We start from the raw sequence: 978,816 nt of genomic DNA, 5'->3' as shown, positions 1-978,816 counted from the left end.
TCGTGGCCGACGCCGTTCCATCAAGGGCGGGGCGGCAGAGGGGCGGCAGGCGCCGGGCTCGGGCTGGGGCTCCCTGAAGCGGCGGCGCTTCGTCACCAGGGTCCCGTCGCATCCGCGGCTCCCGCAGAGGCTCGTCGGCAGCAACAGCTGCTCCCCGGCCCCAGCCAGCCGCCGCCTCCCGGCTCTCCTCTTCTTGGGCGGCTCAGCGCCGAGGGCGCGCCGGGAGGCGCCGTCCCTTCGCTCCGCGGAGCCACCCGGCGGCTGGGCTGGAGGGCGGGGGGCTGCAGGGGAGGGGTCTCCTCCGCCCGCCCCCGCCCCGCCCCGCCCCGCCCCTCCCCTCCCGCGGCTTCGCGGCGCCTCCGAGCGCGGGCGCTGTTCGCAGGCTGCGGTGCTGAAGCGCCCGTCCGGTCTGCTGCCGGCTGCGGATCCGGGGGCGGGGAGCGCGCCTGCGGCGGGCGGGGGACCGAGCGGGCGCCGGCGCGGGCCGGCCCGGAGCAAACTTGCGCGAGCAGGCGCTGCCCGGCCGGCGGGGTCAGGCCCGCCCGTGCCGCTCTCCGCGTGGGCCCCGCACGAGGCCCGGCTCGGGATCGGGGAAGGAGACCCAGCGGACTCCCGCCAGAGCCACCGGGGGGCGGGCAGCGCCCCTTCGCTCCTTCGTAGACCCCTCGTCGCCTGGCGCGCCGTCTGGACATCAGCGGCGGGAGGGGTTGCGATGAAACGGTAATGGGATAAACCGGGTTTATTCTGACGTGCAGCTGGACACATCTTGCGCAGGCGAGCTTATGGGTTTTGATCATGAGCTACAGTTTTTATTTTTAAAAAAAGATGATAAAATGTTTCCTCTCGATCTTCCCAACCCTATACCAGTAGCAGAGCGTCAGCATCATCCCACCCTCGAAACCCAAACTTCAGTGACCAGGTTGAGAGTGAAATGGGGACATCCAACAGACATGGTAGCCATTTCCGCATATTCGGGGAACTCCTCAGGCACGCTTCAGCGTACAGCCCCATAGGAATCTGTGCTCAGGGCTTCCAGGACCTGCGCCAGGTTGTGAGGAACTGAGCCACAAAATGCTGGAGGTGTCAACTGAGGGAGAAAGAGGGAAATGGAGGTGAAAGGGGGCTGGCCAACATGAACCCCAAATAATTTACTGTATCTGGGGCAGAATTAGGGACATGGAGATGTACACTATGAGGTCTTTTTTTAACTGCTCCCTGAACCATAATAGGAGATTTTAGGAGAGACAAGGAAAAGTGGCAATTTTTTCTCCCCCCTCCCCCCCCATCTCCTTTCCTGATGTGTACCGATGAAGTGCAGGGTTGGCTGCTCATATTTCAGTGTGGCAACCAACCCCAAACCTGAAACATTTAGCAGTTTATAGTACAGCAAGGGAAGGTGTCATATGGGTAGGAAAGGAAAAGGCACCATACCTAACTTGTGTGGTCCAGTTGGGAAGCAAAATGGGGCCACCTAAAAATAATGTGGTTTCTGCACATTTAAAAGACTCCCCAACTATTGAAAAGGATATTCATTTGTAAATTAAAAGAAAGACTAGAAGAAGTGGTCCGATAATGAGCCATGGGAATGTTAAGGACAGTTTTGCATCCTTTTGCTGAGGTGTAGGGAGAAAAGGGGGGATTGGCTCACTTAAGCCAGTTAAAGTAAGCTAAAAAGAGGGATGAAGGCATTAAAAATGTCACCTCCCTGTATTATATCCATGGGCAAAGGAGGAAAGGAAAAAGGGCATCTTTCCATTTCCCACTGTCCAGAAACTCCCTCCCTGCCATATACCAACATGGCAAGCCCCAAATAACATTAAGGATTGTGTTTCAGGATCTGGAGCTCTCTTGTCAGGGTCTAAGTAGATTTTGTTAGAGGTCCCATCTTGTGTATATTGATAGCAAACTTGGCAGTCCAATGCCTATCAGAAAGGTGATGTACAAGTCATGCACAGGCAAGTTAGGAGTTTCTACATACTTGGGAGACTCCCTAGGTTTGTAAATTAAAAGAAACACATGCAACAGCCTGAAGAGGACTTTTCTCCTCCCCCCCACCTGTTTTTCCATACTTCTTCCTGTTATTTTCCCTTCTTCCAGTCTGTCTGCCTCTGCCTCTTTCTTTTTCTATTCATTCCCATGGTCCTGCAGTTATTTTCCCTTCCCTCTTTTCTGTTCTCCTGGAAAAAATTCTGTGGGTGGAGGTGTTCATGGATTGTAGGGCGACCTGCAACAGCTGGTTCTGCAGCAAGGGGAAAGAATTTGGCTGGAACATTTACTTAGGACCTTGAAATACCAAGCAAGTATATTGAACTCAAGCATCCTTGGCCAAATCTCCAATCTATGGTCCTCCCCTGGAGTGGAGTCTTGGAGAACGCCTCTCCTTCAGTCTTCCTCTCTATTATCTTTTATGTCTCTCTTATTTCTTTCCATCCTAAAAGTATGTTGTTTCCTGCACTATGTCCTCCTGACACCAGTGGTCATACAGGGACAGGTCCAGAATGCCATTCCTAGGTCCTGTGGGGGATTATTGCCTCTGGACTTTATGCATTATGGGAGTTTGGGGGAAAATATAATACGTTGGATCCAGATTTAGTCATATTTGGAGTAGACCCATGGTAATCAATGGGAATTTAGCAATTCCAGACTTACCCCAATCTATTTAGTTTCATCATCACTGCCAGAAGTAATTAAAGAAGGTGGGTTTGACTTTCTGGACCTTGGCACATATCAGGCTTATCTGCTGACCAGCAGTAAATAATGGTATTTTCCACTTAGATTGGATTTTCCACCTTGGTCAGTTTGGGAATCTTCCTGTCTGGAGCTTCTCTCCAAATGGATGGCACTAGGTTCTCGGCACATTAGAAGGGACAGGGCTCCTCCCACAATTCCAGCGGTCAGAGAGGCATGGCATATAATGTCAGGCCAATTACAGTTTGATGCATTTCCCCATGTCAAATTGACCCAATTTAAACATCAGAAGGAAATGTTCTTGTGGCCTACCTGGACGGATAAGATGATTTTTACCTTGGATCAATTATTGAGTGCTGATTATGAGTTTTAGCCATTTTTGGCTTTGTGGAATAAATTTGATTTGTCTGCTACAGCTGAATGGCAATACCTGCAACTGCAACATTTGTTAGAATCTAGGTTCAGTCCCGAAGCTTTCCCACCCTCGGAGTCCCCTTTGCTATTGGAAATACTTATTGAAGCTGATCAGGTATATCAAGCCACAATCTATGTTTATAAATACTTATGATCAGTGAATAAATATGATACATGGTGTCTGAAGCAGGAATGGAACAGGGAACTGGATTGTCCTATTTTGCCTAATCAATGGATTGCTGCATTGGTGTCCATATCTGACATGTCTGTGGATCTTCGGTTACATCTTATTCAGCAAAAACTCTTGTTTCAGGGTTGTTGGACACCAAAACGTCTCTTTAGCAAAGGTTTGTCTAAACTGGGTAAATTGTTGGAGGTGTGAAATAGTTAATGCTTCTTTCAATCATATGTTTTGGAAATGCCCAATTGTTGCTTCCTTTTAAGAGGAAGTTATCATAAGGATAAACTTTGTATTGGAACACTTTTTAATATTTACAGAGGTACACATTCTTTTAAATTATTTACCTGATACTGATACTAAATTATTTACCCAAGACTGATACTACAACACTGGAAGGATAAATGCTCACCTCCTATAATGCACTGGGTTGAAGACTTAATAACACTAGCAATATTCGAAAGAGTGATATACAAGTGAAACTTGTGAATAGACTTATATTTGGATATTTGGTCTGCTTTTGTTGAAGTTTATATATAATCTTTTTTTCTTTTCTTTTTTAGTGTGTATGTAGCTATATTAGCGATTTTTGTTTTAACCGCTGTTCTTTTTGGCTTGGTTTGGTTTGGTTTGGTTTGTTGAAACTCACAATAAAACAATTATCCAAAAAAATCACTGGCAGAAGTAGCTGGTTGTTTTTAAAAAAAGTGTGATTGGCAGGAAATGGAAAGAAGCAGATTGATGAAGAGCTTTTCTTTTCTTGAGGCTAGAAATGTTTTCATTGCACCTGAAATGGTACAGGAAACACAAAACCTTTTCCCCAGTTACAGACTTCTGCTCAGAAAAACTTATTACCCAAATCCCTCTTCATTTTGTCCTCTCCTTCTGTACCACAAGCATGCTTCTGAAGCACTGCAAACATGAAACAATGCTTAAGTCGGTATTCAGTTTACTAATTGTGTTCTGTTTTGAATTTCCATACAAATGAGGAACTAGGAACTAGGAACCAACTTCAGTATCATAAACATGGACTTGTGACTGATGTTAATGAACTGGGCCATGTTTTCTATTCTCTGCTTGAGAGAAAAGAGAGGTGCATTTGTTTTGCCAATTTGCTGATGTAGCCCATCTCTGGATTAAAATGGGATATATAGCTGAGGATTCTAGAATCACCATGTGCTATTTTAGTATCATCATCATCATCATCATCATCATCATCATCATTGACCTCTCTGTTAATGAACTCAGATGGTTGAGTGCCTATCAGTTTTGAAGCAAAAGGGGCCACACAAAATAAGGCAGTGGCATCTACATACTTGGGGGATGCCCTTGATACACAGAAGTATATAAATTTATGAATTAAAAATAAAATTTCATTAAAATCAGAAAATAAAAAGTGACTCACAGGAATCCAGGTGGGCCTCTCCCTCTCTAGCCTTTTTTTGGGGGGGGGCAGGGCACCCTTTTCCCCACCTCTAATTCAAGTCAATGGAGCGGGGAAGAGAGAGAAGGTGAGAACAGAATCCAGAGGTGGGGAGCAAGAAAAGTGAGAATCCAGAGAGGGCGCACTCCCAACGCTCCATGATTGGCCATGGCTCTCATAGCAATCTATGGTGCTCCTTGGACACTTCTTCAAAATTGGACCGCAAGCCCAAAAGAGCTGCCTGCTCTTGGCTTATGGTAAATCTCCTGGAGGAGGAGTTATAGTTCGGGGGTTCACTCTCCCATCTCCAGAACCACATACCTCCCTCCACAACACACTATATAGCTATAAAGTATTCAGGTTTGGGACTGGCAGCACTCTACTGCTACATATCGCAGCAGGGGATGACTCAGGCGAGGAGTGGGGAGAAGATGTTCTTTATCCCTTCGCCACTCCTGAAATTTATCCCTCCTCCCAAGATTCCTGAACACATACATTCTGATCAATCTCAGTGTCATGGGCAACTTGCATGGCCCCACAGTACACCAACACCTTCATTGCCAAATTAGAACAACACTCAGCTCCTATTCGCAAAAGCCTCTTCTCTACCTGAGATTTTGTTGATGACACCATTATTATCTGCACTCACAGACAGGAGGCCCTGGTGAAGTTCTATCAGAACTTCAATAATTTTCACAACCGGAGCCTTGACCAGTCCACACAACAGGTTCGCTTTCTGGACATGACGCTGCAACTACATAATGGATATATAATCACCACCTTACATCAGAAACCTACTGAGTCCTATACATACTTATGTAATTCCAGCTTCCATCCAGAACATACCACAAGATCCATTGTCTAAGGCCAAGCCCTACGATACAACCATATCTGCTCAGTTTTGTTGGACAGAGATTCACAATTTAAGGATTTAAATTAGAAATTCCTCAGACTACAATATCCACCCAATGTTGTGAGAATAAAGATTGGCAAGCCAGATTGGTACCCAGGAACAATCTACAACAGGACAGACCCAGACGAGAAAACAAGAGAACACCACTTCTTGGCACCTACAGTTCCCAGCAAAAACCACTCCAACGTATCATCAATGATTTACAGCCCATCCTGGAGAATGACACTTTCTTCACACAGGCCTTGGGTGGTATGTCTGTACTTGCTCATAGGCAGCTGTCCAAACTAAAACAGCTGCTCACCCGCAACAACAGGCCACATAACAAGTATACTAACAGACCTCTGCAACAAACCCAGATGCCAACTCTCCTCCTATCTGCTCAGGAAACACTATTACAAGACCTAATCATGTTACCCACAACATTAGGAGCTCATTCACTTGCTCATTTTCCGATGTGATATTTTCCGCCTTCTGTCATAGGCCAAACAAGCCAGTCTCTGTGGAAAAGAATAAATGGATGCAAATCTGATGTGAGAACTGGCAGTATTAAAACTGATGGGAAAATGCTTCAGCTTCCCAGGATACTCTGTCACTGACCATTGTGGAGCAAAGAAACTTCAAACGGAAATTAGAGCGGGAGACTGCTAAATTAGACTTCATTGACAGGTTTAATTCTATTGTCAGAGGCTTGAATTGGGACAAAAGTTGTTTTTTTAAATCACACTACATGTATTAATTGATTTTACCTAGTGCCAGGATGTTTTTGTTATCAGCAACTGCACTCTGAATGGCCACTGTACATAATGTGATTGCCACTGTCAGTACTTTCTGCATATAATTTCCTTCTGATCTCACTGTTTACAGTTTTCCCAAGTACTGTTTAAAAACCAGAAATTCTTGGTACCACTCCATGCATATTTTGGCACAAGCTTTCATGGTCCATGAAAGCTTGTGCCAAAATAAATGTGTTAGCCTTTAAGGTACCACAAGACTCTTTGTTGTAAGAGGCAAGACATTACAAAAAACGGGCAGGGAAGAGGAGGATGGTGGAAGAAAGGCTGGCTGGATATTGAAGTCATGAAGTCTGCATGGTCAGAGTCTTAAGATGAAATGTGGGAGGTGGCCGCAGGCATTCCAGTCAGGCTTTACCTGCGGGTTTCAGGTTACACCTGGGCCTGCCCTGAGGACTGCTGGGGTGAAGACACAAACACACAATGGTTGAGCCCCCATTTTTGACAATATAAAACCCAGTTGTTGATCAGAACTGTCTCCATCCTTAGGCAAAACGCTCAGGCTCCTTGTTATGTGGAAAACAGAAGTAGATAGATGGTTTTTATGTTAACAAACTTGGAGATGATTTTAAATGGTGTACTAGGTTTCTTAAAAAAAAAAGTCAACAGAAGCCAAATTGGGTAGCTTTACCTAACAGATGGGAGGGGATCAACTCTCAGAGAATGAAGTCCCAGCTTCAAGTGATATAAAATCTTCTTCCTCCAGGGCAGGATCCCACTGTTGAACAGCTACATTTGATATTCTCCAAGTCACACAAGAAGCAAAGGTAATCTTGCTGGCCATAAGAAAACCCATAATGCATATTAAGGCAATACCTGTATTAGGTCAACTCAAAGGTCACAAAAATGTACAAGCTTTCAAAATCTCCAGATCTCTTCATCAGCCAAGATGTTACAAAAAGCGCCTGGGGGGGGGGGATGGGGGAGGCTAACTGGATATTGAGGTCGTGAAGTCTGCATGGTAAGAGTTTTAAGATGAAGTTGAAAAGAAAAATAGAAAACTGGTAGTAGGGGAAGCATGAATTGGCCAGTTTGAATCCCTGTAAACTTATAGCATCTTGGAGGAGGGCAGGGCTAGCTAACTGGCTGGAACCTTGAACATGAGTGCTCCTGTTAGGGAGTGAGGATATACTGTAACATTTTGTTGCAGGTCACCTCTTGTAGGGAATGCAGGTAGTCAGGTGCCAATGAGTTTGAAAGTGAAATGGGGCCAACAAATTTTTATGGTAACTATTTGGTGGATTCCCTAAGTATGCAGCAGTGCATGTGAACAGAATGCTGGTCTAGGTGGACCTCGGTCTGATCCAGCATGGCTCTTCCTATGTTCTTATATAAGTATACAAGTTTGCATATCAAAATAAAAAGAAGTGTATTTATTGAAACAGTGGCCCTGGGAGATTTCAGGATTGTGGAATGTTGAGGGCATAGAGATAAGAACTTACAGGAGTAGCTCCTGTCATTCTTTGGAGAGGGAAACTCTGGATTCTAGGAACTATTATCTTTGCTTCTACCTTTTGTTTGAGGAGGAAGGAGAATTCTGCTGCCCACTCATAGCTTTGCTAAAATACTGGATTTTTCTACTGCTCCCACTTCAGCCCCAGGGGAGGAAAAACCCCACAGAGATCTAAAGCAGGGGTTGGGAATGTGTAACCCTCCAGATGGTGGTGGACTGCAGTTGCCATCAGCCCTAGGCAGCATCGGGGTGAGGGGAGATGTGAGCAGAGGCCACACAGTCCATCCCTGGTCCAAAGGAACCAGAAACCAGGCAGACTGTAGCCCTATTCCAGTGTTCTGATCCTGGGTATAATAAGCAGGCCATTGGGGTCTGGTGCTAGCCCTCCCCCTCCATTGTCATCTTCGTTGCCCTCTACACAGGGGACATGACTTTGTGATGCGGAGAGCCTCCTCTGTCTGTGTGGGATCTCCACATGATGCGGAACACTGGAAAATCCGCTTCTGTCAATTAAATCTATGGCTGAGAACAGCTGAAACATGGAATGTTAGATGTGAAGGAGGAAAATGGAAGGAAGAGGGGGAGATACTGACCTGTTCAAGGCCCTGACTTTTTGTATTCTGGAGTAAGGAGTTATGTGCGTGGGGTGGGGGGATGTACGCTGTGAGATTAAAAATGGTTCCTTCCTGCATTATACAGGGATGTTCCAGAGTGAAGGAAAGGGAAAAGGACTCTTCCAAACCACCACCACCGCTGTCCATTTATTTATTTATTTATTTAAAATATTTTAAGACGCCTTTCAGGACCTTCAAAAATGACTTACAGCAAATATGAACCATAAAAATAATAGTTTCAGCAATACAACACAGTTTGGGAGGATTTTTTTAAAATAAACCTTTCCCCTCACACCCTTCTTGTCCCCTTCCCCTCAGCAGCAAGATCCTGAGCCCCTTAGTACTATAGCACATCCTAGGAAGGTTCCAAGAGGATGGGAAATGAAAAAAGGTGTCCTCTAAGAACTCCGAACAGTGCTGCAAGGCTCAAGTTCCTGAGTTGCTGGAGCCCTGAACAGAAGCACTCCTATTAGGATCTGGAGATACACTGCAACATCCTGTTGCATATTTCCAGTTGCCAAGCAGAATACTAATAAGTTGATCTTCCCCTTGCATCAGATCTGGGATCTTTGGTGTCGGGTGGCCTCTCCCCACCTAACTCATCCCTTCCACTGCAGACATCTCCCTGAACCCTTGCACCTCCGCATCCAATGGGCTGCTGCCACAGCCACTCAGGGCTCGCACCTGGCCTCAGCCCCACTGCAGACACTCACTTCTTGCTGTTTTCCGTCAAAGAAACCTCTAAGCGAGAAAAAAAGCCCCTGTAGTTACACTCCTCCCCTCCTTGCCTTGACCAAATGCTAGAAGACAAAGGGCCACTCTACGGCCGTGCTTATTTTTGTTCTGCATGATTTTTCAAGCGTGAAATTTGTCTAAGAGAATTACAGTCCACTACTAGCTCTGTATTAAGGTTTTCTGGGGATTCTCTCAATTAATATTCCAGGGCACTTCACAAACTCAAAAGAGGGGGAAATTCTTTCAGTGGTGCAGGCCAGATTGCCAGGGCGATGAGCATCTTGGAGTGGCGCCTTTGCTTTTCTCTTCCTTACTTATGTAACCTTGTCTTTCTCTGCTGCACTGCTTGAGAAGGCAGGGAAGCAGCAGCAGTAGCTGCTGGCAAAACCTTGCACTCTTGTTTTAGCCCAGCCACAGCTTTAGGCATTGCCGCCTTGTGCAAATTAATACAAATGACACAGTCTTTTTTTTTTTTAATCCAGGAACTTTGGGGCCTAGTGATGCCTCTTCACACCTCCCATCATGGGCCTTCTTCATCTCATAACCATGCCAGACAGCAGCTCCACCAACCCACTCAGAGTCCTGGGCTTGATGGTCCTTGCCCCTTTGCTCCATGCTGCTGTTCACCACCAACTCATCATAACTGGTCTCCAGCCTGCAGAACGCTTGGCCCACCAGCTACTATTGCTGCTGGAATTCCTTACTATCAGTTGGCCCATCCTTGCCTTTAGCATCCTTTGCTCATCACCTGCTATGTCTGAATGGCAGAAATAAACTATTAGGCAGTGTTGCAAAAGTCCCTTACATTTGTCTCCTACTAGGTTCACCTAGTTGTGAGCCCTGGTCAAACTTGGTCCATGTTGCCAAGAATCATCTTCTCATCATGCGTCCCTCCACATGTTTTAACAGATTGCGCCTGCTGGCCTGCCCCCAGCCTCCACACATTAGGCAGAATGTGAGAAAGAGCTGTATGTGCATAAGTTCTTTCCTCATGATCAGGAACTCTGTGCTTGGGCCAATTTATTTATTTAATTTATTTTTGCCATTCAGACATAGCAGGTGATGAGCAAAGGATGCTAAAGGCAAGGATGGGCCAACTGATAATAAGGAATTCCAGCAGCAATAGTAGCTGGTGGTTAATTCATGATCACATGTAGAGTTGCACGCAGGTAAAGCCCCTTCTCACATTCCCCCAAATGCACAGAAGCTGGGAGTGGGGGCAGCAGCAGCTGTATGCAGATCAGGGCAACGCCAGCAGCTGTGATCCCATCTACCTCCATGCATTAATTCAACACATGGCAGGGAGCATGAGAAGAAGGCTTAAGTCATGGTTTACTGAGAACTGCTAAACCACACGTTACATTAAATAAGTTTTGTGCAGCTAATCCTCACAATCTGATCTGGATTAGGACAACCGCACATGAATAGGGCAGGTTTAAACTTTCCCACCCAGTCACTTCCCCCACCAAAAAATTCAGCCCCCGCCCTGAGGCTAAAAAAAAAGAAGAGTGGGGGGGACACTCCATTTGTGTCAGCAGAGAAGTAAGATTTCTTGGCCACCTTCACTGCCACAGAGTACGATTGCCACAGGATTCTTACTCACGTTTAGGTGTATTCATTACGAGCCCTCTGCCATTTGTGTTCTAGTCATAGGCCCTGTCACTTCATTGCCCTCAGCACAAAATACCAGGGAGCTGATATGGCTCTATGGGTCACTGAGGAGCACTTCTACTGATGACTCAGGTCAACCCTTCATTCCAACCAGAGACCAAGGCCAACGAAACCTGCAAGGAAAGCCCCAAGAGACCCCAGAAACCCATCCAAATTCCTCTGGGGCAGGCCAACACATTTTTCCCCACAGGATTCTTGGGTGTTAATCCATATCTTTCATTCGAGATTAATTAACCTAGAGTATTCTCATTAACACCCTGTTAGTCCTATGCTTTTAAACATGGGACAAATTGAAGGAAGGGTAGGGAATCTTTGTTTTAGTATGATTATGGGTGATAGATGACACAGTAGATAAAAATAATAATATTGGGATGGAGTAGGTTGGATGAAGAGAGTTCACAATACCTTACCCCATGTTTCTGTTGCACAGCCTTTTAAAACTTCAAAAGTCACCCTGCAATTTAATACAGAGCTTTTTCCATGCCAGGGCCAGAATATCCCATCTGAGCCCAGAAACCACCCAGAGAGCTTCGGCTATCGGGCGGTAAAGAAACAAAATAAAATTAATTAATTAACTAACTAACTAACTAGTCAATCAATCAATCCTGGCTTGGAAAGAGTCTTCTCTCACACTGCAGATAAAACAAGAGGGAGCCTTCAAAAACAGCAGCTCTGTGTTTCATCCTCAAGCACTAAACACTGAATTGCTTTTCAATCTAGCGAAATTTTCCCTTTCTTCTGTTACTTGGGGATAGGATGGAAACATAAAATACAAATGTCGCGCTGGAAATTCGAGGTTACATACTATACAGCAAATTATTCCAGACCCTCTTACTGGAATGTGAAGCTTTCAGAGTGACAGCCCCCTCCCCCTTGTTCAAATATTATGTTTATTTGGTGTGTCCAGTTAGAAGCAAAAAGCCTGGGTGGTGGTGGTATTAAACTGTCCCGTTGTTCTCAGGCTTTGAATGTCCTTCAATACCTTCTGTGGCTCAAAATTATGTATGTGATTGTAGTGATCATGTAAATCTGCACAATCAAGGACTGTGAAAAGAGGGGGGAAGTTGTTTGAGACAAGTTGCTGGTTCGTTTCTGCCCCTGGACTTTTAAACAGAAACCAGAATCTATTCTCCCTGCATGCATGCACACACTCACACCCCTTTTCTATACTGTCACAGACACATTCACAAATATTTAACATCCAAATACAAGACCAGATGGAACATGAAAGTCCTTTAATATGAATTAAGGACATGTCTCTAACAAGCACACTTAAATTGCCATTATGCACTATTTAAATCTGAGTAAAGACAAAGGCAAGTACATGAAAATATAAAGGGGAGAGGGAGCAGAATGATTATTTTATCCTGTCTGTTCCCCTGAAATGTCTGCAGTATTGGGAATATTCATCCTTTGGCTATCCAGTCATTATATTCTGCTCAAGAAAAACCTAGCCTCCACTTCCCAGTTTTATGATGAGGGAGCAGTCACAGATGATGAAGCAGTTTCCTGAAATGGATCTGTTGTACCAGGTGCTCTTATGCATTGGGGCTGTGAGGAAGGAGGACATTATCCAGCAAAATCCCTGTGGATTTCATACCAAAGATCCATTTGCAAAGACTAAATTCCTGCAAGCTTCTGCTTGTGGCTTTTTCTTGTACAACTTACAGCTCTAGCAGAAATTCATTTCTTGTTTTACTGAGGGCCTAATTTCCTGCTGTGTCTTATCTAGCCTGCCATACCAGCCCAGCAAGGGCTGGCTATTTTCAATACCAGGGTTGTTGTTCATCCTTTTGCCAGCTGCATTAACATTACCTGGGACTCTGTTCTAAAGCTGAGAGTAGCTGGACATGAGAGGGCGACACTCAACTAGAGGGGTGAGGAGTGTGTGTGTGTGTGTGGTGGGTAGCCTTGGTTTGTAGGGATTCCATCTTCCTGGTCAGGTAGCCTGTCCAACTGTCAGCCAGTTTTGAGAATCTCTACCTAGTGCTGGAACCTGAGACAGGATTGGGATTCTGTTGGTGTATCGTTCACCCTGCTCCCTAACAGCCCCCCTGCCTGAGCTGACAGAGATGGTCTTTAGTGTGGTATTGAGGACCCCAAGGCTGGTAGTCTTGAGGGACTTTAATATTCATGCTGAAGGCAACCTTGTCAGGAGCCTTGCTCAGGATTTCAAGGTTGCCCTTTCAATTATGAACCTGTCTCAAGTAATTTCTGGCCCCACACAGGTGGCAGGCCATACTCAGGATTTGGTTTTCTGTACAGTACTAGGAAAGAGTGATCTGTGAGTTGGGGAGCCAGTACTGACTCTGTTGGCATGGACAGATCATTACCTGATTGGGTTTGACCTTCAGGCTACCTGTAACTTCTACAGGAGATGGGGAGCCAAATTCCCTGGTCCGTTCCCAGGGGCTAATGAATTTGGATAGCTTACTGAGGTCTCTTGGAGTTTTCCTTGCAGGTTTAGCTGGCTGTCCTGCCGAGACCTTGATCTCTGCTTGGAATGAGGGGATGACCCAGGTCATCAATAGAATTGCTCCTCAATGTAACCGTAGAGCTCTGTCAGCTCTTGGTATATTGAGGAGCTGAGAGCAATGAAACGACAGGGCTGATGACTGAACACAAATGGCAGAAGACCCATAATGAATACAGCTGAACACAGGTAAGAATCCTGTGGTGACCTTACTTTGTGGCCTTGGTGGCGGCAATGAAACCTTACTTCTCCACTACCATCACATCTGCTCACTGTCATCCAGTGGTGATTTTTTATAGTAGTTAAGTGCCTCCTTGGTGCAGACTCTGGGATGCAACAGCTTGAACATTTGAGGTCTCGGTTTTCTGGAAAGATAAAGTTGTTGGCATCTGTGCTGATTTAGATGCCAGATTCAGAAAGGGATGTGGTTAGTGTACCATCTAGTCATATAGTTATGGATACCTTTCAGCTTGTTCAACTGCTTAGAGGATTGAAGTGTGTCCCTTGTTATCTTGACCCTTACCTGTCCTGGCTTGTAAAACCTGCCAAGCAGAGCTGGGCTGGTTATTTGGACCTCAGAAATGGTTAATTCCATGGGGTCACAAAGAGTCGGACACGACTGAACAACTGAACAACAACAACAATGGTTAATGCCTCCTTGGTGGGGGCAGGGGGCAGTGTTGTCCTGGCTGCTTTAAAGGAAGCAGTGAAGAAATTGGGTTTTAGATCAATGTTTTGGGACAACTATCACCTTAATTTGCCATTCTCTAACTTGCCATTCTTGGCCTCTCAACTGGCCTCTCAACTGCAGGCAGTGTTGGATGATGCTGATTATAAAGTGATGCACGCTGGGGCAAAAAATTCCAACTTCAAGTATAACCTGATGGGATCTGAGCTAGCGGTGACTGACCAAGAAAGAAATCTTGGGGTTGTGGTGGACAGCTTGATGAAGATGTCAACCCAGTGTGCAGCCGCTGTAAAAAAGGCCAACTCCATGTGAGGCATAATTAGAAAGGGAATTGAGAATAGAACTGCCAACATCATACTGCCCCTATACAAATCTATGGTGCGGCCACACTTGGAATACTGTGTCCAGTTCTATCACCACACTTTAAAAAAGATATTGTAGAGCTGGAAAAGGTGCTGAAAAGGGCAACTAAAATGATCAAGGGGCTGGAGCATCTCCCTTATGAAAGAAGGTTATGCAGCTGGGATTGTTTAGCTTGGATAAGAGGAGGGTAAGGGGAGATATGATAGAGGTCTCCAGAATTATGCATGGTGTGGAGAATGTGGATAGGGAGAATTTTTTTCTCCCTTTCTCAAAATACTAGACCCCAGTGGGGTCATCCCATGAAGCTGATTGGTGGCAGATTCTGGACAGATAAAAGGAAGTACTTCCTCACACAGTGCAGAGTTAAACCATGGAATTTGCTACCACAGGAAGTAGTGATGGCCACCAATTTGGATGGCTTTAAAAGAGGGTTGGACAAATTCCTGGAGAAGGCTATCAGTGGATACTAGTCCTGATGGCTATGTGCTACCTCCAGTACCAGAGGCAGTGAGCCTATGTACACCAGTTGCTGGGGAACATGGGTGGGAGGGTGCTGTTGCGCTCATGCCCTGCTTGCGGGTTCCTGTTGACAGCTGGTTGGCCACTGTGTGAACAGAATGCTGGACTAGATGGGCCTTTGGTCTGATCCAGCAGGGCTCTTCTTATGTGCTTATGTTCTTATTATTGGGTCCATCCCAATCCAGTATCAGGCCTGGTTTTGGGATGGGTGCAGCCACGGTGGATGACGTACACCAGGGAATAGATGGGGGAAATACAATTGGTTGTATTTGGTTATCCTCAAACCCTCAGTGGCTTTCAGCACCATCAACCATGGTATTGTTCTGAGCCAGCCATCCCAGCTGGGCTTAGGAGGTATGGTGGCTCCAGCCCTTCCCAGAGGAGCAGCCTCAGGAGCTTGTGCTGAGGGACCTCCGTTCCACTCTGTGACCACTGGCTTATAGCCACAAGGTTCCACCTTGACCCCCATGCTTTTTGCCCTCTACATTAGACTGCTAGGGGGCCATGCGGAGGTTTTGGCTGAAGTGGATAACACTCTCATTTCCATCTACTCAAATTGGGGAGGCTGTGGAACTCTTGAACCAGTGCCTGGAGTGGTGTTTGTGGTGGATGAGGGTGAACAAGGTGGGGCTTAATCCAGACCAGATGGTTGGACTATGGGTAGAGAAGCCAACTATTCTGCATGTTACAGATGGGGTAGCTCTCCCACCAAAGGATCAAGTGTGCAGTCTGGGAGTTCTCCTGCACATGTTGCTAACTGACGAAGCTCATGTGGTGGTGGTGGCGGTGGTGGCCAGGCGTACTTTTTAGCCGCTTAGGCTGGTATGCCAACTGTGGCCCCACCTAGAGAGGACAGACCTTGCCTCAGTTATCCATGCACTAGTGACATCCAACCGGACAACTGTAAAGCAGTCTATGTGGGGCTACCTTTAAAGATGGTTCAGAAACTTCAGATGGTGCAGAATGTGAGTGCCCAAGTGTTAGTGGAGGTTAGGTGACTGGATCCTTTGACAACTATATTACATCAGCTGCACTAATTGCCAGTGGATTTCTGGGCCCACTGCAAGGTGCTGGTATCAATTCGAATGTTTTACATGGTTTGGGACCCAGTTATTCAAAGGGGTGCCTTCATCCATATCAGCCTGCCCACACTTGGAGCTCAGCATCTGAGGCCCTTCTTATGTGCCCACCTCTGAGAACTAGGGTGGCAGGTACAAAGGAGAGGGCATTTTCAGCAGTGGCCCCATACTTGTGGGATGCAGTGCCAACTGGGGCATGCCTAGCTCCATTGTTGCAGGCCTTTAAAAGAGGCCCAAAGACTCCCTTGTTGTCAATAAAGTTGTCTTGAGAGAACTGCTATCCTTCAAGGCAGCTTAGAAATGTAAGCAAGAAAGAAGACGGGTGCCTGGAGCAATTTTCCCTCCAGCACAGAGTAGTCATAGCCAGGTCACACAACTAGGGTTAGAGGTGCCGATCCGAGGGCAAGCCCATGTGCCTCCGCAGCACAGAACAGGGAGTGTGTTGGGGGAAGAGGTGGTCCTGCTTTATGTGCGTAGGGATGTACGAAAGTCACTTACCTTGAACGAAATTTGATTCGCGGTGGGGGGGAGGCACTCCGTCCCTCCCCCTGAAATTCTGGCGGGGGGGAGGCACTCCATCCCTCCCCCCCGAAATTCTGGCCAGGGGGGAGGCGCTCCGTTCCTCCCCCCAGAAATTCTGGCCAGGGGGAGGCACTCCGTCCCTCCACCCCTGAATCCTGGCCGGCCGGGCTGCAAATGGTGGCGGCTGTAGCCGCCGCCATTTGCATCCCTGCAGTCAGCCGTGATAGGCTACGTAAATGTTTACGTAGCCTATCACGGCTGAGTAAAAAACAAACAAAAAACCCCCGTGCGTACGCAAATGGTGGTGCCCATGGGCGCCGCCATTTGCGTTCCTTATTTTGGCACGTCTAGTCTACGTAAACATTTACATAGACTACGGTGAAAATAAGGGGAACGCAAATAGCGTACATGGGTGCCGCCATTTGCGTACGCGCGGTTTTTTTTTTTACTCAGCCGTGATAGGCTACGTAAACATTTACATAGCCTATCACGGTATTTTTTAAAAATCTAGCCGTGATAGGCTACGCAAATCTTTACGTAGCCTATCACTTTTTTTTGTTTTTTTGTTTTTTTTACTGGAAATGGTGGCGGCGGCAGCCGGTCGGAAGACCAGCTGCCGCAGCTGCTGCCACCAAACCACCGCCGAACCGCCGCTGCCAGGAGGATTCACCCGAGGCAAGTCCCGTCCCGGGGGGGGTGGGGGGGGCAGACCGTTTCGCCAGCAATTTCGGGGGGCCGAATGTGCTGGCATTCGGCCTCCCTGAGATTCGTGGCGAAATTCACTGACATCCCTATAATGCGTAAGCAAAAGGGAGAAGGGGGTGGGGACATCTCATGGTCATAGAAAGAATTACAGACAGGGAGCTATGTTGATGACAGGAATTTGCCAGTGTGGATGGATAAGTTGTCTGCATCAGAACAGAAGGTAATTTTGCTGAGTGTGTGTATTTGTTGGATGAGTTTATATGTCAAATTAGCTGCATGTGGCTTGACTCTTTTGCTTGAGTCATTTAATCTTCAGGCACCTCTCCATGGTGCATCAGCTGTCTGGCTTTGGCACGTACTGATCTGCTTTGTATACATTCAGCTGGACCTGCTTTTAGATAAAGGGCTGAACTTGATTTCCTTTGGTTCTCTTCAGCTCTTTGAGGCAATTATTCGGCCTATTTGAAATGCACTGGTACCACAAATCACTCTTCAGGTGGATTTTGCTTATGTCTGGCTTGCAGTGCAGCATTTACTGTTGCTCTGAAAGAAGCATGAGGAGCGCAGATGTCACCCTGGAGGCATTCTCCACCCCCACACACACACATCCTTGTGTTGAAACAGCCATATGGTAGCAACCCTGCTGCTCTGCCCCCAAGGGTGCTTTCAATCAACAGACGCCAGAAGAAATTATTTGCTTAATCCTCCTGCCTCTCAGGCTGTCAGGATTAAGAACAGATTCACTTTCTTGCAAGAGACTGACTCAAAACAGTGCCTGCAGAAACGTCACTTTCCCATTCGCACCGTCTGAGGAATGAACAGTTGCACTCTCATCCAGCCATACACTCAAGAAGGGAAGAAACCCTGAAAAAGCAGAGATGAACTCCACATTTTCAAAAATATTGTTCAGCACAAAAAACATAACTGGATTATAGAAATAAAAATGATAAGCGTGAAAAGAAGTGAGCTATCTTCTGAAAATCTGGGCATGTTCTGTTACATTTTCCTTCCTTCCTTCCCCCCTGACCCCATCTATATATCTTCTTAGCATGATACATTTACTTTCACTTTTAAAATGTTATTAAATAATAGATCTCTGAATTTTATTGGTACATTTGCACTACAGCAGGAGGAAGTGAGAGTCTGAGTTAGAGTTGAAACGGGAAGGAGTCAGTCCAAGTGCAGAAGGGAAGAAAATAGGCAAGTCTGGAGTTATTGTGAGGCAACAGAAACAGCGACAATGGAAATATAACATTACACCATATAACGTGGCACTATTTCCTAAGCATGGAAGAAGCGAGAGGGGGGAACAGTAGGAACTGGAAGCACCGATCATGAGAGAGGCTGCATAGTCCTGTTCACCCATTACTCGCACGAGGGGCAGCAGGACCGTGCTGATGGGCCTGCTCCCGATGTCCATGTGCCAGGCCTGGACATCTGCAGGGGAGAAGCCTAGTATGCAGATCTCCATGCGGGAAGGCTTCCTCAGGGCCTGGAACTCTGATCATGCCAGGGCCCCTTGCTGACGTCCATTGCCAACACATGGGCAGAAGAAGTGGGGGGAGCTCTGGATTGTCGGGGCGGGGCCACAGCACACCCCTATTGCCCCTTTCATTTCAGCACATCCCTGCATTCCGCTTCATGCAGTTAATATATCAGGCAAGCTTAAATGCTCTGTGGAAATCAAACCAGGACCAACAAAAAGAGTGATTAACCTTTTAAAAATTATGTGGAAGCATCTTGGTTCCGGGGGTTGGGGGAGTGAAACTCTGATCCAATATCCAGACTGAATAGCTGCAGGGATACCTACTTAAAGACTGCAGCAATGAGAATAGGAGACAAAGTACACATTACGTTAAATGCCTATTTGCATGTATGTTTGAAATGTATTTATTTATATATTTAAAATATTTCTTGGCCGCCTTTCAGAACAGAAGCTCTCCCAAGGCGCCTTACAACAATAAAAGACATAAAAACAGTTAAAATATTAAAAGTGATAAAGCATAAAAACAATAAAAGCCAACAATAAAACCAGCAACAATGTTAACAGCAGTAACATCACAAGAAGGCCACGGTAAAATAATATGTTTTCAAGGCCTTCTTAAAAGTCTACAATGATGGAGCATGGCGGACCTCCGATGGCAGCTTGTTCCAAAGGTGTGGGGCTGCTGCAGAGAAGGCCTTCTCATGTGCGGTCGCCCACCTGACTGCTCTCACGGGTGGGCAAATGAGAAGGGCCTCTCTTTCTGATCTTAAAGTGTGGGTAGGCTGATATGGGCGTAGGTGGTCCTTCAAGTAACTTGGTCCCAAACCGTTTAAGGCTTTAAAGGTCAAAACCAGCACTTTGAATTGGGCTTGGAAACACACCGGTAACCAGTGCAGCTGGTGCAGTATAGGCATTATATGATTGAATCGCCTCGCCCCCACCAATACTTGGGCAGCCACATTCTGCACAAGCTGGAGTTTCTGAACTGTCTTCAAAAGGCAGCCCCACGTGTAGTGCATTACAGTAGTCCAGCCTGGATGTGACTAGTGCATCGATAACTGAGGCAAGGTCCCTCCTCTCCAGATAGGGCCGCAGTTGGCGTACCAGCCTAAGCAGGTAAAAAGCACTCCTGGACACTGCAGCCACCTGGGCTTCCCAAGTTAGTTCAGAGTCCAGGAGGACTCCCAGATGGTGCACTTGGTCTTTCAGGGGGAGTGCAACCCCATCTAAAACCAGTTGTAAACCTCCATCCGAAGTAGTTGGTTTCCCAACCCACAGTACCTCTGTCTTGTCTGGATTAAGTTTCAGTTTGTTCACCCTCATCCATCCCAAAACAGCCTCCAGACACTGGTTCAGGAGTTCCACAGCCTCCCTGGGATGTGCAGATAGAAACCAGAGGTAGAGCTGAGTATCATCCGCATAATGATGACATTTCAGCCCAAACCTCCTGATGGCTTGCCCCAGCAGTTTCATGTAGATATTAAAAAGCATGGGGGACAAGATAGAACCTTGAGGCACCCCACAGGCTAATGGCCATGGGGTGGAACAGAAGTCCCACAGCACCACTTTCTGAGACCGCTCCTCCAGAAAGGGCTTGAACCACTTCAAAACTGTGCCCCCCAAGCCAATCCAGATAAACGATCCAGAAGGATACCATGGTTGATGGTATTGAAAGCCACTGTGAAGTCCAGAAGAACCAACAGGGTTGCACTCCCCCCATCCATTCCCCGGTGTAAGTCATCAACCAGGGTGACCAAGGCTGTTTCCATTCCATAACCAGGCCTGCAACATGATTGGAATGGATCTAAATAAACAGTTTCATCCAAAATGGCTCAGAGTTGTGAGGCCACCACATGCTCCAGCACCCTGCCCAAGAATAGCAAATTTGACACAGGGCGGTAATTATCTGGAACCATCAGATCTAAATTTGTTTTCTTCAGCAAGGGACTCACCACTGCTTCTTTCAAAGCTGTGGGGACTCGCCATCCCTCAAGGAGGCATTTACCACCTGAGAGGTCCAGATATTCAGCCCAGCTCTGGCAGATTTCACAAGCCAGGATGGGCAAGAATCTAAAGGGCAAGTAGTAGGCCTCAGTCCTCCAAGCAGTTTGTCCACATCCTCAGGTTGCACAAGCTGAAAGGTATTCATAACATGACTAGATGGTGCACCAACCCCATCCATATCAGACTCTATCAAAACAATGGCATCAAAGTCAGCACAAATACGAGCAATTTTATCTGCAAAGTGTCTGGCAAATTGTTCACAGTGGGCCTTCAAGGGTTCAACTTCTTGTATTCTAAGGCCTATGCCCAAGAGGCCTTTAACCAAACAAAAGAGCTCTGCTGGACGACACTGAGCAGATGCAATGGTAGTGGAGAAGTAGGATTTCTTCACCACCATCACCGCCACAGAATAACATCGCAAGTGGATTCTTACCTGTGTTCAATTGTATTCATACCGAGTCTTCCTCCATTTGCACTCTCATTGTCGACACAGTCATTTCATCACCCTCAACTCTTCAGAATACCAAGGAGCTGACATGGTTCTACGACAAGGTTGAGGATGTTTGGGAGTGATCATATCAATAACCCGGGTCATCTCCTCATTCCAAGCGGTGACCAGGACCTCAGCAGGATTGCCGGCTAAACCTACAGGAAAATCCCCAAGAGACCTAAAAAATCCATCCAGATTCATCAGTCTCCAGGGGTGGACCATCAAATTTAATCCCCCACCCCTGCAGAGGTTACAGGTGGCCTGAAGGTCAAAACTGATCAGATAATGATCTGTCCATGCCAAAGGAGTCACTACGGCTCCCCCACCCACAGATCATTTTCTCCCAATCCAGCACAGAAAAACAGGCCCAAAGTGTGTCCTGCCACATGTGTTGGGCAAGATATGATTTGAGACAGGCCCATGGTTGACATGGCGGACATGAAATCCTGCGCCACTCCTGACAAAGTAGCCTTGGCATGAATATTAAAGTCCCCCAAGACCATCAGCTTTGGGGTCCTCAACATCATGCTCGAGACCACCTCAGTCAGCTCAGGCAGGAAGACTGTTGGGCAGCGGGGTGGGTGGGACACCAACAGAATCCCTAGCCTGTCTCAGATGCCCAACACCAGGTACAGACACTCAAAACTGGCTGACTGTTGGATAGGGAATCTGACCAGGGGGAGAGTCCCTATAGACCAAGCTTGTCGAGCTTCGTGCTGCACAAGAAATCCTGGTGGACACATCTGGGAGAGACTGACTCCTCCCTGTTCATCCATCCAGGTTTCGGTAACACAAGCCAGGTCGGCATGTTCTTCAGCTGTAAGCTTGGAAATGATGTTACCTTTTTGAGTAGCCAACCTGGCATTCATCAGCAGCACCTTCAGGCTAGAGGGGACTGCAGGCAAGCCACCAGAATTACTGAAGTTGGAAGGCGGACTGGGGGAGGGTTGATCTGAATTGGGAATGTGGAACAGATGGAGGAGGGGTAACCCCTCCCCTTCCCACTCCCCACCCCCAGTGTTGAAAAAAATCACAGCCTCCCAAAGCTGCTGTGGCATGATGCCCCTGAAAACTGCTTCAGTGTGGTAAAATATAGATATTTGGCTTTGCCAAGTTGAGAGGTTTGCCAAGTTGATCTGGATCTGACATGGGTACACAAGATCCACTTGACCCACATGGGAAGCTATAACTGTGTGGAGTTACTGCAGCTGTGTGGAGTCCTTATCACATGACCATGGCAGTCATGGTAAGAATACTCAATTCAATCCTAAGATCCTAGTGATTTTGTTTAGAATTGTGGGATTGTGCACCACAGAAGTCCCCAATGTTGGCTAGAGGTCGAACACCCCACTCCAGTTCCAAATTCTATGCCAAACCCACCTGAGTTTAGAGACATGAATGAATTCCCATGTGGATGCTGGATTTGCATAATATATTCTCATGCCAGCAGTGAGGAAGAGCAAAAAGCGACGCAGAGGACTGAAGCGCAGCTCCCACTCACTCAGCCTCTGCAGAGATGTCGCCAGGCATTGTCCATGAATTTTACAACCTGTAGAGGAGAATGTTGTTGTTCAGTCGTTCAGTCGTGTCCGACTCTTTGTGACCCCATGGACCATAGTGCACCAGGCCTTCCTGTCCTGCGCTCTCTCCTGGAGCGTGCTCAAGTCCATATTCATTGCATCAGTGATGCTATCTAGCCATCTCATCCTCTGTCGTCCCCTTCTTCTTTTGCCTTCAGTCTTTCCCAGCATCAGGGTCTTTTCCAGAGAGTTTTCTCTTCACATTAGGTGGCCAAAATATTTGAGCTTCAGCTTCAGTATCTGTCCTTCCAAGGAGCACTCAGGGTTGATTTCCTTTAGGATGGACTGATTTGACCTCCTTGCAGTCCAGTCTTAGCCTAAAGGGTGTGTTCCGCTGAAGTCTTTTGACTATATCTGACAAAAACTTGCCTTCTCCATTAGAGAGACACTGGCAAGGCACATAACTCCCACCTTTTCCCAGATGCACAGGATGAGGTCGTTTGGCGTTCAATTGATCAGCGTCCAAGGGGAAATGTCAATCCAACTCCCCCCCCCCGCCTTCCTGTGCTGGCCAGTAATCACCACTCATCCCCTGAGGTGCTCCTCATGATGTGATGTTTACACCAAATACCATTTTGCCAGTCCCCATTGACAGGTGGGGGAATCCCTCCAATCAATATCTCCTGACTACAGGAACAAAGTTGGGGTGGTTTTTAACAATGTTTTTGTCTTCCATTGAACACCAGTGATATTAGCACGCAAGTCTTGAAACCTAGTTTTAAATCTGTCCAGTACAGACCAGGGAGAAGTTATTTGCTTATTTTTATTTTCCATTAACCCCCTTTTCCCCCTGAGTTCAATAACATCTTTCTAAATTGGTTATTGAGATCAGCTGCCTACTTGAAGAATCTCGCACGTGCCCAAGTTGCCTGGTTTTATGCTATGTGCACCGATCTAATGAGAGGCAAGGGAAATGTAGCCTGAACCTGGCACAGCAGCATCTGTGGAGTTTAACTGATGGCAGACTTTCTTCCCAGTTTGAACACGTGACTGCTGGGCTTCCCCCCTACCCAGCAGTGAGATTCAAGAGGAAGGTAGTGGCAGAACTGGGGAAAGGAGTGTGGTAGGCTACCCCCCTTACAAAGCCGTTGCCCACGTATCTGCACAACTCTATCTTGCTGCTTCTTTTTGTTAATGAGAGATTCTCAGGATTGTGAACTCTGTTGTACACCCAGTACCATGGCCTAGTTTTTATAAAATGTAAATGAGGTGGTGAGCCTGTGTTTGGGCTGTACCACTTCAGACTGCAGGTGGGAGATCACATCACTGAGTGTTTCTTCCTACAAAACATCAGTATCCTATTCCATAGAAACTTAGATGGCAGAGACAAGTGTTCTAGTCTAAACTTCTCCCAGAGATGCTAGTTGGATTTCCCCCCTAACCTTTTCTCTGATATGCTAGTTCCCTGTGTATTGGATTTGGTTTTTTGTTTGTTCTGTCATGTGAGCACTCACCAATAGGCTAAATGGCATAGTTGAGACCCAGGGTTACCACTTCATCTGCTGAGAATTAGGCCCACATTCTATGTTTGCTTGTGTGGTGTTCATGCAGAAGTCTAGAATAGCGACAGCTCTGCCAAAAGGAAAAGGGGAGCTGGGAAAGCATCATGGCTGCAATTGTAGTGTCTTGTACACTTCCCCATGGGGGTGTGGGTGCAGGCAACAGGGCTTTTGTGCAAGTTCTTCATTGTCCCAACTTCACAAATTGATTCTTGCTTCTGACCGCTGGTCAGCTTTGTTGCTCTTTATGGTCTGATGAGCTAAGAGAAGGGCTGTACTGGATTCCCAGCGAAAGCAGCTATCTGGGAGTGAGCCATAGTTGAATGTGGGTCTTGTCCATTCAACCATCCATATTTACGAATGACTTTCTGCAAGTAACCGAGGCAATGAACAAGGAGCACCTTTGTTGGCAGGGTACTGGCTTTCTTTCTGCACATGCAAGCCAGAGCTCACGGCATCACAGAACTTCGCACTTTTTGATTAACATGGACAATGACATCTTGTGCCGCTCCCTCAGCCTTCCCTGTTGCCTTGAGCTTAGCTGCAATCCTCAGGGTAGCTGGGGGGAAATGGATTTCCCAGCAACAATATATTGTTGTGAGCTATCCTTGTTCTAGTGCAAAGTATTTTGGGATGGCTTGGTCTTGAATGGGTAATTAAGGCCCATTAGCTTTACAAAAGGCCTACAAAAGATGTATATGATGGTACTTAACATTAAAAAGGTAGCAGAGCAGCTTTAATTTGAACCCTGAGGGAAAACCTGGACAGGAGCTGGGATGCATCCAGCCTGGGTTGAATCATCTCTAAGGGATGAAGGTGAAAATGTTTCCAATTGCCCAAATAAGGATGGGGATGAAATAGGCCATGAGCACATAATGAAACATGATAGCCAGTCAAAGAGGCCTAAGGGCTGTGAAGTTTTCTTCTAGCCAAGTTGAGGAAACACCTCCTAGCCAAGTTGGGAGAGCGGGAGTGTCTGCTTTTAAAGGAGAACTTAGATATAGTGGGCATAGTGGAAACCAGGTGGAATGCAAAGAACCAGTGGGATACAGTCATCTCTGGATATAAACTCTATAGGAAGTACAGGGAAGGGTGTACTGGAGGTGGCGTCACTCTATATGTGAAAAAGAGCACAGTGTCAAGCAGACTAGAAAAACTAAAATTCATCCTCAGAAGCACTGTGGGTGACAATACCAGGCTCCATAAGTAACTGAGCACAATGGGCTTGCTATAGTCCCTTGGGTCAGAATGCTCAGGGTGATCTTGAGATGGAAAATGAAATCAGGGAGGCGTGCAGATGAAGTGTTGTAATAATGGGTGACTTCAGTTACCCCCATAATGACTGGATATATGCATATTCCAGTCGTGACAAAGAGATTAAATTTCTTGATGCCCTAAATGACTGCCCTAGAACAGTTGGTCATGGAACTGACCAGAGGGGAGGCGACCCAGGATTTAATCCAGAGTGGTGCCATCAAGGGCCTAGTGCGAGATGTGAGTGTTGTTGAACCAAGTGGAAACAGTGACCACAGTGCTATTAGATTTAATATACATTTAAGAGGAAAATTGACAAAGTCCAACAAAGTCACATTCAATTCAAAAAAGGAAACTTCTTTAAAATGAGGGGACTGGTAAAAAGGAAGCTGAAATGTAAAGTGTAGAGGGTTCCAACTCTACAAAAAATGCTTGGAGGTTACTCAAAACCACAATAATATAAGCTCAGCTAGAATGTATACCACAGGTCAGGAAGGGTAACACCACGTCCAGCATGGTTAACAAGCAGTGTCATGGAAGCTATTAAAGGGGGGGAAAGATTTCCTTCAGAAAATGGAAGACTTGCCCAAATGAGAACAAAAAGGAACACAAACTTGCACAAAGGAGATGGAAGCAGACAATAAGAGATGCAAAAAAAGTACTTTGAGGAACATATCACTAATAACAACAATAAAGAATTCTTTAAATTTATCAGAAACAGGAAACCATCTAGTTGAACTGTTGGGTGACAGTGGAGTTAAAGGAGTATTAAAGGAGCATAAGGAGATTGAAGAGAAGCTGAAAGAATTCTTTCCATCTCACTTCACTGCAGAAGTTGTAGAGCAGATCCCTGTGCCTGAACTGATGTTTTCAGGAAGGGAGTCTGAGGAACTGAGGCAAATAGTGGTAACAGAAGATGAAGTTCTGTACCTTATTGATAAATCACCAGATCCAGGTGGTATCCACCTTCGAGTTCTTAAAGAACTCAAATGTGAAATTGCTGATCTCTTAAAATACCTAACATGTCCCTAAGTTCAGCCTCTGTACCAGAGGACTGGAGATTGGCCAGTGTAACGCCAATTTTAAAAAAAGAGATCCAGGCTGATCCAGGAAATCACAGGCTGGTTAGCTTAACGTTTGTTCCAGGTAAATTATTGGAAAGCATTATTAAATATAAAATTAGTAAGTGTATCGAAGGACAAGCTCTGCTGAAAAAGAAGCAACATGGCTTCCACAAAGGTAAGTCCTGTCTCACTAATCTTTTAGAGTTCCTTGAGAGTGTCAATCAAGAGACATGTAGTCAGGGGTGATCTGGTAGATATCGTTTACTTGGACTTCCAAAAGGCTTTTGACAAAGTCCCTCACCAAAGACTCCAGAGCAAACTCAGCAGTCATGGAATAAGAAGAGAGGTCCTCTTATGGATCAGTAACTGGTTAAAGAAGAGAAAGCAGAGACTAGGAATAAATGGTAAATTCTCCCAATAGAGGAAAGTAAAGCCTAACCTGGACCCAGAGGATGTTAACAATTATAGGCCAGTGGCCAACATCCCCTTCCTGGGCAAGGTGCTTTGGCGGGTGGTTGCAGGGCAGCTCCAGGTACTGTTGAATGAAACGGATTCTCTAGATCCATTTCATTTGGGCTTCAGACCTGGTTTTGGAATGGAAACTGTCATGGTCGCCCTGTGGGATGACCTCTGCTGGGAGAGGGCAGGGGGAATGCAACCCTGTTGATTCTCCTGGACCTCTCAGCGGCTTTTGATATCATCGACCATGGTATCCTTCTGGATAGGTTGTCTGGGCTGGGAGTTGGAGGCACTGCACTGCAGTGGTTCCACTCCTATTTGGATGGCCAATTTCAGAAGGTGGTACTGGGGGATTATTGCTCTGTGCCATGGCAATTATGCCATGGGGTTCCACAGGGCTCCATTTTATCCCCCATGTTGTTTAACATCTACATGAAACCACTGAGGGAGGTTATCCGGAGGTGTGGGCTGAGGTGCCATCAATATGCAGATGACACCCAGCTCTACCTCTCTTTCTCATCAAACCCAGGTGAGGCAGTGGCTGTTCTGAATCAGGGCCTGGGCACGGTAATGGACTGGATGAGGGCCGATAAACTGAAACTCAATCCAGACAACATGGAGGTGCTGTTAGTGGGTGGTTCGTCTGCCCAGCTAGGTGATGTTCAACCTGTTCTGGAGGGGGTTGCAATCCCCCTAAAGGATCAGGTTCGTAGTTTGGGAGTGCTCTTGGACCCAGAACTCTCACTTGAGGTGCAGGTGAACTCAGTGGAATAGATCACCTTTTATCAGCTTAGGCTGATATACCAACTGCGACCTTATCTGGACAAAGACAGCCTAGCTACAGTTATCCATGCTCTGACAACTTCTCGTCTGGATTACTGCAATGCGTTATACGTGGAACTGCCTTTGAAAACAGTATGGAAACTTCAGCTGGTCTAAAATAGGGCAGCAAGATTGTTAACAGGGACTGGCCAATGAGTTCATATTACGCCGGTACTTTTCCAGCTGCACTGGCTGCCAGTCCATTTCTGGGCCCGATTCAAAGTGCTGGTATTAACATTCAAAACCCTTAGCAGGTTGGGACCAGGTTATCTGAAGGATTGCCTCCTTCCATATGTGCCTGCCTGGACCCTAAGATCATCCTCAGCGGTCCTTCTTTGTGAGCCCCTGCCAAAGGAAGTGAGGTGGGTGGCTACTAGGAAGAGGGCCTTTTCTGTTGTGGCACCCCGGCTGTGGAATGAGCTCTCTAGTGAGGTTTTCCTGGCACCTACACTGTATTCCTTCCGGCACCAGGTGAAGACTTTTTTTATTCTCCTGGGCATTTTAGTATTTGAAATCTCTGCATTGCTGCTAGGTTTTATTCTGGTTGTATTGTTATATTGTGGTTTTAATGCTTTTATATTTTATATTGTTTTACTGTGTACTTTTTGGTTTTAATTTTTGAGAACCACCCAGAGAGCTTCGGGTATTGGGCAGTATAGAAATGAAAAAGTAAAAATAATAAAAATAAAAACAAATAGTAAATAGTGGGGTCTCACAGAGATCTGTACTGGGACCAATGCTTTTCAACTTATTCATAAGTGATCTGGAGTGAGCAGTGAAGTGGCCAAGTTTGGCCAAGTCAAATAATGACACCAAATTATTTATGGTGCTTAAAACAGGAATGCAAAGAGCCCCAAAAGGACCTCTCCAAACTGAGAGAATGGGCATCAAAATGGCAAGTGGAATTCAATGTAAGCAAGTGTAAAGTGATACACCCATGGGAATCTGCTCATAGGGGAAGGGGGTGCAACTGCCCCCCCAATTCCAGTCGTTACATCATTCAGAGAATGGCAGCAGTGGCTGCTTATGCTGCGCCTGCCCCAACTCTCTCTTCCTTCAGTGTCCAGCCATATGGGCAAGGCTCAGGACAGGACAGGGCAGGTCAGTAAATTAAACATGGAAGGGATACCCTCGAGTTTAACTGGCACCGTAGGAGCGCCTGCCTCATAAGGTAAAGAGTAGCAGGCAGCAGCATGAGCAGGCTCCTCTGTGCCAAAGTAGCTCCATTTGAGAGTGGCTATATCCCCTCGTGCTGCACATACCTGCCCCATAGGCCGTCTGTCATCCCCAGCTCCCCACAACACAGGCAGGCAAGGCCCAGCCAGGGAACGTCAGTAAACCTGGGGTGGGGATTCCATCGAGCTCAGTTGAGGGTGGCTGCAATGTCAATGGTAGGATGTGGCCCTGAACGGGGCAGCGAGTCCGGCTTTCTGGCAGGCCCAGCCAGGCAGCCTGTTAGGCCCTTGATTTGGTAGCCAGTGGGAGTGCCTGCCTTGTAAAGCATCCCTCACTGACTGTAACTATGGAAATCAATGACTTCCAGTCCTGTTCCTCCTGGCATGGGCCCATGGCTGAGTTCACTTTAATTGAAAGTGAACCAATGAGTTGTTTTCCAGCCCACAGGTGAAGAGTGGGGGAAGAACACAGGAATGCCTCACCTGGGAAGTGTGTGTGTGTGTGCGCGCGCGTGTGTGCTTGAAAAAACAATCCCAGCCAGTCCTAGAATCACAAGGGAAGATGCAGTCCTTATGGATACTGGCTTTTTGTGGCTTAACCACCTCCTCCCCCCCACCCCACCCCGGTAAATATGCATAGGATTGGGCTGTTAATGTTGGTATGTGGAAGCACAAAAGCTGGGGAAGTCAAAAGAGAACATTAGAGAGACATAATGTAACTGTCACATTATGAGGTAACCATTGCAAATTTCATCCATGCTCATGGGTATCCACAGGAAGGGGTAAGGAAGGGCAATTGATGTCCTCTGTGTTTTAATAGTGCTTTCTTAGCCCATGAAAGGCAGAGGTCTCCATGCTGGGATGAAAGCTTTATTGAGAATGAAACAAGAAAGCTTTATTGAGAGTGAAAAGAAGATCTGTAGCGCTTGCTGAGGCTCCTCCCTTGAGCTCTATGCTGGAGTTCAGCTTCTTGTCTCCATGCAGTCCTTTTGCTGGATATAACTGCTTCCTATTATAACACTGGGATGAGCCATAATCTCCAGATTCCCAGCTTTCGTTAAAAAAAAAAAAAAGCAAGTCCTTGTAGAACTTGAGATACGAGGCAAAATGTGCACCCAGTCTTCTGCCAATTCGTTTTGTGAGAAACTAGCCTGCTTCACCTTTTAGTGTTTTTAGCAAATGAACGAAGTCACAGCAGTGGTTACCACACTCACTGTCTGGGAGTGTTAACCCTTCTGGCTGTGTTAAGCCTTTTGGGAGTCTTCCCTGTTAGGAAGAATCAGAATAGTAGGGTTGGAAGGGGCCTGTAAGACCATTGAGTCCAACCCCTGAGTCCAAAGTAATTGCAGCCTCGCCAAAAAAAATAATAATTTAGAAATCCAGGAGTGTCCTGTACCTGGCTTTGTACAGTAGTGTGCCTACCAGAAAAGCAAAAGGTAGCAGCAAAGACAGGCTGCTTGACCTTTCTTGACCTTTCCAACTCAGGTGGTGTTAATATTTTTTTCTGAGTCTATAAACATTTAAAAAATTGCCTTGACAATGTTGCAGATAAAGTTCATCGTTATTATACCCATAATGCAGGAGGCAGGGCTGTGGCTGAGAAAGTATGGTTTACACAAGACCTGCAAAGCATCCCAGTATTGTTAGTTCCATTTCGCAGAGGGGTGTGTGTTAAGACTGTTTAGCTTAGAAAAGAGGCGAGTAAGAGGAGACATGATAGAGGTGTACACAATTATGCATGCTGTGGAGAAAGTGGATAAGGATATTTGTCTCCTCTCATAATACTAGACCTCGGGCTCATCCCATGAAGCTGATTGGTGGGAGTTTCAGATCACCTAAAAGGACGGACTTCTTCATACCGCTCATAGTCAAACTATGGAATTCAGCACCACAAGATGTAGTGATGGCCACAAATTTGGATGGCTTGAAAGGGGGATTAGACAAATTCATGGAGGATAATGCTATCAGAGGCTACTGTTCTACCTCCAGTATCTGAGGTAATACGCCTAGATACACCAGGTGCTGGTGAACACAACTGAGGGGGCTATTGCACTCATGTCCTATTTGCAGGTTTCCCCAAGGTGGCCAATTGGCCACTGTGTGAACAGAAAGCTGGGCTAGATAGACTCTTGGTTTCATCCAGCAGGGCTCTTATGTTCTTATAATGAGATGAACACAGGTGCTGGAATTGTTCACTCTCCTTGTGGGTGGGGCTATGGGGACTGTCATGCTAGCACCTGTACTTCGAAAGATACCACACCAGTACTGCATGAGAGGCTTTCTTTGGAGAGGATGATTGGCTTGCAGTCCATCTGGATCTGCCCCTTTCCTTTTTCATGAGAAATGGTGGAGCCACTGAGATTGTGGAGACCGCGATTCAATTTAATTGTCATCCATGCACCAAACAGTCTGCCTGAAGCAGAAACACACAACATCCCTCCAGCATTTGGAGAAACCCAATACAGCCCCTGTGCATAATGTATCACCTGCCAGAGGTATAGGAATCCTGGCAGAATTCATCATCTCCCCCAAATTAATGTATTCAAATTCAGGAAACCCATTGAGTCAACACTGATTCCCACCACCAAAAATGGATCAGACTGCCCCATTCCTCATTCCTTTTCTTTGTTTTTCTTCTTTGAAGAATTGAAATATTTCCAATAAACAAACTTTTTTTGCTTTGGCTCTTGCATAATCAAAAGCTTTGTTGAACTGGTTAGAAGGAAAGAGTCCCATGCCTTTTGTTGACACAACTGCCCTGCTTATACAAGGCTGCCCCATACACAAGCTGGATCAGTGAGCATATGCACCTTGTAGTGGTCCACACTTGAATTAGGCTTTACAAATTAGGCCACACACAGATGCACACGTACGTGTACCCACAGCCTCTATGCATGCATATTCATTATAGAACTCCTGTGTGTGCAGACATGCAGTGTGTATATATGCACACAAAACACACATTCTCTCACCCCATATACTCACAGTCTCACCAGAACTATGGGTACATAAAACACAATCTCTATACCCCTCTCTCTCTCTTGCACATGCACACGCTCACACATACACACCACATGCATTTCTATACAAGTCCAATGAACACTTACGAACACGCACACATTCAGATTAGTGCACCATTCTTTGTGGCACTCTGACCGACATGTGCGTGCACACCATGCTTTGCCTCCCACCGGCCCTTTGCACATTCACATGGAGGCACAGCAGAAGAGATTAAAAACATACAACTTATTTCAGCTCCATTTCCAAGCTAGATTTGTAGCTCTGAGTCCTGGTCAAGAACGTTACGATCCCCAAGGCTACTGTTGCAATGAGAAAGAGGAGCCCAAGGGAAAGTAAGACCCATTGGCCTGCTGCAGCTTGACTGCTGCTCAACGACATTCCAAGGAATCTGACTTTGTCGTTTGTTTGCACTTGGCCTAGGGAAAAACCAAGAAAAACATAGATAGGAAGGATAGCTTGGGAGACAAAGGTCTAATATTTCTCTGCCAAGAGGACCAAACTAGGCATCTGTGACAGAATTTGGTGCTGCATAGGTGATTTTAAAAAACTAAATAGCTGATGCAGGGAGCCAAGCCACATCAGGACCATGGTGTGTGTGGGGGGGAGGGTTTTGACTCTTTGCCCTCCCCAAGGTCCTGATGGTTATCACTCCTCTCCCCTGCCCCTGACTGCTGTTTGTCACAGGAGGAAAGGCTACCTTTGGCTTCCCTCCCATTGCAAATAGCAGGCATAGATGGGACCCTTGTAGGGACCAGGGGTTAATGCCCCCCTCCCCCTGGTCCTAATCCAGCTCACCACCCCCACCGTACCAGGTGTTTAGTAGAACGGGAACCACCTGCCTCCCTCTCCCATCCCCTGTCCCCACTTCCTTTTCTCTGGGACATATGGGGGGTAACACAATGTCAAAACCCTTAAGTACCCGTGAGGGGCATCCAGGTGTATTCAGGCCAGCCCAGGGTTTCCTTGTTTTGCTCATTCTTGTTGATGAGCCAGTCCGTCAGTGGTTGAAAATAGGTCAGCAAGGCCTCAGCCGACATGTTGGGTTGCCCCGTGATAAGTTGCATAACTTCTGGCCATGGCTTACTGTAGCCCAGCTTCAAAGCATTCCTGCAAAAAATAAAAGATCCATATGGAGGTGCACATCTGGGCATCCCCATACATCCCACAGAGGATGCAGTGTGCGGGAGATGCCAGCAGAGCATAAGAATGGCCTTGCTGGATGAGTCCATCTGGTCTAGCACTCTGTCTTCCACAGAAGCCAGCCAGATCCCTCTGGGAATCTCACAAGCAGGGTGTGAGGTTATACCATGCTGTATGTCCCCAGCGTCTGACCAGGGCTGGTCCAAGACATTTTGCCACCTGAAGTGAAGGGCAAGATGGCGCTGCCCCCATTCCATGTGCAGAAGCTGACTAGACTGGCAGGGCAATCTTATTTTAACAGTGGCAATGCAGCAGCACCCCTGAGTACAGCAGTTCTGTGCAGGGGACACAGGGCAGGCCGTGCGGCATGCACAGCTTTGCCCTCCAACCCCTCACTGTTGTGGCCTACCTCACAGCCCCTGTTGCCTGTGGTGACTGCCTCAGCCTGCCTACTGGTTGGGCCAGCCCTGCATCTGATGCTCCTCAGAGAGGAGAGGGACACTGATCTGAATATGGATTTGGTCAGCTAGTAACTGCTAGTGATAGATCCATCTTCCTCCACGAATTTGTTGAATTCATTTTGAAAGCCATCTAAGAAACTAGCAGTGACCACATTCTGTGCCCAAAAATTCTACATAAGAAAGCACTAGCATTTCCTTCCATTTATCTTCTTCCTACCATTCATAGCTTTATCAATCTCCTTCAGGTAAATTTACATGTAGTTTGCTAGAATTGGTGCAATTCTTCAGTTGGGCAAGACTTCTGACTTTTTAAAAGAAGCCTTCATGCCTTTGGTAGCTTCCTCTTCCCAGCTATGTATCCATGTTGGTCTCCTCGTAGACGGGCATGTTTTCTGATTTGTTTCCCACCTGTCCTCTCTTTTGATCTTAGAGGTCACTTACAAGCACCTTGGACAAAGTGGCATTCAGTCTCACTAGGATGAGCTTCCACACATAGATCTTCTACCCTTGAACAAGCCAACAGACTTCCTTGCCCAGTGCCCAATGCCTGCGTCACAGGGCCAAGCTAGCAGGTCATCACCCTCCAGTGCTGCTCTCCAGCAATGCCTGCCAGTGTTGCCCCGATGGTAGCAGTGAGCAATACGCCCCCCAGACAAAGGCTGCTCCTGCCATGTAATTCTTGGCACAGACAGCTGGCTTGGTGGCAATCAAAATGCTCATAAGAGAGGATTTGACATCCTTATTTAGGTCAGTGACAGTCTGGGCTGTCTTAGCCTGACTTATACCCTGTATGTTTTATTTGAGCTTCTGTAATAGTAGTTTTTTAAATTATATATGACACTTCAGCTTATTTTCGCCTTGGTCATCTCATACAATATTAATAAATTTGCCCTTCTGAAGTTAAATATGACTGTTGGGCTTTCTGGGCAATTTATGCACACACGGTGATTGTGGGCTGCTTCCAGCCATGACCCTTCTTTTGCGAAGTGCTGCTGCTGCTTTTCTATTTTTTGCCTTCCTAACTGCAACAAAGGGTGTTTCTACATTAAGCAAAACCCCCGCAAAAACCCACATCCTTTCCAGAGCTTCCTGCTTTCAGTTTCTTTGCGGGATTAGGAAGGGCTTCTTTACATGGCAGCCACATGGTTTGAACTGAGGGAGTGCCTCCCTCCCTCCCTGGCATGTATGCAAAGGAGCATGCGGGGGTGGGGGGGTCTTGTTTCTGTAGCTTAACTTCTGCTGTACTGTTTTCTTCCAGGCAACCTCTGACTTACTTCTGAGTAGGCATAAAATGTAAGATTGTGCTGTAAGTCTGCTTCGGCACACTTACTTGGGAGTAAGCCCCATTTAAATTAATAGGATGTTCTGAAACAACAGAGGACGTTGCTTCTGAGCTTGGTGGGGTGGGGGATCAGATATGTCTCCCTTCATTGCAGTGAGGCATTTTACCCTCTTCTCCCTCCAACTGAGAAATGCAGAGGCAGGAGACGCAATCGGCAGGTGATTCTTGCCCTCGCTCCTGTCAAATCTCATCCTGACGGCCCCCAACAACTGAAAACAAGCGCCCACAGCAGGCAAACATAGCGGTTTCTTCCTGCTATTGGAGAATTTTACAGGGAGGTCATGGCACTCCTGTTCTGTGGGCTGGAAAAAATACATTTTTTGCGTTTGGGGAAAACATGAGATAGGCTGGAGGAAATGGTGGGAGACACCCTGGAGGGTGACGGTGTCATCTAAAGAGCCCGCAAACTTCAGAGAGAGAGCCATCTCAATAGCAGGATAAAAGCTCCGTGTGATGAACCCCATAGTGTCCATAAAATTCATTCCTGTGATGTCTTTTATTGCAAAGAAACCCACCATACCCCTTTCACATCACTGGGAGGATCATGACAGGATGTCCTTAGACTTCTGCATAGTTGTCCTGCCCACCCCAATCTCTCTTCCACCCCATCCGTCCACTAGTCTCACTCCCAAACACACCAGTCATTGTGATCATGCATGCAGGTGTTTTGTGTACCTTTGTAAAAATGTACACAGGAGTTTTAGTTTGTCATTTCAGAATTTTATTTTACCATTTTGAAATTTACTCCACCTCTTTAAAGTCATATTGCTGACGTGTCTTGGGCTGCTCAGTCTCTTTAGGATGTCGCCCCTACTCGAAATGTGATTTAAGACAGCATGTAAAATCAGGTGCCTCTGATGCCACTTTCTGATTTTCAGAAAGAAAGTATTGCGCTGTCTAACCACGATTTATTAATAACAAAATGTGAGGCTCCATTTTGCTAAGTGCTGAAAGTCACACATCTCTAGCTTGCAGAATTCTGTTGGAACGTGTGTTTTTTAATATAAAAATGGTGTTTACAGATTGCCTACCTCTATACATGCACAGGTAAACGTTCCTTTACTCTGAATGGAAAAGATGAAAATATAGGAGGATAGGTAGTGCAGAGCACCTTTCAAAATGTTGGAGTATTTTGAACTTCTGATGACTAAAGGGTAACGTCATCTAGATGTCCTGTGAAATTACCATAATGAACTGTGCACAGCACATACTAAAAAGCCTGTCTGGAAGCAACCATGGTTTTCAGGCAGTTTGGTAACTTGCATCTAGGACCAGATTGTGGACACGGATTAGGATTAAATCAGAGTGCTCGCATCTGAAGCTTCCATGATTAACTCTTGCAAGGCAGTGGTCACAATCCTAGACATTTTTGTCTCAATCTAATCTGCTTCTGCATATGTATCTTGAGCACATCCCATCATGGCATGTTCTTTGCCATTGAAGAGGATTCTTACATTGGTGGCTACTGAAAAAGCACAAATGCAGAAGGTCTTGTTAGTATTAATCTGAGCTGGGGGTCAGGTGGAGTTGGAGGTTCTGCCTTTGGACTGGATCCTGGATTGGATCATCTTTTTGTCTCTTCCATTAAGTGGTTTATACTATTAACCTGCAGCATATGGTGGGGCTGAACCATTGGGGGATCTCATCTAACTGTACGACAGTGTAGCAGCAGGTGAATCAAAGACTCATCACAGTTTGGCAAAGAGTATGAAGTTTTCAAGTTGGTTGACTTAAAACAGGGGAGTAAAATCCAATGCATTAGAGGGCCAAATATCCCACCCAGCAGATGTCCACTTCCATAATATTCTATCTAGACATGTCAGTCGTACCTCAGTTTGGTGGAAACCTCAGTTTCCCCAGCCTCCTCTTCCTGATGCCGCCCACCCACCAGCAAGTGTTTCACTTTCTTAAGTTCCAGGCAGGGAAACAGTGCAAGGGCAAAGGAGGCAGGAGGTCTTGAAAAAGGATCCATGGTCAAAACCCTCTTCCCTGATGCTTTCTTGCCTCACTTTTGCAGTGGGAGGAAAACTGATTTGCTGCAAGCTTGCATCAAGCACATGTGGCAGTTTAAATGGCAAGTGGGGACAATTTCCATAGTGAATTCTACTGATAAGGTTCACTGTGGTCCTGAAAAGATTCATTATTGGTGCTGAAAATAATTTAGTCATCTGGAATGTGGCAGAGATACTGTGGCAGAGATACAGACCCTAAAAGGCCTGATAAGGATTCAGGGCCTCATATCTGAAACTGCCAATTTAAAAGTGATAGATTCTCACATTGTTGCCCATACCAGAATCTGACCAAAGGAATCTCATGGCAACACACTCACCCCAGGATTGTTCCAGCTTCCTTAGACTGGTAGATGTCACATTTGTGCAAAGGTCCTGTGTGCCCAGCAGCTTTGCACAGAGCTTGGTGGAACTGGAACTGGATTACAAAACTGACAAAGTATCTGGAAGAGAGATGGGCCAGATGAATGGTAGGCCAAGGCAACACAATACTTCCCCGAGGGCCAGCAGAGAAGCATGTACTTACCTGACATACGGGACATTGGCAGGGATATGAAATTTGGCCCCTGGATCAAAATCGTCTTCTGATCTTGGCACAGGTGGGCATAAACCTTGGTACTTCAATCTATTCAATTGAGGAAAATGGAGAGAGATGGTTACGTTCACCAACCAAATTGAAAAAACAACTGATGAGTGGTTTCAAGAGCCACGCTCACAGAGATGGGATTGCTACTTCTGCCTCAAGGAGCAGGTCTACTGCATATCTCCTCCCTGGAAAATGGTCAGGTTCCCTAGGTATCAGAACCTCTGGGACTGTTTCACCAACCTATTCCCATAACTGCTGGTATGATTTTCTTTGCTCCAGAGAGAATCATACTTTCAGTTCTTCCTTTACCCCCCAGTGTTCCTGTAGCAGATGTACACACACCAATCGCATGCCAGGGAGGGGAATAACCGCCAAAGTAGTGCCTTAGGCAACCCCTTGAGTCCCCTCAAGATAAAGCAAGCTCTGTTCTGATCTTTAGCACGGCCTGAAGGAAATCAGCTATGGTGATGCTCTACCCACACTTACACTCCAAGTTGTGTTTGGGCTCCACCCTCCCCACAGTTTGGGGTTACGCATGGTCCCAGCCAACATGTATGGACAGATATAGGCCACAATGGAGTACAGCCAAAATGTCAGATGGTCTACTTGCCAGACAGCTACAAGCCACTCACCTGAGATTCCACCACTGTTGATTGTATTCCTCTTCCGTTATGCGCCCATCAAACACTTTCCATCTCCACTGATCCATCAAGTAGCCAAAGGGCAGGAAAGCAATTTTATCCAGTGCAATGCTCATCAAGTAGTTAATGTCACTCTCTAGCCAAGAGGAATATAAATATAAATAGCTCCACGGGCCAGTACATTTCCTAATGCTTCTGCCTTACCCCTCCAGCTAACCCTACTGTGTCCCGTGTATGTACGTCCTTTACCTCTCAGCATGCCAGTCTTACTCCTCAAATCCCCAAAATCTCCAAACTCCCACAAACCACCTTATGAATGGTTTAAATATGTCTATGCCACACAGTTATCCAAGAGCAAGTCAGTTTACATTTATAACCTTAATTCAGTTTAACCCAGGCTAAATTGAAAAGCCAATCTGGGTTGCAAGGCAACACAATAATGGTTATGAGAATCCATACTTTGCATCTGTGGGGTCCAGGGTAGACTTGGTTCTGAGTGTCATATGTCTCTATCTCAACCAGAGATAATAGCCTTGGCAAATCAGAAGACATCATGAGCCTTACATTTCAAAGCTCAGAACTGCTGCTGACAGGTCTTCCTTGTAACAACGTGTCCCCATGTGGCCTCATCCTGCTTACCCTGATTGTCTTCTATCTGATCCAGCAGCTTGATGCTGTACAAGTGCTTTGGAGTAGACACGGATAAGGCCATGACATCTCCGATGGCTTCATGGAATCCTGGATTAGCCCCATCACGAAATGAGATGGGCTGGTCCTTGTACTGCAGAAAGTACTGGACATGGCCCATTTCATGGTGAACTGTTATTAAATCATCCATATTCACAACAGTGCATTGCTTGATCCTGAAGCAAGAGAAAGGGGAGTGCGGATGTGTACATGTAACATAGTTAGAAGGAAGGGAAATGGAAGAATTAGAAAGGGGGGAAGGCAATCTAATCCACTCCACTCGGTACAATCCAGACCAGAGAAGTCACAGGCAGAGAGTGGACGTACTGCAGAAATATGCTCATAGAGCAATAGCTCCAAATTACTTATGCAGGTGAGCCAAACCACAAGCTGCAAGGAAGGATGGACACACACACACAGTTCCTGCCTGACCCCAAATCTAGCAGTTTAAGAATTCATCCAAAGGAACGTTATTAGGAACAATTACTAGCACACCACCGAACATTTGCCTCTGGTTGTGGCAGCTCCTATGCAAGGGTCAAGACCTTAACTGAAGCACCTTAATAGATAGCAAGATTTCTTCATGCATTTAATGAACTCTTTTTTCAGTAAGGAGAGGTTCTTTGCTCCTACAACATTACCCACGAAAGTATTACAAGACATACACATCTAGATCTTCTTCCAAGTTCTAATTTAAATTAGTTAGCATCTTGTTTCTAGCCATCAGTTCTTGTATCCACAGGCACAAGGAAGTAGAAAAAGGAAGAACATACAAGGTGAAAATGGCAGCTGTCTGGAGCTGTAACACCAAAAACACGCTCAAGCGTTCCTCAGGAAAATGAAAATATTTACATTAAGGGAACCCTGCCATTATTTCAGCCACACAATACTTTGGTTTGGGGATAGGTGGCAGGAGCTAAGGTGGAGGTAGTCAGTGTGAGAGCAAAGACTGGACAATGAAAGGCTGCGCTGGGTGGGAAGATTTTGGATAGAGAGAGAAGCCCCATGAACATGTTATTCAGACGCAGGGTGCTCCCATGGTGAAGCAAATGCAGGGCTGTGCTTCTTGCCCTTCCCCCAACATTGCAACCCCATGCTAGCTCAGCCCTTGGATGCTTATGCTTGAAGTGTGGTTGTCTGCAAAGGAACCCCTACCCGTGAGCAGTCGCTTGGGCATAGGGGCTCCATGCAAATGTGTGTCCCAACCGTGTGTACTGGTTTCTTTGCAGAGCACCACTTTCAACCTGTGACACTGGAGGCTGAGGATAGGGTAGAGACATCATGCCAGGGGCTGGGCCCTGCTTCAAACCATTAGTGCCCTATGCACAAGCAGCCTGTGCACAGGGCTAGAGCCCGGGAGAGCGGCAACCTGAAAATAACAGACGCCCACTTTTATGACACTCAAACTCAGCACAAGGGCATAGCACTGAAGCCAGACTGAGAACAATATTGGATGTGGTGATTTGGAGCTTAAAGCCTTGGATCTGCCACAATTAGAGACAAAATGTTGGGTGCTTGTGGAGCACTACAGCAGGCAGCCAGCTCATCAGGGTGGAAAAGGGAGCGAGGCCATCTCCCACAAAGACATGATGTGGGATAATGATGGGGGCGGGAGGTGACAGGGAAACACCAACTTCGATAGCCTCCACAGAATGGTGCAGAGCAGGCTCCATATTTTCCCCCACAGGAAGGCCTGTAGAAATCAACGCCCAACTCTAGGAAGAGAGAAGGCAGAATTTCAGTAAGCCAAAAAGGAGGTGGCCCAACGGGATTTTTCTATAGAACCAGCCCAAATACTCCATCTCTGATAACTGGCTAGAGTGCAGGAGGGGGAAGAGCAAGCTCTCTCCTTTACGGATTTACCAGGGAGGTCCTCTTGGTCAAGATCATGGACACCAGGACAGCCATTATGCTGAAGGCACAACGGATCCTCCACTTTCTACAGCCCTTCTCCACCCACTCCTCGTTGAAGCACCTGAAATCCTTGCGGTTGTAGAAGTCCCAAGCTGAGGCATGGCATACCACCTCTCTCCCATCTGTAGGCTTCTCCAGCATGGACTTATTCCAGAACTCATATGGCATTGGAATCAGGCCCAGTGATTGGAAGAAACTGTCAGACTGTTCAAACATCTTCTTTGGGGTCCAGCCCTGTGGAAAAGACAGTGAGTGTACAAAGGAGGCAAAAAGAAAAGCCTGCAGAGGGGCTGGCTAGAGGACATGAGCACTGCAAGACAATAATGAAAGCGTCACCCCTTCTGGCTTGCTAGTTCCTGCAGTAGAAGCAGGAAATGTTTTAAAATGCCAACTAAAAATAGGTCAAAAGACATGAAATATTTAGCATGGAGAGGAAATCATGACAGCAATCTGCAGTTAGGTAGAGCCAGGTGACAGTGTAGAGCTACTGAAACCCTAAATCAGGGATGGAGAACTGCCTGTTCACAGGCCCGATCGACCCCGCCACACTGCTGGAACCAGCCTGCAGCTTCCCCTCCTCAGCCCACCCCCACGTGACAATTGCACTTACAAAAAGAAGGGCCTGTTCACCTGAATGGAAGCTTTTATTCTAAGCCTAATTGCCATGTTGGGCGGGGTTCAGTGGGAAGGGAAGGGAAGGGAAGGGAAGGGAAGGGAAGGGGGAAAGAAAGATGAGAGGAAAGAGAGAGGGAAAAAGGAGTGGCAAAGAGAAAATGGGCAGCCCACCACCAGTTCTAGCCCCACCCACCTTTGGCATCAGCCCCACTGCCCCCACCTCCCAAGAGATTTCTCCTAAGGAAATAGGACCCTGAAGGTAAAAAAAAAAGGTGTCCCATTCCTGCCCTAAATATTTACATGTTCCGCAGCTAGAACATGATCTTGATTATACCATCCAAACAAATATAATCCAAAAATATGAAGAGAGGCATTCTTGGTGGCTACTCTACCTCTGTGGGATCTCCTTTCTGTGGGGACTTGCCAAAGTCTGAATATTTTTTGCAAACTGCTACAAGACCTTATTTGGCTAGCTTTTGAAGGTTGCAATTAAACACATTTGGTTTATATTAGTATTCAAAGTATTTAAATACTAAATAACTTTAGTTTTAGTATTTAATGTATGCTTTCAGTAGTGATCTGATTGTACTCTTGCTCAGACCAAGTCCTCAGAAACTGGGCTTGGAAACAAGAGCAATACTTAATTAGTACTAAGGTTCAGATCCAACTGGAATCTTCCCCACCAGCCCATACCCAAGGGATACCAGGCTGGATGAGGCAGTGTCACGAAAGAGCATTCTGCACATGCTCTGAAGTATCCTTCTGGATAGCTAAAGCTTCAGCAATTTTATGATAGTGAGAACTGAAAAGTTTTGAGCCACACCTTCAACAACACAGAAGAGCTCCTTACATGTCTACCCTGGGGAGTTTCTAAAGAGGAAAATAGTTTAGTCCCCATGAGGTAATACGACAAATAATGGAATAAAAACCAGCTGTGCCAACCTGGCGTTTCATGGCTGGTGTAGCATCCACTTTGGCAGCATCAGGGAAGGGAGTGACGAGGTCAAAAACGTTTGCCCATGACTGTGCCCACATGTTTCCTAGGAAAAAGAAAATGGAGCTGATGAGTGGGCGGGACTACGAAGCGGGGGGAGCTCAACAGAAAACAAAAATCACAAGATCACTTTCTGAGGGGAAAAAAAAATCTGTCTGCTTTAAAATGGATGGGGCCCCTTGGCCAATGAAAATTTTGTTCCTGCTAAACCTAGGGGCTTGGCTTCTCCTGCTTCCTGTATAATAGAGATACACTAATAAAGGCCTTTTCACTTCATCAGTATGCTCATTTATTGCATACTGTTCGCATGTTGGGCTTTGGCTAAGGACTGTCACAGAGTGCTCGAAGTGCTATATTTTGTACCTGGGAAAATGTGATAATGTGATATCCCAAACAGTGCATTCAGTGCTATTGCAGTTGCCATACAGAGAGTGCTTCTATGAGTGTTACAAACACCTCTTGAATATGCATTATCAGGTTATGCGTTCTTTCTTCTTCTGTTCTGACAATCATTCTTATTTTAATTTTTAAAAATTGTCTGGAGGTGCTTTGCTCTCCTGTCCTGTGCTTGAGCACAGAAACCTCTAGGTTGGCAGCGGGGAGAAATAGTGGGGAAATGTGGCATAACTACCCTACCTTCCCCACCACGCACACTTTGACTGGGTTCATATGACAGGCTACCGTTTGTCATGGCTTATTTAAGCCACGATGAGGGGCGGCACCCACAAGTGCCACCCTGAATATTCGGCTCCTGTGGGTTGTCATGTCATACGAACCCAGCCAGCGGGGGATATACAAGGGTAACCCATAGCCTGCTCTAGGGTTCTTTAACCCTCACATAACCCCTGCTGGCTGAATTCACACGACATGACAACCCACAGTCAAGAGCTGAATATTCAGGGTGGCACCCGCAGGTGCCGCGGGTTGTTGTGACTTAAATAAGCCATGACGAGCTGCTGTGTATTGTGCAAACAGCCCACCACCACCACCACCACCACTGCACACATCCTATGAACAACATGGACTGGCTGTCAGGCTATTATTGCTCAATCAGGGCTGGCAGAAGGAAACAGTAAAATGTAACTGGGTCATGTTTTGTGTGCTTGTGCAGAAAACCCTGGCTACATTTCAGCTTCTCTTGCTGCTCCTTCTTCAAGAGTGCTTGTGCAGCCATCAAGGCCTCTTTAGCAGCCGTTTACCTCTCCTGAAGAGTTATCAATGTAGCCTTCCCCAACCTGGTGCCCTCCAGGTGCAGTTGGACTACAGCTCCCATCTTCCCCAGCCAGCATGGCAAAGGAAGGGCACCTGCTGGGGAGGGCAGTATTAATGCATCATTGGCTGTCTCTGTGGTAACATCTACAGATAACTGAACAGTACCAAAGTGCACTTTTTCAGTCCTGTCACTCGCAGTTGGTAGAACAGTCTGTGTTCCCTAGGCACCGTCTAATAAGAGGAAGAGCAGTTGTGGAGCAGGCCTCCAAATCACAGAGAAATGGAAAGGCCTTAAAGTGCTGCTCAGGATGTTCCATGGCTCAGCAGGCCGGCCTGGTGTGGAAAGGCTTACCTAGCAAGTGAGCTGGGATAGGGCCCCTGAGATTGACGTAGCCTTCACCATACTTCGCGTAGAGAGCCCGACGCACGTAGGCATGCAGATTGAAGTACAATGGTTGGAGCTGCTTCCAGATGCTCTCCAGATCAGCTTCGAAAGTTGGCATTTCATACAGAGATCTCCAGAAAGCACCACTGTCTGCATGACCTGCACATGTGCATGAGAGAAAAGGAGCCCCTTTTATTACAAGCCCCCCAGAGAACTTTATGTTACAGAGCGGCATGCAGATCATCATCGCCTTCCCCAGTCATGTCCCACACAAGATGCAAGGCCACGCCAATGAAGATCCTTTCCAAGCTCCCACATCTGAAGTTTGGAAGGGATGATGAGACTAAGGTACGATATGGTAGCTCCAGTTCCCCCTGAAATCTGACATCCTGCAGTTGGAGCAAAGCATGCAAAGTGCTGGACTTGGCATCTATCTTGCTGCAGCAAAATTTGGTGGCTCTGGGGGTCAAAACAACGGTGGTAAAATGGCAGTTTCAGTGGCCCTGCTGTGGTGATTAGACTATTCAATGTACTCCACAGGGATTGCCTTAAGAGCAACTGCTTGAAAGCTTTGGTTGGTGATGCCCTGGTGGGCTTCTTCGGGGTGGAGGTTTTCTGCCAGGAACAAATGAGATCCATGCTTCCAAGTCTGCACTAATTTTGGAGGCTCACGTCAGATGGCCTGGGCTCTGCATCCCTCCCTAGAATCACCCCCTTCCCCCTGCAGCCTGCTATTAACCATCTTGGAGCAGCCAGCATTGCAAGCCATGCTTACCATTCAATTTGGCAGCCTTATTGCTTAGTTGTACATATCTCTTGTAGTGGTTTCGGATTTGCTTCCCTGATGCATCTCGCCAGCCTTTCCAGGTGCGAAGGAGCTCGTCATAGTCTCTTGACTGGGCCATGGTGTCTGTAAGTTCTAAGTAAGGAATTGATACAAGCAGGGATCATGTCCAAGGCTGGGCACTATATCTTCACCTTTGCTCTCTCTTTTTCTCCTGCAGCCACCTTCCCCAGCTTGGTGCCCTCCAAAGGTGCTAGACTGTATGTTAACTTCTACTGATGCCAGCCGACATCGAGAGAGCACTGGGTTGGTGAAGGCTGTGCTGCACCACGCAAGTGCAGCTCCTGCTGTGCACTCTCCATTCTCCAAACACTGTACCCTTCGCTACCTGCGGATCCACCTCCAAATCCTCACAAAGCCCGCTTGTTCTACAAGTGTGTTCCACAGCCCTTGCTACTCCTCATCGAGCCCCATCCCCTTCATTCAGCTCTAGCCAACCCACCTTGCTGAGGTTGTGCTTATGTGCCTCATGTGTAGTTGACGCTAAAGAACAGAATAATTAGCTGCAGGAGCAAGACTGTTTTCCCAGCCATTTCTGATCCTTCCCTAATATTTGTTTGACTTTACATCAGAACATTCTGAGTGCTCACTTTCCCCTTTGCTCCAAATCCCAAATATGTGCACATTAGTGATGGGCCCTCTGTGGTGAGGGAAGGCACTTCGTATTAACTGAGAGGCCCTATCTGACTGACTAGGATGAAGTCCTGGCAAGTCTTACTCAGCAACACTTCTCATGTTACCACAGTTATTTTTCAATGCAATCTTGCAACCCTAAATCTTCAGGTTTTAATTACAAGCATCTCTAGTCTGTTTTATGGACTCAGGAAAATGAGGTGGGAGATTATTCCTATCAGCGATGCTACGCCAGTGCTAGGACTTACCAGGATCCAGTGCCTTGCAAACTTTCTCATCATTGCAGTACTTGGCTATACTGTACGTTGTCTCCATTTCTGAGAGGATCTGATTATACTGAAAGAAATGGAACAATTCTATTTGGAGAGTAATACAGGGGTTCCTCTCCTATCTAGTTTAGGGGCTCACCATTGCTGGCCTAACTAAAAGAACCTCATTACAATGGCAGCAAAAATATTATACGCCAGAGGGAGCAGTCCTATGGCTCCTAGACAGCATCGGGTGGCGGGGGGGAGATAGGCTTTTTCAGACTCCCAGCACCAAGGTCGTAGACAGCACTATGACCTCAGAGCTGGGAATCAGAGCTCCCTGCTCCCTCCCCGTCCCCTTCGCAGTTGGTGCAGAGGGAACAGTGCTGGCTGCCTCTACAAGCTCACAAACGCCAGTTTAGAAGGAGGAAAAAGAGGCGTGCTGGTGGGCAGGGAGGGGAAGGCTTAGGCGTACCCCTAGCCCTTCCCAGCCTCTGTCCCTCCCACTCAGACTCTCAGCACCACTGGGAGAATCAACAGAGATGGACTACTGCTTATGGATCTCCAGCAAAGGTTGACCAAGACAGTTCAGGTCCCCAAACCAGCAGTGAGGTCCAATTTAAAGTAGCCATCACTTTCCCCCAAACAGGAAGTTATGGAGTAGCCTGTTCTTATCTGGGTCCAATGGATCCAGGGGGAATTTATTTAGGAGTGGTCTCAGAATGGCTTCTTTAAGAGGAACCCCCCCCCCAACCCCATATCTGAGGAAATGTTGGTTGAGGAAGGAGTATTTTTGAACAGAGAAGCAAAAGTGGTGATACTTAACCTTTCTGCTTTTCCTTCCCCCACAATCCCTTTATTGTGTTCAGGAGAAGACAAGAGCCTTCTCCTGAACACAATAAAGGAGCATTGAGATTCAATTAACATGTATTTATATGCAACCTGTAGCCAGTCCCTTTAAAACAGCCTTCCCCAACCTGGTGGTCTCCAGATGTTTTCAAGTACAACTCTCATCATCCCTGATCACTGGCCATGCTGGCTAGGGTAGATGGGAGTTGTAGTCCAGAGGACACCAGGTTGGGGGAGGCTGCTTTAAAAGCTCAAAATCAAAGTTAACAGAACAGGCTCAAAAAACAGAAAAGAAACATGTTAAATCTACAAAGTATTCCATTCTAACAATTCCACAGTTTCGAAAACCCCAAGAACTGTATAGCACCAAAAATGGTCTAAGGGGTTGATTTCCCCTTCAGTCTCACCTCCTTCAGCTCCTGTTCAGGTAAGGCTGCCCGCTCTATGTCACTCAGTTTCTTCAGAATACGCTTTATGCTGGGGTCCTTGAAATCAGTAGAATCAAACATCCGAGCCCGGTGGCCATAGTGTAAGGTATGGTTTGACATCTCCAGGTTCTTTTCTAACTACAAGAGGAAGGAAGGACATTTAGCCCAACACAACAGTATTAAAGAGGGGAAAATACCAACTCCAGCACTTCCAAGTGGTCACATGAATTAGAAATACGCAACACCCAATCCACAGTGCAGCACATTCCCTCGGGCAAACACTACCACCAACTCCATAATCCAGGTGTTGCTGTTTTTTAAATACCCAGTAAAATGATAATACAAAACACTGGGTTAAAGTAATTACTTAATTGCAGCCAGTAAAAGTAGCCCAAAAAGGAACTTGCCATGTTTCCTGGGGGGTGTCTCCATGGAGGATTTGTTGCAAATTGGCTGTGGTTGGAGGTCATTCAGGGCACATGACATTGTGGCCATCCTGCAGCCATCCCGGAGATTTTAGCAGAAAAACTGTTTTTTCTGAGACTACTTTAATTGGGCTTGTCATCGCTTCTGTTGCAGTGTGTACCAACCCTCTGCATTTACTTCAGCATGATAGCCCTGCCCAGGGGTGTGTCTTCCACCTGGCTGTGACCTCACTGACCCTGGTCAAGGGGTGTTCCCTCAATGTTTCCCCTCCCTGTGTTTCCCTGATGTTTTTGCCATTTTGCAGCTGGCTGTTCAGGAGTTCAGAGCTACCTCATGGTATTTACTTCGCCTTGTCTACCACTAACCTCTGGCGGCCATCCCCCCAAAAGTATAGGTGTGCTCTGCTCAGCAACCTCTACCTTAAAAAAAAATCCTCTTAAATCGATACTGTGTAAAAGCACAATGTTGAAATAGCGCATTGCCGCTACATCATGAACCTCAAGTAAGTGCTCCGGTTTCACCAACCACAGCTGCCAGGGGGGAGTGGAGTTATTTACAAGTGGGATATGGGGTGGGTGGACATAGAGTAAAAATAGGTGGGGAGACCAACGAGTGAGGCTTGTTTCCCACCCCATTTTTCCCCATGTGTGCACTTTTGCCTATTGCTTCCAACCCCCTCCCCTTTCTCCTTCCCCTGCTTGCAGTGAGAAGCTGCTGCAATAAGGCAATGGACCGGAGAAGGGATTTTACATAACAGAGAACCTACAGAAACCAAGTAAAATGAAATCAGTGGGTCTGCACATTTAGTCCTGTTGCTATTGTGCTATTGCAGTTTTAGAGGGAAAATCCAATTTTTTAAAAAACTGGGTGGGTAGGCTTGGACATAAGATAGCGAGGCCAAAGAAAGCAGAAGGGGCAGACTCTCTAAATGATGACATGGACGAGACTCCACACAGTAGCCACCCAAACAATTTGCAGTACTTTGCAGTAAACTGCCATGTGACCTGCCAAGAGCCCCAGGCTAGCTTTGGGATGGGTTTTCAAGCCCCATGCGTCCCCAGAAGGAGCAGATTTGACTCCAGTAAAAAGCGCAGCAAAGTGGAGGGTGAACTAAACCCGCCACTGTGGAGATCCCCCCAGGAACTGCTCAAGCTTTGGCAGTTAGTCAGGAGAAGGCTGTTTCACAAACACACCATTTTGCCTGTTAGGGGACAGATTTGGTGCAGAGATGGGGATAACCAAGATGGGTTTCTTGGTGGATCTTAAAAATGTAGTTGGAGCATGAGGCAGTCAAGAACACTGCAGCCCTATTGATTGTCGAATTGTCTGGATGAATAGATGTCTCATCTCCGGTGACAAAACATCTGGTTCTCCCTAGCTCAGTAGAACATTTCTGGGGAGGGAGGGCTATTTCCCCCATGACATCCATGGAATCTTTAAATAGCAGTAGCAGCAGCAGCAGCATCTAAAGCTTGCAGAGTAGATATCAATCATCTTTCTCCCCCTCTGCCTTCATCACTACTTTTTTTTTTTAACATTGTTTATTGTGTGTTAATTTTCTCTGATTGCCAGCTGTCTTGGAGACAGCTGGCAATTATCAGGCAGAAAAGCAGGATATAAGTATTGTAATGAATTAATCCTTCTCACCACATAGAGAAGGATTAATCCTTCTCACCACATAATCCTTCTCACCACATCTTGAAGTGCCTTCAAGATTCTAACCAAGTTCCTGGTGTCAGCTGATCCTGAAGCATCAGAGATTCTATGATGGCATATCACAGAGGTTACTGGCATAACATTATGCCCACGTAACACTACATCTGGTGAAACTCCACCACAGTGTTGTGGGGCTGTTGGACAGGAGTGGGATCCAGTTGGGATCCTAAGCTCACTCAGATTTCAGTGCTGTGTCCAACAATGGTGTTACGTTACACTGGCAAAAGGAGTGGAGAATGTCAAAGCCACTTGCACTGAAGACAGTGGAGAGCTGAACACCACTGCCTCTCCCCCACTCTACCCACACAACCACAACAGGGCACAGGATTCCACCAAACCCTGCAGCCAATCATGGCATGCCAACAGCAGTATATAAACTCCACCTGAGACACCCATAACTCAGAGCACAGGGCACACAGTATTGGGCTTTATCACTCCAATTCCATGTCATGTGAACTTCCTTAGAGGGACCTTGCGTAACATTTAGAAGTCCACTCCACATTTCCTATTTCTTCTTCCAACCCATGTTTTATATATGACAGTCTCTCCACAGGCTAAATAGAACTGGTTAAGCAGCCATGAAACATAAAACCCACTCTACATATTTCTTTAAAGATTGTTTCAACAAAGCTGGACTTTGGCCTGAACACTTTCCTGCATTTTCCAGGGTCCATGAATTACACTTTGGTGATAGGAACTACAGCGAAAGGCAAGTTTGCGCAAACAATCTGGCCTTGGGGCAAAAGCATATCGCTACTATGCCTCAAGTCTCCAGACATAGACACCCAACAGAAATGTCCACCCCATTCGTCCAACAGGGGATGCAAAGCCAAAGCAGTGCAGTGATGTATTGGGCAGATGAGCCCAGCACCTGCATCTATGCCTCAGCACACCTTCGCTTGCATCTAGACGTTTTAGCACACTTTAAAACATTGATTTAAAAAAACACACTGCCCTTCTGGTTGGCACCAGTTTATCACTGTGCTGTTGCTTTTTGTATGTGTGGGTGCCATTTCACATCTTTCTTCAACCTTTTCACATTACTGAAGTAATTGTGCAATAGCACTGGAATTTAAAAAGTGCTTTAGTGCACATTTCAAACATTATTTTTTAAATTATTGGAAAAAAGGTTTAAAAACTTGGCATGCTCAGCTGGATTTCCCATTCTCATCCACACAGCTATGCTATGCCCATTAGCATGGATGGAACGCTGAGGGATATGAACAGACACAGTGCACCACATCTCCTCAAATCAACTGCATTCCACATGTAGCTTACCCTGGAAGAGCAACAATTGGGTAGCACTAGTGGCCGCCAATCTAAAAGCACCCTATATCTGAAGGTTGTGGTAAAATGGAATCTAGGAGAAGCTTCCCAGCCCCATCAGTGTGCAACTCCAGCTACTCTGCCCGTTACCCTCACTGCATCCCCGAAGGTGTCACTGTGCACTGTTGATCCTCCTACCATTATCTGTTTGTTATGGTCTGTGATATTGATGTTATATGCCCAAGAGGCCTCCGTGTACGCATTCCACACCACTTCGGCTGTGCTATTGTACTCCGCCGAGAAAGCTTCAGCCACTGCTTCATCAGTTACTTTATCTGGAAGAGAAGAGCAGAGGGGTGGGAGAGAGAAATGCATTGGAAAACCTTTGGAAATTAGCTTGCTTCCCTTCCTTGTTTCATGTGGTCCAGCATGGTGACTCATAATACCTTCTTTCTAAGAAGAGAGGTAACCAGGTCCAAGCTCTATGGAAGTTACATCCTCTATGCAGGAATCAGAACCCCTTCTAATAAGTGTGAATGCTGCCTGTGGTTACTCAGTTGTGAAGAAAAAGCATTCTGAACATACTCAGAGGCTCCACTCTTCATTATTACTTCACATTCCCAGGACAGGAGCCTGTTCTTTAAAGTATTTTCCAGGACCAAGCCCTGCTAACTCCATGGACCTACCTGTGTCATCTCCATCTCCTGGCGTTCCCGTCCCCTTAAAGAGAAATGTCAGGAGGAGCCAGCAGAGGAGTGGTAAGTAGGTACTGGTTGAGCATCTGCCTTTGTTCATTGAGAGGTTAAAATGAGCACACAAGTGAAGGGACTCACATTCTGGAACCTGCTGTTCAGCCAATTGCCAGGCAGCCACACAAACTGCCTTCCAATTTATCTGTTGCATCAAGAGCATGGAATTCCATCAGTGGAATAGACAGCTGGTCTCATGATGTGTTTGGCAAGGGCTGCACCCAGCCTTTGCAGTAGAACTAGTGCCTTCTTCAAGCAAAATCTCACCCTTTGGGGTCTCCTGCCTGCCCCCTACCAGTTGCCATCCCAAAAGAGCAGGTACTTGAAAAGACAAAAGAGCAGGTACTTGACGGAGCAAAGCCGCAGCTTGCCAACCCTAGAAGGGATACCTGGGCCACCAGCTCCCCACTCCCAGTCTCCTCAAAGTGGTCTTATGGCCAGCACTTCCTGGCTTTGCCTCACAGCAAGTCAAAGCAATAACCACTCCACAATATTCTAGCTGTATCGGCATTTGGTTCCTGCTCATATGTCCCATGATGTCATCCTCTTTGGATGTCACCCATTCCTATGTCCTACTGTAAATTAGAACATCAACTGAGTGCCCCCTCTGGATTATAACTGCCATGTTCCAATAACAATGGCATGTGGGGAGGTAGCGGCTCCTCCTCTTTGAAGACTAATTACTAAAGCCTAAGCATCAGTATCATATTCGGTCTACCCTCCTCCCATGGGCCTCCCCCCATGATTGTCTGCCTTGAAAGCTTTACCAAGGCCTTCTGGGTAGCCCTCTGGTATGGGGGGACGCCACTCAAAGTCTGGCCAGCCCAGTGTTTCATTGGTTTGCTTGTTCTTCTCTTGCAGCCATGTCGTAACAGGGTGGAAATATTCCAGCAATGCTGCAGCATCCATCTTTTTTGTGCCAGTGAGTTGTTCGAGAATATCCTGCCAGGGCTGGGAAGATCCGGCCCTTAATGCCTGACTGCAGCGAAGAAGACAAAGAGAGAAATGGGCAGTGATGCAGACACAGCCACTCACGCTGGTACCCACTGTGGAAGGCCCACGAGACCTGCATCTCCACCTTCCACCCACTGTGCACTCCCCCACCACATGTGGGGCTTGAGGAGGTTTTCCGTTATTTTCTTCTCACCACATTTGTCAAATAAGCCAGCAGCCAGGCAATGGGACCAGCGCCAGCAGCAAGAGCCAGCATCCTTGGGCAGCTGCTGGGACCCCATGGCCCCTTTGACACGCTTTTCGGGCCTCGTGTTCTGTAGCTGGGTCTAGCTTCCCTTGCAGTTTTCCACAATGCCTCCAACATAGCATGGCACTGCGGAAATTAAAATGGCAGCTTCCAGCCACTGGGTGCTGCTTGGAGCACTGCTGCCTGGGGCACTGCTGCCATCACCCACCACCACTGCCAGATAAACCCACCAAGAGAAGCAGGGACCCACCAGAAGGGGCTTTGCCCAGGGCTCCCTCAGACATGGAGCTGGCGCTGAAAGGTTGTTCAACTGGAGACAACTGGTGCAGCCTGGAGACATTTGGAGCTTGTTGCTCTGCAAGCACTTCATTTGCTGTTGCCCTTGGCCTGTGCCACACTGTGCTCTGCACAAGACGGTAATTGGGGGTGCGGATGGCTGAATCTGATGACCTGATTTAGTCCTCAAACTTGTGGAATCTGATGGCCACCTCACAAGCATGATTTAAGTCCAAGATGTCCTACCACTGGAGAGTGGGCCTGTTAATGTCCCTCTTCAGCTGTGCATGTTGGTGTTATTACTCTTTTGAGAGGGTAGTTGCCCATCTTGTCATGTTGACAAGCAGATACCCTTTGGTATTCACACTATGCCAAAACTAAGTCAGGGGAGTCCTACTGCAACCTGGGTGGTCACTTGGCTGATCACAGCTCCCAGGTCTGCATGCCACAGTACTCCTGCTTGAAACATTTCACAGCTATTCCCCTTCTTATCACATCAAGTGGTAGGAAGGGAAATACCACTATGTATGAAGATATTTATCCAAGCTGTTGGCATCAGACAGCTTCGGCTACTGGGAGGTATAGAAATGAAATAAATAAAATAACAACAGCAACAACTATTATTATTATTATTATTTACTTTTCTATACCACCCAATAGCCAAAGCTCTTTGGGCGGTTTACAAATATTAAAACCTTAAAAATACATTATAAAAATCATTTGGAAACAAACATATAAACATACAGCACACACAGACACACACTTATCTAAAACAATGTTAAACAATCATCAATAAGAAAAATTCAGGATCTGGTTAAAACCTAATCACATGCAGCCTAATGCTTGAGAGAAGAGGAAGGTCTTAACCTGGTGCTGAAAAGATAACAGTGTTGGCACCAGGTGGGCCTCGTTGGGGAGATCAATCGGGGAGCCACCACCAAGAAGGCCCCCTCCCTTGTTGCCACCTTCCAAGCCTCCCGCAGAGAAGGCACCCAGAGGAGGGCCTTAGATGATGAATGTAGTGTATGGGTAGGTCCATGCCTGGGGAGGCGCTCCATCACGTATTGAGGTCCCAAGCCATATAAGGCTTTATAGGTCAAAATCAGCACCTTGAATCAGGCTCAGAAACATACAGGCAGCCAGTGCAAGCGGGCCAGAATTGATGTTATATGTTCACACCTTCTTGTCCTTGTTATCAATCTGCCCGCCACATTTTGCACGTGCTGAAGCTTCTGAACCATTTTCAAATGCACCCCTATGTAGAGCACATTGCACGAATCTAACTGAGATTTCCACAGCATAGACTACTGAAGCCAGGTTATCACTGCCCAAGATAAGGGCATGGCTGAGCCACCAACCAAAGTTGGTAGAAGGCACTCCATGCCACTGAGGACACTTGAGCCGCAAATGACAAAGATGGCTCCCAGGAGAAACCCCAAGCTATGAACCTGCTCCTTCAGGGGGAGTGCAACCCCATCCAGACAGGTTGAGCGTCCTCCATCCAGTCAAAATAACCACCCACTAACAGCACCTCAGTCTTGTCTGGATTGAGGTTTAGTTTATTAGCCCTCATCCTGTCCATTATTGCCGCCAGGCACTGATCTAGCACATCCACAGCCTCACCTGATGAAGATGAAAAGGAGAAATTGAGCTGTGTGTCATCAACATACTGATGACCCCACTCAATGGTTTCATACAGATGGGGGACAAAACCAACCACTGCAGAACCCCATACTGGAGAATCCACAAAGCCAGCGATATTCCTCAAGCACCACCTTCTGAAGCCAACCATCCAAGCAGGACAGAAACCTCTGCAATGCAGTGCCTACTACTCTCAACTCAGACAATCATCCCAGAAGGATACTGTGGTCAACGGTATCAAACTCCGCCAAGAGATCAAGGAGAATCAACAAAGTCACACTCCCACTGTCACTCTCCCGGCATAGATCATCATACAGGGTCACCAGGCCTGTTTCTGTGCCAAAACCTGGGCTGAATGCCAACTGAAATGGATCCAGATAATCAGTCTCATCCAAGAGCATCTGGAGCTGGTTGGCAACCACCCACTCAAGGAACTTGCCCAGGAAAGAAACATTTGCCACTGGCCTAAAATTAATATGTTTGGGGTCCAGCGAGGGCTTCTTCTGGAGTAGTCTCACCACTGCCTCTTTCAGGTGGCCCAGGACCTCTCCCTCTTGCAACGAGGCCTGAATCACCTCCCTGGCCCAGCCTGTTCCCCCCCCCCATCAGTGTTTATTAGCCAAGAGGGGCAAGGATCCTGTATGGAAGTGCTTGCATGAACCTGCCAAGCACCTTGTCAATGTCCTCGAGCTGTACCAGCAGAAACTCATCCAAGAAAATTGGACAAGGTTGTGCTCTGGCCATCTCTCACCTGATTCATCTGCTGTAACTAGGGATAGGTGAACACACCACAAGCCACTCGCCAGACACCTACCAGACACCCTACCCCGTTTGCTGCATGCAGTGACCCACTGGGAGGTCCGTGGGTGCCTAGCAAGCGGCACGCAGCTGCCCACTCCCTCACCGAGCCGCCATTTTGCATTAAAATGGCAGCTCGGCCTTTTTCCTAAATAACCATTTGCACAAATGGTGGCCATAAAGGGGACATTTACGCAACATTACAGGTGTAAATGGCATATTTTAAATGGCATACCTGTAATGTTGCATAAATGGCCCCTTTATGGCTGCCCATTTGCATACGTAGTTATTTACGAAAAAGGGTGAGCCGCCATTTTAATGCAAAATGGCAGTCCAGTGAGGGAGTGGTCGGTTGCGCATTTGCCAACTCGATGCATGTTGAGTTGGGCAAGCACAGGGATCCATGGACTGACACCCAGGGAGGCAAGCTGCCAAGAAACTGCCAAGCTTCAAGCCCAACTGGATGCCTGTGCCATCCCTAGCTATTAACACTGGAATCTAAGTCTGTATGCAAGAGATTTGATCCTGGAAGTGCCTACAAATGTATTACAGTGGGCCTCAGATGGATGGACAGTGTCCTTAGGGCCAGCATGTAACAGGCTGCAGATGACCCTGAAAAGCTCCACTGGGTGGCACACAGAAGATTCAAGAGAGGTAGCAAGATGTTTCTTTGCTGCCCTCACTGCCCTTGAGTATACATGACCATAGGCACACACCAGGGTTTGATTACACCCACTAGGAGTTCTTCTCCATCTGCACTCAAGCCATTTCCTAGTTTGCTTTATTGCTCTTAGCTCTGGGGTATACCATGGAGCACTACAAGCTCTACACTGGAGAGGGCACTCAGGAGTAATCGTGTCAACCTTCCAGGTCACTCCTGCATTCCACAGATCAACCAGGGTTTCAACAGGAGAGCCAGCCGTATCAGCTGAAAACCTCCCCAGAGCCCTCTGGAAACTATCCAGATCTATTAGCCTAATAGGTTCCCCACCCTTGCAGAGGGGAAAAACTGCCATAAGTCTAAACCCTAGCAGGCAATGATCTGACCATGACAAAGGGACTGATTCAAAGTCCCCCACCTTCAGACAACTGTCTCCATGTCCAGTTGAGAAAGCCAAGTCTAGAGTATGATGCCCTGCTACATGTGTTGGGCTGATAACATGCTGGGACACTCCTATGGTTGTCATGGAGACCATGAAGTCCTGAGCCGCCCCAGACAAGATGCCCTCAACATGAATGTTGACATCCCCCAGAACCCACATCAGCACTCCACTGCCTTTGAGATCCAAGTCCACTCTTTGCAACCTTCCCTTCCCCCTCTTTCACCTGAGCTTCTGTCCAGCTGCTTTTGATTGGTAGATGTCACAGGTATGAAGAGGGCCGGTGTGGTTGGCAGCTTGGCAAAGAGCCTTGTGGAACTGGAATTGTAGGATGAAACTGACAAAGTACCTGCCAGAAACAAAACAAAAATCCATATCTTGCTGGAACCCAACAATCATTTGGCAGAAAAAAGAACACACACCCTATAATGTCATTGCAGGTGGTGGTGAGGTGTTATGAAGTAACTATTCTCCATTAGAGGATCTTGATTATATACCCTGAGATGGTCAATGTAGGAGAAGCATCGGGATAATAGTGATATTGTGCATGGGTGGGTGGGTGGTGGTGGGGGGAGGCTGAAACGTAAGCTGGATCAAAGATGGGGAGTGCAGTTTAGAGCTGTGAGCAAACAGTGGGACAAAATGAGGTGGGGCAAAAATATAACATGAATAAATATATATTTGAACCATTTGATCTTGAGAACTAGAAACAGAGCTGATGAACCAAAACACTTTACTGTATGGGGTGCTATCATGTCACCAAGATTTCTATACTTCCTAATTACCTTTGGACTCCCCAGATAAGCAGAGAGTGCATGGCCTGTGTGCAACCCATGACCAATTTAAGACTCCCTGTAGCTGTACCAAAACTCTGCCCCTGAAGCCTAGAAGATGTGGATTCTGGAGTCTGCTGTGTGGGCAGTGGTAAAAGTCTTGGTGATGTGGTCTACTAATCCATGGTTGGTACAGCATATTTCCATTTCTGGATCACAGCTCCTTTTAAGAACCTGGGGTTCCAGCCCTTCACAGCTCTGCTATATCACCTTAGATCTGCTTGTCAGAAACTCCAGTTATTTCAGCCCTTCAGAACAATAGCCATGCTCCCCACACCCGTGGATAACTGAGGCATGAATAAGCCTCTCCCAAGCACTGCAACAAAGCTCTTATGTCATAGTTGCACACCTCCCATTCCCTGACTGCCCCAGCTCCCAGTACCTGATATAAGGTGTGTTGCCAGGGATGTGGTATTTAGCACCAGGGTCAAAGTTTGTTTCAGTTCTTGCAATAGGAGGGCAAATCCCCTGGTATTTTGTTCTGGAGAAATAACAGCCATGTGGACAGAAAAGAAATGAATAGTGTTAGTACAAGTCTCCAAAAGTAAAGCAGACTCCAGGTTTGGTCTCAAATGCAACACTGATCATGAAGATGCAGCCAGAAGCTGTTCCCTTGGATCCATTTCCCCCTCCTTTCCCTGTTATCCTCTTCTATGTTTCCCTGCCCCCATGCCACATCATTGGGTGGGGGCAGGACGCATAGTGTGAGTTAACATTGCAAGGAGAGCAGAGGAAACAGAATTCATAATCAGCATCATGTCTAGCTTTGCTCTAAGCAGGGCAGGAAAGAAAGACTGAAATAAAAGGAAATAGTATGAAGTAATGAATAAACTAGATGTCAGTCAATATCCATCCAGCATTTGTATTTATTTATTCTTCCAAATAAATAAATAAATACAAAACTCAGTCCCTCTGCCCATTTATTCCCAAATATTTTTTCTACCCAACTTTCTACTCATGATGTACACACAAATACACACACACGGCTCTCCTTTTTTGCACACAGATTCAAGACACAGATGCTCTCATGCACACACACACACACACACACACACAGCTGTTGAGAAGATTTATGGGTCCCCAAGAAAAGTGGATTTCCCACTCCCAATTTTGAAATTCAGTCCTATCCCCTGAAATCAGCTTGCAGAACCACTCTCGTCACACAGAGCTCAGACTCTTGGCACAACTGCTTTCTTGCTCACCCATCATGGCGCCCCTCCACATACCACACTTGCACTGCTGAGAAGGCCTTTACCTCAGGTACCACCAGTCATAATTGTAACGGTTTGGAGGGGTGCGCCCACTGAAGACGTTCCATCGCCACTGGTCTATCAGGTACCCAAAGGGCAGGAAGGCGATCTTCTCCAGGGCCATTTTCAGCAGGTAATTGATATCGCTTTCTGCAAAAAACAGAAGGAGGCAAAAAAGCGGGGGAGGCTGCAGGCAGAGCTTCCAAAGGCAGGCCTCGCCTAGCTGGAGCTGCTTGAGAGCATGTTCAGGTGCAAGGCAAAGAAGAGCTGGAAGAACAGACCTCCTGCCTATGCAGCTGGACCCTCTGCTGATAACCACCCCACTGACGCTGTGCCACAACCCAAGAGGAGCCACCTGCAGAATAAATAGCTTGAGATGATTCAGGCAAAAATCTCAGGGAAAGGCAACAACAATACATTTTTTATTTACTCATTTATTTCATTTCTATACCGCCCAATAGCCGAAGCTCCATTAAGTAAAAACTGCTCAGCTGTCTGACCTTACAGAAAATTCCTTCCCATCCCAAAGCAAGCCATCCTCTGGGCTGTCCCAAGGGGGACAGGGGGGTTCCCTTTCCCCAACATCCATAGGGAGTGGAAGGCAAATTCTAGGATTCAGTCTTTCTTTTCCCTTCAACAGCTAGGAAATCCTGGAGTGAGACAAGCGTGGTTCCATGTTCTTGAGAGAACTGATCCACATGGGATACTGACACCTGAAAAATCTCCCATCCCTATTGGCTACCCTACGCATACCTCATTGTTTTCCTGTAAGACCTGCTGAAGTTGTCTGTGTTACCACCCATAATCCTCATCTGTACCTGCATCCTCAGTGACTTTGCTGAGCAAGCCAATTTTCTTGAGGTGGATGGGGGTGGAGACGGACAAGCTCATGACATCCCCAATTGCTTCATGGAAGCCAGGGTTGGCCCCGCTGCGGAAGGTGAGGGGCTGGTCTTTATACTGCAGGTAGTATTCAACATGCCCCATCTCATGGTGTACTGTGAAGAGCTGCTCCATGGTGATGGTTGTGCACTGCTTTATTCTGCAGAGTAGGGAATGGGGAGGAGAGGTTGGAGCGGCGGCTGGGTCATACACACCCATCAGGGTAACAGGGAACCTGCTTGGCTGACTGGAAGGGGAACTGTTCCTGCCCCTGCCCAGTTTACTTATGGAAGATGAGCTGGCAGCCCTCAGGAGGGGTGAAAGGAAACCCTAGTGTTAAGACAGAGGTCAAAGTGGCTCAACTCTCACAGCTTTACTCTGAGGAACACTGGGCATAGTAGCTCTGTCATGAGCTCAAGGATTTCTAACAGCTCCGGCAGCCTTGCAAGAGGACATTTCCCAAGGCTCCTTGGGGAAGAGGAATCATACAAACAGGCTTAACAGCAAATGCAAATGTTTTGTATGGATGAGTGCTCATTCCAGGCTTGGGCAATCGGTGGCCCACAGCCCAACTCTCAAAGCCCTCTGCAAGCCATCCATGCAGCTCTCTGGTGAGGGCGGCCTCTCCATCTCCTGGCAGCCCACTGGGTGTGGAGGAGGAGGGGAAGAAAGGGGGGTGGCTGAAAGGGGGATGAGGGTCCTGCCCACGTCTGGCTCCAGCCTCATCCACTGCCTGCATGTGGCCCTGGCAGATTACTCCTGGGGGAACATGGCCCTCTGTGGAAAATAAACCTACTCGAGTGATCAGAAAATGCCTGTTCGTGTGCTTTGCGGGTGAGGCAGACAGCAAGATCACAGGACTTCATCCAGAGCCTGCCGAATTAGCATCAGAAACTATTTTTTGCACTAGGGCTCAGTCCCTGAATAGATGGGGAAAGGTAATATTGCACCGGTATCTCCCTGCTGAAGGAGCAGGACATTCACCCCAAGCCCTGCAGATCATGCCATTCACAGAGATGCATACATTAAACAGAGAGAGAAAGTAAGAGGGAAATACAGAAAAGAAGCTATACATCCTGCAGGTTCCCTGGGGAACATAACGCATCTTCCAGCCAGGTTCTCAGGACCCAGGTCACTTCCATAACTAGGAGAAGAAGCAGATCTTCCACTTAAATTGAGCCAGATATTGTTACTAACTTTAGACTGTAGGGTTTTTTAAAGCATCTATTTAAGTACTGATTCCTTGAATCTGAATTTCTAGTTGTCTTTTTCACTGATAGTGCATTGAAAATGTCCCTGAAGTTGGCCAGACACAGAGAAGACATGCAATTCCTTTGCTCCCTAAAACCCAACACACGTCACAGGTCTATGCGAACAAGGGCTTTGGCTCCTTTCCTAGGCAAGGCCCTGTCATATGCAGTATGCACCTGAAGTCTTTGCGATTGTAGAAGTCCCAGGCCGAGGCATGGCACACCACCTCCCGCCCATCTGTTGGCTTCTCCAGCATGGATTTCTCCCAGAATGCAGGTGGCATGCCAAGCATGCCAAGTGAGGTGAAGAACTCCTCCGCCGCCTGGAACATGTGTCTTACGGTCCATTTCTAGGAAAGGCAAGGACCCACCCGCAGCATTAGATAGCACAAATGTTCATTGGAGACTGGTCTCAGGTCACTTAAGAATTCTCATAACAGGTAATTTGGGCATTTGCAGCTTGAACTTTAGAGACAATAGTGTCAACGTGAAGCAGAGGAGAAGCAAAGGAGGGACTGCTTGAAAGGAGCAGAATTCCTACATGAATATGCATATATTTTATATCATAGAGATAGTTGGGGCATTTGTATCAAGAACTGGAAATAAAGACTGTATCCCCAACATGGTTATTGGGACCAAAAATGTATATTGCCCCAACCATTCCTACCTTGTAAACTATAGGTAAGTGTGGAGATATGCAAGCATAACATGGGAATCAGTTCTTAGAAAGCAGAAACTGAAGTCAAACTCATTTTCCCACCAGGCTATGATGCAGGTTAAAAACATGTTCAGCACAGAAAGCCATATTGAAAGAGTGTCATGGAGAGTTGTGGTTCATGTTCATGTTTTAGTTGTGCATAACTGACTCGTCATCTCCTTGATGTTGTCGTATGGATCTGTATTCATATTTTACCCAAATATTTGCCCAGAGAACAACTCAGCTCCTCACTACAGGATTGCAGCTATACCGGTAACAGTGCTGTTTAGAGATGTGCATGTTTTCATCCACAGTCCTCATTGTCTAGCCAGCAGCAAAACAGAAGAAAATGTATAAAATCATAACACAGATGCTCTTACTTGCTCCTTCATGGTGTTGGTGACATCAAGACTGTGTTTGTTTGGGAAAGGGACCAGCATCTCATAAATGTTGTTCCATTGCTGGGCCCACATGTTACCTGAAGGGGACAAAGCAACACAACTTACGTGGATATAAATGATAGAAGGTTGGGCTTATTACCACTGGGAATAATAGTGCAAGAACTCTGGCAAAATATCTTTTGCAGTTTTCCATATATGGGCAGAAGAAAGTATCTGCCTTGTTGTTATGATCAGAATAAAGTTGTGGCTCCCATAGAATAAGGACCAACCTAGACATCACGTTAACTGCATGAATGCAACTAACGTGCATAGTTTTTGTTGTGTTAATAGGAGCTGCAGAGACATCTGAACAGCCTTGGGACAATGCGAGGTGGAGAGAGGAAGTTTATCTTTCTCGCCTCATGCCATAGTCCTGGTGAAAATCTTCTCTCGAAAGCTCACATAGAACCCTTCCTCAGTGGAAACTGGCATGAAAAGCATCATTTTCCCCACAGGGTTTATTGTGCCAGTTCCTTCCCTGTGCATGAATTGGACACCCCTAGCATCTGCACTGCCAGCTCCCCTTCTCCTGCCCCAGACAAGGCTTGTGAACCTGGGAGTGCAGGGAAAGAGAATGGCAGCAGTAGGTGAAGTTGGTGCTTGCGCCAACTGTCAAGTAGGGCCTTGCTTGGATCAACCTACTTGCAAGGAACTGAACAGGGGTGTTTGCTTTTGCAAGTAGCCCAGTTCTATTTCCCATAACAACCTACTTCTTAAGTGCCATTTTTCCACCAAACGTTGCTACTTTCATGCTGTTTTACCCTGACTGGGGAATATAAACACTTCTGCCCTCACCATAAACCATACTGGATAGCTTTCTTGACTATCAGTGAGTTTTGCAATCAGTGAGCCTTCCCACTCCAGCACTTGGGGGAGGGGGGAACTAATTTGGGTTTATGAGGCTTTGAGCAGACACTGTCTATGTGCTTTGAAGTTTTTCTCCTGAAATTCAAGGGACTTACTTTTAAAAAAGACAGAAGTAGGAACTCTTTAAAGTGGGGCAGGCAATATGTGGCCTGCATATTTTTGCACCACCATCCTGCTGCCCTCCAAGTCACCACCACCACATTTTAGTGGTATAGCAGCAGCAAACCAGCTGCTCTAAAACTTTAAAATGGGGTGGAGAACAGCGGGAGGTCTGGGGGGCTATTTTTGTCCCCTGGAGCACTCCCCCACAAGCCACACATACACATGTACCTGAATTAAAAAAACAAAGAACATTCTAAAGAATGGCATTTGTAGTTGCTACAGAGTGCTAAAAGAATTTAGCTTGCAAACAGAAGGGTCAAAATTAGCTTATTTGCAAAACTTTTTTTTTTTTTTTTTGCAATGCCTTGGGGGGATTTCACCCCTGATTGGGGGGGCGGGGCAGCATGGTCCATGTAGTGCTCACCTCCACCTTAAAACAAGGCATAATGGGCTTCCAGGAGCATGCTTTTGCATTAAACCAAAGCTCCCACTCCCTGCATGCCTTGTTTTCAAGTAAAGAAGTGGCTTCTTTGCCATTGCTGGATTGCTGCTGGCAATTTTGGTGGTGCAGGATGTGGACCATAGTGGTTTCTGGGGGTGGGAAATTGGCCCCTGGATACTCTGAAGTTTCCCACCCCTGCTCTAAAGTCTTCACCAGCTAGAGAAATTCAAATGTTTGTGACTGGTGTCTCCTAGAAAATGGGTCCCTGTTCCCTTCGGCAGAGCCCAAACGGTCCAGCAGCAAACAGCCCCAACAGGACTTAAATAGCTGTTGTCCATTATTTCAGGTACTGCAGCTCCAAGCATCCCCAATTTTTCAGCTTGTACAGAGCATAGTAGGATAGTGAGGTCATTCAGTCAGTCAGAAAGGAGTTATTCCCATTCTTCCTAGCAGAACCTCTATTCCATCCCCCTAATTGTCACCTTACCCAGTAAGTGAGCTGGAATGGGGCCTTTCAGGTTGATGTATTTAGAGCCATACCACTCATACAGTTTCCTCCTGACATAAGCATGCAGATTTAGGTAAAGTGGCTCCAGCTGATGATAGAGTTGTTCGACATCATCCTCAAAAGTTGGTGAGTCATACCAAGAGCGCCAGTAAGCCCCGGTATCTTTGAAGCCTGGATGCAAAGAGAACCCAAAATGGAATGAGAAGTCTTATCCATCATCTCAGCACAGCATCAGGGAACCATCCCTCTCCTGGGTTCTCCTGCCTTATTTTTTCATGTATTTGAATATCCGTCTAGCCCTGTTCTGAAGGCCCAGGAGAGTTGACGGCAAACTGAAAGCCCTTCCCTACAGATAATAGCTGCATAAGGGCACTGTGAATTGCCAAGGGAAGATAGCTGCAGCATTTCAGCCACTTGCTATTGCCTCAGTACAGCTCTAGTGAACTTGGCCTGAATCACATGATCGTTCTTCACATGGCTGTGATGTGGTGAGGTCGACCTTTTTGATATGGTGATGATTTCATCAGCAGTATGATACAACTTCACCATGTCCTCGAATATTTTCACAACAGGATGGCAAATGTATTAAGACTGGGCATACTATGGACAGGCTGAAACAATCATAGGGCTGCCCAGCACACCATCAATGGTAGCTCCCAGTGACTTCACTCTGGCACTGTGATGGAGCGAGAGATCATGTGAATGGGCTCTCTGCCAAGACAGGTGTCAAATACATTACAAGAGGTAAAAGTGAATGAAGGTCCACAAACATAGTGCGGAATATGTAGAAGGTTATGTAGAATTATGTAGGTTATGTAGAAGGCCTTTACAGCCTTCCATTTGAGGTTTTCCTGTTTTTTTTAGCAGCCTTTCTGCCTAAGCTAAAAATCCCCAGATGCTTAGATCTTTCTTATAAGGCAGATTTTCAGTCCAATTAGTGGCCAATCCCCACTTTCAACCCCAATCAACATTTAGAGCATCTCACCATCCATTTTATAGGCCTCATTGCTTAGTAAAATGAATTCCTCATACTTGGGCCTTAGAGGATTGCCGGCTGAATTGTGCCACCCTTCCCAGGCGTAGAGCAGTTTCCTGTAACTGCGAGAGTTGGCCATGATGTCTGTTATCTCTGAGAGGTGGGTGAAGGAAACACAGACACACACACACAAACACAAACAAAAATAATGGTCACAGAATCATAGGGATGAAAAAGGACCCCAAAGACTATTCAATCCAAACCCCACCAACTATGACAAGAGTATTAACTCCTCTAAGACCTACCCATATACACCATACAATGGTTTACCACAAGCAGGTACATTGTGCCAAGATGGCTTTGAAACAGAAGGCTTGTTAAGGAAGGCTACAAACTAACCCTAATGGGTCGAAAGATTATTCTTCAGGGCAAACAATATCGAAGTAGGAAATATTTTTCTATTTCTTACCTTCCCTTCCATCTCAAACAAAAGCACCTGCTCAATTATACCATCGCTCTTATCCAATCTGTGGACCTCTCTGCCAATCTAAAGAAGTTGCACTAGACTCCTACCCTGTCAGTTCCTTTTATTGGTGCCAATGCCCTTTTGGTTCCAGCCGCTGCTCCATCTATATGATGCCATCCAATTGGGTGTACCTTCCCCTCCTACAAATCCTTCATCAGCTATGCAACCTGAAATCTTCATCTCAAACCCCTTTTCCTTGTAGCATCTTTAACATATGTTATCACCAATGTGAGGCTGCAAACATTTATTTATTCACGCACACATGCATACACACACACACACACACACACACCCTTTCTTGAAAAGTCCAGACAGCTTACGATTCAAATACGTCCTATCCTACACTGTTTTCTCAGCACTTGCTCTCCTCCCATTTCTTGACAGCTTAAATCCAAACTGCTGGATCTGGTGTCTCAGAGAGCAAAGAGAGGTCTTGTTGGCCTTATATAACTGCTCTCAGGCTTGGCTCCCCAGAAGGAGCAACTTGCCAGTCAGAATACTTGTGCTACAGATTCCTGAAGCCCAGCCCAGACTCACCCAGGCTCTGTTCCCTTCTGTCTTCCCCTGTAAGAGGAAAGTAGCAGGAACTTTTGGGGAAAGTGACCATGTAATTCTCAAGTTCTTGATTTTAAGGAAAACTAAAGATGAGTGTAGTCAAAACTAAAGCTGAGTGAAGTTGGACTTCAGGAAAGCTGATTTTAATAAACTTGGAATGCTAAGTAGGATTCCATGGTAGGAAAACTGAACATTCAAGAGGGATGGGAGTTCCTGAAAAAAGGAGATACTAAAGGTAGAATCAGAAACAATCCCAATGAGGGGAAAAAATGGAACACAACAGAAGAAGCCAATGTGGCTACATGAAAAGCTTAGCGATGACCTGAAAACAAAAAAGGACACATATGGGGGGGAAGGAGGGCCAGGTCACTGAGGAAGTGTACAGGCAGATAGCCCGGAATTGCAGAGATGGCGTCAGGAAGGCTGAAGCTCAGAATGAGCTGAGGTTGGCAAGGGATGCTGAGAACAACCAAAACGGCTTCTTTGGGTACGTTAAATGTAAAAGGAGGACAAAAGTCATGTTAGACCAGCTGCGCAAGAAAGATGACAAAGTGCTGACAGGTGACAAAGAAAAGGTGGAACTGCTCGACTCCTGTTTTGGCTCAGTCTTCTCCCAAAAGAGGAACTGTGTCCCACCTGGCATATGTGACAAAAGGCTGAAGGGGCAGGAGTGCAGCTTGAGGTTGACAGAGAGATGGTCAGGGGATATCTAAGCACCTTAAGTGAGTTCAAGTCCCCAGGTTCAAATGAACTGCATCCTAGGGTGTTGACAGAACTAGCGGTGGACTCTCAGACCCTCTCTCTTTGAGAAATTCTGGAAAACAGGTGAAGTAGCAGAGGACTGGTGGAGGGCAAATATCCCTATCTTCAAAAAGGGCAAAAAGGAAGATCCAGGAAATTATAGGCCAGTCAGTCTGACATCAATACCTGGGAAGATTGCAGAGCAGATTATAAAGTGGTTGCTCTGTAGGCACCTTGACACTGATACAGTGATCACTGGAAAGAAGCTAGCATGGATTAGTCAAGAACACGTCCTGCCAGACTAATCTTATTTCATTTTTTGATTGGGTAACTTTATTAGTAGTCTATGGAAATGCTGTGGACATAATATATCTTGACTTCATCAGGGCATTTGATAAAGTACCCATGACATCCTGATTTGATAAAGTACCCATGACATCCTGATCAGCAAGTGCATGCTCATCAATGGCTCTTCATCAAACTGGAGGGAGGTATCGAGTGGGGTGCCACAGGGCTTGGTCCTGAGCCCTGTATTCTTCAACACTGTTATTAATGAGTTGGAGGAAGGGGGTATTCTTAACAAAGTTGCAGATGACACAAAATTGGGTGGAATAGGTAATACTTTAGAAGACAAAAACGTTCAAAATGATCTTGATAGGTTAGAAGACTGGGCAGAAAATAACAGGATACAATTTAAGCGAGACAAGTGCAAAGTTCTTCATTTACAAAAAAGAAATCAAATGCATAGCTATAAGATGGGGAATGTCTGGCTTGGCAATAGTACATGTTGGAAAAAAAGGATCTTGGAGTTGTAGTCGATCACAAGCTAATATGAGTCAGCAGTGTGGTATGGCTGCAAAAAAGGCAAATACAATTTTAGGTTGCATCAAAAAAAGTATAGTTTCAAAATCATGGGACGTAATAGTGCACTCTACTTTGCACTGGTCAGACCACACCTCAAATAGTATGTCCAGTTCTGGACACCAGACAGAGAAGGGCAGGAGAAGGGGAGCTGGCAGTGCAGATGCTAGGGGTGTCCAATTCGTGCACAGGGAAGGATAAATTGGAACTAGTTCAGAGAAGGGCAACAAGATGATCAGGGGACTAAAAACTAAGTCCCATGAGGCAAGACTGAAGGAACTGGGTATGTTTAGCTTTGAGAAGTGAAGACTGAGCGGGGGGATATTACAGCACTTTTCAAGTACCTAAAGGTTCGTCACACACAGGAGGGCCGCAACCTCTTCTCTATCATGCAAGACTGTAGGACCCAAAATAACAGGCTTAAGTTATAGGAAGGCAGATTTCGGTTGAACATCATGAAAAAGTTCTTAGTGGTCAGAGCAGTCAGACAATGGAACCAACTGCCTAGGGAGATGGTGGACGTCGCTGGAGGTCTTCAAGCAGAGACTGGGAAGCCATCAGTCAGGGATGCTTTAAACTGGGTTCCTGCACTGAGAAGGAGGTTGGGCTCCATGGCCTCAATGGCCCCGTCCAACTCTGTGATTCTGCACTGCTGCCTTCTGGAACCTGGCTACCTGCCTTCTTATACAGCTGCCTCTTGCACCTTTGACTTCCACCTCTGGAATTTGCCCCTTCCTGCCTACCCTAGACTGTGCCACATACCTCTGGCCCCTCAGACTGACAGCCAGTATCCCTGCAGACCCCCACATCTGACCATTTGGAGAGTCTCTCCTTCCTGGGCCATGACAATAAGCAGCTCAAACCAGTTTTATGATTTTGATCATTAAGCCAGCTGCATCTTATAACCCAGGGCTAACTATGTACCCCTGGTAAAGATTAATGTCTGGGTGTTATTCCAGTGACTTGATTATTATCCGGTATATGTCACTTATGTCTCTAGTCTAACAGATCTACAGCTTACACTAGAGATGCCTCCATCACTGATATATGTGTGTATGCATTCATTTATTCATTTTAGTACAATTATTTTTAGACCGCCTTTATAAATGGAACCCTCCCACCCTGTATGGCATGTCCCAAGGAAGAAAAGCCCACAAGAAGATGGCATGTGCTCACCACTCCTAAACAGATGCATTGAGCAAGAATCAACAGGGCAGGCAGCATCCAATCAGAGATCCTGATCTCGAATGCAGAGGACACAGTGCATGAGAAAGGATGGTCAGATTCAGAGATTGCAGGACCATGAACAGGCCACTGGAAGCAGATCATTTGTCCCAACAGTCTCCACTCCAACTGAGCCATTTGACCCTGACTAGCCCTCCAGGCTCCACCGCTCCTGGCTGAGGAGTGGAGAGCCTTAATGAGGTGGTCCCTGCGACAGAAGCAGAGAACTCCATGAACTCCCCATCTGCTCCCACCTGGTGCATTGCCAAGCAAGAACTGGGGACTATGAGGCCCTTGTTCCCCAGGGGAATCCAGCTTGGGGGCAAGGTTTCTAGGGGCCCTAGTTCTGGAGTCTCAGATTCCAGGGGCTTCTAGCTGTCAGAGTCAGGCTTGCTACCAGATCTTGAATGCATGGCCGCCATCACTGGTGCTGACCCGCTTACCCTGGCTGTCTCCTCCCCCTGGCTGGGGAAGGAGGGCACTAAGACCAAGAGCCAGGAGGCCCAGATACAGGTAGGCTCAGGTCTATCTTTTGTGGCTTCAACAGTGACAAAGGCTTTCCTCCCCCTCGCCCCACTATATATACCTATCAGCTCTCCAACTCTAGGATGCCTGCATTATCACCCAGCAACTGTTTTGTGAATGGCTATTGTTAATAAGGTAATCATCACTGTCTATATTTTCTGCATTTCAGTTCCTTTGGACCTCACTGTTTACAATTCCCCCAAACCATGTGTGGATACATATATGTAACTCAGGATAACACTTCATGCATCTGATGAATTGTCCATGAAAGCTTATGCCATAGTAAATTTGTTGGTCCGTAAGGGGCCACAAGGCTCTTTTTTTTTGCAACAGACCAACATGGCTGCTCCTCTCGAAATTGTTATCTGTAACTTCTGGCCTTCAAGAGCTATTCTGTGCTGTCATACTTCCCACCCTCCATCTCCACACTAGGAGACTATTCAGGGATCACAACCTCACCTAATAGTCAGTATTTCTTACAATGCTCTCCAAGACTGTCAGTAAATGGAACTGAATGAGAAGGTACTGACTCCACCTCTTCAGCACATGCATGGAACACTACTGCACATAGCCGAGTGGAAGATGGCAAGTGCTCCTGATCTTCCAGAGCTTTCTAGAAGGTCCAACCTATAGTCTGCTTGAGAACATCACCATGTGGGTGACTGCTCAAATTTTCCACTCATAGAAGAGCAGCTAGATGTAAGCTACTCTGTTTTTTTTAACCTTCAGCGGGTTGCTATTAGGAAAATTTTGCAAGTGACATGTAGGTTGGAAGGAGATTGTTTTATGTCTCAAAATAAATTGGTTGATATTTCAGAAATGAGACAAATACTGCATTTGACCCTAGAAAGACTGGAGATCCAAACTGTTGGAAAACCCATATGGCTAATTTCTGGTGGGCTAATTTTATTTTATGGGTGATGTTCCCTATCATTAGGTCAGCCCATATGTATCCTGTCCAATAGTTTAGGGAGAAAGGTCTCCCCACCTTCCCATGGTTTAGGATTGCTACTAATTTAGCCACTCTTAGTACATTGGGAAGTAGCTTAGTATACCTCGACTTAAGCAAAGCTTTCGACAAAGTGCCCCATGATATCCTGATGAGCAAACTAGCTCAAAGTGGGCTAGATGAAACAACGATCCAGTGGATCCACAGTTGGCTACAGAATCGGACTCAAAGAGTGCTTATCAATGGGACCTTCTCAAACTGGGGAGAGGTAACGAGTGGGGTACCGCAGGGCTCAGTCCTGGGCCCAGTGCTCTGCAACATTTTTATTAATGACTTGGAGGAGGAGGTGCAGGGAATGCTGATCACATTTGCAGATGACACAAAATTGGGAGGGATAGCTAATACTTTGGAAGACAGAAACAAAATTCAAAGTGATCTGGATAGACTGGAGCGCTGGGCAGAAAACAACAGAATGACATTTAATAGGGACAAATGCCAAGTTCTGCACCTAGGAAAAAGAAACCAAATGCACAGTTACAAGATGGGGGATACGTGGCTCAACCACACTACGAGCGAGAAGGATCTTGGAATTGTTGTCGATCACAAGCTGAATATGAGCCAACAATGTGATGTGGCTGCAAAAAAGGCAAATGCTCTTTTGGGCTGCATTCATAGAAGCATCGCTTCCAAATCCCGGGAAGTACTAGTTCCCCTCTACTCAGCACTGGTTAGGCCTCATCTGGAGTACTATGTCCAGTTCTGGGCACCACACTTTAAGAAGGATGCAGACAAACTGGAGAGGCTTCAGAGGAGGGCAACAAAGATGATCAGGGGACTGGAAACAAAGCCCTATGAAGAGAGACTGAAAGAACTGGGCGTGTTTAGTCTTGAGAAGAGAAGACTGAGGGGAGATATGATAGCACTCTTCAAGTACTTGAAAGGTTGTCACAGAGAAGAAGGCCAGGGTCTCTTCTTGATCATCCCAGAGTGCAGGACACGGAATAATGGGCTCAAGTGACAGGAAGCCAGATTCCGGCTGAACATCAGGAAAAACTTCCTGACTGTAAGAGCAATACGACAATGGAACCAATTACCTGGGGAGGTGGTGGGCTCTCCCACACTGGAGGCCTTCAAGACGAGGCTGGACAGCCATTTGTCAGGGATGCTCTGACTTGGATTCCTGCATTGAGCAGGGGGTTGGACTCGATGGCCTTGTAGGCCCCTTCCAACCCTACTATTCTATGATTCTATGATTCTATGATCACTAGCTGCTATCTATCAAATTGGGAAATGCTAATTTTGCATTGCTTGGCAATTGAGAGCTTGTAATTTTCTCTTCTCTAATTGTGCTAGCTTCCAAAATATTTGTATCCTTTCATTTTGGCCCTTGTAATTGCAGAGGATACATTTGATGGCAAAATATATTACTGAAACTAAAGAAGGAAGAGGACACTTTAAAAGAACCCAAGCTAATTAGGCTTTTCAACTCTTAATATGTCAAGATTTTTTCTTGGGGGTCAAATTTGTTTCACACTTGAAGAATAAGCATACTGTGGAACAAAAGCCAAGACATTTCACTAACTGTGGCACAGTAACCTCTATGTTAAGTATTTCTAAACATCCATGCAAGTATGCAAAGTTTTATGCCACTACAATTAGCTGACTGCGGCCACCCAACTTACGGTATTTCTGACATGGCCTTTAGTTCTCTACAGATCAGGTTCCCTTCCAAGTCCCTGCATCACAACCTTGGGGGTGCTCCCATGTTCAGAAGGAACCTAAAAATCACATAGGCATAACAGGGGGAGGGAGTTGTGCCAGTGAGGACAGGGAAGTGCATACCTGGCTCTAGAGACCAACAGCTGGAGGTCAGGTTTGGTGGACACACCTTGGCAGTGGAGTAGATGCTGTCCATCTCACTCAGGATAGTGTTATACTTGGAAAGGATGGAGAAATAGAACAGGTTAGAGTGACAATCCCAAACATGCCGATTTTGCATGTCGCAGAGACTGTCTCCTACCCTGTATGACCTTTCACAGTTTCAGCAGTCAGCTGAGAATGACTACCTAATGGTAACAGCAAGGACACACGAGGAGGCTGCTGCAAATGTCTACTTATTGTGCTGTATTCAGAGTTATGTATTTTACGATAAACTTCATACTTTGGCATCTGTGGTCAACTGGGTCAGAAAGGGAGCCAAAAACATTTTTGTCTTCCATATCATCTTGCATTTAAGAACTAAGCGAGTAGATAGATATGTTCATTTTTCTGGTACCTTTCCTGTTTAAACATAGACTTCTTTCATTCTCACATGGTTGTGATAGGGCCCTACGACCTGCACCGTTGATTCCACACCACCCTGGGGGAAGTCGGGGCTCTGCCCCCTTTGCCATCAGAAGGCACGCCAGAGCCTTCCAGGGTGGTCAAGCCACTCCATGCCTAAGAAACAATATGGGGTTGGAGGTAGCTACATGCGGCACAGAGGCTGGGAGAAGACGAGCCACGAGCAGGAATGGGTCAGACTTCCGATTTGTAACAGCATTTTCACTCTCTCCTCGTTACAGAGAGGAAGGAGGCAGGCATTACTGGGCTGGAAAAGATTCTGCAGCCAGTCATTGCTTTGCCAATGATCCTGAGCTTCCATAGAAGTCCTCCCAGAGAGGCCCTGGGAGGCAAAAGACAGAGAGACCCCTCCAGAGCCTCCTGTGGTAGCCAGAGGGTTCTCCCATTACCTATGGCAATAGTCATGTAACTGACCTAACCCTAGTTTCCTCCTTCTTGGCTCAAGAGAGAGAAAAAGAGCGCCAGCTCAGTTACAGCACTAGGCATGTTCCCTCATGAGAGCTATCCTCCCTTCCCCCGGACATTTGCTTCCCTGGTTTCCCACTTATTAGCAGAGGTAGTACTCTGCCCGGAGTCCTGGTGAAGTCCTTGCCATCTGCTGGACTCCAAGGTCTGGGTCTTGTTAGCAATTCTTGATGCCACCCCACTTCCCTTTCCACTCATTCTTGCTTTGTGGATTGAGCCTAGGAGCCCCTGCCAGATGCACCCCACAATATTTGTGTTTAATAGTGGATCCATCACAGGGCTACCTGCCGTACTGCTAGAGATGTCACTGAAATTCATATTCCTTGGCTCAAAACACAAACCTTATCAGCTCATAAATATGAAGCAAATGCTCTCAATCCTGAGTTCTTGGATTTGTGTTGTTGTTTTTTGGAGCCCAGTTCCAAGCCCAATGACACAGATGCTAGTCTGAGCTGCAGAATAAATAATTCCTCCCAACCCACCCCCACTTTGCTGCTGCTCTGGTTGCAAGGACCAGGGATGTCTCTCTCCCTTTGCCTTTCCCCTCCCCGCCTCCAGTGACTGCCTGTTGGCACTGCTATGGTAGCATCACGTGCCAGAAACACGAGGAAATGTAATTTTCCTTGTGCTCATACAGGTGTAGCAATGACAGGTGGAGCTGGGAAGAGACCTCCCGCCCAGCACCACTGGCAGGCCAGCAGCAACAGCAACAGGGAGGGAGAATGGTGCTGGGGAGGGATCAGGCCCCATCACGCTCCTAATCATGTCATTGGGGAAGTGACAGAATTTCATTGGGCTTGGAACAGGGCTCAGAAAAAACACGGCAAATTAGCCCAGCCTAATTACAAATCAAGTAGGAAAGGGGGAGGGCTCACCTGTCATTCCCTATTTCTGAGCATAGGATAGGAAATGCATTTGATGCCTTACGCACACTGTTCGGGGATTATTACTCAAGCCTTTGATACCTTCAGCTGATTAAGCCCACATGGTCTCCAGAAAGGAAGCTTCTCTAATTGGGAAATATCTCTTGAAGACTGAGGATTTGCTGACAAAGAACTAGGTTTATAGCCCTCAGGGACAGCCACTCTCTGGAAGAGGAGCATTCCAAAGTTCTTAACAACTCTGGGTTCCCTAGAGAGCACATGCTAACATGAATGTTGAAATCACCAAGGAGAAGGTGAGGCAGGCATGAAGGTCTATAATGATGGTTGGGAGGAAGCTGGGGAAGGGAGGAAATGCAAAGGAGGGGACAGTCGTACAGAATTAACTCACAAGTCAAAAAGCAGTAGGTCGGGAGTAGGTGAGCAAGGGGGCTGACACTGGTAGAATCTGGAGAGAAGAAGGCCAATACCACCTTGATGTTCAGGGTGAGGTGTTTGAGGGAAGGAATGGTCCCCAAAGGAATAGGCTACAACGGTGGTAGTACTGAAGAAAGTCAGCTTTTGGTAAGGGCAAATGGCTGGAGGGCCAATGGAGGAAAGACTGTGAAGGGTGCCTGCTTTTAGGGTGAGCGCCAGTTCCAAAGAAAGCAGGAAAAGAGAATGAGGGAGGTAGTGAAGGATGGGAGAAAACATGCATAGGTCTGGGCTGAAAGGGTAGTCAATTCAGTGGATTGGAATTGGGTGGGGCGGTTCATTAAGCCAACAATACCATGCTCACAGCTAAGGACTCGTTTCTGAGTAAACATGCAGAAGATCAGGCTGCAAACCTCCTTACAAAAGAAACTTGTGCTGGAATCCTATGTATACTTCCTTGGAAGTAAGCCCCATTAAACATAATGGGACTTATTCTAAGTAGAGATACATAGGACTGTATAAGTGAGCAGTATTTATCTCCCTCCCCAAAATTAACTCCTATTTTTATTAAAGCTTTCCATTCATCAGAAGATATACTGAGTCAGACCCTGGGTCCAACTAGCCCAGTATTGTTGACACTGACTGGCAGTGGCTCTCCAGGGTTTCAGGCATGATTTTTTCCTAGCTCTCCCTGGAGTTACTGGGGATTGAACCTGGGATCTTCTGCATGCCAAGCATGTGCTCTGCCACTGAGCTACAGCCCTTCCTATTGCTGGATAATGGAAATAAACAAAACAGCCCCAGATTCCTTCCTCTCCAGCAATGTGGACCCACCTTTCCTCAAAGACCTGGGTAAGGAGAAGAAGGAGAAAAACAAATATTTTTGTCTGTTTGGTTGAAGTCAAATACAGTTTAGAACTTCTCTTGCCCACCACCCTCCCCTCTTGAGACTTCCCCAAGACATGCTATGGATGGGATAAAGAAGAGAAAGAAAGACCAGGACTGGGGAGGGAAGAACAGGAAAAGAACGGTGACTGGAAATGGAGGGGGAGAGAGAGAATTTCCCAAGCCAAGTGGCTCCTTTCAGAGAGGTAGGACTTTAGAGGGTGAGTAAGTGTTCCACATACTTAAATTAACTTTATGAGGTGAGGTGGCTGAGGGCTTTCTCTTGCTTTTTTAAAACTGTAAAACTTATTTAAAAGCCCCAGAACTTCCTGGATCATGACATTACATAGACCTAACCCTCTTTTTGGTATAATCTGCTGCCTGCAGCTATATGAGAGAAATTAAAGAGGAGGTGGAGAAAGAAGTTTGTGGCGGCTAATTAAACCCTTTGCTGTGCTGAAGCTACTGAACTTCTGCAGAAGCCAAAGTTTCCAGTTTGGGGCAGTAAAATCATATGCTGTGTAAAATACCAGTATTTCACAGGAAGCTCTTCCTGCTCTTTCCCCTCCTTCTTCAAAATGTCATTGCAAGAAGCTCCTAACAGTGGCCATGTAAGAGTAGAAAAGTAAGGAGAGAAAAAACAATGAGCAGACTGTGGAAGGAAAAGTGGCTGTCTCCCCTCTAGTTTAAAAGCCTGATGCCTTCATGCTACATTCCCTATTGATCTGCTAAGGGAGTGAATCCTAAGGTCACCTAGGAAATGCAAGGTTACTGAGCTCAGAAGGAAGAAGCAGGCTTATATTAAGGCAAATGATGACACTGGTAGAGCAGCTCTAAAGATTATGGACACAGCTCAGATCTGGGGCATATGCCCAGGTGTGCCTCCAATAACAACAGTCATGCCCACCATCATCTTAAGGATTTTCAATGCAGTTTCACAGGTCCCAAATGGTCATAATGGGCAATGCCTTTGGGTGCCACCAAAGTTGGTTGGAAGATCATGTACTAATGAAGCCAAGCTGGCCCCAAGACGGAAAAAGGCTGTAGCTTAGAGGTAGAGCACACACTGTGCATGCAAAAGGTTCCCAGTTCAATTGCTGTCATCTCCAAGCAGTGCTGGAAAAGAGCCTGCCTGAAGCCCTGGAGAAGAGCTATCGGTCAGTGAGGATAATACTGAGCTAGATGGACCAGTGATCTGACTTAGTACAAGGCAGCTGCCTTTGTGCTTATGACACCAATTTACACTTAGGAAGTGACTTCTCCTATAAAAAGGCACAAATCAGAAGTATTTTGAAAATAACCCCTAACTTACAGAGGATGTCTGTTATGCAGCTGTTTATATTAGTTCTTCCTTTATATCAACTATGGAGAAGGTCAGACGGATCTTCCTTTAGTCAAATACGCTATGGAGGAAGGAATTTATTTGCCCTGAATCAGAAGAGCAGCAACACAACTTTCTTTCTTTCTTTCTTTCTTTCTTTCCTTCTTTTTAATTAGTAAGGAAATAAAAGCTTTGTTATCACTGGAACTACAGTTCCAACTACAATTCCCAAGGGAAGGACCTCTATAAGAACTTAAGAGCAATGCTGGATCAGACCAAGGGCCCATCTAGTCCTGCATTCTGTTCACACAGTGGCCAACCAGCTGTTGACCAGGAACCCACAAGCAGGGCATGAGCCCAACAGCACCCTCCTGTCCATGTTCCCCAGCAACTGGTGTACATAGGCTCACTGCCTCTGGTACTGGAGGTAGCACATGGCCATCAGGTCAAGTAGCTGTTGATAGCCTTTTCCTCCAGGAATTTGTCTAACCCCCTTTTAAAGCCATCCAAACTGGTGGCCATCACTACTTCCTGTGGTAGCGAATTCCCTAGTTTAACTATGCACTGTGTGAAGAAGTACTTCCTTTTATCTGTCCTGAATCTCCCACCAATCAGCTTCATAGGATGACCCCACTGGGGTCTAGTATTTTGAGAGAGGGAGTAAAATGTCTCCCTATCCACATTCTCCACACCATGCATAATTCTGGAGACCTCTATCATGTCTCCCCTTACCCTCCTCTTTTCCAAGCTAAACAAGCCCTGCTGTTGTAACCTTCTCTCATAGGGAGATGCTCTGGCCCATTGATCATTTTATTTGCCCTCTTCTGCACCTTTCCCAGCTCTACAATATCGTTTTTTTTAGGTGTGGTGACCAGAACTGTACACAGTATTCTAAAGGTGGCTGCACCATAGATTTGTATAGGGGCAGTATGATGTTGGCAGTTTTATTCTCAATCCCTTTTCTAATTATGCCTAACATGGAGTTGGCCATTTTTACAGCAGCTGCACACTGGGTTGACATCTTCATTGAGCTGTCCACCACAACCCCAAGATCTCTTTCCTGGTCAGTCACTGCTCTACAGCCTGGCTCCTTCCTCTATAGGGCAGAAGTTGCTGGGAGTTGGAACCAAAGTGGCAGTAGTCTGCTAGTGTAACTATTCTTCTTTTTCAAGTGATTTTTTTTTAATTCTCTCTTGGCTACGAAAGATTATGTTTAATGGAACATTTTATGGATGAACATCACTTAGCCAGGCAAGTGAACCACCCACTAACAGTACCTCCATCTTGTCTGCATTGAGTCTCAGTTTATTGGCCCTCATCCAGTCTATTACCATGCCCAGGCGCTGGTTCAGAACAGCCACTGCCTCACCTGGGTTTGATGAAAAAGAGAGGTAGAGCTGGGTGTCATCTGTCTATTGATGACACCTCAGCCCATGCCTCCAGATAACCTCTCCCAGAAATTTTCATGTAGATATTAAACAGCATGGGGGATAGAATAGAGAACTGTGGAACCCCATGGCATCGCTGCCAAGGCACAGAGTAATGATCCGCCAGCACCACCTTCTGGAATCGGCCATCCAAGAAGGGGTGAAACCACTGCAGCACAGTGCCTCCAACTCCCAGCCCAGACAACCTATCCAGAAGGATACCATGGTCAATGGTATTGAAAGCCACAGAGAGATCCAAGATAATCAACAGGGTCATGCTCCCTTTCTCCCTCTCCCAGCAAAAGTCACCCCACAGGGCGACCAAGGCAGTTTCCATGCCAACACCAGGCCTGAAGGCCAACTGAAATGGATCTAGATAATCCATTTCATTCAAGAGTGCCTGCAGTTGTTTGGCGGCCACTGCTCAAGCACCTTGCCCAGGAAGATTTTTTGGCTACCGGCTTATAGTTGTTAACATCCTCCGGATCCAAGTTAGGCTTTTTCAGGAGTGGCCTGGTTACTGCCTCTTTTAAAGAGGCCAGCACCACTCCCTCTCTCAAGGAGGAATTTACAGCCTCCTGGACCCAGCTGGATATCCCCTGCCTATTAGATGTAATAAGCCATGATGGGCAAGGGTCAAGCACACAGGTGGTCGACCAGACTTGGCCAAGTACCTTGTCCGCATCTTCAGGCCTCAACAACTGAAACCTATCCAATAAAACTGAACCAGACGATGCTCTGGGCACCTCTGCTAATGGAACTGCACTAATTGTTACTGCTAAATGCTTCACTTATTGCTATGGCATGTGTGGAACAGCTCTAGTTCAGCTGGAATTTAATCTCCATGGCTCATCTTTCAGTCACAAATTGCTAATCCTCAGAGGGAGTCCTGTTCAGGTATACCACTCTGACCACCATTTGCTTGTCTCTTCTTCCAAACTTGCCATGATTTTTTCAATTGTGTATATGAACAGAGAGAACAGCAGCAAAAATGGTTCTACTTCAGGAGGGGTGCACAGACCTACCCTCACCATCAGGGCAAACTTGTGATAGATTTAAGCTGCAACTCCATACCCATTTATCTGGGAGTAAGCCTCAGATAACTCAGTGGGACTTACTTCTGAATAGACATGCATAGAATTCCACCACTGCTGCAGTTTGTTGGGTTCCTAAAGGCTGGAGTTAGCCAGTAACTTGGAATGTCCTAGATCTTATCCAGCAGACACTCAGGTTCCCCAGTTCCCAACAGAAAACCATCACTGGGCACGCCTCCAGTGTGGGAGATGAAACAGAAGGATGGAGTTATTTATCTCTTCATAAATAAGCCTGTTGGGCCCAAACCATTTAAGGTCAATGATAAAGGGGTATGTTCTTCTGAACAGCACCTTTGTGCCTTTAGATTCCTCCAGGTAGCTCGGCCTCTGAGTCTTCCTCCAGCATGAGTTGGAATATCTCCTTTAGCTCTACCATACCCTCCCCACAGCTCAGTCTGGAGTGATGCTTACCTGATGCCGCTTATCCATGGGTAAATTTGAAGGCCCTAAGGTCTGGATGGAACTGATGATTTTCCTCAGCTGAGGATCAGTGAAGTTTTGCCAGCTGTGGCCATAGGTCTCCTTTGCTCTCTTCCCCCAAAGTTCTGTGAATTCTTGCTCCTTCAAAGAGGATGCTACCTGTAATGGGGGAGGAGAGATAAAGACATGTAGCACATGAGTACAGCTTCATTGCATCTCTTTAAGAGTGCATCTTGGCCAGTCCCAGACAGATACACAGAGGTCAACACCCTGTCATTGGAGGATTTCTCAGCTCTTTAAAACCAGGAGAGGAAATTGGGATGGCTTCGAGTTGTTCTTTCCTCTGGTTGAACATGCACAGAAGCTATTCTGACTTTCTGAACTTTAAAGCACTATGCTGTGCTCCTCTCCTTCAATCTGAAGAAAGTGTGCTGTGGCAACAGCTGCATGGGGGAGTGTCCACCCCTGATAATTAGGCTTTCAAGCAAGCTTTCATCAATACATCTTTTAGATATAGGTCTTCCATAATACTGACTGATTTTGAACTTTTTTTTAAAGAACACCCAATTAATATGATGTTTCCAATGTAGTGAGAAGACCTTTCTAACAATATGTAAGAACTTACAATGTAAAAAGAGCTTTCTCACATGTAAATGGTACTGTCCCCTTCCTTCAGTATCATTAATGAAATTCTGAAATACACTAGGTAACAGCAAAACAATGAATCCATTTTTTAAAAAAAATTAAGTCAGTTGGTGGAGTAATTACCAAGCAAATCCATCCACAGTTTCTAAAAAAAGCCAATACAGAAGACAGCCGCACGATCGTAATCTATCAGTTTCAGTTCACATCATAAATTAAAAAGTTGGGCTTAAATCCAGCATTCCACTTCCACTCACACAACAGGACTTCCCTGGCTCTGCAGTCCCCCATGCACCTTCCAAATCTGCCCTGGAGGAGCTGCAGGGGGAGGGGGAAACCATTCCACCAGCGGACAGTCACGGTTGGATACAACCAAGTGCAAAGGAACACCAGCTGTGCCCCCCGGGCAGTCTAGGAGGAAGTTCTTATAAGGGAACTGAAGGAAAGAGCTCTTATGAGGGAACAGCCGAAGATTGGATAAAATAGGTTGCGAATCAGTTGTAAAAATGCAAGCCCACACCTCAAAGAAAAGTTATTGTATGGTGCTCAAAATCCAGAGATCCAAGTATACTCTGCTTTACGCACATGCTGCTCCTTTCATTTCAGCTGAAGGTAAAGATTTGTATGAGTGATGGAAGGCATGTAGGTAGCCTTCCCCTGCCACCCGAATGAATATAGATCGGGGTGTTTTGACAGCACCAATGCTTGGAACAGCTCCAAAAGGCTCTATTTGCTGGGTATCTAGTTGTTCCTACGTTAGCCATAATCTGGAATGCCCATCCTTGGTTCACTCACTTTTTATGGAGAATCCAGACAAGACTGTTGCCAACCTCTTGCATTTCTATGTTTGTATTGATGGTCTCCTCCCACCTTTTTCATACTTGATTGGTTATTCCCACACCCACCTTTTAACATGCAGTTGCAACGCCAGCTTGTCCAGTGTGAACTGGCTGAGTGCTGTGGAGGCTTTTCCAGACTACTGTGTAGTAATTAGAAGCTTCCTGTTTCCAGATTCTGCTTCTAATTGCTTCCTGTTCTGCATTTCATGGTGTTAGTTTTGTTGCCCCTTAATTGCCTCTTAATTGGTCAATTCCTGATCCCTGTGGTGATGGTGCTTTAATTACTAGTTTCTTTTTTTAGAGTATGAAATATGCTATTTCACAATTAAGAAAAGTGAGGGGGAGGGGAATACCATGGGGAACCGCCATTTTAATCCCACTTCCAGCAGACGGCACAAAAGTAATTCCTCAGCAGTGCTGAAGGGCTCTAGTGGGGAAGTGACCTCTGTGAAATCCAGATGTAGCAAAATAATTCAAGGAAATGTGACAAGAAGGTCATGGCCAAACCATGAGACTAGAGCTATAAGAGAACACTTTGCCAACTTCAGATTAAAACTGCACCAAAGAGCAAACTAAAGCTGAGGAAAGGTATGCGACCACATCTGAATGTTAGGAGTCAGAGGTGGGGGCTGCTTGCCTAGAAATGTTCCTCCCTGCAGTTTGGGAAGTAATTTCCAAATAAATCACAAGCCACTTGTGGAAACAGAAGTTACAAACTAACAAGCAGAAAGGCTGAGCAAAAACTTGGGCAAACTGTACCAAAAGAAAAAAAGAAGGAAGATAGGGAGTCCAAATTCTGAACCAAAGGAACTCTGTATATTAACCATAACATAGAGGGATTGTGTGTAGTTAGCGTCATTACATGATTTAGGCACTAGATGGCACTGAACTTAATTGTAGCTGGGTCCAGTCAGGAGTTTCCTTTGCCTGTTCTTGTTTAAGAGAGACAATAAAGCTCCCCCCACCCCCCGCCGCCGCCTTCCTGACCAGTGTGTCCTCTAATCTAAGGGCTTCTTCACATGGAGCTTTTATCCAGCTATTGAGATCCTGCTATTAAAGGCAGCCGCCGGCGTGATCACATCACTCCGGTGCTGAAGGAGTTGCACTGGTTACCAGTTGTTTTCCGGGCCAAATTCAAGGTGTTGGTTTTGACCTTTAAAACCCTATATGGTTCCGGCCCAGCCTATCTCAAGGAGCACCTCCAGCAACACCAGACAGGCCGCTTAACAAGATCAGCCTTGGATGGCCTTCTCTCTGTCCCATCAGCCAGGACAGCTAGACTGGTGAGGACAAGGGAGAGGGCCTTCTCTGTGGTGACCCCCACTCTGTGGAACTCCCTCCCTAGGGAACTCCACCATGCCCCCTCTTTAATGAGCTTCCGCCATGCATTAAAAATGCATGGTTGTTCAGGCAGGCATTTGGGGTGGGTTAGGGTATTTTTAGAAATATGATGTTTTTAATGTAGAATTTTATTGTTTAAAACTGTTTTTATTGTTGTACATCGCCCAGAGTGGCTGGGTGACCAGCCAGATGGATGATTAATAAATTTAATAAATAAATAAATAAATAAGATCGCTCACTCATAGAGGTTTGCAGGCCCTTTAGATGATGTTGTGAACCTCCAGGGCATCTCCTGCACTAAATAACCTTTATTCCATTTTTAAATAGATCGGAGATAATGTGGTATCAAATTACCCTGCTTGTGTTCCGCTTGAGTTCCCTCAGGGAACAAGGAAAAGCCTCAAGAAGAGGAGCTCGATCAATGAAACTTATGGAAGACTCAGATAAGGCGGTGAAGGAGGAGGAAAGGGGAGGGGGAGGGTGTCAAGGGAGCCCATTGTGATCCTGCATTTAAAACGGAAGCAGAAAGCCCCATTTCAAATGCTAGATTTTAGGGTGGTGTAGAGACGCTCTAAGCCTTCCATGACATTGTCAGAGGTCAAGCTTAAAACCCACATATTCCTAACAAGAAAATGGCAGCTTCCTATACCAGAAGCCTTCAGCGCTAATAATCCTGCAATAAGGCTTGAATGGAAAGGACTGCTTAGTTTCACATGGCTAAAGAAGTCCACAGGCAGGAAGGAATAGTGCAAGTAAGTTCGTATGATGGGAAAATAAGTCAGCAGTGTTTATAAATCCTTTGCCTCTGCTGAGGAGGGCCCCAAGCACAACCATGAGAGCATTCTGGCCACATTCAATTACCATTTCCCCACCAGGAGAAATGCAAGGGCTGGCTTCTCCCAAAGTGCTTTGAAGCCTGGAGAAACTCTCGAGTCATTTATTAGGACCCTGAATGAACTGGCTGAACACTGAGCTTGCTGATAAAAGGGAGGAGCACCTTAGAGAGAGATCGGTGCTTGGAATTCTAGACAAAGGGCTTTCTGAAAGAATGCAACTCATAGAGCACTGACCCCTTCACAAAGCGATGGAGATGGCAAGGCAGTCAGACTTGATCAAAACCCAGAAGAAGGTTTGATGAACATACATTAAGGGCACAATCCTAACTAGACAGGTGGCTGCCTCAGAACTCAGAGGCAACCGCCTATCCAAAGCAGGGAAGGAGAGGCACAGAGGGGATCGTTCCTTCCCCGCTTCTCTTGCCCTGCTTTTTTGGCTAGACAGCCTACTGTGGCTGTGTAGCCGCAGGAGCACAGAGCAGGGAAGGAGGCTGCTGCACAGCACATTGGATGTGTTGTACATGCAGCTATGCTCTCCCTGCTCTGGAATGCCCCCAGCCACGCCCCTTTCCGGACGCTCTGCACTCCTCTTGCGAGCGTGGAGGATGGGGCTGTTCCACGCTGCCTCCAAGGCAGGGCAAAAGTGGAGGGAGGTTGGTTCTCCATGAACCGACCTCGCAGCTCAGGCTCCAAGGTCATTTCCCGGAAAACACCATATCCTATGGCTGTCTATCCATTGTCTAGCGGCCATAGGATTGCTGCTTAAGTGTCTGATCACTGTGTATTCCGTGAAAGTTTGATTTATAGCATGTTAGTCTTTATTTATAGGTTTCCTACCAGTCTCTGACAAAGTCATATTGTCTTATTTTAATCCTCAACCAGAGTATCCAATGCTGGTGTGGCATGGTGCCCTTAGTTAGAACCAGTGGGTCATATTTGTAGTTAGCATAAAATTGGCTGCACTCCCTTGAAACAATTTAAATCCCCAGGTGATGTAAACTGTTTTCAGTGCCTGAGTCAAACCTCAGAGCAAAATAAATAAAACATGCATTGGATTATAACCATGTATTGTAACCACTGAAATAAGGGAGATACCTGGATTTCTCAAAGTGCCAGCTCTGATTTTGGGAGTCGTTTGGGCTCCCAAAGGTGTCCTCAGTGGGCTGACCTCTTCCCTTCTGCTGCCACTACTGCCAGTTCCTCTGGGCTCAATTCATACAGCCATCCAGAGGGAGAGCACAAGGCAAATGGAGAATGCTTATCTCTTCACTCCTGTCTCTGCTTGCATGCTAAGAGTGGGCAAATGAGCAGACAGTAACAAGAAGGAGGAGGAGAGCAGGGGTCAACAGTGGCCCTTCCTGCAGGAGTGAGGAGCTCAGCAGATACCCAATTATGCTTTCCTCTGATGCCAGCCCGGTTCCTAAACAGGTGACTAGAACAGGTGATTTGAAGTCTAATAGAATCTCAGGATCCTTAAAAGCGAAAATACAGTAGACAGACCTGGAGGTAACTTCTCCACTGAGTCTCCCAGAGGAAACTTTTAGCAAGCCAGGAGTCCATACCACCAACATCCTGCCTGTGGTAATAAAGTGTGGGGGCTCCAATACTTTTTTAGTTTGGGGAGTTGTTTAATACTTAATTTACAGCTGTTTAGAACAGCTCTTCAGCGTATTAAACAGGCCTCCTTTAATACTTAAATATACTTGGAAAAGCTAGATGAAACAAAGGTGGGGAAAGAATATTTTGTGGCAGAAAACTTCCTTTATGGTTCACAACTATTGCCAAAAGTGTTCTACAGAGACTGTTCGAGAAACATGCACCTCTAAGGGCTGGTTCACACATGCATTGTGCAGCATACAGCTGCTTGAAAATACAACTGCATGGAAGCTGCTCTACGGGGCAAGCCATTTATACAAAGCAGCTCTCCATAGGATTCCAGCGGCTGTCACAATGCCTTTGTGAAAAATCACTAGAATAACATAGGTACGCACATCACGTGGGCAATGTGGACACTGAGCCTGGTAAATCAAGACCTTCTTTGATGTCCAGCCAGGCCATATTCCTCTGCTTTGCTGGATCTGAAGCAGTTGGGAGAAGATTCCCTTAATGCACACCACAGACTTCATTATGGGCTTCAAGCTACAGTGATCACCTGCCTTTCCACATAAAAAAATAATACTAAAAATAATATATATAAAATAATAATAAAAATAATAATAAAATAATAATTTTATTATTATTTAATAGTAATAATAATGCCAGTAATTACCACTATGGAAAGCTCCAAGTGAATAAATTGCTCTGGCAAAAGCTGAAGGTGGACAGAAGCCTTATAAGCTCCTCCATCCAACCTACCCCTCCTAAGCTCCACCCCCTGCCAAAGGAGTATGGATTCTTAAAGGGCCAGCCCCGTGCCCCAAAAGTGAGCAGTCCTCCTCCTTTCTGTGGCCTCTCATGTTACCTGCGGCCATTGGCAGGATAAGTGGAGCAGGCTGTACTTGACTGTACAGGTGAACTGGGCTTGGGGGAGATGTTTGTGTGGGTCATGACTCAGGTTCTGTAGGCTCATTCGCTTTAGCCTCAGGTTCAGAATCGGGAACTTGGTCCAGTTCTTCAGCCAGTAGCGTAACAGCCCCAGCTGTGGCTGGCTCCTCTCCCTCTGTCTCTGAGCTCAAGGCAGGACTGTTGAGAGCGAATGCACGTTGGGCTCATGCACCCCTCCTCCCCCTCTGGCATTTGCTTTTGTTTTCAGCTACTGCTGTTTGTCCCTGTATCAAAGCATGCCTCTCCCCCTTATTCCCCCTTTCTGCCTACTTCCATATAGCCAAACATGCAACCCATGTAGATTCCAACTTTTGCATAAATACAGAAGATGCTCCTCACTTCCATTATGTCTGACAGCGACCAAAGAGGAGATTATTGCCTTCCATACCTCTTGTTCTGCCTCACTAGGCTGTTTGAAGGGTTAATGCTTGAATTTCCCCTCTCTGTATACTGTGTGTTCTGACCCTCCTCAGGAGTGCTAGGGACAGCTCGCTTCTCCCACTTAGCTGGTACCCTTCCTTCCAGGCCAACACCTCTCCTGAACACCCAGAGAAAAAAGGAATGAGCCTTTGGCTCAGTTTGCCTTTTCTGAAGCATATCTCAGGATCAGGTCCCCAGCACCTCCGTGGCAGGGGAGGCTGCACTTGTGTAATTTCGTGGAATGAAGCTAGAATCCTAACACTGTAAGCTTTAGCCAGAAAAATCACTGGCTTATTTCTTCTGTGTAAGTGTTATTTTCCAACTTGCTATATATTGAGTCTTTAAAATAAAAGTACTTGAACTAGAAGCCTGGAGTTGACCAAGTGTCTGCCTAGCCACAGGGCCAGTCTTACTCACATGCTGAACTATTTAACCAGACTTCAAGCTTTTAAAGAGGAGCTAAAGGGAAAGGAACAGAGAAGGGCCTTGCCTGGCCAGATGGGAGAGCTTGCAAAAAGTACTTCCTTCGTCTGAGATTAATTCCCGCAGCTCTCAAATCCCTCCTGCTTGGAGAGTAAGAGAAAATAAAGGAGGTGAGGGTAACTACTCATGTTCAAATTACACACAGGGCACCTCCCAGCTTGCTCTCCCTTGAAAGAAAGGTGGGAGCGTGTGCTGGTCTGTTACAGTCATTACGTCCAAACTGAGACAAACTGTGGTCAGGTTTAACTTTGCCTGAACAAGCCCACTTTGTCCTGGTTCAGCCATGATGACAAACCATTGTTAGTTGAAAATATAAACAAATTCTTTTTTATCTCTTTCTTGCAGCTGTGCTGGAGGAGAAGAGGGGGGCGGGGCGAACAGGCGTGTGAGAGCCAGTGTAGTGGTTAGAGTGTTGGACTGGGACCTGGGAGTCCTGGGCTCTAGCCCCCACTCATGCATGCAGCTCACTGGACAACTTTGGACCAGTCATTGACACTCAGCCTATGTTCATCACAGGGTTGCTGTGAGGATAAGATGGAGAAGAGGGGGACCATGTAAGCTGCCGTAGGTTTCTTGAGGAAAAAAGGCGGGATATAAATGTTATAGTAAAATAAAAACAATAAACGTGTGTGCACCATGGTTTAGCATTACATCCAAACACAGTTTGCGGAACGAAATGGACTGACACCATCTAAAGGTATGCCCAAGGTAACGTGCATTCTCGCACTAAAGAACTGCTCAGATTCTATGCCAAGTAAAGCTAAATTCTGCAATTCTAATAAATTATGCAAACATTGGCTTGCTTACATTGGCTTGCTTTGCATAATTTTTTTGCTTCTGCTGTATATAGGATGAAACAAGGAGCTAAAGTATTAATTCCCTCCTTCTTCCACTTTTTTCACCAAGCATTGCCCACATGCCATCTTCATGGCCATAAGATGTTCATGTTTGTCATTTTTAAAACAATTTTTTTTAAAGCTTTGATTCTCAGGATGCCAAACTCTTCACCTGACACTGTCTATACAGAGAAATGTCTCTTTACTCCTACATGTGCTGGACAGCTTTGGAAGCCCCAACCATGCAGAAGTAGCAGCCTGAGGCTGATGCAAGAGCTGTGTTATTCTGGTGCTTTCTACAGTTATTCAGCGGTTCTTACAAGGCGAAGGGGCTAGCACAAGCTGGAAGGAGTTGCAACCGATTAGCTCCTCCTTGCTTCTGCTTGGCTTGGCTGGGCTGATAAGGACTGTCACCTGAGAAGGCCCCCCATCCTATCTTTGCAGTCAAAAAAATCCCGCCTTGTTTTGACATTTACTCTTCCCTATCCACACACTAGACCAGGGATGAGCAACCTATGGCCCTCCAGATGTTTTGTCCTATAACTCCCATCAGCCCTAGCCAACATAGTGAGGGATTATGGAAGTTGTAGGCCAAAACATCTGGAGGGCCAAAATTGCCCATGCCTGCATTAGACCATGCTGTGTGGATGGAATGTGCATAATACAGAGGAGAGAGGCAAGCTGTTTAGGTTCAGATTGGCTGTAGATATAGGAAGCAAAAGCTACAAACTAAACAGCTGCCAATTTGTGTTAGCAATCAGAAGAAGGATCTTAACTACTGTAGTTATTTCCGGAACCATTGTGGAACCAGCAAATCTGGAATCAAGAAAATGGATACACATTTATACACATGCAATGTCATGTGACTTCTTATGCTTCAGTTATGGCTCATCAGGGTCAGAAAGGGCTTTCCCCCTGTTGGCCAAAATCTCAGGGCAGAACTCCCTATTCTACCACCACCACCACCACCTGTCTTGAAATCACAGGTGCCACTTCTCTGTGAAGGGGCAAGGGGAGCGGTGGGGGGGGGGATTTGCAGCAGAAAATTATCAGCTGGGGCTTAACCTGTGGTAGAAGCCAAACGTCTACCTCTCTCCTCAGTAGCAACCCTGGGTGGGATTGAGCGTTGCGCGGATAGGGCTCCTTGCCGTTAGGACTGCTCTGTAAATCTCTTTTATGATCTCCATTTCCACTTTTGCCCTGGAGAAGTTGTAGAACTGCTGCTCTCAATCGCAGTTTGTTAGTTCTTAGTCATTTATTGATGGCTGGGGGATATTTATGACTACTAGTTTACTCCGCCACTTTTAGGGCACAAGCCTGCCCTAATTAATCACTTTTAGGTTTCACTGATTTTAGGTTTCAACAAGCAAGCGGGTGCTTAATATTTCTTCATATAAATCAATAACACTTTAGCCAGATTGTGCTCTTAAGGTGCTAAGTCCTGTGTGGAGCGCACTAGTGTCACAGTTCTAGTCTCACGCCGCTGGGGAAGGCAAAATCTCTAACTATTTGGGGGAGGGGGGAAGCTGCTTCCTGATCTCAAGTACAAAATGTCATTTCACAAAGATTTTGTTGGGTATCTTTCCATACTACCTAGCATGCTATTTGAAAAGAAAACTGAATGTCAGTCTCTCTCTGGGCTTCTCTACATGAGGCCTATATCATGCAGTCGTGATCAGTCACTCACGGACGTTTGCAGGTCCTTTACACAGTGGTGTCAACCTCCAGGGCCTCTCCCATGCTTTATGACCTATATCCTGGCTTTTTTAAGATCGGGGAAAGTGCAGCATTTTCCCTAGAAGGGTAATGAAGCACTTTAATGGCTGCATGAACTTCCATAATTGTGTTATACCTCAGAGCCATCTAGTGGTTGTATAATGAAACATATAGAACCTGCGGAAAAAGAAAACCTCCCCAAAACAGCCCATGTCAGCCTGAGTAAAGGAGCTGATCTTAATCCTCCAAAGAATCCAGAAGCAGAAGCCTTGATAAAGCTGCAGTATAAAACTGTGAGGTAGAGAAGCCCCCCCCCCGAACCTAAAGTTCCTGGTATTGCAGCCCCCCACACACGCACACACACTGTGTCTTATCAAATCTCACTGAAGCTTTTATTCCACATCACCCACACTAGTCAGCTGCTTTTGCTGGGATCCATGGCTCAACCATTTTTTATTTACAAATACACCTTGCCCCTTCCTGATTGGCTGCTTCACTTTCTGCCTGGCCTTTCCTTGCTTCCCTTCAGAGCCTTTGCTCTTTGGGAGCCAAAGTAAGACATCCAACACGGTGAAAGAGTGAAGGAAAAATCTGTCCCATCTGCACAAAGGTGTCCTGGACTACCACCTAGCTGGAAGGTCATATCTGTAGAGTATAGCCCACTAGCCCTCACGCTTATTTGTTCTTTGGCAAGCGTTGTTACTTTGCTGACCTGTGGGAACCCTTACACAATTACACATCTCTACCATAGTAAGCTCTTAAATCCTGTCTGCGAAGGATTTTGTGAGCCGCAAATCAGAAGCAGTTGCAAACACTAATGGCAGATGCATTTCCTTTGCTGTGGCCTCTTATCAAGAGATAAGGCTGCAAAGAGAAAGGGAAGAACATCGGGAACCAAAAAGTCCTAGTAATTCTCTGGCTGCCCCTTGATGCTTGGAAATCAACAACCACAACCCACAAAGCTGACTGCTGCTTGGTTTAATGTTTAATCCCATCTGAGGACACCCACCTTTCAATGCCTGCTTTTGCACAAACTGGCATTTTCAATCTGCATTACCAATTGTGAGAACTGAACAGGAGGCGTGGAGCTGCTCTAGATTAATTAGCCTGGAATGGATGAATATGATCTGGAAAAATTATTTTTAATAATAATTTTATTTTATTATTATTTTATTAATTATATATATTATATATATATTAAAATAAAAAATTATTTCCACATAAAAAAATTATCCTGGCCAAAAATAAAAACTCTTCTTTCTCCCCACTGATGACCACTTCCACACCTGCTGACCCCAGACACACAGCTCTATCCAGAGGTTGGAGAGGCACCTGTTGATACTGGGGAATGGTGAGAAAAGACAGGAAGCAGTCCTAGAAACCACAGCTCAAAAAAGCAGACCAGAGACTAGAGAGTGACTATACATATGCCGACTTGACATATGTACACTTGGAAACATGGTGCTGAACTAGATAGACCCTTAGTCTGATCCTCATGGGCCAGGATGTTCTTTCTTTCACAGCACACTAGCCAGACAACCTGTACAGGGGTACACGATGTAAAGTCAAATGGCGTGTAATCACTGTCTAGCCCTTGCATGCTGTTATTTCCCAGCAACTGGTATTGAGAGGCATGCTACCTCTGACACGAGAGGCAGCATATAGCCATTAGGACTAGTAGCCATTGACAGCCTCCCCCTCCAGGAATTTGTTTAACCCCCTTTGAAAGCCATCCATACTTGTGGCCTTCACTACGTCTTGCGGTAGCGAATTCCATAGTTTAACTACACGCTGTGTGAAGAAGCCCTTCCTTTTATTTGTCCTGAATCTCCCACCAACCAGCTTCATGGGGTGACCCCACTGGGGTCCAGTATAATGAGAAAGGGAGAAAAACTCTTATCCACTCTCTCTACATCATGCATACTCTAGTAAAGTCTATCATGTCCCCTTGTTTTTTCTAAACTAGAAAGCCCCAGACTTAGCCTTTCCTTGTAGAGGAATTGTTGCAGTCCACAGATCATTTTGGTTGTCCTTTTCTGAACCTTTTCCAGCTCAACAACAACCTTTTTGAGATTTGGCATGACAACAACATTAACTATCAGCTGCTGGAAGGCACATGATGGTTCTATTTAGTCCTCGTGGAGAAGAGCCATTGATAAACACATCCTCCAGTAACGTTTTAATGTCATGATTATAAGTAATCTACACTTGTGGCCATCATCTCGTCATTTAGCAGTGAATTCCACTGGGTGAATACTATGTTTTCTGCCTGCCCTGAGCTTACTGAATTTTGCACCCCTGATGCCATCCCAGCCCTCCCTACCTCACTCCAATGCTGAGTGAACCCAGGGAAAGGAGAAGCAGCAAAGGTCCAATGCCTCACTAGAAAGGACATGATTCTGCTTGGGACTTGAGGCAGTGGGTGGCGGACTACTAACAGCACACAACCTAACAACACACAACCGTTGCTGGGTCTTGTAGACCCTAATCATTACTATCACTGAGGCACCAGGCAAAAACGTTTCTATTCTCCCAGGCTTTTAAGAACTGGTAATGTTTGCACTTTGTAAAACTGAGAGTAGTTTTGATTTCACCGTTTGCCTGACTGTTTAATTTTGCTGTTTCAGTTTGTTTTATGTGTTCGCATGCTTTATTATTTTTCAGTGTTTAAATTAAAATGGTTTCCTGCTACTTCGTTAGCTGCCCTGGGAATATAAATTTAGGTGGAAAGTGCAGGATAGAAACCAGACTTCCCCAAGCTGGCGCTCTCCAGATGTTTTGGACCACAACCCTCATCACCCCTGACCATGGACTGCGATGGCTGGGACTGATGGGAGTTGTAGTCCAAAACATCTGGAGGGCACCAGCTTGGGGAAGGCGGATATGAATGACGCAAACAAACTTCTCAGCTTGGGCATCACTGCGCAGCCTTGGCTCGCAGTCTCCGTCTCGCCATCTGGGAAGCGGAGCAGGAGCGCGCTACTGTGGGGAGGGCCGGGAGACGATCCGCGTCTACGCAGCCCGCGCGGTGGGCCTGCGCCTGCTATGGAGCTGCCTTCTGGGGCAGGAGTGGCCCGCTAGGCCCAGCTCGAGGCGGCCACTTCGCACCGCCAAGCCCCGGGCCGGGGCGGACGAGTTCGCGCTGCGCCCTTTCCGCCTGGTTCGAAAGAAAAAAGTTTGCGGAGGGAGGCCGACAGGGGAGGCGAGGGAGCTGAGAAGGACGCGCCGAGGCGAAGCCGCACGCGAGAGGAGCCGGCGGGCCGCATCCCGGCGCCGGTCCCGCTGAGCGCGCACCCGCCGAAATGGATGGGGCTTGAGTTCGCCGCGGCCACCTGCTGCGCCCCGCGCACTTCACCGAGGGGGCGCCGCGCCGAGCAGCGCCCGCTGCAGCCATCTGCGCGGCCGGCCCGCGCGGAGTCCTGCGCCCGCCCGACAGCCCGGCCCTCAGGGCGCGCTTGCCCTCGGCCGCCTCCCGCCGCCTCTTTGTCCCGCCCCGCAACAGCCCGCCTTGCCTGCCAGCCGGAGCCCGTCCCCGTCGTCGCGTCGCCCCGCGCTGGCGTCCCAGCCCGCTCAGCGGCTCTGCCCGGAGGGGCAGCGCCCGCCCCTCCGCACCGCAGCCCTCCGCCTGCCCGCCTACCTGCTGCTGGGCGTTGTAGTCCGTCAGGTTGGTGTTGTAAGTCCAGCTGGCGGAGACGCTTTCGAAGAAGACCGCCTCGCCGGTGCCGTTGTAGTCGGCGGCGAAGCGGCGGGCGTCGTCCTCCGTGCCGCCGTAGCTGGGGGGCATCAGGGAGGCATCCAGGGCGAGCGCTGCGCCGAGGCAGCACAGCAGCACGCCCGCCGGGGTAGGCATCGCGGCAGGAGGCGCGGCGGCGGCGGCGCCCCGCGGAGCGCCCCTTATAAGCGCCGCGCTCCCGGCAGACCTGCCCACCGCGCCTGCCTCTCTCCGCGGAGCAGATAAGCGCGAAGGCTGGCCCGGCTCGCCCCGCCCGAGGCTGCCGCCGCCGCCGCGCCGCCGCCGCCGCCGCCTCGGCAGCTGCCTGCTGCTGGCGCGGCAGCGGCAGCAAGTCGCCCGCCGGAAGGCCGCCCCCCGCCTGGCCAAAGTCCGCTCGGTGCCGCGCCGTCACGGAGCGGGGGAGCAAGAGCCCCGCCGGGGGAGAGGCCGGAGGAGCGCGGGGGGAGGGCAGCGCACCGACGCGTCTCCGGGGCTGCAGCAGGAGGGAGGCGCCGGATGGCAAGCGACAGAGTTAGCAGGACTTCAAGGGGAAGGAACCCCCCGGGCCCCGTGTGTGAGGGCGAGGGAGCCGGAGCCCGTCTCTGCCAAGCTGGAGGAGCGAAGCTGCAACGCTCCGTTGCGCTCCGAGCCGCCGCCTGCCTTGCCTGGCATCGCCAGCTGGCTCCGAAGACACCGATTCGAGTTCCTGGCCTGTCCCCGTAAGGCTCCCTCTCTCGCCTTGGTGGAACCAGCCAAGCCTCAGCTCAGGAGCGGCACCAGAAAGAGAAAACAATGGGGAGGGCGCGAAAGGGGCAACGGGGGGGGGGATGCGAAGAGTGCCCTTGCTTCAAATAACCTCAGGGGGCCGGCAACAGCGGGGGGCGGGGGTAGCCACGAGCGTGTGTGCGCGCGGGCGCACGTGGCTGCTTGCGGCAGGCCCCCTCTTTAGATGCTCAACTCAGACCACCAGGATAAAGAAGTCCGCACGGCGTGACCGCCCGCTCCCCGCTGACCCTGGGGTGCTTCCAAATGGACAGCGCCTACAGCTTCCAGTCAAAAGAGACAGCACAGCTACTCTGTGCTTCCCTCCTTCTCTGTGATAAGAAAAAAGATGAAAAGAGCAGTGGGAAAACACAGGAGGGTTACAAGTGGCCATCTGGACACACACACCCCAAAATTCTGTAAATGAGGCAGGGCGATGGCAAAAGAAAAGCCTCACCTGGAAGCACCCACTGCCTGCGGACCACCCACTGTGGTCCAGCATCAAGCAAAGACGCCTTGTGGCTGGTCAGAAGGAGGAAGGGCCTTGCGAACCCTGCGAGGCAACTGGGTGTGCCCATCAGGGCCAGCCCAAGACATTTTGCTGCCTGAGGCGGAATAGCACATGACCCCCCCCCCCCCGCTCAAGTCCCCAGGCATAAGCCAGTCAAGTTATTTTGACCCTTGGGGCCACTGGACAAAAGCTTATTATGCCATAATAAATTTGTGAGTCTTCAAGATGCCACAAGACACTTTGTGGCTTTTGAATGCGAAAGAAGGAGAGGTCTTTCTGTTGCTTCCCATCTGTTCACCATTCTCTAGCAAGTGCAAACCCCTGCTGTCAAGGAGGACCATGCACCCACCAGAGTCGGGCCTCGTGGGTCATGCAGCTAGCAGGTGCAGTCCAGAACGATGCTTTCAGAGCCAAGGAGATCCAGGCATAGTAAAGCAAGCCAAGCCAAGCCACACTCCACACTCACATCTTACCATGCCCCTTGCCCAAGCATTGCTGCTCACTTTTGCTTCAGTACCACGTCTGCTCCCCTGTCCCAGATAAGGGGCCTGGGCCAGCCTGGAAGAAGCAACAGGGAAGGAAGGCCTCTGGCACTCCAGGGAACATGAGCCCAGGCACCTGCCCTCCCCCTTGCCAGGAGCCTCACTGCCCCCAAAGGGAAAGTGCAGTAATTGGATGGACACCCCTGTCTGCATAAACAGGCACTAGCTTACAGAGTTTTGTTAAGCAATTTTGGATGCTGGATGTAATAGTCTTATGGCCCCCTTTATATCTTGAAATGCTTCACTTCAAATGTCAGGTATCCCTTCCACCCTGCACAGCTGCTACATTCCTGATGATGGAGTATTTTTTTTTTTTTATGTGCAGTGTTTCATATTTTAAACGCATTTAAGGTGCAATCTTAGAAAGAAAAAAGTCTTACAACTCTCAGGATGCCCCAGCCAGCTGCGCTGGCTTAGGGATTCTAGGAACTGTAGGACTTTTTTCTGTCCAAACATGCATAGGATTGTCTGTAACTCATGTCACACTAGCATGACTACGGGAATAAAATAGGATTTCCATCTGTTGCCCTGATGCTGAACACACTTACTTAGGAGTAAGCACCACTGTGTTTATAGAAAGGGATAATATATATTTTAATTAAAATTTAAAAATACATATCTGTTACCATGTACAGAGATTTCCCATGGAAAACCTGGCTGCTTCACTGTTGTGATTCTTTCATTGGGACTGAAATGCAGTTATGCATGACTGAAGGAGAGGCACTCTATATATGTTTAGGGGCACTAATCATTACTGTACGTGTTACAGTCTTTAAATATGGTTAAACATCCCACAGTATCTTGCTGTTCTATTTCTGCAGTGCCTTCATCTGTATCCCCTTCTGCTTTTTCTCCACCCTCCCTCCTTTTTCAGGCTGCAATCCTATGCACATTTACCTCAGAGTAAGTCCTATTGATCTCAGTATGGCTTGCTTCTGAGTAGACATACTTAGGATTCTGCTGCAACTCTGTTTTAAGGTGACACAAGACACACACATGCCATGTTTACCACCAGAACAGCTTGTTGGTTACTGCATCATATTTCCTGGGGGGGGGGAGGGGGGTTGGCCACCCTAAAATAAGCAGGTGTGTAGCAAACACTCCTGTGTTGTTGGAAATGTGAAGCTGGATGCAGAAAGGCTGAATCCTCTTTAGCCAGGAAGGGCCTCGGGGCATTACAATCCCCACCACCACCGCTGCTTTCAGTTGCTCTGGGAGAGGAGAGACCAAAATCACTTTAGCCTGCCCTTTTCTCTCCTGATTCTGCTGAAGTCCAGAATTTGGAGGGGGGGGGGACTGAGGAGAGAAGACACCCTCCCTCCCTCCCAAACCTCAGAGGGGCCGTAGGGCTGGATGGGACAGGAGGGCAGCAGCTCAGTAGGGAGAGGGCCCCAATCCACAGCTCCTGACGATCCCTTGCTCAGGGAGGGAGGGGACCTGGTGATAAGCGGCAGCAGGAGACACAGTTCTGCTCCCAACCCAGCCGCCCAGCCTACTACTGTTCTTGGCAGGGGCTCTACCACCTCCCCTTCCTCCATGTGTTCCTTCCTCCCTGCTGCGAGAGGAGCGACGTGGCAGGCAGGGGCAAGCGGCCAGCCGGTTGCCCGAGCAAGTGAGCCTCCTGCAATAGAAAGAAGCAGCAGGCCCTCCTGGCGGGGGCAGCATGGGGAGAGCAGCGCAGTTCGCCGCTCTTTCCTGCTGCCCCGCCTGATGCAGGTGCTTGACCCCGCATAATGGTGGGTCTGTCCATTGTGTCCGTAGCAGTTCAGCTAGAGCTCTTGGAGTCTCCACCACCTTTTTCTTATTCTTCTCCCCTTTACGCCTTCCTCCCTTTAGGCTGGCTCTTGCTTCTGTCCAGGGTTTCTTTCCATCACCTCTCAACAAAGGCACCATCCCATATTGGCATTTCATAGGAAAGGAATCCTTCAAGGAGCTTCATGCGTCAAAGTGGTTCACCTCTCTTTCCATTTGCATCTCAGGCATCCTTAGGTGGTTTGGCATCCTTGACAAAATAGTGTATTTCTCTTTTCCTCCTGGCAGGTGCCAGGAGGCACTTTTCTTTCTTTCCTTTAAATTTTGTTTAGCCCACCCTTCCTCTAAAGACCTCAGGGTCTCATACACAGTATCCCCTTTTATCTATAGACAGGAGGGTTGCTAGGCCCAGTCTTTCCACTGGTATTGATTGATATTTTTTTGGCTTAATTGCCATGTAGAGGGGGGATGGGGGGGAGTGCACAAGAAAGGAAAAGTAAACTTTCCCTCTCCCACTATGATTCCCCTGGAAATCCACCCCCTCCTCCTGCATAGCAGCTAAGCTTAAGAAAAATCTCCCATTAGCACCAACGGAAATATATTTTCTAAGTTTAATCACCATGTGGGGAGGGGAATGTTGCAGCATGTGGGAAGGGAGGAGGAAGCCTTCCCTCCCCAGCTGCAACCCTCTCAAAGATTGCCCCCTGCATGGCAATTAAGCTGAGAAGAAAACCTTCCATTGGAACCAAACAGCATTTAGGTCTCTGGAGAACAGTTTGGGGGCTGTGGGAAATATTTTGGGGGTTTGGGCCCCATAGGCCCAGGCTTAGCAATAGCCTTGTCTATAGAGCAACCCTGGAAGGTAGATTAGGCTGGGTTTCTACACTAGCTTCTGCACCTGGCAGATCCTACTCTTCCAGCCCATTTGGCACTGTAACCTTGGCCCTTGACGAGAACTTTCCCTAAGCCTTCTTCCTTTTTGTTTCATAGTCCTTTCACACAAAAGATCCCATTCAAGAAACTGTAACTGGTGCAGGGGGCCATCTACATGACAATGGAAAGAGAAGGGCTTCAAGGTATTATCAGCTTTGGTCCATCAAGGACACACAAAGCAAGAAAAGTGGAGTATACACTACCTAAAACCCCACTTTTCATGGGTCACACAGCACTTGAAATCAACATGCATCCGGGCTGGGTGGGCAGAGTAGAACTGAACAGGGGCTGCTCAACCAATGAGAGAGGCCTGTGTCCAGGCTCCCCCCCTGCTACTACACTATTATGAATCAGGAAGTAACTACTTCACGATTCTGAAGTGTTATGTGCACTTTGCATTGAAGAAACTAAAATTCCCAATTATCCAGTTCAGCAACTAAAGGCTCCCCACGAGAGCACTCCACCAGCGCAATTTCTGAAGGCGGAGGACTTTGCATCAGTCCCCTTGTCATGGTCAGATCATTACCTGATGAGGTTTGGACTTACAGCAGCTCTGCAAGGGTGGGGGACCTATTAAAATGGTCTGCCCTTGGAGGCTAATGGATCTGGATGGTTTCCAGAGGACTCTGGGAGGTTCTTGGCTGATATGGTGGGTTCTCCTGTCGAAACCCTGGTTGATCTGTGGAATGCAGAAATGACCCAGGCGGTTGACATGATTGCTCCTGAGCGCCCTCTCCTGAGTAGAGCTCAAACTGCTCCATGGTTTACCCCAGAGGTGAGAACGACAAAACAAAATAGGAGATGGCTGGAGTACAGATGGAGAAGAACTCCTAGTGGATGCAATCGAATGCTGGCATGTGCCTACGGTAAAGTATATTCAGGGGCAGTGAGGGCGACAAAAGAACATCATCTTCCTGCCTCTATTGAATCTTCTATCTGCTGTCCAGTGGAGCTGTTAGAGTCATCCGGGGGCTATTACTTGCTGGCCCTAAGGACACTGTAGACCCCCCTGAGGCCTGCTGTAATGCATTTGCTAGACATTTCCATGATAAGATCTCTTGCATCTGCTGGGACTTGACTCCAGTGTTATAGCAGGTGAATCTGGTGAAATATCCAGAGCACAGCCTTGTCCTGTTCTCCTGGATGAGTTTCAGTTGGTACAGCTCGAGGACGTTGACAAGGTGCTTGGACAGGTTTGTGCAACCACTTCCGTACTGGATTCTTGCCCCTCTTGGCTGATAAAAACTGGCAGGGAAGAGCAGCTGGCTGGGCCACGGAGGTGATTAATGCATCTTTGCGAGAGGGGGTGGTCCCGGGTCTCCTCAAAGAGGCTGTAGTGAGACTACTCCTGAAGAAATGCCCCCTGGACCCAGAAAATCTTAGTAAGTTTAGGCCAGTGGCAAATGTTCCTTTCCTGGGCAAGGTTCTTGAGCAGGTGGTTGCCAACCAGCTCCAGACACTCTTGGATGAGACCGATTATCTAGATCCATTTCAGTGGGGTTCAGGCCGGGTTTTGGCACGGAAACAGCCTAGGTCACCCTGTATGATGACCTATGTCGGGAGAGAGACAGGGGGAGTGTGACCTTGTTGATTCTCCTTGATCTCTCGGCAGCTTTCGATACCATCAACCATGTTATCCTTCAGGGATGATTGTCTGAGCTGGGAGTGGGAGGCCCTGCATTGCAGTGGTTTCGCTCCTACTTGGATGGTCGGCTCTAGAAGGTGGTGCTTTGGGAATATTGCTTGGCCCCACGGATTCTCTAGTAGTGTAGTAGCACAAGCATCAGAGAAGCGGCAAAGTAATGCAAGCATCAGAGAAGCCCCAAAGTAATGCAAGCATCAGAGAAGCATATAATCATGGGTCTCAATGGGGACAGGCTGGGAAGTGGAGGCTAGTTACTCCCATTGGTGAAAAGCGCAATTCTGAAGATTTGAAAGAGCACTTTAGCATTTTGAGGAGTTGGAAAGGTAGGCTAGTTACTCTAGTTACTCCCCCTGGGGACGGTAGTGCCCCTTCTCCTTCCCTTCTGTGTATTCCTTAGCTGTAGGTGTATTACGTGACTGCATAGTAGGTGTATCACAATAACATGACTGTGAAATATCATAGCTGCAGGATCCTGCTACTGGCTGCCCTTTCTCCTTCGGCTCTGTGTATTCTTCATTGTGCACTACATATAAACGGGCCACTCCACTATTGTGAATGAAACAGGGCTACTGCTATTATGAACGGGAAAAGGAGGCTACTTATTGTGAAAGCAGCCCTACTGCAAATGGGGGGAAAGAGGGGAGGTCCCACCCCTTGACCAGGTCACTTGCAGGTCACTTGCAGGCCACAGAGGCACGCCCGAGATTTAGTGTGGCGGGATGGAGCACACTGCTGCAGAACCGCTCTGGAGCTGCATTTAAGAAAAACAACAGAGTAAAAAGACTTTCTGAAAATGCACATTTTGGTGATGGATGCTTCTGGGTGGCAATGGATTGGCGACAGTGGCATCTGTTGCAAACAACCCCAATGCGCTCTAACACCATATTAAATCACCTTTGTAGATTGGCCTCAGAATGCTGCAACCAGGATACTGACTGGAGACAGGCATTCAGAGCATATTACATCTATTTTCTCTGATTTGCGCCACTTGCCAAATTGTTTCCAGGCATTGTTCAAGGCATTGGTTTGTTTGCATGTTTTTAATAAATTTTATTAGTTTTCCTGTACAAATTCATAGTACAATTAACAGGAATTACAAGACATAACAACCATACCAAAGGATGTCATTACACAGATATTAACAAGATTTGAGAGAATCCATCTGAGTCTTAAAAGTCACTTCCAAAGACTTAATTAGTCTTGCCATGTAGAGCTATGACAAAGGTATCTCTCCAAAGTTCACCATGTTAGCGGGTTGGTAGTTGGTGGGTTCCTTGTATAAACAGTGTTATTTATAAAGTTAATGAAGTGGTACAATGTTGTTATGAAAACATCTGTTTCCTGTTGTGCACGATACACTTTAAGCTGTTAGTTAACTTTTCCACTAAGACAACGTTCCTTATATTATGACAAGCATTTCTATTGTAAGGTCCTGTTGAGATTTCCAGTTTTGAACAATAACCTGATGTTCTGCCACCAGCAAAAATCTTGTCATTTCATTTCCCGAAAGTGTTTTAGTATTATTTTTTTAAAGATGGTTAACAGAGCCAGTTTAGGGTCTAAAACAATTTCTGTGTTCAACATTTCACTACATTCCTGGAAGATATCAGCCCAAAACATATGTACAACTTTGCACTCCCACCATGTGTGGTAGAAGGTCACCAGCATTTTGCATCCTCCCCAACAGCTGGGGTTAATATCATGGCAGCTTCTACTTGTTTTTAATGGCATTAGATACCAACTGTGCACCACCTTTAGAAAGTGTCTGGGGGCCATAGGATTGTTTGGTTTACTGGCTGAGAGGTCAGAGACAGGGCTCCAGCATCAGGGCCGGTAAACTGCGCTCCCCTCCCCCTCCCAGCTGGTGTGGAGAGAACTGCGCCGGCTAACTCTCCGGGCTCGGAAACCTGAGTGTGGAGATGGGGGAAACAGAGCGGTCTCAGAGGTGGGGAGGGGATCAGGGGAGCTGCTTTACACAGCTTCCTATGCTCGCCCCAGCCTCCTTCCCTCCCAGTCTGGGCAAAATTGCCCGTCTAGCAAAAATGCAGGGTGGCCAGAGCATGGAGGCAAGGATTGCCCTGTATTAGGATACTCATCAGCCCCCAACTTTGGTGGCTGCTGACTATCAACATAGGATTGCTCCCTTAGTGAATTTTCCCTAATCATGACTGAAACTGGTTTTAAGGGAGCAATCGTCTCAAGATAGGAGGCCACCTCCAAATTCAGAGGTGACTGCCTAGCCAATGCAGAGCACAGAGGGGATCCTCTCCTCTGCGCTCTGGCCACCATGCATTTGCAGCTAGATGGTCAATTTTGGCTGTGTGGACTTTGGAGTGGGCGGGGAGGCCGGACAATACATGGGAAGCCTCATACAGGCACTTCCACATTACCTGCCCCCGGGAACACCCCCTTTTGCCCCGCTTCGTGCTGCTTAACCGAAGTAGAGGTGGAGGTGGTAGGGAGGTGGTTTTCCAGGAACCAACCTCAGAATGTGGGCTCAGAGTGTGGGCTCCGAACAATCTTACGGCTGTCTAACTACTGTCTAGTGGCCATAGGATTGCATCCTAAAGGTTTTTTCTTCCAGGCTTCCTCATCTATCTGTTTAATAAGATCTTTCTCCCGTATATCTTTCTCTCCCATAGTAGTTCCTTCAATGTCATCTACTAGTATTGTATATATTATTGAAGTAAGTCCTTTCTGGTATGTTTCTGGGTTGTTTCTTAATTGTTCAAAAGGAGTGAGAGGTTGTATTTCCTGAGCTTGAATTATGCTATTATTGCTGAAGTGTAGGATCTGATTTTTTTTAATGCCATTTATATTTGATAGTCCCCCAACTGGTCTTTAATTCGTGTGCCTGTTTTTCAGCAAAGATCATATAATCAATATAAAACTGTTTCTTTCCATTCTCTATAGTGTTGATGCTTATCTGTATTACAGAAGAGTAGATAATAATAAAGCAATGGGATATGAGCAGGGCCAATTTTTTGTGCCATTGTTTCCATTGAAAGTAGCAGAAATAGGTTCTGTATTTCTTCTATTGTTTTAGGTTTCTGTATCAGGAATGGGAGTCCTTGAATGTGTAAACCCTTTTTGTTGTTATGTTCCAGTTGTAACCATGGGCAGTTAGGGCTATCATGCATAGTTATTCTGACATTTTTCAATTGGAATGCTTCATAGTCTAATTTAAAATTAGGGATTTCTATGCTTCCTTGTTTTGATACTTCATACATTATATTTTTTGTTAATTCTGTATTCCCCCCATGTGATTAAATGAATTATTTTTGCCATTTAATAAATGAATAATCTGAGATCATTATAGGAAATACTTCCAATAAATAAGAAAATCTGGGTAAGAGAATCATTTTGATTATTGCTACCCTGCCTAGCCAGGATAAAGACCGCTCTGACGGTGTTTTAAGATCTCGTGCGGTTTGTTGTGCTACTGCAGGGATGGGGAAACCTCTTTCAGCCCAAGGACCACATTCAATTTCAGAAAAGCTTTCAGGGGCCGCATTCTAATGAAGGGTGGGGAAAGCAAAGGGGCGGGGCCAAAAATACAAAACATGCCAGCATGCCCGCCAGTCACTCAGCCAGTCACTTAGGAGTAGAGGCATTTTGACCTCTCAGAATGAGGGGAAACTGCACAAAAGCCACCACACAATCCGTGGTTAATTGCTGTTTGGGGAACAGCAGGCATAAAAGTCTCTGCTGTTCCTATGTCACTTAGGATGAATGGAGGCTCCAAGTTCAGAGCCCTTTGCTCAGCCGCAGCCCATGCAGTGCAACTGCTTCCAGCCTGGCTTGCTCTCCTTCCCATGAGAATGCCAGCTGCTCAGCTCACCCATGTGTGCTACGCTTGCCCTTCTCTTGCCAGCAGCTTGGCGGGGGGGGGGGGCGGCTAGGATCAGGTGGGGCCAGGGAAAGGTGATGAGGGAAAACGCTACTCTGTGAGAGGACCTGGATTTTTTCCTCTCCCTCCAGCACGAGGCAGCTCACATGCAGGGCAGGCGCTGGAAGTCAAAGCAGGTGGCAGCAGCTCAGCCTGATGTGGTGTAGCATGGCTGGGCTGGGCTGGGCTGGCCAGAGGGTGGAAAGGGGCAACAAAGAGCAGTGCAACCAAGCCACTCAGCCACAATCCCCTGCTCCTCCCAGTGTGTGGCCTGAGCACTTTCATGGGACTCCTGGCTCTGCCTGGGGGGCTGCCATTGGCTCCCCTTGTAACTGGCACCAGGGAGGACTGTCGCCCTCATCCCTGGGGCAGTAGCCCTGGCTGAATATCCTTACCCAGCTTGCCGGGGCCTCTGACCAACAGTACCTCTGCCTCACCCAGATTCAGTTTGTTCTATTCTTTTCTGGTTTTGAGGCACTCACTTGTCCTTTCCACTGTCTCCCTAGGATGAGAAATGGAAATGATAGGTAGAGCTATCTATTATCAGCATCCCAATGACACTTCAGCTCAGATTTCTAGATGACCTCTCCTAAAAGTTTCATGCACGTGTTGAAAAGGGTGGGAGACAAGGTGGGACCTTGTGGCACCTCATAAGCCAATGGCCATGGCGTGGAAAAGCACTACCTTCTGGGATCTGCCTCCCAGGAATGAGTGGAATCACTGCAAACAGTGCCCCTAACCCATCCATTTAAGGTGCCGCAGAAGGATACCAAGCTCTCTCCCACAAATGGGCCAAAATCACCAGTCTGCTGCTGAAATTTGGTGGCAAATCTTAGCAGTACAGGACACTGCAGTGGTTACATTTAGCTTGAGGCTGCAAACCTGAGAGTAAGTCTTATTGAACTCAGTGGGCCTTACATCTGAGTAGACACGTCTAGGACTGCAGCCTAATTGTTGTGCTTCCTCAATGGTAAGAAACCCCAGTCAGTCATAAATACACTTCTAGCTTGGGATTTATTTTATTTCAAAATCTTTCAAATATGTAGTTAAAAACATATGTTTTCTTCTCCTTAGTATCTTTGGATGGGCATTTGAACATCTTTCCCTTATAAAATCAGTTTTTGACTCTTCCAGATAATCTTCTGGAGTACAGCTTCTAGCTCTGACAACACTCCAGTTTTCTTCTTCCCCTTCATGTTTCTGGAGGGACATTGGCCAGGGCGTGTGCCAGCCCTGGAGCCGTGAAGTATGCCATGGGAGGGACATGAAGAAAAAACCTCTGCACAGAGGGGAGAAAAGGTAAAACTGCCCCCACCTTCTGCCTTGGCCAGCACTTAGGGAGTTGTGGTTCTTCTGCCATGGATCCCCCCTGCCCTGTCTTGGAGGATTACTCTCTTCATCTCTCTTCAAATGTTTTTAATTCCTTTGAAAATATTTACTTCACATCTTTTCCCATTAATGTTCCTGACATTTCCTCATGTTTTGTTTTCTTATTTTTTATTCAATATTTTTAATTCCATATCTGTAAAACATTGGTTGATTTTATTAAATGATATTTGCCTTTTCACAAACACTTCTTAAAGGCCCATCTTGGTATTAGGAAAGAGAAATACCTAGCTCTCAATAATATATACTGGAGCTACCTATCAGGCAGAGGAGGACAGATCATCCTTCAGGATGGAAGTTGCTTGTGAAAATTTATTGTAAGCATTCATTTGAAAGAAAATAAAATTAATTTATAGATTTGCCCAAATACTGTTTCTTAGCATCCATTAAATCCATTTAATTGAGAGGAAGAAAAAATTAGGAAATCAGTAATGTCTAAAATTTAAAATGTTACATCCAATTACAGAAAAAGTCCTCTAATTGCTCTTGTGGCTGCTGTATGTTTTACAAGTACCCTTGTCAGTATGAGTCTCTTTCATCAACCCTATAGACAAGTGGTCCCCAATGCGGACGCCATTTACGTCCCTGTTCTTTGCAGTAATAGGCTATTATTGCAAAGAACAGGCTCCAGCTGGGGGCGGACTTCTGGCTGCTAGGACGCAAATGGCATCCACATAGCGGATGCCATTTACGTCCTTGTTCTTTGCAGTAATAGGCTATTACTGCAAAGAACAGGGCTGGAGCCGGCCAGCTGGCCAGCAGCTCCGCAAACTTGCCACGGAGCGGAGCCAGCCAGGGCCAGCGAGGATTCCGGGGCCGGGGGGAGGGACAGATCGCCTCCCCCCCCCCGTGGACCCAAGGTAAGGGGGGGTCCCACTCCCCTACTGCAGCCTGGTCCCTAACAGGCCACGGACCAGTACTGATCTGCGCCCTGGGGATTGGGGACCCTTGCTATAGACAGTAGGGTGTATTTTCTTTGTCAGTTTTCAACCTGTAGTAGCTCCAATGTTATGTATGCTACACAGTGCTCTTTTTAAAAAACTATGTTGGCAAAACTAAAAAACCTCTTTAAAGGTGTATAAACAAACACCAGAGTAATATTCATATGTAATAGGTGCCCCTTAAGTGCGTCACTTTCAGGAACATGCATATACAGCTAAGGATTTTGCCTTCCAAGTCACAGAAAACTGAACATGCTCAATGACAAATCTTTACTTTGGAGGGAGATGTTTTGGATATTCCAAGGCAAGAATTTGTCTCCTGTTGGGCTGAATGAAGATGCAGATTTATATATCCCTGTGGTAAATAAGTGCTTGCAGATTACAGATAAAGTATGAAATAGGATCATGCAGTCGTGGGGGCATGCAATGCTTTTGTTTTGTTTAGTTTTTCTTCTCTTCTTTGAGGTTCTTTTAAAAAATATACATACATACATTTGTATATCCATAGCAATGAATATGTATGAAATGCATATATGTGAAAATACAACCTACTAGCAATTATACATAGGCTTCAACAAAAGCAGACCAGATATGCAAATGTCTATATGCCACCTGTTCAAATGCTGAAAGCATTGTAAGGTCATCAATACATTGGATTATAGGAGGTGAGCGTTTATCCTTCCAGTCTTGTAATATCAGTCTTTTAGCTCTCAAGAGGGCATGGAGAATCCATTTTTACTGACCATTTGTTCATTTCCATGAAGCAGGTAAATAATTTAAGAGAGCATGTACATCAGTGAATATTAAAGACTGTTCCAGTACAAAATTTATCTTTATAATAACCTCCTCCCCAAAAGGAGCAACTACTGGGCATTGCCAAAACATATGTTTAAAAGAAACTAGCTGCATTGCACTATCAACAATCTGCTGAATTAGACAAACCCTTATTAAAGAGATGTTGCAGTGTCCAACAGACATGAAACAAAAGTTTCTGCTAAATAAGACACAGCCTAAGATCCATAGACGTGACAGGTATAGGTGCCAAAGCAGTGATCTACTGATTAGGCAGAATGGGATAATCCAGTTCCCTATTCTGTTCCTGCTTAAAACCCTGTATATCATATTTATTCACCAATTACAAGTATTTAGAGACATGGATTGGGGGTTGTTTTGCCTGACCAGCCTCAGTAAGTACTTCCAGTAATGACATGCTGTAAAAGTGGCCAGGCCAAACCTAGATACTAACAAATGCTGCATTTGCAAGTATTGCCATTCAGCTGTAGTTGGCAAGTTGTATTTGGCATGCAGGATAGAAAATGATAAGAACTCATAATCAAATTGCCTTATCTGTCCATGTCTGCCACAAAACATTTTCTTATGCCTTTAGTTAAAGTGAGCTGCCAAAAAAAAAATGCACTGCTTATAAAAGACACCTGTTGAGTTAATATCTTGAAACTTGCCATCCATAATCTACCTGATGAAGTCTACAATTGTGCACAATTTCAATCTGATCTGATACAAATTGCCACAGATACAGCAAGTTGAAACGTGCTGAAAACTGACACATTTGTACTTTTTCCTCCATGCTCAGCATATCATATATTTCTTTCAAATTTTGGTGAAAAGTACTAATATAAGTTACAAGTTACAACCTACCCTCCATGCACCCACACTTTTCCTTGATCAGCAAAGATGCCCTACATTGTCCTGGTCCTGTATTGCCCTATGAAACATCTAGTCTTACTGCTAGAAGAGGGCCCCTCTCACTCTTTCACCCATCCTGCCAGCTACTGATGTAAGCAACAAACTGGCCTAAGTTAATTCACAGGAGGATTCCTTTAGCAAAACACTAACGCTCAGATGCTTCATAAGGCAATACAGGACCAGGACAATGTGGGGCATCTTTGCTGACCCCAGGCACTCCATCCTCCCTATCTGGATATAGGCCTGCAAGGCCAAAGAAAAGTGTGGCTGCATACAGTATAAGCTGTAAGCAAGCACAGTTTGTAACATTACAACATCATCCCTGATCACGGGGCACATCAGTTAAGGCATCAGCCTTAGCTTCCAATTTCTTGGCTTTGTGGAGTTTGAGCCAATGCAAGATAGCCTTAACTGTGGTCTTAAACTGGCAGGTTTTTTGAGCACTGATTATGTATTCACAGGTTATATTCTGTGTTAGGCCCTGGCCTAGAAGCTTAATGCAATAACTGTGGTCCTTGCAGGGGTCCTATTTCTGGAAGGATCACAGATGTTGGGTGACATTTCTAGGCCAGAGACTAGACCTCCTGTAAGTCTGAATGTGCCAATTAGAAACAAGGACTTATGTGATTCTTTCTGCAAATACCCACTTTCGTTGCTTAAGACTGAGGTGTTACAAAGTACCCCAAAATTCTGCTGGTCTGGGAAAATGTGGCCTGTATTTGGACAGGGACTAAGGTTTTTTGGTCTTGGAAAAGAGAAGAAAAACAGGTCCCATCGGATGTTAAGGCTTTGCACAACCCAAGAGGAGATGCAGACTTCTTACATAAACGTTCTGGCCAGCCACTGTGCTCTGATTGCCTTAATTCCTCAGTTAACACCTGCAAATTTCAGATCTTGCCTCAAGACAATAACTAAGGAAGCCCCCACCATGAAAATATTTTATGCTGATTTCTAACCTTCCTGTTTAAGCCAAATAGAAGGAAAAATAAAGAATTCAATGTCTTTTAAAGCTGTAAGGCCCTGAAAACCCAATATTGTGCAAGCAAGCATGCCTACATGACTTTTTTGTCACCTTTGCTTAAGATCATCACCAAAATCCCCCTGGCTCACCTGGACCTGTTAAAGCCAGATAAATGCACCCATCAACTCCCATCCTTTCCTCACATCCCAATGAGAATCCCATTGTCTTCTTTCTTCCCTTAATGTATGACACCTAAAAATCCATTTTCCAACATCCTCGAGTAATCTTGGAAGAAGGACTTGTTTTGTTTTATTCTGATTACTACATCCTGAGAGAAAAAGGATAAAAACCAGCAACCCAAATTCATAGAACAAGCAGCAAGGGAGAGAAGGAAAGAATACTCCTTCCATCCTTTCTGCTCAGAAGAGCAACCCCCCTTTCCTCCCCTCTTTCTCCCCTTCATTCCCAGAAAAGGAACTCAACAGACCTTCCCATCACTTCACAAGCCAGCAGATAAGGAGAGGTAAATCTTTGCATCATCTTCTCTTCTCTTTCTCTCTTTTTCTCCCTTTTCCTAATATTCCACCCGATACCAAACTGAGACTCCTAGGCTTTAGCTCTTTCTCCACCCACTTTCTCCCCAAATCCTGCATCTGCTCTAAAACTCTCTCTCAATTCACCCAAACAGTCTGTTACTCCCCTATTCAAAAATATCATGCTTAAAGTTCCTTCTTCCCCCACCCACTTTCACTCTTCTACATACATACACACACACACACACACACACACACACACACACAATTTTCTATGCATTCCAGTGTACTTCACTATTGACTTTAAATGCTTATCCTTAAACTTCTGAGTGTTAATGTATAGTTCTAATTCCCCTGATGTGTGATTTTAATTCATTTTAAATTCCTCTTTAATAAATCAAAGAATTGCTTTCAAAGACCTTGTTGTGGTCTCTGACTCTCTCAACTTGGGGGGGGGGGGTATCAGGTATCAGGTTTTTCTAAGCGCCCAGAGTTCAACACCATTGTGTTGAACAACATTGTGGTTTTAATGTTCTATATATTTTAAATGGTTTTATTGTGTGTTTGGTTTTAATTTTTGTGAACCGCTCAGAGAGCTTCGGCTATTGGGCGGTATAGAAATTAAATAAATAAACAAACAAACAAACACCAAAAGATCCTTCAGGTGTGTGTTTGGTTTACATGTATGTGATACGCATCTCCATGTAAATTAAAGCATACTTCGCAACAGAGGGCAGGGACAGCAATGAGAACATCAACGTGATTGGTTAGTGGAATGACTGTACTCTTTAATCCCCGCCCCACAGTAGTGCAGTGGTACATTTTTGAACTATAGGCACTCATCAGGATAGTTCTCATAGCAGCGGCAAGGAGAGACCAAAAATGCAGGCAGCTATTGATCCATATTTACAAACCAGTTCTAGGAATGTTCATCTGCTAAGAGCAGGTCTTTTGTAAAGCTAATGTGTCTTAATTGCCCATTCAGGACCAAGCCACCCCAAAATATGTTGCATTACAACAAGGAACAAATTACTGGCCTGCAGTGGAAGCTGGTGGCTCCGATTTCAGTGGGGCTGTGACTCTGCTCTGGGTTTCAGTCAAGAACTCTAAAGGAGCTATCCAAGCTGCTGGATGTAATCTCCAAAATGGGTTCAGCACCTTGCAAAGCTCCTGTGGAATTCTGACCGTGGACATAATATATCTTGATTTCAGCAAAGCTTTCAACAAAGTGCCCCATGATATCCTGATGAGCAAACTAGCTAGAAGTGTGCTAGATGAAATTACAATCGGGTGGATGCACAGTTGGCTACAGATTCAGGCTCAAAGAGTGCTTATCAATGGGATCTTCTCAAACTGGGGAGAGGTAACAAGCAGGGTCCCGCAGGGCTCAGTCCTGGGCCCAGTGCTCTTCAACATTTTTATTAATGACTTGGATGAAGAGGTGCAAGGAATGCTTGTCAAGTTTGCAGATGACACAAAATTGGGTGGGATAGCTAATACCTTGGAAGACAGAAACAAAATTTAAAGTGATCTTGATAGACTGGAGAGCTGGGGAGAAAACAACAGAATGACATTTAATAGGGATAAATGCCAAGTTCTGCACCTAGGAAAAAGAAACCAAATGTGCAGTTACAGGATGAGGGATACTTGGCTCAACAACACTACAAGCGAGAAGGATCTTGGAATTGTTGTCGATCACAAGCTGAATATGAGCCAACAATGTGATGTGGTTGCAAAAAAGGCAAATGCTATTCTGGGCTGCATTAATAGAAGTATAGCTTTCAAACCATGTGAAGTACTCATCTGGAGTACAGTGTCCAGTTCTGGGCACCACACTTTAAGAAGGATGCAGACAAACTGGAGAGGGTTCAGAGGAGGGCAATGAAGATGATCAGTGGGCTGGAAACAAAGCCCTATGAGGAAAGACTGAAAGAACTGGGCATATTTAGCCTTGAGAGAAGACTGAGGGGAGATAGGATAATGCCCTTCAAGTACTTGAAAGGTTGTCACAGAGAGGAAGGCCAGGATCTCTTCTCGATCATCCCAGAGTGCAGGACATGGAAGAATGGGCTCAAGTGACAGGAAGCCAGATTCCAGCTGAACATCAGGAGAACTTCTTGACTGTTAGAGCAATACAACAATGGAACCAATGACCTAGGGAGGTGGTGGGCTCTCCCACGCTGGAGGCATTCAAGAAGAGGCTGGACAGCCATCTGTCAGGGATGCTCTGACTTGGATTCCTGCATTGAGCAGGGGGTTGGACTCGATGGCCTTGTAGGCCCCTTCCAACCCTACTATTCTATGTTTCTATGACTGGTTCTGACTGAAATCCAGAGCAGATTCACAGCTCCACTGAAATCGGAGCCCCCAGCCTCCACTGTTGGCCCAATTTGCACCAGTTGTTTATGTCATGTGTGTGCCAGGTGCCATTTGCTTAATACTCACCTGGGCGCAGCTTGTTGTGTGGTCTGAACCTGGGCAGCATGGGTTGTTTGACAGGGAAACAATCCTCAAATAAGCCAATAACAGGTCATGAGTGATCATGCAAACTGAGTCATTGTTGCTGGGAAAATTCATCCCCCCCCCCCCCCCGCAGCTACTGTGAAGCTCAGAAGGAACAGGGAATTCTGAGGGGAGTGGCAGATGTCAGCACCCTTGCTCATAAGAGAGTGCTGAGCTGCATCCCTGTGAGCCCTGGCTCCCCTACACCACCGCCTCCCCATCCCTGATACAGTCTGGACAGCAAAGTCCTCCCTTTTTTCACTGCTGTTATCAGAGTGCTTTCAGGAGCTTGCCCTGGAGTGCTTTAGAGCTGCTGGTATTTGTCTCCCTTTATGCATGGTGTTAAATTTCAACGAGGCTGTATTTCTGTGACTAAGTCAGGGCATTCAAACCAGGTTCTGGTTATAGGCCCTAGTGCGCCCAGGCTCAAATTTTAAACCATTATTTTCAGTTAGCTTAAAACACTAATGCTAGAAACAGCATCCAATAGCAGATGGTTATTGTGTTCCCAAAGTGGGATTTTCAGGGAACACTTACCTGACAGTAAGCCATATGGAAACAAATGGGGGTTGCTTTTGAGTAGTCGTGCATGGGATCATGCTCACATTTTGTTCCTCGGGTCCAGCATACCACAATGTAGTAAAAAATGTTGTTTAAAAAAATCTCTAGGGCAAGTGAATATTGTACCATGTTATTATTTTATTATGACATTTATTGATAACGTACATAACCAACATTGGAGAGCTGCCTTGATAAATGGCTGTATAGAAATGTTTTAAATAAGGCATTGTTCTTAATAAGCATGCAATAACTTTTTATTGCCATCATAAGACTGCAGACTGTGCTAAACCCTCTGCCCTCTGCTAGAAACATTTATTTCCCCAGTTTCAGTTGCATCCAGTCTGAGGACAGAGTTTTATGTAACTCATACCACATTGTGAACTTTCATCCTGATAAAGAAATAATTTCCCTATCTGTACTTTTTTGCTGTTCTTTCAGCATGTCATCTTACATATTCTATTTTTGCATTAGCTGTAAGTACTATTTACCACTTCACTTTTCAGTTTATAGCTGGGCTAATTAAAGAATAGTGAAATAGCACTTAACCCATTCAGAGCAGCAGTATAGGGATGTTACTCTGAATTCTGGTAGACATGGCTCCTGGAGTGGAGTGGAGTGGAGTGGGTTGGGGTGCATCTGGTTTGGCTATTCAGTAGAAAAGAAATATACTCTCCATACTTTCAGAGGCACTCTCCTGCTCTCAAAGTTCCAACTAATGCTAACATGTAATGCAGCTAGGAATTTGGTAGATAACATGATTCCTGAAGTGGGATGGGGTGGTTTATTCATTAGGTGGAGAATGGTGTGTCCAAAAGAATGCAGATACAATAAAAATGCACAGGTTAACTGAAGTGTGTGAATACAGAACTCATGAGTACCCCCACTACATCCCCACCAACTCCTAAATTCAACAGCCGCCACTGTTCCTTACCCTCTTCTGGTGATATCCTAATGCCACATGTAAAACCACTCCTAAAATATTAACCTCTGCTCTTAAGTCATGTGGATAGGGCCTGGGTCCTGATGAGGGAGTGGGCATTACTCCCCCATTAATCCTCTAGGAGGAGTGCTCACTGTCCATTTGGTTTGTTAGGGTGGCCCTATTGGGGCAGGGGGCAAGGAGGCTGAAGGTTGCCCCTGTCTTCAATGCTATATTCACTCTGAACTTGCTTTCCCAAGGTCTCCTAGTAACTGCAAGGCTACTGAGTTCAGAGGCAATTGATGGCAATTGGGGTACCTCTAAAGTTCTGGGGCACAGCTCTGAAGATCCAGGGCTGAGGCCCTAGTGGGCTATTGTAGCACTGCCCATGGTACTAGGCTAGTGTTGCATTCATGCACTTTGCAGTAGGACCATAAAAAACTCCCTTGATTAAATTCCCGGCATATAATTGCAGTTGGGCCTGATGCTGAAGGATGTAAAGAGGGGCATGCTGCTACTAATCCTAGGGGCAATCTTATGTACTAATTACATCATACCATGCTTTCTTGTGCCTTGTATCAAAATAGGATTTATCTTAGCATTTAATAACCTGGGATTGTTAGCTGCACAGAAACAGGTCTGCTTATTTATATGCAGGAAGGCCTGGGTTCCTCCACATTAAAAGTTGTCCTGACAATTCCTGTGTATTTCAGCGGGACATTGGATCGTTCTGGGCAGAAAGAAGTATAAAGGGCTTCCTTTTGCAGCTGAGCCTGGCTGCAGCAACAAAGGCTACCTGAACTCTGGCATGCTTCTAGTCTTGCTCTTCGACCCTGACTCCTTCTTGTTCTACCTTCTGGCTTGCTCTTTTGTCCTGACTCCCATTTCCTGGGCCCTGACTTGCTCTAGATCGCTGCCCTTTCAGGGATCTTCCTACTGTGTTCCCATAGCATCTTAGGATTCACATCCTCTTTCGCCAGCTTGTTATGGCATGTGATTGCCCAGATTGGTATGCCAGGCATGTTTGTTTGTTTCAGCTCTATACAACCAATTAGCTGAACAACCCAGTACCTCTGGTCCCTAGTCCTAAAGGTCCATCAGCTGAGATGCAGGAGGCTTTTATTTGGTCAATCTGAGCTCTTATGGGCACTGTAATAAGTTAGGGGTTAACTCACATGAGGACTACACCAAATAAGAAGTCAAATTGATGAAGCTACCAAACACCTTCTACTGGAACTCCTCTTTGTCTTCTCTGCCCCCCACCCCCAGGGACCATCTATAAATCCCTATTCCGATATTCCCTCTGAGGATGCATCTCTAAATTATAACCGTCACTCCATCTCCCTTTTTTCTGCAACCAGAAGCAACAACACTGGCTTCACTTGATTTCATTAAGTACTCAATAAACAAACTCAAAGAAAATATTAAACAAGAGATATTGATGATTGTTTAAATAAGGAACTGTTAGAATACATTTGCTGTTTAAGACATTTTAATCAATTAATTACCTTTAAATTTTAGCTCTCTCATTTCTGCTGTCACATTTTGGTACTGTTAATGTATTTTTATGTATTTACCTTTTGGTAATGTTTATGGATTCACTTCTTTGTATTTTTATTTTTTAAATTATTTTTAATGCAGAAAGAAGAAGAAAGAAACATCCTTTGCCTCACCTGAATCAGATGAAAAGGAGAAATAGATCTAGATGTCATAAGTATATTGATAACACCTCACTCCTGAATGATCTCCCCCAGCAGTTTCATATAGACCCTGAGGCACTCCACAACATAAAGACACCATGTTTGATCAGGTCACCACCTTCTAGAACCTGTCTGCCAGATAAGAACAGAACTGCTGGTATATGATATATGCCTCCAATTTCCATTGCTGACAGGCACTACAGAATGTACGAGGGTTGATGTTAATGTAAACCACTGGGCTGGTTTGCCCAATCAAGCAGCCCACCATGGCTTACTGAAGCCATGGTGGGCTGCAGCACGTGCAGGGAGCCATTATGAATATTCGAGCTACAACCATGGCTTGTCATGACAGCCAAACAAACTACCCACAACCCTAAACCAGCCCATGGGTTCTGGGCAGTTTGTTAACCATGCCTATGACCCACCCTCGCGGGGTTTGGGCAACATGATAAGTCGCAGTGGTGGCTTGAATATTTAAAAGTCATCTGGCACATGCTGGCACATGCCACAACCCACCATGGCTTAAATAACCACAGTGGACTGTGGTGATCATGTGAACCTGGTAACTGAGAAGTCAAGAAGAATGAGCAGTGTCACATTCCCCCAGTCCTTCTCCTAGTGAAGATAATCCATTGGGGTGACCAAGTCAGTTTCTGTTCCATGAAGTGGTACAATTAGTTTGACCACCTTGCAAGGAGATTCTGGCTTGGTCAATTTCACCCTCCCCCCCAAATGGCAGTGACAATGCTGAGTCTTGCAAGAAGTCTTGTGTTAAGGATGACACATTCTTCTCCTCCACAACTGAAATTAACCCTTAGTAGTTGGCCTGCATTTCTGCACTTTAATCTGTTCCTGTTTTTCCTTCCCCTTTTCCTTCCCTTTGTTGTCTCCCTCATTGCTGAAGCTTAGATTTAAAACTCCTTTGCTGCCTATTTTAAATAAATAAAATAAAATAGAAATGAAATAAATAAATTTGCCTGTATTACTATCTGAAGTACCATATACTTTCATGATACTATCTGAATAAGCACTCATGTTTTCAAATACTTAAACATTTAAGAACAAAAAAGCTACTCTGAGTGCAGAAGGGGGAGTGTGGTACTCTCACGGGTGCTGTTCAATAGATGCCCATCACAGTTTCACCAAAACGTAGACTTATTTTGTCTACGTTTTGTCTACGCGCACCCGCCCCCTTGTTTCCCTGGCGGGAAAGGAGCATCACTGGGCTTGTCTGTTCTCAGGGGTGTGGGTGGTAGGATTGCGCATGCGTAATAGGAACACGTACGAGAGAAGTGATGCGAGATGTCAGTTCAGGGCGCAGCGGAGCAGCTTGAGAGCAGTGATAAAAACAATACACACATGGCTGAAGAGGCAAACAAAGAGAAGGCACAACTTATAACAACACCAGGGGACTGTTTTGGTTCCAAGAAAGAAGAGACAGCATCCATCACAGAAAGTCATGCCCAGTGTAAAGAGGAGGAGACTACCGTATCTCTCGTGGCTCCCTTATGTCACAAAGCTGTTCTGGAAGGATGGGAGAAGATAATAAAGCAAAGGCAGAGTGGAAAAACTGCAGGAAGTTATGACGTTTATTTTGTTAGCCTCTGTTCAGAAGAGTACACCATCAAGAACTAAAGGATATAGCACCACAACTGTGGAGTTGGAAGCATGCAGCTGTATCTCTGGGAGCCAGATTCTAGAACTTGGACTAGAAAGTAGTGAAGGGGAGGATAAATCTTCTCTGCAAGATAAAATTTTGGAACTTCAAACCAATGCTGGAGAACTGCAAGATATTTCCATCTCTTCACAGGGTGGGCTCGCTATAGATAACTCAAAGGATTATTGTTTCAAAGCCAAACAAAATGGTACTGTTGGAAGAAGGATTCAAATTAAGAAAGCCGGAAACCATTCAGAAACAAGGAATTTGGATGATGACCAAAACAAAAGACAGAGAAGACCATCAAATAAAAAGCAAGTGACTGAAAATGTTAAAAAAACCCAGACGAAAGAATGCAGGATGTATTTTTAATAGTTATAATATCAGTGACCACAAAGCATGCCAGAGAGGCTCAAGGAAAAGGAAAATGTGCTTGAAGGATGAACTGCTGTTTTCTGAACCGAAATTGGAGCTACAGGTTCAACCAGTTGCAGCTCTCTTGGAACACAAGTCAAGCACTGAACATTTAAAATGTGCTGAGGGTCCCAGCAGTGTAGAAGTCACTGTCGCCGTTGATAAAAACCTTTCACAGTTGGAAATGCAGAGAAATTGGGTGCCTTCAGGGAGCCAAGATTTAAAAATTGCTCCCAACGTGGATGCTACTGTTTCACAGACATTTAATAAGAAACGTTTTACATCAGTAAAAGAGAACCATGTTCAAAGAACCCAAGTGGAAAGAAGGAAAACCAGTCCATATTTTCCCACTAAATTCATCAAAGAAGCTCCAAGCCCACCTAGAAGGAAGGCCTTTAGGAAATGGACTCTGCCTCGCTCGCCTTTTAATTTGGTTCAAGAAACGCTCTTTCATGATCCATGGAAGCTTCTAATTGCAACTATATTTCTGAACAAGACTTCAGCATCTTCTTCTGACTAGGAAAAATGGCCATCCCTGTGCTATGGGAATTTTTGAAGAAATACCCTTCACCTACGATAGCAAGGGCTGCTGACCAGGAGGAAATGTCAGAGCTACTTAAACCTCTTGGCCTGTATGAACTCAGAGTAAGGACCATCATCAAATTTTCAGATGAGTACTTGGTCAAACAATGGAGGTATCCCATTGAGTTTCATGGGATTGGAAAATATGGAAATGACTTTTACAGGATCTTCTTTGTCAATGAGTGGAAAGAATTACAGCCACAAGACCATAAGTTGAACATGTATCACACCTGGCTTTGGGAAAATCATGAGAAACTGAATCTTAATAAATAGCTCTGTCTCATTTTTAAAAAATATCTTGCTCTTTCTGCTGTCCCTCTTGGTTAATATAAGCGCAAACATTCCTTTTTTATATACATATTTGTACACTTTGGATACTGTAAATAGGGGGTTGGACTCGATGGCCTTGTAGGCCCCTTCCAACCCTACTATTCTATGATCCTTGTGTGTATTGCAAAAGAGCCAGCATCACTGCCTGAAGCACTAGAGGTGCTGCAAAAATAGTTTGACAAGTGAAATGGCAGAATAAGAAAAAAATGTGTATATGGTTGGCAATGACAGCTCTATAATTCCACCTCCCAAATGTCGAAAAAACCCAGACTTAATCTGTACACAGCCAGTGTTAGTTGTAGAGGACACAAATCTATTGAACGTTTTTCTTCTAATGGTGGGTTCTGAGGGCTACACTATACATGAAATCACTTGTGCCAATGCAATTAATATGCCCAATGGTGGCTGGTGACTCCAGCTCCAGAGTTGACTGTGATTCCATTCAAGGTTTTAGTCACCACCAGCCAAAGCTATAATGGTGCTATCCAAGGTGCTGAAAGGCATGATACAAGGTGCCTAACTGAATTTGGGGATGGGGCTCAGCACCTTGGATAGCACCATTAGAGTTTGGCTGATGGTAACGAAAACCCTGAATGGAATCACAGCTCCAGAACTGGGGTCACCAACTGCCACTGAATGTGCCTTTTTTTTTTTTTTTTTTTTGCTGTGCCAACTGGAGCTAAGGGGACACCTGAGAGTAGCTTCTGGGCAGCGGGAGTGGGGAGAGGAAGTGTCTCTATGGCTTGGTTTGCATGCCACAAGAAGCTGCTGTGAGTGAACAGGGCTTTTGGTTGAGGTGGCAGCCCCCATTGTGAACATTCAAGCCAGGGCAGGGCGCATGTGTGTGCCATAGCTTGTCATTACATGCATTCACAAGATTAAGTCACACCTAGTTTGGCCTTCACATAATATATAAAGCTGTTCCGCCTTGGTCCAGCTAGCTTAGTCTGCGCCAGTTGGCCAGCTGACTATCCAGGATCTCAGACTGGAGTTCTGCTCCCTCAGGTCCTTCAGTGGGTGGTGCTAGTAGGGGTCCAGCCTGCAGGCACAAATACATGCTCTCCCCCTGAGCAACAGCCTCTCCCAAGAGCAGGAGATGAGCCCCCACCCAGGCCTCCATGGGCAAAGTGATGTCAGAAGGGTGGGGCCACACCCCTGATGTCAGGGGGAGGGTCACCCTGCCCCCAACATAATTTGTCTCCTGGTGGACAAGATGGAAAGATGATACTCCCAGTGCATCTGCCTACAACTGACTGTTGTGCACAGGGCTTCTCCCATTGCAGAAGGCCCATGTGCCATGAAGCCCCTTTGCCTGCCCCACACCCTGTTTCCCGCAAGACAAAGGTGGAGGATGCACCAAGCCCACTGCCCTGGCCCTTGCAGGAGCTTCTGCAAGTGCCGCACAAGTGTGCAGCTGCCACTCCCCCAGATCTCGGGGGCCGAAGGGAACACGGAGCTTCCTCTCCTTGTCTCCTCCCAAAGTCCTGGCAGCCTCCAGGCCAGAGAGTAGGGCTTAGGGAGAGGAGTGGGATGGGCCCACAGAGGGAGCCCATGCCTCCACGGCCCTCCTAGGCCAGATTAGGCCTGTAGGTTGCTCACCCGTGCCCTAGAGCTGGCTCTTTCCCAAAGACTCCAAAATACAGGATCATGAGAGGAAAAATGTTAGAGGGATCCTCTCCACTGCTCATAAACTGGAGGAAAACACACATGCACCCACAGTCTCCATTTGCTGTTGTGTGGCAGGTTTCCCTCCCTTTAAATAGTGCTGGTTCAATGACTTATGAATTCAGTCGATGATCATATTGCATAATTCACTAAGCAGCTTTCCTCTTAGCTTATTGCCAGGGCAGAAATAAATCCATAAATAAAACTGTCCCTCTCTCTTCTTACCCCACATTGCCAAAGTGGATCTTTGCTGATCCTGTATTTTGCTGCTCATTTTACTCTAATTCCTGGAAATAATAACCAAACCTAAGTAATGTGCCCATGCATCAGTAAGGCAATATAGCAACAACCATACATTAAATACAATTAATCTGAGTATTACAGCTGACGTGTAAGAATTCAGTCCCATTGCACCCAGTGGACAGGTTTGCTGCCAAGGGAGAGATCCACCTGTGACGGCATTGCCTCTTTCTCACAAGCCAGGATCTGAACCGTACCTGGGGCTGTATAACAAAGCCGCTGTGCTTGCCTTTGTGAGGGGCGTGTGTGTTGTGGCAGCCCAACCAAGGAACGGTTAAGCTCTGACTTGTGCGGCACCTTAGGGACCCCCCCCCCCGTCTGCTTTTGCACTGCTGCCTGCTGGGCGGGGGAGGGGAGAGCGGCAGCGGCAGTGGCTGGCTTGGCACAAGCACAAGCAAGGTGCCCTGTGGGAGGCCATCTGCCCACCCCCCATTGTGGCGGCTCTGGGAAGCGGTGGAGGTGGGGCCAGCCAGAGCCCCCCTGAGCAACTCCATCACACGTGCCGGGGGCAGTGCTGCGGGGGCAGAGCTGGACTGGGGCAGAGCTGGCTCTTTCAGCCCAGCTCCGAGCTCCTCGGAATTCATGTAAGGCTGGAGTGTGGATGCTTCCTCCGAGTCCGGGAATGGCCTCCTTGCCCCAAGTGGAGGTGCACCTGCCCTCGCTCTTCAGGCCCAGGCAGGATGATTAGGACCCTCCTGGAGGAGGCGCTCAGTCGGGCTGCGAAGGTCGTGCTGCTGCTTGACTGCAAGGCTGATAGCTTGGGCCATTCACCAAAGCGAGGCAGAGGCCTGACAGCTGGCGGCACAAGGAGACCTGTTTGCCTTGGAAGCACAGTTGCTCTTGCTGCCACCTTTCGCCTTGGAGACAAAACGGAGGAGGAGGGAGCATCTGCTGTGATGAGAAGAGCCCTGTGTCCTTGGGGCATGCCCAGGCTGAAGGGAGCCAGTCACGTAGCTGGTGAATTCAAGGCCCTGGCTGGCCACTGGCTTTTCCCAACAGCCGCATTGAGGTGGAAGCGGGCAGCAGGCCAACTCGGCTGGCAAAACAAGCTGCCTCCCACACAAACGCTCGTGTCACTCTTCCCCTCTGGCCCCACTGAAGTTTCTCTCTTTCACTGGATTCTTTGCAGGGGGAGAAGAAGAAAATGAGGCATGTGTGGGGCTGTAAGACTGAAAGGAGGAGGTCTGCTTGATTCCTTCCCTCCTGTTCCACATGATTTGGGGCCAGCCAACACTCTCTGGCCCAGGAAACCAAACCAAGTCAAAGGCCAGCAGTTAATCAAGCCTCATAGAAGGCATTCCCACACAACCATTTTAAGACAAAGGAGCCCATGTCTTCACACTGGCACCCTTCTCATTCCTCTTTCTGCAGATGCAGACCTGGCTCGGGCATTTGGGAAGGCCAGCCATATTTCATGCTTGGAATGGGCCATGAATTTGCAAAACCTGCCCTTCCACACGGAGACCTACAGCATGATATGTACATCTAAGCATCATTGCAGTGGGGCGCGGGGCGCGGGGCGCGGGGAGGATCAGTCACTTTCAGTAAGGCACCACTGTGACAATAGTAGCATGTATTCCAGCCCTTTGACAGATAGTAAGTTTAACCTTTCAAGCTTAGCTATTTCGTGAATCACACTCGCCCAACTGACCAAGATCACACTGGGAGTCTGAGACCTTAATCCCCTGATCCTTGGCAGGAAGCCTTCCCTCACTCTTGCAGAACCTAATATTGCACATCTTAACATCCACCTGGGAGGGCAGGTTCGGGCTGAACTGGACCACCCTAAAGTTTTATGGGGTAACTCTGCCTTAATCCTTTCCTGCTGTACCAACTCTTTCCAAGTCCTGCTCCGTCTGTAATTGCTGTGAAGAGTTAATAGGGAAACTCTCCCTGCAACCTGTGGGAGAGGGTGCCTTTTGCTTAGCTGAGGATTTTTCAAGGCTCTCCCTGTGCTCACTGCCTTTTGTCTACCAACATGGGGAATGTTGACAATAATGAACTGAAGCCACCTCCAGATGACAGATTAGATTAAAACTCCCCCCCCACCCGCTCTCTTTTATGAGGCAAGGAAAATGCCTCCTCCCCCAGCCATCCAATAATGCACCTTTGTGGAGGTAAGACAGGGTAAGACAAGAGGGCCTGTTTTTCACCATCAAGGCAGTTATCTTCAGACAAGCCACACACCCCCATCCTATATGAGCCAAGAATTCTAGGGTCTGTCTTCAGCTACATTTGTTGACTACCGTAGGTCATTGGTCACTATAAAGGGATGTGACCTCAGGCTAGCAGTACCAAAACAAAGCCTGCTGCTGTTTGCAGGAATGCTTTTCTCAAAATGAACTTCTGAAAGGCTTTTGGCAAAGTCCCTCACCAAACACTCCAGAGCAAACTTAGCAGCCATGGAATAAGAGGGCAGGCCCTCGTATAGATCAGTAACTGGTTACAGAACAGAAAGCAGAGAGTAGGAATAGATGGTAAATTCTCCCAATGGAGGGAAGTAAATAGTGAGGTCCCACAGGGATCTGTATTGGGACCAGTGCTTTTCAACCCATTCATAAATGATCTGGAATTCGGAGTGAGCAGTGGAGTGGCCAAATTTGCAGATGACACCAAAGTATTTAGAGTGGTGAAAACAAAAAGGGATTGTGAAGAGCTGCAAAAGGATCTCTCCAAACTGGGAGAACGGGCATCTAAATGGCAAATGTGATTCAATGTAAGCAAGTGTAAAGTGATGCACATTGGGGCAAAATATCCCAACTTCAAGTATAGCCTGATGGGATCTGAGCTAGTGGTGACTGACCAAGAGATCTTGGGGTTGTGGTGGACAGCTCGATTAAAATGTCAACCCAGTGTTACAGCCGCTGTAAAAAAGGCCAACTCCATGTTAGGCATATTTAGAAAAGGAATTGAGAATAAAACTGCCAACATCATACTGCCCTTATACAAATCTATGGTGTGACCACACTTGGAATACTGTGTACAGTTCTGGTCACCACACTTAAAAAAAGGTATTGTAGAGCTGGAAAAAGTGCAGAAAAGGGCAACTAAAATGATCAAGGAGCTGGAGCATCTCCCCTATGAGAGGTTACAACAGCTGGGATTGTTTAGCTTGGAAAAAAGGAGGGCACAGGGAGACATAATAGAGGTCTCCAGAATTATGCATGTTGTGGAGAATGTGGATAAGGAGACATTTTTCTCCCTCTCTCAAAATACTAGACCCCAGTGGGTCAGCTATGAAGCTGATTGGTAGGAGATTCAGGACAGATAAAAGGAAGTACTTCTTCACACAGCACATAGTTAAACTATGAAATTCACTACCACAGAATGTAGTGATGGCCACCAATTTGGATGGCTTTAAAAGGGGGTTAGACAAATTCCTGGAGGAAAAGGCTATCAACGGCTACTAGTCCTGATGTGCTACCTCCATGTGCTACCTCCAGTACCAGAGGCAGTGAGCCTATGTACACCAGTTGCTGGGGAACATGGGTGGGGGGGTGCTGTTGCACTCGTGTCCTGCTTGTGGGTTCCTGGTCGACAGCTGGTTGGCCACTGTGTGAACAGAATGCTGGACTAGATGGACCTTGGTCTGATCCAGCAGGGCTCTTCTTATGTTCTTATGAAACATAAGAAACTATGGATGCTGATTTCCTTTTTGCTGCTTAACCTTTGCTACAGCTCTTGTGTGAACAGCTCAAAGGTTGAAGTGCCTTAGGAAACTCTCAGCATCAGGCTCCACAACTGTGATAAGGGATAATAATATTGACCTATTTATGAGACTCTTCTAAAGATCACAAGTCATAATGTCCCCTAAGTACTTTGAAAACTATAAAATTTTAGGCTTATTAGTGCAAAGTATCATTAGTAATGAAAATGCAACAGCTAAGCTGCTGACTGGCATGAGCTACAGGGAACATCTCTCCCCCGTGCTGCAACAGCCTTCCACCAGTGGAAGGGGGAATGGAATGGATTTTCCAGAGGAGGACATGGCTAACTGAAGGCAATCCTATACTCACAGATCAGAGCTAACATGGAGATTCCTCTCCCCACATGCGAGCCCCCAGCACCCTCCAGGCCAGGGGGTGGGGCCTCCAGAAGGAACCAGGCTTCAAAGCTGGGAGGTTCCCTGTCTCTGCTTTAAAGGAATGTTTTGTTTCAGTTCAGTAGGTAGGGAGCAAATACAATCCACAAGACTCTGCCAGACTCTGCCACCCACTTCCTCTTCCATGGAGCCAAAGAAATAAAGATCTGTCATAAGCCGCAGTATACTTCATGGGCACCACTCCCCCCCTCTACCACTGCTTTTTTGTATTTACTTGTAAGGAATTACTTTTGCAGCCTGATCCTATCCATGTATGCTTAGAAGTATATACCACTGATTTCAGTGACACTTATTATCCAGTCATTTTGTATTGGATTGTAGTTTCTCCTCATGTTACCCTATAATTACGATGAATTGAGTTGGTTAGATTTCTCCTTATTTTTAATTGCCTCCAGTTCCATGCTTACAGACAGCTTGTTGTTGTTGTTGTTGTTCAGTCGTTCAGTCGTGTCTGACTCTTCATGACCCCATGGACCACAGCATGCCAGGCCTTCCTGTCCTGCGCTCTCTCCCGGAGCGTGCTCAGGTCCATATTCATTGCATCCGTGATGCTATCTAGCCAACAGATTGCTTGTAGCTAAATACAAATAAAACACAGCTTTCAGATCAACCAAAAGGGAAAAAGTAAGCCACCACAAAGAGATACAGTATATTAAGTACACGCATACCAGGATGTCTTTACACAGCAGCACAGTGCAATTACCAGGCAAAAACAGTCCCACAAACCTTATTGTATAAATTTCATGAATCAAATTTCAGGAAGCTGTCAAGTTAATGTCCAGCTGATAGTCCTACTTATTAGTAGCTGGCGATTTGTCTGCTTAATGGCACTGGATAATTACAGCCCAGTTTCTAACCTTCTATTCTTGGGCAAGGTATTGGAGTGTGTGGTGGCTTCTCATCTCCAGGTAGTTTGGGAGGATACTGATTATTTGAGTCCATTCCAATCCAGTTTCAGATCTGGATTTGGGATGGAAAGAGCCTTGGTTGTCCTGGTGAATTACTTACACCAAGGAATGAATAGGGGTAGTGCAACCCTACTGGTTCTCCTGGACCTCTCAGCAGCTTTTGATACCATTATTCATGGTATTCTTCTTGACCGCCTGGTTGGGTTGGGCTTAGCAGGCATAGTGTTATGGTGGCTGCAGTCCTTCCTAAAGGGTCGGTTCCAGAGGATGGTGCTGGGAGACTTTTGTTCTAGCCATGGCCACTGCCTTATGGGGTGCCGCAGGACTCTATTTTGTCCTCCATGCTATTTAACAACTACATGAAACCATGTAGACAGAAATTATCTGGAGGGTTGGGCTGCAGTGTCACCAGTATGCATTTCTACCTACAAGTGCCAGGGAGGCTGTAGAATTCTTCAACCAGTGTGTGGAGGCTGCTTGAGGGTGGATGAGGGCACGCAAACTGAAGCTTAATCCAGACGAAGGTGCTGTGGGTGGGGAACCTGTGGGATTTGGATGGATGCTTGCAACTGGTCTTAGACATAGTTGCATTCCCCTTGTAAGGGGCAAGTTCGCAGCTTGGGGGTTCTCCTGGACTTGGCGTACGCTATTGAAACACAGAGCAGCTAGGAATGACGTTCACCAGCTTAATCTAGTGTACCAATTGCAAACCTGTCTAGAGAGGGTGGACCTGCCTCAGTTCTCTATGCACTACTGACATCCAGGTTAGATTTCTGCAATGCACTCTGTGCTGGGCTGCCTCTTGAGATGATTTGGAAACGTCAACCGCTGAAAAAATGTGGCTGCCAATTCATGATAAGGGCAGATCGATCGGAGCATGTGACAGCAATATTACATCAGTTGCACTGGTTGCCTGTGTGTTTCCAGGCCCAATTCAAAGTGCTGGGGTTGACCTTTAAAGCCCTAAGTGGTTTGGGGCAAAGTTATCTGAAAGACCACAGCCAGCCCGCACCTGGAGATCAGCCTTGGTGGCCCCATTTCCAAAGCGTGTGGCAGCCTGCCACATAAGTGGGTGCTCTGCAAAGCTACAGCTGCCTTTTTAAACTGTAAAAGAATGGGGTGTGGGGAGAAGACCTTGCCACCTCTTCTGAAGCGTAGTAAAGAATCAACCCCTCTCTCAAACAACTGCCCCCACCACAAATGTCTGCACCTTCCCAATCTTTGGGAGGTGTCCCCCCCGCTATGACCTTCCCCCAAATGTGGAGAAATTCAGATCAGCCTTACTCCAGACACAAAAGAGTTGGGTGAATATCTTGCTTTGGCATAGAACCATCTAGCCAGATGAAGAGCACTGTGTAATTTGCAAGTTTACATCCTGTATTTCAAACCATTGTCCCATAAAGACCTCAGCTCTCTTGCTCCATGTTTCTTGATTGTTAGCCAGATGTCCAACAACTTAATTGAATCAATACTTCCTGTGTTCAGGCTCAGAACTTATTCTCACTCACACAGCTCTTCCTACAAGATGCCAAATGCCGCTACATCCTAGCCATCAGCATATAACTGGGTTTCTCTCCAGAGGTGACCAAAAGTGCTGCTACAGATCTCCTCTGCAACAGTCCACAATATCTGACACTGGTAACACTGCTCTGCTCTGCTCTGCTCCGGGTTTAGGGTTGTGCTGGAGAAAAACAACACTTGTGGCTCATCAGAACAGATAATTAGCTTAACAATGGGAATTGCTGACTTATCACCAAGGCCTGCACTCTCCGCACAGGCTGAGCCTCCCTCCCCATATGCGTCATCCTCCCTTCTCTCTAGTTCCTGTTTGCAAGGAAAACAAGCAAGTGAGAAACACTTGAAAACTTTCCTGAAGCAACCATGGTTTTATCCTGCAGACAATTATTTTGAGATGGCAGGACATACTAAAAAGAAATAGGAAAAAAAGAGGAAACACACTTGTGCCTCCACAACACCTGAAGATGTGTCCCAGAATGGGACAATGCGCAATCCCAGCCCAGCTACAGGAATGGAACAACAGGCTGGACTTGTAGGCAGCCCCAGCACCCCTTAAGACCAGAAGAATGATGAAACTATGATCTAGTACTGTCCTCCTTTCCCAGCATGGATTTTGAAGCACGTGCAAAGCCTCTATAATCTAATAGCAAACCAGGGTGAGTTTAGCCAGCTAGGATCCTTGTTAATTCCCTCTGAGCATATGCTACTACCATTATCCTCCCAACACCTCCCACCCAAATTAATGCTCAACAATGCCCAATAAGCAGAACTGATAATCGTAGTAAAGACACATATTGACTTGAATGAAGCTGAACTATGAATTCCAGCTGGATCAGGATGTGAAGAGAGGAAAGGTTCCCTTTGAACAGAGGCATATGATCAGGAAGTCCCAAGCTTGCACTCATCGCAGTGTTGAAAGGCCCTAAGGGCTCTTTCCTCTTGGCACACCAGGAAAGAGGGAGATGAGCATTGCTAAATAGAGAAAGCAGGTTACAGGAACTTTTGGTGATATCAAAATTGTCTTGCTTTGCCATACTCTTCCCCATTTCTGGAGAAATGTCCAGTACGCAGAAATGGTTAAGAAAAATACGCAGCCCACTGCTGCAAGAGCTGAGCCTAGCTTGGCCCAGCCCAACCATGTAGAAGATACTTTGCCAGAATGGGGGAGATCTTTCAGTAACCACGAAAAAAGCGGGTGTGTACCTTTTGCTGTGGAATGGAATGGCAGTCATCCAATAACTTCCCTTTCCTAACCTATCATGTTAACCAACTAGTCTGAGAGATTTCCACAGTAAGAAAAAAAGCCAGAAGAAGTGGTAGGAAAACATGGGAGGGTTCTGAATGGAAGATGATGTCATCTGCCCCCCCCCCTGTAAATTCTACGAATGAGGCAGGGTGATGGTGCCATAAAAGCCTCATCTGGAAACAGCCCTAGACCCCCTCTCTACACAGCCATAGTTATTTTGTGGAAAACGACAACTAGTGACCTGAAAACTATGCATTCTTAGGAGCTCTGTTAACCTCCGTGGCTGCTTGGGATTGTTGCTGAATTTGAATCTCACATGCAGCAGCTACAGAACTGGTTAAAATTTGGGGTGGAATGGGGGGGGGACCGCAAAGGACATGAATAGCAATCCTGAGGATGGAGACTCTTAAAGATGCCCTCCTTGGTTGCATGTCAGCATGGTGCTATTGAAGAAGCAGCCCTGTGCACTGCTTTTCAGGCTCACAAAAACAATTAGTTCTTAGGTTAACTTTGGGTTGTTTAACCCACAAAAAAACCATAGTGCTTGGGTTCACACATCATGGCGGAACCAACGATTGGGCTGTTGGGAGGTTTCATATTCAAAATCACAGCACCACACGAACAGGGCCAATGGTTTCCAGAGCCCGGTCACACATAAGAAATCTAGTCTTTGCTGCATCTAGTCCAGTGTTCTGTTTTCAAAAAGTAGCCAGCTAGATGCTCTAATGGGAAGCCCAAAAGCAGGACATGAAAGTGATGGCCTTCTTGTACTGAATACCCCCAAGACCCAGAATTCAAAGGAATGGTGCTTTTGTATACGGGAGGCTGACAGCCCTTTCCTGGATGAATTCCACCTTTTGCCCCCACCTGCAAGGGAAGCCCACTGGTTTACTCTACATGTCTATTGATGACCATCTTTCTACTTTCTTTATTTCTCCCCTTCTTGCACTCTGTCAATTTCTACCTCCCAAAAACTTTTCTCTTTTTTAAAATTTTAAAATAAATAAATATATATACACGTATATATATACACATAAATTTGTATATATCCATAGCAATTAATATATATGAAATGCATATATGTGAAAATACAACTTTCTAACAATGTCCTACCATCAAAAGACTTAAAGGAAAACATGATGATGTTGCTGGTGTGGCCCATCTTTAGTCAGGGCACAACTCACCCATCAAAGACCAAGGCTTCAGCATGGCTCGGCTTCAGCATGGATGGCTTCCACACCAAGGAAGTGATAATGCAGCACAGGAAGACCGTTGCTTCAAGAGGCAGAAAACGTAGCGGGTTTGAGCTGCCTCCTGAAAATGTACCTATTCACACAATCGTTCCTGAGCCTGGAATTATCCTGATGCTGCTCCACTTGATTGTGTTCTTTTTGTTTTGTTTTGTTTATTGTTTCCGTTGCTTATTTATCTTTGTTTGCTGTAGCTGTAATTGTTCATTAATCGAGTGTTTTAATAGTGGTTTTTAACACTCTGGCATGCAAACCACATAAAGATTTTTTTGCTATATGAGCAATATGCAAGTATTATTAATAAATAAAACTAAATAAAATAGCAACTCTTGTCCTCAAAGTATGTGGCTACTTGAGCTGAGGAACGCCGTAAGCTTCCTAGCTAGCAGAGGGGGGGCAGCTGCCGGGGCGGCGCTCCCGTGCAATGGAGTCAGTGGCGCTGCCAGGGGTGAGGGGCCCTGGGCAAGATGCCCCCTGCCCCTCACCCCACTTCAGGCGCTTCACCCCACCCCAGCTTCTCTCTTTCCCATTTTTCTCCCCACCAGCACGCCCCCCCACCTTCGTGCCCTTTCTTGCTTTCTCTGCTTTTTCTTCCCCTCCCTGGCACGCTCTTCCCCCTTCCTGCCACCCCTTCGCTTCCCTTTCCACCAGACAGCAGCATCTGATCTGCCTCTGTCTGTCTGTCTGTCTGTCTGTCTGTCTTTCAACTGTCAGAAAAAGCCAGGTGCTCCGCAGAGGGAGCTGCAGCCGCGCCTGGCATGCTGATTTGCCAAGTGGGCCTTTGGACCCCTGGGAGGCTGCCTGGAGGCTCTTTAGAGAAATGAAGATGCTGGCCAGGAGTGCAGCTTCCTCCACGTCACCCCCGATCTTTTCAGAGTTAAAAAGAGGAAAAAAAAGAAAAGCTGCCACTGACTGGTAAGGGGGGCGGGGGGGGAGAGAACGGGAATGAGTGGAGAGAGAGAGAGAGAGAGAGAGAGAGAGAGAGAGAGGTGGGGTGGGGTGGGGGTGTTCCTGCCTGAAAGTTCTTTTGAAAAAAGAGATGGGCAGTAGTATAGTGGCAAATTTAGAGGATCAGGGTCCCTTCACAGACACACCCCTCACAGCCATGCTCCCTTCTAAGATTATAAAACCTTGTACACTTATACAATACAAATGAGTTTTCAGACACTTACTTTATCTCTAAGCCATAATTTCTCCCAATTACGTTCGCTCAATGCAAATCAGTGTTATGCCTGTTTACTCTGAAGTCCCATTGAGCTCAATGGGGTTACTCCCATGTAAGTGTGGCTAGGATTGCAGTCTTCATCTTACTTCTCATCCCTGGTATGTGTAAAGTAGTAATGCAGAACCATGTCTCCAGCAGTGCCAAGAACACGTCTCCAGGAACCCCACAAACAGGGCAAGTTGGAGGAAGCCCTCCCCTCCTGCTGGACCCCAGGATCTGGCGGCAATCAGAGGTACCTGCCTCTGATGATCAGAGGTACTTTCCTACCTCCCAACTGCACTGCTTGCACCAAGGATAGTTAACAGGAAAAATAAATCTCACCCTCTCCTCCATACGACCTATTCTGATCATACACTGAGTGCAAGCGATTTGCAAAAGAAAACAACAAACAGTCGTGCACAACTAACATACAGAATTCCCTGACACAAAGATGTGGTGATGGCCACTCTCACTGGCAGCTTTTATTCACGTAGGGTGGTCCCATCAGCAGCTATTGGCCATGATGACAATGTTGGACCTCCATGTGCAGAGGCAGTATACCTCTGGGGACCACATGCTGCAGTCAAATCACAGGGAAAGTTGGACTTTTTTTCTGTCTAAGCATGTATTGGATTGTACTTTAAGCAGAAGGACTGAAGGTTGTGTAAGAGATTCAGGCACAAAAATCCCTTTTCAATTGACCCCTTTCAACTGACTTGTTCACAGATTGCTAAAGCGGAAAACACCTGGATATTTCCTTCCCATTGTTTATTATTTAATTTATATTCCAACTTTCCACCAAAAAATGGCGCTCAGTTCAGCTGATAATAAAATACAGATTAAAAACAAAACATTAATTAAAACAAAACATAAAAACAAATACATTAAAAACAATTTAAAAACATTGCAAAAATAAACAGCACTTAAAAAAATAAACAGCATAAAATTCTGCATTTTAAAGGAGCTAGCAAACAATGGCATTTAAGCTGCAATCTTATACCTGGGAGAAAGTCCTATTGACTCAATGGGGCTTATTTCTGAATATATATGTAAAGCACAGCTTAGAAGCCAAGCAAAAAAGTTCTAGCACCTCCTCTCAGTCTATCCCTTCATTCTGCCCAATAGCTCTACATGGTGGGAAGTTTAATATTATTATTTTTTATTATTATTATTATTATTGGTGGTGGTGGTGGTGGTGGTGGTGGTGCGCTGCCTATACAAAAAGGGCTACACCACGCACTCCACACACAGACACACACCATCCTCCTCCCAAAAGTGATCTTGGAACAATGGAACCAATGACCTGGGGCGGTGGTGGGCTCTCCCACGCTGGAGGCATTCAAGATGAGGCCATCCCTCCAGGATGCTTTGACTTGGATTCCTGCACTTAGTGGGGGGTTGGACTCGATGGCCTTGTAGGCCCCTTCCCACCCTACTATTCTGTGATTCTGTGATCTCACCCACCAACCTGAGAAATTCAGCTCCCTTCCTGCTCCCTAGCTCACTTTCACCTCTCCTCCTCCTCCTCCTCCTTCTCCACCCACGGGTTCTCCCAGACTGCTGCAGCCACTACCCGGGAAACTGTCCTGCCTTCCGCAGAAGCTGGCTCTGGAGGCTGCGACCTTCGCTTGGGCAGCGAAGCTGTGCTTGGCGCGCTCACGCAGCCACAGCTGCCTCAGCCCAGTTTGTCGCAGGACGAGCTCAGCTGAGCGCAGCCAGGCAGCACAAGCAGCGCCGCCTCCCCCTCCCCCCCTCATGCCCCTGCCTCCCTCCCCCTCTCAGAAGGCCCCAGCCAAGGGGGAAGAACAAACGCAGGGCCACCAGGCCAGTGTGCAGCTCGCTGCCCCGCTCCCTGGCTCCCTGGCATGCGTCTCCCACCTCCACCTCTGCAGCACCTGTCCCAGGAGGAGGAAGAGCGGCATACATGGCTGGATCGAGATGAGATGCCGGGGCAGTCTCTTGCTCATACCAGAGCCTCCCGTCCCCAGGTGGAGATCAATCCTGACAGAACCATCGCTCCTGAATTGGCTGAAGTGGGTGGTGGTGAATCTCCCCCCCCCCCCCGGAACGTGACATCTGCCGCCCGCTTGCAGAGTCAAGTGGCCCAGCCTTCACCAGCTTCCCAGCAGAGGAGGGAGGGCGGATGCTGCTGACATGGGAAATGCGCCTGTGGAAGAGCTGCCTCAACTGCCCGGGGAGGAGCCGGGGCCAGCACCAGCACAGTCCACCCAAGGGAGGCCGGAGGGGCCGCTCACAGGTGCCCAGGGGGTGACATGGCTTCACAACTAGAGGAAAGCCTTGGACTTGGTGCATGCCGCTGAAGCGTCCGGCGAACGGACCTTTCAACTTTTCAAAGATTTGAATGTGGAGGAGAGCCAGAGGAGAGCTAGTGAACGGCTCCTGACAGTTGGGTCAACATAGCCCATAGGTGACAACTTTGGGACACTTGATCCATGAAGGGATGGAAGCCTCTGATCATACTTGTGAGCAGGTCATGGGAGAACGAAATGCCATCCTGGACTGGCAGACTCACGCTCTCCATTTGTCAGCAGCAGTCCTTCACAGGGCTCTTCTGGGTCCCCAGCATTCCGTCCACACCCCTATGCAGCACCCCAGTAGTTCCTGCCACCCCCACTGCATGCCCAGCACCATCCCCAGGCGCCTCTGATACGCCCACGACCGGGGGCCACTCCATAGCCCCTGCTTCCCCCTCAGCCTGTCCTTCCGGTCACTGACCCTGGAGATGCGCCCAGGGCTCACCGAGATGCACCCGCTCAGAGGTGGCGCGAAGCAGGCGGTGCACGCGGCATCAGGCTGGCATTCCCAGGAACAGGGGAGGAACAAGGCAGAGGTCCGGCCTCAGGTTAGGATTCCACCCCCCATAGCTCCACCCATGTTTGCTCCTGCTTCTGAGTCTCTCCTCTACCTTCGGCGGCTCAGAAGGTGCCTCAGTAAAAGCAAAAGTACAGAAGGAACAGTGTAGAAGGCGTGGCTGTGAAGGACAACCCTGGCCCCGAGCCTGCAACAATGTTGCTGGTGTAACCATGATAGTGTATTTTTCTGGATTGATGGGGGGGATGCTTTAATTACAGGAAAAGAGCCGTGGCAGCAGGTACGCCAGCGGGGCATTTAAGCGGACATACCCGCCATCAGATCTCAAAGCTGGCCTGGAAAGTCCGCCGCCCAAGGCATACAGATTTGTGTTAAGGCCTCAGCTGCTTAGAAGCAGGGCAGGTGGAAGAGTTCCAGAGTAGTATTTCATAGTAACACCTGCTTTACTGTTCATCTGTTTCTCCATTTTCACCTGCTGTTCACTTTGCTAGTCTGCCTGTTAGGTTTTCTTCACATGGAGCTTTTATCCTGTGATTGAGATTGCTCCTTCATGGAAGTTTGTGGGCTCTTTACATGATGCTGTCACCCTCCAGGGCGTCTCCTGCCCTAAGTGCCCTTTGCTCCATTTTTAAATACATTGCAGATAATGAGCTCTCAAATTACCCCTGTTGTGTTCCACTTGAGTTCCCTCCGTGAAAAGAGGAAAAGCGGCAAGAAGAGGAGTGAGATCAATGACAGATAATGGAAGATTCAGATCCGGGGAAAGGGGAGAGGGGAAAGGAAGCGGGTGAAAAGGGAGTCGTCGTGATCCTGCATTTAAAACCGAAGCAGAAAGCCCTGTTTTAAATGCAGGATTTTAGGCTGGTGTAGAGATGCCCCAAGAGACGTTACTGACTGCTGTGCAGGTATCTACCACAGACTGAATGCAGACCTTGGGGAATAAATCAAAATCTGCTTGGTGCGGCCCATAGGCTCAGGTACCTAGAGACTACTGCAATCTGACATTAGCAATGTTTTGACCAGCCCCCCTCTTCCCCCCCCCCCGCCACAGCTATAGTCTATGCTAGAAGTGGAACTATGAGGCCATTGCTCACTGCTCCTGAAATCTCTGTCCAGCCTCCCTCCACATCCCTTCCATTTTGGCCCTTCCTCCAGTAGTAACTGCTCCAATGAGCCTTCTATCCCTCTGTGATGCATCCAGCTCCTGCCTTCTTTCCCATCCCCCCCTCTTCCCTTCCCTTCCCTTCCCTTCCCTTCCCTTCCCTTCCCTTCCCTTCCCTTCCCTTCCCTTCCCTTCCCTTCTATCTGTAGAGCTGCAACGCTACATTCCATGACTGGTGCTGTCTCTCCTGACTGATAATCGAAAGGATACGCGGAAGGGATGATGGAGCAAGCTGAGATTGGCATAGCCGTGCAAACTGTTCTTCAAACTGTCACGGAGGACCATGACAACGACGACGGAGGCGGGGGCAAATTGGAGTGGCCTCTCACATGTGCCAGCAGCACCTTTATGCTGTAAGCACGACTGAGGGTCAGTCTCATAGGTGTGCAAGAACCTGCCACACCTGCAGCAGCCTGCCTCACGGTGCGTGTGCGGAGGCCAGAGTTGGAGCAGCTGTTGCAGGGCAGCTTACAGCAGACCATGCTCTGAAACGCACCAAAGCACTCTGGGCCTCGATGCCAAACAGAGGAGCGGGACGATGCACATTTCAGCGCCACGTTTCGCCTGCCAAGGGCAACTTTTGGTATCATAGCTGAGGAAATGGAGCCAACTATCACGACATCGGGTATTGTCATGCAGAAATCCATCCCAGTAAAAAAAAGGTTAGCAACCACGTTGCACAAGCTGACATTCTGCCTGGTCTACCTCCTGCCCAGCAACACCTTTAGGGTGGGGAATCGGCCTGTGAATTTCCAGAGACACCATCTGCATCCTGAACAAGCTTTACCCAGCAGACGTCATCAACGTGGGGAATGAGGGGAAAAACATGCAAGGCTTCCGTGTGCTTAGCTTCCCACACGCAGTAGGCACGCTTGATGCTTTGGTTGTGAGAATTTTCGCTCCAGAGGGGTGTCGCCTTGCATTCTACGATTGGTCTGAAAAGGGGCAGGGCAACCTGTCCCTTTTGAAAAAGGGGTGGGGTTTAGAATTTGACATGAGGTCGCCTTTTTCATTACTGTCACACCAGTGTTTTAGTAGGAAGGTTAACAGATGGCACACACAAGAAGCTTGACTGAGCTCTACTGTGACTCCAACTCGTAGTATTCCAGAACTCTGTATATGGATGGAATTTGGAATTAATTCCTGAAAGCCAGAGTCTGAGGTCCTGGCACAGCTCTGAGATGCCCTTCACTTCCCCCTGCAGCAGGAGCCCATCCTGCCTCCTGCTGCAGGGGGATGGGGGAGGGTTGAGGTCCTCTTTTCTGCTAAGGATGGGATGTCCTGCCTTTGTGGAGGCAAAGGAAGGGAGGAGAGCTGAGCTCCCATCCAGTCAGGATCAGGATGTGGCTCAGTGTCCCAGTGTCCATATTCTCCCATGGGAAACAGACAGCAGGGCAAGGAAGGCTACACTTTACTCCTGTTCCTTCCTAGGTTCTGCTAGTATTGGGCTTCTGCAACCTTCTTACATTCATGATGTAGCAACACAGTCAAAAAAGAGATCTGATATGTGCATTTGGAGGCAGTAGAAGTCCATGAGAATCATGTCATGTGTGAGCATTTGCATCAGGCCCTTCTTTCAACCTTCTTTTTGAAATCTGGACAATGTACTGAAGCTAGGGATGGGTGAATCCCCCAATGTCTGGTCTTTGGGGGAGTGCACCGTGGGGCAATTCAGGCTGCTTGGGGCCCCATGGATTTCTCCAGAGCCCTGCCGCATCTGCTGGAGTTGGCGGCGTGACTCTCCAGCTTTCTAAAAGAAGTGGTGGGCCAATGGCGGTGCCATTAGTCTATCATGGGGAAATTACAGTCGTAAATGGCATATTTTATGCCATTTGCAGCTGTAAAGCACTTACTTTTACATAAGTTGCAGCTGTTTATATCTATATTTATGTAAAAGTAAGTGCTTTATGGCTGCAAATGGCATATAATGTGCCATTTACGGCTGTAATTCTCCTGCGATAAGCTGATGGCAGCCGCCATTAGTGTATCGTGTTTTTTAGAAAGCTGGAGAGCTGCCCCATGGGAACTCTTGCAGATGCGGAGGTGACTGCAGCCGGCCCACTGCGGACTCTGGAGGTCAGATTCTTTTGAATCCGGCCTCATTTGAGGTCGTGGTAGATTTCTCCAGCATTCCTAACCACGGAGCTGACATCCACAGAAGTCCATGCGTTGCTTCAGAGGCCCACAGTGTTTATGAGTCCATAAAATGTGACAAAGGTCATTATATCCTCTTAAAGAGAGGATCAAAAACATCACCACTGCCCTAGCCCAGAAGGCTGATAAGTGTCCCTGTTATAGAAATTAGAATAATCTAGTATAAGTGCCATGTAGCTATCCCTGCCTCTTATCAGAAGGGCTATAAATGCCAATGCACTCCTGTTCTGAAGCAGATTAAATAATGCTTTCCTAGCAGAGCCTCTGAGGTGTGGGTCACTCCAATGAGACTGAATGTTCACCTTCCCAGAGAGACATGTTTCAGAATTGGCCTCCTGGTCAGCAAACAAGGTTCAGGTTCCCTTACCCTAGTTCTGCTGCCAAGTCCAGACATTCCCCAAACAGAACTTTTGGCTCGGCCTTGTTTATACATCATTTCCCTTAAAAGCAAATGAAACATCAATTCTTCCCAAAGCAGCATTCTCCTACCCCAAGAGAAAGGCAATTTCCCATTGAAAAGCTATAAGCTGCTTCCTGGCACTAGAACCGTAAGAAGAGGGGAGGGGAGAGGAGGGGTCATTGATCTGGTTCTACAATGGCTTTCTCCTTGCACTTGAAGGAACATATTGCAACTGCTCTGGCTTCCCCTCTGCATTCCAACTCCTGTACGTTAGCCACTAAAGAAAACCCCTTAAAGCAGCCATTTTCTGCTCTCTCCAGTCTGAACCAGTCTGGCAAAAGTGAACAGCACTAGAGTGCACTGAAATGCTTTATTTGATTATTGGATGGTCAGCAAAACCATTGTTTCTGCTAACTCTGCAGAAGGGGACACCCTAGGAAGAGAATGCCAGTGTGGTATTCGAGTCTAAAGGTATACTAAATAATCTATAAAGTATACTAGAGCCTCAGTTAGTAAACATCTTGTCTACCTACACAAAAGAGCACTGAAAGCTCTATACCGTAAAGAGATGGTGTTGTAAAGTTGTGCAACTGCAAAGTGTTACTGGTCGTATTCCTGTAATAGGTACATGATGTATTTTAAAAATCTTAATACAAATTACACCTGTGCAACACCCTATCTTCAGAAATAACTAATACTTCAATCTTAAACGCTGTTATATTTGCTGTTCCCTGGCTGTGGCAGAACTGAATAACTCCTGTTTTATGCATGTTTCTGGCCACTCGAAGTGATCACTTGCTGAGGAGATGCTTTGTGGATTATATATTTGGCTACAAAATTTATCCTAAGTACAGTCAGCTAAGATTATATAAGCTAGAAGCAAAAGACTGCATCTTACAGTTTGAAGGAAAGAGACATTTTACTATTTCCCGGCTATAACTTGACTGACCCCACTACCCGCCAGCTGTCCTTGACTGGGTTCAGACATCACGATAACCCATGATGGCTTAATTAACCCTTTTTTTTTTTTAACCCACCATGGGTTAAAAAAGAGTTTTTTTAACCCACCATGGCTTATTCAGCCAAAAGAACCCACTCTGATAACCCATGGTCTACAGAGTGGTTTATTTAACCCATCGTGGGTTATCGTGTCATCTGGCGGTCACCGTGGGTTATTTTGGCCAGCTACAGAGCTGTGCAGGAAGAGCGGTCAGAACTGCTGCTGCTCTGCTCTTTGCTGGCTTAGCGCTTAGGAACATGTCAAAGCAACCAAGCCAGCAGTGCAGATGGGAGGCAAATGAGCAGGATTGGGACTAAACCTCACAGCCAGTCTCCGCTACTCAGGAGGCAGCCGGTGCATCATCAAAACCCAGCACCCTGACAACAGCAAAAATCCAAGGTGGCTAGAAAACCTTGGGGGTTTGCAGGATCCAGGCAAGACTTCATGCACTCACCAAGCAGTGAAAATCCCAAGTGCAGCAAAAAGGGGAATGTGCTTATAAAACTTTGAGAGTTTGCAGGATTGGGACCAAAGTCCACACACATACTCTCCTAGTCAGGAGGCACATTATCCTCCATCAGAGGCCTGCATAATTACCCCAGGGGAACAGTAACTGCAGTACTGGGAAGACATTAAAACCTCTTTGCCAGGGGAGAACTTAGTGAATGAGCTCTCTGAAGCTTAGTCCGTCTCTCTGAAGCTTAGTCCTGATCGTGCAAATTTCCAAGGTTTTATGCATGGATTTTTGCAGCTGTCAGTGTCAGACTGCTGTGTTTTGAGCATGCATCAGGTGCCTCCTGAGTAGGGGAGGCTGGCTATGAGGTTTGGTCCTGATCCTGCAAACCTCCTTGGTGCTATAGGCATCTCCCCCGTTTTGCTACACTTGGGATTTTTGCTCCCCTGGGGTAAGTGTGCAGGTGTTCAGGGTACATCAGGTGGCTCTGGACTAGGAGAGGCTGTGTGTGGAGTTTGGTCCCGATCCTGCAACCATCCAGCGCTTTAGAGGTGAAACTGCTTGGGCGGGAGGACTGTGGCAGGATAGGCGGGGCGGGGGAGGCTCAGTCAAATTAAACACACGAGCTCAGGGTGTGACCCTATACATGTTTAGACAGAAGAAAGTCCTACAATTCACAGCATGCCCCAGCCAGCATGGGTGACTGGGGCATGCTGTGAATTGTAGGACTTTCTTCTGTCTAAACATGTATAGGATTGCTACTCACAGTAGCTTATTATCCCTGTCGTGTGGCAGGGCATCGTGGACTATTTAAAAAATAAGCTACCATGAGTAGCTTATTAAGCCACCATGGGTTATTGTGATGTCCGGATACGGCCCTTGCCTTGTCCAACCTTTCCTGGAAGTGGCAAGTGTTCATCACTGCTCATAATGTGTCTGCCCTGCATTTTAAAACCCCTGATATCCTGCAAACAGTAATTCCAGATGATGTGATTGTAACTACATTTAGTTTAAGCAATGAGCATATTGCATACTTAACCTACAAAATACATTCTGAATACAAAACTTTTTTATTGTAGCATCTAGCCTGGGGGTGGAGTGAAGCAAAGGAAGGAAAGTTGTAAGAATTAAGTGATAGAGACTAGGGTGAGGTAAGGAGGGGAGAGCAGAAACTAGAAATCCCTGCTAACCTCTGGGTCTTCACTCCATCACACTGAACTAGACACCTGAAATACACCAGAGAATCTCTGACCAGTAGCCATGCTGTGCTGGGAATGCTTACTTGGGGCTGCTTCCAGAACTCTTTTTAAAAAAACCTCAAGTGCCCAGATTCTGCACAAGGATGGGAACAGTCATGTTGTCATTGTGTGTATTCACAAAGTGTCTTCTACTGAAGATATTTCTGCATCCATGAAACAATCTTTATCAGAATGTTTAACTTGCTGTCAGAAAGCCTTGTGAACTGCTGCAGCTATTTTAGAAATCAATTCTTAACTCACAGGAATTCCATGGAAAACCAATTGGTTGAAGGGTGGTATATATAAATGCATTAAATATTTTTTTAAGCAAAATTGAGAGCAAGTTGTAAAACTAACCCATTTTGGATCAAACATCTTCATGCACCTGCACTCTTAGACGTTCCTGCAAATGTCATCCTGTAGTTCGTAGAGTCATAGAATCATAGAATAGTAGGGTTGGAAGGGGCCTACAAGGCCATCGAGTCCAACCCCCTGCTCAATGCAGGAATCCAAGTCAGAGCATCCCTGACAGATGGCTGTCCAGCCCCGTCTTGAACGCCTCCAGTGCGGGAGAGCCCACCACCTCCCTAGGTAACTGGTTCCATTGTCGTATTGCTCTAACAGGCAGGAGGTTTTTCCTGATGTTCAGCCGGAATCTGGCTTCCTGTAACTTGAGCCCATTTTTCCGTGTCCTGCACTCTGGGATGATCGAGAAGAGAACCTGGCCTTCCTCTCTGTGACAACCTTTCAAGTACTTGAAGAGCGCTATCCTATCTCCCCTCAGTCTTCTCTTCTCAAGGCTAAACAGGCCCATTTCTTTCCATCTCTGCTCATAGGGCTTTGTTTCCAGTCCCCTGATCATCTTTGTTGCCCTCCTCTGAACCCTCTCCAGTTTGTCTGCATCCTTCTTCAAGTGCGGTGCCCAGAACTGGACACAGTACTCCAGATGAGGCCTAATCAGTGCTGAGTAGAGGGGAACTAGTACTTCCCGGGATTTGGAAGCTGTGCTTCTATTAATGCAGCCCAAACTAGCATTTGCCTTTTTTGCAGCCACACCACATGGTTGGCTCATATTCAGCTTGTGATCGACAACAATTCCAAGATCCTCCTCGCTTGTAGTGTTGTTGAGCCATGTATCCCCCATCTTGTAACTGTGCATTTGGTTTCTTTTTCCTAGGTGCAGAACTTGGCATTTGTCCCTATTAATTGTCATTCTGTTGTTTACTGCCCAGCACTCCAGTCTATTAAGATCACTTCGAATTCTGTTTCTGTCTTCCAGGGTATTAGCTATCCTGCCCAATTTTATGTCATCTGCAAATTTGATCGGCATTCCCTGCACCTCCTCCTCCAAGTCATTAATAAAAATGTTGAAGAGCACTGGGCCCAGGACTGAGCCCTGCGGTACCCCACTCATTACCTCTCCCCAGTTTGAGAAGGTCCCATTGACAAGCACCCTTTGAGTCCGATTCTGTAGCCAACTGTGGATCCACTGGATAGTTGTTTCATCTAGCCCACTTTGAGCTAGTTTGCTCATCAGGAGATCATGGGGCACTTTGTTGAAAGCTTTGCTGAAATCAAGGTATATTATGTCTACAGCGTTCCCACAGTCCACAAGGGAGGTTACTTGGTCAAAAATGAAATCAGATTTGTCTGGCAGTATTTGTTCTTGACAAATCCATGTTCAAGGTGCTTACAGAGCGATTGCTTTATAATCTGCTCCAGAATGTTCCCAGGGATTGATGTCAGACTGACTGGTCTGTAGTTCCCAAGTTCCTCCTTTTTACCCTTTTTGAAGATAGGGACAACATTAGCCCTCCTCCAGTCATCTGGCACTTCACCTGTCCTCCATGATTTCTCAAAGATAATGGACAGTGGTTCTGAGAGTTCTTCTGCCAGTTCCTTTATTCCTCTAGGATGCAGTTCATCTGGCCCTGGAGATTTGAACTCATTCAAAGTAATTAGGTGTTCCTTGACCATATGACTATCGATCTCAAGCTGCAATCCTGCCAGTTCCGCCTGTACTTCACCTTTGCCAGGGGGGTCATAGACCCTCTTTTGGGAGAAGACTGAGCCAAAGTAGGAATTGAGCACCTCTGCCTTTTCTTTGTCATCTGTTATCGTTTTTCCATCCTTATTTAATAGCTGAACAACCATTTCTTTCCTCTGCCTTTTACTATGCATGTAGCTGAAGAAAGCCTTTTTGTTGCTTTTAGCATCCCTTGCTAACCAAAGCTCGTTCTCAGCGTTAGCCTTCCTGACGCCATCCCTGCAATTCTTTGCTACCTGCCTGTACTCTTCCTTTGTTGCTTGGCCTTCTTTCCACTTCCTATATGCGTCCTTTTTTGTTTTCAGGTCATCTCTAAGCTTTTTGTGAAGCCACATTGGCTTCTTCTGTTGTCTTCTACCTTTTCTTCTTGTTGGAATTGTTTGTAATTGTGCCTTGAGAATTTCCTTTTTTAAAAGCTCCCACCCATCTTGGACTCCTTTTCTCATTAGAGTTGCTTGCCATGGGACCTTACTGATCATTGTTCTGAGTTTATTAAAATCAGCTTTCCTAAAATCCAGGGTACACGTTTGACTACAGTCGGCTTTTGCTTCCTTTAGAACCAAGAGCTCAAGTAGAACATGGTCGCTTTCCCCCAGAGTTCCCGTAACTGCTCCTTTATCCACTAAGTCATCCCTGTAGGTTAGGATCAAGTCAAGGATAGGGGTGAGCGGATCACTTACCCGGTTCCAGTCCGGGGCATCTGCTGGGGGGGGAGGCGATCCATACCTCTCCCCGGAATCCTCCCCGGCCGGCCACAGCTGGACTTCTGGCTGCTGCTGCTGCACTGCAGACACAAATGGTGGCCGCTATGCTGGCTGCCATTTGCGTCCGTGCCTTAGGCTGTGATAGGCTACGTAAGTATTTACGTAGCCTTTCACAGCAAAGAGCAGGGGCGCAAATGGCGCCCATTACACCATTTGCATCCCTGCTCTTTTCGTGATAGGCCACGTAAGTATTTACATAGCCAATCACGGCCTAAGGCACGGACGCAAATGGCGGCTGCTACGCTGGAAGACAACCCGGAGCCACCGCCGCCCCCACTGCATCCGCCGCCGCAGCATCCACCACCAGGTAGTAGGTCTGTTCTGGGGGGCATTTCGGGGGGTGGGGGGGTAGTGCATTCCGCCACAGACTCCGGGGGGCTGGATTCGAAAGAATCTGGCTTCACTGGAGTCCGTGGCCGAATTCTCCAACATCCCTAGTCAAGGATAGCCAATCCTCTAGTTCCTTCCTCTACTTTCTGTAGGAGGAAATTATCCACAACACAAGTCAGGCATTTCCTGGAGGAGCCATGTTTTGCAGAATTTGTCTCCCAACAAATATCGGGGAAATTGAAGTCCTCCATTACTACTACATCATGCTTCCTTGAAACCTTGGCTACTTGCTTTTCAAAAGTTTCATCCTTGTCTTCTCCTTGATTGGGTGGCTGGTAGTAGACTCCGACCACCAGGTTCCTTTTATTCTTTGCTGCATTTATTTTGATCCATATGCTCTCGATGGGGCTATCAAGCTTATCCTCCTGTATTTCTGTGCAGAGATATTTATTTTTCAAATACAGTGCAACCCCACCTCCCTTTCTGTTCCTCCTGTTCTTTTTGAACAAGTTATATCCTTCAATTGCTGTATTCCAGTCATGAGAGTCATCCCACCAAGTCTCAGTTACATCTGTCAAGTCATAATTTCCCTCTTGTATTAAGAGTTCGAGTTCGTTCTGTTTGTTTCCCATACTCTGGGCATTAGTATATAGACATCGAAGACCATGTGCTTCATGGTCTGGCTTTCTTCCTACATGCTTCTGAAGACTATTATTGGGCACTATTAGGACTGTTCTCTCCATTGCGGTGCATGAGCCTTCGTCCATTGTTACCCCCAACGTTACGTCTCCCTTCCCCGTAGGATTCACTTTAAAGCCCTCCTGATGAAGTTCTTCATGCTGTGGCCAAACGCATTCTACCCATCCCTTGTGAGGTGCAACCCGTCCCTTGCCAACAGCCCATCTTCCAGGAAGTATAGCCCGTGGTCCCAGAATCCAAATCTCTCTCGTCAGCACCGCCTTCGTAGCCAGTCATTCGCCTGGAGTATTTTTCTTTCCCTTTCTATCCCTCTTCTAACTACTGGAAGGATGGATGAGAAAACTATCTGGGCCCCAAAGTTCTTGAGTTTCCTTCCCAAAGCTTTAAAGTCTGATGTGATGTGATGTGAGTATTTGTAATGGGCAGCACGCCCTGAAAGGCAAGTTAAAAATCTTTCAAATAAATACATAAAAATCTCAGCCCTGCAGATAATACAGCAGTAGATGTTTCAGGATTTGGGGGGACAATGACAGAAAAGACATTCTGGTCACAGTAAAATGACCTGAGAAGAAACCCTAAGTATCACTGGTTTCCTTACCAGCCCATCAAGGAAAATAAAATTTGAAGTATGATAGCTTACAGACTCACTGTTGCAAGAGGTGGAGATGGTTTTAAAGGGGTCAGACAAATTCATGGGCAGGAGATATCTGTCAGTGGCTACTAGCCATAACAGAGCCTCCCTGTATAGAGGCAGTATACGTCTGAGTATCAGATGCTGGAGGACTGTGGCCTTTATGTTCTGCTTTTATTTATGTTATGTTATTTATTTAAAATATGTTTATCTCTCTCCTCAGCCAAAAAGATTCCTGGAGCAGCTTAAATACAATCAGCAAAACAAGATGGTCCCTGTCCACAGGCTTACACAACACACCAGGGAAAAGGGCTGGGGCAGGAAGAGGAAAAAATTAAGCTGCCTTTCAGCAGGGCTGATGGGATGGGCCCACTTGCCCCTCTCGTCTCCCTCAGCACAGCCTGCTGGGATGGTTGCTTTTGAGCTAAAAATGAGAGCAGAGTAATGCCTAATGAAAATCTTGCCTCAGCCCTAAACTCACACGGGCAATTTAGGCCAACCTCTGTTCTCTCAGCCCCCACTCTCCCACCTGGAATATGGGGATAAAATCAGTTACTTACCTTACAGGGCTGTTGTAAGTATTACTGAGAAGGAATAAAAATTTTCTGTGATCAAGAATCACAGAAAAAGGCCACCCATAAAATGGAGAACGAGCAGAGGAATCCCCCCACCCCAGCTGAAGAGATTCCAGACAGCCAAGGGGAGCCCATGATGGAGCTCAGCCCGGCAAGCCAGATGGAAGCCGAAACATGCTGTCAGCACAAGCAGCTGTCGCTGCAGCTCCCCGACGGTGACACATGTTGATGGGAGCCTGTTAAAGACCGCAAGGTGGGTAAGGTGAGGCAGCTGCTCCTCTTTGCCGACTTTGCAGCTTGGACCCAAACGGAAACTCTGCTGGAGCTCTTGTCACTGTGGCACAGAGCAAGCTACCGTTGCTGGGAAAACCCATCCCCCCCCCGACTGTGACAGTTGCAGCCACACTCAGATGGAGATGGCAGATGACATGTGCAGCCCTGCGAAGAAAGAAGCCCTGGGGCTTTGACCCTGCAGGGCCTGGCACCACTGCACCATGGTGTTTTGGGCATATGAAACACTCACCCCCCCGCCCCCACGTGCAGCCAACGTGTGAACTAAATGGTCTTTCCCCCATTTAGTTCACAGCTCTTTGCAGCTGCCATCTTCGCCTTCTCCTCTGCCACCCAGAGGGATTTCGAAATTGTTCTTTTTGGGGGTGGGGGCAATCCTATGGTGCCTGTGATGATCTCAGTGCCACGCAGCCAACCCAACTCAATGAAGCGGCAGCAACGTTGCCAAGGGCCCCTCTTTGCCATGGCGCTCTCTGTGTTGCACTGCAGGTGAAATGCCCGCTGGCCCAGCACAGCATTCTGGATGCCATGGCCAGGGGGACACAGCCCCACTTGTGCTGGGCCACGTGCCGCGCAGGTTCGTGTGCTGGAGCTCCCGAGATGCTGCTGAAAGGGGCCCCCTGGGGAGGGCTAGGGAATAATCCCCCCGGTCAGCTCCCCCTGCCTAACCAGGACCCCGACTCTCCCTGGGAGAAGCACTCCAGGAAGGAATGCTGCGCGGGCTGCTGCCTATGTACAGAGCAGAACGGACCATCGCGAGGGGTTTCCGAGGATTTAATTTCCGCTCACAAACCACTCAGACAATCCCCATCCCCAGACTCAGGCACCAACGTGTGCACATGTTCAGAGGGAAAAGTTCGCACATTTCCAAACTTGTGAGCCCATTTGAAAAAGGTGCTTTTTTCACACATTACTGAATGGGGGGAAAGTGCTCATTTGCGACATTTTGCAGTATTACTGGGTCACACTCAGGCCAGTCAGATATTCAGGCTGCAACCCTATACACACTTACCTGGGAGCTTACTTCTGAGCAGACATGTATAGGATTGAGTTGTCATTGACTTTTCCCACTTAATTTAGGTTAATGATTCTGTTGTGAGCCAGAGTATTCACAGCAGCGTGCCAAAATCATATATATCAGCTTGTGATGCAAAAATATTTGGGTGAACCAGCTATCATTATGCCCACTTTGATATGTGCAAATCCTTTCACACCACATTTTAGAACACTGCAAAGCATTATGCTAGATTTACTGTTGTGTCCTAAATGATTTCCTCCTCAGAACATAAAATGCCCAAGGTATCTCAGTCCATTGAACAAGGAAGCAGGGAACCAGCAGCAGGAATAATTCAGCTGGAAAAGGTCTAATAGCTTCCCTTCCCATCCCTTCCAGATTTATCTCCCTGATCTGGCTGCTTCCAAGATTAGCTCCAACTCAGAAGCTGTGGACAATTTCAGCTGGAAAGGACAAGAAGACAGAGGGGAGGCGGCACAGTGCGAACTGAGTTACTGCCCATTGGAGATTCATTAACTGGAGAGCCAACAGATTTAATAAAATCTGTCCTGCCTTTAATTAAAGAGTCATTTGCAGGCCTCTGATTAGGGGAGTTTCTGAAGATATCTCTCTCTCATACTGCTCAACCGACAGAAGGAAATTAGTCTGTTTTTTTATGTAATGCTTGCAGCAATGAGCTACATGAAAACCAAATACTGGTTTTCCATTAGCATAGGTGTTGAAGAACGAAGAATCATCTCGTAGAGTCGGTATAGTTTAAGACTATGGGTGAATACATACAACCAACTCACCACATGGGTAATGTGGGGGGAATTTGCCCATTTCTTAAATGTGTGCTTAAAGGTGCAATCCTATGCATGTTTAGACAGAGAAACGTCCTACAATTCCCTTGGCTGGCTGGGGAATGCTGGGACGTGTAGGACTTTTTCCTGTCTAAACATGCATAGGATTGCGCCCTAAGTGTGGCAGAGTGCAGCAGTGCAGACCGCCGTGGCTGGTCTTGTCGTGTTCTACGGCTGCTGTAGTCCACCCCTTGTTGCTGATTAGTGCTGTTGCTCAGAAGTGAAGGCCCTTCCCTCCATGCATTACCGCAGAAGTATTTTCTCATTACTTCCTGGTTCTTTGTTTGGAGAAGTAGATGGTTTAATATGTTCTCACACGTGTAACATTTTTTTCATTCGATAATTTTGCTGTTAAGAAGAGTAAAAGAGTTCCTGTCTTTGGAGTTATTCTTTTGGGGCGGTGGGGAATCAGACCTTTTAAAAAAGGGGATTACCTGGCACGGAAGCCTCCACATTCCTCTTTTACTTTGCTATTAAGCTTCTGAAGCTTATTTTCGATTATCCACACATCTCGCGTGGAGTGCTGCAGGGCTGTGTCCTGGGGCCTGAGCTGTTCAACAATTTCATAAATGACTTTGATGAGGGTGTAGAGGGGCTGCTTATCAAATCTGCAGAAAACTAAGAGTGATAGTCACACCATAGCAAAGAAGGATGCCGACAAGCTGGAGAGGGTTCAGAGGAGGGCAGCAAAGAGGATCAGGGGACTGGAAACAAAGCCGTATGAGGAGAGACTGAAAGAATTGGGCATGTTTAGCCTTGAGAAGAGAAGACTGAGGGGAGATATGATAGCACTCTTCAAGTACTTGAAAGGTTGTCACAGAGAGGAAGGCCAGGATCTCTTCTCCATCATCCCAGAGTGCAGAATATGGAAGACTGGGCTCAAGTGACAGGAAGCCAGATTCCAGCTGAACATCAGGAAAAACTTCCTGACTGTTAGAGATGGAACCAGTTACCTAGGGAGGTGGTGGGCTCTCCCACACTGGAGGCATTCAAGATGAGGCTGGACAGCCATCTGCCAGGGATGCTCTGACTTGGATTCCTGGAATGAGCAGGGGGTTGGATTCGATGGCCTTGTAGGCCCCTTCCAACGCTACTGTTCTATGATTCTATGATTCTTGCATCTAGGTATAAGGAAGTCAAAGAGCAAAGTACAGGATGGAGAAGGCCTGCTTGTTAGCAGTCCATGTCAAAAGGACCTAGGTGTCTTAGTGGATCACAAGCTGAATAGGAGCCAGCAGTGCAATGTGACAGCCAAGAAAGCTAATGCAATCTTGGGATGCATTAACAGAAGCAAAGTGTTCAGATCATGGGTTCCTCTCCATCAAGAATATCTTTGAAAAGGATGAAACTCCCAGTTAAAGAAGGTAGGTTTGGTTTTCTGGACCTTGGTACATATTGTTGGGCTTATCTGTTGACCTGCAGTCAGTTTTGATCTTTTCCACTTAGATTAGATTTTCCACCTTGGTCAGTTTGGGAATCTTCCTGTCTGGAGCCTCTCTCCAAATGGATGGCATTAGGTTCTCGGCACATTAGAAGGGACAGGGCTCCTCCCACAATTCCAGCAGTCAGAGAGGCGTGGCATATAACGTCAGGCCAATTAGAGTTTGATGCATTTCCCCATGCCAAATTGACCCGATTTAAACATCAGAAGGAAATGTTCTTGTGGCAGACCTGGATGGACAAGAAGATTTTTACCTTGGATCAATTATTGAGTGCTGATGATGAGTTTTAGCCATTTTTGACTTTGCGGGATAAATTTGATTCGTCTCCTACAGCTGAACGGCAATATTTGCAACTGCAACATTTGTTAGAATCTAGATTCGGTTCGGAAGCTTTCCCACCCTCGGAGTCCCCTTTGCTACTGGAAATACTTATTGAAGCTGATCAGGTATATCAACCCATGATTTATGTTAATCAGTATTTATAATCAGTGAATAAATATGATACATGGGGTCTGAAGCAGGAATGGAACAGGAAACTGGATTGTCCTATTTTGCCTAATCAATGGATTGCTGCTTTGGCGTCTGCATCTGACATGTCTGTGGATCTTCGGTTACATCTTATTCAGCAAAAACTCTTCTTTGGGGGTTGTTGGACACCACAACATCTCTTTAGCAAAGGTTTGTCTAATTAGGCTAATTGTTGGAGATTTGAAACAGTTAATGCTTCTTTCAATCATATGTTTTGGAAAAGCCCAATTGTTTCCACCTTTGGGGAGGAAGTTATCATATGGATAAACTTTGTATTGGAAAACTCTTTAACATTTACTGACGTACACATTATTTAAAATTATTTAGCTGCTGCTTCTAAGTTAACACATGGTCAATGTAAAAGGATTTTTCACACCCTTCTGACTGCCAAAAGACCAATACCACAATACTGGAAGGATAAATGCTCACCTCCTATAATACACTGGATTGAAGACCTAACAACACTAGCAGCATTCCAAAGAGTAGTATACCGGCACCACTTACAAATAGACCTATTTATGGATATGTGGTCCGCTTTTATTGCAGTTTATGTATAATTCTTTCTTTCTTTCTTTCTTTCTTTCTTTCTTTCTTTCTAGAATGTTGTAATAATTGAAACTGAAACTTTTAAAGCACGGAGCTATACTACTGATTTTCTTCCTTTGTCTCTTTTTTTGTTCTTGTTTTTTGTTTGTTTTGCTGAAACGTATAATAAAAATTTATTAACAAAACAAAAAATCTTCTCGATCCTATCAAAATATAAGTGATTTTTTTAAGCACTGCAGATAAATGCAAATATTTAAATCTTTCAAAATGCACAAACAATAGAATACAATACATAAAACAGAAACCTAAAACCATGAACTGAAAATCATGGAGAAAGAGCAAGGAAGACAAGCTGTTCCTTCAAAGACAATTCTAGCTGTCAGCAGTGTTTCTGAGCTCAAGGAGTGGCATAGCAGTTCAAATTCTGAAGGAGAACCATCAGACATGGCGAAAGTGTGTTCCCAGGTGAGTCCAGATATGAGTAGGCCAGTTTCTCAAGTTACAAATGTACAGATGGCTGAGCTTGAGGGTTCCTCCTCACCCTCACCCCCCCACCCCCCCAGTGAAAGGCAGCAAACAGGAGATTGACCTAATAGATGCCAGGCGCAGACGCAGAGCAAAGAGAGAGAAGGCAGGGGTGGAACTTAGACAGTCTACCCGATTGGCCTTGCATAAGAGGCTGCATTTAGAGGCCTCACGAGAAAAGAGAGACCTCCCTGCCTTAAGTTAGGCTAGAGAGACGAGACTGCCTCCCTCTTCAAAAGGCAGGCAACTCTCGTAAATTCCAAGACTTTCTGTTGTCTACACAGAAGGTGATAAATGTTCCCTTCCACAACCGTAGTAAGAAAAGGAGTGCATATTTTTAAAAATAATGTTATTATGGTGTTTATTTGTATTTGTATCCTTGTGCTAATTATTGTTTATATTTATTTCATTTTTCTTTCTGTTATATTAGTTATGAATTTCTGTATTTGTGTGTGCCTAAGTCACATCAAGACTGCTTTTTGCTGTGGGAAGCAATGCATAAATTTAATAGGTGATGATGACGATGCAAAGGGTAATTTTTTCACCCTTTGTTTGGAATGCAAAGACTAAGGGCACTTGAGGTAACCATACTGACCTGTTAATGCTAGGGTTTAGAATCATAGAAATATCGGCATGTTTATGCCAAATTAGCAAACCTGCATATGTTTTATTTAAGAGTATAATTTGATACTCATCAAGAGCGAATTGCGACTGCCCCATGCGCAGAAAGTGAGGAGCAGCAAACCCACCGCTCGGCTTGGCAGCCACAGGGCCCTTTCTGTGGCACTGTTGTGCTAACATGGCTCAGTCTCTCAGATCTTTAGAGAGCAATCCTATGGCCCCTCGACGACATCTGGGGGGCCATAGGCTATTCAGATTCCTGGATCCGAAGTCAGAGGCAGTGCTCCAAGCGATTCACACGCCGTCCCCTCCCCCTCGCAGCCAGTGTGGAAGGAACAGTGCCAGCTGCCTCTCCGAGGTCAGGAGCATGAGGTAAAGGAGCATTCCAGTGGGGGGGATACGAGCTGCCCCAAGGCCTCCCCAGCCTCCTCCCCTGACATGCCCCTGCTAGATGGGCAAAAGGTCCGTCCCGCCAAAATGCAGAGTGGGAGGAGCAGGGAGGCGGAGTTCACCTCCGCCTCTCCTCCTGCTCTGCGCTGGGTGAGCCTAAGCCTCTGGGTTTGGAGGCTTACGGTCGTCATGACAGGGTTCCACCCTTAAAGAATTTTGTTAGCTACCTTTTGCATTTTAAATCAAAAGGCAGGATACAAATATTTTAATAAAATAAGCAAATATGTATACTATAGATGGAAACTAAACTGCATGCAGTTTCGTCTATATCACTCCAAGAAGGCGGGGGGGGGGGGACTTTGATGAATTGAGAGCCTGATGTGTGAGTACAACAGCCTGAACAGCAACATTTAAGACCTGGAGAGTGGAGATTTTCCATTATTTCCATCATAGCTTTCAGACCACTGACCTTTAAAATAGGTCTTATGTTTGTTATATATTAATTTTCACTTATTGTAAGCTGCTTTAAAATCTTTTAGGCAGAAAGAAGGGTTATAAATATTTAAAAATTAAACTGAATTTAAAACAAAACAAAACAATAAGCAGCTACCATATATTTTATCAAAACGAGTAACAACAGCTATTTTTTGTTACTTTACTATAAGGATTTCGGCTAACATTGTATATATTTAAATATATTTTGATATATTTTGCTTTCACAAGCTTTAAGAGCATAAGAAGAGCCCTGCTGGATCGGGCCAAGGGTCCATCTAGTCCAGCATTCTGTTCACACAGTGGCCAACCAGCTGTCGACCAGGAACCCACAAGCAGGGCACCCTCCCACCCATGTTCCCCAGCAACTGGTGTACATAGGCTCACTGCCTCTGGTAATGGAGGTAGCACACAGGCAGCTATCAAGACTAGTAGCCCTTGATAGCCTTTTCCTCCAGGAATTTGTCTAACCCCCTTTTAAAGCCCGCCAAATTAGTGGCCATCACTATATCCTGTGGTAGCAAATTCCATAGTTTATGCACGGTGTGACCTTTAAATGTAAGTTATTAAGGTAACTCCTTAATGAAAGATGTCTTTTTATATAGACATTGCCAGCATGAAGGAAATCTCCTTTAATGGGATCTACAGTTGTTACTGTATTTAAAATAGATGTAACAAAGGTAGTGAAGTGGGCTGCTTTGCTGAAATGTGTCTGGCAATTTTAATGTGGAATTTTGTAATTATATATCCAGTTCTTTTATTATTTGTTTATATAATGTTATTGATTGCACTGTAGCTCTAATGTGATTGGGTAGGTGATATTTATAGGAGGATTTTGTACACATGGAATCAGAGTTTATCCTTAGGTTTTAGTGGTCTTTATAGTAACTTTGTACTTCAATGTTTAGAGAAAAAAAACTGTTTAAAATGCTGGTCCCCATCCTTCGCCTTCCATCCTATCACTTGCACAGTGCCTTTTCACACACCAAGTCACCCTAAATGTCTGCAGAGCGATGAGTTTTGTTTTTTGCTTTTTTGCATTCTCTGCTGCATTTAGCCCACTGCTAAAGTTTTTAATTTCAAGTGCCCCTTTCCAGATCCTGCCTCAAATACCACCAAATCTGAGGGATGTAAATGTAATCTTGTGAGCTTTCCCTGACACCTAGTGGCCAAATTGAGAGTCATGACAGCAGGCAAGACAAGCAAGTGGAAGGTCTTTGGTTTGCCTCCAGGTGTGACCTCATGGCTGCTAAAGCTTTATAGGACCAGCTGAAGGCAATTTTATAGTGAACCAAGGGCACAGGAGCGGTAAACCCTGCACCATAAATGCTCCTCCAAAATGAATATTTTCTATAAATCTTGCAGACTCGAGCAACCAACATTTTTGGACTGGGCAGTGAGCACATTTGGAGTTTTGAGAAAGTGTCATGGGCACTCTCAAAAAATGGCTGCAATGGTGGGCTTACCAATTCACAAATGGCTCCCATGGTAGGTGTAGCCAGTCAAAAGCAACCTATCTCAGAAGGCTGGTAAGACTAAAATAAAAGTAATTTGTCCAAGAATCTAAGTAGAAGGCAGAGGTGAGAGTTGAGCTCCAAAACACAAAACTACCATTTTGAACCCACCATTCTCTGCTCCAACACTCATTCCACCGAAGGCAAAACAATGGGCCTCAGAGTGAAGGAACCTGGCCAAGAAAATGAGTGGAATCTGGAACTGGAATCTGTTCCCCAGAGCACAACAAAATAATTTCATGGAAGAGAAACTGGTGATACTCAAAGAAACACACAGAGGCAAGCCCCCTCCCACACACCAAAACATCCCCCAGGCAAAATACACACCACACCAAAACAAACATTCAAACAAATCAAAACAGCTAGCAACTCCCCTCCCATCCAAATACAGGCAACACAGGGCCAAAACAGACATTACTTTAAATTTGTATCTAGTATCACTGTTTCTCCCCCCTCCCCCACACTAGTTTTACTCTACAGTAGGAGCCAATCCAGACTGGGATCATAGAATCATAGAATAGTAGGGTTGGAGGAGGCCTACAAGACCATCGAGTCCAACCCCCTGCTCAGTGCAGGAATCCAAGTCAAAGAGTCCCTGACAGATGGCTGTCCAGCCTTGTCTTGGATGCCTGCAGTGTGGGAGAGCCCACCACCTCCCTAGGTCATTGGTTCCATTGTCCTATTGCTCTAACAGTCTGGAAGTTTTTCCTGATGTTCAGCCAGAATCTGGCTTCCTGTCACTTGAGCCCATTCTTCCATGTCCTGCACTCTGGGATGATCGAGAAAAGGTCCTGGCCTTCCTCCCTGTGACAACTTTTCAAGTACGTGAAGAGCGCTATCACATCTCCCCTCAGTCTTCTCTTCTCCAGGCTAAACATGCCCAGTTCCTTCAGTCTCTCCTCATAGGAATTTATTTCCAGTCCCCTGATCATCTTTGTTGCCCTCCTTTGAACCCTCTCCAAATTCAAAATACGGCTTTCCTAAAATCCAGAGTGCGCGTTTGGCTACACTCAGCTTCTGCTTCCTTTAGAACCAATAACTCAATATAGCATGGTCACTTCCCCCAGAGCTCCTGTAATCCACGAAGTCATCTCTGTTGGTTAGGATCAAGTCAAGGATAGCTGACCCTCTAGTTCCTCCTTCTACTTTCTGAAGGAGGAAGTTATCCGCCGCACAAGTCAGGAATCGCTTGGAGGGGCCTTTTTTTTTGGCAGAATTATCAGGGAAATTGAAGCCCCCCATTTATACTACTTCATGCTTCTTTGAAATCCTTCCTTGGATCCTAGCATGGGAGGTAGTGGGGCTTTAACCCTTGTGGGAAATAACCGAGGCAAAGCCATGTCGTCTTGGCTTTTTCGCGCCTATGTGGCAGATTCCTCAAAAGCTTATAACTGTTGCCTTTGTTTCTTTCGTACAAAAGAAGAAACTGTTAGGACAGTAGAGATAAGTTACCTTATTTCCACAGCAACTCACCTCAGACCTATGAATCATCGTCCTTGCAAAAAGTTGCAGGGCTCTGAGAGAAGAAGCTGGCGGGGGGGGGGTCAGTAAAAGCTCAGTTGACAATGAGCAGACATGCGCGCTAGGCTTGGCTGATGTCACTTATTTAGCCACATTATGATTATAAATGTAACTGGTGAGTGTTGATCTTGGCTGCCTCTGGGTTGACAGAGCTGCCTTCGTTGCACACAAATAAACTCGAGTTGAATCTTACCCGCGTGTCCAGAGTTTAACTGGAGGGCAGCTGGGCACAGACCTCCAAGTCCAGTTTGGACTTGTACCACACCCTCCTGTCCTGCTATGGGCCCAGTCCAGATTTGGGTCCCTATGTGTGTTCTGGAGTAAAACGAAAGAAGTGTTGCTGCTGGATACAGATTTAAAGGAATGTCTGTTTAGACACACAGGCAGCACAGGCAGAAGAGCCTCCCCACTCCCTGCTCCCTGCTGCCCACCCGCTTCGCAGTGGCTGAGCGCGCCTCAGAGCGAAGCACTGGGCTGCCATTTTTATTTTCCAGCAATGCCTCTGTGGCCCACGCAGAGCCCAAAAGCATTTCTAGAGAACAAAAAGGGTGGCGGCGGCTGGCGGTTTGCCACGTCTGGCTGAACTTATCTTGCCACCTGAGGCAACCTGCTGCCGCTGCCTTTCCAGCTGCGGGGAGCTCGCCTGAGGTCTCACAAGACTTGGGGTAAGCTCCCTGCTGCTGGGAAGAAAGGCAGCGGTGGGGAGGAGCCAGCCCTGGGAGGGTGAGTAGAGGGGGGCGGGGGTGCACTCTGCGCTCCCTGGAAGCTGCCCGAGTAAGGGCTTCCCCTGGCCTGAGGGAAGGCCAGGCCCTGCGCTTCACTTTGCAACCTGCCACCCTGCCGGTTAATGATTATGATTATGATTATTTAAAAATCTGAACATTTTAAAACAAATATCCAGGAAGGGCAAGCAGCCTGGTGGGCAGGAATAGAGGTGTCTGAGGACACCACGCTGGGAATTCCACGCCCATCTGCACAACCATACTTAAGTGAAGTTACCAAGATCCATGTTTTGAGGGTATTTTTTAAATACTTGGTAAATTTGGTGCAAGATTCCCGGCTGGGGCAGCTTTGCCTGTCCTGCACCTTCTCTTATTGGGGAGGAGGCAGGGCAGGCAAAGCTGAGCCCACTCAGCCCTCTTCACTCACCGGCTGGGGAAGGCGCGCCCACACGCCAGCCTTCCCAGCTGAGCGGCAAGTGGATCATCCCTCTGCCCAGCCAGCACCGTGACCGGGGAACACTGAGTGCGCCACTTGCCCTCCCACTGCAATCCTTGCCTTGTCGCTCATTACGGATCAGAGGTAATGTTGCACAAAATGCTAGTGTCGCCCCCTGGAGGCTAGTCCAATTTGCCCCAAAGAGGAGAGTCAACTTCAGGCTGGGTCCAGCTCGATTTTATTGTTTGCAAACAGTTCGACAGAGGAGCTCACGCTCAAAAGCAGAGTGGACACTGGGCAACCCCAGCTACAGTTTTATCACTCAGCTTGCATTCCTCAGCCAGCGTGTTACTTTTGATTGGTTGCCAGCGGTTTGCCTAGCAACCTTATCTTAGGGTTACTGTCCGCTCATTCCAGGCGTGCGCAGCTCTTACAATACTACGTGCTGCTTAAGGCACATGCAATGGCTTTTAGGTTGCATTTTTACTACAGTGACAGCTGGAATTCCTCTCTCTGCCTCCTCCCCAAGCCCCTGGTACCCTCCGGGGGATGTGGCTGCGGGAGGGGAGCCTCCATGGGCCAAACAGGGAACCTCTGCACACCAAAGATGCCCCATCCCTGCTCTAAGTTAATTTTGGAAAATTTCTGGGCTGGACTTTGGGAAATGTGCCCATCTCTAACAAAAACATCTGGTGTCATCCCAGAGATCTTGAAAGGGGAAAGAAACTGTGAGAGCCCAGGGCTGGGAACTGAATCACTGGCTTTGAGGGCATTCAGTCTAGTTCAAAGATTCTTTCCCATTAACCCTTAGAGGTAGGAAACCATTTCCTCCTGATGATTGTCGTTTTTGTTTTTTAGGAAAGGTCAACACATTTGGTTGTTGAAAATGCGGTGAATTGGATGTTAGTTTATGACACTTTTTTGGAGTTTTTCTCCAATATTGGAGGCAAATTGGAGATGGAACAAATGATGGAGTTTAATTTGACTGTGAATATCGTCTAATTATATAACTACCGCCCCAAACATAAATTAGGTGGACTTGCTTACTAAATGTTGGTGGATGCGAAGGTTGTGTTGGCAAAATACTGCAACTATGCCAAGTCCTAAGGAATGGTTGTTTAGGGCATGTTGGGAGTTGTAGGTCCTTTTTCTGTCTAAACATGCATAGGATTGCGCCCCTGAAGTATTAGAATTAGCTCGTATGGACAAATTCACAGCATTGGTTCATAAAAGAAATGGGCTAATGCTTCAAACTGATTTTTTTCTTAAAATGGAACCCATATTTAATTGATTTTCAGTTTTTATGTTTGTACGTATTTATCAATATGCGTATTTGATGCCAGAAAAAGGGAACGTGTGCAGCTAGGCTGTGTTCTGGAGCAATAAACCCTATTGGAGGTGTTGAGTTTGTGATGCTCGTGGCAGTCTCTAGTGGCTGTTTGGCTTGTGCTTCTTCCTCTGCCCTGGAGCCTCTTTCTCACTCGGCAGCAGATACAAGCCAAAACAAGCTTTTCACACATCCTTTTTCTGCTCACCCTTTCTGTTGCACTGCCTAGCTAGGTATCCTGAGGCTGCTGCTCTTCAAGACAAAGCAAGTGAATTCGATTTTGATGTTTTATTTCATTTTTAGCTCACATTGAAATATGTTTCATTGCAGCAAGGCCTCTTTCTTATCAGCTTTTTCCTGATCTTGTTAACATCAACATTTTGGCCTGTGAGTAGAAGCGAGTGATGGGGTGTGATCACTAAACAACTATGACTGTCAGCTTAGTAAAGGTCTCCTAGTAGGGGTGGAGGAATCTGTCAGCTTCTCATTTTTCCAGCCCTAAATTCATTCTGTCCCATTTCTGCATCAGTTCGCAACGTTTTTTCTTGAAGTCTGCACAAAAACATGTTATCTATTTTCATGCACATTCCACCTAATATACATTTTGTATGCAATTTTTCCTAAAATATAGTTTTTGCAAGTTTCCCCTAATGTAATGATTTCTGGGTACTTTTTTCACCAAGACACCCTTTTTCCTGCGCACCTTCCCCATATATACACATTTTAGTATGTATATTTTGTTCGGAGAACTGCATCTCAAAATTCCGAGAAATGCAGATACTGAAGAATAACGGCATTCTAGTTTGCATATTGATTTGGGAAGTGTGAATTTGGTAAGATCAAAATGTGAACTGACTGAAATGCCAACCAAATGAAATTCTCCCCTATCCCTCCCTCCTAGTACAGCTATTCATCTTTTAACCATTAAATTCAACTTAAATTGACACACAATGTCATAGTGGATGTTGCTGATTTTCAAAATTCCTTGATTCCCTGAGTTTGCCCAGCCCTTCAAGCTCCACTCTATTTTGAATAAAGAGGTCGCAGCAGAAGGAGAGAAGGGAAGCAGGGCCATGGTCAGTTCTGTGAGAAGCCAGCTCCAGGAGGCTCCTTCCACCACCAACTGTCACCTGGCATCAAGCTGCAGCAGAGGGAGAGGAGAGAAGCAGGGCCACTTCATTGGCTAAGCAGAGAGACCAGCAACTTTTGGTCCCTCCTGCCCTTGAACTGTTTCCATTCCAGCCAGTCATTATAAGAATTTTGTGACCAAGAACTAGTACCCAAGGTGGCTTTCTTGCTCCCCAACTCTTTCCCTTTTGTGTTGTGTGTTTAGGTTGTAAGCCTGAGGGCAGGGGCTGTCTCATCTTTGTAAGCTGCTCTGAGAGCCTTTTTCTGTTGAACAGCCGGGTAAACATGCTTCAATGAATACACAAATGAGCACCGTCTCTCTTGGAAGATCTCCTCTAGCTCAGAATGTTCAGTGTGATTTTGCACATGCAGGGTCAGCAGATCAGGGTCCAAAGCCAGCTACTTCAGCCCAAGTGCAGATGTTCTTTAATATCATCCTATTACTCTTGATGAAACTCTTGATGGATGCTGTGCGACTGACAAGACCCCCCACCCCCACCCCCACCCCTGACCAAGCAGCCTCTTGCTCAGTGCAGAAATTCGCTGTTTCGGTCAATTCTCACAGTGGTTTCTGGCAAACATTTGTGTGGTTGTTTCTTCCCAACTAGATCTAAAAGTCTGACTTGTTCCCAATATACGTATATTTAGAAGTGGTGGGTAAATTTCCAAGCAGCTGATGCTGTGGGATGACTGTAAGGCATGCGATCTCAAATGATGCTTGCCTCCACACTGACCATTTAATCTGGAATTACTATCCGCCATTCACTCAGTCTTTACAGAGGACCCAGATTATATTGCTGCTTTGATGCACTCAGTGGTCCTTGAGTTGCCCTCCTGACTTTTTTCAGGACCAATTTGTGGCAATAGTTTTGATCATGAATGCAGTCAGAATGTCAGCCTGTCCAGTGAGGATAGGCAGAGGTGGGGAAATGGATAGCAAAATGGTCTTGCCTAATAATCATGCAGGTTACATGAGCAAAGTCAGATTTAGCCACCAATCTAATAAAAACTGCACCTATTCAGAAGCCCCAGGAACCCGGGCTGTAAAGGAATAGTTTCACAACTTCATAAACACCTTCTCAGCACTGATAACTATAGCATGAGAGGTTTAAAAATAGCCTGGGAGCAAGATCTAGGATAAGGAATAAATGATAAAAATTGGCAAAAACTTTGGTCTGCCCATCCATTGTAATCAATCTCAGCCCATACCAGAGAAAGCTCAGTTAAGGTGATTTACAGATGGCACCTCACTCCAGTGAAGCTTGCAAGAAGAAATAAAAATACATCTCTGTTATGCTGGAGAGGGTGCAGAGCCATTGGTCACATTTCCATCATTGGTGGACTTGTCCATTTGCTCAAATCTTTTGAGTTGCGATGGAAGATGAAAATAACAAAAGTACTAATCTGTCAATTAGTCTTGATCCAGGCCTTGCCCGTCTTAATTTATATAATGAATCCAATATTAATTATTTGCAAAAAAGTCTAATCTCATTCCTTTTGCTTGCTGAATCACAGGTCGGAATTAAGATTGCCGGGAGAATTATCAACAACCTCCGATACGCAGACAATACCACCCTAATGGCAGAAAGCGAAGAGGATCTAATGAGCCTTTTGTTGAGGGTGAAAGTGGAGAATGCAAAAGCTGGTTTGAAACTCAACATTAAAAAAACTACAATCATGACATCTGGCCCCATCACTTCCTGGCATATCGAAGGGGAAGAAATGGAAGCAGTGACAGATTTTACTTTCTTGGGCTCCAAGATCACCGAAGTCAGTGACTGTAGCCATGAAATTAAAAGACGCTTGCTCCTTGGGAGGAAAGCTATGGCAAACCTAGACAGCATAGTAAGAAGCAGAGACATCACCTTGCCGACAAAGGTCCGTCTAATCAAAGCTATGGTTTTCCCAGTAGTAATGTATGGCTGTGAGAGCTGGACTATAAGGAAGGCTGAGCGCCGAAGAATGGATGCTTTCGAACTGTGGTGCTGGAGAAGACTCTTACGAGTCCCCTGGACTGCAAGGAGGTCCAATCAGTCCATCCTAAGGAAATCAACCCTGAGTGCTCATTGGAAGGACAGATACTGAAGCTGAAGCTCCAATATTTTGGCCACCTAATGCGAAGAGAAAACTCCCTGGAAAAGACCCTGATGCTGGGAAAGACTGAAGGCAAACGGAGAAGGGGACGGCAGAGGATAAGATGGCTAGATAGTGTCAAGGGCTCCTTGGAGGCCTCTCTCAGTCTAATCCAGTAGCCAAGTCCAGACACAGACAAAGGGATTCCTTTTAAAGCTTTATTCTTCTTTTACAACTTAACAACTATACTGATTGCAACTAGATCTGAGCAGCAGAGTACCTATGCCCTAAGTTGAAACAGTTGGTCCCCATTTGAAAGGGAATTACTGGCAGACCCCTGAACTTAAGGACTAGGGAAAGTCCCTCCCCTTTTCCCTTGGATCCTCTGGGCGCAGCCGTTGTTTATGTGCCAACCGGGCACTACGCCTCCTTTCCGCGCCCTCCATCTGGCGCCGCTCTCTGCGTCTGTGTCGCGCATCCACCAAGTCTGCTATCTCTGCTCGGTCACTCCCTGGACTGCTATCTAAGCTAGGAATGCTGGTGGGAGGAATCTCCGTCAGCTGTTGGCCCTGGGAAAGAGGAGCGCGCTCCTCTCCCAGGAGCGACTGCTCTTCCTCAGAATCAGAACTACTCTGGGATTCTATGGGCTCAGTGTCCACCCTGACAGATAGCATCACCAATGCAATGAATATGGACTTGAGCACGCTCCGGGAGAGAGCGCAGGACAGGAAGGCCTGGTGTGCTATGGTCCATGGGGTCACGAAGAGTCGGACACGACTGAACGACTGAACAACAACAACAACAAGACAATTTTTTGCTAAAAACTGGAAATGTGACAGGCTTCCTGGTCTGAGTGATTAGAGTGGGAGAGTTGGGACTTGGCACTACTGGAGAAACTGATTCAGCAAGTTAGGCATTCAAGATACCAACCAGGTATTAACACATTCGGCCATACATGGTCATTATTTATCAACTTTATTAATCACCAAGGTGATGGATTTCGTGGTCTGCTCCGGAGAGTCATGGTGATGTATGGACAGAAATGCAGGTCCATACATGCTCCAGAGAGTCATGGTGATGTATGGACAGAAATGCAGGTTGCTTCCCTGTAACTGTAGCTCTTCCAGTGGCCATCTGTGCATTCACACATACAGGCTCTGTGCCTGTGTGGAGCCTCATTTGGGAAACTTCCATAGCGGAGGAAAACACTTTTGTTGGGAAGCCTCCCTCACCGTCCACTGCGCATGTCCCATCGGGTTCCCACCCTTCTCCTCAGTTCCTTGAGACCGACTAACTGATCTCATACTGAGGAGAGTTGTTCAGTCCAGCATCGAGAGCAGTGATGACATCAGCACTGGAGAGGGGACGGCAGGAGGGGTTGTGTGAATGCACAGATGACCACTCAAAGAATGGTGGGTGGGTTGTGTGAATGCACTCGAAGAACTACAGTTACAGGTAGCACCCTGCCTTTCTTCTTCGTGGTCTCTGTGCATCACACACATGGGCGAGTAGCAAGCTGGCTTACTGGAGGCGGGTCGGTGTCCTATTGAAGGACAGAAGACAGAACTGCTCAACCAATAGTCCTCTCTAGCACGTGCATCAAGCCGGTAGTGAGAGATGAGCACCGTTGTTCTCGACCATGCTGCAGCTCTGCAGACGTCCAGCAACAACACCTCTCCCAAATGCTGTCAATGTGAAAACACCTCTAGTCAAATGTGCTCTAGCAGGGTCCTCTAAGTGTAATCTAGCTAGCCCATATGCTAAAGTGAAGGCATGTACAATCCAAGCCGCAAGGCACTGTGATGACACCTGAAGACACTTTCTTTGGACCCTCATAACATACAAAGAGTCTTTCTGATCTTTGAAATGTCTTGATTCCTGCTTGATAGGATGTGGGTGCTCTATGCATGTCTAAAGCATGTCCCTCTGAGGCCCGCTGTAGTGCATTTACTGGGCACTTCCAGGATAAGATCTCTTGCATCTGCCAGGACTTGACTCCAATGTTATAGCAGGTGAATCTGGTGAAATATCCAGAGCACAGCCTTGTCCTGTTCTCCTGGATGAGTTTCAGTTGGTACAGCTCGAGGACATTGACAAGGTGTTTGGACAGGTTTGTGCAACCACTTCTGTACTGGATTCTTGCCCCTCTTGGCTGATAAAAACTGGCAGGGAAGAGCAGCTGGCTGGGCCAGGGAGGTGATTAATGCCTCTTTGCGAGAGGGGGTGGTCCCAGGTCTCCTTAAAGAGCCTGTAGTGAGACTACTCCTGAAGAAACCCTCCCTGGACCTGGAAAATCTTAATAATTTTAGGCCAGTGGCAAATGTTCCTTTCCTGAGCAAGGTGCTTGAGCAGGTGGTTGCCAACCAGCTCCAGACACTCTTGGATGAGACTGATTATCTAGATCCATTTCAGTTGGGGTTCAGGCTGGGTTTTGGGATGGAAACAGCCTTGGTCACCCTGTATGATGACCTATGTCAGGAGAGAGACAGGGGGAGTGTGATCTTGTTGATTCTCCTTGATCTCTCGGCAGCTTTCGATACCATCAACCATGTTATCCTTCAGGGATGATTGTCTGAGCTGGGAGTGGGAGGCACTGCATTGCAGTGGTTTCGCTCCTACTTGGATGGTCAGCTCCAGAAGGTGGTGCCTGGGGACTATTGCTCGGCCCCGTGGATTCTCTAGTATGGAGTGCCACAGGGGTCAGTTCTATCCCCCATGCTATTCAACATCTACATGAAATCATTGAGTGCGGTCATGCTAAGTTTGGGGGCACGTTGTCATCAGTGTGCTGATGACATGCAGCTCTACTTCTCCTTTTCATCTTCTTCAGGTGATGCTGTGGATGTGCTAAATTGGTGCCTGGCTGCGACAATGGGCTGGATGAGGGCTAAAAAACTGAAACTCAATCCACACAAGACTGAGATGCTGTTGGTGGGTGGTTCTTCTGACCGGATGGAGGGTGCTCAACCTGTTCTGGGTGGGGTTGCACTCCCCCTAAAGGAGCAGGTTTGTAGCTTGGGGGAGCCGTCCTTGAGCCGTCTTTGTCACTTGAGGCTCAGGTGGCCCCAGTGGTATGGAATGCCTTCTACCAGCTTGGGTTGGTGGCCCAGCTACGCCCCTATCTGGACAGAGATAACCTGGCTTCAGTTGTCTATGCTCTGGTAATCTCCAAGTTAGATTACTGCAATGCACTCTACGTGGGGCTGCCTTTGAAGATGGTTCAGAAATGGCAGCTCGTGCAATATGCAGCGGCCAGATTGATAATGGGGACTAGACGGTCCAAACATATAAGACCGACTGTGGCCTGCTTGCACTGGCTGCCTGTATGTTTCTGAGCCCAATTCAAGGTGCTTGTTTTAACCTATAAAGCCTTACGTTGCTTGGAACCACAATACCTGATGGAGCACCTCTCCTGACATGAACCTACCCATATACTATGCTCAACATCTAAGGCCTTCCTCCGGCTGCCTACACAGAGGGAAGCTCGGAAGAAGATGACAAGGGAGAGGGCCTTTTCGGTGGTGGCCCCCAAATTATGGAATGATCTCCCTGACGAGGCTCACCTGGCACCAACATTGTTCTCTTCTCAGTGCCAGGTTAAGACCTTTCTCTTCTCCCAGGCATTCGGCAACATATGATAAGTTTTAATCGATCCTGGAATGTCTTATGGTTATGGTTGTTTGTTTTTGAGATTGTTTGTTTGAAGTTGTTTTAGATATATGTTTCTTTTGTGTATATTGTTTCTTCATGTGGTTTTTTTATTAAATAGTTTTTAATCTCTGTATATTGTGTTTTTAATGTTTTTAATCTCTGTAAACCGCCCAGAGAACTCCAGGTATTGGGTGGTATAGAAATAATGATGATGATGACGTATGAAGTGTGGATTCCAATTGTCCAACTGAGATGACGTAGAAGGAAAAAAGGTGGGCAAAAAAACAACACCCTGGTTTACATGAAAAGTGGATACCACCTTCAGTAGAAAGGCTGGATCTGGATGAAGTACTGCCTTATCCTTATGAAAAATGAGGTATGGAGGATCTGTCCTTAAAGCACAACGTTGACTAGACCTCCCTGCTGCGGTAACAGCAATTAAAAGTGCTACTTTCCAAGAAAGCAGCCTTAAATCCACAGTGGCTAAAGGCTCAAACAGTTCAGAAGTTAACATTTTTCACACAACCGATAAACTCTACTGTGACACAAAAGTTTTAACTGGAGGCACCAGATTCCTGAGTCCTCGCAAAAACATATGCACAACAGTGTGTAAATGTTGAAAAACCCTCAACAGGTAGCTGAAAAGCTGTAATAGCTGCCAGGCATACCCAGATCAAGAGTAGTTGAAGTCCCCTCTCGAACTGCATATGCAGGAAGGCAAGTATAACATCTAAGGGAGCAGAGTGTGGATCGATGTCCTTCAAGGCCACAAATTTAGAAAATGCCTCCCATTCATTTCTATGAGAGAGTCTTGTGCTCGGTTTTCGAGCCTCCTGTAACACCTCCTGCACTTTCCCAGATAAAGACACTACAGCAGATGAAGTCTCCAAGCTATAAGCTTGAAGTGTGTGTAGGTCGGGGTGATGGACCCGGCCACTGTCCATTGTCAGTAAGGATGGTATTGACTGGAGTCTGTAATAATAGTCTCTTGATTGTTTGATTAGTATGGCAAACCACAGCATGGTAAACCATGTGGTAAACCATGCCAGGAAAAAAACCTGTCTGTTGTCCTGAAAGGAGCAACCCTTTGAATAGCATGCTTTCCAAGAAGGGTGTGCGTCTGTTCCCACAGGACCTTCGATGCAGTGGTAACCTTCACAATACCGAGAGGAGGGAGAACTTCGAACTCTTCGAAACTGGACAATGTTGAGGTTATTGTCAGCCAAACAGGTAGTGACAGGTGACGACAGAACCAAACATTGGATGCATGGAAGTAAGAGGAGTTACACATCGGCCCAAGTCAAAGCCTCCGTTTAGAAGAGCTGCTCCCCTTCAGGTGAGAGGGGCAAAAGCAGTTTGTTTGCTGCTGACACCATTGTGTCTGAGACTGAAAATGAAGAGGCTGGTCCTGATTTTGCTGCTGCTGGTAAAAAGGTTGCTGTTGGTACCATTTTCTGTGTCTATATGGGGTGTATTGGGTGGGTTGTGATATTCCCATCTTCTTTGCCGTAGTCTTTGCTTTCCGTATTGCATCCATAGCCTCATCAATTTTAGCATTAAAAAGGCCCTCCCCATCAAAAGGGAGGTCCACTATTTGGGATCATGCCTCTGGAGTTAATCCTGCTGACTGAAGCCAAGCATGTCTTCCAAGGGCTATGGCGCTGACCATAGGTTTAGTAACGCAATCCACTTGATGTTCTGTGGTGTTGATTTGTTGATGCGACAACTTTCATGTTTCTGTGTGAAAAATCCTTGCCGGTTCTCTCTGTTCATCTGGAAGGTAATCACAGAGGGACCCAATCTTTTCCCATAAGAAAAGTTGATACCAGGACATCATGGCTCGGTAGTTGGCAATTTTAAGCCCCAGAGCTGCAGAGAGTAGAGTGGCCTTCCCAGCAGGTCTAAACACCTTCCTGCTTTATCAGCCAGAGAGGCATGAATTTTCTTAGACTTGCTTAGTGAAGACTCAACAATGATTAAATTAGGGTGAGGATTCGTAAACAAAAAGCCTTCATTCTTCTCCTGTATCTTATACAGAGATTCCAACCTTTTTGAAGTGGGGGCCACTGAAGAAGGGGCCTTGCAGGAATCCTTGACCATCTGTAATAGGGTAGACAAAAATGGGATAGAAACTGGTGCTGATGCCTCAGTATAAACCATGTCAAAAATTGGGTCTTGTAATTTCTCTGAAGACTGTTGGGTCTCGATCCCCAATGACTGTGCCATCTGGAGAATTTGATCCAAAAAATGAAAAAGATCTTCTGAGGGGGATGCACCTTTCTGTGGACTCACTACATCATTTGGCGAAGATAGCGAGGGAGGGGCCACTGAAATCGAAGAATCAGATTGGTAATCTTCTATAGATTGTGAGGACGTAACAGCCTCATCCGTCACCGTACTAGGCTTTGCGCTTTAGAGGGGACCTGGAGACATATACCTCACAGGGACTGATGGTTCCACGCATATCCTGGGACCACACTACTGAAACTACTTTGATCTCCTGGACTGCGCTATCAGCAGGAGTCCACTTACTCCTTACTCCTGGCATTTACTGTGGGTCCACTTACCATGGTAAATGCCAGAGTTCGGTGGCTATCCAGGGCCAGATATCTCCCAGATAGACCTGGTTACCCCTGCTGTCCCTTGCAAGCCCAGACACAACCGACTAGTGGCATGGATTGCCATTGTTCTGGCACCCCTTTCCACTACCCTTTCCCCCATACTTTCTGCAGTCTGGCCAGGTAGGTTCTTGCCTTGCCCAAGCCAGAGATCAACTGCAACCTTCTTTTCAAACAGACTTATTTTTCTGCTGAGATTCTCAGAGTTTTCAGGTGCCCCAACTAGCAGCTTGAGGAATTAGTTACTTGAACCTAAGGGTATCTTTTGGAATTCTATCCTGTTTTCAGGAGGGCCTTCATCTGCTACTCTACATCACCTCCTATTCTACACCATTGTTTCTATTGTATGTGTGTTTGAGCTATAAGGGAATCCCATTTTGTCATCCTCATTTGTTATAATGACTGTGCACCAGGATTAGCCTGATTGCGCCACCCACAGGTAAGACAAACCTCCATGAAATCCTTTCCTCCCCACTCTTGCAAGCTTACTCCCAAACCTTTTGTTTTCTCTCTCAATAGTTTTAGGGCTTCCTATCTGCTCAGCCTCAGCCTCTGCAATCCCCTTGCACTCAGAAGCCCAGCTCTGATTAGCCTGGAAGCAGCCACCAAGAGAACTAAGCTAATTTCCCCACAACTGAAAACTGGTGCATGATCCACCTGATCCACTTCAAATACATGTATGTTTTGCTTGTTTTCTATCAATATTTTGATTTCTGTAATGAATGCTCTACAATTAATTTCCCCAATTAATTGTACATCTTAAATACTTGCGAGTGCTTAATAAATCCCTCCTGTTTTGAAGAAGCCTGTGTAGATGTGGACCATTGGGTCCCTTCCTGCCAAGATGCACCATCGCTAAGGTTAAAAGATCCATTGACAAATGTGTGTCTTCAGATCGTGCACAGGTTTGTGCACATGTCCAGAGGAGCACATTCAGCAACAGTATAGACTGCTACCACTTTATTGAGGCCTTTCAAGACAACAGTCTCTTCAATTAGAAGGTTCCTCCTTGCACCATCTGCACCTGATTTGGACGGGGGGGGGGGTGTCATTATGGGGCTCTTCTCAGCCAAAGCAATTGCCCATTAATTTTTATGGGTGCAATTATGAAGTTGTGAAATTGCAAAACTGCACTCACATTTCTTAAAAAATCAATGAGCAAAGGCTCTGGCTTCAAAGACAAAACCAGTTACTTCAAAATCATAGCAGGACCTTGCCCATTGAATTAGCATCAACAGATTTAAAAAAGTGCAATGTTAAGTGCCAGGTAGAGCCAACATTTTAATTGAAATTCCAGCTAAATGTAGAAAAGCAAGGAGACAATACAATACTGCAGATTTGTCTGTTACCCATGGGTGTATATGAACCAACGTTATAAGCAGGGAAAGAACTTTCTGTAAACAGATTATTTCCCACCCCCATGATCTTCAAAAAATATGTGATAATCATGAATGTCCATGCACTTTTAAACTATATTCCCATGATGTGGGGACTAACAGATGGATAGCAAAAGTGGGCTTTGAAAGCCTATACAGTCACAAAGAGACTCACAGTACAAGCTTGTAAAGATAAACACCCATCACCATGGATCTCGTGGCCTGAAGATCTTGCTGCTCTTGCTGCGTTTGAACATATCTCCTACAGTTGTCAATTTTTTTTAATGAATGCTTATTTAGATATAGGGCTTGCTTATATTAATGTATATATCTAAAACAGAAGTGTAGATTCCTTTTCTTCTTTCTTTCTTCCTTTTCTTTTTTATTCTTGGTATTGTGAAATGTTACTGTGAATGGATATGCCTTTTTTTAGTAGTAGTTGTCCCCCCTTCTTTGTTTCTGTTATAATTGAACTTTTAAAAATGGATACAAATTAATTGAAGTGAAGGTAGCATTTTAAATTTGTTACTGTCATATAAGCAGAGTGCTCTCTTGTGTATTGTATGCTCACATAAGTCATAGCATCTGATTTTTGCCAGGGACCCCTATCCACTTGGGCCTCCCAACCCTCAAAAAGCTGCTGAGTGTTGGGAGACCCTCCAAATCAGAATGGGATATGGCACGGAGAGCTTCAGTAGCTAGGAGGGATTGGAGAAAATCAGGTGCCTTGAGTTGCATAAGTAGAAGCACTTTCCACTGCAGCAAAGCCACCACTGGATACAATCCTGGATGTTTACATGACATGTTAGTATTTACCATCATTTTTAAAGGAAGGTACGTCTTTAAAAGGAGCCACTGAAAGTACCATTAGCTTTATGTAAGAATTGCAATGTAATTTAAATTTAGAGAAGTTTTGACAATTGAGGATATACCGATACAGACATGCTGTCTTTCTAAGCTTCTCTCTCTTCCTATTCCTGCAAGAAACTGCATTTTAAACAGGTTGGGAATCTTGGTTGGAATTCTGTTTACACTAATAGAAGACCTTGCTACTTTTTACAGTTAAGAATGTTACCTTATTGGTGTTTGTCCTTAAACATGTTTGCCACTTATCAGTATAGGCCAATGCATATGCGAGCCATGTGAATTTTAACCTGTTCCTTTTGCAAACAATAATGGAAAGTGAATGAACCTGTGCTAATACTGCCCTTTCTGTGCTAGTAGGGACACATAAGGTTAATTTGTATTCCAAGAAATCCTTGCCAGTACCTTGGGTCTCCTATTGGTAGTCTTTGGGGCAGTTGAGGGCTACATCTTGCCCCAGGACAAGTGGCAGAGGCCTCCCTTAGCTGAATGGGGTACACAGTGCATGGATTTCAAAAAGTGACAAAAGAGACAGTTCCCACTGAAGTCTCCCATCTCCCTTGTCTATGTCTCTATATGGGGTCTGGTTTGTTGTGTCATCTTGTGGCATCTAACTTTCACATCCCCTAAAGCAGGAGTGGGGAGACTTCAGAGTTGTGGAATCTACTTTGCCTTTTTTTTTGCTAGAACCCCAAGATCAGTCAGGTGGAACCTGGCACAAAAGGCATAAAAAAAAAAGGTAAAGGTGTCCCCAACCAGTCGTGTCCGACTCTAGGGTGCGGTGCTCATCCCCGTTTCTAAGCCGAAGAGCCAGCGCTGTCCGAAGACGCTTCCGTGGTCATGTGGCCGGCATGACTGAACACCGAGGTGCACGGAACGCTGTTACCTTTCCTGCCGAGGCGGTATCTACTTATCTACTTGCAATTTCTTGCTTTCGAACTGCTAGGTTGGCAGAAGCTGGGACTGAAGACGGGAGCTCACTCCGTCAGGCAGCACTCAGGTCTCGAACTGCTGACCTGCTGACCTTCCAGTCTGCAGTTCAGCGTCTTAACCACTAAGCCACCGCGGCCCTACAAAAGGCATACACTTAGAATTAAAGAATCCCGAGTCTAGGAATTTGTTTTGAGTAAAGTATCAAAACTGAATGGAGTTCGCATTCCTTTTCACACACACAAAAAATCCACTCTTGGTTACCCCAAGCTTTCTTTATTTCAGTTGTATATGTTAGAGTGGAGGGAAACCTTTTGTTCGTGGTAGTATTAAAAAATTTGGAGTCAGAAAACCTTGCTGATCTACTGCAAATCTGGAACCTAGCAGTTGTCCTGTGTGCAGGCAGATGCAGCTGTGGAGTTCTTTTTGCTGAGCAGGGATCTTCTTTTTGCCTTTGCTCCTGTTAAGATATAGATACAGCCTCCAATTTGAACATTGATTATCTCTTGCTGTTCACTGCTCCACCAATGCTTCATGTGTGCTTTTTAAATTCTTGCAGCATTTGCATGGTTATCCAATCAAATATTTGTTCAGCACTTTAATAACTGCTCCAAGAGGGTTGTGCATGTGACTTTTGGCCTTCTCTGAATTTTGCAAGTTTTCAGCTTTAAAATGTACAAAAATACATATAAAATGCATATGTTATACTGAAATGTGTATAAAATGCACATTTTATGCTGAATATAAAACACATATCTTACAGTAAAATGAGTATGAAATGAGTACAAATTAATGTGGAAGCAAGACAGAATGGACATGTGAATAAACATATGTAAAACTGACATGGACCAAAAATAAACTGATCTGTACATCCTTTATAGTGATTGACAAGGACCAGCCAATCAGTGCTGTGTAGATGCAGTTTCTACTGAAGGCCAGAAGAACATGTTCTTCTGCCACACTGGAGGCACTCAAGATGAGGTTGGACAGCCATCTGTCAGGGATGCTTTGACCTGGATTCCTGCATTGAGCAGGGGGTTGGACTTATAGGACCCTTCCAACCCTACTATTCTATAAATTACCCCAAATCTTGATAAGGTACCCCTAATCCTGATTAGTAATCCTGCATATATGGTCAGGGCCAGAAAGATTGGAACAAGGATAACTGTTTTGGCAGATGGCCTCTGTACACCACCACATTGAAGTTGAAAGGAAACACACCCAGATGGGAGTGAAGTCAGGACTTTCAGCTGTAATGCAAGGGGTGTGAAAAAAGTGGGGCACTAACCATTCAGGAAGGACAGCCAGTGGCATACACACACACACACATCATTGGTGGCTCATAAGTAATGGAACGAATGGCTGACAAGCCGCTGCATGGCCATGTGTGACCTGTTTCCTGGGTACCCCATGACCAATCAAGCAGAGAAAAGGCCTGGAGGTGGTTCTGAGTGTTACATTTGCATTTGGTAGCTGTTCACTGGAGCTTCCAACATGAGGTCCAAGGAGGTGTCCATGCGAGTGAAGGGGCCATCATTAGGCTGAGGAAACAACATAAACCCATCAGAGAGATAGCAAAAAACAGTGGGAGTGGCCAATGCAACAGTCTGGAACATTCTGAAAAAGAAGGAATTAACTGGCCTGGAAGACCACGGAAAACAACTAAAGTGGATGACCACAGAATTCTGCTCATGGTGAAGAGGAACTCTTTCACAACATCTAGCCAGGTCAAGAATGCTCTTGAGGAGGTAGGCATCTCACTGTCAACATCTACAGTCAAGAGACGGCTTTATGAATGTAAACACAGAGGCTTCACAACAAGGTGCAAACCACTGGTAACGCTCAAGAACAGACAGGCCAGATTAGCCTTTGCCAGCAAACACCTAAAAAAGCCTGCCCAGTTCTGGAATAAGATTCTTTGGACTGATGAAACCAAGATTAACTTGTACCAGAACGATGGGAAAAGTATGGAAAAGGAAAGGAACAGCTCCTGCTCCAAGGCATACCACATCATCTGTCAAACATGGTGGAGGCAGTGTTATGGCATGGGCATGTATGGCTGCCAATGGAATTGGGTCACTGGTGTTTATTGATGACCTGTTGATAAAAGCAGCAGGATGAATTCTGAAGTGTATAGGGCTATACTTTCTGCTCAGATTCAGCTGAATGCTGCCAAACTGATAGGATGCCGCTTCATATTGCAGATGGATAATGACCCCAAACATACAGCAAAAGCTACCCAAGGGTTTCTGAAGGCAAAGAAGTGGGATGTTCTTCAATGGCCAAGTCAGTCACCTGATCTCAACCAATAGAGCATGCTTTTCACTTACTGAAGACAAGACTGAAGGCAGAAAGGCCCCCAAACAAGCAGCAGCTGAAGGCAGCTGCAGTAAAGGCCTGGCAAAGCATCTCGTGGGAGGACACTCAGCATTGGGTCATGTCCATGGGTTCCAGACTTCAGGCAGTCATTGACTGCAAAGGATTTTCATCCAGGTATTGAAGGCGATCCTTCAGTTTGAAATGATGTTGGTTTGTTCCATTATTTATGAGCCACCAGCGATGGGTGTGTGTGCGTGCCACTGGCTGTACTTTCTCAATGGTTAGTGCTCCACTTTTGTCACACCCCTTGCATTACAGCTGAAAGTCCTGACTTCGCTCCCATCTGGGTGTGTTTCCTTTCAACTTCAATGTGGTGGTGTACAGAGGCCAACTGCCAAAACAGTTATCCTTCTTCCAATATTTCTGGTCCTGACTGTAACTACTGTAGTGATTGCACTTCCATATTGGGTTCAGTACTAAAATTATATACATCAGGATGCACCTCTGATGAAATTGGGTGTCTGCTTTGCCATTGGAGGGTTGCTGTTGAGGCCCTGCTTGAACTGCCTCTCAGACATGAAGGTAAAATAGTTCTAATTTGCATGTGTATGAGATTCTCATCTGGAGTGCAGAGCCACATGTAGAGTCATGATTCGAAGGTGGCTGCAAGACTGGCTTGAAGATATTGTGTCATGCTATCCCACTTGTAGCCAGAAAACAAGTCCTCTATTGGCAATTGTCCCCTTAAACACCACCAAATTAACAGAATAAAATAGGGACCTTTGCAATGGAAGGTGCTGAGGCCAAGAGGGGAGAGAACTGTACTTTACAAGGAGTTGACACTACAGGCTGTGCTGTTAAGTCAGAGTTAAAGCATAAAATGGAATTGGCAAATTAGCTGAGGAGTTGCACCTTGAAACCATGTGCTCTTTCCATTCTACCATCTTGAAACCCCAGGGTAGCCATGTTGAACACAGTAGTCAACGCAACGTTTTCCAAGTGTTAACCATTTATAAATAAGTACATTTTTTTCATACATACAATTCATTGTACAGGTTACAATCTGTATACATTAGGGAGGGACAGGGCAGAATGCATTCGTTTTGAACTTTTTCCACGTCTATCTCACAGCTCACATGTACAGACAATAAAACTCTGCTCAAGCAAGTACAGTGAAGGGAAAGAAATATTTCTTTCCTTTATACAGGGGTGGCCAAGAGCCGTAGTCAAGCGCAGGGATTTGTGCGGCTGCCCTGCTGCAAAAGATCACAACTGTGTGGTGATTCATTATATCAGTAAGAGAACAGAACATGCAACTGAATATTATTATACTGTACAGAGAAAATCCTTTACATCAGAATTATAGAAAAGCTAAAAGGAAAAAGAAGTCAATGTCTTCCCAGCAAGTGTCTTGAAGGATGGCAAACCAGAAAGGTTTTAATACAAAGAAGTGCTGTGTTACTGTATAGAGGCAGACAAGGCAGGCAAAATGCTGCAATGCTCAGGGGGAAGAAAATTATCAATGAAAGAACACCATTGGAATGAGAAACGTATTTAACTGGTGCAATAAGAATAGCAAAACATTCATCCCTTCCCAAAATACCCCAAACCCTGGACCTGTACAGATTAGCGCCTTGCACGCTGTAGAAATATTAGTATCGGTAAATAATAATGGGTACTTATAGGAAATGGGACTCAGGGTTTGGTGGAAGTCCAGGCAGAACAAAGCTGAACTGCCCCACCTCTCTCATAAAACCAGTATGGTAGCAGCCAGCAGAAAAGCATCATCTCTCTTTTTCACTTCAAAGCAAGTGTAAAAGTGCAAAACCTCATTTCATTCTCAGTAGCTTCTCATGTGCACGCTCAAACTAAACAACACAGAAGCAGCCCTAGGCCAGCAGTGCCTGCCTTTCTAATGGAAAAGCCATTATGAGAGCAACTCCAAGTGATTGCCAGGAAGAAAAGGACTACAGGGATTGATTTGCAGTGAGGAGCCTAGTCTGGTATAGTGGTTTGACAATACTAGGTTGAGGTTCTCTAGTAATTCAGCCATCTTCAACAGCTGCACACAAAATAGCCTACTATGTAATTTCAGCCCTTAATATGATTTTTTCTTGCTAGGGGAGAACTAATTATCCAGCAATTATATTCAAGTAATTCGGCAGGGGTGGGGGGCAATCGTTCAGGTTTTCCACCCCTTTGTGCTTGTGCCCCAAGTTCCTCCTTCCCTTTTCACAGCAACCATAAATTGAATGAAGGCATCTAACATGTCAAAGGAGATGCAATAGTACTTGCCCCCACTAAGCCCTTTTTAAAACCTGAACTCTGATAAATGAAGATGTTGAAAGTCCCAGTGTATCTAAGCAGAGGGCGTGTGCGTGTGCGTGTTGGAGGGACACAGCCTGCCATCCAAGAGTTTTCAAGGGGCCACCTTAAGCAGAGAAGGAGAAGAATTTTTAGGCACGCAGTGATGTTCATTACTTTATGTAAGGCGCAGAGAAGCTGGCACTTTGGTTTTGACTAGATGACGTTTTGTGTGGTTCTGGAATAGTAGCAATTTGTTAACGCTGCCCAAGGCCAGCTCAGTGACTTGGGTTTTCAGGATATGCACAGGCTTGTTCCCTTTCTCTACAGTCTATTCTCTAAAGCTTGTAAAAATAAATACATTAAAAAAAAACCCTACAGGCTTAGCATTTGAAAGAAATGTTCTCCTTACCAAATTCTCTGCATCTGTCTCTGCATCTTTGAAACTGCAAAGGAATGCTTATCTTCAGCCACTCTCATATAAAATCTATATTTGTGAGATTCTTAAAAAAAAGGTCTTGTCCTATAAGAACATTTCTTACAAACAGCATTAGGGTCATGCACAAAACTGACAGCTGTCTCCCCTGAAGCCAAGCAGAGCTTGAAATGTATTCAGATTTCAATCCCGTTTTTAGGACCTGATAGCAATTCTTTTTAGGAGTTAGCTTGGACTAATTATTTCAAAATCCTAGGTGACAGCATCACATTTCTAGCCACCTATGTGACTAGACCTTTAAGTCTAGTGAGCTCATTCAGGGCCAAACTAGACATATTAATTATGCAAATGCAATTAACATGCACATTTTTTGTTATGTAAAAAGGAGGTGGGAGACCATGGAGGGTGGGGAGGGGAAGTTTAACTTTCTCTTCTTTCCTTGCCATGAGCTTCCATCAATTGCTTCTCTGAAGCTGCTACTTGCATTTCACAGAAAGCCTCTATCGGCAGCTTCAAAAAGGCAGTTTTTGTCAGGAACTTGGTAGGGAGTTAAAACCGCCCTCTGTATAATCCAGAAGCTGCTTAGGTGTCCTGTTTAGTTTGGCCCTCAGAACCAGAGAACTAACTGGCACAGCTTCAAGAGTCATGACTCACCATAAGCCAGCATCTAGAGTGTGTCTTCCAGTAAACAAAAAAAGCTTTTCTGCCATGTCAGAATAACATCACGAGGTGGGCTTTGGTAAAACCAGCATACATTCAAAGCAAAAATGTTGATGGACTCAAGGAGCTGATTTATTTGGTGTGTTTGACTTTGTGGATAAAAATGGTTCTGAAACTCCAGCTTAGATATTGAGAGTGTGTATGTGTCCCTGTCAGGGATGCTCTGACTTGGATTCCTGCACTGAGCAGGGGGTTGGACTCGATGGCCTTGTAGGCCCCTTCCAACCCTACTATTCTATGATTCTATGTGTGTGCGTGTCTGTAAGGGGGTAGATACACTATTTTTGCATGGCCTTTCTTTTTAACACATATGGGAACCCTCAGGGTTGTGGTGTTAGCCATTCTATCATATTTTCCTGAGTAGAAAAAAACTCACTTGGAAAAGGCATTTAAACTGCAGAAAGGACAGTGAAAGAAATTATGTTATGCTCTGTCGCATTGTATTTTAGGAGCGGACACAATGACCAACCAAGATCTAAACTGAGAGCAAATGCAAAAGGAATTGCACCCTACCAAATTCTAACTAAGACAAAGCAGCTCCTATTTCAGTGGAGATGTGTGTTACTTAGTAACTAAAAGCAACAATTAAGCCTCAGGTGCCCCTAAAGAGAATTGCTGGGAGGTCAGTTTGGTAAGTCACAGCAAATATTTCTCTTTATATTGAAAAAAATAGTTCACCTTTTGATGCTTTTATGCAACAGCTAATACTTGTGCTATATATTTTGAGTCATTGCTTCTCCTTTTTTAAATACACTGAAAGACAAGTTCTGCTGTATTTCTAATGAAGACACCAATCACATTTAAATAGCCAGTATTTACCATAGTAACAAATGCAACTGTAAAGTGCACCCCATTTACAGAGATAGCAGGTGGCAAACCCACCAGTGCAAGAATCCTGTGAAATCACAACACAGTACTGTGGGGGATGGGGAAGGGAAAACCCTGCACATTGGCAGTATTAAAAAACTCATTTTGGATCTGCATGGCATTTCTTTTATTAACTGATCAATGCAAACGGGGACAACAGTGGCAACCCCATGGCAGTGAAGAGCAGAGCAAAGCAGCCAGATTCAAGACAATAAGCATGATGACAAGAAGATTCCGATCCTGAAACTGCAAAGATGACTGGCATGGCAGCGGTATTGCTGCTCCACCTTCCACATCATGGAGGAAGTTAATTCGCTTGTTTTTCTACCTTATCAGGAAAGACAGGGTAATATGATGTCTCAGCGCACTCCAATTGTGCCAAAGAATATGGTACAAGTGCTTTTTAACATTGCCCAAAACAGAAAATATTAACGATTATTTTGACGAAGGTCTGCTGCAGCAAAATAGGTTCCAGCTTTGTCATGATACAAGCAGTTCCAAAGCAGATGCAGAAAATATCTTTTAAAGAAACAAATCACTGTTAAATACACAGAAACATATTCTTGTTTGGTGCATAGTCCAGTTTCAAAGAGCTTTAAATAACTGGTCTTCATAAAGCAGAAAACATTTCTAAGTTGACACAGAAATCGTAAGGTGAAGGATCCCTTCATATAGCAGAAAGAAGGTCATCGACCCCCCCCTTTTTTTTTTACTTCCCTAGGACACAAAAGAAAGGTGTGGGGAAAAAGCAGGAAGTGGCTTTATTTATTCCAATAACAAAGGAAAGCAAATGTGGAGCTGCACCAAATTTGGAGTTGTATCTTGGGTTACCTATGAAACCTCCCCACCCACCCCTCTCACACACACAGGTGTTGCTTTCAATATTTAAGTAAAAATAACACTGAAACATGCTGCCCTCCTTGAAAAGAAGTACCTGCAAATGTCTGAACTTGTTGGACACTAACATACCTTAGCACACCCACAGTAGTGGGTAGCTACTCCTGTCCCACTAAATGCTTTGTTTTCTATTACGCCAAATACATTTCGCAGTCAATAAGAGCTGGAAAAAAGAGTTCTAATGAAGGCCCAAAACCAAGGTAAAACAAACACTTAGCAACATTCTGTTTTTCACACTCAAGCAATTGTGGCAACTCATATTAAGAAAACCAGTCAGAATATTTCCTGAAACTGTTACATCAGTCTCTTTGTCTCTCTACTCAGGACCGTAAAGCAGGAAGTAAATGTTAACGATTCCAAGTATGGAACCTACTGACCTGATGTTGAAGCTTCATGCCTTGCAGCTTAATAGAAATACCTTTTCTATCATTCTGTTTATTGAGAGGAGCTCATGATGACAGCACACAACAAAAAGTGGGTTTGTACTGAAAGTAAATCATGAAGCAAAGGGTGTGTAATTTAGAGGAGGCTGCTCTGTGCTTCAGAAACCACTGTACCATTTTAGACATCTTGACAACAAAAATGAAGAATGCCCATTTCAGCCAGGGCCAAGAGGTTAGCTATCCACTCCTGGTACAATCATGGTGTGGAGAGAAATGTCCCCGCTTAATTTACAGAAAGCAGTAGAACAGTTTTATCCCATGTCTGATCATAACGCAGAAAGGGCAAAGTGTAATTTGCATTGCTTTGTGTTCTTTCCAACTTAAGGTCATGGGGACACCTCCATCTATCTCTGATGTTCTCTGGTCTCCTGTATAATTCACAGATTAATCTTTCCATCCATTCCCCAGTGGTGTCAAGTCAGGTCTTCCTGAGCTGACCTAAAGTGGCACAGATTGAGAACATTTGTATAATGCCCTTGCTACCCAGGAATAACCCTTTCCTGCCTCCTGCCTTTCCGACAATACTGATCTTTTCCCAGGCTTCCTTAATCAGTCATCCTGCCTTCTGCACTTGGCCTGGAAAAGCAGTTCAATGTCGAACACCATGAGCATGTGCCTTAAATCCCGTATCAGATTCACCTAAATCAGGGGTGGGCAGAAGGTGGATCTCCAGACGTTTTGGACTTCAACTCCCTGGCAAGGACTTCTGCCGGGGCATTGCCAGGCATGTCAAAGGTTCAGGGCTCAGTCTTGCCACTGGCACCAAGGAAAGGCTTTCTTCCTAAGTGTAACTGCCATGCAGAGGTGAGTTTTTTTTGGGGGGGGGGCAACTATGATCACTCTGGAAATCCCTGCCACCCACCCACACACCTAGCAATTAAGTGGAGAAAGAAACCTTTCCATTGGTGCCAATGGACACTTAGGGCTCTGAGGAATAGATCTGGGGCCCTGGAAAACAGATTTGGTCCCTGGGACCTAGCCATGCCCTTGGGCTTCTGGGAGCTGAAGTCTAAAATATCTGGAGATCTACCTTCTGCCCACCTTTGACCAAGAGTGAAATAAAGTGTTTCATTCCAAAAGTGTCTGCAGAAAAGAAATGCCCAGAAGCCCTGGAGCATCTCTACTCCAGGACGCATTGCTATGGGAGCACTAATACTGAATCTAGGATGAGGGCATTAACTGCCCCTATGGGAATGTCTGTACAAATTCTACAAAGAGACTTGTGGCATACTGAAGACTAACACATTTATTTTTGCATAAGCTTCCATGGACTATAGCTCACTTCATCAGATGCAAGTTGCGGGCTAGAGTCCATGAAAGCTTATGCCAGAATAAATGCTTTAGTCCCTAGGGCCACAATATTTGTTGTGGCTTTTGCTGCAATAGACTAACATGGCTACCCTCTGGAAATTGTACAAATTCTGGTTTTCTCTCTCAGTTCCCCCATCGTGCTTTAAAGTAGCCTTTCCCAGCCTTGGGTCCTCAGATGTTGTTGGACTAAAACCCCAACATATCCAGCAAGCATGATCGATGGTCAGGAATGCTGGGAGTTGAAATCCAATAACATCTGGGGACCCGAGGTTGGGAAAGGCTGCTTTAAAGGACTGGGATATCCCAGAGTTGTTATTGAACTTTGTTAATATGGGAACAATACCTGGAGTGTGAATCATAAGATGCCATTCCGTCACAAGGACAAGCCCACCTGACAATGGACTGGAGGTCCAATGTACAGATCAAGGTAGCTGCCCACTGACTGGCTAAAGTGGAGAGAACTTTGATTTCTCCCTGAATATTTGTTCAAATGCCTCAGAGAAAATCAAAACAGTATCATTTGGAGCATGCCTCTCAAAGCAATACTACCCGTGGTAGTCTGTACCGACAGATTAGCATGCAAGAATGTTAAACATTCATAACAATGAATGTTTAAGACTAATGTACGATCCTATCACACCAGATAAAGCAGGATGGCTTTTATATGCATAGCTCCTCATTAATATTAAAAACAAAATAAAAGCCCCATTTTGTGCAGGTTACAAGCTCTTTGGACACAACGAAATAACATGAACAGCACTGTGCTGACTGAAGAGTGCAATTTCCAAGCAAAAATGGTTCAGTACTCTGGAGGAATTTTTAAAGCCTGTATTCAAATCAATTAGTTTGTGAAATTAACATTTTCTTCAAAGAGCTGGCTACCTCCCTCAAGTGTGTATAGAATCTTTCTGGGTCAGCCCCAATACCATGTACTAACATTGCCTAATTGACAGCTGAAAACATTTACAGTGCTGGCTTTATCTGAGGTCAGCTGTGTGCAGCAAAGGGTCTGGAGCATGTCTTGGACTGCCTCGTCATCACACAGAAATTACAGGAAAACCCCTGGTTGGCGGTCTGCTAGAGAATGAATTTTTTTTTAAAGGAAGGAAGAAAAACAGCAATGTAATATGGGAATTCAGCTGGGAAAAGTGTGCTGAAAACACTAGGCTCTTACTCCAAGACACGTCCATTTCACACATTAGACTCCACAAATGGTCTCTTTGGTTTGATAGGGGATGTCTGTCCTTGCCTGGAGTCTCTGGAAAGTTGCCTATAGAGGTTGTCCTGATATGCCTGTGCAACAGGCAATGTCCTGGCCACCTTAACATCGGGATAGGAAGAGGTTTGGCTAACTCTCTCTAGGGGGTCTCCTCGGGAGCCATTGGCCAACATCCCATGTGGGCTGTAATAGTCATCCTCCAGCAAGTGGCCATTCTGTGCATTGTTGGTTTTGTTATAAAAGGCAATGCTGCTGATTGAGGAAGGAGGGCTGAATGTTTCTGGCTGAGGAATATTTCCAGGAGATGTGGGGCTTATAACAGTATCCACTGAAGACACAGCCCATGTTCTGTTCTGTTGGTGTAGATGAGGATACTGCTGAGTCCGGGCAGTTTTATCTATGATTCCCATGAAAGGTGTGGTCCTAGAGCGAGCAGGCTCGCTGGGGTAACCGCCCTGTGTTGGAGAGACTGGGGAAAGCTCATCACATGCTCTGTCATAGGCTGGCTTGAGGGGAATCTCCATCTGCTGAATTGAAGCGGAAGGCCGGAAAGGGGGATTCAGATTGGGAGTGGATGAGATGCTATTGCTAGAAGGTGAAAATCTGAGGCCAACGCTTTGAGAATGAAGCAAAGGCCTCGGAGTTGGCGGATGAGGCTTTATTTCATTGGGGTTTACTGTAATGGGCCTTCGTATCAAATGAGAGATGTCAGGGGAACCAAGCTGGCTAGAAGGTAGGGAGGAACGTTCTAGATCAAGCTTTGTATGACAGACTGGATAATAGGAAGCTGACTGGCTGCGCCCGATCTGTGGGGTTTGACTATATCTCATCCCACCACGGTAGGCAGAGGAAGGTCTTTGTGGAAGATCCTCTTTAGCCAGACCTCCATGCTGGCAGATTGCTCCTGCACTGAGACTGGCTTGGACATGCTGCACGGGCCGCCCATCCCCCCCAATCCCACCAATGGAGCTCTGGTAGACCAGTCGACTTTGGCCAACAGCCATTTCTGTTGATGCAGACTGGTACTTGCTGGCCACTGAGTGGGCTACTTGGCCATAAGTGCCTGTTGGGATCACAGTACTGCAGTGCACAGCTGAACTTGGCTGGTTGCTTCTGACAATCTGTGCCTTGGCAGGCTGCAACCTGAGCCCTTGCTGGGGGACTGCAACAGGTAGTGGAAGCATCTGGAAAGACCTCTGCGTCATTTTAGAGAGTGGAGACTTTGGCCGACTGGGAAGCTGACTGATGCTCGGTTCCTGCTGATATCGCACTGGTGAACCAGACTGAGCCCTGTATACACCCATGCTATCTGCAGGAGGGCTGGCCCGATATTGAGGGCCTCTGCGAAGAGGTGAAGGAGGTGGGCTTTGATATTCTTTCCCTTGGCTACCAACTGGAGGTGGGCTAAAACGGTAAGAGGAGGCCTGGTGAGCAGGAGATGTATGTGGTGGGCTATGTCTATAATGGGAATTCTGGTGTGTTGGGGAGAGTGCTGGAGAGGTGGGCTGGTACCCTTGTCTTGTTGGTGATCCCACAGAACTATTTGATCTGAAGTCAAACACCTGATGTGAACTGAGTGGTGAGCTGGAGATGTAGGCAGAGTCCCGGTGGGCAGGGGAAGAGGGTGGGTTCTGGATGATGGGCAGTGTCTGGCTGGGCCGCGACTCCGTCTGCAAGCCAACAGAAATGTTTTCTACGTCTTGCTCAAGATACTCCTCTTCCAAGATGTCTTGCACTTCATACAACTCTTCATGATGTGTTTCAGGTTCAGCTACCACAAGAGGTTGTTGCTGCAGCTGCGCCTGGGTCTGTCTGCACTCTTCTTCCACCCTCAGGAGCAGCCGCTGGATCTCACGGTTGTTCGGACAAAGCTTGATGGCTTCGTTCAGGTCCTCCAGCGCTGCTGAAAACTGTCTGCTTAGCCCAAAAAAGAGACAAAAAAGAAGAATCAAAGTTACTCTGGACTGGAATGGATTCAATACTTCAGCAACAAATGTCTTATGAAGAAAAGAACTGCTAGGTGGGGGGGGTGGGGGAGTGTTCCCAGTCTGTAAACCAGATTCTTCAGCCTTTGGCTGTTTCTTCCATTTCCACAGCAGAAGAAGCTCTGCAATATTTCCAAGATTGCTTTCTTGGAAATGAAGGGAACAAGGAAGGCAACTTTGGGGTATGCAGGGTGGGTGTAGCTCTGCTCCTCCAACTATTTAAGTTCTGAGCTTAAGCCCATACAGTGCTCCAGGCGAGTGGCAAGCTCTGGCCTTTCTTCAGCCAGTGGAGTCCGTGCTGAGGGTTGCTCTCCGGGAAGTGAAGGGAACCAGGAAGGGGAGTGCCTGGCATGAGCCCACGAGGCCTTTGGCTACCCTTTGAGGAACAGAAGGGTGGGGAGTTTGGGGGAGGTGGGTTGTCATTTACAGGGACACTGGTAGCTTTTGAACAAAACAGTCATCTAGTTGAATGTGATTCTGATTGGTAGAGAATAACCTCTACACCCTTCATGCATTTTGCTTTCTTGTTTGGTTTTTAAAACACAAAAGTGTGTGTTTTTTTAAACACAAAAATTGTGAAACCTCTAAAAGTTTGACCTATACTGACTGCTGATGCTGGGAGGCAAGGCAAGGCAAGGCTTCGAGGCAAGGCAAGGGAAGGCTCCTTTTGCTATACTGGACCCCAAGACACTGAATGTGGAACAGTCCCAGAAAGGAACTTGGTTGTCATGCTGCTGAATAACATATTGCAAACAGTGCAGAGCCAAATAAAAGAGTATAAAAAGGGGGAATGCGTAACACTGACAATGTAGCTCAGTTAGTAGAGCTTTGTTTCTGGAATGGAAGCTGTATCCCAGCAGGGAGTGAACCAGGCAAGGGTACATTGGCTGTTCAATGGGCTGTCCATGAGCTAAGAGATTAAACTGCAGGGCCTTCAGCTCAACACTGATGGTCATGTGGGTGGATATAAGAGAACCCCTGGCACAGACCAAAGCTCCACACACTCCCAGCAGATATCTTACTCCATGAGCTGAGCAAAGAGGTGAGCAGTGGCAAAGTTCTGCAGTGAGTTCAGCATTCCAAAATGTGATCCTACCTGCAGCAGATAATCCAGGCCCCTCTGAGCACCAGCTGCTCTGACCCCATCTCATGTAACAACAACTAACCTTAAGCCCAGAGTAGAGCAGTCAGTGGCTAACCCCTGCCCTGTCCTCCAGATGCTCACCTGGTACATGCTTCAGTGAACTGCACTGACAGAACGCTCCGAGGACACTATAGTCCAACTTACAGAGATACTATACTTGGAACTGTGGAAGGTGTTCAGCTTGATGGAAGGGGATGACTTTCTTAATCTATTATACTGAGGTTATAATGATAAAAGTCTTCCTTGGGCATTCCCTTGCTGTTTGTTCCTTGTGTGGAATGGGGGCATTTTTGGAGTGTGTCACACCCAAACCTCAGGAGAACAGAACCTTTCATTGCTCTCTGGCTCTCCTCTCACCTGCTGCTGCGTTTGGCCCTTGCTCTTGCATAGTAAGCTTCATAAGATTTCGGTTTCAGCTCCAGTGCTTTAGTAGCAAATTCCTCCGCCATTCCAAAATCCTGCCATTACAATAGGTGCGTAGATAAGTCATTGAATATATACACACACATAGAATTTGGGAAGAAAATAATAATAGTATGACATGGACATATTTTTGTATGTGGACTTAGTATTTTCCAACATTCACATAATGTCACAGATAGCTGGTATCGAGAGATCCAACCCTGTTTTGTGAAGATACAGGTTATCCACTCCCAAGCTGGGCCTATAAGAGTCTTGATTGTTCCTTGTGCATTTCTCCAATCTGCCTGCTATCACTCAGTCTGCTCTCGACAACTCTGCAAGCTCCATGTTTCTTCTGATTTGGCAGATCATGTTGTGTGCGCGCTTGCATTGCTAATCTACAGGTATGACATAGGTATTGATTCTGGCCACTACTGAAAACAGGATGCTAAGCTACATAGAGTTTTAGTCTGTTCTGCTCTTCTCATATCCTTATGGGGGTTGAAGGAATGCATGAGGGAATCCTGGAGTTGTACAGTGTAGCTCTGCCCCCGTCCAACATACATGCTGTCCATGACCCCCACCTCACCCCGCCCTGGATGACTGTGCACTCAGTGACTGTGTAAAGGGCTCTTACATATGCGCCAAAGTACATGCAGAGAGCTTCTCCATGTGAATGCTCCACATTCCCCAGGAGTGCACAGCTGGCAGTAGGGGGCGTGACCAGAATGCATAGTAGGGGCTGGGCTACGCTGCACAACCCCAAATCCCCTCACACGTTCTTTCAAAGTGTGAGAGGGCTCAGGTGTACATCGTCTTAGATTTAAAATCCCAAGAGTAAGGGCAGACATCGATATGTCTGAATTTTTTTGTTAGCCAATAAAAAAGGAAGGTATTGGCACTGGAAAGGTTGGGAAAACCTTTCAAAATGGCCTGGATGTACAGAGCTTGGGTGACTGTTTTTACTTATATTGTTAGTTTCTTATTTCTTTCCTCATATTAAGGTGCTCCCCACTCTGGCGGCTGGCAGATGCAACGTCATCATAAATTCACACTGTTCCTTCCTCAGTTCTATGGCCACCATTTATAGATGTGATGACGTTTCCTGCTGCAAAACCTGTCTATCCTTTCTAGCGTTTGCATGCTGCATCCATGACTTAAAATCTAAACATGTAAAATGTTATTGTATATGTTGACTTCTATATAGTTGAGTCATTATTTACTGGTTTCCCAGCATAAACAGCACTCTCTCTCTCTCTCTCTCTCTCTCTCTCACACACATGCACACACACACTTCTCATGTTATGTTTTGAGACACAGGAACAGCTTGTGATTAACATGAGATGTTGCCCAGCTCCAGGAGGAGGATGGGAGGGTGCACGGTGTGTGTTTTAACTGTGTGTGTTTTAATTGTGAGTCACTGTTCTAAGAGAAAGCAAGAGCGTCAGAAGGCAAAAACAGCATTTTAAATCTACCATCCTCCTCCAATCTGCACACACAGAGAAATCTTTTTAAAAAAAAAAATCAAAGAGAGCTATAACAGCTGTTTTTTAAAATAGCGATGAATTTTTAATTGCTTGAAATGAATCTTAAACCATTGCTTGGCTGTTTCAGAACTGTAAAACGCCAGTGCTCTGTGAAGGACAACCAGGTTACAAAAAGGTGGAGGTTTTCAAGGCCATTCCAGGATTCTGGGAAAGAGTCTGGTTAGGGAGTGATAAGGAAGAGGAAAGGGACCTGGGAAAGGATCATGTCCAGGAAGGGGCTTTGAGAAGGAGGCCACTTACATTCATTTTCCTCCGACAGCGGGAGAGGTTGAGAAGGAGTGACACTTTCAGCTCCCGGAAGGTTTTCAGGTCCTCTCCAAACCCTTCACGAGGGAACTTCTTCAAAGCATACTGGTAGCGCTGGGCAGCCTCCTTTACTTTCCCTTTCTGGTAGAATGGCAAACAGGTCAAAATGCACCACCTATTTTTCTATTTCAGGGTTGTAGCAGTTACAAAACAACCTATGAAAGCAGCTGTATGTGCCTAAATGGTTCTGCCTACAGAGAGATCTAGAAATAAGCATGGCATGGCAGCTGTAATTTCTTATAGATTAAAATCTGGAAATCATTCAGAGAAGTTCCACCTTTGTAGATGGTCCAAATTCATTGCCAAATTCTGGCATTCTCCTAGGTTTCCTGCTCTGATATTGAGGGAGAAAAGCTTAGGACAGGCAGTATGTGCTCACTAGTTGAGTTTTCTTATAACATAGCTGGACTAAGTAGAAATACTAAATACATTGTAAAGGCTAGTTCACAGAATAAACAGGCACACAGTTGCCACTGGAAATCTGTTTAAAATCACTCCACACTGGTAGCTGCCTGAGGTGAGCTGGCCATATATACATCTCACCATGGACAAGGAGCCAAGCCCAAGGCACACACAACTGATATTATGTGCTTAACAGTCATGTAAACTGCACCAAAACTCCTGCCAAACCAGATCTTGTCCAATATTAGTCTAGCATGTGGGTGGGAACCAGAGTGCCTGTCCTCTTGTCACACATGGCTGATTTTCCAATTCTGGGGAGATCTGAAATACCGACAGCCTGACTAATATAGAGACAGAAAGATGTTAGGTGTGGGACTAGCAGAAAATGCCCTATTTCCTACATGACCCAGGGCTGCAAATGGAGTGGATCCAGGCCTGCAAATGAGATGGGACTCCTCCAGAATATGATGCATCCAATGAGCCACATCATTTTCAATCTACCACCCTGCCTTTTCCCATTTCTAACTCTCGTGACTATTGCTGCCAAGGCATCCCCTGTCTATTCTTCTTTCTGCACCTTAGTTTCTGCCTCTATTATCTCAGACTTATGAACAAAGGAAAAATAACCAGTTAGGCCCAAACCAGGTGTAACATAAATTGTGTGAATGCAATAAATCTGCATGTTTTTAAAAATGTAACTAGCAGCTGTGTGGTGTTTGCCTAGGTGGGAAGCAAGATCAGGACTGGGAGTAGGGGAGAGGAAGGGGAGTGTAACCCTTCCCCCCTGCTGTGGTCCTGACAAAAATGGTCCTTCTTGAAGCTGCTATGACTCCATTGGCACCAATAAAGGCTTCATGATGCAAAAAGCAGTTTCCCGGGGTGGGGTGGGGATTTTTGTTGGAACTGTGGCAAAGGAGAAAGGTCTTGACCCTGCTACCCTGCCTGCAGCTACTATTTACATTTTGAAAAAAATCCATGTTACTTGTATTCACACAATTAACATCACATCTAGTTTAGCCCTGATTATTTTCCTGTGTTTACCGATGTTATCGTAAAGTAGTAAAACTTCAAACACATAATTATTTTACACAAAAACAGCCCCAACAGAAATGCATCAGCAATGACTGTAGTCCTGTTTGAGAACAAACTACCAGAGAAAAGACAGTCACAGAAACACTCTTCCTTCTTGTCTTCCTAATCCTTTTCTCAATATATATCAGGGATAATAGTGACCATTATAGAAAATTGGTTTAATTCACTGTGAATTGGTTACTGAAGGCTGAATTACATATGAATTGTATACGCTTAGGATGCAGTATATTTATCTTCTTATAATATTATGATGTGTTTTAATACTTGGTGTGTGTATGTGTGCTGTGTATGTGATTTATTTGCATATTTGGATATTTATAATAAAAAATGGAAATTACAAAAATGTTCTTCCGCTGGTCAGAATCTACTCTGGCTTTTCATCAATCGTATCAGCATTGCTGTCTTGCATGACATTAGCAGGTTCACTTGCCAGACTCACACTTTCCAAATGGGTCTGCCTTTCCCTGCCCCCAATTATCATACTTATTCTTAAGGCAACCTTTTCTATCTTGAATTCCTTTGTGTGGCACACAAAAATATTTCCCCTGGGCTGTCCAATATTAAAAGTTCTGCGTATGTTTCTCTGCAGAAAAGTGACAGATCAAACACAGATATGCCTCTGAGGTCCGAATATGAATACTGAAGGCCAGGCTCATCTTACAAGCATAAACAGAAAAGGAACAAATCACTCAAACCTTGAACACCTATGTCTTCAAGATGTTTGAAAGGTATGTGCAAACCTTTACATATCCTGACAATCTATTTAGACTGAGAAAATTCTTCAGTTATTATTAAGATTCAGATGTTATTCTATTTCCTATTTAACTTTGAAAGAAAATCAATGTCAGAAGCAGCTTCAAGAAGCATTCTTAGGGGCAAGTGAAATGTAGCAGCTTGGCCCTATCAGAAGTAGAGTAGGCAGCCGCTATAGGCTATGGGCCATGTGCAAGCTAGAATAGGGTGGAAAGGGGGCTGACTTATTTCAGCAGTATGCTAAATCTTTAAGGAGCAACTGATGGCTTATGACTTTTTTTATCTTCCATGGAATCAGCAGGGATGAGGCAATAGATGTCACCTCTGAGGGCAGTAGTGATGTCTGCAGATTGATTCCAGTTTTCAAAAATGAACCAAATTGGCCATCTGGGTACCAAGGAAGGGAGAAGGATGCAGAGCAGGTGAGTATAATAACTACAATAAATGATTATTTGTTAATGGCATTACACCAGCTCAGCATCATTGCATCCAAGGTGAATGACTCTGTTTGTTCCAACTTTGTATATTTCCTGACTTCCATTCAAGCCAGGTGCAGACATAACACTTCCAATCCCTTTCCATGATTAATCAATCCAGAGTGGGCTGTGTGATGCCCCAGCCGCTCTCCTCTCACATGCAAATTCTTTCTGCCCTTCTCCCTACAGCATTAAGGATTTTGTCTACAGTAACCTCAAATGGTCAATATTAACTGGATTCCCTCTTGACTTTTATTCATTCATTCATTCCATTTCTATGCCGCCCAATAGCCAAAGCTCTCTAAAGATGGGGGAGAAATTAATCTGGTCCACATTTTACTATGAAGTAACTTAATTTGCACTTCCCAAACTAAGACATGAATCAGAACAAAGTTGTCCTTCTGTATCTGCATTTCTCCAAACTTTGTATTCCCGGAAAATGTGTAGAATGTGTATGAAAATGAATTTTTGTGTGTAAGAAAATGTGCATAATTTTTCATGAAGACTTTTAAAGAAGCAATCACAAACAGATGCAGAAATTGGACAGAATGAACTTGTGCTTGAAAAAAATATGAACATTATGGAAAGCAAAACAGAGATATTCGTCCATCCCTACTCTTCACAAGGGCTTGCCAACCAGCTTCAAACCTTGGTTATGATGGGAATCCTGATTTATTTATTTATATGAAATTTTATAGTTCACCTCCCTAAGCAAAAGCCAGCTCTGGTGGGTTAAAACAATTTAAAATAATAAACAGTGTAACAACAAATACAATTTAAAATACAAATAAACAACAAAATACAAAATAGTAAAAACAGCAGATGCAGTAATATCAGATCATTTAAAAGGTCCTAACTAAAATAAAACTGTCTTATGCTTAAAGTGAATGCACCTTTCTTCAGAGGTTGTTCCATAATCTGGGTGCCACATTTGAAAAGTCCCTTTCTCTTGTCCCTGCCAGCTAGATTTCTGTCAGCAAAAAGGACCTCAGAAATTGAGCAAAGTTCTTAAGCAATTGGGAAGATGCAATTTCTGAGATACTCTTGTCCAAATCCATGTAGTGCTTTCAAGGCTAAAAGCCAGCACTCTGAATTCAGCCCAGAAATAAACTGGGAGACAGGGAACCTGACAAAAACTGACAAAACATGGTCTGTCCTACTATTACAGATAATAATCTGACAGTGGAATTCTGGACCAACTCAAACTTCCAGATTGTCTTGACAGGCAGCCCCACACAGAATGCATTACAATAATCCAGCCTGGAGGTTACTAGGGCATGAATGACCATAACAGGGTCTGACGTTTCCAGGAAAAGCATCAAGGTAAGTGTTAGACATGTTAAGGTCAGTGCAGATATAACCTCAGTTGTGGTTAAGGGCAGTAGAGGAAGAGTAGGGAGAATTTGCAAGTGAAAGGAAGGATTTCACAGCCTGCTCTCAATCTCTTAACCATAGTTGAAGAGCATTATGTCTTCCCTTGACCTCAGCCTGTCTTATATACAATTTGTGTTGAATTTTAATTTTTAGTGCAGAATATAAACATTAGACTAGCAGTAGCTTAAATTTCTGAATAAAGCGAACCATCCTGGTCCCAAGAAAGCTATTTCAGATATTAGAGAATAAAAAGGCTCTTTTTTCTTTTCTTTTTTTGCTGGGGCAAGCCTGGCAACTTAGCCAAGCATTGTTGCTACAGCCATTCCAGTCAGCCACAGAGCCTAATGTGGGCTTAAGCCTTTTGCATACATTCAGTGGAAGTATTTAATCCCAATGGCCATAGAAAGTGCTAAGAGCCACCAGATCAAAATCTCAGAAATAAAGAGATGCTCTGCAGGGGCAAGTCTTAGCTTACATGGGTTGTCATCTTCAGAGTAAGGGGCGTCTGCACTTAGGTTCTGGGATCAGGGAATTTTTCTGGGATCAGGAAATTATCTGATGTATATAAATTATGCAAATTAGGAGCATTTGTACATACCTATTTGAATAATTTATTCAAATTACGTTATTTAAGCTGCTGGGATGGAGAAAGTACTCTGCAGAATAATTAAACCCCATACACTGTGGTTTTTCCAATTTTATTTTTATCAAAAGCTGTTCACACATTTTCAATCATGCCTCCATAGCCCAAAGAGCTAGAAATGTTTGCTTCTTCTTTTTAATGTGAAAGCATCAGCAGAAAAATGAACACCAAAAGGGCTAGATAGAAACTCAGTTACTGGCACGTGGTGAAAGCTCTATTTTCCATCTCACCTTGTAAAACATGTCGCCCTCTTCCATCAGCTTGCTCAACAGGATGACCATGATGTCTGGCTTGGAGGTGGCCATCGCCCAGGTTGCTGGACCTGTAGTGTACAGGATGCATGATGGGTAAAAAACGTATACAATGCAAAGGGTGGTAAGGGAAGAAAGCTAAGGTGGAAAAACATCTTGGGGGAGGAAATTTCTGCTGGAGAGAACAACTTGGAGCAACCAACCCAAGGAGCAACATGGTCCCAACAAAAGAGTTAGGCTTTCATGTGATGTCTCAAAGCAAAAGGCACCTTCTCCTTGCAGTGTTATCTTTCAAGTCATTTGAAATAACTCACAACTGCTGGAGTCATTCCCACAAGAAGACACCAATATCCACTGATTGACATTGGTGGGAAGTAAGGCAGTGATTAAGGAGAAAAATCAAAGAGTTTAACAAAAGAACTCTCTCTATCCATGTAAACTTCAAACAGAATAATATATGATGTCCTACAGCAATCTGGATATATTTGGAGTTGAGAATTTCTGTGTGATATCTTTGTCTCATCATGACATAAACGTTCCGAGTTTTTAAAAAAGTCAGTGTTTCAAAACAATTTGCACTTCAAACAGGGCTTGTACTTGTGAAGCGCTTTGGATGACCAAGTATACACCCCTTCTAATGCAGTCTAAGAGTCCAGTTCTACAATTGTCTTACATAGGTCTTTAACACTGCAAAGCATGTCTATTCAAAAGAAAGCCCACTGAGTGTAATGGGGCTTACTCCCAGGTAGATATGTATAGGATTGCAACCTAAAAAACTCTTAACTAGCAGTAGTTGGCAAGTTAATTGTCACACAGCTAGAAGGGCATGAGGAAGCGTTTTAAGGCTTTGGGTGAATTTTTTTCCCAGTATTTTAAAAGTGTATTAGGTCTTGAATTCAAGTTATTCTCTGCAACAGTAAGGGAAAAAATAATTTTTGGAAGGTGAGAAAAATGAAAAGTGGTGGGGCAGGTGAATGCAGGCAGGCAAAACCATAGAAGAGAAAGCAGAGCTGTCAGACCACCAAGCTGGATGCTGACAGCACTGAGGAATACCTCGTGGGCGACTCGGTAGCGTCTGACAGCCTTTGAAGAAAAGGAGAAAACAAAAAGTTGTAGGAGAAGGAGAAAAAAATGGATGAAGGTGAATTTAAAAAAAAGGAAAAAGCAGCAGTGAGAGGCAGGCAGCAAAGCAGCCAAGGCACCAGCAAATTCCCTTGTGACGTGAGAGACTGTAGGAGAGGGGCACAGTGCAGGTAATGCACCAATCTAGAAGCATCTACAGAGCAGAGAAAGCAGCAGCTGACAGCAGTATATCAGCACCACACAACTGTTTAGATGGTGGTCATTTTCAGAGGAAGAACTCCTCAAGAGCCGCTCCCTCAGTTTGTCAAGAGCTAGGTAACCAACACAACACAGCCACAGCCATAGCACATGGAGATGTTTGCATTCTGCTGTTGAAGCAGAAGCAGCATTCTTTTAGCACCGGGCATGCCTGTTTCATGGGCGTGCACTACAGTTACACCGACCGGGAAGGAATGGCTCTTGCCAGATTCAAGCAGGTAGACTTCCTTTCCTTTGACTCCTGCCTACCTATCTTGGCTCCTTTCTTCAAGAGGGTGACTACAACAGATGTATTGCGGCAGCCCACTGCCCTGTCGAGGGGGCGCATCCCACTGTAGTCCACATGCTCAATCATGGCACCGTGATCCACCAGAAACTGAACCTATGAATAAGCAAACAATTGAATCAGCATTACCCTGGAAGACAGTCATCATGTTTATGCAAAGGGCCTACAACTCCCAGCATTCCCCAGCCAGCATTGCTGGCTGGGGAATGCTGGGACTTGTGGACATTTTTCTGTCTAAATTCACATAGGATTGTGTCCTAAGTCAAGGTTTTTCAGCCCAAAAGAGTTGAGTGTGGGATGTTGAGCAACTCAACAACTTTTTTTTAGTCTCTCATCTCACTTGACTACTGAGGTGGAAAAAAATAGAGATGGAAGAAATCAAAGTCCATCATGTCCAATCCCCTGAATCCCATCTGTGTGTCAACCCATACCCTCCAGGCCTAAAGATCAGGGTTTTGCATCCCTCTTGGTCTTACACAAGGTGACTGTCAGGAGCAACAGTGCCTGTGGCATCAGATTTGTGCTCCTGCCTGACACCATAACAGGATGGGTATGCCTGTCCTTTAGTTCAGAAGATTAGAGGCAAAACCATCCAGTGACACGGGAAACTAAATATCTACTGTAGTACACACTGGAGTGGCACGACCCCATATTTTGGATTTAACTTCAGTTGTGCTTCCAAAAAAGCTGGCCATTACTGAGGTACAAGAATGTAAAGATGGTTAGTGGCTCAAGCAGCTCAGTGATCTAAACCAAGTTTGAAGGCTTCACCAGGGCTGGCCCAAGATGTTTTGCTGCCTGAGGCAAAGGACAAGATGCTTCCCAACGTCACCCGTTCCAAGTACAAAAAGCAAACTGGACTGGCAGTTGAATTTTACTTCAACACTGGCAATGGGACCATGTCCTCTACTGCAGGGGTGGGCAAAAAATAGGTCTCCAGATGTTTTGGACTTCAACTCCCAGCACTCCTGACCATTGGTCATGCTGGCAGGAGCCTCTGGGAGCAGAAGTCCGAAACATCTGCCCGCCCCTGCTCTACTGCACCTGAGGGTAGCAGCATAGCTGCAGGACAGGTCGTGTGGCATATGCAGCTCTGCCCTCCAACAGAGAGGAGTGTCTGGGATGTTCAGAAGGAGGGGCCAGGGACCTGCTGCCTCCCAGCATATGCAGCCTGACTCAATTGCCTCACTCTGCCTAATGGTAGGGCTGGCCCTGGGGTTCACAAAGGTGTCGTCTTGATCCTCCTCATGGATTTGAATTCCCTGCCCACACATGCTCACATACAAACACTTACCACCTCTGCATCACCATAAAAAGCAGCTAGATCCAATGGAGTGCGACCATTTTTGTCAGCATGATCTGTAGCAGCTCCACTCTCCACCAAAGCTCGCACTACTGAAAGGTGTCCCTTTAGGCAAGCCCAGCTGAGGGCAGTCAGTCCTTCTTTGTCCATTAGTGAAATGGAGGAGCCTGGAGAAAACAGACCAAGGCTGCTTATGGGTCTATCTGCATGAGCTAGGCTCATTTGCACTGCATCCTAGAAACGTCTCTCCTTAGAGCTACATGCCCAGGGACATAAGAACTGCACTTATGTCCCCTGAAATATACCTTATATCATCTGGAAAACTGCCACCAGCTAACTTGCTGCCACTTGAAATGGCTCATTAGGGTGCTGGCTTATTAGACCATGGATTCTCAGCTTGCTGCTTTGCTTATAGCAGGGGTGCACAACCTTTTCAGCCCCAAGGGCCTACTGGAGTGCAGGGGCACATATGTGCGTGCACACACATGTACATTCGCATACAACTCACCTCACAATCAACTCACAATCCACTGTGGGACAGTCAGGGCTGAGCACAAATTTTGGCTGGCTATCAAGGCCAACTAAAATTTGTGGGCCCATGCCAGTAATAGCTAGCAAAGAACATCTGATTTCCCCCCAGGAGATAACAAAATCTGAGCGTTTTGAATAGGTTCCCAAGGCTTATCGTTACATTCAGAATAATCCTGTGGTACAGCCCTGTTGGGAATATATTTCTTTAGATTGCAGGTGAGGATCCCTCACACAGCTAAGATTCCCTTTCTTATGGAAAACTGAATACATCAGGGGAGGACTAGGCTGGAACCTTCTCCCTAACGTTCAACTTGTTGTGCTTAAGTGCAGGGAGCATTTTTTGTTTACTAATGTTGGAAGCAGTTATATGACCAAGTTATGTTTCCATCAGCAGAGGTGCAAACATACTGCAACTAACCTTGTGCCAGTAAGAACTCTACTGTGCCCAAATGCCCCTCCGAAGCTGCCATCATCAGCGGAGTCCGACCTTGCTTATCTGCCATGTTAACATCTGCACCGTGGGTGAGCAAGAGATCAACAATCTGAAAGCACACAAAGGAGCCACTGAGAACAAATCATGCTGTCTGAGAGCCATGAAAATCAGCACGAGTCTTCACGCTCTGTACTCAGGGCAAGCCTCATTTTGTAATCAGTACATCACTTTGTTGCACCTACTTAACCAATCCTTCTGAAATCATCCACCCTCAAACATTCCCACATGTTTATTGGCTTTGATGTAAAAATATTGTTGTTTAAAATGGATCTGAAGGCAGCTGGTTGGCCACTGTGTGAACAGAATGCTGGACTAGATGTACCCTGGGTCTGATCCAGCATCAGGGCTCTTCTTGTGTTTCAGAAGGTTCTGAAGATCCACCCTCTAGACCAGGCATGGGGAAACTCCAACCCAAGGGGGTTCCCTGCCCAGCCTGGCAGGTTTTTTTCCCAAGCCTGCCCCCACTCTCCGGCTAGGGAAAAGCTCTCAGCTTCAATCTGCAGCTGGCTAGAGGGAAGAGCTTCTTCAGCACTCAGCAGGGATCTTCATTCCCATTACGATGCACTGAGGGGATGCTGCAATCTGCCTGCCCAGTGCCACAATGGGGATGAAAATGACCCCCTCCTCAGCTGATCTGCTTGGGTTATGTGTGTGAGTTGTGTGGCTGGCAGCAATATGGACATAACAACGTGGACCACTTGGCGGGGCCGAGGTAGCCCATGCTAAGCTACAGTGCAGCCTCCCCACCCCCACCCCACTATGGGTATAATGGGGATTTTATTTGCATGGGCAGGATGATTTTTTTTAATGTTTACAAACTCAGTGGGGGGGGGAATATTGTGTGTGTGTGTGTGTGTGTGTGTGTGTGACAGAGAGAGAGAGTGTGCGCATGAAATAAGACCTGAGCTAGAAAGGGCTTGAATTCCTGTCACTGCTGTTACCTGTTGTTTTGGGCTGGTTATGTCACTGTGCAGTCAAAGTTACACTAAATTTCTGGGTTTCTCAGTTGTTTTCTATGGGCAGTAATGTGTTCAAAATGAACAACGAATTCCCTTTTGCAGACACATGGTCACTCTCCAGTTATCTTTGTCACTAGGAGTGCTCCTGAAATGTCAGTCATAGCTACATCTTCATTCATTGGCTAAACACACTGAAAGGTGTGGACAGAATAGTCCTGAACATTTTGTTTCATATCGCAGGTTCAGGGCCATCTCAAGGTATTTTGCGGGCTTAGGAAAGGTAGAATTTTGGCAGCCCCCCGCTAGTTCCTGAACAGCATAAAATAGGTTGGCAGGGCGGACCATGAGTTTCTTGGGATATTGATTTCTTCTGTTTTAATTGTTTAACATTTACAGAGCAATCCTATACATGTCTATTCAGAAGTAAGTCCCATTGAGTTCAATGGGGTTTATTCCCAGGAAAGTGGGTTTAGGATTGCAGCCTTAATTTGTTTAATCTCATATATTATTTTTACCTTTACTCTATCTTACTCTGTCCTTCTGTCTTTCCACAATGACTTTTTGTTTCTCTCCCTCTCTCTGTCTCTCCAAAAGACAGTTGTACCATTGCCGCTGCATACATTGAACCTGGAGGGCGCAATCCTACCAGGATAGACTGCCGCCTCCGAACTCGGAGGCGACCACCTATCCAATTCAGGGCAGAAGCGCGGAGGGGATCATCCCCTCTGTGCTTCAGGTGCCCTGCATTTGTGGCTAGACAGCTGATTTTGCTGTCTAGCTGTGGGAAGTCGGAGCGGGGGGAGGGACGCTGGATGACACATAGGAAGCATTGGAACGGCACTTCCACCCACCCCACCCCGGCACACCCCCAGGAATGCCCTGCTTTGCCGCTCCGTGCTCCTCTTCCGAGCATGGGGCTGATCCATGCTGCCTACGAGGCAGCACGGGAGAGGGTGGAGGTCAGTTCTCAGGGAACCGACCTTGGAGTGCGGGCTCCTAGGTCGGTTCTTGGGAACCACCTATCTTATGGCCGTTTAGCCACTGAGTAGAGGCCATAGGATTGCGCCTTAAAAGGAGTTATCTCAGGGCTGTATCCACAGTGGAGTGTGTGGGTGGACTGGAAAGCAGAATGTAAAAAACAAATAAGGTGTCAGGGTGGAAACTGAGCCCAGAGAGCCTCAGAGCAGTTTGGATTCCGAGGAGGAACAGCAATCCATGGGAGAGGGGCCAGCTCACCCCTCCCAGGCTCAGCACCTGGCAGAGATTCCTCCTGCCAGCATTCCTAAGATAGATAGTGACCCTGGCAGTGAGGGAGTGCGGGAGGGGGGCTTCTTAGATGCTCGACGCAGACGCAAAGAGCGACGAGTGATGGAGGGCGCGGAAAGGAGGCGTAGAGCCCATTTGGCGCGCAAGCAACGGCCGCCTCCCATGGACCCAAGGGAAAGAGGGAGGATCTCTCCCTAGCCCATAAGTTCTGGGTCTTCAAGTGACTCTCTTTCAAACGGGGGTCAACTACCTACTTGAAGCTTAGGCCACTCTGCTGTTCCTTGCTTTAGTCGCTGGTGATTAGCATCTGAAAGAGTCATTAAGTTGTAAAAGGATTAAAGCTTTGAAAAGAAATCCTTTCGTTTGTGTCTTGAATTGGCTATTGGAATCTACTGAGAGAGGCCGCCAAGGCGCTCCTGACAAAAAGGAAGAAAAAGAACCCTCAGTAAAAATAAAACCTGTTCCCACCTCCAAAACCTCTTCTAATGGGAAAACAATAGAAAAGCATTTTCTCCTAGAAAGCAGAAAAAGAGATAGGAAATGAGCTCAGTTGTGCCTGCCCCACTGCTGCTTGTTTGCCCCTCTTCCCCTCCCAAACCTTGATGGTGCAGCTGGGTGAGGGAGGATGCTCCATGGCTGAGTGGTGTCCATATCTCCTGTGAGTGTGAGAATGTCAAGAGCAGATGATGATGGTGGGGGGTGGCAGCGGAGGGAGGTGAGGGTGGCAGCACATAGCACTGGCTCAGTGCTCATTAGCTCCATGTGCGGGAGAGAAGAGTGCAGGAATTCAGAGGTGGCAATAGCACACCATACTAGAATTGCTGCCTGTGGCAAGTGCCTCTTCACATCCCCCTCATGGCAGCCCTGAGCAAGTTCTAGAAGGGTTAGAGGCTTGCTCTCTTTTTTTTTTAAAGCTGGGAATCTGGACTAGTTAGTGGGCCCCCTGAGATGGTGGGCTGGGGGCTGCAGCTAACCTTAGATTCTGGCACATTGTCTCAAATAGCAAAGGTTTCAAAATGAAGATGGAGTAATACAATATGCACCTCTCTCGCAGATATACATTTACAATGTTTAAAATATTCTGACTTGTATAGTATGGGTAGTGAAGTATCGGAGGGAAAGCTGGATGCTCCCCCTCCCCCTCCCCCACCGTCCTTTTGATCTCTTGTGTTTGGATTCTTCACAATGGCAGTTTTTTCTGGCTCCCATACATATGGAAGAAATTATGAAAGCAATTATGAGTATGAGTACTGGGAAATCACCTGGCCAGGATGGGTTTACAATTAAATGGTATAAAACATTTTCCAACCTGTCAGTTCCAAAACTACACAGTATCTATAGCCATATTTTGAATCTGGTTGTCCCTTTCTTCATTAAATGATGCTTATATCACTGTGGTCCCTAAGTCTGGCAAAGATTATACTCATCATGCTGATTTCTGGCTTGTTTTGTTAATTAGTGTAGACCTTAAAACATTAAAGGCTATTTTAGCTGATAGACTTCAAGAAGTTATTACAACATTACTTTGAAGAGATTAGGTGGGATTTATCAAACACAGACGGGGGCCGGCAGTCTTAGAATCATAGAATCAAAGAGCAGTAGGGTTGGAAGGGGCCCACAAGACCATCGAGTCCAACCCCCTACTCAATGCAGGAATCCAAGTCAGAGCATCCCTGACAGATGGCTGTCCAGCCTCGTCTTGAACGCCTCCAGTGCGGGAGAGCCCACCACCTCCCTAGGTAATTGGTTCCATTGTCGCATTACTCTTAACAGCCAGGAAGTTTTTCCTGATGTTCAGCCGGAATCTGGCTTCCTGTCACTTGAGCCCATTATTCCGTGTCCTGCACTCTGGGGCCCCATCTACATGAGCCTTTTACTCTGGAGCAGGTGTAAGTTGAGGTCCTTTTGACGCAGTTGCCACTTCACAGCTAACCGTGGTTTTCTCCTGGAAAATGCGGATTTCCAAGGAGGTGTTTTGCTGCAATGTTTTTGGTTTGCTGTGGGTTTCCCGTGGTTGCGAGCCGTCTGTCCCTTCCCCAAACCGACTTCACATTTTGCGGTGGGCGTGTTGTAGGCACGTGTAGTGCCTGCATTGCTCTGTGTCGCCCTTTTACTCCTCCCTTCCCTTCGCAGCTGCGCAGTTACAGAGGCACAGAGAGGCGTTTTTATCTATTTAATCACACTTTCGCACATTTTTGCACCTTCGTATCTTCACAAAACTTGCTTTTAGACTCAATGCCCGAAGGCTGGGCTGGGTGGGGGGTGGAGGGAGGACTAACATTGCTCCGGCCACCATTTCCAAGCGATGGGTAGGCACTTACCGCTCATGCTTGTGAGTGCGAACCATTGCAAGAGTCTCAGGCTGGGGAACAAACAGATGGCGTGGAAATGAAGGAGTGCAGAACACCTACTTTTTACCTAACGGACAGAAAAACACAATAGAACCCCTAAAATACAAAAACAGCCACTGAAGTGTTGCACCCCTGCACTCATGGGACTGCACAGTTGCGCATTTAAGTACAATGGCAAAAAAAAAAAAGGCACGGCAGAGTTTGTTAGGGAAGTGTGCAGTAAATCACGAGTGTATATCACCAGAAGTTACTTCAAAGCTGCAATGCTGCGCAGTTGCAACGGAGTGGAGGGTGAAAGCGGTGCCATGTAGATCGGGCCTGGGATGATCGAGAAGAGATCCTGGTCTTCCTCTCTGTGACAACCTTTCAAGTACTTGAACAGCGTTATCATGTTTCCCCTCAGTCTTCTCTTTTCAAGGCTAAACATGCCCAGTTCTTCCAGTCTCTCCTCATAGGGCTTTGTTTCCAGTCCCCTGATCATCTTTGCTATCCTCTGAACCCTCTCCAGCTTGTCTGCAACCTTCTTAAGTGTGGTGCCCAGAACTGGGTGTTCCCCTGAGTAGAGGGGAACTAGTACTTCCCGGGATTTGGAAGCTGTGCTTCTATTAATGCAGCCCAAAATAGTGTTTGCCTTTTTTGCAGCCACATCACATGGTTGGCTCATGTTCTGCTTGTGATCTACAACAATTCCATGATCCTTCTTGCTTGTAGTGTTGTTGAGTCAAGTATCCCCCATCTTGTACCTGTGCCTTTGGTTTCTTTTTCCGAGGTGCAGAACATGGCATTGATCCCTATTAAATGTCATTCTGTTGTTTTCTGCCCAGAGCTCCAGCCTATCAAGATCACTTTGAATTCTGTTTCTGTCTTCCAGGGTATTAGCTATCCCTCCCAATTTTGTGTCATCTGCAAATGTGATCAGCATTCCCTGCACCTCCTCCTCCAAGTCATTAATAAAAATGTTGAAGAGCACTGGGCCCAGGACTGAGCCTTGTGCTAACCCACTCATTACCTCTTCCCAGTTTGAGAAGATCCCATTGATAAGCACTCTTTGAGTCCGATTCTGTAGCCAACTGTGGATCCACCTGATTGTTGTTTCATCTCACCCACTTTGAGCTAGTTTGCTCATCAGGATATCATGGGGCACTTTGTTGAAAGCTCTGCTGAAGTCGAGGTATATTATGTCCACAACATTCCCACAGTCCACAAGGGAGGTGACTTGATCAAAAAATGAGATCAGATTCGTCTGGCAGGATTTGCTCTTGCCAAATCCATGTTGGCTTCGAGTCATCACTGCATTGTTTTCAAGGTGCTTACAGAGTGATTGCTGTATCATCTCCTCCAGAACGTTCCCAGGGATTGATGTCAGACTGACTGGTCTGTAGTTCCCAGGTTCCTCATTTTTGCTCATTTTGAAGATATGGACAACATCAGCCCTCCTCCAGTCATCTGGCACTTCACCCGTCCTCCATGATTTCTCAAAGAGAATAGACAGTGGTTCTGAGAGTTCTTCTGCCAGTTCCTTTATTACTCTAGGATGCAGTTCATCTGGCCCTGGAGATTTGAACTCATTCAAATTAATTAGGTGTTCCTTGACCATATGCCTATCGATTTCAAGCTGCAATCCTGTTCCTTCAGCCTGTACTTCGCCTTTGCCAGGGGGCTCATAGACCCTCTTTTGGGAGAAGACTGAGCCAAAGTAGGAATTGAGCACTTCTGCCTTTTCTTTGTCATCTGTTATCATTTTGCCATCCTTATTGAATAGTTGGACCACCATTTCTTTCCTCTATCTTTTACTACACACGTATCTGAAGAAAGCCTTTTTGTTGCTTTTAGCCTCCTTCGCCAACCTCTGCTCGTTCTGGGCTTTAGCCTTCCTGATGCTTGAAATAGTGATAGAGCAGACCAGGCTGCCATTGTCTCTTTGGACGCTGAAAAAGCCATTGATAAAATTTACTGGCCATTTATTTTTGCTATTTGGACTAAATTTGGCTTTCCTTTATAATTTCTGAAGTAGGTTACTATTTTACAGTCATTTCCAAGAGCAAGAGTAATCAGTAATGGGGTTGGGGGGTGGGGGTTCCACTTGAGAAAGGAACCAGGCAGGGATGTCCACTTTCTCCTTTGATATTTGATTTATGTTTGAAACCTCTGGCTTGTGCTATTAGATGGAATAGTGGTATTCACGGCTTTGTGCATGACAGTTTAGAATTTAAAAGTATTCTTTACACTGATGATCTTCTATTGTTTATTTCTGAACTCTAGTCATCTGTGTCAGTATTGATGCAGCTGATTTAATATATTTAGTAATTTGTCTGGTTATTCAATTAATTGGTCAAAATCTGAACTGATGCCCATTGGAAAATCTATATCTTGTAGTGTATTAGCAGATCCGCATTTTCGATGGTGCCTGGATGTTATTACTTATCAGGATTATTACTTATCTTATCAGGATTTAGGTAGATGGGCATCTTTAAAGCTGAGTTTGTGGGGTAAGGTAAATGCACTTAAGATGAATACCATACCTTGGATTGTTTAAGTTATATGTGGGATTCCCTTATCTATATCTACATGGCAAATATTTTCAGAAAACCAATGCTTTGTTTCATAAATTTCTGGGGGTACCGCTCCGCCAAGATTATCTTTGTAAAAGATGCAACTTCCAATTAAAGAAGGTGGATTTGGTTTCCAGATCTTGTCTTGTACCATAAGGCTGATTTGCTGACTCATACTGAATTTTGGTCTTTCCTGTCTGCATTGGAACTTCCACCTTGGTCTGTTTTAGAATCTTTTTGTCTGGTTCCTCTCTCTAAATGGATGGCGTTAGGTTCTATACATACAACAATGTGTATGGTTCCTCCCACAGTTTCTAAAGTTAGAGATGTGTGGTGTATAATGTCATGTCAATTATACTTTGATCCATTTTATTGTGCTAAATTGACTTCATGGGGCAATCCAGATCTAAAAATTGGTAAGAAAATGTTTTTCTGGCAGACATGGACAAAGTGATTTTTACTTTGAATCAACTGGTGAGTGCCAATGATGAGTTTTTGTCATTTTCTACCTTTCATGCCAAATATGACTTGCCAGCCCCTTCATGGATCACTGCCTTGTTGTGGCAAAGGGGCTTGCGTAACTCAGTGAAGCCATAAGCTATGCCGTGCAGGGCCACCCAAGACGGACAGGTCATGTCAGAGTGTTCTGACAAAATGTGGTCCACTGGAGAAGGAAATGGCAACCCACTCCAGGATTCTTGCCAAGAAAACCCCATGGAACGTATCACAAGGCTAAAAGACATGACGCCGGAAGATGAGCCCCTCAGGTCGGAAGGTGTCCAATATACTACTGGGGAAGAGCAGAGGGTATTTCCAAGTAGCGCCAGAAAGAGTGAAGCGGCTGGGCCAAAGCTGAAAGGACACTCAGCTGTGGATGTGTCTGGTGGTGAAAAGAAAATCCGATGCTGTAAAGAACAATATTGTTTAGGAACCTGGAATGTCAGATCAATGAATCAAGGTAAGCTGGAGGTGGTCAAACATGAGATGGCAAGATTGAACATCGACATCTTGGGAATCAGCAAACTAAAATGGACAAGCATGGGCAAATTTAATTCAGGTGAGCATCGTATCTACTATTGTGGGCAAGAATCCCTTAGAAGAAATGGAGTAGCACTCATAGTCAACAAAAGGGTGGGAAAAGCAGTACTGGGGTACAATCTTAAAAACGATAGAATGATCTCAGTACGAATCCAAGGCAAACCATTCAACATCACAGTAATTCAGGTCTATGCCCCAACCACTGATGCCGAAGAAGCTGAGGTTGATCGGTTCTATGAAGACCTACAACACCTTCTAGAACTAACACCCAAAAAAGATGTCCTCTTCATCATAGGGGATTGGAATGCTAAAGTAGGAAGTCAAGAAATAACTGGGATAACAGGCAGGCATGGTCTTGGTGTACAAAATGAAGCAGGACAAAAGCTAATAGAGTTTTGCCAAGAGAACACGCTGATCATAGCAAACACTCTTCCAACAGCACAAGAGGCGACTCTACACATGGACATCACCAGATGGTCAATATGGAAATCAGACTGATTATGTCCTTTGCAGCCAAAGATGGAGAAGCTCTATACAGTCAGTCAAAACAAGACCTGGAGCTGACTGTGGCTCAGATCATGAGCTTCTTGTTGCAAAATTTCAGCTTAAATTGAAGAACGTAGGGAAAACCACTAAACCATTCAGGTATGACCTCAATCATATCCCTTATGAATATACAGCGGAGGTGAGGAATAGATTTCAGGGATTAGACCTGATAGACAGAGTGCCTGAGGAACTATGGACGGAGGTCCGTAACATTGTTCAGGAGGCAGCAACGAAATCCATCCCAAAGAAAAAGAAATGCAAGAAAGCCAAGTGGCTGTCTGATGAGGCTTTACAAGTAGCTGAAGAAAGAAGGGAAGCGAAAAGCAAGGGAGAAAGGGGAAGATATATCCAACTGAATGCAGAGTTCCAGAGAATAGCAAGGAGAGACAAGAAGGTCTTCTTAAATGAAAAATGCAAAGAAATAGAGGAAAACAACAGAATGGGAAAGACCAGAGATCTCTTCAAGAAAACTGGAGATCTCAAGGGAACGTTTTGTGCAAAGACGGGCATGATAAAGGACAAAGAAGGCAGGGACCTAACAGAAGCAGATGAGATTAAGAAGAGGTGGCAAGAATACACAGAAGAACTATACAGGAAAGATCTTAATGTCTCTGATAGCCATGATAGTGCGGTCACTGAACTTGAGCCAGACATCCTCGAGAGTGAAGTCAAGTGGGCCTTAGGAAGCATTAGTAACAACAAAGCTAGCGGAGATGACAGCATTCCAGCTGAGCTATTTAAAATCCTAAAAGATGATGCTGTTAAAGTGCTGCATTCAATATGCCAATAAATCTGGAACACTCAACAGTGGCCACAAGACTGGAAAAGGTCAGTTTACATTCCAATCCCAAAGAAGGGCAACGCCAAAGAGTGTTCAAACTACCGCACAATTGCGCTCATTTCACATGCCAGCAAGGTTAAGCTCAAAATCCTACAAGCTAGGCTTCAGCAGTATGCGAACTGAGAACTACCGGAAGTACAAGCGGGGTTTCGAAGAGGCAGAGGAACTAGAGATCAAATCGCCAATGTTCGCTGGATCATGGAGAAAGCAAGAGAATTCCAGAAAAACGTCTATTTCTGCTTCACTGACTATGCTAAAGCCTTTGATTGTGTGGATCACAACAAACTGTGGCAAATTCTTAAAGTGATGGGAGTACCAGACCACCTTACCTGTCTCCTGAGAAACCTGTACGAGGGTCAAGAAGCAACAGTAAGAACCAGACATAGAAGAACTGTGTGGTTCAAAATTGGGAAAGGAGTACGACAAGGCTGCATATTGTCACCCTGCTTATTTAACTTATATGCAGAGTACATCATGAGAAACGCCGGGTTGGATGAATCACAGGTCGGAATTAAGATTGCCGGGAGAATTATCAACAACCTCCGATATGCAGACGATACCACCCTAATGGCAGAAAGCGAAGAAGATCTAAAGAGCCTCTTGTTGAGGGTGAAAGAGGAGAGTGCAAAAGCTGGTTTGAAACTCAACATTAAAAAAAACTAAGATCATGGCATCTGGCCCCATCATTTCCTGGCATATAGAAGGGGAAGAAATGGAAGCAGTGATAGATTTTACTTTCTTGGGCTCCAAGATCACTGCAGACAGTGACTGTAGCCATGAAATTAAAAGATGCTTGCTCCTTGGGAGGAAAGCTATGGCAAACCTAGACAGCATAGTAAGAAGCAGAGACATCACCTTGCCGACAAAGGTCCGTCTAATCAAAGCTATGGTTTTCCCAGTAGTAATGTATGGCTGTGAGAGCTGGACTATAAGGAAGGCTGAGCGCCGAAGAATCGATGCTTTCGAACTGTGGTGCTGGAGAAGATTCTTACGAGTCCCCTGGACTGCAAGGAGGTCAAATCAGTCCATCCTAAAGGAAATCAACCCTGAGTGCTCATTGGAAGGACAGATACTGAAGCTGAAGCTCCAATATTTTGGCCACCTAATGCGAAGAGAAAACTCTCTGGAAAAGACCCTGATGCTGGGAAAGACTGAAGACAAAAGGAGAAGGGGACGACAGAGGATGAGATGGCTAGATAGCATCACTGATGCAATGAATATGAACTTGAGCACGCTCCAGTAGAGAGCGCAGGACAGGAAGGCCTGGCGTGCTATGGTCCATGGGGTCACGAAGAGTCGGACACGACTGAACGACTGAACAACAACAACAAATGACTTGCCAGCTATGGCTGAATGGCAGTACTTGCAACTGCAGCATGTATCTAGGCTTGGCCCAGCCGCTTTTACAATATTAGAGTCTCTGTCATTATTTGCAGCACTTACTGGGGCTGGTCAGGCAAAGTGACCCATGATCCATGTCTATAAATACTTGTTACTGGTGAATAATTACGATATACAGGGTTTTAAGCAGGAACAGAACAGGGAATTGGATTGTCCCATTCTGCCTATCACATCTATGGATCTTAGGCTGCGTCTTATTCAGCAAAAATTTTGTTTCATGTCTAATGGATGTTGCAACATCTCTTTAATAAAGGATTGTCTAATTCAGCTAATCGCTGGTGGTGCAATGCAGCTAATGCTTTTTTAAAACATATGTTTTGGCAATTTTGTACTGGAACAGTCTTTAATATTCACTGAGGTACATGCTCTTTTAAATTATTTACCTGCTTCATGGAAATTAATGAATGGTCAGTGTAAATGGATTCTCGGTGCCCTGTTGACAGCTAAAAGCCTGCTATTACAACATTGGAAGGATAAACACTCACCTCCTATAATGCAATGGACCTTACAGTGTTTTCAGCATTTCAACGGGTGCCATATAGATGCCACCTTCAAATGGATACTTATTTGGAGCTAGGTAGACAGGAGCAGGCAAAGTGAACATCAGGACCTGCTACAGGTGGACTGCCCCTCCTTTGGGAGATGAGAGGGGGGAGCAGGGCCATCCTACCAACCCTGCTGACAGTCCACTTAATTTTTTTCCTCTTCCCTCCCCATCGCCTTTTCCTTGTGTGTTGTGCCTTTTTTAGATTGTAAGCCTGAGGTCAGGGACCGTCTTCTTTGCTCATTGATTCTAAGCTTCTCCAGGAGACTGTTTTGGGTGAGGAGTGGGATAAAAATACTATAAATAAATAAATAAAAATTTGGTCTGCTTTTGTTGAAGACTGTGTATGACTGCTAGTAAGCTGTATTTTCATATATATGCATTTTATATGCATGCATTATGGATGTATATTAAAAATACCTCAATAACAATAATAATAACCCTTAGCCCATGGGTTAATCCAGCCATGCCCTCATTTACCCAAATGTCAGTTGGGGATGGTCTAGAATCATGCTGCTGATGGAGAAAGGCTATTGATATGGGGTAGGAAGCCCAGAAAGAGCTACATGGAGGATAAAGAGTGAACTGTGTAACTGGGATTTGGCTAATGGTGTTTTTTTTACATATATAGAAAAGTCTGCCTAAATTTAAATTGGAATATTTGGCACATTTAGGAAAAACATATTCCTTTCAGCATAGGAAATTTCTACCAGCATTTCTGAGCCACAAACATGCTTTAAATAAGAGTTAGGCACTGTTTATATCTGAAGTACACACATTTAAATGAGGAAGCAAGTCCATATGGCATGAAATGCTCTCTTTGGCAGCATGTCAAAACCAATTTCCTTTCCTTCTGTGCTCCTCTAAATGCCACAGTATTGGCTCCTTTGCTCACAAGGGCTACCCATAATTGCTACTTCACATCTTACATTCCTATGCAACAGGAGAACTCCCATGCATCTAAAAGCCTCTATAACTGAAACTCAGAAAGACTCGGGCATGCACCTATACATTTTACAAAGATGCTGTAGCAATTCCGAGATGCTGAAAACTGTCTGGCCATCCCCAGGACAGATCCATAGGCAGATGCATGTCATAGAATCGTAGAATAGTAGGGTTGGAAGGGGCCTATAAGACCATTGAGTCCAACTCCCTGCTCAATGCAGGAATCCAAGTCAAAGCATCCCTGACAGATGGCTGTCCAGCTTCATCTTGAATGCCTCCAGTGTGGGAGAACCCACCACCTCCCTAGGGGATGGACTGTCAAAACCTTTCTCACATTGTCATCAATGAGGAAATCTCACAAAGAAATTACTCTTGTGTGATGTAAATAATAAAAGAAGTGTCCCCAAGAATCCATGCTGTGTCCGTACTTGTTACTTCATTAGGACAAGGATAAGCAGCAAACAACTTCCTACTGCAGACTCCCTCCCATTTCTCTTACCTGCCAATGGCCTTGTCTAACGGCACTGAATAAAGGAACAACCCCACGTCGGTTGGGCTGGGCAACAGCTGCTCCCTGCTCGAGAAGCAAACGACAAACGTCCAGCTTGCCTCGTCCTGCTGCAGCAGTCAAAGCTGGAAGAGAGAAAAGACTGATTGGAATGAAGGTCATGCCAAGAAAACCATCTGTTTCATGACTTCCAGCTAGGGTATGCACCTAAGTGCTGTGCAGTGGCAAAAATGGAAACAATCCCTGCCTAAAGGCTTACAATCAACTGTCAAAAGAAAAGAAACATGAGAAAGGAAGGAAAGGGTTGTGACTGTTGAACAGCAAAGGCTTCAGGTTGCCATTTTCAAGACTGACCCAAGAGATAAGGAGTGGTGCATACTTTGCTAGGACATTGTCTGTGTCATTTATGGCAAATGATGGATGTTAAGTGACATGAGAGGAGGGAAAACTGAAGTCACATTCTCTACACCCAGGTAAGGAGCTCTTACTGACTACTTCGTTCAGTGTAACTCCCACTATTGTCTCAAATCTCATAAGCATAACAAATATTTATTTGAAAGCCAGAAAGAACTCCTTTGTATGGGAAAATTTTCTGGCACACTAAGAATTGTATGGAAAAAGTACCAAGTACCCATAGAATCTTGGGTTATTTTACTAAATGCACTTAATCACCTGTCCACTTGCTATAATTTCCACAGTCAGCATTTGCGGATAATTAGAGCTACATTTCCAATCTGTCAGATGTAAACCTCTGTATACCTTGAGAGTTTCTCAACAAAAAAGGTTTAATTGGTTTAATCAAAGCAAAAATCCAGAGAGGACACCATGTTAGCTTGTTGCAGCAAACAATAACAAAGAATCTTATAGCACTTTAAAAACTAACAAAATTATGATGTTAGTTTTAGGGTAGGATTAGAGACCCTTTATGGGGTCACAAAGAGTCGGACACAACTTAACGACTGAACAACAACAACAACAACAAAGGCCCTTTTGTTAAAAAAAAAACCACCACCCCAAAAGCTCCCTCATCTGCGCTAAAAATCAATGCAGTTTCCTAGCATATAAAACCATGAAGTACATGGCAGCTTCAACATCCCCTCAAACGCTGACATATGGGACCTTTCCCAGAGTGTTGACAACTGTATGCAGCATTGCAGGGGCACAATTTCCGTAAACAGAGACCTATTTTATTGATAAGCGCATCAATTTCTTGCTACAAAAATTCAAATAGTATTCATTTTATGTCACTGGGGAATCTGAAAATGAAGGGTTTCTTAAACGTAGGTGGCACTGAGAGGTGACTGTAATTTGTAGGTTTGCTTTCCAAAACCAGTGCACTGAGCAGGGAGTCAAATCAAACCTGAACCAAAAACTGGACTGTACTTCCATATCTGGAGCACAATCTAAACCATTACTTTAAAGTTTCTGTTGCACCCAAACTAGAACGGAACCAAAAAACAAATCCAGGCTACTGGTTGAGAATAAGGGTTTGACTAAGAATATGGTATGGTGGTATACCAATCCCAAACAGAATGATTTAATAAAGCTGGGAGGAAATGTATACATTTCAGAGTTTGCCAACTGCAATCCACTGTAGTAGCTAGGTCCGCAGAATCCCAGGCAGAATGCAACAACCTCCTGGGATACTTGTTCTGATGTAGGTAGTTCTAAGAGATTGGGGGGGGGGGGTGTCTGGCTGCATGGGGATGTGTGTGAGGTTTGAGACTAAATATATTTTAAAATTTTAAACTTGCTATGTTTTCCATCATATTATACGCTATCACCTCGTAATCCAGAATCAACATATTATTTTCCTTGTATTCCCCTCCCTCATATTCCAATGCCCGTACAATTTGTAGACTTTTCTGTACAGTATGTTTAACCATATAATATTAAGAGCAGGAAATAGCACAAATGCATGTATCACCTGAACATGTATGCAGTTCAGCAGCACCATGTCAATGACATTTAAATTTTCCCATATGAATCAGAATGGAACTGGTTCAGATATGCTGAATGAGTTTCCAGACCTTTATTGATCTGAACTAGAACAACTTTAGTTTCAACTAAAACAGAACCAAAGCACTAAATGATTTGACTCCTTGGCACTGAAGTAAAATTTGGACTGAGGCTTTTAAGAAAAGAAAAGACATGTATATTTATAAGAAACCCCTTTTACTCTCCAAGTTCATTAGGAAAAAACCTGGAGCATTTTCCTGAAAGCATTGTCTGTATAATACCAAAATTATCATTAATTTTCAAGTCTTCATGTGCTTAACATGAAAGTGTCTGGGAGAGAAGGAGACACTTTCAACTGGAAAAACAGACCAAAGCACTTTTTGAAATGACACTTTCCCAGCATCAACACAATGCAGTTTCTTTTCTGTCTATCACCTCCACCCACCCTTTCTCCAATAGGCCACGTTCTTTGTCTTATGCTGCTCAAATCTGCCTCTTTGAATCTTCTGACCTGGCTTGTCTCTCTCTGTACTATTTTGTTGCCACTCACTTCAATCTTTTAGAGCCCTCCCATCATAAAAGAGAAGACTCTCCGCAAGAGAACCCTGATCTAGATCCCTTAGAAAACAACAGTGTTATGACTGATATTCGTGAACCCACTAGCTGTGCAAAACACATCCATTTGAAATTAGTAGTTGGAAGCTATGGAGCAGATTTAGCTTGAAATATCTCTTGTCTTCCAAAAAGCCCAATTTATCTGCTAAGAATAAGGAGGCACCTGCTGAAGTGGATTATTAGGATGCTTCTTTGAGTCCCCAGCATTGTTTCGTAGATCAGTTATGACACATTGTGAGGCAGTCTTAAAGACAGCATTCGCATTTCCACCTATGGCTGCCTATTCATGTTTCTCTCAGGCACTGATTGTAAGAGGTAAATATTCATTCAAGTTCTGACTTCATTGTCTTGTCAGTATCCCTAGCTTAGGTGCCCACCAGCAGCACAATTTGGAGACAACAGAATAATACAATTAACCAAGACGATTTGCCACATTGATGCAACAATCTGGACACAAGCAAGACACGTCAGCCAAACCAGGCAGCAGGAGGAGCAGTGGCATGAGCACTGGGATACCTCTTCTCTATGTAGCAGCTTTCCCCAGCCTGGAGCCCTCTAGATGTGTTGGGCCACAAATCCCAGCACCCCCAGCTACCTATGGTGGCTGGGGAGGCTGAAAGTTGTAGTCCAACACAGCTGGAGGCATCAGGTTGGGGAATGCTGCTATATTGATTTCTATAATGGTAAAAGACAGGCCCTGCTTGCAAGAAAATATGACTATACTCAGGGATTTGTTTATGAACAAGTTGCTTTGCATGGTATGAAGATCAAAGCACTAAATTTTTCTCCAACCGTCCACCAAATCTTTGTATTTCTTCAGCAAAGTTTATTTATTTATTTATTTATTTATTTATTGCATTTATATCCCGCCTTTTTTCCTCTTGCAAGGAACCCAAGGTGGCTTACATTATCCTCCTTCTCCTCTCCATTTTATCCTCACAACAACAACCCTGTGAGGTAGGCTGGGCTGAGAGTCTGTGACTGGCCCAAAGTCACCCAGTGAGCTTAATGGCTGAGTGGGGACTAGAACCCGGATCTCCTGGCTCCCAGTCTTGCTCCTCCCATGGGCTAGTGGGAAGCTCAAGTTTGGGTAAGGGGATATGTGAGCTTATTTGAACATGCTTGTTAAAGGATAACAGAAAGCACAAAGAACACTGGCTTGGCAAAAGGAACGGCAAGTCTGATTTCCAATAGGACTACACACTGGCTGGATTCCTGCTGCTCCCACTACACCCTCCCTGCTGGCTTTCCTGACCCTCCAGCTGGCTTACTGTTGCCCTTCCTGCCCCCCCCCATTCTCCCTAGTGCCTTGCTGCTCTTAGCCCCTCCCCCATCAGCTTACCAGACAGAAGCCCCTTTCCCCTGTTTTTTCTTGAGGCCTGAATGCACTACAAAGGAAAGCATCAGCCTGTAGACACCCACCATCCTCATTTCCTAAGAATGTCTCTGAGCCCCACGTGTGGCCCAGAGGCATTTGTGGGAAATGGAGATGCCAACTACAGAAGGCCCCCACTTAGCTTTGAAGCGATCCCAGCTGCCAATAAGACTTAAAAAAAAGTGGAAGGCCTAGGGCCAAGAAAGGTGTCCGGGGGCACACTGATGTTCGTGGGCACCATGTTGCCTATCCCGGCTCTATAGAAGCACAGGTGCCATGGACCCAAATAATACATTCATGCATTTGGAGTTCTAGGTACTAGACAGCCAGGATCTGAATGGGTGCATAAGCTCTTTGGTTTCAGGCTCTATGGTGCATTTTGAAAGAACAAATTACTGGACAATAGGAGACATAAAACCAGGGTACACGCCCTCTTCAGTTCCTGGTTCTCCAATGCCTTTGGCTATGAACACCTTTAGGCAAGTAAAAGCACTGGACACCCAGAGACTAAAAAGCCCAAACATCCATTTGTGCTCTAGTTCTCTAATGCTTAGCCTCGTGTGGCGCAGAGTGGTAGGCGGCAGTACTGCAACCGAAACTCTCCCCACGACCTGAGTTCGATCCCAGCGGAAGCCGGGTCTTGGGTAGCTGGCTCAGGTCAACTCAGCCCTCCATCCTTCCGAGGTCGGTAAAATGAGTACCCAGCTTGCTGGGGGAAAGGTAGTCACGACTGGGGAAGGCAATGGCAAACCACCCCACTATACAGTCTGCCAGGAAAATGCTGAGGAAAAACGGTGTCCCTCTAGGGGTCAGTAATGACTTGGTGCTTGCACAAGAGGAACCTTTCTCTAATCCTTTGGGCTATGAAGAGTTTTAGGAAGTCTAAACACTGGTAAGCTGGAGGTCAAACAGGTGCTCTCTGGTCTCTGTCTCTCCAGTGCCTTGTGTTATTTAACCTACTGACAAAGATTTGGAAGTGTTTACTTCTCAAATTAAGTAGCAGCAAGTGACACTTGACGCCTTGAAAACTAAGAGACAAGAGAGATTATGCTGGCACTGGTAAGGATTTCCCACAGGATAATCAATCTCTCACAGTTAACCAATAGGAGGTAAGGCACAAACTGTCTACAGAACATACCTGTCTCTCCCCACAGACTGTCAAAACTGTTGATTTGCGCTCGTTCTACCTCCTCCTCATCTTTTTCTGGGAGATCAAGCAGGTAGGAGACAATCTAAAAACAATGGAACATGTCAGTTTATGAACTCTGCACATATTCATAGAATCAAAGAATAGTAGGGTTGGAAGGGGCCTACAAGGCCGTCGAGTCCAACCCCCTGCTCAATGCAGGAATCCAAGTCAGAGCATCCCTGACAGATGGCTGTCCAGCCTCATCTTGAACACCTCCAGTGCAGGAGAGCCCACCACCTCCCTAGGTCATTGGTTCCATTGTCGTATTGCTCTAACAGTCAGGAAGTTTTTCCTGATGTTCAGCCAGAATCTGGCTTCCTGTCACTTGAGCCAATTATTCCATGTCCTGCACTCTGGGATGATCGAGAAGAGATCCTGGCCTTCCTCTCTGTGACAACCTTTCAAGTACTTGAAGAGCGCTATCATATCTCCCCTCAGTCTTCTCTTCTCAAGGTTAAACATGCCCAGTTCTTTCAGTCTCTCTTCATAGGGCTATTAAAAATTTGTTAGTGATATGTGCAGCAGGAACTGCTTTGAACAAAAAAGGAATGAACAAAATTTCTATTTGGCACTCATGCTCAAAGAAAATAGATTTCCCAGCACCATTAAAATAATTATTTGCCTTTAAAGGAAAACACACTTCCTACAGTCATTAGAAACAACTGTACAAAATGAGCCTTTATATGCACAGCCTCAGAAAATTAAAAGAGTCTAACGTTTTACCAAAAAAGTCACACATGGTTTGGAAAGTACATAGAACCACCCTTTTTTGAAGGTCAGAACCACGTGGTCAGAACCATGTGAAACTTGATCTACTAAAGTGGTCCACTGTACATTCAGCATGTGGGCCTCCATGCATTCAGCTTTGGTTAGTATGTCACTGAGCCCTCTCCTGGGAAGGAATGACGTTGCCATTATTAAGACTTCAGTAACATCCAGGAACAATTTATTACTCTAATGCAGGTGTAGGCAACCTGGTGCTTCTCTCCAGCTGTTTGAACTACAAATCCCATCAGCCCCTGCCAGCTTTGCCAATGGTCAGGGATTATGGAAGTTGTACTCTGAAACATCTGGAGGGCACCAGGTTGCTTACCCATGCTTTAATACATGGGAAAGGAGACTTCAAGCTTGCAGAATCTATTGTGGGTTTTACTAGAATCCTAAGATCCACCAGTTGCAGCCTGGTGCAAAAGACATACACGTAGAATGAAAGAATGTGGTGCGTCTGAGCTGCTGCTGAGCACGTGAATTTGGTGTGTGTGTGTATGTGTTTTGGTAATGTAGACTGGGTTTTAAAAAGCCTTTTTGTTGTTGCAAAAACCATTAGAATTCAGAAATCCTTGCCAATCAACCGATCTTGAACTACTTTCTACCCACCCATGCTCCAATACAAGGGTGCAAAACATATGGCCCTCCAAGCCTAGTCTGGCAGCCTGCAGACCCCCAGTATCTGCTGCCACCATAAAAAAGGGGGGAAGGGAGGAAACAACGGCTTGTGGGATGCTCTAGGAATGAGGCTTCTATGGCAGGAACCACAGAGCCCATTTCCTAGAGCAGTTTCCTTTTTTGCTTTTCTTTTGGACAACCAGGGTGGGGTAGGGGTTCAAAACCCTGATGCTGTGACATGAAACAGATGTTGTTGTGTGTGAGTGAAGCAAGTGTGAGTGAATGTGTGTGGGTGGTGTGTGTGTGAATGTGAATGGTCTGTCATATGTATTGCCCATGGAGCTTCCAGTGTGGGGTTTTGCACAGGGTTGATTCTATCCCCCATGTAGTTTAACATTTATATGAAGCCGCTGTGTTCGATCATCTGGAGTTTGGGGTGTGATGTCATTAGTATGCTGATAACACACAGTTCAGCATCTCCTTTTCATCTCTGGTGGATGTGCAGAATCGAGGTCTGGCCTCGGTAATGGACTGGATGAGAGTAGGGATGTATGAGAATTTCAGTTCATAAATCACTCAAAAATGCCCTGTTCACACCCCAAACATGAACAGGAGCACAGGTTCTTCGAAAATGTTCATGAATTCCCAAACTTGCATTCACAAAAGCTGCACTTTTAAAAACACACAACTTTAAAAACACACAGCTTTTGAAAAATGCACACTTTTCCCATTTGAAGGAAATGAAAACAGGCTGCATATGAGAACGGGAGCAAGCCGAACGCATCTTTGAAGTAAAGTTTGGAGAATTTCAATGAACTCAAGAATCCCTGGTTCTCCCATCCCTAGGTGACAGCCAATAAGCTGAGGCTCAATCCAAGCAAGACTGAGGCTCTGCTGGTGGGTGGTTCCTATGTCTGGATGGGGGAAGTGTAACTGGCTCTGGATGGGGTCACACACCCCTGAAGGAACAGGTGCGCAGCTCGGGGATACTCCTGGATCTATCACTGTCGCTGGAGGCTCAGGTAGCCTCTGTGGCATGGAGTGCCTTCTACCAGCTTTGGCTGGTAGCCCAGCTACGACCCTAACTAGAGGGGGATAGCGTGGCATCACTGGGCTATGGTCTGCAACCTCTAGGTTAGAGTACTGCAATGCAATGTATATTGGGCTGCCTCTGAAAACTGCAGCTAGTGCAGATTCAACGGCCAGGTCATTGACCGGGACTAGGCGATGTGAACATATATATCCAGTCCTGGCTCCCTTGTGCTGGTTAACCTATAAAGCCCTACATGGCTCAGGACCATAATACCTCAGGGACCACCTCTTCCCATCCTGAGGTTGGCTTCTCTGTGTACCCGCTCCAAGAAAAGCTCATGGGGGTGGCACTCCAGGAACAGGTCTTTTCTGTGATAGCCCTGTTTTTATGGAACACTCTTTGCAAAGAAGCTTGCCTAGTGCCAACACTGTCATCTTTTTGGTGCCTGGTGAAGACGTTCTTATTTTTCCAGGCATTTGGACATTAGTTATGGCCTGATGGTTGTGGGCTACTTTTGTAGTGTTCATTCTAGGCTGGGCGGAGGGTGGTGGGGAGACAGATTTCGTGTATTGTGGATGAACACATTTCATACTGTATTGTTTTGGATTGTTTTATGGTGTTGATTTTTATTTATATTATTGTGCCAATTATGGTTTATATTGATTTTGGGGTATTTTTTCTGTTATATTAATAATGGATTTCTGTATTCATGTGTGTAAGTTGCTTCAAGACTGTTTTTGCAGTGGGAAGTGATGCATAAATTTAATTAATAAAATATTACTACTACTAATGATTTGTGAATGTGTGCAAGTGGTGTGTCCATGCGGGTTTTAATGTTGTAAAGCTGCCTTGAGTCCCAGTACTGGGCAAAAGATGGGATATAAATATAATAATTATGATGATGATGATGATGTGTGGCCCCCACCACCCTGTTTCCTGTCTCCTAGCTGACCACAGCAGAGGAAGCTGCTCCAGCTGGTCTAGGGGATATACAAGGAAGCAAGCTCCCAGAGAGCGAGCCATCAGAGAGAATGAACAGGGACAGCAAACAGGAGTTGGCCAGGGGAGTGCAGCAGGGGAGGTCAGCCATCTGTCAGGGACGCTCTGACTTGGATTCCTGCATTGAGCAGGGGGCTGGACTCGATGGTCTTATAGGCCCCTTCCAACCCTACTATTCTATGATTCTATGACCCCATCAGCTACCCAATGTGACCTTTGGTTGTGCAGTCCTGCTCTAATGTGTAATACCTCTGGCTGCCTTGGGAACTTTTTTAGAAACTTCAGCTAGTGCTGAACTCAGCACCTAGCTTGTTGAAAGTTGCTTGTTGATACAAGTGCACACTTAACCGCTACTTAAAGATCTACACTGGTTCCCGGTTTGTCCGGGGGCGCAATTCGAAGCCTGTTTTTGACTTTTAAAGCCCTATAAAGTCTGACACCAGGGTCTCGATTGCTGAGCCAGACTAGCAACATCTCTCCAGATGCCCCCCCGGCAGAGGCAGATGGCTACTGAAGAGAGGGCCTCTAGAGCTCCCTCTCAAAGTAGATCCACCTGTTGCTGCCTTTAGGCACCAAGCAAATTCTGTCTACTTGCCCAGGCTCCTGGTGTTTATTTAATTTTGCTGTTTTGTTTGGTTTTCTTTTCTCCTGGCAATTGTTTGAATTTGATATACAGTCTGCCGGAATCGTTTTAATTTGTATGATGTGCCTGAATTGTTTTATCTGCAGTTTAGTGGTGTGTTGTTATTTCCTTGTCTTTGATGTTTTCTGCTTCTTTGCACTTGTTTTGATGTTGTGTAATGATCTGTGGTTGGCCACCTGGCATGTAATTTATGGTAGAAAAGAGGCGGACAAACATTTTAACAACAACAAGCAGCTTGTGGGCTGTCCAACCCTTTTGGTATACAGAGCTAAATGTGGGGTGTTTCTCCCTCAAGACAGTCAGATGCCACATGATGGACAGCAAAGTTCATTGCATAGTAGGAAAACTGATTCTGTGGACCAGGGAGGTTGCTGTTACCCCTGCCTATGTTGCTCAGCTTGATTTTGAGGATGGATCTTCCAATCCTAACGGGGTTAGGATTGTGTATAGTGTATAGTGAGAGAGGTTAGTGACTGCATACGCCTCACCCACTCCAACCACTAAAAAGTGTTCGTTGGCCAGCATGTTGCCTTAACATAGTTCGCATAAAAGGTGGCTTGGTCAATGAGGATTCAGCAAGGCTGAGCAACTTACCTCAGTGTATCCCATGCTGGCAGCAGCAATGAGCGCCTGCTGGATGGCCTGGCTCTTTTTGAACACCCCCTGCTGTTGCCCAGCGATTGTCCAGTCACACTGAATCAAGAACTTGACAACCTCCAGGTGGCCTCTGAGTGCTGCATGTACCAATGCACACTGACCGTTCTTGTCCAAGTGATCCACCTTTGCAATGAAAGCAAAAATGTTCAAATAAAACGGTTAGGCATGCCAATGGCTCTCATTCCAGGCTGTGCTTTATAACATTACTACATTCATATGGAATATATTCTTCATGTTTCTCTGGCCAAATATTGCCAGAATTTGTTCTTAAAGAAACTGGTGCCTTCTTGGTTATGACAAGCAAGTTCTGTAGCAGCAGTAAATTATTTACATGTAGCATAAATCACTCCCATGGATTTCTTCTGCAAGTAGTGATAAGGTAAAGTTCAAGCAGGAGAAGTTCAGGATAAGAGCTCCCCCAGTTAGAAAAACCTCACCCCCCTGTGAGTCAAGCTCAGACCTCTTCTAATTCACATCCAGCCTTCAGTGGCGTTTGCTCACACTATCACCACAGTCCAAGGTGGGTGGGCCACCCCAATCTCCCTCTCCAGCACAGACACACATGCACACACACCGGGGAGCACGGTGAGGAGTTTGCAGGCAGAAGAGGCTTAAATCTCCAGTCACTGTGACCCCCCCCCCCCACACACACACACACTATTCAGCTCAGCAGAACTGCCACTTCAAGGCACTCCACCTTGAGGCCGCAGCTCCCCACTGAGCCAGCTTCTCTTGGCCCTTCCCTTGTCTAATAGGAAAGGCAACGGCCGAGTGGAGCCTGAGGGAACCAGCACCTCAAGGCACTTCCAGTGCCATGCAGTGGTGGCTCCAAACACAGCCAAATCCCCTCCAACTTCTTGGAGAGGGCAGGGGATTCAGGGAGGAGCCTCAGCAGGGCCCTTACAGGCCAAAGGCTTCCTATCCCTGATCTAAGCAGTAGCTAAGACCTGCCGCACCCCTACTCCACTGAAGGCACCATAAGCAGCCCCGAGAATCAGGCAGTTCTCAGCTCAACCCCCTTTGTCACCTTGGCTCGTTTCTTGCACAAGAGTGCAACAATGCTTAGACAGCCAGCAGAAGCGGCGTATCCGAGAGATGTCAGGCCGCTTTCGGAAGAGGCATCAACATTTGCTCCGAACTCCAACAGCAAAGCTACCATCTCGGTGTAACCAAGGTGAGACTGGACGCACAAAATTGGGGCATTGTTCAGCACTTCAGTCCTGTAATTGATGTTGGCACCTCCCAAGATCAACAGCCGACTGACCTACGCAGTGGGAGAGAGATAGAAATGGATTTCATCAGTATTCCCCAAACTTCTAATAGCTGAGGCAAATATTCAGTTTTATGAATTGAAACAGAGGAAAATAGTTTTGTGGACTAGAGATGGGCAAGCTCCTCCATGCTTGATTTGGGTTGGAACCAGCAATTCTTAGCAACATGCACAGACACACCCCTCCATTTTTTAAACAAGAGTTCTAAATTTGCTCATAATTGCTGCCCAGCCCTGCATGAGCTTCCAAATTTCAAACTGCTGCTGCACTCCCTCTTCTGGGGTGGCTACTGTGGCAGTAGCAGAGAGGGAGGGCAAGTCTCTTCCTCTTTTTGCCCTCCTCCTTTTCTCTCTCCCACCTTCCCAGGACCTGGAATGCTGGGAGATGTAATTTTCCCGGGACCCTGATATAATCAGGCACTCTAGGAAAACTAAATTTACAAGCATTCTAGGCATTGGGGGGGGTGGAAAGAGCGTCAGAGACAGAAAAAGGAAGAGGAGGTCAAAGGGCAGTGTGAGAGTGAGAGAGCAAGACACCCAGGCTTCCCTGTCTCACCAACATTGCAGCAGCAAGAATAGTGGGTGGGCTGGCAGCTGGGAGGAGTTTTTCTTTGATTCAGACTAAATTCCAAATCAGGGGAAAACTCAGGGATTATAATGCTCACCTTGTTTTTAAGCCAAGCATTATGAGTAACCAGAATCTGTATTCTTTAAAAAAAAAAATTCTTGTTGTTGTTCAGTCATATATATTTGCATTGTTTCAAAATACAACTATAGAAAATAACATTGTGGAATAGTCTTCATTTGTTTACAAATACAGTATTTGAGGTTATTTATAAAGTGAATTACTTGAGCGGTGTGGCTAGCATGTCACCAAAATGGACACCTAGATCTTTAGCTCCCCTGCCCACCCAGCCTTTTAATCTTTTCAGCTGTTCTTTAACTCTCAGAACCCCTCACTAAAAACATGGACTATACTGGGGGATGAAACGGGGTCTCAGTTCATGTCCTGATTTGCTCCTCACAGTATATTTCCACCCTAAATATATATCCACCTGGGATATAAATAAATATAATACATACATACATACATACATATCACTCAGATCCCGAGCCCTTGAGATTCTTCTCGCAGTCACAAATATGACAGCCAATCCTTTTAAAGCTGCAAAAGTTGCCAAAGGCAAAGATGATAGCCAGCCAGATGACAGTCTGAAAGTACTTTTCCAAGAACTATGATCAGAACGCCAAGAAGAGTAGTTGCTTGCATTGGAGCTGCAAGGCAGGAAACTGACAGAGCTGTCTGCGGAATTCACTAATATAGAGTTCACAACAAAGCAAGCCATAGAACTAAGCCTGACTCAAAATGAGAAAATTCTCAAACTCACTATCCTCACTCAAGACCTCCAGACCAAGGTAGAAGATCTGGAGACCAAGGTAGAAGATCTGGAGAACTGCAGTAGTTAGTTAAATCTGCATGTCCGTGGTGTGGAGGAACATGAGATGATGGCGGGTGGGGGTGGGGGGCATATTTCTTGTGGCTTGGTTTGCTGAAATCTGTCCAGACTTGCATTTAACAGACATTGAACAAGCTCATCAGGCCCTGGGACCTCACCCCAACTCCCCAGGCCAATCTAGAGACATTATAATCCACTTCGCAAGATATCCCCAGAAACTATGCAGGCCCTGAACAAACTCAGTTCACTGGAAGATGAAGACATCAAAGTGTAAATATGTCAGGACCTTACTCTTGAAACACTTCGCAAATGTCAAAGCCTGGCACACAAAAATTAGATCATGGCACACCTTACAAACACTAATGGGAAAGAGAAATGAATTAAAATAATCAAACCTAAGTAAATTTACAATAAATCTGCAATACACATATCAAAAATATTATAAATTTGGAAGCAAATATTCAAATTAGCCAACAAAAGAAAAAAGCACAAAAGAATTGTAAGAATTAAAAATAAAAGTGGTGATAAAAATATAATATAGATAAAATATTGTTTTTCAGATTAAAAAATAAAAAGATTTATTTCCTCCAGCAATTTATTTATTTTATTCTCATTTGTTTTCCTTAATTGACTCAATTCATTAATGCAATGCCCTCTCATCATTGTTTTTATAGCATCCCATAATGTCATTAAGTTGGCATCTGAGGTGACATTATAATGAAAATAGTGTTTCAGTTTAGAGGCTATTATATCTCTTGAGACCTTTCATAGCAATACAATCAAGTTTAGTTTCCATGTATATGAGTTGGGTTGAAGCTGACCTGTTCTGATTATTGCTGATACAGCAGCGTGATCTGAAAGTGTTCCTATATCAGAGTTAATTATTTTTAAATAATTATAATTATTTTTAATTATATATAATAATTATTATATATAAGACCAATAGAGCCTCGTGTGGCGCAGAGTGGTAGGCGGCTGTATAGCAACCAAAGCTCTCCCCACGACCTGACTTCGATCCCAGCGGAAGCTGGGTCCCAGGTAGCCGGTTCAGGTTGACTCAGCCTTCCATCCTTCCGAGGTCGGTTAAATGAGTACACAGCTTGTTGGGGGGAAAGGTAGTCACGACTGGGGAAGGCAATGGCAAACCACCCCGCTACAGTCTGCCACAAAAACGCTAGCGCAAGCGGTGTCCCTCTAGGGGTCAGTAATGACCCGGTGCTTGCACAGGAGGAACCTTTCCTTTGCCCCTTCATGGATCACTGCCTTGTTGTGGCGAAGGGGCTTGCGTAACTCAGTGAAGCCATAAGCTATGCCGTGCAGGGCCACCCAAGACGGACAGGTCATGGCAGAGAGTTCTGACAAAATGTGGTCCACTGGAGAAGGAAATGGCAACCCACTCCAGGATTCTTGCCAAGAAAACCCCATGGAACGTATCACAAGGCTAAAAGACATGACGCCGGAAGATGAGCCCCTCAGGTCGGAAGGTGTCCAATATACTACTGGGGAAGAGCAGAGGGTATTTCCAAGTAGCGCCAGAAAGAGTGAAGTGGCTGGGCCAAAGCCGAAAGGACACTCAGCTGTGGATGTGTCTGGTGGTGAAAAGAAAATCCGATGCTGTAAAGAACAATATTGTTTAGGAACCTGGAATGTCAGATCAATGAATCAAGGTAAGCTGGAGGTGGTCAAACATGAGATGGCAAGATTGAACATCGACATCTTGGGAATCTGCGAACTAAAATGGACAGGCATGGGCGAATTTAATTCAGGTGAGCATCATATCTACTACTGTGGGCAAGAATCCCTTAGAAGAAATGGAGTAGCACTCATAGTCAACAGAAGGGTGGGAAAAGCAGTACTGGGGTACAATCTTAAAAACGATAGAATGATCTCAGTACGAATCCAAGGCAAACCATTCAACATCACAGTAATTCAAGTCTATGCCCCAACCACTGAGGCCGAAGAAGCTGAGGTTGATCAGTTCTATGAAGACCTACAACACCTTCTAAAACTAACACCAAAAAAAGATGTCCTCTTCATCATAGGGGATTGGAATGCTAAAGTAGGAAATCAAGAAATCACCAGGATAACAGGCAGGCATGGCCTGGGTGTACAAAATGAAGCAGGACAAAAGCTAATAGAGTTTTGCCAAGAGAACACGCTGATCATAGCAAACACTCTTTTCCAACAGCACAAGAGGCGACTCTACACATGGACATCACCAGATGGTCAATATCGAAATCAGATTGATTATGTCCTTTGCAGCCAAAGATGGAGAAGCTCTATACAGTCAGTCAAAACAAGACCTGGAGCTGACTGTGGCTCAGATCATGAGCTTCTTGTTGCAAAATTTCAGCTTAAATTGAAGAACGTAGGGGAAACCACTAAACCATTCAGGTATGGCCTAAATCAGATCCCTTATGAATATATAGTGGAGGTGAGGAATAGATTTAAGGGATTAGACCTGATAGACAGAGTCCGTAACATTGTTCAGGAGGCAGCAACGAAATCCATCCCAAAGAAAAAGAAATGCAAGATAGCCAAGTGGCTGTCTGATGAGGCTTTACAAGTAGCTGAGGAAAGAAGGGAAGCGAAAAGCAAGGGAGAAAGGGGAAGATATACCCAACTGAATGCAGAGTTCCAGAGAATAGCAAGGAGAGACAAGAAGGCCTTCTTAAATGAACAATGTAAAGAAATCGAGGAAAACAACAGAATGGGAAAGACTAGGGAATTCTTCAAGAAAACTGGAGATCTCAAGGGAACGTTTTGTGCAAAGACAGGCATGATAAAGGACAAAGAAGGCAGGGACCTCACAGAAGCAGATGAGATTAAGAAGAGATGGCAAGAGTACATAGAAGAACTATACAGGAAAGATCTTAATGTCCCTGATAGCCATGATAGTGTGGTCACTGAACTTGAGCTGGACATCCTAGAGAGTGAAGTCAAGTGGGCCTTAGGAAGCATTAGTAACAACAAAGCTAGCGGAGATGACAGCATTCCAGCTGAGCTATTTAAAATCCTAAAAGATGATGCTGTAAAGTGCTGCACTCAATATGCCAACAAATCTGGAACACTCAACAGTGGCCACAAGACTGGAAAAGGTCAGTTTACATTCCAATCCCAAAGAAGGGCAACGCCAAAGAGTGTTCAAACTACCGCACAATTGCACTCATTTCACATGCCAGCAAGGTGCTGCTCAAGAAGAAGAGGAACTAGAGATCAAATCGCCAACGTTTGCTGGATCATGGAGAAAGCAAGAGAATTCCAGAAAAACGTCTATTTCTGCTTCATTGACTATGCTAAAGCCTTTGATTGTGTGGATCACAACAAACTGTGGCAAATTCTTAAAGTGATGGGAGTACCAGACCACCTTACCTGTCTCCTGAGAAACCTGTACGAGGGTCAAGAAGCAACAGTAAGAACCAGACATGGAACAACCGAGTGGTTCAAAATTGGGAAAGGAGTACGACAAGGCTGCATATTGTCACCCTGCTTATTTAACTTATATGCAGAGTGCATCATGAGAAACGGCGGGTTGGATGAATCACAGGTCGGAATTAAGATTGCCGGGAGAATTATCAACAACCTCCGATATGCAGACGATACCACCCTAATGGCAGAAAGCGAAGAAGATCTAAAGAGCCTCTTGTTGAGGGTGAAAGAGGAGAGTGCAAAAGCTGGTTTGAAACTTAACATGAAAAAAACGAAGATCATTGCATCTGGCCCATCACTTCCTGGCATATAGAAGGGGAAGAAATGGAAGCAGTGACAGATTTTACTTTCTTGGGCTCCAAGATCACCGCAGACGGTGACTGTAGCCATGACATTAAAAGACGCTTGCTTCTTGGGAGGAAAGCTATGGCAAACCTAGACAGCATAGTAAGAAGCAGAGACGTCACCTTGCCGACAAAGGTCCGTCTAATCAAAGCTATGGTTTTCCCAGTAGTAATGTATGGCTGTGAGAGCTGGACTATAAGGAAGGCTGAGCGCCGAAGAATCGATGCTTTCGAACTGTGGTGCTGGAGAAGACTCTTACGAGTCCCCTGGACTGCAAGGAGGTCCAATCAGTCCATCCTAAAGGAAATCAACCCTGAGTGCTCATTGAAAGGACAGATACTGAAGCTGAAGCTCAAATATTTTGGCCATCTAATGCGAAGAGAAAACTCCCTGGAAAAGACCCTGATGCTGGGAAAGACTGAAGGCAAAAGGAGAAGGGGATGACAGAGGATGAGATGGCTAGATAGCATCACCGATGCAATGAATATGAACTTGAGCACACTCCGGGAGAGAGCGCAGGACAGGAAGGCCTGGCGTGCTATGGTCCATGGGGTCACGAAGAGTCGGACACGACTGAACGACTGAACAACAAATAAGACCAATAATCTGAGACAAGAATATAATCTATTCTAGAGTACGTGGAGTGCCTATGTGAAAAGAAAGAATAATCTCTTTCATTGGGTGTTGTGTTCTTGAAATGTCAGTTAAACTAATTTTTTTTAGGGTTTGCAACAAATCCACTCCTTTCCTGTTAATTGTTATATCCACTTTCCTGCTTCTATCCAATTCTCCATCTGCCATTGTACTGAGGTCACATCCAAGTATTACCTCCCCACCTTTAACCGTGTCCAAAATCTGTGATGTATTCTGGAGAAACTGTAATGGATTGTCATTCAGACTATCTATTGATCCGATTGTTAATTTTTCTGTCCCTATGCTTCTTTTAATAAAGACATATCAACCTCTGAGGTCACTAAGTGTGCCCAAGCTTATGAAGTTGATTCTCTTTGCTATCGCAATTAAAACGCCATGGGTTTTTGAGGAGCCATAAAACACCCAATCCTGGGTAAAGTATTTTTGTCTTGTCTGTTTTTCTAGTGAATCTCTTGTAACATAATGATATCCAGTTGCTCTTTTTCTAAAATATATTTTTTATTTATTTTATCTTTATAAACACTACCAGAATTACCAACAACCTACTCAGTACTTAAGTTCTCACCCATACAATATTTTAGTTAGGACACCATAATAACAGAAAGAGAAGAAAGGAAAAAAGAAAAAGAAACTCCAACATTTCCCAACCTCCAGTGGTATTCTATTTTAAAAAACTGTATCTATTAAACAATCTTAGTAAAACAATCTTTTATATCAATGCAACAGTTCTACAGTTCATTCCCAAAAGCCCGAATATTAGTAATAATAATAATTATGATCAAAAAGAGAGAGTATAGTATTGTATAATAATAAAACTTAAGATAAATCTTCAACAATCAATATTTTGATACTAGATATTTTGTCTATTTTAAAATAGAAAATAGAAGATACATAAAGAGAAAGAAAAAAAAAAGAATACAAAAAGAATACATAAAGGTAAACAAATATATATAAAGTCATTTCTTCTGAGTTAGCCTAGATCATGAAAACTACACACAAGCAGTTAACAGTACTTGTTTAGAAATTCCATTTCATGGAATTGTGACAGCATTCTCACACATTTTAACATTCAACCAAGCCTCCACCATTTCATGATTTGTAAACTTCTTCATCTGGTCTTCAGACACAATACAAAGTGTAGCAGGATATTTTAAGTAATATTGTAAGTTCATTTGTTTTGCCAGATTCTTTGCTTTGATAAATTGCCTTCTTTTATTCACCACTTCTTTGATGTAATCTGGGAACAGCATAATTTTATCCTGTTCCCAGGAAAGGCTTCCAGCTTGTTTTGCCAAATTCAGGATATAACACTTTGTGGAGACTTTTGCAAATTGAACTATAATTGTATAATCATTCCCTTTAGGATCTGGCACACAAAATGCCTGCTCAATATCAAGAGAATAATCAGAGGATATAGAAAGTATCTCATGCAAAAGTTTATCCACAAAAGTAGACAATTTCACATAATTAGACAAGTTTTTAATCCCCACTATACGTACGCTGGATCTCTTCGTATAGGTCTCCAATTGAGAGATTCTGTCAGATATATTTTTACAAATAGCTTGTATCGTAGTTTCATTTCCTGCCACTCAGTCTTCAAGCTCATTAATTTTGGACTCAATTTTTTTCTGTGACGCATTAATTAAATCCACGGCTCTCTGCATATCAGTGATGGAATTTTGAATTAAGACCAGCCTTTGAACTAGTCCCAAAAATTGTGAAGATAGGGTTTTCATCATCATAAATAATTCTGCTAAATCTTCTGTTTTCGGCACCTTTGACACAGGAGTTGTGGGAGGTGTTGAAGCAAGCCCTTTTTGCCTCCTCGGTTCAGCCATTGTATTCTCCAATAAATCTTACAGGTCCTCAGATGATCTCAAATATAGTTCAAAGTCCTTAAATCATCTTTCATAGGTTGCTGATTTTTCTTGCAGGATATATTGTTATGGAACACGCCAGCCCTGTTTTCTCCTATAAAATAGGAGTCTCATTACAGCTTTTCGCGTTGGTACAGCCCTGGGGGAAACCCTGGCATCCAGCTCCTCCACTATCGCGTGGGGGTTACCTTACTCCAGGCAAAAATCCAGAGCTATTTGCCTTGCCCCCCCTTTCATTTCTAGGGGGGAGATGAAAAGGTTTTTCAACCTTTTAAAAAGCTGTTTGAGAAAGCTCTCACGGACAGTCCGTGGAAGCTGCCAGGGCTACATCAGTCCCAAACCAGAAGTCCCAGGAGTTGCTCTTTTTTGAGCAGGTTTTGAAGCGTATTTCTGGAGCACCCAGCCTATTAACATCAGACAATATCGTAATATCAATATCTGATATTTATTTTAGTTTTAGTTTTTCATAAGAAGACAGTGAAATTCAATTCATTATATCTGCTTATCAGTATATTATGGGCTGTTAAGACATACCCCACAATAACATTAATAAGAACTAAAACTATTATTAAGAACATAATATTATCCCCATTTTCACAGCCTGAGAGCTCCTGTTTGGGGGGTTCCAGGTTGTTTTCCCTGAACTGCTGTAGGGGAAGAAAATGGGGGGCAGGGAGTTCACTTTTCCCTTTTACAGTTATAGCATCTATCAAAGTATTACTAATGCTAAGAGTAGGAGAGCCTATTACTGATTATCAGTCTAGAGGAAGTTCTGGCTTCAGACCTTGACCAAATCATTCCCAAAGCCCTGTGCTGTTCACTGTCTTTCACTTGCTTCAGTTGCTTGTAGTAGAGGTGTCTGTAGTCATCCTGGGTCCCCATTTCTTTTTCAGTTGCTCCCATTCCCATTTCCTGGGTTTCAGGGCGAGAACCTGTTGCCTTTGTAGTTCATTAATTCTGTGGATGTTGAATTTCTGGCTCCAAATGAAAAGGCAGCATAAGGTGATCTGCTTCCTTCCTAGTCAATTTCTTTCCCGCCTTGTATACTATAATTTGCACTTGGTGTCCCCATCTGCATCCAATTCTGGACTTGTGAAGTTGATTGGAAGGCTCTTCTTTTCTACAAAGTCTCCAGGCAGAGATCTTGGAATATCTGGATCTGTGCTGCTTCATATTCTATTTTCTCTTTAAGTCTAGCTGCTTCCAAACTGGCTACTTCTTGTGAGTCTTTAGCCAGGTGAGCTATAATATCACAAGGCCTTGCTCCCAGTGGTGGTTTTGCAAATAAGTCTGTGTGTGCCCTGTCTGTCAGTTTGCAGAAAGACCAAATCAGGGAAGACTATTTTGAGCCAGTCAGTGAGAAATAAGTCATATTATCTCCTTGTTTTTTTGTTCTGTTTTTCTAGCTTCTGATACATATATTAGTCCAGCAGCTTCTGTTTTCCAGGGATTCCAAGCATTTCCTTATATCCACACTGAAACTGAGCAGAGTTGTCAGTGTCTTCTGGCTCTTTAGCCTGAGGTTTATAGCTTCATTTGCTGTATTTGGGACTACTATCAGTGTCTTTCTGACCTCTCCCACTTGATATTTTAGTGGTTGAATATCCTGGTTCCCATCCTGGCAACATTGTTTAATTTAGATGTCTATGCAGTGATGTCTATTGCTGGAGGACTTAGGGTGCAATCCTGTCTAGACAGGCAAACTTGGAGGTGACTGCCTATCCAAAGCAAGGTAGGAGAAGCACGGGGCGGGGGGGAATCATTCCCTCCATGCTTCTCCTGCCCTGCTTTTTCTGCTAGACAGCCATTTTCAGCTGTCTAGCCATGGAGGGGGGCGGCGAACGGGAGGGGAGACGGCTGCTGCACGACACATAGGATATGTCGTACAGGCAGATCCACTCTCCCTGCCCCAGAATACCCCCAGCCCCACCCCTTTTCAGCTGCTCCGCGCTCCTCTCCCAAGCGTGGAGGATGGGGCTTCTCCGCACTGCCTCGGAGGCAGCACGGACGTGGGGGGAGGTTGGTTTTCCCGGAACCAACCTCGGAGCATGGGCTCTGAGGTCGGTTCCCGGAAAACAGCATAGCCTATGGCCATCTAGCTGCTGTCTAGTGGCCATAGGATTGCTCCCTTAATTGGCTTTTTTCAGAAAGCTAAGCCTACTTGTTTATAAATGCCTTCTGGAATGTAATAAAGAAGATGTTCAGTATGTTCAAGAGGAATGGAATAGGGAAATGGAATGTTCTATACAGCCAATCAATGGAAAGTTGCCTTGGCTTCCATATGTACTATTTTTGCAGATTTAAAACAGAGGCTGATTCAACAAAAAATGATTTTTTGTGTATAATGGACACCACAGAGGCTGATTAGGAAAAGGCTGGCTAGCTCTGCTAGATGCTGGTGATGTAATGTGGATAATGAGTCGAAGAAACATATGATGTGGGCATGGCCTGTGGTGACTTCTTTTTGGTTGGAAGTTACTGCCAGCAAAAATTTTGTTCTTGAAAAATGTTTGATAAATGTGGATACCAATGCGCTTTAAAATTATATTCCTGTGAGGTGGGGATTAACAGATGGACAGAAAAAATGGATGAGAGCCTTAACAGTTGCAAAGAAACTTATACTCCAAGCCCGGAAAGATAAACATCCACCACCTACTGTTCAGTGGACTGATGATCTTACTGCTCTTGCTGCATTTGAACACAAATCTTATGGTTGTCAGTTTCATCTGGAAGCTTATTTAGACATATCATCTGCTTACATAATACGTATATTTGAAAGAGTAGTGTCAAAACTTTTGTTTCAAATCAGCGGTGTTGTGAACATGTATTGCAATTGGGTATGCTTTTATTCTTCTTTTTCTTATGTTCTTGCTATCAGTGTTATATATGTGGTGGCCCCCACTCTGTGGAACTCATATCTGTGGTGGCCCCCACTCTGTGGAACTCCCTCCCTAGGGAACTCCGTCATGCCCCCTCTTTAATGAGCTTCCGTCATGCATTAAAAACGTGTTTGTTCAGGCAAGCATTTGGGGTGGGTTAGGGTATTTTAGAAAATGTTTTATTGTAGAATTTGATTGTTTTAAACTGTTTTATTGTATGTTGTACATCGCCCAGAGTGGCTGGGTGACCAGCCAGATGGGCGATTAATAAATTTAATAATAAATAAGTAAAATAAATAAATTTTTAAATTTAGATGGCTATAACTGCCATCTGATCTGTTGTGGCTTTTGGCAATTTCAGCACACTTTACCTGAAGATCGAACTGTCACTGTCCTCCTCTTCTAGGCCTTGTTTTGTTGCCTTATTCTTAGGTCAAAAAAGGATGTGAGACATCTGTCATTGTTTAGTGAGGAGTACTGGTGCATCTTATTCTCTCCCCTTAGCTGTTTTTAATCTTCAGTGCTGTTTGTATAGTTTTGTTTTAAACACAGCTTATGAGTCAGAACTCAGGCTCAGGATGCCATCTTAGCCCAATGATATCATCCCCCCCCCCCCGTTTGTATTCTGAAGGCTTACAAAACTTGCCAACATCTCTGTGGTAGATGAGATTATTTTAAATACTTACTTTTTGGAGCTTTCATGATGCTCTGATCTTGTCTCCCTGAGCGCACATTTCACAAAGGCCACACTGAATGTGGCACAACTACCTGCCCACTAACAAGTCAGACTACTGCATTTCTGTGCAACTTGATGCTTGGGGTGAGCCTCTGGATTAGAAGGAGACATGCCCAGAACAGTGACTCAAACAGAGGGGAAGTGGGTGCCCTTTTCTGAAGGCAAGTAATTATGGTATGCATCTGCATCAGGTGTGACTGAATCATTCCGCCACTCCTGAGGGCAGACATGCTGCAGAATTACCTGTACTCTGATTAGGAGGCGGCATGCTCAGAGCCTTAAGAGAGTCTTTAATTACTTTAATTGACTTTTACAACACATTAATGGTCCTCTCAAGTCACACTAGTGTGCTCAAGCACACTGGTTGGAAGTGACTGGGTTGGTCAGATTGTGGTAGGAAACAAAATATTGAAAAACACCTACGGGGCACTAGCTAGGAATGAGAGTATTAGGATGTGACTCCATTTCTCAAAATACAGGTTTAGGGACTAGCGCAATCTCCCTGACAGTGACAGCAGCTCATCAGTCCCAGGCGGACTGGCACAGCTCCATTTTCATTCAGCTGCTTTGGCAGCTAATTTCTGTTACATAAAACAGAAGAAATTCACCTTGCAAATACTTTTATAACATCTAAATATTTTAGATTAATTTTTTTAATCTACTGAATTTGTGCAAATTCTTAGGGATTTTTTACTTCCTAAAAATCCACACATAAATGGAGCAGGATGGACTTGGTTTGGGGGCATTTGTGGAAATGGGATGGAACAGACTTCCACTGATCCATCCATCCCTAATCGTGTGTGTTTTTTAAATTTGTGTTTAATATACTAATGCTATTCTATAAACCAGATTGAAAATTTTCAAACTGAAGTAGTGGAGTTCAAATTGAATTTTATAAATAAAGTAAATAAAATTGACTTACTCAGGGGTGGTGCTTGAATTTCTGTGGATGCGACAAAGCCCCTTGCTTCTCTGGCCCCCTCTATGGCGAGACAGAGAGAGATTCCCTGACCTCCAAGCCCCAGCAGTTACTTTCATTCCCTGCCACTTGCTCTCCTCTCCAGTCCCTCAGTCCCTTCATCAGGATCTTCAATGTTTTGGCAGGCTGAGGTGGCTGCTTCCTGTTTGAACTTGCACATGCTCAGTATTGCAGAGACAGGCAGCGCTCTCAGTGGTGGGTGCGTGTACATACAGTTGATTCCAGTGCCAAGGCAGGGTGTCCAGGAGGATCGTAAGAACACAAGAAGAGCCCTGCTGGATCAGCCCAAGGGCCCATCCAATCCAGCATTCTGTTTACATACTGGCCAAGCAGCTGCCTCTGAGAAACCCACAAGTAGGATATGAATGCAATGGCACCCTCCCACTTGTGTTCTCCAGCAACTGGTATATGTAGACAAACCACCTCTGATACTGGAGGTAGCATATAGCCATCATGAATAATAGCCACTGATAGTCTACATGAATTGGTTTAATCTCCCTTTTAAAGCCATCCAAACTGGTGGCCATCACTACATCTTGTGGTAGCAAATTCCATAGCTTAACTGTGAACTGTGTGAAGACGTACATCCCACCAATCAGCTTCATAGGATGACCCCAGGTTCTAGTAGTATGAAAGAGGTAGAAACATGTCTCCCTATCCACGTTCTCCATACTATGCATAATTTTGTGCACCTCTATCATGTTTCTCCTTACTTGCCATTTTTCTAAGCTAAACAGTTCCAGATGTTGTAACCCTTTCCTCATAAGGTAGTTGCTCCAGCCCCTTGATCACTTTAACTGCCCTTTTCTTCACTTTTTCCAACTCTGCAATATCTTGTTTTAGGTACAGTGACCAGAACTGTATATAGTATTCCAGGTGTGTATTTGTATATGGACAGTATGATATTGACAATTTTATTTTTTATTCTTTTCCTAATTATGTCTAACATGGAATTCCCCTTTTTCAGTTTGGGTTGACCTTTTCATTGAGCTGCCCACCACAACGCCCAAATATCTTCCTTGATCAGTCACCGCTAGCTCGGATCCCATCACTGTATATGTGAAGCTGGGATTTTTTGCTCCAAAATGCAAAATCCAATATCACTTTACTTACATTGAACCACATGTGCTATCTTGATGCCCATTTCCCCAGTTTAGAGATTTTCTTTTGGAGCTCTTTGCAATCCCTTTTTGTTTAACCACCCTAAATGATTTGGTGTCATCAGAAAATTTGGCCATCTCACTGCTCACTCCTAATTCCAGGGCATTATGAACGAGTTAAAAAGCATTGGTCCCAATACTGATCCTTGTGGGACCCCACTGTTTACATCCCACCATTGTGAGAACTTACCATTATGCACTGCCTGGCAGCCAAACATGGTCCAAACATGATCCTTATCCAGATCCCCTGAACCTGTCTGGACCCATCCATTGCTGTAAGTGTGCATGTAAATCCATGAAGATGCCCACAGCCAATTGCTGTTTTTATTTCCATTCCTGCATGGAGTGTCCCTTTTTTTTCGTTCTCGTCCATGAGGCCTAGCAGGGAGAGCACTGAAGCAGTGGTGTGGATGCCTCGATGCTAACTGACTGCGAGCAGAGTGACAGGGCTTCTTTACACCAGGGTTTATCCCACATCTTTATCAGGGCTTCTGCTTCCGGTTTCTTTACGGGATTAAAATCTGCTCCTGTACACTTGCTTACACGTGTTTTTTTTTTCAGGGATTTCCTTTCTCTGCAAGTTCTATATGTTTCACTATACAGCCACTAGATGGCGGTGTTGTATAGCGGAATTGCAGAAGTACATGCAGCCATTGCAGCACTTCATCACACTTCTAGAAAAAATGCTGGACTTTCCCCGATCTTAAAAAAAATGGATAAAGGTTATAGAACATGGGAGCGGCCCTGGAGGTTGATGATGTCGTGTAAAGGACCTGCAAACTTCTGTGAGTGACCAATCATGAGTGCATGATAAAAGCCTTGTGTAGAGATGCCCACAGTCACAGCAGCAGAGTGAGTAAGAGAGATTAAGAGTTTTACTCTAAAGTAATCATGTGATGACCCTGATTGGCACTAATAGGTTTTTTCTTTAGATTAACTCTGGGGGCGGGGATTTGAGGGAGCACGCAGCTGGGGGGGGGGAAGAAGAGAGGGGTCAGGTGCAGACTACACTGTATATGTGAGGGTGCCTGAGAGAACAAGTTGGGGAGTGACTGCAAGAGTGAGCAAGTTGGGAAGTGCATGTGACAGAATAAGAGAGAGCAAGATGGCGAGAGCATGTGAGACAGTGACTTAGTTGGGGAGTGCATATGAGAGAGTGTGGTGCTTCTCAGACTGTGTGTATTCTTTTTTTATGCAAATGTGATGTGAGTAGAGGGAGAGAGAAATAGCAACTAGTCTGCGGGACACTGCATTTGGACTGGAATCCAGAGGCCAAAGGGAAGCACTAGCCAGCATGTATATTGCTTTACTTTATGACTTTTAATGGTGTGTGTGTGTGTATGAGAGAAAGAGAGAGAGAGAGAGAGAGAGAGAGAGAGACTCTTGCTATTTTTTATTTATATCTACATCTACATCTATCTATTTATCTATCTGTGTAATGGGTTTCTGCTGTGGAGGAGTCAAACATAGGTTTAAAGGACTGTAGAGACAACACCACCAATCCCCTGCTTTGAATTAATGAACCTGAGTTTAACTTGTATGCTTCAGTTTTCCCTTTCTGTGCAAGGGATAATTGCTGGAGCAGAAAACTGTTGGTTCAAAGGACTGGCTTTGTGTGTTGCTGTGCCAACCCTTTGCTTTGCACAATTGATGTTGAAGGTAACGTAGCTGAATTTGCCCTTTCTCTGTCATGGGTTCCTGCTGTATCCAACAAACATGGGTTCAAAGTACTGCTTTTGTGTCGTTCAGTGGGCCAGAGGATCCTCCCCTGCCCAGCCTTCTGCTTTGTACTCATGATATTTACAATAACTTGCCTCACCTTGACCTTTCTCTGCAATGGGTTGCTGCTGTTGCAGATAAATATGAGTTCAAAGGATAGCTTTGGTGTTGTGGGCTCAAAGGACCATTTTCATCTTGAATTAAGGGTCAGTAGGGATGTACGGATTGTGTAAAATCCATTCTGTCTATATTTCACAGGTTGGCAAGTGCCTTTTGTTCCATCGTCTGCCCACTGAAGGGATTGGATTTTTTTGTTTCCGAATTTGCATAAATTCAAATTCGCACAAATGTGAATCCGCGCAAATTCACACATGCAAAAATGTGCAAATTCCCACAAAATGAGCAAATCCCCCCCCCCCAATGCATGTTTTGATGCTTTAGCCTATGTGGGAAATGCACATTTTCAGCTGGGTTTTTTTATTTTTGCATATTTTTCTACGATGAAATTTGCAAAAAAATAACCGAAGGTTAGAAAAACGGTCTGCAAGTCTGCAGAATCCGCCTGACGGGGAAAAGCCGGTCCACTGTGGAATCTGTGGGTCAGATTCATGAAAACCTGAACTCATTTGGTTCCCTTGTGGATTTCTCCAACATCCCTATGGGACAGAAGCACCTCCTACACAGCCCTCTGTTTTGAACCTATGATCTTGAAGTCAACTTGCATGCCTCAGTTTATTGCTCCACATACTTTGGCTCCTTGGCTCTGACTACAATTAGCTGCCCTGCTCTCCTTGGCTCCATCTATCAGTAGCTGCTGCTGCTGCTGTTATTATTATATCCTGCCCTTTTTCTTCTTGCAAGGAACCCAAGGCAGCTTATATGGTCCTCCTCCATTTTATTCCCCACAACAACCCTGTGAGGTAAGTGCAGGTGCTAATGGGCACCAGCTACCACTGGCCTGGCTATATTAGTCCAAAATCCATCAAGCAGAGCCAAACAGATACCTCTGAAAAGATGGCGACTAGGAAAAGATGAAGGCAACTACATTCCTCTATTGTCTGCCCCCAGCATCTGGTACTTGGAAGTATGCTCCCTTTTCACTCCAAATTTACAAAGTTGTCTATATATGTATGTATGTATAGATAGATAGTAGATGTAATAGACTTTACATTTTATCCAGTCAATAAGCTTGCATTTTAAATACTAGTTAGAAATAAAACAAAGTTGAAAAAAGAAGGCAGTGAGGGAAGGATAACCCAGAATTCCCCTTGAATGGAAAGAATGCTGAAGTTGTGGTATCTGAAATGGGGAGAGATAATTTGTGGGACTGCCCCAGGGATTGCAGCGAAGTGAAGCAGAGTTGGCTTTGACAAAAGGCCTAACTAGATGTGACATTAATTGTGTGAATACAATTAACATGTATCTTTTAAACATGTAAATTGTAGTTGCAGGATCGCAGGGAGTATTATTAAGAGCTTAACCCCTTTCCCCACCAACCATGGTCCTGACAATAATCATCATCCCCTGTTGCTGTCTGCATTGGAGAAAGCCTCCTTTGGTGCTAATATAGCCTTCCCTACTGATGCAAACAGCAGCTTGTGCATGGTTTTCACTGGGACCACAGCAGGTGGGGAAAGCATTAACCTCTCCCTCCCATCCCCTGCAGTCCTGATGCTGCCCACACTCCTCACATCTGTTCTTTACATAACAAAAATGTGAATGCTAATCACAATAATGCAATTAATGTCATGTCTAGTTTGTTCCCAACACAACATGGCAAGAGACAATTCCCATTGAACAGGCAGGACCATGGTACACAAATTATGTGTATCAAAATCTAAAGTGAGGTCTTCCATTTCAGGGATTCATCAAGGAAGGTGAAATTGTGCAGAGTGCCTGTAGCTCCTTCCCTTCAGCCTTCCCCAATCTGACTGTGTGTTATCCACACCCTGAGAACAGGCTTTCATTTCAAAATAAAACAACTAAAAATCCACCTCACTCTCATGGTTAGACAGAAACACCAGAAAATGTATTGGCCATATATCAGTGGAGGAGGACAAGAAGAAGGGGCTTCAGGGCCCAGCTCAGCTCCATGTCTAATCCTTCTACTGCTCCCCCTGCTGCCCCAAGGCGATGGTGTGGTCAACAAGGGCTTTTCAATTTGTCCTCTCATCCTCGTCCCTTGCTAAAAAAAAAGGCTGGCCTTTCAAAGCCTGAAATTGCAAGCTCCCTTAACGGAAACAGAATTTGGAGTTATTTTGACATGGGCCTGATTCTGAAGCCGTTGCTTTATCAGGACCTCAGGGGACTTGGCCCCCTGCAATCTGGCACCTAAAGACCAACATCTGTTTCTAGTACCTTTATGTTGGGAGTGTACAAGTTCCGCAGAGAGGCCAGCGCCATGGAAAGACCTTCTGAGCTGTAGGAAATCCAAAGCCCTTGGAGAATTGAGGAAGAAACCCCAACTTTTTTACTCAGCCCCTGCAAAAGACATTTGAAACTTGATCATTCAAGGTTTACATGCCACTAACAAATTGGGAATTCAACCCAAATCTACTAGCAAGGATTTTCAACTCTAAAGGAATTTTCTGAAGAGAAAGCAGGAGTACTGGAGAGGGTGTTTTGGGTCCTATACCCAACGCAAACAGGGTCAGAGCATCAAGGGTTATATGATCTATTCTAAATGTTTTGACGTTTGACTCTATTTAAAGAACCCTGCACATAAACATGAACTCCAGAGAACAAGGAGCCACAATTTGTTATGAATAGGAGAGAAGCACCTGCTTGCTGGCTATGAGATAGCGTAATCCCCTCTTAGCCTAGGTCCAGTGGGGAGTAAATTAAAATACTGGCAAAAAAAGAAGAATGCATCACCAAAAAGGAAAATTTATTCTAGAATAATCAAGATAGTAAAAAGGTTACTTTTTGCTAACATCTTCCTCTGGAGGCAATGGATCTGATGTTCTTTTTCTTCAGAGAGGATTCTTTTAGGACCCTCTTTCTGGAAGGTTATTGTCTACATCTCCCCAAATCCTCCTTACATACTGCTAGCCAGATACCTTAGGAAAGTATATTAAGACAAGGGGCTTACAATTAAAAATGCCTATTCCAGAGGTACTCTTAGCAAGTGGGTTACAGCACCGAGCTCTTTTCTCCAGGAAATTGCCAATCTTCAGTCAGACTATAACACATTCAGCATGATGTGACTCCTTAGCACTGGGTCATATCATACTGAAATCAAAGTGCCAATGGGAACTGTTACAGATTTATTTCTTCTCAAACATTCTCTATTGCTCAGGGCTTTAAAGTTGCATACGCTAAAGCTTTGAACGAATTCACATCTGACCCACACACTGTGTTTCACCTTTGGTAGGAGAATAATGGAATAAGGCCATCAGTTCAGTTTTATCAGCTGTGTGAGAGTTCTACAGTAGGGGTCACCAAATAACAGTTCCCAAGCTAAATCCCTCCTCCTTTCAGAACATAAATTCCTTCCCCCTGCCAGTTCAAGGAGAGGGGGCAGGCTTGGCCTTCCCCCTAAAACAGTCGCTGACCAGGGTAAAGGTGCTAGTGTGGATGTCAGAAAGTTAACACTATTCATATATTCTGAAAATAGTAACACCCACTAGTATTTAACCCACAGTGGAGATGTCATTGCATGATTTCGTGCTACCTTAAAGATGTGTGCTTTGAGAATATGATGGCCCAGCTCAATAGTCTGCTGTCTGTTGAGTTTTCCCTCTTGACGGGAAAACCAGAAGGCGAGCAACGTATGGCCACTCCTGGATAAAAGACAAGATGAAGAAGAAACATGATGGGAAAAGCAAGTGAGAATTCTCTTTCCAATGTATCTCTTGACGGTTAGCACATCAGCCACTGAAAAGTGTCCATTTCACTTTGATGCACCTCACAGTCACATGCTTAATTGCTTGTCACTTTTGATCATATTTCTCCTGAAATGCTGCTGAATACCAAATTGAGTCCAGGTACACTGAACAACAAACACCAGTCAATTCAGCCTCATTAGAAGTACTTGCTTTTAGATGGATATACTATGTTATGTGCTGCTCTAAGCACTTTTAGTATAATAGTGGGGTATAAATAAATAAATTGCTGCATTGGTTTTGTAATGCCTATCTTCCTGGAGCTGAAAGCAATAATGATTTGTGTCATATTGGTGAAAGGGGAACTTGGTGGCAGTGAACTCCATCTAGCTTGCCCCTTTGTAGAGCTCATTAGGCAAGCTCAAGGCCACAGGGTTCTATTTGGAAAACAGGCAGACTGAATAGATGGACAGGAAATGTTGGGTGACTGATGCATCTATTGAGCAATGATTACTGCCTCCAGTTCATAAGTACATCTAGGTTAGGACTTACGTTCAGAGGTGCAGGTAGTGACTGACTTTATTATTTTGACCATTATAATTTTGGGATACATGACATCTGGATACTCTTACAACTTTATAATCCTATTAAGATTATCAGAGAACTGGGGATGTCTGGACTGAACTGATGTCACCTGCGGAATCCCTTTACTAAGTTTGCTTTGCCTTACCCCCCTGCAGGTACTTAGAAGGGACTCTTTAGCCAGATACACAAGCTGAATGGCAAGCAAGGAGGGATGCTCAACCAGACAATCAAGCAGCAGAGAGTACATGCTCATTTTGAGAATACATGCCCACTCATTTTGAGGAGAAGCAGAACTGCAATCACCTTTTCCACCATACAGATCTGAAGCCATCACCCTCCTCAGACCCCCTTTTCCACCATATGGAGTAGCAGGCTTCACTCCCCTCAGAACCAGTGGAGAGTGGAGGCATCTAGCTCCTGGCTTGTTTGAGTGACTTGTCAGCAGAGCTGTGGTCAGGACTATCATTTGCATTTGTGAGGAGTTGTAGCCTTCCCTCCCCTCAGAACTAGAAGGGGGTGGAGGAAACAGTAACCTGGTTTCATTTGAAAGAGGCCTGAGTGAATGAATGGAAGAGACTGAGCGACTTAACAGAGGCCTTTAAAACACCTAATGGTACATCACCAACACTTTACTGCCATTCTAAACAATTTCCTCTTTGAATGTACCTTATCTGTCCTTTTGCACACTATATCTAATTCATGTTCACTGTGTTAATAGTTCTTATAGTGTGCACTTCATATTTATTTCTTGTTGAGAGACTGAATGGCTTTACACTTGCACTTTATATTTGAAATAGCTGATGGTTTATGTAGTTTGTACTTTATATTTAACTACTGCTAAGTGAAGGAGCGGTTTTTTATATCTTGCTACTAATGAGAAATAATCATACATTTACACTTTAAACTTCTTTTTGTTGAATGTTTGACCATCTATACTTAAGTATTATATTACTGGGAGACAATGGGTGGATTTGCAAGTTACACTAAGCCACCCCATGAATAAGCCACGGTGGGTTGGTTGTTCGCAGAACAACCCATGGTACACCCAACAGATGATCAACTTTGCTGTGGTTTGTCCTCCCGCTCAGTCCTCCAGCTGGCTCCAGCACATATCCCAGGGGACTTTGTGGCAAAACCAGTCTTGTCTCCCCCTCCTGGTTTTTCATTCCTTGGCTTTTTATTATTTATTTTTGGGTTCCTCAAAAATGTGCAGTTGGGGTTGCTACGATCACTACACCTTTTTGTTCCCTGGCTCTTAAAAATTTATTATTCTGTGCCTAAAAATGTGCAATTGGGGTCATGTTTTTTATTATTCTTTTTGTCAGTCTTTTGCAAGTGCATAAGTGCAGACTTACAGCTGTCTGATAGATGGAGTATTGTCTGGTCAATTTCCTTGTCTGTTTCTTCTGTCAAAGGGAGTGGTGAAGTGAAATAGGTAGCATACAAGGAAATTGACAAGATGAGGTTACAGATTGGCTAATTTGCATAAGTTGCAAAGGGCCATGGGAGAAATAATATTAAAGGAAAGGGGGGACCTGCTAGTGCAATTCAGAAGCACTAAAAATGGGGGGAAACAGGCAAGGGAGTAACTGCACAGTATCTCTCCCTTGGCAATGTGATCTCTCAATTTTAAGTGTCGGACTGATATTTCTCAGTGTCCCCCACCTTTTCAACACTCCCCCGACTCTCCAGATACTCCAGAAAGGGGAGATATTAACTCCGCTTTTTGTGGCTCCTTTTTGGGGCAGTAATTGCTGAAGTTACAGTGGTTCCCTGAGAAGGCGGCTGCATGGAATGGAGTGAATGAGGCCTCATGGGACAGAGGGTGTGTGTAAGTACTGCTGGTTGGTCTTTTGCAAGTGCACAAGTGTGCTTGTGCATTTTCTCTTTTGGGTATTTCTCACCCATTTTTTATGCTTCTGAACTGCGCTACTGGATCCCTCCTTTCCCTTAGTATTATTTCTCCCATGGTCCTTCACAACTGTATGCAAATTAGCAGATTTGCAACTGCGTCTTGTCAATTTCTCTGTATGTTATCTACTTTGCCATTCCCTTTGACAGCTGAAACAGACAAGGAAACTGACCAGACATATTGGACAGCCATAAGCATGCAGTTGCACACTTGCAAAAGACCACCACCACCAACAATAATAATAATACACTGCGACCCAGTTGTGCATTTTTGAGGCACAGATTTTTTTTTTAAGCTGGGGAATGAGTTATGATCCTTAAAGTGCATTTTGGCACTGGTGGAAGGGCAGTCACTGGCAAGATAACAAAAAGAGAATGGCATGGGCTTTTTTGCCACTCTTCCCAAGTGACCCTATAGCCAATCACCGCAACCCATGATAAAATAGGTCTCCCAGGTTTGGACAATACGACAACCCATTGTGGGCAAAAATAGCCCTGGAACAAGCCATGGATTCTTGGCTTCGCTGGTTCCCCAAAAATAAACCATCCCATGGAACACACTCCAGTTTAGGATGACACGACAACCCACCATGGCTGACTGCTCATGGTGGGATGTCATGTCATGTGAAACCAGTCAAATTTGGTTTCTTATGTAAATATGTTCAGGCATTTAAAAAAAATATTAGCATCCTAAGTGATTGGCACTATGGTTACAGGAACTCTAGGGGAAAGTGACCATGTTGTACTTGAGTTCTTGGTTCTAAGGGAAGCAAAAGCTGAGTGTAGTCAAACGCGTACCCTGGATTTTAGGAAAGCTGATTTTAATAAACTCAGAACAATGATCAGTAAGGTCCCATGGCAAGCGATGCTAATGAGAAAAGGAGTCCAAGATGGGTGGGAGCTTTTAAAAAACGAAATTCTCAAGGCACAATTACAAACAATTCCAACAAGAAGCAAAGGTGGAAGACAAGAGAAGAAGCCAATGTGGCTTCACAAAAAGCTTAGGGATGACCTGAAAACAAAAAAGGACACATATAGGAAGTGGAAAGAAGGCCAAATAACAAAGGAAGAGTACAGGCAGGTAGCACAGAATTGCAGGGATGGCGTCAGGAAGGCTAAAGCTGAGAACAAGCTGAGGTTAGCGAGGGATGCTAAAAACAACAAAAAGGCTTTCTTCAGCTACGTGCATAGTAAAAGACAGAGGAAAGAAATGGTTGTTCAGCTATTAAATAAGGATGGAAAAATGATAACAGATGACAAAGAAAAGGCAGAGGTGCTCAATTCCTACTTTGGCTCAGTCTTCTCCCAAAAGAGGGTCTATGACCCCCCTGGCAAAGGCAAAGTACAGGCGGAAGGGGCAGGATTACAGCTTGAGATCGATAGGCATATGGTCAAGGAACACCTAATTACTTTGAGTGAGTTCAAATCTCCAGAGCCAGATGAACTGCATCCTAGAGTAATAAAGGAACTGGCAGAAGAACTCTCAGAACCGCTGTCTATTCTCTTTGAGAAATCATGGAGGACAGGGGAAGTGCCAGATGACTGGAGGAGGGCTAATGTGGTCCCTATCTTCAAAAAGGGTAGAAAGGAGGAACCTGGGAACTACAGACCAGTCAGTCTGACATCAATCCCTGCGAACATTCTGGAGCAGATGATAAAGCAATCCATCTGGAAGCACCTTGAAAACAATGCCATGATTACTCGAGGGCAACATGGATTTGTCAAAAACAACTCCTGCCAGACGAATCTGATCTCATTTTTTGATCAAGTAACCTCCCTTGTAGACCGTGGGAATGCTGTAGATATCATATACCTCGACTTCAGCAAAGCTTTCCACAAAGTGCCCCATGATATCTTGATGAGCAAACTAGCTCAAAGTGGGCTAGATGAAACAACGATCCGGTGGATCCACATTTGGCTACAGAATCGGACTCAAAGAGCGCTTATCAATGGGACCTTCTCAGATTGGGGAGAGGTAACGAGTGGGGTACCGCAGGGCTCGGTCCTGGGCCCAGTGCTCTGCAACATTTTTATTAATGACTTGGAGAAGGAGGTGCAGGGAATGCTGATCACATTTGCAGATGACACAAAATTGGGCAGGATAGCTAATACTTTGGAATACAGAAACAAAATGCAAAGTGATCTGGATAGACTGGAGCGCTGGGCAGAAAACAACAGAATGACATTTAATAGGAATAAAGGCCAAGTTCTGCACCTAGGAAAAAGAAACCAAATGCACGGTTTACAAGATGGGGGATACTTGGCTCAACAGTACTACAAGCGAGAAGGATCTTGGAATTGTTGTAGATCACAAGCTGAATATCAGCCAACAATGTGATGTGGCTGCAAAAAAGGCCAATGCTCTTTTGGGCTGCATTAATAGAAGCACAGCTTCCAAATCCTGGGAAGTACTAGTTCCCCTTCTATTCAGCACTGGTTAGGCCTCATCTGGAGTACTGTGTCCAGTTCTGGGCACCACACTTTAAGAAGGAGGCAGACAAACTGGAGAGGCTTCAGAGGAGGGCAACAAAGATGATCAGGGGACTGGAAACAAAGCCCTATGAAGAGAGACTGAAAGAACTGGGCATGTTTAGCCTTGAGAAGAGAAGATTGAGGGGAGAGATGATAGCGCTCTTCAAGTACTTGAAAGGTTGTCACAGAGAGGAAGGCCAGGGTCTCTTCTTGATCATCCCAGAATGCAGGACATGGAATAATGGGCTCAAGTGACAGGAAGCCAGATTCCAGCTGAACATCAGGAAAAACTCCTTGACTGTTAGAGCAATATGACAATGGAACCAATGACCTAGGGAGGTGGTGGGCTCTCCCACACTGGAGGCATTCAAGACAAGGCTGGACAACCATCTGTCAGGGATGCTCTGACTTGGATTCCTGCATTGAGCAGGGGGTTGGACTCGATGGTCTTATAGGCCCCTTCCAACCCTACTGTTCTATGATTCTATGAAGTATTGGCATGCTATTCCAGTGGATAGATATATGGAGATATTCCAACCCTAGCAAAATGGAGTTTACTTTTTATTCCTTTACACATATAGAATAAATTTGTTTTTGCGATCACTAGATATGATACACAAAGCGTATGAATTGGATCAAAAGCTATCTCTGCTCATGTACACATTTCTTGGGTTTTAAACTTTGCAGATGACAAGAAATAAGGTACAAAATAAGTACGTAATTGAATCATTACGGCCCCTAATGAGGGAATATTTTGAGTTTAATATTAATTCTGGGTTGCATGGCCCGCCATGATGTGGGATGCTGCTAAAACCTAGTTTAGAGGTACTTTTTATTATTATAGCCTATTAAAATGGTCCTGCTTGGAGAAATTTGGTTTCTGGGACCATGGTCTTTGCTTTTTGAATGAAAAACTACTGGTTGGAGATAGAGTGTACCTCACAAAGACTGGGAAGAATGTATTTGCCTGAAGAATGGCATTTGATCAGAAGCATTTTAAATGGAATCCTGTAGAGGATGGAGATGAAAGTCCAGAGGTAAGGACTATCGATAAGGGCTCATGCATTGTAGCAGGAACTGGGAGAGCAGCTGTGGTGGGGCCTGTTAAACCTCTTAACAGAAATGCAGGGAGGTCATTGGAGCACAAAGTTCATGGTTTTCAATGTTTTTATGCTAATTCTTAGAGTATGGGAAATAAACAGGATGAGCTGGAACTCTTGATTCAAGAAGGTAAATATGACTTAATAGGTATAACAGTCACTTCATGGGATGACTCTCATGAGTGGAATGGAGCAACTGAAAGATATAACTTGTTAAAAAAGAACAGAAGCCATAGAAAGGGGGTAGGAGTTGTGCTATATTATGTTAGAAATGCACATACCTGCACAGAAATTCAGGAGAATGAACATGATGGTCTGTTGAAAGCATCTGGGCTAAAATAAATGGAGGAAGGAATAAAAACAATACTGTTGTTGGAGTCTATTATGGACTACCTGACCAAGGAGAAGATGTGGATGGTGCTTTCCAAAAGCAAATTGTGCATATTTCAAGGAAGCATGAAATAGTAATAATGGGGACATTTATTACCCTGATATCTGTTGGGAGACAAACTCTGCCAAGTATGGTCTCTTCAGGAAATTCCTGACTTGCCTTGCTGACAACTCTCTTCTTCAGAGGTTGGAAGAAGGAACAAGGGGATCCGACATCCTTGACTTGATTTTGACCAATAGGGAAGAGTTAGTTGATGAGGGGAAAGTAGCAGGAACTTTGGGGAAAGTGACTATGTAATGCTCAAATTCTTGCTTTTAAGAAAAACTAATGTGTATCTTGAACTTCAGGAAAGCTGATTTTAATGAACTCAAAGCAATCATAAGTAGGATTCTATGCCAGAAAAACCTAACAGGAAGAGGAGTTCATCATGGATGGGGGGTTCCTAAAAATGGAGATACTAAAGGTGCAATCCCAATGAAGGAAAAAACTAGAAGACTACAGATGAAGCCAATGTGGCTAGACAGAAAGCTTAGTGATTATCTGAAAATTAAAAAAGACACATAAAGGAGGTGAAAGGAAGGGCAAGGTGGCTAAGGAAATGTATGGGCAGATAGCCCGGAACTGCATTCAGCACCTGTTTGCTATTTGAGGGAGTGATACCAATAATAAATCTTATTTTTTACAAACCCAAGAACTTCAATATAGTAGGCATTTAAAGGCATTTTGGGACCATTTGGGGGTATGTGAACCTGAAGAAGAAAGAGTATTTGGCGATTAATACTGCAGAGGAGATACAAGAATATGTAACATCTCATTGTGCTACTGATTTGACCTAAAATCCACTAAATATCTGGGTAACTATTTGACATCTGATGCAGAAAACTTAATAAATACCATTTATACTAAATGTTTCCAGTGATTTTAAAAAGTGGCCCATTTCTACTCTTCTCTGGTTAGGCAAAATTGCAGTGCTGATGATGAATATTATACCCAGAATTCTATGAGTTCATGAGAATGTTTTCATATCAATCGTTTTGGATCTCTGGGACACTGTCAACACTTCTTATAAAATTTCATATGACAAGCTAAAAGCGAAAGAATCCTAGTAGTTGCTTTAGACAAAGGAGGGTTGAAATTTCTAAACTTGATAAGATACTATTAACATGACCTGTGTGAAGGTAATAATCCAATGGCTAAATGGTGGGGTAGATCTGCCATAGCATATAATGGAACAAAGCTGTATTAAAGTACTAATGCAGTACTATAATGGTACAGTAAAGGTAAATTAGGCAAATTAGCTGCTATATAAATATCCTATCCCTACATTACAATAGCTATAAGTATCTGTGAAAGATTAAAAATATACTTTGTCTACCTGTGTTACTTTTAGGATAATTCATTTATAATGAAATATTTCATATTGATGAGGATGTATGTATTTTTATTCAACTTAACATCATAAGATTTAAAGAGTAGTACACAGTGGAAGTGGTTTAACTGAATCAGACATTACCAGGAAATTAGATTGCGATATAGTTAGTAGTACTGAGTGATTTCCAGTACTTTCAAATGAAGGAGCTATGCTAGTCAGAAACTACACAAACAGAGGGACTTCAATTTCAGAGTGAACAACTTTAATTTATAACAGAAGTAAATTGAAAGACTTATTATCTCAGTTATATTTGTAGTTATTCTCACTAGAAGATGAAAAGGGCAATAATTTTACAGATGAGAAAGGAATAATAATAATATTTTTACTTATTTAGCACCATCAGTGTGCATAGCACTTTGCAGAGTACAAGATGACACCTTCTTGCTGTGAAGAGCTTACAATCTAAAATTTGACACAGGGGAACAACAGAGGAATGGGAGGGGAGAGGAAGCATATACCATTATTTCAGCTACACATGCTAAGGCTTACTCACAGGCTGAATTGCAGTAGGGCACAGGAAAGCCCAAGGCTTTACAGAAAAGGTGGGTCTTGAGGATGGATGTGAAGGAAGTAGGAGAGGTGGCACTGTGCACGTATTCTGTGAGGCAGTTTGAAGCATGTGAGGCAGCAAGGGAGAAAGGGTGTAATCCAATTTCCAAGCACATTTGGCAATCTGTCTGTACAAAGGTTCAGAATTCTCATCATGTGTCAATTTAAAGAACAACATTATAAAATCCACTCAACCGAAAACAGAGTGGGTTAGATCCAGGATCTGCTCATCGAAGGTGCCTCTGCCTGATTTTGGGGGATTCCCCTGTTCCCCCTATACCACAGCTCACCCCATTCAGCAAGGTCTACCAACCCTCTATGTAGCAGTTTTAGGGGGCTGGAATGGTTGCTGTGGGGAAGAGGAGGCGGGGATGTCCACTTCTGTCAGCTCAGCTGAACATGCCTAAATCTGGATCTATAAATTTGGTGGAATTGCCTGTAATTAAAACATTTTGAAGAAAGATTCTCTATAGAATGACCTTAATGAATAAATGCCATTACTGATACCAGTTGCAAAACCATTCATAATAAAGGCTAAGACAACAGATTAAAAAAAATCTAAACACACCCTTGCATTGCAATAAAAGAAGAATGCAGCAGTTAAATAATTTAGCAGCCAATAAACCAAGACAAGCCATCAAGCATAGTGAAACAAACACTAAAAAGTGGAACACATTAAATAGTGGAATACTCAAAGCCTGCCCAACAGGATAGACTCACCAGGCACCTGATTTAGAGTACAGAAGGTGCCAGGACTTAGAAGTGAATTCTACAGATGGCACAACCACAGAAAAGACTCTCTCTCTCCTCTCTCTGGTAGCTAGCTACCTTGTCTACCTTTGCCAGGTGAGTGTACCTGGACAAAGGCTTCCAAAGATGAACTGTTGCTAGTTGGGTTCATACAGGAGCAGATGGTCTTTCAGGTACCCTAGTTGCAGACTGTTTGGGGCCTTAAAGGCCAAAAACAGCACTCTCAATTAAGCCTGGAAAATAATGGAGAGCTAATGAGGTTCCTTAAGGATAGATGTAATATGCTCACTCTAGCAAGCCTGTGTCACCAGCTTGGCTGATCTTCTGAATCAGTTGAAGTTTCTGAAGACTTCTCAAAGATAGCCCCATTTATGAAGTATGAGGTAAGTTAATCTTACATATACATTTTACTGCTCAAATAATGAAGGGAAAATGAAGACTTCCCGAGTCCGGGAAAGCTAAATTTAAACTGAAGCACTAAGAAGTACATGCAACAGTAGTAGCCACTCCAGTAGCCAGAAAGGAAGAAGCAAGGCTAGCTGCCCTGGGTCTGATAGTGAGTAAACTTTTACCATGTTGCTTGCCCAGGGATCCTTTCTCTTGAGTAGACCTGCTTCAGGAGGCCAGGCTGCCCAGAGCGCTTCTGAGAGAGGCCTAGGCAGTGACTCAGCATTTTTCCAGCAGCCCTAGCCCCATTGGACCATTGGGACCCAGGGGCTATAAGGGAGACACTTAGTTTGCCAACTGAGGGGGCAACAACAAAGGGGATTGTCCCTTTGGGAGGCCAAGGGCACCCACTGTGGGTGCCTGCGCATGCAGTTTTTATGGCAAGCTTGAAGTACTGCTTGGGCCACTTAAAACTTGTATTTTTAAGAGGTGGTTTAATGCTGCTATAGTGGGCTTTATGAGATGTGTCTAGGAGAGTGGGGAAATTCAAGTGATAACCAGCAGGAGGAGATATGGCAGGAGATTCCAACACAGCTGTTGCAGGGAAAGGAGAATAGGCTAGAATTTGGTCTTCCCTCCTTTCAGGTTGTTTATGTACTGAAAGAAGCCATGGTGACAGCAAGGTACTCCTCCTAACCTAAAGGTCATGCTCTTTAACGCCAGGTCAGTTCGGAAAACATTACTCATCCAGGATTTAATTCTGGATGAAGATGCTGACCTGGCATGTATCATGGAGATCTGGCTGAGGGAAGAGGGGGAGTGTGGCTCACCTAGCTCTGCCTCCCACGTTATTCTGTGGTACAGCAGGCTAGGGCTGGGAGGCAGGGAGGTGGAATGGCAGCAGCCTACAGTAATTTTAGCTCAGTAACCAGATGTTCCATCCAATAGTCTGCTAATTTTAAGTGCATGCTGTTGCGGTTCAGTGTCCCAGACAGTACAGGGTTTTCTGTTGGTGTACAATCCACCAAGGGGTGTGTGAATCAGCAAAATACAAGCTGACCAAAGTACTCCAAATTCCATCTTGAAGGTTGTTCCAATTTGAGTTCATCTCAGATTGCGAGATCATTAATTTTTTTCATAAACATCCATGCATATTTTTCCGAATGTAAGCATCAATTGTGCACTTCTTTGTGAAATGTACACATTCTTCTCCCATTGATTAAAGTGTATTTCTGCGCATTTTTCAAAAGTATGCATTTTTTCATGCACATTTTTCAAAGGTACACATGCTGTTGAACACTGGTTTTTTTGGTCCGTGAATCACAGTGCAAGCTCAGAAATGTATGGACTTCGACCGCAGATTGTATTCAAGTCTGTGCTTTGTCTGGAAGGTGCAAACTGGTAAATCCTGATCAAAACCAAACTGAAACAAATTTCTGATACATCCCTATGTCCACTCTGCTGCTCAACAGTCTCTCTTCCTGAGCTAGCTGGGTGATTTTGGATCTGGCGAAGGATCACCCAGGCTTCTTGTTCTGAGGGATTTCAACATTCATGCTGAGGTCACTCAGTCAGAAGGGCTCAGGATTCCATGTCCACCATGGCAACCATGGACCTGCCTCAACTAGTATCCTGGCCCTAACATTTTTTTTCTTTTTTAACTAACTTTTAAAAAATTATTTGTCTTGTAACACACACTTCCACACCAGTGGGACTCTGCTTTTAACCTCTACTGAGTAGAGGAGCAGGCACAGGTTAGTCTAGAACAATCACAAAGCTAGACACAAAAAGGGAAAAGAGGCTATGGAAGGACAAGACTCTCCAGTGGTGGTGACCTGAAAGGTGTGTGCAATGTTTGTTTTCTTGCCTGAGAACAACATGGCCTACACCTGCAACAAGTGCAAGTTGATCATGCTGCTGGAAGAAAAAGTAAGTGGACTGGAGCGGCGACTGTCGACCCTCTGGGGAATAAGAGAACACAAAGAGTTCTTGGACAGAATGGGAGAACTACAGCAGCAAAGGGAAGACCAGAAGCTTGAAGAGCAACAGCAAGATGAGGCAGTAGGAAATGCTGAGGTAAAGAAAAATGGAGTAGAGGATACTCCTTGGAAAAGGGTGACAGTTAGGAGAAGAAGAACTAGACGCCACTCTGCACCAGTGGAAGCAGTGGAGCTGTGGAACCGATTCCAGGTACTTGCGGATGATACTGGAGGACAGCCTGCAGAGAACGGGGGAAGTGCCAGATGACTGGAGGAGGGCTAATGTGGTCCCTATCTTCAAAAAGGGTAAAAAGGAGGAACTTGGGAACTACAGACCAGTCAGTCTGACATCAATCCCTGCGAACATTCTGGAGCAGATGATAAAGCAATCCATCTGGAAGCACCTCGAAAACAATGCAGTGATTACTCCAAGCCAACATGAATTTGTCAAAAACAAGTCCTGCCAGACAAATCTGATCTCATTTTTTGATCAAGTAACCTCCCTTGTAGACCGTGGGAATGCTGTAGATATCATATACCTTGACTTCAGCAAAGCTTTCGACAAAGTGCCCCATGATCTCCTGATGAGCAAACTAGCTTAAAGTGGGCTAGATGAAACAACGAACCGGTGGATCCACAGTTGGCTACAGAATCGGACTCAAAGAGTGCTTATCAATGGGACCTTCTCAAACTGGGGAGAGGTAATGTGTGGGGTACCACAGGGCTCAGTCCTGGGCCCAGTGCTCTTCAACATTTTTATGAATGACTTGGAGGAAGAGGTGCAGGGAATGCTGATCACATTTGCAGATGACACAAAATTGGGCAGGATAGTGAATACTTTGGAAGACAGAAACAAAATTCAAAGTGATCTGGATAGACTGGAGCGCTGGGCAGAAAACAACAGAATGACATTTAATAGGGATCAATGCCAAGTTCTGCACCTAGGAAAAAGAAACCAAAGGCACAGTTACAAGATGGGGGATACGTGGCTCAACAACACTACAAGCGAGAAGGATCTTGGAATTGTTGTCGATCACAAGCTGAAGATGAGCCAACAATGCGATGTGGCTGCAAAAAAGGCCAATGCTCTTTTGGGCTGCATTAATAGAAGCACAGCTTCCAAATCCCGGGAAGTACTAGTTCCCCTCTACTCAGCACTGGTTAGGCCTCATCTGGAGTACTGTGTCCAGTTCTGGGCACCACACTTTAAGAAGGAGGCAGACAAACTGGAGAGGCTTCAGAGGAGGGCAACAAAGATGATCAGGGGACTGGAAACCAAGCCCTATGAAGAGAGACTGAAAGAACTGGGCATGTTTCGGCTTGCGAAGAGAAGACTGAGGGGAGAGATGATAGCGTTGTTCAAGTACTTGAAAGGTTGTCACAGAGAGGAAGGCCAGCATCTCTTCTCGATCATCCCAGAGTGCAGGACATGGAATAATGGGCTCAAATTACAGGAAGCCAGATTCCGGCTGAACATCAGGAAAAACTTCCTGACTGTTAGAGCAATACGACAATGGAACCAATTACCTAGGGAGGTGGTGGGCTCTCTCACACTGGAGGCATTCAAGACGAGGCCGGACAGCCATCTGTCAGGGATGCTCTGACTTGGATTCCTGCATTGAGCAGGGGGTTGGACTCGATGGCCTTGTAGGCCCCTTCCAACATTACTATTCTATGATTCTATGTGTCAGTGGTACTGTTGAAGTTCTGGCTGACCTGTGGAATACAGAAATGGCCTGGGCTCTCGACACTATTGCTTTTAATTGCCCTCTCCCTCCTGATAGAGCCAGGTTATAAGGATTTTCTTAGGCCTTGCCATTTACATTTGGGTACAGTATGGGGAGTTTAAAGTTTAAGGGGTAAGAGATGGTGCTTATACTGGGTTTAAAGCTAATGAGCAACAGAGCAAGTAGGGGAGTAAGATCTACTGTATTAGAAGCTGGCTAGATGCTGATAAGAGATGTTTTGATAACCACCCAACCTTATCAGCTGTGTCTTCCTTATAAGGAAACTGGATAAAAAGTAAGGGGTCACAGAGAAGAACACATTGTGGTTTGGGATTCCCCTGTCTGGAACTAAAGGGAAGAAAAAAGGAGCTGCTGACCACATACAAAGGGAACTTAGATCTGTTCCGTAGTAAACAAGATGCATCAGAGATAGGAGGGGATATCTGGGAAATGTGTTATGAGACAGGATGTATGAGATGACATGGACCAAATAAATAAACAATTTTGGAATATGTATTAGGAAGGAGGTCACCAAATTTGGGAGGCTATTTAAGCTGATACACAGAAGAGATCTGGGTCTCTTTTTCTTCTTTCACCCTGAACCTGAGACGTTACTCTGAGCCTATCACTTAGGCCTTAGTGACTCCTGGGTCATGCTGGAGAAGGTGAGAGTCCCTTTACCCTTCCTGGTAAAGTACCGGAGTGAGTGGTAGACATACAGCTGCAGGATCTGTGAGTATGTCTTTCCTTGGCTTGGCTGAAGGTTTGCAAGTGTGTTCATTTTATCTTTCTTTATCTTCCTTTAATAAATACATTTAGCTTATGTTTTTGTTTTAGTCCTTATTTGTAGAATTTAAGTAAATCTGAGTGAACGTGAACACTCTTATCTCAGTCCCCAAAGGAACCTTGCCTATGACATCAGGGCCAAGCTGAGGCTGTTTAAAGTAGGTGTGCCTATGTATCCAATACCAGGGACCCTGAAATTTTAGCCTCCGGTTTTTCTCTTCCTATTTAATTATCCTTCTGCAGGTTCGTTCATTTTGGGGGTTTAGATTTTAGATTGTTTTGGAATGAGTGTTGCTTGTTTTACTTTCTTTTAAAGTCTGAAACACTTTAGAACTTCTAAGGGATGCCTTAGAAGAGGGAGAAAAAGGGAAAGTTTAGAGACAAAATGAGGGCAAATGGGAAAATAATGACACGCAATGGGACATAATGAGACCCAATGGGAACACTGTTAAGCTACTGCAGGGCTGACAGATTTAGAGGAAAAAATAGAGTTATAAGCTATTGACCAGGTCTAAGACTTAAGCTGACTTCAGGCACCTCTGTACTGCCTTTGGGAGTTCAGAATGCAAGCGGGGTCAGTGGAAGCTTGTGACTCAATGGACAAGACCCAAAATAAGTTTTCCCTAACCCACTGACCAAGCCTGAGACTACGTTTTAGCTGAACCTTGTGGCTCAGTGGTTTCTTGTTGACCAAGTCTGGGTCTAGGCCTTGGCTGAACCCTGTGACCCAACAAGGTTTCCCTCTTGGTCTGTCAGTTTTATTATTAGATTGGGATCTGCTGAAGGATCTTTTGAGTCTTGAGGAAAGTAAAAGATAGTAGCCAGAGGAAGGAATAGCTCCCACATGAAAGACTGTTGTGCTATGGCCAACAGGATTTGAAGTGGTCACTGGATTGTCCCTACGTAATTTGTTTATTTTATTTATTTATTACATGTCTATACTGCCCAATAGACAAAGCTATCTGGGTGGTTTACAAAGATTAAAAATATTAAAAATACAGTATACCAATTTTAAAAGCCAATTCCATAAAAAACACATGAACAGACAGTATACACAAAATAACATAGATCTAAAATGGCTATTTTGTTAAAATGGCTAGGGGGGAATTTGGAAGACTAGTAGGCTTGTGGCAGGAGACCAAAGGAAGAGATCTGGGGGGGGGGTTGAGTCAACGGCTTTGGGGGCATGTCCCACGGACTAATTGTTATCCTGACCTGTTGCTAGTAAGACAAAGAGAAAGGGTGAAAAGGGAAAAGAAAGTTTTCCAGACACCTGATAAAATAGGTTTGCTCTTAAAAGATAAAACTATGGAGGGGGTAAAATTGGCAGAGAAAGGTGACCCCAACATAGCAACCTACTTAAAAAGTAAAGGAGAAGATCCACGGGGCAAAGAGGCTTTTAATGCTGAGAATCCCATTTTCTCATTTGAAAAGCAATTTGAAGTATACAGAAAATCAAAATCCAAACCCAATGAAAAGCAAATTAAAGTAGCTTGTCTCTGGGGTGTGTACACTTGTGCATGTAAATCAACATGTATGGTGGAAACTCAGAGAGAAGAAAACGAAGAGTTAAAAAGTCAGAATAAACACTTGATGGAAATAAATGAGCAGCTGAAAGTACAGAATAAAGCTGTTTGTGCTCAGCTAGCACAGATGATGCAAGACAATGTTGAAAAGAAAGAGGTTTGGAGAAAGGAAAGAGCAAATAAATAGAGTACTTGATAAAAGAAAAAGGGGACTCAAAAGCTGCTTTAAAATTTTTGATGCAGACCAAGAGTTGTGAAGGAACAAACATAGTTGAATAGTTAAATGCCAGAAAGAGATCCTGAGGTTAAAAGGAACTCTGAGACTAAAAACAGCAGTCATACCTACTGTAGGGTTGGGTAGACCACCTCAAAATACCTAGCCAGTGTGCACAGTAACTCCAAGTGCACCTACACCCCCATATGAGGGGGCTGAGTTCCCAGAAGATATTGGGATTTAATAGATGATATGTTCCAACAAGAAGCAGAAAAGGGTATGAATCTTTAGAGAAGGAGAGAGTCCCTTTACCCTTCCTGGTAAAGTACAGGTGTGAGTGGTAGACATACAGCTGCAGGATGTGTGAGTATGCTTTATCTTTGCTTTGTTGCTGAGTGGAAGGTTTGTATGCTTGTTACACTTTATCTTTCTTTAATAAATACATTTAGCTTATGTAAATCTGAGTGAATGTGAACACTCTTATCTCAGTCCCCAAAGGAACCTCGCCTACAACATCAGAGCCAAGCTGGGACTGTTTAAAGTAAGTGTGCCTAGATATCCAATACCAGGGACCCTGAAATTTTAGCCTCCAGTTTTTCTCTTACAAGGTCAGCTCCCTGGTTTAACAGGGAGTTGAGGGCAATGAAACAGGAGGGACGTCGGCTAGAGAGCCACTGGAGAAGAACTCAGGATGAATCTGACCAAACATGGCTCAAATACCATTTAAAGTAAAACACCACGTTGGTGAAGGCAGCAAAGAAAACTCACAGTTCTGCACCTATCGCACAGAACAGACCAGCAATGCTTTCACATACTGTGTGAGGCCTCCTCTGCCTAGACAAGATGGGGATCTTATTTGTCAGTACAAAGCCAGATTTGGAGAGTGGAATTCAACCTGGAATTCAGGGGTTGCACTCCCCCTGAAGGATCAGGTCTGTGACTTGGGAGTGCTTCTTGATCCTATGCTGACCCTGGATCTTCAGGTCACAGCAGCAGCAAGGAGTCCTTTTGCACAATTGTGCTAGGTGTGCCAGCTGCAACCTTTTCTGAATTGGTCTGACTTGCCAACAGTTTTTCATGCCTTGGTTACATCACATTTAGACTATTGCAACTCACTCTACATGGTGCTAACCCTGAAAAATTTTGGGAAGCATCAATTGGTGCAAAATGTGGCAGCTAGGCTGCTAACAGGTGCACAGTATCGGGACCATATTATACTTGGTCCTGAAAGGCCTGCACTGGTTGCCAGTTTCTTTCTGGGCTCAATTCAAGGTGTTGTTCTTCACATTTAAAGCCCTAAACAGCTTTGGACCTGACTATCTAAGCGGCTGCCCACTTTGAGCCTGCTGAAGTACTAAGATCTGAGGGAGAGGCCCATTTGAGGGCACCATTACCTGCAAAAGCCTGTTTGTCAGGCAAGCGTGAAAGGGCTTTCTCCTGCATTGCCTCAAACTACGGAATGCGCTCTCTCAAGAGCTACAATTGGCCACCACTCTATTGTCCTTTAGAAAGGGTGTAAAATGCATCTTTTCAATGTAGCCTTTTCAAATGTGTACTTTTTAATGGTTTAACTGTTTTTAATGTACTTGTTTTTATTGTTGCGAAGTTTTATTGTTTCAAATTGTTGTATACCCCCTTGATAACTTTTAAGCAGATAAGGCAGTATATAAATGTTAATAATACATAATTAAATAATAAATAATAAGAGCAAGTTAGGCGGGTGGCTACCAGGAAGAGGGCCTTTTCTGCTGTGGCAACCTGGCTGTGGAATGAGCTCCCTAGAGAGGTTCGCCTGGCTCCTACATTGTACTCCTTTTAGAACCAGGTGAAGACTTTTTTATTTTCCCACCATTTTAGCACTCTAGTCTTTTAGCTCTGCTGTTTAAAATCTGTATTTTAAATTTCTGCAATACTGCTAGATTTTATTCTGCTTGTAATTTTATACTGTAGTTTTAAGCTTTCATCTTTTATATTGTTTTATGTTGTACTTCGTAGTTTTAATTTTTGTGAACCACCCAGAGTACTTTGGCAATCGGGCAGCGTATAAATAAATAAATAAGTAAATAAATGAATTTCAAACTTATTAGCAAGCAAATTTTTTCATTACTGAACATCAGTTTAAATCAGGGCATCTTTTTCCTCAGCTGAGCTCAGATACCATACATGACCTGGGCTGGGGAAAAAGCAGCTGGAGGGTAAGGTTAAATGGCACGATATCCACTGGGTGGGTCATCCAGAGTTTTGGAGTCATAGAATCATAGAATAGTAGGGTTGGAAGGGGCCTATAGACCATTGAGTCCAACTCCCTGCTCAGTGCAGGAATCCAAGTCAGAGCATCCCTGACAGATGGCTGTCCAGCCCCGTCTTGAATGCCTCCAGTGTGGGAGAGCCCACCACCTCCCTAAGTCATTGGTTCCATTGTCATATTGCTCTAACAGTCAGGAAGTTTTTCCTGATGTTCAGCCGGAATCTGGCTTCCTGTCACTTGAGCCCATTATTCAGTGTCCTGCATTCCGGGATGATGGAGAAGAGATCTTGGCCTTCCTCTCTGTGACAACCTTTCATGTACTTGAAGAGTGCTATCCTATCTCCCCTCAGTCTTCTCAAGCCGAAACATGCCGAGTAATTTCAGTCTCTCCTCATAGAGCTTTGTTTCCAGTCCCCTGATCAACCTTGTTGCCCTCCTCTGAACCCTCTCCAGCTTGTCTGCATCCTTCTTAAAGTGTAGTGCCCAGAACTGGACACAGTACTCCAGATGAGGCCTAACCAGTGCTGAGTACAGGGGAACTAGTACTTCCCAGGATTTGGAAGCAGTGCTTCTTTAGCCCAAAATGGCATTTACCTTTTTTGCAGCCACATCACATTGTTGTCTCATATTCAGCTTGTAATCTACAACAATTCCAAGATCCTTCTCACTTATAGTATTGTTGAGCCAAGTTATCGCCCATCTTGTAACTGTGCATTTGATTTCTTTTTCCCAGGTGCAAAACTTAGCATTGATCCCTATTAAATGTCATTCTGTTGTTTTCTGCCCAGCGCTCCAGTCTATCAAGATCACTTTGAATTTTGTTTCTGTCTTCCAGGGTATTAGCTATCCTGCCCAGTTTTCTGTCATCTGCAAATTTGAATAGCATTCCCTGCACCTCCTCATCCAAGTCATTAATAAAAATGTTGAAGAGCACTGGGCCCAGGACCCCGCTCGTAACCTCTCCCCAGTTTGACAGGATACCATTGATAAGCACATTTTGAGTCCGATTCTGTAGCCAACTGTGGATCCACCTGATACTTGTTTCATCTAGCCCACTTTGAGCTAGTTTGCTCATCAGGATATCATGGGGCACTTTGTCGAAAGCTTTGCTGAAGTTGAGGTATATTATGTCTACAGCATTCCCACAGTCCACAAGGGAGGTGACCTGATCAAATAATGAGATCAGATTCGTCTGGCCACATTTGTTCTTGACAAATCCATGTTGGATTCAAGTAATCACTGCATTGTTTTCAAGGTGCTTCCAGATGGATTGCTTTATCATCTGCTCCAGAATGTTCCCAGGGATTGATGTCAGACTGACAGGTCTGTAGTTCCAAGGTTCCTCCTTTTTGCCCTTTTTGAAGATAGGGACCACATTAGCCCTGCTCCAGTCATCTGGCACTTCACCCGTCCTCCATGATTTCTCAAAGATAATAGACAGTGGTTCTGAGACTTCATTGCCATTAGTACGCTGATGACATGCAGCTCTATTTCTCCTTTTTGTCTTCATTAGGAGAGGCTGTGGATGTGCTAGATCACTGCCTGGCTGTAACAATGGACTGGACGAGGGCTAATAAACTCAAGCTCAATGCAGACAAGACTGAGATGGTATTAGTGGGAGGTTCTGAGCAGAGGGTGGGTGTTCATCCTGTTTTGGATGTTGTTGCACTCCCCCTGAAGGAGCAGATTTGTAGCTTGGGGGTTCTCCTGGATCCATCACTGTCACTTGAGGCTCAGGTGGCCACAGTGGCATGAAGTGCCTTCCACCTGCATCAGCTGGTGGCCTAGTTACGCCTCTGTCTGGACAGGGATTACCTGACTTCAGTAGTCTATGCTCTGGTAATCTCCAAGTTAGATTACTATAATGAACTCTATGTGGGGCTGCCCTTGAAGACTGTTTGGAAACTGCAGCTTGTGCAAAATGTGGCAGATGGATTGATAGTAGAGATCAGAAGGTCTGAGCATATAACACTGATTCTGGCCTGCTTGCACTGGCTGTCTAATGTTTCTGGGCCCAATTCTAGATGCTGATTTTAAACTATAAAGCCTTACACAGCTCGGGACCAGAACACCATATGCCTCTCCCAGTATGAACCTGCCCGGACACTACAATCGTCGTCTGAGCTCTTTTCTAAATGCCTCCTCCAAGGGAGGCTTGGAGGATGGCAACAAAAGAAAGGGCCTTTTTGGTGGTGGCCCAATATTTTATTGTTTGTTTGTTTGTTTGTTTATTTATTTAATTTCTATACCACCCAATAGCCAAAGCTCTCTGGGTGGTTCACACCATAACTGGTTTTTAAGCATTTTTAAATTGTTTAATATTTTAATTGTTTTACATGTTTTTTATATTAAAGATTTCATATTATGTATTTTGTACTGTAATTCTTGTGAGCCACCCAGACAGCTTTCACTGTTGGGCAGTATAGAAATGAAATAAAATGAAATGTCAAGTGAGAGTTCAATTCCCCTCACCCATTCACCATTTTTACTCTAAAAACTGGATCCCCCACTTCCTGCTTATATATGATTCAGACAGACCCATGTTTAAAAAAATGCGTAGGTCTCCCCCCAAAACATCCTAAAAAAAAGGCCCTTCACCTCATCGAAGGCAAGCAGCATGCCCTCAAAGACCACCTCCTTTCCGATGACCGTTCACATCCATACACTCAGACCTCCACAAATAAAGTAGAGAGAATGGTCCTAAACAGATGCAGATCACTAGACACTGATCAACAACTAATTTTCCATCCCTACTCCAGGCAGTCTGGTATTTATCCTTGGCCAACACTGAGTTGATACGATACAAGTGTAGTAAGTACAGTGTTAGGTTTCAATGGTTGCATTTCTTATAGCTGTATCTCAATATCACCACCAAGGGACACATTTATTCAAATGAAATTATCTCTTAGCCATCTTTCCCTGTTAAAATTGATGAGTTACTTACCTAGGGTCACAGAGGAACTTGGTTTTTTCTCCTTCTTCTCGCCAGATCAGCCACTCTCGAAAAGATGGATGGACAAACATTCGGGTCATATCTCTGCGCTTGATAAGAAACATGGAGAGGTTCTCCATCCTCTGCTGAAAGTCCTCCCATTCCAAGGTACCTTCAATATTCCCTGCATTGATGGCCTGAAAAATATGCTCATCAGTCAAGGGGTGCAGAGATGCCACTGCCACATTCAAGAGAGGCATTACCCGGTCAAAGGAAGACTGTGTTGGGAACTTCATATTGCATTGCAGTAGGTACACCTCTGAAAGGGAGACAGGAACTACCTTATAGCTGGAGCTTTTTAACACCAAATAGCCCTTTTCTATTAGATCAAATGTGAGCTTAAGGTACAGGTAGGATCCTTGACTCAGGGTTTTGAGATGAGAACTGAGTTTGCCAAAAGTTGTGTTGTCCATTTTGCCATTAAGAGAGATGTTATTCTGTATCTCAGAGCTGCTGTGTATTCGGTGCAGGATGTAGGCTTGGAGATCCTGATCTATAGCTTCATTCTCTTCCAGTTTGTCCAGAAATATCCTATGGAAGGGCAATAACTTAATTATTTCCTATAAGGAGAAAAAAAGAATAAAGTAAATTCTAAGTCAAACATTGTAGGAATACATTCAGTCTCCCACTGAGGTATATGCATTGGCACATTTTCACTTTCCTAGTGGAAGAGTTACAGGCCACACATGGTGACGCTGTCATACTAGCATAAAATGGGACTACTCTATCATGTATATTTATGTTTTACCCTGCTTGTAAGCCCAAAAATCCTCCCAGAGTGGTTTAAATAGACCAATAATAAGAGAGTCCCTGCTTTTAGCTGTATAAACTAAAGACATGACAAAAGGAAAAGGGATTGAGGAGGAGGAGGAGGAAAAAAGCAAGCTCAGGCACTAATTCTTAGTTATACCAGTAAATTCTTAGTTATACCTGTTAAACGTCCTTGGGACATACAGTTAAACTAAAAAAAAAAAATTAAAAGCCAAATTTTCAAATTACCTCCCCAAACCACAACAAACAAACAAAAAGAGAGGGTGGAGCTAACATTATCTACAGATTCTTTGCTGGGTTGCCAATGCACTCTATAGGTGGAGGACACTGACCTGTATGCAAGCTGCAGCTGCATCAGTTGGTCCAGAAGGTATATAAGCAAGCCAGTTCCCAGGGAGCAAGTTCACTAAGTGAGGTCACAGGAAGAACTAAGAGGAGTTTGGCAGCAGAGTCTGGCAGAGGGTGTCCCTAACAAAATCTCCCTACAAGCTAAGGGGACAGTGTGTGCTGCACTGGTAGCGAAGACAGAGGACCCACAAGGAAGAGAAAATGGACGGATTCAGCAGTGGTGACCTGCAAGGTATGTGGTATGTTTGTTTTCCTGCCTGAAGATAACATGGCGTACACATGTGCAAGTGCAAGCTGGTTGCATTACTAGAAGAAAAGGTAAGAGGTCTGGAACAGCAAGTGACACACCCCAATGTATAAGAGAGGATGAAGAGTTATTGGAAAGGACACATTGCAAGGACAACTGCAGGGGCCACTTGGACAGAGAAGCAGGATGAATGGAAGGAGGAACAGCCTGCATGGACAATAGTGACACTCAGGAGGAAAAGATTCAGAAGGCACTCTGTACCACTGGAATTAAGAAACTGCTCTGAAGTGCTTGCAGAAGAGAGTGGCTCTGGGTCTTCAAGGGAAATTCTACAGCAGACCTTGCTGGACAGGAAGCTGGAGCCTTACAGAACAGAGGGAATGGAACCACTGCCTGCAGCAAGAGGAAGAGAAGGGTGGCTGTGGTTGGTGACTCCCTACTGCAAGGAATAGATGTGGAAGTGTATGGGCCAGTCCCATGGGCTGAAGAAGTATGTTGTCTCCCAGGAGCACAGACTGGAGGCTGCCGAATCTTATCAAGCCCACTGATAGTTATCCCCCACTGCTCATCCATGTGGGAACAAATTATAATGCCAAGGACAGCCATGACAGTATTGTGTCAGACTATGAGACTCTAGGAAGGACACTCAAGGGCTTTGGGTCTCAAGTGGTGTTCTCATCCAGCCTTTTGGTCCATGGAAGAAGACTAGAAAGGGAAAGAAGAAATCTGTACGTGAACAAGTGGCTACCAAGATGGTGTCGTCAGGAGAGATTTGGTTTCTGGAACCATGGTTTATGCTTTTTGATAAAGAACTGCTGCTGGGAGATGGACTGCACCTCATGAAGACTGTGAGGAATGTGTTTGTCTGGAAGAATGGAGATTTTGAAACTGAATCCCGTGGGGTATGGAGACAAAAGCCCAGAGGTAAGGACTACAGATAAGGGCTCATGCACTGTAGCAGGAACTGGGAGAGCAGCTGTAGTGGCGCCTGTTAGACCTTTTAATAAAAAATGCAGGGAGACCATTGGAGCATAAAGTTCATGGTTTTCGATGTTTTTACGCTAATGCTCAGAGTATGTGAAATAAATAGGATGAGCTGGACTTGTTGATTCAAGAAGGTAAATATGACTTAATAGGTATAACTGGGACTTCGTGGGATGACTCCCACAACTTGAATATAGCAACTGAAGGATATAACTTGTTCAAAATGGACAGAAGCCATAGAAATGGGGGAGAAGTTGCACTATTCTGATAGAAATGTACACTCTGCATAGACATTCAAGAGAATGAACATGGTGACCCAGTTGTAAGCATCTGGGTTAAAATAAATGGAGGAAGGAATAAAAACAATACTGTGGTTGCAGTCTACTATCAACCACCTCGCCAAGATGAGGATGATGCTTTCCAAAAATAAATTGTGCATATTTCAAGGAAAGATGTAGTAGTAATGGGGACTTTAATTACCCTGATATCTGTTGGGAGACAAACTCTGTCAAGTATGGTCTCTCCAGGAAGTTCCTGACTTGCCTTGCTGACAACTTTCTCCTTCAGAGGGTGGAGGAAGGAATGAGGGGATGAGCCATCATTGATTTGATTCTGACCAATAGGGAAGAGTTAGTTGATGAGGGGAAAATAGCAGGAAGTTTGGGGGAAAGTGACCATTTAATGTTCAAGGTCTTGATTTTAAGAAAAACTAATGCTGAGTGTAGACCAACCATTACCTTGGTCTTCAAGGAAGGTGATTTTAATAAATCCAGGGCAATTATAAGTAGGATTCTATGGCAGGAAATCTAACAGAGAGAGAAAGAGAAGGTGCAAGGGAGGATTGGTCACTCAGGAAAAGTACAGGCAGATAGCCTGGAACTGCAGAGATGGTGTCTGAATGAGCTGAGGCTGGCATGAGATGCTAAGAATAACAAAAAGGGCAGATATGTTCAAAGTAAAAGAAGAACAAAAGTAGTGGTAGACCAGCTGCTCAGTGATGATGGTAAAATGCTAAGCGGTAATCAAAAGAAGATCTGTGTCCACTCTGGCATATGTGACAAACAGGCTGAAGGGGCAGGAGTGCAGCTTGAGGTTGACAGAGAGATGGTCAGGGGATATCTAAGCACCTTAAATGAGTTCAAGTCTCCACGTTCAAATGAATTGCATCCTAGGGTGTTGAAGGAACTAGCAGTGGACTCTCAGAACCTCTCTCTTTGAGAAATTCTGGAAAACAGGTGAAGTAGCAGAGGACTGGAGGAGGGCAAATGTTGACCCTATCTTCAAAAAGGGCAAAAAGTAAAATCTGGGGAATTATAGACAAGTCAGTCTGACATCAATACCTAGGAAGATTCTAGAGCAGATTATAAAGTGGTTGATCTGTAGGCACCTTGACACTGATACAGTGATCACTGGAAAGGAGCTAGCATGGATTAGTCAAGAACAAGTCCTGCCAGACTAATCTTATTTCATATTTCAATCAGATAACTTCCCTAGATCGTGGAAATCCTGTGGACATCTTGACCTCAGCAAGGCATTTGATAAAGTGCCTCATGATATCCTAATCAGCAAGCTTGTTAAGTGTGGGCTGGATGGCATGACTATTAGGTAGATCCACAGCTGGTGGGAGAAGTGTACTGAAAGAGTGCACATCCATGGTTCTTCATCAGACCAGATGGATGTATTGAGTGGGGTACTGCAGGGCTCTGTCCTGGGCTGGGTACTTTTCAACATTTTTATTAATGAATTGGAAGAAGAGATGAGGGAAATGTTTATCAAATTTCCAAATTGGATGGGTATGTAATACCTTAGAGGACAGAAACAAATTCAAAATGACCCTGATAGGTTAGGAAACTGGGAAGAAGAATTAAATGTAATAGAGACAACTACAAAGTTCTTCATTTAGGAAAAAGAAATCAAATGCACAGATGTAAGATGGCATCTTTTCTTCTCTGTGTTTGTAAGACACACCTGTGGCAGGGCCTGTGTGTATTAAAGCACCTCTATCTGTAACATATTAATACGGCTAAAATAAACTTCTACAGGCTTATGGGCTGGAATTAAATTAAAGGTGGAATCACACATTTGGTGGAGTCTAGGGATGGACAAACAAGTGATGTTTGAGTTCATCAAGGTCCTCAGTTTTCTACCTCAATGCTTGTTTCGCCTGGTTCTTGTTCCCAAACTCAAGTGCCTTTTTTTCTTTGAAACAGGAAAAGTGCGCATTTTTGAACAGGAAGAATGCACATTTTTCCAGGCACGGACCCAGATGCATACTTTCCCTCATTGAATAAAGCATAAAAATGCATTTTGAAGTGCACATTTTTCAAAAAGGATGCAATTGCTGAACACAATCCCAAGCTTAAGAACGTGGGAACTTTCCTTGAAAAGTGTAATAGTGTTCAGGCTTGCAAGCAGAGCATTTTCATCTATTTTTCAAACAGCAGGTAACTTCTTGTGCATCCCCAGTAGAGTCTTAGGTATGGGAATTATGATGAAAGGTATGATTTGAAGTGGAAAGATAAGGACCAGAATGAGGCTGTTTGAAGTCTCTCTTCCGCCTGTTTGCTCCATAATATGGATAGAAGCCTGGCCAGAGGAAAATGGGCCAAGTGTATAGTTCTGGTATAAGCCACTGTTACAATTAACTGATAAGTGCTTTTGTTTCTTAGGGTTTGAGAGGATTCTCTTACTACAAACAGTGCCTTCACTTAAAAGTGTTTTCACTTCACTTACTACAAAAGTGTCTTCACAAGTGTCCTCTTTTGTGTTCAGTGCTCCAGGACATTAAAAAAATATATGTTTAATGCTCAAGCAGATGTTCTGGTTATATGTCCTATTAATAGTTCATGTCCCAGCTAGTCAGATTAATTTATCTTTCATTGTATTTTAATTAATCAGTCACCTTCCCAGTCTGATTTATGCATCTGTTATGCAGCCTATAAAATTTAGGTAATAATAAACCTTTTAGTCTCAAAGATTACACAGTACAAAAGAACATAAGAAGAGCCATGATGGATCAGATCAAAGGTCCATCTAGTCCAGCATTCTGTTCACACAGTGGCCAACCAGCTGTCAACCGGGAACCCACAAGCAGGGCATGAGCGCATCAGCACCCTCCCACCCATGCAACTGGTGTACATAGGCTCACTGCCTCTGGTCCTGGAGGTAGCACATAGCCATCAGGACTAGTAGCACTTCATAGCCTTTTCCTCCAGGAATTTTTCCAACCCCCTTTTAAAGCCATCCAAATTGGTGGCCATCATGACATCTTGTGGTAGCGAATTCTATAGTTTAACTATGTGCTGTGTGAAGAAGGACTTCCTTTTATCTGTCCTGAATCTCCCACCAATTAGCTTCATAGGATGACCCCACTGGGTTCTAGTATTTTGAGAGAGGGAGAAAAATGTCTCCCTATCCACATTCTCCACATCATGTATAATTTTGTAGACTTCTATCATGTCTCCCCTTACGCTCCTTTAACTTTTTACAAAACTTAACATTTTGTTTCTACTGAAGGAAAACACTATTAAAAATATTTGATTTTGCTGAAAAGTCTTGTTTGTAAAAGAAAGCAAACTATTCCTAAGCAAATCAACAGCTTTTGATTTCAGTATCCACCTTCAATACCCACACACACCAACACCAACTGCCAATGACTGACTACAAAGAGAGGTTGCTTACCTGTAACCATCATTCTTCAAGTAGACATCAGTACATTCACACATATGAACCCTCCTCTACTGTCCCAGTGTGCATGTCCCTAGCAGGTTCCCACCTTTTCCCTCAGTTCCTTGAGACCATCCATTGCAGCCTCAGAACTGAGTGGAGCTTTGGTACCAATATTGATATCAACACCAAACCGGGGAAGGTTGGTGGGTTGTGTGAATGCACAGATGACCACTCGAAGAACTGCAATTACAGGTAAGCAACCTATCTTTCTTCTTTGTGGTCTCTGTGCATCACACATATGGCCGAGTAGCAAGCTGACTTACCAGTGACGGGTTTGTGCAAGACAGCGGACAGAACTGTGTGGGCAAAAGAGCAGTCTGCTCTAGCCTGCACATCAATTCAGTAATGGCTGATGAAGGTTGAGTGTTTTGACTAGGTAGCTGTCTTGCATAGTTCAAGAAGGGAGACTCCTTTCGCAAATGCCACTGACAAAGCCATGGCATGAGCTGAGTTAGTTCAGATTGGATCGGAAGGTTGAGGCCAGCCAGTTTATACATGAACTTAATAGCATGGACCACTCAGGATGACAGTCTCTGTGGTGACACTGGTAGTTCTTGCTGCTTCCTACCACAGCACACAAATAAGTGAGGGGACTGACGAAAGGAGTCAGTCCTCAATTTGTAGGATGCTAACGCCCTTCAAACATCCAGGGTAGGAAGAGTAGATTCAAGCAGAGTAGAAGGAAATGGAAAGCTGGGAGTATGACGTCCTGATTCAAGTGGAACTCAGACACCATTTTGGGCAGGAATATCATGTTTGGATGGAGCACCACTTTATCACAGTGGAAAGCCATATATGGTGTCTAAGATGTATATGACACACACAGTTCGCTGGAGTGACAGGCTGATGTAATAGCCACCAGAAAGGCAGTTTTCCAAGACAGGAGATGGAAATCTGACATTGCAAGTGGTTTGAATGGCTTGGCAGTCAAGGCCTGCAGAACAACTAATAAACTCTAAGTCGGTACCAGGAGCTGAATGGAGGAGCAAGACTCCATACACCCCAAAGAAACTGGTTAGTGAGAGGGTGCAAAAAACCAGAGAAACTGTCCACTTGAGAGTGAGAAACAGAGACAGTCAAAAGATATACTCTCAGGGAAGAAAGTTTTAAACCCTTGTCATAAAGAGACAAGATAAATTGTAAAACTCAAAGATGGCTTGTGAGTAGCATCCAGAATGTGTTTTACCATGTCAGGGACCAAAGGGTAGAAAAGGGTCAACAGACCCTCCATACTGTTAGTCATAGCGTGTCAAGGTCTGGATGGCGTATCTTGCCTCAATCCCATGTGATCAGGTCTAGTATCGATGGAAGCCAATGACACTCCCCATGGGAGAGTTGAAATAGAGGAGCAAACCAAGGATGCCTTGGCCACCATATCATGATCAGGATACAATCTGTCCCCTCTGCCCTTATCTTTGCAAAGCAGGAAGGGTGGGAAAAGATAAAATAGCATTCCTGTCCACTGGAAGACATAAACTTCTTGTCCACCCCCACTCTGCTGCAAAATGTTGGGCAAATGGCATTGACCACCCAGGCGAACAAGTCCACCTCCAGAGTGCCCCAAAGGTGAAACAGATCTGCAAAGATTGCCCTATCTAGTTTCCAGTTGTGGAAAATGGAGTAGGTCCAACTCAGCTGGTTGGCTATGGCGTTGTCCACCCCAGCAACATGCACTGCAACCACACCAATCAGATAGGAGATGCACCAGTTGAAGAGCCTGAGGGTTAGGTCAATCAGAAGGAGAGATTTCTTACCCCCTTGCTTGTTCAAGTAGGAAATGGTGGTGGTATTGTCCGAGACTACTTGAACCAAGCGACCCATGAGCTTGGTCTCAAAAGCCAGCAGGGGCTTCTCAACTACCAACAATTCCAAGAAATTGATGTAATGAGTGGATTCTGCCTTGGTCCACACCCATTGCATTTCCAAGGGCCCACAGTGAGATCCCCACCCTGATAGGGACACATCTCTGGTTAGGATTCGAGATGGGGAAGGCTAGAGAAACAGGAGTCCCACACCCAGGTTGGAAGGGTCTATACACCACACCAAAGTGTCTGTCACGTCGGGGTACACAAAGACGGGTATGATGGGTGTCCCAGAGGGGGCTGAATACCCAGATACACCAATTTTTGAGCATCGTCATCCTCAACTGTGCAAAAGGCACTACTGCAGTAGTAGCCACCATCAGTCTGAGTAACAGCTGGACTTGCAATGCACAGGTAAACTTTTGAGTGGATAGCTCTCCTGCATCAATGCTGATGCATGGTCCAGAGGAAGGAATGCTTGGCCCACTATAGGATTAACTGCAAGTGCCAAGAGGGTTGCTTTACTTTTTAAAATATCAGCCCTCTACACTGCGCCCAAAGCTGCTTTTGAAAGCTAGAGGAATATCAAAAGCAGTTTATGATGAGGCACAACCATAAAAGTTCAGAAGTCCTCATTGAACTCATCGAGCTCTCTCATCGAACTTTCTGGATTCTTAACTTGTTAGCCTTTTGGGTCGGAAGAGACCCTTTCTTTGAATTGTAAGCGTCATTCACTCCTGAGAAGTGACACTTCAGCTCTGGCAAGCAGGCCAAACCCATAAATGGTCATACCAGGTCTAATTGAAGCTGCCGTCAATGGAAAGAGTTGTCCATATTCTGATGTTTAGTGAGAAATAAGCACGAACTGTACTTAAGAGTGGAAAAACTACTCCCCAACCTACCTGTAGACTTGTTCTAACTGTCACAATCAGCTTCAGCCAGGTTGGAAATTTCCCTATCATTTTGCTGAGGAATGATACTATTGTATCCCCATAATCAGGTTTGTGAAATTCAGCTTCATTTAAGCCATCGATCAATATGATGAAATCTTCATTGGGGATCTTCCGCTCTGAGAGTTTGTGGGGGTCGGGGAAGGGGGAGAAATACATACACAAAAATTATTCAGGCTATGCTTTAAAATCATGATTCAGTCATATGCTGCTATCAAAGTAAACTCATGTTTTTCATTACCTTTATGAAGACTTTCCAAGGGCTCCAGAACCCCCCTCCGGAAAGAAGCCAGGGGATCCTGAACACAGGATCGCAAGCTAAGCATGCTCTGCAGATGTGGTTCCCGCAACAGCTGTTCTCTGTAGGCAACAAACTGGGGGGAGCGGCAGAGCAAGGCTGCCACATTGTGTACAAACTCTGGCACAAGACAGGTGTAGGCATTATCAGCTTGGCAGTAATGATAAGCAACAACCTACAAAAGGGGAAACAAACATCAGTTCCTCAAGGGACAGATGTGAAATGAAAGAGGCATTTGCTTGCTAGTTTTTATTCACTGGGACAAGAGGAAGGACCCCATGCTAAATGTCTGTGACAAGAGGAACTGAATGGAAAGGAAGTTAGTCCTTTAAAACTATTGCAACTGCCATGCCATCTGAAGAATTACAGCACAGCTCTTTGCTGATATAAGCAGTGACAGGTTCTAACTTGTTTGTTAGAAAACACTGCTTGGTATATCGTGTCATAAGACTACAGCTCCAAGTTTCACTTTGGATTTCTAAAAGAGTCAAACGTGCAGACCTTTCTTTCTTTTTCTGCTGGCATCTTTGCCTCTACCCCTGAAAGGGAGGAAGACCCAAGACCATGCTGGCTACAATGTCTCATGCAGGATGGTCAGCAAGGGGAGGGGCATGGACACTCCCATTCAAGGCAGCCATGTTTCCCCTGCAGCCACTTTGGCAGCAAGTCTGCCCACCCACGTAAATGTCAACAGGACAGGATTAACCTGTGGGGGCCCAAGTAGGAATGGTGTGGTTCCATGTTTGGACTGGCTACTAGGGGACTTGAGTCTGCTTGGTACAGTAGTCAGTTGGGTGATAGAGGTTCCCTGTAATTGTGGACCATTGTTATTTATTAGGACATAACTGATGAGCGCCCTGAGCCTGGTGAAGTGAGGCTTGCCAAACCAACCCCTCAAGGCTGAACAGCTCAAGGAGACCTGGGAAGGTAAGCTACTCTTTGGGCTCCAATGGCCTCATTAAACACAACACTGACCAATTCAATGATGTTTGAAGGCCCTCCACAGTGCACAGTTAAAGTGTTTAGGCAATGAAGGGCAAAATTGGTTCTAGCAGTGATCTGATGCTTGGAACTTCAGTAGCGTCACCTTTCTAAAGTCTATTGCAGGAACTGCATTTTTAGCTCTCACCTTGGCAGCAGGTGCCCACACTGAAAAGGTGTGGAGCTGTCTTTAAGTAGTGTTGCAAATCAGACCCGTCAAGTTAATAAAGTTAGGGATCATAGTTGAAACCAGTTACTGTGTCTTCATTCATGATGCAAGAGCACAAAGGCTAACATGCACCTTCCAAACATCTTGCTACATACAGAAGCTACAGTGCTTTGCGAAGGACCAGTGTGCAGATCAACACATGGCCATAAAGCTATTTACATCTGCCCAAAGTGAAATTCAGTCCTCAAACTACAACATGCAGATCAATTATCTGTTCTCAATATGAATATTTATTCTGAACCCAATAGAAGATATTTGCAAAATTCAGACTGTTATCTTTTTGGTCAAGAATTGGTATAGTAGCACAAGAGCTATGGTTAAGCAATGGAGGAGGCAAAGAATATGTGGGAAGAGAACATCTAAAACCTAGAACCTTTTACAGATATAGTCCTACCTCTATGAGGGCTACAAAAATGGGGCTATGGAAAACTCACATTAAGTACTGGATTGGAGAGCCAATCCAGGTATAGTGTGGTATAGTGGTATAGTGGTTAGAGTGCTGGACTGGGGAGAGTTGGGCTCATGTCCCCACTCAGCCATGAAGGTTACTGGGTGACTTTAGGCCAGTCACTGACTCTCAGCCTAACCTTGTTAGGGCTGTAGTGAGGATCAAATCGAGAGGAGGAGGAGGATCATGTATGCTGCCTTGGGCTCCTTGGAGGAAAATGTAATAAATAAATAAATTGGGCATCAAATTGCAGCTGACTAAAACCCTTGAGGGTACTGGTGGGGAGAATCCAAAAGGTTCTCATAAGAGAGAATGAAGTGAAACATTCAGGAAGCCTCTGTTCATACGAACCAAGCAGGGACAAAGGTTCATCTTAGCATAACATAAAGATTTGTTCTGTCCTTTTCCTTACTTATCTTTACTGGATAATTCAAAACTACATCAGGGATTCCATTTTGTTTTTAGAACAGTTTATGGCTTAGGATTCGCTGCAGCTGATTTTCTTTAATTCCGCCCCCCCCCCCCAACACTGGTCATTTAATTCAACAATGCCTTCATATAGTGATGTCACTGTTTAAAACAAACAAACAAAAGTGAATATTTACTGGTATCACCTTGCAGGAAAGAATTCCTACTTGACAGTGGTGAAGGAATAACCCCAAGAGGTGGTTCTTCTACCATTATTGGAACTTCTATGTAAGCAGAAGTAATATTTCTGGAATCATAAAATGGGGAAGATGGATTCCACTATTCCCATTTTAATATATTATCATTTATTAATTGTAAAGGTGCCTAAAATATATTAACATCTTTCTTGAATGTATTTGCTTTGCTGCATCCATATTCATGTTTTGGTAAGAGACAACTGAAAACAGAACGAAAAGGAGACATTTAAAAGAAAAAAAAATACCTGTGCAGCAAGCCTTCGCATAGCCTCTTCCTGACGTCTGCGCATTTCTGGGGTTCCAGGGCAACTCCCACTGGTGATGGAGGAGTGAGCAGAAGGTGGCTGAGTTAGGGGAAGCTCTCGGTTTGCATCAACATCTGCAATGCAGAAACCAGGGGTGGGAAGATGGGGGATCAGCAATCATTCCGTCCCTTCCAGAGTGCTCCAGTAAATCCTTCTCTGGGCTGGCTTTCAGTAAACAGGAATGGTTACTTAGGATTTTAATCTTGGCAGAATGCAATCAGGGGTCTATCCGGTGTTTTTAAGGATATAGTGTTAGGTAGTGGGTCTGTGCGTACATTCAATCAGGAGGATGGGAGAAACACCCTAATCTGTTCTCCATCTCACTCTGTATACATTATCATAATTATGAACTCAGTGCAAGGAATTGTGGTTGTGAAATATGAAAAAAGAGTGTGATCCATACTCTGTTTCCCTATCCCCAATCAGAGAAAAAAAGATCCAGAGTCTTACAGATTACATAGCATCCTAATATCACACCACTCTTGTAAATGTTTTTTTTTTATTTTTTATTGTAGACCTAGATCTGAGAGAGAGGCAAGTAAATCATATCCATGCATCGCAAGGGACAGCCCAATGACCCTTACATAAGTCAATAAACTGGAAGGGTCAGAAAATGAAAGTCAAATGCAGGAATAGAGAAAGGGGAAGATGAACATTAAGCACTCCAAACCAAAATGGCTCCATATGAAACTAGGACTGCTTACAATGTAGGCACGGCTACAGTGCCCCCCGCCCACAAGCATGTCTTCATTTGAATGTTTATAATCACCATGAAGGCTGGAAATGCATAAATACTACAAAACTCATCCAAAATTTTGTAGATTAAAACAACCCAAACTGACTTCTACTGCTGGCCACTGAAAATAGCTTTCCATAAGATCCTTCAGTTTGACCTCTGTCAGATTTCCAGACGGAGAACTCTATAATTGTGAGGCTAATAATTCTTTGTATCTAATAATTCTTTGTATCTATCCTCACTGAATAGGCTTGGCATCAAGGTGTTTCAGTTAAATGGGTGCTTTCCACACAAAAGTACATAACCATAGGCAGACTGCTGTCAACACTCTTACCTGAACCGATGTTGCAATAAAAGGGAAGACACCCTAATTCACTGGAAGCTCATATAGTACAAGATTGGAAAATGATTAGTCCACAATCCTTACAAAGGAATGTTTACACCCACAAGTGCAAAGAACTGTCTCAACCTGCCTGTATAAGGGAGAGGAGCACGTCCTTCTCAGATACTATGTAACCTATACAAACATGCAACAGGTTAATCCAACTAGTACATCTCTCCACTTACGTTTTGGGGAGGCATGTGGACTGTCGGAGGCAATCTGCCTCATGCGTGTGCCATGACAGCTCAGCGCTACTAGTCTGGAAATGATTGCTGTCTTTCCAAAGCCAATGTTTCCAACTATCACCACACCTCTGTTCACACTGGCATCAGCACTCTGCAATTGTACATCAATCTCCTGGAACACCCAGTCCCGACCAACAAATACAGACTCTGTGGTGATGCTGGGCACCTCAAAAAGCAGTGGTTTCAGAGAGATGTCGGGAGGTCTGTAAGGTGCAAAACGTACTGCGAAGGAATAAAGAATATACAGTTCAGCAGTTCTATAATCAGTTATGGTTAGGGAAGCATACAGCATCATCTTCCAGTCCTGGACAATAGTGTGGTTTTGTCTTAACACAGATGTCATTGGCTACCATAGTGCTGCTCTATTCAGATGTAGAGAACTCAGAAAGTGAAAAAAGGCTAAGAATGATGTAACTGAAGGGGAAATGATTTTGTGGTCTCTAAAGGTACTTAACCTCTCTTTTTTAATAGTGACTAAAAATGGGGGTGAACAGATATTTTGGATTCCATTTTGTAAATTTTCCATACATTGGCTGTTCTGGGTATTCTCCTCTGGTTGTCTTCCAATAAATTACAGAAATTCTCTATAATACTGGAATTGGCACATGAACAAGTTTGCTCTTGCCAGAGCTTCTCATTCCTTCAACTGGTGCACATGAAACTGTTTTTACCTCCAAGTAAGCCATGAGATCATGTACACTGAATCTGTGGCCCAGTTCAGACATAATGGTAAGACATAGTTCTGGGGGACATAAGCCAACAACGAACTGTGGCTTTTGACTCTGGCTTGTTGGGGAACAGACAAGCCAGATTTCTGGATTCACACACAATGTAAAGTCCATGGTTTGTTGAGCTGCTCCTGCCTACAGCAGGAGTGATTGGCTAGTGTTTACAAGCACCGATCTTGACCACTACTTTACAGACACTGCTGTTTGTCAATGATAAGCCACAGTTTCCTCAGAATTGTTACTTACCATTATGTGCAAACCAGTCCACTGAGTACTTCTAAAAACAACAATATGCAATTGTGTGCACAATTGCACCAACATTCCTTTTAATTAATGGAAAGCATAAGGAGGGCTCCCTCTTTGGATGTGCAGAGATGAATACTTAGACATACAAAACTTTCACTGATAGATTATATGGAGGCACAGAGCCCTTTTCCAAGATCAAGTTGAAGATTCTTGTTTGCTGTTTAATTGAATAGAATGTTTTGAAGTCCTGAACAATGCCACTCTGCAACTTGCACCTTATTCTAGAATGGAATCCCCTAAAAGGCTTTTCTAACTGTTGTCTCTTTAGGGCTGGAGGTAGAAGTATTCTATCTCCCCCCCCCATAAGTACTGAAAGTATTTCAATACTTAATAAGTATTTATTAAGAAGAAAGCCTGGTAGATCACTAGTACTAAGGGAAGATACATTGAAGATCATGTTGACTGGGCTCAAAAGTGAGCTTGCTGGAACTCAGCAAGGCCTTGTAAGCCAGTCGGTTTGCAGTCAGGACCCAATGAAGCAGCTCAAGCCATTCATTCTCTTGTATCCCAGAATTTTATTTCAAGCTATTTAGAGACTACGTTTCCATGATGCCCTTAATGGGGAGAGAGGCAGAAAAAGCTGCAGATGGACTTAGGGGTTGCCTAATGATAAAGATATTTGGCCTTTCAAAAATCTTTTGACATATGTTCCTCACCAAAGATGCCTGAGTAAACCTGGCAGTCATGGGATAAAAGGACAGGTCCTCTTATAGATTAGTAACTAGTTAAACAAAACCCAGAGGGGTAGCTGTGGTACTCTATTGCAGCAAAAACAACAACAAAAAGTCTTGTGGCACCTTAAAGTCTCACAAATTTATTATGACATCAGCTTTTGTGGACACTGTCCACAAAAGTTGATGCCAGAAGTGTTAACTAAGCAGACTATCCTCACAAGGGAGGGAACCCACTTTTCCTGAAGAATTGGTTGAGGAGGAGCAGGAGAAGAAAAACAAATGCTGTTGTCTGTATAAAGTCAGATATAGTTCAGAACTTCTCTTACCCGCCATTAGTAAACTTTATGAGGTGAGGTGGCTGAAGGTTTTTTCATGCCTTTTTAAAACTGTAAAACCTATTTAAAAGTCCCATGCCTGGTAGCGGAGCAATGAGGCACTCTATATGCAACATCCTCAGTACTTCCAGGAACATGACATCACATAGTCCTAACCTTCCTTTTGGTATAATCTGCTGCCTGCAGCTATGTGGGAGAAGTTAAAGGTGGTGGTGGGGAGACATTTGCGGAGGCTTATTAAATCCTTGTTATGCTGAAACCACTGGGCTTTTGGAAAAGCCAAAAGTTCCAGTTTGGGGGAGTAAAATTAGATGCTTTATGAAGTACTAGGATTTTATAGGGAGCCCATCCTGCCCTTCCTCCTCCCTCTTCGAATTTTCCTTGCAAGCAAGCTCACAGCAGTGAGCATGTAAGAGAAGCAAGGTAGATAGAGTGGGGAGAATGAGCACACTGTGGAAGGAAGGGTGGCAGTGCTTTCTGCAGTTTTCAAGGCTGTTGCCTTCATGCTGTACCCCCTATAAGTCTGCTATGGGAGTGAATCCTAAAATTCCCTAATCACTGCAAGGCTACTGAGCACAGAGGGAAGAAGCAGGTTTGGATTAAGGTGGAATTACATCATTGGGACAGCTCAAAAGATTCAGGACACAGCTCAGAGGATTTGGGCCACATGCTCTGATGTGCCTAGCTATAGCAATGTCCATGGATAGCAGTAACAGGACACAGCATGTTCCTGGGCATTCTACAGGGCCTGATTTTAGCCAGACATCACCAAGACTCAGCCCTGGGTCATGTAAAGAGGAATAAAAAATAGAAGGCCTCTGAATGTTTGAACAGTAACATCCAGTTAAACATCTGCATACCATTGCTATTATAAAACTCTAAAACACACCCACTGCATGCAGTCCCCATAGCTATTCCATCTCAAAAAGGATATAACTGAAGTGGAGAAGGCACATAAAAAGGCTATTAAAATGATTAAAGGGGCACTGGTTTTCATGAAGTGACTAACATATTTGCTTTCAGTTAGTGTACTATACTCTCCTACCAGCAGCTTTGATATACATCAAAAATATGCATCTCAGTGAGTTCATGAAAACAGCTTCACAGGCACATTTCGTATTGGCCAGTGTACCGCTGAAGTTGGAAGGAATGCAAACGCCTTCTCATCTAACTCTGCCAGGATCATCCAGTCAGCAGCCTAGCCCTCCTCTTCTCCAATCAAGCTGTACAGTCCCGACTGCAACATGCCACAAGCAAAAAGCAGCAGTTGCACAGCAATAAGTAGAAATACTCCCAAGCTCACACTTCGGGGCTCAGAAGTAAAAGTCTCAGGGGACTTGTAATACTCACCAAAATGTTGAGGCAAGTATTGCAAGCCCTGAAATTCTTTTCTGACTCTGATGAAAATCTGAGTTGAAGAGGAACTCCTCTCAAACACCAATTCCACCCACCTGCCTGATCCCCCAAGCCACCTTCTCTTTAAACCCCGTTTATCTAGGGGTGGCAGCAGCCAACAGGCACTTGGGCAGGGAAAGAAGGAGATCTAGCCTTCTCTTTGGTGTCTGATGAACTACACAGCAGCATACCAGGACACTGCAGTAGCCCTTGGAAAATGACAATTTCCAGGGGACACTGGAGCCTTGAATCCTGAATGGGGATTTCAACTTCGGTCTCCCCAGAGTAAAGGTCAAGCTAGATGTGGCACCGATCAGGATCTCTACAGGTGTTTTTTCTTCTTCTTTTAATTAGCAGTCCCACACAATTATTTTGAACAGCATGGAAGTGGTGATAGGGAAATAGTTTGCTTAACCCCTTCCTACTATTCTTTTCCCCCAATGTGAGTTCTGAAGCTATTAGTTCAGTGGGTGAAAACATACAATTACCAGCTTTTTTGGTTGTAGTGGCTGAAGTTTAGATTGGTGAAACAGCATGGGAGGAAAAGGTTAAATATCCTCTCTCCCAATACCACCTCCCTGATCTGCAAAAAAGCCACATGGGACTGCTGATCTGTAAACAAAACTAAACAAAAACAAAACCCCCTCCAAAAGATAGAGATCATAAATCCCATCACATCCAGTCTGACCCTAAGAACTCTGCCCGCAATACCATTTTGGCATTCTAGTAGCTTACAATCTGAGAGACATGATACAAAAGAAAGGAGGGGTGGGGAACAAAGACGAAAACAAGCAAATGCAAGTAAAAACTATTATATCAACTTTACATAAAGGTTACACAATGACAGGTGCAATGGCCACTTCAGAAGACATTTATCTCAGAATCATAGAATCACAGAATAGTAGGGTTGGAAAGGGCCTGTAAAACCATCGAGTCCAACCCCCTGCTCAATGCAGGAATCCAAGTCAGAGCATCTCTGACAGATGGCTGTCCAGCCTCCTCTTGAATGCCTCCAGTGTGGGAGAGCCCACCACCTCCCTAGGTCATTGGTTCCATTATCGTATTGCTCTAACAGTCAGGAAGTTTTTCCTGATGTTCAGCTGGAATCTGGCTTCCTGTAACTTGAGGCCATTATTCTGTGTCCTGCATTTTGGGATGATGGAGAAGAGATCCTGGCCTTCCTCTCTGTGACAACCTTTCAAGTACTTGAAGCGTGCTATCCTATCTCCCCTCAATCTTCTCTTCTCAAGGCTAAACATGCCCAGTAACTTCAGTCTTTCTTCATAGGGCTTTGTTTCCAGTCCCCTGATCATCTTTGTTGCCCTCCTCTGAACGCTCTCCAGTTTGTCTGCATCCTTCTTAAAGTGTGGTGCCCAGAACTGGACACAGTACTCCAGATGAGGCCTAACCAATGCTGAGTAGAGGGGAACTAGTACTTCCCAGGATTTGGAAGCTATGCTTCTATTAATGCAGCCTAAATAGCATCCGCCTTTTTTGCAGCCAAATGTTGAAGAGCACTGGGCCCGGGTCTTCTTCTGTTGTCTTCCAACTTTTTTTCTTGTTGGAATTGTTTGTAATTGTGCCTTTAGAACTTCCTTTTTTTTTAAACTCCCACCCATCTTGGATTCCTTTTCTCATTAAAGTCGCTTGCCATGGGACCTTACTGATCATTGTTCTGAGTTTATTCAAATTGGCTTTCCTAAAATCCAGGGTATGCGTTTGGCTACACTCAGCTTTTGCTTCCTTTAGAACCAAGATATACCCTTTCATGGATCACTGCCTTGTTGCGGCAAAGGGGCTTGCGTAACTCAGTGAAGCCATAAGCTATGCCATGCAGGGCCACCCAAGACGGACAGGTCATGACAGAGAGTTCTGACAAAATGTGGTCCACTGGAGAAGGAAATGGCAACCCACTCCAGGATTCTTGCCAAGAAAACCCCATGGAACGTATCACAAGGCTAAAAGAGATGACGCCGGAAGATGAGCCCCTCAGGTCGGAAGGTGTCCAATATACTACTGGAGAAGAGCAGAGGGTATTTCCAAGTAGCACCAGAAAGAGTGAAGCGGCTGGGCCAAAGCCGAAAGGACACTCAGCTGTGGATGTGTCTGGTGGTGAAAAGAAAATCCGATGCTGTAAAGAACAATATTGTATAGGAATCTGGAATGTCAGATCAACGAATCAAGGGAAGCTGGAGGTGGTCAAACATGAAATGGCAAGATTGAACATTGACATCTTGGGAATCAGCGAACTAAAATGGACAGGCATGGGCGAATTTAATTCAGGTGACCATCATATCTACTACTGTGGGCAAGAATCCCTTAGAAGAAATGGAGTAGCACTCATAGTCAACAAAAGGGTGGGAAAAGCAGTACTGGGGTACAATCTTAAAAACGATAGAATGATCTCAGTACAAATCCAAGGCAAACCATTCAACATCACAGTAATTCAAGTCTACGCCCCAACCACTGAGGCCGAAGAAGCTGAGGTTGATCGGTTCTATGAAGACCTACAACACCTTCTAGAACTAACACCCAAAAAAGATGTCCTCTTCATCATAGGGGATTGGAATGCTAAAGTAGGAAGTCAAGAAATCACCGGGATAACAGGCAGGCATGGCCTGGGTGTACAAAATGAAGCAGGACAAAAGCTAATAGAGTTTTGCCAAGAGAACACGCTGATCATAGCAAACACTCTTTTCCAACAGCACAAGAGGCGACTCTACACATGGACATCACCAGATGGTCAATATCGAAATCAGATTGATTATGTCCTTTGCAGCCAAAGATGGAGAAGCTCTATACAGTCAGTCAAAACAAGACCTGGAGCTGAATGTGGCTCAGATCATGAGCTTCTTGTTGCAAAATTTCAGCTTAAAATGAAGAACGTAGGGAAAACCACTAAACCACTCAGGTATGGCCTAAATCATATCCCTTATAAATATACAGTGGAGGTGAGGAATAGATTTAAGGGATTAGATCTGATAGACAGAGTGCCTGAGGAACTATGGACGGAGGTCCGTAACATTGTTCAGGAGGCAGCAACTCAATCCGTCCCAAAGAAAAAGAAATGCAAGAAAGCCAAGTGGCTGTCTGATGAGGTTTTATAAGTAGCTGAGGAAAGAAGGGAAGCGAAAAGCAAGGGAGAAAGGGGAAGATATACCCAACTGAATGCAGAGTTCCAGAGAATAGCAAGGAGAGACAAGAAGGCCTTCTTAAAGGAACAATGCAAAGAAATAGAGGAAAACAACAGAATGGGAAAGACTAGAGATCTCTTCAAGAAAATTGGAGATCTCAAGGGAACGTTTTGTGCAAAGACGGGCATGATAAAGGACAAAGAAGGCAGGGACCTCACAGAAGCAGATGAGATTAAGAAGAGGTGGCAAGAATACACAGAAGAACTATACAGGAAAGATCTGAATGTCCCTAATAGCCATGATAGTGCAGTCACTGAACTTGATCTGGACATCCTCGAGAGTGAAGTCAAGTGGGCCTTAGGAAGCATTAGTAACAACAAAGCTAGCGGAGATGACAGTATTCCAGCTGAGCTATTTAAAATCCTAAAAGATGATGCTGTTAGTGCTGCACTCAATATGCCAACAAATTTGGAACACTCAGCAATGGCCGCAAGACTGGAAAAGGTCAGTTTACATTCCAATTCCAAAGAAGGGCAACGCCAAAGAGTGTTCAAACTACCGCACAATTGCGCTCATTTCACATGCCAGCAAGGTGAAGCTCAAAATCCTACAAGCTAGGCTTCAGCAGTATGCGAACTGAGAACTACCGGAAGTACAAGCTGGGTTTCGAAGAGGCAGAGGAACTAGAGATCAAATCGCCAACATTTGCTGGATCATGGAGAAAGCAAGAGAATTCCAGAAAAAACGTCTATTTCTGCTTCATTGACTACGCTAAAGCCTTTGATTGTGTGGATCACAACAAACTGTGGCAAATTCTTAAAGTGATGGGAGTACCAGACCACCTTACCTGTCTCCTGAGAAACCTGTACGAGGGTCAAGAAGCAACAGTAAGAACCAGACATGGAACAACCGAGTGGTTCAAAATTGGGAAAGGAGTACGACAAGGCTGCATATTGTCACCCTGCTTATTTAACTTATATGCAGAGTACATCATGAGAAACGCCAGGTTGAATGAATCACAGGTCGGAATTAAGATTGCCGGGAGAATTATCAACAACCTCCGATATGCAGACGATACCACCCTAATGGCAGAAAGCGAAGAGGATCTAAAGAGCCTCTTGCTGAAGGTGAAAGAGGAGAGTGCAAAAGCTGGTTTGAAACTCAACATTAAAAAAACAAAGATCATGGCATCTGGCCCGATCACTTCCTGGCATATAGAAGGGGAAGAAATGGAAGCAGTGACAGATTTTACTTTCTTGGGCTCCAAGATCACCGCAGACGGTGACTGTAGCCATGACATTAAAAGACACTTGCTCCTTGGGAGGAAAGCTATGGCAAACCTAGACAGCATAGTAAGAAGCAGAGACATCACCTTGCCGACAAAGGTCCGTCTAATCAAAGCTATGGTTTTCCCAGTAGTAATGTATGGCTGTGAGAGCTGGACTATAAGGAAGGCTGAGCGCCGAAGAATCGATGCTTTCGAACTGTGGTGCTGGAGAAGACTCTTACGAGTCCCCTGGACTGCAAGGAGGTCAAATCAGTCCATCCTAAAGGAAATCAACCCTGAGTGCTCACTGGAAGGACAGATACTGAAGCTGAAGCTCCAATATTTTGGCCACCTAATGCGAAGAGAAAACTCTCTGGAAAAGACCCTGATGCTGGGAAAGACTGAAGGCAAAAGGAGAAGGGGATGGCAGAGGATGAGATGGCTAGATAGCATCACCGATGCAATGAATATGAACTTGAGCACACTCTGGGAGAGAGCGCAGGACAGGAGGGCCTGGCGTGCTATGGTCCATGGGGTCACGAAGAGTTGGACACGAGTGAACGACTGAACAACAACAAGAACCAAGAACTCAAGTATAACATGGTCACTTTCCCCCAGAGTTCCCGTAACTGCTACTTTATCCACTAAGTCATCTCTGGCTGTCCTCCAGTCTCATCTTCAAGTACCTGGAAACGGTTCCATAGTTCCACTGCTTCCACTGGTGCAGAGTGGCTTCTAGTTCTTCTGCTCCTGTCACCCTTTTCCAAGGAGTATCCTCTACTTCATTTTTCCTCACCTCAGCATTTTCCTCTTCTGCCTCAGCTGGCTCTTGCTCTTCAAGCGTCTGTTCTTCACTTTGCTGCTGTAGTTCCACCATTCTGTCCAAGGACTCTTCGTATTCTCTTATTCCCTGGAGGGTCGACATTCGCTGCTCCAGTCCTCTTACTTTTTCTTCCAGCAGTGTGATCAACTTGCACTTGTTGCACGTGTAGGCCATGTTGTTCTCCGGCAAGAAAACAAACATTGCAGAGACCTTGCAGGTCACCACCACTGGAGAGTCTTTTCTTCTCATAGTCTCTTTTCCCTTTTTGTTTCTAGCTTTCTGATTGTACTGGAATAGCCTGTGCTTTGTCCTCTATTCATTGGGAGTCCCACTGGTATGGAACAGAGTCCCACTGGTATGGAAGTGTGTCTCTTTTATGAAGAGACTCTTCATAGTCTCTTTTCCCTTTTTGTGTTTAGCTTTCTGATTGTTCTAGAGTAGCCTGTGCTTGGTCCTCTCCTCACTGGAGGGTAAAAACAGAGTCCCATTTCTGGGAGTGGAGGTCTCCTAAAACAATCATTGGTAGGGGGGAGGGAGGAAGGATGGTCAGGGCAGCCTCCAACCTGAGTGGTACAACAAAGGAAAGGATGTCTTAAAACCCGCCTCCCCATACTTTATCACCAGCTACAAACTGGAATGCTATAGTGCGGTGGCTGTCATGGTCCAGACTACCAGCAGCAAGTTGGATATTGACTTGGAGGGAGAGGGGGCATCTGAGCCAGAAAGGCCAATGGCATAACCAGACGCATGGGATCTGACTGAGCCTCAGTCAAGGTGCCAAGGACATTCTGAATCAGAGACCCCTGACCCAGAGACCCTTGAGCGTGTACCACCAGCAACTGCAGCCCTTGAACAGGACTTCACTGAAGGGCCAGCATTCTCGCCTTCAAGGGCTGCCACTGAGCCTGGTCACCACTGCAGGCAGGCAGTGTGCAAGAGGAGAGGCAATCAAGCACCAGACTCCAGACCAGAGGACTGCTCAATTCTCCATCAAGTCAGGCTTAGGGATTCTCTCAGCTGCACCTCTTCCTGGGGACCTGTCCAGAGTTCTGAAGGGCCTCTCTCTGACCACTTTTGCTTCCTGACTTTGAGTTTTGACCCTTTTGAGTTGATACACAGTCTTTGCCTACCAATCCCCTGATCTTGGTACCTGCTCTGAATCACTGCCAGACCTGCTTCCTCTAAACTTTGCTGTGGGCTCATCCCTGTCAAGACTAGCCAATAATACTACAGAGAGTTGGGGCTGACTGAACAGCTGGCTGTGCAAGCAACCCCAACCTCAGCAGTACAGTGGGCAAGGGAGGGTTTATTCCAACACTATCTGGGAGAGTTCCTTTATATTTTTCCTTGTTGAAAGCAGCGAGGAGGGAGGAAATTGGCCTCACTGGGGGGAGGTGGATAAAGAAATACTGTCTTTGTTAAATGGGGTGGGACAATCCCCTTCTCTTGCTTTTGTCACTGTCACAACTTCTAACTGTTTCTAAGGAAAGGCATTGTACCTGCAAATCTCATCCAGCCCCAGGCTGAGAGGATCACTCTCTTTCTCTTTCACTTTTTTTTTTAGAAAGTAATATTTTCTGCCTACCTAGGCAGAATTTCTTAAAAACACTTAAGTGCCACCCTAGGTGGCTCTGTTTCACTGTCCTACCTGTTGGTAAGTGGCCATTAGATTTGATATTAGAGATAATTATTTCTGACTAGATTTAAATCTTATTACTTCAAGGGAGCAATCCTATCTAGTCAGGTGGCCGCCTCTGAACTCGGAGGCGATTGCCTATCCAAAGCAGGGCAGGAGAAGCACAGAGGGGATCATTCCCTCCTCGCTTCTCCTGCCCTGCTTTTTCAGCTAGACAGCCAATTGCAGCTGTCTAGCCATGGGAGGAATGGAGTGAGGAAGGAGGCTGCTGTACGACACACAGGATGTGTCATACAGGCAGTTCCACCTTCCCCGCCCTGGAACACCCCCAGCCGTGCCCCTCTCCGGCCACTCCGTGCTCCTCTTGTGAGTGCGGAGGATGGGGCTGTTCCAAAGTGGGGGGAGGTTGGTTCTCTGGGAACTGACCTCGGAGAGTGGGCTCTGAGGTCGGTTCCCAGAAAACAACATATCCTGTGGCCATCTAGCTGCTGTCTAGCAGCCATAGAATTTCCTCTTAAATGTGTTATTTATGTATGTTTTGGACAGCTGTGGTAAACTACTGCAGCAAAATTGGAAAGCATGGTCTAGAGCAGATTAGGCTAGGTTACTTCCCGATTTGTGAATATCTCATGTCAATATTTATTAGCCATCTGTGGTAGAGAGATTGCTGCTACATAGTGTTTAACATTCATCTTCATAGTGGAAGAACTTGTTTTTTTTAACTTTAGAGCCTGTGTTTTGTTTCTAAGACTTCAGAGCAAGGACAAGAAGTTTGTGAAGACCCTAGCATATATCACAGATACATCATCCTTACCTCTTAGGTCCTGTTGTGTACGAGCACCAGCCATGCTCTGGCGAGGCATCCGAAGAGATGTGCGTAGGGGAGCATGCCGCTGCTCATCCAAATAAGCTAGATCTTCTAAGTGGGCTGAGCTGGTGGCTGTCAGTAGGAAAAAATGCTTGATCAGACACACTCTCACTACGTTCTAGTAAATACACACATATAACACTCATTAATTAAGCCATTCTATATTTGATACTAGGAATTACCTTTATGTAGAAGTCAGCTCTAATTACACAACTGGGGTGTCTGCAGGCAACCCAGGAGGTTATGTGTCCATTACGGGCTTGCCTTACTTTATTGATTTAAAATATTAATACCCTGTCTTTCCAGAGCAAGGTCTTTAAAGACAGTTCAGATGGTTACTTGATATGATGCCCTGTGTAGCAGGTTTTTCAAACCAAGTACAGCAGATCTGTATGTGGAAGCCAGCTATTGGTATGCATTTGTACAGCACAGGGGTGGTCAACTCGTGACCTTCCAGATATTGTTGGACAGCAGCTCCCATCTTCCCTCACATTGGCTATGCTGGCTAGGGCTGATGGAAGTTGCAGTACAACAACATCTAGAGGGCCAAAGGTTGCCTACCCCTGGTATAGCATGTGGGCTGTGTTCAGGTTCATTCAGGTTTGACTTGGGGGGGGGGAAAGCACGTATGCAAATGGCGGCGCCCATGGGCGCCACCATTTGCATTCCTGATTTAGGCACGGGTAGTCTACGTAAAGATTTACGTAGACTACAGCGAAAATAAGGGGAACGCAAATAGCGTTGCCCTTATTTTCGCCGTAGTCTACATAAATCTTTACGTAGACTACCCGTGCCCAAATAAGGAACGCATCAAGGCAAATTATTCATGCTTTTCAACTGGCTAGAGCACAGTTTAAAGGGGCACAGGAGGGGTCCTTTTGTTAAGATGAATTGCCAAAAAAACAAAAAAAATCCTGTTTCCATCATTATAAGCCTCAAAATTCTACTGCTTATAAAAATGACACCTGTGTAGCTAATAATGTGAATCTTGGCATCTATGATCTACCCAATGAAGTACAACATTTCAAAGTGATCCAGTAAAAGTGTCCACAAGTACAGCAAATTAAAAACTGCTGAAAATTGACACATTTGTACTCATATCATATATTCCTTTCAAATTTCAGGGAAAACTACTGATGTACTTCATTCAGGTTTGTCAAGGAGTTGCGCCTTTCATTGGTTCAGTGAAGTTCTGAGCAGCAGTTCAAAAGTTATTAAGGTTCTTTTGCCTCATGGGAGCCTATGGCAGCAACTGTTGGTAAAGTTATGTTGGGCATGCTCAATTTCACTCTAGAGCCTAGAATATTGTAGCACTCCAGTATTTTGAGAGGAATTCCAATGTTCCTGTCAGCATTCTGACAGTGGGGAAGGAGTAGCAGAGAACTGTCAACTAAGATGAGGTAATTTTGAAGACTGAGGGAATCACTCTCATTGACTGATAGATCATTGGTGAAGAAGGGATAGGGAGGGAAAGGGAAAAGTTATGTTGGAACCTTGTGCAGGCTTATTCAGAAGTCAGCCTTTCTGAACATAGAGGGACATACCTATTCGTTTGTACAGGTCTACTCTGTTAATGACTTCTTAGTGTTTTGTCCTTTAGTTTGAATTTTTGTTTGTTTCAAAACACTGTAATCATATATTTCCTTTTTAAAAACCAGGGAAATTCAATGATAAAAAAACCTGCCAGCTTAAGAACAGAGTTAAAGCTAAAGCTTATGGTTAGAGTGAGTTTGGGGTGGGGCCTGTCATCACAAGCTGGTTTGCTGGGGCCTCTCCCACTGGCTGCTACAACCATCAGCTGACCAGCCACTCCTCTCCTTTACAGGTATTTCAGAGCTGGGGCTGCCAGTGAACACTTAGCATCATACTTGGAGATGCACGGAGGAGCACATGAGGACCCACCCGCCGCCTCTCCAGAGATACCAGCAACCAGTTACTAGTAGAACATAGTGGCAGCAGAGGGCCGCAGCTTTAAAGACCAGGAAGAAAGGGGCAAATAAAGATCTTATCTGCCCCTTCTTAGCTGTTGCGTTCTCTTTTATATTATTTTATATTTTATCATTTTAAATGATATGCACTTTCCCCCCCACCAAAGTCAGCCGTGATAGGCTACGTAACGATTTACATAGCCTATCACAGCTGACTTTGAAAATCTAGCCGTGATAGGCTATGTAAATCGTTACATAGCCTATCACGTTTTTTTTATTATTATTTTATTTTACTGGGAAATGGCGGTGGCAGCAGCCGGTCAGAAGACCGGCTGCTGCCCCCGCCTCCGCCGAAACGCCGCCGGGACCCGCCGCCGAGAGGGACATTCGACAGAGGTAAGTCCCATCCCGGGGGGGGGGGGGGCGGAGAATTTCCCCACCGATTCGGGGGGCCGAATGCGTTGGCATTCGGCCTCCCGGAGATTTGTGGAGAAATTATCCGCCATCCCTAGCTGGTATGGCTGGTGCTCCTGTTGAAGTCCAAGTGGAATGCAGAGATGACTCAGGCAGTTGACACAATTGTGCCCAAGTGCCCTCTCCCTCTGAGCAGAACCCAGCCAGCTCCTTGGTATACACCCAAGCTGAGGGCAATGAAGCAAGAGGGGAGACAGCTAGAACGCAGGTGGAGGAAACTCGTTCTGAGTCTGACCGAACACAGGTTAGAGCTCATTATCGAGCCTACTCTGTGGCAGTGAGGGTGGCAAAGAGACAGTTCTTTTCCACCAGCATTGCATCTTCTCAGTGTCGTCCACTCAGTGGTTCGCAGCCTGTTACGTTCTGGGCCAGGGAGAGAGACTTTGTAACCCTCGGTTGCATGCTGTGACGAGTTTGCATGGCACTTTGAAGATAAAGTCGCTCAGATTCGTCATGAATTGGATGCCATGATTAATGCAGTTCCATTGGTAGAGGCATTCAGGGCACCATCTGGTCCAGTTTTATTGGATGAGTTTCAGTTATTGAGGCCTGAGGATGCGGACAACGTGCTTGGCTAAGTCTGATCGACCACTTGTGTGCTTGACCCTTGTCCTTCATGGCTTATTACATCAAACAAGGAGGGGATGTCTGGCTGGGTCCAGGAGGTTTTAAATGCCCCCTTGAGAGAGGGAGTGGTACTGGCTTCTTTAAAAGAGGTGGTAATCAGACCACTCCTGAAAAAGCCTAACCTGGACCTGGAGGATGTTAACAATTATAGGCCAGTGGCCAACATCCCCTTCCTGGGCAAGGTGCTTTGGCGGGTGGTTGCAGGGCAGCTCCAGGCACTCTTGAATGAAACGGATTCTCTAGATCCATTTCAATCGGGTTTCAGGAGTGGTTTTGGAACGGAAACTGCCTTGGTCGCCCTGTGGGATGACCTCTGCTGGGAGAGGGACAGGGGGAGTGTGACTCTATTGATTCTCCTGGACCGGTCAGCGGCTTTTGATACCATCGACCATAGTATCCTTTTATTTATTTTATTTATTTATTAATTAAATTTATTAATCACCCATCTGACTGGCCACCCAGCCACTCTGGGCGATGTACAACCCACCATAAAACAATTTAAAACAATAAAATTTTACCATATTTTTTTTTTTTAAATACCCTAACCCACCCCAAATGCCTGCCTGAACAACCTTCTGGATAGGTTGTCTGGGTTGGGAGCTGGAGGCACTGCACTGCAGTGGTTCTGCTCCTACTTGGATGGCTGATTCCAGAAGGTGGTACTGAGGGATTATTGCTCTGCACCATGGCAATTTTGCCATGGAGCTCCATGGGGCTCTATTTTATCCCCCATGCTGTTTAAAATCTACATGAAACCGCTGGGGGAGGTTATCCGGAGGTGTGGACTGAGGTGCCATCAATATGCGGATGACACCCAGCTCTACCTCTCTTTCTCATCAAACCCAGGTGAGGCTGTGGCTGTTCTGAATCAGTGCCTGGGCACAGTAATGGACTAGATGAGAGCCAATAAACTGAAACTGAATCCAGACATGACGGAGGTACTGTTAGTGGGTGGTGTCAGGAGCGCCCTAGCTGCCTCTTGCAGTCCCTTCCAATACTCAGGACACAGATGACGAGGATTCTTTCCAAGGCTTTATTCCTTTATGACTCTTTCAGATACTAATCACTAGCAACAAAGCAAGGAACAGCACTGGGGAAAGATAGCAGAGTAGCCTAATCTCGAGGTAAGGCAGTTGGTCCCCGTTTGAAGGGGAACCACGGGAAGACTCTGAACTTATGGGCTAGGGAGAGATCCTCCCTCTTTCCCTTGGGTCCTCGGGACGCGACTGTTGTCTGAGTGCCAAACGAGCAGAACGCCTCCTTTCGGTGCCCTCCATCTGCCGTCGCTCCCTGCGTCTGCACCGAGCGTCCAGCAAGCCCCCCTCCAGCGCTCTCTCACTGCCAGGGTCACTATCTATCCCAGGAATGCTGGCAGGAGGAATCTCTGCCAGCTGCTGTGCCTGTGAGAGATGAGCGAGCTCCTCTCCCACGGATTGCTGTTCTTCCTCAGAATCAGAACTGCTCTGGGGCTCTATGGGCTCAGTTTCCACCCTGACAGGTGGTTCCTGGCTAGGTGATATTCAACCTGTTCAGGAGGGGCTTGCACTTCCGCAAAAGGATCAGGTTCATAGTCTGGGGGTGCTCTTGGACCCAGAACTGTCACTTGAGGCACAGGTGAACTCAGTGGCACAGAGCACCTGTGCCTCAAGTTATCAGCTTAGGCTGGTATACCAAATATGCCCTTATTTGGACAGAGATAGCTTAGCTACAGTTATCCATGCTCTGATAACTTCTCGTCTGGATTACTGAAATGCATTATACATGGGGCTGCCTTTGAAAATGGCCTGGGAACTTCAGCTGGTTCAAAATATGGCAGCAAGATTGTTAACAGGGACTGGCCAATTAGCTCATATTACACCAGTACTTTTCCAGCTGCACTGGCTGCCAGTCCATTTCCAGGCCTGATTCAAAGTGCTGGTATTAACATTCAAAGCCCTTAGCGGCTAGGGGCCAGGTTATCTGAAGGATCGCCTCCCCCCTTATGTGCCTGCCTGGATCTTAAGATCATCCACAGCGGCCCTTCTCCATGAGCCCCTGCCAAAGGAAGTGAGGCAGGTGGCTACTAGGAGGAGGGCCTTTTCTGCTGTGGCACCCGGGCTGTGGAATGAGCTCCCTTGTGAGGTTCGCCTGGCATCTACATTGTATTCCTTCCGGTGCCAGGTGAAGACCTTTTTATTTTCCCAGGCATTTTTAGCATTTTAGCATTCCAGTTTTTTAGCTCTGCTGTTTTAAATCTGTATTTTAAATTACTGCATTGCTGCTAGGTTTTATTCTGGTTGTATTGTTATACTGTGGTTTTAATGTTTTTATATTTTATATTGTTTTACTGTGTGCTCTTTGGTTTTAATTTTTGTGAACCGCCCAGAGCTTCGGTTATTGGGTGGTATAGAAATGACATACAGTAAACAAACAAACAAATAAACAAAATTATGTTCCACACAGCCAGGAAATTAAAAGCTAATGCTAACGCCTTAACCGACATGCCCCGTGATCAGTAATGATGTTACGCAATGTCACAAATTGTGCTTGTTAAGAAGCAACAAATAGGTGTGGGTCAACTCACAGGAGGATTCCTGTAGCAATGCAATAAGGGCGCAATCCTATGGGTTGCGCTCTGGGTACTCGTAAGCCTCTGAGCTTGGAGGCTTATGAATATCCTATGTAGAGAGGGAGGTGCCTCGTGCTTACCTCTCTGCATTTTAGCTAGATATGCAAGTTTGCCCATCTAGTTGAAACTTCGGGGAGGGGGAGAGAAGGAGGCAGGGATGGCCATAGGAAAGATCATAGGAATGCCGCCCTGGTCTCCTCCCCTTCCCCAGGAACGCATCCTTCTCCCTGTCACCACACTCCATTTTACGAGCACAGAGAAGCAGCCGATGTAGTTCTCTCTGTGCCAGCTAAAAGGGGGAGGGGAATGTAGTTTCCTGGCTCTGAGCTCGAAGCCCTGTCTATGAGCTTGGAGCCAGGAAACTGAAAAATCCTATGTCCCCCAGACACTCTGTAGGGGACATAGGATTTCTCCCTAAGGCTCATATGCTTCATAAGGCAATACAGGACCAGGACAACATGGGGTATCTTTGCTGGGCCCAAGCACTCCATCCTCCTCACCTGGATTGGGGCCTGAAAGACCAAGGAAAAGCATGGGTGCATGGAAAGTAAGTTGTCCAGAGCCAAAGGATGGCTGGGGGAGTCGTGACTCCATCTTCTGGCCTTCGTTTGCTGCTCTGCAATGCCAGGTCTGTTACCCAGAAAACCTCCCTCATCCATGACATGATCCTGGATGAGGGTGCAGGCCTGGCATGTATTACGGAGACCTGGCTGGCCGAGGCTGCTGCTCCAACTCTTGAGGCCATGTGTCCAGCTGGATTTTCATAAGCACAGCAGCCGAGGGCTGGGGATTGGGGAGGGGGAGTGGCTGTTATCTACCAAGAGTCCTTGGTCTTCACCAGACCCCCTCTCCAGGAGACCAAGGTTGCTGAGTGCATGTATTGGAGGTTGGGCCCGAAGGGCAGTCTGGGGATTCTGCTAATGTACCGTCCACCCCGCTGCACAACTGACTCCCTGGCCGAGGTGCTTGAGGTGGTCTCTGATGTGCGTGTGCAGTCCCCTAACTTACTGGTGTTGGGGGACTTCAATGTACATTCGGAGGCCATCCTCACAGGAGCACCTCGGGACTTCATGGAGACCATGGCTTCCTGGGAGCTGCACCATATTCTAACTGGGCTCACCCATGTAGCCGGTCATGCACTAGACCTTGTGTTTGTTTCTGGAGAAGCGGGGAGTGATCTGGAAGTTGGGGGTATATCCACCACCCCCTTGTCATGGTCAGATCACTATCTGGTGACGTTAGACTTCTCGGTTCCACAACCCCTCCGCAGGGGCGGAGGACCCATTAAAATGGTCCACCCCAGGCGTCTTATGGATCCGAATGGATTCCTGAACACGCTTGGGGATTCTCTGGAGCACGCCAACGGCCACTCGGTTGAGACCCTGGTGGGTGGCTGGAATGCCACAATCACTGGGGCATTAGATCGGGTGGCTCTGAAATGCCCTCTCCCCCTGAACAGGGCTCGGACTGCACCGTGGTTCAATCCACAGTTACGAGCTCTGAAACAGGAGGTGAGACGGCTAGAGTGCCGGTGGCGGACGTCTTGCTCCAAAGACGATGAGACACGGGCTAGAGCTGTATCTTCAGCCTATCATGTGGCGGTGAAGGCAGCAAAAAAGGAATATTATGCTGCCTCTATCGCGTCTGCAGAGTGCTGTCCCAGGAGGCTGTTCCAAGTGGTCCGGAGCCTGGTCGGTCCTGTGGCTCTGGAACCTCCTGTGAGGCCTTGGCAAGGCACTTTGCAGATAAAATTGATCGGATAAGGAGTGTTACTCCGCATTCTGTGGATACAGTTAGTGAGCAAGAGGCGGCCTGTGACAAACCGGTTTTGTGGGATTGGTTCCAGCTTCTTCCTCCTGATGAAGTGGACAAGGTGCTTTCATCTGTAAGGCCGACCACCTGCTTACTTGATCCTTGCCCATCTTGGCTCATTATGGGCTGCAGAGAGAGACTGGGTGAGGGGATCAGGGCGGTGGTGAACGCCTCCCTTGAGGAGGGAGTGATGCCATCAGCCCTCAAGGAGGCAGTGATAAGACCGCTCTTAAAGAAGCCCTCCTTGGATCCCCAAGGTCTGGACAACTTTCGCCCAGTCTCAAATCTGCCATTTTGGGGCAAGGTGATTGAGCAGGTGGTGGCGATGCAGTTGAAGGCACACTTGGAAGAAACCTATTATCTAGACCCATTTCAGTCGGGCTTCAGGCCTGGGACAGAAACGGCCTTGGTCACCTTGGTGGATGATATGAGGAGGGCTCTGGACAGGGATGAATGCTCCTTCCTTGTTCTCCTCGACCTCTCAGCGGCTTTTGATACCGTTGACCACGGTATCCTCCTGGACCGCCTGGAGGGGTTGGGCATTGGAGACACCGTATTGCGGTGGTTCCGGTCCTTCCTCTCCAGCAGGTACCAAAGGGTAGCACTGGGAGAGGAGGTTTCGGACCCGTGGCCATTCACTTGTGGGGTGCCACAGGGTTCCATCCTCTCCCTGATGATATTTAACATCTATGTGAAGCTGCTGGGGGCTATCATCAGGAGGTTTGGGGTGCGGTGTCATCAGTATGCGGATGACACGCAGCTCTACCTCTCATTCAAATCTTCACCAAGGTTGGCCGTAGAATCCCTGTCCAAATGTCTGGAGATGGTGAGTGGCTGGATGGGGAGGAATAAGCTGAAGCTGAACCCTGACAAGACCGAGGTACTTTTGGTGGGAGACAAGAGGAGGCTGGGGGATGTTGACCTGGTGTTGAATGGGGAATAGCTACCCTTGAAAGACCAGGTCCGCAGCCTGGGGGTCATTTTGGACTCCCAGCTGTCCATGGAGGCTCAGGTGTCAGCTGTGAGCCGGACAGCGTGGTATCAACTCCATCGGATACGGTGGTTGCGCCCCTTCCTTCCCGACCATCTGTATCATCGGTAGTACATCCCCTGGTCTCCTCTCGTTTATACTGTAATGAACTCTACGTGGAGGAGTTACCCTTGAAGACGGTTCGGAAGCTGCAGCTGGTACAGAATGCAGCGGCTCGCCTGATTAAAGGCAGCCGCTGGCAAGATCACATCACTCCAGTGCTGAAGGAGTTGCACTGGTTACCAGTTGTTTTCCGGGCCAAATTCAAGGTATTGGTTTTGACCTTTAAAACCCTATATGGTTTCAGCCCAGCCTATCTTAAGGAGCACCTCCAGCAACACCAGACAGGCCGCTCAACAAGATCAGCCTCGGATGGCCTTCTCTCTGTCCCATCAGCCAGGACAGCTAGACTGGTGGGAATGAGGGAGAGGGCCTTTTCTGTGGTGGCCCCCACTCTGTGGAACTCCCTCCCTAAGGAACTCCGTCATGCCCCCTCTTTAATGAGCTTCCGCCGTGCATTAAAAACGTGGTTGTTCAGGCAGGCATTTGGGGTGGGTTAGGGTATTTTAGAAAATGTTTTTATTGTAGAATTTTATTGTTTTAAACAGTTTTATTATATGTTGTACATCGCCCAGAGTGGCTGGGTGACCAGCCAGATGGGCGATTAATAAATTTAATAAATAATAATAATAAATAATTGTAAGCAAGCACAATTTGTAATATTGCACAGTATCATTATTGATCATGGGGCAAACCTGTTATGGCATCAGCCTTAATTTCCAATTTCCTATCTTTGAGCCAGCATGAGATAGCTTTAACTCTGGTTTTAAACCAGCAGGTTTTCTGATAATTTATAAGTATATTCTTCCTGAGAAAATAGGGATGACAACCTTTTTATAAATAATATAAAAGATACCTATGGCGATCAATTAATAGTAAGAATTCAAAGAATATTCAGATTGATAGGGCCACAAGGCAGGGCTATGCACTCTCTGCCTTACATTTGTAAGATGTATGAATCCCTTGCTTCAGTGATATGAGCTTCAGATGTTATTACAGGAATTAGTATAGGATCACACAATTTTAAGTTGAGTCCTTAGGTTGATGATACAATGCTTACTTTAATCAATCCTATTCTATCTTTACCAGAATCTCTTAAGAATGCTAGAGATTTTGGAAATATCTCAGGATATAAAAGAATTACACTTTAGTAAGATTATTAGTTTAAATGTTGCTCAAGAAATTAAAGATTTCTTGAGTTCAGAGTGTGGGATTAAATGGATGTATAAACCTGTGAAATATTTAGGGGGCTGGTTTGTGAATTTACATGAACTTTGTGATTTCAGCTATATGATACTGACGAGATCTATTAATATAGATCTTTAAAAATTGTCCAGATTAGGTATTTCTTGGCTAGGGCATTTAGCCATACTAAGGGAGCAATCCTATCTGGACAGGCGGCCACCTCTGAACTCAGAGGCGATCACTTACCCAATGTATGGCGGGAGGAGAGCAGAGGGGATCCTCTCCTCCACCCTTCAGCCACCCTGCATTCATGGCTAGATAGTCTGATTTTGGCTGTCTAGTCACGGGAGCTTGGAGCTGGGGTGGGGAGGCCAGATGACGCAAAGGAAGCATTGTATCATCACTTCCATACTTCCTGCCCTCAGAAACGCGCCCTTTTGCTCCACTCCACACTGCTCTTATGAGCCTGGAGCCTGGGGATGATCCGTGCCATCTATGAGGTGGCGGGGGTGGGGAGGCAGTTCTCTGGGAAACCGCCCCATCCTATGGCCATCTAGCCGCTGTCTAGCAGCCATAGGATTGCGCCCTTAAAATATTATTTCCATAATCTTGTTTATTTTTGCGAATTAACATTCCTAAATCAATTCTACAAAATTGGCAACATATGTTAATAGATTTTATCTGGAAAACTAAAAAGCCAAGAGTAGCTGCAGTATCTTTGAAAAACCCGATAAAGAAGGGATTTTAAAATGCCTAATGTAATAGCTATAATGTTATGAATCTTAAATCAATTGCTCAATGGATCAAGGTACAAATGTAAATGCCTTGGTTTATTATAGAACAGTATTGCAGTAAAATTCTGTTATCAATATTCCCCTATAGAAGGAGAACGTTAACTGATACAGGTGTTTTATTCCATCCAAATTGTTGAATTGAGGCTGTAGTGGCAATTTGGGATAATCTCACAAATATTTTAGTATCCAATACATTCCTTTTGTCATATTTTGTTTTTAATGAAAGTTTTATAACTGGGGAAGAAACAGCAATGTGGAGAAGTAAAGAACTCGTTCATTTTATTTATTACATTTCTATACCACCCAATAGTCAAAACTATCTGGACAGTTTGCAAAGATTAAAACTCTAAAAAGTCATAATATAAAACGAATGTACAAAAATATAATAATGTTCAAATACTCATCAATAAAAGCGGAGAGGTTTTTAGATGTAATTAGTAACAGGAAGAGTAAACCAAGTGAAGAGATTTTTTTAAGATGGATCTACTCCATTTTAGTTCACTGTAATCACAAGTTACAGTGACCACAATGGATAATTATGTAAAATATTGCATACTTCATTTATTATTTGTTACTTTTCTATCCTGCCTTTCATCCAAGGAACCCAAGGCAGTGTACATGATCCTCTCCATTTTATCCTCACAACAACCCTCTGAGGAAGATCAGACTGAGAGTCAGTGACTGGCCCAGTGAGCTTCATGGCCAAGTGAAACGAGAGCCCAGGTCTCCCTAGTCCCAGTCGAACCCTCTAACCACTGCACTGGCTCTCAACTTTAACTCCTTTTGAGAATTTGTTATACTCAAAAAAAGTATTTAAAAAGAATATTACCTAAGGGAGAAATCCAACAGGATTGACAATAAATAGATGGAGGGCTCTGATGCCAGAGCATCTGTCTAAGGCCTGCATGGAAGGGCAGGATGATCAACAAAGGCTTTTTAGCCTCCTGTTCCTCAAATGGATTTTTATCTAGACAGGCTCAGAGCTCTCCTACTTTCCTGGGGGCAGGGATGCAAATGGTGAGTCTTCTGGATCCAGTGGATTCACATCCTCTCCTCTCCCCAACCCTCTCCATCCGCTGGCATGCCCCCTTTCCTTGTCCTTCTCCGAGGTCACAAGAGCCACCTTGGAAGAGGTTTCCATGGTGGCTGGGGCAGGGAGGATCAGAGTGGGGATTCCTTCAGAGGTTGTAGCTCTGTCTACAGGCTGGGGGAAGAATCCACCATATCCTATGGCTCTGCAAATGCCATCTGGGAGCCACAGAATTGCTTTCTAAGTTATATCTATTACTGCTGTCTTTAGATAAACAGAGAGGGAATGGTTTCGAATCCAAGTGTGAAAAAAGACTCAGGGTGTTGCTTCATCACCTTGCATCAATACAAGAGAGAATTATTATAAATCATGTGTCAATGGTACTGGACTCACAACCTTCCGTGAATGGCCAGTCATGTGTGCACAATAAATGCCTCATGTAGAAAGGATCTAAAACCTTTTGCACTGGGGCTTACTTCTGAGTGGACATTCATGAAATTGAGCTGTACTTTGCATACCTGGTGGGAAAATGTCCAAATTGTTAAGAACTACATTTGCATACATGTGTGTATGTGCAGATGCAACCCCTGGGCTGCAGCTGTGACCCTTGGAGCCAAGAAGGTTGTGCATCGTGCTCTAAAGATAGCTCTGCCGGCCAGCTCCTGCTAATCTGAGGCCTCTCGTTCATGTTACGTCAGTACACTCCTGCTGATCCAGGCTTCCTGTCCTTGAATTTTATCCACCTGCGTGCACCCTGTTGGACTGCTGGTAATCAGGACAGTCTGACTCTAAGAAAATTATTTTTTGAGCTCTGCATTTTGTCTTTGAGCTGCAGTCAAATTTCTTTGTAGCAATAAGACTCTTACTGCTCAGTTAAATTAAAACATTATGTAGGCATGCAAAAGGAACTAATGCCTTTTGTTCCACAGAAGTCACAAAAGAGCTATGTTTCTCTGCTTCTTAACAGAGGAAACTCATGGAAGGGTTACTAAAAATAAGCAGGAAGAAAATGAGGACAAAGGTGTGAAACAAAGTTACAGACAAGGTAATGCCTGGTAGTCTAGGCTCCCACATGGAGTTAGATGAGGGCTTGCTGGGATTAACACTTTATTTCACTGATATCCTTACTTTCTTCCATGCATCTCAATGCAGTGTATGTGGGGCTTCCAGATCGTAACCTATTCAGGCAGACCATATTCAGGCCTGTTCAGCAATGTTTCTGCATCATGAACTTTCAGACCATACCCTGGAATTTCATTCTCAAGTAACACTTAATCAGACATTAGTGTAAAGCAATAACAACAACAAAAACCTATCAGAAGTTGTGATAAAACTTTTCCAGAGAGAAGGAAATGCATTTCAACTTGGATTTCAAGCAATTCATAACTCCATAAAGCCCTTGTGATATAAACTAGTGATGTGCAAACTTATCTCAGCTCAACTTGGAAATGGGTCACCAATTGTGAGTATTTTTATTGATTAAAATATTTTTACTGATTATTTTAAATTAATTTTAATGTATTTTATTTCATTGCTTTAAAATTACGTCTATTTCTGGTCCAAATCCTGGACAATAACCTCAGCTCAGAGAGAACTACACAACTACCTGCAAAAGGGGATTTTTAAGGCTCTAGGGGTCAAGGCAAACAAGCCCAGTGATGCTCCTGAACTATGAGATCTATTGGACTATGGGATCCTGAACTATGAGAACTATTGAGATCGATAGGCATATGGTCAAGGAACACCTCATTACTTTGAATGAGTTCAAATCTCCAGGGCCAGATGAGCTGCACCCTAGAGTAATAAAGGAACTGGCAGAAGAACTCTCAGAACTGCTGTCTATTCTCTTTGAGAAATCATGGAGGACGGGGAAAGTGCCAGATGACTGGAGGAGGGCTAATGTGGTCCCTATCTTCAATAAGGGTAAAAAGGAGGAACCTGGGAACTACAGACCAGTCAGTCTGACATCAATCCCTGGGAAAATTCTGGAGCAGATGATAAAGCAATCCATCTGGAAGCACCTCGAAAACAATGCCGTGATTACTCCAAGCCAACATGGATTTGTCAAAAACAAGTCCTGCCAGACAAATCTGATCTCATTTTTTGATCAAGTAACCTCCCTTGTACACTGTGGGAATGCTGTGGACATCATATACCTCGACTTCAGCAAAGCTTTTGACAAAGTGCCCCATGATCTCCTGATGAGCAAACTAGCTCAAAGTTGGCTAGATGAATCAACAATCCGGTGGATCCACAGTTGGCTACAGAATCGGACTCAAAGAGTGCTTATCAATGGGACCTTCTCAAACTGGGGAGAGGTAACGAGTGGGGTACCGCAGGGTTCAGTCCTGGGCCCAGTGCTCTGCAACATTTTTATGAATGACTTGGAGGAGGTAGTGCAGGGAATGCTGATCAAATTTGCAGATGACACAAAATTGGGCGGGATAGCTAATACGCTGGAAGACAGAAACAAAATTCAAAGTGATCTGGATAGACTGGAGCGCTGGGCAGAAAACAACAGAATGACATTTAATAGGGATCAATGCCAAGTTCTGCACCTAGGAAAAAGAAACCAAAGGCACAGTTACAAGATGGGGGATATGTGGCTCAACAATACTACAAGCGAGAAGGATCTTGGAATTGTTGTCGATCACAAGCTGAAGATGAGCCAACAATGTGATGTGGCTGCAAAAAAGGCAAATGCTATTTTGGGCTGCATTAATAGAAGCATAGCTTCCAAATCCCAGGAAGTACTAGTTCCCCTCTACTCAGCACTGGTTAGGCCTCATCTGGAGTACTGTGCCCAGTTCTGGGCACCACACTTTAAGAAGGAGGCAGACAAACTGGAGAGCGTTCAGAGGAGGGCAACAACGATGATCAGGGGACTGGAAACAACGCCCTGTGAGGAGAGACTGAAAGAACTGGGCATGTTTAGCCTTGAGAAGAGAAGACTGAGGGGAGATATGATAGCACTCTTGAAGTACTTGAAAGGTTGTCACAGAGAAGAAGGCCAGGATCTCTTCTCCATCATCCCAGAGTGCAGGACACGGAATAATGGGCTCAAGTGACAGGAAGCCAGATTCTGGCTGAACATCAGGAAAAACTTCCTGACTGTTAGAGCAATACGACAATGGAACCAATGACCTAGGGAGGTGGTGGGCTCTCCCACACTGGAGGCATTCAAGAGGAGGCTGGACAGCCATCTGTCAGGGATGCTCTGACTTGGATTCCTGCATTGAGCAGGGGGTTGGACTCGATGGCCTTGTAGGCCCCTTACAACCCTACTATTCTATGATTCTATGATTGTATATGGGGGGAAATAAGCTGTGCAGTCTATAGCTTATCCATGCCCTGGGAAACTTCCTAACCCATGCTGCTAATAGCATATGAAAATGCTTTTATTACAGGTTTACTAACTTCCCCTAGCCCATGTTTTCATGACCCTTTTAGCTTGTAATGAGACAAAAGTCAAGTCGACTTTATTGTAATATAGCAGTCAGCCATTATACATCAGAGGTCAACTCTAAGCGAACATACATAAACAGTGGCACTCCAGAATGGAAAAATAACCTAACATTGTTTCGCATTTGTCCCATTGGTCCTTGCATGCAACTGCAGGGCGAGCACAAGGAATTTGGCAGTTCTACATGTTACGTATTTATTTAGATCACTTAGTAAAAAGCACAATTTTATAGGGGAAGGCTTTCCCTTCACAAGTCCAGCAAGAGGAGGAAACACTTATTTCTAATATCACAATAGGTGATACATTCAAGAATAAAATTAATAATGTCTTCAATAGTTGGAGGATTACAAAAAAAAATCCTCTACTTTCCTTAGGGATGTCCTTAAGACACCCTTCCCAGTTAGCCAAGGGAAGGACATTCATCCATATCCAAGAAAAAGCTATTATAATTCTTAGTATTAGATAAATCAAGCAAGTACTTTGGAAGTATTAGTAAAGAGGAAGTTACATAAGCATACAACTTATTAGAAGCACAACATGCAGATTCAGCCATTTGAGACTTCATCTCAATATCCCTGAGCCATTGTAACAATACACTTTGTTCTATCAACACCTAGGGATAGTAGAAAGGATGTAGAGAACCCCATGTTCAGAATAATCAAAAGGATTTTTGCCTCCAAGAAATTGGGCCCATCTCCTCAACTGCTGCTAGCGTAAATTCAGGTGCATGTTTAAATATAATCTTCAACCAAAAAAGCAAGGCTAATTTAAGAGATTTTAGTTATCATAATTAACAGAAAGCTGTTAACAGTATTGACTAAATTGCCTCAATACTCTATGTATTCCTATCTGAGCATACGAAATGAGAATAGCATCATCCACATAAAGAGGATTTAAATCTTATTAATCCCTACCTTAATGGTGAAATAGCTATCACCTTTTAAGAATTCCACTACATCATTAAAAAATAAATTGAAAAGAACATCCTTGTCTTACACATTTTGTAACTGGCACAGTGTTAGATAATTGTCCTTCATGGCCTACTCTAATGCTTACAGATGTCTAAGAGTACACACTCATGATACGGTGTAATAGGTGTGGATCAACACTCAAGGATTGTAATTTGTTCCACAAACAATGTCAGAGAATAGACTCAAAAGTGGCTTTTAAATCAACAAACGCCACAAAGATCTGTTTGGTAAATCCAGCCAAATATTTATCTATAATATGCTTCAGGAGGCAATAGTGGTCAAGGATTCACTGTCCTTCATGGAACCCACTCCATTCTGGAGCAAGGAAGGCCTTCTCTTCAACCCTTTCCTCTAATTTCTCCAGGAGATGCCTGGCACAGATTTTCCCCACAATATCTAACAGACTGACAGGTTTGTAGTCTGCCAGATCATCCTTAAGGCCTTTTTTGTAAAGAGAGATCACAACAGCTGAAGACCAGCTGGAGTGGAGAATACCTGAACCTGTCAATAAGGGAAAATAGAGATGCAAATATAGCTGCCCACCACTCTGGAAAGGTAGTGAATAGGTCAAGGGGAAGGCCATTTTCCCTTCCCTTCCATTTTCCCTTCCCATTTCCATTACACAGGCTGGAAATCAATACTTCGGCCCTTTCCACTGTGACAAGTTCCCACTGGGGATCCCATTTATATTTAGAAATAGCATTGGAGCTGAATCCTTGATTACCTGGATCATTAAATACTTCCTTAAAATGACTTTCCCATTTAGTTGTAACAACATGTCCATCAAGAACAGGAGCAGTTCTCCTCTCTATCTTAGAGACTATATCCCAGAACCTTCTTGGAATTTTTTTTTGTGAGAGAACCAGACCAACCTTCTTCCATTGATCTTTATAGTATTCCCTTTTTAATCTCTAACTAATATTTTATAAGATCTACGCATCTCATAGAATGAAGGGGGAACTGAAGAACAACCACTGTGTCAGGGTGGTAACTGAGCCAATAGAGCCCCAGAGCAGTTCTGATTCTAAAGAAGAACAGCAATCCGTGGGAGAGGAGCTCGCTCATCTCTCACAAGCACAGCAGCTGGCAGAGATTCCTCCTGCCAGCATTCCTGGGATAGATAGTGACCCTGGCAGTGAGAGAGCACTGGAGGGGGGCTTGCTGGACGCTCGGCGCAGACGCAGGGAGCGACGGCAGATGGAGGGCGCAGAAAGGAGGCGTAGCGCTCACTTGGCGCTCAAACAATGGTTGCGTCCTGAAGACCCAAGGGAAAGAGGGAGGATCTCTCCCTAGCCCATAAGTTCAGGGTCTTCCCGTGGTTCCCCTTCAAACGGGGACCAACTGCCTTACCTGGAGCTTAGGCTACTCTGCTATCTTTCCCCAGTGCTGTTCCTTGCTTTGTTGCTAGTGATTAGTATCTGAAAGAGTCATAAAGTAATAAAGGAATAAAGTCTCAGAAAGAATTCTTTGTCGTCTGTGTCCTGAGTTGGCTATTGGTGGGGACTGCAAGAGGCAGCTAGGGCGCTCCTGACACACTGTTTCGATAAGATCTAAGCATTTTCCTCATCTGACTTTTCAGCTTCTTACTCCTCATCAAACCATGCATTTCCCCATTTATTTTGATGGTTCTTTGAAACAGATACATTTTTCAAGGGGTTTAAAAAAGATCTATCAACTGCATATATAGTTGAATGGCCAAACTGATATCAGCAGCCTGCACTACCTCATTCCTTAATTTCAACGGCTCCTCTGAGTATAGTTTATATTCCAAATTGTAGTAAGGAGTTCCATTTACAGTGGTGAGAAAAAGTTTGTGAACCCTAATGATAATTACAGAAATTCCATGGTTTTACCATGATAGCCTTCGTGAATCAAAACCAGTCATTTTCTAAATAACCAATAAGGTTTATATTAACCAATTCCATATCTTGTGAAATAAAATGATGTATAAATTAGGCAAACAATTAGCACTTAAGAGTCAGGGTATGTGCGCAAAAGTAAGTGAACCCCTGGGTTGCATCAGCTAAATTAAAGGGAATAATTAGAATCAGGTGTTTAAGTAATTAGGTAGATCTTCAGGGGTGAGTTTGGGAGGTCCCACCCTATTAAAGGATCAGGAGCTTTGGGAGTTTGGTCTTCACCATGCCGTTGTGTGGAAGCATGTCATGCCAGGATCAAAAGGCATATCTGAGGACTTCAGAAAAGCAGTTATTGCTGCTCACCAGTCTAGAAAGGGATACAAAACCATTTCTAAGGATTTTAGGGTCTACCAATCTACTGTCAGAAAAACAGACTACAGAAGGAGAAGGTTGAAGGAGTGGTCGTCCTACTAAAATCTCTCCAAGAACAAACAGGCACATCATCCAGGAAGTAAAAAAGAACCCCAGAGTAACATCCAAGGATTTGCAGGCCACTCTCACCTTGGCTAATGTGAGTGTTTATGATTCAATGATCAGAAAAAGACTGAACAAGAATGGTGTTCATGGGGGATAGCCAGGAGGAAACCACCGCTCCCTAAAAAGAAAACTGCTGCCTGCTTGAAGCTTGTTGAAGATCAGGTAGATGATCCACAAGATTTATGGAATCATAGAATAGTGGGGTTGGAAGGGGCCTATAAGACCATTGAGTCCAACCCGCTGCTCGATGCAGGACTTCTGGAACAATGTTCTCTGGACAGACAAGCCAAAGGTAGAACTTTTGGTCCTCAATGTGAAATGTTATGCTTGGCAAAAAATGAACACTGAGTTCAAACAGAAGAACCTGTATTCTTCTGTTTAAAGAACCTGTTTGAACAGGGAGAGCAAACAGGAGTTGGTCAGGGGAGTTCAGCAGGGGAGGTCAAGGGGGAGGCCCCTAACTTAAAAAAAAATAAAAATATATTTTTTAAACTTCTTTTTCTTCTAACACACTCTTCCATACCAGTGGGACTCCCAGCAAATAGAGGACAAAGCACAGGCTATTCCAGTACAATCAGAAAGCTAGAAACAAAAAGGGAATAGAGACTATGGAAGGAAAAGACTCTCCAGTTGTGGTGACCTGCAAGGTCTGTGCAATGTTTGTTTTCCTGCCTGAGATCAACATGGCCTACACGTGCAACAAGTGCAAGCTGATCAAGCTGTTGGAAGAAAAAGTAAGAGCGGTGAGTGTCGACCCTCCAGGGAATAAGAGAATACGAAGAGTTCTTGGACAGAATGGTGGAACTACAACAGCAAACTGAAGAATAGAAGCTGGAAGAGCAACAGAAAGCTGAGGCCAAAGAGGAAAATGCTGAGGTGAGGAAAAATGAAGTAGAGGAAACTCCTTGGTAAAGGGTGACAGTTAGGAGCAGAAGAACTAGAAGCCACTCTGCACTAGTGGAAGCAGTGGAGCTATGGAACTTGAGGATGAGACTGGACGACAGCCTGCAGAGGAAGAACCACAGGGGAACCTGCATAAGAGTGAGCAAGAGGCTGAAGGTCAGTCAAGCAGAGGCGATGAAACCCAGGCCTACAACAACAAGAAGAGAAGAGTAGTAGTTGTGGGAGACTCCTTGCTGCGTGGGATTGAAACCCAAGTGTGTCACGAAGACCCATGGACTCGTCAGGTATGCTGTCTCCCGGAAGGACGGATTAGAGACGTGACTGAAGGGTTACCTGCACTCATAAAGCCCACTGACAGGTTTCCCTTTCTTCTCATCCCTGTGGGAACAAATGATACTGCCAAGCAGAGCTACGAAGAAATAACGTCAGACTTTGAAGCTTTGGGAAAGAAACTCAAGAATTTTGGGGACCAGTTAGTTTTCTCATCCATTCCTCCAGTAGTTAGAAGAGGGATAGAAAGGGAAAGAAAAATACTCCGGGTGAATGACTGGCTATGAAGGTGGTGACAACACGAGAGATTTGGATTCTGGGACCACGGGCTATACTTCCTGGAAGATGGACTGTTGGCAAGGGATGGGTTGCACCTCACAAAGGCTGGGAAGAATGTGTTTGGCCACAGCATGAAGAACTTCATCAGGAGGGTTTTAAACTGAATCTTATGGGGAAGGGAGACGTAAAGTTGGGGGTAATAATGGATGAAGGCTCATGCACTGCAACTCGAATAGTGCCCAATAACAGTCTTCAGAAACATGTAGGAAGAAAGCCAGACTGCAAAGCACATGGTCTTTGATGTCTATACACTAATGCCCAGGGTATGGGAAACAAACAGAATGAACTTGAACTCTTAATACAGGAGGGAAATTATGACTTGATAGGTGTAACTGAGACTTACATCACATGGGAGTCACATGGGATGACTCCCGTGACTGGAATACAACAACTGAAGGATATAACTTGTTCAAAAAGAACAGGAGGGACAGAAAGGGAGGTAGAGTCACACTATATGTTAAAAATACATATCTCTGCACAGAAATACAGGAGTCTGGGCTTGGTAACCCCATCGAGAGCATTTGGGTGAAAATAAATGGAGCAAAGAATAAAAGGAACATGGTGGTCGGAGACTACTACTGGCCACCCACTCAAGGAAAAGACGAGGATGAAACTTTTGAAAAGCAAACTGCCGAGGTTTCAAGGAAGCATGACGGAGTAGTAATGGGGGATTCCAATTTCCCTGATATCTGTTGGGAGACAAATTCTGCAAAACATGCCCCCCCCCCCCCGGAAATTCCTCACTTGTGTGGCACATAACTTAATCCTACAGAAAGTACAGGAAGGAACTAGAGGATCGGCTATCCTTGACTTGATCCTAACCAACAGGGATGACTTAGTGGGTAAAGTAGCAGTTACAGGAACTCTGGGGAAAAGCGACTATGTTATACTTGAGTTCATGGTTCTAAAGGAAGCAAAAGCCGAGTGTAACCAAACCCGTACCCTGGATTTTAGGAAAGCTGATTTTAATAAACTCAGAACAACAATAAGTAAGGTCCCATGGCAATCGACTCTAACGAGAAAGGAAATTCTTAAGGCACAAAAAAAAACGCAGAAGACAACAGAATAAGCCAATGTGGCTTTACAAAAAGCTTAGAGATGACCTGAAAACAACAAAGGACACATATAGGAAGTGGAAGGTCAAGCTACAAAGGACACATATAGGAAGTGGAAGGTCAAGCTACAAAGGAAGAGTACAGGCAGGTAGCACAGAATTGCAGGGATGGTGTCAGGAAAGCTAAAGCTGAGAATGAGCTGAGGTTAGCGAGGAAGGCTAAAAACAACAAAAAGGCTTTCTTCAGATATGTGCATAATAAAAGACAGAGGAAAGAAATGTTAAATTTAATTTAACTGTTAAATAAAGATGGTAAAATGATAACAAATGACAAAGAAAAGGCAGAGGTGCTCAATTCCTACTTTGGCTCAGTCTTCTCCCAAAAGAGGGTCTATGAGCCCTCTGGCAAAGGCGAAGTACAGGCTGAAGGGGCAGGTCTGCAGCTTTGGATCGATAGGCATGTGGTCAAGGAACACCTAATTAATTTTAATGAGTTCAAATCTCCAGGGCCAGATGAACTGCATCCTAGAGTAATAAAGGAACTGGCAGATGAACTCTCAGAACCACTGTCTATTCTCTTTGAGAAATTATGGAGGACAGGTGAAGTGCCAGAGGACTGGAGGAGGGCTAATGTTGTCCCTGTCTTCAAAAAGGAGGAACCTGAGAACTACAGACCAGTCAGTCTGACATCAATCCCCGGGAACATTCTGGAGCAGATTATAAAGCGATCCATATGTAAGCACCTTGAAAACAATGCAGGGATTACTTGAAGCCAACATGGATTTGGCAAGAACAAATCCTGCCAGACGAATCTGATCTCATTTTTTGATCAGGTAACCTCCCTTGTGGACTGCAGGAAAGTTGTGGACATAATATACCTCGACTTCAGCAAAGCTTTCGACAAAGTGCCCCATGATATCCTGATGAACAAACTAGCTCAAAGTGGGCTAGATGAAACAATGATCAGGTGGATCCACGGTTGGCTACAGAATCAGACTCAAAGAGCGCTTATCAGTGGGATCTTCTCAAACTGGGGAGAGGTAAAGAGCGGGGTACCGCTGGGCTCAGTCCTGGGCCCAGTGCTCTTCAACATTTTTATTAATTACTTGGAGGAGGAGGTGCAGGGTATGCTGATCAAATCTGCAGATGAAACAAAATTGGGTGGGATAGCTAATACCCTCGAAGACAGAAACAAAATTTAAAGTGATCCTGATAGGCTGGAGCACTGGGCAGAAAACAACAGAATGACATTTAATAGGGATAAAGGCCAAGTTCTGCACCTAGGAAAAAGAAACCAAATGCACCATTACAAGATGGACGATACTTGGCTCAACAATACTACAAGCGAGAAGGGTCTTGGAATTGTTGTAGATCACAAGCCGAATATGAGCCAATAACATGATGTGGCTGCATTAATAGAAGCATAGCTTCCAAATCCCGTGAAGTATTCCCCTCTACTCAGCACTGGTTGGGCCTCATCTGGAGTACTGATGTCCAGTTCTGGGCACCACACCTGAAGAACGATGTAGACAAACTGGAGAGGGTTCAGAGGAGGGCGACAAAGATGATCAGGGGACTGGAAACCAATCCCTATGAGGAGAGACTGAAAGAACTGGGCATGTTTAGCCTTGAGAAGAGAAGACTGAGGGGAGATAGGATAGTGCTCTTCAAGTACTTGAAAGGTTGTCACAGACAGGAAGGCCAGAATCTCTTCTTGATTATCCCAGAATGAAGGACACAGAAGAATGGGCTCAAGTGACAGGAAGCCAGATTCTGGCTGAACATCGGAAAAACTTCCTGACTTTTAGAGCAGTATGACAATGGAACCAATTACTTGGGGAGGTAGTGGGCTCTCCCATACTGGAAGCATTCAAGATGAAACTGGACAGCCATCTGTCAGGGATGCTTTTACTTGGACTTGATGGTCTTGTAGGCCCCTTCCAACCCTACTATTCTATGATTCTATGAACCTCATCCCAACCGTCAAGCATAGTGGTGGGAACTTGATAGTTTGGGTCTGCTTTGCAGCTTCAGGACCTGAACGGCTTGCCATCATTGACACAACCATGAATTCTGCAGTGTATCAGAAAATTCTAGAGGAGAATATCAGGTCATCTGTTCATGAGCTGAAGGTGAATCGAAAGTCGGTCATGCAACAAGTATGCTGTTAAACGTACAAGCAGATCTACACAAGAATGGCTGTAAAAGAAGAAATTCCGTGTTTTAGGACCTGAAGCAAGCTGTTCATGCAAGGAAGCCCTCAATGTCATGGAGCTCAAGCAGTTCTGTAAAGAGGAATGGGACAAAATTCCTCAAAAGCGATAAGAGAGATGGACCAACAGTTACAGGAAATGCATATCTGAAGTCATTGCTGCTCAAGGGGGGCCACCAGGTACTGAATCTAAGTTTCACGCATAGATATTGAATGTTGAATCATTCGTGGATACATAAATGTTTAAAAACCATCATGTCTGTGTGTCATTTGTTTAATCAGGTTATCTATTGTTCTTTATCTAGGATTATGGGGTTAGATTAAGATCTAGTAACATTTTAGGTTGGAAATATGTGACAATCCTAAAGGGTTCACAAACTTTCTCACCAATGTAATCCATAGTCAGTAACCCTTGTTCAGGATCTAGTTGTAAACATGAATTAGTAGTGACAGGATTAATCCAGTGACGTGAAAATCTAAGTGGTTGATGGTCACTTTCTGGCATGAATCCACTGTGAAAGATAGTATTGTCATATAGGGAAAATAAGACATCATAAACATAATTCACAATACTTGCCCCAAAACAATTTATGTAAGTAAATTCTCCAGTTCAGAACCATTAATAATTAAGAGATTAGGTTTAATTGCCATGGCAATAAAAGCAAGGCCAGAGCTATTACTCTTGGATCTTTGACTTCTCACATTTCCCCATAGATCCTTATAAATTCCCTAAAGCCTCAGCCATGGTCTCATTATTAGATCCTATATGTGCAGTGAAGTCACTAGTAACCAACCACAAGGAATATGGTGGGGAACTGGTTCTCAAGGTCAGATAACAAGTTTTCCAGTTTATACCAACAACTGATGTGGTAATATGGTGAGGACTGAGGAGGCACATAGATGTTAACAAATATGTAGGAATTCATATTACTTTTAACACTAACTGTCAAAGCCCAAGGAACCAACTTTTTAAGTGAAAGAACTGAAGCATGAAGCGAGGTAGAGACTAATATTGCCAACCCCACCACTTGGCCTACCACCTTTTTGGTATCATAACATAGCCAAGTTCCTTGGAATAGGAAAACATGAAATTTAGTTATCTAACAAAGGAATTCATTATCCTCTAATCTATTTCTCCTGTCAGCCAAATTCCAAGATAGACAATGAAGTTTATCCTTCACCTGGGCCTTCAAATGTCGTTCAACTAGTACCCCCTTTTCATGCCCTAACACAGCTCCATTTTAAGCAATTGGTAGTTAGGTTTCTATTGGTGGATTTCAGCAGTAACAGTAATGCCATCCCTTTTACCTCCACTGTCATCTAGTTCATAAGGTTCTAATTTTCTCCTTTATAGCCAATTAGCAAAGGTCTGTTGTGCTTGCTCAGAGATAACACAAGCCTTGTTTTTGTTTTTAATAGTTGGAATTCTCAAAAGAAATTAAATCAGCTTGATCTGTTCTACAGTTATTGTATTATCGCAGTAAGTGATGGAACTGTTAAGAGCTGGCTATGAAGATACCCTGCTCTGATTAATTAATGTATCCCTCAGAGCATCCAATCTATTACAAATAAATTTTTGCTCAGTCTGAGGTAAGATGCTAACTTTAGCTTAAAATGAAAGAGACTTTTCTTCAAAGCCCCTGTGTTCACTACTACAAATATTGTAATTTGCATTTAATATGAGGCATCTGGGAAGAAATCTGGGGTTGGACTTGATGGTCTTATCAAGTCCAACCCCAGATTCCAATCCTACTATTCCAATCCTTCCAATCCTACTATTCTATGATTCTATGAAATCTTTTTGTCTCTTGCGCGCCCTGTGTGCAGAATCTTATTTTGCATTCCAAGTTGCAGAAGCACTATGAGGGAAATGATGCTTGGTCTATATTACTTCATAAGCTCAGCAAACCAGGTAATTATAAGTTTCTGCAATGTCACTAACATAAACTTTTTAGGATTGTACAGGTGCTACCTGAGGTCTGTTACTACAAGGGATTCTTCCATGGAGTGGCTCATCAGTTTAGGACTGTTGAATATTCAATGCAAATTTCTACTTAGTGGAAATTGGAAGTGAGGCATAACCAAGTCAGATCAAATTTGTTCCCTGGAGCAGGGGTAGTGTCAGTAAATTAGGATTTGTAATACTGCAAGTAGTCTCTTGTGAAATCTTATTTTGGCTCCGCAGTTCCTAACTTCACTACTCTGCTCATATCACTCTTTAGCTTTAGCATATGTGGAGTTTGTATGATTTAATTTAAAATATGAGAGTTAAATTGAATAATGCTTAAGTGGCATTGTGCCACTTAAGTCCTGACACTATCAGGACATTGTGCCACTTAAGTCCTGATAGTCCTGACACTATCAACAACTGAGCTTTTGCTCTGAATAATGTTATGTTTCACATAACAAGGTTAATCCAAAATCGAGGTTCAGAGAGAAGGGATTCATGGACCATAAAACCAGAAGCTAGAAATCTAGAACATAGTTAGTAATCAGTATGAGTTGTTATTCTAGAAATGCTGTTTTCAACACCTGAAGCATTTGTACAATTTCAAAAACAGGGTGTTCTAAATGTAAAATGACAATATTGTGAGCTTATCATTTATTATAATTCATCATAACGAAGAATGAGAATTTCTTACCTGCTACAGAGTTTGGCCGTGGCATAAGGTAGAGTGGAATGGATTGTACTGATTGGGATAAAACCGTCTCTAGGTTCCTTTCAGGGATCTTATTTAAACTGTATGTAGAGGCTGTCATGTTTTCATCTACTCGATATAAACAAGAGTCTATGCTAGATTTTTGAGACTGCCAAGGTTTCAGGTTTCCTCCAGATCCTAATTCTTTACTGCTTTCCCCTCCATACTTAGCACGATCCATATTTTCAGAATAGCTCGTCAGTGTTGCTGTAACAGACAACAAAGAAAAACATGAATGACAAAGGAAGCAATTAATTTGAGTTCTATAAAATATTAATAATACAAAAGGAAGCAATTAATTCATATGTCACTTCATAGATGAAGATGACAGTTTCCAAAGTTCAACAATGTGACTTTCCTTTAGTCTGAATGCAGCCACTGCACCTCCTTGCCTGCTACTGTTGCAGAACCCAGAGTCAGAGAGACCACGGAGTGAAGGAAAAAGAGATTCTTTATTTAACGCGCGGGCTTAAGGCTGGAATCGTTTCCAAAGAGCCAGAAGCCCCGATTTACATTAGCACATTGGTTTTATAGACATTGTGACACATATGAAACGGCTCCTCCTCCCCCTCCCGCATGGGGTTGCAATCCTCAACATTTCTTCTCTTAGCACTATTGTTTATAATACAAGAACTGGGTTATAGGGTAGCCATGATAAGGAGAGAACAGAAGAGAACAGCAGAGAACAAGATATACAATTGTATGACCTTTGACAAGATAAGGAATTCCTGTGTCTCGTCAGCTTACAACAATATATTCAAGGGAGAAAGAGCTCAGCAAGAACATGAAGCATGAGACTGCATGAGGCTACTTAGTCTGATCCCCGATATGGCTGCTACACTACTTTGCTGTGCCTTTCCCACTTTCTTCTTCTGCCTGCTGTGAAGCAAACCTAGATCTCCAGTGAGTGAAGCAACCAACAGAGGAGCAGGGCAGGAGGTGCAATGGTTGTATCCTCTCTTGATGCCCGTGAACATTCAGCTACAAGTTATAGGTACTAACCCCAAGTTAAAACCTGGCAACCCTAATGAACCCAGATCTATAGAACTCCTGAAAGTAGGAGGTAGAAAAGAAGGGAAGGTGATATCTCTTTAACCTGTTTCCTCAGGCCTCTCATACTTTCATCTGTACTTATGTCTAGAACATTGCATAGCAGTGAACCTAGGAGCAGAGCAGTTGGTGGGGAGGAAAAGACCTCCCACTGCTGCCACTGCTGCTGGAGTCAGCAGCCAGGTAAGTCGGTGAAGACATGCAGGTGGGACAGAGTTTGGAGGCATGTGGGAGTAAGACTGTGGATGTGATGGAAGAGTAGGGGCTTGGAGGTGGGCTTGGATCCCACCATGCTCTGAATGACATTAGGCAGGCATAATATGGTCCAATTTAGCTTGTAATTGGGCCAGGAATAAAGCAACTAATTATCTGAGTCTTCAGGGAAATACTTCACTTTCCTAAGCCCAATTATGAACCTGACATAGGTTGACAACATCCCCCACCCCTGCCAAACCTGTCAACTTGGGTCCTCATTCTTGATCTTCCTCATTATTGCTGAAATGTTTATCTTATCTTAGTAAGCCAAATATTTATTATCTATACAAGACTAGAGTCTTGTGCCAAGCTTCACTGCAAAAAAGTTTTCAGGATGAGGTAGAGCAGGGCCTTCAACTTTTCCAGATCCTAGCCTTCAACATGGAATCTGTGTCCCTCCTCATTCAGCCTAACCAGAACTTTTGCATTAGTTGCTATTCACAGAAGTAATCAACTGAAGCCCCCCTGCACCTCTCACCCCTTGTTATCCATTCTTCGTCCCTGGTAATCAGTGGTAAAGAAAAAAAGGCATGGGCACTACTAGCACAACCCATTACAGTCATATACGTGAGCATATCTACTAGTTGGAGGCTCTTGGAATTACTTTCAGGGCAAGAATTACACTGGAAACAACAGGAGTTGTAGTGAGGATGCACATGATCTCAAGTACTGTTCCCAATCTCATAACGGCAATTATGAGAAATAGCAATATATTACAATGTCCTCCCTCTGCAATAAAATGAAGGTAACATGAAGAACCAACATGGCTATCATATCTAAAAACTATGAACAACACATTTCCTTTGAGGCTTCTATTGCTCATATGAGTTATCAACATCATTATGGGCTTGATTGTCTTGATTAGCATGAAGGGTCTAACTGTTAAACCAAAGTTAATGTTTCATATAGATGGCATAATCTCTTCCCTTCCCATGCCTTTGAAATAAGACACCCATCAGAGTTCAGGGGAAGGACAGGAAGAACACTAGAAGCAGTAGCATTTTGAGTCTGGACACAGATGGAGGGAGAGAGACAGATGTGAGTTCAGCTGGACTGGACACAACTGCAGGGACTTTGCAGTTTGCTTTGGCAATCTGATGTTGGATTAGCAGGCTTGGTGCTATTGTTGGAATCTGTTTACATCTATTATGCTGTGCTTGTAAATAAAACAGATACTTTTGAGACACCATAAGTCTCCAGTGCTCTCTCATTCAAAGTCAACAACGACAACAAAAACCCATAGCATATTTATAAAGCACCTCAACAGCAAGGTGCTGCACAGTAATTATATTAAAAAGAATGAACCCTACCCACAGGCTGACAATATAAAAGATAACACCATGAGGAAAGTGGAAAGGACACACAAAGAAAGGAGAAGAAGGAGAAGCAGAGGTCAGAGAGCAAAGCCATGGGAAAACAGGTACATTTTCAAACATAAATCCTACTTAGAGTAGACCCAGTGAAATGAATGGGACTTAGACATGACTAACTGAAGTCCTATGCATTTTAATGGGTCTACTCTAGGTAGGGCTTATGTTGGCTTTTCTGTTTAAACACTTTCAGAGAGAGAAGTTTGGACATCAGGAGGCAGTAAATTGCAGAGAAAAGAGGCAGCACCTTTGATATTTTGTCCGCTTTTGTTGAAGCTCATGTATAATTGCTAGAAAGCCGTGTGCATGTCATACAAATCCATGTATGTATATTAAAAAATGGAAAATAATTTCTAAAAATTAAAAGAAAATTTTCGAGCACCCTCAGGCACCACATTGGGGACCCACCTGTGGGTGCCACTGAAGGTGCCCGTGGGCGCCATGTCACCTGCAGGCATTGCGTTGGGAACCCCTGCACTACACTCTAACAAATCAGAGAATAGCTACTTCTAATCTGGGGAAATTAGTTAATTTATGCCCCAAAGTATAGACTTTGTTTTTGGCAGCTTTTGTTCTTAACTCACAAATGCATACATGTTACAGAAGAGAAAAACGACTTCATTAGTATATCAGCTCTCTACCACATGGATACTAGTTCTAATAGGGCCAACTAAAAGGTGAAGATTGCAGACTGGGACTATGGAAATGGCACAGGAGGGGATTTGAAATCTGTTTAGCCATGTAAGCTCAGGTGCTGATTAAAATGATGGGCTGCAGGGGTAGTAATGGATAGATTTAGGAGGAAAGAAGGAACAGAGCATATGCAGTTATAATTACCTGACTTCAAGGGAAACTGAAAGAACTTCACTTCCTGGTTGGTTACAAACAGAAAAATGCTGTGGACACAGACTGTCCTTGTGTTTCTCAGCTTTAAATCCAAATGCAAAAGTGGGACAAAAGCCTCAAGCTGCTTAGGCACTATTGAGTACTATGTTGTCCAGAAAGAACTAAATGATGATCCATTCAAACATGATTCTGAGATGACTAGTACTTGTGGCAATGATGGACAGACAGAGGCCATTATTAGAGATCTCAGAGACCCCACAATGTGATTAAAAATTGAATTTAAAATAAGGCTTGTCCTTAGAATTCCCAATGAGATTCAGAGTAGTTGTGTTCAGCTTGACAGCTTTAGTAGCCACTTCCCAATATTCTAGGCTCCCTGCTTGACCACCCCCCCTAGACTCAAGGATAGTAACTCATATGGAAGGTGCAGGCTGCCTCTGTGGCCTCACAGATCAAGCTGCATTTCTGCAATGTATGGAACCTGGCTCTGGACTTAAATGGCACTTTACCAGGGAGTAAAGCTTTCTTTCAGTACGAATCCAAGGCAAAGCATTCAACATCACAGTAATTCAAGTCTATGCCCCAACCACTGAGGCCGAAGAAGCTGAGGTTGATCGGTTCTATGAAGACCTACAACACCTTCTAGAACTAACACCCAAAAAAGATGTCCTCTTCATCATAGGGGATTGGAATGCTAAAGTAGGAAGTCAAGAAATAACTGGGATAACAGGCAAGCATGGCCTTGGTGTACAAAATGAAGCAGGACAAAGGCTAATAGAGTTTTGCCAAGAGAACATGCTGATCATAGCAAACACTCTTTTCCAACAGCACAAGAGGCGACTCTACACATGGACATCACCAGATGGTCAGTATCGAAATCAGATTGATTATGTACTTTGCAGCCAAAGATGGAAAAGCTCTATACAGTCAGTCAAAACAAGACCTGGAGCTGACTGCGGCTCAGATCATGAGCTTCTTGTTGCAAAATTTCGGCTTAAATTGAAGAACATAGGGAAAAGCACTAAACCATTCAGGTATGGCCTAAATCATATCCCTTATGAATATACAGTGGAGGTGAGGAATAGATTTCAGGGATTAGACCTGATAGACAGAGTGCCTGAGGAACTATGAACGGAGGTCTGTAACACTGTTTAGGAGGCAGCAACTCAATCCATCCTAAAGAAAAAGAAATGCAAGAAAGCCAAGTGGCTGTCTGATGAGGCTTTACAAGTAGCTGAAGAAAGAAGGGAAGCGAAAAGCAAGGGAGAAAGGGGAAGATATATCCAACTGAATGCAGAGTTCCAGAGAATAGCAAGGAGAGACAAGAAGGCCTTCTTAAAGGAACAATGCAAAGAAATCGAGGAAAACAACAGAATGGGAAAGACTAGAGATCTCTTCAAGGAAATCGGAGATCTCAAGGGAACGTTTTGTGCAAAGACGGGCATGATAAAGGACAAAGAAGGCAGGGACCTAACAGAAGCAGATGAGATTAAGAAGAGGTGGAAAGAATACACAGAAGAACTATACAGGAAAGATCTGAATGTCCCTGATAGCCATGATAGTGCGGTCACTGAACTTGATCCGGACATCCTCGAGAATGAAGTCAAGTGGGCCTTAGGAAGCATTAGTAACAACAAAGCTAGCGGAGATGACAGTATTCCAGCTGAGCTATTTAAAATCCTAAAAGATGATGCTGTTAAAGTCTTGCACTCAATATGCCAATACATTTGGAACACTCAACAGTGGCCACAAGACTGGAAAAGGTCAGTTTACATTCCAATTTCAAAGAAGGGCAACGCCAAAGAGTGTTCAAACTACCGTACGATTGTGCTCATTTCACATGCCAGCAAGGTGATGCTCAAAATCCTACAAGCTAGGCTTCAGCAGTATGCGAACCGAGAACTACCGGAAGTACAAGATGGGTTTTGAAGAGGCAGAGGAACTAGAGATCAAATTGCCAACTTTCGCTGGATCATGGATAAAGCAAGAGAATTCCAGAAAAATGTCTATTTCTGCTTCATTGACTACGCTAAAGCCTTTGATTGTGTGGATCACAGCAAACTGTGGCAAATTCTGAAAGAGATGGGGGTACCAGACCACCTTACCTGTTTCCTGAGAAACCTGTATGAGGGTCAAGAAGCAACAGTAAGAACCAGACATGGAACAACCGAGTGGTTCAAAATTGGGAAAGGAGTACGACAAGGCTGCATATTGTCACCCTGCTTATTTAACTTATATGCAGAGTACATCATGAGAAACGCCGGGCTGGATGAATCACAAGTCGGAATTAAGATTGCCAGGAGAATTATCAACAACCTCAGATACGCAGATGATACCACCCTAATGGCAGAAAGCGAAGAGGATCTAAAGAGCCTCTTGTTGAGGGTGAAAGAGGAGAGTGCAAAAGCTGGTTTGAAACTCAACATTAAAAAAACGAAGATCATGGCATCTGGCCCCATCACTTCCTGGCATATAGAAGGGGAAGAAATGGAAGCAGTGACACATTTTATTTTCTTGGCTCCAAGATCACCGCAGACGGTGACTGTAGCCATGAAATTAAAAGACGCTTGCTCCTTGGGAGGAAAGCTATGGCATAGTAAGAAGCAGAGACATCACCTTGCCGACAAAGGTCCGTCTAATCAAAGCTATGGTTTTCCCAGTAGTAACGTATGGCTGTGAGAGCTGGACTATAAGGAAGGCTGAGTGCCGAAGAACTGATGCTTTCGAACTGTGGTGCTGGAGAAGACTCTTACGAGTCCCCTGGACTGCAAGGAGGTCAAATCAGTCCATCCTAAAGGAAATCAACCCTGACTGCTCATTGGAAGGACAGATACTGAAGCTGAAGCTCAAATATTTTGGCCATCTAATGCGAAGAGAAAACTCTCTGGAAAAGACCCTGATGCTGGGAAAGACTGAAGGCAAAAGGAGAAGGGGACGGCAGAGGATGAGATGGCTAGATAGCATCACTGATGCAATTAATATGGACTTGAGCACGCTCAGGGAGAGAACGCAGGACAGGAAGGCCTGGCGTGCTATGGTCTATGGGGTCATGAAGAGTCGGACACAACTGAATGACTGAACAACAACAACAATACAATGCAAATGGATCCCTCTGGGCAAATGAGGCAATAAGGTGGTTCAATAGGAAAGCAGTGTGGGAGAACTTCGGCCAGGGAAATGTGGGATAGGTGCCAGAGTGGAGTAGAGAATTGTGCTAGGAAAGAGTTATGAGGAACAACATTAGGATTCTGGGTTATTCTTAGAGCTAAGACCCACAACCATGAGAGATGTCCAAGCAGAAAGAATGAACAAATGCTACCCAGATGTTATAGGGTTGAAAACAAAGGGGTACAAAGGACTTGATGTCTCAGAGGCTGGACCCAAGATGGGTCAGAACGAAGAGGACAATAGCTTGCCTCTTGGGAATGAACATCAGAAAGGTTCCTTGCCACTTGATTGATATCTGCCTGGCTATAAAGGGCCATAGCAGTACAGTAAAAGACAATTAACTACCAATATTTCAAATCAAAAGGTATCATTAGGGTTGTCCAGGTGATATCTGAAGCCACTGATCAGTCTAGGAGGTGGGGACCCTTCAGGATTGAGCTAAATTTCTTGCTAAGGCTCTGGATTGACCAGTTAATCAGCTGGGTGATGGCGTGACAATCAGGTAGACATTTGCATGTTTCCGTAGTTTCTCTCTCACACCTTTACTATCTCTCCTCCATTCTTAACACTTCTGCTTATCCTCACCCTCTCCCCAGTATCTCATTTTGCCCATATTTTTCCTTTGTTATGCTCCTGTTTCCTTATCAGATCCAAAAAACTATTTTTTCGTTTTTAAAACTCTTCACAGTTTGGCCTTTCTTATCTATCTTTCCCCGCTATTTACCCCATATCTTCTCCATTCTGACAATGCTTTCTTCTGAGCTAATCCTCAGGTTAGTTCCTCTATTCCTCACCTCCATCCTTTTTCTGTTGCTGCCTGTTTTCTCTGCAACTTACTGCATCCTGACTTCCAAACTTCTCGCTCTGAAAGCGTTTAAACAAGTGGGTAAAAGCCAACATAAGTCCTACTTAGAGTAGACCCATTAAAATGCATGGGACTTCAGTTAGTCATGTCTAAGCCCCATTCATTTCAATGGGTCTACTCTAAGTAGGACTTACATTCGAAAATGTGCCTCTTTTCCCAAGGCTTTGCTCTCTGACCTCTGCTTCTCCTTCTTCTCCTTTCTTTGTGTGTCCTTTCCCCTTTCCTTATGGTACTATCTTCTATATTGTCAGCCTGTGGGTAGGGTTCATTCTTTTTAATCTAGTTACTGTGCAGCACCTTGCTGTTGAGGTGCTTTATAAAACAGAAATACTACATTACTTAGTGGAATTAAAAGAGTTGATATAGACAGCATAGGTCCAGCAAACTAATTTGTCGCAATCCTGAGAACACCAGAGTCAGGACAGCGCTCTCTGGTTTGGGGACACGGGTTTTTTCTCTGGTTCTTGATCAGCATGGAGTATTGTTTATAGCCCAACCCTTTTGACATCTGCAAAGTGCCTTAGAGGTGTTCTTAGATTAAAAACTGGAGTCTCAAAACAGGTCAGATCTAACAGCCAAGAAACAATCATGGGGCCAAATCTGATCCCAAACTGGGATCACTACTGGTATCGGCAAGCCAAGGAACCGATAGTGAACAAATGGTGTCCTCTGGGGTTACATGAGCTGGTCTACGGTAGTGGTTGTTAAGGTCTTCTCTCATAGGGATGCCCAAAGTCTAGGGGAGAAGCTGTGACAAGCTTATTTGGTGAACTTCTGACAATAGGATAAATGTCTACGTTGTGTTCCTTACCATGGCAAACGAAACAATAATCATGGCCATTTGTGGTAGGGACCACAAAACTTTAAAAGAATCTCTGTTGTACCACAGGCACATTGGGATTGCAAAAGAGAAAAAAAAATCTCACAACAACAAACAAGGCAAAATGCTGTAGTGAACATAGTTGTATACTAAAGATGTGGAGTGGCAAATTGGCAATCACTCTTAATTGATTGTGTTCATTGTTAGCCAAATGACTCAACTCCAAACCGCCATTGATTACAATGGTACAATGCTGCTAGTCAAATAGCAATTTCTTTCACAATTCATTCAGTCTGTTGCTGATTTCTCATGCACAGCTCCACTCTTCCTCCCTTTCTGAACTCTTGTCTATCTGCATCTTTCTCTTTGCTCTCCTTCTCTTTTAGGTTCTCTACTCAGTTGTTTCTCCTAATATTCACTCCTCAACTGCTCTTCCTCACTACTTGAAAACGTCAACTTCTCTTGTCTCTGCTTCACCCACATTCTATGCCCCCCCTTCACTCATCCATTATTCTGAGCCATTTTTTGAATAAGAAGTATAATGCAACCTAATGACATTAAGAATTAAAAGGTACAAAAACTCTCTTGTCAAGTCCCTTGGTACTCTCCCTTCGCAATCACACACTCTAGGATACCAGGCTTCAGGCTCACTACTTTATTAGTTAACGACCAGATTCTTTACAAATGCAAGTCCTCGGAGACTCCCAGGCTACAAAGGAAAACAGCTACTCCACACAATTTCAAATATCAATAGAGGAGCCAAGTGGGAATTAGAGACATTGCCGGCAGTTTGAAACAAGAACTTGCCGGCCAGAATAACTTGGGGAGGGATGCCCCTCCCTTCCAGTTATGCCCTCCTACGTGGCTATCATGCATAGCCTACCGGGTAGAACGTCTGAGCTCTGCCTCTAACTTTTCCCGCTTTGCTCTGTGCTGGACTCTAGCATCCTTCAAGTCACACCCTGCACTCTCCTCCTCCCCAGAGACCTGAGTTCTCATGGAGGAGGAAAGGGGGGGCCTTCAGGTCAAGCTATCTGTATGTCAAGGTCCTGAGAAGAACACCATATCCATATCTGAGTTTACTAGAGAGGGAGCCTCCCCCAGTTCTGGCTGTTCCCATTCTGCTACCTATCTCCACACGCTCAGAATCGTTCCTGACACTCTAAGGAAAAAAAATGAGAAGAGTGCTGAAGCTTACAGGGAAAACCACAGTGAAAGTTCATTGAGCAGCTTCAAAAGATAATTGGATAAATAGGCAGCCATCCACCCTTTAAGGCATGTGCACTTAACGAGGAAGCAGGAACACCAGCTAGAGCTCCAAAATGTCAGGAGAATTGGCTCTGCAGAGGTGCAAACATAAATGTGGCACTCAACAAAGATAATGAAGGACCACTGAAACCTTTGCTACCACTGAAACCTTTGCTACCATTCCCATACATATCACTGAAGATTTATTTGAAGGATGCAGTCGGAGGGGGGGGGGTGTTTGGGGAGCCCAGCAGCAAAGGGAACTCATGGATTCCAAGACAGTAGCTGGGAGAGCTCAATCTCTTGGAATGTGGAGTCTGGGTTTTGCAGAGTTCAAGTGCTGCTTTTTTCTTCTGTCCTCTTGGTGTCTTAAACCTGCAGAGGGATCTCCCTATCCTGAAAAGGGCTGGTATGTTAATTTAGCCCTGCCCACTCTTGAACCTGGCCCTGACCACTTTCCCATATAAGAATGCAGCTCTTGATATGCTGACTACTATAAAAGAAGGAAGGTAAATATACTGTAGAGGAGCTGAATCTGTCTGCAGATATAGCAGGGGATGGGGGAAGGCAGCAAGTTGTCCAGGTTAATGGAAAAGAATGCTGACAGTTGATGTGGAGGGATGGGGAGAGAAGGAAGAGCTGGAATGAGGGAGTTATGTCTGGCAGAGAGGGAAGCTAAAGAAAGTCTCCACAAGTCAAAGAAGAAAACAGATGAAGAAGTCGAGAATGAACACCTGAGACAGCAGAAGACCGAGAGTAAAAGATTTGACAGAGAAAGAAACGTTTACTATATAGTATTAACAGAAGTGTCTGCTCCTAAAAGAACCAAAGATCTGTGCTGTGCGTCCAGCCTGGCTGAAGTGGAAGGGGTGACTTTTAGGATTTGTATTTTCTAAAAGGACAGCTCTGGAAATTGGAGGAGAGACAGGACTGCAAGAGATTCACTGTGATATAAGTGCTTGTTGAAACTGCTTGTTGAAACTGTATTTATTTAAATGCAGAAAGCAATTGTTTATTCTGGCATCGTTGTTATATTTATTGACTTCCCTTTCTTTATTATATGAATTCTGTACTTACCTCTTCCTTTATTGTATAAATTTGTGTTAAACTTGCCCTGTTGTTTAGATTTAATTCCATCTCAAGAAACCTGAGGTCCACTACAATACTGCTTTGATTGGCTGTGGTGATGATAAAACTTCACTATAAATGGGCTTCTTTCTGAGATGGGATTTGACAGTGCGGTTCTGTAGCAGTTACTTGAAGCGAGGTTAGACTGAGCAGGTAGGATAGAAGGAAACTGGGACAATGAAGAAAAAGCAGAGGTCTTTGTCTCTTCTGGTTCGATTATTTACTTGGCTTTATGAGAATGCTGAAAGTTGTTACTGTTATTTAAAGGGAACATTAAATACATTGTTGCATATCCATAGATTGAACAAAGTAAATTTCCACGCGGATAGGGGTAATAGCTTTCACAGCATCAAAAAAGGTACCTTGGTATACTTGAGGGTACAGAGTAACAGAAGGGAACACCTGACGTGATAGCAGTGGGCTAGTAATACCTGCAATAAACCACTCACTCCCACAGGGTGAGGCATCAATAAAGAGAAAACAAATGATCGTACAGTATTTTGTAAGTATAATATTTTAGTTTTAAACTGTTTTATTGTATGTTGTATATCGCCCAGAGTGGCTGGGTGACCAGCCAGATGGGCGATTAATAAATTTAATAATAATAATAATAGTAATATTTTGCCTGTGAATCTGACACACTGGCATGACATGCTTCAGCATACGGAGCAGGGCTGATACAAACGTCAACCAACCAGAACCAAAAGCAGGGAACTTTTAGGGAGAGGTGATCAACATCTTGCCTCTCCTGTTTGCAGCACTGCCAAGGGGAGCCAGAAGCTGTGAGGATAAGTACAGTGACCCAAAGGAAGCACTGCCACCTAAGGGACTTGCCGACGTCCAACAGTTTGACAGTCACTTCTGGGGGTAAGTACCTCTACAAGGCCTCTGAATGGGGTAACATTAAAAAATCCTCCCCCTTTGATGGACTCTTCCGGGCTCTTTTTGGTATGATAAAGTAGGGGTTCAAAAAGTGCTTTCTCTGTTCAGCAGGAAAGTGGGCAGGGTACTTTCCACAGACTGGATCACATGTTTTGAACTGAACAGGATCTCAGCAGTGATCTGGGGATGTGAAAACTTCATCTGGTCATGGGCAAATCACTCACTACATGCCATGGTAAGGAATGGGCTTTCTGCAACCACTAAATTGTAGGAGTGGGTTGGGACTATTAAAATGAACTGCCTTTTGAGACTGATGGATCCAAATGGTTTTCTGCCAGTTCTGGGGGAATTTGCTGTACTTATGGTGAGAGATGTACAAGAAATTTGTTTCAGTTTGTTTTTGATCAGGATTTACCTAGTTTACACCTTCCAGACACAATAATTTCCAAGCTTGCAATTTGATTCATGGACATAAAAACCCCACGGTCGACAGCATGTGTACATTTGCAAAATGTGGATAAAAAAATGTGAACATTTGAAAAATGTGCACAAATACACTTTAATCAATGGGAGAAGAATGCGTACATTTCAAAGATACACACAACTGATATGTGTATTTGGAAAAATATGCATGAAAATCCTCTTGGATCTTCATGCAAAAAGGAAAAAAAACAAAGCTCGCAATCTGATATGAACTTGAATTGGAATGAGCTTCAAGATGGAATTTAGAGAAATTTTGCAAGCTCGAGTTTTGCTGATTTGCACATCCCTAGTTATGGTTGGCAGTTTGGTTGATGCCTTGACTAACCCCTGTGGAAATGGGATCATCTATTGATATTCAGGTTGGACTGAATGCCTTCTCAGCACCTTTTCAGGACCATTTGTCCCCCTGCAAAATAGTGGGTATTGGTGAACTTCAGGGTGGGTGAAATCAAAGAATGTCTGTGTGGGAGTGGGAGGCTGACTTACATTTAAAGACAAAGTGGATGAGGGGGTTTTCTTTATTTTTAAACAGAAAAAAAGCGTTCCCACTACTTGAAGCAGCATCTTGACTGCCCTCAGAAGTGTGGCAGTTTTCCCTTTGTAATTTGGAACAGAATGCCCCATGGGAATGACACTATGTCATGATGTTCCCTGGGACACTGGGGAGTGGTGGGGCAGGGGGGAAGAGGCTACTCCTACTGGACAGAAGTTCCACTTGACACTCTTTAATTATTATTTTTTGTTGTTGTTTATCATATTTATTTCATCAACTATTTAAAAACATCCGGTTGATCAGTTTTGGTATTTTATCTAGCACTTTGCCTTTAACTGGTTTATTTTCTAGAGTAGTTGTTTTAACTTTGGCTTGATTTCTGTTTGGTTTGTTTGGTTTATCTTATATTGTTAGCGTCCTTGGGCGTCTTCGGATGGAAAGGTGGGATTAAAAGTTACAATAAATAATTAAATGATAATTTAATTAATAATTTAATCCGTAGAGAGGCAGGCAGGCAGGGGTGTGGATGAAACAAAGGTCCAACACAGACTTACAGATTATCTAAAATTACTACAATTTAACCTGTTTCATCCCAGCTCTCCATTACACTAACATTCTGTATTACAAAACACAGTACTGGTGTCCAAAACACAGTACTGGTGTCCAAGAACATGACTCACCTATGATGCCACTGTCTCTGCTTTCAAGGGTAGAAGTGGGGCTTGTGACAGCTCCATAACTGCAGTCCTTCGCCATAACATCCTTGGTACTAGTTTGAGGGAGGGTAGAGCACGGACTGCTGGCAGGTGGTGAAGCTGTACTGCTGGTCAGGGTGGAACATGGACTTATTCGCTGGGATACTGCTGAGGTCTAGAAAATTAGAAACAGGAACAAATAACTCACCACGATCAATTACTGAAGCATGCAAGCACCTGACTGTGGCTCATAGTCAAGAATCCACATGGTGTAACAGCAAATATAGTGGGCTACTGGAATCCTGTCTTGGCTAAGATAATGAATAAAAAAGGCTGATATATATATATATATATATACACACACACACACACACACACATACACACACACACACACACAGTCACACACTCTTCCACATGGTTATGAGTCCTACTGTTTATTCTACCCTGTGGGTACAGAATATATTAAAAACACATTCTTTCAACAAAAACCTGCAGTTAGCACAGGCTGAAATCAGTAAAATCAGTGAATTATTTATAGTACACACAAAGTTGTATTGTATCTGGAACTGACACTGTTCTCACCCAATTCTGACCTAAAATTCTGTCTTCCCAGTGTATCTCACATGTCTTAGGACTTAGGACTTTCTATGTCAGATAAAATAAAAGCAATTCAATTTGACTCTTTGGAGAAGATGGATACACATAATGATTTTTTAAAAATACAGAAGATGCTAGAGCTACAAAAAAAGGGAGGGAAAAAATATAATAGAAAACATACCACACATAAGGATGAGTATTATTTTGGAACTTATCATTCCAGTACATTTCAAATGACATCCAGGTTTGAATAAATCTGCCTATGAATTACCAGTATTCCTCACAAACTAGTTTATTTTTGTTATAAACTAGTGCAACAGATCGAATCCTCTTAAACCACTCTGATATATGTCTTCTCTGGTTTCTTGCAGGAGTAAGCTAGATGTATTTTAGCCACTGCAAGTTCATTACTACCTATAGTTCAGTATAGTTAACAATTCCTTTCAAATAGTATAGAAAAATTACTTTAGGGTGCAATCCTATGTATTGTTAGACAGAAAAAAGTCCTACAACTCCCAGAATTCCCTAGTTGTAGGACCTTTTCCTGTCTAAATGTCTATAGGATTGCACCTTTAGTATTGTAAGGTATTAAGTATCCCATCATATTGTTAAGTAGGGTTAATATTTTTCTGCAGAAATACTGTATAAAAGGGTATGTCCAAAATATATGCTTAAATACTGCTTAGTACACTCTGTACTAAGATATAAATGCAGTTTCTATGTGGTATAAGATACCACTGAAATTGCATGTTTTTAAAAATTCTCCTTCAAATCAGCTGGTATTAACCTGGGGAGTGCATTAACCCATCTAAATTCAGTCTATATTTGGTATATTGTATCCCAACTTTCTATGCCATTTCTTCATAAAATTACAACTGACTCATAATTAACATTTAGTAGTATAATAACAATATTATTGTGTTAATGGAATAAACCTTACTCATTAAGGCTTTTGTATTATTGTCCCAATTAGGGAGCAATCCTATGGCCACTAGACACTGTCTAGAGGGCCACAGGATATGCTGTTTTCCGGGAACCAACCTCAGAACCCATGCTCCGAGGTCAGTTCCCGGAAAACCGACCTCCCCCCACGTTTGTGCAGCCTCGGAGGCAGTGCAGAGAAGCCCTATCCTCCACGCTCGGAATAGGAGTGTAGTGCAACTGAAAAGAGGTGTTCCGGGGCGGGGAGAGCAGAGCTGCATGTACGACACATCCAATGTGTTGTATAGCAGCCTCCTCTCCTGGTCGCCCCCCCCCCCCGCCCGCGGCTAGACAGCCAAGAACGGCTGTCTAGTGGAAAATAGCAGGGCAGGAAAGGCGCGGAGGGAATGATCCTTGGTTTGGATAGGTGGTCGCCTCTGAGTTCGGAGGTGGCCGCCTATCTTGATAGGATTGCACCCTTGGTGATTTGAATGGGGTCTTCTTTAGATCAGGCATAGGGAATCTCCAGCCTACAGGCCAAATACGGCCCATGGGGGATCCCCATCTGGCCCACCAGCTTCTTCCACAGGCCCCATCCCCTCTCCTGAGGCAGGGAAATGCTCTTAACTTCAGTGAGAAAGGGAATCTGTTGAGCACTGAAGAAGGGAAATGGTCTTCCCATCATAGGAAGAGCTTTTCCCATCATGGCATGCTGAGATCAGGACTCTCTGCTCCTCAGCTGATCTATGCCGATGAGCTGAGGAGCAGAGGGGGGCACAATTTTCATCCCCATTAGGGTACACCTGGCAGGGAGGTTTGAACCTCCCCACCCAGAACCTCATTGTGAGGAAGAAAATGGCTTATTTATCCCCACTTATCTGCATGGGGCAGCTGAGGGAGGGGATGGGAGGTATATATGTGTATAAATAGTGGGGTGAATGGTGTGGATAGGATGTATACAAGTATGAATGAAGTGTATGAATCGTGTGAGTGTGTGAGAATTGTGTGGATGGTGTATATGTGTGTGTGCATGAATGGTGTAGATATTGTGTGGCATGGTGTGGGTGGTGCATGCATTCCTGTGTATAGATGATGTGTGCATGCCTGTGTGGAACATGTGCATACCTGGGTAGATTGTGCATGCATGCCTGTGTAAATGGTGTGTGAGAGTGGGGTGGCCATACCCATTTTGGCTTCTAGCCATGCACATTGCTAGCATTCTGGGTGGCAATCTTGCCCTCAGGCCAAAAAATATTCTCCACCCCTGCTGTAGAAAAATGTTCCCCACCCTTACACTGTTCTCTTTAGGAGTATTGAAATAATATCTGGAAATATTGGAGTATTAACGGTTCCATAGCCACCATTACATTTACCACTTACTTATATGACATAGTATGTCCATTATGCATAACATTTTCTTCTCTCCATAAAGAAACAGTACCTATCATATCTGTTATTCAACTAAAGAATATCTGCTACGTATAGCCAGGCAAAGAGGACAGCTTCATTGGGGTTCTTGCAATATCAAGATCATGCTTTATCCAGGTTGCACCAAGCAGGTTTCAAAACACAATCTACTAAAGCGAGATTGTTAGCAAGGCAGCTGGGACTGCATTATCACAAATGTTATCCTGAAATCTTTTGTGTTGCCTATCAAGATCAGTAACTGAATAATAAGAAATTTCAGTCACCTGAAGCAGCTTAGTCTTTTCTTAAGGCATTCGCACTATGGATTCTTCAATACGTCCTGAGGCACCTAAGAACGTGAATCTGGCCTTTGGCCAGTCAGCCCTGGATTTGCTAATGTTTATGCTGTCTACGTAGATAACACTCGGGCATTTGGCTATGTTTTATTTTGTTCCAGTCTCTCTCTCCCTCCCCCTCTTTCATCTATTTCTTACATGCTCACAAGCAGGTTAAAATATCTTCTTAAATACCCATTTATTTCCAGATTAGCAAATGTATGTAATATTGCTGAGTAGGGATGACTTGTGGGAGATTGTCTCGCCCTCTTACTGGAAGCCAGGCTTCCTTTTTTATTTTTTTATTTTTTGTGTTGTTGTTGCTGTTGTTTTTCTTTACACTATTTATATTATACTTCAAGGGGTCTTTTTCTGGTGGGGGATTTTGGTATTATGGACACTTGTTTTTCTGTTTTTCTTTCAAATTTAAATTTTTAATGTTAGTTGTTTTACAAGTCGTAGCATAATAAATATTAGTATGAATTATTAAATTTTTGTTGGATTTAAATCTATTAATTTTATGATTTCATAGGATCATAGAGGAGAGTTGGAAGGGGCCTATAAGACCATCGAGTCCAACCCCCTGCTCAATGCAGGAATCCAAGTCAGAGCATCCCTGACAGATGGCTGTCCAGCCTCGTCTTGAATGCCTCCAGTGTGGGAGAGCCCACCACCTCCCTAGGTCATTGGTTCCATTGTCGTATTGCTCTAACAGTCAGGACGTTTTTCCTGATGTTCAGCCAGAATCTGGCTTCCTGTCACTTGAGCCCATTATTCCATGTCCTGCACTCTGGGATGATGGAGAAGACATTCTGGCCTTCCTCTCTGTGACAATCTTTCAAGCACTTGAAGAGCGCTATCCTATCTCCCCTCAGTCTTCTCTTCTCAAGGCTAAACATGCCCAGTTCCTTCAGTCTCTCCTCATAGGGCTTGGTTTCCAGTCCCTTGATCATCTTTGTTGCCCTCCCCTGAACCCTCTCCAGCTTGTCTGCATCCTTCTTAAAGTGTGGTGCCCAGAACTGGACACAGTACTCCAGATGAGGCCTAACCAGTGCTGAGTAGAGGCAAACTAGTACTTCCTGGGATTTGGAAGCTACGCAGCCCAAAATTGCATTTGCCATTTTTGCAGCCACAGCTCGTGATCTACAACAATTCCAAAATCCTTCTTGCTTGTAGTGTTGTTGAGCCAAGTATCCCCCATCTTGTAACTGCATTTGGTTTCTTTTTCCCAGGTGCAGAACTTGGCATTGATCCCTATTAAATGTCATTCTGTTGTTTTCTACCCAGCGCTCCAGTCTATCAAGATCACTCTGAATTTTGTTTCTGTCTTCAAAGTATTAGCTATCCCACCCAATTTTGTTTCATCTGCAATTTTGATCAGCATTCCCTGCATCTCCTCCTCCAAGTCATTCATAAAAATGTTGAAGAGCATTGGGCCCAGGATCGAGCCCTGCGGTACCCTGCTTGTTATCTCTCCCCAGTTTGAGAAGATCCCATTGATAAGCACTCTTTGAGTCTGATTCTGTAGCCAACCGTGGATCCACCTGATAGTTGTTTCATCTTGCCCACTTTGAGCTAGTTTGCTCATCAGGATATCATGGGGCACTTTGTCGAAAGCTTTGCTGAAGTTGAGGTTTACGTCCACAGCATTCCCACAGAACACAAGGGAGGTTACCTGATCAAAAAATGAGATCAGATTCGTCTGGCAGGATTTGTTTTTGATAAATCCATGTTGGCTTCAAGTAATCACTGCATTGTTTACAAGGTGCTTACAGATGGATTGCTTTATAGTCTGCTCCACAATGTTCCCAGGGACTGATGTCAGACTGACTGGTCTGTAGTTCCCAGATTCCTCATTTTTTGAAGATAGGGACCACATTAGCCCTCCTCCAGTCCTCTGGCACTTCACCCGTTCTCCGTGATTTCTCAAAGGGAATAGACAGTCGTTCTGGGAGCTCTTCTGCCAGTTCCTTTATTACTCTAGGATGCAGTTCGGCTGGCTCTGGAGATTTGAAATTCAAGGTAATTAGGTGTTCCTTGACCATATGCCTATTGATCTCAGGCTGCAATCCTGCCCCTTCAGCCTGTACTTTGCCTTTGTCCACTAAGTCATCTCTGTTGGTTAGGATCAAGTCAAGGATAGCCGATCCTCTAGTTTCTTCGTACATTTTCAGCAGGAGGAGGTTATAGCAACACAAGTCAGGAATTTCTTGGAGGGGCCATGTTTTGCAGAATTTGTCTCCCAACAAATATTGGGGAAATTGAAGTCCCCTATTACTACTACATCATGTTTCCTTGAAATATTGGCTATTTGCTTTTAAAAAATTTCATCCCCATCTTCTCCTTGATTGGGTGGCCAGTAGTAGACTCTGACCACCAGGTTCCTTTTATTCTTTGCTCCATTTATTTTGACCCAGATGTTCTCGATGCGGCTGCCAAGCTCATCCTCCTGTATTTCTGTGGATATGTAATTTTAACATATTGTGCGACTCCACCTCCCTTTCTGTTCCTTCTGTTCTTTTTGAACAAGTTATATCCTTCAACTGCTGTATTCCAGTCATGGGAGTCATCCCACCAAGTTTCAGTTATACCTGTCAGGTCATATGTTCTCTCCTGAATTAAGAGTTCCAGTTTGTTGTGTTTGTTTCCCATACTCTGGGTGTTAGTATATAGACATCGAAGACCATGTGCTTCATAGTCTGGCTTTCTTCCTACATGTTTGTGAAGACTATTACTGGGCATTATTAGAGCTGTTCTTTCCGTTGCGGTGCATGATCCTTCCTCCATTATAACCCCCAACTTTATGTCACTCTTCCCTGTAGGATTCACTTTAAAGCCCTCCTGATGAAGTTCTTCATGCTGTGGCCAAACACATTCTTCCCAGCCTTTGTGAGGTGCAACCCATCCTTTGCCAACTGTCCATCTTCCAGGAAGTATAGCCCGTGGTCCCAGAATCCAAATCTCTCTCACTGGCTCCACCTTCGTATCCAGTCATTCACCCAGAGTATTTTCCTTTCCCTTTCTGTCCCTCTTCTAACTACTGGAAGGATGGATGAGAAAACTATCTGGACCCCAGAAGGAACACAATGTTGGTGCTGCCTGACCTCCAAAGGCAAGAAATTCCACAGGGAGGGGGCCACCATGCTGAAGGCTCTTTTCCTGGTGGACTTCAACTGGGCCATGGGTCCATGTGGAACCACCAGGAACAAGCCCTCTGATGACTGCAGTGACCAGGCAAGTTGGTAAGGAAGGAAGTGCTCTCTCAGGTATCCTGCTCCCAAGTTTTTGAGGGCTTTGTACGCTAATACCTAAAACCTGGCCTGGTAGCAAATAGGCAGCCAGTGCAGTTCCCTCAGCAAAGGAGTTGCATGCTGAAAAGGGGCAGCTCCTGACACCAACTGAGCTATTGCATTCTGCAGTAGCTCCAGCTTCTGGACCAGCCTTAAGGGCAGCCCCACATAGTGCACATTGCAGTAATCCAGTCTTGAGGTTACTAATGTCTGTACCACCATGGTCAAGCTATCTCTGTCCAGGAGAGGCCATAGCTGGTGAACCAGCACTCCAAGCCACTATGGCCACTTGGGCCTCCAGTGACAATGATGGATCCAGGAGCACCCCCAACCTACAGACCTGATCTTTCAGAGGGAATGCAACCCCATCCAGACCAGGCAATGAGCCTATCTCCTTGGATCAGAAACCACTCACCCACAAGGCTTCTGTCTTGCCAGGATTCAGTTTCAGGTTATTGGCCCTCATCCTGCCCATTACTGAATCTAGGCACTAATTCAGGACTTGCACAGCCTCTCCCGATTCAGATGCCACAGGGAGATAGAGCTGCGTTCATCAGCATACTGATAGCATTAAGCTCCAAATCCCCTGATGACCACTGTCAGAGGCTTGATATAGATGTTAAACAACATTGGGGACAAGATGGTACCCTGCAGAACCCCATAACTCAGGTGCCAAAGGGCCAAGGAAAAGACACCGAATGTTACTTTCTGAAATTGGCCCTGTCAGTAGGACTGGAACCACTGTAACACAGTGCCTCCAATACCCATTCCATGGAGTCAATCCAGGAGGATACCACGGTTGATGGTATCAAAAGCTAATGAGAGATCAAGCAGAATTAACAGGGTTGCACTCCCCCTGTCCCTCTCTCGATAAAAGGTGACTAAGGCTGATTCATCCCATAACCAGACTGAAACCAAGACTGGAATGGGTCTAGATAATCAGTATCCTCCAAGAGTGCCTGCAGTTGCTCTGCCACAACCTTCTCATGTACCTTCCCTAAAAAAGGGGGGTATTTGTGACTGGGTGGCAATTATCTAATACTGTTGGGTCCAGAGTGGGCTTCTTCAAGAGTGGTCATGTGGCAGATCAGGCAAATCTTTCATAATTGCATGATCTTACCCCTGTTGCTCGATTAGGAAATTCTATAATCAAATGCCTCCAAGAGAATTCTGGAATTAAAAATGGGATTCCAATGCCTAATACCACCCAGTATAGTCTTCTCACCCAAGAGGAATTAAAATGTCTTATCTCTGAGGTTTGCCAGATGAGACATAATTGTACCAGGCCATTAGAAATAGATTAGTATGTTTTTACTGTTTAGAAAGGAATCCAGATAAGGAGGTGTCAATGTTAAATTTAGGGTTACAATGTTCACTTAGTAGAGTATCATGAAGTTATTAGGTCAGATGGGCCATCTGACCAATAGGCCACACTGGAGACCATAAATATGTAAGAAACCAAGATCACAAGACAGGATGATGTCAAGTAAATATGTTTGTGTCAAAAACATACCTGTAACATGTCAAACAAAGCTAAAATGTTTAGATAAGTATGTTGGTATGCACATTAATCTCAATAAGAAACTTCAAAATTTGATAATCTTATTTAGACATGAAGATTTAGAGTAGAAAGGTTATCTCTAGAATTCTTGGATAAGAAATACAAACTGTCATAAAAATAGTTTAGACTTACTTTATAGCATCCAGAAAGTATATAAAGGAGACTCAGAACACGCAACAGGGGAAGCTATCCTTTAGGGTCAGCTTTCCTTAACATGTTGCATGTAGAATCAACCTGGTAAGCTTGATATTGATTATCAATGAAAACTAGCAAATGTACTTGACTCTGCTTAGAAGCCTTGTTTACGAATAATGTTAGATGTTTCATGTGTTTGAATTTATGCATGCATAGGTTCTTGTATTTAGTGCTGTTATGCTAATTCTTTGCAAAAAAGACAAATAGACAAATCTTGTCTGAGAGTGTTTCTTAAGAACTAGAATTCTGTATTACCCATATCAGAGTGAAGTACTGAACTCGCTCTAGATGGTATCTAGTTGCAAGAGAAAACTGACTGTATATACAATAGACAGGTGACAGTGGTTGCCAACATACTGACAATATAGTTTGAGAGAATCCAGGGCATATGCCATAGTCGCACTACTGCCTCCTTAAGGACAGCAGGGACCACCCCTTCCTGTAGGGAAGCATTTATCACTCCCTGGACCCACCCAGTCATACCTAGGGATGTCAGAGAATTCCGTGACGGATCTTGGTGAGGCCGAATGCCAGTGCATTCGGCCCCCTGAAATCCATCACGGAACGGCCTGCCCCCCCGCCCCTTGCAGATCCCCTCCAGGATGAGACTTACCTGGGGCAGATGTTCCAGAGGGCGGCGGCTCCATCGGCAGCTTCGGCGGTGGCTGGTCTTCCGACCGGCTGCCACCGCCGCCATTTGCAGTCTGATCACTTCTGGTTTTGTTTTTTACATAAATGTGATAGGCTACATAAAGACTTAAATAGCCTATCACGTCTGGGTTTAAAAAAAAACAAACGCATACGCAAATGGAGGCGGCTACGGCTGCCGCCATTTGCGTTCCTTATTTTTCGCCATCTTAGTCTACATATTTACGTAGACTAAGACGGTGAAAATAAAGGGGAACGGAAATAGCGCCCGCTATGCTATTTGCATTCCCCTTCCTTTTCTCCATCTTAGTCTATGTAAATATTGACGTAGACTAAGACAGTGAAAAATAAGGAACGCAAATGGTGGTGGCTGTAGCCGCCGCCATTTGCATACGCGGTTTTTGTGTTTTTTTTACCCAGAGCCCTCCGCGGCTGGAAATCCGGCTGTGGACGGCCCTGGCCTGGGCCTGGCCGGCTGCTCCGTGGAGCCGCCGTGGAGCACAGCCAACCGTCGAGGATTCCAGGGGGGAGGACTGGATCGCCTCCCCCCCTGTCGAGGATTCCGGGGGGAGGGATGGAACACCTCCCCCCCCATGAATAGAATCTGCAAAAAGGTAAGTAACTTTCGTACATCCCTAGTCATACCCCCTCAGCTAGCTTTTATTAGCCAGAAGAGGCAGGGACCGAGAGGGCATGTGGTCGGTTGCATTGCTGCAAGCACCTTGTCCACTTCATTAGACTGCAACAACTGGAACTTATCCCACAAAATCGAGCAGATGGTGGCATCAGACACCATGACTCCAACTGCACTAACAACAGCATCATGTTTGCTAGGAAGTCAAGCAACTTTCTCCTCAAAGTGCGATGAAAAGAGGTCACAGTGGGTCCTCGACAGGGCCAGGGGCCCATTTACTGGGGAAGGTGTTAACAGCCCCCAGACCACCCAGAAGAGCTCTGCTGGATGGCTACTTGAGGACGCAGTGGAGGCAGCAAAATAAGCCTTCTTTGCTGCCTGAACTGCCATGCAATAACCACGATTATGTGCTCTAGAGCATGCTCAGTCATCTTCACTTTCAGTCTTACGGAATTTGCACTCTAGCCGATGTCCAGTCTCTTTCATTGACCATAGCTCTCCAGTAAGCCAGGGAACGGAATGGGCTCCACAGTGCCAGAGAGGGCATTCAGATGTAATCAAGTTGATGGCCCTTCACATCCCACTGTTCCACAGTGAGGCTAGGGCCTCAGCTGGATCACCAGCTCTTTCCACTGGAAAATCCCCAAGAGCATTCAGAAAGCCATTGGATTCCATCAGTCTCCTGGGGTGGACCATCCAAATAGGTCCCCCACCCCACAGGAGAAGAGTAATACCATAAGTTTGAATCTCACCAGGAAATGGTCTGACCATGACAATGGGGTTACTTGGAAACCCCCCCCCCCATTTTCAGACTACCCATCTCACAATTTGGAGCAAAAACCAAATCAAGGGTTTGCCCTGCTTCATGTGTTGGGCCGATGACATACTGAGACAGCCCCATGGTTGTCATAGATGCCATGAAGTCCTGAGCTGCAACTCCGGAGACATCCTCGGCATGGAAGTTGAAGTTACTCAGAACCACCATCCTGGGTTCCTCCAACAGCACACTTGTGACCATCTCTACCAGCTCACTCAGGGAGGATGCTGGGCAGCAGGGTGGGCAGTACACCAGCAGCATCTACAATCTGTCTCTATGGCCCAGCACCAGGTGCTTCCGTCTTGTCAGGATTCAGTTTCAGTTTATTGACCCTCCAGTTTCACCATAGTGGCCATAGTTCAGACCTAAGACACCAGTCATTAATTGAAGGTGAGTTAACCTTCCTTCAACTAAAATTTATTGACATTCAGGCCACCACTAAGAAGTGGATCACCATTTCAATATCCTCATAAGCAACTATGCTCTCAAGATATCAAAAAAGAACTACATATTCCAAAATTAAACTAATGTCATTTAGCACTGAAGACCAAAATCTTACAATCATAGGACAAGTCCAAAAGGTATGTAGAATGCTTGCTCTCCCGGAGCCACATATCCAACATTTATCCTCAGCCTACATATAGATCTTAAGTCTAGCTAGTGTTAAATACCATCTAAACGTAAGCGTATAAAAACTTCCCTTGATATTCATGTATTGTATGTTTTCAGTTTGACCTTCCAAATCCACTCCCACATCCTCTGGTCAATGTTTCTTTCTAGCTCATTTTCCCAGTTGCTCTGATATGAGTTCTGCCTTACTTCTAGTTTAGTCAGTATTCTATAGATTTAATGTTTTCCCGGATAAATTACTTCTAATTATCATTTCACATTCAGAACAGTCCCTCAAGGAACCATATTTAACTATTAAATTTACAATTAAATGTCTTACTTGTAAGTACTGGAAAAGTGGGATATAGTTTTGCCCTATTTGTTCATTAATTTCCCCATGTAGCTCATTTCTGAGCAATTTCCTGATCTATATTAAATTATTTTCTTCCCAAATTTTCATATTTGTTGTTGTTGTTCAGTTGTGTCCGACTCTTTGTGACCCCATGGACCATAGCACGCCAGGCCTTCCTGTCCTGCGCTCTCTCCCGGAGTGTGCTCAAGTCCATATTCATTGCATCAGTGATGCTATCTAGCCATCTCATCCTCTGCAGTCCCCTTCTCCTTTTGCCTTCAGTCTTTCCAACCATCAGGGTCTTTTCCAGAGAGTTTTCTCTTCGCATTAGGTGGCTAAAATATTTGAGCTTCAGCAAAATTTTCATATTCCCCCCCCCAATATTTATAGTCTGTTCATTATAATTCATTACTGTTAATGGTGAAAAACAAGGGCTTAGTTTACCTGCTCCTAGTTTAAACCTATTCTCTTTCCTGATTCCTAACTGAACAGAGCAGAGGAAGCTGCCCCAGCTGGTCTAGGGGCTATACAAGCAAGCAAGCTCCCAGAGAGCGCATGAACAGGGAGAGCAAACAGGAGTTTGGCAGGGGAATTGCAGTGGAAAAGGAGACAAAGGCAAAACACTAAGTGGGCTGGAGAAAGCCCAGGGACTTTCTACTCTGAGTCTCCGTGTGCTCACCATGTGCTCCTGAGAGCTCCAATTGAAAGGGCGTATCCTGAGAGCTGGGACTGAAGGGGAGTGGCCTGATTATTCTCAGCAGCTGTGTGGGTGGGGAGTTTCATTCTGTTTCCTGACTCCTATCTGAGCAGAGCAGAGGAAGCTGCCCCAGCTGGTCTAGAGGCTATACAAGCAAGCAAGCTCCCAGAGGGTGAGCGATCAGAGCGAGCAAACAGGGACAGCAAACAGGAGTTTGGCAGGGGAGGTCAAGGAGGAGGTCCCTAACAATTTTTTAAAATTTCTTTTTCTTCTAGCACACACTTCTATACCAGTGGGACTCTGTTGTTAACCTCCCATGAATAGAGGACAAAGCACAGGCTATTCCAGTACAATCAGAAAGCTAGAAACAAAAAGGGAATAAAGATTATGGAAGGAAAAGACTCTCCAGTGATGGTGACCTGCAAGGTGTGTGCAATGTTTGTTTTCTTGCCTGAGATCAACATGGCCTACACATGCAACAAGTGCAAGCTGATTACACGGTTGGAAGAAAAGGTAAGTGGACTGGACCCTCAAGGGAATGAGAGAAGATGAAGGGTTCTTAGACATAACGGTGGAACTACAGAAGTGAAGCGAAGTACAGAAGAGCAACAGCAAGCTGAGGCTGAAGAGGAAAATACTGAGGTGAGGAAAAATGAAGTAGAGGATACTCCTTGGGAAAGGCTGACAGTTAGGAGCAGAAGAACTAGAAGCCACTCTACACCAGTGGAAGCAGTGGAACAATGGAACTGTTTTCAGGTACTTGAGGATGAGACTGGAGGACAGCATGCAGAGGAAGAATTACAGGGGACCCCGCATAAGAGCGAGCAAGAGGCTGAATGTCAGTCAAGCAGAGGCAATGAAAACAAGGCTTACAACAACAAGAAGAGAAGAGTAGTAGTTGTGGGAGACTCCTTGCTGCATGGGATTGAAACCCAAGTGTGTCGCGAAGACCCATGGACTCATCAGGTATGCTGTCTCCCGGGAGGATGGATTAAAGATGTGACTGAAAGATTGCCTACACTCATAAAGCCCACTGACAGGTATCCTTTTCTTCTCATCCATGTGGGAACAAATGATACCGCCAAGCGGAGGTATGAAGAAATCATGTCAGACTTGGAAGCTTTGGGAAGGAAACTCAACAACTTTGGAGCCCAGATAGTTTTCTCATCCATCCTTCCACTAGTTAGAAGAGGGATAGAAAGGGAAAGAAAAATACTCCGGGTGAATGACTGGCTACGAAGGTGGAGCCAATGAGAGAGATTTGGATTCTGGAACCACGGGCTATACTTCCTGGAAGATGGAATGTTGGCAAGGGATGGGTTGCACCTCACAAAGGCTGGGAAGAATGTGTTTGGCCACAGCATGAAGAACTTCATCAGGAGGCCTTTAAACTGAATCTTATGGGGAAGGGAGACGTAAAGTTGGGTGTATCAGTGGACAAAGGCTTATGCCCCCCACAACAGAAAGAAGAGCTCTAATAGTGGCCAATTGTAGTCTTCCAAAAATGTAGGAAGAAAGCCAGACTGTAAAGCACATGGTCTTAGATGTCTATATACTAATGCCCAGACTATGGGAAACAAACAGAATAACCTTGAACTCTTAATACAGGAGGGAAAATATGACTTGATAGGTGTAACTGAGACTTGGTGGGATGACCCCTGCGACTGGAATACATCAATTGAAGGATATAACTTGTTCAAAAAGAACAGGAGGGACAGAAGGGGAGGTGCAGTCGCACCATATGTTAAAAATATATATCTCTGCACAGAAATACAGGTGGATGGGCTTGGCAGCCCCATCGAGAGCATATGGGTGAAAATAAACGGAGCAAAGAATAAAAAGAACATGGTGGTTGGAGTCTACTACCGGCCACCCAATCAAGGAGAAGACAAGGATGAAACTTTTGAAAAACAAATTGCCAATGTTTCAAGGAAGCATGATGAAGTAATGGGGGACTTCAATTTCCCCAATATTTGTTGGGAGACAAATTCTGCAAAAAGTGGCCCCTCCAAGAGATTCCTGACTTGTGTTGCGGACAACTTCCTCCTACAGAAAGTAGAGGAAGGAACTAGAGGATCGGCTATCCTTGACTTGATCCTAACCAAGAGAGATGACTTAGTGGATAATATAGCACTTACAGGAACTCTGGGGAAAAGTGACCATGTTATACTTCATTCTTGGTTCTAAAGGAAGGAAAAGCTGAGTGTAGCCAAACATGTACCCTGGATTTTAGGAAAGCCAATTTTAATAAACTCAAAACAATGATCAGTAAGGTCCCATGGTGAGCAACTCTAATCAGAAAAGAAGTCCAAGATGGGTGGGAGTTTTTTAAAAGGAAATTCTAAAGGCACAATTACAAACAATTCCAACAAGAAAAAAAGGCGGAAGGCAACGGAAGAAGCCAGTGTGGCTTCACAAAAAGTTTAGAGATGATCTGAAAACAACAAAAGACACATATAGGAAGTGGAAGGAAGGTCAAGCTACAAAGGAAGAGTACAGGCAGGTAGCACAGAATTGCAGGGATGGTGTCAGGAAGGCTAAAGCTGAGAATGAGCTGAGGTTAGCGAGGAAGGCTAAAAGCAACAAAAAAGCTTTCTTCAGATAGGTGCATAATAAAAGACAGAGGAAAGAAATGGTGGTTCAATTATTAAATAAAAATGGCAAAATGATAACAGATGACAAAGAAAAGGTAGAAGTGCTCAATTCCTACTTTGGCTCAGTCTTCTCCTGAAAGAGGGTCTATGAGCCCCCTCATAGTACAGGCTGAAGGGACAGGATTGCAGTTTGAGATCGATAGGCATATGGTCAAGGAACACCAGGGTGAGATGAACTGCATCCTAGAGTTATAAAGGAACTAGCAGAAGAAATCACAGAGGACAGGTGAAGTGCCAGATGACTGGAGGAGGACTAAGGTTGTCCCTATCTTCAAAAAGGGCAAAAAGGAGGAGCCTGGGAACTGCAGACCAGTCAGTCTGACATCAATCCCTGGGAACATTCTGGAGCAGATTATAAAGTAATCCACCTGTAAGCACCTTGAAAACAATGCAGGGATTACTCGAAGTCAACATTGATTTGCCAAGAACAAATCCTGCCAGCGAATCTGAACTCATTTTTGATCAGGTCACCTCCCTTGTGGACTGTGGAAATGGCGTGGACATCATATACCACGACTTCAGCAAAGCTTTCGACAAAGTGCCCCACGATATCCTGATTAGCAAACTAGCTAAAAGTGGGCAAGATGAAACAACGATCAGGTGGATCCAGTTGGCTACAGAATTGGACTCAAAGAGTGCTTATCAATGGGTTTTTCTCAAACTGGGGAGAGGTAACGAGCGGGCTACCACAGGGCTCTTCAACATTTTTACTAAAGACTTGGAGGAGGAAGTGCAGGGAATGCTGATCAAATCTGCAGATGACACAAAATTGGGTGGGATAGCTAATACCGTCCAAGACAGAAACTGAATTCAAAGTGATCTTGATAGACTGGAGCGTTGGGCAGAAAACAACAGAATGACATTTAATAGGGATAAATGCCAAGTTCTGCACCTGGGAAAAAGAAACCAAATGCACAGTTACAAGATGGACGAAACTTGGCTCAACAATACTACAAGCGAGAAGGATCTTGGAACTGTTGTCGATCACGAGCTGAATATGAGCCAACAATGTGATGTGGTTGCAAAAAAGGGTCTTTTGGGCTGCATTAATCACTGCCTTGTTGTGGCTAAAGGGCTTGCGTAACTCAGTGAAGCCATAAGCTATGCCGTGCAGGGCCACTCAAGACAGACAGGTCATGGCAGAGAGTTCTGACAAAATGTGGTCCACTGGAGAAGGAAATGGCAACCCACTCCAGGATTCTTGCCAAGAAAACCCCATGGAACGTATCACAAGGCTAAAAGAGATCACGCCGGAAGATGAGCCCCTCAGATTGGAAGGTGTCCAATATACTACTGGGGAAGAGCAGAGGGAATTTCCAAGTAGCGCCAGAAAGAGTGAAGCGGCTGGGCCAAAGCCGAAAGGACACTCAGCTGTGGATGTGTCTGGTGGTGAAAAGAAAGTCCGATGCTGTAAAGAACAATATTGTATAGGAACCTGGAATGTCAGATCAATGACTCAAGGTAAGCTGGAGGTGGTCAGACATGAGATGGCAAGATTGAACATCGACATCTTGGGAATCAGCGAACTAAAATGGACAGGCATGGGCGAATTTAATTCAGGTGACCATCATATCTACTACTGTGGGCAAGAATCCCTTAGAAGAAATGGAGTAGCACTCATAGTCAACAGAAGGGTGGGAAAAGCAGTACTGGGGTACAATCTCAAAAACGATAGAATGATCTCAGTACGAATCCAAGACAACATCACAGTAATTCAAGTCTATGCCCCAACCACTGATGCTGAAGAAGTTGAGGTTGATCGGTTCTATGAAGACCTACAACACCTTCTAGAACTAACACCAAAAAAATATGTCCTCTTCATCATAGGGGATTGGAATACCAAAGCAGGAAGTCAAGAAATCACCGGGATAACAGGCAAGCATGGCCTTGGTGTACAAAATGAAGCAGGACAAAAGCTAATAGAGTTTTGCCAAGAGAACACGCTGATCATAGCAAACACTCTTTTCCAACAGCACAAGAGGTGACTCTACACATGGACATCATCAGATGGTCAATATTGAAATCAGATTGATTATGTCCTTTGCAGCCAAAGATGGAGAAGCTCCATACAGTCAGTAAAAACAAGAGCTGGAGCTGACTGTGGCTCGAATCATGAGCTTCTTGTTGCAAAATTTCGGCTTAAATTAAAGAACGTAGGGAAAACCACTAAACCGTTCAGGTATGACCTAAATCATATCCCTTATGAATATAAAGTGGAGGTGACGAACAGATTAAGGGATTAGACCTGATAGACAGAGTGCCTGAGGAACTATGGACGGAGGTAAGTAACATTGTTCAGGAGGCAGCAACTCAATCCATCCCAAAGAAAAAGAAATGCAAGAAAGCAAAGTGGCTGTCTGATGAGGTTTTACAAGTAGCTGAGGAAAGAAGGGAAGTGAAAAGCAAGGGAGAAAGGGGAAGATATCTCCAACTGAATGCAGAGTTCCAGAGAATAGCAAGGAGAGACAAGAAGGCCTTCTTAAATTCACAATGCAAAAAAAATCAAGGAAAACAACAGAATGGGAAAGACTAGAGATCTCTTCAAGAAAAGGGAACGTTTTGTGCAAAGACGGGCATGATAAAGGACAAAGAAGGAAGGGACCTAACAGAAGCAGAAGAGATTAAGAAGAGGTGGAAAGAATACACAGAAGAACTATACAGGAAAGATCTTAATGTCCCTGATAGCCATGATAGTGCGGTCACTGAACTTGAGCCCGACATCCTAGAGAGTGAAATCAAGTGGGCCGTAGGAAGCATTACTAACAACAAAGCTAGCAGAGATGACAATATTCCAGCTGAGCTATTTAAAATCCTAAAAGATGATGCTGTTAAAGTCTTGCACTCAATCTGCCAACAAATTTGGAACACTCAACAGTGGCCGCAAGACTGGAAAAGGTCAGTTTACATTCCAGTTCCAAAGAAGGGCAATGCCAAAGAGTGTTCAAACTACCGCACAATTGCGCTCATTTCACATGCCAGCAAGGTGATGCTCAAAATCCTACAAGCTAGGCTTCAGCAGTATGCGAACCGAGAACTACCGGAAGTACAAGATGGGTTTCGAAGAGGCAGAGGAACTAGAGATCAAATCGCCAACTTTCGCTGGATCATGGAGAAAGCAAGAGAATTCCAGAAAAATGTCTATTTCTGCTTCATTGACTATGCTAAATCCTTTGACTGTGTGGATCACAACAAACTGTGGCAAATTCTTAATGAGGTGGGAGTACCAGACCACCTTACCTGTCTCCTGAGAAACCTGTACAAGGGTCAAGAAGCAACAGTAAGAACCGGACATGGAACAACCGAGTGGTTCAAAATTGGGAAAGGAGTACGACAAGGCTGCATATTGTCGCCCTGCTTATTTAATTTATATGCAGAGTACATCATGAGAAATGCTGGGCTGGATGAATCACAGGTCGGAATTAAGATTGCCGGGAGAATTATCAACAACCTCAGATACGCAGATGATACCACCCTAACGGCAGTAAGCGAAGAGGATCTCAAGAGGCTCTTGTTGAGGGTGAAAATGGAGAGTGCAAAAGCTGGTTTGAAACTCAACATTAAAAAAATGAAGATCATGGCATCTGGCCCGATCACTTCCTGGCATATAGAAGGGGAAGAAATGGAAGCAGTGACAGATTTTATTTTCTTGGGCTCCAAGATCACCGCAGACGGTGAGTATAGCCATGACATTAAAAGACACTTGCTCCTTGGGAGGAAAGCTATGGCAAACCTAGACAGCATAGTAAGAAGCAGAGACATCACCTTGCCGACAAAGGCCCGTCTAATCAAAGCTATGGTTTTCCCAGTAGTAACGTATGGCTGTGAGAGCTGGACTATAAGGAAGGCTGAGCACTGAAGAATTGATGCCTTCGAACTGTGGTGCTGGAGAAGACTCTTATGAGTCCCCTGGACTGCAAGGAGGTCAAATCAGTCAATCCTAAAAGAAATCAACCCTGACTGTTCATTGGAAGGACAGATACTGAAGCTGAAGCTCAAAAATTTTGGCCACCTAATGCGAAGAGAAAACTCCCTGGAAAAGACCCTGATGCTGGGAAAGACTGAAGGCAAAAGGAGAAGGGGACGGCAGAGGATGAGATGGCTAGATAGCATCACCGATGCAATGAATAGGAATTTGAGCACACTCCGGGAGAGAACGGAGGACAGGAAGGCCTGGCTCGCTATGGTCCATGGGGTCACGAAGAGTCGGACAGGACTTAACGACTAAACAACAACAATAGAAGTATAGCTTCCAAATCCTGGGAAGTACTAGTTTCCCTCTACTCAGCACTGGTTAGGCCACATCTGGACTACTGTGTCCAGTTCTGGGCACCACACTTGAAAAAGGATGCAGACAAGCTGGAGAGGGTTCAGACAAGGGCAACAAAGTTTTTGGAAAGCCCTATGAAGACAGACTGAAGGAACTGGGCATGTTTAGCCTTGAGAAGGGAAGAATGAGGGGAGATGCGATAGTGCTCTTCAAGTACTTGAAAGGTTGTTACAGAGAGGAAGGTCAGCAGTCTCTTCTCGATCATCCCAGAGTGCAGGACACAGAATAATGGGCTCACGTTACCAGAAGCCAGATTCCAGCTGAGATCAGGAAAACTTCCTGACTGTTAGAGCAATACAACAATGGAACTAATTGCCGAGGGAGGTAGTGGGCAATCCCACAGTGGCAGCATTCAAGATGAAACTGGACAGCCATCTGTTAGGGATGCTTTGACTTGGATTCCTGCATTGAGCAGGGGGTTGGACTCAATGGTCTTACACGCTCCTTCCAGTCCTACTATTCTGTCATTCTAAGTTCTACGAACCACAGCACCCCCCACCCACCCTCGGCCCTCCAATCTATGTTGGTGCTGCACCGATTACCCAGATGGGCAAAGCTGAGTTTGGTTGCCCCACCCAGCTCACCCACTCAAGTCTCAGTAACACACACCAGGTCAGCATTCTCATCTACGAGTAAATGAGTGCGGTCTTATTGTGGACCAATTTACACTCTAGACCTATATGTCTGAACTTGGTTTGATTGATGCTTGGGGAATTTTGCATCCTGATGAAAGGGATTACACCTTTATTTCACCTGTCCAGCTTAACTGCTATAGATTATTTTTTGGTTTCTACATCACTGCTACATCAAATAAATGCATATAAAATTGATATGCTGGTGCTTAGAGTTGCAATGTTTAGATTTGCCAATGCCCCCTGGTCTCTGGCACTTTAATTTTTCTCTTCTTTGTGATGAGATGTTTAAATCACAGATTTCTACTGAGTTACTCAAATATATCATAATTAATGAAGGTACAGTTGATTCTTGCACCATGGAGTGGGAGGCCGGTAAAGCTTTTTATACGGGGCCTATGCTTCCTATAAGAAAAAATATTTTTTTAAAAAATGCAGCAAATATCTTTAAATAAGTTGAAATTTTTCATAACTCAATTTGCCACCTGCCCAACTCCACAACTTTATCAGGAATTGCAGAACGTTAAATATGAGTTGAATAATATTCTTTCATAGGAGATAGAATATGCCTTAAGCTGTTTAGGACAGGCATATTGCAAAAATGGTGAGCATCCTAGTAAGTTCCTGGCACATCATCTGAAACAACAAAAACATGGAAATTTTATTTCAGATATCACAGATGAGAGTGATACAACATCCACCTCTCTCAAAGATATAAATTCTCATTTTATAAAGTTCTATTCTGATTTGTATAGTATGAGAAGTGAAACATCGGAGCAGGGCATGGATGCTTTTTTTTTTCTTATGCTGATCTTCCATGTTTAGATTCTTCACAATGGCAATTTCTTTTGGCTCCTTTGCATACTGAGGAAATCATGAAAGCCATTAGGAATATGAATACTGGGAAATCCTGGTCCTGATGGGTTTCCAATTGAGTGGTATAAAACATTTTCCAACCTGTTCGTTTCAAAACGTTATTATCTTTATAATCATGTTTTTAAACTGGGCTCCCTTTCTTCATCATTAAACAATGCTTATATTACTTTGATTCCTAAGCCTGCCAAGAATCATAATTCCTGCACTAAATATTGGTCTATTTCATTAAGTAATGTAGATATTAAAATATTAACTGCAATTCTGGCTGACAGATTGCAAAAAGTTATCACAACATTGGTTTGAGCAGATCAGACCAAATTATTAAACATAAACAGGAGGCTGATAACCTCAAATTAGTTGTGGATCTGATAGCTTTAAACACTGATAGAACAGACCTCACATCTATAATTTATTGGGACCTTGAACACGCCTTTGACAGAATTCATTGGAAATTTATTTTTGCCATGTTAAGTAATTTTGGCTTAGCTGCAGAATTTTTGAAATGGGTTAGAATTTTATATTCAGCCCCAAGAGCCAGAGTTACGACTAATGTTCTTTTTTCGGCTTTCTTTTCACTTGGGAGAGTCACCAGACAGGGATGTCCACTTTCTCCTTTGATAGTTGATGTTTGGAACCTCGGGCTTGTGCTTTTAGGCAGAATAGTAATATTCATGACTTTGTGCATGATTTAAAATTATCCTTTATGTTGATGATCATTTATTGTTTATCTCAAAACTTAAGTAATCTGTTCCAGCTTTGACGCAGTTGGTTAATAGCTTTGGTAACTTGTTTGGCCATTCAATTAACTGGTCAAAGTTTAAACTGATGCTGATTGGAGATAGTATATCTCATAGTGTGTTAGGTAACTGGCAATGTTGATGGTGCTCAGATGTTATTATTTATTTGGGAATACTCATTCCCAGGGATGCATCTCAAATGATCAAGCTCAATTTGAAGACATTGGTTAATGAGATCTCACCAGATTTAGATAGGTGGACATCTTTAAAGTTGAGTTTGTGGGGTAAATACACTCAAGATTAATACTTTACTTTGGATGTTTATGTTATATGTGGGATTCTTTGACCTATAACTAGCAAATATTTTCAAAAATTCAGTGCTTTGTTTTGTAAATTTGGGGGCTGGGGGAGGTTCATTCCCACCACAAATATCCTTGAAAAGGATGCAACGTCCAATTAAATAAGGTGGGTTTGGCTTTCCAGTTCTTGTTTTATACTATCAAGCCTATTTGTTGACCTGTACTAAATTTTGGTCTTTTCCAAAACAGATAGGGTTCCTCCTAGTTACGGCTGTTAGAGACATGTGGCATATAATGTCACATCAATTACATCTTAATCCATTCTCTCATGCTAAATTGACTCTACTGGAAACCCAGGTTTAAAAATGGTTAAGAAAATGTTTTTGTGGCAGATTTTGATGATATATTTTTATCCTGCATCAACTAATTGCTGGAGGTGTAACACAGCTAATGGTTCTTTTAACCATATGTTCTGGCAATGCCCAATAGTTGTCTCTTTTGGGCAGGAGGTTATTATATGGATAAACTTTGTACTGGAACACTCTTTAATATTTATTGATGTACATGTCCTCTCAAATTATCTACCTGCTTTCTGGAAGTTAACGCACAGTCAGTGCACATGGATTCTCTGCACCCTTTTGACAAATAAAACACTGATATTACAACATTGGAAGAAGTACTCACATCCTATAATGCAATGGATTGAAGACTTTACAATGCTTTCAACGTTTGAACCGTTGGTGTATAGATGCCACCTACAAACGGATACTTATTTGGATATTTGGTCTGTTTTTGTGGAAGTTAATGTATAATTCTTAGAAAGCCACATATATAAAAGCAGCTTATAACATAAAAATGCAGCTACATAAATTTGAATATATCAGTTTCAATGCATGCATATGAAACCTGTGTGTGTATGTGTGTACATACACACACACACTTCATATCCATGCACTGAAACTGACATATTCAAATTTATGTAGATGCATGTTTTTCTTTTCCTCTTTTTTGTTTTGTTGAAATTTTACAATAAATATATTTACAATAAATAGGTAATTAAAAATCTGTTACAGAAGTCAGTTGTTAATTATTTAAAAAAAACAAGTCAGGGGTGACTACTCTGGACTCAACAGAATACATGGATATGAAATAAGTATTTTAAAAAGGTATCAACTGGAATAAAAATACTTTTCAACACAAACAGAACAACTCAAAAAGTTGAGAAGGTTACGTGAGGTTCCCTGTAGTTTAGTACTCCTGGCACAATATATATGAAATCCAATACAAATCTGTAGCCCGCCATTTTTTCCAGCTGCTGTGCTCAGGAAGTTCATTTAGCATCTGATTCTGCTTTATAAGTGCATCTTCTATTCACAAGAAATGGCAAGGATTTTGTAGCACTTTGGAGTCCAGATGGAGAACAATGTTGACCTAGGAAACACACCTCTTCATCAACCAGCAGCAGCGTTTTTCTTTTGGGTTGAGGGTAGTGGCAGCCAGCAGAGGAGGCAGGTCAGTCTTAGTAGCTGGCTGGTTGACTAAAGCAGACAATGAAAGCAGCAGCAGACAAGGTTGGAATACTGGCAGAGCACTGCAGCCTGAAGTGCTGCAAACCAAATGCAGCGCTGCAAGTGACGCTTCTTTGCAAGGCAAGAAACAAGTCCTAAGACAGCTGTACAGTGGTTGGGAGGGTGGCAGTGGTCAGAATGGGGGATGGTGGTGGGGACCTTCTGGCCTGATCCACTGCTCTTTCTGATCTGCTGCCTCAGGCTTCATTCTGCCTTATGAGACAGCTGACTCAATTCGTACCCAAGTAAAGGAGGAAGTGCTGATACTCTTCCCAACAAATATTTTTCTCAGAAGGAACGTTTCTTTTCATGCCAAATTTAGCTTTTGTAAAAGAACAAGTTGCTTACCTGTAACTGTTGTTCTTTGAGTGGTCATCTGTGCATTCACACATATGGGTTCTACGCCTGCACAGAGACCGTCTGGGAACCTTCTATAGCTGAGGAAGTTTTGGTGGGAACCCTTTCCCCAACATCCCCGTGGGCTTGTCCCAAGAGGGTTCCCACCTACTCCCTCAGTTCTTTGAGACTGTCAAATTCAGCCTCAGAACTGAGAGAAAACCTGGTACCAAAATAAACACTGAAGTGGGGATGATAGGTGGGTTGTGTGAATGCACAGATGACCACTCAAAGAGCTATAGTTACACATAAGCAACTTGTCTTTCTTTTTTGTGGTTTCTGTGCATCACATATATGGGCAAGTAGTAAGCTGAATTACTGGAGATGGGTCGTTGTCTTACTGTAGAACAGCCAACAGGACAACACATTCAAAAGAGCAGTCAGCCCTAGCTCTGATGTACAGCCTGTAGTGAATAATGAAAGTCGATGGTTTCAACCAGGTAGTGGCATAACGCAGTTCTGGAAGAGGGATGCTCTTATATAGCCACCAATGTAGCCATCACCCAAGTGGAATGCGCTTGGATTGGATCTGAAAGGTGGAAGTCTGCATGCCCATAGGCCAGTGTGATGGCATACACAACTGAGGTAGAGAACCTTTGGGATGATATTGTGATGAATAGGCGAGGTGACCGACAAAATGGTTCTGTTCAAAACTTGTAGAAAGCTAGTGCTCGCTGGATGTCCAAAGAATGAAAAGCAGATTCAATAGATCTTGAAGGTGAAGGAAAGAAAGCTGTCAAATGAAAATCAGCGATGACCTTGGGAAGGAAAGCCAGAATGGGCCAAAGCACTATTTTGTCGCGATGGAAAACCATTTAAAGAGGATCTATGTGCAATGTGCAAAGTTCATTAGACCTGCATGCAAAAGTCACCACCACAAGAAAGGCCGTGTTCTTGGGTAGTAGACAGAGGTCAGTAGTGGTCAGCGGTTCAAAAGGCTCAGTGGTCCAGGCCTGCAGAACTACAGAGAGACTCCATGCTTGCACTGGTTTCCTACCTGGAGGGGCAAGGTTATTCATATCTCACAAAAACTGCTTTATTAAAAGGGTTGAGAAAACTAGATCTCCATTGATAGGAAAGTGGGATGCCAAAAATTGCAGCCAAATAAACCCTCAATGAGGAAACACATCCACCCTTCTTCTTCTTCTTCTTCTTCTTCTTCTTCTTCTTCTTCTTCTTCTTCTTCTACGAAAGGAGAAACTGAAGAACATGGTGCAACAGGCACCTAACTGGATCAAATCCATGCAGCCTTGCAAAGCTGGAAAAAGAATTCCATTTTGTGGCATATGACTTGCAGGTAGACAGTTTATCAGCTGCATCAAGAACCTGTGGCACCTCCTGAGGCATCAGTGTATTCATGGTGCTCACTGGATCCTCTACACTGTCAAGGAGTAATGTATCTAAATCTGGATGACAGATTCTGCCTCCATCCCTGGTTTGCAGGTTCAGTATCAACGGAAGTCACATGTACTCCAGAAAGATAGGTGGAGGAGAAGTGCAAACTTGGCTGCTGCAGCAACTATGGGGTGAGAAACAGGTCGTTTGCTTTGTCCACCCTGATCTTTGCCATGACCTTGGTCACAAGAGGGAAAGGTGGGAAGGCAAACAGGTATGGTTCCATCCACTGATAAAGGATTATGTCCCCTAGAGACCCCGAGTCTATCCCTGCCCTGCTGCAAAAGAACCTGCACTGGCTGTTCACTACTCTGGCAAAGAGATCCACCTGGGGTGTGCCCAAACATTGAAAAAGGCTTTGCTATTGAAGGAACTATTGTCCACTCATGGGACACTGACTGGTTCCAACTCAAATCGTCGGCTAGGAGTGATTTTATCGCTCCTTTTGACAGAAGGGTGGTAACTTTGGCAAGAAGCGTAGGTTAAGGGGCAGTGATCCTGATGTGTCCTGGTGGGGGAAGACTATCAAACTCTATCCTATATACCCCTCTGAACTATTAAAGAACCCATGAATCCAATGTTATAAGCCCCCAAGCCTGCAGGTAAAGGGATAGATGAGAGCAGAAGATGGGGTGACAGACAGAAGGAGGAGAAATGGAGCAAAGGAAATCAAAGGTGATGTCTGCCTCCTTGGTCCTGTTTGCACTAGGCGTTGTAGAACGTAGATGATAGAAATTTATTTATTATTATTATTGCATTTATATCCCGCCTTTATTCCTCTTGCAAGGAACCCAAGGCGGCTTACATTATCCTCCTCCTCCATTTTATCCTCACAACAACAACCCTGTGGGATGGGTTGGGCTGAGAGTCTGTGACTGGCCCAAGGTCACCCAGTGAGCTTCCATGGCCAAGTGGGGACTAGAACCCGGATTTCCCGGCTCCCAGTCCATCACTCTCGCCACTACACCACATGGATGTTTCTGACCTATAGCAGGGGACTGGTGACCTGCTGGGGAGCGGGAAGATTGTCATTTCACAGACTGCCAGGACCATTGCCTTGGTTGATAAGAAGAAGGCTGTTGACCCAGGCCCATTTGTTCAACGGTATTTTTGGCCTTCTATGTGGTGTCCATTGCCTCTTCCATCTTTGAACTGAACAAACCATCACCATTAAACAGCAAGTCCTCAGTGTGAAAGCTGTCAGGGTGGAAACTGAGCCCAGAGAGCCTCAGAGCAGTTCAGATTCTGAGGAGGAACAGCTATCCGTGGGAGAGGGGCCAGCTCATCCCTCCCAGGCTCAGCACCTGGCAGAGATTCCTCCTGCCAGCATTCCTAAGATAGATAGCGACCCGGGCAGTGAGGGAATGCGGGAGGGGGGCTTCTTAGATGGTCGACGCAGACGCAAAGAGCGACAAGTGATGGAGGGCGCAGAAAGGAGGCGTAGCGCCTGTTTAGCGCGCAAGCAACGGCCACCTCCCATGGACCCAAGGGAAAGAGGGAGGATCTCTCCCTAGCCCATAAGTTCTGGGTCTTCAAGTGACTCTCTTTCAAATGGGGATCAACTGACTACTTGAAGCTTAGGCCACTCTGCTGTTCCTTGCTTTAGTCGCTGGTGATTAGCATCTGAAGGAGTCATTAAGTTGTAAAAGGATTAAAGCTTTGAAAATAAATCCTTTCGTCTGTGTCTTGAGATGGCTATTGGAAGCAACTGGGAGAGGCCTCCAGAGTGCTCCTGACAACAGCATGCCTCCTGGGAAAGTGCCACAGATCACTGTCAATCATGCCTCCTAAGTGCTATGGCACCAACAGTCACCTTAGAATGACAGTCTTCCAAGTGTTGGAATGTATTACTCTGCTAGTGGGAGAGGCACACAGCCACACCTTGAAAAACCCATGCCAATTCATGCTTCTCCTCTGGCAAATGTTCAATTAAAGTCCCAACTTTCTCCCACAAAAATAGTTGGTATCAAGACATCACTGGCTGATAGTTTGCAACACACAAAACCAGAGTTGCGGAACAACATACGTATGTGCCAGCCCAGCGTATCAAGCTTTCCACCTTCCTTGTCAGTGAGGAGAAGTACACTTTTTGGGAAGCCTCTACTATCACAGAGTTAGGTGTAAAATGTCGAAAAAGAGAACTGGCATCAGCCCCCAGAACCTTGTACATGTGTTCAAGGCACTTGGAAGTTGGTAGTAGAGAGGACAGAGTTTTCCACAGTAGCTGAATAGTGTGTGGTAAAGCAAGCAACATTGTAGTATGTACAGTATGTGGTACATACTGAGGCTACAAGGAAAGTAGCCTCAGTATGTACCGCATCAAAAAACAAGTCCTTCAATGGTACTATTGGTTGCTGCGTCTTTAACCCCAAGGAGCGGTCCATACTTATGATCTATTCAACAAAATGCCTTGTGTCTCCCAAAGGAGACGGAGGGCCCAGAGCACTCATAGCCACATCCGGAAAAGAAATGGAAGGGGCAACTGAAGATACCAATGTTGAGTCTGACTGGTAATCCTTTTGAGCCAAAGTTGGTGATACTCCTGGAGGGAGGTGAGAGTGTTGCAAAGCTGAGAGTAGTTCCCACAGCTGAATTCGGCAGAGCCAACAAGGTGGTGTGTGTGTGTAAAGGAAGGCCAGATCTCTGGGCTCAATCAGCCCCCCTTGATCCACAGCCCTCCTGTCCCTCCAGACCAGCTCAGCTTGGCCTGCAAGCACACCCCAACCCCCTCCCTTCTCAGAGGAGGAGACAGCAGCACTGACCCAGAAAAAAAACGGCGGCTACGATTTTGAGGTAGATGTTTATTCACTAGTAAGGGGTAAGGAAATGAGAAGAGAGGCAAAACAAAGTACAATTTAGAATTTGCCCAAATATCAACTCCCCGTTTGGAAACTCAACACAGACTAAAACAAGAAAACACTTCATAACCCTAGTCTACTCACACCTCCGAGTAGGATCCCTAGTTAATGCCAGCACTCCAACACCTTCTACCTGGACCAAATGGGAACCAATAGATGCAGAAGAGTGGCTGCAGGGCTCTTCTTATCCCATTCCAAACCCAGTCCTTTGCTCTTTCATCTCCCCCCCTCCCCTCAGGGAGGATGAGCTGGGCTTCTTCATGTCTCCCCAGCTGTGCTGGCCTCTTGGCAGGCCCAGTTGCTTTACAACATTGGGCTCCTGATAAGGTCTCTGTCCTGGCGCCTTCGATCCTGGTATGCCCACATCTCTTCCTCCCTCCAGGGGTCTGGCTTATAAATCTTCTTGCCAGATCCCACTCTCTTTCCTACCCTAAAACACTAAAACACCATCTAAAACTATGCAGGGTAAAATCAACTCTTTCCCACCACTGCTTTGGCCCCATAAGGCCTTCTCATTGACAGTGTGGTATGCGCAGCAGGAGCTGCAGTCGTTGCTTGCTGCATCTGCTCCAACACTGGGGCGAGAGGTGGCAAGGTATGCAGCACCACCTGGGAACAAAGCAGCCTGTTGCACTGGCAGAAGCATCGCTAATTGTGACATCAGTACTGATCCTATTGGTGGCACAGTGGGCTTTTGTTGAACGGGAACAGCCAGTACCAAGAATGTTGTCAGTTCCACCAGAGGCCTGGACACTGTATTTTTATTTATTTTATTCATTTATTACATTTTTATACTGCCCAATAGCCGAGGCTCTTTGGGCAATTCACAGTTAAAACCATAACATACAACTTGACAAGACATAATATAAAACTCTAAAAAAAAAATTAAAGTACCATGTAAAACCAAAGTAAAACCTAGGAGCAGTTACAGACCAGGGAAAGCCTGTGTGAAAAGGTGTGTTTTCAGGAGGTATTTAAAAGACGTTACATTTTCTGCCTCCCAAACTGCACAAGGGAGGTTTTTCTAGATGGTTGGTGCCACTACAGAGAAGGCCTCCCATCAAGGTTCTTCATGGCGACATTCCCTGTCCTGGTAGTGACAAATGATAGGAATGAAGTCCAGCTTCTTCTCTGTTCTGGTATCCTCTGTGGAGGAGGTTCTGGTGACACTTCTTGTATTTTGCTGTGTGACATACAGGCAACCATTTGCAGATCCTCACAGGAACTTGGCCTCAAAGTCATCTCTTCCATTAACCTTTCCAACAAAGCTACGGGCAACTTTAACAGAGGAGGAGGAGGAGAGACAGGCACAACCTGCAGCCCCACTGATTCAGGCATTGGTGTAGGCGATTCTTTTTCTTTGTCCCAGAGTAGAGCGACTGTTGGTCCTTTGCTTTGTTTGTTAATTTTCATGCCACCACTATTTTTAGTGATAAAGCTGGTGTGAGTGGGTCAGCAGAAGGTCCTTTGGAGGTGGAGGGTACCAATGGCGATGTCAGGCTCTGAGCCACTGAGGAACCTACTATTGAATGGTAAGCCCCAATGCCCCAAGGGAGGGGTCCTTAAACACTGCAGATGTCTCCAAGTCTCTTGAGAAGCAAATAGCAGATGGTCTCTGATTTGTGGCCTTAAGATCAGCATTCACTGCCTGTTCACTGAAGGCCTGTTCACTGAAGGCCTGGCATAATGAGCAAGACTCCACTTTATGCCCCTTTCCTAGGCATATTAGGCAAAGAGGATGTCCATCTGTCAGAGGAAGTTAACTCCCATAATAAGAATATTGCCAAAAAGGGCCCCAAAGGGCAATAAGCCCTTAGGCAATCATGACAAACACAAACAAAAATGAATTGAAAAGTTAACAGAGAGAAAGAAGAAAGGATAGATAGATTAGATGGAAAAAAACCCTAAAGTAAACCTCAGAATTCTGATTTCCCATAGGAAGAAGTGAATGAATGGAGAAGATTCCCTATGAGACTGCCAGAGCAGCGGTCGAAAGAGAACTGAGGGACATGCACACTGGGACTGTGGGGGAGAGTTCCCACAAAAATTCTTCAGCTATAGAAGTTTCCCAAACAGGGCTCCATGCAGGCACTGAGTCCATATGTGTGATGCACAGAGACCACAAAGAAGAACATTTTAGAGTGAATGAGAGAGGCAGAGGGCTATACTTGATGTGATTAGGAGCTGACAGTGGCGTTCAGGACTGCAGTGAAGAACACTGGCCTACATATTTAAAACAGAATTGGCTCAATTTCAATATCTTCAGCTGATTCTCCCTCCATTTTTTACAAAAAATTTCCATAATCCTTCAAACGCTATAGAAGGCCAGTTTAGACATGGGACATTAGCACCATACAATTTGCATATAAAGAAAATGAGAACGTATGCATCTGGAATTCAATGAGGAAATATTTTACTCTAAGTCATTTTGAAATTCTGGAACATAAAGACTGAAGAAGCACGCTAGTCAACAGCCCAGGCATTCCTGTCTGTAGCAGAGAACATATTTTCAGCACCCCACCCCTATACGTATCCAGTCACTTGCTATGGATAGATATATGGAAGATGTGTCAATGTAAAGAACTGAAACAGGTACATTGCTGGAAACCATTGTTTGAGAGTTTGCCAAAAGTGGAACAAAGCTTCCAAACACACACTAAAAGGTCATAACCTGAGGTAGACTCAGGCTGGTTGTTGCTTATGAGTCCTCCTTAGCTCTTGACTAAGCCACTCTGATATTTCATACACCTGGTGATCAAAGCTGCCAGAGCTTATCCTTATTGTGCTAAAAATAAGCATAAGTGATTTCTAACCATGCCAACTGAAGCAAATGAAGATGCAAAATGAGAAGTTGTAGAACGTTAGAATGCAGTTGTCAGTTTTGGGGGGAGGGTGGTGAAGAAGAGTGGACTCATGGCCAAAAACCAGTAAGGAGAAAATGTATGAAGGAAAACCCCAGCACAGGGAAGACCCTCAATACAACTGTCACAAGCTCTACACTCTACACTGATCATTACAGAACACCCTATCCCACAACTCAGATGACTGTAAGGTACAGTAATAGGAGGCACATGTAGGACACCTTATAGCTTATTATAGGGCAGGGGTTCCCAACCTTTTTGGACACATGGGCACATTTGGGAATTTGAGAAACTCCTGTGGGCACCATCACCAAATGCCTAATCAGTGGATCCCTGCTTTGGCATATACCTGTCGCATCTATGGATCTTAGGCTGCATCTTATTCAGCAAAATCTTTTGTTGTGTGTCTACTGGACACTGCAACACCTCTTTAATAAGAGATTGTGCAATTTGACTAACTGCTGGCACTGCAATGAAACTAATGCTTCTTTTAAATGTATGTTTTGTCAATGTCCAGTAGTTGCTTCTTTTGGGAAGGAGGTTATTACACAGATAAAAATTGTACTGGAACAGTCATTAATATTCACTGATCTACACACTTTTAAAATATTTACCTGCTTCATGGAAATTAACAAATGGTTAGCGTAAATGGATTCTCCCCATCCTTTTGCCAGCTAAAAGACTGATATTGCAACATTGGAAGAATAAACACTCACCTCCTATAATGCAATGGATTGAGGACCATATAGTGCTTTCAATATTTGAATGGGTGGTATACAGACACCACCTTCAAATGGATACTTTGGATATTTGGTCTGCTTGTGTTGAAGCCTATGTATAATTGCTAGAACACTGTATGCATTTCATATGTATTCATTGCTATGGATATATACAAATCCATGTACGTATATCTATTTATTTATTATTTATTTATGTATTACATTTATATCCTGCCTTTTTCCTCCTTAAAAAACACAAGGTGGTGTACATAATCCTTGTCCTCTCCATTTTATCTTCACAACAACAACCCTGCTAGATAGGCCCGGCTGAGAGTCTGTGACTGGCCCAAAGTCACCCAGTGAGCTTCCATGGCTGAGTGGGGACTAGAATCTGGATCTCCTGACTCCCAGTCCAGCACTCTAGCCACTACACCACACTGGCTCTCTGTAAAAAAAGAAAAAGAAACACACACACACTAAAAAAAATAAAGTTTTGCAGATACCCACAGGCAGCATTTTGGAGACCCCTTCAAGTGTACCATGTTGTGGACCTCTGACTTAAGGCCTAAATTCTGCTCCATGTAAGTGATAAACACGTTCTACAGGCTCACAGTTTGGGTTGGTTTGCACGTCACAATAAGCCATGTTGAAAACAAGTCATGGTGGCTTGGTTAACTGTTCGTTAAGCCACGCTGCTGCCAACAGACAATCAGGCACTCACAGGCTTGCCATGGTTTGTTTCCCGCTTTGTCCAACTGCCCACTCCCAGCACATATCCCAGGGGCCTTTGCAGCACAACTCATCTATGCTCCCACTGTTATGAGATTCGGCCTTGCCCCTTGCGAAGCAGCTGTGTTGGCATATATATGCCATATCTTTGGAGTGGGGGGAGGGGCTTACCTTACTTTTTAGGATGAGGTGGCTGAGGGTTTTATTTGTTTCCTTTCTTTAACACTTAAAAAAAGACGCCTTAGCTGCTCCTCACTGCTAGGGATGAGTGACATTCCTCTTCCTAGCACAGCTATGCATGTCTGCGTGACTGCACGCATGGGCCCAGTTTGGGACCATGGTAATTTGGGAGGGATATTTAAGAATTCCTCTCTCCTGTTTTCATGTCAAAATCCCCACCCACTGGGGGGGGGGGAATTTCGGCATGCTAACAGGAGAGGGGAAAGCTTAATTCCTCCCCTCCCAAATCACCATGGTCCTGAACTGGGGCTGGCACTCTTACCCAGAGGGTAAGCCAATCGTGCATTCATGCATAGCTGTTCTAATTCAGCTCACAAGGGCATAGAGCCAGTTGCTGTCAAATGAAGTCTTGAGCTGGAGGGTTTTTTTGCTACTCCTGCCAGCATCTGTGTAGCCCTTTCAAACAAGCCATGCAGAAACCACACTGCCGGGTTCACACATCATGACAAACCACCCTGAACAACCCAACAAGCGATGGGTTCTCAGGTGGCTTGTTCATGGTTAACAACCCACACTTAAGCCATCGTGCCAGGTTTGGACAACATGGGTAATCACTCTGAAACAAACAAGGGTGACAATCCACCATGTGTTGTCACGTTGTGCGAACTAGGTCATTGTGTTTGCTTAAAATTTAGCCTCCATGCGGCCACACAGTTTTTAGTACTTCAGCCCCAGTCCTCTTCCTCCGCAGGGTGGGGTCAACGCTGAAGCCATTTATGCTGGAAACATAAGAAATATGCTTTTGAATTCTAAACTCTTGCTTCTGATAACCAACCACTTGAATGGCTTAACCTAAGGTTCAGAGTGCAATCCCATGCATGATTAACAACAATATGGTCTGATATGGTTGTAAATTCTAAACCTTTAAGGGCACAATCCTATGCATGTTTAGACAGATAAAAGTCCTACAACTCCCAGCATCCCTCTGGGCAGCCATGCTGTCTAAACATTTCTGTTTAGAAATGCACAGGATTGCAGCCCAAGTTTACCAATGAAGGATAAATCTATCATTGGCTACCGGTCATAACGGCTACATGGAACCTTCAGGTTCAGAGGCAGTATGCTACTGAAGCGTTGCTGGGGAGCAACTGTGGGAGAATGCTATTGCCTTCATGCCCTGCTTGTGGACTTCCTGGAGGCTTCTTGTTGGCCACTGTGGAAAACAGGATGCTGGACTAGAAGGGCCTTTGGTGTGATCCAGCAGGGTTCTTCTTATGTTTTTCTGTTCTTAAGTGCATTTTGACTGGCCATAAAGAGCCCTTCAGAAAAAGACCCTTGCTCATATAAGAAAATGAAGTTGTGAAAATGTGTGGCAGTAAGAGCAAATTGTAATATGAAGAAGTGGCGTTATTTAATGAGATCTGGAAATTAAGAGCAAATTAATAATTCGGTTCTCAACCAAACATTTTTTCTGTCTAAACATGGACTGCGTTCTAAGTCAAATGGCCAATGTCCTGCAAAGCTTATCTTAAGCTACAGAGCGCAGTCTTTTGCATGTAGAACTAAATTTAGCAAAGTAACTCTTCATGCTTATGAAAACATCAGGTATGCAGACTTCTTATGCTTATGCACTCTAAAGATTTAATTTCATTTAAATAAAGCCAATCTGTTGCCAACAGCAATCCAATGCATGCTTACTTATACATGCAGGACTTATCTTCTCCTTTCTTTTGTTGAATGTGTGTCACCTAATGATGATATAGACATCAATACAAATGCCTGTCTGTCCTAGTCTTGTATCCTTCTCTTCATCTTCCATGAATCAGTCATGTTCCACCCCTCACTCCATATACAGCCTGTCACTTGTAACATATGCCACTCCCTCTAACCCACTTGAAAGGCTAAAGGGAAAGCAGAGAGTCACTATGCAGAGATGGCAGACATAATGTTCTGAGCTTTAGTATGTCCCAAACCCCAAGGTGGTTGGGACTGAAAGCCGTAGAAAAATGTGGGTCTTCTGAATCTAAGTACAATATGTGAGACTGTGGAATTTGTTTACTGCTTACATAGCATGGGAGCTGGTACAGCTGCTTTAACTTACCATTTCCACGCCTTTTGGTGAATAAGTGAATTAGTAAATAACTTAACTGTTGTCTTAAAAGTAGGGGGTGGGCAACCTCTGCAAACGACCAGTCCAGACCTCGAGCAAGAGCAATCTGTTTCTCCCAACAGCCCACTGGGCAGAGAGGAGGAGGCAGAGAGAAAATGGGGTGGCAGAAGAAGAGGAAAAGAGTAAAGGACTTGCAAAGTTTTGGGTCTTCTTGGAATATTCAAAAGCTAAAAACATAGACATCAACTGCAAACTGCAAGAATACCTCAGCAAATTCCAGTGCCCTGAAGACTTCAGAGTGAATCCCTCTATTGGAGAAGAAGGTGGCCACAAAAGATACACAGTGGCACTGTGAGTAGAGGAAAGGAAGTGATGCCCATCTCAGTTGTGCAGCCAACCAGTCAGCCAATCTCATCCAAAGAAGTCTCTAGGTGGGTTCGCACATCAGGCTAAGCCACCCTGCAATCTCCCTCTCCTTCCCCCTTAGTCCTCCATCTAGCTCAGGCATGTATCCCAGGTACCTTTGCGATGCAATCCACATCCAGAGATCCCTTGGTCCCTTACTATGTCAGCAGCCTTTTTACTACTGGTCTGTTACATGTTCAGGGCATGTTTTGCCCTTGCCAGCTGCCACTGGAAAGTTTTCCCATCCCTTCCCTGCCCCATGCCTGCTGAAAAGGTAAAGGTAAAGGTGTCCCCAACCAGTCGTGTCCGACTCTAGGGTGCGGTGCTCATCCCCGTTTCTAAGCCGAAGAGCCAGCGCTGTCCGAAGACACTTCCGTGGTCATGTGGCCGGCACGACTGAACACCGAGGTGCACGGAACGCTGTTACCTTTCCCGCCAAAGCGGTACCTATTTATCTACTTGCAATTTCTTGCTTTCGAACTGCTAGGTTGGCAGAAGCTGGGACTGAAGACAGGAGCTCACTCCGTCACGCAGCACTCGGGTCTCGAACTGCTGTCCTGCCGACCTTCCAGTCTGCAGTTCAGCGTCTTAACCACTAAGCCACCGCGGCCCTTGCCTGCTGAAACCTGCCTGTATTTCTTTTCTCTTTTTTTGGAAAATACTTTTTATTCTCTTTTTTTATATTTATAAATGAAATAAACAGTACCAACAACCTAGTCATTATCTACAGTTTCCAACAATACAGTATTCTTAGGAGGACACAGCAATAACGGGGGGGGGGGGGGGAACAGAGGAAAGAAAAGGAAGAAAAAAGCAAGAAAGAAAAAGAAAAAAAAGTTACTCAAAAGGATTAAATTTAAACTCCATTACACACAAACTTCAGATATCATTCTACTTAAAGTTATACCTATAACACTGCCAGTATTACAATTCAGTACAGCATAGATAACCAACCTTACATTTCAATATCATATCATCAGTCTTATAGCAAGGGAGCAAGCCTACAATTCATTTCCAATAACCATATATTGCCCTTCAGTTAACATATAATAGTAAAGCTTAACAATTTAACCAGCCAAAAATATTACTAATCAAAGTCTCATAATAATGATAGCAATAATAATAAAAAGGAAGGAAATTAAAAAGGATAAGTAATAACAACAACAAATCACTAATAAATTTTATGCTATCTATATTTTAGATAGTGTCATTTCTAAATCTATATATGAATGTATACATATCTATACACACACAAACAGGACTTTTATTATACAGTATATCATGTCTAAGGTAAAAAAAGAGGAAGTAAGAAAAAGAGAGAGAGAGAAAAAAAGGGGATATATGTGAACAGTCCTCTGGACTGGCATACTGTCCAGACCTTATAACCCAAACAAATCCGAAAAACAGTAATAATTAAAAAGTTGCCAGCTCACGAGGCTGGGGAAAATGTCTCCTGTGCCTTACTTTGAATGCCAGCTAGCCAAGCTTCCACCATTTCATGATTTAAAAACTTTTTCATCTGGCCTTCAAAAAGATGCAAAATATAGTAGGATATTTGATTTGATATTGCAGACTCATTTGTCTTGCCTGATTTCTCGCCTTGGTAAATTGCCTTCTTTTGTCAAACATTTCTTTAGTGTAATCCAGAAATAACATAACTTTGTCTCATGTTGGCCCCCCCAAAAGTTCTCCCACTTCTCTTGCCAAGCGCAAAATATGATTTTTTGTAGAAACTCTTGCAAATTGAACTATAACAGTATAGGCGGTCCCTTTGATGCCACGAACTGGACCTGGAACACAGTATGCATGCTCAATATCGAGTAAATAATCAGATGGCAGAGCGGGTAGCTCATGCAGAAATTTATCCAAGAATTTAGACAGTCTTATATCAGCAGGCAGATCTTTGATACCAAGGATACGCAGATTCGCTCTACGAGTATATGCCTGCAGTTGGGAAATTCTCGCAGACAGGATATTATGGGAGGCATGCATAGCCGTCTCTTGCGCAGACACCTGGTCTTGGAGAGCATTAACCTTCAATTCCATCTTTTGCAAAGAGCTATTAATTAAATCCACAGCCCCTTGAAGGTTAGTAATAGAATCTTGGATTGTATCCATCCTCTTAGCCTGTTCTGCTAATTGAGAAGACAAAGTTTTTATCAGAGCCAGCAACTCCTCTACATCTCCGGCATCTCTAGAAACCTTTGCCAAGGGAGGAGTTGGGGGAGTTGGTGGTGGTCCTGTGGCTTTTTTCCTTCCCCTTGATGCTGCCATCCTTCTCTTCCGTAAAGAAAGCAAGTAAGTATAATCACAAACAGTCACTTCAACAGATTTTGCAGGTCCTCAGATATTGTTGGTATTTTTAATTCATAAATACTTTTGGAGCTCATCAGCCCCGAAGTCTCCTAATTACATAGGAGTTTCAAAACAGCTTTGAGTAGACGATGCTCCGGAAAACTGACCTTAGAGTCCAGCTCTTCTGCTGCTCCACAAAAGGAGTTGTTCTTCCAAGTTGTTATCGAGATGGTACTCTAGCTTCCCCTTTTAATTCCAGGGGAAGATGAAAAGCTGTTTGAGGAGGCGACCTGTGGAACCTCCGCAGGACACTTGCCAGGGTGACATGGCTCCTACTAGAAGTTCCACCTGCCTGTATTTCTGATAAAAACATGCCCCCCTTTTTTTTTATTAGCGCTCTATCTTCACCTGTCTGTGCTGCTGGTTTTGGTAATCCAGTCTCCCTCCTTCCCCCTCCACACTCTGACTCCCCAGGTAGTGGTTTGTGTTGTGGCCCCCTGCCCCCCCCCGAGGTCCATTGATGAATCTGCTTTCACTCACCATCCCTCCTGCCCTTGCTGCCTCAGACAGCAAAATCTCACTGAGCTCATGCCACCCTGCCCCACATACTTCCACCCCACAGCCCGACTTCTTGAGCAGTTTTTCTGCTGCAGCCTCCCTCCCTCCTTTCTGTCTACGTCACCCCTAAAACCATACCAGCCTATTTTTCCTCCAGAAAGACCAATGTGTTGCAACTCCAAAGATCTTTATTGACAAAGAACAATTTTTGGCGGCTTCTATTACCACCATAGGAAAAAAGAGGAAAGGTTCCTCTTGTGAAAGCACTGAGGCATTACTGACCCCTAGAGGGATGCCATTTTTCCTCGGCGTTTTCCTGACAGACTTTATAGTGGGGTGGTTTGCCATTGCCTTCCCCAGTCCTAACTACCTTTCCCCCAGCAAGCTGGGTACTCATTCTACCGACCTCAGAAGGATGGAGGGCTGAGTCGACCTGAGCCGGCTACCTGAAAACCAGCTTCCGCTGGGATCGAACTCAGGTCGTGGGGAGAGTTTCAGTTGCATTACTGCCGCCTACCACTCTGCACCACACGAGGCTCTTTTATTACCACCATAACAACAGCTAAAAAACTACTTTTTGCTTCGAAGGCACTATTAGGCATGGCTCGTATGAAGCGTGCTGATGGGGTGGGTTGCTGGTTCTAAATGGGAATGCAAGGTACTGGGCTACTGGTTTGTGGGTTGCAGTGCAATTACAGAAGACAAGGTTCTGACAGACTACAAAGGGGGGCCTTATGCAGGGAATGCTATGCTTAAATATATACTTATAGAGAAGGGATGCTTATCATGGGGAAGGCTACATCATTCTACATTCTTTTAGCAAGCACAGGCATAGGGAAAGGCACTTCTGCAGTTGCAAGTTCTTCTTAGTAATGGTACACATGTGGGTAATGGGTCTGGATCCACTCAGAGATAGATGAACCGATATTTCTAGCTTCCTCCCAAGTCACTGATTCAGATGCTGGATTCAAGGGAAGTGGTGGGGGCTCATTAACCCACCCATCAATAGCAATGGCATCATTTTCAGCCTGGGGCCTGGTAGCTCTGGGTTGTCCTGAAGGAGCACGTCCCCCCTTGACATGCAGATGTTGGGCAGGATGCCACAAGCAACAATCACATCTGGTATGAGGTTTTCCTTCACATCCAGAAGAGTGTAGAGGGAAATGCCACTGCATCTTTCAGCAGCCAAAAGCATGCTCAATGGAGAATCTAGCACAGCTGTGGTAGTAAAGTTTTTCTGTTTGGCCATCTTTGGAGCCCAGGATGATGACATGAACCACGGTTGAAATGCAAAGGCCTGGTCTCTGAGAATGAGGAGCTAAAATGTGCATTTGCGAGGAATCCAGAGCCCCCACCACCCAGGGAACCTCACATGTTCTTTCTCTCCTCCACCACCTTTATGACGTCAGCAAGGCAGCGCTTGTTCAGAATGCACACTGTCTCTCTGAAGATTTTGCATGCAGTAGACTCCCCTACTCCGAAGGTATTGCACAGTGGGTGGTACCCAATGTTGAAAGCAAGTTTGTACAAGGTTAGCCCCAACCATTTTTTTTCCTGATATGGATTTCCACATTCCCTTGTCTGAAAGATGGATTATAGGCCCAATTTCCAATGCTATGATTTAAAAAATGGCCCAAGAGACATGCAAAGGGCATGAAATCTGGCATCATCCCAAGCATCCACAGCCAGAATTTATGTCCACATGGCTTGTGTGTGTGGCAGTTACCACCGACGGATGACACATCTTTCTGTGGTGAGCTCCTCCACCAAAGCGACAGCAACCTTGGCATTGTGGTCTCCTTCCACACAGGCAGACATTTGCAGCCTCTGCAGACCTCTGAACCTTCTCACACAAGCCTGAAAAAAGGCTCCTTACATAGCCTTGCTTTGCCACCCCCTCTACCTGCAGCATACAGATACAGTAGAGCCATTAGGGAATCTGGTGCAGGTGTCGTGCGACGGCGCGCAAGAGCCTCTGCCGGTCTTCGCAGTGATCAGTAAGCGCTTTTAGAGCAGTGTCAATTGCAGCAGAAATAAGTGCCTCTTCTGCCATGACTCCCTTCAAATTATGGGACAGTTGTGGAAGCAGCCATGTTTTGTGCTAATTCCGCTGCTGGGAAAGGAGGAGCAGAACAAGGAGAGGCAGGCAGAGGCAGGGGAAATTGGCACTTTGGATTGAGTTTCTCATTTCAGTCCCTTAGCGGCATGGTGGGTGTGGTGGGTGAGAAGCCAGTACTGTTAGTATTGAAAGGTGGGTGGCAGGGAAAGTGGAGGAAGGGGGCACTGTGGCCTGATGACATGTTCTCCAGGCTGCAGCAAGAATGTTTGGTTCACAGACCAAGTTCAGTATTCGTTCTGCTGCAAGTACCTGCAGAGAAGTAGCTACTGCTTCTCAAGAAGTCAAACTACCATTGTATTAAGACTTTGGAGAACTGGGGGTGGGGGGGAATGAAGGGATGAAGGAAGAGGGAGGTATAGGCAGAGAGACAGAAGAAATAGAAATAAATGTTTTTGAGCACATGAGTGATCACGATTCAACCCCCCCACCCCCCCACGCACACACAGAATGCAGCATCCCAGTCATACCACAAAAGGTATAATTGCACCTTTGCACCTACGGAGCCATATGCATCAGCACTGGCAGATGATCCTAAGCTTCAAGTGAGCAGCTACTCTTCCTCTGGTACAATAGGCATCCATGGTTCCAAAAATGAAAGTGAACCATCCCAACCACCCTCTTTGGTACTTAGTGCAACCGTGGAATGCCTAGGGCACAACAACGTTGCAGTTTGCTGTCTGCAACTGTCCTTGAAAGTACACCTGGCAAAGCAACTCTTGTTTTAATTTTTATTAAGATGCAAACAGAAACGGAAGAAGCAAAGCATTACACGCTAGGGAAAACATCGGGGGGGGGGAGGGAAGTGTGGAGGGAGTAAGGGAGATACTGAGCACCAGCACCTTTTCTATTCTGGTCATCCTCTTCCATTGAGCCTCTGATGAAGAATGTGGTTGCTGAGTTTGCCTCCTCCACCCCTTCTAGTGGCATGGAGAGGTTGATCAGTGAGCTCTGTGCAAGTTCAGGAATTTGTGAACATTTCTGAAGAACATGTGTTCCCAATTTGGGGTTATGAATGGGGCATGTTCAAGTGATTTGCAAACTGAAACAAAATTCTCATAGATCCCTAACATTCAGTGCTCTTCACAAGGAAGCAACCCCAGCTATTAAGCTATCAATACATGCTGAATACCGCCTGGAGTCCTGTACAAGAAATGTTGTTGTCAGAGAGGATGTTCTACATACTGCATTTGTTTGAATGAGTGTGAACAAGGCCCATGGGTTCCTGTGTCAACTGCTGCTGTGGGGGAGGGGGCATATTTTAATTGCCAAAATCTTAAAGTGTGTGAGAGCATGTTTTTACTTTCACTAAGCTGTGGTCCAGAGAAATACTATGTTTCACTCATCTGGCTTACAGCTAGAATGGGAAACACATGGCCCATGACAAGCATGCCAACAGGAGCTAGGTACAAGCCAGCTTAGGATGAATCCTTCCTAAGGGATCAGGGTATAAATGTTTTTGGTCATCTAAAAGGGTATGTGTTAGAACCTGGCAATAAACATACAGTAGGACATGAAAACTGGAAAAAAAAAAAAAAGCCAAAGGTTCATAAGGGAAAATGTGCATGGCAAAGATGGGGGAGCTGGAGTACTCGATGCTGCTAAACATGAACACAGATAAAGCTGGCATAACAAAAACTTGGTGGAATGGACAGCACTAATGGGATAGAGTTATCCCTGAATATAAACTCTATAGAAAGGACAGGGAGGGGCATACTGAGAATGGTGTTATGCTTTATGTCAAAAGGATAGTAACCAGAAAAATTAGGAGGAATAAACTCCTCCACAGAAACCACTGTGTATTGTAATACCAGTGCCACAAACTAATTTAATACTGAGGACATCCTATCGTCCCTGACCAAAATGCTGAGGATGATCTTGCGATGGAGAATGAAATCAGGCAGAGAGCAACATTACTATAAGATTTAATATATATTTAAGTGGAAAATTGCCAGGGAAGTCCAGCACAATCACATTTGACTTCCAAAGAGGAAACTTCTCTAAAATGAGGGAACTGGTAAAAAGGAAGTTGAAAAGGGGAGTCAAGAGGGTTAAATCCCCTCAAAATGCTTGGAGGTTACTCAAAACCATAAAAATAGAAGCTCATCTAAACTGTATATCACAGGTTAAGAAAGGTAGCATTGAGTCCAAGAGGTCACCAGCATGGTTAACGAGCAGCATCAAGGAAGCTAATAGAGAAAAGAGGGCTGCCTTCAGAAAATGGAAGTCTTGCTCAAATGAGGAAAACAAAAGGGAGCACAAGCTAGCACGGCAATGCAAGCAGACAATAAGAGATGCAAAATAGCATTTTGAGAAGCATATCACTAACAACATCAAGGCCAACAATCAATATATCAGAAGCAGGAAACCAGCTAGGGAGGCAGTTGGACCATTGGATGACAACGGAGATAAAGGAGTTCTAAAGGAGAATAAGGAGATTGCAGAGATGCTGAATGAATTATTTTAATCTGTCTTCACTGCAGAACATATAGGACAGATACCTGTGCCTGGACAGATGTTTTCAGGAAGGGAGTCTGAAGAACTGAGGCAAATAGTGGTGACAAAAGATGAATTTCTCAACCTTATTGCCAAATTGAAAGTTAATAAATCACCGGACCCAGATGGTATCCATTCTAGAGTTCTTAAAGAACTCAAATATAAAATAGCTAATCTTCTAACTGAAATATGTAACATGACTCTAAGATCAGCCTCTGTACCAGAGGACTGGAGAATGGCCATTGTAATACCAATTTTTTTAAAAGAATCCAGGAAATTACAGACTGGTTGGCTTAACGTCTGTTCTGGGTAAATTGGTTGAAAGCATGATTAAAGATAAAATTAGTAAGCATATAGAAGAACAAGGCCTGCTGAAAAAGAATCAACATGGCTTCTGCAAACCAAAGTCCTGTCTCACTAACTTTTTAGAGTTCTTTGAGAGCGTCAATAAACATGTGGACAGGGGTGATCTGGTAAACATTGTTTACCTGGACTTCCAAAAGGCTTTTAACAAAATACCTCACTAAAGACTCCTAAGCTAACTTAGCAGTCATGAAATAAGAGGACAGGTCCTCTTATGGATCAGTAACTGGTGAAAGAACAGAAAGCAAAGTAGGAATAAATGGTAAATTCTCCCAATGGAGGGATATAAACAGAGGGGTCCCACAGGGATCTGTATTGGGGCCAATGCTTTTCAACTTATTCATAAATGATCTGGAATTAGGCGTGAGCAGTGAAGTGGCCAAGTGATGACACCAAATTATTTAGCATGCTTTTAAAAAAGGAACTGCAAGGAGCTCCAAAAAGATCTCTCCAGACTGGAAGAATGGGTATCAAAATGGCAAATGTGGTTCAATGTAAGCAAGTGTAAAGTGATGCACATTGGGGCAAAAAAATCCCAACTTCAGGTATAAACTGATGGGATCTGAGCTAGTGGTAACAGACCAAGAAATAGATCTTGGGGTTGTGGTGGACAGCTCAATGAAAATGTTGAACCACTGTGCTGCTGTTGTGAAAAAGGCAAGTTCCATGTTAGGCATTATTAGGAAAGGAATTGAGAATAAAACTCAGTATCGTACTCCACTTAAACAGATCTATAACCATACTTTGAATACTGTATACAGTTCTGGTCACTGCACCTAAAAAAGGATATTGTAGAGTTGGAAAAAGTTCAGAAAATGGCAACTAAAATGATAAAGGGGATGGAGCAATTCCCCTATGAGGAAGGGTTACAACATCTGGAATTGGTTAGCTTAGAAAAAAGGCAAGTAAGGGGAGACATGATGGAGGTGTACAAAATTATGCACAATGTGGAGAATGTGGATAGGGAGACATTTTTCTCCCGCTTTCATAATACTAGAACCTGGGGTCATCACAAGAAGGCAATTGGTGGGAGATTCAGGACAGATAAAAGGAAGTATTTCTTCACACAGCGAATAGTTAAACTATGGAATTTGCTACCACAGGATGTAGTGATGGCCACCAATTTGGATGGCTTTAAAAAGGGGTTAGACAAATACCTGGAGGAAACGGCTATCAATGGCTACTAGTCTTGATGGTTATATGCTACCTCCAATACCGAGGCAGTGGGCCTACATACACCAGTTGCTGGGGAACATGGGTGGGAGGGTGCTGTTGCACTCATGTCCTGCTTGTGGGTTCCTTGTTGACAGCTGGTTGGCTACTGTGTGAACAGAATGCATGGCTCTTATTATGTTCTTATCTAATAATGAATGATTAGTGGATAAAGTAGCAGTTATGGGAACTCTGGGGGGAAGTGACCATGTTATACCCGAATTCTTGGTTCTAAAGGAAGGAAAAGCCGGGTGTAGACAAAATCGTACCCTGGATTTTAGGAAAGCCAATTTTAATAAACTCAGAACAATAAGTTAGGTACCATGGTGAGCGACTCTAATGAGAAGAGGAGTCTAAGATGGGTGGGAATTTTAAAAAAAGGAAATTCTAAAGGCACAATTACAAACAATTCCAACAAGAAAAAAGGCAGAAGACAACAGAAGAAGGAAGGAAGGCTAAACCTGAGAATGAGCCGAGGTTAGAGAGGAAGGCTAAAAGCAACAAAAAAGCTTTCTTCAGATACATGCATAGTAAAAGACAGAGGAAAGAAATGGTGGTTCAACTATTAAATAAGCATTGCAAAATGATAACAGATGACAAAGAAAAGGAAGAAGTGCTCAATTCCTACTTTGGTCAGTCTTCTCCCAAAAGAGGGTCTATGAGCCCCCTGGCAAAGGCGAAGTACAGGCTGAAGGGGCAGGATTGCAGCTTGAGCTTGCTAGGCATATGGTCAAGGAACACCTAATTACTTTGAATGAGTTCAAATCTCCAGAGCCAGATGAACTGCATCCTAGAGTAATAAAGGCAGAAGAACTCTCAGAACCACTGTCTATTATCATTGAAAAATCATGGAGGATGGGTGAAGTGCCAGAAACAAGCTGCAGTTTCCAAACAGTCTTCAAGGGCAGCCCCACATAGAGTTAATTGTAGCAATCTAACTTGGAGGTTACCAGAGTATAGACTACTGAAGTCAGGTAATCCCTGTCCAGACAGAGGCGTAACATGGCCACCAGCTGATGCAGGTAGAAGGCACTTCATGCCACTGTGGCCACCTGAGCCTCGAGTGACAGTGATGGATCCAGGAGAACCCCCAAGCTACGAACCTGCTCCTTCAGGGGGAGTGCAACAACATCCAAAACAGGATGAACACCCTCCCTCTGCTCAGAACCTCCCACTAATATAATCTCAGTCTTGTCTGCGTTGAGCTTGAGTTTATTAGCCCTCGTCCAGTCCATTGTTACAGCCAGGCAGTGATCTAGCACATCCACAGCCTCTCCTAATGAAGATGAAAAGGAGAAATAGGGCTGCATGTCATCGGCGTACTAATGGCAATGAAGTCTCAGAACCACAGTCTATTATCTTTGAGAAATCATGGAGGACGGGTGAAGTGCCAGATGACTGGAGGAGGGCTAACGACCCTATCTTCAAAAAGGGCAAAAAGAAGGAACCTTGGAACTACAGACCAGTCGGTCTGACATCAATCCCTGGGAACATTCTGGAGCAAATTATAAAGTAATCCATCTGTAAGCACCTTGGAAACAATGCAGTGATTACTCGAAGCCGACACGGATTTGTCAAGAACAAATCCTGCCAGACGAATCTGATCTCATTTTTTTTATCAGATCACCTCCATTGTGGACTGCGGGAATGCTGTGGACATAATATACCTCAACTTCAGCAAAGCTTTTGACGAAGTGCCCCATGATATCCTGATGAGCAAACCAACTAAAAGTGGGTTAGATGAAACAACTATCAGGTGGATCCACAATTGGCTACAGGATCAGACTGAAAGAATGCTTATCAATGGGACCTTCTCAAACTGGGGAGAGGTAACGAGTGGGGTACTGCAGGGCTCAGTCCTGGGCCAAGTGCTCTTCAGCATTTTTATTAATGACTTGGATGAGGTGGTGCAGGGAATGTTTATCAAATCTGCAGATGACACAAATTTGGGTGGGATAGCTAATACCCTGGAATACAGAAACAGAATTCAAAGTGATCTTGATAGGCTGGAGTGCTGGGCAGTAAACAACAGAATGACATTTAATAGGAATAAATGCCAAGTTCTGCACCTAGGAAAAAGAAACGAAATGCACAGTTACAAGATGGGCAATACTTGGCTCAACAATACTACAAGCGAGAAGGATCTGTGAGGAGAGACTGAAAGAACTGGGCATGTTTAGCCTTGAGAAGGCTGAGGGGAGATATGATAGCGTTCTTCAAGTACTTGAAAGGTTGTCACAGAGAGGAAGGCCAGGATCTCTTCTCCATCATCCCAGAGTGCAGGACAGAGAAGAATGGGCTCAAGTGACAGGAAGCCAGATTCCGGCTGAACATCAGGAAAAACTTCCTGAGTGTTACAGCAATATGACAATGGAACCAATTCCCTAGGGAGGAAGTGGGCTCTCCCACACTGGAGGCATTCAAGATGAAGCTGGACAGCCATCTGTGAGGGATGCTTTGTCTTGGATTCCTGCATTGAGCAGGGGGTTGGACTCAATGGTCTTACACACTCCTTCCAACCCCACTATTCTGTGATTCTAGTTAACCTCAAATAGACTGGGTTAATTGCATGTGCAGGTCACAGGTAAGAGCCAACATTTTTAGATACTCTTAATTACTGTGTCTTAGAAGAGTTTGGTCATGGAATTGATCAGAAGGGAGATGACCCTGGATTCAATTTTAAGTAGCACCCAGGTGATGTAATGGTGTTGAGAAAAGTGACCACAATGTTATGACATATACACAGGTGGAAAATTGCCAAGGTAGTCCAACAAGGTCACATTTGAAGCTGCTCAAAAATTAGTGGACTACTTAAAAAGAAGTCTACAAGCAGAGTCAAGAGAAACAAATCTCTCATAATACTAAGGGTAATCCAATTAAACTGATTGGCAGGAGATTCAGGACACACAAAATGAAGTACTTCACATATAATGCATAATGTATATGCGCACAGCGAGCTATTAAAAACGATTAAACAAAGAAGATAAAGGTGCAATCCTATGAATGTTTAGACAGACAAAAGCCCTACAACTCCCAGCATCCCTCTGGGCAGCCATGCTGTCTAAACATTTCTGTCTAAGCATGCACAGGATTGCAGCCCAAGTCTACCAATGAAGGATAAATCTATCAATGGCTACTGGTCATAACGGCTACACGGAACCTTCAGGTTCAGAGGCAGTATGCTACTGAAGCGTTGCTGGGGAGCAACTGTGGGAGAATGCTATTGCCTTCATGCCCTGCTTATGGACTTCCTGGAGGCTTCTTGTTGGCCACTGTGGGAAACAGGATGCTGGACTAGAAGGGCCTTTGGTGTGATCCAGCAGGGTTCTTCTTATGTTTTTCTGTTCTTAAGTGCATTTTGACTGGCCATAAAGAGCCCTTCAGAAAAAGACCCTTGCTCATATAAGAAAATGAAGTTTTGAACCAAACCAGTTCTCAATCAAATACCAGATTTCCAGTTTAACAGGAAAACATCTAGAATTCCAAATATCTTCCTACATTATGACTCATCCAGAATTAATCCCAGGACAGTTTCACAGCTGAAGCGTGTGCAGTGGCATCAGGCAGCTATGAGTGAAGCTGGTAATAGATGCTATTAATATAAAAACTTCTTGCCAGCTGATTAAGAGCACCATCATATATGGAGGTGTGGTATTCTTCTCCTACGGATTGTTCATTTACTGCAGCAAGGGGAAGGAACCGCAAGTGAAAACAACAGAATAGCTTCAAACTTTCTCAGCTGTAGTTGGGGGAACAGAGTAGTGATGTCATAATCCTGTCAGCCAATAGGGAAGCATTTTCAGTTTCTCTCCAGGATTGCAGTTTTCAGCAAACTTTAAAGTGTTTTTTTTTTAATGAAAACTGTAAGAGTTAGAGAGATGATTCTTGTTTCTATGGATACTGACTGAACAACTGCTGACAGCACACAGGATTCTAAAATTTAGGGAAAATCCCCATTGCTTCATTCACGATGGCAAAACAAACAAAGGAAACATTAGTAGTAGAGTAAAATATAACATAGAGGTTATCTGCCATATCTGAACTTCATTACTTATGTCCTTCCAAGCCTTTGGCCAATTTTAAGGGTTGATCTGTATGTTCAGGATTGCAGCCTCCTTCCTATTTTTCAAAATTCCCAGCTTTGACATGTAAAGTTAATTATCACGTCCTGCATACACAGCAGCCTTAATCAAAGAGCTGTACACTGAATATCCTGACACATTTGATGATCTTGTTCCAGGGAATGCAATCCTTGTGAAGAAACAGGTTTTCATGTGTGGGCCTGTTGTGCCTAACTTATAGAAACCTACTGTGGGGGAGAAAGGAAACAGGATCCAGCAAAATGCAGCCACTCCCATGTGACTTCATGTTGAGCGGGATGCCCCCTCCATGAAGAGAGGCACATCGTACCCCCTGCTCCACACCAGATAGAAGTGACAGACCCATCAATTTGCTATTTGCCTCAGTGCATTAGAGACTAGTCTGGGCTGCGTTGCCATACTATACCCAATAGCCCATCTATTGGGGGTGGGGGTCCATCTGCCTAAGTCATTCTGGGATTCATCACTATGGAATGCTAGAGCTGCTATGCTACAGAAACTACTCTGAGGTCCTTGATTATGCTGGGAATAGCTCCTTTGACTCCTTCTTCCCATTTCTACCCTTTTCCTCTTTCTCGCCCCAGAGACTGACCTCTAAGTACATATTCCTTACTACTCTTCTTTGCTCTCTGGTCTCCTCTCAACTCTTCTCTTCCTCCTCCTATCCCTCTCTCTGCTCTCTCTCTCTCACCCATACTTCTCTCTGTTGTTGTTCAGTCGTTCAGTCGTGTCTGACTCTTCATGACCCCATGGACCATAGCACGCCAGGCCTTCCTGTCCTGCGCTCTCTCCCGGAGTGTGCTCAAGTCCATAGTCATTGCATCAGTGATGCTATCTAGCCATCTCATCCTCTGCCATCCCCTTCTCCTTTTGCCTTCAGTCTTTCCCAGCATCAGGGTCTTTTCCAGAGAGTTTTCTCTTCGCATTAGGTGGCCAAAATATTGGAGCTTCAGCTTCAGTATCTGTCCTTCCAATGAGCACTCAGGGTTGATTTCCTTTAGGATGGACTGATTTGACCTCCTGGCAGTTCAGGGGACTCGTAAGAGTCTTCTCCAGCACCACAGTTCGAAGGCATCAATTCTTCGGCGCTCAGCCTTCCTTATAGTCCAGCTTTCACAGCCATACGTTACTACTGGGAAAACCACAGCTTTGATTATGCAGACCTTTGTCGGCAAGGTGATGTCTCTGCTTCTTACTATGCTGTCTAGGTTTGCCATAGCTTTCCTCCCAAGGAGCAAGCGTCTTTTAATTTCATGGCTACAGTCACCGTCTGCGGTGATCTTGGAGCCCAAGAAAATAAAATCTGTCACTGCTTCCATTTCTTCCCCTTCCATATGCCAGGAAGTGATGGGGCCAGATGCCATGATCTTCGTTTTTTTAATGTTGAGTTTCAAACCAGCTTTTGCACTCTCCTCTTTCACCCGCAACAAGAGGCTCTTTAGATCCTCCTCGCTTTCTGCCATTAGGGTGGTATCATCTGCGTATCTGAGGTTGTTCATAATTCTCCTGGCAATCTTAATTCCGACCTGTGATTCATCCAACCCGGCGTTTCTCATGATGTACTCTGCATATAAGTTAAATAAGCAGGGCGACAATATGCAGCCTTGTCGTACCCCTTTCCCAATTTTGAACCAATCGGTTGTTCGATATCTGGTTCTTACTGTTGCTTCTTGACCCTCATACAGGTTTCTCAGGAGACAGGTAAGATGGTCTGGTAACCCCATCTCTTACAGAATTTGCCAGAGTTGGTTGTGATCCACACAATCAAAGGCTTTAACGTAGTCAATGAAGCAGAAATAGACGTTTTTCTGGAATTCTCTTGCTTTCTCCATGATCCAGCGAAAGTTGGCGATTTGATCTCTAGTTCCTCTGCCTCTTCGAAACCCAGCTTGTACTTCCGGTAGTTCTCAGTTCACATACTGCTGAAGCCTAGCTTGTGGGATTTTGAGCGTCACCTTGCTGGCATGTGAAATGAGCGCAATTGTGCGGTAGTTTGAACACTCTTTGGCATTGCCCTTCTTTGGAATTGGAATGTAAACTGACCTTTTCCAGTCTTGCGGCCACTGTTGAGTGTTCCAAATTTGTTGGCAGATTGAGTGCAGCACTTTAACAGCATCATCTTTTAGGGTTTTAAATAGCTCAGCTGGAATACTGTCATCTCCGCTAGGTTTGTTGTTAGTAATGCTTCCTAAGGCCCACTTGACTTCACTCTCGAGGATGTCTGGATCAAGTTCAGTGACCGCACTATCATGGCTATCAGGGACATTCAGATCTTTCCTGTATAGTTCTTCTGTGTATTCTTTCCACCTCTTCTTAATCTCATCTGCTTCTGTTAGGTCCCTGCCTTCTTTGCCCTTTATCATGCCCGTCTTTGCACAAAAAGTTCCCTTGAGATCTCCGATTTTCTTGAAGAGATCTCTAGTCTTTCCCATTCTGTTGTTTTCCTCGATTTCTTTGCATTGTTCCTTTAAGAAGGCCTTCTTGTCTCTCCTTGCTATTCTCTGGAACTCTGCATTCAGTTGGAGATATCTTCCCCTTTCTCCCTTGCTTTTCGCTTCCCTTCTTTCCTCAGCTACTTGTAAAGCCTCATCAGACAGCCACTTGGCTTTCTTGCATTTCTTTTTCTTTGGGATGGATTTCGTTGCTGCCTCCTGAACAATGTTACTTACCTCCGTCCATAGTTCCTCAGGCACTCTGTCTATCAGGTCTAATCCCTTAAATCTATTCCTCACCTCCACTGTATATTCATAAGGGATATGATTTAGGTCATACCTGAATGGTTTAGTCGTTTTCCCTACGTTCTTCAACTTAGAGGGCTTAGAGAACTTAGAGGGGCACCCAAACCCCACGTTCTCTGTCTCGGACTGAGCGGATCTACCTCTTTTCTTGCTGGGTTCTAGGGCAGTAAGTGTCTGCTGAGACTGGGAAGTCTGGTCTGGCCAGGAACAGGGAGAGGCAGATTCAGACCCCCTCCCCTTCTGTGGAAATGCTCCATCCTCAGCATCCAATCTGGCTCCTGCTGCCCAAATCTGGCATTGCACTTGTTGTGCTTCAAATAGGGCTGAACAGCACAAGGCCCATGGGATGCATGCGAACTCTGCCATCCCTGGTGTGGCCCCCACCGTGCTGCTGAATTCAGCAACAGCAAATGTTTTAAAAACAAAGTAACAAAAATGGCGATTTTAATGCTACAGAGCACTGGAAGCGTAAAATTTAGCCTGTCCTGAAGCTAAGTTTGACACTTTTGGTTCTCCGTAGCCACTACAGAGTGCCACGAGGGTCAAATTTAGCTTGAGAACAAGCTAAATGTAACCCTTTTAGTGCTCTATAGCAGTTTGCTGCTGAATTTTGGCAGCAAACCTCTATTTTTTTTCTGGGCACCTCACAGTATGGAGTGCGGTCTGTGGGACAGGGGCACACCTAGGGGGTAAAATGTCCTCCAAAGTTGTCCACCTCTGGCTTAGAACAACTGGGGGTTTGGGGCTTCCACTTCCTTCTTTTTGGAGTGGGAAAGGAGAGCAATGTATGTAATTAACAGTTCTATACTATATAATTAACAGTTCTATACTACGGAGAAACAGGACTTGCAACAAAATATTGCAGCATGGAGTGCTTCTATTCAGGATACTCTTTTCCATTCCCTCTTCCAGAGTGTTTTCTGTCTCCCCTCCTCCAACCCCCACTACTGAACAGTCAGTCAGCATTCTGTGGACAATGAGCATGCTTAGTCTTCATTGGGCTGCTTCGGGGGGATCCCCACCTTAGTTTTTGACAGATTTTTTTTGTACTTCTGCAAAATGCAGGGATTCCCTGAGCCTGCTTATACTTCCTCTTTTTGTGTGTGTGGGTGCCCTTTTCACTACATAGGTACTACCACTTGGAGAAATGAATGTGCTATTAGTATATATAGAAATGGGGTTCTGGAACAAGATGTTGAGTGTATGTTTGGGGCGGGGGGAGCCTTCACAGGCATTAGGCTTCCCAGAGTGAATGAATGGGCAGGCACCCTCTGGCAAGAGAGTGAGTGAACAGGCGGGGGCAGCTGGTAAGTGAGCAAGTAAGTGAGTAGGCACCTTTATATTTGTGTCTCCTCCTCTATCCCCTTTTCCAGCTGCTCCATTCCTTTCTCCTTCCCACCCAGTTTCCCATTTTTTGCTCTCTCAGCAGTCAGTCAGCATTCCATGGTCATCAAGCACACTTAGTTCTCAGTCCCTCCTTAATGTTTTTAAAGATTTTGTGTACTTTTGCAAAACATGGGGTTACCGCAAGTCTGCTGATACCTTCTTCTTGTGCATGGGTGCTGCTGTTGTGGCTACATAAGTGATGACACTCAGACAACTGAATTGGAATTAGAATATAGGAGGAGGAGGAGAGGTGGATTAACAATCACACTCTGTTGTCGAAGCAATACGAAAAAACACAAATGATCCAACACCTAAACCACAGTTGATTATATGGCAGTGTTGTTTAACTGGTGCTTGCCAAATAGCAAGTTTCATGCATAGTTAATTCAGTCTGTTGCTAGCATTTCTGAAGTATGAAGGTTTCAAAGCCGTAACATGTGGTGGTGGTACGATATTTTTATTTATTTATCTACAAGTGGGGCCCTGTAACAAAATGTGTTCCTCATATATATAAATGACATCATTTGTCCACTCGCTTCCATACCTGAGTACATTTTAAAATAGGTTCTCAGTGAGGACAAGGGAATGACCAATCCAGGTAATGAGATGGTTCATTCTACCTGTCAGGAATGAGTCCAAGAGCCTTGAGATGTCTGACAGCTCCGATTCTGAATCAGAGTTGGAGCAGCTAGTTCAGAGGCTGGGTGAGGGACCTTCCCTAGTGAGCCAAGATGCTGGGACAGATTCCTCCAAAGACCCTGACAAACAGATGGCCTAGGCTAAGTCCATGCCCCCTCCGTCTACAGTGAGAACTCAAGTTTCTGAAGAGGAGGAGGAAGAGGTGCGTGACTTGAGAGATTCTAGGGCATGTCCCAAAGCAAAGTGGGAAAAGTTAGGGGCAGCAAAAAACTGTCAGGAACTTCACTACCCTCCGTTCATCTCCTCTAATTAGGGATCACAGATTAGTTGTTTAGGGGTTTGAGGCTGAGAGTTCCTGGAGTCTGCATTTGTAAAGAGGCTAGTTTCTAGTAAAATAAAGTAGTATTAGCCAGAAGCTTTGTCTCCTTGTTGATTGTGAAGGGGGGAGGACGATCCATTTCTGACACTACCCTTTTAATCTCTATGTATCACCTCCTCCCTCCTCCTTGTCCAGCCATTCTATTGCCTTCTCCCTCTGACCCAGTTTTAAAGGGTTTTTTTTCCCTTCCAGTCTGTCAATAATCTGTGCTGCTGGATTATCACTGGGCTGTCTTGGGGTCCACCCCGCCTTATTTTTTTCTTCAGATTTTTCGTGTTGCTGCAAACCTCATCACTATCCTCACCCTGCTGTTGCCTCTCCCATGGATAGTATAGTTTTGGCTGCATTCATATGAGCACAGGAAAATTTGGATTGATATTAGAAGAAATATCCCATCTTTCTAAATATATGGCAACTCAATGCAGCTTACAGCAGTTTAAAATAAACATATCCTACGTTGTTTTATAACATCCCCACAAGAACTTATACACATTAGGAGTCAGGTCATGAAACCATTTTTCCCCAATATGATTGGTTAGCTACTGTCACTGGAGTGGTGATTTTTCTTCTGCCAAATTTATGAGTATTAGGATAGCAAGCATTTTTGTTTATGTTCATTTTTGTTCATCTGATGCTTTGGGAGTCAACTCCAGGCTGGTGTCTCTCTCCCCCCCCCCCCCCCGGTCCCAACTGAATGGTCAGTAGAAGAGCATTCCTGAAAAACTCAATCAGCTGCATTGATGGTTATATCTTCATGAACTAGTCTCAATAAGTTAGCTTCATTTGTCTAGCAGTACATGACTATGTTCATGTGGTTTTTAATAAGCCACTTTCCTTTGGCCCCTTCTTGGGAAGTTTCTTGATACTTACTCCCTCCTGCAATAAGGGGTGAGCAAGGATTGGAGCTGCCTCCACTGAAGAGATCAGGTGGGAAGATGGACCAGCTGGGCAGAGGCTCCATTTCCTGCTCCTGCTTTTCCTCTACTGCTCCATACTGACTCAGAGAGCCCACAGTGAGTGAATGGCATACCCACCTCAGCCACCATGAGGACTGAGTGGGCTCTGGTGCAAGAACTAGGCTGCTCTGAGGAACCTTCAGCTGTCCTGAGGTGGGATATTAATGGAAGGCACTCTCAGATTTTGGCACAAATGCACTATGGTACACTGTGGAACCTTGCTGCCTTTGGCTGAGAAAGGGCCAGCCTGGGTATGTGGGGTGCCCCCACTCCATCCAGAAAAAGATTTAATGGGAGGAAGACCCTCTCTGTGGGTAAAAAGAATGGCGAATCTGAATGAGCAGACAACCTTAGGGCCATCAGGGAGATCATGTTTATAAGGCACATGAAAGACCCTGGTGCAGTGTCCAACTGGGGTCTTCCACGCTGGCCAGGCCCGGTCTGTAAGCATCCCCTACTGCTTGCACAATGCAATATCACACTTCTGAGGGCAAGCCCCAAAACGAGTGGAAACACTCACCAGAGCCCTGCCCCTTCCAGAAATGAGCATTTCTGCTAATTTCAGGGCTTGCCCCTAGAAATGCTATATTGTATCACGCAAGCAGTTTTTGATTTTACAAATCAAGTATTATGTCAGGATCAGACCGAGTGAAATCACTGTCATTCTGCAGAAGGTGATAAGCGCACCTGATTGTCCTCTTGGACTTCCATGCTGTACTGGTGCCCTGCCTGTACCTCGGTGACTTTCTCTCCCAGGAGGAAGCCCAGGCGAGTCATGAGTGTATTTGCTGCCTCATCTACAGATGGAGGGGGTCCCAGCTCCTGCTCAGCTTCACCTGCACACGGAAAGAAAAAGAGGACATTAACTGGATAAATTATACTTCATACCTCTAAACTATGTCACTATCCAATGTTTCCCAGATCTAATCCTTCCCACTAAAACTTCCTAATATTTAATCAAATGATGACGACATCTCAAAGGTGTAGTTTCTTTTTTCATTTTCTCCCAAAGGTTGCTCAGTCCTGAACAGATTATCTCATTGCACCTGTAGGATTGAAGACATCCATCAACTCATCATAATCTAGACACATGCCTTTTATAAATCAAAAGAAACCTTTCTGGATGTTTAGAAAATGCCTGATTTTTAGACTCTACGCAAAATTACATATTTGTAATTACATATTTGTACAACTGCAAAACATTTTAAGTCCTGAGCTCCTCTTAAAGTAAGACCCTTTGGTATGGCTTTCAATGTTACAATTTTAAATCTTGGGAACACTTCCATAACTCTGAAGGCAAGAAGTCTTTATATGCCCATCCACTCATATGAGCACCTTCCTGATTACATAAGTAGACACTGCACATTTTATTTACTTTTCTAAATGTATTTGCTCCACTTTTCAGCCCAAACGTGCCCCCAAGGCTGCTTACAATCATTAAAAACAAAATACAAAAATGCAACTTGCAATTTTTAACATGAGAGTGGTATGCAGAAGAACCCATACAATTCCAGTCGTGTGAATTATCTTTGTCCAGCTTATTCTGAAAGTTGGCCCTAAAGTGACATTGATGGAGACTCATGGGGGGCAGACTACTTTGTTGCACTATTATTAAACTACACAGTAATATACAAGCCCCATTCCCTTCTGTACTGAGTTTTTGCATCCCTTCACTTATATCTATGTGATCTTAGCATAAACAGTGGCCTCTCCTTTTTATCTTCCTGGAGAGCTTCTATCAGCGCTGCATCACAATATCAGACAAGCAGGTGAGTACTCATAGAAAACGCAGGCAGTTTTTCTTCAGAAACACATTTAGTCAAGACCAGGAAATTGTTCCTCTGCTTTCCCTGTGTAACTAGTGCTGGATGATGCCAGGACAAACCCTGGCATATGTGGTGTGGACTGTGTGGTTTGACAAAACTGCATGAACACTTCCAATCACTCAAAGAAGGGTTGAGCAGACATACTCTTCGTCAATCAGTCACAAGAGCTGGCACCACCAGGTCAACTACATTGAGGTGGGGGAGGGGGGGCTTAGGGAAGCTCAAAAGGCAGATGTCTGAGTTTTCTTAGGGTGCTGCCAAATGAGACTTTTATTGTTCAACAGCACTGCCTCATTCATAGAATGTTATGAGGGGCCCTGACATCATCTTCAATTTGTAGCCCATTTATATGGACCATGGAACAAATTCTGAATCCTGGATTTTTAGGTAGATGTGCAATTTGTTAATAATAAATAGGATTCGTACTACAGCCTACCATTTATAGTTCGGTGGATTTGCAGAGCAGTTCAACAGGATTCTAGGGCCTTTTTTTGTATGGGACAGCCAAAAGAACTCAGACAGATTACTCCCATATGAGTATACAGGAGTAGTGTTCAAGCCACCATGGTTTCACCCCTCCTAAAATTCTGTTTGGGTGGTCTGTCTGCCCTTAGAGCTGTTAGACTGGGCATAAGCCATGAAGCCACAGATGTTGCTAGATACTTAAAAGATATGGGCCACAGGTCTAGGACACAAATTTCATGTGGTAATATATATTTATTTACATTTCACCAATGTTTGCAAAGAAAACACTGAAATAAGGAGAGCCTTTGAGCATATGCAGAATGCTTTTCTCCTGACCCTGAGTAATTATGTCATCCTTTTCCGCACACACATAATAATGACTGAATATATCCCACATATATTAAAGCCTCACTATTCTCTGTCTTAGACATAAAGCATTGAACACACATGTTGCAAGAAAACTACAACCAGATCACATACATTTTGTTCCCCTCCATACAACAACCCCTCCTCATGTTTCCATTCTCCAGCAACTCTTCAGAAAACAGATGTTTTGTTTCTGGTTTTTGCAACTCTCCTCTATTTCCTTCAAAAAGTCCATGCAAAAAGAAGAAAAACACAAATGAGAAAAAAAATGCATTGGACTGGGATGAAAGTGTAGCCAAGGCAATGAACTGGAATTAGGTGGGCAGTACCATGCTCACAACTCAGGACTTATTTCTGAGTAAATATGCAGAGAATCAGGCTGCAAATCTCTCCACAAAAGTAAGTTGGGCTGCAATGCTATGTACACTTTTTTGGGAGTAAGCCCCATTGAACATAATGGGAATTCTGAGTGCATATACATAGGGTTATATAAGTGAGCAGTAATTATCCCCCCCTCCATTAACTTCTGTTTTCATTAAAGCTTGTCATTCCATTTCTCTATAACAATAACTGACAAACAAAATAATCCCGGGTTCCTTCCTCTGCAGCCATGTGAACCCACTCTTCCCAAAGAGTTGGATGACTTGGTGAGGGAGAAAAATAAATCCTCTGGTCTATTTGTATAAAGTCAAATACAGTTCAGAACTTCTCTTACCCCCCCCCACCCCTCTTGAAAATTCCCCAAGACTTGCTCTGCATGGAATAAAGAAGAAAACGAAAGACCAGGATAGGGGAAGGAAGAAGAGGAAAAGGAGAATGGTGATTGGAAATGGAGCAGGGAGAGGGAGAATTCCCCAAGCTACATGGCGTATTTTAAAGGGGTAGCACTTCAGAGGAATTTGGGAGTTGGGGTGGAGAGGGTAGGAGGGTTGTACATACCTTGATTAACTTTCTGTGGTGAAGTGGCTGAGGGCTTTTTCTTGCTTTTTTAAAACTGTAAAACTTACATAAAGCCCAGTACCTGCAGGCAGCACCATGAGGCACTCTGCAAAGAGCCTCCCCAGCACTTCCCAGAACATGACATCCTATAATCCTAACCCGCCTTTTGGTATAAACTGCCGCCTGCAGCAATTTGGGAAAAGTTAAAGGTGAAGGTGAAAAAAGAAATGTGTGGAGGCTAATTAAACCCTTTGCTGTGCTGAAGCCACTGAGCTTCTGCAGGAGCAAAAAATCCCAGTTTTGGGCAGTAAAATCAGATGCTTTGTGAAATACAGTATTCCATAGGGCGGTCTTCCTGCCCTTCCTCCTCCCTCTTCAAACATTCATTGCAAACAAGCTCACAGCAGTGGGCATGTAAGAATATAAAAATAGGGGGAGAGAGACAAAACAACAACAACAATGAGCAGACTGTGGAAGTAAAGGTGGCAGTGTCTCCTATAGTTTTAAAGGCTGTTGCCTTCATGCTACACCCTCTGTTGATTTGCTAAGGAAGTAATCCTAAAGTCTCCTAATCATCGAAAAGCTACTGAGCTCAGAGGGAAGAGGCAGGCTTGTATTAAAGTAGATGATGTCACTGGGGCAGCTCAGAAGATTTGGGGCACACCTCAGAAGATTTGGAGCACATACCCTGGTATGCTCTTTAAAACAATGTCCATGCATGAAGCAGTATGCAAATGTACCCATATACATACAGCAGCTGTTTATTTAAGCACCATACAGGAGGCCGTGATCCAGCACAAGGCTTGAACTACCCACTGGCAGAATGGCCAATATGACCTTCGTGTGACACCATAGTCTATGGGATTGGGGAGCTAGTCTGTATGCAGTAAATTCCAGCAAAATGGGACTCCCATTGCCCCAAAGGCCAAATAAATTTAAAAAAAAACGTTTAAAATTTTATATTCTTTTAGTGACCTTTTGACCCTTTTAGAGTAGGATTTGTGAAATCTCTACTGTGAGTTATATTTGTTTTATCCCCTGCTGCTTGTTTTAATGCATTATTTAGATTATATCATTTTACCTTTTATGTATCAGTTCTCCTTAACTATAAGCTGTCCCAAGGAGTTTTGTTAGTGTAGGGGCGGGCAACTGGTGGCTCTCTAGATGTTTTGGCCTACAACTCCTATGAACCCTCACAACGGACTTTGCTAGCTAGAGCTGATGGCACTTGTAGGCCAAAATAGAAGGCTACTAGTTGATCACACCTGTGATAGTGAGTGGTATATAAATGAAGAAAAACAAATAAATGAAAAGGAAATACAGCAGGCCATATTCGTTGGATATATCTCTGCCTCCCATTATAGATAAAATGAAAGGCCCAGACTTCAGTCACACATTACAACTGAAAGAAGCCTTATGTACATTTGGCAGGGAAAGTAGAACCTGAACTTGATTACATCCCAGGAACAGGGGGTTTCAAACAAAGTAAGTTTATAGCATAGTGGAGCACACATCCTGGGAGCCCCAAGAAACTGACTCTTGTGTGACTGGCACTACACCTGCAACAAGCTCAAGTGTATGGGAACCATGTCCAGATCACAGGTGGGTTTCAAGCGCCACTACTCCCACATACGTTGTCTCTATTTAACAACACTTTGGAAAATAATTTAAATTATATTACCTTACTATTCTCAAATCCAAAACCAGAGAATAAACAATGCTTTACAACTAATTATTGCAAGATAGAAGTTTGATTTTTTAAAAAGTTATACATTTTGTCGTAATATGAATAGTAAGAATCAATCTGAAATAAACTACCAAAATATTTATAACTAAATTACAAACCTCTAACCAAAGAAATAAAAAGGAAACTTAAAACATGTCTGAAATTAAAATTATCATGACTAGGCCAAATATCTGCTGTTAAAATGTCTGTATTACTATTTTTTAATTCCAAGTTCTATATATATATATCAGAGGAATGTCTTAATTAATGCCAAAATTGATAACTGATTTTATACATAAAGGGAAGAAACAAAGAGGTATCAACGTTATTCTATTCAGAAACAAGGAGGATTAGGCATTTTTAATATACAATGGTATTGATACCAATGGTCATATTGGAGGACCCCTGTTCAACGCACTGGCTGTTGAACGATTGACCTATAGTGTCCTATAGTGTCTCCCCATGCTATTTAACATCTACATAAAACCGCTGGGAGAGGTTGGGGTTCAGTGCTACTGGTATGCTGATGACACCCAACTCTATCTCTCCTTTCCATCGAGATCCAGGGAAATTGCTCTAGGTCTAAATCATTGTCTTTCAGAGCCAGGCTTTCCGGTACACGTCTTGACAACCTGACACGGACAAAGATCTCAGTGAAGCTCTTTATTGTAGTAGATCAAATGACACACATCAGCCCTTTAGAGATCACGGTACTTAGCTTTACATGTTTATACTCCCACCATAAATCAGGTAGTTTAGGCAAACCTATCGGCATGTTGCCTTGTTCAAGAGACAGTCTCAAGGCTAGAAATCACACACAGTCAGAGATCAAGTCCAAGACTAGATTCTAAGTTGGAATCTCAATGGTGTAGATTTCAAACAGCTGCTATTCTAGGAATCATGATAAATCCAAGCATGGAAGTATTCTAGGCAATCAAAGATGAAGGTATATGATTCAAGGCTCATGATTAGTCCAGGCATTTTAAAGCAAATAAGGCTCCAAGATTCAAAGTAAGTCCTGGCAAGGAAGTATTCCAGACAAAGAAAGATGAGGTTCCCAACACAGGCTTGTTAGCCCTTGCTCTGTCTCCTGGTATTAATTTCAGGGCAGACAAGAATCTCAAATTCATGTTTCATGATAAGTCCAGGCAAGAGAGTGAGCACCAGGCAGTAGAGATGTTCCCATGCAGGGTCCCTATGATCCAGGCTCCCAGGCAGACTAAAACCAGAGAAGTTAAAGTCCCGGGCAGTAGAGATGTCCCCAATTAGAGCATCAAACCGATCAACCTCAGCTTCTTCGGCATCAGTGCTTGGGGCATAGACTTGGATTACTGTGATGTTGAATGGTTTGCCTTGGATTCGTACTGAGATCATTCTATCGTTTTTGAGATTGTACCCCAGTACTGCTTTTCCCACCCTTTTATTGACTATGAGTGCTACTCCATTTCTTCTAAGGGATTCTTGCAAAGACCATTAAAATACATTAGACAAAGTTCAAAAAAGCATTTGTGTAAAAACATATAGACAGATAACACACACACACACATACACACACACACACAACGTATATCTAAAAATGATTTTTTTAAACTATTGGCCAAAGACAGTCCAAGATATAATTAAAACTTATTATATGCTGCCAAATACCTGGGAGAAGAAGGCAGTTTTTACCTGGTGCTGAAAAGATAACAGTGTTGGCGCCAGGTGGGCCTTGTTCAGGGATTAATCACTTTCTTTCCAAACAAGAAAGTGGTTAGAGATGTTGTTTCCAGCAAAGGCTTTCCAGTCTGTACATTGGCTAAAATACAGGGGATGATCTACAGGGCATGATCTATCTTGAAATGGAAATCCCATCAGTGGGCACTACATCAGAGAGGGCATCTCAACTGGTGTGACACTTCCCAAAGCCCCCTTCCTCTGCCAAGTCCTCCTGCTTGGTTTCCACAGAAGTTTTCTCAAGTTGTAAATCAGAGCTTTGCCTCAAAGCATTATCTTGAAGTTGTGGCTGAAAGGGAGTCTTGTTCTCCTTTGGCCTGTAATCAGATGGGAGGCCAGGCAGAACCAGGCTCTCACCATTCTGACATTCCACAGCCCAAGCAAGCCCAAACCAGCTCCCCTACCTCAACCTGCCATCAGATGAGGAACCAGGCACAAGCAAGCTCTCAAGCTTCCCACAACTGAATTGGGTTCTAAACCATCCTAGTCCACTTCTCAATCAGACTCTGGCACCAAAGTCATAGGGCCCACAGCAGGGCTTGGGCCAGAACTGACACTGTCTGATAATGGTAACAGACTGGACGAGGGCAAACAAATGGAAGCTTAATCCAGACAAGACAGAGTTCTCCTGGTCAGTTAAAAGAGAGATCAGGGAATAGGGATTCAACCTTTTATGGATTGGCTTACACTCCCTTCGAAGACTCAGGTTTGCAGTTTCAGTGTACTCCTAAATTCAGCCCTGAACCTGGATGCCCAGGTTTTGGCAGTGGCCAGGAATGTGTTTACACAGCTGACCCTAGTGCGCCAACTGCGCCCATCCCTAGAGATGTCTAAACTGCCCACAGTGACACATGTTTTAGTTACATCCTGTTTAGATACTGTAACAGGCTCTACAAGGGCTGCCTTGTAGAGATGGCTTGAGTGCAGATGGAGAAAAATTCCTAGTGGATACAATCGAATACTTTTGTGTCATGTATATTCAGGGGCAGTTAGGGTGGCAAAGAAACAATATCTTGCTGACTCTATTAAATCCTCTATGTGTCACCCAGCGAAGCTCTACAGAGTTGTCCGGGGCCTATTACATGCTGGCCCTAGGGATGCTGTGGATCTGTCTGAGGCCTGCTGTAAAACACTTGCTAGGCACTTCCAAAATAAAACCTCTTGCATCTGCCAGGATATAGATTTCAGTGATACAGTAGATGAATCAAGTGAGGTAAACAGGACACACCCTTCTCCTGTTTTCTGGGATTAGTTTCAGTTGGTATAGCTCAAGGGGGGTGTTTCCACCAGTGATTTACTCCAACCTGGCTGCATGTTGAGGTTGTTATGGATACATGACATCGTGGCCATCCAGCAGCCACTCCAGAGCTTATCAGGGAAAAAACAGATTTCCTGAGACTACTTAAAGTCCGATTCTTTTCCTTAAGTCAGGTTCTCCCCGATGTAGTTGTTGTATTCTCTAACCCTCGCATTGACCTTAGGTATGCTAGCCCTGCCCAGGGGTGTGCCTTTCACCATGACCCCGGTCAAGGGATGTTTCCCCCCATTGTGCTGAATGAGGCTTGCCCTCTCAATGATCACAGAAACAACAGAGAAGCCCCTCAATTGGTACATATCAAAGCCCAATTCCTTAAATGCGATTAAGCAGGAACTCAAGGTTCCAATTCACTGTCTTAAGATGTAACTCCTTCACAACTTCCTTATAGAGATCCTGTGCGTTAAAATAGGGGCTAGTTTTGGTCTCTTTCCCACAACAAACCCATTGCGGTCAATGAGGCTTGCATTTGAATGCCCACATCAGAACTTACAGAGATTTCCCCTCAACTGAAATGGCACACTTTAAAACCCAATTCCTTCAGTGTGATTAAGCATGATCTCGAGGCTCCGATTCATTGCCTTAGGAAGTAACTACTTCATAGCTTTGTTATAGATTGCGGATTACAGTGGGGGCTAGTTTCCATCTTTGTGTTTACTGGTCTCTTTCCCACAAAAAACCCATTACTGTCTCCTCAGAAGTAACTCCTATTGTGGTCAATGAGCTCCTGTGGGTTAAAATGGGGGCTGGTTTCCATCTTTGTGTTCTCCCCCCCCCTTTCCCAGCACAAGCATACGTGTGTCTACTCAGAAGTAACTCCCATTGTGCTCAGTGAGGCTTGCTCCCGAAATGCAGGTGCATCTGGGCTTTCAGGGGAAAGGAGAACAGGGGAAAAGAGGGGGGAAACCTCTCTTCTTAGTTGAGCAGCCCCTGCCAGTCAGAGGACATTCACTCCAACCCCCACCCCCACCCCCACCCCCACCCCCAGGAAGTATGTTCTGTGAAGCGATTTTTACTGCTGCAGAGAATCTGCTCATGGAACCCTGCTCGCCTCACAGCAAAGCTTATTCTTTTAAAAAAAAATCCAGTACTCCTCCATTAGCTTCTCCTTCTGTTGTCACAGAAATATAGCCAAGGACATTGACAAGGTGCTTGGAAAAGTTCATGCAACCACTTCTGTATTGGATCCTTGTCCCTCTTGGTATATAAAAACTGGCAGGGAGGGAACTGCCGGCTAAGCCAGGGAAGTGATCAACACCTCCTTGAGAGAGGGAGTGGTCCCAAGCTGCCTGAAAATGGTGGTGGTGAGACCACTCCTGAAGAAACCCTGTCTTGACCAAGAAAATCTTAATAACTTTAGGTGGATGGAAAATCATTTCCTGGACAAGTTGACAACGAGCTCCAGATGGTCTTTGATGAGACTGATTACCTGGATCTATTTCAGTCAGGGTTCAGGCCCAGTTTTGGCATGCAAACAGCCTTGGTTGCCCTGTATGATGACCTATGTTGGGAAAGAGACAGCGTAAGTGTGACCTTCTTGATTCTCCTTGTTCTCTCAGCAGCTTTTGATACCATTGACAATGGTATTATTCTGGGGTGACTGACTGAGTTGGGACTGGGAAGCACTGCATTGTGGTGGTTTTGGTCCAACTTGGATGGTTGGCTCCAAGAAGGTGGTGCTTGGGGAATATTGTTCAGCTCATGAATTCTCCAATACAGAGTTCCACACAATTGTCCCCCACACCATGTAACATCTACATGAAATCACCGAGTGTGTTCATCCAGAGTTTTGGAATGTGTTGTCATCAGAATGTTGATAACATACAACTCTCTCCTTTTCATTGGTGCCTGGCTGTGACAATGGACTGGATGAGGGCTAATAAACTGAAGTTCAATCCAGACAAGACAGATGCTGTGGGTGGTTCTTCTGACCAGGTTGCTCAATCTGTTCTATATGGGGTTGCACTCTCCTTGAAGGAGCAGGTTCATAGTTTGGGGGTCCTCCTGGAGCCATCTTTGTCACTTGAGGCTCAGGTGGCCTCAGTGGCATGGAGTGCCTTCTACTAACTTCAGCTGGTGGCCCAGTTTTGCCCCAATCTGGAAAAAGATAACCTGACTTCCATTGTCTATGCTCTAGTAACCTCCAGGTTAGATTACTGCCATGTGCTCTATGAAGGTCTGCCTTTGAAGGCAGTTCAGATGCTGCAGCTTGTGCAAAATGCAGCAGCCAAATCAATAACAGGGACAAGAAGGTCCAAACATAAACACTAATTCTGGCCCACTTGCACTGGCTGCCTGCATGTTTCTGAGCCTGAGTCAAGGTGCTGGTTTTGATCTATAAAGCCTTACATGGCTCAGCAGTGCAATACCTGATGGAGCACCTCTTTGTGGGCAATTTGTGGGCCTTCAGATGTTGGGCTACAAATTCCATCATATCTCACCAGTGGCTATGCTGGCTAGGGCTGATGGGAGTTGCAGTCCAATAACATCTGGAGGGCTAAAAATTGTCACTCCTGCCTTTAAAAGTTAATTCCATGGAAGACAGACCAGGATTAACAATTTAGCAGATTTTATTAATGAGAGAATGGAAGACAAATATACAGCTACATTTGTGTGTGAACGCAATATCACATTTCATGTGAACTTATTTTAGGGGGTTTAACTGTTTTTTTAAACTAGAGAACCTTTCAAAACAAGAGATCTCCTCTCCTAATCCTAGTCCTAACCTAAGGACCCTGGTTGAGATGGCGACGTAGTCGGATGCATTTTCACTTACTCCGGCACCTCTGTTGTATTATATCCTGATAATGGCTGAAAAAAGGTGATTGGTGTCCCCACCCCTTTTCATTTCTCTTATCTCTTGTTGGCAGGCAAGAGAGATACAAAAATGAAGCTGTGCCAGTTTCATCCTACCCAACTGCAGGTTTCTTAGAAGAATCTGAGGCAGATGCTATGTCACTCTTTAAACTGATGGCTGGGGATCTAGAAACTATAAAAGAGTATATTGAGCTGCTGGAAGGAGCAGCTGATGGCATCCTCACAAGATTTGATTCTGTAGAATCTAGAATCTCGCATCTGGAGGACAACTCTATCACCCATGATATTGCTCTGGCTGCTTTGCAGAAATCTAACGTTGCTTTTCAAGATTTACCACGAAAGAATTTATCTTAAGAAAAGCAAGAGATAAAGGAGAACTCAGATAGGGCTAAGGAAATTGGTGTGTTATGATATTTCCAGATTATACTAAGGAAGTAGCAAATAGGCAGTGTACATTCTTAAAACCTAGAAAGTTAGCCAGCTGGAAGTATCTACAGTATTTTATTTGCTTTCCAGCAGTCTTTTGTCTTGGTCATGGATCCTGTCTCAAATCTTTTCAAACACCTGTAGCTGCTGCTGATTATCTTCTTTGCATGAACCCAGCTGCTAGGCCAGCAGAGGAAGGCTAATGTTTTGTAAGTCTCAATGCCTTTTCTTCGTGTCATTATGAAACTTTTTCCTTTTCTCCTACTGGTTGCAATTGAGACTCCTATTTGGGGGTTATTTTTGGACACTTTTTCTTTCTTTCTCCTTCTCTTTCCCCCATCTATTAGGAGACTAGTTGTGTTGAGATTGTATTTTTCCTAAATGGTATTAAATATTACCAGAATGTCAACAAAGCTATGTGTTAGCAGGGGGAGTGGAGGGGCTGTGTGGGTGGGCTATGCTGCCATGTAGTCTGGAAGCACTGTTTTTCTTATTTTTTTCTTTTTCTTTCCCCCATTCTTTTTAGGGTTTTTGTTGTGTTTTTTGCTTTTGTTTTGGCTGGTTGTTCATTTGTTTTTTTCATCTGTTTTGTTTTTGCTTTGAGGTTTGTTTTTCATCTTTCTTTTTTCTTAAAGAATTATTCATCAGTTTGGTTTGTTATACGCCTCGTAAATATAATTTTGGAAACTCTGGGTATGCAATGTGTGATACTGTGCTTAGATGGCTAGTCTTGTGATGAAATGTCTTAGAAGTATAAGTCAGAGCAGTGAGTTGCCTTCTAATATATGTAGTTCATAGATTTTACATATGTGAAATCTTTGTCAGGCTTTACATATGTTGCAAATGATATGGGAAGGTTGAAATGGTGGATGTAAACAGGTGTTTCAGATACTTAATTGTTTTAATGTTTGTTGGGTGGCTGTCTATAATTTCTGAATTATCATGTCTTCGAATACTATTACTTGGAATGGTAAAGACCTAAGTACTCGCAATAAGAGAAAACAAGTGCTTCCCAAACTCAAGAATTTTAAAAAGGATGTTGCTTTGTTACAAAAAACTAATCTTTTGGTGGAAAATAAGGACAGACTTTTAAAAAATTGGGTAGGCAAAGTTTATGCTAACGGTAAGTCTAAGAAACCTGAGGAGTGGCTATACTTATACATAAAAATGCACCAGTATCAGTGTTACAAGCAATGTCTGGTTCAGATGGGCACTTTCTTATTTTGGTAGTTAAATTTACAAATATGATCATTGCCACGAATGCATATAGTCCTTATTTGGATTTACCTGCTATGTTTTGAGTACTTTAGTCACCTGCCTGCTGTTACTTATGACTATTTGTTAATTGGTGGAGACTTAAATGAGATTCTTGACCCAATTTTAGATAGCAGCAATCCCCCTCACAAATTTCAGTTTGCAATTCGTTCAGCGCTGAAGGCTTATATGTCTGAGCTAGGTTTGATCAATGTTTGGCACATCCTGTGGAAAGGGATAGTACTTTTTTCATCAGTGCATTGAAATTGTTTTAGATTAGGTATTTGGGAGGGGGGGTCATCTCCTCTAGTTCAGTGTGTAACAGTATGTTATATTGATACACAGACCATGCTCCAGTTCATTTAGGAATTAAGGGCACAATCCTATGGAGATAGCCACCTCTCAACTCAGAGGCGGCAAACTATCCAATACAGGGTGGGTGAAGCATGGAGGGGATCCTCTCCTTTGCGCTCCTACTGCCCTGCATTTGCAGCTAGACAACTGATTTTGGCTGTCTAGCTGGGGACCTCGGAGCGAGGGGGGAGGCGAGATGGCGCATAGGAAGTGTCATAACAATGCTTCCACAGTCTTCTCTCCTCCCCACCCCCGGGAACGCCCCCCTTTTGCCAGCTCCGTTCTACATTTATGAGTGTGAAGACAGGGACAAACCATTCTGCCTATGAGGCGGTGGGGGAGGGAGCAGGGAGGGAGGTTTCTGGGACCTGAGCTTGGAGCCCTGGCTTCGAGCTCGGTTCCCAAAATCCAAAAAGTCCTATGGCCATCTAGACACTGTCTAGTGGCCATAGGATTGTTCCCTAAATTGCATAACTGGGTTAAACCTTTTGGCACATGGCACATGAATGTTTCACTTTTAATCATGACAATTTATAAACCCAGATGGCTTCTGAACTTCAGGAATGTTTTGAGATTAACAAGGGTTTGGCTACATCTTGTGCAATTGAATGGGAGGCATCTAAGGCATCTGAGAGGACAGAGATTATTGTGTATGCTACTCACAAGAAAAACCGAACACAGGTAAGAGCCCACTATCGAGCCTACTCTGTGGCGGTGAGGGTGGCAAAGAGGCAGTTCTTTTCCACCAGCATTGCATCTTCTCAGTGTCGTCCGGCGGAGCTTTTCCGAGTGGTTCGCGGCCTGTTACATTCTGGGCCAGGGAGAGAGACGGTGGAACCCTCGGTAGCATGCTGTGACGAGTTTGCGCGGCACTTTGAGGATAAAGTCGCTCAGATTCGTCATGAATTGGACACCACCATAAATGCAGTTCCATTGGTAGAGGCGTTCAGAGCACCGTCTGGTCCAGTTTTATTGGATGAGTTTCAGTTACTGAGGCCTGAGGATGCGGACAAGGTGCTTGGCCAAGTCCGATCAACCACTTGTGTGCTTGACCCTTGTCCTTCATGGCTTATTAAATCAAACAAGGAGGGGTTGTCCGGCTGGGTCCAGGAGGTTGTAAATTCCTCCTTGAGAGAGGGAGTGGTGCCTGCTGCTTTAAAAGAGGCAGTAATTAGACCACTCCTGAAAAAGCATAACCTGGACCCAGAGGATGTTAACAATTATAGGCCAGTGGCCAACATCCCCTTCCTGGGCAAGGTGCTTGAGCGGGTGGTTGTAGGACAGGCAACTCTTGAATGAAACGGATTATCTAGATCCATTTCAATCGGGCTTCAGGCCTGGTTTTGGAACGGAAACTGCCTTGGTCCCCCTGTGGGATGACCTCTGCCGGGAGAGGGACAGGGGGAGTGCGACCCTGTTGATTCTCCTGGACCTCTCAGCGGCTTTCGATACCATCGACCATGGTATCCTTCTGGATAGGTTGTCTGGGTTGGGAGTTGGAGGCACTGCACTACAGTGGTTCCGCTCCTACTTGGATGGCCGATTCCAGATGGTGGTGCTGGGGGATTATTGCTCTGTGCCATGGCAATTGTGCCATGGGGTTCCACAGGGCTCTATTCTATCCCCCATGCTGTTTAACATCTACATGAAACCGCTGGGGGAGGTTATCCGGAGGTGTGGGCTGAGGTGCCATCAATATGCGGATGACACCCAGCTCTACCTCTCTTTCTCATCAAAACCAGGTGAGGCAGTGGCTGTTCTGAACCAGTGCCTGGCCACGGTAATGGACTGGATGAGGGCTAATAAACTGAAACTCAATCCAGACAAGACGGAGGTACTGTTAGTGGGTGGTTCGTCTGCCCGGCCAGGTGATATTCAACCTGTTCTGGAGGGGGTTGCACTCCCCCTAAAGGATCAGGTTCGTAGTTTGGGGGGGCTCTTGGATCCAGAACTGTCACTTGAGGCACAGGTGAACTCAGTGGCACGGAGCACTTTTTATCAGCTTAGGCTGGTATACCAACTACGCCCTTATCTGGACAGAGATAGCCTAGCTACAGTTATCCATGCTCTGATAACTTCTCGTCTGGATTACTGCAATGCATTATACGTGGGGCTGCCTTTGAAAACGGTCCGGAAACTTCAGCTGGTCCAAAATAGGGCAGCAAGATTGTTAACAGGGACTGGCCTGCGAGCTCATATTACGCCAGTACTTTTCCAGCTGCACTGGCTGCCAGTCCATTTCCGGGCCCGATTCAAAGTGCTGGTGTTAACATTCAAAGCCCTTAACGGCTTGGGGCCAGGTTCCCTGAAGGATCGCCTCCTCCCATATGTGCCTACCCGGACCTTAAGATCATCATCAGCGGCCCTTCTCCATGAGCCCCTGCCAAAGGAAGTGAGGCGGGTGGCTACTAGGAGGAGGGCTTTTTCTGTTGTGGCACCCCGGCTCTGGAATGAGCTCCCTAGTGAGGTTCGCCTGGCGCCTACATTGTACTCCTTTCGGCGCCAGGTGAAGACCTTTTTATTTTCCCAGGCATTTTAGCTTTCTAAATTTTTATCTTTGCTGTTTTAAATCTGTATTTTAAACTCCTGTACTGCTGCTAGGTTTTATTGTGGTTGTATTGTTATATTGTGGTTTTAATGTTCTATATATTTTAAATTGTTTTATTGTGTGTTGTTTGGTTTTAATTTTTGTGAACCGCCCAGAGAGCTTCGGCTATTGGGCGGTATAGAAATGAAATAAATAAAATAAATAAAATAAGAAAAAGGTCAGGGTCACAGAAAAAGAGAATTTGGATAAGACAGTGAAGTCCTTATTAAGTCACTTTATAGCCTGTCCCTCGCCAGATCTCTATCAAAGTCTACAACGTGCTAAATATGAACTGAATAAATTGCATTCGTCTAAAGCAGAATTCGCTTTAACCTGTCTGCATCAGAAGTATTGCGAAAGTGGAGAAAGGTCTGGCAAGATTCTGGCATTTTGGTTGATTAAATGGAATATAACAACAATGCATACACATCCCCAAAAGATTTAAATTTATAGGTTCAGAAATTTTATTCTGAACTATATGGGAAGAATAGGACTTAGGAATTTGACATTTTCTTTTCAGATTTGGTCCTTCCACAATTGGATTTCCAGCAAAAGGAACTACTTGCAGAGCCTTTGTGGGTAGAGGAGGTTAAGGGAGCAATCCTATCCAGATAGGCGGCCGCCTCCAAACTCAGAGGTGACTGCCTATCCAAAGCAGGGCAGGAGAAGCACAGAGGGGATTGTTCCCTCCACCCTTCTCCTGCCCTGCTTTTTCGGCTAGACAGCCAATTGCAGCTACCTAGCCGCGGGAGAATTCTCTTGTGAGAATGGAGGATGGGGCTGTTCCGCATTGCTTCCAAAGCAGCGAAGACATGTGGGGAGGTCGGTTCTCTGGGAACCAACCTCAGAGTGTGGGCTCCAAGGTTGGTTCCCAGAAAACAACATATCCTTTGGCTGTCTAGCCACTGCCTAGTGGCCATAGGACTGCTCCCTAAGTGTGTTATTGAGAATATGAGGAATAGGAAAGCTCTGGGGCCAGATGGTTTTCCTATAGAATGGTACACTTGGATTTTTTTGACACCTAAGCTTTTCTGCATTTATTGTAAGGTTTTTGAATCAGGAATTTTAACAGCATCAGTATATGATGTTTATATTTCTGTTATTCGTAAACCTGGTAAAGGTCATACTAACCGTCCAAATTATAGGCCAATTACTTTAATCAATGTGAGTGCTAAAATATTAACAGTAATTCTTGCTAACATACTTCAGTGTGTGGTAATACATTAGTACATCCTGATCAAGTGCAATTTATTCACATAATGCAAGGTGCAGATAATTTAAGGCTTGTAGTAAATACGGACTCGAGCATGAGGAGCCCCAGTGATAAAGCGACAGCACACAAGCAAGTTAAGCACCTATACGAGGAGAAGTACTATTTATTGATTGGTTTATTGAATTCTCTCAGGTAATAATTTAAACCTCACCTAAATTCATAAATCATCAGCTGAAGCCAAGCCAAGGGCACAGCAAAGGGAGCTCAACCTAGGAGGGTAACACTTTAGAAATGTAACAGCTGGGACCTAAATCCAAGGGGGGAAATCAGCAGGAACTTAAGGGTTCTTGCAGCCCTAGTCTAACAGAGATTCCTGAGTAGTTGAAGAGAACCTCAACCACATACTTAAACTAAACCCAAGTTAGGAAAGGGACAGTAAAAGAAATGCATAGCTCTACATTGATAAGGGCCAGTGTGCAGGCCTAGCTAATATAACAGTCTGTTTATACACAAAACATGTAGGGTAGCTTTAGTTTAGCCTCAGTGTAGGCTGAGGTTTTAGGTCTTACAGGACAGCTCATAAACTAAAGTTCAGAAATAAACTCATCCCAAGTTTGAGAGTTCAGCTTTTTATTAAGTTTACAAACAAACAAAAATAAAAACTCAGCTGCTCAGTGACTCACCCCTTGCATTCCAAGGCAATGAGGCCAGAACCATCAACTCTTCCCCGCCAGCTCCTAGTAACTAACTATAAATCTCTCACTTTCTCCTAGTACATAACTTAATTTTCCAGGTAAGCAAACCCAGTAGTACCAATTAAAAACACTTTTGAAGATAGAAAGCCAGAAGGGATCTGCGGGTATCCAGTGTATTGCACTGAGTGCCACATGTAAGACTATCTGCCAGCTGGACAAAAGTTGTGGGGGTGTGCTTGATGTAATGAGCTCCTGGCTCTGAGGGAACAAGTTTGTTCCCGTGAACCCAATCTTGCTGAGCTGAAGAAACAGAGGGGTTGGTGGATGAGACCTCCAGGGGCCTAATAGTGGTGTCCCAATCCCTTGGTGACAGCTCCTCTGCTGCCACAGAGAATAGGGGTCTGAGGGAAGGAGGGCATCAGTCTGAGGAAGAAGGAAATGATCCCTTAGAAGGGACCCATTCCTCAGAAGATGAACAAATCTTCCCTTATGCTGAGGTTGTGCCTCCGACAGGCTGAAGGGTTGTGGTAGTAGGAGTTTCCATCAGTAGACACATAGACAGCTGTATTTGTGATGGGAGTTAGACTGCATAGTAAATTGCCTTCAAAAGTAATTTAGTACTAGGGACATGGTACCATCCCCCAGACTAGAATGCTCAGGCTGTCCTTGAGATGGAAAATGAAATAAGGGAAGCATCCAAATTAAGAAGTGTTATAATAACGGGTAACTTCAATTACCCTCACAATGACTTGATAAATGTATGTTACAGTCATGGCAAAGAGGTTAAATTTCTCGATGACCTAAATGACTATGCCCTAGAGCTGATCAGTGGAGAGGCAACCCTAGATTGAATCCTACGTGGTGCCCACCCAGGACCTAGTGTGAGATGTGTTACTGAACCAAAAGTAAACAGTGACCACAGTGCTATTAGATGTAATATATAGTAAAGTGGAAATTTATCAAGGAACTTCAACACAGTGACATTTGACTTCAAAAGAGGAAAGTTTCCTTATCTAAAATGAGTGAACTGGTAAAAGGAAAGTTGGAAAGGGGAATCAAGAAGGTTAAATCGCTTCAAAATGCTTGGAGGTTACTCAAAACCACAATAATGGAAGCATAGCCAGAATGTATACCACAAGTCAGGAAAGGTAGCACCAAGACCACGAGCTCACCAGCAGGATTAATGAGTAGTGTCAAGGAAGCTATTAGAGAAAAGAAGGCTAACCTTCAGAAAATGGAAGTCTTGCCCAAATGAGGAAAAGAAACCAAAGTATAAACTTGTGCAACGGAGATGCAAGCAGAATAAGTGATGCAAAAAAGAACTTTGAGGGGCATATGGTTAACAACATCAAGTCTAACAATGAAGAATTCTTTAAATATATCAGAAGGAGGAAACCAGCTAGGGAGGCAGTTAGATCGCTGGATGACAGCGGAGTTAAAGGAGGATAAGGAGATCGCAGAGAAGCTGAATAAATTATGTTCATCTGGCTCCACTACAGAAGTTGTAGGACAGATACCTGTGCCTCAAAGGTTTCAGGAAGGGAGTCTGAGCAAAGAGTGGTGAAAAAAATATGAAGTTCTCAACCTGATTGACAAACTGAAAGTTAATAAATCACTGGGAGTTCCTAAAGAACTCAAACATGAAATTACTGATCTTATAAGAAAAATATGCAATATGACCCTACAATCAGCCTCTGTACCAGAGGACTGGAGGATGGCCAATGTAATGTCAATTTTTTCAAAGGTATCCAGGAGGGATCCAGGAAATTACAGGCTGGTTAGCTTATGTATGTTCCAGGTAAATTGCCTGAAAGCATTATTAATGATAAAATTAGTAAGCATATAGAAGGTTGAGCCCTGCTGAAAAAGAATCATCATGGCTTCTGCAAAGCGAAGTCCTGCCCTGTCTCAATAACCTTTTAGAGTTCTTTGATAGTGTCACTAAACGTGTGGATAGGACTGATCCAGTAAACATTACTTACTTGGATTTTCAAAAGGCTTTTGACAAAGTCCATCACTTAAGACTCCTAAGCAAACTTAGTAGTCATGGAATAAGAGGAGAGGTCAGTAGCTGGTTAAAGCACAGAAAACAGAGTAGGAATAAACGCTAATCTCTCCCAATGGTGAGAAGTAAACAGTGGGGTCCCACAGGAATCTGTATGGTACCAATGCTTTTCAACTTGTTCATAAATGTTCTGGAATTAGGAGTGAGCAGTGAGCTAGCCAAGTTTGCTGATGTCACCAAATTACTTAGGGTTAAAACAAAAGGGGATTGCAAAGAGTTTCAAATTGATCTTTCCAAACTGGGAGAATGGGCATCAAAATGGGAAATGACCGCCAACACCCCCCTGCTATGAGAAGACACAAAATGACACATGCCCAGGTACACTGCAAGTGAGCTTTGCCACCCTGCTTCCTGACTTCTACATGCATCTACTCCAGAGGTTTTCTGGGGCCAGAGAACAACTACCTCTTTGCAGGACCAGACCCTGGCCCTGCACTCTCTCCAAGAGGCCTTCTGCCTTCTTGGAAAAGATTGGCTCAGCTTCCTGTGTCTGGTGTATAAAAGGTGGGCAGCCTTGGGATGGGCTGGCCCCTAGCAAGGCCAGGACCAAAGGTGTCACCCCTTCATGGGAGCCATTTCAGGGGCGGTTCGTTGGACAGAAGGGAGGAGAGACGGGATTGCCTATATATCTGCCTTCTTGTGTATACATAGTGCCATTAGACTTATAACTAATGCATGTTCTCGGGAATATGTATTTTTAAAAGGCACAGAGAGGTACAGGGAATGGTCATTGAAACAGTAGGGGGCAGGGGGAGATGTGGTGGTGGGAGTCAGCTGGGTCATTGGGGAGGGGGACACAACAGGGTGTTGGTTACTCCCAAGCTGTGTCCCATACTAGAGACCCTGAGTAGCCCTGGTAATAGCCTCTCTCAGTTAAAGGTACTGCTCCTGAATGCCAGGTTGGCGAATGGGAAAATAACAGCCATCCAGGATTTGAGCCTGGATAAGTGTGCTGACCTGGCCTATGTCACGGAGTCCTGGTTAGATGAGACTGGGGGAGTAAAACTTTCTCCAGTTTTGTCCACCTGGTTTCTCCATGTTATAGCAGGCAAGACCTGGGGGTCGGGGAGGTGGAGTCACAGTGGTTGATCATAATTTGATCCTGTCTAGGTGGCCCCATCCTGCAGTCTTCCAGTTTCGAGTGTGTGTATCTGAAGGTGGGTGTTTGGGATAGAATAGGGTTTCTGTTGGTGTACCACCAACCCTGCTACTCAACAGTCTCACTTCCTGAGCTAACCAAGGTGGTGCTGGAGTCCCTAAGGCTTGTTGTGCTGGGAGACTTCAACATACATGCTGAGGCCACCTTGTTGGGAGTGGATCAAGACTTCATGGCCTCAATGGCAACCATGAGTCTGTCCCAATTAGTATCTGCCCCCACTCATTCAGCAGAGCGTACTTTGGATCTGGTTTTCTGTGTAGAGTGGGATGATGGTGATCTGGGGGTGGAGGAACTTTCTGTAGTTCTGTTGTCATGGACAGAGCACTACCTGGTGTGGTTTAAACATGCTGGGAGTCAGAGCTGCTGCAGAGGCAAAAGGCCAATTAAGATGTTCTGCTCCAAGAGACTGATGGATCCAGATAGCTTTTTGATAGCTCTTGGAGATTTTCCTGTTACCTTAGCAGGCAATTCTGTCAAAGCCCTAGTTAATCTCTGGAGCAGAGAAATGACCCAGGTGGTTGACACAATTGCTCCCGAGTGTCCTCTCCCACGAAGTGGAGCCCAATGAGTCCCCTGGTTTTCCAAGGGTGCTGTGGGCAATGAAATGAGTGGGATGTCAACTAGAGTGCTGTTGGTGGAAAACTCAGAATTAATCTGTTCAAATATGGGCTAGAGCTCATTTGAAAGCCTACTCTGTGGCAATGAGGGTGGTGAAGAAATCATACTCCACCACCACCACTGTGTCTGCTCAGTCACCCAGCAGAGCTTTCTGGGTGGCCAGAGACCTATTACGCTCTGGCCCCCAAGAAGAAGTGGACCACCCAATAGCCCAGCATGATCAATTTGCGCAACACTTTGCAGATAAAATCAATGATATCTGTGCTGACTTGGATGCCACAATTGATACAGATGATGTAACTTTGGCTACTACTTGTCCAATTACAGTGGATATTTTTCAAATTGTAAAGGCTGAGGATGTGGACAGGTTCCTTGGAGAAGTGAGGCCTACCATTTGTGTGCTGGATCCTTGCCCTTCCTGGTTTATAAAAGCAGCTGGGAGGGCGGGGAGGGGAGAGACTAGCTGAGTAGGTAAGGGCAGTGTTGAATGCCTCTTTATGGCAAGGTGTGATTCTTTCTTGCTTAAAAGAGGCAGTGATTAAAAAAACCTCCCTGAACCCCACTGTGTTGGATAACTGTTGCCCGGTCAGTCACCAATATTCTGTTCTTGGGCAACGTGCTGGAACATGTGGGTGAGTGTGTGATAGCTTTGGTGGACAATCTATGCTAGGAACTGGACAGCAGGAGTGTATCTCTGTTAGTTCTGCTGGACCTTTCAGCAGCTTTTGATACCATCGACCATGGTAGCCTTCTGAAGCATCTGTCTGAGATGGGATTGGGAGGCACTGTTCTATGGTGGCTCTGGTCATTCTTGGATGGGCGATCTCAGAAGGTGGTGCTGGGGGATTCCTGTTTGACACAGTGGCTGCTGACCTGTGGTGTCCCTCAGGGTTCCATCTTATCCCCTATGCTATTTAATGTAGACATGAAACTCCTGGGAGACATTGCCCAAAGTTTTGGAGTTCGATGCCACCAGTATGCTGATGACACTCAACTCTATCTCTCATTTCCATCTGAATCCAAGAAAGCTGTTCTAGTTTGAAATCAGTGCCTGTTGTCAGTAATGGACTGGATGAGGGCAAACAAATTGAACCTTAATCCAAACAAGAAAGAGGTGCTCCTGGTCAGTCAAAAGGCAGATAACGGAATAGGTTCAACCCGTGCTGGATGGGGTTACACTTCTCCTGAAGACTCAGGCTCGCAGCTTAGGTGTACTTTTGGAATAGGCCTTGAACCTAGATACCCAAGTCTCAGTGGTGGCCAGGAGTGTGTTTGCACAGATGAGGCTAGTGTGCCAAGTGCGCTCATTCCTACAGATGTCTGGTCTGGCCACATTCATGCATACCTTAGTTGCATCTTGTTTGGACCACTGTAATGTGCTGTACATGGGACTCCCTTTGAAAACTGTTCAGACACTTCAGCTGGTCCAGGATGCTGCAGCCAGACTGTTGACTGGGGCTGGTTACAGGGAGCACATGACTCCCATGTTACAGCAGTTTCACTGGCTACTGGTCTGTTTCTGGGCAGAATTCAAAGTTCTTGTTATGACCTATAAAGCCCTATATGGCTTGGAACCAGGCCACCTGAAAGACCGCCTTTTCCCATACAAGTTTGCCCAGTCCTTAAGGTCTTCTGGAGAGGCCCCTCTTTTGATACCGCCACCATCAGAGGTGCATTTGGTGGTGAAACAAGAGAGGATCTTTGTGGTGGCCCCTCCCAGGCTGTGAAACTCCTTCCCAAAAGAGGCTAGGTTCTCTCCCTCTCTGCTATCCTTCTGACAGCAGGCAAATACCACTTTATTCAAGGAGGTCTTTGGCCTTTAAGTGGGTCTGTGCATGGGTGCTGTTTTTATTTTGTAACTGTTATGTTTTTATTGTATTTTAAGTATTTTATTGTTTTAATCTATTTTAAATTGTAAGACATCTTGAGTACCATTTTTTGGCGGAAAGGTGGGGTATCAATCAATCAATCAATGAAGTAAATGTGGTTCAGTGTAAGCAAGTGTAAAGAGATGCACATTAGGGAAAAAATCCCAACCAAGTATATGCTGATGGGATCTGAGCTAGTTGTGACTGACCAAGAAAGAGATCTTGAGGTTGTGGTGGACAGGTCAATAAAGATGTTGACCCAGTGTGCGGCCACTGTGAAAAAGGCAAATTCCATGTTAGACATTATTAGGAAAGGAATTGAAAATAAAGCTGTCAATATTATACTCCCTTATACAAATCTATAGTGTGGCCACACTTGGAATACTGTGTATAGTTCTGAACGTTGCATCTAAAAAAGGATATTGAAGAGTTGGGAAAAGTGCACGAAAGAGCAACTAAGGGCACAATCCCATGGCTGCTAGACAGCGGCTAGATGGCCATAGGGTTGGTTAGTTCCCGCAGAGCCACCTCCCTGCTCCCTCCTCTGCTGCCTCATAGGTGGCACGGAACATCCCTGGACTCTGTACTCATAAGAGCAACGTGAAGCAGGACAAAAGTGGGAGTTCCTGGGGGTGGGGAGGGGTGGGCAGTGCAGAGGTGCTGGTACGAATCTCTCTCTCAAATTAATGGTGCTGTGAATAGTTATTGTGAATACATATGCCTTTTTCTTATGTTCCTTCTGTTTGTGTTGGTGTTTGTTGATGTTTCCCCCTTTTTTGTTCATTTCTGTTATAATTGCAAAAAAGTTTTTTCAAAAGCATCTGGAGACTGCAAAAAAAAAAAAAATGCTTATAACCTTCGAAGGCCCTTCAGGCAGGGTGTAGCTACTGAGGAAAGGGACTTTTCAATGGCAGCATCCTGATGATAACATTTTCTCCCAGAAAAGCTCATGTGCACCTATTTTGACACCACTCTATGCCCTTTTTATTTTTCCAAGGCTTTCAAACTAGTTGTTTAACTCTGCAAAATGCTGATTTCAGATATTTTACTGTTGCTGTTGTTTTCTTATGTATGCACATTATTTCATTTTTATCTTAAAGCCAGCCTAAGCATTTGGAGAAAAAATAAGCACCAAGAAAAAAGAAATAAAACAAGTAACATCGAGAGAGCTGACACTTACTGCTTTGAAGGGAGGCCTACCTAAACACTGAGAATAACATTCAGGCTCCATGTGGCTACCCTATTTACTGATAGAGGGCTCAAAAGGGAAGCTCCTCTCCAAAAATCTATGGATGCGATGGCACAAGGAAGAGTTGAAAGGGGATAAATCCTTCAGGAAGCTGGCTAAGGCTACTTATTATATTATGTTTTGCTACATTATTGTATTTTATGGTTTTAAGTTTTATTTTGTGAACCACCCAGAGAGCTTCAGCCAGTGGGTGGGTGGTATAGAAATGTAATAATAATAATTAAATACTCCTTGTCTTACTAGGATGTAAAGTCTCCTTCATTTCCATGACTCTCTCAGAGAGAGGTCCTTCCCTGATTGCTGGTACCGTCTGAAGAAAGTTTATCAAGAGATTCCATAAACGTAGTTGGTCAAGGGGTGTCTAGTTGCCAAAATAGTGTTAATCACTTCTTTATACTAGCTGTGGGTTGTGAGGATATTCCACTCAATCTCTATGCAGCTAGACGTACATCCTTCAATGTTGATGTAGGACAGGTCCCTGAATGGGGAGGTCTGGAATTCTCGGAAGTAGCCAAGGGCTTGAGATTGATAGACACACCAGATTGAAGAATCACAAGCATTTCTGCCAATGAAGTGCAGGGAGGATTATTTCTACCTACAGATAATGGATTCTCTGGATAGTTTTGGAATAAGAGGGAGCAGAAGAAATGTGTGAATTAGACCATGTAGCCAGCCTGTCTCTTGTCAAGGTACACAGACTAGAGGAGCACCAGTCCTCTACTTTGAAGTTCATATTCTTGGTATATTTGTTGTGCAGCTGTGTCCCTTGGGCTACTGACCTCTTAAAATGGTCTCAGTTCATAAGTCAGCATTCTGCTGTGGTTCCTTGATGGGTTTGCTTAGAGGGAGCTCCATCATTCGAAGGACTGAAGACTGACAGAGACCAATAAATAGGTGTTTACATAGATGTTCGAGTTCAAAGAATCAAAACTTTTTTTAAACAGAGCACTGATGTGCCAGATTTATTAGTACTGTCTCAATAAAAACAAATTTTAATATGAAAAAGATAAGTAAATCAGTAAGGTCTCTATAACTGCCATTATACAAACATGAATTCAATAATTAAAACTGCCTAACCTGTTTTTATTAATTAATATTTATTAATTATATTTTTATCCACCCAATAACAAATTTATCCAACAACATAACAAATGTGTTTACTATGTATGTATGTATTTTAAAGGATGCATTTCTATGCTGCCCTTCCATCAATATTTCCAGGGCATCTTACAATAAACACAATAGTAAAATAATAGAAACAATAAATCAACAACAATCCATAACACAGTGGTAAGAAATAAACAGAAGTGTTAAAATACCCAGAAGTTGTTTAAAAACCTGAGAAAACTACAAATCTTTATCTAGTGCTAGAAGGACATCAACATGGGTGTCAGGCAAGCCTCCTTGGGGAGTTAATTCCATAGGCAGGGGACCTATGTAGTCCTCTTCAGTGCCTTCGCACTAAATTAATGTTGAATTTCCAAGACCTCTGAGTTCAAGCAGGTTTTTAGTTGTGTTTGGAAATCTCTTAGGAAGGCTTGAAGAGGCCTCAAGTGACACTTTGCCCATAGGAGTGAACCAAGGCATGATATTATATTCAGAAGTTTGGCCAGGAATTGAGGGTATGCTCTGCGTAACACTGAAGCTGTGATGCCTGGGTATGCAGTGAAGTCTGTCTTTCAGGGGAGAGGAAGACATGGCCTATGGAGGCACTGAGAATCACTCCCAAGTGCAGTAGGGACACATTTAATTAGTTCTTCTTTTGACTGATCAGAAAGCTATGTCTCCAAAGTGACCTGGTTTCAGGACTGAAAGAGCCTTGGTCTCCCAGGTGGATATTCTATCTTGGGAACTGGACAGAGGGAGGGTATCCTTGTTGGCTTTGCCTGGCCTGTCTGGGACATTTGATCCCATGGACCAGGGTATCTTTGGATTGTCTTGCTGGGATGGGGCTTCTGTGCACCAAATGGTGGTAGCTCTGGTCCTTCCTGGAGGGCAAGCTTCAAGAAGGCAGTGTTGGGGAACACGTGCTCAACACCTTGGCCTATCTTGCCCTTCTGAGCTACAAGGGCACCTTTAAAGATTGTGACAGCATGTTTGTGCAACTCTCTCCCTAGGGAGGTTATCTTAGTATCTACATTAATGTCTTTTTACTTTTCCAGGCTTTTAACCTCTGGCACATTATCTCTTTTTTTAAAAAAGTGATTGTTTTTAGCACTGCTTTTGCTGTTTGTTGTGTGCGAGGGTCATCAGGAAATGGCACGTCAATTCCCTGGTTCATGAGTTGCATAGGTAAGTGAATTAACAGGGCTTTTTATATAGCTTGCTAAATTACTCCATTAGCTAGAGCCAGGACAGTATTTAACAACAAGCTAATGACTGGGAATCCTCACAACTTAAGGTAAGAAGCCTCTTCACCCTTCTCCCTAATAATCATTCTAACTGTTCCTGACATTTGACTCCCTAGCCTCCAAATCATGCAATATCAACCCCTTCTTCTGCAGCTCTATGTATTTCTCTTTTGCCAGCCTGCCAGAGTCTTCAGCCTTGACTGGCCAAACAAGAGGGTTGGTACTCTTGCAAGCTCAGGGATTCGGGGCCTTCCATCTGGGTGGTCTACTTCTTGTTGTGCCCTAGGGAATATCTCAGGTGAGCAGCCTTTTCCCCAGGGATTTGCAGGCCTCCCAGCCTATCACAGTTGGAGACCCCCCCTCCCCGCACCGCACACACCCTCCCACGTAGCAGGGGCTCTGTCTAAATGACTCTGGGTAGAGCACAGTAGTTCCATATTGCCGGCTTGGAGTCTGACTCTCCTGCGAAATCCCTTCACTCCCATCCTGTCTCTGTGCTTTCTGAGGCTCTTGCTTGGTCTTCCTTGGCTCTCTCTCCAGCCAACCTTCCTTGTTTGCCCTTGTTCTGCTCTTTCTCTTTCATCTGCCTCCTCCTTTCCCCTCTGCTTCTGGCTTAGTTCTCTGTCCCACACCTGTTGCCCCCTTCCAGCACTTTATCAGGCAGTTTTCTCTCCAGAGGCATGCCTCCTCTCCTCCAGAGCACAGCTGCCTCCAGTCTTGGCTGCTGGATTGGCCAGCTGATGCATGAGTTTCCTCTTTATCTAATCAGGCCATCATCATCCATAGCTGCCCTGATCCGTCTCACAGCCGGTTCCAGACAGATGTGCTATTGATTGATTTGACTGTGTTTTATGGAGTATTGCAATCCGCCCTGGAAATCTTTAAAGAATTAAATCAAACACCTACACCATCATCTACACTAGGGATGGGGAACCTGTGCCCTGCATGCCAAACACAGCCCATGGAGGTTCCCCATCCTGCCTGAGATTTCATTCGTAAGCCCTCCATCAGGCCCCACCCTCTTGGGGAATCCCCAGTGTTATCTGCAGTAACTGTTTCCGTCCCTCTCTAAGTGAAGAAGAGACAGCAGGGCCACACCACATTGGGGAGGGCTTCATGTGGTAGCAACCTAAACACATGGTCTTCAGCCCTTTTCCTGTCAAGCATGACCACTCTGATTTGCAGGGGTGGGTGAAGCTGTCCTGCAACATGATGGGGCTAGAGCATGGGTTACACATTCAGCCCCTTCCTGTCTTTAGTTCTTCCATGATATTTCCCTTAAGTGTTTTTGTAAACGAGTATTTACCTGCAAGGCCCACTGAAGTCTGCCTCCCACAATGAAGGTAAGAAGTTAGACGATCAAGGGGAGAGGACACTCTTCCTATAATTTCATCTTTTAAATCTGCTTTCTTGGCCCCAGAAAAGGGGACTTTCTGAATTCTGGCTGCCCTCCTTTTGAGCAAGGGGCAGGGGGGAATATAGGGATTGTTTTGTATGGAACTTTTTCTCATTGACAAAGCATTGTGGTAAAGTTGACCAAACCCTAAAGTATTCACAAAGCTACAAAAGGAAATTAAAACCACTATGCCCCCTATCGATAAATAGGAAAGACATATTAGCAAGTTTTGCCTTTTGTCTAATTGCCAGCAGAGATGGCTTTCTGTGTTGTGTGCAGACTGGGCTGCTGTATAGAACAAATATAAATAGCAAGATTTTCAAGAAGTTGAAAGAGGTTGACACCCCGCAAATTAAAGCACTGCTTGTGTTTGTACTATCTGGTGCTTTCTCTGTCAGGTCAGAATTGCCTTGCAAATAGTAAATCAATGTACCAAAGGCTACAGAGCTTTGTCCAAGTCCAACAACAGAATTCAGAAACAGAAGAAAACAAGTTTATAAAGCAGTGCAGCCCCCCCCCCCCATACAAGGTTTACAAATGGAGATTTAAAATTATTTTATAGTCACAGCATAGAAGAATAGGAATTAGAATTCTCACATACTGAAACTTTTTCCCCATTTTATCTTAGGTATTTACATGGTTTGTAACAATTATAAAATTCAGTAAAATGTCAATATAAATTATTAGAAGTGATAACATTTCTAATATGCCTTTGTTCTCATAACAAAACGAATGTTGGACTTAGCATGATAAGTTCATTTTCTACAGTGAACAGAAGGTATCCCTGTGCAGGCTGCTCCTCCTACTCACTTTGGTAGGCAGGACAATGCTGAATTTCAATTTCAGGTAGCTACCTGTGGGAGAGAGCTCCTCCTAGTTTTTTGGAAAGCTAGACCTGGTTTGGAAATTGTTTCTATTTGCTAGTATTTCTCTTTCTCCCAGTTCTTTGTTTGTTTGTATGCTGTAATCTCCTAGCAGCGAGCTAGTTCACCAAGGTGGGTAAGATACCTTCTATCCATTGTAGAAAATGAACTTATCATGGTAAGTTCAATGTTCATTTTTCCTGCAGTGGAAGAAGGTATCCTTATGTAGGATGTCCAAAAGCAGTTCCATCCTCGGGGTGGGTCCCACACTGCTTTTCCCCTTAATTCGCTATTACCAGCTGCAGGATCTTCCTCCTGAAGGCTGATTTGGAAGGAGTGTATGTATCCAACTTATAGGTATGCATGAAAGATGAAACTGATGACCATGTGGCTACCCTACAGAGATCAATTAGGAGAGTATTGGTGCTGAAAGCCGCTGAAATTGCTGCGCTCTGTGTGGAATGAGATGCCTGGCACTGCTGAGTCAGAGGTCATGTAAAATGTGGCTATGCAGGCTTTAATCCATCTGGCCAAGGTGGCTTGGCCGCTTGGAGACCTTCCTTCCCATGGAGCTGGTCTGGAAGGACACAAAAAGGGAGTCCATTTCCCAGAATTCCTTGGTGCACATGATGTATTGTTTCAGTTCCTGTTTCATTCTAAGGTGTGCCACTTCTTCTCCTGAAATTTGGTAGGCTGTGAGCAGGATCAATTTCTGTGTCCTATGGAATTCTGAATTTGTCTTCGGCATGAAAGTTGGGTCTGTGCACAGAACCACTGAGTCCTGCTGGAACATGCAGAGCTTCTTCCTCACAGAGGGAGTATTCAGCTCTGATACCCTATGTGCCAATGTGATTGTGACTAGGAACATGACCTTCCGTGATAGAGTGTGGCTATGTCCAGACATTCAAACGGTGCTCTAGTCTGGGCTTTTAAGACCTTGTGCAGGTCCCACACCAGGAATATGTGCACTGGTGGTGGTTTCAGCAGCGTGGCTCCTCTCAGGAGCCTCTTTATGTCAGGGTGTGTGGAGATGGAAACAGTGCTTGCAGTTGATATTACTGAGAGAATTGTGTTCACCACCAAGTCAGACAGCCCTCAGCTCCAACCAGTTTACGATGTGCTGTCTTTTTTCTCCTGAGTACGTTTCTTCTCCTGAGCATGTACAGATCTTCAGTTTTTTCTTTTTTCTCCTGAGCATGTATAGATCTTCAGTCTAGCTAGTGTTAAATACCATCGAAAAGTAAGCTTATAAAAACTTACCTTGATATTCATGCGTCATATGTTTTTAGTCTGACCTTCCAAATCCACTCCCATATCCTCTGGGAATGTTTCTTCCTAGCTCCTTTTCCCATTTGCTGTGATATGAGTTCTGCCTTACTTCTAGTTTAGCCAGTATTCGATAGATTTAATGTTTTCCCGAATAAATTATTTCTAATTATCATTTCACATTCAGAACTGCCCCTCAAGGAACCATATTTAATTATTACATTTGCAATTATATGTCTGTCTTCTAACGCCAATTACTTGATAGCAAATACCCTAGAAGACAGAAACAGAATTCAAAGTGATCTTGATAGGCTGGAGTGCTGGGCAGAAAACAACAGAATGACATTTAATAGGGATAAATGCCAAGTTCTGTACCTAGGAAAAAGAAACCAAATGCACAGTTACAAGATGGGCGATACTTGGCTCAACAATACTACAAGCGAGAAGGATCTTGGAATTGTTGTCGATCACAAGCTGAATATGAGCTAACAATGCTAAAAAGGTAAAGGTGTCCCCAACCAGTCGTGTCCGACTCTAGGGTGCGGTGCTCATCCCCATTTCTAAGCCGAAGAGCCAGCGCTGTCCAAAGACGCTTCCGTGGTCATGTGGCCGGCATGACTGAACACCGAGGTGCACGGAACGCTGTTACCTTTCCCGCCAAGGCGGTATCTATTTATCTACTTGCAATAACAATTGCATAACAATGCTATGTGGCTGCAAAAAAGGGCAAATGCTATTTGGGGCTGCATTAATAGAAGTATAGCTTCCAAATCCTGGGAAGTACTAGTTCCCCTCTATTCAGCACTGGTTAGGCCTCATCTGGAGTACTGTGTCCAGTTCTGGGCACCACACTTTAAGAAGGATGCAGATAAACTGGAGAGGGTTCAGAGGAGGGCGACGAAGATGATCAGGGGACTGGAAACTAAGCCCTATGAGAGACTGAAAGAACTGGGCATGCTTAGCCTTGAAGAGAAGACTGAAGGGAGATATGATAGCGCTCTTCAAGTACTTGAAAGGTTGTCACAGAGAGGAAGGCCAGGGTTTCTTCTCAATAATCCCAGAGTGCAGGAAGCCAGATTCCAGCTGAACATCAGGAAAAACCTCCTGACTGTTAGAGCAATACGACAATGGAACCAATGACGTAGGGAGGTAGTGGGCTTTCCCACACTACAGGCTTTCAAGATGAAGCTGGACAGCCATCTGTCAGGGATGCTTTCACTTGGATTCCTGCAGTGAGCATGGTCTTGATGGTCTTATATGCCCCTTCCAGGCCTACTATTCTATGATTCAATGAAACAGATTACTAATATATGGTTTTTCTCTAATTGTAACCAAATCCTTTTTACAACAAAACCAAAGAGTGTCTTTAATGTAGGGTGTTAGCTTATGCTGCTCTGTTTTTCTCCCTTTATCCAATATGAACCACGATTTTAACATCAACATGGATGATGTATATGATCTACTACAGGGGAATGCTATACCCCCCTAATGCTACACCCCCTAAATTATATTTGATACAGTACCCTGGCAGTTAGTCTAGCTTTTTTCCTTGCACACAAGAAATTTACTATTAATTTTTGCCATTTAAAAATAAGTTGTGGGTTAACCTGTAAAGGGATATTCAAAAATAACAGACGTAATCGTGGTAGCACATTCACTCTAATAACAGATAAATAGCTAGTCCAGAATATTTGCAGATATTTTCAGCTTTCAAAATCTCTATGAACTTCTTGCCATAGTTCATTATCATTAATGGGGACAAGATCTTCTAAATTGGGGGTTGTCCACATTCCCAGATATTTAATTGCAGAGTCTCTCCATGGAATTAAAAATGTTTTAGTAATACGATCTTTCCCCATTTTTTCCAAATTTAAACCCACTTTATACCCTGATTTTTTTCCAGATTTTTCTAACAGATCTAGCATTTTCTCAAATGACTCAGCTTGTCTTTGTAAGATGAATACTACGTCATTTGTGTAAAGATTAACTTTACACTTCTCTTGCTTGAATTGGAAAATTCCACTAAAGGTTCAACTGACAAAGCAAAGAGTAGAGGGGACAGTGGACAACCATGACGAGTACCTCTCCGCAACTGAAATGTATTGAACCTAACTCTATTTACATGTATAGAGGATGTGGGATTTGCATACATAATTTAATCCAGGAGGAAAAATTACCTCCCAATCCAGACTTATCCAAAACATGATATAGATATTCCCACTCTATGTTATCAAATGCTTTCTCAGCATCTAGGAAAAGAATGCCATATAGTATTTTAGTCTGTTTAATTTTATATATTGCATTTAAGGGCCTATGTATATTCAGTGACACACAGTTGACTGAGTTTAATTTTTTTCTAAGGGTGCAATCCTATGGTTGTTAGACAGCATCTAGACAGCCATAGGATTTTTCAGTTCATGGGAACTGACCTCAGAGTCGGCTCTCTGAGCTCAGTTCCCAGAAATCCAACTCCTTGCCTCCTCCCCTGCCACCTCGTAAGAGGGGCAGTTTGTCCCCAGCTCCACATTCGAAACAGCAACATGGAGGGACCAAAAGGGGGGTGTTCCTAGGGGTGGGGAGGGAATCACAGAAGAACTGGTATGACGCTCCCTATGTGCTGTCTGGCATCCCCCCCCCCCCGCTCCAAGGCTCCCCAGTTAGACAGCCGAAATCGGCCATCTAGCCGCAAATACAGGGCGGATGGAGTGCAGAGACGATACCCTCTGCGCTCTGCCCACCCTGCAATGAATAGTTGGCCGCCTCCAAGTTCATAGGCAGCCAACTATCCCCATAAGGATTGCGTCCTGAGAGCCTCAAATTTCTTATAAATACATTGTGAACAGGTTCATTTATGTTGATACTCAAGTTCAGTACTCTGAATTGTGGTTTACAATCCTGTTTCTTCTTGAGGGTATGATGGCTTTTGTACACCTCTTATCACTACTTTTGAGACTTCCCAAACCACTGTATAATCAGATACAGAATGAGTATTAATTTTAAAGTATTCTTCCAAATTCTCTGTTACTGCTTGTAGCACCTCATTCTGTAATAGTAAACTGTCTAATGGGCACAATCCTATGTGGATACCTGGAAGCCTCCAAACTCAGAGGCTGCCAAGTTTCCAATACTAGCAGCAGCACCTTGGAGGGAAAGCAAAGGAGCTGGGGAGGCTATAGGATAGGTCATAGGACTGAGATCTGTTGGAGAGGCCCTCCTTTGTGTCCCACCAGTGCAAGACATACACTATGGTGGGACATGGGAGAGGGTTTTCCCTGCTGTGGCACCCCTGCTGTGGCACCTTGGTTGTGGAATGTCCTCCCCTTAGAGGCCCGATTGGCACATACATTGCTTTCATCTCAGTGCCAAGTCAAAACGTGGCCATTTATTTATTTATTTAAAATATTTCTTGGCCGCCTTTTAGGGCAGAAGCCTTCCCGAAGCAGCTTACAACAATAAAATACATAAAAACAATTAAAATATTAAAAGTGATAAAAATATAAAAACAATAAAACCAACAACGATGTTAATAGCAGCAACAGCAACAATAGCAGCCATATCAACAGAAGGCCAGGGTAAAATAATATGTTTTCAAGGCCTTCTTACAAGTCTGCAATGATGGAGCAGGGCAGACCTCCGATGGCAGCTTGTTCTAAAAGTGTGGGGCCACTGAAGAGAAGGCCCTCTCATCCACCTGACTGCTCTCATGGGTGGGCAAATGAGAAGGGCCTCTCTTTCTGATCTTAAAGTGAGGGCAGGCTGATATGGGTGTAGGCAGTCCTTCAAGTAACTTGGTCCCAAATTGTTTAAGGTCCTAAAGGTCAAAACCAGCACTTCGAATGCACTGGCTTTTTACCAAAGCCTTTGAAGGCTAAATGCATTCTTTAAAGTAGCACACTGTTTTAACTGTTTTATTGTTTTAGATTTTAACTGGTATTAGCTTGTTTAATGGTTTAATATGTTTTCGCTGTTTAAATTATTTGTTTTATACTGTTTAAATTGATTTTATCTGTACGCTGCCCTGAGGTCTTAATGATATAGGGCAGGATACAAATATTTTAAATAAATAAATAAATAGTACAGCTGCCTTGATTTCCTCCCCTCCCTGCCACTAGGAATGCCCCCCTTTCCCCATTTCCACACTCCATTTTCTGAGTGTGGAGAAGTGGTCTGTGTGGTTCTCTCCACACCGGCTATGAAGGGGAGGCAGTGGGGGGCGTGGTTTCCTGGCTCTGAGGTCAGAGCCCTGTCTCCAAACTCGGAGCCCTGTCTCCAAGCTCAGAGCCAGGAAACCAAACTATTTTATGTCCGCCCCCCCCCACTGTATGGGGTCATAGGGTTGCTCTCTAAATGGCACAACTGTAGTCCAGACTTCATTTTATCTAATCAAATTTCTAAATACACTAGTGCATGATCTGCTTAAACCTGGTTCAATCTCAATTCTCTCTACTAGCTGTGTTGTATCATCTTAAATTATTATTGCCATTACTTTTTTTGTTTGCACATGCTACGATCCCTTCCCCTAAACCCAATGATCTCAGATATGCTCCTTGTACAAGTAGAAGGGATGTGGGTTTTTTAATGCATATTTTCTTCTTTTAATTGGGGGAATTTAATCCTTTAACAATGAATGAAATTATTTTTAGACAAGCCATAATATAGTAATATAATTCTAAAACAGAACCAGTAAAAGGGAAAAAAAGGAGGATATGAACTAAACCTTATTTAAGAAAAGAGGTATTTAAGCTGCAGAAGAGGATATTTTATGGTTTCCAATAGATGATTTCTAGCTTCATCAGTAGTCCTAACAACTACCCATTTGTTTCCCATAAAGACATTTAAGCGGAAAGGTATACTCCAGCTATATCTGATGTTTCTCTCACACAGACAAATAGTTAAAACACTCAAGTCTTTTCTCCTTTTAAGAATATCAAAGTGTAAATCTGCTAATACTTGACCTTCTTCCTCTTGAATTATGAAAGCCTATCATGACCAAATTTTTGTTTGAATTCCATTTTCTTATTCTATGACTAAAAAGCTTCACAAATGTATCTCCTGGTTTTTTGTTTCATTTAGCATAGCTTGAGTTAATTCTGAAGGCTTCTTATATACCAACTGCACAGTCTTCATTTAGCGCTAAAAAAAACCAAAAACCCCTCCAGTTTATCCCCCCCCCCAAATAACCCCTAATCAAGGCCTGTCCTTCCAAGCCCTCCTGGATGCCTCTTAATTTTAAATTGTGTTTCCTTACTTCAAGATCCAGTTTCTCTAATCTACTTTTAATTTTGTCTAGATCATCTTTGTGTTCTTGATTCTCTATTGAAATTTCTTTAACTAAAACCTTCTGATGTTCACAATTACCCACTAAGCTTTCATAATTCTCCAAACAGTTTTGAACTTTGGGTTGTATTTCAACCATCTTATTTTCAAGCACCTTGGCTGTGTTCATTAATTCATCAATTTGATCAATTAATCCCTTATCCCTCTTTTCAATCAATTTACTTAGTCTATCTTCACTTTCCATTATTTTATCTCCTATAGTCTTTGAAAACCAGTTTCAATGGTTTTGAAGTTTTACATTTTTTTCTCCTCAAAACTCCTGGAGTCAAAGTTCTGGAGGACTTAATGTCCTCTGCCTTTAATAGAGCTTGTGAACTTTCATCAGCCTCTCTATCCTTATTCCTTTCCCTTCTGGGAGGCATGGTAAAATAATTATCAATCTTCCCAATTAATGATTTTGGGTTCATATGTTTACAAAACCAAGAAGCAAACAAAAGTAAGTGGCAGCAACTACACGGAATTCCCCATATGTTTACATATCATATTTGATTATGTCATTAGACAACTAACATACAAACATTATTTATTTGTATATTAAATACTTATTAATTTATAACAAACTTTCCTCTAACAAAACTATTATAATAACAAACACAGTTAGAAAATAGTTATAGTATTAACTTGTTATGAATAGGGTTTCTCATGTAAGAATAATCATGTAAGAATAATCCATTCTTACATGATAAAAAGGTAAGCTTAAAGGCCAATTAATGATCAATCAGTAATTAATTTTAAAGTGTTTGTTAATGATCAACTGCAGAAAAATAAAAGAGAAAAAACAATACTCATCAAACAAAGAACAAAACTAGATCTTAAGGGTCAATTAATAGAATCATCTTGAAAGGGTTAAAGATCTAAAAGAAATTCCTTGTGGTAAAGTTCTAAGGGGATGAAGAAAAACAGTAAGTCTGGTCTTCAGAAGTATTGCTTTTTTAAATATCTAACACTCACAGTGAGGAGATGGGGCACACAAACATGAGCCACTGCTTTCAAGACACCACTTTCCCCAATCATGCTGAGAAAAATAGATAATCCAGGGTTCTGGTTCTCCCATGGGCTCCAAATGTGGTGCTAAGTGCACAGTCAGCACCACACTCAGAGCTCGCCTCAGCTGCTGTTGTTTAAAGGGAGGGACCTGGAAGTTCTCTCCTTAGTGCAGCTGTTCTCAACGCATTCTCATTCCTCCTGGAACTGTGCAGGTCCTGACCTCTAGGTGAGGTGGTGGAGGTGATGACAGCTCATGACAAGGCTCTGCTTAAGTTCTTTCAGGCCACACACGTCTATATTTTTTTAAATCATAGATTTTTAACCACTTTGCTATATTGTCTTTCTGTCTAAACTAACTCCTCTGCCTTGCTTGGCCCAGCTCCACCACCACATAAGCACAGAACAACAATCCTACCCAGCATGTGTCTTTGAAAATGTTATTTTAGAGAAGCAGAAACTGAGAACGCTGGAACTTTCAAGAATCAAGAGCTTGTAATTAGGCTGAACAGAGCCATTTCCATGACATGAAAAACTAAAACGAATGTCCATGTTTGACTGAATTTCCTACCAGTATGCGAGTGTGGCAAAGCCAGTAGTTCACAGTTATAAGACTGTAAGTGTGGAATTAGCATGTTTATAGCACTTAATTATAACTGTTATTTTTTAAACACGAAAGAAATGTAGTATGTTATTTATGATTTTTCTTTTAAAAATCAAAAACATCAAATTATTTTTTTAAAAGATTATTTTTTACCATCCATAATAATAATAAAATTTATCCACTTAATATTGAAATCAGTCGGTGACTTGGTTTGCTGAGTATGAGATAGAGAAACTGAAAAGAAAATCTGTCAGGCCAGTGATGCAATATGATATTCATGTATATGAAATTTTCTTCTTAAAAAAGGGGCTGTCAGACATTTGCCTTCCCTGCAAATGATGATAAACGTTGGATTTAAAAGAAACAAATCATTAGGGTGTTACCACTGCCAAGTGTGAAGTGCCATGAGCATTGCAAATTCCTTCATGGACTTGGTACCAACCTGCAACTTGTGAATGCATAGTAAGGTGTCATATGCATAGTGCTGTGTAGACGTGTGTGTGTGTGTGTGTGTGTGTAGACGTGTGTGTGTGTGTGTGTGCGTATCAATGGATTGTCACATGTTATGTTGGTCCCAGGTCACTTGCCAGAAAATGTTTTTTCAACTTTTTTTTAACATTAGCTGTTTATAAATTCAGATAATTTTTTTCATTAGTATTCACAGTTTTACAGAATACAATTGTCTAAGTTACACATCGATTCCTGAGATTGCAAACTGGCGCCTATGGTATGGTCTTTTTGGTGCCAAGTGAAACCCTTTTTATTATCCCAATAATTTTAAGAACTGTTTTTAGTGCTTTATCCTGCTGCTGATTTTAATTTGGTTTTATATGCTGGAATGATTTTATTCCTTGCTACTAGTTTTAGCATTTTTTTTTTCTGAACTGGTTTTACTAACTGTTTTATTGTTTGTATTTTATGTTTGTAATGTATTGTACGCTGCCCGGAAAATTTTGGTGATTGAGTGGTATAAAAGAACAGTAAATAAAGTGTTGGTCACAACCTTTAAAACACAATAAAAAGCATTTAAACTCCCTGTGGCATACTTACTACTTTTGTAAGGAAGACCAATTTAGTTAACACACATATAGTATAATGTCAATTGGAGTTCAGATCATATTAGTTAAAACACAACATAGTATGTAAAGAAGTTTGCGATTATTATGTTTGTCACTATAGTCACCCCCCACGGACATTTTTGCAGGCCCACCAGTTCTCACTTTTCCTTCAAGACTACTTGAAGTTTTAAGAAGTAATTGAAAGTTGATGTGTTCAGATTACAGCAAATTAAACTAGGCATTCCATGCATCAAATTATAGGAAATGAGCTGGTTACCAAATATGTAAGAGGCTTGAAATAGTTGTGTGGAATGATTAAAACAGCATGCTAGTCCAAAGCCATGTTTTCCCCATATTTCTGGTGTGTTTTCACTTCAGTCTTTATAGCACCTCACTCATCAAGGGCCATCTCAAGGCATTTTGGCCCCCTTGGTGAGGTACAATTTGGGGGTTGTCCCGCACTGGTCATTGCTGTTAGTTCCTGAACAGCATAAAATGGGTTCATGGGGGGAAATCCACATGTTTCCTGGGATACCGATTTATTCTATTTTAAAGTTCTTTACATTACAAGCAGGGGAGTTGCTGGGTACTTAAAATATTCAAGGCACGAGCCCATAGGCCAGCTGCAAGAGACATATTTGCAAAAAAAATTGCATATGCTAATTTATCTGAATACATACGAATTTAGAAAAAAACATCCCATGATTTAAATACATCACACCATAATGGTGGACACTGTGAACTTAACTTTCAAAATATGCTAGTTTGCACTTGCATTTTAAAATCAAGCAACGTAGCTGCTGGTCATCCTGAAGTAAATCATTCCTTTTAGATAGGATAGAAAGTAATCAACACCAGCATGTCAGGTTAACACTAGCACGTCAGGTTAACACTAGCATGTCAGGTTAACAGATTGTGCTGATGGTCTTTATTTAGGGCAGGGATAGGCTAAACGTGGCTTTCAGGCCACCCCACGTGGGCATTTTTGCGGGCCCCCAGCCCTTGCTGAATTTGCAATCATTTGGCATTGGCTTGAGGAAAAAGGCACACTGGAAGCAGAATAGAACCCTTGGAATTTGAAGAAACAGCTGAAGGGATAGAAACCAGAACCTTTAGAACCTTTTGACTCTGTAAAGAGTTTCACTCATACAAATTTTCCAGTTTCAAGTTCATGAGTTCTAGCATCTTTCTTTTGATCTACAAATTTCGTGTATTTCTTTTCTTTGTCTGTAACATGTTCATAAAGCGCCATATCAGGAGGTTTGCAAGCTAGGTTGTGGAGTGGGCAGGTAGTTAATCTTATCTTGGCTTTGCATCCTCTAAAAAGCTCAAAAGGTGATATTCCTGTTGCTGAATGTGGGGTATTTCTATAAGCAAAGAGCATGTCTTGTAAATGAACTTCCCATAATGTCTCTTGTTGACTGGCAAGCTGTAGGCTCACTTTTACTAGTTTGTTCATACTGTCAACCAGTCCATTAGCTCTCGGATGGTTTAAGGAAATGGTTTTGTGTTTGATGCTATGGCTGTGAACATACTTCTACATTTCTGTGGAGGTTAATTGAATGCTATTACCTGTTACAAGTTATTTTGGGAATCCTTCTCTGGCAAATATAGAAGTTATGAATGTAATCACCATATCTGTGCTGATTTTTGCAGCAAATGAAACTTCAGGCCATTTAGAGTGATATTCCACCATTACTGTGGTATATCTCTGTCCTATTATCTGATCCTCAAATTGGCCCATTATGTCCAAGTCCAAGGACTGCCATTGGTCTTCAGTGATTTGTCACTGCTGGCACATGGCACACAGTTCCTAATTACCGCTGTCTGTTCTCTTTGAGAAATCATGGAGGACGGGTGAAGTGCCAGATGACTGGAGGAGGGCTAATGTTGTCCCTATCTTCAAAAAGGGTAAAAAGGAGGAACCTGGGAACTGCAGACCAGTCAGTCTGACATCAATCCCTGGGAACATTCTGGAGCAGTTGATAAAGCAATCCATCTGGAAGCACCTTGACAACAATGCAGTGATTACTCCAAGCCAACATGGATTTGTCAAAAACAAGTCCTGCCAGACAAATCTGATCTCATTTTTTGATCAGGTAACCTCCCTTGTGGACCGTGGGAATGCTGTGGACATAATATACCTCGACTTCAGCAAAGCTTTTGACAAAGTGCCCCATGATCTCCTGATGAGCAAACTAGCTAAAACTGGGCGAGATAAAACGATTCGGTGGATCCACAGTTGGCTACAGAATCGGACTTAAAGAGTGCTTATCAATGGGACCTTCTCAAACTGGGGAGAGGTAACGAGTGGGGTACCGCAGGGCTCAGTCCTGGGCCCAGTGCTCTTCAACCTTTTTATTAATGACTTGGAGGAGGAGGTGCAGGGAATGCTGATCAAATTTGCAGATGATACAAAATTGGGCAGGATAGCTAATACCCTGGAAGACAGAAACAGAATTCAAAGTGATCTGGATAGACTGGAGCGCTGGGCAGAAAACAACAGAATGACCTTTAATAGGGATCAATGCCAAGTTCTGTACCTAGGAAAAAGAAACCAAATGCACAGTTACAAGATGGGGGATACGTGGCTCAACAACACTACAAGTGAGAAGGATCTTGAAATTGTTGTCGATCACAAGCTGAATATGAGCCAACAAGGTGTGGCTGCAAAAAAGGCAAATGCTCTTTTGGGTTGCATTAACAGAAGTATAGCTTCCAAATCCCGGGAAGTACTAGTTCCCCTCTACTCAGCACTGGTTAGGCCTCATCTGGAGTACTGTGTCCAGTTCTGGGCACCACACTTGAAGAAGGATGCAGACAAGCTGGAGAGGGTTCAGAGGAGGGCAACAAAGATGATCAGGGGACTGGAAACAAAGCCCTATGAAGAGAGACTGAAAGAACTGGGCATGTTTAGCCTTGAGAAAAGAAGACTGAGGGCAGATATGATAGCGCTCTTCGAGTACTTGAAAGGTTGTCACAGAGAGGAAGGCCAGGATCTCTTCTCGATCATCCCAGAGTGCAGGACACGGAAGAATGGGCTCAAGTTACAGGAAGCCAGATTACGGCTGAACGTCAGGAAAAACATCCTAACTGTTAGAGCAATACGACAATGGAACCAATGACCTAGGGAGGTGGTGGGCTCTCCCACACTGGAGGAGTTCAAGACGAGGCTGGACAGCCATCTGAAGCCTTCAGTGTCGATGACGGACCCACATATCCCTCTGGATGTATATCCAAAAGACGAAATGAAATATTGGCAGCAAATAATACAAAATACAAATCTTAAGAAATAATGGTGCATGGTGAGCCTGACTCTGCTATCATCCTTAGATCATGACCACTGCCTTGGATGAAGCAATGAGGAATGGAATGGCTTTGGATTCTGGATACTGAGGATTCTGACTCAAAGTTGTCCCATACATTCTACTTCATTCTTGTCAATAAGGCTTTCTGATGCTCTGGGGACTTACAAACTCTGGCAAAATATCCATTTTTACTGCATTTCTTGCATATTGCTGCCACAGCAGGGCAGCCTTTAAAGTCTGCCTTATGGTAGCACCAGTTGCACTGCCAAGGTGCAGAAACACTGTGCATTTGCTTGGGATTTCTTTTTTGTTAGCTGTCTTATGTTGTATTGTATGTACCTCAACTCGATCTGAAAAAGCTGAGTGATTCCATGGAGGCAGCAGCTGCCTCCTCTTGCTCACCCTCTATCTCTGGGTCACACAACAGGAAGGGTTTAGTTCACTTTGCAGGATCTCCAATACAGTGCTGCACAGAGGGAGAATTCAGGTGAGCAAGTGAGAGGATCAAGTGGCTGCTTCTTCCAAGACCATCCTTGTATGCTGCACCACCCAGAGAAAGAAGGTGAGTGAGTGGGCAGAGGCTGCTTTCACCCTCTCTTTAGAGCAGTACCACGTGCCCAGAAAGGATGAGCAAAAGAGAGCAAGCTGGAGTAGATGCTACCTTCTGCATGCACTCTTCCCTGCTTGCCCCAGAAGTATGCTAGGGAATGAGAGAGGGAGAACCAGGGGAAGCACTTGCTGCTTTTTGCAGGAGCAGTCACTTGCCTCCACACAATCTGTTAGCTTTTCCTTCCCTTGGCAGGAAGAATTCAAGTGATGGCGGCTGCTCCCTCTGATTGCTCATTTTCCCTCTCCTTCTGGAGTGCTCTATCTGCTTGTGCATCCTATCCCTTTCGGTGATGCAGTGGGAGGAAGTGGTCTTACCCATCTAGAGGAAGTGAACAAGCAAAAGCTGGCTGCTCCTTAGAGGAGGAGCCACGATCTATGCCTGCTCACTCATCCTTTCTCACTGCATGGTGTGGAGGACTGGGCTAGTTGGATCCAATGCCCACCACCATGCTGCTCAAAGGTAGGGTGCCGGTGATTGGGTGAGAGGATGAGGTTGCTGCTACTTCTGTGCTACCCCTCTACGTTGCAGTGGCCAGAGGCAAACTGTAAGTAGGCAGGCAAAACGTCCGCTCAATCTTTCTCTCTAGGCAGCATTGTTGACCCAGTCCTCCCTACCGTGGTACCCAGAGAGGATGAATAATAGAGAGGAGGTAGGACCAGCCACTGCCTTCTTGTGCTTGCACACTTCCTTGTCTGCCCTCAGAAGTGGCAAAACTCAGAGGAGATGCTGCCACTGTGGAAGGGACCTGGGGACCTCCTGGCTGAAGAGCCCCTCCTCCCTGTTCTTCTCAAGCCTCTGCTGAAGGGCAGGGGGATGGAAGAGAGACTGTAGTTTATTGTTTGCCTCTCCTCTTCCTCCTGAGTGCTTCACCTTCAAAATAAAAGTGGCAGTGTTAAGCGTGTAGTAAAAATGTAACCTAAAAGCCATTGTATGTGTCTTAAGCAGCACATAGTACTGTAAGAGCTGCGCATGCCTAGAATGAGCAGACAGTAACCCTAAGATAAGGTTGCTAAGCAAACCGCTGGCAACCAATCAAATGTAACACGCTGGCTGAGGAATGCAAGCTGAGTGATAAAACTGCAGCGCGAGGGTCACCCAGGGTCGACTCTGCTTTGAGCGTGAGCTCCTTTGTCGAACTGTTTGCAAACAATAAAATCGAGTTGGACCCAGCCTGAAGTTGACTCTCCTCTTTGGGGCAAATTGGACTAGCCTCCATGGGGCAAAACTAGCATTTTGTGCAACAAACTGGCGAGCCAGCCAGGAGTCCCTTGGACCACCCTGGGGTCAAATGACAGAACCGGCAAAGGTGCCTGTGGGGCGCGCCAGACCGCCTTTGAGGTCTGCCACGGCACCAGAGAACGGGGGTCGGGACACCCAGGAGGTTAAAGGCGTGGACTCCATTGATTGAGTCAACCAGGCTGAACGGGTCTAAAGAGACGGCACTAGGGTGTTGGGCAGAGTAAGTACTTGATTTCCCTTCTGTCTTTCTGTTTGAGTTGCCTTCGGAGCGTCTGAGGTTTGTCAGACTCTGTGTAAACGTCTGAGGTTTGTCAGACTCCGTGTCAGTGTCGGAGGTTTGTCAGGCTCCGTGTATGGTTTCAAACAGAGGTAGGCACAATGGGGGCGGGTAGCTCCCGTTTAGAAAGCTCTGCCACTCCCTTGGGATGCATGCTAAAGAACTTTAGCAAAGTCAAGCGTCTGAGGTTTGTCAGACTCCGTGTACTAAGATGTCGAAAGGCAAGCTGGTTACACTGTCAATTAGAATGGCCAGCATTTGGAATTAGTTGGCCAGACATAGGATCCTTTGGTGTAAATCTTGTAAATGCTGTATATAAAAATGTGGTGAATAATGGGCAATGGGATCAATTCTCCTATATTGATGGGTGGTTGAATTGGTGCGGAAAGAATCCCCCTTAGTTACAGAAGTGTAAATGTATAAATGTGTTACTGGCAAAGGACCACAGGGGCAAGAGACCCCGGGTGGTGTCTGAATCAAGTAATAAAAGATAAATTTGCCTCAGGGAAGGTGAGGTTATCAGCATTTGGATGAGTGCCAACCAAAATCCACTGAAGGTGAGAAAAGGTTGAATATAAAGTTCAATATTGTAAAGTCATGATGGTATGCTCCGAGGTGAAGCCCAAAGCCCCTGTTCCCCCCGATTCAAGCCCCACGGAAGGAGCTTGAAGACTGGGAGACCCTGCCCAAGGTGCCCTGAGCTCCCCCCAGTCTGATTCGGTCTGTTAAGTTGGGAAGAGAGGTTGTTGGGGGAGGGAGGGGGCCCTCCAGAGACAGTTTGTCTGCCACCGTATCCAAGTTTGTTAGAAGAAGCAAAAGCAGTTGAAAAAGTTGCAACTTCTGAAAAAAGAGATTTGTTTGATGACTTAAAGACTGTGGCAAAATCAAGAAACAAAGACAGAGCAAGTTCTTAAAATATCAGGGTCTGTGTGAGCTTCTCTCTGTCAGCCTACTCAGAGCAGAGCCAAGGGGGACTTGCCTAACCCCCCTTCGCCGTGGCTGGTTTAGCCTTAGCAAGCAGAGAGGCTGGAAGGTGTCTGTGAGGACCTGACAAAAGAGTGAGATTTGCAAAAAAAAAAAAACAAGAAAAGCATCACAGCTGGAAAGCTGAGCAGCACTGCTCTGTTCTTATCTGTGGAGGAATCTAGAAGAGGTGTAAGGTTACACCTTCCCCATTCGAACTGATGAAGAGACACAGAGCTTTTGTTAAAACGCATCCCTTCTTTATGGCCCAAAGCCTTCTTTGTTAGAGGCACTCTGCACATGGACTGGAACTTTGGCCAGTTAAAGACTTGCCGTAAAAAGTACTGTGAGGCTTGTCATAGCCTTAAACTCCCGTTGTTGTAGATTGTGTGTTTGTTTGTGATCAGCTCAGTGTACAGTTTGATTTGTGATTTCAACACTCAGATAAAAAGCTGCATTTGACTAAAAGAACTGGGTATATTTAGCCTTGAGAAGAGAAGACTGAGAGGAGATCTGATAGCACTCTTCAAGTACTTAAAAGGTTGTCCCAGAGAGGAAGGCCAAGATCTCTTCTCAATCATCCCAGAGTGCAGGACACGGAATAATGGGCTCAAGTGACAAGAAGCTGGATTCCAGCTGAACATCAGGAGAAACGTCCTAACTGTTAGAGCAATACGACAATGGAACCAATTACCTGGGGAGGTAGTGGGCTCTCCCACCCTGGAGGCATTCAAGATGAGGCTGGACAGCCATCTGTCAGGGATGCTCTGATTTAGATTCCTGCACTGGGCAAGGGGTTGGACTCGATGGCCTTGTAAGCCCCTTCCAACCCTACTATTCTATGATTCTATGATTTCCAAGGCTTTGATTTCATTTACCCTAATGAAGCATACAGATACAAATTGCTAGAGATTCATAGACTACAAAGGAAACAGCCTTCAAAAAGTTCAAAGAGAAACTACGAAAGTTAGTTTCCCTTTAAAAAGGGGGCAGCAAATTCTCTTAACTTAAGAGGTGAGAGAGAGAGAGTCCCCCACTCTCCTGTGATACTTCTAAGCCCAGCTGTGTTTCTGAAGCCTAAAAAAGTTCCTGCCCCATGTGTTCCAGCTCTTTCTCAAAATCTGAACTGTTCTGACGTTCCATTTGCTCAGAGGCAAACCTGACACTCTGCCAAAACTCATGCAGTGTGGAGTTGCCAATGCAAAAATGGTGGCTTGGAACTCTTTCCACATATGAGAACGCCCTTCCCTTGATTTTAATGGGCCCTGACCATGCAGTCAGAGGAGCAGTATAATAGTTAGATCTGCTCCACCATGCCCTACTATACAAAACAAATGTTTTCCAGTCATGGTGTTAGATTTTAATGATATGAAAAAGGTATAAAAGAAGGCAGAAAAAAGTAGCAGACAAAAAGGCTTAAAAAAGAAAGAAAGCTTATCCCAAATGTGTGTCGTTTGAAAATCTAAGCAAGCGAGTCTCTGTCAAAGCAATGGCAAACAGCCTAACTTGCAGAGAAAACAAAGAGTTAAAACTGGTGCATGGCACAGAGAATTTGAAACATGATTTGCAGAACAGGCAAGCCAAAAGATAAGTGTGCCTGTTACAAGAGGGAGGCTATAGTAGCCATAAAAAGGGGTGAAGCCCCCGTATGAAGCTTTAACAAAAATATTACCCACTAGAAGTGGACAATTAAAATAAAAAAGGCTTTTCTTAAATTGAAGCAAGCCTTAATATCACCGCCTGCTTTAGCCTTATCAGACCCCAGATCATGAAGTTTTTAGAGCTATGGTGCACATAAGAGCACATAAAAAAGTGCCATTCCTGGAAAAAAGAAAAGGCAATGCTGGCAGCCACCATGGGCAGAAATATAAACAGCAGCTTGAGAGCACAGAAGTGACCAGAAGGGGGGGGCAAAAAAGGAAAGGGCCAACCGGGGCTCAATAAATGTGCGTATTGCCGAGAGAAGAGACATTAAAAAAAAGATTGTCCAGAGCTGAAAGAAAAGAAAAAAGAGACTCACCCTGAAGGCTGCCAAATGCTGGCAGGGTCCTCCAGTGGGGGGGAGTCTAGCTGAAGGGCCACCACCCTACGAACAAATGCTCAGGAAAATCCCAAGGTAAAAGTAAGGGTTGGTGGCGAGAACTGTAAAGCCCTAGTAGATACTGGAGCCACATTTTCTATGATCCCTGTGAAGCCCCCCGGCAAGAGAAAGTGGAAAGCATGTAAGTATAAAAAAAATTAAAGGAAAAAAACAAACAAACTAAATTGCCCATGTGTAAGCCCCTCCTTACGAAGACTAGAAATAACATACTGGAACATGCCTTTGTAGTTTCATCTGCATACCTAGTTGCCCTCTTGGGGCAGGACTTGTTAACAAAACTGCAAGCTAAAATCTTCTTCCGTGATAATCAGATTGTAGTACAGCTGCCAGCAATGCAGGGCTCAAATTATCGAATGGCCCTTCAAGCAATCAAGATTGTGTCAGAGGCCAAAGGGACTGAGATTTTAGAAAATGTTAATCCATGTGTGTGGGCAGACAGAACCCCTGCCCGACCAAATGCATAACACAAATTAAAATCTTCTTTAAAAAGGGAGAGCCCTGTGTGCGTAAGGCAGTATCCTCTGAAAAAAGCCACCTGTGCAGGCTTGAAGCCGCTCATTGAGAAGTTCAAAAATTATGGTTAGTTAATAAAGGGATCATCCCCCTTTAACACCCCGATTTTGAGTGCGCCCGAGGCAGATAGCACCTCCTTCAGGTTAGACCAAGACCTGAGAACAGTGGCTGACTGCCCTTTGTGCCTCAAAAATGATTCAAAAATGCTTGAGCCCCCAGCTCAAATGAGAAGTCGCCCATGTGCTTACTATCCTTTTCAGAGATTTCAAATTGACTTTTCAGAGTTGCCCCAGACTCATGGCTATCGGTACCTGCTAGTAATGATAAAAGCAATTGACTGCACCGCTCAGACAGTAGCCAAGATCCTGTTAAAAAGTAATCCCTAAGCTCTTGTTACCTAAAGAGAGTGAATCAAATCAGGGGCCCCATTTTGTTAGACAAGTGACGCAAGTAGTGGCCCAAGCATAACAAACTAACTAGAAGCTACACCCCCCTTAGAAACCTCAATCTACAAGTCAAGTTGAGAAGATGAACCGCACCTTAAAGACAATGCTCATTAAAATTTGTTTAAAGATTAAGTTAAAAGGCCACAGGCCTTGCCAATCACCTTGACTCGAGTATGGTGCGCCCCCAAGGGAAGTATTAAATTGACACCTTTTAAACGTTCCATAAGTGCCCACCTCGGATATTACCTATGGCTGATAGCTTAAATGTGAATTTAAAAGTAAAAGTTTTAAGATTCAAGGTTATGTTACTGCTTTGCAGTCTGTTTTGTTTTCACAGGTTTGCGACACCGCACCAATCCTGGCCTTTAGATGCTCCAGTGCATAATCTCAATCCCAGCGATTGGGTGCTAATCCAGTCCTAAAAAGATGAACCACCTACCAAGAAGCAGAAGGGTCTGTTTCAGATCCTACTTACCACTCCCATTGCTATAAAAGTCGCCAAAGAAAAGAAGTAGATTCATCACACTGAATAAAGGCATCACCTGCACCAGAGAGGGTCACACCGGAAGCTGACCCACCTGAAGGTCACCGTTAGAATAATGAACCCCTGAAAGGACTCAAGTAGCTCTACAGAAAGAGGGCGCTCTCGTTTCAAGGGTTCCTGATGAACGGAACAAAACTGAGTTCCAAAAGTTCAAAAAAACTGTGTTTTTGTTGTCAACATTCTAGTAGCTAGAACAAGGGCGTCCCAGGCCTCACTTGCTGTTTAGAGAAAACCGTCAATGCCACAGCGATAATAGTTTGCGCCTTTAAGTGCGTAGTCCACCGCGGGACCAAAGAGAGTATAAATTTGAGAAAAGCCTTTTGAGGGGGGAATTGTAGTAAAAATGTAACCTAAAAGCCATTATATGTGTCTTAAGCAGCACATAGTACTGTAAGAGCTGCGCATGCCTAGAATGAGCAGACAGTAACACTAAGATAAAGTTGCTAAGCAAACCGCTGGCAACCAATCAAAAGTAACACGCTGGCTAAGGAATGCAAGCTAAGTGATAAAACTGTAGCGCGGAGGTTGCCCAGGGTCGACTCTGCTTTGAGCGTGAGCTCCTTTGTCGAACTGTTTGCAAACAATAAAATCGAGTTGGACCCAGCCTGAAGTTGACTCTCCTCTTTGGGGCAAATTGGACTAGCCTCCAGGGGGCGAAACTAGCATTTTGTGCAACAAACGCATCATGTGTAGTTAAGCCAGTCAAAAGTACTTTGCAGCTCCAGTAGCTCTGCAAGTTCATTTGCTGCAGCATGCTAGCAGCAGCACTTGAAGAATCATGCAAGCACCCAGGCAAAGAGAACAACATCTTCTTGGAGAAAGCTGATATCTTAGAAGAGGTTCACTCTGAGCCTCTGGTGATGTTGCAGGCACTCTTTTAAACGTGTTTATCTTTTTGCTTTTAAGATCAAGCTATTTTCAAGAAACACACTTATTTGCCACTATTTAATGGTGCCTCCACCCCCCTCTGCCTTGCTCCGCTTTTGCTACCCAGTTTGGCAAGATTCTATAGGAGTCATATTCAGGATGAGGATTGCAAAATTGGGACTAGGGTGCAATGAGTTATCTAGGATAGGGTTTAGAAAATTATGGCAGTCTTGGGAACAGTTGGAAGATATTATTATCATCTAGGATAACGATACTGATCAGCCTACTTAGAAGTTCTACTCTGGAATCTTTAACATGTTTTTAGTAGGATTCCCCCCACCCCCATCCCCATAAAGTGAATAAAGTGCATCTCTGCTCAATTTTTGACACTTCATCTAATAGTTTGTTACTCATGGGCCACATAGATGTTGAATAGCTTGTATTAGCTTCAAAGTCTGGTGTTTTGCTTTCATGGATGGATAGGTGGCACATATACCGTTTTAGGAAGATTGAACTTAAGGCTTAAAATAGGGCGATGTTCCTCCTTCTAATCAACCCGGTATTAACATTCTAGGTCCTAAAGCCTTCAATGCTCACTCTGCTGCCAATTTGAGCTAGGAAACAATACAGTTCCAGACACATTAGCTTCTTTAAACATTTGTCCTATAACCACTATACAGGAAGATGTACTCCTAAAGTTCTTTAAATTCTCTGTACACTGAAATTAAAAATGCTTCCAAATATTCAATTTCATTTAAATGCAACAAAAGTATGCAAAAAAGTATTCTGTTTGGGCCTTCTGGTTCATGATTCTGTTCTGGCCTATTGAAAAGGTTGCCCACTCCTGTTTTACAAGAATTTTGCATGTATCAGGACTACGCTTTAGATTCGAAGTATAACACAGAGAGACATTCTGCTGTCCAAACAAATCCTCATGACACTAAATCTGAAGCAAGATATTATGAAGGATATAAGTCTATCTTATTCTGCTTATTTAGCAATTTTCTCAATGAATTATCTATACAGAAGATAGCACATTTGTCAATATTCAGCAGTTTGGAAAAAACACTCTATGAAAAAAGTGAGCATGTAACAATCATCTCCAAATTAGGAAACTAGAGAAGAAATAGCCATATTTTACTAGATCTACCTTTATCACTACAGTGGTAGAATTAGCTCTGTAACAAAGGACTAGTTGTTTAACTATCCTGAAGTGGAATGAGAAGAAACTACACTGTAAAACAGGACAGGGAATTAAGACCAGAGGCCTTGGCTTGTATTTCAAATTCTGAGTATAAAAAACAATGCCAACTGTCTCTCCCCCTCTCCCACCTGAGGTTTCTAAGGGCTAACCCTTATTCCACCACAGGAGAAAATAACACATACCTCATATGGAATGTTCCACAACAGGCAGTGGAGAGAGCAGGGTGGGGGTAGGGAAATGAAGAAGGGAAAACATAAACCTTTATGTCACAAGAATTCCCCTTGGAGCATTTTTGGTTTCCAACATTCTTCCTCGGTAGAAATCTGACAAAATCCTACATTTTGTATTATTCTTCAACATCTGCAAACATACATATATCAGTATGCTGCAAACTTCCCCAGCAATTCAGATTCTTTGGTCTCTGTTCTCCAATGAACTGCAGTCCTCTTGCTGAAGAGGGTGGGAGGATGAGAAGAGGAGGAGGGAGTCAAGTTCCCCTGAAAGATATTCTAGCATATGGAACTGCATTGCTGACACATAAACAGCTCTCTTCGTGATTCCATATGCTTTATGACTCTGCCTCTGAATTTGCTCCAGGCCCATAAGTTTGCCATTTATTTTTAACTTATTCTAAAATGCTTCCAAAAATGCTTTTTGGTAATAAAATATTACCAAACCTAGGACCTCACACAGTATTAAGAATGCATCCATACAGCAAGCACTAAACTACAACAATTTGTTTTCAATAAAACTTTATACCAGCTACACTGAGGTGAGCCTCCTTTTGAACACTCAGTGTTTGCCACTGAAATTAGGTCTCGTTTTTTGACACTGATATTTACCCTGTTCGGAACCAATTTTAAACTGGGAAATCTATATGACCACAAATTATCAAAGTATTTCATGACAGTGTCTCCCTCACAAATATAATTATAATGCAATACCTTTGCTTATAAGAGTACTCAGCAGTCAAGATTTCAGAAAACAGCTGAAAATAGATCCTCCCCAACTCTTCAGATAAAAGTCTTGTCTGCCTTCATTGTGCTCCCTTTGTGCACAGCCTACATGAGGTTGCCAAGCAACTAGTCCAAGTTCAGAAGCAGCTAGGCAGTGAGCTGCAGCTAAATAAAGATTTAATGGAATTCTCACATCTGCAACAGCTTGCAATCCCTCATTGAAGAAGTGAACTGATGAACAGAAGAGTCAAAGCACATATCGGGTTAAGTCAGGAAGATGAAACCCTTTATTTCTAAGAATACCAGTTTCTGCAGACTACACCAAGATGCACACGTTTGTCAAAGTCTGCAGAGAACCTAAACTAATGAGGGAAAATGATGTTTACCATGGAAATCCACAGCCATTTGCAACCTTTTAAAATTGTGCATTTAAGGAAAAAGGTTAAGGAAATCAAAAGCAGACCCCTCTATATGTTACTTACTTATATTTGTAAGTCCTTCAAGTGAGTCTCTGCAACTGCACAGGCTACAGCTGCCCTGGGCAGCAATTGTCAAACATTTAAAATTAAGAGAGTGTCTGCTCCCTCCGCCCCCCGCTGGTCTGAGGATGTTAAAGAAGAGCAGAGTCAGCAGCCACCTGTTAAATTCCTTCTATCTGAAGCAGGAGCAAGCAAGGATCCTACAAAGAGGAAGAAGGGCAGGAACGCTGAGAAGGGCTATTGTGTCAGGTGAATAGCCTCTAGTTTCTTCCTTGTAGTTTCCCCACAGTCACACAGAAAGGTGGCTGAAAAAAATTAATACTGAATGGGGGTGTAGGATGTTCAGGCTTCTATTCTATGGTCTATGAGAGCACAACCATTGTAGTTCAAAAATCTGTGACAGACCTGGCATATCATTATTATTGAAGCTAAGAATAATAACATTATTATTATTCCATCTAATAGCAAACTCAGGTGGTGAGTGCCAACTGAAATAGAGCCAAAATGAGACCACTGAGAAACAAGAGGGAAGTTTCAGCATGCTTGTGGGAATCCCAAGGTTTGCAGAACTAGAAAATATATATTTTTTAAAGGTCTAAAGGGAGAAGCACACACAAAAAATCCCAAAGAAGATTGAATGTGATTAGTAGCAACAGAATGCTGAGTGGCAGTTGGAAACAAAAAGCAGAAAACTGGGGTGGGAGTGGGGAGTGGAATGTCCTGCATGAGCTCCTTTCATCTTTTAGTGTTCTGGAAGAGGGCTCGGGTGCGCGAGCAGGTGGAACCCTGAGCAGGAGCACTCCTGCTAGGAATTGAAGATATACAGTAACATTTTGTTGCAGGTTCCACTCATCGCTTCTTATTATATTACTACTTATTATTACTATTATTTGCCTATCACAACTATATGCTGTTCACACATTTAAAAAACATCAGTTCTCTGTCCCAAAGTTTACTTGGCTTGGGTCTCCAACATGGTGCCCATGGGCTCCAATGTGCCAGTAGACCCTCTCTCAGTGTCTGCCAGGCTTTCTGCTTCTCCTGATTCTTATTGTATTTCTTAAGGGTTTTTTTTTTAATTACCTAGTTTAGAATAAATAAAAAAAACTGGGAGGCTGGCATACTACAAAGTGAGGTGCTGCCTTACAGTACCAACTTTATTTGGGTTCAATGACAGTGCTTTTGTGTTTTTGAGCTCAGACTCCATCTCTGCCTTGTACTTAGGTTCTTGGGCAAGTTAGTTTTCTTTTAGTCTCACCAGTTTGCCTTCTGGGAAATGGGTGTTTTGTGATACCATGCCCATCACGGTATCCATTTTATGAATGGACAACCCCCCAATGGCAGCCATTTTGTGAGAGTGGCCGTGACACCCTTACAAAATTCCAGATGTGCCCACCAACCCAAAAAGGTTAGAGTCCCTGTACTTTCTATATATTTGCATCTGGTGAGATGGACTAAAGGAGCCTGATATCACCCAAAACAGCAGTGCCTATGGCACTGTTACAGAGAGAGAGACAGACAGACAGACAAAAAGAAGAAAGAGAAAGATAAACAGGACTGCACTTACCTGTAACTGATGTTCATTAAGTGAGTCTCTGTACCTACCCTGGACACTGTGCATTCACAGGCCTGCTGCAAAATCTTCCAGAAGCTCTCCTGTGCATGAAGCACTCTTCCCCTTACCTAGTGACTTTGCCCACTTTCATCTCCCCGATGTGAGATTGCACAGAGTGCCATTAGATGAATATCAGTTACAGGTAAACACAGCCCTGTTTTAATCTTTATGGCAGGGGTGGGCAACTAAAATTGGGGGAGGGATGACCCCACTCAGCCCTTTGTGAGCCAAATGATGTCAAAGGGGTGTGTCCCCCTGATATATGAGGGCTATGGTCACTGATGTCATTTGGTCCGCAGCGGACAAGTTGGGAGGATGATCCTCCTGGTGTATCCACGGGGAACAGGCACTGCTGCATGTGAGGCTTCTCCCATAAAAGAAGGCCCACACTCAGCAAATCCACTTTACTTGCCTCAAACCTTCTCCCATTGGGGAGAGGATGCAGGGCAGACAAAGCAGCTCAGCCTGGCTTCATCTATTCGTTGCCTTCCCCACACAGGGAAGGAGAAAGATAAGTGAAGCTCACTCATCCAGGAGCTCTTCTAAGTGCTGGATGACTGCACAGCTGCCACTCCCCCAATCCTCCTGGGAGGGAGAGTGGCAGACGGGGAATATCCTTATCTCCAATCACGGATCAGAGTTTACAAAGGGATTCCTCTCCCCACCTCCTCCCAAAGCCCCCTGTAGCTCCAGGCCAGTGGGCAGGGCTTGGGGAAGGGTGAGACCCACAGAAGGAGCCCAGGTGGGACAGATGGGCAACCTCTGTGGGCCAGATTAGGCCAACAGGCCAGAGACTACTCATCCATGCTTAATGGCCTCTGTACAGCCCAATATTGGAAGATTAGCAATATACTAGTATGTAGATGTGAGGTTTGTGCAGAACTGTTTTGCCAACATCTATTAATTTTCTGGACTTCACACCCAATTATAATGCTTAATAAACATCAGCAGTAATTGCCAGGTCAGAGCCTTACAAACCTCCTCCTCCTTGAGGCTGCACAAAGAGCAAGACCACTGACATTTATTTGCACACAGGTCTACAAAGGATGAAATGGTCTCTAAGGCAAACTAGCCCTAAGCTATTTAGGGCTATAAAGGGTTGAGCCAATATTTTGAATTGAGCCCAGAAGCAGACAAAAAGCCAATGAAGTTGACATAGGGTTGGATGTCAGACAAAATTTTGGCCAACATATTTTTGGGCCAATTGAAGCTTCCAAGGAAAGACAGCCCCACATACAATGCATTACAAAAGTCTAGCTTGGAAATAACTGAAGCTTAGATGACTGAAACCAAATCTGTCTTCTCCAGGAAAGGTCACAGCTGGAGTATCAGCTGGAGCTGATAAAAGGCACCCCTAGCAACTGCCACCACTTGAGCATTTAGAAAAAAACAAACAGCTTGAGGAGTATCCCAAGCTACATAGCTGCTGCCCCAGGGGCACCCCACCCCATCCAGGACAGATTGACTCACTTTACCTACAATACCAGTATTCTTTACTATTTATTTGTTTGCATACCACCTTTCCACAAAAATCACAAAGGTGTTGTACAGCAATCAAATAAAACAACAATACAACTAACAGCACCTCCATCTTATATGGGTTAAGTTTCAGCTTGCTAATACCCATGCCCACCAGACACCAGCTAATCACTTCCATTTTCTTCTGAGAGCAGACAATGGAAATAAGAGGTAGACTTGTATGTCATCTGCATACTGGTGACATCTCAACACAAACTCTGGATTGCTTCACCCAGTGGTTTTATGTAGATTTTAAAAAGTATGGGACACAGGATAGAATCTTGCGGTACTCCAGAGGTACAAAACAGCAGCCTCGAAGCATCACCTTCCAGGTCCAGCCTCCCAGATAAGAAGAGAACCATTGAAGAGTGGTATCACATATCCCCATCTCAACCAGACAACTCAGAAGAATTGCACGGTCAATGGTATTAAAGGCCACTGAGAGATCCAAGAAAATCAACAGCATAGCACCCCTCTCCCAATCTATCTTCTGGTGCAAGTCATCCACCAGGGTGACAAGATAGTTTGCATTCCAAAACCAGGCCTAAAGCCAGTCTGGAATGGTCTAAATCAGTTTCCTTCAGAAAACTCTGGAACTGAGATGTAACCATATGCTCAAATACCTTACTAAGAGATCAGAGTGTTGATACAGTCTGACAGTCACCAGGGTCAAGGGTAGATTTCTTATTAAAGAAAGATTTCTTATTAAAGGGCCTAATATTGCCACTTTAAGCAGCCAAGACAGGCAAGGACTGACTGTGCATGTGGTTAGTCTCACTTCTCCAAGGAGTCTGTCCACATCCTCAATATCAACTATATGAAAGATATCTAAAAATGGACTATATGGTACTACAGGACTTTCTGTCTCTCCCCTGTTAGAAAACTGGAGTCCAAATCAGAGCAAATATGAATGATTTTATCTGCAAAATGCCTTGCAAATTGATCACAACAGGCCATCCACAGACAGGTCTATCAATTCTCCACCTTGGCCAGATTGTTAACGCATTTTACCAGGTGGAAAAGCTCCAGTGGACAACAGTGAGCAGATGAAGGGGTGGTGGTAAAGTAAGATTTCCTTGCTATTATCACACATAACAACAAAGGAACAGTCCCTCATATGGGCTCTGTCTGTGTTCCATTAGATTCATCTTTAGACTTCCACCATTTGTGCTCTAGTGATCTTCCGTTTTGTTTCATTGTCTCCAACTCCTCAGAAAACCAAAGAATTGGCTGGACTTGACAAATAGGGTGAAGATGTTTAGGAGCAATCATGTCTTTATTCTGAGTTATTTCCCTATTACAGAGATCAACAAGGGCTGTGACAGAACCTCCATACATGCCAGGAAAAAACCCAGGAGACATCTGGAAACCACCCAGATCCAAAAACTTCCAAGGGTAGGCCATCTTCAAGTATCTTCCACCCTGGAGAGGGTTCCTGAAGTCACCAACAATAATAATTTGACCAAGTAATGGACAACAGAATGGTTCTTCCATCCACAGATCATCACCCTGATCTTTTGTGGTATTCCTTCCTTCTTCCTGATCTTCCTTTGACACTTAATGAAAACCTGTTGGGCCAAAGCTGACAAGTTCACAAGATTAAGAGGCTGTTGGAGCTAGCACCTGGATCAGTTCCTGTGCCCTGTGGAATGTGGAGTTCATCTTTGGATGAAGGTTGGATTCATGTAAAGGATGACTGAATCCGGGTGGAATATGCAGAGCTCTTTCCTGACAGAAAGGGCTTTCAGTTCGGACATCCTATGAGCTGATGTGATGGACCTTCCATGGCTAGCTGTGTTCAGAAGTTCAAACAGAAATCTAGTCAAGGCTTTTACGTTCTTATGCAGGTCCCAAGTTGGGAATCTGTGCACTGGTGGTGGTTTCATTATGACAGGGTGTGTGGACACAGGGTCGTTGCTGGTGGCTGATATTACTGAGGAGAGCACTGCCACTTGCTTCTTGCGGGTGTTGGGCCTTAGGCCTCAGCCCAGGCCATTCTGGAGGAAGGCCAGAATCCCCTTGATGATAGCCTGTGCTGGGTTGACCCTTTCCTTCTCACCCACCTGACAAAGGCCCTTCAGGTGAGTTCATAGATTGTGTGGGTGGAGTCTCTGCATGAAGACAGGCTTGTGTGCACCACCCTGTGTGCACCACCCTTGCTTCTTAGCTTTGACTGTTCAATCGCCAGGCACGAAGCTGTAGCCGGCTGGGTCTGATGAAGCAGGTCTTGATCTGCCCTTGATGAAGCAGGTCTTCCTTTGATGGCAGGGGCCAGGGTTTCCCTTTGGACATGGCTGTTAGGTCCAAGAACCATGTCCTTCTGGGCCAGAATGGTGTTATTAAGATCACTGTGGCCCTTTCTGCTCTGACTTTCAAGAGTCTGGCCCAGTAGTGCCATTGGGGTAGAAGAGGTTGTTAGGCCAGGATGTTGTGAGGGCATATATGCTTTTGGCCACATCTGATTGGAATTTGGAGAAGAACCTTGGTAATTTGTGGCTGGGGAGGCGAAGAGGCCTATGTCCCCAGTCTGGTCTTAATGGCATTGAACACCTGTTGGTTCAATCTCCACTCCCCCGGTCTATGTCCTGTCTGCTCAACCAGTCAGCTTTGGAGTTCACTGTTCTCCTTGCATGTGTCCTTGCTGACAAGGATCCTAGATTGGCTTCTGCCCAGTCTAGTAGGAGCCCAACTTCCTACATGAGGGAGTGTGATCTGGATCTTCTTTGACAATTTATGGGCACTTTTCTTGTCACACTCTTTTCTTGTCACACAATCTTGTCACACTTCCTGTCGCTCCAAGAATGTCTTGAAGTCTTTTAGGGCCAGTTTATGCTGTATTGTCTTTTTCCTCTTGACTATGGTGCTTGTTTTATGGCCTCTTGGCAGTGAGCACCCCATCCTCTCAGGCTTCTGTCTGTTGAGACCTGTATTCTATGAGGGTTCCATTGTTTTCTCCCTCTCTTTATGACTGGGGTGAGCCACCAGGTCTGTGACTCCTTCACTTCTTACGTGACCCTCACCTGTTGGTGTCGCTACACTGCTACCTCCTTTTGTAGGAGCAGGAGGAACCATTGTAGAGAGCACAAGTGTCTCCTTTCCCATGGGACAGCATTTATGCAGACTAACATTCCCCCCTCCAGGTGGGCTAGGAGCATCAGCTCTGCAGACTTTGATTTCCTGATTCTCTTGATGATTTCCTGGATCTTTTCTCTCCTGTCTGTGGGGAGGGAGATCCTCCCTGACCTCATATCCAGAATTGCTCCCAGGTATTGTAGAGCCTGAACCAGTGTCAGGCAGCTGTCAGAAACCTGGCCCTGGCTTTCTTTGCAGTCAAGCTGCCAAGTCATATTTCCAGTCAATTACTTTTATTATGCAAACTAGAAGCAAACTGCCTCAGGCTACAGACAGTATCCTCATGCATCCATTAGAGACAGGCTTTTCTAAGAGACTTTGCATAATACAGGATCATGTAGATTTCAGGTAGTCACCTGGGTTAAGGCACCATGAAAGAGAATTGCCACAAAACTGCCACTGGCTACTACAGGCTTCCCTTCGCAACCTGCATGGTTAACTAAACCCTGCCCTCAAGGTGGATCTTTCCATGGGTTGCCTCCCTGGCTGCTAGTCTCTTGGGGCATCTTGTGATCCTACATTGCCCCTCCCTTTTCAACCAACATCTAACCCTTGGGTCTCTTATTCCTACCCCCTTCCTCATCGTTTTTAGGAACCTCCATTCCCACAGATTCAGAAGGCACACCTGTTGGTCATCCAACTGATTAGGCTACAGCTGGGCTTCCTCCTCTCTGATACTGTTATTCTCACTGGCCTCCTGCAATCTTGGCAGGTCAAGAATGCCTTCTACCTCCCACTCCCCGTCTGACTCAGAATCCATTCCTATGTCTTCTTGGGATGCATCTGCAGAGGTGGCAGGCCCAACCCCTAGTTGCTCTTATTTTTGCTCACAAGGAAGCTGTGGTCCTGGAGGCATTGTATGGTGTGTAGGAAAGGAGGGTAACTTGATCAGGAGGTCATCCAGGTAGGGGTAGATATGATTTTTTTCTCTGCGAAATGCCATCGCTAGTACTAACATTATTTTTGTGAAGACCCTTGGAGCTGCTCATAGGCTGAACAGCAAAGTTTTGTATTGGAAGTGCCTCTCCTGGTATGCAAAACACACATACTTCTAGTGCGCTGGGTGGATGGGCACATGAAGATATTCTTCCGTGAGGTCAATGGATGCTAGGAAATCCCCTTTCTGGATGCTATCTGCAATGGACCCGAGTGTCTCCTTGCAGAAATCGCATTTTTTCATGAAGTGATTTATTCCTTGATGATCTAGAATCGCTGCCCAATCCCTGTTCTTTTTCAGGACTATGAAGAATATTGAATAGAAACTGCAACAGTGTTCTCATTGTGGCACTGATCTGATCACTTCTGTGGCAGTAGAGTTTGCTGAAAGCAACATCTTTGTAACCTGGAAAGCTTTGTAACCTGTTTGGATGGAACTGTAATCTCATTTGGATGTATTATGTTTACTGAACCCAAGGCTGATTGCATCTTTTGTTGAGATACTAAAAAACTGCCCCTGGTCATGGAACTCCGTTGTTATCTGTTATCTACGGATCTTTATTGGGAGTGTAAAGGCTTATAGCTAACTACTGGAATTACTGCAATAAATGTTACTGGCACTCGAACCTTTGTATAGGAAGAGTCATGTCGTGCTCCTGTATACAAGAAGTCATGTCCTGGCAGGTGGGGGATAGTAGTCAGGCTTCCTGCTTGCGACGGCCCATCTGGATCCCTGAAGTGTTTGCTCTGAAGTGACTTCGGTTCTCCTGTTACCTTTATTGCTGCTGTACCCCACTCCAAGAGAGTCAGCTAGGCTTATGGTCCCTGGGTCTGAAGGTGGGCTTGTAGCTTCAAAAGGACCGCCCTGTGTCTTGACCCTCCCGTTGTCTTTTTTCTGCACCGGAGGAAGGACTTTTTTTCTTTTCTCTTGTCTCAACTCACATCTCATCTAGTGATTCCCCAGAAGAGTCTACCCCCTTTGAAGGGAGCAGTCTCCAAGTTCCCTTTGGACATGGCATCCATATTCCAGTTCTTTAGCCATACAGGGCTACGTGCAACAACGTCCACTGCCACGGCTGAGAATTGCATGGCATCCTGGCGGTGTCTGCCATGAAGGCTGCTGTATTTGCTAGTTTGTTGAGGCCTTGTTGCAGGTGAATCCTGTCTGGGGGAACTTCCTTAATCAGGTCACTGACCCATAGCATTGAGGCTCTGGCCATTAGGAAGGTGCAGGTGGATGCTCTAACTGCTAGTGCAAGCCTTTGTGGGCCTCTTGTCATCTGGGTTTTTGAGGGAGTCATCCTGATATTTAGGCACCAGTGCCCCGGATACAATGGCAGCCATAGGTTTCTCTACCAATGGCACCTTTAGCGTGGCCATAGTTTTCTGTGTGAGAGTACATTTTACAAAGATATAATCGCTCCTAGTGGCTCCTGGGTGGCACCGTGCCTCCTCCAGTACCTCTTTAAAAGCATCTGGGAACAGTACTAGAGTCTTTGTTGGTACCAATTTTTTGGGGGGGAAGCAGCTACTCCCCTAGAGGGGGCAGATTGCTCATCCCCTTTCCCCTTATCTGTCATGGCTAGTTCCACGAATCTAAGGACTTTGTTCAGAAACACTAGAAAAATTCCTCACAGTGTCAAAGCCTCATGGAAGTGGATGTGCTCTGTGAAGTTTCATCTGGAGAGAGCTTTCCTTCTTCCCTGTCTGATGGGAGTGGGGAGATGGATGCCCCTCCTTCTCAGTCTGGGCTCACAGAGACTGTCCTTCCTCACCCAGAACAGGGCAGGTGTGCTTAGTGTAACCCTCAGCGGTTTAACGGGCTTCCTGCCACTAGCCATTGCAATGGTGGGGTTGCATGTTCTCACCTTTCTCTTTGCACCTGCTTCATGCGGGGCTTTGTGACCCGGAGGACAAGAGTCCGCACTCTCGTGCTGGTTGTCAGCAGCATAGTTCCCTGGGATGCTTCCTGGTGCGCCCTCTGGAAGGGGAGGGTGATCTGGACAAGCCTGCCCTCTCATCCTCCCACTCATGGCAGCATTTCCCACGTTTCTTTCTCTCCCCACTTGCCTTTTGGCTGCCCCACTCCCTACAGGGGCCTCTTCATTGGTGGGGGGGGATGTTGGGGCCACGTGAGAAGGAGGGGAATTGTTGCAAGTCTCTCACTATGGCCTGGCAAATCCATTGGCAGAAGTCTGGGTAGAGCATGGCTCCGCCAATTAACAGCAGGTATGGGGTGGTCTGTCTGGCAGCAACTCCCAGGGCCCTGATCCTCACCTCCTGCTTCATGACTGTGCTGTACTCCCCAGCCAGGGAGGCTCTGTGGTGGCTGCCCATGCCCACATCCTCAGCACTGTGGTCTCCAGTCGGGGACCTGGTTGCTAGGAACTTGGCTGAGTCTGGGATGAAGGTGGCCACACCACTCCAGGCAAGCCTTGCTCCTCCTGGGCTGGGCTTTGGGATAGGTTCGCACTCTGAGTGGCTCCAGCCCCTGTCTAAGAAATCCTCTGATAGCTCCAGTGAGAACACTGGATCCTTTCCTTGTCTGTGCAAAAACATGTTGTTTCTCAGAGTATCAGAGGCAGTACGTCTATGACTACCAGTTGCTGGGGAACATGGGTAGGAGGAAGCTGTTGCATTCATGCCCTGCTTGTGGTTTCCCCTGGACATCTGGTTGGCCACTGTGTGAACAGAATGCTGGACTAGATGGACTCTTGGTCTGATCCAGCATGGTATTATGTTTTCTCCACCTTCCCTCGGCTTCTGAGTCATTACACTTTTTTTTATTTTTTGTATGGTTTGCTTGGTGATGCCCTACTGAACAAAGCTTTGGCAAGACTGGAACTGGGAGGGGCTCTCTCCCACAGGCTACCTGGAACTCTCAATATGGCTGTGTGTACCAGAGCACGTGGGAGGAGCAACCTACACAAGGATACTTTCTGCTACTGCTGGAAAATAAAATTTTGCTATGAGTGTTTCATGTCTAAAGTAAAGCTGCCTTGGGTTCCTTGCAAGAGGAAAAAAGGCGGGATATAAATGCAACAAATAAACAAAGTAAACTGACCTACAAGAACCCAAAGAGGCCCTGTGATGATCGCGAACACCCAAGGACTCCCGGGGAGTGAGCAGCGTTATGCATGTGCTAACATTTCCAAATACTTCATGGCCTGGGCCAGCAGAGACATTGCCACCTGCAAAGTTGTTGCAATTCTGGAAAGCCTTAATTTAATTCCTCAAGAACAAAAATGTCATGTTAGCAGCCATCTACCTAAATGAAAAAATGTCAGATATGACAAGCACACAAATCTCAGGCAAGGAAGGGGTCAGCAAGGCTTCTATCCGGGTCTAAGGGGTGTGAGATAGTGCTTGGCCAGAGTAAATCCCCTCCCGCTCTTCCTCAAAATGCAGCAGCGTTCTGCATGCATGCTTACCAGGGCAGTAGGCATCAAGGTCCAGTTTAGGTGCTGAAGTGAGAGTTGGTGAGCCAAGCTCAGATTCTGGGATTCGCGGGCTCTCAACAAATTTTGCCTTCCTTAGTGGAGCTTAAGAAGAGGGAAACATAAAGAGAGGTCATGAGTAAGAGAACAGTAAATTACACATGGAAGCACTTAACTGAACAAACTATGTCAGGCCCAGATCAGGTTTCTTTTTTAATGCCAAAAAGGGAACTCTGCATTCCTAGGGAAAAGATCATATTAAAAACCTGCAAATTCATACAGATACTTGATCTCCCTCACAACATTTCCCTCCACTGTTTTTTGAGAAATGTCTGGGTGAATAACCCACCTTCAGCTAATGTAAGAATGATTAACAGTGCAATCCTATGCATATTTACTCAGAAGTAAGCCCCTCTATGTTCAATGGGGCTTACTCCAATATAAGTGTACATAGAATTGTATACTAAAGATTGTGCTCTCTGCACATCCATTTTTCTCCTGGACAGGTTAGCGAAGAGCACATGCACAAATAATGGGAATGATTCACCTTTCACTGTGATCTAAAGGATCCACACTTCATTTTCAATTTGTAAGCCGCTTTGGAGCAAATGAATTATGTACCAGACTGCCTAAATACATCCAGTCTCACAACTTCCCTTCTTCTAAGTACAGCTTCAACCCCATTCCCAAACCATATAGAAATATGATGGTGCAACTCATGCCATCAGTAATTGCTGCCTACTGCATGGTAGCCCCATTGGGTACTCTTGGGCTTAAAAGCCAGGATTGGGAACTTTTTTTTTGTTAAGGGTCACTTTCTCCCACGGGTAATCTGTCAGAGGCCACACGGTGGCAGTGGGCAGGGCCAAAGCAAGGCCAGAGCCAATAGTGAGTGGGGCCATCCCATTTCTCTCTCTCTCTGCCACTTCCTTCTCTCTTTCTCTCTCCCCCCCTCCCCCCTCCTTGGCAGCCTCACTGTGCAGGAAGGAAGGGGAGAAACATATCACTTTTGTCAGAGGTCTGAACTGATCACTTGCACAGGACTTTTGAAATTAGGCTGAGGACTGTAAGCGGTCCTATGGCCACAGGTTTCCCATTCTTACTCCAGACAGATTACAGGGTGTGTGTTTTTCCACAGGACTGAAGGCACTATGATTGAGCCACCTTAATATGTGAAATGCAAGCAATCCTCTATGTCTGACTAGAGTCTCTGGTCAAAGAGTTTTGCAAAAAATGTATTTGAACAAATACACTGCAAGTGACACTGGTTCTAACAAGTCCATGGAGTGCCCTCAAGTCTCTAAAAAGTTATCATCTAACACCTCAGTGGCCTGCTAGGGTAACACCACTCTTCCAGGATACAGACTATGGCAGCCTTCCCCAACCTGGTCCCCTCCAGGTATTTTGGACTACAACTCCCAGGATTCCTGATTAGTGGCCACGCTGATTAGGGCTGATGGGAGTTGGGAGTCCAAAACATCTCGAGGACATCAGGTTGGGGATGGCTGGGCTACAGAAAGGAAAACAGCACTTGCACATTTCAGTGTATGGACAATATTTTTTCAAGTTTATTAAAAATTATTTGCTGTGATTAACATTATAGAAAACTCTGTTTCTTTTAAAGAGAGAATTCAGTCATTAATCTCTTTGAAAAGTAGAAAATCCATGTGAGAGATGTGAACTTGCATGCCAAGGTAAGTAGCTCAAGCATCTAAACTGATTCAGCTTCTTCACAGGTTAGAGATGCAGAGCTTTCAAAAGAATGATTCTCACATTTGTGGGGGTAGTGAAAAGATTTCTAAAACAGTTGTTTACAGCCTTAGAATTGATACTTAAATATGTCAACCAATGAAAATATTTAAAAAGTATATTGCAGATTAGAAATGAAATACATTGCTTTCAAAAGTAGCAGCAACTGTAACTAGAAACACACAAGCAGTTCTGTTGACAGAGCACATCTCCACACATTTTCATGTGCTGCACTAGACATGAAGTACTAACAGGATGCCAAAAGAATAACTGCACAATCCTAGGCATGTTTACTTTCAGTGGGACTTAATCCCTAGTAAGTGTGTTCAGAATTGCAGCATGAGTAAGAGGCAAAACACATGACCAGCTTACCACAAGGAAAATGTGGGGAAATTTGCTTGTTTCTTACATGTCTGCTAAAGTACTGCAAAACAGACTGATTGGTTTTATAATATTCCACGGTTGCTGCTGCTTCATCCAAGTTACTGACTTGCTCTGCACTGAAAATATTAGTACTATTTATCCTTTCCATGCATTAATTATTTATGGGAGTAGAGGGCTTATTCTATTCTCACTGCACTGAAAGTCAACTCAAACTGATGGATTTGTTTCCCAATATGTATTGAATGTCCCCTTCATGGATCACTGCCTTGTTGTGGCGAAGGGGCTTGCGTAACTCAGTGAAGCCATAAGCTATGCCGTGCAGGGCCACCCAAGACGGACAGGTCAGGGCAGAGAGTTCTGACAAAATGTGGTCCACTGGAGAAGGAAATGGCAACCCACTCCAGGATTCTTGCCAAGAAAACCCCATGGAACGTATCACAAGGCTAAAAGAGATGACGCCGGAAGATGAGACCCTCAGGTCGGAAGGTGTCCAATATACTACTGGGGAAGAGCAGAGGGTATTTCCAAGTAGCGCCAGAAAGAGTGAAGCGGCTGGGCCAAAGCCGAAAGGACACTCAGCTGTGGATGTGTCTGGTGGTGAAAAGAAAATCCGATGCTGTAAAGAATACTGTTTAGGAACCTGGAATGTCAGATCAATGAATCAAGGTAAGCTGGAGGTGGTCAAACATGAGATGGCAAGATTGAACATCGACATAGTGGGAATCAGCGAACTAAAATGGACAGGCATGGGCGAATTTAATTCAGGTGAGCATCATATCTACTACTGTGGGCAAGAATCCCTTAGAAGAAATGGAGTACCACTCATAGTCAACAAAAGGGTGAGAAAAGCAGTACTGGGGTACAATCTTAAAAACGATAGAATGATCTCAGTACGAATCCAAGGCAACCCATTCAACATCACAGTAATTCAAGTCTATGCCCCAACCACTGATGCCGAAGAAGCTGAGGTTGATCGGTTCTATGACGACCTACAACACTTTCTAGAACTAACACCCCAAAAAGATGTCCTCTTCATCATAGGGGATTGGAATGCTAAAGTAGGAAGTCTAGAAATCAGCGGGATAACAGGCAGGCATGTCCTTGGTGTACAAAATGAAGCAGGACAAAAGCTAATAGAGTTTTGCCAAGAGAACACGCTGATCATAGCAAACACTCTTTTCCAACAGCACAAGAGATGACTCTACACATGGACATCACCAGATGGTCAATATCGAAATCAGATTGATTATGTCCTTTGCAGCCAAAGATGGAGAAGCTCTATACAGTCAGTCAAAACAAGACCTGGAGCTGACTGTGGCTCAGATCATGAGCTGCTTGTTGCAAAATTTCAGCTTAAATTGAAGAACGTAGGGAAAACCACTAAACCATTCAGGTATGACCTAAATCATATCCCTTATGAATATACAGTGGAGGTGAGGAATAGATTTAAGGGATTAGACCTGATAGACAGAGTGCCTGAGGAACTATGGACAGAGGTCCGTAACATTGTTCAGGAGGCAGCAACTCAATCCATCCCAAAGAAAAAGAAATGCAAGAAAGCCAAGTGGCTGTCTGATGAGGCTTTACAAGTAGCTGAAGAAAGAAGGGAAGCGAGATCCCTTCAAGAAAATCGGAGATCTCAAGGGAACTTTTTATGCAAAGACGGGCATGATAAAGGACAAAGAAGGCAGGGACCTAACAGAAGCAGATGAGATTAAGAAGAAGTGGCAAGAATACACAGAAGAACTATACAGGAAAGATCTTAATGTCCCTGATAGCCATGATAGTGCGGTCACTGAACTTGAGCCGGACATCCTCGAGAGTGAAGTCAAGAGGGCCTTAGGAAGCATTAGTAACAACAAAGCTAGCAGAGATGACAGTATTCCAGCTGAGCTATTTAAAATCCTAAAAGATGATGCTGTTAGAGTGCTGCATTCAATATGCCAACAAATTTGGAACACTCAACAATGGCCACAAGACTGGAAAAGGTCAGTTTACATTCCAATTCCAAAGAAGGGCAACGCCAAAGAGTGTTCAAACTACCGCACAATTGCGCTCATTTCACATGCCAGCAAGGTGATGCTCAAAATCCTACAAGCTAGGCTTCAGCAGTATGTGAACCAAGAAGTACCGGAAGTACAAGCTGGGTTTCGAAGAGGCAGAGGAACTAGAGATCAAATCGCCAACATTCGCTGCATCATGGAGAAAGCAAGAGAATTCCAGAAAAACGTCTATTTCTGCTTCATTGACTATGCTAAAGCCTTTGATTGTGTGGATCACAACAAACTGTGGCAAATTCTTAAAGTGATAGGAGTACCAGACCACCTTACCTGTCTCCTGAGAAACCTGTACGAGGGTCAAGAAGCAACAGTAAGAACCAGACATAGAACAACCAAGTGGTTCAAAATTGGGAAAGGAGTACGACAAGGCTGCATATTGTCACCCTGCTTATTTAACTTATATGCAGAGTACATCATGAGAAACGCTGGGTTGGATGAATCACAGGTCGGAATTAAGATTGCCAGGAGAATTATCAACAACCTCCGATATGCAGACGATACCACCCTAATGGCAGAAAGCGAAGAGGATCTCAAGAGCCTCTTGTTGAGGGTGAAAGAGGAGAGTGCAAAAGCTGGTTTGAAACTCAACATTAAAAAAACTAAGATTATGGCATCTGGCCCCATCACTTCCTGGCATATAGAAGGGGAAGAAATGGAAGCAGTGACAGATTTTACTTTCTTGGGCTCCAAGATCACCAAGATCATGGTGACTGTAGCCATGACATTAACAGACGCTTGCTTCTTGGGAGGAAAGCTATGGCAAACCTAGACAGCATAGTAAGAAGCAGAGACATCACCTTACCGAGAAAGGTCCGTCTAATCAAAGCTATGGTTTTCCCAGTAGTAATGCATGGCTGTGAGAGCTGGACTATAAGGAAGGCTGAGCGCCAAAGAATTGATGCTTTCGAACTGTGGTGCTGGAGAAGACTCTTACGAGCCCCCTGGACTGCAAGGAGGTCAAATCAGTCAATCCTAAAGGAAATCAACCCTGAGTGCTCATTGGAAGGACAGATACTGAAGCTGAAGCTCCAATATTTTGGCCACCTAATGCGAAGAGAAAACTCTCTGGAAAAGACCCTGATGCTGGGAAAGACTGAAGGCAAAAGGAGAAGGGGACGACAGAGGATGAGATGGCTAGATAGCATCACCGATGCAATGAAGATGAACTTGAGCACACTCCGGGAGAGAGCGCAGGACAGGAAGGCCTGGTGTGCTATGGTCCATGGGGTCACAAAGAGTCGGACACGACTGAACGACTGAACAACAACAACATATATTGAATGTAGTATTTTCAAGAAAACATTGTAGTTATTGAAGGGAGGGATTGAAACAATTCTCAATGGCACCGAACTGGAATTCTCCATGTGTGTTCTCTATTTGAATGTGAGGAGTGGATTTTGCCATATTAAAAAATGTGTATTGTGCACTATCAATTTCCAGTGGTTACAAATAAATGTAAATGTTCCTCCATGTTTATTTTTGGATGTGGAGATTCCTTTTTTTATATAATAATTTTATTTTTTTAAAGGAAACAACAACATCAACACACAATACACCAGACTGGGGACATTTGGCATGCACCAAATTCAGTGGAGAGACTGAATATCAGCTTCCTGCCAAATAAAGGCTTCACACTTTCGCAGGATATATCGGCTCTGAGGAAATACTGGCAGACTTTACTGGGCAATAAAGAGACCTGTTTAACTTCTTTTTGTAGTAACTTATTGTCATCGTTTTCCCCACTCCAGATAACACTGTTCATCAGTTAAATCAATAGTGGTCTTGCCACACATTTTAAACAGTTTTGAAATACAGCGAAAATGTTTACTTGCCACTGATTCTGAGCCTTCCTTCCCTGACTTGGGAAGGGCAGTGTCTTAGCCCTGATATTGCACTGAACAAGTTTTGCCAAATTAAAAGCATCAGTAATCACTGGTGAGCTGACAAGTGTATTTGTGGACCCCTGGGTCTTTGCAATGAATTTTTCTAAGAACAGACTGTATTGTAATTGTTCCATTGATGAGTCTTAAGAAGATTGGTTAGACTTCTGTTGCAAAGTGCAAGCATGTTACGAACATGGTATAAGGAATAATGATAACAAAAAATTTATAAGTAAAGCACCATCAATGTGCATGGTGTTTTACAGAGTGCAAGAGAACACGTCCCTGTCCTTTGAGACTTACAGCCTATAACAGGGGTGGAGAAATGTTTTTGCCTAAGAACAACATCAGCTCCAGGCTGTTATGCCCCAAGTAGAGGAGTCTTCCTCACAGGAGGAGCTGGAGGCCCCAGAAGCCCAGGATACCCCAGCCCGGGGGCTGCCACCAGCCCCACAGGAGCCAGAACCCTCGGGGGAAGTGGCTGCTGGACCATCCAGGTCAGGAGAGAGGGACTCTGCCTCTGAGGCAGACACTGAGCCACCCCGATCCCCGGGAGTGTCGTCGCCTCAACAGGCAGGCTAGCAGGGCTCCTGTGTGAAGGAGTGTTCGCCTGCAGAAGAAGTCTCCTCAGGAGAATGGGACTCCTCAGGAGTAGGCTCTGGGAAGGGAGCCCTGATTGCTACAGCAGACTCTGGGTGGGGTCTGGCTGGTTTGGAGCTTAAAAGCCTGCACTGGGAACCCAGCCAGCATTGGAACAACTTGGTCCTTCCAGTCTCTGCCTTGTGCCCTGCCGCCTGTAGCGTGCCCTGTGTCTGATGCTCTGGTTCCTGACCTCTTGGGCTGCTCAACAACCCGGCTTCTGGACTATGTAACACACCTGACTGCTTTACTGTGTTTGACTTCTTGCCTGTTTTCTTGAATACTTCCGCTGCTGCCTGCTCCTTACTGCCTGACTGATTGCTGGTCTCCTGACCCCTGCCTGGATTGTTGACCACTCCCATCTTAGCTGAAAACGCCTTGGACTGGAACCTGTGTGCTTGACCATTTGTTTGCTAACTTGACTACTCTATTGCCTCGCCCCCTCTACTCACTTGCAAACAGCCAAGACTTGCTCCAGAGCAGGACACAGGCAAACACACTGGGGTCACATGCCAGCTGTGGCAGGGTCACAGCCCAAAGTGGGTCCCTACTGGCATACAGGACCTGGCATGCCTGCCCGGACATACACACTTATTTGCACACACACCACTCACATGAACATGCACATTTACATGTATGCACCACCATTCACTTTCACATGCACACTCACATGCCCACACTCGCACACCCAAAGGAGGTGCTTCTCCCTGTTTGTCAGGGATCCTCCCTTGCACCACAACCCAACCCACTCAGCAAGGTCCCTTGATGCTCTGACTTGGATTCCTACATTGAGCAGGGGGTTGGACTCGATGGCCTTGTAGGCCCCTTCCAACCCTACTATTCTATGATTATCTGTACAGCATTAGGGGGTCTCAAGGGGCTGCTGTGTGGAGGTAAGAAAGACCACTTCCACCAGCCTAGGCCCCATCTACACCAGGATTTTACTCCATGGCAGGTGCAAGTTGAGGTCCCTCATGATAGATGACACAGTCACGACTTCACAGCCATCTGTGGTTTTTGCCTGGAAAATGCGGAGTTCCAAGGAGTCGTTTTACTGCGATTTTGGGGGGTTGCTGCGGGTTCCCCCACAGTTGCAGGAAGTCGGTTATTTCCCCGAAACAACTTCGCATTTTACAGTGAGCATGTTGTAGGTATGCATAGTGCCTGTGTCACTCTGTGACGCCCATTTACTCCCCCCATCCCTTCACAGCTGCGTAGTTACAGAGGCACAGAGGGGTGTTTTAATCTATTTAATCGCAGTTTTGCAGCTTCGTATCTTTGCAACTGTTGTGCACTCAGTATACAAGGGCTGGGGTGGGGGTGTTGGGGAAGGAACAACATCGCTCTGGCCACCATTTTGGAGCGATGGCTAGGCATGTGGTGCTCATGCTAGTGAGTGCGAACCATTGCGAGAGTCTCGGGCTGGGGAGCTGATAAACTGATGGTGCAGCAATGAAAGAGCACAAAACACTCACTTTTTACCTAAAAAGGGATGGAAAGACACAGCAGAGCCCCTCAAATACGAAACAGCCACTGAAGTGTCACACCCCCACACTCACGCGACTGCACAGCTGCACATTTCAGTAAAAGGGCAAAAAAAAAGGGCGTAGCGAGTCTGTTAGGGAAGTGCACAGTACATCATGAGTGTATTCCAGAGCATGCTGACTTGAAGCTGCATTGCTGCGCAGCTGCGACGGGGTGGGGGGTCAAAGCGGTGCCATATAGATGCGGCCCTAGTTGCACCTGCCTAAACCTGGATTCACCCCAATGTAATTCAGAAAAGGTAGCCACGTTTATAGGAAATAAATCAGCAAATTTCCAGTTAAGGGAGTTCTTGATTTGAGAGGGAAATCTCATATTGGACTAACACTTCCCTTATTTTATAAAACTATGTTTGAATTAACAAAGGGCTAGAGCACATTCGGTTCTTGGCAGTTACACATTTGGCTGAAACAAGGAGGAAGGAGATCAACTCCCTCCTTCATGCTGGCAAAAGGTCTGAAACCAAGCCTACTAATATAATGCCTAAAGATTTAAATGGCAATTCAAAATCTGTAATTTTCTTGATAAACCACTGGAACCAAAAAGAACAAAACTTTGGACAGATCCAGCCACAATGCAACAATATTTCAGAGGCCCCATATTCCTCAAGAGGAATAACCCCAAGTAATGTGACCAAGTAATGTATGATGCCACCTACTAAAAACTTTAATTACTAATTCCCAAATATACTACAACATATTTACAAAAAAGGACATGAGGTTTACATTTTAACTTAGACCTACTCTCCTAACTAGGATCCAAATTCGTGTGCCCATGTATCTACATGTGGAGGATTTTTTTTTCTCCACTTACAGAGTTCAATACTTTATATACAAAGGATACCACTCCTTTATAAAGTGAAACTCTAATGATATAGCTTTCAAAACCCATGGGCATGTGAGAAAATTAACGGATTAGAGATAAGGCTTTCAAGGAAATGTTGTAATTCAAGATGCTCAAATCATGGTATAATACCTTCTCCCATAGATGCTAGCTCAATCTTAGAAAGAAGGGTACCGCTCTATAGAGTGTATCCCCTTGGCATCACCACCCCATTTGCAGGTGACTAATTGTGGGGAGAATTCAGATGCTTAGGAAGGATTCAGATGCACAGGGTGCAATCCAATGCATGTTTAGACAGAAAAAAGTCCTACAATTCCTAATATTCGCCAGCCAGCCATGCTGGCCCTCACATCACTCTGGCATCATTCCAGAGTCATCCTTGGGAACCTGGCAATGTGCAGAGCTCTGCTCTGGCTGCCAATGCTACCACAGACAGCGTGTCTTTAAAAAAAGAAAAGGCAGTTAAAAGAAAGTAACTAAAGGCACAATCCTATTAGGGATGTGCAAATCAGCCAAACCTGAGCTCACCAAAGTTCTCCGAATTCCATCTTGAAGCTCATTGTGACTCGAGTCCATATCAGACTACAAGTGTTGTTGTTTTTTTCTTTTTGGATGAAAATCTGAGCTTATTTTTGTGCACATATTTCCAAATGTATGCAGCAATTGTGCACATATTTTCATAGAATCATAGAATAGTAGGGATGTAAGGGGCCTATATGACCATCGAGTCCAATCCCCTGCTCAGTGCAGGAATCCAAGTCAAAGCATCCCCGACATAAGGCTGTCCAGTTTCATCTTGAATACTTCCAGTATGGGAGAGCCCACCACTTCCCTAGGTAATTGGTTCCATTGTTGTACTGCTCCAACAGTCAGGACAATTTCCCTGATGTTCAGCCGGAATCTGGCTTCCTGTAACTCGAGCCCATTATTCCGTGTCCTGCACTCTGGGATGATCAAGAAGAGATCCTGGCCTTCCTCTCTGTGACAACCTTTCAAGTACTTGAAGAGCACTACCATATCTCCCCTCAGTCTTCTCTTCTCAAGGCTAAACATGCCCCGTTCTTTCAGTCTCTCCTCACAGGGCTTTGTTTCCAGCCCACTGATCATCTTCGTTGCCCTCCTTTCAACCCTCTCCAGTTTGTCTGCATCCTTCTTAAAATGTGGTGTCCAGAACTGACACAGTATTCAAGATGAGGCTGAATAGACCCAGTGCTGAGTAGAAGGGAACTAGTATTTCAGGTGATTTGGAAGCTATGCCTCTTATTAATGCAGCCCAAAATAGCATTTGCCTTTTTTGCAGCCACATCACATTGTTGGCTCATATTCAGCTTGTGATTGACAACAATTCCAAGATCCTTCTCGCTTGTAGTATTGTTGAGCCACATATCCCCCATCTTGTAACTGTGCCTTTGGTTTCTTTTTCCTAGGTGCAGAACTTGGCATTGATCCCTATTAAATGTCATTCTGCTGTTTTCTGCCCAGCGCTCCAGCCTATCAAGATCACTTTGTATTCTGTTTCTGTCTTCCAGGGTATTAGCTATCCTGCCCAATTTTGTGTCATCTGCAAATTTGATCAGCATTCCCTGCACCTCCTCCTCCAAGTCATTAATAAAAAGGTTGAAGAGCACTGGGCCCAGGACTGAACCCTGCAGTACCCCGCTCGTTACCTCTCCCCAGTTTGAGAAGATCCCATTGATAAGCACTCTTTGAGTCTGATTCTGTAGCCAACTGTGGATCCACCGGATCATTGTTTCATCTAGCCCACTTCGAGCTAGTTTGCTCATCAGGATATCATGGGGCACTCTGTTGAGAGCTTTGCTGAAGTCGAGGTATATTATGTCCACAGCATTCCCACAGTCCACAAGGGAGGTGACTAGGGTTGGCGGAGAATTTCTCCCCGAAACTTCGGGGGGCCGAGCGCCAACGTGTTCAGCCCCCCGAACAAGTTTCGGGGAGAAATCCTCCGAACCCCCCCCCGCACCCCGCACCCCCCCCCCCGGGACGGGACTTACCTTCGCCGAATGTCCCTCCCGGCGGCGGGTCCGGCCGGTGGTTCGGCGGGTGTTCGAGCGGGGCGGGAGCGGCAGCCGGTCTTTTGACCAGCTGCCGCCGCCGCCATTGCAATAAAAGAAAAAAAAACAACACGCCCCCTGATAGGCTACGTGACGATTCACGTAGCCTATCACGGCTAGATTTGCAAAGTCAGCCGTGATAGGCTACGTCAATCGTCACGTAGCCTATCACGGGTGACTTTAAAAAAAAAAAAAAAGTGTGTACAGATAATGGCGGCCCCCATAGGGAGCCGCCATTCCCGTTCCTTATTTGGTCGCTGTAGTCTACGTAAACATTTACGTAGACTACAGCGACTAAATAAGGAACGCGAATGGCGGCTCCCTATGGGGGCCGCCATTAGCGTACGCGCTTTTTTTTTTTTTAAAGTCATCCGTGATAGGCTACGTGACGATTGACGTAGCCTATCACGGATGACTTTGCAAATCCAGCCGTGATAGGCTACGTGAATCGTCACGTAGCCTATCAGCGGGCGTTTGTTTTTTGTTTTTTTAACTTTCGCGTTCGCGGCCGGGCGAGGCGGGAAGCCTCCCCCCCAGCCTGAATTTTGGCCGGGCCGAGGCGGGAAGCCTCCCCCCCCCGGCCGGAACTTCGCGGGGGGACCAGCGAAGCGCCTCCCCCCCACCGCGAATGTCCTTCGAGGACAGGTAAGTGACTTTCGTCCACCCCTAGAGGTGACCTCATCAAACAATGAGATCAGATTCATCTGGCAGGATTTGTTCTTGACAAATCCATGTTGGCTTCAAGTAATCACTGCATTGTTTTCAAAGTGGTTACAGATGGCTTGCTTTTTAATCTGCTCCAGAATGTTCCCAGGGATTGATATCAGACTGACTGGTCTGAAGTTCCCAGGTTCCTCCTTTTTGCCCTTTCTGAAGATAGGAACAACACTGGCCCTCCTCCAATCATCTGGCACTTCGCCCATCCTCTATGATTTCTCAAAGATAATAGACAGTGCTTCTGAGAGTTCTTCTGCCAGTTCCTTTATTACTCTAGGATGCAGTTTATCTGGCCCTAGAGATTTGAATTCATTCTAAGTAATTCGGTGTTCCTTGACCATATGCCTATCGATCTCAAGCTGCAATCCCCGCTCCCCCTTCAGGCTGTACTTCGCCTTTGCCAGGGAGCTCATAGACCCTCTTTTGGGAGAAGACTGAGCCAAAGTAGGAATTGAGCACTTCTCCCTTTTCCTTGTCTTCTGTTATCATTTTGCCATTCTTATTTAATAGTTGAAACACCATTTCTTTCCTCTGTCTTTTACTATGCACATATCTGAAGAAAGCCTTTTTGTTACTTTTAGCATCCCTTGCTAACCTCAGCTCATTCTCAGCTTTAGCCTTCCTGATGCCATCCCTGCAATTCTGTGCTACCTGCCTGTACTCTTACTTTGTAGCTTGGCCTTCCTTCCACTTCTTATGTGTGTTCTTTTTTGTTTTCAGGTCATCTCTAAGCTTGTTGTGAAGCCACATTGGCTTCTTCTGTTGTCTTCCGCCTTTTTTTCTTGTTGGAATTGTTTGTAATTGTGCCTTTAGATTTTCCTTTTTAAAAAACTCCCACCCATGTTGGATCCTTTTTCTCATTAGAGTCGCTTGCCATGGGACCTTACTGATCATTGTTCTGAGTTTATTAAAATTGGCTTTCCTAAAATACAGGGTACGCGTTTGACTACACTCGGCTTTTGCTTCCTTTAGAACCAAGAACTCAAGTACAACATGGTCACTTTCCCCCAGAGTTCCCGTAACTGCTACTTTATCCACTAAGTCATCTCTGTTGGTTAGGATCAAGTCAAGGATAGTCGATCCTCTAGTTCCTTCCTCTACTTTCTGTAGGGGGAAGTTATCCACAACGCCAAGTCAGGAATTTTCTGGAGGGGCCGTGTTTTGCAGAATTTGTCTCCCAACAAATATCAGGGAAATTGAAGTCCCCCATTACTACTACATCATGCTTCCTTAGTTTCATCCTCATCTTCTCCTTAATTAGGTAGCTGGTAGTAGACTCTGACCACTATGTTCCTTTTATTCTTTGCTCCGTTTATTTTAACCCAGATGCTCTTGATGGGGCTACCAAGCTCATCCACCTGTATTTCTGTGCAGATATATGTATTTTTTAACATATAATGCAACGCCACCTCCCTTTCTGTTCCTCCTTTTCTTTTTGAACAAGTTATATCCTTCAATTGCTGTATTCCAGTCATGGGAGTCATTCCACCAAGTTTCAGTTACACCTATCAAGTCATAATTTCCGTCTTGTATTAAGAGTTCAAGTTCATTCCATTTGTTTCCCATACTCTGGGCATTAGTGTATAGACATCGAAGACCATGTGCGTTATAGTCTGGCTGTCTTCCTTTTAAACGTACACATTCTTCTCCCATTGTTTGAGGCATACTTGTGTGCATTTTTCAGAAGTACGCATGTTTTCATGCACATATTCAAATGTGTGCATGCTTTCTAACACAGTGTTTGGTCTCGGAGGTGTGGACTGGGTAAAGAATGAACTGAAACTAATTTCTCATACATCGCTAAATCCTATGCATCCCTAAATCCTACAACTCCCAGCATTTTTCAGCCAGCCATACCATAAGGTACAGGCTTTATGGTAGGGATGTCACGGGCGCCAGTTTGGTCCACAAATCTGACGGACTGCTGGCGCCCGCACCTGCCAAGTTCTGCCTGCCGAGCTCCCCTCTGCTCACTGACTCTCTGGGTTGCAGTCGAGCACCCCCTGTGTGCCCACATAGACTTATGTGCAAAAAGCACTGTGAATCGCCTATAGACTCTAGTTTACAGAGCTATTTTGCACATAACTCTATGGGCAGGTGCTGCCGATCGCCATTTAAAAAAAAACACATGGCGATCGGCACAGAGACGAACAGGCCCGGGTACGTTGTGAGCTGCTCATCAAACACAGAGAGGGGGTTCTTGACTGTAGCCCGGAGGGCCAGCGAGCAGGGGGAAAGCTCGGGGGTGCCCGTAGAACCCGAACTGGGATGTGTTCTCACATCCCTACTTTATGGTAAAAACAACAACACTGTTCCTTGGTGAGTCATACAATGTCAGCCCCAGCCTTCTGATACCCCGTGGCAAGTTAATACAGATCAATGATAAGAATATAAGAACATAAGAAGAGCCCTGCTGGATCAGTCCAGGGGTCCATCTAGTCCAGCATTCTGTTCACACAGTGGCCAACCAGCTGTTGACAAGAAACCCACAAGCAGGTCACAAGTGCAACAGCACCCCCCCACCCATGTTCCCCAGCAACTGTTGTACATAGGCATACTGCCCCAATACTGGAGGTAGCATATAGCCATTAGGACTAGTAGCCACTGGCAGCCTTCTTCTCCAGGAATTTGTTTAAGCCCTTTTAAAATCCATCCAAATTGGTGGCCATCACTTCTTCTTATGGTAGTGAATTCCATAGTCAAACTATATGCTGTGTGAAGAAGTACAATAAAACTCTGTATTGCAGTAGATCAGGTTACACAGATCAAGCTTTCTAAAATTTGTGCAGAGCTTACTCAGTTACAGCCCCAATAAATCAAATAGCAGAGGCAAAAGCTACCAGCACATTAATTTGTCCAGAGAAAGTTTCAAGCTTAAAATCCATACAATGTCAGAGATCAAGTCCAACATTAGATTCCAAATGGGTATCTCTACTGTACAGATTTCAAGACAGACAAAAGCCAAAAGTCATGATAAGTCCAGGTAAGAAAGCATTCTGTTCAATCAAAGACAAAGGCACACGATTCAAGGCAAATAAGAGTTCATGAATAGTCCAGGCAATTCAAGGCAGACAATGCGTTCACAAAAAGTCCAGACAATAAATCATTTTGGGCAAATAGAGATGTTGTTCCCAGCAAAGGCTCTGAGCCTCAGCACCGGCTTAAATGCAAGAGAGGGGCTGCTAAACACTCCCTTCTGATAATCTATCCTGACAGGGGAATCTAGCCCATAAACAATCACTACATCTGAGGGGATGTTCCTGTTCTGCCCTTTTCAGTTGATGTTTCCACCTGGGTGACATCCTCGAAAGCCCCCTCCCCTGCAGAGATCTCATTCGGTTCCGTTCCCACAGATAATTTCTCAGGCTGTGAATCAGAAATCTGATTCAAGGCCATACCTTGCAGCTCTGGCTGACTGGGAGTATTAGCCTCTTTCAGCCTGCAATCAGATGGGGAGGCAGGCAGAGCCAGGACTGGGTCTGGACTGGGTTCTAAATCATTCTGCTCTAAGTCTGAATCAGATTCTGATTCTAAAACTGTAGAGGCTTTTTAATGTTTTCCAGGGGCGTTTTTTGTTTCACTGCACTGGTAGCACACCATTACTGTTGTAAACCCCCTTTAAGAGACAAGCTTATCCCTCCCCTCCCACCATATATGCCATGCTTACATTCTATTCGAACGCATACCACCTCTACAGTCAGGGCCAGAAATATTGGAACAAGGATAACTGTTTTGGCAGTTGGCCTCTGTACACCACCACATTGAAGTTGAAAGGAAACACACCCAGATGGGAGCAAAGTCAGGACTTTCAGCTGTAATGCAAGGGGTGTGACAAAAGTGGGGCACTAACCATTCAGGAAGGACAGCCAGTGGCATACACACACACCCATCATTGGTAGCTCATAAGTAATGGAACAAACCAACATCATTTCAAACTTAAGGATCGCCTTTAATACCTGGATGAAAATCCTTTGCAGTCAATGACTGCCTGAAGTCTGGAACCCATGGACATGACCAAATGCTGAGTTTCCTCCCTTGAGATGCTTTGCCAGGCCTTTACTGCAGCTGCCTTCAGCTGCTGCTTGTTTGTGGGTCTTTCTGCCTTCAGTCTTGCCTTCAGTAAGTGAAAAGCATGCTCTATTGGGTTGAGATCAGATGACTGACTTGGCCATTGAAGAACATCCCACTTCTTTGCCTGGAGAAACTCTTGGGTAGCTTTTGCTATATGTTTGGGGTCATTATTCATCTGCAAAATGAAGTGGCGTCCTATCAGTTTGGCAGCATTCGGCTGAATCTGAGCAGAAAGTATAGCCATATACACTTCAGAATTCATTCTTCTGCTTTTATCAGCAGTCGGGTCATCAATAAACACCAGTAACCCGGTTCCATTGGCAGCCATACATGCCCATCCCATAACACTGCCTCCACCATGTTTGACAGATGATGTGGTATGCTTTGGATCAGGAGCTGTTCCTTTCCTTCTCCATACTTTTCTCTTCCCGTCATTCTGGTTCAAGTTAATCTTGGTTTCATCAGTCCAAAGAATCTTATTCCAGAACTGGGCAGGCTTTTTTAGGTGTTTGCTGGCAAAGGCTAATCTGGCCTTTCTGTTCTTGAGCGTTACCAGTGGTTTGCACCTTGTTGTGAAGCCTCTGTATTTACATTCATAAAGCTGTCTCTTGACTGTAGATTTTGACAATGACATGCCTACCTGTTGACAATGACATGCCTCAAGAGCATTCTTGACCTGGCTAGATGTTGTGAAAGGGTTCCTCTTCACCATGAGCAGAATTCTGCAGTCATCCACTTTAGTTCTCTTCCATGGTCTTCCAGGCATTTTGCTGTTGCTGAGCTTGCCAGTTAATTCCTTCTTTTTCAGGATGTTCCAAACCATTGTATTGCCCACTCCCACTGTTTTTGCTATCTCTCTGATGGGTGTATGTTGTTTCCTCAGCCTAATGATGGCCTCCTTCACTCGCATGGACACCTCTTTGGACCTCATGTTCAGAGTTCCAGTGAACAGCTACCAAATGCAAATGCAACACTCAGAATCACCTCCAGGCCTTTTATCTGCTTGATTAGTCATAAGGTGCCCAGGAAACAGGCCACACCTGGCCATGCAGCTGCTTGTCAGCCATTCATTCCATTACTTATGAGCCACCAGCGATGGGTGTGTGTGCGTGCCACTGGCTGTCCTTCCTGAATGGTTAGTGCCCCACTTTTGTCACACCCCTTGCATTACAGCTGAAAGTCCTGACTTTGCTCCCATCTGGGTGTGTTTCCTTTCAACTTCAATGTGGTGGTGTACAGAGGCCAACTGCCAAAACAGTTATCCTTGTTCCAATATTTCTGGCCCTGACTGTATATACCCATATTAACATTAAAAATGAAAGCTATAAACCAGTTCTATGTTAACTACATATGTTAACTACATATGTAATATTCTTATGTTCTCTGTTGTAGAGGAAGTAGGGCTCAAAAGGTGGTGTTAGTTTACAAGTGGGTCCTCAAAGGTTGCGTAAGTCTACAGGTGGGATCTACTTCAAAACTTTTAAGAAGCACCAGTTTAAAACAGTTTTTTTGTGCACTGCTCCCATCAGTGTCTCACCATGTACCAATTAAACAAAAAAACTGTAAAGCCACTCAGCAAGTTATGGGAAGATACAAGACATATTCCTTACGATAGAGGTTGTGCTAATCATACATGCAATCACCTTATCCTGATATCAATATTTTGAATGCTGGATATTTCCAGCATTCCACAACAAAACTGATGCTTCCATTTCCTTTACAGCTGACACGCCAAGGGAAGCAACAGTGCTGACTCTATCCAATATAGAGGAACACACAAGATGAGGAATCAAATTGCTTCCCTTTTTCTCTACTATGTACTTGGTATATTACGAGCTTCCATATAGTTGGCACATGTAGAAGGCCCCAAACCACCACCATTCGTTCTCAGGGAGGGAAACAGATTGCAGAAAACATATTGCTGACATGGCCTGTGCATTTCTGCAATTTCTTGTCCAGCCTGAAGTCAACCATGAGACATCTGGCAAGGGCTAAAATAACTTTTGTTACTACAAGGGCAAAGACTAGGGGATTAGGGAGGGGCATCACCCACAGGCTTAATTTTAACCCACAGGTCACAAGTTCTCTCTACCATGGGGTCAGTATGTCCATCTGAAAGCCAAAAAACTACCGTAAAAGCTAAATTAAGTCGATTTTAATGTGATATATGCTGCTTTGAGTGGACCCTTATGAGATATATTGAATTGGGGGAGAGAAAAGGAGGCAGCCTGAGAACACATAGGAAGTACCAAGAGACAGAACATAGGGAGAAAAGAAGGGCATACAATTAATTATGAACTACCCAGAGAACTTTGGCTATTGGGAGGTATATAAATGAAATAAATAAATTCCATGTGGGCTAGAAGTTACTTTTTAAAAATGACAAGCTGAGGCTCTCAGAAAACACTGCAGATGTAATTTACACACTAGGAAACACTGCTGTAAAAAAAAGAAAAAAGTTGGCCTGCTGCCATTTTTTTTTTTGGAAGCTTTGTTCTGAACACAGCTGCCTGGTAACTCCTAGCTATCTAGAAGGGCAATGTTTCCAACAGTGTGACAATTTCCTCCAAATACTGTCCGTTTATATCAAATTTCATTTTTCCTATTAGAGATAGGATTAAATTAGAGAAACTAAAAAAATACACAAAGAGGCCTAGAAGATGGTCATCTATTGCCTACTCAGTGCAGGTTACATTGTGCTTGCAGTGAAAAGTCAAGTTCATTGCATAAGGTAAATGACTGTGGCTTGATCATTTCCTCCCTTAGCTACACTTGACAAGAAGTGAATTGTTTGTGTCCTTGTACCAGTCTTCTTTTCCCACTTGTCTTCATGTTTTTTTTAAAGTTCTTTGCATGCTTTGCAGATGGCATAATCATATATTTTATAGAATACTCTTGTGAAGAGACAGAGCAGTTGTGCTGTAAAACCTAGAGCATGATACACAATTTGTTTAAAAAACAAACAAAAAGCATCCGGGTTCATTTCTGAAAAATATGACAGCATAATTCTAACTGCCATTTCTTTAGTCTCACTTTTAGACACTATTTCATTTTTATCCCATCTTTTTAATAGGAACTCAGGGTGGTGTAAATGGTTCTCTTCCCTTCCCACAACTTTTCTTCACAGCAACTCTGCAAAACAGGTTAGGCTAAGAGATGGTGACTGGTCCAAGGTAAGCATAGGTGAGAAATTCATTAAAATGCAAACTTGACTAACTTTGCACTTTCAGACCACTATGTGAAATGAAACTTAATTATCCTTCAAAATTTGCATTTCTCCAAATTTTGCAATGGAGTTTTCTAATCAAAAACTGCATAAAAATGCATATATTAGGAAAAATAATGCATTATATTACAGAAATGGTTTGCAAAAAATATTAAAAATGTATGTAAAATACATGTATTAGGAAAAATATGCAAAAAATGCTTATCAGTTTTCATGCTAATTTTAAAAAACACACCTCAAAGTTTGGGATGAATCAAATTTAAGACTGGAAAAATTTGCAAAGTTCAAGATAGTTCAAGAGTGGCAACATGAAAAATTGAATTTGATAGATTCTTCTGTCCCTAGTCCAAGGTCACTCAGTGAGTTTTTGTGTTGAACAGGGATTTGAATTCAGGTCTCCTAGTCAAACACCCTAACCACTACACTATACTGGCTCTCATTCTGGACTTTCAGTCCCCAGTTGCTATGCCTGCAGACTGATTGACTCAATTCTTGGAGTAAACTGGAAAAAGCAAAGAGCCAGAAGACTGAAGATGAAAATAGAAAATGAAGGTGATTACATGGCTCTGGTGAATGCATTGTTTTGCCAAGGATTTGCACCGCTTGTTTTATTTCAGTGTATAACCTGCCCTATTTTTAGACTCAAGGCAAGTAATGACATTAATAAGCTTTCTCCAGAAAAGTTGCCAATCAAAACTTTGGCAGATTGTATCTAGCAGCATCATAAATGTTTATGCTTTGAGCTTGATTCCAATCCTGTATCTTGTTCTAGATTATGGGAGCAGCAGAAGGTTGTGAAGAGACTATCACATCTAGTTTAAATGACTTGTCACATTTTAAGAATATAAATGTATATAAATGTAACTCCGTACATTACACTTTGAACTATATGCAGGCTGGATGTTATCAGAGGATGGATAAACATAGCCTGTCCAGCAGGGGTTGTAGCTGGTGCACCAGCCTAAACTAGCGGAAGGTATGTTATGCCATGGATTCCATTTGTCCTTTAAAGGGTAACACAACTCCATCCAGAACAGTCGGAATACCACCTCCCCAGTAAGATAAATTACCTCATATATGACTATTTCTACTGGATTGTATCCAAATGTGCCTCCAACACATCTGGAGGGCATCAGGATGGGGAAGGCTGACTTAGTAGAAAGCACTTCTGCTCACATAAGGTGGGGCACCAGATTTTTACTACTGTCTCCCACCTACTTACGTGCTCTCTCTACCCCACCGCACCAAAGCTGCTCCTGAGGGTTAAGGGGCCCTCCAGAACAGAGTGGCATATGTCACAGAGGGATGCAGTAGGTAGGGGGATAGGGGGAAATTCAGTATCCTAATTTAGTGGAAAATGCTTCTACTAGTGCAAGATGAGATATCCAGTTTTCCATTAAGGCAAAGCCACTATTGGATACAACCCATCACATATACATGGTACACACATGCTAGCAAAACACAGCCAACTATGGAAACCCAGGGATGCACAACAAATTTAGAAACATGTGCCATTTTCAATTGTTGGTGATGTACACGTGGTTTGCATATTTCCTACACAAAGTGCCTTCTGTGTTGGAAATCTGTCACATTTATCTATAAAATTTCTTACATTTGAAGTGGGCTAGAATTTGTATTTTTAAGTTAAATTAATTCCTATATAGGTTCTAAACCATTTGGCAAGATTAAACACATCTCCTGACAAGCTCAAATTAAATTCCACTATGATTTTCAAGGAAACAAAGTCAGACTAATTTATTCCCTCCTCTTAAAGAGAATGACATATGTACATTTAGAAAAGATTAACAAAAACGTCTTGTATGCAGCCATTCAGCCACATGCCAGAATTCCACGGAATTTGGCGTCTCCCTTTCTCCCCTCATTAAATAAATAAATCGGCTACTAAAATTGTTATGTACTATCCATTTTAAGTTAATGAAGATAAAATATAATGGCCTCAGAGGTCATTCCACTTATTTATTATATTTATATCCAATCCTATCCCATGGATACAAAATGGGAAACTTTTTTTTTTCAAATGAAGAACAGTTCTGTCTCTAAGGCAGGAGTGGACAATTTGTGACACTCCAGATGTTTTGGCCTACAACTCTCATCATGACCCACTGTTAACTATGCTGGCCGGGGCTGATGAGAGTTGTAACCCAAAACATCTGGAGGGCTACAAGTTGCCCATTCCTGTTCTAAGGGACTCACAATTGCATGTAATTAAAGGGGATGGGGAATAAGAGGGGCCAAATGAGTTAAACATGACATGTTACAGACATAAAAAATTAAAAATGGTTAAGTAGTTTAATTCTGTCAACCTCTTCTCCTCTCTTTGAAAGCAAAAGAAAGTTGGATTAAAAACAAACCCTGAGAACAATATAGAGTAGCAGCAGTAACATGCTCCTTCCCTTTCTGCTCAAAAATTCCAACACAAAACACCCTGGTTCCCTATTGACTGATGTCTTCTCCCTTGAAGGGACCTGATCTTTTTTAGCAGCTTGGCCTGCAATGACATTGAAGTGGCTGCGACGTGGTGATTACAGTCCTCAGAATCCAAGGATGGCAACACAGTCTCTTCTGGACACAGGTGAGCTGTTCCCTCAGGCCTTTCTGGAGAAGGAGGTTCTAAGGAGGAATCTCATGATGCCCCTCAGTGACCAAGCCCTCTCCCTGATCTGTTAATTCAGGAGTCTCATCCTCTGAGGACAAGGCGTCAGAGTCCTGGACCATGACAAGCAGTTTCATGAAAAGATTTTGAAAAATGTTTTTGGCTCAGCTCTTCATTTAAATATAATGTTGATTCCTGGCTAGTTGTGAAGAGTATGCTGAAGAAGTGGAGGTACTAGAGATCCCCATGCAGTCATACAGCATATGCAACATTTCTCTAAACCTGGATGGGGACTGACAATGGAGAGAGATCTACATTATTCAATCTGTTGGCAAGAAGTAGAAAGAGGCAAGCAGAGCGGTTCATATATAAAAGAAAGTCATAAAGAGTATACACTAGAGAGCAGAATGGGTGAGAGGGGCTAGGAAACTGGGGACAAGAAGAAAATAGGAATGACAGAATGGAACTGGACAAGCAATTTACTACTGAAAAGAAGCCATGTTACAACAGCTGGATGCAATTGCTCCTGTTCTTCTGTGATGACATGATTGGGTTGGCAGCATCCTGCATACAGCCTTACTTACTCAATACAAGGAAATATAAGATAGCCATTGCTTTTCTTCTCAAAGCAGGGAGATCAAATAAGAACAACAGTAGTTTAATCATAATTGAGATGGCCATGTGAATAGTATAGAAGTAAACAAATCTACTGGTTAACACAGTGTTTGGAAATGCAGGTACAAGCACATCATTTTGCAGTTGGATTTTGAAAGCTGAGTACTGGCCAGAGGCTAGGAGGGTCTGAGGGTGCAATCCATGTAGCCAGAAGCAAGGTGCAGGAGTCAATGGGCCTGTTCAGATATCACACTGAGCCATGATGGTTGTGGAATTTCCGCTAACCACGATGGCTTAGCGTGTCATGTGGGGGGAGAAAACCACGTTCTCCATGGTTAGTAAGCCACCCCCACTAATCACCCCCTGCTAAAATATTAAGGGGCCCCAGGGTAGCTTATTGTGTTGTCTGGCAAGCTCCCCAGTGGTTTAAATGGCCTCCAGAGGACTTCCAGGCTGTGACCATAGAGTCTGCTGGCAAGAGCATCCACCATTGTGGGCGACACTCTAGCTGCCTCAGAATTTCTCTATGGTCGCATGGCCATTTGGGATGTTGGAGCGGCCACCGGGACCCTGTTCACACCACAGAGGACGTCAGGATGCGTGCTAGCCACTCGGTTAAGATCACCAGGTAACTATGGAAGGAGGGTTAGGGGAACCACGTGACATGGCATGGTTCTTGATCATGTGACAGGCCCACGTGTCATTGTTTCATTAACCACCCCCTCCATACTTCCCCTGACCACCTTCCCTCCCGTGCATGTCTGAATAAGCCCAATGTGAAGGGTATGCTTTTATGCAATATAACAACAGAGTGCAAATTTGTTATCATTGAACTTTAATAGGGTAACGTTATTCCTCTCCATCCACTAACCCCTTTTGATATCAGAATCAGGCCTCCTTTTTTCAGGACCATTCCTAATACAGGAATACTGCTCAGCCATTTATAAAATAAAACTAGAACAAAACCACATTTCAATGCTTCTGTTGCTACACTAGTATAATCTCTGGATTCTATGATATAATTTAGCCTCTACATCTCTTAAGCTTATTAATAATATAATCACATTTTCTATTACATTATCTTCTGGCATACCATTTTTGACTGAGCTGGTATTTAATTAGGAAATTATTTAGGTATTTTAAAAAGCATTGTTGTTGTTTTTTAATACACTGGTTTAAATGAGGGCTCTTATCAAGAAATAAAATTTCAACTCTCAAAATAATAGGCTTAATTTTGATGAGAAAGTGAGCCTTGTGGCCCAATAGTATAATGCAGGGGTAGGCAATCTGGTGCCAAACAGATGTTTTGGACTACAATCCTAACCCTTGGCCATGCTTTCTGGGGCTGATGTGAATTGTAGTCCATAAAAACTGGAGGGCACCAGATTGGCTACCCCCGCATTATATCATCAGGCCACAAGGACCTCTGGTTTAATGTATAACATACAGGCCTGATACTCATAAAAAAAACTAAAAAATGTACTGAAACTGGAGTTGGAGCTGTGCCAGATAATAGTGGGTGTCTAATCCAAGTGTTCCACACTTCGTTGTTTTACCTTTCGAAGTTCTATTTTAGTTTTCCAGTCTTTTTATTTGCATTTGGTGCACTTTACTCATGAGCCAATGATTGCATCTGGAGAGGAGATGGAGAGAGGGCATGAAGACTGAGGTAGCCTTCTGACTGCTAACCTTCCATTCCAGATATTGGAGACTCCTCTGAAGGGACTTGATGTGGTGGACACTTCTCCTTCACTTCTTTAGGGAGTGACTGACCATCGCCTGTATCGAGCAGTGCACCGAAAGGCAGTGTAGACAGTGGCTGAGGAAGTGGCAAGGCGGTCTGTAACTGTACAGTCTGTGGCTGCAGCAAAATTGGCAACACATTCTGCTGCTGGATCATCTGTGGTTGCTGGACAGATGGTAAAGCAGGTTGAATCTTTTTTTGCTGAACTGGCAGTACTAATGGTGCCAAAGGGCAAGGAGTGACTGGTTGGTCTGGAGGTCTTAACACTGCAGGCAATGGATGTTGATGGTACACACTTTCTCCCCAACAGGGAGGATCACGATGGCAAGGGCAGTACTGGCTGTACAGCTCATTTACAGTAGTCAACCCAATCCTGTACCACATGTCCCATGACAAATGCCCATCCAACTTTGAGAATGGGGATCTGGATCTTTCCCGGTATTGGCTTCCCTTGCAAAAACTAGGAGCATGACCTCTAGTAGTAGAGACACACAACCACACCGACTCTGGCGAGCATGGGTGCCATTCACAGCCTGTAAGGGACTGGTTCTGTCAGAGACAGGTCCTGGATCTTACCCTCTGACATAAATGTTATTGGAATGGGTTCTCCCCTTTGCCTTGGCTGTACTGTCGGAATGGGTGAAAATAGCATTGGTGGAGCAGCAGGTAAGGTTGTCGGGTCAGCCAACTGTATCCGAGTAGAAGGCACTGGTGGAGCAGAGGGAGATGCGGCCAGTATGGACAGCCACTGTTGATCCCGAGAGGTCTGTACTGAGGCGACCAGAATGGCTGGCTCTTCATCTTGTGTCAGGGCGCTGGCCAACAGAGCCTGTATGGACCGATCACAGTTACAAGGTGCTTGCACAGGGTCAGAGGGATCTCAGAGGACCAATGCCTGATCCCGAGCAGGGTGATGCGACTCCTTAGAAGTATTTCTCTTCTTTTTTGAGTGTGATGAAGACAGATTGGCCTGCTTAAAGCCTTTCACCTTTTTTGTTAGTCTTTTCACCAGCATAAGCATCAGAGATTGGCCTGGAGTAGGGAGATCTTGTGTACTCGGGGAAGTACGATGCTGAGGGGATGACACCCCCAAAACTGGAGCAGGCTCCTGCGTGGCAAGTGGATTGTGTAAGGGCGAGATTGGAGGATTTGCCATACCTTTAGGCTCCTCGCCAGATTCCAGCACCAGTTTCCAAAGTGCAGCTTTCAGCCAGGCTTTACCATGAGGCCTCAAGAACGTGCCCCTTCACCAAGGCAGAACAGGCAGAGAGAGTGCCTGTCTGAGGGTGGCAGTTTTGCCACACAGTGGGTGCATTTTTGAAAGGGGGCCCTGAGGGCCATACGCTCATGAGGGTGATTGCAAAAGTCATGAAAAAAATCTTTATACTTTATATCAAGAAAGAAGAAAACCTCAGCTTTTTGTAAAAAAAAAATGCTTTGAAACAGCTAAATGACAGGAGAGCTTTCCCTACAAGGCGCACATAATGGGGTTCGAAAGAGAACCGAGGGAATAAGCAGAACCCACTATAGACATGTGCACTAGGACAGTGGGGGAGGGGTTCCTGCCAAAATTTCCTCAGCCATAGAAGCTTCCCGAATTGAAGCTTTGTGCAGGCGCAGAGCCCATATATTTGGTGCACAGAGACCACAAAGAAAAAGAGTAAATAATTGACTTGGACTCGACATGTGAAAGACATAATGATGAAATAACAGCTGTAAAGAGATGTGCAAGTTAAAAATGAGTGGGCACAAAAACAAATTATTTTATTTATTTACTGAATTCCTTAATCGCCCATCTGGCCGGTCACCTGGCCACTCTGGGCGACGTACAATAATACAAACAGTTTAAAAACAATAAAATTACACATTAAAACATCATTTTCTAAAATTTCCCCATCCCATCCCAAATGCCTGCCTGAACAACCACGTTTTCAATGCGTGGCAGAAGCTCATTAAAGAGGGGGCATGACGGAAGTTCCCTAGGGAGGGAGTTCCACAGAGTGGGGCCACCACAGAGAAGGCCCTCTCCCTTGTCCTCAGCAGCCTAGCTGTCCTGACAGAGAGAAGGCCATCCGAGGCTGATCTTGTTGAGCAGCCTGTCTGGTGTTGCTGGAGGCACTCCTTAAGATAGGCTGGGCCAGAACCGGATAGGGCTTTAAAGGTCAAAACCAACACCTTGAATTTGGCCCGGAAAACAACTGGTAACCAGTGCAACTCCTTCAGCACTGGAGTGATGTGATCACGCCGGCGGCTGCCTTTAATCAGGCAAGCCGCTGCATTCTGTACCAGCTGCAGTTTCCGAACCGTCTTCAAGGGTAACCCCACGTAGAGTGCATTACAGTAGTCTAGACGAGAGGAGACCAGAGCATATACTACTGATGGGAACAGATGGTCAGGAAGGTAGGGGCACAGCTGCCATATCAAATGGAGTTGGTACAGCGCTGTCTGGCTCACAGCTGACACCTGAGCCTCCACGGACAGCTGGGAATCCAAAATGACCCCCAGGCTGCAGTCCTGGTGTTTCAATGGTAGCCGTACCCCATTAAACACCAGGTCAACATCCCCCAACCTCCTCTTGTCTCCCACCAAAAGTACCTCGGTCTTGTCAGGGTTCAGCTTCAGCTTATTCCTCCCCATCCAGCCACTCACTGTCCCCAGATGTTTGGACAGGGATTCTACAGACAACCTTGGTGAAGATTTAAAAGAGAGGTAGGGCTGCGTGCCATCCACATATTGATGTCACTGCACCCCAAACCTCCTGATGATAGCCCCCAGCGGCTTCACATAGATGTTAAATAGGATGGAAGCCCTGTGGCACCCCACAAGTGAGCAGCCATGGGTCCGAAACCTCCTCTCCCAATGCTACCCTCTGGTATCTGCCGGAGAGGAAGGACTGGAACCACCGTAATATATTGTCTCCAATGCCCAACCCCTCCAGGCGGTCCAGGAGGATACCATAGTCAGCGGTATCAAAAGCCGCTGAGAGGTCGAGGAGGAGAAGGAAGGAGCATTCGCCCCTGTCCAGAGCCCTCCTCATATCATCCACCAAGGCGACCAAGGACGTTTCTGTCCCACGCCCGGGCCTGAAGCCCGATTGAAATGGATCTAGATAATCGGCTTCTTCCAAGTGTGCCTTCAACTGCATCGCCACCAGCTGCTCAATCACCTTGCCCCAAAATGGCAGATTCAAAACTGGGCGAAAGTTGTTCAGAACTTGGGGATCCAAGGAGGGCTTTTTTAAAAGTGGTCTTGTCACTGGCTGCTTGAGAGCTGATGGCATCACTCCCTCCTCAAGGGAGGCATTCACCACCGCCCTGATCCCCTCACCCAGTCTATCTCTGCAGCCCATAATGAGCCAAGATGGGCAAGGATCAAGTAAGCAGGTGGTCGGCCTTACAAATGAAAGCACCTTGTCCACTTCGTCAGAAGGAAGAGGCTGGAACCGATCCCACAAAAGAAGCTAGAACCAATCCCACCGCCTCTTGCTTGCTAACTGTATCCAAGCACATGGAATAACACTCCTAATCAGATCAATTTTATCCATGAAGTGCCTTGCCAAGGCCTCACAGGAGGCCTTAGAATGCTCTGGCGGTTCCGGAGCAGCCAGACCAACCAGGCTCTGGACCATTTGGAACAGCCTCCTGGGACAGCACTCTGCAGACGCGATAGAGGCAGCATAATATTCCCTTTTTGCTGCCTTCACTGTAACATGATAGGCTGAAGATACAGCTCTAGCCTGTGTCTGATCGTCTTTGGAGCAAGACTTCCGCCACCGGCGCTCTAGCCGTGTCTCACCTCCTTGTTTCAGAGCTCGTAACCGCAGATTGAGCCATGGTGCAGTACAATTTATTTATTTATTTATTTATTTAATTTATTAATCGCCCATCTGACTGGTCACCCAGCCACTCTGGGCGATGTACAACCCACCATAAAACAATTTAAAACAATAAAATTTTACCATAATTTTTTTTTTTTAAATACCCTAACCCACCCCAAATGCCTGCCTGAACAACCACGTTTTTAATGCACGACGGAAGCTCATTAAAGAGGGGGCATGATGGAGTTCCCTAGGGAGGGAGTTCCACAGAGTGGGGGCCACCACAGAGAAGGCCCTCTCCCTCGTCCCCACCAGTCTAGCTGTACTGCGAGCTCATATTACGCCAGTACTTTTCCAGCTGCACTGGCTGCCAGTCAATTTCCGGGCCCGATTCAAAGTGCTGGTGTTAACATTCAAAGCCCTTAACGGCTTGGGGCCAGGTTACTTGAAGGATCGCCTCCTCCCATATGTGCCTGCCCAGACCTTAAGATCATCATCAGCGGCCCTTCTCCATGAGCCCCTGCCAAAGGAAGTGAGGCGGGTGGCTACTAGGAGGAGGGCTTTTTCTGTTGTGGCACCCCGGCTCTGGAATGAGCTCCCTAGTGAGGTTCGCCTGGCGCCTACATTGTACTCCTTTCAGCGCCAGGTGAAGACCTTTTTATTTTCCCAGGCATTTTAGCTTTCTAAATTTTTATCTTTGCTGTTTTAAATCTGTATTTTAAACTCCTGTACTGCTGCTAGGTTTTATTGTGGTTGTATTGTTATATTGTGGTTTTAATGTTCTATATATTTTAAATTGTTTTATTGTGTGTTGTTTGGTTTTAGTTTTTGTGAACCGCCCAGAGAGCTTCGGCTATTGGGTGGTATAGAAATGAAATAAATAAATAAATACTGGCTGATGGGACAGAGAGAAGGCCATCTGAGGCTGATCTTGTTAAGCGGCCTGTCTGGTGTTGCTGGAGGCACTCCTTAAGATAGGCTGGGCCGGAACCATATAGGGTTTTAAAGGTCAAAACCAACACCTTGAATTTGGCCCGGAAAACAACTGGTAACCAGTGCAACTCCTTCAGCACTGGAGTGATGTGATCTCGCCGGTGGCTGCCTTTAATCAGGCGAGCCGCCGCGTTCTGTACCAGCTGCAGCTTCCGAACCGTCTTCAAGGGTAACCCCACGTAGAGCGCATTACAGTAGTCTAAATGAGAGGAGACCAGGGCATGTACTACCGATGGAAGCAGATGGTCGGGAAGGAAGGGGCGCAGCCGCCGTATCAGATGGAGTTGATACAGCGCTGTCCGGCTCACAGCTGACACCTGAGCCTCCATGGACAGCTGGGAGTCCAAAATGACCCCCAGGCTGCGGACCTGGTCTTTCAAGGGTAGCCGTACCCCATTCAACACCAGGTCAACATCCCCCAGCCTCCTCTTGTCTCCCACCAAAAGTACCTCGGTCTTGTCAGGGTTCAGCTTCAGCTTATTCCTCCCCATCCAGCCACTCACCGTCTCCAGACATTTGGACAGGGATTCTACGGCCAACCTTGGTGAAGATTTGAATGAGAGGTACAGCTGCGTGTCATCCGCATATTGATGACACCGCACCCCAAACCTCCTGATGATAGCCCCCAGTGGCTTCACATAGATGTTAAATAGCATCGGGGAGAGGATGGAACCCTGTGGCACCCCACAAGTAAGTGGCCACGGGTCCGAAACCTCCTCTCCCAGTGCTACCCTCTGGTACCTGCTGGAGAGGAAGGACCGGAACCACCACAATACAGTGTCTCCAATGCCCAACCCCTCCAGGCGGTCCAGGAGGATACCGTGGTCAACGGTATCAAAAGCCGCTGAGAGGTCGAGGAGAACAAGGAAGGAGCATTCACCCCTATCCAGAGCTCTCCTCATATCATCCACCAAGGCGACCAAGGCCGTTTCTGTCCCATGCCCAGGCCTGAAGCCCGACTGAAATGGGTCTAGATAATCAGTTTCTTCCAAGTGTGCCTTCAACTGCACCGCCACCACCCGCTCAATCACCTTGCCCAAAAATGGCAGATTTGAGACTGGGCGAAAGTTGTTCAGAACTTGAGGATCCAAGGAGGGCTTCTTTAAGAGCGGTCTTATCACTGCCTCCTTGAGGGCTGATGGCATCACTCCCTCCTCAAGGGAGGCGTTCACCACCGCCTTGATCCCCTCACCCAGTCTCTCTCTGCAGCTCATAATGAGCCAAGATGGGCAAGGATCAAGTAAGCAGGTGGTCGGCCTTACAGAAGAAAGCACCTTGTCCACTTCATCAGGAGGAAGAAGCTGGAACCGATCCCACAAAACCGGTTTGCCACAGGCCGCCTCTTGCTCACTAACTGTATCCACAGTGTGCAGAGTAACACACCTAATCTGATCAATTTTATCTGCAAAGTGCCTTGCCAAAGCCTCACAGGAGGCCTTAGAATGCTCCAGTGGTTCCGGAGCCACAGGACCGACCAGGCTCCGGACCACTTGGAACAGCCTCCTGGGGCAGCACTCTGCAGACACGATGGAGGCAGCATAATATTCCTTTTTTGCTGCCTTCACCGCCACGTACAAGCTCTGTTCAGGGGGAGAGGGCATTTTGGAGCCACCCGATCTAATGCTCCAATGATTGCAGCATTCCACCCACCCTCCAGGGTCTTGACTGAGTGGCAGTTTGCGTGCTCCAGAGAATTCCCAAGCACATTCAGGAATCCATTCAGATTCATAAGATGCCTGGGGCGGACCATTTTAATGGGTCCTCCACCCCTCGCAGGGGCTGTGGAATCGAGAAGTCCAATGTCACCAAATAGTGATCTGACCATGTGGTGGATATACCCCCGACTTCCAGATCACTCCCCGCTTCTCCAGAAACAAACACAAGATCTAACGCATGACCGGCTACATGGGTGGGCCCAGTTGGAATAGGGTGCAGCTCCCAGGAAGCCATGGTCTCCATGAAGTCCCGAGGTGCCCCCATGAGGATGGCCTCTGAATGTACACTGAAGTCCCCCAACACCAATAAGTTAGGGGACTGTACACGCACATCAGAGACCACCTCAAGCACCTCGGCCAGGGAGTCAGTCATGCAGCGGGGTACATGAGCATATTATTATTTTAGAGCAGTAAATTCTTTATCAGTAGTCAAATAGAAAATTTAAGTGAAGGAGGGAATTAAATATGGTGAATATATATAGGCATGGGTGTGGGGCAGGAGAAACCAGAGGGAGAGGTTGTACCCCCTAAGGTGCCACAGCAAGGTATGGGTGGTGTTAATCTAAGCCATCCCATTTCAGAAGTGGGTAGAACTTTGCATATGCCTACATGGTTTATGTTTAATCTAAATGTCTTGATGGAAGGTTCAAAGCACTACACGGAGAGAGAAATACAGGGTAAACATAGAAGCATTAGAAACGCGATTGAGTATGGCTGCAAAAGAAGATGTTAAAATATATACACTTAACATTAGAGGACTACTAGGTGACCTTATTAAAAGAAGGCAAATTGTTAATTATATAAGAGAAGCACGCACTGAAGTTCTGTAAACTGCCCAGAGAGCTTTGGCCATTGGCTGTTGTAGAAATGCAATAGATAAATAAATAAATAAAGCTTCAGGAGACTCATCATAGCAAAAGAGAAGAAAGATTAATAAAACATGATTATGGGCAACATTATTCTGCCCCAGGAAACTCTTAAGTCAAGAGGAGTAGCAATAATTTTTTCAATTGTATTCCCATTTCAAAAAAGAGAAAATAGCTAGAGATCCACAAGGATGTTACATTTGTGTAGAGGGGCAGTATGGGAATAAAACATTTACATTTGCTTCTATTTATGCACCAAATAAGAAACAAATTAAAACTTTAAGGTGTATTTAAAAATGAAATAATTTTAAACAAGGAGAAATTGTAATGGGGGAGATTTAAACTGGATTCATACAGATGTTTTGGATAAGAGAAGTAATAAAACAGGAAGAGGAAAATACGGGAAAAGACACAGGTGAAACTGTTACAAGAATTTGAGCTCACAGATGCCTGGAGAATAGATAACCCACTGTAGACAGACTGTACATATTATTCACATAGACACAATATGTATTCCAGAACAGGTTTTATTTTAACATCAGCTCACTTGATGCAAATCACTGGAAAAGCACAGATTGGTATAATGAAAGTTATCTGACCATGCAGCAATGTGGTTAGATTTGAATAATGTTGGACAGCAACCCACTACTTACATGAGATTTAATACCATTCTATTAACTAAATTAGAATCTAGAAAAAGAATACAGGAAGGTGTACAGAATTATTTTAAAGAAAATATAACTGAGGGAATGCCTATTACATGCAATATGGGATGAATTAAAACTCATGGTAAAAGGTAAATGTGTATAAGAGATGTCTACACTGAAAAATTAAAATTGCAGACAGAAATAAGAGAATTAGAAATAAAACATAAAACAAGAAAAAAGGATATATAGAAATTTTCCAATTAAAAGGAAAGAGAGATGACTGAATTTGACTCTATTACAACAAAACTATTTATATTAAACAGAATCATTATGGATTTGGTAACAGTCCAAAATTGTTAGCAAACACTTTGCAAAAACACACAAATAGGAACAAAGTATCAACAATAGAATATAATAATACTATAATACTTGAGAGTGGTTTGCTACATATTTTGAAAAATTATACTCTTCAGATAATCAATTTGAAAAAAAATAGAATATTTACCAAAAATATTCTAGAGTTCAAGAATGAGCATAGAGAAATATTAAATAACCCCATTGAAAGCAAAGACATAGAAAATATGATAAATTAAAAAACAGAAAGTCCCCAGGTATAGATGGCTATAGAGCAGAATTTTATAAACCATTTAGGGTGCAATTCTATGCATGTTTAAACAGAAAAAAGTCCTACAACTCCCTACAATATGCTGGCTGAGTGTTGCACGATTTTTTTCTGCCTAAACATGTATAGAATTGTACCCTTAAAGATTTATTATTGCTGTATATGACAGTATTATTTGATCAGATAATGAAAGGGGAGCAACCACCACATTCATGGGAAGACGCAAGGATCATGGTGATCTTAAAATCAGGCAAGCAAATAGCTCAGTTAGATTCTTACCAGCATTATTCAATCAGGATGCAAAATGGTTAACAGCAGTCTTTGTGCCTCGATTAAGCATTATAATAAAATAATATGTCTTCCTAGACCAAATGGAATTTGTATCTCAAAGACAAATAGCTGACCCCAATACATAGAGTACTTAATGCCATTCATATAGGTAAAAACAAAGAGATGCCATTAGCAATCTGATCCACTGATATGCAGAAAGCATTTGACCATTTGGAATGGGGATTAATATTTAAATATAGGGTCATATTTTTTGAAAGTGATACAGCTGATTTATCTAAAAGGGATGGTGAGAGTAGATTTGATACAAGAAAATTTCTTCTCAAAAAAAGAAAACAGGGCTGCCACCTCTGCTGTTTGTTCTCTCCCTAGGATCTCTGGCAATTGTTGGCAATGTAAGAAATAATAACAATATGCTTAGAAATAAATGGCCAACAACATAAGATCAGCATGTTTGCTAATGCTGTTGTAATACTTACCACAAATCCCAAAGAAACCTTGCCAGAATTAATGAGAGAAATCAATGGGTATGGGGCGGTGGCAGGATTGTGTACCCAGGAGTCATTGTTTCAAAGTATTTAAGTAAATTCCAGCAGTTAACTCTACATCCAGTGATCAGGTAAATAAGAAAGGAGATCAAAAGATGTCCTCCCACACCTGCAGGAATTCAACAGATAGCCGCAGGTGTAGATAATGGAGAGAATAGCATGAAGACACAGTGTGATTTTTGAATGGAAATTGAAGGCTAATATAATGTGACAGAAAGCTCTGTCTCATTGGCTGCTGCTGAGAATTCTAAAAAATCTTAGTTCCAGAAAGAATGTTTAATTCTGGGACTCAGAATTATTATTACTATTATTAATTTGATTATTAATTGATTAAAAATTGACCATAATTATCTTAATGGTCTTGACAAGGAAACAACATTTGCTCCTTAAAACCTCCCAAGATAACACTAGCAAGCCTCAAATTCAAAAATCAATAAAGGATTTTTTTTATCCCATTGATTCAAGGTGCTCCTACGGAGGAAAGCTTAGAAGAAGCAGGGATTTGGGCAGGTGCTCTGGAGGAAGGGGACCCAGAGGACTTTTCTATTTTTCATGAGAACTCTCAGGAAACCAGTACATTGTCTCAGCACCTGCCCCAGATAGAGTCCCCACCATATCACATCACTCCTTCAAATGATGATGGGAAGACACAAGGATGGCTCCTCTGCTCCTGATTCTGAACAGCCAGATGCTGAGCTCCAATATTCTAATAGCTCAGCTGAGTCTAATATAAGTCCCTTATCCCTTTTAGGGGACCATTGGTTTTGACAGCTGCACTTGTTGAACAAATCTTCAGTGGAATAAACCAACTGAAACAAAAAGTATCTGGACTTGGAGCCACTATCTCCGTTGTATGTGGACTGATAGAATCTGGTATAATGACATTCCCCCCCCACACACACACACACACATACACATTTTTCAAATATGGAGGAGGATATAGGTGAGCGAACAAATTGCAGAAAGACCTCTGCAAGTTGTGGAGATCTTTTACAATCTTCAACTCAGACTGAAAGTAATTCGCCACCTGCAAACACCTTTAATGATGTGCTGTCTCCAACAGCTGTTGCTCTACCCAGGGAAAGGCAAGGAAATTATGTCTGGTTAGAGAAAGCCACGAATGCAGACAGCTCCTTGGATGATAACATTACCAGTCAATTGCTGGAGAAGACCATGGGGACTTTGGATGAACTCAGCGAATACTCAAAAAGGTCCTTAGATTCCTTAGATGGCAAGGAATCGTATGGATGTATTCTAAAGATACATCCATGCAAAACAAACTTCTAGACAACCCAGCTGTTCTTCTATTCCTCCCTACCACTGGAAGCAACCCAGAATCAAGTTCTCCAGAGCCAGAAAAGAAACCCTCAATCTTAATTTTTCATAACTGGAGAGTAAAGAACTCAAAGGGCCCCTTCATTGGCAAGCAAGCACTATTAAGAAACCTGTACTGTTTTTCGGGAGTTAATCTAGAATGGGAAGAAGTTGTGCTGTTAAATGTATATTATTCAAATGGATTGGCTTTAGCAACCCATGTTTGCTTGAAAGTCTGGGAAATGTTGTCATATTCCAAATCACATAACTTACTGATAGAAATTGGCCCCTTTCAACCTGTGCCTTTATTAGCCTCTACTTGTTTTAGTGGAAAGTCTCTAAACTCAGCCCCAAAGCCCCCTCTGAAATCTAAGGAGGTTCTTAGATCTATAACTCAGGACCCCAGGGAGGGGAGGAGGAACTCCTCATTGACTTATCCTAACAACATACCAATCCGGAATCCTTGTATGAGACCCCTAAGATTCTCAAACAGCCTGCATGAGCAAGGAAACTTGGAAAGCAAACAGCCATTGAATCAAAGAAATGGACCAGGTAGTATACATGGAAGTCCAAAATTAAGGGCCCCACCTGAGCGTCTACTCACAAAGAAAGACAGTCAGTGACTTACGTATTTAAAATCTAAAGACACAGGCATTACCCAGGAAGATTTCTCTTTATCAAACCACTTTACCCTACTTAGCTTACTAAACAACTGACCAGGCCCATCAGGTATTTCTCATCCAAATTCCATCCTTCAGATACTTTCTTGGAATGTAGCAGGATGGAGAAATAAACTTGTAGCCTTTAAATTTTTGAAATGCATCTAAACTTTTGATATTATCGCCATACAGGAAACATACAGGCTATTGGAGGCTAATTCTGTTCTTGTACAGGGTTATAAATCTTTAGAAGTTCCAGCATTTAAAGGCCAGAAATTTGGTCAGGGAAGTGGAGGGCTCACACTATTAGTTTCAACTGATTTGGATATGGAAGTAGTGAACCTGGATTCATCCAGGCTGCTCTCCTCAATAATTCCCACATAGGCAGATTTATCTGCTTAAATTTCTATATCCCCCTCATTATACCCTCCTATTGAGAGATGGCTGGAACAAACTGGATGAGACTTTATATAATATATAATCAAATTATCCAGAAGCAATGCTCATTTTATGTGGGGATTTTAATGCCTGGACGGGCACTGATTGTCAAACTCTGGGAAAGGTAATGAAATTGAATATTGAGAAGTTTCTACTCAGAAATGGTCATCACAGGACAAAAGGTCAATAAGGCCAGTCAGGCACTGTTTCATGTAGTATCTAAATATCAGCTATTTCCTGTAAATGGAAGCCCCAAGGATAATTCTAAGGGTTACTATACCTACTTATCACACATCGGTGCCAGCATGGTGGACTATATACAGTCAGGGCCAGAAATATTGGAACAAGGATAACTGTTTTGGCAGTTGGCCTCTGTACACCACCACATTGAAACTGAAAGGAAACACACCCAGATGGGAGCAAAGTCAGGACTTTCAGCTGTAATACAAGGGGTTTGACAAAAGTGGGGCACTAACCATTCAGGAAGGGCAGCCAGTGGCATACACACACACCCATCGTTGGTGGCTCATAAGTAATGGAGTGAATGGCTGATAAGGAGCTGCATGGCCAGGTGTGGCCTGTTTCCTGGGTACCACATGACCAATCAAACAGATAAAAGGCCTGGAGATGGTTCTGAGCGTTACTTTTGCATTTGGTAGCTGTTCACTGGAACCCCCAACATGAGGACCAAAGAGGTGTCCATGTGAATGAAGGAGGCCATCATTAGGCTGAGGAAACAAAATAAACCCATCAGAAAGATAGCAAAAACATTGGGAGTGGCCAACACAACAGTATGGAACGTCCTGAAAAAGAAGGAATTAACTGGCAAGCTCAGCAACAGCAAAATGCCTGGAAGACCATGGAAGAGAACTAAAGTGGATGACTGCAGAATTCTGCTCATGGTGAAGAGGAACCCTTTCACAACATCTAGCCAGGTCAAGAACACTCTTGAGGAGGTAGCCATGTCATTGTCAACATCTACAGTCAAGACATGGCTTTATGAATGTAAATACAGAGGCTTCACAACAAGGTGCAAACCACTGGTAACGCTCAAGAACAGACAGGCCAGATTAGCCTTTGCTAGCAAACACCTAAAAAAGCCTGCCCAGTTCTGGAATAAGATTCTTTGGACTGATGAAACCAAGATTAACTTGTACCAGAATGATGGGAAGAGAAAAGTATGGAGAAGGAAAGGAACAGCTCCTGATCCAAAGCATACCACATCATCTGTCAAACATGGTGGAGGCAGTGTTATGGGATGGGCATGTATGGCTGCCAATGGAACCGGGTTACTGGTGTTTATTGATGACCCGACTGCTGATAAAAGCAGAAGAATGAATTCTGAAGTGTATAGGGCTATACTTTCTGCTCAGATTCAGCCGAATGCTGCCAAACCGATAGGGTGCCGCTTCATATTGCAGATGGATAATAACCCAAAACATACAGCAAAAGCTACCCAAGAGTTTCTCCAGGCAAAGAAGTGGGATGTTCTTCAATGGCCAAATCAGTCACCTGATCTCAACCCAATAGAGCATGCTTTTCACGTACTGAAGGCAAGACTGAAGGCAGAAAGACCCACAAACAAGCAGCAGCTGAAGGCAGCTGCAGTAAAGGCCTGGCAAAGCATCTCAAGGGAGGAAACTCAGCATTTGGTCATGTCCATGGGTTCCAGACTTCAGGCAGTCATTGACTGCAAAGGATTTTCATCCAGGTATTAAAGGCGATCCTTAAGTTCGAAATGATGTTGGTTTGTTCCATTACTTATGAGCTACCAATGATGGGTGTGTGTGTATGCCACTGGCTAAATGGTTAGTGCCCCACTTTTGTCACACCCCTTGCATTACAGCTGAAAGTCCTGACTTCGCTCCCATCTGGGTGTGTTTCCTTTCAACTTCAATGTGGTGGTGTACAGAGGCCAACTACCAAAACAGTTATCCTTGTTCCAATATTTCTGGCCCTGACTGTATTAGTCTCCACGTCTCTTTGGAACCACGTTCTACTTCTAAGGATAGAAAATAGAACTGAAAGTGGCCATGTGCCCCTCATATTGTTGGTGTCACTGCCCACTTGTCATCTTACAATGTGCCCTAACCTGGTGGAAGGTGCTCTTGTTGGTGGGAAACGTCTTAAATGGTCAATTAAGATGGATGAGGAAATTGGCTTTGTTCTCCAAAGTGAGAACATAGGTTACATAGTTTTTCACTTTGGAGAATAGAGCCAATTTCCTCATCCATCTTAACTGACCATTTAAAACATTTCCCACCAACAACAGTACCTTCCACCAGGTTAGGGCGCATTGTAATATGACAAGTGGGCAGTGACACCAACAATATGAGGGGCACATGGTCACTTTCAGTTCTATTTTCTATCCTTAGAAGTAGAACGTGGTTCCAAAGTGAGCTCCACCAGGAAATAGCCCTCGCTTTAAGACCCCATGTAACAACTGCCTGTACCCGAAAAAGAAATTTCCAACCACTTACCTGGTATGATGAGTGTTGGAATGCAAAAAAGATGCTTTCCAAACAGATCAGGACAGCTAGGCTAGCCGGATCTGGGGAAGCCAACTTAGCCATCCTAGCTCAATGACAGAGTTATAAAAACCTATTCAAACAGATGAAAGCAGCATTCTGTGAGAGGGAATGGGTGGCCTTATGCCAGGTGATGATAGATAAGAACGAGGCCAGGTTTTGGAGACTTGTGACAGCTGGTGAAGGGAACGGGAGATTCGCACAAGAGGCACTAATCTCCCCCAATGAATGGGTCCTGCTTTTTAGCAAAATTTTGGGGAATTCTTCAAATGAAGATTCTGCTACCCCACCCTCCCTACAAATCAGCTTCTTCCCCAGTGGCAATCAGTGACTATAGAGGAGGTGCTGGAAGATATTGCAGCACTAAGTAAAGGGAAAGCACCAGGTGGAGATGTATAAGATAACCCTGAATGGTGGGCTCCTATACTTGCCAAACTTTTCACATATATCAATACAACAGGCATTTTACCCCCTGGCTGGTCCTCTAGTGTGATTATTCCTATATTTAAAAAAGGAAATATCCATGACCCAAACAATTATAGACCAATAAGCCTTTTGAATGTAGTTTCAAAATTATACTCCAAATACTTACTATGGAAATTAATGGCTTGGGAAGAAACAAATAAGGTAATTAATGAAGCACAAGCGGGTTTTCGTAAAGGCCGCAGCACAATAGATCAATGCTTCTTCCTTTACCATTTAATAAAAAAAAACATACAAGGACCCTTGAAAATTTTTTACCCAGCCTTCATTGATTTAACTTCTGCATCTGGCTTAGTAAATAGGGCCCGTCTATGGGGGAAGCCTGCTGATTCCAACATTGATGCAAGACTTCTTTGGTTACTTAAAAGCACTCCATCACAAAAACATCTCCCAGGTAAGAGTGGGATTAAATGGCCACCTTACAGAAAACATTAAAGTGGTCCAGGGAGTCCGGCAAGGTTGTATTTTGGCTCCTTTCTTATTCAACTTATTTGTCAATAACATAGTGCAAGAAATGGAATCTCCTACCCTTCCCCCCCCCAACTCTTGACTCAAACAAGGTCCCAGTTCTGATGTATGCAGACAATGTAGTTCTTCTGTAACTTAACCGGATAGGTTTCAGATGCATGCTAGTTAAGTTAAGCGCCTTCTGTAGAAATGAGTATCTCAGTATCAACTACTCTAAAACCAAGATAGTGGTCTTTGGGAAAGGAAACAAAAAGCACAAATGGACAACGGATGGCCATCCCATTGAGCAATGTAGCTCATTCAAATATCTGGGCATCCATTTTAATGAAAGAATTAACTGGAAAACACACTATGCTGCAATTACATTGACAGTATCCAGTTCCATACTACAGATCTTAAAATTCTTATTCTCCAAGGGTGGTCAACTAGTAGAGCCTGTTCTAAAAATATTTGTTGGGCAAGTAGTTGCTCAAATGTGCTACAGAGCTGAGATTTGGGGTGAAGGGAATATTGCCCCACTGGAAACACTCCAAAATGGTTTTATAAGGAAAATACTTGGTCCACCCCCAAGCACTCCAGCAGCTCTGTTGAGAGCAGAGTCTGGTCTGCCCTCCATCGAATCTAGAGTTAACAAAAGTATGATATGATATTGGTGTAGACTGAATGAAATGGTGGATTCTAGACTCCCTAAGAAATGTTGGTATGAACAACTGAGACAGGGGAGATGGACGAAGACCAGTCAGATAAGAATGAACCTGTACTCAATCTCCATAGGCTCTGCAGCTATGCCCGGCTTTCAGCCCAGCCTTAATCAAGAAATTGAAAAAGTCCACCAATCCCATGATAGGGAGATTATAGACAACAATCGTTCCTCACGATGGTTTGCTGCCATAAAAAAAGACCACCAGTTGTCTAGGTACCTAACAACTATTACCTATCCACTCTTGAGGAAGGCCTTTACAGAGCTAAGATTCCAACAGATGCCTTCTGCTTATTTGGATGGCAGGTACTCTCACATCCCTGTTAATCAGATACTCTGTATATGTGGGAATGGCTGTGTGGAGGATTTAGTACACTATTTAATGTGTTGTCTACTGTATACCTGTCCTAGAGAATGCTTCTTGTCTCACCTTGTGTCACAATGTAGCAGATGGCCACTTCAGAATTTAATAATCTATCTACTATCTGAGGAACAGGAATATGTCTCCCATCAAGTTGCTTTGTATGCAATTGCAGCAAAGAAAATTAGAACCCTGAAGGAGATGGCAGCAGTCGGTAAGGGAGAAGCTGTGGGTAGATATGGAACCAATGGGAAAAGATTAACTACTACCTGAATAAATTTTATTTGGAAGGGGAAAATGGGGGAAATGAAATAGGGAGACAATCCCTTTTTATACACCTCATTAAAAATTGGGAAGAAATAGGAAAATAAATTAATCCTGGAAATATATGCATTGCTCCCATTTTTGTAGCATCCAAATTTTGTTCATGTAGAGCAATATGCAAAGTGGAAACAAAAAGGGTTCTATAGAATAAGAGATTTCTATGAAAACAAAACCCCTCCCACTGTAGCAAATTAAGAGGAAAAGTTTCAGAGAACGCAAATGAACTGGATTCTCCTTCATCAAAAATACTGACATTCTGAATCCACTAATAAGACAAACTATGACCAGAAATATGACAAAAAGTGAAGGTATTATTATTATTGGAACGTGTGGTCAATACAAAAGGATTAGCCTCTAAAATTTATTCACATGTTATTGAAATAAACACAAATATGTGAGATTGATTGAAAATAATATGGGAAGATGATATTGGGATAACAGAGCAAAATGGATGACTCAATCCAAGAAAACTATATCAACAATCTTTAGACTTTTAAAATTCTTACACTGATGATATATGATGCCGGTGCTTCTTGCAGGAATAGCAAACACAAACAATACAAAATGTTGGAGACATTTTAAACAGCACAGTTTATACATTCATATGTGGTGGTCCTGTCCTGTCATGTTACAGTTTTGGAACATGATATTCACCACAATGGCAAATATTACACATCTTACATCAGCACTGGCTCTATTAACAATTTGGGAAGAACGAAATGCAAAAGGGACATCTAAGGAATTCATCGTGTTCATGCTGATGGCAGCTCACAGGGTAATAGGTACAAGCTGGAAAACTGCAGAACTTCTAACACTGAGGTCTTGGTACCTGAAGCCGAGGCAAATAACCATGGCAGAAAATCTAACTTACCAACTAAAATTAACAAAAGGCAAAGTCAAAATATCTGATTTTATAAAATATGGCATGATTTTATTGTATGTACAAATCAGGAACATTTGCAGCAATATTTGTCAAAGCATTTCCTCAGATTATAAAAAAAGAATCTAAATATAATTTGTTATTCTGAACAACCATAAAGGAAAACCTCCAAGCAGCCAATCGATTCCACCTATATTTTGTCTGTAAAATAAAGGGAAGGGGGAATCCTAAATGTACTATCCTCTGTCAACAACTAGATTTAAATTTGATGTGTTTGCTTGTTTGTCACTGTAAGTAAAAAATATTAAAAATTATAAAAATGTACTGAAATCCACTACTGTATATGACTCCGCTATCTCACTCTAGACTAACATTTGAGGACTTCTACTGAGGTTTCAGTTCAGACATGACAACAGCTAAGAGACAATTATTTATTTACTTATTTCTGGCAATAACTAAAGAAACTTACAAACCATGTCATAATAATCAACAATGCAACAACAATTAAAATGATCCAAACACAGTCACAATAAAATATTAATGGCAGTATTCTGTAATAAAAATCCGTTTAGAAAAACAATAGCCCCAAAATGTCTGCTGAAATGAACAATGCAATTATAAGATACTTATTTCTTCTCTACACTAGTACTGGAAAGTGTAGCTTTTAGCTGAAATCCAAATGTTATGTGAATTGATGACAGCATACAGTAGAGGAGTGGGCATCTACCTGCTGAATAGTGTCTTTGGTCTGTAATAAGTACATCTGGCACTCTAGATGGAGGCTATGTTAATTCTGTAATCCATTTCTAACAAGGTATTTGATCAACATACAACCCATTTAACAATGTTCAGGATATTTTCTACACCCAATTTGATCACAAGTATAAAGTTTAGTCAATCACAGCATCTGTCCTAACATAGAAATATTGTTGAAGTTTGCATTTACAAACATTTTAATGTTAATTCCAGAAGGGCAGCCATGTAGTCTGATACAGATGTATGGCATAATAGATCCGGTAGTCTTTAAGGTGTCACAGAGTTGTCTTTGGGGAGAGTATTTTATGTTAATGTTAGAAATGGGTGACTTCTCCCACCCTATCCCGCAACTGATTGGCACAGAAATGAGCTGAGCTATTTCCTCAGAATTGGGAAATAGCTCTGTTAATTTCTGAATCAGTTTGAATTTGATAGTGGGAAACTGGGGCTTTGGTCGCAATATCCCACCCTCTGTGGGAAGATACTTAGTTCAAGAGGGTGTCCTGCATGGGATGGGCTTCTGCTCCCTGCCTGAGCAATTTTGTCCCAAACACCCCTTAAATGCAGGATGTCAGCTCTGGCTTGGATTTTAATCTGAGTCAGAGAAAAAAATGGGGTTTCTAAAGTTTGCCTCTCCTTTGAGGTATGTATGTATGTATTTATGTATTGCATTTATATCCCACCTTTTTTCCTCTTGCAAGGAACCCAAGGCGGCTTACATTATCCTCCTCCTCTCCATTTTATCCTCACAACAACAACCCTGTGAGGTGGGTTGGGCTGAGAGTCTGTGACTGGCCCAAAGTCACCCAGTGAGCTTCCATGGCCGAGTGGGGACTAGAACCCGGATCTCCCAGCTCCCAGTCTGTCACTCTCACCACTATACTACACCGCTACGCTACACTGGTAAGCATTCCCAATCCCCCAAATATCATGTCTGGACCTGAGCATCTCTAGTTAATGTTGGTTTTTAATTAGTGAGAGAAGTTAAAACTAGAGTAGCTCTAGAGCAGCTACAACTACTATTCCATAATTGTAACATTTACAATATTGTAACATTTACAATATTACAATATTTTAATGCATTAAAATAAGACATATTCGAATTTGCAGAGTACGCTCAACTCTATAATCTGAGCTTTATAGGAAGAGATCCAGCTGCTTAGAAATGGACTGTTACATGTCTCAGGAACTACTGGATCAATAATGATGACAGCACTTAAAACATTTTAACACTGGGGAGATTTCAATAAAGGCTGCTCATTGCAGCACCAGATAGCAGCATTGGACTGGTTAGTGTCCAACATATGAGTCAGCTCCTGGCAAGGGACTCTTCATTATTTAAGTGAAAGGGGAGGAAAACACTCTAAGCTGCAATGACTGGATGCTTATTTCATTTAAAATCCATAAAATAAAAAAGTCCACTGCTCTAGCCAGCAATAAAGAGGCCCTATGGAAAAACCTGAGAAGAGGTACAAGTTAGTAAGGTAAGGCCTCTATCCTCGATATTAGTAGTCCTAGTCAAATTGTCACAGTCATCACTCTCTCCATACCCTTTCACCTCTGGTTGAACTTGGCCTAGCACCCACCAGGTATCTGACATTACTGAACAGAGTCTTGAGAATCCCAGAAGTCTTCATCAAACATTAGACTGCTGCTTATTTCCTGTTCAATGTTTAGGAGGAACCTTACAAGATTTTTTTCAATATCCTTATTTGTCATTTTCAGTGGCCAGTGCAGTTATAATGCTGGGGATTTCTTACCGGTGGGATTGCACACTCCCTCTTCACTTGAGAGCAGATTCCTTTGGCTGGTCTTAATTGTGGTTAAGTGTTATATCAGCACTGACATTAACCTCAATTAACACTAAAGCGAGTTCACTCTTAAATTTAGATTTGAATTGAAACCAGGATTTGAAGCTACTTAGTGAACACTAGGTAAGAGGAGAAATGGTTAATGTTAACTGTAGTTGGTGTTGGTGCTGACATAACACCTAACTACTGTTAAAACTGCAGGGGAAAAGGGAGAGAAATTCTGCTCCAGAGCAGGCCCCGCGTGTGTAGTTTCTTAATATTAGTTAAGAGAAGCCATGAGTTTCATCTGCATTGGTCTGGGCAGTGATGGATGAAAGGTTTTGTTCCTTATCTTGGCAGTTTGCATGTACTCTAACACTCGTGCTCTAAGTGCTGATAGCAGAGGAGCCCCAAAGGTGAAGGGAATGCCATTCTGGCCAACAGCAATAGACGATCTCGTGGGTAAGTACCAGAAGGTGATCCTTGCGGACTGCTCCCCAAGGTGATCCCTGTGGCTTTTTGGATGTGTGGTGCTCTCTCGTGCTATTTATTATCTGCATGAAATGTTAGATGAAGTCATCTGGAGATTTGGGCTAATGTGTCATTAAGTATGTGGATGACACCTAGCTCTATCATTTGTTTCCAGCTGATCTTGTTCAGCTGATCTTGAGGAAGCAGTGGAAGTTATGAACCAGTGTTTGATGGAGGTTTTGGAGAGGATGATGGTGAACAAACTGAAGCATAATTCAGAAAAGGAGATTCTGACTGGGTTTGGACAACATGATAACCCATGATGGGTTAAATAAGCCACCATGCAGCAGACAAGACTTCGGGGCCGGGGAGGCAGAGTTGGAGTGGTCATCATGATTCTATCCCCCTGTCCAGGTGCCCCATCCCACAGTCTTCCTGTTACAAGTGTATGTATTTGAAAGTGGGTGTTTGGGACAGAATAGGGATTCTGTGGATGTACTGCCTGCCTGGCTGCTCAGTGATCTCCCTTCCTGAGCTAAACAAGATGGTCTCAGGGTTGGTGCTGGAATCTTCGTGGCTGGTTGTGCTGGGAGACTTCAACATACATGCCTTGTCAGGAGTGGCTCAGGACTTCATGGCCTCCATGGGTCTGTCCCATTTTTGAAAAGTGGTTTTTAAATTAATTTTTATTGTAAAATTTCAACAAAACAAAAATATTTGAAAAGCTTTAAATTTGTCTATGTCATAAAGTATCTGATGACAAAGAAAAGGAATACTTGATGAGGGTGAAGGAACAGGCTTCTTGTGCCACTTCCTCCAAATCCTCATTGAAGTGTTAAAGAAAGGATTATTAGTAAGAACTGACTTTTTCCATATCAGAAAGGTAAATCTCTCGCTGAAGCCTCATTTACAGCCCATATTTCTATATCTGTCCATGACCTGTACCTGTTGTATGTCAGAGTCTGACTGAGCTGCTTTAGCTGGTATGCTTCAAAATAAAGGTGGAGTTTGGGAATTCCCACTCCTCCACATTGTAAATGTTGAAATAAGGGGCTATGTAGTAACGTCAACTTTTTTGCAGCATTTGTAAAGTTCATCAGGAATTTCTGCCATTTATCTCCTAGTTTTACTGGCAAAACCTGGAACAGGAATGCAATTTTAGGAAAAATTGTGAACTATGCAGCTGCTCTTCGGCCTAACCAAGTAAGTTTTAGCTTTTCCCATTGTTTGAGTGTGTTGGTAACATGAATGAAAAGAGGGTTATAATTTAATGTTACTAGTTCAGAGGGAATTTGAACTCCTACATATTTAAGGGATTTATTGCTCACGGGGATATTATATAAATGAGTAATTTCTTTTCTGTCCTGCTCTAACATATTTCAGTTAGGATTTTTTTATTTTTCTTGATTGATGGTTAGTCCAGCCTCCTTCCCATAGTCAGAAAAGATCTTAAATACTTTTGGTACATCTCATTCAACATTGGCCAAGGTAGAAACAATATTGTCAGGAAACATTAAATTTCATAGACCATTCACAACTACTCCTTTAATAGAATGGTCCTGTCTTATTTTATTCACTAAGGGCTCAACTGCAAAAAGCAAATAGCAGAGGTGACAACTGGCAGCCCTGGTCGTTTCCCTCCATATATGGAAGGGTATAGTCTCTGTAACTTTGGTCCTAATTATCACTTAATTGAAGTGGTATAGAACTTTGAATACATTTAGAAAACTATGTCCGAGCTCCACTGTCTCCCATAATTTCAGTATAAATGGCCATTCCAATTTGTCAAATGTCTTGGTGGCATTAAGGGAGACAAGGGATTGTCTCCCTTGATGCCATTTTTATTCTTCAATCCCTGGTATGTTTAGAAGCTTATGTACTGGGTCTGCCATCTGCCTTCCTTGTACAGAACCATAGTGATCAAATTTAATATATGCCAATACCAAATTATTGAGATCGGTAGCCATAATACTAATAAAAAGTATAGCCCTGATTAAAGAGCAATATCAGATGGTATGAGTCTAGCTTTTCCAAATTTTTACCTGGTTTACGTATTAAGACAATTCTATATATTTTTCATGACTCTTGTATAGGATGACCATCTCGTATTTGATTAAATAGGGGAATCAGAAAGGGAGCAAGTTGAGATTCAAAAGCTTTATACAAGCAGAGAATGGTTTTTAATTTTAGTTTTTAATCGCTTCATGCAATTTTGTTGGTGCAACTTCCTGATTAAGAAGTTGAGCATGTTCAGATTTACATTTTCCTGTACAGGCTTCATCTAAAAATGTCATAATATATTCAGTCTTGGGATTAATGGAAGTATACATTTCACTGAAATATTTACAAAATAATTAATTCATTCATTTTTTTGTGACTAAAAAGTTACTCCCCCTTCTGGATTTTAGTTGAATAAATACAATTAGCATTTCTCTTTTTTCCTGATATTGTTAGTCTGCAGTGTCTAGGGTTTGAAATTCAAATTTCTCAATTTTCAGTTGTTGTAAAATTTGTGATTTCTTCTTTGCTTTCTCTAAACCTTCTAGCCTTTGGATGTCTTGTAATAATAAATCCCTCTTTTTTAATATAGTGCATTTCCTTTTTATAGTGACCCAGTAGAACAGCTTTTATGAAGTCCCAGCATTTCCGGAGTTATGTTGTCCTTGAAAAAGTTAACTATGAGTTGCTGACGCTTCACTCTTATATCTTGTGTGTCAGGGTGGAAAGTGAGCCCATAGAGCCCCAGAGCAGTTCTGATTCTGAGGAGGAACAGCAATCTGTGGGAGAGGAGCCAGCTCATCCCTCACAGGCACAGCAGCTGGCAGTAGGGATGGACGAATGTCCCTTACCTGTTCTCGAAGCTTGCTTCGCGGTGGGGGGGAGGCGCTTCGGTTCTCCCCCCAAAGTTCAGGCGAGGGGGGGGAGGCGCCCCGCCTCGCCCGGCCGAAATTCAGGCTGGGGGGGAGGCGCCCCATCCCTCGCCAGCGAAATTCAGGCCGGGTAGGAGCGCCCCGTCTACCCAGCCGCGAAAAAAAAGTAAAACACACACACACCCGTGATAGGCTACGTAACGATTTACGTAGCCTATCACGGCTAGATTTCCAAAGTCAGCCATGATAGGCTATGTAAATCGTCACGTAGCCTATCGCGGGTGACTTTGAAAAGAAAAAAAAAGCGCGTACGCAAATGGCGGCTCCCATGGGGACCACCATTTGCGTTCCTTATTTTGACATGTCTAGTCTGCGTAAAGATTTACGTAGACTACAGCGAAAATATTTACATACTAAGATTTACGTAGACTACGGCGAAAATAAGGGCAACGCAAATAGCGTTCCCTTATTTTCGCAGTCCCCTTCATGGATCACTGCCTTGTTGTGGCGAAGGGGCTTGCGTAACTCAGTGAAGCCATAAGCTATGCCGTGCAGGGCCACCCAAGACAGACAGGTCATGGCAGAGAGTTCTGACAAAATGTGGTCCACTGGAGAAGGAAATGGCAACCCACTCCAGGATTCTTGCCAAGAAAACCCCATGGAACGTATCACAAGGCTAAAAGATATGACGCCGGAAGATGAGCCCCTCAGGTCGGAAGGTGTCCAATATGCTACTGGGGAAGAGCAGAGGGTATTTCCAAGTAGCGCCAGAAAGAGTGAAGCGGCTGGGCCAAAGCCGAAAGGACACTCAGCTGTGGATGTGTCTGGCGGTGAAAAGAAAATCCGATGCTGTAAAGAACAATATTGTTTAGGAACCTGGAATGTCAGATCAATGAATCAAGGTAAGCTGGAGGTGGTCAAACATGAGATGGCAAGATTGAACATCGACATCTTGGGAATCAGCGAACTAAAATGGACAGGAATGGGCGAATTTAATTCAGGTGACCATCATATCTACTATTGTGGGCAAGAATCCCTTAGAAGAAATGGAGTAGCACTCATAGTCAACAAAAGGGTGGGAAAAGCAGTACTGGGGTACAATCTTAAAAACGATAGAATGATCTCAGTACGAATCCAAGGCAAACCATTCAACATCACAGTAATTCAAGTCTATGCCCCAACCACTGAGGCTGAAGAAGCTGAGGTTGATCGGTTCTATGAAGACCTACAACACCTTCTAGAACTAACACCAAAAAAAGATGTCCTCTTCATCATAGGGGATTGGAATGCTAAAGTAGGAAGTCAAGAAATCACCGGGATAACAGGCAGGCATGGCCTTGGTGTACAAAATGAAGCAGGACAAAAGCTAATAGAGTTTTGCCAAGAGAACACGCTGATCATAGCAAACACTCTTTTCCAACAGCACAAGAGGCGACTCTACACATGGACGTCACCAGATGGTCAATATCGAAATCAGATTGATTATGTCCTTTGCAGCCAAAGATGGAGAAGCTCCATACAGTCAGTCAAAACAAGACCTGGAACTGACTGTGGCTCAGATCATGAGCTGCTTCTTGCAAAATTTCGGCTTAAACTGAAGAATGTAGGGAAAACCACTAAACCTTTCAGGTATGACCTAAATCATATCCCTGATGAATATACAGTGGAGGTGAGGAATAGATTTCAGGGATTAGACCTGATAAACAGAGTGCCTGAGGAACTATGGACGGAGGTCCGTAACATTGTTCAGGAGGCAGCAACGAAATCCGTCCCAAAGAAAAAGAAATGCAAGAAAGCCAAGTGGCTGTCTGATGAGGCTTTACAAGTAGCTCACGAAAGAAGGGAAGCGAAAAGCAAAGGAGAAAGGGGAAGATATACCCAACTGAATGCAGAGTTCCAGAGAATAGCAAGGAGAGACAAGAAGGCCTTCTTAAATGAACAATGCAAAGAAATCGAGGAAAACAACAGAATGGGAAAGACTAGAGATCTCTTCAAGAAAATGGGAGATCTCAAGGGAACGTTTTGTGCAAAGACGGGCATGATAAAGGACAAAGAAGGCAGGGACCTAACAGAAGCAGATGAGATTAAGAAGAGGTGGCAAGAATACACAGAAGAACTATACAGGAAAGATCTGAATGTCCCTGATAGCCATGATAGTGCGGTCACTGAACTTGAGCCGGACATCCTAGAGAGTGAAGTCAAGTGGGCCTTAGGAAGCATTAGTAACAACAAAGCTAGCGGAGATGACAGTATTCCAGCCGAACTATTTAAAATCCTAAAAGATGATGCTGTTAAAGTGCTGCATTCAATATGCCAACAAATCTGGAACACTCAACAGTGGCCACAAGACTGGAAAAGGTCAGTTTACATTCCAATTCAAAGAAGGGCAACGCCAAAGAGTGTTCAAACTACCGCACCATTGCGCTCATTTCACATGCCAGCAAGGTGATGCTCAAAATCCTACAAGATAGGCTTCAGCAGTATGCGAACCGAGAACTACCGGAAGTACAAGCTGGGTTTCGAAGAGGCAGAGGAACTAGAGATCAAATCGCCAACATTCGCTGCATCATGGAGAAAGCAAGAGAATTCCAGAAAAACGTCTTTTTCTGCTTCATTGACTACGCTAAAGCCTTTGATTGTGTGGATCACAACAAACTGTGGCAAATTCTTAAAGTGATGGGAGTACCAGACCACCTTACCTGTCTCCTGAGAAACCTGTACGAGGGTCAAGAAGCAACAGTCAGAACCAGACATGGAACAACCGACTGGTTCAAAATTGGGAAAGGAGTACGACAAGGCTGCATATTGTCACCCTGCTTATTTAACTTATATGCAGAGTACATCATGAGAAATGCCGGGTTGGATGAATCAGAGGTCGGAATTAAGATTGCCGGGAGAATTATCAACAACCTCCGATATGCAGACGATACCACCCTAATGGCAGAAAGCGAAGAGGATCTCAAGAGCCTCTTGTTGAGGGTGAAAGAGGAGAGTGCAAAAGCTGGTTTGAAACTCAACATTAAAAAAAAGAAGATCATGGCATCTGGCCCTATCACTTCCTGGCATATAGAAGGGGAAGAAATGGAAGCAGTGACAGATTTTACTTTCTTGGGCTCCAAGATCACCGCAGACGGTGACTGTAGCCATGAAATTAAAAGACGCTTGCTCCTTGGGAGGAAAGCTATGGCCAACCTAGACAGCATAGTAAGAAGCAGAGACATCACCTTGCCGAGAAAGGTCCGTCTAATCAAAGCTATGGTTTTCCCAGTAGTAATGCATGGCTGTGAGAGCTGGACTATAAGGAAGGCTGAGCGCCAAAGAATTGATGCTTTCGAACTGTGGTGCTGGAGAAGACTCTTACGAGTCCCCTGGACTGCAAGGAGGTCAAATCAGTCCATCCTAAAGGAAATCAACCCTGAGTGCTCATTGGAAGGACAGATAATGAAGCTGAAGCTCCAATATTTTGGCCACCTAATGCGAAGAGAAAACTCCCTGGAAAAGACCCTGATGCTGGGAAAGACTGAAGGCAAAAGGAGAAGGGGACGGCAGAGGATGAGATGGCTAGATAGCATCACGGATGCAATGAATATGAACTTGAGCACGCTCCGGGAGAGAGCGCAGGACAGGAAGGCCTGGCGTGCTATGGTCCATGGGGTCACGAAGAGTCGGACACGACTGAACGACTGAACAACAACAACAACAATTTTCGCGTGCCAAAATAAGGAACGCAAATGGCGGCACCCATGGGCCGCCGCCATTTGCGTACGCGCTTTTTTTTTTTTTTTTCAAAGTCACCCGTGATAGGCTACGTGACGATTTACGTAGCCTATCACAGCTGACTTTGGAAATCTAGCCGTGATAGGCTACGTAAATCGTTACGTAGCCTATCACGGGTGTGTGTTGTTGTTTTTTTACTTTACTTTTTTTTTTTGCAATGGCGGCGGCAGCAGCCGGTCAGGAGACCGGCCGCCGCCCCCGCCCCTGACGAAACGCCAATGAAACGCCGCCGGGACCCGCCGCCGAGAGGAACATTCGGCCATGGTAAGTCCCATCCCGGAGTGGGCGGGGGGCCAGCAGAGAATTTCCCCACCAATTTCGGGGGGCCGAATGCGTTGGCATTCGGCCTCCCGAAGATTCGTGGAGAAATTCTCCGCCATCCCTAGCTGGCAGAGATTCCTCCTGCCGGCATTCCTGAGATAGATAGTGATCCTAGCAGTGAGAAAGTGCGGGAACGAGGCTTGCTAGATGCTCAACGCAGACACAGAGCACGACGAGCTATGGAGGGCATGGAAAGGAGGCTTGACGCCTGTTTGGCGCCTGTTTGGCACGCAAGCAATGGCCGCCTCCCATGTTCCCAAGGGAAAGAGGGAGGATCTCTCCCTAGCCCATACGTTCTGTGTCTTCAAGTGACTCTTTTCCAAACGAGGATCAACTGCCTACTCGAGGCATAGGCCACTCTGCTGTTCCTTGCTTTAGTCACTGGTGATTAGCATCTGAAAGAGTCATTAAGTTGTAAAAGGATTAAAGCTTTGAAAAGAATCCTTTCGTCTGTGTCTTGAGTTGGTTATTGAAGTCTACTGAAAGAGGCCACCAGGGCGCTCCTGACAGCTTGAGGGAGAGATCCTCCCTCTTTCCCTTGGGTCCACGGGAGGCGGCCGTTGCTTGCGCGCCAAATGGGCGCTACACCTCCTTTCTGCGCCCTCCATCGCTCGTCGCCCTCTGCGTCTGCGTTGAGCATCTAGCAAGCCTCGTTCCCGCACTTTCTCACTGCTAGGATCACTATCTATCTCAGGAATGCCGGCAGGAGGAATCTCTGCCAACTGCTGTGCCTGTGAGGGATGAGCTGGCTCCTCTCCCACGGATTGCTGTTCCTCCTCAGCATCAGAACTGCTCTGGGGCTCTATGGGCTCAGTTTCCACCCTGACATTGTGTAACAATTAAAAGGGGATTTAATTTCCAACTGTGTGTCTTGCTATTCATTTCACTATTCTGTATTATTATTGATATGGGGGTATGGTCAGAAATTGTTATGGACCCAATATTTGCCTCTTTGACCTTTTTATTCCAAACACTGGAAATAGTCAATATGGGAATATGAATTAAATTTATTGGAACAGAACGTATAATCCCTTTCAATGGCATGCACGAGGCTCCAGGTATCACTTACGTCATGTTTCTGCAGCATTTTCAACAATGGCTGATGGAGCTTCTGAACTCCTAGAACTTCTCAGGCTTTTATCAAGATGCATGTTAATTACCTCATTGGGATTCTCCCCTGCCCTGTACAACTGTCCCTTCCCTGAATATTTGAAGAAGTTGTAGGTTTCCCTTAAAAAAATTAATCTCATTTGTATTTGGGCTATAGATACAACCTGTTGTTATTTTACCAGATCTAAGTGTACCTTTGAGGAAGATAAACCTGCCATGCAGATCTTTTAGGGAGCAATCCTATCTAGATAAGCAGCAACCTCCGAACTCGGAGGTGACCACCTATCCAAAGCAGAGTAGCAAAAGCACGAAGGGGATCGTTCCCTCTGAGCTTCTCCTGCTCAGCTTTTTCAGCTAGACAGCCGATTGAGGCTGTCTAGCCTTGGGAGGACAGAGCGGGAAGGAGGCCGCTGTTGTACAGCAGGATGTGTCGTACAGGCAGTTACGATCTCCCTGTCCCAGAACACCCCCAGTCACGCCCCTTTTCGGCCACTCCACGCTCCTCTTGTGAGGGGGGAGGTTGGTTGGATGGGAAGGAATAAGCCAAAACTGAACCTCAACAAAAGTACTTTTGATGGGAGACAAGTGGAGGTTGGAGGATGTTGACCTGGTGTTGAATGGGGTGTGGCTGCCCCTGAAGGGCCAGGTCTCCAGCCTGGGTGTCATTTTAGACTCCCAGCTGTCCATGGAGGCTCAGGTGTCAGCTGTGAGCTGGGCATCACTGTACCAACTCCATCTGATATGGCGGCTGCGCCCCTACCTCCCTAACCATCTGCTCCCTTCAGTAGTTCATGCTGTGGTCTCCTCTCACCTAGACTACTGTAATGCGCTTTATCTGGGGTTACCCTTGAAGACGGTTCGGAAGTTGCAGCCGGTGCATAACGCGGCGGCCCACCTGATTAAAGGCAGCCATCAACGAGACCACATCACTCCAGAGCTGAAGGAGCTGCACTGGTTACTAGTTGTTTTCCAGGCCCAATTCAAGGTGTTGGTATTGACCTTTAAAATCTTATACAGTTCTGGCCAAGTCTATCTTAAGGAGCACCTCCAGCAACACCAGGGATGCCGCTCAATGAGATCTGCCTCAGAAGACCTCTGTCTCTCCCATCAGCCAGGACAGCTAGGCTGGTGAGGACTAGGGAGAGGGCTTTGTCTGTGGTGGCCCCACTCTGTGGAATTCCCTCCCTAGTGACGTCCGCCATGCTCCATCTTTGATGAGCTTCCGCTGCGCTTTGAAAACATGGCTGTTCAGGCGGGCATTTGGCGTGGGTTAGGGTTTTTTTTAGAGTAATGTTGTTTTGTTCAATTGATTTGTTTTATTTTGTGCTGTTATTTGTATTGTACACTGCCTAGAGTGGCCAGGTAGCCGGCCAGATGGGCAGCTAATAAATCTAATCAATCAATCAATCAATCAAATAAATACTTAATGCTTTGTTTCGTAAATTCTTTTGGGGTTCCTTTCCACCAAGAATATCTTTGAAAAGGATGCAACTTCCAATTAATGAAGGGTTCAGTTTTCCAGATCTAGTGATGTACCATCAGGCCTATTTGCTGTACCATCTAGTGATGTACCATCAGGCCTGTACTAAATTTTGGTCTTTTCCACTCAGATTGGATTTGCCACCTTGGTCAGTTTTGGAATCTTCTTGTCTGGAGCCTCTCTTTAAATGGATGGCACTATGTTCTTGATATATTAAGGCAGACAGAGCTCCTCCCACAATTTTGGCAGTTAGAGAAGTGTGGTGTGTATAACATCACGCCAAATACAGTTTGATCCATTTTCCCATGCCGAACTGACTTTATAGGGAAATCCAGATGTTAGAACTGGAAAAAAAATGTTTTTATGGTGGACTTGGACAGATAAAATGATTTTTACCCTGGATCAATTAGTGGGGGTTGATGATGAGTTTTTGTTATTTTCAACTTTGCGAGAACAATTTGATTTGCCTGCTACAGAGGAATGGCAGTATTTGCAATTTAAACATATGTTGGTATTTAGATTCGGTGCTGCTGCTTTTACTGCTTCGGAATCTGCTACTGGAAATACTCACTGAAGGTAATCAGACATCCAGACCGATGATTCATGTTTATAAATATTTATTATCAATGAATAAATATGATACAAGTGGTTTACAGCAGGAATGGAATACGGAATTGGTATGTCCTATTTTGTTTAATCAATGGACTGCTGTCTTAGTGTCCATATCGGACGTCTCAATGGATCTTCGGTTACGTCTTATTCAGCAAAAACTTTTGTTTCAGGTCTATTGGACACCACAACGTCTTTTTAATAAAGGCTTGTCAAACTTGGTTAATTGTTGGAGGTGTAATGAGTCAATGCTTCTCTTATTCATATTTTTTGGAAATGCCCAGTGGTTGCCTCTTTTTGGGAGAAAGTTATTATACGGATACATTTTGTATTGGAAAGCTCTTTAATATTTACTGATGTAAATGTTCTCTTAAAATACTTACCTGCTTCTTGGAATGTAACACATGGTAAGAGTAACTGGATCTTTTGTGCCTTTTTGGTTGCTAAAAGTCTGATACTACGATACTGGAAGGATAAAAGCTCACTGCCTATAATGCAATGGATCGAAGACTTAAAAATGCTAGCAACGTTTGAAAGAGTGGTGTATAGGCATAACTTGCAAATGGACTTATATTTGGGTATCTGGTCTGCTTTTACTGAAATTTATGTGTAACCTATTTTTTCTCTCTCCTTAGAATATTGTAATATTTGAAACTGAAGATTTTAGAATATGTTATTTTTTTTAAAAAAAATGGTTGTGTTATGTTTTTTCTTTGCTTGCTTGTTTTGTTTTATTAAAATTCACAATAAAAATTTGATTAAAAATATTGAGAACCTTATTAAAAACTGTGGCAGTGAGCTCTATAGACCCAAGTTTCAAAGTTAATTTAAAAAGAAAAGAAATATAAGTGGATACCCACATGCTATTCTACTGCATCTGGTGACAGTGGTGGGATAATCTACAGGGTTTTTTGTGTTTTTCATGTGTGGATTTTAATTTAGAATTACTTCATTGACTGCTACAGCATATGACCAGAACAAGCCCAGAAACACGGGACTCTATAGAACAAAACCCAAACTATCAAGAATACACATTTTCTTTCATTATTATGATATGATGACTCTACTTACATGCTGAGAAACCAAGCATAAATGTATAACAGTAAAAGATCAATAATTTTAATAAGGAATGGAAGAAATAACTATGCTGAGAATCTTACAGTGAGGATTAAAAAAATATTTATCCCATGGCTTATTTCCAGATATTTTACTATTTCCAGATATTTTACATCTCTAGTCTTTCTATAAAAGTATTCTTATTACATAGTTTTTAGAAATCACTTTAGGGGGAATAAAGGCTGGGTACCAATATGTAAACACCTTGTTTTAAATTCTAGAAGAAAATATTTCATAATCCAAACTGCTTCAATTTTTCAGAAAAAACAAAACAAAAGTGGTCCTCGGGAAAAAAATGATGACAACAACAATGAAATAGTGGTCCCCCACCCCCAATTTTTTCCATTCCCCCCCCCCAGGCCTTCACATCTGTAGTGTTGGGTACATTTTTAATCCTGACATTGTACTTGTTGTGTTTCTACTTCCAAAGCTCCTACAAGTATAGCAGTTCCTTGGTACTATTGTGTACCACACAGTCTGTGAAATATTTTCTGCATTCCCTTAAATAACTTGTCTACTTTTAAACCTTAACAATAACCAGATCCTCTCTACCCTTCTAATTGCCCAGGAGTCAGCCTATGGCCAACTCCGTGCCTCATTTTGCACCAATGTGGCTGCTTGGGACGAATAGGGACTGGACCATTTTAACAAGATTAAAGCAGAACAAAACAAAGAATAAGTAAGGAGCTTACAGACAAATACCCCCCCTCAGCATAGTTTTCAAGAATGATTTACAAAGCAAATATACTCAGCACAATATTAATCTCTTTCCCTCAGGCTATTACACAGTCAAGCCCTCCACTGCTGTGATATTTACTGTTATGGGTTTCCCAAAAGTTTCAGCCAACAACAAAAAAATCCAGGCAATCCAAGGTGTTTATTGGACAAGGAAAAACAAAACTTGAAAATGCCCAGCACCTTTTATATAAACATATTAGCAGCAAATTATTTAGATTGTGTTGAATTACCTTTATAACAGGGTGGGCTTCATGAAGTAAATTTGTAGTAATTAAGGTGTGCCCATTTGTCAACAGCTCTCAAAAACGACATCCCGAAAGCATTCTCTTAAGAGAGGATTTACCATAGAAAAAACCTAAACTCTAATGCCCTTATATTATGCCACCATTTAGTAGTATAATCAGACAAATTAAACTCCTCACATCATCTTATTGTACAGATTTCTTTAAAAGGTGCTGGGCATTTTCAAGTGTATAATATTCAAGTGTGCAATATAGAGAGACAAGCCATTGGTATGCTTCTATGTGAGGAAGGTTTCTTAATATTATGAACCAGTATTGATGTTTTATCTTTTAATATGATATTTATTGTGGTTAAAGTAATCCTGAAGTTCTCATTTGAAGTTTTTTATATATACAGACAATAACAAATGTTTGCACTTTGTCGTTCACATTTTTTGCCTTGTTGATTTTATTAAGTGTAAAAGTAATGGTTTCTTGATTTTTATATAAATGTGAGAAGTATTAATGTGTATAGATTAAAACTGGTTGTGAAATTTAAATAATTTTTATAGTAATTATTTATTTTAGGAGTGTTTGAGATGTTTTTATATGTTCTGGAGTAACATGAAATAACCAAGATGATGCATGTATATATTTCATTGTAGCCCCTGAAAGAGGAAATTAATATTTCCGAAACGTGTTGGGCCAATATAAAAGAAGTACAATAAACCTTTTGCTATAGGCACCTGAGATTTCTCCATTTTCTTTTCCTCATTGTTTTTTCCTGCACACATGCCCCCCCTCCTCTTTTTATCCATCCTTGGGCAAGAGCCAACAGTTGTCTAAGCCTTAGCAAGCTTGTTTCTTTGTGGGTTTCCTGGTGTGCTCAATCCAGTCTATTCTTTCTCCTCAGGAGTCCTCCCTCCACCTCTTGATCCATATCCTCCTCGCTATTCAATTTTTCTGCCTCCCCCGGATTCAGATTGAACAATTTCAATAGCTCTCTTGCTTCCTCTAATGTGGTGCAGGTTTTCCCACCTGGCTGTAAGATGAATTTGACTGGATGACCCCAGCAGTATGTAATGTTAGCTAATCTCAGTTGAACCGCGCAGAATTTGAACACCTTCCTTTTCAGCAAGGTCTCCAGGCTCAAATGCTAATAATGCTATACTGGGGATTCCGTAAGAAATATTTGCCCCCTCTCCCACGCTGCTGGTGGGAGAGGGGGCTTCTTTTGCAAATTTTGTGATAATGTCTCATGGGCTGGCATACAGGGGTTTCACATATAACACCCTATGGGCTTGAATAATGTCAGCCTGGGTCAATTTGATGTTGGAGAAAAATTCTGACAGCCAGTCTATCAGAAATTTAAAATGTCCTTTGCCCTCACTCTTTTATCCCCTTAAAATGTATGCTGGCCCAGTGGCTTCTATTTTCCAGCACTTCAAGCTTCTGCCCCAACTCTTCATTTGATTTAACTTATTTTTTGATCACTTTTCATTGGCATAAGCCTAGACTCATCACCTATCCAGGTGTTTTAGAAACCCCTTCTATTTGTTCTTTTAGAGGGTCTATAGCTAGGGACCAATCTTTCCTAAGTTGTCTGATCTGATCTGCCATCTCTACCATTGAATCATTATTTTCCTTACTCATTTTGGTGGGCCTTTTCATCTTCTCGTCCTCTTGTTGGTCCAAAACAGGTCTCTAGCTGCCCATCATGAGATCTAGGGGTGCACTGGGAGATACCCTTCCCAATTATTGTTGGTTGAAGTTGCTACTTCCTTGCTTCTTTATTTTCTTTAAATGCTGGATTGGAGGAGCCCCAAATTAGATTGACACCTTGGGTAATGATGTCATCTGCTCCCCACATGACAAGATTTTCTAACAACACATCCCATGGACTAACCTACATACACAGTGTTCAAAGAAAATGCTGAAAGAGGCTACTTTCATTCTGTATGATGACATGACAGAACTATCAGTATGAAACCATTTTGCCTTCCAAGAAAAGAGAGGGACTTCTGAACCTTATATTTACGGTATTTACTGCATCCTCATTTTTTAAACTATTTTCCATAATATCAGGGGTAGTTTACATATGAGCTGGAGGCACATTTATATATGTTCAAAGCACAGTTGTGCAGCTTACGAAGTTGTTGGTAGAACCCTCAGCCTCATAGCTGAAGTGGTATACTTGAAAACCTGGTAAGAGAAAGCAACAAAATCCAAAGGATACCCAAACTGATGTTTTTCAACCCTCATGTATCTTAAGTCTGTCTAGATTTTTCAGGTACTGACTCATCTGTATCACAAGCTATGTATGTTCATGGTCTATAATGCAGTTATATCAATGTTGAACATACTGTCCTTTTCTGAATTATATAATATGTTTAAAATTTTAATGATTAAAATTCTTCCTGATCCTGATAGACAACTGCAAAAGACTGCATTAAACTAAACAGAACCCTCCCATACACTCATAATCGCTGCTTTTAAAGCTAGCAAAGCACTCTGCTTCTGAAGGAACAAAAGGAGGAGACACGTTCACTCCTACAGAAATTACAGCCTAAAATAATTCTAAAAATATGCAGCTAAGGTGGCATATCACAAGACAGAAGTCAGGCGTATGGACAGCTTTTGCAAGTTACTCCATTAAAAGATTCAAGCCAAAAATAAACCTTCCACTGCATGCTATATTTATTCAAAGAGACCAAATGTTGATATTAACTCCAAATGTATGCAATTCAACCTCAAAATACCTGTATCCACAGCATATGGCAACAGCATATAGCCAGAAAATCCTCTCTCTGATCAGTTCAACTTAAAGAGCTCTCTCATTTATCTGCACACCCACATATCTCTTAATTTGTTAATTTTCGTATTGGCTGGTCGTTCTTTAGAAAGTTGCACAGCCAAACAGAAACCTGGCTGTGCATGGACAAACATATATTCAACATTTATAAATATTAGTAAAAGGATAATCAAATACTGACAAATATTGCACCCCCCCGTGAAAAATAAAGAATATTCTTTGTTTACACTTTTGTTCTGCTTTCTAAATATTCATATTGATTTTCAGTAGGAAACACAGTTCTTAGAAAACTGTCACCCACTAAAATATTTTTTCCTTTCTCTCTCTTGTACCCCACATAATTTCTGAACACTTTTCTTCTTGAAATGAAGAGTATCTGCCTTTTCCTGTTCATGGTCCCACTGAGCAAGCCAGATGTAAGACTCCAGTACTGACCACTACAAAGCCACCACAGAGGACCTTTAGAGTCTGCCTGAACCAACAATCCAGTCCAGAGAGGAAAAGCCATGGAGCAGGGCTGGTGATGGAGTGGTATAGTTAGACGAAAAATCTTTGAGCTGCCAGCATAGTCCCCTTGAGCAAACAACCAAGGCCCCCTGAACTATCCCACCAATTGCCCAGCCCAGAGGACCCACCAAGAGATCACTAGCACCACAGGAATGCAAGATTAAGGAAGCATTCCTGCCTTAAGGAAGCATTCCTCAGTCACCCAAGAAGACAAAACCTGACTTTGAATCCTACTAAATTTATTGTAAACTTTATACGTTTACAATAAAGGTAAACTTTGACCTTTATCGTAGCAAGCTGTCAGCCTCAGAGCTTTTTGAGGTCACGATTTACAACTGGCTACCATCTCATCTAACCACTACCATTAGTAGGTCCCATGCAGCTTGGTCTGAGGATTCCCACTTCTGTCCCTGCCATGGCTAGGACAGGCTGCTGCTGCTGCAACTGTTCTTACTGATAAAAGTAATAATCCAGCATAAGATTAATGGCACACGACAGGGTCTTCTGTCCAAAGAAACTGGCCTGCCTTAATTTTTTTTCTTGAATAAATTAGTATTCTACTACAAACCAATTAGAAGCACAAGATGGAAAGAAGCACTCTTCTTAAAACAAATAAAGTATGCCCCACTTCCTAAGCCTGCCCACAAATTTTAAGGGGAATACTGTAAATATGTCAGACACCTTGAAAATACTTTTTTTTTCTTTTTTTACTTCTCCACGATCTACAAAACAGAAAACAAATTTTGATCTCAGATACACAAAAGGTACTTGCTTCCTGCTTATATAACCTGTTATGACTCTACTGACAGATACAGGAAACCCCACTGGGTTACAGAACTTGCCAGAATACTTAACTGCCAGTGTCTGAAACCAAAATCACCTCAACAGTAGAACAAACTGATTTGTCACTAGAGGCAGTAATAGCAAGGATCAGCATGTAGATAAAAGAGCCAGGAATTATTATTATTATTATTATTATTAAATTTATTAATCGCCCATCTGGCTGGTCACCCAGCCACTCTGGGCGATGTACAGCACACAATAAAACAGTTTAAAACAATAAAATTCTACAATAAAACTCTTCTATGTGCTGGATGAGGCTCACAAAACTTATTCATCACAGGATATGTTCAACATTCTCATCATATATTTATTTCCTACATTTTATTTTTGTAGAAATATATTGTGGAAATATACAAACCCCTTAAGTTGTCTACCACAACGCTATCAAACTTGTGGTTCCCTGAATAAACAAGGGACATTCTTTGAGGGGAGGGAGGGATAGCTGCCCCTACTGGCTCCCCCCCTCCAGTAATGCCCCTGAGAACAATGCATTACATAGAGGAATTCTGTCCCAAATGAGAAGGGAATGCTGCTGGGCTGCTGAGGGCAGCAAATCATTATTTTCTGTGAAAGAAGAAACAAGCCTCGGTCGTTAAAGGTAAGCCACCCATGCTCTACACCAATGCGTACATGTCACCAATTGAGGATATTACTTCATGCCTCTGATGAAGTGAACTCCAGCCTACAAAGGCAATGTCGTAATAAACATGTTAAGTCTTTAAGGGTGCAATCCTATTGGGATAGTCGCTGTCTCCAAAGTGGGAGGCAGCCGACTATCCTATGCAGGTTGGGCGGAGCACAGAGGGGATCCTCTCCTCTGCACTCTGCTTGCCCTGTTTTGTGGCTAGATGACCAACTTTGGCTGTCTAGCCAGGGCGCTCTGAAGCAGGGGAGTGGGAAGGCCACGCAGTGCATAAGAAGCTTCGTAATGAAACTTCTGCTGTCTCCTCCCCTACCCCGGGAACGCTTCCTTTTACAAGCACAGAGACGACAACAACACAGAAAGAACCGTGCCAGCTACGAGGGGCCAGGGGGTAGGGTATAAATCAGATGACTAAATCCAGACCCTGACACACCAGTCATCAATCGTAGTTGGGTTAACCTTTTTTCATCTAAAACTAATTGTGATACAGGCTGTTCTTAAAAGATGTATCACAATTGTGGTGTCTCTGATGCATCCTCTAAGATACCCTTAAGATATCCTAAAAGAACTATAGATGGATCTAAATGAAGCTCATACCCCCCAAATTGATTTGATCTCATTTATCACAGTCATCCAGGATTCTAGTTGTCCTGTCCGGGGAGCAATTGACCACCACTGGATTAGGAATGGGGTATTTGAACAGAAAGGTACAACTGCCCCCTTGGCCTCCGTACACAGGTTCCAGCTGATGTGATATGGGATAAGGGTTTATTCCTAGGAATCTTTCAAAACTTGCAAGAGAATAGGTAATGTGGGTAGTGCACTAGAATGTGTATATTTATTTACTTCAATTTCTGCATTGAAACATCAACCACTGGTGGAGGTTGCTTTACCTCCAGATCTAGACAAGTAGACAGCTGAATGAATTGCTTTGCATACAGCTGAAATTCTTCCATTGGGGAAACAGACTTGGAATCACGAAGTGAACAGGGAAGAAACTAGAGATCATATTAGAGTATTCTAAATTGCCATGGTATCAGCGTCTGAGCCTACAGTTGAAGTCCAGGTAGATAAGTCAGGTGGCAAAAAAGTGTTTCAGGGTACAATCCTATGGACTGTGTCCTCACTGCTCGGAAGCCCCCAAACTCAGAGGATTCCAGGATTCCTATGGCCTGCCGAGTTGAAGCTGGCAGGGTGGGAGGAGTGGCAGAGACCACTTTGCCTCCCTTCCCCCTGTCTAGCAAGGACACTTTGAAGTGGGAGGAAAGGAGAATGGAGGCGGCTCAAAATAAATTGTATCCTGGCCAATTTGTTCTCCTCCCCTCCCTGCCCACTAGAACACCCCCTCCCACCCTTTCCCCCCTTTTCTGACATTGGAGCGGTAGCCAGTGCCGTTCTCTCTATGCTGGCTGCAAGGGGGGAAATCTGAGACTCCTCCTTCCAAAGTTGGAGCTCTGTCTCTGACCACAGAAGGGGTTTTCCGTGCCATTCTATGATCCGTGGGACGCTTGCCCAGGGACCATACGATGGCTGTCTTGGTTGTACAGGTGTAGGCAATGAAGGCACAGCCAAGGGAGGCAAAGTTGGATGAGCTCTCAGTGCAGAGGGAGAGGTGGTGCTGATGGTACAAATCAAGGCTCTTATTTTTTTTATTTTTTTATTTCAGAGTGTTTCTAGACCACTTTTCATTTAAAGATAAATAAATCCCAAAGTGGTTTACAAGAAAAAATCATGATAAAATACAATGAAACCAGTCAGGAAAATAATGAATAATTAAAAACAATAAAATATCATTTCAATAACCAGGGGTGGTTGACAATGCTAGTAGTCATGGAAATGCCTGGGCAAACAAGTGTGTCTTCAATAGTCAGCAGAAACACTCCACAACAGAAGCTCATCCCATCTCAATGGGGAGATCACTCTACATGGTAGGAACCACAATTGAGAAGGCCCTCCTATTAGGGATGTACAAAAATCACTTACCTTTCAGGGATTATGCTAATGGTGCGGGGGGAGGCGTTCCGTCCCTCCCCCCGGAATCCTCACCGGGGGGGAGGTGCTCCGTCCCTCCCCCCCCCCGGAATCCTGGCCGGCCGGCTGTGCTCCGCAGCGATTCTGCGGAGCCACCGGCCGGCTCCGCCAACAGCTGGACATCCGGCTGCTGGCTAGCAGGGACGCAAATGGCGGCAGCCATAGCCGCCGCCGCCGTTTGCGTCCCTGCAGTCAGCTGTGATAGGCTACGTAAATGTTTACGTAGCCTATCATGGCTGATTAAAACAAAAACAAAAAAAACACGCGTATGTGTTCCTTATTTTGGCACGTCTTAGTCTACGTAAACATTTACGTAAACTAAGACGGCGAAAATAAGGGGAACGCAAATAGAGTAGACGCTACGCTATTTACGTTCCCCTTATTTTCGTGGTCTTAGTCTACGTAAATGTTTATGTAGACTAAGACATGCCAAAATAAGGAACGCAAATGGCGGCACCTATGGGCGTCGCCATTTGCATACGTGCATTTTTTGTTTTTTTTTTCATCAGCCGTGATAGGCTACGTAAACATTTACGTAGCCTATCACGGTGTTTTTTTAAAATCTAGCCGTGATAGGCTACGTAAATCTTTACATAGCCTATCACTTTTTGTTTGTTTTTTTACCTGGAAATGGCGGCGGCCGCAGCCAGTCAGAAGACCGGCCGCCACAGCCGCTGCCACCGGAGCCGCCACCGCCGCCAGGAAGATCTGCCTAAGGTAAGTCCCATCCCGGGGGGGGCGGGGGGCCGTTCCACCACCGATTTCAGGGGGCCGAATGCGCTGGCATTCGGCCTCCCCGAGATCCATGGCGGAACTTTCGTACATCCCTACCTCCTATGCACCGCAGCCAAATGAATCTCAGCAAGCCCTCTCACTCAGAACATAAAGACCAAGGGGGCCTATAAGGGAGATGGCGGTCTCTCATATGACCTGGTCCTGAGCTGTTTAGAGCCTTATAGACCATCAATAACAGCTTAAACATGGCTCATGTGCTAATTGGCAGCCAGTGCAGTGCTTTCAGCACAGGGGTCATATATGTGCAGTAGGAAGCTCTACTGAGCAATCTAGCCACCGCATTCTGTACTAGCTGCAGCTTCTAAACCACAGCCCCACCACATCAAGCACATTACAACACTCCAGTCCTGAGGATACCAATGCATGGATCACTGTGGTCAGGCTATCCCTGTCCAGGAATGGGCAGTTGGTAATAGGCACTCTTTGCCACTGAGGCCACTGTCATGGATTTTAAGAAATAGCTGACTTTCCTTTATTGGATATGCTGAGAAGACTATTGAAAAGATGCTAACCCACTTCTCTTAAAACAATATACAATGTCTCATTATGAAATGCAAATGCTAAATATGAATTATGAATAATTAAGAATTTGAAAATGTAAATAAGTAAAAGGTATTGTATGAAATTGTATTAAAGAGAGGATAGAGACACAAGCAGGTTCACAATGAATTCTGGGTAACTGCCATAAAAATAATGGTCAAGTTGACCTAGATAGTATCCAAAGAGAAAATGCTAATTTAAAGCCCTATTACTTGGGTCAAAAGCTTATTTGAGTAATAAACAGGTGTGAGACTGTATTTTCCTTATCAAAATGTACTGAAAGTTTTTTCTTATCAATTAATGAGCAAAAAATATTGTGTAAGATATACACATCAGAAAGCTTGATATACAGATGTCTAGAAAAATGTATAGGCTTAAGTTGAATTGGCAAATTTTGAGTAAGGGGTTATCTTTTCAAAAGTATAATTCAAAATTGATCTTATCTAGCCTGAAAGGTGTACATGTAAGCCTTTTATGTATGTTCTACATTTTTAAGAATGTTTAATAACAATGAGATAATTAAGATTAATTTATGGGACAGTTGATAATATTAGTTATGAGGTAATTTCTACACAAACAGTATAAATATGTGCTGATTTTACAATGTGGAGCGTCTTCTTAGAAACTTACCAGGCCTGTGTACCTGTCAGCTGAATATCCTCTTCAGTACTGTATAGGGAACTTATACAGAATAAGAATAAGATCTCTCCTTTTAAGGTGTTAAGACTAGAAGTCTATGGACAAGAAATTGTTAAGAAATTCTATTTCTTGTTAAGCTATTAAGATCTAAGACTCTTTAGCAAAGCTCTAACAGCAGAAATGTTTTTATGTTATTATATGCAAGTTATATTTTGAAGTTATGCTGCAAGTATATTTCTAATAAAGATAATAACGGATCAAAAAGTTTTTCCTGAATGAATTCTTCTTAGTAGAAAACCTGGATTGCAACCCATGAAACAATCCTAGGTGTACACTTTGTTTAGAAGTATTTAATCTGCTATTAGGGGGTAAACAGGTAGCTAAATGCTCCCAAACTACTGAACTATAGACAGCTAGCTCAAACAAAGTCCCTAAACCATAACACCACTTGGGCCTCAAGTGACAGAGATGAATCCAAGAGCACCCCCAAACTATGCCCCTGTCCCTGTAGGGGAACTGCAACCCTATCCAGGACAGTTAAATTACCCAACTCCCGGATGCAGGTACCACCCAACCATACAGCCTCCATTTTACTAGGATACAATTTCAGTTGGTTGACCCTCATCCAGCCCACCATGGTCCAGGTTGTGTTGTTAAGGAAGGTGGCATTGTTGGCAGAGGGTAAAGGCACCCATAGTTGTGGAAGCTACTACTGGAGTGGAGATTCTTAGGTGATGACATGGGCAGTGGCCCAGAAGGATGGACCAAGTATTGAGTAGGAATTGATGCATCTTCATAGTCCTAGAGAGGTCTGTATACCATAGATAGTGTGTGACAACAATTCAGAGGGTGTGAAGGTGGTCTAAGATTCTGATGATACTTCTCCTTCTGAAACCAAGCCAAGAATCTCCATATCTGGAAAGAGCAAGGAGAGTACCTGAGACACTGGGACTAGAGGTGCCATGGAGGATCCAGGTTGCGGGCATAAAAGTGGATGCTTTGATCACTGGGGTCACTTCTGAATGCTGTAGGAGGTGCTTCTCTATGCCTCTTCTTATGTGGCTCTAGGGGTACTGTAATAGAAGCCACTCTTTCAGCATTTAGAGTTTATAGATAGCACCAGCATTCTAGCCCAGTGTCTCTGAAATGGAGGACTAATAAAGTACTGACACTGTCACTGAGAGCATGGAGGCAAATGGAACAGACACAGCAAGAGCTGACAGGAATTGGAGACAATGGTACTGAAGAGGCTATGGCAACTGCTTGTTGAGGACCAAATCAGAGACTTTGAGGGTGCAATGACTGAACAGGAACAGAGATATAAACAGCTCATTATATGCAAGTGTGTGGAGCAATTTCAGGGGGCCTGTTTGGTGAACTTCTAGCATTTAGTACAAACATCTACCTCATACTCTTCACCTAAGCAGAACAGGCATACTCATGTGTGCTGGGAAGTTTTCCAGTGCACTCCTTAAGCATTTTTATTCTGCTCCTCACCAAAAAGGTTCCCGGAGAGGCTTACATGCAATCAGTAAAACAAGGCACTCCCTGCCTACACACTTACAAATTAAAGAGACATGACACACAAGGAACAGGGGATGGGAAGGGAAGAGTAAAAAATTAAGTAATCTTCCAACAGGACTGATGGAATGGCCCTGCTTCCCCTCTCATCTCCCTCTGTACAGCCTGCTGGAATGGCTGCTGGTAATGACAGTTGAGGGAGGAGTAGCCTTCCTTTCAGCAGAGCTGGTGGAACGGCCCTGCTTTCCCTCTCATCTTCTTCTATACAGTGTGCTGGAAGGGCTGCTGGTGGTGTGCCACTGTGCCATAGGTACAGAAGAATGTGGAACTAACCACAAAAAAAGGAAAATGAAAATGGGCAAAGGACAGAAGAAAAACAAAACCAGAAAGAGAGGTGGGGGGAGACAGACGAAGAGTAGGCCTAGTTTGCTCGGACTTGCAAAATTCCAATAGAAAGTTCCTTTGATTCTGCTGCTGCTGCTGCTGCTGTATTGGACAAAGAACAACTGAACAGGGAAATATGGGATCCACCTCTCTGAACATGTGTGCTAGACTGGGGGGGTACCCTACCACCAAAAGATGTAGAATTAAGGATTAGAAGTTTCTGAAAGATTATCTGGACAGGCACAGAATTTCATGCATACACCTGCAGAAACCACGAAGTACTCCTCTTGGCTCCCCTCATTTCCACTCACTTTTTCACAGTCTTCCCTTCCAAGTGCTCAAATAAACCTTGAGTCTTTGAGTACTTGCAAAGAATCACAAAAAGCAAGTGGATTAGACAATTCCCTCCCATGAATCCCTATATTACTTCCCCTTCCCTTCAAAATGTGGGGGCCACCTAGTGGAGTAGAAGCAACATCTCTTCTTCATCCCTCACTCTCTCCCTCACTCTTTCTGGTGCTTTTTGTTGTTCAGTCATGTCCGACTCTTCGTGACCCCATGGACCATAGCACGCCAGGCCTTCCTGTCCTCCGCTCTCTCCCAGAGTGTGCTCAAGTCCATATTCATTGCCTCGGTGATGCTATCTAGCCATCTCATCCTCTGCCGTCCCCTTCTCCTTTTGCCTTCAATCTTTCCCAGCATCAGGGTCTTTTCCAGGGAGTTTTCTCTTCGCATTAGGTGGCCAAAATATTTGATCTTCAGCTCCAGTATCTGTCCTTAGAAGGATGCAATAGCAGCATCCCAGATAAAAAGAGTTTTCCAGGGCTCCCGAGTCCATACTATGCCAGAAAGAGGGTCTTGCTTCTGCCACTGCCCCACAGCCAGGTATGTTTACGTTTTGTGGTCCAAAGTTGAAAGGATTTAGGTTCAACCTTGCATTGGGGTGAGGCATACTGAACTGAGTTTGTATTCCAGACCCTCAAATTCAATTTCCATCACTAGTAATACACAGAAGTATCATCTTAATTTTGAAAGGCTACTTTTCACATATTAGTTCAAAAAGTTACATTACATAAGATCAAGCAATTTCTGAAGTTTGCCACAGAAGAAAAGGTATTTCATGTGAAAAAAAATATTAAATATTCACTCCAGCTCCAAGTAATTAGGTAGGAAAATGTTATACTGATTTCAAGAAAATATATCTCCATGTCAATTGACTTAGAGCTGCAATCCTAATAGCATTCACTCAGTTCTATGGTACCAATAGCTGCTATGTTTACATATACTAATGCCCAGATAAAAGGTTCCCCCACCTATAAAGAATATATAACATTAATCTTGTCTCTCGACTTGTCTTCATCTCTCAAGATGATTTAAAATATTATTTCCAGCAGACACACCAAATTAGGCTCAGAAAGGGAAACATTATATGTTTTCAGAAATCTCATTAAACTTTTTCTGAAAATCTAGAGCATGCCATTTGAGTACTTCACAAATACAGGAATGATTCAGTAAGGCCTTATCCCAATTCCGTAAAGTAAAACTATATTTGAAAAAAAAACCTAAATACATTTGTTTGAAAATGCAAATATTGGCATTCATGTTTCACATTGCATACAGAATTTGGAAGCAGTTTTCTGAAATGAAATTATGTATTGTTTGTCCTAATGAAATCTGCAACCCAGACACCCTGAACTGCAGTTTTTGATATTGCTATAGCCTGTTAGTATATAAACAACTTTTGCAAGTGGTAAGTCAATTTCTTTCTTTGTGGGCTGTGGAAATCTGTGGGGAGCTGTATGTTTTATAATCCAGCCATATTTAAAACATGAAATGAAAAACATATTTCAATACAACAGCAATCTGTTGGATACTATGTTCCAAGTAATAGGTTCTCCAACACCTACAGCAGGGACATAATTCCACTACTAATCTTTTATTAGGTAAGGAAAATAATACTACAACATCATCTTTATTATTTTCATGTAAAAGTGTACATGGAACACTGAATGCATTATATAAAAGCCGCAAGCAAACAGTTAAAAATCTATGCAGAACACCGCTAATTCAAAACAGTAACCTCTTAATGGTTTCTCTGTATTAACTTCGAGAATCAAAATCCCTTTTTCTGAATTTATTTTTATACAGTTTGAAGCAGGCCAGAAAAGATTAATAAATGTTTCCAGCAAATGCAAATTTTCTTCCCCATATACTTACAGGCTTCAGTTCTTCCTCCCCATTAGTTGATAGAATGCATTCTTTCTGCTAGTGATAAAAAAACTGCTCTTTCACAGGCAACGTTGCCAACAATCCACCCTTTTGGTTTCTTTGCTGCTAGATCCATATCACTGCTGACAGCATCAGTGTGATGTTACACATCTTGCGAGATTTGATCCCCAAAACCAATCTCTCTATGGTGCTTGCATCTTCTGAGTAAGCGAGGAAAGCCAGTTCAAGGTCAATTTCATGAGAGCTCACATAATGGCAAGCTTCTCTCTCTATTAAGTCCTTCAGCCTTCTTCCCAGACTACCACACAAAATGTAGACTCTACAGCTCCCTGGGGGTTAAATTAAGTATTTTCACACAGTGTTTCTCTATGGTGCACTTTATTTTGTCCCACCCCTTGTCAGAGTAAATTAGAGAAGGGACAGATAGGTAATGGCGCAGTATATCCAAGTGGATGATTCTTCACTGATATGCTCCTTAACATTCAGGAGTAACATGAACAGCTAGCAATGCAACCCAGTCCAGAGCTGATGAATGGTGCAATGCTGCTGTTGTCATGGTAACTCACATAAAAAACCACTACCATATATAGAGCTGTGACATGGATTCCGGGAATGGTTTGTATTAAAAAGCAATAAACCCTTTAACGCTTACCTTCTCTATAGCACATGTCTGTGTAGCCTTCATTTCCAGTCACAACAAATTGTCACATGCATAATCACCTCAACTACAAAACTGTTTGTACTGGGAATACTGCAGCAGCAGTAACACTGAAAAAAAAAACAAGGCTCTTCTTACAGTAGTTGGGCAATGTTTGGCTGTGATCTACAATTCTAGCAGTCAAATGTTTGCAACAGGACCAACAGAAGCTTGGCATGTCAGAAATGAAGCAAGCTGACTTCATGGAAAAGGTGAACCAAACTACAGTATTGTGATAAAGCCTCACTAGAATTGGTTGAAGACTCAGTGACTCTGCACTAGCCCCAACCCATGGAAAAAATCCTGAGGCATTAGGTGCAAGCCTCTTCAAGAACCTTTGCTAAATTCCTATTCTAATGTAATGTAATGACAAGCACAAAGTGGAACACAGAAAATATGGTAACCATAGCTGGGATAAAGGCAACTTTCCTGCATTGCATTTCCTACATAAGCAGGAGTTGGACAAGATGACCTTTCAGGTCCCTTCCAAATCTATGATTCTATGGACTTAAATGACTGATTTAAATTACTATGATAGATTTGGGCATGAGTGGCACCTTAAACAATCACTCCTCCATGTTGTGTCCAGTACAAACTACGCACAACGCTAGGCTCAACTTTACAGCAGCCAAGAAGAGGAGAACAGCAACACCCATCTACAACTTCCAGTTACAATCACAAAGAAAAGAACAGTTTAAAATCATTTATTTGAATCAAGTTTTCCAGTGTGAAATTCCTTTACTCTGAAACAGGCATGCATCCTAACTGGTTTGTTGTTGTTGTCCAGTCATTCAGTCGTGTCCGACTCTTCGTGACCCCATGGACCAATTAAAACATGCTGGTTTTCAACTAAATACAACCATTACACAACCTATGAGCTTAATGTGGGTCCAGCTGTGAAGACAGTTCAGAAACTTCAACTAGTTCAGAAAGTGGATGCCAAGGTGCTAACTGGAGCAAGTAAATGCCAGTATTATAAGATTATATTATTGTTATATTACATATAGCAATATATTATGTAGGAATGTTAGAGAACACCAATATTATGCCATCTGTACTGGATACCAATTTGATTCCAGTGCTGGTTTTGACCTTTAAAGCTCTAAATGACTTGGGACCAAAGTATCTTAAGAAGTGCTTTCAGGAACAGGAGTCTGCCCTGCATCTGAGATCATCTTCTGAGTCACTTCTCCATGTCACCCTACTGTCTGAAGTACTGCAAATGAGCACAAGGGACAGAGCCTTTTCTTTTTCACCACCAAGTTGTTGGTACCTTGATAAAGGTAGTCCTTGGCCCCATTGCTGCTTGCCTTTCAGGGCAGCCACCTATATTTTTCAGTGCATGTTTATAGGCATAGCCTCTTAAATGGGACTCTGGTTACTCCTGTCTGAACCAAGTTTGATTATTATGTAGTTTTAGTATAATTTCAGTTAGATAACTTTAGATGTATTGTTTTAACCTTTGTATGTTGTTTGCCACATTGAACATTTTACAGAAAATAGGATAGTGTTGAAAATGAACAAATGAATATTCCAAAACTTTTGATAATGCACCCATATGCACTGCAGAATTATGCCTGCTTAGGGAAAAGGGACAGATTTCTGTTTGGCTCTCTCTCTCTACACACACACACACACACACACACACACAGAGAGAGAGATAACTAAGCAAGATCATTTACCTGAAGTGCAATACCAACTTGAATGTCTGCTCGCAGGAGGAGGTTAAGACAGAGCCTCCAGCCCACCTGCAGATCCCCTCCACCTGCCAGCCAGAAATCCACCCAGGGAAGTTCTGCTGACAAAACAGAGAATGGGGGCATGGGTGAAGAACACATGTGCCAAATATAAACCCCCTCCATTCCATAGACATACCCACTGTAAACACCTATAGGTAAACCAGGTCAAGGCTGGTGTAACTAAATGCCCTCTTGTTGAGTTCAAAGAGGCAAAGAAGAAATCTGGAAAAGAAGGTGCCCCATCCACCTTCTGCCACATACTAGAATGACCTAGCTCAGGATACAGTGCAAATCAGCAACAAATCACAGCACACTACCACCAGTATATAAACCTCACACAGACAGAGCATAATTTGGATGACAGGTCATGCAGCATGGGGCTATCTCTCTGGCCTCATTCCATGCACATTTTGAGCTCAATAAGGGGAAACTCTGGTGATGCGAACCTATAAACACCCAAAACCCAGACTTCACAACAAACAAAAACAAACAATGAAAAGCCCACCCACAACTCCTCACCACACATGGAAGTCCATCTGCTCTTCTAACACCTCTCTGTTTAGAAATCCCACAGGTTGTCATCCCCAGGAATGCTGCCATGAATACCAAATACCTTTTCCAGGAACTGGGAGATGCTGCCACAGGTAAGCCAGGAAAGGGTGGGGGGAAGCAGATGCTGGAATAGTGGATTGCTGGAACATTCTCCCTTTCAACAAAAAACATCCCAAAGAAAAAGAAAACCAAGAAGGCAAGATGGCTGTCTGCTGAGACACTGGAAGCAGCCCAAGAAAGAAGGAAAGCAAAAGGCAACAGTGATCGGGGGAGATATGCCCAATTAAATCAAAATTCCAGAGGTTAACCAGAAGAGATAAGGAATTCTTTTTAAACAAGCAATGTGCGGAAGCAGAAGAAGGTAATAGAATAAGCAAGGACAAGAGACCTCTTCCAGAAAATTAGAAACATCGGAGGTAAATTCCAGGCAAAAATGGGTATGATCGAAAACAAAGATGGCAAGGACCTAACAGAAGCAGAAGAGATCAAGAAAAGGTGGCAAGAATATATGAAAGATCTGTATAGGAAGGATAATAATATTGGGGATAGATTTGACGGTGTGGTCAGTGAGCTAGAGCCAGACATCCTGAAGAGTGAGGTTGAATGGGCCTTAAGAAGCTTTGCTAATAACAAGACAGCAGGAGATGACGGTATCCCAGCTGAACTGTTTAAAATCTTGCAAGATGATGCTGTCAAGGTGATGCATGCCATATGCCAGCAAATTTGGAAAACACAAGAATGGCCAACAGATTGGAAAAAATCAACTTATATCCCCATACCAAAAAAGGGAAGCACCAAAGAATGTTCAAACTATCGAATAGTGGCACTTATTCCACATGCCAGTAAGGTAATGCTCAAGATCTTGCAAGGTAGACTCCAGCAATTCATGGAACGAGAATTGCCAGATGTACCAGCTGGGTTTAGAAAAGGCAGAGGAACTAGAGACCAAATTGCCAACATCCGCTGGTTAGTGGAGAAAGCCAGGGAGTTTCAGAAAAACATCTATTTCTGTTTTATTGACTATTCTAAAGCCTTGGACTATGTGGATCATAACAAATTGTGGCAAGTTCTTGGTGGTATGGGGATACCAAGTCATCTTGTATGCCTCCTGAGGAATCTGTATAACGACCAAGTAGCAACAGTAAGAACAGACCATGGATCAACCGACTGGTTTAAGATTGGGAAAGGAGTACGGCAGGGTTGTATACTCTCACCGTACCTATTCAACCTGTACGCAGAACACATCATGCGACATGCTGGGCTTGATGAAGCCAAGGCTGGAGTTAAAATCACTGGAAGAAACATTAACAATCTCCGATATGCAGATGGTACCACTTTGATGGCTGAAAGCGAGGAGGAGCTGAGGAACCTCATGACGAAGGTGAAAGAAGAAAATGCAAAAGCTGGGTTGCAGTTAAACCTCAAAAAAACCAAGATTATGGCAACCAGCTTGATTGATAACTGGCAAACAGAGGGAGGAAACGTGGAGGCAGTGACAGACTTTGTTTTTCTAGGTGCAAAGATTACTGCAGACGCTGACTGCAGCCAGGAAATCAGAAGACGTTTACTTCTTGGGAGGACAGCAATGACAACTCTTGATGAAATAGTGAAGAGCAGAGACATCACACTGACAACAAAGGTCTGCATAGTGAAAGCAATGGTATTCCCCGTAGTAACCTATGGCTGCGAGAGCTGGACCATAAGGAAGGCTGAGCGAAGGAAGAGAGATCCTTTTGAACTGTGGTGCTGGAGGAAAATTCTGAGAGTGCCTTGGACTGCAAGAAGATCAAAGCAATCCATACTCCAGGAAATAAAGCCAGACTGCTCACTTGAAGAAGGATATTAAAGGCAAAACTGAAGTACTTTGGCCACATAATGAGAAGACAGGATACCCTGGAGAAGATGCTGATGCTAGGGAAAGCAGAAGGCAAAAGGAAGAGGGGCCGACCAAGGGCAAGATGGATGGATGATATTCTGGAGGTGACAGACTCGACCTTGGGGGAGCTGGGGGTGGCGACGGCCAACAGGAAGCTCTGGCGTGGGCTGGTCCATGAAGTCACGAAGAGTCGGAAGCGACTGAACAAATAAACAACAAATTATCTGTTACCTCTAATATTTTCCCTTTACAGGTACAGAAAATGTCTATGCAAAGGTAAGTCTAAGGTATCGCAGTGCTTGATTTTAAAGCAGTCAGTATTTATAAGATAGCAGTGCTATTTTCCCTAGAATTGCTCTTTATCAGATTCTCATCACTTGAATTCTTCCAAACTATTTCTCTATGATATGTTCCCCTTAAAAAAAAAAAATAAATAAATCTTGATTTCTCTTCATAAAGAGGAGGCACAAGTGTTTCTTGCACCATAAAGGTGAAGATAAGTAGTTAAGAATTACAGGTTTATTCCTGTACATTTATGCCATGATGCAGTCTTCTTCACAGCTCCTTCATAAAATCACACACCTCACATGTTCATCTAGCATTACTCCACCCACAGTAGACTATTTTTGTGTTTTATGCCACCCTCCATTTCCACCCCCATCAATTCTCTGAGGACTCTGAGTTGCTTGACAAAGAAAATGGCTGCATTCCAGGTTTAACAGAGACAGCTAATACACCCTGTGGTCCTTTTATTCAAGATAGCATTATGGGTTTATCTTTCCTGTGAAGAACAGAAAGTATTCTACCTGTCCTCAGTTATAACATCTTGACTCAACTTTCCAAAGCAACCTGCTAACCTTCTGGCTTATAAAATCTCTCTATTATCAGGAGAGCTGCTTCTCTGTGTTAGCACCTTTTACTACTAGCCAGTCCCTGATCTCATCTGCAGTTTCTTCTGCCCCCTAATTCTAGAATGAAGAGCCTAGACCTGACTGTATCACCAATTGCCAGAATGCCCACCCCACACACCAATATACCCCTAATTATATTGTACATTTGTCTGGATGTTAGAAGTCAATGTTAGCTGAAAAGCAGTGTATAAGTATAATGTATAAATACAATATTATGAGATAAATAAATATAAAACATTAAAAACCCAAGCACTACACAGGGCTGGCTTATTTTTCCACCAACCACAAAATCCTAGATTTCATCCTTTCTCTATAGGGCCACTGTTTAGGCAATCACCAAACATATTTGAATGAATGAACCTTTATTGTTCAAATCTGTAGGCCATCACAATTTAAAAAACAGAATGAAATACAATAAAAATATAAAACCAATTTAAAAACAGTATACAAACAATAATTAAAATGACACATTGGCATCTCACTTCCCCGCCAGAGCAACAGCCGCAAAGTCCTTCCCCCTAGATTTATATGAGGGTACAGTATGATGCCTGGCTCTTAATTTTCTGACAGCCAGGGAAAATTTTGCAACCTGGGTCATAACATATACATTGTTGCCTCCAAGCAATGTACAAATCTGATCCAAGGAAGGTCTATTTGACAGAAAACAAAGGATATGGTGGAGAAATTCATATCTTGAGGACTCATACAAATGGCTGAGAAGTAAATAGCGTTCAGTATCCTCAACTTCGCCAGACTCACGGGTGCAGAGTCATAAATGAGGTGGGGTATTGTCAAACCTCCCCTCCAGATAAGCAGAGGTCATGCATTGGAATTGCAAAGCTGTGAATGACTTTCTTAAAGGAGCCACAGTAAGAGTTGTAAAGTATTGCTCCAGACCAAATGTCATTTTATATAATGGATACCAAGTTAAATACATTTGTGTAACAGTATATAAGTCCCACTGCTGAGAATACAGATGGATTCTTTCTTTGAACAACTGTTTAACTCTGTAGGAAGAGTAGGTAGGTAAGACTTCTGTGCTAATCCCATGAATATGTAGGATGTGTCTTGCAGGATTTACCCAAGAACTTTGCATTGGAATTTGCAGTTGTTCCAAGAAACATTGTTTGGCAGGCGGGAACCATTCATACAAGACAGCTTCAGCCAGTATAGGGCAAGTGCAAAATGAGTGCATGATTCTATGGAGAGTATTCCTGTTTCCGCCCTTAGAAAGGGAAGGGGTATGCCTTGAGGGACAGCTAGCAGGAATCTCATAAAGGAATTCTGCACCACCTCTAAAATGGAAACATTGGTATACCTCCATATCTCTGCACCATATAACAGTTGTGGAAGTACCTTCTTCAGATAAACCTCAACTGCCGGCGTGACCAAACTCTCTCCTTGACATTTAAGAAAACGCATTGGGGACTGTATAGAGTGGGAAGGTTTCAATTTAACTGTCTTCAAATGAGGTTTCCATGAAAGCTGAGTGTTAAACTCGAGGCCCAAATATTTAAAATTACTCTGCTGTTCAATGGGCTTATTATCCAATTTCCATGTATGGAAACACTACCACTTTTGTTTTTGTATAATTTATTAATAGGTGATCTTTTGTGCAGAACTTACTCAACTGGGTCAATAACCTCCACATCCCAATTAACGTGGTGAAAATCGTAACAGTATCATTGGCGTACAAAAGAACTGAGAGCTTGACATCCAAAATAGAAACCAGAAAGTGTTCCACACCACTCAGTTCCTGTACACTGCCACTGATATAAAAATTAAAAAGGGGGCCAGAAGACATCCCTGTCAGTTGGTATATTTTCTGAGAGCAATCCATTTGCCCCTAATCTGACCCTAAGTGAAGTATTAGAGTGGAGCTTTTGTATTAAGTACAGGAGTCGCCTGTCAATATTTGTGGCAGATAATTTTTGCTATAGATGATCTCCGTCTATAAGATCAAATGTGGGACTAAAACCCACAAAGGAAACAAACAGCTCTCTTCTACCCTCTTGAGAATATTTTTGAATCAAGTGATGGAGTACAAAAGAGTGATCTATTGTGGACTTTCCCTTTACAAACCCAGCCTGTTCTTCAGCAATAATTGAATTTTCAGCAGCCCAGGACTCTAGTCTACATAATAAATGTTTGGAATACAGTTTAGAGATAGCACTGAGCAAGCAAGTTGGTCTAAAATTCCTAGGATCAGCCTTAGAGCCTTTCTTATCCATTGGCACAGCTACACTTACTCCCCAGCCCCAAGGAATTCTCCCATGATGCTTTATATAAGCAAATGTGGTAGCAAGAACTGGACACCACCAGTCAGGATTTGCTCTAAACAATTCTCCTCGGAGCATATCCTCTCCAGGGGCTTTCTTGCAGGTAAAGATTTAATTAAAACATTTATTTCATCTGGGGTGACAGGCTCCCATTCACGGCAAGAGGAGAGGACCAAAAAATTCATATTATAAGTAGAACCTGCATTGATTGGGGGGGAGGGGGGAGTGGCCAAAAAGTGAAGAAAAATAAGCATGCCACTACAATGATGTAATTTGGTTATCAATAGGGCCATTATAACCTCTTATCCTTTTAACTACCAGGGCCCAGAAACTGGATGAGTTGCTTTCTAAAGTTGCCAGACTGGTCTTCTCCTCTTGCTGTGAACAGGAGTCTGTCACCCAGATGAAATAAATGTTTTAATTAAATCTTCACCTGTAAAAAAAAAGCCACTGGAGAGGATATGCTCCCAGGAGAATTTGTGTGTGTACTCACCCTTTTTTGATCGTAATAAATTTTTATACTCTCTTTGGAGATATATATATAAGAAATGAAATTTTCCCAAGTGTCCTCATATCTCAGCTTCCTTATGGCTTTTGCTAGGGTGCACTTATGAGCGGCACACTGCACATCAAACCAACCCTGATTAGGGAGGGTATTTAGTTGGGTGGATGGTTTTAGAGCTGACAACAAAGGGCCTAATCTCTTGAGCTATTTTATCAAAAATTTCCAAAGGGTCTAGGGAGGTCAAAAGTTGATCCCTTAGGGATAACATCCTAGGGGACATTAAGAATAGGTATCTCTCTTCTTGTACCTTCCCATTCCAGCGTACTCTTTTATCTGGGCTGTCAAATTTTCTGATGGGACTGACAGAGAAGGGATTGATCCTACAGATGAATAGAGAAGTAACTGAATTGGCATATGACCACTCTCTGGCCTAGTGAGAACTTTGAAGTTCTCAAAAAGAGGAACAGCTGGTTGACAGAGGATCATAAAGTCTATTACACTCTTACCCTTTGGTCCAAAATATGTGTAAAGGTCTGATTCAGGGCTTCTGTCCGTCCCATCACATATATATAGATGGAACTTAAAAACAAGGGCAAAAAGAGATTGGCCAACTTTATTAAACCCCGGGTCTTTGGAATGCCTAATAGGGAAAAGGGGTAACTCTTAAGGGGTTAAACCCAGTTTCTCTCCTATTCTACAGCTGTTTTGTCCTATTCTGGCATTCATGTCTCCTGCTCTTAAAATTGAAGGGTCAACACTGGTCTCAAATATAAAGGTGAGAACTTGATCTAACTCTGATCAGACTGAAATTCCCTCAGACACTGAATTGTATGGGGGGGGGGGGAGTATACATTAATCAGAAGCATTTTTAAACCTGAAGGCCAAACAATTTGGAGGGTTAAAATATTAATACTAGTACCTACATCAATCTGAGAAATATTTGGGTTATAATCATCCGAGATCATGGTTGCCAGACCACCTCTTGGTTGCCCCCCATACATAATTTAATTGCTGGTAATGATTGTGGTACATACCCAGAAAGAGAGGGAAAGGGCCTTAAACCAACCCAGGTTTCTTGAATAAAAATAATTTGGAATATGACACAAAAATCTTTAAAATTCTCATCAAGTAACTTAGGAAGCCATCCTGCTACATTCCAGGACAGCCCCTTAATTGGCAAGGGGTTCTTAGAATGAAGAGATGTAAGTAGAGAGCACTGTCCTACCTCATCCAACATGTCACCAGCATTTTTAAGGGCTATTTTTCTGACACATTGGGCAACTGTGCCCTTGCTTTGGCTCTCATCATTTAAAAAGCTTCTATTATACTATGTGAGATTCACATAATAGATGTAATCCTGCCAAATGTTCACAAGCAACTATGCAGTTTTGAACTGCATGTGATATAATTGAGGCCTGCGGTGAGGCCATAGCCTTGTTTCTTGTTACGGAGGTAAAAGAGGTGGTTAGCAAATTAACTTCTGTAGCAACAGTATGTAGTTTATTTTGAAAATAGCCCAACTGGACTAAATCCAAATCTTTTTCAGGGGTAGGATTAGGAGATCTATAGACTATTTGAAAAGGAGATGGTTCAGTGAATTCCTCCTGATAAGACTGTAAAACTGCTGTGTAAAATTGCTTCCCCCCCCCAAGGTTATCCTTAGAAAAGTTAGAGATAGAGGGTCTTCATTCCTCTTCCGGAAGCGTTCCCCTCAATAAATTGCTTTCTTCCTCATCCAATATGACTTCTAATCATTTTGGGGGAGTCACAGGCTGAGTGGATATTAGTTGGCAAGGTCACAGTGCCCTGATGGCACTTAGTCATGAATAGTTCTTTTAAGGAGGATAGTCTCAGAATCACCTGTTGTTCCTGCATCAGTAGAGCGTAAAAACTTTTGATTCAGTTTCATTCTTCTGGCAGGAGATATTCCTCACCAAATCTGTTCTCTTTATTAAGAAAAGAGTCATTCTCTCCTTTCCACTGATACACTCGTACCTGACTGTGCGTTATCTCTAAAGCCCCTACTCAGGTCTTTGAGGCTTTATCCAAGGCCTGAGAGTGGGATAAATACTCTTCTTCTTAAAAAAGGATACTTTTCTTCTGAGGAGCCATTTGTTCTTCTTTATGGAGATTTAGTTTGCTGAGGGCATCATAGGCCTGGAAGTCTTCCAGACTAACAAGTTTGCCAACTTTATGGACTCTGTAATCAGATCCTGGGTTCTTATGATATAAGGCCATAGAGTTATTATTTTCAAAGAATCTGGTCACCACTAGGCCCATTTTTAAGTATTCATCTTTGTTATCATATACTTTCTTCACATCCTGCCAAGACCGAAATCTCACCACAGCACGAGCATGACGGTAGCTGTAGAAAAAGTATATTTGATATGTCACCACAATTAAGAGTCTGTGAGATTACTTGGCCAGCTAAGTGTAGAAAGTGAATTTTATGTTCTAACTGAGAAAGTACGCCTTTAGGTTTGGAAAAATTCAAAACAGCTAAGTTTTGGCAATTTAGGACCAAGTCCCATTTTAGCTGCTTTTAGGTTGATTCCATCTTGCAGTAGATTTTGTTCTTGGATCTTTGAGACTGCCCCAGTGGTGAGGGCATGTTGTCATGGATCTTGTGAATGTGGTGCAGCAACACTTGACCTGGTTGGAGGTAAGGATGGTTCTAGTGCCCTTTGGGCTGGCGACTTCCCTCCACAGGGCAACAATGTCTGAAATGTCCTTCATTTCTGGTTAGAGGGTTTTGGTGACTTCTCAGGGGACTCTTCTAATAATCTAAAAAGTTTACAAAAGTTCTTTTTCTTGTATTGCTGAATATTTTCACATTTACTATCACATTTGAATCCTGTCTTTCCTGCAAGAAGCTCAGAGCTGCATACAAGAGGTTATCCTATTTTATCTTCACAACATCCTTGTGAGGTAGGAAAACTGGTGACTGGCCCAAAGTCTGATAGTAAACTTGAGGGCTGACTAAAGAAGCCTTAATTTACTAATCATATGAGTTTTAGTTAATTACTCAATTATATTTACATGAATTTAATAGGTAAAAACAATAGTTCTTAAGCAAGTATCATACTTTATTTTTAGATGATGTACACATGCATCTTACCAGGAATCATCCTAGAAGAGGCATTCTTCCCGTGAGTGAGAGAACGGGGAATGTGTCTTTTAAGATGGTGCTTCCCAACAGAAAGTTTTTATTAGTACTTAAAAAAAGATTTATTTTGACATATTATTTATTGTTATATTTATACCCTGGCTTTCTATGATAAAATCAAACCCAAGGTGGCTTGCAAATAAAAATAAAATTAAACATAATCTTAACAATCCCAACAATAAAACAAAATAAACTAAAAGCAGTAAAAGCATAAAAATAAACTATATCGGCAACAGCAGACTGAAAACATTAACTGCTCTAATCACAGAGATTAACTGGCAGAATAACATAGTCAAAAGCCTCTTTAAAAGCAAGCAAAAGAGGAGGCTAGATAAATCTTGAGAAGTACCATGACTTGTCCTCATCAACCACACTTTTGTTGATGAAGGAACCTTGGAGGAGGGCCTCAGAAACTGAGCATAGATCTTAAGTGGGTTCATATGAGAGGAGGCGATTCCTGAGATATGTTAGTTCCAACCTATTAAAACCTTTAAAAGCAAAAGCCAGCACCATGAATTGAGCTCCAAAGCAAATTGGAAACCAATGAAGCTGGAATAGAATTGGCCTAATACGATCTGCCCTGCTAATCCCAGATGCATGCTTGGCCATGCAATTGAAGTTTCTAGACTACCCTCAAAGGTAGCCACAAGCAGAGCACATTACGATAATCGACTCTGGAAATGACTAAGGTGTGAATGACTGAAGCAAGATCTGATTTCTGTAGGAAAGGGTGCAGCTGGTCAAGTAGATAACAGCTGGCAAAATGCACTTCTGACCACTGCTGTCACCTGCACATCCATAAATTGGAATGGAAACAGGGGCATCCCTGTTCCTTCAGGTGGAATGCAAGACCATCTATAACAGACTGAACACCTCTTTCAAGTACATCAGTACCCAACCAGTAGTGTCTCCGGCTTGTCTGGATTAAGTTTCTATGTGTTCACTCCAATCTACTCCAAAACTTCTCCCAGATGCTGGCTGAGAATTTAAACGGTGTCTCCAGGATCATATGAGGGAACCAAGAGATAGACCTGGGTATCATTGGCACACCCCAGCCTAAACCTCCAGATGACCCCATCCAGCAATTTCATGTAAATGTTAAAAAGCATGAGGGACAACATAGAATACTGTGATACCTCATAAACCAAATGCTACAGCGTGGAGCAGACATCTCCCAGCACTGCCTTCTGGTACCTCCCCTCCAAGAAGGAGTAAACCTACTATAGAATAGAATGCACCTACTATAGAATAGAATCCACTAATAGCCCAGAAGGATATTACAGTCAAAGATATCAACAGCCATTGGGAGATCCAGGAGAATCAACAGGGTTGCACTCCCCCTGTCTATCTCCTGTATATTTTAGGATAAAATACACACACACACAAATAATGCAAATATTCATGCTTTTTGAAACAGGAATAAATGGAGTTATGAATGAATACATACGAAACTAACACAGACCAAAAACAGACTGGCCTTCACGTTCCTTCCTCCTCTCCCTCCGCAATCAACATGCCAGGAAAAAAGGCTTTGAGCTACACTTCTTTACTAGTTTCTAGCTTCTTTACAAAGCGTATTCTAGGAACTCTCAAACTGCAATGAAACAGCTAATCCACACATCTACAAATATTAATAGGGGAGACGAAGAGGAAGTTAGAGAAGTTGCCAGCAGTCTGGGCAAGAACTTCTCAGCCAGACTAGCTTCACAGGGATACCCTTCCCTTAGGGTGGCTCCCTCTTACGTTGGCTTTCCTGGCAGAGTGGCCAACCTGGCAGAACATCTGAGCCCTGCCTCTAACGTTTCCCACTTCACTCTGCCACGGACCCTAATATCCCTCAAGCCACGCCCTTCGCTCTCCTCCCTCTCCAAAACCTGGGTTTTCATGGTGGAGGAAATGGGGGGCCAATCAGGCTAGGCCATCTGTGTGTCAAGGTCTTGGGAAGAAAGTCTTGCCATATCTGAGCTCACTAGGGAGGGTGCCTCCCCCTGTTTTGGCTGTTTCCATTCTGAATCTGAATCTGAGCTGCCAGACATCTCCACACGCTCAGATTCATTCCTGACACTGATCCATCCAACTGTACTTACAATCTCAATTATCTGCAATCAAATGGCAAGAAACGCATGCCAGAATACACTGGGATATTACTAATATATCACACACCTAGATTTAAGGAGCTGATGCAAAGTCTGAATGGATCACCATTGTTGAGCGAAATTTGAAAAGATTTGAGGGAAAACTGAGTTTTCTCAAATAATCTCAGTCATTTTGTTAAGTTTTCACTGGAAAACCTCAAATGGTTCTCACTATGGATGAAAGCATATATGAAATACAGCTAGCAAACAGTAGATTTGGACTCAACATCCACAAAACCTGTATAAAAACATGTTTCTCATTTCTACTCATAAATGCCTCATTACTTTAACTGCAAATTTCCAATTTTTAATCTGTCTACTTTGCAAACTAGTCAGATCAGGCCAAAGGATCCTAGTATTCCCCTTGAAGGCCAGAATTCAAAAGGGCCATGTTGTTGGTGGAAAAAGTACAACCTCTGTAATAAGCGCTAGCCCATGTCTGGTTGGATTCATCACACACCTTTCTCCACTGATGTTCTAGCACTCATTCCTGCCGTTTCATTATGCTATGTTCGCCCCCCAAACCAAGAGGCCAACCAGGCTCTTACAATTGTTCTAATAAACTCTCTCCCACTTTGATCAACCACTCAGGTCATTTACCCATTTCCAGAGGCTGACTAGGGCATCAAAAAAACCACCAACCAAGTCAGTAGGAAATTCCCTAGAAATAACAGGAAACCATCTGGATCCATTAATCTCCAGTGGAGGGACATACTAATAGATCCTCCAACCCTGCAGAAACCTCTAAACACTTACCAGGAAGTGATTTGACCATGTCAAGAAATTAAGAATACTCTCTTCTTGGTCTAGGGCATGAACTGCCACATGTGTAGGGCTGGAGAGAATTTAGGACAGATGGATAATAATCTTCCAAAACAACTAATCTGGGGGACCTCAACACCACCTCCAAGACCACTTCCACCAGCTCCATCAGAGCCTGTTGAGAAGCATCACAAGCAGAACAACCTGTCCCAAGAACACAACAACAATTGCTGTTCTATTATTATTGTTTAGCCATTAGCCATTAATAAAACCTTAGAAAATAAGTTAAAACAGAATCAGACATTTTAAAATGTTCATACATTTGTAAATACATTTGGCTAAATACATTCCATTTGTGTAGTAGCTAAAAGAAATAAGTGGCAGCTCTATGAGACAACACAAAAGTATATACACAGAAAACTGTGGGGATTGCCAGACAGAGTACTGGGCAAAGAACATGGAATCACAAAAGAAATAACAATTCCACCTCCCCACTGAGTCTATGCTGCTGCTGTGAAGAAATGTGGAGGATATGATTGAGATAGGTGAACACCTTGTCCAACCAGGTTTGATTTACTCATCCAAGATAGTCAAGTTGCTTACCTGTAGCTGTAGTTCTTCGAGTGGTCATCTGTGCATTCACACATATGGGCTCTGCGCCTGCACGGAGACTCGTTCGGGAAACTTCTAAGCTGCAGAGTTTTTTGGCAGGAACTCCTCCCCCACCGCCTGTGGCATATATAGCATGGGTTCCTGCCTTCCCCTCAGTTCCTTGAGACCGCAAGAGTCCCGGACTGAGGAGAAGAACACCTCGGTACCAACAGACTGTTGACACCAAAGTGGGGATGGTGGGAAGGTTGTGTGAATACACAGATGACCACTCAAAGAACTACAGTTACAGGTAAGCAACCTGACTTTCTTCTTCGTGGTCTCTGTGCATCACACTTATGGGCAAGTAACAAGCAAACTTACCAGAGTTGGGTCAGTGTCTCAATGTACTACCGATGAAAGCACAGCCCTGCCAAAGTCATAGTCCACTCGAGCTCGGATGTCCAATCTGTAGTGCTTTGTGAAAGTAGAAGGCTTAGACCCAGGTAGCCGCCTTACATAAGTCTACAAGAGGGACACCCCTTGTAACAGCCATGGAAGTCGACACTCCTCTTGTCGAATGAGCCCCAATTCAGGTCGGTAAGTCCTTCCCCGGAGATTCTGTGCACCAGTTGGATGGTGTGTACTATCCAGGAGGCCAGTCTCTGAGAGGAGACTGGAGAGCCCTTGTTGTGTCCTCCGTAGCAGAGGAAGAGTTGTTGCGAGTTGCGGAAAGGCTCTGTCTGAGACCTATAAAAAGCCAGGGCTCTCCGGACATCTAACATGTGCAGCCACCTTTCCAAATTGGAAGTTGGAGATAGAAAGAAGGGGGGGAGGACGATTGGCTGATTCACATGGAAGTCCGTGACCACCTTCGGAAGGAATGCTAAGTCCAGTCGAAGAACCACCTTTTCCTTGTGAAAAATGGCATGAGTCTATTCATAACGTGGAGAGTTCACTTGCTCTCCTCGATGTCATAATGGCTACCAATAAGGCGACCTTCCAAGAGAGCAGCCTCAAGTCCACGGTGGAAGGTACGCCCGGCCCGTTCTGGAATCAAGGATGGCCCCTATGAATTGAACCGTTCACGTGGGGGTCAAATGAGACTTTTCCTTGTTGATCCGTAGTCCCAGTGCCCGAAGAAGGTTTAAGACGTCCACAATAGCATGCAATAAGGCTTCTGGAGAGGAGTCTGCTAGTAGCCAATCGTTGAGATACAGGTAGATCTCCATTACCTTGAGGCGGAGGTAAGCGCAGAACATAGCCATGCACTTGGTGAACATGCGCGGAGCTGTTGAAAGACCGAACGGTAGAATGTTGAACTGGAAAAGTTCTTCTCTGATCACAAAGCAGAGGAATTTTCTGTGTGAGTGTTCTCTGGCTACATGGAAGTATGCATCCTCGAGGTCGATCATGGCGAACCAAGAGCACTTCCGAAGGAGTAAGAGAATTGTGGCTAGGGTTGTCATCCTGAACCTCTTGGGGGTGATAAACTTGTTCAGGTCTCGAAGGTCTAGAATGGGTTAGAGGCCTCCGTCCCATTTTGGTACTATGAAATACCTGGAGAAGAACACTTCCGTACCGGGGTTTGGAAGAACACGCTGGATGGCACCCTTTCGTAGGAGAGATTGGGTTTCTTTGTGAAGGACCTCTGAAGGTGGAGTGGTCTGGACTGGGCCCAGAGGCAGGAGAGTGTTGAATTCTATTTTGTATCCGCAATGACAGTAGCAAGCACCCAGTTGTTGGATGTCACTCTCGTCCAGGTCGAATAAGATTTGTTCGGAAGGTCTCCGAAGGGAGGTTTACAAAGGTTGGTACAGAGGGGAGATGAGTTGAAGTCAAAGATGACATTTAGGGAATCCCTAGCCCTTCACCTTTTGTTGGAACCTGGGGAGGGCATAGTTTTTTCTTTGTTTGTGTTGTTGTTATTGAGGGTATCTGGGTGTCCAGTTCCCAGAATGCCGAGGTAGGGAGGTCTGGTGTCGGTACTAGCAGCGTTGATGGTACGGAGCGTATTGCTGTTGTTGCTGGGATTGGCCGATGCCCATCTTATGAGCGGTCGTTCTAGCTTTCTATACAGAGTCCATCTGCTCATCTGTTTCTGCACTGAATAAACCCTTGCCATCGAAGGGTAGATTTTCTATCCGCAAGCAAGCTTCAGGGGTTAGGCCCGCAGAGCGGAGCCAAGCATGTCGCCTCAGGGCAACAGAGCCCATCATGCCCTTGGCGTTGCAGTCCACCTGATGACGGGCAGTATTGATCTGCTGACAAGATAGTTTGGATGCCTCCGCATGAAACATCCCGGCTAAGTTGAGTTGATCCTCAGGGAGGTATGCAATAAGGGAATCCATTTTCTCCCAGAGGAAGAGTTGATACCTGGCCATCATCGCCTGGTAGTCTGAGATTCTAAGTCCCAATGCTGCTGAAGAGCAAAGGCAACGTTCGACGAGATCAAGTTTACAGCCCCCCTTATCCACAGGCGAGGCATGTGTTTTCTGCGAGTGACCTTGAGCAAACACTATTATGGAGTTTGGTTTAGGATGCGAGAAGAGGAAAGACATGTCCATCTCTTGAACCCTGTACATCTATTCCAGCCTCTTGGATGTCGGGGTCAAGGACGAAGGCGCTTTCCATGTCTGCTGGACTGCACTCAGCAGAGCTGAAAGAAAGGGGATGGCCATTGGGGTGGACAGGTCCGTCAAGACGGCATCAAATACTGGATCGTGGAGTTGTTGTGGAGGTTGTTGTACCTCGATGCCCAACGCTTGAGCCATTCTAAGCACCTGCTCAGAGAAATGGCCCATGTCTTCAGAAGGCAAGGCTCTATCCTGTGTCCTAACGACATCATCTGCTGATGAGTTCGATGGGGGAATAGAAGAATAGGAGGAGGAGTCTGATTGGTAGTCCTCCCCGGATTCCTGCGAGTGGGCAGGGCGTAGTGCCACATCAGGTGCATGAGGTGGAATTGGAGGTAGCGAGGCTTGATGTTCCCGACTGGGTTGTTGTAGTGCTAAGGATGTAGAGTGCCTCAGTACCAGAGGAGGAGGGCAGAAGATGTCCTGAGTGTCAAAACCGGAGCGTTGTCTGGGCTGAAAGGGAGCATGCGATGGAGAAGTAGTTCCTAAGTAATGGGATCGATGAAGGAAGAGGTCGCGGTCCCTTCAGAGCCTCCAGTCTGTATTCAAGTGCTGACAGTGGGGAGGAGATAACGAGGCTGAGAAACGGTCCCAATCTTGGGATGGAGAGCGTGAGCGATCACGGTCATATTGCGCCCGCCAACACTGCTGATGGTATCGATCCGGAGATTGTTATCGAGGAGGCTGTTGAGGTGAAAATGCAGGTCGATACCGAGGTGACTGGATGTCATAGCGACACGGTGTTGGAGACCTGGCTCTCCGTTCCGGGGCTATTAGAAGTGGACGGGGTGGTGGGGTTGGCATGTCGCTCAACTCACCCTCCGAGACTGTGGAGATCAGGTCCAGAGTAACAGTTTGCGTGGGGGGCATGACACGAATTGGAGAATCAAGTAGAGGAGGAGAAGGTGGTAGGTCCCGTTCCTTTTCCTGTTGTTTGGAGGATTTTTTTCCTCTTCTTTTCTGGCGCGTCCACCACCGGTTTAGAACGTTTCGCCCATTCTGAGAGCTTTTTTGCTGCCAATATGGCCAGGCTCCTTCCCAGAGTGGGTGGATCTACCCGAACCGACTCAGCGGTTAGTGAGGGAGAAGACTGAATCAAAGGAGCCGCCTCTGCACTTGTGGAGGGGGCCACAATGGGCTGGTCCCTGGGAGTTTGGGCCTTAGGCATGTCAACCGCCTGAAGGGCCCGTTGCCACAGGATTGCTTGTAGTCAATCAGCTGTGTTCTTGCGAGGCTGCTTCGATAGCAATTGGCAGTGGTGGCAAAATTCAACCTTGTGGGTTTCTCCCAAGCAAATAAGACACAAAGAGTGGCCGTCTGAAGAGGGCACCTTACTGCCACAAACCGTGCACTTTCTGAACAGAGGCTTCGGGGCCATACGCTGAAGGAGAAAAAATGTGTCACCACTGAGGCGGATGATGCTCTCCAACACTGTCGACAGTTGACTCTCTCTCTCTCTCTTTCTGGTCTCTCACTCTCTCATTATAAGATAAAGAAGAAGAATAAGGTAAAGGAAGAAAAGAGGTTTTAGGTAAGGTAAGATAGAAATGCAGCGTGACAGAATGTCGAAAAGTTCCCCACGAAGTAACACTAAGATGGTTGAAAAGGAACTGAGGGGAAGGCAGGAACCCACGCTATATATGCCATAGGCGGTGGAAGAGGGGTTCCTGCCAAAAAACTCTGCAGCTCAGAAGTTTCCCGAACGAGTCTCTGCACAGGCACAGAGCCCTTATGTGTGATGCACAGAGACCACGAAGAAGAACAAATCCTAGTTTAGCTCTTCTTGAGCTATGCAACCAATAAGGATGAATTCTCACCCTCTGTGATGAATAATGCTATAACTGATTTCTGGACAGATCTGTATCCCAAGAGATGGGAAATGGGTGTTAGACTTGCAACACTCACTAGGTTATCTTCTGATAACTTAAAGACTAAAAAATGTATGAAGGCATAAGCTTTTGTGGGCTAGAGTTCACTTCATCTGATTCATAACGTGTTATCCTCAGTTGGCATATAAATACACACACACAGATATTAAGGGGAGAGTGGAGGCAAAGAAATGCAAAAAGCAGTCTGTGACAATTCAATTAAAGTTTAAATATATGCAAAATAAACACAGTGAACATTTATGACAGTAGTAATTTATGATAACGCAACCATCTTAGTATTGCTAACTACTTTAACATCTGTATGGGACAGGAAACCCTGCCAGCTGAAGATAACACTTCACACATGAAATGAAGTGGACTCTAGTCCATGAAAACTTTTGCCATAATAAATATGTTAGCCTTTAAGATGCTACAAGACTCTTTGTTGTTTTTGCTGCAACAGACTAATATAGATACTTCTGACATTTGCATGTAGTTACAACATTAACCATACATCTCATTCATTTCATTTTGTCAAGGTTTCCCTATTTGAAATGCTTATTATTTTACAAAGCTTTGGGTATTAATTTTTTCAAAAAGTAATCAGATGCACACACCTGACTACAATAGACAGAACAAGACCGTACTAAACTTCATAAGGGCTAAAGGCATCTGTTACCCTTTCTGTAAATAAGAACTATTTGCAAGACTTGGAGACTTTTTAACCAACAGTGTGTTTACTTCACAATAGTTCTTTACAGTGAAACCTTTCCTATAATTATTCTTTTCAGCATGAAATACAATGACTATGCATAATTGATTATACCTTCATGGAATCTTACTATTAATACTCTCGAACTCTTCAAAAGGTCCATGAACTTCAGCCATCCTTTCTGGCTCCCAATCAGTTTCTAGGCACAATTCAAGGTGCTGGTTTTGACCTTTAAGGCCCATCATGGCTTGGGACCAGGGTACCTAAAGGACCACCTCTCTCCCCATGCACCTATCTCAACCTTGAGATCATCTTCACAGACACTTCCTTGTAGCACAGAAGAGGTGATATTTCAGGTTGTTGACATGCATTGTGAAAAGTTTTGAAGCATGAAGAATGCATGTGTAAGCCTCCACTTCTTAAATTAACTCTGAACACATAAGCCGCTGTTTTTACTAACTCAGCTCAGTAAATGTCTTCTGTGCTTCTTCATTTGTGGTGAAGATTTGCCTCCCCTTTGCCAGCAAATGCATTTACAATATCACATCCAGTGCATTCGTGCATTCCAATTACAGCCCTATTTTTCTTTATTTTACTTACAGTATTTTTTACCCTGCTCTTCAGCAAAAAAAAAGGTTCCCAGAGCAGCTTGTGAGGATTAAAAATGAGACATTAATATATACACCACTGCTAAGACTAAACCTGATTTTCCGAACGTTGATCACCGTAGTGCATAATCTCCCACCCCTTCTCAGGAACAACTGGGCCCAACCATGTCATAAAATCCAAAGTACATATCAAATATGTCTGTATCCACACAGCTAAACACAACTGCTTCATGACCCTTTGTAGCAGCACCCATCCATCTGTTTCCTCCTGAATACACTAGAGGAAAGGCACCATATCTCTGCCCTCAGTTGTAATTCTATAGCATTTCTCATTAAAGTGTAGTAAGGAGCACTTTCTCCTAGGGATGCTGGAGAAATTCAACACAAACTAAAATGGGCTCAGATTTCTAAGAATCCAACCTGCGGAATCCATTGTGGACCGACCTCCCCAGGCCACATGGAGTTCGTGGACTTCTGGATTATTTTTTTTACTTTCCCAAAATTTATGCATATTTATTTGTAGGAAATCACACAGGTTTCAACTGAGACTGGTAAATATACATGAAGGTAGTTGAACACAAAATATTATGTACTGAGGTAAATTATGCAAATTGTTGTGAACCCTCTTATGGAATTATTTGCATATTATTCCGTCTGTCAACAGATGACAGAACAACAGGCGCCCGACAGTCGGCAAAACACAGACAGAGAGGATTTTACACAATCCATACATCCCTATTTTCTCCTCCAGCTTCTCTCTGTATTCTTCTGCCACTCCTCTAGGAACATGATCAGATGAAATTTCTTGTCGGGTTTTGACAGAAATTTCCTCCACTGTCTTCCAGTTTGTGGCTGGTGATACACTTGTAGGTTATTGTTCAGCCCCTTCTCCTCTGCAGTTAATTCCTGAGTCTTATATGGATCAAGTTTCCAGTCTGTCCATTAAAAAAAACTAGTCATTCTACTACCTTCATTGCAGCATCAAACTTTGCTTCTGGGAAAACAGACTTTTCCATGAATGGAGGAAAAAGTGCAAGAACTCAATATATTACACAAATTATTATTATTACTATTATTATTTCAATTTATCAGTCGCCCGATAGCCAAAGCTCTCAGAGTGACATACATAATAAAAGGCAAAACATAAAACCAATGAAAAAACACATTAAAAGTACTCCTGTCATAGGCAGGCACAGATCATCTCAGGCTCCTGCTCCAACTAAACTGTCCCCTCCCTCCACAGGGCCATTATCATCAACTGTCTTGTGGGAAGGATCCCAGAAGACGGAGGAAAGCAAGTAGGTAAAGATCACCTCAGGCCCCTGCTCCAGCTGGACTGCCCTCCCTTCACCCACAGGGCTTTCTTCCATCAACTTCCCTGTGGGACACATCCTTATGAGTTATTTTTCATACTGTTCTTAATGTTTTTTTAATTAATGAAGTATTTTTTACTTGAAAGATACCTTGGTAGGATTTAATCCTGAAAGGCAGAATATAAATGATTGTAATTAATAATTAAATAAATACATAAAATATTTATATTACAAATTTTCCTCATTTCAAATCAGTATCTTCTTTCAATTAGCATAGTGGTGTTATCTGTGTTATCACTGCAGTGCTTCACTCCAGTTCCGGGCAGAATTACGGAGCTGAGCTAAAATGCCCCTTCCTGTTTTACTGCCCTACCTGCAGGTGAAGAAATAAGAACATAAGAACTTCAGAGGAGCTTTAGTCACTTGATATTGTAGGTGTGTTTTGGATAGCACTGTGGTAAACAGCATGGTTTCCATAGCCATAAAAAGGACACAAAGATGAAATACATAAGAACATAAGAAGAGCCATGCTGGATCAGACCAAGGGTCCATCTAGTCCAGCATTCTGTTTGCACAGTGGCCAACCAGCTGTCAACTGGGAACCCACAAGCAGAGGCATGAGCACAACAGCACCCTGCAGCCCATGTTCCCCAACAACTGGTTACATAGGCTCACTGCCTCTGGTACTGGAAGGTAGCACATAGCCATCAGCACTAGTAGCATGTCATAGCCTTTTCCTCCAGGAATTTGTCCTACCCCCTTTTAAAGCCATCCAAACTGGTGGCCATCACTACATCCTGTGGTAGCGAATTGTGAAGTTTAACTACGTGCTGTGTGAAGAAGTACCTCCTTGTATCTGTCCTGAATCTCCCACCAATCAGCTTCATAGGATGACCCTGGGTTCTAGTATTTTGAGACAGGGAGAAAAATGTCTCCCTATCCACATCCTCCACACCATGCATCATTTTGTAGACCTCTATCATGTCTGCCCTTACCCTCCCTTTTTCCAAGCTAAACAATTCCAGCTGTTGTAACCTTCTCTCACAGGAGAGATACTCCAGCCCCTTGATCATTTTAGTTGCCCTCCTCTGCATTTTTCCAGCTCTACAATATCTTTTTTTAGGTGTGGTGACCAGAACTGTAGACAGTATTCCAAGTGTGGTCGCACTATAGATTTGTATAGGGGCAGTATGATGTTGGCAGTTCTATTCTCAATTCCTTTTCTAATTATGCCTCACATGGAGTTTGCCTTTTTTACAGCGACTGCACAGTGGGTTGACATCATCATCAAGCTGTCCACCACAACCCCAAAATCTCGGGCAGTCACCGCTAGCTCAGATCTCATCAGGCTATACTTGAAGGTGGGATTTTTTGCCCCAACGTGCATCAATTTACACTTGCTTACACTGAACCGCATTTGCTATTTAGATGCCCATTCTCCCACTTCACTGCTCACTCCTAATTCCAGATCATTTCTGAACAGGTTGAAAAGCAATAGTCCTAATACAGATCCCTGTGGGACCCTACTATTTATTTCCCTCCATTGGGATAATTTACCATCTATTCCTACTCTCTGCTTTCTGTTCTGTAACCAGTTACTGATCCATACGAGGGCCTGTCCTCTTATTCCATGGCTGCTAAGTTTGCTCATGACTCTTTGGTGAGGGACTTTGTCAAAAGCCTTTTGGAAGTCCAAGTAACAATGTCTACCAGATCAGCCCTGTCTACATGTTTACTGACACTCTCAAAGAACTCTAAAGTTAGTGAGACAGGACTTACCTTTGCGGAAGCTGTGTTGATTCTTTTTCAGCAGGGCATGTCCTTCTATATGCTTACTAATTTTATCTTTAATAATGTCTTCAACTAATTTACTCGGAACGGAAGTTTAGCTGACCAGCCTGTAATTTCCCGGGTCCCCCCGGATCCCTTTTTGAAAACTGGTGTTACATTGGCCATCTTCCAGTCCTCTGGAATAGAGGCTGATCATAGGAACACGTTGCATATTTTAGTTAGAAGATCAGCAATTTCATATTTGAGTTCTTTGTGAACTCTAGGATGGATACCATCTGGGCCTGGTGATTTATTTGCTTTCAATTTATCAATAACGTTGACAACTTCATCTTTTGTCACCACCATTTACCTCAGTTCCTCAGACTCCCTTCCTGAAAACATCAGTTCAAGCACAGGTATCTGTCCTATATCTTCTGCAGTGAAGACAGATGAAAAGATTTCAGTCAGCTTCTCTGCCATCTCCTTGCCCTCCTTCAGTACTCCTGTAACTCCATTGTCATCCAATGGTCCAACTGCCTCCCTAGCTGGTTTTCTGCTTCTGATATATTTAAAGAATTCTTTATTGTTAGCTTTGATGTTGTTAGCGATATGCTCTTCAAAATGCTTTTTTGTATCTCTTATTGTTTGCTTGCATCGCCTTTGTGCAAGCTTGGGCTGCCTTTTGTTTTCCTCACTTGGGCAAGAATTCCATTTCTGAAGGAACCGCTCTTTTCCCTAATAGCTCCCTTGACACCGCTCGTTAACCATGCAGGTGACCTCTTGGACTTGGTGCTACCTTTCCTAACCTGTGGTATACATTTTAACTGGGCTTCTATTATTGCGGTTTTGAGTAATCTCCAAGCATTCTGAAGGAATTTAATCCTCTTGACTCCCCCTTTTAACTTCCTTTTCACCAGTTCCCTCATTTTAGAGAAGTTTTCTCTTTTAAAGTCAAATGTGACAGTGTTGGACAATTCCTGGACAATTTTCCACTTAAATATATGTTAAATCTGATAGCATTATGATCACTGTTTCCAATTGATTCAACAACATTTACATCTTGTACTAGGTCCTGGGCGACACCACTTAGGATTAAATCCAAGGTAGCCTCTCCTCTGGTTGGTTCCATGACCAGCTGTTCTAAGGCACAATCATTTAGGGCATCGAGAAATTTAACCTCTTTGTCATGACTAAAACATGCATTTATCTAGTCAATGTGGGGGTAATTGAACCTACCCCTTTTAGATGTGCTAGTCCACTCAACACTATGCCCTCTTTGATTAAAACAGTACACCCTTCCCTGTCCTTCCTGTAGAGTTTAGATCCAGAGATGACCGTATCCCACTGTTTCTCTCCGTTCCACCAGGTTTCTGTAACGCCCACTATATCCAGGTTCTCCATTAACACCAAGCACTCTTTTGGCTCAGAGGCATCTAGCATTTGCATAGAAACACCTATACACAGTACACAGCATCCCTCCCCAGATGCCTCTAGCGTGTACATCTTTTGCTTTGGCACTTTGGCCTCTTTGATTGGCTATTATGTTCTACCATGTACTCCTGGCCAATTTCCTCCCCTTCTACGTTTGGGTAATCAGAAACATTTTCATCTTCATCCCCTTGGGATGATTTAACCTGAACCAGATGCTTCACAGCTCCTGTTGGCTTTCCTCTAGGGTTTAGTTTAAAAGTTGCTCTGCCACCCTTTTTATGTTTAGCACCAGCAGTCTGGTTCCATTTTGGTTCAAATAGAGCCCATCCCTCTTGTACAGGCCCGGCTTGTCTCAAAATGTTTCCCAGTGCCTAACAAATCTGAACCCCTCCTCCTTACACCACCATCTCATCCACACATTGAGGCTCCTCAGCTTTGCCTGTCTAGTTGGCTCTGCACGAGGAACAGGTAGCATTTCAGAGAAAGCCACCTTGGTGGTCCTGGATTTCAACCTCCTACCTAGCAACCTAAATTTGGCTTCCAGGACCTCACAATTACATTTTCCCACATTGCTGGTACCAACATGGACCTCGATCACTGACTCCACCCCAGCATTACCTACTAGGCAATCTAGATGGCATGTGATATCCGCACCCTTCGCACCAGGCAGGCAATTCGCCATGCGGTCTACACGCCCATTACAAACCCAGCTGTCTATGTGTCTAATGATTGAATCTCCCACTACCACAAACCCCCCTCCCCTGGAGGCACATCCTCGGTGTGAGAGGGTATTTGTTCATCTTCCGAGGAATTGGTCCCTTCTAAGGTATTATTTCCCTTTTCCTCAGAATGATGCCGTCCTTCCCCAAGCCCCGCATTCTCCATGACAGCAGAGGAGCTACCACCCTGGGAGTGGGACACAGCTAATAGGTCCCTGAAGGTCTCATCCACCAATCTCTCTGCCTCTCTTAGCTTCTCCAGGCCAGCAACCTTGTCCTCAAGGGAACGAACTTGTTCCCTGAGAGCCAGGAGCTCATTACACTGAGCACAAACCCACGACTTCTGTCCAGCAGGCAGATAGTCATACAAGTGGCAGCCAGTACACTGGATAGCTCCCACCTCCCCGCCGGCCTTCTATCTTCATAATTGTTTTTTTATTTGGGTGTGTTTTCCCTGGAAAATGTAGGAGTTTACTACGAGAAAGTGGGGAAATTATTTATAGTTATTTATTTACAGTTACTTACTATGAGTAGGGAGGCAAGAGTTCACTGACCTGGCTTCCTCGCCCAGTTGCTAAAGTTGCACAGTTGCTTAACTCGCTTGATTGCTGATGCTTCATCCCTGGGGCTGAGATGCCTCATAACTCGTGCTCCTCATGCTAAGACAGCAGGCTCCCTCGCAAGCGTGCCTCCTTATTTAGATAGGCCCAACTGCTGCTACAGTAAATCTGATTGGACAGCCTCGTTTGAAAAACAAGTGAGGCTGTGTTTAAACACCTGATCAGTACTGGCTTTCAGTGGCTGGAAATGTAGGTCAGTTGGCCCCCCAGGGAATGGTGATTCCTATTTAGGAAAGAGGACTGTTAACAATAGTGAATGGGAGACCTATTGAGGGGAGATCCTCTATTCAATGGGTCATTGGAGAAGCCAGCAGACAAAGCGTAGGTGATTTGGGAAGGCTGTGGCTTGCAAGTTCTGGATCCCTTTTCTGTGTGTTTTTTTAAAAAAACGTAAGTGATATGCTCAACTCTTAAACTTGCTTTATTTAATGAACTGATTTTCAAGGCCCAAAGCCTGAGCCTAAACTGAGCTCATCCTGAAGCTAGCCAGCACTTTTTCCTGCTTTAAGCAGACTCTTCCACTGTTTACTGTTTCAAAACTTAATTGATATGCTGAATAGGGGAAATTTCGGTGTTTTGAGTGGCGAAAAGAGAAGGATCACTGTGGTGAAACATGCAGCAACAAAATAAGGTGAGCTGGAGGGATAACAGTTTTGCCCCTCTTCCCATTCTTCACCAAAATTCCAGCCAAAGTTCGTTATGGAGAGTTCAGGCTTAAGAAAAACAACTGAGAGTCACACCTCAATGCATTTGAGTACTACACATCTTAAGCCAGCCTTCCTCACCTAGTGTTTTTCAGATGTTTTGGACTACAACTCCCAGCATCCCTAAACACTGGCATGCTGGCTGGGGCTGATGGAAGTTTGTCCAAAATATCTGGGGGGCACATCATGCATACACATTAGTAGAGCTCTTGTAGTACTCCATTAGTGTGATGTAGTGGTTAGAGCAGGGGTGGGTAACCTGTGGCCCTCCAAATGTTGTTGGACTTCAACTCCCATCAGCCCTGGACAGCAAAGTCAATGGTGAGGGAAGTTGCCACCCATGGGTTAGAGTGTCAGATTACGACCAGAGAGACCTGCACTGAAATCCCCACTCAGACATGAAGCTCACTGGCAGACCTTGGGCTAGTCTCTCTCTCTCCTGCCTAACCTACCATCTCCCTTGCAGAGAGAGAGGGCAACAGAACCATGTATGCTACCTTGAGCCCCTTGGAGGAAAGGTGGGATATATATGTATTAATAAAAAAATATCTCTGAGAAGCAGTAAATGCTGCTAGGTTTTAATGAAAACTGTTCACATTCCAAATAATCCTATGAGACAAGCTGCAATAGATCATATTTTGCATATTAATAACAGAACACACGAATACATGACTATCTATGACAAATATACCTAATTGGCAAATTTCTTTTAAACAACTTTAAAAATTAGATAAAATTTGGCTTAAACTGCTAAGATGTGTCAACCTATAGTTTTTCTTGCTATATTAAAAAACCCACCCTTAACATGCTTTGCAAAATTAGTAACTTCCCACAATGTTAAAAAGAAAAGGCTTGACCCAGTTCCCTGTGGGCGCAATGCCTCTGTGCAGAAGGATCCCCACAGGGAGGGATGGACAGACTCCCCTCCATCTGCAGCACCATCTGTCCTCCAACCCTCTGCCAGCTGCCAGCTACCCACCCCTTCTCACTACGTGAGCTGCCACACAGTCCACAGGCACCCAGTGAGCACCTGGTGGCTGCCTGGTCCCTCAGCAAGCCACCATTTTTTGCGAAATGGTGGCTCGGGTTTTTCAGTAAATGAAATGTTGCATAAATGGCCCCTTTACAGCCACCATTGAGGTATCATTACATTTACTGAAAAACCCAAGCAGCCATTTTTTCGCAAAATGGCAGCTTGCTGAGGGAACAGGTGCTCACAGACCATGCTGTGGTTCAGCCAGCAGGTCCAGTAAGTGCAGCAGCTCGATGAGCTGGGTCCGGGAGTCCTCTTGGACTCCTGCAACATCCCTACCCATAGGACATAACGTAACACTGGATAGCAGTTAAAGTGCCAAACTAGCATCTATGAAGCCCAGATTCAAATCCCCACTTAGCCATTAAGCTCACAGCTTGAACTTGAGCTAGTCACTCTCTCTTAGCCTGACCTATCTCACAAGGATGTTGTGTGGACAAAGTGGGGGTGAGAACCATGTACACTATCTTCAGCTCTTCATAGGAAAGGAAGGATAGAAATATCCTAAATAAATAATAGTTCCTGTTTTCCACCACTTTAAGCAAGTAGAGCGGGGAGGGATAGGCATGGATATGGGAGGTACAGACAATGGTGTAGTGCCCATGCGTGTGCTGCAGGAGGTGGAGGAGGAAATAGGGCTCTGTTATATGCTATAGCAGGGAGGACAATCTTTTTTGCCCAGAGCGCTGTATCCTGTGCCTGGTGGCAGGCTGAAGACTGCACATATACACAAGTGCGTGCACACACTATGGGTACCCACCCACAGACATCTCTGCAGGCAGGGATGGGGAGGTTTAAATTTCTCCTCCCTGCATGCTCAGATGGGATCATCTGGGTTAAAGCCTCTCCCACCTTCCAATGATCCCCTCTGAAATCACTATTTTCCTACATTATTAGCAGTCGGAAAACAACCATCTTGGCAGCGCTGGGATTGCTGGGGGGAGGAAGGTTAAAGTCTCTTCCACCACCACCCCAGTGATCCGTTCCAAGATTGGTGTTTTCCCACCGCTAATAGCAGTGAAAAAACAGCTATCTTGGCATATCAGGATCTCTGGACCAGGAGATTAAAGCCTCTCCCATCCCATAGCAAATCCAACTGGGACTGTTGTTCCAGTGCTGCTAAGAGTAGAGCTGGAACAACAATCTTTTCCCCACAGCCCAGCTGATCAGCTCAGCTGCAAGGATAAGCGGGTGGAGGTCCCAAGGGTTTGGTGGGTCTCATGGAGAGTGGGAGCAGGCTGCTTCTAGCCCATGCGCTGCAGGTTGCCCAAGCTTGCCCTTCCATGTATGGTTGCTGCACCCACCATGGATGGCTACAAAGTTTAATTAATTAATCAGCTGGGATTAATCCAGCTTTGTAAGTAAGCCCACTAAAGTTACTAGCCAGCAAAAAAAAAAAAAAACTTCCAGAAGATGGATAGAGAGCTTTGTCCCTCCTGCAATAGTTCACTACATTTCTATGCTGGAAAGAGAGGAGAGACAAAGCCGGCTCACTGCCCTGCATGGAATTATTCCTTCTTGCCTGTGGCTTCTATCCTACTTGCAGTTCCTTCTTCCTACCAGTCTAGTACTTAAATATGGCTGGATTAATCCATTTAAAACCTATGATCAACTATAGAGGCAGCAGATTTTTAAAAGACTCTTAGGGCACAATCCTATGGAGACAGATGTCAGCCTCTGAACTTGGAGGCTGACTCCTATCTAATACAGTGCAGCTAGAGCACAGATTCCCTATGCTCTGGCTGCCTTGCGTTTTTGCTAGATGCGTGATTTCACATGTCTAGCCAGGGACTTCGGAGCAGGAGCGAGGAGGCCATTCAGCACATAGGAAGCCTCCCCTCCTCACCCCAAGACTGCCCCCTTTTTTGCCCTCTCTGCACTCCATTTCTGAGCACGGAGAAGAAGCTGGCACAGAAAGGATTGCACCAGCTATGAGGGGAGGAAAATGGGAGCACGGTTTCTGGGAACCACATTTGGAGCCCTGGCTCCGACCTGGGTTCCCAGAAACTGACAAATCCTATGGCCTTCTAGACAGTGTCTAGTAGCCATAGGATTGCTTCCTTAATTACTTTTAATACCACTACTGTAGCAGGATTACATTAAGAATCTCTTATTAGAAAACATGGGGAGGTTTATAAAATCTTTTCCCCCTCAACAGATTTATCATGTTGGTGTTTCTACTACTAATGGTGTTATTATTGGTAAAGCCAATGGTGTCATAATTGGTAAACAAGGTAAGTTTCCATTAAAAAATACAGAACAGGCTTTGTAAGATTTGTAATACAGAATTTAGAAACAATATGAGGAACAAATACATCTCAGTCCTCTACCCAAGGTCCTCTAAGGGCTATCTCCTGCGGCTGCCTAATGTGAGATTGGCAGCCACACACAAGAGGACCTTTTCCTTTGCCGCCCCTCAGTTGTGGAATGACCTGCCAGTTGAAATGTGCCTGCTGACCTCTTTGAAGGTTTTTAAGCAGGCATTAAAGACTCTTATTCTGGCAGGCCTTCCCTTTTTAGAACCCTTGTTCCTTTTGTATACTGTTTTAAGCTGTGTTGTTTTATTTTGGATTTTTATTTTTTATTAAATTGTTTTTAGTTCGAAGTTGTTTTTAGTTATATGTTGTTTGTATATATTGTCCATATGCTTTTATGTATATGGCTTTTAAACTTTGTATATTGCATTTTAATGTTATATGCTCAGACCTTCTGGTCCCTGTTATTAATCTGGCTGCTGCATTTTCTACAAGCTGCAGCTTCTGAACAGTCTTCAAGGACAGCTTCACGTTGAGTGTGTTGCACTAATCTAACTTGGAGGTTACCACTGCAGCCAGGTTATCCCTGTCCATATAGGAGTGTAGGTGGACCACCAGCTGTAGCTGATAGAAGCTGAGGCCACCCAAGCTTCAAGTGACAGAGGTGGCTCCAGGAGAACCCCAAGCTCTTGTCAGAAGGAAACTGAGCCCAGAGAGCCTCAGAGCAGTTCGGATTCTGAGGAGAAACAGCTATCCGTGGGAGAGGGGCCAGCTCATCCCTCCCAGGCTCAGCACCTGGCAGAGATTCCTCCTGCCAGCATTCCTAAGATAGATAGCGACCCTGGCAGTGAGGGAATGCGGGAGGGGGGCTTCTTAGATGCTCGACGCAGACACAAAGAGCGACGAGCGATGGAGGGCGCGGAAAGGAGGCGTAGAGCCCGTTTGGCGAGCAAGCAACGGCCGCCTCCCATGGACCCAAGGGAAAGAGGGAGGATCTCTCCCTAGCCCATAAGTTCTGGGTCTTCAAGTGACTCTCTTTCAAATGGGGATCAACTGACTACTTGAAGCTTAGGTCACCCTGCTGTTCCTTGCTTTAGTCGCTGGTCATTAGCATCTGAAAAAGTCATTAAGTTGTAAAAGGATTAAAGCTTTGAAAAGAAATCCTTTCGTCTGTGTCTTGAGTTGGCTATTGCAATCTACTGGGAGAGGCCGCCAGAGCACTCCTGACAGCTATGAACCTGCACCTTCAGGGGACATGCAACCCTATCCAGAACAGGATGGGCACCATCTATCCAATCAGAAGAATCACCCACTAACAGCATCTCAGTCTTGTCTGCATTGAGCTTTTCCAGTCCATTGCTGCAGCCAGCCACTGATTTAGCACATCCACACTCCCAGCTCAGACAGTCGGTCCAGAGAGATATCATGGTCAATGGTATAGAAAGCCGCCAAGAGATCCAGGACTATCATCAGGGTCATACTCCCCCTGTCTCTCTCCCTACAGAGGTCATCATACAGGGTGACCAAAGATGTTTCCCTACCAAAACCTGGTCTGAACCCTAACTGAAATGGATCCAGATAATTGGTCTCATCCAAGAGCGTCTGGAGCTGGTTGGACACCACCTGGTCGTATACCATCTGGTCAAGGACAATGCCCAGGAAAGGAACATTTGCCACTGGGCTAAAGTTGTTAAGATCTTCCGGGTCGAGGGAGGGTTTCTTCATGAGTGGCCTCACCACTGCCTCTTTCAGGCAGCTTGGGACCACTCTCTCTCACAAGCAGACAGTGATCACTTTCCTGGCCCAGCCAGCTGTTCCCTCCCTGCCAGTTTTTATAAGACAAGAGGGACAAGGATCCAATACAGAAGTGGCTCCACAAACCTGTCCAAGTACCTTGTCAATGTCCTCAGGCTGTGCCAACTGAAACTCATCCAAGAAAACAGGAGCAGGCTGTGCTCTGGATACCTCACTTGATTTATCTGCTGTAACACTAGAATCTATGTCCTGGAAGATGCAAGAGATTTTATCCTGGAAGTGCCTAGCAAATGTATTACATAGACGGCCTCAGACGGATCAACAAAAACTGATGGAGTGCCTCTGCCAGGATGAACCTACCCATAGAATACGTTCATCATCTAAGACTGTCCTCCAAGTGCCTCCTCTGAGGGAGGCTCAGAAGGTGGCAACAAGGGAGAGGGCCTTCTTGGTGGTGGCTCCCCGATTGTGGAATGGTCTCCCCGAAGAGGCCCGCCTGGCACCAACATTATCATCTTTTCAATGCCAGATTAATACCTTCCTCTTCTCTCAGGCATTTGGCAGCATGTGATGAGCTTTTAATCAGTTATTGGATTTTTCTTATTGCTGATTGTTTAAAATTGTTTTAGATATATCTGTGTCTCTGTGCGTGCTGTCTGTTTATATGTTTGTATGTAAATGGTTTTTATAATGTATTTTTAAGGTTTTAATCTTTGTAAACTGTTGAGAGAGTTTCAACTATTAGGTGGTATAGAAATGAAATAATAAATAAATAATAAAACTCACCAAGATATTGAAGATAATGGGACCACATTGTTTTGCAACTGAGTTTTTTTCAAACACTTGAAGAAGAGCTATAATTAAGAATGTTTGATGTATGTACTTATGTTATTTAGATTTGGGTCAGGGGGACTGAAAACTGAAAACCTGGTCAGATGCAAGAATTCTGTAAGAATCTAAACCAAATAAAGCTCTAAAGAGAATATAACTATGTCAGGGTATCCTTCTGGATAGGTTGTCTCAGCTCGGAGTTGCAGTCACTGTGCTGCAGTGGTTCCACTCCTACTTGGATGGCCAATTCCAGAAGGTGGTGTTAAGGGATTATTGCTCTGTGCCATGGCAATTATGCCATGAGGTTCCACAGGGCTCTATTTTATCCCCCATGCTGTTTAACATCTACATGAAACTGCTGGGAGAGGTCATTCAGAGATGTGACCAGCCAGATGGGTGATTAATAAATTTAATGAATAAATAAATAAATGAGGGCTGAGTTGTCATCAATCTGTGGATGACATGTAGCTCTACCTCTCTTTTTCATCAAAGCCAGGTGATGCAGTGGCTGTTCTGAATCAGCTTAGGCTGATATACCAACTAAACCCTTATCTGGACAGATACAACCTAGCTACAGTTATCCATGCTCTGATAATCTCTCATCTGGATTACTGCAATGCATTATATATGGGGATGCCTTTGAAAATGGTCCAGAAATTTCAGCTGGTCCAAAACAGGGCAGTGAGATTGTTAACAAGGACTGGCCAACGAGTTCATATTATCCGAGTACTTTCCCAGCTGCACTGGCTGCCAGTCCCTTTCTGGGCCTGATTCAAAGTGCTGGTATTAACATTCAAAGCCCTAAACAGCTTGGGGCCAGGTTACCTGAAGAATCGCCTTCTCCCATATGTACTTGTCCTAAGATCATCTTCAGGGGTCTTTCTCCAGGAGCCCTTGCCAAAAGAGGTAAGGCAGGTGGCTACCAGGAAAAGGGCATTTTCCGCTGTGGCACCCCGGGTGTGGAATGAACTCCCTAGAGAAGTTCACCTGGCACCTACATTGTACTCTTTCCAGCACCAGATGAAGACCTTTTTATTTTCCCAGACATTTTAAGCATTCCATTTTTTTAGCTCTGCTGTCTTAAATCTGATATTGTGTTTTAAATATCTGCAATGCTGCTAGTTTTACTCTGGTTGTATTTTTATTCTGTACTTTTAATCTATTATATTTTATATTGTTTTTTCTGTTGTATTTTTGTAGTTTTAATTTTGTGAACCACCCAGAGAGCTTTGGCTACTGGGCACTATAAAAATAAATAAATAAACAAACAAATACATAAACACCATTATTAAACACCAAGGGTAGGATCCAATGGTTCAGTTCCGCAGACAGAACTGCAAGGGGAAGGGCAATTTCCTTACCCCTCAAAGGCCCTCAAAATTTGTTCCAAAGGGATGAGTAACCCTCTGGAGCAGATTTTCAGGCAGTGCAGAGGGTTGCAAGGAAGAGGAGGAGAGAAGGCACAAGTCCCATCGTGCTAGTGGAGTTCCTCTAACATGAAGTTGGATTTAACCCTAAATATAAATTAGAAATTAATTAAAAGAGTATTAGTAAAATCTTTGATTTTAACTGCAAAATGTTGGAAAGAAGAGAAATTTCTCTCATTTGAAGAATGGCAAAGGAAGTTCTGACACACTGATAGCACTCAGACAGAATGTTAAGCAGATTCTGGAGAATTCTGTTTTATCACTGAGCCCATTCATTACCACTTGGCTTTTCCTACTAGTATGACTGACTAAACAAACCATGAATGGTTTGTTTAGCATGTTCTCTGAACCAAGGATGCTAAATAGTCACTCCCAAACAAGCTAGGATCCGTAAGCCAAGAACAAACCCTGGTTTATGATCCTGGCTTGTAAAGGGAGTGATAAACCAGAATCCTTGATTCAGATAACACGCTAAACTGGATTTCGACAAACACACCCACCAACAGTCCAAGGGTGAGAGAAAGTCTTTGACCTTGGCAAGCAAGAAAGCTCACAGAAGGGAATTGCATTACAGCAGCTAAATTAGGCTGCCAGAACACCTTGCAGTTGACGTTTGAAAGTCTCTGGTTCTGAATGGTATTGGCAAGGATCTGCTCCCTTTCCCCTCCCTTCCCTTCCTGGGAATACCATACATCTGGTGAGTGGGAGGGGAGGCTGGATGCACCATGTTCAGACTCTCGCTGGTGCTACACACTATTGTGTTTCTCCTCCTTTCTATATTCACAACAGAGTCCTAAAATTAATGTACATAGTCCAAGTAAAATTGAAAGCAAACTCACTCAATTTACATAATGTCAAGCAAAAGGCTTATCAATAGAGAATTGTCGAAAGAAGGGATTTTCAGGGTGAGATGAGGGAAACCATCCGTATTCAACATTTCAAACTTACTAAACTTGTGTAAGTTCCTTACCAGTTAATTTCTTCATGGGCTGGAGCCGAACACTGATAGACTGATGTGTTAGTAATGGGGAGGATGGGAGAGAGCGGGACATGCCTTCCATAATCCGAATGTGCTGCATACCTTCAGGGACTGGAAGTGTTGGGATAGCATACTCTTGTTCAAAAGCACAGTCGTTCTCTGTGGAACTGCCACCTGAGAGAAATTTAACAATAACAATAAAAGAAAAACCATGAATGTAATATCGCCTTTGTTTAAAATCTGTTCATAGACAATTACTGTGGCCCTTCACACAGCATCATATGTTGAAGTCGGGCAGTTTCTTATACAAATCAAGGTACTTTCCCTAAACTATAAAATATTGGGTATCTCACTAGTTCCATAGACAGAGCCTTGAATCTTTGTTAAGGAAGCCAAATATCTTTTTCTTCAGGACATACTCACACCCAACCGGGGAAGCCACCTTTACAGATTAAAACAGCCAATGCTGTTGCAGTGTTGACTAGCACATCGCAGAGTAACTCATATGTCTGGACTGTCTGAATCAGAAGAGCTGAAGCAATGCCCAGTCTGTCAAATAAGGGTCATTCCAGCACAGATACAAATCAATATGAAATCCTGAACACTTGAATGAAAACATCCCATTCACTTGATTTAATGTTGATTACTTCAACAACATTTCCCATCATTTCTGTTTCTAACCCCTTTCATCTTCTCCACTCCCTTTTCAGCATTCCTTCTGTAGGAGCCCTGCCAAAGGAAGTGAGGTGGGTGGCTACTAGGAGGGCTTTTTTTTTAATGGCACCCTGGATGTGGAATGAGCTTCCCAGAAAGGCTCACCTGGCACCTCCATTGTGCTCTTTTTGGTGTTAGGCGCGGACCTTATTTCCCCAGGCATTTTAGTCTTTCAGTTTCTGTTGTTTTAAATCTGTTACTGTATTTTAAACGTTTTCACTGCTGCTAGGTTTTATTTCAGTTTTTATTTTTATATTATATTGTATCTTTAAATTTTTAAACTTGTGTTACGTGTCTATTGGACACCGCAAAGCCTTTTTAATAAAGGATTGTTTAATTCAGCTAATTGCTGGCAGTGCAATGCAGCTAATGCTTCTTTTAAACATATGTTTTGGCAATGTCCAGTAGTTGCTGCTTTGGGGGAGGAGGTTATTATATGGATAATTTTTTTACTGGAACAGTCTTTGGTATTCGCTCATGTACATGCTCTTTTAAATTATTTACCTGCTTTATGGAAATTAATGAGTTAATGGATTCTCCACACCGTTTTAGGGATGTACGAAAGTCACTTACCTTGAACGAAATTTGATTCACGGTGGGGGGGAGGTGCTCCGTCCCTCCCCCCAAAATTCTGGCTGGGGGGGAGGCGCTCCATCCCTCCACCCCGAAATTCTGGCCAGGGGGGAGGCGCTCCGTCCCTCCACCCCGAAATTCTGGCCGGGGGGGAGGTGCTCCGTCTCTCCACCCCCGAATCCTGGCCGGCCGGGCCACAAATGGCGGCGGCCATAGCCGCCGCCGTTTGCGTCCCTGCAGTCAGCCGTGATAGGCTACATAAATGTTTACGTAACCTATCATGGCTGAGTAAAAAAAACAAAAACAAACCATGTGTACGCAAATGGCGGCGCCCATGGGCGCCGCCATTTGCATTCCTTATTTTGGCACGTCTAGTGTACGTAAACATTTACATAGACTACGGCGAAAATAAGGGGAATGAAAATAGCGTAAATACCGCCGAACCGCCGCCGGATCCACCGCCGCCAGGAGGATTCGCCCAAGGTAAGTCCCGTCCGGGGGGGGGGGGGGCAGACCATTTCGCCACCAATTTCGGGGGACCGAATGTGCTGGCATTCGGCCTCCCCGAGATTCGTGGCGAAATTCTCTGACATCCCTACCGTTCTGACAGCTAAAATACTGATATTACAACATCGGAAGGATAAATGCTCACCACCTATAATATAATGGATTGAGAACCTTACCATGCTTTCAACACATGAATGGGTGGCATATAGATGCCACCTTCAAATGGATACTTATCTGGATATCTGGTCTCTTTCTGTTGAAGCCTACAGTGGCAAGAAAAAATGTGTGAACCCCGTAGGATTGTCACATATTTCCAACCTAAAATGTTATTAGGTCTTAATCTAACTCCATAATCCTAGATAAACAACAATAACCTTAGTAAACAAATAACACACAAACATGATGCTTTTCAGATAGGCAGCAATGTTCTTTTCAGAGAGCAGTGGTTTCTGGATTATGCGCCAGTTTGTTCTTGGAGAGATTTTGATAGGCTCTTGGATAGAGTGACTGTGGTCTTGAAGCTTCTCCATTTGTAGACTATCTATCTGACAGTGGATTGGTGGAGCTCCAAATCCTTAGAAAAGGTTTTGTAACCCTTTCTAGACTGATGAGCAGCAGTAACTGCTTTTCTGAGGTCCTCAGATATGTCTTTTGATCACTGTATGACATGTTTCCACACAACTGTAGGGTGAAGACCAAACTCACAAAGTTTCTGATCCTTTTTATAGGCTGGGGCCTCCCAAACTCACCCCTGAAGATCTTCCTAATTACTTAAACACCTGATTCTAATTATCCCCTTTAATTGAATTGCTGCAGCCGGGGGTTCACTTATTTTGCACATACCATGATTCTTAAATACTCATTGTTTGCCTAATTTATACATGCTTTTATTTCACAAGATAAAGAATTGGTTAATATAAATATATTAATATATTTAGAAAAGGACTGGTTTTGATTCATGAAGGCAATCATGGTAAAACTATGGAATTTCTGTAATTATAATTAGGGTTCACAAACTTTCTCACCACTGCATGTATAATTCCTATTAAGTTGTATTTTCACATATATGTATTTTATATGTATTCACTGCTATTTTAATTTTTAAAAAACTTTAAACTTTTATGTTGTATTTTATGTTGTATTTTATGGTTTTAATTGTTCTGAATCACCCAGAGAGCTTCAGCTAGTGGGCAGTATAGAAACATAATTAATAAATAAACTGAGAGAAGCAGGAACATGAAGTTGTTCCTATACACCTGGTACAGTACACTCAAGTACTGTACTCTCATCTTCTTTCTTCTCTTAACAAAACAAAAGCAAAACAACGACCTTGTATTTTGCCCTTACAAAAAAGGTTATAGGATGCCATCCACAAGGCTGCAGCAGGCACATTACTAACCAATTCACCTGGCATCTGATTCAGTCTAGACTCTTATGTCCATGTTCAGGAGACTGTAAAAACAGCAGAAGACTACACTAAGTATTGCATTTGCTGATGCCTAGGGCATATGCTTCCTTGAAGGAATATGAGAGGGATAACACTTAGGATTTGGAATATATTTCCACAGCCTTTAATATATACGTATTGCATTTGCAATTACCCATCAACTTATCTGGTTGCCCATGCCTTCACTCTGCTGAGAGACAAACTGTTTGTCTAGTCATGCAAACACAGATGAGCAGTTTGCCTCTCTCATATTTTTAAATGCCTATTTTTGGCTGGGGGCCTTATCGGCAGTTGTCAAAAATGGGCAGACATGGGTTCCCCTCGTCTTAGTGAGACATTAGCATGAATATCACTTTGTTGGTAGATGAATGTCTGGATGACAATGTTGTGTACTGAAGTTGCCAAGACCCACAATCAAAATGAAGGAAACTGCAATGCAACACCCTGAGTGGAACATGCCTTTGTTGCAGCCTTAGCAATGGTCTTCATAGTCTCCATCCTGAATTTCTTTTTGCTTATGAACTTGCTTAAACATCTGAAGCACACAGTTGCTCCCATTGTTTTGGGAACTGCAAAAGAGATGAAAAACATGTCACCGCTCTCTGAATCCTGGTCCACTCTGACTGCTTGTATACCTGGTATGGGGTGGATACTACTGCACCGCTTTTTCTCAAGTTATTTTGGTACTAGAGAGGGTACAGATCCATACTCCACTCACATTTCAAGTGCCCAAACTTGTATTCTGTGTAAAGAGGTTGCTTACCCGTAACTGTAGTTCTTCGATTCTGTCACACACATGTTCTGAGTCCACACAGCAGCAGCCCCACCCCAGTGTGCACACTCAAGGGATGAGGCTCCCACTTTTCCACTCAGTTCCTAACAGACAACCTCAGCAGCTATATAAGGAAGGGCAGAGCAGGACATTAAAGGCATCTGCAGAAATGCCAAAGAATGGGCTGTGTGCCTGCACAAATGACCACTCGAAGAACTATGGTTACAAGTAAGAAGAGATGTGAAGACCTGGGAAAAAATGGAAAATTAGGGGGGGGGGGAGACCAGTTTTTTTCCAAGGACTGTTTTCAGGGGTTTTCTGAAAAATGGGAAAAACTGAACACCTTAGATTATGAAATACTTTCTTTTGGCAGTTAAGACAAGGTGTTTATATATTGTTATTCAGCCTTTACTCTCCCCAAAATGATTTCTAAAAACTATGTAATAAGAACACTTGTATAAAAGACTAGAGATGTAAAATGTCTGGAAATAATGAAGCCATGGGGGAAAATGGTTGTTTTTAATCCTCTCCATAAGATTCTCAGCATAGTTATTTCTTCCACTCCTTATTAAAATTATAAATCTAAAGTATCTTTTACTGATAGATATTTATGCTCATTTTCCCAACATGTGAGTTGACTCACCCTATCATAATAATGAAAGAAAAGGTGCATTCTTGACAGTTTGGGTTTTGTTCTAGAGAGTCCTATGTTTCTGGGCTTGTTCTGATTAGGGATGGTGGAGAAATCCGCCACGGACTCCAGTGAGGCCGGGTTCTTTAGAATCAAGCCCCCCAGAGTCCGTGGTGGAACAGACTAACCCCCCGCCACCCCCCGAAATCCCCCCGGGACAGAACCTACCTGGCGCTGGCTGGTCCGGGACGCCATCTTCATTCCGCAGCCATCCGCTGCTGGGCTGCGGAACAAAATGGCGTCTGGCATAAGGGACGCCATTTGCGTCCCTGCCCTTGGCCATGATTGGCTACGTAAATATTTTTACAGTAAATATCACAGCAAAGAGCAGAGACGCAAATGGCGTCCACTACGCCGGACGCCGTTTGCAGCTGCAGCCTGGCAGCAGATGGAAGTCTGGCTGCGGGGGGCCCTGGCCAGCGGCTCCATGGACTCGCCACGGAGTGGAGCCAGCCAGGCAGGATTCTGGGGGGAGCGACGGATAGCCTTCCCCTGCCCTGTGGATGCCCTTTCGGAAGGGTAAGTGGGTTTCGTACACCCTTAGTTCTGATTAGATGCTGTAGCAGTCAATTCAAGTAGTTCTTATCTAAAACCCACACATGAAAAAACACTGTAAGTTATCCCAGCACTGTCACTAGATGCAATGGAACTGTGTATGCGTTATCCCATCTATGTTACTTTTCTTTTTTAAATTAACTTTGAGGCTTGGGTCTATAGAACTCAGTGCCACAGTTTTTAATAAATGTCTCCATTAGACCTCACCACTAGGTAATGCTCCCTCCGCTATAAAACCACATGGACCTATGGTCAAATTGGAGTCTACCCAGAGAAGAGGCTTCAGTGTGGTGGCCCCCTTTCTATGGAACTCCCCTGCCTCTGGAGGTCAGGCACGCACCAACACTGTGTTGTTTCCAGGGTCTCCTGTAAACAGCTTCATTCCAGGAAGCCTTCCTTGACTGTCAAGCCACGGTTCTTATTGGTACTCTCTTTTTTAAAATAACAATTTTTAATATGGTGTCTTTTTTATCTTTTTATCATTTTATCTTTTATTGTACACTGCTCTGGAATCTATATAAATGCTGTACATAAATAAATAAAGTTCTGCCACTAGAATAAACCCTCTCTACCTAAAAAAGATTGAGTAGCCTGGTTCCTGTGGTGTAGGCAATGGGCTGACACCACCACCACTTCAAAATGAAGAAAACACAAGATGTTCATTAACAGAAATTATTTACAAATGTGAATGTCATTCTTCAAATAATAGGTTGATTAAAGGAGCAATCCTATGGCTGCTAGACAGTGGCTAGACGGCCATAGGATATCTGGTTTTCTGGAAACTGACCTCAGACCCTCCGCTCCAAGGTCAGTTCCCAGAGAACCAACCTCCCCGCACTTCCGCGCTGCCTCGGAGGCAGCATGGAACAGCCCCGTCCTCCGTGTTCGCAAGAGGAGTGTGGAGCAGCTGAAAAGGGGCACGGAGGGAGGCGGGGAGGAAATGCCCATACGACACATCCAACGTGTCGTACAGCAGCCTCCTCCCCCACTCTGCCCTCCCGCAGCTACACAGGAACCTGTCTAGCTGAAAATTCAGGGCAGGAGAAGCGCAGAGGGAACGATCCCCTCCGCGCTTCTCCTGCCCTGCATTGGATAGGCAGTCACCTCCGAGTTCAGAGGCAGCCGCTTATCTGAATAGGAATGCGCCCTAAAGGTGCTTAAATTAAACATGGATTGCTTACCGGAAGCAGAGTCTTTCCCAGCAAAATATCTGTACGCCGCCCTGAGATCTTAATGATATAGGGTGGGATACAAATGTTTAAAAATAAATAAATAAATAAATAAATCACAATCTTAATAGCTTTTCCTTTAGATCAGATTTCCCTAAGCTTCAACCCACAAATAGGATCAAGTTTAGGAATTTTCTTGAACTCCCTTGCAAATAGGAACAGATGCTGCACACCAGTCTTCCTCTGCCTCCAGTTATTCCTGCTGCTTCTGCCTTCTAGGATGATTCAAATGTTTCAGAGACTACTTGCTGATGTTCCCTCTGGTCAGACATCAAATAGGAACCTAAAATATATTATGTATATTTTGGTTTGCTCATAAAATTATCATGTTTGGTATATTAAATTTGAAAGTATAGTTTATTCGGACAGTAATTACAAATTTACTAACTGAGTTTACTGTTAAAAGTGTTTAAATATAATAATTTTATGAGCAAACCAAGTTATATATAAAACAACTTTAGGAACATAAAGGCTGCTTTATGTTCCTAAAACAGCCCTCCCCAACCTGGTGCCCTCCAGATGCGTTGGACTACAATGCCCAGTATTCCTGAACATTCACCATGCTGCCTGAGGCTGATGGGAGCTGAAGTCCAAAATATCTGGAAGGCACCAGGTTGGAGACGGCTGTCCTAACTTTTAGATCTCTAAAGAGCGCTAAAAGAATAAGACTGCTTATTTTTCAATGTTCCCACAAACCTTTGTTTTTCCTCAGGGAAAAAACCAACAGGATTTTTCCATGGCTTCAAAATTTCCAGAAATTTTACATCTCTGCAGGTAAGTAACCTGTTTTTCTTCTTCATGGCCTCTGTCATGGAACAGCAACACTCTGTTCAGTGAGTGGAAGAGAAAACAGGCAAAACAGTGTACAACAGTACCAACAGGGATCAGAAAAAACAGCTGCAAGGCTGGACACCAAAATCAAAAAAGGAACAGCTGTCCCAATTGAATTCCCAACGCTTTTCAACATGGGTCTTTATCACGGGAATTACAAACTCTTAGAGAGTTTTCTGGAGGATTCCCTCTCCCTTACTTCTTCCCCTCCACCAAACCAACCTTAAAACTTCCAGGGTTCCAGGTATCAACTTCTGGTAGTGTGGTGGTTGGCTATTAGATATTGGTTGTGTTACCCCACTCAAAAAAAGAGACCACAAAGTTTCAAAAAACATTCAAAAATTTACTGAAGAAAAAACGTTAATAGGGAAAAAGTTTTAAAATTTGGACACACACAAATAACAACAACAACAAAAAACATATGAGCAAAAGGGTAACACAATAACCAGGGATAAATGCATCCAGCTAACTTAACTAGAGTGTCCCTATTTTATACAGGTCCTTACCCAAGCAATATCTTACTATGACTGGTCCAGCTCTCTCAATCAGTTCTCCAGTTTCAGCAGCTCTGTCTCTTTTCTCTAGCATGTTGGCTTTTTGGACACTTTCCTCCTTTTCTTTTTCTTATGTGCTTCCGAAGAATGGGAAGACCTCGCCTTTTAAAATAATTTTTCACTAGAAAGACTGCCAAAGACCCAGTGGTTGGTGGGTCAGAACGGCCCACGGCTAGGGTCGAAGCTGACTGAGAAGGAGACCACAACCTCCTTCTGCTGAGGCTTATCCATGCCTTTAGCCCCACTTAGTGGCTGATGCACCCCTGACGCCATAGATTTCTTGGGGGCATCTGCCACTTTCAAAGCCTTCTCTCAAATAATTGCCTTGAGTCTATCAGAGTGATTTTTCCTTGCCTGCTTGCTAAATGACATGCAGTGGTGACAAGCCTCCACAATATGACCTTCACCCAAACAGAGCAGGCACAGTGAGTGACTGTCAGTGGGCGGCAGTTTTCCCCCACAATGAATGCACTTCCGAAAAGGGGCCGTAATGGCCATACACCCTAATGCGGCACGCAATCAAACGATCACCTATAACCGAGTAACAAAAATAACCAAAAATGAATAACTATAAAGGCAGAAAGAAAATCTAGAAGAAGAGTGAAGGGAAAGCAAGAAAAAAACCAATAACAAATCTCCTCAGCCTAGTCAAAAGACCAAGAAGACCCTTCTGTTGAGTACTACCACAATGGCGGTCGACAAAGCACTGAGGGATTGAGTGGAAACCTGCTGGAGTACGTGCAGTGGGATGGTGGGGGAGGGGTTCCCGCCAAAATTCCTCAGCTATAGAAGTTTCCCAAATCGAGGCTCTGTGCAGGCGCAGAGCCCATATGTATGATGCACAGAGACCACGAAGAAGAACCCCATAGCTTAATGGCCTAGGGGCCGAGGAATGGTCATCCAATGTTACTCTCTGAAATCAGCCCCACAGGTAGGACCAGAACCACTGTAAAACAGTGCCTCCAATACCCCATCCCATGGAGTTGATCCAGGAGGATACCATGGTCAATGGTATCAAAAGCCAAAGAGAGATCAAGAAGAATTAACAGGGTTGCACTCTCCCTGTCCCTCTCTCGATAAAGGTCATCCATCAGGGCGACCAAGGCTGATTCAGTCCTGTAACCAGGATGAAACCCAGCCATCTATATCAGGGCTGTATAACCCATAACAGTCCCGCAAGCCCTTTTTGGCAGCCCCAAAGACCTTGAGCTGCCATAATAAAAAACAGAACCACCACTGAGAAAATCGTAGTGCAAACTGCAGCAGTAAGGCAGTGACTAGCCCGGGTCACTGCTTTACTTTCATTAATGGTAGCACCAATGACAGAATCAGGGGCGCTAAGGCAGGGAAGAAGGTGCAGCCTACATCACTGCTTTAACACTGCTACTGGCACTGGTAAGGTAGCAATTGGGTTGGGTTGCTGGGGCCTGGATCACTGCTTCTATACTGCTAGTAGCAACATGAAAGCAGAGATGCTCATGGCGTTCAGGGGATGCCTCTTCCTCCCCACAGCAACTCAAAGCACCCCCCCCAAATATGTGTATGTATGTGTGCTTCTCACACCCGTGTGTGTGTCTCTCTCACCCACCCCGAGAGAGTGTGTGTGTGTGTGTGCGTGTGTGTGTATGTACACTTGCAGGCCCTGTAGCCATGGCAACAGCACATTTGGCCCTTGTGCAATCCTGCTCTAGTTCTTTCTCTTTTAGCTGGATACAGTATGGATTCATCTGCTCTGGTATTTCAGCACCCTTAGGGGTCTATGCAGTCACTATCTTATGTTAAATCAGGAGGGCTCTCAACTCCTCTACATTTTTCCCTTCAAAAGGCAGTCCTTTGACTTGACCCCTTTCAGTTAGAACTGCTTTGTTCATGGATATAAATCCAGCCATATTTCTAATCTATATGGTGCCAACTCCTTAGACCTGAAAATAAAATAAAAACCCTTTGCTCAAATGGGAAAAACCCATTTCCTTTCTTCCCCAGGATCAGTTTTTGAAATTTGTGTTACATTGGTCACGTTCCAGGCCTCTGGAACAGAGGTTGGTCTTAGGGATGTGTTATATATTTTTGTTAGAAGATCAGCAATTTCACATTTGAGTTCTTGAAAAGCTCTTGGATGGATGTCATCTGAACCCGATGATTTATTTATTTTCTATTTGTCAATACGGTCTAGAACTTCTCATCACTATTTGCCTATATATCTCGGAATCCCTTCCTGAAAATATAATTCAGGCCCGGCCATCTGCACTCTATCTTCTGCAGTGAAGACAAATGCAAAGAATGCATTCAGCTTCTCTGCAATCTCCTTATACGCCTTTAGTACTCTTTTAACTCCCTTGTCATCTAACAGACTAGCCACCTTCCTAGCTGGTTTCATACTTCTAATGTATTTAATACTAGTCAAAAACCTTTTTACCTCCCTTATTGTATGCTTGCATTTCTTTTGTGCATGTTTGTGTTCCTTTTTGTTCTCTTTGCTTGAGCAAGACTTCCATTTTTGGAAGCCTTCTATTCTCTAATAAAGCCTCCTTTTCTCTAATGGCTTCCTTGACACTGCTCGTTAACCATGCTAGTCCCTCTTGGACTTTACTGCACCTTTCTTGATTCACAGTATACATTCTAGCTCAATTTTCATTATTATTGTTTTGAATAACCCCCAAGTGTTCTGGAGAGATTTGACCCTCTTTCAACTTCCTTTTTACCAGCCTCTCAGTTTTAAAGGTTTCTTCTTTTGAAGTCAAATGTGACTGTGCTGAGCTTCCTTGGCAATTTTTCACTTACATATTAGGAGCAACTCCTGATTTCATGGCTACCATGGCAATTTATATATGGTCCTACACATGCAACAGGGCACATCCTTGACCTGACTTTTGCTAGCCAGGGTGATGGTGATATGTGGGTAGTGGGGGTTGAAAGAACTATGTTGTCATGGACAAATCACTATCTAATACAGGTTTTGATTTTCTGGGACTCTCAACCTCTGCAGAAGTGGAGGTGCCTATTAAAATGGTCCACCCTCAGAGACTAACAGACCTGGAAAATTCCTGAATGCTCTGTGGGATTTACAGTTGTCAGAGCTGGTGATCCTGTTGATTTCCTGGTTGATCTCTCCAATAGGGGGATGACCTGTTTCCCGTCTCCCAGCCGAGTAGAGAAGAGCAGAGGAAGCTGCTCCAGCTGGTCTAGGGACTACAGAAGCAAGCAAGCTCCCAGAGAGTGAGTGATCAGAGCGAGTGAACAGGGGAAGCAAACAGGAGTTGGCCAGGGGAGTTTGGCGGAGGCCCCTAACATTTATTTATTTATTTGTCTTGTTACACACACTTCCATACCAGTGGGACTCTTTTTAACCTTCAGTGAGTAGAGGACCAGGCACAGGCTACTCTAGAACAACCAGGAAGCTAGACACAAGAAGGGAAAAGAGACTATGGAAGAACAAGATTCTCCAGTGGTGGTGACCTGAAAGGTGTGTGCAATGTTTGTTTTCTTGCCTGAGAACAACATGGCCTACATGTGCAACAAGTGCATGTTGATCACGCCGCTGGCAGAAAAAGTAAGAGGACTGGAGCGGTGAGTACTGACCCTCCAGGGAATAAGAGAACACGAAGAGTTCTTGGACAGAACGGTGGAACTACAGCAGTGAAGTGAAGAACAGAAGCTAGAAGAGCAACAGCAAGCTGAGGCAGAAGAGGAAACTGCTGAGGTGAAGAAAAATGAAGTAGAGGATACTCCTAGGAAAAGGGTGACAGTTAGGAGCAGAAGAACTAGAAGACACTCAGCACCAATGGAGGCAGTGGAACTAGGGAAACGTTTCCAGGTACTTGAGGATGAGAATGGAGGACAGCCTGCAGAGGAAGAATTACAGGGGAACCTGCATGACAGCAAGCAAGAGGCTGAAGGTCAGTCAAGCAGAGGCGATGAAGCCAAGGCCTACAACAAGAAGAAGAGAACAGTAGTAGTAGTGGGAGACTCCTTGCTGCGTGGGATCGAAACTCAAGTATGTCGCGAAGACCCGTGGACTCGCCAGGTATGCTGTCTCCCGGGAACACGGATTAGAGACGTGACTGAAGGGTTGCCTGCACTCATAAAGCCCACTGACAGGTATCCCTTTCTTCTCATCCTTGTGGGAACAAATGACACCACCAAGCGGAGCTACGAAGAAATCACATCAGACTTTGAAGCTTTGGGAAGGAAACTCAAGAACTTTGGGGCCCAGATAGTTTTCTCATCCATCCTTCTAGTAGTTAGAAGAGGGATAGAAAGGGAAAGAAAAATACTCCGGGTGAATGACTGGCTATGAAGGTGGTGCCGACATGAGAGATTTGGATTCTGGGACCACGGGCTATACTTCCTGGAAGACGGACTGTTGGCAAGGGACAGGTTGCACCTCACAAAGGATGGGAAGAATGTGTTTGGCCACAGCATGAAGAACTTCATCAGAAGGGCTTTAAACTGAATCCTACGGGGAAGGGAGATGTAAAGTTGGGGGTAACAATGGACGAATGTTCATGCACTACAACGGAGAGAACAGCTCTAATAGTGCCCAATAATAGTCTTCAGAAACATGTAGGAAGAAAGCCGGACCATGAAGCACATGGTCTTCGATGTCTATATACTAATGCCCGGAGTATGGGCAACAAACACAACGAACTTGAATTCTTAATACGGGAGAGAAATTATGACTTGATAGGTATAACTGAGACTTGGTGGGATGACTCTTAAGCCTGGAATACAGCAGGAATACACCAGCGACTAAGCAATTGAAGGATATAACTTGTTCAAAAAGAAGAGGAAGAACAGAAAGGGAGGTGAGGTTGCACTATATGTGTCAGGAGCACCCTACCTGACTCTTTAAGTCCCCTCCAATAGTCAACTCATGACACAGATGAAAGGGATTCTTTCCAAGGCTTTATTCTTTTACAACTTAATGACTCTTTCAGATGCTAATCACCAGCGACTAAGCAAGGAAACACACTGGGGTAGTTAGCAGAGTAGCCTAAGCTCCGGGTAAGACAGCTGGTCCCCGTTTGAAGGGGAAGAGCGGGAAAACTCTGAACGTATGAGCTATGGAGAGGTCCTCCCTCTTACCTGGGGATCCTCGGGATGCGACCGTTGTTTTAGCGCCAAGCAGGCAGAGTGCCGCCTCTCGGAGCCCTCCATCAGGCTCCGCTCCCTCCGTCTCGGCTGAGCATCCAGCAAGATCCCATCCCCCGCTCTCTCACTGCTAGGGTCACTATCTGTCTCAGGAATGCAGGCAGGAGGAATCTCTCCCTGCTGCTGTGCCTGTGAGAGATGAGTGAGCTCCTCTCCCACAGGTGGTTGGTCCTCCTCAGAATCAGAACTACTCTGGGGCTCTATGGGTTCAGTATCCACCCTGACAATATGTTAAAAATACATATCTCTGCACAGAAATACAGGAGGATGGGCTTGGTAGCCCCATTGAGAGCATCTGGGTGAAAATAAACAGAGCAAAGAATAAAAGGAACATGGTGGTCGGAGTCTACTACCGGCCACCCAATCAAGGAGAAGACGGGGATGAAACTTTTGAAAAGCAAATAGCCAATGTTTCAAGGAAGCATGATGTAGTAGTAGCAGGGGACTTCAATTTCCCCAATATTTGTTGGGAGACAAATTCTGCAAAACATGGCCCCTCCAGGAAATTCCTGACTTATGTGGCAGATAACTTCCTCCTACAGAAAGTAGAGGAAGGAACTAGAGGATCGGCTATCCTTGACTTGATCCCAAACAACAGAGATGACTTAGCCGATAAAGTAGCAGTTACAGGAACTCTGGGGGAAAGCGACCATGTTGTACTTGAGTTCTTGGTTCTAAGGGAAGCAAAAGCCAAGTGTAGCCAAATGCATACCCTGGATTTTAGGAAAGCTGATTTTAATAGACTCAGAACAATGATCAATAAGGTCCCATGGCAAGCAACTCTAACAAGAAAAGGAATCCAAGTTGGGTGGGAGTTCTTAAAAAAGGAAATTCTCAAGACACAATTACAAACAATTCCAACAAGAAAAAATGGTAGAAGACAACAGAAGAAGCCTATGTGGCTTCACAAAAAGCTAAGAGATAACCTGAAAACAAAAAAGGACACATATTCATTTCATTCATTCATTTATTACATTTCTATACCGCCCCATAGCCGAAGCTCTCTGGGCAGTTTACAGAAGTTAAAATATATATAAAACATATAGGAAGTGGAAAGAAGGCCAAGCAACAAAGGAAGAGTACATGGCAGGTAGCACAGAATTGCAGGGATGGCGTCAGGAAGGCTAAAGCTGAGAATGAACTGAGGTTAGCAAGGGATGCTAAAAACAACAAAAAGGCTTTCTTCAGCTACATACATAGTAAAAGGCAGAGGAAAGAAATGGTGGTTCAGCTATTAAATAAGGATGGCAAAACAATAACAGAGGACAAAGAAAAGGCAGACATGCTCAATTCCTACTTTGGCTCAGTCTTCTCCCAAAAGAGGGTCTATGAGCTCCCTGGCAAAGGCGAAGTACAGGCTGAAGGGGCAGGATTGCAGCTTAAGAAGGATAGGCATATGGTCAAGGAACCCCTAATTACTTTGAAGGAGTTCAAAACTCCAGGGCCAGATGAACTGCAGCCTAGAGTAATAAAGGAACTGGCAGAAGAACTCTCAGAACCACTGTCTATTCTCTTTGAGCAATCATGGAGGATGGGGGAAGTGCCAGAGGACCGGAGGAGGGCTAATGGTGTCCCTATCTTCAAAAACGGTAAAAAGGAGAAACCTGGGAACTACAGACCAGTCAGTCTGACATCAATCCCTGGGAACATTCTGGAGCAGATGATAAACCCATGTGTAGGCACCTTGAAAACAAATGCAGTGAAAACAAAACAATGCAGTGATGACTCGATGCCATCATGGATTTGTCAAGAACAAATCCTGCCAGATGAATCTGATCTCATGGGGTTAAATGATTACTGACCTTTTCCTTTTCGAAGTAAGATCTTAGAATGAATGGTGACAGCTCAACTCTACACTATCTTGGAAGAAGCTGATTATTTGGACCCATTCTGATTTGTGTTCTGGCCTGGTTTGGGAACAGAAACAGCTTTTGCCATCTTGGTGGATGACCTACTCTTGGAACTGGACAGGGGGAAGATTCTGCTGGACTTCTTAGTCACATCTGATGCCATTGATCATGTTAATTCTTCTGGGCTGTTTTGCTGATACAGGACTTGGGGGTACAATTCTAGTTCTATTTGGCTGAACGTCTCAGAAGGTGGTGTTGGAGGGCTATTGTTTGGCCTTGTGGCCATAAGCTTATGAGGTTCTTTGGGGCTCTATACTGTCCCCTATTTAAGATTTACATGAATCTACTGGGGTGGTCATCTAGAGTTTTGGGGTTGGGTCTCATCACTGTGCTGGTGATATGCAGCTCTATCTCACTTTCTCAATTGATACCAAGGAGGTTGAAGTCCTGAACCATTGTCTGGATGCAGTGAGGGACTGGATGTGGGTGAACAGATTGAGTCTCAATCCAGAGAAGACTGAGATCCTGTGGGTCAATACACCAGTAGACAAGGCAACCTGGGTATAACCTGTTCTGGATGGGGTTGTACTCCCTCTGAAGGATCACATTCACAGCTTGGGTGTATTCTTGGACCCAGCATTGCTCCCGGATGGTGTGTGGCTGCTGTGACCAGGAGTGCCTTTGCCCAGGTTCTGCTGGTGTGCTGTTGTTGTTGTTCAGTCGTTCAGTCGTGTCCGACTCTTCGTGACCCCATGGACCATAGCACGCCAGGCCTTCCTGTCCTCCGCTCTCTCCCGGAGCGTGCTCAAGTTCATATTCATTGCATCCGTGATGCTATCTAGCCATCTCATCCTCTGCCGTCCCCTTCTCCTTTTGCCTTCAGTCTTTCCCAGCATCAGGGTCTTTTCCAAAGAGTTTTCTCTTCGCATTAGGTGGCCAAAATATTGGAGCTTCAGCTTCATTATCTGTCCTTCCAATGAGCACTCAGGGTTGATTTCCTTTAGGATGGACTGATTTGACCTCCTTGCAGTCCAGGGGACTCGTAAGAGTCTTCTCCAGCACCACAGTTCGAAGGCATCGGTTCTTCGGCGCTCAGCCTTCCTTATAGTCCAGCTCTCACAGCCATACATTACTACTGGGAAAACCATAGCTTTGATTAGACGGACCTTTGTCGGCAAGGTGATGTCTCTGCTTCTTACTATGCTGTCTAGGTTGGCCATAGCTTTCCTCCCAAGGAGCAAGCGTCTTTTAATTTCATGGCTACAGTCACCGTCTGCGGTGATCTTGGAGCCCAAGAAAGTAAAATCTGTCACTGCTTCCATTTCTTCCCCTTCTATATGCCAGGAAGTGATGGGGCCAGATGCCATGATCTTCGTTTTTTTAATGTTGAGTTTCAAACCAGCTTTTCCACTCTCCACTTTCACCCTCAACAAGAGGCTCTTGAGATCCTCTTCGCTTTCTGCCATTAGGGTGGTATCGTCTGCATATCGGAGGTTGTTGATAATTCTCCCAGCAATCTTAATTCCGACCTCTGATTCATCCAACCCGGCATTTCTCATGATGTACTCTGCATATAAGTTAAATAAGCAGGGTGACAATATGCAGCCTTGTCGTACTCCTTTCCCAATTTTGAACCAATCGGTTGTTCCATGTCTGGTTCTTACTGTTGCTTCTTGACCCTCGTACAGGTTTCTCAGGAGACAGGTAAGGTGGTCTGGTACTCCCATCACTTTAAGAATTTGCCACAGTTTGTTGTGATCCACACAATCAAAGGCTTTAGCGTAGTCAATGAAGCAGAAATAGACGTTTTTCTGGAATTCTCTTGCTTTCTCCATGATCCAGCGAAAGTTGGCGATTTGATCTCTAGTTCCTCTGCCTCTTCTAAATCCAGCTTGTACTTCCGGTAGTTCTCGGTTCGCATACTGCTGAAGCCTAGCTTGTAGGATTTTGAGCATCACCTTGCTGGCATGTGAAATGAGCGCAATGGTGCGGTAGTTTGAACACTCTTTGGCGTTGCCCTTCTTTGGAATTGGAATGTAAACTGACCTTTTCCAGTCTTGTGGCCACTGTTGAGTGTTCCAGATTTGTTGGCATATTGAATGCAGCACTTTAACAGCATCATCTTTTAGGATTTTAAATAGCTCGGCTGGAATACTGTCATCTCCGCTAGCTTTGTTGTTACTAATGCTTCCTAAGGCCCACTTGACTTCACTCTCGAGGATGTCCGGCTCAAGTTCAGTGAGCGCACTATCATGGCTATCAGGGACATTCAGATCTTTCCTGTATAGTTCTTCTGTGTATTCTTGCCACCTCTTCTTAATCTCATCTGCTGGTGTGCTAGCTACACCCTTTCTCAGCGAAGGCGGATCTGGCCTTTTGATCCATACCTAAATTACCTCTCATTTATATTATTGTAATGTGCTCTGTGGGGGCCACTGAAAACTTTTCGGAAACTAAAACTGGTGCAAAATGTGACAGCTACACTGCTGTCTGTCATGCATTTTAGAGATGATATACCACTGGTCTTGAACCAACTGCAGCGGCTTCCAATTTGTTTCCTAGCCCAATTAAAGGTGCTGGTTCTGACCTATAAAGCCCTAAACAGCTTGGGTCCAGGATATCTGAAGGACCACCTCCCCCCATATGACCCTGCCCATAAGTTGAAATCTTCATCAGAGGTCCTGTTGCATGTCCCACCACCGAAAGAGGTTAGGTTGGTGGGTATGCAAGACAGGGCTTTTTCTGTAGAAGCACCTCAACTGTGGAACTCCCTCCTAGGGGAGGTCAGGTTGGCTCCCTTTTTAAAGTTTAAAGAGGCAGTAAACACTGCATTGTTTCACTAGGCCTTTGGCTTTTAATGTTGTGTCTGGTCTGTTTTTAAAGAATGTTGGTTTTTGTTTCTTTGTTTTTGCTTTTATATTGTTGTGATTTTATTGGATTTTATTCCACATCGCTTTGAGGGCCCTGGTGGGCATAAATGTGATACATAAATATTTTTAATAAATCCAAATTAAATACATATACATTAAATTTCCTAACTGCTGTGGTCACTATTTCCGATTGGTTCAACAGCACAGACATCTCATACTAAGTCCTGGGTGCCATTTAGGATTAAGTCCAGGATTGTCTCCCTCTGGTTGGTTCCAAAACCAACTGTTCTCGGGCACAGTTCTTTAGGGTTTCTAGAAATCTTACCTCATAGTTGTGATCAGAACACACATTTATCCAGTCTATGAGAGAGTAATTGAAGTCATCCAATCCTATAGATGTCTAGTCACACCAAATTCAATCTGGCTTATTCCCAGGTAAGTAGATACAGGATTGTGGCCTGAATCTGAATCCAACTCCATGGAAATAATTTAAGCAGCCAACCTCTACGTCCATGTCATATAAGCAGTACATTCTACAGTTTCACATACTGTACTTGCTTACAAATTATCCTCTATGCACCCACAGTCTTCTTTCGCCTTTTAGCCCCAGTCTTTTTCCTCTGCAGGTTGGGGGAGCACTGAAGCTCACAATACTATGGGGGCATTGGTCAATTGTACCCTGATGCCCTATTTACCCTATATGCTTTCATTTGGAGTACACAGAATGGCATATATATATATTAGTCAGAGCTTGTATGTGTGGTAGGAGGGCAAGGTTGATAGATGGATGATGTATCGAGGAGGAGGATGTACATGAGACAGGTGCTCAGGCAAGTATCTGTGTCATTATACAGAGACAAGTCAGAAAAGTAAGGAGAAGTCCCACATATATGAACAAACATACAAACATGAATAAGACTGAACATTCCCAAAAGCTGGCTCTTTAAAATGAATTAAATTATTAGAATTTGCAAGCAGAGTACTGATAGTGCTGTAGGAGTTGCTTTGCTGATTTTATTTTTGCTATAAAACAAAAAAGCTTTCAAAGAGGGTGTTTCTCAAAACTAAAGATTTCAAATTCAAAAATGTCTATCTCATTAAACCCTCACATACAATGAAGTATTATCCCCAACCTGCAGAGCAGCACAGCTAAAAGACCAAGAGAAAGCCCTAAACAACTTGGGATCAGGATACCTGAGAGAGCGCCTTCCCCCCTTATCAATCTACCTGATTACTGAGGTCATCCAAGGGCATGCTCCTGGTGGTTCCACATGGATCAGCGGCCCAACTGGAGTCCACCCAGAGAAGAGCCTTAAGTGTGCTGGCTCCCATCTTATGGAACTCCCTGCCTCTAGAGGTCAGGCAGGCATCAACACTAGGTTGGTTTTGGTGCCTCCTGAAAACAGCTCATTTCCAGGAAGCCTTCCTCGGTTGACCAGTCTTGGTTGTATTAGCACTCTGTTTTGAAAAGAATAATTTTAATAGCACGTTTCATTCTTTTTATCTTTTGTTTATTTTATCTCTTGTTGTTCACCACTCCAGAACCTGTTTACATATGGAGTAGTATACAAATGTTGCAAATAAATAAAATAAATAAAGTGAAGGATGGATACCAATTTGAAATGGAAATTTCAAAACCCAACATAGCTTTTAAATTACACAATGGATTTTCACACATCCCATGAAAAGGCAGGCTCCTGCATTGTTTAGGAATTTGGGGCATAATCTAAATCAGCCTTTCCCAACCTGGTGCCCTTTAGATGTTTCTACTCCCATCAGCCCCAGCCAATGGTCAGGCATGCCAGGAGTTGGAGACCAAATCATCTGGAGGGTCATTGGTGCTGCTAGGGCTGAACCTTGGAATCAAGGTCCAGGGCCCAGGAGCCCCCAAATGACCATCCAGAAAGTGGAAGGTAATGAGGATATCAGGGCAGAAGAAGCAAACTCCATTTTATTCCTGTAGTCATGATAGTGCTATGTTTTAAGTGACTTTAAAACTGCACATGCTGGAAGTTGTTGTTGTTGTTTTCTCAGCATTGGGAAAAACTGTTCTTGTTATTTATGTTCTAACATATCAGGAATTCAGAAGCAATTCTAAAGCATGGATTGGTTGGGGTGTGTGAAGAGAAATGTTAGTTGTGTACTTCATAGCTGAAATAATACCCTTAGCCATCCAAAAGGGCTCCCCATAAGACCATTACCTTCAGAGTCTAAAATTACCTAGCTGTACCTCTGTGGAGGGCACTAGGTTGGGGAAGGCTAATCTAAACAAATAAGAAGTGAGAGTATGTTTTGGGTCAGCAAAAACCAGGCAATAAACACTGTGAAGGCTCTAATTCAGAATAAGTTTTTAAAACTGCTGTAAATCAGTAATTTTTCAGTGACTTTTTCTGAAACTTGTCAGGTTATACCACTCCCAGGTAGATTATATATGCTAAATTACATACTGATGGGACAAATCATTTTCATTTTATAATATATAGGATTTTCAGTCTCTAAAAATATACATTAGGCAAGGCCTACATCTTAACTGCCGAACTTCTCTCTGTAACATTGTACTTTATGCTGTAAACTACCCAGGAATCAATGATGAATGAAATGCAGCAGAAACATTTTTGAAACAAATAATTAACTAATAAAATAAATTATACTATCTTTATTTTCAAAATTGGCATCTTCAAATGATTCAGATTCATTTGTCAAAAATGTTGGCAAATTATGCTAAAATGAACATAACGAATTGTGGCTTTTTACAAGTTGTTACTAACTTTTTGGAACATTTCGCCATCACTTTCTCAAGCACATCTAGAGCATTTTAAAAATATATAATTATATTATCTAGTTGAAAAGCTAGAATCTTCTTTTTAACATGTGCTTTATTGAACAATGTTCAAAATGTATAAACTAGAAGCGCAGAGAGAAGATAGCCAGAAATACTTATGACAAAGAACACTGCCATTAAAACTCTAACTGCAAACATTGCTTGTACCTCTATATCATCCTACCTGTCCCCCCCAATTACCCAATTTTTGATAATTTACAGTAGCGAGTATACAAAACTATGCGATATTCTGGTTTAAACTATATTTGCTGGCATTTTATAAGATAAATGGGAGCAATGTTTCAAGAAAGCAATCCTTTTTCTAACGCTTAGCCGCCAACATTTATTCTACTGACTTATAATAGTTCTATCCCACAATCTGTGTGACCAGTTCATTATTAAGGAAATATTAGATTACTTCCTGTAGGTATTTAATTAGATCTCTGTTTAGTTAAAAGGGGCATCTTCCATTTAGTAAATCAACTGGTTCAGAGGGTATTTCATTACTGTTGATACCTTAAATCTTTTGAATAATAATTTCTGAAAGAGATTAATATGGATGCATGTCCACCAAATGCAGAAGTTAGTCACAGCCTCTCCAGCATCTTCCTGAACTGATATATCTGGCTGCACCCAATTTTATTGGACATAGATTCCATTTCCAGAGAAGATCTTGCATGCGCCTCACAGATAAGGTAAATAATGGATGCTGCAGGCAGGTAGAGTGAAGCTAGTGGTGTCTTACAATACTATTTACAAGAGTTTATCTACCTCTTTAAAATTAGGAATTTCTAAAAAGCATGTGAATCACAGTGGATTTAAAATACATTAAAATCACAAATGGATTCAGCAAAGAGTATGTGATCTTTGGCAATCTATTGTTTACTTACCTTGCCCAGAATGGCTCTGACAGTAATCTATGCTTGCCTGCCTTCGATCTGGTGGTTCCTCGCTTCCTCCATCTGCAAGAGAACCGAAACACCACAAGTACATCAATACAGCAGGCAGAACAGGTCGATGCAGCTTCCCTTCCAGAACCATCACTGTCTCTTAAGGCACAGCAGGTCAGTTGGCTTTATTTTGGTTGTAAAAGGGAAAAGACAACCCAACAGCAAAAGCTCTGCTTCCTGTCTTTAGTCCCTCAACTGGATGCATGCAATATTTGGAATGGCCACAAAGGTCTTCTTTAAGCTTCTCTTGATGCCTCCACAAACATCTGAACAAAGTCACACTACCATGCCAAGTTTTTAAAACAAGATGGATCAGATGTTCTAAATCATAAAGAAATAGTCGGCCATTTTGGAAGTAAATCGAGTTAAAAACCAGATAATTGTTCTATGAAATATTCCTTCGCACTTAATTTATCATTCCAACAAATCAGCATTCACAAGTGTTTTTATATTGTTCAGAAAAAGCTGCAGCAGCAGACACTAATGTGTAAATAAACCTTTGTGGACAAATGAGAAGGACATGGAAGTATTATGCAATTAAGTACACATCATTCTTATTGATCATATCACCAGATTAGTAACAATAGATATGCACATCAATATGTATATTCCAGAATGTATGACATAGTCAGAACAGAATGTGTATTAAAAATACAGCTGCTTGAACTAACTGCGGCATTTTTAAGTATATAAATACAAATGGGAGAGGGGAGTCTTACAGAGAAAGATGCAGACAAATAGCATCAGGCAGTAGTAGCTCAGGGTGCCCACTAAACGTGCCCCACACCAAATGTGATATTCATTATTATAGGGCCTTAAGACTTTAGACATACCCAAGCAAGGGATCTACACACACGCACACCAGAGGAGGACAACCAATACTAAATTGTTTCTATAAAGAAAGAGTTAGTCCTCAAACCTTCCCCAAATGTTTTTGCTTGATGCCGTTCTACAAAACAATTGTGTATCCAGCAACAGAGAATTGCTAAAGGTACACTGTAAGTTTAGAGAGTTTGTGCAAGGTATTTTTTCACATGGGAGGGATCACGGTTGTACTTTGCTTCCAAGTTAAGCTCAGTTTTAACAATCAAATCCTGGCTTAATAAACCAGATATGTGCAAGCTCCATACATTTGCACACAGCCCCTTTCCTTGTCTCTCCAAGCGAGTGAAGAAGCCAGGAAGGCACGATGAACCATAGTGTCCCATTATGTGCAAACCAGGACCTATGGCTAATGGCTTCCAAATGAGTCAGGATTCAGAAGCCAACTTTAAACCATGGTTCAGACAATGAAATCCTGCTTTAATAAACCAGAATATGCAAGAGCTCCATCCACCTGCGTGCAGTCACTTTGCGCCTTCCTTTGCATGACCAGTGAAACAAACAAGAAAACCACAGTTAAGCTGGCCATTGTTTCAAAGCCATTAACCATAGTTCCCAGTTCACATCTAAAGGAAAGGTATGGTTATTTGTGCTTCCTGGTTGGTTTAGCCACTTGTGCAAAGGAAGGAGTGAAATGGTTGCATGTGGGTGCACAGAGCATTTGCAGATTGTCCAAAAGCAGCTATACTGTCTTAATCTTACTTTTGTGGACTGAGAAGAACTTTTACCCAGGTCAAATTGGCAAGTTCCTTCCAGAACAATTTCTTGTAATTATGTCAGTCTCTAGGACCCAAAAGCATGACTCCAAAGTCCCTTGCAGGATCAGGTTCTTAAAACAACATGTAACTTCAGAGAGGTTACTACAGTCAAATAAGCAAATCACCACCATTCACTAAGGCTATTTTGAAATACAGTTATGTGCAAGACTATCCGAAATAATTTCAAAATGCCTGTTCCCAACTGAATTTTTTAAAAAGTTGAATATATAGAAGAAAAAGCCAAAAAAGGGACTGAAGTCTAGGGAGTGCCTACAGGAGCAAACAATAAAAATCCTGACAATCATGTTAATATCAAACCAGAAGCCAGGAATCAATAAGAAAAAAAGGCTGTGGGATTTAATTGGTTTGTTAGATTAATTAACAAATTTGTAGTCATCTTAGTTAATGAGATTTCAAGTGAAAGACATACTTCTTTATTTGTTAAGGCAAAAATAGAAAACAAAAAAAGATAGTATTGTAGATGTCATTTTCTTCTAAAACTCAATGGTAGTTTTTGGTGTAATCCTAAGCACGCATAGTCTCATTGAACCCAGTGGACCTTCTGAACAAACAGATTTAGGATAAGGCAGTTAGTTTATTAAATTTTAATTTCTTTAAAGCTTCCTTCAACATCTCAAAAAGGCACCTATAAAATATTTAAATGGCATCAATTAGTCAAATCAAACAAACACTGGGCATATGATTCAATAAACTATTTAGAGCACAGTACTACAGGATTGATGCACAATAGACCAAGGGCTTTGAGACTGGAGCCTTTCATCTATCCTAAGCAAGTGGAGCAATGGACACTTTCTCACACTCTCCAGCTTCCATTTTAGCATTTTGTACTCGGTGACCCTCTGAGCCCACCTAGCTTGCTTACCTTACTGTTGGCAGGGATGGGAACAGAGAGGCTTGTGGATCCAGTGAATGCACATCCTCTCCTCTCCCCTATCCCACCCACCCCCTACCCTCCCTCCCTGTCCTCTTCTGAGGTCATGACCCTGACCCATAAGAGGAGATGTTGAAGAGCTTTCCACAGTGTATGGGTGATGGGAACAAGCAGAGATTATCCCCATACACAAGGTTGTAGCTCTGTCCACAGCCTCAGGGATGGGGAGGATCTGCCATATGCTATCTCCCCTGGGACACCACCCCAGGGACAACAGACGTTCCCTCTTAATGGGTTGGCAATCCAACTAGTTTTGCTGATGTTGCTATGGAAGCAGCTAAGTGTGTCATGGAGCGGATGTCTGCTGTTCTTGCCATTACTTCTTGCCAGGAGGCAGGTTGGTGCCCTCATCGAAGAACCTCTGACAGCGCCGTCCTACCAAATGAGCAGCCCCTCCTGGCTTGAAAATCTAGATGACAATGATTGACACAAGTGGAAGAGGTCGACCTACAGACGTCTGGTATCGACACCCCTCTTTCAAACACCACTGATGTTGCTACAGCTCTGGTTGAGCGGGCCATCACCATATCAGACAAGTCCAGGCATTCCAATTCATAAGACAGTTTAATGGCCCGCACCACCCAAGCCACTAAGCACTGGGACGAGACGGGGAGTCCTTTCTGAGATCCTCCATAGCAGACAAACAAATGCTGGGATCGACAAAACAACTCCATTCTAGCCTTATAAAACACCAAAGCCCTAAGAACATCTAAAGGTGTGTGGTGTCTTCTCAATTGCAGTCCAAGGCGAGGCAAAAAAGGCGGGAAGAACTATATCTTGACCCAAATGAGAACTTCAAACAACTTTAGGCAGGAAGGCAATGTCAGGACAAAGTATTACTTTGTCCCTAAGAAAACTTAAGTATGGAGCGTCCACATAACTCTCCACAGCGTCAAGCCGAGGTAATGGCCTCTAGAAACACCACTTTGGGGAGAGAAGACAAAGATCTGCCGTAGCAAGCGGCTCAAATGGTTTTTTAGTAAGAGCATGTGGTACCACAGACACGCTCCATGCCAGCACCGGCAGTTTCACAGGAAGGGCACGATTTTTCACTCCCCTCAAAAACTGACGGACCAGAGGATGCAAAAAAACAGAATAACCATTGGCAACAAACGGAGAAGCCGAAATAGCTGCTATGTAAATCCGAAGAGAAGAATGCTTAAGTCCTTGCTCATGGAGCGAATTGCAAAATGCCCTGTATCGTACACGAAGAAGAACCCCGAGTTAACACACACCAAAAGTAATCTGAACAGGTCCCTAAACAAAATGCATCTTTGGCTTCCTCCAATCTGATGATATCTACAGTACACTCCCTCTGTCTGAAGCTTCCCTTCCTCCTATATACATGTTTCTTTAAATGCAAAACCTGATGGCAGTATAATAAACAAAGTAGTGCACCATGGTGACATTGGTATCTTTTATCTAACTGCAACAGAAGCAGTGTTTATCATTCATTCATATATATATATGTGTGTGTGTGTGTGTGTGCGCGCGCACGCGCGCGCACGTGCACACGCACGCCACCCACTAGCCAAGGCTGTCTGGGCGGTTCACAACCATTCATAAAAACAAACAAACAAACAAACAAACATTATAACAATTATAATACAACATTATAATAAAACATGGTCTAAAAAAGTTTAAGATGCAAAATTTAAAACAATTAAATAGCTAAAAATCATTTTAATTCACTATTTCAATAACAGACCTGTTCAAGACAGCCAACATACTTGCCATTAAATGCCATTATATGCCTGGGCAAAGTCTTAACCAGGCAATGAAAAAATGACAGTGTTGGCACCAGCCTCAGCAGAGAGCTCATTCCACAGTCGGGGGGCCACCACTGAGAAGGCCTTCTCCCTTGTTGCCACCTTCCGAGCCTCCCTAGGAGGAGGCACTCAGAGGAAGGGTCAAGATGTTGATAATAGTCTCCGGATAGGTTCATGTTGGGAGAGGCGTTCCATCAGGTATTACGGTCCCAAGCTGTGTAAGGCTTTATAGTTTAAAACCAGCACCTTGAATCGGGCTTGAATGAATACAGGCAGCCAATGCAAACGAGCCACAGTTGGTCTTATGTGCTCAGACCTTCTGGTCCCAGTTATTAATCTGGCTGCCACATTTTGCACAAGCTGCACCTTCTAAACAGTCTTCAAGGGCAACCCCACATAGAATACATTGCAGTAATCTAACTAGGAGATTACCAGAGCATAGATAACTGAAACCAGGTTTTCCCTGTCCAGATAGGGGCATAGCTGGACCACCAGCCAAAGCTGGTAAAAGGCACTCCGAGCCACTGAGGCCACCTGAGCCTCAAGTGATACAGATAGCTCCAGGAGAACCCCCAAGCTACAAACCTGCTCCTTCAAAGGGAGTGCAACCCCACCCAGAACAGGCTGAACACCCACCATCCGGTCAGAAGAACCACCCACTAACAGCACCTTAGTCTTGACTGCATTGAACTTCAGTTTATTAGCCCTAATCCAGCCCATGGTCCCAGTCAGGCATTGATTCAGCACATCTACACCCTCACCTGATGAGGAGGAAAAGGAGAAGAGTTGCATGTCATCAGCATACTGATGGTAACGCACTCCAAAACTCCAAATGACCCCACTCAACAGTGTCATGTAGATGTTAAATAGCATGGGGGGCAAAACCAACCCCTGAGGAACTCCATGCTGGAAAATCTATGGGGCTGAACAATATTCCCCAAGCACCACCTTCTGGAGCCATCCAAGTAGGAACGGAACCACTACAACCCAGTGCCCCCCACGCCCAGCTCAGACAGTCACCCCAAACGGATACCATGGTTGACGGTATTGAAAGCCACCAAGAGATTCATGAGTATCAACAGGGTCATCTCCCCCTGTATCTCTCCCAACATACACGGTGACCAAGGCTGTTTCTGTGCCAAAACCCGGATTGAATCCCAACTGAAATGGATCCAGATAATTGGTCTCATCCAACATTGTCTAGACCTGGCTGGCCACCACCCACTCAAGGACCTTGCCCAGGAAAGGAACATATGCCACTGGCCTAAAATTGTTAAGATCTTCTGGGTCCAGAGAGGATTTCTTCAGGAGTGGTCTCACCACCGCTTCTTTCATCTGGCTCAAGACCACTCCCTCTCACAAAGAGGCATTAATTACGTCCCTGGCTCAGGGGGCTGTTCCCTCCCTGCTGGTTTTTATAAGCGAAGAGGGGCAAAGCTCCAGTATGAAGATGGCTGTACAAACCTGTCCAAGCACCTTGTTAACATCCTCAAGCCAACATCCTTTATATCAATTCTGAGCTTATTTGGCAAAGCAGTAATCTGCATATGGGCTCTTGCAGCATGGTGAGAAATATGCTATAACAGAGAACTGCATTAATATACAGATGAGCTATGCATGTTTTTAACAAAGAACCTCAACAGCTTAAGCCAGTAGTTCCTATTAAAAAAATATACACAGCTCAAGACAAAGTGACTAGCCAAAGCTGAAAATGAAGCAGTATCCACACTACTTAGATAGGTTCGGCAATGTGGCATTTTCATCCTGTAGGCAGAATTTCCAGCCTATGTACCCTAATCACAATAGCAAAGTACAATTTGGTTTAACAACTGTTTCTCTCTCTAACATTATAATAGCAGTCACGTCAAGTTTAACTCAGCCAGATGCACAAAGTAGCAAAAGACTCAGTCCTTTTCTAATAATAATAATATCACTTACAGAGTGCCTGATTTTTTTCTAAGTACTATACTGATATTAAAAGAAAAGACAATCTCAGCTCATAGGTTCACAACTTAACAAACACTACAAAAGGGGAAAAAAGAATGGGGAAATAAGAGGAAAACAAATGTATTCAAGTACCAATTCTGGAAGTTACATAATCTCAGAGTACCATCTGATTTGGATAGGTGGGCCACCCCTTCCTTTAAAGTAGCAGAACATGCTTCCCTTCAGTTCTGCAGTCCTAGATCAACTTGTAGTTGATCTGTATCAAAAATTCATTTGATAAAGGAACATGCTCCATGCAGCTGCTCCTTCTCTGGACGATGGATAGTCTTCCCCTTGTGGGGCAGGCTCTGAATGGCCCTTGGTCCCTTGGCTGATGGAAGAGGCCAGGGTGCACTTCCCTTCAGTTCTGCAATCCTAAATCAACTGTCTAGAACAGGGGCAGGGAACTTCTTTGAGCCTATGGATATATTTGGAAATGTCTTGGGCACCACCACAGGATGGGCACACTGGAGATGAAAGGTGCAGTAAGAAAGTCTCTGAGTACCAGAGCTATACATGGGAAAAGATGGGACTTGCTAGAGGCCTCACTTTATTTGAGATGATCTCAGGTGCCAGTAAGAAAGTTTTGTTATTTAAACAAAAAAAATTAAACTGGGACGTGTAGGGCACCTTGGCAGGTACCAAGAAAGATGTCTGAGGGCCCATGAGTGCCACATTGCCTATCCCAGGTTTAGCAACTGTGATAATCCAACTCAGCCGGTTCCTGTTGTTGAGAGAAAGTCTGTTAACAAAGAAGTGTGCACCTTGTTGACAGAAGAGTTATGCTATCTTAGCTGCTCAGCCTTTCCCCAGATGCTGCTGGAATGAATGAATGAATGAATGAATGAATGAGTTTATTTATTGTCTTTACCGCCCAACAGCAGAAGTTCCCTGGGAATATAACTCCCATGCTCCCCCAGCCAGTATGTCCAGTGGTTAGGGATGAAGGGAGTTGTAGACCATCATCATCTGGGAACCCAAGGTTGGGAAAGATCATTCTAGACGAACAAGAGAGTGGAGGTTCCCACCAAACACCACTACACAAAGCTAGCTCTCTTACATCAAGAAAAGTAGCAGAAGACAGAATCACTTGATTATTGAAATCAAAGCTATTTACCTCCCACCCAGCTGGCTTGTCAGCTAAGGACAGCCACATTTTTCATAGCTCTGTCCCAGAGAAAGCCCCACCATCCCATTATTCCAGTTTTCAAGAAGCAACTAAACTTCCTCACCAGATACATGCTGATGGCAACTGAAACCGAAGTAAGCTACATACTAAAGCTGTGTATATCTCTATTTTTAAACCAAATTAGAAATGGTGATGCCAAACCTATAATGGTTGATTAAGCAATGACAAGATATGTGATCTGAGGCAAACAACAATATCAAAAGAGGAAAGGGAAGGGCTGGCAGATTGTAGAGAATTACTATCACCTGGCCTCAGTTCTAAGTGTTTGTCTACTCTACCCTCTTCCCAGGTACTTCAGACTGCGTGAGTCAAAGGACTCTTGCCCATGGTTCTCAACCAGGAGTAATAGGTTGGGCTCCTCAGGCCAACAGAGCAGGGAATAGGAGCAGACCATCTGTTTCTTGTCATTAGCTTGGATTGGGTGGCTGGTGACTACTGGGGCTGGGAGGGCAGAAGGGGTAGGTCACTATCAGAGGCACAGCCAGAGCCAAGCGGTCACCATAAACACACTGGCAAGCATGTGCTGCATGGTCAAGCACAGAGCAAGGGGGGGAAAAGTCAGGAAAGGCAGAAAAATTGGCAAGCATGTGCAGTATAGCAGTTTTAAACAACCTTACATGGTAAAGCACAGAGTAAAGATAATGGAGCCTTGAAAGGCAGGAAGTTGGAAACCATGTACAGTATACCAATTTTCAATGTTACTTGCTGCAGCAACACAGACACTGCAAAGGCAGAAGAGCTTTAGAAGGCAGAAGAGCTGGCCACTGAGGCACACACTTTGTCAAGAAACGGCCAATAAGAGTATTTTAGTGTATTTGTCAAGGCACAGCCAATAACAGTATTTTAAGTGTATTGCATTAGTAGATTGATAAAAACCTACAACAAACATGAACGACTCAGAATGAAAGAAAATGGCCACCAGCCATCACGACTGAGTCAGAAAAGAGAATCCATTGCCCTACTGCAAGCTAGGGATGTCCGTTGCTGGGAAATCCAGCCTTTTTGGGCTTGCTGGATTTCTGTTGTGCCCCGACATAGCTTGCGATTGTGAGCCGTGCCGCAGGTTTGTTCCGGAAATCCAGTAACGTTTTCAGGTGTTTTTTTTAAAATGCGTAAATAGCCATTTGTGCAAACTGCAGCTGCACAAATTGTGGTCAAAATCTGTTCGAATTCCGCAAACTGCAGCTGCAATTGGAGCAAATTACAATTTATGCAATTAAAAAAACAACAACCCAAAATCCATGAAGTGGTCCAACTCGATGCAGATTGAGTCAGGCCAGCTTGCGGGAAAATGAGCCAAAATCTGGGGGGGCAAGGTGATGAAAACTCAGCGAGATCCACCCCAGAGAGATTCTTCCAACATCCTTACTACAAGCACATTTGGTCCTTTGAAGTTAATGACCCCACTACAAGCACATTTAGCCCTAACAAAATCCAGAGCTCCACTGCAAGCACATTTGGCCCTTAAAAATTCCATGGCCCTATTGCAAGCACATTTAGTCATTAAAAAATTCCACAGCCCCAGAGCAAGCACATTTGGCCCTAAGAAAAATCCTCAGCGCCACTGCAAGCAAATAAGGTCCTAAGAAATATCCACAACCCCACTGCAATCACAATTAGTCTCAAGAAAAATTCAGAGCTCCATTGCAAGCACATTTGGCCCTTTAAAAATCCATAGTCCTGCAAAAACAACAGCAACATCCCCCACCCCACAAAAAGGAAGAAAAGGTAATTTATTTACATATGATTTATAGTTGTTCTGGGTGGCTCCTCTGTCACTGCAAAGGCTCCATTGTATAAAAATACCTAAAATTGATAAGGAAATTCTCCCCCTCCCCCTCCCCCACTCACACAGGATCTGTGGTTGTCTTACCAATTTCCCCTCAAGCCTTCTGGTACTGTTGCTGAATGCCAGGTTGGTTTATAATAAAATCTTCCTCATCCATGACATGAATGTGGATGAGGAGGATTTGGATCTATGCATAAATGAGATGTATGCATAACAGAGTTGATAAAAAAATCAGTAATTTTTTTAAATCAAAAAATCATTTTAATTTAAATTTATTTTTAAATTTAAATTGGATTTTTGACATTTAAATCAGATTTTGTAATTTTCTTAAAACAATTAGTTTTATATGCTCCAAGATCAAGGAGGGGGAGCTGCTGTAATCTATAGGAATTCTATCTTTCTCTCTAGACTTCCTGTCCAAGTGAGTACCACCTAAGAGTGTTTGTATGTTGTGTTGGGCGAGCAGGACAGACTGGAGAGTCTACTGGTGTCCTGACCACTCTGCTGCCCAGCAATCTCCCTGCCTGAGCTGATGGAGACAGTCTCGGGCTTGGTGTTAGAGACCCACAACCCTGAATGATGGTCCTGGGGGGATTTCAACATTCATGCTGAGGCCACCAAGTCTGGGGCAGCTCATGACTTCATGGCTACCACAGGGCAGTCCCAACCTGTCATCGGCAGAACACATGTAAGAGAATACATTCTGGACTTGGTTTTCTCTACTGGGCTGGAGAATAGTGGTCTGAAGCTCCCTTGTCATGGTCAGACTATGCTGAGATTTAGACAAACAGTGGCTGTCTTCTTCCACACAGTGGGGGACTTCTTAGGATGGTCTGCCCCCAGAGACTGGTGGATCTGAATAGCTTCCAGAGGGCTCTAAAACACTGGTGGTACTGTATTACAGTAGTTCTGGTCCTACCTGTGGGGTTGGTTTCAGAGAATAACATTGGGTAACTATTCCTCAACTCCTTGGCAACTAACTAATTTTTGTGAACCGCCCAGACAGCTTTGGCTATTGGGCAGTATAGAAATGAAATAAATAATAAATAAAATCTGTGGGGTTCTGCAGGGTACCATCTTGTCCCCAATGTTGTTTAAAAACTATACGAAGAAACTGGGAGCAGTCATGAGGGGATTCTCCCTGTGACATCTGAATCAGGTGGGGCTGTGCAAGTCCTTGATCAGTGCATGGACACAGTATTAAGCTGGGTGAGGACCAATACATTGATACCTGGGTTCCCCAGATGACCACATCCCTTTCCCCAATCACAAATTATTTGATGGTTTCCTTTAGTGAAGATTTTCTCCCATTCTAAAAGGTCAAAATGCCTCTCTTCAGTGTTAGTTATTAGCAGTGGAAGTTTTAATCTAAATTATGCTGGTATTTTTGGTATTTTGGCCCTACCCCTTTTGCCTTCAGCCCTGTCCACCACTGGAATGTGGCCCCTAAGAATGTCTTCAAAATGGAATTAAGCTTGTGGGATGAAAGAGGTTCAACACCCCTTGAACTACATGAAACCACTGAATGAGGTCTTTAGGGGGGTTGGGGTACACTTTCATCCGTATCAGATGACATGCAACTCTACTTTTCCTTCTCTTCAGAGCCAGATGAGGTGTCAGGGATGAGTCCCAGCACATTGAGATGTCTGACAGCTATGTCTCTGAATCAGACTTGGATCAGCTAGATTAGGGGCTGGAGGAGAGGCCCTCCCTAGTGAGCCAAGACGCTGGGAGAGATTCCTCAGAAGACCTTGACAAACAGATGGCCCAGACTGAGTCGCTGCCCGCTCCCTCCACTATAAGAACTCAAGTTTCCAAAGATGAGGAAGAGGGGTGTGACATGAGAAACGCTAGGGGACGTCATAAAACCAAGCAGGAAACGTTAGGGGCAGGGCTCAGACACTCCGCCAGAATAGCCACTCTTAGAAGCCAATGTAGGAGGGAGCCACCCTAAGGGAGAGGCATCACTGAAAAGCAAGTCTGGCCGTGAGAGGTTCCCACCCAAACTCTAGGCAACTTCTTTACCCTTCAGTTTGTCTCTTCTAATTAGGAATCCCAGATTAGTGTTTTAGGGGCCTGAGGCAGTCTGAGAGTTTCCTTGAATCTGCATTTGTAAAGAGGCTAGTTCCTAGCAAAATAAGGTAATGACAGCCTGAGACTTTGTCTCCTTGTGGTGTTGACTGCGAAGGGGAAGGACAATCCACATCTGACATGTGGCTCTGAGGGTGATGGACTGGTGCCTGGACACAGTAATTGACCAGCTAAGGGCTAACAAACTAAAGCTCAATCCATACAAGACAGACGTACTGCTAGTGAGCGGTTCCTCAGAACAGATAATTGGGATTCAACCTGTTCTAGAAGGGGATGCACTCCCACTGAAGATCAGGTGCATAGTTTGGAGGTATTCTGGATCCATCACTATCATTAGAGGTTCAAGTGGCCTCTGTGGCAAGGAGCATCTTTTACCAGCTTCCATCAGTATCCTAGCTACAAACATATATGGAAGTGGATAGTCTAGCTGCAGCGATTCATACCCTGGTAACCTCCTGTTTGGATTATTGTATTGTGTTATATGTGGGGCCACCTTTGAAGATGGTCCATAAACCTCAGGTAGTGCAAAATATGGCTGCGACAATTCTAACTGGGACTAGGTGTTACAATGATATTACACCAGTCCTCTCACTTGCACTGGCTCCCAATACGTTTCTAGGCCCAATTCAAAGTGCTGGTTTTGACCTATAAAGCTTCTCATGGCTTGGGACCTCGGTATCTGATAGAATACCTCTTATCATATGTCCCTTAAAGTCATTCATGAAAGCCTTTTTTTAGAACCCCCTCATTCTGAGAATAGGAGGGTGGCAACAAGAAAGAGGGCTATTTTTGGTTTTGGTGGTGGCCCCCCAGCTCTGGAATGTTCTCCCAGCGGAAGCCTGCCGGTTACCCACACTGCTATCTTTCCTGTGCCGGGCTAAGGCTGTTCTCCCAAGCTCTTAAAGTGATTTTAAGTATTTTTAAACAGTTTCATATTTTTAGTGTTTTATTATTCTAATTCCTGCAATGTGGTTTTCCCTCGTATGCTTGGTATTATATTTTAAGTTGTGTCGACGCATTTATTAGTTTTACATCCTTGATTGCTTTTACTGGGATTTTATTTATACCATTACTGTGATGTTTTGAGTTGTAAAATAACAAGCTAAGTTATTTTATGAGGTGTTTAATAAATTAAATGATCATTTGAAAAAAGGGGTTCTCTTTTAAAAGCACTTACTGATGGTTTGTTCCTCTAAAATTTCCTTCTAAAAGCCTTAGAGTGCAATCCTAAGGTTTTGGTGCTCTATAGAGAGAGGGCTCTGATTTCTAAACCTATGCTTTCTATCCTATGCTCTGCTGGCCAGAGCCAGCCAGAGTAGGTTGACTTTTACAACCTCGCATTCCTCCATTTTGCTATTTAGAGCTAGAAAGGCCTCTAAGCCCATCTACCTCAAGCACCTTGGGGCAGGAGATGGAGAGTCTCATAGATCTTGCAGATCCATGGCTCTCCATCCCCCTCCCTTCCCATTCTCATGACCCATTTATGTGGCACACACTCTGGCACAAAACGCCAAAATCAGTGAGACTGTTTCTTGTAGTAAATTTCACGGCAAAAGATTAACAGTTAACACTTCTTATAAAACATATAACTATAACAGAAGCTATAGGCACATTGCTTAGTTCAAAAAACAGTCCAAGCTAATAACTACAACCATGTTAGAGATCAGTCTAATGACAGTTTCCCAAATCAAGATCTCTACAAGTCAGAATACAAAGCAAGGTCAAGAGTCACAATAAATCCAGGCAAGAAGACATTCCAGGCGATTCAAGACATCTTCCAAGAGCAAGTTACACAAATAGAATTTACACACACAGGCAGAGATCAGTCCAAATCAGATCAAAGGTCAAGGGTGATGATAAGTTCAAGCAAAAGAGCATTACAGGTTTTAAAGAAGATATTCCCAACACAGGCTTGCTCCAGCTCCCAGTAACAGTTCCAGGAGAGACAAGAACCTCAAGTTCATAATAAGTCCATGCAAGTCAGTATCTTGGACAATTAAAATGATAAGTCCAAGCAAAAGAGACAGCACCAGGCAAAAAAGAGATTCCCATGCAGGGCCTTTACAATCCATGCTCCCAGGCAGACTAAGTCCAGGATTCAGGCAAATCCTTTTAGGCAAATTCTCACCGATACAAGGTGTAAACAGACAAGGTTCCAGATTTGATGGAGAGTCCAGATGAGAAAGTGCAGCTCAGACGATGGAAAGTCCAGGGAGATGTTTCCATTCTGCTTTCTATAGATGCTTCCATTCCAAAGAAACAGGTTTGAAACCCCTCCTTCCGTAGCCTCTGATTCCCACGGAGAGACTATCAACTTTCTTAGAAGTAGACATGTTGTTCAAGGTCAAAACTTGCAGCTGGTCAGCAGTGTTCAACACCCTCAGCCTACTCCCCTCTGTGAAACTAAGCAGGATGATGCAGCATTCTGACATTCCTCACCCTGAGCAGGTCCAAACCTGCCCCTGCTCCTTCAGCCTGAAACCATACTGGTCCACTTCTTAAATAGATTCTGACTCTAAACTATAGGACCCACAGCAGCGCTTGGGCCAATCCTGACACCCATTCGCTAGAACACTCCCTTTTCACACACCTCCTGACCTCTTCCTAGGACAGGGTGGAGGAAATCCCCATTTGGGTTTCCCCTCCCGAGGTTGCATTTATAGCTTCAGGAGGGTAATTTATATTCCCCTCCCGAAGCTGCATTTATACCTTCAGGAGGGTAAATCCACTGTATCCTACGGTCCCTGAGATGCTCTCCCACAGACCACAGCATTGCTCCGTTAATGTTAAATGTAAATTAATGCTTTTAGCATTGGCCAGCTCACTCTGCATGAGTTTGAAAGGAGCAGGAAGACAGAGGGCGTTTGGACAAGGGAAGTGCTTTCTCCAGCTTTCTACTATGACCCTTTATTTACTGATAAAACATCAGAATGAAATATTTAAAAATAAAAGTGCCCTCTTTCACTGTGCTGGTCAATTATTGTTTTAAAAGATGTCATTATTTGGGAAATTGGCTGGAATACAGGAAGTGAGGAAGAGGAAATCATTTTTTGTCTAGGGAAAAGATTGTGAGTTCAGACATTTCACTGAAAATCCTGGTTAAGCATGTGCTTAGAGTCAACCAGCTCCTGAATGGTGAGTGTCTGCAGTTCTTAGTGCTGAGGATAGAGGTGTATAATTCCCAGAAAATTTGAAGCCATGGAAAAAAAACAGTTTTCCCCCCCAGTCTTTTCTGGGGGTGGGGCTGGCAATTTTGGGAAAAACTGAAAAATAAGCAATACTTATTTTTTAGTGCTCTTTACAGATGTAAAATCACTTTGTTGCTTTAGGACAGCCTTCCCTAACCTGCTGCCTCCAGATATTTTGAACTTCCGCTAACAGCAGCATCAGGGAACATGGCCAACAGTCATGAATGCTGAGCACTGTAGTCTAAAGCATCTGGAGAGCACCAGGTTGGGGAAGCCTGCTTCAGAAACATAAACAGCCTTTATATTCCTAAAGTTATATTATGTATCACTTGGTTTGCTCATAAAATTATCATTATATCTTAAAACTTTAAAAAGTAAACTCAGTAAATTTGTAAATATTGCCTGAATAAACTATACTTTGAAATTTAATATACCAAACATGATGAGCAAACCAAAATACATAAAACTTGGACTTCCAAAAGGCTTTTGACGAAGTCCCTCACCAAAGACTCCTAAGCAAACTTAGCAGTCATAGAATAAGAGGGCAGGTCCCAGTAACTGGTTAAAGAACCGAAAGCAGAGAATAGGAATAAATGGTAAATTCTCCCAACCGAGGGAAGTAAATAGTGGGGCCCCACAGGGATCTGTATTAGGACCAATGCTTTTCAACCTGTTCATAAATGATCTGGAATTAGGAGCAGTGAAGTGGCCAAGTTTGCCAATGACACCAAAGTATTTAGGGTGGTTAAAACAAAAAGAGATTGTAAAGAGCTCCAAAAGGATCTCTCCAGACTGGGAGAATGGGCATCTAAACGGCAAATGCAGTTCAATGTAAGCAAGTGTAAAGTGATGCACGTTGGGGCAAAAAATCACGTATAGCCTGGTGGGATCTGAGCTAGTGACCGACCAGGAAAGAGATCTTGGGGTTGTGGTGGACAGCTTGATGAAGATGTCAACCCATTGTGCGGCCGCTGCAAAAAGGCAAACTCCATGTTAGGCATAATTAGAAAAGGAATTGAGAATAAAACTGCCAGGATCATACAGCCCCTATACAAATCTATGGTGCAGCCACACTTGGAATACTGTGTACAGTTCTGGTCACCACACCTAAAAAAAAGATATAGTTGAGCTGGAAAAGGGCAGGACAGGGCAACTAAAACGATCAAGGAGCTGGAGCATCTCCCCTATGAGAGAAGGTTACAACAGCTGAGATTGTTTCATTTGGAAAAAAGGAGGGTAAGCGGAGACTTGATAGAGGTCTACAAAACTATGAATGGTGTAGAAGATGTGGATAGAATGTGGATTTCTCCCTCTCTCAAAATACTAGAACCCGGGGTCATCCCATGAAGCTGATTGGTGGGAGATTCAGGACAGATAAAAGGAAGTATTTCTTCACACAGTGCAGAGTTAAAACCATGGAATTCGCTACCACAGGAAGTAGTGATGGCCACCAGTTTGGATGGCTTTAAAAGAGGGTAGGACAAATTCCTGGAGGAAAAGGCTATGAGATGCTACTAGTCCTGATGGCTATGTGCTACCTCTAGTACCAGAAGCAGTGAGCCTATGTACACTAGTTTGTGGGGAACGTGAGTGGGAGGGCGCTGTTGTGCTCATGCCCCTGCTTGTGGGTTCCCAGTTGACCGCTGGCTGGCCACTGTGTGAACAGAATGGACCCTCGGTCTGATCCAGCACGGCTCTTCTTATGTTCTTATGTATTTCATCTTTGTGTCCTTTTTATGGCTATGGAAATCATGCTGTTTATCACAATGCTATCCAAAACACACCTACAGTATCAAGAGACTAAAGACACAATAAGCAAATTTGCTTAATGTCTACTGCCAAATAATCAGATTTGTTTCTGTGAAATGGACATTTAATACACTTTTTAAAAAAGAAAGAAATGAAGTATTCACCATCATTAAGAGGGCATGCTAGCTAGGAAGTTTCTGTTTAAATGTCACCTCAACCAAAAACTCACTCGGTGGCCTTAGGCAGAGCTGTGTGTATATCATAATTTCATATAAGTGAAGAAACCAATGTCCCGAGAATCTTAATGTACATAGGAAGCTAACTCAGATTATCTGTACACCTTAGGTTAGTATTGTCTACTGGGTACTTCCCCATGAACAACGAAGTTTAAAACAACAGTGTTTCTAGTTCTTATGCTGTGAGGAAAGATATGCTTGAAACTTGAAAGAATGTGGTGGAATATGCCTGCTGAAATTTCAGAAACCAGAGGAGTGGTTGAAGATTTCCAGGCCTTGATGCTTAAATGTTCTGTATAACTTCTTGGTTCTCCGTATGGCTAGCAAAATCGTAATACTTGAAATACTCGAAATTGCTGACTACATTATGGAAAATAAAGGAATGTATGCAAATGAAAGTTTGCACATTTTTTCAGTATATAGTATTAAGCTTTTCTTGGCATAGTATTTGGAATTTTAATTTTCTTAGTACAGAGTGTCTGCAACATAGGGTTATTATAACCTACCTTGCAGGATTATGATAATGATGACAGAGATATATGAAACACTGTCCTTTTCTCTCCCCCCCGCCCCCCTCCTTAACCCACCAGCTTGCCATGCCTCAGGCCTGGTCAGGCCTCAGAGCCCTCATCAGGCAGAGAAAGGAGCAGATGTATGCAGCAATGGCCCCTGCAAATGACAGGCAGTGTATATTTCTTTATTATGTTTTGCAGATTATTTTTTATCACACGTCAATATAGAAATAGGATGGAATGGACTTAGGAAGGAATATATTTGGAAGCTGATTGATCCTAAGGTGGCCAGGTGTCCCCTTTTACAGAAGACAGTCCTCTATTTGAAGGGCTGCCCTGTCCAATTCCAGTTTAAAGGTAATGAGCCATAAGAACTGCTGCCCATTAACAGTTCACACCTGGACAGCAGGCTGCGCAAGGCACACAGGTCATCTGGTTACGGTCTTTCACAGTATTTATTTTATTTATTTAGAGCATTTTTACCCCACTCTTCAGCCAAAAAAGGCTCCCACAGTGGCTTACAAAGGTTAATATTAAGACAGCCCCTGCCCTCGGGTTTACAAACTAAAAGACACAACACAAACAGAAAAGGGACTGGGAGGCAGGAGGGGAAAGAAAGCAAATAGACTACTGACCAATGTATTGGGCTAGGTTGGTCTCTCCTTTGCCATAATGCTCTTTCTGGGAGACAGGGAGTGCAGCCTCCCAGTGGTCGTTGGTTCTCTGGCCGATGGGTGAGGCCAGAGCCTGCAGTCCCAGGGAACTGTCAGTTGGAGCTGCGTGTTCTTTCTAGCAGGGAGAAGTAGAGCGAGCCCCCTGCAGCTCTTCCCCCACTGGCTGATGTATAGAACCAGGTTAGTTTCCCCTTGTGATGAAATTCTTCCTGGAAGGCAGGGGGTGCACAGTATGGAGAGATCTACTGTATTTCTATTTCAGTTGTAATAATTATTTCTAAATTTGCATCTATACATACAGATGAGCATGTGCAAATGTTATTGAAATCACTCTCCTCTTTTGTCCTCTTTTATGGTGATGAGTGTCCTCTTTCTTGACGATTTATAGGTGGCTACCCTAATCCCTGCCTGGCATAGGTCATCCCTTAGGGTGACCAAGGCAGGTTTTGTGCCAAAATCATCTCTGAAACCAGAATGAAATGGATCCAGTTCACTTTTCATCCAAGATGCCTTGGAGCTGCCTGGCCACCACTGGCTAAAGCATCTTGCCCAAGAAGGGGATATTTGTGACCAGCCAATCATCATTACCGCCCTTGGAATCCAGGGAGGCACTTGTCACTCCCTGGACTCTAAAGTGGGGATCAACCAGTTGAGGCTGTCAGAGATCCTTAGGGAGTTGCTCAGGGGTTCCTGGTCATAAGGGGAACCCTGACAGGTGCCTTTCAGAGATAGAGACAGAGAGCGTGCAAAATGATCAGATAACCACAGCCAGAGTGTGAACATGTATTTTTAGTTCTAAAAATTGGAGTATTTTAAACCATTTTGAATGAAGCTCTAAAGAGAACATAATCAGGGCCCATTTAATCAGGACTCTCCTACTCAGAGTTTTTGATACTTCAGGTCTTCTCCCAAGGGATATAATTGCAGCATATTTATTAGGAATGGCTGCTTCTTAATGAGGACAATCATTCCTCTTAATAGGGGTACCACACAGTTCTAATGATGCTTTTAAGTAGGCTGTGGCCCACATTATTACATGGTTTCCATAAAAGCAAGGCTTTCAGAATATGAACTACACTGTCATGTTAATTACATAGACTGAGCCATCAGTAGTGTAGTGGCAAATTCAGAAGTGCAGGGTCCCTTCATGATAGTCACAGCCACACACCCTCACAGCCACACCCCCTTCTAAAATTATACAACCCTGTGAGATTATACAGTACAAATGAACTTTCAGACACTTTGTTTGGAGTATCTGGTCACCCTAATTCAGAGTTATTAAATGTCCATTTGAAAAGAAAATACACACACAGAGAAAGTCTTGTCCAGCAACTTGCAAGAAAATATTATTTGGTTAATCACAGAACAGTAGGGTTGGAAGGGGCCTATAAGACCATTAAGTACAATCCCCTGCTCAATGCAGGAATCCAAGTCAAAGCATCCCTGACAGATGGCTGTCCAGCTTCATCTTGAATGCCTCCAGTGTGGACTAAAAAGGTTAGTTCTTTTTAATTCAAGAAACATGTAATCATCATCATCATCATCATAGTATGTTTAGTATTAATTATGAAGAGCCATTGCAACCAGGTGTGAAGCAATGCCCCATTAAAATAAATGGAACTTCGTCCGCGGTGACCCACAACTCCTTTAAGGCTGCAATCCTATACACACTTATTTGGTAGTAAATCCTATTGAACTTAATGGTACTTACTTCTGAATAGACAAGTAGGGTTGCCTTACAAGGGTACAACCATAACTACAATCACTAGGGGAGTAAACTGAAGTCCGAATCAGCCTCCACCCCCCAGTAGCCATGGATATAGACAAACCACACTTCAATGGTGGGTTAGGAACAGACTTTTACTGGAGATATAACAAGCTTACATCTCAAGGTAAGCTCCACTGAACACATTGGGACTTACTTCCGAGTAAACAAGCCTAGGATCCTACTGTCAACCAGAGGGGTGGGATCCAACCCCAGGCTCCCTCCTGCACCTTGAAGGACAAAATGGATGTGCAATCAAACAGCAGGTGAAAACTTTCCACTGCATGGTGCTAAAACATGATCCCTTGCTAATGTCTGCATATCAAGCCCACTAGAATCCCTCTCCCACACACAGCAAAGCCCACGCATAAGCGCAAGCAACAGACAATAGCGGAGGCAGCCCCCCCCCGGCCCTGCTCCCGCCATGGCCAGCAGCAGCAGCTCTGAAAGGGTGGCCAGTGCTGCAGGATGATGAAGGCAGCACCAGGCGTGAAGGCACAGAGTGGGGACAGGCAGCAGGGTGGGGAAAAGGGTCAGGAAGCTGAGGGGTTGGCTGGGAACAGTCAAGTTGGGAGGCATGGTGGCTACTCAGGGGGTGGAAGGCAGGGAAGCCAAGAGCTGAGGAGGAGAATAGGGGGCACCGAGAGGAGGCTGCAGAGTTCCCTCAGGCTCCTTCTCTTGCCCCTTTTGGCTGGTTCTGTGTGGTAGGCGAGACACAGCCGCCAGTCGCCTGCACTCCCTTCCTCTGCTCCCTCCACCTCCTGCCATGTCTGCCCCTGCAGCAGCAGGCTGCAACCTGGCTGGGAGCCAGCTCCAATAAAAGTGCAGGAGCAAATGCCCAGTGCAACCCCTCAGCAGTACACCGCTGTGAGCCATTATGCTAAGAAAGTCACAGCTGCAGATGATTAAGACATAACCACCAAGCCCCTTTACCAATGGCATATTGTGGCAGCTGCCTAAAATGTTCCAGGAACAAAGGTCTGGTTTTTCATCTCCCCACATATCTATACATAAATAGGTAGATGCTTTGTAAAAATAAATAAATACATAGGTAGGTAGGTAGGTAGGTAGGTAGGTAGGTACATGGATATGTCAGTTTCCTACCTTCTGTTATGCTCTAGCATGACTGAAAGAATCCAGAAGGGTTTCCAGAGCTGTGCAGATAGGAGTAAGGATGCGACAGAGTTCACACTACCAAATTCACACTTCCCAAATCAACATGGAATCCAAAATGCAAAACTGAGGTAAAGGGAGGCTCTCTCATCAATTCTGCCGTGCTTAGAATTGGTTTCTCCAGCATCCCCTTTTAGCAGCCATGGAGTGATGTATTGGCCCCAGGCCTGTAACTAAGTCACCTGTAGTTTTAGAGGGGCCTAGAGATCCATAAGGCTTTGCTTAAGTTCATTATTGGTGCAATTCCCTTGCTAGTGGGCCTCTGAGCATGTGAGATGAGTCAAAGATCGATAGCGCAGCTCAACACATTCCATGCTAACGAAGGCTAGTATCTTATCAGGGCCCAGGATGTGCCTGGGAAGTGAAACTATGTTTATGCCAAAATACAGGTGGCTGTGCTGGGAACCAAGCACCGTTAGTCTATGCTGGGAATGAACACTAATTAACGTTTGCTGTTGTCATGCTGCCTCACTGCTGACATATATGGTATAAAACCCATTTTACCCCATGGCTCTGGGTTCAGAGAAGCTGTCTGATCCAACCACTGGATATGCCTGTGTGCTGACTGTACTCAATAAAGTATCTCCTTGTAAGTAAACCTGGATCTGATTTATCACTATCTTGGAACCTCTAAATTAAGAGTTCGAAGCCTACTGCAGGGGCAATACAAGTGGCAGCTTGATTTACGATGTAAGGCCAATTGGTTTTCTCTCCACGGCTTGTGCTATATGGTGTAGGGTTGCTGCCAAAAGCTCTTGATCAATGGAGAAAAGTCACCTCAGAGAACAGAATTCTTCTAAGAGCAGTGACTGTGCTAAAAAGAGAATTGGCAAGGACTGGTGCTCTGCAAACCCGAAACAGTTCCTTAGTAACTCGTACAAATTTCAAGGATGCCACAATTAAGGACTCCCACATGAATGGGAATAAGCCAAGGGTTTTGCTTGCTATTTTTAACAAGGGAGATATGCCTTTCCATTCACAGGGCCAAGAGATACTGACCCCATTATCAAGTTCTTCTGCAATGTACCATTTTCCCATTTTATTCCCCCTCTTTCCCCCTCTCCAGACAATATGGTGCCAAACAGCAGACAGCATATTGGGCTACAGTGCAAGACAGACACAGTTTCATGAGCCAGAACTGCATAAAGCAATTTCAAAACTGTGACATTCATTTCTACCATCTGTAGGGTTTGGCTTCAGTTCTTACCCCACACAAGCCACACAAGCCATGGCTTTAGGTAGTTTATACTTAAAGCGCTTAGCCAGATAGAACTATCTGAACTGGTTCCTCACTTAATATATAGTTTGGTTTCTTTAAGAGTGCCTTGCCCTGTTTTTATTTGTTGTACTTCTTATTCATTTTATATGTTGTTATTACTTTTATTACTTTTTTGATTATTCTGTAAGTCAAAGGTTTTCACTGAAGGGCAGCATAGGAAATGGTTCCCCAACAAGGCATCCACAGGCACCTGTGAATGGGTGTTCAACATGGCACCTGCAGGCACTGTAAATGGCACCTGCATATGGGTGCCCAACGTGACACCCGCTGACAATGGTGTCTGCACGTGGATGCCCAATGTGGGGCCTGTGAGCACTGCCAGCGAAACCTAGGAATGGGTGCCCAACGTGACTATCAGGAATGATTCTGAGCGAAGGGAGATAGCAGCTCAGATTCAGAAGAGGAGCAGTCAGAACTGGGGGAGGCAAAAACAAGTCCTGCCAGACAAATCTGATCTCATTTTTTGATCAAGTCACCTCCCTTGTAGACCGTGGGAATGCTGTAGACATCATATACCTCGACTTCAGCAAAGCTTTCGACGAAGTGCCTCATGATATCCTGATGAGCAAACTAGCTCAAAGTGGGCGAAATGAAACAACAATCAGGTGGATCCACAGTTGGCTACAGAATTGGACTCAAAGAGTGCTTATCAATGGGACCTTCTCAAACTGGGGAGAGGTAACGAGTGGGGTACCGCAGGGCTCAGTCCTGGGCCCAGTGCTCTTCAACATTTTTATGAATGACTTGGAGGAGGAGATGCAGGGAATGCTGATCAAATTTGCAGATGACACAAAATTGGGCGGGATAGCTAATACGCTGGAAGACAGAAACAAAATTCAAAGTGATCTGGATAGACTGGAGCGCTGGGCAGAAAACAACAGAATGACATTAATAGGGATCAATGCCAAGTTCTGCACCTAGGAAAAAGAAACCAAATGCACAGTTACAAGATGGGGGATACGTGGCTCAACAACACTACAAGCGAGAAAGATCTTGGAACTGTTGTCGATCACAAGCTGAATATGAGCCAACAATGTGATGTGGCTGCAAAAAAGGCCAATGTTCTTTTGGGCTGCATTAATAGAAGCATAGCTTCCAAATCCCGGGAAGTACTAGTTCCCCTCTACTCAGCACTGGTTAGGCCTCATCTGGAGTACTGTGTCCAGTTCTGGGCACCACACTTTAAGAAGGATGCAGACAAACTGGAGAGGCTTCAGAGGAGGGCAACAAAGATGATCAGAGGACTGGAAACCAAGCCCTATGAAGAGAGATAGAAAGAACTGGGCATGTTTAGCCTTGAGAAGAGAAGACTGAGGGGAGATATGATAACACTCTTCAAGTACTTGAAAGGCTGTCACAGAGAAGAAGGCCAGGATCTCTTCTTGATCATCCCAGAGTGCAGGACACGGAATAATGGGCTCAAGTGACAGGAAGCCAGATTCCGGCTGAACATCAGGAAAAACGTCCTGATTCTTAGAGCAATACGACAATGGAACCAATTACCTATGGAGGTGGTGGGCTCTCCCACACTAGATGCATTCAAGATGAGGCTGGACAGCCATCTGTGAGGGATGCTCTGACTCGGATTCCTGCATTGAGCAGGGGATTGGACTCGATGGCCTTGTAGGCCCCTTCTAACCCTACTATTCTATGTTTCTATTTAGCTGAGAAACACTCAGTTTAGCAATGGTAAGCATCCATATTTAAGAATTTTTCCTTAAATACTTCATGTCAAAGAGGGCACAGCAGAGGGAGAAGTGGTGATCCCACTGAAATTGTGCTCCTGCCCCCCTCAACATTGACTACACCCTATGGTAGCAATGGAAGCTCTAACCATAACACTGGAGCCCTCGGAAAAAAGCTCCCAGACAATAGGAAAAGGGAATTATATTTTAGTTGAGACATTGTTATTGTATGTTCAAGTTGTGATATGTGTGAAATACATACTAAGGCTATACAAGGATAAGAAAATTAAAGCCAGTATCTATTCTAAGCAAAAAGTCTATGCCTATACGCTATCTTTGTATATAAGTAAGTGTATACAAGGAAGAGGGTATATAGATACTGTATATAAGCATATTTTGATAATCAATTTAATACTTAAATGGCAGAACTGAAATTAGTTTAATTTAATGTAAAAGGTATGGGTTCACAACAAAAATGTCAGCATGTCCAGGGTATTCTTAAAAAAGAGAGTCCAGATGTGATAACGATGCAGGAAACCCACCCCTAAAATAAAAAAAAGGGTGCTGAATTACCTAGGAATAGGAGAAGTGTACTCCATTGCTGGTTCTTCAAAATCCTGAGGGGTACTCATTGCATTAACAAAAAAAGGTTAATTTTCTATTAGTAAGGAACTGAAGAGCAATCAACTATTACAGGATATTAAATTACAAGGATCACAAGATTTTTTTTAAAAAATGGATCATGGCACACACTTCAAAGTCTAACCAGAAAAAGAAATTAATTGAAAACACTAGTTAGGCAAAGTAGCTATGAATCTACAATATATTAATCAAAGATATTATGCATTTGGAAATAAAAATTCAGAACTTTTGGCTAATTATATTAGAAAGAAAAAAATCACAAAATAAAATATCAGCAATTAAGGGCACAATCCTATCCAGATAGGTGGCCGCCTCCGAACTCGGAGGCGACTGCCTATCCAAAGCAGGGCAGGAGAAGCACAGAGGGGATAATTCCATCCGCGCTTCTCCTGCCCTACATTTTTGGCTAGACAGCCGACAGCAGCTGTCTAGCCGCAGGAGGGCTGAGCGGGGGAGGAGGCTGCTATACGACACATTTGATGTGTCATACAGGCATATCTGCCCTCTCTGCCCCGGAACGCCCCAGACACACCCCTTTCTGGCTGCTCCGCACTCCTCTTGCAAGCACGAAGGATGGAGCTGTTCCACGCTGCCTCGGAGGCAGCGCGGAAGTCGGGGGAGGTTGGTTCTCTGGGAACCAACCTTGGAGCACGGGCTCCAAGGTCAGTACCTGGAAAACAGGATATCCTATGGCCATCTAGCCGCTGTCTAGCGGCCATAGGATTGCTCCCTAAAAATGAGAAAGGGGGAATAGAATATCACAAAGAAAAAACAAATGAAGTTTTCAAAGACTTAAAAAAAATATTTATACCACATCCTCCCCAAACCTAAACAAAACAAAAATGTATTTGCAATCTAATATATTCCAGAAATTTACTGAAGAACACAAAATTCTTTTACACCAGAAAATAACTTATCAGGAATTCCATAAAACAATTTAAAAAATTAAAACTAATAAAGCACTGGGCATGGATGGTTTCAATGGAAATTTTTATAAAGTATTTGAAGAACCTCTATCCCCATACCTGATTAATTTGTTTTATCATATTATGGAAAATAATTCTATTCCAGCATCTTGGCAAACATCAAAAATAATTCTCATACCAAAACCCGGTAAAATTCCAAATGATCCAGATTCCTATAGAGTGATCACTTTATTGAATCAGGATTATAAAAATTTTACAAGCCTCCTGGCAAATCATAGAATCATAGAATAGTTGGGTTTGAAGGGGCCTACAAGACCATCAAGTCCAACCCCCTGCTCAATGCAGGAATCCAAGTCACAGTATCCCTGACAGATGGCTGTCCAGCCTCATCTTGAATGCCTCCAGCGTGGGAGAGCCCACCACCTCCCTAGGTCATTGGTTCCATTCTCGTATTGCTCTAACAGTCAGGAAGTTTTCCCTGATGTTCAGCCGGAATCTGGCTTCCTGAAACTTGAGCCCATTATTCCGTGTCCTGCATTCTGGGATGATCGAGAAGAGGTCCTGGCCTTCCTCTCTGTGACAACCTTTCAAGTACTTGAACAGCGCTATCCTATCTCCCCTCAGTCTTCTCTTCTCAAGCCGAAACATGCCCAGTTCTTTCAGTCTCTCTTCATAGGGCTTTGTTTCCAGTCCCCTGATCATCTTTGTTGCCCTCCTCTGAACCCTCTCCAGCTTGTCTGCATCCTTCTTAAAGTGCAGTGCCCAGAACTGGACACAATACTCCAGATGAGGCCTAACCAGTGCTGAGTAGAGGGGACCCAGTACTTCCCGGGATTTGGAAGCTATGCTTCTATTAATAAACGTTTTGGCCCCAAATTACATACATAAAGATCATTTTGGATTATTAGAAATAGGCAGATTGCTGATCCTATAAGAAGACTCCTCAGTATCATACATCAGAGTACCAAATTTAAGACTGAGACATTTATAATTGCTTCTTTGGATGCTTCTAAAGCATTTGACAAATTGGAATGGCCCTTTTTACTTGAAATGTGCAAAAGTTTAGATATGGGTGCAAGTTTTATAAATGTACTTCACAAACTCTGTGACTCCAATCAGACAATAATTCAGACTAACAACTATGATTCACCACCAATCAATATACAGAGAGGGACAAAGCAAGGATGTCCTCTTCCCCCTTACTTTTTGCTTTTTCAATAGAACCCCTAGCAAATGATATTAGAAAGGAATCAGCAATTGGGATCCAAATCAATGGACATTATTAATTTATATGCAAGACGATATAGCCCTAACTTTGTCAAATCCCAAGAGTGAGTTATCAAGGATACTATATGAATCATAGCAGAATATGGAAAACAGGCAGGTTTGACAATCAAGTTACTAAAAATCCAATATTCTAAGTCTGAACATGGGAGCTCACAAAAGAATGGAATTGAATAAATTGTATAATATCCCAATGTGTTCTTCAAATATAAAATACCTGGGAATCCAGTTACCAGGCAAACTGCAAAAGATAATTAAACTGAACTACAGACCCTTATTCAGAAAAATAGAGAGCTTATTAAGAGTGTAGATACAACCCAATCTATCATGGTTAGGGAAAATAGCAGCTATTAAAAAGACAGTTTTGCCTGAACTGTCTTATTTATTCCAAAGCTTTCTGATCCACCTGTCAGATGGCTACCTGAAAAAAATGGCAAAAATTAATTATGCAGTTTATTCTCAAAAATAAAAAACCTAGACTTACATACAATTCACTATTTCGACAAAATAAAGCATGGGGTATACCTAATATAGAACATGCAGTTTACCAAATTAGGCACCTACTGCAAATTATAAATCAAAAAGGGAAAAAAAAATCTGGATTCACATGGAAAAATACCTTAAATCTATAGAAGAAATACAGGTCTTGATATACAGAACAGTTAAATTAAAAACCCTCAAAGAAATAGAAAATCAAGTGTACATTACTAGTTTGGCATAAATGGAAAGATAAACTCATGCCTGACCCCATTATCTCCATTCCGTTACATCCCTTGTTTTACAACGAAGATAAGCTTCAACAATTCCAGTTATGGGGCTTGAAAGTTTTATATAGGATAACAGATCTATACACAGGATTAACCCCCAAAAGAGGAACACAAATCACAAATCAACTACAGGAAGGATAATTCAACTGGATGCAAATACATCAAATTCTCAATTTTTAAAGGCACAGACATTAGTGGTAAAGGAAAACACAGAAATCAAAGGAATAACCTCTATCCTGTATCAGCTTTTCTTTGATTTGCAATTTGGAAATACAGAAGGGATCAAATGAATATAGGAAAAGGATTTGGGCATGCAAACTGAGCAAGCAAAATGGGTAAAATTATGGAGACAGGGCCCAACGAAATCTATTTCTACAAAATTAAAAGAAAACACCATTAAAATTGTATATAGATGGTACTTAACGCCACAAAAATTAAGCCAGATTAACCACCCCTAAGTGTTGGCAGAACTGTATAACTGGTAGATTTTTCCCATATGTGGGGGTCATGTGTTGGTAGACAACAATTTTGGCAGGAGGTGTTTGTAGAAGCTGGTAAAATAACACGGCAAATGATTGATCTGTCTCCAGCTATGGGGCTGCTATCGATATATGACAAAGACAATTGCAAACTTCAAAACAAAGAATTACTGACTTTCTTATGGGCAGCAGCCTGGATGGAAATTGCATCCAGCTGGAAAGGAACACACATTGCAGCAATGGTACCTCAGAGTTTGGTCAATCGCTCTTATGGAAAAGCTGACCAAGTCAAAAGGGCAACTGGGAACGTTAACTATAAATAAGACTTCTATGCAATCTGGATCAATTTATAATGTGTATGATTAGAAACAAAGGAAACATTAAAACCACCACAGACTCATGGTCAATTATGGAAAGATTTGTCAGGATAATAGGATATAAATGGAGTAGAATATGCAGAATATTGATGAGAGATAGTAGTCAATGTATTCCCAAGCTGTCTTATTGTTAATTAATGTTTTATTTGTTAAAAATCAATAAAATTAATTATAAAAAATACTTCAGGTCAAATACTTGTGGTGTATTGGGACAAAAAATTAACATGAGGTACTCTTTTTTTAGCTTTGTTTACTAAATACAAGTATACATGCAAAATTAAATCATGCTTGGGTGTCAGAAAATTTTCCAATGCAAATTACCCTATGAAAATTAGTTTGCACAGAATATTTTTCTTGAAAACCCATATCACTACATTTAGCATGTTAAATATTCAATCTGGAGGGCATGTCATCATAGGGCTCTATCTGTCTAGGTAGGGTTACAGTTGGCATATCTGCATAAGCTGGTAAAAGATATTATTCTCCCACAGAGACAGGGGTCTACAGTTTTTGGCTTAGGTTGCTGAATTAGTTTTTGAAATTGTTCTAAAGAAAAACTTTTTCTAGTTTGGTGGGGATGGGGGGGCAGGTTTCATGGGTTGTAGATCTGCCCCAGAACTTGCCAATTTGTGCATGGATCTATCTGAAAGACAACACATACGTAACATAGATAATCATTACAAAGAGGCTATTCTATTATATAAAAAATATCTAGATTACGTTTTTATCATTTGGCTGGGTCCTGAGAACAGACCTCAGGAATTTGGGGAATCCCTTAGTCATCTACATTCCACTATTAAATTTGAAATGTCATATGATAGACATCAGATCAAATTTCTAGATGTACAAATCAGAGTTGTCCAGGGTACTTTCCAGATGACTACATATAGAAAGCCTACGGATGTTAATTCTTCTCTGGAATGTGAAAGTTATCATCCTACTTTTTTTTTTTAAGGAATTTGCCATACTCCCAATTCTTAAGGATCAGGAGAAACTGCAGTCAAGCTGAAGAGTTTTACACACAGGCTAGAGAATTGATTGCAACAATCAAAAGAAAGAGGGTATCCACCTAGGATCTTTAAACAAGCATTTTACAGAGCCAAATCTGTCAGACAAATAAATTTATTAGTACCCAAAGAACAAGTAGTAAGGAACAACAGAATGATTATTTCAGTAACATTTGATGGGTTTACTATACAGATTAAAGTGTTTATTTTAAAGTATTGGTACGTATTAGAAATCATCCTGAGGTGCAGAAACACTCCTATGTTTGCATACAAACAGGCATCCAAGTTGAAAGGCATCGTTGGTCATACAAGAATGGGATTCACAACTAATACCATCACAAGCAGTGTAGGACAATTCAAATATGGAAACTGTAGTGTCTGCAATAACTGTGTCAATTTAAGATGCTTTAGTAATCCCAAAGACAATAGAGACTATTGCCTTAAATAATTCTTCAACTGTAATACATCTGGAGTTATATATGCTGTTCAATGTCTATGCGTATTGTTGTATATTGACATGACCACTAGGAAAATCAAAATTAGGATAAGCGAACATAAAAGCTGCATCAGAACTAGAAAAGTACATGCACCAATGGTAAAACATTTTACTGAACAACAACATGATGCAAACTCATTAAAATTTTGGTGCACTGAAAAGGTATGAGGTACAGGGAGACAACAAGTTATACAACTTGGAAAACAGGAGGATAGATGGATTTATAGACTTAATACCATAATACCCCAAGGACTCAATGAGGATATTGAATGGATGCTTGTTCAGTAACATACATTTCTCACCATGGTTATATTTATAAGTTATACTGTTAAGATTAAAAAATAAATGTAAGTTCCTTCAGAATACAGAGCACTTTCAACAATAGCGGTTTGGATCCCGATTAACATCTTTATCAGGTGTGCAACACAGTAAGGCTTGATATATTGCAAACTCTACTCACTAGAATACAGGGTAACAGACCTGGATATATTGAATATAGAACAGGCAGTGATAAATGATTAGAAATTTGGATATAAATATTTTTCTTTTGTAAAAAAAACAACAACCCCCAAACAATCTTGGATTAAAAAAAGTATTTTAAAACTAGGGCACTTTTGCTCTATATATTTTTTCTTACAGAGCACTGTTGATACCGATACACCAAAAAATTGGATAGCTGGTCTGCATATTAAGAATTGTATAAGCGGCATTTGGATTCAGTCTGGTGAGGCAGATTTTTATGTATTAGTGAGAAATATATTAATTCGTAAATATTGTATATTACTGGGTTAGTTTTTAAAAAGAACTAATTTTTGTTTTGATTTAAGCCACATGGGCCGAAATGCATTTGGCTTTGTTTTGGGATCAATGAGTATTTTCTTCTGTTCATCAATTCCATGAGCATCCAGCAAGGAGTGATATGAACTACTATCCCATCGTTCTTATCTTATGGATTATATATTAATTTTTTTTTTCATTCCTACATAGCCTGTGCTGGGCTCTATAAGAACCGGTTACATAGTATTGTACAGACTTGGGAGTTTTGTGTTAAGATTTTTAAATAATTGGAGATTGTATCCATAGTTTAAATAAATTTTGTGCTTGATATTTTATTACTTTACATTGAAGTTGTGGAAATACTGGCATACCTTTGACTTTTTGGTTGCTGTATATTGTGTGTCAAGGTATAAATACATTCCTTTTTCTTGGTTTGGTTAAACTTGCCAATTGGGCTACTTAAAGGAAAGACGTGCTGGGCGCCTCCCCTCCAGCCAGTCAAGGAAATGCCATGAACACTTGCCAGCTTGTCTGCTTAAAGGAAAGGCATGCCAGGTGCCTCCCTTCCAATCACCCGAACAACCCACAGTCTTTTTCCCACGTCTACAACCTCAAACATGAAGCAGCACTCTTGACGGCAAGTGACATCATGAACACCTCCAGTGACAAAGACAGATCAAGAAGTACCCCCAGACTGCAAACCTGGTCATTAACAGACACTGCAACTCTGTTCAAAATGGGGGCAAACACCACTAACCTGGGCAGACAAACCATCCACCAATATTACTTCTGCCTTGTCTGGATTGACCTTCAGTTTATAGTTCAGCAAGTACTTTAGAAAATTAGGTATCAGAGTTGGGGGTGAAAAAGCAGGCACTCATGCAGGATCAATCATATATAGGGTAACAAAAATGTGGGTGGATGCTATCCTCAAAACTGACCTTGAAAGTCATTTACAAGGTCACATATCTCTGCACAGCACAGGCTAGGTGTCATGACCCAGTGTTCCAATTCCCCCTCCTCAGGAGGAGAAGTCTCTGATACGGACCTCTCAGACCCAGAAAAGAATATGGCCATGGACACACTCATCGATGTCCCATTCTCCTCAGGGCCCTCAGCCTCACAAGAACCTCTGGAACCAGTTGCCCTGCTTCTGGGGGTCTCATTTCTATGCTCAGATTCCGAGGACTCCAGTTCTGAAGTGACCGCCACACCTCAGTTGTCTCTATGCCATTACAACCAAAGGTTTCACAAGTAAGCATGACTTCTTTAAACGAGAAGGCCTTACACAGTGTATGGGAGCAGATAGCAGCCTCTAGGAAACCCAAGTTATATTTAAGGCTCAGTTGTTGGCGCAACATACAAGCTGAACTAATCTGGCTTCCAATCCAGTCCCGCTTGGAGCTCTAAGTGGTGCTATTCATTCTTTACTTTCTTTAACTGGTATTTGACCTTAGCTTTGCTTGTCCTCTCTTCTGGACTCTCCGCTGTGCTCACAATCATGGAATTCAACCCGTGATGTGCCTGAGATAAGGACATGAGAACGTAAGAAGAGCCATGCTGGATCACACCAAGGGTCCATTTAGTCCAGCATTCTGTTCACAGAGTCACCAACCAGCTGTCGACCACAAACCCACAAGCAGGGCATGAGTGCAATACCACCCTCCCACCCAAGTTTCCCAGCAACTGGTGTACATTGGCTCAAAGCCTCTGGTACTGGAGGTAGCACATAGCCAACAGGACCAGCAGCCATTGATAGCCTTTTCCTCCAGGAATTTCGACAACCCCCTTTTAAAGCCATCCAAATTGGTGGCCATCACTACATCCTGTGGAAGCGAATTCCATAGTTTAACTATGTGCAGTATGAAGAAGGACTTCCTTTTATCTGTCCTGAATCTCCCACCAATCAGCTTCATAGGATGACCACAGGTTCTAGTATTTTGAGAGAGGGAGAAAAATGTCTCCCTATCCACTTTCTCCACACCATGCATCATTTTGTAGACCTCTCTCATATCTCCCCTTACCCTCCTTTTTTCCAAACTAAACAATTCCAGCTGTTGTAACCTTCTCTCACAGGGGAGATGCTCCAGCCTCTTGATCATTTTAGTTGACCTCCTCTGCATTTTTTCCAGCTCTCCAATATCTGTTTTACGTGTGATAACCAAAACTGTACACAGTATTCCAAGTGTGGTTGCACCATAGATTTGAATAGGAGCAGTAGGAATCATAGAATAGTAGAGTTGGAAGGGGCCTATAAGACCATCAAGTCCAACCCCCTGTTCAATGCAAGAGTCTAATTCAGAGCATCCCTGACAGATGGCTGTCCAGCCTCATCTGGAATGTCTCCAGTGTGGGAGAGCCCACTAGCTCCCTAGGTCATTGGTTCCATTGTCGTATTGCTCTAACAGTCAGGAAGTTTCTCCTGATGTTCAGCCAGAATCTGGCTTCCTGTCACTTGTGCCCATTATTCCATGTCCTGCTCTCTGGGATGATGGAGAAGAGATCCTGGCCTTCCTCTCTGTGACAACCTTTCAAGTACTTGAACAGCGCTATCCTAACTCCCCTCAGTCTTTTCTTCTCAAGGCTAAACATGCCCAGTTCTTTCAGTCCTCATAGGGCTTTGTTTCCAGTCCCTTGAACATCTTCGTCACCCTCCTCTGAACCCTCTCCAGCTTGTCTGCATCCTTCTTAAAGTGTGGCGCCCAGTACTGGACACAGTACTCCAGATGAGGCCTAACCAGTGCTGAGTAGAGGGGAACTATTACTTCACAGGATTTGGAAGTTATACTTCTATTAATGCAGCCCAAAATAGCATTTGCCTTTTTTGCAGCCACATTGCATTGTTGGCTCATATTCAGCTTGTGATTGACAACAATTCCAAGATCCTTCTCACTTGTAGTATTGTTGAGCCAAGTTTCCCCCATCTTGTAACTAGGTTTCTTTTTCCTAGGTGCAGAACTTGGCATTTATCCCTATTAAATTTTGTTCTGTTGTTTTCTGCCCAGCGCTCCAGCCTATCAAGATTACTTTGAATTTTGTTTTTGTCTTCCAAGGTATTAGCTATCCCGCCCAATTTTGTGTCGTCTGCAAATCTGATCAGCATTCCCTGCACCTCTTCCTCCAAGTCATTAATAAAAACGTTGAAGAGCACTGGGCCCAGGACTAATATTGGCAGTTTTATTCTCAGTTCCTTTTCTGCCTAACATGGAGTTTGCCTGTTTTACAGTGACCGTACACTCGGTTGACATCTTTATTGAGCTGTCCACAACAACTCCAACATCTCTTTCCTGGTCAGTAATCGCTAGCTCAGATCCCATGAGGTTATACTTGAAGTTGGGATTTTTTGCCCCAGTGTACAGCACTTTACACTTGCTTACACTGAACCACATTTGCCATTTAGATGCCCGTTCTCCCAGTTTGGAGAGATCCTTTTGGAGCTCTTCACAATCCCTTTGTGGTTTAACCGCCCTAAATAATTTGGTGTCATCCACAAATTTGGCCATTTCACTGCTCACTTCTAATTCCAGATCATATATGAACAGGTTGAAGAGCATTGTTCCCTGTGGGGCCCCACTATTTACTTCCCTACGGTGGGAGAATTTACCATTTATTCCTAATCTCTGCTTTATGTTCTTTAACCAATTACTAATCCACAATAGGACCTGTCCTCTTATTCCATCACTGCTAAGTTTGCTCAGGAGTCTTTGGTGAGAGACTTTGTCAAAAGCCTTTTGGAAGTCCAAGTAACAATGTCTACCGGATCGGCCCTGTCTACATATTTATTGACACTCTCAAAGAACTCTAAAAGGTTAGAGAGACAGGACATACCTTTGCGGAAGGATTGTTGATTCTTTTTCAGCAGGGCTTGTCCCTCCATATGCTTACTAATTTTATCTTTAATAATGCTTTCAACCAATTTACCCGGAACAGATGTTAAGCTGACCAGCCTGTAATTGCCTGGATCCCCTTGGTTACCTTTTGGAAAATTGGTGTTACATTGGCCATCTTCCAGTCCTCTGGAATAAAGGCTGATCTTAGGGACATGTTGCATATTTTGGTTAGAAGATCAGTAATTTTATATTTGAGTCCTTTGAGAACACTAGGGTGGATACCATCTGGGCCTGGTGATTTATTTGCTTTCAATTTATCAATAAAGTTGAGAACTTCATCTTTTGTCACCACTATTTGCCTCAGTTCCTCAGACTCCCTTCCTGAAAACATCTGTTGAGGCACAGGTATCTGCCTTGTTTCTTCTGTAGTGAAGACGGATGAATGAAAATAATTTATTCAGCTTCTGTGCCATCTCCTTGTCCTCCTTCAGTACTCCTTTACCTGCAATGCTCCCAACTGCCTCCCTAGCTGGTTTTCTGCTTCTGATATATTTAAAGCATTCTTTATTGTTGGGCTTGATGTTGCTAGCGATATGCTCTTCAAAATGCTTTTTTGCATCTCTTATTGTCTGCCTCCTTTGCCTTTGTGCAAGCTTGTGCTGCATTTTGTTTTCCTCACTTGGGCAAGACTTCCATTTTCTGAAGGAACCTCGCTTTTCTCTAATAGCTCCCTTGATGCCAGAGATCTCTTGGACTTGGTGCTACCTTTCCCAACTATACATTTTAGCTGGGCTTCTATTATTGTGGTTTTGAGTAATCTCCAAGCATTCTGAAGGGATTTAATCCTCTTGATTCCCCCTTTTAACTTCCTTTTCACCAGTTCTCTCATTTTAGAGATGTTTCCTCTTTTGAAGTCAAATGTGACTGTGCTGGACTTTCTGGACAATTTTCCACATATGTTAAATCTGATATCACTGTGATCACTGTTTCCAACTGGTTCAACAACACTTACATCCTGTACTAGGTCCTGGGCGACACCACTTAGGATTAAATCCAAGGTAGTCTCTCCTCTCCCCTTCAGGAATCACTGCCTTGTTGTGGCAAAGGGGCTTGCATAACTCAGTGAAGCCATAAGCTATGCCGTGCAGGGCCACCCAAGACAGACAGGTCATGGCAGAGAGTTCTGACAAAATGTGGTCCACTGGAGAAGGAAATGGCAACCCACTCCAGGATTCTTGCCAAGAAAACCCCATGGAACGTATCACAAGGCTAAAAGAGATGACGTCGGAAGATGAGCCCCTCAGGTCGGAAGGTGTCCAATATACTACTGGGGAAGAGCAGAGGGAATTTCCAAGTAGCACCAGAAAGAGTGAAGTGGCTGGGCCAAAGCCGAAAGGACACTCAGCTGTGGATGTGTCTGGTGGTGAAAAGAAAGTCCGATGCTGTAAAGAACAATATTGTTTAGGAACCTGGAATGTCAGATCAATGAATCAAGGTAAGCTGGAGGTGGTCAAACATGAGATGGCAAGACTGAACATCGACATCTTGGGAATCAGCGAACTAAAATGGACAAGCATGGCCGAATTTAATTCAGGTGAGCATCATATCTACTACTGTGGGCAAGAATCCCTTAGAAGAAATGGAGTAGCACTCATAGTCAAGAAAAGGGTGGGAAAAGCAGTACTGGGGTACAATCTCAAAAACAACAGAATGATCTCAGTACGAATCCAAGGCAAACCATTCAACATCACAGTAATTCAAGTCTATGCCCCAACCACTGAGGCTGAAGAAGCTCAGGATTATCGGTTCTATGAAGACCTACAACACCTTCTAGAACTAACACCAAAAAAAGATGTCCTCTTCATCATAGGGGATTGGAAAGCTAAAGTAGGAAGTCAAGAAATCACCGGGATAACAGGCAAGCATGGCCTTGGTGTACAAAATGAAGCAGGACAAAGGCTAATAGAGTTTTGCCAAGAGAACACGCTGATCATAGCAAACACTCTTTTCCAACAGCACAAGAGGCGACTCTACACATGGACATCACCAGATGGTCAATATCGAAATCAGATTGATTATGTCCTTTGCAGCCAAAGATGGAGAAGCTCCATACAGTCAGTCAAAACAAGACCTGGAGCTGACTGTGGCTCAGATCATGAGCTGCTTCTTGCAAAATTTCGGCTTAAATTGAAGAACGTCGGGAAAACCACTAAACCATTCAGGTATGACCTCAATCATATCCCTTATGACTATACAGTGCAGGTGAGGAATAGATTTCAGGGATTAGACCTGATAGACAGAGTCCGTAACATTGTTCAGGAGGCAGCAACGAAATCCATCCCAAAGAAAAAGAAATGCAAGAAAGCCAAGTGGCTGTCTGATGAGGCTTTACAAGTAGCTGAGGAAAGAAGGGAAGCAAAAAGCAAGGGAGAAAGGGGAAGATATCTCCAACTGAATGCAGAGTTCCAGAGAATAGCAAGGAGAGACAAGAAAGCCTTCTTAAAGGAACAATGCAAAGAAATCGAGGAAAACAATAGAATGGGAAAGACTAGAGATCGTTTCAAGAAAATCTGAGATCTCAAGGGAACGTTTTGTGCAAAGACGGGCATGATCAAGGACAAAGAAGGCAGGGACCTAACAGAAGCAGATGAGATTAAGAAGAGGTGGAAAGAATACACAGAAGAACTATACAGGAAAGATCTTAATGTCCCTGATAGCCATGATAGTGCGGTCACTGAACTTGAGTCGGACATCCTAGAGAGTGAAATTAAGTAGGCTGTAGGAAGCATTACTAACAACAAAGCTAGCGGAGATGACAGTATGCCAGCTGAGCTATTTAAGATCCTAAAAGATGATGCTGTTAAAGTGCTGCACTCAATATGCCAACAAATTTGGAACACTCAACAGTGGTCACAAGACTGGAAAAGGTCAGTTTACATTCCAATTCCAAAGAAGGGCAAGGCCAAAGAGTGTTCAAGCTACCGTACAATTGCGCTCATTTCACATGCCAGCAAGGTGATGCTCAAAATCCTACAAGCTAGGCTTCAGCAGCATGTGAACCGAGAACTACCAGAAATACGAGGTGGGTTTCGAAGAGGCAGAAGAACTAGAGATCAAATCGCCAACATTCGCTGGATCATGGAGAAAGCAAGAGAATTCCAGAAAAACGTCTATTTCTGCTTCATTGACTACGCTAAAGCCTTTGATTGTGTGGATCACAACCAACTGTGGCAAATTCTTAAAGAGATGGGAGTACCAGACCACCTTACCTGTCTCCTGAGAAACCTGTACGAGGGTCAAGAAGCAACAGTAAGAACCCGACATGGACCAACCGAGTGGTTCAAAATTGGGAAAGGAGTACGACAAGGCTGTATATTGTCGCCCTGCTTATTTAATTTATATGCAGAGTACATCATGAGAAACACCAGGTTGGATGAATCACAGGTTGGAATTAAGATTGCCGGGAGAATTATCAACAACCTCAGATACGCAGACGATACCACCCTAATGGCAGAAAGCGAAGAGAATCTAAAGAGCCTCTTGTTGAGGGTGAAAGTGGAGAGTGGAAAAGCTGGTTTGAAACTCAACATTAAAAAAACGAAGATCATGGCATCTGGCCCCATCACTTCCTGGAATATAGAAGGGGAAGAAATGGAAGCAGTGACACATTTTATTTTCTTTGGCTCCAAGATCACCGCAGACGGTGACTGTAGCCATGACATTAAAAGACACTTGCTCCTTGGGAGGAAAGCTATGGCAAACCTAGACAGCATAGTAAGAAGCAGAGACATCACCTTGCCAACAAAGATTCGTATAATCAAAGCTATGGTTTTCCCAGTAGCAAATATGGCTGTGAGAGCTGGACTATAAGGAAGGCTGAGTGCCGAAGAACCGATGCCTTCGAACTGTGGTGCTGGAGAAGACTCTTACAAGTCCCCTGGACTACAAGGAGGTCAAATCAGTCAATCCTAAAGGAAATCAACCCTGACTGCTCATTGGAAGGACAGATACTGAAGCTGAAGCTCAAATATTTTGGCCACCTAATGTGAAGAGAAAACTCTCTGGAAAAGACCCTGATGCTGGGAAAGATGGAAGGCAAAAGGAGAAGGGGATGGCAGAGGATGAGATAGCTAGATAGCATCACCGATGCAATGAATATGAATTTGAGCACACTCCGGGAAATAGCAGAGGACAGGAAGGCCTGGCGTGCTATGGTCCATGGGGTCACAAAGAGCCGGACACGACTTAACGACTGAACAACAACAAGCCTCTCCTCTGGTCTGTTCCATGACCAGCTGTTCTAAGGCACAACTGTTCGGGGCATTGAGAAATTTAACCTCTTTGTCATGACTAAAACATGCATTTATCCAGGCAATGTGGGGGCAATTGAACCTACCCCTTTTAGGTGTGCTAGTCCACTCAACACGATGTCCTCTTTGATGGCAACACCTCCTCCAATACACCCTTCCCTGTCCTTCCTGTAGAGTTTAGATCCAGAGATGACCGTATCCCACTGGTTTTCTCCGCTCCACCAGGTTTCTGTAATGCCTACTATATCCGGGTTCTCCATTAACACCAAGCACTCTTTTGGCTAGCATTTGCATAGGAACACCTATACACAGTACATAGTATCCCTCCCCAGATGCCTCTGGAATGTACATCTTTTGCTTTGGCCTCTTTGATTGGCTATTATGTTCTACCAAGTACTCCTAGCCTATTTCCTCCCCTTCTACATTTGGACAATCAGAAACATTTTCATCTTCATCCCCAAACCAGATGCTTCCCAGCTCCTGTTGGCTTTCCCCCAGGGTTTAGTTTAAAAGTTGCTCTGCCACCCTTTTTATGTTTAGTGTCAGCAGCCTGGTTCCATTTGGTTCAAGTGGAGCCCATCCCTCTTGTACAGCCCCGGCTTGTCTCAAAATGTTTCCCAGTGCCTAACAAATCTGAACCCCTCCTCCTTACACCACCATCTCATCCACACATTGAGGCTCCTCAGCTTTGCCTGTCTAGTTGGCTCTGCACGAGGAACAGGTAGCATTTCAGAGAAAGCCACCTTGGTGGTCCTGGATTTCAACCTCCTACCTAGCAACCTAAATTTGGCTTCCAGGACCTCACAATTGCATTTTCCCACTTCTTCGGTACCAACATGGACCATGACCACCCCACTCCACCCCAGCACGATCCACTAGGCTATCTAGATGGTGCATGATATCTGCAACCTTTGCACCAGGAAGGCAATTCGACATGCGGTCTACACGCCCATCACAAACCCAGCTGTCTATGTGTCTAATGATCAAATCTCCCACTAGCACAATCCTTCCCAGTTCTGTTTGGGTCCATTGCTGCTGCTGCTTGTATATAAAGCCACTGCTACTACTTCAGCTCCTGCCCTTCTCCTACATGAACACACACTGCCTGTGTCTTTCCCCCTCCTATGGTTCAGTGCACTGTAATCCTGGAAGGGAAGGAACTGCTCCAAAGGTCTGTCTTTTTGCATCACTGCAGCAGCAAATTCCTCATTGCTCCCATCCCAAAAACTACCCATTCCTGGCTCTCAAAGGGTCTGTGTGGCCAGCCCTCTACCAAGTGCACTGCAGTACAATCCCAAACATAAGTTTTCTCAACTCCATACTTGCCCTCCCCTTCCTCTCTGGAGCAGTTGCCACCACTGAGTGTGCCCTTCCACCGCTGCTACTTCAACTCCTCCTTTTCCCACATGCACACAGGCTACTCAAGGCATTCTTCTTCTTGCCCTCACAACTTAGGGTTCTGGAATCCTTGGAGGGAAGGAGCTGCTGCCCATCCAAAGGTTTGTCTACTTTTCCCCTGTAGTTTCTGCATCCACACAGCAGCTTCCTCACTGCTCCTATCCGAACAACCAACCACCTGTTCCCAGCTCTCAAAGAGCCCACTTGGCACTGCCTGGCTACCCATTCACAAAGTGCTCTGATGGCACTAAACAGCACAATACAACTGCAAAAACAACAAGCCCTCTCACCTTTGCAAAATAAGAAGGAGGAAGGAAATGTGCAAAATATTCCCCCTTCCCCAACAAGTTTCCTTGGAGTAGTTAGGATCCTGTGCAAGTCCTACCAAGCACCTAATGAATCTTTCAGCAGGAATGTCTGGCTGCAATCCTAACGTATAATACGATAACGTACATGACAGTAAGTTTCACTAAAGTCTGCAAAATTTGTTTCTGTGTAAACATACATCGGATCGAGGCTGTTAAGAATTATTTGCAAAACTTGGTTTCCAACCGTTTTGGATTGATTGATTCAAATTACTTGATCTGGAAAGGAAGTGTCACTTTCTCTGCTTCTGTACCCAGTCACTTACACTAACCAGAACCAATACTCCTTTGGGTGCCATAAACGTACTGAAAAACTGGAAACAAAGCCCTATGAAGAGAGACTGAAAGAACTGGGCATATTTAGCCTTGAGAAGAGAAGACTGAGAGGAGATAGGATAGCGCTCTTCAAGTACTTGAAAGGTTGTCACAGAGAGGAAGGCCAGGATCTCTTCTCCATCATCCCAGAATGCAGGACAGGGAATAAAGGGCTCAAGTGACAGGAAGCCAGATTCTGGCTGACCATCAGGAAAAACTTCCTGACTGTTAGAGCAATACGACAATGGAACCAATGACCTAGGGAGACAGTGAGCTCTCCCACACTGGAGGCATTCAAGATGAGGCTGGACAGCCATCTGTCAGGGATGCTCTGACTTGGATTCCTGCATTGAGCAGGGGGTTGGACTCGATGGTCTTGTAGTCCACTTCCAACCCTACTATTCTGTGATTCTACTCTACATTAGTGATCAAGCAAATGGAAAGGGAAACATGCAATTCAATCCCCCTATGTTAAACAGAAGTAAATCCCACTGTCCAGTGAAGTCTACTCCTAGGAAATATGGCTTAGATACCACTGCAATAGCACCATATTAGCTTAGCTGATTCCTTGACTGCATTCTGGATTTTTTTTAGCAATTCAGAATGTCAGCACAATCCCTGGTATGTTTACTTGGACTCTCCCACTACATTCAATGGGTTTCACTCCCAGGTTACATGTGCATAACATTGCAGCCAGAATCTCTTAAGCATGTTTGTTGGTATTACTTTTAAAATGCCTCATAACACTTTGGCATGTTATCCATACAGGACCACCCCCCACACACATACCTTTGTAAGCAAAGGGATTTGTTCCTTGGGTATCTGTGCCTACTGCTTTCATCCATTTGATGGTTATAACAATAGTTAGTCGGTGTACAGAGCCAGTGTACTGTTGAAAACCAGTGAGTTGGCCAGAAATATAGCTGGTCCTAAAAAATAATTATACATGGGGCAACCGCCTCTGAAATGAAGCCCCTAAATTAGAGGTTGGCAACTTCCAGGGGTTGAGGGGAAACCACCAAAGGCCACAACCCTCCCCCACTACTGCCAAAATCACACCGTGGTGATGGCAGCAAAAAAAGCTACCGATTTGCTTGAAAACAAAATACATAAGCATGTGTCTTGCTTACAAGCAGAACTGCACTCCCAGGAAGCTCCCAAGAGCATGATTCTGCTTCCAGTATGCCTTGTTTTCAAACAAAAACTTTTTTTTTCTTTTTCAAATTCAACGGCGGCAAGAGGGCTTAAAAAAAGTCCATGGTGAGCACATGCGACCTGTGAACCACATGTTGCCCACCACTACCCTCAATACTGACCATTGGTCCAATCGACCACCCAGTTAACCTGCAGTGCTAGTGTTAATTACTTTCTATCTTATCTAAAAAGGGGATGATTTACTTCAGGATGATTGAGAGCTAAGTTGCTAGTTCTTAAACTGGTAATTCAGTCAGAGGAAAAACACAAGTACAAACTAGCATATTTTGAATATCAGTGTTACATAGTGTTCCCCACTATGGTGCAATGTATTTAAATCATAGTTTCATTTCTAAATACACATCTATTCATATAAATTAGCATATGCAATTTTTCTGCAAATATGTCTCTTGCAGCTGCCCAAATCTTTTAAGTACCTATCAACTCCCCTGGTTCTATTGTTAAATAACTTAAAAACAGAATAAATGAGCATCCCAGGAAACACATGGTTTCCCCCCTCCATAACCCATTTTATGCAGTTCAGAAACTGACAGTGGAGCGGGGTTGCCAAAATACCTTGCCTAGGGTGCCCAAAATACCTTGAGATGGCCCTGGATGATTGAGGGCTCCAGCAACAAAAACACCAGAAATGATGACAAAAAATGGCTTTGGACTGGTATACTGTTTTATCCATCCCACACAGCTATTTTAAGCCTCTTACATATTTCCTATAATTTGATGCATGGAATGCCTGATATAATTTGCTGTAATCTGAATGCATCAACTTGCAAGTATTTTTTAAACATTCAAGTAGTCTTGGAGGAAAATAAGAACTGTTGGTAATTCTGAAATGATCAACGTAACATTTGTAAGGTTCTTTCCATAGTATTTTTTTGTTTTAGCTAATATTATTTGAACTCCAATTAACATTTAACTATACATGTGTTAATTAGATTGATCTTCCCTACAAAAATAATCAGTAAATGTGCTACAGGGGGTTTAAATGCTTTCTTTTTATTGTGTTTTAAAAGAATAAGACCAACGTAACTGTTTTACAGCCTCAGGAATTTATCTATAATGTAAACAATTGTATTCTCTAAAACTATGAATAAAAAAGCTCTATCACCAGCAATATACATAAATAGCTAATGTTTCATAGGCATATGTCAAATTTATGGAAATGCTTATTGTAAACGGTGGAATAAAATGTTTTTGGCAAATGACATGTAACTAACATATGCCAATTCACTAACAGACACACACAAATACATGACTACAAAAAAAGACACTGTGCATATTACACTTTACTGTGCATTCACAAGTTGCAGATCAACACCAGGTCCATGTGGGAAGTTGTGAATTCCTATGGGCCTTACACTTGGCTGTGGCAACACCCTAATTATATGTAACTTTTCAACCCAACATTTATCATCATTTGCAGGAAAGACAAATATTTGGGCAGCCCCCTTTTTATGAAGAAAAACTCATATTCATGGATATCATATTGCACCATCTGGCCAACAAATTCTCTTTTCAATTTTCCTACCTCAAATTCAACAATAACAAAGTCAGCAACTGCCATCAGTAATTCAGTGGCTGCTGCTGCTTCTGCACTTTCTTTCAGGATAATCACATTTCCCATACAGGCATCATCCACTTTGTTTTCATAAAGGCATACCCTGATGGTATAAAAATGTGGAAAACTGATTTACAATTTGTGTTCAAGGCTGCATTCCTTTTACAGTGTTGTATTCCCTGAGGCGAGGGAAGAGACCTTCAGCTTCTCAGGTGAATTTCTGTATCTCTAGATGAGCCCACCATTTCCGCATAGGTTGGGACAGCCAATCCGGAAGTGCCTGTCTCCTTGATACATTTGAGAAGAAACTGGTACAAACTTCCACATACTTCAAGAAAGAGAATTAGGATCTAGTAGAGAAATATCAATTCTACATTTTTCTAAACCACACTCTGGTTGAGGTTACTGATAATTAACCATAAAAGTTTGCTAATTACTAAATATATTAACATAAGCATATTTTTCTTCTAAAAGCATTAATATGTGTCTACCCTCCACTTGTCTAACTTGTCTTTCAGACTGAAAACTTCTCAAAGACAGGGACCTGAATTTTTTTGTGAAGCTCCACAAAGGTATCATGATGGTATGGTACAAATAATAGCCCTAATTATTATTAAATTCTCAGGGAAGGAATTTATGAAAGTCCCAAAAGGGGGGTTTAATGATAATCACACACGACAACACATTTATGCTATGTACGTTGCACATTGTGGTGTTATGTTGCTCAGAAGAACTGCTGCACCTAAAAAAAAAATTTGGTAATATCTCATCACATTTTCTTAATGCTAACTAACTCAAAGAAGATAATAAAGTTAGAACATAGAGATTTTTCTTTTCATTTGTTGAAAAGAAGTGTTTTTGTTACCAACATAACATGCACAACCAACATAAATTTTATTGTCCTAAGCTCATCTGATTTTGTTCATGCTATAAAATTTCTTCTCAGTTTACTATGTGAAAAAAAACAAAAGGATCAATACAATAAAGGATCAGTCGAGGCTGTGCCTGCTCCATGAAGAAAAACTATTGCCTGGTGCACCCCATCATCATCAGCTATGACAACCAGTTCACCTTCACCAGCAACACCCCTGCTGCAAAGGAACAGTCAGTGATTTACTATTGCACTCTTGATATGAAAGAAGGGGAGATGTAGGTGGGTAGGAAGACGTCTTAGTCCCATTCTAGACTGCTACCCTTTCCTACTTCTGTACTTCCCTCTCTCCTTGATTCTGGGCTCATCGCATTCCAATGTTTGGTCAAGAATGAAGAAAGGAGTGTTAGTTCCCCATTCAGTCTTTCAGCTCATTCTGCTTTATTTTAGCACGGTGTATGGGAATAGGAATAATAAGTGTAGGATATTTAAATGACAAACCAGTATTTATTCCTCACCCCTCCCCGCCCTTGCTATGATGTTGCTATTTATTAAAATTATGTTTGTTTTACTGTTGTCAGTAGTGGCCTTTCTACGTTGTTCTCTGCTTTATTTGGAAGCACAGTGATGTGTTTGTTGTGGTGCTTGTTCCCAAGCTTAAATGAGACAAGTGTTATTTATCTCTCTCCTACAACCACTGCCATTCTCTGCCAGTGCTGGGTTTCTTACTCTTGTTGTGAAAAAGGGAACATAAAAATTATGTTCAGAAGTAACATTGTGCCTCCAGAGAACAGATCTTTGTGGGTGTTTATGTAAGCAGAAGTTTATCATAACTTCAGAAGTTTAGCAGCTTCCCCAGAACTGATATGAGCTGAGGCTAGGGTTTTGATGCAGGCTAGATATATGACCCATTCTGATACTGTTTGGTATCAGGAATTACTCACATTGCTATGTTGTGCAGGACTAAATTGTCAACTGGCTCACTCAGAAGGAACTTAGAGTGGTAAGTCCTGGAGTATGTACAATTCTGTGAATGAAATATGAAGGAATGTTTTTTTCTGTCATTAAGAGTTTCCTTAGGTAACAGGATTTTTATCAATCTAGTTTAACTTTGTATATGGGATTGCTGCTGTTGCAACAAAATAAACTGCACAGAACTATTTTTGTGACATTGTGTTCTGAACGGGCTGTCACTTTGTCTTGGTGATCCTCCAGTGATAACAGCCTCCAAACTTTCCTGGCTGTACAGAGGCCAGAACACAAAATATTTTCCCCTCTTCTTGACAAAGTGAACTAATGAAACACATCAGCAAATTAATTAGCTCCTGCCTGTGCCTGATAGGATGCACCACCGTCCTACGGGAGGGAAGAACTTTGGTCCTCCCTCTGCCTTGCTGTGGTGTGCTTGATTGCGGGATAATGTGGCATGTCCAGTGCTTTCAATGTGCCACAGGCTCCCAAAATCAGTACTTGCCGCTTGTCTTTTTATGGCTTATTATGTATTATTACCTGTTTGTCCTTTCTCTGCAATGGGGTTTGCCTTTTCTGGACAACAGGGGATGTCACCAGAACAGAAAAATGCCAGTCCAAAGGAGTGTTTTTGTATTGCTTTGTGGATCACCCTCACAATCCTTTCTTTTGAACTCATGATCTTGAGGTTAGCTTGTCACAGTTGGCCTTTGTGTAATGTTGCTGTGGATTCAAATTACAATTTTTGTGTGTCATTGTACAGATCTGGCCCCTCACCCCAATACTCTACTTTGTGGGCATGATCTTAAGAGTTAACTTGCCTTAATTTCATTTTTCAGTGAAATGCATTTATGCTGCGGAGAAATATGGGTTCAAAGGAGTATGTTAGGGTCTTTGCAATAGAGGAGAATGGCTCTGCCTATACAGTCCTGTCCTCTACCCCACCAGTATTAGTGGGCACCAGCCATTACTGACAATATCTCTATCTTGTCATGATTAAGTTTCAGCCTCTTTGCCGTCATCCAGACAAGAACTGCCTCCAAACACCAGTTCAGAATTTTCACCATCTTCCTAAGATTAGGTGATGGAAACATGAAGTAGAGGTGAGTGTCATCAGCACAATGGTGATACTTAAGCCTCAAATTCTTGATGACCTCTCCCACCATGGATCCCTGTTGCACCCAGCAAGCCAAAGGGCACAGGATAGAACAACAGTCCCCCTCCCCCCAGCACCCATTTTTGGAAACACTGCTCCTTGAAGGATGAGAACAACTGTAAAATAATGCCCCTCAGTCACAACCTTGGAAGGTGATCTAGAAAGTTACCATGGTTGATGGTACCAAAAGCTACTGACAGTTCTAGAAAAATCAACAGGGTCAGACTCCCTCTGCCCATCCTCCAGAACAGGTGAACAGGGCAATGTCCATCCCCAAACCAGATCAGGACCCAAACTGGCAAGGTTCTAAATAATGAGTTCAGAACTAGCTTAAGTTCAGATGTCACCACTACACTAACACCTTGTCCCAAAATGTCAAATGGATACTGGGCAATAATTGTTGAAATAGTCCAAGATGAGGAGGTGGGGTGGATGAGATATTAAAAACGTGGTTGTTCAGGCAGGCATTTGGGGTTGGTTAGGGTATTTTAGGAAATGTTTTTATTGTAGAATTTTATTGTTTTAAACTGTTTTATTGTATGTTGTACATCGCCCAGAGTGGCTGGGTGACCAGCCAGATGGGCGATTAATAAATTTAATAATAAATAAATAAATAATCTCCTTCAGGGCAATGGGAAACTCACATTCTCTCAGAGAAGCATTAGCCATCTCTGACACCAAAGTATGAAAGCCAGATGTCGCAGCTTTAATTTGCTAGGAAGAGCAAAATTAAAGGGTACATGTAGTTGGTCTCAGTCCTCCATGAGGTTTGTCCATATCTTCAGACTGCACAAGATGAAAAATATCCATAATAACCTGACCAAGTGGTACAATATCTGTATCCATCTCTGGTTCTGCTATAATTGTGACCTCTTAATTAGAACAAAAGTGAGCAAACATATCTGGGGCAGACTATAAAAAGCTCTCCAACACTGAGAAAAGCTCCACTGGCAGACACTAAGCAAATGCAATGGTGGTGGTAAAGTACATTTTCTTTGCTGCCATCATCACCAAGTAGGCTCTAGTTTGGACTATAACCTGTGTTCAGAGTTGCTAGAAGTGGTCTGCCATTTGTACTATAGCTGTCTTCTCAACTGTGCCTGTACCTTCTCAATATCCCAAGCAGCTGAATGAGCTCTACAGTTTGGGTGAGGATATCTAGAGGTAATCGTACTGATTGCCTATATCATCTCCCTATTCCAGGTAGACACAGGGCCTTTAAATACGTCTCACTTTGAGTTTAACCTGCCATTATTTTAAGATGTTTTCTGCACAGCTGTCCTTTGTGCAGCATTCAATATGATTAAAATCAGTCTGGTTACCCAACTTAACAATACTTTGAATAACCAAAATTATACTGAAGTATTAAGACACTTCTGGCCAAAAAAACAAAAAAATACTTAGAGAGCAATCCTACGGCCCCTAGACAAAGTCTGGGGAGCCACAGGATATTTTGGATTCCTGGATCTGAGGCCAGCGACAGCGCTCCAGCCTCAGACCCATGAGTCCAAGCTCCCCGCCCCCTCCCCCTTACAGCTGGTGCAAAGCTGGAGAGGAGGGAAAGGGGGCAGTTTTATGGTTGGGGAGGGAAGGAGACCGGAGCAGCCAGTTTACGGGGAATCCTCCGACCACCCCAGCCTCCTTTCTTTCTGCTCTGCAGAGCTCCAGCTAGACAGACGAAATCACTCATCTAGTGAAAATGCAGGGCAAGAGGAGCATGGAGGTAACTATCACCTCTGTGCTTGTCCTGCCCTGCATAGGATGCCCGCCAGCCTCCAAATTCAGAAGATGATGGGCATCCAGATAGGATTGCGACCTTAATATTATGAAATTTTATTGCAAAAGTCATCTACTGCATGAATCTGACATAATGTCGGCATGAAACAATTCAACATAAACAGGCATCAAACAAAAAAATATTTCTTTTATTGGAAAATATTTTCCAATATTTAAAACAGGCTTTATCATGTGAAAACAGATGCAAAAAAACTACGCTTTTTATTGAATCATAGGTCACTGGTAAAGAGTCAGGAAAACTGTGGTAGGTGGGATACAATACATTCCAGACAAATAGAATCCTATTTCTAGGATTTAAAAAAACAAACAACCCCAACGATGTTGGTTTAAGAGAAGAGTCAATGGGCTTACAAATGTGCTTGTTCATAAAAACTAAAGTATGGAAATGGTAACTCATACAATATCTAAGTGAACTTTAATTCCACCTAACCAGGGCTGGTCCAAGATTTTTCACTGCCTGAAGCAAATGTTTTGATGCCCTGCAGCAGGGGTGAGCAATTTGTGGCCCTCCATATGTTTTGGCCTATAACTCTCATCATCTATCACCTGGCTATTCTTACTAGAGTTGATGGAAGTCATAGGCCAAAACATCTGGAGGGCCACAAGTTGCCCATCCCTGACCTAGAGAGATTTGATTTAGTATGTTTCTTTTACCTGTATACTTGTAAACAACAAAGCTAAAAAAAAAAAGTGCCCCACGTTAATTTTTTGTCCCAATACACCACAAATATTTGACTTGAAATGTTTGAGGAAAAAAATTAAAGCACACTTAATGTAACTTAGGGCTCAATCCTATGCATGTCTAGACAGAAAAAAAGTCCTACAACTCCCAGAATGCCCTAGCCAGCATAGCTGGCTGGGGAATGCTGGGAGTTGTAGGACTTTTTTCTGTCTAAACTTACATACGATTGTGCCTTTAAATATTGTATTATGTCAAAAAAAATATTGGAAAACTTGTAAAAATGTAAAGACAATAGCACATACTTCCCTTATATTGTACAAATTTAAGGAAAAAAGCAAAGATACTGAAAACTGTTAACCACTAATACATTTTAGAAGCCCCAAAACCTGTGCATGATATGCTGACAACCATTCATGCATTTCAGCAGAGTTCAGCTCTCTTCCACTAAAGTTATTGGGGCACTATTTATTAGTTCCATTTCACTCTGAAAATATATGTACTTTCTCACATATATGGTAAGGAAAATCACCTGAAAAACATTAATTACAACTCTGAAACTGCAAAGCTCGCCTAATATCGGATTTGCAATTCACATACACTCGTACAATTTTCCACAGAAAAATTAAGCACTGGAAAATTTTCCATCCCACATCACTAAGTGCACCTTCCCCTGTCTAACCACAGAAGCCAACTGGACTGGAAGTTTAATCTTACTTCAACACTGCTGACAGAACAGTGCCCACCACCACAGCTGAGGGAAGCAGGTAAGCTTAGGCAGCCCAGGGCAGGTCACATGATACATACACACTTGTGCCCTCCAACATCTTGCAGCTGCTCCCTACCCATCAGCCTCTGCTGCCTGAGACAGCCAACTTGATCTGCTTCATGGTGCAGGGCCTGGCCCTTCATACTGTGATAATTGTAAATGATCCATGCTCCCACGCTTTCCTTTGGGTCTTTGAGCCCTAATCTTCTTCCATTGCACTGGGAATGCTCAGAAACCTGTGAAAGTTCTTTAGTGGTTGTAAACTCTAACACCTCTCTTCCTATTGCTGGAGGTGAACACAAAATAAGTTAGCTACCCATAGCTGTTTTTTCCACTTTGGCTGAGTAGGAATGTCTAAAAATGACTTATTTGTGTGTATCTTACTGTAGAGTTTTATCTTTTTAATTATTTTTATTTTCCTTCAGGCTTGGGGAAGGAGGGCATTCCTCTTGGATTATTCTTTGTGTGCCACTTTTATAACTATTTACAAATTATTTAGGGCCAGGAGAGTGATCTAAGGTCTGAGATTTAATTCCCATTCAGGGTGAAGTGAGCAGTATCCCTGCTTCATTTTGCTCTTGGTAGCCCTTTAAAACCATTCCCTTGAAAGCAAACTCTACATTCAGTGTGGGTGTTGTTGTTTTGCTTTTTCCATAGTATGTCAAAATTGTGGGTGTCCTTACATCTACTGTTCAACTAACCTTGGAACCTGCGACCCACGACTAGGTCATGAACAACGCAGATGCAAATCCAGGGAGTTTCAGTTAATGCACAGTTCTGCAACTAGGACAATTTCTTTATGGAGACTGATGGGCTAAGAAATCTTAACTACATTTTCAAAAACTTTCTTTACAAGAAAGAAATGAGTCTCAACTACAGTGTATTTTCACACAGCCTAGAGATACAGTGTCTGTGTGTGTGTGTGTTCAATACTAAAATAGCAACATAGCAACAACATGAAAACTTATTTTAATTAAATGAAAAAGTTACAAATATTTTCCTTCCAATGATCAACTACATCAAATGGGAGAGAATGCTATGGGGAGGCATCTGCAACCCAGCTCCAACGCCTACATCATTTTGGCTGCCCTTTTCTGTGCAGCCAAAGAGATAGATCTCTTCAAGATCTCTCTCTTCAAGATCTATCTCTGTTTTGCAGGGGTGTACAATTTTGGGCTAGCCTTAAGAACCAAGCCAAAATTGTAGTTACCGGCCCCTCTCCTCTCCTAGCACGTTCCACCACCTCACCCCATCTTGACATAAGGATCATGCTAAATTGGATGCCACTGCTTGAAGGTGCCTTTAGGTGGTGGCATCCCACATCCACACCCATCCATTGGACTTTCTGGAGGAAAAACACCCTGAGCACCTTCTGGCAGTGGTGTCCCACACCCACCACACTACCCTTTCCTGAGAAACGTCAAACAAGTGGGGGGCAGTCGCTAGTTTGAACCTGCGTAACCAAGGTGTTCCAAGTACCTTGCCCACACAGCCTTCCCACCAACTTTGGAGCTGAGGATATGGTAGGGATTGCCACACAACTCCCAGAACAATCACTGTCCACCTCTGCAGCTTCAAACTTGGGAGTGAAGTTGATCAAACATCAAACTCACCAGAGATTACAATTGTTGAAGCTTGTATTGTTTACATGCAGAAACCAGAATGATATTCCATGTACAAACTTTGGCAGCACCATAGATGTTAGAAAGCCATTACAATAATGGCATTACAATCCTCTTCCTAATAATCCCAAGAATGGAATTTTACAATTTTTATAACAGCTGCCACAAACAGCTCCATTGAGCTATCTACCTATTGAACTATCTACTAAGCTATTTAGGGTGCAATCCTATGGCTGCTAGACAGTGTCTGGACAGCCATAGGATTGTTCAGTTTCTGGGAACCAAGTTTGGAGCCAAGGCTCTGAGCTCGGTTTCCAGAAACCTGACTCCCTGCCTCCTGCCCTGCCACCTCGTAGGCAGTACGGTTCATCCCCGGCTATGCACTAGTAAGAGCAGTGCAGAACGTGTGAAAAGGGGGTATTCCTGGGGGTGGGGAGAGGAGGAGACCAGGGAAACGCCATTACGATGTTTCCTGTATGCCGTTACAATGTTTCCTATGTGCCATCCAGCCTCCCCTGCCCCCTGCTCCAACATGCTCCGGCTAGAGAGTTGAAATTGGCCATCTAGCCACAACTGCAGGGCGGCCAGATCATGGAGAAGATCCCCTCCATGCTCTGCCTGCCCTGCATTGGATAGTCAGCCACTTCTGAGTTCAGAGGCAGCCAACTATCCCCACAGGATTGTGCCCTCCGTAGCTATTTGTTTATCTGGCTACTTTTGCTGGTTTTATTGTATTTTATTATATATTTTTGTTTTTGGAATTATGATTTTAATGGTGTTTGTGGGTGGCATTGTATTTATGAAGGTTGTTAGCCACCCTGGGTTCTTTGTGAGTAAGGGCAGGATATAAATAAAATAAATACCCAAATCCCATTGCAACTTTCCTGGTTAGTCATCACCAGTTCAGACCCTATCACTGTATATGTGAATTTTGGCGAGTTCCCCAATTTGCATCATTTTGCCCTTATTTATGCAGAGTCTAATTTCCTATTTTGTTGAACATTTACTCTGTTTGGCAAGGTCCTTTTGGAACTCTTTGCAATCCACTTGAGTTTTTAGCATCCTGAATCATCTGGTGTCAACTTTGTCGCTTCACTTCACTTCCCATCCCTAACTCCAGATTATTGATGAACAAGTTAAATAGCACTGGTCCAAATACAGATCTTTAGAAAGACCACCCCACATTTTACTTTCCTCTGTTGTAAGAATTGGTTAATTTACTCCTACCGTCTGCTTCATGGTGTTTAACTAGTTACCGATCCATAAGAAGAATCATCCTGTTATCCCAATACCACTATGGTTTACTCAGGAGCATTTTATGATGGACCATCTCAAGAATGAATGAATGAATGAATATATATATATATATATATATATATATATAAAAACATTTCTATACCGACCCGTAGCCAAAGCTCTCTGGGCAATTTACAAAGATTAGACACAATTAAAGATACACTATACAAAGTTTTTTAAACTATTTACATAAAAACACACAGACAGTACACACATAGACAATGCATATCTAAAAACAACTTTAAGCAATCAACCATAAGACAAATCCAGGAACTGATTAAAACTCATGATATGCTGCAAAATGGCTGAGAAAAGAGGAAGGTCTTAACCTGGTGCCGAAAAGATAACAATGCTGGCACCAGGTGGGCCTCATCAGGGAGATCATTCCACAATTGGGGGGCCACCACTGAGAAGGCTTTCTCCCTTGATGCCACCTTGGAAGCCTCCCTTGGAGGAGACACCCGGAGGAGGACCTTAAGGAGCTGAACATAGTGTGTGGGTAGGTTCATGTCAGGCGAGGCGCTCTGTCAGGTATTACACTCCTGAACAATGTAAGGCTTTATAGGTTAAAGCCAGCACCTTGCATCAGGCTCAGAAACATGCAGGCAGCCAGTGCAAGTGAGTCAGAGCCTGTCTTATATGTTCAGACCTTTTAGTCCCTTTGAACCATCTTCAAAGGAAGCCCCACATAGAGTGCCTTGCAGTAATCTAAAATGGAGGTTACCACAGCATAGATAACTTAAGCCAGATTATCTCTGTTGAGATAGGGGCATAGCTGGGCCACCAATCAAATTTAGTAGAGGACACTCTGTGCTACTGTGGCCACCTGAGCCTCAAGTGACAAAGATGGCTCCTGGACAATCCCCAAGCTACAAACCCGCTCCTTCAGGGGGAGTGCAACCCCATCCAGAACAGGTTGAGCACCCGCCGTCCGGTCAGAAGAACCATCCACTAACAGCATCTCAGTCTTGACTGCATTGAACTTCAGTTTATTAGCCCTCATCCAGCCCATGGTCCCAGTCAGGCATTGATTCAGCACATCTACACCCTCACCTGATGAGGAGGAAAAGGAGAAGAGTTGCATGTCATCAGCATACTGATGACAACGCACTCCAAAACTCCAGATGACAATACTCAATGGTTTCATGTAGATGTTGAATAGCACGAGGGACAAAAATTAGCCCTGCAGAACCACATACTGGATAATCCACGGGGCCGAGCAATGTTCCCCAAGCACCACCTTCTGGAGCCAATCCTCCAAGAAGGAGCGAAACTACTGCAATGCAGTATCTCCCACTCCCAGCTCAGATAGTCTTCCTGGAAGGATACCATGGTCGATGGTATTGAAAGCCACTGAGAGATCAAGGAGCATCAAGAAGGTCAGACTCCACCTGTTTTTCTCCCAACATAGGTCATCATACAGGGCAACCAGGGATGTTTCCATGCCAGAACCTAGCCTGAACCCTGACTGAAATGGATCCAGATAAGTGGTCTCATCCAAGAGTGTCTGGAGACGGTTTGCAACAACCCACTCAAGGACCTTGCCCAGGAAAGGAACATTTGCCACCAGCCTAAAGTTGTTAAAATCTTCTGGTTCAAGGGAGGGTTTCTTCAGAGGTGGTCTCACCATCGCCTCTTTCAGGCAGCTTGGGACCACTCCCTCTCACAAGGAGGCATTAATCACCTCCCTGGCCCAGCCAGCTGTTCCCTCTTTGTCAGTTTTTATAAACCAAGAGGGGCAAGGATCCAATACAGAAGTGGTTGCACGAACCTGTCCAAGCACTTTGTCAATGTCCTTGAGCTGTACCAACTGAAATTCATTCAGGAGAACAGGACAAGGCTGTACTCTGGATCCATCACCTGATTCACTTGCTCTAACACTGAAGTCTAAGTCCCAACAGATTCAAGACAACTTATCCTGGAAGTGCCTAGTACAGCAGGCCTATTACAGCAGGCCTCAGATGGGTCTACAGTGTCCACAAGATGTAGTAAGGGGGTTAGACAAATTCCTGGAAGAGAAATCTATCAATGGCTACTAGGCTTGAGGGCTATGTGCTACCTCCAGTACAAGAGGTGGTATGCCTATGTACACCAGTTGGTGTACCAGGAGGGTGCTGTTGCACTCATGTCCTGCTTATGGTTTCCTGGTCAACAGCTGGTTGGCCAGTGTGTGAACAGAATGCTTGACTAGATGGACCCTTGAACTGATCCAGCATGGCTCTTCTTATGTTCTTAGTGTCCTTAGGGCTGGCATGTAACAGCCCTTGGACAACTCTGAAAAGCTCCACCGTGCAGCAAACTGAGAATTCAATGGAGGCAGTAAAATGTTTCTTTCTCAACCCCACTGACCTTAAATATACCTTACCATAGGCACATACAAGTGTTTGATTGCATCCACAAGGAGTTCTTCTCCATCTGCACTCAAGCCATCTCCTATTTTGTTTCATTGCTCTCAGCTCTGGGTTATACTGCAGAGCAGTATGAGCTCTATTCTGGAGAGCTATCATGTCAGGAGCTATCATATCAACCATCCAGGTAGAAGTCCAAGCATATAATGTCTACTGCAGCCTTCCCTGACCTGGTAGCCTCCAGATGTTTCAGACTTCAACTCCAATCAAGCCTCATCCAACATGGCCAATGTTCTGGAATCCTGGGAGTTATAATGCCAAACATCTTGAGGGCACCAGGTTGGGGAAGACTGATTTACTGGATAGCCCCTATCTACATGTTTGTTGAAGTTCTCAAAGTTGGTGAAACAGGACTTTTGTTAGATCAGCCTTTAGTTCTTCCAAAATTCTCAAGTATATGCCATCTGGACTCAATGATTTAAAAAAAAAATTAATCTGTCAATCAGCCATATAACAACTTCCTTCTCCTTGGAGCTCAGAGTAGCATATGCAGGTTACCCTGTGAGGAAGGTTAGGCAGAAAGGATTGTGACAGGCCCAAGATCACCCAGTGAACTTGTCACTCCCCAAAAAGTGGTTCAGGCATGGGTATCTGCCTGACATCTTCCATAGTGACAGCACAAATACAAATCTCTCTTTTGTAACCTTTCCCAACTGTTGTCTAATCGTCCAGCTGCTTTGCTCGATGGTTTCCTGCTTCTCTTTATCTTAATACTTCTGGAAACATGCACCTCAAAAATAAAAATGCATTTATCAAATTGTCAAAAAATCCTATGCATGTGAACTCAGAAAATTTATTATATTTAATGGCATTTCCTCCCACGTCTGCAGCCTCAGACATCTTCTGCTCAAAACCCCAACGCTGTAGGGCACATTACTTTTGAGATGGAGGGGAGTTTCAAAAGCAAGTTGTGATATGACAGTAAGGTCAGCTGCTCAAAGGAAAAAACTCAACTATTCCACTGAGTTGGAAGCCCGCTGCATGAACACAACCCTCTCTTTGGATCCCCATCTATGTGTTTAGAAAAGTAGATTATATAAACCAGGGGTGAAGAACTAGTGGGGGGAGGAATTACCCCCTCCATAGGGCTTATGAAGTCAAGTGGGCATGGCCAGGCCCTGCTATCAGTGAGTATGGCCACGCCTACCTGACATCATTTACTCCCTGACCCAAGTGCCGGGTGGATCAGGGACCAGGCTTTGCTGTGTACAGATTTGCCTGGTTAGGGAAGCCCCTACAGATGTGAAGGCCTGGGGAGGGTGGGGATTCAGAAAAAAACCAATTTTTTCCAACTACTGCATTTGTTTTTTCCCAAAAAATTGGGGAAAAAATGAACAGAACTGAAATATTTTTTTTAGAATGATGACTGAAATATTTAAGACAAGGTGTTTATATATTGCTACCCAGCCTTTACTCCCATAAATGTTTTTTTCAAAACTATGAAATAAGACTTTATAGAAAGACTATAGATGTAAAATTTCTGGAAATACTGAAGCCATGGGGGTATTTTTTTAAAACTTTCTCTGTGAGATGATTTATTTATTTATTATAGCCCACTTTTCTACCAAAACAATGTAACTCCTGGTGGCTTACAAAAACAATGTAAAATAGAATGAAACAATAAAACACATTAAAATACAATAAAACATGACAATTACAGAATAAAAATAGCAACCAAACCAACGGACACACTTACAGGCCAAAGGCCTTGAATACTGCCATCTTTCCTTGCCAGCAGAAGGGCAGGAAGGAGGAAGTGAACCTAGCCTACCTTGGGAAGGATTTCCACAGCCTGGGAATTTTCACCAAAACAGCCCTCTCTCGCATGACTACCTAATGCATCTCTGATGGTGGCAGTCTTGAAAGAAGAGCCTCTCCAGAAGATTTTAATGACCAGGCAGGCTCATATGGGGGAAGGCGGTCTTTTAGATAGCCTGGTCCCAAGCACATGGGCTTTATAGGTCATAGCTAGATCTTTGAATTCTGCCTGGAAAGCCACTAAAGCTGCTGTAACAGGGGGAGTCGCGTGCTCCCCGTAACTGGCCCCAGTGAACAGTCTGGCCACAGCATTATGGACCAGCTAAAGTTTCTGAACAGTTTCTAAGGGGAGCCCCATGTAGAGCACGTTACAGTACTTTAAATGGAATTAAACTAAAGCATGTGTGACCCTGGCCAGATCAGACAACTCTAGGAATGGGCACAGTTGGCACATTAGCCTCAGCTGCCCAAATGCAGTCCTGGCCACCACCTAGGCCTGGGCATCCAGGTTCAAGGGAGAGTCCAAGAGTACCCCCAAACTGTGAACCTGAGTCTCCAGGGGATGTGTAACTCCATCCAGCACAGGTTGAATCCCTATTCCCTGATCTGCCTTTCAACTGACCAGGAGCACCTCTTTCTTGTTTGGTTTAAGCTTCAATTTGTTTGCCTTCATCCAGTCCATTACTGATATCCGGCACCAATTTAAAACCAGAACAGCTTCCTTGGATTTAGATGGAATGGAGAGACAGAGTCGGGTGTCATCAGCATACTGGTGGCACCAAACCCCAGAACTCTGGAAATCTCTCTCAGAGGTCTCATGTATATTTAAATACCATGGGGGATAAGATGGAACCCTCACCACAAGTGAACGGCCATGGTGTCGACCAGGAATCCCCCAGCACCACTTTCTGAGGTTGCCCCTCCAAGAAGGATCAGAGCCTCCATATAACAATGCCTCCCACTCCCACCTCAGACAGATGCCTCAGAAGGATTCAATGGTCAATGGTACTGAAAGCTGCTGAAAGGTTCAGCAGAACTTAAAAGGGACACACTCCCCCTGTCCAGTTCCTGGGGTAGACTGTCCACTAAGACAACCAAAGCAGTCTCTGTCCCATAACTAGGCCTGAAGCCAGATTGAAATGGATCTAGATAATCCATCTCATCCAGAAATCCCTGGAGCCGAGAAGCCACCACATGCTACAACACCTTGTCCAAGGATGGAATATTGGAGACCAGCTGGAAATTATCCAACACAGTGGGGTTCAGGGAGGATTTTTTTGTTTTCTGTTTAACAAAGATCTTACTACTGCTTCCTTTAGGCAAAATGGAATCACACCTTGCCATAAAGAGGCACTCACCACTGCCCTTACCCACTCAGCCAGCCCCCCCACCTCTGGCTGCTTTTATAAGCCAGGAAGGGTGTGGGTCTAGCACAGAAGTGGTAGGCCTCACTTCTCCAAGGATCTTGTCTATATCCTTGGGCTGTACACTTTGAAAAGTATCCACTGTAACTAGACAAGCAGGAGCCAAAACTACATCCACAAGAGCTGTATCAACTATGGAATCAAAATCGGCATGGATACGATCGATTTTATCTGCAAAGTCTTGCGCAAATTGATCCCAGCGGGATATCGAGATTCCCAGCATAGTTATTTCTTCCATTTCTTATCAAAATTATTGATCTAATGTATCTTTTACTGATAGACATTTAGGGATGCTCCAAGTCATGCTCAGTTTCCCAACATGTGAGTAAAGTCACCATATCATATAGAAGAAAATGTGCATTCTTGACAGTTTGGGTTTTGTTCTATAGAATCCTGTGTTTCCAGGCATATTCTGGATAGATGCTGTAGCAGGCAATTAATGTAGTTCTAATCTAAAACCCACACATGAAAAAAACACTATAGGTTATCCTGTCACTGCCACCAGATGCGACAGAACAGCAGGTGGGTTATCCCACCTATGTTTCTTTAAAAAAAAAAAACTTTGAGGCTTGGGTCTATGGAAATTCACTGCGAAATTTTTAATAAAGTTCCCAATTAGACCTCACCGCTAGGGAATGCTGCCTCAGCTAGAAAACCATTAACTGCTACCACTAGAATAAACCCTCTCTACCTAAAAGAAACTCAGTAGCCTGGTTCCTATAGCATAGACAAGGAGTTAACATCACCACTGGAGACAACCTTTCAAAAATGAACAAAAAATAAGATGCTTATTAATGGAAATTATTTACAAATGAGAATAAAATGTCACTCTTCAAATATTAGGTTGAAATTGCTTAAAGGTTCTTAAATTCAACATGGTTGCTTACCATTCCTATAGGTGAGGGTCTTTCCCAGATAAATAAAATTTCAATAGCTTTTCCTACAGAACAGGTTTCCCTAAGCTCCACCCCACAAATACAAACAAGTTTAGTAATGTCCTTAAACTTACTTACAAACCGGAACAGTTGCTGCACACCAGTCTTCCTCCACCTCCAGTTATTCCTGCTGCTTTTGGCCTCTCGCATGATTCTTTTACAATAGAAAGCTAAAATATATTATATATAATTTGCTTTGCTCATAAAATTAACATGTTTAGTAAATTTAAAAGTATAGTTTATTCAGACAATAATTTACTGAGTTTACTCATAATCTTATGAGCAAACAAAGTTATGCATAATACGAGTTCCTAAGGGTGCAATCCTATGCAAATTTAGACAGAAAAAAGTCTTTCAACTGCCATGCTGGCTGGGGAATGCTGGGGGTTGTAGGACTTTTTTCTGTCTAAACCTGCAAAGGATTGTGCCTTAAGCAGCCTTCCCCAACCTGGTGTCCTCCAGATGTTTTGGATTGTAACTCCCAGCATTCCTAACCATTAGCCATGCTGCCTGGGGCTGATGGGAGCTGAAGACCCAAACATCTCGAGGGCACCAAGTTGGGGAAAGCTGTCCTAAAGCAACAAAGTGACTTTGGATTTTTAAAGAGCTCTTAAAAAAAAAAAAGTATTGCAAGGTGTTTTTTTTTTTCATTTTTCTACCAAAAATTCCATCCCCGCCCCCCAAACAGAAAAAAGTTTTTTTCCCCATGGCTTCAAAATTTCCAGAAATTTTACATCTCTAGAAGCCCCGCGCACAGTGAAGCTGAGGAAGCCTAGTCTATGTCAGCTCTGGCCCACCTCTTTCCCACAATGGAAGGAAGGAGGCGAAGGAGGCAAAGCAGGCAAAGCGGAAGCGGTCAGGTCCCCTTTGCTTCTCTGATGGAGGAGTGAAAGAGATTCAGCCAGTTTGCAGGCCCTACCTCCTTTCCATAACCTCTCTCTCTTCAGTAGGATAGCCAACTGGAGTAGGCAGTTAAATGTCACCTGCAGCAATAGATGAAGCTGCCAGAAAATGTCACAGCAATCATCCATATAGCCCAGTATTGTCTACTCCAGCAGTGGGCTTTCTAGCCTGTTATCTGAAACCTTCTAACTGGAGAATCTCACAGTTTAAATGAGATTCTGCATCCAAAAGCATATGCTCTACCACTGAGCTACAGCCCCCACCCAAAGAAGATGTAGAAGGACCATGCAAAAGAGCAAGGACTGGAACTCAGAACCCAGGGGTACTAATCTTGAGCATTAACCACTTTGCTGGGTTCAGCTTGGCAAATACAGGTAAGGAGGTAATCTGGTACACCTTTTTTCCTTATACTTTTTCTTATTTTGAATATATGTTGCCTTATACCAACACTATTGATCTATCCAGTTTAGTACTGTCTTTTCAAGGGGATAGCACTTGGCACCTAGAGAAACTCTGGGTCCACATGCGTCAGTGGCTGCCACCACTCAACCCCTCCCTCAAGACATATAGAAGGGGGACACAAGAGTCACTGCAAGGCACTACACAGGCCTACGTGTAGTACATACCATTGCAGTGGGCTTTGAGGTGCATTCTTACTTTGCACAGAACAGCCAGCTGAACTGGAAATATCACAAGACTCTCTCGCACACCACTTTTGGGGTGTCTGGTGCAATTGCCCTATGCAAACTTGGAATGTGCCTTAAGAGTTCTCTAAAATGGATGCATTCCAACTTCACACAGGGCAGCAGGACCAATCAGGTGAAAAGTAGCATGTGAGAGAGTCTTGCACTCCTTCCAACCCAGCTGGCTGCCCCAAGTGAAGTGAGGATGCATCACAAAGTACTCTGTGATCGTGCAAGGGACTCTCAGATGCACTATAACTTCATGCGACCTGCCCTCTTCACTCACTCCTCATTCTACAGTCCAGCTGTTCTTTTAATTATTTCTGATGCATTGAATGTATAGCCTGTTTTCAGCCAAGGTAAGAGGTGGTGAGCAGCACATATAGTAGGGTGCACCAACCACAATACTGTTTGGATTCCGATTTTGTGATTCAAAAAATAGCCTGACCCACCTTGGACTTATTCAGAGGCCACCTGTTTCAATTCAGCAACCACATCTGATTCCCCCATTGACTATAGCTGGAAATCAACATTGTTCAAGAGGAAGAATAGAAAGGGAGGTGGAGTTGCACTATATGTAAAAAATACATATCCCTGCACAGAAATACAGGAGGATGAGCTTGGTAGCCCCATCAAGAGCACCTGAGTGAAAATAAATGAAGCAAAGAATAAAAGGAACATGGTGGCTGGAGTCTACTACCAGCCACCCAATCAAGGAGAAGACAAGGATGAAACTTTTGAAAAGCAAACTGCCAATGTTTCAAGGAAGCATGATGTAGTAGTAATGGGGGACTTCGATTTCCCCAATATTTGTTGGGAGACAAATTCTGCAAAACATGGTCCCTCCAAGAGATTCCTGACTTGTGTTGCTGATAACTTCTTCCTACAGAAAGTAGAGGAAGGAGCTAGAGGATCGGCTATCCTTGACTTGATCCTAACCAACAGAGATGACTTAGTGGATAAAGTAGCAGTTACGGGAATTCTGGGGGAAAGTGACCATGTTATACTTGAGTTCTTGGTTCTAAAGGAAGCAAAAGTCGAGTGTACTCAAACGCGTACCCTGGATTTTAGGAAAGCTGATTTTAATAAACTCAGAACACTCGTAAGGAAGGTCCCATGGCAAGTGACACTAATGAGAAAAGGAGTCCAAGATAGGTGGGAGTTTTTAAAAAACGAAATTCTCAAGACACAATTACAAACAATTCCAACAAGAAAAGGTAGAAGACAACAGAAGAAGCCAATGTGGCTTCACAAAAAGCTAAGAGATTACCTGAAAACAAAAAAGGACACATATAAGTGGAAAGAAGGCCAAGCAACAAAGGAAGAGTACAGGCAGATAGCACAGAATTGCAGGGATGGCGTCAGGAAGGCTACAGCTGAGAACGAGCTGAGGTTAGCGAGGGATGCTAAAAGCAACAAAAAGGCTTCCTTCAGATATGTGCATAGTAAAAGACAGAGGAAAGAAATGGTGGTTTAACTACTGCTCAATTCCGACTTTGACTCAGTCTTCTCCCAAAAGAGGGTCTATGACCCCCCTGGCAAAGCTGAAGTACAGGTGGAAGGGGCAGGATTGCAGCTTGAGATTGATAGGCATATGGTCAAGGAACACCTAATTACTTTGAATGAGTTCAACTCTCCAGGCTCAGATGAACTGCATCCTAGAGGAATAAAGGAACTGGCAGAAGAACTCTCAGAACCACTGCCTATTCTCTTTGAGCAATCATGGAGGACGGGTGAAGTGCCAGAGGACTGGAGGAGGGCTAATGTTGTCCATATCTTCAAAAAGGGTAAAAAGGAGGAACCTGGGAACTACAGACCAGTCAGTCTGACATCAATCCCTGGAAAAATTCTGGAGCAGATGATAAAGCAATCCATCTGGAAGCACCATGAAAACAATGCAGTGATTACGCGAAGCCAACATGGATTTGTCAAGAACAAATCCTGCCAGACGAATCTGATCTCATTTTTTGATCAGGTAACCTCTTTTGTGGACTGTGGGAATGGTGTGGACATAATATACCTCGACTTCAGCAAAGCTCTCAACAGAGTGCCCCATGATATCCTGCTGAGCAAACTAGCTAAAACTGGGCGACATGAAACAACAACCCGGTGGATCCACAGTTGGCTACAGAATCTGACTCAAAGAGTGCTTATCAATGGGATTGTCTCAAACTGGGAGGAGGTAATGAGTGGGGTACTTCAGGGCACAGTCCTGGTCCCAGTGCTCTTCAACATTTTTATTAATGACTCGGATGAGGTGGTGCAGGGAATGCTGATCAATGTGCAGATGACACAAAATTGGGCGGGATAGCTAATACCTTGGAAGACAGAAACAAAATTCAAAGTGATCTTGACAGGCTGGAGTGCTGGGCAGAAAACAACAGAATGAAATTTAATAGGGATCAATGCCAAGTTCTACACCTAGGAAGAAGAAATCAAATGCACAGTTACAAGATGGGTGATACTTGGCTCAACAATACTACAAGTGAGAAGGATCTTGGAATTGTTGTAGATCACAAGCTGAATATGAGCCAACAATGCAACGTGGCTGCAAAAAAGGCCAATGCTTTTTTGGACTGCATTAATAGAAGTATAGCTTCCAAATCACATGAAGTACTAGTTCCCCTCTACTCAGCACTGGTTAGGCCTCACCGGGAATACTGTGTCCAGTTCTGGGCACCACACTTTAAGAAGGATGCAGACAAGCTGGAGAGGGTTCAGAGGAGGGCAACAAAAATGATCAGGGAACTGGAAACAAAGCCCTGTAAGGAGAGACTGAAAGAACTGGGCATGTTTAGCCTTGAGAAGAGAAGACTGGGGGGAGGTAGGATAGCGCTGTTCAAGTACTTGAAAGGTTGTCACAGAGAGGAAGGCCAGGGTTTCTTCTCAATCATCCCAGAGTGCAGGACACGGAATAATGGGCTCAAGTGACAGGAAGCCAGATTCCGGCTGAACATCAGGAAAAACCTCCTGACTGTTAGAGCAATACGACAGTGGAACCAATTACATAGGGAGGTAGTGGGCTCTCCCATACTGGAGGCATTCTAGATGAAGCTGGACAGCCATCTGTCAGGGATGCTTTGACTTAGATTCTTGCATTGAGCAGGGGGTTGGACTCAATGGTTTTATCAGCCCCTTCCAACCCTGCTATTATATGATTCTGTGATTCAGAGGAGCTCTGCTTTGATTCAGTCATCTCCTGAATCTGTCCAAATCAGCCCAATTCGGCTCAGGATCCAACTGAATCTGAAGCACACCCCTAACAGTAGGATACATGAGTTTCGGTTTGTGGTGTGGGGTATATCTGGTTTTCCACATCCTCTTACACAGTGAGTAGTGGCCAAAACAAGCATTCTATGGTCTTTCCCAGGCCTACTACCTGCAATCCATTTAACTGGGGGATTGAACTTGTGGCCTTCTGCATGCAAAGCATGGGCTCTAGCACCAAGCTATAACCTCTCTCATGGTGACGTTTATGATGGTGAAGCTCTTTGCTCCTATGTGGAATAAATAAGAATACCACTACCTTTCAGATTGATCTTTAGTCATGTGTTAAAAACACACCAACCCCTCAGACAATCATAACAGCAGCAGAAGCTTCAGAACATACTTCTGTGCCTGAAAATAATTGTGTTAAAATTGTCCAAAGACTGCCAATAGGGTTGTATATATAAGACTCTTGGGCGTGGCATCACCACCACTACATTTCCACACTCATTGTATTTGCTTGGTCAAAGCAGAACAGTGAATTCTACTTTATGAGAGAATCCATACTCGGTTAATAGCCAACTGGAAACTCTTTAACAGTGATGTCTGGTATTGTCCTTCCAGCAAAAATGGCTAGAAGGACAGTTTCTTGGATCCTTGAAACCTGGGAATTATTTTCTGGAACATCTCTTTGTGACATGTAAACCCATACAAACTGCTCCCCTAAAAATGCTTTGAGCACACGTGTAAAAAAGACACACACACCCATCCAATAGTATATTTACAAATATATTTGAATACTTGAACCTTCTCTTCAGTTGTCTATTATTAGAGGCAGTTTGCATGCATCAATAATACAGCAGTTTATTTTAAATAAAGAACTGTTCTGAAAAGGGCAATGAAAGTATAAGAACATAGCTAAAAATATTCATCTGGCACATAATCTTGCATTTAAAAGTTTGTTTAAAAATTAAAACTCAGACTATTCGCTTGCAAATTTTCACTAATAAAGAAACTACTGTTTTACCCTTCTTCCTTGCAAACAACTGGCACCAGACATGCAGGCAAAATCATCATGTTTTGTTGCTTTCCCTTTCACTGAAAAGATCTTTTAATTGCAGCCAGTTTTTCATCTGCAGTTTGCAGCAATAGGAGTCACCAGCCATTTTGTTTTGAGCACGAAAGACTAGCAACCAGATGTCTCCATTCTACCTCTCTATTAGCATATCAGATTATTTTCAAATATAAACACCAAAATACATGGTAACAAAAATTTTACATCATAGAATTAATTTTGCTTCTAAGACAGCTACATCCTAGTTTTATCTGCATCTCTTATTTGCACATCTATGTGCAAATACTGCAGCCACTAAAAAACCAAAGACTAGGTTGAAATTCTATTATCTCAAAACAGCATCCTTTCACTGTATGAAGCTTCAGATTATAGCTTATATGTTAAAAGGAAAATGGCCATACATTTAGTAAATTAGTAAGTGTATTTCACTGCATCAGCTTGCCATAAGTAATAAATTTGTCAAGGCCAGCATACATTATTCTGACCTAATAAGCTGTCAAAGGAAGATAATTCTCCACCTGCTTGGACTGCAATAGCCTGCTGTGGAAATTCCAATTACAAGTTGCTACTGATATCCAAAATTACTAATCTTTAAATATAAATCCAAACAATTTCGGAGCTGATAGTCCATGTTTCTCCTCAGTTAATCTGTCCCAAATATAAATTTTACATTCCATAGTTAAAAACCTAGACATACACATCCAGTACGTTTGTCTACATGTAAAAATATATAGTGAATTCATTTGTCTAACAGAAATAGACCTCTAATAGCATGGTACAATATAGGAATATATTAGGTACAAGCACTACAGAATAAAAAACAGAGTACCTCAGGATTCAGCCTAGATGTGCTGCAGTGTGAAGAAAACAGAACAGCTCTCACTGAAATTCATCTTCATATTTTAAAGATTAACAGAAATGCTTGTTGTTTTTAACCAACATGTTGAAGGTGAGGCTAAAGCACTTAGCTAGAACACTTCCCACTGTTACTGTATCTTGTTACAGAACCAATCATATTATACCATTTCATCTGCAACACTCAATCAGCATTATATAACATTTTACTGACATTAAGATGTCCAGAAGTTATCATGCCTTAATAATTAGAGCAAGTATATGCAACACAGATGAATTATTTGTTGCCTTCAAGCAGTAACACTGTTCTAAACCTCATCATAGTTGCAAACACATAACTGACAACTCTGACAACAGCAGCAGCATGTGACTTAAACATAAGGGAATAGAAGAGCCTTCCATTGCTTAAAATAAAAGGATGAAAATGCAAAGCACTGGTGAAATTCAGGCAAATTATATCTGTTAATATACAGAACTGTATTAAACAATATTTCTTTGCTATTGGGGAATTTGGTAGTGATAGAATGTTTGCATGCAGAATTGAGATCAGAATAAAAAGAATAGCATTAGTAATAGTAATGCTAATAACAGCATACAATGAAAATCCCACATCTAGCCATGAACAAAGGGATCTGCCTTTTCCACACTGAAATGTTAATCTTTTTCAGGGTTAACATTGTATCCCACCAATGGGTTCTTAATGTTGATTCACTGCACAAAATCCTGATTCAAAACACTCCTATAAACAGAAGAAGTCAAGAAGCAATACCATGCTGCTTCTATGCATATATAGAATATTTTTATTGAGATACAAAGACCAAAATAATCTTTTTAAGAAAAGGCTTTCTAACCCATTATTACCAAAGTATAGGAATCTGCACGCCTAATCCCCCTCCCCCAATACACACAGACACACTAATAAAACATTTCTTACTCCATTTCATGTATGCAAACTTGCATAATAAACTTATGATAGCACAGTCCAAGATGTCAAAAAAAAACCCAGTTATAGCCAGCTAACCTAACCCTTTTATCATCCTCCATAATCATCAGCATCCAATGACCAAAGCCTGTGAGGTCATGCTAAAGAAGGTAGCTAAAAAACAAGCATAAAATCCAGTTTAAAACTAACCAGAAATAATATGTCACGTTATTCAGAAATAATTTTCCATCAGATTTTTAAAAAATGCTTCTACTGATATTGCATCTTCTTAACATTAACCTTACAACACATTGTTGAAACAATCAGTACTAAAGCTATTTTAAATAGACAATGTTCTGAGTAAAGAAAGATTCTAAAGTAAAAGCCAAATCTACATGTATGTTTATTTCCTTGGGTTCCTCATAGTTCTTTTTTTTACTTCTCCCTGTCTCAAACATGATTAGTTTGAACAGGTGTCAGACAATGGTACTATTTTTAAATACTGTCCATCTGCAATGCAAACTCTAATAGGGCATTGCATTCATCAATAAAAGATAGCCAGCTGTAGCATTTATTCTCCAATGCTGTTGTTTTTTCCTTCCTCTGCTATCTCAACTGAGAATTCTCCACAAATGTACGCTGTTCTAAAATAGAATTTTATTCCCTTCTCTTCCCTGCCTCCCACACAAGAAATGCATTGTAATTGGAAGGAGCTTAATGTAATGTTATCTAGCAAATACAGCTCAGTACAAGAATGAAGCTGTTTCTAAAAAAAATGCTAGAAAAATACATACTGTATGATTCACACTCATGCATGTAGTAATATGATCAGTTTTATCTGTATTGGCAGTAACATGCAAATACATTTTAGTTGCAATATACTTGTCACTAAATTCAGGATTAGTTAAGGTAGTATAATCAGAATTACTGTGCTAAAGCAATTCATCTTGCTCTGTCTCTCTGTGTGCAGCTAAACAGCATTGCAAACCTACCTCTGCATCATACTGAAGGTTATTGTTTCCTAAGGAAGCCTCGAACATGCTGCACCATTTTGCCTGTCTTCTGGATGGTGCAGAAGCTGGCAGAGGAGTATACTAGAGTCAGCAAATGTCAGTGTTCGCCTCATACTGCAGTCTGTGCATTAAACACACTGAAACCCACAGGTGCCTACGTAAAGCCGTACAGCTGCAGGCAAAGCCTTTACGTTTTCTCAGTAGAATATCTGTGCTCCACTTTCAGTCTTCATTAACCCATTGCATGATGGTAAATCAGCACCCCCTGTAGGATATTTGTGGTAAAACCCTGACTTAAGAAACAGGATGCCTAACAAGCAGTTTCATGGCACTGCATTTCCTGAAATCTAAACTAATAGTAGAGCCTACATAATTACAACCACCATCTGTACAAATGGATTAAACATCTTTTACCTTACTACACAAGTTACTTTAAAGGTATATAATAATCTTTTTAGCTTTTTCATTTACTCTGCCCCTCGCTTTAAAATGTTTTAACTTTTAATTACACTTGCAAAACACCTGTCATTATTAGGAGGGCAGAGGAAGGAACATCCATATTGCACTCATATAGTATGATTCATCTCTGGGTGTTCTGCAAGTAAAAATGCACTGTGCTCCCCATAGAGTCCCACTCTGTGGAAGCCGGATGGGTGAAAATTTCTATTTAAAGGAACAATGCTCCCAGGCAGATCTTCCTCACTCCCTTCATGATCTTTCATGTGCCTCTACCTCATGTTTCTCTTTTGGAAAGTCCAGGGTTCACTTCCCACTGGTGTGGTCCCTCCACTCCTTCCTGCTGAATTCTTCCTCAAAGGGATGATGCCTGATGATGGGGAAGAAGCAGGTCAGGACAAGTTAGCTGATGGGACTGCTCAGGTTCCTCTAAGTGAAAGGATAAGCCCAGGTTTTGACCTGCATGCTGATCTCCCAAATAGAGCCTGATACCTTCTGGGGTTAATGAGAATGCCTGGGTCTGTGCTATGGTGATGGACAAGCTTGTGGTTCTCACCACCAGGACCTTCATTCAGTGTTAGAACAGTGGCCAACAAAGGTTTTTCTGGTTTCCAGGCAAAGGAATCCCTGTCTGGGGCTTACAGCCAATGGATTCTTCCAGCGTCTTCCTGGGCCTGAGTTGTCACTCTGCCTTCCCCAGAACAGCTATTGCCTGCATGTCCTTTCCAGTATCACTCTCCCTATTCCTACTCTTTGCCATCTTTCCAAGGCTTTATAGCAGTGGCTTAATGAGTCTCATCTGCCGCTGCTGCTCCCTCCTCCCACAGCTGCTGTGTGTCTCCCTTACCAGCTTGAGTGGGGATCCTTTTTTCCCCTCCAAAGAACGCAACGGGGCTTGCATGATCCTCCTCCTCTCCATTTTATCCTCACAATAACCCTGTGAGGTCAGTTAGGCTGAGAGTCAGTGACTTGCTAAAAGACACCCAGTGAGCTTCATGGCCAAGTGGGGACTAGAACCAGAATCTCTCAAGTCCCAGTCAACACTCTAACCACCACACAACACTGGTTTTTCTGAAGTCCTGCTTCTGACACCACCTGGAGTGTACTAACACCAACCAGGTGCCCAGAGCTCCTCAAACCCAGAGGATGGCAATTAAAACCAGGCTGTGCTCATCAATAATGGCCCCAGGTCTATACAAAGTAGGATGAGGGAAATCAGGCCCTTAACAACCTTGAGACTTACTCAGACATATGCGGTTTCATTGGTGGCTGCTGCGTTTCCTCCCCTTCAGCTGTCTAGTTTCGTATCGCAGAGCCTCCGCTTCACAGCTCTGTGTTCTCTCTTTGTCCTCCGCTATGGTAGGAAATGGGAAGGGCCTAGAAGCAGGAGTCTGAGGCCCTGCAGTGCTGAGTCATTCCCAGTCCATTCATTGCCGCAAGATGTGGTGATGGCCACGAGCTTAGATAGATTAATAGGGGATCAGACAAATTAATGGAGGATTGGTCTATCACTGGTTACTAGTCATAATATCTATATAGAATCTCCAGGTTCAGTTCCTGGGAGGGTTATTACCTTCATACCTTGCTTGTGGGCTGCCCAAGAGTTTCTAGTTGGCTACTGGGGGAACCAGAAACTTTGTTCTACTCATTTGCATAGTTCCCAAGTTTCTACGTCTTTCGGAATGTACAAATGGATCTTACAAATTAATAGTTGGATAGATGGCAGAAATTCAGTGGGAACAAGCAAAGACTTCATATTAAAACTCAGATAAAGAATAAGGAAAACAGATGCCTGATATTTTCAAGCCTGAAATGTTACTATGAAATAGCCAAACTGAGGAAATACTGGAATGGATAAGACAAAATAACAATGGCTTAGATACAAAAGTGCCAATCAGTGAAAAGCGTCTTCCACTCAATGAAGACCTGTTTCTGACCTAGCAGAACACTGCATGAGAAAAGTTAACCTGAAATCCAGAAAAATTCTTCTATTTGCTCTTATACAAGACCTTATACAAAATCTTTTCATGGCCCACACTACAGTTTAAATGTTGCAGCCTGTTGCTTCCTTATTCAACATGTTTCTCATACTGTAATGCAACCCTCGATACAGTGACAACGCACTGCCAGAAGTCTTCCCATAGTGCTTGCGCAAGAGTTCAAGGAATAGCACTATTACATTTTGTTCTTCTGCTCAGGGTTCTTTGAAACTAAACCTATATACCTTTGTTTTGCTTTGGCATCCCAACACACAAATGCTTTCTCATTACGACTCAGTACTTGAACTCCTGGATGAAATCTGTTGCATGAGTAGATTTCCACTCGTGTGACACAACTTTCTCTTCCTTTCCTTCCCCTTGCAGCCAGCTGCACACATACCCCTCCCAAATCTGCTCCAGAGGGTCCTTGAACCCACTGGAGCAGATGAGACGGGGACTGCAGAGGGGCGGATAAATCCATTCCGTTGACAGATGCCATTTGGTTGGTGGGTGAACATCACTGGATACAACCTTCTATTGAAATATTAGTACAAAATGTAAGTGCAGTTTTCATGTTGATCAGCTGCAATCAGCTTACCTTACAGTCTGTATTGTAGAGGTGGACTGGCTGAGTGGGTAAGGGGAGTGGTTAATGCCTCCCTTAGGCAAGGCAGAGTTCCAGCCTGCTTGAAGGAGGCAGTGGTGAGACCTTTGTTAAAAAAGCCCTCCCTGAACCCTGCTATATTGGATAATTATCGGCCAGTCTCCAATATTCCATTTCTGGGCAAGATACTGGAGCGCGTCGTGGCCTTCCAACTCCAGAGATTCCTGGACAAGACAGATTATCTAGATCCATTTCAATCTGGCTTCAGTCCCGGTTATGGGACAGAAGCAGCTTTGGTCGCCTTGGTGGATGACCTATGCCGGGAACTAGACAGGGGGAGTGTGACCCTGTCGGTTCTGCTGGACCTCTCAGCAGCTTTCGATACCATCAACCATGGTATCCTTCTGGGCCGCCTCGCTGGGGTGGGACTTGGAGGCACTGTTTTACAGTGGCTCCATTCCTTCTTGGAAGGGCGGACCCAGAAGGTGGTGCTGGGGGACTCCTGTTTGACTCCTTGGCCATTGGCTTGTGGAGTCCCTCAGGGTTCTGTTTTGTCCCTCATGCTATTTAACATATACATGAAACCACTGGGAGAGGTTGTCCGGAGTTTTGGAGTTCAGTGTCACCAGTACGCTGATGACACCCAACTCTACTTTTCCTTTCCATCTAATTCCAAGGAAGCTGTTGGGGTGCTGAACCGGTGTCTGTCAGCAGTAATGGACTGGATGAGGGCAAACAAATTGAAGCTTACTCCACACAAGACAGAGGTGCTCCTGGTCAGTCGAAAGGTAGATCAGGGAATAGAGATACAGCTTGTGCTAGATGGGGTTACACTCCCCCTGAAGACACAGGTTCGCAGCTTGGGTGTAATTCTGGATTCAGTCCTGAGCCTGGATGCCCAGGTTTCAGCGGTGGCCAAGAGTGTGTTTGCACAGTTAAAGCTAGTGCACCAGCTGCACCTGTTCCTTGAGATGTCTGACTTGGCCACAATGACACATGCCTTAGTTACATCCCGTTTGGATTACTGTAATGCACTCTACGTGGGGCTGCCTCAGAAGAATGTTCAGAAACTTCAGCTGGTTCAAAAAGCTGTGGCCAGACTGCTGACTGGGACTGGTTACGGGGAGCATACAACTCCCCTGTGAAAACAGCTTCACTGGCTCCCAGTCTGTTTCCAGGCACAATTCAAAGTGCTGGTTATATCCTATAAAGCCCTATACGGCTCAGGTCCAGGTTATCTGAAAGACCGTATTCTCCCCTATGAGCATACTCGTGCCCTGAGATCTTCAGGGGAAGCCCTTCTCGCCATCCCGCCATCATCACAGGCACGCCTGGTGGGAACGCGGGAGAGGGCCTTCTCGGTGGCTGCCCCAAGGCTCTGGAACTCCCTTCCCAGGGAGGCGAGAGTGGCACCCTCCTTGATATGTTTTCATAGGCATGCAAAAACTTTTTTATTCCAGCAGGCCTTTGGGGATAACTAGTCTGGACCTGTGAAAATGTGACGTACGGATATTATTTTTGTGGTTGTGGTTGTCTTTTAATGTTTTAATGTTTTTACAATTTTAATATTGATGATTTAATTATATTTTAACTTTTGTACAGTTGTATTTATATTTCTATTCATAGGTTTTAAGTGTAGAAGTTTTAACATTGTAAGGTCGCCTTGAGTCCCAGTATTGGGAAAAAGGCGGGATATAAATATAATTATGACGATGGTGATGATGATGATGGTGATGGTTTGGTTAAAGTCTTTTTTCCTCTTTTATTTAGTATTATTTATTATTAAATTTATTAATCGCCCATCTGGCTGGTCACCCAGCCACTCTGGGAGATGTACAACATACAATAAAACAGTTTAAAACAATAAAATTCTACAATAAAAACATTTTCTAAAATACCCTAATCTACCCCAAATGCCTGCCTGAACAACCACGTTTTTAATGCACGACGGAAGCTCATTAAAGACTTTCCTAAGTCTCTGTGCAAGTAATAGGCTTTCTAATGGCTACACATCATTTGATATGCACACCTCAATTTCCCCATGACTTACTCCAATTGTGGACAAAAGGATCATTTGTCTCTTGCTAAAAGTTGGGCAGAAATAAATTTGATAATGTTATCCAATAAGATGTGGACTGGTTTGTTTGCTTTTTCTCCACATTTCACGGTAACTCAGTTGGTACATTTAGCCAAACTACTGGTGCGATAGGCTACCATTTTTCTCACTGCTACATGTTTGAACAAATTTACATCTTCTATACTGAGATCTTCAGCAGACTAATTTCTTTACTCTTTCAAATCTGAAAGTTGCTTATTGTTGCCAGAATAATAACAGTTGTAGAATGGTCTCCTGTTTTTAAAAACATGAATGCCAAAATGGACACCTGTGTCTAAATCTTATGCAGCTCATACCTATGGGTAACATATGGCTTCTCTTTACATAGTTGTTCTCTGGGGGGATATTCTCTTCTTGTTGTAATTCAAGAAAGGAAGGTTCTAATTTTGACCTTAGCTAATGTTTGTTCCTTTGAAACATCTGAGCTTTCCTATTTGGGGTGGAGATTAATTTAAAAGCCTATGGAATGGAAGGGCAAAACATTTGCCTTTAAAACAAGGGTAGGTAATCTGGTGCCGTTCAGATGTTTTGAACTACAGCTCCTATAAGCCACAGCTAGCACAGCCAATGGTCAGGGGTTGTGGGAATTATAGTCCAAAATATCCGGAGGGCATCAGGTTTCCTACCCCTGTTTTAAATTATTGCATTACAGGTGGTCGTTATGTGATGATGAACATGTACAAAACTCAAAATATGTCAGTGTTTCCTGTGAAAGCATCCTCAGAATTGAACAAATGGACATTAGTTCTAGATTCTGTGCTTGGTGAGAGATGTGTTGAGCCATATGGGCTTTTAGAATTTGCAGTTTCAAAAGAGACACATTAAGTTCACTGTGCAAGAAGGAGAGTACAAACACGTTCCTAAGACTTGAATTGGATCTACAGATAAAAATATCATAGAAGTTATGGAATGGGTTTTGGGAATACTTCTGAAAGCTCATGATTTGCCTAACATAAATGGGGCAAATCAAGCACAGTAATGCTTATCAAATGTTTATATTGCAGTGCCAGCCCACACTGCTTACATCATTGCTTTGATACTCAGTTTTCAACTCTTAACAGGCAAAATGTTAAAAAGACAGAACCGCCATGAAAGAGCTGAAGAGGTACGTCTTCAATAATTTTGTACATATAATATACATGAGAAAGAGAAATCAATGTTTAATTATATAAGAACATTTTGCTTTAAAAGGCAACCAAGCTTTGATCCATGATGGAAGTCTAGTTACTTTTTTCTACAACGAAACTGCAAAATGTCAGCGTGCACTTTTCTCCACAATTCTGTTGTTTATTATCATCCTAAGTTTAGAATCAAGGCTCCCTTTATGTTAAACTAACAAAACACTGCAAGCAGGTATTGGCAGATCCCATTAATTTATGGATGCTCCTAGCATTTGGATTTCTCTTCTGATTTCTAAACATACCAAAACATTTTGATTATAGAACCTTTTGCAGTATCTTCTTTTAGAGTGATCAAGTTTAATATTCATCCAACATTCCAGTTGGAAAAGAAAAGATGGGAATCTTAATAACTTTGCTCTACCCTTCTCTTGAAGTTGGGAAAGGTAATGCTGAATGGCTTCCAATGCTATATTAAAAAAATATACTTTTTTTTAATATAGCATTACTATATGTAATTACTTACATATAGTAATATAGAAAGTGCCATTACTTTCCAAAACACAGTTTCTGAAAAAGTTATAGAAGCACAGTTAAATAAATTTAGAAATAGCTTTTATTTTAAATTGGGAGCAAAACAGCTGTTGGGATGTTGGTTGTAGCATACAACTGTACTATTAGAAACACGGTTTTCACGTGGGCTTGACATGCTTTAAGTATTGCACTAACAGTGTTAATATGATAGTCTGGTGATTTCTATAAAAGAAAAATAAAGGCAGACCAATATTCTGATGCCTGACAGTAGGTAGGCTTCAGCTATGTTTCTCCAAGCACACAAGTTGAATTAGCATTGGCAATCTAAATTTAAGTATGCTGTACTGAGTGAAAAGTCAGTTTTATTTTTCTGCCACGGTTGCATCAATTATTATGACATTTAATTAAATTATTTGATTTATCCCTCTGCACTTTTCTGACTCATAGCTAGGTGCATGACTCAGCTGATCATATAAAAATCCTAAATGTATTGTGTGATGATGTTCACAGTGTATTCTCATACTGATGACTGGTCTGCCAATGTTGTTACAATTAAATGTGGAAAGTAAGTTCTGTGTGTTACTGCTGCACTCCTTAAATGTCTATTCAAGCAGAGTGTGTGAGCTTTGTTAAACAGCATCTTGAGAATACTCCTTTCCTACACAAAATAAAATCCAAATGCAAATAAAATATCTGATAGTTATTTCAAACCTTATGGTGAAATACTGTTATTCAGAGATTTAAGGACATGTTGAAGTGCAAAATATGTATGTAACATGAACTGTTAGGTATCTTGGAATAACTTGGGGCTGCAGTTTTATTACAGATCTCTGGAGTGTAGTTCTCACTTGTACAAGAGGCAGAGGAACCAATGCATTTTGTTCTTTACAAATAGATGGTGGGAGGTAATATTATCCAATGTAGTTTATTAGTTCAGTTAGAAAGAAGTCTGGAATCTGATCCCTGAATATTTAAGGTGAGCTTTAGAATGCCACTGATGTGTCTCTAGTCTAGAGAAACATCAATCATGGTTCTTTGTGGTCCCTTTGGAATTCCATCTATGAGACCTAGTGTGCATGAGAAGGGATTAGAATTTTTCTGAAATCCGACATAGTAAATAAGCCATCCAGTGTTTGAATATGGTTTTTTTTAATGAACAGTGACCTGATTTTATTTTATTTTCAGTTATTTTCAGTTTTCAGCTTATTTTCAGTTTGATTTTGCACACTTTAGTTAGAAGGGGAGGCTCAGGTAGCTGAGTCCTGCCAACTCCTTACACTTTTACCATGTTTGTTTCTACTTCAGATTATGATGTACTGAAAAGACTTTAAAAGGTGTATTCTCTCCAGCTGAAAGTAGCTAGTGACCTTTTCCTTTTCTGTTGTGCAGCCCAAAACCTGATGTAAAGAGCAAACCAGATACTTTTGGATTTTACGGGGGGGGGGGGGGGAGCTATTACCTCAACTAAGTGAGTTCTGCTTCTGTTCCAACCCTCAAGATCAGGCTCCCTATCCAGAACCTCTCCAAGACTCATAGAACTATGCTGTCTCTAAGTATTTGTCAAAGGTATTGCACAGGTTCAGAGAACATGTGATTAAACAACCCATGGATTATAAATCCTGGGTTATTTGTGAGCATGGGGGAGAGAGCAAGCACGCTGCCTCCCAACCACTTGTCCACTTCCACTTTGTTTCCACTTTGCTAAAAAAAAACAAAAACAAAGCAGGAGCATGTGGGAGCGAGTGGGTATGCTGTCTCCCGACTACTTCCACTTTGTTTCTGCTTTGCTAAACAACCCAGGACTGCCCCATTCCTGGGTTGCTTCTGTGACATGTGAACCTGGAATTCTGGTTGTTTCTGACATGCAAACCTACAGCAGCTGGGACTCTGGGTTGAGGGAGAAACAACGCAGATTTGACCCAACAACAAACCATGGGTTGCTTTTCCCTTAGCAATCCAGAGTTCCAGGTTCACACATCATGGAAAAAACCCAGTAATGGAGCATTCCTGAGTTTAGCAAAGCAGAAAAAAATGGAAGCGGTCAAGGGGAAGCACACTCACTCATTCCCACATGTTCTGAAACAACCCATGGAGAGCAAAACTTGTGTTATTTAATATCTGTTTTAAAGTGTGTGTGTATGTGGGGGGTATCATTACTACATTGACCTCAATCTTATGGACCACAAAGATCTTTTAAACATCCCTTGAAAACCTATCGGTAATTAAAGGAATTTTGAAAACCAGAATTCCTTCTCTATATTTGTCATTGTGTGCCCTAATTCTTATCACTGGGATATCAACCTCATTCCTACATACTAAAGCTTCAGCTTTACATGTAGGTGTTTCAACATGTTCTTGGCTAGAAGCACTGAGGGCTCTAGTTGTTACACTCCATGCCACTTGATTCTTTACATTCCGTGGGTGGACTGACTGACTATGCAACACAATGTTTTTCTTAGCAGTTTTTATAAACCATCATGTTTTAAGGCCACTCTGTACCAACCAACCGTCTTCAGCTCCAACTCTACAGGAAGGACAACAGAGGAGGGCAACAAAGATGATCAGGGGACTGGAAACAAAGCCCTATGAAGAGAGACTGAAAGAACTGGGCATGTTTAGCCTTGAGAAGAGAAGACTGAGGGGAGATATGATAGCACTCTTCAAGTACTTGAAAGGTTGTCACAGAGAAGAAGGCCAGGATCTCTTCTCCATCATCCCAGAGTGCAGGACATGGAATAATGGGCTCAAGTTACAGGAAGCCAGATTCCGGCTGAACATCAGGAAAAACTTCCTGACTTTAAGAGCAATACGACAATGGAACCAATTACCTGGGGAGGTGGTGGGCTCTCCCACACTGGAGGCCTTCAAGATGAGGGTGGACAGCCATTTGTCAGGGATGCTCTGACTTGGATTCTTGCATTGAGCAGGGGGTTGGACTCGATGGCCTTGTAGGCCCCTTCCAACCCTACTATTCTATGATTCTATGACAGGGAAGGGCGTACTGGGGGTTGTGGTGCCCTGTACATCAAAGAGGGCATAGTGTTGAGTGGACTAGAACCCCTAAAATGGGTAGGCTCTTCCATAGAAGCACTGTGGGTGACAATACCAGCCTCCAAAACTAATTTAGTGCTAGGAACATATCATCCCCCAGACCAGAATGCTCAGGGTAATCTTGAGATGGAAGGTTGAAAACAAAATCAGGGAGACCTCCAAACAAGGAAATGTGGGATGACCTCTGCCGGGAGAGGGACAGGGGGAGTGCGACCCTGTTGATTCTCCTGGACCTCTCAGCGGCTTTCGATACCATCGACCATGGTATCCTTCTGGATAGGTTGTCTGGGTTGGGAGTTGGAGGCACTGCACTACAGTGGTTCCGCTCCTACTTGGATGGCCGATTCCAGATGGTGGTGCTGGGGGATTATTGCTCTGTGCCATGGCAATTGTGCCATGGGGTTCCACAGGGCTCTATTCTATCCCCCATGCTGTTTAACATCTACATGAAACCGCTGGGGGAGGTTATCCGGAGGTGTGGGCTGAGGTGCCATCAATATGCGGATGACACCCAGCTCTACCTCTCTTTCTCATCAAAACCAGGTGAGGCAGTGGCTGTTCTGAACCAGTGCCTGGGCACGGTAATGGACTGGATGAGGGCTAATAAACTGAAACTCAATCCAGACAAGACGGAGGTACTGTTAGTGGGTGGTTCGTCTGCCCGGCTAGGTGATGTTCAACCTGTTCTGGAGGGGGTTGCACTCCCCCTAAAGGATCAGGTTCGTAGTTTGGGGGTGCTCTTGGATCCAGAACTGTCACTTGAGGCACAGGTGAACTCAGTGGCATGGAGCACTTTTTATCAGCTTAGGCTGGTATACCAACTACGCCCTTATCTGGACAGAGATAGCCTAGCTACAGTTATCCATGCTCTGATAACTTCTCGTCTGGATTACTGCAATGCGTTATACGTGGGGCTGCCTTTGAAAACGGTCCGGAAACTTCAGCTGGTCCAAAATAGGGCAGCAAGATTGTTAACAGGGACTGGCCTGCGAGCTCATATTACGCCAGTACTTTTCCAGCTGCACTGGCTGCCAGTCCATTTCCGGGCCCGATTCAAAGTGCTGGTGTTAACATTCAAAGCCCTTAACGGCTTGGGGCCAGGTTCCCTGAAGGATCGCCTCCTCCCAGATGTGCCTGCCCGGACCTTAAGATCATCATCAGCGGCCCTTCTCCGTGAGCCCCTGCCAAAGGAAGTGAGGAGGGTGGCTACTAGGAGGAGGGCTTTTTCTGTTGTGGCACCCCGGCTCTGGAATGAGCTCCCTAGTGAGGTTCGCCTGGCGCCTACATTGTACTCTTTTCGGCGCCAGGTGAAGACCTTTTTATTTTCCCAGGCATTTTAGCTTTCTAAATTTTTATCTTTCCTGTTTTAAATCTGTATTTTAAACTCCTGTACTGCTGCTAGGTTTTATTGTGGTTGTATTGTTATATTGTGGTTTTAATGTTCTATATATTTTAAATTGTTTTATTGTGTGTTGTTTGGTTTTAGTTTTTGTGAACCGCCCAGAGAGCTTCGGCTATTGGGCGGTATAGAAATGAAATAAATAAATAAATGTTGTAATAGTAGGTGACTTCAATTACTCCCACATTGTAAAACAAGTTAATTGTATAACAAGTTCACCAAGATGTTTCAAGATGAAACAAATTGCTGAAATATTTTATCATATTTATCATTTTTAATCAGTCTGTTTGTAATCAGCTTAGTTAGTCTCACATTCTCCGCAGTTCATTTTTTATAATCGTATCTTACCCCTAAGTAATGTATCCATATTTCTTTACATTTAAAATATGTTAAAGCTTCCACAGCCCCATAGCTCCAATTTTCCTAAATTAATTTTATAATCAGAGACCCAACTACATCTAGTAAACTTTTTTAATAATTTAAAGTATTTTCCCCACTCCTCAGCCAAAAAGGCTCCCAGAATAGCTTACTTTTACTTTTACTTTTTAATCATAAAACAAGACAAAAAATTATCTAATTTAAATTATCTAAGAAATTTGTTACTGCACATATACTGTTCAGTAATGAAAACACAGTATCATCTTCACAGAGCAGGGGTGTTGAACCTCAGGCCAATGGGCTTAATCCAGCTCACCTGGGTCCCCATTTGACCCTCTGGGGTGCCTCAGAGGGCGCCGCTGCCTACCTCTGACAATTCCCCTGACTGGTTGTTTCCTGGCTTTCTGCATCTCCCCCACCCATTCTAAAATGTTGAAATGCTTCTTCTAAAGCTTAATTAATGGCAGTAAGTGCTTTAAGCTAAAATACGCTTGTATTTTTGGTTTTTTGGCTGGATAAATGCATGTTCCATTCATGACAAAGAGGTTAAATTTCTTGATGCCCTAAATGATTATGCCCTAGAATGCTTGGTCACAGAACCAAAGAGAGGGGAAGCGACCTTGGATTTAATCCTAAGTGGTGTCGCCCAGGACCTAGTACGAAATGTAAAAGTTGTTGAACCAATTGGAAACAGTGACCACAGTGCTTTCAGATTTAATATATATTTAAGTGGAAAATTGCATAGGAAGTCCAACACAGTCACAATTGACTTCAAAAGAGAAAACTTCTCTAAAATGAGGGAACTGGTGAAAAGGAAGTTAAAAGGGGGAATCAAGAGGATTAAATCCCTTCAAAATATTTGGAGATTATTCAAAACCACAATAATAGAAGCCTAGTTAAAATGTATACCAAAGGTTACAAAAGGTAGCACCAACTCCAAGAGGTCGCCGGCATGGTTAACGAGCAGTGTCAAGGGAGCTATTAGAGAAAAGAGAGGTTCCTTCAGAAAATGGAAGTCTTGCCCAAGCGAGGAAAACTAAAGGCAGCACAAGCTAGCACAAAGCCGATGCAAGCAGACAATAAGAGATGCAAAAAAGCATTTTGAAGAGCATATCATTAACAACATCAAGGCCAACAATAAAGAATTCTTTAAATATATCAGAAGCAGAAAAACAGCTAGGGAGGCAGGTCAACCATTCCTTGACAATGCAGTTAAAGGAGTACTGAAGGAGGACAAGGAGATGGCACAAGGAGATGAATGAATTCTTTTCATCTGTCCTCACTGCAAAGGATATCGGACAGATACCTGTGCCTGAACTGATGTTTTCAGGAAGGGAGTCTGAGGAACTGAGGCAAATGGCAGTGACAAAGGATGAAGTTAGAATCACAGAATCATAGAATAGTAGGGTTGGAAGGGGCCTATAAGACCATCAAGTCCAACCCCCTGCTCAATGCAGGAATCCAAGTCAAGCATCCCTGACAGATGGCTGTCCAGCCTCATCTTGAATGCCTCCAGTGTGAGAGAGCCCACTACCTCCCTAGGTCATTGGTTCCATTGTCATATTGCTCTAACAGTCAGGATGTTTCTCCTAATGTTCAGCTGGAATCTGGCTTCCTGTCACTTGAGCCCATTATTCTGTATTCTGCATTCTGGGATGATGGAGAAGAGATCCTGGCCTTCCTCTCTGTGACAGCCTTTCAAGTACTGGAACAGCACTATCCTATCTTCCCTCAGTCTTCTCTTCTCAAGGCTAAACTTGCCCAGTTCCATCAGTCTCTCTTCATAGGGCTTTGTTTCCAATCTCCTGATCATCTTTATTGCCCTCCTCTGAACCCTCTCCAGCTTGTCTGCATCCTTCTTAAAGTGTGGTGCTCAGAACTGGACACAGTACTCCAGATGAGGCCTAACCAGTGCTGAGTAAAGGGGAACTAGTACTTCCCAGGATTTGGAAACTATGCTTCTATTAATGCAGCCCAAAAGAACATTGGCCTTTTTTGCAGCCACATCGCATTGTTGGCTCATACTCAGCTAGTGATCTACAACAATTTCTTCTTGCTTGTAGCACTGTTGAGCCACGTATCCCCCATTTTCTAACTGTGCATTTGGTATCTTTTTCCTAGGTGTAGAACTTGGCCTTTATCCCTATTAAATTTTGTTCCGTTGTTTTCTGCCCAGCACTCCAGCCTATCAAGATCACTTTGAATTTTGTTTCTGTCTTCCAAGGTATTAGCTATTCCACCCAATTTTGTGTCATCTGAAAATTAGATCACCATTCCCTGCACCTCCTCCTCCAAGTCATTACTAAAGAAATTGAAGAGCACTGGGCCTAGGACTGAGCCCTGCAGTACCCCACTTGTTACCTCTCCCCAGTTTGAGAAGATCCCATTGATAAGCACCCTTTGAGTCCCATCCTGTAGCCAACTATCCACCGGATCGTTGTTTCATCTAGCCCACTTTGAGCTAGTTTGCTCATCAGGAGATCATGGGGCACTTTGTCGAAAGCTTTGCTGAAGTTGAGGTATATTATGTCCACACCATTCCCACAGTCCACAGGGAGGTTTCCTGATCAAAAAATGAGATCGGATTAGTGGCAGGATTTGTTCTTGATAAATCCATGATGGCATCGAGTAATCACTGCATTGTTTTCAAGGTGCTTCCAGATGGGATCCTGCCCCTTCCACCTGTACTTCACCTTTGCCAGGGGGCTCATAGACCCTCTTTTGGGAGAAGACTGAGTCAAAGTCGGAATTAAGCAGTAGTTAAACCACCATTTCTTTCCTCTGTCTTTTACTATGCACATATCTGAAGGAAGCCTTTTTGTTGCTTTTAGCATCCCTCGCTAACCTCAGCTTGTTCTCAGCTTTAGCCTTCCTGACGCCATCCCTGCAATTCTGTGCTACTTGCCTGTACTCTTCCTTTGTTGCTTGGCCTTCCTTCCACTTCCTATATGTGTCCTTTTTTGTTTTCAGGCCATCTCTAAGGTTTTTGTGACGTCACATTGGCTTCTTCTGTTGTCTTCCGCCTTTTTTTCTTGTTGGAATTGTTTGTAATTGTGCCTTTAGTTTTTCCTTTTTAAAAACTCCCACCCATCTTGGACTCCTTTTCTCGTTAGGGTATGGGTTTGGCTACACTCGGCTTTTGCTTCCTTTAGAACCAAGAACACAAGTATAAGATGGTCACTTTCCCCCAGAGTTCCTGTAACTGCTACTTTACCCACTAAGTCATCTCTGTTGGTTGGGATCAAATCAAGCATAGCCGATCCTCTAGTTCCTTCCTCTACTTTCTGTAGGGGGAAGTTATCCAACACACAAGTCAGGAATTTCCTGGAGGGGCCATGTTTTGCAGAATTTGTCTCCCAACAACTATTGGGGAAATTGAAGTCCCCCATTACTACTACATCGTGCTTTTCAAAAGTTTCATCCTTGTCTTCTCCTTGATTGGGTGGTCGGTAGTAGACTCCGACCATCATGTTCCTTTTATTCTTTGCTCCATTTATTTTAACCGAGATGCTCTTGATGGGGCTACCAAGCCCAGACTCCTGTATTTCTGTGCAGAGATATGTATTTTTAACATATAGTGCAACTCCACCTCCCTTTCTGTTCCTCCTGTTCTTTTTGAACAAGTTATATCCTTCAATTGCTGTATTCCAGTCATGGGAGTCATCCCACCAAGTCTCAATTATACCTATCAGGTCATAATTTCCCTCCTGTATTAGGAGTTCAAGTTCGTTCTGTTTGTTTCACATACTCTGGGCATTAGTTAGACATCGAAGACCATGAGCTTCATAGTCCGGCTTTCTTCCTACATGTTTATGAAGACTATTATTGGGAGCTGTTAGAGCTGTTCTCTCCATTGCGGTGCATGAACATTCATCCATTGTTACCCCCAACTTTACATCTCCCTTTCCCATAGGATTCAGTTTAAAGCCGTCCTGATGAAGTTCTTCATGCTGTGGCCAAACACATTCTTCCCAGCCCTTGTGAGGTGCAACCTGTCCCTTGCCAACAGTCCATCTTCCAGGAAGTGTAGCCCGTGGTCCCAGAATCCAAATCTCTCATGTCGGCACCACCTTCATAGCCAGTCATTCACCCGGAGTATTTTTCTTTCCCTTTCTGTCCCTCTTCTAACTACTGGAAGGATGGATGAGAAAACTATCTGGGCCCCAAAGTTCTCGAGTTTCCTTCCCAAAGCTTCCAAGTTTGACGTGATTTCTTCGTAGCTCTGCTTGACGGTATCATTTGTTCCCACATGGATGAGAAAATAGGGATACCTGTCAGTGGGTTTTATGAGTGCAGGCAACCCTTCAGTCACGTCTCTAATCCGACGAGACCGGGCGAGTCCACGGGTCTTCATGACATACTTGGGTTTCGATCCCATGCAGCAAGGAGTCTCCCACTACTACTACTCTTCTCTTCTTGTTGTAGGCCTTGGTTTCATTGCCTCTGCTTGGCTGACCTTCAGCCTCTTGCTCACTCTCATGCAGGTTCCCCTGTAATTCCTCCTCTGCAGGCTGTCCTCTAGTCTCATCCTCAAGTACCTGGAAACGGTTCCCTAGTTCCACTGCTTCCACTGGTGCTGAGTGTCTTCTAGTTCTTCTGCTCCTAACTGTCACTCTTTTCCAAGGAGTATCCTCTACTTCATTTTTCCTCAACTCAGCATTTTCCTCTTCTGCCTCAGCTGGCTCTTGCTCTTCTAACTCCTGTACTTCATTTTGCTGCTGTAGTTCCACCGTTCTGTCCAAGAACTCTTTGTGTTCTCTTATTCCCTGGAGGGTCGATACCCGCTGCTCCAGTCCTCTTACTTTTTCTTCCAGCAGTGTGATCAACTTGCACTTATTGCACGTGTAGGCCATGTTGATCTCAGGCAGGAAAACAAACATTGCACAGACCTTGCAGGTCACCACCACTGGAGAGTCTTGTCTTTCCATAATCTCTTTTCCCTTTTTGTGTCTAGCTTCCTGGTTGTTCTAGAGTAGCCTGTGCCTGGTCCTCTACTCACTGCAGGTTAAAAACAGAGTCCCACTGATGTGGAAGTGTGTGTAACAAGACAAATAATTCTTAAAAAATGAAGTTAAAATAAATAAATGTTAGGGGCCTCCCCCTTGACCTCCCATGCCAAACTCCCCTGGCCAACTCCTGTTTGCTCCCCCTGTTCACTCGCTCTGATCACTCGCTCTCTGGGAGCTTGCTTGCTTCTATAGTCCCAAGACCAGCTAGAGCAGCTTCCTCTGCTATACTCTGCTCAGCTGGGAGGCGGGAAACAGACTGAAGTTTCTGCCCACACAGCTGCTGGGAGTACTCAGGCCATACACCCCCAATTCAGTTGGAGCTCTTACGAGCACCTGGTGAGCTCACGGTGACTCAGCAGGAAAAGGACATCCCTCTGGGCTTCCTCCAGCTTCTTCCAGCCCACTTACCTCTTTGCCTTTGTCTTCTTTGTCTCCTCTGCAACTGCAACTCCCCTGGCCAACTCCTGTTTGCTCCCCCTGTTTGCTCACTCTGATTGATCGCTCTCTGGGAGCTTGCTTGCTTCTATAGTTCCAAGACCAGCTGGAGTAGCTTCCTCTGCTCTGCTCAGCTGGGAGGCGGGAAACAGACTGAAGCTTCCTGCCCACACAGCTGCTGGGAGTACTCAAGCCATACACACCCAATTCATCTGGAGCTCTCAGGAGCACCTGGTGAGCTCACAGTCACTCAGCAGGAAAAGGATAGCCCTCTGGGCTTCCTCCAGCCCACTTACCTCTTTGCCTTTGTCTCCCCTGCAACTGCAACTCCCCTGGCCAACTCCTGTTTGCTCCCCCTGTTCACTCTCTCTGATCGCTCGCTCAGAGTTCTCAACGTTATTGATAAGTTGAAAGCAAATATATCACCGTCCTACTGTGCATGTCCTGCAGGTTCCTGCCCAGTTCCTCAGTTCCTTGAGACTGCCTGTAAGTGGCCTCAGATCCAAGGGTAGATAATCCACCTCAGAGCCAACATCGATAACGACAATGACGCCCAAGTGGGGATGGTGGATGGGTGGTATGAATGCACAGATGACTTCTCAAAGAATTACAGTGACAGGTAAGCAACCGGATTTTCTTCTTCATGGTCTCTGTGCATCACACATATGGGCGATTAACAAGTTGGCTTACCGGAGGTGGATAGGTGTCCTATTGCAGGATTGAAGACAGAACTGCTTGTCCAAGTGCACATTCTGATGAAGCCCAAACATCAAGTTTATAATGCTTCACAAACATCAAAGGCTTAGACCATGTTGTGGCTTTCCATAAATCCAGCAATGGTACACCCTTTCCATAAGCTATAGACATCATCATTCCTCACATCAAATGCACTCGGACTCAAGATGAAAGTTCCAGTCCAGAAATCTCATACGCTAATTTATGCTTTGCACTATCCACAAAGCTAGCCTCTGAGATGACACTGGGAGACTCTTTTCAGGCCCTCTATAACACATGAAAAGGCATGAAAAGACTCAGTTCTCAATGTGTAGAAAGCCAGTGCCCTGCAAACATCCAGGGCATGCAGTGTTGTCTCCACGTCCGACATAGGTGATTGAAAAAATTCTGGAAATGAAATAGACTGGTTGATATGAAACTCTGATACTGCTGTAGGCAGAAATGTAATATCTGGTCTGAGTACCACACCTTGTTCTTATGGAAGATGAGATAAGGTAGATCAATACAGCAAGCACAAAGTTCACTTGCCCTCCTTTGAAGGCATGATCGCCACAAGAAAAGTAACCTTCCAGAAGAATAAATGCAGACCAACTGTCACCAGGGGCTCAAATGGTTTTGACATCAAAACTTGGAGGACAATTGAGAGACTCCACCGCAGAACCAACGTCCATACCTGTGGCACAAGATTTCTTAAACCCCGTAAAAATTGACAACTGAGAGGCTGGGGGAACATGGATAAACCCTGTATTGGCCCTCGCTTAGGCAAAATAGCCACTAAGCATACTTGTATGGATGAGTATTTGAATCCTTTTTCAAACAAATAGAGCATAAAACTAAGATATCAGTAACTGAGAAATGGATTAAACATTAACTGCAACCAAACTCGTAAATGCTGTCAACTTGCTAGGATAAGAGCTTCTCATGGCTGGCTTTCTTGAGGCATCCAACACCACTTGCACGCCTGATGGTATGAACTCCTGGTCAATCGCTACCAAATCCTCCACGCAGTCAAGTTCAGAGTTGGGAGATCCAGGTATCGGATCCAACTTCAGTCTCAAGAAAGGAGTTCTGATACCAAGGGAAGGCAGAAAAACTCATAGGATTGTGAACTATGCCTGCCTCGGCCTCCACAGAGCAATTAATATGCAATTGGTGTTGTCCTCTCTGATCTTTGTGATCGCCCTTACCAGAAGAGGAAATACAGCAAGAAGTTAGAAAAGAGTTCCATGCCACTGTAGGAGAAATGCATCTCCCAGCGATGATAGATCTACCCATGCTCTCATGCAGAACTTCTCTCACACCACATTCCGTGGAGTTGCAAACAGATCCACCAATGGTCGACCCCATCTCTGAAACAGCTGCTGCAGGATTAATGGAGACATCTCCCACTTGTGGGAGGACCGATAAATGCAACTGAGACAGTCTGCTAGGACATTGTCTTTGCCTGAAAAATGCAGTGCTGTCAGCCGAATGCCTCTTGGAATGACCCAAGCAAAAATGTTGAGTATCTGACCCACTATCCTGGAAGAATATGTCCCTCTTTGCTTGTTGAGGTGCTAGAGCACACTAGTGTTGTCTGTCAGGAACTGGATGTGCCTGTTGTGAATCCTTCCATACTGCCAAGAGTTCTAGAAAGTTTATTCTCTTCCCCAGACCACAATTCTTGGGTTCAAAGAGGTCCGCAATGCACTCCCCATCCTAGGAGGGAAGCGTCTGTCATTAAAACTCACGATGGGGGCAGCTGGACAAAAGCACACCCCTGCAAAGGTTGGCTAAGTCCATCCACCGTAACAGAGTCTGAGTGACATCATTGAGAATCGTGACCTGAACCCAATGAGTGTCAGCCTCGCTGTCAAAGGAGCAAAGAAGCCAATTCCATAGCGGTCTCATCCATAACCAAGCCCATTCTACAACAGTTACCATTGCTGCCATATACTCCAGCAGGCACTGGATCATGTGAGCAGTGGTATGACAATTTTGGTACAAGGTGCCAGCAAGGTTGGATTGGGCTCGCACATGGTCCCGAGAAAGGTAGGCTTGACCAGTCCTCAAATCTAAGACCAACCCAATGAATTGGATGACCTGAGCTGGAAATAATGTCGACTTTTCGGTGTTGATACAGAGTCCTAAAGCTTTGAGAAGATTGAGAATGACTACATTGGTGTGATTCAGGGATTCCTTGAAGGCTGAGACGATGAGCCAGTTGCCTGGGTACAGGTAAATCTTGATGACATTCACATGGAGGTAAGCACACACTACTGCCATGCATTTTGTGAACACTCACGCAGCTGTTGCCAGTCCAAACAGTACCACTCGAAACCGGAACATATCAGTTCTGATCACAAAATGAAGAAACCTCTAGTACAATGTGTTGATTGCAATGTGGAAGTACACATCCTTGAGATCCACTGCTGCAAATCAGATGCTCTTCTAGAGGAGTGGGAAAACTGTAACCAGTGTTGTCATTCTGAATCTTTGGGGAATAATGAACTTGTTCAGGCCCCATAGATCCAGAACAGGATGAAGTCCTCCATCCCATTTGGGTACTGTAAAGTATCGGGAGAAAAAAACATCAGCTTGTTGCTATGGAGTAATTTGCTGAATGGCCCCTTTCTGAAGAAGAGACTCCATCTCCAGACCTAGCATTTCTGAAGGAGAAGTCACCCATACAAAACCTACTGAGGGGAGGACATTGAATTCTATTTTGTATCCATGTTGGATGATGGCTATCACCAAGTCTGATGTAATCGCAGTCCAAGCTGGCAGAAAATGAGAGAGATTGCCAGAGATTGGTGGGGGGGGGGGTAGACTGAGTGATGAATCGAGAGCGTGGTTAAGTCAAAGACAATGTTTAGAGGTATTGTCAGACTTCCCCTGAGTTTGGCGAAACTTTGTGGAAGAGAACTGCTTTCTTTGTTGTTATTGATGGATTGGTACCGTGGGGCATGATCCATAGGTTGTCACGGTGGATAGAGCGGTTGCTATCTAAACCATCTACAGGGCTTGTAAGGTAGCTGTTGCTGCTGCTGTCCCAAACCCATTTTCTTCACCGCTGACATCAGCATTTGAACAGAATCCATCTGTTCATCGGTTTTAGTGTTAACTAGGCCTTCCCCATCAAAGGCAAATTCTCTGTTCTAGAATGCACCTCTGGGGTTAGGCCAGCTGACCAAAACGAAGCATGCCTTCTTAAGGCAATTGCACCGACCATTGACTTGGCATTACAATCTGCCTTCTGACAAGCTGTATTGATCTGCTGTCGAGAGAGTCTGACAGCCTCAGCCTGAAACATTCTTGCAAGTTCCCTCTGGTCTTCAGGCAAATAATCACACAAGGAACTTATCTTTTCCCACAAAAATAATTGGTAGTGGGACACAGTGACCTGGTAATTTGCCACACAAAATCCCAACGCTGCCCAAGAGTACATCCTGCAACCCAGCAGGTCAAGCCTGCACCCCTCTTTATCCACAGGAGATGCATGGACTTTCTGTGAACGTCCTTGTGTGGACTCCACAATAAAGGAGTTGGGTCGAGGATGGGAGAAAAGAAAACCCGTGTCTTTTTCCTGGACCCAGTACATAGACTCAAGTCTCTTTGAGGTTGGTACCATCGACTATGGTGCATTCCACGATTGTCGTATGGTCTGGAGTAAAGCAGGAAGACAAGGTATCGCCACAGGCCTGGCTGCCTCAGTGTATACAGCATCAAAAACCATATGTTGTATATGCTCAGTAGGTTGCTGAGCAACGATACCTAAGGAATGTGCCATTCAAAGAACTTGGTCAGAAAAATGCCCCATATTCTTGAACAGAGGGGCTCTCTCTCGAGTGCCCAAAGTATCATCTGGTGAGGAGAGTGAAGGTGATACCAAAGAATACAAAGAAGAGTCAGATTGATAACCATGTGTAGAACTTGGAGACAAATCTGGTTGGGCCACAGTTTCATCTCTTTAAAAAAACAATTTAATTTCTTTTATTTAAAATACTTCTTGGCCACCTTTCAGGGCAGAAGCCCTCCCAAGATGGCTTACAACAATAAAATACATAAAAACAGTTAAAATATTTAAAATGTTAAAAACACAGAAGCAATAAAAACAATAAACAACAATAAAAACATAAATTAAAACCAACAATAAAACCAATAATGATGTTAACAGCAGCAACAGTAGCAGTCATATCAATAGAAGGCCAAGGTAAAATAATATGTTTTCAAGGCCTTCTTAAAAATCTGCAATGACGGAGCATGGCGGACCTCCAATGGCAGCTTGTTCCAAAGGTGTGGGGCCACTGCAGAGAAGGCACTCTCACGTGTGGTCGCCCACCTGACTGCTCTCACAGGTGGGCAAATGAGAAGGGCCTCTCTTTCTGATCTTAAAGTGCGGGCAGGCTGATATAGGTGTAGACGGTCCTTCAAGTAACTTGGTCCCAAACCGTTTAAGGCTTTAAAGGTCAAAAACAGCACTTTGAATTGGGCTCGGAAATGCACCAGTAATCAGTGCAGCCAGCGCTGTATAGGCATTATATGATTGAATCGCCTTGCCCCCACCAATACTTGGGAGGCCGCATTCTGCACAAGCTGGAGTTTCTGAACTGTCTTCAAAGGCAGCCCCACATACAGTGCATTACAGTAGTCCAGCCTGGACGTGACTAGTGCATGGATAACTGAGGTAAGGTCTGTCCTCTCCAGATAAGGCCGCAGTTGGCATACCAGCCTAAGCTGGTAAAAAGCACTCGTGGACACTGCAGCCACCTGGGCTTCCCCAGTTAGCTCAGAGTCCAGGAGGACTCCCAAACTGCGCACTTGGTCTTTCAGGGGGAGTGCAACCCTATCTAAGGTCAGTTGTAAACCTCCATCCGAAGTAGTTGGTTTCCCAACCCACAGTACCTCCATCTTGTCTGGATTAAGTTTCCGCTTGTTCACCCTCATCCATCCCAAAATAGCCTCCAGACACTGGTTCAAGAGTTCCACAGCCTCCCTGGGATGTGCAGATGGAAACGAGAGGTAGAGCCGAGTATCATCCACATACTGTTGACATTTCAGCGCAAACCTCCTGACAACCCCCAGCGGTTTCATGTAGATGTTAAAAAGCATGGGGGACAAGATAGAACCTTGGGGCACCCCACAGGCTAATGGCCATGGGGTGGAACAGAAGTCCCCCAGCACCACCTTCTGAGACTGCTCCTCCAGAAAGGGCTGGAACCACTTTAAAACTGTGCCTCCCAAGCCCAATCCAGATAAACGAAGGATACCATGGTCAGTGGTATCGAAAGCCACTGAGAGGTCCAGAAGAACCAACAGGGTAACACTCCCCAAATCTATTCCCTGACATAAGTCACCAACCAGGGCGACCAAGGCTGTTTCCATCTCATAACCAGGCCTGAAACCTGACTGGAATGGATCTAAATAATCAGTTTCATCCAAAACTGCTTGGAGTTGTGAGGCCACCACATGCTCCAGCACTTTGCCCAAGAATGTCAAATTTGACACAAGGCAGTAATTATCTGGAACCACGGGATCTAAATTTGGTTTCTTCAGAACAGGAGGCAGTGGTGATGGACTGTTATTCCTAACTCCATACTTATAGCTTCCAAATCCCGGGAAGTACTAGTTCCCCTCTACTCAGCACTGGTTAGGCCTCATCGGGAGTAATGTGTCCAATTCTGGGCACCACACTTTAAGAACGATGCAGACAAGCTGGTCAGGGTTCAGAGGAGGGCAACAAGGAGATCATGGGACTGGAAACTTTGAAGACAGACTGAAAGAACTGGGCATGTTTAGCCTTGAGAAGAGAAGACTGAGGGGAGATAGGATAGCGCTCTTCAAGTACTTGAAAGGCTGTCACAGAGAGGAAGGCCAGGATCTCTTCTCCATCATCCCAGAATGCAGAATACAGAATAATGGGCTCAAGTGACAGGAAGCCAGATTCCAGCTGAACATTAGGAGAAACGTCCTGACTGTTAGAGCAATATGACAATGGAACCAATGACCTAGGGAGGTAGTGGGCTCTCCCACACTGGAGGCATTCAAGATGAGGCTGGACAGCCATCTGTCAGGGATGCTCTGACTTGGATTCCTGCATTGAGCAGGGGGTTGGACTTGATGGTCTTGTAGGCCCCTTGTAACCCTAGTATTCTGTGATTCTATGCCTATCCACTGCAGAGGTTGCTGAAAAGTACAGCTCCTTGTTAGGATATGTCTCTCTTAGGATGTTCTTGCACCTCATCTCCCAATACCTCTGACTCCACGCTGCCTGACCTTTGTTGTTAGAATTCATAGCTGGGAATACAAGTTCCTGTTTACAAACTAAAGTCTGTGGAGAGACACAATACCTGTTACCTTCTATTCCAATAAGCAAGGGCCAGCGCATCGCAAAGGGGATATTATAAACGTAGATAAGTGCAGAAAAGGGCAACCAAAATTTTCAAAGGCCTGGAGCAAATGCCCTCTAAGGAAAGGTGACAACATTGGATACCATTTAGCTTAGAAAAAAGGCATGCAAGTGAATACATGACAGAGGTGTAAAAAATTATGCAATGTATGGAAAAAGTATTATCTCTCATAACACTAGAATGTGGGGCCATCTGATGAAGCTGAATGGCAGGAGATTCAGGACAGATTTTAAAAAGTACCATTCCATATTGTAGTCATGATAGTTGTATCTTACCTCCAGTATCAGAGGCAATATGCCTCCACATACCAGTTGCTGGGGTACATGAGCAGGAGGGTCCTATTGCATTCCTTTCCTGTTTGTGGGCTTACCATAGGCATCTTACCATAGGCAAACACAATGCTGGGCTAGATAGTTTGATCAGCAAATCTCTTATGTTCTTATAGGTCTTTTAAATTATTGGCTGCTACAAGATTCCCATACAGAAGGGTGCTAGATTTCCAAAGGTTTTTCAAGCATGACAGTCATCTCAGAAAATAGGTAGTTGAAGATTACTGAGGTATAGTCAAATAATTTTACTTTCTTTTCTAGTAGACATATTATTACACCGATTATATCTTTGCATCTGAAGTTCTAGTACTAAACATTGCTTTTGCAAGGATTGCTTCAATTATAGTAGCATACCATTCTTCATTGGCTTAAGAGATAGTAGGCTCATATCATCCTACTTCTCTCTTGAACACAGATTAGAAAATGTCCTCAGTTTTGGTATGAAGGCCAGGAACTAAGCTGGAGAAATGTATTCGGTTAGATTAAAAAAGTTCTCTAAAAAGGCATCTACATGACAATTCAAGGAAATTATTTAACTTGTGAAGCATTTGATAGGTTAGAGCTGGATTTCATGGAAGAACCAATAGAACATTTCAGCCTTAAACCACAAGTATTAATATGGTTTGACCAACTATATAAAGCACCATATGCTAAGTTGGTGGGAAATCTTTTTCAGCCTGAGTACCAAGTTGGCTCTGGGCAAGCATGTCAGAGGCCCCATGCCACCAGTTAACCCCTGATGTGATTGCCCAAACCCCATTCACATACACACTTACTAGCGCTCGCTCTCTCTCTCTCTCTCTCTCTCTCTCTCTCTCACACACACACACACACACACACAACATACAGTTCCCCCTCCTCTTGAAAATCTCAATGCCTAATTTAAAAAACCTTTTAAAAGCCTGATTGCTGCAAGGCAGGGACACTTTTTGAGGGGGTATCATAGCATTGGGGCAGGTTAGCTCTTCCCTCCCCCAAAATCCCCAGGGCTACAATTTGGCAGCAGAGGGATTATTTTCAAGGGAGGTTGTGGCCTTGGGGAGGGTCTGGGGTATGCATCCCCATCTCAACAATGACCCTCCCCGCAAAATGCCCTCCCAATGCAATAACATTTTAAAGCCTCCTGTGGCACCAATGGAGACTTTCTTCAGGCCTAAATGCAGTGGAGTAGAAGTGATTTCTTAGAGATGCAGAGTTGAAGGGGGAGCACTAGCCTTCTCATCCCTAGCAGCAAGCCCCCTCCAAAAATGCCCCTTATGCTGCAGTTAGGCTTTTTTTCAAGCCTAATACAGCAGGGAAGGAGTGATTTTTTGAGAGAGGGTCAGGGTTGGGGAGGGGAGGGTTAGCTCTCCCCTCCCTAGCAGTGACTCCTCCAAAAATGCCCCCCATGCTGCAATTAGGATTTTTAAAAGCTTAAATGCAGCACAGTGGAGGGGAAGTAGGGGGAATCAGCTACGAAAATCTCCAATCAGCTGTTGATTGGAGATGAGAGATTTTGATCTGGGTATGCAGAGGCAGAGGGATGGGGCCATGGGAAGAAGCTGGCAGGTGGATGGGGATCCCTTGTGGGTCCTTTCAGGCCCAAGGAATGGAGATTCCCCATCACTCATGTAGCTGAATAATTCAAATTGCAACTTTCCTCATTGCAAACAAATATACATCAGGCATAACTATATAAGTAATTTCTTGCATATGAAAATACAAGGTGTTTATTGCTACAGGAATAAATCCAGCAGAGAAGGTATATGTTTCCCTATGAAAACGTCATGACCTGGAAATATCTGACCCGACATTCATAAATGGCTCCTTCAGGTATGGTCTGGTTTGGGAGCAAGCAGTTATGGCACATCGTGATGTGATCTATGCCAGTCTAGGACTTATGAGTAACTGACCTGAAAGGACCAAAGTGTGCCAGGCCCAGATGCAAGAGGATCTCCATGGCAAAGGACAGTTGCATAGGCATAGCTTGGTGGATTCAGCCATCAGTGGAGCTGTTTGGTCAAATCTGTGATGCAGCTAAGGCAACCTCCAAACACACAACATTTCTATATTAAAATTAGCTGTTGGAAGGCAGCTGAACAGCCACCATTTAGAGAGAGGAGGCTTCCTGATAAATTTCAAGTACTTATATCTCAGTTTGATGAGGCAGAGGAGGTAGTGCAGTATGGAGAACACAACCTTATCAAAGTTTTACTTGTGCACATAATGTGCAGATGCTTTCTTCATACAAGATCAAACTATTTGCCTACCTAGCCCTATATTGCCTACTCTATTTGGCAGCTGCTCTCCATAGTCTCTGGCAGAGGTCTTTCACATCACCTGCTATTGACTTTTTTAACTGGCGATTCTGGGGATTGAACCTGAGATCTTCTACATGCAAAGCATGTGCTCTACTACTGAGCTATGGCCCTACCCCCTATACATACTTTTGTGGCAGAAGGTAATGATGGCAGTTTTCTCTTTTATTTTTCTCTGCCATAGGGAATGTCCTGTGCTCTCATAATTAGGAATTGATTTGTGCTCTGGCTACTGTTTGCCAAAGGGAACTTCCTATGCTCCTACATTTAGGGACTGTTTTGTGCTCTTGCTTTAGGAATTCAAAACAGCTGTTGTGCAATTGGGTGTGGGAAACCATTTGATTGTAACTTCCTGCATTTATGCAGGAACTGTATTGCCTTCTCTAAGTAAACAAAAGAAACCATCATTAAGTATTTATCACATTTGTTGCAAATTTACACAGACCTCAAAAACAGGAGGAGGAGAAAGTAGTCACAGACTACTAGTAGCAGCCTGCAGATGGGGGAGGTTGTCATAGGAATATAGGAAGCTGCCTTATGCCCAGTCAGACTATTGTTCATCTAGCCCAGTATTGCCAACACTGATGGGCAGCAGCTCTCCAAGGTTTCAGACAGGATTCTTTACTAGCTGTACCTGGAGCTGCTTGAGATTGAAACTGGGACCTTCTGCATGCAAAGCAGGTGCTCTACCACTGCGCTATGGCCCTCCCCAAGAGCAGCATCAACCACAGAAGCAGCAAGGGATCAGAGATGGATCCTCTGCTGCAGCTGGAAAAGCCATGGGCAATGATGAACAGCCAGGACTATCATTCCTTTACACAGTGACCCTTGTCACTCCTTAAGTATGTTGGGGACAGGATAGGCGAGAAGTGTTATTTCACCCGCGCATGTGTGTGTGCGCGTGTGCACGTGCGTTCCATTCTTTATGAAACAGTAGCTGTCATGATATACACAATGGATCTGTCCACTGTTGTGAGAGATCACTGCCATTTTGAAGTTGATCTGGCAGTTGATCTCCATGGTCTCATGCACCAAACTCCATCATGCCATCTTTAATGAATCTTTTAGTATTCATTCAGTAGATCCTTGTGTATGCAGTGACTAAAGCAGGAGATTTCCCCCCCTTCTTTAACTAAATATTATTGGAAACAGATTCTGCAAAATCTACCCTATTTTATCTTCTCTGAACAGAGGTAGTTGCCTTCACACAGGACAAAGCAGAAGAGTGACACTCCTACCAAGGAGAGTGATTTTCATGCAGTGGGAACTAGGGCAGAACACAGCATAATTGCTGACGTTGCCAAGATTCACTGCGATATTCATGATGATGTTTCCCTCAATAGCATTCTTTTGTATCCTTTTACATTTCTGCTTGTTTTTATGTTGTATATTCATTTTCACAAAGTAATAATCCCTCCTATACTGACAAGCTACTTATGATTATATTGAAAGTTTGATTTTAATGTAGGGATGTCCACAGAATCTGCCACGGACTCAAATGAGGCAGAATTCCACCGAATTCAGCCCCCCGGAGTCTGTGGCAGAACGCAGGTACTCACCTCCGCCTCTCAGACCCACGCAGACCGAATCCTCCCTCCCAGCAGCTCCTTTCGGGAAGTGATCTGGACGCAAATGGCGTCTGCGACGCCGTTTGCATCCCTGTATTTTCTCGTGATAGACTACGCATTTGAATTTGTGTAGATAGTTGCATAGCCTATCGCATGAAAAAGCAGGGACGCGAATGGCGTAGTGGATGCCATTTGCGTCCCGGCTTTTTCATGCGATAGGCTACGCAAGTATCTACGCAAATTCAAACGTGTAGCCTATCACGAGAAAATACAGGGACGCAAACGGCATCGCAGACACCATTTGCGTCCAGATCACTTCCTGTTTCCGCCCAGCAGCAGTACAGACGGCAATGGCGGCCATATCGCTGGCGGAGTGGAGCCGGCTGGCGAGGATTCCAGGGGGGAGGAACGGATCGCCTCCCACCCCCCGGTGGACCCCCCCCATGGACACAAGGTAAGGGATTCGTACATCCCTATTTTAATGTACTAAGTAGTATTTTACTTTAACAAACAATTAATTTTGGTTAACTGCATATGTGCTTTCAACAATCAAGATACAAGAATGAGAACTATGCAGCAAAGTTAGTCACAGATAGGCCATGAACTGCAACACATGGCTTCCAAGAGACTTTCTGTTGTGAGTCCCAAACTTGTAATGTTTGTATGGTTTCAATCATGTTTAAGGGAAAGAGAAGTTAGGTTCCTATTAAAAAATGGCCTCAAAAGATAGCTTATGCAAGGGGTTGTGCAAGAGCTTCTACAAATGGAAGTCAATCTCTGAATTTCTCATACAGTGCTTTTCTGCTAGGTTGGAAACAGCCCTTCCAACAGCAGAAAGCGCTTTCTGCTTGGATTTCAGTACAACCAAATAGGCCCAAACTTAGTAAAACTGTTAGAGCTCTTAAGGAGTCCATCAAGAACACAATAAAAACAAAGTAGTTTTTCAGATGAGTCAGTTATGTCCCTAGTTAAGTGATCATTTAATTTCAAAAAATATTTATTCTAAACCTAAACAGGAGTGGAAGCTCTTGTAATGGTATTATCACAAAACCATACACACTTCACAACAGCAAACACAGATTATAATCAAAAGAATACCCAGAGAAGCTTTGATTGCGTTCACCTCTCACAGCAACCCATCCATCACAAGATGCTTTCTAAACCAGGTTGAACTTCAAAATCATTTTGTAATATGGGGGGGGGGGGGAGGACACTATGGAAAGCTCCAGTAGCCATGTGAAATCCCTTGACTGTGCTAGATAGTATCCTGTATTTAAAAATTCAAAACTATTTTGATAACACTGTTATTGATTTCTCCTATATAAAATCCAAACAAAAAAGCTGCAAGACACTTTTTGCCCTCCTTCCTACTGTTACGAAATAATAACAGTCATTACCCCACATATCATTCTCATATGGTCTCTTGCAAGGGAGAATGAAACAACCACATTTTTGTCCAGACTCAAAATACTGTATATATGTGAAAGTGAGGTAAAGAAGAATAATTAGATTGATTAGAAATGATATGTGTGAACAGCAGTGCAAGAAAATAAGTGAATGGAAGAGTAGAAACATGTCTGTACTCCCTCTACTGGTTCCTCACCAAAAACACATAAACATTACATAATTTTACACTATAAACATACAAGACATTGAGCATGCAGCAGTTAAGTTTCACAGGCACATATGCCAAAATGGCTGTAACAGTTACTAAATTCCAACTGGCTTTTAAAAGTTTAGAAAATCAGCTACATGCAGTTATAAGTAAGCCATACACAAACTGTTTCATTTAAGTATGTACACATATGCAAACTCAGTTTGGAGTATCCACTATTATATGGTTTTTACATTATGTAGAGTCATACAAAGTAGTCATTTCAAAAAAGCCCAATTCATTGTTACATCCTAAAACAGCGATTAATTATTTGAAGAACACACATAGATAATTACAAATTTACACTAAAATCTGTCAACTTTCATTCCAGTGCCTGGTGTCTGGATGTAACATATAAGAGCCTTGCTGGATCAGACCAAAGGTCTGTTTCAGCACCCTCAATTAGGAAAGGGAGAAGAGGAGACCACCTGCCCAGGTAGACTGTGAGTGCACTGTACCAACCTGCCACTTGCCTGTTTATCTATGGCTTCTCCTCCCAGTGAGAACAGGCCCCTGACTTGGCACTTTCCCCCAGGGACTTGCTGTCACTTTGCACCAGCTTGTATCAGCTTCCTAGAGTTAAGGCATAAAGGGAAAGCTGCCTTGGCTGTGGGCCTGCTGCCAGCAGGGTCACCACCAATCATAGAATCACAGAATAGTAGGGTTGGAAGGGGCCTACAAGGCCATCGAGTCCAACCCCCTGCTCAATGCAGGAATCCAAGTCAGAGCATCCCTGACAGATGGCTGCCCAGCCTCGTCTTGAAAAGGCCCCGTGTGACACTACAGGGAATCGCCCTTTGGGGGAGCCATTCCAGGGGTGAGAGCCATCCTGCTCATCAGTGACAGGGGAAAAGGGAAATTATTGCCTGCTGGTATTGAAAATCTGCCTGCCTATATTGTGTATTTTTATCTGAGCTGTAGTCGCTATCTGCTGGTAGAAGAAATGACTTTCAAAATGGGGCAGGGAGCTGGAGGGAAATAAGGAGCAGCCATTGTAACAGTGGAAGGCAGAGGGAGCTATGGTGTGGGGAGGCAGTTAGGTTGTTATTGGGGAGGGGGAGTGCAATAGGGTGTTGGTTGCTCCCAAACTGCCTCCCATTTCAGAGAACTGGAGTGGCCTTAGTGACAGCCCCCGTGGGTGGAAGGTACTGCTGATGAATACCAATTCAGGGAAGAGCAAAACAACAGCCATCCAGGACTTGATCTTAGAAGACTGTGTCAACCTGGCTTGTATCACAGAGACCTGGCTGAACAAGTCTGCAAGAGTAAATTTCTCTTGGCCCTACTGGGTTCTCTATCCAGCAGCAGCCATGGGGGAGGAGGAAGCAGAGTTGCAGAGTTGTCTACCATGATTCTACTCCTCTGACCAAAAGCACTGTCCCATAATCTTCCAGTTTTGAGTGTGTATATATGAAGATGGGGACTCAAGACAGAGTTAGGACTTTGCTAAGGTACCATCCACACTGCTGCCCAATGCCCTCTCTTCCTAAGCTAGCCAGGGTGGATTCAGGAGCGCTGCTCGAGTCTACCTGGCCTGTTCTGCTGGGGGACTTCAACAGACATGCTGAGGCTACCCTATCAGGAGTGTCCTAGGACTTCATTGCCCCCATTCACACCCTGGATTATAAACATGGTCGGGGGGTGCAGGACTGACCAAGTGGGTAACACCTATTTACCACAAGGTGTGGTTCCATTATGTCTACAAGAGATGGTGGTAAGACTTGTTTTAAAAAAACCCTCCTTGAACCCCACCGTATTGGATAATTTCCATCCAATCTCTAATATTCAACTCATGGGCAAGGTGCTGGAGGACCTTCTGGACAAGGCAGATTATCTAGATCCATTTCAATCTAACTCCAGGCCTGGTAATGGGACAGAGACTACTTTGGTCACCTCAATGGACAATCTATACCAGGAACTGAACAGTGGGAGTGTGTCCCTCTTCATTCAGCTTGATCTCTCGGCAGTTTTCAATATCATCAGCCATGGTATCCTTTTGAGACATCTAAAACCCTTTTACAGTGGTTCCAGTCCTTTTACAGGGGGCAATTTCAGATGATGGTGCTGGGAGACTCCTTTTCAATGCCATGGCCATTTGCCTATGATGTCCCTCAGTGTTCCATCTTGTCCCCCATGCTATTTAACATATACATGAAACCTCTGGGAGAGGTTGTCTGGAATTTTGGGGTTCAGTGTCACCAATATGCTGATGATACCCAACTCTATATCTCCTTTCCATCTAAATCCAAGGAAACTGTTCTAGTTCTAAATCAGTGTCTGATATCAGTAAGAGGCTGGATGGGGGAGAACAAATGGACGTTTATTCTAGACTAGGCAGAGATACTCTTGGTCAGTCAAACAGCAGATCAGGAAATAGGGATCAAACTCCACTTGAAGACTCAGTTTGGGTATACTTCTAGATTCAGTCCCAAATCTGGATGCCCAGGTTTCAGCAGTGTCCAGGACTACATTTGCACAGTTGAGGCTTGTGCACCAACTGCATTCCTGGATATGCCGGATCTGGCTACAGTAACACCTGACTCATTTATGTCCCTTTTGGACTACTGTAACACATTCTATATGGTGCTGCTTTTGAAAAGTGTTCAGAAACTCCACATGGTCCAGAATGCTGCAACAAGACTGTTGACTGGGGCCAGTTACAGTGAGCATGACATTCCCTTGTTATACCAGCTTCCCTGCTACCAATCTGTTTCCAGGCTCTATTCAAAGTGCTGGTTATGATGTATGAAGCTGTATACAGTTTGGGACCAGGTTACTTAAAAGACCGCATTCTCCCATATCAGCCTTCCCCAGGTTTTAAGAACTTTGGAGGAGGCCCTTCTCTCAGTCCCACCACCATCAGAGCTACATTTGGTGGGGAGACAAGAAAAGGGAACAGGCTTCTCGATGGCTGTTCCCTGGAACTCCCTGCCAAGGGAGGCTAGTCTGGCTCCTTTTTTGTTATTTTCACCAGGAGGCAAATACTTTTTTATTCAGGCTAGCCTTTGGCATGTAGTATGTTCTAACTGAGATTGTTTATATCTGGATTTAACTATTGTTAGCCACCCTGAGTGCCACTTTGGACAGAAAGGCAAGATATAAATCTAGTAAATAAATACTTAGTCAAGCATTCTGTTGCCAGAGCGGCCAATGAGATGTCCATGAGAAGCCCACTGTGGGAAGTTGTGCATGGCAGAAAACTCTGTTATTCTGCCTGAAGATGATTTCAACATTCCAAAAGGAGGCAGGGCCAGCTATCATATATAATCAGTGAACCCAAGCCACAGAGGATGAAATATAAGTGGTGGGAGAGATAGGCTGAGGAGGGGGTGGGAGAAAAGGCATGGAGTCATGTTTGTGAAGACAGACAAGCAGACAAGCATGCACCATTACTTGAAATACTACAGGAAATAACTAAGATGTGGATTGATTAAGCTGAGGAGTAGGTATAATAAAAACATCAGCCTCTATGATGAGTTAGCAAACCCTTGTTCAAGGCCAAGCTGGGAAGTATTTGGCTCTCTCAAAGAATCTAGAGAGGTTAAATTAGATCTGAGAAGTATTAACTTTGATAGTTTATCACACCCACAAGCAGGACATCAGGGCAATAGCATGTTCCCACAGACCCAGCTGCCTCCCATCTCCTCTCCCTAACTTCCTTCTTTAATTTGACTCTCCATGCCTTGGGCACTCTTGAAATTTCTCTTTTTATCTTGTTTCTCTTACTCTTCTGCTATAGAACTCACTGCCTAACCACCACCTTATCTCATTCAACAATGCACACTAACCAGCCTCCCCAAACCCTGCCTCTTGCACCTTCTGTGACCTGCAGTGGCTTTCTCAGAAGCAGTGTTCTCTCTTGTCACTTCTGTCCACCCCTTAAATTCTGCAAGTTCCACCTTCAATTCACCCTCAACATTCAGGATGAATAAAAGTAGTTTTTTTAAAAAAATTAATAATCTGGTATTTATTTATTGTAAATAATTTCTCATTTATTGATCATTTCTCAAATATTATTTACACTCTACCAGGTTTGCAAATTTTGGAATGGCACCATTATTTAGGAAATATATGAAGACGTGCCAATGGAAAACTTGATTTAAACCAAACATTTGAACCAGGCTTTTTTCCTTGCTGATTTTAAATCATAATTGAAATCATTGATTTAAATCACCTTGATTTAAAACAGTCCAACTTGTCAACATTTCACTTCTTTGCCTTTACTTCTTTGCCTCCCAAAGAACCATTCAACATCATGCTCTTGTGTATTTTAACACCTCTAGATCTGGACAAAAGAATGGGACTTTTTTTTCCTTATCAATTCATCATATCCTCTTCCTTGGTAAGCAACAGTACTATGCCATTAGAATCCACATCAGCTCCTGGAATCCTTGCACCTTTTTTCTATCTGTGATGCCCGGTCTCAGGCCTGCCCCATGTCTACTCATTCCCCAGTCTCTTCTCATGGCTTTGCTGCCTCCTTCAATGATAAAATTCAAACTATCCAACTCTTACCTCTCCCCACTCCCTGTGTTTTATCTCCTCCTCCAGCTCTCCCTCCCGCTACAACCTTCAAGCCTTTCCTGTTTCCTGTCTCACTTGTCAATTTGACTAGCCTGCTGTCTGCATCTAACCCCACCACTTGTCCCTTAATCCTATCCGCTCCCAACTCGTCACAGCTCTCTCCCCACCATTATTCCTCTTCACCATATAATCAACCTATCACTTCACTCTGGCTCTCTCCCTCCTGTATACAAGGAAACCACTTTTTTCCCCATTTCAAAAAAGATCACGGGCAGGGATACAACTGTGCTGCATGATATGTTGCTATTGTTGTGCTTTACAGATAGAAAACAGAGTGAGGATAAATTGACCAAAGCCACCTGGTGAACTGCTGGTCAAAGTGGGACCTGAACCCATGTCTCATACTCTTTCCACAAGATCTCAGCAGGGAAGTATACAGACTATAATATGTCCTGTAATATAGTTTTACATAATATTCCCTGCAAGAACTTTTACATACCACATAATTTAAATACTGCCAGAAACCTGATCTAGATTCAAATTTCAGGTACTCCCAGGCAACTAATGCCACATGATGGGGTTTTTAATGTCAGCTGTTTTCCCAGTATCTTATTGTAACTGTTCTGTAGCTATATTAAATTGTTTTACAATTTTGTAAGTTAAAGATTTTATGTTTTTACTATGTTGAATTTTTGGACTGCAATTTTTGTGAACCACCCAGAGAGCTTTGGCTATTAGGCAGTTTAGAAATTAATTAAATGAAAATGAAATTATTAGCTATGTCAGCCAGTTTTAGCAGATACGTCAAAGAGTTCTTAAATACAAACCAATATATTGTGGTATGAGCTTTCATTTACAAGGCCCTGGGAAAGACTGAAGGCAAGAGGAGAAGGGGACGGCAGAGGAAGAGATGGCTAGATAGCATCACCGATGCAATGAATATGAACCTGAGCACACTCCGGGAGAGTGCTCAGGACAGGAAGGCCTGGCGTGCTATGGTCCATGGGGTCACGAAGAGTCGGACATGACTGAACGACTGAACAACAACAACTCCATCAGATGCAGAGCATTATTCTTAAACACTATATTAGTCCTAGTGTAGTGTTTAAGAATAATGCTATACATCTGATGAAGTAGGGTCTTACACACAAACAGTAAATTGGTTTGTATTCAAAGTATTATAGGACTCTGTTTTGACTACTAAAGATACATATATTTAGTGTATGCAAAACTCCTATTGATGAAATTGTGATTTTATTTTGAGAGTACATCGCCTGATCCCCACTCTACAAGTTAGAAATCCAACATCTCATATTAAAGCTATATTTCTTTTTAAACTTTTAATTTCAATACTTTACTAGGAAGATGTATAATGAGAATGTTGAAATAATAAAATCACCAAGCAACCAGAATTACGGGCCCACATCACTACATATCAAGACATCTTTAGCATGCCTCCACTGACCCACATTGTTGATGTTAGTTGCTTTGTTTGGGAAATGCTGCAAAGAATTATAATTTCAGAAAGGCAATCTGTTCATGGCAAATCCCACATGAAAGAAGCCACAATACTGTTAGCTACAGTTGAAAGGCATAATTCTGAACTTTTAAAAAACTTTTAAAAAAGAGCACAACTGTCAAATGTGGGAGTCCACAAATTTTGAGAATCCTTGGTAGCCAGTAAAGATTTGTGATGCCACTGATCCTGACCATTCCTCAAAAGGGAAAGAAAGGTTCTTGATTATGACATTATACTAACCTTTGGAGGCAATTATGTCAAAAGTTTTGCCTTCCTTCCCAGAATCTAGTAGGATGGGTGGGGGAAGCTCTCTAACCTTACACTGAGCCTTAAAGAGGCTCAGAAAGCTGTGAAACATCTCTCTGCCTCATATTCCTTTCCCAAGTCAGTGTGAGGTCTGAGAAATTCCCCTGCCCTTCACTGTGCTTGGGAGAAGGACAGAGGATCTCAGCAGAATAAAAAATGTTCTTGACACTGATAAGTGTATTTGTGGACCCCTGCTTAAATAAAATCCAAATTTCAACTGTTTCAAGAGCCGTGCATAGCTATATTCATGTAGTTTCTCAAGAACCATGAGGTACCCAAATTCACAGTGGGTTGGGTATAGGATTTTGCCTTTTACCACGTTTGATTAGTGAATCACTAAGATAAAGTGACTTTATATTTTCACGCTCACTCTACATAATGAACACAGTACATCTGAACTCCAGATGTCAAATCACAAAGTTTGCAATTTCTATTCTAGTAAAAACACACTGTGGTTGTGGATCTACAAAACAAAAGATCTCACAGAGTCAGGACTTGGAGTAAGTGGCAGGTCCTGCAACCCCATCACAGTGTTTTATTTCATTCTTGGCAGGGGGAGGGGGGGTTCTGATTACACATTTCCTGGAAATTCCACATCACAACTTGGATTTCCAATAAAATACTTTGTATAAGGCATACTGACATTTTGTAAAATAAATCCATCAAGTCTTGCCAGCATTCAAATAGAAATTCTCCCAAAAGGAAGTCTATGGAAAACTCATATTTTGTGCAATGTATGATAGAACTCATTTTTATCCAACTGAAAAAGATCATGGCAGAAAGATACTGAAACTAAAGCATAAAAGCTGTCAGTCACAAAATCTTTTGTTCATTAGCAGCCCAATCCTATGCACATTTACTCAAAATTAAGTCAAACTGAACCCAGTGGGTCCTACTTCCAAATCAGTGTGCATAGGATTGCAGCCTCACTCATTAAAATCTGAATTCTTAATGTGGCATTAATGAATCAGGTTCTGGAAATAATAGAGGACGTTTGAGTTGTCCAGCAATCATATATGTGATTAGACTGATTTCCTCTTACGTTCTCCTCCAGCTACTATTCATCCCAGCTGGAGTTGTTGCATTAATGGGTAGCAAAGTAGCAGCAACAACTCTGAGTAGTCTGAGCAGTTAGCACTGTGAAAAGCAACTAGATTGGTAAGCTGACTGACCTACTTGTTAACTGTGGATCTATACACATGGAACATCAATCCAGACAACTAGAAAACACCAGAAGGCTGTATACGTTCTGTTGTACGTGTAGAAAAACAAAATTTATTGCAGAAGCCTAAACTGTATAGGGACTACAATGGAATAGAGGGCATGGGATCACCATACTGCTAGGTGTGGCAGTACTCCACCCCACCTTGCAGCAAGCTTCTACATGCAGTTTTTTTCTGGATTGGGGGGATTATGTTGGACCAAGACACTCCTTCCTTCACTTACCACTGGATCTGTTTTTGCGGTTTGATTTTCCACCTGTAAGGAGCATCTTGAGACTGTTCCGAAACATGGCTGTTCTGATCTAATCAGCACGCTCCCAAAGCTGTATAAATAAAAAAGTGAAATGTGTCATTAAGTAATTTGTAGGATACAAAATACTCAAAATATCACACAAATGAAAATAAAGTATTAGTCTTCTATTGCAGTTGTTCTGTTCTTCCAGGGACTGACCATGTTCAGCACATATTTCAGGATTCTGTTCTGTCTCACCTGTTTAATAGTTTGGGACAAAATGCTGCCATGGGTAAAAATGGCAAGGTAGCCCCCATGTTGGTACAATGTAGAATCCGGAATTTTATTGCGAAGAGGCCATGTCTTGCAAAGGCAGTCGAAAGCACCAAACCTATATAAACAGGAAACAGATCAGGTATGAAAGATCCACTGAGATGCGCTAGTGGAACAGGCTCAGGATACTTAGAGGGTGAATTTATTTACACAGACATTCAATGACCCCCCCCCCCAACATTAGCTACCTTTTTTACTAATATTGTGCCGTTACACAATTCTGTGAAAATTTGTAAACCCACAGAACATTGAATTGTGTACAGAAATCATCTTTCATTCTTATAAAATGTTTCCAGTAGGTAACTTTGAAAGCGTGTGAGCAGCGCCAGCTGGGAACTCAAAATTCAGAGGGATGTCTGAATAAGATTTTCAGGCAGTAGGGGTTTGGTGCCCTGCATAGGTCTTTGCCCTCTCCTTGACAAGTAAACACAGAATAAAGCATATGAAGCATACAAAGTTTCAGGATTTGTTCATGCAAATACCTTGATAAAAAATCTTCACTTCTTTATTAACCTGATTATAAACCAAAGCAGTAGTGGTGGTTAAGAAAGCTCCACATTCCAATATAATTTGACTTGGAGCCAAACTAGATGAAACGATGGAAATCTGTGACTGGATCTCCCATCTCTTTTAATTTTGGGAAGCACCTAAGGGGGTGGGGAGTTCAGATTGGGATCATGGTATGTGTGAGGCTCAACTTTCACCAGATCAAAAATCCCCATCTAAAATTGCTATTTGCCCCATTAGGAATAAATTCTGTGTACACTCACATTTTCTCTAAGAGGGCAAATAGTGAGCAATTTTCACCAGGAACAGAAGGGAGGATTAAATCAGCACAACAGAATGTTAAACCCACATACATGTTCTGCAATACCTACCCACCCCAATACTTTTTCACAATTTTCAAAGAAATGTGAGATCTGACCACTCCCAGAATGCAGTACAGCTGAGAGAGATTCTGGTGAAGATGAAACATCAACAACAGTCATTGCCAGCAGTAAGGAGCAGGCATCATGTGGGACATGATGTGGGACATGTACAGGTTCAGCGTGCATGTGTACAAGTGTGCTGTGTAGGAGGCATGTGTGTTGCCAGTCAATGTACAACCTAAAGAAAATTTGCCAGAAAAAACCCTTTTGCCAGGTGGGTGGGGTTTGAGAAATCAACCCTTGGGTCATATGAAAAGGCTCTTCTTCAATGTTCTTGGTATTGGGCAGGATGCTACCTGTAACTGACCTTCTGGTGGTTATGCACTCACATATGGGTCTACTCTTCCCCAGAGCCAGTTTCAGAACATTCTAGAACTTTAGTCCAGGAATAGGTGCTCAATCCTTCTCTCTCAATAAGGTGGCCACCTTGTGTGAGTGAATGCCCTAAGGAATTACTAGGGTCTACATAGAGGAGTGGATGGTGTATCAACGGCCACAAGCCAGTGGAGGGTTGGGCTCCCACTCCCCCCTCTCAACCACCTGCATGTGTGCAAAAACAAATAAACATGTATGCAAAAGTAAACACACAAATATTCACCCTCCCCATCAATCTGCATGGATGGGGAGGTTTAAACCTCTCCTCTCAGTGCACAGAGATCCAATTCTCATAAAATAGCATAGTATGAAGATTTTTCTGTAAGATAATATACAGCATTAAAGAATAATTCCTGCGTATACTGCAGACATACATAACACTCAAACCCCAGATGCATCTTTGTACCTAGAGAGTGCTGTTACCTTCACAAGAGGGGCATAATGGGCCTTCTTGGCTTGTGAACTGCTGCTTGCCTTCTTTCAGACTGAGTTAATAAGAGCAAATATCCTGCATCTACTGTTCTTTTGACTTGATTCTTAACTTGTGATTAACATTTTAACTTCTCCCAAATGACTGTGACACAGACACCTTTCAACAGGCTGGGAAATACTGCCCTGCCTTGCTGGAGATCACAGCCACTCCCCTGTAATTAAACAAGAGCATCACAGAATCATAGAATCATAGAATAGTAGGGTTCGAAGGGGCCTACAAGGCCATCAAGTCCAACCCCCTGCTCAATGCAGGAATCCAAGTCAGAGCATCCCTGACAGATGGCTATCCAGTCTCGTCTTGAACGCCTCCAGTGTGGGAGAGCCCACCACCACGTATCCCCCATCTTGTAACTGTGCCTTTGGTTTCTTTTTCCTAGGTGCAGAACTTGGCATTGATCCCTATTAAATGTCATTCTGTTGTTTTCTGCACAGCGCTCCAGTCTATCCAGATCACTTTGAATTCTGTTTCTGTCTTCCAAAGTATTAGCTATCCCACCCAATTTTGTGTCATCTGCAAATCTGATCAGCATTCCCTGCACCTCCTCCTCCAAGTCATTAATAAAAATGTGGAAGAGCACTGGGCCCAGGACTGAGCCCTTCGGTACCCCACTCGTTACCTCTCCGCAGTCTGAGAAGGTCCCATTGATAAGCACTCTTTGAGTCCAATTCTGTAGCCAACTGTGGATCCACCGGATCGTTGTTTCATCTAGCCCACTTTGAGCTAGTTTTCTCATCAAGATATCATGGGGTACTTTGTCAAAAGCTTTGCTGAAGTCAAGGTATATGATGTCTACAGCATTCCCATGATCCACAAGGGAGGTTACTTGATCAAAACATGAGATCAGATGAGATCAAGCAACAGGGTTCACCAGACACACATATGAAAAGCTTCCTTGTCGGAACTATAAACTCGTTTTGACTTATTCTGTATTCTGAATCCGAATTTGCATTCTGAACCAGAAACTGATCCTGGTTAAAGAACTATGTTGTAATCTGTTCTCTGCTGATTTATACTGGGACTGTATAAAGCCAATAACTGGAATTACTGCAATAAAAGCTTTACTGAAACCTGAGCCTTAGTGTCAGGAAGTCAGAACTGGACAGATAGTCCCGCCACCCAATTTTTGGGAACCCACTTCCCACACACACTACAGCTCACCCCATTCAGCAGAATCTCCTGACTCTCTGTGTAGCATTTTTAGGGGGCTACCATGGAAAGGAGACAGGGAAATCCACTTCCACAAGGGCAGTTGAACCAGCTTAAATCTGGATCCAACTCAATATGTTATATATTGCACACGTCAAATTTTCTCTCTCACATAAAGCACCATCCTGAGGAATCTACATATCAAAACTGGTCACGACCAAAAGATGTTTTTCCCAAAGTTTGAGGGTATTGTGCCTCAGAAACACAGAACGAAAAGTCAGCCCAAAATGAAAAGACTGTTAATTCAATGTTTACACCCCCAGAAATTAAAAACAGTGAGGCTTCTTCCTTTCCATTGTGTGTGTGTGTGTGGGGGGGGAGTAATAATTGTTTCTTGACTAGGCAATTGGTCCAAAACTTTTAAAAATGTGATTAGTTGTATAAAGCAATTATTGGGGGAAATAAATGTATCCATTTGCTACCCATCCCATAATAGAAACCAGAATTTTGACTGTCCTCAACACCAAATCCAAGACCACCTCCATCAGCTGAGGCAGGGAGTCTGATGGGTAGCAGGGTGGGCAGTACACCAGCAGAATCCCTAATCTGTCCTGAGTACCCAACACAAGGTACAGACACTCAAGATCAACACTTGAATGAACAGGAAGCCTGGAGAGGGAGATAGAATTCCTATAGACAACAGCCAAAAAAAACCCCTCCCAAATCCTCAAGTCAGTGTTGATGCTGAACTGAGTACCCAAGTACCCAGGAGGGCACAGCTGGGAAAGATTAACCGCTCCTAGTTCCCCAACCCAGGTCTCAGTAATGAATACCAGGTCTGCCCTCTCATCCACAATTAAATCATGGATGAGGGGCATTTTGTTCTGGGCTGACCTGGCATTCACCAGCAGCACCACCACCAGACCCGAGGGCAAACTGGTAAGGCAGCCAGGAGGAAGAACCAGAAGAGGGGACAGGTGTAAAGTGTCTACCCCTCTTCTCCTGAACTAGCCTGTTAAATCCCCCAATGCCATACCTCCCATGACCACAGAAATAGGGGCACCCCTTCCCCCCTAGATTATCCAGTGAATTTCATAAGAACATAAGAAGAGCTATGCTATATCAGACCAAGGGTCCATCTAATCCTGCTTTCTGTTCACAGAGTGGCCAACCAGCTGTCGACCAGAAAACCACAAGCAGGACACGAGTGCATCAGCACCCTCCTGCCCATGTTCCCCAGCAACTGGTGTACATAAGCTCACTCTTTATGGTACAGGAGGCAGCACATAGCCATCAGGACTAGTAGCCATTGATAGCCTTTTCCTCCAGGAATTTGTCTAACCCACTTTTAAAGCCATCCAAGTTGGTGGCCATCACTACATCTTGTGGTAGCGAATTCCCTAGTTTAACTATGTGCTGTGTGAAGAAGGACTTCCTTTTATCTGTCCTGAATCTCCCACCAATCGGCTTCGTGGGACGACCTTGGGTTCTAGTATTATTAGAGAGGGAGGGGGATACTTTTAAAATTTGATATACTGAACATGATTAATTTTATGAGCAAACCAAGTTATACACAACATATTTTAGATTCCTAGTTTGTATCTGACCAGAAGGAACTTCAGCAAGTAGTCCCTGAAACATCTGAATCAACCCAGAAGCCAGAAGAAGCAGGAAGAATGGAGGAAGAGGAAGATAAGTCCAGAAACACAGGACTCTGTAGAACAAAGCGTAAACTGTCAAGAACATATATTTCTTCCATATTATGACATGGTGACTCTATTCACATGTTGGGAAACTGAGCATGACTTGAAGCATCCCAGAATGTCTATCAGAAAAAGATACATTGCATCAATAATTTTAATAAGAACCATTCTTCCCCATGACTTCATTATTTCCATCTCTAATGTTTCTATAAAAGTCTTAATACATAGATTTTAGAAATAATTTGGGGGGAGTTAAAGCTTGGTAACAATATATACACACCTTGTTTTAAATTCTAAAAGAAAATAATTCATAATCCGAAGCTGTTGAATTTTTCCAGTTTTTCAGAGGAAACAAAAACATGGAAAACATAGGGGGAAACTGTTTTTTTCCCCAATTTGGGGTTTTTTTTCCCAGGCCTTCACACCACTAGGCAGAGATCAGTGGCTGGTTAGCAAATGACAATCAGATGGATGAAGCCTCAGCATACAGGCTTCAGCAGCAATCTTCGCTCCAAACACACTCCTAGCTCTTGCCTCTGGGCTGCCCCACCCTTTCCCCACCCCTGCAGAGACATGTGGAATGGTAAAATGTAGCTGAGATGGTACAGGATGTGGTACAGGGAAACAACTGGGGGTAAAGAGTGATCTGAGGATGGAGAAACATGTTCTAGATTGCATCAAACTTACTGTGTAATCCTAAATATGTTTACTCAGATGTCATAGAATCATAGAATAGTAGGGTTACAAAGGGCTTACAAGACCATCAAGTCCAACCCCCTGCTCAATGCAGGAATCCAAGTCAGAGCATCCCCAACAGATGGCTGTCCAGCCTCATCTTGAATGCCTCCAGTGTGGGACAGCCCACAACCTCCCTAGGTCATTGGTTCCATTGTCATATTACTCTAACAGTCAGGAAGTTTCTCCTGATGTTCAGCCGGAATCTGGCTTCCTGTCACTTGAGCCCATTACTCCATGTCCTGCATTCTGGGATGATGGAGAAGAGATCCTGGCCTTCCTCTCTGTGACAACCTTTCAAGTACTTGAACAGCGCTGTCATATCTCCCCTCAGTCTTCTCTTCTCAAGGCTAAACATGCCCAGTTCTTTCAGTCTCTCTTCATAGGGCTTGGTTTCCAGTCCCCTGATCATCTTTGTCGCCCTCCTCTGAACCTCTCCAGTTTGTCTGCATCCTTCTTCAAGTGTGGTGCCCAGAACTGGACACAGTACTCCAGATGAGGCCGAGCCAGTGCTGAGTAGAGGGGAACTAGTACTTCCCGGGATTTGGAAGCTATGTGTCAGGGTGGACACTGAGCCCATAGAATCCCAGAGTAGTTCTGATTCGGAGGAAGAGCAGTCGCTCCTGGGAGAAGAGCGCACCCCTTTTTCCCAGGACCCGCAGCTGACAGAGATTCCTCCCACCCACATTCCTAGATTAGAAAGCAGTCCAGGGAGTGACCCAGCACCGATAGCAGACTGGTTGGATGCGCGGCGCAGACGCAGAGAGCGGCACCAAATGGAGAGCGCGGAAAGGAGGCGTAGCGCCCGGTTGGCGCTCAAAGAACGGTTGCGCCCAGAGGATCCAAGGGAAAAGGGGAGGGATTCTCCCCAGTCCTTATATTCAGGAGTCTGCCAGTAATTGCTTTTCAAACGGGGACCAACTGTTCCAACTTAGGACATAGGGATGCTGCTGCTCAGGTCTAGTTGCTACCTGTAGAGTTGTAAGTTGTAAAAGAAGAATAAAGCTTTGAAAAGAATCCCTTTGTCTGCGTCTGGACTTGGCTACTGGATTAGACTGAGAGAGCCCTCCAAGGAGCCCTTGACACTATGCTTCTATTAATGCAGCCCAAAAGAGCATTTGCCTTTTTTGCAGCCACATCGCATTGTTGGCTCATATTCAGCTTGTGATAGACAACAATTCCAAGATCCTTCTCGCTTGTAGTGTTGTTGAGCCACGTATCCCCCATCTTGTAACTGTGCATTTGGTTTCTTTTTCCTAGGTGCAGAACTTGGCATCTATCCCTATTAATGTCATTCTTTTGTTTACGCTCCAGTCTATCAAGATCACTTTGAATTTTGTTTCTGTCTTCCAAAGTATTACCTATCCCGCCCAATTTTGTGTCATCTGCAGATATGATCAGCATTCCCTGCACCTCCTCCCCCAAGTCATTAATAAAAATGTTGAAGTCATACTGAGTTCAATGGGATTTACTCCCAGATAAGTGTAGGTACGATTGGAGTGTTACTCTTTAGTAAATGTGCTCAGAGCTGCAACCTGCCTTATCCACCCTGAAGATAGTTCCAAGATCTGGATCTAGAGAGAAATTGGGGGACTGATAACTCTGGTAATTTAAAAATAAACAACCAAAAACAAAGGTAGCCACGCTGGTCCATGATAAATAAATACCCAAAATCGACAGTTGACCGAGACCTTTGTTAGGAATTTTGGTTGGTCCTAATAAAGGTATCCAGCTATGCATTTTGGTACTTGAAGGGCACAATCCTATGCATGTTTAGACAGAGAAAAGGCCTACAACTCCTAGTATTCCCAAGCCAGCCAAGCCAGCCATGCAATACAACTCCTAGCCTTCCCAAACCAGCCAGCTTGGGAAGGCTGGGAGCTGTAGGCCTTTTCTCTGTCTAAGCATCCATAGGATTATGCCCTAAGAGTTGTATGATGAGGTTGCTAGAACCTAACATTGCAACATTTGGTGGAGATTCTAGGATTTCAAGAAGTTAGAACCCAAGAGCTATAAAAAATGTGTTCTAAAATCCCAGAAACACACACAAAAAATTGAAATAAATGAGGAGCCACTTTTGGCAGTGGCTCTCTTTGCCTCCTCACCTAGTCCAGGCGGGGCCAGGAGCAGCAAAGCAACATCCTCCAGTCCTTGAAGTCTCTGTTGGGTGCTATTGTTCTTGTTGGTGACCGGGGGGGGGGGGGGAGGAGCAAGTGAGAATTATGTTTAATGGGGTTACTCCCTAGTAATTGTGTACGTTTGCGGCCTAAGAGCAGGGTTATTATAATCTACACTACATTCCCACACCCTCCTTTGAGAGTGTGCCATATTCCGTTTGCATTTAATTGGTAAATGTTTAAGGTGCCATTCAGCTCTTTGCTGTTCCTGGAACACTATTCTCTCCATCTGTATGCGGGCCTGAAAGATCAAGGAAAAATGTGGGTGCATGGAGAGTAAGTTTTAAGCAAGGACAATTTGGGTCATTGCACAGTTTTGTCCATCTATAAACTTAAAATATAGTAATTATTTCTAATTATGCACATATATTTTCATATGTAAATTAGCATATTCAAATTTGTGCCAATTTTTTTCCTATGGGCCTGCGCTTTTAGGTACCTAGAACAGCCCCTGCTGAATATCCTTTCTTGAAATCTAGTAGAATTGGACCGATAAAATAATTGGTAAGGATTTTATAGAAATTTGTTGTTGTTGTTCAGTCATTCAGTCGTGTCCGACTCTTCGTGACCCCATGGACCATAGCACGCCAGGCCTTCCTGTCCTGCGCTCTCTCCCAGAGCGTGCTCAAGTTCATATTCATTGCATCCGTGATGCTATCTAGCCATCTCATCCTCTGCCGTCCCCTTCTCCTTTTGCCTTCAGTCTTTCCCAGCATCAGGGTCTTTTCCAGGGAGTTTTCTCTTCGCATTAGGTGGCCAAAATATTTCAGCTTCAGCTTCATTATCTGTCCTTCCAATGAGCACTCAGGGTTGATTTCCTTTAGGATGGACTGATTTGACCTCCTTGCAGTCCAGGGGACTCGTAAGAGTCTTCTCCAGCACCACAGTTCAAAAGCATCAATTCTTCGGCGCTCAGCCTTCCTTATAGTCCAGCTCTCACAGCCATACATTACTACTGGGAAAACCATCGCTTTGATTAGACGGACCTTTGTCGGCAAGGTGATGTCTCTGCTTCTTACTATGCTGTCTAGGTTGGCCATAGCTTTCCTCCCCAGGAGCAAGCGTCTTTTAATTTCATGGCTACAGTCACCGTCTGCGGTGATCTTGGAGCCCAAGAAAGTAAAATCTGTCACTGCTTCCATTTCTTCCCCTTCTATATGCCAGGAAGTGATGGGGCCAGATGCCATGATCTTCGTTTTTTTAATGTTGAGTTTCAAACCAGCTTTTGCACTCTCCTCTTTCACCCTCAACAAGAGGCTCTTGAGATCCTCTTCGCTTTCTGCCATTAGGGTGGTATCGTCTGCATATCGGAGGTTGTTGATAATTCTCCCAGCAATCTTAATTCCGACCTCTGATTCAGCCAACCCGGCATTTCTCATGATGTACTCTGCATATAAGTTAAATAAGCAAGGTGACAATATGCAGCCTTGTCGTACTCCTTTCCCAATTTTGAACCAATCGGTTGTTCCATGTCTGGTTCTGACTGTTGCTTCTTGACCCTCGTACAGGTTTCTCAGGAGACAGGTAAGGTGGTCTGGTACTCCCATCACTTTCAGAATTTGCCACAGTTTGTTGTGATCCACACAATCAAAGGCTTGAGCGTAGTCAATGAAGCAGAAATAGACATTTTTCTGGAATTCTCTTGCTTTCTCCATGATGCAGCGAATGTTGGCGATTTGATCTCTAGTTCCTCTGCCTCTTCTAAACCCAGCTTGTACTTCCGGTAGTTCTCGGTTCGCATACTGCTGAAGCCTAGCTTGTAGGATTTTGAGCATCACCTTGCTGGCATGTGAAATGAGCGCAATTGTGCGGTAGTTTGAACACTCTTTGGCGTTGCCCTTCTTTGGGATTGGAATGTAAACTGACCTTTTCCAGTCTTGTGGCCACTGTTGAGTGTTCCAGATTTGTTGACATATTGAATGCAGCACTTTAACCGCATCATCTTTTAGGATTTTAAATAGTTCGGCTGGAATACTGTCATCTCCGCTAGCTTTGTTGTTACTAATGCTTCCTAAGGCCCACTTGACTTCACTCTCTAGGATGTCCGGCTCAAGTTCAGTGACCGCACTATCATGGCTATCAGGGACATTCAGATCTTTCCTGTATAGTTCTTCTGTGTATTCTTGCCACCTCTTCTTAATCTCATCTGCTTCTGTTAGGTCCCTGCCTTCTTTGTCCTTTATCATGCCCGTCTTTGCACAAAACGTTCCCTTGAGATCTCCAATTTTCTTGAAGAGATCTCTAGTCTTTCCCATTCTGTTGTTTTCCTCGATTTCTTTGCATTGTTCATTTAAGAAGGCCTTCTTGTCTCTCCTTGCTATTCTCTGGAACTCTGCGTTCAGTTGGGTATATCTTCCCTTTTCTCCCTTGCTTTTCGCTTCCCTTCTTTCGTGAGCTACTTGTAAAGCCTCATCAGACAGCCACTTTGCTTTCTTGCATTTCTTTTTCTTTGGGATGGATTTCGTTGCTGCCTCCTGAACAATGTTACGGACCTCCGTCCATAGTTCCTCAGGCACTCTGTCTATCAGGTCTAATCCCTGAAATCTATTCCTCACCTCCACTGTATATTCATCAGGGATATGATTTAGGTCATACCTGAACGGTTTAGTGGTTTTCCCTACGTTCTTCAATTGAAGCTGAAATTTTGCAACAAGAAGCTCATGATCTGAGCCACAGTCAGCTCCAGGTCTTGTTTTTACTGACTGTATGGAGCATCTCCATCTTTGGCTGCAAAGGACATAATCAATCTGATTTCGATATTGACCATCTGGTGACGTCCATGTGTAGAGTCGCCTCTTGTGCTGTTGGAAAAGAGTGTTTGCTATGATCAGCATGTTCTCTTGGCAAAACTCTATTAGCTTTTGTCCTGCTTCATTTTGTACACCAAGGCCATGCCTGCCTGTTATCCCGGTGATTTCTTGATTTCCTACTTTAGCATTCCAATCCCCTGTGATGAAGAGGACATCTTTTTTTGGTGTTAGTTCTAGAAGGTGTTGTAGGTCTTCATAGAACCGATCAACCTCAGCTTCTTCGGCCTCAGTGGTTGGGGTATAGACTTGAATTACTGTGATGTTGAATGGTTTGCCTTGGATTCGTACTGAGATCATTCTATCGTTTTTAAGATTGTACCCCAGTACTGCTTTTCCCACCCTTTTGTTGACTATGAGTGCTACTCCATTTCTTCTAAGGGATTCTTGCCCACAATAGTAGATATGATGGTCACCTGAATTAAATTCGCCCATGCCTGTCCATTTTAGTTCGCTGATTCCCAAGATGTCGATGTTCAATCTTGCCATCTCATGTTTGACCACCTCCAGCTTACCTTGATTCATTGATCTGACATTCCAGGTTCCTAAACAATATTGTTCTTTACAGCATCGGATTTTCTTTTCACCACCAGACACATCCACAGCTGAGTGTCCTTTTGGGTTTGGCCCAGCCGCTTCACTCTTTCTGGCGCTACTTGGAAATACCCTCTGCTCTTCCCCAGTAGCATATTGGACACCTTCCGACCTGAGGGGCTCATCTTCCGGCGTCATATCTTTTAGCCTTGTGATACGTTCCATGGGGTTTTCTTGGCAAGAATACTGGAGTGGGTTGCCATTTCCTTCTCCAGTGGACCACATTTTGTCAGAACTCTCTGCCATGACCTGTCCGTCTTGGGTGGCCCTGCACGGCATAGCTTATGGCTTCACTGAGTTACGCAAGCCCCTTCGCCACAACAAGGCAGTGATCCATGAAGGGGTTATAGAAATTTACAGGGTTCTAAAATTACAGTCCTATAAGACACTTGGATACCAAATGTTCTATTTCCCTTCAAGAATTTAGCACATTCGTATCAAGGAAGCAGAAGAGCAACCAAGAAGTAAGCTTGTCTACTTTATCTGAATTTACTTAAACATACATTTCTATCTTTGTTTATCTTCTATCTAGTAGGCCAGCCACAATATTGTTTTTTATTTGTACTAGTGTCGGCATGTTAAAAGCAGATCCCACGCTAGATCACTTGAACACAGGGTGACAAAAGACATGAGAGGATGCTGCCCTCACAAATGGACTTGAAAGTTTTTTTCAAGTTCACACATCACTTCTTGGCATGGTTTGTGCTACTTTTGCAGAACTCACATAGTTCTAAAGGTAATGCAGCAACATGGACAGACAAAATTGAAGGTAAGGAGCTGCGCTACTAAATATATATTAACCGTGGAAGTCTATCTTTGATGGGTGAGGTGCTATAAAGACTCAAGTGACAAAAACACCAGAAATTATGGCAAAAAAATAACCTTCAACTGCCATACCAATGTTTGATTTTTAACCATCCCACACAGCTATTTCAAGGCTATTACATATTTGTTTTCCAACTCATTACCTATAATCTGATCAATGGAATGTCCACATTGGAAAGTTATTTTCCAGATTATGAACATAAATAGGAGACATGACCATACCATTTAAGGCAGGTACCAGATTAAAAGTGCATGCTATAAATAACATCTAGATACAAATGGACAAACATAAATGCAGGTTACTTACCTGTAACTGTAGTTCTTCAAGTGGTCATCTGTGCATTCACACATACGGGCTGTGTGCCTGCATGGAGTCCCATTTGGGAAACTTCTATCGCTGAGGAAAATGTTTTGGGCAGGAACCCTCCCCACCATCCACTGTGCATGTCCTAGCAGGTTCCCACCCATCTCCTCAGTTCATTGAGACTGACTAGCTGACCTCTTTACTGAGAATTTCTCACTCCGGTATCGACAACAATAGCAGCATGGTGGGTGAGCTGTGTGAATTCACAGATGATCACTCAAAGAACTACAGTTACAGGTAAGCAACCTGCATTTCTTCATCATGGTCTCTATGCATCACACAGATGGGTGAATAACAAGCTGACTTACCGGAGGTGGGTAGGTGAGCTCCAATGTCCTATTGGAAAATGGAAGACAGGACTGCCTGACCAAAGCTGCAGTCTTCTCTTGCTAGAACATCGAGTTTATAGTGAGAGATTAAGTTTGATGGTTTTGACCACGTCACAACCGTGCATAAGTCTGCTACTTACAAAACATTGAGACAAACTCAATTGTGGAACAAAACTCCTCGGAAATTCTGAATTTGCTCCTGTACCAAATTCTGAAGACCCCTCAGAAACTGACAGACAACAGGGTGAGTAAACATGGAGAAACCCTCGATAAGGGGATGAAAAGCTGCAATAGCTGCTAAGTAAACTCTAACTGAAGTGAGTTTAAGTCACTTATCAAAGAGCGTACAGAGAAAGGTAAGTATGGTCTGCAAAGGAGCAGCATATGGACCGATGCCCTTTGAAGTTACAAAAACAGAGAAAGCTTTCCATTTATTATTGTACAAAGTCTTGTAGTTGTCTTACAAGCTGCCTATAACACATCCTGAACCTCCTTGGAAAACAAAACTACCGTGGATGAAGTCTTCACACCATAATCTTGAGCATGTCTAGGTCTGGATGACAAGCATGGTCGCTGTCCACTATCAATAACGACGGCATTGATGGCATCTTTAGATATTTCCCCTTTGCACATTTGATGAGCAGACCAACCAATCATTGTCTGGGCCACAACGATGTTATCAGAATGCAGTGTGTTCCATCCTTCCAAATCTTTCGCAGGACTCTTGTTATTAGAGGGAACAAGTAAAAAAGGCTTACTGACCAACAAAGTTGAAACGCATTCCCTAGCGACCTCTCACCCACTCCCTCTTTGGAACAATATTTCTGACAAATCGCATTCTGAGCTGTCACAAACAAATCTATAGTCAGTGTGCCCCATCTCTGAAAAATGAGATTGAGAGAGGACTTAGCCAGCTGCCACTCATGAGCTACTTGGGAGGTCCGGCTCAAGGAGTATGACAGAATATTGTCCTTGCCTAGTATGAGCAGTGTAATACTTGCAAGCTCCCAGTCCAGCAGCTCAACCATTATTTCCACAAGTGCGGTGGAACAGGTACTCCCTGCTTGTTCAGGTACGATATCACTGCTGTGTTGTCTGTGAGCACCTGAACATGCTTGTACGCTTGCCAAGTCTCGAAAGACTGAATGACCTTCTTCATGGCCAACAATGCCAAGGCACTGATGTGGAGAAGCCTCTCACTTTCATGCCATATGCCTTGAGTCTGTAGGGAATTGCAGTGGGCTCCCCACCCAAGTCGTGAAGCATTGGTCACCAAAACTCGTGAAGGCATCAGAGGCAAGAAGGGCATACCCTGTACAAGGTTGTGCAGTTATATCCACCACACCAAACTGTTTGCAACTATCTCTGGGCTTATGCGACAGGCACTGATGGATGGATGGAATGACCTCAGAAATCAGCTCTGAAAACACCTCATTCAGAGTCCTGCCCAAGCTACCACATACACTGTTAATGCCATCCGCCCTAGGAGCTGCTGAATGTTGAACGCTGTCATTTTGCAGTCTCAAGAAAGTTTGGTAGCTAAGTCTCTCAGAGTGTTCAGTCTGTCTGGAGGGAGGTAAGCCCTTGCTGTCATAGAATCCACACTGATGAACAGTATTCTTTAAGTGGGTTCTAACCAAGATCTTTCCACGCTGATTATTAGACCCAACAAATTCAGAAAGTCTCTGACCAATGCCACAGCCTGAATAAGAAGATGTTGGGAAGATGCCATGATCAATCAGTTGTGTGGATATGGATAAACATTGATGCCCTGAGTGTGTAGGTATGCACATACCCCAGCTACACATTTCATAAATACCCTTGGAGCCGTGGCCAATCCAAAAGGGAACACTGTGAATTGGAACATTTCTGTCCCACTAATACAGTAGAGGTACTTCTGGTAGTCGTCTCTGATGGCAATGTGGAAGCAGGTGGCTTTGAGCTCCACTGCTGCAAACCAGCTGCCTTGACTGAGGAGAGGCATAATAGTGGCTAATGTAGTCATCTGAAACATTTTTATGTGTATGAACTCATTGAGATTTTGGAGATCCAAGATGGGTCAAAGTCCCCCATCCCTCTTTGGTGACGTGAAGTAGCATGAAAAATACCATCTATTGTCCGGTATGACTCTTGGAATGGCATCCATTTTCAAAAGTGCATCTGCCTCTTCGTATTTATTTATTTCATTTTTATACTGCCCAGTAGCCGAAGCTCTCTGGGCAGTTCACAAAAATAAAACCACAAAAATACAACAGAAAAAACAATATACAATATAATAGATTAAAACTACAGAATAAAAATACAACCAGAGTAAAACCTAGCAGCACTGCAGATATTTAAAATGCAATAGCAGATTTAAGACAGTAAAGCTATAGAAGTGGAATGCTAAAATGCTAAAAATGCCGAAGAAAATAAAAAGGTCTTCACCTGGCACTGGAAAGAATACAACGTAGGCACCAGGCAAACCTCTCTAGGGAGTTTGTTCCACAACCGGGGTGCCACAGCAAAAAATTCCCTTTTCCTGCTAGCCACCTGCCTTACCTCTTTTGGCAGGGGCTCCTGGAGAAGGACCCACAGAGATTATCTTAGGGTCTGGGCAAGTAGATATGGGAGGAGTCAGTCCTTCAGATAACCTGGCCCCAAGCCGTTTAGGGCTTTGAATGTTAATACCAGCACTTTGAATCAGGTGTGGACAGGGACTGGCAGCCAGCACAGCTGGAAAAGTATTGGGATAATATGATCTCGTTGGCCAGTCCCCATTAACAGTCTCACTGCCCTGTTTTGGACCAGCTGAAGTTTCTGGACTGTTTTCAAAGACAGCCCCACATATAATGCATTGCAGTAATCCAGATGAGAGGTTATCAGAGCATGGACAACCGTAGCTAGGTTATCTCTGTCCAGATGAGGGTGTAGTTGGTATATCAGCCTAAGCTGATAAAAGGTGCTCCATGCCACTGAGTTCACCTGTACCTCAAGTGACTGTTCTAGGTACAAGAGCACCTTCAAACTACGAACATGATCCTTCAGGGGGAGTGCAACCCCTCCAGAACAGGTTGAACATCACCTAGCCGGGCAGACGAACCACCCACTAACAGTACCTCCGTTTTGTCTGGATTGAGTTTCAGTTTATTGGCCCTCATCCAGTCCATTACCGTTCCCAGGCACTGATTCAGTACAGCCACTGCCTCACCTGGATTTGATGAAAAGGAGAGGTAGGGCCATTCTCTTCTTGCAGAATGTTTAATGGTGCAGTCACTTTCACGGTACCTAGAGGAAGACATTGAATTCTATCCCGTATCCAAATTGGATGATGTCGAGAACCCAGCCAAGTGGGTAGAAAGTGAGAAAGGAGAGAACGAAAAACTGAGGGAACGAAATTGAGATGAAGTTGGTGTGAAATTCAGTCAAAGTCTCTGCTTTCAAGAGTTGTCCCCTTTAGGGTGAGACTGGTGAAAATGAGTAGACTGTTGTTTTCGCTGTGGCTGTTGGTTAAACCTGGAAGTTCAGTCCTAGTGTTGACGGTGTTGATAGAACAGCTGCTGTCGGAACCATTTCCTTTGTTGATACAATGTATGCTGATATTGCTGTGAGATCCCCATCTTTTTCGCTGTGTTTTTTGCCTTTTATATGGCATCCATCACCTCATCATTTTTTGCACTGAAGAGGCCTTCTCCATCAAAAGGGAGGTCCTCCATACAGGATCTCGCTCCTGGGGTTAAACCCACTCACCTAAGCCAAGCATGTCTCCGAAGAGCTACTGCACCTACCATCGCTTTTGCATCACAATCTACTTGGTGACGGGTGTTAATTTGTTGACACAATAGTTTTACTGCTTCTGTCTGAAAAATTCTCGCCAGTCATCTGGAAGGTAATCACAGAATGACCCAATTTTCTCCCATTAAGAAAAGTTGGTATCTAGACATCATGGCTTCATAATTCGCCACTCCAAGTCCCAGGGCAGCAGAGGAATAGACTCTCCTGCCCAAAAAATCCAAACGGTTCCCTTCTTTATCACCTGGTGAGGCCTGGATCTTCTGAGACTTTCCCTGCGAAGATTATACAGTAATTGAGTTAGGGTGGAGATGAGTAAACAAAAAACCTGCATCTTTCTCTTGCACCTTATACAGCGACTCTAACCTGTTTGATGGGGGAGCCATGGATGAAGGGGCCTTCTGCAATTCCTTGACTGTTTGGATGGGGTTAAAAGAAATGGAATAGAGACTGGTGCTGAGGTTTTGGTGATAAAGGTCCTCTGAAGGTGAAGCACCCTCCTGCGTACTCACAATGTCATCAGATGATGAGATGGAGAGGGGAACAGAAGAGACAGAAGGCAATCTGATTGATAGTCCTCTATTGACTGTGGAGAAGTCACTTCTCCATGATCTGCTGTCCCACTTTTCTCTTCCGGTACAGACTTTGGAGAGGGTGGAGAGGATGGGCTAGGCTAGTTGAAGGTGTAACCTCAGTAGCAACTGGTGGCAATCTACCCCGTGAGAATGGTCATCCTCTCAACGAGGTGGATCAAGGAGGATCTGGGGTGGGGTGCAGAAATGGATTCTCCACTGGTGGCCTCAAAAGCGCTGCCTCTGGTGTCAGATGGTACAGAGAAGGGGCCCTGAGATAGCAAGTACAATCAAGAAAAGTTTCTGTAGCACCGCACCAGTCTTCATATGGATACTGCATTCACGTAGGAAGAGGCCAGTCATAGAATCTGTTCTACTCACCAACAGGCAAGCATGATCTATAGTATCTATCCCTCTCATAACATTCATGGTAGGGCAGCCCAGATCTCTCAGAATGGAGTGAGTCTGGGAAGATATCATGAAGAAAACACTCCCTCAGTACTGACAAGGAAGGAATCTGTGTTTGCTGTGGAGAACCATGAATGAATGCTGGTGTGTTCTCTTATTTCCCCTTCAGATATCAATGCTGTATGCATCTGATCCTGCAATGATATCAACAGGGCCTTCGGTACCAACGTCAATACTGACAGAGCTCTTGGTATAGGTGATTCCAACAGTGGTGGAGGTGGTGGAATCTGAGTCTGCTGAACAACAGTAGGCTCAGAAACAGACTTTTTTTGTGCTTTGATCTTTTTCTTGACCTTAGCCAAGGTCTTAGGAACTCTAGCCTTTTTTGAGAGCTTTTCCGCCATAGATACAGTGAGGAAACGGCTGGGTTAGGCAGGTCCATCTGGCCCATAGTTAGAGCCAGGGACTTAGATCGTGGAGGCGATGATGTTTGTGGTTTCTCCAACAAAGCCCTAGGCTGTGTTTTGGAAGCCTTTGAAGGAGACGAATCTACAGCTTCTTATGCCTTTTTCCACAATATAGCTTTTACGCTGTCTGATCAGTTACACTTGGTCTTCTTTGTGAAATTCATACAATGGTGGCAGGTCTCCACAACATGAGTTTCCCCCAGGCAAAACAAACAGAGGGAATGTCCGGGGTGGGGGGGGGTGAATTTGCTGCCACGCTAAATACATTTATGAAAAGGGGCCTTAACGGCCATGTGCGCCTCTCAGTGATCCGAGATCATGAAAAAACAAGAAAAGATTAGCAAACTAACAAATCAATTTTTTTAAAGAACAAATAGAAAAGAAAGATGAATGACCTAACTACCTCAGCTCACTATAAAAGCTCTAAAGAGACAAAGTTCCAATGAGATGTTTTCCCAGCAAGACAGTCGAAAGAGAACTGAGAAAATGGGCAAGAACCCACTAGGGCATGTGCAGTGGATGGGGGGGGGGGGTCCTGCCAAAAACATTTTCCTCAGTTATAGACGTTTCCTGAATGAGGGAATGAGGCCTGCGCGGAGACTATATGTGTGATGCGCAGAGACCATGATGAAATATGGGTTATGTAAAAACAATCATGCTCAATAATGTGAACTCTATGGATGTTTGGCTGAATCTTAATAAGCAAAAATGTTTGTTTTGCATTTATTGCATGCCTCAACTACTCTTTAATAAGGTTTTTCTAATTTGGCTAACTGCTGGTAGTGCAATGAAGTTAATGCTTTTTTAAAACGTATGTTTTGCAATATCCAGTAGTTGCTTCTTTTTAGGAGGAAGTTATCATACAGAACAAAATTGTACTCGAACAGTCTTTAACATTTGCTGATGTATACGCTCTTTTAAATTATCCAGCTGCTTCTTAGAAATTAAATGGTGTAAATAGATGCTCTGTGCCCTTTTGGTGGCCAAAAGTCTGTCAGAATTCCCTTTTTGCCCGGCTGAGAACTCAAATCAACACTCAGACCAGAGGCTGCATTTCCAAGGCTTTACAGTCAGGGCCAGAAATATTGGAACAAGGATAACTGTTTTGGCAGTTGGCCTCTGTTCGCTCCATTACTTATGAGCCACCAACGATGGGGGGGTGTATATGCCACTGACTGTACTTCCTGAATGGTTAGTGATCCGCTTTTGTCAACCCCCTTGAATTACAGCTGAAAGTCCTGACTTCGCTCCCATCTGGGTGTGTTTCCTTTCAACTTCAGTGTGGTGGTGTACAGAGGCCAAATGCCAAAACAGTTATCCTTGTTCCAATATTTCTGGCCCTGACTGTATATCTGTATGTGTCTCCAGATAAAATATTACTTAAAATACCCGTTTGGGTTTTTTAATTCTTTTTTATCATTACTATTATTTCTTGCTGGTTAGATGTGCTTGTTTGTAATTTTGCTCTGTGTATGTATTCTGTAAGTGGGAGGGGCCTAGTTGGTCCAAACGGAAGGCAAATGTTTTTGTTTTTTGTTTAAGGGGTGTTTTTTGTTGGGGGGGCTGGCACTTTTTTGGTATCAGATAAAAGATGGGGACACAAACTGGATTGTTTGGTTTTTATTTTGATTTTTTTATTTTCAATTATTGTTTATATTTTTGAATAATTTTAAAACTTTTCTCAGCTTCTATGCAGTAACAACTATTCTAATGATGTCTGAAATGGTTAGTCCTAAGTGTAAACTAAGGATGTATTTGCTATACGACTTATATAATTTTTTTTTTTTTTGTAAATTTGGAAAGATGTGTTTTGGTGAAGGGGCAAATTATTTGTTTTTGCTTTTTTAATGTTTAACGTGATTTCATGGAACGTCAAGGGGCTGTGAAATGTAAACAAACAGAAAAGAGTTCTTACTAACTTAAAAGAGCTTAAAGTTGACATGGCTTTTTTACAAGAAACTCATTTGATGGCTGCAGATTGACTGGGTTGTGACAGGACTGGGTTGGTGAGGCTTATTTAACAGATACATCAACACAGTGTAAAGATGTTGTGATTTTAATATGTAAGCGACTTTCTATTTTAGTTCAACAGGTGATTGACACTGAGGGGCATTTTTTGATTCTTGTAGGGAAGTGTATGGGTAAATTAATTGCTATGATCAATGTATGTGGGCCAAATATTGATTCTCCGGTTATGTTTCATGATTTTTTTGCTTAACTAATTGATATTACTTATGATTATTTGCTAATGGGTGGGGACGTTAACAAGGTCTTAGATCCTTTGTTAGATAGGAGTACACCTCCTAAAACCCAATCTGCTGTAAGATTGGCACTCCAGGCTTATATGATGGAATATGGTTTAATTGATGCTTGGAGAATTTTACATCCTGCTGACAGGGAATATACATTTATTTCACCAGTTCACCATAATTGCTTTAGATTAGACTATTTTTTATTTCTACATCTTTAGTATGTCAAAGATAGCATCACTGATGCAATGAATATGAATTTGAGCACACTCCGGGAAAGAGCGGAGGACAGGAAGGTCTGGCGTGCTATGGTCCATGGGGTCACGAAGAGTCGGACACGACTTAACAAGTGAACAACAACAACAACAAAAGTCAGTTCATGCCCCAGTATGTTTGGAGCTGCAAATTTCTGACACTCCTAATAGGGCCCCCAGTCTTCGGCGTTTTAATGTTTCTCTTCTCAATGATGAAAAGTTTAAAACTCAGATGTTAGTTCGGCTGACAGAGTATTTTAATACTAATGAGGGTATGGTGGGTTCGTGTGCCACTGAGTGGGAAGCCAGTAAAGCTTTTATAACAGGCCGAATTATTTCTTATGCTTCTTAACAAAAGAAACTTAAAAAAAACCTCAACATATGTTTTTAAACAAGAGACTGAAATATCTTATAACTCAGTTTGCCACTTCCCCTACAGCACAACTTTATCAAGAGCTACAGAATACTAAGCATGAGCCGAATAATATTCTTTCACAGCAGGCAGAATTTCCTCTGACCTGTCTACGACAGAAATATTGAGAAAATAGTGAACGTCTTAGTAAGATTCTTCCACATCGTCTTAAACAGCATCAACATCAAAATGTCATTTCAGCTATCAAAGATGAGAGCAGCATAGTATATACCTCTCCTACAGACATAATCTCACAATTTTTAAAGTTTATAAAGTATTCTGATCTTTATAGTACCAGTAACAAGATACCAGAGCAAGATATGGAAGCTTTTTTTCTCAGATCAATCTTCCATGTTTAGATTCTTCACAACAGCAGCTTCTTTAACCTCCTCTGCATTTAGTGGAAATTATGAATGCAATAATGAAAACAAATACTGGGAAATCACCCAGTCTGGATGGATTCCCAACTGAATGGTATAAAACATTTTCCAGTTTTTTAGCCCCAAAGTTGTATAGCCTCTATAACCATATTTTTGAGGCGGGCTCCCTTTCTTCATCGTTAAATGACACTACCATGATTCTTAAGCCAGGCAAGGATCATATTTATTGTGCTAACTATCGACCTATATCATTAATTAATGTAGATATCAAAATATTAATAGCAATCTTGGCCAATAGATTGCAACAACTTATGGCCACATTGGTTAGACCAGACTAGGTGGGATTTATCAAAAATAGACAGGGGGCTGATAATCTTAGATTAGTCATTGATCTAGTTGCTTTAAATGCTGAAAGAACTGACCAGGCAGCCATTATTTTCTTGGATGCAGAAAAAGCCTTTGACAAAATTCATTGGAAATTTATTTTTGCTACATTGACTAATTTTGATTTTCCTATAGCATTTTTGACATGGGTTAAAATCTTATACTCAGCTCCAAGAGCAAGAGTAATCACCAACACTTTATTTTTGGCTTCTTTTTTTTTACTTGGGCGGGACACCAGACAAGGCTGTCCACTTTCCCCATTGATATTCAACTAATGTTTGGAACCCCTGGCGTATGCTATTAAACAAAACAGTAGTATCCATGGATTTGTCCATTTTGGTTTAGAATTTAAAATTAGCCTTTATGCTGATGATCTTTTGTTGTTTATCTTGAAACTCCAGTCATCGGTTCCAGCTTTCATGAAACTGATTAATACTTTTGGTGAATTGTCTGGCTATTCAACCTCAAACTGTCATGAGCATTGGACATAAGAAAGACCCCATGTGAGAATATTTTAAAGACATTTATAGGTAAAAAAAGGGGGAAGCATGCAAAATATATACAGTATATATATAAATATATATATAAAGAGATACAAAGCTAACTTGTAAGAATGAAACAGTGTAAATTTTACTTTAAAATTTACTCTCTCATATTCTAGTTGTAAATGAACACAGCTTATTGTTAAGATTTGTACCACTGTTCAGGAAATATATGAAAAGTGATCAGTGGGGAAATTCATTTAAATCAGTGATTTATATCAACCTTTTTTTCTTGCTGATTTAAACCATAATTTAAATGACTGATTTAAAGCACCCTGATTTATATCATCTTGATTCAACTCAATCCACCCTGAGAAGGAGCAATACTGGCTTGCTATCCTGTCACAGGAACATCTCCCCATGGACTCAATGGGCCGGTTCTCAAGTTCACCGCAGCCCACCAGTGGATTGCAGTGCATGCCTGCAACCATTTTGAATATTCAAGCTGCAGCAGGCAATCACTATGGCTTATCGTGTCATGCAAACCCAGCGAGGGTGGCTTATCAAAAGGTTAAACAACCCTAGCATAACCCTAAAACAGCCCATAGTTGTTTAACACTTGCATAAGTCACCCTCGCCAGGTGTCACACAACGTAAGCCATGGCACTCGCCCATTTCAGCTTGAATATTCAAAACAGCAGCTGGCACATGCAAAAACTCACAATGACTTAAATAAGCCATGGTGGGCTGTGGTGATCTTGCAAACCTCATCAGTATGAGTTCTGAGATATTATCAGGTCAGCCTTAAAGGCCTTTTTCCTCAGGTTTGCAACTCATTCAGCATTAGGGCTGCAATTGTGACACTGCAGTTTAGTTTCACTGCATAGTAAATTAAAAGAATGGGGAGGTGAAACTCTAGATTTTATTTGAACTATGTTCAGCCTTGAGTAACTTTAGCAGAAACATGGTGTTGCATGTGTGATATGACACACTGGTTGATTTATTCAGTAGTTGTCCACTGGGCTGGTTAGTACACATATGCAGGGGGGCTGAGTCATACCTGGATAAGATGCAACACAGATGTAAGCAATCTGGCATCCTCCACATGTTCTGGACTACAACTCAGGAAAGTCCTTGTCAGCATGGCTAATGGTCAGGGATTATCAGCATTGTAGTCCAAAACATCTGGAGGGCACCAGATTGCCTACCCATGACAAATCTGTTAAACTTCTGTTTTCTTGGGCAGGTTTTGGCAGACAAGCAGCTCCTAAAAGGTGATCTGTGGCCACTCAATCATCTTCTGGGCACACAGGTGGGCAGGCAACTCTAGTGTCGAAACACCACTGGTATCAGTGAGATAGCCAATGTGAAGTGATTTGGAACCAACTGCTGCTTTTCTTTTATCAGTCCCCGGCAAATGCTCCACACCTCCCAGTCTCCCATGGGTGATCGTTTAAAAATGAATTTTTAAAAAATCAGGTGGCCAGAAGTGCTTCAAAGTGAGCCTCTAGCCAACTTCCAGCCTTGTTCCCCTAAATGCCTCTGGGACTCATGTGGACACAGAGACGTTCATAGGAAGTAAGGATGGCACTCCCAGCCACCTAAAAAAAAGGAAATGAAAGGACAGACCTTATTGCTGAGGCCTGCTAAGGGAGAGGCCTAATGACAGTGGTCAGTGCTGGGGAATGACCCAATTGAGTGGGAGAAGGCAGAAGGAAGCAGGGGGCGGGGGGGGCAACCAGGCATGGAGGAGGAAGTGGGGAGGCCAGGGCTGAGGTGGGGAGAGCTGAAGGATGACCCAATGCAGAAGGGGGGGAGGGGGAAAGAAATATGTGTGTGTGTGCGACAGAGAGACAGAGAGAGAGACAGAGAGACAGAGAGGAAGGAAGGAAGGAAGGAAGGAAGGAAGGAAGGAAGGAAGGAAGGAGTGACTGGAATAAGTGGATCTTGTGTGCTTGTATGGGGAGAGAGAGTTGGGGGTTGATCTTGAATGATAATGAGAATCTGGGGTTCAAAAGAGTGGGCATGTGTTTGGGTGCTCAGACCCCACCTCTGCCTTGTATTCAGCTTCTTGAGCAAGTTATTTGTGTTTTAGCCCCATTAGTTCACTTTTAAGTGAAATGAGTGTTTTGTGACCTTTAGAAGGACCCTCCCACTAAAGAGGTGTCTACCAAGGGGAAGACATTGACGCTATAAAGTCTAATATCCTACTGAAAGGTGGGATAAAAACGCTAGAAATAACCATTGAAGAAAGATTACACCGGGTAGCCACTTACATTTGTCTTTCAGAGAAGCATTTGTGCTTAAAGCTGAGGAAAAAGTAGCTCCCCAGACTTAATGAGCAATGACCCTGAGGGAGAGAATGACCTCCACCCTCTGACCTTTAGGCAAAAGAAATGACTCTGACCCATCTGCTGATAATGAGCCTGGTGACTTTAAGTTCTTGAGACCTTGCTTTATACAGGAAGAACTAAAGCTCAGTGGTAGAGCACATGATTTGCATGCAGAAGGTCCAAAGTTCAATCCCCAGCATCTCCAGGTAGGACAGGAAAAACATCTGTCTAAAACCCTGGACAGTTACTGCCAGTCAGTGTCGACAATACTGGGCTAGTGTCACGAGGCCATCTTTTGGCACAAATATATTCTGGCAAGCTAACACAAAGCACCAGAAACAGAGCTGTTATTGGTAACAAAATCAGGTTTCTTATATGAGTTACTTAGCTCATGGCAAAAGCTTAATGGTTACAACTCTCTCCAGCAATTGAATAGCTGATGGTAATTAACTTGATAGCCTCTATAGTTGTGGTGGGCAACTTTGGGGGGCACTTTCCAACCATGAGACACCCCACCAGTGGAGCTGCACTCTCATTGCCATGTTGTCAGAATCTGGTGGCATGGCAGCAACAAAACCAGTGGTTTACCATTTTTGAAAATTTCTTTATTTTATTACATTTCTATACCATCCAATAGCCAAAGCTCTCTGGGCTTTAAACTTCTAAAAACTTTTTAAAAATTGAAGTTTAAAACTACAGTATACAATAAAAGTAACAACCAGAATAAAACCTTGATGCAATGCAGAGATTTAACATACAGTGGCAATTTTAAAACAACAGAACTAAAAGACTAAAATGCCTGGGAAAATAAAAAGGACTTCACCTGGTACCGCAAAGAGCGCATTCCACAACTAGAGTGCCACAACAGAAGAGGCTCTCTTCTTGGTAGCTACCTACCTAACTTCCTTTGACAGGGACTCCTGGAGAAGGACCGCTGAAGATGATCTTAGTGCCCAGCTACATAAATAAGGGAGGAGATGATCCTTCAGGCAACCTGGGCCCAAGTGGTTTAGGGCTTTCAATGTTAATATCAGCACTTTGAACCAGGCTCAGACATGGACTGGCGGCCAGTGCATATGAAATAGTACTGGCATAATATGACCATGTTGGCCAGTCCCTGTTAGTAATCTCGTTGCCCTATTTTGGACCAGCTGAAGTTCCCAGACCATTTTCAAAGGCAGCCGTATGTATAATGTATTGCAGTAATCCAGACAAGAGGTCATCAGAGCATGCATAACTGTAGCTAGGCTATCTCTGTCTAGAGAAGGACGCAGTTGGTGTATCAGCCTAGGCTGATAAAAGGTGCTCTGTGCCACCGAGTCCACCTGTGCCTTGAGTAACATTTCTAGATCCAAGACCATCCCCAAACTACAAATCTGATCCTTTAGGAAGAAGTGCAATCCCCTCCACAACCGGCTGAACATCATTCAGCTGGGCAGACAACCACCTAGTAACAGAACATTACCGCAATCTTGTCTGGATTGAGTCTCAGTTTATTGGACTTCATCCAGTCCATTACCGTGCCCAGGCACTGATTCGGAACAGCCACTGCCTCACCTGGATCTGATGAAAAAGAGAGACAGAGCTGTGTGTCATCCACATATTGGTAATACCTCATTCCATATCTCCGGATAACTTCCCCCAGTGGTTTCATATAGATGTTGAACAGCATGGGGAATAGAATAGAGCTCTGTAGAACCCTATAGCGTAGCTGCCAAGGCACAGAGCAATAATCCCCCAGCATCACCTTCTGGAATCGGCTATCCAAGTAGGAGTGGGACCACTGCGGTGCAGCGCCTCCAACTCCCCGCCCAGACAGCCTATCAAGAAGGATACCATGTTCAATGGAATTGAAAGCCACTGAGAGATCCAAGACAATCAACAGGGTCACACTCCCCCATCCCTCTCCCTGCAAAGGTCATCCCACAGGGCGACCAAGGCAGTTTCCCATTCTAAAACCAGGCCTGAAGCCCGCTTGAAATGGATCTAGATAATCAGTCTCATTCAAGAGTGCCTGGAGTTGTCCGTCAACCACCTGCTCAAGCACCTTCCCCAGGAAGGGGATGTTGGCAACCAGCCTATAGTTATCATCATCCAGTTCCAGGTTAGGCTTTTTCAGGAGTGGCCTAATTACCACTTCTTTTAAAGAGGCCAGCACCACTCCCTCTCTCAAGGAGGAATTTACAATCTTCTGGACCCAGCCGGGTATCCCCTCCTTATCTGATGTAATAAGCACCTTGTCTACATCCTCAGGCCCCAACAACTGAAACTCATCCAATAAAACTGGACCATACAGTGATTCGGCCACCTCTACTAACTGCATTAATTGCGAACTTCATTAATTGTGGTGTCCAGTTCAGGACGGATTTGAGCTACTTTATCTACAAAGTTTTCTGGATGGGATTGCACTCCCCCTGAAGGAGCAGGTTCATAGCCTGGGGGTTCTCCTTGAGCCATCTTTGTCACTTGAGGCTCAGGTGGCCTCAGTGGCACAGAGTGCTTTCTACCAACTTCTGTTGGTGGCCCAGCTATGCCTCTATCTGGACAGGGATAACCTGGCTTCAGTTGTCTACGCTCTGGTAATCTCCAAGTTAGATTACTGCAATGCATTCTTCGTGGGGCTGCCTTTAAAGATGGTGCAGAAGCTGCAGCTCATGCAAAATGCAGGAGGCAGATTGATAACAGGAACCAGAAGGTCCGAACATATAAGACTGACTCTGGTCTGCTTGCACTGGCTGCCTGTATGTTTCCGAGCCAGATTCAAGGTGCTGGTTGTAACCTATAAACCTTACACGGCTTGGGACCACAATACCTGATGGAGCACCTCTCCTGACACAAATCTACCCATATACTACACTCAACATCTAAGGCCCTCCTCTGGCTGCCTACACCAAAGGAAGCTCGAAAGATGGCAACAAGGGAGAGGGCCTTCTCGGTGGTGGCCCCCAAATTATGGAATGATCTCCCCCACGAGGCCCGCCTGGTGCCAACATTCTTATCTTTTCAGTGCCAGGTTAAGACCTTTCTCTTCTCCCAGGCATTCAGCAGCATATGATACATTTTAATCAATCCTGGAATGTCTTATGGTTATTGTTGTTTGTTTTTGAGATTGCTTGTTTGAAGTTGTTTTAGATATATGTTTATTTTGTGTATATTGTCTGTCCATGTGTTTTTATGTAAATGGGTTTTAATCTCTGTATATTGTTTGTTTGTTTTAAATTTTTGTAAACTACCCAGAGAGCTTCGGCTATTGGGCGGTATAGAAATGTAATTAATAATAATAATAATTCCTCCACCTGCATTCTAGCTGTCATCCCTCTGGCTTCATTGCCCTCAGGTCAGGTGTATACCAAGGACCTGGCTGGGCTCTGTTCAGAGGGAGAGGGCCCTTGGGCACAATCATATTAACTGATTGTTCCACAGAGTGACCTGGACTTTGACAGGAGCATCAGCCATACCAGTAGAAAAATCCCCCAGAGCCTTCTGGAATTCATAGAATCATAGAATAGTAGGGTTGGAAGGGGCCTACAAAGCCATCGAATCCAACCCCCTGCTCAATGCAGGAATCCAAGTCAGAGCATCCCTGACAGATGGCTGTCCAGCCTCATCTTGAATGCCTCCAGTGTGGGAGAGCCCACCACCTCCCCAGGTAATTGGTTCCATTCTCATATTGCTCTAACAGTCAGGAAGTTTTTCCTGATGTTCAGCCGGAATCTGGCTTCCTGTCACTTGAGCCCATTATTCCGTGTCCTGCATTGTAGGATGATGGAGAAGAGATCCTGGCCTTCCTCTCTGTGACAACCTTTCAAGTACTTGAACAGCGCTGTCATATCTCCCCTCAGTCTTCTCTTCTCAAGGCTAAACATGCCCAGTTCTTTCAGTCTCTCTTCATAGGGCTTGGTTTCCAGTCCCCTGATCATCTTTCTTGCCCTCCTCTGAACCCTCTCCAGTTTGTCTGTATCCTTCTTAAAGTGTGGTGCCCAGAACTGGACACAGTACTCCAGATGAGGCCTAACCAGTGCTGAGTCAGCATTCCCTGCACCTCCTCATCCGAGTCATTAATAAAAATGTTGAAGAGCACTGGGACCAGGACTGAGCCCTGCAGTACCCCACTCATTACCTCCTCCCAGTTTGAGACAATCCCATTGATAAGCACTCTTTGAGTCAGATTCTGTAGCCAAATGTGGATCCACCGGATTGTTGTTTCATCTCGCCCAGTTTTAGCTAGTTTGCTCATTCACTGGAATTCATTAGCCTCCAGGGACAGACCATTTTAATAGGTCCCCAACCCTGCAGAGGGGAAAGGCTGTTGAGAGTCTTAACATCAATAGGAATTGATCCAACCATGATAAAGGGATAGATGTTAATTCCCCCAGTTTCAGATCACCATCCACCTGCTCAGTCGAGAAAACCACAACAAACGTGTGTCCTCCTACGTGTGTTGGGCCGATGACATATTGAGACAGCCCCATGGTTGTTATGGTGGCCATGAAGCCCATAATACAGCAGCCTCAGCATGGAAGTTGAGATCCTCAGAACCATCATCCTAGTTGCTTCAAAACAAAGTTTTAGCCTTCCTGCTCTGGTGGCAATGCCTGGACTATCTGACTGGCAGGCACACAATTGAGAGAACATTGCATGTACAGAGTTCATGATGGAAATGAGCCTGTTGAGATAGGATGCCCATTGCAAGGGTGACTTAATCTAGGGATAGTAGTCATTCAAGGAAGCTTCTCACCATTTCATTTGCTTGGAATGGAATGCAGTCAGATTAGCCCTTCAATGAGCCAATTTGAATGATCAAATAAGCCACTGTGGCTTGTTTAAATTGTTGCCATGTGCCACTCGCCCTTAGCCTAATTACCCGCCCCAGCCTGGCTTGTTCTGCCATCTGAACCTGGGTGACATGGCTTGTTTGAGGGGGAAATAACCCTCAAATAACGCATGGCCTGTTGTTGGGTTAAAGACCCCTTTTTAAGAACTGCTACAAGTCCTTCAAAGGGGCAAATTTAGCTTGAAAACAAGCTAAATTTGTCCTTTTTAAGAATCTGAAACTGCTGCATAGTGCAGAAGGGGATGGGGGGCACATGTGGATCAGAGGCCACATGTTGCCCACCCCTTCTCTATAGAAAACAGATTACTGATGGTATCCAGGATCATTTTGTTGGCAATGTAGAGATAGCGGAGGGGACAAAATGATATCTTGGTATGGAGGTTAATCCTATGAAATAGCCATGACAGTCTGTAGAATCCAATGGTCCATGGTCATGGAATGTAGTAAGAAGCCATAGTAAGAAGCCACTCACTGAAGGAATACTGGTGACAGTTTTGTCAGTACACCATGATGGCTTGGAATGTCTGGTATGTCTATATGCAAAAGAGTTCCAATATGGACAAAAAGGAATAGAAGCTTTTCTTTTTTGGTTTAATCTGTGTCTTTCTTGGGAGCCTTCTTTTTTCCCCTTGGTTTCGACAAGGAGAGGAACAAGAGAGAGACACCAAAAAGCCTGGTCTCACGGAAGTGGTGAACAAGATGGCTTTGGACTGCTAGTCTACATCCCTGAGTTTTAGCCATAGATTTCTGTGAACTATGCCAGACCTCATGGTCTTTGATGAAAACTGTAACTAATCTATAGATGACTTGCGTAACTTCATCTTGCAGCAACCAGGAAGCGGGCCTTCTGTGAGGGGATCTCCGACTCCCCCTTCCAAGGTCGGAGTGCTGGGAATTCACAGTATCCTATGGCCCTTCAGACAATGTCTAGGGACAATAGGGTTGCTCCCTCAACTTGGCAAAAATTTAAACTGATGAATTTTTAATTCCCCAGTCTTATCTGAATTTATCTTTGTCTATTATCATTGTAACTTATATTTTTAATATGTTTTATTGCTGTGAGGTGCCTTGAGCATTTTTAAACGGAAAGTTGGGATACAAATATTTTAATATAGACATTTAATGAAGACAGCTGTAACACTCCCAGTTAGCTATAATCAACAGATTGGGAGCAGGATCTCATGGTCCCTTCCCAATCTCTCCCTTCTGGAGTGCAAATTTCCACCATCTGCCTTAATATAGCTAACTGGAGTTCCTCTACAGTCAGTTCCTCTACAATCAGGACAACCAGCCTGGAACCACAGTTTGAAATCTCAGTTAAGTGCAAACCCTGAACAACCACAGGGAACAACCATGCAATGCTTAATTACACTTGAGGCAAGTGGCAGGAATTCACACACCAGGGGATGGGGGAGGGTGCAATCCCATGGCCTGTTCCCAATTGTGTACACAAAGTGGGAGCATTATGCCTGAATAAAGCTGAACCAGAATTAAGACTGATTTTGGATATCATAAATTTGTCCAGATGTAGTACAAACCAGAGTCCTTAATCTTTAACCAAGTAAGTAGTAGCCTACCCTGCTATCCTGCAAGAAGCTGGGACAGAAATCCAAAAACAGTAATTGTCCTACTATTCATTAAAAAAAAAAAGAACTGTCAAGACTTAATATTGTATAGCAACACAGATAAAACAAAGACTGCAATCAATGTGGCTTACTTTTAAGGAGACATGTATAGAACTGCACTGTCAGTTAAGGTGTTGCAGGACCTTTTCCTAATCTCAAGTGCCTCACTATGTTAGATTACCTTTGATAAAAGGATGTATTTATTTTATCTTCAGTTCCTATGCAAGCTTGTTTTCATAAGTTTCACAATAACCACAATATTAGATCTTAAATTAAACCACATTATTAGACCTTAATATCAATTTTTTACTGTAATTCCATTTGTCTACACACAGTCTTGTTCTGATAACCAAATATGCATTTTAGCATGAACAGTAAATAAATGGCAAATACTGGCAACAAGTGAAATGAAATGTCAACAAGCATGATTCATCTGCTTTCCTTCTTTCTTGTGCTAATTTGAAAGAGCATACTACTCTAACAAATTAATTTCCCCACCCATTAACTCTCATACAATGCCTTTCCTATGAAGAGCTAAAGCCTTAAATATGTCAAGACACAGAACATGAATAGTACCATTGAACTAAATACTAACACTCAGAACTCTGAGTATACGTACATTTTGTACTCCGATCTTGCATTAAAATATAAAAGTTACTCATTTGTAAATACTTATTTCTGAATGTTCAAAGCCTTGGTAACAAATTCTAAAAAGGCACAAACTGGCTAGAAGTTTCAATATCACGTGCAACATGGAAAATAAACAACCTACAATTTTTAAAAAACTGAAGTCCAAACTATTTCTACAGCTGCTTTTGTCCACAAGCAAGTATATGGAAAACATATATCGAACTTCATTAAAACGTTGCAAACCAAACAGGATAGTGAAATGTTTTGCCTATGTTCTCTTCAGACACTGCAAACAGGTTTTTACAGCTTCACTATATCATTTTTCACAAACTACTTCAGATATTTTACTGACAAACGCAACACGATGAAGAAAACTGAATGAAAGCTTCTTCTGACTTCTGCAGCAAACAAAAGCTAAGTGAGGAGTCCTGTAACTATAATTTATTTCATTTCTTTACAGCCCAACAGCCGAAGCTCTCTAGCCGCTGTCTAGCGGCCACAGGATTGCTCCTTCAGTCAGGCTCATTAAATGTGTACCACAGATCATCAGATAAAGCAAACAAATCCAAAAAGTTGGCAGCTTGATTAACTGCAGAATCCTCCCATATGTACCTGCCTGGATGCTAAGATCATCTTCAGGGGTTCTTCTCCAGGAGCCTGTAAGGGGGAAACTTGAGGCTAAAATTTCAGGGTCCTTGGTATTTGATACCTAGGCACACTTATTTTAAACAGCCTCAGCTTGGCCCTGATATTATTATTATTAGTAGTAGTAGTATTGTCTACTAGCCTTAGCCGAACCTCTCTGGGCGGTTTACAAAAGTTAAAACATTAAAATACAATATACAAAGTTTAAAAACCATTTACATAAAACATACGGACAAACAACATACAACCAAAAACAACTTTGAACTAAAAACAATTTGTTTAAAAAATCCAACAATAAAACACAGCCTAAAATAGCACTGCTTAAAAGTAATATACAAGTCAGCAAAAGGAACAAAAGTTCTAAAAAAGGAAGGCCTGCTGGAATAACAGCATCTTTAATGCCTGCTTAAAAACCTTCAATGAGGTCAGCAGGCACATTTCAACCAGCAGGTCATTCCACAACTGAGGGGCGGAAAGGAGAAAGTCCTCTTGCGTGTGGCTGCCAGTCTCACATTAGGCAGCCGCAGCAGATAGTCCTCAGAGGACCTTAGGTGGCAGATTGGGACATTGGGGAGAAGGTGCTCCCAAAGGCACCTTGGACCTAGACCATGCAAGGCTTTAAAGGTTAGAACCAGCACTTTATATTTTGCTCGGAAACAAACGGGCAGCCAGTGTAAAGATTTTAAGACCGGTGTAATATGGTCTCCACAGGATGTCCCAGAGACCAACCTGGCTGCCATATTTTGTACCAGTTGAAGTTTCCGAACTAAATATAAAGGCAGTTGCAATTACAGTGCATTGCAGAAATCAAGCCTAGAAATCAAGTGCGTGCACCACCATTACCAGGTAGGTGAGGTTCCTTTGTAGGTGAGGTTCCTTTGAGGACTCAAGTTAGAATGCTCACACTCATTCAAATTCACTTAAATTCTACAAATAAGGACTAAAACGATGACATAAGATAAATGCATTTATTAAAGAAAGATGAAGAAAGTTTTACACACGTGCAAACCCCACTCAGCAAAGAAAAGCCATACTTGCAAATCTAGCAGCTGTACAGTATATCTATTATTCACACCATACTTTACCAGTAAAGAAAGTATCTTCTCTCACTGGCAAAGGGAACCTGCTCACAATACAGGACCCTGAACCGATAGGAGGACACACCCAGTCCCATTATATGTAGGCTTAAAAACCTTTTCAAAATTGGTGACCTCCTTCTATACACATATTCTAAAATCTTCAATCCCATTTGTCCACGTAATCTTTTAGGTCATCTTATTCCCAGAAAGTCCAGCCTTTTGTCCCCGAAGTCACCTCCCTCCTTGACATAAGATGGGCCTAAGTTCTTCTTTTCTGTGGTTAATGGATGTTTTTATACTTTGGTCCTGTCTAGACACAGGGAGGTCTAAAAGTACAATATCAGTAATTCTGGACAAGAAGAAAGCTGAATCTGCACCATGTGCATTCCTTTTTATAACATTTGACTGGTCACTTTCAATACACACAAGGCCTCATACAATTCAAAGAGCAATAAAACATTCTTATCAACATATGTATTACTTCTAATAAGCTTCTAATACAATGGATCTGTGCCTCTGTGATTCCGTAGTTGCCCCCTTAAACCCTATAGTGTTATCCCCACTTATAAGTACTATCTCTTGAGACCCCTTCAGCATGCCATGCTAATATGTTCTCACAGCCCTCAAGCTCCCCTGCACCCCATAAGGTGTGCCCCCCATATATGCATACCTTTCATAATATCTCTATCCTAAATTAAAAAAGCAAGGGAAAAAATCCTTACAAGCCTCTGCCAAAGGACATGCGGCAGGTGGCTACCAGGGAGAGGGCTGCTGTGGCACCCGAGCTGTGGAATGAGCTCCCTAGAGAGGTTTGCCTAGCACCTATGTTGTACTCCTTTCGGTGCCAGGTGAAGACCTTTTGCTTTTCCCAGCATTTTAGCATTCTAGACTTTTAGCTCTGCTGTTTTAAATCTGTATTTTAAATATCTGCATTGCTGCTAGGTTTTATTCTGGTTGTACTTTTATATTGTGTTTTTAAGCTTTCATGTTTTTTATTGTTTTATGCTGTAACTTATGGTTTTAATTGTTGTGAACCGCCCAGAGAGCTTCAGTTATTGAGCGGTATAGAAATGAAATAAATAAATGTTTACTCAGAAGTACATTCCATTGAATTCAATAGGGCTTACACCCAGGTGTGCATGCATAAGATTGATCACTTAGTATCAGAGTCATAGAAGTATAAAAGGCAAGACAAAAAGGCAGAAGTCTTGTCCAAATGAAATAAAATTGTGTAAAACAAATGTAAATTGGTTATGAGGCAAACAAACAAAAAAGGATTTGAGGAGAAAACTGCTAAAGCTACTACAATTCATTTTAATACTTGTTGACTGAGAAGCAAATTCAACAATATCAGTGGGATTTATTTCAAAACAACTATACTTAGGATTCATCCTTATTTTTGTATCTGTAATATAGTCTCCATTTAAGGAGGATTGGTTGACCATATCATTCTTGTAAGATTAAATACAAAATATATTGAAATTAGTGCCTTAAAACAGACATGTTACTAAAAGGCTACTGCTTTCACTTCAACCATAACAAACTGACATTTCTGATCAAGTTCACCATCAGACTGAAGCAGCTCCTATATTGATACAGATTTCTTTTAAGAAAATAACTAATTATACAATGGATTTAACTCCCAATTACTATTGTGTATATTCCCAGGAAAGCCAGTGTAGTCTGCACCAATACAAATATATAAATTACATTTTTGACACAGCCTGAGTTAAAGCAGTTCTGTGTTTTTCTGATTGGTCCCCATGAAAAGAGCACTACAATTAGGCTGGCCACTACTTACAGTCAATGTGTGTGAATAATTTGGCTCTAATGTGAATGCTGGCCACCAATATTTGAATTCGCATAGATTAAAATAATCATCTACTTCCCAATATAATTGCTACTCCATCAGCAATGTTAACGAGAGACTTTTCCCTCCCTTCACACAAACTGGGACATCTGTAATCCGCACATCACCACTAGGCTTATAAGCATGAATGACATCTAACACACACCTTCTGCCATCCGCATATCAGCAAGCCCATCTCCAAACCATCTGACCATTTATCACCAACTCAGTCCTACCCTGCCTCAGTGCCTGTTCATTCCACAATACCAGTTTGGCCCCAGATGTCCCTACCTTCCATTCCTGACATACAAATACTTACCATACTCTTGATGTCAAGATGTTCTCTGTTCCCCATACATGACTGATATCAACATCCTAATCCAGGGGCGTTATGCATACATTGGTACATCATGGAATCTTTCTGCTCCCTGCCCCCAATTCACATTCAACCTGTACTGATAATGCACAGCAGCCATCAGCCCTGACACCAAGGCTGATATGCCCCAACTCTTCCACACACACAGGATGTTTTCCTACATGCATCACTGCTCCCACATTCACATCTGTAACCCAAAAGCAATACTCTACTAACTCTGCCTCCGCAACAGTTTGATACATGACATCCATTTCCCTGCCTTATAAGGTACCGTAAACCTTTCCCCTATAAGACACTGTGGTGACCCATTCCACCAGCCTCCTATAATAACATACTTCTAACTATACACACCGCCCACCACCAATAGAACTAGATTCTGGGAGAGGGATGGGTGGGGGAGATAAATGATAATGACAGCCCACGATACCGCCCCCCTTCACAACTACACTCGCAAATACACAGCAACATCCTTCTTCCAATCAACGTGCTACCAGTTTTTGACCAGAAACCATTAATGGGGATATATGTACCTCCCACCTCAAGCCACCCTGCTATGAGAAAACCATGAATCACCAAGTGACCTCCACAAACAAGCACCATTTTACAAATGTATACTTTATACATGTGTTCTACTGTAGAAACGTCGGTTATACACAGCTGAATAAACTAACCTTTGACGTCAATGTGCATACGTGTGTGTATATTCTACATACTCACACAAATGCATAGGACATAATGTAAAATCGGCATTATATATTTAGACATAGCCATCTGTCTATGTAGACAGACACAGCAGACCTACTATCAGGCAACCACTCCTCCAAGCAGCGCGACCCTATCTCCTCCTCCCTTCCACATCGGTGTTCTGGGGAGATGGCAAGCGGGGAGGGGAGAAGCGCCGAGCGCGATGACAGAATCGCTCTTCCCGCCCCCGCATAGGTTAGCCAGGCACACCCATCCAGCGGCCCCCTCCCTCCTTCCTCCGAGGCAGGCGCCCGCCGGGCTGAGCGCCTCTCCGGCGATTCTCTTCACTCACCTACTCCGGCGCTGGGATCCGCCCGAGCTCCCTTCGGGGCGCGGCAACTTCTGCTTCTCCTCCTTCCCGGCCTCTGCCCCGGGGCTTTGGGGGAGGGGCTGCGAGGCAGAGTTGGGAGCCTTGCCTGCCCCCTCACCACATCCCGACGGCGACAAGGAAGAGGGGAAGGAGGAGCGGCTCACTCCTTCCTTCTTCCTCAGATAATACAGCCAAGCTGAGGACAAGGCTGACAGGAACCGGGACGGGGGGGGGGCCGATGGCGGCTACTGCCGCTGCCCCCTCTCCTCAACCAGGCGTTCTTCCCCTCACAAAACAATCCCCACAGCAGGCGGGAGAGAGAGCGAAGCAAAGGACGAGCGCGCGCGCGCGCGCGCGCCCGCCGCTCTCTTTCACGCGCGGCGCCCCAATGAGTGAAGTGATTCAGCGGGTGGGAGGGGGGCGGCGCCGCCTCGCGCGTCTTCTTCGGATCTGCGCGCGCATGCAGAGGCGCGCACGCGTTTGCCAGGTCAGTCGGTTCTGCGACGGGTGGCGCGCTCCGCTCGCTCCTCTTCTGCCCGAAGAGGGGAGGGACAGCGGCTCATGCCAGCACACAGGTGGTGGGTGGGGTTGGAACCACCTCCTTGGCGCGCGCGGCTCTCCAACTTCCTTTCGCCCCCGCCCCCCCCCCCACGAAGCTGTGGGCACCGGGGCGCGCGCTTCGATATGGCTGGCCTCCTTTCTTTCGCATGTTCTCCCCCCGCCCGCTCCAGGCACGCCCCTGACCTTAAGGGTAAGGGTCTCTGCAGGAGAGGGGGTGGGCTACGCAAAGCGGGGTGCTCGATAGGGAAGCACGGCTATTAACGGAGGGGTGGGATTATGCAATATTAAAGGTTTGTCCCTCACACTCGCGCGCACAATTGTCACTCCCTACTTACGTTGTAGCAGTGGGATATAATGTAATACTTATTGTAAATTATTGTTATATCCGAAATAACCGTATGCCTCCTGCATCTTTAGATCCACATGCTGCTTCCCCTTGCAGGGAAGATGCACAGTGTTAGGAGAGGTAGTGGCCGATGGGCAGGTTCTATGAGAACTACATCTTCTTGCCTGCGAAGCAGCAGTTTTGCAATATGTACAGCCCATGGTATGCTTGATGAGTTTATTAAATAGCCAGGAGACGATTTTCCAAGGAGCGGATGACATTCAACCGGTCAAGTTAAGGTCCGTAAGTAAGGTCTGCAGTGCATCTTTTGACTGCAACCCCTAACTTACCTCATGGAGGATAAGGCTAACTGGTTACTAGTCACGTTAGCGATATATAATCTTACAGTATCAGAGGCAGTATGCCTTTGTATACCAGTTGTTGTGGAACATGAGCAGGAGGGTGCGAACAGACTGATGTCCTGCTTGCGGGCTTTCGCGCTTGGCCACTGTGAGAACAGAACACTGGACTAGATAGGCCTTTGATCTGATCGCTGCTGTTTGATCAGAACGGCTTTTATGTGGCAACCTAACAAGGTTATTGTGAGGATAAATTAGAAGAGACAATGCACGCTCCCCTTAGCTCCCTGGGACAATGGCATAATCAAAATGCATAAATTAAACCGAATAGAGTTGCATTCTCCCAAATAATCAAGTGCATAGGCTAGGGGTGCTCCTAGATGCAGCACTGTCATAAGAGACCCAGCTGGCTCAGTGTGCCTTCCACCAGCCAAGGCTGGTGCTCCAGCTGAAGCCCCTTACATGGTAATCTCCAGGATAGCTGTCTGCAATGTGCTGTATGTGAGGCTGCCTTGGAAGACTTCAGAACCTTCAGTTATCTTAAAATACAGCTGCAAGGTTTTTGATGGGAACCAACATCTCATAAATTCCTAAACACCCGTATTGGTTACCAGTCCAGTTTCAAGCACAAATCACAGTGCTTATCTTTAAAGGCCTGCATGGCTTGGGCCCAGAATACCTAAATGAATGCCTGTTTCTGCAGAAGGTTGGCTCTGCCCTATCTTCACTCTTCCCACGATGGGCAGGTGAAACAGAAGCAGCTGGGTCTCCTTCACTTCTCTGGTGGGGTGGGCAAAGCTGCCTGAGTCCCCTTTGCTCCTCTGGCAGAGAAGCAAAGGAGACCCATCCACTTTGGTCAGTGGGGCTGGGAGGATGCTGGGCAGCAGGACTTGACCCTTGCCAAGCCAAGCAACTGCCCTTCCCCCAGTGCAGACGAGTCCCGCCGCCCCATCCCTGCTGTTATCACCAATATCAGATTGGAGATAGCAGCGGGGGTTCTGCTGCTGGCATGCACCAGCGGGGGAATCCCCACTGTGATCTCCTATCTGAGATCAGAGATAACTGTGTGTGTGGGGGGGTGCTCTCTCAAGGGATTCCTCTAGGGGCAGGGCGTATAGCCTAAGCACACTGCCAGGAGGAACCACCAGAGAGTCCACAGACCAGACTGTAGTACCTGGTGGGCTGGATGTGAGCCATGGGCCAGAGGTTCTACACCCCTGGTGTTACAGCCTATTAGCCTATGTTGCATTGAACTAGCATAGGCAACCCCCATCTCACAAGTCAGATCCAAGCTGTTGTTCAGTTTCATCCAGCCCACAGGTAGATTTTTTAAAAATACAACCCAAAAAATATTATGCAGGCGATTCCCCCTGCTGTGCTACCAGCTGCCTTTGGGACACCAGCCGGAGACTGGGCAGGTTCTTCTCCCTGGCTGGCACTTCCCTGTTCTGCTTTCCTTCCTACAGCCGCCAGCTCCGTACAGCACCAGCACCAGGGAGCTGTATGGGAGATGATGGAGGAGGAAGAACATCGAGGGAACAGGGTCACAAAGTGCACCTAAATGCTTCAGAGTAAGCCCGATTGACCCCAGTGGGACTCACTTTGAAGTAAACGTGCAGAGGGTTGCACGGTTAAATGAGTACAATTATCCTAGGATTAAAACACCGTTGGTTTGTGTTCTCCAGATGTTTTGGACTTCAGCTCCCATCGGCCCCAGCCAGCGTGGCAATGAGCTCCACAATTGTACAAAATCACAAATTGGTCTGATACATATTGCCGCAAAGACAGAAAGTTTAAAAGTGCTAAAAAATGACTCATGCGTCCTTTTTACTCAAAGCTGTGGCTTGGCATATCATATATTTCTTTCAGATGTTGGTGAAAACTACTGATGTATGTTATTCAGGCTTGTTGAGTTGTGCCTGTCATTGGTTTGGTGAAGTTCTCAGCAGCAATTCAAAAATTATTAAGGTTTTTCTGCCCCATGAAATCCTATGGTAGCAACTGCTGGCAAAGTTATGTCAGGCATGCTCAGTTTCACTCTGAGGGTAGAATGCTGACAGTACTCCAAGGTTTTCAGAGGAATTCTATTACATATGGCTTCTATGTGCAATGCCAATTTCTTTAAGTTATGGAATGTGACCTCACAAGTTGAGACTACATGTTACTACCCACCACTCCAAGGTCCTGATCCATGTGACGTTCCATGAGCTTACTTTTGAGTAAAAAGCTGGGGTGGGCCGACCTAGCTACATCTTTAAATCGTGCTTGCTTACACCTTATCCTCCATGTTCCCACACTTTTCCTTGATCAGCAAAGATGTCTCATGTTGTCCTCGTGCCTTATGAAGCATCTAGCCTTGCTGGTAGAAGAGGGCTTCCTCTCACAGTTTAACCCATCCTGCCAGCTACTGATGTAAGGAATAAACTGACATGGGTCAACTCACAGGAAGGTTCCTCTAGCAAAACAGTAAAGCTCAGCTGCTTCATAAGGCAATGCAAGACCAGGACAATGTGGGGCAGCTTTGCTGGTCCCAGGCACTCCATCCTCCCCATCTGGAGGCCAAAGAAAAGTGTGGCTGCATGTAGTGTAAGCTGTAATCAAGCACATCTGCGACATTGCACAACATCATCACTGATCACAGGGCACATCAGTTAAGGCATGAGCCTTAGCTTCCAATTACCTGGGTTTATGGAGCTTGAGCCAACATGTAATAGCCTTAACTCTGGTCCTAAACTGGCAGGTTTTTGATCATTAAATAAAATTCTAGCTCTTGCATAAAAGGAAATCTACAAATTCCTATACATTGCAGCACTGTGTTGGACCTGGTTTTTGTTATAAGGGTATACGCTCCAGTTACTTCTTCAGTGCCTACTAAATGCTTGATGTTATCACAGATTTGTTATGTTGATATTTTTTCCTTCTATTTTTGTTTTTGTTTTGTTTTCCTTTTTTTCAGATAACCATTTTGGAGGAAAACCTGAGAGAGTTTCACTGGGCCTGTTTTCCAGAACCTTTTCAACATCAACTTGTCATTGGAAACTTTAATTCTGTACTGGATATATTTCATTCAGGACAAAAAATGTAGGATGTAAGCAAAGCAATTGTTTTAGTCTTTTGTTATGTAAAATATTAACTATTTAAAAACATTAGAAGGGTGTTCCCTGTTTGTATTTGGTTTCTGAGATGCACCAAAATGCTTAAAAGTAAGCCCCATTAAACACAGTGGATCTCACTTCTAAGTAAATATGCATAGGATTGCACTGTTAAACAACAATCAAAACATCTTTGGTTTAGAGCAGCCTTCCCCAACCTGTTGCCTTCCAAATATTTTAGACATCAGCTCTCATCAACCCCAGCTGGCATGGCCAGTGGGAGGTATGCTGAGAGTTGTAGTCCCAAACATCTGGAGGGCACCAGGTTGGGGAAGGCTGATTTATGGAGCAATCCTATGTGGATCTACAGTTGCCTCCAACCCCAGGGGTGACCACCTATTATCCAGTGCAGGGTGGGAGGAGTGGCGAGGAGCAGATCTCCTCCTTGCTCCTCCCATTCTGCTTTCATGGCTAGACAGCCGATTTCGGCTGTCTAGCTGCAGGACCTCAGAGCGCAGGAAGCAGCAGCCGGAAGACACATAGGATGTGTCGTACCGGCATTTCCGACCTCCCCGCCGCAGCCCGCCCCCTGGAACACCCTATTTTCACCGCTCTGCACAGCTCTTACAAGCATGGAGCACAGGGCCAATCTGTGCTGCCTACAAGGCGGTGTGGGAGGGAGCGGGGGTCAGTTTTCCAGAACCGACCTATCCTATGGCTGTCTAGCCACTGACTAGCAGCCGTAGGATTGTGCCTTTAGAGTAAGGTTTGTATAAATTCACCCAAGCATGGAAATTGTAAGTTAAGACTGCAATCCTATACCTACTTACCTGGGAGTAAGCCCCATTGTACTCTATGGGATTTACTTGTGAGTAGACATGTATAGGATTGTTGGTGCACGGCACCTACCGTGACTTCTGTGCCATGTGAGCAGTAAATTTTGCACTCTTCCATATTGTGCTTGCTTACAACTTAGCCCTTATGTACCTTCACTTGGTCTTTCAGCCTCAGTCCTCTTTCTCTGCTGGTTTGGAGCAACACTGAAGCTGGAAACAGTGCTGTGTCAAACTTTTAATAAGATACATTATTTTAAATTCTAAAGTATTCGGTTCTGATGAACAGCCACTTGCAAAACCTATATGAAACTGCAATCTTGGACATGTTTTCACCGAAAGTGAAACAGCAAAATAATTATTAAAGCTTATTAGAACATCAGACTTGTTCTTCTTGTAAATTCTAAAAAAAAAAATTGATCCATTTTAAATAGAAACAACCTATTGCAAAGAACAATCCTATGCATGTTTATTCCCCCCAGGAATAATGGGCTCAAGTTACAGGAAGCCAGATTCCGGCTGAACATCCGGAAAAACTTCCTGACTGTTAGAGCAATATGACAATGGAACCAATGACTTAGGGAGGTGGTGGGCTCTCCCACACTGGAGGCATTCAAGACGAGGCTGGACAGCCATCTGTCAGGGATGCTCTGACCTGGATTCCTGCACTGAGCAGGGGGTTGGACTCGATGGCCTTGTAGGCCCCTTCCAACCCTACTATTATAGGATTCTAGGATAGGGGAAACATGGTTTGGCAGCAGTACATGTGAAAAGGACCTAGATGTCTTAGTGGATCCCAAGCTGAATATGAGCCAGCAGTGTGATAGGGCTGTAAAAAATGATGATGCAATTTTAGGATACATTAAGGGTGCAATCCTATGCATGTTTAGACAGAATGTACCCTAACAGAAGTATAGTGTCTAGGTCAAGGGAAATAATAGTTCCACTCTATTCTGCACTAGGCCCATTTGGAGTACTGTGTTCAGTTCAGGGCACCACATTTTAAGAAGAAGATTGTCAAACTGATTGTCCAAAGAAGAGTGACCAGGATGGTGAGGGGTCTGGAAACCAAGTCCTATGAGGGACAGTTGAAAGAGCTAGGTATGTTTAGCCTGGAGAAGATCAGTCTGCAAAATCTGAAGGTTTGTCATGCAGAAAATGAAGCAGACTTATTATCTGTTGCTCCAGAGGGCAGGACTAGGAAAAATGGGTGGAAATTGCAAGGAAGCAGATTTCAGCTGAACATTAAGAGAAACTTCCTAACTGTGGGAGCCGTTCAGCAGTGTGATAGACTTCTTCTGGAGGTGGTAGGTTCTCTATCCCTGAAGGTATTTAAGCAGAGACTGGGTGGCTATCTGTCAGAGATGCTGTAGCTCAGGTGTGGGCAACACAGGGGCTGCATGTGACCACCACCTCCCCCATGCAGTCCCTGCAACCCCCTGCCACCGCTGTGCTACTGAAATTCATGGTGGTGGGAAAGAATGTCTGTTTGCCTCTGAAAATTGCCACCAAACTCCTAAAGAATGCTACAAAGGCCAAACTTAGCTTGTTTTCAAGCTATGTATGGCTACTGTGCCATCCCGTAACAGTTGCTGAAAATCGGTGGCAAATCGATGATCTTTTTGGCCACCACTATCCCGCAGAGTTCTTCAGAGCAATGGCAGGAGTGCAGCCCCACAGGGTGTTCAGGGGAGGGGGCAGAAATGGCTCCCAAACCTCCCAAATTTGTCCATCCCTGCTGTAGCTCCATCCTACATTGCTGTGTTTACATTGTCACATTGAGCAGGGGGTTGGATTAGATCAACCTTCCCCAACCTGGTGCCCTCCAGATGTTTTCGACATCAGCCACAGCCAGCATGAAAAAAGACACAGCCGGACATGGGTGCGTATAGGGTCCCTGGTGTGGAGAAAGATGGTTCCTCGGGGTGTAGTCTCAGAGGTTATTGGCTCTGGAGTTCCCAGTTCAGGGGCCTACAGCTCAAGGGGCCCTGCTCCAGCAAGCTCAAGCCCAGCCATTACTGGGGGGCTTGGTTTGTATCCAGCACCCCTGCCTCTAGTGTTGATAGTCTGACTGATCTGGCTGGCCACTCCTCATCTAGTTTGGAGTCAGAGTCCAGACTGCTGCTCAGGATGGGGGGCATGACTGCATAAGTCAAAAGCACTCATAGAACCCAATGGAGGACTAGAATTGCACCCCACCTCCTGTCACTCAGCCCTCTTCATCACGACGGAGCATAGGATTCAAACTAACTCTGCACCCAATCACAGCTCACCAGTAGTAGTGTATAAACCACAAACAGGGAGACCATAAGGCAGATGATAAAGCACGCATGTGCACAGCATGGGGCCATATCTCTCTGGCCTTGTGTCTTGTACACTTAGAACATACAAGGGGGAACTTTGGTTATGAGAACCATGGAGGAAGAGCAATTTGCACAAAAACTGCACAGACCTTGGCCTCAGAACACACAAAAAGAGCACATTACTAACACATGCCTTCCCAGAATTCACAGCCACCCACGTGAGATGCATCAGGAAGTCCACCGGATGGAGAACCTCAACAGCCCCTACAGGAGAAGGGTAAGTGATATAGCCACAACACACTTCCCCCCAATGGGGGAGCCATACATATGCAAGTCAGCCATGAATATGAGGGGCACAGCCACATGGCATGGGTGATGCAAAGAGCTGCTGCTATCATAGGACAGGCAAGCCCTTGTCCTGTCAGCAGTACCACCATTGACAGCAGCCCCACCTGCTGTGCTGACTAGTCAACACAGCATTTCCCCAGTAATGCCAGTCAGAAGCCCACCCGTTCTTGTCTAGTAGAGAGCCACATCCAGGCCCTGAAACATCCACATGCAGCTCCATATCCAGGTCTCCCCAGACAGCCAGCCCACAGGAACACCACGCACCCTCTCATTCAAAGCACATGCCCAGGTCCAGCTGGTTCAAAAATGGAATGGAGTATCTATAATTACCCAGCCATGGGGAAGGTCATTAAGAGGAGCAGCCTGCAGCTCCTAAGGAATGGCAGGCATAAGGGCTTATCAGGTGGGGCTACGTGTGTTTGGTGGTGGGGTCCCTTAATACCAGCAGCCTGGGGATGGCCAACTGTGTCGCCTCCACCACCGGGTGCAGCTGCCACTGGCACTCTCGGATGAGGCCCCTGCAGATGCAGCAGATGCTGCCGAAGGCAAGCCAGATGGCCCTCAGCATTTCACAGCAAATGGTGGACTTTGGCATGCTGGCACACCACAGCATGACCTGGATCTACTGCTGGCTAGTCAGGAGGAGGCATTCCTTTGGGCAAATGTGGGGGGAAGAGAAAAAAGGGCCGCCGTGCCTGAATAGCATATCCCCTCACCACGTCCCAGGCCCTGGCTTCACACACCCAGGCAGGCTGGGACCATTGCCACTGTCGCCTGCCTGGTCTAATGGTGGTGTTACCACCCCAGCTGCTGTGCCAGCTGCTGTTCCTCCACCTGTTCCTGCTCCTGCAGCTCCACCTCCAGCTTGCAGCTGCTCCACCTCCAAATGCTCCAGCAGTTTGAGCGACTGCTGCTCTTCAAACCCAGCTGCTGCTGCAAGCTGCTGCAAGCTGCTGCTGCTCCATAGACCATGCCTGGCCTGTATTTCAAAACGTGCCATCAGCACAGTCTAAATGTCAGGTCACGTGATGCACAGGGGCTCTTTACCAGTATCCTCTCTAATGCTTCCACACCGAAGATATCCCTGGCATCATGGCTAGCAGGGCAGGGCTGATTGGTGCAGAAGGGCAGAGGTGTGTGGTGGAGGCAGCAGCTAAACCTCACACCTGAACTTTGCTTCTACAGGAGATGGAAGACTCTTGGTGAAGTGGTCCTCTGATTTCCTGGTTGCTAGTGCAGGACATGGGGTCAACAACTTGGCAGGCAAGCATTTATTGGCCAAGCAGGGGCAGGGCAGTGGTGGTTTTGATCTGCTAGGCAGGTGGCTCACCTGGCTGCTCTCTCCCTTCCTTGCCAGGGCCATAGGAGTTGTCCCTAAACTCCAAGGGGGTCAACACCTCCTCCCCAAGGGGGAGCATGGGGAGATGAACTGGAAGGGAGAATCTGAGCCACCATTCTGCCCTCATGCCTGTGGGCCAGTGATGGCACAGCCCCTGCATGTGCAGAGGGCTACATGGAGCAGAGCCACATCAAGGGAACCCAGTGATGGCAGCTATTCCTGAGGCACTGTGGGGGCTCCAGGAGTATGTTTCGGCCCAGGGGCTGCTGTAGCAGGCTTCCAAGAATTCATGAAAGGGGAGATGGCCAGTACCAATGTTCACATCCAGTGGCTAAAGAGTGCACTTGAAAATCATCTGGGTAGAGAACTTGGGGCTCATGGCTGAGCAAGCCCAAGTGCAAACCCCTTTCTGAAGTTATTACTGAAATAATATGGATACAGTTTATAGTACATAAATATCAGGCATGCCAAAAACAAAGAATGAAGGCCAACAAAATACAACAAAAGCAAAACCACAAGCAAAATGCACACATCAACAATAAAGTTAGCATATCGAAACAAGGGAAAGCTCATATTTATTAATAAGCATCTGTCTTGCATGAAATAATTGCTTTTCGGTGCCAGTAGTTCCGGAAGAGCTCATTCCCAGCCAGAATGGCAGGGAAAAAGGCACAAGTGATGCCACAGCCAGGAGCGCATGGGGCTGGATGAGGTGCTGCACCCAGCACCAGGTGGTTGCCAGGCATGATCAGCAGGGCCTCTTCATCCCCCCTCTTCCTTCCTTTTGCCATTCAGGGGTTGAGGTTTTCCCTGTTAGTCCCCCTTGTGAACTGCACGTGCAGCCTCAGCATGGCACTGGGTGTGTGTGTTGCCCCCACCCCACATGTACCCTGTGGTGTGGCATGTGGCAAATACACAAGATAGCATGTGTGGGACTCCATCCTCACATTTGTTGCAGCCTCAGCATGGTGTTGGAGGCAGCCTCCCTCTTTTCTGGATCGTTCCATCTCTAGATTTTGTGGCCGACTATTTCCCAGGTGCAGCTTCCCCGTGGCTGTGCTGGGTGGGGTTGGGACTGCATGGCTCTGTTACTTTTGCGGTGGAGGGAGCTTCTCGGGACTGGGACTGGTGGTTGGATTCTGGTCTGGCTCCCTTCCTTCCTTCCTTCCTTAGGGGCAGGCTGGTGGAGCATGTCAAAAGGGCAGTTCTATCCCCTCAGTGGGCCTCAAGCCTTGACATTTCTCTTGCCTCCTCCCAACTGGCAAAAGGATGCTTGCATGGCATGTGTGCAGTTTCCCAGGATGGACTTGACCCATGCCTCAGTGGGGAGGGCTCTTCTGGCCTGGATGTGCCTCCTGCAACTTGTGTCATGAAGGAGTGATTGTTTTCTGCTGGTCTGGTTGCCTATCTTCCTTCTATGTCATTTGAGCAAAGTATTTTTCCCCCATGTGGAGACTTGAACCAGTACAGTGGCTGGTGTGTATGTGTGTATTTGCTTTTCCTTGCTGTGCGAAGGAGCTGGGACAGTTGGGGATGCTGTGTTGTTTGCCTTGTTCTGCCCATGTTGGAGGCTGTGGTGCCATTGTGGGGATGTGTCTGTGCTGCACGTGTATAGGCTCCTTAAAAGGTTGCCTTTGATGAGGGCATTGTCACCACACCAGTCCATCACTGATGGGTGCTGGTGGTTTTGCCATGTATGCTAGGAGTGTGGCTGTCATCATTGCTCTGTTCTATGCTTTTCAGAGTAGTGTCTTTTTCTCCCTCTGTTCTGTGTTGAGTAAATATAGGATTCCAACTAAGTTCAAAGTTACGTCAGCATTGTGGCAGTGTATGGAGCCTGCCAACATTACAGGGCCATAGGATTGCTTGGCAATTTAGCAATGAGGATTAATCAGTCCCCTTCCTCCCCACACTCCCCATAATTTTCCTCACGCAGACTCCCAGAGGCACATACCTCTGCATATGTGTGTTGGTGTGGATTGCACATACTTCCTCTCTTTCTCACACAGACAGGGCCTCCTTCAAGCTATGCGGTAGACCAAGAAGGAGGAAATTCTGGGTAGTGGGCTTGGGAATGATAGCAAGAGGTGGGGTGGCCGAAAAGAGTCAGTCAGTTGACTTACCACAGCCTTTGTTTTGACCAGACCCTGGACAGCAACAAGAGACCACTTTCCTGCATGCACTTTTGAGGGAATATCTGCACGGTACCCTTACACTCTTCAGTTCAGTGCTTCAACCATTAAGCTGGAAGAACAAGAGGTATTACTAGATAATTAGAAACTGGCATGTTTTCGGCTTTGGACCATTCCATTTAGTTCTATCAAATTAAATAACCATAGTAAAATTAATGGCATTTAATACAAGAACAAAATGTCCCGGGTTCCAGCCAGCCAGCCAGTGCTTTTCCAAGATTCTCCATTCTATTCTCTTTCCCTACCCCCTGTATTCTGTCTCACCCCCCACAACAGTCAGCCGGTATTTTGTGGCCACTGAGCATGGTCAGTCCTCATTGAGCTATTGTGGGGTGGGGTGCTTAGGGTTTTTTCTATTAAAAAAATTGTACTTCTCTAAACCACTGGGTTCCCCCAAACCTGCTGATACCCACTTCTTGTGCATAGATGGTTCCGTTTTGGCTACATAAGGATTCAGTGTCTGAGAATTGAGGTTGTATAGAATGATCCCATCCTGGTATATTCCATTAATATAAAACAGTGTTTAAAAAGCATACCATTTTTCTTCACCAGCATTTGATTGATAGATAGATAGATGATAGATAGATAGATAGATAGATAGATAGATAGATAGATAGATAGATAGATAGATCTGCCTTTCAGAGACTGCAAAAGATAAATATAATTCTTTATTTCTTGCCTGCAACAGAAGCCAAAGCCTGGGAGGAACAGAAAAGACAGTACAATCTCTATAATTATATTGTTTGGTTAAGCAAAGAGGGACACTCCCTATGTAAACTGCATACAGGAAGCAGCATAGTGTTTCATACTGTACACAGCATGCCTTGAAATACAGTCTGTTCCTTATCTTTATCTATATATCAAGGATTAAATGCTGCTTTACCAAATCCATTGACAGATCTTATTTAATTCTTTAGCCATACTGAATTTAAGTCTGTATAGGTCACCATCTGGACTAAAACAATACCAGAAGGAAAATTGACCTTGAAATTTTAGAAGTGTTATTTGGGGTGGTATACATTTCAGATAAATGATTGTAGAACTATCACCTGCTTGTTCCATACTCAGAACTGCAGGATGAAATTAATCTTCACACCACAATGCTATTTTAGCATGCAGCTCATGTTGGAGTTCCATACATGGAACTGTGCCATTCACAGAGATCCAGCATGTAATCAGCTCAGCAGATACCACAGATCGGTCAAAACATATTGGTTCCAGAGTTGAGCATGTATTGGCCCCTCCCAAAATAGTCATTCTGTATGGATCCCAATACGCTGGGCCAGTTCACACAACATGACAGCCCGTTGTGGGTTAATGTACCCTTGAGGAGCTGCAGCACATGCCAGCCACCACCATGAATATGCAGCTCCCATCCAGGGGTTGTGTTGTGCAAATCCAGCCAGCGGGGGATATTTGAGGGCTAAACAACCCTGGCATAACCCACGATCTGTTGTAGGGTTATGCAAGGATTGCTTAGCTTTCAAATATGCCCCGCCGGCCAGGTTCACACTGATGGGATTATTTAGTAATGATGCCTCTTGTTAGAAAGGCAATTGGCAGAGAAAAAAACAAAAGGCAAAACAGGATGTTTACCAGTCCCACAAGCACAAAAGGCTATTTTAGAATAAACGGAGAGACCACACCCTTCTTTGGTGAAGGGCAGCCGGCCAGATGGGTGGCTAATAAATCAAATGAATGAATGAATGAAAAGGTAAAATGGTTTTACTCACAAATGTTCTTGTGTATATATAATGCAGGTACGGCTAGAGTTTCAAAAAAGAGTTTGTTCAGTACATTTTGTGTTCCGTTACACAGGCAGGAGCGAGAAAGCAAACACACATGCTCCCAGCAATAATGGAGGTCAGAGAGAGATAAAGCGAAGGAGGGGGAAGAGCAAAAGGAAGAAATCACAGGAAACCACATTGTAGGCTATAGAGATCCTGAGGCTAGCTGTGGTTTAAATTCCCATGCATTAACTGATTGCAACACTGCCCCCTTCCAGTAACTTGCAGATGAGTTTGCAATATTCCCAACACACACAACACAACAACCCCCATCAGGGACTGCATATTCAGAATGATGGCTGGCACACACTACAGCTCTTGAAGGGTTTGTTATCACACAACGGGCTGCCCTGTCATCCAAACCGAGTTGTTATGATGACTAGTGGGGGGGGTGACTAGTAATTGGGTAATGGGGAAATTTAATGGATAATTTAATATGTGTAAAAAAACAGAAAAGAAACTGTTCTCAAATGCCAGAAAACGCTTTAATAGGCCCAATGTGTTTTGGAAAGATATTTCCTTCCTCAGATTCTTATTTTTGTATCCACCTGCTAATGTATGAAAAGTACTCACCCACATGTTAATATAAAGGCATTCCCATTATGAATACTGCTTACAAACATATCAAAGTTAAATCCAATAAAATCAATTCCCTTGGTTATTGAAACAAAATGTTCTGTTAACGTAAAAATTTGTAGCCTTATTACATTCCTCTGCAAAAACATTTTCACCAATTATTTATATCTTCTTACTCACCCACTCGTCTTTCTCCACATATATCTTGGGAGTAGATGGAACGGAATGGTTTGTTTTAATAGCCAAGGGAGTCAAATGTATTGGATTTAATTCTGATATGTTTGTAAGCAGTTTTACTTTATACCAACATTTGAGTGAGTTCTTTTCATATACTAGCAGGTAGATGCAAAATAAGAATGCATGAATAATATAATTTTATTTATTTGTTTATTTTTATACTGCCCAATAGCCAAAGCTCTGTGGGCGGTTCACAAAATTAAAACCACAAAAATACAACAGCAAACACAATATAATAGATTAAAACTACAGAATAAAAATACAACCAGAGTAAAACCTAGCAGCAGTACAGATATTAAATGCAATAGCAGTTTTAAGAGAGCAGAGCTAAAAAACTGGAATGCTAAAATGCTAAAAATGCCTGGGAAAATAAAAAGGTCTTCACCTGGCACCGGAAAGAGTACAACGTAGGTGCCAGGCAAACCTCTCTAGGGAGCTCATTCCACAGCCGGGGTGCCACAGCAGAAAATGCCATTTTCCTGGTAGCCACCTGCCTTACTTCTTTTGGCAGGGGCTCCTGGAGAAAGACTGCTGAAGATGATCTTAGGGTCCAGGCACATACATATGGGAGGAGGCGATCTTTCAGATAACCTGGCCTCAAGCCATTCAGGGCTTTGAATGTTAATCTAGCACTCTGAATCGGGCCCAGAAATGGACTGGCAGCCATTGGAGCTGGAAAAGTACTGGCATAATATGGTCTCATTGGCGAGTCCCCATTAACAATCTCGCTGCCCTATTTTGGACCAGCTGAGGTTTCCGGACCATTTTCAAAGGCAGCCTCACATATAATACATTGCAGTAATCAGCATGGATAACTGTAGCTAAGCTATCTCTGTCCAGATAAGGACGTAGTTGGTATATCAGCCTAAGGGAGTAATCCTATAGCCGCTAGACAGCGACTAGATCACCGTAAGATATGCTGTTTTCTGGGAACCGATCTTGGAGCCCATGACCTCACCCCACTTCCGCGCTGCCTCAAAGGCAGCGCGGAACAGCCCAGTCCTCTGCGCTTGCAAGAGGAGCACGGAGGGGCCAGAAAGGGGCGTGGCTGGGGGCATTCTGGGGCGGGGAGAGCATAGCTGCCTGTACAACACATCCAATGTGTCATACAACAGCCTCCTTCCCCGCTCCGTGCTCCTGAAGCTAGAGATCCTCAATCAGCTGTCCAGCAGAACAAGCAGGGCAGGAGAAGCGCGGAGGGAACGATCCCCTCCGTGCTTCTCCTGCCCTGCTTTGGATGGGCGGTCGCCTCCAAGTTCGGAGGTGGCCTCCTATCTCGATAGGATTGCCCCCTAAGCTGATAAAAAGTGCTCCATGCCTCTGAGTTCACCTGTGACTTTTAATAGTTAGGGTTTATCACTGATAGGAACTTTGGATGCAGTTGTTAAAACTAATTGTTGCACCTTTATATATATTTTACAGTTTGTAGTATGCTTGTAAAATGTTAACAATATTTTACAATTAAATTTTATTTGCAGCCCCTGAGGAAGGAAATATTTTTCTGAAACATATCAGGCTTATTAAAGCTTTTCCTGGCACTTGAGTAAATTCTCTTGTTGTTGGGGTTGTTGTTGTTTTTTACATAATTGGTGCCTTTCCCTCTCGCTGGTTCTTAATTTAATACATGCCAACATGAGATGCAGTTAATACATTATTTTGAAAGAAGCCCAGCATTCCATCCTTCCTAGTTGTATGTGGAACAGTGTGGGTAAAGTGTGTTGCAGAAGCAAGTAGTCTTATGTGAAGTGATCTTAATCCTATACCAAGAAAACAGTAATACCAGTTAAGAGGAGTCCTGAACAGTTGATTTATGTCATCCAATGACTTCTCTGCACACCTTATTTAACTGACTGGGAGATGTGATGGATTAATTTCAAAAATTAATTTCAAAGAGAAAGAATCCTAGTGGAAATTCTAGTTCCTACATATCTGCTCCCATCCCTTGCTCAGTGGAATTGTTTCCTTTGTAAATGTTCAGAAACAAACCTTATCAGAACTTCATGGAGGGAGCAACCCTACTGCCACTAGACACTCCCAAGAGGGCCACAGAATTTTTCTGTTTCTCAGAACCGAGGTTGGAGCCAGGGCTCTGAATGCAGTTCCCAGAAACTGCGCTCCCCATTCCCTCCCCCGCACCACCTCTAGGCATGGTCCTTTCTGCACCAGCTACATCTCTGCACTCAGAAACGGAGCACAGAGACTGGGAAAGAGGGGGCAATCCCAGAGGAGGGGACGAAATTGCAGAAGCCATGTTATGCGGCTTCCTATGTGCTGCACTACCTCCTCCCCTCCCGTTCCAAGGCTCCCTGGCTACACAGGCAAAATTGCCTGTCTAGCCAAAAGTGCAGGGCAGCCAGAGCACAGAGGCGAGGAGCACCTCCATGCTATGGCCGCCCTGCATCAGATAGTTGTCAGCCTCCGAGTTCAGAAGCTGATGACTATCTCCATAGGATTGCACCCTAAAAAGAAAAAACATAAAGAGAGCCATGCTGGATCAGACCAAGGGTCTATCTAGTACACCATTCTGTTCACCAACCAACCATCACCCAGGAAACCACAAGCAGGACACGAGTGCATCAGCACCCTCTTGCCCATATTCCCCAGCAACTGGTATACATAAGCATACCACCTCAGGTACTGGAAGTAGCACATAATCCTCAAGCCTAGTAGCCATTGATAGCCTCCTCCTCCAAGAATTTGTCTCACCCCCTTTTAAAGTCATCCAAGTTGATGGCCATCGCTACATCTTGTGGTAGCGAATTCCATAGTCTTAACTATGCTCTGTGTGAAGAAGTACTTCCTTTTATCTGACCTGAATCTCCCACTAATCAGCTTCATGAGATGACCTTGGGTTCTAGTATTATGTGAGAGGGAGAAAAAGTCTTCCTATCCACATTCTCCACACCATGCACAATTCTCCACACCTCTATCGTGTCTCCCCTTACCCTCCTTTTTTCCAAGTTTTTCCATTTTAGTTGCCCTTTTCTACACTTTTTCCAGGCCTACAATATCCTTCTTTAGGTGTGGTGACCAGAACTGTACACAGTATTCCAAGTGTGGTTGCACCATAAAGGTGGTATGATATTGGCAGTTTTATTCTCAATTCCTTTTCTAATTATGCCTAACACAGAGTTTGCCTTTTTTACCGCAGCCGCACACTGGGTTGACATTTTAATTGAGCTGTCCACCACAACCCCAAGATCTCTTTCCTGGTCTGTCATCGCTAGCTTAGATCCCATCAGGCTATTCTTGAAGTTGGGATTTTTTTGCCCCAGTGTGCATCACTCTACAGTTACTTACGTTAACCCACATTTGCCATTTGGATGCCCATTCTCCCACTTTGGAGAGACCCTTTTGGAGCTCTTCACAATCTCTTTTTGTTTAAACCACCCTAAATAATTTGGTGTCATCGGCAAACTTGGCCACTTCACTGCTCACTCCTAATTCTAGATCATTTATGAGCAAGTTGAAAAGCATTGGTCCCAATACAGGTCCCTGTGGGGCCCCACTATTTACTTCCCTCCATTGGGAGAATTTACCATATATTCCTACTCTCAGCTTTCTGTTCTTTCACCAGTTACTGAACCATATGAGGGCCTGTCCTCTTCTTCCATGACTGCTAAGTTTGCTCAGGAGTCTTTGGTGAGGGACTGTCAAAAGCCTTTTGGAAGTCCAAGTAAACAATGTCTACCAGATCACCCCATCTGCATATCTGTTGACATTCTCAAAGAACTCTAAAAGGTTAGTGAGACAGGACTTAGCTTTGCAGAAGCCGTGTTGATTCTTTTTCAGCAGGGCATGTCCTTCTATATGTTTATTAATTTTATGTTTAATAATGCTTTCAACCAATTTACCCAGAACAGACATTAAGCTGACCAGCCTGTAATTTCCCAGTTCCCTTCTGGGTCCCTTTTTAAAAATTGATTTTACATTGGCCATCTTCCAGTCTTCTGGTACAGAGGCTGATCTGAGGGACATGTTGCATATTTTAGTTAAAATATTAGTAATTTCATATTTGGGTTCTTTGAGAACTCTAAGATGGATACCATCTGGGCCTGGTGATTTATTTGCTTTCAATTTATCAATAACGTTGACAACTTCATCTTTTGTCACCACTGTTTGCCTCAGTTCCTCAGATTCCCTTCCTGAAAATATCAATTCAGGCACAGGTATCTGTCCCATATCTTCTGCAGTGGAAGACAGATGAAAAGAATTCACTCAGCTTCTCTGCCATGTGCTCCTTTAGTACTCCTTTAACTCTGTTATCATCCAATGGTCCAACTGCCTCCCTAGCTGGTTTCCTGCTTCTGATATATTTAAAGAATTATTTATTGCTGGCCTTGATATTGTTACAATATGCTCCTCAAAATGCTTTTTTGCATCTCTTATTGTCTGCTTGTATCGCCTTTCTGCAAGCTTTTGCTTTTTTTTGTTTTCCTCACTTCGGCAAGACTTCCATTTTCTGAAGGAGGCCTCCTTTCCTCTAATAGCTTCCTTGATGCTGCTTGTTAATCATGCTGGTGATCTGGTGGTACCTTTGGTATACATTTCAGCTGAGCTTCTGTTATAGTGTTTTTGAGTAACCTCCAAGAATTTTGAAGGGATTTTGAGGGATTTAACCCTCCTGACTCCCCCTTTCAACTTCCTTTTCACCTGTTCCCTCATTTTAGAGAAGTTTCCTCTTTTGAAGTTAAATGTGGCCTTGCTGGACTTCCATGGCAACTTTCCATTTAAATATATATTAAAGCTGATAGCACTGTGGTTGCTGTTTCCATTTGGTTCAACAACAAAGGTTGTCTCCCCTCTGGTCAGTTCCATGGCCAACTGTTCTAGAGCGCAGTCATTTAGGGCATTGAGAATTTTAACCTCTTTGTTGCGACTGGAACATGCATTTATCCAAACAATGTGGGGGTAATTCAAGTTGCCCATTATTACAATACTTCCTTGCTTGGAGTCCTCCCTGATTTCATTTTCCATCTCAAGGTCACCCTGAGCATTCTGGTCTGGGGCACGATAGCACATTCCTAGCACTAAATTAGTATTGTCACCCACAGAGCTTCTGTGGAAGAGTCTGCCCCTTTTAGGTGTTCTAGTCTGCTCGACACTAAGCCCTTTTTGACATGCAGAGCAATACCTCTGCCAGTATGCCCTGTTACAAGTTAATTATACCCACAGCACAGTGTGAACACCCTTTCTACTTAAAAAGCTAGTCATTTTAACATGGCTGTGGGCAAAGCATTGCATATGGTGGCATTTGGATCTCACTGTTGTCCAGCCAGGAGTGGCAATGGCAACATAACTGCGGATATTGTCCTCCTGGCTTCACTTAGCCCTATTCATCCAAATTCTCCTGCTGTACTATGGCCTTTGAGTTCAACAACCACCTCTGCACACACCCCAGACTAAATGTTCACTATCTAGCTTTTTAAAGTCCCTTTGTGCCATTTTCTTTAAGAAACAGAAAACTTCCATTTGTATCAGTGACTTGAACATTAATATTTGGTGCTAAAATTATGTTATTTATTTATTACATTTATATCTCGCCTTATTATAACAGTTCCTCTGCTTTTGGAGGTACCTGATGACACATTGATCCCCAGATCATGGATATTTAAGAAGTCTGGATCCCTGTTAGGGTTTACAAAGCTTCTGCAACATGGTTATTTCTTGTTTGTGTAACCCTCTTCCACTTAATTGGGGAACCAAGTTAGAGTATTAGCTGAAGCCATTGTTCAGTATAATCAGTGGACTGGCATACCAGGGGAGTGACCTAGAGAGAGAAGTCTACCCAAGAGAACACAAATTAGGCAATGAATAAATTAACCAGGAATAAATTATTTTAATACAAACAGGACTGAGATCTTAACCCAGTCAAACTCCCTCCCTTACCTGCAGTCCTTTTAACAAAGAGTCACAGTGGATCTATTAAAATTGGATTGTTGTAAGTTTGGGAAGGGGGGATCCAAAGAGGGTTAGACCTGCTAGGTAGGCACATCCTCATTTATTTATTTATTAATTATTTTAAAACATTTGTATCCTGCCCTTTATCATTAAGATCTCAGGGTGGCATACAGATAAAATCAATTTAAACAGTATGAAACAATCAATAATTTAAACAGCTAAAAGCATATTAAACCATTGAAAAGCCAATACCAATTAGAAAATCTAAAACAAAACAGTAAAAACAGTGTGTAACTTTAGAGAATTCAGTTAGCCCTCAGAGGCTTTGGTAAAAAGCCATGTTTTAACTTGGCACTGAAACAAAACCAACATCTGCACCAGTTGGGCCTCCAAGGGGAGGGCATTCCACAACTGGGGTGCCACAGCACAGTAGGCTCTCTCCCAGGTCCCACCATAGTGTATGTCTCGCACTGGTGGGACGCGAGGAGGCCCCTCCGTTCCAGTCAACAATCTAGCTGCTGCATTTTGCACTAGCTGCAACATCCGAGTCGTCTTCAAGGGCAGCCCCACATAAAGTGCATTGCAGTAGTCTAATCAGGACATTCCCAGTGCATGCACTACTGTGGCTAAGTTATCCTTGTCCAAGAAAGGCCGTAGGTGGCGAATCAGCCGAAGCTGGCCCCAAGTATTCCAGGCCACGGAGTCCATCTGGGGCTCCAGTGACAGGAATGGATCAGGAGTACTCCCAAGCTACGCACCTGCTCCTTCAGGGGGAGTGCAAGCCCATCCAGGAGAGGTTGCTTACCCAATTCCTGGACTCGGGAAACACCAATCCACAGAACTTCCGTCTTGTCAGGATTTAGCTTCAGTTTACTGGCCCTCATTCAGTCCATTACAGCCTCCAGGCACTGGTCCAGCACCTTCACCGCCCCAACTAACTCTGACGACAATGAGAAGTAGAGCTGAGCATCATCAGTGTACTGGTGACACCCCACCCCAAACCCCACAGCTTATAATATTCATGGGGTAGAACAGGAATCCCCCAATACCACTCTCTGGAATTGGCCCTGCAGGTAGGAGTAGAACCACTGTAACACAGTGCCCCCAACTCCCACCTCACAGAGCCAATCCAGTAAGATATCATGATCAATAGTTTATTATTATTATTTATTTCATTTCTATACCGCCCAATAGCCGAAGCTCTCTGGGCGGTTCACAAAAATTAAAACCAAGCAGTTCACAACAATTAAAACCATAAAATACAAGATAAGATACAGACGATAAAATAACAATCTAAAAGTTTAAGGGAGCAATCCTATGGCCGTTAGACAGCATCTGGGGGGCCATAGAATTTTTTGGATTCCTGGGTCCAAGGGCGGAGACAGTGCTCTGACCTTGGACCCAGCAGTCCGAGCTCCCCTCCCTCTCCTCCTTGCAGCTGGCACAGAGAATTGTGTTGCAACTTCAGAGAAGAGTATCAAAAGCTTTTTTGATACTCAAAAGGTATCAAAAGCCGCTGAGAGATCCAAGAGGATCAATAGGGTAGCACTCCCCCTGTGTTTCACCCAGAGTAGGTAATCAGTCAAAGCAACCGGCTGTTTCAGTGCTGTGAACTGAAACCAGACTGAAATGGATCCAGATAATCAGTTTCCTCCAAGAACATCTGAAGCTGCCCAGCCACCGCATGCTCAAGCACCTTGCCCCAAAAGGGAATATTAGTGATGGGGTGATAGTTCTCATGTACCTCTAGATCCAGGGAGGTCCTCTTCAGGAGAGGGTGCATTAAAGCTCTTTCCAGGCAGCAGGTACCACTGGCCCATATAATAGCTCGTGTGTGTAAGTAGGGGGTCTTTAGGGCAAATACGAGGGAGAAGTATTTGCTGTCCAGTGTTTAGATATCAGGGGTATATCTTTGTATTGCCATACTACATACTTTGGGAATTTGAGGCTATATAGCCAACAAGGTGTTCACTCTATTTGGGAACGTGGGTTCCACTTAGATTCCTTCAGTAAATCCTTAACTTCCTTCTAAGCATTTCTGTGTGTATATCTCAGCTCCCTATAAGGTTCCGTGATTCAAAATCATAAGAGATTTAGTAATATACATCGCAGGTGGGTACAAATCAAATGAATAAGTACTCTCCAATTCCAGGATGACTGTGATGGCAAACATCAATAACTGTTTGTTGTTGTTTAAATCTGGAGGTCTGTAAGCAGGGAACTTGTTTTCTGTAATATCATTGCTATTAAGTTTGAGGTCAGTAACAATGTCTAAATTCCTGTTAGGTCAACTAAAGGCAATATCTTGTCATGTGAGCTAAATAGTTAGCCGATTGCTTCTCGGTACAGGACAATGTTGGGGAACGTTCTGAATATCTCTCTCCCCGCTCCAATTAGCATGTGGTAATCCTAGAAGTTCCTAGAGATGTCTGATCTGGCCACCATCTCACATGCCTTAGTTATATCCCGTTTGGACTACTGTAACACCCTCTACATGGGGCCGCCTTTGGAAATGGTTCAGAGACTTCAGCTGATCCAGAATGCTGGGGCCAGACTTCTGACTGGAGCCGGTTACAAGGAGCACGCAACTCCCTTGTTACATCAGCTTCACTGGCTACCAGTCTGTTTCCAGGCAGAATTCAAAGTGCTATGAAGCCCTATATGGCTTGGCACCAGCCCACCTGAAAGACTGCCTTCTCCCATATTAGCCTGCCCTATAAAGCCCTTTATGGCTTGGGACCAGGCTATCTGAAAGACTGCCTTCCCCTAATATGAGCCTGCCTGGTCCTTAAGATCTTCTGGAGAGGCCCTGCTTTCAAGGGCCTCTCCTATGTACACCAGTTGCTAGGGAACATGGGTGGGAGGGTGCTGTTGTACTCATGCCCTGCTTGTGGGTTCCTGGTTGACAGCTAGTTGGCCGCTGTGTGAACAGAATGCTGGACTAGATGGACCCTTGGTCTGATCCAGCATGGCTCTTCTTATGTTCTTATGTAAGACCACCACCATCATAGGTGTGTTTGGTGGTGCTGCAAGAAAGGGCCTTTTAGGTGGCCGCTCCCAGGCTGTGGAAATCCCACTCAAGGGAGGCTAGGCTTGCTCCTTCTCTGCTTTGCCTCCAACAGCAGGCAAAGACCACTTTATTCAAGAAGGCCTTTAGCCTTGATAGGTATAACTGAGATATGTTGGGATGACTCTCATGACTGGAATACAGCAACTGAAGGATATAACTTTTTCAAAAAGAACAGGAGGAACAGAAAGGGAGGTGGGGTTGCACTACATGTTAAAAATACTTATTTCTGCACAGAAATACAGGAGGATGAGCTTGGTAGCCCCATCGAGAGCATCTCGGTTAAAATAAATGGAGCCAAGAATACAAGGAACATGGTGGTCGGAGTCTACTACCGACCACCCAATCAAGGAGAAGATGAGGATGAAACTTTTGAAAAGCAAATTGCCAATGTTTCAAGGAAGCATGATGTAGTAGTAATGGGGGACTTCAATTTCCCTGATATTTGTTGGGAGACAAATTCTGCAAAACATGGCCCCTCCAGGAAATTCCTGACTTATGTGGCAGATAACTTCCTCCTACAGAAAGTAGAGGAAGGAACTAGAGGATCGGCTATCCTTGACTTGATCCTAACCAACAGAGGTGACTTAGTGGGTAAAGTAGCAGTTACAGGAACTCTGGGGGAAAGCGACCATGTTATACTTGCGTTCATGGTTCTAAAGGAAGCAAAAGCCAAATGTAGCCAAACCCGTACCCTGGATTTTAGGAAAGCTGATTTTAATAAACTCAGAACAATAATAAGTAAGGTCCCATGGCAAGCGATGCTAATGAGAAAAGGAATCCAACATGGGTGGGAGTTTTTAAAAAATGAAATTCTCGAGGCACAATTACAAACAATTCCAACAAGAAAAAAACAGAAAGACAACAGAAGAAGCCAATGTGGCTTCACAAAAAGCTAAGAGATTACCTGAAAACAAAAAAGGACACATATAGGAAGTGGAAGCAAGGCCAAGCAACAAAGGAAGAGTACAGGCAAGTAGCACAGAATTGCAGGGATGGTGTCAGGAAGGCTAAAGCTGAGAACGAGCTGAGGTTAGCGAGGGATGCTAAAAGCAAGAAAAAAGCTTTCTTCAGCTACATGCATAGTAAAAGACAGAGGAAAGAAATGGTGGTTCAGCTATTAAATAAGGATGGCAAAATGATGACAAAGAAAAGTCAGAAGTGCTCAATTTTTACTTTGGCTCAGTCTTCTCCCAAAAGAGGGTCTATGACACACACACCCCCGGCAAAGGCGAAGTACAGGCTGAAGGGGCAGGATTGCAGCTTGAGATCGATAGGCATATGGTCAAGGAACACTGAATTACTTTGAATGAGTTCAAATCTCCAGGGCCAGATGAACTGCATCCTAAAGTAATAAAGGAACTGGCAGAAGAATTCTCAGAACCACTGTCTATTCTCTTTGAGAAATCATGGAGGACGGGTGAAATGCCAGAGGACTGGAGGAGGGCTAATGTTGTCCATATCTTCAAAAAGGGTAAAAAGGAGGAACCTGGGAACTACAGACCAGTCAGTCTGACATCAGTCCCTGAGAAAATTCTGGAGCAGATGATAAAGCAATTCATCTGTAGCACCTTGAAAACAATGCAGTGATTACGCGAAGCCAACATGGATTTGGCAAGAACAAATCCTGCCAGACGAATCTGATCTCATTTTTTGATCAGGTAACCTCCCTTGTGGACTGTGGGAATGTTGTGGACATAATATACCTCGACTTCAGCAAAGCTTTCAGCAAAGTGCCCCATGATCTCCTGATGAGCAAACTAGCTCAAAGTGGGCTACATGAAACAACGATCTGGTGGATCCACAGTTGGCTACAGAATCAGATTCAAAGAGTGTTCATCAATAGGATCTTCTCAAACTGGGGAGAGGTAACGAGTGGGTTACCACAGGGCTCAGTCCTGGACCCAGTGTTCTTCAACATTTTTATTAATGACTTGGAGGAGGAGGTACAGGGAATGCTGGTCAAATTTGCAGATGACACAAAATTGGATGGGATAGCTAATGCCTTGGAAGACAGAAACAAAATTCAAAGTGATCTGGATAGACTGGAGCGCTGGGCAGAAAACAACAGAATGACATTTAATAGGGATAGATGCCAAGTACTGCACCTAGGAAAAAAAAACTACATGCACAATTACAAGATGGGAGATACGTGGCTCAGCAACACTACAAGCTGGAAGGATCTTGGAATTGTTGTCGATCACAAGCTGAATATGAGCCAACAATGTGATGTGGCTGCAAAAAAGGCAAATGCTACTTTGGGCTACATTAATAGAAGCATAGCTTCCAAATCCCAGGAAGTACTAGTCCCCCTCTACACAGCACTGATAAGGCCTCATCTGGAGTACTGTGTCCAGTTCTGGGCACCGCACTTGAAGAAGGATGCAGACAAACTGGAGAGGGTTCAGAGGAGGGCAACAAAGATGATCAGGGGACTGGAAACAAAGCCCTATGAAGAGAGATTGAAAGAACTGGGCATGTTTAGCCCTGAGAAGAGAAGACTGAGGGGAGATATGATAGCGCTCTTCAAGGACTTGAGAGGTTGTCACAGAGAGGAAGGCCAGGACTTCTTCTTGATCATCCCAGAGTGCAGGACACGGAATAATGGGCTCAAGTGACAGGAAGCCAGATTCCGGCTGAACATCAGGAAAAACTTCCTGACTGTTAGAGCAATATGACAGTGGAACCAATTACCTAGGGAGGTGGTGGGCTCTCCCACACTGGAGGCGTTCAAGACGAGGCTGGACAGCCATCTGTCAGGGATGCTCTGACTTGGATTCCTGCATTGAGCAGTGGGTTGGACTCGATGGCCTTGTAGGCCCCTTCCAACCCTACTATTCTGTGATTCTATGATTCTATGGCCTGTAAATGGGTCTGTGTGTTGGGTGCTGTTTTTATTCTGTACTTATGTTTTTATTGTATTTTAATCTGTTTGATTGTGTTAATCTTTCTTATTGAATCTTTCAAAGTAACAATGAACAGTAACAAATTTAAGCACACCACATGTGAGTCAATCTCTTTACAGCCTTTCTGATCACTCAGGATCTCTATTTGGTACAAGCAAGGTTATCACTCATCGTCTGAATAGATCACACCATAAGAGTTCTGTGTGTCTTAGGAGGTTGCCATGTATTCTTCTCAGTATTCGCGAATTAAATATATGGATACCATATTCCATAGAAAGTGTTACCTTCTTCTTGGCCTCTTTGTAGCTGAAGATGTTTCCTGTGTTTCTCCTTTAGTGCGGGGTCCCAAATTCTCTGTTTCCATATGAGAAGAGAAAGTTCACTTACTGATTTCCAGTTAGCAGCTATAACCAACCTGGCTGCTGTCCAGAAAAAACTCAGGAGCTCTTTATGTCTTATCTGTGTATTACAGTCCATATAAAGAGATAGTAGTCCCAGTTTTGCAGATAGTGTTATATCGTGTTGTGTGACCTCACCGGCAAAGGCGAAGACCTGGACCCAAAGCCTCTGTACCATTGGGCAATCCCACCACATATGCAGGTAGGTGCCCCTTGTGGCTCCACACTTCCAACAACTAGGATTCACATTACAATTAAAATAGCTCTGCTTTACTGGCATAACATACCATCTGTGCCTCATCTTCAGTGCATTTTCTTTCACTCTATGTGACAGAGACTTCATGGGGGGTGTTTTAATCTATTTTAAATTGTTTTGTAAGCTGCTCTGCAATTTTTGATAGAAAGGTGGGGGAGAAATCAAATAAATAAATAATCCAGGGGTGCAGAACCTCTGGCCCATGGGCTGGATCCAGTTCCTCCAAGAATAAACTGGGTAAATGCCAATGCCTTGGAGGGCATCCCTGATCTGAGATCAAGGATAAAAGTACGGGTTCTCCCATGCACTGCGCACCAGCAGAGGCATCCCCACTGTTACCTCAGATTGGAGATAAGGGTGAGGATGCAGGGTGATGGGACTCTGCCCATGCTGGGAAGAGCAGACCTCCTCTGATGCTGGCCAAGGAGCTTTGCAAGGCATCCAGCGGGGCAGCATGCAGTGTCCAAAGACAGGGACTCAACCCAAGCCAGGAAGAATGGCCACTCTTTCTGGCATGGGAAGTGGCCCTGGCTTTGCACAATGAACGGCATCTCTGGACACAAGGCAGCACACAAAGCCAGGAACTCAGCCAACCAAGTCATTTTCTTCATGCTGGGAGGAGGCATGGAACTCAATACCTCACCCAGCATGGAGAGAAGAAGGGGCGGGGGGTGACATCATTATGTCCTCTAGCCTGTGGTGGGCCTGATGGCAGGCTAGGTTGTGTCTCTGTTCTGCAGCCCTTTTGTAATCCATGTGTCTGTGGGAAGAGAAGACTGCAAACAGTTTTAGGCAAACTGAAACAAAGAGCAAAGTTCTGGGATCAGGAAGCATCTGGCTACGTCCCTGGCCTAGAAATGTAGTATAGGACTGGAAGAGTGTGACTCTCTGCTGGAGTGTTTGAGCTATGTGCCTCTATCTGCACAGTCTGTACATTTGTAAATAAATGCAAATATTACAAAATGCCAAATAAGCCACCAGTGTTCTTCAAAAGGAAACCAAACCTGGGTAAGCACTGCACTGTTGGAATTTCTCACTACTAGGAGAATAAGGGTGTGCATTACAGGACAGATAGAAGGGAGAGAAACATTGTGGTGGGAAAGGAAATGCATTGTTGAACATCCCTCTCCCGGCCTTGCCCAGCTTTTATTAAAGCTCAGCGTATCACAGAAAGCGACAGAACAGTATTTATTTGGTACATTTCTAATTCACCTAATAACTAATGTTCTCTCGGTGGATTACAAAAACTAAAACGCCATTTTAAAACACAGTTAAAAATATAAAAAACAATACACATATTTTAAAGAATAAAATACAATATAGTGCTAAACAATAAACAGCACAGGAGCTGATAAAACAGCCTTAATACTGTTTTATTAATACTGACCAGAACTAGGTCTCTAAAATGCCTGGGAAAAAAGAAAGATATTTGCCTGGTGCTGAAAAGATGACAATGTAGGTGCCAGGCAAACTTCTTTGGGGAGCTTATTCCACAAGTGGAGTGCCACCACTGATAAGACCCTGTCTCTTGTAGCCATCTACCTAGCTTCCTTTGGCGAGGGCACCCAGAGGAGGGCCTTTGAAGATGACCTAAGGGTCCAAGCAAGAGGAGACATGCTTTTAAGTACTCTGGCCCCAAGCTGTTTAGGGCTTTAAAGCTCAACACCAATGCTTTGAATTGGGCTTGGAAATGGACTGGAAGCCAATTAGCATTACTGGAATATTTCAAGGTAATGAGAATTTATTACATAAAACACTTATAAGATTTCTAGCGACTGCAGCTGGATTGTTGATAGCTAGCAAATGGAAGTATCTAAAAGGAATCTCGCTTAAAGACTGGTACAGAGTATGGCAGATTTCAGTATTAGAAGAATTTACAAATAATATTAAATTAGCAAAAGGACAAAGAAAAAAGGACAGTTTTATGGATGAATGGTACTGTTTTATTGTTTATACAAATGCAGAGAAACAATGGAGTGTTCCCTCTTACTACAAAACACTGGTTATCATAGAACAGAAAAAGGTACTATCCATGATTAAAATAACAAATAAGGCATATGTATTAACAAATTGTAATGCATGTTTTCAAACATTTTAAAAAATCGCAGTGAAAGTTTATTTTAGGTTATATATTTATTCTTAAGAATAAAATATGTACATCTGATTGTTAATAGAGTAACATGGATACGTGTAAATTGTTGCACAATTTATTATGCATTTGTTGCACAAAGCTGTACAGAGAGATAATGTACATGTATTATAATGGAAATGAAATAAAGCACAGTTAAAATAATAAACCTATTTTATTGTAGCAAATCTCACAGTAAAAACATAATGGTTACACTCTTCAGAAATCTTATACTTCCATGTCAAGTATAGGCCCAAGGCTTAGTTCAAGAAATAGTCCAAAGACTTTTAACTACAACCATGCAAACGATTGTTTCCAAATTGCAATCCCTGTGTTGCAGAATATAAGGCAGAGTCAAGGGTCACAATAAATCCAAGAAGGATAACATTCCAGGCAATTCAAGATGTAGTTCAGAAGTACATTAGGGTGCGATCCTATGGGGATAATCAGCTGCCGCTGAACTCAGAGGCAGCCAGCTATCCAATGCAGGGTGGGCAGAGCATGGAAGAGATCTTTGTGGCTAAACAGCTGATTTCAGCTGTCTAGCCAGAGCGCATCAGAACAGAGGGGAGGCCAGCCAGTGCATAGGAATTGTAGTGGTGCCTCCACGGTCCCTGCCCCACCCCCAGGAATGCCCTTTTTCTGGCTGCTCCATGCTGCTCTTATGAGCACAGAGCCAGGGATGAACTGCTCCACCTATGAGGTGGAGGGAGGGGGGGTTCTGGGAACCAAAAAATCCTATCGAGATGCTGTCAGAATCTCCACAGGATGTGTGTCAAGACAGATCAAAGTTCAAGGAGCACAGAAAGTCCACACTAGAGAGAAAATGAGGGCACTGAGCAATAGAGACTTTCCCTCCCAGGGCCTCTCTGGTCCATACTCTCAGGCAGACTAGGTCCAGGTATCAAGATAACAACAGGCAGGTGGAAATCGTAAGCAGTAGAACTATTCCCCCTTGGGGCCTCTACTTCAGTAGATCCCAGGCAGGCTAAAAACGCAGGTGTTGTGATGATCCCAGGCACTAAAGAAAGGTTAAGACCAAACACAGAAATGGTCCAAACAATAGAGACATTATTTCCAGCTTCATATTCCATGGCAGGTTCTTAATACAAGGTTCAAAAGACCTGGGTCCAAATTGGATGGAGAGTCCAGGTGAAGAGTGCTTTGAGTAGCTCAGATGGTGATAAGTCCAAACAGCAAGGATTTGGGGGCAGTGAAGATGAGAACATTCCTCTGTGGCTATGGCACAAACTTAAATACCAAGGGAGTGGCTATCGCGACTTCACGCCTTATTGATTTCATGCTATTAAAAAAAAGGGCTCCTAAGCTGGAGTCACCTACTTCTGTGGGATTGCGGATGGAGGACAGAGGAGGAACGAAATCAACTACACTGAGTGGCAAAATGAAGTGGTGTGAGCAGGTGAGGAGAAATAGCATACCTACATGTAGCTCTGAACTCTTGAGTTCCTGGCTGCGAAATGGTGGAAACATTGGGAAAAAACAGGGAGGGGAAACACCCCTTGGCTGGGGTCAGCGAGGTCATGGCCAGGTGAAAGACAGACCCCTGGGCAGGGCTATCATGACCAAGTAAATGTGGAGGGTAGGGGCACACAGCACCAGAAGTGCAGAGGAGTTGAACTAAAGAAATAAAAAGGAGTAAAAGTAGTCTCAGAAAACCCAGCTTTCCACCAGAAAACTCCAGGGTGGCGGCAGACTGGCCATGACATCATGTGCCATGGATGACCTAAAAATAGTCCCAATTCAAAGCAAATTCCCCGTGAGGATAGCCTCCTGGCTTGGGATCCCACTTTGAATACAAGATTCCTTGCTTTCCTAACTCTCGATGTGTCCATGTTCTCTTTACTGGACCAGGGCCAGCGAACCAGGGCCTGAGGATATGCTGGCAAGGGTAAGGGTGTTTAGCATTTCCTAAGGCTCACTGACTGCAGAGGGCAAGGTTTGGGCCTGGATGTGGCTTTCCCCTGGATGGGGTCAGGGGTCTTAACCAGCACACCTGCTAGAAGGCACTGTGGTGGCTAATGGTGGTAGGGATGCTGTTGCTGTGACCTCACCCTATTGGCCATTTGCCTGCCTGTGATACCTGTTCTCCTCTGCAGGGCCTAGAAGCCCTGCCGCTGCCCTCTGCTAGGACCCATGCATGTGTGGGGCTCTGGTGATCAATGGGTCAGGTGCCAATGCTGTATATAGGTGCTGAGGTGGGGGCATGGGGCTTGCTTTACAGGGGCCTGGGGAAAACTGCCCCAGTTGCCTTCCCCCTCTGCTCATGTGCATGTTTGGTTTGCCACAACATATTATGCTGGTTGGCCTTGCTCTCTTGCACTCTGATGACTATCTGCCTCATTCACTCCAGCAGTTGTGACCAGCATGCCTATCAGCCTCTGGGGTCCCAGCCCCTTGTCCTGACTGGTGCTGTGGTTGCAGGTGGGGGAAGGTAGCATCACATTCCCTTGGCACCCACCTTCCTCATGCACTCACACAAGAACAGAGGCTTCAGTCTCACATCTTTAATTCACCATCAACAGGTTCATTACAGATGCAAATCCCCAAAGACTCTCAGGCTACAAAGGAATAACAACAGAGAATCCAAATGGGAGCTACGATGTTGCTAGCCCGTTTGAACAGGAACTTGCTGGCTAGAATAACTTAGGGAGGAAAACCCCTCCCATCCAGTGATGCTCCCCTACGTCAATCCTCACGCATCACCAACCGGGTCGACCGTCTGAGCTCCACCTCTAACTTTTCCCGCTTCACTCTGCACTGCAGTCTAGCATCCCTCCCCGTGCTCTCCTCCTCCTGGATTCTCTCCGGGGGGGGGGGGGGGCTGTGATCTAGCTGAGACTTTCACTGAACTGCAACAGAGATGTTCATCCTGACAGGAAAGACACATTTGTGGGGCTCATCATGGCTTTGAAAGTTGCATAACAGATAGCAAGGTAGCAGGTGGAGTATCCTCCATAGTCCCATTTCCATAATGTGTCTACCAATATGTGCTGCATAACTATCTGTCAGAGCTTGCAGTGGTGCAGGAGCCTGTCTGGAGAAGCTGGGTTGGCAACCCTATGGAGGAGCAGCTGACGGTGCTCTGGGCCTGCTGCTGGGCTTCCCTTATGGTCTGCATAAAACTGGCTATGTGGCGAGACTGGTCTTCTGCACAGCTGAGACGCTGTCTGCGGGGAACAAAGGGAGACCTGCTTGTGAGCTTCCCAGGGGCATCTGATTGGCTACTGTGTGAACAGAATGTTGGACTAGGTAGCTTTCGGTCTGATCCAGCACAGCTTGTCGCATGTTCTTAGACAGTAATGGATACTGCTTAGCAGCTGGAACACTCAGCCTAGACCTAGATGTATGATAGATATTTGTGAGGCAGAAGGAGACAGAGGGAGAGAGATGCCAGCCGAGTGCTCTCGCAGTGGCCTGGACCCAGCCTCCGTCCCTCTGCTGGGGGAAGGTGTGAAATAGCTGTGATGATGCTGACCCTTCTCTGATAGCAGCTGGTGATGTTCTCCATGCAGGACAACTGCCTGATGCATCCCAGATGAGTGGCTGTGGTCCTGCAAATTACGCCAACAGGAGTGCATGGGCATCCACTGCACTGGTAGGAGCCTGGCCGGCATCTATGGCAGTCTTGCCACTGGCTGTGTTCTGTGTGTCCTTTACCAGTATGGGGTTCGTGGGTACCCTTGAGTACAGTGTGTATTACTTTCTATGTGGGAGAGACCACTGCCAGCTGGTGGGGGGGCAGGATGGTTTCACCAAGAGTTTATCAAGAGACATTTTCTATATGTAGCCATGGGGGGTGGGAAGAGATGTGGGAGACATTTCTGGCTGTTATTATTTATTTCATTTATTGTTAATTTCTTGCATTTATATTCCACTTTCTGCCAACGATGGCACTCAAGGTGGCAAATAGTAAATACAAGTAAAAACAATCTCAATTACAACATGAAAACAAATTAATTAAAAACACAGCAATAAAATATAAATAAAGAGCACCCAACCAGCTAAAAAAAAAAGTCCTCATCAGCAGCAAACCAGCTTACATGCCAAAGGTCTACAATGAATAGAAATCTCTTTGCCTGCTGACAGAAGGAGAGCAAAGATGGGGCCAACCTGGCCTCCCTTGGCAGGGAGTTCCAGTGTCTGGGAGCAGCTGCTGAGGCTCTTATGTCCCCACCAAATGTGCCTCCAGTGTTGTAAAGAAGGGCCTCCCACAAAGATCTTAAAACCTGGGCACGCTCGCATGGGAGAATGTAGTCTTCCAAATGGTCTGGTCCCAAATCACATAGGGCTATATAGGTCAGTACTAGCACTTTGCATAGGGCCCAGAAATGGACCAGTAGCTAGTAAAGCTTTCCTAACAAGAGAATCACACACTCGCTGTAACCAGCCCCAGTCAACAGGCTGGCTGCAGCAGTTTGGACCGGCTGAAGTTCCTGAACACTTTTCAAAGGCAGCCCCATGTAGAATGCAGCCCAAATTACATGCGCCACCATGGCCAGATCCAAAATTTCCAGGAACTGGCACAACTGGCACACCAGCCTCAGCTGTGCAAACACACTCCTGGCCACTGCCAGGTTCTGGGCTGGGTGCAGGAGTACACCCAAACTGCGACCTGAGTCTTCAAGGGGAATGGAACCCTGTCCTTCATAGCAGAGTCATCCCTCCCCGTTTGCTAACCTGTGTTTGGTGCTTTGCAGCCCCAGCGCAAGTCAGCCACTGCTTGAGGCTGGAAAGCACATGCTGTGCCACAGCATCATGCCCCCCACACACCCTGCCACTGCACCTCCCCAACCCCCTTCCCTTACTGCCACATCGCACCCTTCCCCTTACCACTGAGTTGCATCTCTCCACTCCTTCCCCTTCCCCAAACAGAGGGTGGGTGGCTGCTCCCGAGAGCCCCTGCCAACCACTCTGTCACTGTGGCATTTGCCATAGCAGGAGAGTGGGCTGGTGGGGCTCTCCAGAGCACCTGCTAGCATCGCCAAGCTGGTGGCTGCACCAGAGAGCCCTACTGGTCCTGCTGTGGCAAACACCATGGAGGGAGAGTGGCTGGTGGGGCTTTCTGGAGCACCCGCTGAAGGTAGCGGGCTCTCCTGGTGGCAAGCCACCACTCTGCCAGCTCTGGTGCCTGAGGCAGATGTTTCATCCTGCCTCATGGGGGGGGGGAGCGGCCCTGATGCTTTGACCACATATCCCCCATTAGAAGCATTGAGTGAGGGCAGGTGTTGGTATCTGGAATCCAGAGTACCTGTAGGGGTTTTGAAGACAAATGTTAACCATGTGCTCTTTATACATGGGTGTGGAAGTCAGCTTGTTTGGGTAAAATGCCTTTTCTCCGTGGTCCCCATCCCCAAAGTTCCCCCTTGTGTGCAAAACATGTGGCAGGAGCAGGGGTAGGCAACTCGTGGCCCTCCTGTTGGACTGCAACTCCCATCAGCCATTGGTGCAGGCTGGTGTGCACTGCAACCTAAAAACATCTGGAGGGCCACAAGTTGCCCACCCCTGACTGCATACCTCATCCCATGTCATCTGAATTGTAGCCTCGCTGTCAGAGGGCTATATACTGGTGCTAGTGATATGCTGTGTTCGAGTGCAGAGGTACCTGAATCCTGTGCTCTGTTGTGGCAAAGTATTTTTTTAGCTAGTTGGTAGGAGTTGTTTTCTGCCCTCCATTGAGCTGCATGGGTGCTTTTTGACTTTCACCTCCTCTGTAGCCAGTGTAATGTTGCACAGGCCATGTGAGTGGGTCAGGACCGGGGTGGGGGGAGTTTAAGATTTGACATGCTTCTGCTCCTCCACGGCCCTGCCCACATCCCACTCCCATCTCTGCCCCACTGTGGAGTTGCACCAACAGTTCAATGGGGTTGCATCAGTGGTATTGAATTGGCAGTCCAGATATGGTATTGTGGAGCTGAGTTGGTGTATCAGCAGAATTGCACTGGCACCTCTCTACTGGAAGAAGTGCATCTGAGGGGCTCTGCTAGCATGGGGGGCCTTCTGCCAAATCCTAAGTGCCTCCCCACATTCCAGCCCGCATATTGAGAATAGGAATGTGCCCTTAATGCATGTACTGTATTGGACAGTAGAATACAAAGATTGCTAACAATAACCCTAGGGAGCGATGGACATTTTATAATTTCCACATGCCCCCTAAACAAGTCTCTTGGTGGCACCAATGTAATTACCAATAAGCATCACCTTGAAGATAACCTTCTTTTAAAAGACAAGATCCTATTGTCTTCATTGTCCTTTCCTGAAAGCAATAAAAAATCATGGTCAGGGACAGAGGAAGGGAACTATAGCAGTGACAAAGGAGGAACTGCTACTGTAGTTCACATTAATTACTCATACTAAAAAGAGAGGGAGAGAGAGAGAGAGAGAGAAAAGTAAGCAGAATGGAACATATGATCATGCTATCAGGCGTCACTAAAAGTGCAGGGCGGGGGGAGGCGAGTGGAAGCCACCACACTCTGCAGTGGACAGTGTTTCCTAGCGACTGCAACATAAAGAAGAGGTTGCTAAGTAACTGGGGAGTCTGCAGGCACAAGTTCTGGCCAAGCTGAATCCGGAAATGGGCTATAAAAGGAATGTCCCCTATTCCAGTCTCCTGGTTACCATGGTGATCATACATAAGCAATAGATCTCAAGTTAAGAGGCAGAGCTTATAAATATGTTTCTTTTTCTTTTTTGGAAACAGTTCCCAAGCATCCTATCAAAGCAGCCTGCTCATGGTAGATCTCCCCACCTCGAACTGAATAAGATAGCGGTGATCTATCTATCTATCTATCTATCTATCTATCTATCTATCTATCTATATCTATCTATCTATCTATATCTATCTCCCACTAGCTGAAGCTCTCTGGGAGGTTCACAAAATAGAGTTCAGAACTATACAATATAATAATAAAACACAGCATAAAAATTATAAATTAAAAAATTAAAACAGCTATAGAATAAAACCAAAGCAAATTCCACAGCGGTGCTATGATGTAAAGAGCATGAACACTGTTTTTAAAAATGGAAGGACTAAAAAGCCTGTGAGAATAGAATGGTCCTCCCTTGGCACTAAAGGACCACAACATCGGTATCAGGCAAGTCTCTCTGGGGAGGGCATTCCCCAGCTGGGGTGCCACCACTGCAAAGGCTCTTTCAGATTGACAGGATTGTCACAGACATAGGCGTAGACTTCAAAGAGGCTTAGGTTTCTATGCGTGTATTAGATCACAATTATCAAGAATGGTAAGAAGTTGCAAACATGTACACTAAATTAGGAAGATGACAGCGTTGTCAGCATCACACCAAATGGATAGTTTAGGGCAGCCTCCCCAAGCCTGGTGGCCTCCAGATACGTTGGACTGTAATTCCTACCATTCCCAGCCAGCATGGGAAGGCCGGACTAAGAGAAAGGGAAGGCGCAAAGCATATCAAGTAGCAATATACAACCAACCAACCAGCTGCATATGGGTCTCCAGGCATATCTGCATGTGCTGGAGATTCTTAGGAATTTCAACTTTAATTAAAACAACAAAAAAAAGGTTTCCAGCTGTCATGTTTCCAGAGGTAAATTTGATCAAATAGCAAACATATCTAGGCTGAAATCCTATACCGACTTCCTTAGAAGTAACCTCCATTGAATTCTGAATAAACATGTTGTCAGGGTTCCCTTTATGACCTGGACCCGCTGAGCAATTCCTTAAAGGATCTCTTGCCTCCTTACAAGCCCCACCTTCCTTCTTTTAAATGTCTCCTTCCCAGTAACATGAGGTTTAGGCTGTGGATGTGGGGTGACTGACACTCTAGACACAAGATTTAACAACAAGTTTACTGGTAAATTTAAAGATAGCAAATAATAACTAAAGTCATTTACACAATAAAGCTGAGTGATGCAAAACGCATTAAAACAAAACAAAAGTTGCAAAACACAAATTCTTTTACTTGTCCTTAGACTTTTCTATGCTGCTTCTTCCTGCTCACTCTTCACATTCTGCTCTCACTTCAGGCTCTGGCTGTCTCTCTCTTACTGGCTCTCTCGCTCTCTTTATATACTGTCTTCCCTCAAAACCAAAAGTACTGCTTCAAACCTGAAGAAATTAAACTTAAGTGGAGAAATGAAACTGACACTTAACCAGAGAAATGAAACTACTCCTCTCAGGGTTACCCCCTCCCAATAGAAAACTCCAGGCTTCTAAGCCTGACTTTTTTGCCCTTTGCCTCTGTAGGTCTCAAACCTTCACACAAGTATAGGACTAAATTTATGGACATGTATAGGACTGTTAAGGACTAAAACAAGGAGGTGAAGAAAGGGAAGCTCTAATGCATTATACTGTCCAACTCAAGTACATCCATCTGAGCAGCTAAACCAGCAAATATATGAGAAACCAGCAAACTACAAAGGTGCTATTTTCTTCTAAAAGGTATACTGAGTTCCAAGCTAATTCCAAGCCTTGTTACCTAAATTTCTGTGAGATGCATAACTAAACGGTAACCCATTCCAAATAATGGTTGCAACATGGTAGGTCAGTATCCCAATACTGTTGCTGTGGGTTTGAGGCTGAGATTGGCTTGTCTAAGGTCACAGAAGCAACATCTGAACTGAGGGCTTCCTGATTTACAACGAACAGCACATGTTTACTCAGAAATAAATCACGATGAGCTCAGTGGGCTTTACTTCTGGGCAAATGTCTATAGGATTGCAGCCTTAGGCACACTTACCTAGAGATAGCCTGCACCTGGAAAAAGGCTGCATTTTGGTCTTGGGAAAAGCATTCAGAGCATCCCCCACTATGACAACTCAGGCCCTGCAACTCCCAAACAGAACTGTGTATGTGATCCTTTGCAACCACCTTTCTTGTGAGCCCATTGTGACCCAATTTCCTCTATCCATCCCTGTAAACACCTGCAAATTGTAGATCTTGCCTCAGGGCAATGGACACAGAAGCACCCACCAATAAATATTTGATCTGAACTGAATTGAATTGGAAGGGGAAACGGTGACTTTTGCATCAAAAGAGAGCCTTACCTGACTGCCTTTTTGTCACCACAGTGAAGCCTTTTGTTTAAGACAATCACCAGGAGATCCTTCTGTTTATGACCTGGTTCGCACTTAAAAAATATGGTTTGTTGTTGAGTTAACCTCTGGGTTATTTAGTCCCTAAACAAGCCAGCGGTCTTGGTTTGCACTTCATGTTCCTCAACCTATGAAGGAGCTGATTGTGGGTTGTGCAGTATAAAATGGAAGAAGTCAGTTCGCTGTTGGGTTTTAAACTGATGAGGGTGCAATCCTATGCATGTTTAGACAGAAAAAAGTCCTACAACTCCCAGCACACCCCAGTCAGCATGCCAGTCTGGGGAATGCTGGAAGTTGTAGGACTTTTTTCTGTCTAAACACGCATAGGACTGTGCCCTGAGCTGTCATTAAGTGTGAACAAGGCCTCTCACATGGAATATCTGCTGCAAGATATGGCCAGAGATGCTAATGAGATACATTCTTCCCCCTCGCTTCACATCAGGAAGAAGAAAGAAAAGCCATGTTTCCCTTTCTTCTCTCTCCAACTGACACTTTAAAATCAGTCTTCCAAATCTGATGAGCCATCTTGAAGTGAGAACTTAGCTGTATTTTAATTATTAAATACTGAAAGGATGGATAAAAGGAGCATGCCAAGTTTCTGCATTGTAGGATTCTTTCAATCCAGGAAGGACCCTCATTCTCTGCTTAGTTAAGCAATCCCCTCTCCTTCTCCGTCAGAGAGTTCAGCAGAGCTTCCAGCACCCAAACGTCAACAGATAAGGAGGTACATCTTTGCCTTCTAATTGGTCCATGAACCCTATTGGTCCATGAACCCTACCCTATTATCAACTCTACAAACCCTTGACTTTGGAAACCTCTATCTGCTTTCTTCCACCACCACCCCGTCACATTTGCTCTACTTCCCCGCCCCCAAATGCACTCACGATTCTAAAGAAAATCGGTTTCTTTCCTATTCAAATCATCACAGGATCTGAAATCACTGCTCTGAAAACCTTTATTTCCTTCCCACCCCATGTCCATAGTTAGCTATACACACACCTTGTTAAAAAGGCACCCATGCTCACAGATTTATAATTTCCCCCATGGTATTTTAAGGTCACATTGCCTCTCCCTTCAAGGACTAGAAATATTAATTTCCCTTTAAGGTGCCACACTTCCATCACCTGATTTTGGTCACACAGACACACACAAATCTGGTCCTCTGGAACCCTGACATCATGTACGAACAGAGTGCTTATGCATGCTGCCTGTTTGGTCCCACTACAAGTCGGAGTGGTTGAACAAACTTGTTGTTGGGTTATTTCTCTGGCTTGTTGGGGGAGAGACAAGCCAGAGGTACAGGTTCGCATGTCATGCTAAACAAACCATGGACCAAAGGTCTGTAGTTTGTTTAGCTGTTCCCACTTTCAGTGGAAGCAATTGGGCAGCATTTACAAGTATGCTACTCATAAACGATAAGCCAAGGTTTCTCCGGAATTGTGACATGTGAACTCTCCCATGGAATAAGAATAAGGAATAAGAAGAGACGTCCTGTTATGGACTGGTAACTGGTTAAAGAGCAGAAAGCAGAAAGAGATCTTGGGGTGAACAACGCAATGGAAATGTCAAAACAGTGTGTGGCTGCTGTGAAAAAGGCAAATTCCATGTCAGACATAATCAGGAAATGAATCAAAAACAGAAGTTCAAGTATCATACTCCCCTCATACAAATCTATGGTGCAACCACATTTGGAATACTGTGTACAGTTTTGGTCATCACACCTAAAAAGGATATGGTAGAGCTGGGAAAAGTGCAGAAAAGGGCAACCAAAATGATCAAGGGGCTGGAGCATCTCCGCTATGAGGGAAGGTTACAACATCAGGGACTGAGCTTAGGAAAACTGTGCATAAGGGGAGACATGAGAGAGCTGTACAAAAATATGCATGGTATAGAGATAGTGGACAGAGAGATGTTTTTCTCCCTCTATAACACTAGAACCTGGGGTCATCCCATGAAGCTGATTGGTAGGAGATTGGGTGGATGATGCTAATTCTCTGCCATGTGATTTAAATTCTCTTCAATAAAGTACTCCTTGGTTAAGCAATGGTGTCTTTAAAAGTTCCAAATCCTGATAACCTTAAGATGCCAAGTTTTGGGATGCTCAGTGCTCAACATTAAAAAAAAAAAAATAAAGCATCAGGGTTGCATGTCTGAAGGTACACATTTGGTCATAAAATGGACACTTGTAAATCAAACACAGTGGAATTAAGTTCCTAATACACATGCACAGGCTTGCACTGTCCCATCTCTTAGATACTACACTACACCAACCAGTAGATTGGGGAACCTGTGGGCAGAATTCCAAAGAGAGCTCCCAGACAGAAAATGAAGACGAAAGTCATATATACTTGAAGGGAAAAATGGTCTCCTTTTTCTCTTTGAGTTCTCTGTTTGGTAAGCTTATTTCTACTCTGTGGGTGGGGGCTTATTTAAAGCTTGTGCCAAACTAACTGATTACAAGGGACTGAACTGAAATTCCCAATCATAGGATATGGAAAATGTAAAGTAAGGGACAAGAAGTCCAGGTCTCTGTTTTAAAATTACAGACTACTGCTGTGGTTTTTAAAGAGAAAGAGCTTTTATAGAAAACACTATAATATAACGGGATTTAAGCATGGTGGGGAGCAAAAATAGACACAGACAAAAGGCAATGTGTCTGTCCGTCTCTAGAGTGCTGGAGAATTCAGAACTTCTCTTTCTGCCTGATATGGACTTACTGAATGTCACCTGGCATGCGAATGGGGAAGTATGCATCCTGCTGGGCATCCAGGCATTCACATTTGGGCACATGTTTTCCATGCTGCAAGGGCTCAAGCCAGTAGGCATTAGCAAAAATCAGTCCTTGTGCTCACAGCACTGGCTTACATTTGCATATATCTGTGGGCCCAGGGGAACACTAGTGATGAAGCTTCAGAGCACTAGCAACAGAACTGAGAAAAACGTAAGGGAACCAGGGAAGTTAAACCTGTGTGAGGAGAAAATAAGTGCTATCTATATATGAAAGCTAAACCAAAGTCATGGCATGTTATGACTTGAGTCCTGAGGTGGTCATTCTAGGACAACTTACAGCCTCTCAACTCTAGGAAGAATGAACAGAAACCAAAAGAACTCTTTAGAACATCTTCCCCTAAAGGGATGGGAGAAGAAGCAGGGATAGTTTCTTGAGCTGCTACCATCTAGCTCCCAGTGGTGACCCCTCCCCCCCCCCAACTGCCACCAGAAGGGCTTCTGACAACATCTTGCCCTGAGGGGATGGAAGAAAAAACAGACTAGGCTTGAACTCAAAAGAAGGGAAGCTGCAGAAGAGAAGGGAAAAAAGAGGAACAGGCTAGCAAAGAACAGCCCAGCCCAGATGGCCAATAGATGCAGTACAAATCTGAGTTCAGTTGATATATTTCCGCCCATCTGGTCAACTGAATCATATATCACCATCATCCTTCCCACCTCCCTCCCAAGCCCTTTCCTTGTGTCTTTTTCGATTATGAGCCTGACGGCAGGGGCTGTCCTGCTGTTGACTGAACAGCGGGATAGAAATGCTTTCAATGAATGAATGAAACCTTTGCTACAGAAGACATTGGACAGATACCCATGCCTGAATGGACTGTGTCAGGGAGAGTACCTGAAGAACAACATTCTGCTTGCTTTCTAGAAGCAATACCTGTTTTGTTCATTGTTGTTGTTCAGTCATTAAGTCATGTCCGACTCTTCATGACCCCATGGACCACAGCACGCCAGGCCTTCCTGTCCTCCGCTCTCTCCCGGGGTGTGCTCAAGTCCATATTCATTGCATCAGTGATGCTATCTAGCCATCTCATCCTCTGCCGTCCCCTTCTCCTTTTGCCTTCAGTCTTTCCCAGCATCAGGGTCTTTTCCAGGGAGTTTTCTCTTCACGTTAGGTGGCCCAAATATTTGAGCTTCAGCTTCAGTATCTGTCCTTCCAATGAGCAGTCAGGGTTGATTTCCTTTAGGATGGACTGATTTGACCTCCTTGCAGTCCAGGGGACTCGTAAGAGTCTTCTCCAGCACCACAGTTCGAAAGCATCCATTCTTTGGCGCTCAGCCTTCCTTATAGTCCAGCTCTCACAGCCATACGTTGCTACTGGGAAAACCATAGCTTTGATTATACGTTTTGTTCATAATTACAAGCAAATGTATATCACAAATTAAAAGCCATACACATGTTCAAATATTGAGGTTCATATTGCTAGCAAACTGAAAATGCCACCTGACCAAAAGCCCTCCACCATAGTAGACTGGAACCATTAAAAGATTATTAGAAGCCAAATAAAATCTAGTTGGATCTGTAGGGAACCTGGTAACTTTGCTGCTAAGGCCTTGTACATGGCAACTGCCTCTGGGTGCTTTTGCTTGCCATCCATCTGCTCAGGAAACACAGCACTCCAAGGCACAGGGAAGAATAATGGAGGAGGCAGATAAAGCAGCACATATGTTGAAGTCTGTTTCATTGTCGTCGTCCCCCCAGCAAAATATACTCATGATGGGATGTTCAGAATGAAAAGAGATCTATTTATTTCTTATTGTATTATATAAGCTGGGACCCACAACAAAAAGTTATGGTGTGTGTGTGTGTGTGTGTGTGTGTTCCTCCATCACATATATACAGCTGCACATTATTTTCCTTCCACCCCCAATCTAGTGCAATATTTGTGTCACTCAGGTCTGAGGCCGAGTGAGCAGCTTACTGCACAATTGCACCACAGTGCTACACTGCACAGGATTAATTAGGATCAGAAGAAGCACTTAATATCCACCCTCCCCCACATACTCTTTAAGTTGCAGAGGTTAAAGAGCCGCAAACAGTTTAAAGTATGTTCAAAGGAGAGGAACAACTGGGGTCAGTTGTGCACGTCATCTGATTCTAATTGCCTCTGTAACACAGGTAGCCTAGACCAGTAAGACGAAATAATAACTGGTTTATTTCTTCATGCAGTGGTGTTTGGCATCCACCTTGTAACCACACCCAAAAACACAGGCCTGGAGCATGCTCACACTTTTATCTTTTTACCTCTAGGTGGCAACAACATAAATATATATTACACTCCTCCCCCTTTAGTTTGTACTATCAACATATAGGCAAACAGAAAATGAAAACAGAAAACAAATTAATATCTGAATATACTGAACTAGTCACTACGTACGCTGGTCTTAACCCACAAAGTCCTTTGTGTTTGCAAACCTAGCCTCTCCCTGGGCTTGGGGATTCTCTTTGAATGGCGCAGAGTAACTGCAGGTGTCCCTGGCTCACCCACAGGTGTCACTGGATGTTCTGTCTCTGAAGGTGTTTCATCAGGAGACACGCCTAAAGCAGTAGGATGACCTGATGCAGCCTGTGTTCATTCCAGCCTCTTTGGGTTGATGCAAGTGGACAGTGGGATGGTTCCATGCCAATTTGCTCTTTCATCTCAACCTGTGGTTCCTCTGCTGTAATCTCTTCTCTGTAGTTCGAACGCATTTGATTATGTCATTGAATACACCTGCCATTTGGCAATTCCACCACCCGTGAAAGAGGCCCTGCCTGTGCTATAACGCAACCTGACAGCCAGCAAAGTCAATTCCTAAGACTGAAGGCATAAACTATGTTACCTACTGTTAGTGATGCTGCTTTTAAATCATAACAGAATTTCTGTGCTTCCTGCTTCTCACACACCTTAGTAGCCTCATTAGGGTGCAGAGTGTCCAGGTGTGTTCATAATTTCCTGCCCATTAGCAGCTCTGCTGGTGATTTCCCTGTGGTGGAGTGTGGTGTGACATGATACTGGAAAAGGAACCTGGCCAACTTGTCTTTAAGCTACCACATGTCATTTTTTAAAGTCCCTCTTTCAAAGTCTGTACAATTTTTTCTGAGACCATTTGAAACTGGGTGATGTGGTGCAATTCTTCCATGCATGATATGGTTTTTGTCCAAGAATTCTTGGGAAATTGCACCTGTAAACCCGCTGTCACTTACCACCACCTCTGGCAATCCAAAAGTAGAAAAAGAAAGGCGGAGCTTATCAATAGCAGCTTCGGCGGTAGCGGGTGACATCATGTGAACTTCAAACCATTTGGAATGTGCATCTTTTATTATGAAGAATGTTTTCCCCATAAACGGACCAGCATAATCTATGTGAAGTCTTGCTCAGGACGTTGTGGCCATTCCCATGGATGTAAGGGTGCTTTTAGAGGAGCACGGCAAGTAGATTGACAAACACCACACTGCCGCACTACTGTCTCAATCTGTTAGTCTATCCCTGGCCACCACATGTAAGTACATACTAGCCCCTTCATCTGTACAATGTGACAACTTTAGCACAGCAGACTGACTCCCTGGTGGTACAACTATCTGAGACTGCAATAATAAACACCCGTCCTGGATACTCAAGGACTCTCTATGCTGAGAATAGGGCTGCAGATCTGTGCCTCCCCCTGCAGTCCATACATTTGTGACCATTCTTTTCATTCTACACAACAGAGGATCTTAGTCAGTCTCCCATTTAATCGTTGCTGCATCTATTAGAGATGTGGACATCGGTTCAATAAGAATGGTTTCTGTAGGCTGGGGTACTGACTTTGGGCAATTAGGTAACAGAAGTCTGCTAAGGGCATCAGCATTACTCATGGCATGACCTGGTTTATATTCAAATTTGTACACATGAACAGGTAATGTTAATTCCCATCTCTGGATTCTAGCAGATGCCATTGGGGTTACTGGCTTGTTCTCTCCTGGCAGACCTTGCAGAGGTTTATGATCTGATAGTATGACAGAACTTCTGCCATATAGATATTAATGGAATTTACCCCCCAAAACCACTGCTAACCCTTCATGTTCTAGCTGTAAATAGTTCTTTTCTGCTGGAGCCGGTGATCTTGATGCATAACTAATGGGGCATTCTGATCCATTAGGCATCTGGTGTGCTAACACTGCTCCCACTCCATATGGAGAAACATCACAAGATAAAAGGAGTTCTTCATGGCTATCATAATGAATAAGGAGGCTGGATGGCTTCAACAAGTTCTTTGCTGCTGTAAAAGCTGTTACCTGGGCTTGATGCCAATGAAATCTTACCGCTTTTGTAAAAGGTTATGCAATGGGGCCAATACTGTCGACTTGATTGCACCTGAGTGCCCTCTCCAGCGCTGTAGAGCCCACTCCACTCCTTGGTATACTGGGCAGCTGCGATCAATGAAACAGGCTGGACGTCAGCTAGAGCATAAATAGTGTAAGACTTAAAGCAGAGATGACCAAGCATGCTCTAGAGCACATAATTGTGCCTATTGTGTGACAGTGCGGGCAGCAAAGAAGGCTTATTTTGCTGCCTCCATTGCGTCCTTGAGTAGCTGTCCAGCAGAGCTCTTCCGGGTGGTCTGGGGGTTAATACTCTCCTCATCAAATGGGGGCCGGGTCCCATCGAGGGCCCACTGTGACCTTTTTGCATCACACTTTGAAGACAAAATTATTTGTCTCCATAGAGAACTTGACGCTATTGTTATCACAGTTCCAGTTGAGGTGTCTGATGCCACCATCTGCCCAATTTTGTGGGATCTCATCATCACAGCCTGATGATGTGGACAAGGTGCTTGCAGCAATGTGACCAACCACGTGCCCTCTTGATCCCTGACCCTCCTGGCTAACACAAACTAGCCAAGGAGGTATGACTGGGTGGGTTCAGAGAGTGATAAATGCTTCCCTAAGGGAAGGGGTAGTCCCTGCTGTCCTTAAGGAGGAAGTAGTGTGGCCACTCCTGAAGAAGCCCACTCTGGACCCAACGGTATTAGACACCTACCTCCCAGTCACAAATACCCCTTTCCTAGGGAAGGTACTTGAGATGGTTGCGGAGGAGCAACTGCAGGCACTCTTGGAGGATACTGATTATCTAGACCCATTCCAGTCTTGATTTCGATCTAGTTATGGGAATGAATCAGCCTTGGTCACCCTGGATGACCTTTATTGAGAGAGGGACAGGGGGAGTGCAACCCTGTTAATTCTGCTTGATCTCTTGTTGGCTTTTGATACCATCAACCATGGTATCCTCCTGGATTGACTCTGTGGGATAGGTATCGGAGGCACTGTGTTACAGTGCTTCCCGTCCTACCTACAGGGCCGATTTCAGAGAGTAACATTGGATGACTACTCCTCAGCCCCTTTGCAATTGAGCTATGGGGTGCTGCAGGGTACCATCTTGCCCCAGTGTTGTTCAACATCTATATGAAGCTGCTGGGAGCAGTCATTAGGGGATTTGGAGCCAAGTGTCATCAGTATGCTGATGACATGCAGCTCTACCTCCCAGAGACATTTGAATCAGGAGAGGCTGTGCAGGTCCTGGACCAGTGCCTGAATGCAGTACTGGGCTGGATGAGAGCCAATAAACTGAAACTGAATCCTGGCAAGACTGAAGCCCTGTGGGTGAATGGTTCCCAAGTCTGGGAGATAGGCTCATTGCCTGGTCTGAATGGGGTTGCGCTCCCTCTGAACGATGAGGTCTGTAGTTTGGATGTACTTCTAGACCCACCACTGTTGCTGGAAGCCCAAGTGGCCACGGTGGCTCAGAGTGCCTTTTACCAGCTTTGGCTGGTTCACCAACTACAGCCTCTCCTGGGGAGTGATAGCTTGGCCACAGTGGTACAGGCATTAGTCACCTCAAGACTAGATTACTGCAATGTGCTCTATGTGGGGCTTTCCTTAAGGCTGATCTGGAAGCTGGAGCTAGTGCAGAATGTAGCAGCTCAGCTAATGTCAGGAGCTGCCCCTTTTCAGCATGTAACTCCTTTGTTGAAGGAACTGCACTGGCTGCCTATTTGCTACCAGGCCAGGTTTAATGTTCTAGTACTAGTGTACAAAGCCCTAAACAACTTGGGACCAGGGTACCTGAGAGAGCACCTTCTTCTTTACCAACCTGCCCAGTCACTGAGGTCATTGGAGGGCTTGCTCCTGATGGTTCCACATGGACCTATTTGGAGTCCACCAGGAAAAGAGCCTTCAGCATGGTGGCCCCTCCCTGTGGAATTCCCTGCCTTTGGAGGTCATGCAGGCGTCAACGTTGTGTTGCTTTTGGCACCTCCTGAAGACATCGTTATTTCAAGAGGCCTTCCTTGAGTGGCCAGCTGTGATTTATTAAGTTCAGAATCAGTTATTTTAAAATGTTTTGTTTCAGTTATGGGGTTTGATTCTTTTATCTTGTTCACTGCTCCAAAATCTATGATGTGGAACAGTATATAAATATTGTAAATAAATAAATAAATAGGGTGAGAATTTACCATAATAGTTTAGCAACCCCCCAAAAAGACTTAAGTTCCGACACTGATTTTGGTGCAGGCGCCTCAGAAATGGCATGTACCTTCTCTTCCACGGGATGCACATTAGCTGCATCAGTTTTGTGTCCCAGATACACAACTTCTGAGGCTTGAAAAGTGCACTTTTCCTTCCTGAGGGGCATGCCTGCTGATGATAGCTTTGACAGTACTTGGTCTAGGTTGTGCAAATGTGCTGCCTCTGTTTCTCCTGTAATCAGAATGTCATCAAGGTACACAAAGACATGTGGTATACCTTGGAACAAATTGTCCCTAGCCCTTTGAAAGAACCCAGAGGACACAGAAACACCAAAAGAGAGCTGGTTATAACAAAACAGTCCCTTTGGCATATTTATTGTTACATACTGTTCAGAACTTTCCTCAAGAGGAATGTGAAGATATGAATCACTCGAGTCAATTTTTGTGCAAGTTTTTCCTCCAGCAAGGGCAGCATATAGATCTTCAATTCTAGGAACTGGATATGTGTCCAGCTTTGCTACACAGCTCACAGTGGCTTTATAGGCTCCACAAATCCTTATACTATCATTTTGCTTTAACACAGGAACAATAGGAGCAGCCCACTCCAAAAATGGAACAGCTTCAATAATGCCTTTATACTGTAGTCCATCTAATTCTGGATCTAATTCAGGACTAATTCTAGTCCTGATGGCTATGTGCTACCTCCAGTACTAGAGGCAATGAGCTTAAGGACACCAGTTGCTGGGGAACATGGGTGGGACTGTGCCGTTGCACTCGTGTCCTGCTTGTGGGTTCCTGGTTGACCGCTGGTTGGCTACTGTGAACAGAATACTGGACTAGATGGATCCTTGGTCTGATCCAGCAGGGCTCTTATGTTCTTATCCACTGTGTGCCACGTAGCATATGGCACTGGGCGGGGCTTAAAAAGTTTGTTTTAAAACTCCAGGTAATGGATACTGAAGCTCCTGAATCCACTTCCATGTTTATGCACTTTCTATTCATGGTAACATCCACTTGCTGAGGTTTTTCTTTATAATTGTTTCTAGCAATGTTATACATGGTGCTCTCCACATTCTCTCTTGAATTTGCAATGTGGTGTATCTTCTTGTTGTGACTTTCCTGCCCCCTTTTCTGTAAAAGGACCCTTGCAAATCTAAAGCATTCTGACCTGCCACCTCCACCGCTTGCACAATTCCCAGGGCTTTCTTAAAGTCTGAATTGGATTCTGCCAATAAACACTTCTGCCCTAGCCAATGTGGCCAATGGTCAGGAACGTTGGGGGTTGAGTCTAAAACATCTGGAGGATACCAGGTTGGGGAGTGCTATTTTAACCTGCTTTCTGCCAAAATAGGTGTCCCAGGTATGCAGAACCCACCCCCTTCTCTTGGTGATCCTATTTTGGTACAGTACTGGTCAGCGTGGGGCCACCCACTTTAATATTTTATCTAATTATTGTTTCAATTTTTTTCTTTAAAAAGAATAAGGGAATGTATTCCAAAATGGTCCAAATCAAGGAAGCTCAAGCAATTATATTTTTTGTTGGAATAGTTCTTTAAAAATGCAGTTATAGATCACCATGGCTGCACTCACAAATCGTCTACTCCAGAATAATCTCACTCAAACCCATTAACATCCATGGAGGTACTTTGGAAATAATTAGGAGCTCTGCAAGGCTAGTTCAAACCCTGCCTGAAGTTCCAAGGGAGGATTATTCCTTACTATTTTTCAAATTTTGCTACATACCTTTGCCATATCTAATTTACAGAGACTTTTTTTGTAGATTAGAGTTGCCACCTTTTCTCATGACAAGTCACGTGACTTACAGCTGCACAATGGACAGAAATTCAACAGATGCAGTGTCCTCCTCTAATTTCATTTCCATATTGAATTCCTGCTTTTTTTGTGCAATTGTTAAAGGCACAGAGCATATCCCATGAGAAGGGTGCTGGATTAAGGTGTGAGGTGGAAAGGGACTCCAGCAGCACACATTTTACCTTAAATGGAATCTCATGTACCCAAAGGTCATATACTAGGCTCACAGAGTTCCCTACATTGGGAAAAGACTCTTATAATCTGATCCTAGAAACTCCTCTACATTGGGTAGGGAATGCATCCAATGATCTTCCTCTGCATTCATTCAATAATAGAATCCAGCTTTTAAAAAGCAAACCCCAAAATTAGATATTGTCCAATAATTAAAATTGAAAACAAATCTAACAAAAAGCCACAAATTGTCTATAAAAGAAGCCTAGTAATGTTTGCTGGATTGAAACATATTTGCTTTCTTGGCTAAAAAGGGTGGCTACCAGGAAAAGGGCCTTTTCTGCTGTGGCACTCTGGCTGTGGAATGAGCTCCCTAGAGAGGTTCACCTGGAGCCTACTTTTTTTTCCCAGTTTTTTATTGTGAGTTTTAACAAAACAAAACTGAAACGTAACAAAACCAAAAAAAAAAAAGATTAAACAAATACAACATATTCTAAAATCCTCAGTTTCAAATATTACAATATTCAAGAAGAAAAAGGGGAAAAAATAGGTTACACATACACTTCATTAAAAGCAGGCCAAATATCCAGATATAAGTCCATCTGCAAGTTACACCTATATACCACTCTTTCAAATGTTGCTAGTGTTGTTAGGTCTTCAGTCCATTGCGTTATAGGCAGTGGGCTTTTATTCTTCCAATATCGTAATATCAGTCTTTTAGCAACCAAAAGGGCGCAAAAAATCCATTTACGCTGACCATGTTACGTTCCAAGAAGCAGGTAAGTAATTTAAAAGAACATTTACATCAGCAAATATTAAAGAGCTTTCCAACACAAAATTTATCTATATAATAAATTCCTCCCAAAAGGAGGCAGCTGTTGGGTATTTCCAAAACATATGAATAAGAGAGGCATTGACTGCATTACACCTCCAACAATTAGCCGAATTTGACAAGCTTTTATTAAAAAGATGTTGGGGCGTCCAATAGACCCAAAACAAGAGTTTTTGCTGCATAAGATGTAACCAAAGATCCATTGAAATGTCTGATACAGATGCCAAGATGGCAGTCCATTCATCGATTAAACAAAATATGACGTTCCAATTACCTGTTCCATTCCTGCTGTAAACCACTTGTATCATATTTATTCATTGATAATAAATGTTTATAAACATGAATCGTAGGTCGATATATCTGATCAGCTTCAGTGAGTATTTCCAATAATGAAGGAGACTCTGAAGCAGTTTCAGTTGCAAATACTGCCATTCCGCTGTAGCAGGCAAATCAAATTGATCTCGCAAAGCTGAAAATAACAAAAACTAATAATCAACCCCCACTAACTGAACTAGGGAAAAGATCATTTTATCTGTCCAAGTCCACCATAAAAACATTTTCTTGCCAATTCTTAAATCTGGATTTCCCCATAAAGTCAGTTTAGCATGGGAAAATGGATCAAACTGTAATTGACGTGACATTATATGCCAAACTTCTCTAACTGCCAAAATTGTGGGAGGAGCTCTGTCTACCTTGATATGCCAAGAACATAATGCCATATATTTAAAGAGAGGCTCCAGACAAGACAATTCCAATGCTGACCAAGGTGGAAAATCTAATATTTGATGAGCTTCCGACAGACTTTAAAAACCTGGCTATTCAGGCAAGCATTTGGGGTGGGTTAGGGTTTTTTTTTTAAGAGCATTGTTCTGTTATGTTTTTGTTGTTGTTGTTGAGTTGATTATGTGCATTTGTTATTAGTATTGTATGCCACCTAGAGTGGCCGGGTAGCCGCTGGTCAGATGGGCGGCTAAAAAATCAAGTAAATAAACAAACAAACCAAAATTTAGTGATCCGGAAAACCAAACCCGCCTTCATTAATTGGAAGTTGCATCCTTTTTAAAGATATTCTTGGTGGACAGGAACCCCAGAAGAATTTACAAAACAAAGCATTACGTTTTTGGAAATATCACCTGGCACCTACATAGTACTCTTTCAGGTGCCAGGTGAAGACCTTTTTATTTTCCCAGCATTTTAGCATTATAGGTTTTTAACTTTGCTGTTTTAAATCTGTTACTGTATTTTAAATTTCTGTATAGCTGCTAGGTTTTATTCTGGTTATATTTTTATACTGTAGTCTTAAGCTTTTATATTTTATACTGTTTTTATTCTATACTTTGTCATTTTAATTTCTGTGAACCGCCCAGAGAGCTTCGGGCATTGAGCGGTATAGAAATATATATATTTATTTATTACATTTATATATTATTTTACATTTATATCCTTTTTTCCATATTAAGGAACCCAAGGCAGCGTACATAATCCTCCTCCTCTCCATTTTATCCTCACAACAACCACCCTGTGAGGTAGGTTGGGTCGAGGGTCTGTGAGTGGCCCAAAGTCACCCAGTGAGCTTCCATGGCTGAGTGGGGACTAGAACCCGGATCTCCTGACTCCCGGTCCAACACTCTAGCCACTACACCACACTGAAATAAATATTGGAATTGGAAAATTGGAAAAGCTGGGGGGGGGGTGGCCAGGAGTACTCATTAGCTTAGCCTGGTATGCCACCTACAACCCTATCTGGAGTGGCAGGATCTTGCCACAGTTATTCATACTCTGGTGACATCCAGGATGGACTACTGTAATACATTGTATGTGGGGCTATCTTTGAAGATGGTTCAGAAACTTCACCTTCTGCAGAATGCAGCCACCCAAATATTGGTGGGAGCTTGGTGGTCTGCTCATGTGACACCAATACTGCACCAGCTGTACCAGTTGCCAATGGGTTTCTAAGCACAATTTAAAGTGCTGGTTTTAACCTCTAAAGCCTTAACTGATTTGGGCCTGTAAAGGAAGGCAGTGTCAGGGATTCTGAGCCCTCCCACTGAAAAGTGAGGCAACAGAGACTTGCTGTGCAATCCACAAACTCTTTTATTCAGTTAATAGCATCTCTTCACACCTGAAGCGACTACAAAGACTGGGAGCTGTCCTCTGGGCCTAATTAGCTAAACAGCCCTTTTGTTAAGAGAGCTACTGAAGGAAGAGCAGTTGCCTTTCAACTAATGGACAGGTCAGGCTTTTTCTGGGCTCCTCCCTTCAGGGAGAATCCTCCTGACCCAACTTCTGATGGGCAGCTGATCTGGTGGGGCACTTCCCACCTCCTCTCAGCTCTGTCAACTTACCTCAGTGGTGAGCTCTGGCATCAGTCCATTCCACTGCTCCCTTCCCCTCCGAGAGAGGCCCGGGGGCGGGGGGGGGGGAGGCAGACTCTAAACCTGGCCCTACTGTTGCAGAACTCAGAGTCAGAGAGACCATGGAGTGAAGGAAAAAGAGTGTTTATTTAACGCGTGGGCTTAAGGCTGGAATCATTTCCAAAGAGCCAAAAGCCCCGATTTACATCAGCACATTGTTTTTATAGATATTGTGACACATAGGAAACGGCTCCTCCTCTCCCTCCCATGTAGGGTTGCAGTCCTCAACATTTCCTCTCCTAGCACCATTGTTTATAATACAAGAAATGGGTTATAGGGTAGCCATGATAAGCAGAGAACATGATATACAATTCTATGACCTTAGCCTTTGTTGACAAGAAATTCCTGTGTCTTGTCAGCTTACAAACATGTATTTCAGAGAGCAAGAGCTCAGCAAGAACATGAAGCATGAGACTGCATGAGGCTACTTAGTCTGACCCCCGATATGGCTGCTACACTACTGCTCAATAAGCCCTTGGAAAGGTTCTTCGCTGCCTCCTGGGGAGTCTTGGGAAATTTCCTCCCCTGCTATGTCTCGGCTACGCTTCTTTAAGCTTCGTCTCCGAATCAGAGTTCAGAAACCAAACTGGAGGCATCTTGGTATGCTGCCACCAGCCTCCCAGGTAGCTCTGCTTCTGGGCTCAAGGCACAGGAGCCCAACCAGTTCTCCCAGTACCCTAAATCCATACAGTCAAAAGATTAGTAGCATTCACAATGGATTCAGCACTAACACCAATGGAAACAGCAGCACAAATCTTCAGAGGTAGATAGTTTGTTTACAGGCGAGGGCAAGGAGTATGAGGATACAATAACAGTGAAGTTACAAAAAGATCTACAATGCATCAGACAGTTGGAAAACCACGTACAGACAAAAATAACAACATGCTAACTGGTGTATACTATTTCCTGGTTGTAAGGGTCCTTGGTGATACGCCACAACAAACCTGGAACCTCCTCCTTCAGATAAGATGAGGACAAGAGGATGGTGGGCAAAAAGCCCTCCCCAGAGTTAAACTGTATCCAGGCCTACCCTTGGTGCTCCTCTCCCCTCCCGTCTCGAAAAAAGAGCCGAAGGAGAGGTGGAATGATTCACACCAGCCCAGCTGTGAGCATTCTTCTCTCCCTTAAAGCTTGAGTAGTTTATCACCTGGAGCTGGAGACAAGTCAGAGCCATAGACTTTTGAGATATAACAGACTCATTCCCCTTTTTCAGGTGTCACAAGGTCTCAGTGCCATCATCCTTCCTTCTGGGGCCTCTCACCAACCAGCAATCTCTAACTCATACAAAAAAACATGAATGTCCCAACAGGATAAAAGAACATGGCATCACTATGCTTCTTTACAGTTAGGTCTGCCTTCTCCCATACCAGCCTGCCCACACTCTGAGGTCATCAGCAAAGGCCCTTCTCACTTGCCTGCTGCGAAGGGCAGTTAGGCTGGTGAATACAAGGGAGAAGGCCTTTTCAGTGGTTGCCCCACACTTCTAGAAACAGCTTCCATCAGGGGTTTGTCAGGCCTCTTCTTTGCAGGACTTCTGGAAGGCTCTGAAGAGCAACTTGTTTTTGCTGGCCCTTCCATAATCTGTGGGCAGCAGATATTATTGGTGTTACCTGTTTTTACAGGGTTTTTATAGTATTTTATTGAATCTTTATTGCTTTTCTATTTATTTTTGAATATTTTTGTATTGGTTTTTTGTACACCGCCTTGAGAGGGTTCTACCTTTACAGGCACCCTAAAGATAATTTTAAACAAATAAATACATCTAGTTATTTATTAGCATATACCGCTTCTCATTTGAAACAAGTCTCAAAGCTGTTCACAAAACAATAAACACAAAACCACACATACATACAATACTATCATGAGGTTGGTATAAAGATAGCTCATGAATGGGGGAAAGCCAAAGGATACGTTTTCAATAAATGTCTAAAACATGCCATCCTTGAGGCCCAACTTACCTTAACAGGACAGATTGTTCTACAGGGTGGGTACCTCTACAGAGAAGACCTTTCTTTGTGTTGCCACTAAATGGAAATCTGTAGGCCACAGCATGAACAGGACCTCCCCTGAAGACTGTACTGACCTTGGAGGTTGATGTAGCAGGGAGATGGTCCTTAAATAAATATGCTTTATGCTGCTGCTATGCTTTAAATTAATATCTGTCCAAGAAGGCTGTGAAAGCTATGATATTCATAGTTTTAGTTGGGTTTATTCCTAAAATAAAACCTACAAAAGAAACCAAAATGATGGTAATTGCAGCTCTTTCGCATAGCATGCTGAGGAACTCCTAAATTCCACAAATATCACAAGACAAACAAAAACATTTTATTTATGCATTTATTTCATTTATATCCCACCTTTTTTTCCTCTTGAAAGGAACCCAAGGCAACTTACATGATCCTCCTCGTCCTCCATTTTATCCTCACATCAACTCTGAGAGGTAGACTAGGCTGAGAGTCAGTGACTGGCCCAAAGTCACCAAGTGAGCTTTATTGTTGAGTGGCGACTAGAACCCAGATCTCCCGAGTCCCAACCCAACACTAATCACTACACCACACTGGCTCTCTAGTGTGTTATTTTAGTGCATTTTATGTATATAATATATAATACATCTTATGTATACAATACATATAATACGCTCAGTTAAAACATTTCCTAATGGTATCTATGCTTTCCTACATCAAGTTAGAGAGCAATCCTATGGCCCCTAGACAGAGTTCTGGGGCCATAACGTACTTTGGATTCCTGGATCCAAGGTCGGAGAGACCTCTTCAACCTCGAACCCAGAGTCCACACTCACTGGCCCATCACATTCCCCTCACAGCCGGCACAGAGAGAACCGTACTGGCTGCCTCTCGCAAAGGCGGCCTTGGAGAGGACAAAAAGGTGTTCCTGTGGGTGGGGTGGGGACCGAGGAGGCCAGCTTACACTATCTCCCCCGCCCCCGCCCCCACCCCAGCCAGATGGGCAAAACTGCCAGTCTAGCTGAAATATAGAGCAGGGGAATCACGGAGGCAACACTCACCTCTGCTGCTCTTCCTGTGCTGCACTGGATGGCTGTAAGCCTCCGAGTTCAGAGGCTTATGGCCATTGCCACAGGGCTGCAGCCTTAACGACCTGGCTTGCACCATCAAAACAAGCCACAGCAGCATGTTTAAATTGGTGACACGTGCCAAGCACCATTAGCCTAATTACCTGCCTGGGCAGAGCTTGTCATGTCATCCGAACCCTCTTGTTTTAGAGGGAAATAACCCTCAAGTAATCCATGAACTGTTGTTGGGTTATTTAAACCACAGTGGATTGTTTGATCGTGCAAACTGGCCCAATGAGTGTACAGGGTGGAAAGGCAAATCATGATTCATTTGGTTCATGGAAAAGATAAAACTGGAATTCAAATGGTGAGATTAAAAAAAAAAAGACATGAACAATAACCTTGACTAGGGATGGTGTAAAAGCCAGAATGGAACAGGCTAGAACAGACCTGTTATAAATAAAATTACTGCAAAACAATAGTGGGATGTGTCTGAAATTCTTAAAAACAGGATTTAAAAACAGGATCACTTGCAATATTTTATTAATTCTTTTGAGGTCACAACCCATCTGGAATGGACATTTTAAAAATACTTATTTTGCAATGGCATAATCTTTTTTTTTAATTAGATGCAGGTGAGGCTGTGGCCATCCTGAAGTGGTGCTTAGCTGCAGTAATGTAATGGATGAGGCAAACCAAGACTAAGTCCAGACAACACAGAGATATTGTTAGTTGTTGGTTCATCCACCTGGCTAAACAGTGTTCAGACTGTTCTAGATGAGATTGCACTCCCTCTAAGGATCAGGTTCGCAGTCAGGGGATATTGGTGATTCAGCAGTATTAAAGCCTCATATAATCTCTGTGGGTCAAAGTGTGTTTTATCAGCCTCAGCTGATAAGTAGCTGCAACCTTACCTGGATGGAGATAGTTTGGCCACAAATGGAGATAGTTTGGCTACCCATGCTCTAGTAACCCCGTTTAGATTATTGTGATGTTTTGTACATGACCAAGCTGTGTAGAAAAACAGTTCAGGAGCACTTCCTGATGAGACTTTTATCATTGCCCTGCCATATTAACAGAATTTTATGGGGAGTCCAGATGTCATTGTCTTCCACTTGTAACCCACTGTGTTTTCACACCACCTCTTTGGGTTTTTACAGCAGAAAATCCATCATGGAAGGTGGAATAGCTGCACAATTGCCTTCTAACAAGCAGCACTAGAAGCCTCCCATCTGGAAGCATCCCAGAATAGGACTGCAAGACTATGAACTGGAACTGGCTGTTTTGACCATATTACGCCTATGTTTTGTCAGCTGCACGGGCTCACAATTGGGGCTGTGCAGGGACCCCCCGATCCGACTCAGAAGCCGCTTTGCGGGCGGGCCCAATTCAACTTGGGCTGATTCGGGGCCCCCTGACTCAGCCCCAAAGTGCCATTCAGATGCTGAACCCCGCTTCGGGGGGCCTCCCTGACGCCCCCACGCAACCCCCCAGATCCGTACTTTGCCGCCACCTTCTCCTCCTCTATTGCTGCCTCCTCCACGATCGCCTTCTCTGCTGTCGCCACCTTCTCCTCACTGCCACCGCCTTCCCCTCGCTGCCAGGTCCTGAGGCCTGGACACGTGCCGACTCTTATTGCAGGGAGTCACCATTTTTAAAACGGCAACCTCCTGGAACCCCCCTGCAATAAGAGTCGGTGCGCGCCCAGGCTTCAGGATCTGGCAGCGGCGGTGACGGCAGAGAAAGCAGCGGCGATGGAGGTGAAGGACGAGAAGGCAGTGGCAACGACGATGGAGGTGGCGGTGGAGGCGGGTGGCTCAGGTAAGGATCTGGAGGCACCAGCGTAGCTGGGCCAGGAGTGCTGAAGCTCCAAAGCGCACCAAGCGCTTTGGAGAGCCCCCGACCCACTCCAGGTTGCTTCGTGTCCCCTCTGCTTCACCTCGGAAGGGGCTCAAAGTGACCTGAAGCAGCCTGCTTTGATTCAGGGTTCAGGCCTCAGCAGTGCACAGCCCTGCTCACAATCCATTTCTGGGCCCAAGTGAAAGCAATGATTTTAAATGGTACTAGTTACTTGAATGTTCGCTGTCTCCCGACAGTACTTACCCAAACCTTACAGGCTTCTTCAGAGGCCCTCTTCCAAGTGCCCCTGCCAAAGGTGAGGCAAGTGGCCACTCGGGAGAGGGTCTTCTCAGAGGTGGCACCGCAGTTCCAGAACAACCTCCCCAGAGAGGCTCGCCTCGCAGCAACTTCATGGTCTTTTTGGTGCCAGAGGAAGGCCTTTTACTTCACTTGGGCCTTTTAAACAACGTATGATTTTTAGCCTGGGCCTCTGAGTTTCAATCTGTTTTACATTGTGCATTGGGAGCTGCCCAGAGATCTTCTGTTACGGGGCAGCTATGTAAATAAATCAACGCAATAAATAAACGGAACGTCTCCAGAATATCCCACCGTTCGTTCCAACAGTTTGATTGATCAAAGAGCTATCCCGGGTTTTTTAAATCCTCCAGATAACCGACGCATCTCGCTAAGGAGCGCCTGGCTGCCCTCACAGTCGCTTGTTCGGGAAGGGCGCCGCGGGCTCCCGCGTGCGGCTCGCCCAGCCCTTGGCGGCCGCCCCCCTCAGCCGCCGGCGCGCTGCAGCGAGGCGTGCCGCGCTCGTTAAGTCTTCAAGGCGCCGCAGACCCGCCTCGCTTTTCCTGCCACAGACGGCCGCCGCCGCCCTCCGCGAGTCGGGGCGCCCGCCCACGGCACGGCGACGGCCGCGCGAACGGCCAGCCTTCCGGCGGCGGCGCACGCCCGCCCCGCCCGGTCCCTCTCTTCTCCCCGCCCCCGCCCATCTCTCCGATCGGCTCAGCACTCTGTTTGGCACGACGCTTCCCGCCCCCCCGCACACCACAGAGATGGAGGGAGTGTAGCGTGACCTGTAGCCAAAGGTTTTCAAAGACCTCCCCCCCCCCGAGCTCAGTGGAGGAACCCAGCTGCCAGCGAGCTATACCGCAGAGTCGTCATAAGCCACTCTCTCACCACAGCACGCACGTCCTTACAACATGGGGAGAACAGACTGATTCTTTTTCAGAGCTTAAATGCTTATTTCCCACGCAAAATAAGACTGAGACAGAAAGAATATGAACTGTCTTTGTCCTACCTTTTGGGTGCCCCATCACAGCTATGCTAAAATTATGGATTTCCCAATTGATTTCTAAGGCCAACTTTCACTTCCGCCCCTGCGAAGACTTAAAGATGGCTTCTCAAGTAGGAACCTAGCAATTCTTTACCCAGAAACGGTGAGGTGTCACTCTACATTCCTTATCTCTGCATTCCTTTCCGGTATTGGCGTAGCACGCACGCTCCCCCCAAACCGGAACTGTGGCGGTTGTTAGGGCAACGGGAAGACGCTGCCCGCCGGGCTTTGAGAGAAAGAGAGCGCGCGGGGCGGGCGTGGGGAAGGGCGAGGCGAGGTGAGAGGTTTTCCGGACGGCCCTGCACCTCCGTCGCTTGCTCAGCTCCCCCTCCGCCAACCTCAGCGGGGCCGCGGGCGGGAGGCCTGTGCTGCCCGCCCCGTTCCTCTCTCGCCTGTGGGACGGAGGGGGGAGGGTCCGCGCACGCTCCTTTCTGTGGCCGCCCCTGACCCCGCCGGCAGCAGCGACAGGCCCCGGCCCGCTTCCAGCGGTGGCTCGTACATCTGTGGGACGCGCTGTGGAGGACGCGCGGCCGCCTCTTCCACGCCCCGATGAGTCCTTGGGAGACCCCCGAAGGAGCCGAGCAAGGCCTCGAGAGGCAGGGGCGCTCTCGCTCCTGGCGGGGCCCCGCGCTCGGAGAGCCAGGCGCGCGCACGTATAGGCGCGCCCTGGTTGAGGTCGGGGGAAGCGGCCCCTCCCTGGCTCCAGCCGCCCTTTTTCTCCCGTAGGAGCTGGCGATCTTGAGGGAGCCTCTTCCATTCATACGAGGAAGAGTCGACCCCCGCCCCTGGCGGGGGACTCGCCCGCCATCTTAGCACCGACAGGTCCATCCCTCCGCAAAAGCCTCCCCCGCTAAACTAGGGGAGATCTTGAAAATGTGGGCGCAAGGGGGGATTGTTCTACCTGCATAGGTTCCCCTTTTAGGCTGTGGGAGAGCCTCTTTTCCCAAGCCTTGATGGTATATCCATTAAGCAGATGCTTATCGTGCCCAATTAGAAGTTGCCTCAAACCCTCCCCACTACGGCATTATCTCTGGAGTGTGTGTGTGTGTGTGTGAGAGAGAGAGATACTAAAAGTGAGTTTGTGGGGTGATCTTGAAAGAGAGGAATGAATGACTGGGGTGACTGGATCTTGTGCACTGGGAGTGAGGGCTGGGGGGGGGGGGTGAACCTGAATGAGAGAGAGAGAATGGGAGAATTTTCAAAGGAGCAGGTTTGAGTTCTTGGGCTCAGACCCCACCTCTGCCATGTAGCCAGGTTCTTGGGGAAGTCACTTGTCTTTTAGCCTCATTGGTTTGCTTTTCCGTAATGCTTTCTTATTTCTCTAGAACTCAGAGCACTTATCCCACATGTTGTCATAGCACTTTTGTAATACAAAGTTTGGGTCTTTTTGTTACTGAGCATTTTTAGTTAATATAACCTCTAGAGCCAAATTATGCATGGTGTATAGCAGCTGTACACATCCAGAATTATTTCTTGCTAAATTTATTGTGTCTGGGCAGAACTATCTATTGGGGGAGGTATTCCCACCTGTGGCATGTTACAGTTCTCAGAATATTGTTAAGTCACTGAAAATGCCAAGGGAAACAGAATGTTTGGGCTTCAGAGAACCACAGTGCCTGGTTGACTTTGACTCCCTCTCTGCTTTCTCTCTAATATAAGCTTCCATTTTTCCCATGCCCTTTCCTCCCCTCTCCGGTTCCCTTTCCTTCTCCCTCCTCCCTTTCCTTCTGCTGTACATAGTGTGGCAAGCCTGCCTCCAGAGGATCAATTCTGCACACTAGAGCACCGCAATGAGAGGGCAACAACAGCTGCAGTGATCCTGAACGTGAGTGCATTTAAGGTTAAGGCCATTATAAGCACAGAAGAGGAAATGGGAACAGTCAGTGATTCCGCTATTCCAGGGATAGAGACTCTCTGGCCTGTGGCCTCATCTGGCACACTCCCCAAATCCTTGCACCCTGGGGGTTAGTGGGGAGGGGAAACCCTGCTGTTATCTAGGAACATAGGAAGCTGTCTTATACTGGGTCAAAGCATTGGTTCATCTAGCCCACTGTTGTTGACACTGACTGGCAGCAGCTCTACAGGGTATCAGGCAGGATTCAGGCAGGCCCTACTTAGAGATGCTGGGGATTGAACCTTGAGCCTTCTGCATGCAAAGCGTGTTCTCTGCCACTGAGCTGTGGTCCCTATGAAACAGATAACAGCGGAGATTCCCCTTAGCATGCCACTCCCCTACCTAATTAGGATTCCAGGATTCCCCTTAGGGAATCTGCTTGCTGTCCCAATTGGGAATAAAAGTTCGGTAAGGCCAGCTCCCTGGCCAAAGAGGAAAGCCCCTGCACAGCAAAGCTGGATACTGGATGACATCAGCATGTATTGCCCTGCCCCCTGATGTCATCTGGCTTATGGAGTGGTTGGTGGGGGAGGTTATTTGTCCCCACCCTTGCACTAGCCCTTCCCTCTCCCTCTCTCCAGTTTAGCTGATGGCAGAGTCTCCAGCACACTTTACCAACCTGTTACCCTTGTTGTGTGGAACTGAAAAAAGGCATAGGAGAAATGGATCAATGGTCTGCTTTCCCTGAGTTTCTGGGAGTGGGGCACTGGCGCAGTAATCCATGGGATAAAGCTATAGGATTGCACTTGTGCTATGAATTTGTTTGATGTAGTCTTTTCCCACCAGCTATGAAGCAAGTTTTTGGCCCCTGATTCACTAGATCTATGTACAGAAAACTGTTTCCACATGTTCACTGGATTGTGGTGTATACTTAAAAAAATCTAATGAGTTAATAAAGGCATACATGATCAGTTTCTTTAAAGAGAAATTACTGACATGGCAATTATTCCAATTTTGAACTCTTTGGCAAACCTCTCCACCCAAAAATTCAACTAGGCTCACATTTTTATTTATTTATTTATGCTATGCCTTATTGCTACCAAAGGTGGCTAACAGTAAATATGAAAATTAGAGAAAGCTATAATATTAAAAAGTAAAATGAATGGATTAAATAAATGCAGTGGATCACTAATTCATAGGGGAAAACAAAGGTACCATTAAAAGCTTGAGGGAACAGCAAAGACATTGCCAGGTTCCAAAATAAAGGCATCTGACAAACATATCTTGAGAAGAAGGCCCACAATTTCGGCCATCATAGAAAAGGCCCTTTTGGTGTTTGCAGAAAAGCTGTCTGAGCATTACATACTGGTGGTGCCCTCCTGCTTGAGCTGGTGAGTGTGGATCACCTACCTGATCATTAACTGAGCCAATACAATGTCCTGCTTGGACCATGATCAGAGTATTGGTTTGAAAGGTCATTTATGAATTTATTCTTGTTCTGACTTTCCCACAGCTTTTACTGCTATATCATCAGTTTAAATTTGAAAATGGAGGCAAAATCACTAAACAGGATCTCTTGTGCCTAATGGCAAGATAAATTGCCATCCTGGCAAACAGTGCAGCCCATTCATTGCCTTTAATCCCCAGTACATCCAGGAACTCAGCAAAATATAACATAACGAAGGGGATGAAGAGTTTCCAGCTGGAAAGAGCAGACAGAAAACAATGGATGTGGGTTGAAGCTGAATAAATTTAAGACTAGCAATGAACTGTGGGAATCTGTCTATATACAACAGATTTTTCTAAGACAGGAATTCAAGGGCCGTGAGATTGCAAGAAGTTCTGCAGCAAGCACAGATGATTCAGTGGAGAGCTTTCTTGCAGCAGTTTGGTGCCTATGCCTGAGTGTTGCTCCCATGTGGTCTTGGGTCTTGCAGGCAGCAGTAAAAATGGCAGCATAATTGTAGAATGAACAGTGTTCATAATTACTGGTACTGTTCTGGGGATGTCACAAGCATGGAAAATGGAGAAGTAAATGCCAAGTCTGTAAGACTAAATGGCAATATTTTTTCTAATCTATTCTGTCATAGATGGTATCTTAGATTGCATCCAGTATTTTGCATATATAATTCTAGTTGTGGTGACTATATTCCCTTATCATCCTGGTGAATTCTATCATTAGTTTATGTCAAGAGGAACAGAAATGGCTGAAATTGTACAGTGTAAGTCAAAATCCTTTCCACTGACGTTGTTATAGTTTTCTAATATTTTTGACTAATGGACCAGTTCCCCTCAAATATGGAAAAAGTCATCCTATTTGGGGGGAGTGAAAAGGTTGGCTGTGTTTTGACATTTCTAACAATTTCAGCGATAAGTATTTATCACATAATATCTGGGGTTGCATATTACCTTTCTCATTTTAAAGGAGTTCTTCCTGGTGTTCATATTCAAAGAAAAATACTCCTTTGCTCCAAAGGTGTTGCCAGACTTGCATGGATATATATTCCCTATATCTTGTGCTGAACGTACCATATCATCTTTTTTGTTGTTCAGTTGGTCAGTCGTGTCCGACTCTTCGTGACCCCATGGACAATAGCACACCAGGCCTTCCTGTCCTGCGCTCTCTACCGGAGTGTGCTCAAGTCCATATTCATTGCATCGGTGATGCTATCTAGCCATCTCATCCTCTGCCGTCCCCTTCTCCTTTTGCCTTCCATCTTTCCCAGCATCAGGGTCTTTTCCAGTGACTTTTCTCTTCGCATTAGGCAGCCAAAATATTTGAGCTTCAGCTTCAGTATCTGTCCTTCCAATGAGCACTCAGGGTTGATTTCCTTTAGGATTGACTGATTTGACCTCCTTGCAGTCAGGGGACTCGTAAGAGTCTTCTGCAGCACCACAGTTTGAAGGCATCGATTCTTCGGTGCTCAGCCTTCCGTATAGTCCAGCTCTCACAGCCACACATTGCTACTGGGAAAACCATAGGTTTGATTATATGAACCTTTGTCGGCAAGGTGATTTGTCTCTGCTTCTTACTATGCTGTCTAGGTTTGCCATAGCTTTCCTCCCAAGGAGCAAGTGTCTTTTAATTTCATGGCTACAGTCACCATCTGCGGTGATCTTGGAGCCCAAGAAAATAAAATGTGTCACTGCTTCCATTTCTTCCCCTTCTATATTCCAGGAAGTGATGGGGCCAGATGCCATGATCTTAGTTTTTTTAATGTTGAGTTTCAAACCAGCTTTTGCACTCTCCTCTTTCACCCTCAACAAGAGGCTCTTTAGAACCTCTTCGCTTTCTGCCATTAGGGTGGTATTGTCTGCATATCGGAGGTTGTTGATAATTCTCCCGGCAATCTTAATTCCGACCTGTGATTCATCCAACCCGGCGTTTCTCATGATGTACTCTGCATATAAGTTAAATAAGCAGGGTGACAATATGCAGCCTTGTCGTACTCCTTTCCCAATTTTGAACCACTCGGTTGTTCCATGTCCGGTTCTTACTGTTGCTTCTTGATCCTCGTACAGGTTTCTCAGGAGACAGGTAAGGTGGTCTGGTACTCCCATCACTTTAAGAATTTGCGAGAGTTTGTTGTGATCCACACAATCAAAGGCTTTAGTGTAGTCAATGAAGCAGAAATAGATGTTTTTCTGGAATTCTCTTGCTTTCTCCATGATCCAGCAAATGTTGGCGATTTGATCTCTAGTTCCTCTTCCTCTTCGAAACCCAGCTTGTACTTCCGGTAGTTCTCAGTTCACATACTGCTGAAGCCTAGCTTGCAGGATTTTGAGCATCACCTTGCTGGCATGTGAAATGAGCGCAACTGTATGGTAGCTTGAACACTCTTTGGCATTGCCCTTCTTTGGAATTGGAATGTAAACTGACCTTTTCCAGTCTTGTGGCCATTGTTGAGTGTTCCAAATTTGTTGGCATATTGACTGTAGCACTTTAACAGCATCATCTTTTAGGATCTTAAATAGCTCAGCTGGAATACTGTCATCTCTGCTAGCTTTGTTGTTAATAATGCTTCCTCACGCTCACTTGACTTCACTCTCGAGGATGTCCGGCTCAAGTTCAGGGACCGCACTATCATGGCTATCAGGGACATTAAGATCTTTCCTGTATTGTTCTTCTGTGTATTCATTCCACCTCTTCTTAATCTCATCTGCTTCTGTTAGGTCCCTGCCTTCTTTGTCCTTTATCATGCACGTCTTTGCGCAAAACGTTCCCTTTTCTTGAAGAGATCTCTAGTCTTTCCCATTCTGTTGTTTTCTTCGATTTCTTTGCATTGTTCATTTAAGAAGGCCTTGTCTCTCCTTGCTATTCTCTGGAACTCTGCATTCAGTTGGCTATATCTTCCCCTTTCTCCCTTGCTTTTCGCTTCCCTTCTTTCCTCAGCTACTTGTAAAGCCTCTTGTGCTGTTGGAAAAGAGTGTTTGCTATGATCAGTGTGTTCTCTTGTGCTCTAATAGCCTTTGACCTGCTTCATTTTGTACACCAGGGCCATGCTTGCCTGTTATCCCAGTTATTTCTGGACTTCCTACTTTAGCATTTCAATCCCCTATGATGAAGAGGACATCTTTTTTTGGTGTTAGTTCTAGAAGGTGTTGTAGGTCGACATAGAACCGATCAACCTCAGCTTCTTCAGCATCAGTGGTTGGGGAATAGACTTGGATTACTGTGATGTTGAATGGATTCGTACTGAGATCATTCTATCGTTTTTGAGATCGTACCCCAGTACTGCTTTTCCCATCCTTTTGTTGACTATGAGTGCTACTCCATTTCTTCTAAGGGATTCTTGCCCACAGTAGTAGATATGATGCTCACGTGAATTAAATTTGCCCATGCTTGTCCATTTTAGTTCGCTGATTCCCAAGATGTCGATGTTCAGTCTTGCCATCTCATGTTTGACCACCTCCAGCTTCCCTTGATTCATTGATCTGACATTCCAGGTTCCTAAACAATATTGTTCTTTACAGCATCGGATTTTCTTTTCACCACCAGACACATCCACAGCTGAGTGTCCTTTCGGCTTTGGCCCAGCCACTTCACTCTTTCTGGCGCTACTTGGAAATTCCCTCTGCTCTTCCCCAGTAGTATATTGGACACCTTCCGACCTGAGGGGCTCATCTTCCGGCGTCATCTCTTTTAGCCTTGTGATATGTTACATGGGGTGTTCTTGGCAAGAATCCTGGAGTGGGTTGCCATTTCCTTCTCCAGTGGACCACATTTTGTCAGAACTCTCTGCCATGACCTGTCCGTCTTGGGTGTCCCTGCACGGCATAGCTTATGGCTTCATTGAGTTACGCAAGCCCCTTCGCCACAACAAGGCAGTGATCCATGAAGGGATCTTTTACCTGCTCCATTTTTCATTCATATTGCAGGAGTAATTTATGTTCTAGACAGAAGGTGGTCTTATGTACTATCTTTTTTTTTTTTTTTAATATCATTTCCTCTCTAAGCTATGTATTAGACTTTAAATATGCATTTTGAAAGTACCGTATTTGGGGAAAACACAGAAGGTTAATATGGTTTAGGCAGCAATTCTAAGTCCACTTGCCTCAGAATAAGCCCCATTGAACTCAGTGGGAGTTGCTTCCAAGTATTCAGATATAGGACTGCACTCTTAAGGGAAGAAGCTCCTTAAAGTGTTTCAGTAGCTTTACTTATATAGGCTATTTATGTTATTGGCTTATCTCTCACTGTGAAACCTTTATTTGATTTATACCCCGCCTTTCCACCAAGGAAATGGTACTCAAGGTGGGTAAGAATAATAGGAATGAAAACAAGCATAAAACAAAACTACTAAAACACAATTTAAAAAACTCAACAGTGAAAGAATAAAAAAGCACCCAGTCCAACAGACCAACTTACATGAATAAAAACGTCTTTACCTGCTAACGGAAAGACAGCAGCGAGGGAGCTAACCTAGCCTTCCCTGGCAGGGAGCCTGGGGACGGCCACTGCAAAGGCCCTCTTTGACATCCCCACCAAATGCACCTCTGATGGCAGTACTGAGAGAAGGGCTTCCCTTTTCACGGGGTTTATCTACCATCTTCCAGTAGGCTATTAAAATGGTTTATGGAAGTGATAAAAACAAAATACAACAATAAAGCACAGTAAAATAATCACATGTCAGCTGTAACCATACTAGCTGGGCCACTCTTCAGGGAAAGTCTACCTAGATAATATTTTAGACATTGTCCTCATTTCTCTCAGCAAATATTTAGCTACTGTTTCTGTAACAAGACTCTTTTGTTATCGGAAAGAAGAAAAAGAGCAGACTATCTTCCAGAATATAAAGAAATTAGTGAGTTAATTAACTCATTACAGAGATCTCGTTAATTTTTTTTTTTTTTAATGGCTTACTGTTTCAATTTTTTTCTGAACCACAAGGATGTAGTCTGTTGGAATAATGTATCCCCCTAAATTTCCTGTCCGAGAGGGCTGAGGGTATCACGTTAGAACATGAGGGCCAGTGTGGTGTAGTAGTTAGAATGTTGGCCCGGGTGTTGGGAAATTCGGGTTCTAGTCCCCACTCGACTGTGGAGGCTCACTGGGTGACTTTAGACTAGTCACAGCCTCTCAGCCCAACCTTCCTCACAGGGTTGTTGTGAGGGTAAAATGGAGAGGATTATGTATTCCGCCGCGGGTTCCTTAAAGAGGGGAAAAAGGCGGGATATAAATGTAATAAATAAGAGTAAATATCCACCTATACTTTGAGATGCTTAATATTTGCAAGCATTTGGGTTAAGAATTAACAGAAGCCAGATGAATGCAAAATGCCAAAGGAGAGTAGGCCTTATTTGCTGCTACGAGTGAATCTTGAAAATCTGTATCTTTAACGCACTGGATTATACAAGATCTAGCTTTAACGGGGCCATATGAGAAAAGCAATCAGAATCATAGGATAGTAGGGTTGGAAGGGGCCTACAAGGCCATCGAGTCCAACCCCCTGCTCAATGCAATGATGGAGAAGACCCTAGATTAGATACTTTATTATTTATCATCTTCATATAAACTTGCATACTGATATAAGTGAACTAATGTTAAATAACTGGATGAAAGAGAAGGAAACATTAAGTGAAACCAGACTGTGAGAGCTAGAGACCAAGCCTTGATTTCTATAGAGTCCACGCCTGCTTTGAGTCTCAAAACTGCAGCTGCCACACATTTGAGGCAGCACACACCAAAAATTGCCCTTAAGAAGGCTGTGTGGACTCGTTTGGTGTCTGAATTGTAGCTCAAAACCCAAATTTGAACACCGTATAAAAGCTGAGCAAGTGATTTGGCAGTGAAAACTTGCAAGACTGGGGAATATGACAGCCCCTTTTACAATAGCAGAAATGCTGAATGGCAAAATTCCTAAATACTTAAATGTTGAGATGTATTCGAGTGGATGTCCATCTAAAGACCAACTCTATTTTTGTTACCTTCTGAAAATACTCAAACCTTGGTCTTATCATAGTTGATTGAAAGAGCTTTATCCTTACAATAATTGGAGAATTTCTTTAATAAATATTTTAAACTGACTTGGGTTTGCGAAAGAAGAGCTGCATCATCTGCATAAAGTAATCAACACACCCTTGTTTCTGTGAATTTTGGTGTGAATTTGGCAATTCAAGGGAGTTAAGACAGGGAGCGTGACCATTAATATAAAGTTTAAACAAAAGAGGAGCTAGAATGCACCCCTTTTTAATTCCTCTGGATGACGTTACAGAATTTGATAGATGGCTACTAACTCCACATCGAATTCACATGGAAGTGTCAAAATATAATTGGTTTGTAAGACAAAGCAATCTTTTCTCTACTGATGTAGTCTTTAACTTAGCCCACAGCCACTCTGGGGGTATTCGATTGAAGGCTACAGACAGCCTCTTATTGGCAGAAGCAATATTTTTCTGCTATAGAACAAAAGTGATCTATGCTAGAACCACCTTTTCTAAATCCTGCCTGTTCCTCACCCAAATGCTTTCTGTCTCGAGCCAAGCCTTGTATTTAGTGAAAAGAATGGCATATAAATATCCAATAACAGAGAGTAGGTGTATTGGTCTATAGTTAGAGGACTCAGATTTACACCTCTTTTTGTGATTTGGAATAATTACTGCCTTATTCCAAATTTCAGGCATATGGCTGATTTTGTTAATAAAAGTAAAAAGAGTAGACAAACGTGGGGATCAGCAGTCCACATTGACCTTGAGAAATTTGGGGGAGATAAAATCAGGACTAGGTACTTTCCCTGACTTCAGATATCAGATAAAATCCCTAACTTCCGGAATGGTAACTGGAGCCCATTCAGGGAACAGTCATATATTTTTTACTCTTCATGTCATTAAAAGGTTTTACAGAAATATTGTTCCCAGACACAAAAAGGAATACAATAGTCAGGAATTCCAGATGGGCATCTCAGCCCACCTGAAACCATTTGCCAGAATGTTTTACTATCTATGTTGGAGGAGGCAGCTGTCAGTAACTTCCATGATTCCTACATCATCAGTTGTTTCTTATAAGTGATTAGGAACTTGTTCTTCTTCTTTAGGTGGAAGAAAAGATCTATTAAGTTTCTAACATTGTCTTTTTATACTGTCTATAGATGTTCGGTGTTTTTTTCATAAGGGCACACTCCTGATAAAACCACCGGTTATTTGGAGATACTGAGCCTCTCTTTGGTTGGACTCTGTCAGCAATAATATTCTTCTGAAGAGCAAGAATTAGCTGATCAAAAGATAGCAGAATATTAACATGCCTCCCCAGAGCTATAATTCCTGTCTTTAGGAATATCTACTAAGAGGTATTAAGTAATAATGACACTTTTTCTTCCAGTTTTAAGTCCCATTTAACTTTTTTTTTGAAGTAACCAATTCAAAATGATAAGAACACTGATTTGAAGATAAATGAATGGGGGAAGGAATAGCCAAATTAGCAATCAGTGGAAAATGATCACTATTAAGCCGATCCCCCACTTCAGTTTTTTTTACAGAACTCATACGCTGATCCAAAACCATCATATACTTCCTCTACTTGAAATACGACTATATTCTCTTTTATTGATTTGCTGATTTGTGTTTAAAATTATCAGCCCTCTACATCTAATAAAATGAACTAAAAAGAAACCTGAGTAATTGATCTTTTGATGCTTAAAGAATCCAGTATAATTGACTGGGCAGCCATTCAAATCCCTCAGATGCCAATATTTAGAAGAATATAATGCATCATTATGTGAACCAATCCTTCCATTAAGAACACCAGCAAAAAACTACAAGCTTTAAATTTTATCATTGCTGCCATAGCAATTGGATTACAGTGTGGCAGCCAAGTAATGAACAGATCACATGAGGAGACAAAGCACCCAAGTCCTGCACTAGGTTCACCTTTCTGTATAGGAGAACTGGCTTCTACTCTTTCAGTCACAAAACCTTTTAGCTCAATTTTTTCTTCAGCTTATGTTTTCCTGCAACAGCAAAACATCAAAGGAATTAATACATTTAACAAAGCCACTGTCCTTCATTTTAGCATTCCACCCAGCGACATTCCAAGATTGAATATTCAGTTTGGAATAGCTCTGAGTGATTTGTTGTCAATTAATATGGGATATGTTGTCAAACTCCCCTTTTGCATCCTTGAAGATGCTCGCATTATTGACAGAGTGATTTACAACTACGTTGGGCTCTAAAGGAGTTTTCAAGATTAGCTCTGTAGTTTGCCTGATCTCATTAGGCTTCGAATACCATCTGTGTCCATTCCTCAGTGGACATCTGATCGTATGCTGGCTTACTGCTGACATACCCCCGATAAGAGGGTCAGAACTGGGTTCTAATATACATTTAGATCTGAGCTCAGCCTGATTAAACAAGGAGTTATGGTTTTCTTGAGTCAATAGTGTTTGTGGAAGAGTACCCTTCATATCAGTTAATTTCATCAACTTGGTTTGGAAAGACCTCAGTCTGTGCACTCTTGATTTCTGTTTTTTTGTTGGGAGAGCACTAAAGGAGTTAACCAAGTCAGTGGAGATAAGATCTTCTTAACTGTTTGCGGGTGGTTCTTTTTTGGAACAGTTCAACAACCCCATGTTCGCAGGAGGTGGAGAAGATTTTTGTTTAAGATTGTATATTAGTACATCCCAAGAAAGAAGGTCCTGAGTATGAGGATTAGCCACGGCTTAATTTGTAAGCTTTATTGTTTCCTGAAATTTGCTATCTAACAGAGGGTTAATAATGATATCTTTAAAAGCCCGAAATGGAACGATCCCAAAGTTATACAATGCTTTCTTCCTACTAAGGATCATCAAAGGTATTCTAGGTGTATTAAAAGTTAGTAGAAGTCTTTTAGCCAACTGATGGGCTTGCAAAGATTCAGCTGATACGAAATCAATACGCCATGGAGAAAGTTGAAGTAGAAAACCCAAGTGCTGACAGGCAAGATGTTTTAAGTGCCAAAAAGGCATATGCCCTTAAAATGGAAAAATATCAAGCACTATCTAATTGGTTTGCAATAAGAATGCTGATTTACTAAATTTGAGGTGTTTGTTTGACTATTTTGTTGGTGACCAAATGTTTTACTACCCTGATTGAGAGGCTCAGAATAGTTTCTGGTTTGCCTGACGTTTGAGCCAAAAGGTCAGATTTATCAGAAAACATTTCAACTGGCTATAAATCTTTTCCAGAGTCTCTACAGCAAGAAAACATTGTTCTAAGATTTGATCATCCAAACCACATACAAGACTTATGTTATCATCACCTTCATTTGAAAAATACTGTTTGGAGGAGCTTTTTATACAAAATTATTAGATGGAACTGGCACATCTGTTTCTAATCAATTGTATGTATTCAAAGTAGGGATGTGCGAACTGTGTAAAATCCACTCTGTCTGTGTTCCATGGATTATTAGGCGCCTTTTGTTCTGTCGTCTGCTCACAAACGTGAATGTTTTTCATCTTGTGGAAAAATACACAAATAATTACGTAAGAAATTTCATAAAAATTTACATAACTTACCTTAATATGAAACATTCAACTTTTCTTCAGCAGAAGCTTGTGTATTTTCTTACGAATAAATATGTGTAAATTTCGGGAAAATTTAATTAAAAAAAAAGTGAAAGTCCATGGACTCCGCACGGCCTGAGGGGGTTGCTCTGTAGCAGATTCTGCAGGTTGGATTCTTTGAAATCTGAGCTTGGTTTAGTCTGTCTTGAATTTCTCCGGCATCCCTAGTTCAAAGTAGAAACCAAGAAGTCATTAGGATAGCCCCGAGTTGTTGTAGGATTCAAAAAACTATCAATTTTGTTTTGCTTAGAAAGGTGGGGATATCCCAGAACATTTTGATATAGGGGGTGTTTCTTGTTACCCATGATAAGTAAAACAGTATCTAAGGCAATTTAACAAAATAAATTAATTGGTAAATAAAATGGCATATTGATTGACTGATTGATTGATTGAATTTATATCCTGCCTTTTTTCCTCTTGCAAGGAACCAAATTCTAATAATAATTCTAAAAATAATAAAACCCTAACAGAAAAGCTAAAACATTTAACACTTCCCCAGAGCCTTGTCTCCTGATGTTATTGGTTTCCCAACTCAGCACTACAGAAAGGCAGCCCTTTCTGCAGTGCTGAGCTGGAGAAACGCTGGGAGGCATGGTGGAAGGGGCGCTGGGAGAAATGTTGGCGGGCTGGATGGGGAGCCCCCACGGGCTAAAGTCTATCCATCCCTGTTATAGGGTCATGATCAATACACACTGCATGGTCATGTCTGTTCTAGTATTAAGTATCAGGTGGGATAGCATAGAAAGTATAGTCCTAAACTGAGGAATTTCAGTATCTCCAGGTATCGGTGAAAGCCCAAACTTTCAATTTTAATTTTACTATTTTAGGCAAAATAGTTGAATTTTTATTGAAACTACTGAAGTGTATTCATAATGCTGTTCATACCTCTTTCTGATAATTTTTCCTTTAGCAAAAGAAACCCAATTTTTGAAAAAAATCATAGAATTAATTTTTACTTTCATTGGGAGCATAAATTTTTTCCTAGTTACTCTGCCCAAGTGACTATTCATAAGCTGCTGCTGCTATTATTATTATTTTCATTTCTATACCACCCAATAGCTGAAGCTCTCTGGGTGGTTCACAACAATTCAATGATAAACACAGCATAAAAAATTAAAATATGCAAAATTTAGGGAGCAATCCTATGGCCACTAGACAGTGGCTAGATGGCCATAGGATATCTGCTTTTCCAGGAACCGACCTCAGAGCCTGCGCTCCCAGGTCGGTTACCGGAGAACTGACATCCCCCCACTTCCGTGCTGCCTTGGAGGCAGCGTGGAACATCCCCATCCTCCACGCTTGCAAGAGGATCATGGAGCAGCCGAAAACGGGTGTTCCTGGGGCAGGGAGGGCAGTGTGACAATCCAGTGTGTCATACAGCAGCCTTCCCTCCCCCGCTCAGCCCTCCCACGGCTAGACATCCCCTCCGTGCGTCTGCTGCCCTGCATTAGATAGATGGTCGCCTCTGAGTTTGGAGGCAGCCGCTTATCTGCATGGGGTTGTGCCCTTAGAGAGCTGAAAACAATTTCAACAGAATACTACACATGTTCAGACAGTTGGCATAGATGCCCCATTATATGCCATTAAATGTGTGGGAGTAGAGGACAGTGTTGGTGCCAAGCAGGCCTCAGTGGGGAGCTTGTTCCATAGTCTGAGGGACACCACTGAGAAGTCCTCTCTCTGGTTGATACCTTCTGAGCCTCCCTTGGAATTATCTTCCTTATTATTATCTTCCTCCCAACTCTAAATTGTTGCTCTACAGTCCAGTTTTGGCCTGTAATGTAGATTGCTACCCCTTTGATTTCTTAGATCCATACGCTGCCTATGCATATTCCATTTTTAAAAGCTTTAAAGAAGTTTTTATTTCTTTTGCTTATGTGTTGTATATATTGTGTTGTATCCAGGATCTGCCTTCTGTGGACACTTAATCTTTGAATATTAACAGAAAACAAACTGTGTTGAAATTCATTTTAAAACCAAGCCATTCATAAAATGTTACTGTTTCTTCTGGAGTATCCTCAACTTTCTTTAGTTGAGTCACCTGTTACTTCCCACAGTTGTTTAGTTTCCTCTGATCTTTGAACCACTATCAAGTTATTCTCTAAAAACATTCCATTTGCAATAAGCACATCCAGAGAAGAGCAACCAGGATGGTGACTTGGAAACCAAGTACAATGAGGAATGGTTGAAAGAGTTTGGTATGTTTAGCCTGAAGAAGAGAAGATTAAGCGGAGACATGATGGTGTTCATATATCTTAAAAACTGTCATGCAGAAGATGGAGCAGACTTTTCTCTGTTGCTCTCAATGGCAGGACTAGAACTAGTTGGTAATTGCAGGGAAGCAGATTTCGGCTAAACATTAGGAGAAACCTCCTAACAATGAGGGTTGTTTGGTAGTGGAATAGACTGCCTCGGGAGGTGATGGGCTCTCCTTTCCTGGAAGTATTTAAGCAGAGGCTGGATGGCCATCTTTCAGGGACGCTGTAGCTGCTCTCTGCAGTGCAGAGCCTTCATTGGGCAGGGGTTGGACTAGATGATCTGTCGAGGACCCTTCCAACTCTATGATTCTAATCTCTTAGTATGTTGTTAAGTACCTGAGATCCCTCCTGTTTTTTAATAGTTTGGGACGAATATCAGATAACCATCTGCAAGTATTTACCAGCCTGAGTTACCTTTAATAATTGTATCCCTGGTACTTAAGCATTTTATAAAGAACTTCCATAGTAAGCTTTCTTCTTTGTGCAAACCTGAAATGGACCTGTGAGACACATCTGTACCCATTCCACAATCTTGAGAAATTTCTATTTTAAAAAAATATACAATTAAATAATGTTCCTCAGTTTCTTTTGGAATACCCCTCAGTTTTACATTACATTTCCTTCTCTCAAATTGAGTTCCTCTATTCTAGCTTTCAGTTTAATAAAACAGCTTATTTCTGCATGTGTTTTTCTATAGCTGCTTCTATTGCTACAGTACATTTTCTCTCCCCTTCTTAAATTCAATCACATTTGTGAATGGAAGGGCTACTTTGGATGCAAGGTGTAGCTTGAAGCTATCCCAGTAATTTTATTATTTCATCAAGTATTTCATTTGTTTTCATGAAGTCACTTTTATCCAGTTTTCCATTTGTTTCAATTGATAATCTACTGCCTTTTATGAATTCCACTGTTTTGCCTTTTCTGCAAACCTTTCTTCAAAGTTTTAGTTCTTTCACAAGTGTATTTTTTTGTCTTCAGCACTCATTAGCTGAGGAAATGCATCTCTTTTTTTGTTTCTTATTCTTTTTGACCCATACTAAAATATTTATTTTTCCCACTGAATATTTGTGTCCTTCAATTTAATAAACCTTTCAAAATTACTTTCTTTTAATAATACCACCCGACACCTCTTAAAATCAACATTATAAACTTGTATAAGTAATAGCAAACAATAACAGATTAATTCAAATCATAATTTGAATTTTGAATCATTAATTCAAATCATTAATTCAAATTTAAATCATACACTCAGCAATACTCTATAAAATACTTAGGTTGCAATCCTATTTACATTTGGGAGTAATCCCAATTGAACAGAGTGGGACTTCCTTCCAAGTAAGCTTGTATAGGATGGCAGTGTCACAATTTCAATTAATTCAGTTAGTGCACAATCCTATGTTGATAGTCGGCAACCTCTGTGCTCCAGCCACCCTGCGTTTCCCTAGACGGGTGATTTTAGGGAGGGGGAGGGAAGGAGGCCAGGACATGCATAGGAAGCTGCATAAACCAGCTTCCATGGTCTCGTCCCCTCCTTGTTCCCAGGACCACCTGCTCTTTGCCATCTCCGCACTCTGTTTCTGAGCGCAGAGACATATCTACGGGCAGGGAACACGGTTTCTGGGCTCCAGGGTCAGAGCCCTGGTTCTAACCTCTGATCACAGAAACCGAAATATCCTATGTCCTCCAGATACTTTATAGGGGACATAGGATCGCTCCCTTAAGCGTTTCAGTTAATTCAGTCCCCAGAATGAGTTTGTTGAATAACATTGTATGGATCAAACAACTGAATTAAGGTGCAGCGCTATGGGTTGCACCCTGGGTACTCATAAGGCCCCAAACTCCGAGGTTAATGAGTATCCTATGCAAAGAGAGAGGTACCTCGTGCTTCCTGCTCTGCATTTAATTTTAACAGAGGCTTCAGGGAGTGGGAGGGAAGGTAGCTGGGGAAGCCATAGGATTTTTTGTATGGCTGCTGCCCTGGTTTTCTCCTCGCCTCAGGAACGCCCCCTTTCCCTGTTTCCACGTGTTTTCTGAGTGCAGAGAGGTACCTGGCAAGGTTCTCTCCATGCTGCGTGGGTGGGGTGGGTGGGTAGGCAGTGTGGTTTCCTGGCTCCGAGGCTGGAGCGCTGTTTCCAGCCTGGTAGCCAGGAAACCCAACAATCCTGTCTCCCCCAGATGCTGTCTAGGGGACATAGGATTGCTTCCTCTATCAGATATTCCCATTAATTTACTAATTAAAGAGTGAAACAAAAAACAAAAGTTACCTTATTTAAATCAGACACTGGTATCACTTCTTCCAAACAGCACTATACTCACATTTCAGGTTCTTCAGTTAATTCTACCTGTCAGTCAGTTATTTTAATCAGTCACAAAGAAAAAAGCCTCCCAGTTCAGTCACAGAGCAGAGCAATTAGTTGGGGGGGACGGGACACAATGGGTTATTTCAGTTAAAAAGTAGAATTAAATTAATCAGGAAGAAAGGCAGCAGATTCCAGTGGTTAAAGTGGGAATAATCACCTACTCAGATACTTACTGATGAATTCTTCCCCAAACATTCTGTTCTATTCTAGATGAGGGCTCCAGCCCAAGAAGGGGTTCAAGGCAACAGTTGAAATGCAAGGTAGTATCCTGACTAGCTCCAAGTAGCACTTGTGCTGGAAACTCACACAAGAAGATGTGAATGTTGTTTCATTAGTTTCCAGTTGCATTAGGTTCATTAGTTTCCAGTTTCCAGCTGAGGAGAAGAGGAGCTAGACATCTTATGGCTATCCCCTCTTCTGGTTCTTCCCCCAACCTGATGGTTTCTGGCGGCCTTACCAGTTTGACCTCGGGTCTGATGGTGCTGCTGCTGAATGCCAGGTCATCCAAAATAAAATCTCCCTCATCCATGATTTGATTGTGGATGAGGGGGCTGACCTGGTATGATTACTGAGACCTGGATGGGGGAACAGGGAGGGGTTACTCTCTCCCAGCTGTGCCCTCCTGGGTACTCAGTGCAGCACCCACACCGTCTCGGGGGGGGGGGGGTTGCCGTGGTCTATAGGAATTCGATCTCTCCAGGCTTCCTGCTCATTCAAGTGCAGGTCTTGAGTGCTTGTACCTTGTGCTGGGTACCCGGGACAGATTAGGGATTCTGTTGTTGTACTGCCCACCCTGCTGCCCATCAGACTCCCTGCCTGAGCTGACGGAGGTGGTCTCAGACTTGGTGTTGAGGACCCCTAAGATGATGGTCCTGGGGGATCTCAACTTCCATGCCGAGGCCGCTGTATCCGGGGTGGCTCAGGACTTCATGGCTGCCATGACAACCACGGGGCTGTCCCAACATGTAATCGGCCGAATGCATGTAAAAGGACACACGCTTAATCTGGTCTTTTCGACTGGGCAGGACGATGGTGATCTGAAAGTGGAGGAATTAACATCTGTCCCTTTGTCATGGTCAGATCACTTCCTGTTGAGGTTTAGACTCCTGGCAGCCTTCCCCCTCTGCAAGGGTGGGGGATCTATTAAAATGGTCTGCCCCCGGAGGCTAATGGCTTCCAGAGGGCTCTGGGGGATTTTCCCGCTGGTATGGCTGGTGCTCCTGTTGAAGCCCAGGTCGCTCTGTGGAAAGCAGAGATGACTTGGGCGGTTGACATGATCTCACCCAAGCGCCCTCTCCCTCTGAGCAGAATGCAGCCAGCTCCTTGGCATACACCTGAGCTGAGGGCAATGAAGCAAGAGGGGAGACAGCTAGAACGCAGGTGGAGGAAAGCTCATGCTGAGTCTGACCGAACACAGGCAAGAGCTCACTATCGAGCCTACTCTGTGGTGGTGAGGGTGGCAAAGAGACAGTTCTTTTCCACCAGCATTGCATCTTCTCAGTGTAGTCCAGTGGAGCTTTTCTGAGTGGTTTGCGGCTTGTTACATTCTGGACCAGGGAAAGAGACTGTGGAACCCTCGGTTGCACTCTGTGATGAGTTTGCGCAGCACTTTGAAGATAAAGTCGCTCAGATTCGCCATGAATTGGACACCACGATTAATGCAGTTCCATTGGTAGAGGCATTCAGAGCACCATCTGGTCCAGTTTTATTGGATGAGTTTAAGTTATTGAGGCCTGAGGATGCGGACAAGGTCCTTGGCCAAGTCCAATCGACCACTTGTGTGCTTGACCCTTGCCCTTCATGGCTTATTAAATCAAATAAGGACGGGATGCCCAGCTGGGTCCAGGAGGTTGTAAATTCCTCCTTGAGAGAGGGAGTGGTGCTGGCCACTTTAAAAGAGGCAGTAATCAGACCACTCCTGAAAAAGCCTAACCTGGACCCGGAGAATGTTAACAATTATAGGCCAGTGGCCAACATCCCCTTCTTGGGCAAGGTGCTTGAGCGGGTGGTTGCAGGACAGCTCCAGGCACTGTTGAATGAAATGGATTCTCTAGATCCATTTCAATTGGGCTTCAGGACTGGTTTTGGAATGGAAACTGCCTTGGTCTCCCTGTGGGATGACCTCTGCCAGGAGAGGGACAGGGGGTGTGCGACCCTGTTGATTCTCCTGGACCTCTCAGTGGCTTTTGATACCATTGACCGTGGTATCCTTCTGGATAGGTTGTCTGGTTTGGGAGTTGGAGGCACTGCACTGCAGTGGTTCCGTTCCTACTTGGATGGCCAGCTCCAGAAGGTGGTGCTGGGGAATTACTGCTCTGTGCCATGGCAATTATGCCATGGGATTCCACAGGGCTCTATTTTATCCCCCTTGCTGTTTAACATCTACATGAAACCTCTGGGGGAGGTTATCTGGGGGTGTGGGCTGAGGTGCTATCAATATGTGGATGACACCCAGCTCTACCTCTCTTTCTCATCAAACCCAGGTGAGGCAGTGGCTGTTCTGAATCAGTGCCTGGGCACAGTAATGGACTGGATGAGGGCCAATAAACTGAAACTGAATCCAGACAAAACGGAGGTACTGTTAGTGGGTGGTTCGTCTGCCTGGCTAGGTAATATTCAACCTGGTCTGGAAGGGGTTGCACTCCCCCTAAAGGACCACGTTCGTAGTTTGGGGGTGCTCTTGGATCCAAAACTGTCACTTGAGGCACAGGTGAACTCAGTGGCACAGAGCACTTTTTATCAGCTTAGGCTGGTATACCAACTACGCCCTTATCTGGACAGAGATAGCCTAGCTACAGTTATCCATGCTCTGGTAACTTCTCGTCTGGATTACTGCAATGCGTTATACGTGGGGCTGCCTTTGAAAACGGTCTGGAAACTTCAGCTGGTCCAAAATAGGGCAGCAAGACTGTTAACAGGGACTGGCCAACGAGCTCATATTGCACCAGTACTTTTCCAACTGCACTGGCTGCCAGTCCATTTCCAGGCCCGATTCAAAGTGCTGGTATTAACATTCAAAGCCCCTAACGGCTAGGGGCCAGGTTATCTGAAGGATTGCCTTCTCCCAGATGTGCCTGGCCGGACCTTAAGATCATCCTCAGCGGCCCTTCTCCGTGAGCCCCTGCCAAAGGAGGTTAGGCGGGTAGCTACTAGGAAGAGGGCTTTTTCTGCTGTGGCATCCCAGCTGTGGAATGAGCTTCCCAGTGAGGTTCGCCTGGCACCTCCATTGTATTCTTTCTGGCGCCAGATGAAGACCTTTTTATTTTCCCAGGCATTTTAGCATTTTAGCTTTCTAGACTTTTAGCTTTGCTGTTTTAAATCTGCACTGCTGCTAGGTTTTATTCTGGTTGTATTGTTATACTGTGGTTTTAATGTTTTATATATTTTATATTGTTTTGTTGTATGCTCCTTGGTTTTAATTTTTGTGAACCGCCCAGAGAGCTTCGGCTATTGGGCGGTATAGAAATGAAATGAAATAAATAATAGTGGATAACCCTAAACTGAGACTCAAATAAGGCTGCAGCTCGCATTTGGATAAGAACGTACCAAATTCATACTTCCTGAATTAATATGTGAACTGGAATACAGTTATCCTTTGGTATTTACACTTCTCAGAATTTTGCAATGCAGTCATCTGAACAACAAAAAAGTATACGAAAATGTGTATATTAGTGGGAAAAATGCATAAAAGCAATATATTAGAGGAGAAATGGCAAAGAGTTGTATATATTAGCCAATATTGTGGTAAAATGCATGTATTAGGAGAAATGCACGCAAAGTTCATAGGAATTGTCATACAGACATCTTTTAAAAAGAAAGTTGCAGACTGGTGCATAAAGAGGATGGAACAAATTGAGAAATGAAAAAATAAGCTGACAGAAATGAACACCGACAGATCTGTCCATCCCTAAGTGCTGAGTAGAATTCCCTCCCCTGCTCCTTTGCCTGTTCAGAGCCAATAGGTTCATTCCCCTAGTGTGGGGAGTCTGACCTTGGGCCATGATCATAGCTATCCTCATGTAAAGGAAGCAGATTGTTCTGACAGAAGCCCAGTCCACTCAGTGAAGAAGCTTTGGGCTTTCTTTACCTGTGGTTGGCTGGTGGAGAAGGTGAATGATGGAGCAGCTGCTCCTGACACATTATCATTACACCATGTAACAATCAGATACCTTATACAGGGATTCTCAAACTTTCTGTTCCCAGGGCCCAGTTGAGAGAGCTAAAAATAACTGAAACCTACCAAGCACAAAATGGTGTTGCAGGGTCAGAGCCAGTGACAAAATGGTGGCAGGTGGAGATTGGCTTAATCAGCTGGCAATTAGTGATATCATTTTATATTGATATCATCCCTCTTTGTAAACAAATTCTTTGCCACAGCTATTTACTTGTGCACTGCAGTGTGCCTGACAGATGGCCATCCAGCTTCTGCTTAAATATCTTCAGTAATGGAGAACCCGCCACCTCCCGAGGCAGTTTATTCCACTGCTGAACAGCTCCCATGTCTAGGAAATTTCTCTTAATTTTTAGCCAAAATCTGCTTCTGTGCAATTTCCACCCATTGGTTCTAGTCCTTCCCTTGGGAGCAACAGAGAACAATCTGCACCATCTTCTGCCTGACAGCCTTTCAGATATTTGAACACCATCATCCATGTCTCCACTTACTCTTCTCTTCTTGAGGCTAAACATACCCAGCTCTTTCAACTGTTCTTCATGGGGCTTGGTTTCCAGACCCCTCACCATCCTGATACTCTTCTCTGAACATGCTCCAACTTGTCAGTGTCCATCTTAAGTATAGCGCGGAATGAGTACTTCCCATAACATGGACACTTTGTTTCTGTAATCCTGCCCAAGGTTTCATTAGCTTTCTTAGCTGCTGCATCGCACTGTAGTTCATATTCAGCTTGTGATCCACTAGGATACCTAGGTCCTTTTCAAATGTGCTGCTGCCAAGCCAGGTCTCCCTCATCCCTGCTGTTTCCTTGTAGCGGGCAGTTCCGTAGTTCAGCTTTCCTCAAGTATAGTACAGACATTGGCTCTAGAGGTACCATGACTCATCTAATTTCAGGTAGAATTTGCTGCTCCAGAGGCTCTAAGCAGAGAGGACATTTTATTTATATTATTTTTCTCCTCCCCATCTCCACATACTTCTTGAAGTATCTTCATGCATTTCCTGTCATTTCTTCCCCCTTCTCCTTTCACGCTTAATTTGTAACCTATCCCCACGCAATCAGTTTCTTTCTTCCCCCCTCCTGCTTTTACAACCACTTCCCCCTATAACAGTTCCCTCTCTCATCCCTTCTTAATTCCTAGTTGTTGTTTTAAAAAAATGTTATTAAAATGTTAGCCTTGCTGTCTAACCATCTCCTGCTACCATGCCTGCCTATGCAGCACGCATGGTGCAGCCATGGCACGGGGCAGTCTGCAGCACTGAGAAGTGGGATGAGATCTACTGGTGGGTCTCAGCTCATAGCTGAGAAATGCTGTCTTACACCTTCAGGTTTAGACCAGAGAACTCCATTGGATGAAGATGGTAAATTATGGTCTATACAGTCTTGTACAGTACTGTATTTTGGTATTCATTTCTTCAGCATCCTAATTATCATGATTAGTAGACACTTCCCTGAAGGACTTTTTAATGTATTACAAAAGTACAGAACAAAACATATTTTATATAAAAATGACGTAACATAGATATGCAGAGACTCTGTTTGCAAGTAATGACAACCCATCAGTTTAAAAACCAATGGGTTGCCATGCACAAGCTGGAGAGAGCCTGCAGCGCACCTGCCTCTTCAGCTTTTACTCCACAACCCACGATCTGCTCCTTTTTAGGTTGTGGAGTGTGACATCCAAACCCTGGCCACTGGGTTGTTTAGGGGCTAAACAACCCAACTGTTAACCCAACAACAGACCAAGGGTTAACTGCTGGATTGTTTAGCCCCTAAACAATCCAGGGTTTGGACATCATGCTCCACAGCCTATGAAGGAGTTGGTTGTGGAGTAAAAATGGAAGAGGCGGGTGCAGTGCAGGCAGCATACCTTCTCTTGGCCATTCATGCACAGCAATTCATCATTTTTTAAACTGATGAGCTGTTGTTACGTGTGAATCAGGTCACAATGTATACAAAGAAAGATTCTGTAGGTTAATGCATGTTCTTGTACACCATGAAATGTAATTGTCCAGATATTTATAAATAAACATGATTTTTTGATAAGTTTATCTAGTTAGTATTCTTTTCTAGCTCTTTTAGATCATGTAAGTTTGGTCAAAAAAGCAACTGCTCAAATATGCTTATGCCAGTTAGATTGGAGGAGACTTTGGGGATTTTCAAAAAGATGCAATAGCTTGTCTGAATACAATGATTAACTCCAAAACGTCCTCTAAATTGCAACATTAGGAGTTAGAAGAATCAGGATCATATCCAGGTTCTTACCCTAAGAACTAATCATAGGTTAACTTCAGGTTATTTAACCCATGAATAACCCATAGTGTCTGAGTTTGCACATTACTCAACAACCTGTGATCAGGCCGTTTGGAGGTTGATTATGCAAAGCAGCAGCAGCTTGCCACAATTTCACCCACAATTTGCTGCTGTTACATGTGGACCGGGTCATAGTCTACTATAACTTTAAGTGCTGAGGATTGTGCCACTGCTGCACAGCATTGGAGGAAAATAATATGCAAGCTTCAGTGTACACAGTGTGGCAAACTGATACATCCATTTCTCTTATAGACCGTCTGCCCACACTGAGCACATTTGGAGGATTTTCAGCAGGAAGCTTGTGAGTCTCTAAATCACTGGTATCTAAAATATCTTAAAAGCTTTCTAAGTGAATAACACAGACATATTTCCTAGAATGTTTCAATGGTCGTGTGGACCAGAAGAAATCCAGGCAAAGAAGACACTGTATCTTGATGCTGTATTATAGGTTTGTGTAATGAGTCTTAGATCTGGGACCATTTGCCAGTCCAGAACAAAGGTTTAGAATATGTACCAATTTGATAACAGAATCAATTTTAGCCTTTATGATGCCGCAAGACTCTTTGTTTTCGATACCTAAGGGTGCAATCCTGTGCATGTTTTGATAGAAAAAAGTCCTACAACTCCAAATGTGGCTGGCTGGGGCATGCTGGGAGTTGTATGACTTTTTTCTGTCAAAACACGCATAGGGTTGTCCCCTCGATGCTTGTAAGCCTCCAAACTCAGAGTTTACAAGTATCCAATGCAGAGCAGGAGGCTCACCTCTGCTATGCTTCCTGCTCTGCATTTCATCTAGGTGGGCTTTTTCTCCCATCTAGCTGTCTCAGAGGGAAAGGGAAGGAGGCTGGCGAGGCCTCAGGATATCGTGTAAGCAGGCCTCACCAGTCCCCTCCCCACCCACAGGAATGCTCCCTTTATCACATCTCAAGGTCGCTTTTGTGGCCTTGGAGAGGCAGATGGCGTAGTTCTCTCTGCACCAGTTGCAAGGGGGAGGAGGCAGGGAGCGCAGATTCCTGGGTTGGAGGTTGGACCGCTGTCCCCAGTCTTGGATCCATGAATCTGAAGTATCCTATTGCTCCCTACACACTGTCTAGGGGTCATAGGATTGCTCCCTTAGTCACTTACTTGAATTTTCATCATCTGTTTTAGATTTTGCTGATCCATAGTTCTGAGAAGGAGGCACTTGTGACTCTGAATCAATTCATTTAAACAGCTCTGTGGTATTTTTGTTTTTAATCACACATTTAGGTGAGAGAGTTTGTGGGTTTTGTTGCATAGTCAGGCCTCCTTGTGTTTTGATGTTGCTGCCCTATATATTTAACTTTGTTTTCTAGCTTGATTAGCTTATCTGTAATATTTTGTTATTCCTTCCCTGGAAGAGCAACACAGGAGAATCTTAATTCTTCTTCCTCTGGTTGTAACAATTCTTGGGCATCTAATACACTAGTCTCTAAAAGATTTATGTACTGAGTTTCTGGTGGATGCATGTTTAAATTCAGTTTGTTTGGAGTAACTGCTTTATCCCTTCATGGGGTCACTAGAGGCTCCTCTTGAGGAATGACATTCTCACTACACAGGCTCCATTGATCCCTGTCTTTTTTTAAGCAGAGAGACCTTCTTTTACATTTTCAAAATATTGAAAAGGAACCATCCGTTTTGAATTAAATAACTTTTCCTTAGTATCATCAAGGAGGGAATATATTTCATTTCAAAAGTGAACAGTCTTAAATGCAACCCTTCCAATGACAATCTTATACTTGTCTTTAAGTCTGTTACCTGGGAGGAAAGGGATCAATGAAGTTCTCCACCCCCTTGTGCAATGATCCTGATACAGATTTCTCTTTCCTCACTAAAAGCAGCAGTGAGGAAAAAGTGATCTATATCAGGATTTCCGAGATAATTGGGGGTGGGGGAGACCCTCCCCCAGTGATCCTGCTACAGATCCTGCCAACACACAGGCAGCATTGGATACTGCCCTCAGGCCTCATGATGAACTGCATTAATCAAAACTACAATTCTTATCCCCTTTTTGGACCTGACGATCTTAGTGGCCATAGGCTCTGCCCCACATGTAAAGAGCCAGAGGACAAGAGCCCTCTGGCGGCGCACTGAGCTTTGTTACTTGAGGGAGACAGGAAATGCACAGCCTTCAGCAAAACAGTCCCAGGTTTTGGGACTGCCTCAACTCTTCTCTCTTCCTACTCAGTTCCATCCCCATATGGCTTTCTCTTGCTCAACTTAACCTGCCTTTCGTTTGCTGTGAGGACAAACTATCTATTAAGTATTTGACACCATTCAATTTACATAAATAATTAGTTATATGTTAATGTTAGTGCCATAAATTATACTATCGATGTATTTTATTATATCTAATGTATCTGTGTCATGATATAGGAATATTAAGATGATTAATTTTTCTGTATATGGAAAAAATACTTCTAATTATAGGAATTCAGGTTTGTCCCTGTTGCTTTGAGTCAATTTTTTAAAAATCTTGCTCTTTTCAGAGAGACACAGTGAGGAACATGGATTCATATTATTGACCAACTCTCCTTTTGTCTGAGATGATTTGTAGGGGACTTGAGAGGTATCTGTGAAACATAAATTAGCTTCCCATAATCAAGAAATCCTCTGTCTATCTTGATGGTTTGTCAAGACTTATAATCTTGGACTTGTAATATTATTTAGGAAAATAAAGTTGTGGGGCATAGTTAACCTGACAACAGCATGTGAACTGATTCCATTGGGGATCAGGTTATTATTGTCACTGGAAACCATTGGATTTGTGAGGGTACCCACCCCTGAAGTATGGACTTACTTAAAATGATAAGGAATAACCAAGGAGGCAGAAGGGAGGGAAGTTTTTGATACTTGCCCCGGGACCAGCCTTTTGGTTGTGTCGAATCTTTTGGCATCAAGGTGTAACTTTTGGATGTATAGATCCGAGCTGAATCCTTGGAGTGACCTGAATTCTGGAACTGGAACTTCTTGCAACAAATAAAATTACCACTTCGGAATAAAGGAATAATATCCACATGCTTTCTTTGCTTTATTAAATATATATGAAAGCTGCTAGCCCATTTTCTTTTAAATCAGTTTTGATTTGCCCCATTTCCCTAAGCCTGAAAATATCACTAGATACCCTGTCAAGATGTGCTATATTTCCCTTTCGGCTTCCTTTCTGTTTTAAATAGGAATCTGGTGGCAGGTTTCCAAAGCTTAAAGTAGTTAATATTGGCTTACTGGTTTTGGAGTTGTTTTTGTAGCCCATCGTAGTCTGATGTTGAATCTAAAGGAAAAGGAGAGAGAATTCCCTAGGATCAGCATCTGTCTTATGACAATCGTTTTATGTATACATATTTATGTATATATATATGTATATACAGGTTTTCCTGAAGTATTGCCATGTACGAAGCAAAAGAAAGACAGAAGTTTATCAGTGATGCTCAGTACCTGAGAGAGATGCAACACAAGATGGATTCAGAGTATCAGGTAGGAAGGTTCATTCACCGTGGTGATTTTCCCATGAAAAACATGAGCACAGAGCATTGAGGGCTGGGACTGCGGGTTGAGGTCAACTTCACTGGGTATCTTTTTGCTTGAATGCAAGCTCCTACATCAAGACACCTTATTTCAGACAGATGCGTGAAACAGATTTGTTTCTTAGGCTTGCCTGAGAAAGCAAGAGCAGACTAAAGAGCAGTCTGAGAAGAAGCGAGAACAACACACCAGACAAGAACTGAGGCAGACAAGTATATCATCCATCTCTGCTGTGCGTAGTTATGAAAGACCGTGGATTTCAAAACTTCCCATTAATAGACAGGTAACTATTTGTTAACTTTAGAGATACAATTCAAGTGGAATTGAAGAGCACCATGATAAAGACCACTTGCTATTCCAACAAATTCAGGAAGAAGATTTTTTTAAAACATAGTTAGAAGGCTCCAGTCAGTCAGCTAGTAGTCCCACTCCTTTGTCCTAGAACACACTAGTTAACATCATGTTTAACTGTTACTCTGGAAGCTCAAAGGCATTAGCTCTCTCTGGCAAATAATTCTTTCAGTTTAAAAAGCCCTCAGTACTCATTAATCTGTGTACTGTTCTTATTGAGGAGTGGTGGTGAGAGGGAACAGGAGAACAGAGTCCTCTTGAGAAAAGATCAAGACATTTCTTAATGTGAACTTCACCAGGGAAGAGCCCATTCCAACCCTTCCAAGGATATCTCTGAAACCCATAAAGAAGACCACTTCCTGAGTAAGCAGAGGAGAAGATTGGCATTGCTTTACTGACATTGACCTTCCCTGGTGGGAGTGGATACTTCTCTATGTGTAAAGAATTATGAAGAGTACAAATATAAGATGTAACCTCCTGAATATCCCTTACAGGAATACATGCCTGTTTTTGTTCAGGAGATGAGGATTTTAATCCACATCCATTCACACAGGAACCACAGGTGAAGGAATAGGAGCTGTAGCAATACATGATGCTCCTACTTCTTTTTATATCCATTCTTAAGTGCATGTTCTTCTGCGTGTGAACTGTTTTACAGTGGCGCAAAGTTCTGAGCAGCCTAGTTCATACAGTCTTCTTCCTGGGTAAAGGGGAAATTCCAAGTAGACCTACAAATTTCAGCTTCCTTTGCAGAGAGAGCAGGGAACATTTATGGTATATTTGTAATATGTTTTTATACAGGTTGAATACGTATTACAGGAACATAGGAGGAAGTGTAAGACCTCGGGCCTGAACCAAGCTATCAGTAGTTTTAGAGGGGCTTAGATGATCCATAATGCTGTCTGGCTTTGGTCCGGTTAGCCACTGTTTTCCCTAACAGGCCTCTTGATTTACCAGGATAGGTCAAAGGTCGATAATGCGGCCTCAGCACATTCCATGCTAACAGAGCTGGAGTGTCTTATCAGGATGTGCCTGGGAAGTGAAGCTTGTTTGCCTTAAAGCTGCAGGTGTCTGTGCTGGGAAAGTTGTAGATGAATGCTAATTAATGCTTGCTGCTGTCATGTTGCCTCACTGCTAACATGTATGGTATAAAACCCATTTTACCCCATGGCTCTGGGTTCAGAGAAGCTGTCTGATCCAACCATTGGGTACGCCTGTGTGCTGATGGTACTCAGTAAAGTACTCCTTGTAAGTAAACCTGGATCTGATTTATCACTATCTTGGCACCTCTAAATTAAGAGGCCTAGTGCAGGGGCAATACAGGAAGTAAAGAGGCAAGTGGTACTAGATTTACATCAGTATAATCTAATTCCTCAAAATCCAGACATTAATCCTGAAATCATCCCCCCGCTTACCAGACCTTTTAACTTTCCAGCCAAAAACCAAACTGCCTTCAAGCTCTCCATTTGCATGTAATTCTAACCTATGGTTAATTTAAACCATGGTTTGTTGCCTTACCCAGGTTTGTCTAGCAGACAATTAGAAAAAACAGGTTTGTTTTCTCAGTCTCTGGGTTTATTTCCCTCATTCTTTGCCTACTCTTTGCCTGTATTCCAATTGTCTTTGTGGCACTGCAGTACTGGCATGTAAAGAGGCTGGGTTTTTTGACCGCACTTCCCCACTTCTTCTGTAGCCTGGTGAAACAATCCATGAACAACCCAAGATTCTGGGTTCACATGTAACAACAACCCACATTTCACAACCCAACAACAAACATTGGTTCTCTTCATGGGTTGTTTGTGGTTAATAACTCATAGTTAACCCATAGTTCTGGGTTCACATATAATGGCAACCCACGATTCAACAAGCTATGGTTAATTAAACCATGCTTTGTTATTGTGAACCAGGTCTTAGACTAGGAAAACCAGCTTCATAGCCTCTGTGTGGCAGGTCTGGATCAACTTTGACTCAAGTTCTAATCCAGAAGGACTCTTTCCTTTTATTTCTAACTGCTAGGCACCACCACCACTCATTTATACTGATGTTTCTGCAGCTAGGAGAAGCTTTTCAGGGTGAAATGTATGATATTATATGGAGCGAACTCTACAGGTGAAAATTCAGCCTTTCCAATCACTGTTGGCTAGAGGCGTTATCTTTGTGTTTCATGCTCTCTTATCCCACAAACATGTAGCATGGTCAAGAAGGTTATGCTCTTGAGAAGCAGCACTCCTGAGTTTGCTAGTTCACTAGCCAAAACCCAGATTTTCAAAATAAAGGGTTTCTTTTACTAAAGAAAATAGAAGGAAACAAGAGGATTCAAATAATACAGCATAAAAGGAAATGATATGTTCTGTCAAAAATGCTGTACTAGGAAGCTAAGAAACTGTCATACTCAATGTTCCATGGCATTGCTGTTGGAATTCCAATCATCAGAATATTTTCAGGGGAAGGTGATCCCAGTTTGAGCTATTGTATGTATTGCACAGAGGGATTTTCTGGGGGCGGGGTGGGGGGAGTTGGTTGGTTGGTAAACCAATCAGTACCATAGGGTTCTTGACCCCATCCAATCAGAGTAGACTTTCTCGCAGTTAGATGGGTAGAGACACTGCCTGTTGGACAAGCTCTGTGCAAATAGAACAAGTAATGTTATCCATATAAGCTCCTAGCACCTTACTATAGGAGCAATTTGATAGACAGGACATAAGGAAGAAAAGGGGTGTGAATTTTCTTCTTTGAAGAAACTCCTGCCACACTTGACAACTTGTTAAGCAGATTTTCAGGGCCGGTGTTAGTAGGATGCTCACCACAATGATAAGGACGGATTCGTAGAATAGGCTTTTCTCCACATTCATCCCACCCTGCAAGAGGACATGATCCAATGTGGCTTTTGATAAAGAACACCATAATTACCAGTTGGTATCTGACTGACAACCTGGTAAAACTTTAAGGGATGCTTTGCATAATAGTACAACATGGCAGGCAATCCAGCAATGAAGAGAACACTCTGTTTTCATAGAATCATGGGATAAAGCAGCCGTCTCCTACAAGGCAGGATTCCCATATGGTAGCTCAGTTTACACAGTTACATCAATCCACATTATATTCAATGTTCCTGATGCAGAGAGAAAAAGGTACACTCTTCTGGAGGTTCCCACACCTAATTTATCATAGAGCAAAACAGACTATATCAATATAAGGTGATGGTTAAAACAAACGCCATATATTAATGTATCAGGAAAAGAGGCTCAATATAGAAAAACATAGCTGCTAGAAATTTGTTATCTAATCTTTTCACCTGTAAGTATCTGAGACAAATAAGGTGCATTTGTAACATTTATATTTGTCAGAATGGTTTGGGTGATTATTCATCTGCTTTCATTATCTAACATACTTTCTAGATAAATTTTCTAGTATGTATTAATGAGCTTTACTTTCTGAACTATTTCACCAGCGCATGCAAATGAACAAACCTATCTACTATTTTATCTCTGCAAAGGCTTATTATTTCCTTAATTTTTGCATGCAATATTTGTCAATGCATTTATTATACAGTTTAGAAAAGAAAATTTGCCCATTTTGCACATTGGGCCTAATTTAATAACCTGCTCCTGGCAGCAGAAGAAAAGTTAATTTACTCACATTGTAAAATCATAAATGAGACTATCTCCCCCATACCTTGTTTGTTTCTTTCCTTTTCTCCCCTGTCATGTAATTTCTATATTTCTTTGAAATAATTTATTCCATTCATCCTTATAACTAAGCCAAACAAAGGGACAATGAGGCACATTAGCTATTATTACTTGAGAAAAAAATAACTGGCTAATTTCCTCTGACATATTAGCTGTACTAGAATGATTTGTCCACAGTACCTCTGTTGTACTTGAAGGTACTTGAACTTCCCATCTAAACTTTCCAATTTTAAAAACTAGAACAAAGATTTGGGGACACAGAAATTGATCTTGATGTCAGGAAGGGCAATCTGGCAGAAGTGAAGAGGGAAAGAGCACTGTGAATAACGGTGAAAAAGGAGGAGACAGGCTCCGGTGCTTGAGAAAATAAAATTTGTGTTCAATGCGTTTCGGAATGCTTCCTTCTTCAGGAGCTATAAATCAAACCAAACATTAACATTAGAAATACTGTCTTACAGATAACACCCTATTTCTATATTATAAAATTTCCTAAAACCTTTTTGTATTAAAATGTTAAAATTCTGCCACCTTTATATTAAAATGTTAAAACTCTGCCAATCCAGTTGGTCTGCCTTCCTGGCAGACAGATTGCAGTGGTTTAACATCATCATAGCTTAGTTGGGGTCCTAGGGTCTCTGAGCTGCCAAGCTGAGAAGGAAATAGCACATCAAACCACACAATGTCGTAATGCCACCCCAACTACTTCTGCAACATCCATGGCAACAACACTGACTTTCACCCATCATAAAGCGATATTTCAGCAACACTTTCTGAATCAGGTAAGCACAGAAGGGACCAATACGCACATAGTGATAGGAACACACCCTCATGACATCACACCAGAAAGAACGCAGGGTGGGAGCCAATCCACTACATGAGAAGCACTATATGGGTCTCATGTGATTCACATTGGCTTATGTGTTGCCCTCCCATCTAGCCACACCTTTCCCCATGACTGTTTTTTGATTACCTGTGCCTATTGGTTATTGCCCCAGTGGACCTCATTATCTGTATCCCCCTCCAGCTCATGCCAGCTGACTGTATCAAATCAGTCGTAACCAGGAAGTTTATAAAATGTTGAGCCTGCCCTTACCCTTACTGGAGCTCATGTGGCCAAATAGTGGAAAGGTTGCAAACACAGCCCTGGGCCCTCTTCTGTTCCTGCAGTCAGCTGAAGTGAAAAAGAACTGGGGTGAAGAGAAGAGATTCCTACTGACCAACCTCAGTAACAAAGAAACAGTAGCTGTGATAAGGTGAAAACTTTTATTGAACAGCTTCAGAGAATAAATGTTTTGGTGAAGCAAGACAGATGAGTAGGGCTGCTAACCTTCTTGTCCCCACAGGGCTCCTGTGCCTTTGAAATTTGCATGAGAAATAGTAGCACTTGTTACATAACTGTCTGTTGAGGAGCTTGAAAGATGTAGGAGCCCAGCCTAGAACAAGAAGGTTGGCAGCCCCACAGAGGAACAGCTGGAACCACACTGGTCACTGCTGGTAGCCTTGCTGAAGGCCTCACCTGTCTGCATGGGTTTATTTCTTTATTTTTATGGGGTTTATACAGGTTCCAAGCTTAAACAATAAAGCAAAAACATTAAAACACCATAATATAGAAGAGCAATATAAAAGCACTCAGCAGTCATGGGTGGGAGCTTTTAAAAAAGGAAATTCTCAAGGCACAATTACAAACAATTCCAACAAGAAGCAAAGGTGGAAGACAACAGAAGAAGCCAATGTGGCTTCACAAAAAGCTTAGGGATGATCTGAAAACAAAAAAGGACACATATAGAAAGTGGAAAGAAGGCCAAGTAACAAAGGAAGAGTACAAGCAGATAGCACAGAATTTCAGGGATGGTGTCAGGAAGGCTGAAGCTGAGAATGAGCTGAGGTTAGCGAGGGATGCTAAAAACAACAAAACGGCTTTCTTCAGCTACGTACATAGTAAAAGACAGAGGAACGAAATGGTTGTTCAGCTATTAAATAAGGATGGCAAAACGATAACAGATGACAAAGAAAAGGCAGAGGTGCTCAATTCCTACTTTGGCTCAGTCTTCTCCCAAAAGAGGGTCTATGACCCCCCTGGCAAAGGCGAAGTACAGGCTGAAGGGGCAGGATTGCAGCTTGAGATTGATAGGCATATGGTCAAGGAACACCTAATTACTTTGAATGAATTCAAATCTCCAGGGCCAGATGAATTGCATCCTAGAGTAATAAAGGAACTGGCAGAAGAATTCTCAGAACCGCTGTCTATTCTCTTTGAGCAATCATGGAGGATGGGGGAAGTGCCAGATGACTGGAGGAGGGCTAATGTTGTCCCTATCTTCAAAAAGGGTAAAAAGGAGGAACTTGGGAACTACAGACCAGTCAGTCTGACATCAATCCCTGGGAAAATTCTGGAGCAGATGATAAAGCAATCCATCTGTAAGCACCTTGAAAACAATGCAGTGATTACGCGAAGCCAGCATGGATTTGTCAAGAACAAGTCCTGCCAGATGAATCTGGTCTCATTTTTTGATCAAGTGACCTCCCTTGTGGACCGTGGGAATACTGTGGACATAATATACCTCAACTTCAGCAAAGCTTTCGACAAAGTGCCCCATGATATCCTGATGAGCAAACTAGCTCAAAGTGGGCTAGATGAAACAACGATCTGGTGGATCCACATTTGGCTACAGAATCGGACTCAAAGGGTGCTTATCAATGGGACCTTCTCAAACTGGGGAGAGGTAACGAGTGGGGTACTGCAGGGCTCAGTCCTGGGCCCAGTGTTCTTCCACATTTTTATTAATGACATGGGGGAGGAGGTGCAGGAAATGCTGATCAGATTTGCAGATGACACAGAATTGGGCGGGATAGCTAATACGCTGGAAGACAGAAACAAAATTCAAAGTGATCTGGATAGACTGGAGCACTGGGCAGAAAACAACAGAATGACATTTAATAGGGATAAAGGCCAAGTTCTGCACCTAGGAAAAAGAAACCAAATGCACAGTTACAAGATGGGGGATACGTGGCTCAACAACACTACAAGCGAGAAGGATCTTGGAATTGTTGTAGATCACAAGCTGAATATCAGCCAACATTGTGATGTGGCTGCAAAAAAAGCAAATGCTACTTCGGGCTGCATTAATAGAAGCATAGCTTCCAAATCCTGGGAAGTACTAGTTCCCCTCTACTCAGCACTGGTTCGGCCTCATCTGGAGAACTGTGTCCAGTTCTGGGCACCACACTTTAAGAAGGATGCAGACAAACTGGAGAGGGTACAGAGGAGGGCAACAAAGATGATCAGGGGACTGGAAACAAGGCCCTATGAGGAGAGACTGAAAGAACTGGGCATGCTTAGCCTTGAGAAGAGAAGACTGAGGGGAGAGATGATAGTGCTGTTCAAGTACTTGAAAAGTTGTCACAGAGAGGAAGGCCAGGATCTCTTCTTGATCATCTCAGAGTGCAGGACACGGAAGAATGGGCTCAAGTTACAGGAAGCCAGATTCCAGCTGAACATTAGGAAAAACTTCCTGACTGTTAGAGCAATACAACAATGGAACCTATTACCTAGGGAGGTAGTGGGCTCTCCCACACTGGAGGCGTTCAAGACGAGGCTGGACAGCCATCTGTCAGGGATGCTCTGACTTGGATTCCTGCACTGAGCAGGGGGTTGGATTCGATGGCCTTGTAGGCCCCTTCCAACCCTACTATTCTATGATTCTATAAGAATAAATCAAACACAAAAGCAATTAACAACAAATTACAAGGCCTGAGAAAATAAAAAGTTCTTTGCCTGGTGCCAAAATGAGATTAAGGTTGGTGCCAAGTGAATCTCTCAGGGGAGGGCATTCCACAGTAGGAGTGCCATCACCGAGCTGGGCCCTTTTCCCATGTACCTCATATGGTAGTGGCACTAGAGATGGGAAACCATATAACCATATAAGCACAGCAGGGGGCTTAAAGGGGGCAAGGAATCATGAGAAAAATGATTGTGTGGCTGAATCTACACACAGCAGTTATACCATTATCATAACTATTGGTACACATGACACCAATGGGCACCAATAGTTATGGTAATGGTATGATAACGGTATAAGTGCTATGTGTAGATTCAGCCTGTTGTTATTTTTTTTTAATGTAGGGCAAATGCACATGTGCAAGATAAAAATGTCCCCACGCAGATTCAGCTTTCAACCTTACCCCTACACCTGTTGGAGGGCTGCCTGTGGAGAGCTGAGAGAGAGAGAAATGAGTAATGGTCAGCAGTTGCAACACAGACTCTGCCTAGGATGCTCAATAGGTGTTTGTGATGGAGGGATTGAAGGAGTACTGACACCTAGGTGCTCTTGCAGTGGAGAAAGAGTAGTGTCTGAGAGAATGCTCAGTCCTCCCCCTCTTGGGAATTGCAGAGGAATTCCGTGTGCAGTGAGTGTTTGGCTAGCAGTAGCAATGGTTAGAGTAGGTCCTGGCATTTACTAGCAGAAGAAATACCTGCATGTGAAGGTTTATAGCCAACAGTCCTCCCACCCCCGATCTGCACAGAGGATATCTCTCCCATGTGGGAGATGGTGACACTGACTGTCAAGGGAGGAAATATTGGTAAGCCGGTATAGTCTCTTTCCATGCACAGTTGACAATACTGCAAGGAGTGGGGGAGACATGTACGGTAGCCATATTTTAAAGCATGGTATCCCCTCATCCCTTGCTTACCTATGTTGGGTCTGTTGGACTTGCATCCCCAGTTGGGGTAGTGCAGTAGAGGTTCTTGTGGGGTGTTTGGAATCTTGAGGTAGAGGACCTGTAAGTCTTCTGAGAAGGCAAATGTTAGCAACATAGCTGCCTTCTGCTGAACCAGACCATTGGTCCATCTAGTCCAGTATTGTCGACACTGACTGGCACCTCTCCAGGGTTTCAGGTAGGATTTTTTCCTAGCGCTACCTGAAGATGCTAGGGATTGAACCTGGGATCATCTGCATGCAAAGCATGTGCTCTACTGCTGAGCCACAGCGCTTCCAGTACCAGAGGCAGTGAGCCCATGTGCACCAGTTGCTGGGGAACATGGGTGGGAAGGTGCTGTTGCGCTCATGCCCTGCTTGTGGGTTCCCAGTCGACAGCTGGTTCGCCACTGTGTGAACAGAATGCTGGACTAGATGGACACTTGGTCTGATCCAGCAGGGCTCTTCTTACGTTCTTATGTTCCCTTATGTTTACCCATCTGCTTTTCTTATATTTGTTCTGAGGCTGAGATGTTTGTACAAAGTGCTTTTACACCATGGTTCACATCACCAAAGTTGCCCCTTGTATGCCATGAGCACAACAAGAGGCCAGAGTAGGATAGCCCCTTGCTGTGTGCTTATCATCTGATTACGAGCTTCCTTGTCAGGGATTCCTGCTGTGATTGGGTGTGGAGTTAGCTGGAATGTTTCATTGTGGTGTGTGAGGAAGTGGAGGGCTAGTGGGTTTTGTCTCTCCATTGAGTTCAGTGGGAGTGTTTTAACTTACACTGCCTTCTTTGCTGGTATAAAGTTATGCCAGGCTCAGGGTCTGAGGGAGTTTAGGATTTCAGCTAAGCTTTCTCCTCCCATGGCATGCACCCAGCTTCACCTATTTTCAGCTCCTCCATTGGGGGAGCTGTGTCAGTGGCAGGGATATTCTAGCATATTCCTGGAGATCTGCTAGCGTAGAGCCCCCAGTGATAGTATATTTCCAAGACACACTGGTACAGGGGACTTAGGCCAAATCATGAAATGCTCCAGCTAGTGTAGTTGGAGTATAGGATTGTGCTATTAATAACTGATCTGAAAATTATACTGTTTGTATACTCCATCCTGGAGAGGAACTACCTGTACATAAAACAGGGAATGTAACTACCTCAGTCACTGCTGGCACACAAGTCTTTATAAAGGAGTCAGATACTTCTTTAGCTTTCAAAATATCTTAATGGCACTGCATTTGTTGTGATCACCATGGATACCAACACCTGTAAATTCCCAAACATGGCATTGCAGCAGTATGCCATTGGAGATGGTGTGTGGCAGTGGCAGGACTAGGCTAACTTCATTTATGCAGCATCCTGAAGACATTTCAACCAGCTGGGAGCCATCAGTATATAGTATACTGTATCTGTGGTATAGACTGTCCATCAAGGATGAAGAAAACACGTTCACCAGTATGTATCAGAGGTCACAAATGACAAGTAGATTAGCAGAGTTGCCCCATTTGTCAGTCATAGGAACTGTTGTAAATCTGTTTTTGCTAGCTGCGGTGTGCTGTGACTGTTATTAATGCCTGTCAGGTTTGGATGCTTGTTGACATTAGGAGAGCCTGTGTGCTTCCTTGGCTTTAACTTAAGTGAACTTTCCAATGTGTCAGTGGGGAAGGAAAGCAAGTTACAGCATCAAAGCTGAAATAAGTAAATCACAATAAAGTCAAGGAAGTTGGCTTTTAGTAATGTGCTATACATATATGCATGACAGAGCATTAACTGCCTCTAGCATTAGTGGCCATTCCTAAATAGTTCTGTTTGATTGGGGATTTTTTTTAATGCTGGGATAACACATAAGAAATCATAAAATGCTGTATTGCACTCAAGGTTATGGGATCAAGTGCCGTTTTTAAAACCAAAGCGCTGCATTCAGGGATACTGTTGCAGTAGGGGCCAAGTGTTCTTCTAATACTGGTGGGAGCCTCTACTCAGGGGGTTCCTGTGGAGGAGCACAAAGACACATTGCATCCTTCCAAACCTCCCTGAAATGCACAAGCTAATAAAATATAATAATGTTTTATATCAATATTATAATGAATTATTATACATCTTGTAGTTATAAACCATTTTCTATATTTCTGCCACCCATCATAGTAACAGCTATTTTGCTAGTATTAAATAATGATCAACTGTTTTGCTAGTATTAAATAATGATCAGCTGTTTTGCTAGTATTAAATAATAATCGCTGTGGTGAAATGTCTCACTGTTCGATTTATATTATCTTAAATTTTACTATGTCTGAAGTATATTTTTGAGTTTGTACTTTGCTTATGCTTTGAGGGTAGCTGAATAACTGCAGTGGAGTCAGCCCAGATTTGAGCAGATACAAGTTGATATGCAAGTCCTCTAAACATCTTGTTAAACAACTGTTCTGTTGGAGAGAGAGTGGGTCTGAGGCACATAAACAAGAAAATTGCAATGACAGAGTCATCTAGAAGCCATGGGAAATTACTGAACTTTTTATAGTAAAAAGGAGGACTCTTGTAGGAACAGATAAGGGAGGCAATCCTTCTTTAGAGTGGAGTGGTTGTTGAGATTTGCTTTTATCTCTGTCAGAAGGAAGAACAATCATAGGGGGTGCAGCAGAAGCCCATGCTGAACCCCATAAATAAGAATGAAAATCCCCCTCCCCACGCCCTGCAGTTAACCTTAGGAAAAAAGCTCCCATCAGCATCAATGGGATTGCATCGCTGGGAGCTATCTTCTGAGGCTAACCACAGCACAGGGCCCATTATTTTTGTCAGGATTGCGGCCAGGGAGGGAAGGATTAAAACTTTGTCCCTATGCACTGTGATCCCAATAAAAATCAGACCACTCTCCACACTTCAAAAGATTAAATGTTTTAAATCCTCTGATGTGGTTACTAACCCTGTAATTAATGTAGTGTATAGTTTGGATGTGTAACACACAAGGTGAGTTCCTGCCCAATTCCATCTTAGGGATTGTATAAAAATGGGATAGAAGGATGTGTTTATTCGATACTTTTGTTATATCTGTTGTTCCAGTGCTATAAAATATATATCAATTTCCCAGTAATTGTTTTTGTTAAGTAAAAGGGAAAAGTAAAAATTCCTTCTTAAAAATATAGTTTGGCTTGTGGTCTTTCTACTATTTTATGTTTACCAGAAAGGCAGGGGAAGGAGAGAGGAATCTCCTTTTTTGGATATAGATATGCCAACCTGCCCCTTCATGGATCACTGCCTTGTTGTGGCGAAGGGGCTTGCGTAACTCAGTGAAGCCATAAGCTATGCCGTGCAGGGACACCCAAGACGGACAGGTCATGGCAGAGAGTTCTGACAAAACGTGGTCCACTGGAGAAGGAAATGGCAACCCACTCCAGGATTCTTGCCAAGAAAACCCCATGGAACGTATCACAAGGCTAAAAGAGTTGACGCCGGAAGATGAGCCCCTCAGGTCGGAAGGTGTCCAATATACTACTGGGGAAGAGCAGAGGGTATTTCCAAGTAGCACCAGAAAGAGTGAAGCGGCTGGGCCAAAGCCGAAAGGACACTCAGCTGTGGATGTGTCTGGTGGTGAAAAGAAAATCCGATGCTGTAAAGAACAATATTGTTTAGGAACCTGGAATGTCAGATCAATGAATCAAGGTAAGCTGGAGGTGGTCAAACATGAGATGGCAAGATTGAACATCGACATCTTGGGAATCAGTGAACTAAAATGGACAGGCATGGGCGAATTTAATTCAGGTGACCATCATATCTACTATTGTGGGCAAGAATCCCTTAGAAGAAATGGAGTAGCACTCATAGTCAACAAAAGGGTGGGAAAAGCAGTACTGGGGTACAATCTTAAAAATGATAGAATGATCTCAGTACGAATCCAAGGCAAACCATTCAACATCACAGTAATTCAAGTCCATGCCCCAACCACTGATGCCGAAGAAGCTGAGGTTGATCGGTTCTATGAAGACCTACAACTTCTAGAACTAACACCAAAAAAAGATGTCCTCTTCATCATAGGGGATTGGAATGCTAAAGTAGGAAGTCAAGAAATCACCGGGATAACAGGCAGGCATGGCCTTGGTGTACAAAATGAAGCAGGACAAAAGCTAATAGAGTTTTGCCAAGAGAACACGCTGATCATAGCAAACACTCTTTTCCAACAGCACAAGAGATGACTCTACACATGGACATCACCAGATGGTCAGTATCGAAATCAGATTGATTATGTCCTTTGCAGTCAAAGATGGAGAAGCTCTATACAGTCAGTAAAAACAAGACCTGGAGCTGACTGTGGCTCAGATCATGAGCTTCTTGTTGCAAAATTTCAGCTTAAATTGAAGAACGTAGGGAAAACCACTACACCATTCAGGTATGACCTCAATCATATCCCTTATGACTATACAGTGCAGGTGAGGAATAGATTTCAGGGATTAGACCTGATAGACAGAGTGCCTGAGGAACTATGGACGGAGGTCCGTAACATTGTTCAGGAGGCAGCAACGAAATCCATCCCAAAGAAAAAGAAATGCAAGAAAGCTAAGTGGCTGTCTGATGAGGCTTTACAAGTAGCTGAGGAAAGAAGGGAAGTGAAAAGCAAGGGAGAAAGGGGAAGATATATCCAACTGAATGCAGAGTTCCAGAGCAAGGAGAGACAAGAAGGCCTTCTTAAATGAACAATGCAAAGAAATCGAGGAAAACAACAGAATGGGAAAGACTAGAGATCTCTTCAAGAAAATCGGAGATCTCAAGGGAACGTTTTGTGCAAAGACGGGCATGATAAAGGACAAAGAAGGCAGGGACCTAACAGAAGCAGATGAGATTAAGAAGAGGTGGAATGAATACACAGAAGAACGATACAGGAAAGATGTTAATGTCCCTGATAGCCATGATAGTGCGGTCACTGAACTTGAGCCAGACATCCTCGAGAGTGAAGTCAAGTGGGCCTTAGGAAGCATTTCTAACAACAAAGCTAGCGGAGATGACAGTATTCCAGCTGAGCTATTTAAAATCCTAAAAGATGATGCTGTTAAAGTGCTGCATTCAATATGCCAACAAATTTGGAACACTCAACAATGGCCACAAGACTGGAAAAGGTCAGTTTACATTCCAATTCCAAAGAAGGGCAATGCCAAAGAGTGTTCAAGCTACCGTACAATTGCGCTCATTTCACATGCCAGCAAGGTGATGCTCAAAATCCTGCAAGCTAGGCTTCAGCAGTATGCGAACCAAGAACTACTGGAAGTACAAGCTGGGTTTCAAAGAGGCAGAGGAACTAGAGATCAAATCGCCAACATTCGCTGGATCATGGAGAAAGCAAGAGAATTCCAGAAAAACATCTATTTCTGCTTCATTGACTACGCTAAAGCCTGTGATTGTGTGGATCACAACAAACTGTGGCAAATTCTTAAAGTGATGGGAGTACCAGACCACCTTACCTGTCTCCTGAGAAACTTGTACGAGGGTCAAGAAGCAACAGTAAGAACCAGACATGGAACAACCGAGTGGTTCAAAATTGGAAAAGGAGTACGACAAGGCTGCATATTGTCACCCTGCTTATTTAACTTATATGCAGAGTACATCATGAGAAACGCCGGGTTGGATGAATCACAGGTCGGAATTAAGATTGCCGGGAGAATTATCAACAACCTCCGATATGCAGACAATACCACCCTAATGGCAGAAAGCGAAGAGGTTCTAAAGAGCCTCTTGTTGAGGGTGAAAGAGGAGAGTGCAAAAGCTGGTTTGAAACTCAACATTAAAAAAACTAAGATCATGGCATCTGGCCCTATCACTTCCTGGCATATAGAAGGGGAAGAAATGGAAGCAGTGACAGATTTTACTTTCTTGGGCTCCAAGATCACCGCAGACGGTGACTGTAGCCATGAAATTAAAAGACGCTTGCTCCTTGGGAGGAAAGCTATGGCAAACCTAGACAGCATAGTAAGAAGCCGAGACATCACCTTGCCGACAAAGGTCCGTCTAATCAAAGCGATGGTTTTCCCAGTAGTAATGTATGGCTGTGAGAGCTGGACTATAAGGAAGGCTGAGCGCCGAAGAATGGATGCTTTCGAACTGTGGTGCTGGAGAAGACTCTTACGAGTCCCCTGGACTGCAAGGAGGTCAAATCAGTCCATCCTAAAGGAAATCAACCCTGAGTGCTCATTGGAAGGACAGATACGGAAGCTGAAGCTCCAATATTTTGGCCACCTAATGCGAAGAGAAAACTCTCTGGAAAAGACCCTGATGCTGGGAAAGACTGAAGGCAAAAGGAGAAGGGGACGGCAGAGGATGAGATGGCTAGATAGCATCACGGATGCAATGAATATGAACTTGAGCACACTCCGGGAGAGAGCGCAGGACAGGAAGGCCTGGCGTGCTATGGTCCATGGGGTCACGAAGAGTCGGACACGACTGAACGACTGAACAACAACAACAATGCCAACCTGGCTGGACTTCCAGTCTCTTTATCTCCACCCAGGATATATTGGGAGAGAGGGAAAGAGAGCACCAAAGAGGCCACTGCGGATTGAGCAGTCCCATGTGAGGTGGTGTATGCCCCAGCCGTGGCCTGCTAAGGTTTGGAGGTGCCAAGAAAGTGATAAGCCAGATCAAGGTTTGCTTACAAGGAGACTTCATTGAGTACTTACAGCACACAGGCATACCCAACGGTTGGATCAGACAGTTTCTCTGAACCAAGAGCTGTGGTGCAAGATGGGTTTTATACCATACATGTTAGCAGTGAGGCAGTATGACAGCAGCAAGAGTTAATTAGAATTCATCTGCAACTTTCCCAGCATATCCTAACAGTGCTTGGTTCCCAGCACAGACACCTGCAGCTTTAAGACAAACAGAGCTCCACTTCCCAGGCACATCTGAAACTCTGATAAGATAAACACTACCAGAGCTCGTTAGCATGGAATGTGCTGAGGCGGCCATATTGACCTTTGACTCATCTTACAAGCCAAGGAGCCCACTTGCAAAGAAATTGCACTTAATAATGAACCAAAGCAGATAGCATTATGGATCTCTAGGCCTTTCTCAACTACTGTTAGCTTGCTTACAGGCCTGGGGCCTTACAGGTGGTAAGTAGCATATTGATAGAATTCAATTAAAATATCCTTGCTAAAATCTGCATTAGCAGGTTTCCTAAAAGAAACCTGGGAAATTTAGAATGGAATGCCCTTCATAGATGCTATGAGGCCTGATATCTCAAGATTGAAAATATACTTAATTTTAAAAAGCACTAAACCTAATGAGTGCTTTATGCTGTATGATAATATAACACTTAATGCAATTTGTTTGTTGGTGGTGGTTCCATAACATGTTTAAGCTGCAAATGCAGAGTATTTACAGGATTCCTTAATTACACACAAACCCTTGACCAAGAAAAAACCCTGGTTTTCCACAATTATTTACTTTCTATCTCCCTCTCCACTATCTTTCCCCAGAAGTGTAATTCTGAGATCATCAGTCTTCCAGGTATGGCTAAATTTGAACATGTATAACTAGGAACACAAGAAATTGCCTTATACCGAGTTGGATCTTTGGTCCATTTATCCCAGTATTGTCGACACTGACTGGCAGCAACTCTCCAGGGTTTCAGGAAGGAGTTTGTTGGGCCCTGTGTGGAGGTGCTGCGGATTAAATCTGGGACCTCCTGCATGGGCTCTACCACTGAGTTACAGCCCCTCCCAGGCCATTTGCAGGAAGTGGTTCCTAAATGAGCTAAACTGTACCTCAGAATTACACTTGAGTGAGCCTGTTTGGACAGCGCTTTTTTCCCCCACTTCCCCAGTACTCCCTGGGCAGTCACTGGGAGTGTGCCAAGAGCTTACATGGGTGTATGCACTCCCTGGTTTTCCCTTGCTGGGGAGGGATTGTGTGGGTGGCGATGGGGAGAACAAGCAAGCCTGAGTCCCCCCATTTCCTTGGGGAGCATCAAGAGGAGGATCATCCAGAGGAGGATCATCCAGATGTGAGGGTTTCAGTCCTAGAATATGTGATGTAGTCCTAAAGAAGATGGTGCCTTTTAAGATGTGCAGAGTAAGGTGGATGAATCAGTTTATTTGTGTTTTGTGTCACTTTTGCATGTGTTCACTCATAAGTCTGTTCCATCCTGTTCTGTCCTGTTCCTGCATGAAAAAATCCATATGAAAATTCACATTTAAATACATACTTTTACAGTATGTTCTCGACTCAGCCCTCCATCCTTCCGAGGTCGGTAAAATGAGGACCCAGCTTGCTGGGGGAAAGGTAGTCACAACTGGGGAAGGCAATGGCAAACCACCCTGCTATTGTCTGCCATGAAAACGCCAGCGTAAGCGGTGTCCCTCTAGGGGTCAGTAATGACCCGGTGCTTGCACAGGAGGAACCTTTCCTTTTCCTTCTCTTAATATACACATTTTGATACACATTCAGGTGATGCAAAATCTGCTGGATAACCAATTTCTGTTCTGCACATTAATCCAGAAGGTGCAGATCTGGTGACTTCATTTGCAAAGAGTAATTCTTCAAACAGTCATAGGGCAGAGTACTTTCCCCTCACTGCTGAGTAACCACAATCAGCTTCTATGCATCCAAAAGTAAAGAGGAGGCATCTCAATGAGATGAAGCTTCTGTGCTGGTAGAAGAAAATTCTGCTGCTAATATTTAACTATCCTTTCATCTTACCAGACCTCTTCTGATGAAGCTTCTAGCTGTGAACCGAAATCCACTATAAAGTCTCTTGGGAACAAAACAGAAGCTAAATTTCCTGCCATCGACAAAACATCTGTTAAGCAGAAGCAAAAGCCAACCACATGCTCCAAAAAAACAGAAAAAAGTGGATCTTCCCCCAAAAAAGACACTCCAGGTGTGTATGGAGAGAATTCTCAACCATTCAGTAATAGTCAGGGTTGGAGCCCGTGATCTGTGCAGGGGCCCTGGTGGGGGCATTTCTTTTTGCAGGAAATGGCTCCTAGGTGTGCAGGTAGGATTGGAGTTCAGCGAGAGCCAAGAGACAGATTCAGTAAGGCAGACAAACCCAGATGATTGACCAAGAGGACCAGTCACCCTCATAGTCCAATAGTAGGCTGGAGTAGGCATAACAGCAAGCAGAAAGGAGGATAGAGCAAAAAGTCTTAGCTGGAAACTGTTGTGAGCTGTGTCACATACACTAGAGTATGGACACAATGCATGTTGTACTGCATTGGTGGTGAACCTGTTTCAGCCCATGGGGCCGAATTCAGTTTCACAGAAGCTCTTGGGGGATCACATTCCTGTGATGGGCAGGACCAAAGGCAAAGGGGGGGGGGGCAAAACTACAAAAATACCAACCTATTTTAGTTTAAAACTCTTATTGTTAATAACTCAGCCTTAGAAGAGGCATTTCAACCTTCTACAATGGGGGAGGGGGGAACTGCACAAAAGCTGGGAAACCACCAGATGATCAGTAGTTGAAGGGAAGGGGGTGGGGTTAGGGGACGTTACCATCTGGGAAACCCAGGAGGGCCATATTGGGACCCCAGAAAGGCTGGGTTTGGGCCACGGACCTGAATTTCTCCACCCCTGTTGTACAGAGAAGAGTTTGCTGGTAGGAAGACAAAGCTGTGTAGCAGATAGTCTGAATTACCTTGGAGGAGGCAGCCATATCGACATTCCTAAGGAAACCCTCCTGGGTCCTGAGGATTGATCTTAACTACCAGCTGTTTGGTAGTTACCCTAGAATATACCCTTCTTTGACAAGGTCATGCTGGGCAACTCCAGATGCTCTTGGATAATGATCATTTGGATCTGTTTTAATCTAGTTTCAGGCAAAGATCTGGCACTAAAACAACTTCATTGCCCTGTTGAATGTCCTATGGCAAGAGAAGGATGGTTTGGAGAGGCGGAGTAGTGTGATGCCGTTATGTCTCTTGGATCTCTCAGCAGCTTTTGATACTATCCACCATGGCTATCTGGCATGGAGATTGGAGGCACTGTGATTCAGTGCTCTCATTCCTATCTAGATGGCTCTTTCTAGAAGCTAGTTCTGGGGAACTATTCCTCTCTCCCATGGCAGTTATGCTATGGTGTCCACAGTGCTCGATCTTGTTACCCATGCTGCGTGACATGTACATGAAATCATTGAAATCTGGGGATCTGAGATAAAATCTGGGGATCTGAGGTGAAGTATCAACAGTATGCTGGTAACTTGCCACGGTACTTCTTGCATCACATGCAGATGGAGCTGCAGAAGTATTGAATTGCTGTCTAGGATTGGCAGCGGACTGGATGAAGGCTAACTAGGGATGCACGAACTTGCAATGTTCGAGTTCGTTGAGGTTCTCCAGATTCCTCCTTGAAGCTTGTTTTGCCTTGTTTGCATTCTTGAATGCAAGCATCTTTTTTCCCAATTGGGAAAAAAGCACATTTTAAAAAGTGCTCAATTTTTCCTAATTGAAAAAAATACGCATTTTTTTAAAAAGCACATTTTCCCCTACCAAAAACGTGCATCTCCCCTCCCCAGACCAAAGCATAAAAATGCAACAGGGGTGGGGGGTGGGGATTTGCACAAGTGCACACTTTTGAACGTAAATGCAAGTTTGCAAAAAATTCTCGAGAACTGCATTCCTGCTCGCCTTTGGGTTTCGGGTTGTGACAGGATCTGTTGATATGTTTTGCAAAGAGGAACAAAATTCTCACAAACTGAAGCTCAGTCCTGTATATGCCAGAGGTGCTGTTAGTATCCAGTTTGTCTGACCTGGAAGGTGGTATTCAACCTGTTGTATATGGTGTCAATTTGCCCTGAAGGAGCACGTTAGCAGTCTGGAGGTGCTGTTAGATCCAGCATTCTTTAGGGGCCTAAGTGACCTCTGTAGCGTGAAGCATCTTTCACCATCTGAGACTAATATGGACAGAGGTAGCCTACGCACATTTATCAATGGTCTGGTAAGATCTCATTTGGACTACTACAGTGTATATTCCTGGGGCTGCTATTGAAGAGTGTTCAGAAACTGCAGCTGGTTCAAAATACTATGGTGACACTGCTAGCTGGGACCAGAGGTGGGGTGTGTATGTTCCCAGTCCATTTCCAACCACAAATCACCGTTTTGGTTTTATTTTTAATGATTTAAAATACTTCTTAACCAGGCTTCATCCAGAGGATTCCCGGGCAATGTATAAAATCATAAAACTATTCACACATGCATATAAATACAGTATGATAAAAATAACAAATAGCCATAACACTGTTTAAATTGATTTTATCTATACACCGCCCTGAGATCCTAATGATATAGGGCGGGATACAAATGTTTTAAATAAACAAATAAGAAATAAGAACAGAATACAACATAACAATTAAGCAGAATAAAAAACTGACTAAAAGCATAAGAAATAGAATGAAATTTCTGTTAAAATGCCTGGGCAAACAGAATAGTCATAACCAAGAGCTAAAACGATTGTAGCGTTGCTGGTAGTTGAGCCCCTTTGGGGTGCCACCCTAGAAAAGGTCTTGACCTTTATAAATACATAATGCACCAATGCTATCAGATACTCAGAGAAGGGCCTTTATAGAAGATCTTAAGATACAGGCAACTTTTAAAACCCCAGTTTGGGACCACTAGAAGTTCTGTCACATGAATCTGATCACATGATATTAGGATCATTCTTAAAGATCCTTCTCTGCCCTTCCCCACAGAGGTAAGGCAGGTGATGGCTGGAGGTAAGGACTTCTTTACATTGTGTTGCCTATTTTTGGAACTCTCTTTCAAGGAAGGCTTGCCTGGTGACAAGTCTGATTTTTTTCAGTGCCATATGAAGACCTTTTTATCCACCCAGGCCTTTTCAATCTATTAGTTTTTTGTATTTTTTAAGGCTAGAATTTTATCTATTGTCCTGCTGGCCTGTTTTGTATTGGTTTTTGATGTTACTGCATAATTGTGGTTAGGGATGGGATGAGAATTTGAAGTAGGGGTGCTTAACTGTGTTACAGTGATTCAACTGTGTTGCAGTGATTGAGCACAATTGAGGTGGACAGCCTATCTTGTGCAGGCCCTTTTTAATTGCATTTACACTCCACCCTGTCCTCCATCACCTTGAGCAGAAAAGCTTCACCTTGAGGGAGGGGTAGCAGCAAGCAGGGTTGATAAATATCAATGATTTTTTAATTTGTTTTAAACAGATTTTTAAATTTTAAATTGGATTTTGAAATTTTCTTAAAACAATTAGCCTAGGTCAAAGATATCATAATTATTTTTTATGAATATGTTAGCAGCAGTTTATAGAGATGGGAGATAACCTGATCAGTCCTATTCTGTACTGCAAGTGGTGTTCAGAAATGCAGTCTCTCTCTCTCTCTCTCTCTCTCTCTCTCCTCTCCCTAAGTGCAAAGATAGAGAAGGTCAATGAATAGAGAATTTGGGGAGATGGAGTAGATCTGAACAAGGAGGAGGAGTCTGGATATAAATGCAAGGGATAGGGGAGAGGAATAGAAAGTGAAACCAAAAGTGAACAGAGCATATTCATAGAATCATAGAATAGTAGGGTTGGAAGGGGCCTATAAAACCATCGAGTCCAACCAATGCAGGAATCTAAATCAAAGCATCCCTGACAGATGGCTGTCCAGCTTCATCTTGAATGCCTGCAGTGTGGGAGAGCCCACTACCTCATTGGTTCCATTGTCATATTGCTCTAACAGTCAGGAAGTTTTTCCTGATGTTCAGCCGGAATCTGGCTTCCTGTAACTTGAGCCCATTCTTCTGTGTCCTGCTGTCGGGGATGATCGAGAAGAGACCCTGGCCTTCCTCTCCGTGACAACCTTTCAAGTACTTGAAGAGCACTATCATATCTCCCCTCAGTCTTCTCTTCTCAAGGCTAAGCATGCCCAGTTCTTTCAGTCTCTGCTCATAGGGCTTAGTTTCCAGTCCCTTGATCATTTTCGTCACCCTCCTCTGAACCCTCTCCAGTTTGTCTGCATCCTTCTTAAAGTGTGGTGCCCAGAACTGGACACAGTACTCCAGATGAGGCTGAACCAGTGCTGAGTAGAGGGGAACCAGTGCTTCCCGGGATTTAGAAGCTATGCTTCTATTAATGCAGCCCAAAATAGCATTTGCCTTTTTTGCAGCCACATCACCTTGTTGGCTCATATTCAGCTTGTGATCGACAACAATTCCAAGATCCTTCTCACTTGTAGTGTTGTTGAGCCAAGTGTCGCCCATCTTGTAACTGTGCATTTGGTTTCTTTTTCCTAGGTGCAGAATTTGGCATTTATCCCTATTAAATGTCATTCTGTTGTTTTCTGCCCAATGCTCCAGACTATCAAGATCACTTTGAATTCTGTTTCTGTCTTCCAAGGTATTAGCTATCCCTCCCAATTTTGTGTCATCTGCAAATTTGATCAGCATTCCCTGCACCTCCTCCTCCAAGTCATTATTACAAATGTTGAAGAGCGCTGGGCCCAGGACTGAGCCCTGCAGTACCCCACTCATTAGCTCTCCCCAGTTTGAGAAGATCCCATTGATAAGCACTCACTGAATGCGATACAGTAGCCAACTGTGGATCCACCTGATAGTTGTTTCATCTCGCCTAGTTTTAGCTAGTTTGCTCATCAGGATATCATGGGACACTTTGTTGAAAGCTTTGCTGAAGATGAGGTGTATTATGTCCACAGCATTCCCACAGTCCACAAGGGAGGTGACATGATCCAAAAACGAGATCAGATTCGTCTGGCAGGATTTGTTCTTGACAAATCCATGTTGGCTTTGAGTAATCACTGCATTGTTTTCAAGGTGCTTACAGAGTGATTGCTTTATAATCTGCTCCAGAATGTTCCCAGAGATTGATGTCAGACTGACTGGTCTGTAGTTCCCAGGTTCCTCCTTTTTACCCTTTTTGAAGATAGGGACAACATTAGCTCTCCTCCAATCATCTGGCACTTCACCCATCCTCCATGATTTCTCAAAGACAGTGGTTCTGAGAGTTCTTCTGCCAGTTCCTTTACTACTCTAGGATGCAGTTCATCTGGCCCTGGAGATTTGAACTCATTCAAAGTAATTAGGTGTTCCTTGACCATATGCCTATCGATCTTAAGCTGCAATCCTGCCCCTTCAGCCTGTACTTTGCCTTTGCCAGGGGGCTCATAGATCCTCTTTTGGGAGAAGACTGAGCCAAAGTAGGAATCGAGCACTTCTGCCTTCTCTTTGTCATCTCTTATCAGTTGGCCATCCTTATTTAATAGTTGAACCACCATTTCTTTCCTCTGTCTTTTACTATGCACATATCTGAAGAAAGCGTCTCTAACCTCAGCTCGGTCTCAGCTTTAGCCTTCCTGACACCATTCCGGCAATTCTGTGCTACCTGCTGTACTCTTCTTTTGTAGCTTGGCCTTCCTTCCACTTCCTACATGCATCCTTTTTTGTTTTCAGGTCATCGCTAAGCTTTTTGTGAAGCCACATTGGCTTCTTCTGTTGCCTTCCACCTTTTTTTCTTGTTGGAATTGTTTGTAATTGTGCCTTTAGAATTTCCTTTTTTAAAAACTCCCACCCATCTTGGACGCCTTTTTTCATTAGAGTCACTTGCCATGGGACTTTATTGATCATTGTTCTGAGTTTATTAAAATCAGCTTTCCTAACATTCAGGGTACATGTTTGACTACACTCGACTTTTGCTTCCCTTAGAACCAAGAATTCAAGTATAACATGGTTGCTTTCCCCCAGAGTTCCCATAACTGCTACTTTATCCACTAAGTCATCTCTATTGGTTAGGATCAAATCAAGGATAGCCGATCCCCCACTTCCTTCCTCTACTTTCTGTAGGAAGAAGTTATCAGCAACACAAGTCAGGAATTTCCTGGAGGGGCCATGTTTTGCAGAATTTGTCTCCCAACAAATATTGGGCAAATTGAAGTCCCCCATTACTACTACATCTTGCTTCCTTGAAACATTGGCAGTTTGCTTTTCAAAACTTTCATCCTCGTCTTCTCCTTGATTGGGTGGCCGGTAGTAGACTCTGACCACCATGTTCCTTGTATTCTTTGCTGCATTTATTTTCACCCAGTTGCTCTCGATGGGGCTACCAAGCTCATCCTCCTGTATTTCTGTGCAGAGATAAGTATTTTTCACATATAGTGCAACTCCACTTCCCTTTCTGTTCCTTCTGTTCTTTCTGAACAAGTTATATCCTTCAATTGCTGTATTCCAGTCATGGGAGTCATCCCGCCAAGTTTCAGTTACACCTGTCATGTCGTATTTTCCCTCCCGTATTAAGAGTTCAAGTTCATTCTGTTTGTTTCCGATACTCTGGGCATTAGTATATGGACATCAAAGGCCATGTGCTTTATAGGCTGGCTTTCTTCCTATATTTTTTTGAAGACTATTATTGGATGCTATTAGAGCTGTTGTTGTGTCCGTTGTGGGGCATGAGCTTTCATCCATTGTTACCCCAGCTTTACATCTCCCTCCCCCATAGGATTCAGTTTAAAGCCCCCCTGATGAAGTCCTTCATGCTGTGGCCAAACACATTCTTCCCAGCCCTTGTGAGGTGCAACCCATCCCTCGCCAACAGTCCATCTTCCAGGAAGTATAGCCCATGGTCCCAGAATCCAAATCTCTTGTGCCGGCACCACCTTCATAGCCAGTCATTCACCCGGAGTGTTTTTTTTTCCCTTTCTGTCCCTCTTCTAACTACTGGAAGGATGAATGAGAAAACTATCTGGGCCCTAAAGTTCTTGAGTTTCCTCCCCAAAGCTTCAGAGTCTGATGTGATTTCTTCGTAGCTCCGCTTGGCAGTATCATTTGTTCCCACATGGATGAGAAGAAAGGGATACCTGTCAGTGGGCTTTATGAGTGTAGGCAACCCTTCAGTCACGTCTCTAATCCGTCCTCCCAGGAGACAGCATACCTGGCAAGTCCATGGGTCTTTGCGACATACTTGGGTTTCAGTCCCACACATCAAGGAGTCTCCCACAACTACTACTCTTCTCTCCTTGTTGTTGTAGGCCTTGTTTTCATTGCCTCTGCTTGACTGACATTCAGCCTCTTGATTGCTCTCATATGTGGTCCCCTGTAATTCTTCCTCTGCAGGCTGTCCTCCAGTCTCATCCTCAAGTACTTGAAAACGGTTCCATAGTTCCACTGCTTCCACTGGTGCAGAGTAGCTTCTAGTTCTTCTGCTCCTTACTATTACCCTGTTCCACAGAGTATCCTCTACTTCATTTTTCCTTGCCTCAGCATTTTTCTTTTCTTCCTCAGCTTGCTGTTGCTCTTTTAGCTTCTGTACTTTGCTTTGTAGCTGTAGTTCTATCGTTCTGTCCAACAACTTTTCGTGTTCTCTTATTCCCTGGAGGGTTGACACTCGCCGCCCCAGTCCTCTTACCTTTTCTTTCAATAGCGTAGTTAACTTGCACTTGTTGCATGTGTAGGCCATTTTGATCTCAGGCAAGAAAACAAGCATTGCACAGACCTTGCAGGTCACTACCACTGGAGAGTACTGGAGAGTAGCGGTGTATGGATTACTCACCGCGTTCCGGGTGGGGCCGTCCACTGCGGGGGGAGGTGATCTGTCCCTCCCCCCCACAGTCCTCCCCGGCCACAGTCCGTGGCGTAATTCTCTAACATCCCTACTGGAGAGTCTTTTCCTTCCATAGTCTCTATTCCCTTTATGTTTCTAGGTTTCAAATGGTACTGGGATAGCCTGTGCTTTGTCCTCTGTTCACTGAGGGTTAACACTAGGGGTTAACACTGGTATGGAAGTGTGTTATAAGAAAAAAAATTGAAAACAAAATTTGTTAGGGACCTCCCCCTTGACCTTCCCTGCCAAACTTGTGTTTGCTCTCCCTGTTCGCTTGCTCTGATTGCTCGCTCTCTGGGAGCTTGCTTCCTTGCATAGCCCCTAGACCAGCTGGAGCAGCTTCCTCTGCTCTGCTCTGCTCAGCTAGGAGGCGAGAAACAGACTGAAACTCCCCGCCCACACAGTTGCTGGGAGTACTCAGGCCACCCCCCCCCCTCAATTCAGTTGGAGCTCTCAGGAGCACATGGTGAGCACACGGTGACTCAGAATGGAAAGAACAGTCCCCTGGGCTTACTCCAGCCCACTCGCCACTTTACCTTAGTCTCCTCTTCCACTGCAACTCCTCTGCCAAATTCCTGTTTGCTCTCCCTGTTTGCTTGCTCTGATCGCTCACTCTCTGAGAGCTTGCTTGCTTGTATAGTCCCTAGACCAGCTGGAGCAGCTTCCTCTGCTCTACTCAGCTAGGGGTTGGGAAACAGGCTGAAACTCCCCGCATGCAGTCCTGTTCATGCAGTCCTGACTCCCGAGGAAAGTTCTGCTGCATGTATCCTCCAGAAAAACCTATGTGTGTGTTTTGTTAATTTTGTTGTTTGTTTATTCTTCTGGTTTTCTTCAACTATCTTATTAGTACAATTTAAAAGCCTGTTTAGTGATGGTGATTCTGGCACATCATGACCAAAATATCATGATTCATTGAACAGTTGGAGCTGGTTCATCTCCTGAATGACTTCACAAATTCATTCTGCTTTAGTGCTAAAATGACCAAATTATCATCCAATTTTTTGATGAAAATTAATCTGAACAGAATAGTTGCTTAGTATGTATCTACCTTCTAATGAAACCTACATCTCTGAATATGTATTAATGTTATATTAAACAATACCGCACTTCTACTAAAAATGATGATTAAATGGAATCTGCTTTACTAGTGATTTAAACTGTGATTTAAAACATGAAAATTGAGTCCTTCAGAGAAGCAATTTAAATCATGATTTAAATCAGTGTGATTTAAATCAAATCAATCCTGGCAGCCAGCAGAGAGCACAGTGAAGACTGGAGAGCAGCTCATCGCTTTAGCATCAAATGATGCTTGGGTCCTTCCCAGAAGAGAATCATAATGCCAGACTATGGATTCCATGGTGGGAAATGATGCTGTGTTTAATTTCCTGCTGGGTAATTTCGAGGCTTGTAGTCTAGCACCACGATCCCTCAGCAAGAATGGTCTCACAGAGCATCATTCACTGCTGAACAGACAGCCTGCCAGGATCCTCCAACGCCTGCTCCTTCCCCCTTCCCAAGATGAGTTTTTTTCCTAAAGGAGGGCGAATCAGGGAAGGTGGCTGGCTGCTGTTTATCTCCTCCCCTTTTGCTTGCAAAGAGTGGAATGAGGAGGGGTGCAGGGGTTTTGAGTATGTCTTTCAAATATAAAACCTTGAGGGGTTTGTGCAAGGTGATCAGAGTGGAGTAGAGGCAATCCTAATTGCAGTTTTAATTTTTTATGTAAGCCTTTCTGGGAGTCTTGACAGCTGAAAAGTGAGAAAATAAATATAGTATAGAAAAATAAAATAATAGGGGTGTAGAGGTTATTTGGGCCTAGTAAACCTTTCAAGGGAGAAATGGCTGAGGCAGCAAGGCTCCTACCTTTTTCCTGGGAGGACATAGGTTGAAGTTCCCTGATGACAGAGGATCTAACAGATCTTATTCCAAAATTGGTCTGGCTTTTCCAAACCTGTACAAGTCAAGCTCCTTTTCAACCTGCTGTTCCCTTGCCTTTTGTTCACCTTCTCATCTCCAGACTTTTGGGGCCCTGTTTCAATGAGTGCAACCCAATTAAGTTCTTCCACTGATGGAATTGCTTCTGTTAGCGAAACTGGGATGGGGCTATTCCCATTCCCCTATATGCCCTCAAAATCTCTGGCGGGGTTGAGATATCCCCAGAGCAAATTTGATGGGTGAGGGACTGCATGGAGGGATGAGATGAGGAGGAAGTGCTTTAGCATGAGCTGACATCTGCACGCACAACATTGGATTCTACCCATAAGCTCCTCTACCATTCCTGCTTCTTCTTTCAGCCAACCTATATTTTAGGCCCCCTAGCATTTAGCCCACCCAACAGCCCAATAGCATTTATCCTTTTTAAGTGTGAGATTTGTGCCCCTTCCCAGGTCAAAATGACCTCCAGAGTGTGTTACACTAAGTACACAGACAATCTGTGTTCTGTACCAGGGAGAGCAATCCTATGGCTGCTAGACAGTGTCTAGATGGCCATAGGATTTTTTTGGTTTCTGGGAATCGAGCTTGGAGCCATGGCTCCAAGCTCAGTTCCCAGAAAGTGCACTCCCTGTCCACTCCCCTGCTGCCTCGTAGGTGGCACAGTTCTTCCGCATCTCTGTGCACATGACTGCAGCATGGAGCAGGTGAAAAGCAGGCATTCCCAGAGGTGGGGACAGGAGGAGAACATGGAAACATCATTACAGTAATTCCTATGCATCCTCCAACCTCCACCTCCCCCACTCCGAAACCCGCAGCTAGACAGCCAAAATTAGCTGTCTAGCCACAAATGCAGGGTGGCTGGACGTGAAGGAGAAGATCCCCTCCGTGCTCCGCCTGCCCTGCATTGGATAATTGGCTGCTTCTGAGTTTGGAGGCATCTGGCTATCCCCATGAGATTGTGCCTTAAGCCTTCCTTTTTAGCAGTTAGGACACTTGTTCTTTTATATCACAGCATCTCCTCCAAATGTCTGGGGGGATGGGTTATAGGAGTGATTCTTAACTGGAGGGATGCAGAAATAGTCTAGGTGGGAGGCAGGGTTTTCATAACAATTACTAAGAATATACTCTCTCAATCCCCATGTCCACCTGCAAATGTGACGTTCCACATCCTGCCAATCATCCCTGCCATGGATTATCCATCTGTGACTTTTTGGCATGCTAGTAGTAACCTTTTTTAACAACTAATGGAATTATTTTTGTTTGTGTTTTAGTCATACAAATACAATTTATTCCTATAATACTATGGCAATTTATTAATCATTATGTTTTACAGTTACTGTAGCAGTAAAATTTATCCTTAACAATATTACTACAATTTTCAATTACTAGTGGAATTATTTTTGTTTGTGTTTTAAAGCTGTAGCAATAAAATTTACTGCCCAAAATACTACTGCATTTTTTATGTCCTTAAAACTTACAGTAAATAATAAATATAATAACAGAATGCCTGTAAATATATAAAATGTCAGTGTCAGAAAACAGTTGGCTTTTTATTTCTATCATGGTAGGACCCAAGTTCTTTAATAGAGTGACTGATGAGACATAAGATATGAAAGGTTGAGATGTGGGCTTATAGGCTACAGTCATCAAGGTTTTGGCTAATAGAGGTAAATACAAAAGAAGAGAGAGGGGGAAATATAGTTACAGTAGACATACAAACTATTTCCCTGGCTTTGATGCAATATTTTTATTAAATATATCTTGCTTTTTAAAAAATGTTCAAGTATCTCACAACAATATTGAATAATATCTATTTTTTTAAAAAAAAATAAATACAGGACCACAGCAGATAAAAACAAAGCTCATTCTCCAGGGCATTGATAAAAATACTGTTGCCTCATCAGGTCAAAAGCTTGCTGAAAGAAGAAAGGTCTTCAGCAAGATGGTGGAAAACTATCAGAGAGGGGGAAAGTTGAACCTCCCGAGATCCAAAGCCTAGGCAACAGAGAAAGTTCTGTCCCATGACCCAACCAATCATACCTCAGACACCAGCAGGACACTAAAATACCTAGTGGGAGGAGATGTTCCTTTAGATATTCTGTTTCTAAGCCAGCCTTCCCCAGCTCTGGTGCCCTCCAGATGTTTTGGACTAGAACTCCCAGCATTCCTAGCTATTGACCATGCTGGCTGGGGCTGATGGGAGTTGACGTCCAAATCATCTGGAGGGCACCAGGTTGGGGAAGCCTATTCTAAGCCGTTTAGGGAGCAATCCTATAGCCATAGGATTTTTCAGTTTCTTGGAGGCCACATTACACAGGGCTCTGACCTCAGTTCTCAGAAACCGCGTTCACCGCCCCCTCGTAGGCAGTGTGGTTTTCTATGCACTCGGAATCATCTCTGCACTTGGAAATGGAGTGTGGAGACAGGTAAAAGGGGACAGTCCCGAGACGGGGAGGAGACTGCGGAAGTCATGTTCCACAGCTTCCTATGTGCTGCGTGGCCTCCTGCCCTGGCGCTGAAGCTCCCCGGCTAGACAGGCCTCCGTGGGCCCACACTTTCCCAAGTCTGTGGTTTCTAAAAAGAGCGCTTCCATAAAACAATGTTTAACAGCTTTCCAGAAGCCAATTTTATCAAGAAGACAACGAATGAACCAGAGAAGTTTGTTGGAAAACCCAGACTCCGAAAATATGAGAAGAGTGGAAGGAAGAGGGAGAAAAACGCCAGTGCTGCATGGAATAGCAAAGAACAGTAGAGGGTCTGGTGAGAACCCCTTTTTCAAATTGCGCTCATTTTATAGCTCCTAGTTATAGATGCCATCTGCACTCCATTGTATATATGGAGTTCTTCTCTGAGTAGGCTTGCTGCCCACCTCAGTGGGCAGGGAAAATGCACACACAGAACTGCTGCCTCAATTGAAGTTGAAGGGGAGGTCCTGATAGAAGACAAAGCTTCTACACCTGAATTGTGGTCTTTCTCTGGATTAAGCAGGTACAGTAGATCCAAAGTGTACATGGAGCTCCAAATAAGCAAGGGCATCTTTTGTGGACAAGGAAAAACATGCATTTGTAGGAATTCACCACATATGCATAGAGGGGAAATAGTTCCCCCATGCGATAGGGTTTAGATTGTGCTCAACCACCTTGATCACAAATTTTTAAAACTTATAATGTCAGGGAAAACTAACGCTCTGAAAAAAAAACAACCTTCATTAGTGTACTCATTTTCAGCAATGTTCCAAACATTTTGTTGTAATTATTACAAATGATTTTTCTACACAGTCAGCCTTTTTGCACAATAATGGCACAATTATTTTGTTCATTTTGTTGAGCACAATCTGCACTTACCTCATTGTTGTAATTCTGCTGTTTCCCAGCTTTCTCAACGCAATATTGTGTTCCTCAGGAAATGTGACCCTCCCCTTCGCCCAAGCCGAGGGTCTATGGTATGGAATGGGGTTGTGCAAGTATCACCCGCTTGGGTATGGTGTGTAATCTGCCTAGTGATAAGCAACTCCAAGTAATCCTCCTCCATGCACATGCTATTTTCTTCTCTAGAGGCGAAACATGACAAAATGGCAAAAAAAATGAATAATACACACACTTGCTGTCCAGAAATTATGCCCTGCCATTTGGTGAACCTTTATTTTTATTTTCAGAGGCTAAATGTCTCCTCTTTTGTGGTAGTGTGTATATCTAGCTAGATTTATAAGAAGGAGAGAGGCAGCTCTCCTCTCACATATACAGTACAGTGAAGCTATTGCACTGTTGATACTGAAGGATTTAGCAGAATATTATGCAAAGGGTAAAATATTTAAAATAATCATATGTGACTCCTTGTTCCTGTACTTTATCTGTTGTTGCCTTGTATTTTTATTTATTATGATGATGATCTTATTGAGTAAAACCATAAGTAACATAAGACCCATTCCTTTCAATGGGTCTACTCTAAGTAGGACTTAAGTTGGATTTTACCCATTTTTAAAAAATATTTGTAGGCCGCCAAACCTTTTAATGGAAAGGCAGGCATTAATGTCCTAAATACATAATATAATGCCATTGGGACACACTCTGGAAGCCATTTATGCCTCATGTTAGCTATGTTTTACACTACATATTCTGATGTCACAACAGCCTAGTTAGATAAATGACTAAGGCAGGTAGGAATGGTGTAGGACCCACAGCAACACCATTTCTTCTTGCACTGCTGGGATAACAAGAGAAGCCCTGAATCACGTGGGAGACATCCATACTACAGCTCCTCCCTATGCCAGCATTAACATAGTTTTTCAAGGGTTGCTATTAGTATGGAGAGGAGATGCAGCGTGGGCTCCTCCTTTGTGGTACATGGCTTCTGACAGTACCTTGCCAACATGTGAAATAATGACTTTGCTGTGGCTTCCACAACACGGGTAATGTGAGTACCCAACCTAAGGCTGAGAACAGACAGTTTTCCAGTGACTTGGCAGTAATATTCCATAGATACATCATTGCTCACAGTGAATGCTCATTTTCTGTGTCCCATCATGGTCTCTGGTTAGTGATTTGCTGGATTTTATAGTGCTTCATTCTCCCTAAAACATGACTAGCATTGCAGTAAATTATGTATGCATGGTTTTGTGTGTTGCAAATATTTATGCGCAGCACTCTTATTTTCCCTGCACAATGCCCGAACTAGTTTTAGCAGTGTTTTAAAAGCTTTTCCGTATTCTTAGTATATGAAAGGACACCAAGCCTACAAATTGAAGGACAGTATGGCAAAGGTTAAAGAAGCTGTTTCAGAGGGTAGAGCTGGGGGTAGTGGTGAGGGAAGACCTAAGGTGAGGAGCCATGCAAGCCCCAAGTTAGTTATGGATCCAGGAAATGTATTTTCAGCTGATGATACTTCCATCGGTGTGACAAAATCATTAATACTGAATTAGCGCTTAGGAAGTTGGCAGTAGGCAAATACATTCTGAAAGCAATTGTTGTTCTCAATACAGACCCACAAGATGTCACAGGACAAAGAAGTGGCCCTGCTCTCAAGACTAAGAAGAAATATCAAGAAAGAAGGAACTTTGTCCAGTCCACTAAACTAAGCATAGATAGCAAAAGCCTTGACAAGGATCTCAAAAAAGGGAAAGTTCTAACATCAGCTCAGCAGCCCCCAACTAATCCAATGGATTCTACTGTTCAGGTTGCTAGTGGTCCTTCCATATCAAGCGAGTCGAACAATTCAAACCTTCCACCCATTAAGAATATCCCTATAAGGCCCAAAGAAGATGATTTTTATGCAATGTTGTGCTCAAATTTGGAAGGTTCCACTGGAGAGAATGAAAACACCAAAGATGTTAACCCCTTAGAAGAAGAGCTTCTGTCTGTTGATCTCAATAAGCCTCTTCTTGAGCAAAATAATAGGATTACTGGCCTGTCTTTAACCCAGGTGGAGCAGCATAACTGTGAAATGGGAGTTGGGGGTGATGGAAGAAGGGCTGAACTTTCCCATAGATTGCTACGGCAACATAATATAGCAGGCGACCCAGCTGCTGAACAACCTTCATCAGGGCAAAGAAAGGCAAGGGAGCAAAGGAAGCCTTATGCTCTTGAAGAAACCCTTTCAGAAGAAGCTCATAAAAATGAAGGTGAAAATTTGGCATTTAGTGCAAGAAGCCCACATGCTGACAGCAGGCCAGGAAGTGCAACGGCTGATGAGGCTGTTAGTAATTTAAGTTCTACTGAAGACTGGCCAGGGAGCAATGTCTGTGGCAGAGAAAGACAGTGTTTTGAGAGCAATCAAAGATGTTTTGCTGGACTTGTTAGTTCAGCTAGGCCAACAGTTCAGAGGCCTTCTGTGCATTCTACATTCAATATCCCAGGCTCGTTAGTGCAACCTGCAAACAGAACCGAGGCTGCAGGTAGTGTAGATGTTACTACAGCTTCCATGCAAGTCACAGAACTGAATGGAAGCCCAAGGTTTACTGCTCGCAGACAGCTATCTCCTATAAGAATCAGGGATTCCTTTTCAGCTGCTGAAAGTTGTCATTCCTCATCATCCACAGTCAGCACCTTTGAGGATAGCAGCTTGCTTGAGGATAGTATAAGCAATGGTCTGAGCAGTGTATCTCCAAGCACCACTTCTCATGATGAAGATAACTTTCTGAATTCCCACAGCTCTTCATCTTCCACAGATTCTGCTCACCCATCTCTTTTCCGGGCAAACTTCACAGCACACCTTCACATGACTGGTCCTCTGCCTGATCAAGTACCAATTTTCCTGACAGTATCTGATTTACGAAATCAGAGCAACTTTGTGAGCAGTACAACTGCTTACAGTTCACCAAGTACAAAGGAGATTCATAAGCCTGAGACAGATCCTGAGAAGCTGAAAAAATTGCAAGAAAGGTGAGTTGTAGATAGTATGAGGGGACATCACTGCAAATGTACTTTGCCTCATCTAAACCCATTTTGAGCCAGTCTCAGACTGTAATAAGTCTCAGACTTGTAATCTGTCTTTAATGTCAGAGTTCAACTCTGGAAACTTTGATTTGGAGTTGAGATATACTGGATGGATGGATGGATGGATGGATGGGTGGGTGGGTGAAATGAATAGGAGTTAAGTTAGTCATGACTAACTTAAGTCCCACTGATTTCAATAAGTCTACTTTCAATATGACTAAATCTGTATCCAGCTCATTATAAATATAAATAAATTATTACAAATTATATATTTATTTATAAATAAATAAACTTCCTGACTGTTAGAGCAATACGACAATGGAACCAATTACCTAGGGAGGTTGTGGGCTCTCCCACACTGGAGGCATTCAAGACGAGGCTGGACAGCCATCTGTCAGGGATGCTCTGACCTGGATTCCTGCATTGAGCAGGGGGTTGGACTCGATGGCCTTGTAGGCCCCTTCCAACCCTACTATTCTATGATTCTATGAAATAAAAACACTGAAAGTGAGGTGGGAGGTTGGTTTTTGTTTAATTTGGACTTATTTTGGGAATCAGAGTGAGGCTAGTAGAGGGTTAATGTTGTGTTCACCTTCTTGAATTGCCTTTTTAATGTACAATTGTTTCCCCAAGCCATTGACAGGTGGTATATTAGACACCTTATTATAAATGTGCTTATTTTACTTGTGTGTGATTGTGAATTTAATGCTAATATGGTAGGCCCAGTACTGCATGTGGTTGTTATATTGCACTTAGTTTATAATATTCCTACAACACCCTACAAAAACGTTGCTAACAGGTTATATTGCCATCCAAATTGGAATAAACCACAAACAGAAGGAGCAAGCTGTTCATCACAGAACCGTTATTAGAAGAATACATGTTTTTAAGAAATTGGTGGCAGTGGTGGGAATCTGAGGAAAGGGGGAAAGGGGGGATTCTGGATCTTTGTCAGGGTACACATAGGCATGGATAAGGGACTAGGAAATCTGTACATATATTAGAAATGACCACTACAAACAAAAATAATAATTGGAAGCTCTGATCTGACTGTCTTTAATCGACTGGAGTCTTGGAAAAGGAAAATATCCTCCCTTCTGCTAATTCGGTATGGCAATGGAACTGAGTACAGGCCTAGTGGAATCTACTCACCTAGTGTGTGAGACAGAATTAAGAATTAATAGTTTTTTTGTTTTATTTCACTCCCTACATTTTACCTGTTTTCAAGTGTGTTATAAGCATGTCCTTTTGAATGCCATTGCTCCAGACCATTGCCATATATTTAAATTGTGGAACTTTCTAAAATTTTCTTGTATCTCCAGTCTCCTGGCAGAAGACTCTGAAGAGGAAGGAGATCAGTGTCGAATATGTCAGATCGCTGGAGGATCCATAACCAATCCCCTGCTAGAACCCTGCGGGTGTGGTGGGACTCTTCGGTTTGTCCATCAGGAATGCCTAAAGACCTGGTTAAAGGCTAAGATAAAATCAGGTATGTTTGCAAGTGCAGGCAAAGAAGGAACATTGGCATGTAATTCATTTCAGAAATGCCATCATGATACAGAATGGTCCAGGCACATTGTGGGTCCTTCCAGATGAGGCTTTTATGGTACCATCACCCTTCCCCATTCACAGAATTTTACAAGGGGTCCAGATAACATTGTCTTCCACACATAACCCTCCCCTGTTTTCCACTGTTTCTTCTGTCTTTTTCCTTATGGAAAAAAAGAAAGACAAAATGGAATAGCTGCACAATGCCTTCTGATTGTTAGCACTAGGAACCTTCCATCTGGAAGCACCCTGTGTGTACTGATATCAATGGAAACAAAACTAGATTTTATAAGTATTTAAGTGTTTCACTGAACACTTAAATAACCCCAATAACAATCAAAAAGTGATGGAAATGTGATGAATTTTTTGTTTTTGTTTTGCTTAATCCTGAATTAGACTTTTCATTAGGAGCAATATACATTTCTGGAAGCCACCTTATAACTCCCACTAAACTAGTTGTTCAGTGGTGGTAGCTGAAACTGCAACAAAACTATGTGATTTTTCAGACTGCGGCTGCAATTCCAAAGTGGAGGAAAGCCACTGTTTTGGGATACTATAGTTGCTTTATACTCTCAGAGAAAAATGCACATAACTGGACTTCTATAGGTCCAATGCATTTAAAACATATATTTATTTAAAATATTTATTATACTGCGTTTCTACAGGAAGTCCTCAAAGCACTTTGCATAGTACAAAGTGGTTTACAAATGTATTTCAGAGTTGTCAGTACAGTCTTAGCTGGTGTGGGGGTTGCTTACAGTTTGATAAGGTGGAAGAAGATTTTCTTTGGTCTTCATTTTAAACTTAAAACAAACCTAAGCTACTACTCCAAGCAGTGGCTTAGCTGTACTTGGTCTGGCTGCTGTTCCTTTGAAAATGGCGTGGCCTATAGTCGCTTTAAGATCTTTACATAAAATCTTCACTCCCACTCCTCCCTGCTGTTCAACCACTCTTAGTGGCCTGTAATATGACACTAAAAGCTTCTTTTTCATGAGGAAGGGAGGTGATATGAAGCAGGCCCTTGAGCTGTCCTTGGAACAGGACCTCTTAGTTCTCCCATCAGGAAATCCCTGATCTCTCAGGCCTGGCTGACAGCTCTAATGGGCCCAAAATGGCACCGGACCTCTCGAGAGCCCCTAAAACACCTAAAGATAAAGGAGTAATGCAAAATATTGAGAACATGCAAGCCCTGTTCCAGCAGTTCAGAACAGAATTGCAATCGGATTGATCAGTAGCGTGCCGGACCCTCAGTGTGAAACTGACTAACCTGGCAACACGATTGACAGGCTTTGAAAAAACCGCTGATACTGTGATGGAGCAAAGTCTACTCCAGGGCAGACATCTTAAATGCCTTGATCCGTAATTCTGACCTTACAAGACAAAGTGAAAGATTGGAAAAATAGGAGCTGCAGAGAGAGTACCCGTATTCAAGGCCTGGCAGAGCAAGAGGAGAGGGGAGGTATGATTACGCTTGGTGACCTGATTCAGAGAAATCTGTCCTGGCCTATAGATCACAAAGACATGGATAGGGCCAATCATGCCCTGGGGCCATGCAAGGACTTCACTTACCATCCTCAAGATGTTATAATCCACTTTGCAAACTATGCCCCAAAAGTCCAAACCTGGCAAGCTCATAATAGTCTGAAAGCTGTTGAATATAAGGGAATGGAAATTCTGATATACCGGGGTCTGAAACGTAAGATGCTTTACCTGTACATCTACCAGTGTAAAGAGTCAGGAATCTGATATCTGTAGAGGTTCCCCTTCAAGCTAATTGTCTTCTTTAAAGAAAAGACCCTCGCTGCGGCGACGAAAGCTGAAGCAACAGCTCTGTGTAAAGCACTAGATGGGCCTCTGTCAAAATTGACTTAGCTGTTGGAAGAAGAGGATACTGCCAACTACCTACAACTTGCTGATCCTGAAGCTGGGTGGCAAAGAGTCCATATAACCAGAAAAAAGAAGGCAGCAGATAACAAAGGCTCAAAGAAGTAACAATATGGCGTCAAGGTTCCTGCCACAAAACTGACTGACAGTTGGCCACATTTTGTGTCCCCGTATTGACAGCAAGTAGTATATTCTTGTTTTAGTATATGGAGAGACTTCCCCTTCTCTCCATTATGGGGCCCCAAGCAATGTCTCTATACAATTTAATCTCCCCTTCTTTTATTCTTAATAGCTGGACTGTCACTTGAAAAAGCCACTGACTCCTAACATGTAACTAGTTTAACACAATGGAAAGAAGTGCAAGATGGAGTGGTTAAGTTTTACTTCTACACCCCCCAATGTGCAACACACACACACACACACGGTATGCTGGTGTTGTACCAAACCAATGAGAGAGGCTGCTGTCTAAGTCTCTCCTCTTAGTGAAGAGGAATGTTTTTGATGTTGCTTATCTGTCCAATATGTTCATTTTCACTGTTTTAATTATGAGACTTTTTTCACTGTTTTCATACAGAGATATGAGGGGCAAAACCTGGGAATGTGTGTTGGACTATGAATATGTTTAAAACAGCCTCTACAAATATAAACAGGCTAGGAAGAAATATAAAGAGACAGTCATTAAAATGATGAGGGGCTACAAACTTGGTACTTTCACGTTATAAGAGATGCATCACAAGAAATCAGTGAAGTGCGTCCTGTCTTATCCCTCCCTGAGAGAACAATTCTGTGGAAGTGATTCCTCCAGAAAATGAGGAGTGGCCATAATATTTGCTAACTATTGTCCCTTTGTGACTGAGGATGTCCTCAAAACCCTAAAGGACACTTCATACTGGGGCGGGGGCTCTTGGAGGGATAGAAGACTCACTCTGGGCTCTTTCTGGGCTCCTAACCAAGCCCAGGATACTTTTATTAATACACTTTTCGAATCCTTGGAATCTTTTGTGACCAGTGAAATAATACTGGACTTGGGGGAGTGGGAGACTAAATGCTGCCTTAAATAGAGAATTGTACTGCTCATCTAGATCTCTCCGATCTGTTGGAGTCTCCAAGAAATTAACCAACATCAATCAGAGTGTGATTGATGTCTGGAGAGAAAAATATCCCACTGCAAAGGAAAACACATTCTTCTCCTCCAGATACAGAATATACTCACGTATTGCTTGTTTCTTAGTATCTCAATCCTTGCACTCTGCAGTCCAAAATATAGGCATTGGTTCTATCGTGGTCTCAGTTCATGCCCCTACAAGTCTTCAGTTAAGGTTTTGCAATCCCCAAGAGTGCACTAGGATATGGAGGCTGAACTCCACATTCCTCTCATCCCAGCTTCGTATAGACAGCATAAAGGAGGGCATTAAAACCTTCTATATTGAAAATACCCAACCTTGCTATGGGATGCTATGAAGGCAGTCCTTTGGGGGGTCCTTTATTAACCAAGGTTCACACCTGAAGAAACAAAAGTCCCAAGACAGAAAGCACCTGTTGGAGGAAATACATAGCACACACAAGCAGGCAGGTAGCAACAAAGCATATAAAAATCACCTAGCAAAAACAGTGGAATTACAGGCCCTTGATCACATTCAATTTCAATAATGTATCTTAAGAGACACTTTTATGACTTTGTCAATAAAAGTTCCTGAATGCTTGCTAAATGCTTATCTGGGTATTAAAGAAGAAGCATTCCAGGAACAATATATTGGCCATTAAAAACAAGTCAGGGAAGGTTGAAACACAGCAAAAAGCCATCTATAAAGTTTTCCAGACTTTTTGTACAGAACTGTTATCAATCTGATAATCCTGTAGAGGGAGAGATTAATGAGCAGTTCAATTCCCTGAGACTTAAGCAGCTCTCAGAAGCCCACAAAATTTATTTGGACCAACTTATCTCTGAAGAAGAGATCAAGACTGTAATTAAAAATCTGAAACTTGGTAAGTTGCCTGGAATAGATGGATACACAAGTGATTTTTATAAAATGTTCTGTGAGGATCGTTTGCCTCATCGTAAAACACTTCTGACCAGCATATTAATGGGCAAGGAGATCCCAGAAATGTGAAGACCAGCCAGAGTTATGGTTATCCACAAACCTTGTCAGGACTCTCATTTGGTAGGCTCATATCAGCCCATTTTTCTCCTCAATCAAGATGCAAAGTAGTTCATGGCTATTATGGCCAGGTGGTGAAATAACTTTATCACTTCATATATACATGAAGACCAAATGGGCTTCATGTCTGGGAGGCAGATGGCAATCCCTATTCATAGCACACTTAATCTCATCCACCACAGCATTAAGAATAAACAACCTGTGACACTCCTGTCACTCGATGCCTTCAAGGCTTTTGATAGTTTAGAATGGTCCTTTATTCTGGAGCTCTTAGAAGTGGTTATGGGGAGTGCTTTCTGACAACTACACCAGCAGTCAGAAGTGCTAATCCACACAAACGGTCCAGACTCTTGCCCAATAACCTTACGCAGAGGAACTAGACCAGGTTGTCCCCATCCCCTGCCTTGTTTGCTGTAGCTATAGAACCATTAGTCCACATGATCCAAACAGATGCTAGGATCAAAGGAGTTCATACCTGAGTTCAAGAACATCTCATAAGTTTATTTGGTGATGACATTTTGTTATTCCTATCAAATCCAGCAGGAGTGCTGCCAGCATTAAAGGAAATTCCAGCTAAATTCCAGAACTGCTCAGGTCTGCAAATCAACTATGATATGTCAATGACACTGTGTATGAATACCCCCTGAACACCCAATGTGTCCTTCAGAGTATGTCTCAGATAAGATCGCAGCATTCAAGTCTGAGATCCTTGGGTGTTTTAATTCGCAAAGATCTCCCTCAATTAGTTAACAGGAATTACAGCCTAGTCATTAAAGGTATTAAACAGGAGCTCCAGTCTTGGAAGAATATGAAAATGTCATAGCCGGGGAGGCTAAACTCTATCAAAATGATGCTCCTGCCCAAACTGCTTTTTTGTTCCAAATGTTTCCTCTACTTCCTTCCAATACCCCATTGAAAAAATGGCAAAAACTATCAGAGATGTTTATTAACAATGCAGAAGGGGGGAAATAGCCAGGGTAGCAACATATAGGCATCACTTGAAAAGGAGACTATCTATTCCTTATCTCAAAGTATACTTAACAGGGTTTCAGAGCTGCCAACTTATTCCCATTATACAGAGAGATACTTTAACTCAATGCGGGCCACTCAAAGCATACCAGATTGTGAGGCTCTCCCATTCTTGAAGCTCACAACTACTCTCTTAAATAGAGTGGAGAATCCATTTTATGCAGCCACACTTTGTGTGTGGAAGCCTTGAGCCATAGTGTCATCACCTCCTCTCTCACCACTCTATCCCTTTTGGGACCATCCCCTCTTTTGGGACCCAGACAAAAATCTACAGCATCGTGAGTGGAGAGGAAAGGGCTTTTTTCGCCTCAAAAACCTGTTCGTAAGAGGCAGACCAGTTCCAGTAGAGACACTGGCACTTTCATTCCACGAGGGAGAATTTTCCTGGTTGCAAAAGCACCAAATCAGTTCCTTCAGAACTTGGGTGAACCATGCAATAATCTAAAAGGGTCTTTTTCCCTGATATATAGCTGGTTAGTGAATGAGACTTATGGGAACTCTGCTGGCCTAAGATGCAGTGGGAAACAGATTTGGATGAGGGGTTTTCAGACTCTCAGTGGACCTAGTCATGGTCAACCCCTCCACTTAAAATTATTTCATCACAGATTAGAGAGTCCTCCATGAAAGTTTTATATGGGTGGCACCTTTCCCCTATTAAACAATCCCACTCTGTCCCCCCTTCATTGGTGAGGATGTGTCTCTAGAAGTTCACTGTTACGCATATGGCTTTTGTGTCCTATAGTGGCAGAATTTTGGAAGATGTCTATAAAACATTATGGAACTTGAATTTTATTGTCAGTATTTCACAACAAAAATGAGCAGCTATTACATAAAGACTTATTGAGGCCTTTGCTCGCGGCGGCACATTTAGAAGTCATGGCTCATTGGGAAAACTGGAGATGGACTCTCAGAAAAATGATGGATGGAGCAAATTTGGTCGGTTGCTTTCTCTGAGAAAGTATACTACACCACCTTAACAGGGCTCTAGCACATTCACACTAAAAGACAGACGTACATCCTCTCAGCCAGATCGCCCTCTCACATGCACACGTGTACCCTTACACCCTTCTCAGACACCCCCCCCCCCCCCGCTGATGCATGCAGATCACCTGAGGGCATGTTCATCTACCTCATAGCATGCTGGTTGCAGAGGTTTAAGCCTCTCTGCTCAGCACACTGTGATAGGGTTGAAGACCAGGTTCTTTCCACAGCTCAGCTGAGTTGCAGACAGGTCCCAATCATTATCCCAGTTGTGGTGCACTGGGGAAAAAGTTCAGGACCTCTTCTGCAATTACTAGAAGTTATGCTGAGCCCTAATAGGGCTTCTGACATATTTACAAGAATCAATCCTGTATTTTTATGCTTACCTCTCCAGTTCTAAAATGAAAAACCAAGATACTAAATTCTGCACCAAATACTGTATTCTATGATGTGACTGTAGATATAATAGCCCTGAATAGTGGGGATGACTGGAGTAGTGTTCAGTGAAATGTTAAACCTTTCAACCTTCAGAAAGTCTATACTACAAATAAGATAAAGCAAAGAATTTATGTTCTTCAGGTGCTGAGCTTGGTGCAGTGAAAACATGTGAACTCTGTAAGCAGAGCCTTACTGTAGATCTGGATGATTTTAATGTGAATGACTATTACAGGAACCATCAGCAGTCTCGGGTAAGAAGCCAGATAGAAACCTCAGAAGGTTTTAACAATTTTAAACAATGCCAAGCTTTCCTTCTATGCTCATTTCCTAGAACTTACACATCAATCCAATTAAATGTAGAAATAGAGCAGCAACACTTTTCATGGTTCGCGAGATAGAGATGGCACTGCTGCAAGAGGTGGAATCCAGCCATGTCTTTATCCTGACAAGGATTTTGCTTCATCAGCATTCACAGGGTTGCTTTTCTTCTTCAAATAACAACAAACCTTAGCAAGATCTTATAACTGGCATCCTTGAACCTAAATGGGCTGGGGTGTTGGGCAAGCTGCTCCTGGCACGACAGCAGTGGAAAAAGGCAGATTCAGTGTTGGAATTCTTAGGAAAATGACTGAAAACAGAACAGCAAGAATAACACCACTACATATAAATCTAAGATATGCACACTTTTTATTATTGAGTGGTAATTAAACATTTTTATATTTTACAAGATAAATACAAGAATTAATAAAAATGTATTTGGAAAGTAAATGCTGGGTGCCCATGCTTAGAAAAATATATGCAATCATGGTTGTTGGACCATCACAAAAAGGATATAGTTGAGCAAGAAGCTATATAAGAAACACAGAATTGAAATTACCGGGATGGATAATCTTCCTCATGAAGAATAGTGAAAGCTTTTTTAACAGGAAGAATATGGCCAGGAGGGCATGATAGAGGTCTATAAAATTATGAATATATTGAAAAAGCATTCAGTCTTTTAGGAAACACCAGACTTGGGTGGTCCCAGGAAAATGATTGGCTGTAGTTTGACTCTGTATATTTCTAGTTATCAGAAGCATACTGATTTTCTAGGATATCTAGTTGTCCACTGAAGACAGAGAACTAAGTTAGATGTGCTGCCGCAATGGTCTAACCCTGCATAGCAGCTCTGTGATCCAGCTAAGATTCCCTCTGCTTGCTGTGTATGCTAGTCTGTGTCGCATTCTCAATGATACAGCAATACTGTAAAAACATTTTTAAAACTTCAAATACAGGAACTCTGGCAGCTTCTACAAAGTCCATGGCAACTGTGCAACTCCTCCACAAAAGTACATAAAGTTATACCCTGTCAACACTACTGGTAGCTGCAAAGGAGAAGCACTAGTTACCATATAATATTGTCACTTTTGTGCTAATGACTGTGGAGAAGCTCAGCTGCTATGGGACCACAGCCATCCCAGATTCCCCAGTTTCATTTGCTCCCACTTCCCAATTGTATCCTTACTCTTGAGTGGGAAGTTACTGCAAGAGTTTAAAGCAAATGTCAGATCAGGACAAGGGCAACAGTTTTCTGAGACTCCTTTTCACTGCAAAGTAGCTTTCAGCCATGCAGCCTTCGGTTGCCCAAAGTCTATGCATGTAATGTAAGCTAGGGTGAGAGTCCATGAGCCTTGGGGCTGGGAAAAGTATTCAATCAAACCTTAGGTTCCAAATGTAGAAGCTTTATTAAGATCAGAGGAGGAGAGGTGGGAGAATAGATAGCTTAAAAAAATTTACTCTACGTAACCTCAACTAGATAATCTTAAAGAGGAAGGCATCTCAAACTTACTTGTGAGAAGCAAAAATGTTCACAAGAGGACAAATGTTCACAGTGGATAATTCTCATTTTTAACCATGTGGGACTAGGGGAGCGGGTGATGGAGAGTTGGATCTTCCTGTCAGTCATGTTCAAGTGGGGTTTAGCATGTACATAGATGAACACCTCGGGAAATGATGGCTCACTGGCACCTTTCAGCAATCCAGGAAGGTCTAAGTACAAGATGAGCACTGGGAGAGATTCCAGTCTACTCCTAATAGACAGAACCATAGGGGCAATTGCTTTCTCTTTGCATGGAGAATGGTTGAAACATGACAGGCAGAGTGCTGTGAGAAATGAAGTGCTATGGAATAGATTTTTAAAGAGACAGAGGCTTTATCATCAGACTTTTCTCCTCAGTGACAATCCTTAACTTTCTCTCATACACATGCAAACACTGAAGTCATAACCATTGAAGGAAGTGTAGCTGAGAACAGTAGTCTTCTATTTCATCCCAGTTACTGTTGGTCAGGAAGTTGTACAATATGAAGTGGATAATCTCTCTACAGCTCCTGTTTCTGGTACACGATGTCATTCCTTCTTGGCAAAAAGAAAAGAAAGAAAGATACAGGATCCTGGTATCCTTTCCCTCGCTGGTAGGAAAACAGAGGGAAAGGATTACTTGACTGGAAAAATACCCAGTAGGAAGGGCTAAGCATCCCCTTCTCCCACACTGCTAGTCCAGTCAAATTTGCTGTGATCCAGCCTCCTGGATGCTGCATTTGAGCAAATAAATGGAATAGAATCTTGAGATCATTTGACCTCGTGTACTATACATGTGGTGGGGTGTACTAGTAGCAGATCTACAAGTTTAAACTAGAATCTGCCCTAATAATTTAGAAAGAGAAGGCCTGATTTTAAGAGCAGAAGCCATGGGAGGGGGGAGCAGAACACTGCCCCCCCCCCGGATTACCTCCTTACAATCTGTCCCCTAGTGTGAGTTTTCTCTAGACAGGCTCATATACCAGGCAGCCCAACTAGGTGAAAATAATCTTGTGTCACTGGCTGGGTTTGCACAGAATGCTAGCCCAAAGTTTATTTAACCCATGGGTTGTTGAATTCTGGGTTGTGATGTGTGAACCCAGCCATGCTAATAAACCAGGGTTTGTTAAGAACATAAGAAGAGCCATGCTAGATCAGACCTAGGGCCCATCTAGTCCAGCATTCTTTTCACACAGTGGCCAACCACTGTGACCAGGAAACCACAAGGGGTTGGACTCCCTTATAGTCTATATAGTCTTTGAAGCCCCTTCCAACCCTACTATTCTATGATTCTATGAAGCAGGACACGAGTGCAACAACACCCTCCCACCCATGTTCCCCAGCAACTGGTGTACATAGGCATACCGCCCGAGGTACTGAGCACATAGTCCTCAAGCCTAGTAGCCCTTGATAGCCTGTTTCTGCAAGAATTTGTCTAACCCCCTTTTAAAGCTATCCAAGTTGGTGAACATCGCTACATCTTGTGGTAGCGAATTCCATAGATTGTTAACCACAAACAACCCAGAAAGTGAACCCATGGTTTGTTGTTTGGCTGTGAACTCTGGGTTACTTAAACCATGGGTTGTCATTACATTTGAATCCAGAACCGTGGATTATTCATTGATTGTTTTGCCAGGCTACAGAGCCGGCAGGCATGAGTGGTAAAAAAAACAAACCCTGGCCACTCTACATGCCAGTACTACAGCATTGTAAAGGCATTTGGGATTCAGGGAGGGAGGAAGTGGGCAAAGGAGAAGGAAAACAAACAACCTAGGGATTTAGAAAACAAAATGCAATTTGTTCAATCATCTACCAGACAAACCTGGGTAGGGAGACAAACCATACATTAAGCATGGGTTAAATAAACCACAAGTAAGCATTATGTACAGACCTGGTAACTGTGTCCCAAGCTTTGGGAGCAACTCACAAGCTTTCTCTCTATATATAGGCCCAGGACGAGCTGATGAACTCAGGTCTCTACCTTGTGCTGCTGCTTCACCTGTATGAGCAAAGATTTGCAGAACTTATGAGATTAAACTACAACCAAGCCTCAAGAGATAGGGTAAGAGGCAGAAAAATAATTCTTCTTCGTGGTCGCTGTGCATTACACACATGAGCTCTGGGCCTGTGCGGAGCCCCATTTCAGGAAACGTCTATAGCTGAGAATTGTTTTGGCAGGAATCCTCCCCCACCGTCCACTGTGCATGTCTAGCATGGGTTCCTGCCTGTTCCCTCAGTTCCTTGACCGCCATTGCAACAGCATCATCAGGAACTTAATGCATCCATTTGGACTGACTTGTTTGCTGAGGTTTTATTTTGTCTTTTCTTCTTCTGATACCATTTTTCTTGCTTTTACAGTCTTATTTACTTATTGTTTTTTGTTTGCGGACTTTGCAATCCCTCTGTCACATCAGGACATATGGCCCTGAAGTCACCATTTAGGGAGTGCCTCCGTTGCAAGCTGCTGCCAATGGGACAGTCGCTCACTGTGTCTACTTTGGCCACTCCCTGCCAGTCATTCACAAAGCAAGTCAGACGAAACTGCTCAGACTCCGTGCAGTCTTGTGGAAACAAGGATTGGAGGCTGTGGAGGCATCTGAGACAACCATGGACCAGGCACACTCCTCCCCAAAACAGCAGGATCAACCCCCAGAGACTGCACTGCAGTAGCATGAGTTACTGAGTCCAGCTTTGCCAGTCACTCCAGCCCTAGTCAGGGGCCATTGTCGATGGCTAAAAAGCTGTCTAAAAAGGCAAGGACTCCCAAGTCAACAGAGCCTCAGTGAAAGGAGGAGGAGGATTCAAGGAAAGATGGTGAACCAGCCTCTGAAACTCCCAGGCGTGTACCAATTCCACCTCCACTGATAAATTCTCCAATTCTGATGAGGCAAGTCGACTCCGTACTGACGCGAGATTTGCCCCGGATCACGTCATCTTCAGAGGGGGAGTTAAGGGATTCCTCTCTGTCCTGGCGAAGGGATGAGCTGATGCAATGTCAGTCTCCAGCCTGAGTCATTCACCACTGGGATGACTCTCCTGATGTATTAAGATCGGGTTGTTACCCTTCAGAACGGAGAATAAATCCTCACAGGACATTTGATCATTGGGATTGATCACGGTCTCAGTTTGACTGGGACCAACAATCGGAATGGTCATTGCCACCTAGGTAATCCTACTGTTGGGATGACTGGTGATACCATAGGGATAGTGATGCACATTATGGTAGCCCTTCGTATTATGTGGGAGAGCCACCTCAGTTTCGTGCACCCCTATTGGCAGCCATCTCACACCCACGAGACGAAGGGGTTTTTCTTTCGTCGCAACCACCATTGGAACCAAGACCACAGTATGCCTTACCAACGACGCAACCGTTTTCAGGTCCACTGGTCCCAAGATCACCAGCCCCTGCTTTGTCAACCTATCTCAATGCTTTGCCTTGTTCACAGGCAGAGAGAGAGAGCAGTCTGCTCCACTTCCAGCATCCCCTCACTCTGGCGCCGATGAGTACCAATCAAACTGTTTCATACTCATTGGTAGCCCATTCTATCTTGTCCCCTGATGGGGCCATAGGAACTCAGGATCCTATTTTACCATCTGAACACATGGGCCATTTTTTGGAGCAGATATTAAGAATGGCCAAATCATTGGGTCTAGAGGCTCAGCACCTGGTTGAACGCATCAAGGATCTGATGCTGTTCACATGGAGACATCAGCGCAGGTGGCTATCCCATTCCCACCAGTCCTTTTACAGACAGTCCAGCAATCCTAGAAGGCCCCATCCTCTATGGCACCAACTTCAAAGAGGCTCAAGAATATGTACTGTGTTCAAGAGAAGGACCTGGGCGTCGTCTTTACGCTTTCATAGCCCAGTTCCATAATTGTTGAAGCCTTGCAGGGCTGATCTCAACGCGTGCATGCTTCTCTGGTGGACAAGGAGGACAAGAGACTGGATTTGATGGGAAGACGAATCTACTCTTCTGCCACCCTTGGACTCCATGTAGCCAACTACCAAGCAGCCATGTCCCAGTAGCAACTTTTTTTGTGGGAAAAGGTTGGATCCCTCTTGGAGCACTTGCCTGAGAAGAAGCAGGAGCTGGCAAAAGTCTTTCAAGCAGAGGCTTCTCATCGTTCAAGGCAGCAGATAAATACAGCCCATCACTAGGCAGATTGTGGGGTGAAGGCTATGGTGGGGTCGGTAGCACTCAGACATCATGCCTGGTTGCACTCAGCTGGTCTCTCCCAAGAGGCCAGATGCAGAATTGAGGATCTCCATTTTGATGGAGATAGCTTATTTAACTCTAAAATGGATGACGCAATGGACTCCATCCAGAAGGCAAAAACAACTGTCAAAAAAATGGGTGTGAGTTTTCCCCCTCCACTGTATAAGCAACAGAGATGGTCTTGTCAACTGCCATTCCAGCAGCCTCAAACTCAGAGGGACTGTCCATACCAACCACAGCCTCCAGCACAACCTAAGAGGCAGTATCCATCAGCACGGTACCGTTCCAACAAGAGGAAGGGAGAACCTAAAGGAAAGCAGCGCCTTTGACTTAGCCATTCTAACTGTTCGTCCCACTATGCCCCATGATGTCCTGATGAGCAAACTAGCTCAAAGTGGGCTAGATGAAGCAACGATCTGGTGGATCCACAGTTGGCTACAGAATCAGACTCAAACAGTGCTTATCAGTGGGACCTTCTCAAACTGGGGAGAGGTAACAAGTGGGGTACCGCAGGGCTCAGTCCTGGGCCCAGTGCTCTTCAACATTTTTATTAATGACTTGGAGGAGGAGGTGCAGGGAATGCTGATCAAATTTGCAGATGACACAAAATTGGGCGGGATATCTAATACTTTGGAAGATAGAAACAAAATTCAAAGTGATCTGGATAGACTGGAGCGCTGGGCAGAAAACAACAGAACGACATTTAATAGGGATCAATGCCAAGTTCTGCACCTAGGAAAAAGAAACCAAAGGCACAGTTACAAGATGGGGGATACGTGGCTCAACAATACTACAAGCGAGAAGAATCTTGGAATCGTTGTCGATCACAAGCTGAATATGAGCCAACAATGTGATGTGGTTGCAAAAAAGGCCAATGTTCTTTTGGGCTGCATTAATAGAAGCATAGCTTCCAAATCCCGGGAAGTACTAGTTCCCCTCTACTCAGCACTGGTTAGGCCTCATCTGGAGTACTGTGTCCAGTTCTGGGCACCACACTTTAAGAAGGATGCAGACAAACTGGAGAGGGTTCAGAGGAGGGCAACAAAGATGTTCAGGGGACTGGAAACAAAGCCCTATGAAGAGAGACTGAAAGAACTGGGCATGTTTAGCCTTGAGAACAGAAGGCTGAGGGGAGATATGATAGCACTCTTCAAGTACTTGAAAGGTTGTCACAGAGAGGAAGGCCAGGATCTCTTCTCCATCATCCCAGAGTGCAGGACATGGAATAATGGGCTCAAGTTACAGGAAGCCAGATTCCGGCTGAACATCAGGAAAAACTTCCTGACTCTTAGAGCAATACGACAATGGAACCAATTACCTAGGGAGGTGGTGGGCTCTCCCACACTGGAGGCGTTCAAGACGAGGCTGGACAGCCATCTGTCAGGGATGCTCTGACTTGGATTCCTGCACTGAGCAGGGGGTTGGACTCGATGGCCTTGTAGGCCCCTTCCAACCCTACTATTCTATGATTCTATGATTTATTGTTCCCTCTTCAGCAAGCATCTGTCCTTATAGCTACATGTATGGTAGAGAATAACAATGGATTCCTAGGTGTTATCCATTGTCCAGAGGGGCTACAAGATCGCATTCAACGCCCTCCCAACTGTTGATACCATGTGCACCATGGCCCCTTCAGTATAGTTAGCAATGGAAGTAGAATCCCTTCTGTGGAAAGGAGCTATCAGACGCATCCCATCCCATGATCTTCAGAACAGGTTCTACTCCCGATACTTTACCATCTCCAAGAAGGATGGAGGACTTCAACCAAACTTGGACCTCAGAGAGGTCAATTCTTTTATAAAGCCCAGGAAGTTCCACATGACTACATTAGCATTGATTCTACCACTCCTGAAGAAGGGTGACTGGTTCGTATCGATAGAGTTCAAAGACACATATTTTCACATCGCCATTGCAGAATCCAGTTAATGTTACCTCCATTTTGCCATTGGTCTTGTTGCATACCAGTTTTGGATACTACCTGGTATCCAAAGTATTCAGATAATTCAGACTGGTGACGCCACTTTGTGTATTCACGAAGTGTATGGCAGTGGTGTGTGCTCATCTCCGTGTCCGTCCACAGGGTAAACAGTCTCTCAGTGGTAACTGAATGAAACTTTATTGTTCAAAGCCGTAGGCCATCACAATTTAAAAAACAGAATACAATAAAAATATAAAATCAATTTAAACACAGTACACAAACGTTAATTAAAATGACACATTTGGATCTCACTTCCCCGCCAGAGCAACAGCCGCAAAGTCCTTCCCCCTAGATTTATATGAGGGTACAGTATGATGCCTGGCTCTTAATTGTCTGACAGCCAGGGAAAATTTTGCAACCTGGGTCATAACATATACATTGTTGCCTCCAAGCAATGTACAAATCTGATCCAAGGAAGATCTGTTTGACAGAAAACAAAGGATATGGTGGAGAAATTTATATTTTGAGTTCTTCATACAAATGGCAGTGAAGTAAATAGTGTTCAGTATCCTCAACTTCACCAGACTCACAGATGCAGAGTCGTAAATGAGGTGGGGTATTGTCAAACCTCCCCTCCAGATAAGCAGAGGTCATGCATTGGAATTGCAAAGCTGTGAATGACTTTCTTAAAGGAGCCACAGTAAGAGTTGTAAAGTATTGCTCCAGTCCGAATGGTGTTTTATATAATGGATACCAAGTTGAATACAACATTTGTGTGATAGTATATAAGTCCCACTGCTGAGAATATAGATGGATTCTTTCTTTGAACAACTGTTTAACTCAGTAGGAAGAGTAGGTAGGTAAGACTTCTGTGCTAATCCCATGAATATGTAGGATGTGTCTTACAGGATTTACCCAAGAACTTTGCATTGGAATTTGCAGTTGTTCCAAGAAACATTTTTTGGCAGGTGGGAACCATTCATACAAGACAGCTTCAGCCAGTATAGGGCAAGTGCAAAATGAGTGCATGATTCTATGGAGAGTATTCCTGTTTCCGCCCTTAGAAAGGGAAGGGGTATGCCTTGAGGGACAGCTAGCAGGAATCTCATAAAGGAATTCTGCACCACCTCTAAAATGGAAACATTGGTATACCCCCATATCTCTGCACCATATAACAGTTGTGGAAGTACCTTCTTCAGATAAACCTCAACTGCCGGCGTGACCAAACTCTCTCCTTGACCTTTAAGAAAACGCATTGGGGACTGTATAGAGTGGGAAGGTTTCAATTTAACTGTCTTCAAATGAGGTTTCCATGAAAGCTGAGTGTTAAACTCGAGGCCCAAATATTTAAAATTACTCTGCTGTTCAATGGGCTTATTATCCAATTTCCATGTATGGAAACACTACCACTTTTGTTTTTGTATAATTTATTAATAGGTGATCTTTTGTGCAGAACTTACTCAACTGGGTCAGTAACCTCCACATCCCAATTAACGTGGTGAAAATCGTAACAGTATCATTGGCGTACAAAAGAACTGAGAGCTTGACATCCAAAATAGAAACCAGAAAGTGTTCCACACCACTCAGTTCCTGTACAGTGTTACTGATATAAAAATTTAAAAGGAAGGGGGCCAGAAGACATCCCTGTCAGCTGGTATATTTTCTGAGAGCAATCCATTTGCCCCTAATCTGACCCTAAGTGAGGTATTAGAGTAGAGTTTTTGTTTTAATACAGGAGCTGCCTGTCAATATTTGTGGCAGATAATTTTTACCATAGATGGTCTCTGTGTATAAGATCAAATGTGGGACAAAAATCCACAAAGGAAGCAAACAGCTCTCTTCTACCCTCTTGAGAATATTTTTGAATCAAGTGATGGAGTACAAAACAGTGATCTATTGTGGACTTTCCCTTTACAAACCCAGCCTGTTCTTCAGCAATAATTGAATTTTCAGCAGCCCAGGACTCTAGTCTACATAATAAATGTTTGGAATACGGTTTAGAGATAACACTGAGCAAGCAATTTTGGTCTAAAATTCTTTGGATTGGCCTTAGAGCCTTTCTTATCCATTGGCACAGCTACACTTACTCCCCAGCCCCAAGGAATTCTCCCATGATGCTTTATATAAGCAAATGTGGTAGCAAGAACTGGACACTACCAGTCAGGATTTGCTCTAAACAATTCTCCTGGGAACATATCCTCTCCAGGGGCTTTCTTGCAGGTAAAGATTTAATTAAAACATTTATTTCATCTGGGGTGACAGGCTCCCATTCACGGCAAGAGGAGAGGACCAAAAAATTCATATTGTAAGTAGAGTCTGCATTGATCCCGGGGGGAAAGTGGCCAAAAAGTGAAGAAAAATGAGCATGCCACTGCAATGATGTAATTTGGTTATCAATAGGGCCATTATAACCTCTTATCCCTTTTACTACCAGGGCCCAGAATCTGGATGAGTCCCTTTCTAAAGTTGCCAGACCTAACTCCATCCATGATTGTCATGTGTACGCATCCTTTTTTGATTGTAATAAATTTTTATACTCTCTTTGGAGATATATGTATAAGAAACGAAATTTTCCGAAGTGTCCTCATGTCTCAGCTTCCTTATGGCTTTTGCTAGGGTGTGCTTCTGAGCAGTGCACTGTGCATCAAACCAACCCTGATTACCCTGATAGGGTATTTAGCTGGGTGGATGGTTTTAGAGCTGATAACAAAGAGCCTAATCTTTTGAGCTATTTTATCAAAAATTTCTAAAGGGTCTGGGGTGTTACAGATGCTGACGGGCAAACTTTTTGAGCCACTCACCACAGTAGATCTTCACCTATTGTCATGGAAAATGGCATTTCTTGTAGCCAACACTTTGGCTACACTCCATATTGACCCGCCCTACTTAATTTTTCATAAGGACAAGCTTGTTCTTCAACCAGATGTGGCCTTCATACCGAAGGTTATCTCAGATTTTCATGTAAATCAAAATATAGTTCTGCCTGCTTTCTTCCTGGCTCCTATCACTCAGGAGGAGTCCCAACTTCACACCCTAGATGTTTGCCGAGCCTTGGCATTTTATAAATCCAGGACAGAACCATTCCATCAATCATCTTGCCTCTTTCTCTGCTATGGAGACATCCAGAAGGGTGCTCCGGTTTCATTGCAGCGGCTCACTTCATGGGTAGGACAGACAATAAAGCTTGCCAACAAGGTAGCGGGAGTCCCCTTATCGGAATTGGTCAAAGTGCACTCGACCAGAGCAATCACTGCATTGGTGGCGTAGAGCTGCCATATGGTCAAGACCACCTACATTTATTAGACATTACCAGTTAGATGTTCAGGCTTGGAGGGACTGCACTTTCGGATGAGCAGTCTTGTCATCGATACTGAAGCAGACCATTGATCCACCTCCGTAAGTTAGCTTTTTAATCGCCCGTATGTGTGATGCACAGAGACCACGAAGAAGGAAGACAGGTTGCTTACCTGTAACTGAAGTTCTTTGAGTGGTCATCTGTGCATTCACACAACCCACCCAGCATTTCTGCTTCGGTGTTGATATTGATATCAGTGTTGATACTGGGGTGTTTTTTCTCTCGGGTCCAGTGCTGCAATGGTCAGTCTAGTGGAACTGAGGGAATAGGTAGGAACCCATGCTAAAAGCGCACAGTGGACAGTGCGGGAGGGTTCCTTCTTCTTGTTTACGTAGGAAGCTTTGAGCTGTGTCACACTCTGGATACAGCAGCCTGGATACAGCAGTATTCCATTACTGTGGTAAATATGTAGGATGTGAAATAGAAACACTCCTCCCCCCAAATTCATACCTGGGAGCTGCAGTTAGCCTCAGTGCTTTGAACTGTGTTCACTGCATCTCCTCTTTGCAGTTTGCGTATTTCTTGCAACAAATGCCAGCATACCCAGGGAGCTGCATAAAGGGTGAAGCAGCTCCGGCATGCATCGTATGTGGTCAGTTCCCCTGCCAGGCTGGTTATGACCCTGTACATGCTTACTCAGTTCTCCTCATGCACCATCCTCCCCATTTAAATCACACAGTTCACCTCTACCTCTGTGGCTGATTCGTGCTGGGAAAAGCACCAGCCAGTTGGGCAGCAGCAAGGGGAGATGTGTGATGAGATCTCGGTATGCAGGGATGAGAGGCTTAAACCTCCCCATCCCCACGTGTGGAGCTGGTGGGGGAAGAGACTGAATGTATGACTGTCTGTCTGTGTGGGGAGGGGAGGGGAGGGAGGCTGTGTGCGTTTGCGAGTAGATGATGAGAGGGAAGGCAGCATGTGCATGCGTGTATATTTGTATGTGTGAGAGTGGGGGGAGTGAGGGGGATGCTGACCCTGGCTATGGCCACTGCTTTCTTCTGCCATAGTCATGCATACCACCAGCAGATGTGGCCCTAGGTGGCAAAAAGGTTGCCTGCCCATATAGTGCAGTATGCTGTCCATTGCCGCAGGAGCTCTGGCTGCAAAATAGTTATTTTCAAGGGTTGTCTGCAATGTGTGCCTCTTATAACAATCATTTGTTATAATGATTGTTACATTGCAATCATGACATCAACCTTCCCCAACCTGGTGTCCTCCAGATGTTTTGCGTTTCAGCTCCCACCAGCCTGAGACAGCATAGCCAGTGGTCAAGAATCCCAGGCACTGTAGTACAAAACAGCTGGAGGGCACCAGGTTGTGGAAAGCTGTTGCACATGAACACCGACTATGTTTCTGTCCTATAATGGCTGCATCAACAACATGCCTTTGACTCCTTTTACTACATAATATTGAGTATTGCATGGGTCAGCTCTCTGGCATAGCATATATATGTATATTTCATCCTTGCTGTCTTCATTGCCTCAGTCATCTTTGATTCATTTATGACAGCAAAAATAAAAAATCATTAAAATGTAACTTACTGTTATGAAACTACATTTTTCATGAATATCCAACATGTCATAAATATGCAGCACCTATAAAACCCCTTGAAATTATGGGCGCATTGTATTTTATGTATTACACTTGAAACCCCTACCTCACTTGTGACATCGTTTGCTAAATGGCTAAGATTCTAGTTATCTACCCAAGGTTTTTTCAACCTATTATCTTTGCCTTGAAGACCCTGCAGAGATTTCCTCCAGACATAGAAGTGCACACAGGAAGGTATCCAGCCACAGGACTATGTGCAAAGGAAGCACAGCTTTTCATTTTGCCAACAAACCAAGAAAGGATTTGGACTATTTACAGTATCTTCCAACATTATGACTAATTCCAGCTTTTCCTATGTCTCAGATTTCAGCAACAGTACCATGTCTCCATATTTTTAAGGCATTTGTTTTCCCTCCTTCAAAGTGCTTTTTTCTAGGCCATTTCAACCACATTTTTCTCTGAGATGATGAAAAATTATGTGTCTGTTCAATGTTATGGGAGGCAACATATATTAATCCTTTTTTTCTTTTCTCCTAGCTCTCAAGACAACCTAGAACAGAGGAAAATCAAAGTAGGTTTATATAGGGTTTACAGGAGCCCCCCAAGATGTTTGCTACTTAATCATTCTCAGTCGATTTGTGTGCTGTTCTTCACAAAGTCTACACATTCCTAGATCCAATAATTACTACCCACCCTCACTTTGCTAAGATATTAGATACCCCTGCTATGCATCAAATCAGATGGTTAAAATATATTTCATGGTGACTTATGTGATTCTGCATCTCACTCCACTTTGCTTCAGCAGTCTGGAACTTTGCTATTAACTGCAGAAGGGAATACTGGGATACCCTAACTCTTCCATTTAGAAAGATTGAAAGTTACTTCTAATATTACATTGTTCAACATCTTTTGAAAATATATGCAGGGCAGTAGCCAGAAAATGGCCCAAATTGCATGTTTTTACAGTCTCCATTTGGGTCAGTGGGATGTGATACACAGCTCATCAGGCTCCCAGCTCTGTAGTTTATGCATAAATCCTGCACTTCTTGTAACCATTCTGTAATTTCTGGCTGTTTCTCGGCGTTCAGTTTTATGAAATACGAGTAGCAAAATACTGATAACACATAACACCAATTTGTGGGTTGTTTAAGAACATCTTGGCAGGAACGTGCCGGAGCGTGCATGTGTGCTGCCTCCAGTGCACATCTCACTTCCACTTTCAGCATACAACCTACAATTGTCCTGTTCGTAGGTTGAGAGCATGATGTCTGAACCTGAGCTCTCTGTTTTGTTTAGGGTTAATCCTACAACAAATTGTAGGTTAACTCTGGATTGTCTAACTCGTTAAGAACCCAAGCTGTCAGGGTTTGGATGTCATGCTCACAACCTACAAATGGTGTGATTGTAGGTTGTTTACTGAAAGTGAAGAGTGCTCCAAAGGCAGCATGCTCTCTTGCTCCCACTTGTGCCCAAGAATGCACTGATAACCCATGGGTTGTCTTGACATGCAAACCGGGTCTCATTTCAGATGCAGCCCTAAGCATAACAACCAATGGGATTAACTGCTGCCCATTCCAGCTGGAACAATGTTGCCATTGTTACACACAGACAAGTACCAGAATGTAATTCATTTATACATTCCCATCAGGTGTGAGGAGACACCCATCATGGGTTAACTCCTCCCACTACCCAGAACAGGCAAGAAACATGTGACCAGGCTTGTTGCCTTGGTCTTGGCCTCTGTGGTTCCTCCTAGCCAGTTCGTTCCTTCCCTCTGCCCAGGACAGAGCTTGTTCTAGTTTCTCTTTCAAGAAACTCTCTACTCAGGCCTCTTATTATCTTATTCCCTTCCTATTCTTGACGTGTATCTTCTCTCCTTTTCCAGTTTTTCTGTTCTCTGCTTTAGAAAAAAAAAGAGCATTTGTTTTTTCCTTGTCTTGGCTTTTTCTTGTTTTGCTACAAGATGTTTCCAACAGTATTTGGACCCCAACTGCTGCTCGTAAAGCACCTCCCCCACTCATATCAGAAGAGCAATTGGTCTCTGCTGCTTCAGACCATGAGGATTGGGGCGGGGGGGGGGGTGTTGTGTCCAGGCAAAGCTGGCACCTGATTCCATCAGCATTACAGCAACCAATTGATTCCAACACCATTACAGCAACCAACCCTCACATAATGTAGCAAATGGAGCTGATATGGGGAGAACCCATCCGGAATTGGAAGATGCGGGATTACATATCCTCTTCTCCATTCCCACCTCACCTGAGATTGATCCGGACATCAACCCAGAAGTCTTTGCCACATGCATGAACAATTCTGGTGAGCTTCAGAGTGGGAACAGGCTGTGTTTTACCCATCTGTTTATCACCAAAGATCATTTTCGTTTTCCCAGACCTGTAACACTTGCATACTCCGCCATCCCCAGAGAATGAAATACAGATATAGCAGGCCCTTTTGGATGCCCATTCTTCTTCCTCAAATGGCTAAGCAAGTCTGCCTGCCCCTCCCAAGATCAGGGGAAGGCCCATAGCTCAGTGGTAGAGTGCATGCTTTGCATGCAAAAGGTCCTGAGTTTAATTCCTGGTACCTCCAAGTAGGACCAAGGGTCTGAATGGTCATAAGGCAGCTTTTAAGACCCTCAGCTCACCACTGAAGGTGAGCATTTAAGACTAAAAGGGTTTTGCATGAGCATCTTTCAGACTCGGATTCTCCTGTTTTGTTAGATGCAGCAGCACAATTAGAAGGGGAATAGTCTGATCTGGGTTCAGTGGAAGAGCCTTCCAATATAAGGTTATTTAATAAGGATGACTTTCTTCCTATTCTCTCCAAAGCTATGGTGTCTTTACATATTCATTCCTTCGTTCAAGAACCAGCTAGGCCTCCTCCTAGAAGTGACACCTAGCTAGAAGTGATGCCCAGCCAAAGCCAGCTGATCATGAGGCCCCTGCTCCTTTGTCTCTCATGAAACTGGTTAAGGCTGAATGGAATGCCCCCCTTCAAAGCAGGAAGGCCTGCAACCTGGCAGAAAAGTGTGATTCTTTTACCAAAGAGCATTATGGAAGAGCTTAAGGTGCCCTTGGCTGATGCTCCTGTAGCAGCCTTTCTTTTGGGAGCCATGAATCCTAAGGACAGGGACAGTCTGCTTAAAGAATCTAGTGAAAAGCACATTGAAGCAACGTTAAGACTCATGAGGCCACTGTCTTGGTCCTTAGGGTTTCCTCCACAGCACCCTTTTTTCCTCTAGGGTTCTCCCTTGGGTAGAGGACATCATTTACAATAAGGAGTTGGACAGTTTCACCCTACTTAGGAGTTTATTAAAACTATATAAGACACCTTTATCTTACATGCTACACAGGATTCCATGATTTATACGTCACGTTTCATTGCTCTATCCTGCTCTAGATCGAGTCCTGGCTGTTTGTAAGCAAATACAGGGAGCGATGCAATAGCATAGTCAAGTTGGCAAGCAAATGGTCAAGCACACAGGTTTCAGTCCAAAGAAGTTTAGGCTAAGGTAGAAGTAGTCAAAATCCAGGCAGAGGTCAGAACACAGGCAGGCAGGCAGGCAGGCAATGAGGATTAGGTAGCAGCAGGAGTATTCCAGGTTAATAAGCAAGAGGTCAAACACAGTAAATCAGTCAGGCATGTTACACAGTCCAGAAGCAGGGTCATTAGGCAGTCCAGAAGGGTAGTAAACAGCATCAATCACAGGGCAACATAATTCAGGAGGCAAGGTACACGGCAGAGGCTGGATGGACCAAGTTGTTCCAACACTGGCTGGGTTTCTAGTCAAGATTTTTAAACCCAAAGCCAGCTGGACCCCACCCAGAGCTCAGCTGCAGCAATCAGAGTGCCCTTCCCAGAGCCTACTCCTGAGGAGGCCCCTTTCTCCTAAAGAGACCGTTTCTGGAGGTGAGCACTCCTTCGCACAGGAGCCCTGCTAGCCTGTTGCTTGAGGCGATGACAGAGGTGGCTCAGTCTCTGCCTCAGAGGCACAGTCCCTTTCTCCTGACAGGGATGGCCCTGCAACCACTTCCCCAAAGGGCTGAGGTGCCTGTGGGTCTGGTGGCAGTCCCTGGTCTGGGGCACCCTGGGCTTCCAGGGTCTCTAGCTCCTCCTCTGCAGAGGACTCCTCCAGTCGGGGCAGGACATGCTGCAACTACAGTGGCAAGATGTTCACTCTGGTTAAACCACTGCAGCATGGATGCTTATTCCAAAGGAAACCTAGCCACTCTTAAGAATATCTTCGTGGAAACTAAAAACAAGAATGCTATGCCCACTTCTAAGAGAGATGAAACCTAATAGGGCCCTTGGTTCTTTTTGTACCTTCAGGTCCCCATTCAACTTTTCGGCCTTGTACTATAAGTTCTCAAAGCCTACCTGGTCCTGAACCAGATTAAATCCTCTACTCAGGGCAAAGTAGGTCCCTCCCAGTCCTCCCAAGACGCCTTGCCAACAGTTCTGACTTCTCTTCCTGCATGTGTGGGAGGAAGGATGCAACACTTCCTTCACACATGGAAGCAGACAGCACCAGACACTTGGACTCTAAACTCTATTCAACACAGATACTTTCTGAAGTTTCACTCCACACCCCAGAAGCAGGTTTGTTCCTTCCCCCTCTTCCAGGTCAGTCCACAGGCAGTAGCTAATGCCCACAGCTATTGCACATCTCCAAGAGATGGGGGGCCATGGAACCTTGCCCCCCCTCCAAGCAACCATCAAGCAGGCTTTACACCAGGGGGATTTCCGATCGGTAGACCTCACGGAGGCCCACCTCCATGTCCCCATAGCTATACAGCACAGGAGATTTCTGCCATTTGCTTACATGGGGTACAGTTGCCAATACAGGACAATGCCCTTTGGCTTGGCATCAGCACCAAGAGTCTTCTCCAAGCACATGCTGGCAGCGGTAGCTCACCTCTGACTCAAGGCCATTCACATCTACCCTTACCTGGACAACCTTCTCCTGTGGACCCCATCACTGACAAAGGCCCATCCAGGTCTACAGATCACACTGGCCTGTTTCCAGGACCATGGGTTCTTAATTCAGAAAGAGCCACCTCAAACTCTCCCAATCCCCTATTCATTTGGGAGTGGTTCTAGACACCTCCAAGGGCATCAAACATTTTGTTGTTCAGTCGTGTCCGACTCTTCGTGACCCCATGGCCCACAGCACGCCAGGCCTTCCTGTCCTCCGCTCTCTCCCGGAGCGTGCTCAAGTCCATATTCATTGCATCAGTGATGCTATCATCAAACATTTAGCTCCAGACAAAATCTCTAAACTCAGGCAGGTAGAAAAGCCCCTCTTTCAAACATGCTCAGCAGACTTTATGTTTCTAGCACAAGCCTTTGGGTCTCATGATATCCTGCCATAGGCCATACACTCCAGACCCCGTAAGTGGCTCCTCCCATCTGAAACCGAAATCATAGGCTCCACATCAGAAGCACCATACCTCACTCAGTCAGAATATCCTTGTTCTGCTGAGAAGTGCCATGGAACATTTCAAAGGGCACACCTTTTCAAGAGCCATGCCACATAATTGTGATGATAGATGCCAGCCTGGAGGAGTGGGGGCAGGGAGGATGCATATCTCTGGGGCCATCCTATTCAGGATCTCTGGCCTCCTGGAGTCAAGCACCACAGTATAAACTGGTTGGAGCTCCAGGCAATCCACCTCTCCATCAAACACTTTCCTCAAGACATAGGCCTTGCTCTGTTTAGTCAGAATACACAACACAATGGCCTTAGCCCTTAAATTGTCAGGGAAGGATGAAATCAAAATTCCTATACAAGGAGGCCTCCTTCCTCCTCTAGGCAGAACACAGCATCCCATCTGTTATTGCACAGCACATCCAGGGGATCCTAAATATTTATTGATTTGATTTATACCCTGCCTTTCTGTCAAAAAGAAATGGCACTAAAGGCGGCTCTATACAGAGACCAACTTTCTAAGCTAACAATGCCATAATCCCAGGGGATGAACTTTGGCGATTACAATCTTCAGCAGCATTGCCATCATTTTAGCAGTTCTGGGTGGACCTCTTTACCTTCCCTCAACAACCAGCTCCCACACTTCTTTGGACACCTGGCTCCCATGGATGCACTCCACGCCCCTTCGCCCAGGAGCAGGCTATATGTGTTCCCTCCTCTTCCACTTTCGGCCAGGGTTTTTCAGAAAAATCATGGAGCAACAGGCAGCTCTAGTGCTCAGAGCTCCATTCTGGCCCCGGAGGCCGTGGTTCTCAAACCCTTCAACTGGCGCAAACACACCCGTAGTTCCTTCCCTTGAGGACCAACCTCACACAAACACTGGTCTGGCATTTGGACCCCGACAGGCTACATCTAGCTGCTTGGCTATTGAGCACAGCTTCCTCTTGCTAGGCTACTCCACCAAGGTAACTGACACCCTATTTTCCCCCTGGAGACCAATAACCAACCGAATAGATGAAATAACTTGGAAGGTGTTCTACGTGGGTGTATAAGAAAGCAACTGGACTGTAAGACAGCAGGAATCAAGGAATTGCTTCTATTCCTCCAAACATGGCTAGACACGGGACTCAGAGCGAACACACTTCGTAGACAACTTACAGCTGTCTTCTGTTCTCTAGACCATGCCACAAGCCACTTGGTTCGCAGCTGCAAGTTCAGCGATTCCTCAGGGGAGCAACACTGCTATGTCCTTCAGCTATACATCACTTCCCAACTTGGAGCCTGCATGTGATACTCTCAGCCCTTACTGGTTCCACTGTTGAGCCGCTGAGAACTGACTCACTGCATTTTCTCTCTCTCAAGGTGCTATTCCTCACAGCTCAGTCAAAAGTGTCTCGGAACTAGCTGCACGCTCCTTGAGGGATCACCTCTGTTAATTCAACAAGGCCTTCCTTTGTTCCCAAAATTACTAGTTTTTACACAGAACACAAGAGGTGGTTCTCCCTTCTGTCCTAATCCTTCTCATCCCTCAGAGCAGGACTGGCACTTCCCAGATGTTAGGACAGGCAGCAAAAAAAACAACCACTACCATAAAATAACTGAGGAACCGTGATTTACAATTCTGTTTGTTTCTTTCCATCCTACTGCATTGGGAAAGAAACCCTCCCATACCACCCTTGCTAGGTGGTTCAAAGCATGTATATTTGTGGTCCATGATGTTAAAAAAACCTCCCTGAACCTGCAGATTCCACAGCACACTTCACCAAGTGTGCCTCAGTGGTTTTTCTCTACAGTCACTCCATTATTGGATATCTGCAGAGCAGCAGCTTAACATCGCACATTCATTAGGCATTATAAAATGAAGGAATATGCTTTGACTGAATCAGCCTTTGGACATGGAGTATTACAACAGGTTCTCCCTCAAACTAAGATTCAGCCTGCTTTGGGGTCCACCCTATGGGAATAGTAGCTTTTGTACATCCCATGATGTCTCCGCGCACCAGATGGGAATGGGAAGTTAAGAACATTAGAAGAGCCATGCTGGATCAGACCAGGGTCCATCTAGTCCATTATTCTGTTCACACAGAGGCCAACCAGCTGTTGACTGGGAATCCACAAGCAGGGCATGAGCACAGCAGCACCCTTTCATCCATGTTCCCCAGCAACTGGTGTACATAGGCTCACTGCCTCTGGTACTGGAGGTAGCACATAGCCATCAAGATTAGTAGCCATTGATAGCCTTTTCCTCCAGGAATTTGTCTAACCCCCTTTTAAAGTCATCCAGATTGGTGAGTACTTACCGTGAAGTTCGATTCCAATTCAGTGCGCAAGAGGCATCCATACCACACCTTGTGGCAGACTTGGCAATCTCATGTTTTTCCAAAGGGAATGTGCTGATCTCTAAGATCCCTAAGAGATGGGGGTTTGTTCTGTCTCTTCAGTTGTCCGTACATTTTCTTCCTTCTTTGTTTCTGGCTCCTCAGTCACTACTCTGTCTAAAAGCTTGGCTAGAAAAAAACTGGCTGGGGAGAGCCACAGAGGCCAGAACCAAGGCAAAAAGTCTGGACACATGTTCTTGCCTGTCCTGCATAGTGGGAGGAGTTAAACCATGATGGATGTCCCCTATGCACTGAATCGGAATGGAACATCACAGTAAGTACCCAGCTTTCCATTTAGAGCCATGGCAGAAGATACAGAAACCCCATCAGTTAGTTAAGAATTACAAAATTCATATTTTAGGATATTTTCTTAGAGACAGAAATTTGAGGGAAAGGCATTTCTATCCCTGTGCAGCATAAATTAGGGTTATTGGGGGATTTTGTGATGAACTGCATTAAAAACCTAATTTGCTGTGCATTTGAAATGTAGGAAGTGTTCCTTCCTGATTGTTTGTTGCAATACTATGTAATGATGTTATTTATCAGCACTTACAAACTTTGTCATTTTTGAATGCCCAGAAGAAAGGTTCCACATTAATTTGTTGTAGCCTGTACACCTTTAACAAGACCAGTGCTTTTATTGATTATTTCTGAGGACAGGCATTTAGGGCCCCCTGTAAGGAAATCCCACTTGCCTGCATTGGCTTAAAAATGGGTTTGATGTTACTTTGACATGGAGATCTCTGGGAGCCGACAGATTTCACCATGGGTGAGATTTAGGAGCTTTAAGACCAAATTAGGTGTGAGTTTAAATCTTTAACATGCCTGACTTTTGTTCTTTAAATGAATAGGGGGAGAGTAGGATCAGTAATGTGGGAAGGGAGACTTTAATCCCTTCTTCCCCTGCTGCAGTCCCAAAGAAACTTCCAGTGGCGGGACTCCTGTGGCAACAGAAAAGCTAACAAATCTATGGCACAAGCTTTTGTGGACTAGAGCCTTCATCAGATACATGAAGCATTAACCTCAGTTGGCAAGTACATACATGGGTATAGAGAGAAAATATATGCAAAACGTTTTTTTGTTGAATTGGAGTGAAATTTAAATTACAGAAGTAGTTAGACTGTACAGAACATTCCTACTCCTTCCATTCTTCTCTGACAGTCTGAACATCTACTTTACTACATTCAAAATGACTTTTATAAACAGCTATTCTAGGTTTAGGTTTCTGTAAAGAATGAATGAGTTCCTCCAACAGCATAGGAAGGGCCCTGCTGATGGCCTGTATATAGACCCCAAGAAATGTTGTAGCTGAATGTATTGCTAACTGGCACTAGCCAGTAAATGATACCTAATCCGCAATACTGAAAAAGGTAAACATTTATCATTCAATCCTATTAACTGATCTAAAGTGTAAATGCCAATATCAACACATTTCCTCCACATGAAAGGCTGTCTCTTTATTTTCAAGAATGGATTCTCCCATAAAGTTAATTTAGCATGGGAATATGGATCAAACTGCACCTGATGAGACATTGCATGCCAGGTCTTTCTCTGTTAGAATTATTAGTGGATCCATTCCTTTCTTTTTAATACACCTAGATCCTAACACCAGCCAGCCAGAAAGAAGCGCCAAATAGGTTGACTCGAAAACAACCCATGGAGGATTATTGAAAGAAAAAGTTGTTTTCCAGTAATTGGTATGAGTTAACAAATAAGCCTTATGATATAAACTGCAAAATTAAATCCTCCCTCCTTGATCGGCAACTGCATCCTCTAGCGGCCATAGGACTGCGCCCCAAAGGTATTATTTAGTATTACTGATTTTGGTATAGAAGACTCTAATCTACTGATGAAGAACAGCAAATCATCTGTGTATGAAGCCATTTTATACTTAACGTGCTCATGCACAAAGCTGGAAACGTCTCTACTCTGCCTAACTGCACACGCCAAGGGTTCCAAGCGCAAATCAAATATCAAGGGAGACAGGGGACAGTCCTGCCTTGTGCCCCTCTCCAAACTAAAAAAAACTTGAAAGAATTCCATTTGTCATCACCCAGGACACAGGAGAGAGAGAAGTAACATTCTGATACATCTTAAAAATTCCTGTGGACACCCAAATTTTTCCAAGTTCACGAACACAAACTGCCAATATAATTTGCTGAATGCTTTCTTAGCATTAAGTGAAATAATCACATCTGAGTCTGTTCTTTAAGAATTTAAAGCAATCAGATTTACTGCAAGACTTAAATTATCTGCTCCCTGTCTCTGCCGAATAAAGGTCTGGGGAGGGACAAGCTGAAAATTGACTTAATAAGGACTTCACTGTTTTATCCATGTTCTCTTCCTGTGTAAGCTTAAAGGTTTTTTTGTGATAGGTGTATGCAATAATCCTTTCCCTCAAATCAGCTTTAGAAGCTCCCATTCAATAGCACAAGACTGGGTTGAACCCTTATTAATTTCAAAATATTCATCAGGTTCAGAAGCCATCTGTGTTTTAAAATTATCATCATTAAGCAGTGAAATATTCATATACCAAGTACCAAAAGATTTAACAGAATTAGATGATTTGATTCCTAAATGAAATGGAGCATGGTCTGAGATAGCAATTCTGTCACACACTGAAACAGCAGAGAAGAAGCCAAAAAATAAATCTAAAACAATTTTGATGCACACGTGAAAAACAGGTGTAATCCCACCCTGAAGGACGCAACATACACCATGTATCAGTCAAACCTAACTCAGACATCTAAGCCTTCAGTGCTGGATCACAGACTGAAATTTGCAAAGGAGATTACTCCTGTCCCAAACTGCATCCAGAATCTCATTAATATCCCCACTAATAATGAAATTATTGTAAGTAATAATAGGAAGCTGACTAAGGTATTCACAAAACATAATAGACGAATCTAAATTAGGACCAGATCTACTGGCCATGGTGATTACCATATTTCTAAATTTAACCATCAAAATAAGAAAGCATCCCTCTGGATCAGATATTACTTGTAACACCAGTATTGGGGCTTTTTTGTGTCTAAGTATAACCGTTAGCTTTCTTAGAACTGCCACTAGCATAAACTTCTCCTACACAATTTTTGCAAGGTCTGTCCTTCCACTAAAAAATGAGTTTCCTGTAACAAAGCAACATTCATTTTAAGCTTCTTAAATCTGGAAAGTACTGCTTTCTTTTACTGGGAGTATCCAGGCCCCTAACATTCTAAGTAATAATGCCACCCTATTTACAGCATATGCAGAACTTTACAAAAGTCTTGCACAGATAGAATCCATATACTATATGAATTTGAAGGCAACTCCTTTGGTTATATTTCTAAAGCATTCCATCTCCACAAAACAACCCATATACAAACAGTATCACCATTGCATATTCAAAATATCCAGGACTGTACTTAAGATTTCTATAACAACAAGCCAGACGAATAAGTAGACTAATAAGAGAAGAAAGTGAAAATGGAAAAAAAAATCCAGAAAATAATCAAGCAGCCCCCAATAAAAACCACAAAAATACAAAAAATTAAAAACGGACCAAAAAGCCCACAAGGAAAAACAAAACAGCACTTCCAGGCCAAATGGCAGCATATCCCACTTGCACAGCCCCCTCCCCCTGCTAACAAACAGCTTTAAAATCAAGCCATGCATGATACTGTCTCCCCAGTGCCAAATATTAAAATATGTGCACACACATATGCATACTATACACACACACATGCAATTCCAGTTCTGAAATGTATAATCCCTCCCTGAAGGCATATGCCAAGAAGAGCATCTTACTTTTATCACAAACTCAGTACAAGAAAAGGAAGGGAGAAGGGAATTCCATATTGACACCCCCACACACACAAAAGAAAGCAAGGACTTAGAAGCTTTTTAAAGCCTTGGGCAGCTTTAGCCCCCCTCCTTGGGTCTAGCAGTTGGACTCATGCCACAAAGAGAATATTTTGCCACTTCTGGTGCATTAAACAGTTTCAGACCAGTTGCTATTCTTAAACAAGATGGCAAGAAAACGAATAAAATACCGAAGATTCCTTTCACAAGCCAGTTCTTGAGACTTAGCAGATAAACAGTGTGCATTCTCTATCTCCTCAGTATAACCTGGAAATATATGCCAGTTGATGGCAGCATAGTTGGTTGTATTTTGGCTTGCCTCCTGCATCTTCTGCCTCATTATTCTGGCAATTGCCTAATTTTCTAGCTCTCACTTGTGGGAAATCATTCCCTTTGCCAACTACATTCTTTTGTTTTGTTTGGCCTAACAGCAACAAGGAAGGGTGCAAGGGAGAAAGTTGAGCCAACTCCCCACCCACCCTTTACTGCTGGGATGGCAATGGATTTGCCTGAAGAACCCAAGGGAGATGTTATGACACTATTTAGAGCTGTGTAAAGGTAAAAAGGTAAAGGTGTCCCCAACCAGTCATATCCGACTCTAGGGGGTGGTGCTCATCTCCCTTTCTAAGCTGAAGAGCCAGCGCTGTCCGAAGACACTTCCGTGGTCATGTGGCCAGCATGACTGAACACCGAGGTGCACGGAACGCTGTTACCTTTCCCGCCGAAGCAGTACCTACTTATCTACTTGCAATTTCTTGCTTTCGAACTATGGCTGGAGTTTAAACGTTGATCAAAGCCTCTATGGGAATGTTGCAATATTCAGTTCACAAAATATTTGTGAGGCTAAATATTGTGGAAACTCGAGTTTCACAGCTGGAAGATAAATCCGGGACTTATGAAACTGTGTTGTCTGCAGCCATCTAATAATTGGGATATGTGAGCAGGCTGAGCAGGGTCAATCAACTGCCTTTATGGAGTCCTTCTTATGTGGCTTATTGGATCTGTCTGAGAACTATCAATTAGATCTTGAGCCCTCTTGACAAGAGACTTAGCCCATTTATCGTGATGTTTTCTTACGGTGCAATCCTGTGAGGATGGCCATAAGCTTCCGAACTTACAGCCATCCAGTGCAGAGTGGGAGGAGCAGCAGAGATGAGCTTCGCCTCTGTGCTCCCCCTAGTCTGCGTTTTGGCTAGATGGGCATTTTTGCCTGTCCAGCTGAGGCATCAGGGAAGGGGAGGGAAGGAGTTCAGTGTCTAGGGGCCATGGGATTGCTCTCTAAATGAATTTATTTAAAGAGCTGCGAGAAACCAGGGAGAAAATCTACATAAAATAAGCCCAGTGGCCATTTACAAAAACAGTAATTGGTGATAACATAATAATCCTCCCTTTGCTATGTTAATTATGGGAGAGAGGGAACCATTTACTTGATTCAGGATTCCTTTCTTGTGATTTGAATAAAGACAAAGTTTTTTTTTTAATATCACTCTGTATAAGTTCATCAGCTCACCATTATAGTGATGTCTGTGTTATCATCCAACAACATTTTGTGAACGGCAACCATTAAGGTAATCATCACGGTCTGTACTTTTTACATTTCTGTTCTTTCTGACAGCACAGTCTGCATTCTCCCCCCACCCCACATCTATATAAATCTACCAATTTGAGGTTAACACTTCATGCATCTGATGAAGTGAACAGTGTCCATAAAAGCTTATGCAAAAATAAATTTGTTAGTCTTTAAGGAGCTACAAGACTTGGTTGTGTTTGCTGCAACAGACTAACACAGCTACCCATCTGGAAACAAGTAAATGATGTGTCTAATCAGTGGTGAGGAGAAATACACTGTGCACATGCCAAGAGGAGCATCTTACTTTTTAATGTCACATTTCAGAACTTACCCCTGCATTTACAAAAGCTCAAAGCAAGCTTTGCCCACACTCCTGACTTCTTGAGTTCTGAAGAACAAATACTATAGCTGGACATATACATGTTCCTGTTACGTTAGCTTGCAGTCTAAAAATACAGTGACACAAGCTCACACTATCAATAAATGAAGCTGAAAGAACTCATAATATAGATTTGCTTTAGTGGCTCTTTTCATAGAATCATAGCAACATATAATTTGCAAGCTGCAAAAATCATTCTTTCGGACATAGCGTCCTGCCCCACCATCAAATTACCCATGGTCATTCCTCAGTGATGAACCGGGATACCAGTAGCTATCAATTTGGAAGTATACTGATTATCCAACTCTTTTCTTGACTCATGGGGTCAAGTCCACTTTAATCAAAAGCAACCAGTGTGCTTTTAAATAGACACACACACAAGTGAGAAGAATGGGACAGATACACATACACACATGCACACTACAGAGTCAGCACTCTTATCTTCATAGTTAGGACGTTATTCTTAATGTCTAGTCAACAACTAAATCTTTTTGAGTTGCGGTTTTAGTTCATTTGTTGTATTGTCCAGAGGAACTGATACTAATAGGCCTCTGGCCCTGCCCCGCTCTGCCCCCAGGCCGCACTCTTACCACTGCCGTTTGCCACCAATTTTCAGCACCAAAATGCTATGGAGGGTTAAAAATAATCTAGCTTATTTTCAAGCTACATTTTTCCTTTTTAAAATTCTATAGTGATTTGCTGCCAAAAATTCGGTGGCAAACCACTGTTCTGGAGGCCACACCAGAGGCAGCGGGGACTGGATGCATGTGCGTGTTGCCCACCCTTCATTTATTTGAATCCCCTCTCATATCTAAACAGATCCAACCATCTTACTTTTTCCTGCTATATAACTGTATCCTTTCGGGTAGTCCTGGCTTATGGCAGGTAGAGGTTAATGAATTTGGCTGGCTCCTAAGCTATTGGTCTGCCAGGTTCCTCGATTTTATGAAATGTGTCAGAATCAGCCTCTGGAGGTAAGTAATTTACATTTGGATTCATGGTGACCATTTGGAGCTTCACTGTTTTCTTGAATAACAGTTTACTGAATACTTTTAAGATTTGCCATTTTATGGACAAGCATGTTCTAAGAAGTGATTTATTTCCTCCATCTTTGCAGATTCAGCTAATTCTGGCAACAGTGGCTAAGAGCCATCAAGGAAGATTTAAAGAAAACTCTCTTTGGGAATCTGACCGAGAGCCCCACATCCTTCCACTTTCACCCTTTTTCTTAACACCAGGCCACAATGAGTATGTACACCATTCATATTCAGTGTCACTCATTTAAATCTAAAGCCTTCTAAGGGTCCGGGGTTGTTTTGGCTGTTTGTGTGGTTTGATTCTTGTGTTTTGTTTTAAGTTGCAATATTGTCTGACAATCGTTTTTGAAACAACATGGGTCATGAACAGCAACTTGCAGAGTATAAAACTTTCCATCTCTCCTGCTAAGTGGCCACCAGTGAAAATGTAAACACTGGCTAGGGAGTTTGTGTTTTAGTGACTTTTGGCAACTGTTTGAGATGGCGAACTGGATAACTAATTTTACCACACCTGTTTTAGAATCCTACTCCATGCCAGACTTGCACTTCTGTTAGTCAGGCATTTCTTGGTGCTCAAGAATGGCTTTGTACATTAAACTGAGTTGTATGCCCAGCCTTGTCACAGGACATTCCATAGCACACAAATGTAAATGTATTGTTGTACTGTTGTATGATCAACTTTTATAACATTACTGCCTCCCCTAAAGATCCAAATAAAAAACAGTTCTTTTATTCACTCTTCAGACACCCCTTCCCCCTTTTTTAAAAAATAGATAAATATGCTGCAAGTAAGCAGGTTGCTACTTTTGGGGGATGCACAACAAGAGTAAAGATTATATAGGGCACTCCCCTTGTGCCAAATGTTTCAGCGTAAACCCTTTTTACCTGGTGTAAAGAAGAGACTCTGACCCCCAAGGCAATTTATGCCTCCTCCCCACTTTATTATGCATCTGTTATCGACGGTTGTTTCTCAGGGTACGGACTGTGTCACTCTGTGTTCTGTGCAGCACCTTCTATGCTGCTCATGCTGAATTAATGCTAAAAGAGTCATAGCAGCAACTGTAGCTCGGAGACCTCAAAAAGTCTCCTACTGGAAAGAAGCCATGAGACTGAGGACTGCAGCTACTTTCCATGCTATTTTCATTATCATAGCAGGCTAAATTTGAAGAACCACTTGCAATTGTTGCTGTCAAATGTGAAAGGCTAGAGACAGCTTTTAAAAATGTCTATAGCTAATATTACAAGTTGGGGAAATTGATTTGTATATCAATAGAAGGAAGGAAATAGCAAGAGGGGAAGGCACTTATGTGTCCCAAAACAGAAAATATCCTCAGGTGCTTGAAAAACTGTGGGAGCCCTTCCTCTATGGAGAGAAGCACCCCTGAAGTTGCCTGCTGTCCCACAGCGGTGGAATTCCTTTCACAAACAAGCCTCCAACAAAGCAATTCTAGAGCTGCAAGACAATTCTCAAGGGCCCCTTTAGTTCAAACCTAGCATGCTTGTTACAAATGCATGAATGCCTTTTCAAGGTAGACTTTTTTTGGAATATTGTTCTCATACAGTGAAGGCCTTTATTGGTCTAAAGTAGTTTCTTGAATTGTAGCCCAGAAGACAACCTTTTTCAGCAGCAGCTGAGTAATATCATGCTTCTCATGCAAAGTGAGCTGAGTTTAGCTTCTTCTCCTTGCTGATGTTGGGCTGCCAACCTCTGTCTAGATACGCTTTTCAGAGTTGCAGTCCTTTGGTTTCTCTCATTGTTGGTGCAAATGAATGGCTGATACCTCACTAGCATTCAAATTTTTCTCTTGCTTTAGCATTGAAGGCTCCAGAATGAGCTTCCCTGGCTGCTTTCTAAAGACAGATCAGGTGAGCACATTGTAGAGCTACTGAGGTTAGTAATGACCAATCCCATTTCCAAACCATCTGTACACCTATATATGTAGCTTAGTGAAACTTGAGTGGTGGGCAAGGCTAAGCCACATGGTTTAAAGAAGATACTGTTGCTCACTTACATCAAGTGGGTAACTGGCAGAATAAAAAGCACTTGTTGACCATCTTAAAAGACTGAAAGACGGGTGCTTTTGAAATCCATTTGAAGTCCAACCATAGCCATTAGAGAGAAATCTTTGTCAATATTAGGATTAGAATAGCCCAAAGTGAAATCTTCCCAACATCAGTTAAAACAGTGTGATGGTAAAATTCTGAGAAAATGAACAAGGAATCATCACAAGGCAAAAGTTGTTTGTATGAACAGTGAAAACAATGGGAGAAGAAGAATCTGGTTTTGCTGAAAATGATGGCGAATTGAAGCTTTATTTCAAAATTCTGGAAGGTTTATAAAAAAAACAAAAACAAGCAAAAGTAAATCTATTTTAAAAGTTGTCAGTTTTTTTCTGAGCACCTTTTCACATTATTCAAAATGGTTGTAAAATATTATTTAATCTGAAGCATTTTTCCAGTAATTCCAAACAAACAGTCTCATGGTTTGCGGGGGGGGGGGGGTATCTCTCCCCCCGCCCACTCTTTCTATGAAGTTCATTGATAATTGTGTAGTTGTGTTTGATTCACCTTGAAAGCAAAAGATAAACAGAAGGGGGCAATAAAACTGTAACAACCTGTTGAGGGGTAACTATGCTATTGTTATTACTGAGGGAGAGATTGAGGGAATAGCAGCAGCATGTGCAGCTGTGTGGATGAAGAGGTTGATCTTGTACAACCTTCCCTCCTTTCAGCTCTGCTATTGCACTTAATTCCTGAATATACATTAGACAGCCTGCCTACCTACCTTTCTGGCAGGAGACATTTCCATGACAATTTTCCTGTCAAGATGTTGAGGAACATTTGTACTCCCCACCAACGTTCTTGGGAAGGATTCTTCAATTTCAGAGAATATTCATTCCAGTGAACATTGGTACTTGGTTTGTGTGCCTGGACCATTTCCACAACATGTTTGCATGAGAATCCTATGCTAGATATGGCTGCAAAAGGATTAATGCTTCATTTGTAAAATGGGCGGCTTCTCATGCCTTACAAATCATGCCCTCTATCTTGGGAGCTCATCACCTAGATATACGAGGGTTGCCTGTGGCTAATCATCAGTGAGATGAAGGTACACTGCACATGTTCCAAGACATTATTACTTCACCCATCCCATGACAGAGCCCTAGTATGGAAAAGAGGCCAGGACTAAGTCATGGTTCAAATTAAGCCCTGGAAATGATCCCCTGAGCAGAAAAGCTACTGAGCAAATTAGCCATAAATCAATATATATGAACATCTTCATTTGAACCAAAAAAGATGCCCAGGAAACAAGCAGCAGTCATCAAGGGAAAGCAAAGTAACTGGAGAAATATAAGATCATTTCTGAAACTTGCCATACTTTAGATTAGTATGGCAGTTCTCAGGTACCTAAAGATGAAAGAGACAATGGTAAACATTTTTACAAACACTTAATATCCAGCTTAAGTGAAAATCACCAGGTTTTTTCTTATACAATAATAGCAAAAAATAGCTATTCCCCCTTCATTGTCACAGCCACCACCCAAAGTTATTTGGTTGGAAGCAAAGAACAAAGAGGAATGCATCTCACAGGATCCCCAGTCGAAACGCAGTTCTCTTCATTCCAGATTTCTATCATAAAAGGCCACAGCTCTCAGTTGACAGTCGCTTAACTGTCTTGTAGAATCTTGGTCCAAACCCAAGTTATCTGGGAGAACTGTATGTTATTCTAGAAGCAAGAAAAACTTGGTGTCTTATTGTGTTTCTTCAAATGATTCAAAGCAGTATGTGGTGGGCTGGGCTGAGGGGATTCTAGAACATGCACAAACTTTGGCAACCATATTCACCCTCCAAAAGAAGTTATAACTGTCAGCATGCACTTTGATACAGTGTGAAATGAGAGCTACCAGAAAACAAGTTATTTATACCTCTTATCCAGCAAGGCAACAACATTTTAAAAAGAACATTAAGAAAGCACCATCACACTACTGTTCCACCCCAGAAATAAAGATGTTGAGAGGGCCTTTCTGCAATACTGTTTTGTGGGTTTTTTGGTGATAATTTTGTGTATTTGCTTTCCATTTCTTTAGACTTTGGCCCTCAGGGCACTGCTTCTGATGCAGGCACAATGCATTCTCTTATGTTCTCAAGCTACAATATTTTGTTGCTGAAAAATGCAGTCCTTCCTCCAGTACAGTCAATTCATTCTCATTGTTCCTGAGATTGTTTGGAATGTAGCTGTGCCATCACCACATATACCGGATGTCGTTTGTTTCATAATCAGTTGAAAGTGGCACAACCCCACTTGATCTGGCCATTTTGTGACACCCCTCCCCCAATCTTCTTGTTTGGAGGGGAGGAGTTAGTGATGCTTAATTCTTTGGAGGCTGTGTATTCCCCCATTCACGAGTTTTGTAAGGAAGTGCAGATAAAGCCCGATTTTATTTCATTTTTATAAAAAGAGGCAAATTGCATTCTGATTTTCTCCACCCCAAGCACACACCCTATTATTTGATGACTTTCTGTCACTGAGAGGTCACTTGTAGCTGTGAAAGTGCTTGTGGCACCACTTTCAGTGTTTTTGCAGAAAAGCACTCTATGGCAACAGCATTTAACAGCAGAATGGTTGCTATGGCAGTGACATGGCTGGAGAAGAAACTGTTCTTGGGGTAACCCAGAATCAAAGGAATACAAGGTCAAACCACCATTAATAGCAATCCAAGGGCCTTTTACTCTTTAATTATTCACGTGGCTCCAAGAAGTAATGCAATACAAAAAAGGCACATTCTTATCAAGAGAGAGGTGAGAAACCCCTGCAAAGTTCTTCCCTATTTTGCTATTATAACCAGGAAAAAGGAAGCCTTGCATTTTTGGTCTCTAAGGGGATGTGGAGAAGGCTGTGCTGGTACCCAGAGAGACCAGAGCATCCCAAATGAGTTTTTTCTCCAAGAAGTAAACCATCTTCCCTTTTCCTCTGCAGCTCCTCCCTGGGTAGGGCAGACGTACAAGGCCAGCTCTGGATTTCTTTTGGTGTCATATAAACATGGGGACAAGGTCCTAAAGGAAAACCCTGTTCTGTATTTCTCCACATCTCCTTAGTGGTTTAGCTGTCCTGTCTTCCCACCCCGTAGTAGTGATTCAGTTGTTGTCCTCTGCTGTCCTCAGGGGCTTGCTTTTGAGATAGTGTGTATAACAGGTACTCACGTCCCTTCCTTCCCTGTTCTCCCTCCCACCCCCACCCCCCATGCTTGCCAAATCCAACATTAGTCTTGCTGTTCATTCATCTCCATATCAGACACCAGGATGTTCTTCTCAGCGGATTCACTAGGGTTGGCGTTGGTGCGGCTGTAGCGAGCACTCTCAAATGTCCCTCGCTCTGAGATCCACCGACGTTTGTATAGATAGATGGCAATAGCTATCAATGCACAGAGTGCTAAAGAGGAGAGAATGACCACAGCAATGGCCTTTGTATTCTCCAGGAACACTGCAAAAGAGAGGAAAGGATGAGGAAGAAAGGAGACTTACTTTTGTAGAAGGGGAGTGAGGAGTGAGTGGAATCCTTTGTGGGTGGACTAGCCCCAATTTAGTTAGCAGGGTGGGGAGTTATGAGCAGGTACACTGAAGTGAGGAAATTCCTGCCGTTGGGTTTCAAAGGAGCAGGACTCACTAAGGCAAAGAGACCTTGCCTAAAGCCCCTTTGCTAGGGAGACAACTTTTACGCAGCTCTATATTTGTGCCCCAGATAGCCACATACTATGCCAAAGAGCCAAATTCTGTGGCTGGAATATATTATATACAAATGTACTAAGTTCAGTTTGCAAAATGAATTCTACTTCTCTAATCACAGGGAAGTAATAAGGAAATATGCAGAATGTGGAAGGTCCATCCACTCATTACTAGAAGTTCTGCTCACCACTACCCCTTCCCCAACTTCTAACGTTTCATCAGCATTTACAAAGCTGATCCTAAGCTTATTTTTATATCTGTATGATTGCAAAACTTGGAGGTGGCTTTAAATCTAAGTAGAGTCTCTAAATACTGGACTCTGCTCAAGATACCATATTATATGGTGCTGGGCTACAAGCCCCATGGATCCCTGGGAGGAAATAATGCTCTGCTGGGGAAAGTGTTGGACTACAATTCCCATGATTCTCCAGCTGGAAGGTGCCCACAGAGCATTATTTACTGCTAAAGGGGCCTGCTGGAACCCTCCCCTCTTCATTGGAACCCTCTGCTACTGGCCATCCTTCCTTAAGTTGATGTTTTTTTCACCTCCGGTAAGTGGGAGAGGTAGCAAGTGGCAGAGGGTAGGGTGTGGTGCAGACACAGTTGAGGATGACCTACTTGTGTTAGGCACAGTTGAGGCTGTCCACTGCAGTTGTGCTCACCCATTGTAATTCAAGCAGAGGTGTCTGCATAGTCAGGACTCCTGCTTCAGATTCTTGCCACATCCATTGTGCAGAATATACAAAGCTCTGGGTTTACAGCCAGAGGAACGGATTGGGAGTTGATCAAATTTCAACACTTGTATTTAACGGAGTGCAAGGGAGCAGAACTGAGCTGAGCTAGAAGGTGCTCACTTTCCAGTTGGTGCATACCTGATCTGGAGACTTGGTTTTCTTCCACTGTCATGGAAAAAGAATCCCAGGGGAAAGGGAGGAGAGAGAGAGAAAGAGTCAGCTGCCTGTCCCCAACATTACTCAGAGATCTCCAATGCTGTTCAAGCCATTGCATACTGACTCCATGCTCTGCTGCTGCATTCCTTGAGTTCTCATCATATATGCCTCCATTTCAACCTCAGCCAGACTTACCTGCTTTGGATTAGACAAAGTGATACCTTTTACAGAACCAACTTAGGAAGAGTGGGAATATGTAGAACTTTCGGGGTTCATAGAATTCTTCATCAGGTAGAATGGAAAAGTTAAGATCAGACTTGTAACCCAGCTCCCTCGCTTCGCCCTTAGAGCCGCCTCCCTTTCCACTCTGCCTGATGATGAGTTCCATGAATCTGCAAAGTTTTGCAGATTCCTTTAACAGCCTCAGTTGACCAAATAAATATTTTCATTTACCACAACCAAATAGCAGCCACCATTTACTCAAAAGAAGGAACAACAGTCTAAGCCAGATCTACTATCTCCATTTAGTTTAGCCAGTCAGCTATCCACCCACCAGACTCAATTCCCACCAACTCCCAGGCCACTCTCTCTCTTAGTCACCCAGCCCACCTCACCATGAGATCAACAGTAACTTGCCTATGCAATGGGGTAGAAGCAAACCTCCACCCCATGAGCTCCTGCTCTCATTATCTGATGGTGAAGTCTGACTCATGACCATTAGAAGCACAGTCCCAGTGCTTAGCTCCATGGACTTCAAATTGCCTGCTTACCTCGGGGTGTCTTACAGATGACCCCCATAGTGACATTGGAGCAAGAGCCCAGACGCCACACCCCATTGCTGCTCTGGATCCAATAGCAGCTGTTTTGGCTGAGCATGCTTGGTCCTGTGTCATGCTGTCCCCAGTTGGAATAGTTCACCGCCATGTTGTCATGCCAGACAAGCGTTCCCCCTGTAGAGAAGGGAGAAACATGCATAAGAGGGTGAGTGAATGTGCTCTTCTACATAAAGAACTATTTGAGCCCTCACAACCTGTCTGCCACAAGGTAGCAAATGATAAGAGCTCTTTCCCAAAACCACTCGCCAGTAGAGCATGCTGTGAGGAATCAGGCTGCAAGGACGCCAAAGCAGTCTGGTGGGGAAGGGCACTGGACATAATAAAAGCAGTTTCTCAAACTCGAGGTGGGGGACATGAACCACTCTGCATGGCTTACACACAAAACACCTATAAAATAATGATGGTTGAGGATTGCCCACCCTATAGTTTACAACCATGCTGGAATTGCTGAAAGAGATGTGTGTGGCTGCAAATTCCTGACTGCTACAAGCCCAGTTATCTTGGGGTGGGAGGTCTCCACCAGCGATTTACTCTGAGCTGGCTGCATTTGGAGGTCATTAGGGATACATGACATCATGGCCATTCACCAGCCACCCCGGAGTTTATCCGGGAAAAACCGGGTTTCCTGAGACTGCTTAAAGTCAGATTCTTTTCCTTAAAGTCGAGTTCTCTGCGGTATAGTTGATGTGTGCCCCAACCCCCGCATTGACCTCCAGCATGTTAGCCTTGCCCAGGGGTGTGCCTTTCACCAAGTAGTGTCTACTCAGGAGTAACTCCCATTGTGCTCAGTAAGGCTTGTCTCCTGAATGTGCACTTCAGAATTTACAGAGCTCCTCCCCCTCAGTCAAAATAGCACATTTTAAAGCACTAATTCCCTAAAGGCTGTAAAGTGCTTTACCAAGCTGTGATACCCCATTTTTTGTAACTAATTCACACCTTCGTTACAGTGATCCTGTGCACCATCGGGTTAGAAAAGGGGCTGGGCCTGGAGGGGGGGAGCCTTTCTTATTGATTGAGCAGCCCCTGCCAGTCAGATGAAGTTCACTCCACCCCCACCCCCTCGGAAGCATGTTCTGTGAAGCGACTTAGAATGGTGTGATACACTCATTCGTGGAGCCCTGCCTGGACCAAAACCAACTCCTTGAAAAATGTGGGTAAGCCACTCCTTCCATTGTCAGGGAGACACCCTCTCAGTCTGGAAATCATGCTGTGGAGGTAGCTAAGGTAGGAACCATGCAAGTAGGGAAGGAAATACTGGGAGATGGGGAGGAATCCTTGTAGGATTCCTGTAGATTCTTGTAGGAATTCCTGCAGGATTCCTGTAGAAATTCCAGTGACATTTCTAAGTTAGGGATGGGTGCAGAAGAGACAGTCAGATCCAGTAGAGTCCCTCAAGGCAGCTATATTTATCATACGTAAGCTACTTGACTTGCAGGAAACAATTTCACTAAATCAGGTTATATGAGACTCACGCACACACGCGCACACACACACACACACATCCTATTAAGAAGTGCTGTAGAAACAACTCAACAATGTGCTTCTCGCTGACTCAATCTAGAATAGAATCTCTTAAATTTTCTAGCATATGAAACAAAGTTCAAATTTCCACTTGGATGCTTCATTATTGTCTCATACTCGCTATGTCCAAGACCAAATGTCTCACCATTCTTCCCCAAACCTTCCTTTCCTCATATACTCATCATATCCATCTATCCTGTTGAACCAGCATAAAGCCTTGGTTTTATCTTTAAAACCCTTTCCTTTATTCCTCATATTGTCGCCATATAATATTGTTTCTCCCTTTACAACATTACAAAAATATGCCCCATCCTCTCTTCCTCAGCAGAAACTCTGGTTCATGCCTTGGTCGTCTCTCATCCTAACCACTGCAACCTTCTTCCATTGTCTCACCTCTGTCCACTCATCCATCAATCCACTGCCAAAATCATTCACCCCTCTAGATGTCCTGATCACATGCCACACATCCCTTAAATCCCTACACTGACTTCCTGTCCAGCATAGGCTCCTTGCCTTGGCTCCCCTTATCTCTCTGCTCTCATATTTGACACGTTCCTGACCATTACCTTTGCTTTTATAGTCCACCTCCTCAAGTGTCGCCTGCCCTCTCATGACTCCACCCTTTCTCCCTTGCTGCCCTGTAGGTATGAAACGGCCTCCCAGAACACCTACATGATGCCTCCTCCCTTTCTTCAGATCCATCCTCCAAACTCACCTTTTCCATGAAGGCTTTGCAGCTACCCTGTAGTCCCCATAACCTACTGCAACTAAGCCTACGTACATACAATAATTGCATATAGTTGCAATTACGTTATATAGAATATTGAGATAATTGCAATTTCTTGTCTGTTAACTCTTCCTTCCATTTCTCTCCCCATTCTCTGTTATTTCCTCCATGTCTAATTATAGACCATAAGCCTCTTGGAGTAGGGACTGTACTCTTGTACACATTGATAGTGCTGTATTGTTGTTGTTGTTGTTCAGTCGTTCAGTCGTGTCCGACTCTTCGTGACCCCATGGACCATAGCACGCTAGGCCTTCCTGTCCTGCGCTCTCTCCCGGAGCGTGCTCAAGTCCATGAGCAAACAAACATGTTAAGTTCACTGGAATCAAATTGGCTCAAATCCATGTTTGGGGGAACTGTTTGACTGGATTGCTCCTCAGTCTCAGTTAATTTGCCGACACCACCTTTCCCTTAGGGTGGAATCCTATGCGTCTTTAGACAGAGAAAAGGCCTACAACTCCCAGCATTCCCGTCTGCATTGCTGGCTGGGGCATGCTGGGAATTGTAGGCCTTTTCTTTGTCTAAATGCACATAGGATTGTGCCCTTACTGACTTATAGACCCCCACTCTATGTTACCTACCCTGATGCATAAGTATGTGCCCACCTTTCAAGAAGAAAAAGCAACACTGCCTGCTTTACCTTTGGGGTTAAAGGCCATCCCCAGCCAAGCCCCTTTGGATTGGCTCTCGTAAGCTTGGAGATGCTCCCAAACGAAGACATTCTCCATCTCATCTAGGATGGACAGCACTGTCCCTCCAACTGTGGGAAGTGGGAGAGGGAAAAAAATGCATCAGCCTGAAAGGTTATAAGGCAGGGAGAGCACAGCTTTTTCATATTTACATTTCCTTGTGAATGATACCCAGCCCAGCTGAGAGGCTCTTGCATAATGCGATTTTGTAGGACATCTTCCCCGTACAAGCCAAATACCTGAAAGAATGACTCTCCCTGTACGAAACTGTCCACTGCTCAGTATCCCGCCCCCCCCAAGTACCTTCCACACATCATATGTGAACAAGGGAGAGTGTGTTCTCTGCTATGGCACCCCATTTGTGGAATGCTACTGGCACCAATTTTACTATCTTTTTGATACCAGGAAAACTTTTTGGTTTGCCTGGAGAATTCTAGCTGGTTAGTTTGTCCTGCTATATATTTTGTATATATACATTTATGAGTCACTTTTCAACTCAAATAGGGCCACCAAGGTAATCTGCTGTTAAAACTTGCAATGATTTAAAAACATTTTAAAAATTTAAAAACCTTTTTTTAAATCACCGTCTCTTAAATTGTTTGTATGCTGTTCTGTTTTTATTGTACTTTAGAATTATATAACTTTCAGGGTGTTTTTTGTATCCCGCCCTGATATCTTTGGATGAAGGACAGTTTAAAAATCTTTGAATAAGAGTATGTACCCTCAATTTCAGTGCTGGCATATAAAAATACCAACACATTTTCTCTATTTTTATTTTTTTGGTCTGCAGGAATGCAACTGGAAAAGTAGGGGCATTTTTAATGTATTTGTTCATTTCAGTTTTTAAAGTCTTCCCTGTGCTCCTGCAGAATGCAAAAATAAATAACTCAATATGATGTTTAAAAACTTTTACTTCCCTGGGGCTAAGACCTGCTTGTATTATGCCTAAGACACCCATAAAGTGAAGTGAAGCCTTTTGGAAGCCTTTACCTTTCTGACACTTCTTCATAGCTTCCTTCTGGCCCAGCATGACTTCCATGTGGAAGGCATAGCAGTGATTCCGGAAGGGGATCCAAGAGGAATCTTCCACAGATCTAGGGCAGCTCCCACTGTAGCTCCACTTGTGTGAGGAAAGGGCCCCTGGAAAGGAAACCTTGGTTAGAAGAATTTCCAGCTCAAGGATGAGGAACAGCTCTTTTTCAATATTCGCTCCTGCCCCGTGGAGTTCCCAAACAGATACGGCACCTGTATTCATCTTGCAGATGGCTCCTTGCAGCTTGGTGTCACAGCTGGTGGTCCTCCATGTCCCATCTGCATCCATGTACGCGCACCCCACAATTTGCTGTGGTTCTCCATCCTGCCAGTTTGTGTAGGAAAGGCTCTCATCTGTGAACCACATGTAGCTCCGTCTCCCCTTAAAGCAGCCAATACATAGAAACATTTGCCATGCTAGACCAGACCAAGTGAGATATTTGAGGGAGGCGCGTAATCAGTGTATGATGAAGAATACATCCGGTAATTAGGAGAACATGTGTAGGTTTGTGAAATGTTGTGGGTATGTGGGGTGACCCTGCCATGCATCACAGAGCCACACTGGGGGTTCTCTATGCAAGGCTTCAGGAGCAGGATCCAGCCCAGATGGCATTCCCTTCTCTCGGACGGTTGTGGCAACCAGAGCTTACATGTGTGGCCCCACCATTATTCCCCTTAATATTCAAAGAGCCACAGGTGAGGCTGTTTGAAAAATGTTGATCTCTGGACTTTAGGGACAGTGACACCATTTCCCAAAAAGCTGGAACCCAGATTTATCTGAAGATTATTCAGCCATCGTTGAATTGCAAGAGTAGCTCTTGACACATAAGTGTTTTCTTGGCCTGGTGTGCTGCAAGCTATTTGGTCCAGTGGATATATGGGAAGTGTGGTCACAGTTCAGCCACCTGTCCTCCCAGCTTCTACCCACTTGCTCATTTCCTGTCTCCCATCAGTACCCACCATGCACTGGGAATTAAACAACTTTCAACAGATTCACTTCCAGAATGCAAATTTACCTTCATCTTCTTCATTCGTATGTGAAGAGGAGCCTGCTTTAAAACGGAGGCAGAGGATTGGGAGAGATGACCTTTAGGTACATTCCTACAACTGGATTCTATGATTATCTGTTCCTTTTCCATCAGTCATAATCAGGCTCTGACTCCATAGCCTAGCTGCCAATCTTGGGCTCACATCCAGGTGGACTTATTGTGTATGTGACTTTTGCAACTCTGCCTATTGGCCTAGTAATGGTGCCACCCCACCTTGAATGGATGCACTTTCTATCTGTGTTGGTCCAAGACATTTTGCTGCCTGAAGCGAAATCCAAAAGCCTGCTAGTACTGGCACTTCTAAATGTCCTCCTATACCATGAAACACCAATCCCTGTCTTCATCTATTTCCCCTTGCTGATGCTGCCTGAAGCAGGTTGCTTCCCCTTGCCGTATGGCAGGGCCAGCCCTGCTTTCCATGCTCTTGCCTCCTACGTTACCTCACCTCCTCGTTGGACAAGCCAATCCAGAGTGGGGCACGCATGCTGCCAACGGCTTGGGTGAGGTAAGCCTGGGTGTATGGGTCCATCACACTCGCCAGGCTGGCATTGAGGCTCTCGCAGAGGAGCACAGCTTCCTGCCACTTCAGTGGCTTCTTCAGGATATGGTAAGTGCTGTTGAGGTAGGAAAGGGTGGAGTTGGGAGCAGGGGAGGGGGCTGCTGAAGAAGGGTTTAGGGTAGGATCTAGAGGGTGGGGTGATGAGAAAGAGGGTAAGAGCTTTTCAGAATTGGAATAACCAACTTCCCTCCAGAGCCATTAACACAACAGTATCTGGTTAATTAATCAAATACACTTAATTAATTAATGAAATACACAAATCAATCTCATACACTTAAGTGTATTAGAACTTACTGAACATCACACAGGTGTTTTCTTAGTTCTCCCACCCCCTTTGCACCAACACCTGTTTCTTACTGCTTTCATATCCCTTTGGTCATTAAACCTCAGCCCTTGGGGGCAGGCAGAGGTCTGAGTAATATTGATCCCCTGGGTAACTGCCAAGGCACATTCTAGAGTGAATCCAGGACATGACTGTGCTGGTGCTTAGTGAAAGATCCTTGGTGCATGGGACCAAAATACTGCACCAAGCACAAGGGTAGGCCAGCTAACACTGCCCTCCCTGCAGGTTCCCTGCATCTCTACCTTTGCTCCTCTGGCAGACGAAGGCATGTTTCTCTTCCAGACAGTTCCTGTCATCCCAGCGGCCAGTGAACTGGGATGGGAAGCCATGCCAAATCACAGCACAGTTGGTCTATGAGAGACAGAAACAGGAGAGTCAAAATCATTCACCTGTATGCACAGTGGGATCAACTGGAGCTGTGTGTATGGGCTTTTCTACATGAGGCTGTTAATCCAATGCATCTACTTTCAGTTTCCTCACAGAACTGAGATCTGAGCTCTATACAAAGAGCGTTTCCTTTCCTGTTTTTCTGCAAAATAACCTCTAGGTGGTGCTGTGGTATAGCAGCATAACACAATTATACAAGTGGGCAAATATGTTTTGTTTTGCTTTCACAAATGCTGCATTTTCCCCTGCTCTAAACGCACTCCCCACCCACACACAAAAGTGTTCTTAAAAAACAAAAGCGAAACTAAAGGATCACGTCATTGTCTAAAGAACCCATAAACGACCATGAGCAAGGAATGATGAGCGCACAGTAAATGCCTAATTTAGAAAAGCTCTGAGACTCACTGAGCTGCCTTCAGCCCTTGTCTTAAGGCTTAGTAGTTGCAACATACTCTACACACAGCTGGACTTGACAAGTATTTTAAGTCTCTAGGTGGTGCAGATCAAAGGCAGTGGTTTCAGGTCAGACACAAAATACTTCTTCATTTAACCAGCCTGTGGAACTCATTGGCACAAAGGGCTTCAATGGCCTCTGGCATGCCTCACTCTGAGAACTGACCTACTGGTCATTGTTTTCCATGACAGCTAAAAATGGCACCTCCACATCAGAGCCAGGCTAGGTCTGATTTGTCAGATACTGGAGCCAAAGAATAGGATAGAGCTACCACCATCTTTTCCAGCCTTTTTTTGTCTAACCCAGTGTGGCAACTAGAAAACGCACAACGTAACACTCACTTTATTCTGAAAAAAGCAGAATTCTGAAACCTGTAGAAATGATGTAAGTATGCATATGTTTGTTATGTAGAAGTTATTTTCTTTCAGTCATACATGGGGGGGGGGGCATGTTATGCAGGATGCTGACGTTCTGCCCCCTGACCAGTGGGATTCTTCCCCCAGTGCCTGCGATGGCTTTTGGGATGTCACCAGCTATTACCCAGTTTCAAGCCTAAAAGGCTAGAAATTTGTTCCTTTGTAAAATGAAAGCTAATGTTCTCAGGAAGCTATATTCTGTCCTGAGCATGCTTTCTATGCTTCTGCTGGGCATAAGGGCTGGGAGTTGAAGAACACACCTTTCAGATGTAAACACACTTATGGTAACATTCCTGTTCTAATATAAGTACATGGTGAAACAGATAAAACTGGATATTTATTTTTAGGTATTCATTTACGCTACCATTTGCCAGAGTCTGAGGGTAATCACCCAAAGGCATCTAAAAGGTATCCAAAGAAAAAACACTTCGGGTGCTTCCAGACGAGGCTTTTACTGTGCACTCACCCGGTTTCATTCCCCGACTTTTATGGGAGATTCCGACGACAACTTCTTCTACTCCCATGTTTTCCCACCACTTCTTTCATCTTTTTCTTACCAGAAAAAATAATATTAAGGGGGAAAAGAATAGCCGTACATTCACTTTTGACTGGTAGCACCAGGAGACCTCTGTCTGGAAGCACTTCCAGAATCTCAAAAAAAGGCGAGGTGACTTCCCAAACAAAGCAGCTGCAAAAATAGGTGAAAGGCGCACAAGAGTTTGGCTCACCGGGTTCTCGCTGGCAGTGGCCGCTCCATATCCAGATGGCTCACCAGGGGCCCAGTTCACGTACTTGACAGGTTCAGGATCCACCCACTGGAACTCCTTCTTAGCATCATGGAGGCCAATCCACAGGTCAAAAGTCATGCTTGGGAGAAGAGTGGTGATAAAAGCTGTAGGGTGGAAGCACGAGAATGGAAAGTACTTGGCACATTATTGGAGAAAGGCAGGCAGGAAGTCTTGTTTTTATAAATGGGACGAGGAGCTGTGAAGCTGAATTCCAGTTTTCCCATGAAGTTTCCCATCTCCCACTATGAGTATGTCAAAAGGGGATGGGGCTGGTGGTTAGTTTTTCAACACAGAGGTGCCAGGACTTGAGCCTGTCTCTTGCCCTCTCATGGCCTGGCCTCAGAGTTGTGGAGGCAGACTTTAGTTGTGCAAGAGGTGAGGGCTAAGCATTCTGCACATTCTCAGACATGCTATCCTTTCTTCAAATATTCCTGAACTGAGTGCTAGAAGAGAAGAACAGTCCTGCTGGATGGACCCAATTATCCGTTCTAGTCCAGCATTCAAAGCATTTCTGGAGATGAGACAGACGGGCCTGCCAGTGGCTACTGGCCATGATGATCAGAAACAGCCCCAATGGTGGGGCAGGGGGAGGGAGGGAGAGAATGGGAGGAAGGAAGAGAGAGACAGAGGTAGAGATGATCTCTGGCTACCAAATACTGATGCTTTAATAGAGGACAGATTTTACCAACTTGCCCTGCTTGCAAACTCCCCTCTGGCATCTGACTTTCTGAAGACAGAATTGCGAGCTACACAGACGATTGCACTTACTCAGGATGGTAACTCTTGTGTCAGCCAGGGAACTTGATGTTTCAAATAAAATTAAAACATTGCCATAAAAAATGAACAGTTTTTGTTTTTGTGGTTATGAAAATCATGTTGGACTCCCCACCCCAATTCACACACAGTTTTTCCTCCATCAGAAAAGGCTGCTTGTACCCCACATTGGTATTAGCCGTTTCTACCAGGACAAGGTTTTCCTTGGCTTAGGGAACACTCCTGCCTGGACCATAGAATCATAGAATAGTAGGGTTGGAAGGGGCCTACAAGACCATCGAGTCCAACCCCCTGCTCAGTGCAGGAAACCAAAAGTTGTTCAGTTCCCAGAAGCAAGACTAGACAAGGTGTGTGCATATCTGTATGTGAATAAAGGATGCTTGGAGAAGCCTTACCTTGTTCAAGATGGCTGGAGATGGTAGCCAATGTGCCCCCCTGAATCTCACACCTGTGCTTTGCCTCTGGCCACGTCACCAGCTCTTGCCTGGAAATCCTAAAGCACTACGTGATGTACAGTGATGGAGAAAAAGAGGGATGAAATAGGAGCAATTTCCAGCAGGGGGTCTCATTCTTGGTCATTTTATTCATTACTTCATTTTTATCCCACCCTTACTCCAAAAAGCTTGGGACAGCATGCATGACTTCCTCTTCCCACAACAGTCCTATGAAGAAGGTTAGGCTGAGAGAGAGTGTCTCTCCATGTGAACTTTGCTGGGATTGAAGCCCAGGTCTCATCATTTCTCTCCCATCTAGTTCAAGGGCGGACAGATGTTCCCAGCAAGCTGCCCACCATGAATTATGCTGCTCTGCGCCAGGGTCAGCACGCCACATATTTATTCATTTGTTTATTTCATTTCTATACTGCCCAATAGCCAAAGCTCTCTGGGCGATTCAACCCCCCCGCCCCCCACGTACCTTGTTGTTGAAGGCATGCCAGCCTTGGCTGCAGCTGCCAGGAGTCGGCACAGGCAGCGGTGGCAAGGAAGGCCACACTGTAGTGCTGTTGGTGCGCTTGCAGACGTAAGGCAGAGCAGTGAGACACTTCTGGTCACCCCAGTCCTCTGCAGATGAGGAAAAGAGGAGTGTGAGTGTATGCTGCATTTCCTTTGTCTACAGGGTGTGAGACCTGCATTAGCCCTCTTAAGGGAAGAGACACCAGCAGTCACAGTGTGCCCCATTTTGTGATAAAAATTCAGGCACTGGAAAACTCCAAACCTGGGTATGGGGGTGGTTCGATTCCCATGCTGTTAAAGCCCTAAATTCCTTACACACACACACACACACACACACACACACACACACATTTGAAAATGCAGATTCTCCACTGACCACAGAGACTGCGAAGGGGCACAAGGAAGAAAGTCGTCTCCAATTTATTTATGAAGGTCAGGCAAGTATATTCATGCCTACTGCTCACCTCGGCTGGCTGTCATGTACACACACTTCCTGTCCTTGCTGATAGGCCGTGGCTTGCCGGGTGCCCATGAGATGAAGTTCAAGAGGGAACTGTCAGACCACCTGGAGAAGGTAAATGGCATATAGGAAGAGTTCCACCTTTTGGGCACACATAGGAATCCAGAAGACAATTTTTTTTTTTCTGGGGCAGTAGCATTGACAGTTAATGACAGAAAGACTCACCGAAATCGTCCATCATTCTCATAGGTGTTGAGTCCAATCCACCAGTGCTGCTCCTGGCCCCTTGAGAACTGGCCAAATTGAAAGATTGCACACACGTTTGCATCAGAGATGCCATGGGAGAGAACAAAATGAAGACTGACTCTTCTTCCAAAGGGACCAAGAAGAACCAGCTAATCTTGATCTTCAGACTGCCTCCCATAAGCAGAAGCTGCCACCCTAGGCCCTTTGTCTTCCCAACCCCACTTTTTGCCCCAGTCACAAAGACACTTCTATACTTGACTCACTCTGGAAAAGTTCTTGAGATACCAGCAGATGATTGCCTGCATTTTCTTCTGCAATCATAAGGTCTCAAATCTTGCTGAGCTTTTATTGTTAATTCACAGCTACAGCTATGTTGTCATGTACCAAAGACATACTTGCCTGGAACTCTACACATGCCACCTTGAATTTTATTGAGGAAAGGCAGAAATAAAAATGTACTTAGGTAATTAGTCCTGCAAAATGTACACAACACTGCCTGTACCTCCCTAAGTATGTCTACAGTTCCCACATGGCTTATGCATAGATGTGTATATGTGAACATACTGAACTTAGGGAGCTGCTTTATACTGAGATTTTTCCATTTAGCCCAATACTCCCTCTATGATGTAGAAAACGTATGACTGGATCTCCTGATACGACTATGGCTGTTGGCAGTTGAGCCATGAAAAACTGAAGGTGTTAACTGAAGGAAAGTCGGGGAGGAAAACATAGGGAAAGAGGTGGAATTGGCCTGATTATACAGGGCATACAGCTTTCAGTGTCCTGAATGTGAGCATTCTGGTTGAGTGTATGAACCCATGAGGTCGAAAACATTCCACACTATATAGCAATACGTTCTCCTTGCCACGTGATGCAGTGGGCCTCAATCCTGAATCCTTTATACCATTATAGCACAGCGGGGGAAGGCTTTGGAAATAGGGCTGGGGGAAAGGTGTCTTCTGTGAGCCACAAGCAGCAGTATAAAGCTCCTTTCCAGGCTGGCTGAAGCCCTGAACGTGACCATTTATGTGCAAGGCTGGGATAGACTGCAACATTTTTGTTGCAGAGCCCTACTTGTATAGATACTGCAATTAAGAAATCATCAATTATTCCTCTTCAGGCTTATCCCAATTCTCAGTATACCCACAAAACCTGTGAACCCCCTCAAGAAGACTTCAGGAAGAAGGCAGCTTAAGGTAGAATATAACTGCAGTTGTGATTTTGGTCCCTTTGTCCAGACCTCAACACTCCCTTCCTGCCCTAGAATCCCTTCCACAACTGGGTGCAATTTTAGCTGCTTTTCTTTTACAATGGGTTTACCTCTGCACACGTCATTGTCAAAAGCAACCTTGATCTACTCTAGGCAGCTACCTACCTTCTTCAGGTTTTGGCCCAGGAAGCCCAGCTCAGCTTGGCTGTGAACGGACGTCAGCTCAGCATGGAACCAAGTGCAGATCCGCTGAGCCTGCACCCAGGTGGAATGGTGGTCAAAGAACTTGTATTCAGCATCCTGGTACTTCACCCACTCATTGCTTCCTGTGGAGAAAGGGGAAGTGTGAGGAGACGCTGCTGTGACTTTGAAGAGACACTGCTGTGACTTGGAGCTGGATCAGTTGTCTCTTAACCCATCACAAGAGCAATCTCTTGTTTCATGCAGCCAGTTCCCATCTAAACCTTTGGCTCTCCAGAGGGAAGAGTTACAGGTCCGGAACTGCGGCTGCAGACACCTAGTCAGGCTAAAGCAGGGGGTGCAGGGCCTAATCCAGTCCATGGGGCACCCCAGTCCAGCCCACATTGCCTCTCAGGGTTCCCCCAGGGGCAGGACTGAAGGCCTTCGCCCCATCCCCTGGAGGAATCCCCCCAGAGGGCGCCCCCCTGCTGCCATCTGTGATCGGAGGCAACAGCAGGGGTGGGGGCAGCTGGCATCAAGACTCACCTATGGCAGGGAGAGCGGCTGCTCTTCCCTGTGCAGGCGAGTCCCACTGCCCCAGCCCTGCTGCTCTGTCCAATCTCATAGCAGAGAGAGCAGTGGGGATGTGGGGCAGCCTGGGCCCCTTTCTCTGTGTGGGGGGAGGCACCATTCCATGCCTCCTTCCAGCACAAAGAATAAAGAAAAGAGGTGGTGACGTCAGGGACTGGGCCACCATCATCCGGCCCCCAGAGGGCCTGATGGGGGGCAATCTGGTCCCCAGCCCTAAGGAGCGCTGCACCCCGACCCAAAGCTTGATCAAACTGATGTTCATCCCTTGGTATGGATTCTAAGCCAATATGGTCATGTTTATTAATGTAACGCAGGGATGTTGCTTTCTAGATTATGTTGGACTACAATTGCCATCACCCCTTACCATTGGCTATGCTGGCTGTGGCTGATGGGGGTTAGAGCCCAACAATATCTGGAGGGCCACAGGTTCCCCACCCCTCATGCAACAAATGTCATCTTGGGTCACATTAAGAGGCCATATAGTGCCACGAACTGTCTTCTGCCAGCAATGTGATCCAGGGAAAACTCACAGGCATAACAGGAGATGCCCTCCACTGTCGCTCATTCCCCGCACCTGGTGATCAGAGGTCTCCTGCTTCTTAAGACAGACGTTCCGACCCTGGCTCTTTCATGGCTAAGACCCACTGGAAATTGGGACCTCCATAAACTTATCCAAACCTCTAAAAATGCCTTTATGTGAAATCCCTGTTTTTGGCTGACAGGGATCCTTTCTGTTCTGGTAGTTTCCCGCTTTTGACAGGGTGCCTGCACTGTATTGGCCCTCCTGGCTTGTCATAACTGGAAGTTATTGACACAGTCTTCCAATTTTCCTGTTCTGCCTTGCCTACAGCGGTGTGCTGCATTGCCTCTTCTCAGTAAGTGTTAATTTATTAAAGTTCTTGGTTTTGCATTCTCTGTGTGGTCTTCTCTTCATGCTTCACTTCACTGCCCATGGGGGAAAATATAACTTTATTTTCCAAGAACATATGCCACACTCCCAGCTGCATACTGCAACGCCAGACTAAGAGCGTGGGATTCTGCCACATTATATGCACCTGTGCCTAGACACTAGCAACAGCACTGCACCTAACCTTGACAACAGCACCATGTTAGATCTCCTAAAGCATGTTGTAAACAGCATGGGCAAATAGAGACGGGAAGTTGACACTTCTTTTCCACTAGCTTGTATACTCCAAAACAAATGTGTGCAAGCTAGAGGAAAAGAAGCGTCAGCAAGGCAAGGAGTAGAGGGTGGGGGTGGAGAAAGAGAGCTCGCTGTGCAAAGAAGTTTTATGGAGGGGGATGGGAATATATCCACTCACCTTGGATGGTCGTCTCTGTCTCTTTCACATCAGTGCCTATTAAACAACACCACAGGATCAGCAAGACAGCAAGGGAGGCGGGCCACACATGGCCCAGAATTTATTTCAGCTCTTGATTCAGGAAGGAAGGGTCCTTCAGAAATAGTGAGATATTCCCCTAACCCACCTTCCTCAACTTGGCACCCTTGAACTACAACTCCCATCATCCTCAACCAGCATGGCCAGTGGCCTTGGTAGTGGTGGGAGTTATGGCCCAACACATCTGGAATGCACCTGGTTGAGGAAGGATGTCCAATCCGATCTGCATTCTGATCCATGCTCATCATGGAGAAGGAGTAAACAGGTTGCCCTGCTTCTGAGGCGTGCAAGTGTCCTACTTTACAGAGGACAGTCCTCTGTTTAAAGGCCTGCCAGAGGACAGTTCTATACCGGAAAGCATCCCCTGTTTGAAGGGCTATCCAGGCACATTCCAGCTGAAAACTAAAGAACCCTAGGAATGGAGAGCAGGGGCCTTAAAGTTGCCCATCAGCAGTAAACACCTGGACAGGAAACCCAGCAGGCACACCTGGTCACAATCTTCCCCACTATGTGAGATGTACTGCATTTCTATTTCAGTTATAGCCACCATTTTCTAAAAGTGCCTCTATACATATACATTAGCATATACACATTTCATGTGAATTTGTGTCTTCTTTTGTTCTCTGTTCTAGGTACCAGCACAAAATGGCAGCTATGGGAGGCATGGCAAAGGACAAGAAACCTGCCCAAAAGACTGAGTACAAGGCAGAGGTGGGGTCTGAGCCCCAACACACTAAACAGAAGCACCAATAGAACCCTATTTCAAGCATTCCCAGCTGCCAGTGAGAAACTGTTTTTTAAAAAAATATACAGTGGGAACAGGGCCCCTTGGCGGGGGCCAAGAAAGGTGTCCAGGAGCTCATTAGTGCCCACGGAGCACCATCTTGCCTACCCCTGGTTTGAAGTATTCATATCCTGCCCTTCCACTTCATTTGTAGGGTTAAAAATAATAAAATCCACAGAAATTAAACCATTAATAACAGCAAAAATAAACAGTATTAAAAACAAACACCACAGGTGCAGCAGATAAAAGCGATCCAATCAACAAGGCAGTCAGCCACAAAAGAATCCTCAATCTGGCAGGTTAAAGAGTGCTAAGATTAGCTCACATTAAAGCACACGGCCATAACCATAGAAATACAGAGCTGAAAAAGACCTCCGAGGCCATGATGTCCAGGTGGGGGTCTCCCCAGCTGCTGACATCAGAAAGAAATGCGCCCTTTTCCCCCACTAATGGACATGCTTTGGTTGGCTGAATATTTCCTCAGGAATCTTCCTTCAAACTTCATTTCAAGATATGTCAAAATGAAAAAAAGAAATAGCACAGTTACTTATTGTGACAAAATAGCTTAAGAACAAGGGGCAAAACCCAAAGGCAGATGGAAATGACATGAAAACTGCAAAACACATCCAAATTCCAGTTTCCGTACATTGTGCTCTCAAGTTTCCACTGCTCCACTCGCTCTCCTCCCTCACCGCCAGTCCCAGTCACCTTTGGGCAATTTGCAGATCCAGTCCAGCTGAGCCTCACACTGAAGAGGCATCCACTGCAAGGAGGCCAAGTCCAGTGCCACACAGGTGCGGATGTCATCATCGTCATGGCTACTGCGGTCAAAGTTGTGGTACGAAAACTGAAGGCCAAAGAAAGGTGTGGGGCATGTTAGTCCCTCAGGCTCCTGTTTAGGCAGCCAAAGCTTCAGGTCAGGCCCAGCTCCAGGATTTGAGGGGTGGAGCAAGAAGACTGCTCTTGGTCCCCCCCCACACACACTGTTTGCTTGAGGGCAAGCACTCTGTCCAGGCACAGTGATGGCATTCCTGAGCCACACATGCAGATGTGCTGCTATGACTACCACAGCCACCATGGCAGGCTGGCTGCTTGCTTACCTCAGGGCAGCTGGCAGAGACCAGAGGGCAGCCCTGGGTAGAGCTGTGAGCTGCATGGAGCGTGCACAGCCAAACTCCCTGGCCCCGCCCTCTTGGTTATGCTGGCCCTGCCCAAGACATGCACATGTCAGGGCGGGGCTGACAAAACTAAGCCAGCGGTGCTGGGGAGTTCGGGTGCGGAGCCCAGTGCTCCGAGCAGCACTGATCCAGGGCTGCGCCAGCCCCGTCCTCAGCAGAGGCGGGAAGTCCGCCTTGCAGCAAGGACAGGAGGAGGAGCCCAGCGCCAGTGCTGATCTGAGTTCCATGCTGCACACCCAGGAATTCCACAGTCCCACCATCTCAGCTGTGCAGGCCTTACCCCAGGGGTATTTGCACACACTTAGATATTTTGCTTAGCTATTCTGCAGCAGAAAAACCTTGCTCAAAAACACATATAAGCATGCAAACTCTCTTCCCAATTAATTGCCCTTTTAATAAGGGGCCTGGATGAGCCAATCCACCACTCACCCCAAGCCCATCACTCCATCGCCAGCTCCTCTCAACTCCAGGGTCCCGACGATTCAAGCCAATCCAGAACCAGTGCTGCTCATGGATTTCAGGCTCTGATTCCCTAGAGGGTACCAAAAAAGCAAAATGATCAGGTGAGATAAAGACACCCTCAGGATGAAAGAATGAAGGAGCTCATATATGTTTACTTTTTTAGCCCTGGTGCTCCAGTTGTGGTGGCCCAGCAAGATACCAGTATCTCGGTCAGCAACAGGCTAAAGTAGATTGGGCTGAGGTTTCAGAACCTCAGGAGCACAGTCATGGCCCTGTTCAAGTTGCCTCCACTTAACAAATATCAAAGAGGGGAATGCTGATCAACTTGTCGACTTGTGGGGTTTACTTTTATTTTTAGCAAAAAGCGAGCATGCGAAAACCTCTACTCCTCGCAGGAAACAGACAGGCTTCTTCTTAAGCCAGCAGGGATTTTTGCCACAGCAGAGCCCTCTCATACTTTCCCCACTCTCTTCCCCATTAAGAAGTGCCAGATAACATTTTTATTCTCCAGAAGATTTTAGAGAAGCCAGGACCTTTCTTTTCATCTTCCATTTCCCTTTCAAAAGGGATATAAGCACCATCTAGGAGACAAGGGAGGAAGAGGGAACTCTATATATATATATAAAAAAAAAGCAGCCAGGGAAGGCAGCCCGGACATCGAACAGAGGCAGGTGGGCCAACTTACCATCTTATTGGCCCTGCCTGGGATGGCGTTGCTGCCAGAGAGAAGCCACTCCCCTGGCTGGAGCTGAAGAGGGGGAAAAATTTTCCCTGGGCTATTTACAGCTGAGTCGAGCCGGCTGGGCCCAAGTTCCTGGGAAGACTCTTATCTGCCCAGCTCTGACGCAGGGTGGCAGCACCCCGGCGGGAGCAATGCTGAAGGCAGGGTCATCCCTTTGGAGGGAGAGGCTTCAGGAGAGACGCAAGGGAAAGGGCCACGCCCCTAACACTGGGTTGACTGGTTTTGCAGTTTCTATGTGCGGGGGTTGATTGATGGTTTTTTGCTTAGGTTCCTGTTATATGCCTGGGAGCAAGGATATATGGCCAAGTCAGGGCACTTGAGGGGGCCCGAAGTAGTGTGGTTATGAGTCAAGGGAGATATGGTGTTGGGAGGAGGGCTAGCCATGGCTGTGCCGTGTTCGGGCCCTCCCCTAGCTGGAGGCATGGTGGTTGCCCTATCAGCCTGCCGTTGGGTCTCCAGATGCTGCTTTTAAATGCCAGATCAGTTCAAAATAAGACCTCCCTCATCCATTATTTAATAGTGGATGAGGCGGCTGATCTGGCATGTATAACCGAGACCTGGGTGGGTGAGCAGGGAGGAGTCGGTGTCCCCCAGCTCTTCCCACTGGGGCACTTGGTTCAGCATCAGGGAAGGCCTGAGGGCCAGGGAGGGGCAGTTGCTGTGGTCCATAGGCATTCCCTCTCCCTCTGCAGGCCCCCTGTCCCTGTGACTACTGGTCTGGAGCATTTGCACCTTGTATTGGGCCAGTGGGACAGATTGGGGACTGTGCTGGTGTACAGCCCATCTGACTGCTCAACAGATTCCCTATCTGAGCTGACGGAGGTGGTCTTGGGTGCACTGTTGCGATCCCCCAGACTTGTCTGGGGCGCTTTGTCTGGGGCGGCTCAGGATTTAATGGACTCCATGATGACCACGGGACTGTCCCAACTTGCCACCGGCCCGATGCATATAGCAGGGCATACTCTAGACCTGGCTTTCGCAACTTTGCATCAGTCCCCTTGTCATGGTCAGATCATTACCTGCTGAGGTTTAGACTTACAGCAGCTCTGCAAGGGTGGGGGACCTATTAAAATGGTCTGCCCCTGGAGGCTAATGGATCTGGATGGTTTCCAGAGGACTCTGGAAGGTTCTTGGCTGATATGGTGGGTTCTCCTGTCGAAACCCTGGTTGATCTGTGGAATGCAGAAATGACCCAGGTGGTTGACATGATTGCTCCTGAGCGCCCTCTCCTGAGTAGAGTTCGAACTGCTCCATGGTTTACCCCAGAGGTGAGAACGACAAAACAAAATAGGAGATGGCTGGAGTACAGATGGAGAAGAACTCCTAGTGGATGCAATCGAATGCTGGCATGTGCCTACGGTAAAGTATATTCAGGGGCAGTGAGGGCAGCAAAAGAACATCATCTTCCTGCCTCTATTGCAACTTCTATCTGCTGTGCAGTGGAGCTGTTCAGAGTCATCCGGGGGCTATTACTTGCTGGCCCTAAGGACACTGTAGACCCCCCTGAGGCCTGCTGTAATGCATTTGCTAGACACTTCCATGATAAGATCTCTTGCATCTGCCAGGACTTGACTCCAATGTTATAGCAGGTGAATCTGGTGAAATATCCAGAGCACAGCCTTGTCCTGTTCTCCTGGATGAGTTTCAGTTGGTACAGCTTGAAGATGTTGACAAGGTGCTTGGACAGGTTTGTGCAACCACTTCAGTACTGGATTCTTGCCCCTCTTGGCTGATAAAAACTGGCAGGGAAGAACAGCTGGCTGGGCCAGGGAGGTGATTAATGCCTCTTTGCGAGAGCGGGTGGTCCCGGGCCGCCTCAAAGAGGCTGTAGTGAGACTACTCCTGAAGAAACCCCCCCTGGACCTGGAAAATCTTAGTAATTTTAGGCCAGTGGCAAATGTTCCTTTCCTGGGCAAGGTGCTTGAGCAGGTGGTTGCCAACCAGCTCCAGACACTCTTGGATGAAACCGATTATCTAGATCCATTTCAGTTGGAGTTCAGGCTGGGTTTTGGTATGGAAACAGCCTTGGTTGCCCGGTATGATGACCTATGTCAGGAGAGAGACAGGGGGAGTGTCACCTTGTTGATTCTCCTTGATCTCTCAGTGGCTTTTAATACCATTGACCATGGTATCCTTCTGGGACGACTGTCTAAGCTGGGAGTGGGAGGCACTGCATTGCAGTGGTTTCGCTCCTACTTGGATGGTTGGCTCCAGAAGGTGGTGCTTGGGCCTCTGGATTCTCCAGCATGGGGTTCTACAGGGGTCAGTTTTGTCCCCCATGTAACATCTACATAAAACTGTTGAGTGTGGTCATCCGGAGTTTTGGAGTGCGTTGTTATCAGTATGCTGATGACACACAGCTCTATTTCTCCTATACATCTTCTTCAGGTGAGGCTGTGGATGTGCTAAATCATTGCCTGGCTGCAACAATGAACTGGATGAGGGCTAATAAACTGAAACTTAGTCCAGACAAGATTGCGATGCTGTTGGTGGGTGGTTCTTCTGGAGGGTGCTCAACCTGTTCTGGATGGGGTTGCACTCCCCCTGAAGGAGAATGTTTGTAGCTTGGGGGTTCTCCTTGAGCCGTCTTTGTCATTTGAGGCTCAGGTGGCCTCAGTGGCATGGAGTGCCTGCTATCAACTTCAGTTGGTGGCCCAGCTACGCCCCTATCTGGACAGGGATAACCTGGCTTCAGTTGTCTATGCTCTGGTAGTCTCCAAGTTAGATTACTGCAATGCATTCTATGTGGGGCTGCCTTTGACAACGGTTCAGAAGCTGCAGCTCATGCAAAATGTAGTGGCCAGATTGATAATGGGGACCAGAAGGTCTGAACATATAAGACCGACTCTGGCCCACTTGCATTGGCTGCCTGAATGTTTCTGAGCCTGATTCAAGGTGCTGGTTGTAACCTTGCATGGCTTGGGACCACAATACCTGACAGAGTGTCTCTCCCAACATGAACCTACCCATTTACTATACTCAACATCTGAGGCCCTACTCCAGCTGCCTGCTCTGAGGGAAGCTCAGAAGACAGCAACAAGGGAGAGGGCCTTCTTCGTAATGGCCCCCAAATTATGGACTGATCTCCCCGATGAGGCCCACCTGGCGCCAACATGGTTATCTTTTTGGCGCCAGATTAAGACCTCTCTCTTCTCCCAGGCATTTGGCAGCATATGATAAGTTGTAATCGATCCTGGAATGGCATATGGTTATGGTTGTTTGCTTTAAGATTGCTTGTTTGAACTTGTTTTAGATATATGTCATTTTGGGTATATTGTCTGTTTGTGTGTGTGTTTTTATGCAAATGGATTTTAATCTCTGTATACTGTATTTTTAATGGCTATTGGGCTGTATAGAAATGTAATAAACAAACAAACAAACAAACAAACCACTGCAGGCACATGACCTGACGCACATTTGCAAGCGCGCCTACATACCCAGGAGCTCGTAGGTATGCATGAGTGCACGTAGACAGACATGCAAATGTGTCACCCAGAAACATACATCTTCTGCTTTGTTACACTTTCCTCACCCGAAAATCTTGTTGAGCATGTTGGCCACAAAATGTTCCTCCTCAAAACTGCCTAGGCTCAAAAGCTGTGCTTTCAGCTCCTGGCAGAACAACTGGGCACTGATCCAGCTTTTCTTTTCCTGCAGCTTCTCATAGTGGAACACCTGTCCAAGAAACAGGGAGAAAGGGGTCATTTCACAAATTGAACCCTGTCTACAGGGGCTGCAGATTCCAAACTATAAGGTGTTATGCACCATCCCTGCAATGCACAGTATTGCACTGATGCCTCCCAGTATAGTGGAAGCTGGACCCTACTAGCAGCACACAGATTGGAAAGATTTCACATAAAGACTTTGCCTGAGGAAAGGCGGGGGTGCGGGGTGGGGTTCCTACACAGTGAAAATACAGCTGTGCTGGCAGATGGCCCTTCCCTTGGAGACTCACCTAAGGCAGGGCCTGACAACTTTTCAAAACCAGCACCAGACTTTTCTCATGCTTTGGTCGGTTTGGGGGATGGGACAGGGGTGGGAACCTTTGGCCCTCCAGATGTTGCTGGATTACAGCTCCCATAATCCCTGACAGTTACCATGCTGGCTTCCAAGAACATCTGGCAGGCTACAGATTCCCCTCCCAGGGGACAGGATAATATGAAATGCAGTTTTTTTTCTTTGTAGGAGGTTTAAATATTGGCTGGCTTTTGGTTTCATTTTCATTTGTATAGGCCATATTAAAAGAAAACGTATGTCAAGACTACAGGCCAGCTCTCCCCCCGTGAAGCTGGGCCTTTCTCCCACGTAGGATGCAACCACCTGCGGGTGGGCTGCCTGTGCGGCTCCTGGTACAATACAGTGAGATGCATTTGACGATAACTGGAATTTGACATAAAAATATGAAATTGTACTAAGGACAATTAATTATGCTGCAGATATACATGCAAGGAGGGTATGAGTGGTCTGTAATAAGCCAAGTGTCAATCTTGACAAATCTCAAGGACCCTCACAGCGCTCCCTTTTAATTCAACATGCCAGCACCTTGGATGCACAGGGTAGGATCCAGGGGTGAGCCCCGCCAGCTCCCAGCGCGCACATGGCTAACTCTGCCAGCAGCAGTGCACACACAGCCCCCACCACCAGTGGCAATGGCATGGTGTTTCTGGGGGCAGCCCCGCAATGACCAGAAACATGCATTCCTGGAAGGTGCAGCTTGTGCCTCTGGTCCTGGGGGGCTTGCCCTTGGAAGTGCTGCGTCGCCTCCACCAGCAGCAGGGGCCGCATGCGCACTGCCGTTGCCAAGGCCAGCCACACGTGCACCCGGAACTGGTGGTGTTCGCCCCCAGCAGCAGGCCACCATCGGATCCTGCCCACATTCACCGTTGTTTAAATGAAACCCTCAAATTAAGTACACACACAGATGGGGGAGGAGTTGCGACAGCACAGAACAATTAATTCCTATGGTGCCTGAAGTGGGAACAGGGTAGCAGGAAACATTCTCCATATTTATTTATATCCTTTATCTCCCAAAACAGAGGAGGGTTAAATAGGTCCCATAATGCCCCCACAAGATACTGAAGCTCCTCATATTAGGGATGTGTGTGTGTGTGTGTGTGTGTGTGTGTGTGAGCGAGACTATCTACACAACACACACACACACACACACGCAAACCCACCATAATCTATGTTGCATGATGAAATTCTTGTAACAAAATTTGAATCTCAAATCAGTTCAAGTTAAAACAAAGCCACCTTGCACAGAGGGCTCTGAGTGAGAACCATGTGGCTGGCCGCCCTCCCACCCTCCCTCCCTCCGTACTCACCTTGTAGCAGTGCCTCAGCTTGGGGTTGGAGTTCCATCCTGGAGGACAAGAGCCAGTGAGGCTGGGTGTGGGGTATGGTGAGGGAAGCTCAGGGTTCACTGGAGTTCCCAAATTCTGCCTGCAGATGTATTTGGCCTTGAACATGGTGCAGTTCTTCACTTCCCACAGGCCCATGGCACTGCCAGTGGCCAAGGCAACACAACCACCTTTGTTATAACCTAAGAAACCAAAGGGAAGGGGGAAATATCGTAGAGGAAGTGCTTAGGCCAAAGAAAATGGTCTCCCTCTGGCTTGGCAAAGCTATTAACTATGTTTACCATGGTTGGAAGTGCTACTTTTTACTTCCTCGTATCAAGGGAAAACTCCCCAAACATATAGCTAAGGTAAAGCCATCATATCCTGGTGCCATCATACCCTGCTTGTGAGTTTTCTGGGGACATCTGGTTGCACAGTGGATGCAGAGTGAATGTGTGCTTGCCCTCCTCAGTGCAGACATGCCTGAATCAACAGTAGCACAACCTTCCTTTAAAACTCACTGTTTCATCTGCAAGTGAATGGGCCACAGTCTCACTACATGTGGGTGCTCCCACCACATCCAGGGGATGCCACCAAGCTGCAATCCCCACCTGTGTCTTCACATTACCTACCCAGCCAGTCGCTTTTGCCATCTCCACACCCACCCACTCCCAGTCTCTCCCTTCACTTCCTCTAGTTCAGAGGCACTTTCTTCAAATATTTGTCCATGTTTCAAATGTTTGCCAGAGAAATTTATTTGAAAGTGGCAAAAATCAACCTTGGATTTTATTCATGAAGGGAAAAAACCAAGACTCATTACAACCACTCTATATGTGATCTGTCTCTATATAGAGAGAACAAAAATGGGGGACCAGGCATATCAAACATCCAAAGATAATTCAGTGCTTATCAGCTTAAACAATGACTGCATATCGTATGTAGTGACAAAGAAAAAAACTGGGTCAATATGGATATCCCAACAAACAGTATAAATGAGATGGGGGTGGGAGGTACCCTTTTAAATTAGTAATGTAAAAATAACAGTGAAATCACAAACCCTTTCCTCCATGCCACAACAGTGGCACAAAGCAAATGACATGGAAAATTAGCACGCTACCCTCACCAGCAATTCCCTTCTTGTGTCACCCTTTCTTTTACAGCAAATATCATTTTAATCATACAGACCATGGGAATCTAAGGGACCTTACAGATTAATGGTGCAACCCTGCTGAGTTTCCGCCTGCTACACAGAAGCTTCCGATCTCAGAAGCTTCTGAGACCCCTGTGCTCTGATGGGCTGCTGCTGGCAGGGTGGGAGGAGCACTGGAGGCCATTTTGCCTCTCCATCCTGGAGTTGCAGAGGGCACAGGATCCAGAGTATCCTGGATTCTCCCCCTTCCTTCCCTCCCCATCCACCAGCACTCCTCCTTTTTCCAGCTTTCTGCAGCAGCTGGGAGGGGGAGGGGTGAAGATCCAAGCAGGGGTTTCCACCTTCAAGCTCTGTCTATGGCCTTGGAGGTGAAAATCCCCAATATCCTATGGCCCCTCAAACAATGTCTAGGGGGCACAGGATTGCGCCCTAAAAAATCTATAGGAACAGCTCCAGATCTGGTACCCAAATCAAAGAACTACGCAGATTAGAAGTAAACTGGTTCCAAATTCATTAAATTATCCATTTTACATCAACTTCCACAGTTAAAGCAATGCTTATATGTCAACTAACACAATATGAAAATTTAATGATACAATCCAACACAAAAGCAAAAGGAATAGTATCCCAGATCAATAATAACAGCAGAGACTTCTTGGAATACTAATAAAATAAAACAAGCCTGGGAACAAGATTTTGATATAACCACAGATCCAAAATAATGGGAATCATCTGGTCAAAAGTGCCCTTAAAATCTACTTCCAGCAACACAAGAGAAAATAGTCTGAAAATAATTCATCATTGATACCTAACCCCACAAAAAATTAAGTTATATTTATTAGGGTGCAATCCTATCAATTCTACCCTCACTGCTTGGAAGCTCCCAAACTTGGAAGCCTCCAAGTTTCCTGTGCTCTGCTGGGCTGAAGGCAGCAGGGTGGGAGGAGCAGTGGAGGCGGTCTTCCCCTCCTCGTCTTCCGAGCACCAGTATTTTCACAAGGAGAAGGGAAGGAGGCTCGAGGAGGCTCAGGATAACTTGTATCTTGGCCTGTCTGGTCTCCCCACTCCCTGTCCACCAGAATTCCCCCCTTTCCCCCTCTCCAAAGTTGAAGTTTCCGACCTTGGAGAAGCAGCTGGCACAGTTCTTTTCCACACTGGATGCAAGGGGGAGGGGTCTGTGGTCAGATCTCCAACCCACACTTCCAAGGTTGGAGCTCTGTCTCCAACCTCGGAGAGATTTTATGAGCCATTTTATGGTCCCTGGGGCACTTGCCCAGAGACCATAGGATTGCTCCCTCCATCAGTTCACCCTAAATGTTGGAGGGACTGTAATGGAAAAGGCACTTACTTCCACATGTGGTGGATTGTGAGCAGGGCCAGACCAAGGCATCTTGCTGTTTGAAGCAGAGCAGCAAATGGAGCCCCCACCCCCCAAATCAAGGTACATAGCATCCAAAGCATTATTTTGGTACATGAAGCAGAAAACTCGATAAGCATCTCTCCCCATCCCTGGCAGTAGAAATACAATAATAACTAAGTAAATAACTAACAATTTGCTGCCCTTTTAGGACACCCCAAATCTCCTGCCTGAAGCAACTGCCTCATGGTGGGGCCAGCCCTGATTGTGAAGTTATAGAACAATTTTGGACAAAGTTAGTGAATCCAACAAGTTTATAAAACAAACAAGAAATCCCTCTCCTACCCTTAGACTGATTTCAATATTTGAATGAAGCGAGAAAAATGTTCTATGCAAAGATAATTAATCCTTTGTGTTGCAGCAAGCGTAGAAATTGTAGCAAGCGTACATCATGAACCTATTATCGAAAAATGGAAACAAAGGTTCTAGACTTTGGCTGTAATGGAAAATGAGTCCATGCCTTTAAAAAAAACTTAGATGGCCTTTATGGTAGCTGGTATAGACTAATAAGGTATTCTAATCATAATAAGGATGTGATGCAACATTCATAATCACTTGAGAAACAACAGAGAGAACTTTTAGGATGAACAGCCCTAACAAACGCTTAATCTGTAAATGTCACAATTGCACACTCTATATGTACCTGAGCTCTAAAGAAAGCAAGAAATATACATCACACCTACTTCTTAGGATGTTTGTATTGTTACTTATAAAAGATTTTTTTTAAAAAAAATTTATGGGAAGATGCTCCAGTCCCTCAATCATTTTGGTTGCCTTTTGCAGCACTATAAATTCCATGTTGAGATGGAGCAACTGAAACTGCACACAGTACTCCAAATGAGGCTGCTCCACAGATTGAATGAAGTCCTGACCTTTTAAACATTTACAATCCTTTTCCTAATAATTCCCAACAAGGAATTTTTCACTGCTGCTGCACACTGAATTGATGTGTTCATTGAGCAACCTACCACAACCCCAAGATCTCTTTCTTGCAGAGTCATTGCTGGTTCAGAGCCCACCAATCTAAACATGAAGTTAGGATCTTCTGCCCAGTGTGCATCACTTTACACTTATTTAAACTGAATTTCATTTGCCATTTTGTTGCACACGTATTGGGTTGAATTCAGATATATACTTAGAGAAGACCCATTTAAAATCAATGGGGCTTCAGTTAATCATAACTAACTTAAGTCTTATTCATTTCAAATGGGTCTGCTGTAACTATGACTGAATCCAAATCCAGCCCATTACGTTTGAAAGATCCTTCTGGAATTCTTCATAGTCTGCTTTGAAGTTCAGCAAACTGAATATTTTGTGTCATCTACAGACTGGGCTACCTCTCTGCACACGCCTCACCTCTGAATGAGGCATGTCCAGGCTCTTGGCATCTGGTACCTGCCACCTTTTGTTTTCCACCACACACACACACACACACACACACGCACGGCTGTCATAGACATCCAAGAAAAGGCCAGCAAAATGCAACCCTTAAATATCAATGTATGATATATTTCTTTGTATGAATGCTCATACATTCCTGTGTAGCTCCAGCTGGCAACCTACTTTCGGTGAAGTCTTTGTGCAGAGCAGGATTTATTTGTTGGGGTTTTTCTTTTTTGAGAAAGAGAGAGAGAGATACAAACAATCAAGCCCTATGCTGCTGATATTATTATTAATAAAAATAAATAATGTATTTGTTAATATTAGCAAACCCTGTGCAAGCTTTATCTGAACTAAAGACATTCATACAACAATATGGGCTATTAGTTGGGTATCAACTGCATATAGGTGAAACAGAAATTTTGAAGATTAATGTGACAGCAAATAAAAAAACAAACAAATAAAGAATAGTTTAATTATAGCTGGAAAGAAAAACCTATATGATTTCTTAGAATAAAAGTAACAAATATGCAGAGTAATTTATATATAACCAACTATTAGCCATTATAAAACGAATGATATTTAACCTTTTCAGTAGAATTTCTGCAGTGAAAATCATACTACTACCAAAGCTAAAAAAAAAGTTATTTCAATTCTTACCAATCCCAGTATCAACTCAATAAATCAATAAGTAACGTATTTTAAAATATATTTAGAACAATAAAATAATTATATTGTTTTGCAATATAATTGCATCCCTGCCATGGAGTTATGTGTGACAATGATATTGTCACATATAACTCCATGACAGGGATGCAATAAGCCACAGAAAGTCCACAGAAACTGCGTTCCAATACCCATTCCAGGCCATAGTCCGTATTCTCCAAACCAGGCGAGAACAGCAACTTCTAAGAGAACCAAATCAACCAAACTTACAAGTCACACATTACTTCAAGGAACTGATACAATAAGCCAGGAAATGTCCACAGAAACGACATTCTAGTACCCATTCCGGGCGATAGTCCATATTCTGCAAAACAGGCCACAACAGCATCTTCTGAGTGAGCCAAGTCAACCAAACTTGCCAGTCACATAGTACTATAAGGGACTGATACATTTAGCTTCAAACTTCCATGGAAACCATGTTTCAATAGCCATTCTGGGACATGTCCTTATTTCACAAAACAGGCCAGAATGGCAACTTCCAACTGAGCCAAATCAACGAAACTCACTAGTCCCACCAGACTAGATAGGACATCATCATCATCGTCATCATCATCATTTCTATACCACCCCATAGCCGAAGCTCTCTGGGTGGTTCACAAAAATTGATGTAATAAGCTCCAAAGCATCCACAGAAACCACGTGTGAATAGCCGTTCTGGGCCATAGTCCATATTCTGCAAAACAGGCCAAAACAGCAACTTCCAAGTGAGCCAAATCAACCAAACTCATCAGTCACATCATAGATGGTATTGATATAATAAGCCACAAAACCTCCGTGGAAACCACATTTCAGTAGCTGTTCCGGGCCATAGTCCATATTGCACATAATGGCCCAGAACAGCAACTTCCAAGTGAGCAACATGAGCCACAAACTGTTGCAGGGAATAGCCCAGAATTGTGACTTCTGAGTGAGTGAAATGAACCAAATACACCACTGTCATCTTACTAGATGGGACTGATGCAGTTAATCATGAAACGTGATTTCCATGGATGCTTTGTGGCTTGTTATATCTGTTCCATATTGTAGCGTGTGACTGGAAAGTTTAACTTGGCTCACTTGGAAGTTGCCATTCCAGCCTGTTTGCAGAATATGGACTATGGTGGCCTGGAACGAGTATCGGAACATGGTTTCTGTGGACTTTTTGTGGCTTCTTGCTTCCCTGCCATGGAGTTATGTGTGACTGGTGAGTTTGGTTGATTTTGCTCATTCGGAAGTAGCCATTCCGGACCATTCCGATCTGTATGTGTTCTGGGTATTATGGGGTTAATAATATAATATTGCAGAGGTTTTAGCCCTAAAATATTGTTCTGAAGTGCTTCTAACACATGCAGCTATTTTTGGCATGGTTTTCCAATATAAAGTCTGTTCCGATCCATTCCGTTCCAGCTTTTGCACTGTCCCCTTTTAAGACATGATGCTTTGGGGATGGTAGATGACTCACAACACAATTCTATGCATGCTTATTCAGAAGGGAGGCTCACCGGATGGGATCCAGTGGTGTCATTCCACTAGTGCAAAGCTTCTACCTACTGCAGAAAGCCTATTTTCATCCTTGTGCAAGTGTCAGATCCAATAATGTATAAATGTTTTCACGACTAATTATGACTTAATTATACTAGGTGTTGCTTGTATTAGGCACCAAGAAGTTTCACATTTTAAAATCTGTTCATTGAAAAACTGCCCTTTAAAAAAAATGTAAACTGCATACACAATTGCTGTTCGTTTACTGTGGTTTTATTTCAGTTTTTAAAAACCAGTTTTAACAACCAGAGTGTAAGGAGGCTACCAGATGAGGCTTTGGGACTGAAGCTTTTTAACTTGTACAAATATGAGCAGGAATTAGAGGTGAGCATGAGGTGACCATGTTTGGTGACAGCACCAAATTATTTAGGTAGTTAAAATAAAAAGGGATTGTGAAGAGCTCCAAACGGATCTCTACAAACTGGGGGAATGGACATTAAAATGGCATGTGTGGTTCAATGTAAGCAAGTGATGCATTTTGAGGCAAAAAAAAAAAAATCCTAATTTCATGCATACGCTGATGTACTGTGTATAGCTCTGGTTACCACACTTCAAAAAGGGCATTCTATTGCTGGAAAAGATGCAGGAAAGGGCAATTAAGGGCACAATCCTATCTAGATAGGCAGCCGCCTCTGAACTCGGAGGTGACCGCCTATCCAAGCAAGGCATGAAAAGCACAGAGGGGATCGTTCCCACCGCAATTCTCCTGCCCTGCTTTTTCTGCTCCTCTCTAGCCACAGGAGCATGGAGCGGGGAAGGGGGCTGCTGTACGTACAGGCAGCTATGCTCCCCCCCCCCGGAACGCCCCCAACCCCGCCCTTTTTCAGCCGCTCGGTGCTCCTCTTGCGAGTGCAGAGGACGGGGCTGTTCCACGCTGCCTCCAAGGCAGCGCAGAAGTGCGGGGAGGTCGGTACCTGGATAACAGCATATCCTATGGCCGTCTAGCCACTATCTAGCAGCCATAGGATTGCTCCCTAAAACTATCAAGGGCAACTCTCCTGTGAGGAAAGGTTGCAACATTTTTAGCTTAGAATGAGGGTCTCCAACATGGTGCTTGTAGGTGCCCGCCTGTCCACAGAGACCACTCTTCCTGCCCGCCAGGCTTCCTGCTCTCCTGGTTGTTATTTTATTTGCTGCAAAGTGAGGTGCTGCCCTCCAGTGCCATCTTTGTTTGGGCTCAAAGGAGTGGTTTTGAGTTTTGGAGCTCAGTCCCCACCTCTGCCTTGTACTTAGATTCTTGAAGAAGTTACTTTCCATTTAATCTCACTAGTTTGCCTTCTGAGAAATCAGTGTTGTGTGACTGGCCATGCCCAACATGGTGGTCATTTTATGAATGCGTAAGTCCCACCCACCCCCTTGTGGTGTAATCTCTCTTCAAGATCAACTGTTTCCCAGCACAGCTGTAGAGTATTTAAATAACCAAGCGTTTTTCATTAGCCTGTTCCCAGCACAGAGGTTATGCTGGTGCTTGGTTTGTATTTGGATTAAAGAATAAACCATTTGTCTGTTATATGGGAGCCTTTGTTTATATGTGAGCCCATTCCATGGAACCCTTGAAAGACAAGTCATTAAGTCCGTTTGGATTTCAATGTTTTTCCTCTGCAGTTGGGAGTTTGTTTTTTTTAATTGAAGATATGGACTCATTCCAGCCTCCACCTTCACTTGCTTTGCAAGGTAATTTGGCTGAGAATTGGAAGTGCTGGGAACAAGCTTTTAAATTATATTTTACCGCAGCAGGACTTATCTTTCCAAGAAACGGCAAGTAGCTATTCTGCTTCACTGTGTGGGAAAAGCTTTAACAGTATATAATACTTTAGTTTTTCCTGAGGAAGGGCCATAAGATACAGCAGAAGTTCTCGAACAATTTAGAATATACTGCACTCCTTGTAAGAACCTGGTGTTTGAACGATATTTCTTTTGGAGAAGCTAGCAGATGTGAATTTGGGAGTGCAGCTAATGATATGGTGAGAGGTAGGATTGTGTTCAGTGTGAAGGAGAAGAAATTAAAAAAAAGACTTTTGAAGGAAACTGATCTTACTCTTGAGAAAGCAGTTGAAATATGCTGGGTAGCTGAGGCAACAAAAAATCAACTGCAGCCTATAGCAATTTCCTCCAAGGAGCTGTATGATGTATATGTGACTGACAAGAATCATGAAGAGATTCCAGTTCAAGTTCTTGGAGCCAAAAAGTCACAATTTGAACGTAGATAGGGACTGCGGTGGCTTAGTGGTTAAGACGCTGAACTGCAGACTGGAAGGTCGGCAGGTCAGCAGTTCGAGACCTGAGTGCTGCGTGACGGAGTGAGCTCCCGTCTTCAGTCCCAGCTCCTGCCAACCTAGCAGTTTGAAAGCAAGAAATTGCAAGTAGATAAATAGGTACCGTCTCGGCGGGAAAGGTAACAGCGTTCCATGCACCTCGGTGTTCAGTCATGCCGGCCACACAACCACGGAAGCGTCTTTGGACAGCGCTGGCTCTTGGGCTTAGAAACGGGGATGAGCACCGCACCCTAGAGTCGGATACAACTGGTTGGGGACACCTTTACTTTTTTTTTATGACCAGACTAGAGATAACAAGTGCCCCTATCGTGGTATAGTACACAAACCTTGAAAATGCCCAGCATTTGGAAAGACTTGTAATAAATGTGGCATGAACAATCTATGCCAGATTATGTAAAGCAACATCATTAACTCTTGATAAAGGACAACAAAGATATCAGACTCATGAGTTTGATCTAAGCAGTTTGATGATAGGCATGTTATCTCAAGAGACTAATGGTTTAGTTACAAACCAAAGTGCTGGGTGGTATGTTGATATAATTATACAAGGATGTTCAGTAAAGTTTAAATTAGATACAGGAGCTGAGGCAAATGTATTGCCATTCAATATATTTTGTGGGCTATCAGGCAAGAAAGTACTAACCAAAAGTGATGTAACTCTTGTGGTTGATGGAAGGACATGCATACAGCCTTTGGGAACTATAGTTCTTGAACGTCACACTCCCAGGGGAGTAACCAGATTATTGTTTTATGTAACAGATTTTTCAGTGATTCCATTACTGCGCAGGTCGGCCTGACAGACTTTGGATTTGGTCTGTAGGGTTGATGTTGTACATACAGCTGAACCTTTAACACAGGAACGGCTGTTTGCTATGTACTCTGATGTTTTTGAAGGTTTAGGTGAGTTTGAAGGTTCTTGCCACATACATATTAATCTTGCCACATACATATTAAGCCTTCGAACTGTGGTGCTGGAGAAGACTCTTACGAGTCCCCTGGACTGCAAGGAGGTCAAATCAGTCCATCCTAAAGGAAATCAACCCTGACTGCTCATTGGAAGGACAGATACTGAAGCTGAAGCTCAAATATTTTAGCCACCTAATGCGAAGAGAAAACTCCCTGGAAAAGACCCTGATGCTGGGAAAGACTGAAGGCAAAAGGAGAAGGGGACGGCAGAGGATGAGATGGCTAGATAGCATCACCGATGCAATGAATATGAACTTGAGCACACTCCGGGAGAGAGCGGAGGACAGGAAGGCCTGGCATGCTATGGTCCATGGGGTCATGAAGAGTCGGACACAATTTAACAACTGAACAACAACAACAACAATATGCCCTAGGGAAGGTATCGCTTTCATTGTCTGCCATTTGGGTTTAAATCCTCTAGTGAAGTGTTTCAGCAAAAAATGAAGAGATTTTTGGGCACATAAAAGGGGTGTATATGATAGCTGATGATATGATCATAGCAGCAGAGACAGTTGAGCAGCATGATCAGATTTTACATGAACTTATGGAAACAGCACATGCTAAGAACATCAAATTCAACAGAGAAAAGATTCCGTTTCAGACTAACTCTGTGAAATATATAGGGGTGTATGAACCCCACCTACCTGGCTCCGCTGGGAGTCCGTGGGGGGGGAGGTGATCTGGTCCTCCCCCTTGGACTCCTCCCTGGCTGGCTCCACTCCATGGTGAGTCCGCAGAGCTGCTGGCCGTGGCCAGCCGTGGCCGGTCTTTGGACGCAAATGTGATCCGGCGAAGCAGATGCCATTTGTGTCCCTTTACCTTACCATGATAGGCTACGTAAATCTTTACGTAGCCTATCACGGTAAGGCAAAGGGACACAAATGGCGTCCGCTATGCCAGATGCCATTTGCGTCCGAAGACCGCTGCGGATGGACCCGGCCGGACCCAGACCCAGTGGTGCCAGGTAGTATCCGGCTGGGTCGGACTTTGCGGGGTGGCAGGGTGGGGTGGTCCGTTCCACCACGGACTTCGGGGAGGGGCGGATTCTAAGAATCTGGCCCCCACGGACTCCGTGGCAGAATTCTCCGCCATCCTTAGAAATATATGGGTCAGATAATGACAGCTCAGGGAGTTCTTCCTGAAGATGATAAAGTTAAGGCCATTCGAGAAATGACACATCCGCAAGATAGACAAGGTGTGCTCAGATTTTTAGGGTCCATACAATACCTGTCAAAGTATATCTCACAGGAGGCAGAATTGACAGCATCCTTAAGAAATTTGCTAAGAAAGAATGTAGTATTTTAGTAGATGCCAGAACGTCAGAAAGCTTTTGAAATTATTAAACAGCAATTGTGTCAGGTACCTGTTCTCCAAAATTTCATGTTACCAAATCAGTTGTTGTGCAAGCAGATGCATCAAAATATGGCTTGGGAGCATGTTTGTTTCAGGAGAATAAACTGGTGTCTTATGCGTCAAGGTTGCTTAGCATCTCAGAGCAAAATTATGCTCAAATAGAGAAAAAATTACTTGCTGTTTTGTATGCAATAAGAAAATTCCATCAGTATGTGTTTGGCAAAGTTGCCTCAGTCCAAACTGATTGCAAGCCTTTGGAAACAATTTTTTTAAAGCCTATAGGAGCTGCTCCTGCTCGCTTCAGTGGATGCTTTTACAGCTCCAGAGGTATCAACTTAATGTTGTGCATACCCCAAGCAAATTTATGTATCTTGCTGATACCTTGACACAGGCTACTGTGGATCCTCCTGTAGGTGATGCAGATTCTTTGAAAGGTGAGAGAGTAGTACATGAATTTAATACATTAGCTATGCTCCCAGATAGAGTAGTTACTATGCAAGAAGCGACAAAGCAAGATTGTCAACTTCAAGTGGTGGCAACACTCATGAAGCACGGATGGCCACAGGTCTTGAGAGATGTATCCCCTGCTGCAAAGTGTTTCTGGCCGGTGTCAGGATGGTATTCTTCATATGGGAGGTAGAGTGGTTACTCCTGTGTCTCAAAGACAGAGTCTGCTCTCTCAACTTATGAGTCTCATCAGGGTATTCAGAGAACTAAGGCAAGGGCAAGAGGGTTAATGTACTGGCCTGGTGTGTCTAAAGAGATTGAAATATTGGAAATTGTTCTGTTTGTGCTCGTTTTGCTCCAAGTAATCAAAAGGAGCCATTTAAACCACATGAGATCCCTGAAATGCCATGGGAAAAGTTGGGTGTAGATATTTTTGAATATGGCTCTTCTCCTTTTCTTATTGGAGGTAAGGCTGAAGGACAGCTCAGGGAGCCAGCAGGAGCCCAGGTAAAACCTCACAGCCTCTCGACCCTCACCCCTTTCTTATTGTAGTTGATTATTTTTCAAAAATATTCAGAGGTACTGTCTAGAGTTTAAATTGTTTGTTCAGGAATGGGAGTTTGAACAATGTTTTAGCAGCCCGAGGTATCTGCAGTCTAATGGAATGGTTGAAAGAGCAATCCAGTCCATCGAACAGCTCATAAAGAAGGTGGAAGATGCACGTGTGGATCTGCATCTGGCGCTACTGTAATATCAGAACACATCAGTTACTGGCATCTTAATCAGTTACTGGCATGTTAATGGGCAGAATGCTAAGGAGCAAGCTTCCAGTAACAACTACTTTATTGCGCCCTAAGCTTCCCACTGATGTACATAAGAACTTTCAGAGAGCCCAGGTCAGACAATTTTTTTTTTATGATCATACAGTAAAGTCCCTTAAGCCCCTACAAGAAGGAAATTCAGTATGGATGGAGTCAAATGAAGCATGGCTCCCTGCTGTTGTTGCAGCAAAATATGAGCAGCCCCATTCATATCAAGTGAGGACTCTAGAAGGCTGTCTGTGTCATCATAATAGGCACCATTTAAGGTTTCAAAGTCGGGCATCTGAAGGCCATGGTCATGCAGATTTAGAGCAGGGCAAATCTGCTCCCATAGAACAGGATGCTCAATACAGAAGCTGTTAATGGGGGACAATAACATACCTTGTGAGACACGTGTATTGCCAGCTGAAGAAAGGCATCCCATAGGTGTAACATCTCATGGCTTTTTACCAGAAAGATATGTTCCTTGATGAAGGATGCTCGTAAAGATGATCCTCAATGGTGGGCCAAGTACTGGTGACCTCTGGCCCCACTGAGTAACTGATTATAATGTCTTACTTATAGTTTGTGATATATTAGTTTTTATATGTATGTTTTCTGTTTCCAAGCACAGTATGTTTCAACTGTTTCCAAGCACAGGTACAGAGCATTTAACTAACGAAGTGTTTTCAGTTAGCCTGTTCCTAGAATAGAGATTATGCTGGTGCTTGGTTCGTATTTGGACTAAAGAATAAACCTTTTGTCTGCTATATGGGAGCCTTTGTTTATATGTGAGCCTATTCCATAGAATCATAGAATAGTAGGGTTGGAAGGGGCCTACAAAGCCATTGAGTCCAACCCCCTGCTCAGTGTAGGAATCCAAGTCAGAGCATCCCTGACAGATGGCTGTCCAGCCTCATCTTGAATGCCTCCAGTGTGGGAGAGCCCACTACCTCCTAGGTAATTGGTTCCATTGTCACATTGCTCTAACAGTCAGGGAGTTTTTCCTGACATTCAGCCGGAATCTGGCTTCTTGTGAGCCCATTATTCCGTGTCCTGCACTCTGGGATGATGGAGAAGAGATCCTGGCCTTCCTCTCTGTGACAACCTTTCAAGTACTTCAAGAGCGCTATCATATCTCCCCTCACTCTTCTCTTCTCAAGCCGAAACATGCCCAGTTATTTCAGTCTCTCTTCATAGGGCTTTGTTTCCAGTCCCCTAATCATCTTTGTTGCCCTCCTCTGAACCCTCTCCAGCTTGTCTGCATCCTTCTTAAAGTGTGGTGCCCAGAACTGGACACAGTACTCCAGATGAGGCCTAGCCAGTGCTGAGTAGAGGGGAACTAGTACTTCCCGGGATTTGGAAGCTATGCTTCTATTAATGCAGCCCAAAATAGCATTTGCCTTTGTTGCAGCCACATCACATGGTTGGCTCATCTTCAGCTTGTGATCGACAACAATTCCAAGATCCTTCTCGCTTGTAGTGTTGTTGAGCCACGTATCCCCCATCTTGTAACTGCGCCTTTGGTTTCTTTTTCCTAGGTGCAGAACTTGGCCTTTATCCCTGTTAAATGTCATTCTGTTGTTTTCTGCCCAGCGCTGCAGTCTATCCAGATCACTTTGAATTTTGTTTCTGTCTTCCAAAGTATTAGCTATCCCGCCCAATTTTGTGTCATCTGCAAATCTGATCAGCATTCCCTGCACCTCCTCCCCCATGTCATTAATAAAAATGTTGAGGAGCACTGGGCCCAGGATTGAGCCCTGCGGTACCCTGCTCATTACCTCTCCCCAGTTTGAGAAGATCCCACTGATAAGCACTCTTTGAGTCCGATTCTGTAGCCAACTGCGGATCCACCGGATTGTTGTTTCATCTAGCCCACTTTGAGCTAGTTTGCTCATCAGGATATCATGGGGCACTTTGTCGAAAGCTTTGCTGAAGTCGAGGTATATGATGTCTACAGCATTCCCACAGTCCTCAAGGGAGGTGACTTGATCAAAAAATGAGATCAGATTAGTCTGGCAGGATTTGTTCTTGACAACTCCATGTTGGCTTCGAGTAATCACTGCATTGTTTTCAAGGTGCTTGCAGATGGATTGCTTTATCTGCTCCAAAATTTTCCCAGGGATTGATGTCAGACTGACTGTTCTGTAGTTCCCAGGTTCCTCCTTTTTACCCTTTTTGAAGAGAGGGACAACATTAGCCCTCCTCCAATCATCTGGCACTTCACCCGTCCTCCATGATTTCTCAAACAGAATAGACAGTGGTTCTGAGAGTTCTTCTGCCAGTTCCTTTATTACTCTAGGGTGCAGCTCATCTGGCCCTGGAGATTTGAACTCATTCAAAGTAATTAGGTGTTCCTTGACCTATCGATCTCAAGCTGCAATCCTGCCCCTTCAGCCTGTACTTCGCCTTTGCTAGGGGGCTCATAGACCCTCTTTCGGGAGAAGACTGAGCCAAAGTAGGAATTGAGCACCTCTGCCTTTTCTTTGTCATCTGTTATCATTTTGCCATCCTTATTTAATAGCTGAACAACCATTTCTTTCCTCTGTCTTTTACTATGCATGTAGCTGAAGAAAGCCTTTTTGTTGCTTTTAGCATCCCTTGCTAACCTCAGCTCGTTCTCAGCTTTAGCCTTCCTGAAGTCATCCCTGCAATTCTGTGCTACCTGCCTGTACGCTTCGTTTGTAGCCTGGCCTTCCTTCCACTTCCTGTATGTATCCTTTGTTGTTTTCAGGTCATCTCCAAGTTTTTTGTGAAGCCACATTGGCTTCTTCTGTTGTCTTCCACCTTTTTTTCTTGTTGGAATTGTTTGTAATTGTGCCTTGAGAATTTCCTTTTTTTAAAATCTCCCACCCATCTTGGACGCCTTTTCTCATTATAGTCGCTTGCCATGGGACCTTACTGATCATTGTTCTGAGTTTATTAAAATCAGCTTTCCTAAAATCCAGGGTACGCGTTTGACTACACTCGACTTTTGCTTCCTTTAGAACCAAGAACCCAAGTATAACACGGTCGCTTTCCTCAGAGTTCCTGTAACAGCTACTTGATCCACTAAGTCATCTCTGTTGGTTAGGATCAAGTCAAGAATAGCCAATCCTCTAGTTCCTTTCTCTACTTTCTGTAGGAGGAAGTTATCCGACACACAAGTCAGGAATTTCCTGGAGGGACCATGTTTTGCAGAATTTGTCTCCCAGCAAATATCGGGGAAATTGAAGTCCCCATTACTACTACATCATGCCTCCTTGAAACATTGGCCATTTGCTTTTCAAAAGTTTCATCCTCGTCTTCTCCTTGATTGGGTGACCGGTAGTAGACTCCAACCACCATGTTCCTTTATTCTTTGCTCTATTTATTTTGATCCAGATGCTCTCAATGGGGCTACCAAGCTCATCCTCCTGTATTTCTGTGCAGAGATATGTATTTTTCACATATAGTGCAACTCCACCTCCCTCTCTGTTCCTCCTCTTCTTTTTGAACAAGTTATATCCTTCTATTGCTGTATTCCAGTCATGAGAGTCATCCCACCAAGTCTCAGTTACACCTATCAAGTCATAATTACCCTCTTGTATTAAGAGTTCAAGTTCACTCTGTTTGTTTCCCATACTCTGGGCATTAGTATATAGACATCGAAGACCATGTGCTTCATGGTCTGGCTTTCTTCCTACATGTTTCTGAAGACTATTATTGGGCGCTATTAAAGCTGTTCTCTCTGTTGCGGTGCATGAGCCTTCGTCCATTGTTAACCCCACCTTACATCTCCCTTCCCTGTAGGATTCAGTTTAAAGCCCTCCTGATGAAGTTCTTCATTCTGTGGCCAAACACATTCTTCCCATCCTTTGTGAGGTGCAACCCATCCCTTGCCAACAGCCCATCTTCCAGGAAGTATAGCCTGTGGTCCCAGAATCCAAATCTCTCGCACCGGCACCACTTTTGTAGCCAGTCATTCACCCGGAGTATTTTTTTTCCCTTTCTATCCCTCTTCTAACTACTGGAAGGATGGATGAGAAAACTATCTGGGCCCCAAAGTTCTTGAGTTTCCTTCCCAAAGCTTCAAAGTCTGACATGATTTCTTTGTAGCTCTGCTTGGCGGTATCATTTGTTCCCACATGGATGAGAAGGAAGGGATACCTGTCAGTGGGCTTTATGAGTGCAGGCAACCTTTCAGTCCCATCTCTAATCTGTCCTCCTGGGAGACAACATACCTGGTAAGTCCACGAGTCTTCACAACATACTTGGGTTTTGATCCTGCGCAGCAAGGAGTCTCCCACACTACTACTACTTTTCTCTTCTTGTTGTTGTAGGCCTGGGTTTCATCGCCTCTGCTTGACTGACCTTCAGCCTCTTGTTCACTCTCATGCAGGTTCCCCCGTAATTCTTCCTCTGCAGGCTGTCCTCCAGTCTCATCCTCAAGTACCTGGAATCAGTTCCACAGCTCCACTGCTTCCACTGGTGCAGAGTGGCATCTAGGTCTTCTTCTCCTAACTGTCATCCTTTTCCAAGGAGTATCCTCTATGTCATTTTTCCTCACCTCAGCATTTCCCACTTCTGCCTCAGCTTGCTGTTGCTCTTCAAACTTCTGGTCTTCCCTTTGCTGCTGTAGTTCCCCCATTCTGTCCAAGAACGCTTCGTGTTCTCTTATTCCCTGGAGGGTCGACAGTCGCCACTCCAGTCCTCTTACTTTTTCTTCCAGCAGCGTGATCAACTTGCACTTGTTGCAGGTGTAGGCCATGTTGTTCTCAGGCAAGAAAACAAACATTGCACACACCTTGCAGGTCACCACCACTGGAGAGTCTTGTCCTTCCATAACCTCTTTCCCTTTTTGTGTCTAGCTTTCTGATTGTTCTAGACTAGCCTGTGCCTGTTCCTCTACTCAGTAGAGGTTAAAAGCAGAGTCCCACTGGCGTGGAAGTGTGTGTTACAAGAAAAAAACTATTTTACGGAACCCTTGAAGGACAAGTCATTACACCCTGCCCCAGCCACCATCATTACAGCCATTTTGTGAGAGTCCCACAACACTCTCTCAAAATTCCAAATGTGCTCTCTGTGAAGTAACTCTCCCTTAGGTCTGTCTGCCTCTACTTTGGGCAGTTGTCTTCACTGTCCTACAAGCTTCAGCTCCTAAATTCACTAGGTGAAAGAGACACTTGATATGCCTAATTGGTTCCCTTTACTAAACCAGGAGAACCCAGGAAATATGAACACTAGTGTTACAAAATAGCAATCCTAAACCTATCTCAAGGAAACCCAAGTAGTAACATTGTGAGTGAAAAAACCCAGTGGGTGAAAAAACCCAGGGGAGAAATGGAGTTTTTAAGCATGAAGAAGGCAGGACTCTTACCTGTAAGAGTCTGAACCTCCCATATGAGGGAAAAATCAGTAGATATGTTAATAATGATGTTAATAGATCACCTCAGAGGCAGGGGTGCTGGAGAGGCTGAGGTAAGTCCTCAAAGACATGCACATATAGAAATGTCGCCTCAGTATTGGAATCTGAAAGAGAGAAACTGGGGGCAGAGATGCAACTGAGAGAGATAGAGTTAGGGGTAGGGTTTAGAGATAGACAGCCTCAGGGTTTGATGAAGCGACATCTAGACAGGGGGGTTGTGGGAACAGGAGTTAGAAGGGGTAGAGTAGGCAGGGTAAGACCTAGAACTGAGTGATTACTTATAAGATATAACATCTCTTGCATTAAATAAACTTTGTTTGTTTTTAAATGATAAAATCCCATGTCTTCTTCATCTTTCTGCTCTACCAATAGTGATCATATTTCCTGGGTACTTCTCCTGGTTGGGTAAAGAGAACAAATTAGGCATATTGGGTGTCTCTTTTACCTGGTGAATTTAGGGGCTGAAGCTTGTGGGGCAGTGTGGACAGCTGTCCCAAAGCAGAGGCAGACAGACATTAGAGAGGGGTTATGTCACACTCTCCAAATCAGAAAGGCTTAGAAAAAAGGCAAGTATAGGGACATATGATAGAGGTGTGTAATATTATGCATGGTGTGGAGAAAGTGGATAGGGATTGTTTTTTCTTCCTCTCTCAGTATCAGAACCTGTGGTCATCCCATGAAACTGATTGGTGAGGGATTCAGGACAGATAAAAAGAAGTACTTCTCTACACAGCACATAGTTAAATTATGGAATTTGCTTCCACAAGATCTAGTGATGGCCACTAACTTTAAAAGGGAATTAGACAAATTCATGGAGAATAAGGCTATCACTGGCTTCTAGCTATGGTGCTTATGACCCAATTTGCCATGCACAAGTGGGAGTGAGCGACAGTGCTGCCTCCCGTACTCTCCTCACTTCTACTTCTAATCAACAACTTACCATTGGACAGGTCATAGGTTGTAAGCATGATATGTGAACACAGAGCGCTGGGTTGCGTTAACTACTGGGTTGTTTAGCCCCTAAAGAATTGGGCATGTTTAGCCTTGAGAAGAGAAGACTGAGGGGAGATAGGATAGTACTCTTCAAGTACTTGAAAGGTTGTCACAGAGAGGAAGGCCAGGATCTCTTCTCGATCATCCCAGAGTGCAAGACACGGAATAATGGGCTCAAGTTACAGGAAGCCAGATTCCGGCTGAACATCAGGAAAAACTTCCTGTTAGAGCAATACGGCAATGGAACCAATTACCTAGGGAGGTGGTGGGCTCTCCCACACTGGAGGTGTTCAAGACGAGGCTAGACAGCCATCTGTCAGCGATGCTCTGACTTGGATTCCTGCATTGAGCAGCGGGTTGGACTCGATGGTCTTATAGGCCCCTTCCAACCCTACTATTCTATGATTCTATGAATTCAGCACTCTGGATTCCCCTGTCATGCAGACAACTGACAACCTCTCTGATGGTTAATTAACCCACGATTTGTCATTACATGCAAACTGCCCATCTCTATTACCTCCATTATCAGAAGCAGAGTGCCCCTATATACCTATTGCTGGGGAACACAAGCCAGAGGGTGCTATTGCACTGTTGTCCCACTTGTGATCTTGACATGGGCATCTGGTTGGACACTGTGCAAACAGAACACTGGGCTAGATAGTCCTTGGCTTGATCTAGCATGGATCTTCCTGTGTAGATTTGTAATAAGCAGGATGACTTATCAGCCCCTCAATTACGCAAGCCTGGAGCTGGCACAGTAAATTCGCCCTCCCCATTGGTTTCAGTGGGGGGGGGATTTTATGAAAACAGCAACCCAACTATACAAACTTAAAGATTTCTTACAGAGGTATTCAAACCCCCGGATCTACTGGCTGATGGGGATTAAGACAGGACGGAGGTGCCCTTCCACTGGCAGAGGGGAAATCATGGGAGGGCCACATCTACGCAGAGGCCCAGTTTTGCATGCAGAAAGCTCTAGCACTGGTAGTGTTGCTGCCAGCAAAAGCTGGTGTTAGGGCCCAAATGGGAATTCTGAGAGCAAGGTGGGGGTCAGATAGAGGAGGCTTTGGAATCACCAGATCCAAAGCCCCTCCAGCCCCCAAGGGCCCCTAAAATTGGTCCTTCAGCTACACCAGCCTGGAGTTGGCACAGTAAATTTTCCCCACCATTGGTTTTAATACGGGACGGAAATTTTTAAAAGTTGGGGAAAAACCATAAGGTAAGTCTGTGCGCGCGCACACACACACACCTCTAGAACCTGGGTAGCACACCCTGAAGCTTTCCAGACTCACTCTTTGGGCTGTATGAAAAGATGTCAAAAGAGCGCACGTACAAAAAGGCTGGCCTTCCATGCACTGCTGTGTGCTCTTGTGAGGAAGAATGCTCCAGCAGTTAAGTTCTCTAACCTGAAGCAATCTTGTTTGTCTCATATGTTTTTAAATTAAAAACTAATATCACTTTTTAAAAACATATCCTGTCATACATTTTATCTGGGTGGATTCTTGGAGTACCATGATAAAAACTCAGACCACAAGATTCCTGTTACTCTTTAAGGACTCTTATTTTGATACGTAGATCTCTCTTGGAATTTGCATATTTAATTGCTGGGCTGCTAGAGAAAGCTGAATGCTAGAGGGAGCAAAAGGAAAGCTGGAAAGGCGGAAGGCCATCTAATCTCCAGCCCACTGTTGTGAGAGCAGGACCACCTGCCTAGCAGTGCCCTTTGCAGAGCAACCTACACAACCCAGAATACCACAAACAATGAGCAGGTGCACCAAGAAAGGCCCAACAAGGCAAACAGCTACAGATGATTCAGGCAGGGGAAAGACAAAATGCTTTCCTTTCTGTTTTAAGGGGGAGGCATAACCTGGTATAAGATATGGAAATTTTTCTTTCTCGCTGTAATAGCAGGACACACACACCCTGCTTGAAAAGATGCCATAAACACACCCTAGGCGTGTGCATGCACACACAGAGCTTTTACCGGGCTGGTTGCGGTTCCAGTGGGTGTACGTGACTTCATCCCCGCTCAGCCAATGGAAGGAGCCTGTTTCGTTCATGTCCTGTAGTGCTGTCCAGAAATATTCATCCTCCCAGCCGTAAATTAGGCTGCTCACATAGGCCTGTTCAAACCTTGTCCAGGGAGACAAAGGAATGTGTCAGTCGCTTCCACACCACATCCACCAATCCTTGTTCCTTCCTCCAGAGGGTGATGTTCAATGGCATCCTGCTACTTTGCCACCATCTCTGCATCCAGGTAGCTTCTGCTCCTTCCAAAGACAACCAGAAAGGTCAAGTGCCTAGCCCACCTTTATTCTGAAGGATTTGCAGTGGAATATCTGGAAACCCTTCACACCCTAACCCTGCTTAGGAAATGTCTACACTACAAAAAGCCCTCTGCATTACTTACAACAAAACACACACCTGTTGGTAATAGTGACCAGGGTAGATCTGTGATCCATGCACATCTTCCGAGCTTCACTGTATATCACATGGTCATCTCCCAGCCAATAGCAAGATGGGCTGTGCCATTTCCAACCCTGACAAAAACATGTAACAGTAAAAAAACAAAACCCTCATGAAACTGATACATATGAATTAACAATCAAAGAGGCACATATTAGAAGTATAAAGAGTAAGAAAATTTGAATGAATTTTAGTCTGATAAAGTTTTATTCTGATTTGCTGGAGGGTTATTACGTTTAATGGGACCGCGGTGGCTTAGTGGTTAAGACGCTGAACTGCAGACTGGAATATCGGCAGGTCAGCAGTTCGAGAGCTGAGTGCTGCGTGACGGAGTGAGCTCCCGTCTTCAGTCCCAGCTTCTGCCAACCTAGCAGTTCAAAAGCAAGAAATTGCAAGTAGATAAATAGGTAGCGCCTCAGCGGAAAAGGTAACAGTGTTACAGGGGGAAAGGTAACAGCGTTCCGTGCACCTCGGTGTTCAGTCATGCCGGCCACATGACCACGGAAGCATCTTCGGACAGCGCTGGCTCTTCAGCTTAGAAACGGGGATGAGCACCGCACCCTAGAGTCGGACACGACTGGCTGGGGACACCTTTTTATTACGTTTAACTTTTTTCGCTTTTATCAGCCAACTAGCACCTTCAAGATGTGATGTGCTATCAGGGTCCTGCACTACAGGACCATGCAGGGCCCACCAGCACCTGCATTTCTTCTCTTCCCAGTACTCAAAAGAGCACTCAGAGATGCTCTTTTGAATGTTGCCACCCACTACAGGTTTCCCATGCAGCATTCTGGGCTCCGCAGTGCCATTAATTATTTCCCTCTCTTTCCTGGTACTCCATTGAATGCTGAGAAATAAAGACTTTTTAAAAGGGGCCAGGCAGCTCAGGAAGCACCATCAGTTATGCTACTGTGGGTGGGTGGTGGCAGGGGAAGCGGTGGCACCAGCCAACAGCAGAGGGCCAGGAAAAAAAAGAAAAAATTAAGCAAGCGGCAGTGCTGCTCCTCTGCCCCTGGCCTCCTTGCCCACCACTGTCCAATAAGCCTGCTTGGGGGGGGGGGAAGGTCCATGGAGGGCATCTTGCCCAGGGCCCCCTCAGGCCTGAATTTGGCCGCATGTACTGGGAAAAAACAAATACATTTACCCCAAACTACCACAGAGGTTTGCTAAGCAGGATGTGGCTACACGGGGGTAGGGGGTGGGGGGAGGCATTTTCCACACGCTCAAAGGCATTATAATCAGACTGTATAACTAAGACAAGACAACAACAAAAACATAAACATAAATATAAGATCCACTGGAGGAAAAACCAGAATGCTCCTCAAGGGATTTTCACCACAGTCATTATAGTAAATGGTTCTTTTTACAATCCATCATGTTTTCTTCTGCAAATATCCTCTTTTTGTAAAAGAAATATTGAATAAATATAGGAAAAGTACAACACACACATACACACCAAACTTCTATAACAAGGAAGATATAACAACAGAGAAATGGGCTGAGGGGAAGAGGGAAACCACCACTAAGAGCTATAGATAACCTAACAGGCACATAGTACCATACAAAATGTGGCTGAAATGACAGAACTACTGGAAAAAAATGTAAAATTAAAAGGATCACCAAGATTATAGAACAATGCAATTAACTGATCTAAATTTATAGTCAACAAAACATCCTATCATAACACATTCACTATCTGATCTCTAACATGTTGTCTATACTTATCATTTCAATATGGAATAAAAGGATACCAGGGGGAGTATCCAGTACTGGCAATCCACCAGCACTAAACACGTTGCACTAGCGGGAACAAGTCAGTGTAGCTCCTTTCTACACTAGATGTTTTGTGTGGAATTGCTGTGCTTTGTTCACTCACTTTTTACAGGGCATTCATACAATGCTGTCACATCCAATAGTGTCCTACCCTCAATTTTTACTTCTTTTCTCAGACCTCAGAAAGTCCAACTTTTTTATTTTTACTGTGGCCTGCCCTAACAGACTCCACCATGCCCTTTTTTTGCCATTATACTTTAATGCATGGGGGTGTGGCACTTCAGTGGCTGTTTTTGTATTTTAGGGGTTCTGTTGTGTTTTTCTGTCCGTTGGGTAAAAAGTGGGTGTTCTGCACTCCTTCATTTCGACGCCATCTCTTTGTCAGTTCCCCAGCCTGAGACTCTCGTGATGGTTCGCGCTCACAAGCATGAGCGGTAGGTACGTGCCTACCCATCGCTCCGAAATGGTGGCTGGAATGAAGTTGGTCCTCCCCAAAGACCTTTGGGCACTGAGTCCAAAAGCAACCATTGCAAAGATACAAAAATGTGTGAAAGTGTGATTAAATAAATGAAAACACCTCTCTGTGCCTCTGTAACTGCGCAGCTGCGAAGGGACGGGGGGAGTAGAGGGGCATCACATAGTGACGCAAGCACTACGCACGCCTACAACATGCCCACTGCAAAATGCAAAGTCAGTCTGGGGACTGGACAGATGGCTCGTGACCATGGGGAAACCCTCAGCAAACCAAAAACATCGCAGCAAAACACCTCCTTGGAAATCTGCATTTTCCAGGAGAAAGCAATGGATGGCTGCGAAGTGGCAACTGCGTCATCTGTCCCAAGGGACCACAACTCGCAGCCGCCCCAGAGTAAAAGGCTCAGGTCCCTATTGCCACTCAGCACGCTTCTTCTAATACCTTTTCAATTGGTGCCATTTGTCATCCAGGGGTTTTTTTAACCAATAATTTAATTAGTGCCAAATATGTTTCCAGCTATACTTTTTAAAATATTAAAATACTAGTGACATAATGCTTAAATGAAAGAGTGTTATTGTTCTATCACGTGTTTTTTTTTTAAGTAAACAGTGAATCCGTGCTATCTTTCTGGTCACCACCATTTTAGTAATATTTTTTCCTAATGAAATACCTCCAAACTACACTTTCAATCCAAAGCAAATCTTAAACATTTTTTATTTTGACATTTCGTGGGTAGTACTGGGCAATTGTGCTAAAATGAACAAGTGCTTAGGGCTAATTAAATTAATGATATTGTTTTCCTAAGGATCACTCAGATGTTTTTTTTTAGCGGTCACTCAGATGAACTGGACCTTCCCCTTCCCTATCAACAGCAGCTATGTTGTATGGAGGGAACAGGGACCAGCCCAAAAGTTTGCTATCTAAGGTGAACTGGGAAATGGCGTCTCCTCACCCTAAGCCAAGGCACATAATACCAAGGCTAGCCGTGTTATTTTGGCTCGTGAGGGAAGAAATTCCACAAGTGATGCTCCCTGGGAGTAAAAAATAAAGGTAAAAAAAAGGTAAAGGTGTCCCCAACCAGTCGTGTCCGACTCTAGGGGGTGGTGCTCATCTCCATTTCTAAGCCAAAGAGCCAGCGCTGTCCAAAGACGCTTCCGCGGTCATGTGGCCGGCATGACTGAAGATCGAGGTGCACGGAACGCTGTTACCTTTCCCGCCGAAGCGGTACCTACTTATCTACTTGCAATTTCTTGCTTTCGAACTGCTAGGTTGGCAGGAGGTGGGACTGAAGACGAGAGCTCACTCCGTCACACGGCACTCGGGTCTCGAACTGCTGTCCTGCCGACCTTCCAGTCTGCAGTTCGGCGTCTTAACCATTGTATTCCGGACCCCCGCCTCCCCCCCCACACATACACACACACCTGGGAAGCAGATTTTTTTTTTAATGGTTTGCTGACAAGTGGGCGGCAAACTGCTCCATAGCACTACAAAGGCTACATTTAGCTTTTTTGCAAACACAATTTGATCCTTTTGGCAACCCTTAGCTGCTACAGAGCACCAAAAGGGCAGCTTGCAAACAAGCTAAATTTGACTTTTGTAGCACTACAGAGTGCTATGGGCAACATTTTTTTGGTAAATATTTTTTCACCACTGTCACCAAATTCAGCAGGACAGCGGCGAGGGCCACATGTGTTCCCCCACTGCCCCTGCCCCCGTCCCCACCCCAGTGCTAAGGCTGGCCTGATAACATAGTGGGATGTACCCACAGAAAAAGTGCAATACTCCTGGTAATGTGGGAAGTCAACTGCAGTTCCACTTGTAGCTTAAAGCAGAAGAGCAGTGATAAGTAGCACTAGAATCCGCCTGAGAGGCTTTGTTCTCAATAATGTTTCCTATGATTGCATCCCGAAGGCACAGGGTTGTTCTTGGAATCGAGCTGAAAAACCAATTCTGCCATGGACTCATTGGTCTGTACACCTTTACTTGGGAGTAAACCCTCACTGAACACAATGGGGCTCACATCTAAGTAGACATGTGTAGGATTGCAGTGTAAGTCTCTCTGCTTTGTCCCCCTGTCAGAATTCCCCTCATGACCCCTGAGCAACTCCTTAAGGATCTCTTTCCCCTTTAAGAGTCCCACCTTCCTTCTCTTAAACTTCCCCTTCCCAATAACATGGGGTTTAGGCTGTAGACATGGGGTGATTGGCACTTCAGGCACCTGGTTGTTTTCCACAACAGTTTACTGGTAAATTAAAACAAACCAATTACAGCTAAAGGTATTTACAGAATCAAGCGGAGTGATACAAAATGCATTAAGAGAAAATAAAGATTGCAAAAACGGAAGTTCCTCTACCCTAGCTGCACTTAGACTTCTCCAACCTGCTCCTTCCTTCTCTCCCTTCCTGCTCTGGTCTTCCTCTCTCCCTGGTCTTCCTCTCTCCCTCTCACAGGCTCTCTCCCCCTTTTTATCCCCTCCTTCCCCCAAACCAAAAAGTACTGTTTCAAACCTGGAAAAATGAAACATCCCTTCCCAGGGATATCCCCGCCCAACAAAAAAACAAAACCAAACCCCAAGCTTCTAAGCCTGACCTTTTAACCTTGCCTTTGTAGGCCTCAAACCTTCACACCCCCATGTGTAAAAACACAATTAAGACTGACCTTGCCCCAATAAGTGTCATGGACAATGGTCTTATCACATAGAAAAACTGGACTCATTTACTCGATTGAGGGCCATCCTCTTGACTTTGCCGTATTAACGTCTGCTAGCCACATTAGTTTTCAAGGTCACAGCACAAGATGAAGCAACTCAGCATTTAAAAAGAGGAAAAGTACATCAAGGCAATTTTTAAAGCATCTTCTCCACAGCCAACCCAAGCAGCCAAAGTCCAGCCCCTCATCAGAGGCTCTAAGAAAGGAAAAACCAATCTCTTTCTTGGCAAAAAAGAAGCAGCAAATCCCATCACAGCCTGCTTTCCTAGCTCAGGCTTGTTGATATTGGCCTCTCTCTGGAGCTGGGAACACAATAGGGGCTGTTCATGCCAAGGCAGCTCAAACTGGTCAGGCAGATGGAGGGGGAATCTGCTCTGAGATCCTAAAATCTGCTTTTGAAGGCAACCACAGCTTTCACCACTATCAACACAGAGTGAAGAGGCCTTCGAAAGGAGGCAGCAGGTCAGAAGTTTGAGAGGAGAACAAAAGGAAAGGGAATAAATGAGCGGAAACAAGGAAGCACTCATTCTTGCAAACCCAAGGGAAGAAGGAAACAGGAAACAGGTTTGGTAGGAAGACTCAGCTGGGGAGACATTTTTTGTCTTTGTCAACAGTTCAATGCCATCATGAAACGATCTAGTCACAAGGGACCCAGTGGATCGTCAATGTTTTCCAACTGGTGGTACTTTACAGCATGTGAAGTGGAAAAACAATAGTCTCAGTATAATTTAAGACTAGGGACAGACCATCCACCTTTTTCCTGATGCCTATACATTACCCCTTTAGGCAGTGTACTCTCTTTACCATTGTCAGTGCACAGCTCTACCAGCCTTTGCCATTTCTTTGTCTTGCCATCAGAGGCCAGTATAGGGATCATTTGGAATAAAAACAGGATTTGGGGCAGGAGCATCATGTTAAGTGAGGCTATTCTGCCCCATGGTGACAATTTCAGTTCTTTCCATTTATGTAACTCCTGCTTGATGCCTCTAATTACTGGATTATAATTAGCCAATTGGCAGATGTCTTTTGGGATTAAAATACCCGGGTATCTCATGCAGGAGTGCTGCAGATTGACCTTAAACTGGTCCTTAATTTTCTGCTGTTTTGCTTGGGGCGCATCCATGTACAGCAGTGCTGATTTATTCTAATTTGTAGTCCAGAACATTGTTTAAATTTAGACACATCGACCGGGTTTGCACAATCACCACACCCCAGCATGGCTTATTTAAGCCACAGTGGGTTGTGTGCTGGCCACCCTTTGGAATATTCAAGCGGCAGCGGGTGGGCACCATGGCTTATCATGTCATGCAAACCTGGCAAGAGTGGCTTATGTGAGGGTTCAACAGCCCTTGTATAACCCTAAAACAGCACATTGGTTATGCGAGGGTTGTTTGATCATTGATTTTAATACCTTCAATTCTAGGGTCATGTGGGCCAAGGGCTCAATTGCTAATGCAAATAAAGCAGCGGACACAGGGCACCCTTGTTTAGCGCCTCTGGTTAGCAATATCAGAGAGGAGTCTAACCTATTACCATGTATTAAGGCTTCCGATGTCTTATAAAGTTGCCCCACCTGGCCAGAAAGTGCTCCCCACACCCTTGGGCACCTAGTAATTCAGTGATCTAAGACCATTCCAAACAGCTGATAGCTTTAGTTTAAAAGCATCTAGTGACAAAAGGGAAATGGATGCTTTAGACTGAGCAGATTTAAGAGTCTTCAGGTGGTTGTCCCCATATTCTGGCTAGGCGTTAAGCCAATTTGCTATGAGTAAATATATTCATTAATGGATGGATTCAGATGTCTGGTCATTATGACCATAAAAAGTTTATGTCCCGTCTGAGGAGTGAGACCGGGCAATACGAACCTACTGACTACAGATGCTTACTGGGCTTTGGAGTGCTACCACCCTGGCCCTCCTCCACGTGTGTCTGATGTTAGGATGCCATTTATCAGTGTTTTAAAGGGTGGCAGCTCATCAACAGAGAATGTTTTGAAAAATTCCCCCATAGAGCCATTGACTCCTGGGAATTTCCCAGGTTTAAGCTTCTTTATGGCTTCTTTGACCTCCCATCTGAAATGGGTTGTTCAGGATGCTTTCTGTGGGTGGGTTCACAGGATCACAGAGGGAAAATAAGCCATGATGGCTCATTTTCCCTCCCCATGCATGCCAGTTGCAAGCCGCCTAGTTAGTATAATTACCCTTGCCAGGTGCAGGTTGTTGTGATGTCTGAACCCAGCGAGGGTGGATGGCTGGGGTGGTTTACTAACCACCCTGAAGCCTATGGCTTGTTCTAGAGTTCCAGGGTGATCTGTGATAGTTTCTTAAACCGCAAAGAACACAGTAGGCTCATAATCTCTTTCTTATCAGAATTGTAAGAGCTGTAAAGATCTGAATAGAAATCTCAAAAAGTCTTGTTATCAACTTACTGCTTCAGCTCCAACACCTCTGCCTTTTTTCAAATAGCTAGTATATCATTCCTAGTTCTTTCTTCTTATTGCTCTGGCTAGGAGGTGAGAGCTTTTGTTTCCAAACTCATAGTAGTAACAAATAGGTATGTCAAGGAGGTTTGGATGCCATTGAAGTCCAGTGCTTGCAATTCAGCCTGCTCCGAAAGCTAATGGTCTACACATTTTAGGCTTGCCTGGCCACCTGTGTTCCAGTGTTCCAGTGATAAACTGTCTATCTCCTCTAAAACATTCCTGTGCTTGGGATTTCTGTTTTTTAAGTAGGGAGTTTGCCTGGATAAAAAGGCCCCTCAGGACCACCTTCAGAGTGTCCCATAGCAGAACTTGGCATGTCCCGGCGGAGATTTTTCACTGGTTTTTTTTTAATGCTGTCTTTTATCCTATCCACCAGCAGCTGACGGGTAAGAAGAGACTCATTTAATCTCCAGAGCCAAGTCCATGTATGAGGGCTGGCAAACTTTAGTGTCAAGCCAATTGGGGGATGATCTGACACTGTAATTGGGCCAATGTTAGCATCATGGACTGATGGAAACAGATGCTCAGTGTAAAAAGGTAGTTGATGACTGGGCTTGCAAGACGCAACAACCCATCATAGGTTGTTGTGTTGTCCAAACCCAGAACATTTGTTCTTCAAACAAGCTATGACGAGAACCCATGGCTTGTTGTAGGGTTGTTCATGCCCACGGTGGGTTGTCGTGTCATCCGAACTTGGGAGAGTGTTTTTATTGTGGGTTGCCACTGTCAGCTACAGAGCCGCTTGGCAAGAATGGCAAAAAGGGGTGCCGCTCCTCTCCGAGCAAGCGATCTTGGGTGCTGAACTCTGCCTAGCAGCAAATTGCGCTTTGGCAGCCTGCACCCACCCTCCTTCCTCAGCAGCCTCCTCCCTCACCTCACACGGTCTTTTGGCTCTCCGCTTGTCAGCAAAGTTGTTTTTTCTAACCCACAGGAGCCAGCTGTGTGTGATCTACACAGCAACCTTGAAGGAGCTTGTTATCCTGCCAACTTTGATTGTGTCTTCAAGCCCGCCCCCCCGCCCCCCCCGGCAAGGTTTTCAAAAGGATTCCCTCGGAGAAGAGAAGAATCCTCTGCTTTTTAAAATGAAGTTATTTATGCATTGTTTCGACACTTCATATTCTCCAATCCGTTAGCATGATGTCGTATGTAAAATTTCCTTCCGTTTCATCAACAGAAAGGGGCCGATATTAACACCACACCCTTTTTGGTGAAATCTTGCCTGCCCCCTGGAGCCCTAATCCACCCTCCCCCCAAGTGGCCTTGCTCCATCCCCTGCACCCTAGGGTGGGAGCAGCTAGACCCAAACACAGTTGCTCCAGGTACTTGAGCAGGTCGAGTCCGCAAATCTGCAGAGTTTGCTTGCTTCAGCGACTGGCTTCCAATATGCCACCATGGATCCTGCAGAGGAGGTGGACGAGGACTACCTGTCAGTGGGCTTTATGAGTGCAGGCAACCCTTCAGTCACGTCTCTAATCTGTCCTCCTGGGAGACAGCCTACCTGGCGAGTCCATGCGTCTTCGCGACATACTTGGGTTTCAATCCCACACATCAAGGAGTCTCCCACTACTACTACTGTTCTTGTTGTAGGCTTTGGTTTCATCGCCTCTGCTTGACTGACCTTCAGCCTCTTGCTCACTCTCATGCAGGTTCCCCTGTAATTCTTCCTCTGCAGGCTGTCCTCCAGTCTCATCCTCAAGTACCTGGAAACGGTTCCATAGTTCCACTGCTTCCACTAAGCAGAGTGGGTTCTAGTTCTTCTGCTCCTGACTGTCACCCTTTTCCAAGGAGTATCCTCTACGTCATTTTTCCTCACCTCAGCATTTTCCTCTTCTGCCTCAGCTTGCTGTTGCTCTTCTAGCTTCTGTTCTGCACTTTGCTGCTGCAGTTCCATCACTCTAAAAATTCTTTGCCTTCTCTTATTCCCTGGAGGGTCACCACTCGCCACTCCAGTCCTCTTTCTTTTTCTTCTAACGGCGTGATCAACTTGCACTTGTTGCACGTGTAGGCCATGTTGTTCTCAGGCAAGAAAACAAACATCGCACAGACTTTGCAGGTCACCACCACTGCAGAGTCTTTTCCTTCCATTGTCTCTATTCCCTGTATGTTTCTAGCTTTCTGATTGTACTGGAATAGCCTGTGCTTTGTCCTCTATTCACTGGAAGTTAACAACAGAGTCCCCTGGTATGGAAGTGTGTGTTACAAGAAAAACACTTTAAAAAAATGTTAAGGGCCTCCCCCTTGACTTCCCCTGGCAAACTCCTATTTCCTGTCCCTGTTCGCTCACTCTGATCACTCGCTCTCCGAGAGCTTGCTTGCTTGTATAGCCCCTGGACCAGCTGGAGCAGCTTCCTCTACTCTGCTCTGCTCAGGTAGGAGGTGGGAAAACCTCCGCTTGGCCCACCCTCAGAAAGCCAGGTTCCGGCCCATGAAGCGCTGCCAGTCTCCAACCCATGATTCCTCCTCCCTGACTCCAGTCCATGCCTGCTGTCACACAAAGGTGCCTGCCCCCCTTCTGGGACAAGTTCACCAACAATGTGCTGCTCAAGTACAAGCAGCCCAACATATTTCCTTCTGTGCAAGAAAGCAACCTGGCCATCAACAGCGCCCCATGAACCCAGAGAGGCTCCACCTAAAACAAAGGACTCTGGCATTGCAATTCATGAAGTGGTCTGAAGTACTTTCCAAAGGGAAATGCAATCACAGCTGGAACATACAGATACCTGCCCTCAAGACAGTAGGGCTCTCCCACCTGTGCCACCTAGGCACGTGTCTCTGGAGGAGGAAGAGCTGCGGGAGCATCACGCTATTATTGATCTAGACCATGTCTCTACAACAATGGAAGGAGAAGCAAGTGGAGGAGTACCGGATTGTTTAAAAGGAATCAGCTTTGCTGCAATTTGGTCCATGCAGGGCTCCACAAGGGACTGCTTCGCACTGGTAAAAATCGCTTCACAGAACATACTTCTGGGTGGGGTGGGTTTGGAGTGAACGTCATCTGACTGGCAGGGGCTGTTCAACCAATAAGAGAGGCTTCCCCCCTCTCTCCCCGCTTTCTCCTTTCCCCTGAAGGTCCAGATGCACCTGCATTTCAGGAGCAAGCCTCATTGAGCACAATGGGAGTTACTTCCGAGTGGACAAACATATGCTTGTGCTGAGAAAGATGGGGGGAGGACACAGGGATGGGAAACCAGCCCCCTTTCTATCTGCAGGATCTCTATAAGGAAGGTGCGAAGAAGTCAGTTCCTAAGGCAATAAACCAAGACACCAGGAGAATTGCAGGTTCAGTGAAGCGCTTTACAGGCTTTAAACTTCCACTCACGGGGATCTCTGTAAATTCTGATGTGGACATTCAGAGTGCAAGCCTCACTGAGCACAATGGGAGTTACTTCCAAGTAGACACACATATGCGTGTGCTGGGGGAAAAGCAGGGGGAGAAAACAGGCATAGGAAACCAAACCGATACTGTGCTGGATTTCTATAACGAAGCTGTGAAGTAGTTACTTCCTAACGCAGTAAACCAAACAACGGAGGATCGGAGCCTCAAGATTGTGCTTTAGAGTATTTAGGGAGTGTGCTTTAAACTGTGCCATTTCAGTTGAGGGGGATCTCTGTAAATTCTGATGTGCACATTCAGAGGGCAAGCCTCACTGAGCACAATGGGAGTTACTTCTGAGGAGACACTGATTGGTTTGTGCAGGGATGGGAAACACACAGGAAGCACCCCTTGATCGGGGTCACGGTGAAAGGCACACCCTGGGCAGGGCTAGCATACCCAAGGTCAATGTGGGGGTTGGGGCACACATCAACTATACCAGGGAGTAGGGATGTTAGAGAATTCCGCCACGGATCCCAGGAAGGCCAAATTCCTGTGAATTCGGCCCCCTGGAATCCATGGCGGAACGGAGCAACCCGCCCCACCACCTCGCAAAAGCCCTGCGAAACGGAGCCTACCTGGCTGTGACTCTGGCAGCAGCAGCTCCGGTGGTGGCTCTGGTGGCAGTTCTGGTGGTGGCTCCGGCAGCTCCAGCCGCTGCCAAGCTGCGGCCGCTACGCCAGCCGCTACGCCACCTGCCATTTGCGTCCCTGGCAAGCTGTGATAGGCTAAGTAAGTATCTACGAAGCCTATCACGGCTCAGAGCAGGGACGCAAATGGTGTAGCAGCCGCCATTTGTGTCCCTGCTTTTGCTGTGATAGGCTACGTAAATATTTACATAGCCTATCACGACAAAAGCGGGGACGCAAATGGCGGCTGCTACAGCATTTGCGTCCCTTCGCTGAGCCGTGATAGGCTATGTAAATACAGTCAGGGCCAGAAATATTGGAACAAGGATAACTGTTTTGGCAGTTGGCCTCTGTACACCACCACATTGAAGTTGAAAGGAAACACACCCAGATGGGAGCGAAGTCAGGACTTTCAGCTGTAATTCAAGGGGTTTGACAAAAGTGGGGCACTAACCATTCAGGAAGGACAGCCAGTGGCATACACACACACCCATCATTGGTGGCTCATAAGTAATGGAGCGAATGGCTGACAAGCAGCTGCATGGCCAGGTATGGCCTGTTTCCTGGGTACCCCATGACCAATCAAGCAGATAAAAGGCCTGGAGGTGATTCTGAGTGTTGCATTTGCATTTGGTAGCTTTTCACTGGAACTCCCAACATGAGGTCCAAATAGGTGTCCATGCGAGTGAGGGAGGCCATCATTAGGCTGAGGAAACAAAATAAACCCATCAGAGAGATCGCAAAAACATTGGGAGTGGCCAACACAACAGTTTGGAACATCCTGAAAAAGAAGGAATTAACTGGCAAGCTCAGCAACAGCAAAAGGCCTGGAAGACCACAGAAGACAACTAAAGTGGATGACTGCAGAATTCTACTCATGGTGAAGAGGAACCCTTTCATAACATCTAGCCAGGTCAAGAACACTCTTGAGGAGTAGGCATGTCATTGTCAACATCTACAGTCAAGAGATGGCTTTATGAATGTAAATACAGAGGCTTCACAACAAGGTGCCAACCACTGGTAACGTTCAAGAACAGACAGGCCAGATTAGCCTTTGCCAGCAAACACCTAAAAAAGCCTGCCCAGTTCTGGAATAAAATTCTTTGGACTGATGAAACCAAGATTAACTTGTACCAGAATGATGGGAAGAGAAAAGTATAGAGAAGGAAAGGAACAGCTCAAAGCATACCACATCATCTGTCAAACATGGTGGAGGCAGTGTTATGGCATGGGCATGTATGGCTGCCAATGGAACCGGGTCACTGGTGTTTATTGATGACCTGACTGCTGATAAAAGCAGCAGGATGAATTCTGAAATGTATAGGGCTATACTTTCTGCTCAGATTCAGCCGAATGCTCCCAAACTGATAGGATGCCGCTTCATATTGCAGATGGATAATAACCCAAAACAGACAGCAAAAGCTACCCAACAGTTTCTCAAGGCAAAGAAGTGGGATGTTCTTCAATGGCCAAGTCAGTCACCTGATCTCCACCCAATAGAGCATGCTTTTCACTTACTGAAGACAAGACTGAAGGCAGAAAGACCCACAAACAAGCAGCAGCTGAAGGCAGCTGCAGTAAAGGCCTGGCAAAGCATCTCGAGGGAGGAAACTCAGCATTTGGTCATGTCCATGGGTTCCAGACTTCAGGCAGTCATTGTCTGCAAAGGATTTCCATCCAGGTATTACAGGCGATCCTTAAGTTTGAAATGATGTTGGTTTGTTCCATTACCTATGAGCTACCAACGACGGGTGAGTGTGTATGCCACTGGCTGTCCTTCCTGAATGGTTAGTGCCCCACTTTTGTCAAACCCCTTGAATTACAGCTGAAAGTCCTGACTGGGTGTGTTTCCTTTCAACTTCAATATGGTGGTGTACAGAGGCCAACAGCCAAAACAGTTACCCTTATTCCAATATTTCTGGCCCTCACTGTATTTATGTAGCCTATCACAGCTCAGAGAAGGGACGCAACACTGCCACACTGGCTGCCATTTGCATCTGGATGCACCCGGCCAGCAGCCACGCAGAGACGCTGCGGAGCGGAGCCGGCCGGGCTAGGATTTCGGGGGGAGGGACGGAGCGCCTCCCCCGCACCGCGGATGTCCCTGGATGAAACCAGGTAAAGTGTTTCGTACATCCCTACCAGGGAGAACCCAACTTGAGGAAAAGAATCAGACTTCAAGCAGTCTCAGGAAATCCATTTTTTCCCTGACAAGGTGGCTGCTGGATGGCCACGATGTCATGTATCCCTAACGACCTCAAAACACAGCTGACTCGGAGTAAATCACTCGTGGAAACACCCGCTAGACCAGCTTATTATGCGGTCTCTTCCTAGAACCAGCAACCCCCCTGAAGATCTGGGAAGAGAGCCTTAGGGGACCCTTCATCCGGAACTTCCGGGAGTGCAGTCACTGCCCCTAGCCATGGACTTGGCAGGCCTATTCACAGAGCCAAGCAACCGCTCTTTTGCTGGCTTTCCCCAAACAGGCAGGGGAGAGGCTGGAAATCTGGATGCCCCTGGAGAAGAGCAGCCTGAGCAGCCCACAGAACTGCCAAGACCGACAGCCTCTGAGCTGACTGGAGCAGGGGAAGAGCCACTGGATGAAGAGCCACCCCTAAGCGACGTGCACAGGATGGCACGTCTCCCTCACAAGCATAAACCAAGCAGGTTCAGCTTAAAAGGGACTTGGTCAGTGCTACTGAGGCAGCAGGGGAGGCACGTATAACGTTTCCAGGGAAATGAACGAGCAAGAACATAGAAGAAAGGCCAGTGAACACCTAGTGGCTCTCTGGCCGACTGGATAATAGCTAACAGCATAAGAACATAAGAAGAGCCATGCTGGATCAGACCAAGGGTCCATCTAGTCCAGCATTTTGTTCACACAGCAGCCAACCAGCTGTTGACCGGAAACCCACAAGCAGGACACAAGTGCAACAGCACCCTCCGGCCCATGTTCCCCAGCAACTGGTGTGCATAGGCTCACTGCCTCTGGTACTGGAGGTAGCACATAGCCATCAAGACTAGTAGCCATTGATAGCCTTTTCCTCCAGGAATTTGTCTAACCCCCTTTTAAATCCATCCAAACTGGTGGCCATCACTACTTCCATAGTTTTAACTATGCGCTGTGTGAAGAAGTACTTCCTTTTATCTCTCCTGAATCTCCCACCAATCAGCTTCATGGGATGACCCCAGGTTGTATTTTGAGACAGGGAGAAAAATGTCTCCCTATCCACATTCTCCATACCATACATAATTCTGTAGACCTCTCTCATGTCTCCCCATACCCTCCTTTTTTCCAAGCTAAACAATCCCAGCTGTTGTAACTTTCTCTCATAGGGGAGATGCTCCAGCCCCTTAATCATGTTAGTTGCCCTTTTCTGCCCTTTTCCAGCTCTACAATATCTTTTTGTAGGTGTGGTGACCAGAACTGTACACAGTATTCCAAGTGTAGTTGCACCATAGATTTGTATAGGGGCAGTATGATGTTGGCAGTTTTATTCTCAATCCCTTTTCTAATTATGCCCAACATGGAGTTTGCCTTTTTTACAGCAGCTGTACACTGGGTTGACATCTTCACTGAGCTGTCCACCACAGCCTCAAGATCTCTTTCCTGGTCAGTCATCGCTAGCTCAGATCCCATCAGGCTATACTTGAAGTTGGGATTTTTTGCCCCAACATGCATCACTTTACACTTGCTTACATTGAACCACATTTGCCATTTAGATGCCCATTCTCCCAGTTTGGGGAGATCCTTTTGCAGCTCTTCACAATCCCTTTTTGGTTTAACCACCCTAAATAGTTTGGTGTCTTCTGCAAACTTGGCCACTTCACTGCTCACTCCTAATTCCAGATCATTTATGAACAGGTTGAAAAGCATTCCTAATACAGATCCCTGTGGGACCCCACTATTTACTTCCCTCCATTGGGAGTATTTACCATTTAGTCCTACTCTCTGCTTTCTGTTCTTTCACCAGTTACTGATCCAGAAGAGGGCCTGTCCTCTTATTCTATCAGTGCTAAGTTTGCTCAGGAGTCTTTGGTGAGGGACTTTGTCAAAAGCATTTTGGAAATCCAAGTAAACAATGTCTACCGGATCACCCCTATCTACATGTTTATTGACACTCTCAAAGAACTCTAAAAGGTTAGTGAGACAGGACTTACCTTTGCGGAAGCTGTGTTGATTCTTATTCAGCAGGGCTTGTCCTTCTATATGCTTACTAATTTTATCTTTAATAATAACGTCAACCAATTTACCTGGAACAGACATTAAGCTAACTGGCCTGTAATTTCCCAGATCCCCCTGGATCCCTTTTTGATTGGCCATCTTTCAGTCCTCTGGTATAGAGGCTGATCTTAGGGACATGTTGCATATTTTGGTTAGAAAATCAGCAATTTCATATTTGAGTCCTTTGAGAACTCTAGGATGGATACCATCTGGGCCCAGTGATGTATTTGCTTTCAATTTATCAGTAAGGTTGAGAACTTAATCTTTGGTCACCACTGTTTGCCTCAGTTCCTCAGACTACCTTCCTGAAAACATCAGTTCAGTCACAGGTATCTGTCGTATATCTTCTGCAGTGAGGACAGATGAAAAGAATTCATTCAGCTTCTCTGCTATCTCCTTGTCCTCCTTCAGTACTCCTTTAACTCCATTGTCATCCAATGGTCCAAGTGCCTCCCTAGCTGGTTTTCTGCTTCTGATATATTTCAAGAATTCTTCTCTGTTGGCCTTGATGTTGTTAGCGATATGCTCTTCAAAATGCTTTTTTGCATCTCTTATTGTCTGTTCACATCACCTTTGTGCAAGCTCGTGCTCCCTTTTGTTTTCCTCACTTTCCATTTTCTGAAGGAACCTCTCTTTTCTCTAACAGCTCCCTTAACACTGCTCATTAACCATGCCAGCAACCTCTTGGACTTGGTGCTACCTTTCCTAACCTGTGGTATACATTTTAGATGGGCTTCTGTTATTGTGGTTTTGAGTAATGTCCAAGCATTTTGAAGGGATTTAATCCTTTAGACTCCCCCTTTTAGCTTCCGTTTCACCAGTTCTCTCATTTTAGAGAAATTTCCTCTTTTGAAGTCAAATGTGACTGTGTTGGACCTCCTGGGTAATTTGTTTAGGAACCTGGAATGTATGATCAATGAATCAAGGTAAGCTGGAGGTGGTCAAACATGAGATGGCAAGATTGAACATCGACATCTTGGGAATCAGCGAACTAAAATGGACAAGCATGGGCGAATTTAATTCAGGTGACCATCATATCTACTACTGTGGGCAAGAATCCCTTAGAAGAAATGGAACAGCACTCATAGTCAACAAAAGGGTGGGAAAAGCAGTACTGGGGTACAATCTCAAAAACAATAGAATGATCTCAGTACGAATCCAAGGCAAACCATTCAACATCACAGTAATTCAAGTCTATGCCCCAACCACTGAGGCCGAAGAAGCTGAGGTTGATCGGTTCTATGAAGACCTACAACACCTTCTAGAACTAACACCAAAAAAAGATGTCCTCTTCATTATAGGGGATTGGAATGCTAAAGTAGGAAGTCAAGAAATCACCGGGATAACAGGCAAGCATGGCCTTGGTGTACAAAATGAAGCAGGACAAAGGCTAATAGAGTTTTGCCAAGAGAACACGCTGATCACAGCAAACACTCTTTTCCAACAGCACAAGAGGCAACTCTACACATGGACATCACCAGATGGTCAATATCGAAATCAGATTGAATATGTACTTTGCAGCCAAAGATGGAGACGCTCTATACAGTCAGTAAAAACAAGTCCTGGAGCTGACTGTGGCTCAGATCACGAGCTGCTTGTTGCAACATTTTGGCTTAAATTGAAGAATGTAGGGAAAACCACTAAACCATTCAGGTATGACCTCAATCATATTCCTTATGACTATACAGTGGAGGTGATGAATAGATTTAAGGGATTAGACCTGATAGACAGAGTGCCTGAGGAACTATGGACGGAGGTCTGTAACATTGTTCAGGAGGCAGCAACTAAATCTAACCCCCCAAAAAAGAAATGCAAGAAAGCAAAGTGGCTGTCTGAGGAGGCTTTACAAGTAGCTGAGGAAAGAAGGGAAGCAAAAAGCAAGGGAGAAAGGGGAATATATATCCAATGGAATGCAGAGTTCCAGAGAATAGCAAGGAGAGACAAGAAGGCCTTCTTAAATGAACAATGCAAAGAAATCAAGGAAAACAATAGAATGGGAAAGACTAGAGATCTTTTCCAGAAAATCAGAGATCTCAAGGCCACAAGACTGGAAAAGGTCAGTTTACATTCCAATTCCAAAGAAGGGCAATGCCAAAGAGTGTTCAAACTACCGTACAATTGCGCTCATTTCACATGCCAGCATGAGTGCAAAATCCTACAAGCTAGGCTTCAGCAGCATGTGAACCGAGAACTACCGGAAGTACAAGCTGTGTTTCGAAGACGCAGGGGAACTAGAGATCAAATCGCCAACATTCGCTGCATCATGGAGAAAGCAAGAGAATTCCAGAAAAACGTCTATTTCTGCTTCATTGACTACGCTAAAGCCTTTGATTGTGTGGATCACAACAAACTGTGGCAAATTCTTAAAGAGATGGGAGTACCAGACCACCTTACCTGTCTCCTGAGAAACCTGTACGAGGGTCAAGAAGCAACAGTAAGAACCAGACATGGAACAACCGAGTGGTTCAACATTGGGAAAGGAGTACGACAAGGCTGCATATTGTTGCCCTGCTTATTTAACTTATATGCAGAGTACATCATGAGAACCGCCGGGTTGGATGAATCACAGGTCGGAATTAAGATTGCCACGAGAATTATCAACAACCTCAGATAAGCAGACGATACCACCCCAATGGCAGAAAGCGAAGAGGATCTAAAGAGCCTCTTGCTGAGGGTGAAAGTGGAGAGTGCAAAAGCTGGTTGAAACTCAACATTAAAAAAACTAAGATCATGGCATCTGGCCCCATCACTTCCTGGCATATAGAAGGGGAAGAAATGGAAGCAGTGACAGATTTTATTTTCTTGGGCTCCAAGATCACCGCAGACGGTGAGTATAGCCATGACATTAAAAGACGCTTGCTCCTTGGGAGGAAAGCTATGGCAAACCTAGACAGCATAGTAAGAAGCAGAGACACCACCTTGCCGACAAAGGTTCGTATAATCAAAGCGATGGTTTTCCCAGTAGCAACGTATGGCTGTGAGAGCTGGACTATAAGGAAGGCTGAGCACCGAAGAATTGATGCCTTCGAACTGTGGTGCTGGAGAAGACTCTTACGAGTCCCCTGGACTGCAAGGAGGTCAAATCAGTCCATCCTAAAGGAAATCAACCCTGAGTGCTCATTGGAAGGACAGATACTGAAGCTGAAGCTCAAATATTTTGGCCACCTAATGCGAAGAGAAAACTCCCTGGAAAAGACCCTGCTGCTGGGAAAGATTGAAGGCAAAAGGAGAAGGGGACGGCAGGGGATGAGATGGCTAGATAGCATCACCGATGCAATGAATATGGACTTCAGCACAGTCCGGGAGAGAGTGCAGGACAGGAAGGCCTGCCGTGCTATGGTTCGTGGGGTCACGAAGAGTCGGACACGACTGAACGACTGAACAACAACAACAATATATTAAATCTGATAGCACTGTGATCACTGTTTCCATTTGGTTCAACAACATTTACATCTCGTACTAGCATCTGCATGGCAGAGGAGTCTGTGTGTGAAGAGCAGCATTTGGCCACTTAACGGCCCACTGGTGCTCACTGTACACACTACTGGGTATGGAAGAAGACCTCCTACCAGAAGTGACTGTTGCTTGCTGCAACCTGCACAACATCTGTGAGTCTAGGGGTGACCTGCTCCTTCAGTACAATCCCAAGCTTCCAGGACCAAGGGCTGAGAATGCTGCCATTGCCACTGATGGGCAGACAAATGATCCCCCACTGCTTCCACTGAGTCCAGCCCACAAAACAGCGGCACGGCAAGAAGCTATCACCGACTGGATTTGGGCCCATTACCCACATGTGGTAAGGACTGTGCAGCAGCTTGACTTACCAACACAGAAGTGCCTTTCCCCTGTGCCTCTGTTATACTTGCTAGACTACCCCCTTTTAAGCATCCATACCAATATGCATATGAATTTGAGCACACTCCAGGAGAGAGTGAAGGACAGGAAGGCCTGGCGTGCTATCGTCCATGGGGTCACGAAGAGTTGGACACAACTTAACGACTGAACAACAACCGATATGCATGTCCCTATACATACCCCATATAAGCACCCTTTCCCTATAAGCACACCTATAAGCATACCTGTGGCAAGACGGGCATTTATAACCATTCCCTCCCACTCACAAACTCCCTCCTGAGAGCATTCCCTGTCTAAGCCTGCTGTCGTCGAGTAGAACCTATCATTTCAAATATAGTTGGACCCCAGTAGCCACTATCTCACCCTGTAGTATATTCAGTTTGGAACCACACTCAAAGTAACGTAGCTCTGTAGCGAGGGCTGCTCTTACAGTGGCCAGAAATCCCACCCCCAAATGTTGTTTCACAATTACGATCTCCTTTGGAGTTGCATAGCCCTGTCTGCTAGATGCTTCGGGGGAATCCAGAGATACAAACAGGGGTGGCGTAGCAGGACAGGGCAGAGGGTGCAGTATAAAACCGCATCGAGCGGCTGGACCATGGTCTGGGTGGGTGGAGGGCTGGGGTAGCCTGCTGGAAACTGGGCAGCCTGAGATTTCCCTCTCTGAATGGAATTGCAGGCTGGGAGCAGAGGCGGGAAGAGTGGGTGAGTGAAAACAGCTTCACTGACCAGGGTGGAGGGATCTGGCTAAAAAACAAACTGCTTCCCAGGGAGGGGGCAGAGGATGGTGAGTGAGAGCGAGAGGCCCTTCTCTGAGTGACAAGGGAGGGTGAATGAAGGAAAGCCGCTGCTCAAGCAGGCAAAGAAAGCAGTTAATAAAAAGCATGAAAGGGTGTGTTAAGGTTCACAGTTTTAATTAGAAAAACAATGACAGGCATGTGCCGATCCTGGGAGGAATTGGGAAACTTTCCGTTGGGAGCTGGCAAAGGCAAACATGCCCCGAACACACAGCAGACCAACGGTAAAAAGGCTGCTGGCATAGCGAGGGAGCCAGGGATCGTGGGCTGCAGATCTGGCTGCAAAGGCCCTGGGATATGTGCAGGGGGGTGGGCGGGAGGACTAAGTCTGACGCAAGCCACACCGAGCTGCAGAGAGGCAGATCATCTGTCGGCACCATTGTGGGTAAGCGAGCAAATGACCAACACACCGAGGGCTGTTTGCAGGGGTGGCTTAGCGTGACGTGCACATCTGCCCCATCTGTGAATACGTTTGATGTATCTGGAGGAGAAGAATCTCTTGCAGACATGTTCCTCTCTGAGGATTTGGGCTGTCTTGGGATAACTGGCAAACCGCACAATATCACATGGGCAGACAGAAGCTTCCCTCCCTGGGCTGTGTGCTCGGTTGCTCGGTCAATGACTTCCTTTGAGATTTGCATCATTCACCCAGCCAGGCCACCAGGAGCTTAATCACGTCTCGCCCTCCTTGTCTTCTGCTAGATTGTGAATCCGAATATTGTGCTCGACTACCAAATCCCCCACTTTGTCTTGCAGGGTCTGGGTAATAGTTTCAAGTTGTTTAAAACGCTCCATAGCCAAGTTAGTCCATGTCTTCAGTTTCCAATAGCTTCGCTGAGAATGTGGCCAGTTTCGTATCTAGTGGTTGAAGCACAATTGACCGGTCTTCTTGCAGCTCTCCTCCCAGTTGCTGAAGGAGCGCTCTCCCATTCTCATCATCCTGCAGGGCGCTGCTACCTGTTGGGTGCTTTGAGGGCTTCGTTGACCTCACCACCATGTCCTGTTAGATGAGGACGGAAGGCCCAGAGTTTCCCAAAGAGGGAAACAGGTTTCTAGATCTCTTTCCAGGGCCTGATCTTCCACCCTGCAGTCACTGAAAAATCATAATTTAATGTCCCATTTCAAGCTGCTACAGGCATTTTAGTGGTGGATCGAGGTGGGGGCAAGAAACCTCCCTGTCCACCTGGGATCCACTGCAGGCCATGCTGCCAGCTCCTGCCCTCTCCCCGCTCTCTTTCCTACACACACCTGCTGTCCCCGTCCATCCACACATCCAAGCAGGCAACCTCCACAACCTGGCAGGTTGCTCCCAGCTCCCTCCCCAGTTCTCTGGAGAGGGAGCTGGGAGTCCCTCTCCCAGCTCTCTCCCCAGCTCCCTCCCCAGTTGCTTCCAGCTCCCTCCCAGCTCCCTCCCAACTGCTCTCCCTCTTCCCTTCTGCACTGGCTTCCTGCCTATTTCCCCGAGCCTCCAGGTAGCCCCCAGCAGCTCTCTTTTGCCCACCCCCCAGCTGACCAGACAGAAATGACAGGAGCCCCTTTTTCTTATTCGGCTCCTTTTTCTGGGTGGCTGGGCGTGGTGCAGAGGAAAGTGTGGGCCTGCAGCTGCCCACCATCTTCCTTTTCTAAGGAGGTCCATGTGGCCCAGAGGCGTTCCGGGGAAACGAAGGAAGCAGCAACTAGAGGCCCTCACTTTGCTTTGAAGGAATCCCAGATGCCAGTAAGAAAAGTTTTAAAAAGTTAAAAAAAAGTGGGAGGGGTAGGGTGCCTGGGTGGGTGCCCCGAAAGGTATCTGTGGGCACCATGTTTCCTACCATTGGTCTAGCCTAAACCCCAGTCTCAAGGCAGACATCCTGCTAGCCTCCCTGGACTGATTCTGCCCCCTTGCTTTGAGGAGGATGCAAAGTGGTAGTTAAGGGAAAAGATTCCCTCCCTTGCACACCCTTGCACCTCTCCTTTCTTGGCCATTTCCCAACTTGAGAAGGCAAGAGTGGAATAAGGTGGCAGCTGAGGGGATCCTCTTCCTTGCGACCCCGCTTGTCTCTGCTATGTCCCACTGAAAAGCAGGCTGAGCCAGAGGAGTGAGAGGGCAACTGAAGGATCCCTCCTCCTCCTCCTCCTCCTGCCTGTATTTTTCCACCACCACCCCATTTCACATGGTGGTGGTTGGGGAGGGGGTAGATTTGTCAGCAGTCCTTTGGGTAAAACAAGTTGCGAATCAGGATCCTGAACTTCTCCCAGCAAATTTGGATCCAACCCTTTCTTCAGATCCCTGGAAGGAAGACATCCCATGGCTTCCACAGCTTCTTGCCCTACTGCAGAACTGTTAAGATAAAGGCCTGAGTGCAAATTTAGAAACAAACTTCTATTAAGAAGGGGACTGGCCTTCTGAGCCCATGGCTTGCTCCTCCTGGTTGTGGGCAAGTGAGTGAGAAATGAAATGTTTGGGGGGGAAGTGACATTTGTATTAAAACCGATGTTGGAAGAGATGCTGGAGGGAGGGGGAGAAAACGCGGTCTTGGAAGCCAGTCTTCCACCAAGCTTGCAATGCCACCTGTGAATAATGCATCCACTGAACAGCTCCAGCAGATGGGCACGCCCCTCACCAAAACGTGCAGTCTTGGTTGCTTTAGAGCGAGAGATAGAGGCTGCTGGTGCTCTTACTGGGCTCTGTGGGCCAGCAATGGGGACAAGAGCCTCTGACAGCTGGAGCAGAAGGCAAAAGGGAGTCTGAACGCACCTGCAAAAGAGCTCTGCAAATGCAAATGCTGGGGGGAGGGGGAGAAGTGCGGGCTAGTCTAGCCTATGGCCAGTCCTGACCTGGCCTTGGGTGAATCAGTCACTTTCAGACTCGTTTCCCTAAGACTGACCCAGGGTGCTTCCAGACGAGACTTTAATTGCACCGTCACCCTGCCTCGTTCACAGAATGTTAAGGGGGGCAGGTGGGTTCCAGGCAGCAACGTCCTCTGCTTGTAACCCTCCTGTGTCTCCCTCTGCTTCTTCTGTCTTTCTCCTCACCACAGAGAATCAGTAAAGGGGGGGGGAGACAGAATAGCTGCACAAGTCCTCCTGAGTGGCAGTGCCAGCAGCCCTCCGCCTGGAAGCACCCCAGTGCAGCTTCTTGTCGAGAGGGAAGGAGAACGCCCAGAGCGAGAGAGACAGCTGCACAGATGGATCTGGCTCCCAATGCATTTCGAGGAAACACTTTGTCATCAGCGGGGGGGGGGGATACACTTCTTAATAAGAAATGGTTGGGAGGGGACCTTTTCCAGCCACAGCATGCCCAAGCGGACTGCTTAGGTTGCTGCAGCAGGAAACCTGTGATGAGAAACCCACTGGGAACCATACCCATCTCTGGACAGCTTCTCTTCTTCCTTTGGCTATAATTGATACTCTCTTTGGGGGAAAGTGAGAAGGGGTCTAGCATGCAAAATGTATGAATGAAACATTTTTAAACATTTCTTGTTTGTTTTTCCACTGCTCCATTTCAAATGACTATTTCCCAAACAGCATCTGGAAACCAAGAGACTTCTCCGCATTAGTCTCTCCTCTGTCAGCAACCTTAACTGGCTGTATGGGAGAGGCCATGCACCATCCTTCTCCTTCCCAGGGCTGCTCATATATGGATCTAAAGAGGCCTGGTCCTGGAGGGGTAGCCCTTGGAACACAACACCCCTCCCCCCCCTTCCCATTGCCTTTGGGTCTGTATGTGTGCCAGGATGGGTCCGCTTTACCTTTGTGCAGCCATGGTCCTCCTCTTCTCTCCCTTGACTCACACGACCCCGCTTCTTACAGACAGAAGGCAATGTCTGGTTGCAAGGGCTGTCATTCCATCTCCCTTCCTGGACAGAGGCAGAAAAGTTCCAGCTCAAGGGAGGGTAGTTTCACAGTAGGTGGGGGCTTCCAGACATACAAACCACAAATGGGATACCTTGCTGGACTTCCTTCCTGCTGCATCGACTGCATGGTTAGTTGACGCTTTTACTGGGTCCCTGTCATGCCCAAGTGTCTAGTCCACTACCACTCTAGCCTTGACTATCTTTTTGCCACTCACTAGCCCATCTGCTATCAGCCCCTTGTCCTTTTCCCACCTCTCACCTTATGCCATGCTTGCACTCTCATGATATGCCTGGGAATGCTTCTGCATCTCCATTATGCTACTTCCCTCTCCTTCTCAGCACCCATTTCTTTAAAACAAATTACAGACACACACACCCCGCCCTCAACCCAGAGCTCAGGCCGACCAAGGCAGCAGTTCAGCCAGCAGATGTTGGTGGCCATTAAGAAAGTGCCAGTTATTTAATACAATTGTGGGGGTGTTCTATAGCTTTTAATTGGGGAACTAAAGTGACCCAGAGCTTCTCCTGCCCTAATCTCACCCTGGTCCAGCAAAAGGGACCCCCCTCCCAATAAGCAGAGAACAAAGGTGTCCATAGAAAGGTGCAGAGAGCAATGAAATGTGTCCTGGCACCTTTCTATGTCTCCACTTCACTTGCCTGCCCCTCCACCACCATCTGATTCTCTCCTACACTGGCCAGACCTCAATGTCACTCTCTACCCTTCTTTTGTCTAATATAGCATTGCTGCAAAAGCTACTCCTTATTGCAACAACACATAAAATGGCTTCAGAAAATAAAAGCAAGGCCACTAGTAAATCAGGAAGATCCAGACAGAAAAGACAAATTGGTATGGATTTCAACTGAGCATTGCCTGTTACAGTTGCCTGTGGCCATTACTATTGGCCCTTACTGTCAGAAGACAAGCAATAGCCATTGAAATGTATGCTTGCCTGGGATACAAGCTGGAAAGAAGTGTCACCCTAAGTGTCTTTTTCATTAAGTCTTTTGCAATGAAGGGGGAGCTGACACTGTTGAGTTGCCTGCACAATGGCAGGTCCTTTAAGGTTCCAAATCCCAATGACGTTATTCACTGTCATACCAAGTGATTAATCAGGAGCCATCGTTTAATCGATATGTAAATATTTAGCTTTGCACTACAGTAGGGGTGCGCAACCTGCAGCCCAGGGGCTGCATGTGACCCTCCAAGGCCTTTACTATGCCCCCCACAATTCCCACCAGCACTGCCAAATTCCCCACCGCTACCAATTTTCCACAGCCTGTGCTCTCCACACCCTCCCACAGATACCCTCGTATGGATCGCTCTGTGCCCGCCATGGCTAGCGAGTAGGAAAGAATGATCTGTATCAGGGTCACTGGGATGTGTGCGCGCATGTATGTCCAACACCCTACCCCAAGCCCTTCGGGCTGAAAATGTTGTGTGCTACAGGGAGAGCTCTATCCCATATACGCAAAACTGTAACCCCATCCCATGACAGGTGTCCTTCCAGCTCTATACACACCGGTCCCCAAACAGTCACACAGTCTTCCAGGCTGTTTCGGAAATTGTTGGGCTCAAAGCGATGCCAGAACGTGAACTGCACTGGCGTGCCGTCTGACCACTCAAAATTCATCTGTAGTCTGAGATCATTCAGGCCAATCCAGAGTTCTTCAACATCTGCCAAAACACGTAGAGGAGGGTAGAATTTCCACAAAATGGATAACCCTGCCCCATTCATCTGCCAGTAATATGCCTATTGCCCACACAGTGCACCTCTGACCAATCTGCTCCAGTTTGGGAGCACTGTCAGAATGTCTCTCTTCTCTTCCATGACAGCTAGGAACTTAGCATCAAGGCACATACCTCCCAAGAGGAGTGGGTGAAAGTTCCCTGCTGTGGCTTCCCCCAGCGTTCAGTCCTGTACTTGGCTTAATTCCAGTGTGGATTTTGCCCCCTCCCCTCCTGTTTAAGGCAGGCTATAGCTTTCTGAAATCTTTTTCCCCAGGCACCCAGCAAATTCATCCATTTCATCATTTATTCAGAGCCTTACCAAAAAATAAATCCAGATTAAAAAAAATATTTCTTAGTTTTAACACTTGGGTGATGGTGGGGAGAATGGTTTTGTGATTGCCACAAAGATCAGCTATTCCACACTCTGCAAAACTGGATGGTGAAGTGGGCAAGAGTTGGCTTTGTGATTGTCGCAAGTGTCAGCCAATCAACATTGTGCACAGCTATCTTCTGGAAACAAGAAGCATAGTTGCTCCTGGGTTTGATTCATCTATCTGGAGTACATCTGTCCTAAAAGGGATGGACCCACAGCATACTCAAGTATCTACATCTGGCTCAAACTTTACTTTAAAAAAAAGAAATTATTAAGATATTTTCCATGCATTTTCTTAAACATACAAACCACATATTTGACTCAGCTGTTGCTTACCCTGCTTGATTTGCTTGGTAACAAACTCCAGTTCGGGGAGAGTATGGATGCTCACCAAGTCACCTTCACTCCGCAAGCAGGTCTTTTTGGCATCTGGCCAACTCTTCTTTTCACTGATCAAGCGGTAGCAGTTGGACTGGAATGGCTGCCAGCTGGGATCACAGTCAACCTTCACCTCAGACTCTAGGGCAGAGAAACTTTAGCAAGCAGCACTTGGAAGAGTCATGGGCCTTATTTAATTGCAAGCTCACATCTTAGATCTGCAATCCAGAGTGCAGAATTTCACAGGCTCACTATTGATGGAATAACCTGTTTGCCACAGGAGCCTAGGGCGGTTTCCCTATGACAACAGAAGGAGATGGAAGGAGAAGCCAATCGTAGCTTACCCGGATTTTTCAAGGAGCCGGCTTTGGTCTGTGCAGGGCTCCACGAGCAAGTGTGCCACAGTCACTTCACAGAACATACTTCGGGGGGGGAGTTGGAGTGAACGTCATCTGACTGGCAGGGGCTGCTCAACCAATAAGGGAGGCTCCCCCCCCTCCAGGTGCTCCCCCCCTTTCTCCTTTGATAAAATCCTGGGAGGTTTCCTCCCCTGCATCCACAGAAATCACTCTCTTTCTCTCTCTCTCTTCCGCGCCCCTCCCCCCGACAATCATGACCATGTGCTAGTTGCCCTGCTGCGATCAATTGATGTTTCAAATCTTTGACATTAAGGCTCTCTAAATGCGTTATTTTGATTCATGGAAATCTCGGGAGTGCGCAGTTCGGGGACAAGCATGGGAGTTACTCCCGAGTAGACACACATATGTTTGTGCTGGGAGAGACAGGGAAGGGAAACGGATGGGAAACCAGCCCCCTTTCTAACCCGATGCTGCGCAGGGCCCAGATGATAGAAGGTGGAAGTAGTTACTTCCGAATGGCAATAAACCAAGCAAGGGAGAATTGCAGCTTCAGGAAAGCGCTTTACAGCCTTTAGGGAATAAGTGCTTTAAAATGTGCCACTTCAGTTGAGGGGGATCTCTATAAATTCTGATGTGCACTTTCAGGGGACAAGCCTCATTGACCACAATGGGAGTTATTTCTGAGGAGACACTGATTGGTTTGTGCAGGGATGGGAAACACACAGGAAGCATCCCTTGACTGGGGTCATGGTGAAAGGCACACCCCTGGGCAGGGCTAGCATACCCGAGGTCAATGCGGCGGTTGGGGCACCCAGCAACTATACTGGGGAGAACCCAACTGAAGGAAAAGACTCGGACTTTAAGCAGTCTCAGGAAATCCGTTTTTTCCCTGATAAGCTCTGGAGTGGCTGCTGGATGGCCACAACATCATGCTTCCCTGATGACCTCCAAATGCAGCCAGTTCAGAATAAATTGCTCATTGAGGCACCCCCCAGGAGTTCCTTGATCATAAGGGCTAATACAATCATTCAAATGAAAGGCCTATAGTGCCTCCAAAGTTTTAGCCAGTTCGTTACAAATAAAATGTGAAACTCTTCTCCCATTCTTCTCCTTACTTTGATGCACTAGACTGCCTGGATCTCAGCCTCCAAAATGCCCTTGCCTGTACACTGCCTTCCAGCCAACTCCACATGCTCCTGTCCCTGATACATTTTAAGGCATCTAAGACATTTAAATAATAATGAAGTGTAATAATAATGTTTAATAATAATAACAACCACCACCGCTACCACCCTCTGTGAAATTTTTCACCAGGCCTCTTTCCCTCAACTCTTTTCTTCAGGCTTGTCAATACATCCTTCTCTCTAGGCCCCTATTTACAAGTCCACTCTGGCTACTCTCTCTGTGTTAGTCATGCTGTCTCTGGGCCCACTTTCCCTTCACATTACATCAGCTCGGCCTACGGCTGTTGGGGGCTGCAGAACAGCAGGCACATGATAGGCAGTTTTCCACCCCTTATAAATATTTAAACTGTTCAGTCACTGCCTTTCTCCAAATTACACACCTGCCAAGTATGTACTAGAGGTGGCGTTAGGTTTCTTCTTGCAGATATAGGGCAAGGCAATGCTGCAGTCCCGGTTCTGCCATCCCCCTGACGACTCTGTCCGGATCACCCCACAGTTTTCTTCATTGGGGTTGTCAGGCTGATCTGCAAGTAGTAGGAGGAGATTACCCACCCTTACAACGGCCATTATTTAAAAGAGAAAAGTACAGCCTGAGAAAGGCTTGTCATGTGGCAAGACACATTTAAGGATGTCCTTTGAGATCAGTTCTGAATTTCAAATACTGAGACTGTACTCCCATGAGAAGCAGAATAGGACATGCCCTGCAGATTTTGTTAGTAGACATGGGAAAATTTCTACTGTGCTGTTGAAGAGCTGGGTTTACCCAAGTAGACCCAAGTTCAAGTCACTGCTCTGACATGACAGTTGCAGGGTATTTATTTATTTTATTTATTTATTTCATTTCTATACCGCCCAATAGCCGAAGCTCTCTGGGCGGTTCACAAAAACTAAAACCAAACAACACACAATAAAACAATTTAAAATATATAGAACATTAAAACCACAATATAACAATACAACCACAATAAAACCTAGCAGCAGTACAGGAGTTTAAAATACAGATTTAAAACAGCAAAGATAAAAATTTAGAAAGCTAAAATGCCTGGGAAACAAACAACCAAGGGTAGGTTGGGAAAAGCCAACCTCAGAAATGTGAAAGACATTGCATTCTCAAAAGTGATATCTCATCATCACCATCGTCAACAACAACGATGACAGTAAGTTATAAGACCAGTCGCCCTTTGTTTGAACTCAGTGCTGAAAGATCTAGAACGGACCACCCATTCTCCTTTTTGCAGCCACAGCAAGAATTACTAAAGATGAAGGCAAATGTAACATTTATAGAGCAGTGAAGATGGTTTTGAAGTGGCCTCACCATGCTCACTTCAAACCAACCTTTTCATTGGCAGGGACAAGCTCTGCAAAAGAAAACCTATTCTAAACATTTGCAGTACAAGCTAGCTGTGGATAGCACTGACTGACTGGTGACCGTGATGTCATGACCCTCCCCAAAACCCAAAGGAGTTTTGCAAAAAAAAATAAATACAAGTTTAAATTCCTTCCCTGCCAAATAAGGCAAAGAAAGGATATATAAATGGATAGGCATTCATGTGGTGCTTTAAAATATAAAACAGTTAAGCCAGCCGGCCCGCCTGAAAGGGGAAGGGACAGGTTAATGGCTGAACCAGAGTATGACTCGCTGGCATGTACATCTACATCAGCTGTGAGGCCAGGAGGAAGATGGGGCTGAATAACTTGGTTTACCCTATGTCTGGCTTCACCCTAATGGGAGCATATATATTTTAGATTAATATTTTAGAATTCCTTAAGCCCACTTATCCATTCTACTTCATTCATCCATTTCTAGGATAAGGATCTATCTATAGGACTTAACCCTTTGATAAAGGAGAGGCGATGAACATATGCCAACAGTCTGTGCCTGCAAGATGGTTCTGCTGATGTTTTTTTGAGATATCACCCATTCCTCCTCCATCTCCCAATCTGACTTACCACTCTCCCAATTAAGGAACTTCAAGGGTGAATTGTCTGACCACTGCCAGCCCCCGTTGAGGTCCAAATCATTAAGTCCAATCCAAAGAGTGGAACCATAGCCAGTTAGCAGTCCTGGCATAGAGAAAGAAAGGTATAATGCCATGAGATCAGACCCTCCACCATAAGCCACATCCAACCACACCTGCATGTGCTGGCCCCAAAAACTGTTTCCAGCTGTCACTCCCTCCACCCACCTAGCTCACCAAAGCTTTCTACTGGGCTCTCTCTTGCCATCCACCCAGCAGAGCCCAGTCTTCCCTGAACCCCATCTCTCTTCTGAGTGATCCACTTGTACCAAATGCTCACAAGCTTCTCTTTGTCTTACAATACTTGCATGTACATTGTACATGTATTGGTCTACTGTCCCAATATCACTGCTCATGGTAGCCCCTCACCAAATCTAGCTTCCAGTCCCTGAAGTAGACCAGGAGAACCACCATTACTGGAACAGCGTTTGTCCACGTGCCCTGGCAGAGAAGAGAGCTCTGTGGAGCAAGAGGTCCTGCACACCTTTGCCAGCAGAAGCTGGTTCAGTCCAAGGCACACACTGCTCACCATTGATGTAGGTCTGCTCATGGATCTCAGTGATGCTGAGCAAGCTGGCTCCTTGCTGCTCACAGCTCTTCCCAGCCTCCTGCCAAGAGAGGGTGGACTGGAAGTTGAACTGGTAGCAGCTATTGGTGAGGTGGTCCCTGTCCCAGAATGTATCACAGTCATTGCCTAAGAGGACAGGCCAGAAAGGAAGGAGGTTACTGCAAGTTAACGTAACAAGACCCATCTGAACCAGCTGCCTACAAGCAGTGCCAAAGGGGAGCGGGCCGCTTTGCCAAGCATTTGAGATTATAATGCAAAGGGCGGGAGAAAGGCATTTTCCAGCGGTTGTGTTGTGTGACTGGGGTGGCCTTGGGGAGAGAGAAGGAGGGAATGTAAGGTAGAGTGGGGGCAAGGGGAGACAAAGTGGAGCTTGGGAAGTGGTGGTAAGGCTTTCTACATGCTTGTGAACACCCCCTCCCTTGCTTAGACAACACTCGTTCAAACTGAGCATTCTGGGAAGAGAGATGCACTCTTCTTACATTGTGTGTTTAACGTTATTGTATATGAGCGTGTACATTAAGATGTGTAACTCACTCTGAACTAATATATTATATACCATCTGCCACAATCAAGGAAAAAGCCTAATGCTTAGACCTCATGGATGAAATCCATCAACATGCGAGAAGCTTATCCTTCTATAGAGGTGCTGCAACTTTTACTACACTGTCATGCCTCTCTTATATAAGTTTTAGGGTAAAGCTACCTATTTTAGTCCCTTGTCCTAGACACTGGCTGAACTGCTGTGTTTGCATGGAATGTTGGTCAATACTGTCGTTGCTGATGAGGAAGATCAGTCACAGAATGCAAGGGAAAAGTGCAGCTGCTGTTTGATGAAGGTCAGCTTGGCTAGGCAAAACTCATAAACATGTGGACTGTTGGTGGGAAGTAGGGTGTGAAGGCAGGAAAGGTGGAGAAGGGGGTTAAAGGAGGAGCTGGCAGGAGAGCAAAAGGAACAAGCTTGGGAAGAAGCATCAAGGAGGCCTGGGGAAAACTTACACAGAAACGTGCACACCAAAAACCTTAACCATGGGTCCAAACCAAGTCATGGGTTGTTCATCTCCCAGCCTCCCAGAGTTCCGGCTTTAGACATCATGATAAAGACTAAGCGCTTGGGGCTTGTGTATCACAGCGGGGTGCATAGGAAGCAGCACGTACACTTGCTCACTTCCACTTGAGTTCTCAACAACTATAACTTGTTAACTGTGGCTTGTAATGACATGAGGACCAGGTCAATGTCTATAGGAATGGCAGGGTGGCTCAGGAAGCCATGGGCCTGAGGGCAAAGGAGCTTAGGTGGCAGAAGGAAAATGAGGAACAACTACCCCAGGGCCTAGCAAAAAAGCACTGTTTATCAGTTGAACTCAGTTGACACAGCCATCTCTTTACTCCCATAGCTAGGCCCGCTGGTGCTAACCGAGGGCCCCACCAGTGCCCACAATTCCATACAGCATGGAAGCAGCTTACTCTTAATGGGACAGAACCCCCATCTCTCATCTTTGCCATAATCCTGTGTGGTGGCACACCAGAGGTGACCGTCTCCGCGACCCATGCTCGTACAATCATAGAACCACTGGTTATCATACTTGAAGGGGATGGTGCAGGGCTTCCCATGAGAGTTGCCTTGAATGGTGTAAATTTCTGGAGGAAGACATAGAGAGAGAAAGTCGTGACTCGTACTCACCCTCCTCTTTTAAGAAAAAGGAATGCTTATCATTTGACCAAAGGTCTTGAGAACCTACAGCAGCCTTCCACAACATGTAGCCCTCCAGATGCGTTGAACTACAACTCCCATCATCCCCAGTCAGCATGGCCATTGGCCATGCTGGTTGGAGACGATAGTAGTTGTAGTTTAACACATCTGGAGGGCCCCAGGTTGGGAAGGTTTGGCCTACACTCCGCAGTCCTGCATAAGATCCAGTGAACCATTCCACATTTGGCCAAATATGTCCTCAGCATACCCTTAAACTTAATCCAACACACATTACAGCTGGTGGATGGCTCTGTTGAGGACACAATTATTTTTTTCCAGATGCAGTGGGACTATGCACACTCTGCAGTAATAAAATAAACATACAAATTCTGCATCAAGCAGGAAAAATATGGATAGAATAGAGCACTTATTTGTTAAGGGCAAGACACCGACTGAAGCATGGCTTGCTGAAAGTTTCACAGTAATCAAGCTAGCTGATGGCAAAAACATAAAATAAGACCATTTGCATAAAAACTGCATCAAAATATTCAGCAGGCAAACAGATCTCTGACAGTGTTTGACAATGTATATGTTACCTTAACTCCCCAACCAAAGGGTGAGTCTCTTTACTATGGCAAGAACAGGGGTAGCGAGACGCTGGAAAAACTCTTATGGCTATACATTCCAGAACTGGTTCACCGGGATTTGGCTTTTGGCATTGCCTGAAAAGGTTAGCGCATCACACTAGACTGGCAAAAGGCACAACTAAATGAGGCTTCTTGAAAACGTAGGGTGAAATCCAACATAAGTCCTACTTAGAGTAGACCCATTGAGATGAATGGAACATAAGTTACTCATAACTAATTTACTTCCCATTCATTTAAATGGATCTACTCTAAGTAGGATTTATGTTGGATTTTACCAGTGGTTCCCCTTCATCTATATCAGCCTTCCCCAACTTCATGCCCTCCAGATGTCTTGGGATTACAACCTCCATCATTCCCAGCTAGCACATCCATTGCAAGTTGCATTCTGATACAGGTTGATGGAGCTGTAGTCCCATCACCTCTGGAGGGCCTGAGGTTGGGGAATACTTTATTTTATTTATTTCATTTCATTTCATTTCTATACCGCCCAATAGCCGAAGCTCTCTGATGAATACTGATGAATGGGCTTGTTTTGGAGAAGAGTACTAAACCTGTGGTGTCCTCCCAGCCCTCTGGAAAGCATGCTTCACCCTCCTTCTGGCTTTTGAGACTTCTCCAGGCACTGGCCACATATTTCTCTATCTCTTGCAGCCTTATAGAATCATAGAATTATAGAATAGTAGGGTTGGAAGGGGCCTATAAGACCATCGAGTCCAACCCCCTGCTCAATGCAGGAAGCTAAGTCAGAGCTTCCCTGACAGATGGCTGTCCAGCCTCGTCTTGAATGCCTCCAGTGTGGGAGAGCCCACCACCTCCCTAGGTAATTGGTTCCATTGTCATATTGCTCTAACAGTCAGGAAGTTTTCCTGCTGTTCAGCCGGAATCTGGCTTCCTGTAACTTGAGCCCATTATTCCGTGTCCTGCACTCTGGGATGATCAAGAAGAGATCCTGGCCTTCCTCTCTGTGACAACCTTTCAAGTACTTGAAGAGCACTATCATATCTCCCCTCACTCTTCTCTTCTCAAGTCAGAAGGGTCAAATCCTCCCTCCCTGCCACACATACAAACACACACCCTTTTCTTTCTTTTTTTATTGAATGACTCAACTGAGCAAAAGGCTGGATGTGCCTGATCTTTGTCTGATCTCGAAAGCTAAGCAGGGTCAGCTCTGGTCAGTATCTGGATGGGATTCCACCTGGGAATCAGGCCTCTTGCACTGAGCCTTGCTTTTTTTCCCCCTAACAAAAATTACAGTTCTCAGAATACTGAGTTCCATGCCAAATACCAGTTTCCATGCTTTCATGGTGCAACTGTAGGCCCAGAGAATACATACACAGGCTGGTGAGACAGGGTTGGTCCCAGAATGAACCAGTTGCGCTTAATCAGTGGGACTTAAGTTAGTCATGACTAATTTTTCAGATTGATTTCAATGGGAGTAAGTGAGACTTGGTCTGGATCCAAGCCACAGCAAAACCTACAGTTTCACCATGCAGCTGTTCCTTATGCAAACTGAGGACGTTGTTTGAACTTCAAAGTTATTCACTGTGAATGCTGGCTGAAGGTTCTCGAGCTTGCCCCTCCTTTGGCAAAATGGAACCCTGAGCTCCAGTAAGAACATAGAAACAGCAGAATGGAACTTGGTGAGCATTTTGGAAGAGAGGCAAAAATCAAAATGCATCTTTCAGAAGCACTGTAGAATTTTTCTATTTGGATTGGCTTTGGGAAGGTAGGATAAACCCTGCAAAATAGTTAGAATTTTACAATTTCCGATATGCTCTCCTAATTGGGATTTTAACTGGATTGTCTATATGTGTTTCCTAAAGTATTGTTTGAGTAGATTAACAATATAACTGGCAACACCCTTGATTTTAAAGCCAAGTAGATTTTCCATTTTTGTTTTATACAAATTACTGTTGCATAGAACTACTAACTTTTGCATTATGTTTTCAGTGTTCAAATAATTTGGGGAAAATTGCTAGTGTTGGTTTGCCTGTCAAGGAAGGCTGTGGCAAAGAGGAATGGAAACATTTTCAAGGTCATATGAAATTACAATACGTGAAAGCTCACGATCAGACAGTTACACACGTTAGGCCCAGGGTAGGCAATAAGGAATCTTTCTTCACACAGTCAACGCAATGAATTCATACCAAATGCTGTTATGGTCACTAGTATAGACTATATTAATTTATTTATAATTACATAAATAAATGTAGGCTAGGTCCATCTAAGACTTGATTGCTAGAACCATGTTCCGCGGCCATACACTTCTGACTACCAGTTGCTGGGGTCAAACAGTGGGGGCTGGCTATCGCCATTATGCCCTGCTTGTGAGTGGCAAAGGCCAGTTACTGGGAGACAGAATGCTAGACTAATTAATCTGATCTAGCAAGGCAGTTACGACATTCGGATGTACTCATGAGGGCTAGTAACCTCTTTTTGTTTTTTTTAATGAAAACACAGACTCTCAAATGAGATATTAAATTCTGAATTTGCACAGTACACCCATGGAATGCAGCACCAGCAGCGCTTAAGAATGAGAAGATTAAGTTTCCATCTTCTCATGCAGGCTTTACCAGAGTATGGTCTGGAGCACAAATCTTCATCACGGCCATACACCTTCCACTGGCCTCCATGTGCTGGGTCGCCCCTGTCTGCTGCTGTCAGTGACCAGTTCCCCAGCCTGGAGTTCAAGTACTGGGAAAGCTGGTCCCCCAGGCTCCGGCAGTTCCACCGCATGTTGACAGATTCACGGTCGCACTCATAAGTGGCCAGTGCATGGGCTGCAGTGCTGGTGTTTGCAGACTTCCAGGAGACCCCCAAGCATTGCGTAGTTCCGATGTTGAAGAGCCGGTTCCGGGAAACCCATTTCCACTTCTGAGCTGGGAGGCTGGTGTTACAGGCTTTGGAAATTTTCACCAGAGAGTCCTTTGTCTCCAAGCAGCCCTCCAGACCACTGCTATAGATGAGAAAGGTCCCAGAGTCTGAGGAAATACAAAGTAAAGAGGGGACAGTAGAATCTATCTTTAAAAAAATACCCCACAAAAGGTCCAAATCCGGAAGGGCATCTAGCGCCAACTTCTTGCCATGTACAGGAACATGCTCCCTACAACCCCGCACAGGCCAGTCCATCCAAATCGCAACACACCACTGTGTCAGAATCAGAGACTAGGTACAATGTGGCATGTTGCCTAGATGTGGAGGGGTCTGGTCTCAGGAGCCCCATATCTGAAGCAAACAGCTCTATAAACATCACACAAGTCAGGGGCAGCCAACCAGAATAGTATACAATACTCTGAATAAGTGTATTATGGCGTAATGCTTCGTACTTGATGTTTTACTTTCAAACTCCTAGTAGTGACTAACCATACAATTACTTTCTTGCGCCAAGTTAAACTTTTTAGCAACGTTCCTAGTAGGGCCTCAAAACCCAGGCCTTAAACTGCTTCCAGGTTTAGGGGCAGGGTTTGCAGCTCAAAAGTTGTGGCTTCCAGGCACCAATGTTTTAAAAAGTTAACTACTGTCAAGTTCCCTTTCTTTGCCTCCTAAAAAGGAGGCAAGAAGGAGGAGGTGTCACCTCCCCCAAAACAAAGGCAGACACGACACTGCAAGCTCTGGGAAGGGTTTGCTCTCCCAAGACTTCCCCACGTGGCTTTAAAAACCATATGGTCATAGCAAACTGTCCATACCAGGGAGGATGTGTGCTTACAACCAAAAAACGATCTGCTTACTTTAAAAACAAAGAGCTAAAGTTAGAAAATTATAACTTGCAGGAAAGCTTCGAAAATTATACAGTAACTCCTGCAGGTTTCAGAACCTTTTGTTGGGGGGGAAAAAAACACAGAGGCACTAAATAGTGGCTATATTTGGAAACTGCTTGTGATCGAGCTAGACTACTGTGTGGAGTTTAAAGGGCAGCACAAATAAAGCATTTCAACAATCAAATAAAATGCAACAAGCACGCGAGTGGGGAGGGACTGGGGGGAAAGGGATCTATCTTTCTCCCCATGCACACAGCCCCTTCTTTCCCTTGTACCTTGCCACAACACCCCACTGCCTTTGGCCTCTATTCTCAACTAATTCCAGAATGCTCTAGCTTCCTTTCAGCGGACAAAACTCAAGTTGATCCATTGGCTGATTTCACTCTCAGGCCCAAAGTTTTCTTTAGGTGCAAAATCTGAGAAACTAAATTACAGCCTTCCCCAAGCTAGGGCCATCCAGATGTGCTGGATCCACTATTCCCATACAACACATCTGGAGGACATCAGATTGGAGAAGGCGGCTCTCTGAACCCCAAGGGACACCTTTCCTCCCCCGCTCCAGTCCCAAGTGATGGACATTGGAGGATCAGTCTGATTGGAAAGGATTAGGCATGTACACTACTAATGTAATTATCACCGATTTTGATTTAGGTGTACAGTACCTTTCACAATGCTTATTCAGGCCACCACTTGTATCCAATTGTACAAAATGGGGCAAGCTAGGCTGAGTACCCAAAGTCATAGGGACCTGAACCCAGATCCAAACCAAAGCCAACTCCCTTCACACTACTTTTTTTTCTCATTTTGCGTCTCCTGTTTCCCCCTCTTTTTTCTGCTCATCTACTCCCTCTTTCTTCTAGTTATACTCATTCAGCCAGGACTGGAAAATCTCAGTTGCCTCGTCACCTAGAAATTTGATGTTAGCACCTGGAAATTTTAAACATTAATTTCAGCTCTGTATAGAGAGCTGACACCTTAGAATTTGACACTAGCTCCAAAAAGCGGTATGTGTTTAAATTCTACTCCTCTCAGTCTATTCCCCCAATTCTTTATACATTATGCAGCCAAATTCCTATTATCACCACCTCTAACACCAAAATTGGATGGCCAGTTTGAAAGTGAAAATGGGGTCAACCCCAGAAGGTAATGGTTTCTACATGCTTAGGAGACTCCCTAGGTCTGCAGAAGTATATTAGTTTTTAAATTAAACATGTATAAAAAGAGAGGGTTGGAGGGCATGCACACAAAAAGAAGTAAAGTACAAACTCTCTTTCACAAATACCGATCTCTATGAAGATGACTAAGGAAATACCATCCATATATCCAGACAGCTGGATGGCCGTTTCCAGAGGGAGGGTCTACAGAACTACTGCGCTGCTCAATGGCACTTATGCTATGGTGTACTGGAGGGCGCTATCTTGTCCTCCATGACGATCAACATCTACTTGAATCTGCTGAGTGAGATATTGCTGTTCAGGGGGTGGAGCAAAAATCCAAAGGGTGTCAGGCAACCATACTTCATTCCTGACTTTGTACCTTGCATACATTGTACATTGCAGGAGTGGGGAGGTGAGAAGGGTAAAACAGCCGGCCCAACATCAGCACCTGGCATGGTAGAACAGATGCCAGCGCCATGGGCCAGTGCTACTGAAACTGATGGCAAGTGCTAGGCCAGGAGGCTACAGCCCCAAACCAAAGAGAAAATATCCTCAGGAGCACTGTAAGAAGAAGAAACATTGGAAAGATTTTTTCCCCAACACATTTGGAGAAAGATCAGTGGCTCCTCAGCAAGGAAAGTCTGTTCCAAAACACACTGGGCATAATAAAAAGTTTTGCAGGTACCCGAGAGTATTTTCTCTTTGGTTCTGGGACACAAAAGCGTCTTCCTCTCTTGCTGGTTCCAAAGTGGCTACAGCCACCACCATCGTAATTCTCACACCATGCCTCAGGGTCCCAAAATAGGGCCCAGAGGCATTCTGGGGAAAATAAGATGGCAGCAGCAGCAGCCACCTTGCCCAGCACATCTCTTGGAGCACCTGACTGTGCCACTGCCCATCTCTGCCGCTGCTCCCAGGACCACTGCCATCCACCCCACCAGCCTCTAGTGATCTTGTGGGGGGGCGGTGCCAGGGCAGGGGCTGCTCAGACATGGCACTGCCCCTGGAGACCAGGACCTTTAAAAAAGGACCCGCTTCCTCAAACGGGAGCACATGGCTCTTCTGGGCTGAAGATTTAGAGTTGCCAAAGTCACATGCCGAAGGACCATATGGAACAATGTTGTTGGCTGTGGAGTGGGTGCAATTAGCCAAGGTGTTCCTTTCTGTACAGAAAAAAGGCAATATATTGATTATAGCAAGTCTGACAAGACAACAAAGACTGGAATGTCAAGAAAGGTTGTAGGGAACACCGATTCTAGCAAAACCGGTTCATTTTTCTCTCTCCTTTTATTTGGATATGTTATTTTCTTTCAGATTGTAGGGTTTGCATGCAGCAAAACCAATATAGTAATCATTTTGACTAGTAAGCATTCTGTATGAAAATTCCTCCTGATTAGTGATGATCAAGACAGGTAAATGCTTGTCGAAAGTCAAGAACACAAATTATATGAGACATAGATGTACATTTGGTCTGAAACTTAATATCATCAACTGTTGTCTCAGAGCATGGTCTGAAAGTATGTGTTGCAGCCACCTTGCTGAAGCTAAGCAGATCTGGGTCTGGTTAGTGCTTGCATTGGAGGCCACTGGAGAACTGCATATATGCCATTTTGCATTCTGTAGAAGATAGTCAGGATGGAAATGGAAATGAACAATTACACTCACAAATCAGAATCTTAAAATTTGGTACACACATGTCACCAGTGGTCCCAGTCCAGCCCAAGTTATGACTAAGTCCCTATTAAACAAGTTAATCTTTGTAAACTGCCCAGAAAGCCTTGGCTATGGGGTGGTATAGAAATGTTATTGTTATTATATTTAATAATTATAATAAATATTATAATATAAATTGTATTAAATATAAATAAATATAAAATTAAATTATAATAAATAGAATATAAATAATATATAATAATAATAAATGATTATTATTAGAATGGACAGAATTAGATTAGGGAATGGAGAACAGAAATTAACCAGCTGAAGAAAAAAATAGGTTGGACCCAAGAAGTTCCCTTTCCCTGGTGGTAGGGCTCCTTCTGTCAGCAAAAAGTCTCCTACCTTCGGCGAAGGAGTCCTGTTGTAGGGCACTCCCCCCTTTGGAGGAAGGCAACATTTGGATCCTACCCAATGTCAGGAACATGATTTTTTAATAAGAAAATACAACATACAATTGAGGGGTGGCCAGGAAGAAATGTAAAAGGGACAGTTGCTAGAATTTCTGGAACAATATGGGTTGTGTTTATAGTTACAGTCCATACTGGCCATGCCTTTAAGGTAAATTTTGTCTTTCCACAGTGTCAACACAAACAAAGAGATATAATTGTGAAGCTGATAAGCTTAAGAGAGTTAGAGATGCTATTATTTATCCTACATGGAATTGAATTAAATTTATGAAAGGGAGGTGAGACTGAAATCATAGCAGATGTTACCAGATATATTAGCTCAAAGCAGGAAAATAACATTTCTCACAGATAAACTTACAGAGTTGGAAATTAAGTACAAATGAGGTGTGCCATGTTATTTTATTTTATGTTATTTTATTATTTATTTATTGAAGCTCACAAAATATAGTAGTAATAGTTAATACAATATCAAATTCTCAAATATTAAAACATGCCAGGATAACACATATAAAATAAGCAGAAATTATTTATAAAAGGCACCAGGCAGAGACATTTTTATTCTCCAAGGTGTTTTAATAATGTATTTTAAGTTGTTGCAACTTCTGTTCTTTTGATTTCTGTATTTTATCCTGTTTTTGTAAAGTGACCTGAAAGCTTTGCTGAAGGGCAGTATATAAATATTTCAAATTAATAACTGAAACTGCCACTTGTTATGTTTAAAACCCGATGTGGTTAGGACTCAAGATACCTGAAAGACCATCTGTTCTTACATGCCTCTGCCTGCCTGCTTGCTACGATCTCCTGGAGAGGCTCCACATCCCTCTTCCGTCTGAGCTGAGGCTTGGGCCAGATTATGGGCCCTGGCATGAGCCAATGTGGGGCCCCTACAATACTGAACTCATACATGACGTGTGTGCATGTATACCCACAGTCAACACTGTACAGCAATAAGGTAAAAAAAAAAGTTAATAATACATATTTTAGTGGAAACAGGCTTCTGTGCTTCCCTGGAAGCAAAAATATCTCTTCCATGGTAGAGAACTCAAATAGAAATGCGAGCCTCCCCTTTTACACCATACAGATACGCAGACACAAAACACAAACATACATCAAAGTGCTTGCATTTTCTCTCTTGCACAAGCAAACACACACACACACTCAGAAAGAGACACAGACCCTTTGCTTCACTCAGACACAAACAGGACAGGGGAATGGACGGACACACACACATACATTTTGCTGCCTGAGAGGGACCAGAAAATGCCTCACATTTCTCATGGGATGACCCGGGGTCAGTCACTACCTACATAAGAAGAGCCCTGCTGAATCAGACCAAGGGCCCATCTTGTTCAGCATTCTCTTCACACAGTGGCCAACCAGCTACCCACAGGAAACCCACAAGCAGGACACGAGTGCAACAGCACCCTCCCGCCCATGTTCCCCAGCAACTGATGTACATAGACATACTGTCTCTGATACTGGAGGCAGCACATAGCCCTCAAGCCTAGTAGCCATTGATAGCTTTCTCCTCCAGGAATTTGTCTAATTGCCTTTTAAATAGGCAGACCATATTTCCTTGAGACAAAAATGGGACATTGGGATGACAAAAACGGGACGGGGTTATGTAATATTCCGTAGGCTATAAGAGACCTAAAAAACAACCTAAACTCACTGCAAAGGAACATGGAAAGGGGCACAAATTAATAACACTAGTTTATCGCATATACACAAAAAAAACACTAATAAATATACATATATAAAATACTTATAAAATATCACATGAGCAATAAACAAATCTGTATGGCATACCACACTGAACACTCTAATGCAGGACTGCAGTGGCCAGACTGCAAAAAATCATAAACATACACCAAAAAGGAAAAAAAAAGGAATGAACACCCCAACTGCTATCACAAGCCGGTATATGCTAATGTCCCACCGGAGAGTTCCGCTGTAATAAAAAAATAGCTAGCAGCTTGTTGAACCGAAATATGAGTCTGAAAAGTCCGAATCAAACTGAATGTAGGACAGAAAGAATCTCTATGGGCGGAATGATGGTAGAAATAACAGTAAGACTCACCCTCCTGGCTCCCACACGCTGAATGGGGCTTAGCGACCGCCTCTTGAATTCCCCGCCACTGCAGGCAAGCCAAGGGGCGGCATCTGATCATCGCTAGCTCAAGAAGCCTGGCCCTGGCTGGATAACGTACGTGGAACTCTAACATAAATGGAACTCCCTCTTTCGTTGCAGTAGTAGTTTTACTGCACGCATTGATTAGCATAGAGCCTTATGATAAGCGCATTCAGTTTTTTACAACAAATTAAAAACGGGACAAAATTGACATTTATATTAAAACGACAGGATGGTCAGGAAATATGAAAAAAATGGTACTGTCTGGTTTAAAATGGTACGTATGGTCAGCCTACTTTTAAAGCCATCCAAATGGGTGGCCATCACTACATCTTGTGATAGCAAATTCCATAGTTTTAACTATGCGCTGTGTGAAGACATACTTCCTTTTATCTGTCCTTTTATCTCCCGCTAATCAGCTTCATGGGGTGGCCACGGGTTCTAGTATATAGAGAGAGGGAGAAAAATGACTCCCTATTTACATTCTCCACACCATGCATAATTTTGTACAATTTTCTCTCCTTACGCACATTTTTCCAAGCTAAACAATCCCAGTTGCTGTAACCTTCCCTTTGTTGTTGTTCAGTCGTTCAGTTGTGTCCGACTCTTCGTGACCCCAGGGACCATAGCATGCCAGGCCTTCCTGTCCTGCGCTCTCTCCCGGAGTATGCTCAAGTTCATATTCATTGCATCGGTGATGCTATCTAGCCATCTCATCCTCTGTCGTCCCCTTCTCCTTTTGCCTTCAGTCTTTCCCAGCATCAGGGTCTTTTCCAGAGAGTTTTCTCTTCGCCAGTCCTTTGATCATTTTGGTTGCCCTTTTCTGCACCTTTTCCTGCTCTACAATATTTTTGTTTAGGTGTGGTGACCAGAACTGTTACACAGTATTTTGTTTGTTTATTTATTTATTTGTTTGTTTATTTATTTATTTAATTTCTATACCGCCCAATAGCCGAAGCTCTCTGGGCGGTTCACAAAAATTTTAAGTGTGGTCGCACCATAGATTTGTATAAAGGCAGTATGATATTGGCAGTTTTATTCTCAGTTCTCCTCCTAATTATGCCTATCATGGAGTTTGCCTTTTTAACAGCAGCCACACACTGGGTTGACCTCTTCATCAAGCTGTCCACCACAACCCCAAGATCTCTTTCTTGGCCAGTCACTGCTAGCTCAGATCCCATCAGGCTATACTTGAAGTTGGATTTTTTTGCCCCAATGTGCATCACTTTACATTTGCTCACATTGAACTTCATTTGCCATTTGGATGCTCATTCTCCCAGTTTGGAGAAATCCAGTTGGAGCTCCTCACAAGCCTTTTTTGTTTTGATCACCCTAAATAATTGGTGTCATCTGCAAACCTGGCCACTTCACTGCCCTCTCCTAATTCCAGATCATTTATGAACAAGTTGAAAAGCATTGGTCCTAATACAGTTCCCTGTGGGGCCCCACTATTTACTTCCCTCCATTGGGAGAATTTACCATTTATTCCTACTCTCTGCTTTCTGTTTTTTTACCAGTTCCATATGAGGACGTGTCCTCTCATTCCATCACTGCTAAGTTTGCTCAGGAGTCTTTGGTGAGGGACTTTGTCAAAAGCATTTTGGAAGTCCAAGTAAACAATGTCTATCGGATCACCCCTTCTACATGTTTATTGACACTCTCAAAGAACTTTAAAAGGTTAGTGAGACAGGACTTACCTTTGCGGAAGCTGTGTTGATTCTTTTTCAGCAGGGCTTGTCCTTCTATATGCATACTAATTTTATCTTTAATAATGCCTTCAACCAATTTACCCGGAACAGATGTTAAGCTAACCGGCCTGTAATTTCCCATATCCCCCCTGGATCCCTTTTTGAAAAATCAGTGTTAGATTGGCCATCTTCCGGTCCTCTGGTACAGAGACTGATATTATGATGATTATGATTATGATTTCCCACCTTTTTTCCAATACTGGGACTCAAGGTGGCTTTACAACATTAAAAACTTAGGGACACGTTGCATATTTTGGACTAGCCACTCTGCTTGTGACTGGTGAGGAGAGCTGGAGTTGGAACTGGGGGGAGAGGACTGGCTGTGCGGCTTTTAAGGACTCTGCTGCCTTAGCATCTTGCTCTGCAGCTGACTGGTGCACCCCCTCCTCCGGCCATCGTCGCGGGTGATGAGTGGGGACACCTGCTGGGAAGCCTGCTCACCGAGGCAGAACACTTTCTCTCAGCCACTGGACATCCCCACGCCTCTGGGAGAGATAAAGGCAGCCCCACTGTGCCGTGGCTGCCACCAAAGGAGGCAACTTCGGGATGCCATGAGGGCAGGGGTGCCCCACTTTCTGCTTGGGTTGTTCCTTACCTCTCTGTCTGCTTGTGCCGTCTAATATCTGCTGTGTGTGTGTGTGGGGGGGAGGTTTCCCGGGTGAGAGCAGTGGTCTCCTGTAGTAGCAGAGAAGGGACTGTCATCTCCTGGTGAGAGATGGAGAGCGCATGAGCCTGCAGAAGTAGCTCTGAATGTCTGGGAAATAGTTTGCTGGGGGGTTGGCAAGCCTGATGTCCTTCATGTGACCAGTTGCTGGTTATTTCCACTATTATCTGTGACTGTGTTAGGTTGGCTGTGGGTGATTGAGTGGATGAATGGAGTATGTGAGTTCAGAATGGTTGTGGGTATGTTTGAGTTGTAAGTGGTATGTTAAGAGTGTGTGGGAAGCTCCACTGTGGCAAGGATGTGCTTAGAAAATGCAGGGTTCCATGGAGATGGAGCCTCCATCCTAGTGACTTGGGGCAGAAGGAGATATGGTAGGAGGATGGGGCTGGGACATCACAGTAGAATGGGCCACAGATGCTCATGCACTGTTCCCCTTCTACCTCCCTCCTCTAGCTCTCATGTACCTGGTAGCTCATTCACTGTGCCCTCCTGTCTTGTGGTGCTGCTATTTAATGCCAGGTCAGTCTGCAATAAGACTGCACTCATCCACAACCTAATCATGGATGAGAAGGCAGATCTGGTGTGTATTACTGAAACCTGGGTGGGTGAGCTGGGTGGGGTTGACCTGACTCAGCTCTGCCCAGCTGGGTACTCCATGCAGCACCAACATAGGTTGGAGGGCTGGGCAGAGGGAGTCGCCGTGGTTCATAGAACCTCCATTTCTATCACCAGGAAACCACTCCACCTTGGAGCAGCCTTGAGGGGCTGCACCTGGTGTTGGGCCATAGAGACAGATGGGGGGTGCTACTGGTGTACTGCCCACCCTGCTGCCCAGCAGCCTCCCTGACTGAGCTGGTGGAGATGGTCCCAAGTGTGGTGTTGGAAGAACCCAGGATGGTGGTTCTAGGTGACGCCCACTTCCACGCTGAGGCTATCTCTGGAGCTCCAGCTCGGGACTTCATGGCCTCCATGACAACCATGGGGCTGTCTCAGTTTGTCATCAGCCCAACACATGAAGCAAGGCATACCCTTGATTTGGTTTTTGCTCCAAGCTGTGAGATGAGTAATCTGAAAATTGGGGGTGACCAAATAACCCCATTGTCATGGGGTTGTTGCAACCTGATGATGTGGACAAGGTGCTTGCAGCAACATGACCAACCACGTGCCCTCTTGATCCTTGCCCCTCCTGGCTAATAAAAGCTAGCCTAGAGGGTATGACTGGGTGGGGCCAGGGTGTGGTGAATGCTTCCCTTTGGGAAGGGGTGGTCCTTGCTGTCCTTAAGGAGGCAGTAGTGTGGCCACTCCTGAAGAAGCCCACTCTGGACCCAACGGTATTAGACAACTACCACCCAGTTGCAAATACCCCTTTCTTAGGGAAGGTTCTGGAGAGGGTAGTGGTGGAGCAACTGCAGGCACTCTTGGAGGATACTGATTATCTAGACCCATTTCAGTCTGGGTTTCATCCTGGTTACGGGACTGAATCACCCTTGCTTGCCTTGACGGATGATCTTCATCGAGAGAGGCGGGGAGTGCAACCCTGTTAATTCTGCTCGATCTCTCATTGGCTTTTGATACCATTGACCATGGTATCCTCCTGGATCAACTCTGTGGTATGGGTACCGGAGGCACTGTGTTACAGTGGTTCTGGTCCTACCTGCAGGGGTGATTTCAGAGAGTAACATTGGGTGACCATTCCTTGGCCCTTTGGCAACTGAGCTATGGGGTTCCGCAGAGTACCATCTTGTCTCCAGTGTTATTTAACATCTATATGAAGCCCCTGGGAGTGGTCATTAGGGGATTTGGAGCCATGTGCCATCAGTATGCTGATGACATGCAGAAATATCTCCCAGTGCCATCTGAATCAGGAGAGGCTGTGCAAGTCCTGGACCAGTGCCTGAACTCAGTAATGGGCAGGATGAGGGCCAATAACCTGAAACTGAATCCTGGCAAGACAGAAGCCCTGTGGGTGAGTGGTTCCTGAGCCCAGGAGATGGGCTCATTGCCTGTTCTAGATGGGGTTGCACTCCCTCTGAAAGATCAGGTCTGTAGGTTGGGGGTACTCCTAGATCTGTCACTGTTGTTGGAGGCCCAAGTGGCCATGGCGGCTCGGGGTGCCTTTTACCAGCTTGGGCTGCTTCACCATCTATGGCCTCTCCTGGACAGGGATAGCTTGGTCACAGTGGTACAGGCGCTAGTAACCTGAAGGCTGGATTACTGCAATGTGCTGTATGTGAGGCTGCCCTTAAGGCTGCTCTGGAAGCTGGAGATAGTGCAGAACGCAGCAGCTCAGCTGTTGTCGGGAGCTGCCCCTTTCCAGCATGTAACTCCTTTGCTCAGGGAACTGCACTGGCTGCCTGTTCACCACTGGGCCAGGTTTAAGGTTTTAGTACTAGTGTACAAAGCCCTCAACAACTTGGGACCAGGATACCTGAGAGAGCACCTTCTCCCTTACCAACCTACCCGGTCACTGAGGTCATTGGAGGGCTTGCTCCTGGTGGTTCCGCATGGAGTCCACCCAGAGAAGAGCCTTCAGTGTGGTGGCCCCCTTTCTTTGGAATTCCCTGCCCCTAGAGGTCAGGCAGGCACCAACACTGCATTGTTGCTGGCGCCTCCTAAAAACAGCACTGTTCCAGGAGGCATCCCTTAATTGACCAGTCACGGTTTGTATTGGCGTTCTCTTTTTTTAAAAGCATAATTTTAATATGGCGTTGTAATCTTTTTATTATTTTACTGTTTTATCTTTTGTGTTCACCGCTCCGAAATCTGTTTTAGATATGGAGCAGTATACAAATAACACAAATAAATAAATATTTTGGTGAGAAGATCATATTTGAATTCTTTAAGAACTCTAAGATGGATACCATCTGGGCCCAGTGATTTATTTCCTTTTTTGTCAATAAGGTTGAAAACGTCATCTTTTGTCACCACTGTTTGCTTCAGTTCCTCAGACTCCCTTCCCGAAAACATCAGTTCAGGCACAGGTATCTGTCCTATATCTTCTGCAGTGAAGATGGATGAAAAGAATTCATTCAGCTTCTCTTCAGTCTCCTTATCCACCTTTAATACTCCTTTACCTCCATTATCAACTGATGGTCCATCTGCCTCCCTAGCTGGTTTACCGCTTCTGATATATTTAAAGAATTATTTATTGTTGGCCTTGACATTATTAGCGATATACTCTTTAAAATGCTTTTTTCCATCTCTGTTAGGGCTCAGTCCTATGGAGATAGACATCTGCCTCCAAACCCAGAGGCTGACACCTATCCAATGCAGGGTGGCCAGAGCATGGAGCTCTGGCCACCCTGCTTTTTTGGCTAGATATGTGATCTTGTGCATTTAGCTGGGGACATCAGAGCAGGGGGCGTGGGAGGCTGTGCGGCACATAGGAAGCCTCATAAAGAGGCTTCCATGGTCTCCTCCCTTCCCCACCCCCGGGAGCACCCCCTTTTCACCCTCTCTGTGCGCCATTCCCAAATGCGGAGAAGATGCCAGCATGAAAAGAACAGTGTCAGCTATGAGGTGGTGGGGGAGGGGGCAGGGAGCGTGGTTTCTGGGAACTGAGCTTGGAACCCTGGCTCCGAGCTCAGTTCCCAGAAAGAGAAAAATCCTATGACGCTCTAGACAGTGTCTAGTGGCCATAGGAGTGCTCTCTTATTGTCTGCTTGCATCGCCTTTGTGCAAGCTCGTGCTCCCTTTTGTTTTCCTCATTTGAGCAAGACTTCCATTTTCTGAAGGCAGCCCTCTTTTCTCTATTAGCTCCCTTGACACCGCTCGTTAACCATGCCGGCGACCCCTTGGAGTTGGTGTTACCTTTCCTAACCTGTGGTATACATTTTAGCAGAGCTTCTGTTATTGTGGTCTGGAATAATCTCCAAGCATTTTGAAGGGATTTAACCTCTTGACTCCCCCTTTCAACTTCCTTTTCACCAGTTCCTCATTTTAGAGAAGTTTCCTCTTTTGAAGTCAAATGTGACCGTGTTGGATTTCCTGGACAATTTTCCACTTAAATATATATTACAACTGATAGCACTGTGGTCACTGTTTCCAGTTGGTTGAACAACATTTACATCTCATACTAGATCCTGGGCGACACCACTTAGGATGAAATCCAGGGTCGCCTCCCCTCTGGTCGTTTCCATGGCCAACTGTTCTAAGGCACAGTCGTTTAGGGCATCAAGAAATTTAACCTCTTTGTTGTGGCTGGAACATGCATTTATCCAGTTAATGTGGGGGGAATTGAAGTCGCCCATTATTACAACACTTCCTTGTTTGGAGGCCTCCCTGATTTCATTTTCCTTCTCAAGGTCACTCTGAGCATTCTGATCTGGATGATAACATGTTCCTAGCACTAAATTATTTTTGGAGCCTGGTATTGTCACCCACAGCGCTTCTGTGGAAGAGCCTACCCATTTTAGGTGTTCTAGTCTGCTTGACACTATGCCTTCTTTGATGTACAGAGGAACCCCTCCCCTAGTATGCCCTTCCCTGTCCTTCCTGTAGAGTTTATATCCAGAGATGAGTATATCCCACTGGTTCTCTCTGCTCCACCAGGTTTCCATAGTGCCCACTGTATCTACTTTAAAACCAGACACTCTAATTCTCCCATTTTGGTTTGGAGGCTTCTAGCATTTGCACAAAAACACCAATACACGGTGTCCCTCCCCAGCTGCCTCTGTAGTGCGCATCTTTTGCTATGAGACTTTGGCCCCTTTGATTGGCTATTATGTTCTGTCATGTACTCTTGGCCTATCTCCTCCCCTTCTACATTTGGGCAATCAAAGACATTTTCATCTTCATCCCCTAGGGATGATTTAACCTGTGACAGAAATCTCTTAGCCTCTGTGCCTCCATTTTGTTCTGTCATTTCAGCTGATTGTGTCTTAATAATAAACTAAAAGCTGCTTAACCTTTTACACTTCCTTTAACTGTTGGAATGACTAAACAGAACTGGAAGCAGACAACCGCAGTTGCAAGTTGTCTAAAATAACTATTTGGCTAAGCATGTCTCTTCTGGCTGGACAACAATTTCTATAAGTTCCCTTTTCATTGCAAGGCAAACATAAGTTGACCATTAGCACCCCCAAGGGGAAAGGCCAGCTGATGCTTCTGCACATACTTGACAAGTTTCAATCTTGAAGACCTATCATATTAAAGAGGAATGTCCTGTCCATGTATTTCGGTTTCTAGATAAAGAAATAGACATGTAGGTTTCTAGATAAATGGCATTTTCCCACAAGGGATGATCCCAAAAAGCAGTTCCCTTTAGAAGGGAGCTTTGATATGGATAAAATTGTTCACCTCCCTTGAGTCAAGAGGTGCAAAGATGCCTCAGATCCAATGGTCAGCCTTTCGAGGCTATTGAGTTCGGTTTCTGTCTGTTTTTGTCTGTAACTGAGGAACTGTTCTGGTCTGGTTGATTAGGAGGATCTGTTATTGTTAAAGAGACCAGTCTTGTGTTGCCTACATTGTCCACTGTGGTATGGTTGTGTATGGTGGCAAAACTGGGTATGTCCTGGTGAGCCTGTGGTCTTGGACAGCCATTCTGCCTGCTGCCCTTCAAAAGCCCCAGGCTAGAAGGAAAAAGCCAAGAACTGTATGTGGAGTCTCTCTGTTCAAATTCCAATGGGTCTGTTGGTTCAAGGGCGCAGCCCGTTTCTGTCCCTCCCAAAGGCACTTCAGCATGTTTTATGTGCACACAGTATCAGAAGTGAACTTTCAAGTTTCTGAAAAACTAAATTTTTTATACCTAAGACAATCCCAATAAACAGTTTCCAACTGAAGGAACCTTTGATAAGAACAAAATTGTCCATCTCAGAGAAGCCTTAGGAAGCCACAGCAGCAGAACACCTGATACTTAGTGTTCTGCATGTTTAATTGATTAAAGGAGGCCTCCAGAAGAAAGATTGACTCCCAGTTAGTGTCCTGGGAAGATTCTTGGGGAAAAAAGAACAAAGAACATAAGCTTAGATGCCACTCAGTGCACTTCTGATGACCAGCACCCGTGTTTCCTTGATCTGGCTGATCTCCTTAAGAGAAAGCCACCCCTATCTCATGTTAAAGAATAAAAGAACTTAATAGAGAAAAATAAGGTCCTTTAAATTTTTAGAGATGAAGAAAACTGCTTGTTGTTTCAGTCCTGTCAGGCTTAGAAGAAGAAACAAGCCCAAGCACAGGCTTTGCCAAGAGCATGTGCTGAAATGTGTGCTTTTGAACAAGAGAATGCAAGTAAAAATGAATGTTTGTGGAGAGATAGTATGTGCTGAAATGGTTATGGTAAAAACGGGATTTTTATATGGGTTGAAGCAAGTGTAAACTTTTGTTGAAAGTCACCGGTGTGAGTAAGTAGACAGATCTATGTGGAGTTGCAGACAGAAAGACTCAAAAGGGGAAGGTTTAGAGGGCACCAAGTTTGAGAAAGCTGAAATACAGGCTTGTGGAAGAGTGTAAAAAAGTACCAGAAAGTATATAGTGATAAAGAGCAAGAACAAATGGAGAGTGAAAGGGGAGTTGCTTTGTATGTAGAACAGATAACAGCAAATCGTTTATGGGTCAGGATGTACCCTAACCTAGAAGGTTTCATTTTAGTGAGTTGCTTACAATTAAGTGCTTGTTTTAATGATAAGCTTGTTTACAAGAAGTGTATATTGAATTGTTTCTTTTGTTTATGCTGCTGCTATATAGTTCTTAATCTCTGAGCATGTGCAGATATATTTCTTACTATACTGTTGCAACTCCTTATGTGTGCTTTGAATCAGCTAGCCTCTCTGCTTAAGTAGCTGAACTAGTTGCTTTGAAATGGGCGTGTGAACCAAGGTTTAACTATAAATATCTATACTGATTCTCGTGATGCCTTTGGAGTTGTTCATGACTTTAGCCAATTGTGAAAACAATGAGGGTTTATGACCTCCTCAGGGTCCCCTATTAAGAATGGACAAGATGTTGCTGACCTTCTCGAAGCCATCCTGCTACCTACCACAGCAGCGGTCATTAAATGTGAAGCCCACACCAACAAAAAGGACCCTGTCTCCCAGGCCAATGCCGCAGCCAATAGGGCTGCCAAGGCTGCCGCCCAACAAGTTTCTCTGATGACACCACTCCCAACCCCTGTGTGTATTCAAATCCCAGCTTTTACATCCTCTTTAACAGACCTCAGTTTAGCTCAAGATTCGGCTCAAAATCATGAGGAAGATAAATGGATCCATACAGGGTGCAGGGTGCACTGTGACTCCCTTTGGCGCTCCCCAGATGGCCGCTGGGTATTGCCACGGTTTCTCCATGGCGCCTTAGCTGATGTGCTCCACTCTTTTTTGCACGCCGGAAAGGAGGGAATGGATTTAACCATTCGGAAACATGGGCTTGTGGGAAATTTCTTAGAAGCAGCAGAGGCTACCTGTCTCCGTTGCACTGCCTGTCAGTCTCACAATGTGGGGCATCCTGGGAAGGTGGCCCAGGGTTGTAGGGGCCTGCCCAAGGGTCCATCCTTACACCTACAAATTGATTTCATTCAACTGCCAAAGTGCTGCGGGTTTGAATACATTTTGGTTGTAGTATGCCTATTTTCTGGTTGGGTTGAGGCTTTCCCATGCAGACAGGCAGATGCAACCACAGTTGCAAAGAAACGGTTGAATTCCATGGTGTCTACCTGAGGAATACCTGCTAAATTGTCCAGTAACAGAGACACACACTTCATGGGTCAGGTCATGAAACAAGTCTGCAAAATCATGAATGTTACACAACGCCTTCATCGTCCATACCATCCACAAAGTTCAGGGAATGTGAAAAGAGCAAACGGAGTTTTGAAGAACAAACTGTCAAAATTGTGTATTGAACTGAATTCAGATTGGGTAACTGTGCTGCCTCTAGCCTTGATGTCCAAGCGGGCCACTCCCAATAGAAAGCATAAACTGTCACCTTTTGAAATCATCACAGGATGACCAATGAGACTTTTGTCCTCACCTCCAGAACATACTGATTCAGTACTAATTCAATCTACGGTAGCAGATTATTGTGTGAAGCTAATGAGGTGTGTGAGAAATTTTCATTCCCAGGTTCAACAGGCCCATCCATTGTACCCCCACCATGAGCACCGGAACCCCAGATCCAAAAGTAGACGACAGCCAGAAGCAGACAGCTAATCCCAAGACATCTGGACCAGTTGAAAGAATAGACTATTTTCTCCAAGACATTGGGGAGGCTCCCCTCGCCACTGAGCATGGATTGGTCACTCCAAGAGAGTTAGCTTGGATTGAGCAAGCCATAAATGATGAGGAGCCTGAAGACTGACAACAACTCTTATACTTCGTATTAAACATTCAAACATTCCATGTCAGGCGGCGGGGAGGGAATCCTCTTGCTTGTCACATTTCCACCCATATGCTTCTATGTTCTGCATGAGCATCAACTCCAAGAAACATTGTTAATAGCAAAAACAACAAAGAGTCTAGTGACACGTTCAAGACTAATACATTTATTCTGGCATAAGACGTGTGGAGTATTATGGGGAGTTTCAGGTTTATATATAGTACATACGCTCTGTGTGTGTGTGTGTGTTTCATAAAAGAAAAGGGGAATAAAGGGTCACTCTGCACTGAAATCTATGGCCAAATGTTGATCATAGCTGTAACTTCACTCATTGGCTGAACACACTGAAAGGTGGTAGCTGGCTCATTTCTCACAAAATAATTGGAAAGTTTCTGAACATTTTGTCTTGTATCTCAGGTTCTACAAGTCCTAGAGATTTGCTGTTTTTTATTTGAACTCTGGGAACCTGGGCTAGTAAGTAGGATCCCTCAGAAGGTGGCCTGGGGGCTACAGCCCCCTTAGCCCTATGGTTAATCTGGCTATGAGTGTGACTGGTGAGTATACAAGACAGGGGCTTCTTAGTAGTGGTGTCCAGGCTGGGGTGGCCATGTGTCCTACTTGTCAAAGGACAGTTCTCTATTTGAAGAGATATCCAGTCCATGTCTGGGCTGAAGATAAAGAACATGGAAGAAGGGAATGGAGGGACACTAGTGTTGCCCATCGGCATTTGGACTGAGCAGCTACACAGGTCACCTGGTTACAGTCTTCCCCACTGTGGTGAGAAGTATTTTAATTCTATTTAAATTATAATAATCCTTTCCAAATCTGCATCCATGTGCATTGATGCACAATTAGAGTATGCAAATGTTGTACAAATCAGCACCACCTTTGGTCCTCTTTGTTCATAATGCATATGTGGCCAGCCTGGAAGCAACTAATGAGTATGCAGGATTGGGTGTGACCTTGTGACGAGAGAATATGCAGGACTAGGCATTCTTGGTGGTGATGTCCAGGCCCTGGAATGCCCTCCTCATAAAGGTTCATGGAGCCCCTTGGCTCTCAGCCTTCAGGAAGATCAAGACTGCTCATTTTAGATCTGCTTTGGGGGTTGTCTTATCACCAATTAAACTTGAGGAACGGAAAAAACATTTTCAACTTTGTATGGCATTATGAATATATAGGAACAGCAAAAACTACTCCCAAAGAGGGAGGCAGCCTTGGTTTCCTTGGTTATTGTCTTCTATTACTTCAACTAGGGATGGGAGAATCAGCAGCGTTCGAGATCGCTGAGATTAAACAGGAAAAGTTACATTTCTACACATTTTCTAAAGTGCGTACCCAAGGGTACACTTTCCCCTCATAAATGAAAGTGTGCAGCTGCATATTATTTTGGATGTGTCTTTGAAAAGACAAATGTGTCTTTTCCTTTTTTTGAAAGTGAATGCAAGTTTGGGAACATACAAGCTTTTTCTGAAAAAAATGTGCTTGCATTTGTGTTCAGAGGTGCAAATGTCAAAAAGCAAAGCAATTCAAGTCAAAAGCAAAGCAAAACAAAATTCTTGTACATCCCTACAGCAATTCCCAGTGGGGAAGAAGATTGATTAAGGTAGAAGGGGCGATATATCAAAAACCTCTACAATACGATTGGACTTGGGTATATTAAACACCAGGAGAAAAAAATGAGTGTCCTTATAGGAGAGCCTCGTGTGGCGCAGAGTGGTAGGCAGCAGTATTGCAACCAAAACTCTCACCATGACCTGAGTTCGATCCCAGCGGCAGCTCAGGTCGACTCAGCCCTCCATCCTCCCGAGGTCGGTGAAATGAGTACCCAGCTTGCTGGGGGAAAGGTAGTCATGACTGGGGAAGGCAATGGCAAACCACCCCGCTATAGTCTGCCACGAAAACGCCAGCGGAAGTGGCCTCCCTCTAGGAGTCAGCAGTGACTGGGTGCTTGCACAGGAGGAAACTTTCCTTTCCATAGGAGAACACTGCTGACAATATATCTGGCATCACGCACCCTATTCAACTGTCCAAATCATTCATGCAGGGAGGGGCAGTAGGGGCAAGCACACTGCCTCCACCTCCTCCATTGCCATCCTCATTGCCCTCCACCAGTTGGAGGCCAACGGCTGCACCAGGTAGCCTTCTCTGCCCACAGAGGCTCCCTGAAGGGTTTAGAACAAAATTCAAAGTGATTTGGATAGACTGGAGCGCTGGGCAGAAAACAACAGAATGACATTTAATAGGGATAAATGCCAAGTTCTGCACCTCGGAAAAAGAAACCAAATGCACAGTTACAAGATGGGGGATACGTGGCTCAACCACACTACAAGCAAGAAGGATCATGGAATTGTTGTAGATCACAAGCAGAACATGAGCCAACCATGTGATGTGGCTGCAAAAAAGGCAAACACTATTTTGGGCTGCATTAATAGAAGCATAGCTTCCAAATCCCAGGAAGTACTAGTTCCCCTCTAGTCAGCACTGGTTAGGCCTCATCTGGAGTACTGTGTCCAATTCTGGGCACCACACTTTAAGAAGGATGCAGACAAACTGGAGAGGGTTCAGAGGAGGGCAACAAAGATGATCAGGGGACTGGAAACAAAGCCCTATGAAGAGAGAATGAAAGAACTGGGCATGTTTAGCCTTGAGAAGAGAAGGCTGAGGGGAGATATGATAGCGCTCTTCAAGTACTTGAGAGGTTGTCACAGAGAGGAAGGCCAGGATCTCTTCTCCATCATCCCAGAGTGTAGGACACGGAATAATGGGCTCAAGTTACAGGAAGCCAGGTTCCGGCTGAACATCAGGAAAAACCTCCTGGCTGTTAGAGCAATACGACAATGGAACCAGTTACCTAGGGAGGTGGTGGGCTCTCCCGCACTGGAGGCATTCAAGACGAGGCTGGACAGCCATCTGTCAGGGATGCTCTGACTTGGATTCCTGCATTGAGCAGGGGGTTGGACTCGATGGCCTTGTAGGCTCCTTCCAACCCTACTATTCTATGATTCTATGATATCTCCCCATGGAGACCTGCTGTGCTTATGCCCTTTCAGGGCCAGGCCTTCTAGGCCCACTTTTCTTTTTTAGCTAGTTGTAAGTTGTCTGTTTTTTTCTGTTGCTCCAGTTTTATACTGTTCATTATTTTTTTGTGACTATATTTTAACTTAATGTTAAATTGAATTTTATAGTAGGATATAAGTTTGTACAATAAATACTGAAAATAAAGGATGTCAAAAGGGAAGTAATTTTAAGTGATCAATATATGCCTGAATGGAGACGTTTCAACCCAACTCCAGCGTGTTCTTGGGGGAAACCACAGTGAAACCTTCTGTGAAAGAAGGTCTGATGGTAAGTTCTGTCTGACTGAGCTACTGTGGACATGTAAGAGATGAAGATTCAGGAAGTACAGAACCATCTGGGACTGACTAGAATCAGGGATAGAGGCTAAAAAGCAGGATGCTACCATAGATTGGTAAAAAAAAAAAAAAGCGAGAAAGAATTAAAGAAATAATTTTCTGGAGACAGGAATTCCTGGTTCCTTTTCATGCCCCGCCCCCCCCCCCCCTTGCTTCAGTACAGAAGTGAGAACTGCTCACAGGAAACAATGGAGACATCCAAGTTCTTAGAATAGCTGTGATTGGCCAGCAGTGTATTTCCCTCCACCCCACCCCCCCAAAAGGTAGAAGCAAAGGTCTTCTGTTGTGTGGAAGATGTTTTTAAAATTGCTTGCCAATGAAAATGTGAATCCAGCCCATCCTTCTCATCATCATATTGCAGGTTATAGGTGCATGTGAGAAAGAAATGTTTACAACAATCCTGCAACGTGGTCTGACATAGTTCTGCCTAATATTGCAGAGGGAGTAGAGTGTAACAACCCTGCTGGGCAGTATTTATTTATCTGAGAAAATGACTTCCCCACCCTTCCAACATAAAACAAAGTTAAGGGCAGTTTACAATCAATTAAAAATTACAAAATAATTTATAAAATTAAATAACATAATAAACCAATAAAAACCAAACACTGATGTAGCAGATAAAGCCAATTAAAGCAAGGGATCAGACCACTAAAACCAGAGATCACACCACTAAAAACCTTAACAGTAGGTCAAATGCCTCCTGGAATAAAAGATTTTCCCCAGGCAGCAGACACCTGGGGAGCCAAGCAGATCTCCCAAGGCAGGGAGTTCCAGAACCCAAGCACGGCCACGGAAAAGACCCTCTGCTGCGTCCCAACCAGCTCCATCTCTGCCACTGTCGGGTCACGGAGAAGAGCATCCCCTACAAATCTCAAGGACCAAGCAAGCTCATACCCTAAGAACTGTCTTCCCCCCTTGTTCTGGGCCAAAGCTTTTTAGGGCTTTAAAGATAATAACCAGCACCTTGAATTGTGACCAGAACAAACTGGCAGTCAGTGCAACTGTGGTGAAACTGGTGTGATGTTTTCCCAAGAACATCAAGGCCCTTAGTGCCACATTCTGGACCAGCGGAAGTTTCCCAAGGCTCTTCAGAAAGGCAACTGGATGTACTGCAAATTGCACGAATCCAGCCGTTATGTCACTGTGGCCACGTCTGGCCTGCCTAGGAACAGGAGCAGCAAGCACAGCAGGCTAACCTGGGCCCAAGCAGCTGGGCATCCGTGAGCAAAGCCACGCCCAGGAGGGCCCCCCAACTGCAGCCTGTGTGCTTCACGGGGAGTCCTGTCCCATGCGGATGGGCTGGCACCCTGTTTCCAGGTTGTTTCCATTCCCAGGCGGGAGCACCTCGCACAGTGTGACCCTTCAGCCGCCTCTCCCAGGGAGCTTGAAGTTGATCACAGCAATGGGGCTGGGTGGCCTGTCCTGACTAGGAGCTCAGGGGACACAGCTGGGCTGTCGCACCACGGAAAGCTCCAAGGGTGCGACGTGCACACCTAAGTGGCTCCTCCCAGGCTCCACCCCTTCCTTGAGACAGGGAAGGCCTTAAAGCGGCAGGCCTGGGGCTTGGAGCCTGGCGCTGTTGCTCCTCCCTGACAGCCTCTGCCAGGCTTGTACTGCCAGGCCAACGGGGAGATGCGGGTCTCTGGTGTGGAGGGGCGGGTTCCTCAGAGAGCGCAGGCTCTGAAAGTACCAACTCCGGATGTCCCAATCAGGGGGCGCTGGTTCAAGGACCCCTGATCCAATGGGCTCAGTCTCTGGCTCAGGCCTAGACACGATGCTGGGGCCTGGATCAGGTTCCAGCACCTCCGCCTAGGGTGCCACTGGTCCCACAGACCTGGCTGGCCCCTCCCTCCTTCTCTGAGTCAGAGACCAGCGGCTGCTCAGGGTGGCACTGAGGAAGGAGGTGATTAACCCTTTGTCTGCAGCTGTTTTTGCCACTGAGATCACCCCGCCTGCTTCTCCACAGATGGAAGCCCCTGGATGTCTGCCCCTGTATTTTGACTGCAAAATAAGCCTACAGACCCTCTCAAAGCCTCTGCTACAGCCTCCACTGCAAGCAGTCTCAACTGCATTTCCCTATCAGAAACAATCACCTCTTCAGAATTCCACAGGTGCGTAGTCTGAGCCTCACAGTTTTTAAATGATGCTCTAAAATGCTGTCTTCGCCCTTGCCACTGTTGGTGGTTGGTCTGGATTTCCATAGGAAAAGAGCCCCCCATTCCAAGAATAACTCACGTTGCACCAAAGGTCAATCTAAGTTAAACTGCCTCCGCTGACTCCTCTCCCAGCCCAAATCCAGTGCTTCACTTGCATGCAGAAGGCTTGGGCTGCAGTAATACGCATGCAAGCACGTTACAGTTTTGCCCCCAGCAAAGCACAAAATGGGAATTCCATGTGAAACTGGAAGTCGGGCAGTGTGCATGAGTCTATTTTTTTTAAAGTCCATGGGGAAATCTTGCGAGGACAAACAGATCAGGGGTAGATCCCCTGCTTTGCATGCCAGAGGTCCCAGGTTCAACCCTTGACATCCCCAGGACCGAAATCCTGGAGAGCCACTGCCAGTCAGCACAGGTGAGCCTGCGCTAGATAGGTTCATTCATGGTCTGTATTAGGCAGTTTCCTATGCTAACTAATTCAGTTAGGGACTGAGATAGAGAAGGACACCGGAGCAGGGGGGCATGGAAATGTAAGAGAGCTGGAATTCCTATGCAGGGAAAGTTGAGTCTCATCTCCAGCTTGGAGCCCTCAAAGCACCAGGCAGCCATGGCAAAGGCTCCACTGCCAGACCATGCGGGTAACAAGCTTACTCCGTTTGGAAGCAGTTCGCTGCAAGCCTTTCCATGTTGCGGACCTCTGTGTCAGCTCCCCACCAGGCCGGACTTTGCTGCCTTGGTCTGAACCCCCTGCACAGAACCCTCAAGTGGTCTGTTGGCAGCCGTTCCTGAGATGTGCTGGACCAGAAAGACTTCGCTGGCTGGAGTTTGCTGAGAACATCCACATTTTGGAATTACCTTGTTTCTTCAAATAGTGGACTGGAACATGTTTCAGGATGTACAGACTTCCCTGTTTTAGAATTATTGTGAGAGGTGTGAGGGTTTTGAAATGTAAATGAGAAGAGAAGATGGTATTTCTCTGCAGGACTGCCTTTTTATCTTAGGAATTCAAGATCACCTTAAGCATGGCATGGTTTATTGAGAGGCAGTGTAGTATACTGGTTAGAGAAGCCTTCCCCAACCTGGTACCTGTACTACAACTCTGTTGGACTACAACTCTCATCATGGGCATACTGGACTAGTGTAGCCCACCACGTCTGGAGGGATTGGGATGGGGGAGGCTGGTTTAGTGCCCTGGGCCTTGGGACCCTGCATGCATTACCTTTGCGAAGGGACCCACTCATTTCCTGGGAAGCGGGGATGTGCCGTTGCCCCCTCCGCCCTGCCTCGGTGTGGCGTGCAGATGCTGGCCCTGCTCTTCAGCTTCCACACATTGTGCTGACATCTGAAAAGGGGCTCTGCGCATGAGGAAGCACGTGTTGATAGGGCTGGAGCTGCCACACAACTGCACACCCTCGTCACAAGGGGCGTCTGTGTGCGTTCACTCCCTCGTGCTGAAGCTCTCCTTTTCAGAGGAGGTGGGGCTGGCAGTGGCGCACAGCTCCGAGGACGGGGCCAGTGGTGCAGCCCCACTTCCCAGTAAATGTGTGGACCTCCTTCGTATAGGCAGTGTGGGGATGGGGGCTCCCTCTCAGTCCGAAGTACCTCACAGGCTTGCTGGGAGGATAAAACGAGGGGAAGAAGATGCACGCCACCATGAACTTGTCAGATGAAGGGTGGGAAGTGCGAACACAATCCACTAGAAACAAACAAGGAATATTCAATATAGTTGTTAGCAGAAAAACAAGGCGCTCCCATATCAAGAACAAAAAATAAAGAACATAGCTGGCTTGGAGTTTTCATAAACAAAAAGTGTGATCGAGTAGAAGAGATAGGTTACCACCCTGTGTGGTGGGTCACTATATCTGCATCTCCTAAATGAGGAATCAAAGTGGAAAGACAGGGAGCTATCCAAAGCCTCAAGACTAGGCTATGGTGAAGGGGGGACTTTACCGCAGGATTCCCAGGTTGCAAAGCTCATTTCTTCAGCTGCTGTCAGTGGTACTCAGAGTTGGGCCCCTAGATGTTGTTGAACTACAACTCCCATCATCCTGACACAGCATGCCCAATGACTGGGGTGATGGGAGTTGTAGTCCAACATCTGGGGACCCAAGATTGGGGCCCACTGCTCTAGGTCACGTGTGGGCTCAGAGAAGAGGATGAAGGGAAGGAGGGTTGCATGACAGAAGCAGGGAGCAAAATAGGAGTAGGAGAATAGAAAGGAGGAAGCTAGTAGATGGATGCACAGCTTCCTAGATAACTGTGGCACTTGGGACGACCCTCAACACCTTCCCTCCCTCCCTCACATATCTGATGGGTAACCTTGATCCTGCCTGGGCAAACTTTTTGCGAACTTCCAGAGGGGTATTAGTCTATTGCAGCAAAAACAATGAAGAGACTTGTGGCACCTTAAAGATTATCACATTTATTATGGCATAAGCTTTCATGGACTATAGTTCACTTCATCATATGCATGAAGGGTTATCCAAAATTTCAAGTATATAGGCGATATACCTGGTTGGGGTTGGTGGTGGATTGTAAACAGTGAGGTCAGAGGGAAATTAAATGCAGAAAGTAGTTTTTGGATTTACAGTACACTATCCCAATTTTTATGGTGCAGGGCCAGCCCAAGACATTCTGTTGAGTGAGACAGAGCAGCAAATCCCCTCCCATGTCAAGAAGCACAGTATGCAAGGCTGCTCAAGTTGTTTTGTCACCTAAGGCAGAAGATCCCACAAGTGCCTCTCCCCATAAAAATGGAATATTAATAAACTAAATAACCAACAATTTTCTGCCATTTCATGACACCCCGAATTAGCTGCCTGCTTTTGTGGCCACCTCATTCTGCCTAATGGTACAGTTGACCCTGAAAGGACACTGAGAGGTAATCTCAGTGGTTGCTTTGCAGTTTTGGGATGAAGCCCAAGCATCATGCAGGAGCAATGTAGGACGTATTTCATTTGAGCAAAGTTTTGGTGGGTAGGGCTATAGAAAGAGGGGACTGGAGTTCCTGATTTATTTCTTCCCAAATGTTATTACTTGTCTTGAGAGAGTTTGGGCAGACTAAAAAAGTCCAAATAAATCCAGGAACAACTGGAGTTTCAAAGATATTGCGGTTTTGCAAACTTCAGTTGTCCTTTGTGCAATATAATTGTCCTGATCCCACATCCCTTAGCCCAGGGATGGGCAACTTGTGTTTTGCCCTATAACTCCAGATGTTTTGCCCTATAACTCTCAACACCCCTAGCCAGCATAACCAATGACGCTGGGAGATGAAGGCCAAAACATCTGGAGGGGCACACAGTGCCCACCCCAGGCGAAGCCCACAGAAACACCCCTGCCCCCCATGAGGCCCCAGGTCTCTGTTCATGCAGCATTGGACATACAGCCAGCTGCTGGTCTTGTGGACCTCTGGACTGGACCTGCGGAAGCCTGTACCAAACATAATTTCTTTCTGTACTCAGAGTAAAAGACTATTGCTGTTTTACAGGCCAGGCCTTTTCAGAAGGAGAAAGTAACTATCTTCAGCCAAATTAATAACAGAAAAAAAATTAAGCAGACAGCACCTTCCCAGACAACTGAGTTTCAAAAGCCACTCACTTCCCTTTTTAAGAGAGCCTTCAAAAGCAACAGACCACCTGGAGCACTGCAGCCTTCCCCACCTGGTGCTCTCCAGATGTCTTGGACTGCAGCTTCTGAGATCCCATTAGCCACGCTGCCTGGGGATGATGAGGTTTGTAGTTCAACACAGCAGGAAGGCATGAGGCTGGGGAAGGCTGGGAATTTTTAAATACTCTGTTTTATATAAACATTCATATTACATCTTTTAAAAATGTTCTAGGTAGCTAACAAAACAATAAAAGTACAATCATGATACAAAACATACTAGAACATTGTTATTTAAACAATGGAACAGAGCAGCAAAACCATAACAGCAGCAGCAAAATTCTGCCAATCAAAGTTTACTAAATCACTAACAATGGAAGCTCTTCCTAAATAGGGTGGTCGTCACACTGTGGCAGGAACCCATCAGGAAAGGGGCGAGGTGGACCTAACTGGGCAGGGGATTCCAAAGTCTGGGAGTAGCCACTGAAATGCCCCCTCTCTGGTCCCACTCAGCTGATTTTGGAGCATGCAAGAGGGCCTCTGTGGATGATCATAATATGATGATGACAATGCCTGAAGTTGGGGCATTACTATTTCCCTTTTACAGACAGGGTACTGAGGCTGAGAGGGAAATGTGCCCATGTTTGTGACTCAAGAGGGCTATGACTACGGGCCTTCCCAGGCCAAGCTCAGCATGCTAGGGACCAAACTGCACAACAACATGGGAGACCTGTGACTGCATCTCCCAAATGGTTTGTTTTGTTTTTACTTTAAAAGGTGCTGTGGGGAGTGGGGTGTGTGTGTCTGAATTTGATAAAAGCAGGAGTACTTGGGGAAGTGGGGGGAAATATACATCTCTTCTAGTGTTGAACAGAAGTAACAGGGACAGTTTTCTGGCTGGCTAGATAGCTGCAGAATCTTGACGATCCATGCAGCAATGGAGCAGGGACTTTATACTGGTGGGCAGTCATTTACTTGATTCAATCTGCATAATTATCTATGTATAAGCTGGTTGCACCCCACCATTGCATCTTTTGCTATCGCTTTATACCCAGATCTTTCCAAAATGGTGCAGTTCCTAAACTATACGCTGCTTCAGTTTTCACTTACAGCTCCACCTATTTTCCTAACTGCTTTCTTATTTATTTTATGTTACTTTTTTCTCTTCTTAAGCCACAGTGGGGTTCTTTTAGAAATTTATCATGCTGCAGTGGCTTTTTTGTTAGTCTACTGGTCATAAAATATGCAGAAGCTAGAGCAAAAACAGGATTAAAAAAATATTTTCCGCTGTTTCGCACAAACCATTGACCTGTCTAGAGCAGTTTTGCCAATTTGGCCAAACAGAAACGGGAAAGAAAGAAGAAAAAGTTCAGTACAACTGTGGTAGAAGTCCACATATTATGCAATTGACAAATGCGACCAATAAATATCTCTCAGTAGCTTCACCTCTATCAAAGTTGTATGAGACAAGCTTCTGTCATCAGTGGACCATTAGAGACACTTTTTGTGCTTTTTTGTGCATCTGTGTGTGTTTGAAAACCGTGATTTGTCTGGAAAGATCTGTTGGCATGAAGTGGCGTGTGGGGTTTTGATTATGGCTGGACGGGTCTGAAAAGCCTTCGGGGTAGAAAACGGGATCTAGTTGGTGAGGGAGTTACGTCTCCAAGTATAAGGGGGCTGGAAGCAACAGTGTCCCTTCCCTGGAGCATTTGTTTAAATGCAGCTGGCATAATCAGGAAGGGGGATCTTGCCGTTATAGAAAGTGCAGTTTGTTGTTGATTTTGTAGCCGGAGAAGTGGAAGAGAAGCACGTTTTTAAAAGAGCCAGTTCATCTGGGCAGCCAGCCTTCCGTCCTCCTCCCTTTGCCATTCCAAACCACATCTGGTTTCATTCAGGTCTCTCCTTCCTTTGCAGAACTCAAGCACACCCCCATCGCTGCCCAACAAGGAAAAGGGGCAGCAACCCAGGAAAAGTGTGCTAAATTTGTGAGGAGTCAGGATGCCCCCCCCCCCCGTTTCAGAGAGAGCCCTGCAAGCAGCTGCGTTCACAGCCCCCGGCCCTCCGAAGCAGCCTACCTGGGAGAAGAGCGCAGAGTCCGACCTCGATGGTCAGAAGGATGCCCAAGGCGCATCGTAGCAGGCGAGGCCGGGGCGAAGAGGGGGGGCTGGGAAGTTTCATCGCGGGGGACGGGGACGGCGTGGCTCCGAACCTCTCCTCCTTCTCGGGATCTCTGGATCTCCTCGGTGCAGGGCCTCCCCCCACCCCCAGTCCTTCTCCTGCTGGGAAGGTGATGGGAGAGAAAGAGACAGAGAGATGGGAGAGAAAAGGAGTGCCCCCCCAAGCCCCTCCCTGCCTCCGAAGAATTCAGACGCTGCGTCACGAACCCCAGAGGCTGCCCAGCCAGTTGTGGGCGGAAGGGAAAGGAGGGCGGAATGGGGTAGAGGGGTGGGGGGGGAGAGGGAGGGAGAGGCTTCCTTTAAGACTTCCAAACTGGAGGCGAACTTTTTAGCGGTTTGGCAGCTGGATCTGCATCGAGAGGAACTGCAACACGTTGCAATTCGGGGTGGGAGGAGGAGGAGGAGGGAGGAGGAGGGAGAGGGGGGGAGAGAGAGAGAGAGAGAGAGAAAAGGAGAGAGATTCTGGTTCCTCTTCTTTTCAAAGCTGTTCGTGCAGGAGAGGGGGCAAGGTCTCTCTTCTCTCCCTCCTCTCTTTAAAAGGAATCTCCCCCGCCCCTAAAATTAATCTCCTTTGGATTTTTCCTCCCAGTTACACACGAGCATCTTAAATGTGTGCGATGCTACATGTACAGATACATGTTAGTTCTTGTTATACTGGCATTAAAATGAAATGTAAACAAAAACCAGCCGTTCAAATCAGATAGAGTGAGCAGGATGTGCAATAGTCTGTCTTTTCTTGCATCGCCACAAAAGCCATGATCAGGTCTACTTTCACCAAAGCCCAAAGTTATGCAAATAGTCAGATATAGAATAAATAAGGTTCCACTTCCAATAGTTTGCACCACTTAATTTCAAAGTGATGGAACATAACATAAGAAGAGCCCTGCTGGATGAGACCAAGGGTCCATCTAGTCCAGCATTCTGATCACACAGTGGCCATAGAATCATAGAATAGTAGGGTTGGAAGGGGCCTACAAGACCATGGAGTCCAACCCGCTGCTCAGTGCAGGAATCCAAGTCAGAGCATCTCTGACATGTGGCTGTCCAGCCTCGTCTTAAATGCCTCCAGTGTGGGAGAGCCCACCACCTCCCTAGGTAATTGGTTCCATTGTCATACTGCTCTAACAGTCAGGTCGTTTTTCCTGATGTTCAGCCGGAATCTGGCTTCCTGTAACTTGAGCCCATTATTCCATGTCCTGCACTCTGGGATGACTGAGAAGAGATCCTGGCCTTCCTCTCTGTGACAACCTCTCAAGTACTTGAAGAGCGCTATCCTATCTCCCCTCAGTATTCTCTTTTCAAGGCTAAACATGCCCAGTTCTTTCAGTCTCTCCTCATAGGGCTTTGTTTCCAGTCATCATCTTTGTTGCCCTCCTCTGAACCCTCTCCAGCTTGTCTGCATCCTTCTTAAAGTGTGGCGCCCAGAACTGGACACAGTACTCCAGATGAGGCCTAACCAGTGGTCAGGAGAGGGGAACCAGTACTTCATGGGATTTGGAAGCTGTACTTCTATTAATGAAGCCAAAATAGCATTTGCCTTTTTTGCAGTCACATCACATTGTTGGCTTGTGATCTACAACAATTCCAAGATCCTTTTTGCTTGTAGTATTGTTGAGGCAAGTATCCCCCATCTTGTAACTGTGCACTTGGTTTCTTTTTCCTAGGTGCAGAACTTGGCATTTATCCCTATTAAATGTCATTGTTGTTTTCTGCCCAGTACTCCAGCCTATCCAGATCACTTTGAATTTTGTTTCTGTCTTCCAGAGTATTAGCTATCCCGCCCAATTTTGTGTCATCTGTAAATCTGATAAGCATCCCCCGCACCTCCTCCTCCTCCAAGTCATT

General features: G+C 44.3%; 4 protein-coding genes, 1 long non-coding RNA gene and 1 pseudogene across 13 annotated transcripts; 3 read left to right on the top strand and 3 right to left on the bottom strand.

The window, feature by feature from the left end:
* Positions 1-31,430: 31,430 nt before the first annotated feature.
* Positions 31,431-92,933, bottom strand: ACE (angiotensin I converting enzyme). The gene is made up of 25 exons (XM_084857388.1): positions 92,417-92,933; positions 79,114-79,281; positions 71,715-71,808; positions 64,501-64,644; positions 63,495-63,686; positions 61,537-61,634; positions 60,637-60,809; positions 59,146-59,369; positions 58,333-58,477; positions 57,460-57,558; positions 56,471-56,593; positions 51,996-52,207; positions 50,678-50,814; positions 47,051-47,209; positions 45,795-45,882; positions 44,845-44,988; positions 44,037-44,228; positions 42,421-42,518; positions 40,925-41,097; positions 38,902-39,125; positions 38,254-38,398; positions 37,562-37,660; positions 37,356-37,478; positions 33,003-33,190; positions 31,431-32,499 (listed from the first exon to the last, which is right to left on the bottom strand). The coding sequence occupies exons 1-25, from the start codon at positions 92,627-92,629 to the stop codon at positions 32,309-32,311; spliced, it is 3,846 nt and encodes a 1,281-aa protein (XP_084713514.1). The 5' UTR covers positions 92,630-92,933; the 3' UTR covers positions 31,431-32,308.
* Positions 92,934-115,034: 22,101 nt separating this feature from the next.
* On the top strand, positions 115,035-116,658 carry LOC146344449 (methyl-CpG-binding domain protein 4-like; annotated as a pseudogene).
* A 61,498-nt stretch (positions 116,659-178,156) lies between these two features.
* TANC2 (tetratricopeptide repeat, ankyrin repeat and coiled-coil containing 2) lies at positions 178,157-707,170 on the bottom strand. Its single transcript, XM_084857421.1, has 28 exons — positions 706,841-707,170; positions 670,503-670,635; positions 670,236-670,335; positions 564,568-564,639; positions 543,104-543,286; positions 437,226-437,336; positions 375,257-375,405; positions 320,506-320,695; positions 307,161-307,424; positions 281,309-281,434; positions 270,137-270,418; positions 268,774-268,907; positions 266,149-266,380; positions 265,860-266,026; positions 257,029-257,636; positions 235,877-235,985; positions 234,562-234,684; positions 216,726-216,962; positions 215,636-215,821; positions 210,930-211,023; positions 205,834-205,967; positions 192,817-192,940; positions 191,859-192,034; positions 190,528-190,660; positions 188,917-189,008; positions 183,881-184,027; positions 182,049-182,149; positions 178,157-180,476 (listed from the first exon to the last, which is right to left on the bottom strand). The coding sequence occupies exons 3-28, from the start codon at positions 670,300-670,302 to the stop codon at positions 178,535-178,537; spliced, it is 6,183 nt and encodes a 2,060-aa protein (XP_084713547.1). The 5' UTR covers positions 670,303-670,335; positions 670,503-670,635; positions 706,841-707,170; the 3' UTR covers positions 178,157-178,534.
* A 58,315-nt stretch (positions 707,171-765,485) lies between these two features.
* MARCHF10 (membrane associated ring-CH-type finger 10) lies at positions 765,486-864,589 on the top strand. 9 transcript variants are annotated; one of them, XM_084857380.1, is made up of 13 exons: positions 765,486-765,539; positions 767,003-767,087; positions 789,485-789,533; positions 792,619-792,724; positions 792,900-793,055; positions 810,194-810,371; positions 822,590-822,739; positions 824,958-826,356; positions 827,733-827,899; positions 834,591-834,700; positions 838,235-838,348; positions 847,868-847,901; positions 862,043-864,589. In XM_084857380.1, the coding sequence occupies exons 4-13, from the start codon at positions 792,638-792,640 to the stop codon at positions 862,069-862,071; spliced, it is 2,424 nt and encodes an 807-aa protein (XP_084713506.1). In that variant the 5' UTR covers positions 765,486-765,539; positions 767,003-767,087; positions 789,485-789,533; positions 792,619-792,637; the 3' UTR covers positions 862,072-864,589. The 9 variants fall into 9 exon arrangements, 8 of the variants coding, with proteins under 8 accessions (XP_084713506.1, XP_084713505.1, XP_084713513.1 ...); XM_084857379.1 differs by lacking the exon at positions 789,485-789,533; XM_084857387.1 differs by lacking the exon at positions 789,485-789,533 and having other exon boundaries at positions 792,870-793,055.
* Positions 864,249-977,145, bottom strand: MRC2 (mannose receptor C-type 2). Its single transcript, XM_084857378.1, has 30 exons — positions 976,870-977,145; positions 948,308-948,715; positions 944,862-945,035; positions 943,359-943,523; positions 942,762-942,875; positions 941,192-941,335; positions 939,227-939,409; positions 938,309-938,463; positions 936,684-936,791; positions 912,593-912,708; positions 912,153-912,301; positions 891,739-891,956; positions 889,947-890,089; positions 885,640-885,742; positions 884,741-884,879; positions 883,171-883,206; positions 881,243-881,403; positions 879,847-879,914; positions 879,626-879,726; positions 879,124-879,269; positions 878,604-878,709; positions 877,375-877,538; positions 875,632-875,740; positions 874,933-875,171; positions 873,652-873,820; positions 873,397-873,546; positions 872,358-872,477; positions 869,347-869,526; positions 868,559-868,585; positions 864,249-867,444 (listed from the first exon to the last, which is right to left on the bottom strand). The coding sequence occupies exons 1-30, from the start codon at positions 976,970-976,972 to the stop codon at positions 867,224-867,226; spliced, it is 4,419 nt and encodes a 1,472-aa protein (XP_084713504.1). The 5' UTR covers positions 976,973-977,145; the 3' UTR covers positions 864,249-867,223.
* LOC146344445 (uncharacterized) lies at positions 970,525-977,645 on the top strand. Its single transcript, XR_014792220.1, has 3 exons — positions 970,525-971,146; positions 975,402-975,546; positions 976,709-977,645. It is a non-coding gene; the product is annotated as an uncharacterized LOC146344445 (long non-coding RNA).
* Positions 977,646-978,816: the final 1,171 nt, after the last annotated feature.

This window comes from Heloderma suspectum, chromosome 5, assembly GCF_057233095.1.
Source record: "Heloderma suspectum isolate Gila_16-S chromosome 5, 16-S_ref, whole genome shotgun sequence".
Classification (NCBI taxonomy): Eukaryota; Metazoa; Chordata; class Lepidosauria; order Squamata; family Helodermatidae; genus Heloderma; species Heloderma suspectum.
Note: the sequence above shows the minus strand (reverse complement) of the source record. Positions and strands in the feature narration are given on the sequence as shown.

Excerpts from the sequence above, each read along its gene's own strand:
- MARCHF10 (XM_084857379.1), top strand. The coding sequence starts at position 792,638 with ATGTACGAAGCAAAAGAAAGACAGAAGTTTATCAGTGATGCTCAGTAC. Across the intron at positions 792,725-792,899 it reads AGATGGATTCAGAGTATCAG|GCTTGCCTGAGAAAGCAAGA; the intron begins GTAGGAAGGTTC and ends TTTGTTTCTTAG. Across the intron at positions 827,900-834,590 it reads AAAGGCTAAGATAAAATCAG|GTGCTGAGCTTGGTGCAGTG; the intron begins GTATGTTTGCAA and ends TATGTTCTTCAG.
- MRC2 (XM_084857378.1), bottom strand. The coding sequence starts at position 976,972 with ATGAAACTTCCCAGCCCCCCCTCTTCGCCCCGGCCTCGCCTGCTACGA. Across the intron at positions 941,336-942,761 it reads GTTCCTTAATTGGGAGAGTG|ATCAGCCTGACAACCCCAAT; the intron begins GTAAGTCAGATT and ends TACTACTTGCAG. Across the intron at positions 873,821-874,932 it reads TTGGCTTGTCCAACGAGGAG|GGGAGACGGAGCTACATGTG; the intron begins GTGAGGTAACGT and ends GGCTGCTTTAAG.
- ACE (XM_084857388.1), bottom strand. The coding sequence starts at position 92,629 with ATGCCTACCCCGGCGGGCGTGCTGCTGTGCTGCCTCGGCGCAGCGCTC. Across the intron at positions 52,208-56,470 it reads GCAGCTGGACAGAAGCTCAG|TCAGGCATTAAGGGCCGGAT; the intron begins GTGAAAGAGGGG and ends TCTTCGCTGCAG. Across the intron at positions 47,210-50,677 it reads ACCATAACAAACAGATAATG|TTAGAAAAGAACCTGGAGAT; the intron begins GTAGGAGGATCA and ends TTCCTCTTGTAG.
- TANC2 (XM_084857421.1), bottom strand. The coding sequence starts at position 670,302 with ATGTTTCGGAACAGTCTCAAGATGCTCCTTACAGGTGGAAAATCAAAC. Across the intron at positions 270,419-281,308 it reads TACACAACAGGACCTAAGAG|TACGTTTTGCACCTTACAGA; the intron begins GTAAGGATGATG and ends ATTCCTTCGCAG. Across the intron at positions 182,150-183,880 it reads GCTGTCGGAGGAAAATGAAT|GATTTTGGAATGGCGGAGGA; the intron begins GTAAGTGGCCTC and ends TTGTAATGGCAG.